The 1,153,433-nt window shown below is 42.5% G+C and overlaps 1 protein-coding gene and 1 non-coding gene across 2 annotated transcripts; both read right to left on the minus strand.

The window, feature by feature from the left end:
* Positions 1–7,606: 7,606 nt before the first annotated feature.
* LOC124789737 (serine/threonine-protein kinase 32A) lies at positions 7,607–611,123 on the minus strand. The gene is made up of 10 exons (XM_047257189.1): positions 611,042–611,123; positions 442,178–442,233; positions 250,186–250,351; positions 218,749–218,908; positions 166,433–166,470; positions 95,625–95,714; positions 62,722–62,939; positions 38,276–38,401; positions 23,473–23,610; positions 7,607–8,299 (listed from the first exon to the last, which is right to left on the minus strand). The coding sequence occupies exons 1-10, from the start codon at positions 611,094–611,096 to the stop codon at positions 7,817–7,819; spliced, it is 1,530 nt and encodes a 509-aa protein (XP_047113145.1). The 5' UTR covers positions 611,097–611,123; the 3' UTR covers positions 7,607–7,816.
* Trnas-cga lies at positions 15,979–16,053 on the minus strand. The gene has a single exon. It is a non-coding gene; the product is annotated as a tRNA-Ser (tRNA).
* Positions 611,124–1,153,433: the final 542,310 nt, after the last annotated feature.

Here is a 1,153,433-nt window from a genome sequence, read left to right on the forward strand (position 1 = left end):
CCATAGCCCGCCTCCCTCCTCAGTCCAAATTCCCATTCAAGCCTCATCCCACTCGGCATTCCCACTCAACTTGAACAGCATTCCAGTCGCTCTCCAGCTGTATTTCAATAGCTCCTCAACATCGAACGAAAGTAGTGATCTTGCCTGAAACCCAGACATAGGTGCTTTAATCAAATTAAGCTATACGGTTGCAGAGAACGTTTCAAGTCTCTAACACCTTTCATGTGTACCAAATGGGTTGAGGTGTGAATGCGTATTTGGACTGAGGACAGAGGGGTGCTACGGCAGTCCGCGCAGTTGCGGAAAGACACTGTGCCAGCGTGACTTAGCGGTTAGGGCATCTGCGTAGTGAGCTGGAGACCTGGTTTCAAATCCTTGCATTCGTGCAAATTTTCATTCGTTGCTTCAGTCTGCAAATAAACATAATTTAATACTCTATGCTTACAAGTGAAACGCGTGACTCTGAGTGCTTACAACGGCACGAAAATATGCATAGGATATAAATATCGCATCCTAAAATCCGTCGTATGAGCCATTTGCATGTGAAACTGCGCTCCTTATGACGAGAGACATTTGATTGTTGAGGAAATTTGGTAATGCGGAAAAACAAAATGTCAAAATACACAGAAGACAAAAAGTATTCTCAACCTTCTGATGTGTACTTCTTTAGCAATTTAAGCTCTACGTGAGAAGGACCGCTGTGCCGTCGTCAGTCATCATCAGACATCACTCTTGCTGTAACAAACAATTTTATACACCGAAAAAGAAGTCTAATATAATTAGTGCGACGTTTGTGATTGGACTTCTTGAGTGCAGGAATGATGTTCGGTGTGAAGAAGTGAATGAAGTGCATGTTGTTCTCTTTCACTTTTCTTTGACTAATTCATGGAAATAACACACCTATATTTCGGATACTGCTGTACAGCTCTATCAAATCAGTATAATGAGCTTGTTTTTCAGATGGCGTACATATTTTAAGCATGGGAAATAAATCAATAAGTCATCACACTGAAATATAGGTGTTCTTGGTTTTGTTACAGCGATATTTTATTTCTTTGCTTAACCAACGTTACCGTTTTAAGTTGTGAAATGTCACTTGCGATGAGACACGCAGTTTTCCATGCTAATGGGTCATACGACTGTTTTTTGGACCCACGATTATATTCTAAACATATTTTCGTGTGATTGTGAGCGTTCAAAACCACGTATTTCCCATGTTAGTGACGTCGCTGCCGATGCTACGTTAAAGTCTACATCTACATCTACATCTACATCTACATCCATACTCAGCAAGCCACCTCAAGGTGTGTGGCAGAGGGTACCTTGAGTACCTCTATCGGTTCTCCCTTCTATTCCAGTCTCGTATTGTTCGTGGAAAGAAGGATTGTCGGTATGCCTCTGTGTGGGCTCTAATCTGATTTTATCCTCACGGTCACTTCGCGCGATATACGTAGGAGGGATCAATATACTGCTTGACTTCTCGGTGAAGGTATGTTCTCGAAACTTCAACGAAAGCCCGTACCGAGCTACTGAGCGTCTCTCCTGCAGAGTCTTCCACTGGAGTTTATCTATCATCTCCGTAACGCTTTCGCGATTACTAAATGATCCTGTAACGAAGCGCGCTGCTCTCCGTTGGATCTTCTCCATCTCTTCTATCAACCCTACCTGGTACGGATCCCACACTGCTGAGCAGTATTCAAGCAATGGGCGAACAAGCGTACTGTAACCTACTTCCTTTGTTTTCGGATTGCATTTCCATAGGATTCTTCCAATGAATCTCAGTCTGGCATCTGCTTTACCGACGATCAACTTTATATGATCATTTTATTTTAAATCACTCCTAATGCGTACTCCCAGATAATTTATGGAATTAACTGCTTCCAGTTGCTGACCTGCTATACTGTACATAATTATATGGGATCTTTCTTTCTATGTATTCGCAGCACATTACACTCGTCTACATTGAGATTCAATTACAATTCCCTGCACCATGCGTCAATTCGTTGCAGATCCTCCTGCATTTCAGAACAATTTCCCATTGTTACACCCTCTCGATATACCACAGCATCATCCACAAAAAGCCTCAGTGAACTTCCGATGTCATCCACAAGATCATTTACGTATATTGTGAATAGCAACGGTCCTACGACACTCCCCTGCGATACACCTGAAATCACTCTTATTTCGGAAGACTTCTCTCCATTGAGAATGACACGCTGCGTTCTGTTATCTAGGAACTCTTCAATCCAATCACACAATTGGTCTGATAGTCCATATGCTCTTACTTTGTTCATTAAACGACTGTGGGGAACCGTATCCAACGCCTTGCGGAAGTCAAGATACACGGCATCTACCTGGGAACCCGTGTCTATTGCCCTCTGAGTCTCGTGGACGAATATCGCGAGCTGCGTTTCACACGATCGTCTTTGCGAAACTCATGCTGATTCCTGCAGAGTAGATTTCTAGTTTCCAGAAAAGTCATTATACTCGAACATAATACGTGTTCCAAAATTCTACAACTGATCGGCGTTAGAGATATAGGTCTATAGTTCTGCACATCTGTTCGACGTCCCTTCTTGGAAACGGGGATGACCTGTACCCTTTTCCAATCCTTTGGACCGTTACGCTCTTCTAGAGACCTGCGGTACACCGCTGCAAGGAGGAGGGCAAGTTCCTTCGCGTACTCTGTGTAAAATCGAACTGGTATCCCATCAGGTCCTCTTTTGAGCGATTTTAATTGTTTCTCTATCCCTCTGTCGTCTATTTAGATATCTACCATTTTGTCATCTGTGCGACAATCTAGAGAAGGAAGTACAGTGCAGTTTGCCTCTGTGAAACAGCTTTGGAAAAAGACATTTAGTATTTCGGCCTTTAGTCTTTCATCCTCTGTTTCAGTACCATTTTGGTCACAGAGTGTCTGGACATTTTGTTTTGATCCACCTACCGCTTTGACATAAGACCAAAATTTCTTAGGATTTTCTGCCAAGTCAGTAAACAGAACCTTACTTCCGAACTCACTGAACGCCTCTCGCATGGCCCTCCTCACGTTACATTTCGCTTCGCGTAGTTTTTGTTTGTCTGCAAGGCTTTGGACATGTTTATGTTTGCTGTGAAGTTCCCTTTGCTTCCGCAACAGTTTTCTAACTCGGTTGTTGTACCACGGTGGCTCCTTTCCATCTATTACGATCTTGCTTGGCACATACTCATCTAACACATATTGTACGATGGTTTTGAACTTTGTCAGTGGCTCTGAGCACTATGGGACTTAACATCTATAGTCATTAGTCCCCTAGAACTTAGAACTACTTAAACCTAACTAACCTAAGGACATCACACAACACCCAGCCATCACGAGGCAGAGAAAATCCCTGACCCCGCCGGGAATCGAACTCGGGAACCCGGGCGTGGGAAGCGAGAACTCTACCGCACGACCACGAGATGCGGGATGAACTTTGTCCACTGATCCTCAACACTATCTGTAATTGAGTCAAAGCTTTTGTGTTGAGCCGTCAGGTACTCTGTAATCTGCTTTTTGTCACTTTTGCTAAACAGAAAAATCTTCCTACCTTTTTTAATATTTCTATTTACGGCTGAAACATCGATGCAGTAACCACTTTATGATCGCTGATTCCCTGTTCTGCGTTAACTGTTTCAAATAGTTCGGGTCTGTTTGTCACCAGAAGATCTAATATGTTATCAGCACGAGTCGGTTCTCTGTTTAACTGCTCAAGGTAGTTTTCAGATAAAGCACTTAAAAAAATTTGACTGGATTCTTTGTCCCTGCCACCCGTTATGAACCTTTGAGTCTATATCCGACAAATTAAAATCTCCACCCAGAACTATAACATGGTGGGGAAATCTACCCGAAATATTTTCCAAATTATACTTCAGGTGCTCAGCCACAACAGCTGCTGAGCCAGGGGGCCTATAGAGACATCCAATTATCATGTCTGAGCCTGCTTTAACCGTGACCTTCATCCAAATTATTTCACATTTCGGATCTCCGCCAATTTCCATCGATACTATTGCAGTTCTTATCGCTATAAACAGCCCCCCCCCCCCCCTCTTTCACTCTCCAGCCTGTCTCTGCGGTATACATTCCAATCTGAGTTTAGAATTTCATTACTGTTTACATCTGGTTTCAGCCAACCTTCTGTCCCTAGTACCATGTGGGCATTGTGACCGTTTATTAATTAGAGCAGTTCTGGGACCTTTCTATAGACGCTCCTGCTGTTTACTATTAGCACATTAATATTGTTATTCCCTGTTGCATTTTGCCTACTCCTACCTTGCCGTGTCTCAGGAGGCGTCTTGTCGGGCCTAGGGAGGAAATTCTCTAACCTAAAAAACCCACATGTGTGCTCCACACGTACTCCGCTACCCCGGTAGCCGCTTCTTGCGTGTAGTGCACGCCTGACCTATTCAGGGGGGCCCTACATTTCTCCACGCGATAGCAGAGGTCGAGAAATTTGCACCCCAGATCTCCGCAGAATCGTCTGAGCCTCTGCTTTAAGCCTTCTACTCGGCTCCAAAGCAGAGGACCGCGATCGGTTCTGGGAACGATACTACAAATAGTTAGCTCAGATTCCACCCCGCGAGCGAGGCTTTCCGCCTTCACCAACTCCGCCAACCGCCTGTACGAATTGAGGATGATCTCTGAACCCAGACAGCAGGAGTCATTGGTGCCGACATGAGCAACAATTTGCAGTCGGGTGCACCCAGTGTTCTCTATCGCCGCCGGCAGGGCCTCCTCCACATCTCGGATGAGACCCCCCCGGCAAGCAGGCAGAGTGAGCACTGGCCTTCTTCCACGACCTATCCGCTATTTCCCTAAGGGGCTCCATCACCCGCCTAACGTTGGAGGTCCCAATAACTAATAAACCCCTCCCCTCGTGTGCCTGCTCGGACGTTGCTAAAGGAGCAGCCACATGTCCACTCACAAGCAGAGCGGGCGATACCACACGGCCAGCCTCCACATTGATCCTCCGCCTCGCGTGCCGCGAACGCCGCTGAACCCACCACTCCCCTTGGGGAGAGGATGGCCGAACCGCACCCGGTACCCGCGAAGATGTCTCGACAACAGGGACAGTGGGTGAAGCATGTAACACCTGAGGTGAACCATGCGACGCACCAGACCCCCACTGCCGCTACACTCCGAGGCAGCAGCCTGAAGACGGCTGACCGCGGCCATCAACACGTTCAGCTGTTCGCGAACAGTGGCCAGCTCCTCCTGCGTCCGTACACAGCAGTCACACATCCTATCCATCCTAAGGAATCAATTTACTGTAGAGGGTTAATCAACTTTTAACTAGACTGCTAATTCATTAAAGGCAGCCGATAGTTGACTAAACTGTGATTACTAGACACTTCTCGTAGAAAACAATGAAAATAGCACTACCTGTCTCTGGACTTTATTGAAAACAAACACTATTAGTACTGGCACTATGGCTGACTAAAGGGACTCTGGCTGTATTCAAAACAAACACGAAATCTATGGAACACTATTACTAGCACTCGACAATTAAAGCTTCCTAAAAGCAAAAACACATGGAAGCAGAAGTGACAAGTAAGAAAAATACAAGAAAAATTAACGTAGCTCGCTGCACAGCAGACGTGAAGCAGACGGTAGTTACCAAAATGATAACGGAAGTTCTGGAATGTCTGTGGAGTGCCTGTTACAGTATTAATTATGAAGTTTCAAAAGAACAACAATGCGATGGCGTTATCAGAGCATTTTTTCTTATCATCACTCTTCTGACTGCGAATTCTTCTCCTGTGCCAATCGTTTCATCTCAGAACCGAACTTCCAACTTACATCTTCATCTACATCTACATCTACATGGATACTCTGCAAATCACATTCAAGTGCCTGGCAGAGGGTTCATCCAAACACTTTCACAAGTCTCTATTATTCCAAACTCGTATAGCGCGCGCAAAGAATGAACACCTATATCTTTCCGTACGAGCTCTGATTTCCTTTATTTTATCGTGGTGATCGTTCCTCGCTATGTAGGTCGGTGTCAAAAGATATTGTTTGCATTCGGAGGTGAAAGTTGGTGATTGGACTTTTGTGAGAAGATTCCGTGGCAACGTAAAACGCATTTCTTTTAATGATGTCCAGCCCAAATCCTGTATCATTTCTGTGACACTCTCTCCCATATTTCGGGATTATACAAAACGTGCTCCCTTTCTTTGAACTTTTTCGATGTACTCCGTCAGTCATATCTGGTAAGGATCCCACACCGCGCAGCAGTATTCTAAAAGAGGACGGAAAAGCATAGTGAAGGTAGTCTGCTTAGTAGATCTGTTACATTTTCCCATTGTCCTGCCAATAAAACGCAGTCTTTGGTTAGCCTTCCCCACAACATTTTCTATGTGTTCCCTCCAATTTAAGCTGTTCGTAACTGTAATACCTAGGTATTTAGTTGAATTTGCGGTCTTTAGATTAGACTGATTTATCGTGTAACCGAAGTTTAACGAGTTCCTTTTAGCACTGATGTGGATGACCTCACACTTTTCGTTATTTAGAGTCAACTGCCACTTTTCGCACCACTCAATTATTTTTTCTAAATATTTTTGGAGTTTGTTTTGATCTTCTGATGACTTTATTTTGTCGATAAACGTCAGTGTCATCTGCAAACACCGAAGACGGCTGGTCAGATTGTCTCCGATATCGCTTATGTAGATAAATAACAGCAAAGGGACTATAAAACTACCTTGGGGAACGCCAGAAATCACTTCTTTTTACATTCTCAATTATTTGCTGGATGTGCTTAAATCTTTTTCTTCCTCTTCAGTTCCTACCCTCTATAGCTCCCTTTAGTACCGTGGAACTCATTCCGTTGTGTCTTGACTGACGTCCTTTCATCCTGTTCCCTCTTCTTGTCAGTGCGTTCCATATATTCCTTTCCTTGCCAAATCTGTGCAGAACCTCGTCATTTCTTACCTTATCGCTAAATCCATACATGTATCTTCTCATCATTACTAACATTCTACAGGAGCGTGTATACAATGTAAATGGCATATTACTATATACATAAGTAAGTCTACTTTGGGTCCTCGGATCAATACCACAATGCCAGGTCTTGTAGGCCATTACATCTCGATCGGCGAATTATTCAAGGATGCAACAGTGAAAAAATTCGGAAAAACAGTGCCGCACTGCACGCTGAGCGCCTAGCGAGTCGGTGACGCAACCCGCCCGACTTGGCTCGGCGTCAGGCCCGGACTCACCAGAGTAACGCGCTGCCAGTAGGGCTACAGCGCGCGTCCGGGATAACCCACTCCTGCTGGTGCGTGCAGAGTCTAAGTCCCTTATCAGCTCGTTACTGACTGAAATCCTTTCATCCTGTTCCCTCTTCTTGCCAGTGTGTCCCATATATTCGTTTCCTCGCCAAATCTGTACAGAACCTCGTCATTCCTTACCTTATCAGTGCACCTAATCTTCGACATTCTTCTGTAGCACCACACTCAGGTGCTTCGATTCTCTTCTGTTGCGGTTTCCCCTCAATCCACGTTTCTGAGTTTTATCACGAATAAAATGCTGTTCTAAAAATAAAGATGAAACATTTATTTTCATTCACATGTACATACATGTTGTTCGAGTGTCAAAAGTGAATTCGCTTTCAGTCTTCCATTTTAGATCGCCTCTCCTTACTGAGATTTCGAATGAGTGTCCTCGGTCCTGCAGCACGCACCGCACAATACGTCAGCTTACTCCGGCACTACTGCGAGAACCGCGGCGACGCTCACCCACGCGGGGAGACGTGGAGACTCAGACGGAAGATTCGTAGCTGAGGCCGAGCGCGAGGCGCGGTCACTGGCAGAGGGGTGTGGTGGTCGCGGGCCGCAGCACGTCGCTGCCGCGGTCTCCCTTGCCGCCCTGCTGCGCCGGGTGCGGCGCCTTGGCGTCGTGCAGGTGGTTCATGGCGGCGTCGAAGCTGACCCCCTGGTGGCGGTGCAGCAACCCGGAGCGCGCTCGCTGCCGGTCTCCGTGATGCGCTGCACTGCTGTTGCTGCTGCTGCTGTTGTTGTTTCCGTTGCCGTTGCCGTTGCTGCTGCTGTTGTTGCCGGAGCTGGGGGCGCCAGTGCTGTCGAGCCGCGGGCAGGAGGCGCTGTGGGGTGACAGGGCGGCGGCTGGCACCACGGCGGAGACCGCCTCCGACGCCGCCATGGCCGCCGCCAGCTCCTCCTCCCACGCCTTCTCCTTCTGCTCCATCGCCAGCACCCTCTCGCGGTTGTACACTCTGAACTCCGGGACGTGACTCAGCTGATTCTCCGCTGGCAGGTCGCAGTCAACCTGAAACGGACCGCGGAATGGGGCATAACGACAGGCGACGTTACCGACCAATGGTGATGTGTTCACATTAGAACAGTGGTTCCCAATCTGGGAGTTATTATCTGATGAGAGTGAAAGGTATGTGCTAAGGTCTGATCAGGGTAGCTCCAGAAAATAAAATCGGTAGTTGCCAACCGCAAGGTCGAATGAGTATAATATCTTTGAGTAGGAGGATCTTTGATGGATAAGAGGGCCGGGTGCGAGCGGGCAAAAAGAAAAAAAAGTGTGCCCGTCCGAGACTCGATGGTTCAAATGGCTCTGAGCACTATGGGACTTAACATCTATGGTCATCTGTCCCCTAGAACTTAGAACTACTTAAACCTAACTAACCTAAGGACATCACACAACACCCAGTCATCACGAGGCAGAGAAAATCGCTGACCCCGCCGGGAATCGAACCCGGGAACCCGGGCGAGGGAAGCGAGAACGCTGCCGCACGACCACGAGATGCGGACCCGAGACTCGAGCTCGGGACCTTTGCCTTTCGCGGGCAAGTGCTCTACCACCTGAGCTACCCAAGCACGACTCACGCCCCGTCCTCACGGCTTTACTTCTGCCAGTACCTCGTCTCCTACCTTCCAAACTTTACAGAAGCTCTCCTGCGAACCTTGCAGAACTACTGAAAGAAAGGATATTGCGGAGACATGGCTTAGCCACAGCCTGAGGGATGTTTCCAGAAGTTTGGAAGGTGGGAGACGAGGTACTGGCAGAAGTAAAGCTGTGAGGACGGGGCTTGAGTCGTGCTTGGGTAGCTCAGGTGGTAGAGCACTTGCCCGCGAAAGGCAAAGGTCCCGAGTTTGAGAGAAGATATACAGGTTGGTCAGAAAATGTGTGGAATGCTTATAGGGATGTTACAGGGCAGGTTGTACTTAGACATAAATGTTAAGAAAAAGTTCGATACATTGCTCCGTTTCCGAGTTATTTAGCGTAGAATTTAGCCAATCGGGGCGTCGGGCGCTCACACTCAAGCGGCCTGCCAGGAGCGGTGTTGCCCAACGAGTGCTTTGTCTCGTTAGCTGAAACTTGAATTTACGCGCCGACGATCTGATTGGCTAATTTGAATGCTAAATAACCCGGAAACGGCGCAACGAATCGAATTTTTTTCTTAACATTTATATCTCAGTACAACCTGCCCTGTAACATCCATACAAGCATTCCACACATTTTCTGACCACCATGTACAATCATTTCAAATTGGTTTTTGTTAGATAATGTTCAGAGTTAGGATTTGTATGTCCAAAGTATGACGCAGTATGCGTTTTAGAAAATTTTTTGTAAGAGTGATTCGTGCTACAAAAATCTTTGAAATGGTCTGATCAGGGTCATACACAAAACCTATATATATATTGTTAAAATTTTAAGTCATACACAAAACCTACCATTTCAAACACTTTTGTAGCACGAATCACTCTTATAAAAAATTTTCCAAAATATATATTGAGATCAACATTGTGTTTAAATCTAATAGCCTGAATCATAATCCACGTCCTTAGCTAGTATTGAATACGAAAATGAGTAGTAAAGTAAAGTTTCCCACCAATGAAAGAATGTACATCTACATCTACATGAATACTCTGCAATTCACATTTAAGTGCTTGGCAGAGGGTTCGTCGAACCACAGTCATACTAACTCTCTACCATTCCACTCCCGAACAGCGCGCGGGAAAAACTAACACCTAAACCTTTCTGTTCGAGCTCTGATTTCTCTTATTTTATTTTGATGATCATTCCTACCTATGTAGGCTGGGCTCAACGAAATATTTTCGCATTCGGAAGAGAAAGTTGGTGACTGAAATTTCGTAAGTAGATCTCGCCGCGACGAAAAACGTCTTTGCTTTAATGACTTCCATCCCAATTCGCGTATCATATCTGCCACACTCTCTCCCCTACTACGTGATAATACAAAACGAGCTGCCCTTTTTTGCACCCTTTCGATTTCCTCCGTCAATCCCACTTGGTAAGGATCCCACACCGCGCAGCAATATTCTAACAGAGGACGAACGAGTGTAGTGTAAGCTGTCTCTTTAGTGGACTTGTTGCATCTTCTAAGTGTCCTGCCTATGAAACGCAACCTTTGGCTCGCCCTCCCTACAATATTATCTATGTGGTCTTTCCAATTGAAGTTGTTCGTAATTTTAACACCCAGGTACTTAGTTGAATTGACAGCCTTGAGAATCGTACTATTTATGGAGTAATCGAATTCCAACGGATTTCTTTGGGAACTCATGTGGATCACCTCACACTTTTCGTTATTTAGCGTCAACTGCCACCTGCCACACCATACAGCAATCTTTTCTAAATCGCTTTGCAACTGATACTGGTCTTCGGATGACTTTATTAGACGGTAAATTACAGCATCATCTGCGAACAACCTAAGAGAACTGCTCAGATTGTCACCCAGGTCATTTATATAGATCAGGAACAGCAGAGGTCCCAGGACGCTTCCCTGGGGAACACCTGATATCACTTCAGTTTTACTCAATGATTTGCCGTCTATTACTACGAACTGCGACCTTCCTGACAGGAAATCACGAATCCAGTCGCACAACTGAGACGATACCCCATAGGCCCGCTGCTTGATTCGAAGTCGCTTGTGAGGAACGGTGTCAAAAGCTTTCCGGAAATCTAAAAATACGGAATCAACTTGAGGTCCCCTGTCGATAGCGGCCATTACTTCGTGCGAATAAAGAGCTAGCTGCTTTGCACAAGAACGATGTTTCCTGAAACCATGCTGATTACGTATCAATAGATCGTTCCCTTAGAGGTGATTCATAATGTTTGAATACAGTATATGCTCCAAAACCCTACTGCAAACCGACGTCAATGATACAGGACTGTAGTTAGATGGATTACTCCTACTACCCTTCTTAAACACTGGTGCGACCTGCGCAATTTTCCAATCTGTAGGTACAGATCTATCGGTGAGCGAGCGGTTGTTTATGAGTGCTAAGTAGGGAGCTATTGTATCAGCGTAATCTGAAAGGAACCTAATCGGTATACAATCTGGACCTGAAGACTTGCCCGTATTAAGCGATTTGAGTTGCTTTGCAACCTCTAAGGTATCTACTTCTAAGAAACTCACGCTAGCAGCTGTTCGTGTTTCAAATTCTGGAATATTCCATTCATCTTCCCTGGTGAAGGAAATTCGGAAAACTGCGTTCAATTACTCCGCTTTAGCGGCACAGTCGTTGGTAACAGTACCATTGGCACTGCGCAGCGAAGGTATTGACTGCGTCTTGCCGCTTGTGTACTTTACGTAAGAGGCCTCTATGCAATATGTATGTGCAATTCATGGCTTGAAATCGATTTTGGTCGAACTAACGAGCAAAGTTAATTCAAATAACTAATTTTATGCCATTGCGCAACTAGCATTATTCAAGTCAAGATATATTTTTATTAAGTAAACATCTGGGCCAAAAGTTAATTTCCCAGTACCATATTACTGCCATTGCACAAACGGCATTATTCTCTTAAACTTGATTGCTGAGTCAAATACATGTTGCATTTCTGGCAAAATGGAGGAGGGCAAGAAACAAGTTCACAGACGCAGTCAGACGCAGTTTAGTTGAATAATTAATTTAGAACAATCTATCAATGATACAATCAAAATAAAAAAGGAAACAATTTTGGTTACCTACTTTGAAGTGGTAAAATGAAATTTTCCGAGGGATAAACATTAAAGGTTTCGGTACTGTTTTGGTCAACAAACTGAATTGTTTTTGGAAGTCATTATTATTACCACTACTTTGCAAGATTGCAGTGCTAGGTGGATAATTTACCAACAATTACATTTTTTTCGAATACTAGCCTTAACGTGTGGCACAATATCAAATAAACATATAGACAACTTGTTCCTTACGAAGTCCACCCATTACACACAGTCTCTGTATCAGGCACTTTTGACAGTAACACTATAAAAAATTGTTCAAATGGCTCTGAGCACTATGCGACTTAACTTCTGAGGTCATCAGTCGCCTATAACTTAGAACTAATTAAACCTAACTAACCTAAGGACATCACACACATCCATGCCCGAGGCAGGATTCGAACCAGCGACCGTAGCGGTCGCTCGGTTCCAGACTGCAGCGCCTAGAACCGCACGGCCACTCCGGCCGGCGACAGTAACACTGAGGCATATAAATAACATGCAGGGTTTTTCCGTAAGTGCGTGAGAAATTTTAACAGGATGTAGAGGGTGCGCCACTGAACAATATGAGGTACGTTACCTGGGGTCGGAGAAGCTTTCTTGGGGAGATAATAGGAATAAAATCACACTACTGTGTACTTTTCTCTTTACATCAGTTAATTGCAAATACCATAATCGACACAATGAATGTACCATTTCTACAGTCGGCCGCGGTGGTCTAGCGGTTGTAGGCGCTCAGTCCGGAACCGCGCGACTGCTACGGTCACAGGTTCGAATTCTGCCTCGGGCATGGATGTGTGTGATGTCCTTAGGTTAGTTAGGTTTAAGTAGTTCTAAGTTACAGGGGACTGATGACCACAGATGTTAAGTCCCATAGTGCTCAGAGCCATTTGAACCATTTGAACCATTTCTACTGTATCTTAAAAAATGTGCCGAAACTGATGGCCATCAACCTCCGTGCTCGCTTGACATCGACGAATATCCCTGGTTTTCGAAGTACATGATAGGCAGCTACAACTATGGCAACTAATTCCATCTCTGTATCCATTGCGATCTCATACACAAGTGACTTTAGAAATCCCCGTATGAAATAATAAAAGGGATTCAGATCACATGACCTCGCATACGTTGGATTAGGACCTTCCCTTCCAATCCAGCGACGAGGAAATCCTGTACCGGTACTGCTCCACCGTGTTGTACTGTACTTCTCTGAATAGCACTGAGTAATGTGCTAAGTTAAAAAATGGTTGAAATGGCTCTAAACACTATGGGACTTAACATCTGAGGTCAACAATCCCCTCGACAGGACTACTTAAGCTTATGTAATCTAAAGACATCACACACATCCATGCCAGCGGCAGGATTCGAACCTGCGACAAGGGCAGAGCGCAGTTCCGGACTGAAGCACCTAGAACAGCTCGGCCACAGCGGCCGGCAATGAATGACTCTGTCGTTGATTCGTAGCACGTTGTGTCACAGACAATGTAAATACGGTACAACAGAGCCACTTTATAGACAAGTAATGTAAGCAAAACTTGAAACATGGCTTCCTGGTAATCAGGCTCTTCCTCCTTGTCTCCTTGCAGGAAATAAATAATCAACATGTAAATAAATAGCACAGTACGTGTATACTTGTACACGTTCTAGTTGCAAATAAGCTGGAAAACAGTAATACTGCTAGACAAACCGGTAGACAGGTTTAATTCCATATCTCCTTAAGCTGACTTCTCCGAGCCCAGCTTCCTTGCTTCAATTTGGTCAGTGGAGAATTCTCTATGCCTTGTTACATTTTTGGACGCTCTTACGGAAATCCCTGTATACACACAAACGAACAACCTGACGGCATAACACAACAGTAGCTACGAGGGTCAGTCCGTAATTCACGGCAACTATGGTATATCGAGCGAATGTTTCGCATTACTGTAAATACTGTACATTTGAAAGCCCGCGGCAGACATTACCGAAATCAAGCGATCGCATTCGAGAATGGCTCGGTACCAGCGCCCGAAACATTCAGTATGAGCTGAACGTGCTACGGGATGGATCTGCCGACCTCCCCCGCCCCACCCCCCCCCACCCACCCCCAACCCCCACCCTCATCCAATCTACTCACCAGACCTTAGTCTACGCTACTTGGACCTCATTCCACAACTAAAGAGACCACTGCGTGGGAGGCGTTTTGCAGATATGGTGAATATCCTTGCAGCATTTCGACGACAGGTGACACACATTGATGGCAATGCCAAAGGTATTCATAGCCTACTCCATCATTGTAAACGCTGTGCGTATGGACTGGGAAACCGATTTGAAGCACAGCACTTGATTCTGATTCATTTTTGTTCGATTTGTACTAGTGCACAATGAATTTACCCAAAGTTCCAACGAGGGTGATTCATTTCAACTTTACCCTGACCTCCTGTACTGGAGGCATTCAGATATACACTGTCGCGAGATCCTCAAGTTGTCGCATTATCACAAAATATACCATAGTTGCTATGACTTATACAATGACCCTTGTATGTAATGGCTACTACACTGCTGTAGGATCTACATTGTATTACTATTATAATTATTAGTTCCAGTGATAGGATAAAACGCATTGGCTGCCTGAAGTCTTCCGATTATTGTGAGCTCAGAACCAAGGAGTCTGGCAGACACAAGATTCACAAACAGTAGTCCTCAGTATAGTGCAAGCCTTTTAAAATAATTGTCTTTAAACGGGGATGCAGGGTGTGGGTGCAGCGAGTGACTCTAGGGGGACGAATGGACGAATGGAAACATATCACTAGCCTCGATGAAGAGAATTAGTTTTCTTTCCTGACAAGGAGTTGTAGATACCGCTCACGATGCACTGAAATTTGCTATATCATACCACAAAAGATGCTGATAAAAATAAGGTGTACCAATTTTCTCATTGTCTAATTCGTATATGGTTTAGTAAAACACTTGCAAAAACTAAATTTATTTATCTTTGGTCGTTGTGAAAATAAAAGTGTTCAGGGAAAATTCTTTTTCCTTCTAAAGTTTAGCTAGGCCCTAATGCTGATGATAGTCGGCGGAGGAGGAGGTGCTACCTAATATCCTATTGCACTCTGGGCTAATGGTCTCACAAACACTGGGAATAGAAGAAACGTCAAGACGTCAGTTCGATTACACCAGTACTTACAAGGGGAACACTGATTTTGGTAGCTTATTACATTTATGGTACATGAAGCTCAGAACACAAATACACCTCCCCCAAAGCAGTTCGACGGAACTCACAAAGATACTAGAGAGAAGCAGCTTTGTAGGTTTGCCGCCGTTTTTAGTAGCTTAAACTGTCGGAGTGGTCTTTCTACATGCGAGGTGGCTTTGCGGTAGAGTGCTCGCCTGAAGCATTTGGGGGAGGGGGGCTGGGTTCGAATCCTCGTAGAATGAAGTTTTTAAAGCAAGGTACATGTGATCTGAGCATTTACATGAGGTATGAAATACAAAAAGGCGGAAAAAATTTAATTTGTAATTTTTTTAATTGTACAATATTGATTAAAAATTCTTTATAAAACATGGGAATACAATGAAACGTTTTTTTGCAACGAAACCTGGACTTTTATGTGCAATAAACAATTATGAAAAATAAGGCATGTTTTTTTCATGAAAATGGCAATTGAATGTATTAGTTACCATATATTCGATTAATTTTATATTCAATTGACGAAGGTATTCGAACTCGACGGAAAAAATACGAAAAAATTATGACCGAAACGAGACTCGCTCTAGCGATTACCATTTTCGTGCGCTTTATGTATTCTGCTCATCAGGAAAACGCTCATAGAACATTTACCTTTGTCTAAAAGTTTTTATTGTATCTGGAATCGAAACCGTACCTCCCCCCAGACAATGGGCGACCACTGAACCATATGACAACTCTGCTAGTTGAAAGGACCCTCTTAGAATGAAAATTTCACTCTACAGCGGAGTGTGCGCTGATATGAAACTTCCTGGGAGATTAAAACTGTGTCTCGGACCGAGACTCGAACTCGGGACCTTTGCCTTTCGCGGGCAAGTGCTCTACCAACTGAGCTACCCAAACACGACTCACGCCGCGTCCCCACAGCTTTACTTCTGCCAGTACCTCGTCTCTTACCTTCCAAACTTAACAGAAGCTCTCCTGCGAACCTTACAGGACTAGCACTCCTGAAAGAAAGGATATTGCGGAGACATTGCTTAGCCACAGCCTGGGGGATGTTTCTAGAATGAAATTTTCACTCTACTGCGTAGTGTGCGCTGATATGAAACTTCCTGGCAGATCAAAACTGTGTGCCGGACCGAGACTCGAACTCGGGACCCTCTTAGTTTACCATAATCAAAATGGCCGGAAAACTTCAAATCCATGTTGTCAGGTACTTTTTAAAGTTACATCGGACTGTTTTGGGGGAGATGTACACTCCAAGACAAAAACAAACAACGCACCACGAAGAAATTATCCGAATGAGACGAAAATCGGAACATGTGTACAGACTAACAAATGGACACAGTTTCAGAAAAAACTGGATATTTATTCCAGAGAAGGAGTTACAAAAACTTGCGTGAGTCCACCTCTGGCACTTATGAAAGCATCTACTGATAGACTTGTTGGATGTCCTCACAAGAGATATCGCCCCACATTCTGTCCAATTGGTGCGTTAGGTTGTGAAAAATTCAAAGGTACTTGGAGGGTCCTTCGCTGGTCATCGGGGCCAGATGGAAGTGGGACTCATCGCTGAAGACAATTCTACTTCAGTCATGAGATTCCAGGCCGAAGACGTGTCTGGAAACGCCTCGGACGGGTCGGTTACCACAATCAAGGTCGCCCGCCACACAGCCCCACGTCTGTGACAGCTGGGGTGTCATCTGGATATCTTTGGTTGTCATCCGTGGCATCCTTGTAGGGCAGCGACACGTCGAAGATATTCTACGCCCCTTTTTGTTGCCCTTACGTTTCAGTAAGACAATGCCCGCCCGCTCATAGGGGGAGATGGGCCGCTTGTCTTTGTACTTGCCAAACCCTACCTTGGTCATTGAACATAATTTGGCACGATATCCCTCAAGAGGACACGCAACAACTCTATTATAAATTTCAAGTTGAATAACTGCCATCCCATTACGATAATTCCTTCGTGGTGCGTCAATGTTCTATTTTTTTTTTTTTAACTTAGGGTCTATTTGAGTTCAGAGCTTCACGCACCATACATATAAAAAATTTCAAAAACCCTATTGCCGGGCGGTCCGTTTCTAGCGGTGAAGGTGATGTTTGAGGGATGCTAAAACGAAATAACCACATGAAAAATGTGGAGAAATCGAAAAAGAAATGATTGTTGCGAGGACTGAATCAGTATACAGACACCTCAAGACAGCATTCTATGAAATTATGAGCAAGGGCGGTAACATTAAAAGTAAAACGGATATTCCACCGTTCAATGCAGAGGAGAGAGCGGATGGACGGAAAGAGTATATTGAGGGCCTCTACGAGGCGGAGGACTTATACGTTGACGTGACAGAACAGAAAAGAGGAGTCGATAGGGAAGATATCCAGTATTAGGATCAGAATTTAGAAGAGCTATGGAAGACTCAAAATCAAATAAGGCAGGAAGGATGGATTCCATGGAATTTCTAAAACCACAAGTGGCAACAAAACGACTATTCACGTTGGTGTGTAGAATGTATGAGAACTGGTGATATACCATGTGACTTTCGGAAAAATTTTATCCACACAATTACCAAGATTGTAAAAGCCGACAAATGCGAGAACTATCATGCAATCAGCTTCATAAATGTGCATCCTGACAAGAATAATATGCAAAAGAATGGAAAAGAAAACAGAATCTATCAGATGAACATCGGTTCCGTTTTAGGAAAAGGGACCAGTGAGGCATTTCTGATATTTTGGTTGATAATGGAAGCAAGACTGAAGAAAAATTAAGACACATTCATAGGATATGGAAAAAGCGTTTGACGCTGTAAAATGGGGCTATATGTTCAAAATCCAGATACAATAAGGACGGGTAATATAAAGTATGTAAAAGAGCCAAGAGCGAAGATTAGAAGACTTTAAACGAAGTGCTCGAATTAAAAACGGTATAAGACAACGACATAGTCTTTTGTCCTTAATGTTAAGTCTCTACGTCGCAAAAGCAGTGCCGGACATAAAAGAACGATTCGAGAGTGGGATGAAAATTCAGAGCGAAACGATATCAATGTTAAGAGTGGCTGATAACATTGCTATCTTCAGTCAAAGTGAAGAAGATTCACATGACATATTGAATGGAATGAAGTCTAATGCGTATAGAATATGCATTGAGAGTAAAACTCGAGAGTAATGAAAAGTAGCAGAAATGAGAACTGAGGGCAACTTAACATCATAACTGGTGATCATGAAGTAGACCAAGTTAAGGAATTCTCCTACATCAGCATCAAAATAATCAATGGCGGCACTGCAGTCATGGCCTGTGAGGCTGGTCCCGGCGGAGGTTCGAGTCCTCCATCGGGAATGGGTGTGTGTGTCTGTCCTTAGGATAATTTATGTTAAGTAGTATGTAAGCTTAGGGACTGATAACCTTAGCAGTTTAGTCCCATAAGATTTGACACACTTTTGAACAATCAATGGCGGACTGAGCAAGGAAGGGATCAAAAGCAGTACAGCACTGGCAAAATGGCATTCCTGGCCGAGAGAAGTATCAAACATAGACTTTAATCTGAGAATGTACTTTTTGAGCTCAACATTTTATGGTAGCGAAACGTGGAATGTGGGAAAACCAGGACAGAAGAGAATCTAAGCATTTGCGATGTGGTGCGGCTGGCGAATGCTGAAAATTAGGTGGACTGATAAGGTAAGGAATGGGGAGGTTCTCCGCAGAATCGGAGAGAAAAAGAATACGTGGAAAACACTGACAAGAAGAAGGGACAGGATGATAGGACATTTGTTAAGACGTCGGGGAACGACTTCCATGGTACTGGAGGGGGCTTTAGAGGGTGAAAACTATACAGTAAGACCGAGATTGGAATACATTCAGCAAATACAGGGTGATAATTTTCACAACTATATGAAATAAAACCATCATAATTTCTGAACGGATTGCATCAGGACGTTCAAACTGCACGGGTGGGCAATGAGCATGATGGGAATTAGTGTGCGCATGGGCACGCACCTTGTTGTCGGGCATTTGCAAGTGAAAATGTCACGGTACAGCGTGCCTGAGGGTATAGTGCTTGTGAAAGAATACTAGACGTGCAATAACAACCCGACTGCGACTCGAAGGAAGTTTGAAACCCAGTTCAAGCTGGAGATAAGCGATCCAGTTGTCCTAACAATCAAGAATGTGATTCCCAAATTTGAGAGAATAGGTAGAGTTCGTGATGACAGTGTTCGCAATGTCGGTCGTCCAAAAAGGGTGAAAACGCTTGGAAACATTTAGAAAATTGGCGCTGTGCTTCAAACCAGCTCCAGGAAAACTATCGAACAAGCTGCTCAGCAGATGGGAATCAACAGGGAGACACTGCGACAAATTGTTGGTGAAGACCTGCATCTCACCCCTATTTTTTTTTTTTTTTCTTTTCTGAGTCATCAGTCTTCTGTGTGGTTTGATGCAGCCGCCACGAATTTCTCTCCTGTGCCAACTTCTCCATATCAGAGTAGCACTTGCGACTTACATCCTCAATTATCTGCTGCATGTATTCCAATCTTTGTCTCTCTACAGTTTTTGTCCTCTGCAGCTCCCTCTAGTACCATGGAAGAGAGTCCCTGACGTCTTCAAAATGGTTCAAATGGCTCTGAGCACTATGGGACTTAACATCTATGGTCATCAGTCCCCTAGAACTTAGAACTACTTAAACCTAACTAACCTAAAGACATCATACACATCCATGCCCGAGGAAGGATTCGAACCTGCGACCGTAGCAGTCGCGCGGCTCCGGACTGAGCGCCTGGAACCGCTAGACCACCGCGGCCGGCCCTGACGTCTTAACACATGTCCTATCATCCTTTCCCTTCTCCTTGTCAGTGTTTTCAGTGTTTTCCACATATTCCTTTCCTCTCCGATTCTGCGCAGAACCTCCTCATTCCTTGCCTTATCAGTCCGCCTAATTTTCAACATTCGTGTGTAGCACCACATCTCAAATGCTTCGATACTTTTCTGTTCCAGTTTCCCCACGCACCATGTCTCACTACCATACAATGCCGTGCTCCAAATGTATATTCTCAGAAAATAAGACGCGCGGAGTAGCCTTGCGGTGTGAGGCGCCTTGCCAAGGTTCGCGCGGCTGCCCCCTTCTCCCCCCATCCCTTCCGTCGGAAGTTTGAGTCCTCTCTCGGGCATAGGTGTGTGTGTGTGTGTGTTAAGCCTAGGGACCGATACCGGTGACCTCAGCAGTTTGATCCCATAGGAACTTACCAAAAATTTCCACATTTCTCGGAATATTATTCCTCAAATGAAGGCCTATGTTTGATACTTGTAGATTTCCCTTGGCAAGGAATGCCCTTTTTACCAGTTCTAGTCTACCTTTGACGTCCTCCTTGCTCCGTCCGTCATTTGGGTCATTGCGTATTTTGCTGCCCAGGTAGCAGAATTCGTTAACTTCATCTACTACGTGATCATCAATCCTGATGTTAAGTTTCTCACTGTTCTCATTTCTACTACTTCTCATTACTTTCGTCTTTCTTCGATTGACTCTCAGTCCATATTCTATACTCATTAGACCGTCCATTCCATTGAGCAGATAATGTAATTCTTCTTCACTTTCACTCAGGATAGCAATGTCATCAGCGAATGGAATCACTGATACCCTTTCACCTTGAATTTTATTTCCACTCCTTAAACTTTGTTTTATTTCCATCATTCCGTCTTCGATGTACGGACTGAACAGTAGGAGCGAAAGACTATATCCCTGTCATACACCCATTTTAATCCGAGAATATCTCCGTCCTGGTCGCCCACTTTTATTATTCGCTCTTAATTCTTGTACATATTCTATATTACCCCTCTCTCCCTATAGCTTATCCCTATTTTTCACATAATTTCGAACATCTTGCACCACTTTATATTGTCAAACGCTTTTTCTAGATCGACAAATCCTATGAAAGGGTCTAGATTTTTCTTTAGTCTTGCTGCAATTATTAACCACAACGTCTGAATTGCCTCTCTTGTGCATTTACGTTTCCTAAAGCCAAACTGATCATAATCTAACACCGTCTCAATTTTCTTTTCCATTCTTCTGTATATTATTCCTGTCACCAACTTGGATGCATGAGCTGTTAAGCTGACTGTGTGATAATTCTCGCACTTGGCAGCTCTTGCAGTCTTGGAATTGTGTGGATGACATATTTCCGAAAGTCAGACTGTATATTGACAGACTCGTACATTCTACACACCAACGGGAATAGTCGCTTTGTTGCCACTTTCCCTAATAATTTTAGAAATTCCTGTGGAATGTTATCTATCCCTTCTGCCTGATTTGACTTTGATTTTCATTCTAATACTGGATCCCCTAGCTATTCTAAATCGACTCCTGTTTCTTCTTCTACCGCATCAGATAAATCTTCTCCCTCATAGAGGACTTCAATGTACTCTTTCCAGCCATCCGCTCTCTCCTCTACAGTTAACGATGCAATTCCTGTTGCACTCTTAATGTTACCACCCATGCTTTTAATTTCACCGAAGGTTGTTCTGACTTTCCTATATGCTTAGTCAGTCCTTCCGAATAAGTTTCTTTTTCGATTTCTTCACATCTTTCATGCAACCATTTCGTCTTAGCTTCCCTGCATCTCCTATTTATTTCGTTCCTCAGCATCTTATATTTCTGTATTTAAGAATTTCTCTAAATATTCTTGTACGTCCTTCTTTCACCGACCAGCTGAAGTATTTCTTATGTTATCCATGGTTTCTTTACAGTTATGTTCTTTGTGCATATGTTTTTCTTGCCAGTTTCTCTGATTGCCCTTATTAGAGATGTGCATTCCTCTTCAACTGTACTGCACATTTGACTGTTCTTTATTACTGTATCTACAGCCTTAGAGAACTTCAAGCGTGTCTCGTCATTTCGTAGTTTTTCCGTATCCCACTTCTTTGCTTATGCATTCTTCCTTACTAATCCGCTAAACTTCAGCCTACTCTTCGTAGCTACTACATTGTGATCTGAGTCTATATATGCTCCTGGGTACGCCTTACAATACAGAAACTGATTTCGGAATCTGTGTCTGACCATGATGTAATCTAACTGAAGTCTTCCATTATCACTTGGCCTTCTCCAAGTATTTATACCACCTCCTCCTCCTCTTGTGATTCTTGAACAGAGTATTCGCTATTACTATCTAAAACTTGTAACGAAACTCAGTCTTTCACCTCTCTCATTCCTTGTCCCAAGCCCAGGAATATTAGATTTTCGTCCCCATTTACGTACTGTATTAGCCTTTCAATATCCCTATATAATTTCTCTATCTCTTCATCTTCAGCTTGCGACGTCGACATACCTGAACTATCGTTGTCGGTGTTGGTTTGCTGTCGATTCCGATAAAAACAACCCTATCACCGATCTGTTCACAATAAGACACTCTCTGCTCAACCTTCCTATTCATAACGAGTCCTACTCCCGTTATACAATTTTCTGCTGCTTTTGATATTACCGTAGACCCACCTGACCAGAAATCCTTGTCTTTTTTACATTTCACTTCACTGACCCCTACTATATCTAGATTGAGCCTTTGTTTTCCCTCTTCAGATTTTCTAGCTTCCTACCACGTTCAAGCTTCTTATTTGCCACTCAGTGACTCGTAGACCGTTATCCTTTCGTTGATTATTGAATCTTTTTCTTATGGTCACTTCCCTCTTGGTAGAAAAACATACGACTTCTTTATGTAGGGCTATATTAAAGGAAGGTGTAGAGCAATAACGCCAAAACCATTTCCGAGCTGAAAACAACTATTCAAGAAGTCATCGACAGCATCGATGTTCCGACACTTTCTACTTCACATCATCGCCAATGATGGTAGGCATATCTGACGTGTCATAACCTAAATCCGAATACATGTAGTGACGTTTACATGTTGAATATAGTGGGTGCATCACGCAGTTTGTAAATAATTTGCGTATTTTTTCATGTAGTTCGATAATTGTTGGCACAGTAGAGGAATTCGTGGTGAGCCGCACCAGTGAGAAGACTAACGCCAAGAGAAAAGTGAGGTACATCCGTGAAGAAGTCAAAAGCACCTGCACACCATGATGTACTGCGAATCTGGCCGCGATGAAACACACAGACGAGTGAGAACTCCTACGGAAGCTTAAGGCAGGCGCTCCTTCCACGCATCTTTAGTGAGCGTAAGAGAAAAGGGGGAAGTAATAATTGGTACCAGAGCTGCCCTCCTCCACAAACCGTAAGGTGTATACAAAACTACTAGGTAGGATAATTGTTTCCAGATTAGAATTTAGTCTGACTGAAAAATCCATATTTGAGTTATACATATGTGCATTCCAAAACTCACCATATCAACACTCACTGACCCCTGTATCTCTCGCAAAGAGCGCTGCTTGGCAAGGCGTTTTTTCTTCTTGTGAAGTGGTCGGGTTTCAATTATCATCTCTTCCAGCTCAAAAGTAGGATCGCAGTTGAGATGGTCCTTCTGCAATAAAATAATTGTTTCATTATAATGTAATTTACGTGTCACGATTTAGTTCTTTAAAGACAAATGACCTTAACGGTATTGATATATTTACGCAAATGTGCAGACAAAAACACCTTTAACTCATCACCGAAAATTTTGTAGCTGAGGGCTAGTAAACAGAACTTTATGCTGAAGCAAATGAAGATTAGTGATTAACATGTAACTGATAGTGTCGTTATGGGAGATACAGTATCATTTCCATTAGAAAGTATGGCGAGGGAAGTCAGGCATGGAATTTTCTAACATTCGTGAGAATTGCTTAGAGAAACCACGAAAGACGAAAACGAATGAGAAATGGATTTTTACTCTTACTAATTGAATCTTGTGTCTTCCCACGCGCACCGCTTCACTAACTAAATCATAGTGTATCGCAATTTACGTAATTTTAAACTGATTCAGAAGTATGTATGTTGCAGTAGTTATTCGGCAATGAAGAGGCTGGCGCAGATGGAGCAGTATGGTGAGTAGCATCGAACTAGCCTTTGGGCTGAAGACCACAATAACAAATATATGGCAACTGATATAAATAGTGTTCGTTGCTTTGCCCCTTACGTCTAGGTACGTGTAGTTCAGGTCTGTATCAAAAAGCGGGTTTCCCTAACTAAATTCCTCGACTGTTTCTGACAGGGCGAACTTTGTTTTCCGCTTGCAGCTGAATATGCAAACAGAATTCAACTCGTTAACCTTGTCCTGCAGAACTTTAAGTAGCTCTACGTGAGTTGCCTGCCTGTGGAATGTGTAACCCGCTTGCCAACGGGAACATATAACAAGCTAAATGAGCACTGTACATGATATACCTTGTATAAATGCGTGTGCGTGCTTCTAAAATCTGTTTGTGTTTAAATGAGCAGTATCAACAACGAAGATAATTTTTTAAATTAACTAAGGAAAGGACAGCGCATGGGCACCACTCGCATAACCCAAAGACATGAATTATTCTGTCCTGAATCATAGTAAAATTGGCTACAAGTACTTCTAAAACACTAACCAAATGAAGAATAGTTACAGAGCTTAAAAAGTGTGTTCATCTCCATTTCCCCCATGTACGACTCTGTTATGGATAGCTGCGATTATTTACGATTTAGAACAAAGTGAATGTGTGAAATGTATGTCGACTTTTATTTTGTCCATGTATGACTTTTGGGGATATCTGCAAATATTTATGAGCTGAGACAAAATTAAATTAAATTTCTTAATAATTTCTTAAAATAAAATTAATTTCTTAGTATTTCACTTTCCATTTACCTTATGTAAGAAGTGTAAAGGATCAGTAGCTGCAATGTATCCCACCATTTCTCGCACTGTGGTGATCAGTGAAAACAGCGCAGTCTATCTCCAGCCACAAATAGTAATCGTTAAACTCATGACAATATCATTTTCTAGTAACGTCTAGAACGTTTAAATGCATATATTTGCTTGCAGTCATCGCACTGAGCCAACAGACACTATGATCTGAATAAAGGATTAAATTTCTTGATATTCCCCTTTCCATTTTCCTTATGTAACGAATGTAAACGATTTCTAGTTGCAATCTGTATCACCCCTTCTCTCCCTGCAGTCAACAATGAAAACAGCGCAGTCTATCTCCAGTCTCACTTAGAATCGTTGTACGCAAGACACAACACGCACAGTAAAGAATGGAAACGATTGCAGATACACTGTTTCGTCTACTCTTCAATCTCCCAGACAACGACAACACCGTACAACACTACATTTTAGCAACAACGGTAGTTCGACAAGAAATATGTTGAGATATTAAAATATTGTCCTCAAACGAGACTATCTTCCATATCTTCAGCTTTCACTGTCTCTGATTCGGCAAATGATCTAACTGAGATTCCTAATGGCTCTCTTCAGTGTCAGAAGATAAGATATGTAAATGCAGACTGTCTGTGTAGCGATTGCGATTGATTTAAGTGAGAAACTATACTCCAAATTACCAAATTCGAGTCGCAGCCTGGCACTGAATTTTGATGTAAAGAATTTCATGGTAACACCCAATAATCAAACCGAGGCTTCATATCTGATCATTCGTCATGGTAACAATACAAAGAGATTATGATTAAAGTTAGAGTTTCAACTGGTGATTCGCCATACGACGGCTATGATGTGAGTTGCACATCAAACCAGCGGTACTGTGCAATGTGCATGAGTGCTCAAGTCTGGCATTCAATAGTTGTGGCACTATTAGCTAGAAAAGCCCGTCCATCCCGGCAACGTCGTACCACATCGGATGGAAGAAATCTGTTTTTAACTGTCCTGAACCCTCAAACCACAGAAAAATGCCACAGTGATATCGGTTCTTAACTGTCATGACAGCGGCCAAGACATGTTCAATGTGTTGTCCGCCGTTTTTGGTGCAAGTTGAAATCGAGGAACAAAATGTTCCACAACAGATCGGAGCGTCTCAGGGGTTTTACTCAGAATGTGTTGCGGAATGCGTGCCTTCATTTCAGCTACATTCTTAGAGTACTGAACGCAGCATCTTTGCGATAACTCCACAGAAGTCACACGGATTAAGATCAGGTGAACTGGACAGCCAGGATGTAGGGAAACGACGACTGATAGTTCTACCACTTCCAAAATGCCGCTGCAGCAGCTTCCTCACTGGCTACGCAATGTGCCGAGGGGCACCAGGCTACATAAAAATAATCCTGCTCATACATTCACGTTGTTGGAGATTTGGAATGGCATAGTGTTTACCACTGACGGCACAGGTACCCGCAGGAACCATCTCCTCGAAAAAAAAATGGCTCTGTGATAAACGATGCCGTCGACACGCACCACGAAGTTACCTACGCAGAATAAAGTTGTACCGGTTGATGTGCGAGTGGATTTTCCACTTTCCATACTCTGAAATTCTGTGTACTGGCATAATCTTGGAAATGGGCATCGTTTCTCCATAAAATATTTCATGACCATTCATTGTCTACTTCCATGCGAGCAAGAAATTCTGGAGCATACGTTTTCCTTACTGGCTGACAGCATTAAACAACCCTAGAACGTGGGTAATTTTGAATGCAGAAAAATGCAGGGTGCTTCGTAGAAGTAACTGCTCCGAAGTTACTGACATGTCCAAAGATCGGGCAATTCTTCATGATGCACTGCATGTTTGCCCACCGCCGCTCGACTCCTCCTGCAATGTTGACACTACATCCTCTATTGACGTCAGATCGACTGTTCCGCTCCCTCCGCGAAACTGCACTTCAATAGAACCTATGTTTCTCTATATCTTAATCATTTTCTGAAACCCTTGGCAGACATCGGAACAGCGCGTTTTCTCAAACACTTAAGTAAACCAGAACTTTGGCGCAACTACTGGTGCACGGTCGCCATTCTTGTAAAAGTGCTATACCAGCAGCGCGTGATCCTGCATTGAGACAATCATGTCGAGCGTCTCAGACATAAACAGAGGAACGGCCTTTACTCTGACGAGTGGTTGTTTGTCTCTTACAGCGTTTTCAGCACGAACCTTAACTATAGTCATCCTGCACAATAATCGAGAAGTCCCTAGGAAATATATAGTTAAGACATCGAGCAACCAGCACCGGACATACATGCTTGCAGAAGCACTAGCACAGGGTAATTTACGAGGAGCGTTCGATAGGTAATGCAACCTCTTTCTCTTCACCAATTTCTATTGAAAAAAATGCGTAATTTGTGGTAGCAAATCGCGAAATATTCCAGCTTCAGCCCCTACACTTTCATGAAGTTCCACCAGATGGCGTCTGTAGCAGAGGTGCCTACCAAGCAGAGAGCTGTAACTGAGTTTCTGTTGGAGGAAAACCACAGCATCTAAGCTATTCATAGGCGCTTGAAGAATAGGTACAGAGACCTGGCAGTGAACAAAAGCACGGTGAGTCGTTGGGCGAGGCGTCTGTCATTATCGCAACAAGCTCATGCAAACCTGTCCGATCTCTCGTATGTTAGCCGGCCTCACACAGCTGTGATTCCGGCATCGTTGGAACTCCAGCATGTTCGTCGTCACAAAAAATGAAAACGAACTTCTGCTTCTCCATGACAACGCAAGGCGTTGCAGAAGTCTGCATACCTTAGAGGAGCTCACAAAACTGATTTTACTCTTCTTCTTCATCCACGCCACAACTTGGATCTTGCACCTTGCGATTTCCTTCTGTTTGAGCCAATGAAGGTCGCCACAGGAAGCGCTACATTTATGATGGGGAGGTTACTGATGTAGTAAGACGTTGGCTTTGACGTCGACCGGTAGAGTGGAAACATGTGGGCATACAGGCCCTCCCAGTAAGGTCATGTAATGCCGTCGCATCGAACGAAAATCATGCTGAAAAACTGGGTTTTGTAGCCAAAGAGTGGGGAACGATGTGGTGTATTGTAATCCTGAATAAAACAAACTTGCTCTCAGAGAAAAAATGTGTTGCATTATTTATGGAACGCCTCTAATATAAGTACTGGATCTAAAAGGCAGAAGTGCAGATACCTTTATATCTGACATAGTAATACGTACAGCCAGCAGTGTGTTGGTAATTTTTCCTACAAGCACGTCATGAACTTTACGACCTGATGTTTTATGCACAGTCGTAACTGCACCACAAAGATGAGTACGCCTGTCAGTTAGTCAATCACTGTGCATCCACGCATCCAAACTTCACCACCTGAACTGCTGCCAAATGAAAATATGCATTAGTGGCTTGCTCTGGCCACATGTACCATTGGAGATACTAGCCTTCCTAGAAACACACTTCTCCTAATAACTGTAATTACAAGTGTGAAGATGGTGTGAATACATTACTGGTCATTAAAATTGCTACACCACAGATGCGAAATTTAACCGACAGGAAGGAGATGCTGTGATATGCAAATGATTTGCTTTTCAGAGCATTCTCACAAGGTTGGCGCCGGTGGCGACACCTACAACGTGCTGACATGTGGAAAGTTTCCAACCGATTTCTCATACACAAACAGCAGTTGACCGGCGTTGCCCGGTGAAACGTTTTTGTGACGCCTCGTGTAAGGAGGAGAAACGCGTACCATCACGTGTCCGATTTCGATAAAGGACGGATTGTAGCCTATCGCGATTGCGATTTATCGTATCGCGACATTGCTGCTCGCGTTGGTCGAGATCCAATGACTGTTAGCGGTGTATGGAATCGGTGGGTTCAGGAGGGTAATACGGAACGCCGTGCTGGATCACAACGCCCTCTTATCACTAGCAGTCGAGATGACAGGCATCTTATCCGCATGGATGTAACGGATCGTGCAGCCACGTCTCGATCCCTGAGTCAACAGATGGGGACGTTTGCAAGACAACAACCATCTGCACGAATAGTTCGGCGACGTTTGCAGCAACATGGACTCTCAGCTCGGAAACCATGGCTGCGGTTACCCTTGACGCTCCAACACAGACAGGAGTACCTGCGATGGTGTACTCAACGACGAATGGCAAAACGTCATTTTTTCGGATGAATACAGGTTCTGTTTACAGCATCATGATGGTCGCATCCGTGTTTGGCCACATCGCGATGAACGCACATTGGAAGCGTGTATTCGTCATCGCCATACTGGCGTATCACCCGGCATAATGGTATGGGGTGCCACTGGTTACACGTCTCGGTCACCTCTTGTTCGCATTGACGGCACTCTAAACAGTGAACGTTACGTTTCAGATGTGTTACGACCCGTGGCCCTACTCTTCATTCGATCACTGCGAAACACTACATTTCTGCAGGATAATGCACGACCTCATGTTTCAGGTCCTGGACGGGCCTTTCTGGATACAGAAAATGTTCGACTGCTGCCCTGGCCAGCACATTCTCCAGATATCTCACGAATTGAAAACTTCTGGTCAATGGTGGCCGAGCATCACGCTAGTCACGACTCTTGACGAACTGTGGTATCGTGTTGAAGGTGCATGGGCATCCAAGCTCTGTTGACTCAATGCCCAGGCGCACCAAGGCCGTTATTACGGCCAGAGGAGGTTGTTCTGCGTACTGATTTCTCAGGATCTACGCACCCAAATTCCGCGAAAATGTAATCACATGTCCTAGTATAATATACTTGTCCAATGAATACCCGTTTAGCATCTGCATTTCTTCTTGGTGTAGCAGTTTTAATAGCCAGTAGTGTACTAATGTAATGTTGTTCAAAACGCTGTCCTCAGGACCAACAGAAATATCTGCAATTACACCTATTACAAAAAGCATAATTAATTCTGAAAATAAATGCATCGACATCGAGGCACTCTGGAAAAGAGGAAAGGATGAATAAATTAGCTGTCGATACAGAGAAAAATATCAAGATACTGTATAAGAACTATAAGATCGAAAATTTAGAGGACTCGATGCTTTCGATGAGAGACCAGAGCCTGCTAAACATTGCATTCTCTTACAAAGCGCTTGTTTGACGGAAGGTTTAGTACCAGTCGCCTGGTAGATATCCAAAAGTTGTGTAGACCTAGTCAAAATGATGCATGGATAAATTATCAGCACATCCTAGTTTACAATGTATGATCTTGCTCTGAAGAGACTAAAGAAACTTAGACCAGAACAGTTGTCCCACGTTACGTAATGACATTGGGTGGAAACTAAGTCAATCGTTATTACAATAATCGTAAAAGCACATGTGGTTTCTCACATGGAAGTAATAGTAACAAAAATATACAGTACTTCCTCTCCTAAATTTTACAGTAATTACATTGTATCACGTATTTATTTAAAACCTATTTAAGTTATACCCGGTAAACGAAAATAAAGAACAGGTTTCAACGCATGTCACTGGATAGAGGAGGGTTCAAAGTTTTGACAAGCTGTGCTGCAACGTGGCGACTAGAACACAAGAGGAATCATTTTGTGTTTTGGACTTTGCGCGAAGTCAAGCCATTGTTCATGTGCAATGTGCATTCTGCCGTCGATACTGTTACGGCGTAAATTGGGTGGTTGTGCTGTACTCATCGTATCATCATCATCACCATCATCATCATTCGTGACAGTGGATAGACTGGACTGTGAAAAAAATTGGACCGTGAAAAAATTGGGACTTTGTATGGGCGCTGATGACCGCGCAGTTAAGCGCCCCACAAACTAAACACATCATCATCATCATCATCAATACAGACTTGGGAATTGTTATACTGAAAATACTGCTTACTTTGTATTCCGCTCTTTGCTTGTGACACTTCTGTATGATTGTCAAAGCTAAGTATTGCCATTTACGTTTTTGTAATAAAACTCATTAATACGATTTGTTTGAATTGCTTGTCTAGCCAACCTAGTAAACAGGCTTCCTAGACCCCACATATTTAACAATGAGCATGGAGACATAATAGATTCAGCGAGAAGTCGCCTCTGTATACGCACATTCATGACTGTCATACCAAATTCTTGGATATTTGTCCAATATGCCAAGAGAAGAGCACTGTTCGGCCACGCACGTGTCATGAAAAAGTCCTCAGCATACGAGATCCGTTCACACGAAACCCGCGGAAGTTCACAAGACGGGCAAGCCAGGAACTTCAACTTCCTCAAACAACGGTGTGGAGCGTTCTGAAACGAAGCCTGCGTATGAAGCCCTACAAGCTGCAGTTACTGCAGGAATTTCGTTCCAACGACCGTAACAGAAGGTACAAATTTAGCATTTCGATTTCCCAGGACAAAGAAGAGGACACTTTTCGTGAACGACACATCTCTTCGGACAGATCGACATTTCGTCTACCGGGTAAAGTACACCGCCATAATGTAAGAATCTGGGCGTCACAAAATGATGCCATTGTTGTCCAACGTGAAAGACTCACCGAAACTGAATTTGTTTTGTGCTATTTCCTTTCACAAAGTTTATGGAGCCTCTTTTTTTGCCGAAGAAACTGAGACAGGAATATCAAACGTGGACATGATGCAAAATTGGTTGTTTCCTCAAATTCACGAAGATTCCGCTCATTTCATTTTTATGCATGACGGGGCCTAGCCTCAATTTCACCTTGAGGTGCGGCGCCATCTTAACAACACCGTCCCACAACACTGGAATGGAAGACGTGAACAATAAGAACTTGTTCATTGCTTTTGGCTTCCTGGACACCAGGCCTCACGTATTGCAATTTTTTCTTTTTTTTTTTTTTGAGTTTATAGGAAAGGCAGAGTCTGTCTCCCACCTATGGCAGCTACTTTTCAAGAGCTGAGAAATCGAACTGCTGTAGACTCAACAAACAGAGACATATTGATTCGTATGTGAAATGAAATAGACTAATGCTTCGATGTTCCTATCTTTTGCAGTTTGTTTGTAAGAAACATTTGAAATCTGTTCTTTCTTTCTGACTTACCCTATATTTTGACTGTGGCTACATTCCTAAACAGGTTGTATCTTCGTGGCAGCAATTGACACAGCTCGCGTTGACAGCTTTGATGCATGTGAAAATGTTACCTGAGGGAGTACATATTTTATGCTTCAATATTTCACCCAACACTTTCTTGATTAATCACCTGTGATCAAAATATTAATGTTCAGGTGCGTAGTGAAATAAAAATTGGTTACGATCGTCTTATAATTAAAAACTCGACATCGTTCAGCCATCATCCCATTTCTCTGATGCGAAGATTTCCGTTGGGAAGGGAAAACCCTTGAAAACCGTTGACGTTTTTCTTAAAATTTAGTCAGATTTTAGCTTAAGCTTCGAAACTTGGCGCCACCTGTATGTTGCGGGTTCATGTGTTTGTCGGAATGGGACTTCCAAGTCAGCTGCCAAATTCATTGGTTCGCTCGTTAATTGCGTACTGAGTGTCGAGTCAAGACGGTGACAAAAAAGCAACTCCAAGTGTAAAGCGTTCTTCCTTTCAAAGGGTGCAATTCAGTTACAACTGTGTGGTGTTATTTTCGTTGGGAGTACCCCATAGCACCTTCTACATTTCAAAGTTGTATCAAGGCACTGGTTGTTTATGTAGGAGGATATCTACACGTCGATCACGAGTGCGCGTTCAGGAACTACAGCACGTTTACCTCGAAGTCCACGGAAATCTACTCCTGGTGCCAGCAGACATATAGTCATTCCTAACGTGTCTGACCTTTTTGTTGCGACGTTTTTGCTTCCGGCCATACAGCATTCAGTGGCTACAAGGCTTTCATATTTGCGGTAAGCAACAATGTGTAGAGGTTCGTAAATTCATTCTGGGAGTGCAGACGGAGACAACTTACATTCACAGTTGGTGTTCACTGATGATGATACATCCTTTTTTGAAAGAAAAGTGACTCGCCATAACATGAAAATTAGGAGGACACTGTATGGCGTCGGCTAAAAGGAGATATCGGTATCAGTAATGAGCATGACTAAATCCAAGCACGATTCGACAGAAACCAATACATATACTGAAGAGTCTAAGAAACTGGTACAACTGCCTAATATCTTGCAGGGCCCCGCGAGCACGTAGAAGTGCCACAACACTATGTGGCATGGACTCGACTAATGTCTGCGGTAATGCTGGAGGGAACTGATACCATGAATCTTGCAGGGATGTCCATAAATCCGTAAGAGCACGAGGAGGTGGAGGTGTCTTCTGAACAGCACGGTGCAAGGCATCCCAGATATGCTCAACAATGTTCATGTTCGGGGAGTTGGGTGGCCAGAGGAAGTGGTTCAACTCAGAAGAGTGTTCCTGGAGCAACTCTGTAGCAATTCTGGACATGAGGGGTGCCGCATTGTCCAGCTGGAATTGCCCAAGTCCATCGAGATGCACAATTCACATGAATCGATGCAGGTGATTATATAGGATGCTTACGTATGTGTCACCTGTGAGACTCGTATCTAGATGTATCAGGGGTCCAATATCACTCCAAGTGCACACGCCCCACACCATCACAGAGCCGCCACCAGTTTGAACAGCCCCCTGCTGACATACAGCGTCCGTGGATTCATGAGGTTGTCTCCATACCCCTACACGTTCATCCTCTCGATACAATTTGAAACGAGAGTCGTCCGACTAGGTATCATGTTTTCTCTCATCAACAGTCCAATGTTGGTGTTGTCGGGCCCAGGCGAGTCATAAAGCTTTGTGTCGTGCAATCATAAGTTGTACACCAACAGGCCTTCGGTTCCAAATGTCCATATCGATAATGTTTCACTGAATGGTTTTCACGCAGACGGCCCAGCATTGAAATCTGCAGCAATTTGCAGAAGGGTTGTACTGCTGTCACGTTGAACGATTCTCCTCAGTCGTCGTTGGTCCCGTTCTTGCAGGATCTTTTTCTGGCCCCAGCGATGTGGGAGATTTGATGTTTTACCGGATTCCTGATATTCACGGTACACTCGTGAAATGGTCGTACAGGAAAACTCCCACTTCATTGCTATCTCGGAGATGCTGTGTCCCATGGTTCCTGCGCCGATTATAACACTACGTTCAGACACACTTAAATCTTGATAAGCTAGTATTGTAGCAGTAGTAACAGATCTAACAACTGCGCTATATACTTGTTGTCTTATACAGGCGTTGCCGATCGCAGCGCCGTATTCTACCTGTTTACATATCTCTGTATTTGAATACGCATGCCTGTAAAAGTTTCTTTGGTGCTTCAGTGTATAATGCGCAACGGTACAATCTATTTGTATTATAGAGATTTTCTGGTGTCGTACGATTAATAAACGACCTCTGTAGGCTGTTAACGGACAGCTCCTATCCTTATAGACGAGAATACAAAGTCAAATCACAGATACAATTGCTCATACAAGGACTGATAATGCCACACTACCAGAAAGGATAAGATAGGAATTCGGCAAACGCAGCTTCGTCGTTCGGCAGCGGTACTTACAACATTACAATTGTGACTTCTCATGCACGCAGTATTGAGGCAGTAAAAGTTAATAATCGGTAATAATATTAATCACAGAATATTTATTGATTATTACTTTAGAAGAAGCATGAGTATGGAACATTATTGTAACGAAGGTAGAGAAATTGTAAAATTCAAGTAAACTTGTGGTTTATTAGAATAATTACTACAACAAATCCTCGTATAAATTAATAGAACACGTAACATCTGCTCCACTCAGTACATTTACATTTGTTTCGATTCCTGAATCGGGAATATTAAGAAACATAGAGAAACATTTTCTGTCTGTTTGGTGAATGAATACCATGATTTACTAACTCCCGATGGCGGCTTACATTTGGATGCGAAAGTAACCATTGCTGAATATTAGACCCAGCCTAATCGTCATTCTGTTCCACGGTTCATCGGCCATAATACCACCAGATACACACAAAGCCATAATAAAAGAAAATCAGTAACACTTTACTTCGGCGCTATGAGAGTCATTTCAGAAAATCAATTCAGAAAATATAGCTTGCTCTCTCAACACTAATATTGTAGCTATTCTCAATAGCAATACCAGCATCACGCACTCGTTCTCTACAACCGAGTGGCAACAGAATTACTAGACCACATCTTGTTTAATACAAACAACGTTGAATCAGCCTCTTCCGGCTCAGCACTGCCTGCTCGCACCAACTCATAATAATAAGCAGTTCACGCGCAAAACTCCTCAGCACTGATTAACTGATAATAAGATGCACTGCAATATATGGCAAGCCCACTTACGACGGCGCACGCCCCACAACAAGCTAACTGCCTCACTACAACTGCTTCCATACAACTGACTCTGTGCAAGTGTCCTTGGAACTGCCTCCTTCCCTTCCTTCAGACACAAAGCGCTCACATAGTACCACAGAGCCCTAGACTTTGTTAGCTGAAATGATGAGATTCTTTCTCCGAAGATCGCCAGTGAAAGCTAAATACTTCCCAGGTAGCATGGAGATATCCAAATCGACCAGCGAGCGGAAGTAGTAGATATGCAAAAATATTCCATCGAAATGAAGGATGAGTGAATCAGCGAACACCTTTAAACACACAAGCCACATACCACAGTCGACCGATAGAAAGTACCTACAAAGCTTCACGTGTTTTGTGCCGCTTCCTGAGAAAATATTGACAGCCCGTCCGTTTTTGCAGAAATAACGTACATGGATGCGTTTGAGAACAGGCTTTTCCACAATTTATGTTATAACATGACTAATATTTTAGGTTCCAACAGGATGGAACACCGCAGCACTCGCCACTGCATGTAGGAGCATTTGTTAACAATAAGTCGCCTTAGTGATGGATCTGCCATAAGAGCTATACGGATCGTTCAAGGAACTATTGGCCTGATCTCACGATAAGAAACTTTTATATAAGAATTCGTGGAAATCTTCGCCAGTGCACCTCCCCTTCCAAAACTCTGGGAGAACAGCTACCCCGCATAACAGTAGCAGTGATAGTGGTTGCCGCAGACACGATAAAATCCATCTCTGGTATACTGTGTGCCACGAAGATAGTTATACACTACGTTTGCTTAATATCCTGGCTCCCGAAACTGTGCTGGCGTACGATGTTTTATTTAATGTCTGTTGGGACATGTTCGAATATCGTCTAGATGTTTCTCAGATATCCGGTAGCGGGAACATTGGGAGTTTGTGGAAGTTAAATGAAACTACTGTTTCTAAACGGAATCGTAAAAACTATTCAAGATGATGTATACATGCATGTGAAACACAATCCTTATAAAATCGGATTGTTCTGTCGAGAACTAAAACTTTGTAAAACTATGCACAGGTTGAGAACAATCCCTTGTTACTATCGTCATTAATGTGGAAGCTATAGAACTTTAAAATTGGTTAACCGTTTTGAACAGCTCCATTCAGGATGTGGTTTAAGACGAGATATTTCCATTAAAATACATGTAACGTATCTCCGCTCTCTGATGTAGTACGTTCATCTCGATTGATTAACGCAACTAAAATTTAAATTTCAACGGAACTTGGAAGTAGTCAAGAATATTCCACTGCGAAGAATGCGTGCTTTGATTTTGAAGTAAAATAAGATCCGGTACCAGCCTATGCTTGTAATACCTGTTTTTGACCTATTTTTTATCTGTGTAGATATTTCGGCGTCAGTTTGTAGTATTGCTTACGTATGATGTTGTATCTGTCATGGAAATTCTTTGCCTATGTATACATGTTTCAATTATGTGAATTTTTGAACGATGTTGTTTAGTTTATACTTTTGAATTTAAATAATTTCTGAAATGACTGTTATGTAATGTACTATAAATGACTCGGTCCATAATTAGGGAAGAGGCCAGAAGAGCTTAAGGGCAGTATTTATGGTCCTCGGATGCTGAATTTGGTGATACTATTTTCATGGCATGGTTCTTGGCCCTATAAAAACGTTGTTTCGACGCCAAGAAGATCCGTTATGGGGTGAGACAGACAGTAATACCATGATTGCATCGCCGCCAGATTAATAGCCACTGCAAATGGCGTCACCATCCGTCCACTAAATTGTTTTGTATTTGACATTCTGTAAATGTACCAGGTATTTGTGAAATTTGCTTGAATTTAATAATGGTCATGGTGTTACTAAAAACTCTGTCTTACACCCGCGATTATCCCAAATCACAAACCTGGAAAGGATACCTATCCCAGTCAATTTAATTCCGAGTGTCCTAATTTATTATGAGAAAGTGGCTGAACTTGAAATTAATGTTGTGTAATCATTTGTACAGCCAGTTATAATTTTGAGTAGGTCAAAAGACTGCATATGAAAGTGCATTTGTTATTTAAAGAGTTATAGTTTGTTGTGCTTCACTTAACTATTAATTAAAGATAAGAATACTTCGCTTTTCTCATACATACTGGTGCAGTTTTGTTAATGAGCATGGTTCTTAAAACCATGAAAGCTTAGCGATCCTCATGTACCAGCGTAATTATTTAATGAAGCAATGCAAAGGCTCGTTCTGAGCCAGTGTAGTTAGATTTGCATTTTGTTCAGTTGCTTCAAAGCGAATTTAAGAAAGAACTGTTTGCTGTGTTATCTATTCTAATGCAAGTCGATTAATGCACAGGCTTAGAGACCCTGTATTAGGCAATGAAGTTATAGATTATGATCATTAGTAGACTCCTGATTTAAATTCTGAATCATTTCAAGCTTTTCCCTGTCTATTATTGCCACTAGTTTCATGTGTGTGGTTATTTGGTTTTATAAACTGTTGCACCTAGTTCATTTAAGGTACGTGTTTTTGAGAGGCATATGTTGCTGTTTACCATCTCATTGGCTTATCTGACTTACTAGTTAGTTGCACATCTATGTTTCACGTTAGGTTACTGTGTTGTAGTGCGAACAGATATATAGGAAGAGTTTTGTCTGTGTGTGTGTGTGTGTGTGTGTGTGTGTGTTTGTGTGTGTGTGTGTGTCAAGAAAGGCTACGTTTAGTCTTGACACTGCCTTCTGCTATGTCGTCATGCTTGATACAAGAAAGCCTAATTAGGCTGGCGACCTGTTTTAATGTTTAATGTTACAACTTGCTTTTGTGATGGGAGAACGCCTGTTCCTGACCCGCAGTTTACTATTGCTTACACTCTGTTGGAGTATTTCGGAAACGAATCCAAGATTGATTGTTCTGCTTCCATTAGGTTATCCCACGGTCACATCTCAAAAATTCCTCGCAGAGGTATAACGTTAGCATCGATTGCCATTTAAAGGTGGTCGGTGGTAGTGTTACATGCCGTCTTGCTATAAGCCGAGAAGCCAGTTAATCAGCTCGGTGTAATAATAGGTGGGCGTCACTTACCGGAGGCACAAAGTCGGGCTTAACTTCCTTCCGCAGCACAGCGGCGAAGTCCGTGCGCGCGTAGCATGGCAGCTTGCGCAGCTCCTCCATGGAGCTGACCCGGGCACCTGGCCGCACGCTCAGCAGCTGTGAAGAGAACAGCCAGTTACTTACAGCGGCAAGCACAGCGAACCACCACCGGCACCACGAGACGTTCCTTGAAAGGCTACATGAAGATTGTCGTAAAATCAGTCCCTAACTACTAAAGATACTTGAAGATCTGTCTCTGCAACTGCTAAACAGGAGTATTTATTCTGTCATACGATTTTCTTTACATTCACTTAACAACTAGCGGACGGATCCCGAGTTTACTAGCGTTTCGCGCACAAATTGTTGCCGACGAATCACGAGATAAATCATGTTTACAACACACTGCCTATAGACTTCGTACAGTCTTTACCTCCATTAGCAACGTATCAAAAGTGATAGTCTTCATGTACTGCTTGCTTATTTACCATTGGGAAGGTATTTTGATAGTTGAAGTTTAGCTCAAAGGTGGCTACAACACTCCTATGTAATGGTACAAAAACTTGGTACCCTACTATGTCAGCGTCACGCTCCGCGACGCTTCAAACAGCAAGACGTCGACACCTGTGAAAGGAGGGCCACAGCTTAGACGTTCATGTCACCTGTACTGTGGGTGAATCATGTAACATTGGCATCAAATTTCACCGAAATTCTGCCCTATGGCCCCAGGAACGTGTCACACAACGAGAAGTCGTCACGTCCCCTCTTACTCACATTTCACACCTTATTTTCACTCTTCTGCGATGGATGCTAGAACCTCGGCTCCCAGCGTTGAAATCACGCGGGTTTCGTACGTTTGGCCGAGGAAAACGTTTCATACAAACCACTGCTCGGAATCGACATTAAAAGGGATCAGAGCGTGGCATAAAGGGTGTCAATAAACCACCCCTTTCACTTGGTGTTAATTACCACACTTTTCTGTGGTTGAAAACGACAGTTCGCGGTGCGGTGTTCTTGATAACATTTGACACTGCTGACACGCTAGTATGTTTCAACCCTTCTCTCGGGGCGTTGAGGGACTGCATCAGCATTGAACGAGATCGAACTTCCCGCCCATCCCCACCCACCGCCCTAGTTCGGCAACACGCTCGGTACCACCCACGCACCGTTGTTGATCACATTAGAAATGCACCTGTCAGAAATTTCGACACCAAGTAAGCCTCGCCGCTGCTCTAGCGCCTAGGGGCTAGGCAGCACCTTCGACACCCGCGATGTGCGGGTTGTCTACCTTCAGGCACTAGTGCAGCCGCCAGGCTGAATTTGGTGTCGAAGTTTCTGACAGGTACATGTGTAAAGTGCTCAGTATACGTCCGTGGATGGCACAGACGGTGTTGGAGAACTGGTGAAAGGGGAGGGGGGGGGTTCTTAGATTGACCCATTGCCGTCTTATTTACTAACATGCATACAATGCACTCGCGCGTGATGACGCCACAGGAGGGCGAAAAACAGGAGGGCTGGAAAAGAAGAAGTACCCTTAAGTACCCTTTCCTGCTTCGGATCGCGTTCAAATTTCGTCGAATAGTTATGAACGCTCCCTAACGATTCCAACCTGTACACATGAGCAAAACTTGCGATGGCACTGCGTTTAAAAGGGGTGCTATCACTTTCAAAGTGGATGCAGGCAAAAAAAAAAAAAAAAAAAAATATTCAAATGTGTGTGAAATCTTATGGCACTTAAATGCTAGGGTCATCAGTCCCTAAGCTTACACACTACTTAACCTAAATTATCCTAAGGACAAACACACACCCATGCCCGAGGGAGGACTCGAACCTCCGCCGGAATCAGCCGCACAGTCCATGACTGCAGCGCCCTAGACCGCTCGGCGAATCCCGCGCGGCGGGATGCAGTCCCACAATGCCATTACAGAAGAGCTGAAACGTCCTATGGTGCTGGCAGTGTCAAAGGTTATCGAGAAAATTTTCCCGTTGCTCATCGCACTGCGAACTTATGCTTTTGAATGAGAATTTTGTGGGATTCAACGCCCCATGAAAGGAATGATTTCATTTATGCCTTTTATACCACCCACTGAGGCCTTTTCGCATCGATTCTGTGTGGCGTTATGTCTGAAACCTTTTCTTCGACCAGCGATAAGAAAACGGCATGATTTCAGCGCTGAGTGTTGTGGTTCTGAACTTCATCGCAGAGACGTCAAAAGATGGAGTTAAATGTAGGTAAGAGATGCTGTGACAACCTTCTCATAGGGTGACACGTCCACAGGGGCGTTGGTTAAAATTGTGGAGAAATTATGTGCCAGTGTGACACCGTTAACGCAACGTATAGCTGTGGCCTTTCTTCTGCGTGTGTCGACACCTTGCTGTTTGAAGTGTCGCCGAGCTCGGGCGTGACGTCGCAGGGCGCGACACTTTTGCACCGTTAGGGAGAAAGGCTGTAGACACCTTTGAGCCAAGCGTCAAACTCATGCACTGCAACGGGAGACAATTACGGCATTTCGAAAAAGTTATCCCTTAATTTTGTTGTATATAGGGTTCTGAGGGCGATGCCAGCGACAGTGTCTTTTTCAGACATGTGAAAAAGCGTAAGGTGGCAGTGTTGTCCAGTGGTTAAGACAATAACTATGAAGGTGACGCCATTATTGTGAATGGTTCGTTATGTCATAAAGACAACATTGACCGGTGTGAAACTGACAATCACAGTTGAAACTGCTTGAAGATCATTCTCGGGTCATGAATTTCCAGCGCAGTGTGACTCTATAGCCTGTGTGACTAGTCTGGTCGTTAGTAATGATTATTTGAACTGTTTTTCAAAGACTTGTGCACCTATGACGATCAGATCTCAATGAAACATAAAACATGGCCTGAAGCACTCAAGAAATCTGCTGCGACAGAAAGAGCCATGAAGAATCTCCTTTACCTAATTTTTCTAAAGGGACAAACAATAAAACGTAGGTGTAGACATTAATGATCAACAGACCCTCTAATAGGCACAACAGTATTTTCGCAAATTATGAGTCGCAACAGATCTGAACAGACCTGTACTGGGTTATTGCTTCAAAAAATTCAGGACACTTTAGAAACCAAATCAACAGTTATCTTGGGACGACTGGGTGATTCAATGGTGAGGGCGCCTGAGGTTACCAACGTACGATCCTGCAAAAATTGCGAAGTGTGGGTTACTTCTTAGGATTGTATGCAGGTGTGACAGAGGCTGTCTGAAATAAGGTGGTTTACAGTGGAGAAGGAACGAAACTGGAAGACGTTGTTCTCTCAGTTCATGGCCCTTATCTTGTTATCTTGGTATGTGTCACTGTATCTACCACGATAATTGTTATGCGGTACAGTACCTCTAGTGCAGAGTTACTGCTGAAAAACAAAACCAGAGTCTATGGTACTATCAGAGTGAATAGAAGTTTAACGCAAATTCTGAAAGCCGAAGCATAAAGAATAATAAAAAAAGGTGGCATAGTTTTCTCTATGTGACATACTTCTGCTTGTATGGAAAGAAAATCGACATGTCAGCATGATATCAAAAATTATGATGCCTCTGGCGCAAACACAAAGAGAAAAATAGAGAAAACGTAGAGGATGTACTGAAGCCTATGTTTGTAAATCAATACAATGCTCACATGAAAGGAGGTGATGGTGTGAATTGGTACCTATCTTGGTACCCTATTCCAAAGAAATCGACATAATGAATAAAAAAGGTCAATTTATCTAATAAACTGTGAGCTCTCCAATTCCTTTAGCAGCTACAGAGAACAGAAAACTCTCTTCTCTATTCGATGGCGAAATACAGCCTTACCGACGATGTTAATGAAGGCTCTCCAGCCTTAGAGAGAGATATGTCCAGCCCATTAGTTAGTTGAACAGGGAGGCCACCACGTAAAAATCCATCTGGAAGGCTTTCGGGTGACGTGAAGCAACCTGTGTCCCTTTCAAACAATAGAAAAATGAAATTTACTACCAGTGAATTTAGATATATTTGCGGTTCCGCTCCGCATCGAGAAATGTTTTACGGAGTACCATCCATTGAAAAAGAACTAGGAAACTTCGTTTGTGTACCAAATTAGAACACCCTTTTAGAAGTTTCGAAGTCATACAAGATTTGTTTTTGCAACAGTATACGAAACGGTTACATTTACAGATCAGTAGCCGCGCCCAGTGGCCGACTGGTTTGAGGCGTCACGCAGCGATTGCGCGGCACTTGCCGCCGGAGGTTCGAGTGCTCCCTCGGGCATCGTTGTGTCTATTGTTCTTAGCGTAGGCTAGTTTAATTAGTGTGTAAGTCTAGAGACCAATAACCTCTGAACATAGCTGCTAAGATTCAGTGACCGTGTCAAAATTATATTGTAACAAATAAGCCCTCGGTCACAAATATTAAGTCAAAAATGGACCTGGTTTCGACACTACTATGAGCGTCGTCTTCAGAATTAGACTAACTGTACTAAAACATTAGGTATATAGTACATTAATACAATTAAAGTTTGTATTATTTGTGACCGAGGGCTTGTTTGTTACAATATAACCAATAACGCAGCAGTTTGGTCCCTTAGGAATTCACACACATTTGAACAGATCACTACCACAAGCGGTTCTGAGGTACCCGGTATCGATCCATGCCGCAACACCACAGTGTAGATAACGAATACTGCGAGTCACTTCTGGTTTCATCATATCCCACACGTGCTCGGCTGGAGGCAAGTTCGGAGATCGTACTGGCCAGAGAAGATGCTGCACATCTTGCAGAGCATTTTGAGTTTCACACGAAGTGTGTTTGTGCGAGCACGCTCCTGTTGGAAGAAAACATCAACTTCCTGTTACGAGAACAGCAAAATAACGTGTCTGACAATATTCTGCGCATCCCGAACGCTGGTTAGTGTCTCCTCCAGAGACACTACCTGTGAACGAGAGTTGTAGCTTATCGCGCCCCAGACCTTAAGGCCTGGGTTAGGGCCAGTGTATCTTGGATGAATGTACTCTACGAAGTGGCGGTCACCAGTCCTACGTCAGAGGCGCAAGCAACCGTCACTTGCGTGCATGCAGAATCTGCTTTCATCGCTGAAGACAACGGCGCGCCATTCTATCTTTCAAGTGATCCTCTGACGGCACTAGTTGAACCACATACATCGATGCTGTAGTATTAGTGGGAGGCGGGCTAGATGTGTGCGTGACCGTAGTACCATTGCTAATAACCATTTCGCAACAGTTCGTGTTGACACGTCTGGGCTCACAAGCCCTCTAACCTGTGCTGTGGTAGCTGTAAGATCTGCCTCTGCTGCCCTTACAGTACGACAATCCTGGCTGGGGCGTGCGCTGCGTGGACGTCCAGAACCTCGTCTACTGGTGTGAGAAACTTTACGTGACCACTGGTACCAGCGTCGTTGCACAGCTGATTCAGCACGTGGAACATGAACGGCATTTTCCGAAATGACCATCCCGCCACTCGGAAGGTCACAAAAAATGGCTCTGAGTACTAAGGGACTTAACATCTGAGGTCATCAGTCCCCTAGAACCTAGAACTACTTAAACCTAACTAACCTAAGGACATCACACACATCCGTGCCCGAGGCCGGATTCGAACCTGCGACCGTAGCAGTCGCGCGGTTGCGGACTTAAGCGACTAGAACCGCTCGGCCACCGCGGCCGGCGGGAGGTCACAATCTGATTCGCTGAGTTGTCTGTACGGAGCACGAGTGCCTACCCGTGGCATGATAACTGCTTGCTTCGCATGTCTGCACCACAACGAGCTTTCTGGCTATGAGAATTCGTTACTGAAGGGTAGACACAGATGGCCCTCTGTTAGCTACGCCACTGCGATTTCTGTTGGCGGACGACCCTGAAATGACTACCAGCACATATATTATCCTCCACGTGGCATATGCCATCATAGGATCAAAATCGACGTCGTTTTTCCAGGCGTACTATTTTTTTTCCGGCAGTGTATATGTAGGCTCTATGTTAAATAGAACATATGAAATACTAGTAACTGTAAAGGTTAAGGTCTCCTTGATACGTCAAACCAAAGGGCAGAGTCATATTTCTAAACTGTCTATGTGTCTCAATCCAGTGCTTTGTGTAAGTCATGGCAGTAAATTTCATAAAGGTATTACATCACGATTACGTTCAGACACTATGTAAGTAAGCTGTTTAGGTTTTTATATTGGTAACGCCACGTAGCGCTCTGTATGAAAATCACTGACTGTGCTGTGTGCAGTCTGTGGCTGGTTAGCATCGTTCTAATATTCGCTATTGTAGTGTTTGGCAGTTGGATGTGAACAGCACGTAGCGTTGCGCAGTTGGAGGTGAGCCGCCAGCAGTGGTGGATGTGGGGAGAGAAATGGCGGAGTTTTGAGAGCGGATGATCTGGACGTGTGTCCATCAGAGACAGTAACTTTGTAAGACTGGATGTCATGAACTGCTATATATTATAACTTTTGAACACTATTAAGGTAAATACATTGTTTGTTCTCTATCAAAATCTTTCATTTGCTAACGATGCCTGTCAGTAGTTAGTGCCTCCAGTAGTTTGAATCTTTTATTTAGCTGGCAGTAGTGCGCTCGCTGTATTGCAGTAGTTCGAGTAACGAAGATTTTTGTGAGGTAAGTGATTTGTGAAAGGTATAGGTTAATGTTAGTCAGGACCATTCTTTTATAGGGATTGTTGAAAGTCAGATTGCGTTGCGCTAAAAATATTGGGTGTCAGTTTAAGCACAGTCATGTATAATTTTTCTAAGGGGACGTTACAACTAAAACGATACAAAGTCGTTGAGATGTAAATTTGTTTATGATTACATGCAAGAACAAAACAGCTAGCCAAGAAGATACCGTTTCCTATAGCCACACGACTGAGCTGAAAGGTGATTAGAGGACCTGAAAGACAGCTGTGTTGTGTGGGTTCCATGCACATCAGGTTGGACATAATACCCTACCACTGCGTTATGTTGGAACCAAAAGTATTTCGTCCCTAAAGTGTTACAGAGTCATCTACATGTTCATTGTCATGTGGTGACTGCTTACATACGGAAGTGTCGCCAGAGTGTCGCCATAATGTAGATTTTATAAGTACTCCTGCCTCTGGCATAAGTTTTCTCGGCGTAATTTCCTTTCGTCGCGCATCACACTGCACATTTCAGGACGTATAACGTTTATCATTAGACTTCTGATGATGCGGCCAGTCACGAATTCCACATCTGCGCTAACCTCACCACCTCAGTGTAGCATTTGCACTCTACATCCTCAATTATTTGTTGAATGTGTTCCGATCTCTGTCTTTCCCTACAGTTTTTACCCTTCACATATCCTCCTGTTACCATGGAGGTTATTCCTTGTAGTCTTAATACCTGCTCTATCACCCTGTCTCGTCTTACTGTTAACGTTTTCCTTTCTTCTTCGGTTTTTGCAGAGAACCTCATCATTCCTTATATTCTCAGTCCACCAAGTTTTCAACTTTCTTCTATAGTACCACCTCTAAAAGGCTCTGATTCTCTTCTGTTCCGATTTTCCTACGGTCCATGATTCTGTACAACCTACAACTGTGCTCGAAAATTCCCTATATTCTTGGAAATTCGTCACTGAAATTAAGGCCAATTTGATACCAGTAGACTTCTTTTGGTCAAGAGTGCCTTCTTTGCCTGTTCTGGAATCTGCTTGTTATGTCCTCCTTGATTCGTCCATCATGTGTTATTTAGATCCCAAGGTATCATGGTCTGCTTCATGATCCCCAACAATTTCTCCCTATTCTTAATTCTGCTACTTCTCATTACCTTCGTCTTTCTTCGATTTGTCCATAATCATCACTCATTACATTGTTCATTCCATTCAACACATCCTGCTGTTGTTCTTCACTTTCAATCAGGATGGCAACGTCATCAGCGAATATTATCATTGATATCCATTTGCTTTGAATTTGAGTCCCACTCTTCAACCTTTCTTTTGTTTCTGTCATTGCTTCATCGGTGTTTAGAATCAACAGTAGGGGCGAAATACTTCATCACAGGCTTACAACTTTTCTAATACAGACACAACGTTCTTTCTCTTCCAGTCTTATTCCTTCCTCTTTGTTCTTGTATACATTGTATAGATCTCTCTTTCCCTATAGCTTACTCCTACTTATCTGAGAATTTCAAAAATCTTGCACCATTTCACACTGTAGGACGCTCTTTCTAGATCGGCAGTCCTATTAGATTATCTCGATTTTTCTTTAATTTTGCTTGTATTATCAAGCTCAAAGTCAGATCTGTCTCCCTTATGCCTTCACCTTTTCTAAAGCCAGACGGGTCGTTATCTAACAGATCCTCAATTTTCTTTTCGATTTTTTTTTTTTTTTTTTTTTTTTTTGGTCATCAGTCTACTGACTGGTTTGATGCGGCCCGCCACGAATTCCTTTCCTGTGCTAACCTCTTCATCTCAGAGTAGCACTTGCAACCTATGTCCTCAATTATTTGCTTGACGTATTCTAGTCTCTGTCTTCCTCTACAGTTTTTGCCCTCTACAGCCCCCTCTAGTACAATGGAAGTCATTCCCTCATGTCTTAGCAGATGTCCTATCATACTGTCCCTTCTCCTTCTCAGTGTTTTCCACATATTCCTTTCCTCTCCAATTCTGCGTAGAACCTCCTCATTCCTTACCTTATCAGTCCACCTAATTTTCAATATTCAGCCGGCCGAAGTGGCCGTGCGGTTAAGGGCGCTGCAGTCTGGAACCGCAAGACCGCTACGGTCGCAGGTTCGAATCCTGCCTCGGGCATGGATGTTTGTGATGTCCTTAGGTTAGTTAGGTTTAACTAGTTCTAAGTTCTAGGGGACTAATGACCTCAGCAGTTGAGTCCCATAGTGCTCAGAGCCACTTGAACCATTTTTTCAATATTCGTCTATAGCACCACATCTCAAATGCTTCGATTCTCTTCTGTTCCGGTTTTCCCGCAGTCCATGTTTCACTACCATACAATGCTGTACTCCAGACGTACATCCTCAGAAGTTTCTTCCCCAAATTAAGGCCGGTATTTGATATTAGTAGACTTCTCTTGGCCAGAAATGCCTTTTTTGCCATAGCGAGTTTGCTTTTGATGTCCTCCTTGCTCCGTCCGTCATTGGTTATTTTACTGCCTAGTTATCAGAATTCCTTAACTTCATTGACTTCGTGACCATCAATCCTGATGTTAAGTTTCTCGCTGTTCTCATTTCTACTACTTCTCATTACCTTCGTCTTTCTCCGATTTATTCTCAAACCATACTGTGTACTCATTAGACTGTTCATTCCGTTCAGCAGATCATTTAATTCTTCTTCACTTTCACTCAGGATAGCAATGTCATCAGCGAATCGTTTCATTGATATCCTTTCACCTTGTGTTTTAATTCCACTCCTGAACCTTTCTTTTATTTCAATCATTGCTTCCTCGATGTACAGATTGAAGAGTAGGGGCGAAAGGCTACAGCTTTGTCTTACACCCTTCTTAAAACGAGCACTTCGTTCTTGATCGTCCACTCTTATTATTCCCTCTTGGTTGTTGTACATATTGTATATGACCCGTCTCTCCCTATAGCTTACCCCTACTTTTTTCAGAATCTCGAACAGCTTGCACCATTTATATTGTCGAAAGCTTTTTCCAGGTCCACAAATCCTATGAAAGTGTCTTGATTTTTCTTTAGCCTTGCTTACATTATTAGCCGTAACGTCAGAATTGCCTCTCTCGTCCCTTTACTTTTCCTAAAGCCAAACTGATCGTCACCTAGCGCATTCTCAATTTTCTTTTCCATTCTTCTGTATATTATTCTTGTAAGCAGCTTCGATGCATGAGCTGTTAAGCTGATTGTGCGATAATTCTCGCACTTGTCAGCTCTTACCGTCTTCGGAATTGTGTGGATGATGCTTTTCCGAAAGTCAGATGGTATATCGCCAGACTCATATATTCTACACACCAACGTGAATAGTCGTTTTGTTGCCACTTCCCCCAATGATTTTAGAAATTCTGATGGAATATTATCCATCCCTTCTGCCTTATTTGACCGTAAGTCCTCCAAAGCTCTTTTAAATTCCGATTCTAATACTGGATCCCCTATCTCTTCTAAATCGACTCCTGTTTCCTCTTCTATCACATCAGACAAACCCTCATAGAGGCTGTCAATGTATTCTTTCCATCTATCTGCTCTCTCCTCTGCATTTAACAGTGGAATTCCCGTTGCACTCTTAATTTTACCACCGTTGCTTTTAATGTCACCAAAGGTTGTTTTGACTTTCCTGTATGCTGAGTCTGTCCTTCCGACAATCATATCTTTTTCGATGTCTTCACATTTTTCCTGCACCATTTCGTCTTAGCTTCCCTGCACTTCCTATTTATTTCATTCCTCAGCGACTTGTATTTCTGTATTCCTGATTTTCCCGGAACATGTTTGTACTTCCTCCTTTCATCAATCAACTGAAGTATTTCTTCTGTTACCCATGGTTTCTTCGCCGCTACCTTCTTTGTACCTATGTTTTCCTTCCCAACTACTGTGATGGCCCTTTTTAGGGATGTCCATTCCTCTTCAACTGTACTGCCTACTGCGCTATTCCTTATTGCTGTATCTATAGCGTTAGAGAACTTCAAACGTATCTCGTCATTCCTTAGTACTTCCGTATCCCACTTCTTTGCGTATTGATTCTTCCTGACTAATGTCTTGAACTTCAGCCTACTCTTCATCACTACTATATTGTGATCTGAGTCTATATCTGCTCCTGGGTACGCCTTACAATCCAGTATCTGATTTCGGAATCTCTGTCTGACCATGATGTAATCTAATTGAAATCTTCCCGTATCTCCCGGCCTTTTCCAAGTATACCTCCTCCTCTTGTGATTCTTGAACAGGGTATTCGCTATTACTTGCTGAAACTTGTTACAGAACTCAATTAGTCTTTCTCCTCTTTCATTCCTTGTCCGAAGCCCATATTCTCCTGTAACCTTTTCTTCTACTCCTTCCCCTACAACTGCATTCCAGTCGCCCATGACTATTAGATTTTCGTCCCCCTTTACATACTGCATCACCCTTTCAATATCCTCATACACTTTCTCTATCTGTTCATCTTGAGCTTGCGACGTCGGCATGTATACCTGAACTATCGTTGTCGGTGTTGGTCTGCTGTCGATTCTGATTAGAATAACCCGGTCACTGAACTGTTCACAGTAACACACCCTGTGCCCTACCTCCCTATTCATAACGAATCCTACACCTGTTATACCATAATCTGCTGCTGTTGATACTACCCGATACTCATCTGACCAGAAATCCTTGTCTTCCTTCCACTTCACTTCACTGACCCCTACTATATCTAGATTGAGCCTTTTCATTTCCCTTTTCAGATTTCCTAGTTTCCCTACCACGTTCAAGCTTCTGACATTCCACGCCCCGACTCGTAGAACGTTATCCTTTCGTTGATTATTCAATTTTTTCTCATGGTAACCTCCACCTTGGCAGTCCCCTCCCGGAAATCCGAATGGGGGACTATTCCGGAATAGTTTGCCAATGGAGAGATCATCATGACACTTCTTCAATTACAGGCCACATGTCCTGTGGATACACGTTACGTGTCTTTAATGCAGTGGTTTCCATTGCCTTCTGCACCCTCATGTCGTTGATCATTGCTGATTCTTCCGCCTTTAGGGGCAATTTCCCACCCCTAGGACAAGTGAGTGCCCTGAACCTCTATCCGCTCCTCCGCCCTCTTTGACAAGGCCGTTGGCAGAATGAGGCTGACTTCTTATGCCGGAAGTCTTCGGCCGCCAATGCTGATTATTTATCAAAATTTAGGCAGTGGCGGGGACCGAACACGTTTTGACTATGAATCAAAGGCGCTACTCCTAGACCACGGGTAATTATTCTATGTATTATTCGTATCAGCTTCTTGGATGCATGGTATGTTAAGCTGATTGTGCGATAGTTTTCGCACGTATTTGTCCTTGCTGTCTTCGTAATTGTGTGGATGATATTTTTCCAGAAGTATGATGATACGTCGCCTGGGCCTTAGATTCTAAACAAAAACTTGAACAGTCGTTTGGTTGTGTTCCGTCTGCTTTATTGTTCTCATGTCTTTCAGAGGTCTTCTAAATTCCGACTGTAATAACACATCCCATAGGGCTTCCATATCGACTACAATTTGTTCTTCTGTCAAGTCAAAAGACAAGCTCTCTCTCTCTCTCTCGTAGAGGTCTTCCATTTACTCTTTCCTCTGCGTTTACAGTGAAATTCCCTTCGCAGTCTTAATGTTCCTACCCTCGCTTTTAATTTCACCGAAAGTTCTTTTAAACTTTCAACATACTTAGTCTGTCGTCCCGAAGATAGTTACTTTTTCGATTTCTTCACCTTTTCTTGTATCCATTTCATTCCTAAGTAACTCATAATGATGTGTTTCTATCTTTCACTGAATGCTTTAGTACTTCATTCTTCCATAGAACATTTGAAGTATTTCTTTTGTTACCCAAGGTTCCATCAGCGTTATCGTCCTTGTACCTATGGCAGTCCATCATCTGTGTTCACCTTTTTAGAGAAGACCACTGATCTTCAATGAACTGCCCACTGTTGCATTCGTTATCGCAGCTTACTCATCCTTAGTGAACTTCAAACGTATCTCACCATTCCTCAGTACTTCAGTATCCCACTTTCTTCCACACTGCTTTCTCCAGACGATTCTCTTAAACTTGAGCCTTCTCTTCATCCTTAGTAAATTGTGATCTGAACAATATCTAATTTCGCTATCTGTGTCTAGCCATGATTTAATATATCTGAAGTCTTCCCGTGTCTCCGGCTCTTTTCCGAATATAACTCATCCTCTTACGATTCTTGAACAGAACATACGCGATTACCATCTGAAATTTATTGCACAACTCAGTTTTTCTCTTGTCTCATTCCTTCTTCCAAGTGAATATTCCATAGTAACTGTTTCTTCAATTCCTTCCCGTACAACTGTGTTATTAGATTTTCATCTAGCTTTATATATTGAATTATTCGTTCGACATCATCGTCTAGTTGCGACGTTGGTTCGACCAAATATAGCACCACTGATATTTATTTAAGTTTGTCTGACTAGACGTAACCATACAAACATTTAATCAGAGAATAGTAATGAAACACTAGTGGTGCAACATTCAATCGTGTTTTACATCAAAAATATCGAGAGCCGCAAGCGAAAGGGACACAAAACACTCGTCATAATACCTAGAATACCTGACAAATTTGCATGCAGACGATCCTTCTGGATGTAAGAAGTTAATAAGCGGAGGAAGTAAACACAGATGATATTTTATACCGATGAAATGATATGCTTATGACGGAATGAATATTTCTAGCAGCCGCTAAGACTAATTTTCAAATATTTTAAGTAAAACAGCATCAGGCACCATAGCCAAACAAATGAAGTATATTTGTGTTAAGAGATGATTGAATTACAACTTATGACTGACCTCAGAGGACGCAACTAACGGTTTTACAAATAACTAAACCGAAAGACAGACAGTGTTCAAAGACATTCTGTAATTGCAACTCATAAGTTTCGAATTATGAACTCAAGGAAAGCTCGCACGACAACCAAAGAAAAGTTTAAGCTTGATGTTTAATTAGTACATATTGCACACAAAAGAGAAACATTAATAATGAGCGACAAGTTTTGATGTGACAAATTAATCTGCTCTATATCGTTGTGTTTTAACAAGTTTATGTCAGTGGACACTGTAGTGGGACGAAATTGAAGCGTCACCAGTGTCAGCCCAGTTTGCAGGTGAATATAAGTTTAATTCAATTTTGTTTATGTATTTTTGTAAGATTTGTAATGGTTGTGAATAGTCTAAAGTTTTTGTATTTTTTTATGTTTCATGTACGGAGAGGGCGGCGCAACGAACGGAGACAGCATCTTCGCTGCCGGGACCAGAGAGAAAATTGCTGGCCACTATACGTCGCGGGTCGACAGCCAAAGAGCAACAGAAGATCCTGAAACCGAGTTGTTGCGTCGTGCTTCTAAAAATCAAATAAATGAGAATTTGTAATGTTTTGTACAACAATGATATAGGAAGTTTAATCTTATTGAAAATGTTAGTTTTGTCTCGTCAAGGCTCAGGTTTACGTCTGTATGTAGGAAGATAATAAACTAGTGGATGCTTCTAAAGTTGAAATACGTGTTCCGAGGGTTTACTTATGAAGAATTATGTGAATGAATTAATAATATATTTGACAAGATTATTGAATTTTGACAGCGTTCATCGCGACTTTGAATCTCAAAAAGTTTATTCAATGTGGTTCTAATATCGATTAAATCAAATAACGTGTATCAATATAATTTCTGAGGAGAAACAAACGACATCTAAATTGAAAAAGTTTACGCAAACCAATTGGACTGAGTGACGTAATTCTGTGCATACGACTCAAATGATGTTTTACAGTTTCGTTCAAGAACCATTCTGAGACAATATAAAAAGAATATAAATAAATTTGAAGTGGGTTGTAACTGACGTAGGTGACGAAGTCTACACATGGTCATATGTCGAAAGAAAATCATTTATAAGAAACTTACGTCGTTACACTACAACACCTACACATCATCCTAACAGTCAGTTCACTGTCTTGTCGGATTTCTGACGTCTGTAATAAGAGCGCCTTTTCCGACGACTAACTTTCAGTTTCGTCCATCGTGATTTGAGAACTCTTAGATGATTTCCATGTCGTTAGACATGAATCTAAAGGCAGAGTAAAATAGTATCAAAGATCTGTATTCTCACATAAGGAATATGTAACATTTGTGAAACGTGTTTAGTGAAAAGTAGAGTTGTTTTGCGTTTTTGAATCAATCTTGAAAATTAGATGACGTGTAATTAAATTACGCAGTCGTTATACAGACGTGTCCTAATTTTAAGGGAGCATTTGTTCAATTCTGTTTCTTCACCAAAAGCGCTCTGCTAACTTCGTTGTACCTTTTTGCCATTTCAAGATCGTCAGAAAAAACTGATGTACAGATGTTTCGGAGCTTCAAAAGGATTATGTACCATTTTTATTCTTAATCTTCCTTTCTAATAGAAATCTAATTTCATGAGTAAAGACATTTTTGTAGATAATCAATCTGAAAGATATTTATACATTGTATCAGTGATAGTGCTGTATTACAGCTAAATGTTGCGCAATAATCTAGTATATCCGAGTTCTTCCTTTTGCTTTTTATTGCTGCTGCTGCCGCATTGCCGATAAATCGGTGCACAAAGAGCATTTTTAATTAATCGTTTTGATAATAAAGATAAAAAATCCTGCGCCAATATAACGGGAAAAGGTTCATTTGTGTTTTTCCGCTCTTTTCTGAAATTATTAAGCGAACATTCATTATAATAAAGCACTTGTTAATACGAAATTGTCCACGGCATCTCTTTCTTGCCTGCCGATATGATTAACAACTTTTACCAATAACTGAAATGTGACCTGTAGTATTGTAAATAACACGGTCGTCTCTTCCAAACGACCGTTGCAACGAGTAATTTCTTACATTGAAATGAACACCCTTAGCTGCTTACAGACGTTGCGACAGGGACTAGAACCCGGGATCTCCTGCTTACATGGCAGACGCTCTATCCATCTGAGCCACCGAGGACACAGAGGATAGCGCGATTGCAGGGATTTATCTCTGGCACGCCTCCCGCGAAACCCACATTCTCAATGTATTGTCCCGCACTCGAAAACCACATTCTCAATGCATTGTCCCGCACTACATTCGTAGTGTCCCCGCCCATTATACTCATTACTCGCGCCGCGTTGCCGATTCCCGTAAGAGTTCGGGCACTGTTTGTGCATTCACACAGAAGAAGAAGACGGTCAAGTGGCCGGTGAGCCTTAACTATATATATATTAAGATGGTATCTGTTTTTTCGGACATGTCCGAAAGAACAGATACCATCGGTGACCATGCAGCTCGTTAGAATGAAATTACAATGAAATGAACACCCTTACTTGCTTATCTTAGTATATATTGAGTAATTTCTTTTTGACTGTGAAGACATCTTCGAATCTGAGGTCTCATATGAGTAAGTGTATAATATTATTGCCAGGAACTTTTTCTCAGTTATGCAATAGAACTTTTCCCCTGGTTAGAATCAAAGGTTCTGTTATCGTGGAATTGTAATGCATGATGACTGTCTATGCTAGCTGAATCGATTTTCTAGAACGTTCTTACACTTTTCGATGACACGAGGGTACTGCTTCCGGCTAACCATGATCAGCTACACACATCAAATGAAGTTTTGCATCACCCCGGTTTCCAGAACTCCTGAAGATACCACAAGGAAGGAGGTACACGGTTCGTGTTGTCTGTAGTTCAACCATGCCTAGACGGTCAATACCACGGCTCGATCCCGTCCGCATTGTTACTTTGTGCCAGGAAGGGCTCTCAACAAGAGAATTGTCCATGCGTCTCGGAGTGAACCAAATCGATGTTGTTCGAACATGGAGGAGATACAGAGAGGCAGGAACTGTGGATGACATGCCTCGCTCAGTCCGCCCAAGGGCTAGTATGGCAGTGGATAATATACACCTACGGATTATGGCTTGGAGGAACACTGACAGCAACGTCATCATGTTGAATAATGCTTTTCGTGCAACCACGGGACGTCATGTTATGACTCAAACTGTGCGCAATAAGCTGCATGATGCTCAACATCGCACAACGTCCTTTCGAGGTTTATCTTTGCAGCCACGACAGCATACAGCGCGGTACAGATGGGTCCAACAACGCGCCGAATGGACCGCTCAGGATTGGCATCACATTCTCTTCACCGATGAGAGTCGCATATGCCTTAAACCAGACAATCGTCGGAGACGTGATTGGAGGCAACCCGGTCAGGCTGAACACCTTAGACACACTGTCCAGCGAGTGCAGCAAAGTGGATGTTCCCTGCTGTTTTGGGTGACATTATGCGGGGCCGACGTACGCCACTGGTGGTCATGGAAGGCGCCCTAACGGCTGTACGATCGTGAATGCCACCCTCCGACCGATAGTGCAACCATATCAGCAGCATATGAGCAAGGCGTTCGTCTTCATGGACGACAATTTGGGACCCCATCATGCACATCTTGTGAATGACTTTCTTCGGGATAACGACATTGCTCGACTAGAATGGCCAGCATGTTTTCCAGACATGAACTCTATCGAAGATGCCTGGGGTAGATTGATAAGGCTAGTTTACGGACGACGTGACCCACCAAGAACTCTGAGAGATCTAAGCCGAATCGCCATTGAGGAATGGGACAAAACAATCGTTCAAATGGCTCTGAGCACTATGGGACTTAACATCTGAGGTCATCAGTCCCCTAGAACTTGGAACTACCTAAGGACATCACACACATCCATGCCCGAGGCAAGATTCGAACCTGCGACCGTAGCTGTCGCGCGGTTTCAGACTGAAGCGCCTAGAACCGCTCGGCCACCAAGGCGGGCAGGAATGGTACAATCTAGACCAACAGTGCCTTGATGAACTTGCGGGTAGTATGCCGCGACGAATACAGGCATGCATCAATGCAAGAGGACGTGCTGCTGGGTATCAGAGATACCGATGTGTACAGCAATCTGAACCACCGCCTCTGAAGGTCTCGCTGTATGCTGGTACAATATACAATGTGTGGTTTCCATGAGCAATAAAAAGGACAGAAATGATGTTTATGTTGTTTTCTGTTCCAATTTTCTGTTAGGTTCCGGAACTCCCGGAATCAAGGTGATGGAAACCTTTTTTTGATGTATGTATTTTTTCTAAAAATAAGATGCACGTATGTGCTGGAGTAACAACTTTTAACTGGTCGATGACTTCTGGATTGTGCATAATTTCTGTTTAAAACAACAAGAAATTTGGCTCAAAGTTTCAGAAAAGAAGCAGAATGTTTCATCCACTGACAGAATAGATCGTACTGGATGTAACCTGATGTATGAAAACACTGCAATGGCTCCAAGAGGAGTCCCTGTCGTTTGGTTCATGTCTTGGGGAAAACGGGGAACTATCACTGGAGAACAAACTGATCAGTAGCCGACATGTAGGTGATGATAGTATTGAGACTCCTTCTCTGATGACAGCCCGTGAACCATAGATTTGCCACTGAAAGGAATCACTTGCACAGCTTTGGATTATACAGTTGTGATCACTGTCTCCTTCATATTGAAAACAGGATAGAATAGTACTTTTTTTAGTTCTGTTTTCAGGATTGAGAAAAAACTGATGTTTTGTTCCATAAACAATAAGATCATAGCTCTTGAAAGACTGTGAAAAGGTGTGTTTGATAGTCTTATTGTCCTCTTGGGGAAAAATTGGAGAAAGCCAACCACTTTCCACCAGCTAGGTGTAACGCCATTGACATCATATGATTCCCAGTAAGGTCTAGAAAGTTATTTTCCATATCAGTGCAGTAATCAAGAAGCTCCGATTCTTCTGTCTCCACTGGTTTTCTCCCGAGCTTCTTTTATTCTACTATAGCTTCTTCATTTTCATCTTTCTTATATCTCTAGTGTCACTAACAGTTGATATTAGTACCCCAAGCACTTACTCCTTTTTCAGCGTTTCCGTTTCTTTATTTTAAACAGCACAACAACCAGCTTGAAGAATTCATGTGGACCACGTCTCCCTTTTCTTCATATTCGAAACTTTTTCAGTTAAACAGAAACGTTAATGACAGTATATTAGATTAACAAAATAGAGAGAAAAACAAGAGAAAACAGAAGGGTAAGTCGGTGAATGGTATTCAGTATGAATGTTCTCAATATCACCCATAGCCGATTACTACTCACCTACTGGTGAATGCTATAATGCACACAGCCCTACTGGAATACTCTATCAAGAGAAGCAATTGCGAAAATAGTATTTTTTCCAAAATTTTATACTATTGGATTTTTCTATCACCTTGCTTTGTTACGGTATAAGCAAAAAGAAGATTTGATCACATAAAATTGGTCGTACCCAGCTGGAATGTAAGTCAAAACGAAGATTAATAGGCTTACAAAACTTTCAGATACCAGAGATGGCGCTTATATTGGCTTCAGAACTAGTGCAAGACATTTTATACAAGGGGCGGAGGGCGATACCTGCGACACTGAACATACTACTGTGTCTTTTACCGATAGTGCTAAAATCTACACAAATGATCAGAAGTATGCAATAAGACAATGATAGTAACAGAATAATGAATTACAGACGGTTATAATTTTTATGTTAGTTCACCTCTTATTACTTTTCGGTGTTCTCTTTTCTTAGCTGCATCATTTTCATCCCACCGTCTATACCAAAACAAATTTATATTAAAACAAATTTAATGTGGTCACACTAGTACATTCTATGGCAAACTCTCACACGTTTATTGCTTTTAGATTTCTCACAAAATTGAACAGAAAAATATGGAGACAGTTCATCGAAACACGCTGAATATTATATCCCCTAATACAAACGTGACTCCTGGTTTCTACACTGAGGAAGGCTGTGAGTCTGTTACCAATGTGGTCACTCTCTCGAGTGATGGATAGTTCGACGGTTTTTCTTTGTCTCCCTAATTAACGTACGAAAATACGTGCTTCTGGTACTTAATCTAAGGTTAGGTGCCACTCTTCGTTCCATCAGGACCACAGGAGAACACAGCTCCCATTTGTGAATTAACGAACTTCTAAATATAAGATACTTCATTAGTTTTACCACTGCCTTTTGTAGTTTCATTCTCCACTTTCTTGAGTGTTTTGTATTCCTAGGCACAGTCCTGCGTTTTAACAACTGTTTAGAGCAGAGTTCGGTCGTCTTGTGTATGGATAGTTACTCATATGGCTGTTTTCGGATGCAGACTGAGTTTGTGAGAGTTCACCATAGCTCCAATCGGTGCTGGCTTTGTTTACGTTACTTGAGGCCTCTCCAATGGGCTTCACAGTTTTGTGTGTGTGGGGGGAGGGAGGGGGAAGAAGGGCGAGCAGGACGTGTGAAATCCAAGGAAAATCGGAGGTTCGAGTCTTCCCTCGGGCATGGGTGTGTGTGTTGTCCTTAGTTGTACTTAGTGTAAATTAGTTTAAGTTAGATTGAGTAGTGCGTAAGCTTAGGGACCGATGACCTCAGCAGTTTGGTTCCATAAGACCTTACTAGAAATTTCCAAATTTTCTAGAACAGCGAGTATTAGGTCTGTCGCCACGCCAATACGAACAACTGCATTTCAGATGGCTGAGAAAAATAATTTGAAGCATACCTGGAACTTATAATGTAAGGTTGCTTGACTCATTGGTTTACAGGGTTTATTAAGAGGCACGTTAACCTTAGCCTGCGAAAATCCGAGGGTCTTTCATGAGCCAGAACTGAAGGCTTAAATAAAGTAAGTAAATATTTCCAGAATTTGGAAGACATGTTAAAGGGAATGTTTTGTCTGATAAACAGGGTGTATTTATAGTATGGATGAGTCCGACTTTCCTCTTAACAACAGACCCCCAAAAATAGTTAGTTGTAAGGGTAACCAAGAAAATGTTTCATTGACAAATGTGAAAAGAGTATAAAATGTGACTGTTGCTACAAGCATGGATGCATGTTGCACGTATTTACCACTACTGGTAATTTTCAAAGGGGTGAGGAAACATCCTGAATTTGAAGACGGTTTACCTCCTAGTTAAATTACGGAGATGAGTGAGTCTTATTACATCAATGAAGAACTGTTTATGATGTGGCTTGTACCCTTCGAGAAATACGAAACAGTGGGTGGTATTACAGTTTTTATTATTGACGACTATGGCAGTCATACCAGCTTACATGCTGTAGAGTCCTCTCGGGAAAATGGGACAAAACTTTTGGGATTGCCTCCACACATTACTCATGTACTACAGCCATTAGACAGAACTTTTTTCAAGGCTCTAAGGGTTCAATGTCACAGAAATAGAACTAAGTGGATTCATTGAAACCCCAATGGAGGCATTACAGAACTAAGAATGTGTACTATTTTCTGTAATGCCAGGAGTAAAACTGCATCTGCTGGGTGTGTAGTCAAGGGGTTCCAGTGCACAGGAATAATGCCCTTCTGCAAAGACGTTGTTCCCGAGGAGAACGTTGTTCGAGGCACGTGGTCCTCAGACCCCCACCAATCAAGCTACTACCAGCATTATCGGAGAAGAGCACATATCTTTAAAAAATGTAACTGAAGACCGTAACACCAGCATCAAGTACGATTTCTCAGCACGATATTGTCAAGGACATTTAGCCAACTCCAGAGAAAAAAGAATCTTCCCGAAAAAGAAAATACAGACATCAGTTCGACTCATTTGAGACGAAAACCTGGAAAACCTCCGCAGCGTGGCTGTATACGCTTTAAAAATGTAATGTTTGATGTCACGAAGCTTGCATTGGTGCCAGAGGGAAAAAGTGATTTTGATGTGGAAGATGTCAATGGTAAGAATTGTATCAAGAAGTGATCACAATTGTACCTAATGTGATACATATTCAAATAACTCTACTCTATTCTTCCACCTTTTCTTGTGTCCAAACCAACACTTGCAATGGTGTAATATTTTTGTTACATATTCATTAAACATCAAGGAACAAGTGCCATAATTTAAGTTACTTCTTTCTTCAATAGGTTCCGAGCTACAATAGCATTTGTCGGAAATGATCGGAATTGCACCACCTTGCCCTAAGCATAAAAAATGTAGTTACGTCAAATGCCATTAGAAAGAACATGACTATGTTCTTTATCATAACGGTGCAGTACATAGAATACTCTTAAACAATACTAATATTTAATAGGACTGTGAGCGGTGGTATAAATTCTTAAATACAAGTGCGTAGGCTTCCTCGGCAAGTGTTAGTTGGTTCACATAAAAGGTTTCCAAGTAAAGTATGGTTTAGCCGCCCTGTTGTCCGTGCGGTCTAACGCACTGCTCTCCGAGCGGGAAGGCGTGCCGGTCCCCGGCACGAATTCGCCCGGCGGATTAGTATCGAGGTCCGGTGTGCCGGACAGTCTGTGGATAGTTTTTAAGCCGGTTTTCCATCTGCCTCGGCGAATGCGGGCTGGTTCCCCTTATTCCGCTTCAGTTACACTATGTCGGCTATTGCTGCGCAAACACTATCTCCACGTAAGCGTACACCGTAATTCCTCTACCGCGCAAACATTTGGGGCTACACTCGTCTCGTGTGAGACGTTCCCCAATGGAGGGGGGAGGGGGGGAGGGGTTCACTGGGGCCGAACCGCACAATAACGCTGGGTTCGGTGTGGGGCGGTGGTGGGGTGAGTGGACTGCTGTAGCCTGTTGTGCGGTTGTGTACCACTGAGGGCTACGGCGGGGACGAAGCTTCTCCGTCGTTTCTAGGTCCCTAGTTCAATACAATACAAGGTACGGTATCATAAAAAATTGTACTGCAGTAACCAGCGTTGAGGCTACAGTTACAGTAGCCGTCGAATATGTCTGCTAGTTTACTTTGGCGTGCAGTCAATTATATTTTGTTATTACTGCTCACTGAGCGTGACAGTAGGTCACAATTTTAAAAGGTCGCTGTTATGACTGGTCTTTTGAAGAGGAAGGAGCGGAAACTTAATTGCAATAGTTTGTTACGTTGGAGGGAGGAGGATCTGCTGTTACGTATTGCTTCTTGCGCTGGGGATCATGACTGCTGGATACCAGCGAATAAGGCATGAGCGATGCATCACGGATCTTATTTACCCCTGACTCAGTACGAAGCCGCATAAAAGGTCGATGAATCTGAAGTAATTGTTGGAAGTGTCATAGGTTATGCTGAGAGCAAAGTTAATTGTGATCAGTGAAACCAAATGTTTTCACTGAGCCTTTAGTGATATACAGTGACAAGCGGCAGAATCACATGCATTTGTTGTACATGGTAGTGTTTCTCTCTACGTGCAGTAATTGAAAATGTTCCATTTCAAGTGCCAAGAAAATCTTAACGTATATAGCACATTTTAATGGATTAAACTTACCTCTAATGCCCATCACTTGATTTATGAGTTTTTTGAATCTTTTTGTGTCTTTCCTGTAAAATTTACTTAATGTGACTTACTATTATGCAGATCCGAGCACCTCACTTATTCTTGCTGTTACCTGAAAATGTGTGTCTGGAGCGTCATTTGCTTAAATTCCTTCGTACACTATACCTTAAAACAGTGGTTCCCAACCTTTCATAGACCATTACCACCGAGTGCAAACAGACATTAGCTAGTACCCCTGCCGCCCCCATGCCCCTCCGCTCCGATATCCCCCCCCCCCTCCAATCAGTCACATTATCACCAACTTAAGCACCTACCTAAATTATAGAATGAAAGACTATTCTCGAAACACATGAATGATATTTAGTTTGTGTCTTTCTGTGTGTGTGTTGGGAGGGGGGGGGGGGGGGGGAATGTTTGAATGAATGGTGAAGGAATTCGTGCTGCATCGCAAGTACTTTTCACTTCTTCTCAGATAAGAAGGCTAACTGTCCACAGTGACGGTAGATACTTGTCACAAAACATAGTTTCCTGCATTACACCTCTCGGCCCGTCATTGACCTGCACACTGTAATCCCATTTAAACTCAGACAAGCTCAGATATGTGGACTATGGTTACTGTTTGTGAACTAGTTGACTGCTGGACTCCTTGGCAGAAATTGGACTACTTCAGGTTGTTACTGTTTTCTGTCTAACCACTCTAATAATAATAACAATAAAACTGTGTACGGTGTTACGTAGTCACTGTTGTGTCGTGCTGTCAGTTAATTCATTTATCTGTTACGAAGGGAGTAGTAAACCAATTTCCGGATGACTGCAAATTGTAGAAGACATTTTCCTTAGATTTTAGCATTTGTTACGTATACGTCTCACTTTTATCGTCAGCATACTGACATTTGTGGTAAGATATTATGGGACCAAATTGCTGAGGTCGTCGGTCCCTAGACTTAAGCACTACTTAATTTAACTTAAACCAACTTACGCTAAGGAGAACACACACACCCATGCCCGAGGGAGGACTCGAACCTTAGACGGGGGGAGCCGCGCGAACCATGGCAGTGCGCCCTAGACCGCGCGGCTACCCCGCACTGCACATGCGGAACAAAGTGCAACTTTTTTGTTTAGTGGGTGGACTATGTGAGGAACCCGTAACCTTCACTGGAGTAATGTAGTTATTGATAACTTATATAATCAATATTAAAGTCTTAGAAAAGTTTTCTAATAGTAATGCACTTTTGAAATTCATTTAGTTTCGTGACTGAAGCAGAGTCGAACTGTTAGTTTTTCAACCCTCAGAAAATTCATTTAACTCCTCATGGGGTGATTACTCCCGGGTTGGGAACCACGGCCTTAAAAGTTAGAACTCAGTTGTGTTACGTACAGCTGCACAGAAATCAGGGTTTCTTAACGTATGTCGAGGGTGGTGCAACGGCAAATGGTAACACTGTCGTTCAAGCAGACAGGCAGGTATAGAGTAGTAGTGGTACTGACCGCGGCGACCAGCTCGCGGGTGCTGGGCGACCAGGCGGCGGGCAGTGCGGCGCCGCGCTGCAGCAGCGCGCGCACCTCGGCCACGGAGGTGCCCGAGTGGATGTCGAAGGGCCGCGCGCCGCACAGCGCCTCGAACGCCACCACGCCCAGCGACCACCAGTCCACCGGCGGGCCGTAGCCCAGGCACGCGTCCGCCGCGCACTCGAAGATCTCGGGCGCTGCCGGTAAGGCGAGACACGTCAGCTTAAACGTGGCAAAATGCCTCCAAAAAACACCTTTTAACACTGGACGGATTCTGTGTTATCCTAAGAAGGGAAACTCCCCCATTGCACCCCCGCTCAGATTTAGTGGGAGAGCGCCAAGTGGACAGCCCGACAAAAACTGAATACAGATCAAGCATGAAAACAGGAAGAAGGTGTACTGAATTGCTAAAAAAATCAAAGTAGAACAATGAACGATGCAAGGACAAGAAATGCAATATAGAGCAGGCCAAAAGAACGACGGAGTCGTGGTTAAGCGGGGTTGAAAGTCCAAGCAGCCGTGCTGTGTTCAAACTTCCCTTGTGCCTCCCCCCTCTCATCCCCCCCCCCCCCCCTCGCGCGTTGTTCGCTGTGTTCAAATTCGTATCTGTGGCGTGGTGTATCGTCCGTTTGCAACAGCGAGGTGTAATCAAGCGGCCAATGAGAGTTGATTTTGCACAACTACGCTATTAGCAACCGAAAGGAAGTGGTGGGTTGGTTGTTTTGGGGATGGAGACCAAACTGCGAGGTCATCGGTCTCATCGGATTTGGGAAGGATGGGTAAGGAAATTGACAGTGCCGTTTTCCAAGGAACCTTCCCGGCATTTGCCTGAAGAGATTTAGGGGAATCACGGAAAACCTAAATCAGGAAGTGGCTTTCGATTGGGAACCGCAAACGCTTGAGGCCGAGGCGACAAGTCAACCGACTCGTCCAGCGGAAAACACGTCTAATCTGTCACACGCAGTGTTAGTGACAGTAAGTGTGTCAGATGATAGGAATCTCTCACCGACGCACCTAATTTGAACGCCTGGTAACTAAGTGAGACATGCCTCCTTGCCCGATTTAGCTGTCCATATGAATGTGTATGTGATCACTCCCAAGGAAATTATGAAAACATAAGTTTGTTATGTAACCTGTAACAAATGAGCGCAACAGTTTCACAGTCATGCAATTTATCTATGCTCTGCCAAAACGTATGTTTCTAATGTTCTTGAAGTTGCGTTTGTTTATTGAATTTTTGACCCTTGATTTTCTTTGTTGTAACATAGTTCACCCGGGAGGGGACTGCCAAGGGGGAGGTTACCATGAGAAAAAATTGAATAATCAACGAAAGGATAACGTTCTACGAGTCGGGCCTGGAATGTCAGAAGCTTGAACGTGGTAGGGAAACTAGAAAATCTGAAAAGGGAAACGCAAAGGCTCAATCTAGATATAGTAGGAGTCAGTGAAGCGAAGTGGAAGGAAGACAAGGATTTCTGGTCAAATGAGTATGGGGTAATATCAACAGCAGCAGATTATGGTATAACAGGTGTAGGATTTGTTATGAATAGGGAGGTAGGGCACAGGGTGTGTTACTGTGAACAGTTCAGTGACCGGGTTGTTCTAATCAGAATCGACAGTACACCAACACCGACAACGATAGTTCAGGTATACATGCCGACGTCGCAAGCTGAAGATGAACAGATAGAGGAAGTGTATGAGGATATTGAAAGGGTAATGCAGTACGTAAAGGGGGACGAAAATCTAATAGTCATGGGCGACTGGAATGCAGTTGTAGGGGAAGGAGTAGAAGAAAAGGTTACAGGAGAATATGGGCTTCGGACAAGGAATGAAAGAGGAGAAAGACTAATTCAGTTCTGTAACAAGTTTCAGCTAGTAATAGCGAATACCCTGTTCAAGAATCATAAGAGGAGGAGGTATACTTGGAAAAGGCCGGGAGATACGGGAAGATTTCAATTAGATTGCAGCATGGTCAGACAGAGATTCTGAAATCAGAAACTGGATTGTAAGGTGTACCCAGGAGCAGATATAGACTCAGATCACAAAATAGTAGTGATGAAGAGTAGGCTGAAGTTCAAGACTTTAGTCAGGAGGAATCAATACGCCAAGAAGTGGGATACGGAAGTACTAAGGAATGACGTGATACGTTTGAAGTTCTCTAACGCTATAGATATAGCAATAAGGAATAGCGCAGTAGGCAGTACAGTTGAAGAGGAATGGACATCTCTAAAAAGGGCCATCACAGAAGTTGGGAACGAAACCTTGATACAAAGAAGGTAGCGGCGAAGAAACCATGGGTAACAGAAGAAATACTTCAGTTGATTGATGAAAGGAGGAAGTACAAACATGTTCTTGGAAAATCAGGAATACAGAAAATACAAGTCGCTGAGAAATGAAATAAATAGGAGGTGCAGGGAAGCTATGACGAAATGGCTGCAGGAAAAATGTGAAGACATCAAAAAAGATATGATTGTTGGAAGGACAGACTCAGCATACAGGAAAGTCAAAACAACCTTTGGTGACATTAAAAGCAACGGTGGTAACATTAATAGTGCAACGGGAATTCCACTGTTAAATGCAGAGGAGAGAGCAGATAGATGGAAAGAATACATTGAAAGCCTCTATGAGGGTTTGTCTGATGTGATAGAAGAGGAAACAGGAGTCGATTTAGAAGAGATAGGGGATCCAGTATTAGAATCGGAATTTAAAAGAGCTTTGGAGGACTTACGGTCAAATAAGGCAGAAGGGATAGATAATATTCCATCAGAATTTCTAAAATCATTGGGGGAAGTGGCACCAAGACGACTATTCACGTTTGTGTGTAGAATATATGAGTCTGGCGATATACCATCTGACTTTCGGAAAAGCATCATCCACACAATTCCGAAGACGGTAAGAGCTGACAAGTGCGAGAATTATCGCACAATCAGTTTAACAGCTCATGCATAGAAGCTGCTTACAAGAATAATATACAGAAGAATGGAAAAGAAAATTGAGAATGCGCTAGGTGACGATCAGTTTGGCTTTAGGAAAAGTAAAGGGACGAGAGAGGCAATTCTGACGTTACGGCTAATAATGGAAGCAAGGCTAAAGAAAAATCAAGACACTTTCATAGGATTTGTGGACCTGGAAAAAGCGTTCGACAATATAAAATGGTGCAAGCTGTTCGAGATTCTGAAAAAAGTAGGGGTAAGCTATAGGGAGAGACGGGTCATATACAATATGTACAACAACCAAGAGGGAATAATAAGAGTGGACGTTCAAGAACGAAGTGCTCGTATTAAGAAGGGTGTAAGACAAGGCTGTAGCCTTTCGCCCCTTCTCTTCAATCTGTACATCGTGGAAGCCATGATGGAAATAAAAGAAAGGTTCAGAAGTGGAATTAAAATACAAGGTGAAAGGATATCAATGATACGATTCTCTGATGACATTGCTATCCTGAGTGAAAGTGAAGAAGAATTAAATGATCTGCTGAACGGAATGAACAGTCTAATGAGTACACAGTATGGTTTGAGAGTAAGTCGGAGAAAGACGAAGGTAATGAGAAGTAGTAGAAATGAGAACAGCGAGAAACTTAACATCAGGATTGATGGTCACGAAGTCAATGAAGTTAAGGAATTCTGATACCTAGGCAGTAAAATAACCAATGACGGTCGGAGCAAGGAGGACATCAAAAGCAGACTCGCTATGGCCAAAAATGCATTTCTGGCTCAGAGAAGTCTACTAATATCAAATACCGGCCTTAATTTGAGGAAGAAATTTCTGAGGATGTACGTCTGGAGTACAGCATTGTATGGTAGTGAAACATGGACTGCGGGAAAACCGGAACAGAAGAGAATCGAAGCATTTGAGATGTGGTGCTATAGACGAATATTGAAAATTAGGTGGACTGATAAGGTAAGGAATGAGGAGGTTCTACGCAGAATCGAAGAGGAAAGGAATATGTGGAAAAAGCGATAAGGAGAAGGGGCAGGATGATAGGACATCTGCTAAGACATGAAGGAATGACTTCCATGGTACTAGAGGGAGCTGTAGAGGGCAAAATCTGTAGAGGAAGACAGAGATTGGAATACGTCAAGCAAATAATTGAGGACATAGGTTGCAAGTGCTACCCTGAATGAAGAGGTCAGCACAGGATAGGAATTCGTGGCGGGCCGCATCAAAGCAGTCAGTAGACTGATGACAAAAAAAAAAGTTCACATTTCTCTGCCTCGTGATGACTGGGTGTTGTGTGATGTCCTTAGTTTAGTTAGGTTTAAGTCGTTCTAAGTTCTAGGAGACTGATGACCATAGATGTTAAGTCCCATAGTGCTCAGAGCTATTTTGAACCATAGTTCACACTCGCTTATTTGTTGTTTTCATTTCTGTGAGCCGTCTTTGGTGTATCTCGCCTGCTCTCACTATTGCTTCAAATGGCTCTAAGCACTATGGTACTTAATATCTGAGGTCATCAGTCCCCTAGACTTAGAACTACTGAAACCTAACTAACCTAAGGACATCATACACATCCATGACCGACGCAGGACCCGAACCTGCGACCGTAGCACCAGCGCGGTTCCAGACTGAAGCACCTAGAACCGCTCGCTTGCAACGGCCGGCTGCTCTCATTATTCATCACGTTCACTTGCGACGGTAACATATTCTTGCCACATGACTTACACTCTATAACAAATGTGTAATATGAAAACTGCCAAGACTACAGAAAAAGAACAAAAATTTCAATGACAGGACGGACATTTCCTAATGTTGCGTAAAAGAATAAAATGGCACGAGGGAGTTTTGTAGACGGCTCGTCCGCTTTCCCGTCCATTTAACCACCACGCCGCACCTGCTCATCTTCGCTCGATATTGCACTTGCTGAACTTGGGCCGTTCACGGTTTCTATTTTGTTTCTTTTCTCACGGTTCACTGCACCTTTCTCGTGTTTTCGTGCTTGCTCTGAGTTCAGCTTCTTAAGGGCTATCCACTGGGCCATATTACGACTGAATCTGAGGAGGGTGCGCTGGGGAGTTCCTTTGTAGGTACAATTTACTTAGACTTGATTAAGGGGCAATCCGTAGCTCAGTGCACACGGTACAACGACATACTGAAATCTTAAAACTTTTTAAATCAAACAAACGTTATTAACATACTACGTCTTTATCCTTCATGGCTACAGCTTTGCAGACCTTTGACGCCCTAGGATTCCGAATTGTTGCGTGTAACGAGCCGCTGTGTAACGTAACTATGTCGGTACATGAGAAACAGCGTGCAAATTGGAAGACTTTGTTACACTCATGGAGCACTCTCTCCTTCAGAACGACAATTCCAGACCACACGCGAGCCCTGCGACATCTGCGAAAGTGCGACACTTTGTGTTCACTGCCATCCTCCATACAGTCCCTATTTGGCCCCAATCGACTTTCATCCGTTTCCAAAACTCAACATTTTCGACAACTTCATTTTGACAGGATGAAGCGGTTCAAGAACAGGTGAGGTTGTGGTTACATCAGCAAAGTCAGACATTCTACAGTGACGTTATCATCAAACCGGTCTCACTTTGGGAGAAATGGGTTCATCGTCAGTGTGACTAAGATAAGACGTAAGTATGTAGAAGAAGATTAAAGATGTAGATTGTTAATAACATTCGTTTTATTCAAAAGGCTTTAAGAGTTTTCACAGAAGGAATTACGAGGCATTACTTCTGAGTACGCTTTCGTAGAAGAATTCTGAGCGGTCCTAACAAGGAAATATCACTGAAACGAAATGATCGTAGTCGGGGCCGTAGTTTTCGATACGCACTCATAAAAGAATTCTGAGCAATGCTAACTAGGAATCATCACCGAAATGAAGTGATTGTGTGGCATTGATTGACAGGAGTCTCTACCTAGGAAGTTTTTTAAGTTAACGCCATATTGGGCGACTTGCTTGTCAATTATGATGACAACACAATACCAAATCCCCGAACTAAGAAAATCTTCGATCTGGTCTGGAATCAAACCTTGGCTTGCTGCATGGCGTTCAGATGCGTTGATCACTGATCTAAGAAGGCGGACAGGAAATATCAACAACCTGACCTCATATTTTAATGAAAAAAGATATATTTATAAAATATCGGTCTCAGCTATCGATCACAAGCGAAAATTTGTGCCACAATTCTAAGAATGCGTAGTTATGACCATACGAAAATACAGCTTTTAACAATTCACGCGCATCGGTTGCCTGTCCTTGGCTCCACCCCACAGCAACCGCCTAATGCCCGAACCCCGAGTACTGACAACCAGAGCCGTCTATTTCACGTGATGTTTAAGATGAGACAAGAAGGGGAGGCAGATGGACACATCTGACCAAAGTCAAATTTTGTTCGAGAAGACGTTATCCTACGCGATAAATGGGAAGCAATATGAATAGTGTTCTGTGCGTCAACCTCACGCAAATATGCATACGACATTATTTTAACAATATTCTCGTACTAATATTCTGGCCCGCCTGTTTAGCCGAGAGTGCTAATGCGCTGTTTCCTGGACTCGGTTAGGCACACCGTCCCGGGATCGAATCCGCTAGGCGGCTTAATGACGCGGCCTGGTGTGCCGGCCAGCCTGGATGTGGTTTTTAGGCTGTTTTCCTCATCCCCCTAGTTGAATACTGGGCTGGTCTCACGTCCCTCCTCAGTTACACGACTCGCAGACATCTTAACACGGCCGACCGGGATGGCCGAGCGGTTCTAGGTGCTACTGTCTCGAACCGCGCGACCGCCACGGTCGCAGGTTCGAATCCTGCCTCGGGCATGGATGTGTGTGATGTCCTTAGGTTAGTTAGGTTTAAGTAGTTCTAAGTTCTAGGGGACTGATGATCTTAGAGGTTAAGTCCCATAGTGTTCAGGGCCATTTGAACCATTTGAACCGTCTTAACACGTTCGCACTATTCCATGGATTACACTAGATGCAGACAACTGGGGTACACTCATCCCATTCTGGGGGATACGGGGTGGCGGCAGGAAGGGCACCCAGCCACCCCTTACATTAACAATGTCAATTCCGTAGCTAACCACGCCGACGCTGCTCGACCGTGAGATACAGGCGCAATCGATAGATAGATTCTCGCACTAACAGTTTCCAGCTATACATACACCTCAGAATCAGAATGGATAAACTTAAGCAACTGAAGACTTATTATGAGAGAAGTCAATAATTTTCGATTTACTATTTAACCATGCAAACCACGTTGAAGAATACAACACCTCCTCCAAATGTACTTCACTTTCACAGAGCCAGCTTTAAAATCCAACGGCAATAGCGCAAATCCCCGATGTTAATAAGTAAATAGCGCTACGCTACATTTTTATTGGCACACTGATTCGTTCCATTCGTTTGTATTGCATTTGTGAATTCCAACACAGAAATGTTTGGAGCTCACTTTGACAAAGTGAACAAAGGATGTCATCATTATCAAAAGAGTACTTTACAAACTTCTTATGCACTCCACTGAGTGGTAGTTCGAGTTCGGACATTAGGTTGCTGCAGTGGAACGGCGCGAATGACAAACAACCGGTGAGGGAGAAAGTTTGTACACTGTGATTTCAGAAGGTCATAACTGCGTACTACCAGAAATATGGCCCAAATTTTGGCGCAGGATCGATTGAGGGGGCTGATATTTTGCGCGTATGTCTTTTACTCGTTAAACGTGAGGTCAAGTTGGTGACATTTTGTTGTAAGTTCAAAACACTTACCGTCCATTAAGGAGCAACGGGTAGGTTCAAATGGTTCAAATGGCTCTGAGCATTATGCGACTTAACTTCTCAGGTCATCAGTCGCCTAGAACTTAGAAATAATTAAACCTTACTAACCTAAGGACATCACACACATCCATGCCCGACACAGGATTCGAAACTGTGACGGTAGCAGCAGCGCGGTTCCGGCTGAAGCGCCTAGAGCTGCTCGGTCACAGCGGCCGGCTGCTCTCACTATTCATCACGTTTACTTGCGACGGTAACGTATTCTCACCACATGACTTGTACTATATAAGAGTCAGCGGCGCCACGGAGTAGAGTTATATCAAGGACGCCAAAAATTACAAACAACAATAGTGGTTTTTCAGTTGGCTCAAATGGCTCTGAGCACTATGCGACTTAACTTCTGAGGTCATCAGTCGCCTAGAACTTAGAAATAATTAAACCTAACTAACCTAAGGACAACACACACATCCATGCCCGAGGCAGGATTCGGACCTGCGACCGGAGCGGTCGCTCCGTTCCAGACTGCAGCGCCTAGAACCGCACGGCCACTCCGGCCGGCAGCAACTGGTAGCTCAGTGCATATCGTTTATCTGTTCACTGCGAAATCAATGGTCGATTCTTGGTAGAAACAACTTTTGTTTACTTCTATTTCAGTTTCTATTTATTATTAGATGGAAATTTTAACTGACAAACAATGAATTATACTTTCTTAGTAAAGATAGCATCTTTACGTTGTCAATTACCAATCGCATGAAATTACGAATATTCACAATGACATAAAATTCAGCTCAAAAATGCGAAACATCAATCAAACAGGAAATTAATTAATTTTTGGTTTCTAGAAATTGAATATTACTATCACTGTATGTAATTTTTTCAGCTAACAATTTCGCATGTCTATGTTAAATATTAATTTATTATCTACATCTACATCTACATCCACATCCATACTCCGCAAGCCACCTGACGGTGTGTGGCGGAGGGTACATTGGGTACCTCTATCGGCTCTCCCTTTTATTCCAGTCTCGTATTGTTCGTGGAAAGAAGGATTGCGGTATGCTTCTGTGTGGGTTCTAATCTCTCTGATTTTATCCTCATGATCTCTTCGCGAGATATACGTAGGAGGGAGCAATATAATTCTTGACTCTTCGGTGAAGGTATGTTCTCGAAACTTTATCAAAAGCCCGTACCGAGCTACTGAGCATCTCTCCTGCAGAGTCTTCCACTGGAGTTTATCTATCATCTCCGTAACGCTTTCGCGATTACTAAATGATCCTGTAACGATGCGCGCTGCTATCCGTTGGATCTTCTATCAACACTATCCGGTACGAATCCCACACTGCTGAACAGTATTCAAGCAGTGGGCGAACAAGCGTATTGTAACCTACTTCCTTTGTCTTCGGATTGCATTTCCTTAGGATTCTTCCAATGAATCTCAGTCTGGCATCTGCTTTACCGACAATCAACTTTATATGATCATTCCATTTTAAATCACTCCTAATGCGTACTCCCAGATAATTTATGGAATTAACTGCTTCCAGTTGCTGACCTGCTATATTGTAGCTAAATGGTATGGGATCTTTCTTTCTATGTATTGGCAGAACGTTGCACTTGTCTACATTGAGATTCAATTGCCATTCCCTGCACCATGTGTCTATTCGCTGCAGATCCTTCTGCATTTCAGTACAATTTTCCATTGTTACAACCTCTCGATACACCACAGCATCATCTGCAAAAAGCCTCAGTGAACTTCCAATGTCATCCTCAAGGTCATATATGTATATTTTGAATTATCATGGAATTAGTGATTAAGAACATATTGTTGTGGTCTCCAGTTGAGAGACTGGTTTGATGTAGCTCTCCATGCTACTCAATCCTGCGCGAGCTTCTGCATCTCTGAGTACCTAATGCAACCTAGATCCTTCTGAATGTGCTTAGTGTATTCATCTCTTGGTCTTCCCCTACGGTTTTTTACCTTCCATGATGCCCTCCAACACTGAATTAATCATCCCTTCGTGCCCCACAAGATGTCCTACCGACTGATCCCTTCTTCTGGTCAAGTTGTGCCACAAATTACTCTTCTCCCCAGTTCTGTTCAGTACCGCCTCATTAGTTACCTGAGCTACCCATTTAATCTTCAGCATTCTTCTCTAGCACCACATTTTGAAAGCTTCTATTCCCTTCTTGTCTAAACTGTTTATCGTCAATGTTTCATTTCCATAGAAATATTCCCAGAAAAGACTTCCTGATAATTAAATCTATATTCTACGTTAACAAACTTCTCTTCTTCAGAAACGGTTTCCTTGCCAATGCCAGTGCACATTTTATATCCTCTTTACTTCGACCATCTTCAGTTAATTTTCTCTCCAAAAAGCAAAACTCATCTACTACTTTAAGTGTCTCATTTCCTAACCTAATTCCCTCAGCGTCATCTGATGTAATTCGACTACATCACACTATACTCGTTTTGCTTTTGTTGATGTTCATCTTGTATTCCCCTTTCAAGACACTGCCCATTCCGTTCAACAGCTTTTCCAGGTCCTTTTTTGCCTCTGGCAGAATTACAATGTCATCGGCAAACCAAAAAGTTTTTATTTCTTCTCCATCGATTTTAATTCCTACTCCAAATTTTCCTTATTTTTCCTTTGCTGCTTGCTCAATATATAGACTGAATAACATCGGGGGTAGACTACAATCCTGTTTCACCACCTTCCAAACCACTGCTTCCCTTTTACGCCCCTCAACTCTTATGACAGCCATCTGGTTTCTCTATCTAAATTGTAAATTGCCTTTCGCTCCCTGTATTTGACCCCTGCCACCTTCAGAATTTGAAACAGAGTATTCTAGTCAACATTGTCAAAAGCTTTCTCTAAGTCTGCAAATGATATAAATGTAGGTTTGCCTTTCCTTAATCTATCATGCAAGATAAGTAATAGGGTCAGTATTGCCTCACGTGTTCCAACATTTCCACGGAATCCAAACTGACCTTCCCTGAGGTCGGCTTCTACTAGTTTTTCCATTCCTCTGTAAAGAATTCGCGTTAATATTTTGCATCCGTGACTTATTAAACTGATTGTTCGGTAATTTCCTTATCTGTCAGCACCTGCTTTCTTTGGGATTTGAATTATTATATTCTTCTTGAAGTCTGAGGGTATTTCGCCTGTCTCATACATCTTGCTTACCAGATGGTATAGTTTTGTCAGGCCGTCGGTAGTTCGAATGGAATGTTGTCTACTCCCGGGGCCTTGTTTCGACTCAGGTCTTTCAGTGCTATGTCAAACTCTTCACGCAATATCGTATTTCCCATTTAATCTTCATCTACATCCTCTTCCATTTCCATAATATTGTCCTCAAGTACATTGCCCTTGTATAGACCCTCTATATACTCCTCCCACCTTTCTGCTTTCCCTTCTTTGCTTAGAACTGGGTTTCCATCTGAGCTCTTGATATTCATACTAGTGGTTCTCTTTTCTCTAAGGTCTCTTTAATTTTCCTGTAGGCAGTATCTATCTTTCCCCTAGTGATATACGCCTCTACATCCTTTCATTTGTTCTCTAACCATTCCTGCTTAGCCATTTTGCACTTCCTATCGACATTATTAAGAACATACATCGTTATAATTAAGCGATTGATTCAATGCTTCCTAATTAACATTTTATTTTGACAACTGATTATGTGGCTAGACACAACAAAGTCGACCAGTGAGTGCATCGTGTTTAAAGATTTGGAGGTCAGTACGCCCACGCAACATTACACATCTCCGTAGCATAACATCTGGATTACGAAAACGACAACGCTCGACAATGTGGCAGCGTGCTTTATGTGGTACCACTTCTCGCCACATGATGATGCTGCTGTAGCTGACCGTTCTCGACCATCTCCTCTCTTTCGGGCAGCAGTGCCTTTGTTTCAGAAAGTTACCATCCACGTGAAACAGTGCTACGTACAATACGAAAATCATGGGCAATACTCGTTACACACACCCTTGTTTCAGTTTCCCGACGATTCTTCAGCGTGTGAAGTCATCCATGTGTTGTCTGCAGACGACGTTGTAAACGAAGAACACAGGGCACCGAAATTACTCGCTGACTGACACACAGTCTTTCCCGTTCCTTCAATTGCCTTGTGTTGTGGATCCAGCCAAGTTTGTTTCTGCAGTCACCCTGATTCGTGCCTAATGACGTTCAACTTTCTGTTATGGCTGGGAGACGTCTTGAAACATGCTACAGCACTTTGTCGTTTCCACTGACAATATATTACGTTACTTTTATGTTGCTTGTCCTTAGACTTTGCAGTAGTGCGCCAAAGCTTATCCATTGTTAATAGTTAATTTCCTTGTTAAAGCTTTCATAATAGTTAAAAATCTTACTGTGGAGCTCCACATTACTGATGTCCTATGCTGCTGCGTTAGAAACAGTATACGGTAATTGACTTCTTTGCTAAAGCTTTCATAATAGTTAAAAATCTTATTGTGAGGCTCCACATTACTTATGTGTAGTGTGGTCTAATTAAATTGAAACTTAACATAAACAATAATAATAAGCTTTCTTCTTTACCATAACTTCATAATGCCTAATTTAATCTATTTCATATCATCGGACACCATAAGGAATAGTTATTACAATAACTTTAAATATAGCCTTTACAAAACATGTATAATTAGTTAAAACTTTTCTCTTTTCCATTTATTGTTGAGGATTTCTTGCTTAGCGTTCATCATGCATTGTGTAAAGTCGTTTCTAGACTCACCTTCCTCGTTGAAGACTTAATTTATAAAATAATGCACGAAACATGCGAGTATTCTACTCTCTGACGCTGCTAATGCTGTGACGCTCCTGTGCATTAGTTTCTCATTATTTCGTTGACCCTCGTTGAGAGTAAACTCTAAAAATCGTTCAAATGGCTCTAAGCACTATGGGACTTAACATCTGAAGTCATCAGTCCCTTAGACTTAGAACTGTTGAAACCTAACTAACCTAAGGACATCACACACATCCATGCCCGAGGCAGGATTCAAACCTGGGACCGTAGCAGCAGCGCGGTTCCAGACTGAAGCGCCTAGAACCGCTCGCTCAAAGCGGCCGGCTGTAAACTCACTGATTTAAATTTTAGCCATTACCACAAACCTATAATTTTCCAGCAAGCTACTGTTCGGTGTGTGACAACCTTGAACTTTGCCTGCAAAATTACACCAGACCTTCTCCCAGTTCAGGTCTTTGCGTTTCACCTGATTTGTTGGGGGACATGGAGTCTTTTCCAAATAGTTTCGATTATTTTGTTTCTCACGTTGAATATTACAAGGGAAGTTCAAAATGGTTCAAATGGCTCTGAGCACTACGGGACTTAACATCTACGGTCATCAGTCCCCTAGAACTTAGAACTACTTAAACCTAACTAACCTAAGGACATCACACAACACCCAGTCATCACGAGGCAGAGAAAATCCCTGACCCCGCCGGGAATCGAACCCGGGAACCCGGGCGCGAGAAGCGTGAACGCTACCGCACGACCACGAGCTGCGGACAACAAGGGAAGCCTTCAATAAAACATTATGCTGATGTCTGAAAGGCACGGATTACATTTACTGGCATCCTCCTGTCCCTATGTGTATTTTCCGTCGCGGCATCTGACACAGCATTTACTAACTCCTACGACTGGCTGGTAATTTGAGTGTGTTTATGACCATTTCTCTACTTGGTAATATTTTGTTCTTAACGATGCTCAAAAATATCCTAAGAAGAGCAGTCAGCAAGGACCCCTAGTACGAGCTAGTATCACTAATTATAACATAAAGAACTTTATAGGAGGGTGGTTGATGGGTCTTGGTCGCCAGCGTCATTTGACTTGCGTGTGCGGTTATGGCCGGGCTGAGGTGGGCGTGTAGGCCGCCGAGTGAGTGCTCCCTTTGCCGCGCTGCTGACCAATGGCGCCGGGCCAGGAAACACCGGAACACCGGATTCAAGCGAGCGTACATGACGTCAGTTCCACCGCTAGCACCCTCAGAAGTATTTTATATACTGAAGAGCGAAAGAAACTGCTACACCTGCCTAATATCGAGTAGGGCCCCGCGAGCACGCAACAGTGCAGCAGCACGATGAGGCATCGAGTCGAATAATGTCTCAAGTAACGCTGGAGGCATTGACACGATGAAACCGTAAGAGTACGAGAGTGTGGAGATCTCTTCTGAACAGCACGGTTGCAAAGCATCCCAGGTATGCTCAATAATATCCATGTCTGAAGAATTTGGTGGCCAGCGGAAGTGGTTAAACCCAGAAGTGTGTTCGTAGGGCACTCTGTAGCATTTCTGAACGTTTGTGGTGTCGCACTGTCCTGCTGGGATTTCCAAAGTCCGTCGGAATGCACGAACGACCTGAATAGATGAAGGTGATCAGACAGGATGCTTACGCACGTGTCACCTGTCAAAGTTGTATCTACACCTATCGGGGGCCCCATATCACTCCCACTGCACACGCCCACTCCATTACGGAGCCTCCGCCAGTCTGAATAGCCCCATGCTGACATGCAGAGTCCATGGATTCATGGACCAGTACACGTCCATCCCCTCGATATAATTAGAAACGAGACCCATCCGACAAGTCATCAACAGTCCAATGTCGGTGCTGGCGGACGCAGGCGAGGCTCAAAGCTTTGTGTCGTGCAGTCATCAAGGCTTCACGAGTGGACTTTCGGCTTCGAAAGCTCATATCGACGCTGTTTCCTTGAATGGTTCGCACCCTGATATTTGTTGATGGCCCAGCACTGAAATTTGCCGCAATTTGCCGAAGGTTTGCACTTCTGTCACGTTGAACGATTCTCTTCAGTCGTCGTTCGACCCGTTCTTGCACGATTTTTTCCCGGCCGCAACGGTCGTATAACTGATGTTTTTACCGGATTCCTGATATTCACGATACACTCGTGAAATAGTCGTACGGAAAAATCCCCACTTGATCGCTACCTCGATGATGCTGTGTCCCATCGCTCGTGCGCCGACTATAACACCACTTTCAAACTAACTTAAATCTTGATAACCCGTCATTGTAGCAGCAGTAACCGATCTAATAACTGTGCGAGACACTTGTTGTCTTGTATTGGCGTTACCGACCGCAGTGCCGTATCCTACCTGTTTACATATCTCTGTAATTGAGTATGCATGCGCTTCAGAGTATTTATCGTGTTTGCACACCTGCAATGCAAACCGTAATAGATACATCGAATTAACGAAGCAAAACGATTCACACTATGAAGAAATAAATTGTAATTCGCCGAGTTTTATCCCTAAATTCAGCAAATACATAATAATTTTTATATTATTTAAGGTACAAAAGACATGAAGCACTCGATCTGTAGCAATCAGCGATGCTCTTTGATTGAGATACATGTTTTGCAGCACAATTAATTAAACAGCGAAATGCTTTCTAATTGGACTTTAATTAAAAATCGACAAAAAGTCTGATACAGAACACATTCACAATCTGCAATGTAGACTGTATATGTGGATGTTATTACACAGCACGCCCAAAATGTAGTTTGTAAGATTTTGTAAAACCAGTGGCATAAGAAGTCACTGTCGTTCTGCCAATGGCTTTGTCTTTGGATGGTAAACTGACCCTAGAAGGCCGAAGAATCAGCAGTGATAAATGACACGAAAATACAGAAGAAATGGAAACGACACAACGTGTATCCATAAGACATGCAGCCTGTACCTGAAAAAGTGTCATGATGATCTCTCCATTGACAAAATAATTCGGACTGATACCTTTTTCGAATCTCAGGGAGGGAACTGCCAAGGAGGAGATGAGCGTGGAAAAAGACCGAATAACCAATGAAAGGATAACGCTCTATGAGTGGGGCCATGAAATGTCAGAAATGTGAACGTGGTAGGGAAGCTAGAAAATCTTAAAACGGAAATACTAAAGCTCAACTAGATATAGTGGATGTCAGTGAACTGAAATGGAGAGATTACGAGGATTTCCGGTCAGAAGAGTGTAGGGTAATACCAACAGTAGCACAATGTAGTTTAACGGGAGTAGAATTCGTTATGACTAGGAAGATAGGGCAGAGTGAGTTTCTGTGAACAGTTCAGTGATAGGATTGTTCTCATCCGATTTTACATCAAATGGTTCATATCGCTCTAAGCACTATGGGACTTAACATCTGAGGTCATCAGTCCCCTAGACTTAGAACTAATTAAACCTAACTAACCTAAGGACATCACACACATCCATGCCCGAGGCAGGGTTCGAACTTGCAACCGTAGCAGCAGCGCGGTTCCGGACTGAAGCGCCTAGAACCACTCTTCCACAGCGGCCGGCCAGATTTGACAACGAACCAACATTGCCTGCAATAATTCAGGTATACATACCGATGTTGCAAGCAGAAGATGAAAAGTAGAGAAAGTATTTGAGGAAATAGGTAATTCAGTTCATACAGGGGGATTAAAATCTAATGTTCATGGGGAACTGGAATGCAGTTATGAGGGAAGGAGCAGAAGAAAGGGCTGCGGCACAGTATGGGCTTGGTACTAGTAATTAGGCAGGAGAATGACTAACTGAGTACTGCAGTAAATTTCAGTTAGTAATAGTGAACACTCTCTTCAAGAAGCACAAGAGGAGGAAGTATACTTGGAATACAACACAAGATATAGGAATATTACTTTAGATTACTGCATGATCAGGCAGAGATAGCAGAATCAGATGTTGGACTGTAAGGCGAACCCAGCAGTAGGTTGAAATTTAAGGGAGTTGTCAGAAAGAATCAATATGCAAAGAAGATGGATACGGAAGTCCAGAGGTATGAGGAGATACGCTTGAGGTTCTCTGAGACTATAGATAATGCGATAATGAATAGCTAAGTAGGCAGCTCAGTGGAAGAGGAATGGACGTCTCTAGAAAAGACAGTCACAAAAATTGTAAGGGAAAGCGTAGGCACAGGGAAGGTAACCATGAATAATACGAGAAATAGTTCATGTGATCGACGAAAGGAAGTACAAAAATGTACAGGAAAATTAAGGACTCCAGAAATACAAATCACTTAAGAATGAAGTAAATAGGAAGTGCAGGGGAACTAAGGCGAAATTCCTACACGAAATTCATGAAGAAATTGAAAAGAAATTTTGTCGGAAGGACTGACGCAGCATGTAGAAAAGTCAGTACAAACATCGGTGAAATTAAAATCAAGGGCCGTAACATTCGGAGTGTGATTGGAATTCCACTGTCAAATTCAGAGGAGAGAGCGAATAGGTGGAAAGAGTGCACCGAAGGGCTACATCTACATCTACATTTATATTCAGCAAGCCACCCAACCTGTGTGGCGGAGGGTACTTTACGTGCCACTGTCATTACCTCCCTTTCCTGTTCCAGTCGCGTATGGTTCGCGGGAAGAACGACTACCGGAAAGCCTTCGTGCGCGCTCGAATCTCTCTAATTTTACATTCGTAGGGGGAAGCAATATATTCGATACCTCATCCACAAACGCACCCTCTCGAAACTTGGACAGCAAGCTACACCGCGATGCAGAGCGTCTCTCTTGCAGAGTCTGCCACTTGAGTTTGCTAAACATGTCCGTAACGCTATCATGCATACAAAATAACCCTGTGACGAAACGTGCCGCTCTTCTTTGGATCTTCTCTATCTCCTCTGTCAACCCGACCTGGTACGGGTCCCACACTGATGAGCAATACTGAAGTATAGGTCGAACGAGTGTTTTGTAAGCAACCTCTTTTGTTGATGGACTACATTTTCTAAGGACTCTCCCAATGAATCTCAATCTGGCACCCGCATTACCAACAATTAATTTTATATGAGCATTCCTCTTCAAATCGTTCCGTACGCATACTCCCGGATATTTTACAGAACTAACTGCTACCAGTGTTTGTTCCGCTATTATCATACAATAAATGATCCTTCTTTCTATGTACTCGCAATATATTACATTTGTCTATGTTAAGGATCAGTTGCCACTCCCTGCACCAAATGAACAAATAAAGCGAGTTGGATCTCACACGATCGCTGTTTCCGGAATCAAAGTTGATTCCTACAGAGTAGATTCTAGGTTTCCAGAAATGACATGATACGCGAGCAAAAAACATGTTCTAAAATTCTACAACAGATCGATGTCATAGATATAGGCCTATAGTTTTGCGCGTCTGCCCGACGACCCTTCTTGAAGACTGGGACTACTTGTGCTCTTCTCCAATCATTTGGAACCTTCCGTTCCTCTAGAGACTTGCGGTATACGGCTCTTAGAAGGGGGGCAAGTTCTTTTGCGTACTCTGTGTAGAATCGAATCGGTATCCCGTCAGGTCCAGTGGTCTTTCCTCTGTTGAGAGATTTCTGATGCTTTTCTATTCCTTGGACTCTTATTTCGGTGTCAGCCATTTTTTCGTTCGTGCGAGGATTTAGAAAAGGAACTGCAGTGCGGTCTTCCTCTGTGAAACAGCTTTGCAAAAACGTGTTTGTTATTTTAGCTTTACGCGTGTCGTCCTCTGTTTCAATGCCATTATCATCCCAGAGTGATGGATATGCTCTATGAGAGGGTGGACTTGTTTGATGACGTGAAAGAAGATGAAACAGAAGGCCAAAAGGATATATAAAATTGCATCGGAATTCATAAAATTTATGTATAGAATACATGACAAATGCAGTATACCAAAAGTAGGTAACGTTATGCCAATGCAATGACAGAGTAAAAATAATTTTTTCTTACAATTTAAATTTTATTGAAACCGTGTTACTTTACAAATCCTCCCTCGGACATGTGTGTGTGTGTGTGTGTGTGTGTGTGTGTGTGTGTGTGTGTGTGTGTGTGTGCGCGCGCGTGCGTTTGAAGGAAGGGGGTGAAGATGGTTGCAACTTAAAGCACAATAAACACCAAGGGCTATCAATTCCATTAACAACTGGACAAATGGGCCTATTACTTTTTTCTAAACTTGCGATCGCAAGCTAATTAGTGTGGGCTTTGGGAGAGGAAGCGGATTTACAAGAATCAAAAGCTTATTTAAGCTCGTTCATCTATTACTTCATTAGTAATAATTCCACTCGTAACACATTTTGCAGACAGTATACACGTATACCACTGAATGTACCTGCCAAATTATATCATTGTACGACACATAGCTCAGAAGAAATGACATCATAAGCAATAGGTTGTGTAAAAAGTAGCTTCTGGGAAAAATGGAGCCGAAATTACCCAGACTATACTCACCCAGTGTTTCATGATGAGAGCAGCTAGCGACTGACAACAACTTTTAAATATGATTTCAAATCCTTTCTAAACTCCTCCTCGCCTAAATGGTTAACACATAAACTCACTTTTAATTAATCAGACGTTTCAAGCAGTTTTACACTTGGGATTTCGACTCTTTAAAGGCTCAGGCATTTGCTGATATTCCTCTATCGGCAACATTACTTCTCTTCTGACCATTTTATCGCTAATGCAACTCACATCAACAAAAATCAAACTAGACCGGACGGGAGACGAAAGCTACCTGTACTGCTAGCGCCGGAGCCGAGAGGACCCGTATTTCCTTTGATGGCTCGCTAAAGCAACCACAACCAGTGGAACACTATTGAACATAAGCTAATGCGAACTAAACACGACCGCATACTACTGGCCCGGACTCACCTGTCGTTTACATCTGAGAGAATTCTCGTTCACTGTTGCAGGGCCGTTTGCGACCACTTCCATACAAAGGGGACGTGGGGCTTAAAATACTCCTGCGCCGACCCCCGCCCCCTCCGCACCACAAACAGGTAGGGGTTATGCTGCTGCTATGGCATTATCTTATCGTAACAGTCGTGCACCAGAACACCAGTATTTGATCGGTAAAAATCATGTAAAGCAGCCAAACACTGTCATATCCATTAAGCAATGAAATAATTTGTGAAGAAGCAGGGCCAATTTCCAGTTGAGTCGCAACGTCTGGTGGACGTGCACTTAAGTGACTACCCGCCTCTGAACGTGCTGAGCAGGTGCTGGTTTACATTAGAGTTGAATTTACGATGAACGACGAATAACAGCAACACAGAAAGACAACGAATTCATAACAGACTAAATTCTCGAGTCGTAATAGCTGTGGTTCTGATAAACCTGTCAAATCTGTTATCTACCTCGGTAGCCGCCTAATGATCTTTTCTTTTTATGTACAGAATGGATTGTGCAACTCGAAACATCAAAATATCTTTGAAAATATGCATCCCTCCCGTTAAAAGACAGTAAGGATTGAATTCGTGTAACTGACGGGAGCCTAAAAGATGGCGCGCTATAGTCGTGCTCTAGAAGAAGATAAGTAACTTTGTGCAGCAACTTCTTTTGCTATACATCAGTAGTTAAACCAAGTGTGAACGCATACTGACACGATCTGTTAACATTTATCTTTTTTGGAAACACCATAACAGGATCCTGCTTTCTTGGTCCTGGTAAAACTTGTTGTGCACCCTGTTGTTCAAATGGTTCAAAAGGCTCTGAGCACTATGGGACTTAACATCTGAGGTCATCAGTCCCCTAGAACTTAGAACTACTTTAACCTAACTAACCTAAGGACATCACACACATCCATGCCCGAGGCAGGATGCGAACCTGCGACCTTAGCGGTCGCGCGGAACCAGACTGAAGCGCCTAGAACCGCTCGGCCACACTGGCCCACGCACCCTGTTGTCCCACTTCGTTTTGTTGCCGTTTGGATGATCGGCATGAGCTCAGAAAAAGTCACGTAATATGAGCTTTACCTGGATTTTGCATTTCAGTACAAGATAATCATTAAATGCTGTATTCTTTGTTTATGCCATATGGTATAAACATTTGTAATTGAAACAGTCTTCAAAGGTAAATGATCACGAAAATACGAGTCATACAGCGTTTTGATATACTGATAACACATGTTGATGAAATTCAAGAACCATGGGCACCATTTCGAGAACTTAGGTGAGGTTTACAGTGAAAGCAATTGAAATTGTGATCACACTGTTTCACTATTTTCTCTTTATACGTTCTTTCAGTCCATTCTAACCATCCACGTAAAAAAAAAATTATTGCGCTATACTGTTGTTCTAATTTGTCTGAAATGGAATGCAGACGCCTACAATGGGTTGAGTAACAGTTTTTCTGTCGTATTGTACTTCTCAAACCGTGGGGCGGCATTATTTACATTCTACACTTTTGTATTTTTCTGGTCAACAGAACGTCCTCCAGAATTATCGTGTCTGAATTGTTTGAGCAGAAAAAGTTTCATGTTCTGTAAATCCACGTCATTAAAAAAGGGAGCCCAACTTCCAATAAGAATATAGTAAGCATGATTTCAGCAGTGTTAGATTGAAATCGTTAGTTGCCACTGGGTAGAGCTATGTTCTCTCTTGTTTCCGTCAGTTAATCGTGAATTGTGTATTGTTGTGATTTCTCATCTTGTTTTATCGTAAACGTGTCAGGCGTGCACGTTAGTTGTAAGTCAGGGTGCTAAGTAATGCTCCTCCAGCAACGTGTAATTTTATGGAGAACATTATTCTGCTTACCGCAAATTGATGTTGATCTGTAACAATTGTCGCTTGGCACGTTGTGTTGTAACAGACACGTGTACAAGGGCTATTTAGTGAACCATGTACAACCTTTGGGAAGCCATGTCACTGCAAAATCTTTCAAACGGCGTACAAAGAATAAACTATAAATTACTTGGAATAAACGATGCAAATGACTGACAGCGTGAGCAACATCGAAAACAGCGAATGCATAATACTAATTTAGGTGCAGGAATCGGTATTTATATCTTGCTGCTTTACGCTATACACTGGGCTAAATTCCTCTCTGAGGAATGTCATGTGACATATAATAAATGGGAAGGATAAGCCAAGTAGCTTCTCTGGTGATATTCGAAATATGTGTACGGTTAGTGGATAGCAGATTTCACCCTCTCGCCGCTCTCGTCATAATCATCATCATCATCATCATCATCATCATCGCCACCAACGACTGTGACGATCACAACAACAACGACAACAATAACCATAGCAACAACGTTACATTCCACCACTCCACGAGTATTCGTCACTCGTCACATTCTCGAAGAGTAAAGCAGCTGCCAGTATGGCGTTATATACCCGTTCTAGTCGCATTCCCTCTCCCACTAGATCTATATAACATCAGCAAACTGGAGCTGCAAAAACTAAATTTGTAGGGCAAAGAACTTTTTTCACAATCACGGCTATTTGGTGTACCGTAAGGTACACTCAAGACAAATTAAAATCCGCCAAAATGACACCGACAAGTGGTCATACGACAGAGTGCGAGTGACTTACAAAACGTGTACGAACTGATTATTCAAGAATGCTTCAGCGGTCAAACGCAACGCTATCTACATCTACGTCAATACTCTGCGAGGCGCTGTGGAGTGCTTGGAAAACGATACGTCCCATTGTACACGTGATTAAGGCTATTTTCCTGTTGCATTCACGCATGGAGTGCGAGAAGAATGACTGTGTAACTGCCTCGGTGTATGCTGTAATTAATCTAATCTTATCCTCAAGATACCTATGGGACTTATTTGTAGGGTTGTAGCGGGGTGAGGGATTTTCTCTGCCTCGTGATGACTGGGTGTTGTGTGATGTCCTTAGATTATTTAGGTTTAAGTAGTTCTAAGTCCTAGGGGACTGATGACCATAGATGTTAAGTCCCATAGTGCTGAGAGCCGTTTGAACCATTTTTTGTAGGGTTGTAGTATATTACTAGGGTCACAATTGAAAGGCGGTTCTTGAAAATTACTCAGTATACTTCCGCAGGATAGTATCCGCCTACATTCAAGAGTCTACCAGTTCAGTTCTTTAAACGACTGCGACCATTCTCCCGCGCGTCAAACCAACCTGTGACCATTGTCCTGCCCTTCTCTTTACACGTTAAGTATCTCGTGTTAGTCCTATTTGGCACGGGTCTCACACTCTTCAGCAGTATTCTAGGATGAGTCGCACAAGTGATTTATAAGAAATCTCCTTTGTGGAACGATTGCATTTCCCTAGTATTCTGCCAGTAAACAAAAATCTGAGCCTGCTTTGCCCAAGACTGATCCTGTATGATCGTCGTATTTCATGACCCTACTAAGTGTTACATCCACGTATTTTTATGACTTTAACGATTACAGCTTTGGCTCACAGATAATATATTCATATTGTACTATGTTTTTAGGTTTGTGAAGAGCACAGTTTTAAATTTCTGATCATTTAAAGCAAATTGTGAATCTTTCTACCACTTTTAAATCTTATCGATGTCTGACTTAACATTTGTGTAGCTTCCATCAGACTGTACTTTGTTACAGACAAATGTATCATGTGTAAAAAGTTTGAGAGTACGGTGCTATTAATTTTGTCCTCAAAGCCATTAATGTAGAACTTGGACAGCAATGGTCACAATACAGTTCTCTGGGGTACACCCAAAGCTACTTCTACATCTGTCGATGATTCTCCAAACAAGGTAACACGCTGCGTCCTCCCTACCAAGATATCTTCAGTACATTCACAAATTTAGCCCGATACCACTCACGATCACTCTTTGGATAGTGAGTGTAGATGTAGCATTGAGTCAACTGCTTTTTGGAAATCGAGAAATACTGCACCTACTTGACTGCCTTGAACCAAGGCTTTCAAGATGTCGTGTGAGAATAGTGCAAGTTGGGTTTTATATGATCTATGTTTTCGAAATCCATGCTTGTGTCCAGGAGGAAGTCGTTCTGTTCGAGATTCCTCATTTATGTTTGTGCTCAGACTATATTCTGCAATCAAAGGATGTCAAGGATACTGGACGATTGTTTTGTGGATCACTTCTGCTACCCTTCTTGTTTCTGTTCGGGGGATCTACGACGGATTATAGCTAAGAGGGGATGAATCAGCCGCAAATTGGTTACAGAGCGGGATAGGCTTTCCACTGTGCGTTGTAGCTTTGTTCCGTTTTAGCGATTCCAGCTGTGTCTGAACGCCACTGACATTAATATCTATTTCACTCATCTTTTCAGTTCTAGTGGCTTCAATTGAGGCAACACTCTTGATTTTTTTTTTTTTTTTTGTGTAAAGGCACATCTGGAAACAGACTTAAGCTTTTCTGTTTTTGCTTTGCTACCCTCAGTTTCATATCTAGTCTCGTCTATAACTGTCCAGACACTAATTATGGTGCCACTGACAGCCTTTACATACGATCGTAGTTTTTTTGGGTTTTGTGAAAGATTTTTCAATTTCTGCTAGAGCAGTCAAAGCCTTTACGCAATGCTCTTTCTACCACCAAACACGTTTCATTCAGCATCTATGTATCTATAGCCGTATGCTTAGTTTTATACCCATTATGTGGAGCTCTATGTCTTTAGAAGTTTCTTTACAGCGGTTGCATACCATGGAGGATCTCCTCCATCATGAAGTGTTCTACTGACCACGTATCTATCCAGTACATGGTCAACTATTGTTTCAAAATTGACCCATAGTTCCTCTACACTTCTGCCCAGAGCTAAGAGTTTCATGTTCGTCAGTGAGATATCACACTCCTGATTCTTTATCTTGTTTACCGAACACGTTTATGAACACTGGATAGATTTTTACCTACCAAGATCGCTAAATTATTTATTCATATAGATGACCGGTTTCGGCAGTCCTCTGTTCTCTTCATCGGATCTACTGTACCGAAGGAGGAGACTGTGTAATGACGTGAAGATAGATTGAAATTTATTCAGTGCTCATAAAACTACTAATCGCCTCCATTCTGACGATGTCAGAAGGATATGTGAAAATATATATCTTTCTACATGTTTTAATTGACCTTCGTACTTTCGTATTCATTATTGCTACAACTGCCTCACTGGCGCTGATACCAGTTTCGAATTAGACATCCTTAAACAGGTCAGGACCGATGTTTTCATTAGATGTAATGTATTTGATGTCTCCTGGGGGACTTATATGCAGTTTCAGTATCCATCTCGATGGATTATAGTTTTTTGCCTGTTTGCAACAAATACACCACCTCACTTCCCATTTCCCTATGCTTTTGGTATATACTTAAATTTTCCGCTAAGATCTCACTTGCCGGCCACGGTGGTCTCGTGGTTCTAGGCGCGTAGTCCGGAACCGCGTGACTGCTACGGTCGCAGGTTCGAATCCTGCCTCGGGCATGGATGTGTGTGATGTCCTTAGGTTAGTTAGGTTTAAGTAGTTCTAAGTTCTAGGGGACTGATGACCACAGCTATTAAGTCCCATAGTGCTCAGAGCTATTTGAACGAACCAAGATCTCACTTCTGTCAACTTAAGGTTTTAAAGAGACCTTTGTGCTTTCTAGTATTACGTGAGCTGCATTGATTTTTTGGAACGCTTCAAACTCTAACACTTTGCTGCGGATACTTCGGCAGTTAATCTCTAGGATTTTAACATTCGTACCTACGGATAGGGGGAAGGAGTATTGATTTGGATCTTTCACCGTGTCTTCCGTGTTTCCTACAGCTATCGTTATTTCATCGGATGGAGGGACGCCTAATCTCTATGCCTCTAACGTGTAGTTCACAACTGACCCATTTAGGCCGTCAGCTTTCGCTGGTGAAACTGCAGGAGACCAGTAAGTCACATACGTAGTTTCTCTGTTTGTTTTCATAGTATAATTAAATACTTTGCAATTATTGGTTAATGGCTTTGTTTAATTCTTAAATTCACTGGGTACTTTTTGTATTTGAGAGGTGTATTCATCCATTTTAGTAACACTAACGTGTACATTCACGCATTCTGCAGGGCAGTGGTCATCTGTTTGTTTCGGTTGGCTAGTAATCACTTATTACAGCTCGATCAGTCATTAGCCTTCATTGGTAAAACACCAGGAACCTTTTTAAATTACATTCTTAGCTTTTTCTGTTTTTTTCCATAGTTCAGTTCTTAAGCTAGTGGTAGTAGGATGGATAGAGCGTGTGCGTGTTGTGTTTAGAAGCACGAGAAGCTGGCTGCAGTTCAACAACAGCTGAAAACGCTTATCGCCACGGTCAGCCGTCTGCAAGCTGTTGCCTCGGGGTGTGGCGGCAGAGGAGAAACTGGTGTGCCGCATGGAACACCACAGGTGTCGTTTGTTTCGCCCACGGGCTCTGCTGTCGGGACACCGAGCGTATCCGACAAGGGGGGCATCCGCGCTCCCTGCAGGGTGAATGGCGGTTTAGGCGGCCGTGTCGCTCATGGCGGAGAGTCACTGTCGAGGCTGATCGCTTATCCTCGCCCATTCGCTCTGTAGGTGCACAGTTGGCCGTCCCTTCAGGAGCGTACTATCAGGCACACGGCTGGAGGCTTTTGATAGTTACTGGGAGTTCCAATGTTAAGCACATTGTGGAGCCTCTTAGAGAAATAGCGTCTATGACTGGAAAGAATTCCAGTGTGCACTCGGTATGTCTACTGGGTGGCCTCTGTTGAGATGTGTATGTGGTTGAGACCCTCGATTTGCCTGCAAGTCAAAGGACTTCGCATGTACAGGGCGAAGCAAATTTTTGTTCGTGTAGACACCACTGGCCTCTGGCACTTTGCTGATGCCACCCTCAGTTTCTACGGGTGGCTTGTGAAAGTGGCCATGATTGTTGGCTTCACTCGTGGGGTGGAAGAAAAGCTTGCAATTTGTAGCATCGTACCAAGAGTTGATCGAGGTTATTTGGTTCGGAGCCGAGTTGAGGGTGCCAGCCACAGGCTCCGTCGACTCTGTGATGATTGCGGCTGCAGATTTCTGGACTTTAAATATGGGGTCGAGTGTTGTAGGATTTCTGTAGATAGGTCAGCTGTCACCACACAAAGAAACCGGCAACTGGGGCTGCAGATGGGTTTTTTTAGGAGAGGCATAGTTTGAATTTCTCTTATGATCGCTCGCCAGTCGATTTGCAGAGGGAAAAATCTGACTACGTACAAAATAGAGATACTTCGGCCGTCAGAATTTTAACGTAAATTGTCGAAGTATTCGTAACAAAATTCCTGAACTTATTGCCCTCCAGGCAACCGCAGCTGGCCGATAACGGAATTAGAAAGTTTCGAAATATTTCTAGAGGTTTGGGAAATCTATCGGAAAGACTGGTTAGACGCCATAGGAGGGAGGACTGTTTATTGCTGACTACACGATATTGTGTCAATCGAAGTCGAAATTGAGTTATTTGTTACCGAGTATGAGGTCTAGGTCAGCTCAAGTTAATTATTGGATGTTTTTACCAGCCACTTGATTCCCCAAAAACCGTTGTAAAATCATTCAAGAAAACTCTACGGCCAGTAGCGCGGAAGTACTCCGATCGTGCAGCATAAGCTGGAGGCGAGTTGAATCTACCGTGTATAGACTGGGGTAACTATGGATTCACTACACGTGGTACGGATACACAGTCTTGTGAAGTACTTTTGAACACTTTTCGAAAGCTTCCTTGTACAGCTAGTAAGACAACCCACACGCAGTGGAAATATATTAGACCTTCTAGCTACAAACAAGCCCACCTTACTGACGGTGTCAATATAGAGACAGGGATTAGTGATCCGCCACGGAGCGGGCGGCCACTCCCGCCGGAGTTTCGAGTCCTCCATCGGGCATGGGTTTGTTTGTTATCGCTATCGTAAGTTAGCTTAAGTAGTGTGTAAGCCTATGGACCAATGACCTCATCAGTTTGGTCCCACTGTAATTCACACACATTTGAACATTTGGTTAGTGATCATGGTTTCATCATAGTGACGATAGTTGCTACAGTTAATACGTCGATCAAGAAATCCAGGATCGTATTCATGCTAGTAATAGCAGATAAGCAATTGTTAGCATCCCACTTACGCAATGAATGGACATCGTCTGGCTCCAGTATCATGCAAAGTTTAAGCAAAGTGTGAATTGCCCCCTGGTGACGAATATGCCAGATAAGTGGCTTAAGGGTGGAAAAAGAGTCTCTGTGGTTCAATATTGAAATTCAGAAAATGCTGAGGAAAGAGAGTGTTGTACTCTCTGTTCAAAAATGAACGCGCAAATGTCTACAGGCAGAAGTTAGTGGAGATCCGTGTGTCAGTAAGAGGATCAATGCCCGAAGCTTACAACTTCCACCGCCATCTTGATCTTGCGAGAGCCCAAGAAAATTAGGGCCATACGTAAAATCACTAAGCTGGTCGTTGTCTTCTGCCCCGTTACTCGTCGACCAGTACAGGGTAGCAATAGAAGAGGAAATATTAAGTTTTAAATTTCAAATTTAAGGAACCATTCATAATGGAGAATTGTAGAAACATAAACAGACCGTCGTTTGAACAACACTCAGACTCCTCCACAGAGGAAGTATAAATAGGCATCGGTGGCGCAGAAAAAGCAACTGATGGAGTTGAAAACGGATGAGTTACAAAGTCAGATAAAATCCCTATTCGGTTTTAGACAAAGTGCTCTGCAGGACCGGCCGCTTACATAGCTTGCCTCTGTTTCGCTCATCGCTCAGAGCGAGGTCCCAAGCAAATGGAGAAAGGGCAGGTGACTCTTGTACGTATGAAAGGTAAAAGAACTGAGCCGGAAAATTACAGATCAGTATCATTAACATCGGTCTGCTGCAGAATTCTTGAACACATTCTGAGTTCGAATACAATAAATTTCCTTGCGATAGATAAGCTTCTGCCCATGAATTAACACAGATTTAGCTAACATCGATCGTGTGACACTCAGTTTGCCCGTTTCTCACAGGATACCCTACAAACCGTGAATGGAGGGCAACAGGCAAATTCCATATTCCTAGATTTCCGAAAAGCATATGGCACGGTGCCCCACTGCTAGCTGTTGACGAAGATCCGAGCATCTGGATTAGGTTCCCAAATATATGAGTTGTTCGAATACTTTTTAAGTAATAGAATCAGTAGATGTCGTCTACAGCAAGTGTTCATGAGACAAGATGGTATCGTCAGGAGTGTCCCAGAGAAGTGTTATAGGCCGCTATTGTTCTCCATACACATCAGTGACTTGGCGGACTGTGTGAGACGCAGTTTATGGCTATTTGTTCATCACGTTGTGGTATACGGGAAGGTTTATCAAAACTATACATGATTGTCTAACTGGGATTGCCGCTATCATTCTTTGAATAAAACTATGGCATTTCAGTTTTTGATCGCTATTTTTTATTTTCAATAACCGGTTTCATGCTAGCTGCCCATCTTCAGATCATATATTGCAGTTACAGAGTAACCTGTCAGTACAGAACTATTGGTTCGCTGTCATAACTCATTATGTACCCTCCGCCATACACCGTATGGCGGCTTGAGGAGTATATATGTGGATGGAGATGTAGATCCTGCAACTGTCAGCCCTATGGTGCAAATCAAGTAAGTCAAAGTCTAGCTTGTCGCAGAACCTTCATAGTCTCTGTTTAGCCTTCCTCTCGACTCAAAAAAATGGTTCAAATGGCTCTGAGCACTATGGGACTTAACATCTGAGGTCACAAGTCCCCTAGAACTACTTAAACCTAACTAACCTAAGGACATCACACACATCCATGCCCGAGGCAGGATTCGAACCTGCGACCGTAGCAGTCGCGCGGTTCCGGACTGCGCGCCTAGAACCACTAGACCACCGCGGCCGGCCTCTCGACTCAGAATGAGTGTTCAAGATCTGTTTTGGGGAGAATATATCCAAACTGTGAGCTTTCCTAACCTCCATGAGCAACGCTGGTATTCTTAACCTCCTTTGCTAGTTGCTAGTATGATCCAAGTATGACCTCAGAGCCCAGATTCTTGGTACCGTTTGTTCCAACCTGCGCAACAATTTGCAACTGGTGGCCCCTGTTCCCCCAATGGCTGCCGTAATAGTTTTCGACATCCTGAATGATACCCTCAAGCATATACAGTGAGTAAATCTGATGTCCCTCCCCATCCCTTGCTGCCATTTCTCTAAGGGGTACCATTATTCGCCGTGTGTTTGGATTACACCGATTAAAAGACCTGCATCAAGGGACGGCGAACACAAAGGGATAGGCCCTTTGTGTTCGTTTCCGCTTGACACAGGACACAGGACACAGCAGATTTCCCAAGGGGTGGAGCGAGTATACTGGCCTATTTCGGTTTCAGTGAAATGCAGCACCTTGACACACAGTCAACAAGGATTTAGAGCCAGCCGGTGTGGCCGTGCGGTTCTAGGCGCTTCAATCTGGAACCGCGTGACCGCAACGGTCGCAGGTTCGAATCCTGCCTCGGGCATGGATGTGTGTGATGTCCTTAGGTTAGTTAGGTTTAAGTAGTTCTAAGTTCTAGGGGACTGATGTCCACAGATGTTAAGTCCCTTAGTGCTCAGAGCCATTTCAACCAAGGATTTAGAAAACATTGCCCTTGTGAAACCCAACTAGCTCTTTACTCACACCAAGTGTTGACTGCTAATGATAAGGGATTTCAAATTGATTCTGTGTTTGTAGATTTCCAGAACGCTTTTGACACTCTACCACACAAACGGCTTGTAGTGGAATTATGTGCTTATGGAATATGGCCTCAGTTATGTGAATGGATTCGTGTTTTCCTGTCAGAGAGATCACAGTTCGCAGTAACTGGCGGAAAGTCATCGAGTGAAACAGAAGTGATTCCTGGCGTTTCCAAAGGCCTCAGCTGTTTTTTTATCTATATAAAGGATTTAGGAGAATATTTCAGCAGCCGTCTCAGGTTTCTTGCAGATGATACTATCGTTTGTCGTCTAGTAAAGTCAGTAGAATATCAAAACAAATCACAAAACGATTTGGAAACGATATCTGTATGGGACATAATTGGCAGTTGAGGTTAAATAATGAAAAGTGTGAGGTGATCCACATGAGTGCTAAATGGAATCCATTAAACTTCTGTTACTCGATAAATCAGTGAAATCTAAAGGCCGTAAATTCCACTAAATACCTAAGAATTACAACTACGAACAACTTAAACTAGAAAGAACACGTAGAAGATGCTGTGGGGAAAGGAAAAAAAACTGCGTTTTATCAACACAACACACAGAAAATGTAACACTACTAAATAGACTGTCCACTTTATGCTTGTCAGTCCTGTTTTGGAGTGCTGTTACGCGGTCTGGAATTCTTATCAGATAGGATTAAAGGAGTACGTCGAAAAATTCAAAGAAAAGCAGCACGTTTTGTATTGCCGCGAAATAGGGGAGAAAGTGTCAGTAACATATACGGGATTTGGGGTGCACATCATTAAAACAACGGGGTTTTTGGTTGAAGCGGAATGTTCTCATGAAATCTCAGTCACCAGCTTTCTCCTCAGAGTGTAAAAATATTTTGTTGACGTCGACCTGCGTAGGGAGAAACGATCATCATAAGAAAATAAGGGAACTCAGAGCTCGCATTGAAAGATATAGGTGGTCGTTTTCTCCGGGCGTTGCTCGAGGTTGGAATAATACAGAATAATTGTGAAGGTGTTTCGATGAACCCTCTGCGAAGCACTTAAGTGTGATTTGCAGAGTATCCATGTAGTTGTAGATGTAAAACCTGTTAGCTGGATGGGTGCAGCATCCTGCGTTCTCCCTGATCTCTGTCTCCTCTGTACAGGACGCTTAGACCTACAATTTACACGCCACTCACAGTAAAGTACACGTGTAAATATGGGTTCTGTATTTCCTACAGGCGAGACAGTATCCACAGATGATGGTGGTATTTGAGGTACATTTGGTATTTCTGGTACACAGCTGTTGGTAGCCCTCTCAACTCACCCACTCGCAGCAGCTTCTAATCACTTTGGAATACTCAGGGAGATATAATAGCTGTTTGCGCACAGAACTAAGTCATCCCTTGCCAGAGAAAAGCAAACAGAGTGGGGCTATCTTATGTCCGGTGCAATATTTTGCGGAGAAGTAAAAAAATAACTTACGCCTGCTGCAGTGTTTTTCAGAACAGGGAACAAATAACTTTATACTAAGCTTGTTGACTTTCTTTTAATTTATGCGTCTGATATACTGCAATTACGCTATTCCCAGTAGCCTTTTGCAACTAACGAGACATTTACTACGACAACAGAAAAATTGGTCCAAGTTTTAGTGCTTCTCTGAAAAGTTTCTCGGGTTATGGTCACGACGAAAATTCGACAGTAGCGTTAACTTACGATACGCGTAGGCAATATACACACCAATTAAAGAAGAGAAATAATGTGGCACTATATCTTACTTATTTACAGTAAGTGTTAACCACAAACACCGATTCATTACGAAATAGGTCATGCAAAACACCTATAAAGTATGGAAATCTTTGGAAACGTTCGAAATTTCTCACAAATATGCCTTTTCCACGTAATTATGTAATGGAGTTTGGGAACGTTTACTGTTGACGATATAATACCGTACAGTATATCAGATTCCTCAGAAGCACCTATTTACTATGTTAACAGCTGAGGTGTTGTTGTCACAGTTACGAGACCTATTCCTTCAAAGCCGACCGGAGTGGCCGTGTGGTTCTAGGCGCTACAGTCTGGAGCCGAGCGACCGCTACGGTCGCAGGTTCGAATCCTGCCTCGGGCATGGATGTGTGTGATGTCCTTAGGTTAGTTAGGTTTAATTAGTTCTAAGTTCTAGGCGACAGATGAACTCAGCAGTTAAGTCGCACAGTGCTCAGAGCCATTTCAACCATTTTTATTCCTTCAGATAATAATTACATTTCATCAGTTCATACGACTTTAAAAAAAACTGTAATTCCACGTAAAACCTCGTGGATACGACATAGCAATTAAAATATTTGTTGTTAGTTACCTTGAATATGTCAGTTTCTTCTGGAACTATCTCATTTTGCTTTCTACAATAAAAGACTGGGAATCTAACGATTTATATTACACTGACAACTTAGTCGGTGATCTTGTCGGCCAAGGAATGGTTGTGAATTATTCTCTAGACTGTTGTTCAGGTCTCATGCTTGTAACCAAAGAGCAGTTACCTGTCGCATGACATGACCTTTTCATCAGGGTACTCTAATGTCAAAATAGATACAGACGCTATGGGAGAATGTCCGCATAACCTTCACCTGTCATTGGTCCTAGCAATCGGATTATGGGGCTTGATTACGACCCAGACTTTAACTGAGCAACTTCGGCCTCGATATGACCTTGTTGACATGTAGGATGCCCAGGTTCATGCAGTATATGCCACACAGTCACACGCCCACCAGTCTCTTCCTTTACTCATATCTTTGCACATGCACACCCACACGCACGCATCCGCAAACGCACATCAACGGCCTACTAACCCATGTACGGCTTGGTGCCCGACATGGATGTCGCCAGCTGGCCAGGCTCGAGGACGGTGGCGATGTTGAAGTCCGTCAGATGGGCGTGACCTGCAACACAAACACAAAGAAAGTCCACCTGAGTCATGCGACGAAGTAATAAGATTATGACAGTGTTACAGGAATTCAGATCCAATTCACTCATGTTATTCCCTTACAGTATGTTCTTGTGATCTTTTGATATGATTTGGGAAGCTCGCCCACATTCGGCAATAGCTAGTGTGAAATATGCGACCCACCATTCACTTACGTTTCACGTAGTGTTCCTAATTTACTTAAGGCAAGTACTGTTGTCGCTTACAAAATATCGAGGTCAATTTACTGTCGCAATCGTGACAATTCCAAAACAAGGAATACCTCTAGCGTCATAAACAACTTTAGATTAAGTTTTTATTATTATAAATATACTGTATCTTCATTTTATAGGGTATTTACATTTGGAATGCATAAAAATAGTGGGATCCCCTCCCCTCTTCCCCCCCCCCCCCCCGGTTGCGTATTTGCGTATCTCTTCCTCCTTCTCCCCACTCCCTGCACATCACTCATGCCACACTCTCTCTATCCATATCTTTCTCCCTCATCTCTCTCTCCGTCTCCTGCTCCCCCCCTCTCTCTGATCATATTTATTGTTATTGAAAATTGAACTTTGATTGGGAATAGATGTTCCAAATGAATAGGTAAACTGGTGGGATTCATTAGTAGGAGAGACCTATCCAGCTGCTAGGTACGTGACGATAGTAGCTTTAATGACAGCTTACAAAATCTATGAACAAGTAGGATTATAAAATAATCCAAAAACACAATTTTACTGTTTTCAGCTTAGCATGTTCTTTCTCGCAGCCGGTTTAACACACTGTGTTTATCGTCCAGTATGTCTGTATCTCCAGTAGCTTTGGCTGGACGTTATCTGTCTGTCAGTCAATCAATTTATCTAGGACGGGTTCCTCCAACTGAATATTTCCTTGAATTTGTCTGATCTGAAACAAAACAGTTAACCATCAAAGTATTGAAATGTTAACAAACATCGTTCATTGTTCCAAAGTCGACCAATACATTCTTGGCGTAATAGACTGTGGGGTCGATTCTGAATGCCGAACGTTCAGTTCGAATTGTCATATTTGGCTGTCAACATGTGGCAGCAGAACTGTGAACATCAGTTCATCTTTCGGTATGGAAACATGTGACTGCAGAACCGTCAAATGGACTGTCATACGTCGGAGACGTGTTTGGAGGCAACCCGGTCAGACTGAAAGCCTTAGACACGCTGTCCAGCGAGTGGAGCAAAGTAGAGGTTCCCTGATGTTTTGGGGTGGCATTATGTGGGGCCGACTTACGCCGCTGGTGGTCATGGAAGGCGCCGTAACAGCTGTACAATACGTGAAAGCCATCCTCCGACCGATGGCGCAACCATATCGGCAGCATAGTAGCGAGGCATTCGTCTTCATGGATTACAATTCGCGCACCTATGGTGCACATCTTGTGAATGATTTCCTTCAGGATAACGACATCGCTCGACTAGAGTGGCCAAAATGTTTTCCAGACATGACCCTGTCGAAGACGCCTGGGATAGACTGAAAAGGATTATTTATGGACGACGTGACCCACCAACTACTCTGAGGGATCTACGGCGAAACGCCGTTGAGGAAATTGGAGAATCTGGACCAACAGTGCCTTGTTGAACTTGTGGATAGTATGCCACGACCAATACAGGCATGCATCAATGCAAGATGACTTGCTACTGGATATTAGAGCTACCGGTGTGTACAGCAGTCTGGACCACCACCTCTGAAGTTGTCACTGTGTGGTGGTACAACATGCAATGTTGGAATAAAATAGATTGCCTTACATTTCGATCTATGGAAACCATGATGGAAACGACTACTAGAAGGCATAAGAAGAAGTTCGAAAAGTTACAAACTTATGCAGAATCTACAAATAATATAGTGATGTCCGAAACTGTTATTAATAAGTCAAACAGAGTTTTATCTCAAGACGAAATTTCAGTTCTTGCAAAAGGAGGAAACTACTCTATAACACCTCCGAAAGTTCCTGTTGAGGATATTATTGCAAATGTAGAAGCAGGTATACGTACTCTCCCCAAAGAAACTGCAAATGCAATCCGGATCGAAACTACCAGAGTATTATGCCGCAGTAAACCTCTGGAAAGTAATTTAACCAATGGCGAAAGAAAGGCTCTGAGAGATTTAAATGCAGATGAAGACATAGTGATTGTTCCTGCTGATAAAGGGAATGCTACGGTCGTTTTAAATACAGAAGATTATCAAAGCAAAATTTTGAATCTTTTAACGGCAGGGCAATACAAAAAACTTAAGAAAGATCCTACAGCCAGCGTACTACGAAAAACAAATAGTTTGATAAAATCGGCCACTTCTATTCAAAAAGAAGAGAAAAGAGCTTTATTGAAGACTGAAGCTATGTGTCCTAGACTCTGTGGGCTACCCAAGGTACATAAGAAGGACTTTCCTCTGAGACCGATTGTTAGTGCTATCAATTCTCCTACGTACGAAATAGCAAGATATCTAACAACTCGCTTACAACCATATTTAGGAAAAACGGACTCATATATAAAGGACTCACGTCATTTTATAGAGAAAATTGAAGGTTTAATTCTGACTCCTGAAGATATTTTAGTAAGTTTCGATGTAGTATCTTTATTTACCATGATTCCAGTTAATGAAGTTATGGATTTTATAATGGATATTTTTCCAGAAGATCTGACTGCTCTTTTCTGACACTGTCTTACTTCCAGTCATTTCCAGTGGAATAATGAGTTTTACGAACAACTTAATGGCGTAGCAATGGGTAACCCATTGGGTCCTGCAGTAGCTAATTTCTACATGGAGAAATTCGAACAGTCAGCCTTGGAAAAAGCAGATAAGAAACCATCTCGCTGGTATCGGTATGTAGACGATACATTTGTGGTCTGGCCTCATGGTAGAGAAGCCTTAGGCGAATTTTTTGATTACCTTAATAATATAAATCCAAGAATCCAGTTTACCATGGAGAGAGAAAATGATAACAAAATACCGTTTTTGGATGTTTTAGTTATGAGACAGACGGATGGAAGCTTGAAACAACAGATTTTTAGAAAAATAACGCACACAGACAGATACTTACATAAAAACTCTAACCACCATCCAAAACAAAAAAGAGGTGTGATTACAAGTCTCGTTGACAGAGCCAGACGGATTTGCACGCCGGAGTATCTAGACGACGAATTAAAACATCTGAAGCACGCTTTTGAGAGAAATGGCTACTCAAAGAAAGAAGTAAGCAGAATTCTGCACCCAAACAACAAAAAGCTTAAGGACAAGTCCGAAAAACGATGGAAGAATACAGTCTCTCTCCCTTTTATAAAGAAAGTAACGGATCAGATTGGAAAGATTTTAAGTAAACATGATATTAGACCTGTTTTTAGACCAACGAAGAAAATTTGTCATGTTCTTCGGTCTGTAAAAGATAAACGCGCTCCTCTATCAGCCAGTGGCGTATATAAAATTCCGTGTACATGTGGTAAAGTTTATGTTGGAACAACAAAAGGAAGCGTAAATACACGGTTAAAAGAACACAGAAGTCTTTGCCGATTAGGAAAAACAGACAAATCGGCTGTAGCAGAACACGCTTTTCAGCCAGGAAATCATCAAGTGAAGTTTTCCGAAACAAAAATTTTATCTACGACGACGAACTATTACCCACGGCTTTGTAGAGAAGCAATTGAAATATATAAACATAGGGATAATTTTAATCGGAAAGAAGAGACCATGAAACTTAGTGATATTTGGACAGTAGCACTACAGAATTGCTAGACAGTTTTATCCGTGACAAGATTACGATCGATAGTTAAGTTTTATCTCTGACAAAGGTTATCTCTGCATATCACGTGTAACTCTGGTCACGCCCACTTTCTACGATACATAAGCCGCTCTCAGACGTCCGACCCGTCAGTCGGCAAGACTCACCGGAGGAGAAATACCCCTCTGAAGATGTCCAGCGAAGCACTGGACGAAACGTTAGGAGCTGAAGAGTTTCATGGACCACGACCTTACATCCCGCAAGGTTTACCAGAAGATATGCAATGTGTAGTTTTCATGAGCAATAAAAATGGCGGAAATGACGTTTATGTTGACCTCTATTCGAATTTCTGTACAGGTTCCGGAGCTCTCGGAACCGAGGTGATGCAAAACTTTTTTTGGTGTGTTTATTTGCTATCAAGTTACATAATATGTGGCGTGCCTTGTAATTTATGGACAATTAACTAGTGTAAGGACGTTTATGAAGAACGTAATAATAGTGTTCATGCCTTTTTGAAAGTAGATAGCATCCTGAGTATTTATTATCAATGAATTATCGTATTATAATGAGAATTCATCAACCATATACAGAAACGTCTAACCAACGAAATCTCAAGAAGTGAAAGTTTAATATCTTTGAATTTCAAAAATTACGACGGAAGTAAGTCACCGCCAATTAAAGGATATGTTTCCGAATGAAGGAAAACAATAAGTGCCTTAATCTGAAAACAATCAAATCCTATTAATATTCATTAAATAGATAAATAGGTCATTAAATTAGAATGTACCAATATTTGAAGTCTGCTTATCTGCATACAGAGAGTAGCGCTAATTGTTGTGAGGCGGTATAGTACCATCTTTGATTGCTATGCTAATGATTATCACCTGCGGTACTACCACACATAATTGATAGTTCTTGACCAAATTTACGTGAAAAGATATTGTGCCCATATTTCAGACGAAGTAGCGATCTAAAAGAATTTGCTTTGTCGTTCCCAGTGTTGGACTTAGTTAAAGGTATGAATGATACACACTCACTAATTATAACAACAATTTTTCACTTGTCTGGTTTTGATGCGCTGCGTTTTTGATAGTGTCTCCCTTGAAACAGTACAAAAGGGATATACCAGAATAGGAGAAACCCGGGCCCGGTGTGGTCTCTCTTCCCCGATATGTGGCGCGCCGACAGAGCCAATGGTCCCAATCGATCTCCCTCTGTCACGCCCAAGGGCTTTGTCGCGCCACTATTGTCCCCCTTCCATTGCTCTGCACTGATTCGCCTCCTTTTACTGCCCTTTGGACACAGTACTCCACCAAATACAAGTTGACGGTTTCTGTAGTCAGTACCTTGAAACGTTTATTTAATTAAGGCGACGAGTATACTATTATAGCAGCACGTTTCACACCAGTTTATCCATTCATATTCACCTCGATGTGATACTGAAATGAGAAAGCGGACTCAACGCAAGCACTGAACAATTTAATACCTACACAAAAAGTGTTTATGACGAGTGTCGGAACTACGAGCGTTTCTTTCCCACTATTTCCAAAAAGTGGCGTGAAACCTAGCTTCCAGCGAAGTGACACGTTGGAAAACATTTGAGTGTGACGGAAAAAGCGACTCCGTAAAACTCTGGTAAATGATTATTAATTTATTTTGAGACGACAAACAACCTTAATATAATGAGGAATAAACGACAATAATAGCAGTACACATATTTTTGGAATCAGTTTCAATTATTGCAGATATTCCAATGAAAACATTCTTGTTTAGTTTCGTATTGCTTATAGTAGAAAACTATGAGGTCATTATTGGTGAAGAACGAAAACAGCCATAAATACTTCCAAAAAACTTTATGTTAACTCTGTTACCTGTTTCTAGATTTTGCAATTAACGTAACAAATTCAGCAGCAACATAGATAAAAAGCTAAATGTTTGTGCTGTGAAATATTTATGGTATCAAACTTTGAAATCAGTAAAACTACAGAGTATCCTATTTGGTTTCCAAAGATGATGAATGCTAATATTTGACTGGGGAATAAAATGATAAGGCTTTTTTCGGTAAAACTTAACTGAAAAATGTTTAGATTGATAGCAGTATGACTAATTGCAACAACTGTTCGGGTAAAGTTGAACAACATATATAGAAACAACATATAGAAAAATTTGGTGACTTGGCTTAAGGGAAGTGACTAAATAAAACAATCTTACCCTTAAAAGGTTTAATATTATAAACGACTAGAATATATAGTGTAACAGACGAAAACTGGTTTGTAAAATGATAAATACTGTAGATTATTACAACAGTGAAACTTATTTCCATTGTCAATGAGTAAAATATTCTAAGAAGAACAAACGGAACAGTCAATTAATGCAAAAACATTACTTCTAGAACACATGTCTGAGGCTGCAAATAACATGATGTCTGTAGTTAAGAATGCTTTGTTTAATATGAGTCTGCATAGTCGTGAAAACGCATAACGTTCAAGACAAGAGAAAAGGCCGTACACTAGAACAAATGAAAGTGTATGTAACTTCTTATCCCATTCATGCTCTTTTCCTATCTACACAATATACGCAGTGGCGCTGGTTACATAAAATGGTGAGAACTTATGCCTCAGCATATATTGAAACCCGACATTCACCGACCGATAGCTCCACAAACTTTCCAGTCACCACCCGAGCCAAAAAGACAAAACATAACAAGCTCGCGACGCCCACAAGACGAATTTGTGGGCCGCAACAGCTCGGAGTCGACGGGCAACATGTGCTTTATGAGAAACAATGGCTTCCCCATAATTTCCAAGAAGTAGCATGATACCTAGCTTCCAGCGAGGTGACATGTTGGAAAAAAATATCATGTACCGCCAGCGAGCCACACATTCGCAGAGTTGGTCGTATGTTGCGCAAACACGGCGTAAAGACTGTTTAGAAACAGACGTACAAGATCAGCAAAACACAAAAGGGGGCCAATCACAATTTGGGGAGCACATCGCATATCCTCTAGGGTAAAATATTCAGGAGATAAAATAGTCCCCCATTCGGATCTCCGGCTGGGAACTACTCAGGAGAACGTTGTTATCAGGAGAAAGACAACTGGCGTTCTACGGGCCGGAGGGTGGAATGTCAGATCCCTTAATCGGGCTGGTACGTTAGAAAAAGTAAAAAGGGAAATGTACAGGTTAAAGTTAGATATAGTGGGAATTAGTGAAATTCGGTGGCAGGAGGAACAAGACTTCTGGTCAAGTGAATACAGGATCATAAATACAAAATCACATAGGGGTAATGCTGGAGTAGGTTTAATAATGAATAAAAAATAGGAATGCGGGTAAGCTACTATAAACAGCATAATGAACGCATTATTGTGGCAAGGATAGATACGAAGCCCACGCCTACCACATTAGTACATGTTTACATGCCGACTAGCTCCGCAGATGATGAAGAGATTGATGGAAAGTATGATGAGGTAAAAGAAGTTATTCAGATAGTGAAGGGAGACGAAAATTTAATAGTCATGGGTGACTGGAATTCGATAGTAGGAAAAGGAAGAGAAGGAAACGTAGTAGGTGAATATGGAATGGGGGTGAGGAAGGAAAGAGGAAGCGGCCTGGTAGAATTTTGTACAGAGCTTAACTTAATCATATGTAACACTTGGTTCAAGAATCACAAACGAAGGTTTTATACATGGAAGAAGCCTGGAGATACTGACAGGTTTCAAATAGATTATATAATGGTCAGGCAGAGATTTAGGAACCAGGCTTTAAATTGTAAGACATTTCCAGGGGCAGATGTGGACTCTGACCACAATCTATTGGTTATGAACTGTAGATTAAAACTAAAGAAACTGCAACAGGTGGAAATTTGAGAAGATGGGACTTCGATAAACTGAAAGAACCAGAGGTTGTAGAAAGCTTCAGGGAGAGCATTAGGGAACGATTGACAAGAATGGCGGAAAGAAATACAGTAGAAGAAGAATGGGTAGCTTTGACAGATGAAATGGTGAAGGCAGCAGAGGATCAAGTAGGTAAAAAGACGAGGGCTAATAGAAATCCTTGGGTAACAGAATTGATACTCAATTTAAGTGATGAAAGGAGAAAATACAAGAGAGCAGTAAATGAAGCAGGCAAAAAAGAATACAAACGTCTCAAGAATGAGATCGACAGGAAGTGCAAAATAGCTGAACAGGAATGGCTAGAGGATAAATGTAAGGATGTAGATAGATATATCACTAGAGCTAAGATAGAAACTGCCTACAAGAAAATTAAAGAGACCTTTGGAGAAATGAGAATCACATGCATGAATATCAAGAGCTCAGATGGAAACCCAGTTCCAAGCAAAGAAGCGAAAGCAGAAAGGTGGAAAGAGTGTATAGAGGATCTATACAAGGGCGATGTTCTTGAGGACAATATTATGGAAATGGAAGAGGATGTAGATGAAGATGAAATGGGACATATTATACTGTGTGAAGAGTTTGACAAAGCACTGAAAGACCTAAATCGAAACAAGGCCCCGTGAGTAGACAGCATTCAATTTGATCTACTACCATCCGGTGAGCAAGATGTATGAGACAGGCGAAATGCCCTCAGACTTCAAAAAGAATATAATAACTCCAATCCCGAAGAAAGCAGGTGTTGACAGATGAGAAAATTACCGAACTATAAGTTTAATAACATACGGCTGCAAAATACTAACACGAATTCTTTGCAGACGAATGGAAAAACTGGTAGAAGCCGACCTCGGGGAAGATCAGTTTGGATTCCGTAGAAATGTTGGAACACGTGAGGCAATACTGACTCTACGACTTTTCTTAGAAAAATAGATTAAGGAAAGGCAAACCTACGTTTCTAGCATTTGTAGCCTCAGAGAAAGCTTTTGACAATGTTGACTGGAATACTCTCTTTCAAATTCTGAAGGTGTCAGGGGTAAAATACAGGGAGCGAAAGGCTATTTACAATTTGTACAGAAACCAGATGGCAGATATAAGAGTGGAGGGGCATGAAAGGAAAGCAGAGGTTGGGAAGGGAGTGAGACAGGTTTGTAGCCTCTCCCGGATGTTATTCAATCTGTATATTGAGCAAGCAGTAAAGGAAACAAAAGAAAAATTTGGAGTAGGAATTAAAATCCATGGAGGAGAAATTAAAACTTTGAGTCTCGCCGATGACATTGTAATTCTGACAGAGACTGCAAAGGACCTGGAAGAGCAGCTGAGCGGAATGGACAGTGTCTTGAAAGAAGGATAGAACATGAACATCAACAAAAGCAAAGCGAGGATAATGGAATGTAATCGAATTAGGTCGGGTGATGCTGAGGGAATTAGATTAGGAAATGAGACACTTAAAGTAGTAAAGGAGTTTTACTATTTGGAGAGTAAAATAACTGATGATGGTCGAAGTAGAGTGGATATTAAATGTAGACTGTCAACGGCAAGGAAAGCGTTTCTGAAGCAGAGATATTTGTTAACATCGAGTATAGATTTAAGTGTCAGGAAGTCGTTTCTGAAAGTATTTGTATGGAGTGTAGCCAAGTATGGTAGTGAAACGTGGACGATAAATAGTTTAGACAAAAATAGAATAGAAGCTTTCGAAATGTAGTGCTACAGAAGAATGCAGAAGGTTAGATTGGTAGATCACATAACTAATGAGGGGGTATTGAATAGAATTGGAGAGAAGAGATATTTGTGGCACAACTTGACTAGAAGAAGGGATCGGTTGGTAGGACATATTCTGATTCATCGAGGGATCACCAATTTAGTATTGGAGGGCAACGCGGAGGGTAAAAATCGTAGAGGGAGACGAAGAGATGAATACACTAAACAGATTCAGAAGGATGTATGTTGCAGTAGGTACTGGGAGATGAAGAAGCTTGCACAGAATAGAGTAGCATGGAGAGCTGCATCAAAGCAGTCTCTGGACTGAAGACCACAACAACAACAACAAATGCGGAAGTTTTTTATGACTAATAGAAACATGTTTTTATAAGTTCGACGAAGTGTTGATGCGCTGTTTGTTATATTTTTGTCCCGTGTTTCTTTTTTTTAATTTCACCCTTTTTTGAGAAAATATCCTTCTTTAGCACTATGGGATGAATATTTTTTTTATTTCTTCTACAATATTCCTCTGTTTTACGTTACGGATCTCTATTTCTGAATAAATCATGAATTAAACATTGAGAATTTCAAGTTTGCTATAAAGACTGTTTATTTGTAAGTAATAGACAGGAGGTTAACCATGCAGAACGAAAATGTTCCTTAGGTTATGTGGTCCTATACATATCCTCAATAAGTTGCTAGATGGTTTACCACCTCAAGTTTCCAGGGGAATCTTGCGAGACACTTATCGCATACCTAAACAAAACGTTCCATTTGAAGTAACGCCAAGTCGGTGTGCAACATGCTTAACATGCAGGTAATGCTGTACGTCATGAATTGACCAAGACTATTAGGGTAACGACCGTAGTCTATACTTATGATAGCCTTTGGTGTCCGCCCCGAAAGCTGAACGGTCAGCGTGACAGCTGCCGTCCTAAGGGGCCCGGATTCGATTCCCGGCTGGGTCGGGAATTTCTACGCTCAGGGAGTGGGGATTGTGTCGTCTTCATCATCATTTCCTCCCCATCCAGAGTGAAGGTCGCCCAATGGGGCGTCGAATGTAATAAGGCCTGCACCACGCGGCCCGACCTGCGCCGTAAGGGGCCTCCTGGCCAATGACGCGAAACGCTCATTTCCATTTCCATAGCCTTTGGTAGTTTTACGACTTTAATACAGTGCTGCTGCAGTCCGTGAGAGAGTGAGGGCACTGGCGAGCTATCATAAACTTTGACTGCTTAGCTACCAACCACAATACTTGCAGACTGGTCAAGTGTGGGCAAATGGCGGGCAGGTATCGGTCGACGGCGTCTGGCAGTTGGTCAATGGCTCTCAATTCAAGTGACACGTACAACTGCGGTAAGAGTGGAAAGCCATGACAGAAGTGTGTAATGGTATCGTTGTCCAAATCCCTAATAACGATCGACCTAGCAGCTCATTTCCAGCGACTTTGACGCCTTTGGTCTTCCAGAGTTTTTAGGGTGTTAAGACTTCACGCTCCTGTGACAGCGCGCGGTTCTAAGGAGTGGCGGAGAGGGCAGTCGGTGACGTGTGTCTGGCGGTGAATGTTAGACTGCAGCTCTGTGTGAGGAAAAAGCTAAACGTGTGTAATAAACATTCTACACACAATTTAGAAGTAGTATACAAGTCGAAGATGTATTTAAGTAATCCCGAAAAGAATTTTAGCAGAATTATCTCTAAAGACGAGTTTATAGCTGCGAAGTGAAACAGTCAAGTATCCTTAACAGGCATTGCGGTAAACAGAAAATTATTTCTTTAAAGGCGACCGTGATTCAACTATGAGTATCAGAAGAGGTAATCAACATTTTCCTGAGAAGTAACGCAATAACTAAATTTAATAACATGAACATTCATGACACTGGAGAGAGCGCCCAGTTGAAATAAGCCATGTCAACCAACTTCAGCAGCTGCCTGAGTTGGCGGACGTACGTGCATGAGGTGTGCTTACTTGTGTGAATTAATGGTGTGTGTGTGTGTGTGTGTTCTCTTTTTCTGACGAAGGCTGTGGCCGGAAAGCTTATATGAAAGTCTCTGTTAATTGTGTCTATGTACAACAGAACATGTCATCTTTACGTTAAATAGGAATCTATATTTACCTACATTGTTGATTCATCTATATTCTGCAAGCTATCTTATCATAGGCGGCGGAGGGTACTTGTGCGCCACTGTCATTTCCCCCTTTCCTGTGACAGCAGTATATTCGTTTACTCTTCTAGGAATGTCCGTTCTCTGAATTTTAACAGTAAACAATAAGTGACGCACAACCCCTCTCTTGAAGCTGAGTTGGAAACACACATCTGTGACGCTTTCAAGCTTAATAAACGAAACTGTGCCGTAACGTGCTAATATTCTTTGGGTATTGTCTATTCCCTCCATCAATACAATCTGCTACGGGTCTGCCCCCATGCCGTAAATTTTACGTGGTCATTTAAATCGCTCTTTACGCATTCTATCAGATATTTATGGCTGTGATTGCTCCGTTTGATTGATATGCGGTCGTGTTATCATAAAATACTGGATATTTCTGTCTATTTATACACAGTAAGTTACATTTGTTTATGTTGAAATTAAATGCCAATCCCAGCAGTCAAGGGATTCCTGCATTTGCCTCAAATTTTCTACGTTGCGACTTCTCTGCATCCACAGGAATCAGCTGCAAAGAGACTCAAGAAACTTCCAACATTATCCCCTATGGCATTTGCACTAAGGTGACAAAAGTCATGGGATACCTCCTAATACCGTGCTGTCCACCTTATTTCTGGCGTACTGCAGCATCTCGATGTAGAACGGACCCAATACGTCGTTGTAAGTCCCATCAGTAAATACTGAACCATGCTATCTTTATAGCCATCCATAATTTCGAAACTGTTACGGGTGCAGGATTTTGTGCTTCAACTGATCTGTCGATAATGTCCTATAAATGTACGATGGGGTTCATATAGAATGACCAGGGTGGCCGACGTATTCACTCGAATTGTTCATAATGTTATTCAAACCAATCGTGAACAATTCTGGTCCGGTGGTATGGCGCACTGTCATACATAAAAATTCCATCGTTGTTTGGGAACATCAAGTCTATAAATGGCTGCAAATGGTCTCCAAGTAGGCGAACATAGCCATTTCCCCCAGTCCATTCCATATAAACGCAGTCCACACCACTATCGAGCCACAGAAAGCTCGCACAGTGTCTTGTTGACAGCTTTGGTCCATAGCTTCGTGGGGTCTGCATCCTACCGTCAGCTCTTACCAACTGATATCGGAAGTCAACTGACCAGCCTACGGTCTTCCAGTCGTGTAGGGTCCAACAAATATTGTCACGAGCCCAGGAGAGGCGCTGCAGGCGACATCGTGCAGTTTGCTGCAAAGGTATTCGTGTTGGTCGTCTGCTGCTATAGCCCATTAATGCCATATTTCGCCGTACTGTCCTAACGGATACGTTCATTGTCTGGCCCACATTAATTTCTACGGTTATTTCACACAGCGTTGATGGTCTGTTAGCACTGACAATTCTTCGCGAACGACCGAGCGAGGTGGCGCAGTGGCTAGCACACTGGACTCGCATTCGGGAGGACGACGGTTCAATCCCGCGTCCGGCATCCTGATTTAGGTTTTCCGTGATTTCCCTAAATCACTCCCGGCAAATGCCGGGATGGTTCCTTTGAAAGGGCACTGCCGACTTCCTTCTCCGTCCTTCCCTAACCCGATGAGACCGATGACCTCGCTGTTTGGTCTCTTCCCCCAAACCAACCAACCACCCAATCTTCGCGAACGGCGCTGCCCTCGGTCATTAAGTGAATGCCGTCATCTATCGCATTATCCATCGTGAGAGGTGAGCCTGAAATTTCATATTCTTGGCACACTATTGACACTGTGGAACTCGGAATATTGCAGTCCCTAATGATTTCCGTAACGGAAAGACCCATGGGTCTAGCTCCACTACCCTTCCGGGTTCAAAGCCTGTTAATTCCCGTCGTGCGGGAAACACATGAGTACAAATGACAGCTCCGCCAATGCACTGCCCTTTCTACCTCGTGTATGTGATACTACTGCGATGTGTATATGGGCCTATCGCTGTCCCAAGTGTTTTGTCACCTCGGTGTACAGGATTAGTCATAAATACAGGGGATTTTCGGAAGACGGTTGCGCAAAAACTAGAACACGTACAGAAAACATAGACAAATCGGTGGATAGAGCTGCTCTCAAAGCGCTAAACGTACTTTACAGTTACTCGATATGGATACCGTTTGTGATGTGGCAAACTTCAGTACGGGCAGAAGAGAACGTGTGTGTAGTGTACTGAAGATTGCTGCTGCTACGGCGGCGGTCCTCTTTGGAAATCTATTCATTGAGTTGCCTATCTGCGGGCACGAACTAATTCGATGCTACAGTATGGAGTGGTCATAGAGCTGTATTCTACCAAAACTAAAGTTCAGTAGTTTCAGTACACTGCATAAATGAGGTAGCAAATGGTAGAATTACCGCTATCATTGGTACGGAAAGAAACATAAATGATTGTGTAAGACAGGAATTGGAAGTCGACAACTTCTCTTTGTTTATTCGCTTTGCGCATAGTTACAACCGCTCATCATTGAGTGTTAGTCCACTGTGTATTTCATATCCTTACAGAATATAAATTACATTTTATAGGTAATAAAAATTACTTGATTGTGCTTTACTGTAATCAAAGCGGTTACATTTGATGCTAGCACAGTTTACATGCACAACCATAAAAAGCTTTATAATCACTGATTTATTTTGTACTCAACAGAACGCGTACATCACCATCAATGCTGATAAATGCGAAAGTTCCTTGTGAATATCAGAAACACGTTTCACGTAATCTTGACGAAGAAGTGAAGCGCTGCTTGACAGATTTTTGTTTTGGTTTGTTTGTTAATCTTACTTTTTTTTAAATAAATTGCGTTTTGCAGCGCTATATGATAAATCTTCTTTTCCTCCTACAACATTCCCGTTTCACGTTACAAATCAAAAGTTTTCGAGTACAACCTGTACAAATATTGACAGTTCTTATTTTTCTGTAAATACTGCAGAACAAAAATATTCCATAGGTTCCACGGGCCTTTATATATCCTCATTCAGTTTCTAGATTTTTTTTTTTCTTCATTGAATTTCGATTCCCCCTCCCAGAGTGAGGCGGGCTGGCAGCAGCGAACGATGCTGCTCTGCAGCCTACAGAAGAGTTAAAAGCATAATGAGGAGATAATAAAACAATATAAACAGGCGATATTTCTGGATGGTTCACCGCTTCCATTATCGAGGGGAATCTAGTAAGACACTGATCGCGTACGTAAACAATGCGATCGATGTGAGGTACAGGTAATGCGGGTGCGACCGTGACTGCCTAAAGATTCTAGAAAAACTACCGTAGTCTACGTTTACTTATGGTAGCATACTGTAGTTTTAAAACTCTAGGAGAGGATCATTTCTCATCAGGTTCCAACACGTCTACCCCCTAGTGGTGCACTCAGCAGCTAACCCACGGTAAGTATTACGAGTCGAAACTTGGAGAGACGCTTTGCCCATTCACAAATGTCATTTTTCTATGCGTCTTGTAGTGTAGGCAAATTCATCTTATTAATCGCCTCGTACACATACTGCGAACAGTAACTGTCGGCTACACACGAAGCTATTTTTACGTCTGAAGTTTTCTCTCCGTTACGAATGATATGCAGTGCTCTATTGGCTAGGTACCATTCAGTCTAATCGATAAAATGATGTGATATTCCACACACGCACACTTTTTACATTAGGCGACAGTAGAGAACACTATCGAATGCCTCCTGGGGATAAAATAACGTGGCATAAACCTGGTGGAGACATTGTAATAAATTAATTCATTTCGATGTTTCAAAGATAAAAATTCCACGTAGTACCTGTATTACGTCACAGCCAACGTTGATATAAATTCGTTCTCCAACTTTAAATTAACTGAAGCACGAATAGCCTCTTGTCGATCGACTTTTTTCTTCCGTCCACCTCATGTAAAGACGCACTTCCTTGTTGCGCATAATTTCGCTAGTAATAACGATCGTGTATTAATACATTTATATTTTTATTTAATAACCATTCAGTAGGAATCCTGTTACTAAAGATGTATTAAGATGTGATGTCTGTTTTGTCTTTAAATGACATTGAGAAGCGATTCGTTTGGTGACGTGACAATTACGGGCCATCCGGGCCCCATTACAAAGAGATTTGCATTTTCCACAAGTCGAACCTTGCAATCTAAATTTCTTGTTACAAAGTCCTATTACTATTATTCCTTGCGAAATGCACAAAATACCATTGCATTATACCTCATATCATCACGGTCCGCTGCCAGCAAGCTCTTCGCTCCCCAACGTCGAGTCTGCACCCGTATACAAAGAAAACCTACAGGTAACAGGGCCATCTATTTTCCCTGGAGAATAGTGACGTTGAGAGGTTTCATTCATTTTCGCTTACAATAAGCATACGTAGGGCCAACTACGTAACAGAACAGGAAACGCATGAATATACAGAACATTAAATTCGCACCATCATTCTAATCAATTTTTGGACGATACTGTCAGTTCATACGTTTCAAAGCTATCTACATTGTAGGCCTATATAAAATGTAATATCATATACGTAAGTTAATGCACTGTGCAGGAAAGTAAACTGATACGGTCATTCCGTATACAGTTTGGTTGCGTACAAACATTTGCTTCAACAACCCGCCGAGAATAATTTCCCTACACTGTATTTCCCACGTGGGCAATAAAATCTGAATATCACTTACCGTCGGTGCGTATTTTGTGGTCGCGTTGCCGTTTTGTTGGATATTGGTATCTCGTGTAGCAAACGTGGAAGCGCGATGGGTAAACAATTTCCTGTGACGTGTCACAGTGATCAGACGATAACAGTCAGCAAACGGCAACCTGCAATTTTAAATCACTCTCACTGCGTTTCGTTTACACTAGCGGGTGGTTATGTGATTGCTGTCCATCTCTTTAGCGACTGTTTGTTTAACAACGGGGAAAGATGAATTCAGCTCCTACATAATGTCATACATAGCATCAAATTTCGCTTCACTTTCGTCCGTAATTCATTACAGTGGTAACCCCCTTTAACACCCACATAGCACCGAGCGAGGTGGCGCAGTGGTTAGCACACTGCACTCGCATTCGCGAGGACGGCGATTCAAACCCGCGTCCGAAAATCCTGATTTACGTTTTCCGTTATTTCCCAAAATCACTTCAGGAAAATGCCTAAACCATCCTTCCCTAATTCGGTGGGACCGATGACCTCGCCGTCTGGTCCCTTCCCCAAAACAACCAAGCAACCCATATAGCTCCCTACGCCTGAGCCGATACACCAAATGGTTCAAATGGCTCTGAGCACTATGCGACTTAACTTCTCAGGTCATCAGTCGCCTAGAACTTAGAACTAATTAAACCTAGCTAACCTAAGGACATCACACACATCCATGGCCGAGGCAGGATTCGAGCCTGCGACCGGAGCGGTCGCTCTGTTCCAGACTGTAGCGCCTAGAACCGCACGGCCACTCCGGCCGGCGCCGATACATCCAATGGAATTCATTGCTATTGAAATGTGATTCGGAGAGATGTAATGAGCTAAACAAAATTAATGTTTCAGTTTTGCTTGTCTTACATAGCGACCGGAATTAGTGTCAGCAGTTTCAGTGACAATATACTTCGGGCATAGCCCAATATCTTTTAGACAGGCATGACTTGTAAACTTACTCTATTTTACGAGTGCTGTGTTGAAAATGGGCTAAGCCCAGAACATATTCACAGACACAAAAATATATGTAACAGTGCCCTTGGAGTTGTTTAGAATGTGGCAGTACGTATAACCAGTAGTTCAGGGATTCATGAGACACCTCTTTGAATCAAAGTGCTACAGTAATAAAATAGATAATGAAGCGCAAGATTGCTTACAACATGTTGACCTTTTACCGGTAACGCGATTATTGTAAAAATGGTTCAAATGCCTCTGAGCACTATCAAACTTAACATCTGAGGTCATCAGTCCCCTAGAACTTAGAACTACTTAAACCTAACTGACCTAAGGACATCACACAAATCCATGCCCGGGGCAGGATTCGAACCGGCGACCGTAGCGGTCGCTCGGTTCCAGACTGTAGCGCCTAGAACCGCACGGCCACTCCGGCCGGCCGTCGTCTTAGAGGACGGAAGTCAGTTACTAGCAGATGGTGAAAGTGTATGACTAAAACCGGTAATCAAGATAAATGCTGTCGGCTATTGGTCATAGCGATCAGCGACCATGTGAATCTGGGGCAGTGTAGTGCCATAGAACATTAGGTAACTTCTTCCTTTGTCATGTACGGCCCTCTATTTAAGACACATTTCTTTATTAGCAGTGCAGTGAGCAATTAATTTACGGCATGTTAAAAACAGCCATATCGTAGGATTTTCAGGCGACAGTTGCTTTTAGCGTGAATAGTATCATCATGAGGGATGCTGAAGAAGACAATCTGATATTGAAGAAATACTACTAATAAATCAGTTTCATATATTATGCATACAAAATACCGCTGATCTTCAAGATGACTAATAATTCAAGTTCCAAGAAAGAAATCTGCTGACTAGTGTAAATATTAGTAAATAATGTCTGCAAAATACAAACACGAACTATTGAGGCCTATATGGCAAGACTGACTGAAGCCTGTCGGAGGGAGGATCAGTCTGGATTCGGGATAAATGTAGGAACAGGTGAGGCAATATTGACCGTAAGATTTATCTGAGAACTTGCCTTGAATAAAGGCAAAGCTACGTAAATAGCAATTGAATGTCTAAATAAAACTTTTGAAAACGTAGCCAGGACTACACTCTTAAAATAATACAGGTTGCGAGGTGTGTGTTTGAGGGGGGGGGGGGGGGCGGGGGGGAGAGGATTATCTACAGCTTGTACAGAAATGAGGTGTCGAAGGACATGAAAGGAAATCCGTAGCAGAGAGGAGCGAGACACGTGGCTGTAGCCAATCCACGAAGTTGCTGAATCTGTACTTCAGGCAATTAGTGAAGGAAACCACAACATAAGATGAGATAAACTCTTCATATGTTTAGAATTCTGTTCGGAGGTGGTATAAGAGTTGGAAGTTCATTTGAAGCGAAAGGTCATTCGCTCAGAGGTAGACACAAGACGAACATCAGCAAACGTAAAGCAAGGATAAAGGACAACAGTCGAATTAAATAAGACGACCCATATGTAATTATATTAGGAAATGAGACACTACAACCAGTAGATAAGTTATGTTATTAGGGCAACAAAAAACTTACACTGACCGAGATAGAGTAGATATAAAATGCAGACTGGAAATAGCAAGAAAATTTTTTCTGAATAAGAGAAGTATCTTATACTATAAAATTAAATGTTAGAAAATGTTATCTAAAGACATTTGTCTGGCGTGTAGCGTTGTTCGGAAGTGAAACACGGATGATGGACAGGATAGACAGGAGGTGGATAGAAGTTTTTTAAGTGGGGTGCTGCAGAAGAATGCTGAGGATTAAAAGGATGAATCGTATAGATAATGAACAGATACTGAATCTAACTGAGAAGAAACGAAATTTATGGCATAACTTGGTTACAGGAATAGCAACGAATAACCAATTTGGTGGATGAATTGGGTGTGAGGAGTAAAATTTTAGAGGAAGACCTAAGCTTGACTATGGCAAGCAGGTTCCAGTGAATCTAGGCTGCAGTAGTCATGTAGGCAGGAAGAGACTTGTACGTGATAGACAAGTATCAAACTTGTTTACGCAACAATATATTCAAAAGCAAGAATCAGAAAACACTGGCAGATATGTAAGTTTTAAGAAGAAAAGTGTTGCCAGCATTCCCCAGACATTAAATTATACGCGATCAACAATTTGAGTGATGCATTACTGGCAGAACGCTTGTGATTAATTTTGTATCGCTGAGCATGACACATACGAGAATTACTTCTCGTGGAAAAAGTGTTAATCTCGGTGCATTTAGTTTACCATCCCCTGTGGCAGTTGCTGACAAGCAGACATTTGGCAGCAATAAAGCCGGCTCGACACCCTGGGTTGCAGTGGATGATCACTGTGCAGCTCGCGCCGCTTGTATCTGTTGTCAAAACAGTGTCATTTCCTGCCTGTCTCGCAGACACTCTGGGAGAGATCAGCGTGTCACGACATGGACTTTAGACTTCAGGAGACTCCACAGACTGGCGAAACTCATGCAATTTCGTTCGAGAATGAGTAATACCCCAATAGTAACAGATTTCCAGTCGCTAGTTTTCCCAATCGACCCATGTCGTCTGCAGTGACGCTATCCAGTCTTTTAGCAGAAATAATAAGTCGCCGTAAAGTATTATTAGAAGCTCATATCTGTGCTCCATGTATTATTAACGTACTTTGTGGAAATCAACATCGCCTTCCCCCCCCCCCCCCCCACCTATAAGGCTCGTTACGGTGGACTGGTTGGTTGGCTGGTCGGTTGATTTAGGGGGAGGAGACCAAATAGCGAGATCATCGGTCCCATCGGACTAGGGAAGGATGGAGAACGAAATCGGCCGTGCCCTTTCAAAGGAATGATCCCGGCACTTGCCTGAAGCGATTTAGGGAAACCATGGGAAACCTAAATCACGGCGGCCCGACACGAGTTTGAACCGTCGTCCTCCCGAACGAGAGTCCAGTGTGCTAATCACTGTGCCACCTCACCCAGTGGTGGAGTTGTATAACTTTGTAAAACACACTTTAGTTTCTTCCTGTAACATGCTGAGATAGCTGCAGTGGGGAGTCACATTCTATTTCTTCCGTTTGAAGACCTATGAAGCAGGAACGTGGATGGACACAGTCTGGCGACCAAGATCAAAAATGGCTCTAAACACTATGGGACTTAACATCTGAGATCATCAGTCCCGTAGACTTAGAACTACTTAAACCTAACTAACCTTAGGACATCACACACATCCATGCCCGAGGCCGAATTCGAGCCTGCGACCGTAGCAGCAGCACGATTCCGGACTGAAGCGCCTAGAACCGCTCGGCCACAGCGGCCAGCGGCGACCAAGTCCCTCGTGCTTCAACCCCCCATCATCCCTCCACTCTGTGCATCCCCAGAACATAGTTTCTCCCTTAATACGGCTCTATTGCACTTATTTGCAATACATACATTTAAAATTTTATTTTGTGGTGGTCCACAGCCTCAGCAGGTTCTGAGAACCTGTCAAGTAGACTGTATTGGTTTTAGTGTATGTATACTGATCAATCGGAACATTATGATCACCTAACTAATACCCGGTATGTCCACCTTTCACGTAGATAACATTGGCGATGCGTTGGCATGGAAACACTGAGTCCTTGTTAGGTCGCTGGAGGGAGTTGGCACTACATATTCACACACAAGTCACCTAATGCCCGTAAATCCCGGGGAGCGTGGCCCTGAGCTCTGACGCAACTGTCAATACCTCAGATGTGTTCGACTGGGTTGAGGTCTGGCGCGCTCGCGGGCTACTGTGTTCCTTGACCACTCTGTCACACTCCTGGCCTTGTGACATTACGCACTATCATGCTGAGAAATGCCACTGCCGTCGGAAACATGATGGACATGAAGGGTTGTCTGCAGCCAGGGTACGATACTTTTTGGTGTTCATGGCGCCTTGTGCAAGGTCCACTGGACGCATGGATGCCAAGGTCAATATTCCCCAAAGCATAATGGAGCAACCGCCAGATTTTCTCCGTCTCGCCGTAGAGGTTTCAAGGAGCTGTTCTCCTCTAAGACGACGGATTCGTGCACTGTCATCGCTGTGATGAAGACGGTATCGGAATTCATCAGACCATGCAACGCTCTGCCACTGCGCCAACATCTAGTGCCGACGGTGACGTGCCCATTTCTGTCGTAGTTGCCGATGTGGTGGTGTTAACAATGGCACATGCATGGGTCGTCGGCTGCGAGGGCCCATCGTCAGGAGTCTTCGGTGCACTGTGTGTTCAGATACACTAGTACTCTGTCCAGCAATAAAGTCTGATGTGTGTTCCGTCACAGTTCGCCACCTGTTCTGTTTTACCAGTCTATCCAGCCTACGCCATCTGACATCTGTAATGAGGGGTGCCCCCCCCCCCCCCCTCCCCCAACCGCTCGACGTCAGGATTCGGTTTCACCACGTGTTGAAGACACTCACCAAAGCACTCCTCGATCACCAGAAAAGTCGGCCGAGACTCCTGGCCATCACAATCTGCCCCCGATCAGACTCAGGTAGATCGCGCGCCACACGGACAACACTATCAGTGATACTACATGCACTGTGCTTGTGTCTGACAAGCAGTTATTCCTCGCCAGGTGACTACTATCACCTGGACAGGTTTATATCGATAGTAGATCAGTGGTCACAACGTTGTGGCTGATCAGTGTACCCTTCTCTGATAGAGGCCAATAAGAGATACAATACTGCATTTACTCATGCTGGAACGACGAATGAAAATCATTGACAGAAAACATAAAAGAATTTATTCTGTAGCTACTCCAGAACTTTTCGTTGGCTTTAAATTTACCATCAATTTCTCATTCCTTGACGGACAATGGTTCCTTAGGCCACGTAATTTGACGTTCTCTGGAAACTAGTGCCCATTTACTGGATATAATTCATATTTTTAAAACTCGTAGATTCTTTCTGCGCTTATGTTTCTCGTCAATATTTCGAAAAAGAGAATGTTTACCACAAAGTTATCGTTTGATTGTGAAGTAGGTTTCACCCATCTTACCTAGTATTGGGCCACGTATACTTTTCGTTTGTGCGTAGATTTACACCAGGCAGAAGTGCTTATTACAGTGTGATGAAACACACGCCCAAGCTTCTCTTTCACATTCCTCCTCTAGAAGATTTGCCTATCATAAATAATTTCCTGCTACAGAGAATCTACAACAAGAACCCCTGCAACGTCTTCGTCTGCAAAATGAAAACTTGATCTGTTTTGAATATCTTCTCCAGAACTCAGAAAATATTTCTAAGCACAAATAACGCTATCAATATTCTTATCACCTCCGTTGAACTGAGATCAACGGCGAGTAATTGAAGATTTAACCGTGCATCCCTCTTCCTTCCATAGCGCTGTTACAGAGTTAAAAGTTAAGTCACCTATTTCGAAACGCTGCCCATCATTTCCATAGTGCAAAGGCCGCTACCTGACGAAAAGAAATTCGCGTAACAGCAATTCTCACAAATACGGCAGCCTCTTCCAGCTTAACAGAAAAATTCCGTTCGCCATCTACAAACTGCCATTATCGGGAAACGTTTCAGTTAACGTTTTGGTGAAGACTAAAGTATCTTAACAGCACCTGTTGTGTTTTCTAATTAGTTCACAGATTTCTGAACAACTGCTTTGTTTTCTTTATGTGAAATAATGGCCTGTTCAACGGTATTCTAACGACTGCAAATTTTGCTGCTAGTTTATCTAAATTTACTATCCATATTACATTCTTTTCCTAACGTGCAGTGTGAGTATCACAATAAGAGTTATTTAGCGTGGAATAAATCACAAGAAACGTACGAAGTGAAGCGAAAAATTTTCTCGTCCTGGTGGAAATTGTTTTATATATCGATGTGGTTCGACGTTTAGGTTCGAGTTATGAAATCGACTTCACGACCATTGATTTCCACCCTCTGCCTAGATTGTTGTATCTTTCCTGTTGTCAGTGATGAACCCATGTCCCATTCGAAGTAAGATATCGATGTACAAAATTAGTTAGATTCTTTTCAAACGGCTTCAAACATTGCTGAGAATATCTTTTTCGAATTTTCAGTTATTTCATCGTGTAAAATCTATTATATCGTTCAGTATGATATGTTTTTCGCCTCAGTAATTCCATACAGCACTAATTGTTGATTGTCCAAAGCCATGTTATGCTTTTTCTAGATGCTGTGATTTGTGGTTGCAAGTTCGAGACTTCCTTCACACGAGGCATCCTCACGAAAAGTCTACACGTTTTGATGAACCCAACCATTTATTAACTATTGAAAGTGGAGAACAGATTCTTAGTAACCATTCAGCAAAGCTGGACTCCATTGGCGATAAAGCGCCCAACAAGGAAAGTGAATCACGACTCCGTACTTTAATTCATCTACTCCAGCTATACACATATCTCAGGACTACTTCAAGCAAGATAACGCTTGACTAACATTACTTCGTAATATTTCAAACCATAAAAAACGACATTTATATGAGCTACGTCTATTCCAATTAGCATAATAATTCCTAGATTGTTGACACGGAATTTTAAGAATCAATAACAAGAACTTTCCAACAGTTCATCTCTATCAATAATACAGCGAAGGCTGTTAGGTACTGGCTGTATGTACTTTACACTGTCAAAGAAGTAGCAAGAGAAATTTATTTACACCTAGGCGGATACGTTATTTACACTACAGTGCTACCGGGACTGGGTCTTTCATTAAATTATGGTGGTAAAGGTAAGTGGGATGTGTAAGAGAAAAAGGCAGACTTAACTTTTAATCTAACCATGACGGAAGTGAAAACAAGAGAAATAATTTTTATCCTACAGAAGATTCTAAAACAATCTTAGGCTTCATAAAAGAATCTCAGAACAAGCTTGACGAAAACAACAACTTTAATTGTCACGACATTTTAGCAACTTTCCAGAACAGTTCTCACAACAGAAAATTTCGCAACAAACTACCTGTACGTATAAACCCATTGTATCAGCGTGTCAGGGATATAATACATCTCAAATCGACAGAAAAACACAAAACCTTTATTATATCATTCATCTTTCATATTTTTTAGATACAGTTGTGCTCAAAAGTATCCGAATGACCTCAACTGCATTTCGCCGGATTCGCATGCAACCCACATAACGCAGCTGTCTAGCAGGTCCTCTAATCGCTCCTTGGTACAGTCGTTTGACTATTGAAAATGGTTCCAACAAGTCACCACTAGGAAACACTGCTCTGTATCACAATAACTCAAGATGTAAAGTAATACTACGATACTACAAATATCAGGGAACACCTTATCACAGATAAGACTGTCCTTAAGGATTGTAAGCTCACATTTATTACAATAAATGACATACCTGAAATGTTACCACTCTAATTATTGCGTCAGATAGGTAATGCACGTTGTAAGTCCGTCGTATTCATGATTTCCTCTTCAAAGTAACATACCGTACTTATTATTAAACACAAAATGTCATTAAAAATTTAAGTTATTCACGAGCAGCTAGTTGAGAATATGTATGAACTTCAAATGACACGACGAACCGTCTCGTTCTGCATATGGATTCAAACCCAGGTCATGCAGACTAAGAAAAGATTTCGTGACTAACGGAAACTAACAGTCATTCCTGTTTAGGCATACAGAGAGTGATATACCTCGATTTTAGACAGTATCAATTAGCAAATATCAATTTTAAATTACATAACGCAAACATTTTTAACGGACGCGAATTCCTACCCAGCACCTATTGTCCCTGTTAACGAACTACGAGAGATGTTAAATGTTGTTTCTTAACAAGTAACTTACTTGAAATGCCGTCAGGTAAACCTTCGTGTTGGACAGGGATTCGAACCCAGAACCTAATAAGATAGATATCGAAGCACAATCAACTGTCACATATCGCATTTTCTTGGCAGTAGCTAGATGTTTTAAATGAAATGACGAGACAAAACATTAATTTTCTCCTTTCCAGGACTCAACCCGGCACCTATCGCTGTTAGATTCTAGAGAAAACGAACGTTAAATATGGGTTTGTTGCACCAGCAGCGACATGTGAGCATGTTTGAACTAGAAATAATATGACGAAGAGTTCAGTGCTGACTGGGAATAGAGCCCCACACATATCGTTGTTGACTACACACAAAGCGACGCCGGCTACCAAATTTTTCTCCACCAGCAGCTCGGAATAACATCTTGAACTTACAGTGATCTCGCAAATAGTTCTGGAGTCAAAAACGTCAAATATCGTTAGTGTGGACAACGAATGAAAATACATTAAACATCGACATTATTATCCATCAGCAGATAGGTGTTCTCATGGTAGATCTTGATAATACATAATGAATTCTTTAGTGCCGGGCCACGATTCGAAGCCATTCACGCGCAATATGTGGAGATGTTGAGGAATCTGCAGTTTTGAACAAACAACAAATTGTAGCCGAGCTGTATTGTCACGAAGGGAACAAATTCCGCGTTAAGGGCGGTCTGAGTTGCAGTCCCAGTTCAGAACCAATTTTATCGGCATACAGAAATTCAGATAAAAGATGGAATAAGTGTCCTGTGATCCTACATAGCATTTGTTCCGTTACTAGAAATAAATAACTAGTATAAGAAAGGTTACTGGTGATAGAGTTTCTGCATGTCGCCACTCCAGACTTTATTGTGGCTCAACCTAACGTCTACTTGGTAGAGAAGGAATATCATTTTTAAAGTGAATTACAGACCACAGTACCATTATACCTTCTTCGCTTGGTGTAGCCAGAAGAGAATGGAATCTCTCTCTCCCTATATAAAATCACTGACCGAAGTTGGAATCGAACCCAGACCACAGATATACGAACCTATCATCAGCCCAACAGACCACCAAATACTCTCCTCACTGACTCGTTTTTCTATCATAATTCCGTTGTGCCACTCTGGCTGAGAATTCTGACACACAGGCTGCCTGTATCAATTTGCATCATGTTCAGTAAATTAATTTACTTGGTTGACCGAGTCACCATGAACTAGATGCCTCGGCTACCCAGTGCATACATTCAACTTTATTTTGTAATCACCGAAATAAAATCAGGTACCTGCCACCTACACAGAACTGCCAACAGTGTAGGATGCAGAAATTTGAATAGGAAGTGTTCCTTTCCACTTGAGCTACTGAGCGCTATCTGTTTGTTGAAAACGTCGTGTAGTGCAAAAAAAAAGGTGCAACTGTTTGCCTCTCATAAGTATTGACGTGGCCATATGCATTATCCCACAGCGCTGTGGAATGCAGAGGTTCTGGAGGAATTGTTCTTCACTTCTAGAGCTGTTATAGGTCAGCTAGTCGCGTAATGCTACGTAGCGCGCGCGGTAGATAAGATATCTCGAATTCGAGTACATTCACTGCTATATTTTTTTGAAACGCAATTCTGCTGTTTGCTAAAGTTATCAATCTAATGGATCTTGTAACATATTTCTCTTCACTTCTCAACCCAAAATAGTCGCATGTGGGAAAAGGGCTAACTTATGCGACATTTTTTTCTTTTCAGGTTTAATAGACAACCAGGCAGCAGACGCATCTTGAAACTTTTGTATTATGTATGGGGAGAGCGCATCATGACAAAATACGTCGGAAAAGTATTTTCTAGATTAGCTGTCGTGTGGTAGTGGCATGTTATTCTTCTTCAAAAATTGTTTGATAGCTTTAAGTCAGAACAAGTTTTCTACATGCATGTAATCAATAAACCGCATGTGCATTTTCGGACTGTTATAGATAACATCAGAGAATTCGCATATCTCGCTATTATTAATTTCTCTCTCATGTTTACTATTGTTTTAACAACACTAAAGGAAACCTTAGGAAAATTGTGAGCTGTATTATAAGAAATGTAATAAAACTACCCACAATAACCGTGCGACGAAAGTCTGTTTTTATAAAACTGAGTATCTGTACACGAGCGTGCCTCTATCGACACGAGTTGTTAAAATACCACTCACTTAGATTTTGATTGGGTCTGTGTTTAATTGGTATGTTGTATCATACTCAAGAGGTATGCAAATGTGGCATTTCATAAATAAAGTTCCGTATTCGTAGAAACCTAAAATTTGCTTTTCAGCAGCGGAAAGACGCGTTACCTGTTGTGCAGCATTGTAAGATTTTCATCATTGCACTATGAGCCGAAAGTATTTCCTTGCTATTTCCTTATCGAAGCTTGATCTTTCACAGAAGGGATGAAAACGCTACACTTAGTGAGACTGGAACTGCGAACCATAACAGACGCTTTTTCACAGGTCAGGACGTTACCACAGAGCTGGCGGAGAAGTGTGTGGCTTAGCTTCCTCTTACGAGACCAATAGGGGCTAGGACTCGTAAACCGCTATTTGAAGGACGAGATTAGTTTCCATTTCCACGTGCAACGACTTTCCTGGTCTGAAAACCGTAAATTTACAATCTTTTGTTGCACCTCAAGCGGTAATAACTCAGATTATTCAATGGAAATAACAGGTAAAATCAAGTGAACCTTGAGGCTTTATTCCGTGCACACCAGGAAGTAACTCGTCGATCTCAGCGTTGCCAAACATACATTGCCTTGTTGCCAAATCTCAGTTACAATACCAGCAGGAAGAAGACGAACTGATGTGATCATATAGCGGGCTGGGAAGTGACCATACCTGGTGTCTCCAAGTCGCGGCTGCTACGGCCTGGAATCCGTAATGCGTCTGATTCGCATTTCTGTAATTAGATTTAGGGGCTGGAGCGTAGTTACTAATAATACTCAGAACTGACTGCAAACTAAGCATCATAAATCAGTAACTCTCATAGTTGTTTTTATATTTCTCTCGTAAGTGTACTCAAAACTAAGAAACTCATTCACAGTCGTTTTCGGGTCTCGCCGATGGTCGAGCACAACAAACTATTAAAAAAAAGAACGTGTGTGTGTGTGTGTGTGTGTGTGTGTGTGTGTGTGTGTGTGTGTGTGTGTGTGTGTGACAGAGAGAGAGAGAGAGAGATAAAAATTAAAAAGAATGAGAGAGAGAGAGAGAGTAAAAAATTGTAAAGAAATTGAATCACGGTATGTAGAGAAATCATTCATTAAAATGACACGTTCCACATCATTACGAAATATCGTACTCATAATGTATGAAACAAGAATTAATCTAATGTAATCTAATCTAATCATATCATATTGATGACTAGCCATTAAGAGTCATGAATTAGCGAAATTTTTGCTAATACCAGTAACCAAACCTAAACTTGAAAATAAAAGACGACGGTTTTTGTATTAACCGGGACTTCTATCAAGACCCTTTCGTCCCTGTTAACTAACCACAAAAGATGTCTGATATACCTCTATTCTGAAGTAACAAAGTGTGCATGCACTTAAAGATGAACTGCATGATGTGAAGTTCTGTGACAGAGATACGAACCCAACACGGTTCTTTCCCTGTCTACGGAATCCTTTTCATGTTAATATCAAACATCAGCAATTACTCGTAGATTACATTAAAACTAAAGTAATTGATGAAGACGTTACTTGATAACAAAAACGCGCTGCCTTTCTTCATCTACTTGCGCCTAGAAATGGCTATCGAGTACTGCCAAACCAAAAGGCAACAGATCTTACTGCCTTCCGATATACGTCGCTGTCAGTTCTTCCACATGATTTAGTCGACACAACCTATTGCAAGTTGTGTATGACAGACAATGTTTTAGAAAATCCATTGTTTTCCTTTGCAATAAAGAGAAAGATTTGCATTCTAAGCTATGCAAGTACAAAGTTTTCGCAATATTAGTTCAAATTTAATATTCGCTTCTATAATGTAGGAGAGTATTTCACAGTTGCAAAACTCGCATCCTACTCATTGACCTTACACTTAGTCGCTGACCATAAATTCTAGCTCAGAGTGACACCAGATTAAGTAACCTAATGTAGCGAGGACTGTTTTCCAGTGCTCTTTCTCGCCGAAAAATACGCAATTCACTCATTGGGCTCCACAAGTACACTGTAACAGTAATTTCTGTGTGTATGCAATGCATACGGATTAGAATTTAGTGGTGCTCTCTCTTCCACTTTGTATACAATATGCCTGACCTAAACGGGTCCTTCAAGCGAATTTCAATTGCCTCCTTTACTATCGAGTTCCAAAAGGATGAAGTAGTTGCCAAAATTTCGACGTTGTCATACAACATACTGTGACCATTACCAATACAGTGCTCTGCCACTGCAGACTTGTTAGGTTGTAAAAGTCGTCGCTTGACGACGAACTTAATTAATAGAGATAGTGGTTTTAATCCTGATAAATCATGGAATCCGGCACTTACTGTAATAAACTCGCAAAGACGTCGTCACAGTGCAGCTCACAATGATATATCGATATGCCAACAAAGATCAACTGCGGAGTCATAGATACAACTCGCGCATTATGCACATCTCTGCCGCCGACCAACGTCTCTGGCGCATTTGCATCTGTGGCCGCATGCGCAGTCGCGCGGTACAACAGTATAAAGGGACGAAGCGAGCACTGGAGCGGCTCACTCTGAAGATGGCTGAACGTTATACAGCCGAAATATTAGAAGAAGATGGAGATTTCTTGCGGCTACACACTCGAAACTTAATGGAACAGTCTTTGCGCCGCCAAAACCTAAGATTCACATCAAGTACCTCTGCGGGGAGGAGATGGTTTTATGTGTTCGACGATTGGATAAGCTTCGACACTTGAGAGCGAGATTACTGAGCTCTTTAAGTTTTTTACTAAGGCGCCGTGACCAGGGCATAATTCCGAAGTTTGCCAGATTAGTACATTTTATAAAAATGACATCTATGAATAAGATTCTAACAAAAGCTGGCTCTGCTATTGTTAAGGAGAGGATCCACTTTACTCGCCCAAAATTAGACCTGGTTTCTGAAGAACTGTATCGCCTGCACCTGAAGATGTCTGTGGAGATTGAAACCAAGTGGTCCGGTGCCTCCTAGACTTTATGGACTACCAAAGGTCCACAAGAAAGATGCCCCATAGTGAGTAACATAGGCTCTCCGACCTATGACGTTGCCAAACATCTGGCATCATTGTTGAGGCCTCTTGTGGGAAAATGTACTCACCACATAAGAAACTTGGCTGACTTCATTAGTAAACTGAAATCACTGAAAATGAACCCGTCTGATATATTAGTTAGTTTTGATGTGGTGGCATTATTTACAAAGGTTCCCCTTCCAGAATCTCTACAACTTATTAAAAGAAGTTTTGACAAGAGATTTCAGCTTTATTTAAACATGTTCTGGCCTCCACATATTTCTTATTTAACAACTAATTTTTTGAACAGACTGACGGAATCGCCATGGGTAGCCCCTTATCCCCTGTGGTGGCCAATTTATTTATGGAGGACTTCGCGGAGAAGGCGCTTGAATCTGCTGACTCTAAACCCACGGTATTCTGGAGGTATGTTGATGACACCTTTGTAGTTTGGCCCCATGGTGAAGACAGCTTGCAAGACTTCTTAAGACATCTGAACTCCCTCCACGATCAAATCGAGTTCACAATGGAAATTGAAAAGGAGGGATGCCTTCCATTCTTGGATGTTTTGTTTCGGCGCAGAGAGGATGGCACTTTGGGACATGAAGTGTATAGGAAGCCGACGCACACCGATCTGTATTTACGTGCAAATAGCCGCGACCATCCTGCCCAGACAACGAGTGTTCTCCGAACTTTGACTCACAGAGCGCATATTATTTCTGACGAAAGCAGTCTGCAAGATGAACTTTCCCACTTACAAAGAGTGTTTGAAGACAATGGGTACTCTCCACAACTATTACAGAGGGCACTGAAAATGAAACCGAAAGAGGCCACAAAGAAAGCAGAAGAAGATGAAGAAACCTTTAAATCGATGGCCTTCCTGCCGTATGTGGGTAGCCTCTAATCAAAAAAAGGACGCATTCTCGGCAGATACAAAGTAAAAGTGATTTTTCGTCCTCCACCTAAGACAGCTGCACTCGTGGGCTCCGTCAAAGATGATTTGCTGCTCCGAAAATCTGGAGTTTACAAAATACCATGTGAATGTGGCCTTTCTTACATCGGACAAACAACTCGTACTGTCCAAGAAAGATGTACAGAACACCAGAGGTACACACGACTTTTACAACCTAACAAGTCTGCAGTAGCAGAGAGCACTGTATTGATAATGGTCACAGTATGTTGTATGACAACGTCGAAATTTTGGCAACTACATGATCCTTTTGGGACTCGATAGTAAAGGAGGCAATTGAAATTCACTTGACGACGAACTTAATTAATAGAGATAGTGGTTTTAATTTTGATAAATCATGGAATCCGGCACTTGCTGTAATAAACTCGCAAAGACGTCGTCACAGTGCAGCTCACAATGATATATCGATATGCCAACAAAGATCAACTGCGGAGTCATAGATACAACTCGCGCATTATGCACGTTTAACATCTCTTGTAGTTCGTTAACAGGGACAATAGGTGCTGGGTAGGAATTCGCGTCCGTTAAAAATGTTTGCGTTATGTAATTTAAAATTGATATTTGCTAATTGATACTGTCTAAAATCGAGGTATATCACTCTCTGTATGCCTAAACAGGAATGACTGTTAGTTTCCGTCGGTCACGAAATCTTTTCTTAGTCTGCATGACCTGGGTTTGAATCCATATGCAGAACGAGACGGTTCGTCGTGTCATTTGAAGTTCATACATATTCTCAACTAGCTGCTCGTGAATAACTTAAATTTTTAATGACATTTTGTGTTTAATAATAAGTACGGTATGTTACTTTGAAGAGGAAATCATGAATACGACGGACTTACAACGTGCATTACCTATCTGACGCAATAATTAGAGTGGTAACATTTCAGGTATGTCATTTATTGTAATAAATATGAGCTTACAATCCTTAAGGACAGTCTTATCTGTGATAAGGTGTTCCCTGATATTTGTAGTATCGCAGTATTACTTTACATCTTGAGTTATTCCGATACAGAGCAGTGTTTCCTAGTGGTGACTTGTTGGAACCATTTTCAATAGTCAAACGACTGTACCATGGAGCGATTAGAGGACCTGCTAGACAGCTGCGTTATGTGGGTTGCATGCGAATCCGGCAAAATGGAATTCAGGTCGTTCGGATACTTTTGAGTATGACTGTACATATGAGTATATGTTGCATTCTAAGTGTAAAGCAAATAAAAAGCATTAAATGGAGCTATGTATGCTTAACAATTTAAGATGACATAACAAATGTATTAATTCGGATATATTCAGTAACTGAATCATATATAAGAAATTTTTAGCTAAAACCATATGTACGACTCAAACATGCATCGTACGTTGCTACTCACATCAGCGGCACGAAACGCTATTACGGATTTTGAGTGCGCAAAGTAACATTTCTGATGACTGTGATCCTACACGGCGTAAACCAGTATCAGTGCCTAGCACTGTTAGTATTACAACTAGACAACGATGTATCAATTCCTCTCTAGAATGTCGATACCTTCTTCGCTGTGTGACAGGTGTGGATTTCTTCCCTTACTTGATAGTTGAGCTAGCGTGTATTAGTATGATGACATGTGGAGTAACAGTGATTGATCAGAAATATACAACTATTCAGTACCAAACAGCCGTTGATTCTGATGGCTACGAATGGCAGGCAGTACCTCAGAACAACCGGAAAACAGTTCTCTGAATTGCGATACTGAGACAAGAGGCATTATCTCGAAATAGCTCACCCATTCCTTCGGCAGTTATACTATTTACCTCAGTATGAAACTTCAAGTCTGTTTGTATAATCATCACCTATATGTCATAAATTATCTATGTTATGTTTTGGTAGTCTATTTTCTTCACCGTTCTTGTAATAACAGGATTTAATTATTTCTCGTTCGTGATTTTCAGATTTATGCACTTTAATGTAATGAAACGTAGTACACAGTTAATGCAAGCATTGCCATTGTTTACTGTCCATCTCCACGCTTCACAAAGCACCTAAATGTGTTTAACGACGCACGTACTCGTAGCTATATGCATCCAATCCACTTTGTGATGAGCCACGGGCTTTACAACATCTACATGTACATGACTGTTCTAGAATTCACACTTAAGTGCCTGGCAGAGGTCATCGAACCATTTCAGGCTACTTACCTACAGTTCCGTACTCGAATAACGCGCGGAAAAAAGGATATTTAGATCTTTCGGTGGGAAGCCTGATTTCCTGTATTTTATTGCGATGGTAATTTCTCCCTATGTAGGGTGGCACCAATAAAATATTTTCTTATTCAGAGCAGAAAGTTGGTGATTGAAATTTTTTGGAAAGATTACGCCGCAACGAAAACCGCTTTTTATGTTGTCCTTTGAACTTTTATGATGTTATCCATCAATCCTATCTGGTACGGATGACGTACCAGGCAGCAGTTTTCCAGAATCGGACGGACAAGTCAAGTGTACGCAATCTATTTGGTGAATTTGTTGCACATTATAAGAGATCTGACGATAAAACGTAATCTCTGGTTTGCCTTCACCACAACATTTTTTGTGTGTTCGAGCCAATGTAAGTTGTTCGTAATTGTATTACACTGGCGGAAAAAATCGGAACACCAAAAATAAAAATTAATGTAGAATAATGAAATCACCGGTATACGTTTCTCTAGGTAACATATCTAAGTGATTAATATTGCAGGAATACAGGTTGATGTAAGTACTAGATAAGCCACTGCAGAAGTGAAATGCTAATGTATCAATAACTGGTATAACCACTAGAATGTTGATTGCAAGCATGCAGATGTGCATACGTTGTGTTGTACAGATGCCGGATGTCAGTTTATGGGATGGAGTCCCATGTCTGCTGCACTTGGTGGTAAATACTGGGACAGTTAATGTTGTTTTTGGATGAAGCTGGTGTTGTCATTCGATGATGTCTCACATGTGCTCGATTACAGACAGATCTCGTGATCGAGCAGGCCAAGGCAACAATTATCCTTTTGGAAAACACCACCTGGAACGCTGTTCATGTCATACGAAATCAGGCCCCAGATCATAACTCCACGTGTGGGTCCAGTGTGTTTATCACGCAGAAAGGTTGGTTGCAGGTCCCCAACTGGCTGCTGCGGATGTCGTACTATGCGCCAGAGCCATACGCCGAACACGATGGTCTTGGCCCCCGGTAGTGCGGTCTTTATGCGACCGTACATTCCCGTGAATACAGCTGCCAGCAGTCATGTACAATGGCTACAGTCCTGGTAAGTCTTTCTGCAGTATCGCAGAAGGATCATCCAGCTTCTCGTACCTCTATTACACGACATCGTTCAGACTCAGTGAGGTGTCGATAAATGGCGTCATTGTCCCCTTAAAGCCATCCTTGACTAACGTCAACTCACCGCGTCCAATCTCAAAGGTAACCAACACTCATGAGGCTTGCGGCGTGAATTTAAAGCAAACCTGATTTGTATCCTCATAGTGACGCTACTAGCTCCACTCTAGTGCAACTAGATAGAAATATAAATAGATATAATCTCTCAGATGTAGAAATACGCCAACCAACTTCTGTTTATGTCGCACAACTTCTTCGTGGTGTTGCGACATTGTTTTCGTCAGTGTACGTTGGTACATAGTTCAATTCACAGGCTTTATATGTGTGTGATTAATCGTATAACCAAAATTTAACATATAACTTTTGGTACTCATGTGGATGACTTTTCATTAAAAAATGGCTCTGAGCACTATGGGACTTAACATCTCAGGTCATCAGTCCCCTAGAACTGAGAACTACTTAAACCTAACTAACCTAAGGACATCACACACATCCATGCCCGAAGCAGGATTCGAACCTGTGACCGTAGCGGTCACGCGGTTCCAGACTGAAGCGCCTAGAACCGCACGGCCACACCGGCCGGCGACTTTTCATTATTTACAATGAATTGCCACTATTCACATTAGTGGAAGTTTCGATTCCCTCCCCCAGTCTATACCGAATCTGTCCATCAATCTGTATCTGTCACATCAATTGTAAGACAATGGTTGACAAAGCGCAAAGCACGTAGAAAACCGTAGCAAGGAAGTAACTTAAGATGTGCCACAGGGAAGTTTGTTGAGACCCTTGCTGTTCATTACATATATTCACGACCTGACTGACAATACAAATAGTATCAGAGTTTTGCAAGTGATGCAGCTCTCTGTAGTAAAGTAATGTCTAAAAAACGCTGACATATATTCAGCCAGATCTTGAAAAGATTTAAAAGTGTTACACATATTGGCAACTTACTTTAATTGTTCATGTAGTAAAATCTGCGTTACAGCCTATGACTTCAGCATCAATGACTCAAAACTGGTATCTGTCAACTCACAATAATACCTGTATATAACAAATGTGGGAATATAAAATGGAAAGATCACTCAGACTAGGTCCTGTGTAAAGCAAATGGCAGCCATCGGTTCTCTGGTACGATACTGGGAAAATAAAAATAGCCTACAAAGGAGATTGTTAACAGAAAACTGATGTGTCCCATCTTAGAACATTCATCAAGTTAGTAGGACTAATGTGGGATACTGAACGTAGACAAGTGAGAGGATCATGGAGATACTGAGAAACTTCAACTAGTCAAAGCTTCTCCAGGAAAGCCTGCTTATAAGGTTTCATAAAGTAGTGTTAAATATGTAATCCATGAATATTTTACAACCCCAAGTATCACTCAGGTAGATCCTGGAAAACAAGTTCAGACTAATTACAGCGTGCACAGACGCATTTAACTGGCCATCCTTCCTGCATTCCACATGGAAATGCAACGAGAAAGTGCCTTAAGACGTGGTACAATCGGAAGTACCATCTGGTAAGCCCTTCACAATGGTTTATAGAGTGTAGATGTACGCGTACACATATACGTTTATTAGATGTGTATTTGACAAAAATTTGAAGCGTAGCAACTCAAGTTCGCTTTCGTACTCTTCACCGTTATTAACTTAGAACGTTCACCACAGCTAATGTCGTTGTGTGCTGTCCTTTATAGATTTTATAGATCCTAACTGACTGGGTTTCCTGTTTGAAACACGTACTATTAAATCCACAGAATTACACTGAATCACCATTGTGGGTCATTATTTTTTAATAACTATGCTACTACCTTTCAATAAAACTCTTCAACTAAGTTACGACACGTATTATTCAAATGTTTCACTTTCTTTATATCAGATTTCTCTTATGTACTCGTCACTTACGTTATGTTTGCATATCATACCGATTACTGCTTCACGTAACTGCACTCATTAAACTCCGACACACTCAAACACTGAGTTATTTCATCCAACTCAAACGGTTCACTGACTTCGTAGACTGCACATCCTCTCGAATGGAAAAGCTACCTTATGAATATTGCAACGCTCAACACATATCCCTGCGCTTACCAAAGTAACTGAACCGGTAAACGCTACATTTTCAAGTTCTGTGTACATAAATTTCAGTTTGTGCGAGAGTATGTGCAGTTCTACTTCGATAATTTCCTATTTATTATTCTGAAGTCAGAGTTTAATTACAAGTATTGGTGAAAGCAAGTTTACATATGGAAATTAAAACGCCTTGGAACTGTAGGTCAGTACAGACAAATGCAAATAGCTTATAAAGATGTGGCTTGTACTGTGACCTGTACGAGCCCTCTAGATGCCATTCAGCCTGCAGATTCGCGGCTCCCCTTTGTATATGCTGTCCTTTTGACGAACCAACACCAGCCGTCTGATAATTAACTCTGTGGAAGCCAGTCCTTTGAGAGACACCAGCGCAGGAGCGAAGGCTTTTGTAACTACAAACCTGGAGAGACACACTTTATGTCCCTATACGCACGTGATTTATGCCTGAAAAGCCGTTCGTGTACACCACTTAGATGAGTTAATGACATGTACTGTTTTACAGCTACAGTATCGTATTGAAGCTTAATCAAGGAAGTTTCTCTGCATCTAGTTCTTTCCACGTTGATGAACATCATCTACTTTACAGGACGTTGCTCCGTGACAGGTCTGCAGTCATCTAGAACGGTCACTGATCGAAAGAATGAGTGGAAGTATGCATAGTTTGGTCGTAACCCTCTAACAGGCATGTTCTGTAAACTACGCAATTCTACTCTGAACGCAAAATAAACCTCATGCGACGCTCGATTACTTTCAATTTGTTCTGTAATCACGTATTCAGAACGGTACATATTTAGCGCACGATTAAGTACGTTTGTTGAAGTTCAAACCTCACATTACGAATGATTCCCACTTTAAAAATTAAATTGCGCCGCTTTGACGGTGAACCGGGCTTTCCGGTATAGTTAGGAAACAGTTCATTCCTCAGGAGCTAGCGCTGATTAATTAAGCTGCACGGCGAAATTTAATACAGTTCACCGTGTCTGTGGTATTACGTACCATCCTCTCAAAGTTGCAATGGAATTGCAAGTTCCCGTCAGACGCCGATAGTTGTGTGGGATACCACCCCATGAGCATCTCAAAGTTGGCAATGGAACTGTTAAGTTTCTGTCTGATGCCAGTAACGGTCACGTGGGATGCACCAGACGTAATGGTACACGCCTGCTGAGCCAATTACTCCAGCAGCTCTGGACTCTGAGCGCCCTCTGCCGCCACGATATAGGCCTGCCGGCGGCAGTCGCACAGCCCTCTCACACTAGGAGCCACTTCTCTACGTGACGCTATGCAGACGCACCCTAGTCACAGGTTCAACACCATCATTTGTGCTTTAGTTCAGAGACCCTCTTCCGTGTTGACATTAAGAGCTGAACTCTATTCCTTGCTGGATTATTTGTAACGAGGCTTCGTACGCTTGGAGAAATACAAATTAAGTAAATCTTCTGTTTACTTAATTTGCTTCTTCGATCACTTCTGCTCCTGTCGAGCTTTCCTATGATGACGGTTGCTGCATCACACCGTAGCCCATCCATACTATAGCACGTGAAGTCGTACACAACGGTATCTTCAGTGGGTCTCAATAAAAAAAAAAGGCTCTGAGCACTATGCGACTTAACGTCTGAGGTCATCAGTCCCCTAGAACTTAGAACTACTTAAACCTAACTAACCTAAGGACATCACACACGTCCATGCCCGAGGCAGGATTCGAACCTGCGACCGTAGCGGTCGCGCGGTTCCAGACTGTAGCGCCTAGAAGCGCTCGGCCACTCCGGCCGGCCCTCAATTAACTTTCTTCTCGTATTAGTACTAATGGCTACGAAAGGAAAATGCATGATTGAAATGCATTTATTTTATTTAATTTATAATTAAGCCACAACTGACGTAACAGATACTGAAAGGATTAAATAACTATTATAAGCTTTTTAGCAAACTGGTGAAGTAGATGCAGTATCATCGTTATTACATTGCAAAAATAGGTAAGTATACAGAGTCGGCAAAGTGAAGATATCAGCAAGTGAAGGCAAGCATATTACAGGCGTAGTGCGAGCGACAGAGGGTTCACAACTTCCTTAGAATATAACAATTTATCGCAACTATCCATCCATAGCATGCTGTTGCTGCAATATTTTCTTACCGTAAGCAGAGGAGGTCGGCATCAAACGGTAGTAGCATAAACTGAGGGGCCCTCCATCTCCGTCGATCGAGTGAGCACTCCTTGGGATCTTTCCCGTCTTCCCTTGACCGCTTGACACCAAATGTCCTCTTTCAAATCCCCATCGCTGAGTTCTGGATGTGAATATTTCCGCCTAAATATCCAAAGGCACTCTTGTCGGCCTGCCGGCTGCCTTTCGTTCTCCTGAAGTTTCCAGTCAATCAGCAGATTTACCGCCAGCACTAGCCATTGTTATAATTTAATATGTTGCACCGTTCTTCCTGTGTCTCCTTAAAAGTATTCTCCCAATCAACTTCTTCACTGCCACTGTCAATCCAACAAGTGGAACTCATTACCTATGTCATTGTCCACCTACCAGTGCCATCGGTTCTTTTCCCGATGGCGCGTTCTCACCATTGAAGGAGAACAAAAAGGAAAAAATAATTCCCTACTCTCTCGACGTTGGCTTTGTTGGCAGCCACGCAATAAAGTCACAGTCGGTGGTGTTCTTGGTACGGTTTTTAAAGACACTAGCAGCAGTAGGAGTTTATGCTTTTGCACACCCACACAAGCTCACAGTATTTCTCTGCATTCTCTCATACCACTGGGAATGTTTATCTCGTTAACCAGAGTGCACGTTTCATAGCCTACAGCTTAGACTGGGGGAAGGGGCAGATCAGTGGTGTTGCTGAACTGCATCCCTGAGTACAGTTCTCGGCCCTGGCGGTCTGCGCTCCAGCGCTGGCCTCGTGATTCCTCAGCCGTCCCCAAAAGACCCCGCTCTGCTGCCTTCCCTCGACCATCGGTTCATTGTCCAGCATGAAACAGCACTGGCTCCTTCACCCCAAATGACTAGCCTTATTGTGGCCCTCACTGTCCCTAGCACTCGCTCTTACCTGACGTGACCATGTCCACCTCTAAAGATCACTATACAGCGTCCTTGAAATCCTCTTATGGTGTAAAAGCACAGAGAGTTAGCAATGCTACTGCAAACACTGTCACGTCCCTCCCAAAAATTCCAACAGCAAGTGGCATGTTTTATTCTTATTAACATATTAATTTGTTTCATCACCTCTTACATGAATGAGATGTGGCTAGACAGAATGGTTAGTCGCATTTCAGTCCCAGTGGAGACCATGAAGCCAAATCCATGTATGTTACAATAATAAATTCCTTAATCAGTATGTGTATTGAAACAAGAAACAACTCATAACTCTAAAGAGGTTACATACCATTATGGCCATAGAAATTTTTCATGATGTCTTCTCCTTTCCCATAAAAAAATTACAGATAGTTTTCTGAAGCCTGTAAGCACAGGTGTAAGAAAAATCACGTTCACACTTACAACACACACTGACTCTCTGAAACACCAATATACAATGAAAAGCCAAAACAACTGGTACACCTGCCTAGCACACAGAAGTGCCGCAACAGGACGTGGCATGAGCTCAACTAATGTATGAAGTAGTGCTGGAGGGAACTGACACCATGTATCCTGCAGGGCTGTCAACAAATCCTTAACAGTACGAGGGGGTGGAGATCTCTTCTGAACAGCACGTTGCAAGGCATCCCAGATATGCTCAATAATGCTCATATTTGGAAAGTGTGGTGGCCAGTGGAAGTGTTTAAACTCAGAACAGTATTGTTCTGCTGGAAATGCCCAAGTCCGTCGTAATACACAAGGGGCATGAGAGGATGCAGGTGATCAGAGTCGTACCTGGACGTATCTGTGGTCCCATATCACTCCCACTGCACTCTCCCCGCACCACAAAGCCTCCACAGGACTGAACAGTCCCCTGCTCACATAAAGGGTCCATGGATTCATGAGGCTGTCTCTATACCTTACACTTTCATCCGCTCGATACAATTTGAGACGAGACTCGTCCGGCCAGGCAACATGTTTCCAGTCATCAACAGTCCAATATCGGTGCTGTCGGGCCCAGGCGAGACGTATATCTTTGTGTCGCGCAGTCACCAAGGGTGAACGAGTAGGCCTTTGGCTGCGAAAGCACGTATCGATGATTTTTCGTTGAAGGTTCGCACGCTGACACTTGTTGATGGCCCAGCATTGAAATCTGCAGCAATTTGCTCAAGGGTTGCACTTCTGTCACGTTGAACGATTTTCTTCAGTCGCCCTTGGTCGCGTTGCTGCAGGATTTTTTCCGGCTGCAGCGATGTCGGAAATTTGATGTTTTACCGTATTCCTGATATTCACGCTACACTCGTGAAATGGTCATACACAAAAATCTCCACTTCATCACTGTCTCGGAGATGCTGTGTCCCGTCTCTCGTGCTCCGACTATAACACCACGTTCAAACTCACTTAAATCTTGATAACCTGTCATTGCAGCAGCAGTAACCAGTCTAAAAACTGCGCCATACACTTGTTGCCTTATACAGGCGTTGCCGACCACAGTGCCGTATTCTGCCTGTTTACGTATCTCTGCATTTGAATATGCTTACCTATACCAGTTTCTTTGGCGCTTCAGTGTACAAATAACTGTTCCTTTTCGTACTGACCACTTAATATGACCTGAAGTCATCAGACTCCATAAACAGAGTTCTCAGTCAGTTGTGTGTACCCATTTTTATTGTTAACTCTGATTTTCACTCGCAACTTAATTTACTACTGACACTGACCATGAAAGAGATTTCAGCAGAGTGGGATCATCTAACTGGAATCCATTTTTGCTGACAGAATTAAGTAATCTGTGTACTACCCACATTAGGGACGGTACAAAGCTGTGAGAGAGACCCAGGTAGCTTTGCCCCGATATCAGAATGATAGACCTTTCTGTATCTCTCTCCTTACCTCTCTCTCCCTTTCTCTCAATCTCTATCCACCCTCCTCACTCCACATCATCTGACTTTTGTAGATTCCATCTGATGGCCCCGACATCCGACCTTTAGGGATCGTTCTGGCTTTCTTGTCTGACATTGAACTTCTTGTCAGAAGCTGAAGAATGAAACGAAAAAGTTATCTGGGTTAAAAATACTTATTCTTCCATTGCTCTGGCAACAAGCTGTCTGCTCGACATACAATATGTGATCAAAAGTATCCGGACACCTGGCTGAAAATGACTTACAAGTTTGCGGCGGCCTCCATCGGCAATACTGGATTTCAGCATGGTGTTGGCCCACTCTTAGCCTTGATGAGAGCTTCCACTCTCGCAGGCATACGTTCAATCATGTGCTGGAAGGTTTCTTGGGGAATGGCAGCCCATTCTTCACGGAGTGCTGCACTGAGAATAGGTATCGATGTCGCTAGGTGAGGCCTGGCGCAAAGTCGGCGTTCCAAAGGTAATCTATAGGATTCAGGTCAGGACTCTGTGCAGGCCAGTCCATTACAGGGATGTTATTGTCGTGTAACCAATCCGCCACAGGCTGATCATTGTGAACAGGTGCTCGATCGTGTTGAAATATGCAGTCGTCATCCCCGAATTGCTCTTCAACAGTGGGAAGCAAGAAGGTGCTTAAAACATAAATGTAGGCCTGTGCGTGATAGTGGTACGCAAAACAACCAATGTTGCAAACCCCCTCCATGCAAAACACGACCACATCATAACACCACCGCCTCCGAATTTTACTGTAGGCGCTACACACGCTGGCAGACGACGTTCAACGGGCATTCGCCATACCCACACCCTGTTACCGGATCGCCACATTGTGTACCGTGATTTGTCACTCCACACAACGTTTCTCCACTGTTCAATCATCGAATGTTTGCGCTCCTTACACCAAGCGAGGCATCGTTTGGCGTTTACCGGCGTGATGTGTGGCTTATGAGCAGCTGCTGGACAATGAAATCCAAGTTTTCTCACCTCCCACCTAACTGTCATAGTACTTGCAATGGATCCTGATGCAATTTGGAATTCCTGTGCGACGGACTGGATAGACGTCTGCTTATTACACATTACGACCCTCTTCAACTGTCGGCGGTTTCTGTCAGTCAACAGACGAGGTAGGCCTGTACGCTTTTGTGCTTTACGTATCCCTTTACGTCTCCACTTCACTATGACACAGGAAACAGTAGACCTAGGGATGTTTAGGAGTGTCGAAATCTCGCGTACAGACGTATTACACAAGTGACACCTAATCTCCTGACCACGTTCGAAGTCCGTGAGTTCCGAGGAGCTCCCCATTCTGCTCTCTCATGATGTATAATGACTACTGAGCTTGTTGACGTGGAGTACCTGGCAGCAGGTGGCAACACAACGCACCTAATATGAAATACATATATTTTTCAGGGTGTCGAGATACTTTTGATCACGTAATGTACAACCGGTCAATCATTGATAAAGTTGGGAGATTTCCATTGTCAGTACCTCATGATCGATGTAAGGTATCACATATAAATTGTTGTACAGAGGTAATATATTTTCCGACGAACGGAAGTACATTTTGCGTAAGGATCACAAAGATAAGATAAGGGAAATTAGGGCTCTTGCGGAGGCGTATAAACAATCGTTTTGTCTCGCTGTATTTGCGAGTGGAACAGGAAAGAAAACGACTACTTGTGATAAAAAGTATTCTCCGCCGCGCACCGTATGGTGGCTTGCGGTGTATGAACGAGGTGTGTGAAGAAAGTATTGAGACTGGTTTTTTGCCTACCAAAGTTTTTATTTTTTTTTTCAAATTACAATATTGTCTTCTTCAAAGCAGTTCCCTTCGGGAGCTGTACACTGGTGGAGTCGTTGTTCCCAGTTTCGGTCGGGTCTTTATCATGTCGGCCACATTCTTCCGAATATTTTCCAGAATCCCAAAATGAGATCCTTTTAAGACAGTTTTGGATTTTTGGAAAAGAAAAACATCAGAAAGACTCAGATCAGGTGAACAGAAATGACTTCTGAGATCAAGAAATCCTTGATGGACGTGGCCGTGTGACATGGGGTGTTGCCACAATTTTTGCAGAGACCTCTCGGATCTGCGAATCTTAGATCAAAATTTGAAGAACAGTGCATTTGCTTAAATTTAACAGGTTACCCCTCATCTTGATTGTTAAACATTGGTCTGATCTCTCAATAGCACGCACATATTCGCCGTTTCCGTCAGTTTTTGAAGTTGGGGGTCTCCCTGAGCAAGGTTCATCTTCAACGTGTTCTTGACCTTCCAAAATGATTTGAACCAGCGAGAAACTTGTGCTCTTGATAAGAAATGATCCCCGTGGGACTGTTTCAACTTTTCAAAGGTGACACTCGTGGATTCCTCTAGTTTAACACAAAACTTGATGGCATAACGTTGTTCCAAATTCGGCTGTTCCATTTTCGCGACACACAACAAAAACTACATTAATGGCCCTCTCAAAAAACACGTGATGGCTCTATGGAGCAAAAACTCGGACGAAGAATCTGGATGGTATGAACACAGTGGTCTACACAGTACAAAAACACAGCGTTGCGAGATCGCTCGCATTGTTCTCAGTCTCATTACTTTTCTCTTAGCCCCGTAGGTAGATGTAGACGTGTAAAGCGGCAAGCTGCCCGCGAACATGTGTGATTCTGACCAACAACACAGTAGTAACCGGAGTCGCCGCTGAAATCGCAAATTGTTATCGTGGATTTTCTGTCCTATCTGCGTAGGAAGAACATAATTTATGATAACTTGCACAGGTGGTAAGGTACGCACCTACGGAACAAAATAAGCGGTTCCCGAACTAAATGACAGCAGTGATCACGAAGTGAAGTACTAACCAAAAGGATTCCAAAGGATAGATAGGTCGTCTTAAGCGTATACAACAATCAAGGTAGAAATACAAATCAAAAACTTAAATCAGACAATGTCAAAACTGTACTATTCTAAGACGCGTAACTAAAGGCTTCAGTGACCGGCGAGAGCCTGGCCGGCAATAGTCGGGCTGCGGTATTTAGCGGTGAACACAGATCAGGGGCCGGCGTCACCTTATGTGCTTGCCAAACCAGCTGCTCCGCGCACGGGTCCACTCGTTTCTTAACAAGATAATTTGAAACCTTCTTCCTGAGTTAACAAGCCTTGTACTCTGCTCAAAAACAGTCAATAAATGAGCAGAAAGGTAATCGCATATTGCACAGTAAGATGAGACTGTCATGTCACAGGTGCTATAGAATGATATTGAAAACTATATTGATCAGTAATGCAAGAAATGAAGATGTTCTCCAGAAAACTGGTAAAGAGAGGACTCAGAACGATGTAAACCACTGATAAGAAGACGGGACAGTATGATGGTACATGTGTTAAGAACTACACTACTGCCCATTAAAATTGCTACACCACGAACATGACGTGCTACAGACGCAAAATTTAACAGACAGGAAGAAGATTCTGTGATATGCAAATGATTAGCTTTCCAGAGCATTCACTCAAGGTTGGCGCCGGTGGTGACACCTACAACGTGTTAACATGAGGAAAGTTACCAACCGATTTCTCATACACCAACAGCAGTTGACAGGCGTTGCCTGGTGAAACGTTGTTCTGATGCCTCGTGTAAGGGGGAGAAATGCGTACAATCACGTTTCCGACTTTGAAAAAGGTCGGATTGTTGCCTATCGCGATTGCGGTTTATCGTATCGCGACATTGCTGCTCACGTTTGTCGAGATGCAATGGCTGTTAGCAGAATATGGAATCGCTGGTTTCAGGAGGATAATACGGAACGCTGTGCTCAATCCCAACGGCCTCGTATCATTAGCAGTCGAGATGACAGGCATCTTATTCGTATGGCTGTAACGGATCGTGCAGCCAGGTCTCGAGCCCTGAATCAACAGATGGGGACGTTTACAAGACAACAACCATCTGCGCGAACAGTTCGACAACGTTTGCAGCAGCATGGACTATCAGCTCGGAGACCATGGCTGCAGTTACCCTTGACGCTGCAAGACAGACAAGAGCGCCTGCGATGGTGTACTCAACGACGAATCTGGGTGCACGAATGGCAAAACGTCATTTTTTCGGATGAATCCAGGTTCTGTTTACAGCATCATGATGATCGCATCCGTGTTCTGCGACATCGCGGTGAACGCACATTGGAAGCGTGTAGTCGTCATCGCCATACTGATGTATCACCTGGCGTGATGGTATGCGGGTGCCATTGGTTACACACCCCGGTCACCTCTTGTTCGCATTGACGGCACTTTTAACAGTGGACGTTACATTTCAGATGTGTTACGACCCGTAGCCCTACCCTTCATTCGATCCCTGCGAAACTCTACATTTCAGCAGGATAATGCACGACCGCATGTTGCAGGTCCTGTACGGGCCTTTCTGGATACAGAAAATGTTCGACTGCTGCCCTGGCCAGGCAATTCTCCAGATCTCTCTCCAATTGAAAACGTCTGGTCAATTGTGGCCGAGCAATTGGCTCGTCACAAAATGCCTATCACTACTTGCGATGATCTGTGGTATCGTGTTGACGCTGCATGGGCAGCTGTACTTGTCCACGCCGTCCAAGCTCTGTTTGACTCAATGCCCAGGCGTATCAAGGCCGTTATTACGGCCAGAGGTTGTTGTTCTGGGTACTGAGTTCTCAGGATCTATGCACCCAAATTGCATGTCAGTTCTAGTATAATATATTTGTCCAATGAATACCCGTTTATCATCTGCATATCTTCTTGGTGCAACAGTTTTAATGGCCAGTAGTGTACTAGTTGCACTTAGACACCCACGAGTATTTACTTCCACTGAACCAAGCAATTTTCTTGCAACCATTGTCAGTAACGGACGACGTTCCCTGTCCATCAGTACATGAGGTCTGCCTGGTCTGAGGTTAGCTGTGGCTGTAACTTCACGTTTCCACTTCACAATCAAATCACCAACAGTCGATTTCGTCAGCTTTAGAGGGGCGAAATGTCCCTGAGTGGATTTGTTATTCAGGTGACGCCCGTGACTTGTCCACTTTTGGAATTACTAAGCTCTCCTGACTGTCCCATTCTGCTGTTACCGCATCTCTGCGGACAACACAGTACTCCCTACCTCCTTCTGCACTGGGGATCTGCTTGTCTTGATATCTAGTGGTCAATTCCTCATTACAAATTGTGTTCAGATACTTTCGATCAAATTATGTGTAATTCCCTTATGTCTGTGTTATGGAGTAAACGACTCATGGCAACTCGAGACCTCAACCGAGCTCTCATTAAATTGTTCCCAACTGCTCCTGGTGACACACTGCCTGCAACCTCCGACCTCTGACCTGAATTCATCTCTTGTCAGAGATTGTCTCGTGGCGTGCTCTTCCTATTCTTTTGCCGCACTGTTATCTTCAGTCCATCTCATAACGAATCGTTCTAGAGTCACAGCACAACAGCCATTGGTCTGTGACCTGTCGGTATGATACATCCATATCACTCATTCAAATGCTTCAACCTTTCTAGAAGTCAAAGATGGTGATGAAGCAGGATCTGTTCTGGGCATGCTGTGTTACAATCTCCAGCTGAAAATTTCCACTAACGACAAACGGAACCAATAGCCTTCATATAGCCGTTGCTTTCTTAAACTGTGGGAGTGAGTTCTCTTTCTATACCGAACATAAACTCACACTAGGATGAAAATTAAATCGATTTACCCAGCAGGCACGAAAGTACGAGCACTGGAGTACATGCGTGGTAACGTTCGATCAAGGTGTACGAGGTCTAACCCTTTCCAGTTACGCCAGTGTAGGACTGAATCATTCTGTTTAACTAGTACGAAGATTTACTCGCTTTTTTTCAGGGATTTCCAAAGTCGAATTTACTTAGCGCGATTAGATTGGCTTCCCTGGCTCATCGGTTTCATGTGATGCGGCCCGAGCGCGGCACGAGAGGAGTCATAAAGCGGCGGCCCGCTGCCGGATCTGGCTGGGCCGCAATAAACGCGGCCGCTGATCCCCGAGGTGATCGGTCAGCAGAGTTTTATGGAAGTCCTGCGTCCTGCCGTCGCGATCAGTAACTGCCCGACCGCTAAGAGAGACCGACCTCGCTTTATGGCCCCCACCTTACCCCGAGGAACTCTCTCTTCTCGCAAGTTCGAACGTACTTCTGGAGAGCAGTTACTTTCACGTCATCGTTTATGGGCAAATAATACTTCTGGTGCTGAGAATACCACTTACTCTATAGTTCTGCAATGATGCGCAAACGACGACGCCGATAATCTCAGACTAATCTAAATAACTATTCAAAAATATTTTTAAATATCAGTGATAATGCTGATGAGACTTTTTTTTAAGGAGGTCCTCCTATAAGAATTGCAACTGACCTCTTCTTCAGTAAGAATTTAGTCTGTGTGCAATATATTTTTACGAGTGAAGGACATGGTGAAATAGTTTTGATGTGATCTACACTACCATAATAGCTATACATGTCCATTCCATCAATAGGAGACTGTGAAACAACTCTTAGCTAAAAAGAAGACATTACGCACCCTTTGCAAGTCGACGTATAAAGAGTTTTTATTATATTCGTTGTGGTAGACATATTCCGAAATTAATCTTCACAAAAATACGGCTGTGTAGTTTATTGTCACCACACACATTTCCAGAGGCTTCTTCTGTTTTTTTCTTTTCTTTTTTCCTTATTTTCCGTGCTTGATCTGTAGTGTTTCTCTGAGAAAGTTATAAAGATACAATAATTACAGCTGCTGTTAACAGGCCAAACAGGTATTATTAGAAATAAGGCTCGAATGGTATCAGCGACAATAGTCGCTAATGACGTTGACATCCTTTGTGAAAGTAAGGAAGAATAACAGCTCCTATCGAATGCGATGATGTGCTGAGCACAGAATGTAGACTGAAAGCAGACTGTTGAGTGGTACTTAAAATAGGTAAATAAATTAGTGAAATCAATGTGAAGTGAAGTAGAAATTAGAAAATAAATGAAAAACTTAGTTCAGTTTAGAAGAATTACATACTGGCAAACAGCGGGCAAAGCAGCAGTGGCAACGGCCGGCGCTTGAAGTCAGCACGTTCAGGAGAGAAGCGGAAACTGTCGATTCAGCCGTCAGGGCATCGCCCGACCGGCTCACGTGAAGAAGATTCTTCGAGAAGCTTTTCAACGTGACAGAAGAGGCAATGACCGTGAAGTCGTTCACCTCCAGCGAACTGAAGTGAATAAATACGCGAGACGCAGTGGGCCCGACAGGAAGAGAGAGTAGCAGTAGTTTTCAGTCAGTTTCGGTGTTGAAGGCCGTCATGCAAGAAGAGACTACATCATGCACAGACGCACCAAGTCCGCCGCAGTAATGGAATAGCAAGCAGCAGCCTCGGCGCCAGAAGACAGAAGTTAAGAGGTATTTTAAGACTGATTTTTACGTACCCGGGTGACTCGTGAGGACGGGAAGGAGACGGCCTCACATCAGCAGTCACTTGTGAGCTGGGATGAAGATCTGACAGCCGAAGACTGGCAAGCGGGAGTCCGTTGTTCGAGTTCAGGAAACTGGCCTTCCCCCGCCGCTCCGCTGGCCGACACACAACATTGACACAAGCGGCCGCTTAGAGAAGATAAACACTGGGACGCCACATCCAAGGTATCGCCATCCGATTCACGACTTCGTTCTCAATAATTAAACGGGCCACACAGCACGATGCGCGTCTCCAGTCAACTGGGCGAGACGGCGACACGAGATACACACGGCCACACGTAATCAGACGCCGCCGCTGCCGCAGCAGAAGGCTTCGCAAACGACACAGCTGCCGCTCTCGCAGTCAGAACATCCAGTAAGGAAACAGTTGTACAAAACTTTCAATAAAAGTTATCTTATGTAAAAATGCTGTTTCATTCTACCTCATACCAGAGCCAAGGAAGAGCCCACTCTGCCCACATGTTGTATTTTGAACCTGACATAATGCTTTAGAATCAAATGCCCTTTGCAGTAATGCTCATCCTGACAATTGACTAGCATCAAAAGAGAAAACCCAGTTACATTTAGTGACAGAAGTGTTACAAGACCAAAGAAAAAGTGGAAGCATTGCACAGGAGCAGATTTGAGACTACTGATGGTTATCAAAATTTGGAATCACATTTGCCTCCAAAGCGCAAAATAACGGATGATGGACGAGGCAAGGAGAACATAACAAGCAGACCAATATAGGAAAACGAGCTTTCCTTACCAAAGAATTCTCCTTTTATCAAACATAGGCCTTAATTTGAGAGAAAAACTGCTGAAGATATGTATCTAGAGCGATACAGATTTTTGTGACTGAGGATCATGGTCTGAATTACGATATTACAGAACTATGTTGACAATTAAATGCATTGATAATACAAGCAATTAAAGAGTACTTCCGAGGGTGAGGAATGATTACTAGGAGCACGAACAGGATAACTGCCTATGTGTTAAACCGTCATGGATAACTTCATTCCACTAGAAAGAGTCGTAGAGGATAACAGTTGCAGGGGACGTTGTAAGTGCTCCTGTAAGACAAACAACTTTGTACAGAAAGGATGCAATCTGTTTTATCTTAATCCTTACTATTTTTATGACATGTATTTGCCGAATGTACGTGTATGTGCACGACTGCCCCAAGTGTTGCCTACAAAAGGACTCTCCCGTGTCTTCCGTTTAGTCTAATTCCAACATTAGTTCTGTAAAGTTGTTTGTTTCTTGTGTTTTTGTGTCTGCTTCTGTGGAAGAAGTGGTCATTAGATGCAAATGACACAGTATCAAGAAACAGCAAGTTGGCAACGTTTCAGACCACATTATACATAACTAATGTGCAGTAATCGCCGTTACATGATTAACTGCGGGGATGACGACACATTCACCAGTGGGAAAACAAGGACAGACATGAATGAAAGTATAAAAGAGCACCAGCAAAACGGGAGTCGCGTGCGTAAAAATTAAATGTCGAATTTAGATTTTCACTGCCGGAAATGTCTCACCTAATAAAATAAACCTACCTCCATGGTCCAAATGTTGAAATGTGTGTGAATTCCTAAGGGCCCAAACTACTTAAAGTAATTTAAACCAACTTATGCTAAGAAAACACACACACACCCATGCCGAGGGAGGACTCGAACATCTGGCGGGTGGGGCCGCGCAGTCCGTGACATGGCGCTTCAAAGCGCGCGGCAAAATCTCCCCTCCTCCTCCCCCCCCCCCCCCACTCCATGGTCGAAAGGTTTTCATGGAGAAATAAAACTTTTCCTCTCCTTGTGAGTAGATCTTCATGAGGCACTGTAGGTTCTATTGATAAAGTAAAATTTTGTTTCTGCTTGCTCCTGAACGGAGGCGTGACTTCAGACATTTTCAAAACTCGAGCTGAGTTGGCAGTTGTCGTTTGCTGCCATCCGCTGTTCCTAAAACAGATGAAGACTGGTACACGCCTTCCAGACATCATTCACTTTCACGTCCACCTCCTCCCGATTAATATTAATGTCCTGTTTAATAATCTATACCCTCTCTATATTGCATATCTTAACAGACACTTGCTCATACCAGCTGGACTTGTGTCTTTTCAAATCCGATCCGATGCTTTCCCATATGCAGAGTGTTCGCAAATAGCTGATTCGATTGTTTCTCTCCTTCTAAAGTTGCCCTTATGTTCTTATAATCCATTTTGCAACTTCAATTTTGTAGTATCCGCGTACACAACTACATAGTGCGTAATTCAGCGATTGGAAAGCATCCATGGCAGACCACAAGAGTTCCTGTATTTTTCGCTTGAGTTTTTAAATACTTCAGTACTCGTCCCAATGCTTTCTCTGTGCCGTCAGTAATGTTAACAATGTACGTCAAGATAATCTTTCGTTTTGCAGACGTCACTATATCACTATGATATTTAATTTTCGGTGCCAACGAGTAACAGAGCGAAATGGAGCTGCCCGACGCAGACATGAATTATGTTACCAGTACGTTCCTGAAATGAACACACGTAACGGAGTCAGTGTAACATCAAAAACTGACTAACATTATTCTCGTTTATTCTGTTTATAAAGTCTAAAGACTTTACTTCCATGATACGAATTCTTGAGAAATTAGCCTAAACGTTGTTGGAACAAGAAAAGAGGGAGCGATTACAGGAATTATTGCATTAATGCACATATACGTTTGATGACAGTTTGATGAGTTCAGACCATAGGTTCAAAACTAATAGTAGTTCTTTAAATGTAATGTCGATGATAACGCGTGTCTCAGCAGTTTAATACAATGTCAATTAAATGTGTAGGAATTCTGATTTCTTATACAGACACCTAAGACATACGGTAAGGGTTGCAGTTCATCATAGTAGTATGTAGGAGAACACTAAAGTGGGAACGGGCTACAAAACTAACGCATTACACTTCGCATTGTTTGTTGCTGTGTGAAGGGTGTTACATGACACACGAGGAAGCGATTCCGAACTCAATGAACCCTATCCTTAGGCACACATGCAGAGCTGGTAATTTTTTTCTCCCAATTCCTTATGGTTGGTGGCGTTATACTAGTCCCGTGAAATCTTGCTCAAATTGCGCTTGCCTCACAAGTGACTTATAGGGTTCACGCTCTTCATGCCTGTACGGCACTATCTCCGACATCGGCTATTTCGACTTGATGATAACGTTTTTCTTTCTCTTATTTATACGATATATTCATCCCGTTTATAAATATAGCATTAGTAGAAACTAGACGTATTTTGCAATCGCGCCAAAGTCAATTACCCCACTCACCCCTTCACGGATCGCGCGGCGGGGAAAACAACCGTCTGAACGCCCCAGTATGAGCTCTAATTTTCCTTACCTCTGAATGGTGATTATTGCACGATTGGAAAGTTGGTGGTAAAAATATATGCTCCACATCCTCAGCGAAGATCGGATTTTGGAATTTAGTGAGCAGCCCCTTCCGTTTAGCTCGTCGTCTATCTGCAAGCATGTCCCACTTTAAACTTTCTACGAGATTTTTAACGCTCTCGCGATGGCTATATGTACCAGTCACAAATACTGCCCCTCTTTTTTGGACTTTCACAATCTCTTGAATCAAATCCAACTGGTAAGGGCCCCGTACGGACGAACAATACTCTAAGACTGGACGAACTATCGTATTGTAAGCAATTTTCTTTGTTGAAGGAGTGCATCGCTCCAGGATTCTACCAATAAACCGCCATCTAGAGTTCACCTTACCCGTTACTTGTGTAATCTGTTCATTCCATTTGAGATCATTTCGAATAGCCACACCCAGATACGTGACAGATGTTACCGCTTCGAAAGACTGGGCATTTATTTTTTACTCGTACATTAATGGGGATTTTCGCTTTGTTATCCGCAGTAGGTTACACTTACTAATATTCAGAGATAATTGCCAGTAATTACACCACGCATTTATTTTCTGCAAATCCTCATTGATTTGTTCACAACAATCGTGCGATACTACTTTCCTGTAGACTACAGCATCATCGGCAAACAGTCTAATGCCGCCGTCAATACCATCAACCAGATCGTTATATACTCGTATATCGTAAAAAACTGCGGACCTATTATACGCTGCCCTGGGGCCCACCTGATGTTACGCTTGTTTCTGTTGAAGTCTCTCCATTCAGGACGACATACTCCTCTCTGTCTGTTAGAAAAGTTTCTTTTCAACCGCTTATGTCATCGGATAGACAGTAAGCGCGCACTTTTTGGAGCAAGCGACAGTGTGGAACTGAGTCGAAAGCCTTTCGAAAGTAGAGAAATATGGCATAAACGTGGAAGCCGGCACCTACAGCCTGTTGCACATCGTGCACAAAGAGGGCCAGCTGTGTCTCGCATGACCGCTGTTTCCTAAAACCATGCTGGCTTCTGCCAACGAGTTTCTCTGAGTGTAGAAAGGTCATTTTGTTTGAACACAAAATATGTTCCATGATTCTACAACATATCGATGTCAGTGAAATTGGCCGGTAATTAAGTTCATCCGATTTTCTACCCTTTTTATAGATTGCTGTAACCTAGGCCTTCTTCCACTCCGGTGTAACTTTCCATTGTTCCAATGATCTCTGATAGATGATGGATAGTCAACATAAAATCTTACAGGGGTATAGTCTGGGCCAGATGCCTTCCTGGCGTCTAAGGATCTTAACTGTTTTAAATCCCAGATATACTAAACATTATGCCAGCCATCCTTGCGTTTGTTCGGTGATTGAAAGGGGGAATGGTGCTGCAGTCCTCTACCGTAAACGAGTTTTCGAAAGCTAGGTTTAGAATTTCGGCTTTCTGTTTATCATCATCCGTTACATTAACTGTAGTGTCAGCAAGAGAAGGTAATTATTTGTAGCGTTCATAGATTTTAGGTACGACCCAAATTTTTTGGGTTATTTGTAGAATCTGCAGATAAAATATTGCTTAAACTAGGTGGATCCTTCCCCCCCCCCCCCCCCCCTACATTGCTAGGTACATATTTCTCTAGCACGTGGTTGACAATACTTTTAAATTCCGACCAAAGATACTCAATATCCTTGTGTCCCGCGGTGAATGCTTGGAGCTGACTATGAGGATATTAATTAACGACACTTTTATTTGCTCTCCAAAACAAGAAAACTCCACGTTGTTTTTTTTTTTTTTTTTTTTTTTTTTTTTTTTTTTTTTTTTTTTTTTGCAACTGCCACTGACATAAAAGCCACAACGACATTATGGTTGCTAATATCTTCTTCTAGACTATTTTCCTCAAAAAGATCAGGTTTGTTTGTCGCCAAAATATCTAATATGTTCCCATCTCGAGTTGGTTTTCTGATCAATTGCTCAAGGTTGTATGTTGAGATCGCACCCATTGCCAGGGTGTTGACATTCTTTTCTTTCGAATGAAAAGTAAATGTTTTGCAGTTTTGCGTTACAATATTTATAGCGTACAGTCTCATTGATGCATTCACCGTCTAAGTTTGACGTCAACATGCAATAACCACTCACAGACGGCAGGTGGCAGCACTAGCAGTGGAGGGTATATAAAGCGTGTCGGGGCGAAGCGAAAAGCAGTCGTTGTGAAAACGGAGCTATTTGTTCTGACGTCCAAAAGGCATGATCACTGACTTGCGAGCGGAGGTTGAAAGCCTCTCTGAGAAGGCTATTCTGTAAACTGTTCGCGTGTCGCCGTGACTAAAATGTACCGTGCATGGCAAAATGGAGCTATCTACAACCGGCAACGGCACAACTGTGGTGCGTCACGGCCAATAGATGGCAGGGGTGAACGTCGGCTGCAGAGATGTGCACGGGTGAATAGACGTGAAACTGTTGAGCAACTGAAGGCCCAGATGAACGAAGGGGCTAGTAACAGTGCTTCTCAATGACTGTTCAGCCGCGCTGACTGCAGTTCATTGGCTGGATTTTGCTCGCCAGGTAGCCATTCAGATGATTCACGTTCAATGCTCCATCGACGTTAAAAGACTGAAAGCAAACACCCTGTAACAATCGTCGGAAAGGCCCAGGCCGGAGGAGGGAGAATATGGTCTGGGGAATGTTTACGCGGCATTCCCTGGGTGATCTTGCCATTCTGATAGGCACAAGAGATCAACATAAGTATACATCTATCGTTCGGAACCACCTCTGCCTTCATATGTAGTTTGTTTTTCCTCACACGATGACATCTCCCAGCAGGACAACGCAACGTTTCACACAGCTGGAAGTTTACCTGCATGGTTCAAAGAGCACCAGGCTGAGTTCACCATATTCCCCTGGCCACCAGACTCATAGGATTTAAACCGAACCGAGAATCTGTGGGACAATATCGATCAGACTGAACGCGCCATAGATCCTCAACCGAGAAATCTAGCTCAGCTGGCCACGGCATTGAAGTCGGCATGGCTCCACATGCCTGCCTGTGCCTTCCAGATCCTCATCGACATTCTCCCTGTACGTCTTGCAGCTGTGCGCGCTGCGAGAGGTGGTTTTCCAGGTTTTGACAGGTGGTCAAAACTGTGAGCGGGCAGTGTACATTCTACATCTATATGGATACTCTAAAAATCACACTTAAGTGCCTGGCGAGGGGTTCATCGAAGTACCTTCAAAATAATTCTCTATTATTCCAGTCTCTAACAGCGCTCCGAAAAAAGAACACCTATATCTTTCCGTGCAAGCTCTGATTTCCCTTATTTTATTATGATGATCGTTTCTCCCTATGGAGGTCGGCATCAACAAAATATTTTCGCAGTCGGAGGAGAAAGTTGGTGACTGAAATTTCGTGAGAAAATTCCGCCGCAGGGAAGAATACTATTGCTTTAATGATGTCCACCCCATATCAGTGACACTCTCTCCCCTATTTCGAGATGAAACAAAACGTACTGCTCTTCTTTGAAATTTTTAGATGTACACGTTAATACTATCTGGTAAGGACACAGAAACGCGCAGCAGAACTCCAAAAAAGGAAGGACAAACGTAGTGTAGGCAGTCTCTTAGTATACATGTTAATTTTCGAAGTGTTCTGCCAATAAAACACAGTCTCTGGTTTGGCTTCCCCACAACATTTTCTGTGTTCTTTTCAGTTTAAGTTGTTCGTCATTGTGATCCCTAGGTATTTAGTTGAATTTCCGGCCTTTAGATTTGACTGATTTATGGCGTAACTGAAGTTTAACGGATTCATTTAGCACTCATGTGGATAACCTTACAACTGGAATTATTTACGGTCAATTGCAAATTTTCGCGCCATTCAGATATCTTTTCTAAATCGTTTTGCAATTTGTTTTGATCTTCTGATGACTCTACTCGACGATAACAGACAACATCATCTGCAAACTACCTTAGACGGCAGCTCAGATTGTCTCCTAAATCGATCATGTTAATAAGAAACAACGGAGGTTGGTTGGTTGATTGGTTGGTTTAAGAGATGGCGGGAGGGACCAAACTGCTAGGTCATCGGTCCCTCGTTCCGATTAAAATAATTCGACAAGGAAGACTTCCGTTTTACTCGATGACTTTCTAACCAACTGAGACTCCTCTGACAGGAATCCACTCACATAACTGAGACGATATTCCGTAAGTACGCAATTTCACTACAAGCCGCTTGTGTGGTACAGTGTAAAAAACCCTTTTGGAAATATAGAAATACGGAATCAATCATTTTTATCATATCATTATTAACAATATATACACCTTAATATGACACATTGATGTTCGTTTCTGCCTGTCTGTCTGTAGTCTGCAGTATAGCTGAAATTTTACTACAGTTTGCTATCTGTAACTAATCAGGATTTCTCAATAATATTACACGTAAAGAACTTTTTTCTTGCGGTCTGTTGGTGTTAGACTATATTACTGGAGTTATCTATGTTACAGTCTACTGCCAACACTGAACTGTTAATTAGCATTCAACTATTCTTTGCTGGCGAGTTTAATAGCTTTCGAAAGCGCGATGACGTGTTAAAAAAAAGTGTGTGAAATCTAATGGAACTTAACTGCTAAGGTCATCAGTCCCTAAGCTTACACACTACTTAAACTAAATTATCCTTAGGACAAACACACACACCCATGCACGAGGGAGGACTCGAACCACTGCCGGGATCATCCGCACAGTCCATGACTGCAGCGCCTTAGACCGCTCGGCTAATCATGACGTGTTACTTGTGATGTTTGTGAAGCGGAAGGGTAGCGTGGATGTAATTTGATTTTACTTATTTTTTGTTGTCTGCATGCACGGAGACATAAATACATGGAAACAAGAGAGCAAAGAAGAAGCAAAGTTTCTGAAATCAGAGCTTGCGTGGTCAGTAGCATAGAAGTACTTACTTAACCTATGTCACAGCAAGTATAAGCTCTGAAGGCAAGACGGCAGTTCTGACAATGAATTGTAAGATGGTTTGTTGAAAATTTCCAAGTTTTCAGATAGTCTTTTACTTGAGGATTACGTGGGATTCACACGGAGTAGTACAATTAACTGTTGCAACAGCCACTTGTAGGAAGATACAAATCGTCCAGCGATAATGGAGCAAGAAGTGAGAGGTTCGCATTAGCACCAGTGTGTGGGCAGGTGTTGTGCGTGACAGACTCATGGGCTTATATACTTAACAACACAGATTAACAGCTGCTGTTTATCAAAAATTCCTGTGCGAAAAATTACCCACGCTGGATAAAGTTACCTCTGCAGAAAGACAGTGGATGTCCTTTATGCGAGACGTGCCTAAAGCCAATTTCTTACCCCTCGTGTAATAGTACATAACACAAACATTTATTGAGTGGTGGATTGGTCGACAATGTCCAATAGCATGACTCCCCGCACAGCTGACCTTAGTGCTTAGATTTCAGGTTACGGAGACGTTTAAATCCGCCGGTGTATTCCACACCCTCACACACACTCAACATGACGCATGGGTATGATCAGATGCAATAGCAGCCAGGGATATTCGCACGAGCTCATGGCTCTTTGAGAAGGAGGGCAGTCTACGTTGTGACCACATGGAAAACCTTCAGCAGAGTCAGTGACACGTGGTTAACATAGAGCAACATTACCCAAATGCCAACGAGTATTTGTTACTTGACACTTGTTTTTAGGTCAGATTTCTAGTTTTGCCTAGTACTACTGTGATATAATTCTATTCAACTCAGCGCTCTTTTCATAAATCGGAAATCGACTGTGCCTAATCCATCCATTATAAGCCGAAGGCTTCAGATGAAAACAGGTTTCTTCATCATAACGTAAATTCTGCGTAATAAACATTCGATCTGATGTAATATAAAAGACACTCTTGGTGACTAACCCAAAATTGCTTCAAATTATCCATCCCTTATTTGGTTTCTAATTTATCGCTAGCTTTGCTAACATACAATGGAATTCAGAACAACCTGTTATCTCCAGGGATGATAGCTTCAATGAACTGATCGTGCAAAACACTGCTAATCTTGTTTTAGAAAAGCATTTGTTACATTTAAGTCGAAGCAGAGGATAAAAATATCTTCATTTTCAAAATTTATTTTACTTCAAAGGCGATGTCGCAATTACTGTTAATTAATTAAAACATCCGTATAGATATATCGGTAACTTTCGCAATGCTGTGCCTAGACGAAATCCAGTTTCAGTTCCGTAATTCTCTCATCAACCGGAAACGATTCATACACGTCATCATGATAGCATTCTGGTTGTATTTTGTTTTGCTATTTTCCAGTAATTTCAGCTTTTGTATATTGTAGCCCTTCCACCAGCTTTCAACCCCGTTCAATTAAAATATTGTCCTAAGCAACAATTTGTGAGGGGCTTCCAATGTCATGTGGGTTAACTGAACTATCTGCATAAGTACACATCAATATAACATAAAAATTTGATGCGTAAGACATTTCGTAATTCTGAAGTATGGCTTGTCTGATGCCATGTAAATGATATCACCAGCCACTGGAAGAAAGCCTCATCTGAGGGGGACGTTTAGGGGCACTTGACAGCTACAGGTGTGCGTATGTTTCGTCGTGGTTGAAGACGGCAGCAATGAGCTGTGAAATATTTTAGTGCATATATCTCGTGTTATCTTTGATGTACAAAGAATTAATAACGAAACATTATTCGAAGTTTTTGTTCGTTGTTTGTGAAGGTAGAAAACACGTCAGTTAACATATCAGACCGTGAGTAATGGAGCTTCTGGTGATAATGTATCACTGTAACTAATAAATAGTAGAGGGGTAGCGTATATTCAAGAACAGATAACGATGTTATCTCAAGAACACTGATAAGACTTCTGGAGTATCAACTTACGTCCTAGCCTTGAGTGTAACACACTAGTGCCCCACAGACTTTGACTGAACCGCATATACGACTACCTTAGAAGCATGGGAATGGATGGGAGTCCACAATGTGTGTGTGTGTGGGGGGGTGGGGGGGGGGGAAGTGGGGTGTGGCCTTGAATGTATCTCGCACAACTGTCTTAGTTGTAACATGATACTGTAGTACCCTTTCACTGACCTTAAAATCGTTATCTGCTCTTGAACCCACACTGCCACTCTACCACTTATCAGTTACAGCATAATCGTATCGTCAGAAATTCCTCATCGTTGGATGTTTAGCTGTTGTCATAGGTCTCCCGCCCCACTACTATCGTGGACCTATAACACCATAAAACTGACGACTACAATGTAAATATATTTGTAAGGTTAAAAACCATTCAAAAGCCAAGGTCACATAAAACTGTTTTTATTCAAGACAACCAGTTTCAACAGTCTTAGCTGTCATCTTCAGGTCTTAAACCTTTATTTATTTACTTATTTATTAATTTTTGTAATGCAGGCTATAAGATAGCGTTGTAACTAATAGGTGGTACAGGGGCAGCACGTGTTCAAGAACAGATAACGATATATTAAGTACACTGATAAGACTTCTGGAGTATCAGCTTACGTCCTAGCCTAGAATGTAACAAAAACTAGTGCCCCAAAGACCTTTACTGTGTCACATATGCTGAGCTTTTATCCACTTAACATCTCGTGCATCAGGTTCAGCGTAAAATGAAGATGTTTTACTACAAAAAAGGGTTTAAAACCCGAAGATAACAGCTAAGACTGTTGACTTGAATAAAAAAAAATATTTTATGCCTTTCTTGCTTATGAGTAGGTTTTAACAGATAAAACAAATTGCCCTCCAATACTCTCATAAGGAAAAAATTTAATCAATATTTACGGGATTCGTCACTTTAGGAGGCTACGTGGTAAGTGGTGGGTCCAGTTAAGGGGAGGCCCGACAAAAGCACGCTCTTTAAGAATCATTTTCTCGGGATGTGTTACAGATATCAGTGTCAAATGTGGCCTAAATGTTTATTGATATTTCCTCTACAAACTGGAATTTTTTCGACCGGAAATGTCGAAGAGCAAAGGCGGAAGTGCCGTCGGAACGAAACAAAATTTCGATGTAGACCTCCACGCGCGGTATGTCACAGGTCATCTGGCTCGTCTAAAATCAAAATTAAGTTGACGTTAGTGAAGAATATAAGATTCTTTAGCAGTTGTGCCTCGCTTAAGTTATTTGGACCGTAGGAAACAAAATGGCGGCCATTTGAAAAAAAAATAGGGTTGTCTTCATCGACTTTACGACTTCATCGCCAAGTAAAAATATTTATAGTTGATAAATGGGAATAAAAGTGGTACAACTCCTGGACAATTTAGTTAGCTTCGTCGGAAACAAAGAATCATGCCAACCGTTTCAGTATATTTGAATTTATCAAACCACGCGATAAAGAAAACGTCATTTCGATAAAAACGCGTTTGAAGTTTTTACTACATGTAAATGCAATATTATGCAACGTACTTTCAATCTCCTATTCCGGGTCCATAAACTAGTCCTTCCTCTTCCCCACAGAGGGCATTCTGTTCGATCTGGGCCATCCTGCACTGCTCCAGAGCCGTTCGTACGGCCTGTGACAAGTGGTTTTCGGTCCCTTGAATCCGGTGGTCGTCTGAATGCTTGGCGGATTGCGTCGAATAGAGTCCCGGGGTGACGTCCATCGTTGTCATGGTCTTCAAAATTGCTGAATACCCTTCGTTGACGCTGCTCACTGCCAGGAAAGTCGCAATCTCTACAGTCTGCGCACCAGAATGCAAGTGCTTAACTTCCAAACACACGCGTTCAAACTTTCATTTGAATTTTGTGTGTTTCCACCCAAGCACCGGTACAATAACTCGTCCTCCGAAAGAAAAAAAAAAACTGGTGCGTGAAAAAGGCCGATTTCAGGCAGGTGCATTTTATTGTTCAACCGCGAATAACAAACAATTCCGTTCCGTATTCGGAAAAACCGTTTCAGGTGTGGATTCTAACATCCTGTAAGGGTTCGAAAAATGCAACTTTAAAAAAAAAATCCATTTTTTGAACGAGAATGTAGTAAACATCCCCTTAATGTCATATAAAACAAACTATCCTACGATGATAGTTGTAAGATAATTTTTGGATAACCTTTCTACAATGACAATGATGAACGAAATTAACGAATAGCTATTACTCTCTAACTGGCCGACAATAGGGAGAACATATGGTACAGAATTTAGATGTCACTTTCAGAGCCGTAATCCAATCGTGCGCTAGTCTAAGCGATTGATACGACAAAGGTCGTACCTGTGGCAGTTATTAGCTCAGGGAGGCTGCCGTTATCGGGCTGGGAACTTAAGCTCGCCGTCAGACTGAGCAGACGTTACGGGCTTGGGCGCGGCTGCGGATTAAAGCGGATGGTCCAGTCAGGCTAGCAGTACGGGCTACACAGCCCAGGTCGGCAACAGGCGGCCGCCTCCTCCCCTCCCCCCGCCCCCCACATCCCGCTCCTGCCGGGCTGCGCCGGCGCCGGGGGACGGCCGGCCGGCGTCGCGACGCCGTGGCGCCGGGGGCAGGCCGCGTCTCGCCGCGGACCCGCCTGCCTCTTATTTCCAGGTGGTGAGCGAGTCGATGCACCCGCCATTTCTCACAGTAGGAGTTCTGCAGCTCAGGTTGGGGTTGAGGGTTACCTGCTCCTAGCGCTTTTGCGATTTCTCTAAACGCCACCACAAAACCAATGAAACCGTCTTCAGCATGTACCAGAATCTAAGTAAATCTCGAACGGAAATTTCAGGATAAATCTGCTACCAGCCACCTTGCTATAGAGGGGTGGACCACAAGCAGTTCGCAAATATGCTTCTGGCGTAATAACAAATGGTTCAAATGGCTATGCTACGGGACTTAACTTCTGAGGTCATCAGTACCCTAGAACTTAGAACTACTTAAACCGAACTAACCTAAGGACATCACACACATCCATGCTCGAGGCGGAATTCGAACCTGCGACCGTAGCGGTAGCGCAGTTCCAGACTGTAGCGCCTAGAACCGCTCGTCCACCCCGGCCGGAGCGTAATAACACTAAACAAATGAAAATAGAAATTTACTAGCGAACCTGGTAATGCTTCGCAACTGCTATAGTAACTAGGTAACGTGCTGATCTCCTCCTATTCCCTCGTTCAATCCATCTTCTCCTCCACTCTCTTTTTCTTTCTCCTCCTTGCCCCACTCTCTGTTGATCTCCTGTTGCCCCCACTCTATGTCCATTTCTTCCCCCTTCCGGTCTGTCCATCTCCCATTCATCTCTCTGTCTGACCCTGAGCCTTGTTTACTGTTGTTGCAAATTCAAATTCCGCGAAAATATTCCAATCATAACGCGATGTTTCATAAATGAATCTTTCCTGTTTTCTGTGGAAAACGAGTGCTAGGAAAGGAAGAAAACCAACATCGATCTACATACAATTTTCTTTACAAATATACATAATGAGAAACATTGTTATGTGGAAGAAACAATTTGTCTAATGATTTAAATTCCCTGCTATCGTAGCTTGCTATCGTAGCTGTAATTGACTGCGAGAAAGAGAAAACAGCAGATTTTCGCAGCAGCGCACAACAGAGTACTTTCTTCCCCTCAGTTGGTCTTAACAGAAAAGATGTACATTGTCCTTTAATTTTTCCTAGCAACGTTTCCTCTTTCTACATTCACTATGTTACATTTAAAAAAAAGTTCCGTTTCATACAGTAACGTGTAAAAATCAAGTAAGTCGGTAGAGAACTACTATGGATTTTTGCTAACTACGTTTCGCCTCCATATATTCTACCCACCCACCCACACACACACACACACACACACACACACACACACACACACCAAAAATCTCGAAATGTTACTAGCTGTAAACTTTTACACAATACTCTAATGAACATTCGGATCGAGATGGGCTACCTAATATTTTAATATTAGAAGCTGTTCATTAGAGTATTGCGTAAAAATTTAAAGTAAAAGAACTTTCTTAGATTTTTGGTAAGAACATTAAACAACGACTTGTCTTTATACAATATCATGGAGTGTAGACTATAAACACAGATATACGTGCAGAGAACAATGAACCTACAAAAAAGATGCTCAAAGTAGTTTCCACGCTGTTATGACAAAACATTTCATGTTTTCAACACTGTTTTACAAATTTCTTTGTAAATCTTCCGGGACGGTAGGTTTTCAAATTCTAGGTGGATTCCTTCCTTCAAACGCCCAACTTCAGCATTCTTGGCAGGGTAAACTTCATCTTTTAGCATGCCCCAGATTAAACGAATACATGTCTGTCGTATCTGAGGCTCGTGAGGGCCATTCAGTACCTCCCCGCCTGCCAATCCATTCATCGAAGTTTTCGTTTATAAACACTCTCATAATAACCGAATAATGGAGGGGCGCTCCTGCTTGCTGCCATATCAACTTCTCAACCGGCTGCAGTTGTTCAAAAATAGCACTACTTTCCAGTTCTAACAACGCTTCTTGAAGCAGTCTATGTAATTTATAGAATTATCGTTATAGAATAAGGCGCAATCAGCGTAGCGCTGAAAATACAAAGGCCATACACTCAGGCCAGGAGAGTTTAACTCTGTCTCCATCGCCACATGGGGATTTGTAGAATCCCAGTAGACGCTCATCTTCAAAGTCGCTTCGTCGTTCCATGAGAAACAGTAAGTTGCGTACAACTCGCATAGTTTTGTATCCGTGCCCGGATGAACTTCATTTATGCCTTGATATACAGTAGGACCATATGGTCTCCATTAAAGCTTTTTCTGGGTCTTTCGTAGGGCTTGTAGTTGCTGTCCCGTACTCTCTGGAGGGTTTTGTTTGACGTTTAGCAGGGGACTGCACGAAACATTGCAAGAGGAGTTTAAGATTCTTTTCTGTAGTTACAGAGTTTGACCTACATGAACAAGGAACGTCCGCAACCGACCCAGTCCCTTTAAATTTTAAATTTGCGAATACGTTGTTGAGATTGAGGCAGGATGTTTGGGAAACGTTCTACCAAAAAATCACAAACGTACTGTCAAGTTCCCACCAAGCTTCCCACACAAATACCTGCTGTTCTGTAGTTCACTTTCTCCTCATTGTTTCTCAGATAACAACACATAACACAACCTGTAACTGCTTCTGTCAGCTGATTTATGAGTACTGCACATTAGTCGAGTTCATAAATGACTACCTTTACATTTTTACCCTTTTTGTGCAACCTATAATCTGTTCTTAAATTATTTTTTAATTCCACATCGTGAGCTGACACTGCAACAAAGTGTGCACAGGTTTAGCAACTACCAGCACGAGGATTTCCAAGCCCATGTTGAAATGTTTGTAGAACACATATTTACACTTTGAAAGAGATCAACCCAGCAACACTTGTTCAGCTCGAAAGCACTGCACCTACCATGAATTTTCTAAGGATTTAACTCTGGTGGAAAATACGACTGCTTAATTTTACTTCTAGAGTAATGTGTATGTCCTTAATGAATTGTGTCTGCGTTCATCCCTCTCCCGCAGCTTGCGAGTTTGTCCTCTTCAATTCTACTTGAGTAGTACACCCTGTAGCTTACCTCTTTCGACAAAACGCCTTTATCTGACTCCGGACAGGCCTGAGCAAGTACATATCGATGGTAGGCAATGAAAACCTCGTAACTCCTTTTCATTGATTTTGCAGGGGAAACAAAAACTGCTTCTTAAAAAATAATGTTAAGTGATACAGATAGTTGCTACATGTGGAACTGTATAGTAGTAGCCTAGTTATTGACAGATTAAATAAATCCATGCGCTTTCAAATGTCCCTTTGATTACGGAGTTACTGGTTACTGTAATTACGAGTTTTCACAGACAGGTGGAGTTACGAGGTTTACATTGCTGACCATTGATATGAAATAAATATATCCTGTTCAGACAAGTATTTACAGAGTATAAGCCTTTTTTATCGGCTAAAAGTAAAATCAGACCTACTTTTCACTTTTCTGAACGTTGAGGCACACACAGAAATCCCTCAGACTCCTTCTTCTCTCATATAATATGAGAACATGCCAGGTTTTTGCTTTTATCGTCTTCTTTAACTCTGTATCTTTTAGGCAAGTTCACTCACATGTATAGTAGTGTAACATTATCCTGTAAAACTTTTGTCGTACTTATATTCATGCCGTCTCTGAAAGAATAAGTAAGAACATTTAAACACAAAAATCCTGCTTTGCAAGTCGTTTCCCTTGTTGCTTCAGTATGGCTACAGTCTATATTTACATATTCATTTGAGAGTGCAATCGTGCACTTCTTACTTTTTTGACGTTGACTACTCTTCTTTTGTCTTCCACTTTTCATTACCTGGACTGTTTCAGAATATTCCCACTCTTCTAAGACGTTAATAACGATGTGTCCACAAAGAATGTTCTGCAACAGCTACTAATCTTATGGAGAAACGGTGACTGAACTTGAAAGAGAATTACACGGAACAATACGATTGATGTCCAACAACTGCTTGGAAATGAATTGGTTTATCTTACGTCATGTGTTTGCCCGAATATAAACACATACCTGAATGTAAAGGCTATGCAATTTAACTTGTAAATTGTATGTTCTCAGTTTCTACCGTGCCGTATAAAACAACGATTAATTAAGTTCTGAGGAATCTTTGAACACCCAGATGTCGGGTTTCGTAAAAATTTGCTGTATTCAGGCGCCTTTTGTAACGGTAAATATTCAGTTTTGTCGTATTTTCTTTTAGGCCAAAGCTCATATGTTCATGTGAGGTGTAAAGTGGTTCAGTGATGTCCCATTGGCAGCAGATTTCACCACACTTCTGTCCCACGCCCATGTGGACGTCTGGCACGATGGGAAGGTCACCACGCTCCCTCTTACCCACATTTAAATCCCGTCTGCAAATGGTTAAAATGGCTCTGAGCACTACGGGACTCAACATCTGAGGTCATCAGTCCCATAGAACTTAGAACTACTTAAACCTAACTAACCTAAGGACAGCACAGACATCCATGCCCGAGGCAGGATTCGAACCTGCGACTGTAGCAGGCGCGTTGTTCCGGACTGAAGCGCCTAGAACCGCTCGGCCACAGTTATCGATTGGAATTCATTTTTATAAGAAGTGTGACATTATTGTAGTTTAGTGTTGTGTCTATCGGGCCGTATTCGTATTCTCTAAGTGTCTAGAACTCGGCTCTTTCCATTGATGTAATTGGTTTCACAATGTAATACTCGAGTTATGTATTCTCATTTCATCTGAGTACGTCAAAAAGATAATGGATTCTGGTTTCTTGAGTACAGAAGTCTCAAGCTACAAATCTATAAATCTTTCAGCCGAATTCAGTTCCCTGTTCTTCCTGCGCGAAAATACCTTTTTGTAACACGCTACTCAACAAGCACCGCAAATTTATATAGGTTTCATGCTAGTGTCCAACAGCAAACATAGTAAGAAAGAGAATTCCGATTAATTGTTCCTTACCTACAAGTTCTAGACCGTCAGCCCACATAACTGCATCCAACATCAATAAGAAATGAACTCGATAGAACATTCAGTAGCAAACGGAAATATTATCGGCAGAATCATAGTGAGGAATATAGTGAAAACATTGGTCAGTAAACTAAACGGCCGCTGTGGCCGAGTGGTTCTAGGCGCTTCAGTACAGATTGGCAAAATCAACGTGAAACAATAAAAAAGGAAAATATACGTTAAACAGTAGCTGGCATACCTGGATGCAAAACGTGACGGTGCTCAAATAGAGTATTTGTTTGGTGACATTTCTCAAACGATTTCAGAGTTCGATAGTCACAAATACCCAGAATGTGTCTGTCAGCTGGCTATAAGGAGGAGTGTAGCGAAAACATTGGTCAGAAAATGACTTTTTCCGTCAAATCTGGAAGCACTACAATGTTGTAAATCAGACAGGATAAATATCATGTGATGCTTTCTTTCTGTATAAATGTAGAGCAGTTAACTAAATTTCTATTAACGCCACCAATCAGTTTGCAGATTCTACTGGTCCATCAGCTCCTTTACCCTCTGTCCTTCTCCTCCAGCCCCCTCTCTGTCAATCTCCTTCTCCTTCTCCCTCTCTGCCCACCTCCTCTATCCTTCACACTCTCTCCATCTGCTTTTCCCTTCTATCTCTGTCCATCTTCTCCTCCCCACTCTATCTATCTACTCCTGCCCCGTTTTTCCAGTCCTCCAGCTCCCTCTAGGTCCAACTCCTCTTGTCCCTTCTGTCTCCTTCCACTACCTCCGCCCATCTCCACCACTTTGCTTTCTCTTTGCACTTCCTCCTCCTCTCCCACATCGTTGTCCATCACACCCCTTCCCCTCTCTGTCCCTCCATTTCTTCTTCCACCCGTTCTTTTTCCACATTATTACTCCCACCCCAAAATGTGGCTGCTGGCTCTTACCCACAGAATACTTCTTTCCAGATAGTAAGTAATGTGGGTACCAAATTGAGTTGATATCATCCAGGGGCTTATGAGGGTTTTTTTATCTGCAGTTCTGCCCACTTACGCATATGTCACATCGGTTTCACACATATTTAACATATTTCGCACGTATCCGTGTACATATTTCACCTGCATGTCTAGCGACTTTGGCCCTCCACATTCGATTTCACGTACTTCAATGTTCTCGTCGTAATAATTTTGTAGGTATATTCAGTGACATATGTGGATACTGTATGCGAAATGTGTTGCGTTTAGAGTTAGTAGCATACAAGTAATAAATTTAAATGTCATTCACGATGCGGCAGTTTTCCAGGCATCTCACTGTTTACGACGCAATGTCTCCTAAACTATGTGTCATACCATGATTTTAATTTTGCTGTTACAGTCAGCGGTATATGCAAAATTCTTCGCGAATAGAGTCTAGCATAGAAGTTACATATGAAATCATTGTGCCTGTCGTGGTAGTGCGGTAGCGTTCTTGCTTCCCACGCCCGGGTTCCCTGGTTCGATCCCCGGCGGGGTCAGGGATTTTCTCTGCCTCGTGAAGACTGGGTGTTGTGTGATGTCGTTAGGTTTAAGTAGTTCTAAGTTCTAGGGGACTGATGACCATAGATGTTAAGTCCCATAGTGCTCAGAGACATCATGCCTGATGCGGCAGTTTTTACTGCATGAATAGCGAAAATGTAGTAAGCAATAAAATTTTTTGCTTTCATCATTTTGTGGACGTTGCTAACAAGAAAAGTTTTTTAAAAGTTTGAAATTGTGTGGAATATTTGTTGCACGTAACTGGTGCTCTCATTCTGAAATATTGATGAATGGAGTCTGGGAATTTGCGTGTAGTAGGATACTAACCCTTTGACAGGTAGGTGGTTTTAGCGATTCTTTCTAGACAGTAAGTAATATGTGTACGAGCTTTAGTTGTAAGCTGTCCAGTGGTTTGGGAGTAGTTTTGGAACGTACATACATAGATACATTTTTATAATATGTGTGGCTTAAAAGACAAACACAACCTGCAGTAGAGGTTGCAAAAGATGACCAGTACCAACATAAAATCATTATAACTTTGTTTTTCTTTTTCATCAGGGACAGACAATGAAAGCGTAAGTCTAGAGGCATGTTTTTGAAGGAACATGTGATTACGTTTGTTCTTAGGAAAATTATAGAAGTTTGTTCCTCTATTCATGAAACCGAGTAAATCACCCTTCTCGGTGGATATACCAAGTAATCTGTATCAACAGGAACTCATACAAGAGGGGGGAGCACCGTACGTAATAACGCGAAATTTTAAAAAAAATTGTTCAAATGGCTCTGAGCACTATGGGACTTAACAGCGGAGGTCATCAGTGCCCCAGAACTTCGAACTAATTAAACCTAACTAACCTAAGGACATCACACACATCCATGCCCGAGACAGGATTCGAACCTGCGACCGTAGCGGTCGCGCGGTTCCAGACTGAAGCGCCTAGAACCGCTCGGTCACCACAGCTGACGCGAAATTTAAAGTCTGTTTGCTTACTCATATGAAGATTTTTCCATTCTCTACTGGAATTTAAAGTAAAGTCGAATTTTGGGGATAAACGTTTGATGTGGGAGAAGATACTAGTTGAGGCTATGAATTTACGAGAATATCTTTTTTCTTTCAAAAAAATGGCTCTGAGCACTATGGGACTCAACTGCTGAGGTCATTAGTCCCCTAGAACTTAGAACTAGTTAAACCTAACTAACCTAAGGACATCACAAACATCCATGCCCAAGGCAGGATTCGAACCTGCGACCGTAGCGGTCTTGCGGTTCCAGACTGCAGCGCCTTTTTTCTTTCATTTCCATTTTGTTTTTCATTCATACAGGAACGTTATTCTTTCATTTATCTTACTATTTAGCACATACCTCCGCAGTTTACGGCTTTGTGGAAGAGAAAAGGTTGTTGTCCGTGTACTAAAGCATGGCATGCTTTTTCAACGACAGCGCTTACAGGTAAAATGACTAGTCTGGTAAGTGAACTTCGCCACCGGAGGTGTGAAGCTAACGCTGACAAAAACGTCACACAGCAAAATTGGCGCTACGATATTATGTCGTAGCTATATTTCTGGGATGATCATATCACTTGGGCGTGGCTGCATCATGAGAAAAAGTTTCCACTCGGGTCACGCAACGCCTGTCACTACCGCAATATATCATCCACGAAGCAAAGCGCCTCAAACAGCAGCACATTTCATAGAAACCACAGTGAGTGGACGAAAGAGAGAATGCCGTGTTTCGGAAGTATTTACAACGTATTTTCTTTTCACTTGCTTTATTATAGCTTAAATTTACTACAGTTTAACTTACTTGTTTATCTTTCCGGTGGTTCAGTTCATACATCAACTGTAATTACGGCCTCTGTAAGTGATGAATTTTAATAACTGTGGGATGCTTCTTACCTCGTAAACATGTGGTCTCCTTCTGCTCCGTTTCTAATCCCCATTTGCTGTGATTTAGTCCCATACGGTCACTTTCGCCTCTACTTCCTTAAGATACTTTTTACATATCGGTAATCACGAGTCCTTTATAAAAGAATTTTAATTTTATTTTCGCTATATTGCGCTAACGTCCCTACATAGTTTAACTACAAAATTGCAGCAAAAATGTCGTTAGTGACAATTAAAATGATTAAAAAGAAACGTGTACTGGTAGTGGGTGAAGGCAGACGCAGCAACGAAATTAAAGATAGCTTTTCCATGAAACAAATGTTCATTTTTTACGCGTTTTTTGCCATAAATACGCAGTGACTGATATAAGACTGGATAAATTCTTCCCTACTGGGTCACTGAAAACTACGCATCGTAAATTTAGTCCTGGTGGTAGAGCCAAAATGATGAATTATTGCTCTTTACTGTGCTATGCATTCTGACTTTATAATCTAACACTACAACATTTATTTAGCATGCAGCAGAAGATAATGGAACCAACTGAGTACATTACCGATACTTAACACTAACGTAATATGAGAACTACTTATGCGAAACAAATCTATTGTTGAAAATCTTTTTATTATGTCGCTTACCCTCCTCGTTGAGAAGTATGTTGTCTGGTTTCACGTCCCTGGAAAGAGAGAAAGGAATGTAAGCTACATGTTTTGTTTTGGCTCAAACTGTCATTATAATTTCCTTATTTCTTACGATTTCAGTGAATAAGGAATAAATGGAAGAAACACAAATGTTACGTAGCCACTAAGGCAATGTAGAATCTTATAACACACACTAAACTAGGAAAGAAAACGAATCGTGTGAACAGGGCCTGCTACCTATTTTCGCTCACGACATGAAAATAGCAGGCAAGACTGCATAATGCAGAATGAAGGACCACCTTTTACTGGTTTCTTACACCGCATATCACTGTATATAGGAAGCTGTAACATATTAAGTTATGCTATGTCAGAATTTCCAGAATTTCCAAACTGATAACTATCTGAAATCTTTGCCAATTTTATACAGGAGTACAGAATGTCTTACGTACCTTTAATAAAATGGTTCATTCGTCTACTCGTTTTTAAATAACGAGAACAGTTTCCACACGCGATGTGTTGTGTGCTTCAGGACTTCAGTTGTTCGTAATTTGGTCCTAAGATTCATATACAGTGAGTCAGGAGTGAGGGTATATGCTTTTAGGGCTGATAGTATTGGTGAATCGGAACAAAAGACTTGAAATGAACATATGCCCTTTTCTAGACCGTATCCAACATACAGCTGTCAGAAAATCACAGTCGAATGTTGTTCTTCACCAACACTCACGAATACAACCAAAGTGACACTAGGCTACGTAGTGATCTCTTTACTAACCATTTCAATGCGCACTTCACAAAGGAGGAACTTTTCACTCGTGTTTTACATGCGTGTTCTCAAATAAAGAACTGTACGATGAGCTCAGATCAGCGACACAGCAGCTGTTCGCAAAATGCAGTGCAATTGATGGTCGACTTTTACAACATCATTTGTGAGGAAACCTCTAAATGTAACCTTCAAGTAACATTCATTATGTAGTTGTGTACACGGAAGTAATAAAAGCAAGATACCTACTCCGTATAGGACCTGCAACATGCGGTCGTGCTTTATCGTGCTGAAATGTAGAGTTTCGCAGGGATCGAATGAAGGGTAGAGCCACTGGTCGTAACACATCTCAGATGTAACGTCCACTGTTCAAAGTGCCGTCAGTGCGAACAAGAGGTGACCGAGACGTGTAACCAATAGCACCCCATACCATCACGCCGGGTGATATGCCAGTATGGCGATGACGAATACACGCTTCCAATGTGCGTTCACCACGATGTCGCCAAACACGGATGCGACCATCATGATGCTGTAAACAGAACCTGAATTCATACGAAAAAATGACGTTTTGCCATTGGTGCACCCATATTCGTCGTTGAGTACACCACCGCAGGCGCTCCTGTCTGTGATGCAGCGTCAAGGGTAACCGCAACAATGATCTCCGAGCTGATAGTCCATGCTGCTGCAAACGTCTTCGAACTGTTCGTGCAGATGGTTGTTGTCTTGCAAACGTCCCCATCTGTTGACTCATGGATCGAGACGTGGCTGTACGATCCGTTACAGCCATGCTGATAAGATGCCTGTCATCTCGACTGCTACTGATACGAGGCCGTTGGGATCCAGCACGGCGTTCCGTATTAACCTCCTGAACCCACAGATTCCATATTCTGCTAACAGTCATTGGATCTCGACCAACGCTAACAGCAATGTCGCGATACGATAAACCGCAATCGCGATAGGCAACAATCCGACCTTTGTCAAAGCCGGAAACGTGATGGTACGCATCTCTCCTCCTTACACGAGGCACCACAACAACGTTTCACCAGGCAACACTGGTCACCTGCTGTTTGTGTATGAGAAATCGGTGGGAACTTTCCTCATGTCAGCACGTTTGTGTGAATGCTCTGAAAAGCTATTCATTTGCACATCACAGCATCTTCTTCCTGTCGGTTAAATTTCGTGCCTGTAGCACGTCATCTTCGTGGTGTAGCAATTTTAATGGCCAGTAGTGTAGTTGCAAGTTCTGATAATGACGATGGAATCTGATAGGGATCACGCACACTACTGTCCAGAGCAGACCACAAAGGCTCAATAATGTTGACATCTGGTGAGTTTAGTGGCCAGGGGAGATGCAACAATTCATCCTCGTGCTCACAAGAATAACCTTGGACGATGCGAGCTGTGTGAACAGGGTCCCTGGCGTCTTGGAACACAGCACCAATACTGGGAAACAAACACTGTACTGTGGTCTCGATCTGATCAGCCAGGAGGGTCGTATAATCCTTGGCAGTGAAGCGATCTTGCAGAGTAACCACGGGGCGCACGGAATACCACGAAACGGCTGCCAAATCATCACCGAAGCCCCGCCATGATTCAATCTTGTGACGTAAGTACGACCAGAAATTGAGAACAGTGTGAAACAAGACACATCCGGCGAAGTGACTTTCTCCCACTGATCAACAACCCAGGTTTTATGTATCCGGCTCCTTGTTTCCCTGTTACGGGCATTTGCACCGTTGATGGGTGGTTGTGCAATTCCAGCTCGCCTGCAATTCCCGGCTCCCTTCGTTTTGTTTTGGTTTTCAAGAGTTCTACATGTAGTTCTGCAGTGACTTTTACAGCTGCCGTCCCCTTATTTTTTGGTTACAGTCCTCTATGACCGTTTGTCACGATCACTCAACACACACTGTTGTCGCGTTGTGACATAGCGGCTGATGTTCTGCCGTGTTCCCTGTATGCGATACGGTGCCTCTTAAAATACCAACCACCTCGGCTCCCTTGGTTACGGAATCACGCACCACACTAGCACCAAAACATAGGCAAGCAAAACTTTTTTTGAAAAACTTTTTTACTTTGATATCTGATCTTTATAGATTTTTATGAGCTGAATCCAAATCTAACCTTAGTTTGATTGTATCAACCACAGTTTTCGAGCAATATGCTTTTTATTGTACAGTATAAAAGTCCTATGCTATACGGTAAACGGGGAAATTAATGAAACGCTTTGCTACAACATAAGCATGGTCTGTATTTGCAGTAAGGTATCTAAAACAATGACATGTGTTGAAACTTCCTCGGAGATTAAAACAGTGTGCCGGACCGAGACTCGAACTCGGGACCTTTGCCTTTCGCGGGCAAGTTCTCTACCATCTTTTTTTGTTCCAATCTAATTTTGTTCGTTTTTGTTCGTGGCATCTATTCGGGGCGAACGTCACAAGACATCCGTTTAAGTTCGTCGTCGATCCATTAACTCAGTTTTTTTTTTTTTTTTTTTTTTTTATTACAGAGGGCAGCTAACCCTCTGACCGAACACGCTGAGCTACCGTGCCGGCTACCATCTGAGCTACCCGAGCACGACTCACGCCCCGTCCTCACAGCTTTACTTCTGCCAGTACATCGTCTCCTACCTTCCAAACTTTACAGAAGCTCTCCTGCGAACCTTGCAGAACTAGCAAGGTTGTGGCTAAGCTATGTCTCCGCAATATCCTTTCTTTCAGCACTTTCTGCAAGGTTCGCAGGAGAGCTTCTGTAAAGCTTGGAAGGTAGGAGACGAGGTACTGCCAGAAGTAAAGCTGTGAGGACGGGGCGTGAGTAGTGCTTGGGTAGCTCAGATGGTAGAGCACTTGCCCGTGAAAGGCAAAGGTCCCGAGTTTAAATTTCGGTACGGCACACAGTTTTAATCTGTCAGGAAGTTTCATATCAGCGCACACTGCGCTGCAGAGTGAAAAACTCATTCTGGAATGATATGTGTTAATAGAAGTTTCACTTGTCAGCTGGAATTGGTTTGTATTTTCTTTCTCTTTTTTCGTTGAAGCTTCTTGTGTACCTTTTTCTACGATGAGTCGCTTGCTGAACTTTTCGGTGAAGTGACCAACAGGAGTCCCCCATCATGTTGGTGTTCCAGCGGCCTTGGTAGCGTTCTTCCATCACTTTAATGTCCTGGTGAAAACGCTTTCCTTGCTCCTCACTAACATCTTCCATATTGTCCGGGAAGTAATCAAGGTGACTGTTCAAAAAGTGAACTTTAAGGCTCATTAAAGATCCTAAAGTTTTAAACTTCTTTAATATTGTCGCTATGTTAGTTACATATTCTGGGTCTTTTTCATGTCCTAAGAACTTTGTAACGACTTGCTTGAGCGATAGCCGTGCTTCTTTCTCATTTAAGGTCATTGTGAATTCAAAGTTAACATCAAACATCAATTTTCTAATGTCAGGTCCGACAAAGACACCTTCTTCTAGTTTAAGTTCTAAAAGGTACGGAAACTTTTGGCAGAGATACTTAAAATATGGTCCACACCTTCTTCTAGTTTAAGTTCTAAAAGGTATGGAAACTTTTGGCAGAGATACTTAAAATATGGTCCATCTTTAGGCAAAGCCACTACAAACTGTTTCATTAGGCCTAACTTTATATGTAGGGGTGGTAGGAGTACGTTTTTTGGATCTACAAAGTTTTTGCGTAGAATGTTCTTGTCACCAGGTTTTAAAGACTTCCTCACAGGCCAGTTCTTTCTGCACCAGTGTTGATTGCTAGCCCTACTGCCCTATTCACACAAGAAACATGGCAATTTGGTAAAGCCACCTTGCTGACAAAGGAGCATGCCTGTTACTTTTACTCGTAGATCGCCAATTATCATCCAACCATGAGCAGAATAGCCTATTTTATTTAGCACAATTTCTAGGTTTTCATAGCTTTTTTCATATGTACAGAATGTCCAACAGGTATAGGCGCATACATGTTATCATTGTGTAATAAAACAGCCTTTAAAGTAGTTTTGGATGAATCACTAAAATAGCTTCCAGTCTTCCTTTTTGTATTCAATACCAAACTCATTCATCAGACTGGGAATGTCTGAGCAGTACACTAAATAACCTTCTCGTTGAAAAACTTGGAAAATTGGTGCTCTCTCTTTGTATACATGTGTATGCTGGTTCCAACTGCCAACAAGTTCTTTTCTTTTAATCTGGAGCCAAGCAATTCAGTTTCTTCTTTCGTTAAGCCCAGATCCCTAGGCAAATCGTTAAGCTCGGTCTGAGTAAACAATTTGGGCTCTAGACTTTCTGTATCGTATTACAATGGAATTCATCATCATCTGGCTCATCTAAATCATATCGTACATCAGAAAATACTTCTGCTGGAATAGAATTGAAATCTTTTGGTGGTTCAGGAAACGGCAAATCCACACCATGCCCTACTGGTCAGATGGCGGACGGAAGGTTAGGGTAGCTTATTACCTTTTTGTTTTTCGAATTATGACCAGTAATATCATCAGAATGATTTCTTGGCTCCCTCCACATCATAGGAATAGCAAATCGAAAGCCTGTTTTCTCCTTTTGGGACCATTTTCTCAGATCTTCAACACACACGTAACATACCTTATGTGGCACCCAAAATTTATCTTGTTCACCAAGTTCAGATCCAAAGTGTGATAGATACACTTTTTTCACCAAGTCTGTAATGTTTGTTTGGTGTTTTTTAATCACCAATTCACCACAAATATAACAAAAACAATTAGCAGAATTTTTACAACTGCGATTAGACATTGCACTGGGTACATGTACAGGAAATGGTAAAGTGAGGTTAGGTTGACAGTAAACAAAACACCATCTGTTAACACTAGAATAGAATCGACCTTTCTTTTTGCCAGCAAATGTTTTTGAGCAGTGCTACCTGATGTGTTGGTAAATGTGCCAACACCTTGTAGATACAGGCGGCCTAAATGCACGCTATCTAACGCAGACGGGCGTGAATTCTGGAACAGGATAAGTAGTGAATTCTAATAAGAAAAGTATGCAGCTCCTCGAATACTTAACTTTATTCTATCCTTGTGGTACATCGCTCTTGATAATACAAATAAGACTATCTTCAGGTACGGTTAATGGCGCCTTGCTGGGTCGTAGCCATGGACTTAGCTGAAGGCTATTCTAACTGTCTCTCGGCAAATGAGAGAAAGGCTTCGTCAGTGTAGTCGCTAGCAAAGTCGTCGTACAACTGGGGCCAGTGCTATTCCGTATCTCGAGACCTGCCTTGTGGTGGCGCTCGGTCTGCGATCACACAGTGGCGACACGCGGGTCCGACATGTACTAAATGGACCGCGGCCGATTTAAGCTACCACCTAGCAAGTGTGGTGTCTGGCGGTGACACCACACTACCAACGTCATCTACATTCATTACATCTCCTTTTCAAATTATTTTAACTATATAAAAGCTGTTAAATTCTTTAAAAAACCGCTTAATTTAATACATTTAACTGTAAAATGTGAAGATATGGTGGGTAACATTTTTTTAAGTATCTTATTTGGATTTCCCACCCTAAAAACATGTTGTTGTTGTTGTTGTTGTGGTCTTCAGTCCTGAGACTGGTTTGATGCAGCTCTCCATGCTACTCTATCCTGTGCAAGCTGCTTCATCTCCCAGTACCTACTGCAACCTACTTCCTTCTGAATCTGCTAAGTGTATTCATCTCTCGGTCTCCCTCTACGATTTTTACCCTCCACGCTGCCCTACAATACTAAATTGGTGATCCCTTGATGCCTCAGAACATGTCCTACCAACCGATCCCTTCTTCTGGTCAAGTTGTGCCACAAACTTCTCTTCTCCACAATCCTATTCAATACTTCCTCATTAATTATGTGATCTACTCATCTAATCTTCAGCATTCTTCTGTAGCACTACCTTTCGAAAGCTTCTATTTTCTTCTTGTCCCCACTATTTATCGTCCATGTTTCACTTCCATACATGGCTACACTCCATACAAATACTTTCAGAAACGACTTCCTGACACTTAAATCTATACTCGATGTTAACAAATTTCTCTTCTTCAGAAACGCTTTCCTTCCCATTGCCAGTCTACATTTTATATCCTCTCTACTTCGACCATCATCAGTTATTTTGCTCCCCAAATAGCAAAACTCCTTTACTACTTTAAGCGTCTCACTTCCTAATCTAATTCCCTCAGCGTCACCCGACTTAATTCGACTACATTCCATTATCCTCGTTTTGCTTTTGTTGATGTTCATACATAAGAATAAGGTATTTTCAGCAAAAAAGGTTTCCATCGCTGGCCTGTGTAATTTACCCACGCTCTAATTTACTTAGCTCCGACATATTGCGCTCACAGCTTCACAAAACACTGTTCTCACCACGCCTGACACCTGCAACTCTTTGAGGACAAGTTCCGTTCGCGGTAAAATACAGCAACGCAAGCTGCGGGCTTGGCTAGCATCTGCATTTGTGTTCGAGTATGCACTTGTCGTCGTGTTTTCAAATTTTTGCCCAACACCTGCAGTTTATACATCGAAGTAAACTTGTGAGGAAGGTGGCAAGCCCTATGAATAGATCGAAATTTTTACATTCATACTCTGCAAACCACTGTGAAGCGCAGAGAAGAAGACTTTCGCTCTGTACCACATATTTATGTTTCTTCTCATTCTGCTCGAGAATTGGAAGAAGCGAGAATGATTGCTTAAATACATTTGTGCGTGCTGACCTATCGTAGCTTAGAGATCTGTAAAGTGCGATATATAGAGTGCTGAATTATTTTCCTAGTTCCCTCCCTAACACTATTTCTTGAAAGCTGGTAAATAGGTATTCGGCGCGAACTTAGGGTCGATCTTCAAGCGTCTGCCAGTTCATGTTTTTCGGTATTTTCGTAATTATCTCCCGTGACACAAACATTTGTGCTGCCCTACTTTATACGCGTTCAGTACTCCCTGTAAGCATCTTTTGACATACTTCCCTCATACTTAAAAATCTTCCAGGACGAACCATACAAGGGTCTTATAAATAATCTCCTTTGCAAACTGAATGAATTTTCTCAATATCCCAGCAAAGAACCGATGTCTTTCGCCTGCTTTATCTGCAATGGAGTCTATGAGAGCGTTCCGTTTCATATCCCCACGAATTAATTGTATTTTCTCATTTTGAAAGAATTGAAGGGCGATCTGTTTAATTTTTAAAAATCATTCAACAGCGAAGATTGCATAAATAATTTTTATTTAAGAAAACTGGTTTCAGCAGTCTATGCTGTCATCTTCAGATCTTTCTTCCTCCACAAATTCCTAAACCCAGATATGTGTATGAGTTGAGTAATGCCAATTGTGGAACGGCGGTATTGCATGATTAGTCACTGTTGTCAAAAGCTTCTTAAAACATATAACCTGTAAGACACTTCGCTGGAACACTCCTTCAGATACAGAACGATCTATCGGTGACCCTCCATGCATGATAACAATCTTTTGTTCTCCCAAGCAATGAATTCTCAATCCAGCTGCAAATTTAGTTTGATACCCCACATGAAAATACTTTCATTAATAAGTGTTGATATGGTTTTAAGTCAAATGCTTTTCTGAAGTCAGACAAACACGTGACCATTCAATCAGCCCTACTTTTTATGCGTCCAGTATAATGCATCAGGCTGCCTTGAGCGATGGCTTTCACAACGTACGTGAGAAAAGCGGGGTTTGGATTTCGCGTGGCCGAAATCTTCGTTGTTCACTATGTCTGCAAAATCCTGACAAACTACTTTCTATTAAACCTAGTTTGATTGCATTGGAGTTGTTGAATCAGAATCGGGTAATGTGCGTCCTAAAGTCGTATAATAACATGTGTGGTCAAAAGCTTGACAGATCTGTGTGACACGATTTCAAGGCACTCAATATAGCTGTTTAATAGTTGAAATGTGGTCCAACGATAAATCTACGGATTGGACTTGCCACTGATTGATGAATTCCTTTCCTCTATGAAGTCCCACCATGGAGGATAGCAATATGTTTATTTCTTCCAGTATCCGTCACAACTGCGATAATAGTTATTTCTTTGTGGCGACTAGTTTTGTATCATTACGACCTTTCCAAACCCTAGTCTTAAACTAAAGTGTTATCATCCAATCGTTCGACTGGAAGGAAGCCATTTTATAAACTCGCATGATGTTTAACATTTTGTATTCATGTTATGATGACTAACGACGAATATGAACATTTATTACTCATGTGTTCACTGATGCACTATATGATTCCATTTACGTTTAAGGCTATGGTTTGGATGATCCGAAACTAATCGCCACAAACTAATGGCTGTTATCGCCGCTGTGACAGATATTGGAAAAAATAAAAATACTTGTTATCCTTACTTGAAATGTGCGATTATCACGGAATGTAATGAGTCACTGCGGGCTTTCGGTGAACGCACCCCAGTATTCTAGGGTAACGCGTGCTGGTCGTTGTGTACGGAGTATCAGCTAGCAGGATGCAAACTCCGCAGGCTGTGATTAACGAGCAAAGCCGCGGTTGGCCACCAGGCGGCTCACTGAACACCGACCTCAGGGTTATCAAGACAAACGAGCTCTGGCCCTGAGGCATATTTTTCCAGGGGCAGTGTTATACGACGGGAATCGCTACACATGGTGCGCCATGCTCCAGCTCTGAAGAAGCTCACTCCCCGTCCCCTTTTGTGTACGATGAGACGAGCTCCACAACTGTCACACAGAAAAATGGAAGGTGGTGTAGGATTCAGATACTAATCCATCACTCTATCGCTTCCGGTTGTATCATCACAAATTTTGGGTGATTTTATCCACAGCCGTTAAACAAGAGGAAACTTTACCAAGAGTTTAGGGCTGGGGCTAAAGCTAGGAGACAGTACCCATGCAGGCACAAGAGCCGCAGCAAACACTACCATCAGCCTTCCCAGGCAACAGGGGAGAGTCACCAGGTACCACAGACGATGCAAGCCCGTAGTTTGGGTGTTCCTTTATTGTACTGGTGCTGTGAAATAGAATAATGATCTACTATGAGAACCCAACGTTAAGCTGATAACGTTGTGGCAGTCTGAAACTGCCGCAAAAATGCTATTTCAGAGAGCAATTGCCATCTATAATGTCACTCCAGATGGGACGATGACCTCTGTGTGTGCGACTTTTAATAGAATCTTTGAGAGAAATTACCACCTTTTGACTGCATATTTGTATTCATCTATTTTAAACAATCATTATTCAGCTTTACAACTATTGTCATGTTAAGTCTGAAATCTCGAAAAATGTCCTACCTACCCAAAAGACATGTCATCGTCAAAGTAACAATTATCTGCTCTTATAAACTAGTCTTCGTATTGAAGGATGTGAGTACATATCAAAGGCAAATAATATGGGTGGTACTGACCATAGTAAATAAATATTAACCGACTGTAAAGCGTATCTCACCGCCAATACATTGCTGTGACCTGCAACCAACACCTCCAAATGCCGTCCATACCTTAACTTTTAATAGACGTCTAATGGCTCTGGACCCAAGCATAATGAATCCAGTCGGAAGATGTGTGAAAAAATAAAAAACAAAGAAGTGATAGAGATTTGAGATAACTTAGAAGAAGAAATGGTTCAAATGGCTCTGAGCACTATGGCATTTAACGTCTGAGGTCATCAGTCCTCTAGAACTCAGAACTACTTAAATCTAACTAACCTAAGGACATCACACACATCCATGGCCGAGGCAGGATTCGAACCTGTGACCATAGCAGTCTCGCGGTTCCGGACGGAAGCGCCTAGAACCGCTCGGTCACCGCGGCCGGCTAGAATAAGACCCAGAAGCTCCGTCTTCTTGTGTGAACAGTAATATAAGTAGCGCGAAGTTCAGTTACTGATGAACTGTCACACGATATGAATGGAAGAGAAATCAGTTCAACATCTTACGGAGTACTGCAATATCAGCATATGAGTCAGTTTAGACTCTACAAAAATGATCCGTCTGCGTGAAATGAATTTGTCACTCCGCGACAACGTGTAAGAAAATTCTGTTACCACAGCAATGCGTGTGCGAAATTCTGAGATGTAAAAAGAAGGTACAGAGTACAGAACAATTAGCAGACAGCAAAATGCAGCAGCCGTATTATTCTTATGGCCAGAACAGCTTCATCGACAGTGCTGGCTCCACGCTGGAACGCTCGGGTGGATATTCCCCTCTCCGTTTGAAATTCTTGCACACTTGCTGTCTGATCCGTCCAGAATTTTTTCTGAATTTACAAATGCTACAGACTCCAAGAACATGCGAATATCATTGGTTGCATCCTTAGTGGCAAATTTTATAATTTTTGAGGATTTCCTTTTCCGCCTGTTCTACAATGACGACGATCAGAAGTATATGGAACTGACCACTAGATGTCACAAGACGTAGAGCCACCAGTATAAAAGGAGGTGGGAAGGATTGTGTTTTCAGTACAAAAGTTGTAACAGCAGAAAATGCGTCGGTAAGGGAGCTCAGCGGCTTCGAACATGGACCAGTTATTTGAATGTCACGATTGTAATATATGAGTCAGGCACATTTAAACCCTTCTACAGCTGTCCGTCTCGACTTTTGGTGATGTATCTGTGAAGTTTAAAGGCGAAGGAACAGCTACAGCTAAACCAGTATCAGGTATACCACTTGCGACGGTCAGGGACCGCCTAGTATTGTGGAGGGTGGCTCGGAAAAAATATCATGAAATCACCGGAAGGAATCACTCTTGAGTTCTTAAGTGCTACCAGTAGTCCAGTCATCAGAAGTGTGACCACACTCCTTTTTCATTTCCACTAATAGATGTCCGGATTCTTTTGATCAAATGGTTTATACTGACGCCACCGAAGCATCGGTGACTTGGGTCGGAATTAGGCTGAATGTACACTAGTGTCCAAAAGCTAAGGATAGTCACTGAAACACAGAAATGAAAGAAAAGGTGAGGAACCACCCAACATCGCCGTAAATATTTACCAGCGAATCCTACTTCTTCGCTCTGAGTAGGAAAAGAGTACTCCGTGCTGTGAATAGTGGCGAAACCGAAAGATAACCATAACTGTGCATAAGACCATGCGTGTCTCAGTCTTGCGTGTCCTTTCACAGTGAACAGAGTATACTCTCTTGGTCACGTTGACAACGTAATGCCATAAAGAGCCATTTGGACTATGCTTTGCAGGGTAGAATAATCGGTCGCCTGGAAACAGGCGAAACGTATACCGCAGTCTCTGTAACCTTCTATGTTGCACAGTGTGTCATATCGGAGCCTTGGCACCCGTTTCGAGGAACAGAAAATGTTAGTCGTAGCCCAGTAACAGGTCGACGAAGCAAAGCTACCCCAAAGAAGGAATTTGATCATAACTGCACGACGAAATTGGCGAACACGTGCAAGACAATTGGCTGCAAAGCTTGCAGCTGCCTCCGCAGTTGCTGTTTCCCGACTGACTGTGTATCGGAGGCTCGAACAGCAGTGTTATTTACCACACGTCCGGCCATGTGCATCCCTAAAATCTGCAATGCTTTTTCAATGGAAATGAGGATTCTGTCAACCGTCATTTGATCCTCTCATTGAAATTGGTGTACAGAATCATGCCGTTTAATGATTTGCTCTTTCTCACGCATTTCTGTAGTCATTGATTGTCAGCTTTTGAGTCTGTGAATCCAGCAAGTTGTTGAACGTCATCACCTTCCACCTCTAAATTTAATTGTCTGGCAACATCCACCACTCCTTCAATCACATTATGAATTGGATCAGAATCTGGTGCTGATTCCCCCTCAGTTTCGGCGGTGAAAAGACTGGACACAGTTATTTTCAGGGCGCTATTTGAAGTTTATTGTGAAATTTCATTCCAAGATTGTCCAGTTATTCTCCTGGCATCCAAAACATTGACACGCTTCCAGAAATCTTTAACTGAATGTCCATCGTTTGGTTTCACAGCTCGTTTTATAGTTTTATGTAGATGTGCCCATCTCGTGTAGTAAACTCTAAAGTTCTAGTTTATTTATTTAATCGTATGGCTAGGACCCTCCGTCGGGCAGGCTGTTCGCCGGGTGCCGGTCTTTCAATTTGGCGCCACTTCGGCGACCTGCAGTTGATGAGGGTGATAGGATGATGATGAGGATAGCACAACACCCAGTCCCTGGGGGGAGAAATTTCGTCGACCCAGCCCGGAATCGAACCCGGGCCCAGAGGATTGACAATCCGTCACGCTGACCATGTTCTTCTTCTGTCTTTCCATTTTGTTTGGTATTGTTCGTTGTGTTTGGTCTAGGCGGATGTCACAAGACATCCGTTCAAAGTTATCGTTGATTCCTCTACTCAGTTTTTTTTTTTTTTTTTTTTTTTTTTTTTTTTTTTTTTTTTTTTTACAGAGGGTGACCAGCCTTCTGACCGAACACGCTGAGCTACCGTGCCGGTGCCATTCAGCTACCGGGGGCGGACAATGTTCTAGTGACTCCCTGGTACATAGGTTGAAGCAAACTGGTTCTATTCGGTACACAACTTTCATATGTGAGTCGTGTGGAGGATGATCTGGTGCGTCGTCGATTAATAGCATAATTTAAAATGGTATTTGTCTTAATTGGCAATAACCTCCGATTCAGTGATGAAGTGATGATCAAACCAGACCTCAAAATGGAAAGCTGCCACTCAAGCTTTTGCATTCGACTTCTAAATCACGGGCAGCCCAGCTTTAGATGCATTTTTTAAAGCTCTTGGATCATCTGAGCGACAAACTAAGAGATGTTTTAATTTACAATCACCATCACTGTCAATCTGTCTTAGGAGGACAGTTTTTCACTTTTACCTGATTGTCATATTATAATGTTAACATTGTTTCTATCTACACGATAATATCATTACGTTTACGAATGGTACTTGAATTCAAAGGCTGAGCATTTTACACAGCTTCGAGAATTTTTTCTTTGCCTTTTATAATTGTTCTGGATGCTGATTTCAGCTGATCAAACTTCTTGCTCAATTCACTAATTTTAAGGTTTGCATCAAAGTTTTTAATAGTGCTAAGTTTACATTCCACAGATTACAGTATTCTTTTCTAGCTTGATGGTAATGAACCAGTTCTGCTTCGTTTGAATGATGTAATTAGAATCTATCAATTGGGCGGGCTCTGCGGATAAAATAATTCCGCACGAAAGAGTTCCGAACTTGTTGTAAGCTGATCACTGTGTGGTCGGCGAGGGGAAATAAAAGGGTACGGTCCTGAAACAGACGAATTGCGTAACACCGGATTTGCATGAAACGGTGTAGCGTATACTACTCCACCTCCTGGCAACTGAAAATATATTTCGGCGCGGAACTGCTCCCGTGGAAGTGAACGTGGAGTAGAAAGTTTCGCACTCCTAATCATTTTCGGATTGTCATTAACCTAATCTGTGATCTACGGGAGAAATAATCAAATGTAAATATTATTTACATTAGCGAGTAATCCAAAGAGTGCTATAGGGCAGTTACTGTTTACAGCGCTTGTGGTGGATTATTTCGTGAATTCCATGTGACTGTTTTGCGGACGATGGTGTACACACAGGAAGTTTGCAACGCCAAAAGACTGCAGCGAAATGAGGGGAGATCTGCAAAGTATCGCTGATTTTTGCAGTGACTGGCAGTTGTCCTCACCGTGAAATGTAGTGTGTTGTTCGTAAGTAGTCTAAGAGGTCCATTACGCAATTGGCAATAAATCACTAGAAACGGTATCCACCGCAAAGTACGTAGTGGTAACTGTCCGGCGCGGCCTAAAGTGAAACAGTTCTAGCTATAAGAAAAACAGATAGCATATACAGATTCACTCCAAGAATCTGACGGAAATAAAATTCATTCGTGAAAGAAGTGGCTGACTAAATACACGTTCAATGTATTCTTCAGTATTTCTCATCAATCTGGGATCATTATGAGGCTGATTTAGAGTAGAAATAGAGAAAACCCAAGGAAGAGCACCTTCTTTCGTTACGGTATTGCTTAATACACCGAGAACGTAATGGAGGTTCTCAACAGATTCCAGTGGCAGTTGTTGTAAGACAGGCGTTATGCATCATGGAGAGAGTTTGCCATTGAAATTCCTGGAGCGTAGCCGCCACTAGACTCTGGATTCAAATTACTGCCACCCACATGTGTCTCGCAAAATGATGGCGAGAAAGTGAAGGAAAAATGACATCACACGGAGAATTACAACTGTCGTATCGTAAAGTGACATGCGTGTGTAGCTGTAGATTTAAGCGTATATGTTTTATGCTTAAATGTCGGGAAACAACAGAGGTATCAAACGAGAAGATACGTATCGGAACATTATCCTGCAACCTTATACTCACAGGAGCGTATAATTTTCACTTTATAAACTTCAACATTTTTTAAAGAAAGTAAGTTACAAACAAGGTCGCGACTCCGCTGTTTATCCGTAGTTAAACTTTGATAAAGATAGATAATGGCCATATCTTGGTAAATAATTAAGAAACCAATCGAATTCGTAGGGAATACGAAAACACGAGGGCGTGCTGAAAAGAAATGCCTCCGACTCATTTATGTGAATGTCTTGAAGCTTTTTAAACGAGACAAAATATTTTAACACTCTAAATCTTAATTCTTCATGTCTACATATTTATTTCTCGACGTAGTCACCTGCCGCCTAATAATTTTCTCCCAAAGACAGATCAGTTTGTTGATATCATCACTGTAGAATGGCTGACTTTGTTGACGGAGCCAAAACTTCACCTATGCTTGTATCGCCTCATTACTATCAAAGTGAAGTCATCGAAGGGGTTTCTTAAGTTTTGGAAACAATCAAGATCTTATGGGTCGAAGTCTGGACTGTATGGTGGATGATCGATGACAAAGAAAGCAAGACGTCGGATTTCAGCAGTTATCACAACCTTCTTGTTCGGTCTGTGATGCTGATGGAGAGGCAGCTCGATGTGTGGCATATTTTCTGCCATTTAGCTACTTGATTCCCGCATTCTGTTTTTCCCACACCGACGAAGTTACGTAACACTCCGCCATGTTAAACGGTACAATTCTGAGTCCTCTAACAGCAGAGCCGGTCGCTGTGGCCGAGCGGTTCTATGCGCTTCACTCCGGAACCGCGCAGCTGCTACGGTCGCTGGTTCGAATCCTGCCTCGGGCATGGATGTGTGTGATATCCTTAAGTCAGTTAGGTTTAAGTAGTTGTAAGTTCTAGGCGATGGTGACCTCAGATGCTACGTCCTATAGTGCTCAGAGCCATTTGTTTCTAGCGGCAGGGGGCTGCAATTAGCGTGAATGAAGAAGAAAAGCCATCCCAGTAATACGTAATACCTCTACCGATATTTACAACAGAATAACCGACCCGGAGGCATTACTTTTAGCACGACCTTGTACGTATCATTTTGTGAAATACTTTGCTTTAAGTATTATGTATTTTGAAAAAAAAAAAAAAATTTAGCTCTTGATAACTTGTATTACTCAGAAAACTTCGGAGTGCAAAGTATACAAAATGCTTCATACATTCTGCTAAAACTATTGAGCGTGAGTAAAATACAAGCCTAAAATAATGAAACTGGGTATTACGCCGAATTTAAAAACACTTTTAATTCGACTACACGTTTGAATTTTTGTAACACTAAAACCATACTAAAATTAAAACCTCAATTTAAGAAGAAAAACAACATTAAATTATAACATCGACATTAATGACTCCTGGAACTCAACGACCAAATTGAATATCCTGTACCCAAATTAATGTGGTCAAGATAAAGAAATAGGAAAAATAATGTTAAAGTAACAATGCATCGATCGGCATTATGGACTCGCATTCGCTCGGACGACGATTGAAATCGCCAACCGGCCTTCGACATTTAGGTTTTTCATTCTTTCCTTAAAACTCTTCTGCATCCTTTCATCCTTTCGTAATCCAAGTTTGTGCTTCATCTCTAATCAGTTCGCTGTTGACGGGATGCTAAATCCTAGTCTTTATTTTATTAACAAAGTATATGTCTGTTTTCCTACAACGTTTAGATGACTCTCAGATATGTTCTCATAAGCAAGTCCATTTACGAAATGTGCATTGACCCTGTTAAAATGAGACATCCTTTACACCAAATAATATTAAGTCGGTGGTTAAGTAGGGACTTCTATAGTGCAGATGAAACAGAAATTCAGGTATTATGTTAGTCATCAAAGCTATAGTGAATAGTTTGCTCGCCATTATGTGAGGGCTGATGTACGTTGTATATTTTCTGAAAGTCATTCGAAAAATGTCTAAATCAGTGGATCAAGAATTCAAAAATGATAAAAGGGATGACTGTTCAATTGTAGCTCACGGTGTTTAGAAAGCTGTTTTCTTTCCTGTCCCATTTCCATAACAACTCTTGTGTTCATAGTCTGATACAATTCAAACAGGAAGCAAGTCAGCAATCAGTTGATTTTCAGTCTAAGAGTTATTGCAGATCCATATTTCAGCCACAGTACAGCTATCATCAATGCGACAAAATATAAGAAATAAAAAGTAAACATACAGTTAATGGCATAAAACGAGATCCACATCACAATTTTACACAATTGGCGGCACCACGGTAAGTACCATACCGTATGAAGCGAGTCATGGAGACTCAACAGGTTCGTAAATGATGTTGTTGTTGTGGTCTTCACTCGAGAGACTGGTTTGATGCAGCTCTCCATGCTACTCTATCTTGTGCAAACTTCTTCATGTACCAGTACCTACTGCAACCTACATCCTTCTGAATCTGCTTAGTGTATTCATCTCTTGGTCTCCCTCTACAATTTTTACCCTCCATGCTGCCCTCCAGTACCAAATTGGTAACCCCTTAATGCCTCAGAATAGCCCTACCAACCGATTCCTTCTTCTAGTCAAGGTGTGCCACAAATTACTCTTCTCTACTATTCTATTCAATACCTCCACATTAGTTATGTGATCTACCCATCTAATCTTCAACATTCTTCTGTAGCACCACATTCCGAAAGATTCTATTCTCTTCTTATCTAAACTATTTATCGTCCACGTTTCACCTATATACATGGCTACACTACATACAAATACTTTCAGAAACGACTTCCTGACACTTAAATCTATACTCGATGTTAACAAATTTCTCTTCTTCAGAAACGCTTTCCTTGGCATTGCCAGTCTACATTCCATTATCCTCGTTTTGCTTTTGTTGATGTTCATCGCCTATCCTCCTTTAAGACACTAACCATTCCGTTCAACTGCTTTTCTAGGTCCTTTTCTGTCTCTGACAGAATTACAATGTCATCGGCGAACCTCAAAGTTTTTATTTCTTCTCCATGGATTATAATTCCTACTCCGAATTTTTCTTTTGTTTCCTTTACTGCTTGATCAGTATACAGACTGAATAGCATCGGGTAGATGCTACAACCCTGTCTCACTCCCTTCCCAACCACTGCTTCCCTTTCATACCCCTCGACTCTTATAAGTGCTATCTGGTTTCTGTACAACATGTAAATGGCCTTTCGCTCCCTGCCACCTTCAGAATTTGAGAGAGAGTATTCCAGTCAACATTGTCAAAAGCTTTCTCTAAGTCTACAAATGCTAGAAACGTAGGTTTGCCTTTCCGTAATCTATTTTCTAAGATAAGTCGTAGGGTCAGTATTGCCTCACGTGTTCTAACATTTCTACGGAATCCAAACTGATCTACCCCGAGGTCGGCATCTACCAGTTTTTCCATTCTTCTGTGAATAATTCGTGTTAGTATTTTGCAGCCACGGCTTATTAAACTTATAGTTCGGTAATTTTCTTATCTGTCAACACCTGCTTACTTTGGGTTTGGAATTAATATATTCTTCTTAAAGTCCGAGGGTATCTCGCCTCATACACCTTGCTCTCTAGATGGTAGAGTTTTGTTAGGCCTGGCTCTCCCAAGGCTGTCAGTAGTTCTAATGGAATGTTGTCTACTCCCGGGGCCTTGTTTCGACTTAGGTCTTTCAGTGCTCTGTCAAACTCTTCACGCAGTATCATATCTCCGATTTCATCTTCATCTACATTCTCTTCCATTTCCATAATATTGTCGTCAAGAACATCGCCCTTGTATAGACCCTCTACATACTCCTTCCACCTTTCTGCTTTCCCTTCTTTCCTGAGAACTGGGTTTCCATCTGAGCTCTTGATATGCATGCAAGTGGTTCTCTTTTTTCCATAGGTGTCTTTAATTATCCTGTACTCAGTATCTATCTTACCCAGAGTGATACGCACCTCTACATCCTTACATTTGTTCTCTAGCCATCCCTGCTTAGCCATTTTGCACTTCCTGTCGATCTCATTTTTGAGACGTATGTATTCCTTTTTGCCTGCTTCATTTACTGTATTTTTGTATTTTCTCCTTTCATCAACTAAATTCAATATCTCTTCTGTTACCCAAGGATTTCTATTAGCCCTCGTCTTTTTACCTATGTGATCCTTTTCTGCCTTCACTATTTCATCTCTCAAAGCTATCCATTCTTTTTCTACCGTATTTCTTTCCCGCATTCTTGTCAGTCGTTCCCTAATGCTCTCACTGAAACTCTCTACAACCTCTCGTTCTTTCAGTTTATCCAGGTCCCATCTCCTCAAATTCCCAACTTTTTGCAGTTTCTTCAGTTTTAATCTACAGTTCATAACCAATAGATTGTGATCAGAGTCCACATCTGCCCCTGGAAATGTTTTATAATTTAAAACCTGGTTCCTGAATCTCTGTCTTACCATTATATAATCTATCTGAAACCTTCGAGTATCTCCAGGGTTCTTCCATGTATACAACCTTCTTTCATGATTCTTGAACCAAATGTTAGCTATGATTAAGTTATGCTCTGTGCAAAATTCTACCAGGTGGCTTCCTCTTTCATTCCTTAGTCCAATTCCATATTCACCTACTACGTTTCCTTCTCTTCCTTTTCCTATTATCTAGTTCAAGTCACCCATGACTATTAAATATTTGTCTCCCTTCATTATCTGAGTAATTTCATTTATCTCATCATACATTTCATCGATCTCTTCGTCATCTGCAGAGCTAGTTGGCATATAAACTTGTATTACTGTGGTAGGCGTCAGCTTGTATGTATCTTGGCCACAATAATGCGTTCACTATGCTGTTTGTAGTAGCTTGCCCGCATTCCTGTTTTCCTATTCATTATTAAACCTACTCCTGCATTACCCCTATCTGATATTATATTTATAACACTGTATTCACCTGATCAGAAATCTTGATCCTCCTGCCACCGAACTTCACTAATTTCCACCATATCTAAGGTCAACCTATCCATTTCCCTTTTTAAATTTTCTAACCTACCTGCCCGATTAAGGGATCTGACATTCCACTCACCGATCTGTAGAACGCCACTTTTCTTTCTGCTGATAACAACGTCCTCCTGAGTAGTCCCCGTCCGGAGATCCGAACGGGGGACTATTTTACCTCCGGAATATTTTACCATAGAGGACACCATCATCATTTACCCATACAGTAAAGCTGCATGCCCTCGGGAAAAATTACGGCTGTAGTTTCCCCTTGCTTTTAGCCGTTCTCAGTACCAGCACAGCAAGGCCGTTTTGATTATTGTTACAAGGCCAAATCTGTCAATGATCCAGACTGTTGGCCCTGCGACCACTGAAAATGCTGCTGCCCGTCTTCAGGAACCACACGCTTGTCTGGCCTCTCAACAGATACCCCTCCATTATGGTGGCACCTACGGTACGGCTATCTGTATCGCTGAGGCACGCAAACCTGCCCACCAACGACAAGGTCCATGGTTCATGGGGGGGAGGGGGTGTCAAAAAATGTTCAAATGTGTGTGAAATCTTATGGGACTTAACTGCAAAGGCCATCAGGCCCTAAGCTTACACACTACTTAGCCTGAATTATCCTAAGGACAAACACACACACTCATGCCCGAGGGAGGACTCGAACTTCCGCCGGAACCAGCCGCACAGTCCATGACTGCAGCTCCTTAGAGCGCTCGGCTAATCCCGCGCGGCGTGGGAGGGGGTGGAGGAGGGTTCTTAAATTCATATGTTATTTCATGACCTTGGTATGGACATGGTTTCATCCAGTTCGAGTTGCTGTCTACAGACCTATACCACTAGCCACAGTACACGTCATAGAGGATGAACAACGTCCTCTATCTCAATGACATCCATGTATAACCAGCAATTAATACAGATATTGTATTAAAATCAAAGTGGACAAAGAACAGTTACACCAGAATAACTGTTATGCATTAAACAGATGACAAGTTAAAGTGAGAATGATATAATGGATTAGTGGAACAATTCGCTAATAAAGATGTAAAACAAGAACTTCAAATTTCTTTAATTTTTTTTTAATTTGTAGCCGTGATTAACATCTTGGAATTGTTACGTTCCCATGATGATCGGTATTTGACTCTAGTGATGATTTTACTATCACATGAACTAATAAGCACTGGAGACCACCACAAGCAGTATCCGGCGTTTTCTATTGTTTTTATTGTTGTGAGGCATAAGGTTGTTCAAAATGGTTCAAATGGCTCTGAGCACTATGAGTCTTAACTGCTGAGGTCATCAGTCCCCTATAACTTAGAACTACTTAAACATAACTAACATAAGGACATCACACACATCCATGCCCGAGGCAGGATTCGAACCTGCAACCGTAGCGGTAGCGTGGTTCCAGACTGTAGCGCCTAGAACCGCTCGGCGACTCCGGCCGGCACATAAGGTTGTGTTTTTCGCAGCGTTTGTAATTATTACGAGTACTATATATTTAAGTGCTATATATTAAAGCTAGTTGGAGAATATCGTTAACTCTTCAGTTACAGGGTTTTATAGTGGGTAAAATTCTGTGTACTTTTAAAACTAGTTACGTAATACGTGCACTATTACGCCATACTTCATTGGTCGTACAATATCTGTATATTGAAACAAAAGATGATTTTCTATCGTAAAACACAGTATATTTGCAAATTAACTGATTTTATTTAATGTCTTAAAGATTTTTCCTCTCTTTAAAATAGAAATTTGTGTTAGCTGCCAATAGCTTCTATTACAAAACTTTTTTTAAAATGTTAACTGTTCTTTTATGATACTACTCCTTAATTCGACTTCTGTTAGTGATAACTGGTGTGTAGCAGCTAAGCCGTGCCGGTTGTTATCGATATTGCACGTTGTTACGCTTTTTGGCCGTTACCCAGCAACGACTCAGTGCGTTGCTCCCGAGACGATGTGCGCAGCGACATCCGGGCTGTTTACAGCCATACAGAGCCCGCGGAGATGGGTGTCTATGTGCGTCTGGTGGTCAAGAACGAGGGTTCCAACCGGCGACAGGAGCGCGGAGTCCATTCCGAGAGGGAAAGCTCAGTGGGGTCTAGCAGAGCGGCGCGTGGCCGACTGCACGGCGCCGGAGCGGTGGCTATGCGGGCGTGTGGACAGCAGGTGAAGACGGAGCCCCAACTTCGGGAGCGGGAATCGTCGGCTCACACAGCGCGATCAGAGGAGGATCGGTGTACAAGTCACCACATGGAACAGCCCCTTTTCAAACAAGAAGGACGGATCTTGGTGAGCACCTTTTAAAATATTTGCTATTGCTGTGCGCTTGCGCACGGAGCTGACTTTAGTGTATAGTCCAATATGGTTTAGTGCTGTTTGCCGGAACTTCACTCCCTATTGGTCTTGCAGTATGTTTCGCACTTGGTGTTTGCTACTGGTGCTGACAGATCTGAAAAGATTTTATTTTTAATTGTTTGGGATTAAATTGCTTGTTCCTTACCCTGTGTTTAAACCGGGTATTTATTCGTTTCAGTGCCGGGGGGTGTACGGGGAGGATAGATTTAAACAGTATAGCGAGTCAGAAATTGCGTGCGCCCGATTTTAAAATTTTTATTACGTTCGTCACTTGTTCGAGTCGACGCTGTATATTTTGCTTGATGCCATTCGATTACGCTTCGGTCATCAACGGCGTCTTCCGCAAATTCCAATCTAGCTGTATTACGCTTGTATCAGGTTTTCCAGGACTTCTTGTTCTTGGCTTCATATTTATGGGGTTTAAATTGCGTAATACTGTAATGAAACGTTAATTATATACGTTTCTGGACGTTCCAATGCAATGTGCAATCCAATGAAACTTTGACGGCTAACTGGTAATTGGGCACTTGTTAAATGTATTCTATCTACATGTTCTGCGAGTACCAGTGACTGCGCTATTTGGCCGGCATACTGTAGAACGGTGCTTTCAGTGCTGTGAATTGGTGCTGGCTTTGAGTTCTGCCCAAACTCGACTGACTATAAAAGAAAGCAGCAAATAGGGCTCCTGCTGCCATTTATAGTTGCATTGTAAACTTTCGGACAAGAATTTGTTTCTTGTTAATCAATTAACGCCCTGCTTCCTTATTTTACTTTTACTGAGCAGACAGCCTTGCCCTATCACTCCCACAACGTCTGGTTCACTGCCCATTTCAGTTGAGTAATAATGTAATACAAAGATTATTATATACAGTATTGATTAGACTTCATCGATTGAAACACTCTTAAATGTAAATAGGCTATTCGTTCCAAGGTACATGACCCTGCTGTACCTACAAGGGGCGTTCGATAAGTAATGGAACACTTTTTTCTGAAAGCTGGTTGGCTTTATTCAGGATTCCAATACACCACATTATTTCCCACTCTTTTGGCTACATAACCCTATTTTTTAACGTAAGCTCCACTGAGTGCGACAGTCTTACGAAACCTTACTGGCAGGGAGTATCGAAAACCGCCGCATCATTCACGTAACGCTTTCCGCGGAGCGCGTTCTTCGTTGAGCCAAACAGATACAAGGCCGAAGGTGCGAGATTCGGGCTGTAGCATGGATGAGGAGGGATAGTCCAATGAAGTTTTGTGAGCACCTGTCGGGTACGCCGAATTCTGCGGTGCCTTGCGTTATCACGGAGAAGTTCATTTACATTTTTGTGGCGGGGAACACGTTAAATTTGTTTCTTCCATTTACTGAGTTAGTCGTAACTCGATGAGGGAGGACATCAAACAGAATAATCACTTCAGAGTCCCAGTCTACCGTACCCAAGACTTTATCGGCTGAGGGAGCGGCTTTGAATTTTGTTCTTCAAAGGACAGGTGATGAATCGCCAATCCATCGATTGCCGTTTTGTTAAAGGTTCGAAGTGATGAACCCATGTTTCATCGCCTGTGACGATGTTGGACAAAAAACTGTCACGATCGCCGGCCGCGGTGGCCGAGCGGTTCTAGGCGCTGCAGTCCGGATCCGCGCGACTGCTACGGTCGCACGTTCGAATCCTGCCTCGGGCATGGATGTGCGTAATGTCCTTAGGTTAGTTAGGTTTAAGTAGTTCTAAGTTCTAGGGGACTGATGGCCTCAGATGTTAAGCCCCCTAGTGCTCAGAGCCATTTGAACCATTTTTTTGAATTGTCATGATCATCCTCGTAACGCGCAAGCAATTCCGCATAGATTGTCCCTCGTTACTCGTTATGACCTGTTAGTCGTCGAGAAACCCAGTGAGTACACACCTTTGAGTAGACCAGATGGTGCACGAGTGTGTCAGCACTTCCAAAACAGACGTCCAGTTGCGCGGGATTAGCCGAGCTATCCGAGGCGCTGCAGTCATGGACTGTGCGGCTGGTCCCGGCGGAGGTTCGAGTCCTCCCTCGAGCATGGGTGTGTGTGTTTGTCCTTAGCATAATTTAGGTTAAGTAGTGCGTAAGCTTAGTGACTGCTGACCATAGTCCGCAGCTCGTGGTCTTGTGGTAGCGTTCTCGCTTCCCGCGCCCCGCTTCCCGGGTTCGATTCCCGGCGGGGTCAGGGATTTTCTCTGCCTCGTGATGACTGGGTGTTATGTGATGTCCTTAGGTTAGTTATGTTTAAGTAGTTCTAAGTTGTAGGGGACTAATGACCATAGATGTTAAGTCCCATAGTGCTCAGAGACTTTTGAACCATTTTTGATGACCATAGCAGTTAAGTCCCATAAGATTTGACATACATTTGAACAGACGTCCAGTTGAGCAGCGACGTGTTTGATTGTGATCCGTCGATCACCTCGAATGACAGTGTCTGCACATTCCAAGACAGCAGGAGTCACACCTGTGTACTGCCGGTCGCTACGCGGGAGATCAGACACGTCTGAGATTCCTTGTTGGTATGGTGACAGATGCCTCGCCCATTGCCTCACCGTACTTTAGTCCGCCGTGACGTCTCCGTAGACACTGTGCAATCACCTATGAATATCTGAAATGCTCTGGTTATCCGCCAAAAGAAATTTGATGGCTGCACTCTGCTTGGATCTCACCTCCGTTACAGACCCAAATTTGAAGGCTACGCGTAGGGTGGCCACCTAACGGAACTTGATGAAACTATAGGAGCTGAAGCGGGAATATTCCACAATGTTACACAACAATTTCGCATTTTTTCAACCGAAACTGGCCGCCAAAAAAAAATTGTGTTCTGTTACTTATTGAACTCCCCTTGCATAATTTCAGACTGGAAAAATATAGTACATTAAAATCATTTTGCAAAGTGCAACACCTCTCCTACTAAAAAATATTGGATGTCGTTAAAAATTTCCTTGAGAAATCATCTCCGTAATGATGGCAATATACAGAAGACGTTTCGTATTAAGAAGTAAGCTATTTATGGAATGTGATGTACAAAAAAACTAAGTGAGTAAAAGATTTCAGATCTCGTCACTCTAACATCGTATAATGTTTATAAAACCGGCCGAGCGAGGTGGTGCAGTGGTTAGCACAAGGGACTCGCATTAGGGAGGACAACGGTTCAAACCCTTGTCCGACCATCCTGATTTAGGTTTTCCGTGATTTCCCTCAATCGCCTCAGACATATGCCGGGATGTTCCTTTGAAAGGGCACGGCCAATTTCCTTTCTCATCCTCCCCTAACCCGAGCGTGTGCTCCGTTTCTAATGACCTCGTTGTTCACGGGACGTTAAACACTAATCTCCTACTCCTCCTCCTATTCATAAAAACCGTTCCAAAACTTAGATGTGCAGTTGCCTAGTAACAAATTAATAAAAGAATAGCACCTACCGCCTGTTATCAATTCTGCGTTGTATGTACTTGCATTGTATAAGATGTACCACTTCATGCTGGCTGCATGACATGTACACTAAATACTATAAACAAGAAAGAAAATTAGTCCCTGAAAATATTGGTCGTCATGCATTTTTGCCGAATTATAGCGGAAAGCTTTCTGAGAGGAGACAATTAGTAACCTATAAGTCGTGTTATGGCCTTGTCAGTGAATCGATTTTGCGATATGAGTTCTCTCTGACAATATATATCACATGTTTGTTTTAACAAGGAGGAGGATTCGTTTTTATACAAGTATACCTGCAATTTTCTTCCGTTGCATCCGATGGTTATAAGTGTCATGAAGCTAAAGTGTAAAATGAAAATATGAAAGTAACAGTCGATGTCAATTGTCGTCAAAATTTCAGTATGTATTTTAGTTATCCTATCTGCAAGGAAAAGGAATATAACTTATAATAAAAACGCAATTCAAAGTTAATGAAACTCAATGTTAGAATTGTGGTGTCTCAGCCGTGTTTCCACTTTATTTGCTTGATGTTACATCGCTGTCTTACATAATCAACCGTTCTCAGTAGCTGACGTTATTGTCGTCATTTACCATAATGGACTAATAAATATCTGAAACCCATAAACTGGCTCTTATGAATGACAACGAAGGCAAAAAAATTAAACTGTAACCGTTTATTTCTCTTATTTACGCAAGCATTAAACATATTCCTTACTTTCCGCAAAAGTGACTGATTGCCGTTGTGGTCGAAGGTGCACTGAGTTACTAGCATAGGTAATTCAAGGATCTGTTACCCTCGAAAAGACTCATATAACCTCGACTACAATAGCTACCCTACATTCTGTTAAAGTGCTTTGTTTCCTGAGATTAAGACATCTGACATTAAAATTTTGTTGTTTTTTTAATGATGGGATACTAGACAGTGGTTTGCTTTTTGACTGACATGTGCATGAAAGTGAATGACAACTCTCCAGTTTGGCTAACCTTTCAAAATCTTTCTTGCGTTCAGTGCCGTTGTTCCTTTGCTGATGCTCATGCTTCAATCCCGTGTCGTATTGTTACATGAGTGGTGTAGTTGTTCACTTGTCATTATTTACATTCTTTAGCAATGAACTACAGACTGAGTGTCTGGGTTTAGACCTATCTTTTTTTCGTAGCTACCATAGACCCACGTCATCTGCAGTAGTAGACCTTGGTGGCGTTGATTTACTCGACCTGCGGTCCTGAGAGTAAGCGTTTGAACCAACAGTTTGTGAAGAGCTCCACCAATGAGATTTACATCTAGTAATGCGCGTGCAGTTGCAAAGTCCAGATTAGTTTCTTTTCTCCGACAAAGTATTAAGCAAATTTGTTTTAATTTATTTATTTTGAGTTCATTGCTAGTCTTAAGAGCACCACTGCTGACTCGCCGTGCATTTGAATGATTCGTGAAGATGAGCAATTGCAGTCGAAGCTAGAAACATCTGTCTGCCACCGTAGCTGAATGGTCAGCGTGGCTCACTAGCAGGCGTATGACCGAGTCTCGATTCCCGCTACTGCCACGGATTTTTTCGTTGGTCGAAGGACAGTGACGGGGTCCAATCAGTCTCGTGATGCCAAGTGTGGAGCTGCTTGAGCGAGAAGTAACGGTTCCAAGGCCTGCAAAGCCGACAGCGGTAGAGAGAGTAATGTGAAGACCCGACGCCCCCTCCATACGTCACCGAAATGACGCCTTTGGCTGCAGATGACAAGGCGGTCGGCGTTCCCAATTGGCCCGTCTCAGGGCACAAAGGTGGACTTTTGCTTTGGTAACGTTTATGAAAGCTAATGCAAAAACTGATTACACCTGTACTTAAATTAACAAAGAGACCGCATAGAAAATCGATGTTTGTAATTTTTTATATTTATGGTACGTCAAGTTCGGGACTCAAATGTCAGAGTCCCAAAGCAGATGGCTGCAATTCTAAACAATTCTGGAGGAAATTTATTGTGAAGTTTTCTGAGCATTTTTAATAAGTTTAACTTAAGTACATCTATCGGGAAGCAGTGTCATTCTGTGTTATAGTGATGGCTTGCCATGTGGAGGACCTGGGTTCGATACCTGGCAGAAACAGATTTTTAAAGAAAGGTGCTTTTTCCACGAACATTTCCGTAGACGTTGAATACGTATAGACGAAGAAACAAGAACGGCAGCGCTGGAGACTGACAAACGCTGCATCGAGCGTCGTTTTGGTCATTATTACTTCTTTCTTTTTATCGTTCAGTTCCAATACTTATTTAAATATAAAATTCATCAAATGTATGCCAGTTAAGAGACATAATTGTTTCTAACAAGGGAACCTCCCCATCGCACCCCCTCTCAGATTCAGTTATAAGTTGGCACAGTGCATAGGCCTTGAAAAACTGAACACAGATCAATCGAGAAAACAGGAAGGAGTTGTGTGGAACTATGAAAAAAATAAGCAAAATATACAAACTGAGTAGTCCATGCGGAAGATAGGCAACATCAAGGAGTGACTGAACTCAGGAACGCCGTGGTCCCGTGGTTAGCGTGAGCAGCTGCGGAACAAGAGGTCCTTGGTTCAAGTCTTCCTTCGAGCGAAAAGTTTAATTTCTTTATTTTCAGACAATTATCAAAGTTCAGGCACTCACACATAATCAACTTCGCTCTCCAAAATTTCAGGACATCTTCAGATTTGCTTTGACATATGCAGGATTTGATGGTCTACACACGGAAAAATTTGAAAACGTTAAAACATATGTTTTGACAGAGCACAAGAGAAAGTGTGCGACTGTGAAACTGTTGGATTCATTTGTTGCAGTTTATGTGACAAACTCTTATGTTTTCATCACTTTTTTGGAAGTAATTTTCACATCCACAAGAAAACCTAAATCGGGCAAGGTAGAAGAATCTTTTTACCCATTCGCCAAGTGTACAAGTTAGGTGGGTCGACAACATATTCCTGTCATGTGACGCACATGCCGTCACCAGTGTCGTAAAGAACATATCAGACGTGTTTTACTGTGGAGGAATCGGCTGACCTATGACCTTGCGATCAAATGTTTTCGGTTCCCATTGGAGAGGCACGCCCTTTCGTCTACTAATCGCACGGTTTTGCGGTACGGTCTCAAAACACAGACAATAAACTTATTACAGTGAACAGAGACGTCAATGAACGAATAGACAGATCATAACTTTGCGAAAATAAAGAAAAAACCTTCCCTCGACGGGAGACTTGAACCGAGGACCTCTCACTCCGCAGCTGCTCACGCTGCCCACGGGACCACGGCGCACCCGAGTTCAGATTATCCTTGATTTTGCCTATCTTCGCATGGACTACTCAGTTTGTATATTTTGCTTATTTTTTCATAGTTCCCCACAACTTCTTCCTGTTTTCTCGATTGATCTGTGTTCAGTTTTTCAAGGCCTATGCACTGTGCCAACTTATAACTAAATCTGAAGGGGGTGCGATGGGGAGGTTCCCTTGTAAGTACATATCTCACACAAGCATACACCGAGCGAGGGAGCACAGTGGTTAGCACACTGGACTCGCATGCTGGAGGACGACGGTTCAATCCCACGTCCGACCATCCTGATTTAGGTTTTCCGTGATTTCCCTAAATCGCATCAGGCAAATGCCGAGATGGCTCATTTTAAAGGAGACGACGAACTTCCTTCTCCACCCATCGATAATCCGATGGGACTGATGTGACATTCACCTTTGCTAAAAAAAATTATTCCTGTGAGGTCGGAACCCAGGCCGCCAGGCCGCCCCTCGTCAGTCTAGCACGCTACAACGTAGCCATAGCCACACTACCTGCTAAACACAAAGGACTCTACGTTACCATATTAAACATGGTTGGAAAACGCCAAAGAGAATTTTCTCGACAATTTTTGAGAGTTGCATCTAACTGCACTCGACGACTGATATTTGAGTAATAGTGTTCACGTTCCATCAAAATGACTGCCGTGTGGTCTCCCAGTAAGTACCTAATGTCATACTCATCATGCAAGGAATTCAGTAGATGTTTCATGTGTATCATTACGAATACAAAAGAGATACAGTATTTAAGTCGATTTTTGCATGGTTGTTCGACGTTCGTTTCATAACACACGCTGAGCGTTTCTAGATTGCCAACATTCATACCGCCGAGTGACATGCAATATATCAGGTACATTTAGCGCGTAAAATATTTCGCATTTTTATGGTTTTAGAGATGTGCGTTATGCAGTAAACTGAAGGTCATATGTAAGCTAGGATAACTGAAATCTATTACATATGGTTAAAATATACTCACAATAGGATTTGCGTAGATCATAGATCGAAAAAATAATTACAAACCTTAAGAAGTGTTTACAGTTCAGAACATGTAAGAGTTGTCCCACCAGAATCTCAGTAAGTGTAAATAAGTGTAGGTGCAGCAGATTCAACTTCGTGGTATTAGCAGTTGACAGCAAACTCATCTGGGATTAAGCAAACATCAGAACTGTAAAACCCCTGAGTAGACATTTGATAGCGATGAGATTTTTGTCAGACATATATGATTACAAGTTTTGGTGCCTCAGTACACCATCTTCAGGCCTTAACTGACGCTGAGTGTGTTAACTCCAACTGTATACACGATTCCATCAGTGGCCAACATCTACGAACTGAATTTTTTAGACTGCCTCTGACAACGATGTTGTGTCTCCAACCATTAACTACGACGATACATTGAGTATTAAATTAGGAAATAAGACAATGAAAGTAGTAGATGAGTTCTGCTGTTTGGGATAGTAGAGAAGATGTAAAATACCTACTGGCATTGGCGAGAAAAGCATTTCTGAAAAGAGAATTTTGTTAAAATCGAATAGAAATAGGAAATCTTTTCTGAAGGTATTTGCGTGGAATACGGCCTTGTACGAAAGGCATAAGAGAACGGTAAACAGTGTATAAAAGTAGACAACAGGAACTCCGAGAATGTGATGGTACAGAGGAACTCTTATCGCACAGCTTCATTAAACGAAGAGCTAGGCTAATAAGATACATCTTGAAGCATCAAGCATACGTTAGTTTGGTAGTGGGCGGAAAAGAGGGGCAGTGGGGTTATTGAGGAGCTGCAAAAGTTTGATTCTTCTAGCCGGCTTCAAATTAATGTGGTTTGCAGTATTTGCGCATAGATGAGAAGACTTGCGCAAGAAACACTGGGGTGGAGAACTGCATTAAACCAGTCTTCGGACTAAAGTCCACAACAACAGCACCACTTATTATGCTAAAAACAGTACATTTCGGTTACAAATTGTAACCTAAACATTTTTCAAACACATAGAAATCTAAATATCGTATATGTGATATTTTCCCCTACTCTAGGTGGCAATTTCTAGTTTTCCAGTTTTCATAAGGTGTGTCAGTTTCAGTATAAATATAACGTAATTGTGGACCGAACATTAGTTCACGTTAAGGAAGGAAATCTACAGTCATTGTTTGGGAAAAACCACCACAGGATTTGGTTGAAGAAATGCACGAACGAACAATCTTAATCTCAGTGACCAGACTAGTGTTTGACTTCCGAATAAACAGAAAATGAGACCTTTCTACAAAGTCTTTCCAGACTATTCGAAATTTCTTATGTCTGATAGCGGTGAGTGAGTTGAAACACGCAGAATTTTCTTTCCTTTTTCATGTTTAGCGGATATTACACTGTCCAGCAACGTAAATCTGACCACCTGTCACAAGCCCGAATAGCCGCGTTTTGCAATGCGGACCGTTGCGAGACGTACAGGAAGAGTGTCAGTGGGGTTCTGGAAGGAACCAAAAGTGATGTGAAGTCACGCCGACTCCACTGCCAGCTGCACTAGGTTCGTCGATAAGAAATGGCGCATGCAGCCCGATGAGGGTGGTCCAATAGATTCTCGATTGGGTTTAAATCTGGGGAGTACGGTGGCCGGGGGAGTGAGGTAAACCCAACCTGGGTCTCTCTAAATCACGCGCCTACATTGCAAAATATGGCACGTTCCAATGTCCTGCTGGTGGATTCCATCGCGCCAACGAAAAGCGATCTGCATGTAGACATGGACATGGTCTCCAGGAACAGGTGCTTGCTCCTGTTATCCACTGTGCCTTGCAGAATGACGATATCACCGAGGGGGTGCCACAAAAACATTCCCCAGACCATAACGCTTTCTTCTACGGCCTGGACCCTTCTGACGATTGTTGCAGGGTGTTTGCTTTCAGACGTTTCACGCCGTACACGCCAACGGCCACGGAAACAACAGAGCATAAAACGCGATTCATGTTCTGAAAAGGCCACCCGTCGCCACTCAGTGGACGTCCAGCCTAAGTCGCCAACGAACATCAGTCAGCGTGGAACGAGATGCCTGCTGCGGAGGCACATACGCAGCAACGTTCGTTGAACGGTTGTTGGGGACACACTGTCGGCAGCCCCTTGGTTCATTTGGCCAGTCAGTCGCTCGGCAGTTGCACGTCTATTCGTCCGGACACATACCCGCAGCCGTCATTCACGCCTGTCACCTTTGGACTGTGCTGTGCCACAGCTGGATAGAGTCATGTTGTCGTGCGTGGTATACTTTAACCTCAACAGCACACGAACAGTTCACAAATTCAGCCGTTTCCGAAATGCTTCCACCCTCAGCCTGAAAGCTGATGACTATGCCCTTTTACAAGTCAGATAAATTGTTCCGTTTCAGTCTTACGGTAACGGCTGTCCTGCTTCCCGGGTCCCACTGATACGCTTTATACTCTCTCCTCTGCTAGTGCTGCCACCTGTCGCCCGTGAGTCGTTGTTACACGGTTGGTTGGTCTGGGGGAGGGGACCAAAGAGCGAGGTCATCGGTCCCATCGGATCAGGGAAGGATGGGGAAGGAAGTCGGCCGTGCTCTTTCGAAGGAACCATCCCAGCATTTGCTTGAAGAGATTTAAGGAAATCAGGGAAAATGTAAATCAGGATGGCCGGGCGCGCGTTTCAACCGTCGTCCCCCCGAATGCGTGTCTATTGTGATAACCACAGCGCCACCTCGCTCGGTTTTATTGCATGTTCAGGTTGGACATAGGCAGTGGTCACATCAATGTGACGGCGCTGTATATGTCGTAGATGTATCGTAATTTCTAGATTCTCTGTAGTAAAGCACCTTAACAAATTGTAACCCTCTGCCTGCCTTCAATTTCCGTCGCCGCAGTCGCATAAAGGTGCCCTGGATACGTTAATAAGATGAACACATACGATCAAATGGTTCAAACGGCTCTGAGCACTATGGGATTGAACATCTGAGGTCATCAGTCCCTTAGAACTTAGAACTACTTAAACCTAACCAACCTAAGGATATCACACACATCCATGCCCGAGGCAGGATTCGAAACTGCGACCGTAGCGGTCGCGCGGTTCCAGACTGAAGCGCTTAAACCGCTCGGTCACAAAGGCCGGCCGAACACAGACGATCACAGAAGACGACAAAATAAGCGGAGACACGTATTCATGATGAAAATACGTTGCTTGAAAACTGTTACACACCAAGGCCACTTAACTACTCACTATAAGAGCGTGGGTACTTCAATTCTATTTCTGTGCAACGTTTGGTTGTATAAATTTCAGTACACAGAGTTAATAGTTAAGCGCTGTGTTCTGATTCCGCACCTAAAATACTTGAAATTTTACGATTGCTAATGTCTAGGTAGGTTTCAGAGTTCCTAGTGCGTATAACATCGAGTATGACGTGGTGAAAGTAACTGTTTTGGAGGATTCTGTTTGTAGGCGGTTTGTGTGTAGAACAAGGAAATATATATATATATATATATATATATATATATATATATATATATATATATATACAAACGGAAATGAAACTGACTTATCGTTGTGAAGTATGCTCTAATAGTATACACGAATTACATTTGAGAAACTAGAATATTTTAATGCATCATATTTACTAAGACTCAGCTGTGAAAGAGGTTACTGAAGATGAATAACGTTTTTATAGATTTCGTGAAAATGCCAGTACCTACTGAATAAAACTTACAGTGTGACACTGAATAAAGTGGAAGCAAGGAACCATGCTCAAATTTTTTGCGGTAACACTATACGGTGGAAGAAGGTGAGTGTTTTGTTCCTTGCCCTATTACATCGTTGTCGTCATAGCAGAGGAAACACTGCCATATATCCTCTCGACTCCAAACGAATGTCTGCTCATGTTGTATCCCTGGTAAGGTCTAGAGATGACTGCACTTTGACTGTAAAATGGGAAATCCGAGCGAAAATCACATTATCTAAACACTCAGTCCCATATCAATTCCTGAATCGTGTACATCGAGTGTAACATTTACAATATAGCTTCCACCGTTTACCTAGTGATAAGCAGATGTGGCGCCTGTTTACGGACAGCCTGAATTTGCACGACATTTCCATCATTACCAACAAGCGACACTGCCACTCTTCACCCAGTTATTGTTTTTCCAACTATCTCGAGATAAATCACTGTAGAAGAACTGGATGCAATTGGCTGCATTTTCTTATCTGTCCTTCTCTGGATTTCAGTGAACAGCAAACGTACCTCCACCCAGCTACCGTCCTGAACAATTCAAAGACTAAAATCCGTACCCCAGCCTAAACTCAGCGTAATCGAAAGCGCTAATTCCATTCTTCAAATTCCTGCTGAAATGCAGCATGTTACTGATTTACACCAACAAAATATCACGAACGACACTATAAATCACTTCCATATTCCACCTATCTTTCCACTACATCATCTTACTCTAGTACATGAATCCCGTTTTCTCTACAGAGAATTCATCTCAACTGCAACCAACACACACACCCCTGTTGCTGACAGCATCAGCGACATGTTGTAGTTAATTACATGGTAAACTCAAAAATGGCTCTGAGCACTATGGGACTTAGCATCTATGGTCATCAGTGCCATATAACTTTGAACTACTTAAACCTAACTAACCTAAGGACATCACACAACACCCAGCCATCACGAGGCAGAGAAAATCCCTGACCCCGCCGGGAATCGAACCCGGGAACCCAGGCGTGGGAAGCGAGAACGCTACCGCACGACCACGAGATGCGGGCTACACATGGTAAACTGCATCATAAATGGTGCACACTGAGCCTTACAAGAAACACCACAAGAAACTTCACAAAGTAATGAAAAATATTTTGCAGTTTAATATGGGAAGAAAACCACCCCGACATATTAATATGCAAAACAATAGGTGCCGCCGAGACAACTCCACCAAAGCCAATAAATTTACATCCTGTCCGCCCCCGGTAGCTGAGTGGTCAGCGCGACAGTATGTCAATCATAAGGGGCCGGGTTCGATTCCCGGCTGGGTCGGAGATTTTCTCCGCTCAGGGACTGGTTGTTGAGTTGTCCTACTCATCATCATTTCATCCCCATCGACGCCCAAGCCACCGAAGTTGCGTCAGAGCGAAAGACTTCCACCCGGCGAACAGTCTACCTGTCGGGAGGCCATAGTCACACGACATTTACGACTGGAATCCTGCCTAGAAGACACTATTTTTCACTACAACTTGGTCACTCCTTGGAAGGAGTGATTATCTCTAACTCCAGTGGCAGATACTGTAAGAGATGTGTTGTACTACACGAGGTGGTTCACATTTAAAATTCCGAGAGCGTTGGTTTCTTGAAGAGTCAGGGAATACGAGTAGCGTATTGATTTCTCCTACGCATACTTCGCGAAAAATACCATGAAGGTAAAAGTGGAGGGTTACCAGGAATTCCTGATCTTAAAACTATTGGATCGAGGACTGAGTGAAGCTGACATTGTAGATAAGCTAGCGCTGGCCTTCAACTTCTCAGTCTTTTCATTTGCTTTATACGCTTCGCAACGATTTTCTTTCCTTTCTCTTCACCTCAGAGTAGCAGCCAATGTCTGAAAGAGATTCTATGAAACCTCTGCAAACCCGTAAGTCTAAATTGCTGAGTCATCACGTCGATGTAGATGGGAAGAAACCAGCCCATAATGATTTTCCAAGTATTATTTACAAGCATCGGTTGCAGCTGACCTGAATCCCCTCGGTCAGGTCAACGTGGTAGAGTGTACGGCGTCGCTGTCCGATGCTGCCACACGAGAGGCGGCGCAATAGCGCTCCATCTGACAGCTCCCAGAGCGGCCGAGAGCAAATCCTTTCTCCGATTAACGAGCTTCCAAGACGAGCTATTTCGCCGGCGAAGCTGTTACGCTGCACCTGATGCAGTATCGACAGAGCTGCCGTCCACGTAATTGGAGCAGAGCGGTCTGTCTCGCCGTTTGTGTTGTGGCAGCCACCTGCCACCAGGCGACACAAGCATAGCGAACTGATTGCAGCGTCTTGCGCCAACAGAGAGGAAAGAGGAGTTTTTCCCGACATACTGCGAGCTCAGTACGGGAAGAAGCAATTATAAATCCAATATACTTTCAAAGCAGTAAGTCGCCACGAAAATTGTACATCAGCTGTATAGAGAGGAACGAAGATGAGAGTTTAATGTTCCGTCGACGACTTGGTCGTTAGAGGTGGAGCACTAGCTCAGATTAGAAAAATATGGGGGATGGAAATCACACTCGCCATTTGAAAAATCATATTCCGGCATTCATCTCAAGCGATTTCGGGAAATAACGGGAAATCTCAGTACGGATGGCGGGACGAGGACTTGAACCGCCGACGTTCATAACACGAGTGCCGTGCCTTACCATTACGACATCTGGCTCCCAATAATCTGCACATTTCACCAACTGTTCATGATGTCTCCTTCAGAAGTGAGGCTTTATTAACACTTATTTTACCTTTAAACGGCCATTTTAAAACATCACAAGCGACGGTAAAAACAAAATGTAACAACTGCAATGAAAGCTTGTTTTTAAAACAACAACTCGCGAAAATTGCTATGTTTGCTATGTTTTAAAATTAGTAATATGATATAAGATTGTTACGATAACTTAATGATGAAAGGGAAGGGAGTTCCGAAAAAATACGTTGAGCTACGATTAGAACGTAACGTTGTAGGCTTTAACAGATAAAGAAGTTATATGTTGTGATTAATTTCGTATTTACAATATTGGCGTTCTAATGGGTGAGTAAGAATAACGCATGAAGCGACTGGTGCGTCGTCTTACCTGGATTGTTGATGCGTGGGTAGACTTTTGAGTGTTGGATCTCGGATTTTTGGATGATTTAATGGTCTCGGACCGCTTTAGCATGGAGAGCAGACAAGAATACTGTGGCTAGTTAAAGGCTTTTGAGTAGTCAAGGGAAACGAAAATGTTTATTTTCATTTTTCAGCTGATGAGAGATATGTTGAAGGATTTGGTAAGTTTGAAGATTCTGAACAGAATGGGTGGGCTGCGTGGTGCTGATGAGATCGTTGGGTGAGGACGGCTTCAACGATTTTCTGACGGCTATATAGAATATACACTGAAATCTGCATCCGTACAGTGAATATAGCCCAACGATAGCGCGATCTGGTCTTTTGAGTAATGACAGGACAATGAAGTTAGGTAACAGGAATTTGGGCTTGTACGGAGGCATGGAGATAGTCATTTTCCCTTCGTTCTATTTCCGATTGGAACAGGAAAGGAAGTGACTAGTAGTTGTACAATGAACCCTCCGGCACGCACAATACGGTAGCCTGCAGAGTATGTATGCAGACGTAAAATTAAAAAATGAGAAATTTTTCCACACTATAGGCGAGGAAACAGATATGCGGAAAAATGCTAACTTCCAAACGGTACAAGAAAATGGGGCACTTGTTAAAACAACAGGAAATATTTTTCATGGTACTAGAGAGAATCACTGAAAGCCAAACTTATATAGAAAAACAGAGGTTAAAACACACACTGTTTGCAAAAAAATGTGGTTTTATTTCTCTTTAGGCACCAAAAGACTCATTTTCATGAAAAATGTTTTTCTGTATCGCAGTGTTGGGTGTTCGTATTAAGTATTTTCCAGTTTAAAAGCAAATGTCGGAATATTTCGTCGTATTTAACGAGAAGAAAGAGGATTCAATTAATATTTAATAGATTTCGGTTTGTCCTTCTGTTATCACAATATAAAACGGCCTTCATCAAAAAATTGGTAAGATTTATACACTCAGAACTACAGCAAATTACCTATTACTCAGGTTAAAGCAGACCCAAAACTGCACTAATAATCGAGAAACAAGGATTATTCAAAAGATACAAGTTATTACCGGCAAGCTCTACTGATACTTTTACAATACGTGCTACGTGACACCCTTGAAACGCCATTCCATTGTAGTACTTACCGGAAAGTGGGACTACTACGTAAGGTCTTCAGTCATACTCCTGTTATCGGAGGAGACATTAATCTTCCAATAATGAGTCGGTGCAATAGCAAATTTGTTAATGGTGGGCATGACAAGACAGTCCGAGAAATCTTGCTAAATGTCTTCTCTGAAAACTACTTAGAACAGATACTGCTACACCACACCCATCACGGGAATATATTGGATCTAATGACAACAAATATGAGGCCGTGCTGAAAGGTAACGCCTCATAAATGTTTTACTCTGCTCCCAATTGGGGTATCACATATCATGTTCACTCAGTCGACTTTTCAGCTTTGCTGACGCAAGTTGCAAACCTTTTCCGCTTGAGGGCTCCGAAGTGTTCCGTTCATTACGACAATGTGTAACGTAACTGTGACGGTCGTGAGAGACACCGAGCTATACAGAGGTTTCTGAGGAGAATTCAACATCTCTCAACAATTTCTCTTGCGTTTTGAGCGTGAGATTGATGGGTCCATTAGCAATATTTTGACTGGAGATGAAAGCTGGGTACATCTTTTTGATCCAGAAAACAAGAGAATATATTGGAATTCCGCTACAAAGTAATACCGTCGCCAAAATGGTTCAAGTTGTGTTCACAGTGCTGTGAGATGTTCAAGTAGCGATGTATTTGGAATTCATGCCTAAAGGCAACACCATAAACTTCTTAAGGTACTGTGAGACCCTCACAAAACTGAAAGCACGAATTCGATGAGGTAGTCCACACATGAGTCACCGTCTCTTTCAGCATGACAATGCCAGACCACACACGAATGCTGCGACATCTGTAACAATCCGACGCCTTGCATCCACTGCCATCGATCATCCAACATACAATGTGAGGCCAGTGTTTCTCCTGGCGTATACAATTTTCGAACAACTTACGGGAACACATCCAGACAGTATTAACAGCGACGGCCGATATTTCGACGGGAGCATACCCCGACATTTCCAAGGCAAACTCCAACGGACAGGCGATATACAGCTAAATTTGAAACCTCAGTTCTCGGACTAATGCAGGAAAGATAACACACACTGAATTCTAGTGCCACCAAAGATGACCAAAGTCAGAGATATCGATAGTGAGACTACGAACTAGCAGATGAGGTAACACTGACTCTGTCCATCTGTTTTTTGACAAGGGAAAGAGCAGGATTCCAAACAAAGTTTAAGCAGAAACCTCCATCCCTGTTTACAAGGTTGCTCGCTAATGTAATCTCAACTGCCCCCTTAATAACACTGTTCCAATAGTTGGACATGCATACCAATATCTCGGTGTTGTTGTATAACATAAGGCGACCAGTATCCAAGCAATGTTCGGCAATAACAGATCTACTTGGCTGCTGTAATCGTGTGTGCCGTTTATGCTCAGTACATCGGTCCTATCTGTTACTAACTGTTCGTCTAAAATTGTGAGCCGTATGTTTGTGACTATTACAGCACCATCTATCACAAAGCGAAAAAAGTGGTCCAACTAAAACATTCATATTTCTTTACGTAGTACACGAATATGTAATAAAAATGGGGATTCCTTTTTCAAAAAAACGCAGTTGGTATCCGTTTGACCTATGGCAGCGCCATCTAGCGGGCCAACCGTAGCGCCATCTGGTTTCGTGAGATATTTGGCCCGGTCACGATCAATGGACCACCCTGTATAAATATGGCAGAGATGCAGTTGGGGGAGAGACTTTGCACACAGGTATCAATCTGTCTGCGTCAGTCAAACGCCGGCTTACGCGCTGCCGCGGAGGACGTCACCTGCCAAACGTGTTCGGTAAAGGTAGGAAGTGAATTCGCGATAACTGTACACCATTCTGAAACGCTTAGATTTCACGGAAGTAACTGTCTGTGTATCTCCGCAATGTTGACAAGACCACGTCGCAAGTTGAGAGATTATTTTCCACTTTTAAGGCCACCAATTAACTTTGATGATTAGAAGTCGGGTTGATTGACCATTTTATTTGGAACTTAGCATAGAGGTCGCCTCTGAGCAGCTAATAGTGATGTTTCCGATAAGGAGATTATTATTATTTTCTGGAATATTATTATGTTTGTGCGTGTGAACATGTACTGAATGTATGAATAAGTTACACCTCAAAATTTTTTTTACAGTCATAGCTCCTGATGCTACTGAGTAAATAGCAAGTAGGAACAGTTCCTTTAATGTGGACTTGCAGACTGGAAACTATGGTCAGTATGTTCTCCAAATCTTTCTGACTGACTGCAAAAGTAATTTCCATGCTATTTAAACGGCGAAGTAAATTTATACTTTTTAGTTTACCTGCCGCTCCACAACAAGGCAGATAGTTCTACAGTAAACTTCAGCTGGTAATATCGATTTTATTGTTCAAAAAACACAAAAGGAGGAAGTATACTTGTAAAAAGCCTAAAGACACAGGATAATTCCAGCGGTATTACCTTATGGTCAGGCAGAGATGCCGAAACAGTTATTGGGTTTTCAGACATACCCATGAGCAGCTGTAGATTCATATCACAGTTTTATAATGATATGCAGTAGACTGAAGTTTAAGAAATTCAGCAGAAAGAAGGAGTAAGGATAGAAGTAGGAATCTGAAGCACTCAAGGGAGACGATGTATGTTTGAAAATATCTAAATTAGTAGCTACAGTGATAGTGAATACCACAGTAGGCAATCCGGTTCAGGACGAACGGACATCTCTTACACGGGTAATAACGGAACTTGGACAGAGAAATATAGGTAGAAGAACGCTAACTGCGAAGAAACATTGGGTAACGGAACAAATACTCGATGGTTATAACTAAACGGACGGTGCTCCGAGTGCTTCGGTGTGGGTTGTATGTACCACAGGATACTGAAACATCGTAGGTATGTTAATTAATCGATGCGATCTGGGAGTATGCTGCAAAAGTAACAGTTCTGCTTGTGCCATCAGGTGGAAATATGGTGCTGTAAGCAGTCAGAATGTGGTGCGGATGCAGGAAAAGGGGAGCAACGATCAAACACATTATAACGGTGGTTCTACCACGATTCTTAAGATACCGTCGCAAGTTCAATATGTATCCAATGTGTTCTCCCGATTCAGCAACATGCAGAATCCGTAACACGGCTAGGACGGCAGTGGCGATCAGCATATCTGGTATAACTGAAGTGAATCGTCACATGTTATCCTTCAGCTCTGGATGAGTCCGGATACAGCCCTGATCGTCATGATCTTTCAGATATCCTCATAACCAGAAAAACACATTTTTAGGTCCGCAGACCTGGAAGGCCACATTTCTTGACATTACCTAGAGATGGTGTGGTCGTTACCGAAGGTTTCTTGAAGAAAATCTTTCACCTGACAACGACAGGCGCTGTCGGTCCATCTTGGATGAAAATAGTATTGTGCACATAGTGGTGTTTTTGTAAAGCTGGACACGCGTGTTGCACAAGGAGATCCTTATATTGTGCAGATATCACTGAACACCTAGCAGGCTCGCGAGGTGTCATCTCATCGAAGAAATACATGTGACAGTCCTGTATATTCATGGTACCGTGCAAAATAAAATGCGCCTTGTCTGTCCAAGTAATATTCCCCAGTCAAATGTCGTCAAAAAGTGTGCCAAAAAAACGAAAGGCTATGTCATGGTGTTGTAGCCCATCTTGCCATTTTGAATCTTGTAGGGATACCAATGTAAAATGCACCTTAAAATCTTTTGAGCTCTTGACCAGGGAAGAGACAATTCCCGTAACACAATTCGAGCACTTGTTGAAGAATTTGAGCCATGTACTTGATTGGCTGGTTGGTTGGTTGGTTGATTTTGGGGAGGGGATCAAACAGCGAGGTCACCGGTCCCAACGGATTAGGGATGGATGGGGAAGGAAGTCGGTCGTGCCCTTTCAAAGGCGACAGAACAAGAAATGGAAATCGACCTGAAAGACGTATGGGATCAAGTAATAGAGTCAGAGTTTGATAGAGCTAAGGAAGACTTGCAATCTAGGAAGGCAGAAAACATAGAGAACATTCCTTTGGACTTTCTAAAACCAGCTTGGGTACTGGCAATTAAACGGCTATTCGGCCGGCCGGAGTGGCCGAGGGGTTCTAGGCACTTCAGTCTGGAACAGTGCGACCGCTAAGGTCGCAGGTTCGAATTCTGCCTCGGGCATGGATGTGTGTGATGTCCTTAGGTTAGTTAGGTTTAAGTAGTTCTAAGTTCTAGGGGACTGATGACCTCAGATGTTGAGTCCCATAATGCTCAGAGCCATTTGAACCATTTGACCAAAACGGCTATTCAGGTTGCTACGTAAAATTTATGAGATTGGAAACATAACATCAGACTTTCGGAAAAAAGTCCATCTTCACAATTCCCGAAGTTAGCAGAGACAGACTGAGAATTATTGCACAGTCAGCTTAACAGCTCATGTGTACAAATCGCGGAAAAAAATGAGATAGGAAAGCACCTAAATGAATACCGAATCAAGACTTAAGAAAAATCGGGAGACGTTCATAGGACCCTACGATGTAGAAAAAGCGTTCGATGAAGTAAAATGATGTGAAACGTTTTAAAATCTCCGAAAATCAGAATATTTTTTTTTGGGAAAAGGCGGCTAATATGCAGTATGTACAAGAATCAAGAAAGAACGATAAGAGTGGAAGACCAGGGTCGAAGAGCTCGGGGTAAAAATTGATGTAAGACAGGGATGTAGGTTTCTCCCGTACTGTTTAATCGGTGCATCAGAGAATCAATGACAGAAATAAGAGATACATTCAGAAGAGGGTTTAAATTCATGGTGACAGAATATCAATGAAAAAGTTTACACATGACATTACTAACCTAAACAGAAAAAAAATGGTTCAAATGGCTCTGAGCACTATGGGACTTAACTTCGGCCGGCCCCTAAGCAGAAGCGAGGAGAAATTACAGGATATGCTCACTGGATTACACAGTTAAATTAGCACGGAATTTGGGTTGAGAGCCGCTGCAGAATATATATTGGGGTATCAAGGATTGCCCAGTCTGAAAATAGAAGTTCAAGCCATGCGGCTACGCCTTCAATAATAAAAATTTTCATTAATACTATAGCTTTTTGGTTGTCATGTTTTTTCCTGCTTTTAAATGATTTAAAAATACACTGGCTGTATGATAGATTTTATTTTATTTTTTTATATTTTTTATTTTCTTTCTTTTTTTCATTTTTTTTCTTCTTTTTTATTTTTTTCCTCCCATTCGCTCACACATTCACACAATATGTACATTGTACACACTCATACATATTACAGTTAACACATTCTCACACTCATTCATTCACCTTTTTTTATATATAAAATAATAATAATAAATAAATAAATAATAATACAATAAAATAAGATTTAAAATATAATTAAAATAAAATAAAATTAAGATTAAAATTCAAATAAAATTACAATTAGAAAATTAAAATTATTATAATTATTAAAATTATATAAAAATATATACACAAGATGTGTAGTCTTGTTATTCGCGTAGATCATCGGGTGGAGGCCAGGTAGTGCACCCTGTGTCCAAGTTCTCCTACAAGTTCGTTATCTAATTATTGTGTGTTTTCGTAAAAGGTTTTGGCAGTGGTTCTGAATCGGTCTTTCAAATAGGGTACCCTGCGAGTTGGTGAAGTTCATTCGTTGGGAACCGGTATGGCAGATGTAGCCGTTGTATGTGGGTTGGAGCAGCATTGCCCCACACAACAGCGGCGTAGTCTAAGATTGGTACACCAGCGTAAGGTACAGTATCACCCCCAGTCTTGATGGTAGTGTTGACGCTGGATTTAATAATGGGTAGAGTTGTACCATTCTTCTCCTGGCTTTCGCCCAAATCGGGGGCGGACGTCCGAGGGAGCACCGGGGATGAGACAACACATTACAAGCAGCGCCAGGCGGGCGCGGACGGCAGAGAGAGCACCCAGCGCCCTCTGGGCATAAGTACTGGACAAGATCCTCCAATATGGCAGTCTCAGGTAGCACCTGAAGAAGGCAACAAGTTACCTGGCCGAAATATTGTGCCAGAGCGACAGAAACATCCGTCAGTAGACCCGATTATTCCACATGTCAAAGACGAAAATGACGAGGAATAGTAGAAAAGGTATTAATGGTAAACTTAACACGAAAATTGGGGACTACGAAGTAGACGAAGTGATGGGATTCTGCTATATTGGAAGCAAAATAACATGTGATGGATGAAGGTGGGAAGACACAAAATGCCAACTAGCACGTGCAAAGACTTCATTTTCGCCGAAAATAATCTACTAGTATTAAATGTAGTCCCTTATTTGAAAAAACAATTTGGGAGAATGTACATCAAGAGCACAACAATCTACGTTAGACTATGGAAACAGCATACGAAGAGAATGAAAGTGTTTTGACGTAGAATGAAGAATGTTAGATGGAGAGGTAAGATAAGAAACGAGATGTCTCTCGGCATAATAGAAAAGAATAGAAATACGAGGAGAACACTGATAAGAAGAACGGAGAGGATGATAAAACATCACTGAGTAAATTGCATATTGCTATAGAGAGCTATAGGGGATCACACACATTGTAACATGTCCAATAAATGACTAAGGACTTTGAGTGGAAATGCTCGCGAGAAACGAAGAGCCTGCCGCTGGAGTAGAAGTTGTCTTAGGCCGCATTTAACCAGTCATATGACTAGCGAACCAAAGAAATCTGGTAAAATGGGAAATGTCCTCTGTTACACAGCTGACATTTGTTTGAAGACTGTGGATGTAGATGTGAATCACAACAAGGGCCAAGTAACTTTCATTCATCAAATGAAATGATTCCTTTACCAAGAAGATAAACTTAAAGAAGTCAGGAGTAGCGTGTGGGCTCTTTCAAACGATAACTAGAATTACAATTATTAAGATAACGAGTCGAGGCGTGGAATGTCAGTAGTTTGAACGTGGTAGCGAAACTAAAAAATATGAAAAGCCTCGATCTAAATAAAGTGGGGGGGGGGGGATGGAGGAAGAGAGTAAGCGAAGTTAATCGGGAAGAAAACAAGGGTCTTTGGTCAGATGAGTAGAGGGAAATATCAACAGCAGCAGAAAATGGTTTAAAGAGGGTAGGATTCGCTATGAATAGTAAGGTAAGGCAGAGAATGACTTACCGTGAACAGATCAGTGATAGGGTTGTTATCATCAAAATTGGCAGCAAACCAAAACCGACAACAGTTTAGTTATACATGCCGACGTCACAAGCCGAATATGATGAAATAGAGTATATGGGAATACAAAACGGCTAATTCAGCAAGTCAAGGGAGATGAAAATCAAATAGTCATGGGGACTGGAATGCTGTTGAAGGGGAAGGAGTACAAGAGTGTGTTATGAGATAATATGGATACTAAAGTGAAAGAGGAAAAAGACTTATTGAGTTCTGCAATATATTTGATCTAGTAATAACGAATATTCTGTTCAAGAAATCACAAGAGGAGGAGGTATATTTGGAGAAAGCCGGGAGATATTCGAAGATTTCAGTTAGGTTCCATCATGATTAGGCAGAGATTCCGAAATCAGATACTGGTTTGTACGGCGTACCCAGGAGCAGATTCAGACTCAGATCACAATTTAGTAGTGATGAAGAGTATGCTGAAGTTTATGGGATTAGTCAGGAGAAATTAATACACAAGAAAATGGGATACAGAAATACTAAGGAATAAGGAGATGCTCTTGAAGTTCTGTCTGGCTATAGATACTGCTATAAGGAATAGCTCAGTAGGCAGTTCAGTTGGAGAGGAAAGGACACATCTAAAAAGGGCTATCACATAAGTTGGAGAGAGAAACACAGGTATAAAGAAGGGAACTGTGAAGTGATCGTGCATAACATAAGAAGTACTTAACTTTAACGATGAAAGAAGGAAGTATAAAAACGTTCAGAGAAATTTAGGAATATAGAAATACAAGTCACTTAGAAATTAAATAAGAAAATAAGCAGAAAGCGCAGGGAAGCTAAGACGAAATGGCTGCAAGAAAAATGTGAAAAAATCGAAAGTGAAAAGATTGTCGGAAGGACTGACACAGCATACAGTAAAGCCAGAAGAACTTTCGGTGAAATTAAAAGCAAGAATGCAATGGGAATTCCACTGTTAAATGCAGAAAAGGGAGCAGATAGCTGGAAAGAGTACATTAACTGTCTTTATGAGGGTGAAGATTTGTCTCATGACGTGATGTGAAAAGAAACAGGAGTCGATATGCAAGAGACAGGGTATCCAATATTAGAATCGGAATTTAAAAGAGCCTTGGAAGAGTTGCTATCGAATAAGACGGAAAGCCGGCCGGTGTGGCCAAGCGGTTCTAGGCGCTTCAGTCTGGAACCGTGCGACCGCTACGGTCGCAGGTTCGAATCCTGCCTCGGGCATGGATGTGTGTGATGTTCTTAGGTTAGTTAGGTTTAAGTAGTTCTAAGTTCTAGGGGACTGATGACCTCAGATGTTAAGTCCCATAGTGCTCAGAGTCATTTGAACCATTTGAATAAGACGGAAAAGGTAGACAACATTTCATCAGAGTTTCTAAAATCATTGGGGGAAATGGCCACAAAAATGACTATTCATGTTGGTGTGCAGAACGTATGAGTCTTGCGATGTACCATTTGACTTTCGGAAAAACATCATGCACAAAATTCCGAAGATTTCAAGAGCTGACAAGTGCGAGAATTATCACACATCATCTTAACAGCTCATGCATATAATTTGCTGACTATAATAACATATAGAAGAAAGTAAAAGAAAACTAAGAATGTGTTATATGACGATCAGTTTGGCTTTAGAGAGGTAATTCTGACTTCGTGATTGATAATGGAGGCAACACTGAAGAAAAATCAAGACACATATAAGAATCTGTTGATCTAGAGAAAGCGTTCGACAATGTGAAATGGTGGAAGATGTCCGAAATTCTCAGAAAAATAGGAGTAAGCTATACGGAAATACGGGCGATATACAATATGTACAAGAACCAAGAGGAAATGTTAGTAGTCGGAGACGAAGTGTTCAGATTAGAAACGGTGTAATAAAGGGATATAGTATTTCACCCCTTCTGTTCAACTATACATCGAAGAAGCAATCACGGAAATAAAAGAAAGGTTCAAGAGTTGAATTAAAATTAAAAGTGGAAGAATATCAACGATGAGATTCGCTGATGACATTGCTATTCTCAATGGAAGATAAGAAGAATTACAGGACCAGCTGAATGAAATAAACACTCTCATGAGCACACTACGTCGGCTGAGAGTAAATCGAAGAAAGACCAAGGCTCTTAGCGAGACACGTTAGAAGTGGCGATCACGAAGTAGATGAAGTTAAGGAATTCTGTTACCTGGGCAGCAAAAACCCACGACATCAAAATCAGAATAGTGCTGCCGAAAAGGGCATTCCTCGCCAAGAGAAGTCTACTAGTATAAAACACAGGCCTTAATTTGAGGAAGAAATCCCAGAGAATGTACGTTAGGAGCATAGCATTGTACGGCAGTGAAACATGGATTCTGGGCAACCAGAGAAGAAGAGAATCGAATTATTTAAGATTTGTTGTTAAAGAAGAATGTTGAAAATTAGATGGAATGAGAAGGTAAGGAATGAGGTGGTCCTACGAAGAATCGCCAAGAAAAGGAATGTGTAGAAAACACTAATAAGAAGAAGGGACAGAATGGTAGGACATCTGTTGAGACATTAGGGAATAACTTCCATAGTACTGGATAAACAAAGAAGCCAAGTAGGAAACTTTTCCATTCTAATTAATCAGAAAGAAAGGAAATTCAAAACTTTTCACTGTGAAGTTGTAATAAACAGTGCAACAGTCCAGTAACAGAACACAGTTTAGTGTCCAAATTGTGAGAAGTTGCGGCAAAGCTCCTGTTCTTGTTGTTAAATATTATTTATTCTGATGGAAATATCTCTCTTCTTCACAAGCCTTTGAATTGTTCGTTAAACAAATTGTTGTGTTAATAAGAATTATTATATTCTGAGAATCGAAGTCCAGTACAAGAACGTATATTCAAATTTAAACAAAGAATAAGCATTGAATGACACGTACGTTTTTCTCACTTTGATAATAAATGGCAAACTTATCAGACTAGAAACACATTCTTACCCATCTGTCGCGTAAGACTACGCATTTCCATCACATTTTTAACTTATTACTTATTACAGCTTAAATTTTACATATCCCTTTCGGACTCTGCTATACACTAAAGAGCAAAGAAACTGGTACACCTGTCTAATATCGTGTAGGGTCCCCGCGAGCGCGCAGAAGTGCCACTACACGACGCGGCCTCGACTTCACTAATATCTGACGTAGTACTGGAGGGAACTGAAACCATGAATCCAGCAGGTCTGTCATTAAATCCGTAAGGGTACGAGGGGATTGTGATCTCTTCTGATCAGCACATTGCAAGACATCTCAGATATGCTCAATAATATTCATTTCTGGGGAGTTTGGTAGCTAGCGGAAGTGTTTAAACTGAGAAGAGTGTTCAAAAATGGCTCTAAGCCCTATGGGACTTAACATCTGAGGTCATCAGTCCCCTAGACTTAAAACTACTTAAACCTAACTAACTTAAGGACATCACACACATCCACGTCCGAGTCAGGATTCGAACCTGCAGCCGTAGCAGCAGCGCGGTTCCGGACAGAAGCGCCTAGAAGCACTCGGCCACAGCTGCTGGCGAGAAGAGTGTTCCTGGACCCACTCTGTAGCAATTCTGAACGTATGGGGTGCAACATTGTCCTGCTGGAATTGTCCGAGTCTGTCGGAATGCTTAATGGACTTGAATGGATGCAGGTGATCAGACAGGATTCTTACGTAGCAATGTCGGAGATTTGATGTTTTATGGGATTCCTGATATTCACGATACACTCGTGAAATGGTCGTACGGGAAAATCCCCAATCCATCGCTACCTCGGATACGCTGTGTCCCATCGGTCGTGCGCCGACTGTAACACCACGTTCAAAATCACTTAAATCTTGATAACCTGCCGCTGTAGCAGAAGTAGCCGATATAACAACTGAGCCAGATACTTGTTGTCTTATGTAGGCGTTGCTGACAGCAGCGCCGTATTCCTCCTGTTTACATATATCGATGGTGAGTGTTCATCGGAGGTGAGGGTATCATCTGGAGTGTGGTGTGTCCGCTGTTGTTTTCTGTCTACATAAATGATCTTTTGGATAGGCTGGATAGCAATGTGCGGCTGTTTGCTGATGATGCTGTGGTGTACGTGAAGGTGTCGTTGAGTGACTGTAGGAGGATACAAGTTGACTTGGACAGGATTTGTGATTGGGGTAAAGAATGGCAGCTAACTCTAAATAAAGATAAATGTAAATTAATGCACATGAATAGGAAAAAGAGTCCTGTAATGTTTGAATACTCCATTTGTAGTGTAGCGCTTGACACAGTCACGTCGATTAAATATTTGGGCGTAACATTGCAGAGCGATATGAAGTGGGACATGTAATGGCAGTTGTGGGGAAGGCGGATAGTCGGCTTCGGTTCATTGGTAGAATTTTGGGAAGGTGTGGTTCATCTGTAAAGGAGACCGCTTATAAAACACTAATACGACCTATTCTTGAGTACTGTTTGAGCGTTTTGGATCCCTATCAGGTCGGATTAAGGGAGGACATAGAAGCAATTCAGAGGCGGGCTGCTAAATTTCTTACTGGTAGGTTTGATCACCACGCGAGTGTTACGGAAATGCTTCAGGAACTCGGGTGGGAGTCTCTAGAGGAAACGAGGCGTTCTATTCGTGAATCGCTACTGAGAAAATTTAGAGAACCAGCATTTGAGGCTGATTGTAGTATAATTTTACTGCCGCCAACCTACATTTCGCGGAAAGACCCCACAGATAAGATAAGAGAGATTAGGGCTCGTACACAGGCATGTAGGCAGTCATTTTTGCCTCATTCTGTTTGGGAGTGGAACAGGGAGAGAAGATGCTAGTTGTGGTACGAGGTACCCTCCGCCACGCACCGTATGGTGGATTGCGGAGTATGTGCGTAGATGTAGATGTAGATATCTGAATACGCGTGGTTATAGCAGTTCCTTTCGCGTTTCAGAGTACAACAACGAAAAATAAGACGAAATATTAGTTAACATATCCATGTTATTTGCTGCATTTCATGCAGTACATCGTAATTTAAATCTTAAACACGCAATCTTGCCCCACTTTATTCCATCCATTCTCACGTTTCTGAATGCAATCAGACAATACTCACGGCCTCATCATTACAACCAAATATTGTCGACTGAGAACACTATGATAATAATAAAAATAATATGTATCGTCTAGTGAATAAGCCGCCTGTAGCAGGTGTCCACCTGGGAGCTGAACAAGATAATGGCCCACGGGTACGACAGGCCGCTAGGCGTATGTCACGAGGGTAAGCATGCGCTCGGTCCATCACTCGCTCAACTCAGCAGACGAACAGTGTTTTTAAACCTGTTAGCCCGTAATAGGGTATTTACGTACAAACGAGAATTGCATTTTATACTGAAATCCGCTATTATGTAGTCTTACTGATTACTAGGACAGCAACGAAACACGCAACATTTCAATATGCTGTAATTTACGATTTACGTTGTATTCTCGACAGAAATGGGCTTGTTTATAGCATTCAGTCTCTTCTCCTTAACAGTCGTCATTTGATAGAAGATATAGCGCCTCATTTAAAGTATAACCATTTTGGCATGATTTCAGTTTTATTGTGCCTACCACAGCCGTAACAAACTTGTAGTAGGCCTATGGACTTCTGGTCGTTGAGGCCATACCAATCAGTAGCTCGCCATAATAACAGAGTGCAACAGATGATGCAAGTCTCGTTTGTACGTTACCACCCAATTAAGAGAGAACAGGTTTAGAAACGCAGGTAGTCTGCTGTTCTAAACGAAAGAGCTAGCTGTATCCTGCCCTCGTGACGTACGCGCCACAGCCTGTCTTTCGAGGTATACATGTAATGACGTTATACACTTTCTCGTCTCTATTAGGAGAAGGTTGTCTGTAGAGAAAACTGTTAACTGACAGTGCATGCACATTACTCGTGAGTGCAACTTCATTATATACAGGGTGATTCAGCTGCCCCTGACGCTGGGTTTTATGCCACCCGCGATATGTTCAAATAACGTGCAAGATTTTCTTGTTCTCTCGCTCGATACGCATAATCTATTAGTCTTATAGAAAAAATTAACGGAACATTTTTGTAGGAAACTGAATACAGTTAAATTTTGTACTGGGATACGTTTTCGCTGGGGGCAACAGTTTTCGAGTTATTAAAAAAATAAATAAATATTCGAAAACTACAACCTCTGGCGAAAGTGCACTCCAGTACAGAATTAATCTATACTGTTTTTGATACAAAAAGGACCTGTTCATTTTTTCCGTAGTGCTAATAGTTAATTCTTAGCGATCGAGAGAATATCAAAAATCGCATGTGATATTTGAAGGCTTTGCGAGTTGCATAAAACCCAACGGTAGGGACAGCTGGATCACTGTGTATATGGGGTGATCAGAAACAGTCTGAAAAGCTTGTTACTGCGTTGCAGGGTAGGCTATGCTGAAACATAACTGTTAAGAAACAAACTTAATATGTTGCATCGTTTCATCGTTAATTGGCGTTGAAATAAGGCAATCAGGCCATGGCGCTCGTAAATTCAAGCATCCCGCCATATAAAAATAGTGTCAGTTGCTCCCTTTAGCGTAGATGATAGCGCACGAGACTGCTCAGCTTTTGGCTCGGGTGCAGCCATTATTACCGTCCAATCTACAATTTTTGTATCACTCTCTGGCTGGAATTTGGGAAACCAAACGAAGAACACGTTTGGTGACACCGTTTCTGGCAGGGTGCCTGAAGTTGCGAACGCAGCGGACTGATTGACCGGACTTAACAGCTAATTACCTCGGAAACGGTGCAATGTATAGAATTCCTTTGCTTCACAGTTATTTCTAAAACACAACCCACCCAGAAACACCCTTATAAGTTTTTCAGACTAATCGTGACCAACCTGAATAATTTGTACGGCGAGAGCAGGTCCCTAACTGACTTTTTTGCATGCTTCGCATTAGCAGACATGTAAAGCGATTTTGTTTACTTTTCTATGGCAACACCTGCGTGTTGTCACAGTTGTAGACAATTAAGGCTTTCGGTCAGTACTGACGCTTGGCTTTTGCTCTTCGTGATAAAAGCTTGCCAACAGCGCCACCAGAAGACAGAAAGCTTCGTTCGCCGTAGGTGAGTACAGCAGGGTGGCATGCGGGGGGGACGCCGCACAGTGCTGGAGCGAGGCCGTGCACCTGTTGCGCGCCCCACCTGTGCACGATGCGGCGGCTGTGCAGGTAGTCGAGCGCCATGGCCAGCTCGCAGACGTAGAGCTGCACGCACGCCTCCGAGAAGCGCACGCGCTGCGAGATGTGGTAGCGCAGGTCGCCGCCCAGCAGCAGGTCCGACACCATGAACAGGTCCTCCTCATCTGCAACACCCAACACCGCCAGTTGTAGGTTAACGAGCCTTTCACTCTCATTTAAGTATACGGCCGAAAGAGTAAGCCTTCAGGAGTTATGAAACGAACCCTGTCATCCAGGACCGTGTGCCACGAAGAGCACAGATTCGCCAGGAGATGGGGAAATTCACAGGCGTCTATTGTGCTGAATGAGGCCTAAGCGCTGTAGTGTGCGAGTCAGACAGACGAGAACCTACGTTATAGGGAACCCCCGTCGAAGCTGTTTGTGGCCAGGGATACCTAGCAGTGTTAAATATAGCGTACCTAAGATTAGCCATAAAGGCAAACATTTATGAAAACTGTTTGATTCTGTAGTAATTCAGGGAATGAGCACTATGGGACTTAACATCTATGGTCATCAGTCCCCTACAACTTAGAAATACTTAAACCTAACTAACCTAAGGACAACACACAACACCTAGTCACCACGAGGCAGAGAAAATCCCTGACCCCGCCGGGAATCGAACCCGGGAACTCGGGCGTGGGAAGCGAGAAAGCTACCGCACGACCACGAGCTACGGACTCAGGGAATGAAGCCACAGTAATTTTAACCTACCATGCTTCATAAATTTTCATAGTGATCCCAATAAAACTTGAACATTGATCATATCTATAACAATTTAGGATTTACTGTGCAAGTGAAATTAAAAAGTTTTCTAACAAAGACTTGAATGCTAAAATCTGAACGCTTTGAAGCGCATCATTAAAATGAGAAGTGTTGTAAATATCAACTCTGTAACTTTACTGCTTAAAAGATACAGTAAATTTAAACAATCAGTCTTTTCAGTTAAGCATCAGATCATTATTTCCTCCACACAAAACACATTGAACACTTTATTGAATCATTATGTAATAGAATAATTGTTGTAAAGTTTAGTGCGTAGTAGATACTTTTGTTGTTTATTTATTTATCAGAAAGCACGTTGGTGCAAGGCTACTGGCCGGAACATTCAAAGTTAAGAAGGAAATTGTATTTGTTTTATGTAAAAGAATTCAACGTTTATTATGTAATCGATATTATTGCTACTTTATACAGATTAGAGATTAGATTAGATTAGATTAGTACTTGTTCCATAGATCATGAATACGACACATCGTAATGATGTGGAACGTGTCAGGTTAATAAAAGGTATCTATACAACATATTACATTAGACAAAATATTGCATGACACTCAACTTTTTTTGTGGGGGTTGGGATATTAGCCACTTACTATATCCAAAAATTCATCTAATGAGTAGAAGGAGTTGCTATTAAGAAATTATTTAAATTTCATTTTAAATGCTATATGGCTATCTGGCAGACTTTTGATGTTATTAGGTAATTGACCAAAGAATTTTGTGGCAGCATAATTTACCCCCTTCTGAGCCAAAGTTATATTTAACCTTGAGTAGTGAAGATAATTCTTTCTCCTAGTGTTGTAGCCATGTCCACTGCAATTACTTTTGAATTCAATCGGATTGTTAATAACAAATTTCATAAGTGAATAAATACATTGTGAGGCTACACTGGAGATTTCTAGCTCTTTACATAAGTGTCTGCAGGATGATCTTGGATGAGCTCCAGCAATTATTCTGATTACATGCTTTTGTGCAATGAACACTCTTTTACTCAATGATGAGTCACCCCAGAGTACGATGCCTTACGGTGGGCGCCATAGGGTGGTGGGGTTTCGGGTTCCGCTGGATAGGTCAGGAGTCCACTACACGCAACAAACGGCTACACGGGTAGCAGGGGTTGTGTGGCGTGGGCTGGGCGGTTTTTTTAGCTTAGATGGCTTTGGGCAAGTACAGAAAGGGCAACAGCCTCAACGGGTGCGGGGCAAAGTCAGGACATGCGGGGACCAAGCAGCAATCTGTATTGTAATTGTCAACTGTCGAAGCTGCGTTGGTAATGTACCAGAACTTCAAGCGCTGATAGAAAGCACCGAAGCTGAAATCGTTATAGGTACAGAAAGCTGGCTTAAGCCAGAGATAAATTCTGCCGAAATTTTTACAAAGGTACAGACGGTGTTTAGAAAGGATAGATTGCATGCAACCGGTGGTGGAGTGTTCGTCGTTGTTAGTAGTAGTTTATCCTGTAGTGAAGTAGAAGTGGATAGTTCCTGTGAATTATTGTGGGTGGAGGTTACACTCAACAACCGAGCTAGGTTAATAATTGGCTCCTTTTACCGACCTCCCGACTCAGCAGCATTAGTGGCAGAACAACTGAGAGAAAATTTGGAAAACATTTCACATAAATTTTCTCAGCATGTTATAGTCTTAGGTGGAGATTTCAATTTACCAGATATAGACTGGGACACTCAGATGTTTAGGACGGGTGGTAGGGACACAGCATCGAGTGACATTATACTGAGTGACATTATACCTCAAGCAATTAAACAGAGAACCGACTCGTGGAGATAACATCTTGGACCTACTGATAACAAACAGACCCGAACTTTTCGACTCTTTAAGTGCAGAACAGGGAATCAGTGATCATAAGGCCGTTGCAGCATCCCTGAATATGGAAGTAAATAGGAATATAAAAAAAGGGAGGAAGGTTTATCTGTTTAGCAAGAGTAACAGAACGCAGATTTCAGACTACCTAACAGATCAAAACGAAAATTTCTGTTCCGACACTGACAATGTTGAGTGTTTATGGAAAAAGTTCAAGGCAATCGTAAAATGCGTTTTAGACAGGTACGTGCCGAGTAAAACTGTGAGGGACGGGAAAAACCCACCGTGGTACAACAACAAAGTTAGGAAACTACTGCGAAAGCAAATAGAGCTCCACTCCAAGTTTAAACGCAGCCAAAACCTCTCAGACAAACAGAAGCTAAACGATGTCAAAGTTAGCGTAAGGAGGGCTATGCGTGAAGCGTTCAGTGAATTCGAAAGTAAAATTTTATGTACCGACTTGACAGAAAATCCTAGGAAGTTCTGGTCTTACGTTAAATCAGTAAGTGGCTCGAAACAGCATATCCAGACACTCCGGGATGATGATGGGATTGAAACAGAGGATGACACGCGTAAAGCTGAAATACTAAACACCTTTTTCCAAAGCTCTTTCACAGAGGAAGACCGCACTGCAGTTCCTTCTCTAAATCCTCGCACAAACGAAAAAATGGCTGACATCGAAATAAGTGTCCAAGGAATAGAAAAGCAACTGGAATCACTCAATAGAGGAAAGTCCACTGGACCTGACGGGATACCAATTCGATTCTACACAGAGTACGCGAAAGAACTTGCCCCCCTTCTAACAGCCGTGTACCGCAAGTCTCTAGAGGAACGGAGGGTTCCAAATGATTGGAAAAGAGCACAGGTAGTCCCAGTCTTCAAGAAGGGTCGTCGAGCAGATGCGCAAAACTATAGACCTATATCTCTGACATCGATCTGTTGTAGAATTTGAGAACATGTTTTTTGCTCAAGTATCATGTCGTTTTTGGAAACCCAGAATCTACTATGTAGGAATGAACATGGATTCCGGAAACAGCGATCGTGTGAGACCCAACTCGCTTTATTTGTTCATGAGACCCAGAAAATATTAGATACAGGCTCCCAGGTAGATGCTTTTTTTCTTGACTTCCGGAAGGCGTTCGATACAGTTCCGCACTGTCGTCTGATAAACAAAGTAAGAGCCTACGGAATATCAGACCAGCTGTGTGGCTGGATTGAAGAGTTTTTAGCAAACAGAACACAGCATGTTGTTATCAATGGAGAGACGTCTACAGACGTTAAAGTAACCTCTGGCGTGCCACAGGGGAGTGTTATGGAACCATTGCTTTTCACAATATATATAAATGACCTATTAGATAGTGTCGGAAGTTCCATGCTGCTTTTCGCGGATGATGCTGTAGTATACAGAGAAGTTGCAGCATTAGAAAATTGTAGCGAAATGCAGGAAGATCTGCAGCGGATAGGCACTTGGTGCAGGGAGTGGCAACTGTCCCTTAACATAGACAAATGTCATGTATTGCGAATACATAGAAAGAAGGATCCTTTATTGTATGATTATATGATAGCGGAACAAACACTGGTAGCAGTTACTTCTGTAAAATATCTGGGAGTATGCGTGCGGAGCGATTTGAAGTGGAATGATCATATAAAATTAATTGTTGGTAAGGCGGGTACCAGGTTGAGGTTCATTGGGAGAGTGCTTGGAAAATGTGGTCCATCAACAAAGGAGGTGGCTTACAAAACACTCGTTCGACCTATACTTGAGTATTGCTCATCAGTGTGGGATCCGTACCAGATCGGTTTGACGGAGGAGATAGAGAAGATCCAAAGAAGAGTGGCGCGTTTCGTCACAGGGTTATTTGGTAACCGTGATAGCGTTACGGAGATGGTTAATAAACTCAAGTGGCAGACTCTGCAAGAGAGGCGCTCTGCATCGCGGTGTAGATTGCTCGCCAGGTTTCGAGAGGGTGCGTTTCTGGATGAGGTATCGAATATATTGCTTCCCCCTACTTATACCTCCCGAGGAGATCACGAATGTAAAATTAGAGAGATTAGAGCGCTCACGGAGGCTTTCAGACAGTCTTTCTTCCCGCGAACCATACGCGACTGGAACAGGAAAGGGAGGTAATGACAGTGGCACGTAAAGTGCCCTCCGCCACACACCGTTGGGTGGCTTGCGGAGTATAAATGTAGATGTAGATGTAGAAAGCAGAGAATGAAAATATACGTGGTGAGCTAATTTACTCAGATGTACATCGCCAACAGAATGTGAAAGTGGTTAAGCTTTGATTATTTAAGTATGTTAAAATGTAAAATAACGTAGAATAAGCTGTAGTCAATCAGATGGACGGCTTCAGGAAAGGGAACTGCACTAGTCAGTTGCAACCGCTACGGTCGCAGGTTCGAATCCCGCCTCGAGCATGGATGTGTGTGATGTCCTTAGATTAGTTAGGTTTAAGTAGTTCTAAGTTCTAGGGGACTGATGACCTCAGATGTTAGGTCCCATAGTGCTCAGAACTATTTGAACCATTTTGAAGCATCAGTTGAGCGAGGATGTTCGGCGCACGGGGAAACGCGGCCGGTGACGGGCTCGTGGAACCGCGAAAGCGGACGGTCGATCTTTAGGTAGGTAGGAAGTAAAACGACTTAGAAAATTTCGCGTTGTGTGGTATCGCAGGACATGGTCTCTGAGAGATGAGCAGCCGTGCGCCTAGTGTGAACTCTAACTTTCCGCATAGTTAACGAGGTGGAATACTGGACTTGTAATTCGCGATGAGATTGTGAATGACCGAACCGTGTCAAATGGATATGCGCACGAGTTTAACAGTAAATACGACCACTTTCGCTAATAGTTTGCTTTCTGAATAAACATTATTCCAACCAAATCGCAATTTTGCTTAACAAGAGTGATAGGGCACAAATCGCAGAATATCTGAGTGACCACCATCAAACGTTCATTTCTGAGGAAGAGGATGTGGAACAAAAATGGAAAAAATTCAGAAACATCGTCCAGTACGCCTTAGATAAGTTCGTACCGACTAAGGTCCAAAGCGAGGGGAAAGATCCACCGTGGTATAACAATCATGTACGAAAGGTACTACGGAAACAAAGAAAGCTTCATCATAGGTTTAAGAGTAGTCGAATCATAGCTGATAAGGAAAAGCTGAACGAAGCGAAAAAGAGCGTAAAGAGAGCAATGAGAGAAGCATTCAACGAATTCGAACATAAAACATTGGCAAACAATCTAAACAAGAACCCTAAAAAGTTTTGGTCATATGTAAAATCGGTAAGTGGATCTAAATCCCCTATTCAGTCACTCGTTGACCACGATGGCACCGAAACAGAGGACGACCGAAGAAAGGCAGAAATACTGAATTCAGTGTTCCGAAACTGTTTCACTGCGGAAAATCGTAACACGGTCCCTGACTTCAGCCGTCGCACGGACGCCAAAATGGAAAATATTGAAATAAACGATATCGGAATTGAAAAACAACTGCTATCACTTAGTAGCGGAAAAGCATCCGGACCAGACGAGATACCCTTAAGATTCTACAGTGATTATGCTAAAGAACTTGCCCCCTTTCTATCAGCAATTTATCGTAGATCGCTGGAAGAACGTAAAGTACCTAGCGACTGGAAGAAAGCGCAGGTCGTTCCCATTTTCAAGAAGGGTCATAAATCAGATGCGAATAATTATAGGCCTATTTCGCTTACGTCAATCTGTTGTAGAATAATGGAACATGTTTTGTGTTCTCGTATTATGACGTTCTTAGATAATACAAATCTCCTTCATCATAACCAACATGGATTCCGCAAACAGAGATCATGTGAAACTCAGCTCGCCCTATTTGCCCAAGAAATTCACAGTGCCGTAGACACTGGCGAGCAGATTGATGCCGTATTCCTGGACTTCAGGAAGGCATTTGATACGGTTCCGCACTTACGTTTAGTGAAAAAAATACGGGCTTACGGAATATCGGACCAGGTTTGTGATTGGATTCAGGATTTCCTAGAAGAAAGAACACAACATGTCATTCTTAACGGTTCAAAATCTGCAGACGTAGAGGTAATTTCGGGAGTACCGCAGGGAAGCGTGATAGGACCTTTATCGTTTACAATATACATAAATGACTTAGTTGACAACATCGGTAGCTCCGTGAGGCTATTTGCAGATGACACGGTTGTCTACAAGAAAGTAGCAACATCAGAAGACTCGTACGTACTCCAGGAGGACCTGCAGAGGATTAATGCATGGTGCGACAGCTGGCAGCTTTCCCTAAACGTAGATAAATGTAATATAATGCGCATACATAGGGGCAGAAATCCATTCCAGTACGATTATGCCATAGGTGGTAAATCATTGGAAGCGGTAACGACCGTAAAATACTTAGGAGTTACTATCCGGAGCGATCTGAAGTGGAATGATCACATAAAACAAATAGTGGGAAAAGCAGGCGCCAGGTTGAGATTCATAGGAAGAATTCTAAGAAAATGTGACTCATCGACGAAAGAAGTAGCTTACAAAACGCTTGTTCGTCCGATTCTTGAGTATTGCTCATCAGTATGGGACCCTTACCAGGTTGTATTAATAGAAGAGATAGACATGATCCAGCGAAAAGCAGCGCGATTCGTCATGGGGACATTTAGTCAGCGCGAGAGCGTTACGGAGATGCTGAACAAGCTCCAGTGGCGGACACTTCAAGAAAGGCGTTACGCAATACGGAGAGGTTTATTATCGAAATTACGAGAGAGCACATTCCGGGAAGAGATGGGCAACATATTACTACCGCCCACATATATCTCGCGTAATGATCACAACGAAAAGATCCGAGAAATTAGAGCAAATACGGAGACTTACAAGCAGTCGTTCTTCCCACGCACAATTCGTGAATGGAACAGGGAAGGGGGGATCAGATAGTGGTACAATAAGTACCGTCCGCCACACACCGTAAGGTGGCTCGCGGAGTATAGATGTAGATGTAGATGTAGGTGTGGGCTACATCATTTATGGGTCATTTGTTTAGTTCCTCACATTATTATTACTGTAATAATATGTTACATTAACGTTGTATGTTTCATACAATTTCACGAACTTGGCATCAGCCAGACAATTTAACCAAAGGGTCACAAGTGCCTAATTTAGGGCATGTTATGCAACAAGTGCGTTTGAACCCCTAGACGAGTTGGAGCCAAGACATTTCGACGAAGAGGAACCGCATGTGAGCCCGAACATCTTTGGGATGTTAGCTCGCACAGTGATATCTGTTCCGAAAAACTTCCAACAAGGTGTTATTAAATGTCTGGCACCCATCAAATATACGTTTGGAAGTAAGCTGAAATATTTCGTTCTGAGCAACTCCTATTCCAGTGAAGAATCTTTGATTTAGAATTTGTGCTTTACTTAGTGCACAGGTGCTACAGGAGGAGGAGGAGATTAGTGTTAAACTTCCCGTCGACAACGTGATCGTTAGAAACGGAGCACAAGCTCGGAGTAGGAAAGGATGGGGAAGGAAATCAGCCGTGCCATTTCAAAGGATCGATCCCGGCATTTGCCTGAAGCGATTTAGGGAAATCACAGAAAACCTAAACCAGGATGGCCGGAGACGGGTTTGAGCCGTCGTCCTCCAGAATGCGAGTCCAGTGTGGTAACCACTGCGCCACCTCGCTCACTCAAGTGCTAGATGGCGGTGGTTATAATTAAAGTGCACCTACTCACGAACTTTCAGCGAGGGCCCGAAATTTCGTATGGCAGTGAAACTTGGTAGATATGCTAATGCGTTAATGTGGAATAGATTTACGCTGGAAAAAATTTCGGTCCAACTGTTGCCCTCAGGTAAAAATGTGGCCCTGCACACGGCCTGTATGACGGTATGACATCGACACTGTCATTTGACAAGCCACAGCGTGAGCGAGCGGTGACGTTATCTAGCGGAGAGACTATGAGCTGTTAGTGAAACTCTTTTATGGGAAAGGCAGCAATTACACTGCTGCTTTGAGAGAGCATCACCGACTGAAACGTCCGAGGAGAGGTCCATTATCATTAAATGGTTTAAAGAAGATGATCGTGAGCATAGTGTGAAGCCCCAAATAGGAAGGCGTCCTATTCCGGTAGAAGATCCTGACGAGGTTTCTGTTGCTGTAACTGACTATGCAGCGCTTGCCCTGGGTAGTGCTAGCGCTCGGCAGTGTCACGAGATTTCTCCATCCCTTGGCCAACAATACCGCAAGTTTAGTGTCTATATTACGCTGGTACCCGTACAACATGCAGACGGTGTAGTGAGTGGTACCTCATGGTCCCCACCAACGTTCTGAATTTAGTCTTCGGTTTCTAGCACTGATCGAACTTGTTGACATGTGGCCGGGAAATTCTACGGAGTAACGAGGCTCATTGCACACTGCATGGTGCAGTGGGTACACAGAACTGTAGAATTTGTGGTGCTGCGCACGAAGAGCGATGGCACTCGCAGTGTTTTATTGTGATTCAGAAGCACTTTTACTCTCCGTTCGTTCTTCTTTGACGAGAATTCACTCAGAGGGCTAGTAAAGTGTGCCGTGACGTCTACACATTATCGTGATCTCCTTGTTCAGCACGTGATTATTCCTCTGGAAGAGTGCAACTGTGCAGAAACCACTGTTTTCGTGCAAGATGGGGTGACACCTTATGTCGACACTGGACTTGCATTCGGGAGGACGACGGTTCAGTCCGGCGTCCGGCTATCCTGATTTAGGTTTTCCGTGATTTCCCTAAATCGCTCCAGGCAAATGCCGGGATGGTTCCTTTGAAAGGGCACGGCCGACTTCCTTCCCCGTCCTTCCCTAATCCGATCAGACCGATGACCTCGCTGTCTGGTCTCCTTCCCCAAACAACCCAACCCTCATGTCGCTCGTCCGTTACAGATCTGCTTTATGCAAGCTTCCACGAACGTATTATACCCAAAGGTTTTCCAAATGCAAGGCTTGGAAGATCGTCTGATACGAATCCATATAACTTTTGGCTCCGGGGATATTTAAAAGAACGCGATAATTGGGACAGGTTCGATCTCTACCTGATCTGATAACCAGCATACAGGAACACGTTGCGCAGATTCCATCGGAATAGTTGCGAGTCGTTTTACAGATGCGGCATCTCGTTGACGACTCCGGTGCTCAGATTGAACAAATTGTGTAAGCGACGGTTGATAATAAAATCTGCATTATGCCGTTTTGACTTGTCTGAATATTTCTGCCCACGTTCAGTTCCTAAACGATTAGATAAGGAAACATTTCTATACGTGTTTCTTGCATTCACAATCCCAGACATGCACCTGGCGGCCAAAATTGGAATTAACTTTATCCAGCGTAAATCGGTTCCACATTAAGGTATTAGCATATCTACGAAGTTTCACTGTTATACAATTATTAAAGCCCTCGCTGGACCTCTATGAGTAGCTGCACTTTAATTATAACCACCCGGTACACCGCTGGCCATTAAAACTTAAACTCCAAAAAAAGTAGCAAATAACGAAATTTTACTTATTGAGCGCATAGGGTGTAGGGAGAGGACGATGTGATTAAATTTGTAGGTGATCTGGGGGAACGCAGGGTGCGACATTTAGAGCACAGAACTGCCAGCCTTGACGGCAACAATGCTTGTAACACGGTCGGACATCGAGACGGATGGCAGATACATATGTGGTACTACATGTTATTTAAACTCTATTCCAGAACTCTTCATGCGTAGTTGTTGGCGAGAAGTTGCATGGCACACCCTCGGCAATAATTAACCAAAAATTTTAGTGGGTGTTACGTCTGGTGGACGTGCGGACCAGCGCAACATTCGGAAACTACATCGAGGTATGTAAGCATGAGCAACATCTGGTCCTACGTTATAACGTGGAAGGAAAAAGTTGTGTATCCAAGAATGCAGTGCATCCCCTGCCAATCTGACGTAGCTTTATGCTATAGTGATGCTGCAGTTTCAATGGACAGCAGTGTTCCTATTAGTGTTATTAAACTAAATACTACAAGTTTCCTGATGTGGCTATGTTTCTTCACCGAGTATTACAAATATTAGTTCTATAAAGTGAAACTTTTTTTTTCTTAGTGAAATACGACATCATTCGCCGATTCATTAACCCAGTATACTGTTAAGATCTCAGTAATGAGCATAGTACCAAGAAATCCCTCTCCTCAGAAAATTCATTCCTTGTAAAAATGGGAGAATTTGTTTTACACATTCGTAAGCAAACTCACTCACCTTCTTTCTGTCGCTGTCTGCCTGTCTCTCTCTCTCTCTCTCTCTCTCTCTCTCTCTCTCTCTCTCACACACACACACACACACACACAAACACACACACTCAAACACACACCCACACAGGGAGAGGGCAGCGAGAGGGAGAGGGAAAGAGAGGGGGAGAGAAGCAGAGATAATTTGGTAATATCAGCACGAACGTGACCAGAGACACCAAATAAGCAAGCAATCCGTGCAGCTAAAATATTCTCAGTTTTCGCACCGTAAATATGAAGTTATTGCCAGAGAAGTAGTGCAATGTATCACGTAATTTACTTAATGAGAATGAAGTGTGAAAAGAAAAATAAAACCAAAGGATTTCGACCAGAATATATGCCCAGTTTTCTTAAGTTATGTAGAAGTGTTTCTCTTAACCCACGCCCAAGTGGATTGCAACGCAGAGCTGGGCAAGAGACAAGTAACTGTAACTAACATTTTGTTTATACAAACATTACTGTGTGAACGTGTTGAAAACTACACTGTGCAACACAGTGGCGGGGTAACTTCTTCGAGACGCCGTAATAGTCTCTCATTACCATGCAGGAGTTTGAATTTGAGTCAAAGAGGGAGCCGCGCGATGTCACCCTCGGGCCTGCCGACACTTCAAACAGCAAGGTGTCGACACACGCCAAAAAATGACCGGAGGTCAGAGGTGTATGAAAGATGGGAGGTGGGTTATTGCTGTCACGTTGGCACCAATTTCACCACAATCCTGCTCAACGCCGCCGTCGACGTGTCACACGATGGGAAGATCGTCACGTTCCCCTCTTACCAGTGTTCCAACATTTCAGCCTTCTTTGAAGCCTCTGTGATGGAGCTCAGAACCGCAACGCCCAATGCTGAAATTTATTGCTGAGAAAAACATTTCAGACAGACCGCCGCTTAGAACCGACACGAAAATCAATTGGGATGTGGCATAAAAGTGTGTCAATGGAACCACCCCTTCCGTTGAGCCGTTGACTCCCATACATTTCGAGGTAGAAAATTATAGCTCACAGTGCGATGAGCCACAGGACTACGTACTTCACAGTCTCTGATACTGGTGACACCCCACAGACGATTCATTGCTTTTCTAGGGACATCGTGGGCCCAAAGGCCCCATGAACATGATCGCACCCCTTTTCTGTGTAGTGCGACTGCAATTTTTGCTCTGTTGTGCATGGCGGCATTACTAGTGATCATTGAACGAAATTTGGAAGGTATTCAGAGCAGCAAATGGCGTTTATGTTCTTGTAGCCCTCCCGATCCCCTCCCTCCTGTGGTTTGATCAGGTGGGGAGTTGGGAGGGGGGCAAAGAGTCCTATTAACTCCCCCAGTTTGGCAACACCTTCGGTGCCAGCTGCAGACATTTGTTAATCAGTTTCAAAATGTACCTGTACGAAGGCAGCACGTGGCGAATTCCTAGGAGCTTACAGACAGGCAACCCACTGGCACCCTTGAGCTGAGTGGCGCTACGGCAGTGTTTCTGGCACCTACTTGCAGGCAAGAAGAAACTGAGCGGTATCGAGGGGGTTTGCTGCCTGCAGGAATATGGTACACGTAGCTTCTATACAGGTACATTCTTAAAGCGCGCAACATATCTACGTAGGTGACACCAAAGGTGTTGCCAACTGGGTGGCTTTTGAGGGATCCTTTCCTGTTTTATTCAAGGATTTGTCAATGTCAACTTCCCCACGACAACACCACAGGCGGGTGCGAGACAAAAGAGCTGGAAAAGCATAAACACACTTTGCTTCCTTGAATCACGTTTCAATTTCTTCGAATGGTTTTGTACGGTCCCTGGTGGTTTCACCCTGTACAAAAGAGCAAACGTTGCAGTCGTGCTGCCGGCCGCTGTGACCGAGTGGTACTAGGCGCTTCAGTCCGGAAAAACGCTGCTGCTACGAACGCAGGTTCGAATCCTGCCTCGGGCACGGATGTGTGTGATGTACTCAGGTTAGTTAGGTTTAAGTAGTTCTAAATCTAGGGGACTGATGACCTCATGTTAAGTCCCATAGTGCTCAGAGCCATTTGAACCATTTTGCAGTCGTGCTTCACTCCAAAGGGGTGCAATCACGTTCAGTGGGATTCCAAGCCCACGGAATCCTGACAGAAATGTTGAATCGCATAGCGTGTATCGACAGTGTCAAAGGTTGTCAAGAACTTCATCCTATTGCTCATCGCATTGTGAATTGGCGTTTGCGACCGCAAAAGTGTATGGCAATCAGGTCTCCAAGGGAATGGTTAGTTTCAATGACGCTGTTTTAGTTAGCCCTCCTTCCCCCCCCCCCCCCCCCACACACACACACACACTTGGTGTCGACTCTGAGCGACAGTGTGCCTGAAATGTTTTCTCGGCTGCCAAGAAAGAATCCTCGTGTTTTCAACCCTGGATTTCGTGGTTGTGACTTCCATTGTGGAGTCGTCAAGAGAAGGAATCAAATGTGGGTAAAAGGGGGTGTGAAGACCTTCCCACCGTGTGACACATCCACAGAGGTGTCAGACAGAATTTTCGTGAAATTTAGTGACAAAATAAACCCATCTTACACTTCAAAAATGGTTCAAATGGCTCTGAGCACTATGCGACTTAACTTCTGAGGTCATCAGTCGCCTATAACTTAGAACTAATTAACCTAAGGACATCACACACATCCATGCCCGAGGCAGGATTCGATCCTGCGACCGTAGCAGTCACTCGGTTCCAGACTGTAGCGCCTAGAACCGCACGGCCACTACGGCCGGCCCTTACACTTCACATAAGCTTCTAAACTCTGGTCTCTCCTTTACGTGTGTCCACACCTTGCTATTTGAAGTGTCGCTGAGACCGAGTGGGATGTCCTGGGCGGCACTCGATGCACCATCGGAGACGAAAATTGTAGGAACCTTTGAGCCAAATTTCAAATTTCTGATGCCCAATGGGAGACAATGTCGAAAAAGAGGACCTATAAATGAGTTCAGCAGTATGTAAGTATCTCATGTAAGACCAAAGCTGTGTGTTATTTCAGACAAAGATGAGCCTTTAAATATAAAAAAAGACGTGAGTATTGGAATTAAGTACTATGTGTAACCAGTCAAAAGAGTTTTAAGTTATAAAATTATTTAAAACTCGTCTCTGTTACGTGAAATCATCAGTAAGCGTTCAGAAGCAGCCATAATAAAATATCAGTCAGTAAATGTTCTGAAGGGACTTGCAGCTAACTAAAGCGTTTTCTATTGTCGATACCTGCGGAAAAACTATTCTTATTTTAAGGAGGGAAGGACAGCAGTGGTTAAAACACTGAACTCTTTACTCGGGGGTGGGGGAAAACGTTTCATACCCACTTCCAGCTATCAAGATTTCGGTTTTATGCGTTTTTCCTAAATGAGTTAAGTACAGGGAAGCTTCCTTTAAAAGAGAATGGCCGACTTCCTTCCTCAATCTTGTTTTCTTAATAACAAAAACTATGTAATGGTGCATTTTATGAGGCGCCCATCTATCGTAACGTTCCTGCAGCTGCGTTTAATGCACGCGATGTATACAAATGGGACTCATACTAATGGGCCTGAAGATTTAAAATTCCCAGCGATCCTGACTAGCCACCAGTTATCCACTTATGTGTGCTGTAAGCAGAACTTAGGTGTGATCGAGGAACACCAGTGGTCCCTCGAAAAATAAAAACCATAACCTGTGAGAGGGATACCACCCGAGGGAGTTTAAGGAACGTAGCTAGCTAATTCAAGGAAAGAGTTATACGTGAAAGAGTGAAGAGCTAAGTACATAGGTGCACGTTCGTGATGTAGTTGATTGTTACTTCGCGTATCACAAAGAATGATTTACAAGAGAGAAGTTATGGAAAGTAAAGAGACAGCTAGCCTACTTCCATAGTATGAAAGAAATTCCAACAGAAAAGTAAAAATTTGGCGCTTCATAAAACGCTCTTGCCAATAAATGATAAAAAGGCAAATCCTGCTGTCATTTCCAAAAGGACACCTTCTGTTCAGAAATGATGCTAGTTATCAAATACAACTGCCCACAAATGTCATGTCAAGTGGAATTCTGTTAAAACTCAAGGTTCGGTGAGCGATAACTGAAACTACTGGTCACCATCGCCACCTAGCTAATTGATGAAAACAGTCCGTACTCCGCTGAAAATATCGTTTATTCCCTCGTTTTGAGATAAGTTTAAGGTGCCTCACCCTTCTTCATGGATTGACAGACCTCTTAGTTTCTGATGCACTACAATCGTAGAAACAAAAACCTAAGTAGTATAGAATTGTTGGTTTAAGATCTAGAAGGCCAACTTGGTCCCCAAATACGAAAGTTTTTCTCTGCATGAACTGCAATCTTTCTACCTGAAGTGTGGGTGTGTGGTGTGAAGTACATAGGTTTGGTATATAAGTGGACGTGTTTGTCTAGCTTTTGAGGGACTGGCTTTGTATTATCGAGAATTGATGTTCGAATTTCCATCCGACCTTTCACATGTGGGTTTACCGTGATTTTGCTAAACCGAGTAACGCGAAACCTTTGAACAGCCCTTTGTTAAAAAAAAATAGCCGATTTTATTCATTTTCGTCTCCCTATCCGAGGTCCTGCTCCGTCTCTAATGACATGACGTCGAAGGGGCGTTCCTTTAAAACTCAATGTATACGACTGTCTTAGAAACGACACCGCGTAAATGTGCAGGGTTACATGAATACAGAGATGCATCTACAGCAGAAAATGGTATGAACGGGAGAAGGAATAGCTATGAATAAGAGGACATGACAAAGAGTAAGTTACCGTGAACGATTCAGAGATAGGGTTATTCTCATCAGAGCCGAATCCACACTAAGTACGACTGCTATAGTTAGGCACACATGCTGACGTCATAAACAGCAGATGATGAAAGATAGACTGTGTATGAAGGACCTGAATGTACAGTTCAGATATGAATGCATGAATAATTCAGTTACCATTAAGGATCGAAAAGTTATAGTATAGGAAAGCATAGAAGAAGGATTACGCGAGAATACTGGTTCGGCAACGGAAGAGAGTGAGGGGAAAATCCCCTTAGTTTCTGCAGCAATTCTCACCTATTTGCACCAAATACATTGTTAAAAAGCACAAGAGGAGGAAGTTTAGCTGGAAACGGCCAGGACACACAAAAAGATGTATATTTTATTACATCATCATGACGCAGAGATTGTCAGTTAAGGGATTGTAAGGCGTACTCAGCAGCAGATACAGACTCATATCACAATTTCATCATAATGAAGAGTTTATTCAAGTGGTTAAGAAAATCGTAAGAATGAACCAACGTACAAGGAAGTGAAATACGGGAATACTGGGGAATGGGTATGTGCTTTCGACATTCTGTAAGGCTGTAGGTACTGGAATAACAATCTGTATAGAATGTAGTTCAGTTTACTAGTAATGGATACCTCTAAAAGGGTAATGACATACGACAAACGTAGGTATAAGAAACCATACTGAGAAGAACTTGTGTGCAACAGAAACATGCAAGTCTCATAGAGATTAAATCAGTAGGAAGTTGATGGAAGCTAAAGCGAAACGGCTATAGCAAAATCGCGAACAAATTGAAAAGAAAATAGTTTGCAGAAAGACTGATTTACCTATAGAAAATTAGGCAAATTTAAAAGCGTTAGACATTAAGAGTTAAATACAAAGGATTTAGAATGTCGACAGAAATAGTGAACTGTAGGCCTCTACTCAACGGAAACCTGTCTGGTCAGTGTGGTAGAAGATGAAAGGGCTGCAGATTTGGATGACAGGGGCTTTAGTGTCACTGTCACAGTTTGGAAATCCTCTCAAAATCTTATGATCGAACACGTCAGATGAGGTAAGCAAAATACTTACATGATTTCTAAAATCATTGGGTGAAGTGGTAACCGAACAATTATTCGAGTTAGAACGTAAAATTTAGGAGATTGGAAGCATGCTGCTTTTCGCAAGAGTAAGATAGACTCACTCCCGAAATAAAGGGGAGAAATGTGCGTAAAAGCACACTATCAGCGTGACGGCTCACGCATCAAAGTTGCTGCCCACAGTAATATGGAAACGAATGGAAAACTGAATAGAAAATCAGATGGTGGCTAATTAGTCTTTAGGTAACTAAGGGCAACACAGACGCAGTTCTGACGGTACACTTGATTAAGCGTAAATATGCAAAATATTTTCATAGTTCTCGTTGACCTGGGAATGCGTTCTACGATGAAATGTAGTGCAAAAAGCTAAGAGGAGCAATGACAATAGAATACCAAGAACTAAGTGCACGGGCTAAAAAGCTCAAAGGACCAAGGAGGATTTAAGAGTAAGTCTAGCAGAGACAAAGAGAGAATTCTTCACCAAATGAAGTCTGCTAGTACCTAAAAAGGCCTTCTTGCGAGAAGAATACTCAGAGAATGTAAGTCTGGAACGTAGTTCATCTAGAGGTGAATCAAGGACGATTTAAAAACCGTAAATGAAGTTATCTAAAGGGTTTGAGAAATGATGTTAAAGAAGCGCGTTTGCAGATTTGTTATTGTCAGATTCGACGAACAAGCAAGTATTACGGATGTGTTTCGTGACCTCAGTGAGAATCCGTGGTGGAAAAAGGACGTTCTTTTTGCGGAACACTATTGAGGAAATTTAGAGAACCGGTATTGGAAGCTGACTGCAAGACAATTCTACTGACCTAACACGCATTTCGTGAAGGATCACGAATAGAAGAGACACAGGGGCTTGTACGGGGGAATATAGACGGTAGCGTTTCCCTCACTGCATTTGCGAATGGAACAGGAAAGGGAATAACTAGCAGTAAAACAAGATACCCTCCACATAGCACCATACTGTGGCTTGCGGCGTACGTATGTAGATGTAGAATTAAAAATAAAGTTCTACACAGAATCGGCGAGGAAATAAAGATGTCGTAAACGTTAACTATCGAAAGGAATAATATAATGGAACGCGTGTTAAGATATGAGGTAATATTTTTCATGGTACTAGAGAGTATCGTTGGAGGCCATAATTATAGATGAAGACAGAGATTAGAAATTACACAAGAAACATCTGTAGACATTGGTTGATCCTCAGGTGCAAAGACTGGCACTGGAAAGAAATCAAGGCTGACGGTATGAAACCAATGAAAAGACTGACGATCCCAAGCAAAAAATGTAAAGGGTACTCTTTGTATTACTGAGAAGTTGAACTCTAGGACTAACACACCTACGCTGTAAGCTTCACTCAATCCTCGGTAGAATATTTTAAGATCAGAAGCTCCTGGAATCTCTCCAGTTTTACGGCCACGGTAATTTCCATAAACTATGCGTGGCATGAATCAATATACTATTACTTGCTGACTCTTCTAGAAACGTACGCTCTCGGAATTTTAAAAGTAAGCTGCATCGTGTAATGCAACACCCCTACTACAGCGTCTGCCACTGGAGTTAGATAAACATCTCAGTGGTGCTTTCGCGTTCACTAATCGTACCTTTGACGAAACGTGTTGCTTTTCTATGAATCTGCTCTATTTGATCCATCAGTTGTACCTGGCAAGAATCCCAGCGTGACGAGCAATGCTCAAGTGCCGGTAGAACATGGGTTTTCTACACAGCCTCTTTCGTTGACTGACTGCTCTTCAAAATGGTTCAAATGGCTCTGAGCACCATGGGACTTAACATCTGAGGTCATCAGTCTCCTAGACATAGGACGACTTAAACATAACTAACGTAAGGACAGCACACACATCGATGACCGAGGCAGGATTCGAATCTGCAACCGAAGCAGCAGCGCGGTTCCGGACTGAAGCGCCTAGAACCGCTCGGCCACAACGGCCGGTGACTGTTCTTATTGAGAAGTCTGGCAATGAATCTCTCTGGTAACTGTCTTCCGTACGAGTAGTTTTATGTGATCGTTCCACTTTAATTCGCGCCGTATCCAAACTGCGTGTTTTATGGGTGTGATGCATCCATTGATTGTTCGACAATCGCGTGATCATAGTTCCCACATTTGTGATTTCTCTATATACAACACCATCATCCGTGAACAGCCTTGTCAAAGTGCTGATGTTATCCAGTACGTCATTTATATTCATGGAAATCAGTAATGGTCCTAAAACACTCTCTTGTGGTACACACGAAGTTAGGTTTACGTCTGATGATTTCTTTCCGTTAACAATGACAAGCTATGTTCTACTTTCTAGGAACTCTTTAATCCGATGCAAATGCTGGCGTGATTTTCCGTACGCTCGCCTTTTGTTCATTAGGCAAAGTTATTGAACTGTACCGTACGCCTTCTGGAAGTCAAGGAACACGGAATCAACCTGGGCACATGTAAGGATAATTTTCCTGCAAGCATTATGAAATAACCGTAACAAGTCTATGTGGAAAGCGTCATGTCTTTCTGAGAGCGCAGACTGAACATTCCCAATAACTTAAGCAGCTATTATAATGTATATAAACATTTTGACGCGAAAGTCACTGGTTACGTCTGTGTCGGAAGTAGGACTCCTGAAGAAAGAATGTTGTCGATGTGCCAGTAAAGCGAATGGCGCATGAAGGGGATGGGAGAGAGCGTTCAAAACTGTAGGAATAGTTATTCGATATGACTCAATTAAATGGAACTTGAAGAGTTTCAGTGTTACTGTCAATTGATTTGATATTACTCTCGATAATGTCTGTTCAGGATATAAATCAATCCCTGTGATATTCCTTTGGTTTTCATGGAAGTCTAGTTGGTCTCTGCGACTCGATAAAACTGTCACTGGCAGTTAGATTCATGACTAGGATACCTTTGCAATATGCAGATACATAACCGAAGAGTCAAAGACGATTCAGTCAGCATTTCATAAAATTATTTTGACATTTTTCTGGCCTCTCTCATTTCTCATCTGACTTGTGTTTCACCACAGCCTTACTTCTTCGAAGATTTTTGTCTTTACATTTCGACTACAATGAATATACACCACAGCCTGTTTTCCATGCTCTAGTGTACTCCTACAAGATATCCGCTTTCCAGCGCCGAATTTACTGTTCCTGGCTGCCTGTCACAGCTTACACAACCTCATCACTTCTGATGGAAAGATGTTTCAAAGACATCTTTCTCTGTATATTTATTTTTGTACATCGTCAATTCCTACCTTAGATGTCCACTCAACTTCTAACGCTGCTCCTTGGTACCACATTTCTGCTGGGTACAGTTTCCTAGCCTCCTGCCTCCCAGTAGTGCACTTCCTCTTTCATACGCCAGCTGTATTCTAGACATACGCTTTCAGGAACTCCATCCGCAACTCCATGTCAATATTTGATACGGCTAGGATTTATTTGCTAAAGTAAGTTTCCTCCTGCTGCATCGTTCTAATGCTGACAACTCTTTTCCCTCTTTAATGAAATTTATTCGCAATTGCGGAATCTTTCTGACGTGGTCTGCGATATGTATGAAGATGTTACCTATTGGTGACACATGATAATTTGTGCCGGACTGGGACTCTAACGCAGATTTCCCGCTTTAAGTGAGCTGTCACCTTGACCGCTTCGGCTATCCAAGCACGCCTACAGGACCGAACTAGGCTTCAAGATGTCATGTTGTATACGACTCCATCGCTCGCAGTCTTCCGAATCGAGAAATCTTTCGCTTCTACTTCTGCTGTGTGAGCCCCATGTTGATGAATGCTAGTCACTCTTCTCCTTTTTAATAGGTTCATCATTCCTTTGTGCATCTTTAAGTTATATTTTGTGCTGTGTTTGTTCCGTTAGCGTTTTTATGTCTTAACAATGGTACATCCACATAGCCTCAGAAATTTCTCAACCCAAATTTGTGTGTGTGTGTGTGTGTGTGTGTGTGTGTGTGTGTGTGTGAGAGAGAGAGAGAGAGAGAGAGAGAGGGAGAGAGAGAGAGAGAGAGAGAGAGAGAGAGAGAGAGAAAGAGAGAGAGAGAGGGAAAGAGACAGAGAGAAAGAGAGGGATTTATGCAGAAATTTCGTATGAATGCAGATACTGTTTCTGGTCCACACATAAGCCTGCTGTGTTTTTTAATTTTATTTTGATTTTCAATATGGTGCTCACTTATTGGCGTAACCACATACAAGAAAGTGTAGAAACAGTCATGTGCAGTTACTACGATGGAACTCCACTGTGGCAAGCAATGCTCGATCGGTTGTAATAATACACACAGTGTTCCGAAACTATTCGTCTTTAGTTATTTTACACGTAGTCCCCGGATATCTATTGCTTGGAACGATTTACACAGAAGGTAGTTTAGCATGCTAATCGCAGCAGCGGCATTCACAGGAACTATTCGAAAGCGCGACCATTGACTCGCATGCACGCAGTACATCGTCGGACCACTGAGTTTACTGTCCGTTTGAAGATTCCCGGCATGTACGCAAGCGCACCAGAAGCGACGGCGCTTCTGGCGACGAGGCCTTCTTCTGTTCCCATAACGGTTTCATGTACCAACTACTTCATATGCCCTGCAGAGGAAAAAATGCAGACACGTGAGGTCAGACTATCTGAGAGGCCAGGCTACAATGTCCTCCATCGATTTAACAAGGTGGCTCTCAGATGATTCCTCATAGCGATGCTGAAATGGACTGGCGCACTGTCGTGCTGGAGGTACGTCCTCTGTCTAACATCCATAGGTAAATCCTAAAGCAGTTCCGGCAACATTAAGTTCCACGAATATTGAAAATATCCATTCGTTGAGGAGGAACGGAACATTGTATGCTCCAGTCTTCCTGTCACCGAGAATGCTGGCCCACACATCAACACCAAATCGTTGTTGATGAGGACTATGTCGAGTAAATCGTGGATTCACATATGCCCAAACATGCGAACTGTGGATTTTGAAAGAGCTTTCACGAGTAAACGAACTCTGATCGGTGTATAGAACCTCGTCTGGAAATCAAGGGCGCAGGGCAATTCGTTATAAAAACCATTGTACTAAGTGCTCTCTGTTGTAAAACTCGTTGCGCTAACTGCACGCGTTGGGGAAAATCTATAAGTGCTAGTACTGCTATGCGCTGGTGGTGGAAAGGACGAATCTGCTGGTCACGTAAAACATTCCACACAAGGCTATGTTCGACGCCAAGGATGTGTGTCGTGTACTTGTAGATGGAGTGCCTTCAACATGTCGCAGAATCTCGTCTTCCATTCCGGGAGTACACACTGTTCGAGCCGGCCGCTGTGGCCGAGAGGTTGTAGACCCTTCGGTCCGGAACCGAGCTGCTGCTACGGTCGCAGGTTCGAATCCTGCCTCGGGCATAGATGTGTGTGATGGCCTTACGTTAGTTAGGTTTAAGTAGTCCTAAGTTCTAGGGGACTGATGACCTCAGGTGTTAAGTCCCATAGTGCTTAGAGCCATTTGAACCACACTGTTTGACTCTGACCTGTATCATGCATACTTGAACGGAAAGAGCCTGTTTATGTAGTAGGCGATGCAGACGACCGAATGTTAGGTGTTGCGAAAATCGAAAATCGTCGATTGGGAAAGCGCTGTCGTCTCTCTTGCACTGGATCTCGTCCCTTTTTTTTTGTTGAATGTATCGCGCGCAGACACTTGTTGGTGGCCCAGTATTGAAATCTGCAGTAATTTGGAGGAAGGTTGAACTTGTGTCACGTTGAACGATTCTCTTCACTCGTCGTTGGTTCCGTTCTGACATCACCTTTTTCCGGCCGCAGAGATATCGAAGATGTCGGAGATTTGATGTTTTACTGGATTCCTAATATTCACGGTATACTCGTCAAATGGTCGTACGGGAAAATCCCCACTTCATCGCTACCTCGGAGATGCCGTGACCCATCGCTCGTGCGCCGACTGTAACACCACGTTCAAACTCACTTAAATCTTGATAACCTGCCATTGTAGCAGCAGTAACAATTGCGCCAGACACTTTTTGTATTACATAGGCGTTGCCGACCACAGCGCCGTATTCTACCTGTGTTTGAGTTTCTATGCATGTACTAGTTGTTGTTGTTTTTTTTTTTTTTTTTTTTTTTTTTTTTTTTTTGCGCTTCAGTGTAGATCTGCGGCGGCAAGCATGATGTCCTTCTTGCGAAGCAATCAACTGAAGAAGAGAGTCTATCTCCCGAGGCTACAGAAGCATGTCGGACATTTGAATAAGTTTGAATGATATCCCAACATTCATCAAAATCCTTAGAACTGCTGTAACCCTAACAGTACCAAGGCATTTTCCATAACGTGTAACACCAACGAAGGATCGAGTTCTTTATGCCCAACACATAAAGATTAAAAAAGAAGCAAATTTCGCTAGTTGTTGTTAACTTTAATTGGAAATGAGCGTGTGGCATTGCTGACCAGGAGGGGAAGTTCGGATTATTGCAGTCGACGCCACATTGGGCGACTCGCATGCCGGTGATGACGATGAAATGATGATGATGAGGACAACAGAACATCCAGTCCACGAGCGGAGAAAATCTCCAACCCGGCCGGTAATCGAACCCGTTCCCGCTTGCATGAGAGGTAAGCACGGTACCACCCAGCTAAACAGGCGGACTAACTTTCATTAACAATATACTTCTCAAATAGGTGCTGATGTACCAGATGTAGAAGTATGAAACCGGAATTTGGTTGCAATAATGACACGTCTCTTGTTGGAAACTGATAAACAATATTTTACTCAAAATAATCTCTATTGCTATTTATACATTTCTCCCGCCTCTCCGCCGGGCTATAAATGCTACGTAAAAAGACAGTTCTTCTTTTAAAACGAACCAGTCAGCGAGCCATTTTCGTACGTTTCCATACGAATTGAAGCGTTGTTCAGCGAGAGGAGGTCCCAGTGACGCAAATAGATGATAATCTGACGGAGGCAAGTCTGGAGAATAAGCCACATGCCCTAGTATTTCCCAACTGAAAGCCTACATCGTTTCCCTGACCCGTATTGTAAGTGTGACGGGGCATTATCCTGGAGCAATACGACTTTGCGTTGCCTTTTTCTATATTCCTGTCGTTTTTCGCGTAATGCTCGATTTAAATCAATCATTTTCTGTTGTTACCGATCAGTGTTAACGGTTTCACCAGGTTTCAGCAGCTCGTAATAGATCACATCCTTCTGATCCCACCAAACAGAAAGCATTGTCTTGTTTCCAAAGTGATTTCGTCTTGCAGTGGATGTCGATGGTTTGCCTGGATTCAACCATGATTTACGACGCATAGGATTCTCAAAATATATCCCTTTTATATCACCTGTCACTATTCGATGGAAAAACGAATTTCTTTTGTATCTGGCGAGCAGCATTTCACAAGTGGTCTTTCCATATGCTTGCTGCCTATGCTTCAGTTCATGGGGAACTCATTTTCCCACTTTCTGCACCTTTCTCATAGTTTTCAGCCGAAGTGAAACGGCTTTCCGCGTCGCATTCAATTGTTCCGCAAGTTCCTTTTGCGTTTGAGTATCATCTTCATCTTATAAAGCCTGCAATTCGTTGTCTTCGAACTTTTTTCGGTGTTGTCCGGCGATTGCCGTTTCTCACGTCAAAATCACCACTTTTGAATTCTTTGAACCACCGGAAACATTGTGTTTTCCCAAGAGCATGATCGCAAAAAGCTTCGACAAGCGTTCGATGCGATTCTATAGCAGGTTTCTGCAAGTGATAACAGAAAACTAATGCTGTCCGGAAATCGTAGTTCATAGGGACAAAACTTGACTTGTTTATTGGTTTTAAACAGATACAGATGTATGGAACTTGGTCTATTGTGTGCTGACATTGGTGGTCAGCCGTTACAGGAAGTAGATGCCGCAGCAGACCCGGTCTCACGGGCCCTATACTGACGGCTAGCACCATCTGCAGGGAAATTTTGGTTTCATACTTCTACATCTGGTATAAGTAGGTCCATAACGTGGCAATTTCTTCCAGCACAATCTTAGCAATGCCAACACATTGTCCGTAATGTGCACACCGAGCGGAGGGATACTTCATGACTGCCACAAAAATTTAAAAAAATATATAAATTTCATTGACTATCGCTGACTTTTATTCACAACATACTTTTTAAAGATGTGTATATTCATATGAAGGGTCCTGAACCTGATACTATAAATATGACAATTGTTGTGAACCTGATAATATGAATAAGAGAATTGTTGTGAAAAGTCACGATCACTACTAAGCATTAGATTTTACTGAAAAATTTAAAACAACTGCCGAATCTGGTGTAAGATCACATTAAAAATAATAAACAATTTTTCAATATTTTCAACTATATTACGAGGGTTAATGAGTAAATGCAGTTTGAGTTGCCGATAAAAAAGACATTTTAATCACGCTTTACTTTGTCCCACCTTTAGTTCTCTTACGCCAATTTATTAGTTCATTTTGTGTCTCTTACGAAGGCTATACTACGGAGTCGCTCTCGCGTATGCACATATGTGAGGTGCTGTTTTGGGGCCCAGTTCAACTCTCAGCAATTCTCATGGCTGTGCCAAACAGTGTTCTTTTCACTTGCTCAATATTAGCTACACAAGTCCTGCTGCTGTGTTAATTTCTTGTACTTCGTTCATTAAGTTGTGTCTGCACATAACAGATTTTCCTCTTAAAATATGTAATTTTCTTCGGCGCTGATTTAAAAAGTATTTCCGACCCTGAAACGCTCCATTAACCAACAATTTGTGTTGTTACTCAAAACAAAAATGAACGCTTTCTACAAGTAGTGTTCGATCATTTCTTGTACTAAATGAAAATACTGGGGTTTGAAGCGCAAATGCTTGTGGAACTCTCATTACACTCATGTTTCTGGAACCGCCATATAGCTTCTTGTAGTCACGTGTGGCTTTTGTGAGCAACAGACAAGTGCATGTTCCCGGTCTCTCCACATTGTTTCGAGTTGTCTAAATGTCACTTGATTTTCGCATTTCCGTTCGCTCAGCCACCAAGTTTATCCAAACTGTTTATACGACGCGCGAACTGAATTGTCACAATGCAGCCTCTTATCGAGTTTGGCACAATATGCGCATCGCACAACTACTGTGTTGACTCGCCCGAATGAAATTCCGATGCAGCTTTCAGCGAAGCCATGTCGTGTAGAGGTACGATACAAACTGCAGCCAAACAGTGAAGCAACAGAGTTCTATCATTCTTTCCTTCTTTTTTCCTTATAATTATGAACTGAATTCTCAACAAAGTTACGTGACTTATTATTGTAGCTGATATTAAACAAGTCGCGGTATTAAGTTACTTTTTCGATTTAAATTTTTCTGTGACGTGCCCATCACATAACAGTTCTTAACTAAACTTAAACTGCAGCGAACATGATCAAGAATTTAGATGATACTTAAAGTGTTTCTCCATTAATGCGAACAAAAAATCTGTGATTTTGGATTCACCCATTATCGTGTCCTTGCAATACTTATCCAGAACCGTCTTAGAAACGAATAGAAATTATTATTGAATTTATGACATAACTGTTATTCTACGGCATTCTCATTGGGTCAGACAGCAGACTCTCCGTAACGAGAACTTAATGCGCTTCAGTATTGATTTTAACTAACACTAACAAATTCACATGATTGCAGATGTGATTTTCAGGTTTTCCATGAGCCTTCGCTTCCGCTCATATATCCACTTTCTGTATAACGATTTCTTTGGCCTAGTGTAATTTCATACCGCCACACATCTACATGATATTTATTTTTTCGGTTATGATTTATCGTACAGCTCATAAAAATTTCTGTATTTTGCAACTGAATGTTTTATTTATGTTAATCACACATGTCTCACTTATTAATACTAGACTTCTTCAGTGGTCTGAACTGCAAAACAGAAATATTTATTTCTGCATATGTTGTATAGAGAGCGCTCTCTTTCTTGTGTTGTTATGGCATAAGATTGCCATGTCTGTATCCCAGTGTGTTGCTGACTTTCTTTTATTAGATGTTGCCTTATAAGTTCTTTGTAACTGATATTAAAATTTCTTGCCGACATCCCACTATATAGGGGGTTATAGCTATTGCATGTTAATGCCCCATACTCTCCCATACGAATCAGTTAGCTCTGCAACGTGTGTAATGATTCATTAAACCTGTCTTCTGAGCGTGTGGCTTGGTCCAAACTGACAACTTAAGTCTACACTGAGTGATGGGTCAAGGAACAGTAACCCACACCTTATGCTAATTGGGTTACTTTCGAAGAAAACTGGGATACCTGATACTATTTTTGATACGAAAACGCTATCACTTCAAACGACCCATCAGTACTATCGTTACTACCACTATATGCTTCAAGACAGGCACTGGCTAAACTTCAAAGACATATTCCACATAGTTAGAAGAAGTCTGCCAACCCATTAATTACGCGTTAGGATTCGTTTTCTACAGTTATTCACTGTAAGTCAATCGTGGAAAGCAGGAGGGAATAGAAAATGAAAATAGTTCTTACAGAAAATTTTTAAAATGCCTTCCGCTTGCATTGACACATGTGTCAATCCGCCGCATTGGGTTCCAGACGCACTGATCTATCCCTGGAATATTCCGTGTGGATTTTCAGCCCTTCACAATACGAACACGAAGATTTCCTGCACCTTGTACCGGGATCCGATACGCAGAGGGGGTGGGTGGGGGGGTGGGGGTGGGGGTTAGGTCGTTTGGGGCATGAGACCAAACAGCGAGGCCATCGCTCGCTCTCATTGGATTAGGGAAGGACGAGGAAGGATGTCGGCCGTGCCCTTACAAAGGAACCATCCCAGCATTTACCTGGAGCGATTTAGGGAAATCACGGAAAACCTAAAACAGGGTAGCCGGACGCGGGATTGAACCGTCGTCCTCCCGAATGCGAGTCCAGTGGGCTAAGAAGCTTAGAACACTTATGCTGCTCACATTACTGGACTGAAAATAAAATAATCCCGTCGGCTCCTCTTAAACAGACTTGTTTCAGCAGCTAAACTTTCCATGGCTTCTATCTATGTACGTAAAACGCGTGTTCCTGAGTAATGAACATATTCTGCACAACGTAACTGACTTTAAATCTTTCTGTAGTTATCTTTATTACTGGCTAGCTCCATCACGCATTTTACCCTAGGTTAAATTATCATTTGTTAAAAAACTACCCTCATGTATTTGTTTCAGTTTTCTAGTAGTTCATCTTCTCCTTTCACCTCTCTCTGCCCATTCCCTCCACCCCGCACTCTCTCTCGATCTCTTCCTTCCCCCTCCCTCTGTCCGTGGTTTCTTACCCCCTCCCCCCTCCCCACTGTACATCTCGCTGTTCATCTCTTTCTCCCTCCTGCTCCTGTCCGTCTCCTCTCTTTCCTTTTTCAGTCCATTTCTTCTTCCTTTCCTTCTCTGTCCATTTCTGCCTCCCCTTCTCTGTCCATTTCTTCCTCCCTTCTCCCAGTCCGTCTGCTCCTTCTCCCTCTCTATCTGTCCATCTTCTCCTCCGTCCTTCCCCCCCACGTTATCACCTCCACCCCAAAATGAGGCTGGATGTTCTTGCTCCAACAGTTTTTTTTTCCTGATAGTAATTAATATGTATACCAAATTTGACTGAAATCGTTCCAGATTTGTAGGTTGAGATTTTTACCTGTGACTTTATTTGCATATGCACATGTCAAATATATTTTATATGCATTTTCCATATTTCACACATATTTGTTGTGCACATGCTCGTATTTCGCGTACGCCTCTAGCGAATTTCGCCCTGCAATTTCATTTCCATGCAGCTCAATGTTAATGATGTGTCCCCTGAACTTTGTGTCGTACAATTATATAATTTTGGTGGTACTTTCTGTGGTGTAGGTAGTTACTGTCTGCGAAATATGTAACGAGTACAGTTTGTAGTAAGGAAATAATAAATTAATACGTCATGTTTCATGCGGCAGTTCTCAGCATGAACGGCAAAAATATAGTAAGCGATAACCTTTTTCACTTTCATAATTATGTGGAGAGTTGTCAGCAAGAGAAAGTTGCATAAAGGTTCAATGCCATGTGTAAAGTTTATTGAATGTTACAATGTGCTCTCATTCATAAATATTGGATTAATAAAGTGTGGGTATTCACGAGTTGTGAGCTACTCTCCTTTTTTTATCACCCCTTTGACAGATAGGTACACACATTTTGGCATGCATAATTACATGTAAACGCAAACTGCAGAAAGGCAGCTATTCTGAAATTTATAAATTTCCATTTTTTGATGGTTATGATTCTGAGTGGGTCAATGCATTGTTTACCACAAAAAGGAATCCTGTTTCCACGATAAGACGTCAGTTTTCTGTTAACAGCAGTTGGCGAACTAATTCGGGGCATGTTGGTAAGAGAAGGAAAGTGGATGACGATGTTGAATTCATAAAAAAATTCTCAGAAAACAGTAACAAGTTTTCCATTGTTCAAATGAGGATAGATTCTTTATCAACTAAACCCAGGGAGCCTAAATTATGCTCTGCTGAAGCGATGTTTCTTATGGTAAAGTCGTTTATAGACACCCGAAAGAGTTTATCGCTATATGAAGATGCCACGAGATGACCTTTGGAGCTGAAAATCCACATAGTGCGACATTAATACTGCTGGTTCGATGAAGGACATTTTTATGCTGAGACAAGCTCTACAACCTTTGAAACTGTCATTAAAGAAAGGCCATATATCTGTTCTGCTTATAAATAACAACAAAAGCCATCTAGAAATTCTTCCTCTACATCTCTCGAGACACGATACAATTTAGAAATTCTGTCACCTCACCACTGACAACAACGGCATCTAGTGAGGTAGTTGGAGATAACTGAGTAATGTAAACAAGAAAAATGTCAAATATTATTCAGAAACACGTAACAAACAATTTTTATTATAATGAAAGGTATTTATACGTAGAATTTTATTTCAAAACACGTAACGTAACCCTAGCATGAATTTGAAAATCCCTTTTACTGCAGAAAGGGAACATGTCCAACGCCAACAAAGTGTCTCCCTCTTTCCCTTTACATCATACTTGACTTTTAGCTGTATATAATGAGAGAACATCTACACCAAAAAACCTGAAATACATGGCAGGAGATAAATTGCATTAAACATGTTTATTCAGTTTTTTTGTCTCTACTATTAAAGTAGAAAATGTGGGCTTGTTGCCTTTCCGCAGGAAACGTTTCGTCTAAGATTTGTTTGAGAAAAGAGATTCATGACAAATTCCGTTATGGAACAAATATACTGGGAAGAAGTTTCAACATCAATAGTTGCATGAACGGGGCTTTGAAGGACGTGCATGAGTTCACACCACTAATAATTCGTTTTAAGAGCTTTTGTACTCTTAAAATTTTAATTTGTATTCGTGAGTTAGCCCGAAAAATGATCCTCTATGGCATTATGGAATGAAAGTAAGGGAAATGTGTTATCAATTTCTGTTTTTGTATCACCTATCTGTCACAACATCTACATTGAAAATCAAGATTCCCTTTGGCGCTTCAGTAGTTTCGGCAGTATGTTCCTTTGGGCTGAATTTTTATCAACTTTACGGGTTTAACGACGAAAACAAACCACAAAGGCGGTGTGAACGTTGTGGAACGAAATAGGCCGTATTCCTTTCAGAGGAACGATCCCTGTTTCTGGATTATCTGTTTAGGATGTCTTGATGGGTTTTTGAGCCACTGTCCTCCGTGATGCAAATGCAGTTTTTGACCATTGCAAAACATGATCTTTTGGATAGGGTGGGTAGCAATGTGCGGCTGTTTGCTGATGATGCTGTGCTGTACGGGAAAGTGTCGTCGTTGAGTGACTGTTGGAGAATACAAGATGACTTGTACAGGATTCGTGATTGGTGTAAAGAATGGCAGCTAACTCTAAATATAGATAAATGTAAATTAATGCAGATGAATAGGAGAAAGAATTCCGTAATGTTTGAATACTCCATTAGTAGTGTAGCGCTTGACACAGTCACGTCGATTAAATATTTGGGCGTAACATTGCAGAACGATATGAAGTGGGACAAGCATGTAATGGCAGTTGTGGGGAAGACGGATAGTCGTCATCGGTTCATTGGTAGAATTTTGGGAAGATGTGGTTCATCTGTAAAGGAGATCGCTTATAAAACACTGATACGACCTATTCTTGAGTACTGCTCGAGCGTTTGGGATACCTATCAGGTCGGCTTGAGGGAGGACATAGAAGCAATTCAAAGGCGGGCTGCTAGATTTGTTACTGGTAGGTTTGATCATCACGCGAGTGTTACGGAAATGCTTCAGGAACGCGGATGGGAGTCTCTAGGGAAAAGGAGGCGTTCTTTTCGTGAATCGCTACTGAGGAAATTTAGAGAACCAGCATTTGAGGCTGACTGCAGTACAATTTTACTGCCACCAACTTACATTTCGCGGAAAGACCACAAAGATAAGATAAGAGAAATTAGGGCTCGTACAGAGGCATATTGACAGTCATTTTTCCCTCGCTCTGTTTGGGAGTGGAACAGGGAAAGAAGATGCTAGTTGTGGTACGAGGTACCCTCCGCCACGCACCGTATGGTGGATTGTGGAGTATGTATGTAGATGTATATGTAGATGGTAGGAGTGAACTATCGACGTTTCACAAGTTAGTAACATTAAAGGAAAATATTTGGTTTTTGATCACTGGCATGTATTGGTACATTTTAACGTTGGTGGTGAGCTGGCTCGCATACCTTGGAAGGAGAACCAGAGGTTGACAAGGAAGGGATGCTCCAGCGAGGCGAGGATGTCCACCTCTCGCAGCACGTTGCGCAGCGCGTCCCTCTCCACGCAGGCGCTCTTGTTCATGTACTTCATGGCGAACATGCGTTTGCAGTCCTTCTTCTGCACGATGCACACCTGTAGACACAACACCAGTAACACACGTAAGCAAAGCAGAGTTACAGTTGAAGACCAGGTCCTCGCCACCCCCTTCCCACTAGACGCACAAGTCCACGACGCAATGTAGTTACCGAACACCATGACAGCATTTAATCATAAAGCTTATTATTGACTCACTGCTTCTCATAATAACAACACGTATCTTCACCCACTGCCTGACCATTAATGCTTTGCTTGTGGCCTGGAACAGGAAATTATCAAGATTCCATCCAAGAAGAATACCACAGTACCCTCTACCTTCCCATCTGTATTCTTCCGTCACTGTCGAAAGCATTAGAACATACACTATCTGATCAAAAGTATCCAGACGTCACGAGAGACCAACGCGCCAGTCTAAAAGGATGAGGAAGTATTGTGTTGTCAGTAGAGCAGCAGTATCAGCAGAATGGATCGGTCAGGAGAGTTCATTAACTTCGAACGTAGAATAATCACTGAATGTCACCTGAGTAACAGATCCACAGAACATTTCAAAGCCTCTAAAGCAGCCCAAGTGGACTGTTTGTGATGTGATTCTCAAGTGAAAACGCGGAGGAAACAACAAGAGCTAAGCCAACGCTAGGCAGAGTTCATGTAGTGACAGATCGATCACTGCGGAGGGTGCCTATAAGAAATCGCGTGAAATTGGCGGATGGAGTCACGCGTGACATTCAAAGTGCTACCAGCAGTCCAGCTAGCACAGTGACTGGGCGTTCGGAGTTAAAAATAATGGAAAAGAGTGATCGAGCGGCTCCTCATTAGTCATTCGTTTCTGTAGTCAGTGAAAAACGAGCCTTGGTGTGATGTAAAGAGCTACACCACTGGACTGGGAACGAATAATTAGGAATGATGAATCACGCTACCCCTTGGGTAATCTAATAAAAGTATTTTGGTTTGGAGACTGCCTGGATAAGCGGGAAATGTGCGTATATTTTAATCAGTTACGGAGACTCTTTTAGAAAAGAAAAAATGCGTGGTTTAAAGGACCACAAAGATTGCAAGTGTATAAACACTGTATGTCGTTCAGCAGTTTAATCGATATATCCCCTAACAAAACATACTTTATTCCATCCATCCTTGCCGGACACGGTGGTCTCGCGGTTCCAGGCGCGCAGTCCGGAACCGTGCGACTGCTACGGTCGCAGGTTCGAATCCTGCCTCGGGCATGGATGTGTGTGATGTCCTTAGGTTAGTTAGGTTTAAGTAGTTCTAAGTTCTAGGGGACTGATGACCACAGCTGTTAAGTCCCATAGTACTCAGAGCCATTTGAACCATTTTTTTGAACCATCCATCCTTCCTAAAAATCGTTTATTAGATGTTGGTGTAGCTGACTAAGGGTTATTAACGAGTATTAGTTTTGAATACAGCAGTATTTTAAGTAATACTTGTCATTGTATGTACTGCCAACAGTAAGGTACGGAGGTGTCGATGTTACGGTATGAGAGCGATTCTCGTGACTAGATTGTGCTCTCCTTACTGTGTTCAACAGAATGCTAAATGAGGAACGATATGAACACATTTTGAAGCATTGTGTACTAGGTACAGTAGAAGAACATCCACATGACGGCGCACACTGTCACATAATGGTTTATGGGCAGTAACATCCTTCGTATGGTGTTGTCTGCCCCTAGTTCTACTTGAACCAGATGGAACAACTTTGGGATGAGTTACAATGTCGACTTCGCGCCGGACGCCATTGCTCTAAAACGCTACATTCTTTGGTTTCAGATCTTGATGCAGAATAGTGCTACTCCTCCAAAGATACCTCACTAAATGTGTCCGACCAGCCTACCTACTACTTAATTACAAACAACGTACTATGAGAAACAGTTATAAGGTTTTAAATATTAACTGGAAATTACAATGCACTTACAACTATTACGCAGTTAATGAAGCAATTAATAAATAAATACCATTAACAAATAATTATAAATAATTTATGAATTAAATTTAATTTGAAATATGTATCTATTGTCGCAGTAGATAGTTAAATCATTATGACACACTACCACGTACGCCACTAGAGGAGCGAAAACAAAGTGCTACATTCCACTGATAACGTAAAATAGCTTCCTGTATTTCGTTTCCTTCATCGAAAGGAGGACAATGGTGGAAGTGTATGGCCACAATGCACTGTCATGTAACACAGTGATTGGTTGGCGTATACTAAGCCAGTGTAGTCAGACAAGTCTTAACGAAGGAGAGCGCAGTGACAGAACATCTTCCTGAGCAGAACTGGGTGTGGCAAGAGAAGTAGAGGCACCAGTGCCGTATGCAGAGTAGAAATGCTATGGCGGCTTCCTTGAAAAGACCTTCAAGGTGATCACGTGATAGTACGTGATCCTGGACGTAATGCATGGCGTTATCAGTGACCTTGAGCTCGTGAAGTCACCACACTTATCAGTGACATCATCAAACAATAATATCAATCAATTAGCAATTGCAAATGGAAATTCCTTACTCCCGCTCCTCTCCTCCCCTTCTCTTCTCGCCCCCTTATCCCCAGACAACAATAGTGCAGTATTAACAATGAAACCAGGCTCAAATTAAATATTTTACCCCATCTACGATGTTTCTCAATTCCAAAATGCAGTAGTGATGCAAGAAAAGGTGATCTTTGCGTTGCAGCAGTTACTAAATATGTAAAGTGCATGCAATCTGATAATGTGTACTGTCATCGCATTACGTTTCTTTTGCAATCAGCTTAGGAGCGGAGCAAAGAGTCTACACCACAAGGGCCGGCCGGTGTGGTCGAGCGGTTCTAGGCTCTTCAGTCTGGAACCGCGCGACCGCAGCGGTCGCAGGTTCTAATCCTGCCTCGGGCATCGAAGTGTGTAATGTCGTTATGTTTAAGTAGTTCTAAGTCTATGGGACTGATGACCTCAGATGTTAAGTCCCATAGTGCTTAAAGCCATTTGACCCATTCTACACCATAAGAAATAATACAATCGGTGACAAATACTACTTAAAATACTGCAGTATTCAGAACAAAGACTCGCTAAAATCCCGTGATCAACTACATCAACGTCTAAAAAAGTACAACTATACTTAAAACACGATTTTTAGGAAAGGATGGATGGAGGTGTTTCATTAGGATATATCGATTAAACTGCAGAACGACAAACAGTGTTTATACACAAACTCACGAGACGACCAAAGACTGTATCAGAGTGATGTAACATATCCAGAGACAATGTCAGGGTCGGTATCTTGAAAATAAATATGTAATTACTTACCATTTATTGTAAGTTATCACGCTGTTGGCAAGCAAATTAAAAATTTTCGCATCTAATTCGTTTTTATCACTTACTGAAATTTATTTAGCTTGCATTTAGCGCTACTGATACTTCCATTAGGTTAAGGAGTACTCGCTTACGAAGAAAGCTCTATTCGCGCACTAGATCTGCATGCTCTCTTGGCCTTTAAACGAAGTATTTTTCCGCTTCTAAAAGTGTCTACATGACTTACTAAAACACACGGACGTTGCATGCTCTACGTTTTTTTCAAGATCTCTATTAAAATACGATCTTTCCATGATACACGACACCTGTTCTCTGCCTACTCAGTGGCAACTTTCACTGTCGAACAAGATATGAGACTTCACTCCTTCTTCTGTGTTAAATTCCCCGTCAAAAGCTAGCTAATGAAGGGCCCCAACGCTGGAGCAAATAACAGGTCTCCCTCACCTCAATAAGAGGAAACGAGAAGAAGAAGTAATTAGAATCGCAATGATTGGCAGTAGTGAATATTATCTACAGTTTTTAGGCAGAGTTAAAAAATAGACTATCCTGACTACTGGGATGTGCACGTTATATTATAAAAAAGTTTCATGGCTGTTTCTACGTAAAGTGCTACGAAATAGCTAGCGGACAAATGTAGGTTTATAGAGGCATGTATAACTGGGTGAAAATTAGATAACACCTACAAAAAAATTAAAGAGAAAATATAATACCAAGACCTCAGACGGAAAACCAGTCCTGAACAAAGATTGTAAAGGTGGAAAGAGTATATAGAGGGTCTGTACAAGGGAAATGTCCTTGAAGGCAATATTACTGAAATGGTTCAAAATGGCTCTGAGCACTATGGGACTTAACATCTGAGGTCATCAGTCCCCTACAACTTAGAACTACTTAAACCTAAGTAACCTAAGGACATCACACACATCCATGCCCGAGGCATGATTCGAACCTGCGACCGTAGCGGTCACGCGGTTCCAGACTGAAGCGCCTAGATCCGCTCGGCCACACCGGCCGGCTTACTGAAATGGTAGGGGACGTGGATGAAGATGAGATGGGACATATGATACTGCTAGAAGAATTTGACAGCTCAATGAAACATTTAATTCGAAAAAGGCCGCAGGAGTAGAGGATATTTCCAGAGAAGTACTGATAGTCTTGGGAGAGACAGCCGTGACAAAACTCTCCCATTTGGTGAGCAAGATGTATGAGACAGGCGAAATAGTCTCAGACTTCAAGAACAATATAATAATACCAGTTACAAAGGAAGAAAGTTGTGACGGGTGTGGATATTACCGAAAGATCAGTTTAATAACTCAAGGTTGCAAAATACTAACAAGAATTCCTTACAGAAGAAAGGAAAAAATGGTAGAAGCCAACCTCGCGAAGAACAGTCTAAATTTCAGAGAAATGTACGAGCGTATGAGGCAATACTGACCCTACGACTTCTCTTAATAGGCAGGTCCAGGAATGGCAAACATGTTTATTGAATTTACAGACTTAAGTAAATGTTCTGATAATGATGACTGGAAATTATGAAGGTCGCGTTGTTAGACTACAGAACCGGAAGGCTATTTACAACTTGTACAGAAACGAGACGGCAGTTATAACAGTCGAGGTGCAGGACAGGGAAGCTGTTGTTGAAAGGGAGTGAGAGAGAATTGTAACCTAGCGCAGATGTTATTGAATTTGTGGCACTGAGCGAGCAGCAAAGGAAACTGCAGAAAAATTGGAGTAGGAATTAATGTCCACGAAAAATAAAAATAAAAAAGCTTGATTGATTGGCGACTCCATGTTGTCTTGTGCACTACGACCAGATAACAGGTATACTTGAAAAAAGAGACAGCATTGGTCGTATGTGATTCCCGTAAGCTTAGTAACAACAGTGCATCCCAATTTAAGCTCAGTCTATGTGATTGCCGTAAGCTTAGTAACAACAGTGCATCCCAATTTAAGTTATACAATATAGCACTGAAGATGGTCACTCAGTGACAGAAAATCGATTTTGCAATAGTAAAAAAATATACGACCAATGCTGTCTCTTTTTTCAAAAAAACTTGAGCTTTACTGATGCCGTTGTAATCATCTCATAGACAGCAAAGGACTTGGAAGACCGTTGAAAGGAATGGACAGTGTCTTGAAAGGATGATATAAGATGAACATCAAAAAATTAAAACAAAGGTAATGGAATGTCTTCGAATTAAATCCGGTGACGCTGAGGAAATTAGATTAGAAAACGAGACACCTGAGTTAGTAGATAAGTTTTCATATTTCACCAGCAAAGTAACTGATGATAGCCGAAGTAAAGATATAAAATGTAGATTGGCAACGGCAAGAATAGCCTTTCTGAAGAAGAGAAATTTTTTAACATCCAATTATGTATTTTCTCTTCTGAAGGTATGTGTCTCAAGTATAGCGAAGTGTGGAAGTGAAACAGGACGAATAACATTTCAGACAAGAAAGGTATTGAGGCTTTTGAAACGTAGTGCTACAGCAGAAAGCTGAAAATTAGATTAGCAGAGCGCATAACTAATGAGGAAGTACTGAACAGAATTTGGGAGATAAGAAATTTGTGGCAAAACCTTATTACAAGAAGGGATCGGTTGATAGGACACATTCTGAGGCATCAAGTGATTGCCAGTTTAGTACTGGAGGGAAGTGTGTGTGTGTGTGTGTGCGTGGGGGAGGGGGAGGGGGGAGAGGGAGACGAGAGATGAACGCAGAAAGCAGATTCAGAAGAACGTAGGCTTTAATAGTTATTCGGAGATGAAAGCCCCTGCACAAGACAGAGCAGCACGGAGAGCTGCATCAAACTAGTCTACAGACAACAAGAACAACACCGTCAACAACAACAACATGGGGAAAGAAAGAGAAAGCAGGAGTGCAGAATATTCAGAACCCGGACGATATGCTCTCAATATGGATGCGGAGTACAACCGTCTGATCAAGGGAACGATGAACGCCCCCCCCCCCCCCCCCTACCCTCCCCGGTATTTGAGTGGTCATCGTGACAGAATGTCAATCCTAAGGGCCCGGGCACGATTCCCGTCTGGGTTGGAGATTTCCTCCGCTCAGGGACTGGGTGTTGTGTTGCCCTAAGCCCTAGTCATCATCATTTCATCACCAAAGACGCGCATGTCGCCGACGTGGCGTCAAATCGAAAGACTTGCAGCCGGCGAACGGTCTACCCGACGGGAGGCCATAGTCACAGTATATTTATTTAAGGGAACGATCAACTGCAAAATGTGGTGACAACAAGGACTAGTCCACAGGCAAGAAAACTGACAGTTCTACTGAAGTCACGAGGCCCAGTACAGCCTGACGACCAGCTAATAAATAACCCAAGCTCACATAATGATTCTGGTACATATATTTCGTTTTCAAAACCTATTCTTTTCTTGTGACAAAGTACGTAGTCTTCAACGGAAGACTGGAGCTTGTTTAATCACAAGAGATGAGGGTTGTGGGCCAACAACGTACAGAATGTTAGAACGTAACCAATGTGGAAAACAATCTCCGGCCTGGGTGACCGAGCGGTTCTAGGCGCTACAGTCTGGAACAGCGCGACCGCTACGGTCGCAGGTTCGAATTCTGCCTCGGGCATGTATGTGTGTGATGTCCTTAGGTTAGTTAGGTTTAAGTAGTTCAAAATTCTACCGGAGTGATGACCTCGGAAGGTAAGTCCCATAGTGCTCAGACGCATTTGAACCACTTTTGGAAACAGTCGTTGGTATTCTATGTCACATAAATTACGCTAAAACTGTCTCATAATTCGGTTTTGATTTGCCTTGGTGAATTTTCCTAAAGATGAGGAAGATTAAATTAGACAATTACTCGGAATCTAAGTATCTTGCACATAAAGCGACAATTCTTAGCAAAACGTTCCCCAGCTAAAAGGAGATTCCTGCAGAAAGTGACCCATCCTTCTATTCGGAGGAGATCTGATAGTTAGCCGCCCCTCGGAAACTGCTACGAAGCGCGCCGCGAAGAGAGTGAGCAGCCGCTATCAGTAAATGCGTCTCGCCAAACCACAGTCCGGCTATCGACCCCCGCCTCCCGCCCCTCGTAGCCCCCCTCCCGCGCCGCTGCCTAATGCGGCGTGCAGCCTATCTCGATGAAAGAGACAAACACGCTGTCTGGAATTGGGGTCCCGGCCCGCGGCCCCAGACGCCTTTCATCCGACGCCACAGCCTGCTTTCCAGCTCCAGGCCACCGCCTCCGTCCGTAGCGGCTTTCCGCCGTTTTTGCTCAGCGATGCAGACAGCCCCATCCGCTGTTTTGAAACTTTTTAAGCCTGAGGATATTTTCAACACTCTCGTCGCAAGTACTCCTATCTCTTACAACATCTGGTCGTGCAATTTTATTACCATTTTTTCGAAGAAACAACAAATCAAAATGGTCGGATCCGAAAAATCGAGGTCTCCATGAATGTTTCCTAGTATGTCACCTTAACGTCCTTCAGATGAAATGAACTTTCTGTATATTCAGAAGTAACATCCACGCTACATATCGGTTTAAACTTCTATTTTTTTTCAAATAATGTATGACGTTACCTTCTAAGCTCTGGAAAACGACTTCAAATAATTCTTGACTTTTTCCATAAACGTGTATCAAATGGTTCAAACGTCTCTGAGCGCTATGGGACTTACCTTCTGAGGTCATCAGTCCCCTAGAACTTAGAACTACTTAAACCTAACTAACCTAAGGACATCACACACATTTATGCCCGAGGCAGAATTCGAACCTGCGACCATAGCTGTCGCGCGGTTCCAGACTGAACCGCTCGGCCACACCGGCCGGCAACCGTGTATCCTACGTACATTACTGTTTATATTTCGGTTACATGGGCAAATATGCTAAAACAATGCTACAAGCAATGAATGCCTCCTATGTACAGATTTCCTATAAATGTTTCCCGACGTTAAGAAAGAAACCAAACAGATCTGAATCTAAATTCACATGATTACAGTGCAATTCAAAATTACGTGCCTGGCAGAAGGTTTGCAAGTAGGCTGTTTAGGTTTTTATATTGGTAACGCCACGTAGCGCTCTGTATGAAAATCACTGGCTGTGCTGTGTGCAGTCTGTGGATGGTTGGCATTGTTGAAATGTTCGCCATTGTAGTGTTGGGCAATTGGATGTGAACAGCACGCAGCGTTGCGCAGTTGGAGGTGAGCCGCCAGCTGTGGTAGATGTGGGGAGAGAGGGAGTGGAGTTTTGAGAGCGGATGATGTGGACGTGTGTCCATCAAAGAGAGTAAATTTGGAAGACTGGATGTCATGAACTGACTTTTGAACACTATTAAGGTAAATACATTGTTTGTTCTCTATCAAAATCTTTCATTTGCTAACTATGCCTATCAGCAGTTAGTGCCTTCAGTAGGTAGAATCTTTTATTTAGCTGGCAGTAGTGGCGCTCGCTGTATTGCAGTAGTTCGTTCGAGTAACGAAGATTTTTGTGAGGTAAGTGATTCATGAAAGGTATAGGTTATTGTCAGTCAGGGCCATTCTTTTGTTGGGGTTTTTGAAAGCCAGATTGGGTTGCGCTAAAAATATTGTGTGTCAGTTTAGTATTGATCAGAATAAGTAAAGAGAGTAATGTCTGAGTACGTTCAGTTTTGCTCAGTTGCTTGAAAATCAAATAACGTAGAGGTTTATCAGCACAGTAATTCATTAATTCTTCTAAGGGGACGTTTCAGGTTTATCGAATGACCGTCAAGCTATTTCTCTACCATCCCACTCTTGAACAGCTCGCGGGAAAACGAATACGTAAATATCTCCGTGCAAGCTCTGACTTCTTGTATTTTCTTATTATGATCATCTTTACCTACACAAGTGGGCGCCAACAAAATATTTTCACACTCCGACAATAAAGTCTATGATTGAAATTCCATGATAAGATCTTGCCGCAAGGAAAAACGTCTTCGTTTTGATGATTGCTACCTCAATTCCCATATCACATTCGAGCCAATTGCCACGTTTAGCTAACATAAATATCTTGTCTAAATCGTTTTCTAATTCGTTTTTAATCATCTGATGACTTTATCTGATGACTTTAAGAGACTATAAATGACGACATCATCTGCAGACAATCTAAGTGGACTACTCATATTGCCTCCTAAATTGTTCATGTAGGTCGGGGACAGCAGTGTTTATACCGTCCCTTTACCTTATTATACACCGTCCAGTCACGTTAATGTGAACACCGCATATGTTCGACGTCAACGTACAACCACCACTCAGAGACGGCGGGTGACATGGTAAATAGAGCGTGTCGGCGGTACGCGGATAGTAGTGCAGTTATTGAGTTATCTGGCGTCCAAAAAGGCACGAACATTGATTCCCGGACCAAAGCCAAAATTCGGAACTTTTTTTGTGAGAAGCCTATAGCCGGAAATGTGAAAGAAAAGTTTCTAGAGCACTATGTACTTTATCTGAAGTAGGTGCGATAAATGAATGACCAGAATGCTGTAGTTTGGAAACCTTTTCTGACAAAACAGTGGAGTACAATCAAATATTGTAAACACAACCAGTGCCGCAATTCTTTCGAGTAAATGTTCAGTATGACGGCCACCAACTTCGTTACGTAATGTGCGACGACGAACACTGCTTTGTCTGTTTCTCTGTAAGAGTCCACGCTTTTTTCTGACAGTATAAAATGCAGTATAGGTCCGCTCTAGAAACTCAGGTATTGTTTCCACTTGTGTTGAATACACCAAGATCTTTATACACAAAGAACTCTACATAACCCTAGAGAAAAAAAGGCAAAAGGAGTGAGGTAAGGAGAGCGCACAGGCCAAGGAACTGGACGTCCCCCTCCAATCACCCTGCCTGACGTGGTCTGTCGGAACCATCGTTCTCGAACCATAAAATAGTGCGCAGTTGCAACGAAACGTTCTCCAGACGTCCAGGCAAGGCACTGTCCGTAAATTACAAGTACCCTGCCCCGTTCAAACAGTTTGATACGATGTGTGTTCCAATAATGTCACCTCCAAGAAATCCATCACAAATGTTTACTGCATCTCTCACCTGATAATTTCACGTACGGGTAGTGTGTGTGTTCCCAACAGCCCATTGGTGGTTGTAGGAACTTTATTTCACAATTCCGGCTACAGGTCCCTCGTATCAAAACGTTCCGAATTTCTTCCTATACAATCTCCAAAATTTTTGAAACGTCGTTCTTGTACATCTCTGTCAATGTAACTGTCTACGGCTCATCTTTCTCCTTCGCTCCGTCTATAATACATTTGCTGTTTAGTGGTCAGTGAACTCTAGGTAACAGGGTTTATGTTTCCTAGACTGGAACTAGAGCGTAAAAGTTAGTTTTGTGTTCTTAAGATCGAATCCTCTCACCGATGGTGACCTCATTAGCGGCGCGGAACATTTGCCCGGAGTTTACAGCAGCTAATGGCTTTTGTTCCGGCGATGGAGAGCGGCCAACTTTCAGACCGGAAAACTAAGGCAGATCCACTGTTTCGAAATTCCCATTACGAGCAGAAAAAACTTGATGCGAATATCGGGTCTGGTCTTTGCGTCTGTTGTGTGAGTATTTTGTGCCGTTTATTGAGATAAATAATAAACCAGGATCCTTAACATCCATGCACTGAGCTGCCCCTGTTGCGTAACACACAGCGCACTTTTTTCTGAAACGGGGAACATGAGCCAGACCCAGACGAGATCTATGCTGCTGGTTAATGAGCACAGGTCTGTTACAGCGCGTAATGGTAATTAGCATTTCCCTTATAACCAGTTATATTTTAAAGTGGCCCCGCATTGCTGTGACTCAATCTGATTAAGTGGAAAAGAAAGAAAAGAGGAAGCACACGTTTCTAACGTGTATGAGAATTGGATATACGTCCTACTCTTCGATGATCTCCCTCCCCTCCCCCATCTCTGGTCATCTCCTCCTCCCCCATTTTTTGCCCAACTCCTCCTTCTCCTCCTCGTACCTCCCCTCCCTTTTCCATAACTCTTTCTCTCCACCGATTTTCTCTTGCACCCTCTTCTCCATGTCCTCCTGCCCCCTCCCCTCACTGTCCCTCTCCGTTTTCCCGCTCTCTATGCCTATTTCCTCCCACCCTTCTGTACGAGTCGTCGTCTCCCCCTCTTCCCTCTGAGCTTGAGCGTCATCTATTGTAATTGGAAATTCACATTCTGTAATTAGTATTGCAATTATAAGCCAGAAAAACGAGTTTCCTGTTTTCTGTGAAAACCGTCAAAGAGGAAGAAAACAAAACAGCACATTGTTGTGTATAAAATTTTTCTTTGAAAATATATACAGTGAGAGAGAATATATATGGGAGAAACGATTTGTCTAATGATATACATCTTCTGCTAACGAAGTTAAGACTGGCTGCGACAAAGGAAACAATAAACGCACATCTTTACGCCAATGAATTTTCTTTCACGCAGTTGATTTTAATAGAAAATGTGTACATTGTTGTTTCAAAAATTATGTAAGCTATGTCTGTCTGAATATTTAACAGATTATTGTTTAAAATTTGAAGTACGTAAGGTGGTCAAGAACTTTAGAGATTTTTGCTAACAGTGTTTCACTAACACATATATTCGTCCAAACTTCTATTAGAGTAATTTGTAAAGTTTTGAAGTAAAAGACTAAAACCTTTTTTGAGGTTTTTGATATCGATGGTCCCGTTTTATACATTATACACATATTTAGATGTCATGCATATTAAGAAATATGTAGCCTACTGCCTGTCTGACTGCTCATCAGACTATTGTGCACAATTTTAGGTAAATCTGTCAATACCGCTTCGAGATTTCTGGTAACAATGTTTCCCCTTTATACATGACACATATAAGTGTTATTTTAAATGATGGACCTATTTCCAAATTCTTATATATTCAAGTACAAATCCAAAATGAACAAGCTTTATACCAATGAAAAGCGGAAGTTTCAAAGTTTTTACATAAAGTCCGATATCAGTTTAATAAATTTAATAATTTGTAATTAATTAGTTTTTAATAACTATTTAATAATTAGAAATGTGATAAATGTTATAGATGTTCAGTGTGGCCACCACTGGCTGCACGGCAATCATCGATGCAGTAGCCAAACTCGTCCCAAACATGCAAAAGCGTACCTGCTGTTACTGAGTGCACGGCAGCAGTGATATGGTTCCGCAGATCGTTCAGATTAATTACAGATTATTAAATTTATTAAACTGGTATCAAACATTATAAAGGAAAAGTATGAAACTTCCTCTTTTCATTGATATAAAGCTTGTTCATGTTGGATTTGTATTTGAATAAATACGAAGTTTTGGAAATGGGTCCATCATTTAGAATAACTCTATTTATGTACTACATATATTAAACGTATATAGGTTACGTCTGTCTGAATATTCATTAGCGTACCGTGTAAAAATTTTTAGTATGTCGGTCAAGAATATTTCGATATTTTTGGTAAGAACGTTTGCCAGTTGTATATTACTTATTTATTTGTGTATTGTATACATTAATGTAGTAGCTATATGAAAAGACGGACTTTTACACGTGCTACATTGTGTCAAAATTTCAAAGGAATCGACTGACTACTTTTAGAGTTTTGCGAGCACAAAGCACATGTAGGATGTATTTTTATGTACAGTGTAATGGGTATAAGTGCAAATAATTTTTCATTTAGTACCTTTATATGTAAACACATCAGCGTGTTGGTTGCCTCTGCATCGAACAGTATTCCTACAAACAAGTTCCAGCTTTACGGCTTAATGTTCTCTCCACTGTCATACTGCACCATTATGTGGACAACACTTATCAACATAGACACACCGTTTGGCGTCCACGCGTCCGCATTTGAACACTCACGGGAAAAAGCATTAATTGATTGGTCTTTCCATATGTACTTGGAGGTACCAACCAACCTAAAATCATACGACTTGTAATGGCTGTAATTATTAGTCTCCAAATGACGTAAGTACTGATGTAATTTTATTCAGTTCACAGTCCTCTGTTACCAATAGAAATATCTGCGCTTATAGCTGTTACACCCTGTACCTAAAATTAGACAATGGTGCCGACATTGTGATAAAACCATGTAATTTCATAATTAAACAAAATGCAGTCATTTTTCAAGTGTATTGAGCTTGACACATTACTGCAGCTGTGACTAAGGAAACCCTCCACTCTTAACGTAACTTGAGAAATATACATAAATGTTTAAAAAAATTAATAATTTAGCTATTTGTTTAACGGACTGACACTCCAATCGAAACGCCACCTGGATTAATGAGAAATTGTACGAGTTCACATATCACTGTGAACTCAATGTCACATGAAAATTTCTAAAACTAAACACACTTAGCCAGACAAGCTGTCAAACCGAAATATATCACACTCTTCATATCTTCCACCAATGACAGACAACATATTCTGCCCTCTTATAAGCTGGAAGCGATGCCCGTGCATATGGCACAAAACACGCAAATGTAGACAAACAACAACCTTCAGACACTGGAAATAGACATGACGACAGAAAAAAGTGGAAAAAAATGCATGCAGGGAAATTGTGTCAATTCTCATTGCCTGCGAGAGACTACACAAGTATCAACAAGAAAGAATTTTGCACACAGCTCGATACAGGTGCTTACAAAAACGGTATGAGCATGAACTTCGTTAGAAGTTAATGCATTGGCTATAATAATTAACATACAGAAAAGGCAATGACAGGTTTTTCATCATTACTGACACTGAATACTTATTTAATAACTTTTGATCACAGAAAGTTCATGTCTGTCAAAAAATTGATAGCTTATGCAGCGAATTGGAGAGATTTCTATTAAACAGGATGGTCAGAAACAGTCTCCAAACTGTAGGTTGTGCTGAGAAATAGTTGTTACGATAAAAGTTCGATACGTTGGGCAATTTCCGAGTTAATTAGCTTTTAATTTAGCCAATCACGGTGTTGCGCGCAAATTGAAGCGGCTTGCCTCAGACGATGACACCAAACGTGCTCTCTGTTTGCTTTCCTAAAACCGAACTAGAGAACGATACATAATTGGACACGGGGCGGTTGCAAAGATCCAACCCGAGACAAAAGATGGGCAGTCTTGTGCGCTATCATGTACGCTATGAAAACGGTTGCCACTAACTGTGTCTCGCACCTCGCTTGAATTTGCGCGCAACGGCCTGATTAGGTAACTTCAATACCAGCTAACTCTGGAACAGCGCAGCTTATAGAATTTTTTTTCTTAGCAAGTACTGCTCAGCACAGCTTTCCTGCAATACCCTTAAAACATATGCAAATTGTTTCTAACCATCCTGAGCACAGTTCATGTTTTTAATTACTTACCGGTTGCAGTTAAGATTTCATGTCAGGTATCGCGCTTCCTGCAACTTTACTGCAGCATACCGTACCAAAACGACACGTTTTGGAAATATTTTAACAACGCGTTTCGCTAGAAGTACATATCTCCGTAATATGCAAGCATAAACACGAAGTCCACCAAAAAAGGCACTTTAGCCGCGAAAGCACAGGAATCATGATTTCGCTGTGCCATTTGCTTTTGTCAGCCAAGCAGAGCATTGGCCACGTGATCTGGTCAACCACCAGCCACATCACAGAGTAAGCGCACAGGACAGATCTAGTCAGTCATTCGAAACATCATTTTTGTCACACGAACGTATAAATGAGAATGGTTAATGTTTTTAATGAATACACGCACAATATAGTAGCAGGTGAAACTAGGCCTTCACACAGAGTCTTGTTTGTCACAAAAATTTGGCTCCTTTTATCCACGGATGTGGTTCAGCAGGCACCTAAAGTTCAAATGGCTCTGAGCACTATGGGACTTAACACCTATGGTCATCAGTCCCCTAGAACTTAGAACTACTGAAACATAACTAACCTAAAGACATCACACAACACCCAGTCATCACTGGCACCTAAGGGCATAGCTTAAATTACTGCGAATCAAATGACTCAGTATTAAACGAAATATATATTAATATATAATTGAGTATTATATACAAACACTACGTGATGAAACAATGAATGGAACAAATAAACAAAGGAAAAATACTTGTGCAGCAACTACATTGTTTAAGGTATACTATGGAAAATGGAGTGCAACGGATGTCTTCTTGGTAAATAGGCATTATGCAAACCCAATAAAAGCGGCTTATAGTCGTGGATCGTGGACAATAATCTAGTCCCACGGTCAGTGGAGTGCCCCATATGCCTTGCTCCACGTAACTTCATGCCAAATGAAGATCCATTCCGTCGTGGGCGCCTACAGCAAGTGCGGAAGGATAGTTGCAGGGAAAATGTGCAATCACATTCAAGCAGAATAACCGCATCGGTACTTGGTTCGGCATTTCGCTAATGACTGTAAGAAAAATCTCCGACTTTTGCGCCATTTTGGCCTCCATGTGTTATCCAGAGATGAAGAGTCTTATTAGAGATTTCGGCTTCTCTAAGCATACGGTAATAGACTAGTCTTCATTTTGTCCAATAGAACAGTTACTGCTGACGATTAACAGCCGTATTAATTTATTTTATTGTGTGCGAGCACTATGGGACGCAGAAACTAAGACACATGTATTTTTGGCTCGATCCTGGTGGCATTCTTGGGTGCCTGAGATGGTTAAGCGAGCGCTCGCTTAAAGCGGGAAATCCGGGCTCGAGTACCGATCTGGCATAAATTATCATAATTTACTAGTAAATCGTAAAGCTATTGTGCAATCGTATATGAATACATTTCATAAGAAAAGATCTTCCTTGCGGGGATGATCACTAGCGGTTGCTTTAAGCCAGGGATTAACAACTGGCCGGTTTCGAGCGCGAGTACTCGCGTCTGCTCAGGCACGTGCTCGCGAGCAGGTGCAAGGTCGCGGAGTAGGGAGGGAGGGGAAATGCGCGCGCACGTTTGAATGTGATCTCGCGTTCTTAGCAGATTTAACTAGCCATCTGAATGCTTTGAACATTTTACTACAAGGTAAAGATCTGCTAATTACTCATTTCATAGATCGAATACGAGCTTTTAAAATGAAATTAACACCTTGGGTAGTCAGCTGGAAACAGGAAACCTAGCTCATTTTCCTCAATTATCATCCATGCAAGATGTTCACAAAGACTGTGAACGTTATTCACATAGTTTAGTTGATCAGCGCTTTCAAGATCTGACAACACTAGACAGTGATTTTGATCTGTTCTCTCCATATTCAGCGAATATTTAAGAGATTCATCCTGAGCTGCAGCAAGAAATTATTGACCTGCAGTGTGACAGCGAATACAGAGACAAATTTCAGAACAAGAAAAACATTTTGGAATTCTACAGACACTTCCCTCAGGATAGATTTCCTCGTTTGTACAAACTGGCGGCTACAATAATATCAATGTTCGGTTCCACGTATGTTTGTGAACAACTGTTCTCTGCAATGAAATGTAACAAGACGTGCCTGAGAAACGCATTGTCTGATCGAAATTTAAACTGCGCGCTGCGCCAAAAATGCACAAGAACAATTACTCCGAACATAGATCCAATTCTAAAGGGCAAGAAGTACAAGATAACCGAGAATCCCACACTTCAAAATGGTTCAAATGGCTCTGAGCACTATGGGACTCAACTTCTGAGGTCATTAGTCCCCTAGAACTGAGAACTAGTTAAACCTAACTAACCTAAGGACATCACTAACATCCATGCCCGAAGCAGGATTCGAACCTGCGACCGTAGCGGTCTTGCGGTTCCAGACTGCAGCGCCTTTAACCGCACGGCCACTTCAGCCGGCTCCCACACTTCAGTGACACCTTTTATTGTGTAACAGTTCACAAATTAATGCGAATGTAGAGGCATACACTAAGCTAATAAAATTATGTGGCATGTGTACATTCTCCTTTATTTGTTTCATTTGTCACAGTAATAATTCGTGAGTGATATCCCTGCAGGTGGCCGCGGATTTACATCCACTGGCGGCAGCTGTTGTGTGCCCCACGTGACTTTCCCCACTCTCCGCTCTGGTCCGGTAGTGGGGGTAGCGTGCTCGCGCTGCTCTGTGCTCGCGCCTTGCTGCTCACAGCTTGCTCCGTGAGCACGTATGTTGTGAAGCCCTGCTTTAAGCCGACCGACACTCTAGGTACTGAATGTATTCAGCGCCTTAGTGTGTAACGTCGTGTGAACTTCGTATATCCGACAGGTCGTTCTGTTAACACAAGAACGTGGAGAGATTGCAGAGGGACGTGAAATGTACCATCCCATGATATGGCAGGAAGGCCGCACGTTTTGTGGTCTCCTACATGAGTACATGTTCCATAAAACATATCGATCGAAAGGACTTTTCCGTTGAGGCGGGTAAGAATGCTGCAAGCACGATTAACGACTACTATTCTGTGCCTTTTAAAGAAACAGGTGTCTTCAGTGTCCTGACCATTAAGGGTATGTGAAAGCATAGCCTTGCTTATAATTATGCACTTCCTATACAGGGAAGTGCCCCTCCTCCCAAAGCCATTCAAGCGGACGTCCAGGTTCTTGTAGATGCATTCTCCTAAAACCAATGTGTGTACAGTACTTTATTTATTTACTCAACCTGATCTGACAGGGCCATCAGGCCCTGTCCTACATCGGAGCAGGGCTTCACACGTACAGTTCCTTCTTTACACAATAGTTACCCAAGTAATAATAATTTTAAGATCGGCTTCTACCGCTCCGTAGCGGAGTACGCAAGTCACCTGCTGCGCGTGTTACCTTTCACCAAATTGCAGTGGCCCTGTTATGAAAACGTACGATGCAATGTTCCTTAAACAGGCGCTACAGAGACTACAACTGCTGTGGATGGTTGGATGATTTGGGGGAGGGACAAAACGGCGAGATCATCGGTCCCATCGCATTAGGAAAGGAAGTCGGCCATGCCCTCCAAAGGAACTATCTCAGCATTTGCCTGAAGCGATTTAGAAAAATCATGGAAAACTGAAATCAGGATGGCCGGAAGCGGGTTTGAAGCACCGTCCTTCCGAATGCGAGTCCAGTGTGCTAACCAATGCGCCGCCTAGCACGGTCAGCTACTGTAAAAGAAATAAAATGTATTCGCGCTTGCAGAAATGAACACCTCCAACTGTTTCATGGAATGACAACTACGAAAATTTGTGCTGGACAGGGGCTCGAACTCGGCCTTTCCACTTTACGCGAGCGGTCACCTTAATAGGATTTTTAAGCACTTTTTTTATCACAAATACAAAAATTTCACAATAATGACAAGGTGGAAAATATACTGCACACTCTGAACAAGAAATTTTTCACTACAATTCTTTATCGCGCTTGTGGCCTGAATGATAGTGAACATAATAAAATTACAGTACAAAAGGATACCTGCGTGACAGAGTTCTATTTTATTTTAACAGTATTAAAAAGAATGCAACAACCTGGGATACCTTTCTGGTAGTAGATCACAAGAGCTACAACCACTCGAAACGTCAGAGAGAAAATTTGTGTGAATTCCTAAGGGACCAAACTGTCATCGGCCCCTAGACTTACACACTACTTAAACTAACTTATACTAACTTATCCTAAGAACAACACACACACCCACTCATGCCAGAGGGAGGACTCGAACCTCCGAGAGGAGGGGCCGCGCAGTCCGTGACATGGCGCCCTAAACCGCGCGGCCATTCCGCGGGGTGAAACGTCAGAAAATAAAAGCTATCCAGTCTCCACAGCAGAGACCAATCCGGGTGTGACTTCTTGGAGTTCATTCCTGTTTAGTGTTCCATTGTTAGATAAACTGCTTAGTTGTCGACCACAATCAACTTGTCTTAACCGAGGGGATCCACGAATACACTGCTTAAGTATTTACCAAAAATCTGATAATATCTGGAATAGTTCTGTAATTCATCTTGTCTTTCCTATAGAAAAGTCCGAGCGACAAGCATATCTCTGAGACCATCTGGCAAAGGTACTACACAGAAAGTTTTTTGACAGTTCATCGCATTTGTCTTTGATGGAGGGAACTAGCTCTCAGTCGGGTGAAGGAGCGTTTCGGGATAGACAATTAGGGACGGCACTCGCAGATAGAAGGCAAGCCTCTTTCGAGTTAGAAATTCCTTTTTCCCAAGTGATCTTCATCTGTGTCAGTAGCACGACAGTGCCATGCACATTGGGAAGTGGCCAGAGCAATGCTGTGCAGTCTACGTCTTTTCGTTAAGCACCAGGTACCACGTGGCGCGTACATCCATCGCAAAATATGTTCTCTGAACCGCTCATCGCACAGCAGGCCACGCCACTCCTGGGTGACGCCCTCTTCAGGACGGGCAACAAAAGGCTACATCATCTGTATAAGCGCAGCACTGGAAGCTTCTCTCTCAAAGAGATCCCCAAAAAATGTTGTTGCAACGCATGTAGCAGTGGCTCTGCCGTAATTGCATAGAGTATCATTGGGAGGAGACAACCCTGTGGCCATTAATCATAATACTAGACAAGACACCATGGAGAACGGGCATGATTACGCTGGTAAAGCAGACAGGGATGGCCATGGGATTCAGCGCGGTGGCCAAGAAGGAATAACTCACTTTAACTAATGCACGTTCAAAGTCCACGAGACCAGAGTACCATCCAACCAACAGGCTGATGTAGTGGCGATCACATCTCGATGGGCTCCAGCCTCCAAAGACTTTTTGCTCATATGAAATACACCCCAAGACAAAAAATAACGAAAACATGAATAAATTATCCGAATACGAGGGAAAGTGATAGGTGTGATGTACATGTACAGTCAAACACTGATTTCACTTTCAGAAAAGCTGGATAATTTATTCAAGAGAAAGAACTTCACAGAATGACCAAGTCGATAATGTGTTGGTCCAACTCTGGCCCTTACGCAAGCAGTTATTGGGTATGGCACTGACTGATAGAGTACTTGGATGTCCTCCTAAGGGATATCGTACTAAATTCTGTCCATCTGACACATTAGATAGTCAAAATCCGGAGATAATTGGAGGGTCCTGTCCTTAATGCCGCAAACGTTCGCAATTGCGGAGACAGCCAGCGAATTTTCCCGCCAATGCAGAGTTTGTCAAACACGAAGACAATGAACAGGAACTCATGTCATGCGCCGTCGGGTATTATCTTGCTGAAATGTGTACCTAGGATGGCTTGCAATGCGGGGTCACAAAACAGGGCGTAGAATATCATGTATGTACGGCTGTGCTGTAAGCGGGCCATGGATGACAACCAAAGTGATCCCGCTATGATAAGAAATGTCACCCCAGACCATTATTTCTGGCTGGTGACAGTTATAATGGCTGGCGACAATTAGGATGGCATACCGCCACTGTCCAGGGCGTCTCCAGACACGTCTTCGGCCTGGAATCTCGTTGACTGGAGTAGAATTGTCTACAATGCTGAGTTCTACCTCGAACTGAGTAGCAATGACCAGCTAAGACATATCTGGAGATGCCCTAGACGACGGTGGAGTGATGGCCTAGGGTGCCATATCTTTTCATAGCGGGACTACTTTGGTTGTCACCCACGGCACCCATAAAGCACAGCGGTACGTCGACGATATTCTAGGTCCTGTTTCTTTTGCCTTTGATGGCAAGCAATTCTGGGCTTATATTTCAGCAAGATAATATATGCCGGCTCATGGAGAGGGTTTCTATTGCTTGTTTCCGTGCTTGCCAAACCCAACTTTAGTCAGCAGAGACGGCAGATCTTACCCAAATTGAGAACGTTAAGAATTTTACAGTCAGAGCCCTCAAACCAGTTCGGGATTCTCACAATCCAACGCTCCAACTGAACAGAATTTCGCACGAAATCCTTCAGGGGGCTTCCGACAACTCTATCAATCAATGCCAAGCTGAGTAATTTCTTTGTTAATTGTCAGATGTGGACTAATGTGTTACTAACTTCCTCAATTAAAGAAACTCTTTCTCTTTAATAAATAATTCAAATTTCTCGATTTTCTAATCAGTTTTTTTATCTCTACATGTACATCATGTTTACCTATTTCCCTGTCATTTGGATTATTTCTTCATGGTGCGTCTCTCTCTCTCTCTCTCTCTCTCTCTCTCTCTCTCTCTCTCTCTCTCTCACTCCCCCCCCCCCTCTCTCTCTCTCTCAATTTCCTTTTCTCTTTCTCTCTCTCTCTCTTGTCTTAGGCTGTAAATTGGCGCAATACTAGCTTAAGGCGCATAGCCAATATTCTCGTGAGGACTTTGAAATGATAGTTGAGGAGGGTGATAAGTCGGTAACATTCAGTAAGTGTGTGTGTCCAGTTGGTTTGGGCTCCAAAATAATGAGACCCTCCACGAAAGCAAGTTGTTTGGGAACTGCTAATGACAGCATCTCTTGGTGCATCTCCTTTCACCATGGGGCCATGATATTCTTCAAGGTTCAGCACAATTCCAATGGGAAACCATCTGAACCAGGTGATTTATTAATACTCCTCTTGGCCATGTCGTCCACAGTTTCATCACTCGTCATCTCCTCCAAAAGAAATGCTGACACCCCATCATCATGTATGGTAGTGAGGGTCTGGAGAACTGCTACCAAGACCACATAATTATGACACACCTCAATTTAACGTCGGTGATGGTGATCATTGAACACGCATTTGGTGTCTGCCTTGGTCATCACCCTGCAACCATCCACGAGATCCAAAACGTGCACCTGTGTTCGTCGTCTTTGTCGTAGTTTGGAGATAATGTGGGGCATAGAGGGAGGTTCTTTGCTGAACCTGTCCTGGAACCTCGTTCGCACCACGACTCCTTCTAGCCCGTGGTTGGAAAGGGTGAGAATCTTCGCGTTGGCATGATGGATATCCACCTCATGATCCAGGGATGGTGCGAGCGCTGGAAGTTCTCAAAGAAGTGGGTAAAACAAGTTCATCATTTGTTGGTGCCAGAGCGATCTTTCCCTATTCTAACAAAACAGTGGAAATTGTAAAGCTAATCTGACACATTTGAGCCACCATCGAAACGTCGACAGATACTTCAGCAACTGACATTCGCATAAGGCCCATGTACTCGCTATTAGTTGCCTATATTCCTGACCCAATATGAGTGCCACATTCATTTACCATGATCCCCAACTTCTCCACACCGTCTGTCTCTGGAGGGTAACTCTTCAGATATATGCACTATCGACCGAGAAATCCATTGGCCAGCCCTACACTTCCCGGATCAGTGTCACATGGTCAGAAGAGACATACAGTAGATGCGATCAAGTTTGTTGGTGGAATGACTAGTTACATAAGTGAAGTAATGAGAAAACTATATGACAGATTCCAAGTATCAGCAAGACTCAGGTGTTCAACCAAGATACGCAGTCCGGGGCACATAGTGTCGCTTGGTTGTTGGTCTTTCTGAGATAGTTCATTATTAAAGTCTCCGCCAATAATGATGTGGTCATAGCAACCCAAGAAGAGAGGCGTAATTTCTTCTCGTAAAACCATGACTGGTCCAGCCTTTTATTTGTCCCAGAGGGAACATAGACATTAATAACTCGAGTCCCCTGCATATCGAACGTCAGTCCCGATGATGACGGCAAGTACATCACATTGGTTACCTCTTTTCCACCTCACACAAGGGGCTCCGTTCCACTGCCTCCCATAGTCGTCTTGTAGGGTGGCTATTCGAACTCCCTGCATTAGCGCAACATCTACATCCACCGCTCTGAGCATATCGCATAGCGATTGAGTTTGATATGGGTGCCAAGCGTGTTGAGATAGATTGAGGCAACCTGGAACGCTTGCAGATGGTTCGCAGGCAGTGGTACGTTCATAACAGCATGGGAAGGAGAAGTAATCATAGCAGCAGATCAGCCACATTGTATCCATCCACCCCTTCACCACTCAAAATATTCTAGTGTTCCTATGCCTCCAAGGCAACAGCCGCCTGTGCATCTTTGGTCAAAGATTCAGGGACAATACTATCTGCCCATGTCATTTGGTGCGTGGAAGGTCGTCAAACACCTCCTCGTTGGGACCTGTGGGTATGCTTCACAGAACATAGGGCATCGTTGTTCACGATCAGTTTGCCTTTAGAAAAGGTAAAGGCACCTTAGAGGCAAGTCTGACGTTGCAGTTGATAATACACGTTCATAGAATTTGTGAACCTTAAAAAAGTATTCGACAGTGTCATATGGTGTAAGATGTTCGATATTCTGAGGAAAATTGGAGTAAACTATAGGGAAAGACGGATAACACAGAGCATGCACAAAAGCCAAGAATGAATACTAACAGTGGATGACCAAGAACGAATTGCACAGATTAAACAGGGTGTAGGACTGGGATGTAGTATTTTGCCCCATGTCTTCAATCTATACATTGAAGAAGCAATGATGGAAATAAAAGAAAGGTTCAAGGGTGGAATTAAAATTCAAGGTGAAACCGTATTAGTAATAAAGTTCGCTGATGTCACAGGATTTACTGGATGGCATGAACAGTCTACTGAGTACAGGATATGGGTTGAGAGTGAGTCGAAGAAAGACCAAGGTTATAAGAAGTAGCAGAAATGAGACCTGCGAGAAGCTTAACATCAGGATTGATGGTCACATAGTAGATGAAGTTAAGGAATTCTGCTACCTAGGAAGCAAAATAAACAATGAAAGACGGAGTAAGGAGGACATCAGAAGCAGGTAAGCACTGGTAGAAAAGGCATTCCTGGCCAAGAGAACTCTACTAGTATCAAACATGGACCTTAATCTGAGGAAGAAATTTCTGAGAACGTACGTTTGGAGCGCAGCATTGTATGTTAGTGAAATGTGGAGCCGGCCCTTGTGACCTATCGGTTCTAGGCGCTTCAGTCCGGAACCGCGCTGCTGCTACGGTCGCAGGTTCGAATCCTGCCTCGGGCGTGGATGTGTGTGATTAGATTAGATTAGATTAGATTAGATTAATACTAGTTCCATGGATCATGAATACGATATTTCGTAATGATGTGGAACGAGTCGAATTTTCCAATACATGACATAATTAGGTTAATTTAACAACATACTTAAGTTAATATAACAACTTTATTTTTTTGTGTTTTTTTGTTTTTCTTTTATTTTTATTTTTTTTATTTTTTTAATATTTTTGTTTTTTTTCTTTTTTTTCTTAATTTATATCTAAAAATTCCTCTATGGAGTAGAAGGAGTTGTCATTCAGAAATTCTTTTAATTTCTTCTTAAATACTTGTTGGTTATCTGTCAGACTTTTGATACTATTTGGTAAGTGACCAAAGACTTTAGTGCCAGTATAATTCACCCCTTTCTGTGCCAAAATTAGATTTAATCTTGAATAGTGAAGATCGTCCTTTCTCCTAGTATTGGAGTTGTGCGCACTACTATTACTTTTGAATTGGGTTTGGTTGTTAATAACAAATTTCATAAGAGAGTATATATACTGAGAAGCTACTGTGAATATCCCTAGATCCTTAAATAAATGTCTGCAGGATGATCTTGGGTGGACTCCAGCTATTATTCTGATTACACGCTTTTGTGCAATAAATACTTTATTCCTCAGTAATGAATTACCCCAAAATATGATGCCATATGAAAGCAATGAGTGAAAATAGGCGTAGTAAGCTAATTTACTATGATGTTTATCACCAAAATTTGCAATGACCCTTATTGCATAAGTAGCTGAACTCAAACGTTTCAGCAGATCATCAATGTGTTTCTTCCAATTTAATCTCTCATCAATGGACATACCTAAATATTTGGACTATTCTACGTTAGCTATATGCTTCTGATTAAGGTCTATATTTATTAATGGCGTCATACCATTCACTGTACGGAACTGTATGTACTGTGTCTTATCAAAATTCAGTGAGAGTCCGTTTACAAGGAACCACTTAGTAATTTTCTGAAAGACAGTATTGACAATTTCATCAGTTAATTCTTGTTTCTCAGGTGTGATTGCTATACTTGTATCATCAGCAAAGAGAACTAACTTTGCCTCTTCATGAATATAGAATGGCAAGTCATTAATATATAATAAGAACAACAAAGGACCCAAGACTGACCCTTGTGGAACCCCATTCTTGATAGTTCCCCAGTTTGAGGAATGTGCTGATTTTTGCATGTTACGAGAACTACTTATTTCAACTTTCTGCACTCTTCCAGTTAGGTACGAATTAAACCATTTGTGCACTGTCCCACTCATGCCACAATACTTGAGCTTGTCTAGCAGAATTTCATGATTTACACAATTAAAAGCCTTTGAGAGATCACAAAAAATCCCAATGGGTGGTGTTCGGTTATTCAGATCATTCAAAATTTGACTGGTGAAAGCATATATGGCATTTTCTGTTGAAAAACCTTTCTGGAAACCAAACTGACATTTTGTTAGTACATCATTTTTACAGATATGTGAAGTTACTCTTGAATACATTACTTTCTCAAAAATTTTGGATAAAGCTGTTAGAAGGGAGATTGGACGGTAATTGTTGACATCAGATCCATCCCCCTTTTTATGCAAAGGTATCACAATAGCATATTTCAGTCTATCAGGGAAAATGCCCTGTTCCAGAGAGCTATTACACAGGTGGCTGAGAATCTTACTTATCTGTTGAGAACAAGCTTTTAGTATTTTGCTGGAAATGCCATCAATTTCATGTGAGTTTTTGCTTTTAAGCAAGTTTATTATTTTCCTAATTTCAGAGGGAGAAGTGGGTGAGATTTCAATTGTATCAAATTGCATAGGTATGGCCTCTTCCATTAACAGCCTAGCATCTTCTAATGAACACCTGGATCCTACTATATCCACAGCATTTAGAAAATGATTATTAAAAATATTTTCAACTTCTGACTTTTTGTTCGTAAAGCTTTCATTCAATTTGATGGTCATACTGTCTTCCTCAGCTCTTGGTTGACCTGTTTCTCTTTTAATAATATTCCAAATTGTTTTAATTTTATTATCAGAGTTGCTGATTTCAGACATGATACACATACTCCTAGATTTTTTAATAACTTTTCTTAATATAACACAGTACTTTTTATAATTTTTGATAGTTTCTGGGTCACTACTCTTTCTTGCTGTCAGATACATTTCCCTTTTCCGGTTAAAACATATTTTTATACCCTTAGTAAGCCATGGTTTGTTACAAGGTTTCTTATGAGTATATTTAACTATTTTCTTGGGGAAGCAGTTTTCAAATGCATTTACAAAAATGTCATGAAATAAATTATATTTTAAATTGGCATCAGGTTCACGGTACACCTCATCCCAGTCTAACTGCTGTAGGCTTTCCCTGAAATTTGCAATTGTTAAATCGTTGACCAAACGTACTACTTTGGTGGACTGTTTAGTATTGCTGAATGGAGCTATGTCATATATTGTAACTAGCTGTGCACCATGATCAGAAAGACCATTCTCAACAGGCTGAGCATTTATCTGGTTAAACTTATCTTGGTCTATAAAGAAGTTATCTATCAGTGAGCTGCTATCCTTTACCACCCGAGTAGGAAAATCAATAACGGGTGTCAAATTGAAAGAACCGAGTAATACTTCAAGGTCATTTTTCCTATTACCCTCTTTCAGAGAATCTACATTGAAGTCCCCACAAATAATAATTTGCTTCCCCCTGTCTGACAGATAGCACAACAAGGAGTCCAAATTTTTCAGAAATAGATGATAATTTCCTGATGGGGACCTATATACAGTTACAATTATAAATGTGCCTTTATTTAATTTAAGCTCACAGGCACATGCTTCTATATGTTTCTCTACACAAAACTTTTTTGTTTCTATACTTTTTGCACAATGATAACTTTTGACATATATGGCAACTCCTGCTTTCTCCATATTTTCTCTCATTACATGTGCAGAGAGCTTATAACCACTTACATTTACCTTATCCATATCAGTAACAATGTGATGCTCAGACAAGCATAGTATATCTATTTCATTCTCAGCTTCTAAATCTTCTAAACAAACCAGAAGCTCATCTACTTTATTCTTTAAACTCCCAATATTTTGATGAAATATACTTACATTATTTTTAATTATACTTTTATGAGAACCTTTCCTTATTCTAACATTTGCAGTACTCTCCTGTCTGAGTTTCTCATTGTGCTTAGGCCTAGTTCCTATACCAGTGGTCACTTGGTGTTCAGAGAGGCAGATTATGTCAACTGGGTTGGGTGACTTTAATTCATCAATGCAATTACCTAGGACTGAGATACAACTTGGTGGAGATAAAATTTCTGGTGATTGGTGAAAATTTATAATTGGTAGCTGTGATTGGTGATCCAATGTGCTAGAATTGTGCTGTTTAATTTCTTTCCTAAACTGAAGATTTGTTTCAATCCTGACCTCTCGTAGAACTTGACATCTTTCTGTCTTACCTATCCTAAAAAAGGTGCTGCTCCAACACCTGTAACCACTGGTATTTTACCATTCATGGCAGTGCCTCCCCCCCTTAAATTTCCTGCTATTACCCCAGCCAGTTTCCCCTACCCTTTCCTGTTGAGATGTAGGCCGTGCCTGGTATAGTCCCACCTACTGAGATAATCAACAGGAACCACACCAATATGAGCCCCCGCACCCGACCCAAGCAGCCGTTCCAACTCCAAATTAACTCTCCCAACAGATGAGTTCAAATGAGGCCGGTCATGGCGTCTCAGGACAGATACAAATTCAACATTGGTGTGTCTCGATGCCGACGCAATCTTTACCAGGTCACACTCTATACTGTACCCAGGATCTCTGTCGATGCTGTTCCCTGGCCCTCCCACAATAACCACGGTGTCTTCCCTGGTAAATCCTTTACAGAGTGAACCTAAATCCTCTGTCACCTGATCCAGACTAGCACTTGGTTTGAAAAAAATTGTGACCTGGTATTCTGGTCCTAATTCCTCCTGAAGAAGTTGGCCTACACCTCTGGCATGAGAACTGCCTAACAACAAAACTTTCTTCCTTTTCGATGACTTTCCTACATTCTTTTTCAATTTCCTATTGAAAGTTTGTTGTGTCCTTTCTACACCTACCTCTGCTTGAGGCTCATCAGTTTCTAACTGAAGCAACAGGTCAAACTTATTTATGACATTCACCACAAAACTGTCAGACTTAGTTCTAGGCCTGTTCCTTCTGCTACCTGTTGCCACTTCCCACCTCTCTTTGCCCTTCTCCCTCCTTAACCTGTCCAGATCTTCCCTAGCCTGATCTAGCTCAGCCTGAAGGGCAGCAATTTTCCCCTCCTGTTCTACTATCTTCCTATCTCTGCTGCAAGTCCTACATAACCACTGATGAGCCTGGTCCACTTTCCCAACACCCACGCCACTGCAGTCCCCCCAGTGAAAAAAACTACTGCATCCATCACACCAAACCCCGGAACTAACAATTCTACGGCAAGTCAGGCACTTCTCACTCATGGCAAAAATAATACTTTAGCTAGAATAAATCAATTAAATTACCGAAAATCAAAAAAGACGTTACAAGAATTAAGCCTATTCACAAATGTATATAAGCAAGTTTCTGATTTAAAATTCCGCTGTTTTTCTGAGATCTGTATTAAAACAACGAAGGTATACGCTATTTATTATATATTTCACTCGATGGAATGAAAAAAAAGGACAATTAAACGAGATACTTTAACTTTGATTCTTCAAAAACGTTACGAGAATTAGGCCTATAAACAAATGTATGTAGGCAAGTTTCTGATATAAAGTTACCCTGTTTTTCTGAAATCTGTATTAAAACAATGAAGTTATACGCTATTTGCGATAGTTTACGTATTTGTTACCGAGAAACTAGTTAAATTACCGTGAAACAAGAAACAAACACGTTTACAAAATTTAAGCCTAAGCGCGACTTCGCGAAGTTACGATCTTTTCGTGTTTTCTGAAAATATACGCAAAGAAAAGTCAAACCTTTAACTGCAAGACTAAACGATACACTAATGCACGTATTTAATTTGTTGTCGGCGCTAAACTAAATTATATTCCTGTCTAAATCACTTAACTTTCTGGAAATGGTTTCTGGCGTCACTTACTCGGCGGCCATCTTGGAACCATTTTGATGTCCTTAGGTTAGTTAGGTTTAAGTAGTTCTAAGTCTAGGGAACTGATGGCCTCAGATGTTATGTCCCATAGTGTTTAGAGACATCTGAAACATTTTGAAATGTGGACTGTGGCAAAACCGGAACAGAAGAAAATCGAAGCATTTGAGATTTGGTATTACAGACGAATGTTAAAAATTAGGTGGACTGATAAAGTAAAATGAGGAGGTTCTGCGCAGAATCGGAGAGGAAAGGAATCTATAGAAGACAGTGACAAGAATAAGGGACAGCACAGGACGATAGGACATCTGTTAAGACATCATGGAATAACTTTCCTGATACTAGTAGGAATTGTAAATGGTGAAAACTGTAGAGGAAGACAGAGATTGGAATTCAACGAGCAAATAATTGAGGATGCAGATTGCAAATACTAGTTTGAGATGAAGAGTTTGACACAGAAGAAGGATTCGTGGAGGGCCACATCATTCCAGTCTGAAGACTGAGGGTCGAAAAAAAGAGAAAAAAATGTGTGTGACTTTGTCGAGCATTTATACAGCATCTGTGATAGGTACTAGGATCCTTACAACGTAACAGAAACCACTTCACCAGTCAACATTAGGCTATAGTTGCTGATTAGATCAACAACAATGCATGTTGGACACCTGTGACCGTCCAGAGACGCTTCAGGAATAGAAGAAGTGGAAATACAGAAAAATGGGAAAAGCAAAAGGTGGCAGTGTGGTATACAGGAAAGTGTCCATGACCCTGTGCAAGAAGTGCCACATGATCTGAGGTCAAGGAAGTAGCAGATGTGTTTTTATTGTGTTTACTGATGATCATTTAGGATATTATGTACATGGTGCAGGTAGTAGTATATTAAAGGCGAATGTATGAATATTTTATTACAATACCTTTTCTTTGGTCTCACTTTTGTGAAAGATGCTGACCAGTGACAGCACGCATCATAGGGGGTAGGGAAGATGATGCTGGTTTCCGCCTCGGCTTACTGATGTCAATAATTGGGATGGGAAGGATGCTAGTCTTGGAAGTGCTTCCCCTCGTCACCATCGTTGGAGTGTGTGTGTTGCGGAACTAGCGTCTGGAGGGAGGAGTTCTTTTTGCCAGACAAGTGGAATAGACTGTGAGTTTAATGTTTAACACATGAGAATACCAGAATGAAATAAGGTGCTGAGAATGAAATAAGGTGCTGGAGGAGATGTATTCTGGTTTGCGACAGCCGACATCAGGTGAGTACCTGTGGAAGTTTTCTGGGAAGTGTGAAAAACTGTCTAAATCATATGAGCAGTTGCCAGGAAAGATGCAGCTTTTAGTGGTGGTGGTGACGCTCACACTACCATGGCAGAAGAGAGGTTGCATAAGCGCTGGGAGAGGATTTGGGAGACTGTATGGACTATGTGAAGATATCATTTAACTTTACGAACAGGGACCAGTCACTCACGAAAAACGTGTAGAAGTACTGGGTGTAAGAGTCACAACAAGACTACCGCAATCGCTAATGGGTAGCATCTGGGATATGTGAGTGGAGACGACAGGTTTGCAAGAGGTGTCAGAGGAGTCACTGTCCATGAATATAGTTGATGTGCCTGTTGCCGCTCACCTTGGCCATGTTTCATTCATCGAAAGGGGATTGTCCCTGCAAGGTTCCACTCCGCATTTATGATGTCAGTGCTGTGGCCCAGCCAGTCTCGCCGCAGGCCCAGCATTGAGTACACCTGTCAGCAAAGCAGGCCACCACTATGAGATGCAGCCAGCTGGATGGCCGCTAGCTACCGGCTGACTACCAGGTTACCACTATTGGACAGGAGTACGGTTGCGTCCCCACCACGCCACAGAACCGGTGTATAAGTTGGAAATAAAGTGTTATCCACTCTCCACAATGGACCACGAAGCCTTCTGACAATGTAACTGCCCCACGCCATTCCTAGAGTCTGCTATATTATGAAATAAATGCTACGTGCTTTTAAAACAAACATTTACTATTACCTATTTTTAAAAATTAAAAACGAATTGGGATGGGTCTGCTTTTTGGCGGTTTCCTCTATCACTCTAGGACATTAAACATTCCTATTTTATTCGTACTGCATGCTCAGTATTTTTCGAGTCGTTTGTGTGTTCACTCAAAGAAAATGTGTTGTCGAAATTAGTTGACTAGATCTCGTATCCTGTGCTCTGCTTGCCTGATATAAGTGCATCGATTTCAGTGTTTCTGAAGATACTGTGCTGTATTTGGTGGATTTCGTATATATACTTGCGTGATACGAAAATATACAGTTTAAATGAAACACCGAATTAAAGATTTCTCTCCAAAACACACCGCTTTTGGTATGGTTTCTTTGTCTGAATTGGCGATGAGTCTGATACCAGTGTATGGTAACGTTAATAGTACAACAATGCAGGTTCAACCCAAGATAACGACCTTATTTCAAGGTCACTGGATCCCCTCCCATCTGCCCTTTCTCCCCCCCCCCCCCCCCCCCAACACATGGCGTGGCCACCAAAACACAGTGATGGAATAAAATGTCCATGACCCGATGGCGTGGCGACTCTCTGGGACATTATGAATTAAGTTCCCCTTCCCATCCCAATTACTCATTATAAATTCAGTTGTCATTTGCACTCTGTGGACTGTTGTGCAACGAACGTCTTTGTTTGGGGCAGGAGTAGGTAATTCTTACAAGTAATAATAAGAACTTAATGTCAGGTTTAATATTAAGAATAATTTTTTCAGGGCCTTAGTTACAAGCGCCTTCTCACCACAGTGAAAGACACGAGCACAGCTATCCTATTTAGAAAATGGCTGTAAATATTACTATAAATGCTGTAATCAAGCTCTCCCACCTCACATTGCTAAATGCTAGAATTTCCCCACATACCCTTGCCTTTATTCTAAGGTGTATCTAATAATTTTAATCAGTACTGTAGAGCGTTATCCTCCCAGCCAAGTGAGTCAGTAGCCCTCACCTACAGCAGCTCTGTGCGGTTACAGGCAATGTGCTACCCGAGATTTCGTACAATGTTTAGGGGTCTTGTGAAATCATACATTCCTATAGTTTACAACAAATAATTAAAACTATAGGAAGACATTGTGTAATTTATAACCTTTCTCTCTGTTCTGTCTCCCTAGCAATTGTATCGATGGTCTATGTCTCTGTTCATGAATAAAAGAGGTCGCTTACACGTTAACACTATTAACTGCTTTTGCGATGCTATTTACAGGCGAAGATATGAAGGAAGTTTAATATTAGCTATATCCTCTGCAATAGCTGTCACATCTCTGACTGACAATTATTATCTCCAAAATCATTACACATTACAACATCCTTGCGCTTTTTTTTCTTCCCTTCACTGTAACTGGAGAACTCAGGCAGATATCCTCCATCCCATTCCCGCTGCAGAGCCATCAAGTCATATCGTCAGGTGATATTCACACCCGAGTTTTGATTTTTTTAAAGTCAAGTGGGCATATATATATGTTCCTGTGACATTAACGTTACCACATGTCAAAGGTATGAACAACCACGTTTTGCAACATGGACAGCTGCGAGACGTGCAGGAAGAGAGTCAGTGGGGCTATAGAAGGTACCAATAGAGATATGGAGTCATGCTGACTCCTGTGACGTAGACAGATGCGCCGTATTTCTCGGTTGAGGATCAACGGCGCGAACACCCCGATCGAGGCGGTCCCACAGATTCTCAACTGGGATTGGCCGGCCGGTGCGACCGAGCGGTTCTAGGCCCTGGAATCGCGCGCAGGTTCGAATCCTGCCTCGGGCATGGATGTGTGTGATGTCCTTAGGTTAGTTAGGTTTAAGTAGTCGTAAGTTCTGGCGGACTGATGACCTCAGATGTTAAGTCCAATAGTGCTCAGAACCATTTGAATCATTTGAACTGGGATTGAAATAGAGGGATTTGATGGCGAGGGGGATATAGTAAACTCTCGCCCTGGCGCCCTTCAAACCATGCACGTACACCGCAAGCTGTGTGAGGTGTTACATTGCAATGCTGATAGATACCATCTTGACGAGAAAATCAAAGTGCATGTAGGGGTGGATGGGCTCTCCAGGCGTACATGTGCACTTGTATAGATCCATTGTACCTTCCAGAATGACGAGATCACCCAGGGAAAGCCACGAAAACATTCCCCAAATCATAACATTCCCTCTTTCGACCTGAACCCGTCCAACGTTCGAACGGTCATTTGTCCAATGGAGCATGAAACGTGCTTTGTCTGAAGAGGACACCTATCACCACTCAGTGGACGTCCAGTTGCGGTAATGGCGTGCAAACCCCAGCCTTCGTAGGCGACGAACAGCAGTTAGCATGGGTGCACGAACCAGGTGCCTGCTTTGGAGGCCAATACGGAGCAACTTTCGATGAACGGTCGTTGAGCTGATACCGTTGGTAGGCCCTTGGTTCATCTTGATGGTCAATTACTCAACACTTGCAGTTCTTTGCAAATACAGACATAATGTCTCATGGGATACCGTAATCACTGTATATACAATGTTACTTATAATTCATCTTGATTGCACCGAGCGAGGTGGCGCAGTGGTTGGCACACTGGACTCGCATTCGGGAGGACGACGGTTCAATCCCGTCTCCGGCCATCCTGATTTAGGTTTTCCATGATTTCCCTCAATCGTTTCAGGCAAATGCCGGGATGGTTCCTTTGAAAGGGCACGGCCGATTTCCTTCCCAATCCTTCCCTAACCCGAGCTTGCGCTCCGTCTCTAATGACCTCGTTGTCGACGGGACGTTAAACACTAACCACCACCACCACCACCACCATCATCTTGATTGCAAAAATGTTTATTCACATGACCGGTTTCGGTTTCTCTAGAACCATCTTCAAATCTGCAGTTTCGGTTACAGGAGTAACCCGTCTACACACACCAACCTTCACATGCTGCGTCACTTGCAGTTCTGTTGGTCTGTATGCATCTCTGCAGCCCGTACACATCTCCACAGTTGCCTCGGTTTTGGATAGCACCACTTTGTCTTGCATGGTATCCTTTAATCATGGCGGCATGTGAACAGTTTATAAACTTAGCCGCTTCGGAAATGCGTCCAACCTTGACCTGAAAGCCAATGGTCATGCCCTTCTGGACGTTAAATAAATCACTCCGTTTTGGCATTATGACAACGACTGCACTGTTTTCCTCGTCTCCCCGATTCGCTTTATATATCCTCCGCTACTAGTGTTGGCACCTACCGTCTGTGAGTGTTTATTGTACGCTGACGACAAACATAGGCGGCATTCACTTTAGTGTGACCAGGCGATATATAAAGAACATAGATAGCGATACTATTACGTACTTCATGCGGTTGAGCTGAAATGATAAGCATTTGTACGTTTAAATGGCTCTGAGCACTATGGGACTTAACTTCTGAGGTCATCAGTCCCCCAGAACTTCCAGCTACTTAAACCTAACTAACCTAAGGACATAACATACATCCATGCCCGTGGCAGGATTCGAAACTGCGGTCGTAGCGGTCGCGCGGTTCCAGACTGTAGCGCCTAGAACCGCTCGGCTACACCGGCCTGCGCATTTGTACGTATAAGGATGTAGCGCAATCATGGCCGTTTGATATTTGCAGCATTCCACCTTCACGGTGTTTTAATTTCAATGGACAGCAGTTTACTTATCAGATAGCCTGGCTGGATACCTCCCAGAAAGGTACTGAATCTGACATTACGCATTTAGTACATTACCTACAAGGTAAATTCTTTGAATCATTTAAAGAATTGCCTTTTCCCATAAGCTATCCGAAGAAGCAGGTCTCTATTCTTCAACAGACTGCACTCAAATCTTCAATAATGTCAAGCAATACAGGAATGAACCACTTGTTTCATAAGTCACCGACAGATAGAGTAAGTATTAGAGGCGTATTTTCCACTAATTAGAGGAAAGAGTCAGCGTAATCTTTGGAAAAGCCTGCAAGCCGTCTCAGTGTCACATAGTGTTGTTACTGAGCCCATAACTTCTTAGAGAATTAGACTTAAAAAGGAAACTCGGTTCACGTCTTCCTTCTGTATAATGTTCCTTCTGTATAATCGCCACGTTGGAAGCCCAAAGAGAGAAAAATTCCTACCTCTAAAATGAAGATATGTAATCCACGGTAACACCAATTTGTTTGGGCCCGAGTGCCCACAGCGCCGCTCCGAGAAACCCGCAGAACTTTCCGCAGTAATTTCTCCAACGCCGCCTGCGCCTTTGTGGAGCTGCGCAGCGCTATTTGTGAAGAACAAAGCCCTCCTCTGGCAGCGAGCGTGCGTTGTAAGGGCGCCACTATCGCCTGCCAGCTACTCTTAACACGGGTTTACGCAGAAACCTCGTTACGGCGGAGATATACGGCGAGAAAACGACGCCAGTACGACAAAAGGTGCTCTCCGCAGTTTTTGGCCCTGCGCGCACAGAAGCGGAAATGATTACAGTAAGCTACTTTCGAAGAAGTAGAGGTGCTCGGGAGGAATTTGTTGGTTCGTGCAACATCTGCTAAGCGGTATATAATTACTCTTCCTGTTTACACACAACGTGAGTGGGCCAAATGAGAGAGAGCATTTTTTTTCTCTCTCTCTCTCTCTATCTTCCCGTAGTCCACTCGGTTCGAAGGTCATTTCTGTACCATACAGACAGAAACCCGCAGCAACTTCCATAGCTTGCGTTTTCACAATTCGTATTGGAAATGCTTCTTGACAGAGTGTAGGGGAACTATGCGGGAGACCCGCACCGCCGTACTAGGCAAGGCCCTAATGGAGGTAGTTTGCCGTTGTCTTCCTCCGACCGTAATGGGGATGAATGATGATGATGATGGTGAAGACGACACAGCAACACCCAATCATCTCGGGGCAGGTGAAAATCCCTGACACCGCCGGGAGTCGAACCCGGGACCCCGTGCTCGGAAAGCGAGAACGCTACTGCGAGACCACGAGCTGCGGACACAATTCGTACTAAAGTGTCAAAATATAAATTGATCCTGAATGCCTACACGGCTTTACTTAAGACAAGGAAATTGAACTTGCCTCTATGCTGAGTTCGCAGTGCTGGCAAAGTCATCATATTCTTGAATTATCCACTGAGTACAAAGGCTACAGGCGGCCATAGACTTGAAGCAAAACAAATTTACTAATTTCACCGCTGCTAAACGACGCTTGGCAATACTGGGGCTACCTGAAGCATAAAACACATTGTATGAGAATCCGACAGCACATTAAGATGCTCACCAAGGAAGTCCATATGTCTCAGCCATTTCACTTTGCCTAGAATTTCCGTAGATGGCAAACAGCAGACGTAGTACTAAGGCGTCTTACACCAGTTTCGAGCGTCGTCTTCCTCAGGTATGTAAACTGACAGATTGGCTCAAAGTGCTATTCAGTACCAGCAGTGGATTGCAACGTTAATGTCTGACATAACTGCCGGCCGTTGCCGATATCGGTCGGCAACAACTGTGACGAACTGATCCGCGTAGGTGCCCTCTGGACTGACGGTAAGTAAGCCGTCGCTTAACTACAGGCAAAGGGCCCAGCATTGGCCCCTGTATTTCCCTGAATAATATTTATGAGAGGCATTTTGGTGCTTGACACAGGCCGACAAGAACGTATTTTAGTCGGAATGAGTACAGTTCGTGATTTAACTCAGGTCAGTCTCGTTTTCGGCTTTTGATCAACGTCTCCATCTATTTTTCATTTGAGTTACTGTATCACTGTTTTTCAATTAAGGATCAGTTCTGATTCCCAACTACATTGTTTCGTTTTAGACATGACTTTCATCATAGACGATGAGGAGTGCTGTAATCATCACCCAGCCACGCCAAATGTTACACTGCGGCATTCTGTAACCTATGACATAGCATTAGTAAGTACTTTACTTTAGTATAAAATTACAAGTTGCATTTATTAATCATACGGGATGTTTCCGTAAGAGCTCCACTAAACAATTTGAGGCGTGGAACCTGAGGTCAGAGAAACCAGGTTAAGGAGGTAACAGGAATAAAATTACATTAGTTACAGTTAACTGTAAATGCCATCATTGACACGATGAACATACCATTTGTACTATACCTTATAAAATGTGCTGAAACTGACGGCCATCAACCTCAATGCAAGCACGAATGTAAAATTAGAGAGATTCGAGCGCGCACGGAGGCTTTCAGACAGTCGTTCTTCCCGCGAACCATACGCGACTGGAACAGAAAAGGGAGGTAATGACAGTGGCACGTAAAGTGCCCTCCGCTACACACCGTTGGGTGGCTTACGGAGTATAAATGTAGACGTAGATGTGGATGACACCGGCGAATAAGATTCTGGCGCACCCTGACAAATATCCCTGGTTTCTTTCAAATCACTCACAGGCAGCTACAGTTTTGGCAATTAATGTAACCTCCGTAACCACTGAGGTCTCATACACAAGTGACTTTAGATACCCCCATAGGAAATAATCATGGGGATTCAGGTCAGGTGACCTCGCAGGCCATGCAATAGGACCTCCCCTTCCAATCCAGCTACCAGGAAATACTTCCCAATAATCAGTCAACCAACCCAGAATCTCATTTCCCCTATTATCACCGTATCTACCTCTTCAGCTTAACATGCCAGTCATTCTGAACAGTCTCCAACCACAAAGACCTGAAAAATGTAAGCCTGACCTCGCGACCAAGCAGCTGGTCACGTACCAAGAAATGGGTAACCTGACAATCCCACGTCACCTATCATCTGATAGCGACGTTCTGAAGTAAGTATGCCGCAACCCACGCCAGTTTACGGTACCATGTTATCAGCAGTTGTACTTTCATGACATCAGCACAAATGGTGAAATTTCGACCACGGGCAACACAAGTAATAATAATTTCGTGCACTTCAGTGGCACTGTGCAAGTCTTTCTATTGGACCCCAGTCACTCATCGGGGAAATGAGCTCTGCAGTTTGTTATTTTCATGAACTCCATAAAAAAAGAACCGTGTGTTTCTAGGTACACTATTTTTTACATACGTCACCCTCCCTTACTCTTCTAAAATCTTTAGAAAATAAAAACTTTATATTACTACATATAATTTACCATAATGGCTGTCTTCATTCATACAAAGAAGGAAGGTCTCATCGACACTGAAGTCGAGAAATACTAAATGCTTTTGGCTTCATCCCTTATTTTCTTTAATTGGTTTCTTGGGGGATGACGATAGGAAGGTCATTGGGTATTTAGCGCTTTACTTACTCTTCACTCGAATTAAGTCAGTTGATGGCTCTTACTCCAATTGCTATACTTTTCAAGATCTCTTGGTGGACGTATTGCGTGGGCGAGGCACACGGTGCAGGGAAATTGTGTGTGGCCATGTCTACGATGTTGCACAAGACCGATCCTAGGTAACAATGGCGGTGGTCAGGGCGCTCTCTTTCAAAGGTACTCCTGGCTTTCTCTTGACCAGAGATAAGGCAACGAGGATTCCGTGAAATCAGCCAGAGCGACGCCATGGTGCGTGGAACAGGGCAATCAGACATTGTATTGTTGTGTTCTTAGAATTGGGGTTCAATGACAGTGCGGCATCTGCCAAGCCAGCATCTGACGTAGGCACAGCACTTTACTATGTGGTTACTCCACCTTGACTGCGGTCTTCCTATAGCATTCTGATTGGTGGACTGTTGGTGATGCTTTCTCACTTAACAAGGTGCCTTAGTTTTGGCGGAAGGGCACTCCGCTGGAGTAGGCTTTTTGTGGTGTTTTGGAGGGATTGTGCATAGCCATGTGTACACTGGTGATTGGCGCTATGCACTGTGACCAGCCGCTATTGGCAGCTAAGTGGCTTGGTGGGCGCATCTTAATTTTTTCAGAGTCCGTGCAAAGAAAGGAACCCTATTCCAGAGAGAGAGGAAAGAGAGAAAACGAGAAGTAGCGAGCGAAGATCGGTGGAGTTAAGAGTATTGAGTACCTTGGTAGCTGGGACAGAGTCTTTGTAAGCACTGATCTCGACAGCCAGTCTGGATAACTTCGGTCCAGTTCGCGACTTGTCGGAATGTCGGCCATAGCCGCACCTCGTGACGGTGATCAGCAGTCCTGATTGCAGTCTTTGTACTCTGTGGATAATTCAAGAATATGATGACTTGTGCCAGTGCTGTGAATTCACCTTAGAGGCAAGTTCGATTTCCTTGTCTTATGTAACGCCGCGTAGGCATTCAGGAGCAATTTATATTTTGACACTTTCACAAGAATTGTAAAAATGCAAGCTGTGGACGGTGCTGTGGGTTTCTGACTGTATGTTACACACATGGCATTCGAACCCAGTGAACTACGGGAAGAGAGAGAGAGAAAAAAAAATCTCTCTCTCATTTGGTCCACCAAAGTTGTATGTAAAAATGAAGAGTAATTATATACCGCTTAGCAGATGTTGCACGAACCAACAAATTTCTCCCGAGCACCTCTACTTCTACGAAAGTGACTTACTATAATCATTTCCGCTTCTGTGCGCGCAGCGCCAAAACTGCGGAGGGCACCTTTTGTCGTACTGGCTTCGTTTTCTCGCCGTATACCTCATCGATGATACCTGACTCCAAATAATGACTGACTTAGGTATTTGGACTCTCCAAACACAGGGCATGCCCGAACAGTGTCCACAGTAGATCCAATTTACATGTGGGTTTCTATATACGGGTACTATTACTCGATCACTGTACCACATGTTAGCGAAGTGGCAATCTATTAGGATAATCAGGACACTCACGGTAGAGGAAAGGGAACTACTATCATTTGTTACATTCCCCACTACAACTTTGCCAACTTGTCACGTATTTGAATAGGCACATATTGCCATAATATATAAAGACTGAATAAATTTTTGCTTTAAACCAATAAATCTCATTGTGATACTAAATTCTACTATCATTTCAGTAATTAGAGAGCCACATTAGAATATACCACACTTATTCACATTTTTTGGGGGAGATTAATCAACATATTGCAAATTATGTAAAGAAGTCAAACCACGAAGTTTCATAAACAACAGGGCCAAATAGATTCTTTTACATTTAGACATCCCTGGACATAAAAGGGGGACTGGCAATTCTTGAGCTTTTTTTGTTTTGTTTTCTTCTTTTTTCTTGTTTTGTGGCGCAAAAACAACCGAGGTCATAAGCGCCCATGTCCTAATCTCAGCATAACAAGAAATAAAAAAAGTTAAAATGACTATACGTTAAGCCCAATTGACTGAAGGACTCCCCCCTTCGGGAATGAACGACAAAATACGCCACAAAGACAGCGAAGTTCCCGAATCAAAGATTAAAAATGTCGTTCGCCGTTTTACTGTGACGGATAAAAAGTAAAATACGGTCGTCAGTCCGCGCAATGTTCACTAAAACGGCCGATAACTCAGACGGAAAACATACACTACGACGTAACCGTTAAAAAAAGTGTTTTGGGTCAGGAAACGGCGAACCGTAAAACGTTGATGACAATGAGTACAAGCGGATGGGGGTCACTACGTAGCAAATGACGATGGCTAAAATGACAGTGCCCAGTACACAACGGAGATAAAATGACCTACTCGCGACGGGAGGACTGTTGGGAGAGGTTCGATTCACCGGAAATTGTTCCCATGAAGACAATACGAGTGATGGTGCCTAAGTGACATCATCTGCCGACTGACAGCAACACGGAGATAATCCGAAGGAATGGAAGAGCTAGCTCTCCGTGGAAGGAGGTCTGCGGCCTTGGCAGCAGCGTCAGCAGCCTCATTTCTCGCCATGCTGACGTGACCAGGAACCCAGATGAACATCATGGTGGCTCCCCTCAACAGCGAGCAAGTGGACGCTTTCTTGGACGTGTTGCACTAAGGGATAGACTGTGTACAGCACACAGCGGCTCTGAAGGGCTCTAAGAGAATCGGAGTAGATGACACGACTGAAAAGCCTGTGTCGTCGTATGAACTGCACGGCCTGGTGATCAATGTTCCGCAAGCTGAACCCGAAAATCGTCGGTGCCAATTACGAAGGCACACCCGACATTACAGTCGGTCCGAGAGCCATCAGTCTACACAAAGGCACTATTGCTAAGTTCCGTGGGAAGGTCGAGAAACTTACAGCAATAGATCGAATCTGACGTGGTTTCCTTAGGAAGCGACTGAAGCCTAAAATGAACACGGGCTGTCGTACGACACCAAGGTGGTGAATGTTTCACACCCATCGGTAACGTGGTAGGTAGCGTCAAGTTAGCTGACAGAGCAATAGCTGAAAGCAAGATCTGGGAGTTAACAGAGAAGAAGGACGCGCCCCATACTGGAGGTCAAGAGAGTCAGCGAAACAGAGGGCACTGAATGAGTGGCCGGGCATGGTAGACGGACGGCACGCATATCCACTGAGGAGGACATCACGCCGATATGACAGTGGTAGTTCAGCAGCTTCTGCATAGACTCTTTCAAATGGTTCAAATGGCTCTGAGCACTATGGGACTTAACATATGTGGTCATCAGTCCCCTAGAACTTAGAACTACTTAAACCTAACTAACCTAAGGACATCACACACATCTATTCCCGAGGCAGGATTCGAACCTGCGACCGTAGTGGTCGCGCGGTACCAAACTGAAGCGCCTAGAACCGCATGGCCACAACGGCCGGCATAGAGACTCTCAATTGGGCAAGTGTAAACGGCGCCAGTGGCCAAAAGTTTTCCACGATGGTGGATTTTGTTAAGACTGCGTAATGAGGACGGACGTGCAGAGGAATATATGAAACACTCATAGTCTAGTTAGGAAAGGACAAGGGATCGGTACAAACGGAGGAGGGTGGTCCGATACGCTCCTCAGGATATACGGCTTAGACCACGTAGCACAACAACCAGGTACAGCATGTGGCCAGGTAAGACACGTGGGAAGAAAGTTTCCTATCAAGCACAAGCCTCAGGAATGCCGTAGTTTCAGCGGACGGAAGAGCGACGGGCCCAAGATGTAAAGACTGGTTAGAAACCCAATGCGCAAACAGAAATTCATACAAACGGTTTTGCCAATGGAAAAGCGTAAACTATTGTCGAAGCTCTAAGAGTAAAGACGATCGAGACATCTCTGAAGACGTCGCTCAAGAAAACAAGTCTGTGGAGAACTGCAATAGATCACAAATTCATCCACGAAAAGGGATCCGGAGATATCTGGTTGGAGACAGTCCACAATCGGGTTAATAGCCATAGCAAAGACGACGACGCTGAGGATGGAACCCTGAGTCAACCCGTTTGGCTGGAAAAAGGCTTCCGAGAATGCCGAACCCACACGTACCTCTAAAACTCTTCCTAAAGGAAATGGGGCAACCGACCTCGGAAGCCCCACGTGTATAGAGTACGGAGGATACCAATCCTCCACCGGCCGGACTGGCCGTGCGGTTCTAGGCGCTACAGTCTGGAACCGAGCGACCGCTACGGTCGCAAGTTCGAATCCTGCCTCGGGCATGGATGTGTGTGATGTTCTTAGGTTAGTTAGGTTTAATTAGTTCTAAGTTCTAGGCGACTGATGACCCAAGAAGTTAAGTCACATAGTACTCAGAGCCATTTTAACCATTTGAACCAATCCTCCAGTAGGTGTCGTACGCTTTCTCGAAATCAAAATACACGGCCACAGTCTGGTATTTCAGCAGGAAACCGTCCGTGACGTGGATTTCCAAAGTGACGAAACAGTCAACTGCAGAACGGCGCTCACGAAATGCACACTGTGCAGTAGTAAGTAGATTGCGAGACTCGAGCCACCATACCTGTCGGTGGTGAATCACACGTTCCGTCTCCTTGGAAACACAGCTGGTGGGAGAAATGGGGCGGTACCTAACAGGGAGTGTTCCTGGAGGTGGTGTGTATCTTCAAAACATTGAGATACCGGTTTTACTCAAACCAGGGGACTGGTTTCACCTTACCATCAAGCACTCTTCGTTATCATCAGAGGTGGAGCACAAGATGGAATCAGGAAATGATAAATGTGCAGGCACTAGGCTCAAGTAACTTAAGGAAATATCGGATAGACTTAATATGTACATCTGGGCAGGGATTTGAACCGTCGCGCTCCCAAATGCGAGTCAAGTGTGCTAATCAGTGCGCCACCTCTCTTGGCCGAACTCATGTTAAGTGTATAATATAAATATTTTGTAGGGACAACGTGACATATAACGATAACTCCTATTTGTAAAGTTAGTGGCTGAGGGAATTATACGATGTGTTCATCATTTACTAACTGCCATGACAGATGTACCTGAGTATTAAGTCCATCAGAAACATCAAGAGCTAGCACAAATTGTTAGTAGCTACTTCGTCAGAAGTGTTCAGTCACCATTATACTTGATCAACGGATGTGCAGCAGGAAAAGTCCTATTAATTATGTAAAGAATATTTGTACATACCCACATTCATGCGTATATGTAGAAATTGGCCTATATTAAAATTTTATCACTTCTTTTTTAAGCTTTTCATTTTCATATCTAATGTAATACGATAAGCGCATTTACTTTCCAAGCCGACCATACCATTTGTCAATTTAGCGCTATCCATCTTCGCATTGGACTAATTGTTTTCTTTGTTTGTTTGAATCTGAAACTAATTTCACTATTATATTATGGTATTACGGTTAGTATACTTCTTTTTCTGGGTACGCTATTCATGTGATTCAGTCAAGGAATGGCGTCTCATTCAGACGATTGTAAGTTTCATAAAGAGTACATTACTATTTCTTCTAAAAATGCTGAGAGCCAGAAATAGGAGAGTTCTGAATAAATGCTGTACTTTTATCAAGCTGAGGACCGTATACAATTGTGTCAGAGCCTACGCAGGAACTACAGACGAGAGTTTTAGAACGTGCTCCAGCGATCTCAATGTAGTTTGTCGTTTAGACAGATCAACGAATCAGAGGTTGTATTAAACGATTCAGAATGGAAGAATAGAACATGAAGTTTCTCCACATTTAAATTTTAACTAGTGACAGAATCATAGGAATCTCACGTGCGAGCCATGAGAACACCGCAAATTAGTCACGCTGCTACATATGACTTGACTGGAAATTTTACTCATATATGTACCTCATTCATATACGCAAAGTTGTTTCCTGTTTAATATGGATGTAGCAGAATAAGCTGTTTATTCATATCCTACACTCACCCTTCCATCCTGTCGCGGCCCCATCCAAACCTACACCTGCACACGTCAGTCAAAGAGGAAAAATTTCTTCCAGCTCTCCCTATTGAAATACATAATCGTAGTAGATACATAGCCACTACCGACAGTGGAAAATTTATTGTTCTTTTAAAAAAGAAGAGCCAACGGCCTTGCCGCAGTGGTAACACTGGATCTCGTCAGATAGCTGAAGGTAACCGCTACCTGGTTGGCTAGTACTGGAATGGGTGTCCGTCCGGGACTCCAGTGGGCTGTTGGCAAGCGGAGTGCACTCAACCCTTATGAGGCCAATTGAGGAGCTATTTGACTGAGAAGTGGCGGCTCCGGTCACGATAGCTGATAACGGCCGGGAGAGCGATATGCTGACAATATGTCCCTCCATTTCCACATTCCAGTGACGCCTACCGTCTGAGGACGACACGGCGCAGTTTAGTTGAGGAAGGGGAAATTTGTATAACATTAATATGGTTATCAGTACAGAGCCCGTTATTAGGCTACTAATAAATTTCGGCGATAAAGAAAATTTATAAACAACATCGTCAGTTCCATACGTTGGTGTTACGTTTCTATTCAGCCGTGGATAAAAGTGAATCATCTATCACACCTCTCGATCGGTTGGATTCCCTCACAGTAACATTCAACCACATGGGGCACCATCAATCGACAAAAACTTCGTAAGGTATGTCTCTGGAGTCAAAGGATTAAAAATCAATGTTTCGTAACTACGACGAGCAGGGAATCACTTCGAGCCGAGAACGATCTACACCAGGGCTTCACAACATACATGCTCGCGGAGCAAGCTGTGAGCAGCAAGGCGCGAGCACGGAGCAGCGCGAGCATGCTACCCCCACTACCGGACCAGAGCGGAGAGTGGGGAGAGTCACATGGGGTACACAACAGCTGCCGCCAGTCGATGTAAATCCGCGGCCATCTGCAGGGATATCACTCACGAATTATTACTGCGACAAATGAAACAAATAAAGGAGAATGTACACGTGCCACATAATTTTATTAGCTGAGTGTATGCCTCTACCATCTGTAGACACTGAAACTAAAGAATTCCACGACAATCCTATATTTTCAACACTTTCTTCAACACTACTTAAAATATCACCTTTGGTTGTAGTGTTCTTCATGGCTACTACATCGAGGAGCTCCTCCCTCACCTGAAGATCTCTATTAACACCTCTAATAAATATGACAAGCTGCGCTGTTCCAGTGATATCAACACTTTCGTCCAGAGCTAGACACTACGCTACCATTCATTCTTTTATTAAATCGCCATCAGTTAAGGGGCGCAGGGATTTTGCTAAAAGCAAAGCAATTTTGTAACCCACTCTGAGAGCTGCCTCAGTTGATTTTTCTTCGTCATCCAGATCTTCTTCGGATAGCTTCCTCTTAAGTTTAATAACTTCCTGTGCACGATCTGGTCAATCACATTTTCCACGTCCGTAGTCTTTCGCGTGGTACGACATATAATGTCGCTGCAAATTAAATTTCGTAAAAGAATTCAGCGTTTTGTGACATACTAAACATTTTGCAACACCATCTTTTTCAGTAAACAGATACAATTCCTCCCAATGGGGGTTGAACTGCGAAAGTATTGTTGGGGTTACACAACGGCTACTTCACATGATTCTTAACCAGCGAAGTGAGTGTTAAGAGCTGATCATAGTACTTTAAACGTTACACAGTCAGCGCGAATTTAATAGGCACGCTGCGGCCCTATTCAAACGTGCGCGCGCATTTCCCCTCCCTCCCCTCCTTCCCTACTCCGCGACCTGAGTGCATAAAGTTTCAATTGGATCAAGGGTGTCCTTGACCAGATCCAGTAAATTCTGTATTCTCTTAGCCTCAAAACATGCAGACTCACTGATGAGACAATACCATGACCACCTGCTTAATTGCGTGTTGCTCGACCACTGAGCTGCAATGCAAAAGCGATTCTCCTTCGTGTGGATTCTGCAAGTCCTTTGCAGGTTTCTGGGAGTTTGGGCACCATACCTCTAACCATATGTCATGCCATTCCCGTAAATTACCTGTCGGGGATTTGTGGGCACAAAGCTAGCGCCTGATAGCTTACCAGATGTGCTCCACATGTTTCAGATCAGACGATTTTGGTGGCCAAGTCATCAATATTAGTTCACTATAACGCTCCTCAAACTATTATATCCGGAAGCGATCATCGACCTGATTCATCTGATTAGGCGAGACGTTTCCATTGATCTACGATCTAACCTCAATGTTCCCATGCCATCGTTAATCGTAATGAACGATGTAGTTTGAATCAAAATGGAACACATAGAGATCGTCTGTTGCCGAGCCTCATGTTCAACTATGTGCGCCAAACAGTGTTCTCAGAAACACGCGTGTCCCCCCCAGGATTGTACTCTGACGTCAGATTACCGCAGATCACCGCCTGCCCTGCTTTTCACTGCGGATAACCGTACGACTCCAAGTTCTTTGACGAGGAGTGGACGTCCCACACCTTGTCGGCTACTTGTGGTTTCGTTATTCTTCAATCAGTTTCAACAGATACTCACTACAGAAGCACGCTAACAGCCGACCAGCATCTCTGTTTCCTAGACGCTCGTTCCGATACGTCAGACTATAACAAGCTCCCATTTGTCAAAGCTGCTTACGTCGGAGGATTTCTCCGTTTGCAGCCCATACAGCCGTTGCTGTTCCCAACGCATATACACGATTTACGAGACAATCTCGACAGCTCTCTCAGATTATTTACCGATGAATCTGTCGTTTAACGTCTAGTGAAGTCATCAGAAGATCAAATCAATTGCAAAAAGATTTAGAACGTTATCAGTATGTTTCGAAAACTGGGGATTGATTCTAAATTATAAAATGTCTGAGGTAACCCACATGAGTACTAAAGCGAATCCGTTAAATTTTGGTTACACGATAAATCGCACAAATCTGAAGCTTCTTAATTCATTTAATTAACTACAGTGTTACAGTTACGAGCAGTATAAATTGGAACTATCACGCTGATAATGTTGTGAAGAAAGAGAACCAAAGCCAGTGATTTATTGGCAGAGCGCATAGCAGATGTCACAGACCTACACGTAGTTATAACTAAACGTTCGCTGCTTGAGAGGACCACCGTAACAAACGAGTGATCATTGGATAACGAAACTCTGTGGAAGGGCTTGCGAAAGAGAATTAACTAATAAATTATTGAAGAAGTATGTTTTAAGTTCCATATCATGGGGTAACGTTTGTTAACTGCGTGCCATGTTTATGTTCCAGGTTACAAACGTTGCTCAAAGTGACAGCAGCCTACGTCGCTGTACCAGTACCGTGCATAACGGCAAGTCAAGACACTGCCACTACTAACAATGCAAATCCTGCAGCGCACGGTCGGATCATCATTCCTATGAAGATCGGAACTCAAACGGTAATTATGTTTCTGTCTACACTGCGAAAGTTTAGATATAAACACCCTGACTAATTACACTGGCTACTCCACGCTTATCCGTGCTCTTGTGGAGTATTGCTGCACGGTATGGGATCCTTACCGAACAGGAATCACGGCGAGCATCGAAAAAGTTCAAAGAATGGCAGCTTGTTTTGTATTATTGCAATTTAGGGAGGAGAGTGTCACAGATATGACACACGAGTTGGGATGGCAATCATCTGGAAGAAAAAAGGAACAAAAAGTGTTTCTCAATGCGACGAGAGCTTTCCATGAAATTTCAATCAGAAATTTTCTCCTCCGAATGCGGAAGTATTCTTATTAACATCCACCTACTTAGAAAGAAATGATATCGTAATACAATAAGAAAAGTTATAGCTCCCACGGAAAAAATCTAACTGCTCGTTTTTTTCCGCGCGCTGCTCGAGAATAGAACGGTAGCGATGCAGCTTCAAGGTGGTTCGATAAACCCTATGCTTAAGAATGAGTTGTAGAGTAGATGCAGATATGGAAGGCTTCCCCACTGTCATTATTTCGCTTATAAAGGGTGCTAGAAGAAACGGTATTCCATGGGTGGCAGCAAGCACCAAACCAATTAAAAACGAAATATATCGAGTAAAATGCATACATTAAGAACTATGAGCACGTGTTCATCATCGCTACCGTGAAACCCATCTCCTCTGCCAAAAAACTGTCCATTGATCTTAAAGTATACATTTAGAGCCCATTACTTCTAAACACTTTTATCTTGTATTGGTCCACTTCACTTCCTCTCAAAATATGGAGAGGACATGTGTTTCAAAGTAGTGAAGATGAATAAGTGATGATAGCTCTTAAGGTATGCTTTTTATAGACCATGATTGCTGGACATTTTCTTCTTGTTTTATTCCGTACGACCACCTCTCTAAATATGTATGATTGCCCTGTAAGACCCTGCTTCCTTTGCGTCACGTGCGCACAACGCCGTCAGCAGACATTGAGTCCCTCTCTCTGGTCGTAATGCCTTGTCTCATCACTGTGTTGTCACTACACACACCACACTCACAGCTTGTTATTTAGTCACAATCCTGACATGGTATTCGCAAGAATCATACATGGATAAAATCCGGACATTGTTGCTTGACGAAACATTTCCAGTGCTTCAGTAAATCCTTAGAATTCTCTCATATACGAAGAACATCATGGTATTAACGGTTCTCTCTCTCTCAAGTAATTAAAGATTCTGACTACAATACGCTGATAGTATCTTAACGTCATGAAAACTATAAATCCTTGATTATGCACTATTTTGTCTTTTTTTCATAAAGAATGCAAAATTAATTCATAAGAATGCAAAATTAACTGCGGCACGTGCAGTCAATGTCAACGCTAAAGCTTGAAAAATTTAGAATCTGATGTTTACTGTCATCATCATCATCATCATCGATTAGTTTTACAAGTTTGCTTCACTAAAATGCTTTCAACAACAGTGGGAAGAAAACATTTTTTAAATTATTGTGGCAGAATATGTGTCGAGAACCATCACGATATCATATTTATTTCACTTTTAGTCGGCGTATCAACTATTTGTATTGCTCTCGGGTGTCCATAGACTCGTTTAAGTAGCGCGATATTTCGCTTTTTTTTTTTTCAGCCAAGGAAAGCTTCCAGAATCCGCTCGAGAATCCGGCTATAGCCGCTGGTGTTACCATCTGTTTTGTCGCCTTAGTGCGGTGCTTCCCGTACTTTCATAGACCATTACCCCTGAGTGTAATCAGACATTAGCTACTACCCCGCCCTCCCCCCCCCCCCCCGCTTCCACCACATTATCACTAACTTCAGCACATAACTAATCTGTAGAATGAAAGACTTATTTTGGAACACATTTATTTTTAAATTGATGGAAGATGTGAAAGATGAATGATATTTAGTGTGCGTTGTGTGTGTGTGTGTGTGTGTGTGTGTGTGTGTGTGTGCGCGCGCGCGTGTGTGTTAGAATGAATGATGAAGCAATTTACGGTGCATCGCAAGTGCTACCCACACCTTCTTCTCAGATTAGAAAGTTAAGTATCTTCCCCTGCATTACTCTTCTCCATTGTAGAATTCGCTTGACCTGTACACTGTAAACCCATTTAAAATCAAACAAGTTCAGATGTGTGCACTTACTGATTGCGGGAGACATGACTTCTGAACTGGCAGAAATTGGACGATTTCAGGCTGTTAATGCTTTGTATCTACCTAGTATAATAATAATACTGCGTACAGCCTTACGTATTTACTACTGTGCGTGATGTCAACTAATTTATTTATCTGTTTCGAAGCGAATAATGAAGCAATTTCTGGAAGACTGCAGGTACTATCTACAACCTGGAGAAGAGATTTTCTTGAGATATTTAGCTTTTATAACGTATATGTTTCAGTTTTATCTTCGACAACGCACGGAACATACGAGTGAAGTGGGTGGATAAAGTGCGGAACCTGTAACCCCCATCGGATTAATGCTACTAATTGAGAAAAAGTACACTATGTGATCAAAATTATTCGGACATCCCAAAAAAACACAAGTTTTTCATATCAGGTGCATTGCGCTGCCACCTACTGCCAGGTACTCCATATCAGCGACCTCAGTAGTCATTAGACATCGTGAGAAAGCAGAATGAGGCGCTCCGCGCAAATCACGGACTTCGAACGTGGTCAGGTGACTGGGTATTACTTGTGCCATATGTCTGTGTGCGAGATTTCCACACTCCTAAACGTCACTAGGTCCACTGTCTCCGATGGGATAGTGAAGTGGAAACGTGAAGGGATACGTGCAACACAAAATCTTGCAGGTAGACCTCGTCTGTTGACTGACAGAGACCGCCGATAGTTGAAGAGGGTCGTAGTGTGTAATAGGCAGACATCTGTCCAAACCATCACACAGGAATTCCAGAATGCCTCTTGCTTCCCACTGTTGAAGAGCAATTCGGGGATGGTGATTGCATCTTTCAACACGATCGAGAACCTGTTCATAGTGCCTGTGGCGGAGTGATTACATGACAGTAACATCCCTGTAATGGACTGGCCTGCACAGAGTCCTGACCTGAATGCTGTAGAACACCTTTGGGATGTTGTGGAACGCCGACTTCGTGGCAGGCCTCACCGAGCGACATCGTTACCTCTCCTCAGTGCAGCACTCCGTGAAGAATGGGCTGCCATTCCCCAAGAAACCTTCCAGCACCTGAATGAACATACGCCTGCGAGAGTGGAAGCTGTCATAAAGGCTAAGGGTGGGCCAAAACCGTATTGAATTCCAGTATTACCGACTGAGGGCGCCACGAACTTGTAATTCATTTTGAGCCTGGTGTCCGGATACTTTTAATCACATAGTGTAGTTGTGGATAACTTATATAACCAGTATTAGAGCTTTACAAAATTGTGATACTAGTAATGATGTTTTGAAAATAATTTAGTTTCGTGACTGAAACAGAATCAAATCGTTTAGTTTTTCTCCCCGTCAGAATATTTCATTTTACCGCTCACCTTGGGAACCACTACTCTAGGGCGAGTGACATCTACTCTGGGAGTCTACCTTCAGTTGTAGGTGTAGCTCCCGTCCCTGCGTTAAGTTCGTCTTGATGTGTGTAATTTTCAGCTTGTTATTTGCGGATGCATAGCCAGCTCTGTAAGCACCCATCCTTCCACCGCCCTCTCTTGGATTTCGATGTGTACGAGGTGTCATATGTAGTTGCAGAATTCGGACTTTGGGCTTCCTGGTTGGTCACCGCTAGCCCCTCTTCTCTGGCGACACTCGTCACCTGTATTGCCCGGTTAATGAGCATTGTCCTTTTCTATATTCGCGACTTCTGCTCATCTGTTTGCGTCGCGCCCACTCGTATTGATGATATGCTAGTTCATCTGCTTGTGTTTGTTGCGTCGTCGCCTTCACTTGCGTGTTTTCGGTATGTTTGACTGCTCTATCTAACTCCTGCAGTAGCCTCTCGTACGCTTCTCACAGTAAGAGGCAAGCAGCTTCCATTTCTGCGTGTAGTGCCATCCGGAAACGGTTCTCGGCCTCCTGGATGGCGGCGTCGCTGCTGGCTCACCGTTCTTCTGCCCCGTTGCCTGATCCTCTGCCACCTGTGGCGGCTTGGGCTGTATGGCGGGTTGGTGCTGACTGACTCCTCTCCCGTTTCTCCTCTCCCGTTTCTCCTCCACCACTGTCACTGGGGGTGGGGTGAACCAAAGGCTCAGATGGAGAGACCGCTTTGTGATTATGCCTTGCCTTCGTTTTCTCCGGCGTCCCTTTGCGCCTCTCTCAGCAGCAGCTGAGCTCGTCTACTTGGTCATCTTCTCGTTGGCGTTGCAGTGACTGCACAGGTCGGGTAGCACCGCCAGTTCGAGACGTATGGCCCAGTTCAGCGAGCCCGCATCGGCGTTTCATCTCTCCCTCAGCCACAGGTGCATCTGTCATGCTCGCCTCAGCATTTTGTGCACCTGAGGGCTTTGTGGCAATGATTCGTTACATGGCCTTCGTCCGGACATCGGAAGCACTGTGGACTGCGGACTAGGTTGTGAGGGAGGACTTCCACTGTAATGGGTATGCCTTGGAGGTTATGCACTCTTAAGATGCTGCCGACGTCGCTTGCCGCTTGTACGGCGACTGTGAACAGCGGCCACCTCTTTCTATTTGTTCGCTTATGCAGCTTTACGCCGCAACCCTGAAGCCAGGCCTACCTAGACTTCCTCCTCATAGAAGATCCAAGGCAGCCCTCAGAGGAGCGCCTTAAGTTATCTATTATTACTGGTGCGGCGGCTTCTTCTTCGTTGGCGGTTCTACTATAGGGACAGACACAACGTCCTTAAGAGCTCTGAAGCCTGCCATACTTACCGCCTGTAGGTCTGTCATGGCATCAGAGTCTACAGACTGGACGTGAAGTTTCAGCTCGCAGAAGTCGATCATCGCATCGTACAGCTTTGTCATTTCTGTGCCTCTGCAGTGGATGTACAGCGGTGGAACAGTTGTGCCGTCATCATCTCCGTCGTCCGTCGTTGAGGTGCACGTCCGATGTTCTTTCCGCTGATACGCCTTTCTTCTTCTTCTTATCGCCCTCCTTGCCCATGATGTAGCGTGAAAACACAATTTGCTCGTGTCGTGAGAACGACACAAGAAATGACAATTTTCTTCCGCTAACACTAGAGCACAGCAGAGGCGCTCCTTCTCACAAGGGAGATTCCCAATCAAACCCCCCGCCCCCCCTCCCTCAGATATAGTGGTAAGATAGCCAGTGGATAGCCTGTCAAAAACTGAACACCGAAGAACCATGAAAACAGGAAGAAAGTGTACTGAACTATGAAAAAAGAAGCAAAATAGAAACACTGAACAGTCGAAGCCCAAGATGTGCAACAGCGAGCGAATGGGAAGAACTGCGGAGTCGCGCTTGTGTTGTCACATTGTTGGACCGGGAAGGGAGAGATCTGTGCTCAGATCACCTTCATACCGATATTATTCCGCACAAAATGATGAACTGTCCGTCCGGTCATTGACATGTCTGTCTTCCTTTTATAGTCTTGGAAATTTTCAAATTATACATTGGTTATAAAATATGAGTCTGGGGATAAGAATATATTACCATCGCAAGTAAATGTCATGAATAGTGAGAGCTTGGGAGATGCTGCATATAATTCACACGAAATGAAAACAACCAATAAACGGTTGCGGTCTATGTTACAACAAAGGAATTTAAGAGTCAAAGCTTCCAAAACGGAACGCTAGAGTTGTAACACGTGATACTTGTCTAGAATAAATAGGAGATAACGTACGTTTGGTGGTCCCTTCCTTTACACCTCGCTGTTGCAAACTGACATTACACCACGCCATAGACACAAATCTGAATACAGCGAACAGGCACGTCAATGACCCGACGGAGGGTTCATAATTTTGTGAGGAAAGGAAAGGAGCACGACGGAGATTCGAACACGGATCTCACCCCTCGCAGTTCAACACGGTAACCACAGAACCACGACGCCGTCTCCCTTCAAATTAGCTCGATGTTGCACATCTTGCGCTTGTACTGTTCACTGTTTCTATTTTGCTCCTTTTAAATCTGAGGGGGGGGGGGGGGGAGGGGGCTGGGGAGTTTCTCTTCACAACTCCGCTTCAGTCTCGGTAACACAGCGCGCAGCAGCAAGAGCAGGGGTACGTTGGACGTGGCTGTTGAAAGGTGGCTACACTGAATCACAGCGCCAGAGATTGCGCCAAAGATTATTATTCAGCCGCCTGCATTGGTGCAGTAGTAGTTGAGAGGATGTCGAGGGCAGTTGTTGTTCTGCTGGGCGAGAGAGTAGATGCTGTTCGGTTGGTGTAATGTATAGTTGGAACACGTTGTAATTGTCAGAGTGGGCTTTTGATTTATTATGCTGGTGTAATGGAAAATTTTCATCAATATATAATGAGGTAAAAAGGTATTATAGTATTCTTTAATGACAATGCCTCTTGCTTACAAGTACTGTCAACAAGGCATCTGGGTCGTGTTCATTTATTAGACTTGTAATTCTGGTTTCTATGTGCAATTATAGTATTTCTGGTTTTTCAATTAGTTCATTGTAAATGGTGTTTAAAATATTTTGTCGTATTGAGAAAGAACCGAACCAGATACATGTACATTGAGTCACACTACCACACACAGAACAGTTACGCTTGTACTTTGTTGTTTCGTAGCTTTTATAGTTGCAGAGGACGTAATTAAACAATTATGTTAATGGAAATTCCTTGTCATTCTTTATTTTTATTTTATGCAGTCAGATTGCGTGCTAATACTAAGCCCCCATGCACTGTTCAACCTGAACTGAACTCGTTCCGTGGACGGAAATCGCATTTAATGTCACGTCGACCCAAGAGTCTGCCGATCTTGTTCGATACTTTAGTTTCCTACGGCAGGTGATGATAATGATGATGATGATGATGATGATGTTTGGTTTGTGGGGTGCTCAACTGCGCGGTCATCAGCGCCCGTACAAAGTCCCAATTTTCACACAGCCTAATTTCTGTACAGAGTCCAATATAGCCACTGTCACGAATAATGATGATGAAATGATGAGGACAACACAAACACCTTGTCGCCGGGCAGAGAAAATCCCCAACCCGACCGGGAATCGAACCCGGGACCCCGTGATGCTTACAGCAGAGGCTACATTTTCTAATCCTCTTTATCAACAGAGACAGTAGCGGCGCTCTCAGTAAAGTGTGAGACTTAGCGCTCAGCAACTATAGTCACAAACCCGGTCGAGAGCGACTTCCACGTCCGACAGGGACGGTAGAGCAATCGGAGATCGCGGCCCAGCACCACTCCACCTGACGCAGCTTGTGGTCGGGTAGTGAGGGAAGGGCTGGAGAGTGATGAGGCCCGTATTGATCAAAGATCTTTGTTAAGGGTTTTGTCCCACTGCTTTGATCAAAGTACTTCACTACAGCTGTTAAACTATCGTCAAATTACTCATCATAGATGTTGGAGTGTGGATGCTGGACAGTTAATCGGCTGTACAGCAGCACTCGATGTAATATTGGCGGCGAGGAAAAGGAAAAGAAAACGAAACGGAAACGAAAGACAGCGAGAAGAGAAGCTCACAGTGTCCACCAGAATTTGCTTCGTGACCTACTGTTCGAGGACATAAGAGCTACGAAACTTCTGTAAAGTTTGTAAGATAGCGGAAGTAAAACTGTGACTACGAGTCGTGAGTCACGTTTGGGAAGCTCAGTCGGTGGAGCACTGGCCCACAAAAAGCCAAGGTCCTGAGTTCGAGTGCCGGGCTGTTACAAAATTTTAAGCTGTCAAGAACTTTCAGCTACGATAATTATTTGAGAATGGATGAACAAATATTCCAATTTGTCCTCATAAGAGCAGCCCCTTATATCTGCAAACAAGATACTCGTTTAAAAAATGTGATTTCTGCTAAGGATCAGCTCATTGTTATGTTAAGATTTCTAGTAAGAGGCGAAACCTATTCGAGCTTACAAGATAATACTCGCATCCCATGGTGTACCACTTCATATCTTGTTCCAGAAACATGTGAAGCAACATATGAGTATAAATCATTTAAGGAAGAATTTATGAAGTTTAGGTTGCGTTATGTAGATTACCTAATAAATACATTTCACTTATGGTTCAAATGGCTCTGAGCACTATGGGACTTAACTTCTGAGGTCATCAGTCCCCTAGAACTTAGAACTACTTAAACCTAACTAACCTAATGACATCACACACTTCTGTGCCCGTGGCAGGATTCGAACCTGCGACCGTAGCGGTCACGCAGTTCCAGACTGAAGCGCCTAGAACCGCACGGCCACACCGGCCGGCACATTTCACTTATGCACACTTTATTAACAATACATTTACTGTCACATTACCACACATAACTGAGTCCATTAGATTTCTTCCCTACATCATTCACAGTGCAATCCCTTCGAATACATCTGACAGCCTAACCGTTCACTGAGGTTTTAATAATTCAAGTGTTTGGTGTTGTAAAGTATATCTGAACAAAGATCTTTCAGCAAGGAAATCTTTGATAAAGCTTCCCTAGTACACTGTCGAAGATTTAGCAAGGGACTGTGATCAAAGATCTCTCTCAAAGAAATTTGACAGTTTAAAACGGACCTAAGAGTATGAAGGAGGCGCGACGTAGCGAAAACTCTCAGCCTACAGGTATCGTCTTAAGATGACGGTGAGGTACGCTGTCGAAATATCGTGCAACGGTAACGACTACACGTGGCTGCACACGCAAGAGAAAACAAAAATACGGTTAATCAGATGTATACATGTAATGTTAAACCTCTGGGGTCAAAATTATACAAACGGTACAGGATCCCAATATTTGTATTTCGGAAGCACAAACAATGGCCGGAAACAAATGTTTCAGGCGAAACGAGGACTTGAATGAGTGATACCGGTGTAGCATTACTCACACCGCTGCTTCAGGAAGGAGGTGCTACCTGAGTACACAATACGCAATTGTCTGTGATGTTCTATTTGGAATTTTTTTCCCTGCAGTATTACATGACTTCCTCAGTGTCTGAAATCTCCAACAGAAGCTGTAGAGGGACTGGCTGATTCTGTCTGAGATGCCTGTCTGTCTTGTTTTGGAACCAGCAACAGGAATGCCTAGCAAACCGTGGCAAAATTCTGTGGCTGCGCTATAATACGTGCGGTGAACTGGCGGTTGTCACTGTACGTAGTAGAACTTTAAATTTAAATTATGTATATGTCAATAAAGAACTAAACAACAATTTTTGACAATTACTTCCTTAACGCATTGTACTTTGTTAAAGATCGCCTAACATCAGTATGATTTTTCTTACACTGAGGTTAGCGATTTGCAGGAGAGTTACTTTTGGTGCTATGTTACCTGTTGGATCAAAGAAAGATTAGGAATTAACGTCCCTTCGACATCGAGGTCTTTAGGGACCTAGCACAAATTTCAACTGTTTCAAGGAAGAGGAAAGTTTTCGTCCGCGCCCTTTCAAAGGAATCATCCCAGCTTTCCCCTGGAGCGATTTAGGGAAATTTCGGGAAACCTAAATCTCGATGGTCGAAATTGGATGTGAACCATCATGCTCCCGAATGCGAGTCCATTGTGCTATACAGTGCACCACCTCGCTTGCTTGGAATAAGAATACATTTTTCATCCTATGTATTCCCTAGTTAGCGCCCTCTGTGTAAGACGCAGCACACCTTTTGAATTCAGGAACAGTGCAAGCAATCGAAACGGCTTTTCGGCAAATGCTACCACGTGGAAAGGCTTGTAATCGTTTCCATGCTTAATCGTATCACCTCTTGCATCAAAAGAAATATTGAGACAAGTATTGCTTCTTTAAATCACGACATATTTCTGTCAACGCCATTCGAAAGCTCCTGGAAATATAAGTACAGCGCGTTACTGTTCGGTTATGACGATGTTTGTACGTAATTGTAGTACTCGTGAAAATCATTATGATGGCAGAATGAGCTGAACAGGATTGCTAAGCCGCAGACAAGTAGGTGATGTGTAATGTGTCAACGTATTGCAAAACTGGTGTCGAAAAAATACTGCTGCGACGTTCAGTATCCATATGTGTTGGTGGAAACGTACAGTATTATCCGTCCCGGGCTGCGTGCCTATCGACAGCAGGAAGACGATACTCCGAGAGCCATGATGCTAGCCAGCCGCTGTTGCAGAGCGGTTCTAGGCGCTTCAGTCCGGAACCGCGCTGCTGCTATGGTCGCATGTTCGAGAACTCCCACGGTCATGGATGTGTGTGATGCCCTTAAGTTAGTTAGACTTAAGTAGTTCTAAGTCTATGGGACTAATGACCTCCCATAGTGCTTAGAGCCATTTAAACCATTTTTGCCAAGTACTTCATAAATTTTCCTCGATATTGTAATCATTGAATTAACGTTTTATACTCTCTCATCCCGTGAAGTTCCTTTCTGTTTCGTTCTCCCCTTTTGGGTGTTCCCATTTTTGTCAAACTGTGTAAATCCATTTTTAACATTCGCAGCTTAACCAGTTTCGGTGTCATATAAAATACGAGGTAAATGAAATAAGTTATATGGTAATAGCGTAGCAAGTTTCTTGCTTGCTTAAGGCTTACGTGAGGGCCCGCTTAGTGGTGTTTAATAAGAAGATTCCATCCACCTTGCCTTTCAATTTAACAGATTTTTCGGATCATTTCGCGAAAAGTTTCAGTGCCAACATTAACAAGCGTTATATCACAGCACTCACATTTTCAAGAAGTTCTGAGTGGAGCTGAAAAGGGTTTGGCGTTCTGTTAAATAAAATAATATTTACTTCAGTGACACAAGAGCTGAGATTATTAATCACCGAGTGAAATCAAGTGTATCTCTGCTTTCTGTCATTTACTAAAAACCTTCTTTCGATATCCCAAACTATTCAGTTCACGAAATAAAAGGACTGTTGCGTCGTACACGACTGAGCCTGTACATCAGAGTGAACAAGAAAATCTGTAATATTACATAGCTAAGGGAGTTGTAATGTGTTTTTAATGACTGCATAGACGTCTGCTTGGTCGAAATATTATTTGCTGTTTTTCTCGCTATTTGAAGCAGAATGAGCTTTCACTAAAGACAGCGCATTAATCACTGGCGGAGGTTTCCCCGCCCCTTTGTTACATTCTACTGTGACCATCTGTACTGATCAGGTACGTCGCGTCGCTGTGAAACGCATTAATCAGTGCGTAGCGGGCGGAAGAATTTATTTGTTATTTTAATGAGTGTTGAGCTAATTAAAAATAATGAAAGACAAAATGAGCGGCGGCCCCGTAATGAAATCATGTGGCGAGCCCAGCCGGAGTAGGTATCATCACGGCTTTTCTGTAACACGCTAACGAACTAGTTAACGGGATCGATATGTTAATGCGGGCGGCCAAAGAGCAGAGCATATATTATACAGCCGAACCTAAAAAGGAAGAGCCACTCTCAAACTAATTCCGCAAATCCCAGATCCAAACCACATTCATTAAACAGTGCCATAGTGGGTCGTGTTTCTTTACGCATGCTTTAATTTGCTTGCGAGTGACTACGAAATGCACATCTGTCGTAGCGGGAGAAGTTTCTAATCCTTCAAATACTGACAGACGGTTTGCAAGTCTGGTGCCAACACAAATCTGTGTAATTTGGGGTACAATGATGTATAAGTTTCTTTTTATTTATCGCGTCTGCGACGCTCGCATTAAATGTTATCAGAATACTTGATATGCTTTCCTTAAACACATTTCTACGATACATAAGTCTTTGGGGAAACCAAATTAAGAAAAATTTTAAACAGTTTAAAACACAGTTTATCCCTCCTTTTACGCAGCATTATGTTCCCCCAAGGATGGAGCGGAGTGATTTTATTCCGACATAATGTAAAGCTCTGCTATTCTCAATCTTCTCAGCAATTTTGTACTCGGGTATAGAAGTTAAAAACTGTCGATATTTAGGAGGGAATAGCCATTTCAGAATCGCCTTACAACCAAGCGAACCTGTTGAAAAACGTGGTCGGAGCAGGGAGATAGGGGCATTTGTTCTCCAGGTACTAGAACTGCGTGAAACCGCAGTGAATGAACATTTATTTATGTAAGTGTAAGTAAAGGCAAAGATTTTCTCGCCTTGTCTCGATTCAAATGAATGACCGAAGTTCAAGAAAAATTGATATCCTGTTCACCAGCAACTACACTATCTGATCCAAAGTACCAAAGTATCTGGAAACCACTACATAATGCGTAATTGTCTATTATATGTCACGAGAGGCAAAACTGACAGTACGAAAGGAGGAGGGGTGGTGAGGGAGTACTGTGTAGTCAGTAGAGAAGCACTAACATTAGATCCGGTCAGTTAGGAGAGCTCAGTGACGTCGCAAGTGGGCTAGTCATTGGATATAAGCCGAGTAATTAAATCCATCAGGGACATTTCACAGTTCTAAAGCTGCCGAATTCCATGCTGGTGATTTGATTGTGCAGTGAAAACACGAAGTTACAACCACAGTTTAACTAAGACCAGACTTGCCTCAAGTACTGACGGACGGGGACTGCGGAGGGTGGCAGCAAAACGCATGAAATCAGCGGAAGGAATCTAGCACAATGACTTTGTGTAGGGAGTTAAAAAGAAAGGGGTATCTGCTAGAGTATGGTAGGTGGACAATAACATTCTTGGCCTACTCAGAGTCGAGACCGCAGCTCATTGGTACATCTTTGGGATGAGTTACAACGCCAACTTCACTCCCTACCCCAGCGTCCAGAATCTCTGTGTTAGACTCTTGAGAAATAATGCGCTACCACTCCTCCAGAGACATTCGGACCTCTTTGCAAGTGCACCCACAAGCGTTAAGGCAGTCACAAACGCGAAGTATGGACGCAGTCCGTATTAATGTCGACAAATAGGTAATCGAGTACTTTTAATCAGGTTGTGTACATTTAATCCGTTATCGAGCTAACCTGGGAATGCTATCTCATGGTTTTCGAACAGTGACATTAAAGGTAACTACCGATACTTAGTTAGAAGATAAGAAGGAGATGAACGACCTACGGGCGGAAAAGATTTTCGCACTGAAAGATGTTGGAACAGCTAAGTGGCAAGAAATTGACGATACTGAAATCAACGATAGTGTAGGAAATGCGGTAGACTTCTCACCTGACTGGCGGCTAAAGCCTTTGAAGCATGCCCTGTTCTCTAAGAGCGCTGGCTTATTGTAGTTGCTTCATACGTAACAGGCTGCCAATTGCCTTGGGAAAAGAAGGGTAAGGTGAGAGGATATTAATCATACGCAGCCACACGGACTAAACACCGTTTTGGTAAATTAAAATTATGTGTTAGGCCTGAACTCGAAACCAGGAACTTGCCTTTCGTGACCAGTACCGGTATTGGCGGAAGTAAAGCTGTAGGGGCAGGTCGTGGGTGTTTCTTGGATAGCTCAGTCAGTATCAGCATTGATAGCTAACGGAAAGGTCCAGCACACAGCTTTGATCTGCCAGCAAGTTGTATAACAGGTGAATTTTAAGTACTCAGTAGCATGTATGTCTAAACATGAACTGAAATTTTGGAAATCTGTGGTAAGTTCCTGCAGGACCAAACTGCTGAGGTCATCGGTCCCTGGGCTTACATACTACTTAATCTAACTTAAAGTAATTGACGCTAAGGACAACACCCACACCCACACCCAAAGGAGGACTCTAACCTCCAACGTGGGTAACCGCGCGAACCGTGGCAAGGCGCTTCAGACCGCGTGGCTGCTCCGCGCGCCATTGAACTGAGAAACAGAATTTGTACATCTAGTTCTGGCCAAGTACGGCAGTGTGTGGTTGAAAGGAGGAGCTTCTAAAAGAAATTAGTATCTTTGTGTGCGAAAGATATGAACGGCACGAACGATACATACGCCAAATTCTGCACTTAACCCATTACACACAGTAACAGTTGTTTGACTGTGCATCCGAGGAGCGTTGGACCGGCCACAATGCATTTACATCACAGATGTTCTTCATGTCAATGGAGATGACTGAACGAGTTGTAATGATGTGTGGTAGCAGCAACTCACAACTATTGGCACTTTATTATAGATACTTCTCAGCAAATTCCTGTCTCCATATCCATCTTGCAATCTAATTGTCAAGTGGAGTAAGTGTGAAACTCAGTTTTTGTTCTGGATGAGGGAAGAGATTAATTGGCTTGGACCGAACAGTGAAGCTTACTATACGCAACGATCCTTTGACTACTGCAAATCACTTTCACTACATCAGTTGTTGTGATGATGCTCAGTAACCACACACTAGGAGAACGAGTTTGCATCGTCCATCACTACGGTACCAACGACATCATTACCGGTATGAGGAACCGTGGAAGACGGCTTCATGAAATAGTGAATCTCAGTAAATCATACAGAACTCAGTGTGTGGACCAGGAGCTCTTCTCGATTCCTGTATTTATCTCAGTGTGTTGTGGCAACGGCAAAATTTAGTCTAAGCTTCTCTGTGGTCGAGAACTGTTGCTCTTTTACAGGCCACGCACCGCCGCTTTTCACTCACGGAAACGTGAAAGCTTGTGTTTATGGAATCGTTTTAGACAATGTAACGTAATTCAGTGATTCCAAAACGGAATCCTCGAGTCCAAGCCAATCCCCCCCCCCCCCACCCCTCCACCCCCCACCACGGACTGGATGCATGTACGTAATCGATTAATCGGTTGGAAAGAATGACATAAGGCTGTCGTATCCTATTCTGAGGCAAGTTGACCCACCGTTGTAACTGGTTCTTGATATCCTGCAATGGAGTTGCCGCCCACTTGGTCTCACACGTCCTATTGCGGACCAATATGGGGATCTCTTGGCCACGCTGACACTTCATAGAGACCGGTACGATGTGTAGACAGCACTGTCCAGTTGAAAAATGGGACCACGATACTGTCGCGTGAGAGGTAACCCGAGAGGACGCAAGATGACTGTGACATACAGTCATGCCAGGACACTTCCCTCAATCACTACCAACGGTGATCTGAAGTCATACCTGATGGATCCCCACAACCCGACGCCAGAAATAACACCGTTATGTCTCTCCAAAAGACTGAAAGAATGGACAGCTCCTCAGGTCGCTGCGGTCTTGAAAAACCACGATTAGCCGCTGAACACAAAGCGACGCGTTTCGTCACCAGTCCATGCTAACCGGGCACGGTATCGCTGCGGTTTGTTGCGGGGACAAATCCAGCCTACACATGGTATGGTAATTCCATAGTCCAGCTGCTGCAGGTCTCCGACAAATGGTGAGGGATGACGCAAAATGTTGCAGGCGGTCCTTTACTTGTTGTCTGATGGCAGGTCCAGATATGAATGAGATACGATGCGCTTGATGCACGGTACTGCGATGCTTTCTCGTGGTGGTCAGACTTCGTTGACCGGGACTTTGAAGACGAGTATGCCAGCCCTCACGTTCGCAGTCACTTCAGTAAAGGACCACCGTCACATTCAAATGCTCCGCAGACACGGACGGACAAAGGACGATTCGATCAGCCGGCCGATGGTGACTCACAATGAGACAATTTTCAAATTCTGTCAGGTGTTGATAACGCTGTCCCACACGAGTACTTGACATCTCTGTGTCCCTCGAAGTGAACACTCACCTTCGGACGCTGTTCACGCCACTTATTTACCTTTCTAGTCCTGGAAACAATATTAAACACGAACAATATTAAAGCACCCTGGAAGCCGCTCCAAATCTCACAGAGAACTGCAACTATAATCATTTACACACTGGTCGGTCTACATCTACATCTACGTCTACATGGTTACTCTGCAATTCACACTTGAGAGCCTGGTAGAGAGTTTATCGAACCATTTTCATACTACTTCTCTACCATTCCACTCTCGAATGGCGCGTGGGAAAAAGGAACACATAAATCTTTCCGTTCGAGCTCTGATTTCTCTTATTTTATAATTATGATCATCTCTCCCTACGCCGCGCGACCGCTACGGTCGCAGGTTCGAATCCTGCCTCGGGCATGGATGTGTGTGATGTCCTTAGGTTAGTTAGGTTGAAGTAGTTCTAAGTTCTAGGGGACTTATGACCTCAGCAGTTGAGTCCCATAGCGGTCACAGCCATTTGAACAATTTTTTTTTTTGTCCCTACGTAGCTGGGTGTCAACAAAACATTTTCGCATTCGGAAGAGAAAGTTGGTGATTGAAATTTCGTAAATAGACCTCGCCGCAAAGAAAACCGCCTTTGTTTCAGTGACTGCCATCCCAACTCGCTTATCATATCAGTGACACTCTCACCCCTATTGCGTGATAGCACAAAACGAGTTGCCGTTCTTTACTCTCTTTCAATGTCTTCCGTCAACCCCACCTGGTATGGATTCCACATCGTGCAGCAGTATTCCAGCAGAGGACGGACAAGTGTAATGCAGGTTGTCTCTTTATTGGGTTTGTCGCATCTTCTAAGTGTTCTGCCAACGAAGCGCAGTCTTTGTTTCGCGTTCCCCACAATATTATCTATGTGGTCTTTCCAATTTAAGTTTCTCGTAATTGTAATTCCTAGGTATTTAGTCAAATTGACAGCTCTTGGATTTGTTCGATTTATCGTGTACCCAAAATTGGACGGATTTCTTTTAGTACCCATGTGGATGACCTCGCACTTTTCTTTGTTTAGGGCAATTGCCACTTTTCGCACCATACAGAAATTCTCTCTAGATCATTTTGTAATTGGAATTGATCGTCTGATGATTTTACTAGACGGTAAATTACAGCGTCATCTGCAAACAGTCTAAGGGGGCTGCCCATATTAACACCTAGATCATTTATGTAAATCAGGAACAGCAGAGGGCCTATGACACCACCTTGCGGAACGCGATATCACTTCTGTTCTACCCGATGATTTACCGTCTATCACTACGAACTCTGACCTCTCTGAGTGGAAATCACGAATCCAGTCACACAACTGAGACGATACTCGATATGCACGCAATTTGATTAACAGTCGCTTGGGAGGAACGGTATCAAAGCCTTCTGGAAATCTAGGAATATGGAATCGATCTGAGATCCCTTGTCGACAGTACTCACTACTTGGGAATAAAGAGCTAGCTGTGTTACACAAGAACGATATTTTCTGAATCCGTTTTGGTTATGTATTAATGTCATATTCTTCAAGGTGATTCATAATGTTCGAGTACAGTATATGCTCCAAAATCCTACTGAAAATTGAGGTCAGTGATATGGGTCTATTTGTACGATGAAGCATTGGGATCCTACTACATCTTTTGGGTACTCCTCTTTTATTGTCAGGCGGAGTATATCATTTTAGTATCAGCGTGACGACCCGTCTGGCCAGAAAGTGGAACGAAGAAAATAAGCTTCGGGTGCCAGTATGCTTCCTAGTAGCCCCCTCCTACAATCCAAATCTCATTACCCAACTACGTAGAAATGGAGTACCACCATGCTCCACATCGTTGAGGAAAGATCCCTGAAAACCAGTACTGTAACACTAACTCTTAGACCCTATGGGTGTCTTCGAAACGAATAGTCACGTGTGTCCCGAGATTTTCAGCAATGTAGTATAACATAATATCGGAAAGGACTAGACCTCCATTAGCGAAGGCAAAAGCTTCTGGGTGTTGGCTCCCCAAATCAGAGAACTACAGACTCGCAAGTAGTAAAACCCATAGTCTTGTATATTTATCACCTTGTAGTATTACAGAATTAAATCACCGAGGTTACGCGCTGTCGGGTTTGGCTAGCACTAGGGTGGATGACCGTCTGGGTCTGCTGAGCTCTGTTGGCAAATGGGGTGCACTCAACCCTTGTGAGGTCAATTGAGGAGCTATTTGATCAAGAAGTAGTGGCTTCGGTCACGAAAACGGACAATGGCCGGGAGAGCGGTATGTTGACCACATGGCCCTCCATATTCGCATCCTGTGACGCCTAACAGCTGAGGATGACACGGCTGTCGGTCAGTGCCATTGAGTCTTCCAATGCGAGTTCGTAAGAAGTCTATTTTTGTTTTTAGTATTACAGACACTATCAACGAACTATTGCAGGTTTTCGACAAAACTGAAACTCCTAAGAATGGCACAACTTTGTGTAGAGACGCTACTGTAAACACGAGTGCTTCAGATGAAATGAATACCACCATCTTGCCATCATATGGCAAGTTTTCATTTGTCAAGTATGGAAAAGCAGTAATAAAAACAAGAGCATTACTAGGACTTCATTGGGAATAACGTCTGTAAAACATCTTGGCACGTCAGATCATTTCAGGCTGATAGCGCACTTCCACATAAGCCTTATAACAAGTAATTTTCTCGATATCAGAAATCGATGATCGTGGCAATGCCGGAAATAAAAATTGAGGAAAAATCTTTCTCAAAAAGTTTCTTATTTCACAAAATCATAAGGAATAAATTTTGAGAAAGCATTTGACAAAATTCCATCCATGGTAAAATTCCATCCATGGCGTCATAAATTCCTATCCCCGTAAGCTCTACTTTTGATTAAGTACAAATTGGAAGATTTCATATTACAAAGTTGTTCGCCTGAAACAAGATCACATGAAGGCAGCAACTGAGTCACGAACGGCCAATAAACAGAACACCGTATCATATCTAGTTATCAACGAGCCCTAGATACATAATTCCAGGTAGTACGAGTAAGTATACGTCTGGCATCAGTAATGCCATGTTCCTACTACTAATTAAATGCTCATGTGTAGTATAAGAGTCGATCAAAATGTTTCAGTTCGAAGCACGTGTAGTCCAGAATCGGTATGCCGATCAAGCGAAATGGCCGTGAGTACTGAGACAATCATCCCAACGATGCACCAGGTTGAAGGTACTTGTTTCGTAGAGCACCGTGTCCTGCTGCTCGAAGGAGTCCGTAACAGTCTGCTGCACATCCTCCTCCGACAGGAATCGTCGACCCTTCAGGACATTTTTTTTTTTTTTTTTTTTTAAGGAACCGAAGGCGAGTTGGAGTAATATATGAATTACGATATTTGTGATATGTGGACATGCGTTATTATGAAGCAGAAGCACCCCTTGTCGCGTACCGTTCCATAACGATGGTTTTCAACAGACATGCTGCCGCATACACATTCTTTTTTACCGATGGATATCTACCGGAGTTTGTTCTTCGGTAGCCAGGAAAAGAATGACAGTATGTTGGTCCTGTCTGGGCGCATTGGGTAACAACATGGCCTTGGTTCACGTTTCCGCATTTAAGCATTTACCCAGACGCACATCGGAAAGAGACGAATGCCACAGTATTGCCTTGCCTATTTGTCGGTGCTTATATACCAGCATCGGAGTCACGCTACGGTGCTATACACTGCAGCAACGCCCTCAGACGGGAAGATTTTGTTACTTATAGTGATATCTTTGAAAAAAGTTCAGACAAGCTAAGAAATGATGGTGAATCAGCAGTGCCTAAATCTGATTCGGTTCGAAACCTGATTCTGGATTACTTCGCTAGAAGTGAGTCAGTGGCAAAAGGTTCCTAATTGCAAACAATTCCGTACTACCCTTGGAAGCGAGCACACTGAATTCACTTACACGTTAAAATGAAGGTGACGTTAAGCAAGGCGAAGCTGTGACTGCTTTTCCAAGGAAGCTTTGCCGATGGCAGCATTGGATCTCCCAGATGCAAAACCTATGTTCTTCCTTCGTCATAAACAGTTAAAACGTGACGTTACTCTCAATCATCGTAGTCGCTTTACGGAACAAAAGCAGTTTCGGCACATCTCTCGAACCGTTGACTACAAACTTTTCCAATTCGTTCTCAGCAAAGTCGGTTCGGTGAACTGCTAACAGCAACAGATTAATACTTCCATTTTGATTAGTCATATAGTATGCGAAATTATTCTATAAAGTTAGTTGTAAAAAACATGGAACTTTCTCGAGGAAACAGGTTCACGTTGACGCCTACTGGAACTATCAATAAAGCAAGCACAACATTTCAGATAGACCCTTTGAGGGCAGGAATGCGTTCTACATTCTTTACAATTGGAGTACCTGAGGTGTACCCTTAGGATCTTCAGAATCCATTCCTCTGGTACTTCGAAAGATTCGTTGAAACTGATTTTTGAAAGTGAATTAGTTGCATTAGATTACGGTAAGAAACTGTTTATTATTTTGCGATGGTCTCAAGAGCTGACTGATGTGGAAACTGCCTACTGTCATATGCATTAAAATATTTGTAAAAGTTCTTTATCGAAGAACGGAAGCAAGAAATTAAAGTAGGAAAAACATAAGGAATCTTGAAGTCAAAAGATGAAGATCCTTTCGTGGAAAGAAAAAGCCATTAAAATACAAAAGTTGAAAGGTGATATTACGGAAGAGTTTTGTGGTTCAGCTGGACTTATTGAGTATTGAACTAAGACTCCTTCAGAGAGTCAACGAGAAAGAAGTCCTGTTAAAGAACGTAACAAATCGAAGAGACAGAATGATTGACCATTCTTTATGCAGTGAGTCGTTGGTGAAAATTTTAATAGAAAGAATAGAAGAAATGCTTCTGACCGACCTAGATATGAGTATATAAGACAGATGTTTGATCATGTAAGATGTGTCACTTACACTGAAATAAAGGAAGCAGTGAAAAATGGCAAGCCATTCGGGATGTCTCTCTTCACTCATGTTTGATAAAGTAATAAACTCCATAGAAGATAATTGTCACAAAACCAATTCCAGTAACTCCTACAAAGTCTTTGTCGGTGTGGAACCTTTCCAAAAAACGATATCTCGTCAGCGACTCTCACTGCAACACACGCCACTGACATTCTAGTTTACCCTGCTTTTAGATTGTCAGTGTCAATAGGCATTTTTCCATTTAAAAAGTGTATGTTTGCAAAAACATACAATTTCTAAGAACTATTACGATCTGTTTATTGGCTAACAGTACGAACCCCTGACTACCAATTGATTCTGTGAAAACCGCACGTCAATAGCACTTTCCACTTCCGTAATTTTTACGGTGCAAGTTTTAGGTGATTCAAACTGCATATCGAACACAGGCGTTCATAACCAATTCCAAGCGTCGTGAACTTTCCTGAGAAGGACATTGCAGGATACCATAACTGTAATCAGTAATTTAGAGTACAAGTGTTTGTATAAGTTTCTTCCTCAGGTGAACAGAGAAGAGAATTTTATATTTGTTGTAGGGATTCGAGAGATGCTGATGCCTTCTTCCACACTGCAAATAAGTACTCAGACCTTTTCAGATTTTAATGTGCTATTGGTCCTGGACTCTTTGCTGAGAGAGAAGTTGATATTTGACCCATTTAGTATTAAAGGTGGTTGGGATTCCCGATATTTCAGACTAATGAGCTTCGAATGACCAAACGTACTACTTGGCTTTTGGAAGGGTTGAGATTTAACGTTAGATTGTTTGCCCATTTTGATTGTGCACACAGATCGGTGTTTAGATTGTTGTCAGCTATCATTAAGTTTGTTGGTTTTGCACCTAGATTCAACTTGAGGCCTGGGATTAAAAAATTCAGTTATGACTGTTACTGTTTTGACAGTGTTGTATTGTTGAGTTTTAATTTGTACTTCATGCCTTTGGTCGGTACAGTCAAAGTAGTGCGTGTGTCTTTTCTATGGTCACATCAGTATGAGTAGGTTTACTGACGTATGGGTTCACTTAATGTACTGGGGGATCAGCACAATGGCGCTTGACAATACTTCCACATCTGTTTAAAGTGCCTACGGGAAAGCGGCCCTATCATGTTACATTGATTGCGTATTATTCCCTTTTTCAATTTTGTTAACATATTTGTGACAGTAACCTTCACAAATGGGGTAACAAGCGGAATACAATTACATTATTCACAAATGTAAACTGATGTGACTGCTGTTACTGAGGGAACAGCTTAGAATTGGTCCGTTACACAAAACAGATTAGAACACTGCTACAGAAGCAAAGAAAAAAGGCATGCCAAATTTCAAAGAAAGCAAAACCCACAAGATCGACCAAGTTTTACAGAAGCTCGAAAATTAGTGCGAAAGTCAGAGCGGGGTGCTTCCAGTAGCTCCGTAATGGAAACTTGTGTCGAGATATGACAGAAATTGGAAGAGATTCTGGTCGAATGTATAGCACACCAGCGGAAAGACACATTCAATACCTTCACTGCGCAATTACAACGGAAATGTCACGGATGACAGCGGCACTAATACAGAGTTACTAAATACAATTTTCCGAAACTCCATCACCGAAGAAGGCGAAGAACGTACTCCAGAATTAGAATCACGAACAACTGCCAACATGAGTAACTTAGAAGTAAGTATTCTTGGTGTAACGAAGCAGCTTAAATCACTTAATGAAGGCAAGGTTTCAGGTCCATATTGTAGACCAGTTAGGTTCCTCTTAGTGTACACTGACACAGTAGCTCCATATTTAGCAATCGTATACAATCGCTCGCTCCTCGAAAGATACGTACCTAAAGGCTACAAAGTTGCACAAGTTATACCAATACTCAAGAAATGAAACAGGATAATCTGCCGAATTACAGATCCATAGCGCTAACGTCGATTTGCACTAGGATTTTGTAACATATACTGCACACGAACATTACGAATTACCTCTAAGAAAACGATTTACTGACCAACAGCCAACACGGACTCAGAACATACCGTTCTTGTGGAACGCAACTAGCTTTTTTATTCTCACAAAGTAATCAGTGTTATCGAAAGGGGATGTTAAACTGATTCCATATTTTTAGATTTCCAGGACGCTTCGGACATCGTTCCTCAGAAGCGACTTCTTACCATATTGCTTGCCTATGGAGTATCGTCTCAGTCACCCGACTAGATTTGTTATTTCTTGTCAGAAATGTTACAGTACGCAGTAATCGATGGAAAATCATCGAGTTGAACAGAAGTCGTATCTGGCGTTCCACAAGGAGGTGTTATTGACCCTCTACTGTTCACGATATTGATAAACGATCTACGAGACAATCTGAGGACCACCCTTAGACTGTTAGCAGATGATGCTGTCTTTTACCGTCTATTAGTCACCAGATGGTCAAAATAAATTGTAAAATGATTTACAAAAGATATCTGTATGGTACTAAAAATTGGAAATGACTGTAAATAATAAGAGTATCAAGTCCTCCACATGAATACTTCAAGGAATCCGCCAAATTTCGGTTACAGGATAAAACACAGAAACCGAAAGGCCGTAAATTCAACTAATGACTTAAGGATTATAATTACGAATAACTTACATTAGAACGATCACATAGATAACGTTGTGGGGAAAGCAAACCAAAAATTGCTGCATATTGGCAGAATACTTAGAAAAATGCAACATGTCTACTAAAGACACTCCTCACACTATGCTTGTCTACCTTCTTCTGGAGTGTTGCTGTGCAGTGTTGAATCAGCATCAGATGGAGTTGATAGACAACATCGAAAAAGTTCAAAGAATGGAAGCTCGTTTTATATCATCGCAAAATATGGGGATAGTGCCACGAATGTAATGTGTGAATTGAAGTGGCAATCATTAAAACAAGGGCATTTTTCATTGCGGCAGGATCTCCTGACGAAATTTCAATCACAAACTTTTTCCTCCGAGTGTTAAAATATTTTGTTACCCCCATCTACATACGCAGGTATGATCATTGTTATGGCGTAAAGTCAAGTGCCAGCACGCCAGTCGGGAACGACAGAGCAGACAGGGTTGTGAGAGGGTTGGGTTGTTTAAGGAAGGAGACCAGACAGCAAGGTCATCGGTCTCATCGGATTAGGGAAAGACGGCGAAGGAAATCGGCCGTACCCTTTCAAAGGAACCATCCCGGCATTTGTCTGGAGCGATTTAGGGAAAGCACGGGAAACCTAAATCAGGCTGGCCGGACGTGGGATTGAATCGTCGTCCTCCCGAATGCGAGTCCAGTGTGCTAGCCACTGCGCCACCTCGCTCGGTTCAGGACTGTGAGAAGAGATCAGCCATTCGCACGCTGACCGGACCGCCTTCCAGGATGACAACGCGACAGCAGCGGTATCTATGTGAAGAGGGCATAAGCGTCGCGACCAACTGACGACGCCCCAGTTCAATAGCAGCTTCAAGATTAACGCCTTGGATAGAAGCGTCAACGCTAGATCACTTCGCTTGTACACACTATGTAACTCAAACTTGGAACTGTCTATACTCAAGAAGATTTCTTATTCTGTATGTCGCCCTTTGTTTGCGACATATCTGTGTAATTGCAAAAGTTAAATATCGCATCTTTTCATTTTGTAATAACACTCGTTAATACGGTATGCTTGAAAGTTTTGTTATCGAACCTAGTAAGGAGGCTTCCTTGACGCCACAATCATAATAATATAAGAGGAATCAGAGCTCGTACTGAAACATTTAACTGTTCTTTTTTCCCTTGCCTTGTTCGAGAGTAAAACGATAAAGAAACAGTTTGATGGTGGTTCGCCCTCTCTGCAAAGCACTTAATTGTGATACCCAGAGTAATGAGGTAGATGTAGATATTCTGATCGCTGTATGTCACTGTTTAGTACAATTAACACTACCAGGAAAACTCGACCGACACAGAACAGAGCAGTAGAATACTGAATGTACCTACCTCGTGGTGACTGGGTGTTGTGTGTTCATCATCATCATCATCATTGACTCGAGGTTTGAGGGTGAGAGTAAGTGGTTTCCGGTCAAACCACGCATACGACATCGACATTTACACAGTTCTTTACATGTTTTCTGCGCAATAAAGATATAGAGGAGAGAAATGGGGGTAACAATCCAACGAAATGCATCACCTTGTAAGGAGCCATCGGAGTCGAAGGGTCTCTGATACCAAAATACGATATAAATGTCCGCAGCTCGTGGTCTTGCGGTAGCGTTCTCGCTTCCTGCGCTCGGGGTCCCGGGTTCGATTCCCGGCGAGGTCAGGGATTTTCTCTACCTCGTGGTGACTGGGTGTTGTTTGTTCTTCATCATCATCATCATCATCATCATTGACTCGCAAGTCGCCGAAGTGGCGTCAACTAAAAAAAAAGGACCTGCAATACGGCGGCCGAACTTCCCTGCATGGGGCCTCCCGGCCAACAGTGCCATACGACCATGAAAAATTCATTTCACCACATAAATAATATCTCTGAACATATCCAGAAATTATGTTGGTGCAGTTCGGATTCATTGAGAATGTAAAGGAAACTATAGAAAGATCACTGCTATGAACAAATTCCAACAGATTAACGACGCTAGTCGTGAGTCGTTAAGACAACTTGTGGATACCAAAGCAACGTCGTTCCGACTAACGACCCGGTAATTAGTTTGAAACTAAATCTATAACTCTTCGTATATGTGTTGCTTTCTGATAGTAGCTTTACTCAACGCTTACTACGTTACCATAGGATTCCGCCGTAAACGGAATTTCTTATACGGACCACTTGAAGGAAAATTCCATAAAGCGCAGGTGCCGTAAGTGGAGATAATGAGAGTAAGAAGTAATTTGGTAAGCAATTTGTGACAGAGAGTTAGCGCAAAATTTTAAGCACTGTACCGTAATTAGAGAAGATTAACTTTCAATTTCCAGTTCACCTTCCTGGTACAGCTATTACGTTCTTCCTAAATCACATCATCTAAACAACAGGGAAGCAACGCCACTTTACAACGCTTGCAGGGCAGTTTCTAATTTGCACCTCGTTTATAGCGAAGACAAAAGAGAAACTTAGGGAGAGAGGAGAAAAACGACTCATAAGAGAAACAGGGGATACGACCTGAATTCTTTGTCGCGATATCGGATATCAGTGTATCGGAAGAACGAAGGGAAAGATTTTAATAGGTTTTTTGCTCCGCCACAACGCGCACGTGAATGGCCTTTGTCTCCGGGACTATGGCTGCCCTGACGAAGTGCCTGCCGAGCAACGTGGCCGCCACGCAGCAACTCGCCTGCAAATTAAAGCGCTGGCCTAGAAACCGCACAGAGTTGAAAGAAGTTCGCTGCCGGTGCAAATTAATCACGCTGTTGTGCTGCAGTCGGGTATTCTTGTTTGCTTGTTTCTTTAATTAAATTTTGGCTTTTGAAAAGCCACTGTAATAGCTGTGCGTTCTTTCTTCTAACGAAGAAGGCGGAAAAAATTTGTTATTTAATCGCCGAGTACAATAGACGTGAAATATGAAAGAAAATTTACGTTGATCGTAACGATTTTTCAGTCCCGGTTACAGAGGGATTAGAAAGATTGAAGCATATTAAACCGCGGAGACAACATAAAATCTTTCAAAGGTAAAACAAATAATTTTGCTGAAGACTTTACTAATATCTGACTTCCGGTCAGATGAATACGGGCTTATAAATACAAAATAAAATAAGGGTAATGCAGGAGTAGATTTAATAATGAATAAAAAATAGGAGTGCGGGGAAGCTACTACAAACAGCACAGTGAACGCATTACTATGGCCAAGATAGACACGACGCCCACACCTACTACAGTAGTACAAATTTATATGCCAACTAGCTCCTCAGAAGACGAAGAAATTGATGAAATGTATAATGAGATAAAATAAATTATTAAATTATTCAGATAGTGAAGGGAGACTAACATTTAATAGTCATGGGTGACTGGAATTCGATAGTAGAGAAAAGGAGAGAAGGAAATGTAGTAGGTCATTATGGATTGGGGGGAGGAAATAAAAGAGGAAGCCGCCTGGTAGAATTTTGCACAGAGCTTAACTTAATCATAGCTAACACTTCGTTCAAGGATCATGAAAGAAGATTATATACCTGGAAGAAGCCTGGAGATACTAGAAGGTATCACATAGATTATATAATGGTAAGACAGAGATTTAGGAACCAGGTTTTAAATTGAAGAGTTTGACAGGACACTGAAAGACCTAAGTCGAAACAAGGCCGCGGGAGTAGACAACATTCCATTAGAACTACTGACAGCCTTGGGAGAGCCAGTCCTGACAAAACTCTACCATCTGCTGAGCAAGATGTATGAAACAGGCGAAATAACCTCAGACTTCAAGAAGAACATAATAATTCCAATCCCAAAGAAAGCAGGTGTTGACAGATGTGAAAATTACCGAAGAACTATCAGTTTAATAAGTCACGGCTACAAAATACTAACGCGAATTCTTTACAGACGAATGGAAAAATTGGTAGAAGCCGGCTTCGGGGAAGATCGGTTTGGATTCCGCAGAAATATTGACCCTACGACTTATCTTAGAAGATAGATTAAGGAAAGGCAAACCTACGTTTCTAGCATTTGTAGACTTAAAGAAAGCTTTTAACAATGTTATTGGAATACCCTCCTTCAAATTTAGAAGGTGGTAGAGGTAAAATACAGGGAGCGGAAGGCTATTTACAATTTGTACAGAAACCATATGGCTGTTATGAATCGAGGGACATGAAAGGGAAGCAGTGGTTGAAAGGTAGTGAGACAGGGTTGTAGCCTCTCCCCGATGTTATTCAATCTGTATATTGAGCAAGCAGTAAAGGAAACAAAAGAAAAATTCGGAGTAGGTATTAAAATCCATGGAGAAAAAATAAAAACTTTGAGTTTTGCCGATGACATTGTAATTCTGTCAGAGACAGCAAAGGACTTGGAAGAGCAGTTGAAGGGAATAGACAGTGTCTTGAAAGGAGGATATAAGATGAACATCAACAAACGCGAAACGACGGTAATGAAATGTAGTCGAATTAAGTCGAGTGAAGCTGAGTGAATTAGATTAGGAAATGAGACACTTAAAGTAGTAAAGGAGTTTTTCTGTTTGGGGAGCAAAATAACTGATGATGGTTGAAGTAAAGAGGATATAAAATTTTTACTGGCAATGGCAAGGAAACCGTTTCTGAAGAAGAGAAGTTTGTTAACATCGAGTATAGATTTAAGGATCAGGAAGTCTTTTCTGAAAGTATTTGTGTGGAATGTAGCCATGTGTAGAAGTGAGACATGGACGATAAATTGTTTGGACAAGAAGAAAATAGAAGCTTTCGAAATGTGGTGCTACAGAACAATGCTGAAGGTTAGATGGGTAGATCACATCACTAATGAGGAGGTATTGAATACAATTGGCGAGAAGAGGAGTTTGTGACACAACTTTAGTAGAAGAAGGGATCGGTTGGCAGGACACGTTCTGAGGCATCAAGGGATCACCAATTTAGTACTGGAGGGCAGCGTAGAGGGTAAAAATCGTAGAGGGAGTCCAAGAGATGAATACACGAAGCAGATTGAGAAGGATGTAGTTAGCAGTAGGTACTGGGAGATGAAGAGTCTTGCACAGGATAGAGTAAGATCACAACAACAACAACAGCTAAAAAGAATTGCATTTCATGTGGGGTCCTGAACACTCGTGTCTTATAGGGTGCCTACGAAGCTGAGCTCTCTGGTAGCTAGACGACATACAAGCAAATCACATTAATGGAGTTTATATAGTAACTGAACTGACAATAGTTAACTTCGATTTACAAGTCATGTGGCAAGCAGTTAGCGACATGCAAATAACCAATGTCTTTCGCTATACAGGATGTTACAAAAAGTTACGGCCAAACTTTCAGGAAACATTCCTCACACAAAAATAAAGAAAAGATGTTATGTGGACATGTGTCCGGAAACGCTTAATTTCCATGTTAGAGCTCATTTTAGTTTCATTCTTCCACCTACGCTCAATGGAGCACGTTATCATGATTTCATACGGGATACTCTACCTGTGCTGCTAGAACATGTGCCTTTACAAGTACGACACAACATGTGGTTCATGCACGATGGAGCTACTGCACATTTCAGTCGAAGTGTTCGTACGCTTCTCAACAACAAGTTCTGTGACCGATGGGTTGGTAGAGGCGGACCAATTCCATGGCCTCCACACTCTCCTGACCTCAACCCTCTTGACTTTCATTTATGGGGGCATTTGAAAGCCCTTTTCTACGCAACCCCAGTACCAAATGTAGAGACTCTTCGTGCTCGTATTGTGCGCGGCGCTAATACCATACGCCATTCTCCAGGGCTGCATCAGCGCATCAGGGATTCCATGCGACGGAGGGTGGATGCATGTATCCTCGCTAACGGAGGACATTTTGAACATTTCCTGTAACAAAGTGTTTGAAATCACGCTGGTACGTTCTGTTGCTGTGTGTTTCCATTCCATGATTAATGTGATTTGAAGAAAAGTAATAAAATGAGCTCTAACATGGAAAGTAAGCGTTTCCGGACACATGTCCACATAACATATTTTCTTGCTTTGTGTGTGTGGAATGTTTCCTGAAAGTTTGGCCGTACGTTTTTGTAACACCCTGTATACAGTGTCCATGCAAGTAATGGATATGGATCATAAGTCACGGCTCTGCTACTGCTCTCTTCTAGTCTGGTCTGCTATTGTCCTCTACTAGCACGCGTCTTCTATTGTCGGGCCGTGGCTGGCAGGAGTGGCACTTATATCCTCTTCGGATAGAGGCCGCTCGTGTCGTGGTGCGGCCCTAGTCAGCGTACTATTGGCTGACGACGTCTGATAGCCCTCTCTGCGGTTACGTTCTTTCTCTTCCTGCCTGCGCTTGTCGTTACGCCGTAACATCTTATACTCGTAGTAGTAACGCAACAGATACTTTTCACTCACTGCTGCAAGGTGTAGAGTGCTCTGTTTCCGATCCAGGCCACTGTAGATACACTATTCTTTCCTGTCAAAAAACAGACGATTGGTAGTAGGGCAGAAGGCTTACCCGTTGGAAATTAGAAACGAGTCACGATTAAAATGTTACCGTATTTGTCTTAGAATCAGGAGAATATTCGCGAAACCTTGGCCGAAACAATTTATTGCCTGTACTTTTCATTTTGGTGCTAGAGCGGGCTGTTCTAATGGAAGGAACTGATAAATGACAGACCAGTTGAGGTGATGAGACTTCCATTTCAGGCATTTGATTACAACCAAGAGAAATTTAATGTTTACTTGTTTCGGATTAAACTTGAAATTCACCTATACAGGGTGAAAAGTATTTAAACCGACAAACTCTGGGAGGTTGTAGGGGATATCAAAATAAATATTTTTCCTTAATGTCATTTTTTCCTATGAGGATTATTTAAACCGGTGGAGGCCGTATTACGCTCTTCAGTTGTTAGAGGCCGTATTACGCTCTTCAGTTGCAGGCAACTGCTGTCTACCAGTGTAGTAGTGCTTTGTCTCTGTTTATTAATGGAGCGATACACCTGGAGTGAGTACACTGATATGGTTGGCGCGTACTACGTAGTGCATCACAACAGACGAACTGCACAGCGGGTTTATCAACAACAATATCCTAATCGCCGTATCCCGCATCATACGACCTTTGCTGCTGTGTACCAACGTCTGTGTGAGACCGGGTCATTTAGCAGATTACCTGGACAGGGACGCCGTCGCACGGTAAGAACGCTGCGATTTGAGGAAGCTGTCTTGCAGCATGTGGAGCGGGATCCTTCGATCAGCACTCGTGCAATTACACGTAACATGGGGACGAATCAGACGAATGTAAGAACAGTCCTTCGAGGGCAATTGTTACGTCCTATTCACTTACAGCGTGTCCACAACTTGGAACCAATTGATTATCCACCCAGAGCATAGTTTTCACTGTGGTACCTGGAACAGTGAGAAATGCATCCTACATTTCCATCCTCTGTGTTGTTTACCGATGAAGCAAAGTTCGGGCGTGATGGAGTCTTCAACATGCACAATTCGCATGTTTGGAGTGAGGATAACCCACATGCCAAAGTTACTAGCGCTCATCAAGTGCAGTTCTTCGTTAATGTGTGGGTCGGTGTTGTTGGGGACTGTTTAATTGGGCCGTATCTGCTACCTAGGTCATTAAATGGCAGGCACTATTACAATTTTCTAGCCAGAGCATTGCCAGAATTGCTGGAACATGTCCCTCTTCCTACAAGACAACGCATGTGGTTCCAACATGACGGGGCGCCGGCATATTTCAGTCGTCATGTGCGTCGATTCCTGGACCGACAGTTCCCAGAAACGTGGATTGGCAGAGGTGGTCCTGAACCATGGCCTACTGGATCCCCAGATATGTCCCCTCTGGACTTTTTTGTGTGGGGAGACATGCGCAACCTTGTTTACGCAACTCCTGTTGCATCAGAAGAGGATCTGGTTACCTGGATAGTAGCAGCAGAAAGAAGAATTCAGGATACTCCTGGACTTTGTACCCGTGTCAGGCAGAACATGATCCGACGGTGTAACCTTTGTTTACCTGTCAATGGAGGCATTTTTTAAAATCTACTGTATTTGAAATTGGGTTTTTGTTATTGTGTTGTCTCTTGGTCATAAAAAATGGAAAAGTGTTTGTTGGTTTAATTAATTTGCTGCCAGAGAAATCTCCCTCCACCGACTGAAATAATTGTCGTAGGAAAAAACGACGTTAGGGAAAAATATTTGTTTTGATGTCCCCAACCTCCCAGAGTTTGTCGGTTTAAATATTTTTCACCCTGTATAGTAGCTTCAGTGGCAATACGGAAACAGGAGATAGATAGTACAGTTGAGTTACCGCTTTCTTCTTCATACATGTGAAAATAAGGGAAACGGAGCTAGGGATGGAGACATATTACGTCACAACAGATCCCCGTGCGACGTTCCACCATTTCCATCTCATGTTCATTGAGCACATAATAGAGTAATTTATTCTTGGGCATGTTCAGATACAAGTTGAGAAGTGTCTAATTCTCAAGATGTAATATTACGCACTCACAAGGAAACATCACGAACTTAATCTCACATTTAAAGATGAAAAATGCACACATGCACAATTCCAGCCTCAGAAAGGGATCCATGCGAAAAATTTCAGCCGTAATAATTACTATAATAGTACATAGCTATGGCCTACTGAACGTACAGTTTTTAAACTAGCTCGGCTCCAATTCCGCCACCTTGCGCCCGAGCGTGAGGCGCTGTGTAGCGGTGTGACAACCAGAACCCTTCCATCGGCGAGATGTTGAAGGCTAGGAAAGAGGAAGGGTAGTGTAGACACTTGCCCTAAGTGTTTTGAGATCTTGTCCGAAAACGTATGTTATTCTACGCGAAAAGAATTTAAGTAACATCAGTACGTAATATATATACAAAATATCAATACCAGAGTAATGTTAATATAATACTGAACTTGCATGTGTGTGTGTGTGTGTGTGTGTGTGTGTGAGGTTGCCATATTAAGTACTGATGTTACTTATATATATATACTTCAAAATCAAAACGAATGAACGTAAGTAACTGAAGACTTGTTATGGAATGAAGCTAATGATTTTCGTTTTACATAGCACACCTCCTGCAAATGTATTTCAATTTAACAGTGCTAGCTTTAAAATCAAAGAGCGTAACTTACAAGACCGATGTTAATAACTGAATAGCGCTAGGTTACTTCATTAATAACACACTCATTCCTTTCAATCATTTACACTGCACTTGTGAATCTCAATACAGTAATGTTTAAAGCAAAGAAATCTCTGGTACCAGCTGCAGGTTAGAAACTTCGCACTTTGACACAATGAACAAAGCATGTTACCTACGTAGAAACAGTATTTCGCAAACCCTTAAGCCGAATTTTCCTAGGAGTAGGAATTTAGCACCGCATAGTACGTAACGCGCCCGGCGGTCTACGTCGTCCACGTAACAGTGACGAAATAGTGAATGTATTTTCCGACAGAGTGCATTGCGTAGCGCGCCAACGCTTTACATCAACCGTGAGAGCCCAACTGGTTCTGAACGAGTCTAACGAGTTGTACTCTGAGTTCTAGTGAATTAGCGCCAAAGACTGTGGAAGATTATACGGAATACTGAGAAAAGCAGAAATAGGTTTAACAGTGCCCGCTGTAAGAAAGAATAGAGACAGCTGCTGGGACAAGCTGAGATTTCTAGACTGTGAGGTAACCGATAGTAGCACTTCTTCAGTTGTTATATCGCTCACTGAAAATGTGGAAAAATATACTAATATTATTCGTCACCGCAGCACTTATCAGCAACGTTTTCCCAGGTCCAGCACTGACACACCTGTAACACCTCTTATTGAAGTTACTCAAACAACTGACATTGTACTCAAGCAAACTATTTTTCACTAAGTAACCTTACTGATGATCAGACTAATATGATATGACAAACAATACACAACAAGACAATGTCTTGTGTAATGTTCAGAACTTTACCTGTTACATATTTAAAGCAGGGTGTATATGTGTGTGTCTGGTAACTCCTCTAAAACCCCACAATCGATTTTAACCAAACTTGGCCAGTTACAGAGGGCTTAATAGGTATCAGTACTGTGGGGCTTATACCTTCCTAGCTCCAATAGTAGCGTAGATACAGGTAATGGCATATAGGTAATGGCATACAGCAGATGGCATATAGGTTACCCTGCAAGGAAGCCTTTATTTGGGACAGTGTCAGCCTACCATATCAACATGCTTTGCTGCGCAGCCTACACGTCAAGGGCACGAAATATTTTCTGTGTCCTGACATGTAGACTGCCATGCATGACAGGTATGTTGTATTCGGGTCGTATCAGCCTGCTTTGTCAACTTCTTTGCATGGCGGCCTGTATGTCAGGGGTAAATAAATGATTCTCGAGCTCATCATATGTAGCCTGCCCTACATGGACGACATGTTATGGAAGCAATATCGGCCTACTTTCTTTGAACATGCTGATGAGCATGGCTGGGGACAGGTTAAGGTGGATGCGGAGGGTTCAGACAGAGTAAGGTAGATGAGTGAATAGACAGAGAGAGGGAAGGAGGGGAAGATGCATGAAGTAAATGGAAGGTGTAGGGAAGTAGTCGGCAGATGGAAAAAGAGGAGTAGGAGGTGGAGATGGAAAAACAGAGTCGGAAATGCATATGGTCACAGGGAGCTGGGAGAAAGATATGATTCGCAAAACGTTCTGCCCTCTTCGCGCGACGCAAAATTCCTTCCCCGTAGGAGAACCCGGTTTTTACTCACTCCACTGTATAGTACTTCACCCTCGGGCATTAAGAGGGTGTATTGCGGCAGAGCGACTGGCAAAGAAACGTTGCGCACAAAAGGTTAAAAGCTGTACTTTCAAAAGGTCATAACAGCGTACAGTCGAAATTATGGCCCAAGCTTTTGCACGGGATTGATTGCTGGGGCTGGTCTCTTGCTAGTGGCAATTTTTTTTCTCATAAAATATCAGGTAAAGATGGTGAAGTTTCGCTGTCACAATGTTATTCATTTAATTCCATTAACTGAATTGGCATCTGAGAAGGTTTCTTACAGCTAGCGTTATTAATCTTATAGCTCATAATGCAATGCACTCAAATGACCACTCTTCATCATGTCTCCCGCTCCACACATTATACACTGAGGAGCCAAAAAATTGTAACCATATGCGTAACAGCTGTTCGTCCACATTTGGAACGCAGAATAGCAACGATTATGTGCGGAACGGATTCTAAAAGTCCTGGTAGGTTTTCAGAGGTATGTGACATTAGATTTCTAAGCGGTGGTCACGCAGCTCCCCTAAATTACGGTTTTTGGGCGTTGAGTTGGAGCCCAACAGTGTCAAATGGTTCAAATGGCTCTGAGCACTATGAGACTTAACTTCTAAGGTCATCAGTACCCTAGAACTTAGAACTACTTAAACCTAACTAACCTAAGGACATCACACACATCCATGCCCGAGGCAGGATTCGAACCTGCCACCGTAGCCCCAACAGTGTCCCAGGTGTGTTACATCGGATTCAGTTCAGGTGAATTTGGTGGCCAAGATACCAATGTCAGTTCACGATCATGCTCCACTAACACTGCAGCACACTTCTAGTCTTGTGACATGGGCATTTATCCCGATAGCAGATGCCATCACAGATAGGGGAAGACATCAAGTATGAGGGGATACGGTTAATCCGCAGTAGTGTTCAGGTAGTTCACAGTTGTCAAGATGCCTTCTTTTACTACCACAGGTGTCACGTCAGCCCAGAGGGATGAGCCATAGTAGAATAATACATGTCCATTGCCCTGCGTCCGTAGCATGGTGCACGTTTCGCCCTGTTGGCAGCGTACCCAGACACGGAAACTGATCAGGCGCTGCAAGGAACATGACTCATCCGACCAGCCGACACATTTCCATCTATCCACGATCTAGTCCCGTTAAATACTGACCCACTGCAATCGTAATTCATGATGTCATTAGATCAGTGGGTCCCATATTATATGATTGCAGTCGACATTAGCTAGTACCTGCCCCCCCCCCTTTCCCCCAGCCATTATCAACATTAGAGCCAAACTAAACTAATGAGTGAAAAAGAACTTGCTTTGAACATTTTTATTTGTACAATGACGAAAGATAAATGATGCTTGGTTTTTGTAGGTGTTTTACTAAACACCGAAATAATGAGTCAGTGGCACTATTAGTACTGCTTATTTCTAACACCCTTTTCTTCAGATTGACTAACAGCTGTCCCCAGTGTTGTCCTGGGTGTTTAATATCTGCCACACTAAGTGGTTGGTCCTGTGCCTAGCTGATGTTCATAGAAGGCGATTAGTTGCGCCATCTGTTGTTACATTTTGCGATAAGTATCTCCTTGGGGTTTTGGAGAATTTGTCTTTATCGTTTCTGCTCAGTCGTCATTGTTTCGAGTAGGTCTGTGTTTGAGCACGGCACGAACTGTTCGAACAGTTTACGTCACACCTCGGAGATATCAGGTTCTATTCGATCTTCTGATTGGCAAGAAATCTGATAACTTTTGTTGGTACTATATTCACGATGTGCCTTAGCGTTTGTATAGCACTGTGGATTTTAATAATAAAAATAACTGTGAAACACAGACTAAAGGCATCTTCTGTAACAACGGCAACTAATAAATACGTCTGCAGTTTGCAATCATCTTTCTGTCAAATACTCCAGCTCTCTGTCGTCCCGCGATCTCGCTATGTCTGATTGTAGTATCTACAGTAAGGATATTGCCGCTGTATTTTATTCTCGCCTTAGGAACTACAGTCGGTTTACCACACTATATTTCGTATTTAGGCATTTAATTTTTAATTAATTTTCTTCGTTTTTACATCTGAATGTAGAAATTAGAAGTAAATCAGCCGAGAACTTCGAAGTACATAGATTAAATACACATCGAAGTGTTTGGTAACAACGTTTTTTATTTGCGTTTGTTACAAAAAAAAACATGTAGGCTATATCCGTCCAAACGCTCATTAGGGGATTCTGTAGAAATTTGTAGGTTCTTCCTTTCTCCTTTATATATCCCATACACATATGTTTCAAGTCAGATTACGAAATCTTATGTAGACAGTGATTTCATCTTGTCTGGAAGGTAAATTGTGCAAAATTTCATCAAGATCGGAGAAAAACTGTAGATCTGTATGAATTACAAACAAACAAACGGACCTTCTTCCATCCATCTACACACATGCACAAACACACACACACACACACACACACACACACACACACACACACACACACACACACACACACATATATATATATATATATATATATGTTTTTCTCCGATCTTGATGAAATTTTGCACAATTTACCTTCCAGACAAGATGAAATCACTGTCCACATAAGATTTCGTAATCTGATATATATATATGTGTGTGTGTGTGTGTGTTTGTTTGTGTGTGTTTGTGTGTGTGTGTGTGTGTGTGTGTGTGTGTGTGTGTGTGTGTGTTGTACGCAGCATTTACGATGCACCAAGAATTGTATATATATATATATATAGATGGAAGCAATTCTTGGTGCATCGTGAAAACAAAGATGTTTAACCACACTCAAGACAGAAAATTGTTACAATACATGCTTCCTCTGCACCATTCGTCTTCGTAATGACAGTTGCTTCAGCAACTCTCTACATTGCGGTGACAAAAACCATGGGCTACCTCCTAAGCTGTTGGATCTCCATTAGCCTAGCGTAGTACATCAGCTCGACGTGGCATGGCCTCAACAAGTCTATGGAAGCCCCTTGCAGAAATATTGAGTCATACTGCCTCTATAGCCGTTCATAATTGCGAAAGTGTTGCCGGTGCAGAATTTTGTGCATGAACTGACCTCTCGATTATGCCCCATAAATTTTCGGCAGGATTTATGTCGGTCTATCTGAATGGCCAAATCATTCGCCCGAACTGTTCAGAACGTTCTTTAAGCCACTCGCGAACAACTGTGGCACAGTGACATGGCGCATTAGCATTCATAACAATTGTAAGTAGGCTGTTTATGTTTTCTCTATGTAAGTAGGCTGTTTCGGTTTTTTTATGGTAACGCCACTTCTGTATGAAAATCACTGGCTGTGCTGTGTGCAGTCTGTGGCTGCTTTGCATTGTTGTAATACTCGCCATTGTAGTGTTAGGCAGCTGGCTGTGAACAGCGCGTAGCGTTGCGCAGTTGGAGGTGAGCCGCCAGCAGTGGTGGATGTGGGGAGAGAGATGGCGGAGTTTTGAAATTTGTCATGAACTGCTATATTTATATATGATGATATTAAGGTAAATACATTGTTTGTTCTCTATTAATATCTTTCATTTGCTAACTATCCCTATCAGTAGTTAGTGCCTTCCATAGTTTGAATCTTTTATTTAGCTGGCAGTAGTGGCACTCGCTGTATTGCAGTAGCTTGAGCAGCGAAGATTTTTGTGAGGTAAGTGATTTGTGAAAGGTATAGTTTAATGTTAGTCAGGGTCATTCTTTTGTAGGGAATTTTGAAAGTCAGATTGCGTTGCGCTAAAAAATATTGTGTGTCAGGTTAAGCACAGTCATGTATAATTGTTCAAAGGGGACGTTTCATATGTCGACCCTTAGCCGAGGATACCTCACTGGAATCTTCTGATTTTTTTCTTGTAGTTTGTGTAATTGGTGTAGCTATTGTTTATTGATAGCGCGTAATCATAGAGAGAATTTCCTTTGTAGTTGTAGTTTTTCATTGTTGTACAGTAAAACAGTTGTGGCATGCATGTAGATTTGCACCAAGTATTTCGCAGCTGCGCTGGCAATTAAGTAGACATTATTTCCATTGCTATGTTATTTTATTTTGCTCTTCAAATTGTGCTTTTCTGTGTTATCGTGTGAAATATTGTGACAATTATGGCGTGTGATAAACGTAATACTAGGCTCCAAAGTAAACTGAGAAATGACAGTGAAGACGAAGGCAGTGTGTTAGCGCCGCAGAGTAATGAATTAACTAATGTTCAAAGTAGTAATTTGGTAATTGCGCATAGAGAAATGGAGCGGGCGGCAAACAATGGTGTAGACAGTGAAACAGGTAGTGAACAGGGAAGCGTTATCGATCGATTGGTCGGCAACAGCTCGCCTCAGGAATCGGGAATGACAGAACACAATATTGCAAATACTGCAGACTCAGGTTTTGGGTTCTCACCGTTTTCTCAAATGAGTCAAGACACATTTTCCGCTTGTCAAAATGTGAATGTTGCCGGTGCAACTTCACTTCCGAAAAGCACTGAGGAACATGTTTCAGACACCAGTGCATTGTTATTACAATTAATGCAACAAATGGGACAAAAGCTTGAAAAGTTAGACACATTGGAACAACACCAGAGACAAACACAGCAACAGTTAGACACAGTGGAACAAAATCTAAAAAAGTTAGACACAATGGAACAACACCAGAGACAAACACAGCAACAGTTAGACACAGTGGAACAAAATCTCAAAAAGTTAGACACAATGGAACAAAATCAGAGACAAACACAGCAACAGCTTCAAAAGTTAGACTCATTGGAACAAACTCTTGAACAAACGCGTGAAGATTTAACTATTGAGTTACATAACATTGAATCGAAATTTCAAAAAGTCTGTAATGTAAAAACTCAAATTTGTGAACATTTTCAACCTATTTTTTCGCGGCATGAAAATGCATTACAGAATCACGAAGCAGCCATAAAAGAACTGCAAATTATTGTTCATGAAAATCATGAGACCTTGCAAGCTAAATTTGACTCAGTTGCATCTACCGATTCGGTTACGCAACTTGCAGAAACTCAGGAAAACTTTAAGGACACAGTAGATACTCTGAAACTTGGTTCAGAAAAACACACTGAGGAAATAAGTACACTATCGGAGAAAGTAGCCGAACTTTTGGATCAGTTCACTAATTTACCTACGAAGGTAGATGATAATCTGATTGACGCAAGACCGGTAGTCTTTAATGACACGGAAGAGTACGAACAAATTAGGAAATTCAAACAAAATCAGAATCAAATTAATACACAACACCAAAGAGAAATCCGGGAAGTACAAGATCAGCTGACACAGGTAATACAAGAATTACGTATTTCAGAGAACACTGGCGCTCCAACACGGGAAGAGGGACTTAGAAATACGGAAAAGCCACAAAATAATAACACAGGGCATTTCGGAAGTTATGAAAGAAATTGGCAATGTGCACCGAATTTTGAGATGGAACGGCCGACACGATCTAACAATGACCGATATGCGACTCGCCGACATGATGATTTTGACTATAAGCTGTTCATTACTACATGTAAATTCAAAACATTTAAGAATTCTGGCAACGACATTCATCCACAAGCATGGCTCCATCAATTCTCTCATTGTTTTCCTCCCAACTGGTCATTGGAGCACAGATTAGAATTTATGTGTGGCTACTTAGAGAATGAACCAGCTGTAAGAATGCGATCGGTCATTCACGATTGCCACAGTGAAGGAGAATTTTACCATGCCTTCCTCTCAGCATATTGGTCTCAAGCCACACAAGACCGAGTAAAACATGGTATCATAATGATGAAACATTTCGAACAATCTGAATTTTCCAGTCTTGTGAAATATTTTGAAGACATGTTGCACAAGAATCAGTACCTGTCAAACCCATACAGCCCCTCAGAACTCATCCGCATTTGCTTAATCAAATTACCTGAACATTTACGACATATTATTTTGGCAGGACGTTGCGAAGACGACATTGAAGCTTTTCAGGGACTGTTACAAGAACTGGAAAGTGACACTGACAATCGCGGAATGCAGGAGCACAACAATTACAGATCACATCAGTCGCAATTCCGCGATGAAAGAAATAATAACTGGACGCGACAAGGCTATTCTCACAACACAAATCGTGACCGAAACAGACACCACCCGTATTACAACCGTTGGCAGAGTAGTAATAATTACAGGGAAAGATCACCTCTCCGCGGTAGTGACTATCACAGAGACAATCAGAGAAACAGACAATTTGGGAACCAAAATAATTATTATCAAGGGAGACAGAATAACTTTAGAGCAACGGTCCAGCGCACAGTTACGATTCAGGGAGAAATTCTCCACCACTTAACCGACAAGAAAGAAACTACAGGAACTACCGACATGACGACAGACGATGTGATCGTAACGACAGACCTGAATTGCATCAGAACTGGCGGGATTTAAACAGGGCAGGGCCCTCTCGTCACAGTGAATTTGTAGAAGTTAGGTCTCCAAATCCCAATAACGACGCTCGCCAACAAAGAGACAATAGGCAATGACTCACACCGCTGGCAGCCACAAAACGTTCTTATGACACTAACGACGCAGCTGCCGTAGCTAGTAATTACGTAAAAATGGAAGACATTAGGGACATCTTACTCCAGGAACACGACATAAAACATAACAATATTGCATATCCTGTGATTCACATTACAGTAAATGACGTAAAATTTACGGCAGTACTTGACTCTGGCAGTCCCATCTCAGTAATTAGTGAAACAGCCTTTAGCAAATGCAACAAATCGAACGATTGTCCCACACTTCCGTTACGTAAGATTAAATTACAAGGTGCAATCTTTGGAAAAAGTGTAGATGTACACCAACAAACCAACTTAGAATTCTATTGTCAAAGCCACAGCTTCTCTATGAGCTTTCTCATTGTTCCATTATTGTCGACGGAAATTATATTGGGAGTAGACTTTTTGAATGAATACAAAGCAATCTTAAACTTTCACGATGCTGAAATAGGTTTAGAGAAAGAAGGTAAGTCAATAGCTTTGAAATTTGAAGATTGGCTCTCAAACCATGACGAGGAAATTAATCGGCTTTACCTTCTGTTAGACAACAGTTCGGACTTTTCTACGGAACTAGACACTAGCAATCACTCTGCAAGTACTGACAGGGATGATATCGACGGCGCATTTGACACTAATAAGTTAATTCAGAATAAAATTCAAACAATTGAGAATTGTAATGACACTGATAGGCAGGACCTTTCTGAGATTTTACAAGCACATTCCACAGTTTTTACTCATAAAACAGGAACAATCAAGGGATTTCAATACCAATTTCGTGTTCGTGAGCATACTAAATTTTGTGTTTGACCATATGTAATTCCAGCACATTATAGGGACCGTTTTAGAACAGAAATACAATCTATGCTCGACGAGGGCATTATTGAGCCTGCAGTAAGCTCATACAACAATCCATTACATGTTGTTGAGAAGAAAAATGGATCGATCAGGCTTGTCTTAGATTCGAGACAAATCAATACGATCATTATTCCTGAAACAGACAGGCCGCAAACGTTGGAAGAACTTCTTCAAAATTTTAATGGTGTAAAAGTGTTGTCTTCCATTGATCTCCGATCCAGCTTTTATCAGATCGAACTTCATCCAGAATGTAGAAAATACACAGCTTTCCTTTGTTTCGGCGTTTGTTATCAGTTTCGGAAACTTCCCTTTGGTTTGAACATTTCTTCAGCAGCATTCATTCGCGGGCTAAATTCCATATTACCTGAGTTCTTAAAACGTCACATCACCTTATATGTGGACGATATTCTAATAGCAGAAGCTTCATGGGAACTACATAATCGCATCCTCAACAGTTTGTTACGTATTTTTGCAGAATCTGGAATTACAGTTAACTTGGAAAAGTCTGAATTCGGTAGGTCAAAGGTGAGGTTTTTGGGACATATTATTTCTTCTGAAGGCATTCAGCCGGATCCTGAAAAGTTAGAAGCAATCAGAGCCATTCCAGTTCCATCCACAAAAAGACAAGTCCGCAGTTTTCTAGGTCTCGTAAATTTTTACCGTCGTTTTCTGAATATGCAAATTCTTGTTACACCAAAACTTTGTTCTCTCACTGAAAAAAATACAATTTGGAACTGGGACGAACAAGCACAGTTGGAATTCAATTCTTTGAAAGAAGCGTTACTTCACGCGCCAATCTTAGCTCATCCAGATCTGTCACAAGATTTCTGCCTTAGCACGGATTCTTCTAAAGTCGGTCTTGGTGCCCATTTATTTCAAGAAGCCATAGAAAATGACACTACCATTCAGAAAACCATTGCTTTTGCTAGCCGAGTGCTAACAAAATCTGAAAAAAAATTATTCCGTTACTGAATTAGAAGCTTTAGCTATCGTTTGGGCATTTAACAAATTCCGTTTCTTTCTTTCTGGTAAGCACGTAAAAGTGTACAGTGATCATCGTGCATTACAATTTCTTATGTCTTTAAAATTAAATCATGACAGGTTAAAACGTTGGGCATTGTTTCTGCAAGAATTCCACTTCACAATAGTCTACATTCCCGGCAAGGAGAACATCGTTGCGGACGCACTGTCACGCGCACAGGCTGGGCTTGAGAAAAGTAACACAGAAGGCAACCTCGAGAAAAATTTCAGTATTCTTTACATTCAGAAAGTCGCCTTTGAAAACTTCATCACCACATCTTTAAAGGACATTGCTCATGAACAAGATAAAGATCCGATTTGGAAAGACATCAAGAGCAAATGGGATGAAAAGACACACACACAGATTCGGCATTATTACCTGGTTAGAAACAACATACTCTTCAAACGCTGCACTGTTGATGACAAGCTATGGGTACTTTGCATTCCAGACGATTTTGTTAATAAGCTCATTTGGTACATTCATTTCAGTTACGCACATTTTGGCCCACGAAAATGTTATCATATTCTTCGAACGACTTGTTATTTTAACAATATGAAAAAAAGAATTCGAAGAGTCTTGCCTATTTGTAAACTTTGTCAAAAGGCGAAACCATCTACTGTCTCACATCGTGCTCCGTTGTTTCCTATTATTCCTTCTAAATTAAAAGAATTTGCGGCTGTTGATCTCTTGGGACCGCTTGTCAGAACATCCAATGGATTTTCGTACGTTCTAGTCGCTGTTGAACTTACTTCAAAATTTGTTTCTTTCACTCCGTTACGTAAAGCCACTGGACGGTCTGTATCCAACGCCTTTGTTAAAAATTTCTTACATGAAGTTGGACACGTTAGTAAAGTCATCTCAGATAACGGACCGCAATTCAGATCTGCTGTTTGGTCACGCATGCTTCGCAACCATAAAATCAAACCTGTTTTTATTTCATTGTACTCACCACATTGTAACCCCTCCGAACGGATTATGAAAGAAATCAATAAGCTTTGCAGACTTTATTGTCACAGAAAGCATCAGCATTGGGACAGATATTTACACTTATTTCAAAACGTGCTGAATGAAATGCCTCACGACTCCACTGCTTTACCACCTACTCTTGTACTGAAGAATGAAGAACCACCGAACAGAATCAGAGAGCTTGTACCTTTCCCGAATATACGTAAACTTCGACACAAAGACATAATTGATTTGGCTCTTAAAAATATAAAATCTGCAGCAGACAAAAGGAGAAAACTACACGGTAAAGCAAATGCAAAGAAGTTGTATATTGGTCAGAAAGTTCTCATTAAAGCTCATTCATTGTCACATAAGAAGAAACACTTGAGTCACAAATTCTTTCTAGTTTACAATGGACCTTACAGAATCCGACGTATACCACATGATAATTGCGTTGAAGTTGAAACTCTGCGTACTAGGAAGAGTAAAGGTTTACACCACATTTCACATGTAAAACCGTTTATTGAAAGATAATCTGCTTTTTAACTTAGTCTTTGTCATAAAATTTTTCGCTTCACATTACTAATATGCTTTGTCAGACTTAGAATCTGTTAACATACAACAATGTTTGAAGTTAAATATCCAATCAAGAACCAAGAGAACTTATTTAAACAGAAATGACGAATGCATTGTTATAGTGAACAGACGTCACAGTGTTATTGTGTGTGTACATTCTTCCTTGTTTGTTGCACGATTACGTAACGACCATAAGGCTCACATACTTAGAACATTTACCAGTAATGCTAATGAGATTTTAATGCAACATTTTGGTTTATTTGAAAATGCATTCTGAATTTAAAGTGCTTTCTGAGAGATACCAGATGACACAGAGGTTAGTTTATGTGACAGCTGCACGATTTTTATCACGACGCTACTAATGAGTGACAATTTACAAAGTTGCTTTTGCGGTGTATCTGTTTTATATCTGCACAGTTTTCTGAATTCTTCTGGAAAGAAAAACATGTTTTAGTAGTAACTTTTGTGGTATAGCAACAATGAGACAGCCTTTTTCGTGGCACAACAATACGTTACTGTACAGTACTTTCTTCATCACGCCAATAAGCATAATAACTACGATATCTATACGCAAAGCATTTCACTTTTGTTTATCATGAGGTAAGTACATTGACTTCTGCAGAACTTAGCTTTCGGAGGACGATAACTACGACACTTCCACAGAGATTATGTTACAAGACGCACAGTTTAGCGCTACAGTACACGTATTTGAGTGATCAATTTTATACTTAAAACATTTATTTTTAAAGATTTTTGAATTACAAAGAAAGTTTTCCGTGATATATTTCATTCCATTGGTGTAATCTGTAACACCTGAGGGTATAATTACATTAATCCTCAGGGGGGTACACGCTCACTTTGTGTACCATGTGTTTGGCAAGCACAAGGAGCCCTAGCTAATATGGTATTTGCTTATACAACTTTACGCTTCGGTACCATATTTCTCTAACACACAATTACACAGCTATCTGATTATTTGACAGAGAAACAAACATTTTTTTTTTTTTTACTACGTTAGTGACAGATGTTTACGCAATTACAGAGTTGGATTACTTCACACTTATGAAATTGTATTTTGTCTGTACTGTGTGAACTGTTCATATTTTTTTCGACCCATTGTGATACTATTACAGCTTTGAATGATGTATTTGGTATGACATCATGATTTTAAAGTACGTTTGAGGAAGATGACACTATTGAAATGAGCAGAGATTTTTTTTTAGGTTTTGAAATTATTGCAGAAAGCTACGACGTTTTTGAGATTTGACTGAGGTGTTATGATGTTATTATTATGACGACGATGTGTACTATGCTGTTGAGATATGTTTATGATCAATAAGATGATGCTACCGTATATGAGGAATAAGAAGTATGTTGGAAACCAAGAATCGTACTTTAAGAGTTATGAAATGTGCGTAAATTCGTGACTGTATCACAATGCTGACGAATATTTTATTTGGACACTTATATTTATAGGATTTTCTTTCTACAGATTTGCAACGCTAATTCTTGACCTGTGAAATATTTTTATGTGAGACTGTCACTGTAGCGGAAACTGCTGTCGTAAATATTTCCGTAACAAAGTTAAGCGACCACCTGCACGTAATGCGTCGCAGGCACCCACCTGGGCGACAGCCGCCCGAAAAAAAGCCATTAGCCTTTCAGCGGCACAGGTAGAAAATAAAAAAAGGGGAGGCCATTATAATGACAAGTGTCTTTCTACGAGAGTTGAGAGCTACTGACTTATGAAATGTCACATGACTATTGAATGATATTTTTATGCTTTGCTTTTCGTAGTTGCTTATTTCACTTGATATCTGGTTTCCAGCTGTGTTGCAGCATTGCTTTTATAAAATAAAATGCATTTGCTAATGTGAACACTTTCTGTTAACAGATCTATTAAATGATAATTTTGTAATCCACATTCTTTAAAACAAGGAGCACTTGGAAAGGAAAGAACAATAAGAAGGGACTAGTAACAGTAACTGGACACATAATTTTCTTTTCAAGTACATGGTAATATTTTTTTTACAATAAGTTGTTGTGGTGCACCACTTTAATTACATAGACATTAAGATGTGATTATACATTTCCCTTATCTGCATTGTTGTTTTTACTGTAATATTTTTTCTGCTTGAGCTATGTCATGTTTAGATATAAGCTGCTGTTTGCCAGGCATAGTGCTACTGAACTTTAATTTGTGTTACTCTGCTAAGCCAGATTTATTTTTTTGTTGCTGCACATTGGCTCATATTAGTTGTAATGTTGCATTGCTTGGTAGTTTAGATTTACTGTAGCTTGCTTTGCAATTTTCCAATTTTTTGGTCATTGCTGTTTGTGTTACTTATTTTGTGCTGCTGCATTGCCTCATCCCTTAGTTTAGCATCTGAGCTCAGTAGATTTAAGTTAGCTTAAGAGGGGGTAGCCTCTAAGAGAATGAGTTGCGATGAACTGGAAGAAATGCATTGAGAAAACAGGTTTAGGTAGGATTTTCTTGGAAATAAATGTTGAGGTAAGAAATGTGTGAACATATAAATACAGAAAGCATGCTTAGATAGAATTTTTTTGGTTGAAACAAAGGATGAAATAAGAGGAAAGATATATGAAGTTTTGGGTTGGACTGCAGTACCAAATGTTACACTGAAAACGAACCCTGTCCTTTCCTATTGGTGTTATCCCACTATGTGTTTGTGTACCCTTGTGTATTTGTTTTCTTCCTATCTCTGTGTAGTTTCATAGAATTTTTTCTTCTTTTAATATTAAGCTACATTCACTATGATGAGGAATACTGTTATCCTCGAATATAATTGGCATTAATAATACGTTATTTACTTTGTAAAGATGTTAGACATTATTAATTCTGTTCTGTTCAATGCTCATGTGTGAAGTTGATGTTTCAAAAGTTATTGTGATCCTTTATGTATGTACTCATGTCATAATTCCACTGATGTATATGTTTATTTCTATTCTTTTGTAAAGCCTGTGTTACTACAAATGTTATCTGTATTGTTATGTTCTTTAATGATGTATTTTGTACCTTTGTAATTGTATTTTCAAGTTGTAAATTTATAATTGTACAGACACCAGTTCTTCAAATTAAGTTACATTTCACTGCACACGTTTCTGTTGGTCATAGTATATGGACAATATGTGAGAAGTAGGGACTGTTAGTGTTTGCACGTGTGTTAATAATTCAGCAAGGGACTGGATAACAGCATTGCTGGTTCTAAGGACAATTCCAAACACTTTGTGAGTGCACAAGTGGTGGTTTATGGACTTGCTATATTCTCTGCAAGACTCTTCGATGGTGATTGTGCACCTGCACAGTCGCAACAGATGGCTGCTGGCCATTTCTACAAGGACTACAGTGGGTCTACACCTTTGCTGACTCACCAGTACCATTATTTCTACAAGGCCTGCAGTGGGTCTGCACCTCTGGTGGCCCACCAATACCGTAATCTCTACCAGGACTACAGTGGGTCTGTTCTGTGATGACCTACCTACCAATATTCTTCAAAACGTCGAATGACTCTGCTGTGGGTTTGCTATGTTGTGGCCCATTACCTGTCTGCATGTCAAGAGTCAGCACTGTCTTTCCGTTGGAAGGACAACACTACTTCTTCAAGACTGCATGGAAATCCACTACTTCCGTGTGCATTTTCTTTTACTGCTCAGACTTTGAGAAAAACTGCATTTTTACTGTGATGAACAATGTGGACTGTCTTTATGGACTGTGAGAAATTTTTAGCTTTTGACCAACATTGTATCAATAAGTGTGTGCATTTGATTTCTTTGTTATTGTAATTATGAAAAATTTTTTTCAAATCTGTATTGGCCACTGCCCAATACAATTTGTAAAATTTTTGTGGGGAGCATGGGGGCTATGTAAGTAGGCTGTTTATGTTTTCTCTATGTAAGTAGGCTGTTTATGTTTTCTCTATGTAAGTAGGCTGTTTAGGTTTTTTTATGGTAACGCCACTTCTGTATGAAAATCACTGGCTGTGCTGTGTGCAGTCTGTGGCTGCTTTGCATTGTTGTAATACTCGTCATTGTAGTGTTAGGCAGCTGGCTATGAACAGCGCGTAGCGTTGCGCAGTTGGAGGTGAGCCGCCAGCAGTGGTGGATGTGGGGAGAGAGATGGCGGAGTTTTGAAATTTGTCATGAACTGCTATATTTATATATGATGATATTAAGGTAAATACATTGTTTGTTCTCTATTAATATCTTTCATTTGCTAACTGTCCCTATCAGTAGTTAGTGCCTTCCATAGTTTGAATCTTTTATTTAGCTGGCAGTAGTGGCACTCGCTGTATTGCAGTAGCTTGAGCAGCGAAGATTTTTGTGAGGTAAGTGATTTGTGAAAGGTATAGTTTAATGTTAGTCAGGGCCATTCTTTTGTAGGGAATTTTGAAAGTCAGATTGCGTTGCGCTAAAAAATATTGTGTGTCAGGTTAAGCACAGTCATGTATAAATTGTTCAAAGGGGACGTTTCACAATTCCATCGTTGTTTGGGAATACAAAGTCCATGAATGGCTGCAAGTGGTCTCTAGGTAGCCGAACATAGCCATTTTTAGTCCATTATCGATACAGTTGCGCCAGAGGACTCAGTCCGTACCACGTAAAGCCAGCCTCACCATTATGTAGCCACTTCCAGCTTACACAATACGTTGTTGACAGCTTGGGTCCATGGCTTCGTGGGGTCTGCGCCACATTCGAACCCTACGATCAGCTCTTACCAACTGAAATCTGGACTCATCTGACAAGGCCACGGTTCACTAGTTGTCTGGGCTCCAACTGATATGGTCACGAGCCAAGGAGGGACTCTACAGGCGACGTACCGTTAGCAAGGCACTCGTGTGGTTCATCTGCTGCCGTATCCCCATTAACATCACATTTCACCGCCCTATCCTAGTGAATACGTTAGTCGTACGTGCCATAATGATTTCTGCAGTTATTTTACGCAGTGTTCCTTGTCTCTTAGCACTGACCACTCTATTCAAACGCCGCTGCTCTCGGTCGTTAAGTGAAAGCTATGGGTCGCTGCGTTGTCCGTGGTGTGAATTAATACCTGAAGTTTGGTATTCTCGGCACAGCCTTGACACTGCGGATTTCGGAATACTGAAGTCGCGGACCATTTATGAAATTGCAGTGTCCCTTGACTCTAGCTCTAACTAGCATTCCGCGTTAAAAATCTGTTAATTCCCGTCGTGCGCCCATAGTCACATCGTAAATATGTTTACATGATGATGTGAGTACAAATCACAGGTCTGCCAATGCGGTGGCCTTCTATACATCGTGTTTGCGATACTACCACCATCTATATACGTGCATATCTCGAAGTCATGATTTTTGTCACCCTAGTGTACATCCTCATCTAAAATCAAGCAAGTTAAAATGTGCGCACTATACTTACTGTTTGTAAGTTACTTTGATACGGACACCCAACTTCTGAATTGACACAAGTTGAATTCAGGCTGCCAGTTCTTAGTGCCTGAATACTGGCAATAACAACAACAACAATAATAATAATGACACAATGTAAGCCCTGCAGCGGTGTGGTAGACATTACATCGTTACTGTTGATTTGTGAAACGAATAAAGATACAGTTTCTGGTATATTGCTGGTACTACGCACAACTCGGTAAAGCATTTTTACGGGACATGTGACGTTTATGTCTCACTTTTACTGTCGTAGGTCCATGGTACAAAATAAAAGAACTATGTGTAGTGCCTGGACTGTGTGAGGAATACTTCCATTCACTCATTTCGCAAGTTGTAACATCCACCACACTGCGTCGCACGTTAATGAAACAACACACTGAAAAAAATGTTATTATTGGGAACTATCATCATCTGTGTTACAGTCTTAATAAATGGTAATAACAGTAATTATCTCACGTCTAAAGAAATCATAAGAGAAGACGCAGTACATGGTAAGAAAGCACAACAATAATACCATGTACACCACACACAGAATGGATAACAGAGTGGAAAAATTCAAGTATCATAGGTATTATATAAAAACAGGAGGATCAAACAAGGCATCCATCAAGCAAATAACAGAAACATTTCAGGAGGCATACAAACTGACATACGTGCACTACAATGAAACAAATATTTCAAGACAGGCTAAACTCAGGCACTACAGTACAGTTACACTACCAGGAGGACTCTAAGCATCAGAAACGATCACAATTGGAGCATTAGGCATCACAGAGAGAGAAAAACAGAACCTAAAATCCATAGAAAATTTTTTGGTGCAATACAGAGAGGAGCTATATGGATGAAGATACCAACCAAACGATTATACGAACACACAGACAGGCTCACAGACATGACCAGAAAACGCCGACCAACATTCTATGGACACATACATACAATGAACAACAACAACACTTAAAGAGGATTTTTGATGTAGTAAATAGATCATTCAAACAAACTAGTTGGTTTCAAGAAACAGAAGAAGACCTAAAGCAAGCAGGGATCAGTACTGAAACGATAAATGAAAGAGACAAATTCAGAAACAAAATAATAAACACGATATTTGAAGTAAAAGAATGGAATAGAACACGCTAAATGTGGACAGAACAAAGGAAACGGGAACACAGCCAGAGAATGAAGAGGTTTTGGGAAGAGGAAAAAACGACGGACACGAGGAAAAAACGAATAATAATGTAACATTCAAATTAATCACTGTCTTGGAGGCCAAAATGGATAATAATAATAATTATCTTTTAAAATAAGTTAGTTACATGACCGAAACATAAGTGTACCGTTTTTTTTTTTACTCCTCAGAAAAACAATTTACCCTTCAGAGTTAATTTTCCTAAGGGTTGCAACCACCGCAAGAGATGAACGTGGTAACAGGTTAGGGTCGTCTGCTGCGGAATCCCATATGCGCTGAACGGTACGCTCCGAAACGCTTGTGCCTACACCAGCCACTGTGCTCAACTTTCAGATCTGATACAGATCTCCAGCCTCCGTCCTCTACAGAGCGAACAAGCCGTCCGACCTCCTTGTCCTGTGATGAGGCGAGTCTGCCCCCTGCCACGGTGGCTTATATCAGTGGATTTCCCCACTGGCAACCAGTATCGTTGGTATTATGCCTCCACTGCTTCGATTGTAAACTTTCCGTACCGCGACACTTATCTACAGCACCAACAAGTGGCGTTCATTCCCGCAGTAGGCAGCGACCATCAGTACGTATGCGACAGCATGCGCTACCTACTAAATTCCAAACTGCCGCGCATAGAAACGGGATTTTTCCGGGGCTCGTACCTCGGGTGCTGTTGGTGATACGAAGAAGGGACAAATTTTTCTTTTGAATAGACCTTAGGCTAGGAACCACTTACGTACCCAACAGAAGGATCTTTGTACTGTAACTATCCTACAGAGCGGGGCCAAAGTTTCAACACTACACACTTCCTCCAGTTTATGCAAATGGAGTAAGTCTGTCAATTCTTTTTGTGTTAGATGTGGTCTACGGAGCGTCTTTGGAGGTCTACGTAGGCATCATTCAGTTCATGGCGGTTCCTGAGAAAAACTGAAAAACGTGGGTTTTGAGCACCAACACCGAGCCACGGATTCCAAGACAGCTATGCACAACGAACAACCTTGAGAATTTTCCTGATATGTTTTCCCGTGTCCGAGATACAAAGGTTCAAATTTACCCTACTTGTACACGTAAAATACGCATGTAAAATACAGAGTGAGGCGAAAACATAGTTTATAAGGTGACGTAGTATGGAGAAATATGCTGTAAAGTATCTCCGGTAACATCACAGCGAGTCTAGTAACCCCATGTTGTAGTACTGAAACACACGAAAATTTTTCGTGCTTATGAAATCCTGTCTAAGGTGTAAAGTTACATAGTCCTGCGTTATTTCAGTTTCACATAAGTATCAATATTTCACTGACCCATAAATTTCTTTTCGTATCAGTGACAAGATGGGAACCAGCGGAAAAATGCTTCTATCAGAGCCAAAAAAAGTCGAATATGCTGCAGTTTATTAAAAGACTGACTAAAAACTGAGATAAAAGCTACCTCGTTCTGCGTTCCTCTGCATCTTTAAAAATGTTCCCAAAAATTTTGGCATGCGAACGCATTCATTCTTTTTATACTGAGAGATAGTGAAAGTGGGAAATAGACGGAAAAATTAATAAACACTGGAAGATAGAAGACATTGTTTATGGCACAGAAAGAACGAAGGAAACAAAGGCAATGTGACAGAAAGGGGGCGTGGTTGTGTGTGATGTCCTTAGGTTAGTTAGGTTTAAGTAGTTCTACGTTCTAGGAGACTGATGACCTCAGAAGTTATGTCGCATAGTGCTCAGAGGCATTTGAACAATTTGACAGAAAAGGGGGAGCACAGTGGCAATGTCATATAGTTGACAGTGACAGAACAGTGCTGGCAAAGAGTGAAAGAGATAGTGCGAGTGGGAGAGGAATAAAGAGTAGGAACTAGGTGAGAGACAGTGATAATGAGACACAGAGTCTACGATAATGACAGCGTGGAAGACAGGGGCAGTGACAGTGAGACGAGGCAGCAGCAGTGGGAATGAATGAAAGTGATAGTAGTAGTAAGAGAGAGCAAGAGGGAGACGGAGACAGTGAAAGAAGATAGCGGTAGTAGTAGTAGTAGAAGGAGGAGGAGGAGGAGAAGGAGGAGGAGGATAGAAAGAAGGAGACTATGGCTATGAGATGGAAAGAACAGAAAGAGATTATGATAATGTCAATGAGTTGGGCAGAATGAGAGAGTGGACAAATGGGAGTGGATGCGTATGAGTGACTTACAGCTATGGACTATAGGGTGTAAGCCAGTCACAGTTTAAGGGGCTTGTAGGAGTGAGAGGTGAGTTGCATGTTAAAAGAGCAGGAATATGCTCGAAGGAAAATGTATTTAGGAAAATTTTTGAAGAAGCTGAGAAATCTGGAATGAAAAAGCTGCTTCTCCTTTTTAGGAGCCTTTTTCACAAACAGGTGCGTATTCGCCGTTTTTGTACTTCAATAGGAGCATTTTTCCGCTGACTCGTCATTGTAGACTCATAGTATTTCGCGAAAAGATTCTACGCTACATTATAACAGACAGCAGTCATACAATCTACACTGAAGCGCCAAAGGCACTGGTTTAGGCATGCGTTTTCAAATCCAGAGAGATGTAAACAGGCAGAATACGGCGCTGCGGTCTCCAACGCCTATGTAAGGAAACAAGTGTCTGGCGCAGTTGTTAGATTGGTTACTGATGCCACAATGGCAGGTTATCAAGACTTTAGTGAGTTTGAACGTGGTGTTATAGTCGGCGCACGAGCGATGGGACATGACATCTCCGAGGTAGCGATGAACTGAGTTCCATCCGTACGACCATTTCACGAGTGTACCGCGAATATCAAGAATCTGGTAAAAAATCAATCTCCGACATCGCTGCGACCGGAAAAAGATCCTGCAAAGAACGGGATCAATGACTGAAGAGAATAGTTCGTGAAGTGCAAAGTCTTCCGCAGATAGCTGCAGATTCCAACGCTGGGCCATCAACAAGTGTCAGCGTGCGAACTATAGCGTCCCCAGTGCTATATTACGAAAAGACTTAAAAAACAGTATTTATAAAGAAGAGACATTAAAAAATTGAATAATATATTTTTATCATGTAGCCGTAAAATAATAATTTCTCTGTCGAGAAATGCAAGGAAATGCAATGCAAAGAAATAATTTATGACAAAATTATCTAAAGAGACGACAAGATACGCTCTTTTGTTAATTTTTTTTAGTCGACTTCACTTCCTCACTTGTCTTGATGATGTACAGACAGACATCTTGCGAGTGCTGACAAATGTAAGCATATTTGTATGAGTTAAGCATATAATATACTGTGTTAATATTATTGTGCACTTTTAATTTGTAAGAGGTGATCCCGATTTCATGTCCGCCTTCCTTGAATTAACCTACATTCAAGTAATTTACAGTTCAACAATCGCAGTGCCCGATGCAGCCAACGACGCCATTACGTGGCGATATTAACTTATGAAAATTAGCGGAAGCGCAATACTCGCCCGCTATTAACATAATATTAATTTTTCTTCACAGCCGCCCGACATTGCAGAAAATACTTAGCTTTAAGATTCTTATTTTCAGTACCATAGCCGAGAGCCAGAGCCAGGACTCCGACTACAATACAATGGTTAACGGAGGTAAGAAAAATACTCTCGCGCGTGTGTGGGCCGCAATTTTGATTAATAACTAAAGATTTCTTGCTTTAAAGTGAACTGGCTAGCCGAGGAAATTAATATGAAAAGTTTATTACATTGTTCAACTTATATGCTCATGTTTTAAGATTCAGCGAGTCTAACATTCGTTAACGCAACAAATAATTTGAAATTAATATTGTTAAAAAGGAGATCTCCAGGAAAGCATTTAATCGTAAAATCAAAATTAAATGAAATATCATTTTTATTAAGGCCCACCACATAAGTCGGCAACAATCAAAAAATAATAATAACAATAATAATATATTAAATTACGACGGCCGACGGACGCGAGATTGGCGCCGCAACTTTGGGGCCCGATCAAAGAAAATACGAAATTTATTAAATCTGACTCTATTGTAATGAATGTCATTATGTATATGTCTAATTGTTGTAAAATATTAATGCTTAAATGAATTCTTTTACATGTACAACAACAAAACCACACCTTGAGGAGATCTGGAGAAGAAAAAGTGTAGAATAGAAAAAGGATTGCGAGAAAGAAAAATAAGTTAGGTAAGGCCTATTGTGCAAGCATCCTGTGTAGCTCTGTGCGGAATATCGAACCCATGTGCACATGAGATTCCTTCGGTGTTTGGTGTATTTATGTGTTTTTTTTGGGGGGGGATAATTATTCGTTTTGTTTATTTATATGTTTATTTTTGGAGGGGATAATTATTCGTGTGTGTATCAGTGGTAAAGATTCGTCAATGGCTTAAAGTGAATTTATTATGGGTAAGATAGGACAAGCTAAAGCATCCGTACCAGACGAACAAAATTTTGTTAATATGGAAAGTGAGGGTCATTTGCAATACGTAAACGAATCCCAAGCCACCGCCTCGGATAACATAATTTCCGGAGGGGGGGGGGGGGGGGCGAGGATCTGTGGTCGGTGAATGACGCTCCACAGCAGAATGGGAATAGAGTAACAACTCCACTGCCTGGGCAGGGGGGCCAATCGAGTGCTAGATTAAGCAGCGCGGCACCAGTATGCTCACCGATTGCAGACCCATTTGCAGAATTTCTGCGCAGGTTAGAAGAAAGAGATAGGGAGAGAGATCAGAAACTGGCTCAGATGCTCCATGAGCAAGAGCAACAAAGAGAACAGAAAGAAAGGGAAAAAGAAAGAATGTCAGAACAGAGGGAAAAACAAAGAGACGAAAAACTGGCTCAGATGCTACATGAGCAGGAGAAAAAATTAACGCAAATGCTACAAGACCAAGGGAAAGAATTTACGCAAAAGCTCAGTGAGCAAGAGCAGCGCAGTGAAGCGAAACTAGACCGTATACAAAGCGAACTTGACGAGATGCGGGACGCGTGCAAAGAAATACCCGATCTTGTGCAAAGCTTAGCCGGCGAGATGCAAAAACTACAGATATCGCAAGCTAGGCTTGAAGACAATGTCCAAACTTTAACCACCCGCGTGGATAATGTGGAGATAGATGCACGGAAAAGTATTGACGCATATTTGGAAGTGCAAGCTCAAAAAGTAGAAAAAGAATTAAATGAATGGCTAGAAGTAAAGGATCGCGAGATATCTGCAAAGATTGAAAGCGACGTAAAAACAGCTGTAGAACAAGCAACTGCGGCCGCGAGTGTAAATATTGACGCTAGCGCTGCCGCACTACGTGCCGAATTAATACAGATCATATCCCGTGTGACAGCGGAGTTGCCAAATTGGCAACAGGAGGTCGCGCGGAGACTGTCTGCGTTGGAAAGCAATGTAAACAGTGGCGGACAGATCATGAATCCGACTCCGCGTACTGATTACTATAATAACGCTGACGGTAGGCAGGGTACGAGCGCGCAACCGCAACCTACTGCGAATTATGAGCACGAACAACATGCGATACCGTGCAGCGCATATCACCAAGTAATGAATGTCACAGAATGTAGCAATCAGATGTGCAAAAAAGAGGACATGTAATAAAACACTGGACATTCCAACCCTTCAATAGCGAAAAACGAAATGTCCACCCTGTTGTATTTATTAAGAGCTTCAGGAATGTGTTTCCCAGGGCATGGACGGAAAGACAAAGAATACAGTTCATGATCTCCTTTATTCAAGGTGACGCGGCACTGTGGGCCACCGACGTGTCCGAAAAATGTCTAACGGTGCAACAGTTTGAAGGTGCTTTCTTGCAAAATTTCTGGTCCGATAGCGTCCAAGAAAGACTACGAAAGGAGTTGTACAGTTCAGAAATGTACAATCCTAAGATGGGAACGTTACGCAAATATTTCGAAAAGTATATAAACAAAACCAGGTACTGGGACGAGCCCATGTCCGATCGTGACATAATCAGATTGATAAAAATGAAGTTGCCCAGTGAAATTAAAAGATATTTCATCAATGTGCCGGAATACGATATAGAACAATTCATGGAAACAGTGGATTCTGTTGACTTATTGATCGAAGCTATGAAAACCGAAAACAAGTGGAACCATGCAGGCTGTAATCAACAAATAGCCGATTACAATAGCAGCCACAGTAACGGTAGTAACTTAGTACCAAATGGTAACGGAAATAGGCAAGAGCACCGGCAACAGAATCGAGGCACAAACAATGGCAATGGTTATAACGGCAACGGTTATAATCGTCAAAATCGAAAGAGACGTCATGATGGACGCATGAGTAATGGATATAATGATAACGGCAATCCGCAATGGCAGAATAACCGAAACCAGTGGCGTGGTCGTAACGAACCGACACCACAGTGGCAACAAAACACAGCGCCACAATGGAACGCCAACCCAGGTCCATCACAGAGCATGTCAGGAAGTTACAACCGACCACCGCAAAACCAAAGCCATACACAATATCAAAATACGCAATCGGCGAGGCAGGGCGGCCAACCCAACAGTAGCAACAACAACCAGAACCACAATGTGAGGTTAGTGGAAGTGACAGACAACTGTCAACCCACTAATGCTCATCCGTTAAACTAAAGACAGCCACAATACGCTCTCCGTTGTTGGCTGCAGGATGGTGTAGTGAGGGCGCATTCACGGCTGAGATACAATGAAGGAACAAAAATAGAAAAGGAACTTGTAGACATACCGCAGATGTGTAACCGAACCGACAAAAGTGTTGTGCAGGCTATATTGCAAGCAGATATGTACGGAGCACCAATACAGATAATAGTTGATACCGGTGCGTCAACCAATGTCATGAGTGCAAATTTTTACAAGTACTTGAGTCAAAATAATAGAATACCAGTATTGCCAGTGAAGAATTGTCGTGTAACAGGTGCAATAGGTGCACAATCTCATATCATAAAGCACCAGGTGCAAGTCGAGTTTACGGTAGGAAACGAAGCAATGAAAAACTCGTTCCTAGTAGTTAAAGGATTAGGTGTTGCTTGCATCCTGGGGATGGAATTTTTACGCCAGAGGGACGCAAAAATCGACCTCTTGTGCTGGGAAGTAAGCCTTATGAATGAGGGTAGACGTGTAGTTTTGCCATTGTCGAGGACACGGGAAGTGCACGGTAAATATTGCCGGAGCTTTCAGTCGAGATTCGAAGGAATACAGGTAATGAATTTATATTCTGACTTAAGTACAAGACAAGCATGTTATAAAGAGTTTATTACTGAAGACAGAGAGGAAAAAAGGAAACTGATATCCATGAAAGTCAGGGAGTCAGAACATTTGACTGAAGCACAACAAAACGAATTGACTCAGCTACTTGCAGATTATGAGAATGTGTTTTCGGAAAAACCAGGTGTTATCGAGAGCTATACCTATAACATCGAAGTGGTACCTCACGATACTTTCTGTCACGCAAACTACACCATCCCGTGGTCAAAGAAGGAGGCAGTTACGAAGGAAATAAGAAAAATGCTCGATTGGGGGATAATTGAACCATCTCTATCCCCGTACAGCAGTCCGCTCGTGGCCGTAGCGAAAGCGGACGGCAGTATACGTCTCGTGCTTGATGCGCGCGGTATTAACAAAATAATTGTACCTGTCAGAACGCGACCAGAAAACCTGGATGAACATATACAGAAGTTTTATGGAGTTAAATATCTCACCTCTGTCGATATGCGTTCGTCATATTGGCAAATCCCACTAACTGAATCATCAAGAAAGTACACTGCCTTTGTGTTTGCCGGCAGAAGTTACCAATTTAAAGTTTTACCATTTGGATTAAATGTTAGTGCAGGTGTCTTCATTGCAGCGCTCGATACAGTATTAGGACCAGATTTGTTGGACCGAGTAACGTTGTATGTCGATGACTTATTAATAGCTACTACCGATTGGGAAAGCCACATGGACACGCTGAGATGCGTACTAAAAAGATTTTCTGAGGTAGGCGTAACAGCAAACTTCGCAAAATCCAAATTTGGCAGGGAGAGAATAAAATTTCTTGGTCATGTAATATCACCTACAGGTATTGTGCCCGATCCGAAGAAAATGGCAGCAATTGAGAACTTCCCTCCTCCTAGAACCAAGAAACAGTTAAAGGCATTTCTGGGTCTAGTGTCATTTTTCAGACGATTCATACCTGACCAGCTTTTAAATGATAATACCCTGTTAAACTTGTTGAGACAGAATACACCCTGGATATCGAATGAACTGTGTCAGCAGTCATTTGAGCAAATACGACGAGCCCTTCTAAATGCTAATCTACTGTCACATCCTGACATGTCAAAAGAATTTTGCCTTGCTACAGGCGCTTCCACTGTCGGACTAGGCGCTTGTTTATTCCAAATCGATGAGGAAGGTGGAGACAAGAACGTAAGAATAATCGGTTTCGCAAGCCGAGTGTTGTCAAGTTGTGAACGATCATATACAGTCACCGAACTCGAAACACTAGCAGTAGTATGGGCCATGAAGAAGTTCAGATACTATGTGTACGGAAAAAATGTAAAAATTTTCTGTGATCATCAGGCCTTAAGTTTTTTGCTGACATGCAAGTTAATGCACGACAGGTTGACTAGGTGGGTGCTTGCTCTGCAGGAATATCAATTTCAAATAATGTATATAAAAGGTTGTGACAACGTAGTACTTGATGCTTTGTCACGGTTGCCGCAAGGTCTGCCTGAGTTAACAACAATACTAGAACAGGCAACAGAGTACAAAATTTTAGTTATGAAAGACCCTACTTGTCGAAAAAAGTTCCTGCAGACGTACAAGCAACTGCCTGGTTTACAGGACGAAGATCCCACCTTGGGAAAACTCAAACAAGAACTCCAATCTTCGGGTGGAAATCAGATAGGTAGCCATTATTATGTGCAAAATAGGGTATTATATTACCGGAAGGATGTTAACAAGGACTTGTGGTGTATCTGTGTACCGGATGTATGTATCAGTTATTTAATCTGGCACGTGCACCTTTCGTGGGGACACGTTGGTATTGAAAAATGTAGAGCACTTCTTGCAAGACAATGTCATTTTAAGATTATGAAAAGAATAATTCAGAATGTTGCAAGGAAATGTGTAGTTTGTCAAAGGACGAAACCTACAAATCTGCCCACTGTAAGTGAATTGCACCCTGTTGTTCCTAACAAACCATTACGACTAGTTTCTGTTGACATTCTAGGGCCACCAGCCACTGGCAGAGGTGGTGTGAAATATGTATTTGCTGTATATGATGCCTTTTCCAAATTTCTAAAATTGTATCCTGTAAAAGCTTCAACGGCCACACCCCTCATTCAGAAATTACGAACAGATTATTTTGTTAATGTTGGCAAACCACAGATCATATTATCCGATAATGCCACCTATTTTACTGGTCTTAAATGGAAAACGATTCTACAAGAGCAAGGTATTAAACACATTTTTGTAGCTCGATTTCACCTGGAGAGCAGTCTTGTAGAGCGTACCTTTAAAGAGTTGAACAGGTTCATGAGAACTTACATTCCGAATCGCCACACCAAGTGGGCAGAATACGTTTCGACTTTTGAGGAACTCCACAATAGATTGCCTCATTCAGCCACCGGTTATACTCCACTAGAAGTCATGTTTGGAAAGAAGGAAACCGACAGCTGGCTGTCACCATTACCAACTGTACCACGACAAGTTGTACCTCACGAACAAATTATAGCTGAGACTTTAAATACCTTAACGAGGTGCGCGGAGCGCCGAAAGGAGAAGCATGACAAGAAAATAAAGAAGGCAACAGTGTATGAACCAGGTGACTTGGTGCTAATAAGGACTCATCCCAAGTCATCTCTGTTAGCGAAAAAGAATAAAAAATGGCAACCGGTGTATGCCGGGCCCTACAAAATCATAGACATACCACATGAATGTAGCTATTTGTTGGGTGACGTAGAATCGGAAGAGATTAAAGGACTCTATCCATACAAAGACTTAAAGAAGTTCGCTCAGCAGAGCAACGTTTACATTTGTGTGTAGTAGGTTAAGTTTATAGTGAATTTTTTTGTGAGTAAATGTTCAGATTTTAGTGTAATATTTAAAGACAATGAGGCGCACAAGATTAGTGCGATTCAGTTTTGTAGATGTTAAGGATTAATAGTATTTTTAAGCAATTGCATTTTGAAGAAAAAAAATGAACGTAGGTTTAAGAATATTTTACAAATGTCATGTTGAAAAATGCTTAAAAAAAATTCAACAGCATGTAACGATGAAAGAATTTTTCATTAGTGTGGCATGAATATTTTTGAACTGTAGTAGTAATGCAACTTATGAAATTCAATATTATAGTGTATATGTTGTTCCATATATTTATGTCTATACCGATCTTGAAATATGCTCAATCATAATTTACTTAACAATATCAGTGCAGGGTGTACATCACCCAAGGTATCTCATGTGTTGTGGACACGGTACAAAGCAAATCAGTAAACGCGACTACCGCTAAGCACTGTTAAAATATATTGCCATCTGCTAAGGCAGAGATTTGCACGAATTTGTAGTGCAAACAGAAGTCACAAATCTAACATTAATCCAGGAACTTGCACGCTAGGCCTAGATTACAAAATGTGTACAGTAATGCGAGAGGCAAAGTTTTGTAAAGTCGAGCCTGGCTCTGGAGGGCAAGTACGCAATGAGTGGGCAGACATGACATGGGGACTTACCTCAGATGAGACGGAAATACGATTGTATAGTCAAAAAATCTGAAGGCAAGTTCGACTCTAAGTGGAAAATGAAAAGAGATAATTAGTGCGACAGACTGGTAAAATCCAGCACGAGCCAAAATCCAGTTCAGACTGAATGAAATACATTAGTGTTTGTGAACTAAGCGAAACAGTTACTTCAAGCAGTGTGAAAAACTGTGAAGGTGAAACTGTGATACGGACAGTGAAGTGCTAGTACTGAACGTTCAACAGCGGTAAGGACGCCAAACGCCAATATTACGCACGAAAATCTGTGAATTTGCTTATAAATGTGAACTGTTAACGTGAACCCACAGTAAATATTTTTGAGACAGACTGTAGTTTCAGTGAGCACAATAATGCGAGATTGGAATGCGATGCGTGGACTGTTGCAAAACAGCGACCGCAGAAACGGCGAATGTTTGTGCTAAGCTCGTACTGGGACACTCACCAGTGCCTGCGAGTGCGGCGAAAACATAAATAATTTTATCAAGACAAAAACTGACGTGTAATGGAAACAGTGGCGCATCAAAACTTCATTCACGGGAGAAGATCCATGTCATGTATTCTGCAAGACAGTGCTACCTAGCTTGACACTCGGAAACTGGCGAAAACTTAACAACAACTGCCGCACTAATAAATGATTCTTTCCCACTAGCGTAACCATTTGCAGCGGGAAACAAATATTACGTTGGTTGTGTGTATGTTTCATGTACTACGTCGGAGATGCGTAGCAGAGCTGACTCCAGCCAACAAGCGCGGGGGGCGAATATCATCCCACTCCGCCACGCCCGGGCGAGACAGAAGCGCATCGCCAACCGTGCAGCCGATCAGCTGATTCTGACGTTCCGCGACGGCGAGAGACACGCTGGCGTCGAGCGGGCGTTGACCTCTCCGCAGCCGCCGCGAACGCCGACCACCAAACACACCAACCGACGCCGTCGCGAGCTAAACTCCGCGGCGTAGTTCATCAACGACACCGCAATCAATTGTTATAATGACCTCATTTCTTTGCATAGTGCAACAAAACATTATTTGTAATGTATGCACATCCTGTACTCCAACGACATCCCAGAAACATTTAAGTGAAAGTGACCCAAGCAGTTAGTCTGTCGCTCCGCCGAGGTTTTCCCCAAGTTTCCCTACGGCCGCGCCAGATGGGGAGCGAACAGTTGACACCCCTGAGACTTCAAATATTCCAGACTAACTCGTGATTGTATACCTTTGAACACTGCAAAAGTTGCAACTCTAAAAAGAAGCAGCCAAAATGAAACTAATTGTATTCTATGTCCTTTTCTTTTGTACATGACTGTATACGTAACCAACTGAATATTATATTGTTATGTAGATAACTTCATCTGTATTACACTTTGTGTGCAACACACCTCAGTAATTACAGCATACGATGTGACATATGTAGACTGTAAAAGAAAAATCTGCGTGTGGACACTGTGGACATGAAAGAGGAAATATTTATGTCAAAAAACACGAACATTTTTTATGACATAAACATTTCGGGGGGCAATATAGCGTCCCCAGTGCTATATTACGAAAAGACTTAAAAAACAGTTTTTATAAAGAAGAGACATTAAAAAACTGAATAATATATTTTTATCATGTAGCCGTAAAACAATAATTTCTCTGTCGAGAAATGCAAGGAAATGCAATGCAAACAAATAATTTATGACAAAATGATTTAAAGAGACGACAAGATACGCTCTTTTGTTAATTTTTTTTAGTCGACCTCACTTCTTCACTTGTCTTGATGATGTACAGACGGACATCTTGCGAGTGCTGACAAATGTAAGCATATTTGTATGAGTTAAGCATATAATATACTGTGTTAATATTATTGTGCACTTTTAATTTGTAAGAGGTGATCCCGATTTCATGTCCGCCTTCCTTGAATTAACCTACATTCAAGTAATTTACAGTTCAACAATCGCAGCGGCCGATGCAACCAACGACGCCATTACGTGGCGATATTAACTTATGAAAATTAGCGGAAGCGAAATACTCGCCCGCTATTAACATAATATTAATTTTTCTTCACAGCCGCCCGACGTTGCAGAAAATAGTTAGCTTTAAGATTCTTATTTTCAGTACCATAGCCGAGAGCCAGAGCCAGGACTTCGACTACAATACAATGGTTAACGGAGGTAAGAAAAATGCTCTCGCGCGTGTGTGGGCCGCAATTTTAATTAATAAATAAAGATTTCTTGCTTTAAAGCGAACTGACTAGCCGAGGAAATTAACATGAGAAGTTTATTACATTGTTCAACTTATATGCTCATGTTTTAAGATTCAGCGAGTCTAACATTCATTAACATAACAAATAATTTGAAATTAATATTGTTAAAAAGGAGAACTCCAGGAAAGCATTTAATCGTAAAATCAAAATTAAACGAAATATTTTTATTAAGGCCCACCATGTAAGTCGGCAACAATCAAAAAATAATAATAACAATAATAATATATTAAATTACGACGGCCGACGGACGCGAGAGAACCATTCAACGAAACATCATCGATAAGGGCTTTCGGAGCCGAGGGCCCACCCGTCTACCCTTGATAACTGCACAACACAAAATCTTTACGCCTCACCTGAGCCCGTTAACACCAACATTGGACTGTTGATGACTAGAAACATGTTGCCTATCGGACGAGTACCGTTTCGAACTGTATCCAGCGGATGGATGTGTACGGGTATGGAAACGACCTTATGAATTCATGCACCCTGCATGTCAGCAGGGGACTTTTCACGCCGGTGGAGGCTCTGTAATGGTGTGTGACGCGTGCGATTGGAGTGATATGGTACTCCTGATACGTCTAGATATGATCTGACAGGTGACACGTACGTAAGCATCCTGTCCGATCACCTGCATCCATTCATGTCTATTGTGTATTCCGAAGGACTTACGCAATTCAAGCAGGACAATGCGACACCCCACACGTCATAATCGCTATAGAGTGGCTCCAGGAACACTCTTCGGATTTTAAACACTTCCGCTGGTCGCATGACTCCCCGGACTCGAACTTTATTGAGCATATCTGTGATGCCTTGCAACGTGCAGTTCAGAAGTGATCTGCGCCCCCTCGTACTCTTTGGGATTTGTGGACAGCCCTGCAGGATTCATGGTGTCAATTCCCTCCTGCACTACTTCAGACGTTAGTTGAGTGCATGCCACGTCGTGTTGCGGCACTTCTGCGTGCTCTAGGGGACCCTACACGATATTAGGCAGGTGTACCAGGTTCTTTGGCTCTTCAGTGTACATGCTTGCTGTTTTACATGGAATTTTTTCCTGTTTTTCGTATCAGCCAGAATGCGGCGTGCAATCGGTCACCTGGAGTACAGTTGGCTCAGTTCTGCGACCGGGTGTTGCTCACTGTCAGTAACCACAATGTCCCTATAGAAATGTACGAGTGTAAAGCCTCCAAAATGCCAACCTGCGTTCGCCGTGATCCTTGTCAATAGTCACTCATCAGACATGCTTTTGCGATATTGATCTGATTTACTTCCTCGGCCAGCAAGCCACTGCATTTTGCGTTGCATTATGTAGAGAGACGAGGTCGACGTCTGCAATTCTTTTACTGTCCTATCTTTGTTTCAGCTCAGAAATTTTATTGATTACGTCCGCAACCTAGGCTATAGTAAAACGATAATGATTTTCGCTCTAAAATAAGCGACAATCATAATTTACGATACGAGTTCCATTACGTAATGAGATGACGGAGCGATAAAGACCACAGTATTCGTTAAAAGCGGTGCACTCAAATTTCATCTCCTTGCTCTTACCGATCAAATAACATTGGTGAGTTGGCGCGGGGGAAATTTAAGTGGCAGCACGTTCTCCGTTTTACTGCCATTTCCCGGAGTAAACAGCAGCGGAATTACCGCTGTGGACAACCTACGGCGGGCGCTGGCGTACGAGCACCAGCGCTAGTGGGATAAGGGCCAAACAGCAGATAGAAAAATGATATAGAGGCGGCACATTAGCATTGGGGAAGTGGCACTGCGCAGCAAAAGCACGTATAAAATAACAATTTCCTGGAAGGGATGCATGTAAAACCGCAGTGCCCATAACGACTCGACCTACTTACTGAAACAGCGTTTTTTACATCGGCCATCGTAATGCGATGGCACAAATATAAAACTGTTTTTCGCTATGAATGCGATTCGTAAAGTTAGCTGAATTTCAGCTAGAGCGTTTTACGCTCACATGTTCAGCTAAATGGTTTTCCCAAAAAACTGCCCAACAGATATGATGCAATGTGTCAGCTGCAATGAATGTTGAACCCGCTGATTCTAAAGTATGTTCTCATGCTCGCGGTTCAGATTACTTTTTTTGTGGCAGTTTACTAACACACAGCGTCACTGGTTCAGATCCGGTCCAACTGGCTCGCTGGACAAGTGAGAGGAGACTCAAAGCAACGGCTGAATAACAGCCGAGCATAGAACATAAAAGGTGTGGTGGTGAAACTTTAAGTTCCATGCCACCCTCCGACGGTGGAAGTACAGAGGAAGGGTGCAGTAATGCGCCAACTCTATGGTCAAAGAAAACCGTGGCTGGACGAGAACAGGCCACTGCTAGTGACTGTACGAAAATTGAGAGAAAAACGCGGTCGTGTTGGGCTTATCGTCAGTCATAGCCCGAATCCGAGCCCTCCAGGATAGTGAGCGGAACGGGGTGTCGGTGTCAGCGCCGTGGAACTGTGGTGCCGATGGTCTGGAGTCCAGCGACCGTGTCACGGAGGGCGTTCACTTTACTGTATAGCTGGCGAGCCTTACGGCAAATGGTCGTCATCAGAAGGGCCGTATTTGTCTTCTCAAGCAGAGTGACAATCCTGGTGAGTGGAGGGGCGTGAAGACTCCACCTGAGAATTTTATTGAATAAGCAGTTCACATAATATGCAAAAAACTGGCGGTTTCTCAAACTGGGGAACAATCAAGAATGGGGTGCCGCAAGGTTCGGTCTTGGGTCCTTTGCTATTCTTTATACATATTAATGACTTGCCATTCTATATTCACGAAGATGAAAAGCTGGTACTTTTTGCCGATGATACAAGTATAGCTATCACAACCGACAGACAAGAATTAACTGGTGAAATTGTAAACGATATTGCATGGGGGCTTAATTATTATATTTGAAAATAATTTTTATTTTTCGTAGCTGTATGTCCGATTACGCTGTGTCTCGTAAACGGTTGGCCCTGACTAGTATTTGTACGCAATCTGACTGCATAGAATAACAACAAAGAATGAAAGAAAATTTTCGTTAACACAATTAATTAATTAAGTCCCCAGCAACTATAAAACCAAGGCAACAACAAGCACAAGAGTAACTGTTCTGTGTGTGGAAGTGTGATTCAACGTACACATCTGGCACGGTTCTTCTTCAATAAGACAAGAAATTTTAAATATCATTTATACTGAAGTAATTAAAAAACTGAAATACTATAATTGCGTAAGGAAAGCAGAATTACACTCTAATACAAGAACACAAGCCAGATGCTTTGTTGGCTGAACCTGTAATGACGCATTATTTAAGACATTGAGATAATAAAAAGAAAAGGAAAATTTTTTTTTTCTTTTACCTTCATATATTGACGAAAAGCACTCTAATCATTACAATATATCTCCACACCGACTCGCTACTACCACATCTCAACAAGAACTTTTCAGTATCACATCTCAGCAAGCACTGCCACATCACGACATCTCAGCAAACACTTTTCACTAGCACATCTTAACAAGCACTGACTACTACGAGTTCTCCCCAAGCACTGCCAGTGGAGGCGGCTGAATAATACTCTTTGGCGCAGTCTCTGGCGCAGTGGCTCAGTGTAGCCACCTTTCAATATTTTTTAAGAAAATCATTAAGTGGTCCTCTGCAAATAAGCTCTGATTAAACTTTGACAAAACGCAGTACATATAGTTCCACACAGTAAATGGAATGACACCAATAATAAACATACATCAGAAATCGGTAGCTAAGGTAGAATATTCAAAATTTCTAAGTGTATGCATTGATGAGGGGTTGAACTGGAAAGAAACACTGAAGATCTGCTGAAACGTTTGAGTTCAGCTACTTACGCTATTAGGATCATTGCAAATTTTGGCGATATACATCTCAGTAAATTAGCTTACCACGCCTATTTTCATTCTCTGTTTTCGTATGGCATCATATTCTGGGTAACTCATCATTGAGTAAAAGAGTGTTCATGGCACAAAAGCGTGTAATCAGAATAATTGCTGGAGCTCATCCAAGATCATCCTGCAGACACTTATTTAAAGAGCTAGAGAGCTTCACTGTAGCCTCACAATATATATATTCACTTATGAAATTTGTTATTAACAATCCTAACGAATTCAAAAGTAATAGCAGTGTACATGGCTACAACACTAGGAGAAAGGATTATCTTCACTACTCAAGGTTAAATCTAACTTTGGCCCAGAAGGGGGTAAATTATGCTGCCACAAAAGTCGTTGGTCCCTTACCTAATAGCATCAAAAGTCTGACAGATATCCATATAGCATTTAAAAGGAAATTAAAAGCATTTCGTAATGGCAACTCCTTCTACTCATTAGATGAACTTTTGGATATAGTAAGTGGGCAATTTCCCCACCCCCCCCCCAAAAAAATATTAAGTGTTATGTAATATTGTATGTAATGTAATATCTTGCATAGACACCTTTTATTAACCTGACACGTTCCACATCATTACGAAGTGTCTTATTGATGATCTATGGAACAAGTACTAATCTAATCTAATCTATTCTGTGGGCGCTGGAGCATCAGCATCCGGGACTTACTGATCGTAACCCCCGCGCAGAGGATCCATATGTTAGGGAGGGTAGGACAACGGAGTTATATAGCCGGAGCTTGGTATCTAAATTCAGTTCTCGGCTGGAGAAGAGCGGTTACAAGGCCTTTGTCAACTTTAACCGTTTATGGTTGGTGTATTCTGCGTGGCGGTGGAAGAAAAGTTTCTTATCCAACGGGACCCCGTGATATTTAGTAGCTTGGGTGCACGGGACCCGGACGCCCCCGACTGTGAGGTTGTGGCGGAGTATAGGGCGCCGTTTTGTGAAATACACTGTCGTAGCTTTGGCGGCATTGAAGACCTTCTTATGGGAGCGACACCAGGTGACTGTTGCGTCCACTTGCTTTTGGAGGCGAACAATGAGTTGATCGGGATTGCAGCCGGTCGTATTAAGCGCCATGTCATCGGCGTATTGCGCCAAATGGCAGTGACGTATGACAGGCATGTCACTGACATTAAAAAGAAGAGGAAATAGCACAGAGCCGTGAGTGTTACTCATCGGCATATGGCGTGCACTGGAGCGCTTTCCACGCCGAGGAACGAGGAAGGTCATCTGGTGAAGGAAATCATCCACAATCTTAATGTAGATGTCAGGGATGGACGTTTGCATCTTATACACCAGGTTGTTCTGCCAAATCTTATCATGAGCATTCAGATTACAAAGAGCAACGGCGTGTATATTAACGACTGAACCGCCGAAACGCACCAGCAGACGCTGCCTATTGTACAATTAATGCAATACGAATTAAAAACAATGTTAAATCCGCAACAACTGTTCCGGCTTAACGACAAGGTCCGGCACGAAGATGAAGAACGCAAGAGCAGTGAAGGCGGTGAGACGACGTCAGCCAATCGTCCGCTGACTAGGACTTCACCACGACAGGAGCCCCCTCTACAAGAAGAGAATATAAGCACCGCTCCTGCCTGCCTCGGCCGGACACTGGCAGGTCCGGCATTAGAAGAGCCGCCATCCTAACTGTTGTACTGAAAACTGTGCCTTATATCAGTTGCTTACATGGACACTGTATATAGCAAAGAACACTAATTGTTCGTATGTAGCCTATTTCTTGCAACACGTTCTTGTAAACCAAAGTTAAGTAATAAAAACCAATAATTGATTTGCTTGAATTGTTGTATAACTATCCGAGAAAGCAGCATCTTTTAGGCACCCTATAAGAGACGACTGGGCGGGACTACGCACCAACTACGACCATCTCAAAGCATTTGCTTGAATCTGAGTTATAATAAAAAGCTGCCACCACGCAGATTTGCTCTGTCCTCTCAGGATCGTGCTATTAGCCTCTTATGAGTTACTGGAAAAAAAAATTGAACTCAAGAACAGGGCAACGTTGTGTTTAACGATGACGAATTTTGCTACAGTGGCCAGCAAGCTTTACGAACCACAAAGATAAAGCAGGATAACATATTAAAAACTAAGTGGAAATGAGTGAAAGTGCGAAATTATTTTCCCAGGGCTCTCCCAGTCGTGTCCAGAAAGCTGCAGGTCATATGGCGTGACATCAGCGTGACTATTGTGCTAAATGGAGGTGGGCTCATAGCACGAGTCAGTTGAAGGAACAGGAAGAGATAGTGTGTTTCAGTCAATAAGCGGTTATGCTGCAAGATGGAGATGTACCGCATTGCCACATAGTTCGGAGACACCATTTGTATGACTTCATGAGTGGAAGGGTACGCCCCCGGTAGCTGAGTGGTCAGCGCGACAGAATGTCAGCCCTAAGGGCCCTGGTTCGATTCACGGCTGTGTCGGTGATTTTCTCCGCTCAAAGACTGGGTGCTGTGTTGTCCTAATCATCATCATTTCATCCTCATCGACGCCCAAGTCACCGACGTGGCGTCAAATCGAAAGACTTGCACCCGGCGAACGGTCTACCCGACGGGAGGCCGTAGTCACACGACATTTACATTTTACCCAAGGCACAGCTGTCCGAAGGAGAGAAGGTGGTCGATCACAGTCAACTACAGCAGCATATGACAGCTACGCTGTACCATTGTACAACAGCCAGGAACAGACTCACGTCAAACAGTGGGTGTAATTGCAAACACATTTAACAGCACTGCAAGGCGCGCGATCTCACCCTCCATAGCATAGCAACTGAATGGCAGTGGTCTCGTTGTCTGAAGATCAGTACGTTGTGTTCCATTGACATCGTTGACACATCAGCGGCGCCGTCTGCGACGGACCCGAGAGCATAGGGACTCGACCAACGAGGAGGGAGGTCGTGTGCTCTTCTGGGATGAGAGCAGGTTCAGTCTATGTAGCGATTCTAGACGAACCCTCACAAGGTGAGAGGTGCGAACAAAACCTTGCCCTCGAAACACTGTCGAACATGATTGTTTCAGTCGTTCAGGTTTTCATGGCATGGGGAGGCATAATATTGCAACGCATGGGCGTACCTATGTCCAAATCCTTGGAGAAGGTTCACTGAGTGATGAACGTTATTGTAGCACTGCCCATGCGCGTCTCTTCAGGTGCGCATTTAGTTCTTACTTCGCATCGAATCGCGTGGGTAGCTCTTGGAACGTGAGAACCTTCGCTGAATGAACTGGCCTGCCCGTTCCCCCGACATAAATCCCATCGAGCACGCGCTGGATGCGTCGTCGAGACGTATTTAAGACGTTACAGGAACCAAAGATCGTCCAACAGTTATCAGCTCCGCAGATGGAGGAATGAAACACTGCAATAACTCCTTATCAACATTATGACCAGCATGGGAGCACTTTGCACAGGATAAATTCCCGTCCGTGGTCATTATACACCCTATTAGGAACCGTTTCGCACCTTTTGTAACGACCAGGGCACCATCAGAAATAGCGGTGGTCAGTGTAAATATTATCTTTGAATAAAAGTATCACTTTTCTTCATCTCACTGTACATTTATTTCAGTTATCTTCAGTGCTGTACTGTAGCAGTTCTTTCTATGTGTTGTCAAGTTTCGTCGAGCTATGTTACATTGCAGTGACACATCATGTGTAAATTCGTTTCGTCTTTAAGTTCTGCACACTTGTCTGCTCTGTCAGCGATGGTCGATGGTGTTGACAAGAGGAATGGCACTTACTGGAATGTTCTAGACGGCTGAACTTTGTACGTGCTGTAATCTTTGGTTTGTGCCGCCAAGAAGTACTGCCTGTCGCCGCAGTGTAGTATGTGACGGTGCTGCTACTTATACATACATTTACCATCATATTCGAGTGTGTAAAATTTCTCATACTCCATATCTCCTATAATGGAAAGCTGTTATATACTACTAGTTGGAAAGGACTCGCTTCGTGCAGTCTTTTACTTTCAATTATTTCTCAGCTACGAAAAAGTTCAATTAATCTTCTCATTAAAGTGGCATCTAATTCACTCAAAGTATATTGCTGTGAACTGTATTTGGTGGTTTGCCTTCAGTGTTTGGCCCGTCGGTAATGACAGAATTGAGCCGCACGCTCTGCATTCTTTCTCAAACTATTTTACAGAAACTATTCAGTAAAAAATTATATGTTTGCGTTAGTTATAGTTTTATATGCCAGGTTCATGATGATGTGCCCACCATTTCGTTAATGGTCATAGATACATGGAAGTAAGACACTGCACGAAATTCGGAAAAGTTTGTATGAAAAACATATAATACATAACATATCGCTGCACATGAAATTTAGCTAAGATACTGAATTTATTTCAGAGACCAATCTCGAGAAAATTGATCTAGTGTAGCACGCTCATTTGGGATCGCACCGCGCCAACGATAAAGCCAAAGTGAAATTTCCGCAACATTTCTCATATTTCTTAAATTGTTCGAGGTATCGAAATGACATTTTTAAAATGATAGCGTGCAAAGAGAAGAGTATTTTGCCATATGGCTACTACGCAAAACTTGATAATCTCCTGTTTTATTCCACTAACTACAGACGTTGTCGATGAAATAATGCGATTTTTAAGTGACATCGATAGCTGGTGAAACGAGAAACGCTGTGAGGTTTGGAACAATGTAAGTGAAGAAATTACACGTTTATTTTTGTACCGAGGATGTGATTTTTCATATGGTACCGACCTTACTTTATCTCAGTTCCTAAATTAATAAGCCTAGTTAATTGTGATGAACCGAAAGAAAGATTCCCTGTCTGTGCCCCGATCCACAAACTACCCAATTCATCTCTACCTGGTAAAGAGGAGATCAAAGCGATGATCAACAGCCTTAAGAATAATAGGCAGCTGGAGAGGATTCAATAGTGGCGGAACTACTGAAGCTGGCAAATAATGAAACTTTAGATGTACTAGTCCAACGTTTTGAGGAGATCTGGAGAACTGGGATGATACCAACTGAATGGCAGTCAACTTCAATCCATCCTCTACACAAAAAGGGCGATAAAAGATTGTCAATTTTGGATCCATGACTTATTAAACTGATAATTCGGTAATTTTCACATCTGTCAACACCTCCTTCCTTTGGCATTGGAATAATTATTTTCTTCTTTAAGTCTGAGGGTATTTCGCCTGTCTCATACATCTTGCTCACAAGATGGTTGAGTTTTGTGATGGCTGTCTCTCCCAAGACTCTTAGTAGTTCTAATGGAATTTTGTCTATTCCCGAGGCCTTGTTTCAGTTTAGGTCTTCCCGTGCTCTGTCACTTTCTTCATGCGGTATCGTATCTCCCATTTCAGCCTCATTTATGTCCTCTTCCATTTCCATACATCACTCTTGTATAGACCCTCTACATATTTCTTACACCTTTCTGTTTCCCTTCTTTGCTTAGAACTGGTTTCTCATATGGACTCTTGATATTAATATAGGTGGTTCTCTTTCCTCCAAAAGTCCCTTTGATTTTCCTGTTGATGGCATCTCTCACCCTAGTGATATATGCCTCTACACCCTTACATTTGTCCTCTAGCTATTCCTGCTTAGCCAGTTTGCGCTTCCTGTAGATCTCAATTCTTAAACGTTTGTATTCCCTTTCGCCTGCTTCATTTATTGCATTTTTATATTTCTTTCATCAGTTAAATTGAATATCTGTTCTCTTACTCAGGGTTTTCTACTAGCACTCGTCTTGTTACCTACTTGATCCTCTGCTGCCTTCACTATTTCGTCTCTCAAAGCTACCCACTCTTCTTCTACTGTATTTCTTTCCCCCGTTCTTGTCAATCGTTCCCTAACGCTCTCCCTGAAGCTTTCTACAACCTCTGGTTCTTTCAGTTTATCCAGGTCCCATCTCCTCAATTTACCACCTTTTTGCAGTTTCTTCAGTTTTAATCTACAGTTCGTAACCAATAAATTGTGGTCAGAGTCCACATCTGCCAATGGAAATGTCTTACAATTTAAAACCTGGTTCCTAAATATCTATCTTACCATTATATAATCTATCTGAAGCCTCCAGTGTCTTCAGGCCTCTTCCACGCACATAATCTTCTTTCACGATTCTCAAACCAAGTTTCAGCTATGATTAAATTATGCTCTGTGCAAAATTCTACCAGGCGGCTTCCTGTTTCATTCCTTAACCCCAGTCCATATTCACCTTCTACTTTTGCTTCTCTTCCTTTTCCTGCTACCGAATTCCAGTCCCCATGACCATTAAATTTTCGTCTCCCTTAAATATCTGAATAATTTCTTCTATCACTTCATACCTTTCTTCAATCTCTTTACTACATCGATAAAATTAAGAACTTTTTAGTATAAAGAGTAGACATAGCAATGCTATGATATCGGACCATGGAATGTCTCAATCGATTTAAAATAAAGAATTTTAGAGAGCGTCAGATTAGAGCTTTGTTAATTTTACAAGCACGGCAATCGCCTGAAACTGAATACGCAATATATGCTTTAGTAATAGAGGTATATGAGAAGCAGCAGTCGTCAGAGAGTCGATTCAATACAACACTATCCATTGTCGTAAGACGTATTTGATACTTCTAGATTGTATCAGGGATAGGCGTCGTAATAGACGGCCCCAACAAACAAGTGCAATGCCGTCTAGCTGTACAGAAGGGTCGGGAAAAATCTACGATGTAGCACACTACGGTAACATATGCATCTTATCCCGCAGCGCTGGTATTTGTACTAAAATGGCTAAGATCATTTCAGTTTTACGTGACTGTGCCACCATTTCAAGATTCGCATTTGATGTCATTGATTTACACCGCGCATCTCTTGCATGCAACGTCCCTCTATCACAGTCCTATTCCTGTTTCTCGTTAAAGTGCATTAGATCATTGTTTAGTGTTAACTGTGAGTGGGTTGTAGTAACAGTAATAATTCCGGCATTCCCATGATTCGCAATGTTTCCGTTAACCCTGTTTCGTTAATTAATAGAATATCGAAATTATGTATTTACGTAACTATCTCATTAAATAATAACGTCCTATTGCATTAAAGTGCCGCAGTAAAATTAAAAGAAATATTTTCAGGAAGACTATGATTACTGTGCACTGCGTGAATGCATGGGTGTACGAATGCACAAAACAGCAAGAGAGACTGAATTCCATGTTATAGTTGAATCACAGTTTCTGGTCAATCAACGTTTTTTATTGTCATTTGGTCGTGTCGAATTTTTAGCTGCTGTCAGTCTGCCAGAGTCATCACCTATTCTCCGTGTTTTGGATGTTACGGAATTAAGTTAAGTAGATAAACGTATTTAGACAAATACTGTTGTTGCTCTTGATAATGCACTTGTCATAGTAATGTAGTAGCATAATGAATTAAGAAGTATACAAACAGACAAATTACGAAACTAGTACGCAAATTTCTTCGATGCGACTGGGTACGTAAAAAATTAATAGGAGACTTCCTTAATTTCTTTATTTATTCGGTTGTATTCATGTCGGGTCTCCAGCCGAAACATATCGTCATCTGGACACAATACTTAGGCGGTCCACCTGGCCACCATATTCAGGGGAGTATTTGAACTTGTAAAGAAGTTTGATAAACTTCGTTAGAAGAAGGGCAAGTTGCTGAGCGCCCTCGCTTTTCTACTGAGATGCCGGAATGAATGTATAATACCTAAATTTGCCAGAATTGTTTATTACATTGAAATAAGAACGAACAACAATGTTAAGAAGCGTGCTGGTTTTGCCTTAGTAAGGAAGCGCATTCCTTTTGCACGTAGACAACTGGATTTCAGATCCAAGGATTTATTTTATTTGCATTTAGAAGTTTCGGCGTTCTTGTCTGCTGCATCCTGAGATTGGATTGACGGTTTGTCCTGTGCAGTATCAGATTCGATCCATGCAAACGCCGTCAGTAGGTAATTTTCAAAGTTTCAACAGCTTTCTTTTCAGTCTACAATAACAGATGATGACACCCATCGACATATTGTTATCAAACTCACATCCAGACAACTGGACGATGCTCCTCTGACAGTATTGGAAAGGAGATTGAATTTTGCCCCTACACCCAGGAATGTTCCCATTACGGAATTCATTTCCACCGTTGAACAAGCGGCGTCCAGGTTTCCCGACGATCTAGCTGATGAGGTTAGGCGGAAAGGCTCTCGTACGTTGCGTCGGGTGTCACCCCAGCGACTTTCACAAACTGACGAAGGGGCTGTATTTATGGAAGATTTTGAGGACATGGCACTGAAGACAGTGTTCTTAAAACCAACTTGATTCTGGAGATACGACGACGGTACGTTTATGGATGGCCACATGGGTGAATCTTTTCCTAGATTATTTAAATTGTCTACATCCCAATATTAGGTTTACGATTCAAGTTGAAAAGGATGGAAAACTTCCGTTTTTAGATGTCTTGGTCTACAGAAGGGATGATGGGACATTAGGACATTGTCGTACGCCCACGCATACGGACCGATATATTCACGCATCAAGTTGTCATCCATCGTTCCAACACAAAAGGGTCCTACGTACATTGGTAAAAACAGCTTAAGCCATCTCAGATGCAGATAGTTTGACTTGATCCTCCAAAAGCTGTGTTCAAGAATAATGATTATACTGACAATCGGATCCGTCTTGATCCACAGATTGGACCTTCGCGGGCTACCAACAGAAGATACAAGCAAATCGGTGGAATTCCTACCTTTTGCGGGAAGCATATCTTCAAAAATAGGAAGATTTTTAAAGAAATTTGATATTAAAATTTTATTGCGTCAGCCAGCTAATACCAGAGCTCTACTGGACTGAGTGAAGGATGATTTGGGTTTGAGAAAGCCTGGGGTCTGCAAGGTTCCTTGCCATTGCGGGAAAGCTATACCGGACAAACGATCCGTACGATCCAGGATCGTTGCTTGGAGCATCATCGCTACACGCGTTTGTTACAGCCAGAAAAATCTGTAGTAGCCAAACATTGTCTTACTGAAGGACATCAAATGTTGTACGATGAAACACAAGTGGTTTCCCCTGTGTAGCGGTATCGGGACTGTTTAGTGAAAGAAGCCATTGAAATCGGCTATATGACAATATTATAAACAGGATAAGGGTATCCTTCAAGTAAGAGTTGTAATCCTGTTCTGTTTGACATTAAGAAACAACGGTCCCTGTTTCGCTCATCAAAAGTTGTCTATAGAGTTCCGCGAGCTTTCAGTGCCGGTGCGCTGTTGTGCCTTGCGCTAGAGGGCAGTTATGTTCGCGCACGTGCGGTTAATCCACGGTCGGTCTATAAACGAGCCGCCGAGGCTGGTGTGATTGACCCCCCCACCACTTCGTTTTTCCTCTCCTCCCCCTTTTTTCCCCCTCATCTGTCCAGCCCCCACCCCCCCTCCACCTGCCCCTGGCTGTGGTGTGTCATCTTCGTGCCCACTTTTTAGTGCAGAGTTTCAAGTGAGTGTTTAGTGTTGTGCCTCTCTTCCGAAGTGTTGCGAACACGGAAATCATACTGTCGCTGGATGTGAGTTTTATATCTCTTGCGAACAGAAACCAGACTGACGCTGTGATTTTTTCAATTGTCTGTCTACTATTTTACCTGTCTGCTTCCCGTGTGTTTTATTAACAACGCCAACACTCTGTATTATATTTTAACTTCCAAAATTTTCCGCCATTATACAATTTAAGTCACCGTTTTTATCGCCTGCTTTTATTGTTTATTATCTTCTTATGTTTTAAAAATTCTGTAGGCTGAAGAGCGGCGTACTAAGCTGCTGCCAGCGCGCCCCCTTATGGAGGATACGAAACTCAATAAAGGAAAAAAAATTATGTGCTTTCAGTTCCGGCTCCGGCGAGTGAGGGCCTACTCACCAGAAGCTGTGGGCTAGGTGGACCGCAGAAATATTTTGTCGAGATGACGACATATTCCGGCTGGAGACCCGACATGTTGTTGTTGTTGTTGTGGTCTTCAGTCCTGAGACTGGTTTGATGCAGCTCTCCATGCTACTCTATCCTGTGCAAGCTTCTTCATCTCCCAGTACCTACTGCAACCTACATCCTTCTGAATCTGCTTAGTGTATTCATCTCTTGGTCTCCCCCTACGATTTTTACCCTCCACGCTGCCCTCCAATACTAAATTTGTGATCCCTTGATGCCTCAGAACATGTCCTACCAACCGATCCCTTCTTCTGGTCAAGTTGTGCCACAAACTTCTCTTCTCCCCAATCCTATTCAGTACTTCCTCATTAGTTATGTGATCTACCCATCTAATCTTCAGCATTCTTCTGTAGCACCACATTTCGAAAGCTTCTATTCTCTTCTTTTCCAAACCATTTATCGTCCATGTTTCACTTCCATACATGGCTATACTCCATACGAATACTTTCAGAAATGACTTCCTGACACTTAAATCAATACTGGATGTTAACAAATTTCTCTTCTTCAGAAACGCTTTCCTTGCCATTGCCAGCCTACATTTTATATCCTCTCTACTTCGACCATCATCAGTTATTTTGCTCCCCAAATAGCAAAACTCCTTTACTACTTTAAGTGCCTCATTTCCTAATCTAATTCCCTCTGCATCACCCGACTTAATTAGACTACATTCCATTATCCTCGTTTTGCTTTTGTTGATGTTCATCTTATATCCTCCATTCAAGACACTGTCCATTCCATTCAACAGCTCTTCCAAGTCCTTTGCTGTCTCTGACAGAATTACAATGTCATCGGCGAACCTCAAAGTTTTTATTTCTTCTCCATGATTTTTAATACCTACTCCGAATTTTTCTTTTGTTTCCTTTACTGCTTGCTCAATATACAGATTGAACAACATCGGGGAGAGGCTACAACCCTGTCTTACTCCCTTCCCAACCACTGCTTCCCTTTCATGTCCCTCGACTCTTATAACTGCCATCTGGTTTCTGTACAAATTGTAAATAGCCTTTCGCTCCCCGTATTTTACCCCTGCCACCTTTAGAATTTGAAAGAGAGTATTCCAGTCAACATTGTCAAAAGCTTTCTCTAAGTCTATAAATGCTAGAAACGTAGGTTTGCCTTTCCTTAATCTTTCTTCTAAGATAAGTCGTAAGGTCAGTATTGCCTCACGTGTTCCAGTGTTTCTACGGAATCCAAACTGATCTTCCCCGAGGTTGGCTTCTACTAGTTTTTCCATTCGTCTGTAAAGAATTCGTGTTAGTATTTTGCAGCTGTGACTTCTTAAGCTGATAGTTCGGTAATTTTCACATCTGTCAACACCTGCTTTCTTTGGGATTGGAATTATTATATTCTTCTTGAAGTCTGAGGGTATTTCGCCTGTTTCATACATCTTGCTCACCAGATGGTATAGTTTTGTCAGGACTGGCTCTCCCACGGCCGTCAGTAGTTCCAATGGAATATTGTCTACTCCGGGGGCCTTGTTTCGACTCAGGTCTTTCAGTGCTCTGTCAAACTCTTCACGCAGTATCGTATCTCCCATTTCATCTTCATCTACATCCTCTTCCATTTCCATAATATTGTCCTCAAGTACATCACCCTTGTATAGACCCTCTATATACTCCTTCCACCTTTCTGCTTTCCCTTCTTTGCTTAGAACTGCGTTTCCATCTGAGCTCTTGATATTCATACAAGTCGTTCTCTTATCTCCAAAGATCTCTTTAATTTTCCTGTAGGCGGTATCTATCTTACCCCTAGTGAGATAGGCCTCTACATCCTTACAGTTGTCCTCTAGCCATCCCTGCTTAGCCATTTTGCACTTCCTGTCGATCTCATTTTTGAGACGTTTGTATTCCTTTTTGCCTGTTTCACTTACTGCATTTTTATATTTTCTCCTTTCATCAATTAAATTCAATATTTCTTCTGTTACCCAAGGATTTCTACTAGCTGTCGTCTTTTTACCTACTTGATCCTCTGCTGCCTTCACTACTTCATCCCTCAAAGCTACCCATTCTTCCTCTACTGTATTTATTTCCCCCATTCCTGTCAATTGCTCCCTTATGCTCTCCCTGAATCTCTGTACAACCTCTGGTTCTTTTAGTTTATCCAGGTCCCATCTCCTTAAATTCCCACCTTTTTGCAGTTTCTTCAGTTTTAATCTACAGGTCATAACCAATAGATTGTGGTCAGAGTCCACATCTGCCCCTGGAAATGTCTTACAATTTAAAACCTGGTTCCTAAATCTCTGTCTTACCATTATATAATCTATCTGATACCTTTTAGTATCTCCAGGGTTCTTCCATGTATACAACCTTCTTTCATGATTCTTAAACCAAGTGTTAGTTATGATTATGTTGTGCTCTGTGCAAAATTCTACCAGGCGGCTTCCTCTTTCATTTCTGTCCCCCAATCCATATTCACCGACTATGTTTCCTTCTCTCCCTTTTCCTACACTCGAATTCCAGTCACCCATGACTATTAAATTTTCGTCTCCCTTCACAATCTGAATAATTTCTTTTATTTCATCATACATTTCTTCAATTTCTTCGTCATCTGCAGAGCTAGTTGGCATATAAACTTGTACTACTGTAGTAGGTGTGGGCTTCGTATCTATCTTCGCCACAATAATGCGTTCACTATGCTGTTTGTAGTAGCTTACCTGCATTCCTATTTTCCTATTCATTATTAAACCTACACCTGCATTACCCCTATTTGATTTTGTGTTTATAACCCTGTAGTCACCTGACCAGAAGTCTTGTTCCTTCTGCCACCGAACTTCACTAATTCCCACTATATCTAACTTCAACCTATCCATTTCCCTTTTTAAATTTTCTAACCTACCTGCCCGATTAAGGGATCTGACATTCCACGCTCCGATCCGTAGAACGCCAGTTTTCTTTCTCCTGATAACAACATCCTCTTGAGTAGTCCCCGCCCGGAGATCCGAATGGGGGACTATTTTACCTCCGGAATATTTTACCCAAGAGGACGCCATCATCATGTAATCATACAGTAAAGCTGCATGCCCTCGGGAAAAATTACGGCTGTAGTTTCCCCTTGCTTTCAGCCGTTCGCAGTACCAGCACAGCAAGGCCGTTTTGGTTATTGTTACAAGGCCAGATCAGTCAATCATCCAGACTGTTGCCCTTGCAACTACTGAAAAGGCTACTGTCCCTCTTCAGGAACCACACTTTTGTCTGGCCTCTCAACAGATACCCCTCCGTTGTGGTTGCACCTACGGTACGGCTATCTGTATCGCTGAGGCACGCAAGCCTCCCCACCAACGGCAAGGTCCATGGTTCATGAATACAACCAATTATAACGGCGGGAAAGTTTACGGAGCCATATATTTATTAGGCTGTTTATTCATCATGTTGCCACATTTTTACCACAACTGCCTTGTCAACTGCAGCAATAATAAAACGTTTATTGCTGTTTAACATAGTGAAAACATACACAACACAGCGCGATTCATCTATATACGTTTCTCTAGACACTTTTACTCATTAACAACCAAAATACGTAGAATAGCCAGAACTGCGTGAAATGGACGCCTACATTCCGACGCATGTAAGTAGGCTGTTTATGTTGTGTTATTGGCAACGTTACGTAGCGCTCTGTATGAAATTCACTGGCTGTGCTGTGTGCAGTCCGTGGCTAGTTTGCATTGTTGTCTGCCATTGTAGTGTTAGGCAGCTGGATGTGAAGAGCACGTAGCGTTGCGCAGTTGGAGGTGAGCCGCCAGCAGTGGTGGATGTGGGGAGAGAAATGACGGAGTTTTGAAATTTGTAAGACTGGATGTCATGAACTGCTATATATATTATGACTTTTGATGACTATTAAGGTAAATACATTGTTTGTTCTCTATTAAAATCTTTCAGTTGCTAACTATGCCTATCAGTAGTTAGTGCCTTCCATAGTTTAAATCTTTTATTTAGCTGGCAGTAGTGGCGCTCGCTGTATTGCAGTAGTTCGAGTAACCAAGATTTTTGTGAGGTAAGTGATTTGTGGAACGTATAGGTTAATGTTAGTCAGGGCCATTCTTTTGTAGGGATTTTTGAAAGTCAGATTGCGTTGCGCTAAAACTATTGTGTGTCAGTTTAAGCACAGCCATATATAAATTTTCTAAGGGGACATTTCATATGGCGACCCTGCCAGGATACCTCACTGGAATCTTCTGATTTTGTTCTTGTAGTTTGTGTAATTAGTGTAGCTATTGTTTATTGCTAGTGTGTAATCATAGAGAGAATTTCCTTTGTAGTTGTAGTTTTCATTGTTGTACAGTAAAACAGTTGTGGCATGCATGTAGATTTGCACCAAGTATTTCGCAGCTGCACTTTCAATTAACGAGATATTATTTTCAATGCTATGTTAATGTGTTTTCTTATTTCGCTCTTCAAATTGTGCTTTTCTGTGTTGTCCTGTGAAATATTGTGACAATAATGGCGTGTGAAAAACGTAATACCAGGCTCCAAAGTAAACTGAGAAATGACAGTGAAGTCGAAAGCAGTGTATTAGCGCCACCATGTTATGAATTAACTAATGTTCAAAGTAGTAATTTGGTAATTGTGCATATGGAAATGGAGCGGGCTGCAAATAATGGTGTAGGCAGTGAAACAATTAGTGAAGAGGGAAGCATTATCGATCGTTTGGTTGGCAACAGCTTGCCTCAGGAATCTGAAATGACAGGACACAATCTTCCAATTACTGTAGATTCAGGTTTTGCGTCCTCAAATAAGTCAAGACACATTTTCTGCTTTTCAAAATGTGAATATTGGCGGTTCAAATGCATTGCCGAATAGCACTGAGGAACATGTTTCAGACACCAGTGCATTGTTATTACAATTAATGCAACAAATGGGACAAAAGCTTCAAAAGTTAGACACCAGACTTGAACAAACACGTGAAGATTTAACTACTGAGTTACATAACATTGAATCGAAATGTCAAAAAGTCTATAATGACGTAAAAACACAAATTTGTAAGCATTTTCAATCTATTTTTTCGCGGCGTGAAAATGAATTACAGAATCACGAAGCAGCCATAAAAGAACTGCAAACCATTGTTCATGAAAATCATGAGACCTTGTGGGCTAAAATCGACTCAGTTGCATCTACCGATTCGGTTACGCTACTTGCAAAACCTCAGGAAAACTTAAAGAACACAGTAGATACGATTTCAACACAAGTGGACACTCTGAAACTTGGTTCAGAAAAACACACTGAGGAAATAAGTACTCTATCGGAGAAAGTAGCCGAACTTTCGGATCAGTTCACTAACTTATCTGCAAGGGTAGATGATGATCTGAATGACACAAGACCTGTAGCCATCACTGACACAGAAGTGTATGAACAAATTAAGAAATTCAAACAAAATCAGAATCAAATTAATACGCAATACAAAAGAGAAATCCGGGAAGTACAAGATCAGTTGGCACAAGTACTACAAAAATTACATATTTCAGAGGACACTCGCGCTCCAACATGGGAAGAGGAACTTAGAAATACGGAAAAGCCACAAAATAATAACACAGGGCATTTCGGAAACTATGAAAGAAATTGGCAAGGTGCACCGAATTTCGAGATGGAACCGCCGACACGACGTAACAATGACCGATATGCTACTCGCCGACCCGATGATTTTGACTATAAGCTGTTCATTACTACACATAAATTCAAAACATTTAAGAATTCTGGCAACGACATTCATCCACAAGCGTGGCTCCATCAATTCTCTAGTTGTTTTCCTCAAAACTGGTCATTAGAGCACAGATTAGAATTTATGTGTGGCTACTTGGAGATTGAACCAGCTAAAAGAATGCGATCGGTCATTTACGATTGTCACAGTGAAGGAGAATTTTATCATGCCTTCCTCTCAGCATATTGGTCTCAAGATACACAAGACCGAGTAAAACATAGCATCATAATGATGAAACATTTCGAACAATCTGAATTTTCCAGTCTTGTGAAATATTTTGAAGACATGTTGCACAAGAACCAGTACCTGTCAGACCCATACAGCCCCTCAGAACTCATCCGCATTTGCTTAATCAAATTACCTGAACATTTATGACATATTATTTTGGCAGGACGTTGCAAAGACGACAATGAAGCTTTTGAGGGACCCTTACAAGAATTATAAATTGACACAGACAGCCACGGGATGCGATAACAGGAAAACTATCACTACAGGTCACATCCGTCACAATTCCGTGACGACAGAAACAATAACTGGACACGACAAGTCTATTCTTACAACGCAAATCGTGACCAAAACAGACACCACCCATACGACAACCACTGGAAGAGTAATAGTTACAGAGAAAGATCGCACTTCCGTAATTATGAATATGACAGAGATAACCATAGAAACAGACAATATGGAAACCAAAACAATTATTATCAAGGGAGACAGAATAACTTCAGACCCAACAGCTCAGCGCGCAGTTACGATTCCGGGAGAAATTCTCCACCACATGACCGACAAACAAGAAACTATGTAAACTACCGACAAAACGACAGACCTGAATTCCATCAGAACTGGCGGGATTCAAACAGAGCAGGGCACTCTAGACAAGATGAATTTGCAAAAGTTAGGTCTCCTAATCCCAATAACGACGCACGCCAACAAAGAGATAGCAGACAATGACTCGCACTGCAGGCAACCACGCGCGCCGGCTGGCTCAGAGAAAAATAACATAGACACTATCATTGAGAAAAATTCCGGTATTCTTTACCGACATATACTGTATGATAATTGCGTTCAAGTTGAAACTCTGTGTACTAGGAAGAGTAAAGGTGTACACCATATTTCACATGTAAAACCGTTTATTGAAAGATAATCTGCTTTTTAACTTTGTCTTTGCCATAAAACTTTTCACTTCACATTTCTAGTATGCATTGTCAGAATTAGAAACTGTTACCATGCAACAATGTTTGAAGTTAAATATTCAGTCAAGAACCAAGAGAACTTATTTAAACAGAAATTACGAATGCATTGTTATAGTGAACAGACATCACAGTGTTATTGTGTGTGTACATTCTTGCTTGTTAGTTGCACAATTACGTAATGACTATAAAGCTTACATACTTAGAACATATACTGCTAATGAGATTTTAATGCAGCATTTTGGTTTACTTGAAAAGACATTCTTTATTTGATGTACTTTCTGTGACATTAAAGATGACTTAGCATTTGGTTTGTTTGACAGCTACACAATTATATCACGACGCTACTAATGTGTGACACAATTTACATTGTTGCTTTTGCAGTGTATCTGATTTTCTGAATTCTCCTGAAAAGTAAAACATGTTTTAGTAGTAACATTTGTGGTATAGTTACAATGTGACAGTCTTTTTCGTAGCACAACAATACGTCACAGTATAGTACTTTCTTCATCACGGCAATAAGCGTAATAACTAAGATATCTATTTGCAAAGCATTTCACTTTTGTTTATCATGAGGTAAGTACATTAGCTTCTGCAGAACTTAGCTTTCGGAGGATGATAACTACAACACTTCCACAGAGATTATCTTACAACAAGACGCACAGTTTAGCGCTACAGTACGCGTATTTGAGTGATTAATTTTGTACTAAAATCATTTATTTTTAAAGATATTTGAAGTACAATGATACAAAGGTTTTCCATGAAATATTTCATTCCATTGCTGTAATCTGTAACACCTGAGGATATAATTATATTAATCCTCAGGGGGTACACGCTTACTTTGTGTACCATGTGTTTGGCAAGCACAAGGAGCCCTAGCTAATATGGTATTTGCTTATACAACTTTACACATCGGTACCATATTTCTCTAACACACAAATTACACAGCTATCTGATCATTTAACTGAGAGATAAACACTTTTTTTTACTACATCAGTGACACATGTTTACGCAATTACACAGTTGGGTAACTTCACACTTATGAAATTGTATTTTGTCTGTACTTTGTGAACTGTTCATATTTTTTCAGAACCACTGGGATACTGTGAGAGCTTTGAATGATGTATTTGGTGTGGCATCATGATTTTTAAAGTATGTTTGAGTTAGATGACACTATTGAAATGAGCAGAGAACATTTTTTAGGGTTTGAAATTGTTGGAGTTAGCTACGACGTTTTTGAGATTTGACTGAGGTGTTATGATGTTATTTTTACGACGAGAACGTGTATTATGCTGTTGAGGTATGTTTATGATCAATAAGATGATGCTACCATATATGAGGAATTTGATTATGCTACGTATTTGTTATGATGAAATGTTGAAGAAGTGTCAACGAATATGTATATGAATAATGAGTAGTGGTTAGGGACTCTGATTTGTGGAAAAGGATGTTGGAAACCAAGAATCATACTTTAAGAGCTATGAAATGTGTATAAATGCGCAAATGTATCACAATGATGACGAAAACTTTTTGAACACTGTTATATTCATAGGATTTTGTTTCTACACATTTGCAACACAAATTCTCGACCTGTGAAATTTTTTATATGAGACTGTCACTGTAATGCAAACTGGTGTCGTAAATATTTCAGTAAGAAAGTTAAGTGACCACCTTCACGTAATGAGTCGTGGGCACCCAGCTGCGCAACATTCACCTGGAAAAAAGCCATTAGTGTGTGCCTTTCAGAGGCACAGGTGGAGGAAAAAAAAGGGGCCATTATCCTCACTATAGACATTCCTTTGTAGAAAGCATCGCAAATACGACACGCTCAAACTTGAAAACATATGTTAACACTGTGGAGCTCTTAATTTATGATATTTACTGAAATGCCTAATGAATGACGAGAAATATTTTTATGTATATACACCTGATTATGACTACTGTCTTTCTAGTTGAGAGATTTTTTTACTACCTTATGAAACGCCATATGGCTAATGAATGATGTTTCATGTCTTCCTTTGTAAATATTTGCTCATTTTCTTTAATATCTAGTTTCTAGCTGCACTGCAGCATTGGTTATTATAAAATTTAATAGATGTACTAATATCACTATTTTCTGTCTACAGTCCCAGTAAAGAATACGTTTATGATATACTTTCTTAGAAAAGAGAGCACAAATCGACAGTTCCCTTCACAGAAATTGCATAAATAATTTTTTTAATGACTTGGTAACTTTCTTGCAGTGTAAGTTTTTGTGATGCATCACTCTAGTGTTAATATGTGACATAGGTATTAAACATGGCCATTTTTACTGTAATATTTTTTCTGCTTGAGCTATGTCATGTTTAGATATAAGTTATTGCATTTGCTGCGGCTGTTTGCCAGGCATAGTGATACTAAATTTCACTTTACATTACTCTGTTAAGCCAATTTTACTACTGATTTATTTTTCTTGTTTGCTGCTCATTGCCTTATATTAGTTGTAATATTGCTGCTTGCTTTGCCAATTTGATTTTTTTGTCATTGCTGTTTGTGTGAATTTTTTTGTGCCACTGCATTGCCTCGTCCCTTAGTTTAGCATCTGAGCTCAGTAGATTTAAGTTAGCTTAAGAGGGGGTAGACTATATAAGAAACTAACTATGATGAATTGGAAGAAATGCATTGAGAAGCTATAAGAAAATGGTTTGGCCAAAAAAGTAGTGTACAGTGGAGGAAAACTATTTTTGAAAGAGGATGTAAACAGGATACAGAAAGCAGGCTTAGATAGGAGTTTTTGAGAATAATGATGATCGAAGGAAGATCTCCATGCAAAATACTGCAGTAAAACAAACCCTGTCCTTTCCTTCTGTCTTATCCATCTATGTGCTTGTGTACCCTTGTGTATTTGTGTTTTTCCTGTCTTTATGTGTTTAGCTGATGTTGTTATGTTGTAGAATTTTTCTGATAATATGTTATTTTCTTTGTAAAGATGTTTGTACATTATTTATTCTGTTCTGTTTTAATGCTCATGTGTGAAGTTGATGTTTCGAAAGTTATTCAGATCTTTTATGTATGTACCCATGTCATAATTCCTGTAACACTGATGTATATGTTATTTCGATTCTTTTGTAAAGCCTGTACTACAAATGTTATCTGTATTGTTATGTTTTTAATGATGTATTTTGTACCTTTGTAATTGTATTCTTATGTTATAAAATTGTAATTGACACCAGTTCATCATATTATTAACTTGTAAGTTCCATTTCACTGCACACGTTTCTGTTGGTCATAGTATATGGACAATATGTGAGAAGTAGGGACTCTTAGTGTTTGCACGTGTGTTAATAATTCAGCAAGGGACTGGATAACAGCATTGCTGGTTCTAAGGTCAATACTAAAAACTATGCGAGTGCACAACTGGTGGTTATGGACTTGCTATATTATCCGCAACACTCTTCAATGGTGATTGTGCACCTGCACAGTCACAACAGATGGCTGCTGGCCATCTCTACAAGGACTACAGTGGGTCTGCATCTTTGATGACCCACCAATACCATTATTTCTACAAGGACTACAGTGGGTCTACACCTTTGCTGACTCACCAGTACCATTATTTCTACAAGGACTGCAGTGGGTCTGCACCTCTGGTGGCCCAACAATACCACAATCTCTACCAGGACTACAGTGGGTCTGCACCTCTGGTGGCCCACCAATACCATAATCTCTACCAGGACTACAGTGGGTCTGCTCTGTGATGACCTACCTACCAATATTCTTCAAAACTTCGAATGACTCTGCTGTGGGTTTGCTCTGTTGTGGCCCATTACCTGTCTGCATGTCGAGAGTCAGCACTGTCTTTCCGTTGGAAGGACTACACTACTTCTTCAAGACTGCATGGAAATCCACTACTTCCGTGTGCATTTTGTTTTACTGCTCAGCCTTTGAGAAAAACACTGCAATTTTACTGTGATGAATGATCAGGACTGTCTTTATGGACTGTGAGAAAATTTTAGCTTTTGACCAACATTGTATCAATAAGTGTGTGCATTTTATATCTTTGTTATTGTAATTATGAAAAATTTTATCAAATCATTATTGGCCACTGCCCAAACTAATTTGTAATTTTTGTGGGGAGCATGGGGGCTATGTAAGTAGGCTGTTTATTTTTCCTTATTGGCAACGTTACGTAGCGCTCTGTATGAAAATCACTGGCTGTGCTGTGTGCAGTCCGTGGCTAGTTTGCATTGTTGTCTGCCATTGTAGTGTTAGGCAGCTGGATGTGAACAGCGCGTAGCGTTGCGCAGTTGGAGGTGAGCCGCCAGCAGTGGTGGATGTGGGGAGAGAAATGGAGTTTTGAAATTTATAAGACTGGATGTCATGAACTGCTATATATATTATGACTTTTGATGACCATTAAGGTAAATACATTGTTTGTTCTCTATTAAAATCTTTCATTTGCTAACTATGCCTATCAGTAGTTAGTGCCTTCCGTAGTTTGAATCTTTTATTTAGCTGGCAGTAGTGGCGCTCGCTGTATTGCAGTAGTTCGAGTAACCAAGATTTTTGTGAGGTAAGTGATTTGTGAAACGTATAGGTTAATGTTAGTCAGGGCCATTCTTTTGTAGGGATTTTTGAAAGTCAGATTGCGTTGCGCTAAAAATATTGTGTGTCAGTTTAAGCACAGTCATATATAATTTTTCTAAGGGGACGTTTCACGCATTTAAGTTTATAATTTTAATGAAGTGACAGCAGAGATCCCTTTAGTGTTATAAACTTCACCATTAAATAGTCTAAAGCTTCTGGTGTTGACTGAGGCGAGACTGACGAGTGCAGGATACACTAACAGCACCATCTAGACTAGTCTGACACTGCTCCTACGACTTTGGATATAGGCGTTGTTCGTGTCGGACGCTGATGCGCACACTTATTTTGCCTTACCCAACAATGTCTGCAAGATGTTCGTCGATTCCCCTGGCAAGCACTATCGTCAGACATGTCCCTTATCGAATATTTATGGACAATGGGACTAGCTTCTAGTTCAATCTGCTTCCCCAGCAACAGATTAAAAAAATACGAAAACAGGTGGTAACGGAAAGGATCATCGTAGCAGAGTACAAATATTGAACTACTTTGTGTCACAAGGAGTCTGGCTACTACTGTTTGCTCCCGTGATGTCATTTAAAACTGTACGTAAACAGTATCAGTTTGTGTAAAACATCATTCTTGTAACACCATGTCGTCAAAGTGTTTTCCTATTTATTTTTTTTATTTAAAATAGTAATGTGGCTCTTCCAGCTGTTTTGCTCAATCTCGATTCCTTTACCCGAAATTACTGCACGATCCATAAACGCACGGGCAGAAGTTCACATCGGGGAAGGGCACAAACGGTCTAATTGCTGTATGCGTCTTAAGAGAATTACGGAAACGACGGAAAATCCAAATCTTGATGGCCGGACAAGGGAAGTAGATTCAATTCCTCACGAATTTATGTCCAGTGACTTAATTACTCCCTGCCGCATACTTGGAGGCACCTACAGAGGAACAGGAATACGGCTCTTCTGCAGTGGGACGGTGCTGCCCTCTTTCCGCCGCAGTTAACCCCACATCGCCCTTTGCTGCGTGCCAGCACGTCTTTCATTTACCCCCTCGCAGACGCAGGAACTGTATTACAGTAATATTATTGACGTGGGTCTAACAGCCACAATCTGCAGTTTTCCTTCTTTCTACCCTTGGAAGGACGAAGCAGCTCGCAGGCAAATAAAAGTTCACGAGGCTATTTTAATCGAGAAATAAGTAGATTTAAAGCTATTCAAATATGGTTCAAATGGCTCTGAGCAGCTGTGCGACTTAACTGCTGAGGTCATTAGTCGCCTGGAACTTAGAACTAATTAAACCCAACTAACCTAAGGACATCACACACACCCATGCCGGAGGCAGGATTCGAACCTGCGACCGTAGCGGTCGCTCGGTTCCAGACTGTAGCTCCTAGAACCGCACGGACACTCCGGCCGGCATGACGTTGTTATTTCGACCTGTGCACCTAATATCTCTATACTCCTCCAATAGCTTTAAGCCGGCCGGAGAGGCCGTGCGGCTCTAGGCGCTACAGTCTGGAGCCGAGCGATCGCTCCGGTCGCAGGTTCGAATCCTGCCTCGGGCATGGATGTGATGTCCTTAGGTTAGTTAGGTTTAATTAGTTCTAAGTTCTAGGCGACTGATGACCTCAGAAGTTAAGTCGCATAGTGCTCAGACTCATTTGAACCATTTTGAACAACGTCATGAAGCATTGATAACATAATTTTTGCGAAATAACTGGATGACTGACAGAATGAAATGAACAGTCAGATTTCGCCAGTCATAATTATTTGAGTAGTTTTAAAGATTTATTTTAAATTATTTGCTTACATCAATTCATATAAAATTCTTCTATGACATTACATGTTAAACATCTTTGGTAATGTACGAGGAAGTGCGCACCTTCAGTGACGTGATGCGCAATAATAATATGGATGAAGCAATATTTGTTGACTGTAAATGTTAAAAAAAATTTCGGTAACTTTGTCACTGTTTCTCATCATAATATTTCGTTGTTTCATCCATGGGTTTCGAAACTTGACATCTAATCTCTTTACAACAGGAACGTGCATTTCGCGAAAACTCACTGAAGAGCAGGTGTAAAAAATAAAAACACGAAAAAAGAGTGGCAGAGGGCACTGTCAGTTATATTTCTGAGAATCATTTTACCATTGAAACTTACGTATTTCAATAATTACAATTTCCAACTGATTGGTTGTTTTGGTGGAAGAGACCAAACTACGAGGTCATCGGTCTCATCGGATTAGGGAAGGACGGGGAAGGAATTCGGCTGTACCCTTTCAAAGGAACGTCCCGGCATTTTCCTGGAGCGATTTAGGGAAATCACGGAAAACCTAAATCAGGATGGCCGGACGCGGGATTTAACTGTCGTCCTCCAACTGGTCCTTGAGACAAGTCAAATGAGCAAATGTATCACTGAATGATGAATTCACTACTTCATTCTAAAATATCCACACTTTAGCAGCTAATTAGAACCATTTACTAGACATACATTTTAAAATTTTTGAGCTCTCACTCTTCCATTAAGTAAGGCTGCTAGGAAGTAATGATCTGATCGTGATACAGACATCTCATTTATTTAAAGTGCTGAGAGTAGCATTTTGATACGGGTGACTATATCGCTGATCCACCAACGAAAGAATGATTTCACTGATCAATCCAGATCAGCAAACTTAAGTGTGTGGAAATCAGGTTTAAATAAGCTTCTGTTTATCAACTAAGGGATTCTACGCCCTCTAAACATTCTTCGTACCTGCAGTATTCTCGCTAGTCCTACGTGTCTTAACTAATTAGTTGCTAGTGAAGTAAAATCGACAACTAACGGCTCTTTTTTGGGGGGAAAAGGGGTACTGAGAAACAGAGACGTCTTCATAACAGAATTTCACATGGTGCTAAATCGGGTGAGTAAGGCGGATGTGGTGAGATAGGAACAGTTTTCCGGCGAAAAGATCGCCAATCAAAAGCGAGGTGTGGCACCGCCGCATTCTCGTGATGAAGAAGGAAGCCACTGTTCCATTTTTCTGGTATCTTTCTTCGTACATCGTTTCGCAAACATTGCACTAAGCCCTTGGAATATTCGGCGTATACAGTTGCTGTCCTTGGAACGAACTCTGATTGCACTAAGCCTTCAATATCGAAAAATCAATGAATTTGACACTGATATTAGATTTTAATTGACGTGCATCTTTAGAGTGAGGAGATTAGCTGGTTTTCCACTGGGAACTCTGCATTTTCGTCTCAGGATCACATTCATATACCCAGTTTTCAACTCCAGGTCAGTTTTTGACGTGAATTCCGGATCTAAATGAAGGTTATCCTTCAACTCCGTAAAAACTGACACTCGTTTTCCTTCTGTTAACCACTTAAATGTTTGGGAACAAATTTTGCACTCCGTCGCCTCAAGCAGAAATTATCAGTTAAAATACTTTGCACTGACACGTAAGTTCTTCGGTAAGCTCTCGAATAGTTATTCCCCTGTTTGAACGAATATTTTTTTTTCCATTACTGCACGTTTTCTTCTGTTTTTGGAGTTAATGGACGTCCCAAGAGTTTCTTGTACTCTACCGACTCATTTCCGACTTTAAATCGGTCATATCACTTGTAAACAGTCTCCAGAGTTACGGCAGTATGGTCATAGACCAATTTCAACATTTAATGAGTTTCTTTGGCGGGTTTTTGCAACTCGAAGCAGAAGTTAACATTCGCGCTTTGCTCGAAATCAATGATGCGCGACAGACGTTGTAAACATAACGTCACTCCGGTGTCTCTGGACGCCGATTGACATGTCTCAACATGTTCCAGCTTGACGTTGCCTGTCTCAATGGATCATGCTATCGGACAAATTACATCAAACGCTTGTAGCGTCAGCAGTTGCAGCTAAAAAAATCATTCAACGTATTTTTTGACCATACCTCGTATATAAATAATCTGCACTTGATACGAAGGTTTTACTTTCGAGACCCTTTCACCTGTAACACATGGGCTCCCCGCTACAAAGTGACTAGAGCCAGCAGGAGTCCTGTTCTTGTCAGAATTAAATGCATTATGTGGAGTGCCCAGCTCAAAGGTAGGAACAACTGCTGCCACTTGTTGTGCCATCTACTGAATTAACGGCCACTTGGTCTACTTACTAATCAATGGCCCTTGGCCTAGTTCACAGAGCGGCTCTAGGCGCTTCAGTCCAGAAACACGCGGCTGCTACGGTCGCAGGTTCGAATCCTGCCTCAGGCATCGATGTGTGTGATGTCCTTAGGTTAGTTAGGTTGACGTAGTTCTAAGTCCAGGGGACTGGTTTGTTGTGAGGGAGGAGACCAGACAGCGAGGTCATCGGTCTCATCGGATTAGGAAAGGACGGGGAAGGAAGTCGGCCGTGCCCTTTCAAAGGAACCATCCCGGCATCTGCCTGGAGCGATTTAGGGAAATCACGGAAAACCTAAATCAGGATGGCCGGACGCGGGATTGAACCGTCGTCCTCCCGAATGCGAGTACAGAGTGCTAATCGCTCCGCCACCTCGCTAGGTGGGACCGATGACCTCATATGTTAAGCTCCACAGTGCTTAAAGCCATTTGAACCTAATTCACAAGTGTCAAGTTTCTAAGAGCAAATGAAATACACTACACCTCAATTTGAGAAAAAAAGCAGACTGTCTCTGTCCAACGCTATTGAATGAAACATCTGCAAGATTGGCACTCATCTATCACCTGCACCACCTGAGTAACATGATATTCTCGTGGATGGAGTCCTACCGCCCCAGACGCTACGGCTCCTGTCAACCAGTGTCACTGGCATCTCCTTAATACTTCTTCGATGCTCCGCGACTCCCCTGCTCTACTGCTCTCCTCTACTGCTCAGCAATCTATTACTCCATTACTCCAGTAGTGATTTGGCACTGCCGATGCTGTCTCTACACTCTTACCTTATCTCTTTCCACTCTGAAATGGTTGCATACGACCTGGTCCAATACCTTTCAGGAACATTCCATCTCTATGTGATCGCCTTAATTTCCGTCTAATAGCTAAGAACCATAGCTGACTGCTTCGTATCACAAAACGTGGCCTTGATCCTCACCTCAATTCGCGGTTTTGACTAGTGGTAGCCACGTGCAGGGCCTCGGCCAATCTTCAAGTGACTACTCGCTTCCAGCTGTGTCCAGACCGCTATATGGAGCAAATATCCTGGCCACCTGGTTAGCTCTTCACCTACACACATGTTTGTCTGCCAAGAAGTTTCCTTGGAAGCTGTTTCACGTATACTCTGACAATTAACTAACTGTGGTGACTGACAACATGGTGATTATTAAACGCTGAATGCCTGTGGTACAACACCTGGTATTATTGGAAGTAGTGTGGATCTTTTATCAAAACGATTAAAATAACGATTCGTCTGGCAGAAAAAACGCCATTTTTATGTAGGTATTACTTATTTTATCCAGAAACTGTGAAATCAGCTGATCATACCAATCAGCAATGGCAGTAAATTACTATTCTCCTTTCTTTTCTCCTGTTCCATCCAGCTGTTTGCCATAACATTTTATGTAAAAATGCTGGAACATGTATAAATGACTGGTAAGATAGCCCACGGTGTTCTAGAAACAGTGTGAACACATGTCTTTCTCAAGCGTATGACATTTTTGGGGGAATAATAACCGACGGTGCCAGTGCAATTCACAAGGGATAGGGATCAACCTGCGCACAAGGTAGAAACTTTTGGAATATTGCCGATTTGAGTTTTTTCCTAATATATGTTATTATCTCTATCTCTTAACTAAACCCAAAAAAATATTCTTCCTTTAACACTAAGAATTGTAGAGGTATGTGGAAACGGAGTGGTATCCAAGGTTTTCCAACTTTTACTGCTAATACGAAGCTCTAGTAAACACGTACTGTTTCACCGACATATACCTTACAATATAGTCGCAAAAACAAAGAAAATGGAAATAAATGAGTAACTTAATACTGTAGAGGCCGATTTATAGATATTGTATTTATAATTCTGATTTAAGAAAATTGACTTTAATATTATTGATTGACAACAAACATTTATTGTTGAGTTCACACGTATTATACGTAATTAGGCTCATCTTGTCATTGTTATGTCTTACCTATTATCCTGAATTTCAGTATATTAACACAAAACCTTAGATTTGACCAATGTGATTAGTCAATCAATATTGATTAACAAACAATGTAAATAGATTTCGCATCATCATTTCCCATTTCCCATTTTCATTTAAAATAAACGTTATTTCACATTTACATTAAGGATATGTTAACCTCATTAAGATACGTTTGAAATACTATGCACGATCTTGTCTTTTATGTACGTTTCTGTTCCAGTGATATAAATCTCTTGCTCTTACCATACTGTGTCAGTACATCGACACCCAGTCTCTTTTACAATACCCTGCGCCTTCACAATTGTAGCATGCTAACCGATCGACTCAATTGTATTACAACGTACTCTGTGACGATGATCGAATGCACAGTAGCTGATTTCACACTTGTCTGCGAGACCGACAGTTGCACTCAGGCTGTCTCCTTCTTGGCATGCCACCTCCGCATGTTGCATTAACTGTTGCGCAGTCGTTAACGTGTCTATTTATTGAATACAGTCCTACATGAACGAGTAACGTGCACTTCAGTGCGGGGGCTAGTTAAACAAATATGCGGTTTACTCGAGTACGTTCATTCCAGCAGTGCTCCTTATAAGGCGAGGAATGTCAATGTAGTTTCTATTTTGGGATTTTCACTCTACAAGTAACTAGCGCCCTTTCCAAACTTCGTTTCTTTGTGGACACACATGTATTTGCGGAGGTCTGTCTTTGTATAACACAATTATTGCTGTTTTGTTTATGTCCCAGATATGTGATGTGAGCTTATAATGAAAGTTAAGCTACTTGCAACAACTGTAGTTGCAGTTACAGATAACACACTAATATGAGGACTTTAACAACAGAGAATACTTAAAAATGTTGTTCATTTTCAAGTAAGATGAGAAATTCTTTAAAAAAATGTATTGATTTAACCTGATAAGTCCGCACAGGTAAGGTTTCTTTTACATTTAACTAGGTATTATTCACATTTTATCAGTGTATTCAATACGCTACACGCGTTATTTTAAGTCACATTTAGTATGCAATGTGACCTGTAGGTAAAGCAACAACAGGTGTGAGAACAGTAGTAGCTACTTCAGAAATAACAGCAGCTTATGTTAGCTTGTGAAATGGAGAGTAATAGCTCTATTTGTAAAGAAAATTAAGTTTATATTTAGGTTGAGGCAGAAATGGGTGAGAGTAGAGGCAGGACGCGGAGATACAGGGAGGGACATGGGAAACCGATGGATTACAAATAATAAAAAGAGGAAAAAGGATAGATGAGGTCAGGGCGTGTAACAGCAAAATGAAGACAAAGGAAGAAATTCTGGAAGACGAATGAGCGTTTGCTTCCTTGCTAAGTAGAAGAAAAGGTTAGATGTTAGTTTTTGTGAGAAGAATTATGACGCTACATTCTTCAAACCATTATCGCCACATTTATATAGGGTCTATTAGAGATTAACAAGCCTTAGAGGCCAGAAGTACTGGCAATTAATTTTTACTATAATGTGATTCGTGATATTAGATGTTTTGCGAGGTCGAACGAGATATACTATGTAGACAGTACTGATGCGCCGGTACGGAGATAATGTCTAGAATTTATTTTTGTTGTAAGTGCAATTAACGCATAATATAGTAATTTTCGCCAAGATAGTGTGTACTGTTGTGAGGGAGCCCTTTGCACTGAATTTGAACGGTTCTTCGAGCGTGAATGCACCAGAGAGGCACCAGAGAAGCGATTCTGGCCATTATAAGAAGTTAGTGTCTGGTGAGCTAAGGCCACAAACCTACCAGTCCAAATCTGTGCAAATGAACACCTACTTCAGTACCTTTTTAACTTGATCAATCAGTCAGTTTCGTTGTTATGTTTGTGGGTCTTCATGAAAATACAGGGCGTTAGTTTTCACTCGGAGCAAATAAATATAACGAAAAATACGCATCTTATGAAAACAAAAATGTTTCAGATGAAAAGTTAATATTTCAAAGTGGACGTATGTCTATGCAAAAACTGATCATCCTCTAACCGCACATCCCCCTTTGGGGTCAACTTTTCATTTTCAGATGTGAACCTCCCTTTATTTCAGATTCGTATTTTACGTCAAAAAATACTAGGGTCTATCCGAAACACGTTTTTTTTTTAAAAAAAAAAAAGTGGCACATGGTGCTGTGATCGGTTCGAGAGTTACGATGGTTGGACGGAAGATCACGTCGAAATCAGCCCCCCGATGATGAGATTCGAGGGGGCTCTCCGAAATCAAGTATTCTGATGGTGCGGGGACACCGAATTCTACCGAAAGCGAACGGAAAAATGTGTTACGTTAAATGTAGATTTTATACTTAAATGTCTATAAAAATTTTACTCTGAAATATAATTAGCTAAACTAAAATCAGTTTTAACAATAATATCAACTGCTTAGAACAAAAAGTTTACGTTTTTGTTGAAAATGTAATGTAGAGTCAAAAGAGTCGGTTCTTCGTTGCTAAAATAGGAAAAACTGAATTTTGTAGATTACAGCGCTATATACAACGAATTTAAAAAAAATGTTTTGGATAATCCTTGTGCATTTTTGACCGCAGAATAAAAAGCTGAAACAAATGGAGGGCTTCAAATTTGAAAATAAAAATTTTATTATCCCCTCCCCCCAAATGGGGACAGGGCTAGACAGATGTCCCCCTTGAAAATATTAACTTTTCATTTGGAACGTTTTCTTCGTACGATGCCTGTTTTTCGAGAAGTTGGAAGTTAAATGTGTGTGTGTGAATTCCTAACTTACCAAACTGCTGAGATGATCGGTCCATAGACTTACACACTACGTAAACTAATTTAAACTAATTTATGCTAAGAACAACACACATACCCATGCCCGAGGGAGGACTCCAACCGTGACATACCGCCTCAAACCGGGAGACGACTCCGCGCAGGCGGAAGTTAAAACAAGGACCATGTATGTACATGAACAATGAATGTGTTACACTGTTAGAGAGTTATTAGCACCGAAGTTAGCCAGTCAGGCCGCTGCGCGCGCAGATTCGTGCGGCCATACAAACACGTTTAGTGTCAAATGTTCTCTTAGCGTAGATGACAGCGCATGAGACTGCTCACCCTTAGGCTCGCGATCGATTCTTACTAGCGCCCTATGTCCAATTTTTGTATCGATCCCTTGTTCGATTTTAGGAAACCAAAGGAAGAACACTTTTGGTGACACCATCTATGGCGGGCCACTTTAATCTGTGCACGGAGCAACCTTCAGGATTAATCTCAATACTAATTCACTCTGAAACAGCGCAACGTATCGAATTTTTTCTTAACAATTATTTGTCAGTACAATATACCCTGAAACCTCTTTACAAGCTTTTCAAATCTTTTCTGACCATCCTGTACATTTAATTGAACCTGTAATCGACTCTTATTTAAACAGAGTTGTGTTAGCCCTTTCCTATTAAGTATCCACTGTGGTTGTGTGGGCACGTTCGACTCACACCTGCGGTAGGAAATGAATTCGATGCGTTAGGCGCGGACAGGGCAAAAAGTGATCCTTTCCCACAAGCAGAGCTGTGCACGTCGCTTCACAATATTACTATTCCTTCAGGACATAATGTCGAGCCATTTCATAGATAAGCATGCCTATCAAAAGAAACTAGATTACAGTTATGATGCATTTTTACCGAAATACTTTTCGTCCATAAACAAAGCAGTAGTTATCAACATTTGTAAAGGCAAATGTTTGCAAATAGAGAGTTAGGTAAAGGTTTTATTTTCAGCAGTTATTAAGAAAACGATGTACAATGAGATTCGTTTCTGTGGTGTCATCCAGCGATCGCAGTGTCACACCAGAGTAGGCACCGCGAATCGACACGACAGACATTAGCGAGGTCTCGTTCTAATCCGCGTGGGCCAATGTGAGGCGCTCCTGAATTCACGCACAGCAGCGCCCTCGCAGGCTAATAATGTCGCGAGCATGTTAGAGCCCTGCCCAGTTCGTGAACTCGTCTGAAGGCGTCAGAATCATCCAGTAGGACTACCGAGTGGTTCAAAATTTCAGATAGTTTTGTACTTTCATAAATGTGGAACACTGCACTTCAAGAGCACAGTTTATCAATTAGAGCATCAAGTGCTGTTTAAATAGTCACTGACAGTTGTAAGTTATGAGGAACTTCTGTGGCAAATAACTGCGTCAAAATCAATTAAATCTATTATTCGTGAGTTATATGTAGAGCGTATGTGCCATCTCATAGAGCAATCAATGAGCCCACACTTATGGCCGGACGAAAGTACACTACTGGCCATTAAAACTGCTACACCACGAAGATGAGGTGCTACAGATGCGAAATTTAACCGACAGGAATAAGATGCAGTGATATGCAAATGATGAGCTTTTCAGAGAATTCACACAAGGTTGGAGCCGGTGGTGACACCTACAACGTGCTGACATGAGGAAAGTTTCTAACGGATTTCTCATACACAAACACCAGTTGACCGGCGTTGCCTGGTGAAACGTTGTTGTGATGCCTCGTGTAAGGGGGAGGAATGCGTACCATCACGTTACCGACTTTGATGAAGGACGGATTGTAGCCTATCGCGGTTGCGGTTTATCGTATCGCGACATTGCTGCTCGCGTTGGTCTAGATCCAAAGACTGTTAGCAGAATACTGAATCGGTGGGTTCCGGAGGGTAATACGGAACGCCGTGCTGGATTCCAACGGCTTCGTATCACTAGCAGTCGAGATGACAGGCATCTTATCGATATGACTGTAACGGATCGTGCAGCCACGTCTCGATCCCTGAGTCAACAGATGGGGACGTTTTCAAGACAAAAAACATGTGCACTAACAGTTCGACAACGTTTGCAGCAGCATGGACTATCAACTCGGAGAACATGGCTGCGGTTACGCTTGACACTGCATCACAGACAGGAGCGCCTGCGATGGTGTACTCAACGACGAACCTGGGTACACGAATTGCAAAACGTCATTTTTTCCGATGAATCCAGGTTCTGTTTACAGCATCACGATGGTCGCATCCGTGTTTGGCGACATCGCGATGAACGCACATTGGAAGCGTGTATTCGTCATCGCCATACTGGCGTATCACATGGCGTGATGGTCCGGGGTGCCATTGGTTACACGCCTCGGTCATCTCTTGTTCGCATTGACGGCACTTTGAACAGTGGACGTTACATTTCAGATGTGTTACGACCCGTGGGTTTACCCTTCATTCGATCCCAGCGAAACCCTACATTTCAGCAGGTTAATGCATGACCGCATGTTGCAGGTCCTGTACGGGCCTTTCTGGATACAGAAAATGTTGGACTGCTGCCCTGGCCAACACATTCTCCAGATCTATCACCAATTGAAAACGTCTGGTCAATGGTGGCCGACTAACTGGCTCGTCACAATACGCCAGTCAGTACTCTTGATGAACTGTGGTATCGTGTTGAAGCTGCATGGGCAGCTGTACCTGTACACGCCATCCAAGCTGTGTTTGACTCAATGCCCAGCCGTATCAAGGCCGTTATTACGGTCAGAGGTGGTTGTTCTGGGTACTGATTTCTCAGTATCTATGCAACCAAATTGCGTGAACATGTAATCACCTGGCAGTTCTAGTGTAATACACTCCTGGAAACTGAAATAAGAACACCGTGAATTCATTGTCCCAGGAAGGGGAAACTTTATTGACACATTCCTGGGGTCAGATACATCACATGATCACACTGACAGAACCACAGGCACATAGACACAGGCAACAGAGCATGCACAATGTCGGCACTAGTACAGTGTATATCCACCTTTCGCAGCAATGCAGGCTGCTATTCTCCCATGGAGACGATCGTAGAGATGCTGGATGTAGTCCTGTGGAACGGCTTGCCATGCCATTTCCACCTGGCGCCTCAGTTGGACCAGCGTTCGTGCTGGACGTGCAGACTGCGTGAGACGACGCTTCATCCAGTCCCAAACATGCTCAATGGGGGACAGATCCGGAGAGCTTGCTGGCCAGGGTAGTTGACTTACACCTTCTAGAGCACGTTGGGTGGCACGGGATACATGCGGACGTGCATTGTCCTGTTGGAACAGCAAGTTCCCTTCCCGGTCTAGGAATGGTAGAACGATGGGTTCGATGACGTTTTGGATGTACCGTGCACTATTCAGTGTCCCCTCGACGATCACCAGTGGTGTACGGCCAGTGTAGGAGATCGCTCCCCACACCATGATGCCGGGTGTTGGCCCTGTGTGCCTCGGTCGTATGCAGTCCTGATTGTGGCGCTCACCTGCACGGCGCCAAACATGCATACGACCATCATTGGCACCAAGGCAGAAGCGACTCTCATCGCTGAAGACGACACGTCTCCATTCGTCCCTCCATTCACGCCTGTCGCGACACCACTGGAGGCGGGCTGCACGATGTTGGGGCGTGAGCGGAAGACGGCCTAACGGTGTGCGGGACCGTAGCCCAGCTTCATGGAGACGGTTGCGAATGGTCCTCGCCGATACCCCAGGAGCAACAGTGTCCCTAATTTGCTTGGAAGTGGCGGTGCGGTCCCCTACGGCACTGCGTAGGATCCTACGGTCTTGGCGTGCATCCGTGCGTCGCTGCGGTCCGGTCCCAGGTCGACGGGCACGTGCACCTTCCGCCGACCACTGGCGACAACATCGATGTACTGTGGAGACCTCACGCCCCACGTGTTGAGCAATTCGGCGGTACGTCCACCCGGCCTCCCGCATGCCCACTATACGCCCTCGCTCAAAGTCCGTCAACTGCACATACGGTTCACGTCCACGCTGTCGCGGCATGCTACCAGTGTTAAAGACTGCGATGGAGCTCCGTATGCCACGGCAAACTGGCTGACACTGACGGCGGCGGTGCACAAATGCTGCGCAGCTAGCGCCATTCGACGGCCAACACCGCGGTACCTGGTGTGTCCGCTGTGCCGTGCGTGTGATCATTGCTTGTACAGCCCTCTCGCAGTGTCCGGAGCAAGTATGGTGGGTCTGACACACCGGTGTCAATGTGTTCTTTTTTCCATTTCCAGGAGTGTATATTTGTCCAATGAATACCCGTTTATCATCTGCATTTATTCTTGGTGTAGCAATTTTGATGGCCAGTGGTGTAGTTTCGTCCGCTCGGAACAGTTTCCGACATGGAGACGTTTTTCGTCCGACACAATTTTGTTTTTTTTCATGCGTCAAGGAGACAAAAGGGGCAGATTCTAAGAAATGGTGGACCACTCCTACCAGGATTTCACTCGCGCTGAATTACCCTCATCACCGGCGTGGTACTTAAAAAGGCACATTATTTTGATGAATACGGCAGTTTAAATCTTTAAGCCCATCTCGACGACTGAGTGAAGCACGGCCGTTGTAGCGGGCAGGGACGGCTTATTCATTTCTAGCAGAAGGGGAGAGAGCTCCCTCGGGGAGCGCGAGGAGTCGGCCATTACTGGGCTCGGAAAGGAGGCCGGCCGCGCGGCGCAGGCAGTGCAGCGCAGCGCACGCAGCGGCGTGTATTTTTCATCAGAGACACATGGAGGCCGCTCTCGGCGGGACGCACAAAGGCCGCGCCCCGAGGCCGGCGCCTGCTTACGAGGGGCGAGCTCTGTAGCTGCAAGGCGGCGCCGCTGCCTCCTACTGCTGCTGCTTCTGTAGCCGGGGGAAGTTGGCCGGCATTGCCTGCGCGACGTCAGCATTCTGCTCCGCACTGCCTCGGGCGGCAGGTCTGCCCGCTGCCTCACTCCCGTGGCAGAAAACCGTCTCGCTCCCAACATGTCGGAACATAGTTACGTCTGCCCGAAGCGGCTGCCTGCATCCTGTGCTGCGCACTCAAAGTAAGCGGCTCACCCACGAACTAGATGTCAGCGAGAGCACCGCGGAAGACTGTCCACGTCTTATTGTTCAATGCATCGACGCACAGTGGCAGTTGCCGAGAGCAGTGGACAGCCGCCGGCGGTTGTGATGCACCGAAGTACAGTGTTCCTGTTGCCAGGGGTAATGATGGCCACTAATACACTCCTGGAAATGGAAAAAAGAACACATTGACACCGGTGTGTCAGACCCACCATACTTGCTCCGGACACTGCGAGAGGGCTGTACAAGCAATGATCACACGCACGGCACAGCGGACACACCAGGAACCGCGGTGTTGGCCGTCGAATGGCGCTAGCTGCGCAGCATTTATGCACCGCCGCCGTCAGTGTCAGCCAGTTTGCCGTGGCATACGGAGCTCCATCGCAGTCTTTAACACTGGTAGCATGCCGCGACAGCGTGGACGTGAACCGTATGTGCAGTTGACGGACTTTGAGCGAGGGCGTATAGTGGGCATGCGGGAGGCCGGGTGGACGTACCGCCGAATTGCTCAACACGTGAGGCGTGAGGTCTCCACAGTACATCGATGTTGTCGCCAGTGGTCGGCGGAAGGTGCACGTGCCCGTCGACCTGGGACCGGACCGCAGCGACGCACGGATGCACGCCAAGACCGTAGGATCCTACGCAGTGCCGTAGGGGACCGCACCGCCACTTCCCAGCAAATTAGGGACACTGTTGCTCCTGGGGTATCGGCGAGGACCATTCGCAACCGTCTCCATGAAGCTGGGCTACGGTCCCGCACACCGTTAGGCCGTCTTCCGCTCACGCCCCAACATCGTGCAGCCCGCCTCCAGTGGTGTCGCGACAGGCGTGAATGGAGGGACGAATGGAGACGTGTCGTCTTCAGCGATGAGAGTCGCTTCTGCCTTGGTGCCAATGATGGTCGTATGCATGTTTGGCGCCGTGCAGGTGAGCGCCACAATCAGGACTGCATACGACCGAGGCACACAGGGCCAACACCCGGCATCATGGTGTGGGGAGCGATCTCCTACACTGGCCGTACACCACTGGTGATCGTCGAGGGGACACTGAATAGTGCACGGTACATCCAAACCGTCATCGAACCCATCGTTCTACCATTCCTAGACCGGCAAGGGAACTTGCTGTTCCAACAGGACAATGCACGTCCGCATGTATCCCGTGCCACCCAACGTGCTCTAGAAGGTGTAAGTCAACTACCCTGGCCAGCAAGATCTCCGGATCTGTCCCCCATTGAGCATGTTTGGGACTGGATGAAGCGTCGTCTCACGCGGTCTGCACGTCCAGCACGAACGCTGGTCCAACTGAGGCGCCAGGTGGAAATGGCATGGCAAGCCGTTCCACAGGACTACATCCAGCATCTCTACGATCGTCTCCATGGGAGAATAGCAGCCTGCATTGCTGCGAAAGGTGGATATACACTGTACTAGTGCCGACATTGTGCATGCTCTGTTGCCTGTGTCTATGTGCCTGTGGTTCTGTCAGTGTGATCATGTGATGTATCTGACCCCAGGAATGTGTCAATAAAGTTTCCCCTTCCTGGGACAATGAATTCACGGTGTTCTTATTTCAATTTCCAGGAGTGTATATTGTTCCCACCAACAGAACAGGACTGAAAGAATGATTTTTCACTCTGCAGCAGAGTGTGCGCTGATACGAAATTTCCTGCCAAATCAAAACTGTGTGCTGGACCGAGGTCCGAACTCGTGGCCTTAGCCTTTCTTGGGAAAGTGGTCTACTGAAACTAGCTCCAGGGTGTGGCTAAGACATGTCTTCCCAATATCCATTTTTACAGGAGGGCTAGTCCTGCAAGATTCGCCAGAGAAATTCTGTGGTGTTTGGAAGGTGTGAGATGTGTGTCAAATCTTATGGGACTTAACTGCTAAGGTCATCAGTCCCTAAGCTTACACACAACTTAACCTAAATTATCCGAAGGAGAAACACATACACCCATGCCCGAGGGAGGACTCGAACCTCCGCCGGGACCAGCCGCAAAGTCTATGACTGCAGCGCCTTAGACCGCTCGGCTAATCAAAATGGTTCAAATGGCTCTGAGCACTATGGGACTTAACATCTGAGGTCATTAGTCCCATAGAACGTAGAACTACTTAAACCTGACTAACCTAAGGTCATCGCACACATCCATGCCCGAGGCAGGATTCGAACCTGCGACCGTAGCGGTTGCGCAGTTCCAGACTGAAGCGCCTAGAACCGCTCGGCCACACCGACCGCCTGCTCGGATAATCCCGCGCGGTGGTATGAGATGAGGTACTGGAGGAAGTAAAGTTCTCTGGAGGGGACAGGAGGAGTGCTCGGGTAGCTCAGTTCAATAAAATTTGTGCCCGTCACTCCAGCGCTATCTCACATTTCCACCTATTTTTTCAAACTTAGTTACATGCACAATGCTCTTCCAACCCCGCACCCATAGCAGGTGAAAGACTTTTTCAAGCTGATGTTGATGCACACCGCCCGCAACGCACTGATGGCACAATTCCCAGACGTCCAATAGTCGACTGTATGGAAGGCTGTTCATGCACCTTTCCTTCCTTCTGACAACAGGGAATTTTGGTACCATATTGTCAACGGTAAGTTTTCCAACAACCAACGACTACACTGTATTGGTCTCGCTGCGTCGCCGCTTTGTACCAATTGCCTATGCAATGCCACCAATGAGCGTCACTTGAAATTCGAGATCTGATTCCTAATACAGTTTGTATTGAGCTGCTGCCTCTGCGCCCCACCAGCTACGGTCCCCACCTCTCTCCTACTCCTTCCACACTCTTCTAGTTTCCACTGCCTCCCCCCTTACCCAGCTAAGCAACATGCTATCATGTGAATTAAAGGTAAGACCATACCCCACATTGAGCTACTAATTTTTGGTGTCATATACTGGAAGCACACAGTTTACTCGAATGTTCTCCCACATGTCGCAAGACCTTTGCCAATTACCTGCACAGCATGACAACCCACCTCCTAATAGTTCCAGTGTACCCAACCTCCTACATCCTTGACATGCGTATAATCATTTCCAGAATTGTGCAGCATACCAACATGCCCAGGCCCACGACCTGAATGTGTGCAGGGAGAATTGAATGATCGACTGCACATTTTTTTCCTCTGAGTTAAAATTTTAATATGTGTCTGCGCGCTATTTTTACGGCTCCCCCCTATCCCTCCCCCCCCCCCCCCCGTCCCCACATTGACCCCTCTTGTCTTGCGTGCACACATATAATAAAAAAAAGCCTTTGTTGTCAGTCACCTTGATCAAATTCCTTTCCCATCAAATCCGCAGTGGCAGGGTGGGGTGGTGGTGGGGGGGGGGGGGGGCGAGGGCGAGTATGTTGCGACCAGACCTCAGGTTGGGACCCCTGCCCAATTCGACTCCCTGCCCATTCTGTCACGATTCATGAGGTGGTTAAAAGAAGAGGCAGTTGAAACAAAAGCAAAAGTCGGTAACGCACTTGCGCACGAAAGGCAAGGGGCCCGAATTCGAATCTCGCTCTGGCATACAGTTTTAATCTGCCACTAAGTTTCAGGAAAGGATTAATTTATATTTTCTTAGTGATAGGCTTTGATGTATTTATATGTGTTGTGTCATAGGTAAGGAAGAGAAAAGAGAACTGGAGCACATTCATATGTGAAAGAGATGCAGCAAGACAGAAAACCCATCGACAGCTGTTATCAATGAATCCAAGAAGATGGCTACAAGGGAGACCTGCGATAGCCGTCCACAAAAGCCAAAGGTATTGTGACCAAGGGGCTAAAATCGCGTATTTCCTTGTCTTGTTTAACGTGAATAACGTTTTTTCTTACACTTTCTCAGCATTATAAAAGTGGTCACAAACGTGAATTGTTGACATAGAAGAGGGAAGTATGAAAGATGGTGGTGCCTTCCGAGCAGGCCACTGCTGTGGCAATACCATCAGGCACTTCCCCATTCATTTTGTTTCAGTGATTATCATACAATTTCATTCGCTTTCGGTGCATCCAAACTTTCCCTGATTGATATTAGTCTGATGGACTATTACTGTTAGGGTAAACCACGGACTGATCTCACAATACATGCTTGACTTGAGTAGCAGAAGTAGAATTAAACTCGGCTATAGAGACAGATTTTTGGACGCTGGAGGTGGTCATTGCATTAGGAGCAGTCTTAGAACTTTCCCCGAGTAGCAGGCGAGTTCTCGGAACCTTCTCTTTGCTACTCTTCCTTTGTAGTGACTGAAACTGTCCGTGGGCCCTGCAGGCCACCATTCTGGCAGTCGGTCTTGTTCCGCTAGCGACCGAAGCAAGAGGGTGTGAACGCCGTGGCTGAATGCAAAATGACACTTCTTTAGAAACTGGCAGTGCCGGGCATCCTGGCGCCAGCCTAATCACTTTATTAGCGGCTGGACGTGGTTTGGCAGTCTGATCCCCTTATCCTGTGTGCGGATCCAGGTAAAGAGGCGTCAGGCTGAGGTCCAGCTAATGTGTTTATTATAAGAACAGCATACCTTGTGAGTTGGTACGACAAGTCTCTCCCGACATCGCGTTTCTTAGATGCCACCATGCCTCGCTAAGACGGCGCCCACTAAATCTTTTTATGGATGAGACGGATCTTATTTTCACTAGGAGGCTTCCCTCGTCTTGTGAAATGTGCCGGGGGTTTGGCTGCAGGACCTCCAGGCATTGTTTGCTGCTTTCTCAGAGAGCAGAATGTGTACTGCACTGCAGTAATTGGTTGAGGTAGATCGGGTCTCCTTGCTAGAAAACATGATCAGCTCGGTAACCGTTACTGGGCATATTCAAGAACATTGGGGGGGGGGGGGGGGATGGCTATTTTTTGGACGGTTTTGAGCAACAGCTAGGACTTGCTTCCCGATCATCGAGGAGTACAGACACTACAGCCCTTCCACTTCTACGGAGAAAGCAGTTAGTTGTAAACTCGTCCGGACACCTGGGCGAAACTTTAAAATTTTTGCAGATGTGAGACAATCATTGGTGGATGTGGGGTCATCTCTCACAGTACGACGCACCACCAAACCTTGCAGCTTTGGCAGCGCCTGCACGCAGACGGCAGCAAATGGTTCATATGGCTCTAAGCACTATGGGACTTAACATCTGAGGTCATCAGTACCCTAGGCTTAGAACCCTAACTAACCTAAGGACATCACACACATCCATGCCCGAGGAAGGGTTCGAACCTGCGACCGTAGCAGCAGCGCGGTTCCGGGCTGAAGCGCCTAGGTGCTTCAGTCTGGAACCGCGCGACCGCTATTTAATGATATCTTGATTAGCTTAGTACTAGATACACTTACGTTTCCAAGGCTCGGTATTCAGCGTGTAACGGGTATAGGTGTAGGTATTTCTATTGGTGATTAAGAATACGGATTAACACTACAGCCGACCGCTGTGGCCGAGCGGTTCTAGGCGCTTCAGTCGGGAACCGCGCTGCTGCTACGGTCGCAGGTTCGAATCCTGCCTCGGGCATGGATGTGTGTGGTGTCCTTAGATTAGTCCACTTCATAGTGCAATTATGCCCATGCAGGACACATCAGGTCGTAAGGTCTGTGACATTGTGCGGGAAAACTGCTCGACGCAGAGAAAATACTATCAACACATTGATGCTTGTACATATTAAGGTACCACATATAAAAATATCTCTATACCCGTCACATCCTGTATAGCTGCAGGCATCCGACTGTAACACGTGTTTATACTACGATACCCATGCAGTCTGTAATTTACTCCCCTTCAGCATGAGGATGCCAGACCATACACGAGCGCAGCGACATCTGCAAAATCCGACGCCTTCGGTTCATTGTTACTGATTATCTTAGTACAGTCCCGACTGGGCCCTATCCGATTTTCATCTGTTTCCAAAACATAAAGAAAACCTTCGTGGACTTCACATTGACAGTGACTAAGTGGTGCAAGCAGAGGTGAGGTTGTGGCTCCGTCAACCAAGTCTAAAAATCTACATTTATGACGCCAAAAAACTGATCCTTCATTGGGAGAAATTTATTCATCGCCAGAGTAAATACGTTAGGGGATAAATATGTAGACATAAAGAACAGAGATGTAGAATGTGAATAACGCCTGCTTTATTTTAAAAGCTTCATGAGCTGTCACATAAAAATTTTGGAGGTATTACTTTCCAGCACGCCCTCTTACTACAAGAATAAAATACGTAGGATAGATGGACACATTGAGAAATTAATCAGAATTAACTTAATAAACCTAGTTATACAGAATAAATTGGTGTCCCAAATTAGTTATTATGGATAGACGGCTTAGAACCTGAAATATTATAACTGGTTGCCTCGTCCTCAACTAGTGTAGATATTCGTACAGACTGAATACTGTCGATGTGATGTGTTTTTATATTACAACAATACTTCTACCACTTCTACTTTTTGTCTTTTTCAGTTACCTTCAAATACTATGCAGACTGCTGAACCAAGCTTTACAATAAATGAAGTACAATGAGTAAAATGGAGTGAAAATAAAGTGTGAGTGAAGTGGCACTGAGGGAGGTTGTGCTCTTAATGGTAAATTGGGGCGATCCTGCGATATAACATTCGTGTAACTAACATTTCAATATGACTGCCTGTTTCTCCAAGTTGATGTCCCAGATATCGTTCTGCAAAACACAGTGCAAAGACAGATTAATGCTGCTTCTGCTACTATGTATAATGAAGCCCCTTAGTAACATCGGCATTGCCAGTCAACAATATGGTTGCTCCCTTGCTCGGTTTAGTCTACATTCGCGAACAGAAGAATACACTATAGAAAAAATTCACGCGTTTAGTCAGTAAAGTTAAGGGAAGTGTGCTTCACTCACTGTGTCAAAACTGATACAATTCTTCTCGGCGACAGAAGGGATCACCGCACGAAGCGGCTTTGAGATGTTCTTCGGCAATACAGTGGTAACCCAGTATAACACGAAGATCGGAAAACGAGAGTGTGGAGGGGAGGAACTCTAGAGCAGAAAATGAAACTTGAATGAAGTTTGGACAGCAATTCTGCTGAGACAGGCGCCGGATTAATGAAATGGTTTCAGTCCAATAACCTTTGCCAGAGAGGAGGACATTAACGGAGAATGACAGCGGACGAGTTACACGGGGACCGCAAGGAAATCAGGTCGTTCTTGTCTGAGGGGCAGACGCAAGATGGAGGGGAAGGTAGGAGGCACTTCTCTGAGCAAATGTTGGTCGTAAAAGTGCCGTCTACGACGCTACGTCCGACAGGCCGCCCTGGAGAACGAACCCCTTATCTAGGTATCCCCCGTAACCCAAGTACTCAAAACGGCTCTCTGATAAACGAGGTGATAGAAACAACACACCGTCAATGGAAAATCTCCACTGCTTTCCTTCTAAATTAACACGCGCTGTAAAATCCATCAGTGACAAGTTTAAAAATTAATGTACTTCGGCACAAATTTCATCGTAACTAACACAGAACATTTAGTAAACAAAACTAACAATGAGACATTTTATTCATGTGCATTTATTTTCGTTCCTTTTTTCTGTGCTGAAGTGCAACCAAGCAACTTGGGCAAAATAGTTAAACATCTCACGTGGTTACATCTACGTGTACATCTACATACATACATAGCGACCCACCGTATGGTGCGTGGAGGAGGGTACCCTGTACAACTACTAATAGTTATTTCCTTTCCTACTTCACTGTCTGAATGACTCTGTAGGAGCCCTAGTATCACTGATCTTATCTTCGAGGTCCTTACGCTAAATTTACGTTGGTGGCAGTAGAATCGTTCTGCAGTCAGCCTCAAATGCTGATTTTCAAAATTTTCTCGATAGTGCTTCTCAAAACGCACGTCGCCATCCCTCCAGTGAATCCCATTTGAGTTACCGAAATATCTATGTACTACTTGCGTGTTCTTCGAACCTACCGGTAACAAATGTAGCAGCCGCCTCTAAATTGGTCCAATCTCTTCCTTCAATCCGACCTGGTGCGGATCCCAAACACTTGAGCGATACTCGAAAATGGGTCGGACTAATATCCTACATGCGATCTGCTTTAGAGATGAACAACACATTCCTAAAATTCTCCCAGTAAATCAAAGTCGATTATTTGCCTTCTCTACTACAATCCTTACATGCTCATCTCATTGCATACTGATTTGCAACGTTACGCCTAGATATTTAATCAATGTGAGTATGTCAAGTAGCACACTTCTGGTGCTGTATTCGAACATTATGGGTTTGTTTTTTTCTACTTATCTGCATCAACTTACATTTTTCTACATTAAGTCATTCACCGCACCAGCTAGAAATTTTATCTATGTCATCTTGTATTCTCCAACAGTCACTCAACGACGATACGTTGCCGTACAACATAGCATCATCAGCAAACAACAGCAGATTGCTGCTCATATTTAACTTATGTTAAACATTTTTCCATTTAGGCCAGTCGGAATACTGAAATGCAAATGAAATGTCTAAAATATTATAACTAGACACTTTAAAAACTATATTTCCTTTACTTTCTTTTTTAAAAGTTGTTAAATGCATATATAATTTAGACGTCTTAAGAAACTGAAGTAGTAATTTGCTCAAACCTTGACATAACGCAGTACTATCTACAACACCAACATCTATTCACGAATGCGGAAGGACATCGTTGTTTAATATTAGATGTTAAAACGCTATTCTGTAGTAACTGAGTAAAAGGTATGGTATGCATATGCCTGGATTGGTCAATAAAGTTTACGTGCCTCATTCTTCTTCCAGAACTGCTGTGTGATGGGAAGGCAGGATATGGGGCAAATCCTTAATAATCTTGTGGCCAATACGTGAAGTGTCTCAAGGTACGACGGTGTAGATCTGCACACAGTAAAGCCGCAGTGAAGCCAGTACCGTACAAAGACCATAAAGCCATAGTTGACATGTTCCGTTTGCTCTCCATATCCTGTACGTCGAGGTACCGTGCCTTCACGTCTCCTGTCAAAATGAAGGCCTTAGATCCTGACCAACTCTTAATGACCAATGATAGTGTTCCTAATTGTCAGACTGCGTTGCGAAATGAAGTGAAATCATGACAGCCGCAGTCTTCCTACCCATTCGACTAGTCTAAGTTATGATTTAAATAATAAAAATTTACGTAAGTTACCGATTTGTTTACGTTTGTTTACATAACTATTATTATGATATTTGCATGTGTGATTTTCTACTTCTCTTGTACTGTAGCCTTTTTTTTAGGTTATACTGCAATCACAGCGCAAGAGGGGCAGAAAATCACACATGCAAATATCATAAAAATATTTATGTAAACAAAGGCACTTGAAAATCAGAATAAATTCTCAAAACGCGTTGTGCTGAACATGAAACATGAATGAAACAGTTGCAGGCTTTCCAGAAAAATCGGTTATGATGAACGAAATTAAATTCAGTCTAAGTTAGTTTCTGACGCTACTACAGTTACAGCTGCTATTTTGTGTTTACGTGATGAAAGCAAGGGGGCAACAATGACAAGCGTATCGTACAAAGGTGTCTAGTTCTCCTTTAGATCTCTCCACTCTAGGATCACCCTTCCCGTGTTGAACTTTACTCAACTACTTTTAGCCTCCCCAGTTGTTTTATTAAAATCAATTTCTTCTCACGGATAAAATATGATTTTAAGTGGGTCTTGTAATCTCCCCCCTCCTTCCTAATTCGAGCTAGTATCCACAATAAGCAAAGTCTTTTATGTTAAATTTGAGAGGAGCGAAGATTACAATAAACTACCTAGTTTACTTAGCTTTTCGTGTAGAGTTGGCTCCATTTTTCTTGTCTAGGGGTCTGATTCTTGAAGCTGAAATTCTCACATTTTAGTTCCTCATGGTTGAATTGATCTAAACTGAAGACTGTTGTTGCATAATTTTTGTTGTTTCGTTAATATATTGCGTCACATTTTAGTATATCATACAGTCTTTTGAATTTTCACATTAACAAAGCCGAAATTACATTGTTCGTCCAAAATACAAAAATACGTCCGACCTCATCAGAGACATGCTTACAACTATGTCATTTAGCGGAAATAACAATATTGCAAAGAGCTTACAAGTTTTCGTGACAAGTTAAGTTCTATTAGTTTCGACTACTATTTCATAAATGAATCCAGAAATAAACATAGTAAACAGTTCTAGAGCGCGTAACCAATAATATAAATTTTAAGTGTGCCAAATAATTCGTAATTTTTAATGTTTCTAAAAAGAATTGATTTTTACTGTACATTCATAGCTACTATTTAACGATTATAACATCCAAAATAAAGTAATTCCTTTTCATAAATTTTAGCTTGAAGTGTAACATACTGTGTCTAAAATTACATGAATGTTTAGCAGCTGAGAGAATACTGATCTGTCCAAGATCCGAAAAGTAATACTGGTATCGACAACTACTGTCAATGAAAAGTAATGCTGGAGGAGGACGTCCCGTTACAATCTGAAATGAGTTTGCACAACATCATGCACTTAGATTTCCATAGTTATCCGCGTTTAATAAATTTATTAATCCCCATGAGGATCAGCAGTACATTATAAGTTTCGCTCAACGGGTCAGAAAGTCCACTAACAATTGACAGTTATCAATGCTGATTAACTTTGACGTATGTATAATTTGTCTACTCGTTGATATCTAATTACAGTTTAAACTGAACAGTTGACACAGAACTTCACATGATGAGTACTAAATGCCGACAGAATAAATTAAAAAAAGAACTGGGTAACATAATATTGGCACTGGTTGAGTGGCCACCACCGACTGACTGCTGCGGTAGATTATATTATTACCAGACGCCGAAGGACCGAAGAACCCAATGTTTGCACAGGATAATAGCCTTCACCCACTGACTTGGAATGCTGACAATTGGCTACAGACTGACTGGATTAGTACCCAATGACCGTTTAAGGAGGAGCGTAAGCTGAGTTTGCAAAATGTTTGAAATGTAAAGCTATTGGAATTTGGATATTCACTCAAAATTTAGAAGTTAGGGTACACAAACACATTACACTAAGAAGTTATTTTGACTAATAATTAGCTGAATGCCCTTATATTGGTGCAAATTATGTCTCTACTTTATGTTGCGGAAGTTTTAGGGCGCATAGGAATTTCCAAAGCCTACCAAAAATTTTCTGGAAACTTTCATATTCTTGTTGAAAAATTTCAAACTAACATCTTATCTTAGGAAAAAGATGCATTTTTGGGATCGGAAAAGTTAAGGCTATTAGATAATAACACTGAAATTTTCAAAGGATTATATTTTAAGATTAAAAATGTAGTGGTTCATGGTGTGGGTTCCTGTAGTCATGTCCTAGTTCATGAACCACGGGCAACGTATGAGTGGCCAAGTAAGTGGTCCCGACAGTCGGGATACCAGTTACTTTGGAATAAGGCTGGGCATCTCGGACATATTCTGAGTCGTGGTCACCTTTGTGCTCATACGGCAAAGACTACCAAATCCACCGGTTAGTCCCTCAGCCGTTAGGGGTAAAACCCAATGGGACTCGGGGCAAGTAAGGCTAGCAACCTGCTTCTCTGGTACTATAAATATGATGCTGGCAACAATCAGAGTAAAATGCCTCGGACCTTTGGAGGTGACGGAGTCCCACCTCTAACTGACAAACCAGGGACTCCTAAGATACGACTTGGCTAACAAATGGTAATGAGATGGGGAGCTATTAATATCAATAGGGGCTACTCTTGGAAGAAGGTAGAGCTGGCAGAGGCTGCAAGTAAGATGGGGCTGGACGTTTTAGCTGTTAGTGACATTCGGGTAAGGGGTGAGAAAGAAGAAGAAGTGGGAGAATACGTCTACTTGTCAGGTGTCAAAGCAGGAATAGCACAATGGGGTGTAGGGCTTTACATCAGGAAAGAAATGGAACCAAACGTAGTTGCAATAAGGTATGTAAACGAACGACTGATGTGGATAGATTTGACAGTGTCTAGCAAGAAAATTGGGATTGTGTCAGTATATTCGCATTGTGAAGGGACTGATCAAGATAAGATGGATAGTTTTTATGAGGCACTCAGTGATGTAGTTGTTAGAGTAAAGGACAAGGACAGTGTTCTGCTCATGGGTGATTTTAACGCCAGGATTGGAAATCGAACAGAAGGGTATGAAAAGGTTATGGGTAAATTTGGAGAGGATATGGAGGCCAACAGGAACGGGCAGCAACTCTTGGATTTCTGTGCCAGTATGGGCTTAGTTTCTAGCATTTGTAGACTTAGAGAAAGCTTTTGACAACGTTAACTGGAATACTCTCTTTCAAATTCTGAAGGTGGCAGGGGTAAAATACAGGGAGCGAAAGGCTATTTACAATTTGTACAGAAACCAGATGGCAGTTATAAGAATCGAGGGGCATGAAAGGGAAGCAGTGGTCGGGAAAGGAGTGAGACAGGGTTGTAGCCTCTCCCCGATGTTATTCAATCTCTATATTGAGCAAGCAGTAAAGGAGACAAAAGAAAAATTCGGAGTAGGTATTAAAATTCATGGAGAAGAAGTAAAAACTTTGAGGTTCGCCGATGACATTGTAATTCTGTCAGAGACAGCAAAGGACTTGGAAGAGCAGTTGAACGGAATGGACAGTGTCTTGAAAGGAGGATATAAGATGAACATCAACAAAAGCAAAACGAGGATAATGGAATGTAGTCAAATTAAATCGGGTGATGCTGAGGGGATTAAATTAGGAAATGAGACACTTAAAGTAGTAAAGGAGTTTTGCTATTTAGGAAGTAAAATAACTGATGATGGTCGAAGTAGAGAGGATATAAAATGCAGACTGGCAATGGCAAGGAAATCGTTTCTGAAGAAGAGAAATTTGTTAACATCGAGTATAGATTTAAGTGTCAGGAAGTCGTTTCTGAAAGTATTTGTATGGAGTGTAGCCATGTATGGAAGTGAAACATGGACGATAACCAGTTTGGACAAGAAGAGAATAGAAGCTTTCGAAATGTGTTGCTACAGAAGAATGCTGAAGATAAGGTGGGTAGATCACGTAACTAATGAGGAGGTATTGAATAGGATTGGGGACAAGAGAAGTTTGTGGCACAACTTGACTAGAAGAAGGGATCGGTTGGTAGGACATGTTTTGAGGCATCAAGGGATCACAAATTTAGCATTGGAGGGCAGCGTGGAGGGTAAAAATCGTAGAGGGAGACCAAGAGATCAATACACTAAGCAGATTCAGAAGGATGTAGGTTGCAGTAGGTACTGGGAGATGAAGAAGCTTGCACAGGATAGAGTAGCATGGAGAGCTGCATCAAACCAGTCTCAGGACTGAAGACCACAACAACAACATGGGCTTAGTAATCACAAACTCCTTTTTTAAACATAAGAACATTCACCGGTATACTTGGGAAAGCAGGGGAACCAGATCTGTCATTGACTATATAATAACAGATCAGGAATTCAGGAAGGCTGTGAGGGACACACGTGTATTCAGGGGATTCTTTGATGACACTGATCATTATTTAATCTGTAGTGAAATTGGGATTGCGAGGCCGAAAGTGCAGGAGGTCAGGTCCATATGTAGGAGGATAAGCGTGGAGAAACTTCAGGATAAGGAAATCAGGCACAAGTACATAACAGCGATCTCAGAAAGGTACCAGTTAGTTGAATGTAGTCAATTACAGTCATTGGAAAAGGAATGGACAAGGTACATGGACACAGTACTAGAAGTGGCTAAAGAATGTCTTGGAACAGTAGTGTGTAAAAGTAGGAGGAAGCAAACAGCTTGGTGGAATGACACAGTCAAGGCAGCCTGTAAAAGGAAAAAGAAGGCGTATAAAAAATGGCTACGTACTAGAACTCAGGTAGACAGAGAAAGTTATGTTGAAGAAAGAAACAAAGCCAAACAGATAATTGCAGCATCCAATAAGAAATCTTGGGAAGACTTTGGAAACAAGTTGGAGACATTGGGTCAAGCTGCTGGAAAACCATTCTGGAGTGTAATTAGCAGTCTTCGAAAGGGAGGTAAGAAGGAAATGACAAGTATTTTGGACAGGTCAGGAAAACTGCTGGTGAATCCTGTGGATGCCTTGGGCAGATGGAGGGAATATTTTGAAGAGTTACTCAATGTAGGTGAAAATACGATCAGTAATGTGTCAGATTTCGAGGTAGAATGGGATAGGAATGATGATGGAAATAGGATCACGTTTGAGGAAGTGGAGAAAATGGTCAATAGATTGCAGTGCAATAAAGCAGCTGGGGTGGATGAAATTAAGTCGGAACTCATCAAGTACAGTGGAATGTCAGGTCTTAAATGGCTACACAGGATAATTGAAATGGCCTGGGAGTCGGGACAGGTTCCATCAGACTGGACGAAAGCAGTAATCACACCAATCTTTAAACATGGAAACAGAAAAGATTGTAACAACTACAGAGGTATCTCTTTAATCAGCGTTGTGGGTAAAATCTTCTCAGGTATTGTTGAAAGGAAAGTGCGAGTATTAGTTGAGGAGCAATTGGATGAAAATCAGTGTGGGTTTAGGCCTCTTAGAGGTTGTCAGGACCAGATCTTTAGCTTACGACAAATAATGGAGAAGTGTTATGAGTGGAACAGGGAATTGTATCTATGCTTTATAGATCTAGAAAAGGCATATGACCGGGTTCCTAGGAGGAAGTTATTGTCTGTTCTACGAGATTATGGAATAGGAGGAAAACTTTTGCAAGTAACTAAAGGTCTTTACGTAGATAGTCAGGCAGCAGATAGAGTTGACGGTAAATTGAGTTCATGGTTCAGAGTAGTTTCGGGGGTAAGACAAGGTTGCAACCTGTCTCCACTGTTGTTCATATTATTTGTGGATCATATGTTGAAAACAATGGACTGGCTGGGTGAGATTAAGATATGTGAAAGCAAAGCAAGCAGTCTCGCATATGCGGATGACTTAGTTGTGATGGCAGATTCGATTGAAGGTTTGCAGAGTAATATTCCAGAGCTAGATCAGAAATGTAAGGACTATGGTATGAAGATTAGCATCTCCAAAACGAAAGTAATGTCAGTAGGAAAGAAATATAAACAGATTGAGTGCCAAATAGGAGGAACAAAGTTAGAACAGGTGGACGGTTTCAAGTACTTAGGATGCATATTCTCACAGGATGGCAACATAGTGAAAGAACTGGAAGCGAGGTGTAGTAAGGCTAATGCAGTGAGCGCTCAGCTACGATCTACTCTCTTCTGCATGAAGGAAGTCAGTACCAAGACTAAGTTATCTGTGCACCGTTCAATCTTTCGACCAACTTTGTTGTATGGGAGCGAAAGCTGGGTGGATTCAGGTTACCTTATCAACAAGGTTGAGGTTACGGATATGAAAGTAGCTAGGATGATTGCAGGTACTAGCAGATGTGAACAATGGCAGGAGGGTGTCCACAATGAGGAAATCAAAGAAAAACTGGGAATGAACTCTATAGATGTAGCAGTCAGGGCGAACAGGCTTAGATGGTGGGGTCATGTTACACGCATGGGAGAAGCAAGGTTACCCAAGAGACTCATGGGTTCAGCAGTAGAGGGTAGGAGGAGTCGGGGCAGACGAAGGAGAAGGTACCTGGATTCGGTTAAGAATGATCTTGAAGTAATAGGTTTAACATCAGAAGAGGCACCAATGTTAGCACTGAATAGGGGATCATGGAGGAATTTTATAAGGGGGGCTATGCTCCAGACTGAACGCTGAAAGGCATAATCAGTCTTAAATGATGATGATGATGATGATGATGATGATGATGATGATGATTAAAAATGTACTAGAAATGAGTCTCATCGAATGAAGATAAAGTTTTGAATCACGTAGTTTTCAGAAAAGACAATTTACTCTTTGAAACGACGGAAATGAATGCTTTCAAATATGGCACCTATACTACAAAACGGATAACCCATGGCAGGGTCACCCGGTTCCTCTTGTTGGTTGCCTACGTAACGGTTCCAAGAACAAAAAACATTTGCTTTTCGATATTTCGTACATTTATTGGCCGCAGTTGAAAATTTAAGCTACTCTCATAATCTACAGCTTAAGTCAAGTGAAATAGATAGAACTTGTGTACAAGTCAGGAGGCAGTGTAACTCACGGCTCGCAAATTACCCAGACTATATTCATCCAGTATTGGAGAATGAGAACACTCAGCATCTTTCGAGAAACTTTATACATAATTTCAAACATTAAATTTCCTGGCAGATTAAAACTGTGTGCCGTACCTAGACTAGAAATCAGGAGATTTTCCTTTCGCTGGTGATTGTTTACCAACCGATCTACCTAAGCACAGCTACCGACCCGTTCTCACAACTTTACTTCCGCCACTACCTCACATCATACCTTCCAAATTTCACGGACGTCCCCCTGGATTAACACTTGTGGAAGAAAGAATATTGCGGATATACGGCTTAGCCAAAGAGCGATGTTTCCATAATGAAATTTTCACTCTGCAGTGGAGTGCGAGACATGAAGATATCTGGTTGATTAAAACTGTGTGCCCGACCAAGACTCGAACTCTGGACTTTTCCCTTATGCGGCCATGTCAAGTCTGTAAGGTGGGAGACGAGATACTGTTGAAAGTAAGGCTGTGAGTCGTGCTTTGGTAGCTCCTTCAGCAGAATTCTTGCCCGCGAAAGGCAAACGTCCCGATTTCGAATATCGGTCCGGCACACAGTTTTGATTTGCCAGGAATTTACAAACCAGCGCACACTCCGGTGCAGAAGGAGAAACTCATTCTGCAAATTTCAAACCGTTTCGCAACTTTTTTCTCGCTGTCCCTCCTCCCCCCCCCCCCCCCCCCCGACTAACCACACACACACGAAATGAAGAAAAGAAGATAAAATTATGGCTTACTATATTTTTGCTGTTCATAGCATAAATCTTCAGCATGAGACATGGCGTTTTAGTGTATTACTTTATCACTACTAACTGTATTAGCCAGACATTTTGTTGATAGGATTTTCATACACCACTGAATGTAAACGGAAACGTATACCATCGTGCGCCACGTAGTACAGGAAATATGGCGTCATAGAGATTGAGATGCGTGAAAAACTAGCTTTCTCTTAAAAGACAGCGAAAATCACCCACAGTATATTCATACAGTATTTGGTAATGAGAGTGCCTAGCACCATCAATCAAACCTTAAACATAATTTCAGACCTTTTCTAAACGTTTTCGTGCTTACATACTTAACCTCAAATATTTAATCCATTATCACATTTGTGAAGTAACCAGACGTTTGGAGCTGTTTTACACATGGGAGTTCGGTTCTGTAAAGAATCGTGGGTTTATTGCTATCCGTCCTAAAACAAGCAGTTAATAGCAGGGTCGAATTCTGAAGTGCACGTGATTTCTACGAATTGCAAATTGTAAATATTTTTCTAAATACAGGAACTACATTATCGTTATCAGCTGACTCTAAACTACGTACTGAAAAACAGAGTTTTCAAAATTGTAGCTCATGTAAAAATTTTGAGATGTCGTATACTCGAAGTACATGCATACCTTACGAAATAGAGAGTACAAAAACAAGTATTATTTATGTTAAAAGTAATATTATAGCGAATTGAGTTTTACACATTGTTACATTTTACGTAGAGGCTGAAATACGTTAGCAGATCGGGGATCACAAAGTAAAACGGCGAACAACTGCAGAGGTTTACTCTTTGCTGGAAGAGTCCATTTACGTCCCATTTATTTTGTCTTTCCACTAATATTACCACCTAAGTGAGTAAACTTCCACACAGCATTAGTGAAGTGTGGCATCAAGGCTTTGAGCTCTTAGTTTTAGCAGTTTTCTTATTTATCGCCCATTATTGCTCCAATGAAGATGTTGGGAATATATTCAATGGGGAAACATGTTACACATTCTCGATCTGTCGGAAGACATGAACTTGTATTTTGAGCAATTTATTCGTCAGAAAATTTTTTAGGCCCGGAGGAGAATACTAATTTAGCAGTGAGTGTATCAGTTTATGTTAATTTGTTGCTAGAAGTGTTCGTTTTGGCTCCAGACGCTATTATCTACGTAGATGATTTCTTCTTTGGTAAACGCATTCAGCCTTTGACGCAGACGATGAGATGTATGTGTGTGATGTACGACACGTTTGCATTTTTTTCCTTCCTTTCATTGTGTATTATTCGTCCTTTAACCACTGTCTCTTAGATTTCCTTTTGTTCTACGAATGCACCAAAGTCTCGGGTATAAGTGCCATTAATTTGCGTAGAATAGTGGCACTGCCCGATGTTTCCTGATTTGCGTGCTTTGTTGACACATTTGGTAGTAGATTCATTCCTATTGTAGGTTAGGTAGCGCGCCTGCTGCTGTACAAAACAGCGAACTGAATTAAGAAGATACGTCTTCACTTTAAGGGAAAGAAACTCTTCTATTTCTGTATTATCTACTCAAGAAACGTCTAAACTGCCTTAACAAATTTAATAACTAGCAATTTTTTGTCGAAAAATCATTTCTCTTTTTTTTTTTCAAAGATAGGAAATCGCTAATTACAGGCCCATGTTTAATGGAGGTGAAAGTAAACGTGCGTCCCCAGCGTAAGCGTATAGAGCCGCCAGTCACCAGTCCTAAATTGACAATGCGACTGACGTAGGGAATTCCACCTGTCAAGACGCCTCGAAGGATCGTTTCATCTTCGGTAGCTGTCCGCATACTGCTACTTTACGGCAAGGATTATCGGCACAGGAAGCTGACCGCCGAATTGGCATATTCCCAGCGTCGTCATTGAACTTCCAACCGCTATCGTGGGGGATTGTGATCAATACCACCAACCGATGACCACGATCTTCAAATTATGGCTCCCAGATGTACTTCAAGGAGAATGCAACAGAACGGTACGGTGCCTTTTTGAAGGCAACCCAGAGGGCCGTTTTTTTTTTCACAGAACGTGGGCAAGGGAACACATGGTATAAAATTTGGGTCATTGTCATTGCCATTGCAGGATTATGCTGACGCCCGAAGATGCAGAAGAATGTGTGACGGTGGCTGACGCTATTCATTGCCAACGAGGTCAGTCTGAGGGTCGTACAGTACGGGACACGTTCCTTCCACCAATAGTACAGTTCTGCAGTTGGCATTTTGGCGACTGGATCGGCTTTAAAAAATGTGATGACGATCGCAGCGCACTCATCATACATTCATCTAGCAGACACAAATCAACCAAATGGAAGGGATAACAGCACCTGCTGGCCTGAACCTGAATGCGTATGATTAGGATTAGTTGTAAGTTGTTGTGCCCCCTCGTGCGAACCTTCTTCACCTGCTGAATGACCACCAGGAATATCTAAACATTCTACAATTAACGGTGTGAAGCAAGACTCTGTTGAATATTTTCCTGGAGTTGCTTAAGACCAGAGGAAAAATGTTACTATCGGTGCACAAAAATGACGAAAATGCTCGTGACTGAAAAGGGGGTACTGGACGCCCCATTATACCTTCCTCGGCACTTTTAGGAATTTAGCCAAAAATTTTGGCATGCGAATATATTCGTGTTCTTTTTAACATAGAACTTGCGTTTCACACCCACAAGCTGCTCTAACTGCAATTTACTCAAACACTCTAGTCCATCTCTGTAAGTTGCTCATACACATCCACTCCCACTTGCCATTATCACTCAACACTTGAGCCCAAATCGTTGACATTATCTCTTTGTGTTTCCCTACCTGACACTATCCCTTGTCTCACAGCCATAGTCCCCTTGATTTTGTCCTATTACAACTCTCTTCCTCGTTGTCAATGTCATATACTCTGTCTCTCACTATCATTGGCTCTCACCCACTTCCACTTTCTTCTCTTTATTCAACTCCCAGTGACACTGCCTCTTTCACTCTTTTCCTAACAGTTTTCTGTCATTGTCAACTATGTTACACTGCCAATGTGTCCCTCTCTTTCTTTCCCACTGCCGTTGTCTCCTTCGGCCTTGCTATAAACACAACTACTATCTACTATCTTTAAGTATTTATTGCCATTCCGTCTCTTTCCCACTGCCACTGTCTCCTTCTCTCTCAGCAAAAAGGGTCGGATATGTTCGCATGTCACAATTTTTGGGAAAATTATTAAGGTGCTGAAGATAGTGCAATGAGGCAGCTGACACCCCTCTTCTCAGTCTATGTTCTAAACAGTAGCATATTCGCCATTTTTTTGCTCCGATGGGAGTATTCTTCCGCTGATTCCATTTTTGTCCCTGCCACTGCAGGGTATGTCGCTCATATTAAAATAACTTTATGGATCAGTATAATTTTGATAGTTTACTTATGTGAAATTGAAATAACGCGTATCTAATTTTGTGCATCAGACCGTATTTAAAGTGCACAGAAATTTTCTGTGTACTTCAGTATTACAACATGTGGTTTCCAGAACGCTTTTGATGATAACGGAGATACTCTACAGCGCATTGTTCTGTGGTACGTCACTTTAAACTACGCTTCTTCCTCACACCGGATTTCACGTGCATATTTTACGAGTGCAAGTAGGGTAACTTCGAACCTCTGTAAGTTTATTCGACATCGGGATTTTAGGGATATATTGTAACAGTTACATCCATTCGCTGTGCGTAGCTGTTTTGGACCCTGCGCAACCGTTTTGTTATCCTGAGACCACATTCTTGGGGTGTTTTGCGATAGCGGATAAAGATTTTTGAAAATGGGAAAATGTGACTTCTAGATCAATGCCTGATGATATAACTTCCAAATATGAGCCATTTTATGTGGTGCTTTATTATTCGTATATCGCGTCACACTGAATTTTACGTGCGTACGCGTCACTCTGAATTTTATGTGCGTATTTTATGTGTCCTTATAAGGCAACTTTGAACCTCTGATGCTGATGGAGAACGGTATGAAAGCTGCCGTCTTCCCCATCCAGCCATTCATTCGCCTGATAAAGGGTTATAATAACGACACCCAATCATTTTTTAATTCTTGAAAGTCAGCGGTAATCGCATGATATAAAGCCCTTGCTAGGATTGCGACCATTTGTGATGTTCGGTTGTTATGAAAAATCCTCTCAATAGTGAAGCGATACATACTGAAATAATAAAGTACTGCACTAGCTGCGTTGTTTCACGAGTAATGCCACGCTTTTCGGGCATTTTAAAGCGCTGTGGGAGTTTTGTACGTAATGTCCGCGTGTGTTGTTCTGTTTCTCTTGTAACATTAACGTGACAGGGAGGGTGTCACCCGCTTCTAATCCTCCCTCCACTTTTCATGTGGAAGAAGAGAGACTCAGATTGATGGCACAGTTTTTTACTTCCATAAGGTATTTTTTACAGGTCCGTACTGTTGTTTAGTGAATAAAATACAAGATTATTGAATATCAGACTATATTTTTGACTGGATTAAGGACTTCCTTGAAGCTATAATTCAAAGCGTCGTTCTGAGCGGAACAAAACTGACAGATATAAAAGTGATAATGCTGGAGGCTCGTGATATTCGTGGCCGCTTCTGTTGTTTATAGGAAGGTTGCAACGCCAGAAGAGTAGGGAAATGCAGGAAGACCTGTAGGGGGGACGATTGGTGCAGGGGCTGGCAGTTGACCCTGAACACAGAATAAAATTAAACACATTGCGTGTAATTAGGCAGAAAGACCTGCTGCTGTAGGATTAAATAATAATGCCTAAGAATAACCATCCATGTGGACCTAAGTGCAATGACCACATAAAACAGGCCGGCCGAAGTGGCCGTGCGGTTAAAGGCGCTACAGTCTGGAACCGCAAGACCGCTACGGTCGCAGGTTCGAATCCTGCCTCGGGCATGGATGTTTGTGATGTCCTTAGGTTAGTTAGGTTTAACTAGTTCTAAGTTCTAGGGGACTAATGACCTCAGCAGTTGCGTCCCATAGTGCTCAGAGCCATTTTTGAACCACATAAAACAGTAACAAAAGCAAACATCAGAGTGAGATTCATTGGGGGATTCTTAAGCAAATTTATTTCTCCCTCGGAAGATGTGGCTTACAAAACACTTACTCTATCTATTCTTAGGTATTATTTGTTAGTCTGGGACCCTTATTAAGCACGATTAGTAGCAGAGACAAAGGAGATCAAATACGGAGTGGCTCGTTCGTAACAAGATCAGTAATTTCGAGAGAGAATGTCACGGTTAACTCACTTAACTACACTGGCAGACGACACAACAGAGGCGTTGTGCTGTCAAGCGAGGTGAAATTTCGAGAGAGAACGTTACAGACATTGGATAGCAAATTACTTCTCTTCACGTACGTCTCACGAAATGGTAGTAAGAGATCCCATTTCCGTGACTGTCTCGTTGGGAGAGTTACCGACAAATAGTTCTTCCCGCGGGTCAGTCGCGAATGGAAGAGGGAAGGAAGTCGAAAATATAAAGGCACGAGAACCACTTATCGCTGTATGCTGCGTGATTAGCCGAGCGGTCTAGGGCGCTACAGTCCTGGACTGCTCGGCTGGTCCCGGAGGAGGATCGAATCCTCTCTCGGGCATGGGTGTGTGTGTTTGTCCGTAGGATAATTTAGGTTAAGTAGTGTGTAAGCATAGGGACTGATGACCTTAGCAGTTAAGTCCCCTAATATTTCACACACATTTGGACATTTATTGCTGTATGCTGTATGGTGGCTTGCGTAGTATAGATATAGATGTAATATCTCAATGCGGTGTATGACTTCCCAATGATTGATTTCATGCGGTCATACTACATTAACTCGTTCTATAAATGCAGGGTGATTTCGTGACGATGTTACAAACTTTCGTGGACGATGGAGGAGGATAAGTGTACCAATTTGAGGTAAGAGATCCTAGTCGTGAAACGATCCAGTGGGAAGTTATAAGCGAAAAATGTTCTGATACTGGTGACAGTGGAATACATATACCGGTACTGTAGTTTCCAATATTGTAGGATAAGCAATTTTAAGAGGTGGTAGTATGGACCAAAACAAGATAAAAATGTCTAGCAAACGTGTGCTCCAAAATGCACATCTTAGGAACTGTGGGACCTTGTTCCTCATCGATAATGTGAAACACAACTCTTCTACAGCAAGGTCTTTCGCTTCCATATTTTTGGAAGAGGTTGCTTGATCCCAAAACAAGAAAAAATGTTAAATAAATATGAACACTTATTCAGTAAAAGATATGTGTTTCAAACCACAAAATCTTAGCATCAGTCGTCCCGGTACATGCACAGTTCAATGACATTAACGTGAGCATCTTTCAAAAGCCTGAATAATCACCTTCTGCAGCGCAAGCCACTGAGAGATGTTCAGGAAGAGAACCAATGAGGTTGTGGAAAACACCGACAGGGATGTGGAGCCATATCGACTCCAGTGCCGTGTCCAGCTGCGCTACGTTTCTCGGTTGAGGATCCATGGTGCGAACAGCCCGACCGAGGTGATCCCACAAATTCTAGATTGCGTGTAAATCGTGGGAATCTGGTGGCCAGGGTAGTACGGCAAAATCATTCAGGTGCTCTTCGAACCTCTAGCTATGTGACAGATTGCACTGTCCTGCCGATAGATGCCATAGTACCGAGGAAAAACAAACTGCATATATCTACGTCTACATCTACATCCATACTCCTCAAGCCACCTGACGGTGTGTGGCGGAGGGTACCTTGAGTACCTCTATCGGTTCTCCCTTCTATTCCAGTCTCGTATTGTTCGTGGAAAGAAGGATTGTCGGTATGCTTCTGTGTGGGCTCTAATTTCTCTGATTTTATCCTCATGGTCTCTTCGCGAGATATACGTAGGAGGGAGCAATATAGTGCTTGTCTCTTCGGTGAAGGTATGTTCTCGAAACTTCAACAAAAGCCCGTACCGAGCTACTGAGCGTCTCTCCTGCAGAGTCTTCCACTGGAGTTTATCTATCATCTCCGTAACGCTTTCGCGATTACTAAATGATCCTGTAACGAAGCGCGCTGCTCTCCGTTGGATCTTCTCTATCTCTTCATCAACCCTATCTGGTACGGGTCCCACACTGCTGAGCAGTATTCAAACAGTGGGCGAACAAGCGTACTGTAACCTACTTCCTTTGTTTTCAGATTGCATTTCCTTAGGATTCTTCCAATGAATCTCAGTCTGGCATCTGCTTTACCAACGATCAACTTTATATGATTATCCCATTTTAAATCACTCCTAATGCGTACTCCCAGATAATTTATGGAATTAACTGCTTCCAGCTGCTGACCTGCTATATTGTAGCTAAATGTTAAGGGATCTATCTTTCTATGTATTATAGGAGTGGATATGGTCCCCAAGGATAGATGGATCCATGTATTGATCTGTTGTGCCTTCCGGAATGACGAAATCACCCAAGGATATACCCGCCGGCCTGTACCCTGCCAACGATAGTTGCCGCACCCGCCAACGGCCGTCTGTCCGATGGAGCATACAACGTGATTCATCTGTACAGGCCATTTTTCGCCACTCAGTGACGTCCACTTGCCGTATTGGAGGAAAAATTCCAGCTTTAGACTTCGATGAGAAGCGGTCGGTATGGCTGCATGAACCAGGTGCCTGTGACGGAGGCCCTTATGCAGCAATGTTTGCTGAACTGTAGTTGTGGAGAAGCTGTTGGTACCTCCTTGGTTTATCTGGACGGTCAGATGCTCAACAGATGGACTGCTTGAGCCGCGTTCACCACAGTCATCTACGGGCCGTGTTGCACCACAGTTGCCTCGGCACCCGATTTGGAAAGAGACATTTGGCCGTGAACGGTATACTTCCATCGCGACGTGATGAGAACAGTTTACAAACTTGACCGTTTCAGAAGCGCTTGCATACTTGGCCCGACAGCCAGTAAGCATCTGGTTTAGGAGGTCAGATAAATTGCTCCGTTTCCGCATAACGATAAAGACTATACTCTTTTCCGTATGTCACGCTTTATATACCCCCCATTCACTGTGGTGTCACCTGCCATCTGTGGTCGGTTACTGCGCGCTGACATAGGCGGTGGTCACATTTACGTGAATGGACGGTGTGTATTCCACTGTCAGAGGTTTCACTCTCAGCTTCTGATTCTGTTGTTTCCGGACAAGGGTGCCTTACATCAAACTCATACGCTTAGCCTTCTCCATCATTCCTGAAAGTTTGTTAACATCACGGAATCTAATGACCTCATATACTAACAGACGTTTAATATATTTTATTGCCAGTGATTGTTTAGCAATTGTATGGGCAACAAATGACGGATCTTTCAATCTATTCGTAAGGAACGGATTTATACTAGGGATCAACTTAACTTTAATTATCTGATTAAAACGTCGCTGCTTTGCAGGCCATCCAGCATTTTGACACAATCTCCTAGCATTGTGACTTCACTTCATGCAACAGCATCAACCGCAAACATGCAGGTTTCGATTTCATTTATACGTACTGCTTACAAGAATGACCCTGTAACAGAAAGTTGGGGTAGGCTCGAAGCTACTACACTGAAGAGCCAAAGAATCACACTTGCCTAATATCGTGTAGGGCTCCCGCGAGTACCCAAAAGTGCCGCAACACGACGTGGCATGTACTCGACTAATGTCTCAAGTATGACTTGAGTGAATTGACACCAAGAATCCTGCAGGACTGTCCATAAACTTGTAAGGGTACGGCCGGGTGGAGAACCCTTCTGAACAGCACGTTGCATCTCAGATATGCTCATGTCTGCGGAGTTTGGCGGCCAGCGGAAGTATTTAAACTCAGAAGAGTGTTCCTCGAGCCACTCTGTAGCAAATTCCGTACGTGTGGGGTGTCGCATAGACCTTCTGGAATTGACCAAGTCAGTCAGAATGCACAACGGACATGAATGGATGCAGGTAATCAGACGGGAGGTTTATGTACGTGTCAGCTGCCGAGAGTCGTATCTGGACGTATCAGGGGTCCCGTACCATTCCAACTGCACACGCCACACACCTTTACAGAGCCGCCACCAGCTTGAACAGTTCCCTGCTGACATGCAGGGTCCATGGATTCATGAGGTTGTCTCTGTACCCGTACACGTCCATCCACTCGATACAACATGAAACGAGACTCGTCCGACGAGGCAACATGTTTCAGTCATCAAGAGTCCAATGTCGGTTTTGACGGGCCCAGGCGAAGCGTAAATATTTTTGTCGTGCAGTCGTCAAGAGTACACGTGCGAGCCTTCGGCTGTGAATGCCCATATCGATAATGTTTCGTTGAATGGTTCGCATGCTGACACTTGTTGATGGCCCAGCCTTGAAATATGCAGCAATTTGCGAAAGGGTTGCACTTCTGTCACGGTAAACGATTTTCGTCAGTCACCTCTGGTCCCGTTCTTGCAGGACCATTTTCCGACCGAATCGATGTCGGAGATTTGATGTTTTACCAGATTCCTGATATTCACGGTACACTCGTGAAATAGTCGTACGGGATACTCCCCATTTCATCGCTATCTTGGAGATGCCATATCGCATCGCTCGTGCGCCGACTGGAACACCACGGTCAAACTCACTTAAATCTTCATAACCTGCCATTGTAGCAGCAGCAACCGATCTAGCAACTGCGCTAGATACTTGTCGTGTAATGTTGGGCTTGCGGACCGCAGCACCTTTTTCTGCCTGTTTACATATCTGTGTATTTGAATATATATGCCTATACCAATTTCTTTGGCGCTGTAGTATATTTGTCTAAACGTTTGTTTCCATTAACAGAGCCACGATACGTTCTGTTTGCTAATAACCCTTCAATCTAATCTCAGAACCAGCCTGCTATATCGTACGCTCGTATTTTGTTGATTAAGGGACAGTGCGGAAGTGCGTAGAACCCTTTCTGGAAAGATCACAGTATTAACATGAGTGACGGTGTCTACTGTCTCTGGGGTTTTGTGGACAAAGAAAGCGAGCTGGCTTTCGTAAGACTTTTTTTTTTTACATATGTTCTCAATGAGGCTTCTTGAAAATGGGAATGACTTGTGCATTTTTCCAGTCATTTGGAACTCACCGTTCCTCCAGTGACCTACGATAGTCTGTTGCTAGGGGAGTTGCAGCTTTTGTGCCATACTCTGTACTGAATAATTGCATCTGTGTCCCACAACGTTCTGTTGCCTCACCTCTGTTCAGCGATTTAAGTTGGTTTTCTATCCTGCGGACACACATTTCGGCATCTCCCATTTTGGGATTAGACTGGAGAGTGGAAGACGGAATCGCAATCAGATATTCGTCAGTTAAAAGATTTTGGAGAACACTCTCCTTCGCGTTAGTCGCCAATCCTCTGAAGAGCCCTTTTACACTTGACTTTCTGCAGAGAAGGGGATTGTCAGTTTTTACTTTTGAGTGTCTCGTGTAAAATTTCACAACGTATTTATAGTAGGAGGGGGAACTGTCGCTTGTGTGGAGGAGAATCTGGGGCGAAGTGCGGGTAAGACGGCGTGACATGCTGTTGCGCACCCCCTCTAGAAACGGCGGAGTGCTTAGGCGTAGCGGAACGACGCGTAAAAGGCCGGCACCTCGAGTTATCGGCAACTTGCGCACAGCGCTAAGAGCTTTTATGGCAAGTTCTGAGAACATTTTTGAATAAATCTCCATTGCAAAATTTGTTGCTAAACAGTACCTTTCTCTCAAGCCTTTCACCGGCGGAATATCCTCGAAGGAAAAACGTGTACGATGCTTCCGCTCAGAAAACTACGTTGAGTCTTCAGGTAAACAAGCTGAAGTGTTTTACGTAACGGAATAGAATTCCCTGTCAGGGTTTTAAGATAGGGGAAAATCTCGTTCCTACGTTTTTTTTTTTTTTCGGAGCCGGGACTGGACGGTAAACCGTAAAACTCAGTTAATCCAGATATGTACGCACACACACCTACACAACTACCGTGTTCAAAAAACAGATAATACAGATATGTACGCACACACACCTACACAACTACCGTGTTCAAAAAACAGGTAATCCAGATATGTACGCACACCTACACCATTACCGTGTTCAAAAAACATTCTTCATGCCACATTCGAAAACACACTGCATTACTTACACGTTAATCGTTAGATATTAACAATTTATTTACTAAATTATACTTAAAAAGCCCGCATCTCGTGGTCGTGCGGTAGCGTTCTCGCTTCCTACGCCCGGGTTCCCGGGTTCGATTCCCGGCGGGGTCAGGGATTTTCTCTGCCTCGTGATGGCTGGGTGTTGTGTGCTGTCCTTAGGTTAGTTAGGTTTAAGTAGTTCTAAGTTCTAGGAGACTGATGACCATCGATGTTAAGTCCCATAGTGCTCAGAGCCATTTGAACCATTTTGAACTTAAAACATACAGTATTTCGTCTCACTTATTTTCAGTTCACTTTCAGAAAACGAGCATTCATTTTTTTCTCGTTTTCATTAACATTCTTTCTGATACGGCGCTCAATTTTCGGAGAGTCAAGACATCGATCTGTTCAAACAAATTCTGTCCTGCATTCTCTAATACAGATTGACGGATTTCAGTGTATCAGTATAGACGATAACGGGTCTCTCGATCTCCACCTCTTCGCGCTCTTTCTGTACCGAATGTATTTTATTCATTATACCCATGTCACACAGTTACTCACATTTCGTTTCAGAGGAATCGGTATTTCCCCACTCGTGAGTATTATTTTTGCATACGCCGTCGCAACCGCAGATTGGTATTTGTTCTGATTATAAGATAATACGTCGTGCTTCGTATTTTACTTTAACAAGACTATCGAATTATGTATGGATAATACGCAAGCCGAAAATAATAATCGGGAGCTTGCTGTAGCTGTGGCTGTACGTTAGACGTGTTTTCTTTGTTCCCTGTCAGACGGATGAGAATATTTATAGTCGCTATCCAAATGGTTTGAATCTCGTGACTGCGTTTCTGAATGTCTGCTTAGCAATTTTCTAGCTGCGGATGGAAATATTACGTGCATTACATTCATTTCACCTTTTGTGTTAACGTAAGTAGTTAATAAAATAAATTTTCTTTATAAATTTTTGTCGCGACGTGGCCCTGAATTATCATTTCATACGCAATTGTATTTACCCAAGTTTCTCAAGGACAAAACATCTACGTATCCCATTCGCAAATAGGAACGAGTGAAAATGGCTGACTGTATACCTCCGTACGACCCTAACTTCATTATTATTGTCAAAAAAATTGTTCAAATAGCTATGAGCACTATGGGACTTAACTTCTGAGGACATCAGTGACCTAGAACTTAGAACTACTTAAACCTAACTAACCTAAGGACATCACACACATCCATGCCCGTTATTATTGTCTTCGTGGTTCTTACGCTAAATGTACGTTGGCGACAGCAGCAGTTTTTTTTGCAGTCAGCATTAAATGCACATACTGAGAATTTTCGCAGTAGTGTTTCGTGAAAAGAACGTCGTCTACCTAATTGCGCTCACGAATGATCTTCTTAATACTCTCGCCTTGGTCGAACCTGTGGTAACAGACATAGGAACATGTCTGTGATTTGATGTCTTCTTTCAATCCGACCTGCTAGGTATCCGAAACACTCGATCAGTACGCGAGAATAAGTCGCACAAATTCTCTGTACTGGGTTTCCTTTATAGATGAGCTATGCCTTCCTAAAATTCTTGCAAGTAACCGCTGTCAAGCATTTGTCTTCCATATTACCGTCCTTAAGTGTTCACCGGATTTCATTTCATTTTGCAACGTTATGCCCATAGACAGGGCGTCAGGCGCGCAAGTGCAGACACCGTGATCATTGGTACCTAAATACGTACTCACACGAGCGTGTTAGTTCTTTTTCTTTGCATCTAATAGCCTTCCAGCGAACACATCATATGATTTACTATCTGTTGTTTTCTGTATGTTCGTGACTGCACCACTAAGTTGACTACGCCTGTTAGTATGGATTAACCGTTTAACGTCCACGTGCCCACGCTTCAACACCTGACTTCTGACTTGTTTTCCAGGGGTAAAATAAACGCTGATGGCCTGCTCTTGCCACATATACTTGGAGGTACTAATCAACCAAAAACATGCTAATCGTAATACCTATAATTAGTAGCCTGCAAACGAAGTAAATATAGGCGTAATGTTGTTCAGTGTACTGTCTTTAGTCACCAATAAAAATATCTGCGCCTATACCACTAACACTCTGTACACAAGTGGCACGACTATGTCAGGCAGGACACTAATAGTGCAGTATTCGAGTATTACATGACTCTTTTTCCTACTCTGCTGCTTTAACTCACATTTTTCTACATCTAGAGCAAGCTGCCGTCCGTCACACCAAGCACAAATTCTCTCCAAGTCATCGTGTAGCCTTCGGCAGTCATTCAGCGACAATACACTCTGGTACCACATCACCATCATCGAACAGTTGCAGACTGCAGCTCATCCTACCCGCCAGGTCATTTACCTATGTAGAGAACAAGAACGGTTATATAGCTCTCACTTGTGGCACTCCTAACGATACTCTTGTCTCTGATGAACACTCGCGCTGGAATACTGGGTTCTATTACTTAAATACTCTTCGAGCCATTCACATATCTGGAAACCTATCCATACACTCGGATCATCATTAACGGTCTGCAGTGGGGCAACGTCAAAAGCTTCCCGTAAATGTAATAATACGGTCTTTGCTTGCTGCTCTTTATCCACAGCCAGCCGGATATCACGTCAGAAAAGGGCAAGCTGGGTTTTGCATGAGCGATGCTTTCTGGATTACCTGATTTGTGCTCACTTGTGAATAGAAGCTTCTTTCTCTGAGGGAAATTTATAATATTCGAACTTCGAATACGGTCAACAATCTGCAGATGTACGAAAATTAGTCTCTAATCTGACGGGTCCCTTCGTTTACCGTTCTTATACACAGGAGTCACCTGCGCTTTTCTTCATCCGCTTGCTGCCTTGCGCTGGGAAAGATGTATTCGTGATACATGTAGGTTTAGTAAGGGGCCAATGCGTAGAGCACACTATCTGAAACATAATTAGGATTCCATTCTCACCTAGCGACTTTCAGTTGCTTCTCAACGCCAGGAATGCCTGTTTTATGCCCTCTATAAGGACCTCTCTATGACGGTCAGACGATGGTGTTTTAGTATGATCTTCCCGCGTGAAAGATTTTTTAAATGCAAAGGTTAAAACTTCAGGTTTCCTTTTACTGTCTTCTGTTGCCTCACCCCACTGGTTGACGAGGAACTGGACAGAAGTATTCGACCTTCATAATGATTTTACGTAGGATCCGAATTTACACTGATTCTCCGCAAGACCTTTCGCTTCCCGCATCGATCTTTTTATAGATGCACCAATTTGGTACTGACATTTTGGCGTTCTTTCTTGAACGAGAATGCAACAGCCTCTGGTTCATTAACGATTTTTTTTTTTACCACGATGAGTCTTTTCTCTCTTGAAGTCACTTACTCTGTACACACTTTCCCAGAGCACAATTTTCCATCAGTTTAAACTTTGCCTGTTATTCTTCTTCATGCAGTTAAATACCTGTATGCGAAAACTAGTGCTCGAGAAAATATTATTGATACTCTACGGAGCTACCACGAAGTTTTTCATTTATGGAAGCAGGGAATACTCCTTCTGGGCAGAATGAGTGTTTAGTCGAGATGGAGACACAGAGCAACTGAATGTTTTGAAAATTATTTTTTGTTCGGCACAACTACAATAATTTCAAACGGAACGACCGCTTTCGGACTGCTTCGGCTATCATCAGGTTTAAAAAATCAAAAACTGGTTGTACATATCACGTCAAATTTGAGATACAGTAAAATAAGTTCTGTAACCATGAAACACATGCCAAGGTTGAGTTGCACTTTTACGGAAAGCATATTGTCAATGAACACACGTGAGGAGTGTCTTGCATATAAAAGCTAATAACTGTGAGCCACTGACTATTCGTTTCCTAACGACAAATTTTTATTAAACGAGTTTCAATTATAATTTTAAAAGACATTGTAGATGGAACACACGTGCATATATTATAATTATTCTAAAAATAAGGGAGGATTAAATGTTGGGTAAATTGTCCCTTAGCTGTTTTCTCCTGTCCTTCAGTCTTTTTCAACAAAAATTACGTCTGTAAGTGATCATCAGAATACTAGAATCGAAATTTTCGCTGACGACCACTGATGTGGCGTAAACCTGACATATTTTTATTTCCATGGCGAATTGGATACAGTTCTTTATGCTGTACATACACACATCAAGAAAGTTTTGCATCTACCCAGTTTCCAAAACTCCTGAAGATAGACGTTGCTGTGGATACTGTATCACAGACACAGTCCCATTGACTGTTCAGAGACGTCACTAAACTCGCCCAAAGCAGTAAACAGCCATACATGAGCACCGCCTATTAGACGGAGGGGGTCCGACAGCCGATCAGTTCCAGTCATTCCACAAGGAACGAGATACATGTGCTCGTGTCGTCTGTAGTTCAACCGTGCCTAGACGGTCAATACCGCGGTTCGACCGAGTCCGCATTGTTACTTTGTGCCAGAAAGGGCTCTCAACAAGGGAAGTGTCCAGGCGTCTCCGAGTGAATGAAAGCGATGTTGTTCTGACATGGAGGAGATACAGAGGACAGAAACTGTCGATGACACTCCTCGTTCAGGCACAAGGGCTACTACTACAGTGGATAACCGCTACCTACGGATTATGGCTTGGAGGAACCGTGACAGCAACGCCACCACGTTGAATAGTGCTTTTTGTGCAGCCACAGGACGTCGTGTTACGACTTAAACTGTGCCCAATAAGCTGCATTATGCGCAACTTCACTCCCGACGTCCATGGCGAAGTCCATCTTTGCAACCACGACACCATGCAGCGCGGTACAGATATGCCAAACAGCATGCCGAATGGACTGCTCGGGATTGGCATCACATTCACTTCACCGATGAGTGTTGCATATGCCTTCAACCACACAATCGTCGGAGACGTGTTTAAAGACAACCCGGTCAGGCTGGACGCCTTAGACACACTATCCAGTGAATGCAGTAGGGTGGAAGTTCCCTGCTGTTTTGTGGTGGCATTATATGGGGACGACGTAGGCCGCTGGTGGTCATGGAAGGCGCCGTAACGGCTGTGCGATACGTGAATGCCATCCTCCGACCGACAGTGCAACCATAGCGGCAGCATATTGGCGAGGCATTCATCTTCATGGACGACAATTCGCGGCCCCATCGTGCACGTCTTGTGAATGGCTTCCTTCAGGATAACGATATCGCTCGACTGAAGTGGTCAGCATGTTCTCCAGACGTGAACCCCATCGAACATGCCTGGGATAGTTTGGAAAGGGCTGTTTATGGACTACGTGATCCACCAGCCACTTTGAGGGATCTACGCCAAATCGCCGTTGACGAGTGGGACAATCTGGACCAACAATGCCTTGATGAGCGACCAGCACGAAAGAAACTTTCCAGTTTCCAGTTAAAATGGACGAAAAATAGAATCTGAAGCTGAAAGAACGAAGAAAAATAAAACTTTAGCAGAAATATCGAGATTCTCACACATAATTTAACTAACCTGAACCCATTGTTCATATATGCAGTCTTATCAAATGATGATTTACACAAAGAGATTATTTCGTAAATGGGAGCACATCATCACAGATATTCGATTCCATAGTCCTGAAATATTTTGAAAACTAGTTTAATACACACGATTTTAACAACGAAACATTCCCGACAGCAAACAAAAGATATTGGTGAAACTAGACAGGTGTGTGGAGGGGTCAGAATAATTGAATACTTTTTTTGTTTTTCTTTTTCCCAGTTTCAGTTTCACGGGAAAATTACACCACAGAAAGTAACTTGGAATGTCTTCAAAACCGTGATATATAAAAACGTGCTTGATAAGAAAATTGAAGTGTAATTAACGTTATTGAAGACTATATAATTTACATCTGTAATAATTTGAAATTTTGCAAAATTCATTATTAATTAATTTCGAATAATGAAAACTCTTGTTACAACATAAATTATAGAAGCTTTCAAACCACGTACGTCCATGTGTAATAAAGCTGCCCAAAGTAATAAAGCTGGTTTCTGAAATGCCATTTTAGAAAAACAAACGGCACACAATGTGCTGTTCGAGTAGTTTCAACGTACCCAATTACAATATCTAAATGTTCATTGTCATCTTAATATTTTACTTTACTTATTTTTGTATGATGTTTTAAATTTTTATTTTATCTTTTACATTTTTCTTTAGTTTACCATTCCACATACTTATTATTTTTAGTTAACAAAATAGACATAACTCACTATAATGATAAAAATCTATCTACTTCTGCATGTACATGGATACTCTGCAAATCACATTTAAGTGCCTGGCAAAGGGTTCATCGGACCACCTTCACAATTCTCTATTATTCCAATCTCGTATAGCGCGCGGAAAGAACGAACACCTATATCTTTGCGTACGATCTCTGATTTCCCTTCTTTCACGACGGTGATCGTTTCTCCCTATGCAGGTCGGCGTCAACAAAACATTTTCGCATTCGGAGAAGAAAGTTGGTTATTGGAATTTCGTGATAAGATTCCCTCTGTAATGAAAAACGGCTTTGTTTTAATGATATTCATCCCAAATACTATATCATTTCAGTGACACTCTTTCCCCTATTTCGCCAAAATATAAAACGTGCTTCCCTCCTCTGAACTGCCACGCGGGGTAGCCTTGCGATCTGAGGCGTCTTGTCATGGACCGCGCGGCTCCCCCCGTCGGAGGTTCGCGTCCTCCCTCGGGCATGGGACTGTGTGTTGTCCTCCTTAGAGTAAGTTAGTTTAAATTAGATTAAGTAGTTCGTAAGGCTAGGGACCGATGACCTCAGGAGTTTGGTCCAACAGCCTTTACCACAAATTTCCAAATTTTTATCTTTGAACTTTTTAGATGTGCTTCGTCAATCCTATCTGGTAAGGATCCCACACCGTTCAGTAGTATTCTAAAAGAGGACGGACAAGATCTGCTACATTTCCAAAGTGTCCCGCCAATAAAACTCGATCTTTCGTTAGCCTCCCCCACAGCATTTTCCATGTATTCGTTCCAATTTAAGTTGTTCGTAATTGTAATTCCTAGGTACTTACTTGAATTAAAGACCTTTACATTTGACTGATTTATCGTATAACCGAAGTTTAAAGGTTTGCTTTTAGCACTCGTGTGGATGACCTCACACTTTGCATTATTTAGGATCAATTGCCAATTTTCACACCATTAGAGGCCCATGTCATTAACGTTCGATATGCAGCAGGTTCTGGAACATATATCGTGTTCGAATACACTTACAGGAAGTATCTACTTCAATTCCGCGACAAGGTAAACTACTTCAAACAGCAACAAACACGCCACTGCCAACTGTGTTTTGCCTATACTTTCGGCACACCGTCGGGTTCTTCGCAAAAATTTCGGCTGAACTTATTCTGGCTTTAGCTAGCTTTCAGTGTCTATAACGATTTGAGCAGAGTGATTTCAATTAGCGCTTGGAGCACTGGTACTTTCCCAACACAGCTACGACAATTTACAACTGTTATATCAATGGTTCCTGTATGTACGTTCTTCCTGTGTTTGGCCTGCACCCTTAGTGACTGAAGCCATTTCTCTGTTTTCCCGAAACCCTCTAACCTAAAAATCGCCCAGTCCACGCCACACAGAACCTGCTACCCGTGTAATGGCCTCCTGGGTGTAGTGGACTCCTGACCTATTTAACGGAATCCGAAACCCAACCATCCTATGGCGCAAGTCAAGGAATCTGCAGCCTACACTGTCGCAGAACAGTCTGAGCCTCTGTTTCAGTCTCTCCACTCGGTTCTGTACCAGAGATCCGCAATCGGTCCTGTCGACAATGCTGCAAATGGTCTGCTCTACTTTCATTTCGCAAGCAAGACTGGCAGACTTTACCACTTCTGTTAGCCACTGGAAACCAGAGCAAATCTCTTCCGATCCAAAGTGACATACATCATTGATACCGACGTGAGCAACCACCTGCAGTTGGCTGCACCTTGTGCTATTCATGGCATCCGGAAGGACCCATTCCACATCTGGAATGACTCCACCTGGTATGCACACGTGGTGCACGTTGGATTTCTTCCCCTTCTTGGCAGGCATGTCCCGAAGGGGCCTCATAACGCGCCCGACGTTGGAGCTCGCAACTATCAATAATTCCACCCACTGTGATTGCCTGGATCTTGCAAGCTGAGAGGTTTCCTCTGAAACAGGACAGGCGACTGTATCTGGCTGAGCGACAGTGTCAGCCACAGACAGCACCTGGAACCTGTTTGCCAGACTAACTGGGGAGGCCTTACGTGCGGCCCACTGGGAACTCTTTCGCCACCTGCTACGCGCAGGAGCGATCTCCCTTTCGACACACGTGACGGGTCAGCCTCAGTGCAAGCAGTAACTGGGCTGGCCACCGGTGAGGACCGATCAGAGGACTCTGACGTGCTGGACGTCCGTTGGATCCCCACGGCCTTCCCACAACAGTAGTGCCCATCCACTGCAGCTTCAAGCTGTGTAACTGAAGCCATCACAGCCTGGAGCTGAGTTCGAAGTGTCACGAACTCGGCTCGCATCCGCACACAACAATCACAGTCCCTATCCATACTAAAGACCGTGGAAAACTGAACTCTGTTGTCGACGCTGACGAAAACGCAGGAACCGTGTCTTATAAATGAGATTAATATGCAGAGATTCACAAATCTAACTACCGAATCACTCAGGTGAAACTAAATAACTCGCCCCTGATTAGGAACTTGTAATATGTCACAAAATCAGTTTACTTTTCGACACAAACGTAAACGCGAGAACTGTGGCTATGCGATATTAAATTAACATGGAGAAACTCAAGAAACTAAACTATCGAAGTACACAGATGAAATTATACATTTCGATCCTGGTTAGGAAGAGGTAAAAGTCAGAAAATCGGTTACTTCCATGTTTCTGCGTCTGTCTCGGCCAGTAATAATAAACTTTAAATAAGAGCACGATGTAAAAATATTATGTTTTATTATCATTACTGTAATGATTCTGTATCACAATAATAACTTTCTGGTTACTGTAAATAAACAAATTCCGCGCATTTTAAACGGTAAACTAAAACACCAAAAGGAAACATGAAAGCAAACTGTAAGATAACAATTTGAAACATAACACAAAACTAAGTTAAATAAATAATCAGATTAATAGTTAACGGTTAGATATTTTAATTGGGCACGTTTAAAGTACTCCAACTGCACATTGTGTACAATACATATTTCAAAATTAATTAAAAAAATGGCTCTGAGCACTATGGGACTTAACATCTATGGTCATCAGTCCCCTAGAACTTAGAACTACTTAAACCTAACTAACCTAAGGACATCACACAACACCCAGCCATCACGAGGCAGAGAAAATCCCTGACCCCGCCATGAATCGAGCCCGGGAACCCGGGCGTGGGAAGCGAGAACGCTACCGCACGACCACGAGATGCGAGCTCAAAATTAATTAATGATGGTGGGGTACTTCGCAAAATTTCAGATTATTACAAAAGTTGATTATACCGTTTTCAAGAAAGTTAATTACATTTTAACTTTTACGTGAAACACATGTTTTACATATGATGTTTTGTAAGATGTCTCCTCTGATCCTAATACGCCAAATTACCTTTTGCGGTGTGGTGTACCCCTTAAACGTGAAGATGGGCACAAACGAAAAACGTACTCAATTATTTGGACCCTCTAAATGTGCGTCAAGTTTCTTGAAGATCGTTTGTTTACACTGGGGAACTTTCCCTTGCAAGTGGAATGGCGTCCAGTCGCACTGATTCTTTTCTTCTGAGCAGCTCACACAGCGTTTCAACCAATGTACAACGTCACGCTTGCGTCAGCGCATCCACTCTTACACACTCTCCACATCTTGTCCCAATGAAAATTTAACGTCATTCTCCTACCTGAACATGAAGTCAGACAACTTTTATGGAATGTCTTGTTTTGCATGCACGCTATGGCTCCTCTTCCAGTCGTACCATTTTCTTCCTTTACAAGACACTCTTCCACCTAAAACACGTATCGTCTGCACATTTGAGCTCACCGCGAGGATGCCGTTTTGTGGCGCCTTGGGCACGTGACGCAGCAAAGAAAGTTATAAAACGGAACAGAGACGAATCAGGAATCACTCTAGCAACGACACACACCGCTAATCCGAAAACCTCATAAGATAAGCGATTCTAACAAAGAGCAGGTTGTCATGGGCCGGCGCGTGGACACGAGCAACTCGGAAACGGCGATGCTATCCGCTGTTCGAGCACTATTCTAGTGAGCATTACAGAGAAGTGGTTCAAGGACAGTGAAATGACTAGGCCTCTGTTTTCTACGTCCACACTCCATTACAGAAAGTTGCAAATGTGTTCCATCGGGTTCGGATCAAATGAATTTGGTAGTAAAGACATCAAGGCGAGTTCGCTACCATGCGCCTCAAGTCCCTGGAGCAGTTAGAAAATGCCAGCACAGTCGGAGAAAACATCAAGCGTGACGGATGCAGATGATCCGCAGTGTTCACGTAGTTCAGAGCTGTCACTGTGTCGTCAGTGATTACCACAGGCTGCATGGAAACCCACTTGAGTGTCTGCCACAGCATAAGACAGTCCCCACCAGTCTGCGTCCGGACCGTGGCCAATGTAGTCGCAACTGACGATGTCATTAGGTCGACACTGGTAGGGCTCAACTGTCACGGAGCCTCACATTCTGACAAGAAAATATGCCGAACGTTTTGTTTCGGTCCCAGTGCTAAACTCTTCACCAGATCTGTCCGAGACCACTACCAGTGGACAATATTCCGACCTCTACGTTACGTGATGAGGCGTGGACATTCAACAACTTGTCGACAACTCATGTCTTCACCGTCGTTCTACGACAGTCGCATGCAAACAACTAATCAGCTGTATCGTTTAAAGATGATGGTCCCAGGCGCCCGTTTATAACAATCCGGCCTTTGGAAAAGTCACTTAAGTCAGTGGACGCTACTCGTGTCGTCATTAGAACTATTCCCTTTCGTCTATGCTCCATTCACACACTTCCATTACCAAGATACGTGGCCGTAACGCCACCAGACGGAAATTCAATATCGCAGTGACCAATGATCATACTGTTGATAGTACTGACACCAAATAATAACCTATGTACTCGGTGTCCGACGCCCTTTATCAGTCGAATTAAGTTCTCATAGTGAATACATTTAAGTTAAGGAAAAAAAACTTGATTCACGACGGGCTGAAATATGGCGTAATACATAAGATCCTCAGATACATGCTGTAAGAGTTCATTTTTTTCTGCCAGCCCTTTCCCAGAAAAGCCCATTTCATAGATTTTGAAGCAAGATATTTCTGAGTTACAGATAAAAACTTGTGACATGTGTCACAGCTCTATTAGGAAATTTGCTTATAATGACTTACGTAATGGCATCTCAACTGCGCAACACAATTAAAGTCTCGCATTTTGGAAACCCAGAAATTATCTCTCATTGCATCGCCGAAGTTTTAAATATGGCTAAAAATTGCCTACACCCTTCCTCTGCAGTGGTGTAAAAGCTTGGCACCTTGTGATATCAGTCTCTGGCTTGGCGACGCTTCAAACAGGAAGGTGTCAACACATGCGAAAAAAGGCCAAAGCACAGAAGTTCATGTAAAGTGGAAGGTGAGCTGATGATGTCATACTGGCACCAAATTTCACCAAAATTCTTCCCAGCGCTACCGTGGGCTTCCCACTCGATGTGATGCAGGTCAGAACCGCGAAATCGAGCGTTGAGATCATTCGGTTTCCTCATGAATGGCAGAAGGTAATATTTTACACATATCGCCTATCAGAATGGAGACAAGAAGGCCTCAATGGCTTGCATAAAGGACATCATTGAAACCATCTCTTTCCTTGGGCGCCGCGCGGGATTAGCCGAGCGGTCTGGGGCGCTGCAGTCACGGACTGTGCGGCTGGTCCCGGCTGAGGTTCGAGTCCTCCCTCAGGCATGGGTGTGTGTGTTTGTCCTTAGGATAATTTAGGTTAAGTAGTCTGTAAGCTTAGGGACTGATGACCTTAGCAGTTAATTCCCATAATATTTCACACACATTTGAACATTTTTTTTTCTTCGGCGTTGATTTCTACAAATTTCGTGTTCGGAAACACCAGTTCGCATTATAACGAGCAAAAGGACGACGTTTTTGACAACCATTGATACTCCTGACACCCCCGGATGATTCAGCCCTTTCCCGAGGACATCACGGACCAGCAACCACGTTGAACGTGAACGGACCCATTTGGAGTGTTTTACGTCTACAGCTTTTTCAATATGGTACCGCTAACGACAAACGTAAGTATTAGACGAAATATGAATGTGAAGCGAGGCAGCGGAGGGTGATTATTCTCTATCGGGCCTCCTACCTCGTGCCCTCCTGTGACGTGATCACAGAGGAGTGCAATAAGGACACATGTGTGAGTAAAACAACAAAGGATTTCTCTAAGATCCCCAGTTTAGCAACATGCTTGGTGCCAGCCACTCGGCTTTGTAAGCACTTCAAATACGTATCTGTACAGAGACAAACACCCCTCTGATTCCTCATGCCTACTAGTAAGCGTAAGAGTGGCAGAGTAGCCCGCCTTTAGACACCTAGGATTCTTGTCACAGTTTGTCTCTGTACAGGTACAACTTTAAAGCGCTCAGGAGAAGCGGACAGATGACGACGAGCGTGTTGCCGAATTGGGAGGTCTCAGAGGGACTCTTTGCCGTTACAGTCATGCAAATGTCGATATCATACCCCTCCTTGATCACATCACAGGACGGGATGAAATAGGTGGGCTGATGGAGACTGAGCACGCTCTCCTGCATCAGATCACGTTTATTTCATCGAATGCTTTTGATAGTCTCTAGTGTTCCCACCCCGTACACCTCAGCAAAAGTTGTAGTCACACTGCACTCCAAAGGGGTGCGATCACGTTCAACTAGCTGCTGTCCCACTTTGTCATTAGGAAATCGTTGAATCGTCAGGGGGTGTCAGCAATGTCAAAGGATAACAAGAACGTCGCCTTGTTGCTCACCACAATGCGAACTGTCGTTTTCGACCGCGAGATGTGTGAGAATCGACGACCAAAGGAAAGGCGTTGTTTCATTGACTCTCTTTATAGCTCCTTCTGAGGCCTCTACGTAACGATTCTGAGCGTCGATGTGTCTGAAATCTTTTCGTCAGCCATTCATGAGCAAACCATTTGATTTTAACGCGGAACGCCGGTGTTCTGTCCCCCGTCGCACAAGCGTCGAAAGAAAGGATAAAACATGAGTAAGAAGGAGAGAGAGGACCTCCTCATCACGTGACACGTCCGTGGTGCCGTTGGGAAGAATTGTGGTGAAGTTGGGTGCCAAAGTGACGTTATTAACCCACCTAACATCTCATATGAACTTCTGAACTCTGGCCTTTTTTCCCACCTTGCTGTTACAAGCTCGGATGAGCCCGAGGCTGACGTAGCACGGCGCCACGCTTTTGCACTGCTGTAGAGGAAGATTGAAGTTACCTTTGAGCCGGACTTCACATTTCTACGACGCTACGGGAGACAATTACGGCGTTTCCAAGAAGTGGAGCTTTAATTATTTTGCACAATATACATACATTTGAGAGAAATATCTGTACGTGATGTCTTACCTTGCCAAAACTGCCCTTCCCTATCGCTCTCAGTATCTGGAAGTGGTCGAAATTAACTGAAAAAGCACAGAAAGAAGGCAACTATTAGTTGAAAATCCAGTCATAAGCCAGAAGGCAAGTAAGTAGGAAAAGGTAAGTAGTCACACGAATATGGAATCAGGTCTTTGTTAACTATACGATCATAATTTTAATTATAAAGTCACAAGCTGAATAATACTCTCTAAAATAAATGAAGTTCGAAATCCTGTCACTCTTGAGAGGCAACACTCTTAGAGCGTGTGCACAAGCTCAAATTGTTGAAGGATTCGGAAACAAATTAATCATCTACATTTCAAATGAGCAATCCCAACCTTTGCTTTAAGCGATTCAGGCAAATGATGGGAGACCTTAATCTGGACGGGGATTTGTACCTCCATTCTCCTGCATGCGAGTCTGTTTTATCACCGTGCCAAATCGTTCGATTTGATGTGCTCTCTACTGCTGTTCATGAATACACAAGGTGAAGTAAGTAACTTGTGACATAAGCTGAAACTCAACTAGGATAACGTTCCTGGCTGTAGTGGAAATGAAACAGTGGTTGGGAAGGACGAGAGTGGGAGACAAATCAGCGTCGCCTTGATGCTGGAGTATCCTCGGACCGACATGAATCAGTATGTTCCGACTGGAATGCGAACCCCATCCTCACGAAAACGAGACGAGTGCCGTAATCATTGCGGATGGCTGACACATACAAGCTAGTGTCAACGTTTTCCATTACGATGCAGACATTGCCACAATATTACCAAAGAAATGTACAAAACACTTATTTATACACCGAAGCGCCAAAGAAACTACTATAGGTATGCGTACTGAAATACAGGGATATGTAAACAGGCAGAATACGGCGCTGCGGTCGGCACCGCCTATATAAGACAACACCTGTCTGGCGCAATCGTTAGATCGATTACTGCTCCTTCAAGGGCAGGTTATCAAGATATAAATGAGTTTGAACGTGGTGTTATTTTCGGCGCACGAACAATGTCACACAGTCTCTCCGAGGTACCCATGAAGTGGGAATTTTCCCGCACCACTATTTCACGAGTGTACCGTGAATAAAACGAATTCGGTAAAGCATCGAATCACCGATATCCTTCAGGACGGAAAAAGAACCTGCAAGAACCAGACAAACGACGACTGAAGAGAACCGTTCAACGTGACACAAGTGCATCCCTTCCGCAAATTGCTGCATATTTCAATGCTGGGCATCAACAAGCGTTAGCGTCCGAACCATTCGACGAAACATCATCTATATGGGCTTTCGTAACCGAGGGTCCACTCGTGTACCCTTAATGACTGAACGACACAAAACTTTACACCTCGCCTGCGTCCGTCAACACCGACATTGGACTGTTGATGTCTGAAACATGTTGCCTCGTCTGACGAGTCTCGTTTCAAGGTGTATCGATTGGATGAACGTCTACGGGTACGGAAACAACCTCATGAATCCATGGACCCTGCATGTCATCAGGGAATTATTCAAGCTGGTAGAGGCCCTGTAATGGTGTGTGGCGTGTGCAGCTGGAGTGGTATGGGACCCCTGATACGTCTAGATACGGCTCTAACAGGTGACACGTACATAAACATCCCGTCAGATTACCTGCGTCCATTCATGTCCGTTGTGCATTCTGACGGACTTAGGCAATTTCAGTAGGACTATGCAACATCCCACACGTACGGAATTGCTACAGAGTGGCTCCAGGAACACTCTTCTGAGTTTAAATACTTTCGCTGGCCACCAAACTCCGCAGACATGAACATTATTGAGCATAACTGGGATGCCTTGTAACGTGCTGTTCAGAAGTCATCTCGACCCCCTCGTACTCTTACGGATTTATGGAGAACCCTGCAGGATTCGTGGTGTCAGTTCCCTACAGCACTATTTCAGACATTAGTAGAGTCCATGTCACGTCATGTTGCCGCACTTATGAGTGCTTGCGGAGGCCCTACTCAACATTAGGAAGGTATACGAGTTTCTTTGGCTCTTCATTGTAAGCCTTATGAAAGTGATTTTAGATATTCAGAATATCTGTTCGTTCTCTTAGTTTGATTTATTGTGTCCTGTTTTTTGAATCCAATAACTGAGCTGCAGGAGAGTATTCTTACTTTTGAACTCCAAACAAACCCTTTCAAAATGACCTAATTCTTTAAGTGTTAGGTGTCAAATAGCTGAAAGTAATCCTGTGTATTACTTTCATAACAGTAATGTCTATAAATCTTTGTTGGCATCAAAAGAGCAATCTTTTGCACTACAGTAAGTAAGCTATTCTAATTTGTAGGCCCTTCATTGTTGTAGATTGCGTCGAGACTTTCCCGTGCTCTCATGTCTTAGAAAGTGCCTCGAGGGGTAGGCAAGTAAATTACAATTTGTTAATTCAACGTGTCCAACCCTGTCTGGCTCGGCAGTTCGGGAGTAAGACCCACTGGTAACTGCGTGTCAGTGGACAGCGCTAATGCTCCTTTTTAGTTTTATCTATATTTTGCAGCTGTGAACGTGACTGTATTCAGTATACAGTAAGAATGAATAAAAACGCCTTCAGTCACAACTTTTCGGTGTTTTATTAAATTTATTAAATGCAAATTACACGATGCATTTCGAACCCGCGTAAATCGACTAATACATAATTTACATTTGCAGCTGAGTGAGGTGAAATGCATGTTTCTGTTATGAAAAGGATAGACGTTAGGCTTTTTAGAATGTGAATCAAGTGCAGAAAACGTGAGAAACAGTGGAGAAACAGGGGCAAACGTACCGAACAAACAGGGGAGAACATTTTTAACCTTTTGAGGACAGCATAAGTTCGTTTATTCATTCTGTCGTCGAACTTCACGTCACACAAGGTGCACATTTGTTTACACATTTTAAAAACGTTCTACAGATATAGTTTAACGTGATATGAACAAAGATTTAGTTTACTATGTAGTGTCAGAAATGTAGTTAGAGGACAGAGCATTAAAAAGTTAATATAAGCAACAAATAAATTTAAAATAGTTGTTTAATATTACTAAAGAAACTATGGCTAGTGGTACCTTTGTGTACATTTAAAACATATTCAGGCTTTTTGATTTTGCATTAGTATATTTTTAGTTGTAACAGATCAAAAGTCTTACCATTGGCTTTATTGTGAAAAGCGCCTAATTACTTTTCTATCCTGTTGTCAATGTACATCGATTCTACTATATGCTATGAAATAACTAATTTTTAAAAATGGTTGAGTCTGAAAGAATTTGTGTGTCCTTGGAAACGGGTTTTGCAATATCTGACTTTCTTACCCACATATGGGCAGGGCCACTGGGGAATGATACTTTATACATTCCATTGCTGCTGAATTTTTATTTATCTGTGTTTATCTAAGCGTCTTAACTTATTACTAACAGAAAATAAACCTCTACATTGTTTTGTTTGAATAGGCTAGTAATTTTTTGTGACATGTGGCCTAGGTATCAGATGCTGGCAAACATGTTCCAATCTTTCTCAGCATGGCAATATTCTGTCTTATTTTTAGATTTCAGTATGTTTAAATTATGAGGTGGTATGGCTGTGTAGCCGTTGTTTATGGCAATAGCCTGCATTTTATGATGTCAAACTTTGGCATAAAGCCATTTTCTTCTAAGGCAAGTGAGTTTGCTCCATGTGCCATGGACTTAAAAGGCAGAAGGTTTGTGTGCAGCGGGACAGAATGATGAGTTGTCAACTGTTATGTCTGTGTACGTTGAAGTTACGCTTTTATTGGAGGCAGGTATTTTTAAAATACATGAAATTTACGTTTTTGTTGTCCTGATATTCTAGTGTGAATTTGATATTTTCGTGGAATAAAATGAATAACGCAAGTAGATCCTCGATCTCCAATTTTCTACCATCGTACAGCAGCAGCTCATCATCAACATACCCCCAGTAATATACTGTTTTACTTTTAGGCCTACTGTTTTCTTCAAAGAAGATTTTTTAAGATGATTGAGAAATAAAATAAAATGGTTCAAATGGCTCTGAGCAGTATGGGACTTAACATCTGAGGTCATCAGTCCCCTAGAGCTTAAAACTACTTAAACCTAACTAACCTAAGGACATCACACACATCCATGCCCGAAGCAGGATTCGAACCTGCGACCGTAGTCGTCACGCGGTTGCAAACGAAAGCCCATAGAACCGCTCGGGCACACCGGCCGGCTGAGAAATAAATGTGGCAGGAAACTCCTTATACCGCTGCCCATGGAAAGAACCTCTTTCTGGTTGTAAATTTTCCATTAAAGGTTAAGTTATTATGTGACATGTTAGTTGCAACATGTCAGTGACCTATAATATTTTTGAAATTGACAGCTTTTTTTGTTTTAGTAAGTTTTTTAAAAATTAACTCTATTATTTCTTGTGTCAATTCATTTGTAAATAGTTTAGCTACATCAAAAGAAGCAAACGTGTACATAAAGAAAATTCTATATATTTCATTTGAGTTCCTAAACCAACAATGCACATACACAGACATAACAATTGGCAGCTCATCATGCCATACCATTGAATACAAATATGCTGCTTTTAGATCTATGCTACGTAGATCACACTCACTAGACTCAAAAGAAATCACCCTTACGGCAGAAATGGACGCAACTGAAAATATTACCAAAAACAATGGGTACACAGCCAAAACAACTGATAACTAGACACACTAATACACAAAAATAAGACAAACGATTGCTGTACTAAGAAAGAAGGGGAAATATTTGCCAGTATCCCATACCTAGGCCCTGTATTACAAAATATGCTAACCTATTCAAGGGAACCAATGTAACAATTGCATTCCCCACTAATAATAATTAAGGACACTTGCCAGTTCACACCATAAAAACAGTTAACCAAAAATTCAACAGCAGTGGAGTATATGTCCCAGTTCTCTTGCCTACTATATAGGGAAATCAGGTAGAAATTTCAAAATCGGTTTCCAAGAACTCATAAACTCTTTCAGATTCAACAACTTTGAAAAATTGATTTCTAGCATATGCTATGAAGTAAGCTAAGATATTACTAAAAGAATAGAAAACAATTTGGTAGTACTACACAATGAAGGTAACTGTAGGATGCTAAATCTGTCAGAACAATTGGAAATATACCTCCACAAAATCAAAAATCGTGAATCTGTATTAAATGAACGAACAAGTTTCGCTGGCCACAGTTATTTCAGTGATTTTAAAGACTTATTTTAAATTTGTTCTTTGCATATTCTTAACACTCTAACCATGTCTCCGACACTACGTGAAAAACTTTATCTTTGATCATATCACGTTAAAATACACCTGTGAAGTGTTTTTAAAATGTGTAAACAAAGCTTCACCTTGAGCGGCGTGATTTTCAATGACAGAATGAATTAAGCAATGTATTCTGACCTCAGAAAGTTAAAAATGTTCTCCCTTGTTTGTTCGGTAAGTTTTTCCCTTTTTTTCCACATTTTCTCACATATTTTCCGCACTTGATTTACGAAATACGAACCCTTACATACAACTTTCTCAAATCGGAAACATAACTTTCACCTCACTCAAGAGCAACTGTAAACTATATTTCAGACTTTTTGCACCTGACGATGCACCTACAGGTTCCGTAATGTATCGTGTGATTTAATAAAACACGAAAAAATTGTAACTGAAGGCGTTTATATCATTGCAATTTTGTCAAATAAAGACATGATTGGCGACCATAGCTGTTAGTTGCTACAGATTGTTGATGGTACGTAGCAGTAACAAGCCACAGTGGCTTTATGTATTTTATTCAAAACGTATCTTTACCAGTCTCGAATTATTACGATTCATCAGAGGTGTTTAATGCATTCGTCAAAACACACGTTATGTTGGTTTACTGGTGAGTGGTGAGTTATTGAGTGGCGAGTTACCGTGAAACGGCGGTCTGGACTTTTTTTAACAGTTTTTCCCCTACTAAACACATTCATATAGATAATTTCTCTATTTGTATTCTCTCTCTCTCTCTCTCTCTCTCTCTCTCTCTCTCTCTCTCTCTCTCTCTCTCTCACACACACACACACACACACACACACACACACACACACACACACACAGTAAATGACAACCGTACAAACTTATTTTACAAAGTGGTAGAGAAATGAATGCGAATTTAGTGAAAACTCATATGTTGTGTGAACAGTGCTGATAATACTCGGTTAAAATTTCTTAACATTTAGTGTCATGGAAATAGCTGACGTAGTTGACGTATACAGTAGTATCAGAGTTGTTACTTTACCTGCAGACAGGTGGAAAAATTTTGTTTATATAGGAATGTGGAAGGTACTTCTGGAAGTGTTTTCAGGAAAGTAGTATGAGCCAATTAAATTTGCTCGTTGGTCAAGGTAGCTGTTTTTGTGTATGTGTACTTCTATTTCTTCTAGAAAACATTCACAGAGTCTACTTTTTCTACTATGTGTAATACTTTCATATCGTTCTTAGCGTTTCTCACTGAATAGTTTTCTTTAGAACTGTGGGCTGAAAATGTAGGCTTGTTTAAGTTGTCAAATCTTGGCATGAAAGTGTTCTATGTATGTTAATTTCGAAACCTCTGCCTGTCTTACCAACATAAAACAGCAGGCGGCTTACCGGTAAACCAACTTAACATCTGTCTTTAAGAGAGAATGAAACCCCTCTGATGATGAACTGTATTAATTCGAAACCCGTTACGGAACTTTTGGAATAAAGTAACCTGAAAGAAAATTGTGGGTGGTTACCGCTGTACACCATCAACAGTCTGTAAGGATTTACTTCTGGATCACAACTACCTCAAAAGGTGGCTACCCAGTTCTGCCACTCATTTTTGCACCTGGCGGTATCCGAACAGTGAAGAGTTTCACAAGGACTGGGTAACTTAATCTGAAGTGTCAAATGCGCCAACAAATAAAACATTGAATGCCAGTCCAACTCTTCTAAAGAAGCTGAAGACGTTGGATACGGGTCAAATATCCTTGGTTTTAGTGCTGACATTTCCATATTACTTCTAGATTCTAATCCAGAACCTTAAGGACGCACCTGCAGGTTTTACGACGGTTGACAAACATCCACCCCCATGAATTTTTTCGGGTGAATGGCTGAGGAAAAGAGTAGCTGAGAAAAATTTATTTGTTTTATTGTTCCATATTACTCTGGGCTTTCAACCTATGACCTCAGGTCACAATTATAGAAAACAGTATCGCTCACACTCACACCCACACACACACAAACGAACGCCCGCCCGCGTGCTCTTTCATTGAGGTACTAAGATCTGGAGGGCGTAGATTCGTGCTGTTTTCCCCTCAGGCCAGCTACAGCACTTTACTTAAGTTTCATCATGATTAACATTCCACTACAACCTAATAAACAACTGAGCATCAGCAGCCACAAGAGCATACACTGAGAGGTGTTATCTCTTTCACAAACAAAGCACAACTTTTTTCTATCACGACGGGGTAAGGAAAGGTGTAAGTAGGCTGTTTAAGTTTTTTTATTGGTAACGCCACCTCTGTATGAAAATCACTGGCTGTGCTGTGTGCAGTCTGTGGCTGCTTTGCATTGTTGTAATACTCGCCATCGTAGTGTTAGGCAGCTGGCTGTGAACAGCGCGTAGCGTTGCGCAGTTGGAGGTGAGCCGCCAGCAGTGGTGGATGTGGGGAGAGAGATGGCGGAGTTTTGTAATTTGTCATGAACTGCTATATATATTATGACTATTAAGGTAAATACAGTGTTTGTTCTCCATTAAAATCTTTCATTTGCTAACTATGCCTATCAGTAGTTAGTGCCTTCCGTAGTTTGAATCTTTCATTTAGCTGGCAGTAGTGGCGCTCGCTGTATTGCAGTAGTTCGAGTAACCAAGATTTTTTTGAGGTAAGCGATTTGTGAAAAGCATAGGTTAATATTGGTCAGGGCCATTCTTTTGTAGGGATTTCTGAAAGTCAGATTGCGTTGCGCTAAAAATATTGTGTGTCAGGTTAAGCACAGTCCTGTATAATTGTTCAAAGGGGACGTTTCATATCAGGATAAGCACAGTCTTGTACAATTTTTCTAAGGGGACGTTACATATGGCGACCCTGCCAGGATACGAACCTGGAATCTTCTGAAAATGAGTATTGTGCACTGAGAAATAATTATTTTGAAAGAAATATGAATAGAAAACAGAAAGCAGGTATAGATAGGACTTTTTGGGAATAATGATGAATGAAGGGAGATCTCCAAGAAGAAAAGAAAGTTTTGTTTGCAAAATACTGCAGTAAAACAAACCCTGTCCTTTCCTTTTGTATTATTATGCTATGTGTTTGTGTACCCTTGTGTATTTGTGTACTTCTTGTCTTTATGTGTTTAGCTGATGAGAGCTATGTTGTAGAATTTTTCTAATAATATGTTATTTTCTTTGTAAAGATGTTTAGACATTATTTATTCTGTTTTGTTTTAATGCTCATGTGTGAAGTTGATGTTTCGAAAGTTATTCGGACCTTTTATGTATGTACTTATGTCATAATTCCTGTAACACTGATGATGTATATGTTATTTCGATTCTTTTGTAAAGCCCATATTACTACAAATGTTATCTGTATTGTTCTGTTCTTTAATGATGTATTTTGTACCTTTGTTATTGTATTCTTATGTTATAAAATTGTAATTGACACCAGGTCATCTAATTAGGTAACTTGTAAGTTCCATTTCACTGAACACATTTCTGTTGGTCATAGTATATGGGCAATATGTGAGAAGTAGGGACTGTTAGTGTTTACACGTGTGTTAATAATTCAGCAAGGGACTGGATAACAGCATTGCTGGTTCTAAGGACAATTCCAAAAACTTTGTGAGTGCACAAGTGGTGGTTACGGACTTGCTATATTATAGGTCATCAAATTAGGTAACTTGTAAGTTCCATTTCACTGCACACATTTCTGTTGGTCATAGTATATGGGCAATATGTGAGAAGTAGGGACTGTTAGTGTTTACACGTGTGTTAATAATTCAGCAAGGGACTGGATAACAGCATTGCTGGTTCTAAGGACAATTCCAAAAACTTTGTGAGTGCACAAGTGGTGGTTATGGACTTGCTATATTATCCGCAAGACTCTTCAATGGTGATTGTGCACCTGCACAGTCACAACAGATGGCTGCTGGCCATTTCTACAAGGACTACAGTGGGTCTACACCTTTGCTGACTCACCAGTACCATTATTTCTACAAGGACTGCAGTGGGTCTGCACCTCTGGTGGCCCACCAGTTCCGTAAGCTCTACCAGGACTACAGTGGGTGTGCTCTGTGATGACCTACCTACCAATACTCTTCAAAATTTCGACTGACTCTGCTGTGGATTTGCTCTGTTGTGGACCAATACCTGTCTGCATGTCACGAGTCAGCACTGTCTTTCCGTTGGAAGGACAACACTACTTCTTCAAGATTGCATGGAAATCCACTACTTCTGTGTGCATTTTCTTCTACTGCTCAGACTTTGAGAAAAACACTGCTATTTTACTGTGATGAACGATCAGGACTGTCTTTATGGACTGTGAGAAAATTTTAGCTTTTGACCAACATTGTATCAATAAGTGTGTGCATTTGATATCTTTGTTATTGTAATTATGAAAAAATTTTTCAAATCATTATTGGCCACTGCCCAAAACAATTTGTAAAACTTTTTGTGGGGAACATGGGGGCTATGTAAGTAGGCTGTTTAAGTTTTTTTATTGGTAACGCCACCTCTGTATGAAAATCACTGGCTGTGCTGTGTGCAGTCTGTGGCTGCTTTGCATTGTTGTAATACTCGCCATTGTAGTGTTAGGCAGCTGGCTGTGAACAGCGCGTAGCGTTGCGCAGTTGGAGGTGAGCCGCCAGCAGTGGTGGATGTGGGGAGAGAGATGGCGGAGTTTTGTAATTTGTCATGAACTGCTATATATATTATGACTATTAAGGTAAATACATTGTTTGTTCTCTATTAAAATCTTTCATTTGCTAACTATGCCTATCGGTAGTTAGTGCCTTCCGTAGTTTGAATCTTTTATTTAGCTGGCAGTAGTGGCGCTCGCTGTATTGCAGTAGTTCGAGTAACCAAGATTTTTATGAGGTAAGCGATTTGTGAAATGCATAGGTTAATGTTAGTCAGGGCCATTCTTTTGTAGGGATTTCTGAAAGTCAGATTGCGTTGCGCTAAAAATATTGTGTGTCAGGTTAAGCACAGTCCTGTATAATTGTTCAAAGGGGACGTTTCATATCAGGATAAGCACAGTCTTGTACAATTTTTCTAAGGGGACGTTACAAAGGTAAGGAGGATGGTATGACAGGGGATAGGATCCTTGAGCTATCCTCCCTAGCATCTCGACAAAGAGGAAATATCCGGTTAAAAACAATGTAAATTCGTAGAAGGTGGACTCTTCTGCATTTGACTGCAAAATCTTCAGAGCACAATTGCAAACGTGGGGACAGTTGGGCGAAGTTTGCCATCTTGAATTTTTTCAGAGGAGTGGATGAGGCCAGCGGAAGGGACGTCAAGCTAATTTTGTTTACAGAAGAAGTTCGAATAATATATCATCGTTTTTTATTATGGCACAGGATGCATTTCGGACGTTGTGGGTCCATCATCATGTACAAATTGCTGAATACATTATTTGCATCTATTCCTGAGTGATGCTATGCGAAATTATATTCCTGTTGTTAGAAGGTTAGAGATTAAATTCCGAAATTCACGAATGAAGAATCTGAAAATACACAAAAATCGTGAAAAACTGGCCAAAAGGTACAGGAAAAACAGTTTTAACGCTGATCTCTGCATTCTGTAGCTGCACATCACATCTCTTGACGCGCACTTGTTTTCACTCATCAAAACGCTCAGCAGAGACGATATGATATGACACGACCGAAGGAGTGGCTGAAGGCATCACTACCAGATCAATTTGTTTTAGAACTCTCATTTTAAAGCTGCAGTGGACGCGTTTGGAAGTGTTTTTTGCAGCGTGATGCTGTTTGTTTCATAACATCCTGCTTTGCCCCAAAATTTTAGTACGTAAATCGTCCCACTGCGTTTCTTCTTTGAGTTTCTGAAAAATCGGAGCAAGGCCATTCCTGTAGGTACACGAAATGTATTTGCAGTCGCGAATATGGACAACCATCAGTTGTATAATGGAATGACGAGAATGCAAATTTGTGCCGGGCGGGGACTCGAACCCGGAATTCTCGCTTGTCGCGCGGGGTCGCCTGACCACTAGGATATCTGAACACATTTCTCGGCTAGACTCAAACATCCATATGTCGTCAACCACGACCTGCACTCATACATTCATTATGTTTATTCCCGTACAGGGGAGTCATTTTAATTGAAAGTTGCTTGCCCGGTATCAGCGAATAAAATACGATATTGCAGTGCCTGTGTTGTTTAGAAGTACAATGCAGTGTTCCTTTGGATATGCATGCATGTCAGAAAGAACAAACACTGCAGTTTCATGTACATCATAACAGCTGAAGTCGCTGGAGTGCGAAGCAACATCGCATCGTACTTGTGAACAACACAGGCACTGCAGTATCATATTTCTACGGATGGTCTACATGGCAGAATTAACATTATCTCGTTAGTACGTATTCGCAAATTGACCATTAAATGTCTCAGTATTAATTAAGTGTGTATTTATTGCTGCGAGCACAGTTACATGTTAACAGGGTTCAAATGGTTCAAATGGCTTTGAGCACTATGGGACTTAACTTCTGAGGTCATCAGTCTGCTAGAACTTAGAACTACTTAAACCTAACTAACCTAAGGACATCACACACATCCATGCCCGAGGCAGGATTCGAACCTGCGACCGTAGCGGTCGCGCGGCTTCAGACTGTAGCGCCTAGAACCGCTCGGCCGTTAACAGGGAAGAAACATCTTAAGACAGGTATCGCACACGAGCGAGGTCCGTGCCCGCATATGGGCGGAGCAAACGATAAACAATGTCTGGCGGCGGCAGCCACTGATCCAGTAAGCGAGTACGGTCGTTTTACTTTATCTTCAGAAAGTCCTGTGAGTGAGGTGGAACAAAATTTCTGTTACAGCGTCTCGAGTCGGAGTGCCGGCGGTGTTTGAGCGCGTGTAACTGGCGCGCTCCCGGCGCCTGCCTTATCCCCTTGAGGTCATCTTGCGAGTAGGGAGCCGGCCCAAGTCCCCAATTAGCCCCGCGGGCCGCTTAATGAGAGAGCTGAGCCGGCTGCCGGCGCCGCTGATTGGCCCCCACGATCTAATGCGCCGCGCCGCGCCCTGCCAACGGTCTACTCGCTGCCAACTTCGGCCGCTCCGGAAGTCGGCAGGATGATCCGGCCCACAGCAGGTGGCCTGCAGTAACGCTGACGCGCCTAGCTGTTTCTCTGCTCTGACTGTCTCCCAAACTGCTGAACCCCATATCCGACGCTAATTGTTGGGTCGCTCTGAGACAACTTATCGTCACTGGTCGGTTTACTCACTGCTATGTGCTGTGACCTCACTTCTTTACCCGTTTCTTAAGTAACTGAATTTTCGATTGTGACGCGTCCAACCATGAAGATGCTCAGCTCTTCTTAACCCTTTGCCTGCCAGTGACTTATACCTGAAACCAATATATACAGGCTGTTAAATTTATCTGAAGACATTGAAATATCTCGAAAACAACACATTGGACGCAAAATATTTGTATTTTTGTTCCTCTCGTAGGGGGACATCCACTGATACCAAATTCAACCCCCCACCCCACCGCGTGTGTGCGGGCGGGAGGAAACTTTGAAATCTTAAATAGGAACCCTCATTTATCATTGCACATTCATAATCTACAGAAAGAAATACATCAGTTTTGTCTGAAATATTTTTCTTCGTTACGCAACGAATGGCGCTGTAATCAGAAAAATTAGATGGAATAGAAAATAGTATGTTTCGAAATGCTATCCAATGATACTTGAAGTAGCCCCCACCTCCACGGTGCAAGGGTAGGACAGGCAGTTATTTCATTACGTTTAATGGTACTGCACAGCTTGTTATGATAAGTCGTAGTTCGGTCCATGGCCACAGTGGGGCGGAGAGCAGTCAGCTTTCGTTTTGTCGGAGGAATAAAACGTTCAGAACGGGGTTTCCCATCGAAATTTACGAAATAATTGCCTGTCTTACCCTGACAACGTGAAAGTGGAGCGTTAATCCAAGGGTCGTTGCATACCATTTTGATACGTATGATTTTCTATCCGTTTTGATTTTTCCGATTACTGCGGCATCCTGTCACGAAACTAAAAAAATATTTAACAAAAACTTAAGAATTTTTTCTGCAGAATCCGACTCTGCAATGAAAAATAGAGGATCTTATTTAGGATTTCAAATTTGAGCTCTCTGACCTCACACATGGTGTGTGGTGGGCATTCGAGTTTGATAACATTGGATATCCCTCTCCAAGACGAACAAACATTAGCTATAAATATATGAATATGGTACCTCTTCTTTCGGATGTGGAGAGAGAGAGAGAGAGAGAGAGAGAGAGAGAGAGAGAGAGAGAAAGAGAGAGAGGAGAGAGAGATCAGGCGGCTCTCGCATGCCGTCCTCTGTAGCTTTATGTTTCCCGCATACGTTAGTGCAAAAAGGGTTACCTCGTCAGTGCTGTCCTTAGGGGAAGTGCACGTACAAGCGAAATTCCACCAAGCTGTGCCGCCATCCGTGCGTTTTCCTCCTGGTGCCACTCTCATAAGGTCACGTGGCTGTATGTCTGTAGTTCGGGGCATGTCCTACAGACAAACAGGCAACAAATGCAATGTACCCCAGCGAAGAATAGCCCGATATGACACTCATCTATGGGATCTCGACGCACCGCAATGGAGCTAAGGTCAGGAGACTGTAGTCACAGTGTTTTACAGCGTGACGTCTTCCTTCTGCTCATGTTTTTAGACGTACAGAGATGCGTTTAATAACCGAGGGAGATTTCAACTCGAGGAAGACCAATCCGCGACGCAGCCGATGTTGCCCGGAACGTTATTGGAGCACATTCCACGCATGATAAAAGTAGCTCAAATGACAATAACGGTTACGTACAGTGTAAAACAGAAGAAAGTGTTATCGTGCTATTGCATTTTGGTTGCAGTATTATTTGTACCTATAATGTCCACCTGATTAAGTGGGTGTTAACGTGCTTGCCCCCCTTGCAGCGCGCCCGGGTTCGATTCCTGGCCGGGTTGGAGATTTTCTCCGCTCGTGGACTGGGTGTTGTGTGTCCTCATCATCATTTCATCCTCAACACCGGCACGCAAGTCGCCCAATGTGGCGTCGACTGCAATAAGTCTTGCACTTGGCGGCCGAACTTCCCCAAATGGGGCCTTCCAGCCAACAATGCCATACGCTCATTTCATTTCATGTGCCTACAATAACAATAACATTATTACTGTCAGTATCATTAATATTACGAAAGTCATTAGATGTCGACCAGTAATAAGTGCCCTGGTGTCTAAAATTAAAGCAAAAAACGGAAATTTGGAAAGGTTGCGATTGTTTACCAGCAAAACAGTGTAAGCAGGCGATAGTAAAGTAGAAACAACGTAAACAATACAGAACGTAAACAACTGCAATAAGCATAAAGGTAGACAAAAATGTTCTTCGTTTTTTCTTTCTTAATTGATCTGCAAACACATTCCTACAACTGCGACAACTGATTAAGCTGCTCAGTATGGGATGTGACCACCTCTGGCAGCGATACAGGCCTGACAACGACGGGACATGCTGTGAATGGTGTCATCAGTCTCGTGTTGAGGCAATAACGCCCATTCTTCCTGCAGAGTTGCTCGCAGTCTTGAAGAGGGATTGTTGGATGCTGATGTGATGCAAGCCCTCTTCCTAGCACACCACAGACTTGATCTATGGGATTCAAATCGCGAGAGCGAACAGGCCATGCCATGCGTGCAATAGCTTCAGTTTCCAAGAAAATATCAACCACTGGTGTTCCATGAGGTCGAGCATTATCGTCCATCAGTACGAAGTCTGGGCCCACAGCACCTCGCGACAACCGCAAAGAGGTCCCAACATCTCTCTGATACCTGACAGCAGCTAAGCATTGCCGATTCCCCCATACAATTTCATTAAGAGGGGTTAGAGTGGTTAATATAATGCCTGTCCACACCGTCATGGATCCATCTTGATAACGGTCTCTTCCTACAATATCTGGGTTCCAAAATCATGTCCCACGTTTCCTCCAAATGCGAATTCATCGAGAATCAACCTCCAGACTAAATCGGTACTCACCTGTGAAAACAACATTGGCCCACGTCCGCAGCTCGTAGTCTAGTGGCTACCGTTGCTGCCTCTGGATCATGGGGTCCTCGGATCGATTCCAATCCGGGTTGGAGTTTTCTCTGCCCAGGGACTGGGTGTCTGTGTTGTCTTCATCATTTCATCATCATTCATGAAAGTGGCTAGATTACATTGTGTAAAGACGACTGTGTAAAGATGACCGCGCAGCTGAGGTCCCCACAAACCAAACATCATCAACATTGGTCCACAGTTAGACCGTTCTGGTGGCATGTTGGTGACTTCACTCTAGACTTTACCTTCTGTGAAGCGTCAGAGGTAAACATACAGCAGGTCTCTGACAGTAAAGATCACTCTGCCAAAGTCTTCTGCACACGTTTATCTGGTGCACCCCAATAGCTGAGTGGTCAGTTTGACGGATTGCCGTCCTACGGGCCCAGGTTCGATTCCCGGCTGGGTCGGGAATTTTCTCCACTCACGGACTGGGTGTTGTGCTGTCATCCCCATACCACGCGCAGGTCGTCCAATGTGGCGTCGAATGTAATAAGACCTGCACCAAGGCGGCCGGACCTGCCCCGCAAGGGGCCTCCCGGCCAATGACGCCAAACGCTCATTTCCATTTTTACCGTTTATCTCGATACAACACGTCCAGTGGATGCTGCAAGCTCACATGCCGGTTGCCGTACAGCACTAAGGAGGTACTGTCGCGCCCTTACAGCCAAATAACGGTCTTCTTTTCTGAAGTCACACGTGGTCGGCCCTGCCTTGGTCTTCGGGATACAGTTTCGGTCTCTATAAACTGTCGCCACTTCCGAGAAACAACAGAACGATTCACATTAAGCCATCGGGACACATCAGTTTGCGACTGTCCTGTTTCCTTTCTTTCTATGGCCCTCCACCCAGATAGTTTGGTATATATCTTCTCTGTGTCATACTGCACCATCTGTGACTGTGTACACAGTGATTGAGGATGTGGGGCTGCACGGAAAACGCTACCTCGTTTCATAGGTGCCATGACTTAATCGTTGGCATGGTTTCCGTTGAGCAGAATGGCGTCTTCTGTGCGGAACACTATCGTACGGGCAAATTATATCGTGAATTAGACACAGGACGGGGAAATAGCGGTTTGTTGCTTTAATTTTGGACACCAATGTATTTCTTATCGTAATCAGGACAAAGAAGAGCTGAAGAGCACCTGATGATATCGAGATCCTCGGTACAAAGGATCGTGGAGAAATGAAAGTGGCATCCCTTTAAGCTGCATCCACACCAACAGCTATATGGAGACGATTTCCGAAATCGGGCATCGTTCTGCAGACGTCTCGATCATAAAGTAGCCGTAAATCCAGATTTCATCTGGCAGATTTTATGGGGAAACGAATGCTGTTTCGCCAATGACGCCACTGCCAATAGACACAATCTACATCACTGGGCTCCTGCAAATAATGACTGGTTACATGAAAAGCAAGCACACTGTGGTGTTGACGTATGACGCGGCATTATAGAAGACCACATCACTGGACGAGTTTATTTGGCTCCCAGACTAACTGGTCGGCTGTATTTGCAATTCCTGCAGAGTGAGTTGAATCATGAGCATCTGCTGGAAGACATCCCACTTCAGTTAGCTGTGACGTACTGGTTTCTGCGCGGTGGTGCAACACCTCATTTTTGCAGAGGGGTTAGGGAATATCTCAAGAATGGGTACCCCAACGGTGGATAGGTCGTGGTGGTTCAATTCCTGAGCAGCGACATCGCCTGATTTAACGCACTTGGGTTTTTGTTTATAGGGTTATACCAAAGCCATGGACTGCAAAACGGAACCGGAAAATTCGGATGTGTTAAAACAACGAACACGTTACGCCTGTGTTTCAATATCTGCATAAATGCTAAGAGGTGTCCATGCTAATACCGATAAGCGTCTACATAGATGCTTCCAACAAGGCAGACATCCATTTCAACATTTTTGTTATGAATAATGCAGTTATAAAGATCTGTCAGCCAAAAACAAGTTAAAAGGAACATCGTTCACGATATTCATCATGTTCATGGTTCATTACTGCAATCAAAGATGTACCATTTAATTAATATTGCCAATTGTGAAGTTCAAATTGTTAAATTATCTGTTGTTAGTAGACTAACGCTTTGAAACAGATAACTAATATGTTTTATCTCTTGTTTTACTCACGGACAATGATTCTTCTACACAGACACCTTTCCGGAGTCCAGGAATCAAACCCAGCAGCCCTCCTACAGCAAGAGAGTTTTCTAGCGACGAGCTATAGGACCAGTTATGGGTGTAAAGTGTTTGTTCTGAATTGCTGGTCTTACATTTAGCAGGGTCTTCTCTCTGTTGGTATGGAGTCCCCTTTACTGTTCTGCGAAGGCAAACCTTTCCGCCGAAAGGATAAACTAACGTCAACGGAGGACGGCGTGCGTGGTCCACCTGGTATATACGAAAATGAGAAGACTGTCAGAGTGGGTCATAATAAGCACATATCACATACAGGTAGCAACCCATGACCACATCCCTTAGCATACAACGATTTCAATGTATTTCTGACATCAAGGTAAAAGAGACTTCAGGTTGAAGTTGTATGCCCTTTATTTCTGCTAAGAGTCTCAAATGACTTTCTTCCATTGTTCCATAGTCCAGGTTTTATGGCTTCAGCATCATATTTTGCTGTTACAGACATTTGCATCAGTAATAAGTGTGTTTGAAACCCCAGCTTGTCCAGGAATTCCCTGTCCAAGGGGCCCCTTTCGTGTTTTGTTGATGCTGACAGTGTTCACGAGTGAGACATTCATTTCTGCAATGACGTCTGCAGGCCGTGTTTTCTTATTTTTCGTCACAGTCCTCTTCAGTCAAGGTCCGTCACGATCATTCAGTTCACACTTCCATCCGGCTTGTGACTTAGAGCATAACGTTTCTCTACTTTCCCTGTATGCAGTATAAATGTTAGATACAGTGGCTCTTGAAACACCATACACTTCGACTACATTGGATATGGAAGCCACCCACCATACGAGTACCAACAATTAGACCATGTTAGAATTAGCTCCGATGCTGTTAATGCACTCACAACTACACTCATGCTCATAAATTAAGGATAATGCTGATACATGATGAAACAACGCTCCGGCGGGGGGAGAGGGGGGCCGGTTTTCATGTTTAAATCACCTTGGGGCATGACCATGTGGTGCATATGACCTGCGGTCGCCGCACGGTGGTGCTGGCAGCAGTTCACATACGCAGAGGAGTGTTGGTACATGTCAGAGTACGGTGCAGCGAGTAAGTGTGCAGACGTTTTCAGACGTGCTAATGGTGATTGTGTGTTGAAAATGGCTCAAAGAACACGTATTGATGACTTATGAGGGGTAGAATAATAGGGTGACTGAAGGCCGGTGAAACCCAGCGGGTCGTAGCACGGGCCCTCCGTGTGCCACAAAGTGTGATCTCACGATTATGGCAACGATTCCAGCAGACAGGAAACGTGTCCAGGCGCTACAGTACGGGACGTCCACATCTACATCTACATCTACCTGTACATGATTACTCTGCAATTCACATTTAAGTGCTTGGCAGAGGGTTCATCGAACCACAATCATACTATCTCTCTACCATTCCACTCCCGAACAGCGCTCGGTAAAAACGAACACCTAAACCTTTCTGTTCGAGCTCTGATTTCTCTTATTTTATTTTGATGATCATTCCTACCTATGTAGGTTGGGCTCAACGAAATATTTTCGCTTTCGGAAGAGAAAGTTGGTGACTGAAATTTCGTAAATAGATCTCACTGTGACCAAAAAGTCTTTGCTTTAATGACTTCCATCCCAACTCGGGTATCATATCTACCACACTCTCTCCCCTATTACGTGATAATACAAAACATTGCCCTTTTTTGCACCCTTTCGATGTCCTCCGTCGATCCCACCTGGTAAGGATCCCACACCGCGCAGCAATATTCTAACAGAGCACGAACGAGTGTAGTGTAAGCTGTCTCTTTAGTGGACTTGTTGCATCTTCTAAGTGTCCTGCCAATGAAACACAACCTTTGGCTCGCCTTCCCCACAATAATATATATGTGGTCTTTCCAACTGAAGTTGTTTGTAATTTTAACACCTAGGTACTTAGTTGAATTGACAACCTTGAGAATTGTACTATTTATCGAGTAATGGAATTCCAACGGATTTCTTTTGGAACTCATGTGGGTCACCTCACACTTTTCGTTATTTAGCGTCAACTGCCACCTGCCACACCATACAGCAATCTTTTCAAAATCGCTTTGCAACTGATACTAGTCTTCGGATGACCTTACTAGACGGTAAATTACAGCATCATCTGTGGTGTACAAGACCACAAGAAGACCGATATCTCACCATCAGAGCCCGTAGACGGCCACGGAGTACAGTAGGTAGCCTTGTTCGGAACTTTACCGCAGTCGATGGAACAGTTGTCTCCAGACACACAGTCTAGAGATAACTGAACAGGCATGGTTTATTCGCCCGGAGACCTGCAAGGTGCATTCCACTGATCCCTGGTCACAAGAGAGCTCGTAAAGCCTGATGTCACTAACACAGTACATGGTCAATGGAACAGTGGTCCCAGGTTACGTTAATGGACAAGTCCAGATACAGTCTGAACAGTGATTCTCGACGGGTCTTCATCTGGCGTGAACCAGGAACCAGATGCCAACCCCTCAATGTCCTTGAAAGGCACCTGTATGGAGGTCGTGGTTTGATGGTGTGGTGTGTGATTATGATTGGTGCACGTACACCCCTGCATGTCTTTGACAGGGGAACTGTAACACCCGACAGGTGTATCGGGACGTCATTTTGCACCAGTATGTCCGCAGTTTCAGGGATGCAGTGGGTCCCACCTTCGTCCTGATGGATGATAGCGCACGGCCCCATCAAGCTTCCATCGTGAAGGAGTACCTTGAAACAAAAGATATCAGGCGAATGGAGTGGTCTGCCTGTTCTCGCGACCTAAACAACATTGAGCACGTCTGGGATGCTCTCGGTCGATGTATCGCTGCACGTCTTCAAACCCCTAGGACACTTCAGGAGCTCCGACAGGCACTGGTGCAAGAATGGGAGGCTGTACCCCAGCAGCTGCTCAACCACCGTATCCAGAGTATGCCAACCCGTTGTGCGGCTGTGTACGTGTGCATGGTGATCATATCCCATATTGATGTAGGGGTACATCCTCAGGAAACAGTGGCGTTTTGTAGCACATGTGTTTTCTCAACTTATCACCAATATCGTGGACTTACAGATGTGTGTCGTGTGTGTTCCCTGTGTGCCTGTGCTCTTAGTGTCAATTTCGTGTAGTGCCACGTTGTGTGGCACCACATTCTGTAATTATCCTTAATTTATGAGCATGAGTGTACATAGAAGACTGTTCTGACCCCGACTGACACTTGCGACGTATTGAGGACATTGGACAGGCGTCGTTCGTGGTGAAATACATCAGCGCTACCTGCAGGCTTTGCTAGCATTTGCATTTGTGTTAAAGCATGCATTTATCGCGTTGTTTCCCTATTTCTGTCCAACTCCTAAACATTGTTATTCGATTGTCCTCACAATTGTAAGATTTGGCATTTTGAACGTCCCCTTTTCCATCCTTCAATTTCTTTCATCAGAGCATTTTCTGACTTTTCTTTTGCTATTGACTTAACACTGACACAAACATTATTTTTATAGCTTCTGAAATCCCTCTCGATCGCTAGTTTTCGGTTTCCCACCACAAAATACACCGTGTACGTTTCAAACGCTACGCTTTAAAGACAACATGAGGCTTCCTGGTATGGAAACCGATCGCGTGAGCAAAAAACTTCCCCTGGAATAGATAGCCGTGGCAGGCGGCGGGAGTGGTTTATATGCATGGAATAAGGTGTCAGCCGTGACGGGCGTCACAGAGCACGCGACGCTGCGTCGTGACGTGTGGGGGCGGCCTCTCGCGTCACGTGCCGCGGGCCACGGGAGGAGCAGCTGGCCTCTGGGGGCGGCGCCGTCTGTCACTCTGTTCTGCACTCTCCGTCATCTAACGCCGCTGTTTTGCTCACTTTTACTGTACAAATGTACTTTTCGGGTCAATATTAGTCACTATTCAAATACCGCAAAAACTAACACACATTTTTGTGCGTTTGTTGACATTGTAGTGTACCAATACTAGCTGATAAATCCTGCCATGTCAGGGGATTTATTTTGGTGAGTTTCTAGTAGAAATGAAAACAAAAAACGAACAACGTAGTGAAGTATCGAAAAAATTTCATTTCCATGTATTCGTCAAAATAACGGCGTAATAAATTTAAAAGTTATGCGTGATGGGGCAGTTTTTCACACATCTCAGAGTTTGAAACTTCCTGGCAGATCAAAACTGTGTGCCACACCGAGACTCGAACTCGGGACCTTGCATAGGTCCCGAGTTCGAGTCTCGGTCCGGCACACAGTTTTAATCTGCCAGGAAGTTTCATATCAGCGCACACTCCGCTGCAGAGTGAAAATCTCATTCTAGAAACATCTCAGAGTTTGTTTATAAAGTCATAGCTCCTCATCTATGTGTCACACAATGATATAATTTTATAGGTACATTCGGCAGCGTATGTAGGTAGTGTAGGGAAAATGAGTTGCGAATAGAGGTAGCAGAAAAGAAGTAATAAATTTAAACAGACAGCCCAGCAGTTATTCATACATTTCAGTGTTCATGACGCCATATCTCCTGAACTATATGCGGTATTATAATATATATTTGTAGGTGCATTTAACGGCACATGGAGACAGTGCCTATTAAATTTATTGTGAATACAGCAATTTGCACAGAACGAATACATTTAACACAGCTTTTCCCGTATCGAATTGTTTATGACGTCATATCTCTTCAATTATGATAGGCAGGTAATTGTTACCGCCGGCCGGAGTGGCCAAGCGGTTCTAGGAGCTACAGTCTAGAACCGCGCGACCGCTACGGTCGCAGGTTCGAATCTTGCCTCGGGCATGTATGTGTGTGATGTCCTTAGGCTAGTTATATTTAAGTAGTTCTAAGTTCTAGGGGACTGATGACCTCAGCAGTTAAGTCCCATAGTGCTCAGAGCCATTTGAACCATTTTTAATTGTTACCCCCACTTAGATTGCTGCCTGACACAAATAGACATATATAAATATCTTATAATAATAAGAACAACAACCAGAATGTACAACACATTAAGAAAATTTCTTATTCTAACACTAACATAGGATAAATTTGGAACAATACAGTTTTCAATTAGGCATCCTTATTACGAAGTGTTACGTTATTTCCCTTTTGATAGTTTTTCTTTTTTACTTTACAGCTTGCAGTTTGGATACAAGTAGTCATTAATATATCGACAAACTCATAAATAGGAAACAACAGTTTTCAATACAGGCATTTTTAAGGCATTAACATGTGTGTTCTTACTTTTATTATTACTAGTTTCAGTTTCGGTACAAATAGGTGGTATACGTTTTGGAAACATGTATGTTATATTTTATACACAGTACGTTTGTTTTATTGTCATTGCTTTTTGGACTCAGCTTGCAGTGTGCACGTTTAGTAGGCTGTCTTTCTGCCATTGATTCTACCACACCTGTCAGACCTTCAGGGTTTTGGATGCATCTGACAGTTCTCAGAGAATCTTCTGTTCTTCCGAAATGCGGCCATGTTACACCGGCGGGTGTAACTACAATTCCGTATTCCCATTTTTAGACAGAAAATTGTGTAAACTGTTTTGTAAAGGTTGTTGACTGTCGTCACAGTCATAATAAAATATTTGCTATCGGATCCATTACTTCCAAGATTATCAAATGTAGAAAATATTCCTTCATCTTTTAAGGTATTTACTAATTCTTCCAACTCGAACTCGTCAGTGATGTAACTGCCATGGTATCACAATTCAGACCGATGAGAAACAATAAAGATTCAAATAACTGAGAGTGCTAAACAGTCTCTAGGAAGGATCGGGGAACAAGCACCTTATTGTAAATGCAGAGGCCTTGTTTTTTGTTCAGAGCGAGTACGAACGATAAAATTCACTATTAGTATCAAGTGTTACAGAAAACTAAAAAGTATTTGACATTAGATTAATATCATTTGTGTCGGGTCATGATGGCCCGAACGTTACACATACAACTGTTATGGTTTGTGACAAAAATATTATGACTTGGTTCCCATCTCAACGAGCTCAGATACCACAAACGTAATCAGTGTGTTGCGATTTGGTAATCGCTTTACGCTGTATGACTGATCTGAAAAACTCGGTCTTCTTCTCGCAATGACTACAGGCTCCGCACACACAGTAAGTGAAAATTAAAATTGCAAATTAGTTTTTCAAATGGTGGATCGGTACCACATTGAAGTGCTGCTAGAAATGCTGAAGAATAGAACTTGTAATGCAATAAATGATGAAATGATTCATTAACAAGAAAGAAATGCATAAATTACTCAAAATAATCTATGAAACCACTTACAGCTACAGACCTCGATGCTCACATTGCTGTAGTTGAAACCAGAAAGATGAGTGCGAATACCCAGGCTTCTCCTAGCTGCTCTCTAAAAGATTAGAAAACTTCACCTTTTCTTATTATTCAAGCATTTACATAGAAATTCGTTGAAATTTATATCGATACAAATATTGATACACACATACGGATAACAGTCTTTTTAGAATGGAGTATTATAGCATTTAAAATATTTTAAAGTATCGTTATACAACTATTGGTTATGCATTTCCAGACAAAATCACCAAGTTTCTAAAGTTATCATGCTTTTTAAATAATAATAAACAATATTTATAACCGTTTCGTGTTATACAGATCCAAACAGAACAGCTAGGATAAAGATAAACAATCTGACTACACATTTGATAAAAGAGACACTGGTCGGTGTAAGCAGGGCGTGCACGTGAGAATCTGCAGCAGCCGTGGTACATGATGGAGAGGCAAAGGGGGCTCGAAATAAAATGTGGACTCGAGCAGGTTGATGCGATATATTCTCTTTTTATTTTGTTTATGCATTTATTTCACCTGAAAAGGCTGAGGCATTCAACGCTCTTGCGAATGAGGCAGACTGCGGTAGAACAGAAGTGTATTTTGAGAGACTTCTGTCAGGACGTACGATCTCCTGACATGGTGCAAACCGTTTTACAAGCAGACACAACTTAATCTTTCTTTCTTACCTGCAGTGCATTTAGCCACTAACGGGAAAAAGTTCCAAATGGGTATACTGGAAGATTAAAAATAAGACAGTAGCGTGAAAACGAAATAACTTTAGTTTAAATAGGTGTAATGTATAGGATAAGAAGGTGACTGAAATTTTATTTCTCCATTGTTTTGGTGCGGAATGCCCAGAGAAGCTTTTTTCAGTCGATGGAAGTGCGCCGGCAGCGGTGGTCTCGCGGTTCTAGGCGCTCAGTCCGGAACCGCGCGACTGCTACGGCCGCAGGTTCGAATCCTGCCTCGGGCATAGATGTGTGTGATGTCCTTAGGTTAGTTAGGTTTAAGTAGTTCTAAGTTCTAGGGGACTGATCACCACAGATGTTAAGTCCCATAGTGCTCAGAGCCATTTGAACCATTTGATGGAAGTGCGCTCTATGAGTAATATCATTAAAGAAATGATGGTACAGATAGAGCCAGCAGGGAGCTGAGCAGGAGACAGTGTCAGTTATGGACTGTGAGTGGAAACTGCTAAGTCTTAATGGAGTAACCAGTTACGCACGGAAATTATGTTTAAGTAATTATCTGTGATAATTGTCTGTATTGTAATATATGTTGTTTTATTAATATTCTACTTTTCACGGACATCTACACAAAAAAACATAAATTGATGGAAAAATTAATTGTTAATGTCAAAATGTTCAGTAAGTCTATGTGTGAAAATGAAGAAAGTCTAATCTGTAAAAACCTTTTGTGGCTTAGGGTATATCTCTAAAAAATATATTGTTTTGCCTTTCTACGTATTAATCACGGCGTAAACACGCATAAATCTCAATTTTAATATAATGGTGCAACTAAACTGAAAATATATGCAATTTTCTTACATCTCGAAGTGCTTGTGTGTCCTCTATTAACAAGGCAGGTGAAATAAGATAAGGTCTTCCATGTATCCAAAATAATTACAAACAATTTAAGGCATGTGTTCAGGTCTTTTCGACGCAGAACAGGTTTGATTAGGGGGAATATTTCAAGAGTTTGATAACGCCCCTCTTTCGTGGTCGAACGTACAAAGGAAATGTGCCGGGTCTATAACGACTTTATTGTAAGGACTAAAATATTATGATGATCCTTTCATTATTATTGATGGTTTTGAGGTGCTGTAACTTCAATACTCAGGTTGCTTACTATAATGATGACAGCTGAGGAACAGCCAAATCACTTTTTGGAATGTCTCACAGGAAAATTTTGTTTCCATGCATCCGCCTTTTTATAAATCACATACGCAAATGGAGACTGTGTTCATTTGGCTTATATAACTGCCAAGAAGTATCGCAAAGTCCTATTAATGCTGTATACCACGGTACTGAGTGTCATATGCACAAGGAGCAAGCTCTGTTACGACTTCATCATGTTTCAGTTGAGACGCGATACTACGCGAAAAACAGCCAATAACCGACTCGGAATGAAATCAACAACAGAAAGCTTCTCAAAGTGCATCAAACCAAGAGTCAATACCGATACCTGTGCAACAGAGCCACACCGACAACTCGCGCACTATGGCAGAGCATGGGAAGTTTTTGGAGACGTTAGAAGGAAAAATGAATAAGTAAAAGATCTGGCCTTGGCCAACCAAGGGATTCCTAACAAAGAAAGCTCAACGACTGATTTTTACTGAAAAGGAACAAGAGATCAGAGTTAACACCATCAAAGCCAGAGTCGAGAAATCAGCAGAAGTTAGGAAGTAGAGAGTCCATAAGAAGCCGAGGAAACAACGAGTCATACCTTGAGCTGTCACAGAAAGACCTTTCAGACTGATTACACACAGAGGCATTATGCTGTGACACAGATGATCCACGGGAACCCATTCCAAAATTACCACCTCGTGGTGGCAAAAATCTGTGGGATTACAAGCAAGATAAAGTTGCAGAAAAGAAATTCCCAAATTACAGATCGACTGCTGGAACACGGTACACCATATATCACAATTGTGAAGAAAAAGAAAGCGTAGATCATTAGCGTTTCCACCCCGGAGGATAGAAGAATCGACTAGAAACAACTAGAAGAATTACAATATACGAACACGCAAACAGAACTGAATGAAGTCTGAATGAGTCAGTCGTAAACCAGTATAAGTAGTCGCAGAGATTTTCTGCGCAGTGGGAGAAATGCCAAAACATCCAAATGGGCACCTGGAAACCAATCGCAATGATAAAATACCCATCTGCCAACAGCAAAAATTTGCTTTACTGGGATCTGATCGAATTTTGCGCCGAGATACACACAGTCTTAGACACTTGGGAAGCGTCCGACTAGAGATAAAATACTAAATAGAGCATAGTGACCTCATTTTCAGTGTTTTCTTTTGTATAATAAAAACGATGATAGGTTTATGGAATTTAAGAAATATTCTAATTAACATTGTAGTATGAAACTTCTTCATTACGTTTTCACAGAATGTGAATAATAACACTTAACAGAAAAGTATGACGGTAACATTGAAGGAATCAAATGTAGAGGACAAATAGACCGCTCGGAAGATGAAGGAATACTAGTGAAAAGTTAGCAGATGAGATGGCAGGACAACAGAAATGTCCCGTGTTTTCATGAACATTCGAAACTGGATTAATAAAACATAGGGAGAGCTAAGATTGTGGTTTTAATGCTTGAGGTATTTGTGATGCTACCCTACTAATCAGGAATCCCCTTTATCTGACAGTCAACTATGAAACTGTAACGATCACGTGCAGTACCTGCTTTATGATTATTATTATCCTATGCACTTCGCAACCACGTAGTGCAAGCGAGCTACTACACATGAAACAGTTAATTAGACATTTAATGCTAATAGAGGCGAAGTTACTAATTCCGCTGATATTTGTTTCCTAACCTTGGGGTGACTGATGGTGGAACATACCAACACGAAATTGAGGACATTAACTGAAATATTTGAACTTACCTGTATTTATACTCACAAACAATGCTAACATCAAAAACACATCAGAATGATAAACATTTAAGTAAGTAACATCAAGTAATTAATTATATGGTTATCCTGCATTGCACTGACGGCGCAATAAATTACGGATGTGGATTGTCTTTCAGTTGTAAGTGTAAAGAACATTTATTTCTTATAAATGAAAGTCGGCAGAAGTTCACTTATAGCAAAGATGTGAAAGACAAGATTGAACTGAACATGATGAAAAAACTGTAATTGTACGGAATAACACTTTAATTTCGTCACACACAGTTAAAGTAAAGATTTCACTGCAATTTATTGACCACAGTACCTATACCGCTTAATAAGGAAATTGGCACTTACAAATTGTAAGTCTGATTCGTTGCATGTTTCACAGCCAGTTGATATATTTTCTACAGTACACTGGTTTATTATTTAGATGTGTTCGCTGAATTAGCTGATCTTAGAACATATTAAACTAGCTTGTACCAGCTTTCTTTCGTAACTGTTGAATATGGTAAAACGTTAGGCACATGGGACATACGAGGGCATACGGAAAAACAATGACTTCGAATTTTTTATGTGAAAACTCTGAAAGCCTTTAAATAAAACGAATTTTATTAATATTCTTTATCTTTAGTCATAATTTCTACATATTTGTTTCTCAACACAGCCTCCCTGGCGAAAAATGCATTTCCCCATCGAGAGGAGTTTGTTGATGCAGATGTTGCAGCGCTCTTGTGCGATCTGGCATTGCCATACTCAAGGAGAGGGTGCTCCATTGTGAGGACGAATTCTTCGAATTCGAAACTTGATTACAGTACGCTGTTTTTCAAGTACCGACATAGTTACTTTACACATCGCCATGTCATACGCTTCAATTCGGACACCTCTAGCGGCAGAAGACGGTAAATATCTAGATATGAAGAATATAGGTGTACAAAATCAATAATATTTGTTTTATTTACAAGTGTTTTAAGAGATTTCACATACAAAATTCCGATGCGTTACTGTTAAGTACGTCCTCGTAGGACTGGGATGCACTCACTACTTACGTAACAAAACACGTAAGACCAGTTTCAAGGATCAAACAAGTAATTATTCAAACAAAGACATCACACTAGACAGACGCTGGTTTCACAAAACAAAAAATTTACTTTGCATAATAGCATCCTGAGAACGTGGACACTGATTGCGCAGCACATATAATAATAAAAAAAATACTAAAGTCCGTTGATACTTAAGTGAGTAGTTAATTTGCCTTTGTCGAAACTGCTGTCCAATTTTGCGCACTTATTTCAATATTTGGCTACATACAACAGCTTGTAGTACATATAAGCTGCTGTAGCCAGCCGCCATCCGCAAGATTCATTACAATGTTCATCTCTTGCTGCAAACGCTAACTGTAAGTACTTGCAGAAGTAGAATCAACACACTCCATTACGATGATATACAACCGATATGTAAATGTCAATTCCAAAAGTATCATTTTCACACATTTTCAAAAATGGTTCAAATGGCTCTGAGCACTATGGGACTTAGCTACTGAGGTCATCAGTCCCCTAGAACCTAGAACTACTTAAACCTAACTAACCTAAGGACATCACACACATCCATGCCCGAGGCAGGATTCGAAGCTGCGACCGTAGCGGTCACGCGGTTCCAAACTGACACGCTTAGAACCGCACGGCCACACCGGCCGGCTTCACACATTTTATCTGAAATTTAATCCAGGTCTGCTCGCAAGATCTCACACTAACTACTCTTCACAGAGACTCACGTAGAACATACTAATGATAGGCGGGATTCTATTCCGTTCTTTTTCCCATGTTAAATCCCCTAACTCACGTAATAGTTATTTCTCCCAGCCGTTCCTGTGCCGTTAATTGCAATCGGGTCTTGGCAATACTGTTTATTTATTTGTTTTATATATAACGTAATTTAAGTATTAAACATCTTCATCATTCTCAGACACCATGGAAAAAACACCATGTAGAAAACAGTAGTAAATTACGTAAAATCTTCGGCGCTAAGTGTTCACATGTAGCATTACAGTACTGGCGCGTCCTGCCGCATCTCAGTAATTCTTACTACTGCCGTTAGGCGTACGAGGGCTTTAACAAAGTAGGTTTCGCCATTGTTTTTCGAAGAGAATATGGTACACCAGGCGAAACATACAAACGCCATATGAAACCATACCCGTTGTTGGTTCAATGAAGGGAAGGGCCTCAGCGGAAGAAGAATGACGCATGCACAGAACGCCGGAGAAGATAGAGTAGCAACGGACCGGCGTGCCCGATGTTATTTAGGTACACGTCGCGATCATCGATGGATGTGTACTGACAACGAGGAAGTGCATACTGTGTGAACGGGCACGTGTGAATAGTACGGCCATCATCCATGAAAGCACACAGACCGTGTATAGTGAAGAGGTCTTACCGGTATCTCGTTAAGTGGTTGGTCGCTGGTATTGCATGTTCATAGAAGGAAGATAGATCGCGGAGGATGAGGGTGTAAAGTGGGCTTTCCGCCACACCCACGAATGAAAACACATGGCTAGGGTTAAAGACATGGTGTTAGAGGACAGGTTCAAATGGTGTCAGACGTGGCGACTACACTGCGTATCGGCAGTGCTCAGACACATCACCTGCTCCATGAGGTGTTGGGCTAACGAAAAATATCTGAAAGACTGGTGCCCAGAGACCTGGATCGAAAGAGTGCAAGAATTGGAATCAGCTTCGATGACTTGATGCGACACATAAGACAGGGAAATGAGTTTCAGTTCAGAATCATCACAGACACGGGAGCACCACTTTACCCCAGATTTCAAGGTCGCCTTAATCAGGTGGAAGCACCCAAGTTCACCAGTGAGGAAAATAATCAAAGTTTCACCCTCCACAGGAAAGTTTATGGTCACATTGTTTAGGGACGTGGAAGTTGTGATTTTCCTTAATTTCTTCCAGCAAGGAACCATCAGTGTTGCACGTTCTTGCAACACTCTCACGAAACTCAGGCCCGCCATTAGGCGAAAGAGACCAGGGCTCTTGAGTGAAGGTGTTGGGCTCCTGGACAACAGCGCAAAACCACACACAGCAAGTTTCACACAGGATCAGATTCGTAGCTTCGGAGATATGGATCACCTGGACTACAGGTGAAACTTGCACAGTCGGGATGTCATTTCCAATCCAAAGCTGAGACACAGCAGGCTGTGCCACAATTCCTTTCATTGCAGGGCACCGAGTTTTGCCAGAGTGGTTTTTTCAAACTGACTGCTCGCTACCACAAATGTCTTGTTGCCGGTGGTGACTATATCGAACAATAATGGAATGTGTATATTTCATGATGCCATGGTATATTTGCTTCTGCTAATAAAGTTTCAGTGTGAAAAACAATTACGGAACCTACTTTCGGAAAGTCACTCGTACTAAGCCTGCACACAACAAATAGCCATACAGGCTTCCTCATTGTGAAAGATTACCTGCGCTATAGACGCACATTGTCAACGCACAAAATGGAAACTGATCCTGGAAAAATTATTTCGTTGGTCACAAATGTATAGCTACATGTTCTACATAGTGTCCCCTTCACTTGAATACAACGCACAAAATCTCCATACAACCGTGTGTAACTCTCAAAAAAGTCCTTCTTTGGGATGTTGTTAACTCGCGCGTTACATTCGCACCTTTTTCGGCCTTGGTGAACCATCAGAGAGCCATTCTGCATTTTGTCTTCTTGTGTTAGCTTCGTATTGGTAACAAGTCTCGTCACTTCACTTGAGATGATTTCCTCCACTAAAGAACTGTCAGCGTTTTAATTTCTCTAAAGTCTCGGCTGGCGCCAGCGCCCCATTGTTTTTTTGTTGAGGAGTCAAGGTGTCTGGGACAAACTTCACGGACGGTTTATACAGGGATGATAAAATATTGTTGACAGTGTCGTAGAGATATTGGCTTACTGTTGCACAAATGGAAAACAACTATAATCTTTCAAGAGAGAAAGTAGGCCAATGATTCAGGTTAAAGCTAATCCTCTCTTCAGTGCGCTGTGGTTTTGGATAAGAATTAGCTCAGAGGATAGTTTGTGTGAGAGCCATGTGGCTGAAATGAAGAAGAAGATGGAGAAAGATTTAATGTTTTGCACTGGTACAGCCAACATGCTAGACATATCCGATCTAGTATTGCAGTTGCGGAATGATGATAGGTATTTAATATATAAGGAAACGCACTAAGGACATTAGTTGGCTTACACCATCTAGTGCTCGAATCGATAAGATAGATACGCAAATGATATCGTATTGGGCCAAATATAAATGGACGTCCAAAATAGTGGTCCTACGCAATGCCATTACGGTGATATTCCAAGGTCAAAAAGGCTGAAAGTATGGTGCAAGACACGGTTCAGTAGTTTTTGGAATCCTGCCTCGGGCATGGGTGTGTGTGATGTCCTTAGGTTAGTTAGGTTTAAGTAGTTCTAAGTTATAGGGGACTGATGACCACAGCAGTTGAGTCCCACTGTGCTCAGAGCCATTTGAACCATTTGAAGTAGTTTTTGGAAGTGAGACTAAAAATAAATGAAAGTGAAACGAAATAGTGTAGTGTCGCAGAATAGGAGAGATTTGGAAACATGGACTATTGTCAAAGTTTCGTTGCCTATGCCGAGAACCAGAGGCAGTAGGTTAGCCAAGAGGTAAGAGGATTGCACATGTATCGGAATGTGTCGTCACGCAGGGGCAGTGGCCTGGTTGCACACAACAGGTGAGAGAGAATTGCTTAGCATGCGGGTTTGTGTTAGACGGAGACTTTCGTAGAGTGTAAGACAGAGGTATAGCGTCAGCTGTCCTGCATTTCATAACTTCACGTAAGTCTGCCATAAAAACACGTAACTCTGTCACATGAACACCTATGGGGCGAGTATGACAGATAAATCAGCAGTTTAAGTGGAACGAATGCGTTCATTACAAACGAGCATGACGTCAGGACGTCGCGTTTGCTTCTTTTAAACGCGCCAGCTCTGATAGCAACAAGGCACTTGCAGTTACACTTGCAGTCAGATGTGTACTGAGACGCTGCGTAGCGCTCAGCTCGGTGATAGACATGTTAATCTTCATTAAGGAGATGTTGCAGTAAGGGCGGCCCATCCAGCAGCAGACGTGAGGGGACAGTACCAACTCTGGTCCTCTCTGCTGCTGCTGTCACTCATCAACCCAGGATTAGCAGACATCGTGGCAGACTCGCTAACCGCCAATGCTGACCACATCAGTGAGCCGTCGTCGAGATCGTGCGGGGCCTAGGCCCGGTGCGTCCGCCGTCACAACCGGGTGAGCCGATGACGCTGGGGGACTACAGCCCGTTTCGCCCGTCCACCGCGGACGAGCCACCAGGAGGAGCAGGGAAGAAGACGGGGTGGGATAGAGTACACTCCGCACTACGAGAACGCCTCTCGTGCCGACAGCGCCGGGATTCCAACCCGGAGCCTCCTACGCACAGCGGCCTGCTGTCCGCCGCCGAGCCGGCCAGCCAGCCAGCCGGGTGCCGCCAGCCACGCGTGCCGAAGTAAGGGCATTCCACCGATACGTAACAGCACGCGGCGCTCCGCCAGCAAGGCTGGTGCGGCCCGGAGCTGGTGTCATCGTTCCTAGTCAGCGAGGACTCGGGGAAGGTCGTTGATATCACCAAGCTCAGCCAGCCTGTGTTACGCAGACCACATTGTACTCTGCAGGAATAAAGGTGTCATGAATTAATAATGTTTCTTTGGCGTTTCTGACACGTCCACAGTCATTTCCTAGCATCCTGTGAACTGGAGAGGTCACCGCTCGGCTTCCAGTCCACCATAGGCGACCGGGCACACTAGGGCGCCTACAATAGATATTAGTTGAACCGTCCCCTTGGATAATTCGACTGTTCTATAGAAATTTTCCTGCCAGAGGGTTTCCTATGCAGCACGTGCAAGGCCATTTGGACTCGTACACGTTGCCGTGGGTTCTCTTCGAGAGTAGTGTCGTTGGATGTGTGGTTGTTTGGTGGCCCTCAGCGAGGTGCCGTGGACTGTGACGACACGCGCCGTGGGAGACGGCAGTAATGTGTCCAAGGCGGCTGTTATTTGTGCAGTAGCGTGGTCCAACTTGCTTTTGCTAAAGACACGTGTGTCTCGAATAGCTCTATTAGCATCCTGAAGACCATATCAGAAGACTGCGTGCCATTTTTGAATTCTGTGGAGTGAACACTTGTGGAGCTCGGAATGAATTGGTGACACTGTGGCAGACTATTGTGGGAGTTTTCTCAGTTATTCTTACCCAGGCATCCTGTCACCTTCGTGTTAATTCTAGCTGCTCTAGAGACCTAGGGTGTGTACTGGTGTATTTCTTCTACCGGGTCCTACAGAAAGCAGGCGGAATTCCGGTATTACTTACACTGTTCCTGCGCCATGGTTACATCTGAAAACCGAGTTACGTTTATTCTCATTTCAACATTTGAACAGTGCTGTGGCCTCAAGCTAATAGTGTTTTGTTAACATTCTAATAAATAGCTAGTGCACGTAACAAGTGTATAAGTGCCATCCTTTATGCGTGATGTCTAACAAATCTATGTTTCAGGTTTTTCTACACAAATGTTCTTTGTTAACGCATTGTAAAGGCCACCCTGATGACTGATATTTTGTTAAAAACCCAGGAAGCAGCCATTTGACAGTGAAATTCGTGCCTTCGTGTTATTAAATGGAACAACGCTCTTAAGTTAAGTAACCTGGATTTTAACTTGTCATGTTGTAGGCTACTCAAAATTTTGTCATGCTGTTAGTTAGTAACAGAAAACTGCAATTGCATTGTAATCTGTCACTACCGTTTTCTTGGAATTGCCACCGTTTCTAATAAGATGTATCTGCTGCTATAGGTACATACTATTTGAGAAGGCTGTTTGCCTAAGATCTATGTTGTTTGGTTTTTCTGTATTTAATCTTCATTTTTTGAAGTGTTCGCTAGGTGAAGTTATATAATTATTCTTGCTCCTTTTAAAATTTGCTCATTGTAGCGAATTTAGCTATAACGCCTTTTAAAAGTTTTAGTAATTCATGTGGTAATTGCAAATTCATTCTTCTGGAATTGAACTGGGCGAAAGCAGACTTAAGGTTCGTAACTCAGGCTTTAACTTGTATTAGTTGTTACGTATGCTCTATGAAGTCGATTTCAGTTTTGAAACCCTCTTTTCTTAAGCTATAGTTAGTGCGTAAAATTTGTGATTTCAGCTTGCTTTCTTGTGGACCACTATCATACTGTTACACTGTTATTTGTTGTAGCACGATGTCGTCATAAATTGTGATATGGAGTGCATAGCATATGTTACCCTGTGAAAGATAAAACAATTTTTTTTGGCTTTTAATACTGAAGTTCGAATTTCTGTTTAGTAAATTATTTTAAGCAAAAGATTTAATGTAATTTTCGCCCAGCTTCCTCTACGCTCCTACCACTGCATTAGCATTAAGGGATGAAGAAGACTAGATGCTGATAGAACAGTAGAGAGAGTGGGTCACGTGACCCAACTGCATTACATGACCACCGAAGTGAGAAATCGCAACGTGGAAACCCATTATTTTGTTCGGTCTTTGAAATAGAGTGACTCCATACCATCGTCATATCTAGTGAAGACGGAAAACTACAGCACCATCAAGTGCTTAGTAATGTTTAGCAGATGCAAAATATGTTATGCCTGGATGTGAAATTCATATAAAATTTACATTCCTACAGGAAAGATGAAAAGGAGAACGTTTGGAGCCATTAAAGATCGATAAAATAGATAGAGATATGCGATATGGTGGGTGAACATCGGATAACAAACATCGACAGAAGCAAGGAGATCCAGTGGGATGTTCATATAGTAAAGCTGCCTGAAACGCCAGTGTCAGGAGTGGTGGTAGGAGAAAAAACGAAGGAAGCGCGTCCTCTTGACAAAGAAAGAATGCGAAGACACGGCGAGCTGGAAAACGACCTGTCACAGCTGCGTATAGTAGGAGACTGGAAGAATATGACGTTACTGTGACGGAGGTGGAGGCAGCTTCTTAAAGTTGCAACAGCACTATCAACAGTTAGTCTCAGTCGCATGTGGCTATGAATTAAAGAAAGAAAACTACGTCACTACACCCGGGATTCATCAAGACAAAAAAAAAAAAAAAAAAAAAAAAAAAAAAAAAAAAAAAAAAAAACCTCCCACGTTAGAAATCAGTATGGAGACGTAAATGGTAAAACCGACGACGCAGCAACTCGTTAAATGGAAATCATAAGCTGTCATCATCCAGTGGAGTAACGCCGAACGGAGCGATGTGATAGTGAATGAAAACGTGAAACCCTTAAATTAAACCATAGGTTTTCTTCCGTGGTAGCGTGTGGTTTCTGGGATGTAGACTGTGGTCTTAGGCAAAATTTCCAGCCTAACGCGTTTTCTTTTGGTACAGGAAATATTTGCAAAACTTATAGAATTAGTTTTTAATACCTCCCATATTTAACTGTTTGGGAAATTGATTACGTGAGGAACCTTACTGTTAGAAATGCTTCGGCTGCATGTAACAGCCAAATTTTGAAAGTAATCATTTTTCGATAACTGAGACAAACCGTAACACAGCAACAGGAGTTCTGTACTGCTACAGTATTCAGATTTTGTGTGCGTTCGGTTGATGGAACTCAGATCCGTCCTGCTAGAGTTTTAAATGGTGGCATTGTCAATACGAGACTGACACAGGAATGTCCAGGGCGCTTGAACATGTACCTCATGGGGAAGAGACAGTACTGTGATTATACACAGTTAACATATCATTGGAATATTCCTACCTTGTTCGCAGAGAACAATGTAGTGTTCACTCTGACGAAGACCACTGCACTTGCTCGATAAAACAAATACGCCGCACAAAGTTTCCCCACCAGATGCAATTATTTTATTAATCTGTTGTTTAGGGGAAAACTTAGACAAAAATGTATGAACAAAGCGGAAAGAGTATTGATCCGAATTAAGTCACTCACTAAAACTATTCTGCTGTGTACATGAAGAGAACCTGTGTTTCTAATATACAATGAACCCACACATACCAGATTTTATGCAATATACGGTTATTCGTAAAGGCACCTCTGGGGTTCCAGAAGACGAAACGACAAGACAGAAAAGCGACAACTATCAGTGGCTGAAGCATATCTTCAAGTTTCGATTCGTAATACTCTATTTGACAAAGGACGTACCGCTACGGGGCACGCGTGTCACAATATGTAGGTAAATCATCCGCTCCGTATGGTCGCACCGAATCAGCTCACGCCTGCAGATACGCAACCCGATTAATAAATTTCAAAAGCTGGTTGCTGTCGCTATGCGTTCCCTAATTTCAATTACCTTCTTGTAAAGAAGTGTTTTTAGAAGAGGGATCTTGTGCTAGAACTGCTACAACAACGTCACTTATAGACCCGTCACCCTGATGCTCTTCGTAATAAAAGTTACTCCATACAGCCTTGACAATCGCCTTCATCTACTATCTTGATGCTGTGGCCCTGCAAAGGGGCACCACTAATTTTGACCCCAGAAGTTCACTGCAACACGTGCTATTCGGTCTGTACTGACGTTTTCTTCGTCATAAACGGTCCAGTAATGTGACTTAAAACTTGTGTGTATCTCGTAGTTTTCTCACAGCCGTATTCTGAAACTGTGTAGCGAACTTATGAATAACTTTACACTATAATCAACAGGTCAGGGCCACAAAAAAAGTCGCGCAAGCGGTCGAATGTTTCTTTCTTCTACGTATTAATTTAATAAGAAACATGGGGGATCATGATAACTCAAACCACCATTCCATATGTGCTATAAAGTTCCACAAGTTGTATGTAAATATGCAGTCAGTTCCTTTTCACAGAATGTATAATGATGTTATTGCAGCATTGTTACAGGTGTCTGTATGAGACTATACCATTGGATCTAACTTCATCGGTTCGAAATGACTTTCCTGTTCGTTTCTCTACCAGTTGACTCAGCGTCACACATGGAAATAACCCACTGGGTAATAGTTACTGAGTATATCGCCAATGCCGTTGTTAACTGCAAAGATCACGCTATGTTTGACAATGAACACTTCTCATACGCCGTAATCGCAGTTCACACGCGTTTATTGTCCCAAGCTGACCAGTTTCAACAGTCTTATGCTGCCATCACCTGCTCTGAGGGAGAAAGAAGGTAATGGGGGGGGGATGGGAGATCACAATTCATATTACGGGTATATAGAATATACAATATTTCACGTACTTTCTGGAACTTGCTATAGAAGATCAGCCCCCCCACCCCCCCAATATTACCTTTGTTTTCCCCTTAGAGCCCGCACCTCGTGGTCGTGGTCGTGCGGTAGTGTTCTCGCTTCCAATGCCCGGGTTCCCGGGTTCGATTCCCGGCGGGGTCAGGGATTTTCTCTGCCTCGTGATGACTGGGTGTTGTGTGATGTCCTTAGGTTAGTTAGGTTTAAGTAGTTCTAAGTTCTAGGGGACTGATGACCATAGACGTTAAGTCCCATAGTGCTCAGAGCCATTTGAACCATTTTTTTCCCCTTAGATCAGATGATGGCAGCATAAGATTATTGAAACCGGTCATCTTGGAGCAATAAATGTGTCTGTACTTTGATCGCGGCGATTGAAGTGTGTTATTGTCAACAGCGCAACATGTGTACCTTACGCTGTCTTTGTCTGGAAAGCTTTCTCTTGTTTGTTGAAATTGTTATTATGCTTGTGAATTTCGATAATTTCCCCTCAACAAATGGACCTGGTAGTTCTTGTCTACAACGAGAACTTGCGTTTCGGCGAATTTTATTACGTGCTCGGCCTACTACAGCCCGTGCTCCAAAAATGTTCAAATGTGTGTGAAATCTTATGGGACTTAACTGCTAAGGTCATCAGTCCCTAAGCTTACACACTAGTTAACCTAAATTATCCTAAGGACAAACACACACACAGACCCATGCCCGAGGGAGGAGTCGAACTTCCGCCAGGACCAGCCGCGGGGTACAAGACTTCAGCACTTCAGACCGCTCGGCTAATCCCCCGCAGCGCGCGTGCTCCATCAAGGCTGATACCTTCATCTGTATCAACATGCAAATCCAATAATTTCAGATAATCTTGGTATCGACGTACTGTCCGCCCATTCAGAGATAGGTTTTTCCGTATTTAAATAACCGACACTACGACTGGGTCCCGTTTGTCCTTAGCTGATACGACACAATCTCTGGTCGCTTTTGACGGTTCGTATATAGCCTTTATCCTGTGTTTGCTTAATACTCCTTTAAGGCAGATTGTGTCTTCACTGTGGAGAACAACCACCACATCAACTGTTCAGGGGCTGAATTGAGGTCAGGTAATCTGAACGGTCATAGTAGCCCCAATGTACATGAGGTGTTCCTCCAGTCGTTCCTGAGCAATAGTGGAAAGCACTGTCTGCCTGCACGTGAAAAAACGAAAGAACAGTGCTTTGTAGCGTTGATATCTCGATATTATTTGGCTAAGTCTCGCGAATTCATCGTGCAACAAAATTAAAGGGACACTTTTCTGAAGTCCCTTTATTCTCTCTCACTGCCATATACAGTTTCCACATTTCGCTCGAATGTGTCTAAAACATTGCCTATCAGACTGCGGATCGGTGGATGGGTTTTCTTCCTGCAGATACTTTTTTAAAGACCCCAAGAAATGTGCGCATGTGGCATCGAGAGTGTCACCGACCTAGGCGGCCTAAGAAGACCCCTCCCTGTTTTATTCACACATGTGTAGAAGTCACGCCCTCCCGTGCACCCGCGACAGCAGGATGTGATATAGGAGGGATGAAAAAGCATAGACACTGTTTTCTGCTTCGGATCACGTTCACGTGTGGTCGAATGGTTTTCCACGGGTCCTACTGGTTCCTCCCTGTATACCGGAACAAAAATCAGTAACATGCTGCACGCCGAAGGGGTGTGGTCTCGTGGAATGTGGTTGCAGCCTACGATCACTTTAGAGAAGGATGGTTTGTTTAAAGAGGGGATGAGGGGGGGAAGTGACCGAACTGCTAGGTCATCGGTCCCTTGTTCCGATTAACACAATGATACAAGGGTGGGAACGAAACAAATGAGACTTCCAACTCAAAACTGGGAGAAAGGAAAGAACCACAAGAATGACAGTAGGGCAACAAACACCAAGACAAGAAAACCACAGAGAGATGCAAGGAACAGGTAGAAGGAATTAAAACAAGAGAGCAGATGACCATGGCTCGTTGATCACGAGAATAAAAAGTATAAGCGAGCAACTCTGCGACACATTAAAACCTCCAGCCTAAAAGCACTAGGGTGGAGGACACAGAGAAACAAAGAACATGGGCTACAAATTAGATCGAATGATAAAAGCCACCCTTACATATAAAACGTAAAACCAAATCATCCGATGAAGCGTTGTCTGCTAAAATCAACGGTAACGAGTCCGGTAATCGAAGATCATGATGCAGGACAGCCAAAGTAGGACAGCTCAACAATATATTGGCCACTGTCAACCGGGCGCCGCACCAACACTGAGGTGGGTCTTCATGGCGCAGGAGACAGCCGAGGGTGACCCAAGTGTGGCCACTGCGGAGCCGGCAGAGAATCAAAGAGCCCCTCCGAGATGCCCGCATGGATGCCTTCCACACATCCTTAGTCTCCTTAACGGCACGCAGTTTGATGTGCGTACTGACGTTATGCCATTCCGTCTCCCAAAGCCAAAAAACCTTGCGGTTTAATACTGACCGCAGGAAAGTTTCAGAGACGCCCATCTCAAAAAGCAGTTTCAAGGAATGAATCGTCCAGATGGTGTCAGCAGTGTGTAACACTGACATGGACATCGTCCTGTAGCTCAATGCAGCGCAAACTAACGTTTCCCACCTTGAAATGTTTGAAAATTACCGCCCCAAAGGAAGGATGGTTTCGCTGACACTTGATGCCACCTCCTGAGGCCTTTTCATATCGATTCTGAGCGGCAGTGAGTCTGAATTTGTTTTTCTCGGTCACCCATAAGAAAACTACGTGGTTTCAATCCTGGACGCTTTGGTTCCGACTTCCGACGCAGAGGCGTCAAGAGAACGAGTAAGATGTGAGTAGAAGAGGCGTGAGCTTCTCATGATGTGAAACCTCCACGGTGGCGTCGGGCAGAATTGTAGTGTTTATGTTTTATTATTACTTCTTTAGTGCGTCACCACTTTACATTTTGAAGCATCGTCGAGTCAGCCGGTGACGTTGCAGGGCGCTACGCTTTGTCAAGGATTACAGAGGAAGGTTGGAAGCTCGTGTGAGAGAAATGTCGCAATTGGAGAAAATGACGAAAAATAAATAAATAAATAAAAGTTGGCCCTTAACTTTCTTGCGCTGCGCATTACGTGCCAGAGAAAAAGCTCCGGTGTCGTGATACGGCAAATGGAGTCGTTAAAAACTATTTCCATGTGTCATAAAAGTTGTCACACTGTTCACTTCATCTCACTGAAAACCGCATCTGCTACTGCTAATTGTTCCGAATACATCTGGAGTGGTCTGACGTAGCTGCCTTATCCTGCATAGGCCAATATTTCCTATGTAATAAAGAGATATTTTTAAGTTTACATTTAACAAAAGAATTTCGTTACTTGTAAAAATAAATTCTTTCTCATTGCAATTACATGTGTTTTTCTAATTTTCTAGTTTGTGACGAATTTACGTCGTGGCAACACACACACACACACACACAGTTGATCGGAAAAATTATTGCCACTGCCCACCGTGAGACTGAATGCCACCCTGTGGCGCTGTGGGCACGTCACGCAATAACAGAAGTATGTAAACGGAGCAGAGACGAGTGGAGGAGAAGCATTCTAGTGACGCTAGGTGGCAGGTTTTTGTATTTCCATCCTTGTGCCTGGAGGTCAGAGAGGATACGGCCGTTAACTACTGTAAGAAATTGAAACATCTACAGCTGTCCTTATGATGTCCTTTATTGTGTGGTTAGCAGTTTCGGCGCTTCAGTGCACCATCTTCAGGCCTCCATGCATAAACAGTAATAAAAGTATTATCAGCCATGCAATTCAAACAAAGTTTAAAAACAGAATGAGAATAAAGGACAAGACTCTACAAGTGAATTTACAGCGATCATTTGATAGAACGAACAAATACATCCATTGTCACGTATCTTCATGCTTGACGTCTTTCCCGCCCGCTGTGGCCTCCTCCAGCAGAATAATTGTCCGCTTTATAAGGCCCACACTGTACTACAGTAGTCTGATATGCATGATGGTGAACTCACGATGGCTTGGCCATCGAATTCGCCTCATCTGAACCCAATGGATCACATCTGGGACGTTCCCGGATGGCAGCTCCGTGCCCACAAATATCCGGCCCGTAATTTAGGAGAATATTATGACCTTTTTGTTAATACTCTGTGCCACGTACCGCGGGAAACCTACGAATGACTTTTTCGAATGCATGTCATTGCATAACAACAGCCGTATTGCGTTCCAAAGATTGGAGCAATACTCTATTAAGCAGGTGGTCGTAATTTGTGACTCATCAGCAAACTGCCTTCTTCTTCTTACTCTTCTTCTTCTCTTTTGGTTTTTCCTTGTCTTTATGCGGTCGGCGTTATTATATGGCTTCAGGCGATGTTAATGACAGTTGATGTCCGCATGCCACTCCTCACGCCTCCATACACTCCGGGACGGAAACTGTGTACACCGTCTGGCTCTAGAGTAAATCTTAGGTTTAGGTTCGAGAACGATTCCTAAATATTTGCGTAGCGTCTGTCTGAGGTGTTGCACGGTCACCAGCCTGTTGTTCGTCCAGCTGGAAGCGGAAAATTGCTTGAAAACCACATCCAGACTGGGTGTCTCGTCAGTCTTCGTCGTTAATTCTCGAAGCGGATTAATTCCGGGGCAACTTGCTTCCCCGAATCCCGGAAGCGGTGAGTTAACGTACTCGTCTGTCATGGCGGGTCTCATCGAGTCAGGTGTATATAGTAAAAAATAAAAACTGAGGTCAGACATATGGTCAGAGCCCAGGTGCCATGGGAGTAAGCAAGCCTCACCTAGCAATGTGCGGCTAAAATATATTTTTTCGTAGAGCTGTATTACCTATCGGCCGGCCGCAGTGGCCGAGCGGTTCTAGGCACTTCAGTCGGGAACCGCGCGACCGCTTCGGTCGCAGGTTCGAATCCTGCCTCGGGCATGGGTGTGTGTGATGTCAGGTTAGTTAGGTTTAATTGGTTCTAAGTTCTAGGGGACTGATGAGCTCAGATGTTAAGTCCCATAGTACTCAGAGCCATTTTTTTGTATTACCTATCGCTAAATCTGGTTGTCGACTTTACGTCTAACTACTACTGCGAATAAGTTAACGGCACTTCTTTGCTGTTATGGTATTCACTTCCAGTCCCATTATTACCTTCATCTGCAGAAACGGTGGTTTCGACCACTGCGGGAAACTCAATAGCCGGGCGTTGCCCCGCAGCGGTGGCGCAAACTTCTCTGCGAGTTGTGCAGGCGACAGCTCTACACACCCTACCCAGCCGACGCAGCCGCCGTACCTAGCAACGAGATTAAATTCTGGGAATTTGCGATCTCTCCAACCGTGACAGCGATTCGCGCCGCCTGTCTATGCGAACAGCGAATCGGCCGCCTCCTCAGTACTGCTCCGACGCTTACTGGGAGCCTACATCCTTTCACACGCACCCTCAGCAGAAGCGGATTTTTCTCCGGCGTACATCACTACTCATAGAGGTTAGCTGTCGCTCAATATGAATGTAGTGGGGAATATAGAGAGCTGACTCAGGACATGTCACAAGCAACCAGTGTCGTAAAATTTAAAGGCGTCCAGTTCGTCTCAGAACAGCAGTTATGTCTGACATTTATCAGCGCTGGGATTCTATATATACTTCCATACACCACAAGCTAGCTGATTATGTGTTGCTCAATGAGCTTCTGGTACCATTTTCATTCCTAATTTCTGTTCCGTTCGTGAATGGTTTCGTGGCAAGAATTTGAATGATTCCTTAATCGAAATGATGTGGAACGAGTCAGTTTACGGGCTACGTATACATTATTAGTTTAGACATTAACGAACAAAGTATTATGTTTAGTCCTATTCCTGCAATTACAATTAAAATAGGTTTTTATTACTTACTGGCTACCAGTTTTTAAGTAAAAATTCTTCGGTGGAATACAAAGAGTTGTCCAGGAGAAATGTTTTTAAATTACATTTTACTTCGCTCTCTGGCAGACACGTTATGTTACAGGGCAAATGATCAAAAATTATTGTTGGTGCATATTGAACTTCTTTATGAACAACTGACAGCTTTAACAACCGATAATAGAGGCCATTTTTCGATCTAGTGTTGTAGGTATGGACACCACTATCCTTCTGAAATTTGGTTGGATTATTTATGACGAATTTCATTAGCGAATACAAACATTTATATCTACGTGAATATTCTGCAAATCACACTACAGTGCCTGGCACAGGGTTCATCGAACTACCTTCACAATAACTCACTATGATTCCAATGTCGAACAGCGCGCGGAAAAAACGAAGACCTATATCTTTCCGTGCGAGTTCTGATTTCACTTATTTTATTACAATGAGCCTTTTTCCCTATGTAACTCGACGTCAACAAAGTGTTTTCGCATTCAGGGCGGAAAGTTGGTGACTGAAATTTCGTGATAAGATTCCGCCGCAATGAGAAACGCCATTGTTTCAATGACGTCCACCCCAAATGCTGTCTCATGTTAGTGGCACTCTCTTCTCTATTTCGCGATAAGACAAAATGTACTGTTTTTCTTTGAACTATCTGCAAAAGAGGATGAACAAGCATGGCGTACGCAGTCTCTTTAGCTGTTACATTTTCGAAGTGTTCTGCCAATAAGCGCAGTCTTTGGTTTGACTTCCCCACTACATTTCCTATGGGTTATTTCCAATTTAAGTTGCTCGGAATTGTAATTCCTAGGTATTTGTTTGAATTTACGGTCTTAGATTTGACTGATTTGTCGTGTAACCGAAGTTTAACGGATTCTTTTTAGCACTCATGTGGATGGCTCACACATTTTATTGTTTAGGGTCAATTACCAATTTTCGAACCCTTCAGATATATATTCTAAATAATTTTGAAATTTGTTTTCACCTTTTGATGACTTTACTAGACGATAAACGACATCATCTGCAGACAACCTAAGATGGCTGCTCAGATTGTCTCCTAAACCTTTTGTATAGACAAGGAACAGCAGAGGGCTTAAAAACTAACTTGGGGAACGCCAGAAATCATTTCTGTTTTACTCGATTACTCTCCGTAAATTATTACTACCTGTGACCTCTCTAACAAGAAATCAATAATTCAGCAACATAATTGACACGATATTTCATAATCATGCACTTTCACTACAAGCTGTTTGTGTGACACAGCGTCAAAAGCTTTCCGGAAATCTAGAAATACAGAATCAATTTGAAATCCCTTGTCAATAGCACTCAACACTTCGTATGAATAAAGAGCTTGTTGTGTTTGACAAGAACGATCATTTCTAAATCTGTGTTTACTGTGTGTCAATAGACCGTTCTCTTTGAGGTAATTTATAATATTCGAACACGATACATGTTCCAAAATCCTGCAGCATATCAACGTAAGGGTGTGGGCCTGTAATTTAGAGGATTGATTACTCCTACTACCCTTCTTGAATACTGGTATGACCTCTGCAGCTTTCTAATCTTTGGGTACTCATCTCTCTTTGAACGAGCGATTGTATATGATTGTTAAGTGCAGAGTTATGATCAGTATATTGCGAAAGGAACCTAATTGGCGTACAGTCTGGACCGGAAGACTTGCTTTTATTAAGTTTCTGAGTTACTTCACTATTTCGAAGATATCTACTTCTACGTTACTCATGTCGACAGCTGTTTTTCATTCGAATTCTGGACTATTTTTTCGTCTTCTTCACTGAAGGAATTTCGAAAGGCCGTGTTTAGTAACTCTGCTTTGGTAGCACTGCCGTCGTTAGTATTTCCATTGCTATCTGGCGCAGAGAATGCATTGATCGTGTCTTGCCGCTATCATACTTTACATGCGACCAGAATCTTTTTGGATTTTCTGCCAGGTTTCGAAACAAAGTTTCGTTTTGGAAACTTTTATAAGAATCTCGCACTGAAGACCGCGCAAAATTTCGAGCTTCAGTAAAAAATCGCCGATCTTGGAGATTCTGGGTTCGTTTAAATTTTTTTCCTTGTTCTGAAACAGTGTTCTGGCCTGTTTTATCAAACGAGGCAGATCAGCTCCGTCGTTTGTTAATTTATTTGCTACAAATCTCTTAATTTCTGTCGATAGTATTTCTTTGAGTTCAAGCCACATCTGATCTATACCTACATTTTTAACCTGTAAGGAATGGAGATTGTCTCTCATGAAGGCGTCAAGTGAATTTATACATGCGGTATATTTTTCGTATATTTTTGGGAGATTTGGTAGTTACAATATTCAATCTCTCTACGACACACCCTGTGTGTACTAACCGCTGTACCCGCTTTGTTCCTCCTTATTAGCTCAGAATTATTTGTTGATAAGAGGTCAAGTGTGTTTTCACAACCGTTTGCTACTCGAAATAATTTTCAGAGAATGCATCAAGAACAATTTCGCGAACATACTGAGGGTAGATTAAAGTCGCTTCCAGCTACAATTGTATGAGTCGAGCACATGTTTGAAATTAAACTCAAGTTTTCTTTGAAACTTTCAGCAATTGTAACATCTACGTTGGGAAGTCAGTAATTTTATTATTTTATTCCAGCTACCAAGAATGACCTCTGCCCATTCTAATTCACAGGAATTATCTGCTTCAGTTTCGATACAAGACAAATTACTTCTAATAGCAACAAACATACCACCACCAAGTACATTAATTCTTTCCCTTCTGAGCACCGTTACTTTCTTCGCAAAAATTTCGGCTGACTTATCTGTGGCTCCAGCCAGCTTTCAGTATCGTCTGCAAAAAGTACCAATTTTGCTTCTCGAATGTTAAGTGAAAGGTAATACATATATGTAAGGATTAGGAGAGGACCAAAAATTGAGCCCTTTGGGACTACCTTTGTGATTTTTTTTTCCCCCAGTTACTAAAATTTCCTACCTTTCCATCATTATCTGAATTATTCAGCACAACCTTTTCCATTCCGTTTGTTAAGTATGATTCAAACGAGGTGAGTGTAAAGCCATCTATTCCATTAAAATTAAGTTTTTCTAAGACATTAATATGATGTACACAATCAAATGCCTTGCATAGATCACAAAAAATACCAACTGGTGATATGTAATTCTTTAAGACTTATTCTATTTGATGAGTGAATTCATAAATAGCATTCTCAGTCGAGCAACCCTTTCTGGGATCTAAACTGTGAGATGCTACGTAAATTGTTTCCACTTAAGTGTGAGATTGCTCTTGAGTATATTGCGTTTCGAATGTTTTGCAAAAGGATGTCAGCAAGGAAACTGGACTATAATGGTTTAAATCTGTCGTGCCACATCTCTTGTGAAGTAGTCTAACAAGTGAATATTTATAACTGTCTGGAAGACTTCTCTGTTCCAGAGATGCACTGAATATATCACTAAGGTCATTACTTATTAAGGTGGGACAAAGTTCCAGAATTCTGTCTGAAATTCCGTCAACCACCCATGAGGTTACGTTTCTTATAATTATATACATGTGTTAATTTCAGTGAAGGATAAACCTCCAAATGAGCCCTAGTTTCTCGTCATACTCATTTTGTGATTCATACGTGGGCAGAAGTAATATGTTGCTCGACTCTTCTTCAAGCGTATGCTCTCGGAATTTATACAGTAAACCTATCTGTGGCACACAAAGCCCCGCTTGTAGCATCTGCCACTGAAATGCATCGAGCATGTCCGTAACACTCCCACGCCGACTGAGCTATCCCGTGAAGAAACTTGCCGCTCTTCGTTTGATCTTCTCTATCTCTTTTTTCAAACTAGCCTGGTGAGCATCCCACACTGGTGCACAATTCTGAAGAAGTGATCCTAAAACTGTTTTGTAAGCCAATTCTCTAGTGGATGAATTGCGTTTCTCCAAAACATTGCCCCAATGAATCTGAGCTTGGCATATGATCTTTCTGCCATGAAGTTTATGTCGTCATTCCAATAAGGTCGCTCCGGACAATTACTCATACATAGATTTACTACTGTTCTCACTGCTTCCTGTGATTTTTTGCCAATAACTATGGAACAGCAACGAGTGTCTTCGCCTCGTCTTAAGCAATACGTTACATTTATTTATATTCAGGGTTACATGATAGTCCCTGCATCAGTCGTAGATCCTCCGCATTTTGCTTCTGTCTTCTGGTGTTGCAACCATTGACTTCCAGCCGTTATCCACTAGATAATTTATATATTTTGCAACCGTACCACACCTGCAACTCCTTCTTTGGGTACGTTTGAACTGAAATGTTATAAGCATCTCATGAAAATCAAATGGATTTCTGAAGTCAAGAATAAAGAAATTCTTAAAAGTGTGCGACATAATTCCATGGCATATATAGTGGAAAAGGATGAGTTCATTGGCCATTTAATGAGACATGAGAGGCTCCTAAAAACAATAATATAGAGATATATCAATGGAACAGCATCTAGAGGAAGAGTGAAATACGTACATTAAAGTATAGATCTCCAACTATAGCACCTGTTCAGCAATAAAGAAGAAGGCAGAAAAACGTGAACACCGAAAATCTGCTACGAACCAGTCACCAGTCGACAAACCCTCCGGCTGAGTGCTACAGGAAAGATGGATAATTACATGTCCAGTGTATTCTATTACACTTGTTATGAAGGAATAAAGACATTCTTTTAAACAGAGTGGCATTAATGTTTTCACTATGTAAGTAAATTTGTCCAGTTTGTGCGGCTTATTCAGCTATTGTTGTTTTGATATTTCGTATATTTCATATTGCTTAAATTAAAAAATATCCCAATGTTACATACTGTATGATATCCAAATTAGCTTAAATTACTAGATCTACCTCTGTTGTCAAATGGGAACCTTCGCTGCCATTGATATGAAAGGATTCGGGTTCGATTCCTGGTCCATTCTCAGATTTTTTTCTCACAAGGTAAAATTCCCATCACCCCCCCCCCCCCTCTCCTTATATTTAGTGTTAAAATGGCCCAGAGGGCAGCCTGTCAAGAACTGAACATCGATTAAGCATGAAAACAGGAAGTAGGTACAATGAACAGTGAAAAAAGAAACAAAATAGTGGACGCTGCAAGCTCAAGATACGCAACATCGAGCGAATATTATGAACCGCACGTCGTGGATGTGTGGCCATGGTGTTGGCCTGCAAAGCGGAAGACTCCTATTCAAACTCCCTCGTGCCCATTTCTTTTCTCCACAATTACGAACTTTCGGTCCGGTCACTGACTTCTCTGTTCTAGTACTGTAGTCTTGGAAACTGTCACAGTACATATTGGTCGTAGGATACGAGTCACGTGGAAAGAATATAACACCGTCGCAAGTATATATGATGAACAGCAAGATCCTTTATGGACCTCTCACAATAAAAAAATAAATAAAAAAAACGGGTGAGAACTATGTTACAGAAAAGTTCTACAGTCAATACTTCCAAAACTGAACGCAAGAGTCATAACATGTGGTACTTGTGTGGAACAAACCCTACACCGTGACCACACAAACACGACGCCGCAGCTATCCGAATACACTGGATGTCACATATCTTGAGCTTTGACCGTTCACTGTTTCTATTTCGCTCTTTTTTTCGCAGTTCAGCTCCTCTTTTTCCTATTTTCATGCTTAATTTGTTTTAAGTGTTTGACCGGCTATGCACTGCGTGGTCTTACCACTAAATCTGACTAGGGTGCGACGGGGAATTAGGTATGGTTTCGTGCAAAAGAAATAACTCAGCCTCATAAGGCCAAATGAGGAACGACATCACCAGGACTCATCCTCTGGCAATACGGCTGGAGGGACTGGCTACATGCGACCATAGACCTCTCCTCGTATCACCTTGTAGACAGCAGTCGGCCAGTCAGAAAAGGCCTACGCCCTAATCTGTCAGTGGTGTTTACGTTAAATGGATCCTGTAGCTTCAGCATCTCTTACACGTTTATTTTCTGCGGAAATTTGATATCTACCAGCGTTCAAAGACGGAACAGTATTGCAGCTACTGCAAAACGTACATTAGCACTATTTTAGATGTAAGTTAGACGGCAGTTACCTGTACCAGTGATATGAAAAAAATATTTCAGTGCGAGATGCATAAACCATGTATGGAAATTGAAAAAGTAGTGGAACACTTACATATACAGCTAATATACTCAAGATAACGTAAGCTTTCTCGGAAATAAAATAACAACTACGAGGGTAGCACTTATGTCTTCAGCCGAAATGAGAAAAGCTCAGTGCAATACATTTTGTGAAAAAGCCTCCCACTGAGAGTATGTCGCGTTCCGTTTCGAAAATATATTTGTCATATCACAAGAAATATTATGCAAATGATACATCTTAGAATTTATGGACTTTCGACATTTGCACAGAAACTTTGCATAATATAAACTCGTTTAAAATTATATCTGTACAACATTACAATAGTATCTTAAAAATATAATATGTCATCTTAAGATCCGTAACTGGTTACAAGAAAAATGAAATATAATTTATTATAAGTCAGTAAATGATTATGGCTCCATTAGAGTTCCTAGCGTAAGTATGTCACAAGAATTATTCCACTACTGCTCATAACCTTCCACCTCTGGGACCATAGGTGTAATTAATAATGATATGATGATAAGAGTCAATTTTTATGTTTCATATATGGCACTTTCTTACTGACCGACAGCAAATAATTGTTTTCGTTTTCATGCTTCATGTAGAGCAGACGGGCAATGTCGCAGAGCGGAAATTTTTTTTATCCTCTAGTATTTACGATAAGCCTCCATGATTTGATTGCCTGAATCCGAGTCATGATCCTTGATGTTCTGTTACCCCATACTGTATCCCCCATAACCATGAATACTTTTCTGGGATAATTATTATACACAATTCAATTGTATGTAATGAATTTTTTTGCTGAGTTCCTCTAGTGTTACATGTTATAAGATATAAGTTTGATGTCTCTTTGTCAAACAATAAATGAGTTAGTCATTTAGATTTGCAAAGCCCAGTAGGTTTAGAAAATAGGTTGGAAGGAGTTTGCAAATTGTTTTGGCAGCTTTTCCAGTATCATCTGTAAGTTTCAAGCTTGGGACTAGATGATTTTTCTAATTCTTTGAAGTCCTTGTATTATTTCCCAAAGACATTTTGTTTGTAAGATCTTGGTACATTTCTGTTCGTCTGTTGAACTGTTATTTACATTTTTCTCCAATCTGAAGACTTTGGATGATTTTCTCAGTTTATATATTACTAACTTTGCGTCCACTGATTCGCTCATGATTGTGCAGTAATTAGATCAGAAATAATTTTATAAATGTATATCAGGCATTCTCAAAAATCTGTGTGTTAATGAGCTGTTTCCGCTTCTATTCCATTCTGACAAAGTGAATTTGTCGTGGTGACTGTTAAATAGCTTTCTTTGATTTAGCTCACAAACTGTAATAACTTTTCAAGTTTTCACATTAATTAAAGCTTATAAAGCGTGTTCTTTTCCGAATGGAACTCTGACCAAAAAGAGATTCTGGCAGCTGGAGTCCAAGGTTTTTGTTAATCATGCCTTTTGCGTTCTTGTGGTGATATTTCCATGGAAACTTTCACCCCCTAATACACATTTCTTGTATCTGATCGAGAAATGAAATATCAGTTTCAATGGATTTACCTTTTATTAGTACAACGAACTATTTTTAACAATTTTTCGTCCCTATTTCACCCCCTTGGCGGTTGAATTTCCAATAACAGTGAAACACGTATTTTTTTTATTTCTAATAGAGATGTCAAATACAAATCTTCATAGACGTAGCTTTGAAAAGGCTTTCGCGGTGAATAATGTCATAGAACTTTTCATTCCCTATTTCACTTTCTTAGTGGGCTGAATTTCCTAAAACAATGGAACATACATTTTTTTTTAAATTTCGAACTGAGAAGTCAGTGCCAGTTTTCAAAGATGTACCATTAAAATTCTTTAATAGTCCTTTAATAATGATTTGCTTTCAAAAAAATTTTCACGCAATATTTTAGTCCCTTAGTCGCTAAATTTCCAAAAATCTCTTCCTAAATGACGCCTACAGTATAAAATCAACATCCTCTGCAAATTTCAAGCTTCTGTCCTTAGTAGTTTGGGCTTGGCGATGACGAGTCAGTGAGTTAGTTAGTGGGGACATTGGCTTTTATATATAGAGATCTGAGGAAGTCCCATAGTTTTCATGTTTTAAGTCTTTCGTCCATCACTATATATGCACCGTTGCACTATTCTTCATACCGTGCTAATGTTTTGCGATGCGTGGCATACTGAGTTTTTAATGTCATATCAATAGTAAATCAAGACTAAAATTTGAGAGATAAAAATTACAAAATATTGCGAAACATTCCGATAAGGCGAGAGAGATTGTAATATCTGATTAGTGCATTCAACCATTCATTTTCTTTCAAATAGCATTTCCGACCATTAAGGAGTCCTACTAGCAATTCAATCGAATACAGTGCTCCCTACAAGAACTTTCAAGGGAATCGAGAAACGCAGGAAGCAATAACAGACGTTTCCGGCTGGATCGAGTGGTGAATTTCCAATTCATTTTCGACGTATCTTGCGCATTTATGATGGATGTTTGCAAATTAAATGAAGTCAAAAGAAAGTTTTGAAATATCGTTTGCATACTGAATGAAATTGGTAGTCCTATGGGATTGTAACACCACTGGAAGAGATGTAGGGTACTTAAAATGACTATGTACATTCAAGTACAACATTAACCAACTGTTATTATTGCTGACGCGATGTTGGAAGGGACGGTTGTTATTATCTGGCACTGTACTACGTCGCTTATAAAATAAATTAGGGTCTCATGTGTTCCCTAGATTTCAACAGTGTTCATCCGTGAGTTGCGATAGTTTTAGCAAAGCTTCGTTCACGAAGTGCAGTCAATAAGACAAGCAACCTACACACTTATAAAAATATTTGCATTTATGTTCGTTACACATCTCCTCTTAAACCTATGGATCAATTTCACCCAACTTGGTACCCATGTCACACATATCACGTACTATCTGGTATTGTAAGGGGAAGAAATACCCATGTTTTGTGGGGGTCGTTGTGAAAAGGAGGACACGTGGAAGTATAACTCAGGAATTTCTGCATAAATTTCAACCAAATTTTGATAATAGATGATTCAAATGGTCCAAATGGCTCTGAGCACTATGGGACTCAACTGCTGAGGTCATTAGTCCCCTAGAACCTAGAACTAGTTAAATCTAACTAACCTAAGGACATCACAAACATCCATGCCCGAGGCAGGATTCGAACCTGCGACCGTAGCGGTCTTGCGATTCCAGACTGTAGCGCCTTTAACCGCACGGCCACTTCGGCCGGCAATTCATTATTTATTTAATTTATATAGCAATGTTGTACGGATAATATGCCTTTACCACCCCTACGGTTAGGGGTGCGGGTTATGTGCAGTGGCAATTGAAATAATTCAATAACGACCGACGTTAGTGTCAGATCCGTGATTTTAGGAGTATCTAGGGTCATTTGGTGACAGCCCCGATGAAGTTTCATCTCTATGGGTGGGGCTGAGTGTGCTAAGACAGTGAGACTTCGGCGTATTTCCGTGACGCCTGAAGCAATTGCCAAAAAACGGAGCGTGCACATAGCTCGTTTAAAAAAAGTAAAAAGTCTACCAGACAAAAAGAAACTTTTAGCACCCCTGTGGGTGAGGGTAGTGGTGAAGCAGGGTGCCATAAAAAGACTAATTTAGGACATCTGGGACAATTTCAATCAAATTAAGTTTATACATGACTCAGTATTTGCAAAAAAGTAGCGTGAGAGTAAGATGCTCTTCAACCCCGACAGGTTTGGGATGGGAATGAGGTGGGATGATATTTAAATATCTTCGGAAATGACTTGCGGATATCTGTTTCCTGCATTTGGTTGATTCAGAATACTTTAAAAGTGTTATGTAAAGAAAGAATGTTAGTAAATACGAAGAAATGAAATGAAATACTTACCATATTACAAATATAAAACATGTCTCTCCTATTTTCGCACCCAGGAAGATAAGTCATCGTCCACTACATTTTTCATAATTATTACCCAAACAGATTGACAAATTTTCGAACGGTGCAGGTGAAACTGCACGGCCCAATTCACTACAGATACAGACGAAAAATGTATACAAATATGTGTGTAATATGTTAAATATATGTGAAATACAGTGCCTGACAAAACAAGGACCAAGAAGACGTGGACGGATGTTAATGTAATTTCCTACACGTGTACGCTACCGGCGGGTCTGTAAGTAATTACAGCTGGAATTCTCTGTGACAGGTAGAACGGTGACCAGAGTGCATCAGCGTTGCGAAGGGCGTGGAGATGTAGCACACTCGCGTGTGACAACGAAATGATCGCACGACACAGCTTGGAAGGAGCCTTATTGTGGGTCTCCATTCCGTCGGCTGATCGAAACGTGCAATATCCAGATTGGTGGGGCATTCACATGAGGTACTATGGTATCGATAGCTACTATGCCACGGCGCAGGTACAAGTCCTTAGATTGGCACTACGAGAGCGGACGATCCACACCGACGACAGCGCCCTCTAGCCGGTGCTGTGAAGCTCTACGAGCGCCGCTCCAAATGCAGCCCACTTGATCACGAGCAGACGACCGACCAACATTGTTTCATTTTCATAGTGGGCAAGCCACTACAGATTTCGCCTGTGTAACTTCTGTTAGCTTTGATACATCCTGCTTCACACCTACGTGCTCATCATAGCCAAAGTTATGTAACCATATTTTACTACTTGTCTTACCTAGAGTAAACATCTTTTTCTTTACTTTCAGTACCGACGCATTTCTACCTCACCTGCTCCTCCTAACTTCCTACATTCGACCTGCTCTCAAAATTACAGGAACAGACCCATGCTCCGCTTTCCAGGCGGGATACAAAAGGTACTCGCTCAATGTTGGAACATATGGGAAAGCGAGGGCAAGCGTACTCTGTGTTGAGCAGCAAACATATCATTACACCTTCACGTCTACGCCTGCCACCCCAAACCAAGTGATGGGGGACCTGTAACATTCTGTGGTGTCATCCCATACCACTGATCAGAGACCAGCAGCAGCTGAACTAGGGAACTGTCGGCCCATGCGTCCGCTGCGGTTATTACAACTGAGACAGCTGTGACTGAAATGCTGCCGTGATCAGGAAGCATGGACAGCTGATGAATGCCATCGCATTGTGTTCAGTGAAGAATCACAGCACTACCCTGGACCCCCTGAACAACCATCGTCCACGTGTATGGCGGTGACCAGGTGAGAGGTCCCATTCTTCCAAAGTTTTGGAGACGCACAGCCGTCTTACTCATCACATCATGGTATGGGGAGGGATCGGGTATAACTTCAGGTCGTGTCTGGTAGTGACTGAGAGAATTCGGACGTCACAAAGGTACGTCACAGGTATCCTCCAGTCCAAATGTTAACTAGCATACGATAGTATCGTAGTGGCATTTTCCAACAGGACACTGCTCGCCTACAAACAGCGACCACAAATTGATACGTCTAGGATGGGACCAACTTGGATGTCAACTCCGTGCCAGTGCCAGTATCCTCAGGAGAGGATGCAACGGTTTTATGGTGCTCTTCCCAAACTCATCAGAGCATACATCTAGGCTAGAGAGAATGCAACGTGATACTGACGGGTGGTCTCATACAGCCAAGTTGTTAGTAAATTTGACTCGGTACGCAGTCACTCAATAACATACGACACCCTTTCAACTCGTGAAATTGCTTTTGTTTGTTCTTCCTCTACTGGTGCTTCACTTTTGTTGTCAGACAGTGTTTATGTATGTGTGAAATACAAGTGATATACGCATAAGCGTGTGAAGCCACAGGAAGAAAGCTATTAGGACAATAAATGTGAACGCACAGAAAAACTTGATATTATAAACAGTCTTGCAGTCGTTTAAAGATATCAGATGGGCCTTGGAACCTAAGATATGCTACGCTTCGCCGTGCACTGATTTTGTTTACCACTATAATGTGACCACACGGTCCCAAAGGATCTTCACGGACATCGGCGGACTCTCCGAACGAATGATTCCAGGTATCTGGAAAGGAGCTCGGGATTGCTCTGTAGGTTGTATTCCTCAAGCAGTCTTGTAGCAAGAATGTCTGAAGAAACCGCATCTCCAATATATGAAAATCCCACACTACAGCCAGAGCTACACGTAAAGTGCCTTAATATTACTGGTTGCACGAATCGTCCACGTCAATACTCAAGCCCCAGCCCGTAAGTATGGAAAGAAAATGTTGCAAGTTGTAGACTGTAGTTCTTCGAACTCAGGTGTCATTCGAAATATGTTTATAATTAGTTTGGAATCATATTTTTTTTAGTTTTTCTACATTTCACAATTAAAGGGCCACGTTTTTACACCCCGTAAATATCTCCCACTGCAACGCAGAAGTTTGAAATTTGGCTTAAAAGAGCCCAGAACCTTCTTCTGCAGTGGTTCAGAAGCGGTCATGCACGTGTGTAAAATATGCCACAGCTCAGAAGTTCGCGTATAGTCGGTTAATAATATCATAGTGGCACCAAATTTCACCACAATTCTGCTCAGTACCACTGTAGACGTGTCACACGATGGGGAAGTCGACACACTCCCTTTTACCCACATTTCAACCCTTCTTTGGACGCCTATGTAACGGAGATCAGAACAGCGACGCCAAGCTTTCAAATCACGCTGTTTCTTTATGGGTGGACGAGAAAAACATTTCAGACATACCGCCACTCGGAATCGACACGAAAAGATCTCAGGAGGTAACGTAAAAGGTTAATGAACTCACTCCTTCCTTTGTGGCGGTAATTCCCTCGCATTTCACGGTCGAAAACAGCCACCGTGCGATGAGCAACAGGGCTCCATTCTCGACAGCGTTCGACACGCTATTAAACTCTTCTCTAAGGACATCGTACCATTGAAAACCTATTGAACAATGTCTGAGCACTTTGGAGTGTAGCGCGACCGCAATTTTTGCTCTGTTATACACTTTGTAACCACTAGGGACCACTCGCAACCGTTCCACGTAATGTGAAAGTGATCCAAAGCCGCAAAAGGTATTTATGCTCTTTCAGCGCACTTGCTTCAGGCCATCCTGCGTGCAGGGATGGCGGGGGGCTTGCTACATTGACACGTGCGTGAATAAAATAGCAAAAGATTAAAAACATTGTTTCTCATCGAATGTGAATTTCTTTTATGTACTGACGTCTGTGGTAAACATTATAACAGCAAGACTTACGTATACTTATCTCCAGGAAAGGAAACAGTACGGAACAGAGCGAAGTACAGCTCAGTAGCACAACAGAAATAGCTGCATCATGCAGTACTGTCTGCTGGGTGACGTTGGCTGCAGCTAAAAACAAATGGTTCAAATGGCTCTGAGCACTATGCGACTTAACTTCTCATGTCATGAGTCGCCTAGAACTTAGAACTAATTAAACCTAACTAACCTAAGGACACCACACACATCCATGTCCGAGGCAGGATTCGAACCTGCGACCGTAGCGGTCGCTCGGCTCCAGACTATAGCGCCTAGAACCGCACGGCCACGCGGGCCGGCTAAAAAACAAATGATTACCAGCCAAACTCTTCCGACGTCTACTGACTTCAAATGTGTCAGGGCTAGGGAGCTGATCAGCCAGCTTTCATTGAACACATAGTATACTGATCAGCCAGAACATTACGACCACAGACTTACTATCCATATGGACCAGTGCAGGAGATAGTAGTGTCACCTGGCGAGGAATGACTGCTAGTCAGACACGCGCATGTTGCATGTAGTATCAGTGAGCGTGCTGTCCGTGTGTAGAGTGTGGAAAGCTCGCGATCTGTCTTTTTTTTATGTCTAATTCCACTGCGAACCATGTGAACCATGACAGTATTATCGTCAATATGTTTTGGATACACAGCAGCATCGGTTGTAAATACTAAAATCCTTTATTTTACTTATAGATTTCGGTCACTGTGTGACCATCTGCGGTGCAAATTATTGGAACCTTGTAGGCGCATATCATAATAGCACAACATTTTCTATGCGGTGATGGCCCAGAGCCTCGGCACGAGAATTTCAGAAACTGCAAGAATTATCGGTTGTTCGAGGACTGCTGTGTTGAGTGTCTTCAACGTGTGGCGAAGCGAAACAAAGGTGAAACTACGTCCAGACGTCATTGGTTGGGCGGCCACACCTCATTACAGATGTCGGAAATTGTAGGATGGGCAGACTGGTAAAATAGCACAGGCTGCACACTGTGGTGGAACTAACATCAGATTTTAATACTCGGGAGAGTACAAGTGTGTCTGAACACGCAGTGCAGCAAATACTTCTAATGATGAGCCCTCGCAGCCGACGACCCATACATGTGCCAATGTTAATACTTCGACATTGGCAACTACGACTGAAATTGGCACATGAGCATCGGCACTGGACGTTGGCGCATCGTGCCGATGGCAAGACGAGAATCCGTCGTCTTCCAGAGGAACAGTTCCTTGACACCTGTACTGCGGGACGGAGACAAGCTGGCGACTGCTCCAGTATGCTTTGGGAATATTCACGTGGGCTTTCTTGGGACCAGTGGAGCTCGTGCAAGCCATCATGAAGGCCAAGGAGTATCGTGCACTAACCAGGTACACCCCTTCACGGCGATCATATTTCCCGACGACAATGGCATTTTTCAGCAAGATAATGCGCCATATCACAAGGCCAGGAGTGTGATCCAGTGATTCGACGAAGTTCCGGTTGATGTGCTGGGCCCCCAACTCACCAGATTTGAACCCGATCGAACGCATCTGAGACGTGATTGAAGGTGGCGTCAGAGCTCATCGCCCCCTCCTTGGAATTTATGGAATTAGGTAATGTGCAGATCTGGTGCCCACTCCCTCCAACGACTTACCAAGGCCTGATTACTGCCACGCCACAGCTCGTCGCCACTGTTACACGTGCCAGAGTTGGACATACCGGCTACTAAGCATGTGATCATCATGTTCTGGCTGATCAGTGTATGTGCATATAACACAGTAAACAACACGTGGAAGTTAATTTATTGTGATATAGTATGCAGCAGAAATCAACAAAATTCACAGGTCAGCTACATAATTTTTTACAAAGATCTACAAATTTTTTTTCTGTAATTCTCAATACATTCCACCACTACTGTAAATTTCAGTTAAGAACGCTTTATTGATCTATCAGATACCTTACCTGGCCTGTTGACTTCACAGTGAAGGTCCTTCCATCTGGAAGTAATGCCCTTATAATGAAGCTTTGCTTCGGTATGTGCACCGATGAGTGAACATGCTATTGAAAATACAGCAGCGGAATTCAGTATTTGGTATTTCCAAACTATGATACAGACATGCAAGAATAACTGTCGCTGAAATATGTCGAATTTAAGTCGGCGAAACTGTGTCTACCAACCTGAGCAAATCAGCCGTGCTGGTGTTGTGACGTTGATGTAGTTCGGGCGGAAACTCGAAAAAATGCGCCGGTTATGTCTAGGCGCCTTCTTGGAACACCCAAGTCGAAACAAGCGTCGAAAAATAAACGCCTATTCCCTTGTAACAAACAAAGACCTAATATATAGCGTGACTGGCCTCGGGACGCCGTCTATTTGAGGAGTGCTTATTTCACGTGCTAAGTACTTCCTTCGCAACAGAGCGCAGGCTACCGGTCGCCAACACCTGTGAGGCCTTCAGGAAGAGCTTTTAGGATGAGTGTACAAGGACAGTTAAACAGCTCGACCGTGGATTTTATTCATCATTTAGCAACATAAATCATATAGCAACTGCTAAATTATTGCTACTCTTTTACGACGTACTTCCGTATTCAGTGTAAGTTAACACCCTGTACAATAAAGTAGCCACAGAGTAGATATCACTTTGCAAATAGTCACGAAGTCACATAACAAACTGTGCAAGCGCAGCTAAAGTTTACAGATGATTAAGTGTACCGCTGTTACCGTGCCTGTTTCTAGACTAATATGGCCACCACAATCGTCACAATTTCCTCCCAATTATTGATGCATTCCGTCAGAAATAATTCATTAACTCTGGAGAGTTACCACAGTTCAGAGGGAAGATCAGTAATAAAGAGTGCTTCTTACAAATCAGTGCGTTGCTTTTAGCAACTAGGATAGAAAGAAGTAAGCTATAACTCTTGATTTCGGCTTGTCATTTTAGTATCCTACCGTTTGATTTGTCCACTCTTACTATACTTTTCCGGGAGAGTGATTGAAGGCACTAACATTTGAATCCTTATAGAATTCCCAGCATACAGCTTGACTGAGGTCCGATCCATCTACTGTCGGATAATACTGCTACCTGGACCAAGTACTCACAGCTTGATGCGAGGCAGCATTCTTTTCATCTTCCTTTACCTGACATTCTACAAGAGGTAGACATGGACTTAACGCTGCTAACTGGACCACGCCTAGTAAAGCACTGTGCCGTTCAACCAGCTTTTGTCTCGATGACAGTTTCACCTTGTTTAAGCACGTCTGTGGTCAGTGTCTGGGATATGTTTTAGACTTTAGAATGCTTTATGAACACACATTTTACTTGGAATCCAAAGACTAATGAATCCACATAAAGCGCCCTGATTGGTAGTCCAGAAGGTTTTTCTATGGAACCCATTAATGGAACCCAGTCGGGTACCGTATGTAGTTCAGTCAAAATGGATCGGAACATATTGCAACGTGTGGTTACATCTACATCGACATCATACTCCACAAGCCACCTAATGAAGTGGCGGAGGGTAGTTTTTTTTCCGCTAACTGAGCCCTCCAAACTCGTTCAGCTCGCGAATAGCGTGTGGGTAGAATGATTGACGGTAAGGCCCTGTATTGGCTCGAATTTCTCGAATTTTCTACTCATCACGCGAGACGTATGTAAGGGAAGTGGTATGTTGTCCTACTCTTACTCTTCACCAGAAATTCATGCTATTTGTTTTCTTTATGTTCAAACTAACTTTATTCCTTAATGACCAACTATAAACTTCCTTGAGGTTCTCATTTGCTTTCTCTGCAAGGAGTTCTCTTTTTTTCACAGTGATTATAATATCAGCAAAGATGAACACTTTTCTTCATGACTAACAGTAGAAGGACAGTCATCAATGTACATCAGGAACAGTATTGGTCCTAAAGCGCTACCCTGAGGATCTCTTATATTATATTATGTATATTATACTGGTTAGTGTTTACTAAAACTTTGGACTTACTTTAGGTGTGTGTTATATCTACTCTTTCTACTGTATCTGCCAGGCATGGTCAGAAACAGTCATCAGCTACACCTGTTATTCATAACTAGCTGCCACCCGCAGCTATGTCTACATATCAGTAGTTTTTTATGATGAGTTATGGTGAGTAAGTAAACTACGGTATGTGCAATAACATGAGTTTCCCTGACGTGTGTGCGTCTTGGGAAGCGTAGCTCGCAATGTGTTGCTCCCCACTATACCCCTGTGTACAGAGGGGTGTGTACAGAGGGGTGATTCTGTACATTGTGCTACTGAAGTATTGTGGAAGCATGGATTAAACATATTGTATAAGGATTGTATTCATTACTTTGAATCTTATCAAACAGTACATACGAACCAATAAAAGCGGTTTAACAAATATGATTCGGACAACATTCATTTCACAACACGTCTTGAAAACTTGACGTTATTTTGACGTCACGTACAATATTTACGAACACATGATCCTTTTGGAAAGGAAGGATATGAATGTCATATCTCCTCGATTTCTCGCAGCAATTTAAGCTGTACTCGTAGATACCTCTTAGCCGCACACTCGGAAATCGCCACATATTCGGAAATAAACAGCCAATTTCTGAGAAGAAAGAATACCTATTGCACCTAGTATTAGGCGCAGCATTTAAAGCTGTACTATTAGACTCTCCCCTAACCCCCCCACCTTTCTCCTCAGAAATCGCCACATATTGGTAAATAAACAGAGAAGTGTTTATGGCAAGAAGGAAAATATCATAGCTCCTCGTTTCGCCTGCAGAATTTTAAGCTGTCCTCTTAGGTTCCTGCCTAAGCACACAGTCGGAAATCGATAAATATTATTTCATCCTTCGTTCTCTAATCAGACAGAAGTGTAAGTAACATCGAATATTGGAGAACATTCTTGTATTAGATTTATAAGAAAGTCCCAGAATGTGTCCACAACGCAAACATTAAAAAGAAAAAGGGATCTGCATGTGGTGGGAAGCGAACCGGCATCTTCCAGTTGCAGCAACCATGATATTATCCATTGCGCTAGCACTTAGTAATGCAATGTTTGTCTCCTGCCTTGGTTATCATGTTATCTCTTGAAGGCTTATTCGTTGTGGCGTAATTAACTGACATTCAATCATAATGGTGAGTTACTGATAAATTTTCAAAGCTCCGTTGCTGAAAAAGTATACTGCAAATTATAATACAAGCTTGTTTCATGTTTAATTTGTAAATTATTGACGATCATAGCTCAGTCCTGAGAGAGCACTTTTATATCACCAATATTAGTGCATGAAGTCTTGTGAAAGGGCAATATCGAACGCTAACGCAAGTGCGCAGTTGGTAGGTCCTACGACCGTCGATATCGACGTCACGTTTGCTTTAAATGTTGTTCCAAAGCGAAAGAGTAAATAGCTTTCTTAGAGTAAATATTTTCCACTAATTCGTGTAATATTCTTTTTATCAATAATTACCTTGTACCACACACTTTCTAAAGTGGCCTTTATCCTTTGTCAGTTGTTCAGGCAATCTCCTTAGCAAATTTCATCCAAATCCATTAAGCGGATCAGTGATAATAAATTTGAACGTCGTGTATGGTGCGGAAATTTTCCACTCATCTCAGTGTCATATATCCTGAACTAAGTATCGCACAATATCTGACTTTGCATTTACAGTCAGTGGTAGCTATATGTGAACACTGTCCGCAAAATGTTTTGCTAATATAGTTAGTAGAAAAGTAACAATAAATTAAAACGCCACGTCTGACGCGGAACGATTGGCGAAAATATAATAAAAGCTAAACATTCTCCCTTTCATTATTTTGTGATGGCTGTTTCCGACAAGTAGTTTGACGTTAGGAATATCATGTGTAAACTTCGTCGCGAGTCACCAACTGCTCTGGTTCCCAAACACTTGATGAATACAAACCGGATATTCACGTGTCGTGCCCTACAATTGCTTTTCACCCCTCCCCCAATTCCATAGGTAAGTGGTTGTCACCCCCACAATGATTTTTTCTACATACATTTTTACAATATATATGGATATCTTCCGTGATCCGATTTTGATTAACTGAAGCGTATACGCTGCCTCAAACTATGCTCAATTTACCTTCGAAAATCCCATGAAAATTGTTTTGGAGATTATCGTGTTCAAAGGCAGAAAGACAGACAGATGCCACGGTTTTCCAGATTTATTATCGGCATGTAGAACCAGATGTATCTAGCTTATTTAATAGAAGTTTATAGCCAACAGTATAAAAAACCATAGAGAGATCTAAACAGATGCCTGTGACACACTCATCTTCATTAACAGCCTCAAGCACTACTTTTGTTAATTCTACTATAGCTGATTCCGTACCTCTACCATTTCGCAAACCAAACTGTGAGTCACTTAAAAGATTCTACTTACTCAAGTAATTCATTAACCTGTGTTTCATAATTGATTCTATTATTCTTGTGAATGGTGACAGCAGAGAAATGGGCCGCTAATATTCTATGTCGTCTGCATTACCTTAGCAGAAGTTCTACGCTTGCCTGTTTTAAATATTCTGGGTATTAGCCTGATGCAAAAGGTTCGTTGGTTATGTTTGTTATGGGTGCTTGCATAATCTTTATGCATTGTTCCAGTATGCATATTGGTACTTCATTTATGCCTTCTGACATTTAATTTTTTAGTTTTTGTGCGTTTTTGCAGACTACATGCTCTGTGCTTGGTAGCAACATCATTTTATTTACGTTAGTGCCTAATTATTTACAGGCGTTATGTTTGTTTTGGGGAATTTTTGCTGTAACGTCCCGGCAATACGTGAAAAATTCTCATTTACGTAGTTTTGTAATTGGTGTCGGTCATTTATTACTTCATCCACCCCCAATATCAGCATGTTATTCTTCCTTTTTTGTCCCTAGCTATTTCCTTTTTAATGACATTCCTGACTTTTGGTTTTATTCTCTCTGCCTTTTTCGTCGCTAGCTATTTCTTTTTTAATGACATTCCTGACTTTTGGTTTTATTCTCTGCATTGTATATTATTTTGTCATTAAATTACTTTTTTGCAGCATCAGTACCTTCCTATGATTCTTTTTAATCTGTGATGAGAACTCAAGAACTCTGGCTCATTATCACTCTTTTTCTAGAAATTAAGGTGGATGGACTCCTTTATATCTGCTGTTATCCATTTGTTTTTGTGGGGCATTGATGTGGATGTGGGTACTGTTGAAAATATCTTTTCGAAGTTCAACTTACGTAACGTTGAGAATTTGATTTTTACATTGGTTTCTCTATACAGTTCATCTCAGCTTTTTTTTACTAGATATTTTGTAAAATCTTGAATTTTGATTTCTGATAAATATGTTTTGCAAGTTTGCAGTTCAGGGATTTTTTCCATACCTGATTTTACCATTGTTATACGGCAGAAGATATTTTACAGGTAAATCACACTTTTGCCTGTCCAACTATGTGGCCGCATGGTTATTATTGATGAAGCCATTGCAATATCTCTAGTTGCACTATTGACCAAGTGGCTTCTCGTATTGATTTAAAAAATGTTGTAATATTTGTAGGGACACTTGTTTGTAACGGTTTGGTTACAATTACGATCTAGGATATCGTATTCAATCGTACGTGACTATTAATATCGCGGAGGTGAAGAGAGTCTTTCACCAAGATAATTTTTCTCACTACAGGATTTGGAATGTTCGCAGAGGACTGGAAAAGTTCTATTTGCGTTCAAATAATATGTATTTGGCATTGCGTCAACTGTTGGAGGCGAACCTGGTTTTTCGAATAATATGTTGAAATTACTTCTCTCCTTTTCCGATTTCGCAATTGTTCTGTGAGGCCAACCTCTATCGTTGTAAACACGGTTTGGAACATTTAAGTCGCATCTAAGGTTTTTGGTGGGTACCCCTCAGTTGACAGGCGACCACCAATGTAAAATACAACAATTTAATGAAAAATAGTAACGAACATACGACAATAGCGCCTCTCGTGGAACATTAAACGGAGTGTGAACGACAATTCTGTTTTTATTATTCTAAGACTTAAATGTGGAATACGCCAACTGATACAGCAACCGTCAGTTACCTCGAAACAACTGAGTAGCCCAAAGTCACTGGGGGCCTTTGGGTCTAGAGTCCCTTAACGGTGATTTAAGAGTTAGCGGTACATTTGTCTCAGCTCATTCCTGGTCGATAATGATTGCTGACATCCCATGTATCTTCCTGTCTCTGTACGTCCATCTGTGTACAAGATGACTGTGGGACTTGGTCTGTTCAATGCAAAATGTAAAGTTAAGAATAAAACTGAAAACACATTCACCCGTCTATATTTCGAATGTAATTTATTTCCCGACATTCAATAGCCTATCTTCAAGCCCCCTAACCAAGTGTAGGAGGAATCCAGCCTCATGTGCAGTCGAAATAGCAGCCAGCAGTAAGTAAGTGGTACCAACAGACTTGTAGTTTCAACAACTAGATCACTTCGTTCATCAGTTCGTGATGCTGTACCACCTTCCATCTTCTGGTACATTTTCCTCCTCTTCAACCTTGATTTCATTCGGTACATGATCTATCTTACATACATTCTGTATATTCTTGCCATTTGTTCATGACCTCCTAAGGTTCTTCAGCTACTATACTGTCCGATCTTGCTATTTCCATGTTAGTTCTCCTATTTTAGTTTCAAGAAAAATCTCCCTGTTCGATCTACATATCTTTTATGCCTGAACTGTCTTCCCACTCCTCTTATTTCCTCGCATTTCTCTTTCATCCATCTTTCTGTTGCTTCTTCAGTTTATTCAGTTCCCTGGCTGCGAAAGGCAATGTTCCCGAGTTCGAGCCTCAGCCCTGCACACAATGTTATCTGCCAGGATGTTTCATTATTACCCCATTTTACACGTCACATGGCCATCTGAGCTCTGGCCTTTTGTAACAAGTGTCGACAGCTTGCTGAAGGGTCCCCGAGTCCGAAGGTGACGTCGCAGTGAATCATGATTTTGCATGATGACTGAAGAAGGATGTAGGCACCTTTGACCCAAATTTCAATCTTCTGTAGCCGGCCGGTGTGGCCGAGCGGTTCTAGGCGCTTAAGTCTGGAACCGCACGATCGCTACGGTCGCAGGTTCGAATCCTGCCTCGGGCATGGATGTGTGTGATGTCCTTAGGTTAGTTAGGTTTAAGCAGTTCTAAGTTCTAGGGGACTGATGTCCTCAAATGTTAAGTCCCATAGTTGTCAGAGCCATTTAAACTATTGAATCTGTGTAGCAACGGGAGACCATTATGCAGTTACGAAGCCCTTAACTGTGCTGGAAAGTGTATATTTCTCCTAGCTTCCAGTCTTCCCTTCTTTTCTTAATACTGGCTTCCCATCAGAGTTCTAAATACTGACATATGGGCTCCCCTCCTCTTGCAAGGTCTCTTTAATTTTTTTATAAGCGGCAACTGTTTTTCCCTGGGTTATATGCTAACTATATCGACTAAAATGTTATTTAGCACCTATTAAAACGTCCCAGGTACGGTATTACAGACCGCTAGCTTTTATTGTTACTCCATTGCTAATGCAGAGGGGTGGGGTAGAAGATTACAGCGTTATGTACTTGTTGCTTCCCACAGCTGCAGTGATTTCCTTTGTCAGCAGCCACTTTAATGTGACGTGAACCTATACTATTACTGCTTCTTTCGTGTTAGTAGTCTCTGAGACAACACTTGGGACTTTGCGTTATGGATTCAATATTCAAGTCTTCACCTGCTGTTCATGTTACGGTCCCTGACTTTGAGGATACTGTTTTGAAATGGTTTGAGGACAGTTGAGGGAGTGATGTTGGATTACATAATGGCAACGAAATTGAAAGTGAATATAATACAGAATACGAACAGTGCGAAAGTGAAGACAAATTTGTTTTGTCACCTGTGAAATACTTGAATGAAAAAAATGATCAGAGTGATGAAGACAGTACTGTCAGGCTGAATCCTTAACTAAAGATTCTGTTAGAAATATATTTAGTTGAAACAAATAGCGCTGGTCGACGAAGCCTCTTCCAAAGATGTTGTCGTTGTGGTACTCAGTCCTGAGAGTGGTTTGATGCAGCTCTCCATGCTACTCTATCCTGTGCAAGCTTCTTCATCTCCCAGCACCTACTACAACCTACCTCCTTCTGAATCTGTTTAGTGTATTCATCTCTTAGTCTCCTTCTACGATTTTTACCCTCCACGCTGCCCTCCAATACTGAATTGGTGATCCACTGATCTTCCAAAGATATCCAAAGGCATTATTTTTCCGCGTTCTGGACGTTAGTTGCGTGAATGCACTTGTCCTTAGCAATTCCCGCAAGTACAACACTCAGGTGAAACCCGGACGTAAGTTGCGTGAATGTACTTGTCCTTCGGTGTTCCTACTAGGACAACACTCAGGTGAACGGCTTTAAATTTTTGAAGAAGCTTGCAAACAAGTTGTTTACATCACAAGTAAAAAGCGACTCAACAACTAACACATAGCCCGTGACCTTCGTGTATACATTAACTGAGTAGAATTCGTTGAAGAACGATTGTAAAAACGCAAAACATCCTCCACCAGTGAGCCAAACACGAATAGAATGACGTTTTATATTTGTCATCAATGTAATAAGCAAAACTAGCTTGATTTCACTGTAAAAACGTCCAGGACAGCAAAGAAACGCTCTGTAAAGAAAATTAAAAACCTGAACATTATTAAAGTAATTTTCAATATTTTAATGTTTTATGGGAGTTTTTATTATTGTATTTATAATAAACATATAAAACTATTGCAAAAAGTAAAATTTGGAGTGCAAGGTATTTGAGTTTTCGTAGCATTAACATTCTCATGTAATATTACGTTCATTTTGTGCACTTTTTGGGTTATATGCGTTTTTTCGTAAAAATAAATTTTAAAATTTATTTGAATAAATTTTTGTGTGATATTTATATAACCTTTGCATAAAAAGCTCAAAGCTCAAGTATTTCACTGACAGCCGGCCAGTGTGGCCGTGCGGTTCTAAGCGCTTCAGTTTGGAACCGCGTGACCGCTACGGTCGCAGGTTCGAATCCTGCCTCGGGCATGGATGTGTGTGATGTCCTTAGGTTAGTTAGGTTTAAGTAGTTCTAAGTTCTAGGGGACTGGTGACCACAGCAGTTGAGTCCCATAGTGCTCAGAGCCATTTGAACCATTTTATTTCACTGACACAAGGGTATTTAAACATAGGTCTGTAAGATCGCACCTGTGACAGTGTGTGACAAAAAAAATACCTGTGAAGCTAAGGATTAAACCCCGTACCAACATCGAGGCTGTCGGAAGACGATTGTGGATAACCCGTTGTAAGGGATGGCTTATGCCGTTCCGCCTCGGCACTTGCAGACAGGCGTGGCGACAAAACACAGGGAGCGCGCGCCGGCCGCTGTCACAGGCAGCCTCCGGGCAGGCGCTTTGACTTGCAGATGCGGCGGCGTACAGGCGCTGCCGGCGAGTCGTCGCGACAAGCGGCCGGCCTGCCTGCTCTCGTGTAGAGCTGGCTGCAGGCGCACAGGGGCCGCCCCACCACTGACAGCAATCAGCTGCGCATCCATCATCACGTCGTCGCAGGCACAGTTGCCCAATACTGTGTCGCCCCATTACACACACACTCAACGCAAGGCAGCAATACGTCAGCACCCAGAATATATTACCGCTGAAGTATGAAATTAGGAAAACTTTACCGAAGGATACTGAACGGAAAAAGATGCACGACCGGTCTTGCGATTGTGCCACGTTGCGTGTGAAGTACTCCTCCTATTGAAGCAACATTTAATTTCCTTATTTTCTACCTGTACAATTTTGCATCGCGTCTTCAGACAGAGTCCGTGCAGAATACTGTGGCCGGTAGATACGTAGTCAGCAGGGCACAAGTGAGGAGAGCGGTAGTGGTCGGGGTTACGGGCAGGCGCTGTAGGAGAAATGCCGAGCACTAGAGGGGAAGTGCCATTCTAAACTGAAGGCAACGCTCACATTTTTTAAATATTAAGTGGAGCCCCTCCACGCCCACAATTGCATTGTGACAATTCAAAAACACCTCTGCTTTGGTTAGTAAGTAAAAAGGATTCCATTTAAAATCCAGCAATTTATTTTCGCATGGCTTGTTAATCAATCGGCACTTTCAGAGCAGCATCATGAGTGGTGATTTCTGACGTGTTAAAATTAGCTTCTTTTGCCAAAACACAGCAGGGTTTATGCAGTGCCACCTCATCAACTTGCTGTGCAGACGGAATTCAGAGACAATTCTGAAACAGGGGTTTATTAAGTGAGGAAATAAGGGAAAGTAAGGTCAGCAGCTTATGAAAACTCACTACAAAATAAACGTGTAAGTCTTCACTTATTTTGCTCCAAAACCTGTAGCATTTCTCGTTTCACCAGCTATTAATGGCCCCTAAAAATTACATTGTTTCATCTAAAAATTACGTTCTTTCATCGAAAAAGTCTGTAGTTAGTGGAATAAAACGGTAAATAATAAGGTTTTACATAATAACCAAATGGAAAAATGCTCTTCTCTTTGTGTACTATCGTTTGCCAAAATCTCGTTTCGATATCTCTAGCAATTTATGAAATATGAAGAATGAAATATGAAAAATGGTTCAAATGGCTCTGAACACTATGGGACTTAACTTCTGATGTCATCACTCCCCTAGAACGTAGAACTACTTAAACCTACCTAACCTAAGGACATCACACACATCCATGCCCGAGGCAGGATTCGAACCTGCGATCGTAGCGGTCGCGCGGTTCCAGACTGTAGCGCCTAGAACCGCTCGGCCACTCCGGCCGGCTGAATATTTCACTTTGGCTTTATAGTGAAGAGTGGTGCGATTCAAAATGAGAATACTAAATCATATCAGTTTTCTCGAGATGATAACAGATAGAGACCTTTAGCCAGTTATAAAGAAAAATTCGATACGTTAGCTGAACTTCATACGCAGTAACGTATTACGTCATATGTACCAAACGCAAAATCATAGCGACCCCTGATTTTCATTGCAAAATTTTTCGAATTTCGCGCAGTGTCTTACTTTCATATAAATATCACAGTAACTGTGACCATTAACGAAAATATGGCCAGATAATAATGAACCTCACATATAAAGCTATGAGTAATGCAAAAATGAGATTTTTTATCGAATTGTTTCTGTAAAATCGTTAGAGAAATATTGCATGGCGTGCGCCTCGATTCTCGCATCACCGACCGCCCAAAGAGTGGTAAACATTTTCGGCCTCCCGTTCCAAACAAACAAATGAACTTTCCCAGCGCTTTGGACGAAAATTGGTCACTGCCATCGGCCACCGTCTCCTGCGCGGACTCTTTATCATGTAGCACTGCAAAATGAACACATTAGGGAGTAAGATATTAGTCCAACGCTGGCTGAAGGAGCCAGTGGACCATATGGCGTTTCCAGTGGACCTTGGTGAGAAGTGCTGTTGCTAGGACGTGAGAACGCCCGTTACGTCAGCAGCGAGATACATGGGGAAAACAAAGTTACTCGGGCACGAAGCAAATAATTTTGCACAATAAATATTTGCTAATAAAAGTCGCTTTTCTAATACTAGTATTAGGAGAAGCCTACAGGTCATAAGTACTTTCTTAAACAATATTCCAATGCTATAAATTGATCAGCTTAATAAGTAAATGAATAACGTTCAAGCTAACGGAAATCTACGAACGGCTACGAAATACCACGAGTGTAAGTTTGAGGTACGGGCTGTGCACCATGGTCTTCAGTCGCCGATAGGATGCCTTCCAATTTAGCTCTGTCGTATGACTATGCTCTCAGGAAATCGTCAGTTTTCAGTTAATCGTCATTAACTGTGTGAATACTGTAAGTTTATAATATTTAGTAAATAAACGCATCATAATGGTATCCCTTTTGAACGTTATTCCGAAAAATATGTATTAACTGGGGACCTAGAAACGACAAAGAGGCTTCGTCCCGCCGTAGCCCTCAGTGGTACACAACACTACAACAGGTGACAGCAGTCCACCCACCCCACCGCGGCCACACACCGAATCCAGGGTTATTATGTGGTTCGGCCCCCAGTAGACCCCCCTCCCCTCCTCCACCCGGGAACGTCTCATATCAAACGAGTGTAACCCCAAATGTTTGCGTGTACGCGTACATGGAAACAGTGTTTCCGCAGATATCGCCGACACAGTGTAACTGAGGCGGAATAAGGGGAACCAGCCCGCATTCGCCAAGGTACATGGAAAACCGCCTTAAAACAATCATCCACAGGCTGGCCGGCACACCGGACCTCGACACTAATTCGCTGGGCGGATTATTGGATTTCTGCTTGGGACCGGCACGCCTTCCTGTTCGGGAAGCAGCGCGTTAGACCACGAAGCTAGTAGGAGGGTTTCCGAATAATAGCTCGTTCCATTATTTAGTATAACAGGAAGTAGAATTTTACTTTACAGAAAATCCGACGGCACCGATACTGCTTCTGCGATGGACGTAAACTTGGAGAGCTTCTTGGTGAAACAGGTAGAAATAATCCAACACGATGACTCACTAAGGTAGTCCAAGGACGGGTGGTGTTAATTTTCACAAAATTCTGATGGAAAAGCACGGCCATTCATGATGTATGCCTCATATACCATCTCCTTCAGGCTCATTGGCTAAATTGATACATTTATGGATGTTTAATACAAGTGGGGCATTCATGCATCGACTGTCCATTAGAAGGTTAGTCATACTATTATCACCTCGAAAAAATGAAGTTATGCATATTTTTTTGCATTATTGACTGTTCTGTTCGTTGTTAATAGAATATTTTATCCATTACGAAAGGAAAAGCACATGACACTTCTGTAATATCTGTGCTAACCACAAAACTGTAAAACCGTCGTGTCTCTCTGTCCGTTTGAACACGCTAATCTCCAAACCTACTTAACTAGAAGAATTTTTAAGGATTTTTGGACGAAACTTCAGAGTACCTCGAAGCAACATACAGGTTCTATTTTGTCAGAACAGACTCACGAAAAAAATATAGTAAATTAAACTTTTGTCTAAGAAACCGTCATGCCTGTCTGCTTGTCTCTTTGAATACTCTAATCTCCAAAAGTAACAGACGAATTTTCATGGGGTTTCCACAAGTACCTTGAGCGTGGTTTTTGGCAACATATTCGCTTTATTTCATCAAAATGGGATAACGGAAAAACGGATATTGTAATTTAAAGTTTTGTCTCCTCTGAAAAATATAACGTGGCACAGGGAAACATTAAGTCACTGAAAAAGGTGCTTACTCTTCGACGTTTGAACTGCACCATATTTGTGAAAATACTTTTATTGATTCCTATGTTCCATGCAATAAGATTCAAAGTAATAAACACAATGCTTATACAATGCTCAACGGATTTATCCCATACTTTCATTTCAATATTATTGTATACGAATGTAAATCTGTTACGTATTCACAACTAAACTGCGGAACCTATTTCGATGAAATTTGCGTATGAGATAGTCTGAAATCTGACTAAAAACAAAGGTTACTTTAGAAATTAAGGAAAAAAAGTCGACCCCTAAGAGTCTGAAGCAGGAGATGAAACATCCTTTTTTCAGAAGTGAACACTTACGAACACTCGTATTTATCACAGGCACATTGAGACAAAATAGATATTAGTCTGCTGTTATTAATTTTTAACAGCTTATACTCCCGACAGTTCGTTATGACGTGAACTGCGTCAATTCCTTACAGAATCAGTTCCGCTTTCAATTGCTTCGAAGACTTTAAATCTATTTTAGGTACGAGGGCACTTCAAAAAATAAGTTACTCGTTAGTATGGCTGGCGAAGTAGCTTTGCTGCGTGATGCACTTCACTTCAAAGTGACACGTATACATGACGATATTTATCAACATAGTCACTAAGTCTCTGCAGACAACGACCGGAACGCTCTACCAGTCGTTGAATTCTTCGACGATAGGAATCCACTCCTTTGTCAGAGAGCCATTCGAGAACTACTGTGAGAAAGTTCTCACCGCGATTGCTGCGAGTCAGTTCCTCGCTTGCCTGGACACTGCCGCCTGTGGTCGACGTCGATGGTTTTCCTTCCAGAACATCATCACCCACACCCGTGAGGCTATCGTCAAATTGTTGGCACCACTTCGATACCGCTGGAGGCGACCTCGCATTTGTTCTGAATACCACCGCATTTTGACGGTGAACCTGTGAGCAATTTACACGTTTGCCCACGAGAATCGCACCCTTGCGCGTACTTCAGCTATGGTGTACGTTTCAGTTGCTTCGCCATTTCACTCCCAGTCTGTAATAAACCTGTTAACCGTACTGCAGTATAGCTGTGTCAGCAAGAAACCAAGAAAATACTGTACTCTCTTACAACAATGTATCACTTTTGTTGGGCAAAGGTCTCAGTGTGGGACGACACGTGTAACTTACGTTTTGAAGGCTCCACGTAGTAGTGGCTAACGATATTTATTTTTAAGGAATGACATCGTTTCCATCGGTCAATTAGTTTAAATGGGTACTTTATTCCGTGCACCTAGCTATTTCAGAACGTGTGATCATTGTCTATTTCATACAACTGAATGGATGTAAGAATATGAAAAACTAGCTCCACTGGCTGTATCGTTTCTCAAATTTATACAGCTAGTATGGTTGATAGAGATATATCACCTAGTAATCAGTAAAAAAGAGAAATCACATGCTATACACAGTTACGCATGGTATGACCGTCAACTGTGCATGGTAACCCATCAACTGTAGATAGCTTGTTAGTTCTTTTTTATGTTTTTTCTTTTTTTTCCCGTTTACAAGAGCAACAGTCCGTATCAATTTTGAGTAACAGCGCTATGTTTCTGGGATAACATTACATACATCACAGTCGTAATCAACATTAACACAGTCCAAGTCCTCACTCCCTGAGACAGTGCAGAGAGAGATTTTGAATTTAAGGGCACAAAGTCTGGTGATAACTTCACGCTATAACCCATCTTGCCCTTCCCAGTCAAAGGCTTGCTCCACCAGATTTCGAAAACGCCATCTCCGAGATGAGTCTCATCGCGCACGCATGTGTTACTGACTTCGCCTACGGAGGCGAGTTTTTAACATATCACTGAAAAAGGCTTTGGCCGAAAGCTCAGTGTGTAACAGTCTTTTCGCTGTGCCTGTCTGTAACTCAACGTGTCAAATTCACAGTGAGGCCATAAGAAAATCTTCCGTAAATTAGAAGTAGTATTGTAGCGGAAAACATCCTATTTCCATGATGATTTGCATTACATACTTCCTACATTCCTCAAGTCACTCGATACGTGGTCAATTGTCTTTATGCTCACATACTTCCCGACGCGCCATGAGAAGTTTGCGCAAAAGATAATGTATATCTAATTTCCTCTTGCTTTTGAACTACGACCGTCTTTTCCTAACAATCTTCAAACATAAATAAACATACGGTAAGTGTTGCCAATATGCTAAGCTATGTGAGGAGCTGTGAATAGGTTTCTTTATCAGTAAAATCCTAAGGAGCTGCTATGGCGGAATTTGTACGTCATGACGTACATTCAGAAGACACCGACGTCACGATTCGTATATCCGTGCTCACTCCAATTGCTAGTGACAACATCAAGATCTTGATATCTAATCGTATACGTTATCAATCGATGATATTTATGGAAAAAACGTGAAACAGGTCTGCACATAAAGTGTAGCGTAGAAGGTTACATCAGACACAGTCTTAATAATTGGTGAGTTGCAGCTATGCCGAATAATGAACACAGCGATGTTCTGGAACAGCATTCTGAGCGCTAAAACGTTTCTTTTAGCAAAAAATAAATTGTGTGCTGGGATTACCAAATGTAATCTAACCTTCACAGAGTCCAGTTGTCAAGACGCACTGTCGGGCAACCAAGACGACTGATGTTCGTCGCTTCCAAGGAAAGAAGATTCTTCTAGTGCTGCTAATAGGAGTGTGTTTGTTAATTATGAATATGCATTACGTGGGGCGGGAATAACAGCATCCAAACAGACGACTCCAATCAAGAGAAAATGTAGCAAGAGATGAAATCCAAACCTGAGGACCAAGGTTGCCGATTATTGGGGATGGATATGACAACGATCTGTAGAAATAATACGACGTAAGCAGCGTCGGAACTCAAGCAGCACTCCGAGAAAGCTGCATAAAATGAACACCAGCAATCGAATGCCAGATTTATTGTGTCTGATCTGCCCCGAAACGTGTGGCGTCGAAGTGTCTGTCACCGAAACTGGCAACATGGGCCAACAGAGTTTATAAGAGGACTTTATCGTTCAGAGATTCATATTTTCACCTAATTCGAAAGGTAACTTGGAAAGTAATTAAAATAGGACGATAGAGATGTATCTACTGACAATACAGAGGATTTACTTTCGGGTACAACGGACACAACGAACCTAATTACCAAACTACTACTTCCCGCTGTTAAACGTGAAGGTAAGTCTGATAACACGGAGTACTTTTACATGGCCTTCTGTTCATCTTTTTATGCTGCAGATGATCACTGCCGTTGTAGCAACCTCATTGTTTAAAGTTATTTCATATGTCTTCTAGGACAACTGACCCAGTTACCACACCAACATCTCTTCGCAGTTTTTTAAGAAACCTTGCGAACATCCCTTGGCCGGTCAGTTACTCGACTCGAAAAATTAAGCGTTTATTTTAATCCTTAAATCACAATGTACGGTACAGATACACTCCCCCCTCCCCCACCCCCTACAAATTTCTAAACAAAACAAAAAAAAAAATGATACACCACGAAGAAGTAATTCCAGTGGGATGGAAATCGGTAGATCTGATGTACATGTACAGACAAACAAACGATTACTATTTTAGAAAAATGTGATGAGTTATTTAAGAGAAAGAGCTTCAAAACTGAACAAGTCAACAACGCGTTAGCTCACCTCTGCTCTTATGCAAATAGTTACACGGCTTGGCATAGTTTTAAGCAGTTTTTGTATGTCCTCTTGAGGAACATCGTGTCAAATTCTGTCCAATTGGAGCTTTAGATTGTCAAAATGCAGAGCTTGTTGGAAGGGCCTGTCGATAATGCCCTAAACGTTCTCAACTGTGAAGAAGTCCGGTGATCTTGCTGCCAAGTAATCCATGGATGGCCTGCCATGAAGGGCAACATACCTGGGCTTAGGATATCGTCGACGCACTTCTTTGCTGCTAGGGGCCACGGATGACAACCAGAGGGATACTGCTATGAAAAGAAATGGTACCCCAGACTATCACTGCTGGTTATCGAGCCGTATGACGGGCGACAGTTAGACTGGTATACCAGAGATCACACGTGTCGAGGACGCCTCCAGGCACGTCTTCGGCCTGGAATCTCACGACTGGAATTGAAGTGTTTTCAGTGAGGAGTCCTGCTTCAATAACCGGTGAAAACGTGCCTGGAGTCTCCTCGGTCAGCTGTGGGATACTAACCTGACTGTTGCCCTTCGTACGCCCCGACTACCGGGAATGATGGTCTAATATTGTCATCCACGGCACCCTTCAAAACGGAAATACGTCGACGATATTCTAAGGCCACGTTTTGATGGAAAGCCAACCTGGGCTTGGATTTCAGCAAGATAGTAACCCACCTGCGGACTGCGACAGTTACTACTGCTTGTCTTGGTGCTTGCCAAACCCTCCCCTGGTCATAAAGGTCACCGGATCTCTTCTCAGTTGAGAACGTTCGGAGCATTGTGGGCAGGGCCCTCCAAACATCTCTGGATTTTGACGATCTAACGTGTCAGTTGGATAGAATTTGGCACGATATCTCTCAGGGCTACATCCAACAACTCTGCCAATCAATGCCAAGCGTAAGGGCCAGAGGTGGATCGACGTGCTATTGATCCACTCATTTGAGGAGCTCTTTCCCTTGGAAAAATCAGCCAGTTTTTCCGATTTTGCAATCGTTTGTTTGTGTGTTTATGAGATTCACCTCTACCCATTTCTGTCCCATTCAGGTAATTCATTCGTAGTGCGCCAGCTTTGTTTGTCTTAGGTTTACATACCATGGATTTAACCGCAACACAGCATACCACGCGTTACAAAATTATTGCACAAGCGATTCAAAAGGTTTAAGTACCTAGTCCGACGAAACGCATCTTTACGACCGCCTAAAGGTGATCCCATGTGATACTGAAGAAATTAACCAAGATGTTTCCATTTTTTCGGTTTTTTATGTACAGAATTCGTTCCGAGCTATATAGAATATTCATCCTGAGTGTTACGTAATATTAAAGTTTGTTTCATGAATCAAAGCGAGCGAAGTGGGACAGCGGTTAACGTGCTGGACTCGCATTTGGGAGGATGATGGTTCAAATCCGCGTCCAACCATCCTGATTCAAGTTTTCCGTGATTTCCCTAAATCGCTCTAAGTGGATACCTTTGATTGGGTTCCGACGACTTTCTTCGCCATCCTTGAAAAAATCCGAGCCTGTGCTCAGTCGCTAATGACTTTGTTGTCGACGGGACGTTGGACTTTAGTCTTCATTTTCACGTATCAAAAGTAGGATAGGCTGTATCACCGAACAGATGTGCTTATAAAATTGTTATCAGCGCTGTTACTGTTATCGGGAGTGATGTGCTATCGGCTGTGTCACTCGGGATAAAATAAGATTACACAGCTCCCTCTTTGTACGAGGCTCTTAAAACATAAACCTAACATCAGTTAAACTCTTGTTATTATGTGTTCTTGTTCATATAATGTATACGGTGTTGCAGTATGATAACATATGCTGTACGTCGTATAGTTTTCGGTAATTCGTTGGAAACGCGCAATAATTTGGTCAGAGAAATTAAGGCTGGGAAGATAGTGAGCGTCCCTTCACCGGTAAATGTGGCAGGAATGAGTTCATGAACCACCAGCGCGTTTGAATAGCATCTAAACGGTTCCCGCCACTCTAGAAGAAAGAGACCTATTTTGATTCCTTCAAGCTCCAAATAAGTGGTGATAGTAGAGCATGTAACGATTCCAAGTACATACGACGAGAGTGTTATTCTCCTAACGACTGCATCTAATGTAGTATGTTTCCACAATGTTGTCTTGCGGTACCGGACGAAAGTGAAGCCATAGTTACAACATTTGATTCACATCTTGGAGGAGAGTGGTTCTGAGACGGTGCGTAGTCGATATCGGAGAGTGTTGCATTCCGCTCGCGATGTATTGCTTGCGGCGAGGTGTCGGGCGTGGAGGGTCGAGGCCTTGAGGAGAGAAATACAGGCCGGAGGTGGGGTGGGGGGGGGGGGGGAAGGGGGGGGGCAGATGAATGTCGCGGTTTACGCTCCGAGTGGCCTGCTGTGCCTCGCACTAGGTGGAGTGGTGCCGAAGTGTGTTTTAATAGCTGTGGTCCACAGCGGTGGAGTCCTTGCAATGTAGCGAAGTCTTACTAGGCCGCCGTGTGTGGGTTTGCATGCAGATACGGCGCTAGGCATGAAGCTTCAAGTTTCAGCGGATTAAGTCGACCGTTGTAACCGCACGGGGCGGGCACGTTGTGTGGCTCGTTAACATGGAAATACGGTGGATACTAAGCGCCTTTAGTTGGTGTCGCATTGGAAAGGCGTTGTGGCTCATGGAACGTTATTCTGTGTGGGGGAACAAAGATGAACTACCCTTCTGCATGACATGGGAGAGCATCTAAAGTCTTTAAAATTCATTGCTCGTCCTTTACTTGTTTTAGTAGGTTTCGCCCTGTTCAAACAACAGTGGCTTCTATTAATTTTATGTGAATTTTGTACGTTATTTTTATCAGCCGATGTGCTGGCTGCACTTGAAGTCATGGGTTTCATTATTATACATTCTCGTAAAGTTCTTTTAAAGCTGTTGTTTGGTTTTGATTTTATTGACCTATCTTCAGTGGTGCCGAGGTTATTGAAGCACACTCTTATTTAATTACTTCAATGTGCAATGATTGCTCCTTCAGCTTAACGCAGTAACCATTCGCAAATTGTTTTCTTATTGGCCGGCTTCTCCTAGAGTCCCTTTTCTTACTAGTAACTTAACTGCTGAGTTATTTCAGTGACGTCATTAGCTGACGGCCTGCATCTTTTATGTAAAGTTGGATTTTTAACGTGGCCTGGTAGCGTGTTGCGTCCATTATGTAATTTGTTTTGGTTGCTGCTATTTAATTAATGTTAAGTATTTTAATACTATATATATATATATATATATATATATATATATATATATATATATATATATTTCAACTTTGATTATAAAAAGTAGGGACTGTTCAGTTTAAATCTCTGTCAGGCGATCTGGATTTAGATCTTCCACGACCTACCCAACAGCTTTAAGACAACTGCCTGCACAGCTTCTTTGAGATGGATACAGTCCATGTCCTCCGCCACGTTTTCCCCAGTTCGAGATTGAGTTCAGTCTCTAACAATCTCGCTGTCAGGGGCTCGCTGTCAGGGGAACGTTAAACTATTACCCTTCACACACTCAAACGTTGTCGTTGTGGTCTCCAGTCCGAAGACAGGTTTTATGCAGCTCTCCACTCTAGTCTACAAGACTCTTCATCTCTGCATAATTATTGCACCCACATTAATTTTGGTTCTGTGATATTCATACCCGCCATCAGCATCATCTGCTTTCTTCGTAATTTGAATTATTTAATTTTTTGAAGTCTGGTCCTATTTCGCTCGCCTTCTGGTATACTTGGTGTAATAGTTTTCACATGGTATACTTTCCCAAGTATCCCAATAGTTCTGAGGGAATATCCTCTACCCCAGGTGCCTTGTTTTGACTCAGGTCATTCAACGTTCTGTAAAATTTATGTTGCTGTGTCATATCTCCCATCGCCCCTTCATCTACATACATCTTCTACTCTTTCCGTAATATTATCTTCCGTCCATCTTTCATACTTTCCTGCTTTGCTTAGGTCGGTCTTGCCATTTTAGCTCCGAATTTTAATACACCTGCTTGTCTCCTTTACTTAACTGTTCCACTTCTGCGTTCATTACACCAATTCTCGAAGCTATTCAGTCTCATTCTACACTCCTGGAAATGGAAAAAAGAACACATTGACACCGGTGTGTCAGACCCACCATACTTGCTCCGGACACTGCGAGAGGGCTGTACAAGCAATGATCACACGCACGGCACAGCGGACACACCAGGAACCGCGGTGTTGGCCGTCGAATAGCGCTAGCTGCGCAGCATTTGTGCACCGCCGCCGTCAGTGTCAGCCAGTTTGCCGTGGCATACGGAGCTCCATCGCAGTCTTTAACACTGGTAGCATGCCGCGACAGCGTGGACGTGAACCGTATGTGCAGTTGACGGACTTTGAGCGAGGGCGTATAGTGGGCATGCGGGAGGCCGGGTGGACGTACCGCCGAATTGCTCAACACGTGGGGCGTGAGGTCTCCACAGTACATCGATGTTGTCGCCAGTGGTCGGCGGAAGGTGCACGTGCCCGTCGACCTGGGACCGGACCGCAGCGACCCACGGATGCACGCCAAGACCGTAGGATCCTATGCAGTGCCGTAGGGGACCGCACCGCCACTTCCCAGCAAATTAGGGACACTGTTGCTTCTGGGGTATCGGCGAGGACCATTCGCAACCGTCTCCATGAAGCTGGGCTACGGTCCCGCACACCGTTAGGCCGTCTTCCGCTCACGCCCCAACATCGTGCAGCCCGCCTCCAGTGGTGTCGCGACAGGCGTGAATGGAGGGACGAATGGAGACGTGTCGTCTTCAGCGATGAGAGTCGCTTCTGCCTTGGTGCCAATGATGGTCGTATGCGTGTTTGGCGCCGTGCAGGTGAGCGCCACAATCAGGACTGCATACGACCGAGGCACACAGGGCCAACACCCGGCATCATGGTGTGGGGAGCGATCTCCTACACTGGCCGTACACCACTGGTGATCGTCGAGGGGACACTGAATAGTGCACGGTACATCCAAACCGTCATCGAATCCATCGTTCTACCATTCCTAGACCGGCAAGGGAACTTGCTGTTCCAACAGGACAATGCACGTCCGCATGTATCCCGTACCACCCAACGTGCTCTAGAAGGTGTAAGTCAACTACCCTGGCCAGCAAGATCTCCGGATCTGTCCCCCATTGAGCATGTTTGGGACTGGATGAAGCGTCGTCTCACACGGTCTGCACGTCCAGCACGAACACTGCTCCAACTGAGGCGCCAGGTGGAAATGGCATGGCAAGCCGTTCCACAGGACTACATCCAGCATCTCTACGATCGTCTCCATGGGAGAATAGCAGCCTGCATTGCTGCGAAAGGTGGATATACACTGTACTAGTGCCGACATTGTGCATGCTCTGTTGCCTGTGTCTATGTGCCTGTGGTTCTGTCAGTGTGATCATGTGATGTATCTGACCCCAGGAATGTGTCAATAAAGTTTCCCCTTCCTGGGACAATGAATTCACGGTGTTCTTATTTCAATTTCCAGGAGTGTATATTGTTAGCTTATCCTGTTTCAGTCAGTAATTGCCTAAAGCTCACTTGGAAAGAGCAATCTCTAGTTCTTTGAACTCACGCAAGTCCTAGCTCTTTAGTTTCTTACCTCTCTGCAATTTTAGTCCTTAGTTCATAACAAGACCACGTCCGACCCTGGAAATGTTTTGCAGTTACACTTCCACGTATACACCCTTCTTTCATGGTTCTTAAATGAAGTTAGCAGTGATAAAATTAATGCTGTGCAAAATGCTATCATGCGTCTTCCCGTTGCATTTTTTCCCTACATCCGTGTTCTCCTGCTATTTCATCTCCTCCCTTTCCCTCTTATCGTATTCTATTGCCCCATCACAATCAAACTTCCTTGTCCCATAATCATCTTAATTTCTTTTATATTGTCATTTCTTTTATCTTGTCTTGCTTCACTCGGTTCATCGTCTTTGGAGAAAGCAGGCATACAAACTTTGTAAGGGTCCACCTACTGCCGAGATGGTATTATATTTCACGTAACATTGTACTGAAGGGATCGGTAGAACGGACAGCCGAGTGTACAGACATGGACCAAGAGGGCAAATTTCTCTATGTTAACGTCATGAAACATGCTGCTGAGTGATGGGTTATTTGTGGGAAACGCTGTCAGCCACGCTGGCGGAAGGTAACCGACGGCCGGTCAAAGATGCTACTGTTGTCAAAGACAAAAATTATCGACGGCCATTGCTGAAATTGAATATAAAACACCAAAAAAGAAATGAGAGGAAGTTCGGCTACTCCATTTTCATGTAATGATCAAAGAGCGCCGAGTTTATTTTTTATCTGAACTTCGGTGTTAATGGATTTTAGAGTAGTCGGAGATCACCTTCATTATTATGAATTGCCATTGAATGTATTATCAGTTTAGACCACACTGATGTGACTGTGTGAGTTGCTTGATATGTTACGTCAGGGTTTTCCAGTGCGTTTCTAATCAATTGACCCATGCTAATTGAATTAGTTATCAGTTTACGAACTGTGTTGGTTTTATTCCGAGAAGCTGTTATTTCATGGGTTTTGTGAAGTTTTCCTCACATGTGGTGAAACACGTATGTAACATAGCAGCGATGGCGAGGCATTGTAGCATCTGTGACCAGAGAGTATGCGCTTGACCGCGCGAGTGTTGCGAGCGGTTCTCAGTCTGTCAGTCGAGTCAGTCGTTGCGAGTCTATCAGTCTGTCGTTGCGAGTCTGTCAGTTCAGTCGTTGCGAGTCTGTAGCTCTGTCTAGTTGAGAGCAGAACTCAGTCTGTAGTCGTCATGCAGAGCGGTCGGTCAGTAGTAGCAGCCCAGTGCGGTTGTGTGATGTAGGCGGTCGGCAACACTGGTCAAGATGAGGAATAAGGTATACTGTTAATTAATATAATCATTAGATAATGAAAAATTTTATTTATTGTAATTATTCTCCAACAAGTCTCCCAATAATAATTTTTTTATTTCAAAAGCATTTTCTCAAAAATTTAATTTTTTATTGAACTCAAGATTTCGTTGCACTTCCCATTTCATTCCACTTCTTTTGAAGAAAAATTCCACTAAAATCACAAAAAAAAGAGAATATTATTATTTGCAATGCAGTTCCTCCAAGCGGTGCGCAACAACAAGAGCAGATATGTGACATCCATTTATTCTGAGGTAAGACTTTAATTCTGATTGTTTTACACAGGGCCAAAGACCGATATTTCGGTTTAATTGAATTTTCTTATCACTGAATGGACTTTAATTTTTTTGAAGGATTTACATTCGAGTCAGACTGCGAATTTCACATTTTTGTTGGCATTGTCAGTACATTTCATTATGGGCAGGTTACGCATAGAGCCATGTCCATCAGCATTTCTAATTAATATCGTCCTATTCTTTTAAAATTTTTGTGGGGAGGTTACACTCGGCTCCCATTTCTATTAAGTATTGTCCATTTTCTTTCTTTTAAAATTACGGTGGGGAGGTTACACTTGGCGACACCCAGTCCAGGATCGTGTTTCGTTGAGAGTCTTTTGAAAAACAGGCACATATCTGCTCTTATTTGCTTAAATATAATTAGGATTTGGCGCAACGCTTTTATTAATCTTGTGACTTTTTTTCTACAGGTCAACGGCAATTTGTTGCTTTGTTGTATTTGTGTGTTGCTTTTGCATTGTGTTGATTTGTTTTGTGAATATTTTTTTGACTATTGTAAAAATGCCGCGAAAGACTGTGAATAGTGTATCGCGAGGTATTATGAATGAAATTACCGACTCAAACAACTTTACCGATAGGACATATGATACGCAGTGTAATGATGACAATCTTGCGTTCACTAACAATCAGTGCATTCCAACCACTAGTGATGACTTTTACCTTAATGATGAACAAACGAACTCAATTGTCTCGTCTGTTAATTTGACGACAATTGATGACGCGGAACGCTCTATTGTAATGAGCGCTGCCGAGCTTAACACACCCGATTTGGAAAATTTAAGTGACGAACAGACGAATTTGTCTAATGAAAATGAACAGGATACACAAAGTAAGACGGATTTATTTAATTCCGAAATAGTGAGTGACAGTGTACATCGGACTGATAATCCTTTTTGTAAGTTGCAAAATGACCAAATGGTTACAGAAAGTGAAACAATTCCAGATCCACTATTGAACAGCACAGAGAATAGAAATGCTGACCTTGAGTCGAATCCAATTATGGCTTTGTTGCGACAAATGAGCAAACAACTTAGTGAACGGGACGAAAAACTTAATAAAATTAATGAAAAACTTGATAAGCAGAACAAACGACTGGAAAAAGAGAATAAACAATTTAGAGAACGGAACAAACAATTTTCTGAATGTATTAAACAGCCGAGGGAAAAACACGATAACCTTAATGAACAGAACAAACAAGCTAGCGAACAGATTACAGCTGTTACCATACAATGTCAGGACACTAAAGTACAATTACGTGTGAATACTATGACTTGTGCTAATAACAGTAATGAAAAAGTTGGCACTGTTGCACAAGAATTAAGTAGCACACGTGTAGGCACAACAGAATCACATAAAGACGAAGTTAATGTAGTCACTGAACAATGTTCAGCAAACGCAACACTGATACACGAAATTAATGCAGTCACTGAAGAATGCCCTAAAAACGAAGTACAGATTCGCGACGAAACTAATTTAGAGTCAGTAGAAGTTTCACACACTCCAAATACGGAAGCTGACGAGAAATTTGAACGTCAGAACAACCAAATTGACGAAAGTAGTAAAGTAACAGAATTAACAATTATTTCAGTCACCAATACGTCACAGAACCCGCCACGTTGCGAGCATTTGTCAGAGTCACGCAGCGTGTATAATGTGAACAATTTACAGAGACTACGCGACTTAAAATCCGAAAAGCCACGCGACTTAAAATCTGAAAAGCTACGCGACTTGAAGTACGAAATGACACAGACGAACAGATTCACACACAAACCTGAACGTATTCTCAAATTTAGTGACGAGAACGTTGATTACGAGCAGTTTTTATCCGCCAGAAAATGTAAAGAGTTTAATAATGACAGCGTACAGGTACACGCTTTACACTGTATACGACAATTTATCTTTGTACATTCACCGCTATTGCCTGTAATGCAGAAGCTAGCTTTGAACCTGAGGCGACAATTTGCTATTATATTTTCATCAGCGTTACGTATTATGCAGAAACCAGAATTAACATGGATACAACTATTTGCTTTTGGATTTATACCGCAATTGCCTGTAACGCAAAAGCTAAAATTTATTTGCAGTGCGTAAAGACCTCAGGGGATTCATTACACTTTAATGAATATGTGCCGTAGCGAGCATAGGGCCCCGAGCTGTAGTAGTGCTGTTTCATCTTTAGTTTTCTGCACTGCTGCCTTCTCTTCTACTATCCTTTATATCTATCAAAACTGCTCTTTAACTATTGCTCTTTGTAGAATTAAGAAACGTATGTAATGAAAATCGGATATGACAAACTTTTACCGAATGTGACAACATTCTTTAGGCACTCCAGAATCACGAGAACTTTAATAACGGATAAAATCGTAATCATCAGTAAGTGTAAAATTAACAGCAAACGCATTTTTTGGTAACAATAGACCTTTTCACCGCAACAACATGAAAGTCAACCGCTTAGCATACCTAACCAACAATGCAGTCTACAAGGTCAACCAAACTTTAATGTTTCGCCGCGTCCACGTATAGTCCCAGATCCAACAAATAGTAACGCACGGGAGCAAGGAAACAACTATGTACAGACAACACACTATTTCAACTCGCATCGCAATGCGCCGTATAGAAATTACTATCATGACAGACGTAAAAATAACGAGCACAATTTTCAGCGTACATTTAATAACAGTCGATCTTATGAGCAGCAATAACATCAGCAACAACGGATAATCATGAATGAAACAGACAATAGGTGTCATCCATAGCGTAACACGTCAGTAAGAAATAACAGAACAGTTCATATAGTGGATATGCCACAGCATCCTCCCGTAAAATAAATAACGACACATACGATAGATTTTAACCAGATACAGCACAGATTGCATATTACAGTAACGCAAACATTACTTTTGACACGCAGAATTTTGTTCACGAGAATGTTATTTGAAACATGCTTTGTTGAATGCTCCACTTTTATCGCACCCAGATCTTACTAGAAATTTTTCCATTGCCACCGACAGTTCTAACACCGCTTTAGGCGTACACATTTTTCAGGAAATTGAAGAAGATGGCTCTACAGTAATTAAAAACATCACATTTGCAAGTCGCATTTTGTCACCCGCTGAACGAAATTATTCTGTTACAGAATTGGAAACATTATGTGTTGTATGGGCTTTCACGAGATTTAGACATTTTCTTTATGGCAGACATACCACCGTGTACACAGACCACAGAGCGATACAATTTTTACTTTCGGCCAAATTTACTCACGATAGATTAAGTAGATGGAAACTATATTTACAAGAATTTAATTTTACAATAGTTCACATTCCTGGTACGCAAAATGTTATAGCAGACGCACTATCGCGTTCTCTCGGCAACAATCAGCAAGACGTAGCAACCAACTTCTGCAAAACAAATTTCAGTGTCATGTACATTCAGCAAGTTGCATTTGAAAATTTTATTTCATCGTCATTACAGGACATAGCACAAGAACAAAATAAAGACAATGTGTGGAAAGAAATTAAACACCTTTGGCAAGATAAGAATAATGTTACGATTAGAAACCACTACACTGTACGCAATGACATTCTGTTTCGCCGCTCTCATCCTGACAGCAACAATTGGTTATTATGCATTCCTGACGAACTGGTTAACAAACTAATTTGGTACACTCATTTAAGTTACGCACATTACGGAGCACGAAAATGTTTTCTTGTATTGAGACAGAACTGTTATTTTACTAACATGGAAAAACGTATACGACGAGTTTTAGCGTCTTGTAAAATTTGCCAGAAAGCTAAATCAGACACCACTTCACATATTCCTCCGTTATATCCCATTATACCTGTTAAATTAAGACACATGGCCGCTGTAGATATTTTTGGTCCGATTCCCAGAACTAACAGAGGTTTTTGCTACATATTTGTCGCTGTTGAGCTCACTTCAAAATTTGTTACTTTCACTCCATTACGCAAAGCTACTGCTAAAACTGTTTCAAATGCATTTATAAAACATTTTCTATCTCATGTAGGGCATGTAATGAAAGTAATTTCCGACAATGGATCACAATTTCGTAGTAGTGTATGGACACGCATGTTACGAGCTAGAAACATTTCTCCGATTTATATATCCAAATACCACGCTTCTTCGAACCCCTGTGAAAGATTAATGAAAGAAATTGGTAAACTGTGCCGAATATACTGCCACAAAAGACATATTGATTGGGATACACACATACTCTCATTCCAAGATGTAATTAATTCCATTCCAAATGAATCCACTATGCTATCTCCGACTGTTATACTGAAAAACGTTGAACCACCGAACAAAATTAAAGAATTAATAGAATTTCCCAAAAGTCGTCGCCTACGACACCACGAAATAATTGACATTGCGCTGAACAACCTCAAACGTGCCGCAGAGCGCCGGAGAAGACAGCAAAAACAGGTTTGTAAACGCCGAGACTTTCACGTTGGACAGAAAATATTAGTGCGTACACACTATTTATCCAGCAAATTAAAAGGTAAGTGCAGTAAATTTGAACTTCTATACGCAGGTCCATATCGGATTCGCAGCATCCCTCACCCCAATGTTGTACACGTCGAAACTTTGAGAACCAGAAAATCGAAAGGCAATCACCATATATCAAACATTAAACCGTTTATTGAGTGAAACCACTGTATGATTCAACACACTATGATGCCATTTACTAATGCAATTATTTCACGTGACTAATTATTGATGATTATCGTATTTTTTCTTGGCAAGTGCCCGGCAAGGTAAGGTTAGCAGGTCGCTTTTCTTGTCGTTACACATCAGACCGTGCACATTTTCCATTTTTTTGTGTATATGATTGTACTCCAGTTTTGTTTGTATGGACTATGAAATAGTTAAGATATAACACACACCAGTCGACTTTGACATTTTTTTTGCCTTATGACATCTCAACATCGTGACTGTTTCACATTTTTTTTTTTGCTGCTGCATTGTATTATTCTGTGTATATCTTTGTTTTTGAACACTGTCAATGTTTTTGACATATTACGTTTTCTGTCATGTTATGCTGTAGGGTTAATTATGTTACCATAAACCAGTCATTATCTAGTGGGTATATGATTTAAATGCAGGACATTAATCTTTGTTCATCAATTTCAGAAAGGAATGATGATTCTAAGAAATAAATTTAACATAAATGGAATTTCACCTACGGAATAAACGAAAGGAGATGCAATAACTTTATGAGGAAGAGTAAATGGATCAGGATTAACAAACATTAACAAGAATATACTATACTCATCGAAGAATAGCAGTCTTAACTAATTTTTTCTTTCAGAATACAAGGTGATTGATGCAGGCTGTCAGACTGAACTACACATCTTAGTTTTAGTGATGAAATATGCTAGAGATAAGGAATAGTTATGTAATGAGTAATGAAGTGATTTTTTGCAGATGATAATGAATACTGATGAATAATGATGAAGGATATGGTATTATGAATAATGAAGTTTTTCTTTACAGGTGATGATAATGGTGAAGTTATGATGATATGGATAATGAAGTTTTTTTCTTTACAGATGAGGATAATATTGAAGTAATGTATTTATGCTACGTAGTTATTTAAGTATTTGTTGCAGTTTGCTTTGACAGCAGGTGTTACATTGCATAGTAGGATGACGGAAAGTTTTGGAAAGGACAGCTATGGAACACATTTTATACACATTTCACTACTTGTTAATTCGAAGTTCACTACTTTTCAGCATAGTGTGCGTTTCTTCTTTCAGGTCAATAATCCGTTTTTGTATTTTTTTTCCAGGAGAAGTTTTTCATGACACTTACTAAACCTGTTACTTATTATACCTGTTCTAGTACTTGCATTTTTATATTTTACCCATTTGTGTTTATCACTTCTAAATGTGATCACATGTACTGCCTTGTTACATAATCTTGCTACAGCTGACTCATGACGAATGACGTTACCTATCCTCATTTGCTGCAATAGGTCAAAAGCAAATAGTGTTATGTTTCAGCAATTAATTATCGATCCCAACGCAATGCATTGCTAACAAAAAAAAAAAAAAAAAAAAAAAAATATAAAATGTATTAACAGTCCCAAATAGTGATACCAGTTTGAGAAAATTCTGAATAATACTGATCAACTCTGAATAGCATGTCACTTGAGTAATGACCTCTTAATGAGACTATATTCAAAATAATGCTTTGTCACTAGCTAATAACTGCCACTGTCTATTATAATGATACTACGTATAATGCCTGTGATTATTAATGATTTGCCTGTAATTAACTGATTTTAATAATGACTTTGTAATGGTCTGAATACTACTGAAGGAGGAACACTGTTTATTGTAATGTAACCACTTATAATGCTTGTGATTACTAATGATTTGACTGTAATTAACTGATTTTAATAATGCCTTTGTAATGATCTGAATACTACTGAATGAGGAACACTGTTTATTGTAATGAGTACTTGTAATGCCCATGATTATTAATGCTATGACTGTAATTAACTGATTTTTAATAATGACTTCGTAATAATCTGAATAATACTGAATGATGATTTTATTCAATACTTGCTGGCCACTGAGTGCCAATAATTAATGTCACTCCACGAATTGTTATTAATTATGCCATTGATTAGCTCTTGTTTCCAATGTTGATACTTTGTTGTTGGAAATGAATGTGACTGTTTCATAATGCTTTGTAATTAGGAAAAGACTAATGATTCTTAATAGATTGGAATGACACATAATTAATTAACTATGGTACTGTTTAATAATGCTTTGTAATTAATTAAGGCTAATAATTCTTAGTATATTGAAATGACAAATGATTAATTAATTAACTGTAATTAGACAAATGATTAATTAACGACAAATGATTAATTAACTGTAATTAGGAAAAGGTTAATGATTATTATTGGAATGACAAATGATTAATTAACTGTAATTAGGAGAAGGTTAATTATTCTTAATTACACTCTGTAACTGAAAAGAATGCGATTATTTAATAACGCTTTGTAACTAGGAAAAGAAGGCTACTGATTCTATGTAAAACAATTAATGAACATTTTTCTGTAATACTACATACTTGGTACAGAAATGTTCAATAACTGGGCTATGAATGCCACAAACTACTAATTAAGTCTGTAATTGTCAATATTATGTGACATAATGTGCTTATCCTCATAAGCTAACTACCCTGAATTACTGCAATGTCCATTTGTCCTGTTTATCCCAGTGATCATGGAGCACTATGTTTGGTTTTGCACTAATTCTACGTTGGTGTGCCTTGTAAGAGTGTGGTGTTGACACGACATGCTGTCCACCACCGTGAGCAATGAAGACATTATTATGGTCCCACTGTTTGGTGTACGTAATGTACTGCCAAAATGAAAACATGGAACATTACTACGACAGTTCAGTGTCTTGGCTACACTGATAAATTCTGATGGGAAAAGAAATTCAAGTTGTGTCACTTGGTGTTGTACTTCTGTGGAAAGATATGGACTTTCAGAGCAGCTGTGTGCAATCTAAAGTGCTACAACCATGATGCAATCCTTCCCTTTCCTATCCTGATTCTTGTCACATAAAGAAAAAATTTTTTTGGTAACATCATTTATGTTCATAGGTTATACATTTTTCGATTCGCTGAACTCCAATGCGAATACACTTATGTCACTTGTCAACATAATATTTTTTGCCAGTCTGTTTATTTGTTCTGAATATGCTAAAGAATTTTTTCAGTGCCTGTGCACTTTATCTGTCAAATAATTTGTATATACTTTTCTGATTTGCTACTATGTTTTGTACTCACATTTTGTCTTTGTCTGATATATTTTGTACTTAGTACGTGTGCACAACATATACTTTATGTACTACATGTAATTATTCTTGCCAGTCTGTTTATTTGTTCTGAATATGCTAAAGAATTTTTTCAGTGCCTGTGCACTTTATCTGTCAAATGATTTGTATATACTTTTCTGATTTGCTACTATGTTTTGTACTCACATTTTGTCTTTGTCTGATATATTTTGTACTTAGTGCGTGTGCACAACATTTAAATACTCTGTAAGTTATAGAATTTTGTTAATTAAAGAAAAATTTTGCCGCGCTTGGCAAGTCCAAATGACTCACCATCGCTGCCAAATTTTTGCCCCCCCAGTGGAGGGTTATGAAACACGTATGTAACATAGCAGCGATGGCGAGGCATTGTAGCATCTGTGACCAGAGAGTATGCGCTTGACCGCGCGAGTGTTGCGAGCGGTTCTCAGTCTGTCAGTCGAGTCAGTCGTTGCGAGTCTATCAGTCTGTCGTTGCGAGTCTGTCAGTTCAGTCGTTGCGAGTCTGTAGCTCTGTCTAGTTGAGAGCAGAACTCAGTCTGTAGTCGTCATGCAGAGCGGTCGGTCAGTAGTAGCAGCCCAGTGCGGTTGTGTGATGTAGGCGGTCGGCAACACTGGTCAAGATGAGGAATAAGGTATACTGTTAATTAATATAATCATTAGATAATGAAAAATTTTATTTATTGTAATTATTCTCCAACAAGTCTCCCAATAATAATTTTTTTATTTCAAAAGCATTTTCTCAAAAATTTAATTTTTTATTGAACTCAAGATTTCGTTGCACTTCCCATTTCATTCCACTTCTTTTGAAGAAAAATTCCACTAAAATCACAAAAAAAGAGAATATTATTATTTGCAATGCAGTTCCTCCAAGCGGTGCGCAACAACAAGAGCAGATATGTGACATCCATTTATTCTGAGGTAAGACTTTAATTCTGATTGTTTTACACAGGGCCAAAGACCGATATTTCGGTTTAATTGAATTTTCTTATCACTGAATGGACTTTAATTTTTTTGAAGGATTTACATTCGAGTCAGATTGCGAATTTCACATTTTTGTTGGCATTGTCAGTACATTTCATTATGGGCAGGTTACGCATAGAGCCATGTCCATCAGCATTTCTAATTAATATCGTCCTATTCTTTTAAAATTTTTGTGGGGGGGTTACACTCGGCTCCCATTTCTATTAAGTATTGCTATATTTTCTTTAAAAATTACGGTGGGGAGGTTACAGTGGCTAAAATACTAAGGAATTACACTCGACGTCATCTGATTAGCTACTCAGAGCCTGTTCACGATCGCTTGCGTGTAGAGGATTACACTCTAGTAGTTTAGCTCCCGGTTGTGCGGGTGCCTCCTGAGACGATAATTACAACTAGAGGTCCTGAGGTGTCAAGTAAGTCCGACAGTGGACAGTACAACTACTCCCAAAGCAAATACAGGACCAACTGATAAAGAAACTGCCGCACTGGCGTCTCTACTTCAATGAAACGTTTCATATGTGTAAGCGCTCTCACGTGCTTTCCACTTAGAAACAAATCAAAATGTTACTGGAAACAAAAATAGACTCGAACTTAACAACTGATGAGTATTGTAACAAAGGGAACGCGTTACTCTAAGTTCCTTAAAGGTACGAGGTGTGTTTTTAAGTAAGTACCGTTTTGAAATTAACAAAGACGTGCTAAGATATATCAATAATTTTATTTTTACATGAAAGCCTGTACTTTAATCTACTTTTCTACATAATTTCCGTCTATATTGAGACACTTGTCATAACGTTGTACCGATTTTTGAATACGCCCCTCATAGAAGTCTGCCGCCTGACTTGTTTTCCCATCGAAAAGATGTGATGAGATCTTTGGTCTGACTCGCCACATGCGGACGGGCATTGTCTTGCAGCAAAACGATGCCCTTGCTCAACTTCCATGGACTGCTTCTTTGATTCTGGTGTGACGTAGGCCACCTATGTTTCATCGCACGTAACAATATGGCTTAAGAAATCATCACTGTCGATGTGGTACCGCTCAAGGAAAGTCAATGCACTGTCTAAACGTTTGGTTTTGTGCACATCCGTCAACATTGTCGGTACCCAACGTGCGCACAATTTTCGGTAGTTCAAGTGCTCGGTCACAATGTCATACAAAACACTACGAGAAACATTAGGAAAGTCACCCCGCAAGGAGGAATTCGTAAAGCGTGTTTTCTCTCACCTTATTGTCCACTTCCTGCACCAAACTTTTATTAACGACCGAACGACGCCCACTCTGTTGTTCATCATTCACATTTTTTCGGCCATCTTTAAATGCTCTCACCCACTTTCTTACCATTCCATCACTCATAGTGTTTTCTCCGTAAACTGCACAGATCTCGCGATGACTATCGATCTCTTTTAGGCCTTTAGCACTAAGAAATCTTATAACAGCCCGTACTTCACAGTCGGCGGGACTCACGATTATCGGAGGCATCTTAAACGCTCAGTACACAACTTAAACAAAGAAGAATCAAACAAAATGGTTCAAATGTCTCTGAGCACTGTGGGACTTAACATCTGAGGTCATCAGTCCCCTAGACCTACAACTGCTTAAACCTAACTTAACCTAAGGACATCACACACAGCCATGCCCGAGGCAGGATTCGAACCTGCGACCGTAGCAGCAGCGCGGTTCTGGACAAAAGCGCCTAGAACCGCTCGACCACAGTGCGTAGATTAAGGTACAGACTTTCACGTAAAAATAAAATTGTTGAGATATCTTAGCATGTCTTTTTTTAAAATTTCAAAAAGGTACTTACTTTAAAAAAACGCCTCGTACAAAAGACTGTGGGATAATTGGTGTGAATCGGAATGTGAAATAACACTCAAGGATGACAGAATTAAATAATAGTAGGCCTACTTCATTAACCTCAACCCTCGACGCCGAAATACACAGGTTCGCATAAGCCAGCTATGAACAACAAACAGAGACAATAGCTCAAACAAAAATAAAAATATACACACGAAAGGCTCTTTTTCTGCTATTCGTAGATACACAATCGATTTCTTGGAGAGTGTTGTTCACACAAGACATTTTCATCAAAAATATAAACAAACTGTATGGTAGAATTCTCTGACTACGCACTTACTGTATGATAGATACTGTACTGTGCTTAACTGACAGTTGACAATCGCTGCTTACTAGCCAGTGTTGTTGGAACTGAAACGTTACTTGTAAAACTTGTGCTGTGAAATGCTGTAAATGCTCTATTAAGACGCATATTGATATCACTTATAAATATCTGGATGGTGTTTCACAGACAGGCTGAAAAAAAATACAAGTACTACTGATCGCTTGTACCAGATCCCACCCAATTCCAGTTGTAGTTAGCTTAAGAGAAGATGAAGGGGTCTTTCTTCCTGCTTCTAACAGTAGTAAGTTTTAGCATTGGTTTTGGTGAGGTGCTTTCCTGTCTTTCGCTTAGGATGATCCCTAGCTATCTATAAGGAAGCTCCATCGACGACACCATATGCAGACAGCGCCTCGATGTCACACCAGCACTAAACAATATCTTGTGAAATGGTATAAACACGATGTTCAAACGTTTATTGAGATTATACTGTGAAAATCAAGTCATCCACAAATTCAATTTATGGAAAAAGAACTTGATTACTGTATACGTCTAAACAAAAAAGCTATTTAAATACTGAAAACTTTATCCAAGAAAATCTGAAACAATTGTCAAAATGTAATTTACCCTTGAATTGTGTAGAATCCATTGATCAGTGTTTAAAGGGTGTTCCTGCGGCTTTGCCCACGTTTTCTTCAGGATAGGATTAAATCGTGATTCTAAACGAATAACTAACGCAGGGACAACAAAATCTAATTTGACTAAAAATAAGTGATAGTAGAAACGAAACTGTAAGCAAAGGATCAGTGTAACGGAGAACTACCTCAAGAATTTTTAAAAGTTACATATCAATTGCATGCTAACCAGCTGTCACAAACATAAAGTGCAACGAAACACTGAACTGATATCTTTGTAAAACATGGCATTGTCAAGACTAAAATATTTCGACGATAGTTTGCATGATGCACAGAACTATTTTGTATACACGTATTGAACATTTTGAACTACTTATTTACTCGAATGATGTAACGACTAAATCTTCATCCCTCATCCCCTTTCCCAGACTGGAAGAAAAGTTTTTGCATATGAGATGATAAGGGAAAAAATGGAAGCAAAGACGTTGTCAACAGCAGCAGTATTTAATTATTAGGGAGGACTGCTCCAAGAGTGGAGGTCAGGGGGGGGGGGGGGGGGGGTTATAATATCCCAGAAAGACTTATAAGTTCATTTAAACACTTCTTGGTCGATTTGCGCGTCATCAGGGTAGTAGTTTATTATAAGTAACAGTCAAAGACGCTCTTGGCGCGTAATCTGAAACTGCAGTAGTTCGACTGTCCACTGCTTTTCATAAAACAGTGCCTTCTCTGTTATCGAAAGTAGAGGAAGAAACATTTTGTTTTCGGTTTCACGACATTGTATTATACAAAAGTTACTGGTTCTCCAATTAAAAGTACGACTACCTTTGTCATTTACTCTACTCATTATGTAGTTAGACGTGGTTATCCCTAAATGTTGATGAGCAAATTGTGTGGAAATTTCATATTTAGTGCATGTCAAAAAGTTTAGAGGACTGATTGTTGTGCGCATAGAGTCTACAACCTTCGGACAATTTGCTTTCCACTGCCTAATTAAAAATAAGTAACTGCGCTAACAGCCAGTCAGACAAACAGTGTGTCAATCTGCCCATAGAGGGAATACATAGCCAACCATAATAAGGAGGCTGAAAAAGAAACCTTCAAAAGAAATATCAAACACCACTGCCAAATAGTAACTTAACACTAAAATATGACAGAACTTTGACATGTTTTAACTAATGTTTTAACGTAATCCTTGCCACCTGTAGCTGCTTCCTGCATCACAAGATTAAAAAGGCCTGGGAGTTACTGACTTTCACTTCTTGTCTCACATGATGATGAAGGGGCTTAGTATTATAATATATAGGTTTAATCAGCATGTTCATTATTTTGTTACTCAGCAGTCTAAAGTAATCCGTCTGAAGTTCGCAACAGAGCACGCAGTAACAAAGCAGCTCGAGCTAACGAATTACCTACTCCCACCAGTGGAGCCTGTCGAAGGTCAATCAACGTTTCACACTCTGCATAACGCATGTCGGAATGAAACTTTCTCCAAGATATTTAATGTTTTGCAAGATACTATAGGGAACTTTGAGAATTTAGGCGAGCGGCAGCAACGCCATAATTTGAAGCATTGAGCCGAGCTGCGAGGCTTTCTTGGATGCTAACGTTTGTAAGACATGATCCGCTAAGAACAAAAGTACGGTTTGGAATCGTTATTTCTTTGTCGTGGTTCAGAATCGTGTTCGCGACATTTATTACATAATATAAATGATATTCGATCTTCTCTTCTTTTTCTTGTGCCTTTCGCAAGGTCGGCATGGTTAGGGTCGTATTTGGCAGGGTTAGTTTAAGGGGTGGCTAGGTGCGCCTCCTGTCGCCAGCCCGTAACGCAAATGATGACTATGACGATGGAATGATGAGGACAACACAAACACCCAGTCCCCAGAGAAAATTCCCAACCCGGTCGGGAATCGAAACCAGGACCTCGTGATCCAGAGGCAGCAACGGTAGCCACTAGACCACGAGCTGCGGACCTAAACGATATTCATTAACTACTATAAAAGCATCTAACATTTGGAAATTTTCAGCCCGTTCGAACATCGTATTCACTAAATTTAGAAAAATGTATTGCATTTTGTTTTATTAAAGTGTTAATAAATTATTTTGCTATAAATTTTTAATTAAGAAATATAAAAAATTTTAAAGCAAGATGTTTAATAAATAAAGAAATTAAAATGTAGAGGCCGGAAAATGCCCGTAATGAGTGTAATTTACTTTCTCTTCTGCGACGAAAATATTGTTTACCTTATTGACTTATTATGGAAATTTCATTTATTCAGAGCTAGAACTATACTTTCTTAACATATACTATATTTTATTCTTTTGTTTCACATGGATTGTTTAGTAAAGGATTATGTATTTCTATCTTTATGTTTTTATAAATATCATTGCAGCCTGCAAAAATTAAAATCACGTGAGATTTCTGTAGTTTTGCGAGAGCAAGTAATAGTAATCACGTATAAGCAACAATAATTCTGGTAGAGTGTCATGATGGCTGTGGCTGCACGAGCTTCTAACCGAGACTTCTGACAGAAGTTATGCTACGCTAAAATGGACCGAAATGAATGTATTTGTTTGAAATATTTATAGATAATCAGTCGTAACTAGTTGCACCATTCTACGTGACATATATTCAGTACGTTAGTATAAGATTTCGAACGACGAGTGTGATCGTGAATCCGATTTTCACAATTTTGTTTTGTTTAAAGTGTTTGTAAATTAACTGCAAACTTTGATACACGTCTGAAAAGTTAATTAATCAATGATCATTCATCTACCACGACATACGATGCTTATAATTTGAAATGCAACAAAAGACGCCACAGTTAGGTCACATGACGCAATATAGTTTCCGTCCAGTATAAAATTTTAATATCGAATGAAATTTTCCCTCTGGAGCGGAATGTGCGCTGATATAAAACTTCCTAGCAGATTAATTTTTTTTTTTTTTAATTTGTGGTAAGGTCTTATGGGACCAAACTGCTGAGGTCATAGGTCCCTAAGCTTCCACACTACTTAATCTAACTTAAACTAACTTATGCTGAGGACAACACACAAACCCATGCCTGAGGGAGGACTTGAACCTCCTAAGAGGGGAACCGCGCGAACAGTGACAAAACGCCCTAGACCGCGTGGCTACCCAGCCCGGCTGACATTAAAATTGTATGCCGGACCGAGACTCGAACTCGAGACCTTTGCCTTTCGTGGGCAAGTGCTCTACCGACAGAGTTACCCAAGCACCAATCAGACCCGTCCTTACAACTTTACTTCCGCGGAAACTCGTCCCATACCTGCAAGGTTTGCGGGAGAGCTTCTGTGAAGTTTAGAAATTAGGAGACTGGGTACTGCCCGAAGTAAGGCTAAGAGGACGGGTCGTGCGTGGGTAGCTCAGTCCGTAGAGCACTTGCCCGAGAAAGGCAAAGGTCTCGATTTCGAGTCTCGGTTCGGCTCACAATTTTAATCTTCGAGGAATTTTCTAGTTTTAATATGCTGGGAAATTTCGGGATTAGTAGCGTTACCATAGAGCTGGAAGCGGAAAATCAATATATGCAGAAGTACTTACCTGCCCGTTAATGACGCGATTTCCAGTTGCATGAATTAACTAATTGTACCATTTAGTTTTCCTAATAGTCTGATACACCTAACAAACTGAATTCCCCGTTCTCTTTTTACTTCGTGTGTCCGTTGTTCAGCTTACGACGTAAACCGATTAGCGCAACTGTGGCCTCCAGCAGATAAAGGTAATGTAAGAGCACCAGGATTAACGCGCGTGAAGCGGAAGAGCACGAATTAAAATTTTACATTGCACAGCACACAAACATTTTCATTCAAATGATGATTCCACTAGGAATCGATAATTGTTTGGTATTTCTGATATAGGAAACCAGTTTCCTTGGATCCTGAAATGGATTTCTTTACGACTGATCATCCATGCGATACACGATTCGTTATTAAAGTTCTACAGACAAGTTAAAAGACGAATACAAAGAGTATTTGATTTGGGAATCTTCGAGTTTCTTTATTGTCTCCCATCCAGGACTTTTCGTGTAATTGCCATTAAGCATAAATCTTTTCTTCGTTTATTACTTCTTGATTTATTTCTTTTCCCAACAGACATTAATTATACATTTAGTAATGTAGTATCACGCAAATTATGATATCTTGAACATGCTTCGTAGGAATCGTGATACTGATACTCTCCAAAGCCCAACGTACGGCAGTCTTAAAATTGCTGTCCACGATCGGCTTCAGTGTAAATTATAATGGAACTATCTCCTATTATTCATTGTCATTATTGTCGTTTACTTGCAAGGATATTGATGCTGATTAATGTAGTCGTAACTGAAACAAAATTTCAATATATGGTGCCTTGAGATAGTTTAATAAATAATGATGTGAAGGCAGTTTACATTTGAGTGAAGAAACCTTATTGAGATTAACCCTGTTAATAATATATGCATTAAGGTTGTTACAGAAGTTACTATCACATTTTGATGTAGTGTGAATTACTTGATCTCGGTTGTTTAATGGCAGTACGGAAAGAACTCACCAACAGCGGAATATTATTTATATTATTTAGTGTACAAAATTCTCATTCATGTGGCTTTAAAAACGTGCAGGATATAGACTGAGGTCCGATTAAGAGAGTAAAATTAATAATTAATTAGAAACTCAGTCTTAATTGGCGCGGTCAGTGTTCTTTTGCATTGAATTACTTACTTACTGTAAGTACCTCTCATATTACTACATAACCCGTATTCTATCACGTTTAAGTTATGTAAACAATATCATTACTACAAAATGTAGTAATGCATTCAGTTTAGCATTTACTATCCACTTCTTAAATATTCATAGAATCAAATTCGTTAACACAGTACAGTTGTATAATTTCTAATCCACACAAAATAGGTAATATTTTTGCACTGCATCTAACCTAGGACATTCTGAGGATCTTACATGTTCATATGTCATATTAATTCTTATTTTGTGGCCTTTTTAAACCTATAATTTAGTAAGGCTGCATGCTGAGTATAGATAATGAAGCAGGAGTGACTGGTTGAGTCATATTCATCAGCTAAATCAGACGTTGCCTGCCGACAATGATTTGAGAATTATCGCGGTTTGTGTTGCGCGCATGTTGCCCATAGCATTTGAATCAGTTCTAGTAGATGGGCAGCCTCCTTGAGACTGAGACACGTTGAGGCGTCTGTATGTCAATGCAACCGGAATAAAGCTGCACCCATCTCGAAATTATATTCACTTCACATATTTGCGTTGTGTTATAGTATACTCAAGGTTGCAATGTGAAGATATTCATTGCGTGTTGTGGCATATAAGACTTTTATACATACAAGGCATGTTTCAGCTGGTTTTTGGGGATAGAGGAATTTCAACAATAAATAATACACTGTGTGATCTGTCATCAATATTTGTCTATTAATTACTTTATTGTACGTTTCGTAATATGCCACTGAAAGTATTGGCGTAACTGGCCCATCGTAGAAATGGATTTGGGAAAGCTTAGTGTAGCACTAACCCTAGTAGCCTCGTAACAGTCTGACAGCTTCGTTTATCCCCTCGTCCGCCTGTTTATGCTTCTGCTTTCGTCTAACATAAGTGTGTTGCCTGAAGTTTGTTTTGTTGTGAATTGAGCAAGAATTGTAATAATACTGGAGTACGTGACTAGGTTCTAATTTTCATCCCAGTATTCACTTCAACTGCGTAAGGAAAACGATGGGAAACCTCACAATGTGGCTGCAACTACTCGTCATCATCGATTTCGTCAACATTTATGGTAAAAGCAGGGTCTGGCCTGATTTGAGAGCGGCAGAAGTAGGCGATCCAGACATCCAATGGTTTTAAATGAATAATATTTATGACACGGGTTGGGCGAGGCGTTTTCCATTTGTGTGATAGCTTAGTTACCAAGCATCGACTGGTGCAGCAGAATGAGTACAGAACGGTAACCTGAGGATTGTGGGATCGAGCCTCTATGTGCGAACATTTTTATCTGCAATTTTTAAATTACTTATGCTGTAAATCAATCGAAATTTTACTCAATACATTACATTTATTAATATCTTCATAAAAGGCATGAAAAGGAAAGGCGAAGGAAAATTTGGGATTGCAAATAAATTCCCAGGAAAGGATTGTAAGACGTACACGACAACTTGGTGTATAAAATAAGATACTTTCATGATTTTACAGTTATTTATTTACAAGTGCTGAGGTGATATTCATCGAAAAAACAGGGGACCCAGCAATTGTCTTGCTATCTTGTACACGTCTTAAACGCTGCAGTCTTACAATTATATAGTCGTTTCATAGTATAAAGGGAAACAAACTTGGTTTATATTCACGATGTGCAGTGCCATGTATTTTTATGCCGTCCACTTGGGATACGATTTCTTTTTCTCTCTCGATGAGTCGATTTTACCTGCGTCGGGAACATTTTGTTCACGTGCAGCTGCTATTGGCTGCTTGATTATCAAAACTTAGACTAATGGAATACTTAGCCCTGCAAGTTTAGATAATCCCTTCTTGCAATGTTATTTTTCGAGTCATTTTGGACGCTGTAACTACAATCCTTTCTTGGAAATTTATTTTCAATGCAGAATTTTCCTTGAGCTTCCCTTACCAAGCCTTTTATGAAGATATTAATAAAAGCAATATACTAACCGTCAATTCGGTATGTTTGCAGTGTAAGCAACGTAAAAATTCGAAATAAAAAAGTTTTCTGATAGGGAGCTAACCCCCCGACCCTCTGACTACCGTTCTGAATTCTTTCCACTGCATCAACCACTGCCTGTAACTACACTATCATGCATGGCTCATGCCTCGGCCGACATGCGCAAAAAATGCTATTTTTTTTCTAAACGCTTTACCATATGGAGCTCCACTTCTGTCACTTTCATTTCTAGCCACACCTTACATATTCCACAAATATGGACGAAATCTGTGATGATGATCGGGTGCGATCCCCTTGTCATTCCAGACGACCGGATATAGCATTTGAACCCCAGCTGTTCTCCAGAATTCACGTCCATTGTGAAACCCTGCTGTATCTGACTGGAAGAATCTCTTGTGGGGCAAGCAATCGTCGTACATACCAGCACCACATTACTCTGCACACCTCTTGCAGCAAGGCAGAGGAAAGGAATCTGCAGCTTCTGTAGTAAGAGAGTAATAGACATCAGTAACTCCAGTGCAGTAAGGCTTCCGGCTAAGGCAAGGTGTATTGCATTCAGAAACGTAAGGTTACTCGTCTGATGCAGAGAAATAAAAAAGATATATGTTGTCTATTTTATACTCTTGACAACACATGTCGTATTGAAAGTGACTTGCACAGCGTTTGTGATAGTACACGGTTCCCAACTCTTAGCTTTTTTCTATGGGCATTATTGTTTAAAAGTTGTTCCTGCAGATGTTCTCATTTTTTCTGAAACACCTTGTGTTTAGATTATTGACACTCCTGAAGACTCACTGGATATTAAATAGCAAGATTAATGCAATGTAATTAAAAACAATAATTAATTTTAGGACATTAGTAACATGGAAGTACTTGTAATCTTTCGTTGGGCAATGGCTTTTATGCATTTAACAAAGTCACGCACGTTACTGATTACATTCTTTTGCCTTATACTTCAGTAATACGTCTAACTACCAAGCAGATCAGTGTCTCATAAGTTCATACAACAAAAAATTAGTCACCCCAGTGCGCACGCACAGATGAATCATTGAGTCTTTACAGATGGTGCAGCGATTGAGTGCTTAACAATGGTCGCATAGATTCTACGCGAGAATAAGGTTGTAGTGAAGAGTGAGACATTTATGTTTGAAACAGATATTGTACGCAAAGGTGGATAAATGTAAGTTCATGTCACAGTGGCAGAAAAGCTCAATCGTTTTTCGTCCTGCCCAAGGCCATAATGTGTCAAGCTGCTTGATTTGTTGGTGTATCGCGGCGGACTCTTCCCTGTGTCTGAAAGCAGTAGCGAACACACGGGGCCACGAAACAAGACGTTAGAATTGAGAGCTAAAGAGATCGTGACTCAGAAGGTGCGGAGATGCGTTTCACGGCTTGTGAATCAAAATCGCTTCCAAACCCGACAGGAATTTCTGCACGCTGTGAATGAAGGTCTATCTTAACCTGCTAGCGAAAGAACATTGTGACAGCAACCGTATACAATAAACATCTGGAGATGGTCATTTCGCAAGAGGCCATTACTCACTCAGGCACGTAAAGCTGCGCGTCTTCAACGGGCTAGAAATCATCTAAAGTGGACAGTAACTGACTGCCAGAACTTACTACGGTCTCGCGAATCACATTTTTGTCTGTATTCGAATGACACACGTCGTTATCTGCACCGAAGGTCAAATGAAGCATTTCCTCTAGAATGTGTGCAAGATCATGTGCAAGCCAAAGGTTCGTGTGTTATGTTTCGGGAGTGCTTTACTTATCATGAACCAGCATGTTTATGTAAGCATTCCAAATTATCAGGTGTAGCCTTCCAGTCAAAACCTGCATGATGAGAGTGCTGTTGGAAGCCCTATTATTCAAGGCGACTACAGTAAATTTCATCGGGCTGGAAGAATATATGACTGGTTTCATAATATTCTTCGAACCTATTAAATCCCAAGTACCCTACAAAATCTCTTGACTTGAACTCTGTAGAAAATCTATGGGACATCTAGGTGCAGGGGGTAAAACATCGACATCAGTATCCCCTAAATTCGGTGAAACTACGCAGTCACATCAAATGGTTAACATCATAGGTCATCAGTCCCCTAGAACTTAGAACTACTTAAACCTAACTAACCTAAGGACACCACACACATCCATGCCCGAGGCAGGATTTGAACCTGCGACCGTAGCATTCGCGCGGTTCCGGACTGTAACGCCTAGAAGCGCTCGGCCACCGCGGCCGGCGCAATCACATCCTCAGAAAGGATCTTAACGTGGGTGTGACGTAACTGCATAACATTGTGGATTCACTTTATAATCCAGTCCAAGTGGATATCAACGCCAGAGCGCAATTACACGGTATTAAATGATGCTTGTAATGATTTTCCTAGGGGTGACTGATTTTTCTGTCCAGTTAGCTTATATTGTTCTCTAAAACAATTTTAACAATCAAAGCTGCTCGCAAACAGGTTCAAAACAGGAGGAAAGAGTCTCTAGTCCAAAACAGTGTTACGTTAATGGGGTGCAAATATCTTTTGAACGCTTGTGCTCCACCTCAGTAAATGGCAAGAACTCAGTGAACACCTTCACGCTGACACTTTTTCTGCCTTTCCCGCTCCTCAGTAGGAACTTAGCCCGTCAGCTGTTCCTCATTGGTAGTTTGATAAGTTTCTTGTGGAATGAACATCAAATGCATTTCTCTTCATTATTTGGCGAAAGAGGTTGTAAAATGTATGCACGTTGCTTCCCAATTTACGAAACGTTAATGTCCTAAGTTTTCAAAATTAGTGCGATTTTCACCTGGTATTGAACAATACGTAGTCAATGACTTATACATCGTGTTTATAAATTAATATCGGGGTTTTAACGCTTTATAATATTTATTATATTAAGCTTACAGTTATAAATGGTATGTCAAATGAAAGAGCAACTCAAACAGTTTTTCCAAGAACCTTACAAATGTCCACTGGCATCGCGAAGCACGCGACTGGTTGAACTTCACTGTACCCAAGCGCTGCATAGGCTGCAAGGGGCCCAATGACAGGGCTTGCTTTGCATGGCCTCCACGTTCATCCGACCTAACGCCAAACTTCATGCGATTTTTTCCTTTAAGGCTTCATCAAGGATCGTGTGTACGTGCCTCCGCTACCAGCAGATCTTCCTGAATTAAGAAACCGGATTGAAGCAGCTGTTGCTACAATCACTGAAGACACACTTATCAACGTTTGGGAAGACCTCAGATATACACTTGATGTGTGCCGTGTGACAAATGGTGCTCACATTGAACGTTTATAAGGTTCTTGGTCAAACTATTTGAGTTGCTCTTTCATTTGACATATCATTTATAACTCTAAGTTTAATATAATAAATATTATAAAGCGTTAAAACCTCGATATTCATTTATAAACACCGTGCATTGCAAATGATAAAACGTGAGAGAAATTACTAACTGATTAGTAGATTACTGATACAACACAGTTTTCTCTGTCTATACTTACACCACTATACGTTACTCTTTACGGAATCCTAAAGTTACCGAAACGTATCCTGTGTTGACAGGGCTGCCAGTTGTCGGCTAAAAGATACTTAAACATGTAGCATGTGCCATTAATGCGATATTTACGAAGAGTAACTAGTTGAATTTTGTTGTGTGTTTCGAAAGACGTTTACAATTTCGTTTTTAGTATGTGCAAATGGAGTTGCTGCTAAACAGGTATTTCACGTGATACCTTGCGTCAGCGGAAGTCAGTGTGTTTCTCGTTGCAACTAATTTATGTAGGTGAAATTTTATGGAGTATGAACATTCAGTAGAACATTATCTAAGAACTCTAAACCATCACACAATTTATTAATGTGTCATACGATATCTGATAGACTAGACCTGGAAAACACTGGAAGAATCTTCATTTCAAGGAGGAACAGTGAGTCTATGTAACACAGATAACCATCAAAGGATACAGCGGGTGATATTCGGATTTACTTAGCAGCACAATGGCAACAATAATGGAGAATAGTTTAGATGCCAGGCAATAAGTACGATTAAGAACACAGCTCGCATCACCTGGAGAATATTACACGGTCGGTCGACGAGATGCTATCCAAAAAAAATGGAAACAATAGCTCAGATAAATATTTGAAGCCACATTATCAGTTTTTTTATGTTTACCGTAGTGGCTTTGTGTGTGTATGTGTGTTTTTCTTCAAGTGAACTACGTAGTTTCTTCCGTTTTTTGATGTTTGCAGTGAAAGACCGTCAGGCCCTGACATGATCAGGATAATTTTAGTATACAAGCGAGCTGCTGCTCCAAAAATTCAGTGACATTTTGAATGAAACAAAAGCTTTTTCCAATGTAGTATACTTTGTCAAAGTCTGAACAGCTTCACGAACACCTTCTACGAACGCTGCAACACCAGAGCACAGAGTGATGAGCTTCAAGTGTGTAGGTAAAATCACAAACCATAGCTTTTCCGACATATTTATTTTCGTAGTTCAAAAAATGGTTCAAATGCCTCTGAGCACTATGGGACTCAACTGCTGAGGTCATTAGTCCCCTAGAACTTAGAACTAGTTAAACCTAACTAACCTAAGGACATCACAAACATCCATGCCCGAGGCAGGATTCGAACCTGCGACCGTAGCGGTCTTGCGGTTCCAGACTGCAGCGCCTTTAACCGCACGGCCACTTCGGCCGGCTATTTTCGTAGTCTCCATAGTTATGCTGTCCGAGAAACTCTGGCGTTTGCACCACGGTACTGGTATCGTCGTATTTCATTTCACGACTATATTCGAGTCTGTGCTCGGTGACAGCTGTTTTGCTTTGGTAGTCGTGTGTGTCACAAATCATTTCTTTAACTGTTCCAAGAGACTGTCCGACGTAAGCTTTGCTACAGTCGCACTGATTGCGATGTAGACCCAACTTTAGGAGGCCCATATCGCCCTCAGAACTGCAATGAAGACATTTTATCTTTGCTGATGGAAGAGAAATGCAGTGGATGCCATGTTTTCGCAGGAGTCAGCGTCTCTTTTCCTACATTCATCACTTTTCTTTTCCTTTCTCAGTCTGAACTGCTTCATCGGGCACTTTTTAAATTTATTTTGACTTCAACCACTTTAATTTGTCGATGTGAGTAACCAATTCTTCAGAGTACTATTCCTAGACATAATTCTTCTGCGAGTTTCTCCTTGTCTAGAACTGACCGGGAATTATACGCATTACCTATATTAATCGTGAGGGTTTTTTCTACAATGAAACTTGAACCACTGCCCTTTAATCCGGGCCCGGTCGGCATCCTGCAGCCTTCGCTTCCCGCTGCGCCCTGTTCCGGGAATAGACCGAATCCTCGTAATGCCGACTGGAACCTGCACTCGCTCACCGTCAACACAGGGCTCGGTGTTTTCACTGCTGCTGCTTCTTCAAATAGACACTGCCGAGGACACGCAACCTCGAGGTCAGAGTCAGCAAACGAGGCATATAAACACTACCTGTTTAGTTTTCATTCTGTCAGTGACGGATAACATAATTTTTCTTCTCATCGCCAAAATTACTAAGTTCGACGAAATAACGTGTACATCTGCTAGGAAAGAGCTACAGCTGTTAGTTCACAGGCTTCCGCAACATACAGGAAGATACTTAATACTTGGAACTTGCGTCATCAGCGGACACTAAAACAAATAAAGGGGTCTATTTGATCCTTCGTGTTCAAACATGGGTTGATCAGGCTAAGACGCACTTTCTCTGTGACACCTGCATCCAACGATTATGACGACACAATGAACCTTGCACGAAGAAACAGAAGGTAACGAAATTAAAAACAGCAGAAATGGAAAAATATCTTTTCAAAAGAAAAGAAAAGCAAATAGAATTTAAGTAATAAATAGAAGTGTAAAAGAAGAACTATGAAAAGTTTTGAAATTGATAAAAGAAGCATACCTGAAACTAATAAAAAGCAAAAAAGGGAAATCTCGCTCTTTAGACCAGCAAAAACTTAAAAAAATGGAAATAAAAAAAATTGGCTATTCCATACATCATTGAAATTGAAACGAAACAAAACACAGGAGCATCATTTTGCTTCCTGTCCATGCTATATTTCATTTCAGCTCGAATGACAATTAATTAATATTAAGCAATACGAAAATTGATTACACTATATCCACCATAAACTATTCCAGGGGATTCACTTCCTTCTTAGCACCTACACTGAACCACAAATCCTGGAATTCCCTGAAAATTATCAGGTGCTGTCAGAAATCAAAAGTGCCATCACACATCGAAAGGTATTCGGTAAGCCTTGGCTAATGTATGATTAGGACGAAGTAGCTAAATTTTATATTTTCCATGATTTTCCTATGCCATTTGACATGAATGTCTGAATACATTCTTGAAGAAAGCCACGGCCGATTTACTTCCCCATCCAATCTAGCCTGAGATGCTGATCGGTTGTAACGCGATACGATGCAAAACTTTAGCATCCCATCTTTCTATGATCTTTCAGAATCTATCAGTACCTACAAATACCTTGACCGAAGGATTTAAAATAGGTTGACACTTCTCATCTATACCGGTGGGACCTCTGTAATGAAACTTCCTGATGGAATAAAAGTGTATGTGTCAGAATTGTGATGCCAAGAACAAGGGAAACACATTTTTAGCTTTTTCTGGCAGTAATGAGCTCTGTGTAAGGAAATTAGAGAGGAGAGCTCAACGCGGTAAGCTGAACCCAGGTCTTTCAAAATATTCAAAATATCCATTCACCTAGGAAAGAGTTTTCTAACTTTTCTGAGACTTCATCTACATCTATATCTACATGGATACTCTGCAAGCCACCGTACGGTGAGTGGTGGAGGGTATCTTGTACCACTACTTGTCATTTCCTTTCCTGTTCCACAGACAGACTTCAAAAATTCACATTTCTTTTCCAATTTCACTACAATACTCTTAGAATAAAAGATACATAACATGACAGTCGTTTGACTCTAGCCCCAGAAACAGCTTAGAAATATATAAAATAAATGGTTTATATCATGATGTGCACAATAATATTGTAACAGGTGCTCAATTTGTAATGTCAACCTACATATGTAATACGGTAACAAGACGTGCAGAAGACATGTAAACATCCGACACCACATAGATCGACAAATCGATAATCAAATCGAAACCAGCTGTATTTCGACCACCATCTTGTCCGTAGGACTACAGGTTTGTTCTTGTGATCGTGTTTCCAAGTTAGTATTATGTTATTGAAAATTTGTGAACAGTGACCAAGAAAGTCGAGAGAGCCACGGAAATGGGAATATCTCAGCGCATCACAACGAGACTGCCACGCCAGAAGAATAAACTGAGTGACCATTACAAAACATTTTCATGCAAACATCAGTCCAGATTCCAATGTGACATCGCCTCTTACTAAGTTTTCTCTTCTTCCACAGGATATGCACAGCATTTATGTGTGTGTGTGTGAAATGTTATGGGACTTAACTGCTAAGGTCATCAGTCCCTAAGCTTACACACTACTTAACCTAACTTATCCTAAGGACAAACACACACACGCATACACGAGGGAGGACTCGAACCTCCGGCGAGACCAGCCGCACAGCATTTATGAAAAGACCATGTAACTTCATTGTGACCTTATTGTAGAATTGTTTTTGTAATGCCATTTAGCTTGAAGATGAGGTATTCCCTCGAAACATGTCGCTACATAAATAAGTAATACAACAGTCAACGAAGTTTGTGACTGGTAGCGGTAATTTAAAAAATCTTTTCATAGAGCTACAATTACTGCCTTATAGTACATCATATGCAAGTGACAAGGGTTTATAATGTTTCATTACTTAATTTGCCAAATTTTATGCCTAATATGAATTATGTATGCTTAACATTATGAAGTTAGGGAGCGATCTTGATTAATGTAGAAACAGAAATACAACTTCAGACAGCTACCAACGCTATTACACAGCATTTACTGTGACGATCAGCTTCAGAAAACTACGTGGGCATCATCAGATTTTCCGCAGTACATTTAACTGAATCTTGATCAAACGCATATTATAAACGCATATTATACCGCGTCATATCATACAACGATACTTTATGAATATGAGAACAGTAGTATACCAGCAAGTCAAGCATGACGTAACTTATCTAAAACTGCGTCCATATTGCTCTGATCACAAGAGCTCATGTACGCACATTAGCAGAATAGAGCCTCCAGCAGCAGGTGAGATCTCTCGTACCCTTTATACCAATGACGCCAACCGATTTACCCATTTATTTTAATCGATGACAATAAACGAGAGTCAAGCTCAGCGAGAGGGGGGAAGGTGAGATAGAGAGAGAGAAGGGAGACAGACGGAGAGAAATGAAAGAAGGAGATGGACAGAGACAGGGGAAGGGGAAGATGGACAGAAATAGGAAGGAGTAGGAATGGAGGGAGATAGGGGTAGGAGGTGAAGGTAAGAGAGACGGGGGAGTTGATTGCGTGCAGAGAGAGGAGGGGAGGACGAGATCAGGATTTATATCCAGATTCCACACACATTCAGCAACTGTGAATCATTGCTAGTCATTACTTAAATACAGCTCGCACTATTACGAGGTCGCGAGCACCTCGTCGCGTCGTTGCGCTGCGTGGGTGCGGAAATGAAACAGCCCGCTACCCGCTACCCGCTGTCCGCTGGACAGTGGATTAACGGCGCGCTCACTGGGCGCTTCGATTTATCCGCTGGTGGTTTCCTTATCGCCCGCCCCGCCCTCTGGCTGGCCTGCTGCTAGTGGCCACCGAACCGTTATTGCGGACGTAAAATTCCCAACGGTCGACCTCTGCTCCGGCCGCCTTTCCGATATTGAAATTCCTTTCGCTAGAGCGACACTCGATCGAGATCGAGGAGCCAGGTGCGCGCTATTTCACGTATTATTTGCTTGTCACGACGTGAAAGGACGTTTAGGCGTGCGGCGGAGGCAGTCTGTGAACTTTATGGGTCGGATGCGAACGTGTCGTTCGTCTGAAGATACTAGCAGGTGAAACTGGAAAAAATCTATTACCAGTTCACGTCATAAATTAATCGCCTCTCGCTTTAATTTACTCACGGAAAAGTTGAATTAGGATACTTACGTTAACTTTCTACTTTTTACCTGACCCGTAGGACGCGCGTTGTCCAGTAGTCAACAAGTTAGGGTGTAAACTTCAGAAAGATTTTCCCTCGTCAAACAACAATTGATGCATGGCGTTCATTGTCTACTGAAAATTAATATCTTCGTAAAGTAACTTACAATTATTCAAAGCAATATCAAACCAGTAATTTTATTATGAACGTTCTGAGAAACAACCACACAGCTTAAACCTAGCCCTGTGCGAAAGAAACCAGCTCATGTAAAAGAGGGAAGATAAGGCACTACGGCTGAAGTAGGAGACATGTTCAAATGGTTCAAATGGCTCTGAGCACTATGCGACTTAACTTCTGAGGTCATCAGTCGCCTATACCGTAGAACTAATTAAACCTAACTAACCTAATGACATCACACACATCCAAACCCGAGGCAGGATTCGAACCAGCGACCGTAGCGGTCGTTCGGCTCCAGACTGTAGCCCCTAGAACCGCACGGCCACTCCGGGCGGCAGGAGACATATAAATGAAGTTTTTACTACCACTTCCAATAAATAAAGTGATTTAAGAAATTTTTTGTTTATGCAGTTTCAACATTGCACTCACACGAATCATCCCCAACACAGTTCGTTTATAATGGGGTGTAAGTTAATTGAAGTCGTACTTCCTAAGGGAGAATTACTGTAGTTGATAGAATATTTCGAGTAGCAAAATTAGTTTTGCGTACACTCAATCTTTATTTATAAGCTACACCTTGCTTCCACACAAATATAAAAATCTTTTTGCAAATGGAATGGGTTTGCACCCTTTTCAAGTCTTTACCTTCGGAATGATTTAAGGCCCCTAGCTTCGTAGTCCGTAACCCCTACAACCTAAGTCATCCCGACCGCTGTGGTCGAGCTGTTCTAGGCGCTTCAGTCTGGAACCGCGTTGCTCCTACGGTCGCAGGTTCGAATCCTGCCTAGGACATGGATGTGTGTGATGTCCTTAGGTTAGTTAGGTTTAAGTAGTTCTAAGTTCTAGGGGGCTGATGACCTAAGATGTTAAGTCCCATAGTGCTCAGAGCCATTTGAACCATTTTTGAAACTAGGTCAGGCTTAGGATACGTTGTCAGCGCCGACGTAATAAATCCATATTGCTTATAGATTTTTCCCGAAAAAAAAAATAATCACGGGCGGCGAGACTTGGTACATTAGTGGAAATCGATATAAGGGCATGGTTCTTACGAAAGTATTGTAAAATATTTGAAGCATACATGTATCGAATTTATTACGAAAGTAATACGAGGTACACGTAAGACAATCATCACGGAAATATGTAGTTCCTTTCATAACACGAATCTCAAAATAAGGGGTTTGCACACCTTGCAATTATTCCCCAAACATTTCTCTAGGGGGTTCAGATGTGAGGCACGTACAGGCTAGCGCAAGACATAGCTATCTTTATCTTAAAACCATTTTTTGGCTGGAGCAGGTACAGACACAGATGGAATACCTTGTTGAAACATCAGACATTCGTCCCCTAAGTTCTCATACATTCTAATCAATTCTCTCTCTGTAGCATCTCAGTGCACATACTAAAGTTCAGTCTAGTTATCAGTCAAGTAATGCCTATTTAGCGCAGAAGACTGTGCAAATCACAGCACTTCTACCACAAAAGTTTCTGCTCTTTCCTACCCGCTGATCTGTCCTCGGAACAAGCCTATAATATTTAAATTCATCCGGCCCATCTAAATCAAAGTTCTTCTCATCACTGAAAATCACTTTATCCCATTATGAAGTCCCTGACACATGGTTTTTTAGCAAAATGCAATCTAGTCTATTGATGTTTGAGTGTTAAAGCAGGTTTTATATTCTTATTTTTATTGTAATTTTACGGTTTTATAGAAATGATTAGTATGTATTCTTGGTTTTCAAATGGAGTCTTGAAATTTCCATTGAAACTAAACCCGCCTTTTGTGTGTGTGTGTGTGTGTGTGTGTGTGTGTGTGTGTGTGTGTGTGTGTGTGTGTGTGTGTTGGCGTGTGGTAATATTTCTCTAAAGAGCTGTGGCAGTTCTTATTCTGCGTGCTCTTGAGTCCGTTGAAAGTCGCTGTGTTTATTTGCTGGTTCCTTCTGCTGGTTCCTTCGCATATCTCCCCAGCGTCTCCCCATCTCCACGTCGACGTAGTGTAGCTGAAACTTTCTACAGTAATTAGTAGGACTAGGAAGAGTAATATTTACCTTCGAGTCTCACCTAATTATTCATCAGAGTTTACTATCGAGTTGTAATACGTAATATTCACGATGGTAAGTTCCCTTGGTTTTTATAACAGCAGGAACAAAACCGGACTCATTAACATTACATTCAACAACATAGGTAATAAAAATCAGAGATAATGCAATGATAATGTTTGTTCTTCTTACGCAAGGAGTCACTTCTTTGGCTCCTACACACAGCACAGTAACTGCCCCAGTTATTTCCGTAATAAAATATGATAATACTGTTTCTACAATCGTTTCTTGAATGAAAGATGTTTGTAATGTAGCAAAATTTGTCGTAAACGTCTTTCAGTCACTATCAACTGTAAATCGGCAACAAATTGAAGGTAGCTACGATTTGTGACCCTCGCTTTGCGCAAAAGAAACACCTTCGATGCCACAAATAATTTTGTACTTTGCCCATGTTTTCCGGTATGACCATATCGTGCGCCCAGTCTAACGAAATTATCAATCCCTGTACTTGAACGGTTGAACGTATTTGCGATTTGACGGTTGGAGACTCTCATTTCGTGGTATGCGGCGACTTTTGCTTTTCTACCACATGATAACTATTTTCTGCGTAGCATAGTCACAGTCGTAGTCTGTATACAACATGAAGTGTCGGTAATGTTCTCTGTCTGTCATCTGCTGTAAAGACATATATGCACCCTCCAACACCGCACAGAGCGGACTGCCACAACAGCCATAACAGAGTTCCACCCCCTACCCCATGAATCACTGATATCTTGTTATATACGACAGCGAACAGCTTTTTAGAACGATAATATTGGAAAGTTGGTCGAACGCTACAATAAATGTCTATGTTGGAGCAACAACGATATAGAGAAGTAGCTGGAAGGTGTGTAACACAACAACCCAGTGCCTCCCGTATTATTCAGCAACTTGATTTCTCGATTTTATTAATACTTTCTTTAAATATACACGTTAATGAATTTTGTCAGTAATTAGTGTATATTAAATTTTAATATACGTTGATAGGATAAGTAAAAATTATTTACAGGGTGACATTTATTGAACTATATGAAAAACCAACACCCCCATGAACCATGGACCTTACCGCTGGTGGGGAGGCTTGCGTGCCTCAGTAATACAGATAGGAGTACCGTAGGTGCAACCACAACGGAGAGGTATCTGTTGAGAGGCCAGACAAACGTGTGGTTCCTGAAGAGGGGCAGCAGCCTTCTCACTAGTTGCAGGGGCAACAGTCCGGATGATTGACTGATCTGGCCTTGTAACACTAACCAAAAAGGCCTTGCTGTGCTGGTACTGCGAACGGCTGAAAGCAAGGGGAAACTACAGCCGTAATTTTTCCCGAGGGCATGCAGCTTTACTGTAAGGTTAAATGATGATGGCGTCCTCTTGGGTAAAATATTCCGGAGGTAAAATAGTCCCCCATTCGGCTCTCCGGGCGGAGACTACTCGAGAGGAAGTCGTTATCAGGAGAAAGAAAACTGGCGTTCTACGGATCGGAGCGTGGAAAGTCAGATCCATTAGTCGGGCAGGTAGGTTAGAAAATTTAAAAAGGGAAATGGATAGGTTAAAGTTAGATATAGTGGGAATTAGTGAAGTTCAGTGGCAGGAGGAACAAGACTTCTGGTCAGGTGAATACAGGGTTATAAATACAAAATCAAATAACGGTAATGCAGGAGTAGATTTAATAACGAATAGGAAAATAGGAATGCCGCTACGCTACTGCAAACAGCATAGTGAACGCAATATTGTAGCCAAGATAGACACGAAGCCCAGTCCTACCACAGTAGTACAAATTTATATGCCAACTAGCTCCGCAATTGACGAAAAGATTGATGAAATGTACGATGAGATAAAAGAAATTATTCAGATAGTGAAGGGAGACAAAAATTTAATAGTCATGGGTGACTGGAACCCGATAGTAGGAAGGAAACGTAGTAGGTGAATATGGAATGGGGGTAAGGAATGAAAGAGGAAACCGCCTGGTAGAATTTTGCACAGAGCATAACTTAATCATAGCTAACACTTGGTTCAAGAATCATGAAAGAAGATTGTATACATGGAAGAAACCTGGAGATACTCGAAGGTCTCAGATAGATTATATAATGGTAAGACAGATTCAGGAACGAGGTTTTAAATTGTAAGACATTTCCAGGTGAATATGTGGACTCTGACAACAATCTATTGCTTCTGAACTGTAGATTAAAACTGAAGAAACTGCAAAAAGGTGGGAATTGGAGGAGATGGGCTTGGATAAACTGATTAAACCAGAGTTCGTAGAGAGTTTCAGGGAGAGCATTAGGGAACGATTGACAAGAATGGGGGAGAGAAACGCAGTAGGAGAAGAATGGGTAGCTTTCAGAGATGAAATAGTGAAGGCAGCGGAGGATCAAGTAGGTAAAAAGACGAGGCATAATAGAAATCCTTGGGTAACAGAAGAGACATTGAATTCAATCGACGAAAGAAGCAAATATTAAAATGCAATAAATGAAACAGGCGAAAGGAAATACAAAAGTCCCAAAAATGAGATCGACAGGAAGTGCAAAATGGCCAAGCAGGGATGGCTGGAGTACAAATATAAGAATGTAGAGGTGCATATCACTAGAGGAAAGATAGATACTGCCTACAGGAAAATAAAAATATACCTTTGAAGAAAAGAGAACCACATGCATGAATATTAAGAGCTCAGATTGAAACCCAGTTCAAAGCAAAGAAGAGAAAGCAGAAAGCTGGCAGGAGCATATAGTGGGTCTATACAAGGGCGATGTTGTTGAAGACAATAATATAGAAATGGAAGAGAATGTAGATGAAAATGAAATAGGAGATATGATACTGCGTGAAGAGTTTGACAGAGCACTGAAAGACCGAAGTCGAAACAGGGTCCCGGGAGTAGATAACATTCCATTAGAACTACTGACAGCTTTGGGAGAGCCAGGACTAACAAAACTCTACTATCTAGTGACCAAGATGTATGAGATAGGCGAAATACCCTCAGACTTCAAGAAGAATATAATAATTTCAATCCCAAAGAAAGCAGGTGTTGACAGATGTTAAAATTACCGAACTATCAGTTTAATAAGCCACGGTTACAAAGTACTAGCACGAATTCTTTACAGACGAATAGAATAACTGGTAGAAGCCGACCTCGTGGAAGATCAGTTTGGATTCCGTAGAAATGTTGGAACACGTGAGGCAATACTGACTCTACGACTTATTTTAGAAGACAGATTAAGGAAAGGCAAACCGAAGTTTCTAGTATTTGTAGACTTTGAGAAAGCTTTTGACAATGTTGCCTGGAATACCCTCTTTCAAATACTGAAGGTGACAGGGGTAAAATACAGGGAGCGAAAGGTTATTTACAATTTGTACAGAAAGCAGACGGCAGTTATAAGAGTCGACGGGCATGAAAGGGAAGCAGTGGTTGGGAAGGGAGTGAGACAAGGTTGTAGCCTATCCCCGATGTTATTCAATCTGTATATTGAGCAAGCAGTAAAAGAAACAAATGAAACTCGGAGTAGGAATTAAAATCCATGGAGAAAAAATTAAAACTCTGAGGTTCACCGATGACATTGTAATTCTATCAGAGACAGCAAAGGACCTGGAAGAGCAGCTGAACGGAATGGACAGTATATGAGGATATAAGATGAACATCAACAGAAGCAAAACGAGGATAATGGAAGGCCGTCGAATGAAGTCGGGTGATGCTGCTGGAATTAGATTAGGAAGTGAGACGCTTAAAGTAGTAAATGAGTTTTGCTATTTGGGGAGCAAAATAACTGATGATGGTAGAAGAAGAGAGGATATAAAATGTAGATTGGTAATGGCAAGGAAAGCGTTTTTTGAAGAAGAGAAATTTGTTAACATCGAGCATAGATTTAAGTGTCAGGAAGTAGTTTCTGAAATTATTTGTAGTGAGTGTAGCCATGTATGGAAGTGAAGGTGGACGATAAATATTTTACACAAGAAGAGAACAGAAGCTTTCGGAATGTGGTGATATGGAAGAATTCTGAAGATTAGATGGGTAGATCACATAACTAATGAGGAGGTATTGAATACAATTAGAGAGAAGAAAAAATTTGTGGCACAACTTGACTAGAAGAAGGGATCGGTTGGTAGGGCATATTCTGAGGCATCAAGGGATAACCAATTTAGTATTGGAGGGCGGCGTGGAGGGTAAAAATCGTAGAGGGAGACCAAGTGATGAATACACCAAACAGATTCAGAAGCGTGTAGGTTGCAGTAGGTACTGGGAGATGAAGAAGCTTGCACAGGATAGAATATCATGCACAGCTGCATCAAACCAGTCTCTGGACTGAAGACCACAACACACAACAACATGAAATAAAATCCTTGTAACTTCTGAATGGTTTGCGTTAGGACGTTGAAACTGCACGGTTGGTTGTGGAGCATAATAAGAATTAGTATGGGCACGCATGGTTTGGCTTAGCGATGAAGCCCACTTTCATTTGGATGGGTTCGTCATTAAGCAAAATTGGAGCATTTGAGTAACTGAGAATCCGCATTTCGCGACTGAGAAGTCTCTTCACCCTCATCATGTGACAGTGTGGTGTGCAACGTCCAGTCAAGGAATAATCCGTGCGATATTCCTTGACGGCATAGTGACTACCGAACGGCATGTAAAAATTTGAAAGATGATTTCTTCCCCTTTAACCAAAGTGATCCTGATTTCGACAAGATGTGGTTCATGAAAGACAGAGTCCGACCCCATCGTAGCAGGAGAGTGTTTGATGTCCTGGAAGGGCACTTTGGGGACCGCATTCTGGCTCTGGGGTACACAAAGGCTACTGGCATGGGCCTCGATGTCCGCCATTTTCTTCGGATCTGAACACATGGCTCCTTTTTATGGGGCTATATTAAAGACAAGATGTACAGCAATAACACAAAACTGCTAAACTGAAAACAGCCATTCAGGAGGTCATCGACAGCATCGATGTTCCGATACTTCAACGGGTTATGCAGAATTTCCCAATTCGTCTGCGCCACATCATAGCCAATGATGGCAGGCATGTCGAACATGTCATAACCTAACTCTAAACATCTACAGTGACGTTACGTGTTGAATAAAATGTATGCACGTCGTAGTTTATAATTAATTTACGTTTTTTCATATACTTGAATAATTATCATTCTGCATGACAAATAATAGCAGAAAACACCGTGCAACAATAACATCGTTGGCGTGAGCGCGCGCAGTCGTAGATGTGAAGGAAGAGAAGTAATTCCGAAGCACCTGACGTGTGGATCAGACACATGTGTCGGCGGTCGAAATATTGTTGTAATATGCGGTTAGGCAAATTATAAGAGGAAGATCAAGTATGTGAGCACAGTATATGGTCGCAAGAAGGTTTAGGAAGTAATGAAGAGCCGTTCGCTAATCAAGAAGAGCCTCTTGACAATAATGTATCTAATAATCAGCACTACTTCGCACCACAAGCAACGCGCCGCAAAGTAAGATCCAGCCAGTATTTTATATCTGGATAATAGACGTGCCAATTTTTAGTAACTTTTTGAAACAGTAGAGTGTGTTTAGTCACAGGACAAGCCTGGAGAGAGATACTGAATCGACCCGAGTCGTTAGCCATAAGCAACGTTCTGTCCTTTCACTATAGATTCCGAGAAAGTCACGATTGATTGAAATAGTCAAAAGAAGCCAAATATAGTCAAATTTACAGTTGATTTTCGATTAAGTACTTGTTCCATTCAAAAGCAGTAATAACATACCGTTGAAATAGTATAGCACTATTACTGCAGACAACCACCTCAAATTAAAAGTGATTTAATTAAAATTCATTTTCTATGAAAAAACTACGCTGGTTTTCCTGTAGTCAAAGTAGTTTCGTAATTTTATGTTGTATTTTGTAAATCATATTACATGTATACGTTAACGTAACATTAGTACCGAAAATACTTGCTGTCACAGATGAAGATTATTACGGCGTTAATCTGAGACGCAATCAGTTGCAGAGAAATGTGTAAAGAATGAAACAGTTTTTGTCACTGTTAAACATATTTTGAAACGGACAGCATTATAATGAGTTACGTAACACAGTACAGTTTCCAATAAAGTGTTGCTAGACAGTGATTATTATTGGTGATTTTTATGGTAGCTAACGTCATTGAATTCTATATTAACATCTTTTGTATTCATGTCAGATGTGTCTTTTACATGTAAGTTAGCGCATGTGAGTTTTGTCCAGCTGCTGCTTTGTCTTTCCCACAAGATATTTACGTGACTTCAAAGTCATTACAATTACTTACCAAAATTAACTTTTGGTCGTTATTGGAGCTGATGACGGTGTTATTCTGAAATCTACGAGTAAATTCATTCGAACCGTGTCCAGTGAAACTTAGTTTATTAGCGTTTTTTACATTCCGGTCGTTGTTTTACGCAGTAACAAACGCTCGTGCGATATCGATCGTATTGTGACTATCTATATTCTGTTGGTAAGCATAAATTTTCCAATTCCACTAACACCCATAACTCCAGATGTCAAACACTCAGATAGGTATCAAACATTGTGTGTCGATACACTATCAATCAAAACACCGATTTAGTTCGTGCTGTGTGCTTTCGTACAGTAGAAGATGAGTAAACAGTAATTAAAAGTAACACCAGAACTACAGAGTGCAGGCAAACCGTATCTCTGAATGTCACGATCTCTGGTTGGTGAATTACGATTATGATTATTCATAGAGACAAAATGAATAATACATGAATGACTGAATATTAATACTGTAATTAGTTATATTTTGGCCACGATGCAATTTATATGTATGTTTTGCACTACTGAAAGTTTTGTAATACGTGGTATTATATTGTAATCTGTGGTGACAAATAAACCAACTTGAAAGAAAAAAAAGTAGAGCGCCAGATTGTTACACTAAAGGTCACGAACTAGAAACCCATTGGTTGCGATTTTTTTAACAAATTACGCTTGAAGTTGTTATAGGGGAGAACATTTTTCTACCATGTAAAAGGACATTTCAGAGTTTGTAACAATGTTCTTTTGGCAATCTGCTTTCACTTCGTTAGTTGAAAATAGCAAACCTATAGAGATAGGTCTGGTGTTATCTATACATATATACACTATAGGTTTTCTACTTTCAGCTAACGAAGCTAAAGAACATTGCCAATACTACAAGCTCTGAAACGTCCTTTTACGTGGCAAAAACTCGATATCTCATACAACAATTTTAAACATAATCTGTCTTTTTTCATCTTTAGTAGGTTTCGAACTCAGGACCTAGAACATAATATTCTGACGCTCTACTATCTCACCTGACAAAGATCTTCACAGACTATTGCCACAGATATAGTTTAGCGGTACTCTGTAGTTCTGGTGTTACTTTTAATTTCCGTTTACGCATCTTGGACGACAGCACACACCACAAACTGAATCGGTGTTATGGTTGATACTCTATCTACACGCAACGTTTGGTACTGATCTCAGTGTCTGACTTCTGGAGGTTTGTGTGTAAGAGTGGAACATTAAGTACACGTGTCACAATAAAACTTTACATAGGCCGTGGAGTATAGGTACTTTGTAGGCGTAGCTAACTGTTGTAAATAAAACAACACGACCGATCGCACCTACATGCATCTGCATGATTGCTCCGCAATTCACATATATATGCGTGGCGGAGTTTTCATCGAACGACCTTTAAGCTGCTCTGATTCCTCTTATTTTATTATGATTTCTTGCTTTGTAGGTGGACGCCATCAGAAGATTTTCGCGCTTTGACAAGACAGTTGGTGATTTAAATTATATGAGAAGAACCTGCCGCAGAGACAAATGCCTTTGTTAAATTAACTGCCATCCCAATTCGTGTATCATATCCGTGGGACTCTTTCCCCTATTTGGCGACAATACAAAACGAGCTGCCCTTCTTTGAACTTTTCCAATGTCCTTCGTCAATCCTACCTTATGCGGAGCGCACACTGCACAGCAGTACACCGGAAGAGAGCGGAAAACCCTAGTCTGAGCAGTCTCTTTAGCAGACCTGTTAAATTTTCTAAGTGTTTTCCCAATAAAATGCAGTCTATGGTTTGCTTTCTCCATAATATTATCTATGTCATTGTTACAGATTAAGTTATTCGTTATTGTAATTTCTAAGTATTTAGTTGAGTTTACAGCGTTTGGTTTTGTGTAATTTATCGTGTAACTCAAATTTTGTGGATCCTTTTTAGTACTCATGTGTATGATCTGACACTTTTCATGATTTAGAGTCAACTGCCACTTTCTGTGCCTTACAGATATCTTTCCTAAATCGTTTTGCAATTTATTTTGATCATCTGATGACAGCGGCATTTGCAAAACATCTAAGAGGACTGCTCAGATTGTCTACCAGATTGTTTACGCAGCTCAGGAACAAGATCTTAACAAACGTATAGCCCTTGTATTAAAACCACTTATGGGATATTTCGGGTTTTTTGCGATTCTATAGAGTTATAATTTAATATCTTCTTGCTACACCAAGAAGAAATGCAGGAGATAAACGTGTATTCATTGGACAAATATATTACACTAGAAGTAACATGTGATTACATTTCCATGCAATTTGGGTGCATAGATCCTGAGAAATCAGTACCCAGAACAACCACCACTGGCCGTAATAGCGGCCTTGATACGCCTGGTCATTGAGTCAAACAGAGCTTGGATGGCGTGTACAGGTACAGCTGCCCATGCATCTTCAACACGATACCACAGTTCATCAAGAGTAGTGACTGGCGTATTGTGACGAGCCAATTGCTCGGCCACCATAGACCAGACGTATTCAATTGGTGAGAGATCTGGAGAATGTGCTGGCCAGGGCAGCAGTCGAACATTTTCTGTATCCAGAAAGTCCCGTACAGGGCCTGCAACATGCGGTCGTGCGTTATCCTGCTGAAATGTAGGTTTCGCAGGGATCGAATGAAGGGTAGAGCCGGTAGAGCCACGGGTCGTAATACATCTGAAATGTAACGTCCACTGTTCAAAGTGTCGTCAATGCGAAGAAGAGGTGACCGAGACATGTAACCAATGGCACCCCATACCATCACGCCGGGTGATACGCCAGTATGGCGATGACGAATACACGGTTCCAATGTGCATTCACCGCGATGTCACCAAACACGGATGCAACCATCATGACGCTGTAAACAGAACCTGGATTCATCCGAAACAATGCTTTGCCATTCGTGCACCCAGGTTCGTCGTTGAGTACACCATCGCAGGCGCTCGTGTTTGTGATGCAGCGTCAAGGGTAACCACAGCCATGGCTTCCGAGCTGATAGTCGATGCTGCTGCTAACGTCGTTGAACTGTTCGTGCAGATGGTTGTTGTCTTGCAAACGTCCGCATTTGTTGATTCAGGATCGAGACGTGGCTGCAGGATCCGTTACAGTCATGCGGATAAGATGCCTGTCATGTCGACTGATAGCGATACGAGGCCGTTGGGATCCAGCACGACGTTCCGTATTAGCGTCCTGAACACACCGATTCCATATTCTGCTAACAGTCATTGGATCTCGAGCAACGCGAGCAGCTATGTTGCGATACGATAAAACGCATTCGCGATAGGCTACAATCCGACCTTTAGCATAGTCGGAAACTTGATGGTGCGCATTTCTCCACCTTACACGAGGCATCACTACAAAGTTTCATCAGGCAACGCCGGTCAACTGCTGTTTGTGTATGAGAAATCGGTTGGATACTTTCCGCATGTCAGCACGTCGTAGGTGTCGCCACCGTCGCCAACCTTGTGTGAATGATCTGAAAAGCTAATCATTTGCATATCACAGCATCTTCTTCCTTTCGGTTAAATTTCGCGTCTGCAGCACGTCATCTTCGTGGTGTAGCAATTTTAATGGCCAGTAGTGTATGATGAAATCGAAATCAGCATCGATTGTTTGCAAGATGCCACGTTCTTAATATGAGCTCTACCAATTTGCTGTCACAGCTGTGCAGTAAGTCCGCTTTGGAAGAAGTAGCAGGTGAAGCTGCGACCAAGAAGAGAATGGAGTAGCAGAGCGGCCCGTAACGGCAGCTGGGCAGCTCGGCTGGCTGCCTGGCTGGCTGGCTGTAGGCGCCGCGATTCATGGCGGCCCGAGCGCCAGCAGGGCCGGCCGGTCACATTTCCGGTCCAGCAGCGGAGGGAAGGCTGGCGCCCTGGCCCGCCCCGAAAGCGGATTACTTCCGCCGGAGGTCCGCGCGGGATTCCGTCCCGCGCCGCACGACTCATATTTCCGCACAGACGAAATACACCAACATCTCACTGTCTCTTCTGTCAACACTTCAAATAGCTGGGATAAAAATATTTCTGGCAGCAGTGATTTTGAGACGTGCGTTTTTAGCCTATGGACCGAAGCTTTCCACATGTTCACTAACCATATGAACTGCACCTTCACTAATACCAACTTCACTCCTGAGACAGAGACAGAAGGAAAGTTGCTGATTGTTGACGCTTCACTCCGTCTATTGCAAGTCTAGATGCAGGGTATTCAGAGTGTAAGTGGAGATATTTTGATCATTAGTACCTCAGTAACTACCATGCGTTACTTGTTTCTTCTCTGCGTCTAACAGTCTTTCCACAAACACGTCGCATAATTTATTAACTGACGTTTTCTGCATGGTCGTAAATGCAGCACTGCACCACGAAGTGGACTACGCCTTTGAGTATGGACTTACTGTTTTGTGTCGACGCATCCAGACTTTAACCCCGACCTGCTGCCCAGGGAAAAGAAGCATGGTGACAGGGTGACAGCTGAAAAAAGTCGAAATGTTTTTTATTGCGCAATTCTAATATACATATTGAAGAATTATTCCCCACAATATTATGAGCAAACTCCAAAAAGTAATTATTCCGTGAGCGTTTGAAGCAGAGCGCCCACGGCACGCCTCGGCGTTGGAGGATCGGTTCCGCGCTCACGCTCCCTATTTACACTGATCTGATTAAACCTGCTTTGCTAGATCGTTGTTTGGGCGGTTTTACTCAAAACGTCAATGAAAGTTTCAATAGTCTCATTAGGAGATACGCTCCAAGAATAACATCCAGCCGAAGCGAAATTGTGAACATTGCTTCAAGTTTGGACGTATGTCTATTCAATGTAGGCCATACTGCATTAATGCACATGGCAAATTCCCTCCAAATCAGAAACGGCGTTGAAGTGCTCCGATTCTGTGAAGACAGAGACGCCAGCGACCATGGACTCAAGCGGCAAAAACGGCCTTGAGGATTAGAAGATGGCTTCTCAGGACAAAGTAACAGAGAGCAGTCATCCACTAGCCGGGGCGACAGTTACTATGGAGCAGGCATCGATGATATCCAGTAAGTTTCAAGCTTTGTCCCTTTCTTTTTTATACTGTAAATACTTGTCAAACTTCAAATACGTTTTTCTCAAAATTACGTTTTTCGGCAAAGTTGTCGTCGCCCACGATACAATTCTCAACCGATCTTAACGATTTTTAGTCTCCCTTGAAGCAAACTGAATTCTCTGCAGTTCATCTTAGCCGTTTTTTTATGCAGATTTTTTGACCAAAAAAGAGGGCTCCGAAAAATTGCAACTTCTTTAAAATACCTAAAATTTCGCCAATTTTTTATTTTCTTTTTTTTTCAACTCCCTACGATGGACTAAAATTTCATCTATAAGAATCAGAATAATACGTTAACTTCATGTTTCAGATAACCACAGCCGGCCGCGGTGGTCTAGCAGTTCTAGGCGCGCAGTCCGGAACCGCGCGACTGCTACGGTCGTAGGTTCGAATCCTGCCTCGGGCATGGATGTGTGTGATGTCCTTAGGTTAGTTAGGTTTAACGAGTTCTAAGTTCTAGGGGACTGATGACCACAGTAATTAAATCCCATAGTGCTCAGAGCCATTTGAACCATTTTCAGATAACCACAACCGGAGTTACAGCGACAACCGCTGATCTATCTCCTTTCATAGCTACTTCGGGAAAATCCCAGTTGCACATTGAAGATTTGAATATCTTTCAATAAAAGAGATATTGTCACAGTTCCTTGAGGATCTCCTGACGATACCTTTGTCTGCGATCAACACACGTCAACCAAGAAACATACTGGTTTCTATTACTTAATAAGTTAACACACATGTGAATAAGACTTCTTATGTTCGGACGTGCGTTTACAGTCCCCAGTGCGCACTGTGTCAAAAGCTACCAGTAAATCTCGTTATATGGATTGAACCTACTGTCCTCAATCCATGGTTGCATCGTATAAGTGGTTTGGAACACCGGCTTCTCTCTAGGGGGCAGACACGTGCGAGTCGGGTGTGTACAGGCACGCGCATGCGCTCCGTATGAACGTCCGTCCCACCCGAGTCCTAAAAGTCCCCCCCCCCCCCTTTCCGACCTCGAACGCCATGTCTTCCGCCTCGCTTTCCACGTCCGCTTACCTTATCCCTTAAGAATGGTTTACCAACTCATCAAATTTCCATCTATCCTCACTCACACTGAACACCTCTGAATCACCTACACCATCCGCAAACTCGACCCCAACAATCCGACTGTGCCCCCTCTCCTTTCCTAACCCAGAGTCCTGCTGCGCCTCTACCCACACATCCCACCAACCCTCCAACTGCACACCCTCCACGTGTCCTCTGTCAAAGAAATTTCAACTTTTTCTCTCTCCCAGACCACGTACTCCGCCACGACAGATACCCATACTATCAACTCTGAATCCATGCCACCCTATTGCCCCCTCCCCGTCCCACCAGTCAGGTCCCCTCCTTGACCTCACCCTGTACCACATCCATTCCCTTTCTCTGCCGCTTCCCATCCTCCTTTCCTTTCAAATTTATAGATCCCAGCTACCCCTCACTGCTGGTCACTCACACCCACCGCTATCTCATCACCATCTCTTACCAGTCTTCACCCCTCATCACCACAACTCTCCAATTTCCCACCATATCCATCTTTCTTTTGATCTACAATCTGTCATCCCGCGACAGCTCCTTTCCGAGTTTCAGATAATGGCTCCGTTTTTAATGGTCAGTGTCTCTTCTGTCGTATTCAGTGTTTTCGAAGTGTTTAGTTAGCTCCATACGGCGGCTGGCTTATCCTGGTTGGCATAAGTGGCTTGCGATTTAACGAGGAAGTGCAGCTTTGTTGGGCCGCAGGGAGCAATGTGCTTCCGCGTTACGGCCAAGAGATTGGCCCACCGAGAGGGTTCGCTTATTGGTGTGTAGCAGACGTGTTTACCACATATGTGGTTGCCGCCAGTTGGTAGGAGCCGTCGCTTGTGTCACGTACTGGAAGGAGCCTGCAGTCCTGAAGCGGAGACTCCAATTACTCCGTCAGCTGTGAGGAGTGAATTGTGACCGCTTGGCCCTGCGCGTTCTCTTAACGGATCTATACGCTTTATTTGACGAGTATCTGACATATTTGAGCCGTGGTAAAATTTGCTGTTTTGAGGAGGGCGCCGCAGCGCTTAGTGTGAAGCAGTCGCCCTCCGTTTCTGGCGGTGGCGCCGCTGTGGCAATCGCAGCTTTGGTATCTCCCTCTGGTGTAAAAGGGGAAAGTTTGACTGTTCACGTGCATTTAAGGGGCGCTATAAGCTCGCCAGAAGCAGCTGGTCAGTCGGAGTGAGTCTGGGTCAGTCTCGCGTCACCAGGTGCTGGTCTGTCCTCGTCCGCATTTGTGCGGCAGTTAGTGTCTGTCTGTCGGCGGAGTGCTAGTATGTCTGTTGTTTGGATCAAACTTTAAAACCAGAAAATGAGAGTTTTGCCACTCCTCCAGTAACAGAAGTTAGCTAGTGGTCGCCCGGTCGGGGCTAACTTCCTGCATCTGAGTTTGCGCGTTAGGCCGCCAGTCTGCTCGAGTTGCTGGGGCAACGGTCATTGGGGTTGGATCGATCGCTTGATCGGTCGCGCACTGAGACACAAGATGACTTGTCAGCCTTGAGCGTCGGTGCATGTGAGGTCGCCACGTGAGTCCAGTGGGCCGCACCGTATAGAAAGGGGTAGTGGCTTCGCGGTCGACACGAGAGCAACAGGAGTCAAACCACGACGTCGGGCTGACCGGTGCGAGCTGCGACGCCGTGAGACGGGAGATCGGCGCGCCTTCCTGCGTCCGTTGAAGCGGCTGGCAGCGGACGGCTCGGGAGAGCGTTGGGGCTGCTGCGCCAGGTCTTCACCAGAAATCGCAGTCTATTAGAAGTTAAGCGATTGGAGAAATGTTGTTTCATTTACTTGTTAAATTCTACTCGTTTTCTTGGTGAGGTCACCAGCCGTTTTGCTATGGGGTCGCCGCACCATTCTTCTCCGTGGGAGGGAGGGAGGTGGTTATTTATGAATTGGGTGATCCGTTTTTCCCTTGTGGAGTAGGAGCGGGTTAGAGCAATCTGCGGTTCGGGTTGTTAAGTAATCCCAATGTCAATCTGCCATACGTTAATAGCTGCCTCTGTCATATTTGTCGGATTCTGTATTAACGAATTTATTGCTTAAGGTGAAGGCCGAGTCCATGAAATATGTTTTTATCTTGCCTATCATCTTGAGAGGCGGTATATGTGTAATGTAGACCATGTTTGTACATTTTATGTAAGACTGCATTTCATGGGTTTTTATTTAAATGGTAATTTTATTATATAAAATTGCCACCCTTCCACCGTAAGAGTTTTCTTTTAGAAACAAGCTGCACTTTCGGTGGAAAGTAAAATATTTAATGTGAGTGTTTTGTACCATTTACATCCCTCCTACAGGGGGCATGGTTTGTGTGTTTGTGTGAGTTGTTAAAATTTTTAGTTTAAAGTAATCTGGTGTGTTGCAGATTTGCACCAGTGTAGTCTTTTAGAGGTTGTTGTGAGCGGTCGTGACTACGACCGTGTTAAAAGTGAGCGGCAAGGTTCTCACCCCGAAGGCTCATACTGTCAAAAAAAATTATTTCTGCCTCTGAATAAATTGTAACTTGATATTTAGAGGGTGCTTTCTGATTATCATTTTTAAATCCGTTTCTTTTTTTAAAAAAAGGAAAGGGTTTTAGGAATAAAATTTCCATTTGTTGAAAGAAATTTGTTTTCATCAGCTACCCACTGGCAACTACTTTCACGCTCACATAGTGTGATTAAATGTGTTAATGTTTTTGATGAATCGCTAGTAAAGTAAATTCTTTAAGAAAAGATTTTGAAAGTAAACCCACGGTTCAATATTATTCTGTACTAGTGAGCCTTTTGACCCCTGCAGTCTGTCAGGTTCCGCCATTCTGGTTCTCAGTAAATAGCACTGTGATTGGAACCCTTCGCACTTGGCGTGTCCATTTAGACCACGCCGCGTTCAAGTAATACGAATAAGTAACTTTTTACTTGCAAGTCATGCGCGGTATTGTCAGGCAAGCGGGTTTATTGGTCGACTGATTAACTTCTACCAAATCGTTACTTATGGGCTAATGCCTGAGGAAGTTAACAACTTTATAAGGTACGTTCTGGTGCAATCAGTGCAAATGTATTCAAAATTGCCAGAAGAACCATCTATGTTTATTTAGAGTGGCTCTTCATTTGTTCAAGCCGCTGAGGTGTTGCTCAGTTATCTTTGTATGATTGTGTTGGCCACTTCAAATACTGGCTGAACTGATAGCTGTTTTCAAAACTTTGAATGATAAAATTAGTTATCTCAGTGATGTTGGCCGGCCGTTGTGGCAGAGCGGTTCTAGGCACTTCAGACTGGAACCGCACTGCTGCTACGAATCCTGCCTCGGGCACGGATGTGTGTGCTGTCCTTAGGTTAGTTAGGTTTTTTAGGAGTTTCAGTCTAGGGGACAGATGACGTCATATGTCAAGTCCCATAGTGCCTAGAGCCATTTGCACCATTTGAAGTGATGTTGGAGTTCGTTCTAAATGTATTAAGTGTTACTCTTGTCTTTTAAGATTTTGGTGTGTTGTAGGAAGGTTTGCTGAATTGTACATTAGAACAGTTGATATTAAAGGTGATTAGGTGACGGCCGTAAGCAATTGGTTGTTGCCGCATTCAAAACTAGCCTTCACGTTATGAACCCTAATTAGCTTAAGAGGCTGGAGCTTTAATTTGGTTCACTTGTAACTGTTGCAATTTATCTGGCATTTCTAAAACGATTACTGTTTCAATTCAGTAATGATCGTTTTCTGTGTTATAAAATTTTGGTACACTTGAACTCAAATTTTAGGAACATTTTAGTAGTTTCTTTTTAATTGAACATTCAAGTTTCATTGGGCTGTAACTAAAATTTTAAGTGTTCTTAGTTGGTTTTTTTGAAGATACTGTCAAAAGATACTAAATAAGCTTCTATGTTATTGTTTATTTATGATAAATAAATTGACATTAAAAGCAATTCGTATTTACATTGTGTCCAGCACCTCACCATCCCACTACCTAGCTCCACACCATAACAATGGTAGCAGAACATGGTTTTACCAGAGAGGCAAGGTTCTGATAATGATCTTAGGCAGGGAAAACTTGTCTTGTCTCTGTGTACTGTTGTGTGTTCTTTACTGTTTTCTCTCTAGGCATTGTGATGGAATCGGTCTTAGGTAGGAGAGGTGTGCTAGGGATCTCATACTTTCGCAAGATGCTGCTGCAGTACGAACTTGTGATACAGTACGCTCCGGTGGAAGGCAGCATTACAGAACTGAGCCGGTACTCGTGCGGTTCACTTGACAGCCACCTGGCTATCACAGCAACCACACCCGGCGAGGTGGGTGATGCCTGCACTGCGTGCGGTAGCTCGCTGTTTGGTGTCCACGTGAATATTGGTCCTTTGCAAGGAAGTGCTCCTATCCACATGCAGATTGCAGAACATAAGCTCACTTGTTTCATGTAAGTGACTTTTATCAAGATTAGTGTAAGATTAATATCGATCCAAAAAAGATCTCCCTTATTGAAAAGATACGGTGGAAACTTATCCAATTACAGTTTCAGGCTAGTTTGTTACGCTGGAAACATAGTGTGGAAATGGAAGTGGTTTTGTTTCCCGGTTCAGGTATTTCTGAGGAAAGGGGTGAGGATTCTTGGAATAATTATGAAGGATGGTGGAAGTTCTTTTGGAAAAAACGACATTTTGTCAATGGAGTGAGTGACTGATTATCTTGTAAAATTTTTTTTGTTTATTTATAGACGCAATCACATTCATATGACACAGTCATAACCGGTTCCGGCCATAGAATGACCATCTTCAGATTCTATAACAATACAAAACAAAATTTACATTAAAACCTAAAAATAACTGCAATATTTAACCAGGCTTATTAGTAATCTAACCGAATGTATGCGAAATACATATAGTTTATAGCTAAAGGCGGCATACACTGAACACAGGTTCATGCATTGTCAAACTATAAAATGTAAAATACGAGCGCCTCTGCGCCAGGGAAAGGTAGATCTTACGGAATATTGCTCAACACAGTATAGTCCGAATCTCCATTTGTAGTCTTTTATGCAGCTGCGTCTCCTTCCTTTTTCAGTGGCCTTCAACCTATTCCCGTCTTCTTCCTTTGCTTCTTCTTTCTGTTCCTTCCCCCTCCCCCTGTCATTTTCGCCGGTCACGAAGCTGCGCTCTCACCGAAGCTGCTGCCAGAGCACGCGGGCCGGCTACCGTTCCCCGATTATGCCATTACTCCTGAGCACTTATGGTTGCTCGGTCGAGTGTATTTATATCAATTAGCTGCGCTCCTGGTACTGGCTAGTCGAGCACCAGCGAATCCCGTAGGAGACCCTATTCGTCCTCATTAAGTGCGGCCTCGTGTGCTGGAGCGTGGGCTCTGATTTTAATTGAAATACAGCCCGCGGACGAAAGCCGCTCTGCCAGGTTTGTCCACCGAGCGTAAAGGCGGCCATTGCAGACGTTGCAGCAGGGCGTTAAGCCTGTTATGACGTCGCGGGGACACGGCTAATGGAAACAGCCAGCGCTTGCCGTAATATACTCCGCTCCGCTACTGGGGCTGGTTTGTGCCGGTCCTGTTGCCTAATTGATTCGCTTGAATTATGACTACGCAGCCGTGCTAGTAATCCGCTTCTGTCTAGATTAATGTGTCATTTGGTCGCGGCAAGCGTGATAGACACTGAAATATAACAAGTTCATTTTTCCATCGACTTCAGTATTCATTCTCGCGAGGGCTACATTTATGTCGTTGTTAAACTCTTAAGACACGTTCGAAACTAGAGAACCTTCCCCATGCTTGTCATCACATACAGTCGTTTCAGAGGCTTAACCCTCAGTTACTCTCGTGATAATTCCTGACACGGTCGCTGGCGCAGGTGACATGTGACATCCACATAAACGGTGTAGTGGGGCATTTTGAACGATGTATATGAACGATTTCTGGATTGTTTTGTTAAATCTAAATGTACTACATTTAATATACTACGCAGTATAATATGTTCTAATTTTTGAAACAGTATGTGCAGGAATTTTATAAGCTTACATTTCAAAATAATAAAGTTACATCTACTTTTCATGTTAACATCGAGGTATGCCTAACAATGCAAATATTTGTCAAAAGGACGTGAAAATTGCTGAAGGCTATTATGAACGCCATTGAATTTAGAAATTGTTGATTTCATTATTGCGATTTCATCCTTTTGCCATTATCAAGCGGTAGTGCAAAAGATTTTGTTTCAGCACATGTCAGAATTTAAAATCCTTCGACATGCATCCTTGTCCTCGTTAGAACGAAGTCTTTTCCTGCAGCAACACATCAACATCGAACGAGCGCGAAGCTCCGTACATCCTGAAATGATGTAAATTACTCGAATTTTGAACAGTGTTAACATCCTTAACACAAGTCTCTATAAATCAATGTTCAAAGACACTGTAAAGATGAATACATTATTTACGTGTAAATACTGTGTTACAAATAATGATTTACAGAGATTTGTGTTAAGGATGTTAAGCTGTTACCAACGTTAGTTAAGACCTATTTACTGAGCCGTGGTGCATTCTCCTCACCTCTGGCGCCAACCGTGTCTCAGCCCTTCGCCTTAGCTTGCTTTGCCATGGCACGATTGTCCCCTTGAAGTTGAAAAGGAGCGCACTAAGACGCGCTCACAGTTTTCCCCTACCATCTGGGCCCGTCCTGTCCGCCCCACCCCCACCCTCACCTTCCTTGGACTCACCATTGACTGTCACCTCACTGGATCCCTCATCTCCACTCTATCCCATCCAAAGCCCACAACCACCTTCGTCTCCTTAAATTCCTCTCTGGCCCGACATGGAGGTTGAACCCTTCTACCATCCTCCACACCTAAACAACCTTAATCCGTCCCATCCTCTGTTATGCCAGTCTTGCCGGGATATCCGCCACCCCGCCCCCCAAATTCTGTAAGTCCCTCCAGATCCTTGAGCACCATGCACTCCGCCTCGCATTCCATATACGCAACCCGTCCCACATGTAAGTCTTCTATGACCTGATTCCTTTTCCTGGAACATTTCTGAGTCCTGTACACCTCCCGCCGCCTTGATTCCCCCCCCCCCCCCACCCCCTGGTGGCTCCTCTCCTCTCTAACCCCCGCCATCTGCCGCACCTTCACCGTTGTGCCGTTGTGGCCCCCCTCCCTACCCTCCACCACTACACCCTTCATCTCCTTTTTGAAGGTGGCTTCCATCCTCACATCAACGCTGATCCTCACCTTCCCCTCCCTCCCTCTGTCCTTTCCGCAGGATCCCTCTCCCCCCCTTCCATCCTGTTTTCTTTTTTCCCCACCTACCCTCTCTTTGACTCCTTTCTCTCCTCTGAGTCCTTTTGCTTTCACCTTCACTGCATTTCCCTACTCCTTCTCTCATCTACCCTGCCCCCCCTTTTTCTGTGTCCTCACCCTCCATCAGCTCCCCCTCTTTTGCTTTTCGTCTCCTCCCCCCTTTTCTCCCCTCTCCTCTCTGGGTCCTCCTCCCTCCCCCCCCCCCCACCACCAGCCTTCGCGTCTCCTTTATAGTGCAATGTTTAAGTGATGTGACACTGTTGTGTGTCCCGTTTTCTTTACGTGTTGTGAACAGAGACCATCCTGTCACTAGGTGTGTTTTTTAACTCTTGTGAACAGAAACCAGCCATGATTTTTTTAGTTTTGCCTGTCTAATTACTATTTGTTTTAATCGTCATCACCAACCCTATGTTTTAAACTTTAACTTCAGGAGCTTTTCGCCCTGTTACAGTTTTAACCTTTTTTTAAAATCTACTGTAGATTGCAGAGCTGCTGCCAGGCCGCCCCCTCCACCCCCTCACCCCTCTGGGGGGGGGGGGGGAATCGAAATTCAATAGAGAAAACAAAAAACAAAAACGCACTGACAGGTCGGTTTCCGGCGAGATTGGAGGGAGCTACGGGCACGTTCGGGCCAGGGCAGTACTCTCGTGTACCGAGCGTGCTACGGCTGTGACGGTCACGGCGAGCAGCCAGCCCTGGGGCAGTGCAGGGCCGCTGTTGGTTTGGTGTGACGCGGAGGAGCGACACTGCTCAGGTCACGACAGTGTAGCCGAACTGGGGTTGTCAGCGTACGCAGTGGAAGCTGTGCTGTCTGTCCGTGGGCCATTTAGGCCTCGGTGTGGCTGTGTCCTGCCCCGTGGCATTACGCAGTGCCTCCAGCCCTCATGTTGGTGTTGCAGATGGCATACTTTCTAGCGGGTGAGCCGTTTGAAGTTCTGTACTCCGAAATACCAAGTTGTTGGCAGTTATTTTTCTGTTGCAAACCGTGCCGTGTTGTGGTGCGCTATTTTACTTTCTGCCCCAACAGTGCTCGATTCTCCCCCTCCTATACTGCTATGGAGAACGAAACCTTGTCTCGAAACCTGGCGGAAAATTCAAAGAGATTCCGCTCGTATGTGAAGTATGCTAGCGGCAAGACACAATTAATGCCTTCTCTGCGCGATAGCAACAGAGCTACTATCGAACACAGTGCCGCCAAAGTAGAGTTACTAACCACAGCATTCTGAAATTTCTTCACCAAAGAAGACGAAGTAAATATTACGGAATTTGAACCAAGAACAGCTGCCAACACGAATAACATAGAAGTAGATATCCTCAGAGTAGTGAAGCAGCTTAAATGACTTAACAAAAGCTAGTCTTCCTGTTCAGGCTGTATATCAGTTAGGTTCCTTTCGGAGTATGCTGATGCTATACCTCCATACTTAACAATCATATACAATCGTCCGCTCGACGAAAGATCCGTACTCAAAGACTGGAAAGGTGCTCAGGTCACACCAATATTCAAGAAAGATAGTAAGAGTATTCCACTAAATTACAGGCCCATATCTTTAACGTCGATAGGCAGCAGGATTTTGGAACATATATTGTGTTCGAACATTATGAATTACCTCAAAGAAAAGTCTATTGACACACAGTCAATACGGATTTAGTAAACATCGATCCTGTGCAACATAACTAGCCCTTTACTCGCACGAAGTGCTGAGTGCTACTGACAAGGGATTTCAAATTGATTCCTTACTTATGGATTTCCGTAAGGTTTCTGACACTATACCATACAACCGGCTTGTAGAGAAATTCCGTGCTTATGGAATATCGTATCAGTTATGTGACTGGATTCGTGATTTCTCATCAGAGATGGCACAGTTCGTAGTAATTGACGGGAAGTCATCTAGTAACACAGAAGTGATTTCTGGAATTCCGACTGTGCGGCTGGTCCCGGCGGAGGTTCGAGTCCTCCCTCTGGCATGGGTGTGTGTGTTTGTCCTTAGAATAATTTAGGTTAAGTAGTGTGTAAGGTTAGGGACTGGTGACCTAAGCAGTTGAGTCCCATTAGATTTCACACACATTTCTGGCGTTTCTCAAGGTAGTGTTGTAGGCCCTTTGCTGTTCCTTATCTATAGTCCCCCTTAAACATCCCAACAACCACCACCACCTTATCTATATAAACGCTTGGGGAGACAATTTGAGCAGCCGTATTAGGTTGTTTACAGATGCCGCTGTGACTGAGTACATCGGAAAAGTTCAAATAAGGGCAGCAGGTTTTGTATTATCGCGAAATAGGGGAGAGAGTGTCACTGAAATGATACAGGATTTAGGGCAGACATCATTAAAACAATGGCGGTTTTCGTTGCGGCGGAATCTTCTTCTCCGAATGCGAAAAGATTTTTTTCATGCCGACCTACATAGGGAGAAACGGTCACCATAATGAAGTATGGGAAATCAGAACTCGCACGTAAGGATATAGATGTCCGTTTTTTTTCAGAACGCTATACGAAAATGGAATAATAGAGAATTGTGAAGGTGGTTCGATGAACCCTGTGCCAGGCACTTAAATGTGATTTGCAGACTATCCATGTAGAGGTAGATGTAGATATTTACATCAAATTGTTGCACCTGTAAAATGAGTTTTGCATGTTGGTGCCAAGCACTTACCACTTAAAATGTTTTAACGTGAAGTCAGTGAGAAACGCTAAGCGCCTGTTAGTTTGTTACTGATTCTTAAACTGCATTCGGTCTGGGAGGTGTCATTACAAACCCCGTAAATTTCAAATCTATTATTTGCACGTTACAGGGATTCGGTGGTACTTATGTTAGATAACCCTCTTAATCGCCCAATGTTTCTATAACTTGAGTTGTCTAATTTGGTGAGCATTTTCACTGCGGCTATGTAAAGTGGCGCTCAGTCCGGAACCGCGCGACTGCTACGGTCGCAGGTTCGAATCCTGCCTCGGCCATGGATGTGTGTGATGTCTTTAGGTTAGTTAGCTTTAAGTAGTTTTAAGTTCTAGGGGACTAATGACCACAGATGTTAAGTCCCATAGTGCTCAGAGCCATTTGACCCATTTTTTTATGTAAAGTGAAAAGATATAAGCAGACTAGTCATGATTATTTTTATCTCCTTGTCTGAAAGTTTGTCTACAACAATACGAGCTGTGTTGTATTTGCCGAAACCATTGGTTACTCCGATCGGTTAATTCAGTGTTTACTGTCTTACATTAGTGCTGAGTAAGTGGTTGACGGCTCCACAAGAGTCGAAACGCTTGGATATAAATTTATTGCTTTTTCTATATGTTGTTGAGTGCAACTTGTTTGTCTGTGTTGTGTGGGAGGCTGCCTTAGGTGCTGCCGCCGTCAGGAGCAGTTAGTGGGGTCTACGCTCTCTCAAGGGGTCATAGTGCAACGACACAATGTTGATGAAAAAGCGCCTCCTTTTTAAGGTGTAAATCATGCTATTTTAAATAAAGGAAGTAGAGGTACTGATTCTACTGGGCCCATACGGCTGGAGAAGAAACAAACTAAATTTATGTTCGAAGGATTTTTGTTATTTCTATTTTTCTCTGAGATAAGTCGGTTCAAATGCTGTGAAATTGTATCGTGCTTAAAGTCCTCTTAATAAAGGATTGGCTGTAACCTTCTGATGATGAACTTTTTTACCGAATTGCAAATCTTTTTCGAAACTGAAGTTAAAATTTAATTGAGGCATAATTTCACTAGCCAGGTCTATTAGCTCACGTCACAAGTGTGATTTTGTTTTTGTCAGGCATTCATATATAATTTTTTTTATGAATTTGCGCTTTTAGTTATTGTGTGTTGTATTTCATGGGCTAATCGCCAGTGGCTCCGAACTGTAAATTCAATATGTTGTCAAATTTAGTTTTTCATTTTATTGCTACATTTTATTTACATAATGTTTATGGGATAAGAACCGGTTATTGTAGTCTGAATGTCTATGCTGATACCAGTGTGCCATGCTGTTATGCTATTAAGTTGTGATAAATAAATGATTTAAGAAGGGGATTTTTCTGTTGTATCCTTCAGTGGGCCTGGTCCTACTTCCACAGCCATGTGCTGTGCAATTACCTATCTTCTGACTGAAGTAAGTTAGTTTCTTCTTGGACTTCAATTCATCCGTAAACTATCACTCACTTCAAGAGGAAAAACATAATAATAAAATCCGTCTACTGTGTTTTCAATAATATTTTCATTATGCCAAAGTATACTGCCTGAGAAAAATGTGAACCACTTAGAGGACATGGACGACTGTTAATATAACTTCGTTCATCTGCACACCATCTATCGGTATGTAAATTATTAGAAGCAATTCTCTGCGTGCATTATTTCTGTTCGTGTTTAGTCTTGTTACCGGAGCCAGTAGCGTTTGTAAGTGGCGTCAGGTGTTGAGTGGTCTGTGTGACGGAAACGGAGATACCGCGTACTCGTCTGAGACACCGTTCCCACTATCCGACATAGCTTTAAAGCGGCCTCACTGTGTGTCTCCAGTTGACCCACCAACATTACTGTCACATGGCGGTAGCAGTCAGCGTGGGCAGTGCGGTGCTGCCGATGCTGGAGTATCCTTCGTGTTGGACTGTCTTTGTAAATACATATCGATAAAACTAATACCGCTCTAGACCAATATGGCAACGGTCTATCGAATGGGCTCGTAAACCTCCACTTAAGCGCTGGGGTCCACGTGCTCACTCCAGTGGACATGTGCACCAACGCGTTAAAAACCATTTTGTTTGTAGCGAGAAACAAAGCGACGCTTTCCGTCGAACCTGGTACTCGAATGAAAAACCTGATCAGCAGTATTTGTTTGGGCTAACTCCAGGTACACACTGCAAATCGAAATTACTCTTGACAACCTATGTGTGGTATGTATTAACGGCTCCGTAGCACTTGCTTGGGATACCACTGTTATCAGCCTTGCATTTGTCAATATTGCTTCGTTAAGAGCAGGGTACCATCTACAAAGAAATCCTCAGTCTAATCACAAATCTTGTCCGGTTTTCTGTATGACCGTATTTGCGCTAATTAAACGACAGTGAGGACTCGTGTAAAACGCCTACCTGTAGTCAATGAACGCGGAAGCAACCAAGGTGCCGCTGTGTACTGCGCCTCGAATCTCGTGGGTCCAAAGAACGAACTCCTTTCACATGATGTCTGTTTTCAGAATCCTTATTGATATTTATAGATCCATTCTCCAAAAGCGTCATAATATGTGAGCTTAAAACATGTTCCATACTATTCCAAATGGTTCAAATGGCTCTGAGCACTATAGGACTTAACATCTGTGGTCATCAGTCCCCTAGAACTTAGAACTACTTAAACCGAACTAACCTAAGGACATCACACACATCCATGCCCGAGGCAGGATTCGAACCTGCGATCGTAGCAGTCGCGCAGTTCCGGACTGAGCGCCTTAACCGCGAGACCACCGCGGCCGGCCATACTATTCCATCTTGGTGGAAGTCAGGAACGGTTTGTGTAATAGATCGTTTTATTCAGCTTATTCCTGTTGCTTAGTTTCATGTTTACCTACTTGGCCATGTACAGTTAATTTCATTATGAAGTAGCTGTTGCTGAAACACTGAAATCAAACAAGAAGGAAAGCTTTGTAATCATGGTTAAGTTTATTACTTAGCCTACAATGTTTGTTATGTATACTTAAGTAGAAACACCTGTTTCTGCTAATAGAAGGAATTTTTTAGTGTTTATGTGTTGTTCAGTCATGTGTGAAACTGAGCTCCTACCCATGGAATATATTGTGAGAATACTTTCTTTCCAAACCAAATGCTTCTTGCCCCACTGCTAATTTGCCAGTTATGAAGTACATTAGTACTTGCACACTATGCCCTCAATTCCATTTCTGTCTTCCGAACGGTTTTTTTACCGTCTACAGTACTGCCTAGTACCATCGAAGTTATTCTCCAGTGTCTTAACAAATATCATATCATCCTGACCCTCCTATTTGTCAGTGTTTTCTGTATATTCCTTTCTTTGCCAATTCTACGGAGAGCCCCTCATTCCTTATCAGTCTAATACTTCTGTAACACAGCTCAGATACTTCAATTCTCTTTTGTTCCCGGTTTTCCCACAGCTATACTTCACTACCACATCATTCTGTGCTCCAACCGTATATTCTGAGAATTTCCTTCTTCAAATTAAGATCTATGTTTGGTACTAGGAATTCCCTTGTTGCCTGTGCTAGTCTGCTTTTGACGTCCTGGTTGCTTCGTCCGTCATGGGTTATTTTGCTAGCTAGGCACCAGAACTCCTTAACTTCATCTACTTCGTGAGCACCGATTTTGATAAGATTCTCGCTATTCTCATTTCTGCTATTTCTCATTAGCTTTGTGTTTTTCCATCTTACGCTTATTCCGTATTCTGCACTCAGTAGACTGTTTATCCTATTCAACAGAGCCTGTAATTCTTCTGAAGTTTCACTGTGTATAGCAATGTCGTCAGTGAATCTTATCATTCATATCCTTCAGCAATATATTTGAACTCCATACTGTAAACATTCATTTCCGCATTGCTTCTCGGATGTATAGGTTGAACAGTAGGTGCAAAAGACTGCATTCTTACCCTCAGGTCTTTTTAACCCGAGCACTTCGCTCTTGGTCTGCCAATCTCGTTATTCCGTCTAGGTACTTGTTCATATTGTAAATCACCCGTCTTTTCCTAGCTCGTAGTCCTATTGCACAGTTTCATATTGTCGAACGCTTTTGCTAGATCGACAAATGATATTAGCTTATATTGATTCTTCTTCAGTCTTACTTCCACTGTAAATCGCAAAGTCAGAGCTGCGTTTCTCGTGCCTTTCCTAAAGCCAAATTGATCGTTATCTAACAGATCCTCAGTCTTCTTTTCCCTTTTTCTGTACGTTATTCTCATGAGCAGTTTGGATGCATTGGCTGTTATTCTGGCGTGCGATAGTTTTCGCGCATGTCTGCTCTTGCCATCTCCATAGATATATGGATGATATTTTTCCGGAAGTTTGATGGTACGCCACCAGTCTCAAAGATTCTACACATCAACTTGAATAGTCATTTGGTTGCCAGTTACCCAATAAATTTCGAAAATTCCGATGGAATGTTAGCTATCCCTTCTGCCTTATTTCTGTCTTTTAGGGCTCTCTTAAATTCTGACTGATACTGGATCCCCTACGTCTTCCTTATCGACTCCAGTTTCCTCTATTACATCAAACAAATCCGCCCCCTCTTGGATGCCGTCAGTGTACTCCTCCAACCTATCCGCGGTTTTCTCTCCATTTCACGGTGGAATTCCGATTGCAGTCTTAAAGTTACCACCACTGCTTTCAATTTCACTGAAGGTTGTTTAGACTTACCTATATGCTGTGTAAGACCTTCCGATGAGAAATTCTTTTTCGATTTCTTCACATTTTTCCTACAGGCATTTGGCCTTGCCTTACCTACACTTCCTGTGTATTTCATCCCTAAGTGATTTACATTATCTGTATTCCTGTTTTTCCTTCAACATTTTAGTACTTCCTACCTTCATCGATCAACTGAAATATTCATTCTCTAACCCAAGATTTCTACGGAGTTACCTTAGAGCTATTTATGTCTGATTTTCCGACATCTGTGACTGCCCTTGTTATAGATGTCCACTCCTCGTACACGTAACTGTCTTGTGTGATATTCCTTATCGCAGTATCTACATACTTAGTGAAATTTAAACGCGTCTCAATACTCCTCAGTACTTCAGTGTATAATTTTCGTCCACAATGATCCTTCCATACGATTCTCTGAGTCTGTAAGTTCCTGGGTACGCCTTACAATATCTGATTTCGGAATCTCTGTCAAGTCATGATGTAATGCAGCTGAAATCTTCCCGTGTCTCCGGTCTTTTCCAAGTATACCATTTCCTCTTGTGATTCTTGAACAGAATATTTGCTGTTACCATCTGAACTTTGTTGCAGAACCCACTCTGACTCCCTCTTCTCTCGTTCCTACTGCCCAGACGATATTCCACCGTAAGCTTTTCTTCCATCCTCCACGATTAGTATTAGATCTTCACCTTCCTTTACATACAGAATTAACTTCTTTAATTTCTGTCAATGATCACAAAACTTTTGGTCCTCAGATTACTGGTTTCAGTCAGAAATGACCATCTTCCAGTCTGTTTTATAACTTGACCTAAAATAATAAAGCATGAGTGGAGTCGTCACAAAACATACACAAAATTAGCATAACATCGTCGCCCATTTTTAAAACGTGATGTAAACTGGGCCACAGTTCTGGTAGAGTCATACTGTTTCTACCGCTGCTGATCATAAACTGCAATACAGTAGTCACAACATATGTTCTTGGATGACAACACTGTACGGTAGTGAAACGTGTAGTGTGGTAAAACCGGAACGGAAGAGAGTCGGAGCATTTGATGTGTGGTGCCACAGAAGAATGCTGAACATCAGGTAGACCGATAAAGTAAGCAATGAGGAGATTCCCCGCAGCATCGACGAGGAAAGGAATGTATGGAACACACTGACAAGAGTAAGGGCCAGGGTGACAGGATATGTGTGAAGACATCAGGAAATAACTTCCATGGTAATAGAGGGAGCTGCAGAAAATCAGAACCGTAGAGGAAGACAGTGAATGGAATACATCCAGAAAATGATTGAAGACGTTGGTTGCAAATGCTACTCTGAGGTGAAAAGATTGGCACATGAGTGAGTGTAGTTCGTGACGGGCCGTATCAAACCAGTCGAAACACTGATAACTCAAAAACTCCATTAAGACGATCAGACGTCAGGTTTTATAAGCAAACAGAATCTAGAGAGCACGAAACTTGAGTAAAAGTTTTCCAAAGTTTATTCTCTGTTTTTCCACTTTAAGAAAGCAGGGTTTTTTGGTGGTTATTTTTTATTGTGTCCAATACGGCTTTCTACACTGTCTACCTTTTTTTCTGCTTTAAATTTTTGAAATTTAGAGGCAATCTAACGTTAATGGCATAAGAATAAATATATCTATACTCCGTATTCCTTAAATTTATTTCCCAATTCGTTGCGTGTACAGGGTTTCATTACATGAATATGTAATTTCAGATGGATGAATTCAAAAATCAGTATCCATATTTATATTGAGATTATAAAAGATTTGATTTACATATTGAATGAAATACATTTCACTTTTCCGTGGTACAGTGATCAATCTTCCAAAGAAATCTATTGAGTACAGATCAGCCGTGGCACGGTAGTCTATCTTCCAAAAAAAATAGTATTGAGTACAGATCAGTTCTCTGAGGTGTAGTAAGATTCGTGTGTATCTGGGCAATTTTTTTTTTACTTGGGGCACGACACGTTCTCACTTTCGAAGACTGAATTACATAAAAATGCCAATTCTGGAAACTTTCCTCGTCTTGGACCCGGACGTCGAAGGTCCTGCCATTTGGATATATGTAACACTCGGAGGGGGGGGGGGGGACAAGTGGAAAAGGAGACTACTAGGGATAAGCACTAATCCGAGTAAGTAACACGGATTACTGTGAGCGTTGTAAGCAATAGGAATGCGGCAGTGTTTATATTGACACAGGATATAAAGTACAGTGTGGTACGAAAAAAAGTCGGAAAGATTAATGGCTGCAGAAAATTTAACGTTAGTCAGTGAATTCAAGCGTTCTGTTTCCAGCGCCTTCCAAACACTCACGGCATAGTTAGGCAACAGCAGAACAACTCGAGCGGGAACTATGTTACTAACGCGCATCGCTGCATCAGTGGAATTTGGCGGCAGCTCCCCTCGCGGCCCGAGGGTAACCAACGGTTGACCTAGGAGGCCCTGCTAGGCAAACTCGAGCGGCCACATGTTTAATTAAGGAGCACATATTACCTGCGGCAGGGTGCGTTCCGAGGCTACCGCAGTAATCAGCCGAGTAAATGACCTGCTGTTTGTCTCTCGAGCGCCCAGGGGCGTTCGCGAACTGCTGGACTTTCTGTCGGGCTAAACACTCCAAACAATCTGTACAACGCGAAATCTGATCTCTCAGACTTGTCTTTTGTTACTTTATTTTCCGTCATCACGCGGTTTTTTTCTAGCTCTGTAAACTCTCAATTTGATCTCAGTTCTTTCGGATTGCAAAATTTAATCGTGTGCTTCATTTCAGCTGCTGCCTTTCCTACTTTGCAGTAAACTTGGTGCCTTTCTTACTGTTGAGGAACATGTACCTACAATAATATCATGCGTCTGTTACTAGATACTAGAGTATCTTCGCAGATAGGTCTTTCGAACGAGAAATACTCGAGCCTGTATGTTGTACAGATCTGAGAGTGCCTCACAGGGTCAGAAGTAACATGCCCCAAAGAATCATAATAGACTTCTCATGTTTTCACTATACTCTCAGGTGATCTTCAAGGCGTGCGGCGCAGTTTTTATGCCCCATGTCACCACAGATGGTGATGATATCGCCTTCACAAGATATAAAAGGGCGATGCATTGGTAGAAATGTCATTTGTTCCCAGGAGGTGCAGGTGAAAAGGTTTCAGACGTGATTATGGCCGTACGACGGGAATCAAGACTTTGAACACGGAATGATGGTTCAAATGGCTCTGAGCACTATGGGACTCAACTGCTGAGGTCATTAGTCCCCTAGAACTTAGAACTAGTTAAACCCAACTAACCTAAGGACATCACAAACATCCATGCCCGAGGCAGGATTCGAACCTGCGACCGTAGTGGTCTTGCGGTTCCAGACTGCAGCGCCTTTAGCCGCACGGCCACTTCGGCCGGCAACGCGGAATGATAGTTGGAGCTAGGCGCACAGGACATTCCATTGCGGAAATCATTAGGGAAATCTGTATTCAGAGATCCACAGTGTTAAGAGTGTGCTGAGAATAACAAATTTCAAGTGTTACTATGGATAACGCAGGGAGCGACGATATTCACTTAACGACCGAGAGCAGCGGCATTTGCTTAGAGTTATCAGTGCTGACAGACAAGCAGTACTGCGTGAAATAACCACAAAAATCAATGTGGCACGTTCGAGGAACATATCCTCTAGGGCATAATTGGCGTTAATGAGCTGTGGCAGCAGACTGTCGACGAGTATCTTCCCTAACAGCACAAAATAGCCTGTAGCGCCTCGCCTGGGCTCATGACAATATCCGTTGGGCCCTAGACGACTGCAAGACTGTGACCTGGTCAGATGGGTATCGATTTCAGTTGGCAGGAGATAATGGTGGGGATCGATCGTAGCGCAAACCTCACAAAGTCATGGATCCAAGCTGTCAACAAAGTACGGTGAAAGCTGGTGGTGGCTCGATAATGGCATGGGCTGTGTTTACGTGCAATGGACTAGGTCCTCTGATCAAAATGAACCGACCATTGGAGACCATTTGCAGCCATTCATGTCCCCAAACATGTCACTGGGCCATAACTGTTCGCGTCTGGTTTGAAGAACATTCTGGAAAATTCGAGCGGAAGATTTGGCCACCTATACCGCCCGACATAAATCCCATCGAACATTTATGGAACATAATTGAGAGGCCAGTTCGTGCACAAAATCCTGTACCGGTAACATTTTCGCAATTTTGGACGGCCATGTAGGGAGCATGGCTTAATATTTCTGCTAGGAACTTTCAACGACTTGTTGAGTCCATGCCACATACAGTTGCTCCACTACACCGGGGAAAAGGGAGCTCCTACACGATATTAAGAGGTATTCCATGATTTCTGTCACCTCAGTGTACATTATGTTATCAGGAGTACCCTAACACCTGTTAATGGGCATTAATGTGGAATGTGTCTACAGATCGCCTTTGTCACGGCTTAACTCTGATGGCATCACTTTTAATTATGTCTGAACGACTAAGGAGGTATGGCGGACCATTCTTGATCAAGAGCAGAGACCAGAAAAGGTAGTGAAAAGACTCGTCTGTGAGCGAAGTCGACATTGTAACTCATCCCGATGATCTTTCACTTAGTTCAGGTCGGTACTTTGAACAGGCCAGACAATTTCGGTAGTGTTATTGTCCACAAACCATTGCTTTCCAGATGATGCTTTATCACACTGTGCATATATTTGCAACGAAATCCCCAAACAGAGTAATTTCTAGCTCTCAGATAATTTTCATGATGAACTCGCTAGTATGTCCCAGCAAGAAACTACGACTGACTACATACTGAGACTTCAAACACATTAATTTATCTGATTTTGCAACTGAGGTGCAAGAAGTAGTTTGGGGTGCGTCTTCTGTTCCTTTCCCGGACATAAAGGAAAAACTTCATGGTTTTAAAAACAAACTTTCAGAACTGTGTGACAATTTTGCTCTCCTGAAGACCGGAAGAGTAAGAAGGAAGCCTGCACCTTGGCTAACTGAAGAACTAAATCAGCTCATGACTCTCATACACTTGACATCGGGCATAAAAACTGTGCCGCACGGCCGGCCGCGGTGGTCTCGCGGTTAAGGCGCTCAGTCCGGAACCGCGCGACTGCTACGGTCGCAGGTTCGAATCCTGCCTCGGGCATGGATGTGTGTGATGTCTTTAGGTTAGTTAGGTTTAAGTAGTTCTAAGTTCTAGGGGACTGATGACCACACAAGTTAAGTCCCATAGTGCTCAGAGCCATTTGAACCATTTTTGCGCCGCACGTCTTGAAGGTCTCCTCACTACAGACCTATAGAAAAAGTACATATCTAATCTAATACAAAAGATGACCGTTAAGCTCACTGTGTGGTATGCATATTAGCAGCTTTTTCGAGTGCTCTTTCTGTTTGCTGAAGACGAGAGAAATATGTCAGGAAATTTCATAAACGACTTGGTCTTCAAGGATGCTTTGTGTCCTGATTAATATACTACTTTTGGTAATGAAATTCTACTATTCTCGTCGTTACCCGACAGCGTCCGAGCTGCAATTGATGCTGTTTGTATCTAACTCTGAAACTAACGTGTATACTTAAACGCGAGATGTTCTACGCTCTTGCCCGTGTAGATGCGTGCATTGTATTACACTCCTGGAAATGGAAAAAAGAACACATTGACACCGGTGTGTCAGACCCACCATACTTGCTCCGGACACTGCAAGAGGGCTGTACAAGCAATGATCACAAGCACGGCACAGCGGACACACCAGGAACCGCGGTGTTGGCCGTCGAATGGCGCTAGCTGCGCAGCATTTGTGCACCGCCGCCGTCAGTGTCAGCCAATTTGCCGTGGCATACGGAGCTCCATCGCAGTCTTTAACACTGGTAGCATGCCGCGACAGCGTGGACATGAACCGTATGTGCAGTTGACGGACTTTGAGCGAGGGCGTATAGTGGGCATGCGGGAGGCCGGGTGGACGTACCGCCGAATTGCTCAACACGTGGGGCGTGAGGTCTCCACAGTGCATCGATGTTGTCGCCAGTGGTCGGCGGAAGGTGCACGTGCCCGTCGACCTGGGACCGGACCGCAGCGACGCACGGATGCACGCCAAGACCGTAGAATCCTACGCAGTGCCGTAGGGGACCGCACCGCCACTTCCCAGCAAATTAGGGACACTGTTGCTCCTGGGGTATCGGCGAGGACCATTCGCAACCGTCTCCATGAAGCTGGGCTACGGTCCCGCACACCGTTAGGCCGTCTTCCGCTCACGCCCCAACATCGTGCAGCCCGCCTCCAGTGGTGTCGCGACAGGCGTGAATGGAGGGACGAATGGAGACGTGTCGTCTTCAGCGATGAGAGTCGCTTCTGCCTTGGTGCCAATGATGGTCGTATGCGTGTTTGGCGCCGTGCAGGTGAGCGCCACAATCAGGGCTGCATACGACCGAGGCACACAGGGCCAACATCCGGCATCATGGTGCGGGGAGCGATCTCCTACACTGGCCGTACACCACTGGTGATCGTCGAGGGGACACTAAATAGTGCACGGTACATCCAAACCGTCATCGAACCCATCGTTCTACCATTCCTAGACCGGCAAGGGAACTTGCTGTTCCAACAGGACAATGCACGTCTGCATGTATCCCGTGCCACCCAACGTGCTCTAGAAGGTGTAAGTCAACTACCCTGGCCAGCAAGATCTCCGGATCTGTCCCCCATTGAGAATGTTTGGGACTGGATGAAGCGTCGTCTCACGCGGTCTGCACGTCCAGCACGAACGCTGGTCCAACTGAGGCGCCAGGTGGAAATGGTATGGCAAGCCGTTCCACAGGACTACATCCAGCATCTCTACGATCGTCTCCATGGGAGAATAGCAGCCTGCATTGCTGCGAAAGGTGGATATACACTGTACTAGTGCCGACATTGTGCATGCTCTGTTGCATGTGTCTATGTGCCTGTGGTTCTGTCAATGTGATCATGTGATGTATCTGACCCCAGGAATGTGTCAATAAAGTTTCCCCTTCCTGGGACAATGAATTCACGGTGTTCTTATTTCAATTTCCGGGAGTGTATTTTACAAAGCAGAGTCGTGACTATTATAGGAAGTATCTCGTGTGAAAGCATATTCCTGGAATAAGCTAATTACACCAAAAGTCGATACGGCAGTAAGTTTGACAGTGACACAGCACAATTACAAACCTCTGTCCAACTGGTAGTACAAGTTCTACCCACATTGTAACTCGACATGCATTTGGAAGAATCGGAGTTCGGAGCCCCATCTAGCCACCCTCAATTTTTTTTAATTTTTTTATTTCCATCTCAGATGAGTCTTAGCTCATGTGCTGCAAGTAAATGACCTGAACTTGGGAGGAACACTAACTTTAATATCCAATTTCTTCTCCCACACTTCAGTGTTAATACGCGAATCGTGATGAATTCCATTCGTTATCAGATTCCAAACTCTTTACGTATCAACCTTCTTAAAGACACCAGAGACTTCCTCAAACGACAGCTGAGTTCTCAGGCAGTGGTTATAATCAAACTTTTGCTACTTGAGAGGCTCTCAGTGATTAAAAAAATTCATTCTAATTGTCACATGAGAGGGCAACATTTGTTAACTGCTTACCATGTTTACGTTTGTTTTCTAACGTTGCTCAATGTGACGACGTTCTCGCTTCCCAAGAACGGGCTCTCGGGTTCTATTCCCGGCGGGGTCATGGATTTTCACCTGCCTCGATATGACTGGGTGTTTGTGCTGTCCTCATCATTTCATCTTCATTCATGAAAGTGGCGAGACTGGACTGAGTAAAGGTTGGGAATTTGTCCGGGCGCTAATAACCGCGCAGTTGGGCTCCTCAAAAACCAGTCACCACCATCATTTCACAATTGTCCGCAGGACTTTTCCAAGGGTGGACCATGAAATGTTCAGCTGTCGTGGCAGCTCGTGCATTGCTTGAATATCGGGTATCGCGTCCATCATTCCCTGTCATGGCAACAGTGACATCTTTAAGAATTTGTGACACTACTATCCATCGGCCACTCCCAGGAGCAATTCACAAACGGCCAGTTAAAATGTTCAACCTCTTCCAGCGGCTTGGACGACCTCCTCTCGGCCCTCACGCAGGGAGGAGGTCACTTTAACTAGGCTGCATATTGGGCACTGCCTTTTTAGCCATCGTCATTTAATAAATGGCACTACCCCACCACTTTGTAGACACTGCGGCCAAGTTTTAACCGTCCTCCACTTCCTGATGGAATGCCCATTTTTTAACCGTTTACGTTCCCGCTTGAGTTTGTCATCTGCCGTTTAAGCAAATGACATGGGGGCTGTCGACCGCGTTTTACTTTTTATCCGCCAAAGTAACATGGCGAAGGCCATTTAATTTTTAGTTCTGGACCTCCGCTTCTGTATGGTGTCTTTTTTAGCCATTCCTCACGTGCCTGTCTTAGCTGTCTTCTCTTATGTCAATTGGGACTGACGTATAGTCATTTTTCAACTCCTCTCTGTCTCCTAGTGCTCTATAGTTTTGACTTGGTCGCGAATGACCCCAGCTGTTTTTTGCGCCCTAAAGCAAAACAAACAAAACGAAACCGGTGCGGATCTCTCCGTATTTCTTTCATACCTGGATACACGCAAAGAGCAGCGGCACTATTGCTGTTGTTTTGATAAAATATCTTTAAAAGTAAAGCCTTGCTCACTTTTTCCATAACTATGCTGACTGTCTGCGACTGTAATGCACACTGATGCTCGTGTTTCAGCCCTTTGTCGAGGTACCTGTACCGACGCAAGCAGAAATTCGTGCTGCTAACACTACTAACAACGCATTTCCTGCAGCGCACAGTCTCAGTGTAATTCATTCAAAGTTGGGGGTGCTCATACTGTAAACAGTTTTCTGTCTCAGGTAGTGAAACTTTAATTATAACGACACTGTATACTTTCACTGGTGTCAGTTTCCCCTAACAATTACTATATTTCTTTCTTTCTTTTGCTTGCACCATTTCCCGCACTGACGCACGGTCGGCATGGGTAATCGGATGTGGCAAGGTTAACTGAAGGGGTGACCTTCCTGCCGCACCCCGTACTCCCCCCGGTCGCGCGGTTCCAGACCGAAGCGCCTAGAGCAGCTCGGCCACAGCGGCCGGCTCGGTCCCTTGTTCCCAGTAAAATAATTATACAATGGAAAGAAGAAAACAAAGGAGACATACAGCAAAATAACAGGAGAAATGAAGTACCAGAAGAACGGCAGAACAACCAACACTATTATGGACAAAACTGGAAAAGAAAACGGCAGAGAGAAGCAAGAAACAGGTAGAAGGGGTAAAAACAGGAGATCAGATGACCGTGGCTGGCCGACCACTAGAAAAAAAAGGAAAAGCGAGCCACTCTGCGACAAATTAAAACGCCCACCCTAAAAGCATTAGAGTGAAGAACACAAAGGGACAAAGGACATGCGCTAAAACTTATATAGAATTATAAAACCCACCGTCACGTATAAAACGTAAAACTAAATTAGCAGATGAAGCGTTGCAAGCTAAAATTAATGGCAACGAGTCCGGTAACTGAAGAGACCGTCGCAGCTCACCGAGATATGGGCCACTGTCAGCCGGACGCCGCACTGACACTGAGGTGGGTCTTAACGGAGCAGGAGGTAGCCGTGTGTCACCCAAGCGTGGCCAATGCGGAGCCGGCAGAGAACCACAGAGTTCCTGCGAGAGGCCCGCATGGAGAAATGCCACACATTCGTAGTCCTTAATGGCATGCAATCTGTTGTGTGTGCAGAGGTTATGCCATTTCGTCTCCCAAAGCTACAAAACCTTGCTGCATAGTACTGCACGCGGGTCAGTTGCAGAGAAGCCTATCTACATAAGCGGTTTCCGTGTAGCCTGTTTCGTCAGCCTGTCGGCCAGTTCGTTGCCTGGGATTCCGACGTGACCTGGGGTCCAGACAAACACCATTGAACGACCGGACAGTTCTAGGGCGTAGATGGACTCCTGGATGGTCGCTACCTAAGGATGACGAGGGTAGCATTGGTCGATAGCTTGTAGGCTCCTCAAGGAGACAGTACACAGAGGTAACGACTCCCCAGGGCATGAACGGATGTACTCAAGAGCACGAGATATATCCACCAGCTCAGCAGTGAAAACACTGCAGCCATCGGGCAAGGAATGCTGTTCATTATGTCCTCCATGGACATACGAGAAGCATCAGCCATCGAGCCGACAGTGTAAACCACTTTGTGGCCTCGGTATATGTCAGGCATCGGGAGGAAGTCGCAGCGGAGAGCCGCGGGGGTAACTGAGTCCTTAGGGCCATGTGAAAGGTCCATGGAGGTGTACGCGAATGGACCTCAAGAGTAGGTGGTAAAGTCAAGGACTCCAGTTCGGAAAGAAGGGATCGGACTCGAACTGCAATTGGAAGCCCTGACCTGTGCCGCCTATGGGGGAGATGAACTGCCGTGAGTGGGAAAAGGAGACGGTGATTCAGATGCGCAGGAGAACTATGAACGTGTGTAACGTAACTGGCGAGCAGTTGTGAACGGCTAACCTGCAATGGAGGGACTCCGGCCTCCACAAGAACGCTGGTCACTGGACTCGTCCTAAAAGCTCCTGTCGCTTCGCGAACGCTACAGTAGTGCACTGGGTCGAGTAAACGCAACACTGATGGCGCCGCTGTACCATAAACCAGACTCCCATAGTCAAGGCGGGATTGAACAAGGGCTCTGTAGTGCTGCAACAGCGTAGAGCGATCTGCACCCCAGTTGTTGCTGCTCAGGCCGCGGAGGGCATTGAGATGCCGCCAGCACTTTCGCTTAAGCTGACGAAGGTGAGGAAGCCAAGTCAATCGGGAGTCGGAAACCAGTTCTAAGAATCGATATGTCTTCACTACAGTGCGTGGATCGTCATTAAGGCAAAGCTCTGGTTCTAGATGAACGGTACGACGCCGACAGAAGGGCATAACACACGACTTTGGGGCAGAAAACTGGAAACTGTGGGCTAGAGCCCATGACTGCGCCTTGTGGACGGCTCCCTGTAGGCATCGCTCAGCAACACTGATGGAACAGTACGAAATGCAGAAGTCATCTGGATACAGAGAAGTTGAGACGGACGGCCCTACAGCTGCTGCTGGACCATTAATAACCACTATAAATAGAGACACACTCAATACAGAGCTCTGCGGGACCCCATTCTCCTGGATATGGGAGGAACTATGGGAGGCACCAACTTGGACACGGAAAGTACGAAGCGACAGGAAATTTTCGATAAAAATCGGGAGCAGGCCTCGGAGACCCCACTTGTATAATGTGGCAAGGATATGATATCCCCAGGTCGTGACATACGCTTTTCGTAAATTAAAAAAGGCGGCAACCAGGTGTTAGCGTCTGGAAAAGGCTGTTCGGATGGAAACCTCGAGGGTCACAAGATTATCAGTGGTAGAACGACCCTGGCGGAAACCGCCCTGACATGGAGCCAGTAGGCCGCGTGACTCCAAGACCCGACCCAACCCAACCGCCGACACACCATACGTTCCAGCAGCTTACAAAGAACGTTGGTGAGGCTGATGGGCCTTCAGCTATCCACATCAAGCGGGTTTTTTCAGGGTTTGAGCACCAGAATGATGGTGTTCTCCCGCCATTGTGATGGAAAGACGCCATCGGACCAGATCCGGTTGAAGATGACGAGAAGATCTCGCTTTTAGTCAGATGAGAGATGTTTAATCATCTGATTGTGGATCCAATCTGGCCCAGGACCTGTGTGGGAGTTATAGGCTCCACTATGGTGTGTAGTGAACGAGAGGACTTTCCCTTCCAGCCGCCGTTTGAGAGTGCGAAAGGCTGGGGGGGGGGGGGGTAATTCACCGACGCAGAGGCTCGATCATAGTGCTCAGCACAGTGTTCGGCAATCGCGATTGCATCGGTAGATAACACGCCATTTATGTTAACACTGGGAACACCTGTTGGGGTCTGGTACCCGAAAACACGATTGAACTTTTCCCATACTTGGGAAGGTGACGTATGGCACACAATGGTCGAGACGTATCTCTCCCAACAGTCCTGCTTCCGTCGTTTGATAAGTTGGCGAACGCGGGCACGGAGCTGTTTAAAGGCTACGAGTTGCTACAGGGAATGGTGCCGCTTACGCCGATGTAGAGCCCGCCGACGCTCCTTAATTGCTTCACCGAATTCCGGCGACCACCAAGGGATGCCTTTCGCCAGGGGCACCCTAAATAGCGAGGGATCGCGTTTGCTGCCGCAGAAAGGATTGTTGTAGTCACCTGCTCAACGCTCACATCGATGTTACCGTGTGGGGGAGGTTCAACGGTGACAGCAGAGGTCAGAGGTGAAAGTTTCCCAGTCAGCCTTGTTTAAGGCCCATCAGGGAATCGGTCCGTGGACCTGACGCCAGGGCAGTGACAGGAAAATGGGGAAGTTGTCACTACCACACAGGTCGTAACGTGCTCTCCAGTGGATTGGTGGGAGAAGTCCTGGGCTGCAAATTGATAAATCAATGCCCGAGTAACTACCATGGTCCACAGTGAAATGTGTGGCGATCTCAGTAATTAAGAGGCAGAGGTCGAACTGAGACAGTAAAGTTTCGAAATCTCTGCCTCGGCCACCAAGCACGGCGGCACCCCAGAAGGCGTTATGGGCATTAAAATCTCCCAAAAGAAGAAAGGTTTAGGGAGTTCATTAACCAGTGCAGTTAATACATTCAGGAGTACTGCACCATATGGAGTAAGATATACATTGCGGACAGTTATTTCCTGTGTTTTCCTTATTCTGACAGCAACAACTTCAAAAAGGTTCAAATGGCTCTGAGCACTATGGGACTTAACATCTCAGGTCATCAGTCCCCTAGAACTTAGAACTACTTAAACCTAGCTCACCTAAGGACATCACACACATCCATGCCCGAGGCAGCATTCGAACCTGCGACTGTAGCGGTCGCGCGGTTCCAGACTGAAGAGCCTAGAACCGCTCAGCCACCAGCGGCCGGCAACGATTTGAGGTCGTACTTCTGTGCATTGAATTGAGCCCGTGAATGCTTAGAGACTGCTGGTGTTTGACCACCAGCAAGAGATCATGTACTACACTTCACCCGTTCACCCTGATACCACGCACACCGACCAGGGGCCCTCCCCACAGGCGCCACCCAGTCGCAGCAAAGGCCACCTGGCGGGATAGCCATTGGCAGAAGTCCCGAAGCCCCAGGGTGATGGGCATCTATTTCTCGGCATATGTGAGGAGTTAACGGCGCAGGCATCAGCAGAGCGATCCCTGTGTGGTCAGGGGGGTACAACCAACAGGGTACATGGAGGCCCCATCACAATGGACTGGCTACCATGCTGGATATCAGGTGCCACGAAGCAAACAAGTCCATTATGATCGTCAGCGTAGAAGACGATATTGCACGTCAATGGAAAAATACGCACGCTGGAGGGTGATCTCGCCCAACAGTTGGAGAATGAGGAGAAGTGCAGATCCACGTCGACAAACGATGCGATAGGTCTCAACACATGATGGACACGATGCACCATGAAAGGCGCCCTCTCCAATTTTCTCGCTCTTGGGGAAAATTTTGAAAAATGGAGGTGAAACCGTACAGGGAACCATCACATAAAGGCCGAAATGTCAGAGACTCCTTTTAGGCGCCTCTTACAACAGGCAGGAATACCTCGCGCCTATTCTAACCCCCCCAGACCCGCAGGGGGGCCAAACTAAGTAGCCAATTTTGTGCTACAAAAAGTAAAACCTGATGAAAATCATAATAAGAGAGCTCGAATTTGTAGGAAGTCCTTCAGCGTACACGGAAGCAAGATTTTTACGACCAGGTTTGGAAATAAAAAAAAATTAAAAATTTGATTGCATGGGAAATCAGCCAGTGGAATGCAGTCATCTATCTGTCCACATGCTCGTATATTATAATGACGTTAAAGATGAAGGCGGTAAAATGAATGGTAAAAATACTATAATCTGTCTTCCAAAACTGTTCCACTATATCACAGTTCCAACCTTAGAACATCGCACGGACTAAGTAAGTCGGGAACTGCACAGAGCACAGAATTGGAACACAACTGAAGAGAGACAGCAGAAAAAAAACTTCGGTCTCGATGTAGCACCTGTTAGGTTCTGTATCGAATACACAGTACAATGGACTATTCTTTTGAAATAGTCTAACAAGAAGCTAATATACATCACACGAAACTGGATGAAGGCACAGACTGTTCCAGTCTTTACAATTACGATCACGGGGAGAGTATCTTACAGCAATGAATACCCACAAAAGTATCACCTCCAATACTGTTGAAGTGTATCGGAATATGTGGCAATATTGACGTATTGCCCGGCAATATCGTTGCTTAAGTAAGCTGTTTCAGGTATTTGCAGAGATGTGGCCGAGATGTAGCCGACGTTTTCGGTCTGGACTGGAGACTGTTACAACCAGGCCATACTTGTCTTCGTAATTATAAATACTTATCTGTCACTGACTTGTAATCTGTTTCTTACACTGACACAGCTTTTGTGCAGACTAAGGTGATCTGAACGGTGAAGCAATATGATTTCCCCCCAGTCCGAGGGTTTCTGCACGTGCGTAGGTGCAGTTTATTTATCTGTGGTCTAAAAGAATGGAGAAAGTCATAAATGAGGAAACCATGCGTTTTATGAAAGTGCAACCTCTACGTCCAGGGATATGGGATGTAGAAAATAATGAATATGAAAACCACAATCTGAAAAATGGCTTTTCTGTCGCTGCCATCTTATTAAAAGGAGCTTCTGTCCACGAATCGGCACGAATCTAGAAAGCATTGTTCGTGCAACTCTGCTTGCCCTCTTCTCTCTCAATATCCTGCGAACCGTGAATGATTAGCAACAGGCAGCGTCCATATTCCCGTGTTCCGGAAAGCATTTGACACGATGCCCTACCGCAGACTTAACGAAGATACGAACATATAATTGATTCCCAGAAATGTGAGAGACTTTAAGACTTCTTAAATAAGAGAAGCCCGTACATTGTCCTCGATGGCAACTACGACTATTCCTCAGAGACAAGGGTGTTGTTAGAAGCGCCCCATGGAAGTGTGACAGAACTGCTCTTGTTCTCCGTATACATAAATGATGCGACAGATAAGATGTGCAACATATGGAAAAGTATCGTTGTTGAGAGATTTTAGAAGGATGCGGGATGACATAGACAGAATTTTATTTTGTGTGATGCAACTTTACAGAAGCTGTCCTGCGAAAGTAGGAGACGAGGTACTGGCAGAAGTAAAGCTGTGAGGACGGGGCGTGAGTCGTGCTTGGGTAGCTCAGTTGGTACAGCAATTGCCCGCGAAAGGCAAAGGTCCCGAGTTCGAGTCTCGGTCCGGCACACAGTTTTAATCTGCCAGGAAGTTTCATTGTTTTACCTACTAGTCTGCACTGACTTATTTTTCTACATTTAGAGCAAACTGCCCTGCATCACACCAAATAAAATTCTGTCTATGTCATCCCGTATCCTTCTACACAGCGATACTTTCCCATATGTTACAGCGTCTTCAGCAAACAGTGCAGATCGCTACTCATCTTATCTGTCGGATCAAGTGCACTTGCCCGCGAAAGGCAAAGGTTCCGAGTTCGAGTCTCGGTCCGTCACACAAATTTAATCTGCCAGGAAGTTTCATACCAGCGCACACTCCGCTGCAGAGTGAAATTCTCATTCAGGTAAAACAATGTTGTGATATACGAATACAATATTAATGGTGTGCTGTTTGACAGTCATTCTAGGACAGATATCTAAATCGGAGTGGCGGCTACTACTAGCTGGAGGGTGTAGCTAAATGTTGCAAACGAAACATTTCGTGACCGACTGAAGGTTAAAAAAATAGCATTCATACGTAGGCGTAACATTTCAAAGCGAAATGAAACGTAACGAGCGCATAAGGACGGTAGTAAGGAAGGCGAATAGTCCACTTCAGTTTACTGGGAGAGTTGCAGTAAAGTGTAGGTTATTTATAAAGGAGATAGTGTATAGAACACCTGTGCGACCCATTCGTGAGTACTGCTTGAGTGCTTGGGGTGCCCACTTAGTCGGATTAAAGGAAGACACTGGAGCAATTCAGAGGCGAGTCTCTACATTTGTTACCGGTAGGGTAAATCCATACGTGTCACAGAGATTCTCTGTGACTTAGAACTTCAAAACGATTGTACTGACCCCAATGTACATTTCGCGAATGGGCCGCGAAGACAAGATAATATTGATTTTGCGAGTGGTATACGAAATGAAGTGACCAATTGAAGACATGGTATCCTCCACCATACACCACACAGTGGCGTGCGGAATGTGTAAGTAGGTGTCGATAGAGCAGTGATATGTAAATGTATTCTGCATAGTTCCTAAGAGTTCTAAAATTTTTGTGAGTTTCATCACGTATGTTTCTGTGCTCAAAGGCAGCAACTCGCCGGCTGTCATTTTTATGACTCTCCCTGTATACATTTCTTTCCACGCCCCACACCTCTGGTCATAGATGTATTCATGCGTTCATGAAATTCATAGTGCTCTCACTGCACTGGGGAACCACAATAAATCATTAGTACAAACATTTGATTGAGATTTCAGACTTACCTTAATGAATTCCTTAAGTTTGTCCACCAAAGCGTTGCATGCTTCTGATACCAAGTGTCATACCGGTGAGAAGTGCAATTTAAAGACGTACATCAAACATTCGTACTATCAGAAACAGAAGGCTGATCTTCAGTCTGGTTGTAACCAGTATACAGTCTGCCATATTGATACTTACCTTTTCAGTTCTCGGAGTAATTGCTTTTAGAATATATAAATCAAAATGGGCCGACACGTTGATGAAATTCACAAGTTTCAATTTTGGTATATGTACGGCAACTAAGGAAAAAAAATGGTTTTCCCATCTGAACAGCCGCTCTCCGTCCAACTATCTGCTTTCGACCATTTAGCTGCTTGTATACATTTATGAAGGGAAATGTAAATGTATTTCCGCAACCGCTGCGGAGCAGCAATCGCCGGCAATTTGACGGACGGCACTAAGAGGCTATATTGCTGGCAATATGCAATTTCTATGACTTATGTAAAGGACGCATGTGAGGATGACAGCAGTAGAAACATGCAGAACGTCTCTCATGTGCTGAAGTCATTTCATTGCAAAATTGTATAAAATATTTAGTGGTCGCGTATGGCGACGCTTTAGTCGTACAAACAACTTCTACGTAGGAATCATCACGGACTTCACAGTACCATGGATGTGTGTGATGTCCTTAGGTTAGTTAGGATGTCCTTAGGTTAGTTAGGTTTAAGTAGTTCTAAGTTCTAGGGGACTGATGACCTTAGAAGGTAAGTCCCATAGTGCTCAGAGCCATTTGAAGCCATTTCACAGCACCTACGGTGCGAAATTTATAAATTTGAATGCTCTATATAAAAAGACAGCTTCTAAGACCTCCCTTCGGTCAGAGATGATGAATCTTTGTACTTCTAAGTGTCATTTTTCTCCAAAGAAATATTTCATTAGGTCGTGGTGACCCATCAAACTAATTGTAGAGCTAAATTTTGTTACCGCATACTACTATTCTTTTTTTGCTTATTTGGTGCATGTTTAAACATACGACAGTGCAGGAATGAATGCATATTTTCAGATCTGATAGTGCTTAGAACTTATGGCTCTAACGATTAATAAAAAACAAACTAAATACTTCAATATTAATACTCCATTTGCAATACGAAATAGATCTTTCATAGTCCGATCATAAAATAAACATTTCTAGTCCACCTAAATAAAAAGAAATTGTGACTTCTGCTGTTGCAATTTCGATTTACATTACATCAGGTGCATAGTTTGTAACTTTTGGCCGAATTCCAGCTGAGTTCAAATCATCTGACTATTGGTTTCTTAGCGAATATTTAATTTTAATGATTTCAGGAAATAATGACTCGCAGGCGTCGGTAGATGAAAATACTATCAAGATAACAAGCGCCATGTTTTACAGACAGCTATACCGATCTGGAACTGAATTCTGAATTTCCGCAGTTTTACTGTCGGCATTTTTGCTCCTATTGCCTGGTAATCCTCATAATTCGTTTACTTCCAATGCTTTCCTTCCTTCGATGGATGTTTCAGTCCAAATTGAATTAGCCTGCAAATCAAACAGGTGAGTTTCAGTTTCTTCAGTTTTCAACCAATCAAGTATAGACAAGTTCGGTGCATCCATTCAAGTCACATCTCGATACAAAATAAATTTTGGTGCTTCCGACAGCTATTCGAATTGAGAAAATCTTAATGAAAATTCTTCGATTGAAGAATGTACTATCGACGAAAGTTTCGCAGTAACTTTTTCTTCATGTGCCTATCCGGATAAATCCAAATCTCTGGCATTTTTTCAGGTTTGGGAGATACTTGTAGTCTTTGGAAGCAATATCCTTATTAAAAACTTGCAGTTAAGCCTCAAAAGCGCGAATAAGGTGTATCATAACAATACCTGTTTTGTTTGAGCCTCGAAGCATTATGGTCGAATAATTGAAATGATGGGAAGTGCCCGTAAAAAATATCAATTTTGAAAACCACTTAATATCCATAAAATGTAAGTATTGCACAATTTTTCCCTCATTTTGTAAAAACAGCCTGGTTTCTTCCAAACAACCCACAATTCATTGAAACACGTTGTCGCAGCTCAACCAGCGAACATTCTTGTACATCAGTAAGCCTTTATACACCGAGATGACTTTATCTAACAACGCTTCGAACTTTCTTTTATTAGATGCTTACGACGATATAAGGTTTACTATTTTTTATCAAGGGAACCAAAACCACCCTTTCCACACAAGGGTGGTTGTAGTAGGATGCAGTGGGATCAAGAGTAGAATGCCCAGTGCGTGCTTGAAATAAATTAGTAAATCCTTTGCCTTCGTCAACCATATTTGGAGCACCATTAGTCGTTACCGAATCAATTTTGCTTAAAATTATTTCCTTTAAGTAAGGGAACTTTTAACGGCCGTACAAACATCTCTGCTCTTAGTAGTAGCTGGTAACAATGGTATTGCAATCAATTCTTCTTTGATCCCATTTCAAATATTGAGAGAACTCAGCTAATTGGGAAGATTTAGCTACAACTGTACTTTCTCAAGACACAACTAAATATAAGGAGAGGACATTTTCCGCCATTCTTACAATTCTGTCGTTGATTCTGTTTCTAGATAAAGGACGACCATCTCTGTTGCCCTCAATTATCTTACCTTTATTTTCAGAAACTGATGGGGCACATGCCAACCAGGCTTCCTTAAAAAATTCCCCGTCGCCAAAGTGTTGACCATGCCGGGCAACAGAATTTGCACCGAGAAACGTCTGGCACTGATCCGCCAATCCTTGATAAAATACTTAATCATAGATATCGATGCTCATTCCTATGTTTAATAGCACATGCAACGAATTGCTTTTTCTCTGATTCGCTTTTTTTTACAAAGAGGTTCGTAATTTGTTTCAAAGTGCCGTCTTACAGCCGATGTTCTACATATTACTGTCCCACAACAAAACAAACCACTTTACTGGCTTTATTAACCATCCCACATTTCTCAGTCCACCAAGTTCGAAATTCTCTGTTACATGTACCTAGAATTTTTCGTTCCTATGCCAAACTACCCAAGTTCCATAACCTCACAGGTTTAAAATGGTACTAACTATGTGTAATTGCACCACAGGAAGTAAGTGTGCAACAAACAAAATCTAACTGGTGAACCCTGTTTCGCCACGACAATTTGTCAGTACGGTGTCTGTCGGCAGACGTTCGAAATCATCGTTGGTAGAGCAGGTACCGACTTACGCCATCAAACAGCGTATAACGGTGCGTTATTACTAACGCATTTGAGGACGCCATGACTCGCAACGTGGGATTGTGCGAAGATATTTCGTCTACCACTTCTAAGACGCATCGGTATAGACAGCACTTTCACGATGTACTTGATTCTATCACTTAAAATACAAATAAATTATTGGTATCAGGTGTAACTAACTAAATTCCTCATTTAACATATTGGTGACAAAACACGAGCCTGGCTCGGGCCAAAACTTCCAGTTAAAAAGCCGCTCTTGGGCACATTTCGGGCCGAGTTTTTCGACGCGCGAGCCATCTACCGTTGGAAAACTCGACACATTTCGTATGAGAATAATGCACTGACGTCTCGTTATCTGCCACTTGACTGATGCTGCCCTCTACTGTCCATATCTAGACTTATTTCAAAAGAAACATTAGCGAACGAAACAGCTGCTGTCGCGAATGGCTGAGCTAATAACATTTGACATAATTTTGTGCACGTACGCATTAGGTTTCACAGTTCGCGGTAATTTTGTTTCAGATACGTCATATTTGTTAAGTGTTCAGGAAATTTTGGAAGCCCATGCGGATGAAATTGTTCAATAACTGACGTCTCATTTTTTTTTTTTTTTTTTTTTTTTTTGGCAGGGTAATGATACTTTCTGTCAAAATTATTTTAAAATTTGTAATCGATCAAAGAACTAAAGCAAATATGAGAAATAAATCTTGAAGCTTGGCCCTGGTGTAGTGTGTATTACTCTTGACAATACATAATTACTTGCGTGCCACTAACGCTTGAAATAACTGCATAAATGGCCCAATATTCTTCGAAGTAGCTGGTCTTGAAAGTGTGAATGCCGTGCCCATATAATACACATCAAAAAAAGTTTTTTTTGCATCACCCCGGTTCCCAGAACTCCTGAAGACAGACGTTGACTGTGGATAACATATCACAGACACAGTCCCTTTGACTGTTCAGAGACGTGACTAAACCCGCCCAAAGATGTAAACAACCATGCATGAGCAGCGCCCGAGGTCCATGGCGAGGTCCATCTTTGCAACCACGACACCATGCAGCGTGGTACAGATGCGCGCAGCAACATGCCGATGAGTGTCGCATATTTTATCAGCCAGACAATCGTCGGAGACGTGTTTGGAGTCAACCCAGTCAGGCTGAACACCTTAGACTCACTGTCCAGCAAGTGCAGCAAGGTGGAGGTTCCCTGCTGTTTTGGGGTGGCATTATGTGGGGCCGACGTACGCCGCTGGTGGTCATGGAAGGCGTCGTAACGGCTTTACGATAAGTGAATGCCGTCTTCCGCCCGATAGTGCAACCATATCGGCGGTATTGGCGATGTATTCGTCTCCATGGACGACAAGTCGCACTCCCATCGTGCACATCTTGTGAATGACCTGCTACAGGATAACGACGTCGCTCGACCAGAGTGGCCCTCATGTTCTCCAGACATGAATCCTATCGAACGTGCCTGGGATAGGTTAAAAAGGACTGTTTATGGACGACGTGACCCACCAACCACTCTGAGGGATCTACGCCGAATCGCCGCTGACGTGTGGGAAAATCTGGACCGACAGTGGCTTGATGAACTTGTGGACAGTATGCCACGACGAATAAAGGCATGCATCAATGCAAGAGAACGTGCTAAACACTCGGAACCGAGGTGATGCAAAACATTGTTTGATGTGTGTAATTGGTCACGTACCACTAATGGTAGCCGTGCTAACCGTACGCCTTCCCTGCCTTAGGTAGATATGCGGAATGTCGTCGACAGTTGTAAGGCCAGGTATTTACTGTGAGAGAGGAATGGGTTTTCAGACATCTGTACGCAGGGAATGAAAATGCTGTGTCCAGTAGTCGCTGAGGGAAGTGCTTGTGGCAGTTCAGCGGCGAACTGGCCGCGTATGTTCACAAAACTTTTCACCATGTTCTGCGGAAAGTGTTACTCTAACTGCTGTAGGAGGACTTCAGTGCTTATTTTCATATAACGGTTGCACGAGTTCTGAGCACTAAAGGCCGGTCTAGTACTCGCCGAAGGATTAGGACTTATTTTAAACGCCATAATGGAGTAACTTGTGAAATTTGGCATTAGGCATAGCTGTGCCCGCCTTTAACTATTCACCAGTACAATGTTATAGCCTGAGCATAATCGTCGAATAGACTGCGAACTTTATGCGAAGATTCTCGCCAGTCCCTAAAAGCACTCCGTCTTCAGGCCACAAGTGGCCCATCGGGACCATCCGTCCGCCGTGTCATCTTCAGTTGAGGATGCGGATAGGAGGGGCGTGTGGTCAGCACACCGCTCTCCCGGTCGTTATGATGGCTTTCTTTGACCGGAGCCGCTACTATTCGGTCGAGTAGCTCCTCAACTGGCATCACGAGGCTGAGTGCACCCCGAAAAGTGGCAACAGCACATGGCGGCTGGATGGTCACCCATTCAAGTGCCGGTCATGCCCGACAGCGCTTAACTTCGGTGATCTCACGGGAACCGGTGTACCCACGGCGGCAAGGCTGTTGTCCCAGTCCTTAACTGTATTGCAATATTTTATTGCCGGATTTATCTAATTTTCGCCAACCTCTTTTCTTCCATTTGCTCTGTTTCATTAGGTGGTTCTCGTCGATTTCGCACAGTACTGTGAGTCGTGTGAACACTTTTAGCTGGGAATATACTACCGTAAACACTGCCGGACAACAGTGGCCCAGAATGTTGCCGAACATTTGGCTGGTATTTATGTGGCAGGCAATGCTGACAGGCAACAATGCTGCCCTATATGGTCGGTAATATACACGGTCGTGGCACTTTAATGTGACCATCGACCTCTGTTCGACGTCAATGTGCAATTATCACTCATAGATGGCAGGTGGCAGCACTAGTACTGGAGGGGGACGCGGGAAACGATGCACTCGTTGTTGTAATGCGGAAAAGGAGAGATTTGTCTGATATCCAAAAGGGTATGATCATTGACATTCGGCCAAGGGTGGTAGGATATGTAAAAACGGCTTAAGTTTGTTAACAGTTCGCTTGCCATCCTCGTTAAAATATATCGTGCATGGCAAACTGCCGATGTCCTAACCCGGTATCGAGGAATCTGTGGTGCACCACGGGACATAGATAAGAGTGATGTTTATGGGCGAACAGACGCGAAACTGTTCAGCAACTGACGATCCAGGTGAACCCAGGGGCTACCATCACTGTCTCCTCAACGACCGCTCAGAGAACATTTGCTGCCTACGGGCACCTGCAGCTGGCGCCTTGTTAATGCACCCATGCTCACTGTTGTTCATCAGTGACGAAAGCAACTAGCAAGTAGTGATAGGTGGTCTTTCCAGATGAATCACGTTTTATGCTCCATTGTAGAGACGCCTATTGAAGCGTACGGCGTGAAACTTCTGAAAGCAAACTCTACGGAAAAATCGTCGGAATGGTGCAGGCCGGAGGAGGGAATGTTTCCGAGGCATTTCCTGAGTGATCTCTGAAAGGCGCAATGGATCAACACAAGTATGCATTTATCCTTGTGGATCATGTCCACCCCTAAATGCAGTTTGTTATTCCCCCGTACGACGGCATCTACCAGCAGGACAATGCGACGTGTTGTGCAGCTGGCAGTTTTCAAGCGTGATTCGACAAACACCAGGCTAAGTTTACGTCACTCCTCTAGCCACCAGACTCCGCGAATTTACGTCCAATTGAGAATTCGTGGAAACATCTTTATCGGGCTATTCGCACGGTGGATCTTCAACCGAGAAGCCTATCGCAGCTGGCCACAGCAATGGAGTCGGCACGGCTCCACATCCCTGTTTTTTTTTTTTTTTTTTTTCCTACATCTCATTTTGTTCGATTTCGTTCGTTGTATCTGCTCGGGGCGGACGTCGCAAGACACCCGTTTCGTTTCGCCGCTGATCTATTAACTCAGTTTTTTTTTTTTTTTATTACAGAGGGCAGCTAACCCTCTGACCTGACACGCTGAGTTACCGTGCCGGCACCCCTGTCGGTACCTCAGAACCTCACTGACTCTTCTTGTGCGTATAGCACCGGTCTGCGCTTCAGATGGTGGTTATTAAAGCTTCTGCAAGATGGTCATATTAAAGTAACTGGACAGTGTAGAATCAACGGACATGCCATCAAATGGGTCGCCATTATATACTGAAATAAAAGAAGTTGACGACAATGAATCCCACACTATTTTAAAAACCTTAAGTCGGCTGTGGAAAAAAGAACGAGCGATCTGAACGTAATTTAAGGATTATTTAAATCATCCCCTTTGCAGACGACTTTTGATGCGAGGAATGTATTTTTTGGCGTTTTGCTGATCTGTCTTTCCTGAAAGATAACTTGGCTTATGAACCACTTATTTCTCAAGTGTTTTACAGTTTATCCGATAGAACTAACAGATGATCATAGCACGACACAGGAAATGTCGCTGAATAAGAATTTTTGCAAGAGCGGTTCACGTATTTCTACGCGGCTTGTTATGAGTGAAATACGACAAAAGCACTCTCTGCCCTCTCCTTCTTGGCCGGCGGAAATCAAAGATCATTATATATATGTTCTTTCGGACATGTCCGAATATATATATATATATATATATATATATATATATATATATATATATATATATATATATATATATATATATATATATATAGTTAAGGCTCACCGGCCATTTGACCATCTTCTTCTGGGCGCATGCTCAAACAGTGCGCGAGGTCTTTTGGGAACTGGCAGTAAAGCCGCGAGTAATGAGTATAATGGGCAGGGGCACTATGAATATAGTGCGGGAAATAAGATGCGAATGTGGGTCTCACGGGAGGCGTGCCAGGGATGAAGCCCTGCTGTCGCACTATCCTCTGTGTCCTCGGTGGCTCAGATGGATAGAGCGTCTGCCATGTAAACAGGAGATCCCGGGTTCGAGTCCCGGTCAGGGCACACGTTTTCAACCGTCCCCATTGACTTATATCAACGCCTGTATGCAGCTAAGGGTATTCACTTCATTGAAAGATCATTCTGACTCGCGATAGCAGTCTGTGACGATTTATGTTAGCTTTGACGGTGCCGTGAAGAGGGTCCTCATGTAACGTGTAATCTTGGTTTCGCACGCACTCCTTGCCAAAGGCACGAAGTTCAGTGCGGCCACAGAACCACATACGTTCCCCACAGAATTTACGTTCATAGTACAAAATGCAACACCGCTTCCTTTTCTAGAAACACTGGGCATAGCCATAACATCTGTTTCCCTCAAAGTTAGCAGTAAGTTATTTATGTAGACTAAATACAAATCTAACTTTCATTAAATTCAGAATTAGCGCTTTGCATTTCAAATTGCCAATATTATGAATCATCACCAACAATAACCATTTGCAACTTGTCTGTTCTTTTCCATTCTGTCCAGCTGGTGATAATGTTCTTAAATGAACGAGATATTCGAAAACAAGCAAAGATCCACTGGATCCATTTACAAACTGGAGACCGCATGTGGTAGAGTTACCATTCCAAGTAACAGATTTTACAGTGGTATATTGTAATTTTGGCTCCGCAATTACTCAACGATAGAGTGAAAGAAACATGGACTTCAAATATTCAGTTGTGTTGTTTAATTATGCAAAACTCGAATTAAGAAACGAGATAAAAGTTCTGCAGCAAAACTTCCAGGCAGGTTTCTTGAAGTCACTGGAGGTGCTCATCGGAAAGATTAATGGTTTTCCTTGAGGAGAGCTCAAATACTCACTTTTATCCTACCTACTGAATTTCTGGGAATAGCGAATGTAGGTAAAAGGAAGAAAATTCTATTGCCCATTCCAGACAGTGGCTCACAGCTGCTGATAATCTACGAGTATTTGAAAGCTGTGCCTTTGGGAACAATTTGCAGGCCACACCGATTAGCATGCCAATTGTACTTGACATACGAGCCAATATTTGGAAACACAGGACATCCACTAATTACTCTCTCCCGCAATCATAATAGACATGGACTGTTTGTTAACAGGCCGCATTTGTTTTTGTGTTTTCACATCCTTTTATCACGACTGAAAATGGTTCATAAATTATTTACCTACAAATTTTCAAGGTAGCAAAATTGCTACTCTGTAGTGACACAAGCAACGAATTGCGTTAATACGTTTCTTTCTACCAACACTTAACCAATATTAATTGTGGATGTATTACTAAATAAAACGGTACAAGAACTCAAAACTCAAAGGAACTCTTTGAGAGTGGCGGTTTATATTCCTCGAATATACTATTTTCCTACTGATGGAATTCAAATGGTTCAAATGGCTCTGAGCACTATGGGACTCAACTGCTGAGGTCATAAGTCCCCTAGAACTTAGAACTACTTAAACCTAACTAACCTAAGGACAACACACACATCCATGCCCGAGGCAGGATTCGAACCTGCGACCGTAGCGGTCGCGCGGTTCCAGACTGTAGCACCAGAACCGCTCGGCCACCAGAGGCAGGCTACTGATGGAATTCCATGTATTTTGATGTAGATTGTTCTTTGCATATCAGTTTAGTTTCAGACCGTGGTAGAAGAACATTTCAGTAAGTATTTTGGTGGTACTGTGTTTTAACTAAGAAAACAGTGGACTGATGGCTGCATTCAGCTGATTCTCCGTATGTACGTGAACCTGATTTAGGTCTACAACGAGAGATCAACACCGTAATTTACGATTTCTCAGTATGTTTAGGGCGGGATTCGCTAGTCCAAAATAATATCTTTCGGGTGAGCATAAAACATGGTGTTCACCTGACTACTTAAATAAAAATATTTCGTCGCGCAACGCCAACGTAAACCACCTCCCTATTTAATTCCGTTAGTGATGGATTTCGTTAACAGCATCTGACTCCAAATATTACGGTATGGCTTCATCGCGATTATGATGCAACTTGAATTGGCATTACTTTATTGTTAATAAGAAATCCAACAAGGATTGAAACTGCACGTATAAAACCAACGACCAGGAACAGCTCGGAAATTGTGATGTAGAGGCACAAACCGAGGTTAATCTTATTCAGTAAGGACTGGTTTCAGGCGCTCTAAGAATTGTAGTTATCGTGTCGTAACATAGTGGTCTAGAGGTCCGTTAATCAACGACAAATTGTAATGTCTTCCTGCTCAAGCGTGGTGAAACACACGTCTACAATATCTCGTGAGACTAACACATTCTCTTTAGGAAGGTTCCGCACGTCTTCGTCCTTTTAGATAAATGTCCATATTAGCACTAAAAACGTTTCAAAAATTTCTGCATAAACGCAAAAAATAAAAAAGTAATCAACTGGAATTTATTATCAAATACAATTAATCCTTTCAGACCCTCTGGCTACAACTGTGTACATTAACTCTTACAGTGTCTCACCTCAAACAGAAGTATTTCTTCTCAATGGAGACCTGAGGTATACATTTGTGAATGTTGATACTCTTCATCATGCGCAAATGTTGCCAACTGTTCTCCATCACTATGAAAATCTCAGTAAGTCAATGTAACATTGTGCAGCAGCTTGTCGTTGGTTCGCTATATTTCATTGTATAGTTGAATATTGTAATTATTATTTTGCATGATAATTATTGATGATCAATTTACTATTTATTACAATACAGAATTTCATAATTAATTATTGTAGCCCATAAAATGTAGCCAAGTATACTAAGTATATTTTGAAAACAGGTACATATTTTTCTATAAATTTTGTAGCTAAAATCATTAAAAATCACTTAAGAGCATTACCATACAAAGAAAACTTTTCATTCCTCCACCAAAAATTAAAGGATGAAAGGGTTAATAGTTACATTAAGTGCCCATGGTATTTAGATCTGTGAATGATGTGTAATAGACAAATGGAAATTTCACACTAGGTGTACGTCGGCGATTGCCTAATAGTTTTCCTTCGAGGTACTGCTACATAAAATCTAGAAGACAGAAAACTAAGGTATTTACGCAAAAATACAGTTTCTCAATTGAAGTCTTAGTTTCGTAGCTACGCTTACGAGCACAGATCGAATTTCCTACGTTCAATATATCTTAACCCATCTTCATACTCGAATAGTCTTCAACACTCCTAATGATGGTTTGTAATGCCTACATGCGTTTCACACGTTCAAGTTAGTAAGACACATTGTTATACAGCGTTAATAACAATTATAATCGAATGTAGGATTTACATTGTTCCTTCACTTAACCTTTTTTTCATAAAAGTAGAGCTCTAATCACACACAGATCTGTTAGCAAAAATTTAATTCACGCAGACGAACATAATTGTAACCTTGGAACTTTTAAGAGAGGTTATCTACATAATATACTAAGAAGTCAAAATATTGAAAAACTCATTTTATTTGCCTTCTTCCCTGTTTTATAACGAGGAAGAAGTTAAGTGTTCAACTAACATCATGTGAGATCTGCAACAGCTGACCACACGTATTTCATTATAATTTACAAAAGAGAAGTGGACGCATAGAATACATAGCTTTATCACTGGTTTCGTCCTCTTACGGACATCATCAGACGTCGTCTTTGGTACTGCACATTGTATTCTTATCAGCTACATCACGTTAGCAGTTCAAAAATGATTCAAATGGCTCTAAGCACTATGGGACATAACATCTGAGGTCATCAGACCCCTAGATTTAGAACTACTTAAACCTAACTAATCTAAGGACATCACAAACATCCATGCACGACGCAGGATTCGAACCTGCGACCGTATCAACCACGCGGTTCCAGACTGAAGCGCCTAGAACCGCTCGGCCACAGAAGTAATTAGGTACTTAGTCATTTACATGTTTTATTAATAACATCTCGATATAACGTGGAACATGTCAATCCATGTAACAGTGTAATACATATCATTAGCGGGAACGTGGCTACATTCTGACGGTTTATATGACTGGTTTTTACATTGATTGTAATTTACCAAGTGAAACATTCGCTCGCAAATTCTATCCAATCACGCATTCACTTCTGGTGTAAAAGGAATTGTCAAGTAAAGATGGTTTAAAATTTGTTTCAAAACTGTTTTCTTTGGCTAATAATGCATTTAGCTTTCGAAGGCGGTGGTAAAATATTGTTGTGGCTACATGGTCCCCCCCCCCCCCCCCCCCCTGCTATGGAACAGGGAATTTACGTGGTGAATACTGAAGGTCATTTCTGTTTCTATTTTTTAATACTAGTATTCTAAAATGTAATTCAAGTTATGAAGGGTTCATTACAAAAAGATATGCAGTTTACTGTGAACATTGTGTACATTAAGTGTTAAGAAAATTAACGACATCCGACGACGGTCACTAAAATTATCGATAGTTGGTGACTTCCCTGTAAAATACGTTGCATCGACTTTGACATGGTTGTGTTACACAGATATTGCCACAAATGGCAGGGAATTACGGTGAAAGATAAAGCACGAGGAAACGCGGAGAACGCGTAACAATGACCTTGACGCGTTTGTGGACATGGGTACGGCCGCGCTGCAGCCTCTGGGCTACATTAAGCAGAGAGAGCACCCACCTTCCTGGTCAGCGGGGCCCCGCGAGCAGGCGCGCGCCGACTGGTGAGCGCCCATGGTGTGTGGCCACAGCTGGCCGCATCCCCGGCCGCCGACACTGTGCCGTCGCCGCCGACGTGCCGCGCTCCCAAAACAAACACCGGTCGCGCAGTGCGCACGCGCACAGCCGCCGCCGCCGCCTATGACGTCACGAACGCCTGACGGCGCGGCGCACGCGACACCGGTGGGGACGGCTGGCGGGGATGCGGCCCTCGCAGCCGCTACTGTTTCCGCTACATCTGCATTAGCACGCGGCCGGCCGCTTAGATGAACTCGCGGCAGTAGGCTGCACAGAATTACTGGGAAAGCTACTTCTGGGGGAAAAATGCTGTCAAAGAAGTAAAGGAATTCATTAATGAATGTGATTAATAAGTATTGTATTTTTCGTTTCTGCCATGACTACACCACTTCATCTCTTTAATGAGTTTAGTAAAATAATCAATTTTTATCGTACTGACACCTCTTGAACTCAGATTTAGCCGATTTCGTACACTGATAAGTATTATCTTTGACCAGAAGGAACAGCATGTCACGGTCGAGAGGTCATTGACTTATTTTTTAATATAATTTCTCATTACATCTCTCTATGAAGATACTATCGATGGTTGTTTTTCAGCAACTAGCTACGGCACTTCTGAATCTTACGTAATAATTAAGCTGAATGATAATCTTACTGACATCACTGAATGGCAGACACGATCTGCTCTTACGGTCTGCCAGAATCAAATGGTTCAAATGGCTCTGAGCACTATGGGACTTATCTTCTGAGGTCATCAGTCCCCTAGACTTAGAACTACTTAAACCTAACTAACCTAAGGACATCACACACATCCATCCCCGAGGCAGGATTCGAACCTTGGACCGTAGCGGTTCCAGACTGAAGCGCCTAGAACCGCTCGGCCACACTGGCCGGCTTTCGTGTTTCACAAAGTCGTTCAAACATACCGTCGTTTGACCATTGGATGGTATGGATGACATAGTAATACGCATTCCTGACGTAAAGCTACATCTGAAAGATTTGAAAAAAAAATAAATCACCCGGTCCGGATGGAATTTCAATTTCATTTTACAAAGAGTACTGTACGTCGTTGTCTCCTTACTTATTTTGCATTTGCCGTGAAACTCTCGCCCAGCACAAAGTGCCAAGCGAGTGGAGAAAAGCGCAGGGGTCTCCAGTATGTAAGAAGTGCAAAAGAACTGACCCGCAAAATAACAGAGCAATATCCCTAACTTCTGTTTGCTGCAGAAACCTTGAACATATTCTCAGTTCGAATACAATAAACTTACAAAAGACTGAGAAGCTTATGTCCACGAATCAGCATGGTTTTAGAAAGCATCGGTCGAGCGAAACTTCAGCTTGCCATTTTTTCTCAAGATATACTAAAAGCTATGGATGAAGTGCAACAGTTGCCGCACTGGATTAGCCGAGCGGTCTTAGGCGCTGCAGTCATGGACTCTGCGGCTGGTCCCGGCGGAGGATCGAGTCCTCCCTCGGGCATGGGTGTGTGTGTTTGTCCTTAGAATAATTGTAATTTAGTAGTGTGTAAGCTTAGGGACTGATGACCATAGCAGTTAAGTCCCATAAGATTTCACACACACATTTTTTGAAGGGCAACAGCCAGATTCCATATTTCTATATTTCCGGAAAGCATTTGACACACTGCCCAACTGCAGGCTGTTAACGAAGGTACGAGCATATGGAGTAAGTTCACAGATATGTAATGACCCGCAGGCTTTTTAAATAACAGAACCCAGTATCATGTTCTCGGCGGCGTGTGTTCGTCAGAGACAAAGGTATCGTCAGGAGGGCCCCAGTGAAGTATGATAGGACCTCTGTTGTTCTCTATAGACATAAATGATTTGGCGGACAGGGTGGGCAGCAATTTGCGGTTGTTTGACGATGATGCTTTGTTGTACGGTAACTTGTCGCAGTTGAGTGACTGTAGGAAGATGAATGGCAACTAGCTCTAAATGTGGAAAAATGCAAGTTAATGCGGATGAGTAGGAAGAACAAACCAGTAATGTTCGCTTACAGTATTACCAGCGTCCTGTTCGACACAGTCAAGTCGTATAAATATCCAGGAGTAACACTGCAAAGCGATATGAGGTGGAACGAGCGTGTGAGAACTGTGGTAGGGAAGGCGAATGGTCGACTTCGATTTATTGATAGAATTTTAGTCAAGAGTGGTTCACCTGTAAAGGAGACAGCATATAGGACGCTGGTGCCACCTGTTCTTGAGTATTGCTCGAGTGTTTGGGTTTCGTACCAGGTCGGACTGAAGGAAGACATCGAAGCAATTCAGAGATGGGCTACTAGATTTGTTACTGGCAGGTTCGAACAACACGTAAGTGTTACGGAGATGCTTCGGTAACTCAAATAGGAATCCCTAAGGGAAGGGGACGTTCTTTTGGAGGAACACTATCGAGAAAATTTAGAGAACCGGCATTTGAAGCTTATTGCTGAACGATTCTACTGCCGTCAACATACAATGCTCCTTAAGCACCACGAAGATAAGATACGAGAAATTAGGGCTCATACGGAGCCATATAGACTGTCGTTTTTCCCTCTCTCTGTTTGCGAGTGGAACGGGAATGGAAATGACTGGTGCAAGATACCCTTCGCAAAGTGCATGTCCCAAGGACATGTCTTGATTTTCCTACCCTGCTGCTTCTATTATAAACCGCAAAGTCACACTTTTTTCTCTGGTGCTTTTACCTTTCCTAAAGACAAACTGATCGTCATCTAACAAATACTCAGTTTTCTTTTCCATTCTTTTGTTTATTATTTTCGTCATCAGCTTGGATACTTCAGCTGTTAAGCTATTGCGCGATAATTCTCGAGCTAACCTACCCTTGTTTTCTTCGTAATTGTTGGATGATGTTTTTCCGAAGGTCTGATGGCGTATCGCTAACTTCATACTTTCTACATACAAACATGAACAGTCGTTTTGTGGTTCCCCTGATGATTTTAGAAATTTCGATGTAATTTTATCTGTCCCTTCTGACTTATTTGATCATAACTCTTCTAAAGCGCTTTTAAATTTTGATTCCATTACTGGATCCCTTGTCTCTTCCCTGTCACCTCTTGTTTCCTCTCCTTTCATGTCAACAGAAAAGCCCTCGCTCCCATAGAGGTCTTCCAGTGTACTCTTTCCTCCTATCGGCTCTCTCCTCTGCATTTAACAGTTGGATTCCAATTATACTCTTACTGTTACTGCCCTTGCTTTTAATTTCACCAAAGGCTGTTTTGAATTTTCTATCTGCTAAGTCATTCTTTCTAACGATCACTTCTTTATCGATTTCCTCACATGTTTCCTGCAGCCATTTCGCCTTGGCTGCCATGCACTTCCTATTTGTTTCATTCGTAAGTGACTTGTATTTCTCTATTCCTGAACATCAGTGAACACTTTCCTACTTCCTTTTTTTGTCGATCAGTTAAAGTATTTCTCCTGTTACCGAAAGTTTCTTCGGAGTTACTGCCCTAATACTTTTGTTTGCCCGTTCACCATCTGCTTTGCCCTTTTTGGAGTGGTCCATTCCATTTCAGCTGAACTGCCTACTTTACTACTCCTTATCGCAGTATGCACATGCTTAGCGAAATTCAAACTGGCCTCATCATTTCTCAGTATCCCAGTACCCCATTTTCTTCCACACTGATTCTTAAGTTCAGTCTACTTTTCATCATTACTAAATTGTGATCTGAGTCACACCTGCTCCAGGGTATGCTTTAAAATCCAATATCTGATTTCGGAACCTCTGTCTAACTATGATTTAATCCAGCGAGAATCGTTTCAAGTCTGAGTCTCTTCCAAGTATACCGCCCCCTCTTGTGATTGCTGAACACAGTATTCGCTATTACCATCTGAAGAATTATTGCAGAGCTCAGTCTTTCTTCTGTCTCATTTCTACTACCAACCCTATATTCTCCCGCAAACCTTTCTACTATTTTTCCCCTATAACGACGGTCAAATTCACTACCGTTATTAGAATTTCATCTCCCCTTACATACCGAACTACCCGCTCAATATCCTCATATACTCCCTCTATCTCTCCGTGTTTTTGCTTGTGACGTCGATATGTATACCTGAACTATCGTTTTCGGCGTTGATCTGATGTCGAAACTCATGAGAACAACCGCAACGATGAACTGTTAACAGTACCTTACCCTCTGCTCTACTTACCTACTCACAGTGAATCCTAATCTTGTTATACCATTTTCTGCTGCTGTTGATATTATCCTGTATTCGCCTTACCAGAAATGCTTACCTTCTTTCGGCTTCATACTTGGGTTCAGTTAAAATTTGGTGTCTGCCTTCGCAGATATCCACATGACACACTAGTTGATCTCTTAACATCAGCCGTTGAGGAGTTGGGTAGACTTGAGCAGTAACACATACACCAGCAATTTCACTTTGTGCCATGAAGCATCCAAGCATTTCCCAATGTATGGTGCAGAGCAAAAGAGGATTGAGTGTTACTCAACAGTAGCTTCCTTTTCACAGCTGTACAAACACGGCACTTCCGAACAGACTGTTTATTGTTTTGTTTTCATTTCACAGTTGAGTGTAGTGAAAAACCTTGGCGAGCAGTTTATGTCGTCCCCATATTACTATCTGATTCTGAATAAGCCAAGAGAATCAAGATTCGAACTTTGATATAGAAATCATACTAAATACAACGTTGAGTCAGAGGAACACGACAATGCTGGAGATGTTACGTAATTTCGACGCTCCTGGTTGAGTGGCAGAAGTCTACGTAGTACGAGGTGCATTCAAGTTCTAAGGCCTCCGATTTTTTTTCTAATTAACTACTCACCTGAAATCGATGAAACTGGCGTTACTTCTCGACGTAATCGCCCTGCAGACGTACACATTTTTCACAACGCTGACGCCATGATTCCATGGCAGCGGCGAAGGCTTCTTTAAGAGTCTGTTTTGACCACTGGAAAATCGCTGAGGCAATAGCAGCACGGCTGGTGAATGGGCGGCCACGGAGAGTGTCTTCCATTGTTGGAAAAAGCCAAAAGTCACTAGGAGCCAGGTCAGGTGAGTAGGGAGCATGAGGAATCACTTCGAAGTTGTTATCACGAAGAAACTGTTGCGTAACGTTAGCTCGATGTGCGGGTGCGTTGTCTTGGTGAAACAGCACACGTGCAGCCCTTCTCGGACGTTTTTGTTACAGTGCAGGAAGGAATTTGTTCTTCAAAACATTTTCGTAGGATGCACCTGTTACCGTAGTGCCCTTTGGAACGCAATGGGTAAGGATTACGCCCTCGCTGTCCCAGAACATGGACACCATCATTTTTTCAGCACTGGTGGTTACCCGAAATTTTTTTAGTGGCGGTGAATCTGTGTGCTTCCATTGAGCTGACTGGCGCTTTGTTTCTGCATTCAAAAATGGCATCCATGTCTCATCCATTGTCACAACCGACGAAAAGAAAGTCCCATTCATGCTGTCGTTGCGCGTCAACATTGCTTGGCAACATACCACACGGGCAGCCATGTGGTCGTCCGTCAGCATTCGTGGTACCCACCTGGATGACACTTTTCGCATTTTCAGGTCGTCATGCAGGATTGTGTCACAGAACCCACAGAAATGCCAACTCTGGAGGCGATCTGTTCAACAGTCATTCGGCGATCCCCCAAAACAATTCTCTCCACTTTCTCGATCATGTCGACAGACCGGCTTGTGCGAGCCCGAGGTTGTTTCGGTTTGTTGTCACACGATGTTCTGGCTTCATTAAACTGTCGCACCCACGAACGCACTTTCGACACATCCATAACTCCATCACCACACGTCTCCTTCAACTGTCGATGCATTTCAATTGGTTTCACACCACGCAAATTCAGAAAACGAATGATTGCACGCTGTTCAAGTAAGGAAAACGTCGCCATTTTAAGTATTTAAAACAATTCTCATTCTCGCCGCTGGCGGTAAAATTGCATCTGCCGTACAGTGCTGCCATCCCTGGGACGTATTGACAGTGAACGCGGCCTCATTTTAAAACAACGCGCATGTTTCTATCTGTTTCCAGTCCGGAGAAAAAAAATCGGAGGCCTTAGAACTTGAATGCACCTCGTACTGCGACCCCATTTCTGGTGCTGAATAACAGAAGGCTCGTCATTCTGAATATGCATCGAGAACATGTCGCCCCCATTGTTTCTCTGTAAAGTCGGTGAAGGAAGACGGGCTACAGCCCATGGGAACGTTGAAAACAAGTGTTGCACCATTTATAGCTTTAATTACGGCGACGCGGAAATACCCCATTTCTCTCTGCTGTGCGCAGAGATCCACCTTAATTAAATGCAGCGCAGCAGTATGCTCGCAGGGAGCTTTCTCTCAGCTCCTGCCTGAACATCCTCGCAGCAAGCTGTTGTCTAAGATTGCGGACAGACTAAGAGAGCTGTATTCTGTCTGGCTAGTATTTTCTGCTGCTTCCTTGTTTCCTTCGCAAGAAATTAACCTTGTTAAGAAAGCAGATATTCTAGTGTTAACACTTGTAACGTTCTACGTCACAGTGAAAAGTCTTTACCGCGGTTACATGTTGTCTGAACGTAGAAGAGTGCTTTTTCAACGTTGAATTCTTTCCTCATTGAGGACAGTCCCAGTAGAAGCACAGGGTGTATCAACAAGAATCATCTGATTTTTAAAAAATCATAACTATGTGAGGTAACGGGCGAGTTGTGGCGCCCTGGAAATATTATATGTTCGGAGCTTGGGCGGCCGCACAGGACGCTCGCCAAAGCCGCGGCCCGGCAGCAGACAAGTGGTCCCGAACGTCAGCTTAGCAACCGCGTGATGCCGCACAACGGCCGGTCCAGCCGCGTGCCTGGGAATTCCGTCGTGACACTGTGTTGGTGAAGGAGACACGCCAGGAGTGCCAAAGATGGCGGACTTTTTAAAACCTTAATGGCAGACATTTCACAGTTCGTATAAAAATTAACAGTAGCCAGATGAGTCATGATACCTCAAAAGGAAACATGTACATCACTATAATTTGCACGACGATTCTGATAGTGTAATTAGATTTTCAATATCTTTATTAGTTTAAAGTTTAGTATCTGACAGTAAGTTACACAAGTAACACCAGCAACGGATTTCCAAAATATAAACGGTTCATCCGATTTTGTCGATCGCCGTGTCGTTAGAAAGCTACTGGTGTAACCCTAAATTGGTGTGAATTACAGGGATGTAACTTGAATAGTACACGAGTTATTGGAGGTCGAAGTGGCCGACTACTATCGATCGCGTCCGGCCATACGTACGCCACAGTTACACGAAACAAAAACGGTAGCAGCACGATTGTAAATATATTTATTCGTCTATGTCTTTGTTTATATCCGACATATACTACTCATGAAGAAATTGGTTAAATATTTACTGTGTGTTAGAAAGCACAGAGACATTAGGCTCCTGGCCTAACTTTTGCTTCTTTTCTTTTGATATAGGCAATATTTATTTCATTCTTTATCTATATAATAATATGTGTTAGAGCGTGTTTATGGTCCAGCCATAGGAATATTTATTTAATTTCAAGTTATTTAAATGTACACTACTGGCCATTGAAATTGCTACACCACGAAGATGACGTGCTGCAGACGCGAAATTTAACTGACAGGAAGAAGATGCTGTGATATGAAAATGGTTAGCTTTTCAGAGCATTCACACAAGGTTGGCGCCGGTGGCGACACCTACAACTTGCTGACATGAGGAGAGTTTCCAACCGATTTGTCATACTCAAACAGCAGCTGAACGGCGTTGCCTGGTGAAACGTTGTTGTGATGCCTCGTGTAAGGAGGAGAGATGCGTACCATCACGTTTCCGACTTTAATAAAAGTCGGATTGTAGCCTGTCGCGATTGAAGTTTATCGTATGGCGACATTGCTGCTCGCGTTGGTCAAGATCCAGTGACTATTAGCAGAATATGGAATCGGTGGGTTCAGGAGGGTAATACGGAACGCCATGCTGGATCCCAACGGCCTCGTATCGCTAGCAGTCGAGATGACAGGCATCTTACCCGCATGGCTGTAACGGATCGTGCAGCCACGTCTCGTTCCCTGAGTCAACAGATGGGGACGTTTGCAAGATAACATCCATCTGCACGAACAGTTCGACGACGTTTGCAGCAGCATGGACTATCAGCTCGGAGATCATGGCTGCAGTTACCCTTGACGCTGCATTACAGACAGGAGCGCCTGTGATGGTGTACTCAGCGACGAATCTGAGTGCACGAATGGCAAAACGTCATTTTTTCGGATGAATCCAGTTCTGTTTACAGCATTACGATGGTCGCATCCGTGTTTGTGTGACATCGCGGTGAATGCACATTGGATGCGTGTATTCGTCATCGCCATACTGGCGTATCACCCGGCATGATGGTGTGGGGTGCCATTGGTTACACGTCTCGGTCACCTCTTGTTCGCATTGACGTCACTTTGGACAGTGGACGTTACATTTCAGATGTGTTACGACCCGTGGCTCTACCCTTCATTCGATCCCTGCGAAACCCTTCATTTCAGCAGGATAATGCACGATCGTATGTTGCAGGTCGTGTACGGGCCTTTCAGAATACAGAAAATGTTTGACTGCTGCCCTGGCCAGCACATTCTCCAGATCTCTCACCAATTGAAAATGTCTGGTCAGTGGTGGCCTAGCAACTGGCTCGTCACAATACACCAGTCACTACTCTTGATGAACTGTGGTATCGTGTTGAAGGGTATATTGAACACGTATGAAAAAATATGAAAAAAACTTTTTGATTTTCCCGTTCATCAAAAAAACAAAATTCATTGCACACGCTTATTAGTTACAGAAATATAGACGTGTCAAATCGGATGATTCTTTTTCGTGCACCCTGTAGATATCTCCTTCAGTACTTTGCTTACGTGTGACGGAATGACACACAAGTATCATTTTTCCCAATGCTGTTCCATCAACGAAATGTTTCACTGAGAGAATGATTTTATACTCTGCATGTAAATGTGCGTTTCATTTTGTAGTTGTGTTCATTACGTAATGGAAGGAAATTCTTAGTTTCCTGTCTCATACGGACACCTGTGACGAACAGATCATCCTCGACATCTTTCCTCCTGCGTTGTCTTTTGATTCTGACCCTATTATAGAGGTACAAAGTCAGTAATAAGGCAACGAAGAACATCCGTTACGTTAGTCTTTGATGTTTTGTGAGTTGTAATGCCATATCCCTTGTAGACGTCCATCTGTATCTGCGAACATTAATTTTCAGCTGCATGTTCATTCTTGTTGTCATAAGAAATAGTTGCTTGTAATAGTAGGATCAAGCACATGTGTACTAGGACTGACAACGCCCCATTTTTCAACTCATTGTGAGTACTGATAGAGCGATTCGCACGGCTTTTGCTCTGATTAATTAGAATTTTTCGGACAAAAGACCAGAGGACGGGAAGAATCACTCAATTTTGGCGTTATCTTCAGGGGTTGGCGGAGCACTCCATGAACAAATCTAATGGGTCTTTCAGGATGAACAATGAAAAGCATAGCGGTCTTGACTCACTTTTTCTTATGGCTACCGAATGTAGTGCAGTGAGCTTGCGGCTGCACAGGAGAATGTCACGAAGGACTGAAAGCCGAGAGATGTGAAGTAACTATCTCATGTCTCAAAAAGAGGGAGAAATATCCAGTTTCACAACGAAAAATTTTACATGGCTTAGGCGTGTACATAATTGGCAATATTAACAAATTCGAAAATAGGCATCCTTCGAAAATTGCTCGGTATCTGCAGAAAAAGGAAGAACTACCCACCAAAAAATAAATTCCGAATAAAACTCACAATTCATTACTTGGTGGAGAAAATACAACCATGGTAGAGGCAGATGACTATTCGGATTTGGCACAACTTTGAAGTAGAGAAAGGTTTTGATCGCAAAATTCTTAATTAAGCGTTACACGTTTCAAAATTTCATCATCAGAGAGAAGCTGTGGAAGGCGTACGATAACATTCACGATAGTAAATGTGTACATAAATATACATCTAAATAATCAAATATACAGGAATTTCTGTTAGTATGGTACTTACATAAATATCAAACGTTATCACAAAGCTCACGAGTGTGAGCATATAGAGAGAATGCAATACAAATTTCGACTAGGTGTATTTGACAGTGCCGTTGTCTATTCGAATAGAACCAGTGCCAAACTGAACGTGTCGATTAAGTTATCAAAGAGGTAAACGATTGCCACCAGGCAACGCTAGCGTTAACCGTAGGAAGCAAGTCGAAGAATAACTTCACAAACTTCCATCTATTGTGATTAAGTACTTGTCAGAACCTCGTGAACAACATGAAGAAATATATTTACGCTACTTTTTGAAAAAGAAATTGAAGACGTGTGCGTCGTTAAGTAAGATCGTGAACAGCGTTATAGAGGTAGTCTTTACTCAAAAATCAGAAGACAACTGCAACCAATAATTCGCGTGGTACAATATAAGGATAAAAGCGATGTAGGCAATAAGTAAAATATGAGTTGTGAAGGAATAACTTTACACCTATCACTAAATAAAATGTTACATATTTTTCACCAAATGTAGTCAAACTACAATAGAGGAACATGTAATAAATGACATAAGTGAACCATTAGGTGAGCCCATATTAATGACAACAACTTGAACTAAAAACAACTATTATACATTAACAGGATGGATATTTTTAATATTTTTTTACCTTAGTGTTAGATAGTATAGCTCTCAAGTTAGCATCAGTTTACAACTATCAGAAAAAGAAATGTTACATGAGTATGACCAACTTCAATCATTTCACTTGTCGAACAAACAAAGGATGGCATACAATATGACGATTCCATAAGCCTAGATGAGTGGCAACAAATTGAAATAAAATATTACAATTTTTTCTTTTATTCTATATTAAAAAAAAAAAACATAAAGCTGCAATATCTTAAATTTATGTCAACTCAGCTTGAAGTAGATGCGTGAGGACATCGAAAAACGTCTTAGGATGTTGTGGTTGAGGATATAAAGTTAGGATCAGTGGTTGACAAGAAACTGAAGCCTATGGAATCGTAATGTTGAAATAGTAGTCATACTATTTAGGAATTAATGGATTCCGTTTGGACGTATACGGAATGCACTGCAAACATGTATAACAGTATCGAATTGTAGGCCGGCCGGTGTGGCCGAGCGGCTCTAGGCGCTACAGTCTGGATCTGCGCGACCGCTACGTTCGCAGGTTCGAATCCTGCCTCGGGCATGGATGTGTGTGATGTCCTTAGGTTGGTTAGGTTTAAGTAGTTCTAAGTTCTGGGGGACTGATGACCTCAGCAGTTAAGTCCCATAGTGCTCAGAGCCATTTGAACCATTTCGAACTGTAGAGCTATATACTATATATCAAAATAAGCTCGTTGAAGTGCTAGCGAAGCCCAAACGTTCATCTTTCGCAAGTTTAACCACAGTATAATACACATTTAACGTAATCACACTCGATACGAGAAGTTAATTTTTTTTACTGTGCCCATAATGTGGAACGCTTGGTGAGGAAGCATGCTCGCGTTGTGATAAAATTTTATTCATTTGACTTACTTTACAGTTTTCTCACCATTTTATTTAGTGATGGTTGTACACTTGTTCCTTCACAACTTGTATTTTACTTATTGCCTTTATCACTTTCATGTTTATATTGTACCATACCAGTTACTGGTTGTAATTGCCTTCTGTTTTGATTTTTCACTGAAGACTATCTCTGTAACGTTGTTCACGATGTTACCAACGATCCACATTTCATGTTAGTATATGAGTTCTTTTTCCATAAAAATAGCATAAATGTATTTTGGCAAGTTGTTCACTAGGTACCGACATGTACTTAATAGCAATCTATAGAAGTTTGAGCAGTTGCTCTTTGACTTGCTTCCTACGGTTAATGCTAGCATCACCTACTGCCCAATTCTGCAGTTGATTCTATGAAGCTCTCCTTTCAATGAATGGCAAACTATTATGGCCACATTACAATTAGATTAACTAGAGGTTTGCACTAAGGTGACAAAAATCCTGGGATAGCAGTATGCAGGTATAGAGACGACGGTAACATCGCGTACACAAGGTGTAAAAGTGCAGTGCATTGGTGGAACTATCATTTGTACTCATGTAATTCATGTGAAAAGGTTTCCCACGTGATTACGGTAGCACGACGAAAATGGTAGTTGGAGCTGGACGCAGGGGACATTCCATTTCGAAAATCGTTAGACAATTCAATATTCTAAGATCGACAGTGTCAAGAGTGTGCCGAGAATACCAAATTACAGGAATTACGTCTTACCATGGATATCGCAGTGGCTGACAGCCTTCACTTAAGGACCGAGAGCAGCAGCCTTTGCTAACAAAAAAGCAACACTACGTGAAATAACCGCAGAAATCAATGTGAGACATACGACGAACATATCTTTTAAGATATTACTGTGGAATTTGGCGTTAATGTGCTATGGCAGCAGACGAATGACACAATCGCCTTTGTTATCAGCACGACGTCCCCTGCACCGCCTCTCCTGGGCTCGTGACCATGTCAGTTGGACACTACACGACTGGAAAACCGTGACCTGGTCAGATAATACTCGATTTCAGTTTGTCACAACTGATGGTAGGGTTCAACTGTGGTGCAGACCGCACGGAGCCATGGACCCATGTTGTAAACGAGGCACTGTGCAAACTGGTGGTGGCTCCAGAATGGTGTGGACCGTGGAGACATGGAATGGACTGGATCCTCTGGTCGAAGTGAACCTATCATTGGCTGTAAATTTTCATGTCCGGTTACTTGGAGACCATTTACAGCCATTGATGGACATTATGTTCCCAAACAGTGACGGAATTAGGCGGTATCCCTTTTGTCACCTCAGCATTAGCCTCCGAGGCTAGGAATAGTATTCCTACATTAAGTAATTTTGATTAACATTTGATTGATTGTGTATGAATGTTACGAGGGTGAACAAGCAATTAAAAATACACAGGATTGACTGTTGGTGTCGAAGTATCGTCCATACTGTTTGTTCGTTGAAATAGAAGTTACTTCAGAAGTTAGTTTAGTTGAAATAGAAGTTAATTCAGGAGTTAGTTAATCTCGCGAAGATAGCATTTTCCTTTGTCCGCACGAATACACCAGGCATTTCTGGTCATTAGAGGGACCCAGTGCCTCGCAAACTAACATAAATGAGAAGCTTACCCAAAATAGTGTAACTGAGCGCCTTTAGGTTGGTAAAAAAAAAATTCGCCATCAAGGCGGGTTTCTATAGCTGATGTAGCAGTTCTCTAGGTCACATGGTCCTGGAAGTTAGGCGCAATGTTGACACAAGTAAATGAGTACTAAGTGCACCTGTTAATCGACAAAACATTGACGGCTATTCGAAGGAACAGTTACTGATGTTGCGTGCCAGTTGCGACTGCCAGATCAACCAGAATTACGACGGCAACACGTAATTACGATCGAATCCGGGCTACCGACGCCTCCACGCCGCTGCTAAGGCAGTTTACCACGTTCCGCTGCCGTAAGGCATCGTTCTCGCTCCTCCATTACAACTCTTTTAATATGTCGTCATTTTGTACACGTCATCTGATTACTCTTTCTCTTCCCTGAGCGTTGTCTCCTGGTCCTGTTGAGGCACATCCAAGCACTTTTGCCACTCAAACAGATTAGTTATTAATATATTTGTCAGCCGTATATCAAATTATACATTATTAATCGATTGTGTAGTCGACTCTTAGGAGTAGAGTGAGAGGGGTCTGTGAGAGAGATCTGCCACATCCTTCACATCTTTTCACTTTTCTAAACTACCTATAAGTTGTTGCCACTTTTAAATGTTTCGAAATAGAACCAACTTCTCAGGAAGAAGTATAAAAGAGATTTCCTTTAAGTTTACGTGTTTGTTAAATGATGATCTGGGTCTTCACTCATCACTTCCTTCATAGTCCAACCTAACAGACGACAAAGACGTAGAAAAATAAAAGGAACATGGGAAGATGATGGAATATATCTCACTTCATCCCCATTCACCGAGACCTCTGCCTACTTTTGTTAAAATCAATTAAGATTGGTTGTACACCAGTTATTTCAGAGTGAACACAGCAGAAACAGTGGCAGCCACCCCGGAGTTAGCTTCTCTTAGTAAAATTTACATAGATTATTTGATGTTTCTCTTAACAGGTCAAGGGACAAGCAAGTCAACGCGAAGTAAGTTTTTCGTTCGTATGAAGTAATGTTCGGATGGTCGATTTTAATCGATCGCACCTGCAAGTAAGGCGGCCCCGTTATCCCTTGTGGACAGTGGAGACACAAAGTGTTCGCCAGAGCCGCTTCCCAGAGCGGTCGCTTTTCAAGCCTAACAGGAGTTAGTCAACGTTCGCTTCCGCCGGTATGCGCTGCGGACGACATATTGCTGATTAATGGTGGAGACATGTCTGTTTCAGAGTAGCTTGCTCCACCCCCAAAAACAGCTCAGAAACTAATGACGGTTTTACGCCCACAGGCGATGTACTGACACCAGTCAAAGATTGAGAGCCGACCGACTACGTATGAAGTTACGTGCCCGACGGAAATATCGACGCCAAAGCTGTTTACCAGAACAGTTCGGAGAGGTAATGTGCTTTTGAAAAATATTCTGTGTGTTTGGGGCATTTGTCTCATGTCTCTTACGCTAACGCCAAGATTAGAGCTCCCATTGGCCTTGGTTATCGGAAGCAAGTTTTTGGCTGAATTTTGGAAAACCCGGAGTTAGAGAAATGAAAAGGACGGAGAAATTTCGGTTTTGGAGAGCGTACAGAGAACAATGGGTTTCAGAGAGCGGCGCGGTGTGTTCTGTTCTGCAAGGCGGTAGAGGAAAGCTTGTTAGTCAGCCGCAGAGACTAGAGGCTTCCTGCTTCTGAGATCGATGGGGAGTAGTTTGTCTTCGATAGGGATCTGAGGTGGCAGCCAGACAGTGACTATTCACGCTAATTGAGATCGGCGTCATGTGAAGTTTAGCAACCTCACGTTCAATTTTGAGTCGGTTCGCCGCTGTAGTCATGATTTTTAATTTTTCATTGCAATTCTTTCGCGATTCAGGACTCCTCGTTTGTTACAGCGGATCTTACTCGTTAACTAGCCTGGTACACGTATTAATTCTTGTGTCTGACCAACATCTCCTTCATACCATAGGTAATGCAATAGTTTCTATTTACATACATGTCTAGATGAACAGACATTGATGATGATAGACAGCTGTCTGAAATTAATTCTAAATAAATTCGCTGAGTGCGAATAATTTGTACCAGCTGGGTTAGCTATAGATGTCCTATGTATGGGTGACGTATGAAAGTTTGTGCCAGACCGGGAGTCGAACCAGCTTTCTCATTTCTTGCGAGCAGTTTCTTTAACTACACAGGCTGTCTGTGCATGCCTCCCGGTCTGTTTAAACATCCATACGTCACACTGCCTAAGTCTATATGCCATCCTACATTTATTGCTAAACTCCCACACCAGTGAGAATGAGACTACAAGGAATCGAGACCTATGATGTTATCGTCTTTCGCTTGCCTTGGCATGTAATATTTACTTACATACCTGTATGAACAGATATTAATGACGAGAGAGAGCTGTCCGAAATTAATTTGAAGTAAAGTCGCTGAAAACAAATAACTTGTTCTCATCTGTGTTAGGCACAGATGTACTACATTCTGATGACATGTTTATGCCGGATCGGGAGGCGTGCATGGATAGCCTAAGTTGTTACGAAGAGTGCAATTGATAAGTGGAACATCCATTAGGTAGTACTTCCATCGACAACACAACTGAGGCCAAGTTATTCTCATTCAGTGAATTCATTTCGAAGCAGTTATTTCTGCCGTCTCCTTTAAAGTCGAATCAGTCAAACTCTCTGGAGGTAAACCTCTTTTACACTGCTTTTCCAAGTACCTTGCAGATGTATGTTACTTGTAACTGAGACACTCCGATACTTTATGTACTTCTTGTTATTTCTGAGTAAAGACATTCGCCACGTTTAGTTCTTTTTTTCCATGTCTGAAAATCAAGGAATAGTAAATGAAAAGTAATGAATTGATCTCGGTATCATTTCGGTAATGTGTTAATCTCATGTCACTTGAATACAGATTAACCAAGGCCATCAGCCTTTCTTATATGTGAGGGACATTGTTTCTCATGACAATTCCGTGGTACAATTATTCTTTTGAATAAGATAGCTTCCGATCAGCCAACAGGCCATATGGTATAATCCTTTACTTCTGTAATAATCATTCATGCTCAAACATCTGGCAAGCCTTGTATTAAACCATCAGTAGAAACAAAAGCAAACACTTTCATTCAGTTTCTCTCCTACAGTAAAGGCTTGTTTCAATTCATTCAGCCTGCCAGAATACTTAGATTCCCCCTACCCCTCCGCATATTCTAATAGTAGCCTTGTTTCAAAATTTGTGTTACCCCTTTCGCCATTAATACGTCACCATGCTTGATCTAATCCACTGTGATAATGAAGATAAGATTGAATCGCTTTTGTAGTAGCAGACGAATGCTATTATTTAGGCGTGGTTAGCGCAGGCGGCAGGGTAGTGGGTGTTCGTTTACGAGCGACGCAACTGGTGCCCAGTTTAATGTTTCCACAGTACACTGAAAGGTGGAAATGTTTCCGACTGAGTCGGACTTGATGCAGTGTACGTTTTCGCAATGATTCGAGCTGCTAACGATGATGCTCTCCCTGGTACTCCATTCTTTTCTGTAGCAGTGCTGTCTGCTTCTTGTGTCCGTCTCCTTGCTGCGGGAGGAAGAAAAATCGAGCGGAATTGTTAGTTCGGCCACCGGGGTGCAAGTCTTACTTCGGGTGACGCCACATTGGGCGACTTGTGTGCCGGTTATGATGGTGAAGAATGATAAGGACAACACAACACCCAGTCGACGAGCGGAGAAGATCTCCAACCCTGCCGGGAATCGAACCGTTGTCTGCTGGATGGTAGACGAACACATTACCACTCATCTAAGCAAGTGGACGGTGCGGGAGGAATATTAACTGTTCAGCGTCCAAGATTGGCCAGTCCTTCCTACGTTGCCATTACCATGTCTGATTCAAAAATTATTTATTACAACACAATTCACGTCCAAATGCTACTGGCACAAACATCAAAGAAGTTGGTAACAGGGAACAGCCGGGCAAAGAATAATGAAGTCCCATACTGTGTCGACATTTACGTTCAGGGGCAGTACGCGATTATCATTAATACCAGCTAAAGTAATCAAAGAAAGTAACTTTGTATACATCTCTACGGCAACGACTCAGTGTTGACGCAGTTTTAATTGTTTTTATACATGCAGCTTCGATCCCGACGACAACTTAGCATTTGAAAGGTGGTTACATCGCTGCTAACTGTTGTGTCTCTTATTTCGCCCTATGGAGACCTATCCAGCGAGTATATGAAAAAAAAGCAAGTCGCGTTGTTCCACATACATTTTCTTTGAATTTATTAATCTTGATTCATGGTCCACCACGTAGTCAACCAAACAGACGTTTCTTTTATATACTATATTTGGAAATAAGGTATACATAAAAAACCACACACACATTGTCGTTGCCATTTTTTAGACTCCGTAATACACTCAAATGCCAAAGAAACTGTTATAGGCATGAGTCCTCAAACACAGAAATATGTAAACAGCCAGAATACGGCGCTGCGGTCGGCAACGCCTATATAAGACAAGTTTCTGGCGCAGTTGTTAGATCGGTTATTGTTGCTACAATGTCAGGTTATCAACATTTAAGTGAGTTTCAGCGTGGTGTTATAGTCGGCACACGAGCGATGGGAAACAGCATCTCCGAGGTAGCGCTGAAGTGGGGATTTTCCAGTACAACCATTTCACGTGTGTGCCGTGAATATCAGGAATGCTGTAAAACATCAAATCTCCGACATTGCTGTGACGACTGCACGATACAAAGCTTTACGTCTCGTCTGGGCCCGTCAAAACTGACATTGGACTGTTGATGACTGGAAACATGTTATCTGGTAGGACGAGTCTCGTTTCAAATTGTATCAAGCGGAAGTACGTGTACGGGTATGGAGACGACCTCATGAATCCATGGACTCAGCGTGTCAGCAGGGGACTGTTCAAGCCGGTGAAGGCTTTGTAATGTTGTGGGGTGATGTTCAGTTGGAGTGATATTGGACCCCTGATACGTCTAGATACGACTCTGACATGTGACACGTACGTAAGCATCTTGTCTGACCACCTGCATCCATTCCTGTCCATCGTCCATTCCGACGCACTTGGGCCATTCCAGCAGGACAATGCAACACCCCAAGCGTCCATAACTGCTATAGAGTGGATCCAGGAATACTCTTATGAGTTTAAACTTCCACTGGCCACTAAACTCCCTAGATATGAACATTACTAAGCATATCTGGGATGCCTTGCAACGTGCTGTTCATAAGAAGCCTCCACTTCCTCGTAGTGTTACGGATATACGGACAGCACTGCCGGATTCATGGTGTCAGTTCCCTCCAGCACTGCTTCTGACGTTGGTCGGGTCCATACCACGTCGTGTTGAGGCACATCTGAGTGCTCGCGGGTGCCCTACACAATACATAGGCAGGTGTACCAATTTCCTTGGCTCTTCAGTGTATATACTAGTGACCTCGTTAGCTGCCAGCGGAGAACCGTTTCGCGACTGCGCATTCCTCTGAACTTGTATCTTCTGTAAGCTAACTGTAATCCTTTGGAGGTAGCCATTAGAACTACCCTCCACCTAGTATTACAGAATAATAATGATAATAATAATGGTAATAATAATAAGATTGAAAAGAGAGAGAAAAGAAATAGAAAGCAAAATAGAGCTGAGAAGGAAAGATACAAAATTCACATCTTATGGTTAATCGGATGTTGTGATGGTGATAGTGTAATCGAAACCAGTAACCATGTGCATAAGTTCTCAACTAAACCGTTAAAATAATTACATTTGTGTAAAGATAGGTATCATTACTAAGCAAATTTGTTGGGGAGATGAGAAGTGCTACATGCTTATTTTAGTAACCTGGAATAATTTCAGGGGGCAAGGTACTCAACGTCCAGATTCCTTTTCACACTAGATATAGGAACCCAGTTGATCCGAAAGCTGGTGTACAGTTCTCTGGGCCATTTCCATTTCCGCACTTGTCTGGAAGGTAAGGCACTGTACATACAGTCTCTCTTTCATACTCGAAATCGGTTCGAAAACGGAGACAAGCTGACGGTCTACTAAACCCCCTTCCCCCGCTCCTAAATTCTTGACCTGATATCGAAAAATTCCCGTCTTCTACGGCATGTTGCATCTTTCTACCCAAGGCACGAAGTAGTTGGTCTGCATGCTTTCATTTGGATGCATGTGAGAAGACTGAAGCCATTTCACTCAAATTTCTGTTCATCGCAGACAGGATACGGTCTGCCATCTGGGACTCGTAAATTGGACATTCCAGGAGGACATGGTCTGGTGTACCCAGGGCTCCGCCATCACAGCTGGGTTACTCCTTCTTTCGAATTCTTCGTACATAATCTGGGTGTGGACCATGTCTACCAGAAAGTGTACAACATCAGTAGTCGGTTGAATGTGTTCCACCTCGAGTCTCTCCCTGACATTTGGAAATGAACAATATGTTTGCCTCCCATTGGCAGGACCGTTCCTTTTCTCCTGGAACAAATCCGCCCGTGATACATTCTCTGATGGAGATAGGGTTACGTTCACGGGACTTAAGTATTTTGTTTACCTTTTATGGCAATTTTTCTTCATCCGGAAGATGCCAGCTCTTTCTCTGATACGCAGACTAAGAGGTAGGACCCTAACGCTACTTGCAACGCGTCATTTGCTATGATTGATGCACCCGAGCAGCAAAGGAATCGAAACGGCACTGTAAGAAGCCACTCACCGAGAGACATACTCAGTCATTTGCGGCTGTGTCGATGTGTTCCACCATTGAGCTGACCATGGCCTGTCCTCTTCTCATGCGCCGCCGTCGGCGTGCCATACATTAAGCTTTGCCTGCAGGACCGCTGGAAACATTTATCTGGGCTTTCCAGCAGGGTCGCTATCGAGCCAGGACACAAAAGAGATGAAACCTCGTTTTCAGTACCACTGTAAACAAAAACAAATTCTACGATGAAGCACATAACAGACCTTGAAAATTTGGAGTCGCTCTCGGACACATTATAGCAGAAGAACCAACATGCAGCAGACAATAAACATATTTGAATCAAGTTAGTGAGGTAAGTAACATTCGTATCTCATTGTTAAATGTTTTAGCGACGCAATAAGTATATATGAACTTAAACACGGAGTCGAATGATGACACTTAAGATACATAACAGAGGGCAAAGATAAAATTTTCTGCACAGAGACGTCCTTGAAATGGATTATAATTTGGTTTTCTCTGTGTGACGGCATATACTACGTGATCAAAAGTATCCGGACACCTGGCTGAAAATGACTTAGAAGTTCGTGGCACCCTCCATCGGTAATGCTGGAATTCAATATGGTTTTGGTCCACCCTCAGCCTTGATGACAGCTTCCACTCTCGCAGGCATAACGATCAGTCAGGTGCTGGAAGGTTTCTTGGGGAATGGCAGCCCATTCTTCACGGAGTGCTGCGCTGAGGAGAGGTATCGATGTCGGTCGGTGAGGCCTGGCACAAAGTCGGCGTTCCAAAAAATCCCAAAGGTGTTCTATAGGATTCAGGTTAGGGCTTTGCGCAGGCCAGCCCATTACGGGGATGTTATTCTCGTGTAACCGCTCTGCCACAGGGCGTGTGTTATGAACAGGTGCTCGATCGGGTTGAAAGATGGAATCGCCATCCCCGAATTGCTCTTCAACAGTGGGAAGCAAGAAGGTGCTTAAGAAGTCATTGCAGGCCTGTGCTGTGATAGTGTCACGCAAAACAACAATCGATGCAAGCCCCCTCCATGAACAACACGACTACACCGCAACACCACCGCCTCCGAATCTTACTGCTGGCACTACACACGCTGGCAGATGACATTCACCGGGCATTCGCCATACCCACACCCTGTCATCGGATTGCCACGTTGTGTACCGTGATTCGTCATTCCACACAACGTTTTTCCCTTGTTCAATCGTCCAATGTTTACGCTCCTTACATCAAGCGAGGCTTCGTTTGGTATTTACCGGCGTGATGTCTGGCTTATGAGCAGCCGCTCAACCATGAAATCCAAGTTTCCTCACTTCCCGCCAAACTGTCATAGTAGCTGCAGTGGGTCTATAACATCTATGTACGTGCGTTGTGCTAAGTATATCTGTAACATACAATAAGCGTTAGCCTCTGGGAGGAATTTTAAAATTTGACCGTGTGTTTACCTAATGGACAGGTAACGCACATGAATTTCGTGAATATGACAGTTAATAGAAAGCTGAAAGACTTAAATTTTGTAGGTAATGAAAGTAGCAAGGCTCACGTAAGTGAAATACTAAACAGTCGCCAGCCTAATTAGGCATAATACTTTGAAACATTAAGTTTAAATAAAAATGAACATGGATCGCTGATGACACTCCCATTAATGCTCCTTTTAAACAGTGCGATGGATACACGCAACTACAGAACGAACTAAATAGTGGTTAGCAATAGGTAGCTCTTTACACAAGCCAGCAAACATAGAGAACTAAATAATACTTCACTCATAGTAATAAAAGTTGCTATTGCAATCATTAATTAATTCAGTACTAATTTAACATCAAGATGTTACTAAAGACACACTGGACTGAAATTGGGCATGGTTAGAGTTCTGATTTCAGTTAACATATACATACCACAAATGAAATCAAATAATTCTACACCTATACTTATTATGCCTTCATTATTAGCAATGTCACAGATTTCTTTTAATAGCAACCAAAAAACAATCTTTAGTTTGACTTTCTCATTGTGGAAAAGAATATAGTGGGGGCCTATAAACTGTCATTTACTCCAAAGGTCTATTTCAGAGACAAATTGCATTATTCTAATGTGAATATATAACACCACTTGAATTTGTTTACATTTCAACACTATATAGCAATTTACTAAATTAATATTTTCAAATAAAACATCAGATATTAGTTCCTAGTAATAGTCACAATAAAGTTAAGTGTCATGAAAGTTTAAATTATGTGGCTCTTTCATTACCTGTGAAGCAGGTGGTTTAACTAGCATCATTTATACACGTTAACACTGAAACTCTGGCACATTCAAAGTAGAAACAATTCAGTGGTTACTCAGAAACAGGATATTAGGTCTTTAGCACGTTTAGGATAGGATCCTGCATAGGTTTCATGATCAGGACAATTTCAAAGTTCAAACACATATTTTTATCACTGAAATTATTATTGAAAAAAAAACAAATGTACTGGTCCATACTAAAATGCATATCTGATTTCCTGAAGTTGGCGGAGAAGTGGCGCAACAGTGGTGGCAAGCACGTGGCGGCTATCTGGACTCACCTCTTGCAGTTTAAGGCTCTTTTCAAATTTCTTCTTGGCAACGTATTAATCATTCAGAGCAATTCTATAATACATGGGCACCATATTACAGCCGAAACCACATCCGAGGCAATTTCAACATAAATCGGCTTCCGAATGCCTCACGTGGCACCTACTGTGTTGACTGTATAACTGCTGGCCACTGACTGCGTAATGTGCTCTCTCTCTTGCCGCCCATATCGACTGCCAAATCCACCTTTTCCCGTTCGCCAAGCCCCTTCCGCAGTGGAGAGAGTTCCCTACACCTTTTCGTTTATATAATACAACTGCCCTAAGTATGAACCAGTATTCAAAGTACAATTTCTCTTTTATGAGCACACATATTTTATAAAGTTTTATTATTTTTAAACATTATTAAGTTTTTATACTATATACTTCACAACCTTCCACTTCCCTTTCACAATTCAAAGATCTTAACTAGTACAAAGCAATCACTTCATAGTTAAATACACATAATAACACTGTATAAACTACTTACAATCGATAATGGTGTTACAGATCCTGATGCAGTTTGGAATTCCTGTATGATGGTCTGGATAGATGTCTGCCTATTACACATTACGACCTTCTTCAACTGTCGGCAGTTTCTGTCAGTCAACAGTCGAGCTCGGCTTGTATGCTTTTATGCTGTACGTGTCCCTACACGTTTCCACTTCACTGTCGCATTTGAAACAGTGGACCTAGGGATGTTTAGGAGTATGGAAATCTCGCATACAAACGTGTGACACAAGGAACACCCAATCACCTGACCACGTTCGAAGTCCGTGAGTTCCACGGAGCGCCACATTCAGCTCTCTCACGATGTCTAATGACGACTGAGGTAGCTGATATGGAAGTACTTGGCAGCAAGTAGCAAAACAGTGCACCTAATATGAAAAACGTATCTTTTTGCGGGTGTCCGGATACTTTTCATCACATAGTATATGTCACATAATAATGTAACTAAACCGACAATTAACACACAAGCTGCTTAACTTTATAAGACCGCTTTAAATAGTTCTGAGTGACATGTTCAACTGGATAATCTGAAAATTCATGTCATGATAGAATTATGTGTTTTGGACTTTTAATCGCAGACAGGGTTACGAAGAGGCTGTTCAGCTACGATATCGGTTTCCGAATTCAGCACATCCATTTCCTGTTGCAACTGATCAAAGTGAAGGACGTCGCGAAACTGTAGCCACAGACGAAAATGATAGACAAAACTAGTATAAAAAAGGGCCCTATTTCAATGAATGATAAGTTTATAGCAGTGTATCAAATATGTAATGCCGTAAACGTATCATCAGGAAGAGTACTGTTTAATTTAGAGGAGATTCTGTGCAACTGTAGAAGTGCATTTTTTGAATTGTAGCCAAAAGCAAATGCGAAAAGAACCTTATTAACAATATTTTAACTCAGAACGAATTTTCAGACTGCAGCGGAGGGCGCGTTGATTTAAAACCTCCTGGCAGATTAAAACTGTGTGCTGGTCCGGCACACAGTTTTAATATGGCATGAAGTTTCAGTAATTTAAAAGTTTGAAAGGAATTCACTCTTCACACTCAGAAGCGAAACATCCCTCAATGAAATGGTAGAAATCTGTGTCCCTACATTAAAAAAGTTGTGAAGTCTATATCATCTGCAGGAAATGTTAAGCTCTATATTTCCTGTCACGCAAAAGTTATTCTTTGTGTTGATTAACTTTGAATAAGGTAGATCACTAACTGCGGAAGGGAGCAAGGATGCTCAAGACCGACTGCATAAGACACAAATACGTATCATGCGTTGTGCATTGTAAAAGAAAAGCCATGGTGTATCTTGACAAAGCAGCTGACCATAAATTGCTTTGCCAATAGAAACCCCTGAGGCTTTTCAAGTTGTTAGAGTTTAATCACAAGGGATCCTCTTCTGGCTCCCATCTACTCGAACTTACAAAAGAATTTGAGCGTCGAGAAGGATTTGTGTCCTATGAAGTGGTTAGGAGTTTTTACTCGAATGGTAGCTGTATTCTGCCAGCCTCTGTAATACGCATTTCAGTCATGGAATATTGTCACTAGGAAAACACTGAACCCACTGTATTTACTGAAAAGAGAGTTGCAGTGAAAGTAGTTAATTTTACATGTTTTTAAAACCAGGTGCATAAATTTTCACCAAACACTTGTATTCCGATGAATGCGCTGATGCCCTCGCGGTGCACCACGACCTTCACCCCACGATGGACATTCCGTCAACATTCAGCGTCACTACGTGTTGTACATTGTACATTGTAGATGTTATTGGAAAGCCGTTGTGATAGGAAGAGAAAGGTGTGATTAAAAGTCTACCATTTCTTGTGTGTAAGAGAAATGAGGTAAAGGGTGACATGTTCGATTCTACTGCCAGAACCAGCTTATTGTGACTAGTGGTTTGAACACCAGAGTCGTGGAATTATGTGATGTGAAAAAAAGTCTCTTATATTAGTGATATATAATATCAGGAATTAAAGTATGTTTACTTCGGTTCGCGCTGTATGTAATTTTGATAGCGCCCACAGTCTCGTTTCCTTCAAGCACAATTTGTAATTAGAATCCCTGAAGCAATACGCACAAAACATTTAAACTACTGTAGCCACACTGACGTCATACAAAAAGAAAATCTAGGCAATCATGTACTTAGCGCTCGATATTGTAAACAAAAATTGGATTATCATAACAAAGTACGTGGGGAAGCCTTAGATGAACCAAAACAGAGCAGTGAGGAAAAGTAATTTCCTATTCTTAGTTTCCAATTTTTAATATATTTCTTATTAAATTAAATGTGAGAAACGTTTATGTTAATTTTGTGATGTTTTCTCTTTCGAATTTTGTCCTTTTTCTCTTTGCTCTTCTTTCTGTGGTTGTCATCGTGTTCGCGGGAACTGAACTATGTGATAAAATTTATCGAGCTAAGGTTGGCACTGTTATTTAATGTTTCTCGTAAGTTGTTAACAAATATAATTCGAGACATCGGAAATCCATACATATTAAAAAAATGGATGTACGCACATATGTGTGTGTATGTATATACCTATGTATGTTCCTCATATCCACTTACACTACTTAATCGATTTTAACGAAACTTGGTACAAATATCATTTGAGCTCTGTAAATCATTTCTACGGTGTTAGGAACCACCTACTTATCAAAGTAGTGGGAGTGAAAAATCAGTGTAGCACACGATTCGCGAATACCCTAACTTTAGTCAAACAGTGAGAATGCACATAATTTTAAACCTTCACGAAACTTTTTTCGCTGACGACCTCACCAAATGACGCAAGGAAAAACGCTTATCGCTGATGGAACTATTTCAACGAAATTTGACATGTATAACAGCTACAATCTGTAAAGAAATACTGCGGGTGTAGGAAGCGCGATAATGTGGAAAGAGAAGGGAAGAGGAGTTGGGCAGAGAGTGAGGAGCATGGAGGAGACGGAAGGGAGAGATAGAGGGGAGAGAAAGAAATGGACGGAGAGAGGGGAGAGGAACAGATGGACAGGGACAGAGGGATAAAGAGGTAGGCAGAGAGAGGGGGAAGAAAGAGATGAACAGACGGAGGGGGAAGAGGAAATGGACAGTGAAAGGTAAGAGGAAGATGTGGACAAGGAGAGGAGAGAGGAGGGTACCGACTGCGAAAGAAAAGAGGCAGAGATGAACAGCGATTGGGGTGAGTAGGAGATGGACAGAGAGAGAGAGAGGGGGGGGGGGGGGAGGGAGGAGATCCATAGAGAGAGGTGGGAGGAAGGAATGGACAGAGAGGGGAGAGGAAGATGTGGACTAATATACGATTGGAATAAATACTGAGCTAGTTAACCAAAAGTCTTACTGCTATCCAGGACGATTCAGCTAAGCTGTTCTCATCAGACATTTCTTGAACCGTTTAAGAAACTGTAATTTGTTTTCACTCAAATGAATTACAAAGTAGCCCTCAGTGACGGACAAATAGTCTTTTTTCAAAGATACATTAATTACAGAGATATGTGTCGACTTAGTTTTTTCAGATGGAGTTACATCAATTTCTGGGCTCTATCGTAGTTCTAAGAGAGACAAGTTGAACGGTGTTTCATTCTTCAAAATCTGATTAGTAATTTCGAAGATATTACACAATTTGGAACTCAGGATTTATGTTTTCAACATTACTGTCTTAGGCAGAAGCTGAGCTAAAATTAAAATTTAAAACAGTCTTGATCGCATTTTTTTTAAATTGGGATGAGTGACCGGTTTAGACTGTTTTATGGAGTCATCTTCAGACTCCAGAGCGGTGGATGGACACTGCCAGACGAGTTCCGTCGGCCCTCGACGCCCGTGTACAGTAAAAGATTCTACATCTACATGTCTATCCTGCAATTCACAATTTCTGTTAGGTGCCTTTCAGCTACCTCTCTACCGTTTCACTCTCTAACAGTACTCGTGAAAACAAATACTTAAATCTTTCCTCGCGAGCTCTGTTTTCTCTTATTTTATTACATTGATCATTTCTCTCTATGTAGGTGGGGCAGCAACAAAATATTTTCACACACTGAGGAGAAAGTTGGCGACTGAAGTTTCATGAGAAGATCTTGTCACATCGAAAAACGTCTTCCTTTTAATGATTGCGACCCAAATTCGATATTCTATCTGTGGCCCTCTCATCCCCTTTTTCGCGATTAACACACTGGCGGACACAGCTTCCAAATAAATACATAGGCTGCCAACGACATATTAAATAATTCAGTGAATATTCGAATATCTTTGAAATGATACAATTTTTAGCTACAGAATAATAAAAGATAATCTGTTTCATAAACAGCTCTCACCAGATCGTGAATTTATTTTTTTGCAGTACTTTTTCACAAAATGGCTCTGAGCACTATGGGACTTATCTTCTGAGGTCATCAGTCCCCTAGACTTAGAACTACTTAAACCTAACTAACCTAAGGACATCACACACATCGATGCACGAGGCAGGATTCGAACCTGCGACATTGGCGGTCACGCAGTTCCAGACTGTAGCACCTACAACCGGACGGCCACGGCGGCCGGCTTTTTCAGAAAATGGCCTCTTTACAGCGATAGTTCCTATCTCTTTTTCTTAATATCACATCAGAGTCTAACACAGAGTTATAATGGTTTAGACATTTCGTCGCAAGAAGCAGCAGTACAACTGACTTTCTGCAACATTGTATACGTACGCCCTGCGCCTATGACTACTGACTACACATTGTTACAGATAGTCGGACAGTTAGCATGTAGCAACAAATATAACACTGAGATGCAACAGAGTCTTCAGTGGAATCAGACATCGTTAGTTGTCAGATGTAGATGCTTCCATTCAGCTTCCGAAACTCCTGTGAGTGAAGGCTGTTGTCATTATTTATTTTCATTTTTCTTTGAAATTTTTACCTTCTTAGCTGGAAAGGGCAAGAATTAGCAGGTTTTTCTTGTAACATTTTCAGACAGTTATAGTAAAAATTCGTCAGCACATACAAATGAAGCAATCGAGTATTCAGTTAACATATAAGGTAGTTTTCTCTTAGGTTTACATTTTTCATTTGGACACAGACAAGAATTACACTGAAGCGCCAAAGAAACTGGTATAGGTATGCGTATTCAAACACAGAAATGTGTAAACAGACAGATTACGGCGCTGTAGTCGGCAACGCCTATATAAGACAAGTGTCTGGCGCAGTTCTTGGTTACTGCTGCTGCAATGGCATGTTATCAAGATTTAAGTTATGTTATAGTCTGTGCACGATCGATGGGACACAGCATCTCCGAAGTGGCAATGAAGTGGGGATTTTCCCGTAGGACCCGTGAATATCACGAATCCGGTAAAACATCATATCTCCGTCACTGTTGCCGCTGGGAAAATATTCTGCAAGAACGGGACCAACGACGACTAAACAGAATCGTTCAACATGATAGAAGTGCAACCCTTCCGCAAACTGCTGCAGATTCCAATGGTGGGCCATCAACAAGTGTCAGCGTGCAAAACATTCAACGAAATATCATAGATATGGGCTTTCGGAGCCGAAGGCCTACTCGTGTTCCCTTTATGTATTGTGTGGAACTAGGGACCTAGAAACGATGGAGAGGTTTCGTCCCTACCGTAGCTCTCAGTGGTTCACAACCCCATAACAGGCTACATCAGTCCACTCACCCCACCGTCGCCCCACACCGAACCCAGGGTTATTGTGCGGTTCTGCCCCCATTGGACCCCCCCACCCGCTCGGTAACGTCTCACACCAGACAAGTGTAACCCCAATGTTTGCGTGGTAGCCCGTCGACACCGACATTGGACTCATGATGATTGGAAACATGTTGCCTGGTCGGACGACTCTCGTTTCAAATTGCATAGAGCGGATGGACGTGTACGGGTGTGGAGACAACCTCATGAATCTATGGGCCCTGCATTTCAGCAGGAGACTCTTCAAGTTGTTCAAGCTGGCTCTGTAATTGTGTGGGACGTGTGCAGCTGGAATGATATTGACCCCTGATACGTCTAGATACGACTCTGACGGGTGACACATAGGTAAGCGTCCTGTCTGATCACCTGCATCTATTCATGCCCATTGGGCATTCCGGGAGAACTGAGCAATTCCAGTAGGACAATGCGACACCACACAAGTTCAGAATTGCTACAGAGTAGCTCCAGGAACACTCTTCTGAGTTTAAATACATTCGCTGGCTACCAAATTCCCTAGACAGGAACATTATTGAGCGTATCTGGGATGCCTTGCAACGTGCTGTTCAGTAGATATCTCCACCTGCTTGTACTCTTACGGATTTATGGAAAGCCCTGCAGGATTCATGGTGTCTGTTCCCTCCAGCACTACTTCAGACATTAGTCGATTCCATGCCACGTCGTGTTGTGGCACTTCTGGATGCTCGTGGGAGCCCTACACGATGTTAGGCAGGTGTACCAGTTTCTTTGGCTCTTCAGTGTAGATTCTCTTCTCTCTTTGTTTTTAACAAGTTTACGTCACACAGTTATTTTGCTGTTACACTGTTGTTTCCTTTTGACAATGTTGACTGGAACACTCTCTTTCAAATTCTGAAGGTGGCAGGGTTAAAATACAGGGAGCGAAAGGCTATTGACAATTTGTACAGAAACCAGATGGCAGTTATAAGAGTTGAGGGGCATGAAAGGGAAGCAGTAGTTGGGAAGGGAGTGAGACAGATGTTATTGAATCTGTATATTGAGCAAGCAGTAAAGGAAACAAAAGAAAAATTTGGAGTAGGAATTAAAATCCATGGAGAAGAAATGAAAACTTTGGGGTTCGCCAATGACATTGTAATTTTGTCAAAGGCAGCAAAGGACCTGGAAGAGCAGTTTAACGGAATGGATAGTGTCTTGAAAGGAGGATATAACATGAACATCAACAAAAGCAAAACGAGGTTAATGGAATGTAATCGAATTAAAACGGGTGATGCTGAGGGAATTAGATTAGCAAATGAGACACTTAAAGTAGTCGATGAGTTTTGCTATTTGGGGAGCAAAATAATTGATGATAGTCAATGTAGAGAGAATATAAAATGTAAACTGACATTGGCAAGGAAAGCGTTTCTGAAGAAGAGAAATTTGTCTACCTCGAGTATAGATTTAAATGTCAGGAAGTCATTTTTGAAAGTGTTTGTGTGGAGTGAAGCTATGTATGGAAGTGAAACATGGGCGATAAATAGTTTAGACAAGAAGAGATTAGAAGCTGGCGAAATGTGGTGCTACAGAAGAATGCTGAAGATTATATGGGTAGTGTGGTGTCACCGCCAGACACCACACTTGCTGGGTGGTAGCCTTTAAATCGGCCGCGGTCCGCTAGTATACGTCGGACCCGCGTGTTGCCACTATCAGTGATTCCAGACCGAGCGCCGCCACACGGCAGGTCTTGTCTAGAGAGACTCCCTAGCACTCGCCCCAGTTGTACAGCCGACTTTGCTAGCAATGGTTCACTGCCTACATACGCTCTCATTTGCAGAGACGATAGTTTAGCATAGCCTTCAGCTACGTCATTTGCTACGACCTAGCAAGGCGCCATATTCAGTAATTAGAATGAATTCTGAAAAGATGGTATTGTGAATCATGTACTGTCAAGAGCAACATTCATCATTAATGGATTAAAGTTAAGTATCAAACTAATTAAGTCCGCTTTCTGAATTATAATTCCTTGTCATGTTCCAGACCTCCCTTCAGTATACTTCTTCCCTCCTCACGCCAGCCTGCGTGAGTTAAAACACGTGCATTTCGGCCTCCACTAGTAAGACGGTGTTGGCTCTTCTGCCAACACAACAGCTAGACCACATAACTAATCGCGAGGTATTGGCCAGAATTCGGGAGAAGAGAAATTTGTGGAATTACCTGACTAGAAGAAGGGAGCGGTTGGCAGGACATGTTCTGAGGCATCAAGGGATCACCAATTTAGTATCGGAGGGCAGCCTGGAGGGTAAAAATCGTAGAGGGAGAACAAGAGATGAATAGACTAAGCAGATTCAGAAGGATGTAGGTTGCAGTAGGTACTGGGAGATGAAGCAGCTTGCACAGGATAGAGTAGCGTGGACAGCTGCATCAAACCAGTCTCTGGACTGAAGACCACAACATCTACTGTTGTTTCAGTGAAGCGTCTGATACAGTTTTGTTTTAAAAATCAGTAATTTTCCTACAATGCCTACTCCGTGTGCAAGGTTGGATCTTTTATTGCAAGCACTAGAGTATTTTTTTATGCCATAGTATTTGGTCTTTTTTGAGAAAAACGAGAGCAAAACACCAAGAGAAGCCTTCAACCTTGAGTTATTGATATTGCACGATGCAGATTTATAACCCAATTGAAAAATAATCATTCTGAGTTGGGCGTTTTAATAGTTCTAGTGTATTCGTGATAGATTTTTCTACATTATTTTACGTAATGTTTAGTATTTTCGTATACATTATTTTAATTTCGTTATGAATTCTGAGTAACATGTCCCGATGCAGCTGACATCACTAAGCTCTTCCCTTTGCTTTCTCCCGATCTCCACCTTCAATTTACATAGAACAGAATTTGGTTTTAATTGGAAAGAGTGGAAGAGTAGAACTTTCTATTTACAGGGACAATAGTTTTTTCATTCATAAGTCTCCCTTTTATATATATATTTTAATTTGTTATTTTTAATCTTCGACTGTACGGCATCATAGTGAGATGTGCATGCAAGTCGGAGTGTTGTTATTGGTGTTGGTGGACCTTTATCGGCAAACAGTCAAGGCTGGGGTCATGGAACCAATTGGGACCCTACAGTGGTTACGGGAAAACGTGAATTAAGCGCCATCCAGCTTAGCCGATGGCAGGATTATATGCATCACTCGTAAAAAAATGAATAAATCAAACAAAAAGTTTCTGAAAGTAAAACACATTTATTTCCCGTAATCAGATGTGAGTATCCCAGTATGTTTTACCCTTACTCCAATGACAGTCAGTAATACAAACATTGTGATATTGTCTCTGACATTTATCAATCACTGCTGATAACAGATCACAGCCCGTCGAAAGCCGAATCTCAACTTAACATGTCGCTGAAAAACTGTCCATACACCTACAAGTAAAGTAATGTACCGTCTTTGCAATGCACTGCACACAGCGTTTCGCTGCATCTATTTTAAATAGCGTAATGCAGTCACATAGCTGCACATAGCATCCGTGTTAACATTGATCACATCAGGTAAGATAAATGTTATGTAATTAAAGTTCTCTCTGTTTAATGCTGTTCAATAACAATAATGCATTAATTATACGATGTTACTTTTATGTTATAGCATTTAGCTAAATTGCGAAAAGGTTATTATTAAATAAGACATCAACACACTGGCGGACACCGCTTGTAGATAAATGTATCGGCTGCCATATGCAGACCTAGTAAATTAATTTTTGCTGTTTATTTATGTACTGTGCAGTGATACATGTATATATACTTGACCTCAACGTATTAGAGTCGACAGATGAAATTTATTCTTCTTTTATATGAAAGAAATGAAGTTCCTTAGAGCCCTACTTACGTCCCGTTGATTCTTCTGTGTAGATGCATTTAAGAAGTCATGTAGTCGTCTTTTAGTTCATTATGAATAATAATCTAACTGTTGGGTTAAAATGACTAGCTGTTTATTGAATATGTACCTTAAATAACACTAATTGTCTGTACAAGTTTATTATAATTATGCTTCAGCAGCTTAATTACGCTCGGAAGGAAAGTTCGGTGATGTCATAATTGAAAGCCATCAGCGTGCAATCATATACATATTTGCTTCATTTCTCACAGAACCTGCAGTCTAAATTGTTCGATATTCGAAGTCAGATTATTTCTGCTGTCCACTGCAACATATTTCATCAGCTCCTACAGCTATCTCTCTGCCTGGTTTCATCACGGTGGGAAAAATAACACTAAATCGCTCAGAATCAGCTGCAATGGGAGTCTGTTCAAATCACATCTTAATCGAAATTTAAACAAATCCATTTTCTCTCCCGCTGCAAAGTTTGTGATTTTCACACATCAGGTCAGTTAGTATTCTGAGCTACAGTGCAATCTACCGATCTAATCAATTTATAGAGATCCGCTTCAGTTCTAATATTTACTCAGACCACGACGGTTTCGAGATTGCTGCCATGCGGCCGCCTGGCGGCGGGCACGCACTGACCGGTCCGCACGCGTGTGATGTATTGCCAAATACTATAATTTCGTACACCTGAAGATGGGATTTTAAAATCTCGAAACAGGTCGTGGTTGAATAAATATTAGTACAAGTGAAGCAGACCTCTCAATTGCTCATGTCCCACGAGTCCAATCTTGTGCAGTCTGGCATTCCATCTTCATTCTGACTACACACGTTTTTATGGGAAATACCATACAAACAAACGCTCGTATGTTTACAAGGTAACTTGTGGCAAGCTTCATGGATAACCAAGGCGCCAGCGACGACAGTAGTTGCGCTCATGTTTTTGCTGGTGGCGCTACAGTTGCGAAACTAATTGTTTACGCTTATTACGTGTCCGCTGCTGCGCAGAGTAAGTGTCCATACTGCGAGCACGGATTTAAGTGACCACACGGCACCGAGCAGGCAGTTCCAGTTGAGCTTCCCATCCCAGATGACAAAAACGGTACTACAACAGTGATTAGCTTAGCAGTCGCCAGGGGGAAGCAATTGATAGCGGCCACCACGGACTTGCTGACCGCAGCGCCGTATTCTGCCTGTTTACCTATCTCTGTATTTGAATACGCATACCTATGCCAGTTTCTTTGGCGCTGCAGTGTACATGAGCAGCTCAGTAAATGCTAGGAATATCTTGTTTATTGAACGTGATGATGATTCGATGGCCTTTATTCAGAAATGAGTTTCTTACAAAATTAAAAATACCTTAAACCCTTACGATTATTAACATGTAATTACAAGTGTTAATTAATCTGTAGTTGCTTTTATGAATAAAAATAAAAACACAACTTACTGGAGCTGCCAGGTTCCATTGCAACACCTTCTCACATCTTCTTGGAACTTCTACGTTTTTGTGGAGATCATCCGCTGGATTCCACAAACTTTTCCTTCCGAAAATGCTGCTATTAATGTTTTGTTATGCACGGTAGAGAAGAAATAAACGAAATGACGTAATCAGCAACCTCTGTCATGTAGTATAATCTTCAAAACCACTAGGCTACATACCGAGAAGAACCTAATCGACCGTTGCTCTAGCGACACGCCAAGCAACTATCTTGCTCGCCTAGCGCTAATTGCGGCCGGTCTCTTAAGATTACAGCAGTTTTTTTTAGCAAGATGGGTCACGTGATGAATCGTGAGACACTTAGGTGCCAACTGAAGTGCGGCTGGCATGTCCGTAGCTTTAGAAGCGTATCTCTGTGATGCTTTTATGCTTACTAAACGAATCTGTGACGAAATGTGTCACTCTTCTTTATATCTTTATTTCCTTTGTCAATCTTATCAGGCAATGTTTCTAGGCCGATGAGCAATATTCATGTATCGGTTGACAGAGCGTTTTGTAAGTTACATCCTTCTGGTCTGTTTTACACTTCCTGAGTATTCTTCCAATGCATCTCAGTTTGGCATCTGCCTTTCCTACAGTTTGTTTTAAGTGTTACTCCACTTTCAATCTTTCTATGCGTGTACTCTGAGATATTTAATGATTGTGACTGCTTCCAGTAATTGTGATGTGGTGGTTAATGATAAATACTGTATCTTCCAACTATTTGTGATCAACACGGTACGTGCACCAGGATTCGATCCTCTGTAAGTCTTCCTGCATTTCCCTAGAGTTTTCAAGGGACTATCTATGTACATCAACATCATTCACTATTAGTTGCACTGAGATTCCGACATTATCTGCTGGTTCATTTACAGGAGTTTGTAGCTGTCACTGCCAAATGTAGACTTTGGCATGTGGTGGAGGAATGTAGGACGTGGATGGAAACTGTCGGGATGCGACATATTAAAACTCGGCCGTGATCTTCAAGTGTTTTATTATTCCCAGCTACAGTGCTGCATTCCTCTCTGTCTACGTCACAGTGTACCGCGATGCTGAGGACGCCACTTCGCTGTCTGCAAAACGGCTTGGCACGGAAGGGCTACCTCAGCGACCCGTGCAACGTACTGCGTCGTGCCAGCTGTGTACAGCCACGGAGTTTTGACGATGTCAGGATTCGCTGGCAGCCGACTCAGCAGCCTTCGTCCCCGTTGCATCAGCGCCACTCGCTGGGAGCCGCAGAGTGGCCCGCTGTGTGCTTATTCACTGTTGTGGTTAAGATCGTGGGGGACAACAAGCGCGTGCTATCTGACAGCCAAATCTGTGGCCCTTGCCTCGAGATGCCTCTGGCATGTGTTAGGAGCCAACAAGAGTGCCTGCAGTAGCGAGCCATGGAGTGGCCCGCTACTGGCTGGGTACAGACCCTGCGTTGGCCTCAGAGGGTCGAACTAGTGACCTGCCGTGGACCGGGACGCTGGCGCCCCATCTGCTGCTGCATGTAGCCGGCGGTGTGGCATGTCCCGCCATCCAGGACAGCTGCCTAACTTGAATCCCCCTCGTTAGAAAACCGGCACCTATTTATATGCCGCTGTGTGCCTCTGTTCTGCTAATGCGCTGCTCCGAGTCACGTACTCAATACCTACAATAGGATGCGGCAGTGGGCCCCTTTTGCCTGTAACTTGCGCCATGCAAACTGCTGCATTTACTCTTTCCAGCGGTTTGACGGCCCTGTGGCCTCCATTCTACTTCGCAACTGTTGGTCAGCGTAACTTACTGTCAACAGGCCCAAGCCTGCTGTAACTTGTGCACTCATAAATTGTGGTATACACCACTTCTAACAAACACCGAACAACGCGCTCCAGTACGCGGCCGCCAAATACATCGCTGGCCGCACTTCTCTGGGCGGCCCGCTGCTTCCATCGCTGGCCGTCTTCACACGCACGCTCCCTTACGTGGCCGAGAAATACATCGCTGGCCGCACTTCTCCGGGCCGCTCGCGGCTACCATCGCTGGCCGCCTTCGCGCGCGCGCTTTTGTCAGCACACAGCAATTGGCTACCGCAGGAAACATTACGATTGATTTTCCCTGGAAAACAGCGACCCCAGCCGACGGCTCCATTAACTAGCAAGCCTTATATAAACCCGCAAACGACAGTTCTCATCGGGAAGTGCAGTACGCCGTGTTCCAGCTGCTTGTGGATGACTCGCCGCACCACTCGAGGTTACCTGGCTGCTCGACGGAAATCTAGCGACTTCACTTGGAGAGACTGAACTTCACTGGACTTGGGAATAATTATGGGACGTGCACCCCACCATGCACGTTTGGATATTGGTATAACCAAACTTTAATTGTGCATTACTTCTGAGTGTGAGCCTGGGTAGACGCTTGGCTAACATAATTGTTAAAACGTGATTTGTGATTTAATAAACCAGACTGACGAGGTTATTGTGTTATTCCTGGTTATAACAGAAATATTGCACCGAATCTAACTTTCCTATCTTAAACGGTGGTGCCACTACATGCTGAACAAAAGTACGGAAACACCAGAAACACAATAACTGCCACGTCTGATACAAAATACGGTGCAGGAAACCTGGTGCCATTCGTAACAGCTTCCAGTATTCTCGGAATGGATAAATACAGGCCCTGTGTGGTTTCCAGGGATATCTTATACAATTCTTCCTGAAAACTGGTGGCAAGTTCAGGTAATGATGGTGGATAGCAACCGCGCACCCACCTCTTCAAAACAGAACGCAGATGCTTAATAGCATTAAGATCTGATGGCTGTGGTGGCGTAGGAATATGTGACACTTCATTCTCATGCTCTCAACACCAGTCCTGGACGATGCGAGTTCTGTGAACAAGAGTCCTGTCTTCTTGGAACTCAGCGTCGCCATTAGGTCATGTAGTCCTTGGCAGTAATGTGACATTGCGGAGTAACCGTGGGGTCCATGGAATACCACGATATGGTTGCCTAAATCATCACCGAACCTCTGTCATTTATCACTCTTGGGACGTAAGCATGACCCGAAGATAGAAACAGTGCGAAACGCGACGCATGCGACCAAATGATTGTCTTCCACTGCTCTGTAGTCCAGGTTTCATTGCTTAGGCACTCCGTATTCCTGTTATGGGATCTTGCAACACTGATGATTAGTTTTGGAATTTTGTCTGTATTGTTACTTAGCAGATAATGTCTCCCCGACTTCCGTTTATGCGGTATAAATTTTCAATGTGGTGCTTGTTAGAAACACGAATGTTTCTGCTATCTTGGCTGCGGAAGCATCGACCGTACAAACACCAAAAACCAGCCCACACTCGAATTCCCTTACCTCCGACACGATTCACTCTGTTATACAGAACACTTTTCTGACCACGACTGACATTTTTATTGAGGACATTGCACAGCTGTCGTTTCTTGTCAAACGCGACACACATTCGTGAAACTGACAAAATGTAGAGTAGAGGACGTGATAAATTAAATAATCTACTTTCTCAACACTTGTAAAAGCTATAACTGTCTTCAGTGACGGCCGTCAACTTAAATTAAGATATAACTTCCTTGTAGCTACTATAAATTGCAAATAACTATAGAATGAGATTTACTAAACTTCCGGTTACGTAATGCAGTTGATTATGCAGGGCTACTATAAATGATTCAGTCATTTTCAAAGCTCTATAAATTCCTAATGATTGATGCATGAATAGAACATTAAACTCAAAAAATTAGAATCTTTCACTCTATAGACGTTCTATGAATGCCCCCTGGGCACGGGACACATATCCACGCGGTAATAAAGTTCGTTCCATACTTTATGTTGCAACATTCTGGCAAGGTGCCCACACGTATGTTCTCCGAGTTGGTTCCAATGTGCACGATAGTCGGGGAAAGTAAACACTGTCCTTAATGTAGCCCGAAAGAAAAAAGTCACAGGGCGATCGATCAAACGACCTGAGGAACAATGTGCAAAGCCACATCATCCTCACCACCAAGCCCAAACCAGCAATGCGGAAGTGCGTCCAACATATGAAGGTAAGAGGTAACCAATGCGGTGTTCTCACAGACGAAAATGGGTCCGTACCGCTTCCTTAGTGACACTGCACAGGAGACATTAGCCTTCGGCGAATCTCGTTCACGCGCCACTGTTTCAAGGAGATTTTCGATTATCCACACTCTCATACAAGTATTGTGGTGATTAGCTTTTCCAAAGAAGTGGAACGCCACTTCGTTCCTGAATGTCAGCTTGGAGGTTAAATGTTTATCATCAACCGATTCCTGCATTGTGATGGAAAATTGACGGCACCGACCGTAATCGTCTCGTTTTAATTGTTGCACGAGTCACAGACGGTACGATTTGAAATATAGCCGCCTTCTCAAAATCTCCCACTTCTTTTGCTGCGCTATTCCAGTTCGTGGCTTTGACGGACCGTTGATTTTTTTGGTCTGGGTACGAAACTTACCATCACCCTTTCCACGATTGTATCTCCACGCTTAGTCGACAAGTACCTTTCTGTTTACTGAGACAACTATCTGTAAGTTATCGATACTAATGCATAAAGCCATGGGTTCTTTCCATAGTTCCTTCTGAACGCATCCTGCACTATTATAACACATAAACATCTCGCATATTCCAACACAAAACTTTTCCTGCTTTCTCACCATTTTGTCAAGACACTGCACACCTAACGCCAGCTGGTGGGTGTAAAGTGAACTTTAAGAGTTTACAGTTCTCTTCAAGAATCAATCGTATTTGCACATGTAATAATCTAGAAAATATAGAACATTGGAAACGAATGAATCATTTACAGTAATTCCTTACATCCATCATAAAGTGGATTTACTTAATTAGTCATAGATGATTTATACACATACCTTATGGGCAAATAAAAAAGAATGCAAGTAAACACTTCTTGCTTTTGTACTACCAGCCTGTCATAAGTCATAGGGGAGAGCGTAGTGTTTCTAAATAGTGGCGCAGAGAGACTATGGCGCCACTGTTGATAAGGAATTGACATGCCCATTAATTAAATTGATAATGTAATTTCCTGATCCACTGTTATGCTGATAAATGATCCCCTGATCGCACCTACTCTTCTGCTACGTTGTTTATGACCCCCTGTGGATAATCCACCACTCAGAGAAACCCCTACTCTCCCTTGTACAGGTTGTCCTCCACCAACCCTCAGGGAAAAGGAACACACTTTTTTGTGAACTTCTCCCCAGTTTTGTTCTGAGTCTTTTTTCCCCTCCTGGGAAATCTCCCAGCCCTCCCCTCAACTCAACTCCCCTCCTCTCCCAAATTTCTCCACTTCTCCCCTACTTCCCTTGCCACCCCCACTTGTGAATTGGCAGGAAAAGACTGAGTCTTTGCTGAGCTGCTGGAGAGGAACAATCTCACGGCACGAAATTCAACTTAATGTCAATTACACTGCAGGGGAGATAATAATATATAGTTTATTTACAAAATTCAGTTTGCATATTCTTTATTTAATCCGTTTGTGAGAGACAGGGCACCTCCTCTCCCCTCCCCCACATATAAATTGGCGGAAAAAGGCTAGAGAGAAGGTGCTGTCTATTTTTTGCTGAGAAATGTGTTTAATTGACGAGATGTTGGCGTTGGACAGAGAAGAATTTAATACGTGAATTACCTGTAAGCATACAGCCGAGGACAGTGCCCATAGCCTCCTACATGCGAAATGGAGTAAAGTGATAATGGATGAGTGTAGGCATAATACTTTTCAGCAAATAATGGTGATGCAATGGGATACATTGAGGATGCGTTTTGCAACTCGTAAGTGTATTTCCAGTTCTGGAGCTGTTCATGTTTTTTGAAATAGCCAGTCCATCCAAAGTGCAGGAGACAACATTGTCCTATTCCACTACCCCAGACTTAATGAACCAGAGGTGCTCGCCTTGGTACATGGGTCACTGGTGCCAGCCAGAAGAAGTTCGAATTGTTGGGAAACTGTTCTACAACCGCTGCCGGAAGAATTTTCTTTATTTCGCCAGGGAAACCGAACTGACAATTACCTGACAGCCTTACTGTCAGAAATTCAAATCAACACAACTGCTTAAATTTGGCAGGATGATGTAAAAAAGCAATCGTCTTGGAACAATCGTCCAAACAGAGAAAACACTGAAAGTAAATAACTAGAACAAAACCATAATCTCGCACACACATCGAAAAACGTTTCGTAACTCGCCACATATCGTTGAAAACTTCGAGTTACACAAACACAAACATCTGAAAAAATCAAGGAAAAACAACCCGTCCTAAAAATACGCTGCTTGCTGCAGGTATAAAATCTTCATCTGTACAGGTATAAAAACACACACATTGAAAATCGATGAATGAGTCACACAACAAGACAGCATGTAATGAAAAAAATAAGCGCCCACCACTTAATTGTCGTATATGAAAAAACGGCAGTTAAATAACGTTGGTAAGACCCTATCATGCAATACACACAACGTACACTTCTGCTTCTGCCTCACTCAACCAGCATATTGCTTAGTTCACTCTTCAGCCATCCACATGGCGCTGCCAGCACCGCCAATGTGACCTGCCCCTGCAACAATGGGCGCAAGCCCAATTCGCAGCCAAGGCACAGTGGCTCCCTTTGATTTCACAGCTGAGCGACTGTGGTATTCTTTGGTATTCGATACCTGATAAACTACTTCTGCTCTCTCTCAAGTGAGCCAGTCGCTGTGGCCGAGCGGTTCTAAGCATTTCAGCCCTGTACCGCGTGGCTGCTATGGTCGCAGGTTCGAATCCTGCCTCGAGCATGGATGTGTGTGATGTCCTTAGGTTAGTTAGATTTAAGTAGTTCTAGGTCTAGGGGACTGATGACCTCAGATGTTAAGCCCCATAGTGCTTAAAGCCATTTGAACTATTTTGAACCATCTCTCAAGTGGTTACTTCCTCTTGTAACACCTGCTTCTCAAACCCACGGACCAAGGTGTTCTCCTTCCTCCTCACACCTACTTCCCTCCTGTCCCCCACATGTGTATTGGTGCGAAATCTTGTGCTGAGCTGCTGGAGAGAGAGGATGTAAGATTTTTATCTATTTTATTTATTCTTGAAGCTGTTATCTTGGATTCTCCTATAGATGCCTCCACACTCCAACTCCCCGTCCCAGTTTCCACTGTCCCAGCTCCCAATTTTTCTGATTACGTGTGTGTAGTATACGCTCCCCTTCATGTGTGCCCTAGTCCACAATACCACTCTAAGTTGGCCCCCAATTTATCTGTTGACCAAGCATACAGCTGTGGTTGTTCTTGGACACATATGTGCTTGCAGGACAGGACACAATGTGGGTGGTTTAGTCCTGAATTGTTATTGATGATAACAGTCTATGGGAGTGTCAAACAACCGGCGACCATTCCCCTGCTTGCTCCAGAAAGCTCTCCTTGGTGTATGGCATGTTCGATATTGGCAGGAATGCAGCATTCTACCATCATCTACCTTTACTGGTCTATGCGTAGGTTGGTTGGCGCCTTTATTATCAAGGGTATTATCCTACAGTGGCCTCCTCCAGCGTCTGACTTTAACCGTGCAAGTTTCTCTCTGACACACTACGGCAACAAAATTGAAGGTGATAACACAACTACCTTGTACACCAAAGACAACATCGATTCCCTGTAACATAGCCAGGAACATGACATTATCATATACCCTACACAACAATACTATATGACAAACACACTACTTTCGAGGTTGTTATGCTACAGCTCTCTCCACACACTACCGTTTCCAGACGCCACTGCCACCATCCCACCCTCCATACATATATCAACCAATAATACGTTTCTTGTATTTTTCTGTCATGTGTAGAATCGATAATACATCGAACACTTCCACTATTTTGATGTGAAAGCTATGGAATATCCTTCTTATTTACGAACACCACTGTGAGTAAAAGCGAGAACTATTTCGGGTCGAACTTTAAGTTCTGAAACATCAGTGTTACATGCCCTTGTGTGACGGAATCTTTCAGTGTAACAGTCGTATCTAAAGCCATCCTACCTGTTTTAAGTGACCAGCTATTAAAAAGCACAATCATGATGATAATAAAGCAGCCATGATGCCATGAGAAAACATGTTACCAAATCATTTCAATTTGATGGACAAAATGTTACAGTTTGAGAGCTTTTCTCATGTTGAAGTCTTGCAAATGAATTGTCACGCACGTAGCTATTATATGCATTTCAGATTCATGAAATATCAATTGCAAAACAGTGTCTTCCACAAATGTCAAAGTAACTTTCCTAGTTATTTTGTAATATCCAATGAAATAAAACTATGAGTACATTAGTAGCATTCAGCCCTCTCTTTCGAAAAGAGCTTCCTCTTTGTCGAACCTATTGGCTAAGGATCCTGAGCAAAACTCCAGATGGTCGGTCTCTCTCTCTCTCTCTCTCTCTCTCTCTCTCTCTCTCTGTCTATGCATTGTATAACTGTTCCTCTGCCTTTGGGTAACCCTCCCTGCAACATTGTCTCTGATTTAATTTGGGACTGACCAGCAGCACAAGGGCATCATACAAGACATATTTGACATCTCATGATAGAACAAGTAATCAATACACTTCAACACCTAAAAGAGCATAACATGTATTCCAAATTGCGCAATAGATTGACGTTAGTGATATAAACCTGTATGCTCATTCCAATACTGTAAATACCTTTCTGCGAAGGCTGTTACATACGAATCTTACTCACGGCACCTTCCAAGTACATGCGGTCTCTCTAGATGCGTGCATGCTGATGATGTTAGCACACGTTATTGCTGAATACTAGATACAAAATTGAATCATTTGAGAATGTTGTAACAGTATAATAGACAATTAAGAAGAAGAAATGTGTGGTTTGTGCGTGATAGTCCTCCAGGTGAAGGACTTTGAAACAATTCACATAAATCACTTGTGCTATCAGCTCTCGAGCATTTTTCTAGTGTTTGGAATCCATATGAAAAAGGTTTTGAAAAGAAAGATATGATCGCAGAACATAAACACTCAGTCCTAGACACTAAGTACTAAGGTGCACAGTTCGGCGCTGAAACACGCTATAATATTAAAACTGTGTCGTTCTCTGATACGTTAGCCATGTGGAATGCAATACTGTTAATAATCCAATGCAGAAAAAATATTTCCAACACCTGACATACATTCACCCTCAAAGTTATGTATACCACTACTTCTACACCAAAACATATATACTTTTCAATACATGCAATATATAGCTTTTTGGAAGTGTATAGCTCCTATTGTTACATCTGATTACAGTTCGGAAGTTATGCTATTCCCACATCAGTTCTATAAAGTGATTTTCAGCCATGGAAAATGCATGAAATAGAGACATCTTATGAGGAAACAGACACATGCATTGACTAGCGGAATTACACACCATGACACAATAACTCCATAACAGAACACAGTCTCTCCCACACACATAACTGCCAACCAAATGTGTACACAGGTGTGCAGTACCTCAAAAACCCCTGTCGCTGACGTGGAATCACTGCAGTTATGAAACTGAAAGCTTGATTTATGGGTAAAGTACTTTGTAAATCGATCCTTCTGTAGTTGTCACGGTCAAATGTCACACAACGCAAAGATCGCAGGAACGCATTCGTAGGTCCACAGGACCCTCACACTCTGCCTGTCGAGTCTGGTCCGGCTCAACAGTGGCCTGCACTTTTATCTTTTATCCAGAATTGCCCATTCATTGCCCTGGCATCCAATACTGCTGGCTGCACTAGACAATGCTATATCACAAGTCATGACCAACGAACTGGTCAATTTACCTCACTATATTCACTCATCTTTCTCTTCATCGTCAAATTTAATGCAGTATTGATAACAAAACATCTCTCTATGTAGACTGTCATTCAACCCCTCAGATATCACACTTTAAACAATTGTTCAGACCTCATATTATTACTACAATTCCAAAATCACATATGATGTTCGACGCTGTCAGTATGTTTCATGATCTCGTAAGTAAATCAAAAACCTGATAAACCTTATTAAGTTTGTTATTGGCAGCTGGTTGTAAGATGCACCATACAGTTCCCCTGTCATAGGTTTGAGTCCTCCCTTGGGCATGGGTGTGTGTTGTTCTTACTGTAAGTTAGTTTAAGTTAGATTAAGTAGTGTGTAAGCATAGGGATTAATGACAACTTTTTGGTCCCGTATGAACTTACCACCATCACCACTCAACATTGCTGCCTCTGACACCATGAATGGTTCCTGTGTTGTAGTTTTGTAAGCAGTTCGATACTTTTTTTTTTTTTGCTGCTACACATCCAAGCAGCGTAGGACTATAGCTTTGTACACTGTCTTAAGTTCTCATTCCATACGACGACTTTGAGGAGTAACAGGTGCAAAACCAACATTAACACTTTTCAATTCATTGGATATCAGGGTGTGCTGGATGGACATCACACAGGGTAGGGTGTGCTTCTCCTACAATACACACAGGGTGGTGGAAATAAAAACATAGAAGCGATGTTTCTTATTGATGAAAGTATGGAAGACATCACAACATAAGGAAACAGGAAGAGTCTGAAGCATTGTGGAGCATTTCCAAACAGCTTTCTGAATGTGATGACTTCTACATTTAATCTCTTGTACCACATTGATGGGGTAGCATATGTCATGGTGTTCCATTTTTGAAGAGTCTAAGACCATTGGTTCCATACATTGCACACAAGTACCTGATTACTGTTTGTGTCCTAGGTGTTGGTCACTGCAACCTCCAAATCTTTGGACACTGTACATTTTATTTTTATGGCTTACAGCGACTAACCATGTGTAGAGCATGGTGTATTCTGCAGGACTTACACCAACAGAGTGAGGATAGTATGCACCATCAGTTGTCATTCGCACTGGTGGAGGAATGGAACGATTTTCATCCGCCCAGCCTGGCATGTAAGTACCCTAATTTTTGTCATATTTTCTCAGTTTTGAGTATTTTCCATCAATTTTTGCTATTTTATTATCTGTTTCATAATTTCAAAGGATTTTACCCAATTATCTGAGCTCTAAACAATTGCTCTCATCGTCTTATCATGTCAATGAAACACCTCATCGTGTCGGTCCAGTGATGATCTCGGCTAATGACATTACATCATGGTTCTGATTTTCTGTATCGTTGCTAAACCATTACTCCATTACTAAGATGTTGTGACGTTGGTTGAAATACCACAACGAGCAATAACCATTATGCATATTGTTAAATGTCAGAATGTTCTGTCTGTATATGTCCTAAAGATGCATGTATACCAGAAAGTCAGACATCGCAAACTTGCTTGTGCTTGCAAACCCGTGGCTTTCTTGGAAGGATACGCCACTTAAACCCTCCCCCAGAACAATGAGTCTTACTGATTTCCCCCAGTATTCCAACATGTGCCCAGTTGCCATTCCTGTGTAGTAGAACTGCTAATAGCCCCCCCCCCCCTCCCGCCACCATAATCAGATTCCCCATACACAGAGTTTAAACCCATACAGAAAACTTGCTCACACATCTGCAACTGTATTCTTTTCCCAGATATGTTTGTTTTCGCCACACACCCCAATACTTTAAACCCATACAGAAAACTTGCTCACACATCTGCAACTGTATTCTTTTCCCAGATATGTTTGTTTTCGCCACACACCCCAATACTCATTTCATAACTTCAGTGTCAAATGGGACTTAACATCTGAGGTTATCAGTCCCCTAGACTTAGAACTACTTCAACGTAACTAACCTAAGGACATCACACACACCCATTCCCGAGGCAGGATTCGAACGTGTTACCGTAGCAGCGGCGTGGTTTCGGACTGAAGCGTGTAGAACCGCTCGGCCACAGGGTCTGGCGATGTTTTAGCGGATTCCTCGTATTCACGGTATACTCGTGAAATGGTCGTGCAGGAAAATCCCCACTTCATCGCTACATCGGAGATGCTGTGTCCCTTCGCTCGTACGCCGACTATAACACCACGTTCAAACCCACTTAAATCTTTATAATCTGCCATTGTATCATTGTAGCTCCAGTTTTCTTTTCCATAAACATAGTGCAGTAACTGTAATTAGAGGAGGAATTTCCTTAATAATAAGTGGTTTAAGTTTGTTCAATACATTGGTTCCCCTCCTTAACACTCGCAGGAAAAACTTTGTTTACAAGAATGAGCTCTAATAAGGTAATGTCTGTATGGCAGAGAACTCTGTCCTGTATTGGGGGATATACGTTTCGATTGCTTTAATAAAGAGATTCTGTGTAATACTTATATCGTCTTTGTTGGAGTTAGTGTTATGAATACCCACATACTTTACAGATGGATAATAAAAACTGAATGCAGATAGAGCATAATTTAAAAGCTTACCTCGGTCTGGATTGTCTTTGAGTTTGACATGGTAACAATACGCTCCCAAATCGCATGAAAATGTCTAGAAAAATACATCAAAACTGCAGTAAACTGTTTACAAAATTACAGCATCCCTCATTGGAACTTTCAGCTCTTCTGTCACTACAGGAACCTCCAAAACTGACTTGTCTTTTCTCCAGTACAGGTGACAAAACTTTACACTGGTCACTGATATGTCTATGGAAACAACTTCGATCAGAGACCCATACATGCAGCATGATAGGTAAAATCCCAAGCAACTATTATACGAACTGACATTTCCACTACACTTTATGTATAAACATAGATGTCAGACAAGAACATTTCATAAAAGAATTTTACTGATTTTGTGACTTTTTTCCATACTCTCGATTTTTATCGATATGTATATACACTTATTGCTTACAAATGTGAGTTGCTATTTCTGTTTACACCATTCAACTTCCATGTATAGACCCCAAAACAGTCATGGTATCTATAGACTATCGCAAAAATACACACGCATGTAAATGGATTACTGAGGCAAGGTAGGGTACTGACGTTATTCTGTCGTCAACACACACACATTGCTGACTTGTCTTTTCTCCAGTACAGGTGACAAAACTTTACACTGCTCACTGATATGTCTATGGAAACAACTTCGCTCAGAGACCCATACATGCAGCATGATAGGTGCTCTACAGCTCCCTCTAGTACCAAGGAACTCATTCCTTCTTAACTGATGTCCCTTCTCCTTATCACTGTTTTCTACTTATTCCTTTCCTCTCCAATTCTGTGCAGAGCTTCCTCATTCCTTACCTTATCAGTCCTCCTAGTTTTCAACCTAAGAAACTATTTTGTGAGTTGGATCCATAAGCTGGGACCTCCCACACCCTCTCTCCTTCACTCCACTGGCACCTTAGCTGTCGTCGTCAGCGGCAGTAGTGGAACACCATAACATGTGCTACCCCATCGGTGTGGAACATGACATTAGATGTAGAGGTCATCACCTCTGGAAAGCTGTTTGGAGCACTTCACATGCTAAAAGCCCTTCCAGTTTCCCTTTGCTGTGGGTCTTCCACATTTTCGCCTATAAGAAACACTGCCCCTCTCTTTTATCTCCATCACCCTGTGTGTGTTGTGGCAGCAGTACACCCTACACCATGCCATGTCCGCCAAGCAGGCTGTGAGAGTCAATGGATCAAATTGTGTTAATGTTGGTTTAGAAACTGACATAGACCTCATAATCGTGGTAGGAAAATAAATTACTTTTTTTCTTTTGGATCATCAGTCTTCTGACTGGTTTGATGCGCCCCACCACGAATTTCCCTCCTGTGCCAACCTCTTCATCTCAGAATAGCACTTGCAACCTATGTCCTCAATTATTTGCTGGATGTATTCCAAGCTCTGTCTTCCTCTACAGCTCCCTCTAGTACCAAGGAACTCATTCCTTCTTAACTGATGTCCCTTCTCCTTATCACTGTTTTCTACTTATTCCTTTCCTCTCCAATTCTGTGCAGAGCTTCCTCATTCCTTACCTTATCAGTCCCCCTAGTTTTCAACATAAGAAAATGTGTGGCAGTAAAAAGCTGGTGTCGCACGGTGCTTTGGTGTATTATACTAAAAAAACAGTGTCTCAAACTGCTTACAAAACTACAACACAAGAACCCTTCGCAAACTTAGAGATGCCACTGTTGTGTTACTGAGTTTTTGAGACACTTCCTACAACATTGTGGGGACATAATTATTAAGAGAACTGATGCATCTTACATCTGTCTCGAATATAAGAAATGGAATACTGTTTATCATGCGTTTGTTTGACTGACAGCAAAAATCGGCCACTGATAACATGAGAGATACTGATAGCATAGAGAATTGTATGTGAATCTGTAATCATAATGACCATATGAGGTCTCAAAAGTCGTTTAAGGTATGATATCTGAGGGGCTGAATCATGGTCAAAGTGGGGCGATGTTTGTTTATCAACACTTGCATTGAATATAATGCGACAAATCGATATAGTTAGGTAAACCGACTGGCCCATCAGTCAGAATGTGGAGCATGGGCCTTGCATAGTGCAGCTGGTGGCCTTAGTTGTGAGCCGAATGAATGGAAATTTTTGGGTTAAGCCAAGGGCCACTGTTGAGCCAGCAAGGCTGCATGGGTCCTGCTGACCTACGAAAGTGTATCCTTGATCTCTGCATTATAGAGTTACTCCAATTCAGTGTCAGAGTAGTTTGTGAGATACTGCACACCTGGTGTACACTTTTGGTTGACAGTTGTTGTGTGTGGAAGAGACTGTATTCTGTTCACGGAGTTAGTCTGCCACGGTGTGTAATTCGCTATGCTTTTGTCTATTTCCTCACAAGATGTCGTTGTTTCATGCATTTTCCATCGCTGATGATCATTTCATAGAACTGATGTGTGCACAGCATAAATTGGATGTGAAGAGTTTGTGCTATATGCGCCCAGAAAGCTATATACTGCATTTATCACAAGGTATCTATGTTTTTGGTGTAAAAGGTAGTAGTTTTTTAATATTAAAGTTTCACACTATAGTGAGTAGGATACAAAATTTGCAAGGTTAATGTATTTCAGTTGCTGAAAATATATTTCCTGCACTGGACTATTAACAAAATTGCATTCCACATGACTAATATCTCAGAAAACCCCACAGTGTTAACAAGACAGTGTGTTTAAGTGCCGAACCATGTAACCTTAGCACTGTGTTTATGTTATACGATAATATCTATCAGTCCAAAACCTTGTTGGCATGCACACCAAACATGATGACAATATTCCAGAATTGATAGTACAAATGATCTACGTAAAATGTTTCAAACTCCTTCTGTCTGAAGCTCCAGAATGCATAAACCACATGTTCCTACTTCTTTTTAACTGTCTGCTATATCACCACAACACTCTCAAACGCTTTAGGCCTATATCTGCTACACAGCGAAAAGCAATGCTAACCTACTGAGCATGCACACATTTAGAATGATTGCTTGTACTTGGAGTGTGTCTTGAGTAAGATTGGTGCGGAAGAGACTTCACAAAATGGCAGTTACATTATTGTAATGAGACCAGGCAATCCTGCTAGTCATGGTCGGTTGTGCAATTTTAGGACACATGTAACACCGTTACTGAAAGTAAAATATCGAAGTGTATTGATTATGTGGCACTCAGTTGGCTCTGTCCCATCACGAGAAGTCAAATGTAGCAGGTGTAGTGCCTTCCTATTTCTGTTTAGTTTCTGATTAAATCAGGAGGGTTGGCCAAAGACAGAGAAACAATTATATGATGCGTAGAAAGGGAGACATTCTAGGATTCTTTTTCAGGATCCTTAGCCAATAGGTTCAATGAAGAGGCAGCTCGTTTCGAAATACAGGGTGTTTTAATGTAATTCACAGTTCTACTCGAATGGATGTTACAAAACAAGGAAGAGAGGGATAGAGATGTGCTTTGCAGCTTGCTGTCGAACGTAAAACTGACTTTTGTGACGTACATGAAAGACACTATTCAACATTCGTATTTCAAGCTTTTGCAATTCATGTATGCTACAGAAAATACACATATTAAACTCCTCTCTGTCCAACACCAACATCTCGTCAGTCGAACAGATTTATTGTTAAAAATAATGACACCAATATACTCTCCATCCTTTTTGCCACCAGTTCACAATTGGGAGAGGCAAAGGAGGCGCGCTGTCTATCACAAACTGAATAAATAAAGAAATGAAAACTGAATTTTATAAATAAACAACATATTATTATGAATATCGGCCATCTACACTGCTCTTTAAATAGTTTTATTTTCTAAATGGCTTACACAAATCACTTACGTTGAGCCCATTTCGGTGTATTGCCATCATAACATGCTCTGCAAATACATAAGTAGGTGGTGAAGTGGTATTCTGAACATAATGGTCTGTAACTATGATCAGAAAAGTTATAATAATAATTTTGTTATTGTCTATGATTTGTGAAGTTGTTCATAGTTACAGCGATAACAACGGGAAGAGTATAAAACAAGGTCATAACACAAAGAAGAATATGTGTTATCTACTGCTTCTGATTTATTACTTTAACCTGTTTTGTTCCTTTCTAATGTGAATAAATTGTTCTATCTATTTTTTGTGCTTTGGTTGTACATTTAATAAATTTGTGGGGTAGCAATATACATATGAATATACCTCCCTTTTGCTCCCTTTTGCGTAATTTAGAGGATTTGTAGTGCTTTGTTTAAGGATTTTGCCTCGAGTTCTTCTTTTTGTTTAAATAGCAATGCAGCTGGCTGATATTCGTAATAATCATGTCGTTAGAGGACATATTTTGCGCCGTGGGCATCAAAGAACAAAAAAAATTTATTTTATACTCTAGAATGTAAATGACAATGATTTGAATTTTGGTCATGAAATCCTTCCTCTCCTGCAGCTCAGCACAGGCTGAGTCTTTTTCCCTCCAATTCACAAGTGGGGGAGAGGAGACATGAAGCAGGGGAGAGGAGGGCTGGGGCATTTTTGATATCAAAAGCAGCACCATACACCGTCGGACTGCTTTCCTGTTATCAAGAACGGTCATGGAACATAAGCACAAAACTATAGGCCTGTATCACTGACCTTAGTTGGTTGTAGAATTATTACTGTGTCATTTCTGGACACTGAAAATGACCTCTGTACCAATCAACAAAGTTGCAGCAAACAATGGGCTTCTGAAATCCAGCTTGTACTGTTCATCTGTGAGACCTAAAAGGCAGTAGATACCGGCATCCATGTAGGCTGATCACATTATGGGCATATGGAATTACAGACCAGCTGAAACGAAGATTTTGTAGCAAATATAATACATGTCGTTCTTAACGGAGAGAAATATTAGCATTTAAAAGTAGCGTTGGCATACCACAACTGGCATATTTAATGGTTGACATCGGAAGTTACATGATTCTGTTCGTAGATGATGGTGAGATATAGCAATGCCAGAAAATCAACAGTTGCTCTAAGCATTTGCAATTTATTGCGTAGAAATAGGTGTAAACACATGTTATTTAATGCGAAAGGAGATACGAAGAGCTTGTGACATATCAGTGCAAGAGGGCGCCCCGTACAAATCTATCACTTGCACGTTACTTCTAACGTTAAGGATTATTTCAGTCAATAGCTCATGTAAATTTTTAGAGGCTATTCACGTTTTGGCCGTCTAGTCGTCATCAACAGCCCAAGAATACGTCTTTGCTAATACATGCATCACAATAGGCTAAGAGTCAACATTGCCAATACACCACTACTTCTCATCAAGAAGAGCATTCTATATGTACGCTATATTCCTAGGGAACCACATGACTATTTTTAAGTCAATGACGATATCTGAATTTTTTCCTCACAATATTAACTAAACTTCGATTTTGTATTTAATTTGTAGTCTATGATGCACAGAATACGCTGAAAGAAATTAATAGTTATGGTGCATCTCCACGAAACTTCTAATATTTCTCGAAACGAACCATAATAAGATAACTGTTAGGATGGATTCACCGTAACATCACGCTTCATCGAGATAAGAAAGCTACTTTCTCGTAACCGGAACATTCGCCAATATTATCTAAAATTCTGGATTACTTAGAAACCTTATAGTACTTGTACAAACACTAAGTCATGTCTGCACTCGAAATACCAGTATATTTACTGTCAATAAGAAAACACATTTTTAAACGCAGAGAAAGTCAGATTCTTTTTTGTCGCTCATAGTAGCACGAATTCAGAGGGCATTCGTCATTCCGGCGGTGGGAGAGTTTGTTTCCAGACAAAGAGTAATCAGAAGCCATTTAACTCCCACTCAGGTACTCAGAAAGAAATCTGCGTAATCGTCTCTGTAAGTGGGCAAGTTGCAGAGTTTAGGGGTGTAATTAGCAGAGGCGGCTGCTGGCTCGGCTGCGGATGGTAGGGGCTAGGAGGGTCAGGAAAGGGGGCGGGGAGCTGCAGACAAATGAAGGCGCGGCTCCCAAACCTCGGTCACGCGTACTTCTCGGCTTTGTGATGTCTACTCCTGAGCCTTTGCCCTCTGAAAATTAGTAATATACTCTAGTGAAGAGGTATGAATTAGCATTAACGATGGCGCTTATCGCTGAAACAACCGGATTTTTGTTATATCGGTTTTCTCAACGCCATTTCAACCGCAATGTTAGAACCACTTCAAATAACTAGTTTCTGAAATCACCGATTTTCAGTTTTTATTTCTTTAATTTCCTATAATAAATATAGAAACCGAACAAAAATTGATAAAATTTACGTACCTCAGTTTCAAGAGACATAGACTTGCAATATTAAATTAAATAGTAAAATAAACAAAAACTTAATCCGTCCACCGCTTGCTGCTTTTCTCTATAAGTGAAAAGTGGTTGAACACTATAAAAAATCACCAGCATTCTCATATTGATTCCTGGTTTTTGAAACTCTTCTCAAAAATCATATGGTTACCGAGAATCATACCACTAGTTGGGCATTACGAATAATCAGTGCTGAAGGCTGAACGCTGAAGTTGAGGAACTGTATTTTGAGTGTTAATTTGTTCATTAACAAGGCGATAAGCATATAAAGGCATATTGATTAGCCACAGGCAGGAGATCAGCGACTTGAATGTTTTTTCCTTCAAGGTTTTTTTTAAGTATTATACAATGTCGCAAGATTGTTGTGCTCCTCCAGTTTAAAGCAAATAAAGCATTGTACTTTGATACCGTACTTGGTAAAATATTATTAGGCTAAGGAACTGAGGATGGTGCCATTTTGAAATAGAACTGATGTTCAATGAGGGCAGCAAGAAACCACCATATATTATAGACGAGATGGGGCAAGTCTTGCAGACTGCATGTAAACATGTGCCATCTAATAAGCCACACCACATTGTAACAGGTGCATTATTGTCTGCAATGTTGCACCAATTCTTCTGTCATATTTTTGTTGCTCGTTTCTCTCGGCATTTGGTATTACAATCGCCATGATAGCTTTTCCCATGTTCTGTATAATGCAAAATTATTTAAAGCAATGGGAATTTTCGAAACAAAAATTATTCATTTAACAAAGTTTATTTATAAAAGAAAAATTGTAGCATTGCTGCCATGTCTAATTGATATTTCGGATTTTTACCCGGCTGTTGGCAAGCACAAAAAATACGTGTTACAATCGAGAACAATCAAATACCGATGAATACCAGTTTCTCAGACCGAAAATATTGGTATGGGTTTTAAATAGTCGGTTTTCCCATCCCTAATTAGATTAATTGCACTCCATTCCTACAGGGTACTCTGAATTTGTAGTTTAAAACTAGGCAGACAGTAGACGACTCAAAGCTGAATGATATCTGGTACTGATAGTTAAAAATAAATACTTAGTTCTTGATTGACATAAACAGCTTTCCCCTAATAATGGTTTTGGTTCTTATAAAATTGCGTATGATGCTAACAGTTACGGTTTTCCTTTATTTCATTTCCGCACGACGTGCTTTGGGAAATAATTTCCAATATCAAATGCGTTTGTTATAATGCTTCTCTTAATGATTTCTTTTTATCCTCTTACGTGCATGGCCACTCTTTATTCATTACTTTCAGAGTTCTCAGTTCACAGTAAAAATTAAAAACGTAATTATAAATGTGTGTAATCCACAACAAGAAACTTTAAATCACCAGAATAACGCAGCTGCTGATATATCGCAAGCACTACACCTAAAAATATAATAGTACACGAATAAAGGCGCTTTATGATGGAATTAGTTTCCAGAGTGTGTCGCCTGGAGAATATATCAAGAGAAAAGGGGCTGGTAGCAGTGTATATTTCCTGACAAATGCCATTGTTTTTATCGCAGTCTTCCAATGACTATTTCGTTATGGGTAAAACAAAATTATACCCTGCAGCAACAACTCATGCTGACGGTAAATATTCAAAGTGATATTCGCTAGTCGGTGCAAGCGTTACGGGACTGAGCTTTGGAACGAAAATCATTTGTCCCCAGCACTCAGGACGCAAGGAACTTCACCTCCATCAGTACACTCCACACCGTATTATTCAATATGTGCCTTTCACGGCAAAGTGGATTGGTGCATATTGATGAATCTAACCCCTACACGATCCAATATCACCTCCTCAAATTCTGCTTTCGGAAAATAATTTATTTTGAATATTTGCTGGTTCTTTGTGGGTTGTGGTGATACCGCGAAGTTCCAGCCCATGACGATACATTATTCCAATTTTCCAAGCTTTTATAAACACGTTCCTTTGACTACTTCATTGCTCTCTATAACATGATACATAAAATGCATGACTAAAAGTTATCGTAACGAGTAATGCTACGTTTCCGACGGCCAGTTACAAATAGCGATAAGCTCCAAGAAGGACACATAACAAACAGTTGTGTATTTTCTAAGGTAGCATCCCAACGCGTCCTCAATGTGTAACAGGCCATTCTTTCAGCCAGAAGACTTACGATCCTAAGGTGGCTAGCTCATGTTGGAACACAGGAGAACTTCTAAAGGATTAGAGAGGTGTGAGAGAAGTTCCTAAGAGTTACGAAGGTAGGACAGAAGTTCCCGAGGTACTTGGATAGTTTAGTCGGTAATCGATCTGCCACCAATAGGAATCGGAGAGAGGTAATGGAGTGCATGGATACTTGAAAGACAGGTGGTTAATTCTCATCCTGTTCCGAAGGACAGTTTTAATCTGTCTAAAACTTTCAGGATAAGGAATTACTTAATTAATAATGAATTTATTTCGTTATTGTTGCTGAAAGTTAATTCTTATTCTACACTGAATGCTCCCTGTGTACACGGGGTGGTATATTAACACATAAAGTCATCATTGTATCAAATACGATATCTCGAAGTAAAATTCCTATCTCAGTGCTTCATATGCAAAACGAAATGTAACCATATTTATATTGCAATCTAGCGGTGTTTTTAATAATGCTACAGATTTGAAATCTGGCTTTTGTCACAAGCGGAGACAAAACTGTGGTCCGATTTGAGTTACCGAGATTTATTTCCATTAGTACAACGCATATATACGTTGGGCTGTCAGTCACTAACTTTTGAAGGAAGTGTCACAGAACCATTTTTTTAAGACTAACAATTTAAATCTGTTGTAACTGTTGCTTATTATTTGCCTAATTTCTTTGAGTCAAATTAAACTGACTGACTTTGTGTACGCTGTCAAGATTTCCTCAACGATAGACAGCAAGTCTAGAAAAACCTGACTAGTACGTAATAAAAAGCAGTTTTAATCAGTCAGTTATTGACAGTAATCAATAACAAGATTTTTCCATTTTTATAAGAAAAAGATTTTCTACATACTTCTACGATACAAACACCAATACTTTTCAAGCTCTGAGTATCCGTTACCCCTCTTTATCCATTTCAGGCGTCTGATTCAGTAGTCTCATATCCCTATCTACGTTCAACAATCATTCCTCTGTACTTCTTCTTTTACTACGCTGTAACTTTCTCTAAATTGTGTGTTAATATACTGTAGTCTGTCACTTTTTCCTCAATTTTATGTCGTATATCGTACCAGGAGAGCTATTAATCTTTCGTCTATGCCAATTTAACCCAAATATATTTCTTCCTTTATTCGATCCTAAATGGGAGATTTTTGTGTCATCTTTCAATGGACTTCCCATTCCGCCCCTTGTTGTCAAGCGTTTGTTTTTCTGCCAATTAACCACAAACTTATCACGAGCCGGCCGCTGTGGCCGAGCGGCTATAGGCGCTCCAGTCCGGAACCTCGCTGCTGCTACGGTCGCAGGCTCGAATCCTGCCTCGGGCATGGGTGTGTGTGATGTCCTTAGGTTAGTTAGGTTTAAGTAGTTCTAAGTCTAGGGGACTGATGACCTCAGATGTTAAGTCCCATAGTGCTTAGAGCCATTTGAACCATTTGAACTTATCACGAGCCCATAAATAAAATAATGAGAAAACAACAAAAGTCTAAAGGGTAAACTAGACAACGTGCTGTCGTACACGTACACAGTTACCAAAAAAGTAAATTAGTTGCAATGTACGGCGAGCACACACTTTATTCAACATGTAGTCACTACAGATATTCAGATTTACGTTGCGACAGTTCGATATGCCTACCATCATTGGCGATGATTTGGAGCAGACGAATAGCAAAGTTCTGTATGATCCGCTGAAGTGTCGGAACATCGATGCTGTCGATGACCTCCTGAATGGCTGTTTTCAGCTCATCAGTGGTTTTGGGGTTATTTCTGCACACCTTGTCTTTAATATAGCTGCACAAAAATGGTCGCATATTCATATCGGAAGAATATGGCGACCAATGGAGGCCCATGCCAGTGGCCTCTAGGTACTCTAGAGCCGAAATACGGTACCCGAGGTGCCCCTCCAGTACATCAAACACTCTTCTGCTTCAGCGGGGTTGCTTTGGATAATGGGAACGAAATCATCTTTAAAAAACTTAACGTATCGTTCGGTAGTCACCATACCGTTACGAATATTGTCCGGTTATTTCGTGACTGGTCATTGCACACCAAACAATCACCCGTTGAGGGTAAGGACACTTCTCGATCGCGAAATGCGGATTCTCAGACCCGCAAATGCGCCAATTTTGCTTATTGACGAGCCCATCCAAATGAAAGTGGGCTTCGTCGCTAAATCATGAACATACTAATTCTCATCATGCCACGCGACCAACCCGGCACCATGAACGGCCTAACGCAAACCGTTCAGAAATTATGAAGATTTTATTTAATACAGTTCAACAGTTGTCACCCTGTACAAATGGTGCCTTGTCACAGCACAGAGATAAACAATAAGCGATGTCATCTTGGTGTATATTATGTCCCACTTTACAATCTGTTGACAAATCAGACGTACATACAGCACGCAGGGTGTAACTGAATGAAGTTTCAAAAAGTTGTGAGACTGTAGAGATGAAATTTTGAAGGTGTTGAGATAAGGAACTTATAGTCGGAATTGTGAAATAAGGCTTTTACTAAACTATGCATTTTCTGTGCATTCGGAAGGCAAAATGAAACACCTGAATACTTCCGTCTGGTTCAAATGGCTCTGAGCACTATGGGACTTAACATCCGTGGTCATCAGTCCCCTAGAACTTAGAACTACTTAAACCTAACCAACCTAAGGACATCACACACATCCATGTCCGAGGCAGGATTCGAACCTGCGACCGTAGCGGTCACGCGGCTCCGTCTGGATAATATTTATTCACAGTAGAGTACAATCAGTTGCTGTGGCTTCACTACCGTTGAGTAAACGATAAATGTAACGACCATCAACTTCATTACATAATGTGCAAAGACGAACCCGCGTTCTTCCTTGATGGCAACAAACGCAGTGAAGATGTGCTCAATAAGCTCAGATACTGTTCCTACTGGGGTTGAATACATAAGGACTTTACATAACTGTGGAGGAAAAGTCTAGGGGGTGAGCTCAGGAGAGCGCACAGACCAAGAGACGGGCCATTTCTTTCAAATTATCCTCTGCCTGAAGTTGTCTGTGAGATATGCCCTAGCGCTACGACGAAAGTGCACTCGATCGCCCTTGTTTTGAAAACACAAACTAGAACGCAGTTGTAAGGACTCGTCCTCCAGAAGTATACGTAGGGCATTGTGCAGAATTTTCAAATATCATGCATGATTCATACGATCTGGCAATATGTGTGGCCATATATGGTGATCACCAAGAATCGCTGCCCAAATGTTTACTGATAATATCACCTCGTAATTTCTCGTACAAGTAGTGCATGAATTTTCAACAACCCTATCATCCTTGGTTATGGAGAAATATAGAAACAGACGAGGCAGCACAGACCCTACAACACATCTTCGAAGAGTGGGTGAAGAAAGTCAAACCTAATGTATATCAACCGTAGACGTAGAGTAAGCATTTTACAGTGTTGACTGGATAGCATTCTTTCAGATTCTAAGGGTAGCAAGGTTAAAACACTGCGAGCTAGAGATTACTCATAACCCATACAGAAATCAGTCTTCTGGTGCAAGAGTTGGAGGTCATGAAAAGGAAGCTGTAGTTTAAAAGGGAGACAGTTGTAGCCTATCCCAGATTTTATTCAGTCAGTGTACTGAAAAAGCAGTGTAAGCAACCAAGAAGAAATTTGGAAGAAGAATTAATGTTGAGGGCTGTGAACTGAGAGACTTGCACTGGTTTGACAAGCGGCTCGGCACAGCCTGAGTCCTCATACAAGTGAAAAAGGATAACAAAGAGGTAGCAAGTGGAGCTATTGGTTTAATCTCAACTTCTAGTGGAGCTCTTGGTTTAATCTCAACTTCTGCTGTTGGGGAGGTATATTCACGTCGAAGTGGGCTGGCTGTCACATGAGCAGCAAGCATTCTAAAGGTTTACTGTGAGTGGTTTTTCCCAATTGAGTGGCCGTTACAGTAACGCACACATCGCACTGGCAAAACCTCATAGGCCACAAATATTTCACAGTCACCCCGTAACCACAATCCGTATTAGTGAAGATGCAGAACAGGTAGTGACAGCATATGAACGAGGGAATCGAAGTAATGAAGCAGTCATGAACTACCATTCGGTAAATGTAATGGTACTTTACATATTGATAATGGAAGTTACGAATGTACTTATTACCTTGAAAATTACTAACATCTAAATGGCTTAAGCAGTATTAATGGACAACCAAAGCAGCAAGTCCAATCATGGTATGAGCTAAGCTAGATGTGACTTGTTTCGGCAAGTCGTGACTTGTTCCAAGTAAAAGTGAATAATCAACTAGTTGAGACTTGTCAAGCATAGATATTACAATTTTGCTACCTTATTAAATCAAGCATTAAAGAGAGATACATAGAAATGAAATTTACTGTTGTACATAAATCTGAGATATGAAATTTAATGTTTATGATGATGATGAGGCTAGTGCACAATTATTGTACACAATTTTTGACGTCGTGACACATGTAAACATATTAGCTTGTCCTGAAAATTTATCAACTTGCCCTAAAAATGTTTCAGTTTTGCTGAAAAATATTGAGTCAGAATTGTATCAGCTTGAGCTAAAAATATATAAACTTCCTCTGAAAATGTACCATCTTGTCCAATATCACATCACAGAACATATATTTTTCACGCAGTAAATAGATTTCGCCATCTACTTTGAATGGTGAATAGTCGTGGAGCACAAAATGTTACTTCAGAAGTGAAAGCTCAACTGATTCAGAAAATTCTATATAACTCTCTCTCAGCCACTTTCCTCTCGAAATATTGGGAAGAAAATGAAGGCATTTAGATTTGGCGACATGATCCATGAATTCATTCCCTTTAATTCTAGTTTACAATTTCTTATCGTAAATTCAAGAAGTTTCTTTTTTTATTATCATTATTATTATTATTAATGCCTGCAAAGTGAATACAATAAATCTTTTTCCAAAACATTCTCAGTAAAAACATTCCCATAATGTCTACGCTTAGCATCGCGCATAAAAATTTAATGCGTTAATACAGGCCTGAAAATTCAATTTAGCAAGAATTTTGCTCTTTTCCATAGTAAGTTTAGCTTCCGAAATATGTGTAATATTACAGTTAGTGAATGAGCAGTGACGACGAGATTTTGACATGAGAATAACGTTGCTTACTCACACTGACGGGCGCCCTTGAAGCTACAAGACTGATGTACAGTAGTGCTGACATGTATTTCCAGTGTAGCACGCATTTCTTATTATGCCAAGTTGAACGAGTCAGATACAGTGTATGTCAGCAAGACAAGAACCATCACTCTCACTGCCAGTCAGCGACGGCCGACGTCTGCCCGCTGCTCTCTGGCACTTGACGAGCATCACAACAATTTAGATGAGTGAAATAATTAATCTGAGTCCTCGTTGTGGTTCAAAATGGTTCAAATGGCTCTGAGCACTATGGGACTTAACTTCTGACGTCATCAGTCCCCTAGTACTTAGAACTACTTAAACCTAACTAACCTAAGGACATCACACACATCCATGCCCGAGGCAGGATTCGATCTTGCGACCGTAGCGGTCGCGTGGTTCGAGAATGTAGCGCCTACAACCGCTCGGCCACCCCGGCCGGCAGTCCTCGTTGTGCCTTACACTATTTGTGCTAAGGAAATCGAACTTTGTACATACGCAGTTGCTGTTTTACATAATTTTGTAATGAATGGTTTCGAATAAGGTGCAAAAATTCCGAGCATTCCGCTACTTTTGAGCACAACAAAAAATACGGCAAGGTACACCCTTCATGTAATTTATTGAACAAATAATTTCGAATAAAGCGCCGTTTGTTGAAGAATCTGGCATGTGTGGGTGTGTGTGTGAGTGTGTGTGTGCGTGTGTGTGAGTGGATACTTTTGAGTAAAGACTCTTGCAGAAAAATGTATACTGCAATGTGACTGGTTGTCAATAAGTCCATTTTTATACTATGTATTGATTTGTCTGGCGTGCACAGAAGAAAAATCTGGACGATAAACGTTTCAGACAAGAAGAGGAGAATAGAAATTTCCTACAGAAGAATGCTGAAACTTAGCTGGGTAGATGGAGCAACTAATGAACAGGCTTTAATCGATTTGGGGAGTAAATAATTTAATGGAACAGCTTCGCTGAAAGAGGTGATCGATTTGATAGAACATGTCGTGAGGCATCAAGCGATCATCAATTTAGTATTGGAGAGACATAGGGGGAGGGGAGTGACAATCGTAGAGGGAAAGCAGGACGTGTATCAGTATATACAGTGTATACAGTAAATACAGATATATGTAGGTTGCGGTAGATATGTGGAGGCGAAATAGCTTGCAGATGATAGACTCGCATGGAGAGTTGCATCAAACCAGACTTCTGACCGAACCTCAATAACAGCAAAATTGTTAAATCATTCGATATAGTCGTTTCTTTCTTTTCATATCAGATATTGTTTAGCGTAAAGTTTCCACAAGCTGCGACATAGTCGCGTATATGAGCAGTGGTCCAATACTCTCAAATGTTTTTTATTCCAGTCTTTGATTTGTCAGTATTGGATCAATGTTCATATGCGGCCTATGTCGCAGCTGGTGAAACTAGTGCCATGTCTGGCTTACGACAGAGTCAAAAGGTTCTGTAAACTGAAGCAGAAAATCAGTACTGAGGTACATTTGCAATGAAGTACTCAGTTTTAGTTTTTTTTTTTTTTTTTGGCAAAGCATTCGATTTACTGAAAACGGCCATCGTCGAAGGAATTTATATTGTGATCAAAGACTGGAATAAAAAACATTTTCATGTTGTATTTGCTGATGGCTTCATAATGAAACATGTAATGTAACAGGATTTAAACAAGTAAAATTTTCTATCTATTTTGAGACACTGTCATAGAAACGTTTCAAAATTCATTCTTGCATACTAAAGAACATGCAACACTTTAGTGGGGACAAAAATTTCGGTACTGAAATGTAACACCTACAGCCCTCCTTACGACGTTATTTATTATACAGCTACCAGTTTTGGTGCTTCAGCACAGTTTCTTCACGCTTTAGGTGACGCTGAGGTTGTTACCTCCAGTTGTATACATGATTCATCAGTGGCCAATATCTATTAACTGCTTTACATACTCTACGTGTAACAACGGCGTTGTGTCTCCAACGATGGCTGGTCCTATGCAGTTGCAGACTGGCTTCTGCCTTAGCTTTCAGCCAAGATGACAGTCAAATGTTTAACCTTATGCTGTGTCAGCGAAATTTGACAAGCATTTGGTTCATATTTCTGAAAATGGAGAGTACTCAGCATTTTTTTTCACCCAAGCAGGAGAGTTTAACTTTAAGTAAGAGTTCGACATGAGCATCACTCAGTATCACTCTATTCATACCGATAGAATATTTATTAATCGATAATTTGGTTGTCGGAAGTTTAAATGCAGGTTTGCATTGGAATGGACACAAACCGTCATCCTCATTAACGTTAATATGAACGGGTATCTTTTGGTACTTACTTCAAAATAGGGCAGGGTTAGTCGTATTTTCCACACCTGGAGTGTCTTTACAAATAGACCCATCATGCAGCATATAAGTGAAGCAGATGCAACAACTGCCCAGTTCACGATAGGGCCATCATAGTTCAGGCTGTTTTCAGCCTTACACACCAATACCGTGTAACACCCAACTCCTCACGTCACTGGACCAATCCTCAGACGTTGAAGGCAGACATCTGATGGATGCTCCCCAATGCAACCACGACGACGCAGCACAAATGGCCGATATTCGTAAAATGTAGCTCAGTTCCAGCAGTGTAGGGAATGCCAATGTCAACTGCTTACTCAGCTCTGAGAATCATCCTGTTGATCATTAAGACTTGCATGCCAATTTTAACACTATAATACACACTCAGTGTTGATTAGGAAGGGCATATCCTTTCGCGAATGAGCAGTGGGAAAACAGTCAGACCGCTCCACTTCTTTTTCCTCGCTTTAAAAAACATTCATTTACCAATTATGTTCACTTTGTTTTTGTCGATAACTCATGCTTATATTCACCACCTTAACAGCAGCGCTGGTGTAACATGTTCAGTCTTGGAGAACAAGGAAATGTTTGTGATTTTTCATCACGCAATAACTGCTGTTAAGCATCTGTGAGATAATTCTTGTCGAAGTACTGTCTCGCAGCCCATTTCGCAAGGTGTTTCACAGATTTGAGAACTGGATAAGTGTCAGTTCCTCCGTAGTTAATTGATGGTAACTTTACAGTCGCCGCAAAGACAGTGTTCTGGAGAAGTCTTTTTCAGAATGACATTTAGTGTTGCTGAATCTTTAACTGAGACAGGCTCGATAGCTTCCAGAATGTATTTTAGTATATTGAAGGCAAAAATATCGCAACACACAGAAGGAGTTGTGTGACATAAACGAAATATGGTAGGCGTGTTTTTACACCTAAAAGGTGATGTCTACTCCAATGTCAAAATGGTTCAAATGGCTCTGAGCACTATGGGACTTAACAGCTGTGGTCATCAGTCCCATAGAACTTAGAACTACTTAAACCTAACTAACCTAAGGACATCACACACGTCCATGCCCGAGGCAGGATTCGAACCTGCGACCGTAGCAGTCGCGCGGTTCCGGACTGCGCACCTAGAACCGCGAGACCACCGCGGCCGGCTCAAATGTCACATCAGTTGCTTAAGCGCTACTATGAGAATGCCAATCAGGTTTACTTTAAATACACACTGTAACGGTCGTGAGCGTTAGTTGCCTCAGAGATTGGACATAGTGAGTTGATGTTAGTCAAGAATGCCTTTAAGGTGACAAAGACGCCATTATCAACACTGGAGTTTCAATGGGTCATGAAGTAGAACTACTAGACGCTGGGTGTTGCTTCTGCGATATTGCAGGAAGACTTGGCCAGAATGTAGCCACTGTACTCGATTGCTGGCAGCAGTGGTCACGAGAATGTACTTTCCAAAGAGACTGGGCACGGGATGGTCACATGGCACTACCACGATTGAACACCATTCTGTCCAGTGCACGGCTGTGGTCCATCGTACTGAATGTGCAGCACCAATTCGAGCATCTGTTGGGACGATAGTGACCCAACGAGCTGTTACAAATCGGTTACTTCAGGGACAGTCCCGAGCTAGATGCCCAGTAGTGTGCATTCCACTGACCACAAACCACCGCCAAAGGCGACTTCTGTGTTTAAAGCTAGAGCTTATTGGAGAGCTGAGTGGATGTTTGTTGAGTATTCTGATGAAAGCTATTTCTGCCTCTGTGCCAGTGACGGCCGTGCGTTGGCTACAAGGAATCCAGTTCAGGGCCTGCAAATTACCTGTCTGTGTCCTTGAACCATTGGGCCTATATCTGGAGACAGGGTTTGGGTTGTAATTTCGAATGACAGCAGAAGCAATCACAGTTTTCTGACATACACTAAGTGCAATTTTGTACATCAGTCTGGTGACTCGAACCATCGTGCTATCTTTCATGAACAGCGCTCAAGGGGATGTTTCCAACTGGATAATGCTCGTCCGCATATCGATGTTGTAACTCAATATACTCTACAGTGTGTCTACATGTTATATCGGCCTGCTCAGTCACCAGATCTATCTCCAATCGAGCACACATGAGGCATCATCAGATGACAACTCTAGCCTCATTCACAAACAGCATTAACCATCCCCCATCCCTGTACTGACTGACCAAGTGCAACAGGCATAGAACTCCATACCACAAACTGACATTTGACACCTGTACAACACTGTGCATGCATGTTTGCGTGCTTGAATTCAACACTCTGGCTGTTACACTGGTTATTAATGTACCACAATTTCACATTTGTCATGATCTATATACCTCTTGCATTAATCTGCGATGTTAATCACTTAAATATTTTACCTGGACAGTTATAGGCCTGATAGTTCATTACTCTACATTAGTCCTTTTTTCTGGTGTTGCTATTTTTTCCATCTGTGAATGTCTAGTTCAGCTTTCACAAGATCCTGTAGGGGGTATGCTCTGGAAAAATGTGAACTGGCATTTCATAGGGATACATCGTTTGTTATAGGTGACTAGCCTGCGTTACATATAAGTTAATGTGTTGCACCCGGTTGAAAATAAGGGTGTAGTTCAGGAGGGAGGCTGCTGCTCCAGTCTATCTACCAGTAAATGAATTTACTTTTCCGAATGCAAAGAGCTATGAAAAGTTTTCTGGGTGCTGAAACCACATGTGTAACATTTGAAACCTCAGCATTAACTTACATTGGTTGCTCATGTCAAAGAGTATTGAGGGAGGTAGATGCCCTTCATGCACAAGTGTGGTGTCCGTGTCGTTACATTTATAACATTGTGACTATGTGTATGGACAGTCATCACAAGAATGTTTATTAGAATAGTTTGGGGAAGGTCGGAATACACACATATTCCTAAGCTGCGATCAGCCCATGTCATCTGCTGTTATTCAGAGTAGTAGGGTAATCTTGGCATGAGCATATTTTGTTACAGTGAACTACATACATACATCAGGCGCAAGCATACATTCATGGACAAACCTATTGTTTTGCTAATTGATTTATGACCCCCCTGGGAACAATCCATCCTTTACATATTGTTCTGCGAAGTGGTTTCCAATGTCATTCATTCCCCCTCCCCCTCACCTTTAACCATTTTTCTGCTCCATGTCACCCCCTGATCCCACCCTCCATAAGCTATTGTTTCCCGTAACCCATTCTTCATTTCTGAGCCTCTCTTTTTGACCCTCTCCCCCTTTGCCTCCCTTTAACCAATTTCGTTACCATTTGCCCCCTCTCCTCCCCATCTGGTAAATCCTCCAGGCACCCTCTACAACTCCCTCCCAGAAAAAAAATCGGTAGGAAAGTTGCTCTGTCTGAGCTGAGCTGTTGGTGTGAAAGGACATATTCTTTTTTTTTTTTTTGGGAATTATTGTTGTAATGCTATTGGAAACCTTTCTTGAAACTGATGGTAAAAAGCATTGTGTGTGCTCACCTTGACATGCAACGATCAACTGAATTAGGGCACAATTCCAAGATGAGAGGATGTCTATCCCCAATCCCCTGTCAACTTACCCCCTCGCTGCCCCCTCCAAGAAAAAACTGGCGGGAAACGTCGCTGAGCTAGTGGAGTGGAAGGATCCAACAACAGAAAATTCAGTTACATTGAAAGGGACATAATAATAATAATAATATATTGGTTATCCGTAAAATTCAATTTACATACCAATTCACAGGGGTTGGATCTCTCTTTTATTTGGACATAAAAGCTCTTCATTCACTGCTGCTTATTTAATTTTGGAAGATGCAGGTCCTGTAAGATACATCGAGAAAAGGTAGTTAAAAACACAAATCGTTAGTGATTTCTCCGATCGCACAAGGAATACCAACGTGAAATCGGCAAAACATACTCACCACACGTAATCAAAATGGAAGTTTCTTCCATGAAAAAACGCTTGAACTGCAGCTGTGGTATAAGAGCAGAAGCACCCTGCTTCTTTTGTAGCAGCCGCACCTCCACTGGTACTGTGCAGCACCACGCGCATCGAACCCGTGGTCAGTGGCCGCACTGTGCGTCGAAACTGCTGTCGGGGCTTTGCCGCCAGAGTCGAACTCTGTGCTCATGCCACCGGCCAGGGCTTCACAACAGTAGCAGCCGCCGAACTGCACTGATTTCCTGAACAAAAGGATCAGGTGCTGGCGTCCCTTTGATACCAGAATCACATCCCGTCTCCCACCCTCCCTCGCTCCCTCCCTCCCTCCCTCCCCCCTCCCACCGTCCCTCTCTCCCTTCATCCCTCTCTCCCTTTTTCCCTCTTCTCTCTCAATGGTTCCATCCTGTGTATTTGTGTGAACAAACATGTGCCAACACAGACAAAGATGTTCCACACACCCTACCAACACCTCCTCCCTTTCATTTGGTATATGCTTCTGGTGCTATGGAAACTTGTAGCAGATGGATCAAAGGTAGCCCAGAAGAACCAGGTAGCGTCTGCTGTGTGACACTAGAAACCACACTAACCCCTCCAACATGCTGAACAAAGAAACAGATACCTTGGAAACACCCAGCCCTTCCCAAAATGCTGGGCTATGGATGCCTTGGAAATAGGTCCCTCACTCTATCAATTGTTTTACTAATTAATTAAATCGAAATCCTGTGTGTGGGACAATTCTCCCTTTCATCCTATTGGCGAATAATAGGACTGGTATATGTGGCAGGGAATTCCTGAGATTCGATCCCGCAACTGCTCGTTTTCCAAACCCAATTCTTCCCCCTTTTGGATTTTCCTTTCCTCCTATTGGTGGATATTGCGACAGTCAGGTCACACCTTTCCACTACAAGACAGAAATCACTAGGATGTATCGAGAAGCGCTCAACGCCACACACAGCACTTGTCAGCACATGGGCAGGGCACTTTGTAAACACATACACTTAATCCATGATCCACTCTGCTGTGGTTGCCATGATTAGATGTTGGAGATAGCGAAAACTTCCATAGGCCACCGCCGCTGGTCATCTTCACGCACACACATCTCCTAGCATTCACGCACCAGTTGTATCAAATGCCCAAAGGCTAGAGAGACTGCCGCCATGACTGCCAAGTTGTCAGCCGGTCAATTTACATAAAGAGGAATAATCATCCAGCGCAAACAATCGCCATATTGAATCTTCTCAAATTGCTACATAAAAATCGGAGAACAGTCGCAACACACACGACTGCGAAGGCTGCCCAACACATACCATTTATTAGTTCACTAGTCACCCGCCCAGAGGACGCCATGGCTACGTCAGCTGCAGACTCGTACCCCAGCTGTCTGGTTTGGAAGGCTCAGTGGTGGCTAATGCCTTAAGCCAGAAATCTCCATTCGTTCCATCCGTTAGTTAACTCTGCCATGCACCTAGAAGCCAAGCAGAGCTGTACTAGGAAACCAGCCACATAGTCATCAATGTAATTACAGTTAAATATTACGATCACATCAGCAATCTGGTGACATTTGAGAATGATCAAAGTATAAGAAATACCTCCTCCTGATGACTGTGGTTCTGGAAATATCAGTTTACCACGTAAATCTGTATCCTCCTCCTGAATAGACATAATTCTTCATGTAAAATCTGTTATACGCCTTACTGTTATCAATGCACTGAAATCGCAGTTTTCCACGTCAAATCTATAGCTCCCTTATCAATTTACATGGTCCCAACCTACATAATTTTTTTTACCCATTACACTCCAACATATAACATTTCAGATAAGCAGCACAATTGTCTGTTATACGCGTATAACTTCTGAAAAAATTATGGTGCGTCCGCACTCACACCGGCTAGGTGAGTCTAGTCTCCTCAACTCTAAGAAATTATTTCACATTTAAGTCATTCAGCCAGTCAGATTCGAGAATAGACTGCTGGTATTTTCAGTCACCATTTCCGGAAGGTGGTGCAACCCACCAAGAACCTTGCAAACAAGCGTTGTAAAGCATAGGCAACTGGTACTATGTGATAATCATCAGCGCTCCCACGGATGAAAGGATTGGAAAGACATCACCGATATGGGTTGGTGTACTGTAATAAAGTCAATGGTACGACAAAGAACATGTGTTTGGTGGCGCCGATAACAGGATGTTCTGCGTATACATGATGTTACAGATGTATTGTCTGCCCTGTTCGTACACTATAGCAGATCCAGTTGAACCCTAGCGCTGTTATAGTGTGCAGCAGTTTACGAAGCGGATCTATCACCGCTCACGATCCGATTTACTCGCCTCTGCGTTGAAATCACAATTCCCCAGGTGAAATCCATCCTCCCCTTATGGTCAGACATACGTAATTTTTTTATTATAACATTAGTGTCATAAATACTCACACACATTTATTGATATATTGGAACATTAACCACAGCAGTGCAGCATTTCTCATAAATAACATGATTAGCATTTAGACAACGTGATGATTTCCACCGTGTACAAACTATAGGGATTTATTGATGAGATGATATGGACCAAAAAAGATCTAATGGACTTACATCAGGAAATGCATGCTTTCAATGCTAGAGACTATTTATTAAAACATACATTGTTATAGAGACTGTGGTCTAATAAGCACTGTACCACGCAGCCACAGTTACAGTTCCCATGGTTTCCTCCTAGAGAATTGTACTCTTCCTCGTAATTCTTGCCCTAACACCCTCTCCTGCCGTAGTAATTGGTAATGTTGTGTCCATTTCACTTCTCTTGCTGACTCAACTTGTAGAGGATGCGATACTGCGCTGTACATAGTGATTCCATATTCGGATCGAGAGGTTGCCAACATGGTGTTTACTTACAGAAAGGCAAATGCCAATGGGCGGCGGGCAGCAAGGTTCTATCACGAGACCTATCTCCGCCGATAACAACCACAACATTCAATGTTCGCAGCAGCGTTTTGCCCATTGCCTGAGACAGGGTCGTTCCAGGAAGGAATAAATCATGAAAGATGTACCCGAAATGTTCGGACACCAGACTTGGAGGAAAATGTGATTAGCACTGGTGGAAGGCGTCCACCGTGTCAGTACCAGGCAGTTGGCCCACCAGTACAGGGTAAGCCAGACGACCGGGTGGAAGATTCTCCATGAGAATTGTTATTACACTTGTCTTACAGAGTGTGCAGAGCTTGCTAGCGACAGACTTTCCACATCGGAAACAGTTTTGTCACTGGTTTCTTCGCCAGGCAACCACAATTCCGAGATTTGTGTCATCCATCCTATTCACAGATGAGGTTTTGTTAACGGTCATCTTTGAGGTACTATGCAGAACCACCACGGTATGGTGACAGTGAATCATCAGCATCAGTGCAGGTAGAATATGTGGGTGGGGATAATTGACACCCTTATTTTGCCGCCAGTTTCCTTCCACATCGCCTAACACGCTGAAATATCGGCGTTTATCGGAGACTTTGCCTTCTCTGCTGGAAGAAGTCCCATTGATAATTCGAAGGATTATAAGGCTGCTACATGATGGTGCTCCAGCCCAGTTCACTGTTAATGTCCGGATGCATCTCAGTCGTGTCTTCCCTGGTCGATAGATTGGAAGAGGAGGTACAGTTGCATGGCCTGCTCACTCGTCAGATCTCAACCAGCACGATTTCTTGTTATGCGGCCATCTCAAAAGTATCGTGTCTGCAGAACCTATGCCAGATGTGGAGACACTAGAGAATCGTATTCATGCTCCCTTTGACGCTGTTCGGATGCAGCCTGGCTGATGTGCATGTGAGACAGAACTTGCTATGGCACATACACACGTGCATTGTGGCACAAGGAAACCATTTTCATCACATCGTGGAACTGAGGCTGCATCGTAGAGCGCACATTAGATCGCAGTCTCTGTAACAATGTATAACTGAATAAACGGGCTCTAGCATAGAAACTATGCATTTCCAGACATAAGTTCATTAGAATTTTTTTGTTCAATATCCTCCATCGATCAGTCCCTAGAGTTTGTAAACGGTGGAAAAAATCACCCAGTACGTGTAAAGTGTGCGAAAAATTATGATATGTCCACCCTGAGACCAGCTGGGAGTCGTTTCACATTGCTTACCATATCTTGAGAGTAGCAAAGGAATTTTAGAATATGTGGCGAGAAGTGATATCATGATCACATTAGCTGAAATGACAAAAAAAGATAAAATTAGGAGAACTGATGGAAAACGTTTATAAATTTAGGGAAAATACGCCAAAATGTGGGGAGACTGAGGAAATACTGGCTGTCCATGTTAAGCTGACGATTGGCGCGATGGCTGTCGGGAACGGCCGTGCCCCCGCATTAAGGCTGCCGAGCGGGGATAGAAGTGGTGAGGGGAAGGCAGCATCGGCAAAATCGGAGGCGGCACTCGCAGAAATATTGCCCGTTTACGTGACACTTCCGTTGGGTCGCATATGACCTAATTTGTTGACATATTTATGCTCGAGAGCTCCTCCATATCCAACTTTAGTTCGGTGTTTCCTGAAGTAATATCTCAATAATGAGTCACGTAATGATAGTCATTATAACTGTTATTATTATCAGTGGTGTACAATATTGATTTCTGTGATTACTGATATGTGCGGTAATGGTAGCAACTGCTACCCACAACTTAGATTGCCCTGTATTCGTGAGTATCGAGAGTGCTATTCAAAGGGAGACTTAATGAAAGTCACTACAACAACTAATATTCAATTCTCTTGATCATAATATTTCAAATTAATGTGCCTAATTGGGCTGACGACCCTTCGATTTTTCTTTCGTAGGTGAACTTGACTACTTTCATCTACATCTACATCCATACTCAGCATGCCACCTGATGGTGTGTGGCGGAGGGTACCTTAAGTACCTCTATCGGTTCTCCCTTCTGTTACAGTCTCGTATTGTTCGTGGAAAGAAGGATTGTCGGTATGCTCCTGTGTGGGCTCTAATCTCTCTGATTTTATCCTCATGATCTCTTCGCGAGATATACGTAGGAGGGAGCAATATACTGCTTGACTCTTCGGTGAAGGTATGTTCTCGAAACTTCAACAAAAGCCCGTACCGAGCTACTGAGCGTCTCTCCTGCAGAGTCTTCCACTGGAGTTTATCTATCATCTCCGTAACGCTTTCGCGAGTACTAAATGATCCTATAACGAAGCGCGCTCCTCTGCGTTGGATCTTCTCTATCTCTTCTATCAACCCTATCTGGTAAGGATCCCACACTGCTGAGCAGTATTCAAGCAGTGTGCGAACAAGCGTACTGTAACCTACTTCCTTTGTTTTCGGATTGCATCTCCTTGGGATTCTTCCAATGAATCCCAGTCTGGCATCTGCTTTACCAACGATCAACTTTATATGATCATTCCATTTTAAATCACTCCTAATGCGTACTCCCAGATTATTTATGGAACTAACTGCTTCCAGTTGCTGACCTGCTATTTTGTAGCTAAATGATAAGGGATCTATCTTTCTATGTATTCGCAGCACATTACACTTGTCTACATTGAGATTCATTATCTCCAAAGTAGAAGTATGTTTAGTTTTTCTATTAATTACAATATACTCGAAATTACTGTCCGATATCCTCATCCATTACACACACGCACGGTCAAAACTCAATTTTTTTACCTATAACTTATCTATTATTTATCTATCGCAAATAATGAAAAATGAAAGTAGAAGAATGCACATCATACGACACTATCAACCACAAGTTAAAAACAGATTTTTGGAATCCGTTTGCTCATTGCATTTATTAAACACGGCACAGCAGTAACATATACAAAGTGTAATTCACTGTGCCTGAAGAACCGTCCAAATTATGTTCGCCAAAGATCACTGTCATTTCTATTTGACTGAAGATCATTATCATCATTACTTAAGGGCGTGGTATTCATGGTAATCCATGACAATTTCCATTATTCCACGTCGTGTCCAATACTCCCACTCCAGCTGCTGCACTTTCATGTAGTAACTTAGCCAGTCCTGTGCAGTAACTGAAAAGGAAAGTAGCGATAACATGGTTCTGCAATCTTTCCTTCGATATGTCGGTAGTGACATTGTCCCCTAGAATTGTGTTTTATTTTGGGCCATGCCAGATCTATCGGATTTAGATGGCAGTTGCGGGGCAGTAAACGGATTATCCACGACGTAGACTTTCACGGTTACTTTGTTTTCCTTTCTACACAACTGTTCAGTTTCCCTCATTGAGTAGTTACGGTTTATTTGCCTGTCTCGCAACTACTCTAACATCGTAATCCTGAAATCATATTTATTAGACATTCTGTCGAACTTCCTGTTATGGTATGGCGCATTATCCATACAATCACAGAATTAGGTGAAATATAGGAATCAACGTATCTCCAAACACCCCTCCTCACTCTCCCTCTTCGTCTACTCCAAGAAATTCGCAAGTTAGTTAATACAGATTCTTGTATGAAACTCCTGACAAACTAAACCTGTGTCCCACACCGGGTTCCCAGGTTCGATTTCCTCTCGGGCACATAATTTTAATTTATCCGGAAGTTTCAAATCAGCGCACATTCCACTGAGAGGTGAAAGTTCGTTCTAATTTCTTGCATCTTGCTGCAAATACTTGCCGAATTTGTCACTTGTGGAAGTTTTTCTCAAACTTACGGAGGTTGTGTGTGTTCAGTACCGATGCGAAAATGCCAGTGCCGAAAATAAAAATGGCACAAAGACAGATGGGCTGCAACAAATGTGCTATTGGAACCCCTAAACACATACAATTGGCACCACCAGTTAAGGAGGTGCGAAATTACTTTACCAATCACTCTGTTTCAGCAGAAGGGAAAGCAAAATGGCAGTACAGATGTCTTTTAACTTTAGCTGATTTTGTAATGTTGTTGTAAACATAAATGCATAATATTTATGATAAAAGTAGTAACTACCGTTAGCAAAAATCGAAGAGTAATTAAAAGGCAGTCTGTTGGTGAAGCACCGTACATCATTTATGTTTCCTGTTATCGAGTATTTGATTATACTTAGGTTGGAACCTAAATGGTGGCAACACTGCTGTGGAGATTATGCAATGGAATCTACTATTGTCGCTGAAAGCACACGTTGTTGACATGCCTACCTTCCCTCCGAGCAAATGGGCTCGGCCGTCCCACGTCACCGGCGTGCGCACAATCGAGAGAAACACAGTCACTTGTGAGAGAGCAGTGTAACATAACGGTGTCAATATGTTTTCGAAACAGGAACAACGGAGTTGGATCGAGACTGAAGGTGCCAGAGGTCCTACTGCACGACAGTGTCATCAAGGTCTTCAAGAGGCGTGCGGGGAATCGGCATTGGCGTACAGAACAGCGGCACGTTGGGTAAAAGCCTCCAACGAAGGTCGGTAAACTGTAGCAGACCTGCATCGGGCAGGTCATCCTAGCGTCTCTCAAGAAGTGCATGCTGTTGTCACGTTAGTGGACAGTGATCGACGGTATACGATTCATGAGCTCGCCCACGAAACCGGATTAGGACATACGATTGTGCTTCGCATCCTGAAGGAACGACCAGACATACGAAAAATTGCATCACGATGGGTTGGGCATGACTTGACGGAAACGCAGAAATGGATGCGTTACGACGCTGCTCTGACGCACTTGGAGCGCTATGAGCGCGAAGGAGAGGCTTTCTCATGCCGTATCTTAATACTGGAAGAGACATCGGCCACATCGTACGAGCTTAAACTGAAACGTCAATCCAGTGAATGGCTACATTATGGGTCGCCGCGAAATTAGAAAGTGCGTCAGAGCCCCAGTATGGTGAAAGTTATGGTGATTCTCGTGTACGACTGTGAAGGTGTTACCTAAGGCATTACGTTCCTCCACGGCAGACCGTCGGTCCACAGTATTACTGTCCGTTTTTGGAGCATCAAGTGCGACCAGCTTTGCGAAAGAAGCGGTGACATTTTCTGGGCAACCCATCCATGATAATGCGCGGGCACATACAGCGCAAGTTGTGGTTGCTCTGTTCGGTCGACGGGACTGGGAAACACTGTACCATCCACCATACTCCCCGTGCTTAAGTCCTTGTGACTCTGATTTGATTCCGAAGATGAAGAACCACTTCGTGTCATTCGCTTCAGAACTGTTCCAGAGATTCGACAGGCAGTAGACCGCTCCATTCGCACCATCAACAGAACAGGCTCTGCTAACGGTATACTACGTCTTCCACATCTCTGGAAAAGGGGTTCTACACAACGCTGGTGACTACTTTGAAGGACAGTAACAGGTACAAACATGTAACTCTTTTGTATCGGTTGTGAATAAATAGTTGCCACTATTTAAGTTCCAAACCTCGTACAATAGACAAGAGATGGTCCACATTTGCATATGTCGACCTCAAAGTTTTTAATCAAAGTGAAATGCTCTGATTTTAGTTAGGTGAATAGTGTTTCTTGGTAACATTTTTTCTATTTTTTATTTTTGTGTTTCGTCATGATTTTTATTGATTAATAATAAAACAAGAACAGTGAAGACTGCTTTGGTTTTTAAGAGTAACTGCACTTCTGCAAAAAGTGCTTGCAGAAAGCTCCCGAAATAAACTTGCACAGTGACTTGAACAAGTAAACTTGAGTAAAATTTTGTTCTAATGTAAACACAGGAGGTGCTTACAGAAGTTACTTGCTGGTAAACTCCAGCCTTTCGTAGTGCTTTGCAAGTAGGGGCAGCATGAAGTTGGCAGCGCTTACAGACAAATAAATATTTTTCAAGTGGCGCCGATTTCCCGCGCTTCTGTCAGCACTAACGCAATAGTCAAGTTATCGTGGCCAAACACTACGTACATGTCTGCTTGGTGTGGAAAAATTCTTGTACATGGGAGTGAGTTTGTGACAGCAAAAGGAATACGAGAACTGGGAATCAAGAAAAAGAGTCATTTTTCATGGGCAGCTCTAAGATGGCTGGAACAGACTGTTTAACGTGGATGACAACCAATGTAAAGTAATACGTCGGATCACAAGCCCAGGTATGACCCCAAAGTTTTTATAGAATGTCCTTAGCTAAAGGGCTCTGTATTACCAACTTGGGAGCTGCAACATGCATCCACAGAATGGATCGCGTATTATGCCCTGCGTAATACTTTTCAGGTGTTTTAAACCCGAACAACAGTATTTACTATGTGCCTCTCTGTACTCTCTACCAATCACAACCATACGGTGTCAGCTAAAAAGCACCTGCATGTGTGATCCTTTACAACATTCTGCTGTTTGTCTATTGAGGTAAAAGGGATACAAATAAGTTGACTGCTGCCTTTGACGCTTTCCTTGAAAAGAGAATCATCTGACTCTAAACTGACATCGACCTGCGTTTAAGGATGATGGAAAGTAGATAGAGTAAACGGTGAGAATGGTTTTAATGAGGTGTGATCCAATGATAGACTGATGATGCATTCGAGAGAGAGGGAGATGTTGCGGCAGGTCATTTATCACGCATTTGACCACTTTTTCCGTTGTTTTCTCGGATGTATCAGTTGTGTGATATAGCCTGCATTAGACTGGTTAAAAACTGCGTATTCTGTGTGTGACTTAGAGCGCTATCTTCCTGCGATCGCTAACAGCAAACCTCTCCATACCGCAGTCACCGTAGGACTTCCAACTCATGTTTGATGAATCATATCCACCGAAATGATGAGAAACCTATTTCGCCACTCTTCTCTAGATGAACATAGAAGTACGCGAAGTACTCCATTTCCCTGCCACATCTTGGACATAAACCGAGTCTTCAGTTTCATAGGTGCAGTGATTCTAAGTTAGTGATAGGGGTTTAAGCGTTACTGCAATCACAGTGTACACATTTGCTTGACGGATGTTGTGTGTGAAAGAGGTTGTATTCTGTTCACAGATTTAGTGCAGCATGGCGTGTAGTTTCGCAGGTCAAAAACCTTTGCTATGCCTTTGCCTGTTTCCTCATAAGATGTCGTTCTTTCTTGCATTTTGTATTGCCGATGACCATTATGTAGGACTGACGAGAGCATAACATAGATTCCGAACTGTGCTACACTTCAGGAAAGCTTCATAGTGCATGTTTCACACAGAATCCAAGTTGTTGTTTTTCTCCTTTGGTAAAAAGTTAGTAGTTTCATCATCTTAATGTTTCTCGCCATAGTGAGAGGGACAGAAAACTTGCAGGTTGAATGTTTGTCTGGTGTTGGGGAAATATATTTCCTGCTTTGGACTATGAACAGTGTTTCAGTCGACGCGGCTAATATATCGTTAATTACACTACTTCACAATTATAGCATGCTTAAGTGCAAAACCATGTAGTCTTAGTTGTGTGTGTTTATTTTCTGTGATCATGTCTCTCTTCCCAGTACCTTTCTGGTTGGGAAACCAAGCACGACAACAATACTACTGAATTTATAGTACGAGTGCTTTAGCAAAATATTTCAAACTCATTCCTACTGGAGTTCCGTCATGTATAAACCATACGTTTCTTCACAGCACTCTCGCACGTATCAGGCTCTTATCTACTGTACACCAGTAAGGGGTGTTAACCTCCTCTGCATCCATGCATCTAGAGAGATCGTGTATGACACAGCACTGATGATGAAGTATGGAGATCGAAGGGGCATTTCGCTTCGAAATAGAGGGCAGTGTGCTGATATGGATATGATTCGTCTGTTGGGGGTGTAATTATCAAAGGTGTTGGTGATCTCTGACTATACATTAGGAATGCAAGAATACTTTATCACTCCCATCCAAGTAGGGAGAGATCGCAAATCATAATAAAATCTTACCGAATTTATAAAGTGTTTCGTATAACTAACTTAGATCTTGCACCTCCTCTCTGCCGATGGCTATCTCCTAAACTAGGAAACAATATTTGTATCATGTGATGTAGTCAGTGTAACGTGGTTCACGTTATGTACACATGTGTATGACCCTCGCAAATTAATGGCGGAGTGGTTTGGCAACGAAACAGAAATTGAGAACCATGCTGCAATGTCATTGGCTGATAGCATCACCAGATCTACATGATAAGACGTTGTGTTGAGACAATTCGTTCTGAGTGGTGGCTTGGACCTTGATAAAATACGACGAAAATGTAGAGGGCTGATAGTACTTACATGCTCACCTGGTTGTTTGAAAATCATTCCATTCCTCCACCGGTGGGATTTACAACTGATAGTGCACTATATATGTGCTCCATGGGTTTACGTGAGGCAGGATAATCCCTTGTTTCACATACAGTTATGCATTGTAAGTCATAAAAATGAAAGACGCCGTATCCAAAGATTTGGAGCTCAGAATGACTACCACGTAAGACACCGAAACACCGATCACATAGTTAGGTGCAATATGCACCACCAATATTAGGAATCAATGCTCTGAGTCTCTCCGAAAACGGAACACTGAGACATGTGCTACCTCGTCACTTTGGAAGATGAGATTAAATATAATGGTCATCACCTTCGGATAGCTGTTTGGAAACACTCCAAAAATCCGCAAATTCTTTCTGTTTGCATATGTTGAGATATTTTCCCCATTTTTGTAAGAAATAAACACCCCTTCGGTCATGTATTCCAACAATTCTGTGTGTTGTGCGAGCAGCTTAGTTTACACCACACGATTTGAGGTTTCTGTGAGAGTCATGGATCGAAATGTGTTAATGATTGAAGCCAGGGTAGGACAACAAAACGTAAGGCTACGTACACAGCTGCAGTCATACATTACTTCATGAGTTACAGCAAAGAACATTGTATCAGACTGCTTGTGAAACAAGAATACAACCACCCTGTATTGTGACTGATAGTCTGTCTGGTATAGTCTTCCTCCAGTACAGGCGACAAAACTTCAGACAGGTTCGTGGAAGCGACTTTGATTACTGGTCGCCTGCTACAAAGGACCAATACAAGTATAAAACGAAACTTCCTGGCAGGTTAAAACTGTGTGCCCGACCGAGACTCGAACTCGGGACCTTCGCCTTTCGCGGGCAAGTGCTCTACCATCTGAGCTACCGAAGCACGACTCACGCCCGGTACTCACAGCTTTACTTCTGCCAGTATCTCGTCTCCTACCTTCCAAACTTTACAGAAGCTCTCCTGCGAACCATGCAGAACTAGCACTCCTGAAAGAAAGGATGTTGCGGAGACATGGCTTAGCCACAGCCTGGAGGATGTTTCCAGAATGAGATTTTCACTCTGCAGCGGAGTGTGCGCTGATATGAAACTTCCTGGCAGGTTAAAACTGTGTGCCCGACCGAGACTCGAACTCGGGACCTTCGCCTTTCGCGGGCAAGTGCTCTACCATCTGAGCTACCGAAGCACAACTCACGCCCGGTACTCACAGCTTTACTTCTGCCAGTATCTCGTCCCCTTCCTTCCAAACTTTACAGAAGCTCTCCTGCGAACCATGCAGAACTAGCACTCCTGAAAGAAAGGATATTGCGGAGACATGGCTTAGCCACAGCCTGGAGGATGTTTCCAGAATGAGATTTTCACTCTGCAGCGGAGTGTGCGCTGATATGAAACTTCCTGGCAGGTTAAAACTGTGTGCCCGACCGAGACTCGAACTCGGGACCTTCGCCTTTCGCGGGCAAGTGCTCTACCATCTGAGCTACCGAAGCACGACTCACGCCCGTTACTCACAGCTTTACTTCTGCCAGTCCCGAGTTCGAGTCTCGGTCGGACACACAGTTTTAACCTGCCAGGAAGTTTCATATCAGCGCACACTCCGCTGCAGAGTGAAAATCTCATTCTGGAAACATCCTCCAGGCTGTGGCTAAGCCATGTCTCCGCAATATCCTTTCTTTCAGGAGTGCTAGTTCTGCATGGTTCGCAGGAGAGCTTCTGTAAAGTTTGGAAGGTAGGAGACGAGATACTGGCAGAAGTAAAGCTGTGAGTACCGGGCGTGAGTCGTGCTTCGGTAGCTCAGATGGTAGAGCACTTGCCCGCGAAAGGCGAAGGTCCCGAGTTCGAGTCTCGGTCGGGCACACAGTTTTAACCTGCCAGGAAGTTTCATATCAGCGCACACTCCGCTGCAGAGTGAAAATCTCATTCTGGAAACATCCTCCAGGCTGTGGCTAAGCCATGTCTCCGCAATATCCTTTCTTTCAGGAGTGCTAGTTCTGCATGGTTCGCAGGAGAGCTTCTGTAAAGTTTGGAAGGTAGGAGACGAGATACTGGCAGAAGTAAAGCTGTGAGTACCGGGCGTGAGTCGTGCTTCGGTAGCTCAGATGGTAGAGCACTTGCCCGCGAAAGGCGAAGGTCCCGAGTTCGAGTCTCGGTCGGGCACACAGTTTTAACCTGCCAGGAAGTTTCATATCAGCGCACACTCCGCTGCAGAGTGAAAATCTCATTCTGGAAACATCCTCCAGGCTGTGGCTAAGCCATGTCTCCGCAATATCCTTTCTTTCAGGAGTGCTAGTTCTGCATGGTTCGCAGGAGAGCTTCTGTAAAGTTTGGAAGGTAGGAGACGAGATACTGGCAGAAGTAAAGCTGTGAGTACCGGGCGTGAGTCGTGCTTCGGTAGCTCAGATGGTAGAGCACTTGCCCGCGAAAGGCGAAGGTCCCGAGTTCGAGTCTCGGTCGGGCGCACAGTATTAACCTGCCAGGAAGTTTCATATCAGCGCACACTCCGCTGCAGAGTGAAAATCTCATTCTGGAAACATCCTCCAGGCTGTGGCTAAGCCATGTCTCCGCAATATCCTTTCTTTCAGGAGTGCTAGTTCCGCATGGTTCGCAGGAGAGCTTCTGTAAAGTTTGGAAGGTAGGAGTCGAGATACTGGCAGAAGTAAAGCTGTAAGTACCGGGCGTGAGTCGTGCTTCGGTAGCTCAGATGGTAGAGCACTTGCCCGCGAAAGGCGAAGGTCCCTAGTTCGAGTCTCGGTCGGGCACACAGTTTTAACCTGCCAGGAAGTTTCATATCAGCGCACACTCCGCTGCAGAGTGAAAATCTCATTCTGAATACAAGTATATTTAATGGGGTCACCACGTATGGTCGATGTCACTACATAGACGGTATTGGTTACCCATATATTGGAAGAGAGAGTCGTGGTAAAATCCAGTAGTTCTTTACCATGTGACGTTACCAAGTTTTTATAGTTCGTAGTTTTACTCCATTGGATGTTACACAGAGAGAGAGAGAGAGAGAGAGAGAGAGACAGCGAGAGCAAGAGAGAGAGAGAGAGAGAGAGAGAGAGAGAGAGAGAGAGAGAGACTGTGCTCTCAACGAACACTCTAACACCATTTATAGCGTGGTAATCATGGGAATACGATAAAGGAGATTAGGGCATGTACAGGGGAATATTTATAGACTGTCATTCACTATCGATGAATTGTAGGTGTTATACCTCTGAATTTTTTTGTGGAGTTCTTGTATACTTTGCATTGGTGTGAATTTCACTCTGTGAGTTAGTGTGCTATTTTTCTCTTTGTGATAACCCTTTACCTTCTTAGTGACGAATGGAGGACTAGATAGTCTCCTGACTATGGAACAGTGCTGTCAGAACTTGTTGGGGTTTCAAGAAACATAGCAGGAGTTTGTGACTTGGCTGGGGTACCAGTTCCTCCTACTCTGGCAAACGCCAAATATTGTGCAAGAACATGTGTAACATTGATAAAAGATGGCAGGGCTTTTAATTGTCATCTCGCCCTTTAATCCTCGACGAATATGTAATACCGACGATGTGAAGGTAGGGTTTTGCTACTGGAAGCTATGGTGGGCCATGCAAAACGACACCCAGCTGGTATCAGTGTGAACATACCATAATTGTTCGGCTGCTATACACCTATAATGATAAACACCCTACTTGTCGGGAATGGCATGCTGTTGGAACGAAAAGTTACTGTGGTTAGTGTTTCGACATATCATCAGACGCGTGTGGGAAAGTGATCAAACTACTATTCCTGTAAAACATTATTGGTATCTAGCTGTAATTGGAGGATAGATAAAATGTGGGGAATTGTGACTTCATCGCATTGACGAGTATATCAGACTTTAAGCGATGATAGATTCACTTCATAAACAGCTGCTTAATGCAGCAATGCAAGAGCTGAACTGAATATGCTATAGTGTATAAGCAGAGCAACCAATGCAGCTGTAACATCATGGATACATATAACGTCGCCTCAACAGGTCCAGTAAGATGATCCTCACATGTTCTTTACGCACTGATGACTGAGATGTTTATTACAGTACACAAATGCACATCGGTGGTGTCTTTCCAACATTTCGTCTATGGGAGCGCTGTTGATTATCACACTGTGCCTGACGCTTATGCTTTACAACAATAGTTTGAGAGGTTCCTGGCAGGACGCAGCATCTTCCGGAAGTGCTGATTGAAAATACCTGCAATCTATTTTGAATCTGATTGGCAGGAAGACTTAAATGTGAGATAATTTCCTAGATATCAAAAGAATCGAGACACCTCGCTGGTGTGGGTGTGGCCACACCATAATTTTCTTCACATATAAACGTTAATTGCACTGCTTATCTGATATGTGTATGTGATGGAGCGTAAAGTTAGTGGTCAGTGTTCCACCGCATGTAAAGAAAACGATGATGTCAGTTGGGAATACATCCATTCGTAAGGGAGATATGGATTAGACGTGGAAAATTGCGATTCCAACGCATCAATAACTGTAAGGAGTATGAAACGCTTTACATGGAAAATTATGTCCAATCATCAAAAGGATATAATCTCTGTCAGAAACTGATAGTGTCAGAGCCACGTCATCAGGAGAAGGTGTTTCTGTTACTTCAGTCACTGTTGAATGTCATCACATTGGTGGTGCAATCATAATATGTAATTGTAATTACACTGATAAATACTTGCATGTGACTAATTTCCTAGGATGACTGTACTTGGCTCTAGGCACCAGGCAGTGGTAGCTGAATGGCGCGAGCAGTCACTGAGCCTCTCAAACCAGACAGGCAGGGTAGAAATGTGCAGTTGACGTAACTGTCGCCCTCTGGACGGATCGATAGCAAACCAATATTCAGGCAGCCTTCGCCGTCGTGTATGTTGCGAGCGCTCTCCGATTTTTATGTGGAAATTTGCGAAGATTCATTATGGCAAGTGTCTGCGCTGGACAATTATTTCCCCCTTATGTAAATTGACCGGTTGATGGCTTAGCAGTCATGGAGGCAGTCTCTCCAGCCTCTGAGCATCTGATACAACTGGTGTGTGGATGCCAAGAGATGTATGTATGAAGACGACCAGTGGTAGTGTCCTACAGAAGTTTCTACAAAGGAAAGGGTCCTGGTTTAAGTGTACGTGTTTATAATGTGCCCTGTCCATGTGCTGACGGCTACTGTGTGTCGCGCTGAGAGCCTCTCAATATATCCCAATGGATTCTGTCTTGTAGCGAAAAGATAGAGTAGTATTTGTTTAAATAAATGTGGATTTGTTGATGTTACCATCCTATTAGATGGCATGCCCTTTCCCCTCCTTCTTCTTCCTGGTGTGGCAGAGAGAACGAACTTAGGAATTCTGTAGTGCTCTAAAAAATACACATAGCAGACTTGTAGGTGGTCGGGAATTACACAACCATGGTGGCATAAATTCCCGCCAAAATTTGAAATCACAACTACAGTTTTATAGAGAACCTTATCCAACCGCAATGACAAATTCCTGATTGATCAATTCCTTATTTCTCATAGTGGTGTTACAAGCACACTCCAGTAAAATTCCTGTCCTGTCTCCTGCAAACTGCTTAGTGACATAGCGCAACTGAGATGAAATTTGGAATTCTCGCCACCATTTTCAGCTATCTCCGTCGTAATGGATCCCCCCCAAACGACGTAACTATGCCAATAACAACCAATGACAGGAAAGGAAAATCCAGAAGGAGTAGGGTTTGGAAACCGTGTGGTTGAGGCATCAATCCTGGAATGCTTGCCACATGTGCTAGTCCCATCATCCACCAATAGGATGCAAGGAAAAACTGTCCCACACAGAGGGTATCGATTTTATTAATTAGTCAATCAGTTTCGTAGAGTCGGGGCCTATTTCCAACATTTCCACAGTAACATAAGCGCTGGGGGTTTCCCAGGTATATGCTGCTTTCTTCAGCATAAAGAAGGGGTTGGTGTGGTTTCTGGTGGCACATGACAGACGCTACCTAGTTCTTCCAGACTGCTGCTACAGGTTTCCATAGCACGCAAAGCATGAGAACAAAAAGATACACCGACTAGCAGTCCAGGTCTGCATGTCAGGGAAGGAGTGCAGAGGAGGGGATCGAATGGCGGAGGATTATGGAGAGTGGGGCGCATACGGTCTGGCATGGCCCCGCTCGGGGTGCAGCTACTACAAAGGAAGACGGGCACTTCTGGTTTTATGCTGCAGCTGCAGCCCAAGTATATTTTCCTGGAAGAAAGTGACTGCTGTCATTACATTTTCCGCCAATTTCATTATGGTATTCCTTGAGCGATTGGAAAAAATAGAGATTTATTTGTGTATTTAATTACTTTTTTTGATTTAGTTTACAGGACTTGCTTCCTCCAGAATTAAATAAACACCAGAGAATGATGAGCTCTTCCCACCAAATAAATGAGAGAACCAACCCCTGTGGATTGGTATGAAAATTGAATTTTATTAATAAGGAATACATTATTATTATTATTTTAGCTATTATCATGTCCTCTTCAATGCAACTTAATTTTCTGTTGTGGGATCCTTCCACTTCACCAGCTCAGCGACTTTTCCCACCAATTTTTTCTGGGAGTGGTGGGGAAGGAGAGTGTAAGGCTTGAGGGATTGGGGAGGCACATCATCTCGTGGTGACATTGTAGAGCTGCTCAGTTGATCCCTGTACATCAAGGTAACAACACACAGAACTTTTTCCTGACAATATAGAGAAATTTTCTAAGAGGATAAAACCCATAATTTCCGAAAATAAAGAATATGTCCTTGCACACATACACTTCTGCACAGACTGAGCGATGTTCCTGCTAATTTGTTTTCTTGGGGGGGGGATGGGGAGGATTTCCCAGAGAGGGAGAGGAGGGGGTAAAAAGTGACACAATAGGCTAGTGAGAGGGGTGAAGGGAGGAGTGACAAAAAGTGGCTCAGAAATGAACAATAAGTTACAGTGAACAATAGGTTAAGGCATGGGGAGGAATAGAGCAGAACAGTAGCTTAATGAGAGGGGATGGGGAGGGTTATGGAGTGACATGGAAAACCATTTAAGAGAACAATATGTTAAAGAAGGATTATCCCAAGGGGGTTATAAATCAATTAGCATAACAATAGGTTTGCCCGTGAAAGTATGCTTGCCCCTGATGGATGCAACCAGCACTAAAAAAAGGCGCTCATGCCACTGTTACCCTACTACTGCTGAAATGGTGTGCGCCATTGTTGATGTTGACTTCTCACAAACAGCAAAGACTACTCAGTACTGCATTTACTGCTTCACCTTAGTCCAAATTTCTAAATTCAGGCCTGCAGCTTGGGTTAAGAATTTCTTCCAGAGCAGGATCAGCAAACTGCAAAGCATTTTGAGTGACTTCCTTAATTGGTGCTGCCTGAATAATTACATCATTGATCATAGCGTTAGAGTATGATTCTTTAGTTTTAGAGGCTATGACACAACCTTCCCTATTCAACACTTGGAGTTCCACCGCCTAGGCGCAGTAGGTTTCACTTTGTTGTTATAGCACTGGTAGAATTCGACTCGAGAGGAAATCACATGACACTGACGATGCAGGTATGCATTCAGTAGATTACACATTTCTTCGAAATGTGACCGGTTCCGTTAAGAGGACGACTTAGCGCAATAAGTGATGTGTGACTTTATCCAAGTCAGGAAAAGAGGTTTAACAGTGCCAGCGTCGATTATCTGAAATGCAGCCAAATGTTGAGAAAACCGTTTTTTGTAGCAGTTCCAACCTTAGTGGGCTTCTCAGAAGGATGAAACGCTGACGGATGACACAGTTGCTAGTCAGCAAAGCCTCTTGGCGCATCTGGCTCTCGAATGGCTGATGCAGGATCCACAGCACTAATGCTTCCATAAGGCTCGCTGAATTGATGTCTGCTGTGGCAGTGGAAAATGTTACTGACGGTCCATTGCAATTAGTAGCATACACTGGTCCGACTGGCGCCGTCGCCAATTGTGCTGTTACTCTCAACACAACACAGCACAACTGTAGACAGCTGTATTTGGGTCAGAAAAGTACTGTACAAAACATTCAAAAGCGTAATAATCTGACAACTCAGAGCAGCTCAACAGCGTAACCAAGTTAATAGCACTCCAAGTATCGAAGCACAGTACAGTAGAATGACGGTAAACAGTGCAAGCAATGAAGTGCATCTGAGATTTTGGTTCGGTATTTAATAGCAGTCGTAGTTTGAAGATTGAAAAGTGAAGCTAGGAGGATCCCGGCGTGCTCAAATTTGGATCTGGACTCTCTCCAGAATCTGCGGTGCTTCTCCTGGTGTATGTCTCTATAAAGTGTCTGTGGCTGTACCGGAGAGCCTCAAGATAACGCGTCATGGTCGGTGGCTCATGAAAGAGAGCGGTGGCGCGCTGGGTGTTCTCCAGCGACCGTATAGGCGGAGAGCAGCTGTGGACCTGCTGCGGCTGGAGTCGGCGGCACGGTAATTCCGTGCAAACTCCAGCCAAAGGGTGTGGTAACCCATAGCGTTACCACGCAATGTAACCACAACCATCCTCACACTGTCACGTATACAGGGTGTTACAAAAAGGTACAGCCAAACTTTCAGGAAACATTCCTCACACACAAATAAAGAAAAGATGTTATGTGGACATGTTTCCGGAAACGCTTAATTTCCATGTTAGAGCTCATTTTAGTTTCGTCAGTATGTACCGTACTTAATCGATTCACCGCCAGTTGTCCCAATTGAAGGAAGGTAATGTTGACTTCGGTGCTTCTGTTGACATGCGACTCATTCCTCTACAGTACTAGCATCAAGCACATCAGTACGTAGCATCAACAGGTTAGTGTTCATCACGAACGTGGTTTTGCAGTCAGTGCAATGTTTACAAATGCGGAGTTGGCAGATGCCCATTTGATGTATGGATTAGTACGGGGCAATAGTCGTGGCGCGGTACGTTTGTATCGAGACAGATTTCCAGAACGAAGGTGTCCCGACAGGAAGACGTTCGAAGCTATTTATCGGCGTCTTAGGGAGCACGGAGCATTCCAGCCTATGACTCGCGACTGGGGAAGGCCTAGAACGACGAGGACACCTGCAATGGACGAGGCAATTCTTCGTGCAGTTGACGATAACCCTAATGTCAGCGCCAGAGAAGTTGCTGCTGTACAAGGTAACGTTGACCACGTCACTGTATGGAGAGTGCTACGGGAGAACCAGTTGTTTCCGTACCATGTACAGCGTGTGCAGGCACTATCAGCAGCTGATTGGCCTCCACGGGTACACTTCTGCGAATGGTTCATCCAACAATGTGTCAATCCTCATTTCAGTGCAAATGTTCTCTTTACAGATGAGGCTTCATTCCAACGAGATCAAATTGTAAATTTTCACAATCAACATGTGTGGGCTGAAGAGAATCCGCACGCAATTGTGCAATCACGTCATCAACTCAGATTTTCTGTGAACGTTTGGGCAGGCATTGTTGGTGATGTCTTGATTGGGCCCCATGTTCTTCCACCTACGCTCAATGGAGCACGTTATCATGATTTCATACGGGATACTCCACCTGTGCTGCTAGAACATGTGCCTTTACAAGTACGACACAACATGTGGTTCATGCACGATGGAGCTCCTGCACATTTCAGTCGAAGGGTTCGTACGCTTCTCAGCAACAGATCCGGTGACCGATGGATTGGTAGAGGCAGACCAATTCCATGGCCTCCACGCTCTCCTGACCTCAACCCTCTTGACTTTCATTTATGGGGGTATTTGAAAGCTCTTGTCTACGCAACCCCGGTACCAAATGTAGAGACTCTTCGTGCTCGTATTGTGGACGGCTTGTGATACAATACACCATTCTCCAGGGCTGCATCAGCGCATCAGGGATTCCATGCGACGGAGGGTGGATGCATATATCCTCGCTAACGGAGGACATTTTGAACATTTCCTGTAACAAAGTGTTTGAAGTCACGCTGGTACGTTCTGTTGCTGTGTGTTTCCATTCCATGATTAATGTGATTTGAAGAAAACTAATAAAATGAACTCTAACATGGAAAGTAAGCGTTTCCGGACACATGTCCACATAACATATTTTCTTTCTTTATGTGTGAGGAATGTTTCCTGAAAGTTTGGCCGTACCTTTTTGTAACACCCTGTATAGCGTCTCATTTACGAATTTCAAAAAGAAAAAACATTGAATAAATTTAAGTCTCCTATGACCTTGGCATAAAAAATAAACAAAGTAAATCATCATTTGAGTGATATTTCCAAATAAATTCCCCTCATCAACACTACATGTTGGACAGTGTGAACTCTACAACCCCCAGGAATGGAAATGAACGATCAAGCCCATTACCTGACATATTAAGATGAACCAAGGACCTTGCCGTTGGTGGGGAGGCTTGTGTGCCTCAGCGATACAGATAGCCGTACCGTAGGTGCAACCACAACGGAGGGGTATCTGTTGAGAGGCCAGACAAACGTGTGGTTCCTGAAGACGGGCAGCAGCCTTTTCAGTAGTTGCAAGGGCAATAGTCTGGATGATTGACTGATCTGGCCTTGTAACAATAACCAAAACGGCCTTGCTGTGCTGGTACTGCGAACGGCTGAAAGCAAGGGGAAACTACAGCCGTAATTTTTCCCGAGGGCATGTAGCTTTACTGTATGATTACATGATGATGGCGTCCTCTTGGGTAAAATATTCCGGAGGTAAAATAGTCCCCCATTCGGATCTCCGGGCGGGGACTACTCAAGAGGACGTCGTTATCAGGAGAAAGAAAACTGGCGTTCTACGGATCGGAGCGTGGAATGTCAGATCCCTTAATCGGGCAGGTAGGTTAGAAAATTTAAAAAGGGAAATGGATAGGTTGAAGTTAGATATAGTGGGAATTAGTGAAGTTCGGTGGCAGGAGGAACAAGACTTCTGGTCAGGTGACTACAGGGTTATAAACACAAAGTCAAATAGGGGTAATGCAGGAGTAGGTTTAATAATGAATAGGAAAATAGGAATGCGGGTAAGCTACTACAAACAGCATAGTGAACGCATTATTGTGGCCAAGATAGATACGAAGCCCACACCTACTACAGTAGTACAAGTTTATATGCCAACTAGCTCTGCAGATGACGAAGAAATTGAAGAAATGTATGATGAAATAAAAGAAATTATTCAGATTGTGAAGGGAGACGAAAATTTAATAGTCATGGGTGACTGGAATTCGAGTGTAGGAAAAGGGAGAGAAGGAAACATAGTAGGTGAATATGGATTGGGGGACAGAAATGAAAGAGGAAGCCGCCTGGTAGAATTTTGCACAGAGCACAACATAATCATAACTAACACTTGGTTTAAGAATCATGAAAGAAGTTGTATACATGGAAGAACCCTGGAGATACTAAAAGGTATCAGATAGATTATATAAATTGTAAGACATTTCCAGGGGCAGATGTGGACTCTGAACACAATCTATTGGTTATGACCTGTAGATTAAAACTGAAGAAACTGCAAAAAGGTGGGAATTTAAGGAGATGGGACCTGGATAAACTAAAAGAACCAGAGGTTGTACAGAGATTCAGGGAGAGCATAAGGGAGCAATTGACAGGAATGGGGGAAATAAATACAGTAGAAGAATAATGGGTAGCTTTGAGGGATGAAGTAGTGAAAGCAGCAGAGGATCAAGTAGGTAAAAAGACGAGGGCTAGTAGAAATCCTTGGGTAACAGAAGAAATATTGAATTTAATTGATGAAAGGAGAAAATATAAAAATGCAGTAAGTGAAACAGGCAAAAAGGAATACAAACGTCTCAAAATTGAGATCGACAGGAAGTGCAAAATGGCTAAGCAGGGATGGCTAGAGGACAAATGTAAGGATGTAGAGGCCTATCTCACTAGGGGTAAGATAGATACCGCCTACAGGAAAATTAAAGAGACCTTTGGAGATAAGAGAACGACTTGTATGAATATCAAGAGCTCAGATGGAAACCCAGTTCTAAGCAAAGAAGGGAAAGCAGAAAGGTGGAAGGAGTATATAGAGGGTCTATACAAGGGCGATGTACTTGAGGACAATATTATGGAAATGGAAGAGGATGTAGATGAAGATGAAATGGCAGATACGATACTGCGTGAAGAGTTTGACAGAGCACTGAAAGACCTGAGTCGAAACAAGACCCCCGGAGTAGACAATATTCCATTGGAACTACTGACGGCCGCGGGAGAGCCAGTCCTGACAAAACTCTACCATCTGGTGAGCAAGATGTATGAAACAGGCGAAATACCCTCAGACTTCAAGAAGAATATAATAATTCCAATCCCAAAGAAAGCAGGTGTTGACAGATGTGAAAATTACCGAACTATCAGCTTAATAAGTCACAGCTGCAAAATACTAACACGAATTCTTTACAGACGAATGGAAAAACTAGTAGAAGCCAACCTCGGGGAAGATCAGTTTGGATTCCGTAGAAACACTGGAACACGTGAGGCAATACTGACCTTACGACTTATCTTAGAAGAAAGATTAAGGAAGAGCAAACCTACGTTTCTAGCATTTGTAGACTTAGAGAAAGCTTTTGACAATGTTGACTGGAATACTCTCTTTCAAATTCTAAAGGTGGCAGGGGTAAAATACAGGGAGCGAAAGGCTATTTACAATTTGTACAGAAACCAGATGGCAGTTATAAGAGGCGAGGGACATGAAAGGGAAGCAGTGGTTGGGAAGGGAGTAAGACAGGGTTGTAGCCTCTCCCCGATGTTGTTCAATCTGTATATTGAGCAAGCAGTAAAGGAAACAAAAGAAAAATTCGGAGTAGGTGTTAAAATTCATGGAGAAGAAATAAAAACTTTGAGGTTCGCCGATGACATTGTAATTCTGTCAGAGACACCAAAGGACTTGGAAGAGCAGTTGAATGGAATGGACAGTGTCTTGAAAGGAGGATATAAGATGAACATCAACAAAAGCAAAACAAGGATAATGGAATGTAGTCTAATTAAGTTGGGTGATGCTGAGGGGATTAGATTAGGAAATCAGGCACTTAAAGTAGTAAAGGAGTTTTGCTATTTGGGGAGCAAAATAACTGATGATGGTCGAAGTAGAGAGGATATAAAATGTAGGCTGGCAATGGCAAGGAAAGCGTTTCTGAAGAAGAGAAATTTGTTAACATCCAGTATTGATTTAAGTGTCAGGAAGTCATTTCTGAAAGTATTCGTATGGAGTGTAGCCATGTATGGAAGTGAAACATGGACGATAAATAGTTTGGACAAGAAGAGGATAGAAGCTTTCGAAATGTGGTGCTACAGAAGAATGCTGAAGATTAGATGGGTAGATCACATAACTAATGAGGAAGTATTGAATAGGATTGGGGAGAAGAGAAGTTTGTGGCACAACTTGACGAGAAGAAGGGATCGGTTGGTAGGACATGTTCTGAGGCATCAAGGGATCACCAATTTAGTATTGGAGGGCAGCGTGGAGGGTAAAAATCGTAGAGGGAGACCAAGAGATGAATACACTAAGCAGATTCAGAAGGATGTAGGTTGCAGTAGGTACTGGGAGATGAAGGTGCTTGCACAGGATAGAGTAGCATGGAGAGCTGCATCAAACCAGTCTCAGGACTGAAGACCACAACAACAACATTAAGAGGTGGCCAGAAGACAAACGTCAAGGAGAATACAAGGGCATCTATTTACAATCAGAGTGATCAACGACATACTTTCCTCATAGATTAATGAGGATGGAAGCCATTAAGCATCGATAACTTCAAAGGGTATAGATGTGCGATATTATGAAAGCAGTGCAAAACATACCTTTCTTATACATGACGTAACAGGTTTAAGTGCAGATATTGTTACTGGTGACCGAGAACAGTATATGGATAACATTATATCAGTAATTACTTTATTTGCAGACTAATAATTACAGCTACTGGGAGTAGCATGTTCTTAGATTGGATAGTGCCTCCAAGTACACGTGGCAACAGCAAGCTGTTCATACTTATTTTCTGCTGGTCAGCACTGACAGATACAGTTCGCTTCTTGGTGCAATTAATACCATGCAGAAAACATCAGGTTTTAAATTACGTAACGTATTTGTGGAAAGACTATTAGACACAGAGAAGAAACAACACATTCAGTGATATGTGTGTACATATTAAGATACCACATATAAAAATTTCTGTACTTATACCCATTCCACACTGTAAATTATTATTTTATCTCCTCAAACATTGGATCCCACCGATATTCAGTGACATGCATGTCTCAGTAGTGCAGATAGACAACCATAGGTGCAGCCACAACAGAGGGGGATATGTGGAGACGCCAGCCTGGATAATTATATCTGTTAATTGGCTAGGTAGGTTTGATAATATAAAAAGGTACATGGGAAGTAAGTAGTGAGGTATATTGTGAATTAGTGAAACATGGTGGCAGGAACAAAAAGATGTCTGGTAGATGAGTACAGGTTTATCAACACAAAATCTAATAGTGGTCCCGCAGGAGTAGATCTACTGATGAACAAGAAACAGGCAGGTGGCTCACCTGTCATGAACAGCATTGTGAACGAATTGTTACAGTCAAGATAGACATGAAGCCAATAAAATGAAACGTGCCTGTGGTATTTTTGGCTCTATTTAGAGCTTCGTTGGCCGGTACAAGTCTTTTTATGCAACTCCACTTCTGTGACTTGCGTATCGACGATGATGAAATGATGATGAGGAGAACACAACAGTCCAGAGTGAAGAAAATCCTGACCCAGCCAGGAATCGAACCTGGAACCACGTGATCAAGAGTCAGTCAGTCACAAGACCTTAAGCTATTGACACTAATCCAGTAAGCATCACAATAATAACTATATATGCCAAATGGATCCACTGATGATGAAGGTACTGAAAGAATATAAGATGAGATACACGAAATTATTCAGATAATTAAGAGGGACGAAAATTTTATTGTGTAGCGGAACTGGAATCCGACAGTAGAAAAGGAAGAGAAGGAAAATTACAAGGAGAACGTGGACTAGGGGAAAGGAAGAGGAAGCCACCCAGTAGAGTTCTGCTTAGTGCATAATTTAACCCTCCTAATACCGTGGGGTCTCTAACGACCCCAGGCCATAATTTTCTGTAAAACATATCTTATTTCCTATTCCTAAAAATTATGAAAAATTCGGACTTTTCCTGAATTAAGTAATGGCTTAGTAATATATTAATATAACTTTTTGAAAATATTTAGTTTTGCAGAAAATCAAGAGAGTACCACTGAACACCATTGGGGTTAAATGCGACCCCATTTCTCTCTTGCGGTATTATAATTATGCTGCATTGAATCCGTAACTGTTGCTCTATTTCCTTTGTTTTATTCTTGTAAATATTGTTGTAACGTGTGATTATTGCCAATACTATATAAGCCGACAGTTATTTGTTCCATACAAGTGGAGACTACTATTGTGTGTGTTGCATTTAGTGGAAAATGTCTCGTCACCTTTCTGAAAACGAAGTGCTTGAAATGTTACTGCAGGATAATCGTGTAGCTGGAGAGTCAAATAGTGATATCAGCGATATAGTTTCTGATGTCTCATGCAGCGATGGAGAAAATGACGTTTTAGAAGAGAATATTCCTCAGTCAGACGGAAGTTCAGAAGACGATTTGGACAGCGCAGATGTCCAGCCTGAACAAGAAGTAACACATATTTCTGACTGTTATTTCTAAGTACACATTGTATTTTTATAAATGCGCGTTAGGGTCTAGCGCCAAGATATACCCTTTGTATTTTTTGTTTGTTTTTGTTTTGTGTAGATCTAAAAACAAAGCAGAATTGTGGCACAAACACGAGTTGAGAAGAGCTTGTGGAGGAGAAGAGAGATGGAACATAATGCGAGTAAAGCCAGGTCCAACAAAATTCGCAGTGAAAAATGTAGACTCCATAGAATCAGCTTGTCAGTTGTTTCTTAGGAGAAACATCGTTGATGTAATTCTAAAGTGGACTAACAAAGAGTTTACGGTAGTAAATGGAAACCAGTAGATGCCACTGAATTGAAGTGCTTTATCGGTTTCTTGATCCTAGCAGAGGCTTGCAAGGTCCATAATGAAGCAGTTACACATCCGTGGAACAAAGAGGATGGTAGACCCATTTTTAGTGAAGCAATGGCTAGAAATCGCTTTACGCAAATTTCAAGGTACATCCAATTTGATGACGCAGATGTGAGACGTCACAACCGTGCTCCTGACAAGCTGGCTCCCATTACAGAAATATTTCAAATGTGGGTACACACATATGTTCCTCACAGCAACGTAACAATTGTTGAACAACTTGTGGCGTTTCGTGGTAGATGTCCATTTCGGCAATATATTACTTCAAAACCAGGAAAATATGGGTTGAAATTATGGGCTGTATGTGATAGTGCAATGTCTTACGTTCTCAATCTTCAAGTTTACACTAGTCGACAAGAAAATTAATCTTGTGAAGTTGGTCAAGGCAAGAGAGTTGCTTTAGATATGTTGAAAGGCTTAGAAAACTGTGGCAGAAATGTAACAACTGACAATTTTTTCACTAGCCTTAGATTGGTGAGAGAACTTCTGAAAACCAATCTCACACTCTTAGGAACAATTAGAAAAAATAGAGGTGAACTACCACAAGCTTTCACTCAGAGCAAAGGTCGAGTCAAATATTCATCAAAGAAGGGGAAGCTATATGGTGGAAGGAACGTGTAAAGAGGCCCTACAAGGGAAATTAACCTAAGGACAATTTTATAGAAACGTGAGATGAAGTAGATGAAAATGAGATGGCAGGTATTATAATTCGGGGAATCTGAGTTGAAATAAATCCCCTGGAGAAAACGACATGGCTCCAGCACTACTGAGAACCTTGAGAGAGCCAGCCATGATATGTTCAAAATACCCTCAGACTTCAGGAAGTATGTAATGATTCCAAATTCAAACAATGGTTCAAATGTCTCTGAGCACTATGGGACTTAACTTCTGAGGTCATCAGACCCCTAGAACTTAGAACTACTTAAACCTAACTAACCTATGGATATCACACACATCCATGCCCGAGGCAGGATTCGAACCTGCGACCGTAGCGGTCGCGCGGTTCCAGACTGTAGCTCCTAGAACCGCTTTGCCACCCCGGCCGGCAATTCCAATTTCAAAGAAAGAAGTTGCTCGCAAATATAAATATTACCGGAATATCAATGTAATAAGTCGTGGTTGTATAATTATAACACGAACTACACTCCTGGAAATGGAAAAAAGAACACATTGACACCGGTGTGTCAGACCCACCATACTTGCTCTGGACACTGCGATAGGGCTGTACAAGCAATGATCACACGCACGGCACAGCGGACACACCAGGAACCGCTGTGTTGGCCGTCGAATGGCGCTAGCTGCGCAGCATTTGTACACCGCCGCCGTCAGTGTCAGCCAGTTTGCCGTGGCATACGGAGCTCCATCGCAGTCTTTAACACTGGTAGCATGCCGCGACAGCGTGGACGTGAACCGTATGTGCAGTTGACGGACTTTGAGCGAGGGCGTATAGTGGGCATGCGGGAGGCCGGGTGGACGTACCGCCGAATTGCTCAACACGTGGGGCGTGAGGTCTCCACAATACATCGATGTTGTCGCCAGTGGTCGGCGGAAGGTGCACGTGCCCGTCGACCTGGGACCGGACCGCAGCGACGCACGGATGCACGCCAAGACCGTAGGATCCTACGCAGTGCCGTAGGGGACCGCACCGCCACTTCCCAGCAAATTAGGGACACTGTTGCTCCTGGGGTATCGGCGAGGACCATTCGCAACCGTCTCCATGAAGCTGGGCTACGGTCCCGCACACCGTTAGGCCGTCTTCCGCTCACGCCCCAACATCGTGCAGCCCGCCTCCAGTGGTGTCGCGACAGGCGTGAATGGAGGGACGAATGGAGACGTGTCGTCTTCAGCGATGAGAGTCGCTTCTGCCTTGGTGCCAATGATGGTCGTATGCGTGTTTGGCGCCGTGCAGGTGAGCGCCACAATCAGGACTGCATACGACCGAGGCACACAGGGCCAACACCCGGCATCATGGTGTGGGGAGCGATCTCCTACACTGGCCGTACACCACTGGTGATCGTCGAGGGGACACTGAATAGTGCACGGTACATCCAAACCGTCATCGAACCCATCGTTCCACCATTCCTAGACCGGCAAGGGAACTTGCTGTTCCAACAGGACAATGCACGTCCGCATGTATCCCGTGCCACCCAACGTGCTCTAGAAGGTGTAAGTCAACTACCCTGGCCAGCAAGATCTCCGGATCTGTCCCCCATTGAGCATGTTTGGGACTGGATGAAGCGTCGTCTCACGCGGTCTGCACGTCCAGCACGAACGCTGGTCCAACTGAGGCGCCAGGTGGAAATGGCATGGCAAGCCGTTCCACAGGACTACATCCAGCATCTCTACGATCGTCTCCATGGGAGAATAGCAGCCTGCATTGCTGCGAAAGGTGGATATACACTGTACTAGTGCCGACATTGTCCATGCTCTGTTCCTTTGTCTATGTTCCTGTGGTTCTGTCAGTGTGATCATGTGATGTATCTGACCCCAGGAATGTGTCAATAAAGTTTCCCCTTCCTGGGACAATGAATTCACGGTGTTCTTATTTCAATTTCCAGGAGTGTATTTACACAATAATGGAAAAACTGGTAGAAGCTGATCTCGTGGGAGATCAGTTTCTGTACATTGATATAAAGAAACACTCCAGCCAATACTAGATCTACGACTTATATTAGAAAATAGGTTACAGGAAGGCGAAGTTACGTTTCTAGCATTTGTAGATTTAGAAAAACCTTGAGGCCATGTCGACTAGATACACTCATTCCTACTTTGAAGGTACTAGGAATAGACGCAGGAAGCGAAAGGTTATTTATAGCTTGTACAGAAACCTGACTGCAATTATCCAAGGACATAACAGGGAAGAAGTGGTTGAGAAGGGATGTAGACAGAATTGTAGTCTGGTCCTCAGGTATTCAGTCTGTGCATTGAGCAAGCAGTAATGGAAAGTAAGGAGAATTTTGGGAAGGGGAACGAGCGTCAGGGGAAATAATTTGTGGTTTGCTGACGATATTGTAATTCTGTCGGATACGGCAAAGGACTTGGAAGATCAGCTACAAGGAACGGATAGTGTTTTGAAAAGAGTTTATGAGATGAGCATCAAAGTAAGTGAAACAAGGGCAATGGAACGTAGTCCAAATAAATCAGGTCATGCTGCAAGATTTCGGTTAGGGAAAGAGATAATAAAGCCAATGGATGAGTTTTGCTGTTTGGCCAGCCAAATAGCTGATGATGACCAAAGTAGAGAGGATATAAAATGAAGACTGGTAAGGAAAGAGTTTTTGAAGCAGAGGAATGCCTTAACGTATAGTATCCTCTTTTATGACCAAACTCTACTACGGACATATTATTATAAAACGAACATTCATAGTAATTGAGTAGTAGTGTAAAGCTACTTGCTGAGCAGAGATATAATGAGGACTGGGACACTACCGTTATGGACACTCCAAACGATGTTTGTTCTTTGATTTTAGTATGTGCTTGACTCTCGGTGTACGGGTATCAGATTGGTCTCGTTTTGTACGAAGATACGTTTGAGATGAGTCCTGTCTGGAGAGATAATTATTTCTGTAATAAGTTGTACTTTGAGATGTTGAAAGTAGTTGTAAGAAGGCGAATGAAGAATTATACCATTGTTATCTAGGAATTATGTGGATGCAGTATGTGAAAGGCCAATAAATGTCTCCATCGCTGCACTGCTGGTGAGATTAAATTTCGGTTCTACCCATACTCATTTCACTAGTTGGTGTTAAGGGTTCGCGATCGACGGCACGGGAGTGACAAGGAGACGCCAGTTCAGCGGGCGAGTCCGCAGTAAACGGTCAGTTGTATTTCTCTAAGCCGCTACGCTTCCATACTGGGACACATCATGCACCGAGAGTCGTCTACTGGCCGTAACTAATATCTCTTTTTTAATTTTTTTTTAATTTCAGGAACTTCGAAGAAAGGAACACTGACGTATTTAGAGGTTTGAAATTCGCTTAATTACTGTAAGAGTAGGAGCAGGTGGGAGATTTGAAACTTCTAGTGTAAATTTAAGTCTTGAAAAGTCTTTTCTGAAACTATTTGTCTGCAGTGTAGCCTCGTACGGAAGCGAAACATGGTTGATTCAGATCAGAAGAAAACGTTCTGAAATATGGTGCTCTAGAAGAATGCTGAAGATTAGGTAAGTACATCGAGTAGCTAATGAAGACAACTGGGAAAAAATTATGGCTCTACTTTTTAAAAGAAAGGGATCGGATGCTGGGACACTTCCTGCCTCGCGGGACGTAGAAGTCCCGTCCACTGTCTGAGGTCATAAAACAGCGCAGATTTTAATTCACACATTGGCACCCTGTCGCGAAGTCTGTGAACTTCTCCTGTAGCACAGGAAACTCTGGCTGTGATAGTTCAATAGCTCTGCCGACAGGCGATAATAAACAACGGACTGTTGTATCACTCTGTTGTTAAAAAATGGTTCAAATGGCTCTAAACACTATGGGACTTAACATCTTAGGTCCTCAGTCTCCTAGACTTACAACGACTTAAACATAACTAATCTAAGCACATTACACACATTCATGCCCGAGGCAGGATTCGGACCTGCGACCGTAGCAGCAGCACGGTTCCGGACTGAAGCGCCTAGAAGCGCTCGCTACAGCGGCCGGCTTCTGTTGTTTGTATCATCATAAGAGTACGGGCCTTGCTGACATGAAAGGACATTATCGTAAGTGTGTTCATGTTTATAACGTGGTTTTATACCGTTTTCGCTAACATAGAATGACCTTTCAAATACAATAAGTAAATAACGAATCAGGTACGATGGACGCGACTCAGAAGTCCCACTTGTGTTTTGTACACTGCACTACTCTGTTTTTAGTTTCCTTGGTAACGGTCTCCCAAAATATTAAATCATTTGGTGCAGTTTTAGTAGTCTGGGCAGGAAAGAGTTAAGTCACCATGGAATAGCCGATTTGATAATGGAAGGAAGTGTATGTATGTGTGTTTGGGGGTGGGGGAGGGGGGAGGAGGGAGAGGGGGGGGAAGGATTATAGTGGGAGACCAAGGCATTAATGCAGTAAGCAGTTTAGAAGGGAAGTAGCTTACAGCAGTTATTTAGAGATTAAGATGCTCGCACAGGACAGCCTACCATGTAGGGCATCAAACCAGTCTTTCCGCTGAAGACCGCAGCAACAACACTAGAAAAGACAACTTTGTTATCCAGAAAGTAGCCTCCGTTTCTGCCTAGGGGTAAAAGCAGAGCGGAATTATACATCAATCACGAGCCAAAATGCGTTGTATGTCAGAATCAACTGACTCACACACTACACACTGTGTTCTACTAAAATTCGCCCAGTGTTGAAATGATAGAGTTGTAAAGAGTGTGGGTAGTGTTTTGCCTGAGTGTTTTCCGATTCCACAGCAGACTGCAGCTGGTACTCCAGCAGCTGAGTGCGGCCACCTGTGTGGTCTGCACCACACAGTTTCCTCGCCGTTTCCTCGGCAGCTGTACGCTACATTCCCCTCACGTACAAGGATACAGCCAGCCGCGCCCGTTTTCCCGCTGTGACGGTCTGCGAAGGAAGTGGCCAGCAGTCCCCACCTAACCTCTCCACTTCCTCGTACCATTTCCTTGCTCCTTTCTATGTGATACGGACACGATGCAGTTCCCAACACGCTCAGATCGTAGTTGTTCTCTGCGTCGGAATAGTACTGTCAGCTGTTACATATTCTCATCTGTTCCTTAGACTTCTTGCAAGATATTTATAAGGTAATGAACGTACTGCTGCATTTCCACTGCTTTCCACGCCATCTTTAAAAGAGATTCAGTTCATTCACTGTATGGAACGCGTGAACTGTATATCAAACAGATTTTGAGAATTTTACGACGACGTTTCTTCGTTCAACCAGCCCTACATGAGACTGAGAATAATTAGCAGTAACATTTTCAAGGGCACAGCACACTGACTTTCTTAAGCAGCTATTTAATAAACGATCGTTGAGATTGTTGTGCGATTGTTCGTAAGTGAAAACAGTGTGCAAGTGAAAATTTTATATCAGCCCGGTATGAACATTTCAACCCGCTCTTCTTGAAAGTATTTGTTGACTCCAAAACTGTGAACCTTCCAGTGCCTCAGCTCACAAATTCTATTGTCATAATTGTAACTGCAGATCCGTATGAATCAGACACGAGGATTGGCCATATAGCGGCGCGGAATCGCCAAAAGCCGAGTCATAGATCTCAGTACCCCTCGCCACCTAGGTACAACAGGCAGAAGCAAACATTGAATTCATACCTTTGTTGCCGCAGAAGGGATATTAACAACCTGCACGATGTAATGACTATTGCCTCTTCAGAACTTTTGTACTTCAATTGAAATTTTCGATTCCGTATAAATTTCGGACTGTACCTAAGTTATATATTACACATTTAAAAATAATTTTACATATCATCTGACCAGCAAAACACTGTTTATCTTATAGCAAAATTTTATTTTTCATATCAATCCGTTTAGCAACATCAATCTTAAACCATGAAAATTAGTAATCACAATTGTTAAACATGTCAAAAACCACTTTTCAATGAAACATTATGCTTTAGTTTTCATGTAAATACAATTATTGTTTGCATTTTAATTTTTCTAATTTTACTATCGGTAATTCAATCGACAATTATACAAAGACAAGAAGCCTTTTATATTGTCACAATTTGCAACTTTCATTATTAACTATTAGGCGCTCTAATCTTTGTATACATAACTATTTCCCAAAAACATTATGTAAATTATACATGAAAAGTAATCTGAATTATTGCAGCCATAAGAGAATTTATTTTAACTACACCTTGTTCTAGAAGATTTTGGAAGCTATGTACGTACTTGTAGAAATTTTAGGCGCCAGATGCGCAATACTAGTTTCAGTTGCTGTCGAGATTGGTCAATGTAACTCCCAAGTTCTTTGTGTTCTGTTGAAATGTTTCACAATACATTTTATTAACAAGTAGTGTTGTAGAAAGTGTCAAGAATTCATGAATACGTACTGATAGTGTCAAAGAGCAACAGCGACTTTTACTGAAACAAAAAATATTCGACCAATTACCTGGAAAGCATACACACAAACCCACACTCTAGACAACGAGACAGCCACAGCAAGATAAGTAATATTTATCTGCTCTTACAATGTTTCTGCTCTTATGAAATTATATAAACTTTGGAATTAACCGAATAGTTAGTTCAGTGTAGAATATTTAAGTATTTTCTGTACATCTACGAGCATTTTGACAGGAAGGGATATGTAACACCATAAGAGTGACACAGATAAACGATAGTCTGTAACAGTTCAATTTAAATTAGAGAGGCTGGTTCCTTTAATTTGATAAAACAATTTAACTCTCTCACAGACAAAACTAAACTACACAATATACTCCAAGCATAGACAACAAATCTAGAGCTTTTATTTGGGGTTGAACGTCGACTTTTAGCAAACACTGAATGGACATACAAATATACTGGCTAAAAGAGTGTCATCAGCATGTTATGCATTTTAGGTGTTAGTATGAGTTTGTAACAACCAATTCTTGCTGGGAACCGAATGCACAAAATATGAAACAAGAGTCTGTTTGGAGTTACGCGTACCCAGGAAAAAGGAACAATATATTCGAAAAAGCATTTTATATCAAGGGATAAAACTGTATAAAAAAGCCACCAAAGGAAGTGAAAAAGATACATCTTTATAAAAGGCAGCTAAAATGTCCTTTAGAAGTGCGTTACACAGTTAATGTTTACTTAGAGTACGCAGAATAGTGGACAGTAATGCAAGGGGTAACTGCATCCCTTCTCACGTTTCAATACATGACTGATTGTGGTTTACTGCTTGCATAAGAAAAAAAAACATATAGCATGATGTAAAAATACATGACAGCAATGTTCATTGGCTTACTTTTTCAGATGGACAGTGACACATAGTTGAATATAGAATCTGGAGTTGGCGCAAGAGGCACCGCAGCACCCTGAAAGTCCAGGAGTCATCGATAGGTGCCTTAGTCTGTGTGGTAGTGAAGAGCGGAACTCCGTTTTACATTGCAAGTAACTAGAAACAGTCTAGAAGTCATCAGCGGGTATCCTCAGTGTGTGCTGCAATGAAGAACGAAACAACGTTATATTTGTAAGTCACCCGAAGCAGATTATGTGTAAATCAAGGAACATTAAACAATAGGGACTTAGCAAATGAGGCAGTGGAGCTGTTAAGACACGACCTTATATTTACGAGGCCATTTTGGATTGGGTTTACCGTGGTTCTCCTGGATAGCTATGACAAATGCTGAGACGGTTCTTCGATCAAGGCCATGGCTAACCACCTGTCCTGACAGCACAGTCTACCTGCCCTATCTTCATAAAGCCTGCTTATTATATATTTTGATCTATTGATTTGAACTGTACTAACTTCACAAATCGTGTATCATTGTGAGATGATCCTTCGGTGAATACAGAAAATAAATAATAAAGAAACACTAAAAGCCCACTGAATACAGGATTCGGAGGAATGGGTATTCCCTGTCTATCGCATCGCCTGCGATCTGTCGTGATGTAGGCACACTGCACATGTCAAGCAATTATCTAGGTTTCTCTGTATACACATAATAAAGATACTTACACAGTCGAAAGGTTTTCAAAACAATTTGTCTGACTTATTGCCTCAGAATTAAAGTAAATGTTGTTACCATCCCCTGTTCTGAGCAAAGTTCGAGAGGTTTCCCTTGATTGTAAGGCAAATGCCAGGACTGCAAGAACGCTCCCATATGTTTTCAATTGCCACTCAATCAGCTCCCACTACCTTCTCCCTGATATTGGAAGAAGCATTCCTGGCTCTGCATTGATAATTGCTTGTTCTAGCTACGGAACGAAAAGTATAAATAATAGAAATTTTTGTGTATCCAATACTATTTTAACATGTCTATCAATACACGCCATGGATTAATAAGTAAAGTAAAAATACTTACAGGAACTGCGCAGACAACACTAAATTATAAATGATTTATGTATTCACACAACTCAGAAACAATAGACAAGTAAGATTGCGTGTTTGTTAAACTACGAACAAGTCGTAATGTGAATCAGTAAATTTGTTTATCTGGAGTTTTCCATTTTCTTTAATATCTAGTCCAGCAATGAAAATTTGCAATATGCATTATGAATTTGAGGGAGTGTTTGTGCGTAATAAATCCTAATGGTAAAGAATGTATGGTAATTTCCAAGATCCCTTTCAAGTCATACTTATCGAGTGCGCAACTGTCATGGCGTGAGATACCGTAGCGATTTTGTTTGGAGTGTTGACAACAACAACAACGAGTGAACGCGTGACTGTGATGGCTCCACTACCCGTTTTGTTTATAGCGTTGACAAAAACGACAAAAGATGTACCAAAAAAAGCTGAGAGTAATGTAACTTACCACTCTTATGATCCAGATCTTCATCATCGACAGTTCCATAGTTCGTGTATCCAACTGGGAGCAGTACTCTTTAGTTATATCTTTCACCAAGCTTCTCCCCATGACAATCAACATCATTTCTAAAGTAAACGAAGTCAAAACCACTTTCCACAGCACACAATCTCGGAATTAATTACCGCTAGGTAAGAGTAGTGCCAAGTCCACACTACAGCAGCTTCTCTCATCTCCAGAACACAACTGACATTAGATGAGTTGTCAGCAGCGCTGTAAACAAAATCGATATCTCGTGCCATGAAAGTCGCGGGCTCAATATACACACATCAAAAAAATCACCCCGGTTCCCACAACGCCTGAAGATACACGTTGACTGTGGATATTGTCTCACAGACATGGTCCCTTTGACTGTTCAGAGATGTCACTAAACCCACACAAATATGTAAACAGCCATGCATGGACAGCGCCTATTAGACGGAGGGGGTCAGACAGCAGATCAGTTTCAGGCATTCCATCAGGAAGGAGGTACACGGCTCGTGTTGTCTGTGTTTCAACCATGCTAGACGGTCAATACCGCGGTTCGATGGCGCACTGTTACTTTGTGCCAGGAAGAGTTCTCAACAAGTTAAATGCCCAGTGAACCAAAGGGATGCTTTTTGGTCGTGGAGGAGATACAAAGACACGGGAACTGTCGATGACATGCCTCACTCAGGACGCCCAAGGGCTACTACTGCCGTGGCTACCTACGCATTATGGCTCGAGGAACCCTAACAGCAACGCCACCATGTTGAATAATGCTCTTCGTGCACCCACAGGACATTGCGTTACGACTCAAACTGTGCACAATAGGCTTAAGATGCGCAACTTCACTCCCGATGTCGATGGCGAAGTCCATCTTTGCAAACGCGACACCATGCAGCGCGGCACAGATGGGTCCAACATGCCGAATGGACCGCTCAGGATTGGCATCACGTTGTCTTCACCGATGAGTGTCGCATATGCCTTCAACCAGACAATCGTCGGAGACGTTTCTGGAGGCAACCCGGGGAGGCTGAACACCTTAGGCTAACTGTCCAGCGAGTGCAGCAAGGTGGAGGTTCCCTGCTGTTTTGGAGTGGGACCGGCGTACGCCGCTGGTGTTCATGGAAGGCGCCGTGACGGCTGTACCATAAGTGAATGCCGACCTCCGACCAATAGTGCAACCATATCGGCGGCATATTGGCGAGGCATTCGTCTTGATGGACGGCAGTTCGCACCCCCAATGTGCACATATTGTGAATGACTTCCTTCAGGATAACGACCCATTCGACTAGAGTGGCCAGCATGTTCTCCTGACATGAACCTTATTTAACATGCCTGGGATAGATTGAAAAGGGCTGCTTACGGACGACGTGACCCACCAACCACTCTGAGTGATCTACGGCGAATCGCCACTGAGGAGTGGGACAGTCTGGACCAACAGTGCCTTGATGAACTTGTCGATAGTATGCCACGACGAATACAGGCATGCATCAATGCAAGAGGACGTGCTACTGGGTATTAGAGGTACCGGTGTGTACAGCAATCTGGGCCACAGCCTCTGAAGGTCTCGCTGTATGGTGGTACAGCATGCAATGTGTGGTATTCATGAGCAATGAAAAGGTCGGAAATGATATTTATGTTGATCTCCATTCCAATTTTCTGTACAGGTTCCGGAACTCTCGGAACCGAGGTGATGCAACACATTTTTTGATGTGTGTATATAGTTTACTACGGTTATGGATATTACCGAAATCATGTAAAGGTAATGCACTACTAACAAAAAGCGTTCAACTTTATCTGAACTTTATCTGTCGATTGGGCTGTGGAAGTACGTTTTTATACGTATTAAATTAGCCAGGGAAGATAAATTTCATCTGAAGACAGAACTGACAGGGTGTCTTCTCTTTTTTTTTTGGGGGGGGGAGGGGGGGTAGCAGCGGAATACCATGTATTACTTGTTCGAAACCAGAAGGCAGCGGGCTCCTCAGTTCTGGATCGGCAGAAATCGGTAGATGTCGTTTCTGCTTTGGGCCGCGGGGTTTTCTTTCCAGCTGCTCTCAGCCTCAGCGATCCAATACAGAACGTTCCGTACAGTATGTAGGCATTGCGCAGTGACTGTTGTCCGTGTTGTGTTGCGTCACGAAGAAATAACATTCATGAGTTACAAAATGTTTCCCGGCCCATCCACTCCTCGCAGGGCAAGTGGCAGGACATTACGAGTGGGGGAAAAATTATTGTAATGTCGCTGAATAGTCTTGCCGCGTAAGATTTAAAAAAAATATCTCGAACTTCCTTTAACCTCCTCTGCCTCCACATTCGAAAGCTGACTAACAACTAATGACATTACAGTGTTTTGACGGATGTTATGCTGGTATTTTCTGTGCAATAGTCCGCCCACTTAGGTCGTCATGATGCCATGCTAGGGCCAAGGAATTTAAGACTGAGATTATGTCATAGTCTTTGGTGGAAGAATAATAGTAGAGCCATCGACGTCAGTGAACTTTGTAAAGTAAACTATTCCGTAGATTAGCCTTACATCTTAAAATGTTCTCGCAACGGCCATAGACTATTTAATTAAATTCACTGTCGATAACAAACAGTCTTTATGACATTGCGCTTACGTGAAGCGCCCGTAACATAAAGTTCTTTTTAGAACACCTTTAATGCACTTTCAGTACTTGAATCCGGCCGTTACCTCTCCCTTTACTTTCTGCTCTATATTTTGCAACAACACATCCACGGTAGTAGTGAGTGTCTTAACCTTCGCCTCTAGCTTTAACTAGGCATTGTCGAGACTGTTTACTTTCGTGTCCAGTTCTTCGACCTTTTCGGCAGATCTTTTGTTTGAATAATGAAGTTCGACATTTCTTCTTTGAGATCATCCATTTCCCTCTTGAAACGCAAAGAACTATCATCTAAAACTTTATTGAATCTTTCGACAAGTTTTTCATTTCTATCCTTTTCTTTCTGTTCGCGGCCAAGTTCCTTTTGTCTATCTCTCTCCTCCCTCTCACGTTCCTTCTGTCTCTCTTTCACCTCCCTCTCACGTTCCTTTGCTTTTTCCCTCGCATCAAGCCGCGCTAGCAGTAACGTCAAGAAGTCATTGGTCTGCCGCGGCAGTGACATTACATCAGCTGATGTAGTAGCCGTTTCGCGTTTCGACTTTGTTTAAAGCTCCAGCTGATTCAGTGCTTGTCTGTTGTACCAGCGCTTCCACGCTAGATCCGGGCAGAACATTTTGTCTTGACATGACATCAGTTTGCAAATTTTGGATCCCCGAATCAGTTTTCTCAGTTAATTCGATTAAATTCCCTTCTTGCATATCCTCCGTCATCTCGACTTCGGATAATGCTTCACCTTAAGCTTTGTCTTTCTTATGTGGTCTACCCATGTTCTATACTCTACAAATTTCCACCAAAAATACGCAGTGACACACAACATATATACACAAACATACATATACATACACCACAAATATAAAATACTACTGCCTAATCACTGATTGTATTAATCTTAACTCTTTCACTTGAAGCAAATGAAACACAGCCGTATGAATCTGTTCGTGCTTTAGCAATAAGGCACTGTAAGTAAAATTCTGCTCTAAGTCGCTTAAAAGATTGATTTAAACTTTCTGCAAACTTTATCTGCACTTTAAAATTAAGGCACTGTAAGTACACTTTATACGACTTCACTTAGAAGATTGTTTTAGCTATCTAAAAGCTATATCTTTACTAACACTGAGATACCTAAGTACATTTCCATATTATATCACATAAAAAATTGATTTTAACTACCAGAAACTTTATTACGGCATACAAAATCTCAGAATTTACACAGAATCATCAAAGAAGATATCCTTCATTTACATAAGTTGTGCTTCATACATGGCCCCCAGATACTAATTGCCTGACTTTCTGAAATTTGGAAGACCATACAGTCGTATCCTTACCTTGATTAATATTTTGTTGCTTCACGCGTCTCTCCAGTTCTAGGTACTGACGGAAGATTAAATTCCAGTAAATGGTTTACTTCCATATCTCCTTTTGTCCCGTATATACAGACTCAGTCGTGTAAATTGTAGATGAAAAAGAACACATTGTATGTTACATCATGTACAAACAGGTAAATATATACAATAATTCAAGCCCCACAGTTAGGGAGCCATTTTATTAATTGGTTTTATTTTAGATACTCGTTACTATCAATATATCTTCACTGAACTGTAGTCCTGGTTGAATTTCTTATTATTTTTAAAACAGTTGTTATTGCTATATTTGAAGTTTATTTGCAGAGTACGTATATGACGTACTCGAAGCCGTATCTCGTGCAGAAAGATGTAAAGGAATTTGTATTAGCTGTGGCGTTTAATGATTGCCAACAATGCTGCCGATCTCGCAGCGCATAACTCTACTCAGTTTCCTGAAAACTTATAAAATTATTTTGCTTTGAGAGGAGGGGTAGTCTAAATGCTTAAGTAAAAACAATTTTATACTATATAACGTAATTAGCACAAAGTTATACTATAGTTTACACTTACGTAGGCAATGGCCGACCCTGGGTGCTATTCAGACCAAAGTGGAAGACAGAGAGTCATCATTATTATCAGTGTATTACATGGTGCTGTGAAGCGTTAAATAGTGTCCTTTGCTTCAAAGAATATATATTTTTACATACAGATTCGCTGCCGCATTTTCTCGACAACGTAATTGCAGAATGTCTTTTTACAGTTTTATTATTCTTCTTACTTATTAATTTTCATGTAAACCAAGAGTCTTTTATTAACCGACGTTTCCAGGAGCACATGGTACAACCTCTTAAAGCTTAATGTCTTCTCCGACTGTGATGAAATCTTCCACCAAAATAACTGTTCGAATTACAAGGCAAAATCGCACTATTGTAGCTAGGGGGGCATGATAGTGAATTTACGTTGATGACTTGGCCGTCAAATTCACCTTATGTGAACCTTATAGAATGCATTTCGGACGCTATCGGGGACCATCTCCGCGTCCACAAGCCACCGTGACATAATTTCTGGTAGTTGCATCACGTATCTGAAGATATTTGGTGCCACATACCTCAGAATACCTACAAAAGACTTCTAGAATCTCTGTCAAGCGGAAGTGCTGTGGTACAGCGTTCAAAAATTGGACCGACACGATATTAGGCAGGTGGTGACAAGTTTTGGCTGATCAGTGGATTAGCCCTACAACGTGTCACAGGGCTGTCGCCACGAAATCACATTCGTTGGCTAAATCATAGCACTAGCCTTCGAAAATCAGCCACCGCATTGAGTTGTTTACTCTTCCACTACTAGCACAATTCGTTACTATTCTTTTCACTCGAAAAATTAGAAAACTTTGGACTGGCATCATGATATAGCCTGTAAATTTACCCCAACCCAGAAACTTTTGCAAGATATTTGTGCAAGCAATGAAAACCTTCCCTGTGAGACAAACAGAACAAGATTTTTAGAAATATTACCCTCTTAATAGCAGGTGGACAAAGAAGACATCTTTTTCTTGCAAGTGGATCGAATACATCTTGCATGGACATACTGCTGAAAAGCTGTCTTTTTAATCACACGAAATAAAACCATTTTCGTGATAACGTGATAGTGATTTCATCAACATAAAAGAACATTTCGAAATAAAACACGAATTGAATAAGTAACTACCAAACTTGTATGCTACACGCCTGAAACTTTTCCACAGATACCAACTGTCGCCCTGTGTAATTCAGCAGCCGAGGTCGATAACGTGCTGCAGTGCAGTAGTATTCAATCTGCAAGTCGTGTCCCATCTAAGATGGTTGATGGTGTTCCGTTCAGCAGATGGAGCAGATGGACATACACTCCTGGAAATGGAAAAAAGAACACATTGACACCGGTGTGTCAGACCCACCATACTTGCTGCGGACACTGCGAGAGGGCTGTACAAGCAATGATCACACGCACGGCACAGCGGACACACCAGGAACCGCGGTGTTGGCCGTCGAATGGCGCTAGCTGCGCAGCATTTGTGCACCGCCGCCGTCAGTGTCAGCCAGTTTGCCGTGGCATACGGAGCTCCATCGCAGTCTTTAACACTGGTAGCATGCCGCGACAGCGTGGACGTGAACCGTATGTGCAGTTGACGGACTTTGAGCGAGGGCGTATAGTGGGCATGCGGGAGACCGGGTGGACGTACCGCCGAATTGCTCAACACGTGGGGCGTGAGGTCTCCACAGTACATCGATGTTGTCGCCAGTGGTCGGCGGAAGGTGCACGTGCCCGTCGACCTGGGACCGGACCGCAGCGACGCACGGATGCACGCCAAGACCGTAGGATCCTACGCAGTGCCGTAGGGGACCGCACCGCCACTTCCCAGCAAATTAGGGACACTGTTGCTCCTGGGGTATCGGCGAGGACCATTCGCAACCGTCTCCATGAAGCTGGGCTACGGTCCCGCACACCGTTAGGCCGTCTTCCGCTCACGCCCCAACATCGTGCAGCCCGCCTCCAGTGGTGTCGCGACAGGCGTGAATGGAGGGACGAATGGAGACGTGTCGTCTTCAGTGATGAGAGTCGCTTCTGCCTTGGTGCCAATGATGGTCGTATGCGTGTTTGGCGCCGTGCAGGTGAGCGCCACAATCAGGACTGCATACGACCGAGGCACACAGGGCCAACACCCGGCATCATGGTGTGGGGAGCGATCTCCTACACTGGCCGTACACCACTGGTGATCGTCGAGGGGACACTGAATAGTGCACGGTACATCCAAACCGTCATCGAACCTTTTGTGGCGGTGTTCGTAGCGACAAACACTTGGCTGTAGAAATGGCTTACGAAGTCACCGCCACACTTTTAATAGCGGCCGACCGGTCCGCTGGAACAGTAAACAGAAAGATGAAAGCCCAAACACTCATATTAAATAAAAGTCGGTACTTAACTTTTATTAATGAAGATACAGTAACACAGTAGTGAACTCGGTGTCTACAGAAATCTGTCTAGTTCGAGTCGGAGCGGCTAGGTCAGCGTCGGCTGACGACAAACAACAACTCTGCTGCGATGAACACACAACTGACTAGCAAGTAAACAATTCGGTGGCGAGTATACAATTGAGCGGCGGATACAGAACTGTCCTAGCGCTCGCGACTCCAGCGCTTAAGAAGCCAGAAGCCAGCGGTGGCGCGCGCAGACTTGCGGCGATTTCCTGTCTCGCTGGCGCTGCTTATGCGGACGGCGTCCGTACTTTGATGCTGCCAACCTTTTGGCAGCGGGCTCGGTTGGCATTACTGGCTAGGATACAACAGAACCCATCGTTCTACCATTCCTAGACCGGCAAGGGAACTTGCTGTTCCAACAGGACAATGCACGTCCGCATGTATCCCGTGCCACCCAACGTGCTCTAGAAGGTGTAAGTCAACTACCCTGGCCAGCAAGATCTCCGGATCTGTCCCCCATTGAGCATGTTTGGGACTGGATGAAGCGTCGTCTCACGCGGTCTGCACGTCCAGCACGAACGCTGGTCCAACTGAGGCACCAGGTGGAAATGGCATGGCAAGCCGTTCCACAGGACTACATCCAGCATCTCTACGATCGTCTCCATGGGAGAATAGCAGCCTGCATTGCTGCGAAAGGTGGATATACACTGTACTAGTGCCGACATTGTGCATGCTCTGTTGCCTGTGTCTATGTGCCTGTGGTTCTGTCAGTGTGATCATGTGATGTATCTGACCCCAGGAATGTGTCAATAAAGTTTCCCCTTCCTGGGACAATGAATTCACGGTGTTCTTATTTCAATTTCCAGGAGTGTAGAAAGTTTGGCAGAGGGCTTAGCACGAGCCCCTTTCCTTTTTCATTGCCATCAACAGTTCGAAAATGGTATTACGCTCTATATGCAGTCATGACAGTCATATACAAGAAACAGGACACAGTATAACATTATACAGAGGGAGAGTGCCCAGTCAGGTGCGTTTAGATTATATTAGGTTTTGTTCCACAGATCCACAGTCAGATCCTCAATGATGTAGACCACGCCATGAAACAAAAATACCGGTACATAAAAACAAAATTTGTATTTAAAGAAAGATATATGTTAATATTCCTGTAGATACTAAGTGTAACGGTCCTCATCAGTATCGACTAAACGTCAAACAATCTGAAACATTTTTGTAGAGGTAACGTCGAATCTTGTAACAAATGTTTAAATCAGTATGCACCGAGGAGTATAATATAATTTTTAGAGTACTGCAACGACACATCATCAACGAGAAAACAGTTTACAACATTTATTTACATTGGCCACATTACTGCAATGAAGATGTACTGTAGGCAGATTTTAGTAAATCTCGCGTTATTTTGCATTATTAATAAAATCTACATAAAACAGCAAGTGAATCTAAAGCAGCCAATCAGTTGCAACAAAACGTGAATGTATTCAACCTTTTATCATGGTTTCGACACATGTAAACCCATCTTCTTCAGAAATGCACGCAACTAAAATTTCACATAGATAAAAATAGTCTACTAAGAAATTCTTTTATGGATCAGAATGAGAATAACTAAATTTCATTAATAGCTGAACTTTTTATGTCTGTTGGCCAGTTATTGAAAAGGTGTGTTACTAGCAATGGACACCGTTCTGGACAAACTAAGTGACACTGGAGCCCGCCCAGCTAGCCGCGCGGTCTAACGCGCTGGTTCCCGAGCGGGAAGGCGTGCCGGTCCCCGGCACGAATCCACCGGGCAGGTTTGTGTCGAGGTCCGGTGTGCCGGCCAGCCTTTGGATGATTTTCAACGTGGTCCTCCATCTGCCTCGGCGAATGCAGGCTGGTTCCCCTTATTCAGCTGCAGTTACACTATGTCGACGATTGCTGCATAAACACTGTCTCCACATACGCGAACACTATAATTACTCTACCACGCAAACATTTGGGGTTACAATCGTCTGGTGTGCGACGTTCCTGCGGGGCGATGGTCCACTATGGGCCGAACCGCACAATAACCCTGGGTTCGGTGTGGGCCGGCGGTGGGATGGGTGGACTGCTGTGGGGTTTGAACCACTGAGGACTACAGCGGGACGAAGCCTCTCTGTCATTTTTAGGTCCCCGGTTTAATACACAATACAATATACAAGTGAGACTAGCCGGCCGGCCAGGGTGGCAGAGCGGTTCTAGGCGCTACAGTCAGGAACTGCGCGACCGCTACGGTCGTAGGTTCGAGTCCTGCCTCGGGCATGGATGTGTGTGATGTCCTTAGGTTAGTTAGGTTTAAGTAGTTCTAAGTTCTAGGGTACTGATGACCACAGAAGTTAAGTCCCATAGTGCTCAGAGCCATTTGAACCATTTGACACTAACCTTCCTGTAGCTTATTCTTGTTTCTCGTATTGAATCTATGACTGAGCTGTTGGATTAAAAATATTTATGACAGGTTTAATTAAGGAATAAATGTGTTAGGAAGCAGTAAGTAGGAACTCCAGTTCCCTGAACAGACCTATACGGCATGATCTTGAGTTCACACTACAAACAGTTCGTATTAGTTGTTTTTGAATATCGGAAACGTTACCTTGGCTTGACGATTTGTTCCCCCCTCCGCCATAAGAAGTGTAAATTTATGACATTAAGAAATGAAAGTAAGCGATATAAGGTAGCATATTTATTTTTACGCGACCTGTATCTGAGAATATCCGCATTGTAAGTAAGTTTTCCTTACAACAGTTCCGTGATTTGCTTGTCCCAGTTTACTGTGAATCTAGAATCTCAAGAATTTAATCCTATCAACTTCTTCTATGTGTTTGTCGTCATATTTCAGTCATATACTGGAAGGAAACCTCAGAGAAGTTGTGAACTGTGTACAGGGTGTCGTTTCAAACTTTAGAGATAAACAGTTGGGTAGTGTAATGTTATTGGGATTTCCGTAGTATGAAAGCTGTGAGTACCCTTGGAAAGGAATTCACCTATCTGTATATTAAATGATCAACTTATGAGATGAGGCCTATTCTTTGAAAGACATTTGTTTTATATAATTTACGTAACTGTAATGATGCGCATCTAGCACGGACGCTAATACATCGATTGCGCAGTCAAAGAAACATTTTAACAGAAGCTGAACTGAACGTTCCGCTTCGATCTAAAAAATAGATGACAGTAAAAACTTTTGTAGATCTTCTGATTTTATCGTACTTCCGCTTGTGATGTGAAAGCGTAAAGAAGGTCGTCTTTAAGCCATAAAAGTGAGCAGTCTTGCTAGCGTGCAGACAACATTATTACAGTAATAAAATTCGAGTAATTTATGTTCGATATTGTAAACCGGCAAGTTATTGTTATGAAGGTGTTGAACGGTGCAAGAATTGTCTTGAAGGAAGGAGAAAAGTAATGACTGTATATTTGTGACAAAAACGTGAACCAAGAAGCTAGTACAGGACACGCTGAAATCTGATCGCACCATACAGTTAGAAAATTGCTTATGTAAGTTATACTGTTTATAAAGAAGCTCTAATTGCTTGTGAGAATTATTAGAATATATTTAGTGTTTACCAGATTTCTTATTCTATTCTTTTCCTTTATATTTTTTTTACCTCCATGTCATATTATTTTTGTAAATATCAAACAGCCTTACTATAGCAGAGAATACTGCGGCATCCTGGTTGTAGACAGAGGGCCGCTCCTTGTCTTCTATAAACTCATAGCTGCCCCATTTATTAATGATTTCATTTGCAAATGCAAAATTTTTTTATTGTTCATTGTTGAAGGTCCCTTAGGTAATTATAAAATTCATACTGGTTACGTAAAGAAATCCGGGTTGTTCTTTTCCAAATAATAGATGTCTTCCGCTTTCGTGTTTACTGTGGCAAAGCTGTGCCAAACTGGAAATACGACATTTCACTATGAAAGACAATACATATATATATATATAAATTGGAAAACAAATTCAAATATGTTTAATTTACTTGTTTTTTCATACTAGATGAGACGCCCGAACAGGGACCTGAAAAAAAAAATTATCTGTTCTGTTATTGTTTCATGACATCATCCGGTGGACATTGTGAAGCCGTAAAGGAAGTACTGAACAAAAACGTGGAGGTATTGAAAAAAAATTCGAAAAATAACAGCAGTGCGCAAAACGACTGATGTAAGTACGGTTTTCATTACGCATAAGATTTCGCGACTTGTATAAAAAAACTGATTTTCGGAATTTATTTCCTTATTGCTTCATTTTATCCTTTCGCTGTTATTTCCTTGCAGAGTTGCTTATTTACGTAGTTAGAATTCGTTTCTGATCATCTCTTCGTGCAAAGTTTATTTGTTAGCATTATTAGCATCTTCATTGTTGCTACGGTTAAGAACACAAGATGGATGCCATAATAGCAGGATTAAGTGTCTAGTAGGTGTTTGTCACTTATTTTCAAAGTTAAGTGCCATCTTGTCTTCTACCCGGTATAGCTCTGCAAATGTCAGCTACCGCGGTGTGACGTTTGACTATCAGGAAGCGTCGCAGCGTGCGCATCTGAGAGTTGACAATCGGCGTGCTGCGAAAGAATTCTTTGGGCAGTTACGTCACGAACTTGAAAATAAACATGCAGATGACAGAGGCAAGGCGACAAACAGTGTAGATGATGGAGATGACACAGTTGTCAAGTCATACCCACTACGTTCTCAAACGGGAACATGCAGACCCGATTCGCGACTGGAGAGCACTGCAGACCAAGATAGTGTGCGTGACGTATTGTCACAGCAATCATCGTCACAGCAAGCGGAAGAAAATTCTATGGTTGAAATGATGAGAATTTTTTTTCAAGAAAGAGAACAGGAGAAACTGGAAAGAGAAGCTTATAAATTACAAAAACAACGAGATAGACAAGAAAGGGAACAAGAAGAAAGGGAAAAGGAACAGAAGACAGAGCGAAAATGGTTTGATCTAAATACCATCATTGGTAGAATGAAAAATAGGTTAGATAATATTGATGCCAATTTAGAGGCAAGAATAAGGACAGTCACGGTGGAATATATCACGGAATTAAGTACGAAAGTTAATGAAAGGATAGAAGGTATTCTGCAGAAGGTAGATGCATGTGAGAGCACAGTAGGTAACGTGCACAATGACATCAAACTACAAATCGAATGTTGCCAGGCAGTTACAACGGAAGTTTCAAAAAAGTCCGCTGAGGTCGGAACTAAAGTAAACAAGCTTGCAGACAATGTCATCACTCTGCAAGGCCACGTCAATGACCTGACACAGGCGCTATCCGACATTAACATTGAAAAGAGGATGAACGATGCTGCAGCAAACGTACGTTCCACGATAGGAAAAGAGTTTGTAGACTGGGTCGAGACTAAAGAACAGTACATAGAAAACAAGGTTCAACACGACTTAAAAGAAGCCGTTAAGTCAGCCACAGTTGAAGTTTTAGCTGCTCCAGGTACATCAGGAGATACGCTTCTCAGTGAATTAGGAGAGATTCGTAGAGTCTTTCACCGAGATCTTCCTGAGTGAAAACGGCACCTCACTGAGGAAATCGATCAGTTGAAACAACAAGCCAATGATTTTCCTAATGACAATAGAAGTGAGTATTCACACTTGCTTTCTTCAGAACATGAATACAATAATAATCCCGTGTCTTGTGTAAAATTCTCTCCACTTGTACGTGGTCACAGCAGTAAGAACCCGTTAGCACGCAACCAGAATGATCAAGTAAATCTTGTCGAGCTCATGAAAGAAGAAAGCGTTCTCAAACATCGCGTGTTCCAGCCTTTTCTGCCAGTGAAACAACATCCACCCAATGGTTTTTCTGAAGTCATTTAATGGTGTTTTTCCTGAGAGCTGGGATGACAAGCAACGTATGCGCTTTATAGTAGTTTACATTCAAGGAGAGGGTTCTGTCTGGAGAACAGAAGTAATTGACAGATGTAATAATTACGCTGACTTCGAAAAGCAATTTCTGAACAAATTCTGGAGTTCAGGCATACAACAACGCCTTAGAAAGGAAGTATATAATGATGAACCGTTTAATACGAGAAGTGCTGGTCTCCGTAGGTACTTTGAGAAATACCTGCGAAAAATACAGTATTGGGACACGCCCATTTACACGAAGGACGTAATTATGACCCTTAACTCAAAGCTACCGGTATCAATCAGGGAGAAGTTAGTAAATGTCAGTGACGACGACACGGACGCTTTTCTGTCAGTACGTGACAACCTTGACATGATTCAAGAAGACGTGCGTGCAAGTGCGCGGAGTAATTGTAATCTTGACCCGCACACTACACAGCCGCAGGGCGTAGGCGCAGACTCAGGTATGTAATACCAACCAAACAACAGTAAAGGACACGACGTGCCGTGTGATAATAACAACTACTATCACCGCAACGGGAAGCAGAAACATAAATTCCAGGATCAAAACAGGTACCACCCAATATACCAGACAACACAACAGCAATACGGTAATTCACCAGATAATTACAATGATCGATATCACTATAATAACGATCCCCAAGGCAATAATAATAATAATTTAAATGGAAAGGGACGTTGGATTATACCAACAGTCAACAGCAGTATTGTAACCAGCCTAGATTCCAGCACTGTTCTCAAGGGAGAAATGCTCCAGATCCTTCCAAGCAATACAAACAACGGTATGCTCCAAACTTTAGGATTAGTCCACCACCTTTTACTAACAATCAAGTTCAAAATCATGAACCTAAAAATTCTCGCATCTATTATTCCCGAGCAAACCAGCCAACACACACCATCTCGGCTGAAATTCCGGCAAATAGCCCGCAACTTAGGTGGAATACGGAAGCAAACTTCGTACCGAGCGTACATATATATATACTAGTAATGACTTTTCCTTAGCTATGAAAATTGCTACAGCAATAATGCTAAATACATTGCTTAAGAAAGACCCGTACAAGACGAAACGTGTTTTGCTATTGTTTGCTAACGAAAGAATATAAAACCTAGACACAAACCATGAATAATATATAATGTATATGTACATAGTCTATGTAGTAATTTTTATTGTCTTAAATTCTTACTCTATATTCCATTAGATTAAGATGTTATTTAATGAGCAAGTCCTAATACAGATTTTTTTTCTGTATTTTCATGTGCTGAAACATGAATTGGAATGAGATTAAGACAGCCACCAAACTGACTCATTCGTCATTGAGCCAGTCATCAACTTTCCTGTTTCCCGACTTGACCCGATGGATCGTCGAGTCAAGAAATATCACTTCCCCCTTCACATAGTGACATGCCCAGTGTTTTCCACCAGAATGTGAAAAGGTGATCCCCAGTTACAGTGCAGTGAAAAGTGAAAGGTGATGAAAGAATTCCCCCGTGAAAATCACCCGAGCTCATAAGAAATACTCCGAACCACCAAGTGAAGAGTGACGTCGCTACGAGAAAGACTGATACAACTTTTATATTCTGTTCAAAATTGGCGGAAATGTACCAGTACTTCAAACTAATTCCTGTAATCGAATTTCTTTTCTTCTTGTCAATATTTATGTATATATTTATGTGTATTTGATTTGTACTTGTATCTATGTTAGTATTTCAATGTTTCTATTGATTGAATGAGAGTAATTCTTGTTTGTTTTGCTCCCTACAAGACGAGATCCTTAAATACATCATTCACTAAGTACGTGAATCAAATAATATTACGACTGCGCGTGAGTCGTAACGATCTTACAGAATCATTACTCCTCACGCGGGAAGAGATGTAATATTATTGCGATTTCCATAGTATGAAAGCTGTGAGTAGCCTTGGAAAGGCATTCACCTATCTGTATATTAAATAATCAACTTATGAGATGAGACCTATTCTTTGAAAGACATTTGTTTTATATAATTTACGTAACTGTGAATATGCCCTTCTAGCACGGACGCTAATACATCGATTGCGCAGTCAAAGAAACATTTTAACAGAAGCTGAACTGAACGTTCCGCTTCGATCTAAAAAATAGATGACAGTAAAAACTTTTGTAGATCTTCAGATTTTATCGTACTTCCGCTTGTAATGTGAAAGCGTAAAGAAGGTCATCTTTAAGCAATAAAAGTGAGCGGTCTTGCCAGCGTGCGGACAACATTATTACAGTAATAAAATTCGAGTAATTTATGTTCGATATTGTAAACCGGCAAGTTATTGTTATGAAGGTGTTGAACGGTGCAAAAATTGTCTTGAAGGAAGGAGAAAAGTAATGACTGTAATATTTGTGACAAAAACGTGAACCAAGAAGCTAGTACAGGACACGCTGAAATCTGATCGCACCATACAGTTAGAAAATTGCTTATGTAAGTTATACTGTTTATAAAGAAGCTCTAATTGCTTGTGAGAATTATTAGAATATATTTAGTGTTTACCAGATTTCTTATTCTAGTCTTTTCCTTTATATTTTTTACCTCCATGTAATATTATTTTTGTAAATATCAAACAGCCTTACTATAGCGGAGAATACTGCGACATCCTGGTCGTAGACAGAGGGCCGCTCCTTGCCTTCTGTACAACTCATAGCTGCCCCATTTATTAATGATTTCATTTGCAAATGCAAAATTTTTTATTGTTCATTGTTAAAGGTCCCTTAGGTACTTATAAAATTCATATTGATTACGTAAAGAAATCCGGGTTGTTCTTTTCCAAATAATAGAAGTCTTTGTGTAATCAAAAACTAGCCCCCTTCTAACAACGATCAGAAGCCGACCAGAAGACGGATGTTTTCGACCGCTTTCGTGTTTCCTGTGGCAAAGCTGTGCCAAACTGGGAATACGACATTCCACTATGAAACACAATATATATATATATATATATATATATATATATATATTAATCTTATATATATATATATATATATATATATATATATATATATATATATAAGATTAAAATTGAAAAAAATTCAAATATATTTAACTTATTTGTTTTTTCATACTAGAGTAGGAATCGTGTATTAATGTCAAGGAAATTGCATTAGAAGCTCTTTCTAAAACCATACTTCATTTGCTGTTTATTGCAATGTTTGAAACTTATGCAAAACAAAAACTTGACATTCCGCAATGTTACTGGTGAAATTTCTTTAATTACTGAAGGAAAATTCAGCGCCTCAAAATGGAACCTTAAGGGGCAGAATAACGAATTATTTACCAGTTAGATGATGACTGATAGCTTAATACAGGTCTCTTTCCTGTTGAAACAGATTTTATTTGTTTAACCAACTGAACCCAAGCGAAGAACGAATACGACTTTAAGTATCCCATTGATTACTTTTTCGAATGGTGATGAAGCAGTGTGTCAATGTTTCCGTAAATGTAACATGCTGGTAGTGGACAGTTGTTTTTAAAGGTGTACATGATTTGCAATTTATTCCAGTGTTAGTATCGCCTGCAAATAAAACAAACTTGGCACCTATTAATGCTGCTGATGAAAGGTCATTAATACACACCAGAAAAATTAATAGCCGCAAACTGGCAACTTGTAGGACATCACGTGTAATAAGTTCGCAGTTTGGCTTGAATGCAGGAATTTGTCTTACTCAAAGGAGATCTTTTAGATGATGCCGACTGAAACCAAGCGAAGAACGCCATATAACTTTAGTTTATCGCCCATTTGCTTTGAAGTATGGTGCTGAAAACAATGCCCTGCTACGAAAATTTCACTAATCACATTTGCTGAAACTATATTCGATTTTCTATTTATTATAATGTTTGTATCGTCTGCAAACAAAACAAACTTAGCTTCCGGTAACATTTCTGATGAAAATTCAGTATGCACAAAAAAATGTAAGGGCCCTAAAATGGAACCTTGCGGAACACTACATGCAACTAGTTCCCAGTTGCGTGGTGACTCATAGCTTAATAAAGGATTCTTTTCTAATGAAAGTAGATCTTCCTGATTCAGAAGGCTGAATTGAGGCAAAAAATTCCATACGACTGTAATTTATCACATTGGTTGCTTCCGAGTATGATGCCGAAAACAATGTGTCTGCAGTCCACAGATGCATCTCTCAGGTATTGGGCGAACCACTGAGGAAGCAGAGGAAATAGGGGAGACGAAGCGACCGCTCAAGTGTCGCTCGGGCGTGGGCGGGCTAAACCAGGCGTCGAGACGCATTTGCAAGTCAAAGCGGCGTCGGTCGTTACGATGGCGGCAGCGTCGCTGGTCCAAGCGCCCTGCCGTACAGTACGTGTGTACTGAGTAGTTCCTAACCGCTGGCAACCAGTTATCAAATTTCTCCTTTTCTTATTGGTGTATGCAAGGAAAATTCGAGAATTACTCTGAGACGTGATACAGGGGGCAGCTGTTTCCTAAATTCCATAATGCTGTGGCTTTGGATTACGCTGTAGCAGCTTGGAAATAAATCGGCGGGAGACATTTGTTCCTCCGAATTTCGTCTATAGACGGGCGTAGTAGAGAGGCAGTCATAATGTTTTGATAGTGAGTTCGTAATAATAAAGTTATTTTTTGTTTATTTACTGAAACATGACTGCAGCGCAGAAACCCCCAAGCGGTAGCACCATAACATATCGCTAGAAGAGCTAAAGCAAAATGGCGTAGCCCATTGATAAAGTGGAGTATCGTGCGATAATTCGATTTCTACATCAGCGGAAATGTTGCAGCTATGGCAGACCATCGTAGAAGTAATCTTTATTAGAGTCGTAATGTTTTAATTACATTGTATAGGCACACAGAATACAGTTGAAAAACTTAACTAATCTTGAACGATTTTTAAAGTTAAATTATATCGTTGGGCAGTTTAGTAGGCTTTAATGAGTGATTCAACATACCGTTTCTTTCTTAGCTAGCAGCTGGACTCGCATTTCTTTTACTGAAAAATATTGTAAATAATTTCGGACATCGCACACGGAAGTGTATCCGTTAACAAGATGGGACCGAAACTACAGTGTTCTATCTTGTGACGTTATCACTTTATATATTGCGTTTTTCAGCACTCGTAGATTCGTCAGTTGCATTTGTATCTGATTGACGTTAGTAATACGGAGAAGTTTGCAGTAATTGAAAATCTTGTAAGTGGGAGGTAAAACGTATTTATGGCGTTTTGTTTCAGTTCCGATTTTGTGAATACCGATATCTAATATTCACAAAGTTAAGCGATTGGCTGAGATGGCGTCTGTATGATTGCATACCAAAATATATTGTTGAAGGACGTCGTGCAACAGTAAATATAAAGAACCAACCAGTGGTTAATATTGTTCATAGCGATGTAGTGTTATTCGGTTTTAATGAGTTCAATATTGGAAACAACACTATAATTAGTGTTGCCAGTTCGAGAACATTAATTTTCGTGATAGTACGCTACAAAAATTGGGACTTTGCATCTCAGGCCGGGACAGTTAAAATAAGTACAGTCTCTGAAAACCAGAATTTATTTTTTTCATTAACCACTAACAACCCATGGTAATAAAACTGTTATTACCTATCAAGTAATGAACGTCGACATACATTTTACAACACAATAAATCCTAACTATTAAATTGGTACAACTAATTAAATTTTTTTTACAAATATACTTTGCTTTTAAGCAAAGAATGCGTTATCAAACACCCTTAGTAGGTCTGTCAAGATATCAAATCAAATCACAACGTATGTAACTGTGCTCATGAATTAGGCGATCTGGATGATTGTCATATCTGTCAATATAGGCTATATTACTACATTTGTCGTATTGAAATCTACAATACCTGGCCATGAAATAATTATTTTTTATTAAAATTATATTTTGAATTTCATTTTACAGCTTTAAGCAGCACTTTTTTATTATAGCATAATTATAAAAGTCTGTGCATGACATTTTTATTTGTATCCCTACTTTTACTTGTTCAAGAGATAGTTGATTACGTTTCCCAGACCAAACTATATTTGACTAAGGAAAAATCTCTCTGTTGCATCATTTTAAACAGGTATGGATGCTATTAAATAAAATAAATCCTGCATATTGAGAAGATTATGGTTTTCAAGTTAAGCGTGCCATCTTCTGAATGTCGTCAACTTTTTGTTGTGTACTATTGCGTTTAGTACGTCTTCGACATCAGGAACTTCCTCATAAAGAGCGTCCTTCAAAAACGTGTAATAGTACGTTTTTCAGTAAATTAACAATTGATACGTAAGTTAAAAGGTCATCAGAAGAGCAAATGGCTTAAACAGTTTTAATTTGTTCGTATTAAACTCTTACCTTGTTTTTATATAGTTTAGAACTATTTTATACCATCAACAGCAAACAGCTTTTATTCCTGAGGCAGTTTCAATAGGTACATTTTTATTCCATTGCTGCAAGTGAAACCCAAAATTATTCGTCAATCCTTTGCCTTAATTTGTTAGTGACTCCGACCATTATATCATAGCTGTCGTGAAATAGCAGTCTTTCGTTTTCAAGGCTCAGTGCAGCGTCTTGTAGCTCTTTCAGTGCATTTTGGAAGAAAGCGTGGTGAGAATGTTTGACCTCTATTAAAGAAATTCCAGAGTACAAAAGAACACTCCTCTTCGCCCAGTGAGATGAATATTTCTTCGGTATTCAGTTGAATGTCAATGCACGCTCTACAACAGAAAATAATGATAGCCATCGCATTTTTACATGTCGCAGGACCGGAGCAAATTCAGATACATGCATTTCATAAAGATCTTTTAAAGTTTTTTCCCTTTTTGCTTACTATGAAGAATGTGTATGGAGCTTAAGAATAAAATTCTTCAAATCAAATTTACTTTAACTCAAAGCAAATTTTACACTTGTGAAAAATACGCTCTTCACATCCCCCAGGGAAAAGGTTATTGTTTTCATTATACAGCATCTGAAAAGCTGAATTACGTCATCCCAAACCTACATTTTCGTTGTGTGAACAAAAATTGGTAAGAAATTTGACGTCAGTATCGCGTTCCTTTAGACGTGCTACTAAGTGTGTAAATGGCTAATGCAGTTTCATCTGCGTCTTCGTAAAAGTCAAGCACTTATATTTTTAAATTTATCTTTGGGCTATAAAATCTTAAAAACAATAGAAACGGTTTTGCTATACTTTGATTAGAAAGTATCTGTAGTAACACTAGAAAGTGCTACTTCGGAGGACCTCTATCGTTTCTTGAATAGACGATGGACCTAAAACATTATGCGCAATTGCGCTGGCCTTTGTTCTTCCACGTTTAAGTTTTTCTGCAATTACTGAATCACTACACAAGACACTATAAGGCTTAGCTTCACAGTCCAGAGAATTATATGACAGAGTGTGCTTAACGCAATGACAGGTTTTAGTTACTTCGGCAGCTACAAGTTTTTCTTCTTGAGTGCTTATTTGATCGGTGTTCAGAAACCCTTTTAAGTTTTCGTGACATTTGTACTTCTTTATTTCTTCGTATGATCAACGCTACTTTTGTGCTTTTCTATGTCATTTTTGCCTCCATGAGATGTACTGAAATCCTTTGAGCACAATGTGCAGCGTGCTCTGTATATTATCAGGGAGTAACGAAACTCGTTGAAGCAATGTTACTTGTCTCAAAAATCTGTTTCGTAATTAATCCAATGCTGAAAAGGAAAAGGTGGTAATTATACATCGTAATCATTCAACAAATGGACAGAAATATGCACTAAGCGTCTCATTTACGATTGCCTATTTAGCTGGGGGCGCTGCGAATTGTTTACGTGCTCCGCTGTTGGTTGTTTCGAATGATGCAGCAGCATTACAATCGCTCTCAGTTCAAATTACGCACAATTTTTAATCAGTGAAAGTCTGGGGTACATCCTTCTACAGAAAAAGAATAGGAATAAAAGACTGTTGTCTGGCGATCAAATAAATGAGCAGAATATGTACGAGATAAAACACACTATGAATATTAATGCTACTGTACAGTCCAGAGTTCCCCGAATGGATTTGTTTTTCTTTCGTGGCTAGTGCTTACTTGGAAAGTAGTCCTTGCCCTCAGTCTTCCTCGAGCTGGATCAGCATAATTTAGGACATTTCGTGTTGACTGCCTTCTGTTTTACATCTGTGCCAACTTAACGATCTCATGGTGGCATAACAACAGCATAAAAATGATATCACGTTCATTGCTAGAAGCACAGCATTTGAAGACAACCGTCTTTATAACATTGTTATTTCCAAGTGTAACATATTCAGGGTGTCCCACTCAAACGTCCCTTATTTCAAATACAAGATACGGCAATGACAAATGGGCCACATTGTAGAGCATCTCAAAGAAATTTATTTATTTATCATCAATACACTTCTACGTGTGAACCATTTGTAGCACGAAGAATATCAAGTTTTTATTCAATTTCTTGCCAAGTTCTTTGTAACATTTCCTCTGTTATTGTTGCAATCGAATTAGTGATACGATGTCGCAAAGTAGGAATGTCGTCCACTTTGGTCGCATACACGTGGTCCTTCACGAATCCCCCATGAAGAAATCAAGCAGCGTAACGTCGGATGAACGTGGTGGCCATGCAATGGGTCCTCCGCGTCAGAGCCAACGATTGGGAAATATCCAACCAAGGAACCTACGAACAGCCGTTGACAAATGTGGCGGAGTTCCATCTTGTTGAAAAATGATGTTGGGTTCGAAGTCTTGTATCTGAGGTACACAAACTGCTCCAACATGTCCAGGTACACTGACCCATTCACTGGTCGCTCCGCAAAGAATAACGGTCCAACCATCCTGTCGTGCATTAGCCCGCACCAGACGTTTAGTTTAGGGCTATCACAAACATGTTCAATGACAACGTGCGGATTTTGCAAACCCCAATTCCGAACATTATGCCTACTAACCCTTCCTGATAGATGAAACGTTGCCACATCTGAGAATCAACATTTTTTCCAGGAAGCTGGCATCCATATCAATACGCTGCAGCATATCTGCAGCAAATTGTTGTTGGCGTGGTTTGTCGTTCGGCTTCAGATATCGCAGAATTTGCACTTTGTAAGCAAACATACAAAGACATTGGTGAACTACACGATGCAATGTTGATCGAGGTATAGAAACGTTTGTCTGATATCCTCCGGTGTCTCTCCTGAAAGCCCGTAACGTGCACCACCAGAATGTTTCAGAACACTTCCTGTTGCCAGAAACTTCTTATACCATTCCTTCATTGTTTTCACATCAGGTGCATCACATTCATACTCACAACGATAATTTCTTTGCAAAGTAATCGGCGATTTTGTTTCTGCAAACCACACTACTACTTCTGCGCACTGCTGTGGAGTAGCCATTTTCACTTCAAGCGACCATGCTGCACTCTGGCAACGATACTGGCACTTCTGACGCCAGAATATATATTCTTTGAGATGCTCTACAATGTGGTGCATTTTTCACTGTCGTATCTACTGTGGTTTTTCTCTCCTGGGTCCTTGAAATCGGGGAGGTTTGAGTGGGACATCCTGCACTATAGCTCCTAATCGATATGCAGCAGTACATGCACTGCTGGTATTGTGGTAAACATTCTTCTCTCACCTTCCCCCTCACCTCTCTCCATCCCTGAGAACTTCTTTCCGCGTGAGCGCGCTATGTGGTTGGCTGCTTTCGTTTCGTTCCAGTGTAAAAAAACTTTCATTCGGAAGTTGCAAAAGAGATGGGTAATACTTGTTAATTGTTACATTTATAACAGAGTGAAATCTATGCTCGATTAAACATTTTGAGGTTGAAGCTCTTCTTTCCGCATTTGCTTACACATAGATTTGTTTTTGGAGAGGATCCGCCTTGAGCAGAACACAATTTTTACTTTTATTTTTATTCCCCAGACGTGTTTCGCTGAAGATTCAGAGAGCATCAATGGGTTTTTTGTTACCTTCTTGTTACCACATGTGAATTTCCTGGATTTTATAAAATTTAATGCATTTTTTATTTCATAGTTTGTCATTTTTGTTAGTTTCCCCATTATCGTCACTGCAAAACCTACACTAAGTAACTTTATATGTCACTGTTTGTAAAATCCACAGTATGTAGTAAGAAGAAGATAACAACAAACCCACAGATAATGCTGAAATTTCAGCGGAACATGTCTGGGACATAAAAATAAAAGTAAAAATTGTGTTTGCTCGAGGTGGATCCTCTCCAAAAGCAAATCTCTTAGCTCGATTGTTACGAAATAATTTAGTAAGTATATATTTTAGTCTAGAAAAATAGTATATATATATATATATATATATATATATATATATATATATATATATATATATATATATATATATATATATTTATTTATTTATTGCAGCTGCGAGTCGCTTAGAAGCCTGTAGAATCATTAAAATCTATTCAAATTCGAAGAACACACATACCCGAATTAAGAAGCGAGTATACTGCTCTACTGAATTAACATAATGCATTGCTGGAACATAATTTAATCTATATTTATTTGTAAAACAGCTTGTTTCATGAATTTCTCAAGCTTATGGTAAAATTCAAATGTATGCTTCGGCGTGTATCATTTTAGCTTTTATTTAATCAACCATAACCTCAGAACTAGTGATGGGGTAAAAAGTTATCGGCTAAAACCGAAAACTAGTTTTTAGGTTTGACCATCCGGTATATCGATTATTTTTTTGTCTTACTTTTAGCCGGTTATTTTATTTTTTATTAACAACCGATTGGGAAAAACCGCCAAAATCGTCTTGCCTCGGCTTTGCACTAAAGTTTTCAGTTTTCAAATAAAGTGGCCTTTTTTGTTTTTGAAACGCAATTATGTTTATTCTGTTGCCCTGAAATATTGTTACTTTAGACACTGGGCAAAGCAAACAATAATAGTTTAATAAGAACCCTACGACAGAAAGGAGCCACATTCAAGTGAAACAAGAGCTGCTACCGCATTGGTGTGCCAAAGACGGTACGCTTGGCACACTTGTGTATATCACGAGTATGATACCACCGTTAATATGGAAACATATTAGCAAGTACAGTGCGAGTAAGAAGATCTAAATATTTTTAAAGAAATTAATATCGGGAGGAAGCAATCAAAACATTTCATGGAAAAGCGAATTTTTTCTTTAGAAACTCGTTGTATATAGTACACAATTTTATAAGGTCGGTAGTTTTGTAGAACCCAGCTGCGTTCAAAAAACGTTTCATTAGCGGGAGATGCTTCGTTCAGGTAAGCGGACCTCTTGAGATTGTTTCCTTATCATCACGTTTGACCTCTGGCGGTAAAGTTCTTGTTTTGGAGCAATTTACCAGTTAATCTATTTTTTCTTCGTTTACAGGTCCTTTGTTATCAATATTTCTCCATTTCAAAACTCCTTGCAGCACTGTTTTCTGAAGTGATGGCTGGAGATGAAGAGACATGCAGACACACGATGATAAGAGGTATACGGGAAACTGAATGAACGGCAAATAACAGGCAAAAGCTACCTGCCCATCATACAGTACCTTCTCTGTCAGTGACGAACGCGTCTACCGACACAGTATTTTAGTTGATAATTTCCATGTAGGTGGAAAAATCGACACTAAAAGTTGAAATGGAACGTGCAGTGGTTATTGTAAAATGTGGTATGGGCAGTTCTGTAAACTTTTTTGAAATTCTAAACCAAAGCAAAGGAACAAAAGAATGCTACTCATTTGAGAAGTATGTTTGCAGAAATAAATTAATACTTCAGTTACTTATGTTTTTTCCTAGTTTCAGACACCCCTATTTAGTTATCCTCACTCACCATACATAACCACACGAATGACCCGTGCTGATATTTCCTTCCTTTCTTTTTTTCGTTGAATTGGTCACTTTACCTATAACGGATAACCTTAAACGGACAGGTAAAAGTAGAACAGAACGTTAAGAACATATATTTATTGCAACAATACAACTTCTAAAGGATGTATTAAAGTATTGGACGGGTACAACTTTCGTTAGTTTTTTCATAAGAAAACTGGAAGGCGTACAAAACGCACACAACTTAACGTGTCTGCCAGAGTATGGAATGTATAGCGGCGCAGAGGGCGTGAACGGCAATGGCCGTAGCCGCGCGTCAGCGAAAAGAACTAAACAATACGATGTCTGTATCGCACCACTTTTTAGCTGTGGAACTTTTATAATATACGACAGATGTAAAATCGGGATATTCACCGTCCCGATCGAGAGTGAATCGGGATGTGTTAACAGATCCCTGAAGATCGGGACGTCCTGCGAAAATAAGGACACCTGGCAACCCTAGCTGTAATATCATGCTACGTATAGTGCATACCGATTGTCACATTGAGTATTTTCCGTTTATGTGAATCGTAACAGAATACTTACTCAAAATTCTATGACTTATAGCTTTGCTGTCCTTGAATGAACAACTGATTTCGCTTAATATGTATTATCTGCTCACAGCGGGCAGAACGGGTCCCGAGCGGGGTGCGAGGAGCGGACGAAGGAGGCTCCGCCCACCGAATCTCAATACTATGGCTGCTGATGGGCGAGGGACGTGCGAGGAGAACAAGCCGATACTACGTAACATAGTGCTGAAAACGTACTTGCCGTCACAAATAAATGTATGTCCCAAGCAGCGTTGAAAAAAGTGCCTTATGTTGGTCACCGTAACAACAGCTAGGTATTGCCACTGCCGTAGCATCCGCGAATGTAAAAACGGAGACAAGGGCATAACAATTGCTTGCAGGAACATTAATGTCATAATCGAGAGTATCATATGAAATGAAGAAGCTTGCTGCTGCTAATTTCGTCTCAGTTCTCACAGGCAATTCGAAATTAAAAGAGCTGGAAATGTATTACATTGTAGCAATGAGAAAGAGTGATAAAAATTTCGAACTTTTATTAACATATGCAACACATAATTATAAAATATAGAATAATTATAAACACTTAATAATTACAAGAATCACTCTGAATCTTACTGCATACCTCATCTGTGCAAGACTTTTTGATATCGTCGCTATCGTCCGATTCGGCAGGATCAGTAATGAATTGGTCTATCGCAAGTTCCACGTAGCGCCTCCAATAATCTTCTTCCAGCTACTGGATTCCTGCAATATGCTTACTAGTGTTCAGCAGTTTCTGCCAGAAGGGACTCACTGTCACTGTTCATCAAATTTTCGTTTGAAACATCGCCAGAAGTACTTCGCTCGCTCAACAATCTTTCAGCTTTTGCCCATGCTAATTCCACAGCATTTAAATTGCAGTTATATGGGGGCAAGGAGACAACTGTATGGTCTTTCTCTCTTACCATTTCGCCGACCGCTTACGACTTCTTCGCAGGTTTGTTTTGTTGATGTACAGATAACAGGATCTGGATTCTCATGCTGTCATTATACTCAACATTCCTCTTCTGCAGCCATTCCAACATTCTTGCTTTTGTGTCATACCGCTTGAGTGGTTTCTCCACCTATGATGTGCTATGGAGCGTTGCCTATCAAAATTACTGAGTTCCGGGGAATATTCTAGACAACCTTATTCATGCAGCACCTCCCAAAGTTTTGTGAGTTCGTCTGAGCATGGTAGTCACCTGTGAGTGACTTTGCACAGAATTTTAGTTTGGCTTCTCTGACGAACTCCGACTTACTGTTAATGGCAGCCACATGAAGTCAGGATAGGTTGCTGATTTCTACAAATGTGCTGTAAAAGTCGTGAAATGAATTTGCATATTCTGAGTACACACCCGTCAGCTATGTGTGCCAATGAAAATTTATGCCAGAACCGGACTCGAACTCGGATTTCCCACGTGTCATGTGTAGCTGCATTAACCACTTTTTTTTATCTAGACTGAAATGGCGATAGAAAATTTGTACCAAGGCCGGGAATTGACCTCAGGTCTCCAGCTTACTAGGCAGATGCGTTAGCTACTAAACCACCTTTTTCTGTAAAAGGAACCTTCCCGGCGCTCATAGGGAGGGGTGGGGACAAACCCTGGCCACCATGTCCCAGTTCCACGCTCTACGAGCCAAAGAGAGAGTACGGAATGTGGAGTAGAGGTACAATGAACATCGTTTATTTATTTATTTTCCTTTTAGTTCTGTTTTTGTCATTAATAGCACCGAGAATATCAGGAAACCGGCGTCCCACAAGAGGAGGGCGCAGCAAGACGTCAGGTTAACTGAGACTATCAACGTGTACTTTTTCTGCGAAGAACATTCCAATGACAGTGAATATATCGGTTCTATCCGTGGAAGAGTCGGAGATCAACTCTTCATGACAGGAATACCCCAGCCCTGGGGTGGGTTAAGAAAGACACTGCAAAGGGAACTGGAGAAAAATTGTCCATATTTTGTATTGCAGACAACTGCACAATGGCGTTCATTAAGGAACAGCCAAAAGTCAAGGATACTTTTCTTGCCATCAGCAAACAAGTAGTGTCCTGCGTGTCCACAAATCCACGTCACAGATTTCGTCTTCGCTTGCGGGAAGTAACCAGCGTCCGGAAAGAGCAGTAGTTGAGTAGGTATCTGATGTGGAGTCGCACAACATCTGTCGAACCAAGAACCAGACACCACTCTCCGATCTGCACGCCAGGCGGTGCTCGTCTGTGTCCATAACATCACAGACGACACACAATGGGATGTCTGCGGGATGAATCCTGTGAAGGCGTGACCGGCATACTTGCTTCCCATTGACAGTAAGGTACCATGGACGTCAGTGTCAAGATAAGGAGCGCATACCGACCGCCAAACGGCACGCCAGTCGAAGTGGGGGAAGCTTCCCCTCAATCACATTCGGTGACCTGTGCTGCTGAAGGAAACCATAGATCGCTTTCGTGGATGTCAACTGCGCCGGCAGTATCACAGTACTGTGTAGCTCAGTTCAAGGAAAAAGTGACGGAAGTAAAGGAAAGGCGGTGGGACTTCCGAAAGCTGGATAGGTGCTGAGGGAGAATATGATGCCCGGGCCTCCAGCAATAGGCTGGTAAGGCGCATAGAACTACATCTACATCTACATCTACATCATACTCCGCAAGCCACGTAATAGTGTGTGGCGTAGGGTACTTTCGCTACCACTATCTGATCCCTCCAACCCTGTTCCACTCGCGAATAGTGCGTGGTAAGAATGATTGTCGGTAACCCTCTGCATTGACTCTAATTTCTCGAATTTTCTCTTCATGGTCAATTCGCGAGATGTATGTGGGAAGAAGTAAATGTTGTCCGACTCCACCACAACGTCATGTAAGAGCCAATGAAAAGGCTACCGCTCTGTCAGGCACATGATACATACCTAAACCACCCCTGCACCGCGGGAGGGGGAGGGTGAAGGTCTCGTATCTTATCTTGAACAGCAAGCCGTGGCAAACAAACGAACCCAACGCCGTTAGCACGCAGTGGACCATGGATGGCGGAATAGTAAGTGTCTGTGCCATGTGGGGGATACGTGACGCCGAATATACATTCCTGGAAATTGAAATAAGAACACCGTGAATTCATTGTCCCAGGAAGGGGAAACTTTATTGACACATTCCTGGGGTCAGATACATCACATGATCACACTGACAGAACCACAGGCACATAGACACAGGCAACAGAGCATGCACAATGTCGGCACTAGTACAGTGTATATCCACCTTTCGCAGCAATGCAGGCTGCTATTCTCCCATGGAGACGATCGTAGAGATGCTGGATGTAGTCCTGTGGAACGGCTTGCCATGCCATTTCCACCTGGCGCCTCAGTTGGACCAGCGTTCGTGCTGGACGAGCAGACCGCGTGAGACGACGCTTCATCCAGTCCCAAACATGCTCAATGGGGGACAGATCTGGAGATCTTGCTGGCCAGGGTAGTTGACTTACACTTTCTAGCGCACGTTGGGTGGCACGGGATACATGCGGACGTGCACTGTCCTGTTGGAACAGCAAGTTCCCTTGCCGGTCTAGGAATGGTAGAACGATGGGTTCGATGACGGTTTGGATGTACCGTGCACTATTCAGTGTCCCCTCGACGATCACCAGTGGTGTACGGCCAGTGTAGGAGATCGCTCCCTACACCATGATGCCGGGTGTTGGCCCTGTGTGCCTCGGTCGTATGCAGTCCTGATTGTGGCGCTCACCTGCACGGCGCCAAACACGCATACGACCATCATTGGCACCAAGGCAGAAGCGACTCTCATCGCTGAAGACGACACGTCTCCATTCGTCCCTCCTTTCACGCCTGTCGCGACACCACTGGAGGCGGGCTGCACGATGTTGGGGCGTGAGCGGAAGACGGCCTAACGGTGTGCGGGACCGTAGCCCAGCTTCATGGAGACGGTTGCGAATGGTCCTCGCCGATACCCCAGGAGCAACAGTGTCCCTAATTTGCTGGGAAGTGGCGGTGCGGTCCCCTACGGCACTGCGTAGGATCCTACGGTCTTGGCGTGCATCCGTGCGTCGCTGCGGTCCGGTCCCAGGTCGACGGGCACGTGCACCTTCCGCCGACCACTGGCGACAACATCGATGTACTGTGGAGACCTCACGCCCCACGTGTTGAGCAATTCGGCGGTACGTCCACCCGGCCTCCCGCATGCCCACTATACGCCCTCGCTCAAAGTCCGTCAACTGCACATACGGTTCACGTCCACGCTGTCGCGGCATGCTACCAGTGTTAAAGACTGCGATGGAGCTCCGTATGCCACGGCAAACTGGCTGACACTGACGGCGGCGGTGCACAAATGCTGCGCAGCTAGCGCCATTCGACGGCCAACACCGCGGTTTCTGGTGTGTCCGCTGTGCCGTGCGTGTGATCATTGCTTGTACAGCCCTCTCGCAGTGTCCGGAGCAAGTATGGTGGGTCTGACACACCGGTGTCAATGTGTTCTTTTTTCCATTTCCAGGAGTGTACATTTACGTATTGCGTGCGCTGCAGAAGATTAAGTGCTCGTAAACGGTGATCTAAGAGTCCAGCTCGTAGTTGGGAAAGTATATGTCGGCAGATGAAGGCAATTGTTCATCGTAGATCGCTTGCGAAATAGAGTCCTAATAATCTGGGGGTATCAGCGACATACAAAGGAGCACCACTGTCCGCAGGAGGCCTACACCTATAGCCTTGGGGCTCGATTTGCGGCAGTTAAGGCAGATACCAGAAGCTTCGCCGTAGGCGGTAACCCATGCCAGTGAGTCCCTGACCTCAAAGCCGCTACGAAGGCCGATGACGACATCGTCTGCATACGCAGTGCAGCTGAATACATGGTCATCGAGAGACATTCCCGAGAGGCGTTGACGGAGGCAGCATAGTACCGTGGCGAGCTGCACACATCGGTCCAGAGAGCCGGCAGCCCTGACGCACTGATCAACGGATCGAGATGGGAGGAGTAAGACGGCCATTTTAGAATACACGAGACGTAGCTCCACGAATTGGACGCATTACGACGTCGACGGCAGTATCAGGGTAGTCCGTATTGCGGAGCACCCTTCCAGGAAGTTGTGATCGAACCGATCGAGTGCCTGGCTGAAGTCAAGAGCTGCCAAAAGTCCAGACAACAACGAGCGTAAGCAAAAGCGATTATGTCCCGATAGCGGCAGAGGACAGTGCTCATGTTATTGACACCTCCCAAAGAAGTTTGATAGGGGCAAAACACGTACCGAGCCGTCCGTTTAAGCCGAGCAGCCAACAGCTGGGTAAAAAATGGTTCAAATGGCTCTGAGCACTATGAGACTCAACTTCTGAGGTCATTAGTCCCCTAGAACTTGGAACTACTTAAACCTAACTAACCTAAGGGCATCACACACATCCATGCCCGAGGCAGGATTCGAACCTGCGACCGTAGCGGTCTCGCGGTTCCAGACTGCATACGTTTGTACATTTTTGATTGTTTTAAGTACAAACGAAGGTTGATGAACAAACGTATTTATCCAATTTAAAGAATAACCACAGACGATGCTTTAAAAACAAAGCAAAACGCGTCTGGTATAATTCCTTTTGATTAGAATGCAGTCCGCTCAAGATGAATAACCTGTAGTAACACATGTCAACAGCTGCTACGGAAGATGACCACGCAAGCAAACGTACTAACTTCTAGTTTATTTCATGTAATCTTAATTTGATCTGTATTAAACACACTTATTACTTGGAAGACGTAATAGCCATATATGGTTTGGTTCAAATGGCTTTGAGCACTATGCGACCTAACATCTGAGGTCATCAGTCGCCTAGAATGTAGAACTAATGAAACCTAACTAACCTAAGGACATCACACACATCCATGCCCAAGGGAGGATGCGAACCTGCGACCGGAGCGGTCGCTCGGCTCCAGACTGCAGCGCCTAGAACCGCACGGCCACTCCGGCCGGCCATATATGGTTTGATACCATCACTGAATAGAGTACATATCAGTTGGTCAAACTTTGTTCACACATTTTAACAACTTTTTCTTTGTAATTTGTAATAGGGATGCATGTTTTAATTGATTATGCTTAAAATTTTAGATATACACTCCTGGAAATGGAAAAAAGAACACATTGACACCGATGTGTCAGACCCACCATACTTGCTCCGGACACTGCGAGAGGGCTGTACAAGCAATGATCACACGCACGGCACAGCGGACACACCAGGAACCGCGGTGTTGGCCGTCGAATGGCGCTAGCTGCGCAGCATTTGTGCACCGCCGCCGTCAGTGTCAGCCAGTTTGCCGTGGCATACGGAGCTCCATCGCAGTCTTTAACACTGGTAGCATGCCGCGACAGCCTGGACGTGAACCGTATGTGCAGTTGACGGACTTTGAGCGAGGGCGTATAGTGGGCATGCGGGAGGCCGGGTGGACGTACCGCCGAATTGCTCAACACGTGGGGCGTGAGGTCTCCACAGTACATCGATGTTGTCGCCAGTGGTCGGCGGAAGGTGCACGTGCCCGTCGACCTGGGACCGGACCGCAGCGACGCACGGATGCACGCCAAGACCGTAGGATCCTACGCAGTGCAGTAGGGGACCGCACTTCCCAGCAAATTAGGGACACTGTTGCTCCTGGGGTAACGGCGAGGACCATTCGCAACCGTCTCCATGAAGCTGGGCTACGGTCCTGCACACCGTTAGGCCGTCTTCCGCTCACGCCCCAACATCGTGCAGCCCGCCTCCAGTGGTGTCGCGACAGGCGTGAATGGAGGGACGAATGGAGACGTGTCGTCTTCAGCGATGAGAGTCGCTTCTGCCTTGGTGCCAATGATGGTCGTATGCGTGTTTGGCGCCGTGCAGGTGAGCGCCACAATCAGGACTGCATACTACCGAGGCACACAGGGCCAACACCCGGCATCATGTTGTGGGGAACGATCTCCTACACTGGCCGTACACCACTGGTGATCGTCGAGGGGACACTGAATAGTGCACGGTACATCCAAACCGTCATCGAACCCATCGTTCTACCATTCCTAGACCGGCAAGGGAACTTGCTGTTCCAACAGGACAATGCACGTCCGCATGTATCCCGTGCCACCCAACGTGCGCTAGAAGGTGTAAGTCAACTACCCTGGCCAGCAAGATCTCCGGATCTGTCCCCCATTGAGCATGTTTGGGACTGGATGAAGCGTCGTCTCACGCGGTCTGCACGTCCAGCACGAACGCTGGTCCAATTGAGGCGCCAGGTGGAAATGGCATGGCAAGCCGTTCCACAGGACTCGATCCAGCATCTCTACGATCGTCTCCATGGGAGAATAGCAGCCTGCATTGCTGCGAAAGGTGGATATACACTGTACTAGTGCCGACATTGTGCATGCTCTGTTGCCTGTGTCTATGTGCCTGTGGTTCTGTCAGTGTGATCATGTGATGTATCTGACCCCAGGAATGTGTCAATAAAGTTTCCCCTTCCTGGGACAATGAATTCACGGTGTTCTTATTTCAATTTCCAGGAGTGTATAATAATGTGTCTGGTGTGAAGGGTACCAGGTAACAAAGAACTTTAACATATATGAAATTTTTGTAATTTATGCATATTTTGAATGGTGCTTCATTTTCAGTATTAAAAGTACAGGATGTAAATAAATTCCGGGAACACTTTCAATCATTTATTGCACAAGAACTAAACATTGTACAGATGTCATACATATTGCATTTGGAAGAGAAACTCTGAAAAACTCTGAAAGCTTTTTTCTTGAGAAACATTCTATATGCGAACCACGGGTGACCCGGCAGACGTCGATACGGCAATCAAATTCTTGCCATACCCGTCCCAGCATGGCATCGTCGACTGTGGCAGTCGCTTCCCGTATTCTCTCCCTGAGCGCTGATACACACGTGCTAGAGGCGGTGCATACACCAGATCTTTAATGTGTCCCCACAGAAAAAAGTCACACAGAGTGAGATCTGGTGACTGGGCCATTTCATGAAACAGCTGTCCCCTTCCGTAGCGCGGACGATCCATCGACGCGTCAGCTCCGTGTTCAGGTACCCACGAATTTCACGATGAAAAAGGGGGTGGAGCCTCATCCTGCTGAAAGATGAATGGAGAGTCCGATTGCATTTGAGGCATCATCAATCGCTGCAACATGTTCAAGTAGGAATATCCGGTGACAGTGCTGCAGGCGAAGTGCTCTTGCACCTGAACTCGCCATGTTTGCGACTAGAGCTCACTATCGGCGAATTACCAAACTGCGCTGTTGCGGTATACATGAAAAAAAGACTTTCAAGGTTTCTCCTCAAAATGACATATGTATGATATATGTACAATGTTTGGTTCTTGTGCAATAAATAATTGAAAGTGTTTTCGGAATTTATGTACACCCAGTACATTGTGAATTTTGGAGGGGGAAATGAAGGCTTAAAAGTGCGAGTGAGAAGTTGCTCTAGGTCAATCTGAGTTGAGTGGTTCATTTATACAGAGTGGTCTGGAGGTAATTTGTTGGTATACTGATAGTGCAGTTTCAGTCTTGTTAAAATGATAGGTTTTGGACGGCAAGCGTTCACACAAATGCTTTCACATTCATTTGTACTTGCAGACGAATGTTTCTATAAGACATGTCGAAACCTACCCTAATTTTTTTTTTTTACGCAGGAAGAAGACAACGAAAGAATAGCACTGTCAAAATAATAGCGGCTAAGAGGCACTGCAAGTATTAAAAATTATAGCTGAAAATTGCCAAATTTGTAACGCGCCTGGTGGCGATAGAAATGTACACCCCTACTGGCGTTGTAGCAACTGTAAAGGACGTTTCAGGTTACCGTTCGTTGATAGTTTCTCTAACACTATAGTACACAGTTACTATTCTCTCGAATTAACAACTCAAGTAACATCTATTACAAATAATCAGTTGCTTTTTGCGGTATTGGTAAGTTTTGACAATACATATAAAGCTGAATTAATATTTATTGTGCTTTCGTAAGACATGCCTGCTAATAGCATCTTTTTTTCCCTTCCAGTTTCACAGTAATGTGGATTCCAATTAACTCCTCAATTTTGCAGTAGCGAAATATGAAGAACGTGGTTTCCAGACGAAATCACCTACTTCTCCTGAAGACGTACATATGTGTCATTTGTTAGTTGATTTCCTTTACATTCATTCGAATGATATCGACATTTCGTTTAAAATTGTGGATATGTTAGAAGAAACAGGAAATAACTGTGAGGATTCCCTGAATTATGGTTCGGACATCAGTTGTGCCACTAACAGTTGCGAAGGACAATACCTTCCGAGCCTAAAAAACCACGTACTGCAACAGTTTTCAGAGACAAAGGAAAGGCAATGATATATTGGTTCAACGAAGAAGGGCAAAACGCTTGAAGTTACGCAGTGTGCAAAGGCGTTTTCGTTCGTAAAATCGGAGCTTTAACTGTACAAATGGAAGAACGAATTACATGAAGTAATAAATATGCGCCAAACAGAAACCCGAAACTACCTGAATGAAAACTGCTCGAAAGACTTAGAACCGCTTGCGATAAGCTATTACCGTTAGCGATGGACATCTACGAAGCTGGGTCCTCTGAATTGCACCTGACATGAACATTGCTAATTTCCAGGCTTTGTCGACCTGGCTACGCAGGTTCAAGAAATCGTACGGAACATGAAGTCGCAAAATTACCAAGTTTACGTCACGTAAACGTGTAGATCAGCTGCCAGTAATAGAAAATGCCGTAGAGAAATTCATAGCTGACGTAAAGTTTAAACTTGCTGTTATGCCCACAACTGCTGTTTATAACGCTATTAGTCAGGATTCGTAAAAGAACTGCGTGTACACTGCACTTTATCTTTTCGGGGAGGAAAAAGGGCGGAGTCGGTTGCCCAATCAATGAATGCAATGACACATTCATATACGATAATGACAGTGATAAGTATGAATGGTTTACTGTTTCCGCTGCTGTATATCTGTCTTCAAGAACCGCAAGGCAAATTAGTACCAAAAATAAAAAGTGGACTGTTTAATTGCAAAAAGTATCGAAATCTGGAAAAATGGGAAAGAGTAATTTTCAACATTTCATGCGAAACGTATTCCTACCAGCTGAGAAACTGATTCATTTATTTCGTTGGAGTCATGGTCTGGACATAATGACACCTTCGTTTCTGTGGAGGACGTCGAAAAATCTGTAGATGTAATGTGGATTCTGCCCGGACTTACTAGTGAAGTTCAACCTCTCGATAAAATTTTTTTGGCAGTGGAAAGCATTTATCAGGAAATTATCAGACAACATAATTTCTGATACCTCTCATTGATTTCAGATTTATCATCGGAACCGTATTCTTAAGCTCCAGTCATTTGCGCATTGCCAGTTTTCTTCGCCACCCTTTACGCATTTGATCAAGTATGCCTGGTATGCGGGGCAATATGCAGAACAACGGCCGGGACCATTTATGACTGCCGGTCAGGGTGGCCGAGCGGTTCTAGGCGCCACAGTCTGGAACCACGCGACCGCTACTGTCGCAGGGTCGAATCCTGCCTCGGGCATGGGTGTGTGTGATGTCCTTAGGTTAGTTAGGTTTAATTAGTTCTAAGTTCTAGGGGACTGATGACGTCAGAAGTTCAGTCCCATAGTGCTCAGAGCCAGCCATTTCTGACTTCATCCCACTTCTGTCTAAATAAAACTAGCGGTTACTGCGGAGTGCCTGACTGCGTCAATTTTTCCTTTTTCCGATGTGCCTGGTGCAAGAAAACGTTTGTTTTTGTCATTCAATAGACTCTTCCCATTTTTGTGACGACTGCAGGGAATAAACAAAGAACTGTTCCACTGATAGACAGACGTACAACATTCAAACATTATTGTAAGGAATGGCCTACAGGAATTGTTATAAAATGTAGTATTGCAAGACACATTTTATTTCAACAAATTATAAGTCCTCACTGATGGAAGTCGTTCAAAATGGTTCAAATGGCTCTGAGCACTACGGGACTTAACATCTTAGGTCATCAGTCCCCTAGAACTTAGAACTACTTAAACCTAACTAACCTAAGGACATCATACACATCGATGCGCGAGGCAGGATTCGAACCTGCGACCGTAGGGGTCGCACGGTTCCAGACTGAAGCGCCTAGAACCGCTCGGCCACACGGGCCGGCCGTGGAAGTCGTCTGTGGCATCAAACACTACCATAATTTTATTTTCTCTGCTATTCACTTGTCCAAAAATTGAAATGTCAATATGAAGTTATTCAAAAAAATTCTGTGTAATTTAACCCTGGTTTTCACCGGAGCAAACAAGAACGAGCAAAAGAGACTTCTGTCTGGTGTACCCGGTAGACGTCTTTCAAGTCTTTCAACTGGCCGCCACTACAGCTATTAACGTGTCCCTAATCCTCCCAGTTACCTAATCGGAAAATGGAGACCTGCAGTTCTACGTTGAATCCGAACCACATGTCTATCGTGGCAACTCCAACATCTATGAGAAGTGGATGCTTGGTTAAAAATTATAGTGAGGAAGACGTGGTCTGAACAGGTTTGATCGCGCGCTCTCTGGATCACAAGGCGTGCACTTTGCCACTAGACCATTTTTGTTTTAGAAGAAAAAAAACAAAAATGAATATGACCATTAAACCATACAAGCATAGTGGACACGCTAGATGTGTCACATCTTGAGATGATGCTCGACCTCGGTAATTAGTGTTCTGTTTACAAATTTCCCCTCAGTGGTAATGAGAAGCCAGAGAAGAATAGCAGCTTACATACAGGGAAAATTTTGGACCAGTAATAAGGAGAAATGGAGATGCAATTCCGTGTAAAGTGCACGATCACCTCGCATGTCACGTTTCCATACACATTGAGACACTTAAATTGTTCCTTCCCTGCACTATTTTGCATTGTCCGTCAAGCACAGTGTGCTCGCCATGCAAATAATCCTTACTGAAGAGCAAAGTTTCACATCGTGGCTCTAACAAGATAGAGTTGTATCTTGTATGCTGAATATTAGCTCCAAAAACTAAAAATTAACAACTCAGCATTCATAGGCAATGTTCTCTTCCGTTCCCTCTAGTATGAACGATTCTACTCATGTACGAGCAAATTTTAGGGAATTTTATGCTCATTGGCAAGTGTGCGCTTCCATTCGCTCCATTGTAAACCACGCTTTAGGAGCGTAAAATTCGTGCCTGTGAACTCCGGATAATTCCGCTACTCAGGGCTGCGTGAGTGATTCGCTGAGTCGCGCTCTAGGCGGGCATGGCTGTACAAACCACTGTTATTAACTGTTCACGCGCAAAAATGAGTAACTTCAATATGTTTTACAAAATACTTGCAGTGCCTCTTAGCAGCTGAAAGCTTGGCAGTGCATCTATTTCGTAGTCTTTTTCCTGTATAAAAAATTTCAAGGCAGGTTTCGACAGGTCTTATTGGACCATTCCCTTGTTACCTTCTGAGAACTGACTGGGAACATTTATGGTTGCTAGATGATGTGCAACCACTGACTTTAAATTATTTTTCTTATGGATTGGTAACCACGCAGATTGCATCAGTGAGCTGCACCAGTATCCCCAGGTCCACCATCGGGAACTGTGTTCATGGATTTTGACGTCTTAAAGCTACACCATAACCCTAAGTAGCCATCTTGGATTCTGACGCCATACATCTAAACCACTGTTCCCCAGTCATTCTTCTTGGATCTCCTTCTGGCATTCTAAAGTTATAGAGTTGTACCAATATCCCTTCATTAGCCGTCTTGAATTTTCAACCAGTAGAATAATTATGCATGTTGGTTTTCCACCTGTTTACACTTTGGAGAATCGGTATAGGTGTGCAGTCTCAGACTGTATTACTTTGTACATAGGTCAACTGCGCTATTTTTGAGTTTCCAACATTTTTTAAATTTTCTCTTGATTTTTGATTTTTTGCCACTTTTTTAATTTCTCAACATTGTGTTCATATGTGAATCGGCCTATTTCAGAGGGTGGAGAGACAATGGTGCAAACTGGCAACAGTGTGTGACATCACAAGGGGTAAGGTAGGGGGGGATGGGGACAGGGGAAATGGGCAACTATGCAGCCTGCGCCAGAACTCTCAGAGTCTGTCCATAGTACACACAACCAGCCATCTAAATCCCAGTTTCTGTATTCTTGGGGCTACTGAAGACGTTTCAGGTCAGTGTGCGTCTGTGAAAACGACCCTTTGAGAGGTGCAATACTCCATATGTCCATCGGATGCCCTGCTATTCGCAAACAGGTTGAATAGGACTTGTACTCACTGACAGCGCGGTTCCTGTTTTTAAAGTGGATACCATTGTCAAGGTGGCTCACTCATCTCCTGTCACCGCAGATTAGAATGTTTCCACCGCTACTGTGTTATGCCTTGTTAAACGGTTGTGAGCAGTATACCATTCCTTGTTGAGAGGTTAGATAACACACTTTGGTAGATTAAAATTGAGGCAATTTCCTGCAGGTTGGAGACGACCAAACTTTGCAGCTCCTTTCTGTTATCACCCGCTATTTCCAAGCAACTTTCCAGCACATGTAAGCCACTTCACCGTCACAGTTTATGTCAGCAGTCTAGGGTCACATGACCGCATACACCATCTTCAACGCTGCAAAGTGTCGACAGTGTTCTTTCAGCTGGGTGATTCATATTTTGAGTTGTGAGATTATTTCTCTGCGGATTTTAAATATCCTCCAATACTTTACATTTTAGAAAGCATTTTTTAGATCATCATATGCCGCGGAAATATCTGTATTTTTCTTAGGTCAAGGTTTCGCTAGTAGACATAATTGTAGCAGTTTTCCTTCTAAATCTGTAAAAAATTATGAGAAATGTTCCTGCCCTGACACTTAACTGCCTCACATTTGTATTTTTGGTGACTATTTTCAGGTATAAGTTTCACCTCTTGTAGAACTTTCCTGTTTGAATGTTTACATTGTGTTAGCAGTATTTAACTATTAATTGTAATATGTATGAAAAATTCACGTCTGACCTTCCACATTTGAATATTACGTTACTGTATTGATTTTATACCTGACATCAATACATGAATATCTAACACAAAACATTTAACAAACACTGAAATAAATAATATCAAAATATATATCAAATCAGTTATTGCTTCACTGAATGTTGTCTGGGTGGACAATCACTGCTCCCTAAGTCCACAAAACATGTTTAATTCTGGTGCTAATAATCACACGGCTTACCTGTGGAGCAATGGATAAACAAGCTATAGCAAATCAATCGCATTTCTCAGGAATCAGCCAAAAGAAAGATGTTGATTTTATCATTACTAAAGTACAACTTGCTGAGGGCCAGCAGATCACAAGTTAATAATCACATCTTCCGACTTACGAGTCCGTATTGCTACGTTTTATAATTTTTAAAATAACAAGGGAGATGCAGAGACTCATTAATGAATGACTTCCAGACTGTTTTGGCTTAGTTGTCTATTAATTAGCGAAATTAAAAAGATAAGAACAAGGCTGAATTACTGATCGTTATTAATGTATGTGAAAACCAAACACAAAAGCCTTGAAATCAATTCTTTAACGAAAACTTTACTTTCACTAAATTAATTCTTTAAACAAAATTTACATTCAGTTCTCAAAAAAAAGGAAAAGAATGATGTGTTTCCTTGTTGAGGTCATTTATATTGGTGTATTTGAAACAACAGTATCGTAATAGGCAAACAATGTGAGTAACGAAATTTTCAAATCAAAACTGAAAATGATCCCTAGATGTAACATCCCACTTTCTACAACATTGGTTGCTGCTGTATATTACATTTTCACATGTACTAACTGTGCAAGATCTACTTTGTGCGAAGTTGTACGTGTAGGGCTGCACTGAGCAATCCCTGAAGAAGAATTCTAGCAGTTTTCTCCTATTTCTTTCCTAGATCATCAGGAGAGGGATTGGGCAACTCTTTTCTTCTGAAGCTGTCTCCATGACCCCATTGGATTTCTTATCTTTCAGGTGCTGCTCACTCCATGTGTCGATAGGCAATTCATTTTGGAGTGATTTATGGGGATATTATTGTCACACTGCAATCCAGTTTCAAAATATGGGCTTCCAAGTCATTTATTATTTGAAACCAAAATGAATTAACTTCGGTTGTGATATTGGAGTCTGACTACAGCCTGTAGAGTACCATGATATTGACAACCAAGAACATAAGATTTGTTCCCACACGATATTCATGGCAATAAGAGACTGCATGAAATATTTCCCAAGGCAAAGTTAGACATAAATTCATTTCTAATTAAATGAAATAACCATTCGCAGAACACATGTGTTGTCTGCCTGGAAACTAACCATAGACCGAGCACTTACATGTCCAGAGGCAGAGGTAAACTTTATCTCACTTTTAAAGGAACGAAAGAAGCGTTTGTAGATCACCAAAATTTTCCGGTGTGAAATAGTCTTGTAGACTGACTGAAATGCTTCTGGATCCGAAGTTAAACTTCAGTTCACTTTTAGTTAAAATACACAAGAAATTGTAGAGAACACACGCTGCCTGCAAGTAAGCTAGTCACAGACTGCTACATGGCTATGCTAACTTTTTTTAGTCTGCCCTTGCAGGCCGGCCGATATGGCTGACCGGTTCTAGGCGCTTCAGTCCGGAACCGCGCCGTGCTACGGCCACAGGTTCAAATCCTGCCGCGGACATGGGTGTGTGTGATGTCCTTAGGTTAGTTAGGTTTAAGTAGTTCTAGGGGACTGATGACCTCAGATGTTAAGTCCCATAGTGCCTAGAGCCATTTGAACTATTTCTTTGCCCTTGCAGGGTGCTTTTGTGATTGGTCAGTTAAATGTGTTAATCATCTGTGACATTAATTGCTTCATTAATTAACCCTGGCAAAGAAATTTTGAATGACTAAAATTGTAATTAGATATATACCAGCGTGGATAAGGTTTGGAGTACTGTTAGAATAACATATAAACATTTAAATATTAATACTAAAAGCTACTCATCTTTGTACCAAATGCTAAAATGGGTTCACTGTTCGCTGTCGACACTTCAGCACAATGTAGCATATTTTCATATTTCATGAAGGTCCCTGTCCACTTAGCATAAGCATCTCTTACCTGCGGAGTGGGTAATCTCCCGTTCGTGCTTGTTCGCTAAATAACAGCAGCGTAAGTATTTAGGTATGATATAATGAAATATGGCTGGAAAGGTGGCATGAACGCCACATAATACCAGAACTTCGAAGGTAAGGCGGTCTCACTATTATAGACACCTCAAGGTCATCTCAATCCTGCAACATTGCTAGTTAGTGAAGATTTCAGACGTTAGTGAAAATTCGGAAAAAATTAGACATCTCTAATTTTAGTCTAGAATGTGAAGCCGTACTTTCCAAAAGAAGATCTTGCCATCTCTATGATAAAATTAAGAATTAGCGTCACAAAAATTTCGAAAAATTTTTTTTACTTCAGCTTGTGAAAAAAACAGGAGCACAGACATGTTTGGACTAATAAATATATCAATACTTCTAAGGTTTATAGAAGGAAGTGAGATACATTCTATTGTGAAAACATGAAAGTAATCTGAAATATAAAAAAATTAACCACCGTAAGAAGTGTGTAACTGTTCCGCTTGTGTAACGAAAAAATTCGTCGTTGATGAATTTCACGTTCTGAAAGGCCTTGTACAAACATCCAGTGAGAAAATGGAGAAGAAAAGTATAAAATTAATTTTGCTAACACTAGAGAACATTATTGTGTTGTGTCGCCTATGAATACATTTTATTTAGGAGAGAGTCTGTGCTTGGCAGCGCGCGACTACTTGTATGCCTCCGCCAGGAATTTAGCTCCGATGGCTTTGCACAATACGATCGAGGATATTACCTGTCTCCCGAAAATTGTTTATTTGCAGGTCTTACTGACTCTTCGTCAATGCACTTAGCTGTCAGATCACAGATATACGCTATATGAAAGTAACTGTACGTACTTTCAGACCAATATTTCCGTTGAAGTGAGCAAAATATATTTTTGTCTGTAGTTTCATGAAAGCCAGGTTTTATCGAGGTATACTACAAGACTGTTGCCCTCCACGCAGTAAGTGCGTTGCACACAAAACTTCGCTCTTGCTGCTGCAACATCTCTCAATTCCATTCAAAATTTCTGTCCATCATTATACGTTTTGAATCAAAAGCCAAGTGAGAGGTGGAGACAAAGAAAAGAGGTCTCAGAGACAGAAAATTATTTGTTCACGAAGACCATCCTGTATTTTGCAAGCCGTCAGATACCTTCCTTTGACTTAGTATAGAAGTACAATAATACGCACTAACTTTTGTCACATTCGTCCAATTCTGTAGAATGCCGTTTTCACTCACAGCCATTTCTCCGAGAATCAAAACATGTGCTCACATCTAGTGAGACTGCCGATGTTACTGCACTGTTAATATGTAATGCAGTCGATTCAGGAATACAATAAAGATTTGTTGCCATGTTATCAACTTTCACAAAATTTATTATTCGTAGTTTCTTCGCTGTTGTCTAGATCGGTAAAAAACTTCAGTGTATTCAGTGCTACAACTTCGGATTGTTTTAGAATGTCTCTTCACCCTTTATGCACACCGTTAAGAATAACACTGTACGTTGGCCCCTGCTTCTGCATTTTGCTGACTACCAAACACACGCCAACGCACCATTTCATGGTAGACTGAAACCACACGTGAACACGGCTAACAGTGAACATGGATGACCAGGTTTTGCCAGGACAGTCATGGTTTCCACGTAAATGTCTGGCATTCCAATAAAATCATTCGGGACACATGTTTGTCCCGGTTTTTAATTGAGGAACAAAATGCGAGCAATAATGTTTCTCATTTAATTAAGTATTTGTGAAAACAAGTTTTCTGGAAGTAGAATGTTACAGAAATACATTTTCGCATTATGTGGCTGTACCGCATTTCGTTTAATTAGTCTTATGCGTAAAAGTAGAGTGAGAGATATGTTGAAAAGAAACTAGTTACTACCTACCCCCGTCTCTAACTTGCCGATCTTCCACTTTATGGTCCTCAAGACAATTAACACCAAACTCAGAGGTGGTGTGACGGATCATCACTTAAACCATTTATCTTAACGGGGCTGCAGTCGTATGGAAGTTAATTATGTTAAGAATGCGAGCGATGCGTCGCGTGTTAGCAGTGCTTATCGAATATGATGCATGCTTGTCCTAAACGTCCGCAGTCAAGAGAAATCTTTAATTTTAGAATGAAGTGTATACCTGGTATCTGATTACTAATTAGTATTATTATATATTTTTCAGGATTAACAAACTGTACCTACGTCCCTAGTAAGTGACTAATTATTGCAAAAAATATGTCCAAGTTATTACAATGAAAAAGAATACATCAATCGTTTTATTTTTTTATTTTGTGAAGACAAGAATTCATTTATGTGTAATGTACTTACATTTTCTTTTCTAAGTCACGAAACGAAGATACATTCTCGCTATGGGTTTTTCAACTGCTGTCATCATCGGCCTATTATCGATCTCAAAATCTGAGATAAGTGACAAGAAAGATAAGTGTGACGTGTAGTAACGAGTTTAGATATAAACAAAAGTGTTCCGGATTTTTCTCTTTGAAATTTGGTCAGCCTAGGTATGAGGCACACGAAACACTGCAGTTAGCATCTGAGGACTGCAAGCAATGGGTGTGATCTTGAAATGACTACAGGGTGCCTGATAAGTTCTTTCCTTTATGTAAGCAGTTATAATTTCTTTATTTATGAACAAATTTTTTTAGAACTACTTTTGTTAGAAGGAGTTCTCCTCGAACTTGTGTTTAATATCTTTCTATACCTCCACATAAGCTCCAACATTCTTTACCTAATACATCGGATATTACTGCTTCCAATTTATCCAAGTTCTGTGGTTTTCTCTTGAAAACCTGCTACTCAGTGCAACCCACAGAAAAAAATCGCAAACTGTTAAATTAGGGCTGCAGGCAGGCCATTCATATGCATCACAGCTGTCAACCCAACGATCTGGGAAATGGTTATGCAACCATTCGCGGACATCATTTGCAAAACGAGCAGGTGCTCCGTCCTGCATGAAGTGAAACTGTGGGATTTTCCATTGCGAAATTGCTGGACATACACGATCTTGCAGCATTTCCAGGAATATTTCGCCATTCATTGTGTTCCACAGAAAGAAAGGACCAACAAAAAAATGGTTCAAATGGCTCTGAGCACTATGGGAATTAACTTCTGAGGTCATCAGTCCCCTAGAACTTAGAACTACTTAAACCTAACTAACCTAAGGACATCACACACATCCATGCCCGAGGCAGGACTCGAACGTGCGACCTTAGTGGTCGCGCGGTTCCAGACTGTAGCGCCTAGAACCGCTCGGCCACCCTGGCCGGTCAAAGGCTGACGTGATACACATCGTACTGTCACCTATGGAAACCCCTGTGCTTTTCAGCACATTCGGGTAGCCAGAATGAGATTTTCACTCTGCACCGGAGTGTCCGCTGATATGAAACTTCCTGGTAGATTAAAACTGTGTGCCGGATCTAGACTCGAACTCAGGACGTTTGCCTTTCGCGGGCAAGTGCTCTACCGGTAGAGCACTTGCCCGTGAAGGGAAAGGTCCCGAGTACGAGTCTTGGCCCAGCTCATAGTTTTAATCTGCCAGGAAGTTTCACATTAGTGTAGGTTTTCAGCTGCCTAATAATGACAGTTATGCTTGTTTACAAATACTTCGATGTGGAAAACTGCCTCATCAGTCCACAGAACGATCTCAAAAAGTTCAGGTCAGTCATCATACCAACCCAAGATAATTTCTCCAGAGTCCATTCTTCTGGCACAGTCATCATGAAACAATTGCTGGCACTAAAACTGGCTTCCACAACATAAAAGTGAGATCTTTCTTAGGAACCATTGCAACTGCTTAACGTGAAAGACTACTTTCAAGAGATCCTTGACGCAGTGACTTCTTAGGGTTCCTCATGAACATTTCACGAACTCTGTCAACATTCTCTGGTGTCCTGGGAATTTTTAACAGTTTTTGCACCCTCTGTTGCATGAAACCCTCCTTCAGCCCTCCACCACCTTTCTACTCACCACATATTCCCAGACCTCATAACTAGCTCCTGTTTTCATCCGTTGTTTCATAACACGTGCATCATTTTCCAACTGAAATAAAAGAAAAAAAATACATTCGGCCCAACGTCAAGAAGTGCTGTTTCTAACGAAAGTAGTTGTAAGAAAACTGGTTCATAAATAAAGAAATTATAACTGTTTAAAAAGACACCCTAAACGAGGTCAGTTAGAAAAGTAGCAGACTTTTTTTAAAAAATAATATCTGATGGATCTGAATCTGGTGCACTTGCATGAGACGACCTTGAACCTTCATGTGCATGCGTTAATTTTTTCCTGCCTATTGATATCGTCAGTTGCTGCCATGTAGCAGTTGAGTGAGGAAGTGTGTAGTGCTCACGTCGGTTTTGCATTGCAAGCGTAATGAGACTTCAGTCGGCCATCAACATGGCCAAATGAGTGTGTCACTACCAAAGTTAACATTTTGGTCTAGCATCAGCACTTTTTCGGCATATTTCATTATGACCAAAGAATTGGCCATGAAGAGAGTGTAGGTAAAACCAATGCCAAAGCTGCTGATGGGGGGGGGGGGGGGGGCAAAAGTAACTAGATGTTGGAGTCTCACAGGGCATGCTGGACTCTACAAAAGCGATCCCCAACTTCGTGCACGTCAGAAGCACTTTTGACGAGTCCTGGGTGCGTCTGGGTACGAGCCAGAAACCTGATACCCCTGTCGTCACAGTGGAAAAATTCCTCGTCATCACCAAGTGTGCAGTAATGTCAAAGTGAAGGTGCCAGCTTTCTTTGACACCAGCGGGGTGGTATATCATAGGTACACACCACAGGGTCAAACAATCAGCAAAGGGTACAACAGAGACGTCCTCCGTCGCCTACGTGATGCTGTGTGGCCCAAGAGACCCGACTTGCGGTCAACAGGAAATTGATGCCTCGATCACGATAATGCTCCTGCATATTCCTCACACTTGATTGACTTTTTGACGAACAACCAGATTCCAGTGTTTCAGCAGGCTCCTTACTCTCCTGATATGGTTCCCTTAGGCTTTTGGATGTTCCCCAAACTCAAGAGGCCATTTACAGGAACGCGATTTCAGATAAGAGAGGACATTGTGGCAACAACGACAGCCGAGCTAAACTCCATTACGAAAGAGGCTTTTTCGGCATGCTTCTAACAATTGAGGCACTGCTGGAAGAAGTGTATGAAGTGCCCAGGGAACTACTTTGAAGGAGATTAGGTGTCCAACGCTCCAGATTGCCCAGTTTTTCTTCCTGGCCAAAAGTCGGATACTTTTGTAGCGGACCTCGTACTTTCTTGATGGCCATTTCTGGTATGAAGACGGTGCATTCCTGTATCGCATGAAGTAGATTCCCATTGGAGGCCGCCTCTGTCTGGAGGCGGTGTGGAGTAATGAAGCCGACCGAGCGTCCGGCGGTGAGGGTTCGCCATGACAAGTGGCTGGCGGCTTAGGCCGGGGCGCCGGCGGCCGCAGCTGAGAGCGGATCCGTGTTCTCGGCTGGGTGCTGCCGGCTCCTCGCCGCAGGGGACGCTCGCCGGCGGGTCCACACAGCCGCCGGCGGCAGCCCGGATTAACGCTGCGCGCTTTCCTGCCCACAAACACAGGCGCTCTCTTTTTATGTCATAATATGCGCACCTTCAGCGCCAGGCTTTTAAGGAACACCTCTTCCGCTTCGTACTTAGTTTTGTGTTTCACGAAACAGCAGCGTTCCTGTCCATACTGTACGGATTTTCGCACCGGTATCCTCGTACCCAGAGGACAAGACAGAAACGCTCATATTGAAAAGTTGTCTCTCTCAAATATTTACGTGAGTAGGTAGACACGAGAGGTGCTGAAAAGGGATGCTTCAGAATATTTTTACATGTAAACTCTTAAAACATTTTAAATAAAGCAAACGTTATCATTATTCTCCACCCTTATTCTTCATGTATGAATGTATGTATGTATGTATTGAACTGGGGACCAGGTAACCATGGAGAGGCTTCGTTCCGCCGTAGCCCTCAGTGGTTCACGACCGCCTAACAGGCCACAGCAGTCCACCCACCCACCGCCACCCTACACCAAACACAGAGTTATTGTGCAGTTCGGCCCCCGGTGGATACCCACAGGAGCGTCTCATATCAGATGGGTGTAACCCCAAATGTTTGCGTGGTATAGTGGCTCTGAGCACTATGGGACTCAACTGCTGAGGTCATTAATCCCCTAGAACTTAGAACTAGTTAAACCTAACTAACCTAAGGACATCACAAACATCCATGCCCGAGGCAGGATTCGAACCTGCGACCGTAGCGGTCTTGCGGTTCCAGACTGCAGCGCCTTTAACCGCACGGCCACTTCGGCCGGCTGCGTGGTATAGTCGTTATGGTGTAGGTGTACGTTGAAACAGTGTTTGCGCAGCAATCGCCGACACAGTGTAATTGACGTGGAATAAGGGGAACCAGCCCGCATTCTCCGAGGTAGATGGAAAACCGCCTTAAAAACCATCGACAGGCTGGCCGGCACACCCGACCTCGACACTAATCCGCTACACGAGAGACCAGTTTCTTAATACCGTCAGCATAGTAGTCCTAGTAAGACTTCCTTGAAAGAGGCATAACCTAGCCTCTCTCTCCACTGCCTCGGCACTATCACAGTGAAGTCCTGGAAGTTATTCTTTTCGAAACGGATGAAAATCAGACGGTACCAACTCGGGAGTGTATGGAGGGTGATCGATGACTGGAAAAACAAGGCGTCGGATTGTTGCAGATGTAAGGCTAACGTGTCAAGGACAGGGTGTTCCATGTGTGGGCGAGCTTTTCGGATTCTTAACTTCATTACAGCATGTTGTTTATCATGCACCGATATATTTACGTTACGTACCGCCATGCCAGACGCTACAGTTTTGAGCTCTATAGTGGGGCCGGCCGCTGTAGGTGCTTCAGTCCGGAACCACGTTGCTGCTACGGTCACAAGTTCGAATCCTGCCTCGGGCATGGACGTGTGTTATGTCCTTAGGTTAGTTAGGTTTAAGTAGTTCAAAGTCTAGGGGACTGAGGACCTCAGATGTTAAGTCCCATAGTGCTTAGAGCCATTTTAACCATTTTCTATAGTGGGTGTAGACTGTTAATAACGTTTGTTTTATTAAAAAAGCTTTAGGGGCCTTCACTCATAAAGTTGGAGGCATTAGTTTTCAGCATGCTCTCACATAAACAGCAATGAGAAAGTCAGAATACAGAAAAGTGCAAATAAGATGTACTTTTGTGGTTTTAGGCCTGTCTCACAACTGAACTCATTTTTAGATCTCACACGGACTTTATTATAAACTCCAAATATTTACCAACAAGTATTTGTATTTACCTTACTAAAATTTAAGAAAACTTACGGCCTATTAATAAAGTTTAAATAAAGTTCGTATTTAGAGGTTAACACGAAGTTATCGGGAATTATGTAATAGGGTGGTAAAATATATAGATAATCATGTAAATTTCGGATAAAACATATTAATAAAAGTACACAAAATGCTATTTTGAGAGTGCTCTTCATTTACACTCTTAAAATAATTCGGTAACACAATAAATAATTTGATTGGATAACATATCTGTAAGTTTATAAACTTCAAAACAATGTTCCAAAACAGTAGAGGTGATTCGTTTGACAGTCATCTGTTTGCGGAAGTCACGTTTCTAATCGTCGTTCTCATCACTTACACAGTCAAGGCGGTCGCCGACTTCGCGACATAAAAACAGAACCAGCTATGTACATAGCCCAAAGTCGAGCTATACATAACGACCTACTACTCTTTTACTTTAAAAATACATAGTTTTCGTCGGTGTGAACACCTTCAATAATTATTGCATGTTTTGAAAACTGAACTGCAAAATTTTGATCAAGCTACGAAAACAATTTATCTGTACCTTAACTCGCACCCTGATTGGAGAGTAATTGGACCAGCTACAGAGCTGCAGAGCATCACAGGAGCATTTTGTAGTTCATCCATCTCCCGCTACGGAGCACCACTCGATGAATAAGAAATCACAGTATTCCATACTGCGTAGCTAGTCCATAATATTTGAAGTTCGTTTCCAAGGAAAAGGCTTTATCGTTGGGCACCAAAAGCAAACATTGTGATACAGCACTAATACCTGAGGCTCTCTGTGGCGCGGAAACGCTATAACCAGTAAGGTTAGGTGGCGTAAACAAATTTGTGAAAGTAAAACGATGACTGGTTAAAAAAATGGTTCAAAATGGCTCTGAGCACTATGGAACTTAACTTCTGAGGTCATCAGTCCCCTAGAACTTAGAACTACTTAAACCTAACTAACCTAAGGACATCACACACATCCATGCCCGAGGCAGGATTCGAACCTGCGATCGTAGCGGTCGCGGGGTTCCAGACTGTAACGCCTAGAACTGCTCGGCCTCTCCAGCCGGCGATGACTGGTTAACAGCATACTTGACCCCAGGACAACAGAAACAAAATACTACAGTCGGTAGTCTACAGGCTATGTATATGAAGGAGAACATAATGCGCACAATGTGCAGAATAAGAATGTCGTTCTTTGGACATTTTGCCAGAATGGATGATGAGAGACTGACAAAGCAAATCTTTTGTAAAATTATGGAGCGGAAAGGACAACCAGCATTGTTTATATCGACACTTAACGACCTCAAAGAACCAAACATAAACATAATGCAACCACATAACAGAATTTTTTATGAACAAAATGCAAGAAGTGATCTTCAAGGACGAACAAGAAAGAAAAATTAAACAGCCTCACAACGCGGAATAGCTCAAGAAGCTTAGAGCAGAATATGTGAAGGGAATGGATGGAAAGAATGAGGAATGCATGCTGCACGAATTGAAATATTGATTTACTTTGCTCTGTTAATGTGTTATTCATATAAATAAAAAGTGCATAAAGCACGTACGCAGTCTATCTCCATTGCTATTCGAACTATACGTTGAGGAAGCAATGAAGGAAACAGAAGAAAATTTTAGGAGTGGGATTAAAATTAACGGTGAAAGGTGCAACTTACTAGTAGTAATGCCCTTACACTAAATTTAAATTCTTGAGACGAGATTAACCATTAGACTTAGTTGGGCGATGCTCGGTTCTGGTTAGAATTATGACTTGACATAGTCGTAGCATCAAGCAGCACTAGTCTGTTTTCATGCCCAATAGTTAAAATCGCTGCAATAAACTTGATGCTTTCGCTCTAGTCCTTTATCCATAATTCAGGAACTACATATGTATTTCTTGAAAAAGTCAGCAACTACACAGGTTTGGGCACATAGAGCCCTTTTCTGAGGATTGTACAGAAAAATATGCTACAACTAGGTACATGCCAGATAAGACTATTGGAATTTAAGAAAGGAAAGCTTAAAAATTTGAAGATAAAAATATAATTATTGCATTATAAGCGACCGTCAAACATAAGTACGTGTACGCAGAATCCTACCGTAGTGCATTACGACAGTAAAGGCGATAATGCAAAAAGACCTCGTAAGTACTTAAATGTGGACCATAATGCCTGTATAAGTGTGGTATAAGGAAACCAAATTACAAATGCAGATATCATGCCAGAACTGGAGGGCTGGGGTAAAACGACGATAAAATAATATCACAAAAACTTAAGCAACTGTTGTTGCCGTTAGGCATAGACGAAAATGTAAGTGTGCATAGCCAGCGTTTTAAGTATTTAGTATATAAAAACCTAATGATAAATAAGAAAGTAGTATAAAGGACTTGTGGTGCTATGGATGGGAAGTTGAGTAGCTAATCTCTGAAACATGTGTAGGGAGGTTGGTAGTATGCTAGCAGGGAACCTGTCGGTGGAAACATATTGCGAACCGTATCATGGCATTGGAAGCTATAACTGGAGTAAGCGGAGAAACAATTCTCAGTCAGTAGCTAACATAGAGGTTCAGAACAAGATTAGAGAGGAGAGGAAGCGTGGGCATACCTGTATACTTCTATTGTGTGAAACAACTAGTATTGGAGTATATTCAGGTCGAAAATACCATTCGTGAATGAATTGTAACTAACGACATTCACACCATTTGTATGGTAAGTTTCGAACATATCGCTGAACTGTTGTAGGGAGATCATTACCGTGTTCGCAGGAAATATGGCCGTGCAAATAACAATTCCTAATCAGTAGTCAAAATGACGGCTCAAAAATAAGTATAGGAGGAACGAAATGTGAACATCGCTGTATACTGCTCTCACTGTGAAACAGCTAGTTCAGAAATGTATACAAAGTCTTAAATGAGCTTCGTGAAGTAAATATAACTAGCGACAGTCATATTAATCGTATGAAATAAGTACAGCAGGTTTGTGTACCTGACGCTGAATGACTAAAAGTGCTTGTAAGCCCTAAACCCTACCTGTAAATATAAATTAAAGCATGTAGAGCTATAAGAGTAGAGTGTCTACCGGTCATCATTTATATGCAGCTATCTACTAGGAACAGAAATGAGTCACCACCTGTAAGTCGCAGATAGTTTATTATCTGTGACAATGAGTGGTTAATTACCTAATAATGTAAATGACTAACCATTTAGAGTTAGAAGAACACCACTACTTACAACTGTGCATGACTGAAAACCTGTAAATAATCACCTTAGTAAAAGTAGCTATGAAACAAGGATAAAAACTAACTGTAAATAACATATGTACCAAACAGTAAAACTTGTCTAACTGCAGCTGTGAACAACTTTTTAAATGTAACTGTATGTAGCCTACTAAGAGCAACTAAACGCAATAGTTTGTGGCCAAGCTATAGTGTGTAAAATACTACTAGTTATTTAAGGGATGTCAATTGCAAATTATTGATTTTATGAGTATAACTAGATTTACTTACGGCAAATTATTGAAACTAGCTTATGAAAATTAATAGTTCCCTTTAACTAACCTTCTGCACCAAGGGAAGAAAATCCAGTTACAGACTGATCGTAAAGTACTGGGATCACAAAAGACCAATAACGACCAATAATGGCGGAGGGGAGGGCAGGTGGAGAAGTGGTGCAGGGATAAGAGGGGGAGGAAGAGCTTTAGATACATACAAAGGGGAGAAGAAATGGAGTAGCTAAGCTACATACGCAAAACTGCGTGAGTGAAATGTAACATGTGAGATATAGAACTGTCCTGAATGATTTAAAAGACCAGGAGGAATGAAACTGTTCTTCTAGTTTTAATAAATACAAGAAGATATAACTGTCGCAATCGTGGAACGCTGATGTCATTGTTTAAAGAGAAACAGCATAATAGTGAATCAGCAAACAATACGCAGTTAGGATAGACGTTAATGGGTGAGGTAAATGTGCAGAAGGAAGAGCACAAGGTACTTAAATTATCAACAGACTCTGCCATATTCGCGGTGGTCCCATGCCATCACCTGGAAATGTACAAATACAATCAGTTGTACCGGTAGGAATAAGTTAAAGGACGCTGAAATGCATGAAATTAGTAAACATTTTGTTTCCATTCAGGAGTATGCACTCATTCTCTGCTTCATTGAAAGTTTGCGTCCCAAAACTTGCACTATTCCAGGACGGATTCCCGAGGTTCTATCCGCCGTTTGTAAAATCATTTTCATTTACAAGTATCTGCGAGAAGCAGCCTCAACAATACACGTGATCATGGAAAAATGCAGGACTTTCGAGGAATTTAAAACAGGCTGTTCTGCAGGAATTTTGGGGGCAAGAGAAGCAGGAGCATGTCAGACTAGGCATTTTGATGATCAGAAACAGCTAATAAGGATCTGCCAAACAAAATTATCTGACGTTAGTCGGTCCTGGTACGAACGATGCAGAAGCAGTTTTTCATTTACTTGTGAGTGTGGCTGTGGGTGAGAAGTAAATGTGGGAGAACCCGCGACTTTGTCCAAACGCACTTCATTCTACCACAACATGAAGCTCCTGATTGCGAACCTGTGAGTTAGTCATCCACCTCGTCAAAATGGTAACAATTGGAATAGAAAAATACGTCTTGGTTCGTGGGAACCCGTGTACCGGTCTGACGGGAGACTAAATTTCGGCAAACGTGATGTTTTGACATGAGATGATGCGCAAACTACAGAAGGACGCGGTCCAGACGGACGAAGCAATCTTAGAGGAAATGACGAAGAGAGAAATATGAGGCGCGATTAGCCAACGACTGAGGTTCCAGTTTCACCGTTAGGCGGGTTTCAGCCCCAAGAGCCTTCATCGTACATTGAAATTTGTAGGAGAGCTGTAGTTAGTGCAGTTCTAGGAATAAGTAGCTGTGAGGAACTTGAGGTACTGGAACTACAATAGGAGGCTTACGAGTAGTCCATAATGTGAATTTGGACATGTGTGCATGTCTATAAGATAAACGTTAGCATTGCCTTGAGTAATAAGACGCCATGAAAATTGTAGAGGACAATGACAAGAAGCGAGTTTGCTGAAGACAGTGAAATTATATTGAAGAAGATAAATAGATCACCGAAGATCAAATTTATGAACCAGAAATTTTTTATGTACATCATAGACCATACAGAAAGAGGAAAATTGTGCATAAGAACGTTGTTTAAGTTGAGACCCTCAGAAGTTGCAAGTCGAAAGATCAGCGAAACAGCTCACAATCCAAAAGGTTCATTGAAGAACAGTTGTTAGAAAACAAACAAACAGTCTCACAGTCGTGGGTAAGTATACAACGAAGAATAAAGACGAATGATATGAAGGAGCTGTTATAAATTGTGTATGGACAACTTTCTGGTAAGATTTAAACCATCGAGAAAGCGTTGAAAGATGACAACGATGAAAGGATTGGACAAGGCGTTGGATACGTTTACCTCTTAAGAATGAATTGCATGTTATATTTTTGATATTAGATTGTGATAGCGAGAAGCAAGCAAAGGTGTAAGCTTTGTTTGCGTATTTCGTATGCACTGTACCCCAGCCAAATGTCTTTAATGAACTAAAGCTACAGATTAATCTCAGCACAATTTCATCAGCATCCATTTTAAACTTGACAAGGAGGTGATGTTACATGGCAGTTTATCCCCACACTGTCCTGCAACATATTTCAGTTGTTCATTCTGTTCCCTTTATATCTGTTCATGTGTGTGTGTGTAGTTAGTCAGGGTGAGTTGTAGAAAGTTGAATGTGAAGGTAATATCTTCCAGAGAGTAGTTGAGAGTTTTCGTATTCAGCTGATTCGAGGTATGGTTTAAATATTTTGTGGAGGGGTTCATGTAAGAGTGACGACAGTGGGGTTGGGTCTAGTAATCTGATGATAATCGTCCTGTGAAATGATATGCTACTATTTTATCTATTAGTGTAAGCAGGGAGTTTACTCTTACATGAACTCCTAAACAAAACATTTAAACCAAAACTGAAATCAGCTGAACACCAAACCTTTCAACCACTCTCTGACCACTATTGCATTCACTTTCAACTTTCTATAATTCTTGTTGACTAGCCCCACACACATACAGATATAATGAGAACAGAAATAGACAAACGTTAAATTTCAGCATATAATTCGTTACGTTGGCAACGTGTACACAAACAAACCAAACACGAAGAGATGTGAAGTGAACACACTGCAGTTACGACTTAAAACAACAGTTTTCGGTAAAATGTCTACAGGCTAGTGACAGAAGAAAAACTATCGAACGTACTATGTGGTGACCAGGTGAGAGGAAACGCAGATCTCCGCGAAAACCTCGATTAACTGCAAGTAAACACTTATTCACGTAAAAAAAAATTTGATCTATTTTATTATCTACAAGTATCACATATCAAAACAAAATTGAGTCATCCTAGATTCCACCAAAGATACCTTAAGTAAAAGGCGAAACGCCTCTTGAACAAATAAAGTACACTGTAGCTAGAAAAAAGCGTTTGTTATGTATAAAAGGAAATAATAATAGCTGTAGATACTTAGCAAATTACATCTAATGACATACCATCAAATTAGTTTCGGTTTAACTTCTGTAGAATATCGTAATTATTAATGTGTTCCATGTCACTATAATTCTCATTTCAGATGCTCATATTAAATGACAATAAAAAAATTTCTTCGGTCCATTCTGAAAAACTGTAGTTACTTTCTCATTTCGGTAGATAAATAGATTTTGGATATTTATCATGCGACGAAATACATGACTCATTTGCAAAAAGACACGTTTCGATTTCTTGAACCGTTTACGAAATTTGCGGCTAATACGACATGGTTTACGATGAGAAGGGCGAAGTGTCGGTCGCATAGCGAGCGACCCGCGCCCGGCCACCGCACAACCCGTTCGCCGACATATCATTTAATATCTCGATAATGGTGATAGCTATTTTTCTGCTCTCAACTTTAAAAGCAATTTCGATATGTTGACTAAATTTCATACGCTATAATGTAATATCTAAAATGAACTACACGAAAAGTTCACGCAATGCGTTTTTACCTCTGCACGCTCATTAAAATTTCGTGTAATGGTTTACGTAAATGTGATACAGCAAGTAACCACGACGAATAACTAAAAGAAATTCAGTACGTTATCGAGAGAAGATATCAAGCTGTAAAATGCAGAAGAATCAAATTTTTTCAGGTAATAGTTTCCTTTAAATCGGGTGATACGTATTTCATAACTGCCGCCGCGTCTGCGCCAGACCTCGGTGAAGGTTCATATGGCGGGGGTGTATGCCTGACGCCACACTCAACGCGTTCTGTGATTGTGGCGCGGCCCTGCCGTTCTGTCTAGGGCCCAGAAATGGTCACGATTAGGGCTGTTGATAGAATATCAATATATCGATGTTTTTTCCTGAGAATATCGATATATATGGGCGATATTATTCCCACAATATATCGACATCAAAATGGCAATATCAAGTTCCAACATTTCTGTTTTATATCATACTTTTTTCACAATTTTCGGTAAATATTTGCCGTTGTTCTTTTGAAATTGTACTAGAACATAATTTTACTTCCACTGTGTGAAAGAGTCTTACTTGCTTTTGAGCTTTCATCACATCAAATCTTTCATGTTGACTGTGTGAAGCAAGTATATGTGCCACAAAAGCTTGCCCGGGGGGGTGGGGGGGGCGTAGTGGTGGGAGGGCAGGAATAACAAGATTTCCGATGTGAAGAAATAGCACAGCAGTGGCGATAAAAACTAGTTTTAATGCAACTAGTGTGCAATGTCCTCACATCACCATTCTGCAAAAACAGTTGCTGTCAATTTTGAACAAAAATCTAAACAATGAAACTGGTTTTTGCTTTGTGACGTGTGAGGGGAAATGTTGACGTAATCAGCGCTCGGCGCTACCAACAGAAAGTGCAATGTTTAGCTTCATCATTCAATTTTGAAACTACAGTTGCTAAGTCATCGGTCTTGGTAGAAATGAAAAAATAGGGAAGTCGACATCAAGTGTTAGACAAACCCGATATGTGACGAAACCGAACGGGTTACGGACACCTCTTATTGTGCCACTTACATACAGTTACCATTGATAGCAAAGTGGTTATCTCCAAGCATGAACGTGCATCGTTTTTCTTTCAGTTCTTGCTCTAAGGGGGATAGGAAGCCAACTAGATTGTTGGTGTACAGAATATGTAGTAATAAATCAATACTTACATATACAACTCTAAAACTGGCTGTATATTTACAATGTGCACCCAATATTTTTATAGGCTCGTACGTCGATATTCTTTCCATCGATAATATTTTCAACATATACAGCATCAATAATGATATAGAAACGTCCCCTTAGAACAATTGTACATGACTGTGCTTAAACTGGCACACAATATTTTTTTTAGCGCAACGCAATCTGACTCAGAAATCCCTACAAAGGAATGGCCCTGACTGACATTAACCTGTACCTTTCACAAATCACTTCCCTCACAAAAATCTTCGTTACTCAAGCTACTGCAATACAGCGAGCGCCACTACTGCCAGCTAAATAAAAGATTCAAACAACTGAAGGCACTAACTACTGATAGGCATAGTTAGCAAATGAAAGATTTTAACAGAGAACAAACAATGTGTTTACCTTAATATCATCAAAAGTCATAATATATATAGCAGTTCATGACAAATTACAAAACTCCGCCATCTCTCTCCCCACATCCACCACTGCTGGCGGCTCACCTCCAACTGTCGGCACTGTCATCTTCGTTGAGTCCATAGCACGGTGGAAGCGCCGCGGACGTCCCTGAGCTCACGAAACGCCCGAGCATATAGTTGTACTACAATATCTCTTTAAAATATAGATACATCGGATTCCCAGCATTTTCAAAAAAAGTCAACAGTTCTAGTCACAATGGCGCTCAGGACTTATTACGAGACCTGTCGACACGGGGGTTCTCTGAAGTTATTCCTGAGTGCGCATTATTGTGGTGATCTTGGCCCTTTGTGTTCCTTGAGCACCAAAATTTATTTCATTTGTACGTTCAGGTCATTTTCCTGGTATTTGGGGATTCAGTTTGTATGAAGTAATGTACAGATTGTCTGGTGTTTTGGAGAGTCTGATTCATTAGGTGCTTTGGCCTTTAGATTATGAGATCACTGTGCTGTCCGTTGGGTCATTGGGCTTGGATCTCGTCAAATATGTTAGACGTCTTAGTCAGGATGAGGCGATATTCGTGGTGTCTGGGTTTGTTTCGTGTCCCGGTATCTTACCTCCTGGTGTTCAGTAAAATCAAGGCGGTGCAGTGCCTGAGATATGGGTCATGTAAACGTATGCTCAACAGTATATCTGACAGGATAAAAGTGATTAAAATTATATAAATGGTTGGTGATTCCGAGTGTGGGGAATTGTTGACTTTGGTTGAGGTCGCACATGCTAATGGAACCCTTTCCTGACTGTCCACCCAATTACGGGATATTGTGAAAGGGGCTAGTGATGCCGCAACTTAGACACTCGCTTAGTTTCTTCCAGTCTTAGGGCTGTTGCAACACACTCAGAAGACACCAACATGTTGAACCCATAGTTCTCATGTGGACTTGCTGTTAGGGTGAAACAGCTGCAGACGTCGTCTTCGCCGAGCCTGCCGCCTCCTACATCTCTTCGTGTCGCAAGGAATTATGTTATGTAACTTTGTTACGAGCATATTTTGTTTTATTCTCCTTTTTTAAAAAAGAGACATCATCCCATCTTGTGTTTTCATTCATGTGAGTTAAGACTGTCACGCTGTTGCGTTGATGTTTTGCAGGGCCACGAACGGCCCTTGCCCATGTGTTTAATTATCCTTAAAACTCATCATCTAGCGCTGGTCACGTTTAAATTCTTGAAGAGCCGTCAGGTCTGTCTCTTCATTTATTAAATTTTCCTAATGTTTCATTAGCTGACACTGGCTAAGTCATTAATTAAAAGGGATTTTAGATGTAGAGGTAGTGTGTCAATCGGAACGCATTTATGGGTAATTGTTTTTGGCACCCATCATGTTCTTGGTTTCATATTAGTCGGGATACCGTTTGCAGATGTGAATTATGGTTTTTATGAGAGTAATCACACTGCGTGTTAGTACCCATAGCTTTTTTTTTTCTTTTTCTAAATGTGCAAAATTCAACATCAGAGTAAATTCTGTTATTTCTTTTTCATCTACATCTACATCTACACGAATGCTCTGCAAATCACATTTAAGTGCCTGGCAGAGGGTTCATCGAACCACCTTCACAATTCTCTGTTATTCCAATCTCGTACAGAGCGCGGAAAGAGCAAACACCTGTAACTTTCCGTACGAGCTCTGATTTCCCTTACTTTATTGTGGTGATCGTTTCTCCCTATATAGGTTGGTGTCAACAAAATATTTTCGCATTTGAAGGAGAAAGTTGTTGATCGGAATTTCGTGAGAAGATTCCGTCGCAACGAAAAACGTTTTTCTTTTAATGATGTCGAGGCCAAATCCTGTATCATTTCTGTGACACTCTCTCCCATATTTCGTGATAATACGAAACGTGCTGCCTTCTTTGAACTTTTTCAATGTACTCCGTCAGTCCATCTGGTAACGATCGCACGCCGCGCAGCAGTATTCTAAAAGAGGACGGACAAGCGTAGTGTAGGCAGTCTCCTTAGCACATCTGTTACATTTTCTAAGTATCCTGCCAATAAAACGCAGTCTTTGGTTAGCCTCCCCCATAACGTTTTCTGTTCATTCCTTCCAATTTAAGTTGTTCGTAATTGTAATCACTAGGTATTTAGCTGAATTTACGGCTTTTAGATTAGACTGATTTATTGTGTAACCAAAATTCAACGAAATCCTTTTAGCCCTCATGTGAATGACCTCACACTTTTCGTTATTTAGAATCAATTGCCAATTTTTGCACCATTCAGATATCTTTTCTAGATCGTTTTGCAATTTGTTTTGATCTTCTGATGACTTTATTAGTCGATAAACGACAGCGTCATCTGGAAACAACCTAAGACGGCTGCTCAGATTGTCTCCCAAATCATTTATTTAGATAAGTAACAGAAAAGGGCCTATAACACTACCTTGGGGAACGCCAGAAATCACTTCTGTTTTACTCTATGACTTTCCGTCAATTGCTATGAACTGTGACTTCTCTGACGGGAAATCATGAATCCAGTCACAAATCCAGTTTTTCTAGCATTAAGGGCCTTGTGGGCTTCTTTTCAAATTCTTAGGGAATCTTTTGGATTCGCTCTATTTTAAATTTACTAAGCGGCAACAGCCGTTGGGTATATGCTGAAAACTCTGCTTAATTTGAAACTGGAAATTTGCACCTTATAATCAGTTTGCTTAGAGTGAAACTGGAAAGATGCATTTAATAATCTTTTGTAATAAATGTTTCACAAATTGTATATGATGTTTGCTTGAAACCCGGTCCAGTTCTTCCACGTAGTTTACTCTGAGCGCTTGGTCGCCACTTGACCTGCACTTCCCACGCACTCGATACAGTCACAAATAAGTCACTACACTCACATTCCGCAAACGATATATGGCCACTCATTGCCAATAAATAATGCCTTTACGACTCTGACGCTTAAACTAAAGAGACAACCTCAGATGACAATATCATTCGATCATTCGACATTTTGTTAGTAAAAATAATATGTCTATTTCTTTTTTTTTTTTTTTTGCTCTTATTTAGATGTTTGTAAGAATCAGTAGAAAAACAGACAAGCAACGCTTTAATGAGAACAGGCAGTCGCCCAGTCGTTTCATCCGATGTATAGTGAAACGAGTAAAATTTCAATATTCCTTCAAGGCTTTAAGATATAATTCTGGAGGGACTGACGTCAAAAGGAGTGATTTCTGGTTGCTTCCTTTAATCAGAGGTCCAGGGAATTGACGACTAAGAAGCGTAAATTTCGACTCACAATGGAGCTCATCAAGCAACATTCTACTCCGCCTGGCCTTGCGTTTCTGCCTCTCTCTCTCTCTTTCTCTCTCCCTCCTTCGGCATCCTCTTCAAAATTTCAGGTGAGCGGTACCGCCTATCCAGCAAGTGAAAGCCACATTAGAGACTTTACGTTAAAATTGATGTTGTAGTTACAGATTTCAGGTCCTGTTTTGAATCTTTTATTGAGTCTCATTAATTAAAAAAATTATAGTTTACTCAAAACACAGATTCAAATCACTCCAAAGTACAGAAAAAAGTAAATTTCGCGCTATGCCTTAGAACGCATGCGCTACGTGTTATGTTCTCTAATACTTAACGTCCAATAATTTAGTACTGAAGACGGCAAATTACACAGAACAACTTAACATTAATTCTAAACAATCACTTCTAACTAATTAGCAATAAATTTAAATCAAAGTGAGTAATCAGTAAAACAAAAAATGAAATTCACAAGACTTTTCTGCATCTTCACCCGCTTGGAATTCTGTTGTAACTATTCAGTTTGCCGCTGCCTCGGTATGTCTCGGAGTTGGGGCTATAGTGCGTGGCAATACCTAAGTATACAGTGAAGTAAATTCAAGAAACTGATTTACTAATTCTCCCACACGTGATGCCAAAGCTGTTCTGAATCACAGAAACTGACATATAAATCATGAAAATTAATCAGCCTTAATAAGCCATGTCGAGCGCCAAAAGTAATGCAACAGTAAATTTGATATGAAAATAAGGCCAAAGAGAAAACGAATCATTAAAGGGATGAAAACATGGAAACATTTATGCTTATTATTATATCATCAATAGAAATAGGAGTATCTGGTCCGATTTGACAGGTCATAAACATGACGTAGAAATTGAGAAAGTAAGAGGGGAGGAAATGAATTGTCTAATCTCATCACTCACGGATATCAGTTTGGCATGAAGACAATGTGGAGTGGCCACAGCAGAAGCGTCCACGTCGCGGCCCTGGGAGGACTACTTGTAGTCCTGCAGATTCTGCTACCACCAAGCCATTACAAGGAAGAACAAAATGCATGGCGACTCTCATCATCGGTCCTTCTTAAGACCACGTTTGACTATCATCTCCATAAATGTGGAGGGATTATCACCTGCTAAACAGGATATACTGGCTGATTTGTGCAGATCGAACGAATGTCACGTCCTATGCCTACAGGAAACGCACCGAGGCCCAAACAGCAATAGACCTAAAATTACGGGCGTGAAACTGGCAATCGAACGGCCTGACGATCAATACGGAAGTGCAATTTTCATACGAGAGGGAGTAGCCTACGACGGGTTTCAACTTTCAGCCAAAAACAACATTGAACTTCTCAGAGCTGAGACTAATCATATGACAATAACATCAATATATAAGCCTCCAAATACGCCATTCGAATATGATCTGCCGCGCAATATTCCCCTTCCCACGGGCAGTATTGTAATGGGTGACTTCAATAGACACCATACACGCTGGGGATACAATAATGAAGACGGACTCGAGTGGAGACATGGGCAGATGCTGAATCACTCTGTCTCATACACGACGCCAAACTCCCCCCATCTTTTAACAGCGGCAGGTGGCAAAGGGGATACAACCCTGACCTCGTCTTCGTCAGCCAGAACTTGGTAACTGAGTGCGTGAAAGATGTCCTGAGTCCTATTCCATACTCCCAACATAGACCCATCAAACTCACAGTTACTTCAGCAGTGGTGCCAGTGCGGATTCCATTTCGACGAAGATTTCAAGAGGGCAAACTGGGAAGGTTTCGCAATTGGAATCGACGAAAAGCTGCAAACTCTAGAACCAACACCCAGCAACTACGATAAGTTCATAGAAATCGTCCAGAATGTATCAAGAAAGTCTATCCCTAGGGGCTGCAGAACGGAGTTTGTACCGGGCCTAACGAAAGACAGCCGGCAACTATACGATGCATATAAGAAAAAGTATGAGGAGAACCCATTCTCTGAAGAAACTCTTGAACTTGCAAATGCACTTACCGACCAGCTAATCGAGAAGCTCCGAGAAGAATGGCAACATCTAATTGAAAGTTTAGACATGAAACATTCTAGCCGGATTGCCTGGAAGACAATTAAGAAGCTAAATAATGACCCTAAGCAGCAAACGGAAGCACCAAGAGTAACAGCCAACCAAATAGTGCACCAACTCGTTCTTAATGGGAAAACGAAGACTCCAGCAAAAACCATCCCAATAAGAAGTGGCGAAAGTGACACGAACTACTACAGCCGTCCATTTACCATCGAAGAGCTAGAGTCCGCACTTAAATCTCTGAAACCTGGCAAAGCAGCAGGGCTAGACGACCTTAGGAATGAACAGATCCTTAAATTTGGCGAGTACACGAAAAACTGGCTGCTCCTACTTTTCAATACCTGTATCCGGCTAAACAACATCCCAAAAATCTGGAGAAAGGGCAAGGTCATAGCGATTCCAAAACCCGGCAAACCATTGGACGAGCCAAAACATTTCAGACCGGTAACATTACTTTGCTGCTTGTACAAGGTGTTCGAGCGCATGCTACTGAATCGACTTGTGCCTAATATTGAGCATCAGATAAATCCGGAACAGACGGGGTTTCGCCCTGGCAAAACTTGCACTGGACAGGTCTTGAATCTTACCCAGTTTATAGAGCATGGGTACGAGAACCGTCTAATTACTGGAGCCGTACTTGTCGACCTCTCATCCGCATTCGACACTGTAAATCGCAAACTGCTGCTCACTAAAATATACGCTATGACTAATGATTTCGGGCTGATACAAATTATATCAACTCTTCTCAGCAACAGACGGTTCATCGTAAACCTGGGAGAGAAGCGAAGCCGATGGCGTATCCAGAAAAATGGACTACCCCAAGGCAGTGTCCTCGCACCCACTCTTTTCAACATATATGTGAATGATCAACCAGTTGCACCAGGGACTAGGAGCTTTGCTTACGCGGATGATCTTGCAATAGCCGTGCAGGGTCGGAACTTTAACGACATAGAAATTAGCCTTACGAATGCCCTCAACGGTCTAACGCCATACTACGAAGCCAACTGCCTACGCCCGAACGCAGCAAAAACATTATCCAGTCTATTCCATCTTCGAAACCGAGACGCCAAACGTACCCTAAACATCACCTGGAACAACCAACGGATTGCGTTCAGCAGCACTCCTTGTTATTTAGGCGTCACCCTTGATCGCACACTTACTTACAGACATCATGTAGACAAGGTCAGGGGCAAACTATCAACAAGAAACAACCTTCTGAGTAAGCTCATCTCCACAAAATGGGGTGCCGACCCACATACTTTACGTACGTCGGCACTTGCACTCTGCTACTCGGTTGCTGAATACGCTGCCCCAGTTTGGGAAAGATCAGCGCATGCGAAACGAGTGGATCCTCTGCTGAACGATGCCTGTCGCGTAATCACGGGATGCCTAAGACCCACCCCGGTTAGCCAACTTTATTTGCTTAGTGGCATAGCTCCACACAACATCAGACGAGCTATAGCAAGCGAAGCAGAGCGCCTCAAGCAGCTGCGCGACCAGCGCCATCCTTTCTTCGGACAAAACCCTCCACACACACGTCTAAAATCAAGACGGAGTTTCGTCACCTCAGTTCAACCGATCGAAACCTCAAAACAAAAGCCAGATTGTCAAAATGGAAAGCAACACTGCCTACGGGAGACCAGGCACCTCTAATCTCACCCAACGAACAATTGGCCTCTGGAAATGAACTGAAATGGCCATTATGGAGAACCCTCAACCGCCTACGAACTGGGGTGGGCAGATGCAACGTAAACATGTGTAAATGGGGATACCGAGACGGGACGGACACGTGCCAGTGCGGACAGACCCAAACAATGGACCACCTCCTGGAATGCAGGAGCATGGGGGAAGTGTGCAGGAAAGAAGATCTGGCAAACGCTACGGCAGTGGCGGTTAAATGCGCAGAATTTTGGCGCGACGTGATATGATATATATACTATGTTTATCTTTATATTGTAATGTGACTCCCCATTTTGGGTTTGTTTTACTTATACATATGTGTATTGTATTTGTATTTCTGTGTATATGTAATATGTGGGTTGTCTATGGCTTGGACACGATTAAATAAAATAAAAATAAAAATGTGGAGTGGGTTCGAGGTCAGCGCGACACCATGATCACACCTCATTGTTTGAGTTACTGCCTGTTGGCAGTAGGCAGCTTTCACGTTACGTGATCTCTGGCTTTACTGCGACGCCCTGGGCAGCTTAACTCATTCCTTCTTCCATGCTGGACAACGTAATTCGTTCGTGTCCAGTACAATCGGCGTACGATGCAGTGCTCCTGTGTTTACGCTTCCGTCTACTGACGTCAGCAGTAACCGTCTTGCAGAAGTGGTGCTAGCATAATGTTCGGAGACTGTCAGACAAGAAAATCCAGTTATATGCTGAAAGATTCAAGCATTGAACTGCAAGGATTTGCCCATTCGAATGGAATGGAAACGAGTTTGTCACAAAGTGAAACCGGAATGAGTAAGTCATAACGACTCAAAGTCCGAAAACTTAGTTAACAATAGACTGACATACCTCCAGAAGACAAAAATCACTGTCTCTGCTGATACCTCGGACTGTCTCTTCGCTGTCCCTTGACTGCCTTCTCTTCTACTAACTGTCTACTGTCTAATCTCTGTCTACCCACGTCCATTGACTGTCTGCTCTCCATCTGACTGAAAAGTCCTGTTTCTTCACTATCTACCCGACTGACTGATCTCTTGGCTGTCCCTGCCTGGTAGTTTTGTTCATGGCCTCCCAGACTGTCCTCCAGAATGTTTAATTTTCCATCAAGGCGCTTTTGTCGCTGGTGGAGCCAATTTTCGATCCAAGACAGTGGACGATGAACGCTGTGGAATCATGTATCACTGTCTTCATATAGAATGAAAATGTCTCATCTTACGGTGACTGGTGTATAATCTGGGAAATCCCGTCTCCTTTTCACGTTCCTCCACTTTGTGTCGTTCCCAGTGATGGTTACCGTCTCCCGAGCAAATTGTATTTCATTAGTCCGCAGCTCGTGGTCGTGTGGTAGCGTTCTCGCTTGCCACGCTCGGGTTCACGGGTTCGATTCCCAGCGGGGTCAGGGATTTTCTCTGCCCCGTGATGACTGGGTGTTGTGTGCTGTCCTTAGGTTAGTTAGGTTTAAGTAGTTCTAAGTTCTAGGGGACTGATGACCATAGATGTTAAGTCCCATAGTGCTCAGAGTCATTTGAACCATTTTTTTGTATTTCACTAGACATTGCTTCAAGTGTCTCTCTGCATTCATAAGTCGTCAAGAATGCAGGCACTCAACAACAAACCACGACGTTTGTAATGGGAAACCTGTGCTATGCTTAAATGACATCAGGCGCTCGTGGTATGACACCATCGGTCTTGCTGTTCATCAGACATTACTGGGGACAACTGTTCCTGAGTGAGACGAACACTTCTGTTAAGGTATCCCTGTCTGACTTTTGAGGATGTGTCACATACTGGTGGTAAAACAAGCGTTATTCTGCAAGCTTCCAACGTTCAATTGCAATCAAGAATTTAATGAAAATGGCAAAGGTAATGGTAATCAGAACACTAGGAGGAAATGTGGCCTAAATAACAATAGGTTTATTCATTCTTAACATAACGAGAGAAAAAATGGCTAAAGGTACGGCACACAAACATTCTTTATTGGGCAAACGCTTTCACTGATATGCGGTCTATGGTGAGCAAAGTGATCAGCTTCGGATAAACACACGGCCCTAAGCAGAACTAATTGCTTTACCTCACTTCATACATGTGAATCCGTGGTATGGCCCAAAAACTACGCTACTATCAAGCATCTATACTCTACCATTCTATAAAGAAAAATATGTTTCCAAAGAACAGGGTGCTGCGACGCATATATTGAAGCCCTACGCCATAGCAACGAATACTTTACCCTCCTGCTGGTGAGGGCGGCACACCACGATGCGCTCGGCGACTGGAGTCATGGACGGCAGCAATCTGTTATTAATGGAGCGCGCCTAAAAGTGCAAGTACGCAGTCTCACGTCCGGCTAATTCGGAACGCAGGTACTTCCTATGAGCCTCTGCAACCCCAGTGGATTCCAGTGTGCAGGTGCACCCGTTTGCTGGTCTGCCAAAGCAATCTGACTCCGTGCCACGTCACAGAATATGTCTATTGTAAGGGCGACCGGAACAGTCGTGTGGTTGAAGTGACGGAAACGCGGCGGGACCCGCGGAGCGGCCAGCGAACAACAACACAACGGGAGAGGACAGATCTTACGACAGCAAGAGAGTTAAGAAAACCAAACAAGACAACCACATCCACTCGTAAAGAAAACACGAAAGTAAATACGCTGTCTAATGCGAGGTGATATGTCCTGAGACGTACGCAAGGTTAGACTGGCAGGCTGAGCGACAGGCAGGCGCTTAAGTACTCGATCGGGGACGCCGCTATTGGCCACTGCAACCACGTGTTCCACTGTGGCGCCCTCACTCCAAATGCGGGCCAGGAGGCGCGCGCCGCCACAGCTTACGGCGCGATGGTGCAGAGACCTCTATGGGTCCTCGACGTCCATGACGTCTGGTGGGGATTCTAATTCCGCGGCGCGCGGTACCAGATACCTCCCCCCTGAAACTTGCGCGTAGGGCCGGAAACACCACGGACGGTGCCGAGGCGGGCGGCAGTGGGATGAGGAGCTGGGCTCGTCAACTGCTATCGGCGGGGAGGAAGGGACGCCCGAGGTATCCATAACAGCCGATCTGGAGTCCAGGGCGGGGGAGGGAGCCGCCGATCCACCCGGAGGTGGAGAGGGCTGGCGGCAGGCCCACGGGGAGACGGCAACCAGGGGCAGGGACGGAAACTCGAGGACCACGTCCGTACCTGAAGGAGGTAGGGACAGAGGCGGCAGCGCGAGTCCCGTAGCGGCGCGCGTGGAGCTGATTGTGATGGCGGCGCTCCAAGCCGGTCGATGTCTGCACCGACGTCACACGCCGCCCATGGGCCGCGACGACTGTGGCGGGTGTCCAACCCACCCTGCGCCCGTACTCGCGGCCCTACACGGCCGTGCCAGGGGCGTACCACTGCGAGGACCTGGAGTGGGGGAGGGAGGAGGATGGCATCAGCAAATGGAGCAGGGTCTGCGGCTGTCGCCCATGAAGGAGCTCTGCCGGACTGCGTCCGTCAATGGGCGTAGGGCTATAGGTGCTCAAAAACCGGGTGAGAGCCGACATGGTTGGAGATGTGTCAACCGCCTTAGTCCACTGTTGTTTAAAAGTGGGGACAAGCCTCTCCATCCCGCCATTGGACAAAGGGTGGAAAGGGGGGCTACAGATATGTTTGTTTGATAGTGTTGCTCTGACAGAAGTCGTGGAAGGAGGACGCCGTGAACTGGGGACCATTATTGGAGAGCAATGTGTGTGGGAGACCCCTCGATGGCGAAAACCTGGCCCAGGGCCGTGAGTGTAGCCGCCGTGATGGTGGATGCCATTCGGACAACATATGGGTATTTGGAGTAGGCATCAACGATGAGTAATCCACATGGACCCCAAAAACGGGCCCGCAAAATCGATATGGATGCGATTGCAGGGCCAGCGAGGCACAGGCCAGGGTGCAAATGACTGAGGGGGACTCGCCTGATGGCGCGCACACACAGTGCACCCATGGACCAGGCGCTCAATATCGCCATCAATGCTGGGCCAATACACATACCGGCGAGCCAAAACTTTCATACGGGACATACCCCAATGCCCGCAGTGTAACAAAATGAGCACCCGAAGCCGCAATGCTGGAGAGATGACCACCCGATGGGCATCTGACTCCATGGCCAACAGAAGGACATCATTGACCACGGGGGCCAGGTGGCGCCAGTGGCTGAAATCGGACTGCATCCAACAAGTGATGTAGGGCGGCCACCTGTGGACCATGTAGTTGAGAACCTGCCGCAAGACAGGGTTGTGGTGGGTAGCCGCAGCAACGTGAGTAGCCATAAGAGGCAGACCGTCGAGCGCATCCCGGCGGGTGCAATCAATGTGAAAGCAGAGCACCTCCTGTTGGTCAAAGGCAGGATCGGGGCCCACTGGGAGATGTGACGAAGTGTCCGCATTAGCGTGGTGGGCTTTGGGCTCGTACTGGATGGTGTAACTGTAATTATGTAAAAAAAATGCCCAGCGCTGGAGACATTGATCCGTCCGCTCTGGAAGGTGAGCGTGGGGTCCAAAAAGTGTAACCAAGGGTTTATGGTCCATCAGGAGGGTGAACTTTGCCCCAAAGAAATAGGTGTGAAATTGTTGGACAGTGAACACGATCGCCAGAGCCTCCTTTTCAATCTGGGAGTAGTTCCGTTGTGCTGGGTTCAAAAACAAAAAATGGCTCTGAGCACTATAGGACTGAACTTCTGAGGTCATCAGTCCCCTAGAACCTAGAACTACTTAAACCTTAAGGGCGTCACACACATCCATGCGCGAGGCAGGATTCGAACCTGGGACTGTAGTGGTCTCGCAGTTCGATACTGTAGTGCCTAGAACCGCACGGCCACTCCGGCCGGCCGTTGTGCTGGGGTCAACGTCTTAGAAGCATAAGCAATGGGCCGTTCGGAGCCATCGGCATCCCGGTGTGCAAGGACGGCCCCAAGGCCGTATGCCGACGTATCAGCCACCACAACCAAGGGGCTGTCTGGAGAAAAGGGAGTAAGACAAGGGGCAGACTTCAGCATCGCCTTTAAACAGAGAAAAGGCTGGTCACAGGCAGGGGTCCAATCAAAAGGTACCCCTTTGCGACACAAGTGATTGAGGGGTTGAGCAATGGAGGTAGCCTGGGGCAAAAACTTTAAGTAGTAAGTGACCTTGCCCAAAAACACCGGGAGTTCAGAGAAGTCTTTGGGACGAGGAAGGGACTCAATGGTCATGACATTACGACCCGAAGGGAAAATGCCATCTTTCCTAAGCCAGTGGCCTAAGTATTCCATTTCCAGTTGAAAAAAATCAACACTTTTCCAGTCGATAGCGTAAACCAGCTGACTGCAGAGCGTGAAATAAGGCGCTGAGGGTTTGCAAATGTTCCTGGTGGGAACGCCTGGTGACCAAGATGTCATCCAGATAATTCACATAGGCAGGGATAGGTTGTGTAAGCTGCTCCAGGAAACCCTGGAAAATGGCCAGCGCCGAAGAGACAGCAAAGGGAAGGCGCTTGAACTTATACAATCCGAAAGGCGTGTTGATAACCACATGTTCTGAGATTCGGCATCCAAGGGCAACTGGTGGTATGCCTCAGCCAGGTCGATCTTGGAAAAATACTCTCCCCCGGTGAGCTTGGCAAAAACGTCTTCCTGTCGGGGAATGGGGTAAGTGTCAATGAGGGACTGAGCATTGACTGTAGCGCTGAAGTCCCCACTCAGCTGAAGGGACCCATTGGGATTCCGTGTGACCACCATTGTTGTCGCCCATGCACTGTACGTGACCGGCTCCAGCACGCCAGCGGCCTGGAGCCGATCAAGTTCCTGTTTGACCGCTGACCATAAGGCCACCAGAAGGGGCCAGGTCCGGAAAAAACGAGGCTGTATATCCGGCCATAGGATGGTGTGCAACTGAAAGCTGGAAGCACATCAGAGATCTCGTAAAAACAATACGTAAAAGCGGAGCACAGATCCTCCAAGTCGTGAAAGGGAACAGCCATGGAAACAACCTTAGCTTCGTCGGAAATTGAAAAGCCAAACAGTTGAAACGCGTCCAGGCCAAAAATATTCGTAGCCGACTGATGGTCGACGACAAAGAGGGTAAGAAGCCGGGGAACACGCTTGTATGTCGCCTGGACGACGAACTGCCCACGAAGGGGAATGGAACTGTCTCTGTAGGCGACCAAACGGCGAGAGGGAGGCGACAATGCAGGAGAGCCCAGCCAGGTATATGTCGCCATATTAATCAGGGACACAGTGGCCCCAGTGTTGACCTGAAAACTGACATCCTCAGCGAAAATACGGAGCATGAGGAAAAGCTTCTGCGCTGACGGGTCGTCCTGTGGGACGACCAATTGCAGACCATCGACTGTATCTTGAGGCCCAGAAGGGGCAGGACTGGAGCGAGTCGAGCGACTACAACAAACCGATCAGATGTGGCCCTCCTTGTAACACAGCATGCACGTTTTCCAGCGGTGGGAACAGCCCGCGAATGTGCAGTAAAGCACTATGGGCAAGATGGAAGTGGGCCGCGCGACCGGCGACGAGGGGCGACCATAGACGCCGATGCCATAGAGACGTCGGACAACGGGGAGTCCCGACGGCGCTGGCCTCTGTCGGCTGGACCACATCGACGTCGCGAGGGCAGATCCCGCCGTGACGCCGCGATCGGCGCCACTTGTGGTCGCGCCATAAGACGTTCGTTAGCCGCTTGAGCAATTTCACAGGTGTGGGCAATGTGGAGAATCTCTTCCAAGGAGGGGTTGTCGAGTTTCAACGCCGCAGTACGGACCTCAGGATCAAGAGCCAGCTGAACCACGACGTCCTGGATCAGGGAGTCTGTATACGAAGCCTTACACCGCTGATTGGTGCACGTAAAATCGCATCGACGGCTGAGACCCTGCAAGTCCGTGACCCAGGAACGATACGATTGACCAGGCTGTTTATGGTACTGGTGGAACTCCAGCCAAGAGGCGACTACATGGTAGCATTGGGAATAATATTTTGTTTGCAAAAGGCAGATCTCCTGGAAAGAGAGAGCCACAGGATCGGACAAGGATACCAACTTGAGGAGAAGAAAGAACGTGTCTGGGGAGGCCTAAGACAAAAAGAACGACCGCTGCAAGGAGTCGTCCGTGATTTGAAAAGAAGTGAAATATTGTTTCAGCCAATGTGTTTCCCAGTCCTCGTCAGCGTCATTAATGGATGGAAATGACGGCGGACATGGGAAAGCATTGGACACCCTAGGTCTCTGAAGCTGTTGTGGTAATGTGTGCCCGGGCATCGACTTTGTGTCTTAGCAACTGCAGCAACTTTTGTAACTGGAGCTGCTGCTGCTACATGAGCTGCTGCTGTTGCTCCAGCAGACAGACCAACTTCACCTCCATACCAACAACGACCACCATTAACCTCGTCGCCAAAATGTTGTAACAGCGCCCGGAACAGTCGTGGGGTTGAAGTGACGGAAAGGCGGCGGGACTCGAGGAGCGGCCCGCGAAAAACATCACAACGGGAGAGGGCGGACACGACCAACGAAGGATGTTACGACAACAACAAGAACGGATAACAGCGTCAAGAAAACCAAACAAGACAACCACGTCCACTCATAAATACAACACGAAAGTAAATAAGCTGTTTAATGTGAGGCGATATGTCCTGAGACGTACGCCAGGTTATACTGGCAGGCTGAGTGACATGCAGGCGCTTAAGTACTCGATCGGGGGCGCCGCTATTGGCCGCTGCAACCACGTGTTCCACTGTGGCGCCCTCACTCTAAATGCGGCCCAGGAGGCGCTGTTCTTTACTAGCGAAGCGCCAGTAGAAGAGAGTCCTCTCTTCTCTGTCCGGATTTCTAACCATCGCTCCTGCTTCGATATATTGTGGTACGCTCACAGCTCTCATCCTGAGAGTGCAGCAGTGAATTATAATGACAGCTACAACTTCTACAGATACTACCACAAATCGTGCGAATAGCCATTCGGCTAGTGTGTGTCTCGGTATCTCTTGAGCCATGACAATGCTGTGCTTGTTGATACAGGGCAATATTCCCACTGTTGTTGTAGGCTACACTCTGAAGACTGATTTGATGCTGCTCGTCACATTAGTCTGTGTAACTACTTCGTCCCTACGTAAGTATGGGAATCCACATCCTTTTGAGGCTGCTTACAGCAGACAAGCTTTGACAACTGTCTACAAATTTTACTCCCACACTCCCTTCCATTACCAAGTTAACCATTCGTTGAGTCCTCAGAATTAGTTCCAACACTCATTCTTCAATTGGCCAACTTTTGGCATAAATTTCGTTTTTCCCTGATTCGATTAAGTACCTTCTTCATTAGGCTATTCGATCTACTCACCTTATCTTCTGCATACATCCGTAGCGCTACATTTCAAAAGTTTGTGTTTTTTCCTTGTCTTTACTGTTTATCGTCCACGTTGCACTATCTCGTAAGGCTACACTCCAGACAAACACTTTCGGAAGAGACTTCTCAATGCTTCAATTTGTATTAGAATATTTACTTAAGACTTTAGTATATTAAGTATTTCATTACATTGTAATTAACCCTCAGGCCACTGCGCTACTCGGCGAAAAGCCAGATCATCTCAGCTCTGTGCAATTTAGTCATGTATTTATGTTAAATAAAGCTACCATTTCGTGTGCCACTGTTATCAAGTTAAGTTGTAAAACATGAGTTAACACTTTATGGATCACACAATATTTCCGCGTTATTTGTTATACCTAAATTCATAGTCGGCCGCTGTAGCCGAGCAGTTCTAGGCACTTCAGTCCGGAACAGCGCTGCTGCTACTGTCGCAGGTTCGAATCCTGCCTCTGGCATTGATGTGTGTGATGTCCTTAGGTTAGTTAGGTTTAAGTAGTTCTAAGTCCAGTGGACTGATGACCTCAGATGTTAAGTCCCGTAATGCTCAGAGCCACTAAAATTTATGCACGTGTTCATGGCTTCTGTCACCTGCATGTCACAATACACAACTTCATGCTTCATCTTTTTCACAACTGAGATATTTGCTGCTATTTTACATTTGTACTCCTCTTGTTACATACAGCGCTTGGCGTTCCTGTGTAGAAATTCATTCAAAGATATTATTGCTCATTTAGATGAGATGGCTAGGAATTTTGCGAATATTAATGTGATGTGAGATTATCACATTAACATTAATGTAATCGACCACTTACGCAGAGGGAATTTCAATCCTGCGTCTTCTTCTGCGTGTCAAATCTACACAATTTGTCCGACCACGTTGATATTCATTTACCTTGTGATAAAGGGTCTTGAATGTTGGTTCCAGTGTCAACAGTCCAACTTCTCAAATGAAGGTGTTTTATCGCAGCAGAGGAATCTTCTGTTTCTGTTTCTCTGCGATACATGACTACAAGAAAGAAAGCTTCTGATGAACAACTGTGTATTGCATCCGCTGGAAATTGTTAAAAAGTATAATAACCGCACATTTCATCGTAACTACATTTTCCCCTATCTCATATTGATTCATCAGACTTATCAATCCATCCGCGTATGGTTAACTGAAGGAGACTGGATGCACCACAGTTTACCTTGTATCTGCAGCTTTATTTGTGTGGTGTGGCGAACAGGGTTAAACTGAAAGAGGATTTCACTTACTGGACAGGCTTCCACAGACAATCTCCGGGGCTAGTCCAGCCACATTATTCCGCTCCAGAAACGTACTGTCGTGCTGTGTTTTGCAACCACGAGCGGTGTTTTGATGCGTCCATGTGCACCGCTATTCGCATTGTCGCTACAGCGAATATGTCCCGAGCAAGATCCGCATCCACTGTACTCATTTCACCGCAGATAATTTGGTAAAACTTCAGGCTGTTCTTCCAGCTAGCTAACACATTTTGAAAGTTGCATATATACACGTCACGGCTTTTCTTCTCGAACCATTAACAAAAAATGCAAACCTCAGGCAATTCTTTCTGCTTGCTGAAGGACGGCTGAATTTCATTGCGTATAATCGTATTTTTTATATGTACACAATACAGCCTGGAATCGCTAACAGCATTCCCGTACTGATGTAACTATAGAAAGGTGATCTGACAACATTATGTGACTAAGGAAACTTTGAGATAACATTAAATTTGCATAACGTATTTCTGAAAAGTTTGAAAATTGTTAAGTAATATAACCAGCACATCAGATATACGAAAGAGTGTTAATAAATTCTACGACTGTTGGAAAAATGGTTTAGTGACAAAAATCTTAGCAGTGGGAAACTTATATCGGTTTCATCTGCAGTTATATAGTCCACATTGCTTATTTGTAATTATAAATCACGGTTGCAGGTTACGTATGTTACAAGTTATAAGCTTCCTGATTTACTCCGATATCACATTCACATCTTACCACCAACATTAATTTGCGTGATATGCTGCATGATTTAGTCTATATTAAATCAGAATGGTTGCAGTATAACATCACTCCTTACTTTACAAAGAATTAAAACAGTGATGGCTTTATATCTGAATGTAATTTCGACCAATATTCCCATGTCTCGTAAGTAACGGTTTGGTAAATTGTTCAGTTGTGGCAAATGCTTCAATAGTCCTGACAGGCAATCCATAGTCAGTACCATCAGCACCAGTGTCCCAAAATTCTCAGAAACACTTTTCGCAATTCATCAAATGTACATGACGCAAATAAATCAGCAATGGTTGACCTGTGTAAGCATTCACTTGAACACGAACAACTGCTTCAATTCCGCACTGCATTGATGATGACCTGACACAGGTCGAAATCAGATCTGCGTTGTGACTATAAATGTCATATTAAAGCAACTTAATTCTACGACTGATTGCTACTCTATCTAAACCAAATGTATGTAGGTTGTATTTCTTCTGAGTTTCCAGTATATTCCCTTTCACAGGGTGATTAAGAGTAAATGGTTAAGGTGCACGATGTGTGAATGGTGCAGCAACTAGATGTTACCTAACTATCATCTCTGGAAACAACTACACTGATCCTTCCTAAATTCAAAACAGAGCCATTGTAACCATCCCTTATACAAAAATTTCCTGTACAAAATAGACTGGGAATTGAAGCTGAAAATTTTGGACGTAAGCAGCGCTACATCATGGCCCTGTGATATCAACCTAAATAAACTGAAAACTCTTACCTCATAATGGTGTCGCCGGATAACGCTGTATAAATATGTGCTCCTAAATGGCACAGCTAAGTGCAATGCTGGCCTATCTACTACTACTGAACAACATTTGTCTGAGATTTGCATTATTTAAAAAAGCTGACATTGCTTGTTGACGCAGCGGCATTGCTGGTCCTCCGATTATTAAACAACACGTGACTATGATCTGGGAAAATTTGTAAAATATTTAAATTCTAGTAAATGACTGGTAAAAAATTATGTTCTGAAAATCCTTATTATTGAAAACATTTCTGCAAACCGTTACATAAAAAATTGAACATTATAAGTCTGACTTAATTAGTGGTGACAAATCACAAAAAGATTGAAACAAATTCATATTAACATCTCAGACAACACAATTTAAGTATGCACATGGCGATTAATAATAAAGTTTACTTTACACTACATGGCAATGAACTGCGCTGCACCAGCGGCGACTGCTATTGCTCTTACGTGGCTGGCAACTGTACTGTAGCGGTGAGCTACTACGTCTTCTCCGTAACAGCGAGCTATTGCGACTGCTCCATAACAACGAACTATTACGACTGCTCTGTAGGAGCAAGCGATTATTACTTCTGCCGGCACTGCTCTGACCTGTGATTCTATTGCAGCAGAGATGTTTTATATCGCAGGCAGCGCGTGAGCAATACTTCGAAATTACATTTAGTCCAGTAGGGTAGTTAACAGTAAACCTCTTACATAATGAACCCCTTACATAACCCTCCACTAGGAGGTAAAAATTTAGCAGCGATGGTAAGTCAATTGGACTTGCCATGAGCAACAAATTTTTCTGTTGCAAATAGATATGACATATTTAGGTTACTAAGTTTACAAAATGAGTTCTAGTAATTAATATACGTATGTTTTACACAATTACAGACTATATATGAAATCGTTGACAAATTATACAGGGTGGTCCATTGATCATGACCAGGCCAAATATCTCACGAAATAAGTGTCAAACGAAAAAACTAGAAAGAACGAAACTTGTCTAGCTTGAAGGGGAAAACCAGATGGCGCCATGGTTGGCCCGCTAGATGGCGTTGCCATAGGTCAAACGGATGTCATCTGCGTTTCTTTTTAAATAGGAACCCCCATTTTTTATTACATATTCGTGTAGCACGTAAAGAAATGTGAATGTTTTAGTTGGACCACTTTCTTCGCTTTGTGATAGATGGCGCTGTAATAGTCACAAACATATGGCTCACAATTTTAGACGAACAGTTGGTAACAGGTAGGTTTTTTTAAAATTAAAATACAGGTCGTAGGTACGTTTGAACATTTTATTTCGGTTGTTCCAATGTGATACATGTACCTTTGTTAACTTATCATTTCAGAGAACGCATACTGTTACAGCGTGATTACCTGTAAATACCACATTAACGCAATAAATGCTTATCATGATGTCCATCACCTTCAATGCCTTTGGCAATACGTGTAACGACATTCCTCTCAACAGCGAGTAGTTCGCCTTCCGTAATGTTCGCAGATGCATTGACAACGCGCTGACGCATGTTGTCAGGCGTTGTCGGTGGATCACGATAGCAAATATCCTTCAACTTTCCCCACAGAAAGAAATCCGAGGAGTCAGATCCGGTGAACGTGTCGGCCATAGTATGGTGCTTCGACGACCAATTCACCTGTCATGAAATATGCTATTCAATACCGCTTCAACCGCACGCGAGATATGTGCCGGACATCCATCATGTTGGAAGTACATCGCCACTCTGTCATGCAGTGGAACATCTTGTAGTAACATCGGTAGCAAATTACGTAGGAAATCAGCATACATTGCACCATTTAGATTGCCATCGATAAAATGGGGGCCAATTATCCATCCTCCCATAATGACGAACACAAGACATTAACCCGCCAAGGTCGCTGATGTTCCATTTGCCGCAGCCATCGTGGATTTTCCGTTGCCCAATAGTGCATATTATGCCGGTTTACGTTACAGCTGTTGGTGAATGACGCTTCATCGCTAAATGGAACGCGTTCAAAAAATCTGTCATTGTCCCGTAATTTCTCTTGTGTCCAGTGGCTGAACTGTACACGACGTTCATAGTCGTCGCCATGCAATTCCTGGTGCATGGAAATATGGTAGAGGTGCAATCGATGTTGATGTTCATTCTCAACACCGACGTTTTTGAGATTCCCGATTCTCGAACAATTTGTCTGTTACTGATGTGCGGATTAGCCGCGACAGCAGCTAAAACACCTACTTGCGCATCATCATTTGTTGCAGGTCGTGGTCGACGTTTCACATGTGGCTGAACACTTCCTGTTTCCTTAAATAACGTAACTATCCGGCGAACATCCGGACACTTGGATGATGTAGTCCAGGATTCCGAGCAGCACACACAGCACACGCCCGTTGGGCATTTTGATCACAATAGCCATACATCAACACGATATCGACCTTTTCCGCAATTGGTAAACGGTCCATTTTAACACGGGCAATTTATACCCGCACTGGCGGAATGTTACGTGATTCCACGTATTTATACGTTTGTGACTATTAGAGCGCCATCTACCACAAAGCAGAAAAGTGGTCCAACTAAAACATTCATATTTCTTTACGTACTACACGAATATGTAATAAAAATGGGGGTGCCTATTTAAAAAAACGCAGTTGATATGTGTTTGACAGATGGCAGCGCCATCTAGCAGGCCAACCATAGAGCCATCTGGTTTCCCCCTTCAAGCTAGATGATTTTCGTTCTTTGTAGTTTTTTCGTTTGATGCTTATTTCGTGAGATACTTGGCCCGGTCACTATCAATGGACCACCCTCTATAAGTACTGAACACACAAAGGCAGTTATGAATATTAAGAATGAGATGAAGTGCAAATGCACTGTATAAGTCTTTAGCATCTTTATAAGAAGAAAGTGAGGAAGGAATGGGTAGAATCATGATTGTGGCACAGTGGGTTGCACATAGCTGCACTGAAAAGTCCATATCTTTTCACAGAAGCACAACACCAAGTGTGACAATCTGAAGTTCTCTTTCCCAAAGCATTTATCAGTGTAGCCAAGACACTGAAATGTATTAATATTGTTTGTTGTTCTTTTGGTAGTACATTAGGCACACCAAACTGTAGGTATTAGTGAAAAAACCAAATAGAGTGCTCCATGACCATGAGGATGGACAGGATATAGGAATGTTTCATTAACTGGTGATAACTGGGTCAGAGTTTGAAGGATACATTTAGTCTTACAACATATTGTAAAAAAATTACGTTATTGACACCAATCCAAAGTTACAAAGTATACTCCAAGTTCCCATGACATAAAATATGTAAGTTAAACTCACATGAGCGTTTCATTGGCGGTTTTACATAGATATATACTTGATGTTACATAATTAGTCGATCAAGAAAAAAATTTATGTTACTCATTTGTATGGCTTCAAGGAAGCTTTACATGACAGTTTTACAAAATGTTGTGTCGTTCAAAGGCTAAATCATAAAATTAAAACATTAAATAAGTGTAACATATAAACTATCATTAGTAATCTTACATTCTTAGCTGGAGAAGTGTTGGCACTCAGTGGCCTGTCAATACTTCATTAAGTGATACAGATGATATACAAATCATTATTCATAAATAGGAGTTATTACATCATTAATGGGGGTCATTACTGGTAATTTTACATTCTTAGCTGAAGAAGTGTTGGCACTCAGTGACCTGTCAATACTTCATTAAGTGATACAGATGATACACAAATTCAGAAATAGGTTTTATTACATATAGCATTAAGCTGTTAGTAAGTACATATAATTTTGTGCAAGTGACATAACAGATACCTAAAATGTATGACATTTAACCTAGTGATCAAGGTACTTAGCCTAATGATACATACAAGTAATGGAATCAATACATAAGACAAGATTGGAATTTTTGGGTATATATCGGACTAGCAATGCATTGCTTTGGGATTAATGTTTAACTGCTTTTGATGTACTGCTGGAAATAAAATGATTAACGTTGTTTGTGATTCATCATGAGTCAGCCACAGCTAGGTTAACAATTAAGTAAATATATGTGATCACATTTGTGAATGATAGAAAGAAGCAGGTAAAATACAAGTAGTGGAGCAGGTTTAATAACTAAGTGTCTGTAGCATATAACCAAAAATATTTCAGAAATGATTGTGATGACATGAAATGTTATTCATGGATTATTAAGCTGAAAGAAGAAATGAATGCATATTAGGCTGAAAAGTAATAAACTCCAAATTAACAGGTAATGAAAAAATTGTGTTTAATATGAATGTATTCTAGCTGTCTCTACTAAAATATTCAGTCATTACATTATGTGATATATGACATACTGTAAAAAAGAATTACAACAAATACTTAAACAACTACATAGCATCTCATAACTAAAAGGAAAACTTCATCATTATTATCATATGCAAAAATAAAGACTTCAATATTCATCATCATCATTTGTCTGTGTCGGGTCAAGGCTTGACTTCTCTAGTATCATTTTCTTCTTATAACATTATTAATATCATTATTCTCTTTCATATTAATTCATTCTCATCATCATATCATATATTATAGAGTCTGTTACATCTAACATACTGCATCACTAAAATTAACATCATAGATTTACTTGATAGTCTGCCATAATTGTGTCAAACTCTGAAAGAAAAATTATTAGTTAAGACTGATGTCATATGGTGTGTATAGTATATTCTTGTTATGCTTGTTAATTCTGGTCCATCTACTTTTCATGACAGTGTGTTTCATTTTCTTTCCTTCGTTCTGATGGTAAAATATCCACATCAATTTACAGTAAACACTGTAGTTTTTTTTAATTTATTTGTTTTACAAGGTATTTAATTCTGGAAATGATGAATATAGATTAATATCTAGCATTTACATTATATACACAACAAGGGAAAACTTATTTCTAAAGATATGGTCAAATACAACATAGCAAAAACATTTTTTTTGTTTTATTTTATAACATATGTCAAGGTATGTGCATGTAGCATAGCATAATAGGAATATGTGATAGGTACAAATGCATAGACAAGAATATTTTCAAGTGCAGAAATGCAGACACAATATCACAATGTAGTGGCATAAAGAAATATGCAATAAACAAGATAGTGGGACATCATAATGCAAAAATATCAAAGTGAACTTGTGTTTGTTATATCTTAAAAACTACGTAGTATATACAGAGAATATTCTATTTTCTAAAGGAAAACCATCATATGTACATTACAAAGTGGAAAATATACTAGGCCGGTGATTACAGTAAGTGAACTGACTTACTGGGTTCAAGTTACTGGGAATTTGCTAAGAGAAATTATCTTGTTTATAAAAATGGCACAGTCTGATATTACGACAAGAAAAGCGACCTGCTAACCTCATCTTGCCGGGCATTTTCCAGGAAAAATACCATCTTAACCAGAAAGTTAAAATTATTGTGAATTTGCCAAGAAAAGTTATGTTATTTATAAAATGTGCATGGTCTGATATTACGACAAGAAAAGCGACCTGCTAACCTTATCTTGCCCACCATTTGCCAAGAAAATACAATCATAATCAGTATCTGGTGACATAAAAGTAGCCATCCCATATGGCCGAGCGGTACTAGGTGCTTCAGTCCGGAACGACGCCGCTGCTGCGGTCGCAGGTTCGAATCCTGCCTTGGGCATGAATGTCTGTGATGTCCTTAGGTTAGTTAGGTTTAAGTAATTCTAAGTCTAGGGGACTGATGACCTCAGATGCTAACTCCCATAGTGCTCAGAGCCATTTGAACCATTTGAACATAAATGTAAATGTAACTGGAAATGGCATTACAGTGTGACAATCATTAAACATGTTCATTCTATAAAGGGTTTGACTTTTTAAATGTGGTGGTTACCTTTTGACTTTCTGGTTCGTAAAGTTTCGATATATACTATATTGGGGTGAGGAATGCTGCGGATTCTATACGGACCAGTGTATAGAAGTTCAAATTTACTACATCTGCTTTTTCCTGTATTCTGCGGTGCTCTGCGGCATGCTTGATATGTTTAGCGCAATGTCAATTATTTCGTGGTGGCGTAGTCGACGTGGTGCAAGAAAAGATACCAGTTCTTTAATTTATTGGGTGGTTCAACGTTCTTCAAAATAACAGTAGGAGATAACATAGTGGATTCATCTGGTATAGAATTAGTTACATCTTTGGATCAAAATCTGTGTGTGTCCCAATTAATATGTTTCTTATGGCAGTATATTCTACGCAGTTAACCAATTTCTTTCATCCATCGTTCAGAAGGGTTCGAAGAAGCATAATACTTAGATATATAAATCGGAGAAATGTTTCTAGCTTGTAACATACGTGTCCATCTTGTAGATCTAAATTGTGGTCCATTGTCGGTAATTAATTTCAGAGCATGACCTACATGAGGTAGAAAATGTTTTACGAATGCATTTGAAATAGATTTAGCAGTAGCTTTGCGTGGCGGAGTAAAGGTAATAAATTTCGAAGTGATTTCAACAGCAACAAAGATATAACAAAAACCTCTATTAGCTCTAGGAATCGGTCCAAAGATGTCTACAGCGGTCATATGCCTTAATTTAATGGGTACAATAAGATATAACGGTGGATATGTGAAGTAGTGGCTGATTTAGCTTTCTGGAGATTTTACATGACGCTAAAACTCGTCCAATACGTTTCTCCATGTTGGCAAAATAACAATTCTGTCTTAGGATAAGAAAACATTTTCTGGCTTCATAATGGACGTAGCTTAAATCAGTGTACCAAATTAATTTGACAACAAGCTCTTCAGGTATGCAGAGTAACCACTTGTTGCTGTCAGGGCGAGAGCGGTGGAACAAAATGTTGTTGCATACAATGTAATTGTTTCTAATGGTATCATTATTCCTATCTTGCTAAAGGTATTTAATTTCTTTCCTTACATTGTCTTTGCTCTGTTCTTTCGCAGTGTCTCGTAATGAGGACGAAATGATATTTTCAAATGTGACTTGTTGATATACACGAGGCTGAAATTTGTTTGGCAGAAGTTAGCTGCGACGTCTTGCTGATTGTTGCTGAGAGAACGGGCTAGTGCGCCTGCTATAATATTTTTCTCAGCGAAAATATCAACAATTGTAAAATTAAACTCCTGTAAATAAAGTTTTCATCTACTTAATCTGTCATGTGTGAATTTGGCAGACAGTAAAGCTGTATAGCTCTATGGTCTGTGTAAACGATAGTATGTCTTCCATAAAGAAAATGCCTAAATCTGGTAAATGCCCATACAACAAATAATGTTTCAAGCTCTGTAACAGAATAATTTCGTTCAGCAGATGACAGAATGCGACTTGCAAATGCGATGTTTTTGATTACTGTAGTACCTTCTTCTTCGATTTCCTGAAAAATACGTACGCCTAGAGCTGTGTTACAACTGGCTGCAGCAATGGAAAAATTTTTGGTGGGATCTGGGTGTGATAAAAGGGGTGCGTTCAACAAGGCATGTTTCAGATTAATAAATTCAGATTGTGCTTGGTTATCCCACGACCAAATAGCGATTTTTCCTGTCAACAGGCATAATCTTGGGGTGTCCAAAGTGGAGTAATAAATAAATTTAACAAAAAAGTTGATTAATCATAGAAAACTATGGAGCTGTTTCTTACTCGTTCGAACAGTAATGCCACATAAAACTTAAAGTTTTTCAGGGTCAGGCCCAGTGCCTTCTGGTGAAATTACATCTCCAAGAAATGTTATAGATGGTTTGCCAAAGTGCGATTTGCTAAGGATAACTGTGAGTCCTTGTGCACGAAAAGTTGGCAACAGATGCTCAAGAATGAAATTATGTTGAGACCAGTTAGCTTCTGCTCTAAGGATGTCGTGTACGTACGTTGTGATTCTATCTTTAAGTTCTTTCAGAAGTATTGTGTTCATACCACGAATCAATTCTACTGAAGAAATTGTTAACCCAAACGGTAATTTGCAAAATTGATAACAATCACCAAAACACCGGAAAGCTGTGTACTTTCTGCAGTTCGGATGGAGTTGAATATGACAAAACCGGGATTTTAAATCTAAGGTGGAATAGATAGGAGTACCATGAAATTTCTGAAGAAGTTCTTCTAGTGTGTGTGGGCAATCTATTTCATTGATGATGATGTCTTTAACGTGACGAGAATCAAGTACAAGGTGAAGTGAGCCCTCCTTTTTCTTCACAATATGAAGCGGGGTTACGTACGGACTAACTGCCGGTTCGATAATGCCTTAGTCTAGCATAGCTCGTAGTTATTTCGTGACTTGTTCTCTGTGGATATAAGGAATAGGATAATGTTTGACTTTAAGTGTGTCCTGCTGTTTAACTTGAAATTCATACATGAAACCAGACATAGTGTAACGTGCGCGTGGGGCACACAATATTCATTAAAGCCTGTACTATGGTAAGTGAGCGGGGTTCACCTTACGAGACAGGATTTTCGTATAGATATTGACCGCGTGTACCTGAATGGTGGCAAATCAGACTTACACCCACTCTGTAATAACAATGATCCGTCAAGTAAGTTCAAAATGCAATTACACGTCAGCAAGTACCAAAAGCAACACTGAAGATGCTACCAATTTAATAATAATACGGTCGCCAGCCTAATTAGGCATTAACTGAGTTTCTTCCCTGTACAAGTTGGTGTATATTCATGCAAAACAACAAGCAGTAACACTGCATCATATAGTAAAATTTTAGAAACAGAAAATCTATTGAACTGATAGTTTCACGTTCTGTACTGATATGGAAAAACCATGAATACATAACACTACACTATAATGTATACTACAAAGCTTCGGACTGTCTATTGATCCGATTAAAATCGGGCATGGGTTACCCTAGAAATAGCACTTTCGAGCCACACACAAAATGTCAATTTTGATGAAGATAAAACACTGATAAATTTTGACTTATATATTGACTTTAACTTTTGCTGGTCAAACCAATGTGGAACACTTCAGAATTCAAATGAATAAAGGGGGGGGGGGGGGGACCGTGAAACTGTTATGATCACTATATTAAAAAAATTGATTACTGAAATTATCATGCGTTCAAGATTTCCAGTATATGAGTTACTACTCTTTTTATCTTATTTACTTCTCATTTAAATACCTTTATATCTGTCTCGAAATAATTAAACTTCATTACTATTTCAATATTAAAGTTATCTTTCAACTTCGTTAGACCTTCGTTATTCATTTACTGGTTCATTAACAAAACAGTTCTTTAAATACCATTCTAACTTAGTTCCGTCTGCAAGTAATTATCATTAACACAAAATTTAATTTTTCATTTCGGGACACTCGGATTGCACAACATTTGGAAAGGACCATGCCTAGGTTAGTTGTGAGGATAATTAAATGAAGGGAAAGTTCTGGTAAAATTTAGGTTATTATTGAACAGTCCACTCCATGGTCCATACGAATACAGTACTAAAAGTTTCAACCTGCTTGTATCGATGCGGCGGTTGGCAGGCGGCGAGATGGCGAGGCACAGAGCACACATACAACCACAGCTATGGCTCTTGCGTATCGGCACTTTAATTCTTCTTAGCGTCGCAATACTTTTCCATTTAGTGCCTACGGAATTTTGCCATGCTGTGTGGGCGTTGTAACAGCATACCCGAGGCTCAGTGAAACTACGTCTTCCAGGAGAGCCTCCTCGCTCCAGAAGGTGTTGCTCAGACCAATGCCAAACTCCAACTACTACTGCTGAGCCCGTTGTGCCGTACAACGCCCGCGTGCATTTTCCCGCGCTCGCCTGCCATCCACCTTTTACCGCTCCCTTACAAGCAGGGTATTCACCCGAGGTTTTGCATTCTACATATCCTAACACATTGCCTACGTATGGACCAGACGCACAGTTACAATTTTCAACATCTTACAATAGTTTCAACATTTGTTACATTTCAATTCCATTACAATATTGCTTGACATTTGACATAAACATTAATATTCACATTGAAACTTGTTTACAGTTTTCTTAACACAATGCCATGAAACAAAAAACAGGTGAAATCAGAACATCAATTACACTAGTTTATCGAAAAATCAGAAAAAAAATTTACTTATCTGTACAATAGTACAGTGTTGTTGTTGTTACAATAGTACCAGGAATCAAGTACAAGGTGAAGTGAGCCCTCCTTATTCTTAACAATTTGAAGCGGGTTTATGTACGGACTAACTGCCGGTTCGATAATGCCTTGGTCTAGCATAGCTCGTAGTTATTTCGTGACTTGTTCTCTGTGGATGTAGGGAATAGGATAATGTTTGGCTTTAAGTGTGTCATGCTGTTTAACTTGAAATTCATACATGAAACGAGACGTAGTACCAGGGATGTTGTCGAAACCTGGGGCTTGTTGTATGACGTTTTCACGTAGTTGAGTACGTTCGTCATCTGTATTTGCGTTGCTCTGTTTTACTTTCTCAGAAATGGTTTGCATCACGTCGTAATCAGATTCGTCTGCTGTCCCGTCGTTGTGTACATACGTATTTGTGAACAATGGGGAATGCCAGTCGACGTTACGGGATGTAGACATGACTTCTGTTCGATTAATTGCCTGTTCTTCTGCTGATAGTGTGTGCTGAAATTTGCGTGCCAACTGTGCTTTTCCATCCTTTAACATCAAATAGGAACTTTTGAAATCCATAATTGCGTCGTGTTGTACCAAAACATTCGTGCCTAAGATAACGTCTGTTGTCAAGAAATGAACAATCCAAAAGTTTCTGCGAAATGTATGACCTGCAATAAAAAATAATAAGTGTGTCTGTAGTTTTACATCTACTGGTTTACCAGATACTGCACCTCTTACTTTAGTTTTGCCTAGTGGTAACGTAGGATAATTATTTCCTCTGTTACATTTGTTGAAAGTCTCTTCATTTATTACTGAAATAGGTGATCCAGAATAGATTACTGCTGAAAATGTGAATGATCCAACTTTTACTTCAATAACGGGGTGGGAGATGGCTTTTTGTATAACTGGTTTCTCATGTAAAAGCGTATCTTGGATATCGTCAAAAGAAATAACATTTTCTTGATCAAAATCTTGTGTATTAAACGTGTTGCTTACGTTGCTGGAAGATGCAACCTGTACTGTATCTAGACAAATTCCTTCTGACGTGCTGTTATTTGCGGGAGGATGCTGTGGCATTTCAGCTATCTGTACTGTTCTGTTACTTCGTTCTGCCGTATTAGGTTGAGGATGATATTGACTGTCTGGTTCATTCATGCTAATCTGTGGTTGTGGATGATTCTGCTACTGACAAAACCTACTGTTGTGAAAACTGTGCTCATTGCATTTACGTTTGTCATGATAATTACTATTATACGGCGCGTTGCGATAAGAGTTGAAATAATGGGTTTTGTGTACGTACTGGTTTCCTTGTTGCGTTACTACTCGGCGGAGCCGATGCTATATGTGTAGACGGCGTAACATTAAAGTTTGGCTGACCTTGGAAATTTCATTGTTGGTTAGGTATGCTAACTGGCTGGTTTTGCTGCTGTTGTGGAGAAAAGCCTCGATTGTTTCCAAAATGTGTCTGCGGTTGCTGATAATTTTGTTCATACTGATGATTAAAATTCTGTCTGTCATTAAAGTTGTGGTGGTAGTTCTTGTCATTTCGGGAACGTGTAGCTCCTTTGCTATTAAAATAGCGTGGCTGGCCGTAGTTACCATATACCTGTTGGCCTTGGTTATGATGTGGAAGATTTTTATTTATGAATGAGTAATCTGACTGCTGGACTTCCAAAAGCTGTAATACGTCTTTAAATGCCGAAATATTCTCTTTATATTGTCCAGTTAAGAGCGATACTCTTAACAATCGTGGTAATTTCGAAATACATAGCTGAATTAGTGCTGACTCGCTTATGGTTCGCATAAATATTGGTTTTGCTGTACCATATGTTCAAAAAATTGTGTCTTAGTGGTAAAATTTGAGTTTTCATAGTTCGGTAGGCTAATTAACTCATCCTTGATACCGAGCTGTGTCGTTTTCGACCAATACGCTGACAGAAAAGCAATTTGAAATTCTTCTACTGAGTAACGTTGTCTCGCGATCGGTCTCATTCGAGTTGCTGGTTCGCCTTCCAAAAAGCTGCAAATATATTGTAGCTTGTGTGTTACAGGGCAAGTTGGTGGAAATGCAAAAGTAAATTGTTTTATCTAGCCCAAGGGGTGAATTTGTGTTCTATCATTCTTAAATATCTTAAATTTCCTAACGTATAAAAAGTGCTTGTAGTCAAAATTATCGTCTCTAAATGTTTGAGCAAGATCAGGGTTGGTGGAAATGCAAAAGTAAATTGTTGTATCCAGTCCAAGGGTTGAATTTGTGTTCTGTCATTCTTCAATATCTTAAATTTCCTAACGTATAAAAAGTGCTTGTAGTCAAAATTATCGTCTCTAAATGTTTGAGCAAGATCAGGGTTGGTGGAAATGCAAAAGTAAATTGTTGTATCCAGTCCAAGGGTTGAATTTGTGTTCTGTCATTCTTCAATATCTTAAATTTCCTAACGGATAAAAAGTGATTGTAGTCGAAATTATCGTCTCTAAATGTTTGAGCAGGATCAGGGTTGTGTAAGAATCTGTTTGTCTGCATCTGTTCGGAATCTAAGTCACATACTCTATGTAATCTACCTAAGTTGTGTTGGCTGTGGGTGTGTGACAAATGTTCAGAATGTGGCGAATGCTGTGAGATGTTAGAGGCTGAAATATTTTTCATTTCTGTCAATTCATGCTGTAAAGATGACATTTTTTGACGTAGCATTTTATTGGATGTACCTAACTCACTGATTGTTTGCTGCATATTTTGAAATTTGGGTGTCTGATTGAAGGAAACTGGTGACGTATCGTCTGATTTAATGTCATTATTGCTCTCGATAATGTCAACTCTAGTGTCTAATTCATCAAATTTTTCAGTTATTGCTTCTACCTGATTGTCTTTTCTGGCGTCCTAAGCATCATTTTGTTTTTGCATTTTATGCGTAGTTTTATTTAATTTCTTAACGTCTGCTTTAATGACATCGGTATCCTGTACTAATTCCAATTGTTCAATTCTACTAGTAACTGTCTGAAAGTCTTCTGTGTATTTATTTATTTATTTTATAAGGTCTGAAGATTAGTGTCTGTTTTTGTTATCAGATCGGTAAGTTCATCCTGTAATTCTGTGTTCCATTGTTTGACTGTGTTAATTTCGTACGATACTGTAGCAATGTTGATGTCTACATATGTTTTTGCTTTCACGAGTAACTTACACTTATCTTCCTGTCTCTGTGTAATAATTGTTTGCATGATTTGTTTCTTTACTTTGTTCAGTTCTTGTATGAATTTGCAGTAACGCGTTTCGCTGCTTTGTATGTGGTAATTAAAATGTTCGTCAATTTGGGTGTTCTGTTGTTCAAATTTCTCTTCAACTTTCGCATCCAAAGCACGTGAAAGTTCTGCTGATATTGCTTCAAGCTCATCGTTTAACCGTGTTGTGTTTTCTGAACATTGTTTAGCGACTGCGTTGATTTCATCTCTAAGTAATTTTGTTGTGGCTTTGTGTGTGTTGTGTATTTATCGTGCAACGGGTCTGATTTCTTCACTGCCATTCCTGGTACAGGCCTTAATTTCCTCACGTAATTATTTTCTAGTTTCATTACGTTGCACGGCAATAGCTGTAATCTGTTGAGTAAGCTGTTTAATAGAGGTGTCAAGTTTTTCATTAATCTGTTTGAAATATCCATTGGATTGTTTCATTGATCTGTCGTGTTTTTCATTCGACTGTTTGAAATTTTCTTTGGTTTGTTTGACCGACCTGTCGTGTTTTTCATCAGACTGATCAAGGCACTTGTTAAGTAGTTTACAATTGTTGTTTTGTTTTTCATTCGACCGTTTGATATTTTCATTTAGTTGTAGCAATACTGCCATAACTTGATTAAGATCAAAGTTAGCGACTCTGTTTATTGTGCTATGTAATAGTGTATCTGCATTTAGTACTTGTTCTGTAACCATTTGCTCATTGTCTGGTTCATGAAAAGGTTTGCTGATTGGTTGTGCACTGTTGGTCACTACATCGGAACTAAATAAATCTGACGTATTTTGAGTAAATTGCTCGTTTTCACTAGTAGCATTTAGCTGCTCACTGTGTAAATTATTCACTTCTGATATGTGGAACTGTGCAGCGTTGAATGTAGTCTAACGCACCGAGTCATCAGTTGTTGTTATATTTACTGTGGACATCATTAAATCTATTGACTCATCGTTTAAATTTGAAATTTTACTGGTGGTTGACACGCACTGATTGTCTAAGGTTGAATTAGAACTGTGAGACTGAATATCTCTAGTATTATCAGTTAAACTACTCAAATCAGAGTTTTCACTCGTTACATTTCGCGATGTACTGTTTGCAGTTCTTCGCAGCATTTTCATGAGTCAAAGGTGGACACAAAATTAAACAAAGCCAAAGCGGACACAAACTGGAGCATCTACACTGACAACAAAGAGCAATAAATTGCCAATGATCTGTGAAAAGTAACAAATTAGCAAATGCTTTGCGCCAGATATAAACTACACTTAACACTAGATAAGTAAGAGCAGATATATAGCTGACTACTTCTCAGAAAATTCTCAAAAGTACGATCCTGGCCGGATGTCGCCAAGTGTAACCTTCCCGTAATAAAAATTTCCTGTAAAAAATAGACTGAGAATTGAAGCTGAAAATTTTGGACGTAAGCAGCGCTACGTCATGGCCCTCTGAAATCAACCCGAATAAACTGAAAACTCTTACCTCATAATGGTGTCGCAAGCGAGGTGGCGCAGTGGTTAGACACTGGACTCGCAATATGGAGGACGACGGTTCAATCCCGCGTCCGGCCATCCTGATTTAGGTTTTCCGTGATTTCCCTAAATCGCTCCAGGCAAATGACAGGATGGTTCCTTTGAAAGGGCACGGCCGACTTCCCTCCCCATCCTTCCCTAATCCGACGAGACCGATGACCTCGCTGTCTGGTCTCCTTCCCCAAACAACCCAATCCAACCCAATGGTGTCGCCGGATAACACTATCTATATATCTGCTCCTAAAGGGCACAGCTAAGTGCAATGCTGGCCTATCTACTACTACTGAACAACGTTTGTCTGATATTTGCATTATTAGAAAAAAACTGACTTTGCTTGTTGACACAGCTGCATAGCTTGTCCTCTGATTATTAAGCAACACATGACTATGTTCTGGGAAAATTTGTAAAATATTTAAATTCAAGTAAACGACTGGAAAAAATTATGTTCTAAAAAACCTTATTACTGAAAACATTTCTGCAAACCGTTACATAAAAAATTGAACATTACAAGTCTGACTTAATTAGTGCTGACAAATCACAAAAAGATTGAAACAAATTCATATTAATATCTCAGACAAATTTAAGTACGTGCATGGAGATGAAGAATAATAAAGTTTACCTTATACTACATGGCAATGAACTGCACTGCACCAGCGGCGACTGCTTTTGCTCTTACGTGGCTAGCAACTGTACTGTAGCGATGAGCTACTACGACTTCTCTGTAACAATGAACTATTGCGACTGCTCTGTAGGACAGAGCGATTATTACTTCTGCTGACACTGCTCTGACCTGTGATTCTATTACAGCAGGGATGTTTTATATCGCAGGCAGTGCGTGAGCAATACATCGAAATTACGTTTGCTCTTGTAGGGTAGTGAACAGTAAACCTCTTATATAATGACCCCTTACACCACAACATACAATATACATATATTCTGTGACTTGTTTTTGTGCTTTGTTACCAGTGACTCTGGGTTGCAGTGTTCTCTGCCAGCGATTAAATAATTTTCGGGACCGAGAGCTGGTTAAACCCACAGTCTAACATAGGGCCTAGTTCACACGATGGCACCGTCTTGCGGCACTCATTGCGTGAAACGAGTTGCACGCAAATGGTTTCATATATGTCTGTAGACACGCCGCCATCAGTGTACGTTTGAGTTTCTGAGTGCCATATATTCTTGTCTAAAATGAAACTTTTGACATGTGTATGAGTTGTGGTGGAGTTATTGCTTCTTTGCGTGAAATCGCTGCATAAGGAAAAAATATTAAGGAACGTGTTTGGGTTTCCAAGTGGATCAAGAAAAGAAGTCAGCTTGGTTTCTTGGCGATCTTGCTAAAAGAAATGGTATTGTATTGTGTTGTATGTTAACCAGGGGCCTAGAAACGACGGAAAGGCTCCAACCCCATCACAGCCGCAGTGGTCCACAACCCCACGACGACTACCGCAGTCCACTTCACCTCTCCGCCACCCCACACCGAATGACTCTTTCAGGGTTATTGTGCGGTTCGACCCCAGGTGAACCCCCCAGGGAACGTCTCACACCAGACGAGTGTAAACTCCTATGTTTGCGTGGTACTGGTGGTGTACGCGTACGTGGATAACTTGTTTGTGCAGCAATCGCCGACATAGCGTAGCGGAGGCAAAATAAGGGGAACCAGCCTGCATTCGCCGAGGCAGATGGAAAACCGCCTAAAAACCATCCACAGACTAGCGGGCTCACCGGACCTCGACACAAGTCCACCAGGTGCTCCTACCCAATCCGGAAACCTGTGCGTTAGACCGCACGCCTAACCGAGCGGGCTAAAAGAAATGGTAGTGAAAGCTCGAAAAAACTATTTGAATCGCCTCCGAATGTCACCAGACCAGTTCACGTATCTTTCAATACAGTGAACAATGCAATAAGGAAAAATGATACTGTAATGCGTGTGCAGCCAGAGCTAAAGTTACAAATTACATTGCGTTTCCTGTCAAGTGGCGATTCATATTCTTCACTACAATACCTGTATCGTGTTCCTAAATCCACAATTGTCAAATTTCTCCCAACTGTTTGTGATGCCATCTACATGGGACTTGCAGAATATATGGAGGTAAAGCATAACACTGTTTAATTATTTTTATAATATTATTATTAAAGGTCAAAATTGAATTTCCCATTACAATTTAACTTAATTCATTGTGTCATTATATGGGGACTATAAGGTGATGGCTTCTGACTGTGACAGTCCTTCTTCCCCACATAATATTTGCTCGGCAGCAAATAACTGTCCTGAGTGGACTTGTTCTTTCTTTAGCTGTTCGGCCAGAAACGCTTTCACTTAGAGTTAATTAGGGACTTAATTTCCTCCATCAGTTCTATGTTATATTCTTCTGGCAATTTCCGCATTTGCTTCATAACGCTCTTGCAAAATCTGGTAATTTCACCCTCTTCCTCAGGATGATCTGTAATTTGACCTTAGTGCTTCGACAGCATTTTCTAGATACTGGATAGAGTGTTCGACACGCCTTTCCTTTGAACTGTATTTTGATGCTGATTGCAAGCAGTCAAACTACAATTGATTTTGTTCATGTGGGTGGAGACTGTAGTTCACTTATTAGTGTGTCCTCCAATACATGCTGATTTTTCATATTCTTCATTTTCTTTATCATCATCCTGGAAGGGAGAGAATGATTTGTGATAACCAGATTTGTAATATACCTGATCATAATTTAGTATCATTCTAATGACCTGGAATGATTGGATCAGTAATCCTGATTACTTTTTTCAGGTACCCCTGACTGAAAATGAAAGTAGGGACATAATGAAAGACTTGTGGAATTTCCCACGTTTTTGTGCAGTAGATGGGAAACATGTAGTGATTAAATGTCCACCAAATACTTTTTCTGAATTCCACAATTACACTACTGACCATTAAAACTGCTACACCAAGAAGAAATGCAGATGATAAACGGGTATCATTGGACAAATATATTATACTAGAACTGACATTTGATTACATTTTCACGCAATTTGGATGCATATATCCTGAAAAATTAGTACCCAGAATAACCACATCTGGCCGTAGTAACGGCCTTGATACACCTGGGCATTGAGTCAAACAGAGCTTTAATTGCGTGTACAGGTACAGCTGCCCACGCAGCTTCAACACGATACGACAGTTCATCAGGAGTAGTGACTGGCGTATTGTGACGAGCCAGTCGCTCGGCCACCATTGACCAGACGTCTTCAATTGGTGAGAGATCTGGAGAATGTGCTGGCCAGAGCAGCAGTTCAACATTTTCTGTATCCAGAAAGGCCCGTACAGGACCTGCAACATGCGGTCGTGCATTATCGTGCTGAAATGTAGTGTTCCGCAGGGATCGAATGAAGGGTAGAGCCACGGGTCGTAACAGATCTGAAATGTAACGTTCACTGTTCAAAGTGCCGTCAATGCGAACAAGAGGTGACCGAGACGTTTAACCCAAGGCACCCACGCCGGGTGATACGCCCGTATGGCGATGATGAATACACGCTTCCAATGTGCGTTCACCGCGATTTCGCCAAACACGAATGCCGCCATCATGATGCTGTAAACAGAACCTGGATTCATCCGAAAAAATATCGTTTTGCCATTCGTACACCCAGGTGCGTCGTTGAGTACACCATCGCAGGCGCTCCTGTCTGTGATGCAGCGTCAAGGGTAACCGCAGATGGTCTCCGAGTTGATAGTCCATGCTGCTGCAAACGTCGTCGAAATGATCGTGCAGATGGTTGTTGTCACGCAAACATCCCTACCTGTTGACTCAGGGATCGAGACGTGGCTGCACGATCCGTTACAGCCATGCGGATAAGATGCCTGTAATCTCGACTGCTAGTGATACGAGGCCGTTGGGATCCAGCACGCCGTTCCGTATTACCCTCCTGAACCCACCGACTCCATATTCTGCTAACAGTCATTGAATCTCGACCAACGCGAGCAGCAATGTCGCGATAAGATAAACCGCAATCGCGATAGGCTACAATCCGACCTTTATCAAAGTTGGAAACGTGATGGTACGCATTCCTCCTCCGTACACGAGGCATCACAACAACGTTTCACCAGGAAACGCCGGTCAACTGCTGTTTGCGTATGAGAAATCGGATGGAAACTTTCCTCGTGTCAGTACGTTGTAGGTGTCGCCACCGGCGCCAACTTTGTGTGAATGCTCTGAAAAGTTAATCATTTGCACATCACAGCATCTTCTTCCTGTCGGTTAAATTTCGCGTCTGTAGCACGTCATCTTCGTCGTGTAGTAATTTTAATGGACAGTACTGTACAAGGGAACCTTCAGCGTTGTTCTCTTTGCTGTTGTACACAGTAATTACTGATTTACCTGTGTTGAATTTGGTGAAGCAGAGAGGGCGTCTGTTGGTGGCATTTTTGCAAGCTGTACACTAAAAACGGCAATAAAATCCAGAATTCTCTGCCTGGCAGAAGATGCAGTTTTAGTTGGTAATGATGCTTTCCCGTTGACACCGTATTTGATGAATCCTTTTTCAAAACGTTGTCCACTGAGCATAAAAGACAAAATATTCAATTACAGACTTTCGAGAGCTCGACGTGTTGTAGCAAATGCGTTCGGAATTCTCGTGTCGAAATTTTGTGTATCTGAAAAGCCGATACCACTCAACCCACAAATAGTGGACGGAATTGTAAGGTATACATGTGCTGTCGCCAACTGGCAGAGAAAAACAGCTCCCCAACAATGTTTACAGCCCAAATTGATAGACCAGGCGAATGTGGAAAGTGAAATCTACCAACCAGGGACATGGAGTATAAATGCAGAGGGGCTGATAGATGCGAGCCTACAAGCCGGCAGCAGTAATTATTCAAAACAGGCTGTATTAAGAATAACATGTTTGTTACAGATGGAGCTGTATCGGGTCAAAATTTAAGAATCTGAAAATATTTACCAGTACTACAAAATGTGAATGTTAAGCTCTGACGACTTTTTAAATAAATGAATATTGAGTAAAGAATTCAACTTACCAGATTTGTGTATCCTTTTCACCTATACACAATTTTCCTTAAAAACGAATCAGCCATCTCGAACCATGGGATTTTCGTCTTGTAGACAAGGGCTGCTCCACAGCTAGATGTTTTACTTGCCTGCATTTTCTTAGTTCGTTGGTATATGTACTCCTAATTGATTGTATTTTGCCCTGCAGCTCAGACATCGTTAGTCCTTCAATGTTTAGATCGCGTAGGACGGCCTCAAGTGCAACAACACATCGCTGCTTGTTTTTCTAGTCGGCATCATTGAAATCCCACAAACACTTATCTATAGTGTAGATGTCCAAAATGCGAAGAATTTCTTTCATTCCTCACATCATATTTCTGTTTGTTTAAATTATACTGACACACGTAACCCCAAAGCTCGCGCAAGTATAGTAGTGTCGCCAAAGTTGGATCGCACCGAAACTCTTAGGTACATAATCGGATTGCGCAAACGCGCACCGCGCATGAGCGGTAGACACGTAGCACCGTTGCATGTAATCTAGTGTCGTCGTCTAAACTAGGCATAATAGTAGCGACTGCAGCCCACCAAGCCGCCAGGAGGTTACACTATTAAGTTCGGTGAGATCTTGTGAAAGCGAAAGCAAATCGTAATTGTTTATATTGGGCTGTAAAATGATTTTTACAAACGAGAGCATCTGTAGCGCAATGAATTGCAGCAACAAGAAGATGAAGACACCACACTTGTCTTTTTTCTTTTTGTTTCCTAACGATCTTAGGAGGTATGAATCGCTACATTACAGAACAGTTTACACGCGATTCCTTGTAATCTACACATATTTACTGGAGAATGTTGTGTCCTTCAAGAATAAAAAATTACTACTAAACAGCAGAAGACTTGACCTTTTGCAGAAAAGCGTCGTATATCTTGCATGGGGGCTTAATTAAAAAGAATAGTGAGTAAATGCCATAACTTTAGTAGCTGTGTGTCCGGTTACGAAGTCTCGTAACCGGTTGGCCCTGAGTAGTATTAGCACGCAATTTGACTGCATAAAATAAAAATAAAGAATGACAAGGAATTTCCATTAACACAAATAATTAATTAAGTCCCCTGCAACTATAAAAGCTACGAAACAACAAAGCACAAGTGTAACTGATCTGTGTGTGGTAGGGTGACTCAACGTATATATACTCAATATATACTGACGAAAAATACACTGTGAGCATTGCAACATCTTCCATCTATACATTACACCAACCGAACGGCATCTGCTCTCTCGCCCAACAGAACAACAATTGCACTCGACATCCTCTGAACTAGTACTGCCCTCGACATCCTCTCAAGAAGTACTGCCTTCGGCAACCTCTGAACTACTACTGCGCCAGTGGAGGCGGCGTAGTAATAATCTTTGGCGCAATCTCTGGCACTGTGACTCAGTGTAGCCACCTTTCATATGCCTCTCCTCCACGGGCTAGAATTTGGTGGTATTTGTGCCAGCATTGGTGGTGAAAATATCACCAAATTCGTCTAAAAACACAGACAAAAATAAAAGATGATATTAATAAGTAAATATTATATAACTAAATAAATTTTGGCTTTGCACTGACCCTTCAATAACCTAATATATAAAATACAGTAAAGAATACAAATGCTTGCATACATGTGATTTTACATAATAGTTTACACAAGTATCATTTCTGAGAGTAGTTAAACAGTTCAAGCAATGGCACCAGCAATGACAAATAGGTGCAGGTAAGAGTCTCATAACATTTCGTGAACAGTCTATACACAATAAACCAGTTTATACAAATATTCACATAAAATCTTATCAATAGTTCAATAAACAACTAGCACTCCTCAGAGTAGTTGACAGTTCCAACAGTGGCAAACAGCAATGGTCAACAGGTGCAAATAGCAGTCCCATAACATTTCATCAGCAGTATTTGAACAGCTCCAACAGTGGCACCCAGCAATTGTTAACAGGTGCAGACAGCAACAAGTGACATCATCTCAGTAGCAGCAGTTCCATCAGTGGCACCCAGTAATGTTGAACAGGTGCAGACAGCACAAGTGACATCATCTCAGTAGCAGCAGTTCCATCAGTGGCACCCAGTAATGTTGAACAGGTGCAGACAGCAACAAGTGACATCATTTCAGTAGATCCAGTTCCAACAGTGGTACCCAGTAATGCTGAACAGGTGCAGACAGCACAAGTGACATCATCTCAGTAGCAGCAGTTCCATCAGTGGCACCCAGTAATGTTGAACAGGTGCAGACAGCAACAAGTGACATCATTTCAGTAGAACCAGTTCCATCAGTGGTAACCAGTAATGCTGAACAGGTGCAGACAGAAACAAGTGACATTATCTCAGTAGCAGCAGTTCCATCAGTAGCACCCAGTAATGTTGAACAGGTGCAGACAGCAATAAGTGACATCTCTTCAGTGGTTGAGCAGTTCCAACAGTAACACCCAGCAATGTTGAACAAGTGCAGGTAACTGTCCATAATATTGACCAGCAATAATTACACAGTTCATCAGAGTTCATCAGCAGAAATTAAACATTTCCAAGTGGCACCCATCAATGTTGAACAAGTGCAGGTAACAGTCCATAATATTCACTAGCAATAATTACACAGTTCATCAGAGTTCCTCAGCAGAAATTAAACATTTCCAAGTGGCACCCACCAATGTTGGACAAGTGCAGGTAACAGTCCATAATATTCACCAGCAATAATTACACAGTTCATCAGAGTTCCTCAGCAGAAATTAAACATTTCCAAGTGGCACCCATCAATGATAATAGGTGCAAGCACGAACAACAGTTTAATGCACACACAATTGCTTTTACAAAATTATTATCAATGCTCTTACACTAAACATACAAATTATAATAAACACACAAATGGTATCAGATAATTGTCATATTAACTATTACAAATACACAAATATCAGTAAACCTACAATATTTATGGGTGTCAGCGCAAGCCACAACAAACAAGTAAAATAATATTTAGGAGTTAGGTCGCTACCAGTTATTTGGGATTAGGAAAGAAAAACACACAAAACACACTCACTCATCTTTCATCCACATATTAAGTACTATTTGTAATTGAATAGTGTTAACTGTGTAAATGCAATTCTGTCAAAATTTGATGTTCAACATGTGTATCAAATAGTAGTGGCTGCAGTGAATAACAGTCAATAATAGTTAGTCAACGTCATATTCACCATGTCAAGACCAATGTTTGCCAAGGCAAATCAAAATGTACGGTTGCTGAACAACTGTCAGTGTGCCAAGATATGCAAATACTTCCTCTCTCCAAAAAAATGTCTGTACTGCTTATTTATTTAACAAAGTGTGTGTGCAGACAATCTTCCTTCCGCTGGAGTGTTCTAGTCTGCCATCTTCATCCGTCTTGTTCCATATAAACCAACAAAAAAAATATGCTCCTCACTTACTTTACCTCTTATCCACCAAAACTCCAATAATCATCAGCACCACATAATCTCAATACTTCAATAACTCCTCTTCAATACGTCGATACATATAAACCTTATCGCCAATATCATTTCACTTCCATAAAAACTCTTTCCTCTAATCAGTCTCCTCGAACAAGTACAGATAAAATCCTAGTACAAACTTCAGTTCATCATCCCATACAACCCGAAGACACAGTGTCCACACATAACCTCTGTGTAATCCACCTCAGCCAAATCTTCTACTCTTTATGAATTATAAAGTACTTTTTGGTTACCTTGTCCATCATAAAATAAAAGAAATGCATACAGGACCACTAACAGCCTTCAGTTTGAATAACTTTCAGTAAGTAGGTGCGAGTACGCAGTATGAACGATCACATAAGACTTTGAATGAATAAATCGTAATATTTCACAGTGTTTACACCACTTCAAGAATCATGGCAAACAGAAGCAAACATGTGGAGTATTTCTTTGTGTCAAGTGTCACTTGCTATTTCAACGGCTCACGAAGAATGCAGTGTAATAACTGTCAATGGTCTAAAACTAGTGTTGGTATTTCATGTCGTTAGCTTCCTTTCCATTATCATAAATTTATACAGCTTCCATAAAACCTCCAGCTCATGTGACTTCAATGAAGTTTCTTGTACCAATGTAGTTCGTAGAATTATAGCAGTTCATTTTCTTATCGTAAAATATAAAGCACTGAGTGTAAGCAAGACATGCAATAGTGAGTAAATATACCAGTAGAGAACAGAATGTCAACAAGTGGATGTAGCACAATCCCTACAACGAGGCTCTGCCAAGCAAACAATCTATAATTAATACCATAGTGTAACCTAAACTCCATGTTCGTACACAGTATATATAAGCATTTCTATATACCAAATTATAGAGTAGTTACAACAACAAAACACAAATGTGTAAATATGCAATCCATACGCAAAGCAGCAAGTATATATATTACATAACAAATAGGTCATTAGCATCATATCAGCATGAGCAAATAAATGTTCATATGTAATCTCAATAAGTAAACATGAAGGCGCAAGCCGATAAATCACAAAGTATAACTTACATACATAACCACATCAGCACAACTAATCAGGTGACAATTATAATTTAAATAAATAGGCACAGCAGGCACATAATAAAAAATATGACATCAGTGAAAAGGCAGAGCAGCCAAGCGATGCATAATATACACAAGTAACAACCCTGTTCATTAATAAAACATTGTCAAAATCAGTTAACACAAAGTATAAATCACGTAATCGCGAGCAGCAAATTACGTATAAAGTACATACCTAAGTAGAAATATGTTACCTGAAAAATAAACTCAATTAATAGTTACCTTTTTAGTTTATTACTTTCTTCTTCGAAATAACATTCTTCCTGAAATTTTCTCGATAGCAGGTCCTCTTAACGTCGGACACGCAGCGAATTTACCTGAAACTCTTAAATATTTTATACAACTGTATCCTGGAAAAAACTGAACGTTAATAACATAAGTTGTTAAGTCACTATAGCTTTACACTGAATTTAATCGGAGAAATTAGACCGTGTATTTGTCTACGGCTGTCAGTGCATTCGCACTGAGCGCTCGATCAGCTGTACGTAAGCGTGACGTAGGAAGTAATTGTTTGCGGTCAGCGACTACCTTGTGCGGCGCGCAGACTTTCTGTCGCTTTGTGTATGTGCCGCCTCCAAAACACGGCGCGGTATCCTTGTATTCTTTGCGTGTTTACGTGTAACTGTTAATTTCTCAAAAGTATGTCATTCCATACAAATTTTAACGTTCGATATATGATGTATTCCCTTAGAGCGCCGTGATTTAAGAGTTTCTTATTCAACAGTGTTATCATGAATAATTTTGCGAACTCTACAAGGACCGTTATAAACCAGAAAAAATTTGCGACAAGCCTTTTCCTTTATGAGACAAACGATGAGACTTAATCAACACCTTTTGACCAAGTGACAAATTTTTTAAACGACCAGGACGTTTCGCTGATTTCTCTCTTCTAGCAGCTGCAGATGCAATATTCTGTAGAGCCAGGTTCACAACTTCAGAATGCCGCAGTTTCCGTGTAGGCGGAAAAGGAACGATTTCAGAAATGCGATATGTCGGTGCTTTATTTTTTAATATCAATATAGGTGCTAATGAAATTGAATCATTAGGGAGTTCATTCAGAATGTTTTGAAAAATATGAAGATACTGATCCCACGTTTTGTGATTATGATGACAATAAAAACGACACAATTTATTGATTTCCTTCATCCATCTTTCTGAAGCGTTAGATTGAGGGTGAAAAAGCGAAATGAAAATTGGTTTAATCTTACGACGCCGTAGAATACGAAGCCAAATTTTAGAGCGAAATTGTGATCCATTATCTGATATAACTTTATCAATATGACCCACTTCTTTAAGAAAATGTTTGATGAAAGCATTAGATACTGAACGAGGTGTTTCTTTACGTAAAGGTATAAAACACACATATTTTGATGTCAATTCCACTGCTACCAAAATGAAAGCAAAACCATTAGTAGAACGAAACACTGGACCGAACAAATCGACTGCAACCATCTCATTTAATTTCGCTGGAATGATAGGAAACAACGGTGCTCTGTGAGAAATAGTTCGCGGCTTAGCCTTTTGACATAATTTCCATTTGGCAAAAACAAATAGAGTACGTTTTTCCATATTACTGAAGTAGCAATTTTCTCGTAATTTATGAAAGCATTATCTGGGACCAATGCGTGCACAACTAAAATGTGTATACCAAATCAAGTTTATTAACCCACTCCCCAGGAATGCAAACTAACCAAACAGAGTTGTCAACCGATTTTCGTTTAAAAATAATATCATTGCCAACTAAATAATACTGTCTAATCGCTACGCTTTCCTTTCTCATAAGGATGGTATCTATTGACCTGCATGTTTCGTCTGTCATTTCCAAAATTACCGTTATAACGTCCGTTCCGATCATTATCCCTTTTCTCTGAAAATCTATTGTGATTACCGTTACTGAAAAAATTACAAGAAGTTCCGTCGTCATTGTCATACTCAAGTTCTTGTAGCAAAGTCTTAAAAAGGGACCAATGACCGTCGCAGTCGGGTCCCTTTAATCCCACAAACCAACCAACCAACCCATCTTAAAAATTTCAATGTCGTCTTTACATCTTCCGGCTAAAGCTATGTGTCTTATCGATTGTGGCAGCTTAGTTAAACAAATACGAATTAATTCAGTCGTGCTATAAGGGTTGGAAAGGAATTGATTCTTTCGAATCATGTCTTCAAAGTATTCTGCCGGCGTGCGGAACTCTGACTGTTTAAAATTACGCTGCATAATAAGACTGTGTTTGACTCTGTCTTGCGTGTTTTCAGACCAATATGCCGATAGAAATGCACGATAAAAAATCATTTAAATTATTACAATCTGTAATAAGTGTGCGCATGCGCGTCGCCGGTACGTTTTTCATCAATATCCTGAAAACTGTCACTTTTGGGTAAAACAGTCATATCCGGTTATTCTTTACTGACTCCTTTTCCAGATAGATTGATAGTTGAAGAGTTGTTTTGATAGATACAAAGAATAGTAAAAGAGTAGCCAGCAGTGCAGAAAACTAAAAGGAAAATAGCACCACTACAGCTCGGGGCCCTGTACACGCTACGGCACATATTCACTTAGTGTAGTGAATCTCCTGAGGACCTAAACAGCCACACATAAATTCCAGTTTGTGACTTAGTTGCCAATCTGGTGGAAGTGCGTACAAAAATTGATCTAACCGTGAACATGGATGTATGTCATTCTTAGAATTGCGAAAGATCTTAAATTTCCGAACAGTTAAAAAGTGTTTATAGTCAAAGTTTTCGCCTCGTGGCGACAAAGATCTACCGCGTCAGTCCCAGTCCGAATGTTGATTATTGTCAAGTTCGCGCGCCTGGCGCTCTCTTGTTGCATCTCGTAAATGAAATAAATTCTTTTCTTTAAAACCCGCTACTATCGGTGATTCTAAATTTCTGCTACTGTCTTTTCCTACGATTTCGCTTTCGATTTGTTTAACTTGCTTTCGTAACGCCTCAAATTCCCTTTTAACGCGTTCATTAAATTTTCCCTGATTTTCAACATGTTTATTTATATTCTGGTACTCTTCTGTTTCTGCAAATGGCAATGGAGCTGTATCATCTGAATCTCTGTCCCCATTTGAACTAAGACTTGTCAATTCATCTGAAATCTCAACTCCTTCCGATAAGTCACCTATTTGTTCTTTTTGTTTATTTACGTCTTCCATAAGTGTCGCGACTCGGTTGTCAGTATTGCCACATTTACTAGTTAACTGTTCATATTGTTGTGTTAGGTTATTTATTCTGTCATTTGGTACGGATTCCTCGACTCTTTCAAATATTTCTTCCTTGTCGTGTGCACGTTGTAAATTTAACTCTGGAAATTTTTGTACTATCACGCGATCTCTTTCTTCCTGTTCTCTGTCCTGTTCCTTTTGTCTAATTTCTATTGAAATTAATCTATTATTATGATCATTCAAAATCGGTTGTACTTCTTCTCTAATTTCTTTCTTTAATTCATCTGTCATGTTTTTAAACATGTCCCTATTCGTGAGTTTAACCGTGTTTCCATTGTTCCCATATCAGTTTTAATTGTTCCTATTTGTGAGTATAACCGTGTTTCCAATGTTCCCATATCAGTTTCTAACCGTATTGCCACTGTTTTTAATTCAGATCCTAACTGTTCCCAAATTTAATATTCCACTCATCAACTGCTCCACATTAACTGGTCCGAAATTCTTTTCGCCCCTAACATTTCCCGTAAAACTAACTTCCTTCGTCATAGCTGTAAAGCTATCTGTGTTCGATACTATTCCAGAACATTCTGTCGTTAATCTCGTATTCTGAAAATTTTTTGATTGTGAAAAATTTTGAACTGATTCCGGACTATTTGCCCGGCTTATTAAATTGTTTTCTACTTCATTATTCATCATACTGTTCCCCTGTGTTGGCGAGTTCGCCATTTTAACAATTTCGTCATTCTGACTATCCATCATTTTTGCCTTTTTCATCGATTGCGTAATCATTTACAATACTTACAAAACTCGTCACTATACGAAAATTACACACAATATAACGCTTTATCACCAAACAATACCATTCACACGAAATGCTTCCCGACAAACACGATTAACGAACAATTAAAAGCTTCACAATTGCACAAAATTGTCAAACCCGTATACGAGACATCAAAAATTAAATTCTACAAAAATACCATCAGAAGAATGACAACTACAAATGTTCAGTTACAAAATCTATACGTGCATTATAGACTACAGCTATTAAACTACAAATTACTACAAAAATACTACTATCTGCTATTTTTAGTATCAGAAGATTTCCAAGGGACCATCCGAAGCAGCGGTCGCCACGTGCATGGCGGCTTAATTAAAAAGAATAATGAATAAATGCAATAACTTTAGTAGCTGTGTGTCCGGTTACGAAGTCTCGTAACCGGTTGGCCCTGAGTAGTATTAGCACGCAATTTGACTGCATAAAATAAAAATAAAGAATGATAAGGAATTTCCATTAACACAATTAATCAATTAAGTCCCCTGCAACTATAAAAGGTACGAAACAACAAAGCACAAGTGTAACTGTTCTGTGTGAGGTAGTGTGACTCAACGTACATGTATCTGGCACGGTTCTTCCTCAATACGACAAGATATTTTAAACACCATTTACAATGAACTAATTGAAAAACCAAAAATACTATAATTGCACATAGAAACCAGAATTACAACTCTAATACATGAACACGAGCCAGATGCTTTGTTGACTGAACCTGTGACCAAGAGGCATTGTCATTAAAGAAATGTGAATTTTTTTTATTTACCTCAATATATATTGACGAAAAATACACTGTGAGCATTGCAACATCTTCCATCTATACACTACACCAACCGAACAGCAACTACTCTCTCGCCCGACAGAAAAACAACTGCACTCGACATCCTCTCAAGAAGTACTGCCCTCGACAACCTCTGAACTACTACTGCACCAGTGGAGGCGGCGGAATAATAATCTTTGGCGCAATCTCTGGCGCTGTGACTCAGTGAAGCCACCTTTCAATCTTCTCAAAAACCTGAAGTTTCTTCACAGCACTTTCAGTCAAATCAGTGAATGTGGAACATCGGTATCGTGTACAGAATGCAATACCTACATTATTTAACGTAGCAGATAAGTTACCACAACTGTAGCTGAAGTAAAAACCACACAGACGTGATAAGAAAATAACAAAAGGAATAAAAATTGTTTCCGAACGCAGAGGAAACCAGTTTCACAATTGTTGCTGCATCTGACCCACAAACTTCAGTAATGTTCAAGACATTCGCTTTTAAAGCAAAAATAATTACATTTACAAAAATCATTTGTGTACTAGAAAGTCAAGCGAAGTGTAAGACTGTGCGAAGCATTAGACACCCTTCAAAGTTGTTATACAAGGGAAATGTCTGTCATAATAGGAATTGACACCGAGCGGTTCTAGGCGCTTCAGTCTGGAACCGTGCGACCGCTACGGTCGCAGGTTCGAATCCTGCTTCGGGCATGGGTGTGTGTGATGTCCTTAGGTTAGTTAGGTTTAAGTAGTTCTACGTTCTAGGGGACAGATGACCTCAGAAGCTAAGTCCCATAGTGCTCAGAGCCATTTGAACCATTTTGAAGAGGAATTGACAACAAAACACTTTTTGTCATGCGTGAAATATGTGTTTGTATTCTCTTGTTTCCAGCGGAGTCAGCTGCAATTACGTATGTATTTGGAACTATTTATCCATTATTAATTTCTAGTTTATGTCACTGAATTAGAGAGATTTGACTGTTTTTGCACGTATTTCATGATCATTGAAGTCTCTTGATAATTTACTAACGCTTGGGACGCAAAAGCCCTATAACTATTTCGCTAATTAACTAAAAATAATTAAAAACAAACTTTAATTTTACGGCTGTTATCTCGCCGGTTGGGGCGCTAGTGTCGCAGTAAATGGCAGACGGGAACGTTTTTCATAGCAGTGAGTTTCCCTACTGTATGTGTCAGATTGTGCTAAACCCAAAATAGGAAGCTCTGAGACGTTTAGCTATTCATGGAACGTATATGAAAAAGACAGCTTAGACGCCGTGGGAAGGAATCTGTTCAGTGCAGCTGAGAAAAATGTCTCTACTGAGATCGAATGTCAGTGTGACAGTGACCTTATCTGGTCGCGTGTAACAGGTCTAGGTGAAATCAAGATAACTGTTGACATTTTTACCGGCCACCCGATTCTTCTGTGACCGTTTTGGAGACACTGACAGAAAGTCTACGTCAGTAGAGCGGAAATAACCACATCATACAATATTAGTTGGAGACGACTTTAACCTACCAAGTATGGACTGGTATGTCTACGGATACAAAGCAGGAGGTACAGACAGATACACTTGTGAAGTTCTTTGAATACGTTGCCCGAAAACTGTCTTCAGCAGTTAGTTCGACAGCCCCCATGGAATGGAAATACTTTAGACCTCGTAGCCGCAAGTAGGCCTGACTTAATCGACGGCGTCAGTATAGAGACGGTCATTGATGACCATGATGTCATCGTAGCGACTTTAGTTGATAGAGTTAATAAATCAGTCAAGAGGCTATAGGTGAGCATTTCTGCTAGAAATAGCGGGTAGACGGTTTTTAGCATCCCACTTAAACAATGAATTGACATATTGATGGACGTAGAGGAATTATACTCAAAGTTTAAACGGATTGTAATTCGTACTCTGGAGAACTATGTGCAGACTAAGTGGATTAACAACGAAATTCTGAAAATGCTAAGGAAACAAAGCTGCTGCACACTCGGTTCAAAAGAGAATGGGCACGTGATAACAGAAAAAAGTTACGAGAAATTCGTGCGTCTGCAAAAATATCAATGGGCGAAGCTTACAACTGCAGTCGTCATATCTTGCCATAGACCTGAGAAAATTCTGGTCCTAAGTAAAATCGGTAAGTGGGTCGATGTCTTGTATTCAGTCACACGTTGACCAGTCTGGTATGGCAGTAGAATTATAAAAAGTAATGCCTTAGTTTTAAATTTCGAATTTAAGAAACAATTCACACAGGACAATAGTACTAAATACCAGATCGTGATGGAATCCCAAATCGGTTTTACAAAGAGCACTCGATAGCACTGACCCATTGCTTAGCTTGCATTTATCGCGAATCTCTCGCCCAGAGCAAAGCCATAAGCGACAGGTAAAAAGCGCTGCTGACTTCTGTATATAGAAAGGTAAAAGAACGGACCCGCAAAATTACAGACCAATATCCTTAACATCGTTTTGCTGCAGAATCCTTGAATATACACTCCTGGAAATTGAAATAAGAACACCGTGAATTCATTGTCCCAGGAAGGGGAAACTTTATTGACACATTCCTGGGGTCAGATACATCACATGATCACACTGACAGAACCACAGGCACATAGACACAGGCAACAGAGCATGCACAATGTCGGCACTAGTACAGTGGATATCCACCTTTCGCAGCAATGCAGGATGCTATTCTCCCATGGAGACGATCGTAGAGATGCTGGATGTAGTCCTGTGGAACGGCTTGCCATGCCATTTCCACCTGGCGCATCAGTTGGACCAGCGTTCGTGCTGGACGTGCAGACCGCGTGAGACGACGCTTCATCCAGTCCCAAACATGCTCAATGGGGGACAGATCCGGAGATCTTGCTGGCCAGGGTAGTTGACTTACACCTTCTAGAGCACGTTGGGTGGCACGGGATACATGCGGACGTGCATTGTCCTGTTGGAACAGCAAGTTCCCTTGCCGGTCTAGGAATGGTAGAACGATGGGTTCGATGACGGTTTGGATGTACCGCGCACTATTCAGTGTCCCCTCGACGATCACCAGTGGTGTACGGCCAGTGTAGGAGATCGCTCCCCACACCATGATGCCGGGTGTTGGCCCTGTGTGCCTCGGTCGTATGCAGTCCTGATTGTGGCGCTCACCTGCACGGCGCCAAACACGCATACGACCATCATTGGCACCAAGGCAGAAGCGACTCTCATCGCTGAAGACGACACGTCTCCATTCGTCCCTCCATTCACACCTGTCGCGACACCACTGGAGGCGGGCTGCACGATGTTAAGGCGTGAGCGGAAGACGGCCTAACGGTGTGCGGGACCGTAGCCCAGCTTCATGGACACGGTTGCGAATGGTCCTCGCCGATACCCCAGGAGCAACAGTGTCCCTAATTTGCTGGGAAGTGGCGGTGCGGTCCCCTACGGCACTGCGTAGGATCCTACGGTCTTGGCGTGCATCCGTGCGTCCGGTCCCAGGTCGACGGGCACGTGCACCTTCCGCCGACCACTGGCGACATCATCGATGTACTGTGGAGACCTCACGCCCCACGTGTTGAGCAATTCGGCGGTACGTCCACCCGGCCTCCCGCATGCCCACTATACGCCCTCGCTCAAAGTCCGTCAACTGCACATACGGTTCACGTCCACGCTGTCGCGGCATGCTACCAGTGTTAAAGACTGCGATGGAGCTCCGTATGCCACGGCAAACTGGCTGACACTGACGGCGGCGGTGCACAAATGCTGCGCAGCTAACGCCATTCGACGGCCAACACCGCGGTTCCTGGTGTGTTCGCTGTGCCGTGCATGTGATCATTGCTTGTACAGCCCTCTCGCAGTGTCCGGAGCAAGTATGGTGGGTCTGACACACCGGTGTCAATGTGTTCTTTTTTCCATTTCCAGGAGTGTATTTCCAGTTCGAATTTAATAAGTTACCTTGAGAGGGAAAAGCTTCTTCTGTCCACAAACCACCACGGTTCTAGGAAACATCACTGATGAGAAACTCAACGTGCCCTTTTCTCACGTGAGATCCTGCGAATCATGAATGAAGGGCAACAGGCGGATTTCATATTTCTAGGTTTCAGTAATGCCTTTGGCACGGTGCCACACTGCCGACTGTTAACGAAGGTACGAACATACGGAATAGGTTCCTAGGTAGGTATCTCAAAGACTTCTTAAGTAAGAGAACCCAGTATGTTGTCCTCGACGGCGAGTGTTCACGGGAGATAAGAGTATGATCAGAAGTGTCTCAGGAAAGTGTGATAAGACCGCTGTTATTTTATATGCACATAAACGATCTGCTGACAGTGTCAGCAGCAGACAGCGGCTATTTGCTGATGATGCTGTGATGTATGCGAATGTATCGTCGTTGAGTGGCTGTAGGAGGATACAAGATGACTAAGAAAAAAATCTAGCTCATGTATGAACGACAGATAGCTCTAAATATAGGAAAAGTCTAAGTTAATGCAGATGAGTAGGGAAAACAAACACATAACGTTCGAATACAGTAGTATGTTCATTGACATAGTTACGTCGATGAAATAAGCTATTGCTAAGCAATATGAAATGGAATGAGCATGTAAGTGGTGGGAAGGCGACTTTTAGGGAAGTGTCGATCATTTGTAAACGAGAGCCTACATAGTGCGACCCATTGTAGACTACTCCTTGAGTGTTTGGGATACGCACCAGGTCGGATTAGGACAAGACATCGAAACAGTTTAGAAGTGGACAGCTACAATTATTACCGGTATCTTACAATAGCACGCGATTATTACGAAGATGCTTCGAGAACTCAAATGGTAATGAATGGAGGGAAGTCTACATTCCTTTGGAGGAGCACTTTGAGAAAATTTAGACAACCGGCATTCGAAACTGTCTCCAGAGAGATTCTACTGCCGCCAATTTACATTTCGTTTAAGGACCATGAAGGTAAGAGTGGAGAGATCGGGCCTGGTATAGAGGCATATTGACAGTCGTTCTTCCCTCGCTCTGTCTGCGAGTGGAGCAGAAAAGGAAATGACACCAACGGTAGCTTGGGGTGTATCTGTGTTGTGTCAGCTACTGACGGAGTCAGCACCAGTAGGAAAGAAAAGCGGGTTCTCGCGCACCTTTCACATCAAATTGATATCAAATTAGTTAAGTAAATTAATTAACTGATCAATTAATTACCCTCACCTCCCAATGACGTCATGAGTTTTCCACAGCTGACACGTGGGACCCTTCCCCTATCACCATCCCCTCCCCTTCCCCCCTCCCTCTAAATTGTGGAAAATTGAAATTTTGGTGAGAAATTCAAAAATGGAGCCCTTGGGCCTCCACATTACCCTCTCCCCTACCCTTCTCCCCTCCCCCATTTCGAAACTGATGGGAAAAGGGCTCAGAATGTGTTGGTCTGCCGAATACGGTGGACCTAAGTCTTTATTTTGTACACAGTGCGTAACATTGCTTGTTGTTGTTGTGGTCTTCAGTCCTGAGACTGGTTTGATGCAGCTCTCCACGCTACTCTATCCTGTGCAAGCCTCTTCATCTCCCAGTACCTACTGCAGCCTACATCCTTCTGAATCTGCTAAGTGTATTGATCTCTTGGTCTTCCTCTACGATTTTTACCCTCCACGCTGCCCTCCAGTACTAAATTGGTGATCCCTTGATGCCTCAGAACATGTCCTACCAACCGATCCCTTCTTCTAGTCAAGTTGTGCCACAAACTCCTCTTCTCCCTAATTCTATTCAATACCTCCTCATTAGTTATGTGATATACCCATCTAATCTTCAGCATTCTTCTGTAGCACTACATTTCGAAAGCTTCTATTCTCTTCTGGTCCAAACTATTTATCGTCCATGTTTCACTTCCATACATGGCTACATTCCATACAAATACTCTCAGAAACCACTTCCTGACACTTAAATCAATACTCGATGTTAACAAATTTCTCTTCTTCAGAAACGCTTTCCTTGCCATTGCAGTCTACATTTTATATCCTATCTACTTCGACCATCATCAGTTATTTTGCTCCCCAAATAGCAAAACTCCTTTACTACTTTAAGTGTCTCATTTCCTAATCTAATTCCCGCAGCATCACCCGACTTAATTCGACTACATACCATTATCCTTTGTTTTGCTTTTGTTGATCTTCATCTTATACCCTCCTTTCAAGACACTGTCCATTCCGTTCAACTGCTCTTCTAAGTCCTTTGCTATCTCTGACAGAATTACAGTGTCATCGGCGAACCTCAACGTTTTTATTTCTACTCCATGGATTTTAATACCTACTCCGAACTTTTCTTTCGTTTCCTTTACTGCTTGCTCAATATACAGATTTAATAGCATCAGGGAGAGGCTACAACCCTGTCTCACTCCCTTCCCATCCACTTCTTCCCTTTCATGTCCTTCGACTCTTATAACTGCCATCTGCTTTCTGTACAAATTGTAAATAGCCTTTCGCTCCCTGTATTTTACCACTGCCACCTTCAGAACATTGCTTATTTAAACAATTTGAGTTGCCATTGATTGAGCACTAAATAGCAGCTCCACCCAGTATAGTCAGCAGCTTCTGTATGTGGAGTGGATATTTTCGCTATTGGTCTAACACTGAAGAACTGCTCCAGCCAGTCTAGTCAATAGCCCTATTTGGAAAGCACAGATCTACAAGCGAATAGCTGTTGCTGGTAGGAGCATAAGGATGGGTTATAACAATATTAGAACAGCGATCCACTGACCCAGGACACCTATTTTCTTTTCTTTCATTGTTATTTCATCCCCCAAACCCCCATATGGGTGGGGCATGGGCTGTCAGCAGTACAGTATTCCGCTCTTCAGCGAAGAGTGCTCACAAAAATAGAACAAAAGTGATAGAAAAACAAATATGTGAGGACTGATTACATTGTAAGTTAAAAAGATTAATGATGGGCAGGTAAAAGGACTAAGAATATATACAACTCAAAAACACAGATGTGATTAGGTGAAATTCTTCAGTGAAAAAACACAGGAACACTGCAGTTGCATTGAACATCTGAAAGACCGGCAGAAGGTAAAAAATACCCTGGGTGGGGAGAATATGCTCCATAGAGGTTTAGGGGATAGTGGGTAAGGAGATAGGGGTCAATTAGGTGGATAAACCATGGAGAGGAAAGGTAGGAGACGAAGCAGATAGTGTGATTACAGACATTGGGAAGGACAGAGGGTGAGGAGAGTAATGCTGTGTGGGGAGGGTAGTGGTATAAGAAGAAATGGATATGAGTGGGTGTAGAACGAAAAAGAGAGAGGAGCCCTGATGTGGAGTGCGACAGGTGAGGAAGGGTTAAAGTTGGTAGAAGGGATAAATATCAGGGTGGATATGATTGTCTGGGAGAGGGAGCTGGTTGTAGTGTCATTGGGATAGGATATGATGTGTATGAAGGTGTAGGGTTGGAAGGAGTGGCTGCATATCAGGGTTGGTTATTAGAGTGGAGACAATGGGGTTATTGGAGACTAGATTGTGGACACCCACTCGATGTTTGTGAGGAGGGGTGGGAATTCGGTGAAATGGTATAGAATCCAGGTGGAGGAAGGTAAACAAATGCAAAAAGCGAGATGGAGTGCATAGTGTTCGAGGATTTGGAAGGATTTATAGAAATTTGGTGCAGTGGAGAACCAAGCAATATTTGAGTAACAAAGGATAGGTCAGATGAGGGTTTTCTAGGTGTGGAGGACAGTGAAGGGGTGTAATCACCAAGTTCAGCCTTTTAGTAGTTTTAGTCATTTTAGTCTATGGAGGGCTTTCTGCTAGTGCTAGCTGAGGGTTAGTCCAAGATGTTTTAGTGTATTAGTTATCTGGATAGGAAGGTTATAACTGGTAAGGCTATGTCATAGAGGTGGGAGATGCAGGTGGTTTGTCCTGTAAGTATTGCCTGGGTTTTGGAGGGGTTGATCTTGAGGAGCCATTGGTTACACCAGGATGTAAACTGATTGAGGTGAATTTGAAGGGACTGTTGGGATTTCTAGAGTGTTGGTTTGAGGGTGAGGAAAAGTAGTGTCATAAGCATTCTGAAGGAGATGGACTGGTGGTGGTGGTTTGCACATATCAGTAGTGTAAAGAAGATAAAGGAGAGGAGAGAGGACAGAACCTTTGGGTACTTCTGCAGTGGGATGGAAAGTATGGGAATTGGTATTGTTAATAGTGACAAAGGATGGGCGATTAGGCAGGAAGGATGCAATAAGGCAGACATAGTTAATGGAAGTGCTTATGTCTGGAGTTTGAAGACGAGACTGGACTGCTATACATGAGCCTAGACTTTTTCTATGTCAAGGGAGACAAAAATAACGAATTTACAGGAGTTGGTGAGGTAGGAGATGGGAGAGATGCAGGAGCTGGACATTAGAGGAGAAATTAAGATGGAAGCCACACTGGGTAATGGGAAAAAGGTGGTGTTGGTTCAAGTGTTGAGAAAAAGGATGGATTTGAAGACCACACCATTACTCTCCTCACCCTCTGTCCTTCCCAATATCTGTATTCACACTATCAGCTTCGTCTCCTACCTTTCACCACACTGTGGTGCGGCAGATGGGGCGGTAGAAGGTGATATCAGTAGGAGATTGTTGGGGTTTGACAAAAAGTAGGACTTTTTTATGTTTTCCATTGTTGAGGACAGTTACCTGTGAAGAGAATAGTGGTATAAAGGGTTGCGAGAGTGATGAGGAAAGAGAGGAGGTATTCTTTGAGGAGTCGATATGTAATGCAGTCATGACTGGGGAAAGTGTTGCGTTTTTTGTTGAATTACTTGCTGTAATTGGTGTATTTAATTCTCTGTGTGGTATGTTATCCAAGTACTGAAAGCTGGAAGCCAGGGGCGGAAAAGAGAGTAACTAAAATGTGCGCGATCAAGAATGGAGAAGATGTCAGACACATAGAATGCAAAGTGGTTAGCTTCGCTCAGGTTGTCAGGTAAGGGATGGATATCAGGGAGAAGTGGGTAGTAAGATATTGGATTATAGCCAGTGAGTCAATGGAATGCTTTCCAGTACTTAGAAGAGTTAATGGGGAGTGTAGCGTTGAGTTTGGTGCATGTCTAGTGCCAGTCACGGCGTTTTCTTGCATTCCTGATATGTCTCTGTATTTACAGGTGTTGTAGTTTTTGACTGCATCACAGAAATGAGTCTGCAAAAAGGAGTTGTACATATGACAGGATTCTCGAAGAAATAGCAGGGCTTTGGAGGGGGAGGGGCAGTGGGGATATATGGTCTTGGTAGGAATGTGAGTGGATATAAAGTCTGACAAGGTCCACTGCAGGAAGGACGTGGCAAGAGGCTTATCATCAGGTTCCTGGAGGGATAGGGGGTGGCTCTTGGATAAAGATTCAGATGGGTTGCACAGGGATCACGTTATGTGGAGGATATTGTGGGGAGTACAGTTAGATGGTCACTTCCAACTGGATCAAGGACTTCTGCAGTGAGATGTCCAAGGAGATTGGGAGATGTTAGGACGATATCAGGGGTGATGTGGCTTTCCCTTGCAGGGAATCAGTAAACTGATGCCACCACTGTTGTTCTGCAGCGATCTGCTATGAATGTTCAGGGCTGCAGCAATAATGTAGGTAGAAATGTACAATCTATATGGATGACGAAGCCATATAGGATGGGTTGATGTTGTCGAATGTAAATGGTCACACAGCCAATGTTTAGGGTGTGGAAAAAGAGAGTAAGGATCAGGTGTTCAGTAGGTGTATTGGAAAGGGCTGTGGCCAAACCAGAATGTTCTTGTTGTGGCCAAATGCAACTCCAACTCTGGCCAGGGGAAGAGAATTATCTGTGTTGTGGAGGGCATAGAAGAGGTGCAATTAGTGTAATAGCGTTGGAGAAATGTTTCGTTAAAGATAAATGTATTAACGTTGTGATGGGATAGGGTATGCATTAGAAGGTGTTTATTGGAGGGGAGAAAGAGAATGTTGCGTTACAGGATGTTGTGGTGCTGTCATGGTTTGTGTGAATGAGGTCCGAGCACGTTTAGAAAAGGATGTCGAGGTGGGTGAAAACGAAGTGCATCTGGTTACGGAAGTAGATGGGTTGTGTGTTGATATGGAAGATGGAATGGGCTGCAAGGGAGATTTGTTGGAGGGTGTGTGGGCATTGGAATGGATGGATGTTTTCGATTGTAAGGATATCGATAATATTTTCAGTAGTGGGAGTTGGGAGAGGGAATTGTTGGGATGAGTGGATATATAGTGGTACAGATTGGGACAGTGAGTTCATGTTTGGTAGGTTGTGGATTAGCTTTGCTTTTCGCTGAGAAAGTGGGGTGAGAGTCATTGCAGGTGTTACAGGTAGGTGGGGTACTCGGTTAGAGCACTGTTTAAGAAACTGGGAGGTTTTTCTGTGTGGACAAGTAGGTGGGTTTCGACGATCTGCGGTAAGGAAGTCATTGTAATAGAGGCATTTTGGCAGAATTAGGACTAAAGATGGAATTTTGAAGGTTCGATATTATGTTGATAGTGGTAGATCAGGGTTCCCTCTTTAAGGAGGAGGTCTATGATGGCGGGAGATTCAGAAAAGATATGGACAAGGGAATGGGACCCAGGTCGTTATTGATGAATATGGCTCTTCAGACTAAATCCAGGGGATTTTTCAGCTCTGGCACCACTTCCTCATCCATGATCTCAAGGTCGACTTTTGCTATCACAGCAGTGATGGTGGGTGGATGGTGGGGATATATATTGAGCCTAATTAGGCCTGGGTGTGGTGGTGAGAGGTGTTAAGCAGGCTTTGGGACCAAAGGTTATGCAAGTAATTTTGGAGGGGACTGAAATATGGAAGTTGAGATTTAGGGACTTTATACTAAGCTGGAATACTTTCTTGGGATGATTTGTTGGATGTGGAGGCTGGGCAGGTATTTTTTGATTTTGTAGGTGAGGGATTTCGGTTTAAGGAACTTTGGGTCAGGGTTGGAGAGGATGAAGATGTCGAGGGTAAGGGAAGAAGTTGGAGAAGGAAAAGTTGTATCCACACGCAGGGTGTCTTCAGGTTCAGTGTGTGGTTTTGTAGGGGTGGGAATGGGAGAGATGTCAGTGGTTTCTCGTTTCGCAGGTTTCTTAACGGCTTTGGGAGGGAAGAATGGTTGTGGGATGAGTGGGTGGTGGGATATGAAGTTGTTGATGGTTACCTGGTGTAGGTCCTTCAACATGGCTTGCATTGGTCGGTGGAGTTAGGCTCAATGAGGTGATGCTTGAGATATCACCTGTTGCAACTGTTACTTGGCAGGCAGTGACATATGCAGCAGTGGTGGAGCTGGCTGGTGAGTCCTGGATGAAAGAGAAAAGGTGGAGTGAGCTGGGGACAGAGACAGATACATATGTGACTGTGGCAGTAGAACATGATGTGGTAGGTAAGGGGGGATGGATGTAGGAGTACAGGTTAGAGGACATGCTCCAAATGGTGACAGTGGGAGCAGGAGATCGAGAGGTGTAGATGATTGAAATAGTAGGGTCTATAATGGCAGAGAGTGATGAAAGGCGTTGATTGCGATGAACAGCTGCCAAAGCAGCGCTGGGATGATAGTGACTAGCTGTGGTGAAGCTGTAAACAATGAGAATGGCTCTGATGTGACAGGAATGGGAGCAGCTACTTCAGTGATGCAGCGGTGGTGATTGGCAGATGAAAGTTGTGGTGATTCCGTTGATCATTGCTGATTCTTCCGCCTTTACAGGCAGTTTCCCATCTTTAGGACAAGAGAGTGTCCTGAACTTCTGCTCCTCCACCCTCTTTGAGAAGGCTGTAGTCAGAATGTTGGTGACTTCTCATGCCAGAAGTCTTCAGCTGCCACTGCTGATTATTAATCAAAAATTAAGCAATGGTGGATTTCCAACCTACGAACGAGGACTTTTTAGATTACTAAGCAAAGACGCTACCATAGACTATGGGTGCATTGCTGTCTTACAGAACAGGCATCAAAACTTTACAGAACTCCTTGGAAGCGACTTCAATCACTGGTCGCGTGCTCCACTGGGTCAATACATGTATATTTAGTGGGATCACTGCATATGGTTGATGTCAACATGCAGGCATTATTTGTTTCCCATTGTACTGGAAGAGAGAAACGCTGTAAACTCTTATTGATTTCTCTACCAGGCAATGTTAGCGAAGATTTTATTGTTTGTAATTTTACTCCTTTGGGTCTTACAAAAATAATGAGAGAGAGAGAGACTAGAGAAAGGAGATTAGGACATATATATATATATATATATATATATATATATATATATATATATATAGAGAGAGAGAGAGAGAGAGAGAGAGAGAGAGAGAGAGAGAGAGAGAGAGAGAGACATTTGTAGACCATCATTCAATATCAATCAATGTTACACTTCTGAATTTCTTTGTGTGGACTGAGCATACTGTGCCTGATTATGAATATCCTTCTGTACATTACTGTGGTATTTCCCTCGTTGTGATAGCTCTCTACCTGTCAGCCTTTTAACTAATGGAACAGTGCAGTCAGAATGTGATGTGATTTCGCAAGAATTGTGGGGCCTGTAACTTGACGGGGGACATCTTTTACTCACAGAATCTGGTGGACTCAAATGCTATATACCGAAGATTCGAAGATGCATGAGGATACGGCAGGTAAGCGATACTCTGACGAAACAGGAGTTGAGAGGTGAGCTCTATATTGTTTCTTGTAAGTATTGTGGGCAAACATATTGCAACCTCCCATAAACGTCTCGCGAAGTGACTACAATTAGGAAATTTGGGGCTAATATGAATGTTTCTACAGAGAGGTAAGCAGCACCAGCAGAAGTTCTGTCTTTTGTGTTGTCGATAAATAAGAGACAACATTCTTCCTTGAATTTTTTGTGCCAATAAATCGATGGGTTGACACCTTAATAAGAAGATTAAATTTACATTTACATCTACATGGTTTCTTTGCAAGCCATTTTGCCCTGTGTGGCGAAGGTACCATGTACCACTACTCATCTTTGCCTTCTCTATTCCACTCGCAAATTGAGCGAGGGAAAAAGACTACCAGTTTGCTTCTGTATGAGCTCTAATTTCTCGTATCTTATTTTCGTCGTCCTTATGCGAAATGTACATTGGCAGTAGTAGAATCCTTGTGTGGTCAGCTTCAAATGTCGGTTCTCAGCAGTGTTCCTAAAAAGAACATTGTCTTCCCTCTAGGGATTCCCAATTGAGTTCTCGAATAATCCGCCCACGATTTGGCGAGAGCCAATACGAACGCTTCTATAGGACTGTACTCTGAGGGAAACCTATGCCTGTAGACTCGTACAATTTTAGGACGTGGCTGTAAGTAGACAGGTATTTTGTTATTTCTCACTGTGTCAGCCTTTTCGGAATACCTTGAAACCACATCCCAGAGCGTTTCAGTTTGCAGGAGTGATGAGGGGAAGCAGATTGTTCAACTTACTGTTATTTACCCCAGCGACATGTAAGCGCCCAGTCCTGAGAAGGATGGGACTGGGATCATTAACATTGTCCGGCACGGCGAGTGGTGGCTTACCAGCTGGCAGCGGTAGAGGCCTGATGCAACCCTGTGGCAGCTGTTCACTTGCAATCCAGTGACAGAGGCGTCATGGGGGTGGAGATCGTCAAGTCTCAGCAAAATTAATTTGGGAGCAATATACCAAAATTATAAGTTCCTTATTTCCAATATCATGGTAAGACAACCGAGAGATGGAATGCAATTAGTGTTTGATATCTTCAGCTATTTGACTATGATTACTACCAATTTTGATATCGGTGGCAGTCACTTTGAGCCTGTGGGAAGACGTCACGGAAGTGTCTGTAATAGTTACCTGAAGAGTGCAATCTGACTGTAGGAAAAAAAATTACTCACCATGCAAAGGGACTCTCATGATCAATTTAATTGATTAGCTAATCGATTTGATATCAATGACATGCTGCCAGGTGGGTGGAAGCGAGGGTGAGAGTACCAAGGAGATGATTCGAAAGCTGGAGCAGAAACCAGACATTTTTTCGTTGTGGCGGCACCTTTTAACGAAACTTCGATCTCCCACATAGGCAGGCAGGGATGACCATCGTAATAAAATGAGATGTATTACCGAATTTATGAAGTGATATGTGGTATAAACCTGGTATTTACAACTTCTCTGTGCTTTTACCTTAGGAGACTTCATATGTGGCGAAGCAATTGGTTACTTTAAGAGAGTTCGAAACAGAGGAGGTATCCTGTGACAGAGGTAAGCCTTACAACTGCATCATCAGCCAAAAATCAGTGCAATATTCTAGTCCTGAGTTGCATGACAGATATTAAGCTGATTAGCACAAAATTTTTACCTGATGAGAGAATACATAGAGGAAATATAGCCCATGCCAAATTGTTACAGGATTGCACTACAAGTAACGATACTTGAGCTTTGTGAAAATGCATGTGTGCAGCTATTTCTTTTGACTTCAGAAGTAACTCATATAAAAGGGAGAAATCTACATTTTGCATGAGAAATTTGAGGTGTATGCTCAACATCAGCCCTCTCTCGAATTTTTTAAACTGAGTAATCTATGTCAGTATGGAATTTGTCAAGCCGCTGGTGCTTGACTCGCTGTGTGCCACAGCCAGCGGCACGAGGGGTAATGAGGATGTCGGGCAACAGAATGTTGAGGCTCATGGCTGTTGCTGCTCACTGATGTCCTGATGTGCCAACTCTTCCTGTTCATAATACACTTGGTAGATAGCGCTAGCCTAGACTGGAGATGACTGGTCAGTTTTCTTTTTTATCTTCAGACACTGTGTTCAGGTAAGATAATTAACACTTTTCCCACCAATTTCCAGTTCGGGGAAAGGAGAGCAGGTGGCGGAGAGGGGTATGTGGAGGGCCAACAGCGCCCTCTGGTGGTGGTGGTGGTGTTGTGAACTAGTAGCTAGATCAATTTGTCTCTGAACCTCAAGGTGAACACAAATTTTGATATTCCTGCCAACAAATTTGAATTTCCCACCAAAATTTCAATTTCCCATCAATTTGTGGGAAGAGATCAGGATGGGAGAGATATGTGTGGAGGGGAGAGGAGGGAATAGGTTAGGAGGAGTCAGGGGAGTGGAGGGGAGGAGAGATGAGGGATGGGGTGGGGTGAGGTGGGGTGGTGGGGTTGGAGAAAGGACCCATGTGCCAGCTGGGAAAAACCCATGATGTCATCAGGAATGAGGATAATTAATTGCTCCATCAATTATTTTCCATAATTAACTTCATATCAATTTGACATCAAAAGTGTGCCAGAACCTGCTTTGCCCTGCTACTAGCACTTACTCAAGCAAGGAAGGAGAGCAGTTGTGATTGGCTGTGGCAGGAATTCAAAATGATCTGTAGACAACACTTGCAGAACACTTTATTTCCAGACAATAGGGAAACATAGCTCAACTTCTCATAATGAGGTGGCTAGATGTCCTTCCTGTGCCTCCTATATGCAATTACTTTTATACAGTATTACTACTCAGTACTGATGCTCTCGAAGTCTGTGACCAAACTAGCTCAGATCAGCGATGGGAGGCTCGTTAAGTCAGCATTGGCAGGTGGCGCTGTACTCTTCCTGGAGGTGTGGCACTGCCCACTCTTTCCATTGGCGCTCATGTCAGTGCTTTCTTGATGCCATTTCACGGAACTGCAATGGTCAGTATGCAGTTGATGCAGAACTGCACAGTATGTAGATTTAGACATTGAAACAGTAGATGGCTCAGCGTGTTGGACAAAGATTCTCGTACTTAGTTTCCTGCCTTATTACAGCGTAGAGGTTTCTGAATCACTAGGACAGAAAAAAAATACTATGTGGAGCTGCACCTATTGCTTTGGGTGTACTCAATGCCTGGAGAAGAACAAATGGATTGTTTCGAAACTACTACCAAAACGGTGGCAATTCTGCTATATGACTTCAGTAGAATAGCGTTATCCAGTTGTTCATAAGCTGATCAGAAAACTGATTCAGCTCTGTTCCACTTATCCTGTATTCACACAATCCATAGTTGTAGAACAACACCACAGGTGCAGATGACCTCCTAAAACATATACCGCACTAGTCCAACATTTAAGCACATGTAATTCGCCAAATAGAATGTAAGCACTGAAGACGCATCTTGAACAAAGTTCACGCCGCCTGCTGAGACATGTCACTATAGGTGTAAAAAATTACGAATAAACTAAGCGATTATTCACTAACAATAACATGATACTAAAAGGAGCCCAAGTATCTGCTTCTCAATGTAAAAGGAAATATGTATTTCAATACATGGTACCTAAAGTGACACTAGCATTTGTTACTATTTAATGTCCCAGAGATACGAACTTCAAGTCCCAACAATGCATTTCTTACAATAGGATTTTAAATATACAGTTCTCAAAAAGATTATTAGTATTTCTATGTAACTCATAATGGATTTAGCAGAGAGTACCCAGTGTTTGTCAATATCCTGTACGAAATGCACATTTAAGATACAGATCACATGATATATTCCTGGGAAACTTAATTTTTGCACGATTTTCAGGAAGAGAGAATATTTATTTGAAATAAAAAGTGATTCTGAGTATTTGGTCGTCTTCTAGTGAAGTACTACAATGTTGTGCTCCTCTGATAGTTCCTTACCACAATTAGTGACAAAATAGTTATAGCTGCACATGCCAAATGTAACATTTTGGCTAATTAAACAGGGAAAAATACATGCTATGGAAATAATAACAAATTTAATATGTTTTAATTACATCCTGCACTCTAGTGCTGTTTGTTGTAATTAAGAAATACGTTCAGTGTGCATTGGTTTCCCAAGCTGGCTAACACAATACAATCCATCACCATATAAATTGATCTTTACATAAAAATGACTTTCCACTGTTGGACTTAACAATATGCATTACCACATAAAAATGGCACCCGACATAGATTATATTCTACAGAATGGTACTAATGAATGTGATGCTGAAAATGAAAAAAATTAGTCGTAGATAAGCCCATCAAAATATTAAATGCTCAAACAAAAGTTTCATTATTACTAACATATTTGCACAAACACAGGAATTTTGTTTTTGTTCGTTTCAGTGCACTCAGTATTGTATTTTGGTAACTGTCTGTTAAATAGCTGAAATTTGGTAATATATTTTGAACGACTGAACAATTCTTCGATTCAAATAAGATTTTATTTGAATATAAACATACTCACTATTGTACAATGTAATTACAAACAATTATTCGTTAATCATTTATAGTTTACCAATTTTGAGCACCTTGTATGCCTAAAATAGTTTTAATAGTACTTTCCATTCTGTTATGTTCCGGTAATGCAGCATACAGGTTTATGGCACTATCAGGTATTAAATACGGATCAAACTACAACTCTCTGATCATCAATGCAAATATAGCTTTCCATTTCTCAAGGGAGGTGTCCCTTTTCTGTAGAAAATAAACACATGACCAACTAGTTTTTTATTTATTGATATGAAATTCTGAAATCTCCCTCCAAAGGATTTGTTAATTAGAATTGATCGGTGACTCCACGGAGTGCTGTGTGCACAACGACCATGTATGTTAAATTAAAAGGATGGTCAGTGTTGGCCGTAATATTGAGGGTTTATTGATAGCAAAATCGATTTTCAGTGCTGGAAGTTAAAAATTTCACATAGTGATCAGTGAATAAAAAACAAAAACCACAAATACACCTGAGTATAAACCAACTTTTGGAAAGAACATGCTTGTGGTGTACAAATTAAACTCATAGGCACTGGTATCAAGTTACCAGTAACCAAAACTGAGAGACGATCACAATAACTGAAGCCGCTGTTTACATTCACTTATACAGCAGACTTCGGTTTGACAGGGTTTCGTAACGCCCTCTATGTGGCGTGTGTCACGTGAATAACTTAACAATACTTTATTTGGCAAGAGATTACCACAAAATAGCAAAGTACACTTTCAAATCATTAACTGAATATTTCAATTTTTAAAATTGTACATTAAAAAGCGCATGGCAAAAAAGAAAGAGGGAAATGCACATGCTGGCAACATATGCTGGCGTGTTATTTTCAAACAACTTAAAAAACATGTGAGAATAAAAATCAGCAGGTAAAATTGTACGGTGTCAGATTACAGGACTAGTAAAAAAGAGAAATATACAAATAACATGACATCAAATATAACAGAATTTGTTATAAAGCAGTAACGGCTATCTGGCGTAGGGAGTCAGAGATATAAAGTTCTTAATTTACGTAAAATATTACATTGAAACCACGAATTCAAATACATAAATAGTGGCAATTAGACAATGTATGTCACAATATAGCAGGTCAAAATGCCATGAAACATTGCGTTTCTTCTAGTCGGCGCCAAGGTCATCCACACAGAACGGACTGAAAACCCGTAGTGGATCTCCACCTCTCTTACTAGCTTAGTCAAAAGTTTAAGACATTTCCAAATAACCTATCAATATTTGTGCTGCTGTAATTACTATAAACATTAATTATTATGCTATTAGTTTATGTAAGAAATAATAATTCAATCATTTCCTATTAATAGTTAGTCAAAGACTTTTAACGTTGTTCATAAAATCGGTGTCTCAAGCATCGATTTTTCTGGTTTCAGTTAAAGGGTTAAATTTCATTAATTTTTAGTCAAATTTCAGCTGTTGCATTACATGTTCAATCGATAAAATGTAAATCTACTCTTATCTGCATTAACTCACTTGCGTGAATTCGTCAATGCCCACAGTGTAGCTTCCAGGTCATGTCAAACACCTGTTGTAGACAGCAAACAGCGTGTGATGGATCGCCTATATCGACCGTCATGACCTTCTTTGCAATATTTGAGTTTTTAAGAAGGTGATTGCTGAGATGCCGACGAACTAATGGCGTGGAGGATTTTCTGTGTGTTAAATGGATGAAAACTGTTTCATAACTGAGCTACGCTATCAATGATACGACGGTTGGAACACCTGTAACTCGCCGTTGGCAGCGATCTGTCCGACAGCTGGCGATAAAACCGCGGTTGTCAAAGAACACCAGGCCGTGTCCGCTAGTGACTGAAAGTATTTAATGATATTGTTAAAAACCAGTTTTGTACTTTTTAATTATGTACGAAGTCTTGTGTTACATGCATGCATCAGGCCAGATTTGCTTCACTGGAATTTGAATTGAAATATTACTGATTACTGATAGCCAGAGTATATCGGCGCGATATTTGTAAGGGAATGAGAATACTTCGGCACTTATTTAGAGCATTTCTCACCTTTTGATTCGCAGTTTACATCACTGAATGAATTTATTAGTGAGTTTGCGTGGTTGAAGTTTCACATCGACAAGGTACATTGTTTATTGCGTGTATAGTTCTGATCTCTTACCACTATGAGCACGAAGTCAGATAATTGGAGAAAATTTCCAGGGCTAGTTAACTGAGATAGTTAATGAATTATTAGGGATACGTATTTTTAAGCCCCGTTGTGTAGCATATACCTGGATCGATGACTAACTAGGTGCATCCAAGTTCGTATGGGCTATTGAACACAGGATAAATTAAAGCCCATCAATAGAACGAACGCTAAAGTCTAACGATTCTAGGGAAAAATTCTTTCACAAGCAGCACCACCATATATGTTTCAAGAAAAAGACAGAGCACCACGGAAGCAGACCACCGTCCTTCTCTCTCACACAATGCCACCCCTCACACCCGATCATAGTGCTCCGTCCTTTCCCATGATGCCAATTTTTATTCTCATTTACTTATCTACATCTACGTCTATTTTCTTCAAAGCACTATAGAGTGCTTGTCAGACGGCACTTCCGTCTTACAGATTTTCTGCTTCCATTGATGTAATGAGAGCGAAATCGATGACTGCTTAAATAAAACTGGGCATTCTGTAATTAATCTAATTTCTTCTTTGTTGGCGACTATTCCTTGAGGGGTTTAAAATAAGCTTTGGCGGTATAGTTAGCATTTATCTCAAAGTGTCTAGTCGTGTAGGATGTCAGCCTTTCCATGACGCTCTCCCGAGGGTCAAATAACTCTGGCAGTCACGTTTCATAAGGAGCACACCCAAGTAAGCAGTTTTCTAGCATGGGAAACACTAGTGTCTTATAAGCAGCCTTCTTTGAGTATTAACTGAATTTTTTAAGTAACCTTCCAATGAAACTATATCTGCCACCTGCTACACTTATCATAGAACCTATATGCCCACAGACTGCTGCACTAAGCTGCGGCGATACTGGGGCAACAGTGATGAAAGCTGCGACACATCTGGTGTTGCTGGACTGCCCACGCTACCCCGATGTCTCTACTTCTTAGACTGCGCGTGATGTGGTCAATTTGTCCTCACCAAAGTATGACTGTGGCGAATTCTCGTATCTCTGACAGAACACGTACTAGCTGCTGTCCATTGTTGCTAACATATTTGAGCCAGCACGGGATTGCTCGTCTGTTGGGCCAGCAGCCAATTTTTTTTAGGGCTGGTTTGGTCTTTGGGATCTCCAGCGTTATGTGGGTAATTGACCCTTAGAGGGAAATAGCAGGCAGGTAAAATGTCAGAGTGCACACGGTGTAATTTCCGGTAGGTGGCGTCTGAGATGTGCGGGAGGCGCTGCCGGCAGTCATTGAACTCACCGGTGCCTATCCGCTGTTGACAGTGACTCGTGTCGGCACGAACGACGCTTGTCGCCTGGGTTCTTAGGCTATCCTAGGTCCCTTTGGGCTGTTAGCTGGAGAGATAAAGGCAGAGTGCAAACACAGCTCACCGTTGGCAGCATCGTGAACACAACTGATCGCGGTCCTTTTGTTTGAAGTTGCGTTGACTATCTAAACCAGCGGCTAAAGCTGCTCTGCGACGATCTCGGATGCCAATTTCATCTATCTCCGCAATAGGATGATGTAGCTGAGTGTAATGGACGCGTGTACAGTGTAATATTATGTTTGTGTTGTATGAAAATGAGAGACGGGAGAAGATGAAACCCGTTGCCACCACATAGCCAACAACTCTCGAATAGCACCAAGAGGGTCATAGAGCTTAACGTTCCTATATGACTTTATCAGGCAACGAGGAGAAGTTTGAAATTTAATCCAGGAGATTGACGTAAGGACTGGCGATAAGCAAATTTAAGCCATCATCTCTCCATCTCTTGCTGGCCAAATACTGTTTGTGACAATTGCATCCGAAACTAGGACTCGTAATCGCCTACCACAGAGTCGAACGCCGCCGCACAGGCGTGCATTAGTCACTTCATATACGGAGCCGGGTTGGGAATCAGTGATCATAAGGGTATGATAGCATGAGCGACTACGGGTATTACAAGAGATGTCAAAAATGGTAGGAAAAAAAGGGTAGGAAAACATTTATGGGAAGCAAGAGTGACAGGATATGAATTGCAGTGTTCAGTATATAAATAGGCAATATCATATATTGTCCTTTGAGGTTGAAGATGTTGAGCCCAAATCAGTAAAACTCGAAAGTATTGTACAGGATGCCTTAGACAAGTTGTCGTGTGCACTGAGAAAGTTTGTGAGGGGCTTAGAAAGACCCACCGTGGTTCAGTATCCGTGTTAGAAACGAGCTGCGAAAGCAAAGAGAACTACATCTCAGATTTCGGCGAAGGCAAAGCTTGGTCGATAAACATAATTTTAATGAAGCCAAAATGATTGTGAGGTGACCGATTTGAGAAGCATTCAGTGAATTTCAAGGAAATATTATGCCAAAGGATCTCACTAAAACTCCTAAGATATTTTCGTCTCATGTAAGATTAGTAAGCATACCGAAATTTAGAAAAACTGCTCAATGCTTGAAGGGAAACTGCACCAGGCGAGGTACCTGGGTGGTTCTATGACAATTATGCGAAAGAATTTGCTCCCCTTCTGGGAGTATTTTATCAAAGGACAGGGAAGCGAGGAAGGGTACTTATTGGTTGAGAAAAAGAACAGGTGATTCTCGCTAATAAGAAAGACGTCGGGCACACGCTCGTAATTATCGGCGTACATCGTTGGCGTCAGCCTGTTGTAGAACTATGGAATAAGTTTTATGCTCACATACATTAGTGTCCAGAAGTTAAGCACAATAATGAAAACACGAAAATGAAAAGAGAAAAGGTCAACGATCATCCAGCAGCACCTTAAATATTTATCTACGAACCCTACTTGTTCGCTTTGTTTAGGAAAGGAGTACTTCATGTAGTGAAAAGAAGCGTAACCGAAATGCAAAAATACAACCGGCCATGAGACCACTCATATCTGACTTGTTAGTACGTTCATTGTGAGGAGAGTGTAGTCTCTTGGTCAAGTGGATTACGTAATGCGATAAACGGGACATTTGGACCCTGTTTTGCAGGATAGAACACTCGACCACCCGGAAGCAGGTCAGACTCAGACCGAAGTCACAGTATCCTTGGATGTGCCACAAAAAAGGCTTTGACGACGGTGTACATACAGAAGATGTTCATCGTAGGCCAGTACCAGGTCGACCAAGAATAACCACACAACAGAGCCGATATCTGACCGTTACTGCCCGACGAAATCGGAGTGCATCTGCAAGACAATTGGCTGCAGAGCTTGCAGCAGCCACAGGAGTTGCTGTTCCCTGACAGACTGTATTGCAGGTTCCGGATATCCGAGCTGTTTGTCAGGCGAGAGGGCGTGTGCAGCCCGCTCACTCCAGCGCAGAGACAGGCCTGTGCGTTGTGAAATCGGCATCATCAAAATTGGACCACGAGTGAAAGGAGTGTTTCACAGAAGAATCCCGCTTCCGTTTACAAAATGATTCTCGTTGCACGTTACTCTGGAGAGAACATTGTAGCCGACACAACAGTGGAACAGTGGAAAGTGGCTTGTTTGCTGGTGACGGCGTCGTAGTGTAGCTAGACATCGTGTCGAATGGCTGTACGGAGCTGCAAATGTTCATTGCTGGTCGCAGGAGTATTTTAAACGTTCAGATTTCTTCAAAAATACCGAAACTACAAATATTAATAACTCAATTTATTATCAAGAAATAAAATCTTTCAAAAATTATATAATAGACCAAAATTTATTATTACAATAATAATAATAATAATAATGTATTTATTTTTAGCATTATTAGCAGTAGTTAACATTACCAATATTAACCAAGGACCGATTCTTAAAGTAAGAAAATTTTACTAATGAATAAACCCTTATGATTAAGACACCCTTTAATTAAAATTATTAATAATTCCCTAATTGATCTATCCACATCAACAAACTTTTCATTTTGATGAAATTTTGGGTCTCTATTATGGCTATTTTAGTAATTCAAATTGTGGCCGGATTATTTTTAGCTATACATTATAAATGAAACATTGAAATAGCATTCAGTAGTGTAGTTCACATCTGTCAGGACGTAAATAGTGGTTGAATTATCCGAACATTACATGCAAATGGAGCCCTTATATTTTTTATCTGCATTTATTTGAATGTAGGACGAGGGATCTACAACGAATCTTATATGTATATACACACCTGAATAATTGGTACAGTAATTCTATTCTTAGTTATAGCAAGTACTTTCATAGGATATATTCTACCTTGAGGTCAAATATCATTCTGAGGTGCAACAGTAATTAATAATTACTGTAATTGTAATTACAAACAAATGCTTTTGGGTTCAGAATATTTCTAAAATTCTACACAAATGGATGTCCGTCATGTAGACGAGTATGTCATATGATTTCTTGTTCAAAATATTCACAGTGTATTATGGTTCGAAGACAGGCTAACTCAGTTGCAAATTCTGTGCAGAATCTGGTGTAGATTCCATCGGGCACTGCCATGTCGTGTGGGCAACTCTGCATGTCCCACAACGAGCACACTATGACCTGGGAACGGCTGTTCCTGGACACGGTCATACAAAAATGAATGTAATTGTCCTTCTCAATGTATCTTGCATTAAAATGAAGTGCAGAATAAGTTTCATTGTTTCCTTACACAACACAAAAATCGTGATGAGCTCTTATAGCGGCGTAACTCTGAATGCTTCCTGGCGCCTCATGTGTGTCCCTCGCTACCTTCTGCCCAAGACTCCAATGTGCTGTACCTGTTGAAGCTTATGCATCCAAGTGCTGGCCTCTAAGGTACAGGCACAGCCCACCATGAGAAAGTTTGAAATTCAGCGGCAATCGAATTCATAGCTTTAGTTATCTTTCAATGAACATACTAGGGTGGGTTTTGCATAAGTCTTCCCTATACCAGGTTGCTCTTTCTACATTTTAAATATATACTGGATATTATGTTTTATAATATAATTAGTAAAAATTCCATTCTTTGCAACCAAATGCTTTGTGTCCACCAAACATGTTTCGGCTAGTAATGTAAAGAAAACATGGTAATTATACATATTTTGATAGGAGATATTTAGAGATTATTGGTAGCTCATTTAAATTATGTGACTATTTATAAATATATGGCTGTATTTTTAATATACAGGGTGTTACAAAAAGGTACAGCCAAACTTTCAGGAAACATTCCTCACACACAAATAAAGAAGAGATGTTATGTGGACATGTGTCCGGAAACGCTTAATTTCCATGTTAGAGCTCATTTTAGTTTCGTCAGTAGGCTATGTACTGTACAACGTGATCAAATTGTAAATTTTCACAATCAGCATGTGTGGCGTGACGAGAATCCGCACGCAATTGTGCAATCACATCATCAACACAGATTTTCTGTGAACATTTGGGCAGGCATTGTTGGTGATGTCTTGATTGGGCCACATGTTCTTCCACCTACGCTCAATGGAGCACGTTATCATGATATCGTACGGGATACTCTACCTGTTCTGCTAGAACATGTGCCTTTACAAGTACGACACAACATGTGGTTCATGCACCATGGAGCTCCTGCACATTTCAGTCGAAGAGTTCGTAAGCTTCTCAGCAACAGATCCGGTGACCGATGGATTGGTAGAGGCGGACCAATTCCATGGCCTCCACGCTCTCCTGACCTCAACCCTCTTGACTTTCATTTATGGGAGCAATTGAAAGCTCTTGTCTACACAACCCCGGTACCAAATGTCGAGACTCTTCGTGCTCGTATTGTGGACGGCTGTGATACAATACGCCATTCTCCAGGGCTGCATCAGCGCATCAGGGATTCCATGCGACGGAGGGTGGATGCATGTATCCTCGCTAACGGAGGACATTTTGAACATTTCCTGTAACAAAGTGTTTGAAGCCACGCTGGTACGTTCTGTTGTTGTGTGTTTCCGTTCCATGATTAATGTGATTTGAAGACAAGTAATAAAATGAGGTCTAACATGGAAAGTAAGCGTTTCCGGACACATGTCCACATAACATATTTTCTTTCTTTGTGTGTGAAGAATGTTTCCTGAAAGTTTGGCCGTACCTTTTTGTAACACCCTGTATGTACATTCATTTTTATATTCTTTTCATGTATCCATGTGTACATATTATGTACTAGCTGTTATACATATCTGTATATCAGTAGCTCTTTTTATGAGTGATGATGAGTAAGTAAGCTACTGTATGTGCTATAACATCAGCTGCCGTCACGTGTCTGCTCGGTCGGGTGGGCGCAGCTCGTAATGTGTGTACCACTCTCCCCCCTCTCGAGCTGCCCCTCACATTGTGTGTCAGTGCTGATCAGTGCATCAGAGGCGTATGAACAGGAATGCACATCTATGCATCGTGTTACTGAAGTAGCTATACATATTAATACGTGTACATTATGCAACAAATAGAGTGGAAATATCAATTAAACATAATGAAAATTTTATAAGCATTGTATTCATTACCATTGAATCGTATCATGAAGTGCATATCAACCAATAAAAGCATTTCCACAAATATGATACAGATCAAAAGTCAAAGAGTAAATAGCTTTATCAGAGAATAAAGAATTTGTCCTGAGTCGCGTAATTCTCTTCAAATCAATAAATATCCTGTACTACACACTTCCTAAAGCAGCCTGCGTTCTTACTCAGGGTTCATGCTACTTCCATGCCAAATTTTATCGACATTGGTTAAGCGGGTTAGTTGTGAAATGTAACAGACGGAATTTTTTTCGTATTTATAATATTAGTACCGATACATTTTTTTTCGTGATCCGAATTTGATGACTAAAGCCTGCGTGGTGTCCCAAGCTATGTTCAAGCTATCTGTGGAAAACTCATGAAAATTCGTGTAGTAGTTTTGGAGATCAGTGTGTTCAGACGGAGAAACAGAACGATACAGCGGTTTTAGATATTTTGCACATTCGATAAAATAAAGCCTGTATAGTGCCCCAGACCTCACTCAAGCTGCATGTGAGAAACTCAAGAAAATTCGTTTAGTAGTTTTGGAGAAGCGTGCTCCGACAGACAGACGCGACAGTTTTATAGATTCATTATTAGTGTAGGAGATGGTATACATACTACATTGTTCTGTATCTATTATATATGGTATGTGTATTGTTTGTGGTTTTAAGCCGCTAAAGAAATCACTGGATTGGCCTGATAGACACAATGCTATTATAATTTTATTACAAAATTTTAAAAAAGTAAAGTACATTAATACCGTAACTGAAAGAAGTATGACGAAAATGTTTGTATAGGAAATGAGTATATAAATGAGTTTTAATTGCAAGAACTTTTATTCATAAAATATTTTTAAACTAATGATAACTTATAAGCTTTAGGCTGCAACTCCTTTTATTAAGTGTAAATTGTCCAGCTAACTATTTTGACAACGTGCAGCTTTGTTCTGGACGAATTCTTATCTTTCTCTGTTTTTCTACTCCGATTTACGTAGAGAACTAGAGCCTAAAATAAAGTCTGGACGTAGCCTTCTCATGTTACTCACAATAATGTGTTAGAGTAGCCGACTGAAACAACGAGATAAAACAGTCGCACGCATTTATGTTCACCAAAGTACACTGGACTCGTCTCCCCAAAACCGTGTTTAGTCGTTCTTGTACATAAAGGGCACTTTGCGGAATACAAGAAATTGCGAAGCTCGTTTTCTCTCCTGCAGACCTGTACCAGCAAGAAAAAAAAAATGAATTATGTAATTTTATTTTTTCGAGGTGATTATTATAACGTTATGACTATTCCTCATACTCAAACTTACTACACTAACTTATTAAGACGCACTGTCAAACATGATATTTACAGTGAAGATAAAATCTAATATGTTAGACCGTGTCGTGTTCAAATTTTTGTACACGATCGACATTTCGACCCGACTGCTGGTCTTTTCTTCAGGATTTTCTGGTGTTCGCGGATAGCTGTGACTGAAGAAGATCCCAAAAGAAGTGTCGAAACGTCGAGCGTGCAAAAAATATTGAAAAGTCACATGACGCGGCCTACCGTCCTAGAAGATTTTACGAGGGGCGCTTAGTAAGTAATTCAACACATTTTTCTCAGAAACAGGTTAGCCGCATTCAGGACTTGACTATAAAGCATTACTCCCCACACTTTTGGTTATATAACGTCTGTGCCATGCGACAGCCTTATCCAGCATTACTGGGAGGGCCTATATCCCTTCATGACTGTAGAGTCAACGTCTTGCTGTATCAATAATCTCCTCGTCACTACGTACTGCTTTCCCTGGAGTGCATCCCTCATTGAGCCAAACGGATGGAATTCGGAAACTGCGAGACGCAGGCTGTAGGGTGGATGAGGTGGAATAGCCCAGTGAAGTTTTGTGGGCTCGTCTAGGGTGGGCAGCACTACTAACACAGACGTCCGATTCAGCAGCGATGTGTCTGATCGAGATCCGTCGATCACTTCGAATGGCAGTGTCCTCACGTTCCAACATTGCAGGTGTCACGGTTGGTGCGGTCGGCTGACACGCAGGAGGTCGGACAGTTTTGCGCGACCTTGTTGCGATGATGACCGACGCCTCGCCCAACGACTCGCCGTGCTTTCGTTCATTGACAGGTACCCGAAGACATTCTGCAAGATAATATGTCAATGAAACTATAAGGACTGAAGCGGGAATATTCCAAGCTGTCCCAAAACAAATTCCGTATTCTTTTCAGCCGAAATTGCGCACGAAAAGAAAAGTGTTGCGTTGCTTATTAAACGTCTCTCTCAGATTCGATGACAAACGTCTATACAAATTCCTGCAGATTTGCGTGGTAAGCACATAGTCAAAACTGTGTGCGTACTAGTTATGAAAAAACATTTTCATCTGCCGTACCGAAGGATTCATGTTGATGGTGCCTACAATCAGAACAAACAATACTTATTTACCTCGTCGTATGTAACTGGGCCAGGGAGTTTAATTGGACTTTACCGTTAGAGAGACATTCCTCGAAGCTTTCCCGGTGCTTAACGGCGATAAATTTGGAATGCCCCTGCCCAGCCCTCTCTTGACCACGCGGGTGCGGCAGGAAGCGGTCCCTGGCGTGCGTTCCCCGCCCTCCGCCCCCCGCCTGCCACCCGGCAGCGATAAACATTTTACGGGCGGATAGCGGGGCCGTCCGCGCGCTGAATGGATAATTTACGGCGCGGGTCGGCCGCTGGCCCGGCCCTCTGGGATCCGTCTGGTCTGGTCTGGTCTGGAGAGCGCCACGGACGACGAATTATTCATAACGCGCGCCCGCTGGAGCCCCGCCAGAGACCGCAGGATCTCACCCCGACACATAACCGGACCTCCCTGGACGCGCGTTGTCCAGCTCCTAAGTCTGGCGCACAGGACTGACTCTCAGTATACCGAACACGTGCCGTACTGTAGTGTCCTAATGTCATCAACGAGGTTTTTTCCGATAACTTTTGATTCCCTATCCCAAACGTATAGTGGGCTGTTCGAACAACAACCCATTGGAGAGTCAGGGACTTATTAGCCAGATAGCAGCCCACCTTCGTCTCAATTTGGGAGGGATTTCCAGTTCCAGCACTTGCCTTAAAACCAAGGGAGTCCTGCTCAGAACCTTGGTCAGAACCAGGGCAAAGGAACTCTTGTGTTGGTGCATAAGTTCACATCGTTTTCCAACAAGATGGACAGACACAAAAGATAAACATAATTCAGACTTTAGACCTCAATAATATACTCCCCTGCTCTATTTACAACAGTCTGCCGACGCTGGGGTAATTCTTCGATTCTGCGACTTGGCAATCACGTGGTTTTCAGAAAAAGAACTTGTCGAGCCATGTTCCTAGCATATTTTCATCCGGAAAGGAAGTTCCTTGAAGCTTTTCGATAGAAAGCGGAAAAGATGAAAATCTGAGGTTTCAGGATCAGCTGATTAAGGTGGTTGGGGAATGACTTCCCAACCCAGTTCCTGTGTAGAGTTTTTTGTCAGTCTAGCATAATGCGGGCGGTCGTTATCATGGAGCAGCATCGCTTCACGCATAGTTCCTCGTCGCTTTTCTTCGACTCCGTCTGCAAGACTTCTCGATTGTTGGCAATAAATGCCAGCAGTGACGGTTACTACTCGGGGAATCAATTCGTAGTACATCACACCACCGCTGTTCCACCAGATGCATAACATCATCTTTTGAGGATTCATGCAGGTCTTTGTACCGGTATTTGCTGCTTTGTTTGAGCTCAACCTTTCATTTCTTTTCCTTATCTTAGCACGAAGACATCATTTCTCGTCGCCAACAACAATACAGGATAGGAATGGTCGGCGTTGTTCACGTGAAAATTGATGACGAGCATGCACAAATGCACATATGGCCACCCATTGATTTTTACGAGCCTCGCTTAGAGCATCTGTATCCATACACATGATTTTTCCAACTTCCCCATTGCATGCAAATATCTCACGTTGGGCAATGATCAGAGTTCATCTCATGTGCCAGCTCTCTAGTACACTGACGTGTACCATTGTGGATTAATGCGTTTGAACGATCTTCATCAAACACAGAGGGTCTTCTGGACGAGGAGAGTCACTAATGTCAAAATGATCCTCCTTAAAATGAGAACCATTTTCTTGTCGTGCTCTGTCAGGTAGTATTATTCCCATACATGGCGCAAATGCTTCTGGCCGCCTCCGCTGCTGTCACTTCCCTATTGAACTCAAACAGAAGAATATATCGGAAATGTTCCCACTTATCCATTTGGCACTGCATTTACTAGTGTCCCCAGGTCCACTCACGATCGCCAAATGACAAAATGACAATACATAAACTCACATAGCAACAATGGACTACAAATTAACGACAGTAGATAGATAAACCCTTGCAACCGGAATACCAAAATGAAAACAAATACCGGTGCGAACTGCCGGCCGCGGTGGTCTAGCGGTTCTAGGAGCTCAGTCCGGAACCGCGCGACTGCTCCGGTCGCAGGTTCGAATCCTGCCTCGGGCATGGATGTGTGTGATGTCCTTAGGTTAGTTAGGTTTAAGTAGTTCTAAGTTCTAGGGGACTGATGACCACAAATGTTAAGTCCCGTAGTGCTCAGACCCATTTGAACCACTTGAACCATTTGAACTTATACACTAATCTAATAACTTTATTTCAACTACCAGTTTGTTCCAGACAAAAGACATGAAAATCTAGTGAATGTGTATCTGTATTTGTTTATGCGCATACACAGTAAAATCGACGACTCGTTTGACATGTGTAGTGTACCTCCGAGTGGTAGCCGTACAGTTTTAATTACTGCCTCGAAAAATCAAGCTCCAATCAAATACGAAGGTTGTCCAGAATGTAAGTTCCGGTCGGTCACTACATGGAAACCACAGTGAAACTCAGAAACATTTTATTTGCTAGAGTCAGATACACTTTCCAGATACGTCTCTAAGAAGTCGCCACACCGACTTAACATTTGTCAGAGCGTTATACCAAATTTTCAACACCATCGTCATAGAAGGCAGCCGCCTATGCTTTCCGATAATTCTCGACGCTGGTCTATAGCTCGTAGCCTGCGTCCAAATCTTGTCTTCGTATCCAGCGTTTCATGTGAATAGAGACGACACTCAGGAAGAGCCAATTACGGCTGTGTTGTGGGTGATCGAACACTTCCCATCGGAAAGATTGCAGGAGCGTCTTCACTGCCCCTGCAGAGTGTGGCTGAGAACTGCCATGAAGAAGGAAGTGTATGGCAGTTGTTAGGTGGGCTGCATTCATTAAGGCGAAGCCTCTCAGTGGGCCCTCCTACTTGGCGGGAGACATTGTTATTCTAGGCATCTTTACTCGTTCACAGTGCGCTCACAACTGAAAAGAGCGTCTTGATGCGATCGTCGGTCATACTAGAGACACTATCCAACACATCTGTGCAAAGCTTCATCAGGTTTTCACTGTGGTGTCCGTTTTGCGACCGATCAGAACTTACTTTCTGGAAAACCCTCGTACATACACACTACACGCTGTTTCAACTATATGACTTTTGCCCAAAACTTGGCCACTTCCAGTTCATTTCCTACTCCTTGATGCAGTTCATCATCTGTGCAAGAGACTGGACACACCTGGCGCTGAAGCATATGATGCTGATCATTTTGATCAGTGTAGCGCCATCTGGCCAAATTAACCTTTGATCTGCCAACTCTAGATCCCAGTCTATTCAGGCACTTACAAGTCGTCCATTTCTCGTCATTTCCACAAGGTACAACCTGCGATGATAAAAGTACGTAATGTATTGAGTCCTTCTCTACATATCCACCTGTCAATGTGATAGATAACTTGGCATAGCCCTTGGTTGTACAAATCTGCATTATTGGCTGTCCAGGAAACGCTCCATCTCGGAAATCACCTGGTCTTCACTCAAGGAATGCTTGCCATGTAATGTATTCCTCATCCATGCAAACAAGACGAAGCCATTTTATGGGGAATATGGGAAGGTGTGTAGGGTCGGGAGGGGGGGGGGGGGGCGAGCGCTGGTATAAAATTTGATAGGCTAAAGAAGCTGTAAGTGTAACTATGTACGTACAGACTAAGCTGCGGTGACGTCGGCAAGTAACAACACCACCTTAGACGGCTTCCTACGACACACAGCCCTCCGTAATCTCGTTACTTTGTGCGTTGCTGTCGCTTTCCCCTTACCTGTTTCAGTCGCGATTGGTGAGAGAGAGAACTATCGTCGATAAACCTCCATGTGAGTTCGAATCTCTCTAATTTTATATTCATGACATTTCGTGAGACATCCGTGGAAGGAAGCAGTAGATTTACTGGCTCTTCTAGGAAAGATTATTTCGTCTATAAATGACCGTTGATGAATATAGCTCAAACAGTTTATTGCCCTAACAACTTACCTTCCCACTACGCGTTTCGATGGCTCGCGACATCATCTTTAAGTGAATATTAGTGTTGTTGCAATCCTGGTATTAGCGTAGAGCACAGACACCTATACACAGCGCAGACATACTGCAAGGTGGGTTATGTTTCGTCTTTTGATGGCAAGTAGAATCGAAAAGGTGCTTCATACAGCTACCTGGTGCATTTACTGTTGACTTTACGTTGCGTTTATAATGTCATTTGACGATCGTTCTCACTTCTTACGGTCACACCTTTGTGTGATAGTGTAAACATAATGCACACTGAGGAGTGCATGTAACAAATAGCAGTAGGCAACATCTTTTCCATTCTATTTTCATTCAGAAGACGATGCAAAAGCTGTTTTTCACTTGATCTGCTGCTCTGAAAAACATCTGTGCTTTACACAATACCAGAAATGCGCTATGGAATGCTGAAAAGCACTGCCTCCGAATTTTTCTCTGAGAATTCTTAAAGCTTATCATTAGTTAATAATAGTTTAACGTTGGATTAATTAATATATGTATATGAAACAGTACCTCAAGTTCACATAAACTTCTGGGAAATAATCAAAGTTCCTTAGCACAAATCTGAAATTCAAGTTCAACAGTTGCGAACTACCTAAATTACGAATGCATTCCACGCACAAAAATAACAGCAGTAAAGATTTATAGTTAGGAATACGCCACCTGATGCGAAATATTCTAAGACCCATGTTGTGAATATCTCAGACTGTTGACTAGCGATACACATGACAATCATAAGTCCATGACTCAACACTTAGAACACATGAGAGGTGACCTACCGTCGATTATAAATACTCCCTGTTCCAGATCTCAAATCAGACGGCCACCGCATCCGGTCCACAAGTAAAGTGTAGTCTCCTGCACAGAGACGGATATATATATATATATATATATATATATATATATATATATTATAATCACAGGTTAGTACATGAATTGTATCTGATTTCTGTTGCTTATTGGTTCTGTACATTAAATAGTTTTGTCCAAAAATAATTGTTATGCCCAGATAAACCCAAGTTTACCTTGTTCTATTACTAATAAATATAAATAATTAAAACTAAATACATTCGAACAGCCACATCTACGTCTACTTTACTATGCTTTCGCTACTTGTAATGCATCATTTATTATTTACGTGAAAATTCAGGATTTTACGGACTGCACATTCCGGCCTGTAATTCAAAATAGGCACTATTTAAATACTATCTGCTGTAACGATCTTATAGTGCTAAATGAGACCTATCCATATATATTTTATTTGTGAAAATCACTGAAGGCGCTGTTGAGATATCGATTTATCAATTTTTAAGTGTGTTTCACACATAAAGCATTTAACATGAAATAACTTCATATCGAGAGAGTGTTTTCGCCCAAGCACTCATCTTAGTTTTGTATTCGTTAAAAAATGTCTCTGAGCACTATGGGACTTAACATCTGAGGTCATCAGCCCCTAGACTTAGAACTAATTAAACGTAAATAACCTAAGGACATCACATACATCCATTCCTGAGGCAGGATTCGAACCTGCGACCGTAGTAGCCGCTTCGTTCCAGACTGAAGCGCCTATAACCGTTTGTATTTGTACGTTTGTAGGTTTACGTTTCATTAGAAGAAGTCTCATTCGATATATGTTCTCGGCAGTCAAAAAATGGTTCAAATGGCTCTGAGCACTATGGGACTTAACTTCTAAGGTCATCAGTCCCCTAGAACTACGTAAACCTAACTAACCTAAGGACATCACACACATCCATGCCCGAGGCAGGATTCGAACCTGCGACCGTAGTGGCCACGCGGTTCCAGACTCGGCAGTCAATTCAGCCACGGCGGTTACCCCTCCAAGTTTCATCCCAACAACCATGTTGTCCCGACAATACGACCAGAGCCTGCTAGTTTCTGCTCTGCGGTCTTGGCAATTCAAGTACTCAGTGTCCGCCAGTCACTGAGTATCAAGGGGTGCCGCTATCTATTGATGACACCGCGGAACGCTGATGGCCACCGAACTCTGCCTGACTCGGCCTGCATACCTCCGCAGCTGTCAAAACACTCGCTTCACCTCGGCTGTGGCTGCCTTTCATCACGACTGAATGCGCGCCCGTGGATAAAATCTTTGTTTACCGGGGTGAGTATATCCGAAGCCATCAACATCCCACAGGATCAAACATGCCGACACTACTGAGACCAGGTGCAGTTGTGCTTATTATCAACATATTGTAGTTGCCAGGGCAAATTTTACGAGCATATAGACGTAATGGCAATGGGCCGCCCCTTTCGCCTTTAGCAGCTGACATATACACGAAAGCTTTCGAACAGACAGCGCTAAATTCTGTGCCGCTGCTCCAACACTGCTGGCTGAGGTAATCAGAGGACAAGTCATATGGCCGTATGGGGAGGCTGAACTACGCAGATTCCATCAGCATCTCAACAGCTTATTGAAGAACATACAGTTCGTGCAAGAACTGGGAAATAACAGCTCGATTTTTTTTCTGGACGTGATACAGAATATCTAGCAGCAGACTAAGACATACAGTCTACAGGAAACCAGTGCACACCAACAGGCACTTGTATGCTCATTCGCAGCAACATCCAGCACGAAAGAACGATTTGCTACATACAATGACAGCCCGAGCTCACCATATCAGTGACGCTAACCACATACAAGACGAACTGAGCGAGCTCATCCCGAAATTCCTTCGAATGGATATAGTAACAGAAATATGCAACGAGTTATGAAGTACAGCGAAGACAAAACAGACAGAAGTACAGAAGGGACTCTTCCTGTTGCTCTCTTACCTACCGTGAGAACCGTCAGTGACGTGTAGGCAAGGTTCTGCATCGCAGAGGAATTAGATCCATGGTTCCAGAGTGGCCATAAGGTTCGAAATGTGTTGAGGCCCGTGGAGGATCCGGTAGATGTTCTCAGCACTGCTGCTTTCTACTAACTTCGATGTGACTGCGACGAAGTCTATGTTGGTGAAACCAGGCGACCCAATAGCACTCGCGTGTAGTAGTACGAACATCCTGTATTGGCAGACGTAGATGTAACAGAGGAAAATTAGATACTATCGAAATATCACAGTTTCAAACATGGCTGGCACAAGTAACCATATATAAATTTTAAACTGATGATGTATACAGCCAGCCAGTTGCAAAAACTTGATTGTAAAAAGCCTTAACCGAGTTTTGATACCACTAATGGTATCTTCTTCAGAAGGAATAATATCACCTGTAATGTTACAATCGAAAATAACCAATACATTACAACAGTGAATTGAAGCACATGGAATAAAAATGGCTCATACATAACTTACATTACGTTAAAATTATGAGCATACATTTTGAGCGAAAACACTCAAGTAAAATAGCAAAAATCATGGATTCAGTCCTCCATGAAGAACAGCAAATCCACAGGTACAGCTTGTTAAAATAAGTGGCACTGAACTAAACGTGTGGCAACTAGTTACAGTGCCAAGGAAAAGAAGCGTAGATTGCAGCTTGTGCAATGCTACTTACAACACTAAAACTCATAATAGTGTCAGTATACCATACTCCAGATAGTGACAGTGAATTATTTACACAGGTCTTAGAAAAAGTGATCTTACATTTTGAAAAATTAAGCATATATAGAATATTAATATTTGGAGACATAAAATTGATAGAAGACTAAAGACATCAAAGCAGCTTTATCTACAGAATATGTTAAGATCACATGATCTATAATTTATTAATAACAATCCATCAAGCAGTTATCCTGTCTTGGTAACGTTATCACCAATGTTGAAAAAGATCTGTATGAGCTAGGATTGTTCAGTACTTATTTTCTTTCAGACCATGAGGGGATATGGTTAAAATTAAAAATCAATAAACCTCTATCTAACTGCCCCAAAGCAAAGCATATCAGGCTACTGTATGATCAAAGTATTGACAACTACAGGACACAGTTGTAGATGGCTTGATGGAATGACATCCTACTTGATAGTGGAAGTGTCGAGGATGCATTTACAGTTTTTATCAATATACTCGCAGACATTTTTAAGACCAGTTGTCCAAAAGTTCTGAAAAGAAATACGGCAGCAACCAGAAAACATGACTCTACACCCAAGTGGTTCGCACCCACTCTGCAGAGGCTTAGAGCACTGGTTATGATTTATTATGATAAATATAAAAATCATGATGCAGACTAAGCTAGGTATATTAAGTTAAAGAGTAAATACAGACCAGAAATCAGGTTAGCAAAGTGTGAGGCAAATGACAATTACATTAATAATTCTGACAACAAATACAGAGTTGCGTGAATGTTGTAAAGACTGAACTGGGGAGAAGTAAGAACTGTAAAAGCGATGACTGTAATGTGAATATCACAACAAATGAATTCAATGCCTATTTCGTTAATGCTTGTGACATAAGTTCCTCTGCTGCAGCTGAGTCAAATAATAAATGTCAACAGGACCTAAAGGAAGCTGTATCTTCCCTACAATATTTGGAACACATTTCTCCTACATGTGAATGGAAAGAGGCCCATTTAAGTGATATAATGAGATCAATTGCAAAATTAAGAAGTTCAAGAGCAGAAGACATTTAAGGTCTTTCTAATTTTGTAATTAAAAAAATAGGAGATATAATAGCATTTCCAGTCTGTGTACTTGTAAATTGGATGTTTAGTAGTGGTTGTTTCCCAACATGTTTAAAAATGACAGTGGTCACACCACTACACAAAAAAGGAGACAAGTCATGTCCAAGTAATTATCGACCAATTTCTCGTATACCCATTCTATCGAAAGTAATAGAGGATTGCATGCAACTCCAAATCCATAAGCATCTATCTGCCAACAACCTCCTTAGTGATTCTCAATTTTGATTCTGACCTATGTTTTCAACTGTGAAGGTAGTGGAAAATATTATTTCTTTCACTTTGTCTGCATTCGAAGCCAAACTCTCTGTAAATGCCAGACTTGTAGTTCCAATTAAAGCAGGGCTTAACAACTGGCCGGTTTCGAGCGCGAGTACTCGCGTCTGCTCAGGCACGCGCTCGCGAGCAGGTGCAAGGTCGCGGAGTAGGGAGGGAGGGGAGGGAGGGGAAATGCGCGCGCACGTTTGAATGTGATCTCGCGTTCTTAGCAGATTTAACTAGCCATCTGAATGCTTTGAACATTTTACTACAAGGTAAATATCTGCTAATTACTCATTTCATAGATCGAATACGAGCTTTTAACATGAAATTGACACTTTGGGTGATTCAGCTGGAAACAGGAAACCTAGCTCATTTTCCTAAATTATCTTCAATGCAAGATGTTCACAAAGACTGTGAACATTATTCACATAGTTTAGTTGATCAGCGCTTTCAAGATCTGACAGCACTAGACACGATTTTGATCTGTTCTCTCCATATTCAGTGAATATTTAAGAGATTCGTCCTGAGCTGCAGCAAGAAATTTTTGACCTGCAGTTTGACAGAGAATACAGAGACAAATTTCAGAACAAGAAAAACATTTTGGAATTCTACAGACACTTCCCTCAGGATAGATTTCCTCGTTTGCACAAACTGGCGGCTACAATAATATCAATGTTCGGTTCCACGTATGTTTGTGAACAACTGTTCTCTGCAATGAAATGTAACAAGATACGCCTGAGAAACGCACTGTCTGATCGAAATTTAAACTGCACGCTGCGCCTAAAATGCACAAGAACAATTACTCCGAACATAGACGCAATTGTAAAGGGCAAAAAGTACAAGATAACCGAGGATCCCACATTTCAGTGACCTTTTATTGTGTAACAGTTCACAAATTAATGCGAATGTAGAGGCATACACTAAGCTAATAAAATTATGTGGCATGTGTACATTCTCCTTTATTTGTTTCATTTGTCGCAGTAATAATTCGTGAGTGATATCCCTGCAGGTGGCCGCAGATTTACATTGACTGGCGGCAGCTGTTGTGTGCCCCACGTGACTCTCCCCACTCTCCGCTCGGGTCCGCTAGTGGGGGTAGCGTGCTCGCGCCTTCCTGCTCACAGCTTGCTCGGCGAGCACGTATGTTGTGAAGCCCTGAATTAAAGCTTTCGATTCTGTCAACTACAGAATTCTATTAAATAAGCTCTGCTAGTATGGTTTTGAAGGCAAAGTTCTATCTCTGATTACGTCTTATCTGAGTGAGAGAAAACAGATAGTACATTTTAACAAACAAATCAAACACACTGGGTGTAACACGAGGTGTGCCACAAGGGTCCGTGCCTGGACCCTTGCTTTTCATAATTTATGTAAATGATTTGTCCAATATGATGCCTTGTAAGTCCATACTATATGCATCAACACCACCGTTCTTACAGTAGATAGGTCCTTGGACATACTCAAGCACAAAAGTGCAGAACAACTCAGATTATCCAGTGTATGGTTAAGAGCAAATGAATTATAAATTAACCACTCTAAAACTGTAAACATTCTATTCAGCCTATGTAACAATGACAACTGTAGTTCCTCAGTTAACCTTCTTGGCATTCATCTGGACCCAGAATTAACCTGAGAAACTCTCACCAATTATATATACAAAAAGTTATCCTGAGTCACCTATCTGCTAACGAAGCTCTGGACTTGTGTGACGGATGAGCTACTGCTAAATGCCTATTTTGCCTTTCTTCATAGCCACCTCACGTATGCAGTGCTGTTATGGGGCAACGCCTCTGGGGCAAAAAGAATTTATCTTTGGCAGAAAAAGGCCATTAGGTGTATTGCTGGAGTGAGAAACCATGTATCATGTAGAGACTATTTAAAAGAGTTAAAAATACTGACACTTACATCACTGTTTATTCTCAGTTGCTTAGTGCACATAAAGGAAAACCAAGAAAGCTATAAACTGCGCGAGTCTGTACATAGCCATGACACACGCTAAAGGCAGATGATGGACATCCCAGTTACTAGGCTTAAACAAACCCGAAACAGTTACACATACACAGGGATACAATTACTTAACATGCTACCACCTACAGCACTCAGTGTATCACTGAATGTCTTCAAAAATATTACAAATAGGTGGCTTGGACAAAAAGCATTCTATATAATAGAAGAATTTAAAGTATGTAATAAAAATGATCTGATCTATTAAAACCGCTGTATGACAGGACCATCATATTACATGAGCACTTCTGAAAATGTTATTGTATCATGCGGTTGTGCTTTATTTACATAATGTATTTTTACGCAATAGTTAACTGCTTTATGACATGACCACCCTATTACATAAGTTCTTCTGAAAATGTTATTGTACCATGCTGTTGTGCCTTATTTACATACTGCATTTTCCCAATAGTTAACATGTATTAAGCCTGTCTCATTTATATTTATTAAAATGTTTTTCTTAGCATGTGTATTGTGTTACACATACAGTATCTCCTTTTGTCATTCTGCACGACACATTTACGTTTAATTACTACTGAACATGTGCAGTATAAAACATATTTACTCATTCACAACGTTTAAAATGTATGACTTATTTTGTAATTATATAATGTATATAAAATGACATCAATTGCATGAAAAATGCTTAAAGATGGATCAATAAATCAATCAATCAATCTCGTTGCACGCTGGTAGGCTGATAAACGCTCAGCCATATGAAATATATAATTGAAGCAGTAATACATGAATATAATTATACTTTTACGTATTTTAAATGAAACAAAAAAATGGTTCAAATGGCTCTGAGCACTAGGGGACTTAACATCGGTGGTCATCAGTCCCCTAGAACTTAGAACTACTTAAACCTAACTAAGGACATCACACACATCCATGCCCGAGGCAGGATTCGAACCTGCGACCGTAGCGGTCATGCAGTTCCAGACTGAAGCGCCTAGAACCGCACGGCCACACCGGCCGGCTAAATAAAACAAATTGTCCATGGTGCACGAGCAAATACAGTATAAAATAGTATACTAAAGGAGCAAAATAATACTATTTTTTAAATGGACTGCGACTCTCCATAGCATAAAATGAATGAAGTTGTTGAACATAAAATATATGCTGAAGAGTAATAAGGAATGTATAACATCAGGGCTTACACATAATATTACAAACTCCGATAAGGAAATTCATGAAAAACCTGCACGACTAGAATACAGTGCCGTATGGCATGCCATCAGTAAGGAAATATTGAGTCCGCTAAATAAACGGAAAACAACGTTTCGTAAACGGAAGTGAAAAGAAGCATGAGCGAAAACATCATTAAATTTCGATCAACGGATTAAAAGCGTTAAAGAAACTTATGTTTTTCAACCCTAGTTGTTCATTTAATACGAGGCTATCTTTACTGACCATATGCCTAAAGATCTAAAGTTCTTCCAAGTCATGAAGTTTCCACACTTTCTTCTGAAAATGTAGAGTCGTCATTTCTTTCGCTCCTTTTGGTTTGTTTCCCGAAATTAACAAATGTTCCTTGTATCTTATGGTAAAGCCTCTATTGGCCTATCCGATATGCAACACTGGGCACATACCGCAAGAAATTTCTTTAAGACCTGAGATACATAAAGATTCATTTGAAAATTTTAAATTATGTATTAAATATTGTTGTAAACTATTATTTGTGAAGACAGCAACTTTGTATCCATATTTCTTAACGGACAGACGCTGAATCCTATACGATACTTTGTCTGAATAAGGCACTGAAACAATTCTTTTTATCGTCATAACCATGTTGACAGTTACCTAGAGTAACGACTCTGATTAGTTTTCACTTCGAACATTTTTGCACTAATGAGCGTTATTAACTGTTATTACGAGCCACTGATTTAATTAAATTAATTTATTCCTTTAGTGAACACAGCAGGATGAATAGCTGAATGAAAGAAAGCTGTCTTGGGGGACTTAGGATGTATAGAATGAAAAGGAAAGATTTGGCCAGTGACAGAATAACTGTCGGTGCTTTTCGTAAAGCAACAAAGCTTCCGAAAAATTTCAAAAGTTATTCTGTCATTTTTATGATGGAAGGAAGACCAAAAATATTTATCATTCTAACAGACATTTTTATAAATTCACTAGAAGAATTTTTTTTAGAAGTTATATCCGTGTAGAATTAGGCATCCAGTTCTACTCGAGGTACTTGGAGGATGCTTTGATTATATAAACCGAAGCGCCAAAGAAACTGGTACAGGCATACGTATTCAAATACAGAGATATGTAAACCGGTAAAATACGGCGCTGCGGTCGGCAACGCCTATATAAGAAAACAAGTGTCTGATGCAGTTGTTAGATCGGTTACGGCTGCTACAGTGGCAGGTTATCAGGATTTAAGTGAGTTTGAACGTGGTGTTATAGTCGGGGCATAGCATCTCCGAGGCAGCGACGAAGTGGGGATTTTCCAGTAAGACCGTTTCGCAAGTTTACCATGAATATCAGGAATACGGTAAAACAACAAATCTCCGACATCATTGTCGCCGGAGTAGGATCTAGCAAGCACGGTATTTGCCGCAACGATTTAGGGAAGTGACGACAACCTAAATCTGGAAGGTCTGATGCGATTTTGAACCGTCATCCTCCCAATGCGATTCGAGTGTGGTATCCACTCCACCATCTCGCTCGGTGGCGTTGTTGAACTGTGGATTATTGGATACGAGTAATTGTAAGAAATGAATCATGCTGTACCCTGTGGCAGTCCGATGGAAGGGTTTGGGTTTGGCGAACGCCTGGAGGACTTTACCTGCCATGGTGCGTAGCGCCAACAGTGAAGTACAGAAGAGATGGTGTTACGGTACGGTATGTGTTTTTTCGTGGCTAGCGGGTGGTTCTGTGATTGGTCTTATGAAATCGTTAAATGTGGAGGGATATAAATACATTTTACAGCGTTATGTATTGTGTACAATGGAGGAAAAGTTCGTAGACGATGACTGTTTTCATAAGCACGACACAGCGGTCTGTCATAAAGCAGCATCTGTAAGGTACTGGTTTGTGGACAGTAACGTTCCTGAAATTGACTGGCCTGCCTAGAGTCCAGACCTGGACCAAATGCGATATCCCTGAGATAGTACATTCCCTTCTCTCCATACCTCAGCGTCCCACATCACTACCTTCTCTAGGCTGCCATTCCTCCAGAAACATTCAAATACCTCACTGACAGTGTCGCCATCAGAGTTCAAAGCGCAATAAAGGCGGCTGATGGACACACCCCGTATTAATGTTCGCTGATACGTGTCCGGATACTTTTGATCTGTCCGTGTGAATGTAGACGTACAGCGTTTTCCGCACACGACTCAAGTCCCGTGTCTGGCGTTTTGCGGGAACCATTGCTAGGGAGAGGCAGGTTCTGATCATCACGTATGCTCCGTTCCTTCTTTCTGACTTCGACAGGTGGATTCTTTGTTTCACTCTAACTAGACGAGCTAGGAGCGACCTTAGTAGGCCGTCCGAGAGAACCTTTGTTCCATTTAGCATTTCTGAATGATGTTTCCGTAGCACCCTGTCAAAGAGCTGAAATTTTCTGAAGCAATGAAAATACGTCAGTGATAGTACTACGAGGTGTTTTTGATTATCTGAATTACTCTCATAATACTGCCATACATACAGTGGCTATGTGTGCTCGTGCATTGCTCAGTATGAAATAAACGTAGGTGTTTTCGTTAATTGTTAGTTGCCTGAAAGATACAGTTTCTAGTACATCGTTAACAAACCTATCAGAAGTATCGGTTTTATAGGAAACAATTGCTGAAATAATTCCTGTCACACTTTCCTGCTCTCGACCCTCCTTCTAGAGTATCGTGGAGGTGCTATTGATGCAAGTGATGAGAATCATCACAACTCCACCCTCAATTGCTTTGTAAACTCACAAATACTGATAAATGTAGTCACGCTTCATAATTAAAAAAAAGCTTTGGAGCAACAACGTCTCTTTTATCCACAGGCTGCTATAGCCAGTTGCAGTACTGAGGCTGAGCTATAGCGTCTGAACTGCTCAGTCAATGCGCTGTTATTACTTTCAAGGTATAAGTTTTGTTTGGGCGGAGCTGTGTGACCAAAAACTGCATTCACGCCAATGTGAAATGCTAAAAGATAAAAATATTTTCACATACCTCTTTCAGAGGCCTGTGACAACTTGTCTAGTTCGGCTAAAACCAGTTACTCATTTTCTAGTTGATTGGATTTAATCAGGGGGACAAAAAACATGTTATTATCACCTGTTGTCCATTCCCAAACAGATTATTGTGTGTTTGCTCTCGTTGGCATTCTAATAAAGCCAGCCATTACCCTTGAAGGATAGTAGGTGACCCCTTTAATAAATCCTTGTTAGACATGTGTGTTTAGGAATTAGTGACTCAAATATTCTGTATCCTTTGGCCTCCAGTGACTGGAATATTAAATTTACGATTTTATCCCCTAAATCACACTCTCCAGTTAGGCGCTTCTTTCTCTATGCGCATCGTGTGCAAGTGGTTTCTGCTGCCAGTCTTTAGATCTACAATGAGTTTAATACACCTCACGTTCAGGCCCATGATTCTTTAGAGCTTCTCTGAAAACATCGTTCTGGAATCATTAGTTTGCCTTTTCTTTGTTTTTCGATTTACGCCAATATTCTACATACTGCCTCCTGACCCACCTATGTAGTTTAGATTTTACCATCGCTTCGCTGTTGATTAACACAGTCTGCAGCGGAAATGTCGTCCCTCCCATGGTCAACTTATATGTGTTTGTTTATTACTACTAATTCTTGAGTGGGTGGGTACCCACAGCAGGCTTACCGTGTTGCCTTCTCCTAGCGTCACCAGAGGTTCAAGGCATTCTGCGAAGATCTTCGATCTCGTTGCGGGGGCTCTGACAGAGGTTTCAGAGCTACTTAGCTTTCTAGATGACAGTAAAACCACGACTCTTGTGCACCTATGCAGATTCTCCTCTGTGCACACCTTGATAGCAAATATTTCCACGTGTAATACCGTGGCCAGCTTCCCCAGAGACGTTGCTATCTCTAGTGTAGGCTGCATGCTGTATATCCCGACCCCAGCGCCTTCGTCTATTTTCAAACCGTCAGTAAACCATACTACCTCTCGCAGCGGTATCATGTTTCATTTTCCATTGCCCCGTACTTCAACTGTTACAGTGAAAACTTCGTTGGAGTTGCTGTAATCTGGTGTATAGTCAGCCGACATTTACACGACCATTCCTATCTTGATCACATTCTTTAGTGTGCGATTCTCGATATGTCAAAGAAGGTTTCCAGTTTTTAACCAGTATGATAGCCCAAAGATCTTATGGAGGTATTTGCACCATGGTCTTCATCTCTGCAATAGGGTGTGTTCCTAATTCCATTTGTTATGGTTGGGCAGCCAAATCTCTGCACCCTCCCAAGTTGCTTAGCAACAACCTTCTGGTCTACTTCATTCCATCATTCTATAACCCCATTAATTATCATAGATGTTATTACAGAGACACCTCCAAAAGGCCGATGGATAGGCCTGAACATACGCTTGCGTCCCCCGTGTGTAACGCCGGACGCAGGGCTCATGATACAGGTCCACAGCCACGATTCGAGCTGCGAGACGAGGATAAAAAGTCATAACTATGAAACCACTGACTGCTGCCCTGTTTCAGTCCAATTGTACTAACTTTCCAGATTTTACCTTTTATTGCAATATCCATCGCTAACAGTCACTACGTAACCTGTAATCTGCCCATTGCAATGTCTTTCTCAATGTATGCTAATAAACAGTTACGAGAAGACAACTCTGTTAATTTATGAGTCATAAAGCCACTCAAAAATGATATAGTTAAGGTTTCACTCTATCGATCCAATTTTTTTGGCATGATAATGAACCCCACCAAGCCAATCTCTTCGACAAGCACCTTCCCTAACTATTGTCTCTGTGATCTCAAAGAAGGCTGCCTCCGAATGGTACTAACCATTTGAGGTAAATCGCCAGTACACTTAACGTTGAAAGCCACAATTATCGGTCGGCTAGCACCACAGCAAAATTTCCAAGGCAAAATCACACTCGCACCTGGTAAAATTAAATCTCTAAATGAAATAGATCTGCCGATGAAACTCCTGATCCTGTGAGACACGCCTTATTCGTTGCATGAAGGAGAATAACGACATTCCTTTTTCGTTATTTCAGGACAGCTCTCCGAACTTGCTGAGTAGTTTAGCCCTTTCAGACAACGAGAACTGTGGCCGCAGAATGATTGACTCGTTTCTCATTGCTGGACACCCTCACTGGTACAGACTATTTGTGGCTGCAATGCTTCTCGAGATGATGTGAGATGATGTGATTAATCCAAAGTATCATACCAATGATTTAAATTGTTCCAATAACGAACTGGCGATGTTAAACCGCACCTGCGGTTATGTTGTTGTTCATGCCACAGCCGGCATCAGGCTCCGTCACGTCTAGCTGGAGTTTCATTATTCAACTGATAAAAAAAAGAAACAACAGGGTGAACCGCAGACCAAGAAAGCAACACAGAACTAGTAAAATAAAGCATATATTGCCTCAGAAGAACATATTAGATGAGAGGTACGCTGTTACAAGTGAATAACAGTTAGTACACACAAATTAAGCTGCAGGTCAAGACACAAGAACAATTGAAGAGGAAACTATTACGGAAATTGTACTGCATTATCTAACACCTGATTAAGAGCGAGGGCGCCTAGAGATACTTGAATGCTAATAGTCATAAGAATTCAGGAGATCGACCCGGGCACTGACGGTATAGATTGGCACTCCAGAAACATGATACAGTCAGCGCCCGTAGTGTACGGTGCACGCGTTATTGCATCGCGGCGGAACTGTTACCGATTAGGAAGCGGAAACTGATTACTGACCGTACGGGTATGGGTACTGACCGTATTGTATCGAGTAGCGCGATCGATGTCCGCTATCGATGTGACAAGCACGCCCACCCGTGCATAACGGCGGAAACACACTCGCTTCCGATGGTCACGCACGTGCAACTTTCTAGCACTGACTTCCACGGCGTGGCGATTGTGTCTCGCGTCACTTTTGTGTACGCAGAGCCAAAGATATTGCATTCCTGCGCCGGCAAGAAGAGGAGTCCCGTAACAAACCTGACAGATGCGTCTCTTGGGAATTTGTTCTGGCGCGTTAAGGCAGTGCCTGGGCCCACAAGTTGGGAGATCTGGAACAGCGGGCTTCTGCGCAATCGCCGGGTGGAATGTGACCCTCCTCCCATTGCTGGTGAAGGAGGACTGAAATTCAAACTAACGGCTAACTTGGCCTTCCAGAAATACACCATATTGTATAAATTCTACCTTAATTAAACCAGACTTCATAAAATTATAATCTCTTCCCGATCCGGAAGCGCTATAGTTGGTCAAGCCTTATTGCCGGGGAAAATCGGCTATTAAACTACTGGACCGATTAGACAGTGACCTACATCAGTAGATTCGTAAGCTAAAGAAAAAGCCGAATTTATAATCTAAAGTCTTAATTAAATCTCTTCATTTGTCACAGGGCTGGGATAGCTGCTACAGTGCTTCCGCGTGCCTTATGTCTAGATAGTACAATATATCAGTGCTACACTTTCTCCAGGGAACTCCTCATCTGTAAAAAGCAGATACGGATCCATCTCAGTGGCTTGCCTTAAACTATGAATCTTACTTCTAGACACGCGCTCAACACTGAAAGATTTTCTATAAGTTAATAAAACAATGACGCCTCTATCCACTGCCTGAAAACAATCGACAGCGGACGGAATTTTGCATGCACCGTCCCTTGAGGAGAAGAGAACGCGCTATAATGCTAGAGTATTAGAGAACTGGAACAGTGTCAAATCATCGGCGACGCTTTACAGGATCAAAGATATTCAGAAGCCATCGAATAAGTTCAGGAATATAAGAAAAGACACAAAAAGAAATGGAAAAGAGCAGGAACAGATTGAAGGATAGATAACGGTTCTAGAAATAGATACCACACACGGACTACACTAGTGAAATTAGACCAAAAACTGGGGAAAAGCCCAGGAGAGGGAGAACGCAAGATTTTAAAAGAACTGCCGAACAACACAGATGATCCTTCTTGAACTATTAATCATCGCTTTGCGAAGGTTGGTTTAATCTTATTCGATGTACTCACTGAGATGATTTGTCTCCTGATGAATGCTGACAAACAGAACTGTTTGAATCATCTTCAGTAACCGAACAGAAATAGCTGCTAGCCAGTCCACAAACATCACCCATATGTTTGCCGAAGCTGCCAGTGCACAAACATAACCCATATGTACGCCGAAGCTGCCAGTGGAAGGTTATATTCATCCCGCAGAGCGGTGGGTGCGCCTATTTACATACCGTAAGCCTACCATTCAATTCAAGCGCAATAAGGGACTGCTGTCCTTCATCCCTGCTCCGGACCATTTCTGCAGCAGTTTCGTCACACAAAAGAGGTGACGCAAACACAGCACTCCGAATGTCACTGCACTACCCAAGATGCCGGCACGGTAGCTCAGCGTGTTCGGTCAGAGGGTTATCTGCACTCTATAATAAAAAAAAACTGAGTTAATTGATCAACGACGAACTTTAACGGATGACTTACGACGTCCGCCCCGAGCAGATGCAACGAACGAAAACGAACAAAATGAGATTAATAAATAAATAAATAATAAATAAAAAAAGCTACTGACTGCGGAGAAAATGGCGGAAAGTTACTAGTAATGAAAGTTTCTTCCCGTAGACTAGAACCAGCTGTCTGCATACGTAACAGCGTCAGTGAAGCAGATCAGAAACCTCGGTTGTCTAAGCATAATCTGAAAAACATAAAACAGTCCACCAAACATGTCACTGCACAGAGATTTTCCTTTCTCCTGGCTCTCCTTTTTTAAAAAAAAAAAAAATAGCAGCATCAGCTTCGTGAACAAAAAAATATAAACTACAGGAAAAAGGAAATATATAGAAAAAAATAATTTGTCACATGAAGGTAAAATTTAAGGAGACTACACAGCGCAAAATGTAGCCTTACTATCGATTGTCGCTGCCTAACGTTTGTATTCTCCCTCTCTCTCTCTCTCTCTCTCTCTCTCTCTCTCTGTCTCTGTCTCTGTCTCTGTCTCTCTCTCCTGTTATCAAAAGAGGAAAAGAAAGTTTCACAATCTAAACCACTAAAGCTGCTGGAAACTGGAAAAGAATAACAGAAAAATGCAACTATACTCAACGACAAAGAAAAAGGAAAAAAACTGGCTCTGAGCACTATAGGACTTAACATCTGAGGTCATCATTCTCCTAGAACTTAGAACGGCTTAAACCTAACTAACCTAAGGACATCACACACAGCCATGCCCGAGGCAGGATTCGAACCTGCGACCGTAGCGGTCGCGCGGTTCCAGGCTGAAGTGCCTAGAACCGCTCGGCCACACCGGCCGGCAGAAAAAGGAAAACGATGCACCAAGAAAGGAATTATCCGAATGGCACGGAAATCGTTAGATGTGATGTAGATGTACAGTCAAACAAATGATTACTGTTTGAGAAACATTGGGTAATTTATTCAGCAGAAAGATCGCCACAAATTGAAAAAGTCGGTAACATGTCGGTCCACCTCTGGCCCTTAAAAAACGGTCATTCGGCTTGGTGCTGATAGATATAGTTGTTGGATGTCGTCCTGAGGAATATCGAACCAAAATATGTCCAACTGGCGTGACAGATCGTCAAAATCGTAGTCTGGTTGGAGGACCCTGCCGATAATGCTCCAACTGTTGTCAGTTGAGGAGAGATCCGACGACCTTGCTGCCCAAGATAGGATTTGGCAAGCACGAAGACAAGTGGTAGAAACTCTCTCCGCTTACGGGTGGGCATTATCTTACTGAAAAGTAAGCCTAGGATGGCTCACCATGAAGGCCCCTAGAATATCGTCGACGTACCACTATTCAGTAAGGGTGCCGCGCATGACAACCAAGAGACTCCTACTGTGAAATGAAATGGCATCTGCTGGTTGTCGGGTCGTATGGCGGCCTGCAGTCAGGTTGGTACCCCGCCGCAGTCTGAGGCGTCACCAGACGTGTCTTCTTTGGTCATCGGGGAGAAGTTCGAAGCGGGATTCATTAATGAACTACAGTCACTAAGATTCAAGGCTTTTTTTCTACTGTTAAATTACACTACTATCTGTCTGTCCAACCACACGTGAGACTTATTTACAGACGTTGTCAATAGTCGCGTTCACATACATACCTGTATCAACATAGCCGCGATATACCTAGACTAGAGTTTGATATGTAAAAAGTAAATAAATAAATGTTTCTCCGATAATATTGGCTGAAAGTCTTTGTAATATGTAAACATTTATTTCCACTCCTCATTGACTGTAATTATATTTTTCTCTACCACAGCTTGCAAAGCATTTCCTCGCAATTACAATTTGATTAGGAAGATAAAGTCCCTATACAGTCTGAACCGAAGCACAGATTTAATTAATTCACCCTTTAAAGGGGAGGCGAGAGCAGCCATTAGCTGTTTTATTTTCTTCAGCTTGTTTCAAGAATTCCTACTTGGGCACTTCCTACAGCTCTACTGTTACTACGACTTGTGTCTCCCTCTGACAACCGCAACTAATTAAGAAAAGTTCGATGACTTTTGAGATCGTTATGCACCCATTAGCATACCACCGCCTTAACTGTAATTTGTTCCAACAAAAAAGAAGCTTAATAAATTGAATACATTTTTCATTACGTTTAGGACTTCACAACCACTGCATCACCTATACGTTATCTTATTACGACATGTTCTTTGTTTTGAAAGATTGCAAAAAGTGATGATTCAGAACATAAATAACGAAGTCTTTGTTTAATGTGATGGCGCACTCTTCTGCGTTTTCCCTGATGATCCAAGTTGTGCACATTTAAGAATAATGAAAATGACTTAAATCATATTACTGGCATTTATATACTTACAGGTCTAGTTTGATAATGGTGGGACAGATACTCGGTTTTCACGATAAGGTAGGAACAATCCCGGCCCTTTACTGACGCAATTTAGAGAAAGCACGGAAAAACCTTCGTCAGGTTGGCCGTATGGAGACTAGAGCCTCCGCCCTTACGAACAGAAGGCTCGTCTGTTCACGAGAGTGCTACGTCATTCAGTTTATCTCTGGTGTGCAATACTCTTTTCTAAATATGTTATTATGTAATGTAAAATGCTACGGCTACAGTGTTAATTCATCTCTCACTTTTAGTCATTGCTCACACTACACACGCTACACAGATTATTTCATTATGTATCACTGCATACACTGCCAGCTGATGTCAGAACCATAGTGACGACGTTTGGTTTCAGCTCTGTGTACCGCAGATTTCTATTTGTTAACGTGAAAAACCGAGTCATGTCCCTCTATAACGAGTGGAACGTTAGCTCAGAAAAAGAATAAGGTGTTTGTATTATACACATCAAAAGTTTGAGAATAAGTTTTAGCAGAAAAGACAAAATGATGAAAGAACATAATGGGAAACTGTTACGTGGAATGACAAATGTTTTATTACTGCTACTGTTATTATTGATTTGTTACGCATATTTTTACCGATCACTAACACTGTGTTAACTGAGTAATTCTTCAGTGAATAGACTGTACTGCTTAACACGTACTTTTTAACTGCCTTTTTTAAATAAGTTCGTTGTAGCAATATCTATCGTCTCTTTGAGCGATTTACTGTATAGTTTATTCCTTAGCAGAAAATGCTGTTTTGAGATTTCGGTTTATTCTTTCTTGGCAAATGTAATTTCAGCCTAAATCTTGTTCCGTGGTCAAGGATAGAGCTGTTTGTTCTGTAATTATCAATGTTATTTTCTATGTGTGCACCTAATTGGTAAATGTACCATTGTGGAGTGATTAAAATCCCCAACTTTTTCAACAGATTGTTGCAATGAGCTCGACTACTATTTTGGTTATTATTATTATTATGGCACTTGTCTGCAAACTAAAAAGTGCGTTCGTATTTTGTGCACTTGTTCCCGAGAAAATAATTCCATAGCTAAGAATTAAGTGTACAATAAGTACGTGACTAAAAGACACTGACTGTTACACACTGACGACAGGATTATGACATTCTGAAGACATTCTGTTTGCAAGTATCTTTGTCTCTTCATACTACTTCAGCTGAGAATCAAATGTCATTCCCAGAATTCTACGTTTATCCACAAATGGAATTTATGACATTTGTTTCCTTTATATTCTGTGTCACATTGTTGCATACTGACCGATTATTCCAAAGTTCCTGGCGGTCAGATACAACGTCGGGGCCAATTAGATGGCGTAGTAATGCGTCGGAGTTTTCATGCTGTACAGCGTGAATAAATTGAATTTCATAACGATAAGGCCCAATGTTGCAAACTCTGCGCTTTTTTGTCTAGATGGTGAGAACGTGGACCAAACAAGGAGACGAGGGTCTTATGATCCATGAGTAACTCATACTTCAATATATAGAATTGCAAACGCCTTCTTTTCAATTTGTGAATAATTCTGCTGCTCCCGAGAGAGTGTCTTAAATACAAAAGCTATTGGGTGCTCCGTGCTATCAGCATTATTATGGGACAAGACGGCTCTAACACCGTACTGTGACACATCAGAACCAAGGGTGCCAACGTCGCAAAACCTACTCGTGAGACCAAACGAACTGAACGCATTTTTTCCTGAAATGGTTCAATGTATTTATGAGGCGACCTGCCTGGGAACTGAACTGGGTGTTATAGTTCACTTTCCAATGTAAGGGTTCAATTCCATCAAACTTTTTGGAGTCGGTAGTTACTCGATAGCCTCAACGTGCCATGCCGTCGTTACGATTCCTTTGTTGTCAGCATACTCCCCATTTACTGAACGGACTGTGCAAAGAAATTCGATTTTTCCGTGTGACAACGAAGCCCGTTCTCAACTTAAAGCTGAGATATTGATAGCAAATTTTGTATGTGTTCGTTCTTGGTACCACCCGTCACCCGAACGTCATCCAAATAATATACGCACGTTGGAATATCTTGAGTTAATTGCTCTGCGTATCTTACTGAGGCGACCCCCAATGGTAATATTCGGTACTGGTACATTCCGAAAGGAGTGTTCATTACCAAGATTTTCTACGTATCTGAGTCTAGAGGTAGCTGCAAGAAACGAATAATTCAAGTCAGTCTTACAAAAATATTCCTGCATTGCAAATTTTTCTAAAAGCTACTCTGGCCGAGGAATTTGGCAAATGTCGTTCTCACTTTCTACCTTAATCGTGGTATCGAAAGCATCGCAGATCCTGACGGAACCGTTTGCTTTCTGTACGACGACGATGGGGTCGCCTAGAGACTAGCTGAGTACAATTACTCCCAAGTCCTACAACCAGTCTAATTCGGCCTTTACTGTTTTTCGCATTCCGGACGCGGGCCTTGTGTGACAAAATTCAGGCACAGCGGACTGCCAGAGTGAAATATCACCTTCAAACTCTTTGGTACTACCCAACGTTGATTGGAATAATTGCTGGTACTTCCATGCATGTCTGGAAGAGCAGAAATTGTTGATGATAGACAGCTGGGCGAAATGTTTCGAAGTTAATTTGCTGACCGCCTATTCCTGGACGTCAACTGTATTAGGTATGGGTCTACTACCCAATAGTGACATATGAAAAATGTGCCTCACCGGGGCTCGAAGCCATATTTCCCGCTTATTGCGAGCGGTCGCCTTAACCACTTAGGCTATACTATATGGGATGCAGTGAATACAGTGACAGGTGAAACCACAAAGGAAGAGGAATAGAAAGCATTAAAGGTAAATGACACATTGGTAACAAGTGAATGTACAAACCTCTTAAACCAGTACTTTGCTACTGTTACTGGCAGCTTGGGGTGGTCGCTTTCAGTAAAGAGTGCAGTGGAATATCTGAGACCAGTCTCTACAAATAACTTCAGTAAAATGACACTGACACTCACTTCTCCCAAAGAAGTAGCATCCATCATAAAATCCTTGAAATCAACGTATTCTAGTGGTTTTGATAACATATCAAAGAAGTTAATCAAAAAGTGTACATGTGAGTTGAGTATTGTCTTAAAGTATTTGTGTAATCAGTCTCTTAGTAGTGGAACATTCCCAGATTGGCTAAAATGTCACGAAGTGAAGCCCCTTTACAAAAAAGGATATGGACAGATACCATCAAACTATTGACCAGTTTCACTTTTGCCAGCTTCTCCAAAAATACTTAAGGTTGTGTTTAAGAGTATTCTTTAGCATCTGACTGCAAATAATACGTTGCCCAAGTCACAATTTGGGTTCCTTAAGGTTTCCGATATAGAGAATGCTATTTATACATGCAGCGAGAATGTCCGTAACTGATTAGATAAAAAATTGGAGGTACTGGCATTTTCTGTGACGTGTCAAAAGCCTATGACTGTGTCAATCATGGCATTCCCTTAAATAAACTACAATATTATGGTGTCACTGGCAGTGCTGCCAAATGGTTTGAGTCTTAACTAACCAACAGCAAGCTATGAATGCCGTTGCGAAATACCTGTGGAGTAAGTAGTCAATCTTCGCCTGATTGGAAACTATTTACATGTGGTCTTCCTCAAGGTTCCATCTTGGGTTTGTTACTTTTTCTTGTATATATTAATGACCTCCCGTCTGTTATGTTGCCAGATGCTAAGTTTTTATTTTGTTTGCAGATGATACAACATTGCAATAAATAGTAAATCAAGTAGAAAATTAGACATGGCTGCTAATCAAATATAAACTAACGTTAATAAATGGTTTAAAGCTAATTCTAACACTGTATGCAGTTCAGAACCTGTAGGAGATTTCCTCCCAACCCTGGTATAGCATATGAAGATATGCAGATAGAAGAGGTTGACAGTGTTAATTTTTTGGAATTGCAACTTGAAAATAAATTCAGTTTGGAAAAGCACACCACAGAACTGCTGAAGCATGAACTACTCTGTATTTGCAATGCGAATGATGTCAGATGTAGGAGGTATAAATTCTATTATGTCACATGGGATCATATTTTGGGATAATTTCTCAAACCGAGCAAAAGTTTTTAGAGTGCAAAAGCGTGTAAGAAAACTCATTTGCGGTGTAAATTCAGGAACATCATGCAGAAACCTGTTCAAGTAACTGGATATTATAACCACTGCTTCTACGAGTAAGTATTTTTTTTTCTTAGTAAAATATGTTGCAAATAATATGCTTCTATTTGCAACCAGTAGCTCAGTATATAATATCAATACTAGGAATAATAAGAATCTGCACAAAGACCTAAAATCGCTTATATGGCCCAAATGGGGTCCAATATTCAGGAACATACATTTTCAATAAATGGCCAACAACCATTAACAAGTTGGTTTTAGGTAATTCACAACCTAAACAGGATCTGAGACGCTTTTTCGTAGTCAAATCCTCCTCCTCTGTAGATAAATATCTTAACAATCTCTGTTAGATCAGCTTAAGTAAAAACGTCTGTTAGATTTCAGTTTTGACATCAATCACAACAGTCAAGATTAGGTATTCTGTGTATGATAAATTTATTAAAAGTGCGTAACTGTGTTTCATTCTGAAAGTGTGTTAGTCTGTATATATTAGTAGTCCCAGTTTACTGCAATGTATTAACATATTTTGACAATCTTTTGAAAATCTTCTCCACAATCTTGGATGTATCATATACAAATGTTCTATGGTGTTTATGTTATACTTTCTGACATGTTCCATGCACACACATGAGGATCATCTCATTTTTGGGTTTATTGAACGAAAACTAAATCTAACCTAATCGAACCCAATCTCGTGGACATGCAAATAAGTACAGCGAGAAATGCTCATGTCGGATCACAAAAAGACGATTACGATTCTATTTAAAAGACTCTCACAGAAAAGTCAATCCTCATTCCGTCTTCCTCATCAAAAATTGTGGCATGCGAACAAATTTGCCCTGGTTAAACACAGAGAATTCTAAATCATTTTACCAGGTCTCTCTTTGTTCTGTAGCCCTCATACTCAGTTTTTGCTTCTCACTACCACTATCTGTACATGTCTCTCCCACCGTCTTCTTTTTCTCCCACAGTCTTCTTCTCCTGCCAGTCTCTCCCACTGTCACTATCTTCTTTGTACGTTTCTCTAGCCCTTCCTTACCATTGCCCCCTCCTCTACCTTCCTCTCTTTCTCTCCATTGTACTGCCATTGTGTCTGGCCCATTCTTTTCTCTTCCATTGCAACTGTCTCTTTCTTTCTTGCTTACAGTGTCTGTCTTTCTCTTCAGTCGATATTGTCTCCTCTCCACACTTGTCCTTCAGGGTGGGTTGCTTGGGATTTTGACCTCTTGACTGGGGAACTTTAATACATGGTTATAGGGGTTTTGGGAATGCGGCCAACTTTATTCTTGTTAAAGTTCGCCGGCTTGGAGTGGTCGTGAGAAGTGGTGTCCACCCCCCAAAGTCTGTGTAGGGTCTCCTCTCTCATTTCCAGTACCTTTTCTCTCATTTGATCCTATTGCTACTGTCTCCATCTCTACTTGTCTTCCACTGCCACTTTCTCTCTCCCACCACACTGTCTCCTCTCTCTTTCTGTCCCTCTACCACTGTGTCCTGTCTCTTCCACAGTCATTTTTTCCTACTCTCTTTTAGCACAAAAACGCGAATATATTCGCACGCCAAAGTTTATGGTGAGGAAGGTGGAAAGAGGACCGAGGCAGCTGGTTCTCCATTATTCTGTCACAGTCTTTTAAAGAGGACGATATTCACCCATATTGTGCTGAGACAGCAGCATTTTTTAAGTGGTTCCCTTCTTTTTCCTGTTACAGCAGATTTTGCAGGTTATATGGGACGAATTCTGTATGTCAGTCAAGTTTTAACAGTTTATTTATTTCGACACATTCACATACTTTGACATGACACATATAAACAACAAATAAGTGCGCATGCAAGTTCACTTCATGCTACTTAACACAAAAAGGCACTACTACATTCTTAGGCAACACCTTCAGTGTACCAAAAAATGCGGTGCTTGATTTGCAAGTACAAAGAATTTCATATGATGTAATAATTTTTTGTAAGTTTCTTACGCCTCCAGAAGACATCACTGCTTAATTTCCAGCTCAAATCAGTGGTACCCATTATACAGAGACCAAACGTCATAAAGATTTAAGGTGAAAAAATGGCGACTGAAGACGTAGTTTAATGACCTCAGAACACCCTTGGATAACACTGTAACCTGTACGTCAGTTAAAAGTGCCTTTACTCCGCAGACTGAACATTATGCATATTTTACATGTGTATGTAAGGTAAGTTTGAACCTGTGGATTTCCCCAATGGAAAAAAGTTTCAGGGTTCCCCGAGAACATCATTGTAAGAACGTCTGGTGAAAATTCTACAGTTCCCATGAACAGAAATAACAGAACTGGCATCCTGGCAATTGGTACTTTTGGTACCGAAAAATCATGATTTTTCTGGCATAAGTTATAGACGATTAATATTTTCGAAAACTCGAAATTGGCATTTCTAGATAAAGAATGTGCACTTCAAATTTTAGCCATTCTCGATTGTTAGTTATTTAGATAACTGTGGTACAAAGTGAAAAACGGCTAAAAAGTTTTTCCGTTTTCTGCAAAATAACGATAAGGTTGAACCCCTGGGTCTCTGTAATGGACAATGATATCTCAAAAGTTTCCAAGTTCCCCGAGAACATCATCTTAAGAACATTGTGACTTAACGAGCATTTCTCTCTCATTTAAGTATATGGGCGAAAGAGTCAGCCGTCAGGAATTGTGAAACGAATCCTGTCGTCCAGGACCGTGTGCCACAAAGAACGCAGATTCGCCACGAGATGGGGATATTCATAGCTGTCTATTGTGCTGAATGAGGCCTAAGCGCTGTAGTGTGCGAGTAAGACAGACGAGAACCTACGTCACAGAGATACGCTGTAGAAGCTGTTTGTGGCCAGGAAGGCGTAGCAGTGTTAAATGTGGCGGACTTAAGATGTATTTCGTGATGAGATTGTTAATGATCGAACTGTGTCAAATCAATATGAGCTCGAGTGTAACATTAATTCCAAATACGACCACTTTCGCTATTAGTTTGCTTTCTGAATAAACGTTATTCTAACGAAATCGCAACTGTGTGGCCTACATCATTTATGAGTCGTTAATTTAGCTCCCGATATTATTATTACTGTTGTTATATGTTATATTAACGTTGTATGTTACATACAATGTCACAAACTTGCCATCAGCCAGACAATTTAACCAAATGGTTACAAGTGTCGAATTTAGGGCGTGTTATGCGACAAGTGCGGTTCAACTCCTAGACGAGTTTGAGCCAAGACATTTCGACAAAGAACCGCATGTGAGCCCGAACATCTTTGGGATGTTAGCTCGCATCATATGGACAAATTTTTGATGGTTTACCAAGAATATAAATTATAGAAGTGGGCATCCCCACAACTGGTACTTTTGGTACCCAAAAATCATGGTTTTTGGGTGTTTTCTCAGGAATCACCCACGAACAAATGGTGCTTATAAAAGGCATCTATGTCCAATCTAGGACCACATATAATGCAAAAGAACCGACAGATTTTCTCAAATCGCCTGGACTGGAGGAAGTATGTAATGTGTAATTTCTAACCCTGTACTGTAAGATAACTGCAAGATGGGCACTAGCCCAAGGGCAATCCGAAACACTTGACTTCTTTTCTATGTGAGCAATAGAAACTGAGATTTGACCCCCAAAAAATCGCATTCTCGCGCACAAACTTTTGGAATATGTTGGTTACGAGCACTGTCGTGCACATACAGATTACAAGGGTAGGAGAGCAAACGACGTTAACATTGGTCCCGATTCCTCACTGTCTCATTCTACCTGTTGCGGGCATCGAAGAAGTGTTGCCAACATTAGGTAAGGAACTGAGTGGACTACGTTATAAGGATTCAGAGAGTGTGACATGTGGAAGTTTGGTTGGGCTGGGGAACGTGCACGCAGAGCCGAAGTAGCTAAGGCGACTTCTCGCGATAGGCAGGAAATCCAGGTTCGAGTCCTGGTCCAGCACGGATTTTCATGTGTCATTATTAGGTTCTAGATTTATAGCTAATGCTGCTGATGTCAAGGAATTCAGAATCAGCTAATTAACTTCGAAATAATTGCTTACAATTGCCTAATGACGATTCCAAATGTTGGAATGGTACCTTTAAAGGTTTGCGTGTGTGTGTGTACAAAAAAATATCTACTACTCCCATAGGTAATGATAAATATGCTGTGATGTTTTTGGTGAAATGCAGAATGGAAATATAATGTCCCAGGAATAAATTTACAACGCTATCTGACTCGTAAAACTTCTGTGAAGTTATCCAGCTAACACTGTCATAAACCCATCGCAACGGAAAGAGGAAAAGGGCATGCATATCTCAAAGTCGTCGCGTGATTACAGCCTCCCGTCAGGTAGACCGTTCGCCGAGTGTAAGTCTTCCGAATTGACGCCACTTTGGCGACTTGCGCGTCGGTGGGGATGAAATGATGATGATTAGAACAACACAACACCCAGTCCCTGAGCAGAGAAAATCTCCGACCCAGCCGGGAATCGAACCCAGGCCCTTAGGATTGACATTCCGTCGCGCTGACCACTCAGCTACCGGGGAAAGCGATATCTACTACATAAATGAGTAGTTTAGTGAAACCAACACAATGTGGTGAATGTGCGTAAGCCTTCTGTCTGTACCATCCAACAGCCACATAGGGCACTCTCCCCGTTTATGTGCACCCAGTTCAGTATAGAACAAATAGTTAACTAGCTAGAAGAAAATTTAATACAGGCTTAAATTCGTATCATATTAATTATGATAACCGTTCGGTGACCCACTGCTTCCATGTTTCATGTCAGCATCTTATGATGCAGGATCACGTATAGCCTTATCTTATTATCTATGTTTATATGCAGACAAAAGAGATGAATGAAAATGTGTACCAAGGCCAGGTTTCCCCTACTCACTAGACAGATGCGCTAACCACTACGCCACTCTGGCACAGTGGCCGTGATAACCACATGCACTACCCTAGCACGCCCCCCCCCCCCTTTCAATCCAAATTCCTGCTCACGCCTCAGTCGACTTGGTATCCTCCCCTAAACTCGAAAAGCATTGCAGTGGCTCCCCAACTACGAGGGTTGTCCGGAAATTAAGTTCCGATCGGTCGCGAAATGGAAACCACTGGGAAAATCCAGTAAAGCCTCGCACAGATGTGTTGAGCAGTGTCTCTAGTTTGCCAGTTGATCCCGTCGCGTCGCTCTTTTCAGCTTTGAGTGAACAGTGAGCACGTAAAGACGCCTAGGGAATAGCGTCTCCCGCCAAGTAAGAGGGCCTGGTTAGAGATTTCGCCTGTGTCATGCAGCCCACATAACACAGCTGCCGAGCAGTTCCTTCTTCATGCCAATTCTCGGCCGAACACTGCAGGGGCAATGAAGACGCTCCTGCAGCGTTTCCGATGCTAAGTGTTTGATCACCAACAACACGGTCCGTAATTGGCTCTCCCCGAGTCTCATCTCATCTCACAAGAACTACTGTCTATGACGACAAAATTTTTCTACAGACCACGAGCTGCGGACCAGTGCAGATAACTGGCCAAAAGCACAGGCGGCTGGTTTCTGTGACAGGGATATTGGAAAGTTGATACAACACTACGACAACACTCGAAGTTGGAGCGGTGACTATGTAGAGATGTAAGTGGAAGGTGTACCTAACTGTTGCAAATAAAACATTTATGGTTTCCATTGTGATTTCCATTTCGCGACCGATCGGAACTTACTTTCTGGACAACCCTCGTATATTGTAATAGCACTCGAGAATCGAACGAAACGGGGGATCCGGCCTGAAACCTAGGCATTGGGCCTATCATCAAATGAAACTACATGGTTCCACAGACCTTCTCAAGTCTCAAACATCTGTTTCATGTCTATACAGACTGAAGTGATGAATGAAAATTTGTACCAAGGCCAGGATTCGAACCCGATACTGATGTGCTATTGTGATACAGTTGGAGAGCCTCTGCAATACTGTTGGAGTTTATGGGGAATACCAAGCGGCAGGTTTACGAACTGCTCCTCTGCTCTATTTCTGCCTGCTCATCTACCTCCATTGCAATGTCCGCTGGTGGGTGAAGTAAATTACTGCTGTTGTATCCATCCTGTTCCTTTTTTATGACGTTTTTGATCAGTATCTCTACTGTTTTGCATCGCAGAGAAATATTCAGTCATAAGTAACACAGATTTCCTCTATGACTCTATAACTTCATCAACAGATGTATGTCAATCGTTAACATGTGACAGAGGCTGAATGAAAGACTACATGAAGCTTTTCAGGCGAAGGCTTGATTCCTGCATGACCGTTGTCTCTGTTACTATGCCAACTAGTCCAGCATCTGAAATAACGCGAGATTTGAAGTATGTTGAATAATATTCAGTGATGACAGCAAGGCACCAGGTTGGGACGAAGTAACAGTGGAAATGATACGAGCAGCAGGAACCCAGTGGCTATACAGAGTGCTGAGGGTGGTGTGGAAGGAGAACAGAATTCCTGAGGATGGAAGAAAGGAATTATAGTCCCGATATTCAAGAAAGGGGATAAAAGGAGATGTGAGAACTACAGAGGAATCACCCTGCTATGCCACTGTGGAAAAATCTATGAAAAGATCCTGGAGATGAGAATAAGAAGCAGTATTGAAAGTAGACTGCAAGAGGAGCAGTATGGTTTCAGACCGGGAAGATCAACAACGGACCTCATATTTGCGGTAAGGCAACTGCAGGAAAGGCACTACGAGTACGGGAAGGACTTAATCATGGCCTTTTTAGATATTGAGAAGGCGTATGACAGTATCTGTAGGGACAAGCTCTGGGATGTGCTGAACGCAAAAGGGATAGATGAAGAGATAACACGAAAAGTCAGAAAAATGTATGAGGAAAGTGAGAGTTGTGTGAAAGTGGGGAGGGAACGTACTGCATGGTTCAAGCTGGAAAATGGGCTGCGACAGGGAAGTGCACTTTCGCCTTTATTGTTTATTATTGTTATGGATGAAATCCTACAGCAAGGAGCAGATGCAATTGGAGATCATAAAATGAAAGTTGTGCTTTTTGCCGATGACCTGATGTTATGGGGAAATTGCGAGAAGGAGGTGCAAGAGCAGTTAGATGTATGGGAGGCAACGGCAGCACAATATGGAATGCATTTCTCTGCAAAGAAAAGTGAAATAATTGTCACAACAAGGAAGAAGAATAGGCCAAATGTGGATATAACTTGTGGAGGGGAAAAACTACAAGAGGTAGAGAACTTCAAGTACCTTGGAAGCATGATTGAAAGTAAGGGGGGGAAACGCAATGGAAATAAATGAAAGGTGCAGAAAAGCAGGGCAGTTCTACAAATGCATTAGGGGGCTTATTTGGAGCAAGGAGGTGCCACAGAAATCCAAGGGAGTTATATACCGAACCTACTTTGTCCCCATATTGGCATACGGAAGTGAGACATGGGTAATGCACAAAAGCGACAAAAGTAGAATACAGGCTAGTGAAATGAAGTTCCAGAGGAGCAGGTTGAGTGTAACAAGACGAGACAGATTGCGAAATGTGTATGTGAGGGAAAGACTAAAGGAGGAACCAGTACAGGACAGGATAGAAAAATCAAGACTGCAGTGGTCTGGACACATGAAGAGAATGGATGAGGGAAGAATTCCGAAGAGGATGTTTGATCTGCAACTGGAGGGGAAGAGGCCCAGAGGAAGACCAAGAGATGGGTGAAGGGAGTGAAGGAATGTGTGACGAGAACAGGAGAGAACTGGACGAAGGTAGAAGAGGGGGAATGGTGGAAAGACAGAACACGATGGAGAGGCTTGTGTTCCCGACAGACCCAGCCAGTGGCTGGAAACTGTCCAAGATGATGATGATGATGACAGCACAGGCCATACACTGAGGCCATACACTTCGGCGAGAATCATATTAAACGGGCATGACTCAAAAGCAGTTCTGAAAGGCATTAGGTCAGTTGTGGTTAAGAATTCGACTCGCGAACCACGCCCTGGCACGAATATCATAGCGCTCAGCTTGGTTGCCCCATTTGCCCCCAACGCCGCGGTACGCCGACTGAGCACGATGAGGGGCAAGAAGGGAAACTGCGAAAGCCCCTATTTAAATAACAGTACATTCGCACTGCATACGACTTGTCTTACATTTGACTTTTCTCAACCAAATAGATAAACACAAGAAGTTTTTGCTATTATTTAATTATTTTTGGCTCGCTGAAGACATAATATAATGTTTATCTGATATAAACTGACGGTACACGAACAGACGCAGATAGTTTCACAGATTTTCGCGCTGAAGTTGCGACGTAATCGAAAAAAACATCCTTCACACACATATATTGGTCGAAATATCGTAATACTTTTACAACGTCATTATGGAGACTTGGAATCTTTACGCGAGGAAATCAATGTTGATGTCCTGGAGAGTTTAAGGTAAAAGAATTTGTCATTACAACGAGAATTACCTTGCATATCAAAACTATTACGTCTGCACATGCACAGGAGCGCTATCAACTGAAAAGGGCAAATCGTCTCGAAAACAATTGTAAGATTGGCAGTGTCCTCCAAATGTTTAGGAAACTATTCTTATAATTCTTCCAAGGCCACAATTAATTCTTCAAATCTCACCTCCTCTTTGACGCCAGCGAGCTTAGAATATTGGGCTGTTTTTGTCAGAATGTGCCTGTTCTAAGAAGCGATTTCTTTTCAAATGCAAGTAAGAATGAAGCTGTTTCTCACCTTGTCGAGTCAAATACACTTACGATGCGGCCTGCAATCCAGTTCGGATCTTATAATTTTCGGTCCTTCACTCCTTTTCCGTCATAAATACAACAGCTAGTTTTAAAATGAAAAATCGTACCAGGCATGCCCCTTATCTTAACCAAGGTACTTTGCAGTAATATATAAAGCCTCCATATTCTTCATTCAGTTCCATTATAAACTGTTGCAATAGACTGTGGAATAACGCGTGTGACTTCAGAAATTTTACTATTCGTACCACAGATTTCTTCACGTACTCCACCCCTGAAAATTTAGCACGAAGTGCTTCTTGATGACTAGAACACTGAGTGCCATCTTTGGATCGTTGTCAGGGTAGCCGCGCGGTCTAGGGCGCCTTGCCATGGTCCGTGCGGCTCCCCTTGTCGGAGATTCGAGTCCTCCCTCGGGCATGGGTGTGTGTGTTGTCCTTAGCGTTAAGTTAGTTTAAGTAGTGTGTAAGCCTAGGGACCGATGACATCAGCAGTTTGGTCCCATGGGAACTTACCACAAACTTCCAATTTTGATCGTTATTAGTTTTTGCTCTTTCATTGCAAACCAAGTATTTAAATTCTTTCTGCATTGTATGTTAATGTAGTTTCGTTGCAAATTTGCAGTACCCATCGCTTATGCGACTGCGTAATGTATATAGAGAATTCTCATCCCTCTTTTCTCTCATTCCCATTAATTTTTAAAGGCTTGTGACCAAACATCCGCTGATCCTGGTCCTCTGAACGTCCTTCATAAGACAAACCAACAGTGAAGGATAAACAACGGTGACACTGCGATTATGGCGAAATGGAGAGAGTTGTGCCGACCGAGATGTCTCGCCGTTCCGGATACTTCCGGGGAGGACCGTGTGGAGCTGAGGCGGGCCGAGCCTTGGCCCGCTCGCGGAGCGCACACGCTACACGCGTGAAAATTGTCACGCCGTGTTAGATCATTAAGATCCAGTTCCTGAAAAAGTTCAGGTCAAACGTCACGACGCAGGATCCGTTTCGGGCCAGCTGCAATTGTAAGAACACGCTTGAGGCCAAGGAGGATTTATACTCAGGGTGATCGCGAACAAGACCGACAAATTTTGGAGGTTATTCAAGAATATGTTCTGAGTATGTTGGTGCGAGTGACCTGAGTTTTACCGCAGTTATCTTTGTTTTTTATGAAAATTCCTTCAAAACACTGAAAAAGTTTGTAACGAGCAACAACCAAAAATTACGGTGCAAAACACAGATTAATGTAACAACCGTCAGATACGAAAGTATTGTTATGTGGTTGGTGTCGGATCGGGAGGTTCTCAGTATTTCAGTCCAGTTTAATTGTGTCGCACTTGCATTGCATTATGTGGACCCACACGCAAGATCCATACCGGCCAACTCTTCATCAGAAGACCTGCCCATACTGCCCAGTGTCTATGTTATCGTACAACTAACGCTGCTGGGAAAAATACCAAGACAGTCATACAGCAGTATTAAACATAAACTCGAGGGAAACAGTAAATTGGACACTACTGACGTCAGCAAGTGATCTGAGTGAACAGAAAAACTTTGTTGCCAAAAGAGACACAAGGCGCTTGCAATTCTCATTTGCACTGTTGTACAGATATCTGAAGTGTTGGACTGATACGGGCATAAATGGGATTAAGAAATAAAACGAAATGCTATTACTATGTAAATATCCACCGGTGACTACGAGTCCTCTTTTCCAAAATACACAAGAAATAGCCCTCAAAAGCTCCGAAATATTGTCAGTGGGTTTCGGTTTCACCCTGTACATCAGCCCCACAGCCGATTAAAACAATAACTGTTGCAGTTTCTGAAGACCTATTAGGTAGCGGCCAACTTTGGCCACAATGGGTCTTGCGTTTTTCATAACGGCCCTGACAAGTATGTCGAAGCTCGTTGTAAGGGCACAGGTATCGATCCTGTACATAATACATCAAATCTGCCTTACTTATCTTTGTTCGGTTGTAGCAACACAGATGACGTGGGAATTCCATTTTGTGAGCAGCGCGAGGTTGTAACCTCTGCCGATTTCGGCCCCGGGAATGAGCCACTGCATTCTGAACAGGCCTGCAGGTCAGCTCGCTGATGTATGCGATGTACGCACCTAATCGGGCATAGTAGCGAATTAAGTGAAGACTGGCAGTCATTTAGTGTTTTATGAAAGAATATTTGGTAGTACGGCGACCGTATCTCTTTCTAAAAGCCATGACTGTCTCAGAAGCTGCGAAATGCGTGTTATTGTGGCTTTAGTGTGAATGGTGGTTGAGAAAAGTAGGAATATTTTTCTTGACCCTAAAAGAATTAATTCAGAGTTCATTTCAACTTTGTGCAATTTGAAGAAATTCACCGTGAAAGCACCGTGGTAGCATTCTCTGATGACATTGCTACCCTCAGTGAAAGTGAATAAGTAGTACGGGATCTGCTGAATGGAAAAAACAGTCTAATGAGAACAGAATATACACTCCTGGAAATTGAAATAAGAACACCGTGAATTCATTGTCCCAGGAAGGGGAAACTTTATTGACACATTCCTGGGGTCAGATACATCACATGATCACACTGACGGAACCACAGGCACATAGACACAGGCAACAGAGCATGCACAATGTCGGCACTAGTACAGTGTATATCCACCTTTCGCAGCAATGCAGGCTGCTATTCTCCCATGGAGACGATCGTAGAGATGCTGGATGTAGTCCTGTGGAACGGCTTGCCATGCCATTTCCACCTGGCGCCTCAGTTGGACCAGCGTTCGTGCTGGACGTGCAGACCGCGTGAGACGACGCTTCATCCAGTCCCAAACATGCTCAATGGGGGACAGATCCGGATATCTTGCTGGCCAGGGTAGTTGACTTACACCTTATAGAGCACGTTGGGTGGCACGGGATACATGCGGACGTGCATTGTCCTGTTGGAACAGCAAGTTCCCTTGCCGGTCTAGGAATGGTAGAACGATGGGTTCGATGACGGTTTGGATGTACCGTGCACTATTCAGTGTCCCCTCGACGATCACCAGTGGTGTACGGCCAGTGTAGGAGATCGCTCCCCACACCATGATGCTGGGTGTTGGCCCTGTGTGCCTCGGTCGTATGCAGTCCTGATTGTGGCGCTCACCTGCACGGCGCCAAACACGCATACGACCATCATTGGCACCAAGGCAGAAGCGACTCTCATCGCTGAAGACGACACGTCTCCATTCGTCCCTCCATTCACGCCTGTCGCGACACCACTGGAGGCGGGCTGCACGATGTTGGGGCGTGAGCGGAAGACGGCCTAACGGTGTGCGGGACCGTAGCCCAGCTTCATGGAGACGGTTGCGAATGGTCCTCGCCGATACCCCAGGAGCAACAGTGTCCCTAATTTGCTGGGAAGTGGCGGTGCGGTCCCCTACGGCACTGCGTAGGATCCTACGGTCTTGGCGTGCATCCGTGCGTCGCTGCGGTCCGGTCCCAGGTCGACGGGCACGTGCACCTTCCGCCCACCACTGGCGACAACATCGATGTACTGTGGAGACCTCACGCCCCACGTGTTGAGCAATTCGGCGGTACGTCCACCCGGCCTCCCGCATGCCCACTATACGCCCTCGCTCAAAGTCCGTCAACTGCACATACGGTTCACGTCCACGCTGTCGCGGCATGCTACCAGTGTTAAAGACTGCGATGGAGCTCCGTATGCCACGGCAAACTGGCTGACACTGACGGCGGCGGTGCACAAATGCTGCGCAGCTAGCGCCATTCGACGGTCAACACCGCGGTTCCTGGTGTGTCCGCTGTGCCGTGCGTGTGATCATTGCTTGTACAGCCCTCTCGCAGTGTCCGGAGCAAGTATGGTGGGTCTGACACACCGGTGTCAATGTGTTCTTTTTTCCATTTCCAGGAGTGTAGATTGAGAGTAAGTCGAAGAAAGACGAACGTAATGAGAAGTAGCAGAAATGAGAACAGTGAGAAACTTAATATCAGAAATGGTGATCACGAAGTGGATGGCGTTAAGGAGTTCTGTTACCTAGGCAGCAAAATAAACCATGACAGACGGAGCAAGGAGGACAAAAGGCAGACTCGCTAGCACGAAGAGCATTCCGGGCCAGGAGAAGTCTGCTTCTATCAAATATAGGTCTTAATTTGAGGAAGAAATTTTTGAGAATGTACATTTGGAGCACGCCATTACTGTGGAAAAACCGAAAAAGAGAGAGTCAATGTATTTGAGATGTGGTGATACAGAAGAGTATTGAAAAGTAAATGGGCTGATAAGGTAATGAATGTCTAGGTTCTCCAGGGAATTGACGAGATAAGGAATATATGGAAAATCCTAAGACAAAGAAGGAACAGCATGGTAGGACACCTGTTAAGAATCAATGAGTAACTTCCATGGTACTCGAGGGAGTTGTAGAGGACAAAAACTGTAGGGTCTAACAAGCCTACCACATCAAAGGTCAGCATTTAATAACGATTGTGGTGTTGCTCACGCTGCTAAATACTGCATTTTCGGGCAACAACAGTCATATTATGTGGCAGGTGTCATTAGAGCACAGTTAATAAAGTCATTTCATGTAATAATCAAAAAACTAGACACTCATCTTTTTGTGTTTCCCACGCTGGTCTCGTCGTAAAATCATGGCTCATTCGTTGAAAATTAGGTGGTCATGATTCCAAGCTCGGATGCAAAGAGGCCTAGGTTTTATTCTGCTATATTCAAAAGTTTTGTAGATGCGGTTCACAAACCATCCTTGAAGATTACACTTTTTCTGGACAATGGTAATGTAAAAAAATAATCAGCACTCCGAAATTAAGTTACACTTCCTTTTAATTGCTTTTATTGCAATATCACATAAACACAAAACATCACTTCACAATACAAAACATACTTGAAAACATCTTCCTCACAGCCACTGTTAAAGTTCACATTTTATAAGCGGACTACGTTATGCGCCTTTCCAACATGACGTCCTGGACTTGACTTTTTCAAGGTCCGACTCTCTAACAACTTAACAACTAATTATTAACTATTAATCGCTTACGCGCCCAAAAATCAGAGTTACAGGTACATCAAAGATCACAGTGACAAAAGAAAGAATACACATAAGAATAATATCATTGAAATATAAACATATAGATGTATCAAAAGTGAAATCAAATCTGAATGTTGTCTCAGAAATAAGTTAAGTAGTTAACAGAAATACAGTAGAATATTACTGGTATCGAGAGGTTCGGGTGAGGTGCCATAATGGTTACGTAATTCAAGTACCATTACAAGGGGAAGATAGAGACTGAAAAACCTCCAGCAAATAATTGAGGACACAGATTGGAACTGCTGCTATGAGATTGGCACTGTAGAGGAATTCGTGGAGGGGACGCATCAAACCACTCAGAAGACGGATACTTTTAAAAAAAAGAGAGAGAGAGGGAGATCCTTTCCCTCATTTTGGTGGCGAGTGACTTGCAAAAATAGTAGGAGTTTGAACAGGGCATGTATCGTGGGCATGATCCTGCCCTCTATCACTGTCATAAACATTAAGTCCAGTGCCTATGAATTTAGACAACATACTAATCAGGAACAAACTCTTTTTACAACCAAAACCGGGTGAGAGTAACGTTGTCCAAACTGATGCCAATCAGGGTCTGGCCTTTCCGTCTGAACCGCGAAAACCATATTGAAATACTGTAACGAAAACAAGTAACAGTAATATCCATGTAACTTCTAACATCAATATAAAATGTTATGGCCTTCATCTATATGCATTCGTGGGGCCTCTAAATCTTCCCAAATGTCATAAACACACCTCTCAAGATAGGACTAAGGTCAAAATTTATTAGTAATGGAAACTACATAAAGTTTAAGAGTATCATCATGAGAAAATAACGTACAATATAGTATTAAGGAAGGTTTATGAACGTTTGTAGTTCTCTGAGGCAGCAGATACCACAATAATACTCGTAAATAAGACAGTGAGTACTTCCATTATGGAGGAATTGCAGGGTGAATGAACTGTGTCAGTCTTCTGAAATACAGAAGATAGGTAATATTTAATTAAAAGCACTTATGGAGCCGGTATTTGGTTTTTAAATACTGTGACAAGGCTTCGTTCCTTCTACGTGTCTCAATTCCACAGACAATAAGATATTTAAATTGCACTACATTCCAAGATCGTTGACAGATTAGAAACAATATCCATTCGATACTTCTGGGATAAAACACTTTCATCTGGACGAATATGTACACTTATGAAGTAGTTCTGGATATTTACTACTACTTACAGCCAAAACAGAGCTCTGAGATTCCGCACGAGATAGAGATTAAAGCTATAATATATATGAAGAATCTGAACAGTGTAAAGAAGTTCTGTATTTCTGAACGACGAGCTGTACGAAACTTGGTATAGTGGCGACTTGAAGTCGGTCTATAGCTCACTTAAGCATTTCTCATACAAAATATGCGTCTGCTTGGAGAACTGTTTTTTGCGGAATAGGCGTCCGATGTAAACGTGAAAATCGTTTTAGGGTAACTAATCCAGATCGTTTGAAGGCGCTGAAGATGTTCCGTTCCAATAACAAAACTGGAGTCTGATTTTACTCCCCGCAACACTCAATTAACTTTTTATTTTGTTGCATAGCATAGCGATTGAAGTTTGCTTCAGTCGATCTGACAACGTTCAGACAGTCTCAACAAAGAAGTGTGGAACAAAGAGAGAAGTCAGCTAAGCTCAAAGAGTAATTCAAGCTACAACGTTCCTGTGTTCATTTTATGACGCTCATTCTCTAATACTTTTCGGCCAATATTCGTTTTACGGCAGCTGAGAAGCACAGTAGATAAAGTTCGCGACTCCCTAACAGTGACCACTCGAAACTTCGCACATTCTGAAAATCGTAAGCTTCCCTGACTTGGGCTGCAGTTGCTCTCGACGGCACTATCTCCATCGAGAGGAAGGAGCCAATAAAACCCGCCACAGTGGCAGGTTATGGTCAGAGACTTACAAATTTATATACTGATCCTCAAACCTCCGCTTGGAACTACACTTCTGAAGTGTAATGGCAATGCAGACAAAATCTATGTTGCAAACGTCGAAATAATATGCAACGACAGTTTTTCAAAAGCACTCTTCGTGTTTGCATAGTGTTTTCGAAACCAGTATGAGATCCCCTGCTATACCCGCAGGACAGGACAGATAGTTTAATTTGTGGAAAGGGTCGAAAATGACTGGCTGTCAGATGCACTCGAACATACTGCTTTATTCCTTTGGCAAACATTACAAGAGTAAAGAAAGCATTAAAAACAGAGCAAGCCAAACATTAATTTTAGAACTTAATTCCCAGCTAAATTCGCTATTCAATCTCACGCCTCAAGGGCAAAACAACTTTAATTTAAAACCGGCTGAAGGCCAAAAACTTAAGACTCAAAAACTGGAATTTGAATTTTAAAAGGCAGAAGGCCTTATCCTAAAATTTCTTTATATCAGACTGAAGGCCAAAACAATCTCACGCCTTAAGGGCAAACCAACTTTAATTTAAAATCGACTGGAAGCCATACATAAACAAACAACAAGAACAAATAAGAAAAGGCAGTTCATCAAATGGCGCTCGCAAGTTTCTAAGTGTCGGCCTGGAATTAAAACGCTAACGCTCGCTTGGGTGAGACAGGCAGTCGGCCCAACAATTCTCAATCCGACGGCAGACCAACCGACAGACAGTCAACGGACCAAGCGACAGGATAACTTCCAGTTTACATGACCAGCACACAACAGGGAGTTCAATGGAACAACGCAGAAGGTATCGGCGTCCATAACTAATTACACATTCAGCTGTCAAACTAGGCGCCGTGCTGGACAGCCACAACACGACGAGGAAAATACACTGTTACGTCAACGCCCAGGGCAGATAAATAAAATGTTAATGGCCGCAAGGCAGAAGATTGCGCCGGTGCACTTCAGTTCAAAAATAATCAAGTTAAACTCCACAGGAGGGCAGCTATAATTTCGCCAACCTGAAAACCACACATTGTCGCTCACGGGAATGCCACAACAGCCCACAACGAAATTCAAACGACACAATGTGAACAGTTGGGGCTGGCTGGTGGATTAAGTAAAGAGTCAATTTCCTTGTCTGGGATCGGTGAACCACGGATCTCGTAGCAATGGGAACAGCACCACACAGTCCGACCGCGCGTGGACGCCGCCAGTGGCTCCGGCCAGACATGCGCCACGGAGACTTCCTCTCTGCTCCATGCCAACCGACCAACTGCCCGCACGCGGCACAACCAGAGACTATAAGCTCGAGACCAGAGATACTGCAAGGGTGCGAATATCGATACACGCTGCTATTGCGACTCGTGAAGAGAGAGGACAACAGCATAATCGCGATAACCTTGGAAGACTAATCACAGAATAGTAACCAAGGTTTAATGCAAAGCATAACACGAGCCAGCAACGGCTCACAGTAATATTCTCTGTAGATATACACTGCTTTTGCTATGAAAAATAACCAAAAGCCTCATTCAAATACTGCAATCACATTCACTGCGAAAAACCTCTGTCTAGCTTACGAAACTTTCAGATTCCATATTTTTCTTAGGCTGGAGATAAAATTATGAATTTATTCCAACAGAAATACACTAGAATTATGATAAGTATTGTTGCTCTTATGCTATTTTTTTTTTTAATTCGCAGTCTTCCGTCTTAGTTAAAGCTGTTAGAAGATGTCTCTTGCGGTGTACCTACTGCGCCCTACAGACTCTTTCTTTTGTGTATTCTGCTGTCTGTCTACACCCAGAGTCATTCCCCTGTGTTTTTCTTTTTAGTGTCAAAACAATAGCTCTAGATTGCTGTTTACTGGCATTTCCCTCTTTTGGTGACGCTGTTGCATAATAAAGTTGTTGTCTACTTTTCCCTTGTATTTTATGCTTAAGGCTCATCATTTGTTTTATCAGCACACGAAATCACGCGTTTTCAGTCCCCCTATTTCCAGTTTTGTCCTTGTCTACATTTTATTCATATATAATTCTGAGCTTCAGCCATTCATTATCATAATTTTCTTTTCGGTTCTAAGCCCATATTTTGCACTTAGCATGTACCTGTCTGTTACTAATATCTGTTCTACTGTGGTATGTATCAAATACATAAAAAGCTAGTGCCACTGTCTTATAAGGCTTTGGGTGCTAGTTGGAGTCTTGAACTGGGCATGGATGAGAGTTTCAAAAATATTACATACATCGTTATTATCTGCATGATGGTCATCATCATCATCAGAAGCAGAAATTTCGCAAACACTACTGGCTACAGGACTCTTGTACAAATTCACATGTCTTGCACCTGTAATATCTTAAGCCACCACGAGTGCAAGTTCCGTATCCGGAATGCCAGCAGCCATGGTCAATGCGCTGCTGTTGTTTGCTCATTTCTGTGTCTTCACACATGCACGTGCTGTTAACCTGAGATGTTTACCAGTATCCACGAAGCTTCGGCAGTTTAAAACACTGTCGTCTGACAATAGCTGGATACTGGTCATCGCCATATTCTATTCTTTTCCACAACGACACGCAAATGCCACGCTCCAGGAGACAGCGCCACGTAGATTTAAACGATTGCAACAGCTGCGCAACGCATGGCATCCGTCGTGTGTCAGCCGTCGCTGTAAGTCTTCTGTCGCAGCCCTGCAATCTTGACCGTGATTTTGCCATCACCGGTCCATGATCCACAGGCCTCCGCCTGTATGTCCAGACCAGGCAGCCACTGTGTCACCAGCTGCTCTGAATTTTCTGGAGGATGATAGCAAAGAAGAATGACCATAAAAGGAAAAGTTAGAGGTACGAAAAGTGACTAAAGATTTTATTAGTGAATGGAGGGCTGAAATGAGCATGTAATTGAAAAGTTGCTCGATTTTGTGATCACAGGCCAGAGCCGCTGTCTCGTAAAGCTCAGGATTCTGGTTGGATTCTTTACTTGGGCATGGATGTGAGATTCAAAAATTTTACGTATGTCATCACTATCTGTGTCTTGTTCAGCAGCGTCATCATGAGCAGCAGTAATTTCACAAACATTACTGGAAAAAGGTCTCCTTCAGAAATTCATATATCTTACAGCAGTAATGTCTTAAGCCACAGCCAGTGCATTTGCTGTGTCTCAAACGCCAGCAGCCGCAGTCAGTGCCCTGCTGACAGAAGAGCCCCCCCTCTGGGTGCCCGTTTTTGTGCCGTCACACTTCTACATGCTGATGACCTGGGACGCTGATCAGCCTCCAGGAACCTTCAGCAGTTTGACGCAGATCTCTGCATGTCCATCCTTCTGATTGGAAGTTTGAGGAACACCTACAGATATCATTACGATGTTATTTCTTATATGGCTACCAGTTTCAGTGTTTCAGTACATCATCTTCAGGTCCTCACTGTTGCTGAGAGGGTTAACTCCAATTGTGAAAAGCCTTCCATCAATGGCCAAAACCAGTTGATAGATGTTGGCCACTGATGGAATCGTGTATACGATTGGAGTTAACCCCAGTTAAGGCCTGAAGGTTGTGTACCGAAGCACCGAAACTGGTAGCCATGTAATAATAAATAACATCTTTGGGACCCCTGTAGATGTTCCATTTTATTACATCATTAGACACACTGTCGCCTGACAACAGATGGACGCCAGTGATTGGCCCTTTCTAAGCCATTACCAAGGTGACACACAGACGCCACGCTTCTGGAAGTGAGCACCGAGAAGCTGCATTTAAACCACGGCTCATCAGAGTATTTCATGATCGACATGACAATGCACATGCTGTGTGTAAATCGTCGCTAAAATCTACTGACGCAGCCCTGAAGTCTTCATCGCGACTCGGCCGCCACCAGGCAACGATCCATAGACCCTCGCCTATCTGTCCAGGCTTGTGCCGTGAGCTGCTCGCACCTGCTTTTCAGCACTAGTCCAGACTTCGATCTAGGCAGCACCATCGCCGTGTATCTGTGACTTGCCGCAAAGTACAAGATGTTGTTGGCCTGCTCCTCACCATGCAGCAGCTAAGCCATATGTGGTGTCCACGCCACCACGGTGGAGTCAGCGTGCCGAGTTGCCATAGCACTACGTAAGCAGTCCGCATCCCCGAGCCTCTCTTTGTTGCTACGCCTGCTGCTACAAACCCAGAATATTACGTGAAGACTGAATCGCTCTTAAACGATTGTACAGCTTGGGTGACGTAATTTAGAACCAGTTTGTGCTCATCCTCATGCCTGTACGCAGTCACTTCTGACCAGTTACATGGTGGAGTTTAGTTTGATAAGGTAATAAAGCAGTAATAAAGAATCAATTGTATCCTTAACACAACCTGCTTCTGTTGTGCACCTGTATCAAGTCTTCAGCACAGAAGGACGCCAACACCAAGCTAACTTCTCTCTCCATTACAATTTTTGAAAGGAGGACTACTGAAGATGAAGGTGGACAGTCAGAAGACAGCATCCGGTGCCATGGTTCTGTAGCAGTATTGCCGGCCGTTGTGGCAGAGCGGTTCTAGGCGCTTCAGTCTGGAACCATGCGACCGCTACTGTCGCAGGTTCGAATCCTGCCTCGGGTATGGATGTGTATGATGTCCTTAGGTTAGTTCTAGGGGACTATGACCTCAGAGGTTAAGTCCCAATGTGCTCAGAGCCATTTGAACCATTTTGTAGCAGTACTTTCATCAAGGGGGAAGAGAAGATTGTAGCGCAGTCGTTAGGCTTTTGTTTTGGTACGTCCGTGGCATTTGTCTTTCTAGTAGGCTCTCAGAGACCAGTGTAGCCTGAGGTCCCAGTTGGTGCACATCGACAGCGCAGAAAGATACCTATATAGCTTCTTTTCTGTGTTTACTTCGTAGATTCTTACTTACATTGCGTGTGAGTTTCGTATAGGAGGTGTAATTTCGAGTTTTAGTTACTGTAATCGTAAATTCAGACAGATTGTAGCGCAGTCGTTAGGCATTTGTACAGGTCAGTTCATACATTCTTTGCGTGTTTCCTTTGTGTTATCTAGGCACGGACTCGTGTTTCAGTAACTGTTGTTCAACATCGATTAGAATGGAAAGGGACTGCGATTGCTGTGTTCGGATGAGGGCTGAATTGGCATCGCTTCGCTCACAGGTGCAGGCGGCGCTGACTTTGGTCGCACAGCTTGAGGCTGTTGCCAATGGGCACCACTGTGGGGAGCCGGACTTGGGTATCACGGGGATGTCAACCTCGTCCCGTCTGTCCCCAGATCGGTCTGCCGCTGTGGTTGCCCCGGTTGCTGCCCGCAGTGGGGCTGAGCCCTCGCCTGTGGTTGATTGGGAGGTCGTTCCAAGGCGTGGCAGGCAGCGAAAGACGTCCCCGGAGGCTGATCAGAAAGCCTCCCCGGTGCGTCTGACAAACAGGTTTCAGGTACTGTCTCTGGCTGAGCCGGATGCAGCTGCCTGCCCTGTTTCAGAGGATGATTCTCAGCCTTCAAAGTCCGGGCAATCACAGAGGGTTCACTTATTAGTAGCTGGGAGCTCCAATGTTAGGCGCGTAATGGGGCCCCTTAGGGATATGGCGGCTAAGGAGGGGAAGAAATCCAGTGTGCACTCCGTGTGCATTCCGTGTGGAGTCATTCCTGATGTGGAAAGGGTCCTTCCGGATGCCATGAAGAGCACAGGGTGCAGCCAGCTTCAGGTGGTGGCACATGTCGGCACTAATGACGTGTGTCGCTTTGGATCTGAGGAAATTCTCTCTGGATTCCAGCGGCTATCTGATTTGGTGAAGGCTGCCGGTCTTGCTTACGAGATGAAGGCAGAGCTCACCATCTGCAGCATCGTTGACATAACCGACTGCAGACCTTTGGTGCAGAGCCGGGTGGAGGGTCGAATCAGAGGCTCAGACGGTTTTGCCACCGTGTTGGCTGCAGATTCCTTGACTTGCGCCATAGGGTGGTGGGGTTTCAGGTTCCGCTGAATAGGTCGGGAGTTCACTACACTCAGCTGGCGGCTACACGGGTAGCGGAGGCTGTGTGGCGTGGACTGGGCGGTTTTATAGGTTAGAAGGCCTCGTGAAAGTACGGGGTGGGTTGCAATCTCAAAGGGTGCATGGCAAATACAGGGCGTGCTTGGGTCAAGGAACAGTCGGAATTGTAGTTGTAAATTGTTGTAGTTGTGCTGGGTAAGTCCCTGAGCTTCAAGCGCTAATAGAAAGCACAGAAGCTGAAATCGTTATAGGTATAGAAAGCTGGCTAAAGCCTGAAATAAGTTCTGCAGAAATTTTTACGAAATCTCAGACGGTGTTCAGGAAAGATAGATTAGGCAGAATTGGTGGTGAAGTGTTTGTGTCTGTCAGTAGTCGTTTATCTTGTAGTGAAGTCGAAGTAGATACTCCGTGCAAATTGGTATGGGTGCAGGTTATACTCAACAGCAGAACTAAGTTAATAATTGGCTCCTTCTACCAACCCCCAGACTCCGATGATATAATTGCTGAACAGTTCAGAGAAAATTTGAGTCTCGTAGCAAATAAATTCCTCACTCATACTGTTATAGTAGGTGGGGACTTCAACCTTCCCTCGATATGTTGGAAAAAATACTTGTTCAAAACCGGTGGTAGGCAGAAAACATCTTCCGAGATTGACCTAAATGCTTTCTGCGAAAATTATTTCGAGCAGTTAGTCCACGAACCCACGCGAATTGGAATTGTATATGGTTGGGAAAACACACTTGACCTCTTAGCCACAAACAATCAAGAGCTAATAGAGAGCATCATGACTGATACAGGGATTAGTGATCACAAGGTCGTTGTAGCTAGCCTCAATACCGTTTCTTCCAAATCCACCAGAAACAAACGCAAAATAATTTTATTTAAAAATGCGGATAAAGTGTCACTAGAAGCCTTCCCAATAGGCAATCTCCATTCCTTCCGAACTGACTATGCAAATGTAGACGAGATGTGGCTCAAATTAAAAGATATAGTAGCAACAGCAATTGAGAGATTCATACCTCATAAATAGGTAAGAGATGGAACTGATCTCCCATGGTATACAAAACAGGTCCGAACGCTGTTGCAGAGGCAACGGAAAAAGCATGCGAAGTTCAGAAGGACGCGAAATTCCGAAGATTGACTAAAATTTGCATACGCGCCAAATTTGGCACGGACTTCAATGCGAGATGCCTTTAATAGGTTCCACAACGAAACATTGTCTCGAAATTTGGTAGAAAATCCGAAGAAATTCTGGTCGTATGTAAAGTACACAAGCGGCAAGATGTAGTCAATACCTTCGCTGCGCAGTGCCGATGGTACTGTTACCGACGACTGTGCCGCTAAAGCGGAGTTGTTGAACGCAGTTTTCCGATATTCCCTCACCAGGGAAGACGAATGGAATATTCCAGAATTTTAAACACGAACAGCTGCTAGCATGAGTTTCATACAAGTAGATACCTTAGGGGTTGCGAAGCAGCTCAAATAGCTTGATACGGGCAAGTCTTCAGGTCCACATTGTATACCGATTAGGTTCCTTTCAGATTACGCTGATACAATAGTTCACTTCTTAGCAATCATATACAACCGCTCGCTTACCGATAGATCTGTACCTACAGATTGGAAAATTGCGCTGGTCGCACCAGTGTTTAAGAAGGGTAATAGGAGTAATCCATCGAACTACAGACCTATATCATTGACGTCGGTTTGCAGTAGGGGTTTGGTGCATATACTGTATTCAAACATTATGAATCACCTCGAAGGGAACGATCTATTGGTACGTAATCAGCATGGTTTCAGAAAACATCGTTCTTGTGCAACGCAGCTATCGAAAGGGGATCTCAAGTTGATTCCGTATTTCTAGATTTCCGGAAAGCTTTTGACACGTTCCTCACAAGCGACTTCTAATCAAGCTGCGGGCCTATGGGGTATCGTCTCAGTTGTGCGACTGGATTCGTGATTTCCCGTCAGGAAGGTCGTAGTTCGTAGTAATAGACGGCAAATCATCGAGTAAAACTGAAGTGATATCAGGTGTTCCCCAGGGAAGCGTCCTGGGACCTCTGCTGTTCCTGATCAATATAAATGACCTGGTTGACAATCTGAGCAGTTCTCTTAGGTTGTTCGCAGATGATGCTGTAATTTACCCTCTAGTAAGGTCATCCGAAGACCAGTATCGGTTGCAAAGCGATTTAGAAAAGATTACTGTATGGTGTGGCAGGTGGCAGTTGACGCTAAATAACGAGAAGTGTGAGGTGATACACGTGAGTTCCAAAAGAAACACTTTGGAATTCGATTACTCAATAAATAGTACAATTCTCAAGGCTGTCAATTCAACTAAGTACCTGGGTGTTAAAATTACGAACAACTTAAGTTGGAAAGACCACATAGATAATATTGTGGAGAAGGCGAGCCAAAGGTTGCGTTTCATTGGCAGGACACTTAGAAGATGCAACAAGTCCACTAAAAGGACAGCTTACACTACACTCATTCGTCCTCTGTTAGAATATTGCTGCGCGGTGTGGGATCCTTACCAGGTGGGATTGACGAAGGACATCGAAAGGGTGCAAAAAAGGGCAGCTCGTTTTGTATTATCACGTAATAGGGGAGAGAGTGTGGCAGATATGATACGCGAGTTGGGATGGAAGTCATTAAAGCAAAGACGTTTTTCGTCGCGGCGAGATCTATTTACGAAATTTCAGTCACCAATTTTCTCTTCCGATGCGAAAATATTTTGTTGAGCCCAACCTACATAGGTAGGAATGATCATCAAAATAAAATAAGAGAAATCAGAGCTCGAACAGAAAGGTTTAGGTGTTCGTTTTTCCCGCGCGCTGTTCGGGAGTGGAATGGTAGAGAGAAAGTATAATTGTGGTTCTATGAACCCTCTGCCAAGCACTTAAGTGTGAATTGCAGAGCAATCATGTAGATGTAGATGTAGACGTAGATGTAGATGTAGATGTAGATGTATAAGTGGATGAAAGTGCTGAAGAATCGTCTCGGACAGCATGATATGTAAGTACAAGATTCCCTACATCCTTTGGCTTGACCTTTCCCTACATTGATCTGTGGTGTTGGGGTTATATATTGTTGTAGAGTACGTGGAAGGACTGATGACCGAAAAGTTAACTCCTGTAATATGCACCCAATACAATTTACCTAGATACTACACTCCATGCATCGAGTAACACCCCATAGTTAGATGGCTCTGCCATTAAAAAGAGCATTATGCCAGCCAGCGCAGAAAGTGTGCTTGGCTCAGGCATAAGGATTTGCCAGGCTAGCCATAAACGTTTTATTGGAAATTGTAATTGTATAGATTAAATGTTTTAATGTGGGCAAAGACGATAGGAATACAATGCCTATCAGTAATTAAACATAGGAATCATGTAAGGTTTTAAGTTGTGGAATATTGGGAGATGTTATCTGGAAAATGTGACACCCATGGAAAATAGTTAACAGGTACAACTCAGTTCATTGGATATGTTTAAGTCATGATACAATGCCAATAATTAGAGCAAGAAAGAGTCGCAAAGGTATTGTTTGGTTGGGTTTTACTGTCTTCACGTAATGTGACATTTTCTCAAAACACCAAAAGCAGTGAGATACCCACATGACTGTGGCCACGCGTGGCGTCATCAGTTAAACTACTCCAGGTCGCAAGACGAACATCACTTTCAAGAAGTGATTTGTTTTCGCAAAGGCTTCCAGTAATGTAGAAGATTATCTTTAGGCCTATGTCACTATAATAAGCAATTTCATAATGTTGTTGTAACTATTTCTGAATAAAAAAAAGAGTCAATGTTGATCATAGTGTCAGCTGACTAAACGCAAGAAGTGACATAGTGGGAAAGTCTGTCACATGTGAAAGTCAAGAAATTAAGGGGATTCTTTTCTGTTCTACGACACAGCTGATGTAGTGCTTGCAGTCACGGAAGATTATGGGGTTACTGTGCAGCAAAGGTGGGGCTGATATAGCGCCGGAAGCTGAGAAATGTCAGGATTATCGTACAGCATACGTGGGGCTGGTATAGCGCGTGTAACTGAGTCAGTGATAACGGAGAGCTCTTAAAGCAGGCCGAGTCAATAAGCGACAGGAAATATTAAATAAATGATTAATAAAGAGTGAAAAGGCTATTAAGTTATGGATGTTCAGGTAGGTGCCCCATTCAGCGTGTCTTGAAAGGCGACAAAAGCAAGGTTATAAATAAACTTTTCCAAATTGCTAACGTATAAGAACATAGAGCAAAAGGACAGTGCACAAACTGCAGTGTTCACCTGGATCAGTATCGTCAACAATACAGCAGTGCACGAACCATTCTGCTCACAATGGTCAGATTTGTTCCCCATAGTTTGAGATAAGATTTTGGCCACAGTATATGTATTTTCCTTCTAGTTTTTAGTAGTAAATAGTAAGTTACCAGCATAAACATGAAGAAGATGATATGGAGAGGGAGAAATAAGAGGAAATGAGATCGCAGTATTAGGAAGTCATCCGACAACTGTCCCCTCCCACATAGTGGAGCCAAAAGATATTCACAATGATAAATAATTTCACGAAGGACAAGGTGAACCATGAAAAAAATACCTCTGTGTAGATCGAGGGGATAATGAAGTTGGCCAGGAAGTGCACATAGTGTAAAGGACAAAATAACACTCTGAGTGAAGGTGTAAATGTGAGGTGTAGATTGTTGAAAATAAACCAGTATCTGAGTTTCAGCACAAAACGAAGGTTGGGTTTTGCCACAGAGGGAAGGAGTTGCGACAGCTTATCACTCAGGCAGTTCAAGTGCCATATCTGGAACGCCAGCAGCTGTGATCAACGTCCTTCTGGCACAAGCATCCCCTCATCACGTGTCCACTTATGTGTTGTCACACTTCTATGTCTCAGTCACATGGGACATTGACCAGCTTGCAGGAAATTTCGGCAGTTGGGCAATCTGTCACCTGATAACAGACTGACGCTGGTCACCGGCTCTGTTCTGAACTTTTACATGGTGACACACAAGCGTAATCCTTCCACAAAATGGATGAAAGTAGCTGCATTTTAACACAATACATCATGATCAGCAGGGCCACGCACAATATCTGCTTTGTGTCAATAGTCGCTACGAGTCTACTACACTGTCCTGGAGTCTGTGTGGTAACTCTGCCACTGCCAGGTCACAATCGACAGACGTCTGCTTACCTGCCCAGCCCAGGCAGCCACCGCGCCGGTAGCTGCTCGCCCCTGCTCCGCAGCCTTGGTCCAGACTTCGACTGTTGACAACGTTGTCGCCATGTCGCTGGGACGCTTCGACCTGCCGGAAAGTGGAACGCTCTGTTGTCCTCCTCTATATTGCACCACAGCTAATCCACGTGCTATGTCAGCGCCTCTCTCTTCGCTGAGCCAACTACCACTGCGCACGCAGCTCGTGTCCGTGAGCCTCTGGCAGTTGTTACATCTACAGCTACAACGCCCAGACGTTGTGTGGATACTGCAATGCACTCGTACGACTGCACAGTAGACGTAGGTAGGTACAGTAATTAAAGACTTGTCTGTTTTCATCCGCTGCTGCCACTTTTGACCAGTTACATGGTGGGCTCAAGTTTAATAAATTAATACAGAAGTAATTGTATCTTTGCCAGGACCATACATCTAAGGCGGGGAAGCAAACTTTCTCTTCCAATTATGTGGCTGCTACCTGTGCACATCTAGAACGCCGTTGTCTGTGCACATTTAGAACGCTGTACACATTTACATTGTTCCAGCACGTTTTATAAAGACGTCAGCTCACCTACCAGATACATTGCGGTACAGTTTAAAAATGATGAATGGATTATCGAAGGTTAAGGAATCGTCAGGAAGAACCAAATTACAATGTTGTTCAAAAAAATGGCTCTGAGCACTATGGGACTCAACTGCTGAGGTCATTAGTCCCCTAGAACTTAGAACTAGTTAAACCTAACTAACCTAAGGACATCACAAACACCCATGCCCGAGGCAGGATTCGAACCTGCGACCGTAGCGGTCTTGCGGTTCCAGACTGCAGCGCCTTTAACCGCACGGCCACTTCGGCCGGCTTACAATGTTGTATTGAGGAATATATATATATATATATATATATATATATATATATATATATATATATATATATATATGATGTTTTCTGAATCTGTAAATACCACGTTAATAAATAACACAGTGAGTAGTTCCGTTAAGAAGGAATAGCAAGATGTATAAACTGTGTCATTCTAACAAAATACTGAAAATGGATATATTTGATAAAATGAATATAAGCGTCGGTTACTCGGTTTTCGGGTTATGTTACGAGGACTGCTTTTCCCTTGAATGAATTGTAAAAAAAATAACATTTCAAACTTACACTACATTCCAAGCTCGCTACAAAGGTCTACATTTTTAATTTAATGCGATTTAGAACTGTAGCTGAACTGTCGCTTATCAACCAATTAATCCAAAATAAACTATATTTTATTGTCACTTTGTAGGAACATTGGATAAACCTGGTTAAATTATAAACCTTGCCATTTTCTTATGCCTGCATTTGTGAGCAACCAACAGAGTGTTGTTTGGTATCAATGTATTCGCTGTTTATCACATCTGTCAGGTACAATGTTTCAGGACCCATTATGATGGGATGGATAAGATTTGCCTACCCAAATAATTAGTTGCACTAGTGTTTCAGCACTTCCACCTGTCCCTGTGTGGGGAGCATTTGGGGTGTATAAGACGATCATAGACATTAAAGAATATCTGACTTCGCCTTTCCTGAGCAGTGATATTAGAAGTTTGGTGGGGAAGTGTGAGGACTGTTTGTACCCAAGGACTGTTTGTACCCACGCTGGTGAGCTTCATTCTGATCAGACTGAATCTTTGATGGAGAAGGTCTTTATCGACTATTTGTGTCCCCTACCCTGCACCAAGTGGGTAGTAGTTACGTTCTGGTCATTGTAGATACTATTACCCGTTTCGTTTCGCCCCTTCCAAGTCAGGGTTGTAACAGAGGCAACATGGTGTGATTACTCACTCAAGTATTTTCTGTGTTTAGGGCCCTAAAATTTTAGTGAGCGATTATGCACCATCGTTTAGGTTCGTGAATTTAGAAAATTTTGTTTTGGTAAAGGGATTAAGCATGTCGCAATCACTCCTCATCACCCGCTGCCCTCATTTGTGGAATGTGTCAACTGCATGCTCAAAGCCGCCCTAATTTTTTACCGCCGAAAGCTCAGACTAAGTGGGATTAGAGTCTGGGATGGTTAAGCTTCGTCATTAATAGCGCCCTGCACGAATCCCACCGGATTATATCGTCTAAATCGATATTCCCTTTTGCCATACATTCACCATCGTCCAACTTGTGGTACATTAATTATCAGCTTCCACCGGATAATAACCTGGAGACAATTCGCAATAAGTGAGAGGTTGCTCGTAACATCTGGTTGGCGCGCCAGAGAGAAGTGGCACGAATAATAAAGGCAGGCAGCCTGCGTCGTTGCGGTTTGAGAGTTTCGTTTACCTAATGACCTTTTCGGCGCACAGCCGAGGAACTGGCTAGTTCACGTCAAAGCTGTTGCTGAGAACTTCAGCCCCATAAGGGGTGGTTAAGATAGTAAACTGTATCAGACAGTATCTTTCCTCTCGAAAGTTACTTCGGGCTTAGATAGGTCACCTGAAGTGCTCTGGGCAAGACCAAGATGCTGGGAGCCAGGCAAGACTAGGTAGGCTGACCCCTTCCTGTGCTGTCTCACCTTAATGGGGGAGTTTGTACTGAGCGTTTGGTTCATCGTGTGTCATTTCTTTATTTTGGTCTGACGAATTGCTGGGTCGAGAAGCTGCCGATAACGCGGACATAGAAGCTCACATAGCATGAGCGGAGTTGAGTTGTGTTTACATCTGGAGACTGGAACCCCGTAGTAGAGTGTTGGGTGGTGTACGGCGCTGCTGATATCGGCCGAGTAAGGTCGGAAGGAGGCGGCAAATACTGGAATAGGTGGTTGTCGAACCATGGCCGTCACGTCGGACAGCCGTTTGAAATGGCGCAGACGGCGGCTGAGTGTTAATTTGCCGATCATGTTACGGACTGGACCTTCTGGTGAGCATCCCAGCGTCTCCCCATTAAGCAGATTTTGATATTTTTGTCACCAAGACACTTGTGTTAGAATTAAGTGGCTTGCCACGATTTTGGGTACTGAATTGTAACTTGAAACTGTCTCATGGACCGAGCACTGTAAACCTCAAGTGTTTTTAGATTCTTTGAATAATTGTCTTGGCTAAGTTACCTGAAAAATCTAACTAGTATAAGTTCTTGTTGTGAGCTGTTAGGCATGAAGCAGCTGTTGCTGCCAAAACTTTCTTGTATGGAGCATCACTATATTGTTCATCAAGATAGTCTGATTTTGTTGTTTATTCAACTAGAAAATCTTTTACTATTGGTTACTATGTTTTAAATTTCTTTGACTACAAGCCTGATACAAATTTTGGGGCAGCCACCAAATGTGTATTTCTGAATACTTTTAAATTTTCAAACGGTCTCATAAACTGAAATATGGCTGGAAGAGCAGTGTGCTGACCACATGCCCCGCATCCAGTGACGCCTGTGGGGTGACGATGACACGGCGGCCGGTCGGTACCTTTGGGCCTTCATAGCCTGTTTGGGCGGGGTCTAGTTTAGTTTTTTAAATTTTCTAAGATTCATTTAATTTTACTTAATGATTCCTTCATTTATTTGAAAAATTATTTCAACCTATCGCAATTTAATTGAATCCCTGTCCTACTGTAAAGTTTGAATCAGCCGTTACTGTTGATCTCTGAAGTTTGAATAATCCTTGGGAGCCGTGGTAAAATTTGCTGTTTTAAAGAGCGCGCCGCAGCGCGTTGTGTGAAGCAGTCGCCCTCCGTTTCTGGCAGTGGCGCCGCTGTGGCAATCGCAGCTTCGGTGTCTCCCTCTGGTGGGAAGGCGGAAAGGTTACCTGTTCACGTGCATTTAAGGGTCGCTATCAGCTCGGTAGGGGGTTCTCAAGGCTGAAGAGCGGCGTACTCAGCTGCTGACAGCCCGCCTTGTGTAAGGTGATAAAAATCACAATAAAGAAAAAAAAAACTAGGTAGTGGGGCAGTCGGGGTGAGGCTAAGTCAGTCTGTCAGTCTGGGCGAATCTGGTCAGTTGGTCAGCCGGGTCACTGTGGGGCAAGCAGTATCTGTCTGTCGTCCGGAGTGCTAATATGTATTGGGCCGCCAGTCTGCTCGAGTTTGTTCAGTCAGTGGACATTGGCGGTTGGATTGATCGGTAGGTCGGTCTCTTCCCGGGTCTGGGATGTCGGGTAACCTGAGGGCATGTTTCCTCTGCAGGGGTGGGTCCGACCGAGTGTATCGCTTAGTCAATGTCGGTCTGTCGTCTGGAGTGCCAGGATGTCTGTCGTTCGGATCGACCTTTAAGGCCGGTTGGATCGATCGGTCGGTCGTGCACTGAGACACAAGATGCCTTGTCCATCTTGAGCGTCGGCGCATGCGAGGTCGCCACGTGGCAGCCAGTGGGCCGCGCCGTATAGCGAGGAGTAGTGGCTTCGCGGCCGACATCAGTCTGGCCGGCGCGAGCTGCGACGCCGTGAGACGGGAGATCGGCACGCCTTCCCGCGTCCGTTGAAGCAGCTGGCAGTGGACGGTTCGGGAGAGCGTTTTGGGGGTGCTGCGCCAGGTCTTTGCCAGACATCGCTGTTTATTAGAAGTTAAGTGATTGCTGATATGTTGTTTCACTAACTAGTTAAATTCTACTTGTTTCCTTGGTCAGTTTCTCGTCCCCAGCTTGCTCTCCTATATTTCGTCCGCATTTGTTAGGCAGTTAGTGTCTGTCTGTCGGTCTGCCGTACGTTAATAGTTGCTTCTGTCATGTTTGTCGGATTCGGTGTTAACGAATTCATAGAATTAAGGTGTAAAGGCCGAATTCCTGAAATATGTATTTATCTTGCCTATCATCTTGCGAGGCGGTATATGTGTAATGTAGAGCATGTTGTACATTTTACGTAAGTCTGAATTTCATGGGTTTTGCTTAAATAGCCATTTTTATAAATTTGCCGCCCTTCCACCGTAAGAGTCCTTTTAAAAACAAATTGCAATTTCGGTGGCAAATAATTTCTTAGTGTGAGTGTTTGTACCATTTCCATCCCTCTTACGGGGTGCATAGTTAATGTGTTTGTGTGAGTTGTTAAAATTTTTAGTTTAAAGTAATCTGGTGTGTTGCAGATTTGCACCAGTGTAGTCTTTCAGAGGTTGTTGTGAGCGGTCGTGATTACGGCCGAGTTGAAAGGGAACGGCAAGCTTCTCAACCCGAAGGCTCATACTGTCAATATTGTTCTTTCTGCCTCTAAATAAAATTATAACTTCATATTTCGAGGGTGCTTTTCTGCTTATAAATTTTAAATCTGTTTTTGAAAAGGCTTTAATGAAAAAAAAATCCCATTTGTTAAAGGTTATTTCATTTTCATCAGTTACTCCCTGGCAACTACTTCCACGCTCACCTAGTGTGATTAAATGTGTTAAGAAAAGATTTTGAAAGTAAATTCACGGTTTACTTTGTTTGATGACATTAGAGTAACAAACACAATTAAATTTTGTTAAGCACTGATGACTGCGAGTCGTGTGTCATGCAAACTTGTTTGTTCGTCGATGTCTGTAATTTGTCAGGATAATAGAGTTAGTTTCATAAATTCATATTGCGTACTAGATTGTTTCATTTGGGCACTAGCACTGTATCGCTCCAACCTAGCTGCCTACCACCAGCGAAATATTTAAATTTCTATGTAAATATGTTATGAAAGATAATGAATTCTTGCAAAAACTCAATTACTTCGATTTGTTTAATCCTCAATCATGTTTCACCACTGTTGTGGCATGTTCAGTGGGCTTCTGAAATATGTGCATACAGATGTTATTTAGGTTAGACGTACTTTTATATCATATTTCGTTGTTGTTTATATTAGATATATACTTACCCCTTTTTTACTGTTTTTGTTGCTTATGGCTGCCGACGGAAATGAATCGCAAATTTGTATTAACATGCTGTCGTCTGCAATACAGTGATGTTAGGCCAACGTCTGAAGAGAATTCTTGTCCACAAAATGACCTCTAAGCTATGTATTCTTTTAAAATAATAGTTTATGCCCCTTTTTGAAGCTTAACTTTGCTGTAGCTTACCTGAGCTGTATGTTGTTGTTATTTGACAGCTAAATGAGTAGTTATTACTCTTTTTATGTCTTAACTGACCTGTGGAGAATTTCTGTAAGTATCCGAACAGAGCTCAAAACTCTGTAATGATACACTGGGTGAGTTCCGTAAGAAATAACACACCTTTCCTTTTCTTTCTTGAACTGTTACACATATCGAAACGCGAATTTAGATAAACGTTAAAACGTTCAGGGGCACCTTTCTTTTTGTTGGTTAATGTTTTTAGCTCTGGTATCAACGGAAATACTGAAGCAAGTAGGTTTTTTAAATTGAATCGTATACTTTTTACAACTGCATTCGATATTTCCTGAGAAGACAATTACTCGGACACATCGTTTCTTAATGTTGACGGCGAAACCTGTCGAAAAAAAAATCGAGAAATGTTCCAGAATTTGAGAGCACAGTGACCGGAATCAGCGTTAGCGGTGCAAACACCGCCAAGCAGAGCTCTCGTGCTGCTCGGTGTCAGAATGTCAAAACATCAGCTGTTTACTTGTCTGCACTGCAGGCCACTCACTTCTGCTTCAACATTCTTTGTGTGCTGACAGGTGCACCAATGACGAGAATGTATATACTACATTTATAAGGTGAATGAAAAGAAATGAGATAAAAAAAAGGACAGTGGCGTAGGGCTATCTATCTGAATCACAAATGTCTGTCGCACCAGGCAGCAGCACGAATTCCTAAGACGCTAACGCGGATAGACTGCTTGCAGGTAAAAAAGAGGACAAGAAACAAGACGGCAACTGACAGAGAACAAGGAGAAGCAGTTCTGGCTACGACCCTAATGAATCCGAACGGTGGTACGAGAAATATTTCCAAGGAATCTGAAACCAGCCAGCGAGTGTCATTCGCCTCCTGCATTGAAAGAATTTCTATTCCTATCATCTGTCACTACACCAGACACTTGAGGGCCGTGCTCTTTTCCGATGCAGCAACGTTTAAGTACCACTCTAATGTAAATTTACATAACATACACTACTGGGCAGCGGAAAATACACACTGGCTTCGTCAGGTGTAACATCGGCGGCCGCGGAACGTGTATGCATTGTGTGACATAATAGGGAATTATATTATGGGATCGTACTTCATCACAGGCGTCGTCCTAAATACGTAAGCACACTTTCTGATGAACATTCTGCCAGTTCTTCTAGAAAAGGCACCAATGGATATTCGACAGTGTATGTGGCTGCAACATGACGGTTGTCTAGCACACTCGTCCTGTGTTGCAAACGCAAATAGTGAATGAGGACTTTGCTGGACGTTGGACAGGATAAATTCTGTTGTGAAATTGCCTGCGAGATCCCCAGATTTTACTCCTCTTGATTTATTTCTTTGGGGAGCACTCGAAGCTGCTGTCTATGACGAAGCTCCAACTACGCCAGAAGATATGTGTCGTCGAATCACCAGTGCACGCTCTACCATATCATCCAATGTAATTACGTATGTTCATCATTCTTCCGAACGGCGATTGCATCTGTGCCTTTCAGCCCATGGGCAACAGCTTGAACACGTGCTTAAATAAAGTACACAGTTATTTTTTTGGAAGAAAAACATTATGTTACGTGATTTGGTGGTTACAAAATCATTGTTAGTATATTGTTTATTTCATGTACGTGTGTATTAAATTGCGTTGCAGTGTCAAACAAGTCTACAGCGTGTACCGCACGTAGCTGGCAACACTGCCATTACGCGCTCGCGATCAGCACGAAATGAACTTTCAGTAAGAAGACTATTCATTTGGTGGTGTACAGGTGGTCACCAAAGTGTTTTTAACAAAATGATTAGTTCAGCGACTGTATGTTATGATATAATTTAGAGGAGTTTAGGTAGAATCAGTTGTCAACAGCATGCATTTTACCTTTAAGAAACATGCAGTCACATACAGGAAAGGAGAGGTCAAATCTTCTTCTAACATTTAGATATTTAATACAGTAGTTGCTTTTTACAGCGTATAAGACCTCTATCTTTTTGAAGAACGAACAGATGATTTCCGTTTCAGCTCACGTCAATCTGGGAAGATGCACATATGTGAAACAGTTAGCCTAAATCGTTTGTGATACGCTATGACGTATTTCCATATACCATATTCGTAGGTGAACCTGTATGTAGTTCGTAAGTTTGATCAAAAGCAAATAAACCTGTATTCTGATAGCACAGGCCAATCTTACGGTATGCAGCATCTTCTTGGCAGTGTTTCCACCGATAATGCCGTTTACACTCACCATGCTCTCACATTGTAGAACATTTCTCGATTATTTTACGACAGTTTTCAGCGTCAACATTAACAAACGGCTATATCACTGTAATTGCCTTCTCAAGAGCTATCGAATGCAGCTACAGAAAGTATACGGTTCCATTTAAAATAACGTACTTACTTCAATATCTCAGTTGATACTAGCGCTAAAAACATTAACTAAACAGAAACATACGTACCCCTCGACGCGCTAACATTTGCCGAAAATCGCGTTTCGGTATGTGTAACCGTCCAGGAAATAAAAGTAATGTTATGTCTTACGTGACTGGCCCTGTGTTTTAGTTTTTTATGCAAGATATAGTCTGTTTTAAAACCCAAGTAACCGACTAAAGCTAAACAGTAAATTAATACACAGTCACGTCGACTGCCTTTCGATGTGGAAGTTGCGTCTTGGCATTTTTTTCTGGTGTTCGGGAACTTACTTTCCGTTTAACCCTCTTCATCAGACCGATTATAACATAACCGTGATTAGCTACTAAATCTGCATTTACTTGTAATATCCCTCTTCATCAGACCGATTATAACATAACCGTGATTAGCTACTAAATCTGCATTTACTTGTAATATCCAGTAAAGCAAGAGGAAGAGCAACAAGTTAGCTGTCTACAATGTTCACCTTCAAAATTATCACGTGAGTACAGATAGCAAAAAACATAATTATTTTTCCAAAGTAAAATTTTCACTCTGAGATGTAGTAATCAATGGCATGAACTTTCCTGGAAAATTGAAACTGGGTGCCGGACCGAGACTCGAACTTGGATCCTTTGGCTTTAGGGGCAACTGCTCTACTGATTGAATTACCCATGCACAACTCAGCAGCGCTCCTCACACCTGTACTTCCGCCAGTACCTCGTCTCCTATCTTCCGAACGATATTTACTTTATTTACATACTGTAGTAGCAAAAATTCATTATTACATTTATAAATGATTTAGGGGTTTGCAGGCCGCAAAATTTAAGTACACAGACCTGCCAACTCTGGCAACAACGATGGATTTACGTCAGTTAGAGGCAGAGACAAACTGATCTTCAAGCTATATCATTCCATACTGCTTACACTATTGATAGAATTCATCAATCATGCTAGTGGCGATTTATCAGGAATCCATGACCAGATGCATTCAGTGTGGAAAATAGGCCGACCATGCCAACAGCAGAACGCCTTAGTAGTGGGACAAACTTCGTTCTGGCACGCTTTCGATATGAAATTGATATGCAAATTAATTAAATTGTGACAGCTGATGGATTTATGACCTTAAACTATTGTCCAGTTAAAGGTTTTGATGTAACCCCTCCCCATCACCTTAACCTATTGTTCTGCTAAATGGTTTACAACTCCTGAGAATAATTTGTCCTTCCAAGAAACTCTCCCACCCCTCCTCCTCCTCCTCCACCCCCCCCCCCTCTCTCCTCCCTCTTTCTAACACAGGCATAATTTCAGGCTTGAGTTATTCCAATAGCCCCCTTCCACTCTATCAGTTTTATTGTCTAAGTAATTAAACACATAAATTAACTATCCCTTCTCCCTCTGATAAATACCTTTCCCCACATTGAAATTAGTGGGCCTGTGCTGGAGAGAAAGGATCTCAAGACAGGAAATTCATTTATGTATTATTTATTTATTACATATTGTTAATTTATAAAATATTGTTTGTAAAGTTTGGATCTCTCTTGATCATCATTCTCTGCTGTAATTAAGGATGTAAAATATATCAAAAAGAAATGATTAAATCGATTGATTTTTTCTAACCATACAAGGAATACCATCACGAAATCGATAGGAACACTACTCACCACACGTAACTACGCAGTTAAAAACCTTCCAACAGTAAACCACGCACTGTCCACTTTCCGCTGGTCCACATCATGTGCTGGCTGGCCACCTTGCATATTTCTGCATGCGCAAGCCAGGAGACAGGCCCACACACAGCACCAGCTCGTGTTGTGTGCAGACTGGAAGTCACGATAATCCCATGAACAAAAGCTTCAAGTGGCGGCAACCCTTTGATATTTGATACCTGTGAAGCCACTTCTACTCTAAGTGGCCACTTCCTGTCGTGTGCCACTGCTGAGCCTACATGGAACATCGGTTGCAGTCAGACCAAACTGCAAACAAAGCAGTGTTAAGTGGGAAATCCCCAAGCCTTCCTTTGTGGGGTACCAGCGCACATGGTAACTCCTTCTAAGGCAAATGCTTGGCTGGAAATCGATCTACACATACTGCTGAAGGCAATAAATTGATTGACTAATTTCCAGTCATGTGAACGTGACATAAGGGATATAAGGTGTAAAGAGTAGCTCACGAATCTCAACTGCAGTCAGTCTCTGGAAGATGAAGAATCATGAAGAGTCAGCAGCAGCCAAGATCCTCATCTACCTATCCATAGCAGAAAAAGCACAAAATTAAGTACTCATTACATGTCATTGCTACTATTACCACATGTAGCGGTGCCTCCACATCCTCTTTGTCAAGTTCCCTTTCTTTGTTCAACTTCAAGTCATTGACTATGGATTATTTGTCCAGTGGCCTCTTGTATGTCTGGACTAGCAGCGATATTCAGCGTTTCTGGATCAGCAGTAGGTACCACTGGCTGGTCAGGACCTACAGCAAACTCTGGCTTGCTAGAAGCAGCAGTGGTAGCAGCATCGTCAGATCCTGTAATGCACCTGACCAGCATGTTGTAGCAGGACAACGAGCTGCTATTATCCATCACACTTATTGATTTGTGTAATCAAGTCCTGAATCTCGGAAAAACTGTGCTAGGAGCCCTAAACCATGTGTGCAAGACAGTACAGATCTCCAACATATGCACACTCCCAGAACATTTTGGCGTTACTGCAAAGACAGAGTATTGATGTGGTTGATGAGAAGGTGCCGATTCCTCTCGGTGCTGTACTGCTTTTCGCTTCAACTTATAATTTAACAGCTAGCATTTCAAAGCGCTTGAATATTGGTATTGAAGCGTCAGTGGTCAGTGACTGGCGTGTTGTGTTAGAGATTGAAAATGCATCGAAAAGTATTGCAGAACGATTTACAAAGATAGAATGGGATGAGTTGGGACTGTCAGAACACTATATCAACCAACGGATGACATCTGGGTATTCTCCATCTCCAGACATTCGCTCTGCTGGCCTAACGCTATCTATAACGTCATTGTACAATGGCATGACATCTGCAAGACTCCACCATCACAAACTTGTTCACCCTACAGATGGTGCTATCCCTTGTAATCGGCAGACTGAATGGTGTTAGTTCACACTCCATATGTATATTGTACATGAAGATGATTTAAAGCAGTGTGTCAATATGGTGCCGAAAGAACAAGATAAAGGAACACCCATCAGTTTGAGAGAAATACATGCAGAATTTAGCAAATACAAGAAACGGTTATTCAGGAAGTACTGTAAAAAATGGGTCTGTTTTTTATTGTTGATATAATGCAATATAATGCAATCTATGTGTCATTGCTGACATGTAAGTAAAATATATAAAGGGTGAGTCGTTACCTATTGTCACCTAGAATAACTCCAAAAGTATGATAGTAGCTGAGAAGTTTGCGGGACAAACGTTGCATGGGAAAATAGGGGCCATAACATGAGATTGGTTTTTTGTTGCTAGGTTGGGTCGTGTCTGAATACAAATTTTGTTTTTTTAAATGGGACGCTATAGTTTGGTAATTACTTTCTGATAGCAGCTATCGCGACGAATCCAATGATGTGTAACAGTAAGGTCTTTGAAGGTCAACAAAGGTCAAAAATGTAGCACAGACGTCCATTTACAGAAGGTTTTCAAAGTGATGACCATCGGTATCAATGCAGTGCTGCAATCTTCTTATCGTGGATTGATTGGTGTTACTTATCACTTCAGCCCTTATCAAAACACATGCTCAGACAATTCTCTCTCATATATCGTGCAAATAGTAAATATTCGCCGAATACGGCGTGCTAATGACATGTAAACACCATTCGACGGTTTCGCAATACAAGACTAATAGGAATGGTAAGACTAGTATAGTCGAATCAAGAGAATACGAATGATGTATTCCTTCAAAGAACAAGTCAATATGCTTCTCATTTACGGAGAATGCCAACTAAATTCAGTGAGAGCTAGGGACTTATACACTAAAAGATATCCTCAACGTACTCGCCCTACAAGCTGTACATTTAAATATGTGTATAAAGAATTGAGAACAACTGGATCTTTAACGCATCGGAAACACATGTGGCAAAGGAAAGTTACTAACAAGGAAACGTAAATTGGTACTCTTGCCACTGTGGTTCGAGATCCTTGTGTTAGTTCACATCAAGTATCAAGGGTATCTGGTATGAGCCATACTAGTGTTGTTCATGTTCTGCATTGCCATAAATATCATCCATACCATATCAGTCTTCACCCAAAATTAACTGGTACAGATTGTATGTGTCAATTGAATTCTGCCGATGGGCTCAACTGCAGATTCAGAGGGATGACACATTTATTAATTTGATTTGATTTACTGATGAAGCTACATTCACAAATCATCGAAATGTTAATTTGCGTAACATGCACTTTTGGGCAACTGAAAATGTATATTGGCTGCGGCAAGCTGCACACCAAAAACCGTTGTTGATAAATGTATTGTGTGTGATTCTGGAGGATAGAATAATAGGCCTCTATTTCATGGAAGGAAATTCTACTGGTAGGAAGTACACCACATTCCTTCAAGAAACATTAGGTCTGTTATTGGAAGAAATACCTTTAGGAACGAGAAACAGAATGTGGTATCGACACGATAATGTCCTGCACATTTTTCGCTGACGGCTAGGAATGAGTTGCAGAAACAATTCCCAAATCGTTGGATTAGACGGGGAGGAGATGTGTTGTGACCGGCTCTTTCACCAGATTTCACGCCTCTGGATTTTTCTTGTAGGGATTCGTAAAATACATTGTTTATAAAGACGTTCCAACTACACCTGATGATATGCGAGAGGGAATTGTCAGAGCATGTGCTTTAATAGGTGACAATGTGATAAGGAATACCACTATGTCCATGATAAGAAGATTGCAGCACTGCATTGATACCAATGGTCATCACTTCGAACACCTTCCATAAATGGACATTCATGTCACCTTTGTGACCTTCGCTGACCTTTGAAGACCTTACTGTTACATTTCATTGGATTCGTCTCGATAGTCACTATCAGAAAATAAGTATCACACTATAGTAGCCCATTTAAAAAACAAAGTTGACCTTCACGTCTCTGAAGCGACCCCACCTAGCAACGAAAAACCAACTTCATATTATGGCCCCAATTGTCCCATGCAACATTTGTCCCACAAGCTTTACAGTTCCTTCATATTTTCAGAGTTACTCTTGGTGGCAATATTCACCCTGAGTAATCGCAATTATTTTTTTCTTATTTAACTACCCCTTCATTCTATAATGTTAAGTGTAGCCATTTTAGTGTAATCGGTAAGGAGATTGCGCTATAGTGGGTGCATATTATTATTACAAGCATTCAGTTTTCTACAAAAACCCATTTCACACCAAAACCTGATGTAGTCGGTATCATGCTCACATGGGTGAAGCAGTAGGACTTTATTGTAAGTGACTGGTCCTGTGATGGTGTGGAAAATACTGGAAGAAGAAGAAGAAGAAGAAGAAGAAGAAGAAGAATGTGGTAGTCCTACCCAATAACATAAGAGCAATAACTGTAGGTCCACCCAACTGAGGCATGACAGATGTTCTCACACGTCACTACTAACACACCTGGATGGAATTTGCTTTGAGCATGTATATGTATTTTCAAAAAAGCTGTTTCAATCCAAGTACCAGCTACTGCAAAAGATACTGCAGGGTGTTGATGGTATAACTTACATGACATTTAATCAAAGTAGTCAAAGTCCCACACCAGAAAAAGTAAAGGCAAACACTGTGTTCATATTTGATGATGTTGCTGCGGGAAACCAAGATCCAATTCTACGATATTTCAGCTTTGGTCCTCATATGGGTATTAATATATTTTATATGTGTCAGACATATTCCAAAATCACAAAACATTTGTTGAGGGGTAATGCAAATCTGATTATAGGTTTCAGACAAGACAGTTTGAATCTAAAAGACTTTTAGCAGGTGCATGTAGGAACGTTATTCAATGATTCTGCGAAGTTGTTACTGATAAATTAAGAAAAGTGAATGACAGTAGGTATGGAACTTCCAGGAGTTACATCTGTACCTACTGTCATGTAGTATATGTATGTGTATTTTAAAAAAAGCTGTTTCAATCCAAGTACCTGCTACTGCAAAAGATATTCCAGGTTGTTGATGGTGTAACTTACATGACATTTAATCAAAGGAGTCAAATTCCCCCACAGAAAAAGTAAAGCCATCTATACCTATTGTCATTTAGTTTTCTTGATTTATCAATAACAACTTTACAAAATCATTGAATCACTGAATGACATGTCAGTTCCTACATGCACCTGGTAAATGTCTTTTACATTCAAGCTGTCTTGGCTGAAAGCTATAATCAGATTTGCATTACCCCACAACAAATGTTTTGGGATTTTGGAATATGTCTGACTCAAATAAAATATGTCCATACCCATACAACAACCAAAGCTGAAATATCGTACAATTTGATCTTGGTTTTCCACACCAACATCGTCAGTTATGAACACTGTGTTTGGCTTTACTTTTTCTGGTGTGGGAATTTGACTGCTTTGACTGAATGTCATGTAAGTTACACCATCAACACCCTGCAGTATCTTTCGTATTTTGCAGTAGCTGGTGCTTGGACTAAAACAGCTCTTTTGAAAATACACATACATGCTCAAAGCGATCTCCATCCAGGTATATATATATATATATATATATATATATATATATATATATATATATATATATATATATGTGTGTGTGTGTGTGTGTGTGTGTGTGTGTGTGTGTGTGTAGTTACGAGAAAAGTAATATGTTAATATACAACACACCAGGACAAGTTCGCCGGTATGTCAGGCACTCAACCCAAGAGGATAGGTGTGCATAGACAGAGAAGGCATCAGTACATAGATGAATAATTTCAGTCACTCAGATGGAAAGTTAAGGAGCTAGAGACGTATGCCCAAACCAAACTGAGAGTGATCAGTGAATTATAAGCGTGAACTAGAAATGTAGACCTGCACCATCCTGAGAAAGAAAGTAGACGAGTTAGGTGTAAAAGTTGATGAAACTGAAAAGAAAGTACATGATTTAGCTGTAACAGTTGAACGAAATGTATATAAGGTCCATCCTGTGAAGCAGCCCGCTTACTATATAGCAAGATCTCAACTAAGAATAAGGTTCTCACTGCATGGAAGGCCATTGGAGAGAAGTCACGGTTGCTAAGGTTGGGACATTTGGATTGAGAGCAGCCACTGTGTGAATCGTTAAAGCCAATTACTGAATCTCTCGACGAACTCTCAGGGATATTACGCAAAGACAATGATGACATTATTTCCAGTTTCATTAACTGCCACAGGGACGCTAGGATAGACAAAACATTTGGGGCAGTGGTGAAAAACCATTGATGTTGGGCAAACAGCCTGTAACTTTAAATGAAAAAACAGTACAGATAGGGGATGAGGAATTACAAAGAACAGCAGGGCTATTCAACCTCATTTTCCTAAAACCCTCAAAAACAGTAAAATTTTCACCCTAAGACTTGGAGATGTACGGTGAAATACTGCAAATTGACTGGTGTACATAGGAAAGCAAGAAACAAGTGCAGTGCGAAATACATAGACATTATATAGCCATTACTATTAGACGATCGGTATGGCAGAATGGGCGAAAGGTATAAAACCAAAGTGCACAACGTGCAGCGTGACACTTCACAACAGAACAGCAAGATGACAACACATGCAACGACGAGTTTTTAAGTCAGTGGGTGTGAAGCCACGCAATGACATCGTTCGTTATAACCATCCAGTGGAATAAGACGAGTTATTATATGCCAGGAATATTTCATGCATAAGCATTATGCATCAACCAAATTTAATAAGGATGATGAAATTGGAATTTTAATCTAACACCATGACACTTTAACCCTCCCATGCAAGAGCTTCATATATCTTGATGGATCATTTACGAAAAGGGGTGGTACTACTACCATGGCACCGAACCTTACAAATTATGCTTTAGTATTCCTGTATCGTGAGATATGATACGAACTTAACAGGGTCGAGATGGACCATACACGCAATGTAGGCATAAACATCATCTCTTAGAATATGTGTCTCCGATTCTGCCTCGGATTGGAGAGATTTAGAATATGCTGGATTGTGTCGTTGACGAGCCAGTGGTTAGAACAGTGAAAGAGTACAAGAGATTTACTGTGTGTATATCTTTAAAATTGTTTATGTGGTACTTTGAGGATATGCAGCGAACTATTCTGAATGCTAATCAGGAACTTTCTCTGGTTCGGAGTGCAACGGATAACAAATAATAACATTCAAGGAGCTCAAGAGGAGAACTAGATCACGACCATTAAAATAATATGTAAAGTGCCACACATCAAAGTATCGGATGAGCAGTGTATGAAGCTTTTAAAAGTTCTGAACGTTGGTGTGTTTCTACCGTTATCTTTCAGTTCATGTGAAGGTTTAGAGTACTCAATGCTACCAACGGCAGGCAGAAAAACGTGGTTTACTAAAATCTCCGCTCAGCTGGAGACACCCAGGTTCATCATACTCGCGTTTCAGACCAATAGAAGATGGAATGTAGCAAATGATTCCACTAAATTTGATAATTTCAAGTTAACTAATGCCAGAGTCTATCTGAAACCCTAATTCTACGTGTATGATAATTTACACCTGCAGTGGGATGAAAATATATACAGTCCAGCATCTGAAATGTCTGCAAGGTTTCGTGGTGCATACTATGAAGAGGAGTGATGGCTATTCAGTCCACGGAAATACAAGCAGCCGGCGTGATTCATCGTAATAGACTGCTCAAAACAGATCGAGATAGTTAAATCTGGACCTATAGATATACGAACTGAATTTGAATGTTCAGCAAATTTCCTGGAACACACAGCAGCGTATGCTCTAGTTCCACAAGACCATGTGACTAACTACTGCTCGCTCACTGGTGCTGTGCAGCGAATTGTATAAATTACCAGGTGGTGTACCATACCTAGAGCATTCCACAATGGCATCTCGAGGTGTGAACATCATTGCAGACCTTCAGGGTTTCTGTGATGATGAGAGTAGGCAGTTCATACTTAAAGGTGATGCATTTGTAGTGTACACAGAAGATCTGGGACAATAGGGACATTCTCAGCATAAATTCTAGGATGTGGAGCGTGCTAAAACACGTAGGAACGCAAACTGGTTAACACATTTCCACCATGTAATTCATTCTAATTATCCTGCCACACTCTCTAAATATACGGCGACGTCGCATCGATTACTAGAACACATGGTTACCATCAACTACGTGAAGGGGAAAGAGAAGGTCGCATGGATGTGTCGAATCTTCAAGTTTGCATCTGTTGAAGACCTGGAATTCTACAGATTCCTGCTCTCCATAAACTCAAGAAGATGTGTGAAAATAATGTCAGTGTCTTGTTATGAAAATGTAAAATTACTGTTAAACTGGATGAGAGATAAATGAGTTTTTACCTCACGGCCAGTGTATGACTTCTTTTCACCTGTTCCAATTTTGATAGTATACAGTATTGTCCAGATATTTTGTCTGTTGTTTTCTTCAAGTACAGGAGATGTAATTCTTTTCACCCGTTCCCACTTTGATAGTTTACACTATTGTCCAGATATTTTGTTTGTTGTTTTCTTCAAGTACAGGGGATGTATTTTTAGACAAGTTTGCTATTCTTTGGATGAGGGTGCGGTCACATGCCTCCTATTCGCATAAGATAATACATGCTGCATGATAGGTGTAATACCATACAATTATTATACATATTTTGTTATCTTGCACCTTACACTTCATCTCCTTAACAGCACCCATCTTCAGGAAAACGGATGCCATTTGTGTCATTCAAGTTCTTAATATACGTTTGTAGGGTAAGGCTTTGTGAAATAACAACAACAAAAACATACGATATTGCATTTTTTCATTTATTCACTTTACATAGATGCAATCTGGTTTCTGAGATAGAGCTCAGTTCTTGAGATACAATTCAGTTCTAGTGGTACAGATCAGTTCTTTGATATTTCAGTGCAGAAATACTCTCAACTTACAGGCTATTACTAATAACAAGGAAAAAAGAAGAATGTCATCAGTGATACTGGTTGAGAAAATTTTAACAATTTTTGCAGAAGTACTGGTAGAGAGTATTTTACAATTTTTATAAATCTCCGCTAAAAACTAATGCAGAGATACTTCTTTATTACAGCTAAATTCCACAGTCCCAATAGGTTGAAAAGTAATTCTGAGGGACTGTGAACCATATACACTTCAAAACTAATCGGTCTCGGACAGCCAGAAGGAGGCGAAGGATAGAAACCATTCTGTTCCCATAACACACGTGGTGCATAGATATACACTGAAGAGCCTAAGAAACTGGTACACCTGATTAATATCAAGTAGGGCCCCCGCCAACACATAGAAGTGCCGCAACACGTTATGGCATGGACTCGGCTAATGTCTGAAGTAGTACTGGAGGGAACTAACATAATAAATCCTGCAGGGCTGTACATAAATCCATAAGAGTACGATGGGGTGGAGATTTCTTGTTAAAAACACGTTACGGGAACATCCCAGTTATGCTCAATAACGTTCGTATCTGGAGAGAGTGATACCCAGCGGAAATGTTTAAACTCACAAGAGTGTTCCTAAAGCCACTCCATAGCAATTCATGACGTGTGGGGTGTTGCATTGTCCTGCTCGAATTGTCCAAGTTTATCGGAATATAAAATGGACATCAATGGATGTAGGTGATTACCCAGGGTGCTTACATACGTGTCACCTGTCAGAATCGTATCTAGACGTATGAGATCTCCCAAATCACGCCAACTGCACACGCTCAACACCATTACAGAGCCTCCACCAGCTTTAACAATCCCCTGGCGACTTGCAGGGTCCATGGATTCATGAGGTTGTCTCCATCCTCATGATATAATTTAAAAACGAGACTCATCCGACGAGGCAACATGTTTATAATCATTAACAGTCCAATGTCAGTGTTGAGGGTCCCAGCTGAGGCGTAAAGCTTTGCGTCAAGCAATCATCAAGGGTACACGAGTGGGCCTTCAGCTCCGAAAGCCCACATTGGTGATGTTTCGTTGAATGGTTCGCACACTGACACTTGTTGATGGAACAGCACTGAAACCTGAAGCAATTTTTGGAAGTTTTGCACTGCTGTCACGTTGAACGTTTCTCTTCAGTCGTCTATGGTCCCGTTTTTGCAGGATCTTTTCCAGCCGCAGCAATGTCGGAGATTAGATGTTTTACTGGGTTCCTCATATTCATGGTTCACTAGTGAAATGGTCGTACCGGAAAATCCACCACTTCATCGCTTCCTCGGAGATGCTGTATCCATCGCTCTTGCGCCGACTATCACACCACGTTTAAACTCACTTCCCCATGAAATATGGACCTTGCCTCAGCGATACAGACAACCAAACGTACTGTTGGTGCAACTGCAACGGGGGGAGGGGGGGGGGGGGTGTATGGCCAGACAAACGGGTGGTTCCTGAAGAGGGGCAGCAGACTTTCGGTAGTTGCAGGGGCCACAGTCTGGATAATTGACTGATCTGTCCCTGTAACATTAACCAAAATGGCCTTGCTGTAATGGTACTGTGAACGGCTGAAAGCTAAGGGAAACGACAGCCGTAATTTTCCCAATGGGTATTAAGCTTTACTACATGGTTAAACGACGATGGATTCCTGTTTAGTAAAATATTCTTAAGGTAAAATAGCCCCCCACTCGGATCTCCGGGTGGGGACTACACAGGAGGACGTCATTATCAGGAGAAACAAATCTGGCCTTCTACTGAGCAAATCGTGGAATGTCAGATCCCTTAATTGGGCAGGTAGGTTAGAAATTTTAAAAAGGGAAATGGACAGGTTAAAGTTAGGTATAGAGGGAATTAGTGAAGGTCGATGGCCGCGCGGGATTAGCCGAGCGGTCAAAGGCGCTGCAGTCATGGCCTGTGCGGCTGGTCCCAGCCGAGGTTCGAGTCCTCCCTCCGGCATGGGTGTGTGTTTTTGTCCTTAGGATAATTTAGGTTAAGTAGTGTGTAAACTTATGGGCTGATGAACTTAGCAGTTAAGTCCCATAAGATTTCATACACATTTTAACATTTGAAGTTCGGTGGCAGGAGGAATAAGACTTCCGGTCAGGTGAATACTGGGTTATAAACACAAAATCAAATATATGGATTGTGTAATGGTGAGACAGAAATTTGGGTACCAGGTTTTAGATTAACGTTGAAGAAACTGCAAAGAGGTGGGAATTTAAGATGATGGGACCTGGATTAAGAATGGGTAGCCTTGAGAAATGAAATAGTGATGACAGCAGAGGATCAGGTAGGTAAAAAGCCGAGGGCTGGTAGAAATAATTGGGTGACAGAAGAGATATTGAATTTAACTGATGAAAGGAGGTAAGACAGATACTGCCTACAGCAATATTAAAAAGACCCTTGGAGAAAAGGAAACCACTTCTATGAATATCAAGAGCTCAGATGGAAACCCAGTTCTACGCAAAGAAGGGAAAGCAGAAAAGTGGAAGGAGTATATAGAGGGTCTACACAAGAGTGATGTACTTAAGGACACTATTATGGAAATGGAAGAGGACGTAAGTGAAGATTAAATGGGAGATATGATACTGCATGAAGAATTTGACAGAGCACTGAAAGACCTAAGTCGAAACAAGGCCCCAGGAGTAGACAACATTCCATTAGAACAACTGACCGCCTTGGGAGAGCCAGCCATGACAAAACTCTACCATCTGGAGAGCAAGATATAGGAGACAGGGGACATACACTCAGATTTCAAGAAGAATATAATAATTCTAATCCCAAAGAAAGCAGGTGTTGACAGGTGTGAAAATTACTGACTATGAGCTTAATAAGTCGCTGCTGTAAAATACTAACACGAATTCTTTACAGACGAATGGAAAAACTGGTAGACACCGACCTTGGGGAAGATCAGTACGAGTTCTGTAGGAATGTTGGAACACGTGAGGCAATACTGACCCTACCGCTTACATTAGAAGATAGATTAAGGAAAGGCAAACATAAGTTTCTAGCATTTGTAGGCTTCGAGAAAGCTATGACAATGCTGACTGGAATACTCTCTTTCAAATTCTGAATATGGCAGGGGTCAGATAAAGGGAGCCAAATGCTATTTACAATTTGTACATAAACCAGATGGCAGTTATAAGAGTCGAAGAGTATAAAGGGGAAGCAGTGGTTGGGAATGGAGTGAGACTGGGTTGTAGCCTATCCCTGATGTTATTCAATCTGTATATTGGGAAAGCAGTAAAGCAGAAAAAAAGAAAAATTTGAAGTAGGAATTAAAATCCATGGAGAAAAAATAAAAACTTCGAGATTTGCCGATGACATTGTAATTCTGTCAGAGATCAGCAAAGGACCTGGAAGAACAGTTGAACGAACTGGACAGTGTCCTGAAAGGAGGATATAAGATGAACATCAAAAAAGCAAAACGAGGATAATGGAATGTACTCTAATTAATTCAGGTGATGCTGCGGGAATTAGATTAGGAAATGAGATACTTAAAGCAATATATGAGATCTGCTATTTTGGGAGCAACATAACTGATGGTTGTCGAAGTAGAAAGGGTATAAAATGTAGACAAGCAATGTCAAGAAAAGTGTTTTTGAAGAAGAGAAATTTGTTAACATCGAGTATAGAAGTCTTCTCTAAAAGTATTTGTATGGAGTCTACACTCTACATACATACATCCATGTATGGACGTGGAACATGGACGATAAATAGTTTAGACAAAAAGATAATAGAAGCTTTCGAAATCGGGTACTACAGAAGAATGCTGAAGATTAGATGGGTAGATCACATAACTAATGAGGAGGTATTGAATAGAATTGGGGAGAAGAGAAATTTGTGGCACAACTTGACTAGAAGAAGGGATCGCTTGGTAGGACACGTTCTGAGGCATCAAGGTATCTGCACAGTAGTGTTGGAGGGAAGTGCGGAATGTAAAAATCGTAGAGGGATGCCAAGAGGTGAATACAATAAGCAGATTCAGAATGATATAGTGTGCAGTAGTTACTTGGAGATGAAGAAACTTGTACAGGATAAAGTAGCATGGAGAGCTGCATCAAACCAGTCTCTGGACTGAAGACCACAACAACAACAACAACAACAACAACACATCATGAAAACCTGTCATCGTCGCAGCAGTAACTGATCTAACAACTATAGCATACACTTGTTGTTTTATACAGGCCTTGACCGCAGTGCCGTGCCTGTTTACATATTTCTGTCTTTGAATGCACATGCCTGTAGCAGTTTCTTTGGCGCTTCAGCGTATATTTACACAGTACACCTATGCTGTGTATGAATAAATAAATATACATATAGTTTTTTGTTTGTTTACTTTTTTACTTTTTTCACAGATTGTGTGCATATACAAACAAGAATAAAGAAACATATACATTCTTGTTTATGATGTGCACTTATATACAGTACACATAAATGAGCAAATATTTACGTAACACACAACACACCAATAGACACACATAAAATTACAGGGAGACGATTATTGAACTACATGAAATAAAATAGTCATAGCTTCTGAACGCTCTGAGTTAGGATATCAAATTGCACTGTTGGCCGCAGAGCATGATGATAATTAGTATAATTTGGTTTAGGAATAAAGTCCCTTTTTATGTGGATAGGTACGTCAATAAGCCAAACTGGCGTATTTTGGGGACTGAGTGTTCCGGCGTAACGATTAGCACCGGTACGAATATCATGAGAGGTACAGCGGAGAGCGCTATGAGACGACGTCAGCCAATAGCACGCTGACTAGGACGTCATCACTACAGTGCGGCATCCACACGAAGAGAATAAAAGCGACGGGCCCCCTAGCCTAGACCTGCACTAGAAGAGCCACGGTGATATTAACAATGGCAATGACTTATGAAGTTATGTGATTAGCTTCCATGGAATTTGTATCTCTCAATGGACATTGATTATTTGCATGTCGCCAACTGCTTGTGACCCATCATGTAGAAACGAAAGTTAAATATTGTCAGTTCATTTACTGTGTTAAACTTCATTAACATCATTTGCTTGTATGTTGTCTAGATACCTGAGAAAACAGCTTCCTAGGCACACTATAAGAGATGAATGGGCAGGATCCCACATCTGTGATGAGTTATCAGAAGAACTCAGTGCCTGGCGGCCACGGACGTTTCTGTTACGTTTGCTGGTGCCTTAATTCTCTCTTGTCTTTTCCTTGCAGGGGTGTGTACTTGCTTTCGATAATCAGTGTTTTCAGATTGGCGTTGCAGAAATTTGGAATTTGGTGACACGATACAATGTCTCTTTCTCAAGTTGTTAGAGTAACTATTCACAAATTGAGAAAGAGACAGTGTATCGTGTCACCAAATTTCACCACTATTTGTATGGCAGAAAATTCTACTTAGTAACGGATCACAAGCCCTTGTAGTCCTTGTTCCATCCGACGAAACCGGTTCCAGTACGAACTGTCGAGAAATTGCAAAGGTGGACTCTGTTAGTGTCTCAGTACCAGTACGAGATTGTTTGCCGGCCGAAGTGGCCCCGCGGTTCTGGCGCTGCAGTCTGGAACCGCGAGACCGCTACGGTCGCAGGTTCGAATCCTGCCTCGGGCATGGATGTGTGTGATGTCCTTAGGTTAGTTAGATTTAAGTAGTTCTAAGTTCTAGGAAACTGATGACCTCAGCAGTTAAGTCCCATAGCGCTCAGAGCCATTTGAACCATTTTTTTGAAACGTTGTCGTGATGCCTCGTGTAAGGAGGAGAAATGCGTACCATCACGTTTCCGACTTTGATAAAGATCAGATTGTAGCCTATCGCGATTGCGGATTATCGTATCGTGACACTGCTGCTCGCGTTGGTCGAGATCGAACGACTGTTAGCAGAATATGAAATCGGTGGGTTCAGGAGGGTAATACAGAACGCCGTGCTGGTTCTCAACAGCCTCGTATCACTAGCAGTCCAGATGACAGGCATCTTATCCGCATGGCTGTAATGCATCGTGCAGCCACGTCTCGATCCCTGAGTCAACAAATGGGGACGTTTGCAAGACAACAGCCATCTGCACGAACAATTCGACGACGTTTGCAGCACCATGGACTATCAGCTCGGAGACCATGGCTGCTGTTACCCTTGACGCTGCATCACAGACAGGAGCGCCTGCGATGGTGTACTCAACGACGCACCTGGGTGCACGAATGGCAAAACGACATTTTTTCGGATGAATCCAGGTTCTGTTTACAGCATCATGATGGTCGCATCCGTGTTTGACGACATCGCGATGAGCGCACATTGGAAGCTTGTATTCGTCATCACTATACTGGCGTATCACCCGGCGTGATGGTATGGGGTGCTATGGGTTACACGTCTCGGTCACCTCTTGTTGGCATTGATGGCACTTTGAACAGTTGGCGTTACATTTCAGATGTGTTACGACCCATGGCCCTACTCTTCATTCGATCCCTGCGAAACCCTACAGTTCAGCAGGATAATGCACGACCGCATGCTGCAGGTTCTGTACGGGCCTTTCTGGATACAGATAATTTTCGGCTGCTGCTGTGGCCAGCACATTCTCCAGATCTCTCACCAACTGAAAACGTCTGGCCAATGGTGGCCGAGCAACTGGCTCGTCAAAATACACCAGTCATTACTCGTGATGAACTGTGGTATCGTGTTGAAGCTGCCTGGGTAGCTGTCCTGTACACGCCATCCAAGCTCTGACTCAATGCCCAGGTGTATCAAGGCCGTTATTACGGCCAGAGGAGGTTAATCTGGATACTGATTTCTCAGGATCTATGCACCCAAACTGGGTGAAAACGTAATCACATGATAGTTCTAGTATAATATATTTGTCCAATGAATACCCGTTTATCATCTGCATTTCTTCTTGGTGTAGCAATTTTAATGGCCAATAGTGTACATTCTTATATCTTGGCCTCGTTCCTTGCTTAGCATAAAGAACTCTGTAGTGCGCCGATACTTTGCATGTCGGTGTAGCCTCGCTGTACAGAAAGGTGTGATTCTTGTTCAAAAAGACAGTGGACAGTCACGTGTGTTGATCCCTAAAGCTTTACAAAAAGATACGTCGCCGTTACTTCACCAAGGACACTGGGGGATTGTTCGTACCAAACTGTTACTGCGTCGACACTGTACTTGGCAGAATATGGACGTTCAGTTAATACACATGACGTCACAATGTCACGCTTGTGCGGAAAATCAGTCCGCTACGCCACAAAAATTCTCTGCTCGACCGACAAAAACACTCCTGGAAATGGAAAAAAGAACACATTGACACCGGTGTGTCAGACCCACCATACTTGCTCCGGACACTGCGAGAGAGCTGTACAAGCAATGATCACACGCACGGCACAGCGGACACACCAGGAACCGCGGTGTTGGCCGTCGAATGGCGCTGGCTGCGCAGCATTTGTGCACCGCCGCCGTCAGTGTCAGCCAGTTTGCCGTGGCATACGGAGCCCATCGCAGTCTTTAACACTGGTAGCATGCCGCGACAGCGTGGACGTGAACCGTATGTGCCGTTGACGGACTTTGAGCGAGGGCGTATAGTGGGCATGCGGGAGGCCGGGTGGACGTACCGCCGAATTGCTCAACACGTGGGGCGTGAGGTCTCCACAGTACATCGATGTTGTCGCCAGTGGTCGGCGGAAGGTGCACGTGCCCGTCGACCTGGGACCGGACCGCAGCGACGCACGGATGCACGCCAAGACCCTAGGATCCCACACAGTGCCGTAGGGGACCGCACCGCCACTTCCCAGCAAATTAGGGACACTGTTGCTCCTGGGGTATCGGCGAGGACCATTCGCAACCGTCTCCATGAAGCTGGGCTACGGTCCCGCACACCGTTAGGCCGTCTTCCGCTCACGCCCCAACATCGTGCAGCCCGCCTCCAGTGGTGTCGCGACAGGCGTGAATGGAGGGACGAATGGAGACGTGTCGTCTTCAGCGATGAGAGTCGCTTCTGCCTTGGTGCCAATGATGGTCGTATGCGTGTTTGGCGCCGTGCAGGTGAGCGCCACAATCAGGACTGCATACGACCGAGGCACACAGGGCCAACACCCAGCATCATGGTGTGGGGAGCGATCTCCTACACTGGCCGTACACCACTGGTGATCGTCGAGGGGACACTGAATAGTGCACGGTACATCCAAACCGTCATCGAACCCATCGTTCTACCATTCCTAGACCGGCAAGGGAACTTGCTGTTCCAACAGGACAATGCACGTCCGCATGTATCCCGTGCCACCCAACGTGCTCTAGAAGGTGTAAGTCAACTACCCTGGCCAGCAAGATCTCCGGATCTGTCCCCCATTGAGCATGTTTGGGACTGGATGAAGCGTCGTCTCACGCGGTCTGCACGTCCAGCACGAACGCTGGTCCAACTGAGGCGCCAGGTGGAAATGGCATGGCAAGCCGTTCCACAGGACTACATCCAGCATCTCTACGATCGTCTCCATGGGAGAATAGCAGCCTGCGTTGCTGCGAAAGGAGGATATCCACTGTACTAGTGCCGACATTGTGCATGCTCTGTTGCCTGTGTCTATGTGCCTGTGGTTCTGTCAGTGTGATCATGTGATGTATCTGACCCCAGGAATGTGTCAATAAAGTTTCCACTTCCTGGGACAATGAATTCACGGTGTTCTTATTTCAATTTCCAGGAGTGTAGCTGGCTGCTCACATTTATCACCCGACAGTGCACCTGACGCGTAGTGGTCTCCTATTTGCACTACTTGCTGAAATGATGGATGTAACTGCTTCAAAATCTGTTCTCTGAGTTTGACACCAGGTACATTGTACACGATCGTATCATGCAACATAACATCTGACTATAAAGCACCACAAGCACATTTGAATTTGCATTTTCTTGTCATACTTTGTAAATCTGTTACCTACTCGCAGTAGATTTGTTCTGACCATTTATTGCAGTTAAAGAATTGATAACTAGCTGCTATTACTTTCACTTGTTGTTCATAATAGTTTGTTAGAAAATCTACCACTTGTTCATAAGCAAGTTCACTCAGAGTGGCTTTAGGAAACAAATTCTGAGTTAACCTGAACACTGCACTTTCTACTGTGGATAATAGGTATGGAAGTTTCACAGTACCTGATACGCTATTAGCAAGTATGTGCTGTAACCATTGGAGTCATTCCTCTTCTTGTTCATGAAACTGTCCGAAAGAGGGGTATAGCAGTAGATGGTGCTGTAGGTGGTGCTTGTTCCGTCGGACGTGCAGCGTTGGCCAGTCGCCGCTGCACCGTGTAGAGCAACATAGATATTTGGTGCGCCTGCAACTGAATCATCTGCATTAATTGTGTCGCATCTAACACTTGCAGCTGTGGCGCCTGACCAGGGGGCGGGATAGGTGGGATGGGCATTTTGCAAGAGACAAGTGCAAGAAACAGACAAGGCAAGCAAGAAAAAGAAGTACAAAAGCAAAGAACATTTCTGCAACGCCCATCTGAAAACACTGATTAGCGAAACAAACCGGTAGAGCAAGTACACACCCCTGCAAGGAAAAGACAAGACAGAATTAAGGCACCAGCAAACGTAACAGAAACGTCCGTGGCCGCCAGGCACTGAGTTCTTCTGATAACTCATCACAGATGTGGGATCCTGCCCATTCATCTCTTATAGTGTGCCTAGGAAGCTGTTTTCTCAGGTATGTAGACAACATACAAGCAAATCATGTTAATGTAGTTTAAAATAGTAAATGAATTGACAATATTTAACTTTCGTTTCTACATGATGGGTCGCAAGCAATTGGCGACATGCAAATAATAATCAATGTCCTTTGAGAGATACAAATTCCATGGAAGCTAATCACATAACTTCATAAGTCATTGCCATTGTTAATATCACCGTGGCTCTTCTAGTGCAGGTCTACTAGAGCGACCGAGGCTAGAGGGCTTTTATTCTCTTCGTGTGGATGCCGCACTGTAGTGATGACGTCCTAGTCTGCGTGCTATTGGCTGACGTCGTCTCATAGCCCTCTCCGCTGTACCTTTCTTGATCTTCGTACCGGTGCTAATCGTTACGCCGGAACACTCAGTCCCCAAAATACGCCAGTTTTGCTCATTGACGCACCTATCCACATAAAAGTGGACTTTGTTGCTAAACCAAATTATATTAATTATCATCATGCTCTGCGGCCAATAGTGCAATTTGATATCCTAACTCAGAGCGTACAGAAGCTATGACTATTTTATTTCATGTAGTTCAATAATCGTCTCCCTGTAATTTTATGTGTGTCTATTGGTGTGTTGTGTGTTACGTAAATATTTGCTCATTTATCTGTACTGTATATAAGTGCACATCATAAACAAGAATATATATGTTTCTTTATGCTTGTTTGTATATGCACACAATCTGGGTAAAAAAGTAAACAAAGAGAAAACTATAGGCATATTTATTTATTCGTACACATCATAGGTGTACTGTGTAAACATACGCTAAAGCGCCAAAGAAACTGGTACAGGCATGTGCATTCAAATACAGAAACATGTAAACAGGCACGGCACTGCGGTCAACGTCTATATAAAACAACAAGTGTATGCCACAGTTGTTAGATCAGTTACTGCTGCGATGATGACAGGTTATCAAGATGTGTTGTTATGGTCTTCAGTCCAGAGACTGGTTTGATGCAGCTCTCCATGCTACTCTATCCTGCACAAGCTTCTTCATCTCCAAGTAACTACTGCACCCTATATCATTCTGAATCTGCTTATTGTATTCACCTCTTGGCATCCCTCTACGATTTTTACATTCCGCACTTCCCTCCAACACTAAAATGATGATACCTTGATGCCTCAGAACGTGTCCTACCAAGCGATCCCTTCTTCTAGTCAAGTTGTGCCACAAATTTCTCTTCTCCCCAATTCTATTCAGTACCTCCTCTTCTAATCTTCAGCATTCTTCTGTAGTACCCGATTTCGAAAGCTTCTATTATCTTTTTGTCTAAACTATTTATCGTCCATGTTCCACATCCATACATGGTTCAAATGGCTCTGAGCGCTATGGGACTCAACATCTTAGGTCATAAGTCCCCTAGAACTTAGAACTACTTAAACCTAACTAACCTAAGGACATCACACACACCCATGCCCGAGGCAGGATTCGAACCTGCGACCGTAGCAGTCCCGCGGTTCCGGACTGCAGCGCCAGAACCGCTAGACCACCGCGGCCGGCCATCCATACATGGATGTATGTATGTAGAGTGTAGACTCCATACAAATACTTTTAGAGAAGACTTCTATACTCGATGTTAACAAATTTCTCTTCTTCAAAAACACTTTTCTTGACATTGCTTGTCTACATTTTATATCCTCTCTACTTCGACAGCCATCAGTTATTTTGCTCCCCAAATAGCAGATCTCATATATTGCTTCAAGTGTCTCATTTCCTAATCTAATTCCCGCAGCATCACCTGAATTAATTAGACTACATTCCACTATCCTCGTTTTGCTTTTTTTGATGTTCATCTTATATCCTCCATTCAGGACACTGACCATTTCGTTCAACTGTTCTTCCAGGTCCTTTGCTGCTCTCTGACAGAATTACAATGTCATCGGCAAATCTCGAAGTTTTTATTTTTTCTCCATAGATTTTAATTCCTACTCCAAATTTATCTTTTGTTTTCTTTACTGCTTTCTCAATATACAGATTGTGTAACATCAGGGATAGGCTACAACCCAGTTTTTGTGGCGGTGTTCGTAGCGACAAACACTTGGCTGTAGAAATGGCTTACGAAGTCACCGCCACACTTTTAATAGCGGGCCGACCGGTCCGCTGGAACAGTGAACAGAAAGATGAAAGCCCAAACACTCATATTAAATAAAAGTCGGTACTTATCTTTATTCATGAAGATACAGAAACACAGTAGTGAACTCGGTGTCTACAGAAATCTGTCTAGTTCGAGTCGGAGCGGCTAGGTCAGCGTCGGCTGAAGACAAACAACAACTCTGCTGCGATGAACACACAACTGACTAGCAAGTACACAATTCGGTGGCGAGTATACAACTGAGCGGCGAATACAGAACTGTCCTAGCGCTCGCGACTCCAGCGCTTAAGAAGCCAGAAGCCAGCGGTGGCGCGCGCAGACTTGCGGCGATTTGCTGTCTCGCTGGCGCTGCTTATGCGGACGGCGTCCGGACTTTGATGCTGCCAACCTTTTGGCAGCGGGCTCGGGTGGCATTACTGGCTAGGACATAACAGCAGTCTCACGCCCTTCCCAACCAATGCTTCCCCTTCATACTCCTCGACTCTTATAACTGCAATCTGGTTTATGTGCAAATTGTAAATAGCTCCCTATATCTGACCCATGAGACATTCAGAATTTGGAAGAGAGTATTCCAGTCAACATTGTCAAAAGCTTTCTCGAAGCCTACAAATGCTAGAAACGTAGGTTTGCCTTTCCTTAATCTACCTTCTAATGTAAGCGGTGGGGTCAGTATTGCCTCACGTGTTCCAACATTCCTGCAGAACCCGTACTCATCTTCCCCAAGGTCGGATTCTACCAGTTTTTCCATTCGTCTGTAAAGAATTCGTGTTAGTATTTTACAGCCGTGACTTATTAAGCTGATAGTTCAGTAATTTTCACACCCGTCAACACCTGCTTTCTTTGGGATTAGAATTATTATATTCTTCTTGAAATCTGAGCGTATGTCGCCTGTCTCCTACATATTGCTCTCCAGATGGTAGAGTTTTGTCAGGGCTGGCTCTACAAAGGTTGTCAGTAGTTCTAATGGAATGTTGTCTACTCCTGGGGCCTTGTTTCGACAGATCTTTCAGTGCTCTGTCAAATTCTTCATGCAGTATCATATTTCCCATTTCATCTTCACTTACGTCCTCTTCCATTTCCATAACATTGCCCTTAAGTACATCACTCTTGTATACACCCTCTATATACTCCGTCCATCTTTCTGCTTTCCCTTCTTTGCTTAGAACTGAGCTCTTGATATTCATACAAGTGGTTCTTTTTTCCCCAAGGGTCTCTTTAATTTTCCAGTAGGCAGTATCTGTCTTACCCCTAGTGATATATGTCTCTACATTCTAACGTTTGTCATCTAGCCGTTCCTGTTTAGCCATTTTGCACTTCCCGTCGATCACATTTTTGAGACGTTCGTATTCTACATTTACTGCAGTTTTATATTTCCTCCTTTCATCAGTTAAATTCAATATCTCTTCTATCACCCAAGGATTTCTACCAGCCCTCGGCTTTTTACCTACCTGATCCTCTGCTGTCATCACTATTTGATTTCTCAAGGCTATTCATTCTTCTTCTACTTTATTTCTTTCATCTATTACTGTTAATCATTCCCTAATGCCTTCTCTGAAACGCTCTACAACCCCTGGTTCTTTCAGTGTATCCAGGTCCCATCTTCTTAATTTCTCACCTCTTTGCAGTTTGTTCACTTTTAATCTACAGTTCATAACTAATAGATTATCGTCAGAGTCCACATCTTCCCCTGTAAATGTCTTACAGTTTATAACCTGGTTCCTAAATCTCTGTCTTACCATGACACAATCTGTATGAAACCTTCCAATGTCTCCATGCCTCTTCGACGTATACAAACTTCTTTATGACTCTTGAACCAAGTGTTACCTATAATCAAACTATGCTCTGTGCAAAATTCTATCAGACGGATTCCTCTTTCATTCCTTATTCCCATTTCATATTCTCCTACCATTTGTCCTTCTCTTCCTTTTCCTACTATCGAATTCCAATCTCCCATGGCTATTAAGTTTTCTTCTCCCTTCACTATCTGAATAATTTCTTTTATCTCATCAAACATTTCTTCAATCACTTCATCATCTGCGGAGCTAGTTGGCATATAAACTTGTACTACTGTGGTAGGTGTGGGCTTTGTGTCTATATTGGCTACAATAATGCGTTCACCACGCTGTTCGTAGTAGCTGACTGTGCTCCTATTTTTTCATAAATAAACCTACTATTTCCTAAAACCTACTGTTTTATCTCTCAACGCTACCCATTCTTGTTCTACTTTATTTCTTTCATCTGTTCCTGTCAATCGTTCCCTAATGCCTTCTCTGAAACGGTATACAATCTCTGATTCATTCAGTTTATCTAGGTCCCATCTTAAATTCCCACCTCTTTGCAGTTTCTTCAACATTAATCTAAAACCTGATACCTAAATTTCTGTCTCACCATTACACAATCCATATATTTGATTTTGTGTTTATAACCCAGTATTCACCTGACCGGAAGTCTTATTCCTCCTGCCACCGAACTTCAAATGTTCAAATGTGTGTGAAATCTTATAGGACTTAACTGCTAAGTTCATCAGTCACTACGCTTACACACTACTTAACCTAAATTATCCTAAGAACAAACACACACACCCATGTCCGAGGGAGGACTCGAAACTCCGCCAGAACCAGCCGCACAGCCGATGACTGCAGCGCCTTTGACGGCTCGGCTAATCCCGCGCGGCCACCGAAATCCACCAATTCCCACTATATCTAACTTTAACCTATCCATTACCCTTTTTAAATTTTCTAACCTACCTGCCCAATTAAGGGATCTGTCATTCCACGATTTGCTCCGTAGAAGGCCAGATTTGTTTCTCCCGATAACGACGTCCTCCTGAGTAGTCCCCACCCAGAGATCGGAGTGGGGGATTATTTTACCTTAAGAATATTTCAATCAAGAGGAAGCCATCGTCATTTAACCATTTAGTAAAGCTCCATGCCCTTGGGAAAATTACGGCTGTAGTTTCCCTTTGCTTTCAGCCGTTCACAGTATCATCACAGCAAGGCCATTTTGGTTAATATTACAGGGACAGATCAGTCAATCACCCAGACTGTGGCCCCTGCAACTACTGAAAAGTCTGCTGCCTCTCTTCAGGAACCACCCGTTTGTCTGGCCATACACCCCCCCCCCCCCTCCCCCCGTTGCGGTTGCACCTACAGTATGGTTCGTTGTCAGTATCGCTGAGGCATGCAAGCCTCCCCGCCAACGACAAGGTACATGTTTCATGGGGAAGTGAGTTTAAACGTGGTGTTATAGTCGGCGCAAGAGCCATGGATACAGCATCTCCGAGGAAGCGATGAAGAGGAGGATTTTCCGGTACGACCATTACACGAGTGAACCATGAATATGAGGAACCCAGTAACACATATAATCTCCGACATTGCTGCGGCTGGAAAAAGATCCTGCAAAAACGGGACCATAGACGACTGAAGAGAAACGTTCAACGTGACAGCAGTGCAAACCTTCCAAAAATTGCTGTAGATTTCAATGCTGTTCCATCAACAAGTGTCAGTGTGCGAACCATTCAACGAAACATCATCAATGTGGGCTTTCGGAGCTGAAGGTTCACTCGTGTACCCTTGATGACTGCTTGACGCAAAGCCTTACGCCTCGGCTGGGACGCTCAACACTGACATTGGACTGTTAATGATTGTAAACATTAATGTCCATTTTATATTCCGATAAATTTGGACAATTCAAGTAGGACAATGCAACACCCCACACGTCAAAAATTGCTACGGAGTGTATTGAGGAACACACTTGTGAGTTTAAACATTTCCGCTGGGTATCACTCTCCCCAGATATGAACGTTATTGAGCATAACTGGGATGCCTCGTAACGTGTTTTTAACAAGAGATCTCCATCCCATCGTACTCTTATGGATTTATGGACAGCCCTGCAGGATTTATTGTGTTAGTTCCCTCCAGTACTACTTCAGACATTAGTCGAGTCCATGCTACACTTCTGCGTGCTGGTGGGGCCTTACATGATATTAATCAGGTGTACCAGTTTCTTTGGCTCTTCAGTGTATATCTATGCACCACGTGTGTTATGGAAACAGAATGGTTTCTAACATTCACTTGCTTCTCGCTGTCCGAGACTGATTAGTTTTGAAGTGAATATGGTTCACAGTCCGTCAGAATTACTTTTCAACCTATTGGGACTGTGGAATTTAGCTGTAGTGAAAAAGTATCTCTGCATTAGTTTTTAGCAGAGATTTATAAAGTTGTAAAATACACTCCTGGAAATTGAAATAAGAACACCGTGAATTCATTGTCCCAGGAGGGGGAAACTTTATTGACACATTCCTGGGGTCAGATACATCACATGATCACACTGACAGAACCACAGGCACATAGACATAGGCAACAGAGCATGCACAATGTCGGCACTAGTACAGTGTATATCCACCTTTCGCTGCAATGCAGGCTGCTATTCTCCCATGGAGACGATCGTAGAGATGCTGGATGTAGTCCTGTGGAACGGCTTGACATGCCATTTCCACCTGGCGCCTCAGTTGGACCAGCGTTCGTGCTGGACGTGCAGACCGCGTGAGACGACGCTTCATCCAGTCCCAAACATGCTCAATGGGGGACAGATTCGGAGATCTTGCTGGCCAGGGTAGTTGACTTACACCTTCTAGAGCACGTTGGGTGGCACGGGATACATGCGGACGTGCATTGTCCTGTTGGAACAGCAAGTTCCCTTGCCGGTCTAGGAATGGTAGAACGATGGGTTCGATGACGGTTTGGATGTACCGTGCACTATTCAGTGTCCCCTCGACGATCACCAGTGGTGTACGGCCAGTGTAGGAGATCGCTCCCCACGCCATGATGCCGGGTGTTGGCCCGGTGTGCCTCGGTCGTATGCAGTCCTGATTGTGGCGCTCACCTGCACGGCGCCAAACACGCATACGACCATCATTGGCACCAAGGCAGAAGCGACTCTCATCGCTGAAGACGACACGTCTCCATTCGTCCCTCCATTCACGCCTGTCGCGACACCACTGGAGGCGGGCTGCACGATGTTGGGGCGTGAGCGGAAGACGGCCTAACGATGTGCGGGACCGTAGCCCAGCTTCATGGAGACGGTTGCGAATGGTCCTCGCCGATACCCCAGGAGCAACAGTGTCCCTAATTTGCTGGGAAGTGGCGGTGCGGTCCCCTACGGCACTGCGTAGGATCCTAGGGTCTTGGCGTGCATCCGTGTGTCGCTGCGGTCCAGTCCCAGGTCGACGGGCACGTGCACCTTCCGCCGACCACTGGCGACAACATCGATGTACTGTGGAGACCTCACGCCCCACGTGTTGAGCAATTCGGCGGTACGTCCACCCGGCCTCCCGCATGCCCACTATACGCCCTCGCTCAAAGTCCGTCAACTGCACATACGGTTCACGTCCACGCTGTCGCGGCATGCTACCAGTGTTAAAGACTGCGATGGAGCTCCGTATGCCACGGCAAACTGGCTGACACTGACGGCGGCGTTGCACAAATGCTGCGCATCTAGCGCCATTCGACGGCCAACACCGCGGTTCCTGGTGTGTCCGCTGTGCCGTGCGTGTGATCATTGCTTGTACAGCCCTCTCGCAGTGTCCGGAGCAAGTATGGTGGGTCTGACACACCGGTGTCAATGTGTTCTTTTTTCCATTTCCAGGAGTGTATTCTCTACCAGTGCTTCCGGAAAAAAATTGTTAAAATTTTCTCAACCAGTGTCACTGTTGAGAGACATTCTTCTTTTTTCTTTGTTATTAGTAATAGGGTGTAAGTTGAGAGTATTTCTACACTGAAATATCAAAGAACTGATCTGTACCACAAGAATTGAATTGTATCTCAAGAACTGAGCTCTATCTCAAAAACCAGATTGCATCTATGTAAAGCGAATAAATGAAAAAAATGCATTATCCTATGGTTTTGTTGTTGTTATTTCACAAATCCCTACCCTACAAACGTATATAAAGAACTTGAATGACGCAGATGGCATTAGTTTTTCTGAAGATGGGTTTTGTCAAAGAGGTGAAGTGTAAGGTGCAAGATAGCAAAATATGTAGAATAATTCTATGGTATTACAACTATCATGCAGCATGTATTATCTTATGCGAATAGGAGGCATGTGACCGCACCCTCATCCAAAGAATAGCGAACGTGTCTAAAATTACATCTCCTGTACTTGAAGAAAACAACAAACAAAATATTTTGACAATGCTGTATACTGTCAAATTGGAAACGGGTGCAAAGAATTACATCTCCTGCACTTGAAGAAAACGACAGAAAAAATATCTGGACAATACTGTATGCCATCAAAGCGGGAACAGGTGAAAAGAAATCATACACTGTTCGGGAGGTAAAATCTCTTTTATTTCTCATCCAGCTTAAAAGTAATTTTACATTTTCATAACAAGACAGTAACACTATTTTCACACATCTTCTTCTTGAGTCGATGGAAAGTAGGAGACCTGTAGAATTCCAGATCTTCAATAGATGCAAACTTGAAGATTCGACACATCCATGCGACCTTCTCCTTCCCCTTCACGTAGATGATGGTATCCATGTGGTCTAGTAATCGATGCGACGTCTACATATCTTTAGAGGGTGTGCCAGGATCATTCCAATAAATTCCATGGTGGAAATATGTTAACTACTTTGCATTCCTCCATGTTTTAGCACACTCCACATCCTAGAATTTATGCTGAGAATGTCCGTATTATCCCAGCATCTTCTGACTACACTACAAATGCATCACCTTTAAATATTAACTGCCCACACTCATCATCACATTAACCATGAGCGTCAGCAATGATGTTCACACCTCGAGATACCACTGTGGAATGCTCTAGGTATGGTGCACCACCTGTTCATTTGTACAGCCCGCTGCACAACACTAGTGAGTGGGCAGTAGTTAGTCACACGGACTTGTGGAACTAGAACATACGCTGCTGTGTGTTCCAGGAAAGTTGCCGAAGATTCAAATTCAATTCGTATATCTTTAGATCCAGATTTAAATATCTCTTTCTGTTTTGAGCAGTCTGTTACGATGATCGGCGCCAGCTGCTTGAATTTTCGTGGACTGAATAGTCATCTCTCCTCTTCATAGTATGAAGCACGGAACCTCGCAGACATTTCAGATGCTGAACTGCATACATTTTCATTCCACTGCAGGTGTAAATTATCACACATGTAGAATTAGGCATTAATTAACTTTAAATTATCAACTTTGGTGGAATAATTTGCCACATTCCCTCTTCTATTGGTCTGAAATGCAAGTACAATGAACCTGGGCATCTCCAGCTGAGCGGAAATTTTGGTAGACCAAGTTTGTCTGCTTGCAGATGGTAGCACTGGGTACTCTGAACCCTCACATAAACAGAAAGATAACGCTAGAAATACACCGACATTCAGAACTTTTAAAAGCTGCATTCACTGCTCATCCAGCACTTTCATGTGTCGCACTTTACATATTATTTAAATGGTGGTGATCTAGTTCTCCTCTTGAGCTCCTTGAATCTTATGAGTTGTTATCCGTTGCACTCCGTACCAGAGAAAGTTCTTGATTAGCGTTCAGAACAATTCCCTGCATGTCCTCAAAGTACCACATAAACAATTTTAAAGATATACACACAGTAAATCTCTTGTACTCTTTCACTGTTCTAACCACTGGCTCGTCAACGACACAGTCCAGCATTTTCTAAATCTCTCAGATCCGAGACAGAATCGGAGACATACATTCTAAGAGTTGATGTTTATTCCTATACTGCGTGTATGGTCAGTCTCGATCCTGTTAAATTCATATAGTATCTCACGATACAGGAATACTAAAGCATAATTTGTAAGGTTCGGTGCCACTGTAGCAGTACCATCCCTTTTCGTAAATTATCCATCAAGATATATGAAGTTCTTGCCAGGGGGGGGGGGGGGGGGTTAAAGTGTCTTGGTGTTGGATTAAAATCCCAGTTTCATAGTCCTCATTGAATGTGGTTGATACATAATACTTGTGCGTGAAGTATTCCCGGCGTATAATAACCCGTCCCATTCCACCGGATGGTTATAACGAACGATGTCATTGCAAGGCTTCAGACCCACTGATTTAAGAAACTCGCCCTTGCATGTGTTATCACCTTGCTGTTCTCTTGGGGGTGCCACGCCGCACGTTGTGCACTTTGGTCTTACACCTTTCGCCCATTCTGCTATACCGATCGTCTAATAATAATAGTTTTGTAATGTCTATGTATTTCGCACTGCATTCGTTTCTTGCTTTCCCGTGTACACCAGTCAATTGCAGTATTTCACTATACATCTCCAAGTCTTTGGGTGAAAATTTTACTGTTTTTGAGGGTTTTAGGAAAATGAGGTTCAATAGCCCTGCTGTTCTTTCTAATTCCTCATCCCCTATCTGTACTGTTTTTCATTTAAAGTTATAGGCTGCGTGCCCAACATCAACGGTGTTTCGCCACTGCACCCAATGTTTTGTCTAGCCTATCGTCTCTGTGACAGTTAATGAAACTGGAAATAGTGTCATCATGTGCACGATGATCTTTCAGTGTCTCTTCCCCCAGATTCACGGATCCCGAGGACAGCGCGGCCACAGCAGCCGCAAGAGGGTGTCATCACGACACCGCGGGACGATCCGATGGAGACGGAGCCTTCACTCCTCCGCCTCCTCTCGTCCTACCGATGGAGCTGGACCCGCCCACACCGCAGCAGTCGCCGCCTTCCTCATATAGTTAATGGAATCAGGAGGTGGACGTTTTGGTCGTTTTCTGGGGAACGTTTCCGACAGAGAAAAGGCCGCATGGCGTGGTAAGACCGGAAGCTTGACGTCCCACGCTGCCACAGCTTCCGGTCCAGCACTCCGCCCACACTCCTGCCTTCCCCCGCCGTTGTTGCACTCTCTACACGACGACGGTCCGTCGCTGTGGGGGGAAGGGGGGGGGGGGGCGGGTGAGGAATGTTCGGGCGTAACAACAAGCTCTGGCACGACGATCAAGAACGATACAGCAGAGAGAGCTGTGACACGACGTCAGCCAATAGCACGCTGACTAGGACGCCACCACGTCAGGAGCGGCCTCTACACGAAAAGAATAAAAGCGACGCCCAGCCTAGCCTCTGCCGCACTAGTAGACCCACAATGATTTCTTGGAATTTTTATCTATCAAACTCCACTGATTATTTGCATGTCACCAACTGCTTGCGACCCATCATATAGAAACGAAACTTAAGTATTGTCAATTAAGTTACTGTAATAAACTCCATTAATGTTATTTGCTTATATGTTGTCTAGTTATTCCAGAAGACAGCTTCCTAGATACCATATAGGAGACGAGCGGGCAGGATCCCACACTGAGAATCCGCATTTCGCTATCGAGAAGCCTTTTCACCCTGAACTATTATAACAAATAGTAAATGCGGCATAGAATGGCGGAGAGATGTCCAGGGGGATCTGCAGCAGATCGACATAAAAATCTCGAAGACCGCACTAAGTGTAGTAATAAGATCGCAAATGTAAAATTTGAGGAAAAAATATCGCGCTCACCTGGTAAAATAAATGGACAGAAGAACAGAAGAAGAAACATTCTGAGAGGATGAAGAGTTTTTGTGAAGCAAAGAACAAAAACGCCCAGAGATGAAATTATGAATTCCAGTTCAATCGCTCTTCTAAAGGGGAATAATCGTTATAATAATAATAAAAACTATGACATCACTTATATTTTATGACAAAAATTGCTGTGATACTGTGTCACTACTCGTCAAAAGCCTTTAATTCTTTGTGAGGGTGAAGACCTTTGTCTCTCCCCGTTCTTTCATAGACCAACATATAAGTTCCAGGATAAGGTATTTTTGCAATAATATAGGGCCCTCACGGAATACAATTCCTTGATGTTGTGCTGAACGGTACATGAAGGTTTTGGAAGATGATTTGGTCCCCCTCATCCAAAGAGATTTCGAAAAGATGTGGTTCATGCAAGACGGAGATGGACCCGATCGAAGCAGGAGAATGTTTGATGTCCTGGAGGAGGACTTTGGTGACCGCATTCTGGCTCTGGGATAGCAAGAAGCCAGTGACATGGGCCTCGGTTGGCCGCCATATTATGCGGATCTGAATACATGCGACTCCTTTTTGTGGGGCTATATTAAAGATAAGGTGTACAGTAATTACCGCAGAACCTTTCCTGAGCTGAAAACAGCCGTTCAGGAGGTTATCGACAACATCGACTTTCCGACGCTTCAGTGGGTCAAGCAGTATTTCGCTATTCGTCTGTACCACATCATCACCAATGATGACAGGCATATCGAGCATGTCATAATCTAAATCTGAATATCTGTAGTCAGTTTACATGTTCAATAAAGAGTGTGCACGCCGCAGTTTGTAACTAATTTCTATTTTTTTCATATAGTTCAATAACTGTCACCCTACACTTACAGTATGATAAAAGGCTCATATTATTCTGCAGGTACACATTAACTATCTCCCACTAATTCTCTCCATGCCGCTCAATCAGACTCCCCCACCCCTTCTCTCGCTACAAGTGAGTGGTGTATGGGGGAGTTCAAGTCTCATCACCGAATATGAACCTTTTATCATCACGAAGTGACAGACCTATTTGAAAGTGCAGCACAGTGTACATCTTGTGTCCTCTAGATCTAATACTAGTTTGCTGTACCAAACGCAGCGGTTGCGGTGCAGTACCTCAAACACCGTTGTACAGGCACCTCAAATAGTCTTTGATAAAGAGGGCTCTCGATGCCATATAACGCACACCCTTAGCCTGCCTCTGGGTGGCACCTTCTAGTGTGTGATGCGCATACATTTTTGATCACAGGCCTACAAACTCCACAATCGGCCATCCATTCGCCTCGTCTTTCAAAAGGCTGATAAATTTCTTGTTCTGTGGAACAATATCATAAGGATTATCAGTTGTGTATAACGATGTGCTGAATTTATTACCATGGTATCTCGTTGTTTGCCCAACAGATGTAGTTACCTATAACCATATGAAGTAATTAAAGATCTGCGAAATGAGTTTTCTGAAACTCATTATGAAAGTGGGACATGTGTAATTTGGATAGGTGTACTGTGAATATCCTCACATAAATATGTTTTGTAAACTGTATTGTAGTCTTTTCCATCTCCACAGCCACAAAGTTCTTATTGAACATAGTGACCCACTTAAAATTTGACAATGCGAAGCATTTTCTTATGCCCCAACTGTCATCGCACTTGGTTCTAATCATAATTTCACGCCATTCCCTCAAATTCTCCATTGTGTTGCCGAAAATTTAATTATTCATTAATTTATAGAAATCTTTTTCAAAATCACACATACCGAAAGCCTCTGTCTTGTATTCAAATCAATATAACCAAGAGGTCTGCTTCAAGGAGGTAGCCCAGGTGATTCTAATCAGCTCCGTGCCCAAGTTGAGAACCTGCTGGAGATTAGGATAATGAATAACATATCTCCACTTATTCCCCAGCGTTGTCATCAATTTTTGGTTGGAGCCTCCTTGAGGAACTAGTTGCTCTGGACACAGCAGCACATCGGCGTGCGCATCATGAAAACTAATAGGGTACATGAATTTTGCCTCCTCGACATGCCCCATATCAGAATCAGCAACCATACCCCCGATTTTTCCACCTAATCTCTTGCATTCCTCTTCTGGTACCCATCAAAACTCACTAATCGGGAGCTATTGTTGCACGACATGCCTATGTAAGTTATTCTCATCCAGGTACACGAAGTATCTTGAATCAAGGTATGCACTGAACCTGACATTCAAAAGTGGGTTGTTTCCCTTGGCGCGTCTATGCACAAATTGACAAAGTCCCCCCATGGGTTTCTCATTCAAAAAGAAGTATGGCAGCATCGGTCAATAAGTCAATGCTGCACTTCGTTTTCTTGAGCATTGCGTCCCTAGACAATCCAGGTGTCACGTATTAAAAGTCGGGATCCAGCGAATATGTGATGCATAGACTCCGGAATTTCTAGAAAACATTAGCAAGCAAGTGCACATCTGTGTCCATGGAAAAGCCGTGCGTACTCTCCTAAACTGGTGATCTGAATTGCCGCCAGACATTCACGGCATGCTTATACTCTGCATCCGTTATGGCATCGCCTGTGAGGTTGCTGTAGAATGCAGTTGTGTCAGGTAGCCTGGTTTCGTTGAGTTTTACCATTTTATCCAGATACTCATATGGGAAAAAACCCTTCCTATTCACAAGTTGAAACTTTTCCTCGCTGGGATATTCAGCTCAAGTGATATGCATATCCTCCTGAGGTAGAGTTTCGACAAGATTCTGGAGTGGTGCCTGCATAAACGGAGCATGTCAAGGAAGCGGAGAATGAAATATATTTCTCTACGGCTCAGGCAGGACACTGACCTGATCTTTCTGCATGTCGAAATCAGTCAAGTGCTCAACAAGAATGTGAGCGTCCTACTCGCTTAAATTATGGAAGAAAACGGGTGTGTGCCTTGGTAACCAATACTTCAAATTGCACGTATTGTGGGCTGCACCACGGAACTTCCATGTAAGATGACAGCATTCCCTACGAGGAGTTTCCGCTTTTATATCCAATGGCAGCCCACAAATATGACAATCAATTGCGTTATTGTACAAATCTTTATTCTCCTTCGACCTGGTCATGGGAACGTTGTCGCTGTAAAGCTTATCAACCTCCCATGAAAGTTTTTAGAGCTCAGTCAACAGCCAAACTACTGGATTATCTCTGACATAACATTTGTAATGCTTAACTCTTGAATCATAGGATGGTTCAATTTAGTACACTGCCACTTACGGTATGTGTTTTTCTATAAATTGGTATGTGAGGCCATAGAGTCACTTTCACAGCCGGCTGGTGTGGTGGAGCGGTTCTAGGAGCTTCAGTAAGAAACCGCGCGACTGATACGGTCGCAGGTTCGACTCCTCCCTCGGGCATGGATGTGTGTTATGTCCTTAGGTTAGTTAGGTTTAAATAGTTCTAAGCTCTAGGGGACTGATGACCTCAGATGTTAACTCCCATAGTGCTCAGAGCCATTTTTTTTGTCACTTTCGCAACAGGTCACAGGAGCGAGGAGGCATTCAAAGTCAGCATACACTAAAAAAGGGCGTCTCTCCTGACAGTGCGCATTTTACAACTTTTGAATTTTTTTTCCTCGGTAGGCATAACAACTGGGTCCTTGGAAGCGCCATCTACTAGATGCGCTGCTAATAAATTGTCTAAGGAAAAATAATTCAGACATCTTATGCAGATATGCTTTACACTATGACCAGATCTCAGATGGGAGGAAAGGAGTCGGGACATGTCTTTGATCCAAACATAATAATAATTGCCTTTCTCCTTATTTTCCTCATTGGAGAATAAGAGCATGTTTTTATGCATCTTACTCTCACTGGCAAATTTTGAGAAATGGTGGGGGTCGACGAGTAATGCTTGCCCTGCTCATCTGATTTGCTTTTTCTCCAGGCCATAAACACGAGCCGATATTCCGGTATCCCGCTCCTCAAATTTAGGTATGTCCTGGATGTTAACGGGGAACTTGATATCGTTAGAACTGTTACACTTATGAACGAGTATATCTACCCCATATCGAGATGCAGGCTGCGGATTTTTCCCATAATTTCTTCATAAGCCATGACTCACTATGCAAAAAAGTCTGTTCGGTTATTTTCGACATTAAAATCCTTAGGGATATTAATATAGCTGGACCCTCCATTTACTCTATCATTTACTTGTATCGAAGTCAAGGCGTAGTATTCGGTGAGTACCTTAGCTCTAACTTCCATTTCGGAAAACCAGACAAGTATAGCTCTCAAGGTGGATTCACGAAACCACTCAGCGATTGATTTGCTCTGCGTTATCACGCCATTTTTCCCCAAATATAATGACTACTTGTCTCTTCGACAGCAGGGGTGATTTTTGAGGGGGGGGGGGGGGAGGGAAGGAGGAGGGTTGCGACAGTTTGATGCACAGCACTGCACCACATTTAATGGCAGAATACCACAGATCATCAATGACCTTGAAGAGCTCCATTACTATGATAGGAAGGTATACTCTTAGAAACCCAAACAGGGTAGCGGTACCCTTCTTCAGGATTCTCAATCCCTGTGAATGAGATTCGCTCCTGAAAGGCGTCTGCAATCACCAAGTATTTTAACTGAGGTATGGTGTCACTGACCTGATGTCCTTCACTAGTCACAAGATTACTACAGCTAATACTACTACAACTTGATGACGAAGCTGCTCGCAGTGAGGTGTTGAGGGCATGTACCATACCTTGCGAGATCTGCAAGGATGAGAAAGTGGAGGAGGAGGAGAAACTGTGGTATTGGGCCAGTGCAAGCAGCCTGTCTGCAGTAGCCCTGAACCACTTGCCGGAGGGTAGGTGGTCCGTGAATGCCAGAGAAGAGCTGGTGTGTGTGGTGTGTGTGTATGGGGGGGGGGGTGGAGGGGGGGGCAGTGGTTGAGGTAGAGGCGGGGCAGTAGCAGTGGCAGCTGTGGATTATCGTGTGGCGATTAGTGCCAACCTTGCCAGTGAGGCATGGCTCACCAGACACTGCTTTGGCAAAGCAGGCTTCACCACCTGTGGATTGCATGAACAGTGGTACTGTAGAGAAAAAGAATACCGAACACAACTAAGTATAGCATTCCAGACATTGCCAGCTGCTGCTGCTGCAAGCAAAGAAACAATACTGGTTCTTCATAAGTAGAATGAATACATGCATTACCTATTTCGTTATGGCTCCTTGGCATCTCTCTCAGGTTATCTGCCAACAAAGGTCTTCCTCCATCTCTGTCATCCACTGTGACATTTTGTCCTACCCTGAATTGGGGAAGGGCCATCTGATCATCTCACTGGTATCAGCTAAAACGATATATTAATTTTTTAATAATAAAAGCATATAAAGATGCAAAAACTACAAGAAAATTTTTTTAGGGTATGCACTTACAGGAGATCTGTTAACTTCCACTGGTAAATCGTCTTCTATAACAGTAAAATAGTACACATCATATTACATATACGACATAATTTTTGTCAAACAGAAATTTATTACTACAAGGAAGAAAAATGTATATACTACTTACAATAGTTATGTTGTTGCTGCTGTTACTGGCTTTCAATAGCCAGCTCACCAACTATATGTTGCCCATATATTGAAACAGTAAGACAACATGTATTCAATACTACATAATTCTTAGTGAAAAAGTTACAGTTAGCGATTTTGATCTTTGAAATCATTATAACAGCAAAGACTTATTAACTGATCTAAATAACACCAGCATATCATGCATACTAAGAAAAGTATATGTACTACTTAGGATGCTCTTGCTGCTGTTGCTGCCACTAATGTACGTCACCATTCATTTCATCCACAATTTAGTGGATGTGCGCTGAAGCAATAAGACGAAATGTATTTTACACCACTACTATGGAATCCTTAGTGAAAGGAAAATTTGAAGCTGCGGATTTTAATATTACCATGTTAGATAAATCCCATTGCCCTGGAAATTTGCCACCACTGGCATTACTGCTGCTTGATGCCACTGATCACTTCGGTTTTTCAAATAAAAACTGGTAGCATGTACACGAGCAAGAAGACGACCTGAGACGCCAGCAACCGATGGCAGAATGAGGATAGAGGTGGAGGGGGTAGGGTTCATATAGACTACACCTGTGCCTGCTAATTTGGTTGGAATCATTCAGATTGCAGTATTCTGAGGGGGATGAAAATCTCCATCTACATGTTTATGGTTAATGCACAAACAGGAACTTGAAAGAGGGAAGAGGTGACTTCCCAGGTATCAAATTTCCAAGGGTTGCTGCCACCTGGAGTTTTTGCTCGGGGATAGCACACTTCCAGTCTGCGTGCAACAAAAGCCAGTATTGTGTGCGGGGTGTCTTCTGGCATGCATGTGCGGGAATACACGGAGCGGCCGGCACTCGGTGCGGCTCAGTAGATGGTGGACAACAAATGCTTCCCGACTGGGAGCTTTTTATCAGTGTAATTACGTGCGGTGAGTAATGATGTCAATTTAGTGATGATATACCTTGCATGATTGGAACAAGGCCATCTACTTAATTACTTCTTTTCTATGTACTTTATGAAACTTGCATCTTCGAATAAAGCAGAGAATGACGAGCAAGAGAGATCCAACTCCTGCAGACTTATAAATAAACACATCGTTTCCTAGGTAATTGAATTTTCTGTTGCGAGATCCTTCTTCTTCAGCACAGACCGCCAATTTCCAGGTGGGGGAGGAGCGAGGTGCTGGGGGTTTTACCAGAGTGGGAGGGATAAATTAATTGATCGATTAATTAATCGATTAAATTAATTAGTCAATCATATTGACGGAATTGGAGAGGGCTGTCAGCGAGGGCGAGGAGACAGGGCTGGAGGAGGAGTTGGGGAAAGGGTGGGGGAGGGTTTCTTGGTAGGATGGATTATCCCCAGGCGGGCTATAAAACAATTAGCAGAACAATAGGTTAAGGAAAGGTGGAAGCGAAGGGGTTACACGAAAATCCACTTAGCAGAACAATAAGTTAAGGCTGTAAATCAATCATCTGTCAGAATTTAATTAATTTACATATCAATTTGATACTGAAATTTGTTGCACTACTCGCCTGCTGCGTTGAAGTAGGCCAGAACAACACGGGCAACATCACTGAAAACAGGGCACAGCCACCGCCCTAACAAATGCTTCAAATGGCTCTGAGCACTACGGGACTTAACTTCTGAGGTCATCAGTCCCCTAGAACTAGTTAAACCTAACTAACCTAAGGACATCACACACATCGATGCCCGAGGCAGGATGCGAACCTGCGAGCGTAGCGGTCGCGCGGATCCAGACTGTAGCGCCTAGAACCGCTCAGCCACCCTGGCTCCAGCCCTAACACATCCGACGCATACTAGTAATGCCTGCTGATCGAATCACGGGCTATGCAAACCTCACATGGTCATATTGTGTACCCATGGCACCTCATAGAATCACAAATGCTGGCGCAATATGACGATGACAAATGCAGTATGATACAGTTTGTTCTCCTCTGCTGTATGCAGAACTGTGACTTGTCTAAAGAGACGACCCAGTTCCACTTCTGTGCACAAGTATTGTCATTGGGCGCACCACTGCCGGCGTGTCTCTCTCCGCTGAAGCGTCGAGGAAACACACAACAATGGATGCCTCGACAATATGTGGCGCTCTAAAAACGTCCGTTCGTTGACACTTCTCGCTGTGAACAAGCCCATTTCCTATCTTAAAGAAAGTGAAAGGGCAGTTGGAACCTGCACTTCCGAGCACCCTGTTGCTCGCCTGTCGTTTGGAGTACTGAGATCCTGCACGGTGTGGAGTATGGCCTTGCTGAACCAATCGATCCATGTTTGCATGACAGTCATGGTGGAATCACTTGGGAGAACCAATATTGGGGAATGGTATATCGAAGACTCAATAGCCCACAACCCTCCTGCTGTTGAATTTCCACAAGAAATGGTATCTTTTCTCTACCTTCCATGGGGCGTTTAATTATTCTCCGACAAACGAACGGTACTCAGACGCGCTTTCCTCAAAGAGGAAACGCTGCAAAGTCGTTCCTTATACCCAGACTGTAGCTGGCGTTACTCCTACCTACATTGTGTGGTTGCACTGTAATGGTAATACATAGTCCAGTCACATTTATGTGACCACCCCCTATGTTCGACGTCAACAAGCAATAGACGTTCACAGACGGTAAGTGGCAGGTAGCAGCACTAGCAGTAGGGGAAATTTGAAAACCACAACATTTTGGCATTTGTGGCAGTTTCTTGTCTATAATTTTTTCCGCACTGTCCTACAATTAATAGCACTTAGATCCATCTTCTAGAGCGTTAATTCTCCTACAATTTGCACTGGTTAAAAATATTTTTGCAGATGTAGAGCTCGAAAGGAACGAAAAACTTTTAAACTATTTAAAAACTTCCAACGTACAACTTCAGAATTACAGTTTTTCGACATTTATAGAAGCATGGCGGTACGTTCCTCTATTCATCGATATTTGTCAGTCCTAAAAGGTTGCCCCCCCCCCTCCCCCTAACAGTGAGATGTTCTTTGCTGCTCAGGTTGCAGATCTGGTTGGCCAGTGGAGACGCAGTTCTCGGGGCTCCCAAAGGTGCTGGTAACCTCCACTCTCCCCTCATCTCCATCCACCTCTGCCCGGGCTGTTGTTGAAAACAGAATTTCTTCAAGGTCGTCCTCCTGTTGCATTACGGATTTAGTACTTCTGCATGTATACCCAAATCATAAACCTTATTAAAAGTAAATGGAAGTCGAATTCGAACCTGCACATTTACTTTGTCCAAGAGATGATTCCATACTTCAATGCAGCAGGTCATTTGAATAATCATACAATGAAGGCTTTCACGACCTGATGTTCAAGCTGCCGAGTATTCTTCCGGGTTGTATGTCCATGGTCCACGGAACTCTTCTACCCCTGACGTTTCGTCCAAAGCTACGTTGGACACTTTCGGAGGTGCTCCTGGTTGTGCTGAGTCTTGCCGACTGACGAGTCGGACGTCGAAGAACGGTCTAAATACCGTGGAAAGTGGGCGTGGTCTGGATTTCACGTGATAGCAGAGATAAACCTTGTCAAGGATAAAATATAATTATCGATCATAGTACGTCAAAGATAAAACCTTCTCATCGATTCTGTAGCGCCACAGTCCGTATATCACTGAGTTTCATAGCTTCTTCTTTTCTTTTAAAATTATCCCCATGTTTATATATTTCGATGGCTTCTCTGTATAGCCGTGGATAATAGTTCATCATAGTACATAAAACTTCAGTCTCCGAAAATTTCACTACGTGATCACCTGACCGAAGAGCATGTTCCACCAAGGCTTACTTGTCTGTTTTCTCTAGTCGGCAAAGACTTTTATGTTCCTTCAAAAGTGTATTCACACTTCTCTTTGTAGTTCCAATGTGGACCCTACCACATGTACACGGAATCTTGTATACACCACTAGCAGATAGATGGGGACGTTTATCCCTAACGGAACGAAGTGCTTGGCCTATTTCTTTAGTTGGTCTGAAAATCGGTCACGTTATGTTTCCTTAAAGTCTTGCCGATTTGATGCGTTACTTTTTTTTTGATGAAGGTTAAAGAAACCGTGTTCTTCGCCGGCCACGTTGGCCGTGCGGTTCTAGGCGCTGCAGTCCGGAACCGCGGGACTGCGACGGTCGCAGGTTCGAATCCTGCCTCAGGCATGGATGTGTGTGATATCCTTAGGTTAGTTAGGTTTAAGTAGTTCTAAGATCTAGGGGACTGATGACCTAAGATGTTAAGTCCCATAGTGCTCAGAGCCATTTGAACCAAACCGTGTTCTTCCATCGCTGTGTCCTATCGTTGTCCTTAGGCCTCCTGTTATTCGGTCGCAAAACACTATTTATTTTCTTAATAGAATACCAATTCTTCTCAGAAACCTGCTTTAGATGTTTTAACTCGGCGTCCAGGTATTCCGGCGCACAAATACTTTTAGCTCTGTCCACTAGACTTTTAATTACACCTCTTTTCTGTTGTGTATGTTGATTGGAATCCTTACGCAAGTATCTGTCGGTATGTGTAACCTTCCGAAAGATTGTATGTCCCACGCTACCATCAGTCTGTGTCATAACGAAGACATCCAAGAAGGATATTGCATTGTCTTTCTCCATTTCCATGATAAACTGGAAAGACAGACCACGCCCACTTTCAACGGTATTTAGGCCGTTCTTCGACGTCCGACTCGTCCGTCGGCAAGACTCAGCACAACCAGGAGCACCTCCGAAGATGTCCAACGTAGCTTTGGACGAAACGTCTGGGACAGAGGAGTTCCATGGACCATGGACATACAACCCGGAAGAATTCTCGGCATTTGAATAATGCTAGGACTGGACATCTGCATTACCAGGAACGATCAGCTTAAACGATGAAATACGAGCTAAGTTAGTTTACAAGTACAGGTTTGAAGCCTTGACTATTCGTCGTACTGAAAGAGTGTTGTGGGCCATCACGTCACACATGGCCATGGAGTAGGTTCCTAAAACGTCAATTAAGAATGAAGGAGAGCTGACTCATGGTCAAAGGAGAATGGATAATGTGTTGTCTCGGCCGACTTTCGGTACGAAATGCCTCCAAACGTTTGAACAAAGGGAGGTGTTCATTGAGTGACATTCAGGAACATCTGAAAATGTAACAAGAAATAAATTTGTTATTCAGTAAATAACTCGATGGTTCTCTGAAAATACGCCGCTCATTGAGACTAAGGATATAGTGTCGCTTAGAGTGTGTGACGCGGCGTCAATCCCCTTTTGGCAAAGGAAGAGGAAAGTAAGGACTATTTACGTGAAAACCTCTTCTACGTCTGACTTACTTTGTGTTTTCAAGCAGATATGGAGCGACATCAGCCCATTCTGAAGCGGGGTAAATGTTCCTTGTGACATTCTACGGTAGAGACCAAATTAGAGATGCTCTGAAGGACTTCCACTATAGATCATTCTCTGAATCTGTGACAGAGCTCAATTTCCAACTTGCGAGTCTCTTGCTTATCATAGACGATACCCAGTACCGTTCTTTTCATACACTACCTACAAGTGCAGATACGACTGGTTAATTGAAGGATTGGTTCCATCAGCTTCGAACTGGAAACTAACAAGAAGATGAGTGCTTCCGGCAGCAACAACGAAAATCGTATCTGCGGACTGCTTTCTGAAAAAAAAGGGGTTGTCGCCCTGCATGCTAGAATTCTCTCGAACCAGACCTCAACAGGGCGAATGCTGAGGGAGAATAAAATGTGAACTGATGACAACATTGCGGAGGAGGAAAAACCTAGTTCCCAATTTGACATGCCATTTGAACAATTGGATATAATGAAAATTTTTATAAACCAATAATTGTGTTTAACTATGTAGTTATGTACCCATACCGTACAAGAATGCCATTGAAGGCGGTGGAAAGGGGAGGGGGGGGGGAGCTCTTAGGGTTGTTACACATTGAAAATCAGAACCACCTAATATGTTGTTTTTTTGCCATTTTTACGCAGCCTTAGCAGAAATTAGCATTACAGTGAAGGCAGTGTGTGGGTGGGAGTTTTTGTTGTTAAATGTTGATCATTAGAGGCTCCTCCCACTAATTGCCCTTTCTGCGGTTTATTGATAATTTGAGAATTTTGTTGTATTTTTGACTTTCCTATCTTATATGGTGTGAAAATGCAGGAAATTTATTGCTCTACAAGAAGGGTCCAAGTGCTTTTTTGTCCTAGGACATAACGCAAAAATTTCATGTCAGCATGTAGATTATCTCAGTGACGAGTCAAAAACTGAGAAAATGGTTTTGAAGAAAATGTCCGCATCAATTCCACTCGTCTTTCTATTTAAAAACATGACCGGTTTCGGCGTGCAAAGCCGTTGTCTAGTAGTGTCACCACGGGTCAAAAGCCTGTATAATCACATTTTGCAGTGTAGGCCGCTGCGAGTCTCGCAGGAAGAGAGTCAGTGATATTTTGAATGGCACCAACAGGGATGTGGAGCTTAGTCACTCCACTGTCGTGACCAGCTGCGATGGGTTTCTTGGCTGAGTATCCATGGCGCGAACAGACTGATCGAGGTGGTCCCACACATTCTCAGTTGAGTTAAAATCCGGGGAGTTTGGTGGCCAGGGAAGTATGGTAAACTCATCCTGGTGCTCTTCAAACTACGCACTAAAGCTGCTACCTGTGTGACACGTTGCATTGTTCTGGTGGTAGATGCCATAGTGCTGAGGAGAAACAAACTGCATGTAGATGTGGACATGGTCCTCAAGGATAAATGCATATGATGACTCCTTGCGGCTTCCAGAATGACGAGATCACCCAGGGAATGTCACGAAAACATTCCCCAGGCCATAGCACTCCCTCTTCTGACCTTGACCATTCCGACAATTGTTGCAAAGCCGTATATAGAAAGTGATTCATCTGCAAAGGCTTCCTGTCGCCACGAAATGTACGTTCAGTTGCGATACTGGCGTGCAAATTCCAGTCTTTCTCGCCGATGAGCACTAGCTAGCATGTGTGCATGAACCAGGTGTCTGCTGCGGAGGCCCATACGCAGCAATGTTTGCTGTACGGTCGTTGAGGAGACACAGTTGCACGTCAGTTCATCTCCGTACATCTTCACAGCACTCTTTTTTTCCTTTATTGGATTTCGATTCCCCCCGAAGGGGGTGGGTTGCCAGCAGCTTAGTACACCACACTTCAGCCTACAGAATTTTTAAAAACATAAGAAGATTAGAAACAATAAGAACAGGCGATAAAACAGTGACGTATAATGTAAAAACGGCGGAAAAGCGGAAAATTGTGGAAAATCAAAACATTAATCTAATGGTGGGTGATGACAATAATATACACAGGAAGCAGACAGGGAAAAAGGAGACAGACAATTAAAAAAACACGGAGACAGTCTGGATTCGGTTCGCAAGAGGTATAAAAAAAATCACACCCTGCGACAGCTTGATGTCTGTTCGCAACACTTCAGAAAAGACGCACAACACTTAACAATCACTTGGAACACTGCACTAAAATTCGGCACGAAGATGACACTCCACACGCAAGGGCAGATGGGAGGGGCGACCAGGACAGAGGAGGGGGAAGGAAAAGGGGGGATAGGAGAGAAAAAAACGAAAGGCGTGGGGGGGGGGGGGGAGTGACAGAGGGTGAGGACTTAGAAGGGAGGAGCAGGGTAGATTCGAGCGGTAATGGGGAAAGGCAGAGGAAGGAAAACGGAAAGGGACTCGGGGGAGAGAGGCAGAGAGAAGGTAGGCAGGGAAAAAACAGGATGGAGGGGGGACGGGGGAGGGGAATGGGGAGCCCAGTAAAAGGACAAAGGAAAGGAGGGGGGTGAGGATCAGAGTTGATAGGAGGGATAAATGGTGGGAGAGAGGGCATCATCCAGGAGGGGGAGTTGATGTAAGCCACATTGGGAAAGGAGATGAAGAGTGTAGAGATCGAGGGTAGGGGGGAAACAACAGTGAAGGCGTGGCAGAGGGCGAGGGTTGGAGAGGAGAAGAGCAACCAGGGGATGAGGGGGATCAAGGCAGTGGGAGGTGTAGAGTATGTATATATGTTCGAGGAATAGGAGCAGATGGGGGAAAGGAATGAGGTCATAGAGGATCTGCTTGGGGGATAGAGGCACATACAGAAGGCGAGGTGGAGTGCATGGCGCTCGAGGATCTGGAGGGGCTTATAGAATTTGGGAGGGGGGCGGATATTCAGGTGGGACTGGCATAACAGAGGATGGGTCGGATTAAGGATTTGTAGGTGTGAAGGATGGTAGAGGGGTGCAACCCCAACGTCCGGCCAGAGAGGAGTTTGAGGAGTCAGAGGCGATTGTGGGCACTGGATTGGATGGAGTGGAGATGAGGGATTCAGTGAGGTGACGGTCAATGGTAATGCCAAGGTAGGTGAGGGTGGGGGTGAGGCAGACAGGGCGGGCGCAGATGGTAAGAGAGAAATCCAACAGCTGGAAGGAGCGAGTGACATGACCTACGATTATTGCCTGGGTCTTGGAAGTATTGATTTTCAGGAGCCACTGGTTACACCATGCGGCAAAAAGGTCAAGGTGATTCTGGAAAAGGCGTTGGGACCGTTGGAGGGTAGGAGTGAGGGCAAGGAATGCGGTGTCATCAGCATAAAGCAGGAAGTGTGCTGGAGGGGAGTTGGGGCATATCTGCCGTGTACAGGAGGTAGAGGAGAGGGGAGAGGACAGAGTCTGGGGGCACACCTGCAGAGGGGTAGAAGATGTGGGAATCGGCATTATGGATGGTGACGTAGGAGGGACGGCGGGAGAGGAAGGAGGCCACCAGACGGACGTAGTTGACAGGAAGGGCGTAGGTTTGGAGTTTAACAGCACTCGTTCATCCCTGTCACATTTAGCCTGTGGATCACCACAGTTGCCCTGGTGCCGGTTTTGGATCGCGCCATTTTGCGACGCACATCATACTGTAACCACAGTAGCACACGACCAGTTTGCCAACTTAGTCTTGTTGGAAGTTCTTTCACTCTTCGTCGAAGGCAAACGATAAACCGCTCAGTTTACGCATTACGAGAATGACTCCACTGTTTTCAGGTCCCTTCGGCATGCTTTTTATACCCTCCGCTACAAGTGCTGCCACCTGCCATCTGCGAGTGGTTATTGCACGTTGGCGTCGGATGTTTGCGTTGATCACTTTAATGTGATTGGACCATGTATATGTCAGTCGTCCTGAAAGGACACATTCTAGACACACCTCTGGTATGTTATAAGTGAATGCTATGTTTTCATTGTGTGCTCGATTCCGCTTAGCGTGCGTAACGCAGTTTAAACCCGACCTGTAGGGAAACATGCTATTATAAACCAAGGATTTAGACTACAGAAGAATGGCTGCCACCAATGTTCCTAAAATATTTCAGATGGTTCAAATGGCTCTGAGCACTATTGGACTTAACATCTGAGGTCATCAATCCCCTAGAACTTAGAACCACTTAAACCTAACCTAAGGACATCACACACATCCATGCCCGTGGCAGGATTCGAATCTGCGACCGTAGCGGTCTCACGGTTCCAGACTGAAGCGCCTACAACCGCTAGGCCACAGCTGCCGGCAATATTCCAATGAGGTAGGAAGGGGACCTCTGACAACAACTATTCCCTGTGATTGTATTTATTGGAATCACTTTTACACATGTTGGGTCATTACAATGCACAAGAGCGATCTCAGGTATCGTCTGTTCAGACAAGGGGATCCTGGTATTAAATTTCTCCAGTAACACCAATAACAGAAATATGTGAAAGATCAATAATATCACAAAATTCAGGATAGTTAATTATTTTAACTGAGGCAAAGACTCTCTGGTGGAAAACTCTCCTAATGTCGAGCTGAACAATGTCACCGGCTCTAACAAATTTTATCTTTTCACACAAATGTTAACCAAACGTGGCCATAGAGCGCACAAAGAAAATACGTTAATTTCGGGAAATACTACATGGAGGACTGGTCTTCCAATTTTGAGCTTCGTATCACTGGTGTAAAAACTGGCTTGTGACACGGCATTTACATTTAATGGCGTGCTGCGTTCTTTACCTTCTGTAGGACAGCATCGTTGACTTGGCTGCTGCCGTGTGTCGCCGGATCTGTAAATCTATCATAATCCTATACTGAGCCTGGCTGATTCTATATCGGCAAACTTGTCCTACGTTTTCGTGAAGCGAGAAACGTTAACTTCATCCTAGTCTACTTTTAACGGCTAAGCACACGCGAAAGACTGGCGCGCCGTGTGTTACTCTGCCCTCTCTATTCTCTCAAGAATTTAACTATATTGGCTGTCTTCGTTTTCCGCTCAGGAGATTTACAAAACGAATTCAGCCAGCTCTTGACTGAATTTTGGACTCGGGTGAACGAAGTGTTCAGACCAATATGTCTCCTTTCCCCGTCGTCACAGAAGAGAGGGATGCCCTCCGACCACAGTCGACAGCGTCTCAAGGGAAAGTTCCTGTCGCACTGGGCAGTTGCGCGTCTTCTTAGCCTGGCATCCCTTCCCTGTGCAGTGGGATTGGACAGTGACAGTCGCCCTTTCATTTGTAGTAGCCATAGCTGCCCAATCAGCAAATGGCTTAATAAGTATCATCGTCGTATAACTGGCTGACTTTCAAGTGAACAGACAGGTCTGTTGCCCCCCTTATCAACACTACATCATCCACAAGAGTGGTAATTTTCGTCCTCACGCACCGCTCACATGACATACTATTCTTTCCCCAGTTCTCTATTGTACCCGTCACCTGCGCTTGACCTTGACTAGGCTGCGACTCTGTAGACCATTGTGTCACAGCATGGCTAACTAAAACTAGCTTCCCCTCCAGTGATTATTCCACCCTGTTTATAGCTAACTTAAACATGGAGATTTACATAAGGGAGTCATTCTCTTCACTCTCGATGTCACGTGTATTAAATCTCAAGCGAGTGAAATATGCACAAAAAAAAACATCCTATGTTGCAAACAGTGTCTGGCAACACTATAAACAACACGTAAAACTGAGGCCCCCGTCATGTAAGGTGTCCAACGTTCCGACGCCTTACAACATTAACGGCACAACAGTATAGAGAAAAGCAGAAAAAGAAGGAAAAGGAAGAAAAAGAGGAAAACTGGCAAACTTTCGAGATTTTATTTTTCATGTCCTCCAAAGATAGCACAGGTTTCCCAAGATAGAAAATTTTGATTCTACACTACAATCCACCGATACAGGGTGTTACAAAAAGGTACGGGCAAACTTTCAGGAAACATTCCTCACACACAAAGAAAGAAAATATGTTATGTGGACATGTGTCCGGAAACTCTTACTTTCCATGTTAGAGCTCATTTTATTACTTCTCTTCAAATCACATTAATCATGGAATGGAAACACACAGCAACAGAACGTACCAGCGTGACTTCAAACACTTTGTTACAGGAAATGTTCAAAATGTCCTCCGTTAGCGAGGTTACATGCATCCACCCTCCGTCGCGTGGAATCCCTGATGCGCTGATGCAGCCCTGGAGAATGGCGTATTGTATCACAGCCGTCCACAATACGAGCACGAAGAGTCTCTACATTTGGTACCGGGGTTGTGTAGACAATAGCTTTCAATTGCCCCCATAAATGAAAGTCAAGAGGGTTGAGGTCAGGAGAGCGTGGAGGCCATGGAATTGGTCCGCCTCTACCAATCCATCGGTCACCGAATCTGTTGTTGAGAAGCGTATGGACACTTCGACTGAAATGTGCAGGAGCTCCATCGTGCATTAACCACATGTTGTGTCGTACTTGTAAAGGCACATGTTCTAGCAGCACAGGTAGAGTATCCCGAATGAAATCATGATAACGTGCTCCATTGAGCGTAGGTGGACGAAACTAAAATGAGCTCTAACATGGAAATTAAGCGTTTCCGGACACATGTCCACATAACATCTTTTCTTTATTTGTGTGTGAGGAATGTTTCCTGAAAGTTTGGCCGTAGCTTTTTGTAATACCCTGTATATCACATAATCAATATTCAGAAGATTTGGGCCTTTTGTAAATTCCAGTGTACCTACCGCCTGGACTCTAAGCTAGCTCCGTTCCATGGCGAAGCGTTTTCTTTCCGTGGAGGAACAGTGAGAGCCAAGGCCGCATAACCTACCGAGCCTGCAGGGGGAGCGCCACTTCTCGTCCTCGGCCTCAATCTGTGCCCGCCGGTGGTGAGAGTGGAGTGTTGTGCTTTACGGCCACATCAGCCGCAGCTTAAGCGCGGGCTCCGCTGCCGTCTCGGCGCTCGTTGTGAACGGCTGGCGAAGGCGAGGCGAGCAGCAGCAGAGCCTCTGCCGCCTTCTAATTGGGAACCCGAGCGCCGCCTCCGCCGGAAATGAGCCAGAAAGGCGGCGCAGCGCAGCCTCGATTGATTTAGCGGCCGGCCGCCTCTTAATTTCATCTCTCTACTTTGCGTAGAATCGACGAAGGAAGCGAAGTAATTTCTGGACCTGCGACGCACCGAAAGGGGAAAAATTGTGGCTTTGTACCAAACCTTCATTCATACCTGAAAAATGAAATGTCTCTTCGTGTTGTTACAGATCAGAATCGACTGTCAGTTTTCTACGTCTGCGTTAAATTAATTACCCTAGGATCAGAATTACTGTGGCGTATAGAACGTTGTTATGAGAAGTAATGAAGAAATACACTTCATCGGTTCACAGTTATTATTCATTTCACATTCCATTTATTTGAACCTGACTGTCCACTGCGAGATTTCTTCACTTTATCTTTTTTGTATTCATCAAATGTACTTGGTGTCTGTTATGTTGTAAGTAGGCTGTTTAGATTTTTATGTTGGTACCGTCCACATAGCGCTCTGTATGAAAATCACTGACTGTGCTTGTATGCAATATGTGGGTGGTTGGCATTGTTGGAATATTTGCTAGTGTAGTGTTGGGCAGTTGGATGTGAACAGCGCGTAGCGTTGAGCAGTTGGAGGTGTGCCGCCAGCAGTGGTGGATGTGGGAAGAGAGATGGCAGAGTTTTGAGAGCGGACGATCTGGACATCTGTCCGTAAGAAAAACGAAACTTGTAGGACTGGATGGCATGAACTGATATATATTATGACTTTCGAACACTATTAAGGTAAATACATCGTTTGTTGTCCATCAAAATCTTTCATTCGCTAACTATGCCTATCAGTAGTTAGTGCCTTTAGTAGTTAGAATCTTTTATTTAGCTGGCAGTATTGACGCTTGCTGTATTGCAGTAGTTCGAGTAATGAAGATTTTTGTGAGGTAAGTGATTCACGAAAGGTATCGGTTATTGTTAGTCAGGGCCATTCTTTTGTAGGGATTATCGAAAGCCAGTTTGCGTTGCGCTAAAAAAAAATGATTGTGTCTCACTTTACTGTTGATCAGAATAAGTAAAGATAGAAATGTCTGAGTACGTTCAGTTTTGCTCAGCTGTTTGAAAATCAAATAACGAAAGAGGTTTACCACCACAGTAATTCATAAATTTTTACATGGGCTTGTTTCAATGTACTACTTCATATGCTACGATATGAAGAGGTGGGATATAGAGTGTTGCAGCAGCTGTCATCTCAGGAAAGTTGGACATGAGCAGAAACAATTAGCAATGCATTTCAGCTGCTGCAAGAGCATAGTGCAGTGTGAGGCCTCCACTACAAAAGCAAGAGCGAACTGTCAAAGGCTGAGTCAGACGGAAGACTGGGCTATGTAGCTGCCGCAGGCCATCCTGTGTCAGGAGGGCAGAAGTCGCTTGTAGTCGGAGTAGCTGAAAGTGTGGCCCAACGCGTCGGAAAGGTGCGTTTTAGTTACCAAGTTTGAGATGCTGGTGGGAGTAGCGCCGATCTGTGATCCACAGTGTCAAGCATAATAAACTGCCAAGAAGAGAACCCCGTAACAAAGAAAATAGCTCCTGTTGTGATGTGGACTGCTTGCACATAGCATACGCGACCACTAAGTGTGCTATATTGCGACGATGCCCCCTCTTTCCTCTGAATGAAGTTAACGACATATTTACTTCATTTGCTGATAGATTGAGAAAGCAGATACGAGTAGTGATGTTTTTAATTAAGAACAGTGATTGTAACGTTTATTACCAAAATCATTATTTCAGGACCATTTAAATAGTATTATTTGAAAACAGTCTTGGTTGGAATTTTAGTTTTTTTATTTATCAACTACGCGTCTCACCTTATTTAGGCATCTTCAGGCTGATATTAATTTGGTATTTCTTAGGATGATCCATTAGACAATGCAGCTAAAGAGCATCATCGAGTGCATCAGGCCAACATCGCCTTCGTTAACCTCAGTAAACACTTTCTAGATGGACGTGAGTGACTCCAAGACCCGCATAATGCGTTCACGTTCACAGGAGCAAATAATAGTATAAGATGGAGCTTAAGTAGTTGGCATAATGCACCACAGCGTCGTGTGCTAGTACTGATGCCTAATATCTCTAATGAGGTGATTCAGTTGGCCTGCTGTGCTCGACGATGCCCTTTAGCTACATTGTCTAATGGATCGTCCTAAGAAATACCAAATTAAGATCAGCTTGAAGATGCCTAAATAAGGTGAAACGCGTAGATGATAAATAAAAGAACTAAAATTGCAACCAGGACTGTTTTCAACTAATACTATTAAACACTGGTTTGCTCAGTCATGCCACAGATGGATCGGATGAATTTCCATTTAAATACACTCATGTTTGATAGAATTCTGCATGTCACCATACAACTATAATGACATTAATCGTTTCACACTGAAACCTAAAAGCAAACAGAATTCGGCTGGAACTATTATACAGCAAGTAAATTCGCAAGTATGTCCGAATAATGCTGGTACGCACATCGTCTAAACTGCACTGCCCATCGAGCACTGCACTAACTCGAGCGCTTCACTAAGGGGTGTTCCAGGGATCCGTATCGTCTCTGTCACCTAATTGAAATTACACGCGACCTGGCTGCTGAGTAGTGAAATCGAAAGATATTTCGATTTTCAATCATACGACGAAGAAGACTTATGCACTATCGATAGTCAACAAGGTCGTCGATAGATTAAACTGTCGACATATCCATAGCACTATCAGCTATCGCCCGCCCCCTCTGTAGCTAAGATCAACTGCTGTACGTTATTGGCCTTACTTGAGCTCTGTTATTGTTATAATAATCAGTGTAATTATTACTTGCAGTTAAATTTAATGTAAGTAATCCGGTTTATTGTTTTTATGCTGTGTGCAATGGCGAATATTTTTAATTATGCATAAATTTGTAACAAGAAAGAAGAGGAAAACCGATATGGGTAGGTCCACTTGCGCTATAGTAAGCTAAAAATAAGTACGCACTACCACAATAGTATTACCACCCGTATATAGCAGTTTAATGGGTATTTGAATCGTTATAGGGAGACTGGCATAACACTGGAGCTTCAATATCTCAGTATTTTACTGGCAGAGAAGCGATAAATATCATTGCAAACAACATTAAATTGAAATCATTGTATAAAAGTACGTTTGTATTTGCCTGTGTCACCCAAAAATGGCACTGATGCACGAAAATTTTCTCCAGAGTCCATCATTAGTAGCCCAATTGGCAATTTATCGTCCAGTCTGGTCACACGGATCTTACTCAGTTACGAAAACCAGTTCCAATACGGAACTTTGGGGAGGGGTTTGTGGAGACTGGAAGGGGTATCGTGATGAAAGCATATTCAGTCGTTCGTTCTATAGTTCGCCATTTCTCGAATTCGTCCGAGCCGACTGTGCCCTTCTTATCGACGCCCTCCCCTTTCGTCCAAAAACTATTAACGCCCATGTAAAATCACAGTGACTGAAGAAAAAGTCGTAAATTTAAATAGAGGATTGTAGAGGGCAGATTACTATGGCGCAGAGGGGCAGCATCTGCAACCCGCACGACAACTACATTGCACAGGTAAGGTACGTACGGCTCCGCTCATGCACGCGGCCGCAAAGTCGCTGGACGCTTAAGCTACTGGCAAGTCACCAGGAGGCATGACGGGAGCTAGGAGCCTTATAAGCCGTAGCCAGAGGCGGCTGCAGTGCCGCCTAGCCACACCCCTGCTGTTCACGTGTGCGCAGGGAGCACCACATCTCTTCTGGAAGAACGTATATTTAAGCTCACGCAGGGACAGCGGGCACATCTCTGGCGGTACCTCGTTATGAGTACCGCCCTTCGATAGTGGCATTCGCCTCTTATCGAACCGTTAGGGCTTTTGCAGGATCAGCCAGCCAGCCAGCAGCGGTTCAGCCAGCAGCGGTCCAGCCAGCAGCAGCAGCAGCGGCGGTCCAGTCTGCGGCAACAGCAGCTGCAGTGTTCCTGCCAGTCAGCCAGCCAACCAGCGTTCCTGCCAGCGTTCCTGCCTATGATCACCTCCCACCAGCGCCAGCGGAGTGGGGCTTTGGCCCCAGTCGGAGTTCCACCGGTCTTCTTCCGTCTGCGTCTCTCTTAGTCTGTCGTCGTCCATCCCCAGTTTCTTCTGTACTTTTCGTCCTGTCCTGTCTCTTTTCCTCCCTGTCGTCATGTCAACCCCCACCACCACTACCACTACCACAGACACAGCAATAGTCTATACCTTTCCCTCCGCCGCCACCACTACCATTACATGGTGTGCCTAATCCCCCTCCCCCATTCCATCCCTCCCCTTCTCACTCTCCCTTCGCCCTCGCTCTTTCTCGCCCCATTCCCAGCTTCTTCCTCCTGCACCTCCACCTCTGATCCTTTCCCTCCCCTCCCTCACCCTGTCACTGCAGCCCCCGCTATGGTGGTGGCCCAGAAGGCCACGGCCCATGCCCCACTCTCGCCCTTGCCTTCACCATCGCCATCATCGCCATCGCCTTCACCATCGCCATCCCCATCTCTGGCGCCGGCTCCAGCGTCCGTGCTGGGACCTGCCAATTCTTACTACCTCCCTGTTGCTCCAGTCCCACACGCCTCCTCTCACCCTTCCATGGCCATCAAATGCTCTAGTGGTACCCCTGCCTCCTCTGCTTAGAAGAAGGCCCTGCCCTGTCCTCCATTCCCCCCCCCCCCCAGGATGCCATGGGTGTCTCCATGCCTGGCCCTGCTACCACCTCCTCCTCCTCCTCCCCCTCCACCTCTAAATACATCCTCTCTCGTCCTGATCCTTCCCTCCTCAAGGCCCAGAACCTCTCGCTCCTCCTCTGCCAACACTTTCCTGTAGCCCCCATCTCCTTCCTCACTCCTTGAAGGGACTCCATTCTCAACTCCTCCCACAGCCCCACCCTTCATACTGACATCCTTTCCAGAAACCCCATCACACAGTTTGGCCCTAATGCCTCCCTCACCCCTGCTCCTTCCCCATCCCCTTCCTGCCAACCACAACCCCCACGTCCCCCGCCGACCCTCACTGCCGTGATCACTTGGCTTAGTCCGACAATCACGGAGGAGGAGGTGTTGGCGGAGCTCAAGGCTTGGAAATCAGGGCAGGCCCCACTCGCCTTATGCTGGTGTTCTCGGAACACGCCCCCTCCATTGACCGCCTCCTGAAGGAGGGTGCCGTCCCCTTCCACCAACGTTACAAGGTCGACCCTCCCACTCCCCTCCTCAATCCCTCTGCTGCCAGAGGTGCCTGTGCTATAACTACATCTGAGTGCCGTGAGGTCCCTGTCTGCTCACACTGTAAACAGGCGCATTTCCTCTGGCAGTGCCCCAACCTCCAGTGCCCTCCCTCCTGCAACACCTGTAATCTCCCACATCCCACCTACTCCCAGAAATGTAAGGCCCAACCCCCTCACACCACTCCTGAACTCACGGTCTCTGTCTGCCCTCTGGACGCCCCCACCCCTCCTGGCAATCCCTGAATCCCCCATACCCACCGCTGAGGACATCATCAGGTTCCTCACCATCGTCCTTCAAAATGTCCACCCTTTCCAGCACCCCCACATCCTCCAGAAGATATCCCTCGCCGCCCGTTCCATATTCCACCGCAACATGTATGCCGTCTACTCCCATAACCAGGCTCATTTCACTTTCTCCCGTCTCGACACCCTCGTTTAATTCCCTATCATGGCGCGACAGCATCGTATCTTGTTCAATAACGTCCGTTCCCTTCCCGCCAACAAGAACCTCTTGCTGCACACCCTCGCAACCCACCTCGTGGATGCCTTCCTCCTCAATAAAACCTTTCTTCAGCCCCAACACACTGTACGCACCTCGCCCTACCTCCTTCACCGCTCTGATAATCCCCTCCCTATAGTGCGTGGAAGAGTAGCTATTGGCCACCACTTCTGGATACCTGTTCGGCTCCAACCTCTCCTTCCCGACCCCATGGAACACCTGATCCTTACTCTCTTCTTCCCTGGCCTTACCATCACCTGCGCCACCATCTATGTCCACCCCAACGCCCCTCTTCGTTTGACTTCCTCTCCCACATTGACCGTACCTTCTCCTCCTACGTGATCGCCGCCGACCTTAACATCCATAGTCGTTCAGCTGCCCAGTTATGGCGGTGGCATCGGTTCCTCTCCTCCCTCCAAGGCGACCTCGTCCCCATTCCCCAGACCACCTGCCCTGAATCCAACTCCACTCCCAATGTCATCCTCTCCTCCTCTAAACTCCTTGGCCGCATAGTGGTGGAGGTCCTGGACCCCATTGGTAGTGACCATCTCCTTGTCCTCCTCACCGTTTCAGACAGTCGTCGCCCCTGTCCCGACCTTCGTACTGACCCTCCCCCAAAATATGTCCATGATTATTCCCGTGCCGACTGGAATGCCTACTGGGATACCCTCTCTACCCAGGTCGATAGCCACCCCCTCACCTACCACCGCCCTGATGATGTTACCCATGCCGCCTCCTTTCTCCTGCAAACCTTGTCTCAGGCCATGGAGGCCCATGTCCCTTCCGTCGCCATCCACCCCCACCATCCTACCTTACCCCCACAGGCCGTCCTCCTTCTTTGTGAATCCCTCTGTCTCTACCGTGCCTTCCTCCACATGCATGACCTGGACACACTACAACACCATCGGCAACTACAACGACACGTCAGGAACATGTTCGCAGCTAAGAAACGCCGGGACTGGTGACAGACATGCACCTGTCTTAATGCTACACTTCCTACCAACTCGTCCAAGTACTGGTCAGCCTTCCGCCGCCTTACCAGATCTAAGCCCCCTCCCTACTTCCCTCTCCCTGCCGTCGTTGGATAAGCAGCTGCAGCAGCAAGTCGTATACTCCTAGCTCACTCATTTGTTACATAGTTTAATTCTTAATTTCTTTGCGTGTTTTTGGTACTTGCATTGTCTAATTCATAATTTTCTGGCGTATCATAGTATTTGAGAGTTGTAGCATCGCGTTTTAGTACCTGAATAGTGTAAATTCGCGTAGTCTTTTGTCTTCTGTTTTTGTTTTGAACGGCCAGTGTCGGTTGGTCACAGTCAGTGTGCTCCCTGCCGTCGTTGGATAAGCAGCTGCAGCAGCAAGTCGTATACTCCTAACTCACTCATTTGTTACACAGTTTGATTCTTAATTTCTTTGCGTGTTTTTGGTACTTGCATTGTTTAATTCATAAATTTCGGGCGTATTATACACTCCTGGAAATTGAAATAAGAACACCGTGAATTCATTGTCCCAGGAAGGGGAAACTTTATTGACACATTCCTGGGGTTAGATACATCACATGATCACACTGACAGAACCACAGGCACATAGACACAGGCAACAGAGCATGCACAATGGCGGCATTAGTACAGTGTATATCCACCTTTCGCAGCAATGCAGGCTGCTATTCTCCCATGGAGACGATCGTAGAGATGCTGGATGTAGTCCTGTGGAACGGCTTGACATGCCATTTCCACCTGGCGCCTCAGTTGGACCAGCGTTCGTGCTGGACGTGCAGACCGCGTGAGACGACGCTTCATCCAGTCCCAAACATGCTCAATGGGGGACAGATCCGGAGATCTTGCTGGCCAGGGTAGTTGACTTACACCTTCTAGATCACGTTGGGTGGCACGGGATACATGCGGACGTGCATTGTCCTGTTGGAACAGCAAGTTCCCTTGCCGGTCTAGGAATGGTAGAACGATGGGTTCGATGACGGTTTGGATGTACCGTGCACTATTCAGTGTCCCCTCGACGATCACCAGTGGTGTACGGCCAGTGTAGGAGATCGCTCCCCACACCATGATGCCGGGTGTTGGCCCTGTGTGCCTCGGTCGTATGCAGTCCTGATTGTGGCGCTCACCTGCACGGCGCCAAACACGCATACGACCATCATTGGCACCAAGGCAGAAGCGACTCTCATCGCTGAAGACGACACGTCTCCATTCGTCCCTCCATTCACGCCTGTCGCGACACCACTGGAGGCGGGCTGCACGATGTTGGGGCGTGAGCGGAAGACGGCCTAACGGTGTGCGGGACCGTAGCCCAGCTTCATGCAGACGGTTGCGAATGGTCCTCGCCGATACCCCAGTCGCAACAGTGTCCCTAATTTGCTGGGAAGTGGCGGTGCGGTCCCCTACGGCACTGCGTAGGATCCTAGGGTCTTGGCGTGCATCCGTGCGTCGCTGCGGTCCGGTCCCAGGTCGACGGGCACGTGCACCTTCCGCCGACCACTGGCGACAACATCGATGTACTGTGGAGACCTCACGCCCCACGTGTTGAGCAATTCGGCGGTACGTCCACCCGGCCTCCCGCATGCCCACTATACGCCCTCGCTCAAAATCCGTCAACTGCACATACGGTTCACGTCCACGCTGTCGCGGCATGCTACCAGTGTTAAAGACTGCGATGGAGCTCCGTATGCCACGGCAAACTGGCTGACACTGACGGCGGCGGTGCACAAATGCTGCGCAGCTAGCGCCATTCGACGGCCAACACCGCGGTTCCTGGTGTGTCCGCTGTGCCGTGTGTGTGATCATTGCTTGTACAGCCCTCTCGCAGTGTCCGGAGCAAGTATGGTGGGTCTGACACACCGGTGTCAATGTGTTCTTTTTTCCATTTCCAGGAGTGTAGTATTTGAGAGTTGTAGCATCGCTTTTTAGTACCTGAATAGTGTAAAATCGCGTAGTCTCCTTCCGCCGCCGAGCAGTTTGTCAGCAGTGCGCAAGTAGCAGCATTACTGCATTTACTAGGCAATCTTGTATTCTAATAACCGTTTAAATTTTGTGTCGATTTGTTTGCGCTCTCTGTAGATTAGTTCAGACGTTCCTTGCACAACAGTTTTTAAAATGGATAGGGACTACAACTGCTGTGTTCGGATGCAGGCTGAGTTGGCATCACTTCGCTCCCAGCTTCAGGCAGAGTTGGCTTCGGTCACACAGCTTGAGGCTGTTGCCAATGGGCATCACTATGGGGTTCCGGATGGGGGTTTGTCGGGGACGGCCAGCTCGTCTCAAGCATCCCCCGATCGGACTACGACTGTGGTTGCCCGGGATACTGCCCGCATTGAGGCTGATCCCTCACCTGTGGTAGGGTGGGAGGTCGTCCCAAGGTGTGGCAGGGGGCGAAAGACATTCCGGAGGGCTGAACGGAAGGCCTCTCCAGTTTGTCTGACGAACCGGTTTCAGGCTCTGTCTCAGGCTGATACTTATCTTCGGCCTGACATGGCTGCTTGTCCTCTTCCAGAGGTAGCCCCTCAGTCTGCAAGATCTGGGCGGTCGCAGAGGGTGGGCTTACTGGTGGTAGGGAGCTCCAACGTCAGGCGAGTAATGGAGCCCCTTAGGGATATGGCAGCAAGACAGGGGAAGAAAAACAATGTGCACTCCATATGCATACCGGGGGGAGTCATTCCAGATGTGGAAAGGGTCCTTCCGGATGCCATGAAGGGTACAGGGTGCACCCATCTGCAGGTGGTCGCTCATGTCGGCACCAATGATGTGTGTCGCTATGGATCGGAGGAAATCCTCCCTGGCTTCCGGCGGCTATCTGATTTGGTGAAGACTGCCAGTCTCGCTAGCGGGATGAAAGCAGAGCTCACCATCTGCAGCATCGTCGACAGGACTGACTGCAGACCTTTGGTACAGAGCCGAGTGGAGGGTCTGAATCAGAGGCTGAGACGGTTCTGCGACCGTGTGGGCTGCAGATTCCTCGACTTGCGCCATAGGGTGGTGGGGTTTAGGGTTCCGCTGGATAGGTCGGGAGTCCACTGCACGCAACAAGCGGCTTCACGGGTAGCAGGGGTTGTGTGGCGTGGGCTGGGCGGTTTTTTTTTAGGTTAGATGGCCTTGGGCAAGTACAGAAAGGGCAACAGCCTCAACGGATGCAGGGCAAAGTCAGGACATGCGGGGACCTAGCAGCAATCGGTATTGTAATTGTAAACTGTCGAAGCTGCGTTGGTAAAGTACCGGAACTTCAAGCGCTGATAGAAAGCACCGAAGCCGAAATCGTTATAGGTACAGAAAGCTGGTTGAAGCCAGAGATAAATTCTGCTGAAATTTTTACAAAGGTACAGACGGTGTTTAGAAAGAATAAATTGCATGCAACCGCTGTTAGTAGTAGTTTATCCTGTAGTGAAGTAGAAGTGGATAGTTCCTGTGAATTATTATGGGTGGAGGTTACACTCAACAACCGAGCTAGGTTAATAATTGGCTGATTTTACCGACCTCCCGACTCAGCAGCATTAGTGGCAGAACAACTGAGAGAAAGTTTGGAATACATTTCACATAAATTTTCTCAGCATTTTATAGTCTTAGGTGGAGATTTCAATTTACCAGATATAGACTGGGACACTTAGATGTTTAGGACGGGTGGTAGGGACAGAGCATCGAATGACATTATACTGAGTGCACTATACGAAAATTACCTCGAGCAATTAAACAGAGAACCGACTCGTGGAGATAACATCTTGGACCTACTGATAACAAACAGACCCGAACTTTTCGACTCTGTATGTACAGAACAGGGAATCAGTGATCATAAGGCCGTTGTAGCATCCCTGAATATGGAAGTTAGTAGGAATATAAAAAAAGGGAGGAAGGTCTGTCTGTTTAGCAAGAGTAATAGAAGGCAGATTTCAGACTACCTAACAGATCAAAACGAAAATTTTTGTTCCGGCACTGACAATGTTGAGTGTTTATGGAAAAAGTTCGAGGCAACCGTAAAATGCGTTTTACACAGGTACGTGCCGAGTAAAACTGTGAGGGACGGGAAAAACCCACCGTGGTACAACAACAAAGTTAGGAAACTACTGCGAAAGCAAAGAGAGCTTCACTCCAAGTTTAAACGCAGCCAAAACCTCTCAGACAAACAGAAGCTAAACGATGTCAAAGTTAGCGTAAGGAGGGCTATGCGTGAAGCGTTCAGTGAATTCGAAAGTAAAATTTTATGTACCGACTTGACAGAAAATCCTAGGAAGTTCTGGTCTTACGTTAAATCAGTAAGTGGCTCGAAACAGCATATCCAAACACTCCGGGATGATGATGGCATTGAAACAGAGGATGACACGCGTAAAGCTGAAATACTAAACACCTTTTTCCAAAGCTGTTTCACAGAGAAAGACCGCACTGCAGTTCCTTCTCTAAATCCTCGCACAAACGAAAAAATGGCTGACATCGAAATAAGTGTCCAAGGAATAGAAAAGCAACTGGAATCACTCAACAGAGGAAAGTCCACTGGACCTGACGGGATACGAATTCGATTCTACACAGAGTACGCGAAAGAACTTGCCCCCTTCTAACAGCCGTGTACCGCAAGTCTCTAGAGGAACGGATGGTTCCAAAGATTGGAAAAGAGGACAGGTAGTCCCAGTCTTCAAGAAGGGTGGTAATGCAGGCGCTGACTGCGGCGTCCAGTCGATCGTACAGATAGCGAATACTATCCTGGAAGACGTTATGCCATGCCAGATCTATCTGTTCACGTGATTCAGTAAGAGTTAGTGGATGAGGAGCCGTACGAGTCACTTCTCTTCCCATCATATCCCACACCTGTTCGATTAGAGACAAATCTGTTGATGATGCTGGCCAAGGGAGTTGTTTCATATCTTGCAGAGCATGTTGAGTTTCAAGCACAGTGTGTGGACGAGCATTATTCTGTTGGGAGAACACATCATCTTCATGTTACAAGAATGACAAAAGAACTGGTCTAACAACATTCTGCATGCACCGAGCGTCGATTAGCGTCTCCTCCAGAAACACCAAAGGTGTACGAGAGTTGTAGCTTATCGCAACCCAGACCGGTCTACGTAAACGATTGTCACTTGAGTGCTGGCGGAATCTGCTTTCATTGCTGAAGACCACGGCGAACTATTACATCTTCCTCGTGATCCTCTGACGGCACCAGTGGAACCGTGCATGTCGATGCTGTGGAGTGAGTGCAAGACGTGCTAGAAGTGTGCGTGCCCGTAATATCACTGCTAATAACCGGTTCGCAACAGTTCGTGTTGTCATGTGTGTGCTCGCAAGCCTTCTTACCAGCCTGTGGTAGATGTACGATCAGCCCCAGCTGCCCTTAAAACACGACGATCCTGGAGAGCGTCTGTGCTGCGTGGACATCCAGAACCTCTTCTATGAGTGTGAGAGTGTTCACGTGACCAATGATACCACTATCGTTGCACAACTGACGCAGCACGCCCAACTTGTGTTTCAGCTCTCCGAAAGGAGAATCCCACCATTCGGAAGGCCACAGTATGACTCCTTTCAAACACATTTACATGTTGTAGGAAGCACAAGTGCGTCTCCGTTGCATGGTTGCTTGTTCGCTTCACACATTTGCATCACACTGAGCTTTCTGAGTGTGAGCATTCCCTATTGAAGGTTAGACGCAGATGGTCCTCTGGATAAAAATGATTCAAATGGCTCTGAGCACTATGGGACTTAACATCTGAGGTCATCAGTCCCCTAGACTTAGAACTGCTTACACCTAACTAACCTAAGGACATCACACAACAAATCCATGCCTGAGGCAAGATTCGAACCTGCGACCGTAGCAGCGCGGTTCCGAAATGAAACGCCTAGAACCGCTCGGCCACAACGGCCGACGGTAGCTACGCCACTACGCTATCTGTTGGCGGACGACGTTGAAACCATTACCGTTACATCTACTATCCCCCAGGTGGCATATGCCGTCATCCCACCAAACCCGACGTCGTCTTTCTAGGTGTAATAATTTTTTCCGACAGTCTACGTCATGGTTGCAAAATGCTAGAACGGATTCTTTATAGAAGGATGGAAAAACTGACAGAAACCGATCTCGAAGATCATTTTGGATTTTGGAGAAATGCAGGAACATGTGAGGCAATACTGACGAGCTTAGAATAGAGGTTAAGGAAAGGAAAACCTACCTTTGTAACATTTGCAGCCTTAGGGAAATCTTTTGACGGTGTTGACTGGTGGTAGCAGGGTAAAATACAGGGAGCCAAAGGCTATTTACAACGTGTATAGAATCCAGACGGCAGTTATAGGAGTCGAAGGGCGTGAAAGGGAAGCAGTGGTTGAGAAGGGGGTGAGCCAGGGTTGTAGTCTGTCCCCGGATTTATTCGATCTGTACATTGAACAAGCAGTAAAGGAAACGGAAGAAGAATTTGGAGTAGGAATTAAAGTACAAGGAAAAGAAATAAAAACCTTGAGGCTTGCCGATGATATTGTAATTCTGTCAGAGACAGCAAGTGATTTGGAAGAGCAGTTGAACTGAACCAACAGTGTCTCGACAGTGTAATTCCTGTGATGGAGAGGGAACTAGGTTAGGAAACGAGACACTTAAAGTAGTAGATAGGTTTTGCTGTTTGGGCAGCGAAACAACTGATGATGGCCGAAATAAACACTATGTAGACTGTAGACTGGCAATGGCAAGAGAAGCATTTCTGAAGGAATGAAATTTATAGACATCGAATATAGACTTAAGTCTGTTTTGAATCTATTTGTCTGGAGTGTAGCCATGTATGGAAGTGAAACCTGGACGATTAACTGTGCTGGCACAAGCAGTCGCCAGCACACTGGTCGGCATAGGTGTAGCACAAAGATCGATAGTAGGCGCTGGATGAAGCGCGCCTATCACGAGAGAGGACGGAGAAACACCGACAAGCAACACGTCGCCAACGCCCTTTCGACAACAAGTATTTAGGCCACCGACGCTGACCCTAGAGCCTCACTGAGTCACTGATTCACTGACTCAATATTCCAGTTTGGCGTCTGTCATTCTCTCGCAGAGCGGACTCGATTCACATCACAGGCTACGACAGTGTATAGCGACCAGATTGGTGACAACAGCAAGACTAAAGTTTGTAATAGCCAGGTTACCGATATTGTCTCCAATATGACTTTTACTGATGAGCTTCTACCGCGACACATGGACTCTATTCACGTTAAGTATCCCGTTCTTGTAAATGAAGAACCGTATTAATTCATGTGTACATTTGTGTTGTAGAAATAGGATCCTATTCCTTGCATCCCTGTGGTACAACACTCTATGTAGACCAAATACACAAGAAGAGAATACAAGCTTTTCAAATGTGGTGCTGCAGAAAAATGCAGAAGATCAGATGGGCAGATCACGTAACTAATGAAGCGGTAGAGAACAGAATTGGGGAAACAAGAATTTGTGGCATAACTAGACTAAAAGAAGTGATCGGTTGACAGGGCGCATTCTGAGATATCAGTGGGGCCACCAGTTCAGTACTGGAGGGGAGTGGGAGGGGGGAGGGGGATTGTAGAGGGTGAGCAAATTGAGAAGGATGTAGGTTGCAGTAATTATTTGGAAATGAAGTAGCATAGAGAGCTGCATCAAACCAGTCTTGAACTAAATATGACAACATCCTAAATTAACTTACGTCAGCCTCCATAGGTCAGTGCCCAGCGTTATGACCTCTATGTGGAGGAATAGGATTCGATTCCAGGTACTACACGGGAATTTTTGTTGGTGCGACGAATGAAATGCCATGCACTCAGCCTCGTGAAGCCAGCTCAAGAGATAACTGATCTAAAAGTAGCAGCTCCAAGGTCCAGAAAGCCAGCAATGGCCTGGAGAGCTCAGCCCATTGCCGAGAGAGATGGGACAGTGGTTAGAACACTAGTCTCGCACTCGGAGAACAGAGGTTCAAATCCTGGTCCGGCCATCTTGATTTAGTTTTTCCATGATTTCTGTAAATAACTACCTGTTAATTCTGGGACGATTCCTGTGAAAGAGCACGATCGAATTCCATATCTACCCGTGATTTTTTTTTCGAGTTTGTGCCCCGTCTCCAATGACCTTGATGACGACGGGACGTTTTTCGTTAACTTAACCTATTTTAGTAGTCTGTTTGGTGGCGCTGATGTCTGTTTGTATTTATCAGCAGCAGGTAGGTTCAGCGGATGGTGCACATTCAATATACCGACACCGATGTCAAATTTTGCATCACTGTCTACAACTGTCGTCAGGGAAAGTGCACTCAATACAGATCATGATGAAACAGCGCCTTTCTTTCTATAGACGCATTGGTTCTCTCTTGTGGCATGACGTCAAAGTATAGTGCATATACAAACACACACCCACACATACACACACACGCACATACACACACACACACACACACACACACACACACACACACACACACACACACACACACACACACACACACAACAAACAAACACACACGCACACATACACACATTTTTTGAAATTATTTCCTCGGTTTATGTACGCTTAGATACTACAGCTCGCATTTACTAAACATGTTTTCGAAAATCAAAACTACAGAAGACATTGATTATGTCTGAGTTCAAAGATACACGCTTTTGTAAGCTATGGCTATCAATGATGTGACGTTCCACTCAATGGCTTTGAAAATTCTTCTTTTATGTACTCTTAAAACTAGCTCTAGTGAGAAACAGAAAAGCTCTATACAGAGAATTGCATTTAACAGTAAGTCAGGTCAGAATTTTGTACAGTACATTAAAACCTCGTTATGTTAATAAAAATTCACAACATTCATAATGTGAACTCTGAGGTTCTTGGCCTGCAGTGCTACTCAAAGAGTACAACATGTCACCAACGTTGTGGGAGGGTCGAGCATTACGCCCTCTTCCCAGAGATAGAGTTACTGTAAGAAAGTGCGTATACCCTAGCCGACTGAATTCATATGCACGGCAGTTGTGGTTTTTGCAGTTTTGTGTGTGTGTGTTTTTTTTAAAGAGTTTATGCTTGATACTATATTTATAAAAAAAATCCTAGCTATCAACAACAGTGCACTGGAATAGAAAGGTAAACTCGTCGACAGACTTTCGTCACGAGTATAACGCAGCTCGGTTATCATATTTTTGCCGGCCGAAGTGGCCGTGCGGTTAAAGGCGCTGCAGTCTGTAACCGCAAGACCGCTGCGGTCGCAGGTTCGAATCCTGCCTCGGGCATGGATGTTTGTGATGTCCTTAGGTTAGTTAGGTTTAACTAGTTCTAAGTTCTAGGGGACTAATGACCTCAGCAGTTGAGTCCCATAGTGCTCAGAGCCATTTGAACCATTTATCATATTTTTCTGTTCCGAGTCTATTAAGTTAACTGTGTCATAGTAATAACTACTGACCCATGGATGGGATACAGTGATGTGAATGTCTTTCATAGATCTTCCTTCAAGATGATGTGGCGTATTTACGTTGAATCCGTGAGTGGTCTCCTGATGTGGTCTGATATTTCAGGGTGGATGCTCACGATATTGAAATTCCACCATATTTCAAACTGGGCTGAATTTGTTTCTGTATGTCTTTGTAGGAAAGGTAAAAGGTCAGGATAACAGCAGGTCGGGCACTGTCTAGTGAGATTACTGACATACTTGTTAAAACAATTCACGGAACGATGGATAAAAAGGAAAAAAAATAAAGCATTAGCCACAAATTCTGTTATAGTGTCACTCACATTCACTTATCGATTTCTATTGTTTTGTACAGAACAAGCAGTTGTGAACATTATTGACTTTAAATTGTGCTGTTGGAACTGTGAAACACTGACACAATGAAGATGAAAATGAAGACTCAGAAAAGATGTATGACTCATTACCTATAACTGTAAGAAAACTTTAATCAAACCATCCCGATAAAATACAAACCGCATCCCTAAGGCTTAGGGAATTTGGAATGAAACTTAAAATTCGTAAGACATTTGCCTGCTTGTCTGACAGAGTTGAAGGAGATTACCTGCTAAATTAACATATTCCCTACTCTCTGAAAATAAAATATGGTGTATTGAAATTATTTTAAACGTGTTTTTTCTCATCTTAACGTTAGTTTTGTTTTATAGACTCCGTCGAAAGGTGGTGTCTGGAAGGTAAATAAAAATGTAGTACTTACATTTTATTTAAACGAAGTGAAGTGAAATGAAATAATATTATGAAGTGTTATTGTACTGTTATGTAGAAGGGGTCTTGATCTGCAGCCGAGCAGCTCCCCAGTGATCCACGGCACTGTACCTCGAAAGCTCTGTTACTTTATAGAGTGGGGCCATAATCTGAATAATCTGAACCACATTATTTCGTACAGAGGTGTCCTTGGCTGCCAGACATGTTCACTCGTGTATTTATTTCCCTAAATACCCAGTACCTAATGGAATTTTTAGACGCAGAAATGACTCATATATAGTCTAGATTTATTTATACGCGGAACACTCTATACTTATTACTGACTCCAAAAGAATTTATATTTTGATCAAATCCACATTGGGTGATTTCAGTGAAATTCCACACTGCCACTTTTTCTTTTAATTCCTAACACGATATGAGCTCCTAACACAAAGTTGGTGTACGTCGGAAAATTTCCATGATTTGCAGTAGCATACGATCGATGCTACGGATATAAACAGCAAAATGTTGAACCTAAACCGTTTTTCACGTAATCAGGAGGACCTGGATTCAGCTACCTGTCGTACTATTTTAACAAATTCATTACATACTTTCAATGGAACTCCTGTATCGGTCTTTACATATAATCATAACCAATTTCCACAATAAACCTTTACGAACTCCGATAACGCTTTGTCTAGTCTATTTCTAACAATTACACTGACGATGACAAGATGAACATTGACAATAAAGAAAAATTAGATTGAACCGTACACTTCCTCTGCATTAAAACCTGCCAAGACATCCACTAGAAAGCGAAAGAAACTGTTATCATAAATGTCACAACCATTTTAATGTTAAGGAAGTAATAAGTACTGTGGGTAAAATAATTACACACTTGTCAGTTAATTACAACTTTGACCACTCAAGACTGTTGTGAGATTAAACTTAATATGTTCTCTTAGGTTACACCCATCCGACAAAGATTTCCGTCTGTATCAGACCGGAAATATAAATCTGATATAATTTAAATTCAATTTACTTTAATCGATTCATTCATCAGCAACAGGCTTATTAAAAGAACAATGGACTAGTTCAAACTAATTTCTCATTTTCATTATCTATACTGAAATTATTTTAATTATAATTAAATTCCTCTTAACACTAAACCGGATATCGAAAATTTGATGGGTTTGCATCGCAATTAATTCTCTCTGTGATTTTAGGAATGTTGCCAATGAATGCGAAATTGAAAAGATTAGAAGATTTATTATCTGAGATTCAAATGATATCATTGTGCCAGTACTTTCCTAGTTCCCTCATCTACACTGACCGCATTTCGCATAATCTGCTCTGTGAGAAAGAATAAGAAATAGCATAGTTTATTTGCTACCATGAGTTCTTTGAATAACAAAACAATCGCTATGCATTGAGGTTGGACTGTGGTTGAAAAAGACGTATGGAATTGCTCTGAGAAGTTAATACGCTATATCATTGACAAAGAAAAATAAAGGTGTTAAATGAAATCCCAGTCCTCATGAAGTATTAACTTCACAAGGATATTCACGTTAGTACACGTGCTATTGCAGTCTACAAGTTTCGATTTCCCCCACTATTATTTAAAAGCCGCTACTCGAATGATGAAAATAAACAAGGTGGCTGAGCTTACACTTTTCCTTATTTAGAGTCAACTGCTCCTTTTTGCAAATCCGTTACCTTTCGATTACATTATCAGTCACACAAATCTGAAGGCTGTTTGTTCAACTACATACCTAGGAATTACAAGCAATAAATAACAAAATATCGCCCGTTCTAAAATTTTGTGATCTTAAAAAGTAGATCATTAACATTAAAAGTAGATCATTAACTCTCTTAGAAAAAAAATGTTGTGGTGCTGATAGCTTTACACGTAGCTAGTTTAAATCATACAAAGAGACTGCAAAAAACTGTACTGAATAACTAAAACAATTTTGGAAGGGTAGAAAATTTTAGTGACTGAGGAGAAATCACAAAGGGTGTCCCCTGGGTTCACTTTTGGATCTACTCCTAATCTTTTTATATGTGAATGACCTTCCAGTTAACTTTCAACCAGCAGAATTGGTAACTTTTGCAGGCCGTACTAGTGTTATTATTAATACCGTTAGAAGAAAATGGGCTCTCCCTACATTTTCAGAGAACACTCTATATTCAGTTCTGTTCCAACAATTGAAGTAGCATGTGAACAGGATTTGGTAAATAGTGTCGAATGCTACAAATTTTTGGACATACATATTGATGAAGATGGAAAGTGGAAGACATATTACTCAGGTTCTCAAAGTGTTAAGTTTAGCTACTTTTGCTCTTCATATACTGGATCGTCTTGAAAAATGCGAATCAGTCTCCCAGCATATTTTCCATATTTACACTGAGATTTGACTTTTGGAAAAATTTTCAGGGGTAACTCATTGGTTGGGAAAAATAACGTGTGGTGTTCATCACAGTCTCATGCAAGTACGTCTTCAAGGACTTAGCGTTTTATCTGCACCGTCACAATACATATATTCACTAATGAAATTCGTCATAAATTGTTGTTGTTGTTGTGGACTTCAATCCTGAGACTGGTTTGATGCAGCTCTCCATGCTACTCTATCCTGTGCAAGTTTCTTCATCTCCCAGTACCCACTGCAACCTACATCCTTCTGAATCGGCTTAGCGTATTCATCTTTTGGCCTCCCTCTACAATTTTTACCTACCAACCGATCCCTTCTTCTAGTCAAGTTGTGCCACAAACTTCTCTTCTCCCCAATCCTATTCAATACCTCCTCAGTAGTTATATGATCTACCCATCTAATCTTCAGCATTCTTCTGTAACACCACATTTCGAAAGCTTCTATTCTCTTCTTGTCCATACTAGTTATCGTCCATGTTTCACTTCCATACATGGCTACACTCCATACAAATACTTTCAGAAACGACTTCCTGACACTTAAATCTATACTCGATGTTAACAAATTTCTCTTCTTCAGAAACGCTTTCCTTGCCATTGTCAGTCTACATTTTATATCCTCTCTACTTCGACCATCATCAGTTATTTTGCTCCCCAAATAGCAAAACTCCCTTTACTACTTTGTCTCATTTCCTAATCTGATTTCCTCAGCATCACCCGACTTAATTCGACTACATTCCATTATCCTCTTTTTGCTTTTGTTGATGTTCATCTTAAATCCTCCTTTCAAGACACTATCCATTCCGTTCAATTGCTCTTCTAAGTCCTTGGCTGTCTCTGACAGAATTACAGTGTCATCGGCAAACCTCAAAGTTTTTATTTCTTCTCCATGGATTTTAATACCTACTCCGAATTTTTCTTTTGTTTCCTTCACTGCTTGCTCAATATACAGATTGAATAACATCGGGGAGAGGCTTCAACCCTGTCTCGCTACCTTCTCAACCACTGCTTCCCTTTCATGTCCCTCGACTCTTATAACTGCCATCTCGTTTCTGTACAAATTGTAAATAGCCCCTCGCTCCCTGTATTTTACCCCTGCCACCTTCAGAATTTGAAAGAGAGTATTCCAGTCAACGTTGTCAAAAGCTTTCTCTAAGTCTACAAATGCTAGAAACGTAGGTTTGCCTTTCCCCTATCTATCTTCTAAGATAAGTCGTAGGGTCAGTATTGCCTCATGTGTTCCAATATTTATACGGAAATCAAACTGATCTTCCCCGAGGTCGGCTTCTACCAGTTTTTCCATTCGTCTGTAAAGAATTCGCGTAAGTATTTTGCATCCGTGACTTATTACACTGATTTTTCGGTAATTTTCACATCTGTCAGCACCTGCTTTCTTTGGGATTGGAATTATTATATTCTTCTTGAAGTCTGAGGGTATTTCGCCTGCTTCATATATCTTGCTCACCAGATGGTAGAGTTTTGTCAGGACTGGCTCTCCCAAGGCCGTCAGTAGTTCTAATGGAATGTTATGTACTCCTGAGGCCTTGTTTCGATTCAGGTCTTTCAGTGCTCTGTCAAACTCTTCACGCAGTATAGTATCTCCTATTTCATCTTCATCTACATCCTCTTCCATTTCCATATCATCCTCAAGTACATCACCCTTGTATAGACCCTGTATATTCTCCTTCCACCTTTCTGCTTTCCCTTCTTTACTTAGAACTGGGTTTCCATCTGAGCTCTTGATATTCATACAAGTGGTTCTCTTCTCTCCAAAGGTCTCTTTAATGTTCCTGTAGGCAGTATCTATCTTACCCCTAGTGAGATAAGCCTCTGCATCCTTACATTTGTCCTCTTGCCATCCCTGCTTATCCAGTTTGCACTTCCTGTCGATTTCATTTTTGAGACGTTTGTATTCCTTTTTGCCTGCTTGATTTACTGCATTTTTATATTTTCTCCTTTCATCAATTAAATTCAGTATTTCTTATGTTACCCAAGGATTTCTACTAGCCCTCGTCTTTTTACCTACTTGATCCTCTGCTGCCTTCACTACTTCATCCCTCAGAGCTACCCGTTCTTCTTCTACTGTATTTCTTTCCCCCTTTCGTGACAATTGTTCCCTTATGCTCTCCCTTAAACTGTACAACCTCTGGTTTAGTCAGTTTATCCAGATCCCATCTCCTTAAATTCCCACCTTTTTGCAAAAAATGGCTTTGAGCACTATGGGACTCAACTGCTGTAGCCATCAGTCCCCTAGAACTTAGAACTACTTAAACCTAACTAACCTAAGGACATCACACACATCCATGCCCGAGACAGGATTCGAACCTGCGACCGTAGCAGTCGACCTTTTTGCGGTTTCATCAGTTTTAATCTACAGTTCATAACCAATAGATTGTGGTCAGAGTCGACATCTGCCCCTGGAAATGTCTTACAATTTAAAACCTGGTTCCTAAATCTCTGTCTTACCATTATATAATCTATCTGAAACCTGTCAGTATCTCCAGGCTTCTTCCATGTATTCAACCTTCTTTTATGATTCTTGAACCAAGTGTTAGCTATGATTGAGTTATGCTCTGTGCAAAATTCTACCAGGCGGCTTCCTCTTTCATTTCTTAGCCCTAATCCATATTCACCTACTACGTTTCCTTCTCTCCCTTTTCCTACTACCGAATTCCAGTCACCCATGACTATTAAATTTTCGTCTCCCTTCACTATCTGAATAATTTCTTTTATTTCATCATACATTTCTTCAATTTCTTCGTCATCTGCAGAGCTGGTTGGCACATAAACTTGTACTACTATAGTAGGCGTGGGCTTCGTGTCTATCTTGGCCACAATAATGCGTTCACCATGCTGTTTGTAGTAGCTTACCCACACTCCTATTTTTTTATTCATTATTACACCGACTCCTGCATTACCCCTATTTGATTTTGTATTTATAACCCTGTATTCGCCTGACCAAAAGTCTTGTTCCTCCTGCCAGCGAACTTCACTAATTCCTAATATATCTAACTTTAACCTATCCATTTCCCTTTTTAAATTTTCTAACCTACCTACTCGATTAAGGGATCTTACATTCCACGCTCCGATCCGTAGAACGCCAGTTTTCTTTCATAAATAATCTATCCATAAATAATCCATCTAAATATCAGAAGAAGAGAGAGAATACTAGAGGAGAAAATCATCTCCATCGCCATTAAGGCCTATTAAGGCTCTCAGCGGGTTAGAAAGGAGCTGAATATGTAGAAAAATCATTTTTGATTATTTAGTCAATGATCTAAAATGCCTGACAGCGAAGTAAATTTTAAATCTAACATACAGTGATTTTTCCGGGACAACTCGCTTTATTCCATGGGCGATCCGTAGCATGAAAAAAGAAAAATGTGGATAAGAGACCTTATTCTTAAGTGTAAGTGCATCAGTAGAATTAAAAATAATATCCTGAATGATCTGTGGAAAATGCAACTAACTACCTGATTCAACTTCTCCTAATGTTTATACGCTACTTAGAGCACAAGACTCAAATAACGACTAAAATCTAAAATCTGACTAGAGAATTATAGGACTCGAACGTGCTACCCTCTCGGAAACATACACTCCTGGAAATGGAAAAAAGAACACATTGACACCGGTGTGTCAGACCCACCATACTTGCTCCGGACACTGCGAGAGGGCTGTACAAGCAATGATCACACGCACGGCACAGCGGACACACCAGGAACCGCGGTGTTGGCCGTCGAATGGCGCTAGCTGCGCAGCATTTGTGCACCGCCGCCGTCAGTGTCAGCCAGTTTGCCGTGGCATACGGAGCTCCATCGATGTTGTCGCCAGTGGTCGGCGGAAGGTGCACGTGCCCGTCGACCTGGGACCGGACCGCAGCGACGCACGGATGCACGCCAAGACCGTAGGATCCTACGCAGTGCCGTAGGGGACCGCACCGCCACTTCCCAGCAAATTAGGGACACTGTTGCTCCTGGGGTATCGGCGAGGACCATTCGCAACCGTGTCCATGAAGCTGGGCTAAGGTCCCGCACACCGTTAGGCCGTCTTCCGCTCACGCCCCAACATCGTGCAGCCCGCCTCCAGTAGTGTCGCGACAGGCGTGAATGGAGGGACGAATGGAGACGTGTCGTCTTCAGCGATGAGAGTCGCTTCTGCCTTGGTGCCAATGATGGTCGTATGCGTGTTTGGCGCCGTGCAGGTGAGCGCCACAATCAGGACTGCATACGACCGAGGCACACAGGGCCAATACCCGGCATCATGGTGTGGGGAGCGATCTCCTACACTGGCCGTACACCACTGGTGATCGTCGAGGGGACACTGAATAGTGCACGGTACATCCAAACCGTCATCGAACCCATCGTTCTACCATTCCTAGACCGGCAAGGGAACTTGCTGTTCCAACAGGACAATGCACGTCCGCATGTATCCCGTGCCACCCAACGTGCTCTAGAAGGTGTAAGTCAACTACGCTGGCCAGCAAGATCTCCGGATCTGTCCCCCATTGAGCATGTTTGGGACTGGATGAAGCGTCGTCTCACGCGGTCTGCACGTCCAGCACGAACGCTGGTCCAACTGAGGCGCCAGGTGGAAATGGCATGGCAAGCCGTTCCACAGGACTACATCCAGCATCTCTACGATCGTCTCCATGGGAGAATAGCAGCCTGCATTGCTGCGAAAGGTGGATATACACTGTACTAGTGCCGACATTGTGCATGCTCTGTTGCCTGTGTCTATGTGCCTGTGGTTCTGTCAGTGTGATCATGTGATGTATCTGACCCCAGGAATGTGTCAATAAAGTTTCCCCTTCCTGGGACAATGAATTCACGGTGTTCTTATTTCAATTTCCAGGAGTGTAAATTGAAATAGCGCTCTAGTTCAAACCTTGTGTCTGCGAACACTTCATCTCACTACATGCAAAGGAGCAAGTAAAAGTCGAGTTAATCACATACAAAACCTTTGAAGGCATGACGCATCTTCCTTGTCCTGACATGGTATAACGAGTTTCAGAGCTAGAAGCAACGGATTTTTTTTTTTTTTTTTATTCTTTCCTCCAGTATATTTCGTCACGAATGGGAACGAGTTACGAATGGACGTCTTGGAGAATTATAAATTAAATAGTAAAATGAAAAAGAAATAAAGTTAACGTAAACCGGAGTAAATGAAGCGATGAAAAGCCAATTTAAATTTTCCTCTTCTGTTTATTCCTGTGTTTTGACATGGAGTGACTGTTAATGGAAGTGCACTCTGTGAGCAATACCGTGAAACAAATTAACACAAAATTATTATGAAGTACTTCAGAGAGAGAAAGCTGTAATCTACATCGATTTCTGCATGACTACTCTACAATTCACATTAAAAGCGTGGCAGACGGCTCATCGAACCACCTGTAGACTACTTTTCTACTATTCCACTGTCGAACAGCGTGATGGAAAAACGAACACTTAAATCTTTCGTTGCGAGCTCTGTTTTCTCGTGCTTTATTCCGAAGAACATTTATCCATGTAGCGATGGGCATTAGTAAAATATTTTCATATTCGTAAGAGAATGTTGATGATTGAAATTTAGTGAAAAGTTCTTACAGCAACGAGCGACGCCTTGTTTTGACAACTGCCTCCCCCCCACCCAGCTCGTTTACCACATCCGTGACACACTCTCCTCTAATTCACGACAATACAGAACGAGCTGCTCTTCTTTGGATTATTTTCTTTCTTGAGTTCGTAACACCGAAAAAGCAAATAAAATACCTTCTACGCCAACCAAAAATTTTCGTCGTTTAATATCCATTGTTAACTTATACTGTACGTTTGATTCTGAAGCTGTAAGCTGTATTACAGAAACGATATTTAACAAGTAATCGATGTAATAGTGTATTTATTTCTGACTGTACATAATTGATTCAAATTACAATGAAAATATTGTAAATTGCTGGTTAATAGCCACGGGAACATTTTTAATGTATCGTCAGCAACAACGAAGTGGCAGTAGCTGTGCCGTTGTTTATCTTTGCGTATGGAGAGTCTCTGTTGCGTTGCGTGCAGAGAGGAAGCAGAGCAGCTTGAGTGATGAAAGAGTGCGGAAGTGTTTGTTGGGCGCTCCTGCCGAAGCGGCGTGCAGCTATTCTTGCACCAACGTAGACGCGCCTGATTTGTTAACCCACGAGTATTGAGCCCACGGTAGGAGTGGACAGGCGGAGGGAGCTGCAGTTCGAACTACTGCCTGTCCCATAGTTATCCGTGGCTCTGGAGACGACTTGGGGTTCTCAGCGAAGAGCGGCAGCAGCAACAACGGCAGCTCAGCATTGTCGTCGGCTATATTCGTCATCGTCCGCTCAGCTACAACATCGTAAAACTCTTAAGTGAAAAATTATAAACTTACGTAGACATTACGCAGCAACATTTCTTTCACAAAGTGTGACTAACCTGAATAATAACCTTGTCCTCGGACATTATTACCAAGCAGGGTCCTTTTTCCCTTCCATGCAATTATTGGGAATACGAAAAGTGATTAACTGTTTACTGCCTATTTTTTGTGTTTGCTAATGACCAGTCCCAGTCTCCGTTTTCTACATTAACTGTTTACCGTTGTATTGCATGGCTTATGCTACTAAAAGTAAAGTAAAATTTCACTGGCAAACCTACACTCATGTTCATAAATTAGGGATAATTACAGAATGTGGTGCCACACAACGTGGCACTACACAAAACTGGCCATAATAGCATAGGCACATAGGGAACACACACGACACGGATCTGTACGCCCACGGTATTGGTAATAAGTTGAGAAAACCGTCCCGAAATGCATGTGCTACAAAACGCCACTGTTTCCTGCGCATGTACCCCGACATCAATAAGGGATATGATTACCATGCACACGTACACAGGCCGCACAACGGGTTGGCATTCTCTCGATCAGGTGGTCGAGCAGCTGCTGGCGTATAGTATCCCATTCTTGCACCAGTGCCTGTCAGAGCTCCTGAAGTGTCGTAGGGGTTTGAAGACGTGCAGCGATACGTCGACCGAGAGCGTCCCACACGTGCTCGATGGGGTTTACATCTGGAGAACAGGCAGGTCACTCCATTCTAATATCTTCTGTTTCAAGGTACTCCTCCACGATGGCAGCTCGGTGGGGCCGTGCGTTATCATCCATCAGGAGGAAGGTGGGACCCACTACACCCCTGAAAAGGCGGACATACTGGTGTAAAATGACGTCCCGATATACTTGACCTGTTACAGTTCCTCTGTCAAAGACATGCAGGGGTGTACTTTCGACAATCATAATCCCACCCCACACCATCCAGCCACAACCTCCAAACAGGTCCCTTTCATGGACATTAAGGGGTTGGTATCTGATTCCTGGTTCAACCGGCGAGAATCACTGTTCAGACTATACCTGGACTCGTCCGTGAACATAGCCTGGGATCACTGTTCCAATGACCAGGCTTTACGGGCTCTCCTGGGACCAGGGGACAGTGGAATGTACCATGCAGGTCTTCGGGCGATTAAACCATGTATGTTCAGTCGTGTGTGTCTGGAGACAACTGTTCCAGTGACTGCGGTAAGTTCTCGAACAAGGCTACCTGCAGTACTCCGTGGCCGTCTGCGGGCACTGATGGTCTTCTTGTGGTGTACACTGTGGACGTCCCGTACTGTAGCGTCTGGACCCGTTTCCTGTCTGCTGGAATGGTTGCCATAATCTTGAGATCACACTTTGTGGGACACGGAGAGCCCGTGCTACGACCTGCAGTGTTTGACCAGCCTCCAGTGGCCCTAGTATTCTACCCCTCATAACGTCATCGATATGTGTTCTTTGAGCCATTTTCAACACACAGTCACCATTAGCACGTTTGAAAACGTCTGCACACTTACTCGCTGCACCGTACTCTGACATGCACCAACACACCTCTGCGTATGTGAACTGCTGCCAGCGCCACCTAGCGACGACTGCAGGTCAAATGCACCGCCTGGTCATACACCGAGGTGATTGAAACCCGAAAACCTCCCACCAGAGCGTTGTTTCACCACGTATCAGGATTATCGTTAAAATGTATGAGCATGAGTGGAATAACTAAAGGTACAGCACAAATTAAGAGTGCACTTTTTCATTTATTCTGCACTTAGCGACTGATTTCTACTGGATTGGTATTTATTTCATTGTTATTTAAAAAGTAAATTCAATTGTTCATTTGCTTAAAGTAAATTAAGTTGAATCTTTCAATAGTCAAAAGTAAATTGCTTGCCTTTATTTAAATCTTGCTTCACGTTACACTGAAGTTACAGAAAGTCATTTTTTTACGTAACAAGGTTTAAGTTAAGCAGTCATTTATTTAACCATTTACTCCATTTAATTCGATTTTCAAAAATTAGTAATTCAGAATACATAACTGCACACTCAACCTTCTGTTGCCACACCAGTGATTAATTGCTTAAATTCTTCGCCATTGCCGGCCGCTGGTGGCCGAGCGCTTCTAGGCACTTCAGTCTGGAACCGCGAGACCGCTACTGACGTAGGTTCGAATCCTGCCTCGGGCATGGATGTGTGTTATGTCCTTAGTTTAGTTAGGTTTAAGTAGTTCTAAGTTCTAGGGGACTGATGACCTCAGATGTTAATCCGCATAGTGCTCAGAGTCATTTTTTCTTTGCCATTAACTTTCTGAAGATTCTGGAGATTCATTGTCCTAGCGGGCTGGCGACCGTTTAATTATCCTTTTTTTGGCTAATCAGTGTTTTCTTTGTATTACCAGTGATTTTTGCAGTAAATATTACGTGGTACCCTTTTTCCCTCTGTGCGGTACGTGAGCGATTGCACTATAATCCCCCCATTTCAAAATTATCATTAGTATTTAGCTTAAATTTATAATAGATTCTTGCTTCAGAAGAGTTTGTTGTACACTTTCCTCCAACTAACAAGCGTTACTTTCCTTCGCTAACGATGGCCTTACTCACCGTAAAATTTCATTAGGCATATGCGATCACGGTCAGTTGTATCGCAATCCAGTAGGCCGATTAGGAAGGGGGAGGTTACAAGTTCTATCTGGTAAGGATCCCGTAACGCACAGCGGTACCGCGGAATAGGACGGACAAGCGTAGTGTAGGCAGCTTCATTAGTAGACCTGTCACGTATTTTAAGTGTACTGACAATAAAACGCAGTCTTTAGTTTCCCTTGTCTGCAACATTATCTATACAATCGTTCCAATATAAGTTGTTCGCAATTGTAATTCCTAGATATTTAGTTGAACAGACAGCCTTTAGATTTGTGTGATTGATCATGTAATCGAAATGTAACGAATTTTTTTCAGTAGTTGCGTGGCTAACCTCACACTTTTCCATATTTAGGGTCAACTAATACTTTTCGCACCACCCAGGTATCGTGTCTAAGTCTTTTTGCAATTGGTAATAATCTTCCTCTAAACTTACTAGACGTTAAACACAGCATCATCTGAAAACAGTCTAAGAGGGCTGCTCATATTGTCTTCCAAATTCTTCATACAGATCAAGAGCAGCACAAGGCCTGTGTAACTTGCCAGGAGAACCTAAGCTATCACGTCGGTTTTATCAAACTTCCTGTCAGCTATTACGAAATGAGACCATCCTGATAGGAAATCACGAATCCAGTCTCACAACTGAGAAGATACTCCATTGGCATGCGGTTTGATTAGAAGCCACTTGTGAGAAACGATGTCAAAAGCCTTCTGTATATCTAGAAAATTAAAATGAAATCAATTTGAGATTCCGTGCCAACAGCACTCATTACTCCGTGTGAATAAAGAGGCAATTGTATTTCAAAAGAAAGTTATTTTGTAAATCAGTGCTGTAATGTAATAAATCGTGTTGTTCAAGGTATTTCAGAAAGTCTGCTGAGTATATCAGCAGCATCTACTGATACTTCATGTGAAATAGCATCATATGTGATTGTTCAATTGTCTACTTTTTCATTCCATTAAGTTTCTTTCTTTGTCCTGTAATGTCTGTAATTGATATGAGTCTTTTCTACAGCAATTATACTTATTTTGTTTCTATATTCCCGAAGCCCACACATTCCAAGTGGCAACGTGCAGCCTTCTCAGAAATCCAGTAATTTCTTTTTTTTTTTTGTTTTTTTTGTTTTTTTTTTTTTTTTTTTTTTGTCACGTTCTTTCCTGCTGCTGCCCCCTGAGAAGAATTTGCGCAAGGTGTATTCTTAGTAAGGAATAGCAAGCAACAGCTGATGTTGTTAGGTACGGGAGCTGCCACCTCGGAGTCTTTCGACCTGCTCGTTTCCTGCCAGCCACTCTCGCTTTAATGGTGTCCTTACCGCAGCTCATGAGTCCCTGGCTGCAGGGAGTAACATCATTAGGATTTGAATTGAGTTACAATCGAAGAGACAGTTCCGAGGCACAGTTAGTGTGGTCCCCCGCCGATGGATGCCTGCCGGGCTTGGCTAACTCTGCTGGTAGCCGCGAAGGCGCCCGCACGTAACCCTGCTGCAGTCCGTGAGAGCACAACCTCTCTATCTCTGGTAAAGTCGGGTCACACAGAGGGGAGAGGACGGGGGGAGGGGAGGGAGAGAATTTACAATCTAAGCTCCACCTCCGTTTCAGTTTTTTAGTCCGAACTGACTAGACTGCCAGAGAAATGTGAATAGTTGAAGGAAGAATTGGGCAGTTATGCAGCTTCTTCATTCTAAAAGAATAATAGCTCAATTTACATGAAATTTTCTCCTATTCATTAAAACTTCAAGAAACTGAGATCTGAAAGACATTTCCTGGCATTGTTATAAGGAGTCACTCACTGTTGAAGGAACCAGTATGGTGATATTCTGAAAGTAATGGTGTATGATTGGTGCAACATGTGCACACGATTGATGCAACATGTGCACGAATAAGTACTTTCGTCTTAAAAAGGGAACTGATTCACGTTGATCGGTGGAAAGTTGTAAAAGTTTCCCTAGCCATTTACGGCCATCAAAACGGCTGCGGTGAATCCCAGCAGAACACATGATCTTACAGAAAGATTCGTACATTTTCGCAACACTGTACATGAATGAGCCATAACGTTTTGACCACTGCCCACCGCAAGACTGGTGGTGTTGCGGGCACCTCACGGAGTAAGGAAAGAATTTAAGTGGTACAGAGATAAATAGACGGTCATTATAGCGAATATACGGGCCGAAAATGCGAAAATTCACTAATATAAGCGTTTTTGACAAAGGGCACTTTGTTGTGGCGCTGCGGTTAGAAAGGAGACTCTCTGAAGTGGCGAAGCTGGTAGCCTATTGGCGTACTGCTGTCCTGAACAACTATGGAAAGTGCTTGTAGAATGGTCAAATAACGAATAGGCCGTAGGTTATTGGACGACTACGTCTCATCAGAAAACGTAGCGATCGAAGGATCCCCCAGTGTGTAATTCAGGACAGGCAGCGGTCTGTGGCAGATCTGACGACAGACTGCAATGCTGGTGCAGGCACGAGTGTTTCAGAGTACACCCTTCAAAGGCCATTGTTGAATATGGAGCTCACATCACACGACCCTTACTTGCTGCTGTGTTGACCCAACGACATCGTCAGTTACGATTGCAGTGGGCACGGCATCACTACGTTTTCGCCTTGGATCAATAGAACAATAGAAACGTGTCGCCTGTCGAATGAATCGCATTTCTAGTTACACCAAGTCGACGGTTGAGTCCTTACACGCCGTCATCCATACAAATGGCTGCACGAAACATGCACCGCGTCACAGATGCAGGGTGGTGAGGACAGAATTATCCTATGAGGTAAGCTACACTGAGTCGGTTTTCCGTCAGATCTATGGTGGTAATCGAAGGCATCATGACAAGAGTGAACTACGTCAACATTATTGCGGACCACCTGCATCGTTTCATGCTTTAAGTCTCCCTCTACAGCGAAGGCATCTTCCAGCAGGATAACTGTCCATGCTGCAAAGTCAGAATCGTGCTACAGTGATTTGAATTGCACTATAGTGAACACACATTGATATCTTGGTCAGAAAATGTGCTTGATCTATACCCTTTGGAACAAATATCGGGCGCCAGCTGCGTGCCCGTAAACCACCATCCCCTAATTTGCGAGAATTGCTTGACCTGTGCGCAGACATCTTGTGCCACATACTTCTGGAACCCTGTCAATGACTTGTAGAATCCATGCCAAGCAGAAACTCTGTCGTGCTGTGTTTTCGAAGTGGAACAACACTCTATTAAACAGGTGGTCATAATCTTTTGGCTTATCGGTGTATCTTCTACTTGACTGAAGTAATACTTGCGGTGAACTTTTACTTACGCGTCAGACTAGAAAGCCCCTGTTTTAAAAAATGTGTTATCATAGAAGGATATATCTTTGGCATGTGTGCAAATGGAGCCTCGAGGTGCTTCTTATAATTACGTATAGTATCTAGGTTTTCATTTATCAGAGTAATAATAAAACTGTAATGAGTACAAAAAAGAAGAAATGCAAGCAGCAGAAACAACAGCGTGGCTATATATCGGAAACCTAAAGAGAACCACCACAACTGATACAGTAGTGAAATACCTCAACAAGAACGGAATACTGGGACAACTAGAATGTGAAGAACTGCGCACACTGGGCGACAAACAAGCTTTCAAAGTAGGTATTCCCTTTGAAGATTTACAAATCACACAAGAACCATAAATCTGGCCTGAAAACATAAAAGTACGTCGATTTCGTTTCCCAAGACGATCAATGGAAGATGGAGCAGGCTCAACTAAACTAAGAAGAAAACCAGAAGAACAAGAAATAAAAGCAGTCTTGTGGAATACAGAGGGAATAAAACGTGCTTTTAACCTAACACCAACAGACATTCTGCAAAACTCGGATCTTGCAATTCTAACAGAAACCTTCCTGATAGACAACTGGCAACATAAAGATTTCTACAATTTTCACCGAATGGCAAAGAAGGGAGAAAGAGCACGACCCATGGGAGGAATATCTATCCAACTCAAACCCTGGGTGACCCTCACCAAAAGAATCATAAAACAAGAAAATAGTATGCCAGTAGAAGCAGCAAACATAAATATAATTGCAGCCTATTTTAAACCGCACACAAATACTGTAGAAATAATTGACGAAATAGTCACACTCATCAAACAACGCGACAGTAAACCCACCATTATTGCATCCGATCTCAACTGCACAATAGACAAGAACAACTACAAAACAAGACTAGACATTGAAACCCTATAAGAAGATCGTTTCATCCTACTGAATACCGAGCGAGGTGGCGCAGTGGTTAGCACACTGGACTCGCAATCGGGAGGACGAGGGTTCAATCCTGTCTCCGGACATCCTGATTTAGGTTTTCCGTGATTTCCCTAAATCGTTTCAGGCAAATGCCGGGATGGTTCCTTTGAAAGGGCACGGCCGATTTCCTTCCCAATCCTTCCCTAACCCGAGCTTGCGCTCCGTCTCTAATGACCTCGTTGTCGACGGGACGTTAAACACTAACCACCACCACCATCCTACTGAACGATAGACAGACACCTACATATATATGCCAAAACGGGAAACGCACCATTGATATCGCATTAACAAGAGGAGAAATAAAAGGAAATACTCAACCAATATGGAGTGACTTCATCACTCCAATACGAAAGCACATTCCAACGAAGGTAAAAATAAATAACGTCACGTCACCACCAGCAAGAAAGACCCACCAAATCACACAAAGAAAAACAGATAAAGAAAAATTAACAAACTAGCAGGAACAAATAACACAAATAGAAACTTTAATAGAGGAAGGGGATCTTGAAAAAGCAACAGACAAAACAGAAGACCTCCCGAAAAATTCAGTGATACAAACAAACCCAAAACCAAGGACGGCAAAAAGATGGTTCGATGCTGAATGCTACAGCATGAGGAACACTGTTTTAAGAACACTCCACAGATTAAGAAACCAGCACAACGAGGGAACATGCAAACTATATGCAGAAGAGAGGAGAATCTACAAAGAAACCAATAAAAACCAAGAGAAAGAGAGGCAAAAAGAGAAGCGGATGAAGCAGAGAAAGACCCATACATAGCAGCAAGACCACGAAGACTGGCTTGTACACCAAATATAGACATGAAGGAATGGGAAGACCACTTCAGTAAGATACTGAACAAACGAGGAATCAAAACACCCCCAAAGAAAGAGAAACAACATCAAACAAAGGAAAAAGACAATGTATGAGAAGCTCTTAAACGAAGAAGATGTAAAATAAGTAATAAAAACACTGAAGAACAAGAAAGCAGCAGGATCCGATAATATATATATAAGGAACATATAAAAGATGCGAAAGAGGCTCTCCAACACATATGGATCAAACTATTCAACAAATGCCTGGAACTTGGAAGAATTCCGACCCAATAGAGACACTCGATATTAAAAGTTACCTACAAAGGTAGAGGAGACCCAACGGACACAAACAAGTACAGAGGCATAGCCCCGGAAAATACTCAGTTCAAGATGTTTTCAAAGATAACTACACAAAAAATCAAAGTCTCTGTGGACAGTCACCTCCCAGAACGACAAATGGGCTTCAGATCTGGAAGATTAACACTTACAGCAGTCAGGCTTCTCCTAAACAACATCGACGAAGCGTTACCAAAGCCTTTGACCTACTGGGAAGAGGTCTCGTAGTCCCAAAACTGGAAAACACAATGGGAGGAGATAGCGTATGGGCAAGACTAATCAAGTCAATCCTCGAATACAACTTAATCACAATATCAGACAACCTCTCTTTTTCAAACCTCATTCTGCAATCAAACAGAGTCTTACAGGGCGACCCAATGAGCCCTTTGCTGTACATTCTTGCCACTGAATAAGTAGTGCGAATTTGAGAAAATGAAGAAGATGTATACATATATGCATACGCTGACGACATAGCCGTAGGATCAACAGATATACAGAAGCTAAAGAAAGTCATTGAGAAAATAGATAAATGGTGCAGTGAACGGAAACTACACATAAACATAACAAAGACAGAAATGGTGATTTTCAGAGAAGGAGGCAAAACACCCAAAAATGCGGAAATCAACATCAGAGGACAAAAAATAAAAATCTCTTCATACTTTAAACACCTAGGGGTGACATGGCAACCAACAGGCAAATACTTCACAAAACATACAACAGAACATACAGCCCAAGCAATAATAGCAATACAGGACATCAAAAACACCCGCATACTCACAAGGAGTGGCCACGACGTTTGGAACGCGGATTTACTTCAAACTTCGTACACTCGTAGCACTCCATGAGGACAACAAAATATGTAAGCAGTAGATCGTACTTCTCAAGCGTTATTGAGAAAAACACACGATAATTTGGGTCGTCAAATAAATACCTGTGCGTGGCCATTTTTACCACGAAGCGGCGGCAGCCGAGTGGAGCCGGCACGGTCGCTCAGCGTGTTCGGTCAGAGGGCTGGTTAGCCTGTGTAATAAAAAACTGAGTGGAAGGATTAACAAACGAACTTGACCGGATGTCATGTGACGTCCACAACGATCAAAAGCGAACAAAATGGAAAAAAAGTGGTTAGCATTCAAGGCTCGTAATCGCCGGATCGAGTCCCGTTCGTTAACTTTTTTTAAGCAGAGTCGTTTTCTTTTCTATTTATATTACAATTGATATAATGGGAAAACTACGTGTAATCGGCTAAAATTTATTAAATTTGCAATGTTATTTGGCAGTCAACAAATTTTTATTATCACAAATAATATAATATTCATAACTATCGACTAGTAAACGACCAAACGCATAAAGCGATACTGAAAATGTATGCTTGTCCGTGTCTTCAAAATTGTTCGTATTTAATCGAAGAGAACGAGAAGTTGCTTCTCGTGGAGTCGCTATTAAAATACACTCGATACTGCATGACCAATTATCAGCGCCCATATTTAAGGAAATGCTGAGTTATGCATGATTTGCTTCCAAATTATCGGCTCAAAGAGAGGTTTCTTAAAATGTTAACGAGGTTTGTTTTTCCACGGAAAACCTCCAAACACCTTGCGTATGCGGAAACACAGCATTTATTCAATGCAGCTGGCGCCGCTTAACTATATGTTTTCCATGTTTAAAATAAAATACCATCCTACAACTTGTACTCGTAATGTCTAAAGCGACGATTAACTGTACATCTTTCGAAAGCCGTTTGTGCCGGTCAAGTGGTTTCGGGCTCCTTACAGGTATAAGGGGTTTCTCAAATCACGGACAAGCATACATTTTCAGTATCACTTTATGCGTTTGGTCGTTTACTAGTCGATAGTTATGAATATTATATTATTTGTGACAATAAAAATTTGTAGACTGCCAAATAACATTGGAAATTTAATAAAAGTTCAACCCATTACACGCATTTTTCCCATTTCATCAACTGTAATACAAATAGTAAAGAAAATAACTGTTAGAAATCAGGAAAAAAACTGACCAACGCAACTCGATCCAGCGATTACGAGGTTTGAACGCTAATCGCTTCCTTTTTTTTTTTTTTCGATATACAGCGTTACGTTTGGTCTGGGCGGACGTCACAAGACATTTGTTCAAGTTCAGCGTTAATTCCTTGACTCAGATTATTTTTTTTTTAATTTCAGAAAGCACGTAGCCCACTGACCGAACACGCTGAGCTACCGTGCCGGCATACCACTCGGCTGCCGCCGCTTCATGGTAAAAATGGCCCTGCACATGTGTATATTTGACCACTGAAATTATCTTGCGATTTTCTCAATAACGCTTGAGATGTACGCGCTACTGCTTACACATTTTGTTGTCCTCATGGGGTACTACGACTGTACGAAGTTTGAAGTAAATCTAGAAACGGCCATGAAATTATTCAACGCAAAAATCTTGCCAATCCTGGCCTATGGGATGGAGGTTATATGGGACCTCCTGACAGAAAAAAATCTAGAAACACCAGAAAAGGTAAAATCGACTTATCTGAAAAGAGCACTAGGTCTCTCAAAGACAAGTCTAGACTAGTTTACCTGCACGCGAGAGAGACATTCCTAATTGAAGACATCAAAACTTTCATATATGATGCCACACACCAGGGCTTCCAGAAATCCACTGAACATCATGGAGGATTAACGAGAAAAAGTATGGCCGAAGTGCTATGGTACCGAAGCAATGACGAACCGCTCATGGACAGCACCAAACTTCGAACTGCGACATGTCGTAACTATATTATCTATTCACTGGTTTCATCTTCTAATTTGCAAAAACAGAACTCATCACGACCCAACCACAACATGTGTGTGTGAACTGTGTAACGAAGCCTGTGAACGATATCCCACAAACTGTGTAGTGAAAGAGTGAAATCTAAAAATGAATATGCAAAAATATAAAATATGGCTGTTTGGCTGCAATTTTATTAAATAAAAACTATCTTTCACGAATGTCTAACGTAGTCTTCGCCCAACGCACGACAAACATCCAGGCGATACGGTAATCAAATTTGTCCCACACTGCGTGGTTGAAGGGGAATCACAAAGAACATGTCACTCATAAACCCTCGCAAATAAATAAACAGAAAAATAAAAAAAATTAAAAAACCTAATGAGAGATTAGACAACCTTGGAGGCTTGTATTATGGCCATCGTCTAAGAGAACGAGCGAGAGAGCACCAGGGAGACCTCTACTGTCATTCAGAAATGGTTGAAATGGCTCTGAGCACTATGGGGCTTAACATCTGTGGTCATCAGTCCCCTAGAACTGAGAAATACTTAAACCTAACTAACCTAAGGACATCACACACATCCATGTCCGAAGCAGGATTCGAACCTGCGCCCGTAGCGGTCACGCGGTTCCAGACTGTAGAGCCTAGAACCGCACGGCCACACCGGCCGGCTACCGTCATTCACCCGAAACATCTGAGGCGTAGCGCCGTATAACGATCCTGCCTTGGAGGCAGTTGAGTGAGAGATGTGTCTCAGAGCTGGATGGTGACAGACGGTGACGCGAGACTGGACACGCACGTAGTTTATGTATCAGCCGATAGAGGACAATACTGGATAGGGGGACTGTGATTTTAGTTTCGATTGTGCCCACTAGAGTGCACTAAAGTAATAGAATGTTTTTCATAAACTGTTTAGTATTTTCATTAAGTGTTATTATTTCTTTTGTGTATGTAAAATGTTATAAATGTGTTTTAGCAGTATGAATGTCGCGTGAGTGTGGTTTAAGGTTAATATGAAGATAATTGTTTAACGACTTATGTAGTGGGATTTAGTATGGAAACATTTCGAAGAAGTTTGGATGTGGACAAAGGGGATTTTTGTAGAATACATTTGTAAAGTAAGTTTATGGTAAAGGGAAAGTTATTTCAGGTATAAATAACAACAGTAATTAACTTTATGCATAAGCAAAACTTCAGCATATTATATAATTACGTCGCTAAAAAGTGCAATCGTTAGGTTTACTATTTTGCGATTGGTTATTGATGAAAAGCGCGGATTGACCCGGGAGAGTTCTGTTTTGCTATTGGCTGTTGAGTGAACTGACCAATGGTAAAGCAATATTCTTCGCGCGCCTTTCTCTGCTGGTAGAGGAGACTGGGAGTATTCTAGGGAGGAGTTGAAGCCTAGCCATGAAACAGATCGGACGTGTGTGCAGTAGTAGTTCCGATGGAAATGATAAGTTGCCGGATCTAGCAGTGTTTCATACATCAAAAGTGTTGGAAAGTGACGGCATAATTATTCCGATGTGTGTGTAGAAATTTCGGAATTTGTGAGTGAATTTTGTGACGAGATAAGACATATATTCCGCGTGACGTATTGAACAGGTCGGTGGCTATAAACCGTGACTGCATTTGGTACCGACAGACTTAATATTTGGCGAGCATTATCGATCTAAAACAATCAGTATTTTTGTAGCTATTACGTTTCCTGGAAATACAACACCATAAACTTGCTAACGTGAGTGAAAAGGATTGTGGGTGCCTGTGTTAAGACTAGCACGGGCTTGGCAGTGATACTTGTTCACCTGAAGTTTCAGAATATATTAATTGAGGACAAAATTTCCAACCTTTCATTTCATGTGAAAACTTTCTCCAGAGACGTAGATTAGTGACTTCAATTGCAGCCTGGTTCACGTCGAAGTACAGTAAGTGTCACTCGGCTTCCCTACTGATGATCTGCTGAGACAATGTTCACAGGTACGTGCAGGTCCGTCGTAAAAGGGACGGAAAGAACCGCGCCGCCGCACATCCTCCTACAGCTTGCAAACAGCGTGTCAGTATACAGCTGCAAGAGATAATTCTGCACACACAGTGTCCGGGATAAATATACAATAGTATAAAATGTAATAACGTAATTGATACATTTACTAGCGGTTTGCTGCTACAAGTATGTTAACTCAAAATAGTTTCTGCATTTACTTGGAAAAATTAGTACCGCGCACGAATGCGTGTAACTGCTTTGTTCACGTAACCGCGAGTCAGTAACAACGTGCTTTCTCTCGCGAAGCTGTACAACGTGTCTTTCGCCGTGCGTATGGACTGCAACCAACTGACGATGTTTCCAGTTACGTAACAATCAAGAAATGGGACAAGCGGCTTCGGGAAACTGGGAGTTTGCTTTCGGTGTCAGGTCACCACGCCAACCATACGCTCCCAGAGGCTACTGTTGAATTACTTCCTACGTCCTTCCAGCAGAGCCCTTTTAACTCAATCCGACAAGCAATCAGGCAACTTACAGTTACGGATTCGACAGTACACGATGGCGTCCCTAGAATGTTGCGTCTTTGGGCGTACAAACTGCAGCTTCGTCACAAAGTCAGGCCTAAGGACAGACCGCGACGGAAGGCATTCACAGAGACAATTCTGGTAAAAAAATGTATGAAAACGAAGCTTTTCTCGATTTCGCCTATTTCTCGGGTGAGGCTGCATTCCACACTTGAGGTACGGCAAGCTCGCACAAGTGCCGCAATGGGAAACTGAATGCCTCCATGTAGTGATGCAGAGCAAATCTTACTCTCTGAAAGTGAATATCTGGTGTGGGTTGTTGAAGAACAGAGTTATAGGCCAATACTTTTTCACGGTGCCTACAATAAATGCAAAAATATACTACACATTTTGTAACTGTACGCTCTGACACAGCATCCTTTTGACGTGATCTTTCAATAAGATGTGGGCACCACGCCATTTTGTGAACATTGTGATGGATTTCGTGGATCATGAGTCCTAGATCCCTAGAGTAGCCCCCTAGAACCCCAGAAGTTACGCCACTTGATATTTTCTTATGGCTTTTATCAAATATCAAGTGTATCAGACACCAGTTCGTGATCTGTCAGACCTGTACCATCGCATTCGAGTGGCTGTCACATATGTTACGCCTGCAGTTCTTCAAAACCCTTGGAGAGTAGTTGATTACAGATTAGATATCTGACGCGCCACTAATGGTTCAAAAATGGCTCTGAGCACTATGGGACTTAACATCTGTGGTCATCAGTCCCCTAGAACTTAGAACTACTTAAACCTAACTAACCGAAGGACATCACACACATCCATGCCCGAGGCACGATTCGAACCTGCGACCGTAGCAGTCGCGCGGTGCCACTAATGGTGCCCATACCGAGGTGTGTTACGTATATAAAAATATTTTGGGTTACCATACTTGTAGACCCACTCGGTCAATAAATATTTCCATTACTTCTCAAGCCATTACACATTATATTATTATATGCATAAGCTGGACACTGTGTATCTCACACTGGCCAATCTGAAGCATTTTGAGGTCATGCAGTGGTCATGTCGTTTTCACACGTCGGCATAGTTTAAGTCGATGTCCGCATTAGTAGTGACATTTCTTCCATTAGAAAGTCATTTACTCTGCTTGTTTCTCATTAGTCTTCAAATAGTTCAATGGCTCTAACCACTATGAGACTTAACATCTGAGGTCATCAGTCCCCTAGACTTACAAATACTTAAACCTGAATAACCTAAGGACATCACACAGAGCCATGCCAGAGGCAAGATTTGAACCTGCGACCGTAGCACCAGCGCGGTTCCGGACTGAAGCGCCTAGAACCGCTCGGCCACAGAGCATTAGTCTTCCAGGATTGTGTGTCCCCATAAGAGCATCACTGAGCTCGTTGCTCGGAAAAAAATGATAATAACAGTACTGCATCCTCTCGTGTGTGAGTGCTGAGTCGTTACGTAGATTTTTATTTTTCGATCACTTATCTCAGGTAAGCTGTATTTCCGTAGTATGCGTAGGAGAACAGTTCAGTGATGTACAGTCTTTTTTCGTTGATTTTGTAGGAAGGGAAGACTTAATTTCGTATTCTACGTGAATTTTTTGCTTTTGAGTTTATGCATGAAAACAATCGGAAGCTACGAAACACAATATTTGTAGCTTTTCTCTGCAAACGTATCTGATTTTAATTAAGCATCTTTCCCCTGCTGGTCCATCACAAAATTTCTAAACCTTCAATTACAACTTTTTTTAAATAAATCCGACTCGCGTTCAGGAATGAGACCCAGAGCTATCCTTTACTGAATTAGGAAGGAACTAACCCTGACTAGTGAAGACCGTTCTGTTCGGCCGCGTAAACTTCATGTAGTTTACTGCTACAAAAAATCACTTTTGAATAAAATCACTCGGTTTTCATGTTGTTAGATATCTCAAATATTATCTATTGAAATCCCTACAATTTATCAATGCCTGTAAATGTTTGATAAAATCTGAAATCAGTTTCAGTTAATCGTTTACTTTAAGGTATCTCTTGCGCTACTTTAAAGAAAATAACGTATCTTCAGATTACTATATTTTTCTTTCATAGCACATAAAATCAACGTTACATTGGACTAAATTCAATGCCGTTCCAGTAGAAAGAACAACAGTGACACTAATAGTAGTAGCAGTAGTAATAGTACATGAAACAATATCTTACATTAGTATACACACTGAATAAAAAACATTACACTGGTTAGAGATACAAATTCCTTAGAGCTATAAGATCCTAATAATTTTAACATTCTTTAATATCAATGTTAATTTCATGAATACTGCTAATAATTTTATTTACTATGTGCAATAACTATGTAGACTGATAAATTAAAATTCCTTATCGACCAGAGGAGTAGATAAATAACTTTTCCAGCTGATTTGATGTGGCTTGCGAGGATTTCCTCTCGTATGGAGAAGGAAGTCAGCTGTGATCTTCATGCGGGAACCGTCCCGCTATTGGTCATTTAGGGAAGCTACGAGGAAAGTAAATTTAATGATTCGTTCCAATAGCTCAGGCCCTCTGCCAGATCAACAGTTAGGTCTGGTGAATCATTACCACTGTGAGTGTAAAAACCTACTGTACCAATAGCGTCCAAGAGTGCCTGTATAAGGAGCAACACCTATGTCCTGCCGGGTTTGGTGAGGTCTCTCATAATTGTTACTGCTACTGCATAATTTCAGCCTGTGTACAGCTTTAGTGTTAGTAATCCTTTCCAATCGTGTTAATTCACTGGAATAACTTTCAGAAGGATCGTGGTTCAAATTTTCCATTCTATCATCTAAATTTGTGTTGTCTGATTTCTGCCTAAATCACTTGAGGCAAATTCTATGGTGATTCCTTTCAGAATAATGACAATTGTTTTTTTCTCCATACTTAGCAAGTCTGGGCTTGTGCTTCGTTTCTAACAACCTCGTCATCGATGGAACACTAAACCTTAATTTTCTGTCTCCGAGCGGCCGCACCATTTCATTGTCAATAATAACGCAGACTCGTCATCTACATTAACACACCGCGTCCGTAACGTTTTACACTTACTAAACGATCCCATGGCAAGCCGTGCCGCTTTTCGTTGCATCTCGGCATCTGCTTTTAATCCAACCTGATCTGGACCTCAGACTGATAAGCAAAATTCAGAAGTCGTTTGAAAACCACTTATTTCTTGGATGAATTGAATTTCGTCAACATTCTTTCTGTCTCGCATTTCCATTCACCACAATTGTTTTATGTGGTCGCTCCATTTTAGGTCGCACTAAACCGTTACTGATCTCGCCTCTTTCTCTTCCAGTAATTTTTCGACAATAGCGTAAGAGAACAGTAATGAATCTCTCAGGCAGTTTATGGACAGTGTGTTATATCTATTAGCTTTACGATCAATTACCAGATACTGCACCAATTATCGATGCACCGAGAGTCTTTCTTCGTTCTTCTTAAGTCCTCTGGAGTTGTAAACCTTGTATACAGAGCCACATTGTCCGTGAATAACTATAAGTAGCCTACAGCGCTATCCCATAGATAATTAATAACTTGCGTATTATTAAGATTAACAGCCCTATAACACCTCATCGGGGGTATTTCCAAAATTACCTTTACATTTGTCGGTTTCGTACCGTTAAGAAGAACGTCTTGTTTTCTATCCGTTATGATATTCACAATACATCAGCTGATCTGATCCAATATCCAGTAAGCTCGTAATCTCGCCAATAATCGACTATACAAAAATGCATCGAACTGTATCATCTTGCAGAGGACCTCAATTTTCATTGACCTTGTGCCATAAAATTTGTTAGTGTTTTCGCCAAGTTTAGGCATAAAAATTGTACGGTCATTAGATTCGAAAGCCAAATCTCCAGAAAGGGCAGCAAAAACTGTTTCTTTTTAAAACTACCTGGCAGACTAAAACTGCGTGCCGGGCCGAGACTCGAACTCGAGACCTTTGCCTTTCGCGGGCAAGTGCTCTACCAACTGAGCTACATCCCCTAGGCTGTGGCTAAGCCATGTCTCCGCAATATCCTTTCTTTCAGGAGTGCTAGCTCTGCAAGTTTCGCAGGAGAGCTTCTGCAAAGTTTGGAAGGTAGGAGACGAGGTACTGGCAGAAGTAAAGCTGTGAGAGCGGGGCGTGAGTCGTGCTTGGGTGGCTCAGTTGGTAGAGCACTTGCCCGCGAAAGGCAAAGGTCCCGAGTTCGAGTCTCGTCCCGGCACACAGTTTTAATCTGCCAGGAAGTTTCGTATCAGAGCACACTGCGCTGCAGAGCGAAAATCTCATTCTGGTATTATCTTTTTACATAGAGCTAAGAGAACAGAGGTACTGAAGTAGAGACTACCTGATACGGTATGACAGACACCCAGTAATACACTCATGCTCCGAAAAAAAACCATCACCTTCAACGACTAGACACAGGGCGTTCATATTCACAGGACATGTACATTAGTATCTTCTCCAGAAATGATTAGTATTCCAGTCACATCGGTTCAGCATATGCCCTGTTGCTTAGTAGGCACATGGTCCGCTAGAGGTGCTGATAACTCGTCCCATGCATGATGGCGTATAAGGCGTGAATGGCGTCCTGTGGTATAGACATGCATACTACATTGATCTGGTTCCAAAGTTCATCTGTGGTCACAGCGCTGCACCTGTCGTTTCATCATATCCCAAACATTTTCGATTGGCGACAAGTCTGATGATCTGGTGGGCCAGGGAGAAAGGCTGACATCTTGCGACACCAAGAACGCACGTGGTCTTGTAGCAACCTGTTTTCGTGCATTGTCCTGCTGAAAAATGGCGTTTGGGCTGTCGTGCGGAACGGATATAGCTACGGGTCGCAGGACACCATTTATGTAGGTGACGCTGGTCGCAGTGTCGTGTGTACACACCCACTGTGATTTCTGGTCGTACCCAATAGCACCCCACACCACAAGAGCTTGAGGTGGCGCTGTATATCCTGTGCGAATGCAGTCACTGTGATGCACATTCGTCATAGGTAGGCGGAGAAGTGGACGACGTGCGCATAACCCAACCCCTAATAAACGGCAACGGACTGTCACCCCTTAATAGTGTACGATGTGTTACACCGTTGCGCCAGAGCAGAGGGGGACGCAGATATGTCCTGCAATGCAATTTGGATGAAGTGTCGATCTTCTGTGGGTGGTCTGGGTGGTGCGACTTAACCTATTGCGTCCTGTTCTTCAGCCTTCCGTGAACCAATAGACACACACCCGTTGCACCGCTGAGACACTTCGTCCCACACGAGCTGCAGTTTCTTACATGGATGCACCACATTCTCTCATGCCAATAATGCGCCCTCATACAGACTCACTGATTTGGTGGTACAGTTCGCGCACACTACTGCGAGGCATTCTACACGTCTTCTCAAGTCACACTGATCCATTACCTTCGGTTTACAGCAACAACGAGAGCCGAAGGCATATTTTACCGTTAGGTGATGTCGCGCTGCGATATCGATGTTGACTTTGAACCCGAAAGCCGATATGGTTCAAACACTAATCATTGCTGCAGGACATACTAATGTACATGTCCTGTGAATATGAACGTCCTATCTCTAGTAGTTTAGGGTGTTCTGCTTTTTTTCTGAACGTGAGTGTATCTGACTTTAGAATAGAGAATTTCAAATCAGTCACAGGCTTGCAAGTGCTTCTGTAGAGCGTTAGGAAAAAAGTGAAAAGGTAAGCAGGAGGTTATTGAGAAACAGCAGTGTGTGTGTGTGTGTGTGTGTGTGTGTGTGTGTATGCGTGTGTGTGTGAGTGTGTGAAAGAGAGAGAGAGAGGGAGAGAGATTGAGCGAGCGAGAGTTTGTCCACAGGTCGTGGCCTTTGTGGGGCGGCAAGCGACCGCCGAACTGATTAAAGATACACGCGCACGGCCGGTCGGGCCTCCAGCCAGCCATGGCATGGCAGGGTACACACACCACTCACCACGCCAATAACGGCCCGGGTCGCGCGCCGGGGGACTTTCCGCAGGCTCGCAGCACTGCGGTCAAGTCATCCAAGGGCGGACTGGGGCGTGCGAACTGTTTTCAGTTCAAGCAGTGACACTCGTAGGTGACTGCTTCAAGAGAATAACTACGGACGAATCCATTTCTATTCGAGGTCTCTCGTTTTACGTTTCCACATTAAGCGTCTTGCGGCGCGTTAAACATATTGTCGGTTTAGTTCAGAGCACTCGATTACAGAAAGAGCGCACAGTGGGACGCTATCAGCCACTGTATACAAAATTTTCCCTACGTCGCAGTAACACATTGCAGCATTGAACTTTCGGTCAACCAAATAGAGTTGCTAACAAATGCCGGCCGGTATGGCCGAGCGGTTCTAGGTGCTTCAGTCTACGGTCGCAGGTTCGAATCCTGCCTCGGCCATGGATGTGTGTGATGTCCTTAGGTTAGTTAGGTTTAAATAGTTCTAAGTTCTAGGGGACTGATGACCTCAGATGTTAGGTCCCATAGTGCTCAGAGCCATTTGAACCATTTTTTTGCTAGTAAATCACATTTCAAATGACGTGTTTCACGACGCCAGTTTACGTTCTCATTTTAAATACGCAATAATCTTCACACATTAACATTTAACAAACGTTCCACGCTGAAATATCAGTCTTCTTTAACTTTTAATATGTGAAGGTTCTTGTACCTTTTATCTGATGATGGTAACATGCCACCCGAAACAAATCATTTCACATTTCACTTGATGATGACATTCTTGAAGTGATGACTTCTGCTCATTATGCAGGTCCGTCACTGCAATTTCAGTTTCTTCAGACCATCCGGTTTCCCGTCAGCCTTTTCATAGCTACGTCTCTTACAATTACGCTCTAAGACAAAACAAAGGACACACCACGAATGACTTAGCCGAATGGGAGGGAAAGCTGTAGATATAATCTACATGTACAGACAAACAAATGATTACAATTTCAGAATAATTGAATGAGTTATTCAAGAGGAAGAACTTCTCAAATTTAGCAAATCAGTAATGTGTTGGTCCATCTCTGGCCTTTATCGAAGCAGTTATTCGGTATGGCATTGATTGATAGAGTTGTTGGTTGTCTTCGTGAGGGATATCGTGACAAATTCTGTCCAACTGATGTTCTAGCTCGTAAAAAATTCAGAGCTGGTTAGAGGGTCCAGCCCATTATCTTCTAAACGTTCTCAATTGGGGAGAGGTCGTTCGATCTTGCTGTCCAATGTAGCCTTTGGCGAGTACGAAGACAAGCAGTAGGAACACTTACCGTGTGCGGACTGAAATTATCTTGCTGAAATGTAAGCTCAGGATGGCTTCCCATGAAGAGCAATAAATGGGGGATAAACTATCGTCGACATGCCGCTGTGCTGTATGGGTACCGTGGAAGACAACCAAAGGTCCTGCTACGAAATGAAATGGCACCGCACACCATCGCTCATAGTTGTCGGATTGTATGGAGGGAGACAAACAGGTTGGTCCCCAATACTATCCAGAGTGTCTCCCGACACATCTTTGCTTGGCATCGGGACCATTTTGGAGCGGGACTCATTGCTGAAGACAATTCTCCTTCAGCCAATAAGGTTGAAGACTTGTCTGGAGACGCCCCCATCGCGGTGGAATACCAACCTGACTGTCACCCAGCATAATGCCAGGAAACCAGAAACGATGGTCGGGCGTGCCATTTATTTTCATAGCTGGACCCCTTTGTCTGTCATCCGTGACAACCTTGCAGCATAGTGGTAGGTCAATCATATGCTATCTCCCGTTTTGTGGCCACTCACTGGAAGCCATCCTGGGCTTACGTATCAGCAAGACAATGCCCGCTTGCACACGGTGTTTTTAGTGCTCGCCTTCGTGTTTGCCGAACCATACCTCGGCCAGCAAAGTCGCCGAATCTCTTCCCAAATTAAGAATGTCTGAATCATTATGAGCACGGCCCTGCAACTACCTCGGGATTTTGACTATCTAAAGGGACATGTGGACAGAATTTGGCACAATAATGCTAAAGAGGACATCCAACCAGCCTGTCAAACAATTTAAAGCCGAACAACTGTTTTCATCAGGGCCAGAGATGGACCAACGCGTTATTGAATTGCTCAGTTTGTGAAGTTATTTCTCTTGAATAAATGATCCAATTTTTCTAAAATTGCAATCACTTGTTTATCTACCTCATCTCTTTGTCAGTTCCATTTGAATAACTCCTTCGTGGTGCGTTTTTTGGCCTTATATTGTATCTCTACGTCGTGGTCTTCCCAGTCACAAATATTTCTAGTGCATCCTTTATTATGAAGTCACTTCTGGCTGGCTAGTTTCTTTTGTCCTCATGTTTCCAGTGATTGTCTTTTGTCATTCATTCTCTGTAATATAACTTCATTTCGTATTTGGTCTGTCCATCTCACACCTTTCGCTCTCCTGTAAAATCACATCTCAAAAAGTCAATCGCGGTTCTAGGCGCGCAGTCCGGAACCGTGCGACTGCTACGGTCGCAGGTTCGAATCCTGCTTCGGGCATGGATGTGTGTGATGTCCTTAAGTTAGTTTGGTTTAAGTAGTTCTAAGTTCTAGGGGACTGATGACCACAGCAGTTGAGTCCCATAGGGCTCAGAGCCATTTGACCCATTTGAGCCAAAAAGTCAAAAAGCCTCTGAACATTTCTCCTTTTCCCGTTGCAGTGTCCATGTTGTGGCACCGTACAGGTGAACACACATCACTAATATTTTCCTTCATTTTTGGCAGTCATCATACGTTACGTCATGTTTTGTGGCGGTGTTCGTAGCGACAAACACTTGGCTGTGGAAATGGCTTACGAAGTCACCGCCACACTTTTAATAGCGGGCCGACCGGTCCGCTAGAACAGTAAACAGAAAGATGAAACCCCAAACACTCTGATTAAATAAAAGTCGGTACTTATCTTTATTTAATAAAGATACAGAAACACAGTAATGAGCTCGGTGTCTACAGAAGTCTGTCTAGTTCAAGTCGGAGCGGCTAGGTCAGCGTCGGCTGACGACAAACAACAACTCTGCTGCGATGAACACACAACTGACTAGCAAGTACACAATTCGGTGGCGAGTACACAACTGAGCGGCGAATGCAGAACTGTCCTAGAGCTCGCGACTCCAGCGCTTAAGAACCCAGAAGCCAGCGGTGGCGCGCGCAGACTTGCGGCGATTTGCTGTCTCGCTGGCGCTGCTTATGCGAACGGCGTCCGGACTTTGATGCTGCCAACCTTTTGGCAGCGGGCTCGGGTGGCATTACTGGCTAGGACATAACACTCCTCCCCCACAAATCGCCGCACCGTCGTTGAATAATGACGTGGCGAGCGTCGACGGCGGGGGAGGGGTCGGGCCGCAGGCGTAGCAGAAGAGACCGGGGCGGAGACTGTTGTCGGTGGCAGTCCCCGGTCCGCACCCCAGCATTGGCTGCGGGGGGCCTCGGGAAACACTGACTGAAAACCGAGGTCAGGGTGCACGCCTGTGACCACGGGCGCAGCTTCTGGTACTGGACGCGACGGGGTGTCGGAATCCACGAAGAGAGGCAGCGTCTCCTGACGCTGCGTCGACGGCTGCTGAGTGGGCGCCGGACAAGGCGCTGCGGTGTCAGACTCCTTGGGGGTGCCCAAGGAAAGCGGCTGCAGGACAGGCTGCACAGCCACCGCTTGGGAAGGCGGCCCGGCTGAGGGGTCGACGTCCATCAGCTCCGAAGGTGGTGGCGACTGAAGAGGGACCGCAGGCGCCGGAGCGACCACCTGGGGCGCTCCCGAATGAAGCTGCGCGGGAGGCATCAACGGGACGGGCTGTCGGCGTGGTAGCGGCGACGGCTGCTGCTGCTGCTGCTGCCCTGGGGGCGGCAGCGAAATCGGAAGGCGCGGCTGGAACCCGCCGCGTACCAAATCTGTGGACAAAGAACGAGCGGCAGAATCTGGGCGGCCAGCGCGGCGCAACTGGTTCTGATGCCTCCTGTGCACCCCAGTAGCACCTTGAACAGTATAAAAACCGCGACCCTGGACACTTATCACGGTACCACGTTCCCAACGACGGCGACCGTGATAAATTCTGAAAAAAACGGCGTCGTTGCGCTGAAAACGCGTGCGATGCTCAGAAGCGGCGGGTCGATCCGGGGGGTGCAACAACCGTAGTAGGGTGCGATGACGACGGCCGTGGAGAAGCTCCGCAGGCGAAGGGCCGTCGCGTGGCGTGGTCCGGTACGACGACAGGAACGTGATGAGGGCCTGCTGACGAGAGTGCGTAGCACGAAGGCGGTCCATATGATCCTTGAATGTGCGTACAAAACCTTCCGCTGCATCATTCGATTGAGGGTGGAACGGCGGAGTAAGAACATGGCGAATGCCATTGGCAGAACAAAAACGTTCAAATTCAGCAGAGGTAAATTGTGGACCATTGTCAGACACTAAAACTTCTGGAAGACCCTCAATACAAAAAATTGAAGTCAACGCCTGTATAGTTTGTGCAGACGTTGTAGACTGCATGGGCACAACAAACGGAAAATTACTAAATGAATCTATCACGATGAGCCAACGAGAATTCCAATATGGACCAGCGAAATCAATATGTACTCGCTGCCAGGGACCGGCAGGGCGTGCCCACTCAAAATAGCGTTGAGGCGGAGCAGCTTGGTGTTCGGCACACGTCGAACAATCTGTAGACATCTGTGTAATCTGCTTATCAATGCCGATCCATGTACAATGACGGCGGGCAAGCTGCTTGGTGCGGACCACTCCCCAATGACCTTGATGCAACAAGTCGAGGACCTTGGATTGGAGCACTTGGGGAACCACTACACGAAGCTGGTCATTCTCGGTGCGTAACAGCAAAACTTCGTGCGAAACAGACAACAGATGACGTTGCGGATAATAGCGACGAACCACAGGATCCGATATGTCCTTTGCCTTGGACGGCCAACCACGTTGAACAAAACGTAATAGTAAACTCAGATGAGGATCCGTAGCTGTCTCACGTGCCACCTGACGATAATCAATCGGAAAATCCCGGAGGGATTGATGCTCATCGGCGTCAATCTGATGGCAAGAGTCTTCAGAGGAATCGAAGACATCATCCGCAGCAATTGGCAATCTAGAAAGCGCGTCAGCGTTTGCATGCTGAGCTGTAGGGCGATACAGTATCTCATACTGGTATTGTGATAACAAAAGAGCCCAACGTTGTAGTCTCTGAGCTGTCCGCTGAGGAACTGGTTTAGACGGATGAAACAGTGACGTCAGGGGCTTGTGATCTGTTACTAAATAGAATGGTCTACCATAGAGGTAGTGATGGAATTTTGTGACACCGAACACAATAGCCAACGCTTCCTTGTCCAATTGGCTATAATTACACTGAGCTTTGTTTAGCAATTTAGATGCGAACGCAATAGGACGTTCGGTGTTACCGACTCGGTGAGACAACACAGCACCGAGGCCGTAAGAAGAGGCATCACAAGCTAACACCAGAGGCTTGTTAGGGTCGTAATGGACCAGACAACGATCATTCAATAAAGCCTCTTTAAGCTGCTGAAAGGCTGATTGGCAATCAGCTGACCACACAAACGGAACATTCTTACTGCGTAGACGATGCAACGGTGCAGCAATCTGTGATGCATTAGGTATAAACCTAATATAATACGTCAATTTGCCAAGAACTGCTTGCAATTCATGCAGATTGCGAGGGGCGGGCAAATCACGAATAGCTGCTAAATGTGACTGGGAGGGATGAATGCCTTCAGCATTAATAACATGTCCCAGATACTCCATCTCCGTAAGGAAAAATGAACATTTATCGATGTTGCAACGTAGGCCTGCCTGAGACAACACTTTAAACAAACACTCCAAATTACGGAAATGTTCAGCAGGCGTCCGACCGGACACAACAATATCGTCTAAATAGTTGCAACACGACGGCACATTAGCCAGAAGTTGTGACAAAAAACGCTGAAAAACAGCTGGAGCTGACGCACAACCAAAAGGCAAACGCAGAAAACGGAACAACCCCAACGACGTGTTTATGACAAAATACTGTTGTGATTGCTCGTCGAGGGGCAATTGCAAATATGCTTCACGGAGATCAAGTTTGGAAAAGAAACGAGCTTCCCCTAACTTATCCATCAGCTCGTCCGGTCGAGGCAAAGGAAAAGAATCAATGACAGTCTGAGGATTAACTGTCGACTTAAAATCAGCACACAAACGTAACTTGCCAGACGATTTCTTTATAATAACTAAGGGAGAAGCCCACTGGCTCGCTGAAACGGGTTGAATAACACCGTTGTTTTGCCAACGACGAAGTTCATCTTCTACAGGTGCCCGGAGGGCGTGAGGCACCGGACGAGCACGACAAAATCGAGGCTGAGCATTATCTTTTAACGTAATATGAGCGGCAAAGTTCGCAGCACAACCTAGTTCGTCTTTAAATATGTCACTGTATCGTTTACACAAATCGGTTATGCTGTCTTGAGGAACAACAACAGAATTAATTTGCAACACATTGTCTTGAATAGACAGGCCAAACAAGTCAAAACAGTCTAATCCGAAAATGTTTACACTGTCTGTAGCGCGGAGCACTGTGAATGAAACTGTTTTTGTATTGCCACGGAATGTGGCTGGCACGCGACATACACCCAACACAGGAATTTGTTCGCCACTGTAAGTCGCCAAAGAATGTTTTGCCGCTGAAAGTTTAGGGCGGCCGATAGCCGCATACGTAGCACTATTTATGAGAGTCACAGACGCACCAGTGTCTAATTGAAAATTGAAGGTCTTATCCTGGATGCGTAGCTTCACAAATAGTTTATTACACTGTCGCTGGATCGGTGCAGTGGAGGCGGAAGACACAAAATCAGCGCGTTTAGCGCGTGTTCGCTGCTTACGACATCTCGTGGGTTGGGCGGGTGGAACAACAACTCCCGCTTCACTTGCAGTCTGTACATTACTTTTTACAGCGTTTGAATTACGCTTGGGTCGCATAGCAGAGGGCTGGGTGGGTGGCTTATTGCGAACAAGTTTATTACCCACACGAACCGTGGAAGAGTCTTTAAACGCGACCTTCTGGGCGGGCTGGCTTTGAAGAACATGAATATCCATGGGGTGGGCAGCACTAGAATTGTTCTTGCGTTTACGCAAACAAACAGTCTGGATGTGTCCTTTCCTTTGACAAAAGTGACAAACCGCGTTTCTTAACGGGCAACGTTCACGAGGATGAGCCAGAACACACTTAGGGCAAGACTTAACTCTATCATTCTGCACACGTGGCTGACGAATGTGTTTAACATGACGCGGCCGGCTAGTGTTTACAGTCTGACTCTGCCGGTGGGGCCGCGGGCGTGACACAACTTGCTTAGCACAGGCAATTTGAGAAATACATGGCTGATCTAACTCACACTCAGCATAGTCAAAAGTATCTTGGGTTTCAGTGATGTTCATCACAGTCTCTAATGACGGGTCAGGCAACTTTAAGATAGCAGCACGAATACGAGAATCTGCAATGTTTTGCGTAATAGCGTCTCGTAACATGACATCACTGTAGGAAGCTCCACACACACAATTAAATCGGCACTGACGGGTGAGGCCCCGTAAATCTTAACCACTGTTTATTAGATTGATGTGGCAGTTTCTTTAATCTGAAGAACTTGAATCTGGCTGCTGCCACATGAACTCGCGACTCGAAATACTCAGCAAGCTTGTTAACAACAACGTCATAGTCTAAAGCTTCTGGCTGGGATTCCGGGAACAACTTACAAAGTAGTCGATAGATTTCCACGCCTGCAGTGGAAATTAAATAAAGCTGCCGCTCAGTACCTGTGATTTTGTAGACTGTCATGTGCGCCTGCAACTGCGCGAAATATTCTCGCCATTCTTCTCTGGATTCATCAAAAGCCCGGAACTGTGGTGCTGCCTGTGCTTGTTCCTTTTGTGTTGGAGGATTAGCCGCTTGTTTGGCGATTGCTTCCACCAGACTTTGTATTTGCCGACTCTGTAACAAGATCAACTGTTGTAATTCGGCAGACATAGTGAACACAAATTAAACCAGCCCCCAAAATTTTATCTCTATAATTAGTATAACAAGAACAAGTTGAACCAGCCCTGCACACGAGTTCGGAAGTCCTCGTCGCCAGTTTTGTGGCGGTGTTCGTAGCGACAAACACTTGGCTGTGGAAATGGCTTACGAAGTCACCGCCACACTTTTAATAGCGGGCCGACCGGTCCGCTAGAACAGTAAACAGAAAGATGAAACCCCAAACACTCTGATTAAATAAAAGTCGGTACTTATCTTTATTTAATGAAGATACAGAAACACAGTAATGAGCTCGGTGTCTACAGAAATCTGTCTAGTTCAAGTCGGAGCGGCTAGGTCAGCGTCGGCTGACGACAAACAACAACTCTGCTGCGATGAACACACAACTGACTAGCAAGTACACAATTCGGTGGCGAGTACACAACTGAGCGGCGAATGCAGAACTGTCCTAGAGCTCGCGACTCCAGCGCTTAAGAACCCAGAAGCCAGCGGTGGCGCGCACAGACTTGCGGCGATTTGCTGTCTCGCTGGCGCTGCTTATGCGGACGGTGTCAGGACTTTGATGCTGCCAACCTTTTGGCAGCGGGCTCGGGTGGCATTACTGGCTAGGACATAACATCATGCTGACAAAACTACTATTTGCTCCTTAATTTAGGTTTGTGTTGCCTACATTTTGATCAAGCGCCGTCGTATCACTTTATTTCCGCAATTCTTTTTAACATATCAGTTTTCTGGCCAATCTCCTCCTGTGATAACGTGGCATGGTATGAAAATAGGCTCCCTTGCAGCATTTGGGTTGGGAATTTTATGTCGTTCAATCTAGTGTTGACAGTGTGTGGTGCCAGATATGAACGTGATCTTATAACACGACTGCTAGGTGTGCCATAAGACGAGAGTGCTGTTCTCTCGCTCTCCACTTCAAGACGTCGTCAATATATTTATTTCATTTACTGCTACTTTCAGGAAGCGGAAATGATGGGTTTGATAGGAAATGGAAATGCCGTGTGGCTAGGGCCTCCCGTCGGGTAGGCAATTCGCCTGGTGCAAGTCTTTCAGGTTGACGCCACTTCGGCAACTTGCGTGTCGATGGGGATGAAATGATGATGATAAGGACAACACAACACCCAATACCTGAGGGAAGAAAATTTCCGACCCATTCGGGAATCGAACCCGGGCCGTCAGGTATGACATTCTGTCGCGCTGACCACTCAGCTGCCAGGGACGGACTTAGGTCTGATTAAAATAAGTGATTGTTAGTGGATCATAAGGAGTGCGGTTTCTTAACGAAATTATTACTCACGGAAAACACTTTCGAATACACTTGGTTTTAGCAATATTCTGCATAACACGACATTAATAGTTTAACACTGGAAGCTCAAAGGAAACAGAACGTAGCACACTGAAAATAATAGCAGGTACGCTTGAAAGCAAAGACAGTGGACCACTGATGAATTCAACCAACATGGCGTAGCTGTTTCATAGGTCCTCTAAACGCCGAAACCCTACAGAGCACACCGAGCGTGGTGGCGCAGTGGTTAGCTCAAAATGGCTCTGAGCACTATGGGACTTAACATCTATGGTCATCAGTCCCCTAGAACTTAGAACTACTTAAACCTAACTAACCTAAAGACATCACACAACACCCAGCCATCACGAGGCATAGAAAATCACTGACCCCACAGGGAATCGAACCCGGGAACCCGGGCGTGGGAAGCGAGAACGCTACCGCACGACCACGAGATGCGGGCGCAGTGGTTAGCCCACTGAACTTTTATCAGTGAGCGCAGTCGCTGGGAAGCCTCACTACGACGTGGTAGCTTTCTTTTCATGTTATTTATGTTTCATATCTTCGATGACGTCTTCATTCTGTTTTAGTTTTCCAGGCTTGATTAACTATGACTGTTCGCACATTGATATCTATATAAATAAAAAAAAGATTTAAAAAAAGTGGGCAGGAGTCCTGCGTTCGAATCCAAATAAATACACAAGAACAAAATAAGAACAAAATGAACAACAAATAAAATATAATAAAGTATTATACCCTTTCCTTTCTCCTTTTATCTTATTTTTTTATACAAAGTTCAGAGGCATATTTAATTTTTGTTCGTTAAAAAAAAAAGAAGAAGAAGAACTCGCATTCGGGAGGACGACGGTTCAATCCCGCGTCTGGCCATCCTGATTTAGGTTTTCCGTGATTTCCCTAAATCGCTCCAGGCATATGCCGGGATGGTTCCTTTGAAAGGGGACGGCCGACTTCCTTCCCCGTCCTTCCCTAACCCGATGAGACCGATGACCTCGCTGTCTGGTCTCCCCCCCAAAACCACCAACCAACCCTACAGAGTACAGTCGTATGACTTTGTATAGTGGTTACCACAAGAGACCATTAGAAAACATTGTCTATTATGGCAATCAGTCCAGATATCAACTAATAACGCGATGCAGCAGATATTACACTGAAGATCCAAAGAAACGTACACCTGCCTAATATCGTGTAGGGCCCCAGCGAGCACGCAGAAGTGCCGCAACACGACGTGGCAGTGGCATAGATTCGACTAATGTCTGAAGTAGTGCTGGAGGGAACTGACATGATGAATCCTGCAGTGCTGTCCATAAATTCGTAAGAGTACGAGGGGGTTGAGATCTTCAAATGGTTCAAATAGCTCTAAGCGCTATGGGACTTGACTACTGTGGTTATCAGTCCCCTAGACATAGAACTACGTAAACGTAACTAACCTAAGGACATCACACACATCCATGCCCGAGGCAGGATTGGAAGCTGCGACCGCGGTAGAAGCATTGCGGTTCCAGACTGAAGCGCCTAGAACCGCTCGGTGACAGCGGCCGGCTGTTGAGATATCTTCTGAACAGCACGTTGCAAGGCATACCAGATATGCTCAATAATGTTCATGTCTAGGGAGTTTGGTGGCCAACGGAAGTGTCTAAACTCAGAAGAGTGTTCCTGGAGCAATTCTGGACGTGTGAGATGTCGCATTGTTCCGCTGGAATCGCCCAAGTCCGTTTGAATGCACAATCACCCTGAATGGATGCATCTGATCACACGCGACGCTTACGTACGCGTCACCTGTCAGAGTCGTATCTAGACGTATCAGGGGTCCCATATTACTCCAACTGCACGCGCTTCACACCATTACAGAGCCTTCACGAGCTTGAACAGCTCCCTGCTCACTGACATGCAAGGTCCGTAGATTCATGAAGTTGTCTTCTTATAGGATCCTTTTTCGGCCGCAGCGATGTCGGAAATTTGATGTTTTACCGGATTCCTGATATTCACGGTACACTCGTGAAATGGTCTTACCGAAAAATTCCCACTTCATCGCTATCTCGGAGATGCTGTGTCCCATAGTTCGTGCGCCGACTGTAACACTACGTTCAAACTCACTTAACTTGCCATTGTAGCGCCGGTCTAACAATTCCGCCAGGCACCTGTTGTCTTATATTGGGGCTTCCGACCCTAACGCCATATTCTGCCTGTTTACATGTCTCTCTATTTGAACACACATACCTATACCCATTTCCTTGGCTCATCAGGGTAGAAAACACGTTATTAGTGATGATACAGTCCCTAACGCTTATAAATTAATCACAAAAAGTGACACTGGAGAAGCCTTATCATATTAATTAAGTGACATGACGAATTGCTGTCTGTGATCCGAATTTGAATCCACTCATAACCAAACAAAGCTTGCATGTCTGATCGAGACTCGACTAGGCATAAAGAGTTGTAAAACATCAAAGTAATCACCAGTATCAATTAACAAGGCCGAGCGTCCGAACCTGAAAATAAATGACGGTACGTTTCGCACTGCAACGGGAACCCCATTAAGCTTATATTGTCTCTGAGAAAAGTATGTACTAAAGTGCAAGGCGCAAGTGTGAAACGCCATGAAGTGATGTTGTGGTGATGAATGGGGAGTAGAATACAGCCTATATCAATTGTTAGCTAAGCACAGTTAGATGTCAAGTATTAAATATGTTCAGCAATAGCGTGATACTGGAACCTAAAACGACAGTACAAATGATTTTTGCCTACCAGGGATTCGAACCCAGCACCTTTTGCTTATGCCTTAGAGCTACGAATAGACTTGAAATATTTATTGTTTCTTCACCAGTAGCGAGATATGTACGTGTTCGGTTAGAGGCAACGCAACGAATAGTTCTGTGCTGCCAGGGGACTCCTCCACTGCACGTATCACCTTTGTTAATCCCACACGAAGAGATGTCAACTATCAAATTCCCTTTCACTAGTAGTTAGGATCACGCCGTTCTTAGAGAACTAGAGCAGTTTACCATCGCGAGGAAACAACGAAATAATTGTATCCTCTCGAAGGGTAATCAAGTGAAAAATTAGAATAGAAGTTCGAATCCCAGTCCAGTGCCAATAGTTTCAAAACATCAAGGTCACTTAAAATGTGAAATGAAAGTCCTATGGCCTTAGATGAAGACTGGTTCGTGAACTAAAATAAATTTACTAGTGTAAGAAAGCTTGCTAGAGACAGAGTTTCTGCAAGCAGTGCCTTCCGCTTCTGACAGCCAAAAGTAATCCAACTTTTTGTTCCAGTCAGTAACGAATGGATACGTTTAACGTTGATTTGGAATCACGGTATAGTGCTGCGTTCTTTACTTAGAATTACTGGAGGTGAAGGGGGTATGTTTTGGGTTGTTAGAAACGTACCCCCAGAGGAATCGAACCCACCCCACACCTCAGCCATTACAAGCCAGCCCAGTCCAACCAGCCACCGAATTTCATATGAGCTAGCATTACGTTTTTGTTATAATGGGGTACGCATCGCACGGTACATCCACTGGAGCTGTTGTGATTAACCTATTCGTGGTCTAGTAGTCAATGTCATGCAGTGCAAACGTAATGGCGTGATATAAAATCTATTCTTTTCTTTACTTGTTAATGCTATATTTGGAATGTCTGCTAAGGGCGCCAGTCTGACAGAAGGTCAGAGACAGTTTTCATTTTCTAACCAGCCAGTAACAGAAAAATATAGCAGAAATATGTTTGTGAAAGGGCTTTTGGGTGTCTGTCGTGGTAAGACCAATTTTAATGTCATCAGCCATGATCGCGAAGCATCGGGCATAGAGCCTATGATCTACAGTGGTCTTTTCTGCATTCGAATTAGCAAGTATAACATCAGGTAACTTTGCACATGATATAATACTATGTTTCAGCATTCTCCGTGGTGATTTTGTAAGGCATGCTGCTATAAGAGTACTCAACTATGATCTTATTTCGTTCAATTTGTTCAGTTTGTAGTGCCATGACAACTTGAAAATTCATCAGTTTTGAAGTTATGAGGAGCGTCGTTTACGCATTAGAAAACGGAGTCTAATATAGTATAAAATCAAACATTTGGACGCTATGTTCTGTTTGTTTAATAACAGAGTGAAAGCAGTGGTGGCAGTTCGAAACACTAATGACCTGCATGGAGTACTACCGATAAAGACAAGTTCTGTCGTTTCTAGTGCGATTATTTTGAGATAAATTAATCACCACATGCAGGAAGATATACAGGCGTTAATGAAGCACCTTTCTGCGAATAACTACTGTGGCCAGTGACAGTGTATCCGATAACCTTCGGTTGACACTTGCCTTCAGTAGTCAATTGAGGTTAAAAGAAAGGAAGGACGATTACGGTACATAATCTCGTGAAAAACGAGATTAGACGCGAAGCAGAATGTCGAACTGGGAAGGATGGGGATGCAAGTCACCTGAGCTACTTCAAAGCATTGATCCAGGCAGTTGTGATAGATTTAAGAAGGTCACCGAAAACCTAAATCAGTGCGGCCTGATGGCGATCTGAAATATAGTACCGTACAACGAATGGCTGTCATAGTTAAAAGTGAAGTTTTATTTTTTTTATTTATTTATTTATTGTTCCGTGGGACCAAATTAAGGAGAAGTCTCCATGGTCATGGAACGAGTCAATACATTAAATTATAACACGATATTAGAAACAGATAAAATGAAATAAAAAAAACATATTCAGGTGACAAGTGGTCAGTTTAAATAAAGAAAATCAACAATGTAACACTGGAATTTGCTTAATTTCTTAGCTCTTCCAGGAGCTCCTCGACAGAATAGAAGGAGTGAGCCATGAGGAAACTCTTCAGTTTAGACTTAAAAGAGTTTGGGCTACTGCTAAAATTTTTGAGTTCTTGTGGTAGCTTATTGACAATGGATGCAGCAGAATACTGCACTCCTTTCTGCACAAGAGTCAAGGAAGTGCATTCTACATGCAGATTTGATTTCTGCCTAGAATTAACTGAGTGGAAGCTGCTAACTCTTGGGAATAGGCTAATATTGCTAACAACAAACGACATTAAAGAAAATATATACTGTGAGGGCAATGTCAGAATTCCCAGATTTTTGAATAGGGGTCGAGAAGACGTTCTCGAACTTACACCACATATAGCTCGAACAGCCCGTTTTTGAGCCAAAAATACCCTTTTTGAATCAGAAGAATTACCCCAAAAAATAATACCATATGACATAAGCGTATGAAAATATGCGAAGTAGACTACATTTCGTGTTGTAGTGTCACTTATTTCAGATACTGTTCTAATGGTAAGTAAAGCAGCATTTAGTTTCTGAACAAGATCCTGAACATGGGCTTTCACAACAGCTTACTATCTATCCGAACGCCTAGGCACTTGAACGGTTCCGTCTCGCTTATAATATGCCCATTCTGTCTGATCAAAATATCGGTTCTTGTTGAATTGTGAGTTAGAAACTGTAAAAACTGAGTCTTACTGTGATTTAGCATCAAATTATTTTCCACAAGCCACGTATTTCATGAACTACATTATTTGATACTGTTTCAATATTACACATAAGATCCTTCACTACCAAGCTGGTGTCATCAGCAAACAGAAATATTTTTGAATCACCTGCAACACTAGAAGGCATATCATTTATATAAATAAGAAACAGCAGTGGCCCCAGCACCGACCCTTGGGGAACGCCCAACTTAACAGTGCCCCATTGGGACTGAACATCACTACCACTCTCAATATTGCGGAGAATTACCTTCTGCTTTCTGTTCTTAAAGTAAGAGGCGAACCAACAGTAAGCTACTCCCCTTACTCCATAATGGTCCAACTTCTGCAGTAATATTTTGTGGTCAACACAGTCAAAAGCCTTCGTTAAATCAAAGAAAACACCTAGCGTTCGCAACCTTTTATTTAATCCGTCCAAAACCTCACAGAGAAAACAGAATATAGCATTTTCAGTTGTTAAACCATTTCTAAAACCAAACTGAACATCTGACAGCAAATTATGTGTATTTAAATACTCCAGTAACCTTGTATATACAACCTTCTCGATAACTTTAGCAAACACCGATGGCATAGAAATAGGTCTAAATTGTCAACATTATCAGTGTCTCCCTTTTTATAAAGTGGTTTCACTACCGAGTTCCTTAATCGGTCAGGAAACCGACCACTCCTAAAGGAAAAGTTACAGATATGTCTAAGTACTGGGCTAACATACATAGAACAATACTTCAGTATTCTGCTAGATACCCCGTCGTATCCATGAGAGTTCTTGGTCTTTAGTGATTTAATTATTAACTCAATCTCCCTCTTGTCAGTATCATACAGGAGCATTTCAGGTAACAGTCTCGGAACACTTTTTTCTAGGAGCGCTATATGATTCCCTGTTGGAACTAGGTTTCTATTTAGTTCACCTGCTATATTCAGAAAGTGATTATTAAATACTGTACATATATGCGACTTATCAGTAACACGGACATTCCCACTACGCACTGATTCGATATCCTCGACCTGTCTCTGCAGACTAGCCACTTCCTTTACGACTGGCCATATGGTTTTAATTTTATCCTGAGACTTAGCTATTCTATCTGCGTACCACATACTTTTTGCCTTCCTAATAACATTTTTAAGCACCTTAAAATACTATTTGTAACGGGCTGCTGCATTTAGATTTTGCCTGTTTCTAACGTTTTCATATAATTGCCACTTTGTTCTACAAGACATTCTTATCCCTCTAGTCAGCCACCCAGGCTGCCTGTTTGTGCTAGTACCCTGTAACGGAAAGCAACTTTCAAAGAGCACAAGAAAAGTCTTGAGAAAAGCATTATATTTTTCGTCTACTGTATCAGCGCTATAAACACCTTGCCACACTTGTTCCTTGATAAGGTTTACAAAGGTCTCTACAGCAACTGGATCAGCTTTCCTAAACAGCTGATGACTATTTTTAACACGTGTTGCAGCACAAAAATCTTTTAGAGTTAAAATTTGTGCGTTATGATCTAAAAAGCCATTCACCTTTTTGCTAACAGAATGCCCTTCTAGTAATGAGGAATGAACAAAAATGTTGTCTATGGTTGTTCTACTGTTCCCTTGCACTCTCGTTGGAAAGAATACGGTTTGCATAAGATTATATGAATTAAGGAGGTCTACCAGCATCCCCTTCTTTGCACAATCACTTATACAATTAATATTGAAGTCACCACATATAACTAACTTTTTGTATTTCCTATAAAGTGAACCAATAACCTCCTCTAGCTTTAGCAAAAATGTCGTGAAATCGGAGTCTGGGTATCTATAAATAACAACAGTTAGAAGTTTAGCTCCATTACATTTAACCACACCTGCACAACATTCAAACACCTTTTCAGTGCAGTACTTTGAAACATCAATGGACTTAAATGGGATGCCGTTTTTCACATACATGGCTACTCCCCCACAGCGCAAAGAGCTCCTTGAAAAGCTGCCAGCCAACCTGTATCCTGGTAAAGGAAGCTTCTGAATTATCTCCTTATTTAAGAAGTGTTCAGATATACCAATAATTTCAGAGTCAACATCTATAAGCAGTTCACTAACTTTATCTTTAATACCTTGTATATTTTGATGAAATATACAAATTCCCTCATTACTCGGATACCTAAGCTTTGTCAAAAGTGATTCCTTTGTTAAAGAGACTTCCCTTAAGCAGCTTTACAGGACAACGATGATGTGGCTGTGACAGTAGCTGCTGAGTTAAACCCAGTTAAAAGAGTATTTTTTGATACGATTTCATTAACAGATTTGTGTATTTTCAGTTGCAGGTCTGAGTAGCGAGATGTCTTATGATGTTTGTACCTCTGCCACAGAGGGGGTGAAACGTTACTCTCGCGCCAGTTTGGAACTGAGAGCTACTGCCTCTTACTCTTTAAAGTGCGTCTACATTTTCACGGAGCAAGCAACCAACTACAGCGTTCATCGCCTCCTCATTGCATTTTTGGTGGCTGATACAAGTATTTCGCAAATACAGACAACAAAATTAGTTGTAGTTTCTGTGTGAAATTAATCTCCCCTGTCTTAAACATATATTTGATAAGTCGATGACACACCAAAATGGAATTCATTCAGAATCCTTGATTGGTATACCACGAATGCATCAAGTGATTCTTGAAAGGTAACTCTCTGTCATTCCAAGAAGTAGTAAAACTATCGCAGAGTCAGCAGACATGCTCTATTATGTTCTCATGACCCTATCATAGTCGTAACAGGACGATTATGCGTCTACAAGCAATGTCTTTTTCATCCGAGGTAACAGCTTCGGAGTGCGTCATGTGCATCAATGATGCAGCGGGCTTAATTACTTTCCCTAAGACATCATATGGAATATTCGGAGAAGAATGGAAAGTTGCATAGACCACCGCAATACACATGAAAGAAAATAAACGTAATCCAATGAGTTACAGATCATTTTCATTTACATCGACATTTAGCGGGACGTGTGAACAAATACTTTGTTCCAGTGTCGAAATACTCCGAAATATATTACTTTTTGACATAAATCCAGCAAGGATTTGGAAAGTATCACCGTTGACATTTTACTCGCAAGACGTACTGCGTACAAGAGCTGTCAAATTGATTCCGTATTTACAGGATTCCAACATTCCTCGTAAGCTTCTAGCCACATTACTTTCCTATGCATTATCGTCTCAATTGTGCGACTGGATTCGTGATTTCCTGTCTGAAAGGTCACACTTCGTAGTAACTGACAGGACATCATTAGTGGCGAATGTGATTCCGCAAGTAAAGTGATGTAGACCTGCTATTTCCAATATAAATATATATATATATATATATATATATATATATATATATATATATATATATACTATTTAGCAATCAGAACATTTGATTCCGATTTGTGGCAGGTAATGCTGTCGTCTAGGAGAATTGTTAGAAGATCAAAGCGAATTGCCAAATGGTGTTGAAAATACATCATCATGATGTTAAACGTAACAATTAACCCTAAATAAGAGAATGTGTGAGAATCTCCACATAAATACCCAAACTTTTCCCTTAAATTTCCCTTACAGGATAAATCAGTAACTTTTATAGGTTGTCGATTCAACTAAGTATCTAGGAGCTACGATCACGAAAAACTCAAACTGGAACCGCCTTATGGAAAATTTTGTGGGGAAGGAAACCCAAAGACCGTATTTTATTTGTGGAATACGTAGATGATGGAAGAAATGAATTATGGTGAGTGCCTACAACACACCTGTCGACCACTTAGTGAGTATTCCTGCGTGGTATGGGATCCCTACGAGATAGGACTGACGGAAGACATCGAAAAAGTTCAAAGAAGGGCAGCTCGTTTAACAATGAAACGCCAAAGAAGCATGGATAAGCGTATTCTAATACAGAGAAATGTAAACAGGCAGAACACGCCACTGCGGTCGGAGTCTGGCGCAGTTGTTAGATCGCTTAGTGCTGCTAGCCCGCATCTCGTGGTCGTGCGGTAGCGTTCTCGCTTCCCACGCCCGGGTTCCCGGGTTCGATTGCCGGCGGGGTCTGGGATTTTCTCTGCCTCGTGATGGCTGGGTGTTGTGTGATGTCCTTAGGTTAGTTAGGTTTAAGTAGTTCTAAGTTCTAGGGGACTGATGACCATAGATGTTAAGTCCCATAGTGCTCAGAGCCATTTAATTTTTTTTTTTTTTAGTGCTGCTACAATGGCAGGTTATCAAGATTTAAGTGAATTTGAGCGTGGTGTTGTACTCTGCGCACAAGTAATGGTACACAGTATCTCCGAGGTAGCGATGAAGTGGGGATTTTCCCGTAAGAACATTTCACGAGTATACCGTGAATATCAGGAATCCGGTAAAACATCAAATCTCCGACATCGCTGCCGCCGGAAAAAGTTCTTGCAAGAACGGGACCAACGACGACTGAAGGGAATCGTTCAACGTGACAGAAGTGCAACCCTTCCGCAAATTGCTGCAGATTTCAGTGCTAGGCCATCAACAATTATCAGCGAGTGAACCATTCAACGAAAATTAATCGATATGCGATTTCGGAGCCGAAGGCCCACTCGTGTATCCTTGAAGACGGCACATTATAAAGCTTTACCCCTTGTCTGGGCCCGTCAACACCGATAGACTGTTGATGACTGGAAACATGTTGCATGGTCAGACGACTCTCGTTTCAAACTGTATCGAGCGGATGGACTTGTACGGGTGTGGAGACAACCTCATGAATTCATGGATCCTGCATGTCAGTAGGATACTGTTCAAGCTCGTGGAGTCTCTGTAATAGTGTGCGGCGTGTGCAACTAGAGTGATGTGGGACCCCTGATAAGTATAGATACGACTGACAGGTGACACGTACGTACGCATCCTGTCTGATCACCTGCATCCATTCATGTCCATTGCGCATTCCGACGGCTTTCGGCGATTCCAGCAGACAGTGCGACATCCCACACGTCCAGAATTACTACAGAGTGGCTCCAGGAACACTTTCTTAGTTTAAACACTTCCGCTGGGCATCAAACTCCCCAGACATGAACATTGTTGGGCACGCAAGGTGCTGTCCAGAAGAGATCTCCACCTGCGGTCGTATTCTTACGGATTTATGGACAGCCCTGCAGGATTCATGGTTTCAGTTCCCTCAAGCACTACACTCCGGCAAAGGGCGCCATGATATCCTCCACTTTAGTAACAATATATACGTCGATGATACCCTGGGATTTGATAGTTGACTCAAAATTCCCACAAATTCTCAATGGTCCATTCGATTTTTCAGGATCGCATAGGTATGGCCCACTGATTTGATTGGGCTGGGGGCGGTGCGGGGGAGGGGGGGGCACAATTCCTTCTTCCCGTAGGCGTTACTACTCTAGACGAAGGAACATTCTGTGCCTTGGACAACCTGGTTATCGCTGAAGGCAATAGGGAAACGTGTGCTTCAAAGTAGTTGACGCCAGTTGGCGAGTGTGATAAAACCGAGAAATATTTAGAACAAATATATGACAGGTAGGAACTTGGCACGAACAGTTGAATGCGATTCGTTGATCTGTGGGCTTGGGGACATTCAACAGATACAAAATGTTCTTGGCCCCATTGTGCAGACCACGACGATGTGGGCTGACAGGAAAGCTGTCTGGAACTGAATCCGAATGCTGAACTGATCCTTTACCTTGGTGTTGTTGTTGTTGTTTTTATAGCTTTTACTTGGAAAATGCATGTAGTGAAGGGAAACTCAGGCGGTGATATGTCTCCCAATCGACAATAGTGGTGGGAAATCCAATATGAATTTCAGAAACTATTGGGACGGTGTTCATGGTCACTTCCGATGTTAATAACCTATCGGAGATGTGGAGGTCATACTGGACATGGAGGGAATCAGGACCGTAGATACAGTCAGTGTTGTCTGAATCAGAACCATGGAGCGGAGTTATTCATAGTCAATGTTCATCGTCGTGGACCAACGCGCGCACTTCAATTTTGTGTCCATTTTGTTTCACGGGCTGTGCCTTTTCCCCCATGAAAGTAACACTGCTGACGCTAATGTGTCACAAAACAATTACTGCATGAAGGTAAACGCTGGGGGCGCTATCTATAAGTGGTGACTTCCCACAGGAGGGATTGGGGGATGGGCCTGGGGATGGGTCTGGTGAGTTCGGCAAGTGGCAAACAACTGCGGTGCCGAGGACCTTATGGACTGTACAGACCCCGGATGAAGGGAAGGCATGTAGCTAAAGATAGATCATTCAGCTATAAGCGGCCATTCCGGAGTCAATCACCTGGAACGTGGGCGAGGATAATATCTCTAATCAGTGATTTTGTGAAAGACAGGATTAGAACACTGGAAAGAGAAATCCCTAGAAAGGCCGTTTGCAAGGCCTATCCACTACCTGTATGAATGTTTCGGCATCTAAAAATCTTAAGGTGGCTGATTGGCACGTGCACTTCGGCATCAGAGCAGTAAAACAAACGGGATTTTAAACGTTCATAAGGCAAACTATGATGTTCGACTTCAGGTTTGAGTTGCTGCAAGAGTTTATAGATTTCTCCTTCTTGGTAGGTCAAAGAAATTGTGTACTGGTGGACATTACCCGATATCCGGTGCCCAGTGATGTGCTATTCAAGGCGGGCGGCTTCGATAGCCTCACGCTCCGCCCTTTTGTCAAAGGTCTCGAATAATGGGGTGCCATCTGGAATCCCTTTACCAACTATTCGATGAGAGGTAACAGTGTAAAGATTTCTGGTAGTGTAATGGTGACGGCACCCATCTTCTCTAACATCAGCTCCTGGGTTTGTTGCATACTTTGTAGAAGTGGTAAGACGTGTGTGGTCACGTCCATATATATAGAGGTACTATGTATCTTGAACGAAGGGCAAGTTAGTCCACTAGAAACTTTAAAATCTCACGAAGCACTGTCTACTGGGATGTAACACAATCAAGCAGAGTGAGTCCACAGAAAAGAAACCGTGTGCCATTCGTCGATGAAGATGAATATTGTTTGTGCCCAGTTGTACTCCACAGTTTCGGATTCAGAGAACATTGACTTTCTCTACGGTCCTGATGTCCTCCATGTCCTGTCTGCCCTCCCCATCTCCAGTAAGTTATTAAGACTGGTAGTTTCCATGAACAGCAAGTTTGAGAAATGAACGTAAAAGCTTCCAATTCTACTTCCTCGCATCATAATTGCAAAGCACCAGAAATAGTTCACAATTAAGTCTCTATATTTGACGTGCGGCGATAAGTAAACCCTGTGGACTGTCAACCGCTGAAAACAGAATCACATTTACCAGAGTCAAAGCTCTGGTTCAGAATGAACTGGATATCTCTAATTACACACTCACCGCAGCAGGCCCCGTTTCTGTGTGCTCGAAGACGACCGCTGGTGGCTCCATATAGCATCGGAATCAAAGATCAAAGGAGAGCACTCTGCCGAGAGATGACAGGTCGCGGAATTATTCCCGGAGAACTTCTGATTGGGGAACCGTGGCAGCAGTCAGCAAAAGCTCAGAGAGCTCTAGATGGGGAACTGACTACCGTAGCCGTGTGGTGGCCTAAATACTGTTGGAGGCGATGAAACCTATTATCAAGAACGCGATCCTACGGAAACGAGCAGCTGTGCATTACTGCTCCGTCTTCGAGCGATGCCGTTGCCGCCTGTCGTCGAGGCATGCACCGAGAACTGCAGAGGCGGGTGTTTGTGTTGTAGCCCCTGCGACTTAAGACATAGGCTACCAGTGGTGCAGCGCTGTTATGCTGTAGGCACAGCGTATAGAGGCTAGAAAGTGTGATCTTTAGGCGAGTACACCCGTTTCAACGCCTGGTGATGCTAGCTCCGATTTAAGCGCTACTCTCCCATGCAGTCGAATTACCCTTTCGCTTTCGTACCTCTATTTCACGTGTTATATGCGTTGTGGGAACATACTTCAACTAGACTATTTAAGCCCAGACTCAACACGGATAATCAACTTTTTCAACCGTTCATGCATGGAAACAGGAGAACATGGCAGTGGATAAACTGCAGGACTTCGTACACAGTGGTTAATTTTTGGATTGCCAGTGTGTTAAAGTAGCAAGAAAATGAAAAAAAAAAACAGATAACTGAATGTTGCATGGCAACACGAATATTTATTCTTACCACGTCGCTTCATATTTCAACAGCTGAGCAACTACATAACGATCGTAAAATATGCTGCAGAGTATATCACGTTAACAACTCACTTCTAGTAATGATGCGAATACACTAGATGGTTCAAATGGCTCTGAGCACTATGGAACTTAACATCTGAGGTCATCAGTCCCCTAGAACTTAGAACAACTTAAACCTAACTAACCTAAGGACATTACACACATCCATGCCCGTTGCAGGATTCGAACCTGCAACTGTAGCAGTCACGCGGTTGCGGACTTAAGCGCTTAGAACCGCTCAGCCACCGCGGCCGGCAAAATAAACTAGAATTATGATAGTAAATGTCATCTGTTGTGAAAAGTTTTCAATTCTGTAATGTGTATTGCAGAACACTGTCGACCTTTAATCCTCTCACAGTGTTATGTTTTCAAATATTTCTTTCCAGAAATTCAGTGAGGTTTTAGATTTTCTTGGCCAGTAGTCAACCAAGACTGCAACGGCACCTATATCTTACAAGGAACAGCAAGAGTACTCTTAAAATACATGCTGCTTGGCCAAAAGTGACCATAATGGAGTTTGACTACAGCCGAAAAAAAGAAAATTCTCATAGGTCTACCAGTCCATATAGCAAAACTAGACGATGAATAATAATCACTACACATTAAAATAAAAATTTAAAAACATTTTCCACGTATTTTCTCACCTGTTAGCTGCTGGACACTTTGGAAAGTTTCCTTGTTGATTTACTCGTTTATATCGACATACGTTCCTTCCTGAGGTCCTTCTTTTTGAAACAGGATCGACATTTCATGTAGTAAATAATTAATTTGGGTACAATCTCCATGGCACGTTCTGCACAACAAGCTAAGCCTGAAGTCTTCATTTTTATTTTTTCGATGCTTTCGAACCGTCATAGAACAAGTCACTCTAGAAAGCAGATGGAGAAGGAAGATTAGTACTTAAGGTTTCTTCTGCTTGTAGCAAGACATTTAACAGTGCTTCTGAATAGTAACATAAATAACTTTGTCCTTGCTGAGTACCATAGTCCTTCATGTTGGTGAAAATTGAAAAAGGACGATTTCCTACTGACGAATTCTTTAGTGTATATAAGCAAGTACGACATTTAGTGATTTGTGAGGCCTGATGTACAATATGACCTGCTACGTTGAATACAGTACATTTTCTTTCCTTATCAAGAACACTATTGTAGGGCTCATTGGCTTTCCACTCAAAATGATTTTCACTTGCGTTTATGGCAATCAGTTTTTCTTCTGTACATCCTAGTACATATTTTTTGGTATCAGTGTATTCCTTCTTAGTCTTCATTGCCAGAATTATTACCTGACTGACATAGGATATGAGAGTGCGTTCTTTCCCTGATTCACAATTCCCTCCCTCTGATAAAACATTCTTGACAGGCGCATATACTGACTGGAGCATATGTGGAAAGTCTCCAGAAGAAGAGTGGTCATCACAGGTCAATGATCGAATAATACCAAACTGTCGCTCTAGTGCATCCTGGCTGAACTTGGCAGTCAGTACATATTTGAACCCTTTATTCCACAAGTATTGAGCTATGTCTAACGAGCTCTGTACTGTAACTCTAAGCGATTCCATTGTTCTATTTGAAGCAAAAGTACTGTCTGAAGTGGTCAGAATATGAGAAATGTGCAGCACAATTTTATGGCGATCTGAATTTTTTCTCATACCAGATGATGGTGTTTTTGAATTCAGAGCATCGACAAGTACGTTCATCATGAAAGTGGTTATGTATGCATTTCAAACAAATGTACTTTATCTGAAAAAGCCCAAGCTTTTCTGTTCTCATCAACAGGATTTTGAAAACAGCGTTTTGTATTTCCTTTCTTTCTTTCCTGACATTTGCAAATGTTTCCAGGCTTGTTTGTTGGATTGTCTGCCATAAGAACGTAATTTTTCCCGAGGACATGCAGCTTTACTATATGATTAAATGATGATGGCGTCCTCTTGGGTAAAATCTTCCGGAGGTAAAATAGTCCCCCATTCGGATCTCCGGGCTGGGACTACTCAAGAAGACGTCGTTATCAGGAGAAAGAAAACTGGCGTTCTACGGATCGGAGCGTGGAATGTCAGATCCCTTAATCGGGCAGGTAGGTTAGAAAATTTAAAAAGGGAAATGGATAGGTTGAAGTTAGATATAGTGGGAATTAGTGAAGTTCGGTGGCAGGAGGAACAAGACTTTTGGTCAGGTGATTACAGGGTTATAAATACAAAATCAAATAAAGGTAATGCAGGAGTAGGTTTAATAATGAATGAAAAAATAGGAGTGCGGGTTAGCTACTACAAACAGCATAGTGAACGTATTATTGTGGCCAAGATAGACACAAAGCCCATGCCTACTACAGTAGTACAAGTTTATATGCCAACTAGCTCTGCAGATGATTAAGAAATTGATGAAATGTATGACGAGATAAAAGAAATTATTCAGGTAGTGAAGGGAGACGAAAATTTAATACTCACGGGTGACTGGAATTCGTCAGTAGGAAAAGGGAGAGAAGGAAACATAGTAGGTGAATATGGATTGGGGGGGAAGAAATGAAAGAGGAAGCCGCCTGGTAGAATTTTGCACAGAGCATAACTTAATCATAGCTAACACTTGGTTCAAGAATCAGAAAAGAAGGTTGTATACCTGGAAGAATCCTGGAGATACTAAAAGGTATCAGATAGATTATATAATGGTAAGACAGAGATTTAGGAACCAGGTTTTAAATTGTAAGACATTTCCAGGGGCAGATATGGATTCTGACCACAATCTCTTGGTTATGAACTGCAGATTGAAACTGAAGAAACTGCAAAAAGGTGGGAATTTAAGGAGACGGGACCTGGATAAACTGAAAGAACCAGAGGTTGTAGAGAGTTTCAGGGAGAGCATAAGGGAACAATTGACAGGAATGGGGAAAAGAAATACAGTAGAAGAAGAATGGGTAGCTCTGAGGGATGAAGTAGTGAAAGCAGCAGACGATCAAGTAGGTAAAACGACGAGTGCTAATAGAAATCCTTGGGTAACAGAAGAAATATTGAATTTAATTGATGAAAGGAGAAAATATAAAAATGCAGTAAATGAAGCAGGCAAAAAGGAATACAAACGTCTCAAAAATGAGATCGATAGGAAGTGCAAAATGGCTAAGCAGGGATGGATAGAGGACAAATGTAAGGATGTAGAGGCTTGTCTCACTAGGGGTAAGATAGATACTGCCTACAGGAAAATTAAAGAGACCTTTGGAGAGAAGAGAACCACTTGTATGAATATCAAGAGCTCAGATGGAAACCCAGTTCTAAGCAAAGAAGGGAAGGCAGAAAGGTGGAAGGAGTATATAGAGGGTTTATACAAGGGCGATGTACTTGAGGACAATATTATGGAAATGGAAGAGGATGTAGATGAAGATGAAATGGGAGATACGATACTGCGTGAAGAGTTTGACAGAGCACTGAAAGACCTGAGTCGAAACAAGGCCCCAGGAGTAGACAACATTCCATTAGAACTACTGACGGCCTTGGGAGAGCCAGTCCTGACAAAACTCTACCATCTGGTGAGCAAGATGTATGAGACAGGTGAAATAGCCTCAGACTTCAGGAAGAATATAATAATTCCAATCCCAAAGAAAGCAGGTGTTGACAGATGTGAAAATTACCGAACTATCAGTTTAATAAGCCACAGCTGCAAAATACTAACACAAATTCTTTACAGACGAATGGAAAAACTGGTAGAAGCGGACCTCGGGGAAGATCAGTTTGGATTCCGTAGAAATGTTGGAACACGTGAGGCAATACTGACCTTACGACTTATCTTAGAAGAAATATTAAGAAAAGGCAAACCTACGTTTCTAGCATTTGTAGACTTAAAGAAAGCTTTTGACAATGTTGACTGGAATACTCTCTTTCACATTCTAAAGGTGGCAGGGGTAAAATACAGGGAGCGAAAGGCTATTTACAATTTGTACAGAAACCAGGTGGCAGTTATAAGAGTCGAGGGGCATGAAAGGGAAGCAGTGGTTGGGAAAGGAGTGAGACAGGGTTGTAGCCTCTCCCCGATGTTATTCGATCTGTATATTGAGCAAGCAGTAAGGGAAACAAAAGAAAAATTCGGAGTAGGTATTAACATTCATGGAGAAGAAGTAAAAACCTTGAGGTTCGCCGATGACATTGTAATTCTGTCAGAGACAGCAAAGGACTTGGAAGACCAGCTGAATGGAATGGACAGTGTCTTGAAAGGAGGATATAAGATAAACATCAACAAAAGCAAAACGAGGATAATGGAATGTAGTCAAATTAAATCGGGTGATGCAGAGGGAATTAGATTAGGAAATGAGACGGTTATAGTAGTAAAGGAGTTTTGTTATTTAGGGAGTAAAATAACTGATGATGGTCGTAGTAGAGAGGATATAAAATGTAGACTGGCAATGGCAAGGAAAGCGTTGCTGAAGAAGAGAAATTTGTTAACATCGAGTATAGATTTAAGTGTCAGGAAGTCGTTTCTGAAAGTATTTGTATGGAGTGTAGCCATGTATGGAAGTGAAACATGGACGATAACTGGTATGGACAAGAAGAGAATAGAAGCTTTCGAAATGTGGTGCTACAGAAGAATGCTGAAGATAAGGTGGGTAGATCACGTAACTAATGAGGAGGTATTGAATAGGATTGAGGAAAAGAGAAGTTTGTGGCACAACTTGACTAGAAGAAGGGATCGCTTGGTAGGACATGTTTTGAGGCATCAAGGGATCACAAATTTAGCATTGGAGGGAGGCGTGGAGGGTAAAAATCGTAGAGGGAGACCAAGAGATGAATACACTAAGCAGATTCAGAAGGATGTAGGTTGCAGTAAGTACTGGGAGATGAAGAAGCTTGCACAGGATAGAGTAGCATGGAGAGCTGCATCAAACCAGTCTCAGGACTGAAGACCACAACAACAACAAGAACGTAATAAAAAATTATCTAGAAGAAATTCAATATTATATCTCATTCCTTTTGGATCCTTTTTCTGACACTTTTGTAACATAGTATCTACAATTTTTTGCTTACTATATAAGCTTTCATTACATTTACAAGCATGTTTCTTTAGTCTATCTACTTCTGCCTGCAGCACAGTTACTCTAGGCTTGTCTGACTTTAGTGTATTATTTGCCCTAGCCGGTCTACCTTCTAATTTCCTGATTTGTAGTCGCAGTACAGTTACTTCATCAAGTGGCTCAACTAATGCAGACCTACCAAACAACTGGATTCTGCTGAAATCCAAGTGGTATCACTGTCACAAATTCTTAAACATCTGGTGGGTATTTTATTCACAATTTTGCAAGTAGCTTTCCTTTCTGTGGAAGATTTCCTTTGCTTTAACGGGGTGAACAAATACTTGGGCAAATTCGGGTAAACGTGAGGAACTGAATTTGGTTTGAAGTGCCAATTAATTCTGGGCAATTCTACTTCCTTTCCATCAATAATGAATTTGCAGTTTTCGATATTAAATTTTCAGCAAAGTGATCATCACAAACTTGTGAGTTTCTTATCAGCTCCTTGTCTCCTGCTGGGGTAACTTTTTTCTCCATTTGTTAAAATTTTCTACATCTTTTGAGGGCCTGAGAAAGCGTTCTACCTCTTTGCAACTTCTATAGCCTGACTTGCAACCAGGCACAAAACAGGAAGGCATCCTGAAGTTGCCAAGGCTCAAGTTTAGGAGACTGCAGACCCAACTACTAATTTCAGTGGAAATATTCACTTGGAAACCACATATTTCGATTTAATTTATAATCAAGCACCATCAATAATCTGTACCGCTGCAGAATTGCACATATATAACTCAAAATATACACAAATCAGCAACGAAGCACAAAACATAGCGTTTATAAACAGCGCACAAACCGATCGCAGCGCTGCACAGTGGAGATTACCGCACTAACCCTATTCAGCCCATGTTACTGGAAACAAGTGATCACGCTTTCTCTTCCTATACACTATGCTGTAGTGTTATGAGCTCCAACTTACAAAAGAATCATGTGAACTTATCCTTACCGATTTGATTGAAACTGACAGGCTATGTACGCGACGACTAAGACTTCCATCCCGGCGGAGGTTCTAGTCCTCCCTCGGGCATGGGTGTGTGTGTTTGTTTTTAGGATAATTTAGTTTAAGTAGTGTGTAAGCTAGGGACTGATGACCTTAACAGTTAAGTCCCATAAGATTTCATACAGATTTGAACATTTTTTTTAGGACTTCCACACAGGGCGTAACTCTCAACCGTTTTCGAGAAAATCGAGTTTGAACATTTTACGCGTGCTTACGTACTACCTATGGCCTCTAATAACTAAGTATTCTGCAGCCGAACGAGTAAGAGCTTACTTTCAGGAGAACGAGGTCTCTGGATCGAAACTTCCTTCTGGTACTTTTTTATTTCACTCCCACGTAATTCTAACAAGATATACGCGTGGCATGTCACAAAATTGTGTGATCGCTTACGAATATAACTCACATTTTTCGCGATACTCACATTAAAAAACAATGCACTTTAAAAGATGCGGTGTTCATTACTAACGATATGTGTAGCAATACGTACTGTGTCCCTTGTTTATATGATCGGTATCATCCTGATTCCTACTGTGCTCTATATGTTACACATTATACTTGCCACACATGTAGGTAAAATAACATAAATAAAATTACTATACTGATTTCATTGAAAGTTCTTGTGTATCGTTTTTCCAGTATCTTCAAGAAAATATTTTCTCGTTATTTCAGGATAAGGACTATGAAAATAATAAATGAAAATTCAATAATGATAGTTCACACAGTCATAATAATTACTTTGGAAAAAAAAAGAATTGCAGGCAAGGATATTGGATCCAAGGACTCTCGCTAGTGAAACTAACAGCTTAACATACCATGCTGCGTACTTCTTGAGTACTGCCGACAATACAAAATATATAAATACATGTAAAATTTTCCAACTCGATTTTCTCGAAAACAGTTGAGAGTTGCGTCTTATTGTTTGTATATGTTTAAGTCGTAGACGTCCCCTTCACATACTGTCAAAATAAATCAAATAGATGAGGGGAAGTTCGTACAGTTCACGTGTTAGCAATATTCTTCCAGTGTTTCGTAATGAGACCACTTGCCACTTCGTACAAACTTTAAGGTTAGTTTTAAACTTTCTTTAAAATTTTTCTCACTGACGTGACAACAGTCATAAATTTAACCCATTAACTGATTTGTAATCAGACGCTTGTAGCTGCTTTATACTTGAGATTTCGACTCTTTAAAGATTGGAGGGGAGTTACTGATACGCTCGCCTAAGCTGATAACTGAACTGGAGCGTGCTATCTTCGGTTCTGCCTGATGTGCCACCCCGGATCGTTACATGGTTTGCTGGTACGACAGTTAGCGCATCCCTACTTCCTTCATACGCATGTCATGAGTAAATTGATAGGCAGTACATTAGAAGTGCCTTGCACATGGTCGTTACCTATATGTTTAATAACCACTGCGTTGGGGTCACGGCAGGACCTTCTTGAGTCCAATACTGTTCTGTTACCACCAAAGTCAATCGCATAATCAGACGTTTGTAGCTGCTTTATACTTGAGATTTCGACTCTTTAAAGATTGTAGGGGAGTTACTGATACGCTCGCCTAAGCTGATAACTGAACTGGAGCGTGCTATCTTTGGTTCTGCCTGATAGTTATGCTCATTTCTGTTGTACGCTGTGACAGTGGTGCGGCAAGCGTATGAACCTTGACACAGGAGTTTTTAGTTACTGTTCTGTTGTCATCTATTCCCATTTGGTGAAGATAAAAGTTTCCTTTTTCGAAATACGTAATTTCAGGATAAAATGATGCTTGGTTCCCTACACAACCAGCCAAACCAGTTTATGAATGCTGAAAACGGGCACACAGCGTAGTATCTCCGTTGCTTAACGTACCAAAGAAGTCACCACAGCTGTCCCTGAAGTTTCAGCCCTCTGTGACTCCCTATAGTAAAATGAATGTTCTTCCCTTATGTTTTAACACACATGATGTTATCCTACCCCATTTGCTAGTCAGTTGTTTTCCATGTCTTCCTATCCTCATCGATTCTCCGAAGGACCTGCTCATTTCTCATCAGTACACATTAGTTTCAGCATCCTTCTGTAAGACCATATCTCAAACGCTTTTTCTTCTTTTCCGGTCTCTAGGTCGAAAAATCCAATGGAAGTATTAGTCCAAGAAATTTTTTTTGCAAATAAATGATTTCCCTTGAAAATACATCACAAAAAGTTGCAACCGAACGGTAGTAAAATATTCAGGACTAGTTTTCGTAACTGGACTTGATGTTTCGGTGTAGGGATATAAGTATTTTAATCTGTTCCCTGAAACTTACTAGCGAATTAAATCTGTGTGCTACACTGAAACTCCAGCTTGGGACATTTCCCCCTCGTGGGCAATTGCCCTCCATACAGAGCTATCTAAGCACGACTCACGGGACTTCCTCACAGCCTTGCTTCCGCAACTACCTCATCTCCTACCTTCCTACGTTCAATCTCAAACTTCCGCGTTCTTTATTTCCCTCGAGAGCAGCAACATTCGAAGCTTCAAATCCCGCACTACATGTGCACGACAATACGCGATTTTGATTTATGTAACACAGTGTGACGAGTTGTTTAATGCCTCACGTAATAATAAAAAATTATCGCATGCTAAATGTAAATTGTTCGAGTTTCCTGACAAAGTGATTCGTCGCAGGACAATCTACTAAGAGAATATATCTCTGAATCTATTTTTAATGACACCGCGGATGGGACGCACTCATAATGAAAACGTACTCTGCATTTTGCTTAGGACCAAACGGCCACCAGTCTCGTGTAGCTTGTTGCCGAACGCCCAGGGACAAGGGATGCGCCTGCGCCGTCGGGATTTGCTCTATTTTCGTCTCCGGAAGGTGCAGAGCGATGGCAACAGGGACACACACACACACACACACACACGGCTTAGCTACCACGGTCCGTCTCAGAAAAGCGACGCCCCGGACAGATTGTCAATACCGCAGGAAGCTTCAGACGGATTCACTGTAACAATCGTAAAAACAGATAGCAAAGGAAACGAGTGTCATGTCGTAAAAACTTTCCCAATTGTGCAAGAGTAATTGCTTTTCGGAAACGATGTTCTGGAAAGTAAAGGCGAAACAATGTGGAAAAGAGGAGAAAGAAATGTAATTTTGTTGAAGTGCACATAAAAAATTAACGTATTCAAACCTGTGGGTAATTGAATAGAGGAAGCGCTAGTGCAAAAGAAAATAGAATGAAAACGTCGGAAATAAATCTTCTAAATAGCTATTTTCACGTTTAAAAGCTTAGAAGATATTTCTTAGCATGACAGATTCAATTTCTCGTCACATCCCGGAGAACAGTGGGTTTGTAGTAATCATTTTGCTGAGGCTGGAGTTGTTAGGACTGAATAGTAAACATTTCCTAGTTTCAGTGTTAGAGATCTTACATGGCATCGAAGTTTGTGAACCGCATGTCGTGAAACGGAATACATGCATTAACATAGCATCTACAAAAAAATTTTCTTATCTTTTGCTTACAGAAATTTGAAAGAACAACAACAATAAAACAGACAGCGAGAAAAATACTGTGTACTACAAAACGTTAAAATACGTGACTGCCACGTTCATCAGTTAGGTGAAATATTACACGAGGAGTGATAAATTCACTCCAAATTCGAAAATTTCCCTCAGAAAGCACATCGCTTACATAATGTCCTAATACACAATGAAATCTGACTCTAAAGCTTATGGATAAAGTTACTGCAGCTAGTCTAATGCTCTGATGCAAACGACTGGGCACGAGAAGCAACTGGCGCTGTGTACCATCTTCTGGAGCCAGTGGATTGTCTGATAAGGAGACGTGGATTGGGGAACGAGGAAGGAGAAACTCAGGGTTTTCTTCACAAGCGCATTTACCAAGGGAAGCGTCTCAGACACTCTTCGATTGTGTCTGTGACTTTGTGTTCAAAGCATCGTCAGATAGCTTCTTAATAACAAAATCAGTGTTTCCTAAACCAATATAACAAATTTCTGTCCAGTGTAGTGAACAACTGAAGAGTACCCTTGGTCTACTTAAAGGCGGTATAATATGCCAGTGGAAATCTCGTTATGAGAAAGGACGATACAAAGGAGGTCGAGAATAACCATATTGATAACCTTCTAAACAGATACCCGCCAACGATAGAAACAATTATTGCAGTGAATAAACTCCTATCATCTAGCCAGGGATCGAAGTACCTGTTAAGAATATTCCAAGTAAGAAATCACCAGCAATCAGTGGAGTCAATTCAGACGTCATTAAAACAGTTGGGTTCAAAGGTCTGCGGTGGCTCCATGGCGCGCTCAATACAGTGTGTAATGGCAATATGCCAGAAGATTGGAGTAAACTGTTTTCGTAATCCTTGAAAAAATTCCATTGAGGAATATACGTGAAAATTATCGTTAAGACCATACATCAGAGTTTATGAACAATACTGGGGCCACAGTTAGATGAGGAACAATACGGATTCAGTCGATCATGGAGAAGGTGGGGTTAGGTAGTGTCATTCAATTCAGAGGGGGAGGGACAGGTGTAGGCTTGTCAGGATGCCTGTTCTATCCCCATCACTCCAAAGATGCAGGTTCACCAGCCGAAAGCAGGAGCAAATTTAGCGATGCTCATTTTGCAACCATATGCATTTGTTAGACTTGAACAGGTACACCAAAGATCCTGGTGTGTGTCCAGTGGGTATGATCAGCATGGAACCCGTAATCACTGGCAGCGGTGCCCTGTCAGGATCCTGCCCACAGCTGTAAATAGTGCCGCATGGCGTAGCAGCCAGTTTTCAGTTCCACACGACAGGGGGGGGGGGGCGGGGGGGGGGGGGGGTTGCTAGTTAGCTGGGCAGCGGCTTGCAGCGACGGCGTTGTAATTCACGTAGTGAACTTTGGCCCCTGACATCTAGCTGATGTTGTCCAGGGACAGTAGACAGTAGCTGGTAAGCAGGCAGTGGCTAGTAGGATCTCCTGGGGTCCATCGTGCTGGATGCACGACTTAACGGGAACGGTCGCATCAAATGGTGCTGACTGGCGTTGTTGGAGTCACCAACGGACGGTGACTGAGTGACAATACTTCTCCAAACCCCATAATGGTAGCCTGATCAACAGTGTTCGCTGACTTGAAGCCCGTTGTTCGCTGGGTGAGCGTTATTTACGCGCGCCCAGACCCGATGTGTGCAGACGTTCCAAGTGTCACGTAGTAACTCCATCGTAACACTCTGTCTATTTGTGTGGTGGGGGAGGGGAGAGAGAGTGAACATCTCATGTTAGTGTTCCTTAATATCCAGGCATGAAAAAAGAAAAGTGGGAGTGGTTGAGAAATAGAAGCGTGCCTGAAGGCACACTGAGAAGATCCAAATGCCGTATGAGTTCTTAATAGCTGTGTACAATTTGGCTAAGGTCATTAATCCTGGTACTAAACCAAAAGTGGAATCGAGCGAGATAGTTATATGTTATCATTACTAACATGGATAACGTAACTAAGAACATCAAAATAACTCATACACAGATCAACGCCTTAACTTTTGTTGAAGGTGTTGTGATCTGCAGGGAATAGAGCTGGATGTACATTTGAGACTGGACCAATGGATGGACGAATTCCAGCAATATAATGTTCAAATAATAGAAGCTAATCAGTAGTAAAGAAAGTGAAGAGAGGTTGTCCAGCAGCAAACATCAAGCTACAGTAAATTAGCCCCTGTAAAATGTGGAACGCTTTGCTTAGTTAGGAAGTGTACGAGTAATTTCTCGAGACAATCTAGGCATGACAGAGGTTGCAAATAGGTTTCGGAAGAGCCAATGCTTCTGCAACATTGGATACCTTTTCTTTTGGATACCATCTCACCAAGGACAGCAAAATCATTAATGCATAAGAGCTACTTCAAACCAAAAAACACGCATCCTCGCCAAGGGTGACTCATGGCGACTACAGTCACAGGAGATAAAAGTCCTTGAGATACACAATAAAGATAACAAATGCATGACGAAATAAATCTCAGACATTTAGGCGCAGTGGGGCCTTGAGCGATCTCATTGGCGACAGATGAAAATTTGTGGAGGACGGGGAGCCGAACCGGGATTTCCTGCTTTACGCAAGCGGACGCCTTAACCACCTCTGCTATCCGAGCACGTCCTCCGTCTGACCTGAATCTCCGTATGAATCACGCAACACAGTACTCTTGCTTAGCAGCCTAACTGCATCTCCGCAAGTGTTCGGATACTGTTCCGCCTCCGCACTGAAACAGCGTAACGCTGTCTGGCGTATATATATTATGTATAAGAATGCTGTCTGTTCTTTCAGACATGCATGTCCGCAAGAATAGACCACATTCCTACATAACACAGAAAACAAAACTGGACAAATTAAGAAATGAAGAGGCGAGAAATATAGTGACGCTTAAATCGCTACTAGAACAAGCCAAAGTATCTAAGGAGATTTACGCACACGTTAAGGGCGGCACCAACGAAGATAGTTCGAGTCAAAGTGGAGAGAGAAGTTGAAGGGTCTCTCCTTGTGGGAACATTTATAATACGTTGAATGGACATTATAAAATTAGACATTGCAGAGCGAGGAAGAATACTGGACGTTATTCTGAACAATATGATTTGTCAGGTTTCATTCCGTTGGATTAATTGTGCCCTACGACTATGACGTAATCCAGGAAAGAAAGAATCTTAGCATCGACCGTAATATCATCCGTAATTTATTGGAGATCTGGATTACAGCTAACAGTGCACTGATGATAGCTGCGCTGTTAGCTGAAATTTAGATCTGCAGTAAAATATGGGATAATGTTATGACCGATGCTGACCTACTTTCTATCCTGAATATGATTTGCCTTGACAGGAAGATGGAGGAGGTTTGTCCACAGCAACAAGGAAATTGGCGCTGGTGAGTGACCATGGTGCTGATACTGATGATGATTTCTTTTAAGTGATGCGCGACGAGAAGACAACTTAAGTTGGACACCCTAAAGGTACTAAGAATACGCTGGTATTCGCTGAGACTGGCGATCGGCAGATGGACGGACTCTGGGACTCTCATTCCTCAGGGATAAGAAGAAGAAGTGAGGTGTGTGTGGGAGGTGGGCCACAGGGGATTCCCCGCGGTGTCACGCAGCCGTCATCCGCCGGAGACGACGGCGGAATGAGAAACGTGGCCTTCGCTTCCGGGAAAGCCCGGGACGCTCTCCGCTCAGCAGTAGCTCTCTCCACTCTCTGGGAAGAAAAGAAAATCCACCAGCGGTAGAGCAAGTTAATACTGTACGTGTCATCATCTAGTGTACCGAAACAGGGTCATAAGCACATACATAATTTTTTTGTAGTTGGTGCCTCATTATTGCAAATACTTACACAAAATCATATTGTACCATCATCCCCAGCTGCTATGAAAATCTTTATTATTCCTGTCGGTTTCGATTCTTTGAAATCGTCATCAGGCATAAGAGGATTCAAGAGCACAGTGTCTGTCTGCATACGTACGTGGCGTTTTATACCACTCTAGATAACGACTAAACATGAACTGAACATCAGAACTCAATACATAACTTTGAATCATTGGTCAGAAAGCTGTGAAAGAGCAAATGGATCAGTTTATTTCTATAGGTGACACTGTGTGTCTGTTCACGAACACATAAGATCAAATCCCCATCTTCTTCGTTCAAAGAATGTTTGAAATAAATGTATTTTCTTATCCATCGTAGACTTTTTTTGAAACGTTAGTACACTCCTCAGTAATTCTGCTGGATTGTACGTAATTTGTATTTAGTGGGACGTACATGCTCCAGAAAACTTCGTAGAATGTTTAAAAAACATGTTAAATCGATTTGCAAATTTTTTGTTGAAAATTCGTGTGCGATTCTTCTTGCTTTTAACTGACACGAGAATATGTTTTCGTGCTGATTCGTTATACTTGTTTCCATATTTCCCATAGTAATAAAATAACTGTACAAACAAAAATGTAAGTTTCAAAATCCTAGGTTTACGTGAATACGTGCCCTTAGTTAGGTTCCTGAATCACATTTTCTCACCTCAGCGATTTTAAAAATCGGTCAACTTAAAATCCTTGATCGTACTGAAAATGGCTTTTGACATTTCATTTTTCAAATGTATATAAAACAAATTTTAACCACACAAGGTTAATGTAGCGCATTATGAGTTTTTAAAAAGTGTCCTATGTACTTATGGAAATAGTAAAGATCACAGTAGCTGTGTAGATGCATATATGATCCCATTCCACTGGAAAAAACGCTACAAATAGGAACTGAACAGGAGAACTCAGTACATAAAATTTCAACATTGAGCAGAAGATTCAACGAGTAAATAATGCAATTGTATCCAACACTTTATAAGCATATATCAGTGAGAATGTTACAACCCTTCACAATAACAGTGTGGGTGCACGATTATATTGTTAACATAATGGTTCAAAATGGTTCAAATGGCTCTGAGCACTATGGGACTTAACATCTGAGGTCATCAGTCCCCTAGACATAGAACTACTTAAACCTAACTAACCTAAGGACATCACACACATCCAAGCCCGTGGCAGGATTCGAACCTGCGACCGTAGCGGTCGCGCGATTACAGACTGAAACGCCTAGAACCGCTCGGCCATACCGGCCGGCGATAACACAATGGATCCATCTCACGACCATAGTAGTTTACTGCGAGTACCGAAGCTTTTCACTAGATGGTAATATTAGACAGATGGAATATAAATTTCCAAGTCTCAAAAAAAAAGTATTAATTTACTGAGACACATACAGTGCCATTTCGAGAACATTTGTGATGCACATCGTACACTAATCTTGCACTTGGTCGCCCCTGGAGCCCCATTTAACTTGGCGCCACAAGCAGTCGATACCAATTGTGAGCCTGCCGCGGTGGTCTCGCGGTTCTAGGCGCTCAGTCCGGAACCGCGCGACTGCTACGGTCGCAGGTTAGAATCCTGCCTCGGGCATGGATGTGTGTGATGTCCTTAGGTTAGTTAGGTTTAAGTAGTTCTAAGTTCTAGGGGACTGATGACCACAGATGTTAAGTCCCATACTGCTCAGAGCCATTTGAACCATTTGAACCAATTGTGATTCGGTCCGTACATAAATCCCAAAGTTGTGGCGCCTCTAGCGGTCCTCTGAGCTTGGCTTCCCAAACGGCGGCCCTGGACATCTGTTCCATCAACTACTAAAGACTTAAATCTACACACTGCAAAATGAGCACGCCGACGTGTCGATCAAAACAGTACCAGTAACACAAATCTTTTCGTATCAAGTGTTTTAGTAAATGCTTAACCACGTCTCGTCATCCAATTCGATCTTAGTGCAGTGAAAGGAATTTGTTTGTACTTTACCGTGGATTGACATACAATATGATACTCTGGAAGGAATTTCGATTACCTTTCTCGTGGTGCACTGAGCAGAGAGAAACTACATAGCACCGTTTCATTTTGAGTTAGTTAATTTGCATTAGAACTTTTTTTTTTGGAATCAGTAATTTAATATGTAACCCGCCAGGGTAGCCGAGAGCGCTAACTTGCTGCTTCCTGGACTCGGGTAGGTGCGCCGGTCCCGGATCGAATCCGCCCAGCTGATTAACGACGAGGGCCGATGTGCCAGACCACCTGGATGTGGTTTTTAGGCGGTTTTTCACATCCTACTAGGTGAATACCGGGCTGGTCCCCACGTTCCGCCTCAGTTACACGGCACGCAGACATCTGACCACATTCGCTCTATTCCATAGATTACACTCGACGCAGACCGCTGGGGTACACTAATTCCTTCTCGGGGGGTATGTGGTGGCGACAAGAAGGGCATCTGGTCGCCCCTTAAAATTAACCTGCCACACCTGATTAACCAGCAGACCCCACAAGTCGGGATTAATGCTTGGAAAGAGAGTAATTTAAAATATACCTTTAAAAATGGAAAAGTAATCCCAAATCCTGTCGTGTGTTTTTGTATCTCTATTTTTAAAAACTTTTGCGATAATTACTCAAATCCATTAGTTCTCTACCGTTTCTGGCTGCTGATTAAGTTAATACGCTGTTAACGTATCTGCAACACTCAAAGGACATATTCCAGTGACATCTCGTTGGACTCTGAATCAATTTTTGTCAAAAAATTTAATTTTCTTGTAAAATATTTAATTGTTACCTCAAAACAATATCGCTTCCTAAAGTTTTCTTCAGATCAAATATCCCTTTAGAAGAGAAATGTCTGCTACAAATTTCCATTCCAACGATATAGTGGCTCTCATCGTTCCTCAAACGGTACTGATAATGGTCATATAAATTATGCCTACTGTTGATTTTTCAACATTCTCCGTGAGCACCATGAGATGTCATTACAGTGCTCAAACCCACTGTTGCGTGTCTAAAATCATTGGCATGAAATATGGTCGCTCACGCAAGCGGCTGAAAAGTATCCCATGTTAGGCGTACAGGGACTAGATAAACCTACATGCGTGGACCGTATGATCTCCTGGTCCTTCGAGGGTTTCTTTTCGCCCTGTCCCAACTACAATATTACTACTTGGAATTTTGGTAATAAAGTATCCTGTCACGAAGGTTGCGAACTTGTTGTGTGAAATTAGAACTGTGTTGACTGATTTCACTGAGGTTGTAGTAATTTTGAGTATGAGAGTGTTACGTAAATTTTGGAAATGTTATAAAGCTTAATTTTGCAGAGATTGGAACAGTTGGGTACCAACACGATAGCTTCAATTGTTATGATCAAATAAAAGCAAAATATGCTCGTTGAGCAGGGTCTGCCATTAAGCTATCAGGCAGCAGACAATCACGAATAGCTGATGTGTTCCCAATGTTGAAGTACTTTGGTAGGGGGGAATTTTTGATTTGGTAGATGTGTGATGACTTGTGTGTGTGTAAGTCCCAGTACTCGTCATGTTATGGTTCTCTGATTAGATGAGATTGGATTAGATTAATTATTCATTCCATACACCCACAAAAGAGGGAATCCTCCTGAGTGTGGAACATGAAAGACATACACATTACAAAAATGTAATTAGAAAAACTTGAGTTTCATTAATTTTAATGATCCTCAGTCAATAAACAGTAAAATTATGTACATGAATTAAATTTAAACTTCTAATATTTACAGGTTTAATACTTACATCTGCTTTCATTATATCCATCATTCACACATTTGCTAGTTTCTTGGCTATTACAACCAAGTGTTGTCAAAAATTAAAGTAAATTATTCATTTCAGTGATCCTCAGTTAAGAACAGTCAGATTATGTACAAGATTTAAAATTAAACTTTAACTATTTACAGACGGAAGACTTACATCTGCTTTCCATACATCCATAATTCACACAGTAGGTAGTTACTTGGCTGTTACAACCAAGTATTGTCAAGAATTAAAGTATAATAAATTTTCATTAAAATGGTCTACTGCACTTGTTGAGAAACTCATGGATGGAATAGAAGGAGTTGGCCACCAAAAATTCTTTTAAATTATGTGTAAATTGTGCCTTGTCTGAAACTAAACTCTTAATGGTTGCTGGTAACTTACTGAAAATATGCATTGCTGAATACTGGACTCCTTTCTGGGCAAGAGTAAGTGATTTTAAATCTTTGTTTAAATTGTTCTTATTCCTAGTATTGATACTGTGTACTAAGCAGTTAGTTGGAAAATGAGATGTATTATTTACTACAAACTTCATTAATGGATAAATATACTGAGAAGCTGTGGTTAATATGCCCAGTTCTTTGAATAGGTTTCCACATGATGTTCTTGGATGTACACTACTCATTACTCTTATACGCTTCTGTACCCTAAAAATTTTTTCTCTGTTTGTGGAGTTACCCCAAAATATGATACCATATGACATAATGGAGTGAAAATAAGCAAAATATGCCAGTTTTTTTTATATTTATATATCCTATGTCTGACATGATTCGCATTGCAAACACAGACTTGTTTAGGCGCTTTAGCAGTTCATTGGTATGTTGCTCCCAACTGAATTTATTATCAAGTTGTAATCGCAAGAATTTTACACTCTCAATTTCTCCTATTTCCATGTCATTATATTTTATACACACTAGAAGGAAATCTCTTGGAAGTTCTGAACTTCATATAGTGGGTCTTTTCAAAGTTTAATGACAGAGAATTGGCTATGAACCACTTATTAATATCAGTATAAATGTGATTAGCTGCCCTTTCCAAATTTATGTTTGATTTACTATTTATTGCAATGTTTGTATCATCTGCAAATAAGACAAACTTGGCATCTGGTAATGTAACAGATGACAGGTCATTAATATACACAAGAAACAGTAGTGGACCTAGTATGGAACCTTGGGGAATACCACATGTAATTTCTTCCCCGTCAGATGATGTCTGATTGCCTACTGCTGAAGTGTTACATAATGACACTCTTTGTTTTCTATTAGTAAGATATGACTGAACCACTTTGCAGCACTTCCAGTGATACCATATTATTTTAATTTACTTAAAAGAATGCTGTGATTCACGCAGTCAAACACCTTTGACAGGTCACTGAATATGCCAGGTGCCTCTAATTTGTTGTCCAATGAATTAAGGACATTTTCGCTCTAAGTGTAAATAGCTTTCTCAATATCAGAACCCTTAAGAAACCCAAACTGTGACTATGACAGTATGTTATTTTCACTAACGTACTTAAGTAGATGCTTGAACATAACCTTTTCAAAGATTTTTGAAAAAGCTGGCAAACGTGAGATCGGTCGGTAATTTGACGGCATTTCTTTGTCCCCTTTCTTGTGGAGAGGTATAACTTCAGCACATTTAAGCCAGTCCAAGAATGTTCCTGTAACAAGTGATTAATTACACAAATAACTTAAGATATGACTAAGCTCACATGAACACTCTTTTATTAACTTTGTTGATATGTTATCATAACCACTAGAATGATTTGATTTCAAGGACTTTATGATGGATTCTATTTCTTTGGGTGAAGTAAGTGAGGCTCGCTTGTGTGTGTGGTAAAGATCAATAGTTATTTCTACCTGAGTTGGCGCAATGTTCAAGTAATCCCGAGGTAGGTTGAATATTCTTGGTCTGAGTTACCTCCAAACTTACCCACATATCACGGAAGACTTTAAAGGGTCCCCCACTTTTGTTACTTGAACAGGGTCATTTCTACTTAGATCAATATTCGAACACGATCCCGTTTCGTCGCAGTCTGAATGTTACTTTGTACGTGCACATACCATCAGGGAATATGTGAATGATTAGAGTTGATATTCTCTGTGACAGGTAGAATGGCCATGAGAGCACACTTGTGTTTAGAGTTGTTACCAGGTCTTTTAGGGTATATACTGATCAGCCAGAATATTACGACTACCGGCTTACTATCGATATAAACCCACCCAGCACCCAGGCGATAGCAACGTCATCTGGCGAGAAATGACTGCTAGTCGTACAAACACACGGTGCGTGTAATTTTAGTGACCGTATAGTCTATGTGTAGAACGAGGAAGCCGCAGATCTATCTTAATTTGACCGTGGTCAGAGTGTGATGGCCCAGAAGCCTGGCACGAACATTTCGGAAACTACACGACTTGTCAGGCGCTCGACGAGTGCTGTGGTGAACTTCTTCAGCAAGTGGCAATGCTGGGCAGAGTAAAAGTGTTTCTGAACACACAGTGCATCAAATACTCCTAACGATGGGCCTCCGCAGCCGACGACCATGCATGTGCCAATGTTAACACCACGACATCGTCAATTACTACTGGAATGGGCGCGTGACCGTCGATTCTGGCCGTTGGTGCAGTGGCAGAACGTTCCATGGTCTGATGAATCCCGATACCTTTTTTATCATGTCGATGGTAAGGCGCGAATCCGTGGCCTTCCAGGGGAACAGCTTCTTGACATCTGTGCTACAGGAAGAAGACAAGCTGGTGGCGGCTCCATTATGCTCTGGGAAACATTCACGTGAACATCCATGGGTCCAGTGGATCCCTTGCAAGGCACCACGATGGACAAGGAGTATCGTACACTGGTTGCAGACCACGTATACGCCTCCATGCGATCATGTTTCTCAAAGGCAGTGCCACTTTTCAACAAGACAATTCTCCGTGTCAGAAGGCCAGGAGTGTGATCAAGTGATTCGAAGAATACAGTGGTGGGTCCCAGTTGATGTGCTGGCCGCCAATCTCAACAAATCTGAACCCTATGAAACACATTTGGGATGTGATTGAACGTGACATCAGAGCTCATCGAGACATTTCCCGGAATTTACGGGATTTAGATGACTTGTGTGTGCAGTTGTGGTGCCAACACCCTCCAGTGACCTACCAAGACCTTATTGCTTCTACGCTAAGACGTGTCACGGCTGTTATCCGTGTCGAAGGTGGACGTACCGGCTATTAGGTAGGTGGTCATCGTGTTCTGGCTGATCAGTGTATAAGGGGCTTGAATGAGCCGTGCGCCGTCTCCTATCGACACCTAATTAATTCTGGTCATATAGCGTGTTGCTGTACTGCGGCGCTGTGGAATTCGCCACAGCGCGATGGGAGGAGTGCGAATAAGAAAAGTGAGGAGATCTTGCTTGCCGAGTCTTACGCTTGAACTCTTGTTGGAAGAGGGCAGAGGCGCAACCAAGTCGACGGGTTGTACTGGCTGCTTGCTGCCGTGTGGTGCACCGTGAGAAACGGTCCTATCGAGCTGTATCATCCGGCACCGTGTTACTTTGCTTGCATTGAACATATCTGCCAGGCGAGGTTTAAACTTGGCCGCAGGCTGCTAAGGCGTATCCGCTGCTCATTTCCGGCATTCTCATCTGCGCAACAAGATTGGGTTAAATTTATTGAGCCTTCATGTGTCTTTCTGAGCCAGTGCGTCTTGTTCTGACCCCGTCCGCGCTTTGGCGATATTATAAGGATCTCTGTAGATCACTGTTTTAAGTACCCTTTCTTCTGATGAAACTACTTTCTGTTCTGATTAGTTTGCAGAAGTCTATCAGCGTAAAATATGATCCAAATACACACTAATGTTTCGTAAATTTGTCTCTTTTAGATCAGCAAAGAAAGACTACACCGTCATAAATACATTTCCACTTACCAAGAACGACAACAGAAAAAGAAACGAAAAAGTAGAACAGTTTTGGGGAACACTGGAAAATGAGACATCAGAAATGCGAAAGGACTACATAAAACAACTCGTAGGAGACTTCAGTGCACAGATCGGCGAAGAAGAGAAATACAAGGCATTTATAGGACATTTTCCTGCACAAAAAAGCTGCAATGAGAACGGGGAAATGATCAACTTTTGCAGACAATTCTACTTAAAATTAATATCAACCATTTTCAGAAGATTATCAACGAGAAAGAAAGCCTCGTCTTCTCCTAATACACGTTTAGGATAAAATCAGCTGGATCATGTGACAATAACCAAACGAAACCTTAGGGAAATCGTGAGGACTAGGGATAGATTCGGACAACTTTGTTACAGAAACCAAAGCCAAATCTAAAAGTAAAAAACCACACAAAATTCCTGTCATTCAACAGAATCGAATTCCGTAAGAACCTTGACACAAAGGAGGTCGAGAATAGGGATGAGATCAGATAAGCAATAACAAAAACAGTGAAAGAACTAGAAAACCACCAAGAAGAAAAAACATACATGGTCCCATAAGACATATGACGAAGCCATAGACAGTAGACTAACAGCTTGCAAAAAATGGAACTTCTGCAAAGTGGACCACATCCACTTATATCAGAAATCAGACGTCAAAAATTATTTGAACAGAGAAACGTAAATATGACAAAAACGATTGGAGGAAGTAGATACAAATTTCAGACAACACTGGTTTCAAGAAAGAAATAACATGGTACAAGCCGGTGTCTTCAGTTGAAAGATTCAACAGGAAAACTTATTGTTGTTGTTGTTGTTGTTGTTGTTGTTGTGGTCTTCAGTCCTGAGACTGGTTTGATGCAGCTCTCCATGCTACTCTATCCTGTGCAAGCTTCTTCATCTCCCAGTACCTACTGCAACCTACATCCTTCTGAATCTGCTTAGTGTTTGATCTCTTGGTCTCCCTCTACGATTTTTACCCTCCACGCTGCCCTCCAATGCTAAATTTGTGATCCCTTGATGCCTCAAAACATGTCCTACCAACCGATCCCTTCTTCTAGTCAAGTTGCGCCACAAACTTCTCTTCTCCCCAATCCTATTCCATACCTCCTCATTAGTTACGTGATCTACCCACCTTATCTTCAGCATTTCGAAAGCTTCAATTCTCTTCTTGTCCAAACTCGTTATCGTCCATATTTCACTTCCATACATGGCTACACTCCATACAAATACTGTCAGAAACGACTTCCTGACACTTAAATCAATACTGGATGTTAACAAATTTCTCTTCTTCAGAAACGATTTCCTTGCCATTGCCAGTCTACATTTTATATCCTCTCTACTTCGACCATCATCAGTTATTTTACTCCCTAAATAGCAAAACTCCTTTACTACTTTAAGTGTCTCATTTCCTAATCTAATCCCCTCAGCATCACCCGATTTAATTTGACTATATTCCATTATCCTCGTTTTGCTTTTGTTGATGTTCATCTTATATCCTCCTTTCAAGACACTGTCCATTCCGTTCAACTGCTCTTCCAAGTCCTTTGCTGTCTCTGACAGAATTACAATGTCATCGGCGAACCTCAAAGTTTTTACTTCTTCTCCATGAATTTTAATACCTACTCTGAATTTTTCTTTTGTTTCCTTTACTGCTTGCTCAATATACAGATTGAATAACATCGGGGAGAGGCTACAACCCCGTCTCACTCCTTTCCCAACCACTGCTTCCCTTTCATGCTCCTCGACTCTTATAACTGCCATCTGGTTTCTGTACAAATTGTAAATAGCCTTTTGCTCCCTGTATTTTACCCCTGCCACCTTCAGAATTTGAAAGAGAGTATTCCAGTTAACGTTGTCAAAAGCTTTCTCTAAACTTATTACCAACAACAAACACAACTGTGACTTACTTGCGAAATATTCAAAACTCTTCTATACTGCGAGGAACCAACACAACGACTAATTTTGAGACCGTCTCAAAAGGAAAACACACCTTCAGAACCACCGTCACGACGTCAAAGTGAACAGTACATTTGACAGCTGAAAAGCAACAGAGCCACAGGTTAAGACGGGATATTACTGGGTTATGGAAACTGGAAGGGAAGCGGGCAGATGAAACAATTAATGAGGTTATGAAAGGTTGCTAGCAGGAGGGAAGATTACCGGACAATTGTAAACAAACCATAGTCCATCCACTACACAAGAGAGACAGGATAGTCACCAGCAATTATGGAGGCATATTTCTGCTTCCGGTCACCTACAAAATTATACCAAAACTCTACGGAATAAAACAGAAGACCAAGCACAACATGTAGCTGGCGAGTGCCAAAAACGTAGATCGTATCAAGACTAAATATTGAACTTGGAAACAATCCTCAGGAGCCGGCCCATGTGACCGAGCGGTTCTAGGCGCTACAGTCCGGAACCGCGCGACTGCTACGTTCGCAGGTTCGAATCCTGCCTCGGGCATGGATGTGTGTAGTGTCCTTAGGTTAGTTAGGTTTAAGTAGTTCTAAGTTCTAGGGGACTGATGACCTCAGATGTTAAGTCCCATAGTGCCAGAGCCATTTGAACCATTTTTGAATCATCAGGATCAGAACAATGCAGAACCTTAACACAATCGAAAAAGTCTGCGGTTCTGTAGACAGACGGTATACCTAGCCGTTGAAGAAGCAGGTTTCGACAAAACCACAAGAAAGTTAGTGGAATAAACACTCACAGACACAACCGCAAAAGCTAAATCCCTAGGAGAAGTTCCTGAACTCTTCAGGATACCCACAGAAGTTCGGCAGGGCGATGGGCTCTCACCGATTCTGTTCTATTTGGTCTTAGACAAGATGATGAGAGACTGGGATAAATAACTACAAGGGAAAAACATCGAAGGACTCCATCTAGAACAAGGAATGTCTCGCTCTCACTTGTGTATTGCATTAAGTGTTAAGAGCAAAACAGATTGAAAGATGATTGAAACACTTCGCAAGAGTGCAAATGAAACAGAATTACAAATAAATATGAAAAAACGGAATATATTGAATAAGAACAAAAGGGAGAAAAATATAACGTGGAAACATAAAAAGTTGATAATTTTAAGTATTTGAGAGAATAGATACAGGAACGGATTAGATAACACCACAAGTAAACAGAGATCGAAGAAACTGGAATTAGCACGCAGGCTCATCAAAAACCGATATCATGAAAGATCAGTATCGCTCGAATCAAAAATTAAACATCTTGCAACAGTAATTATACCGGAATAATATACGGGTCTGATAACCGAACACTGAATAAAAGAGATGAACTAAAAGAACTTGAAAAGAAAGAGGTTACTCTGGAAAATTTTAGGACAGTAAAATAATAAAGATAACAAATGGTCGAGGAGGAGAAATGAACATCTACACAGAAACATAGAAACAATCACAAACGCAATAAGGAAGACGATGTTCAATTTTGACGGTCAGAACAACAACAGGCTAACGCGGAAAGTTTTTAATTTCATTTCCAAATTTAAAAACACCATTGGACGACCGGAAGAGACAAGTATGGATTTGAGAAAGCTTTAACGTCTGAGAAGACCCAAAACGTGACAGGGAAAATTTCAGGCCGCTGATCAATACTGTAAAATTTCCTAACCAACAAGAAAAAACCACGACTTAGAAGTGTGATAACAGATGAACAGGGGCAGCCCATCAGCCGACGCATAAAAATGTTGTGGTAAGATAAGAAGAAAATATTGTGCCGTAGTCTTCGGATCCAAATGTTTTAGAACCGTCCAAATTCTGTAATAAAAAATAAACTCATGATATTTGTGCTTCGGATTATTAATTCCAGTGTTCTGACATACATAGTTGAACCAGTAGTTATTCTTGGCACTCCTTCCATGTTTTAATGTCAATTGAGTGATTACATCTCTTACGCATTCAAGTGTATGGCATGTGTTTAAATTTCCTTTCCATCTGTTGTAGTGAAAGTGACCCATCTGCGCTAGACGAGGTTATCCGGTGTTTTGATTGGGTGCTCTTGCTAAAGACGAGACAATAATGAATTGTTATTGAGCCATGGCGGCTCGGTTTGATGGCCTAACTACCTCTGGCACCGGTATTGATAGTCACCTCCTTTGTGACTTATGAACATCTTTGGTTTTCTTGGTTGAGGAGTGGAGGCTCGGCGCGGAGGCAGTGAGTTGTGAACGGCACGTGACAGAAGGAGGAGGGCTGGAGCAGCAGTGCCTGGCGCCGGGGTTTCGCTCGGCCTATATGAGTTTCACAGCTCATGTACCCAGCCGGATCGCCGATCGACTTGTCGAATGTTGGGTAGCCGCTAAAGGTGACGAAGGTCGTACTCTGGGGCTCTGGTAGCGGGCGCTTCCTTCTGTTACTTGAAAAGGAGTTAAAAGGATAATTGACGGTGGGGAGAGTGGACCGTAACATACTGCCTGTTGATATTCTGGCCCTGTGGTTTTATTGTTTAAAAGGAAAATTGGCGCGTTATTATTGTGTCTTGCTCAGTGAACAATATGTATTAGTTTGTTCTGCAGTGTGCCTTCGCTTCAGAGTGGCCAATGGTTGTTAGTGTGTCTTCTTTGAAGCCACGTGATCCTGTTAATTGGTTAACCGCTTGTGTGCAGCCGCTTGGGTTGCGATCTTATGAACTGAAGTGGTAACACTGGTGAGTGGCACTGTACCCGGTGGCAATGTCGTGGTACTGTATCAGGTACTGGGTATGAATTTGAAATCTATTTGTGATTTAGTAAAGCGTATTTTTTCTAACCTACATTGACGTGTTTTAGTCATAATTGATTACGTAAGGCTACTACTGAGTGAAATTTTCTGCTTTGCTTACGCTCACCCTAACGTAAGGCGTTTTAGCAATACTTATCCATGCCTTACGGGGTTTAACTGCAACTACTCTGCACCTGCACCTCGTCAGTTACATGTACTCGCGTATCATCTTACCTAGACAGAGACGTATGCATGTACTTATTGTGTACGACAAAATCCATTCTAATTATCTCTGTCAATCTTAGCGATTTTCTCCTGATCTGATTAAAAGCCTTGTGAAGGAGTATGCACATATATTAGTTTATTCATTTAAGTTTTACTTTAACTATTTGTTTTATCTGAGGTTACGAGTTGTATTTATCTTAGCAAACCGAGCCTCGTCATTTATTAGTGTATATTCTGGTACTGTTTGCGGGTACTGCCTCACGTGTGACGTATGTCACAGTTGATTGCCAAACTCGCGAGTCTACCTTGGTATTTGCTGCCGTTACTTCTGGGCCGCTACCTTGGCGACATGCTGCCCAACGCCCGAGGTGTAAGTTATTGCCGCGGGAGCGCATTGCCGCGTCGTCTGTCATACCTAGCAAAAGTTGAGTAGTTTTCTTGTTTCTTGGAGCTATACCTGGGTTGGTCGACTGCCGCCAGAGTTGTAGGCTGTGAAGTTTAGCGGGATTAACTCGTGAACTTTTGTAAATTACGGTCAAGCTGTAGATCCTCTTACTGTTCATAAAAGAGGAGTGTTCAAATTCTCTACTAACTGTCTTCATAAAATCGGATGTACTCTGTATTTCGTAAATGTAGTTACCCTTCCTGAACGATTCGAATTTCAGTCTTACTGTTCATAAACTCAGATGCTTTGTGTTTATTGAATACGGTTTCCTTTTGCTTATATTGGTAAATTTCTGTAGTTTGTCACTTTATATGTCACTTTATTCTAATGGTTTTCATGTTGTTATTAATCTGGAATTTAATTGATCAGTATTTTTTTCTAAAATAACACATGTTGATGTTTGATCCTTTCCTGTCCCGAATTTCTTACCTGGGTCTCAATTCTTGCTTTGGAATTCTGTCTGTTTATCAGCTTTGCTGGTAACCAAGTATTTAAAGCTGTGATTGAAGTATATTCCTTTATTTGTTTTAAAAGTGCTTTTATGACTAATTGCTTAGCTCAAGCTAACACCTTAATTGACAAGATCTTTATTTTTTTATTTTATTTCTGTTGATGGTTGATTCAGAGAACTTTGTTTAAACTGTATAAATTACATGGAATGTGTCTTTTAGTAGACTATGCTAAATTCCCATTTCGGAGATCTCTGGAAAATAAAAAGCAATTAATGTATTAAAATCTTACTCTGTTGGAGCCCAGTACCTACCGCTCACCTGCTCCATGCAATTGCTACCATAATGAACACCCTTCACTAAATAAGATATTGAGTGGTCTCTGTGAAGGCAACGGAGGTGCCGCGTACTACTGTGAGACAGTGTTGTCAGCGCCTGAAAGAGTTTCAAAGAGGCCTCATCGTTCGTCCCGATTTGCCTGACTGATCAAATAATGCAGCATCCAGATTCGAGAAATTCGGATGTTACAGTAAGCCGATGTTGGAGTATATGCGCAAGGATACTTATCGTCAAGGTACCACGTCTGAACAACACAAGGGATATCGCCATGTTATGCATGAACTGTCTTATACACTTCTCACATCTATGTCTTCCATCCGAGAGCAAGTAATGGTATCCCTGCAGCAATCTACACTCCTGGAAATGGAAAAAAGAACACATTGACACCGGTGTGTCAGGCCCACCATACTTGCTCCGGACACTGCAAGAGGGCTGTACAAGCAATGATCACACGCACGGCACAGCGGACACACCAGGAACCGCGGTGTTGGCCGTCGAATGGCGCTAGCTGCGCAGCATTTGTGCACCGCCGCCGTCAGTGTCAGCCAGTTTGCCGTGGCATACGGAGCTCCATCGCAGTCTTTAACACTGGTAGCATGCCGCGACAGCGTGGACGTGAACCGTATGTGCAGTTGACGGACTTTGAGCGAGGGCGTGTAGTGGGCATGCGGGAGGCCGGGTGGACGTACCGCCGAATTGCTCAACACGTGGGGCGTGAGGTCTCCACAGTACATCGATGTTGTCGCCAGTGGTCGGCGGAAGGTGCACGTGCCCGTCGACCTGGGACCGGACCGCAGCGACGCACGGATACACGCCAAGACCGTAGGATCCTACGCAGTGCCGTAGGGGACCGCACCGCCACTTTCCAGCAAATTAGGGACACTGTTGCTCCTGGGGTATCGGCGAGGACCATTCGCAACCGTCTCCATGAAGCTGGGCTACGGTCCCACACACCGTTAGGCCGTCTTCCGCTCACGCGACAGGCGTGAATGGAGGGACGAATGGAGACGTGTCGTCTTCAGCGATGAGAGTCGCTTCTGCCTTGGTGCCAATGATGGTCGTATGCGTGTTTGGCGCCGTGCAGGTGAGCGCCACAATCAGGACTGCATACGACCGAGGCACACAGGGCCAACACCCGGCATCATGGTGTGGGGAGCGATCTCCTACACTGGCCGTACACCACTGGTGATCGTCGAGGGGACACTGAATAGTGCACGGTACATCCAAACCATCATCGAACCCATCGTTCTACCATTCCTAGACCGGCAAGGGAACCCAACGTGCTCTAGAAGGTGTAAGTCAACTACCCTGGCCAGCAAGATCTCCGGATCTGTCCCCCATTGAGCATGTTTGGGACTGGATGAAGCGTCGTCTCACGCGGTCTGCACGTCCAGCACGAAAGCTGGTCCAACTGAGGCGCCAGGTGGAAATGGCATGGCAAGCCGTTCCACAGGACTACATCCAGCATCTCTACGATCGTCTCCATGGGAGAATAGCAGCCTGCATTGTTGCGAAAGGTGGATATACACTGTACTAGTGCCGACATTGTGCATGCTCTGTTGCCTGTGTCTATGTGCCTGTGGTTCTGTCAGTGTGATCATGTGATGTATCTGACCCCAGGAATGTGTCAATAAAGTTTCCCCTTCCTGGGACAATGAATTCACGGTGTTCTTATTTCAATTTCCAGGAGTGTATGTCATCCCGTACAATTGTTCGGAAATTAGCAGGTGCTCGACTAGGGAATGCGTACTCTGCCTTTAACACCACAACACGAACGGATGCGTTTGAATGGTGCTGTGACTGGCTGGTGAATGACACCGCACTGTGTTCAGGGATGAGTCACAATTCTGCACTACACAGAATGATCATAGCAAGAATGATGGCGACCTAGGGAGAGATCCCATTCTTATAATGTTTTCCAGAGGCGTAGAGGTGTTACTCCAGGCATCATGAGGAGCCATCGGGTATGACTATAGGTCGCGGATGGTGGTGACTGGACCAGCTCTGATGGGACAACGGTGTGATACGTATTTCCTATGCCCTAATGTATTACCTCACCTCGCACGTACAGTATCGCAGTGCCATTTTTCAACACGTCAACGCTCTGCCATACATGGCACGTGTCTGTATGAACTGTCTGTGTACTTTTGAGGTAGTGCCATGCTCAGCTATATCCGCAGATCTGTTCTCAACAGAACATTTGTGGGACCAGGTCGGAGGCCAACAATGCCGCAATATCAATGTGCAGATACAAAAGTTGTGGACCAGTTCGCCTCAGAATATGACACAACACCCTTTCCGAGTGATCCAATACATGCATTCAGGCCAGAGGGGCGCAACGTCACTGTCACCAGAGGACTCATACTGTCAAGCAGTTCATAAATTTGACTCGATTTTGTAATCATTGAAATAACAGCAATACCCTCACAACTCCTGCAGCTTCATTCCGTGTCCTGCTGACCTTTCGCGTACTCCACTTCTGTAGTCAGACAGTGTAGTAGTAATAATAATAATAATAATAATTATAGTTTGATTAGATCCGTACTTAGCTCATTGCTTAGGCATAACTTCCTAGAAATTGCAGTTCAGGGATATACAACATTTGTAAAGCGTTCTTCTGAAAATTTGAGAAATAAATGTGTCATACAGTTCACTGAAACGCTACAGTTGCAACTAACTTTCACAACTATGCTAAAGTAATTTTTGAAACAATATAAACTCGTAGTGTGCACTCACCACTGGTTTCATAAAGCACTAAGTCTCAATACAGATGTGCACATTATGATCGTGAGAGTGGGCAAATTAGAGAAGCTGCGTTTTTTGCGCTCGTTACCAATGTTCGTGATGTCAGACTGTTAGCTTCCTCGTGGTGGACTGTTAGCTCCCTCGTGGTGGAGTTGAGACCAAACGAGCGCAGTATCATTGTAAGTCATACAGAGGCAAACGAGTATGCTGGGGCTTTCCCCATTTCACTGCTACCAATGCCACGTCGTTATAACGCACCTGTACTTAACATAGAGTGTATTGTATCATAATATAAGAGTTAAATTAAAAATTAAAATAACTTTTCCAAACTTTATCAGTGTATGCTTCAGTACGTTAATGTTAACATTGAATCTCACTGTGATCAAGTGAATATGTTACGCAAAATATACGATCTTAAGAAAAAAATAAGTGACACCAAATAATAAAACTAGAATGATAAAAATTTGTCAGAAAACGCAAAAGTATGACACAATTAAAAATTAGAAGTCTCAGCTTGATGAGAGCAGTATTTTGGCCAAAATCGGAGTTTTGCCAAAAATTGAAGGCACTAAATATTGGACTCAGAAAGATCATCATTTTTATGTAACCTCAGTTACATGTAAAAACATCATATATGTGACACCAATAAGCTACCTCTATTAGTTTTCAAGCTATCTACTAAAAACCAAGTTTGGAACGAAAACGTCCTTATTCAGGAAAGATTAAGTAAAAACTTCTATTTGTAGTAGAAAGTTCTAATTACAGCACTCCATTACACTCATGCTATAATATGGATGTACCATGTTTCAAGATTCTATTGTAAACAATAAAAATTGTAAGGAATCTTAAAGAGGCAGTTCAGAGGTCATGTTCTGCTGCCCTTTACCTTCTAAAAATTCTAGCCAACAAATTTAAGTGAACTCAAGTTAAAACTCTTCAGTAGCTGATGCAAACTGAACTCTATCTACATGTAAATAAATAAGATTGTAATCTGTTAAACGAAAGAGATATTAATTAATACATCTCCGAGAAAAAGATCATTTAGATACAGCTACCTGTACCTAGGGCGGTTGAAAGCAGATGCTCCGTTTCGCGGACCGCTGTGCCCACATATTAATACGGCCAGAGATACAGTGGGCAAAGACACATCGCACCGACATATCAATCGATCTGCGTCACTCAAAAGCCTGCGTGCGCTGAACCTCAGATGACATCAGAGCTGGGCCGCTACCAAAAGCATTTCTGCTGGAAATAAGAAGTGAACTGGTGAAGACTGTATACCGTCCTGGATCGCTTAGATTTCGAGGATGTAACAGTTTGTGTGCCACCCGTAATGTTGATCAAATCGCATGGCAAGTGGCGAAAATATTTTCCACTTTTAAGGCGAGCGATTAAATTTGGTGATTAGAAGTCAGGGCGATAGAACATTTTAATTGGAACTTCCCGTAAAGATCGCCCCTGAACTGTTAATAGTGCTGTTTCAGATAGGTATATTAGATAGAATACTAAGACATACTTTTTGTGTGAGGGAACTTTTAAAGAATGTATCAATCAGTTAGAGATCAAAACGATTATTTATAGTCATAGTTCCTGATCCTACTGAGTAAATAGCAAGTAGAAATTTTCTTTTAGTGAGTGGGAAGAGTACTATCGACTTGCGGACTGAGAACTTTGTCAGTATGTTCTCCATCACTTCCTGGTTGACCGTAAAAATAATTTTCGGGCTCTTGTAAACAACAAAGGTAGGTATAAAGCGCGCACACACAGTTTAAGTGTCTTTTCATTACGACGTAAAGAAGTATCCACTATATTTGATTTCGTAAACGCCACCCCATAAAGCGTTTTTCCATTCGGTGTTTTTCCATTCTTAAATTCCTGTGGTTTTTTGTTTATACCGGTGGACTCACTGTGTTGAATTGATTGTTGACAGTGGGTACTGGCTGCACAGTTGCCTGCAAGCAACCACTCAAGCGATTAGCCGATCAGTACCCCGTGTTCAACATCCAAGAGTTGCGTTAAAATACGTGAACGCCGCAAGAAATCCATACTTGAACATAAATGGAGCTGTTAGCCAAGCCTTAAGGTTGCGCTGTTGTATTTGACCACGAAAGACAGCTGTTTAATACCCTAAATACGTTGCAGGTTTCAAGTGGTCAGAACAGTGTTCTGTGTGGTTGTGAGTGCATTATGTCGGAGTTAGTGACTTCGAGCGTGAAGTAATTGTGCGTACTGGTATGGAGAGTGCTTCCGTAATCAACGTAGTCGAAGTATTTTGTGTTTCAAGAGACAATGTACTGAAGATTTACATCGAATGCAGGACAGAGGAAAAACATCATCCACTAAGTTACAATGCGGACGAAAGTCTCTGTTCAGTGTTCGTGACATACGGTCAGTGAAGAGGACTGCGACGAGGAATAAGAGGATGACAACTGCAAAAGTCGCCGCAGAACTGAATGTCGCACTGTAGAACGTTTTGAGCACCGAACAACACGAAAGAGGAAGCTGCAGAAGCATGGAACCGCAGGGCGAGCTAGAATCCCAAAATCACGTATCAGTGATGCAAACGCCTGTAGCAAGACACTGTGGGACCAAAGCGATCAAACCTGATCTATGGACCAACCGAAGAATGTCATTGGTTGAGATGAGTTTTTTTCACACCAATTTCTGCCAGCGTTTACGTCCGAAGAGTGAAACATGGCTGGGGTTCGGTGATGATTTGGGCAGCCATTCCGTGTTATTCCATGGGCCGTTAGGTAACTCTGCAAGATCCCATCACTGCCAAGGATTATGCTATCATTTCAGCGGATCAGTTTCATACCACTGTACAACGCTAGTTCCCTAATGGTGAGGCTGTTTTCGAAACATCAGGGACGCAGTTTACACACCTTACATCGACCAGAACTGGATTCCTGAGAACGAGGATAAATTTTCGCGCCTCCTCCACTGTCACCAGATGTCTCTATTAGTGAGCCTTTGTGGTCTACCTTGGAGCGAAAGATACGTGAACGCTATCCACCTCCAACATCATCAACCATTTGCCACAATTTTGCAGTAATATTGGTATAAGATTCCTTTGAAAATCATATAGGTTATGTATTAATCAATTCCAAGACGATTGACACCTGTGTTGAATGACATCTGCTTTCGTACACCGCATTAGACATGGTAATGTGTATATGGTATTGCAATGCCTTTGTTATTCTGATTACGAGGCAAAGTTCCTTTGCACAAGCATGCATTTCCAAAGCAAAAGGCACTTCGGCGACCACAGCCGTTACGAAACACATCAAATCAATTCGCATTGCGAATAAGAACTACCATCAACTGTAGAATGGAATGACAACAATGAAAATTTATGCCGAATTAGAACTAAAACCCAGATTTCCCGCTTTTCGCGAGGTTCGTCTCACTATTTGGCTATCCGTGCACGACTCACAGCCAGACTCAAACTTCCATATGTCGTCAACCATGCGTCTACGACCTGTACTCGTATATCCATTACGCACACACATCAAAAAAAGTTTTTCATCGCCTCTGTTCCAAGAAAATTGGAATAGAGATCGACATTAACATCATTTTCATCCTTTTTATTGCTCATGAGAACCACATATTGCATGCTGTACCACCATACAGCGAGACCTTCAGGGGTGGCGGTCCAGACTGCTACACACATCAGTACCTCTAATACTCAGTAGCACGTCCTCTGGCATTGATGCATGCCTCTATTCGTCTTGGCATACTATTCACAAGTTCATCAAGGCACTGTTGGTCCAGATTGTCCCACTCCTCAACGGCGATTCGGCGTAGAACCCTCAGAGTGGTTGCTGGGTCATGTCGTCCATCAACAGCCCTTTTTAATATATCCCATGCATGTTCGATAGGGTTCATGTCTGGAGAACATGCTGGTCACTCTAGTCGACATATGTCGTTATCCTGAAGGAAGTCATTCACAAGATGTGCACGATTGGGGCTCGATCCTGACGATCCTGCGCAGTCCATTCGGCATGTTGTTGGGCCCATCTGTACCGCGCTCCATGGTGTCGCGGTTGCAAAGATGGACCTCGCCATGGACGTCGGGAGTGAAGTTGCGCATCACACAGCCTATTGCTCAGAGTTTGAGTCGTAACACGACGTCCTGTGGCTGCAAGAAAGACATTATTCAACATGGTGGCGTTGGTGTCAGTGTTCTCCGAGGCGTAATCCATAGGTAGCGGTCATCCACTGCAGTAGTAGCCCTTGGGCGGCATGAGCGAGGCATGTCATCGACAGTTGCTGTCTCTCTGTATCTCCTCCATGTCCGAGCAACATCGCTTTGGTTTGCTCCGAGATGCCTGGACAATTTCCTTGTTGAGAGTCCTTCAAGGCACAAAGGAACAATGCGGACGCTATCGAACTGTGGTATTGAGCGTCTGGGCATGGTTGAAGTAGAGACAACACGAGCCATGTACCTACTTCCTGGTGGAATAACTGGAAATGATCAGCTGTCGGATCCCCTCCGTCTAATAGGCGCTGCTCATGCGTGGCTGATTACATCTTTGGGCGGGTTTAGTGACATCTCTAAACAGTCAAAGGGACTGTGTCAGATACAATATCCACAGTCAACGTCTGTCTTCAGGAGTTCTGGGAATGGGAGTGATGCAAAACTTTTTTGATATGTGTATATTCCCCTACAAGTCAGACGTGATACTTGAAAGTCGCTTGCCCGGTATCGGCGGATAAATACAATATTACAGTGCTTGTTTTATTCTGATTACGACGCGAAGTTCCTTTGGACACGCATGCAGGTCACAATTGCGAATTCATTCGATGGTAATGTATTGTGAATTTGTTGTTTGCATATTTTTGTCCACTCCTGGCAGCTTTTAGAATTTCTTACCATTTACGATATTATTACTTTCCAGCTTACTTTATACGCTGAAAGCTAGCTTACAAATTTATAATCTGGCATAAGTAAAGGTATAAAAGCTTTTATCAAACTCTTCTTTCTGGTGTGTGGCTGACCGTCATGACTCCACACACTCTTGGATCTGTGCATCCACCAAGCGTCGGTGAACGATCACAGAAGAAAACAACCAAATCTCTAGCAGCATCTGCGGTAACCTCACGAACCGGAGTCGCGAGTGGCAGCGAGCGCGCATTCTTTCGACGGCCTCACGTTTCCTGCTCTACAGCGACGCCAGATCCTCAATTAGCGGCGCGCATTTGTCTTGGCCGAGTCAATATTTGCAGCCAGGCCCTAGTGCGGTAGTCCGGGGTGGGGGCGATTCTCCTCGTCTTCACAGACGAGCGCTCCCTCTCGCGAGCTGGCGCTAGTTGACAGAACAAGCGCGTCTCGTGTCGCAGATATTGCAAGTGATCCACGCACATATTTTTTTACCTCTTTCCCATTTCAATGTCACTGACATCACAGGTTGAAGAACGAATATACAGCGGATTTGTTGTAATTCCTTTAGATATGTGGATGGGAGTCTGATGAGTGATGACATTCAGTGACCTTCCGTTTGGGCACTATATCTCGTATACAGTTTCCCTCCGTGGACATTTGGATTCACGACTGATACGCTCGGGATTTTCAGCCAACTCTGGGCGCTCTCACTTTATAAGAGATACATTGTACGTGGCTGATTTATCGTTGTCAGGTAGGTGAACCCAACTAAGGACTGCTCTCAGGGATCAATGTAAGGGACACTGTCCAGTCACATTAATATGACCACTCATATACGTCAGGTGGCAGCACTAACGGTGGAGGGTATACAAACCGTGTCGGGAAATGCGAAACCGGCGACGAGGCAACTGTGGTGCAGCACGTGCTATAGATGAAAGGGCTCAACGATGCCTGCGGAGATGTGTACGGGCGAGTAGACGAGCAAGTGTTGAGCAACTATTAAGGAGAACGAGACCATCCTACCAACAGTACACAAGTAGCTAATGTATTTAACAACCATTTCTTAATTGTAGGAGAAAAAATTGGTGAGAGCAGTTCAAAAGAAAAAGCCAGGCAGTACATGGAAGAGTCTGTTTTGAAAAAATTTAGTCAGATTAAGATTCACCTAACAACATCTAGTTAAATAAGTAAAATTATTAAATTTTTGAGAAATAAATGTTCTGTTGGAGTAGATGACATCTCTAATAAGGTATTAAAACAATGTGGAGCAATTAAGCTGATGTTTTGAGTCACATATGTAATGCATCATTAACTCAAGGTATTTTCCCAGACAGGTTAAAATATGCCATTGTCAGGCCGCTCTGCAAAAAGGGGAACAGATTCCAATAATTATCGGCCAGTATCCTTGCTTACAGCATTTTCAAAAATCTTCGAGAATAATGGAATACTTAGTAAATCACAGTTCTGATTTCAAAACTCCTGTTCCACTGAGACAGCAATATGCAATTTCACTGCCCACATAATAGAGTCTTTAAATAGTAAAATGTCACCAATAGGAATTTTCTGTGACTAGTCCAAAGCACTTGATTGTGTGAACCATGACTTTATGTTACAGAAATTACAGTTCTATGGTATTAATGGAATAGAACATGAGTGGTTTAAGTCGTACCTACAGAACAGGAAGCAAAAAGTTTCCTTATATGGGTCAAGTGATTTAAATAAGTTTGCCACTTCATCTAACTGGGGTGAAATTACATTAGGTGTTCCACAGGGTTCAGTCATGGGTCCCCTTCTGTTCTTGATATATGTGAACGACCTCCCTTCCTATCTGAAACAGGAAGCTGAACTGACACTGTTTGCTGATGATAGAAGCACCATTATTAACCTGGTGAAAGAAACTCCAATTGAAAATGATAGAAATAAGGTCTTTGGAAAAGTCATTAATTGATTTTCTGCAAACGGCCTTGCTCTAAACTTTGAAAAAGGAGATCCAATTTTCTGTTGCAAAAAATACAGTTCCTTCAATAAATATAACACATCAACAGAAGTCAGTAGACAGGGTAGAGCATACTAAGTTTTTGGGTGTACACATAGATGAGAATCTTAATTGGAAAATTCATATTTTGGACCTTCTAAAGCGACTAGGTTCAGCAACTTTTGCAATCAGAATAACTGCCAATTTTGAGGATATAGAAATTAGTAAGCTAACATACTTTGCATACTTTCACTCTGATGTCATACGGAATAATATTCTGGGGTAACTCAACATTTAGACAAAAACTATTCACTGCTCAAAAGAAAGTGGTTAGAATAATATGTGGGGTTCACAGTCGCACATTTTGTAGGCATCTTTTTAAACGATTGGGAATTCTTGCAACAGCCTCACAGTACATTTACTCACTAATGAAATTTGTTCTCAACAACATGGACCAGTTTAAAAACAACAGTGACATTCATGATTATAATACCAGAAAAAAGAAAGACTTTCACTATACTTTACTCAACCTATCTTTGGCACAAAATAGGGTAAAATATGCTGCTATAAAAATTTTCGACCAATTACCAGGTGAAATAAAATGTCTGACAGATAGCAGTAATAGCTTCAACAATAAACTGAAATCATATCTCCTTGACAACTCCTTCTATACCATAGATCAACTCTTGAAAAGGAATAAATAAATCTATTATTATAGTATCTGCATTTTGTGCCATTTAAGAGAATGGGGTAAATAATAGAAATATTAATCCTTAACTCTCTATTGTATATATATTAAAAAATCTTGTTTCATATGTGCATTTCTTGTCCACTTGATACGTTCCACATCATAACGGCTACCGTACCGTGCGATTGATCAATGGAACACGCAACCAACTAACTAACTAACTGGATTTGCAGTTGATAATGGAAGTAAGATTGAAGAAAAATCAAGACATGTTCATTGAATTTGTCGACCAGGAAAATGCGTTCGACAATGTAAAATGGTGTAACGTGTTTCAAATTCTCGGAAAAAATCGGTAAGCTACAGGGAAAGACGGGTAGTAAGCAATACGTACAGGAACCAAGAGGGAATAGTAAGACTGGAAACCAAGAACAAAGTGCTCGTATTATATAGTGCGTAAGACAGGTATATACTCTTTTGCCCCTATTGTTATACATGGAAGAAGCATTTACGGAGACAGGACAAAGATTCTAGTGGGGATTAATATTCAGCAGGGTGAAAGGATATCAGTGACAATATTCGCCGATGACATGGCTGTCTTCAGTTAAAATGAGGAAGTATTACATGATGTGTTCAATGGAATGAAAAGCCTAATGGTTACGGAATATGGATTGAGAGTAAATAAAAAAAATGACGAAAGTGATGAAAAGTAGCAGAAATGATCACAACGAGAAACTTATCATTTCTGTAGTGGACTGGCAAGACAGCCAATCCACAGTCACGGGTAACCGAAAGGCACGCGTTTAACTCACGCAGGCTGGCGTGAGGTCTGGAACAGGATACGTAATGAATGCTATGAAGAAAAGTACGTAGCTGCTGGAATACTTAACTTTAATCCACAATTGGTGAACATTGGTCTTGTTACTGTACATGCTTCATTAGGTACATAGCAAAGGATAAATGGCCTCTTGCTAGGTCGTAGCAATTGACTTAGCTGAAGGCTATGCTAACTATCGTCTCGGCAAATGACAGCGTAATTCTCAGTGAACCTTTCCTAGCAAAGTCGGCTGTACAACTGGGGCGAGTGCTAGTAAGTCTCTCTAGACCTGCCGTGTGGCGGCGCTCGGTCTGCAATTACTGACAGTGGCGACACGCGGGTCCGTCGTATACTAGCAGACAGCGGCCGATTTAAAAGCTACCACCTAGCAAGTGTGGTGTCTGGCGGTGACACCACATTCCTTCCCCGCAAATCGGCGAACGGTGGTGTTATAAGGCTTCCGCCCGCCATGGGGAGGACCCCACGTTGGCGTATGCGACGAGGTGGGGAGCCTAACAACAGGCGAGGCTGTGCCACCCGCACCCGGCCATTCGGTCCGAGGGGAGCTAGGAAACGCCTGAAAACCTAGACCAGGGTGCACGCCAACATGCGGGTTATGCGCCCTAAGAGAGTCAGGAGGGGCCGAAGGGTCGACCTCCATCGAGTCGGAGCACCGGACGGGCGAAGACAACTGGTCCGGAGCGGGCAAGAGTTCCATGTCGGCGGACAGCTGGTCAGGGGAAGCGACCGGCGGTGCGTGACCCAGGGAGGCGCATGGCGGCTGCAGCGAAGCGTCCACTGCGGGCGACGCCGGCGGCGGCTGCGACGGCGGCGCGACGCCATGGGGCAAAATGGAAGGCAGCGTCGGTAACACCTGGGGATGAGGCGAGCCAGTAGATGGGTCCCCAGGGCGCCATCGCTGAAAGCAGACGGGGAGCGGCAGAACCCGTGTGACGACAGAGGCGCAGCTGATTGAGATGCCGACGCACCTCACCAGAGGCCCCCATAACCAGATACATAGCGCGGCCAAGGCAGCGAAGAATGCGCCCTGCAAGCCAACGCTGTGAACCGCGATAGTTGCGATAGTATACAACGTCGCCTGGAGCAAAAGCAGGTGGCTGCCGCTGCACAGGAACCTGATGCGGCGGATGCAGCAAAGACATCAAGGTTCGATGAGGACGACCTTGGAGCAACTCAGCCGGCGAGCGACCATCTCGGGGCTGAGAGCGATACGAAGACAAAAAGAGCAATAACGCGTCCTCCCGAGAATGCGACTCTTTGAACTTCAACATCTGTGACTTGAAAGTGCGGACCAATCGTTCAGCGGCACCGTTTGACTGAGGCGAAAACGGCGCGGATGTCAGATGTTGAATACCATTGGCCTTGCAGAATGACTGAAATTCTGCGGACATGAATTGTGGGCCATTGTCGGAAACTATAGTCTGTGGAAGACCTTCAATGCAAAAGATAGCGGATAACGCATGGATGGTGGCAGATGACGTCGTGGAAGACATCCGGACAACAAAAGGAAAATTACTGAAAGAATCGACCACAACCAACCATCGAGCATTCCAAAATGGACCAGCAAAATCGATGTGCAAGCGTTGCCAAGGGGAAGTGGCTTTCGGCCATGCAAAGAATTTCCCCGACGGTGTGGATTGTTGTTTGGCACACGCCATGCAAGAAGAGCACATATTCGTAATTGCAGCATCGATTCCGAACCAAGTACAGTGCTGACGAGCAAGTTGTTTCGTTCGCACTATACCCCAATGTCCTTGGTGGAGAAGCCGTAAGACAGAGGACTGTAACGAACGTGGGACCACGACTCTGGACTGATCATTATCAGAACGCAACAGTAATACACCACGTCGTACAAAAAGTCTCTCCCTGTGAGCAAAAAATCGGCGAACCAACGGCTCCTCGATCCGTGACTTTGACAAGGGCCATTTCGTAGCAACAAAACGCAAAACGGTAGCAAGGACAGGGTCAGCAGCTGTGGCTGTAGCTACACGACGAAAATCGATCGGAAACGATTCGACCACGTCATCGGTTTCCGAATCAATTAACATGCAAGCAAGTTCGGAAGAATCGAATGCTCTATCCTCAGCAACAGGCAAACGGGACAACGCATCGGCGTTTCCGTGCTTAGCAGTGGACCGATACAAGATATCGTAGCGGTAATGCGAGAGGAAAATAGACCAGCGAATGAATTTCTGCGCTGTACGTGGAGGTACAGGCTTGTTCGGATGAAAAAGCGATGCCAAAGGTTTGTGGTCTGTGATGATGGTAAAGTCACGACCATACAAGAAATCGTGAAACTGTGTAACACCAAAGACGAGAGCCAAAGCTTCTTTCTCGATCTGTGAATAATTTCTTTGCGCAGACGAGAGCAATTTGGACGCAAAGGCAATAGGGCGATCAAGCGAACCATCTTTGTGCGCAAGCACAGCACCGATCCCGAAATCCGATGCATCTACCATCAACAAAAGGGGTTTCTGGGGATCGAATGGCGTAAGGCAAGTATGAGAAAGCAACGCCGATTTCAACTGGCGAAAGGCGCGTTCGCATTCCGTCGTCCAGATGAACGGAACACCTTTACGGCGTAAGCGATGAAGCGGAGCTGAAATGGAAGAGGCATGGGGAATATATCGGTTGTAATAATTAATTTTACCCAGCACACTCTGTAGCTGCTTCAAATTCTGCGGCGAAGGCAAGTCTTGTATGGCACGGAGGTGTTCTGGACTCGGATGTATGCCTTGGGCATTGATTACATGTCCCAAATATGTTAAGTCACGAGCAAAAAACACACATTTGTCCTTCCGCAAGCGAAGACCATTTTGTCGCAAGACCTGAAATAATGTTCGGAGGTTGGCTAAATGTTCTTCTTCCGTCTGTCCAGAGATCACAATATCGTCCAGATAGTTTGCTGCAGTAGGGACCGACGCACAAACAGTTTGTAAATATTCCTGGAACAATGCAGGGGCGGAGGCACACCCGAATGGCAGTCTTTTGAAGCGATACAAACCAAGATGCGTGTTAACCACCAAGACGCGCTGGGAGTCTTCGTCCACCGGTATTTGCAAGTACGCATCTGCTAGGTCCAACTTCGAAAAACATTTACCCGGGCACGGTTTGTCAAAAAGATCTTCTGGGCGGGGTAAAGGATAAGTTGCAATCACTAGTTGGGGATTCACTGCTGCCTTGAAGTCCACATAAAGTCTCAATTTTCCGGAAGGTTTTTGCAAAATTACTAAGGGTGATGCCCAGAGAGAAGCCTGCACACGTTCAGTTACACCTTGTGATTCTAAATCGTGTAATGTTCTTGCGACCTCATCACGCAATGCGTGGGGAACATTGCGCGCTCTGAAAAATTTCGGTTGCGCGTTTACTTTCAGTTCCAAATGTGCTTCATAGTTCTTAGCGCAACCAAGGCCCGGTGCAAAAATGTCTGCAAATTCTTCACATAGACGAGCAACACTGGCGGAAGGCACAGTCTGGTTCACTGATAGGACCTGATTGACTATAGACAAGTTAAACAACTGAAATAAATCTAAACCAAACAAGTTCACTGCAGAAGAAGAACGAAGAACGTAAAATGACACAAGTTTTGTTTGTCCCTTGTATGTTGCAAGAAGGCTGCACTGTCCTAACACAGGGATATGCGGTCCGGAATAACTATGTAACTTAACATTTGCGGCACGCAACGGAGGTGTGCCCAGTTGTTTGTACGTGTCTTTATTGATCAATGAAACTGCAGCTCCGGTATCGAGCTGGAATGGTATCACATTGCCATTAATGTCCAAGTCTACAAAAAGTTTATTGTCCTGCTGACGACAAGAGCGACTGTCTCGTGCAACGTGAACTGACACTGATACAGAATCACTGGCGAGTTGACGTGATTTCCGTCGATGTCGACGCACACTGTTTGTGGGACGAACACAGTCACTGGTAGAGAGAGTGGCACTGGGCGGAGTGGAATTAACTACATGAATTTCCATGGGCGAAGGTTCACGAGCCTGAGTATTCTTGGTTCGATTCCGGCGGGAAGCCAAGGGCCTGGAATGGTTTTGAGTGTCCGATCTGAGCTTTTTCTGGCAAACACTTTGAACATGTCCTTTTTTATTACAGAAAAAGCAAATAGATTGGCGTGACGGGCAATTCTCACGCGAATGTCTAGTAGCACACTGCGGGCATGATTTTACTGCATTTGCATGCTGGCGCGGGACACGTGTCTGCGCGGACGTGCGCGAGGGCTGTTTACAGTTCCGTGCAGCTCGCCCGGCGGGCCGGTTAATGTGACACACAGCTGGCGAAGTTGCAAATGATTCCTGAGCAAAGTCAAGTGTGTCTTGCCTATCCAATATGTCTATCACATGTTGAAGGGAGGGATTGACTAGTTTCAAAATTTGCTCCCATATACGAACATCAGAAACGTTCTGTGCAATTGCATCACGTACCATAGTATCTGAATAAGGGAGTCCACATTCACACTCAAAAGCACAATCCCTTGTAAGGCCTTACAAAGTTGCAACCCACTCCCGATTAGTCTGACCGGCCGTACGTTTTGTACGAAAGAACGTATACCGTTTTGCAACTACATTGACTGATTCTTTGAAATAGGCATCTAATGCAGACAAAATTTCGTCGTAGGACAGAGTTGCTACGTCGCGTCGGGGAAATAATTTCACTACCACACGGTACGTTTGCACCCCTACACACGCCAATAAATGAGGCTGCCGCTCGTTACCTTGAATTCTGTAGGCGGCGAGATGAAATCCAAATTGGAGGGACCACTCCGTCCAGCTTTCCATCGCCACATTGAATTGTCGAAAAGGTGGTGCAACGGCATGTTGTGGCTGCGGTAGAGGTGGAGCGGCGGCTGCTGCATCGTTTTGCATTGCACGTTGACTCTGGACGAGCTGTCCAAGGGCATCCAGTAAGACCTGCGTCTGCTGATTCTGCAAGCGATAAAATTCGGACAGTACATCTGGAGATTGAGGCGAAGCCATGACACAAGTAAATTAGAGCAATACGACCGTTAAATCGTCTTCGCCAAAAATGTTGTGGACTGGCAAGACAGCCAATCCACAGTGACGGGTAACCGAAAGGCACGCGTTTAACTCACGCAGGCTGGCGTGAGGTCTGGAACAGGATACCCAATGAATGCTATGAAGAAAAGTACGTAGCTGCTGGAATACTTAACTTTAATCCACAATTGGTGAACATTGGTCTTGTTACTGTACATGCTTCATTAGATACATAGCAAAGGATAAATGGCGCCTTGCTAGGTCGTAGCAATTGACTTAGCTGAAGGCTATGCTAACTATCGTCTCGGCAAATGAGACCGTAATTCTCAGTGAACCTTTCCTAGCAAAGTCGGCTGTACAACTGGGGCGAGTGCTAGTAAGTCTCTCTAGACCTGCCGTGTGGCGGCGCTCGGTCTGCAATTACTGACAGTGGCGACACGCGGGTCCGTCGTATACTAGCGGACCGCGGCCGATTTAAAAGCTACCACCTAGCAAGTGTGGTGTCTGGCGGTGACACCACAATCACAACTGGGAATTCTGCTACCTAGGTACCAAAATAAGTCATAATGGACAGGACTAGGGTTACATAAAAAGCAGACTAGCGGTGACGAGAAGTGCATTCCTAGCCAAGAGGACTCCAATAGTGTCAAACATGGGTCATAATTTGAAGAAGAAGTTTCTGAAAACGTACGTTTGGAGCGCAGCGTTATATGGTAGTGAAACATGGCCCATGAGAAAACCGGTACAGAATAGAAGCATTTGAGATTTGGAGCTAAAGAAAAATGTTGGACTGGTAAGGTAAGGAATGGGTAGGTTCTCCGCAGAATCGGCGAGGAAAGGAATACATGAAAACATTGGCAAGAAGCAGGGACAGGGTGATAGGGCATGTCTTAAGACATCGCGGAATATCTTCTACAGTACTAGAGTGAGCCGTAGAGGGCAAAAAGACAAAGACAGAGATTGCAATATATCCATGAAATAACCGAGGTAATAGCGGGCCTTGTCAAACCACTCATAATGCTGACGACTCAAAAAAAAAAAATCATTATAAATCACGTGTTATGAAAGTACGCAATTTTAAGGTTCATCAAAACCGCCTCGTTCTTGGTAGGATTTAATATAATTACTCGTAAATATCTGTTAACAACATATCGGCGACTAAATCATTCAAAAGATTGTAACCTAAAATACAAGGTCGTTTGTTGTAGAAGTTTAGTGTTGTGTAGTTGCTAAAAGCGCCGAGTCATGAAATAAAGTGTAGCGGGTTTGCGTCTGACCAAATCCAATTTTTTTTCCACTTTTGCGTTTTCTGAAAGGCTGCTGGACCTTACCAGTAAATCAATAGAAATATTTTCTGTGATACTCAGTATTATGCGAATATAAGTGCGCTCTCTCTTAGGCGTAATCTGTCCGATTTTTGTGAATTTTTAAAGGATGCTGTCTGTTCTGACTAGACACAGAACTTCCCTTATCGTCTCATAACGTATTAATGAATATAGAAGTTTTTGCTTATGTATACTATAGACAGAACGACGTGACTAGCGTATGGACGAGGGAGGAAACGTGTGTATTAATACGTAGCGCAACGTAGAAATGTTTCGTAAACAAACTCTGAGGGCTGGTAACGAGAAGCAGCCAACAGCTACCCATGGAGAGTGCTACAATTGCAAACAGCGTTAACTAGCTCGTGCCGTACAATGCAATCGCTGTGTCCCATGAGCCTGAATTTCCCGTCTGCTTCCGAATCAATGTTAGCTGTCTCGTCCCATGTGAGGACGGCTATAACTCGTCGCAAACGTTACGAAATTCACCAATCTCTTCTCTTCTTTTATACATAACATTTACATATTGCTTCCTTCTTTCCCACTGTCTCAGCCCTCGACTCAGCAAAAGAGAACTGTCACAGGTATCCATTACCTCAAGTGCTAAACGTACGACACACTTACGAATGCGCGTGCAGTGGAGAGTTCAAGTCGCACGATTCAGTTCGTACGAAGTCGTTCGATGGTACAGTTCACACTGCAGTGGCCTCACGCCTGACACCAATATGCTCTCTCTCTCTCTCTCTCTCTCTCTCGCTCTCTCTCTCTCTCTCTCGCTCTCTCTTTTTCTCTCCCTCTCTCTCACTCCCACTTGTCGATCCATACTACCACGCAGACGTGGACGCAAGCACATAACGCTAAACGGAAAGGGATGCATACTGAGAGGGAAGAGCGACGAATATAGCGGGAATATGAGTGGGGAGCACTCGGCGCGGGAGACTGAGCCGCGAGGCGGGAGGCCGGTTTTACGGGTTCCTCGTGCCGATGCTGGCACAGGCGCGGGGGACGAATAACGACGAGTGCCGACGTCGGCATAAGGGCGATGGCGGGCAGCGCCGATGCCGGCAGGCGGGCACGCGCTCGTAAACGCCGCCCGGTAAAGGCAACGCCCACCTGCAGCCGCTACCTGCTGCCTGCCGCCCTCTGCCCACGTGGGAGAGCCAGTCAGCGACTCACATTTGCTATCGTTTTGCCACAGCACTACTACAAAGACATTCCACTATTCAAGTACTTAAGAGTATCCTAGCCATACGTCGCCGCTTGCAAGTAGCGATGAACTCCTGCATACGATATGCAAGGGGGGACAAAAATATGGAAACACCAAAAAACACAGCACATTACCATGCCTTACATGGTGTATATAACACTCTGGCATTCAAAACACATTTCAGGCGTCTCGGAATGGATATACATTCATGCTCATAAATTAAGGATAATGCTGATACACGGTGAAACAACGCTCTGGCGAGCGGTTTGCGGGTTTAAATCACCCCTGGGTATGACCATGCGGTGCATTTGACCTGCGGTCGTTGCACGGTGGCGCTGGCAGCAGTCCACATATGCAGAGGTGTGTTGGTGCATGTCAGATTACGGTGCAGTGAGTAAGTGTGCAGACGTTTTCAGACGTGCTAATGGGGACTGTGTGTTGAAAATGGTTCAAAGAACACATATTGATGACGTTATGGGGGGTAGAATACTAGGGAGACTCGAGGCTGGTGAAACACAGCAGGTCGTAGCACGGGCTCTCCGTGTGCCATAAAGTGTGATCTTAAGATTACGGCAACCATTCCAGCAGACAGGAAACGTGTCCAGACGCTACAGTACGGGACGTCCACAGTGTACAACACCACAAGAAGACCTATATCTCACAATCAGTGCCCGCAGACGGCCACGGAGTACTGCAGGTAACCTTGCTCGGGACCTTACTGCAGCCACTGAAAGAGTTGTCTCCAGACACACAGTCTGCAGACGACTGAACAGACATGGTTTATCTGTCTGGAGACTTAAAAGGTGCATTCCACTGTCCCCTGGTCACAGGAGAGCCCTTAAAGCCTGGTGTCAAGAACACAGTACATGGTAATTGGAACAGTGGTCACAGGCTATGCTCACGGACGATGTCAGGTATAGTCTGAATAGTCTTTCTCACCGGATTTTCATCTGGCGTGAACCAGCAACCAGATACCAACCCCTTAATGTCCTTGAAAGGGAGTTGTATTGAGGTCGTGGTTTGATGGTGTGGGGTGGGATTATGATTGGTGCACGTACACCCCTGCATGTCTCTGACAGAGAAACTGTAACAGTTGAAGTGCATCGGGATGTCATTTTGCACCAGTATGTCCGCCTTTTCAGGGGTGCAGTGGGACCCACCTTCCTCCTGATGGATGATCACACACGGCCCCACCGAGCTGCCATCGTGGAGGTGTACCTTGAAACAGAAGATATCAAGCGAATGGAGTGGCCTGCCTGTTCTCCAGACTTAAACCCCATCGAGTACGTCTGGGATGTTCTCAGTGGACATACCGCTGCACGTCTTCAAACCCCTAGGACACTTCAGGAGCTCTGACAGGCACTGGTGCCAGAATAGGAGGCTATACCGCAGCTGCTGCCCGACCACCTGATCCAGATTATTCCAACCCGTTGTGTAGCCTGTGTACGTGTTCATGGTGATGATATCCCATGTTGATGTCGGGGTTCATGCGCAGGAAACAGTGGCATTTTGTAGCACATGTGTTTCGGGACGGTTTCCTCAACTTATCACCAATACCGTGGACTTACAAATCCGCGCCGTGTGTGTTCCCTATGTTCCTATGCTATTAGCGCCAGTTTTGTGTAGTGCCACGTTGTGTGGCACCACATTCTTCAATTATCCTTAATTTATGAGCATGAGTGTGTGTACTGCTCTAGGGTTTCCATGAAAATATTATACCACTCTTTCTGCAAACTGTTGGCTAGTTCAGGTAACGATAATGGAAGTGGATAGCGTTCGTGCACCATTTTCTCGAAAGTAGACCACAGATGCTCAACAATATTGAAATTCGGTCACTGTGTTGGCCAGAGGATATGTGACAGTTAATTCTCGTGTTCATAAAACCACTTCTCGACAGTCCGTGCAGCGTAAATAGCGGCCCTGGCGTCTTGGAACGCAGCATCACCGTTGGGGAACAAACGTTGTACCATAGGAAGGACGTGATCATCCAAAATGGGCATTTAATCTTTTGGCAGCAAGGCTATTTTGCACAGTAACCATAGGTCCATGGAACATCACGATATTACCGCCCAAATAATTACCGAACCCCTCCCCCCCTGAATTTTTCACACTAGGGACGTAAACTCGACCAGAAGTTGGAAACTGTGTAACGATGTGAAGCAAGACTCACCAGACCAAATGACGTTCTTCCATTGCCCCAGAGTCCAGGTCTTATGGTTTTCACATTAAATTTTCCTAACACTGGCAATTGTATAAGTGATAAGTGATTTTGAAATTCCAGCTCGCCCTGCAATTCCGTGCTTATGCGGCTCCCTTCGTGTTGTTTGGGTGGTGACACGGTTCGTCAGTGCAAGGTTCAGCTCTGCAGTGACTTTTGCAGCTGTCGTCCTCTTGTTTTTCGTCACAGTCCTCTTCGGTGAACGTCCATCACTATCGATCAACACAGTAGCTGTTTATCAGAAGATGTTTTTGCGTTCTCCCTGTATGCAGTAAGAATATTCGATACAGTGCTTCTTGGAACACCAAACACTTCAGTTACCTTGGTTACAGGCGCACCCTCTATATGAATACCAATTGCCTACTTCTAACTCACTGAACTAGAATACAATGCATTCACATCTATGCAGAACACTTTTCTGACCATGACTGGCACTTGCAACGTATGGAGGACATTGCACTAACGCCGTTCATGATCAAACACGACAGCGCAACGTGGAGGATTGGCTAAAATCTCCATTTACGTTGAAGCATGCAATTTTTGCGTTTTTTCCGTATATTTGTCGACCCGCTGCAGTTCTTTGTACGTGGTCCAGTTGAATAGTGGCCAGAACGAGTCGCCTGACATGCTGGCACCAAACACAATCGTTGACTCTTCTGGGGTGGTAGAAAATAGTCCACTCAGCTTAGAATGGATCTGTGTATGTCCTGCTTATTTTAAAATAGTGCTTCTTAAATTCAAGAAAAATAAGCTAAGAGAGTCGCTCTCTCACCAGATCCTTTATAAACATTAATTATTGTTTTTGTAGTGCCAGAAATTGTATTAAAAGCAAACGTAATATGGAATGAGGTACCATGTCTTGATTGGGTGACACAAGTGATCGTTGTTATTGCTGATCAGGTGGCGAGACCACTAAAAAAACACACCTGGTCTCTAATATGCATGGCTGGTAGAGGTAGTATTCGTCTTACTCAGACATTTAAAAACTTTGGTAAGATGTTGAATAGCCAATACACTGCTTCATTGACGTTAGTCTTCTCAATTAAACAAAAATTCTTGGTCTAGAGGTTTTAAATTAAGTAATAGTAAATTAAGATAAGAGCAGTGTTTCAGCAGAGTTAAATGGGGAAACGTAGATTGTTTGCAAAAACTTAAAAAAGAATGTTATCTTGACTTGAATGTGTTTATTCCGGGTTAGGAACCTAGTGACGACTTTGGCTTTACATTAGTCTGTGCTGATGGCTCACATTCTGTGTGCAGTGTGGTGGATGGGTCCGTTGTATGACAGGAAACAGAGGTGAAGATACTGTGTTTGTGTAGTACAAAGCTGTTCACAGTCTGTTGGTTTCCACAGGTAACGGGATCCATACACAGAAGCACAATACGATCAACGCTGACTTTATACCATCGCAACAGAGCACTACAAACACAAATGCACATCAAAGCAAATTCCTTTCTTTCTCTAAAAACTGTCTTTCAATGGCAGAAACCCGACTAAACTGATTTTTCTCACCATATCAGACAACTGTATAACATCTCTAGCTTCAATAGACAGTTAATGACATAACTACAGAACAACAATAATCGCTTTGTCCTGTGTTCACCCCTTACCCCATCACAACCAAGTACTCTTTACGACAAGACAATTCTCATTAGCTGATGCAATTTAGCAAATTTGTCTCTCACTCACAACTTGCTATGTCAAATAATGTCTCTTTTGTAAAGCTTTAAGTACGTTTATATGTGCTACTATCACTGCTATTATCATTATTATTATTATTATTATTGTCATTAACACTAGCAGCAGCAGTCATAGTAGTACCACTAGTATTACATTGCCAATACTTACATTCAAATATTGTTTCAAATCCTTTCTTAATTTTATTAATACCCTTTTTTTTACTACTTGTCATATTAAAATTATTGTGATCTTAAGTAAATAAAAATGTAAAAAGCGCAGTTAATGTACAACTTGGTATGACGTGAGTGAGGATCTGAAGGCTCCAAATAGATAAGATTAAAGAAAGCTAAAAAGAAATACTTAACTCTATTTTACTCGAGCGTCTTTCTGGTGAAAATCGATTACTCTTGGTGGGGATGTCCTATGGGCCTTCGTGAAAACCTTGACCGTACTGTGTCAGTAGTATGTCAGTAAAGCCAATGATCACCTCACAGGCACGAGGGTAGAATTCTAAAATCCCGTGTGTGCTTGATACTATGCCTGCTTTGAGACCGGAGGCTGTGGCGTTCTCTGTCAACAAGTCAATTAATTCTCACCATGCTCATTCATGTTATGGTAATGGTCTTCATATCTTCCTAATTTTCATTTTATTGTTCAGATCGTTTTCGTGGTACACTGCAAAGACTCCATGAGGAACTGATTTTCTTCCTACTAGTGCTTTCCGAAAGGACAGGTCAAAAATCTGAAGCAAAAAGATATTTAGAGTTTACAGTACATCGTCATAGAATAGGTCTACATTGTGCATAGGTAAGAACGTAAACACATGAAACATTTTTAACGAAGATTGAGAGCTGTTGTATGAGAAAGAAAGTGAGACACAAAAGATAAGGTAAAAAGGCAGTTATTACTGCTTCTCAAATATTTTATAATGTTTCCAGTATGAATTTCCACTCTGCAGTGGAGTACGGGTGGGTTTTAAACATTCTGGAAGACTAACACTGTGTGGCAAACAGAGACACGAATCCCAAATCTTTACATTTCGCAGGTAAATGTTCTAAAGAATGATGTAAACAGATAGCTCAATCGGTAGAGAATTTGTTCACGAAAGGCAAAGATCCAGGTCGTATCCCAGACTGGCACACACATTTTAGCATCCATTCTTTGATGTGTTTGTTCACACATCAAAAAAGTGTTCCATCACCTCGGTTCTGAGAGTTCCGGAACTTGTACAGAAAATTGGAATAGAGATCAACATAAACATCATATCCGTCTTTTTTATTGCCCATGACAACCACACATTGCATGTTATACCACCATACAGCGACACCGTCAGAGAAGGTGGTCCAGATTGCTGTACACGTCGGTACTTCTAATACCCAGTAGCACGTCCTCTTGCATTGATGCATGCCTGTATTCGTCGTGGTATACTACCCACAAATTCATCAAGGCACTGTTTCTCCAGATTGTCCCACTCCTCAACGGCGATTCGGCGTAGTCCCTCAAAGTGGTTGTTGGGTAACGTCGTCCATAAACAGCCCTTTTCAATCTATCCCAGGCATGTGTCGATAGGGTTCATGTCTGGAGAACATGCTGGCCACTGTAGTCGAACGATATCGTTATCCTGAAGGAAGTCATTCACAAGATGTGCACGATGGAGGCGGGAATTGTCTTCCATGAAGACGAATGTCTCGCCAATACGCTGCCGATGTGCTTGCACAATCGATCGGAGGATGGAATTCATTTATCATGTAGCCATTACGACATCTTCCATGACCACCAGCGGCGTAAGTCGGCCCCACATACTGCCACCCCAAAATGGCTAGCGGCCTCCACCTTGTTGCACTCGTTGGACAGTCTGTCTAAGGCGTTCACCCTGACCGGGTTACCACCAGCTACGTCTCCGACGATTGTCTGCTTGAAGACACATGTGACACTCATCGGTCAAGAGAATGTAATGTCAATCCTGAGCGGTCCATTCGGCATGTTGTTGGGCCCATCCGTACCACAGTGCATGGTGTCGTGGTTGCAAAGATGGACCTCGCCATGGACTTCGGGAGTGAATTTGTGCATCATGCAGCCTATTGCGCAAAGTTTCAGTCGTGACACGACGTCCTTTGGCTGCACGAAAAACATTATTCAACATGATGGCCTTGCTGTCAGGGTTCCTCCGAGCCATAATCCGTAGATAGCGGTCATCCACTGCAGTAGTATCCCTTGGGCTGCCTAAGCGAGAGATGTCATCGACAGTTCCTGTCTCTCTGTATCTCCTCCATGTCCGAACAACATCGATTTGCTTGTCCGCCTCCATAGCTGAGTGGTCAGCGCGACGGAATGCCATGGGAGGGGCCGGGTTCGATTCCCGGCTGGGTCGGAGATTTTCTCCGCTGGGGGCCTGGCGTTGTCTTCATCAGCATTTCATCCTCACCGATACGCAAGTCGCCGAAGTGGCGTCACCTAAAAAGACTTGCACCAGGCGACCGGCCTACCGAAAGTGAGGCCCTAGCCACACATTTCACTTCATCGCTTTGGTTCACTCCGAGAGACCTGGACACTTCCCTTGTTGAGAGCCTTTCCTGGCACAAAGAAACAATGCGGACGCGATCGAACCACGGTATTGACCATCTAGGCATGGCTGAACTACAGACAACACGAGCCGTGGGCCTCCTTCCTGGTGGAATGACTAGAACTGATCGGCTGTTGGACCCCTCCGTCTAATACCTGCTGCTCATGCGTGGCTGTTTACATATTTGGGCGGGTTTAGTGAATCTGTTAACAGTCAGAGAGACTGTGTCTGTGATACAATATCCACAGCCAATGTCTATATTCAGGAGTTCTGGGAACGGGGGTGATAGAAACTTTTATTGATGTGTGTATACATATATGCGTATATATATTTTCTCTAGCAAATACACTGAAGTGCCAAAGAAACTGGTATAGCCATGCTTATTCAAATTCTGATATACATAAACACGCAGAATACGGCGTTGCGGTCGGCAACGCCTATATAAGGCCTGGGCTCGTCAGCACCGACTTTGGACTGATGATGACTGAAAACATGTTCCCTGATCGGACGAGTCACGTTTTAAATTGATCGAGAGGATGGACGTGTACAGGTATGGAGACAACCTCATGAATCCATGGACCCCGCATCTCAGCAGGGAACTGTTCCAGCCGGTGGAAGCTCTGTAGTGGTGTGGGTTGTGTGCATTTGGAGTGATATGGGACCCCTGATACATATAGATACGACTCTGACGAGTGACACGGACGTAAGCATCCTGTCTGATCACCTGCATCCATTAATGTCCATTGCGCATTCCGATGGACCTGGGCAATTCCAGCAGGACAATGCGACACCCCACACGTCCAGAATTGCTACAGAGTAGCCCCAGGAACACTCTTCTGAGTTTAAATATTTCCGCTGGCCACCAAACTCCCAAGGCATGAACATTATTGAGCATATATGGGATGCCTTGCACGGTGCTGTTCAGAAGAGATCTCCACCCCCCTCGTAATCTTACGATTTTATGAACAGCCCTGCAAGATTCATGGTGTCAGTTCCCTCCAGCACTACTTCACACAATAATCGAGCCCATGCCACGTCGTACTGAAGAAGGCGGGGGCCCTACACGATATTAGGCAGGTGTACCAGTTTCTGTGCCTCTTCAGTGTAAATACTGATTTGGAATCTTTGGAACACGCGTTTCCTACTCGTACAGTTTTCAACAGTGTAGAGAACTTCCTGAAGACATTTTTTAAGAATATCTATTATGAATTTTGCTTTTCTCGGTAGTATACTCTGTTGTCACTGCTAGTGTCTTAATTCTGTTACTACGTTTCGACTTTTCCTAAGAAGGATGGCTGCTAATACAATTATCATTATTGTAGTGTCAAATGACGCACCAAAGCGCTCTGACAATAGAAGAAATTTTGACACCGACGCGTAAGCAGAAACTATCACTCATGACAAGCGTGTCTCAGTACAGAAATAATGTGCGGAAGCCGCTATAGTAAACTGGTTTGAGACAAGAATGTGGTTTCGTTTATAACGAGCTGTAGACACAAACCGACTCGAATCCAGTGCTGCATATTCCTGGGAGTAACAATTTTTTTAACTGTGAGTGAGTATAGGAATCGCAATCATGGTGAATCCAAATAACTGTACTTCTAGAGTATCTTCAAGACCATCGGGTATGTCGTAATAATTCTGTTAGACGTAGAAATTTGTCTGTAAATTTGATGGAAGGAATGATTTTGAACAGCGTAAAACCACCATCTCTATCTTTCGATACTCTTGTGCTCTGCGTCCTGGGTATGAACTCTTATTTTAGACGACCGTGTACACATCGTTCAGCTACTTTTTCACGTAGATACGCTGCAGTAACATTTTTTTGACTTGTAAACTTTACAGGTTTGTGAGTTAAGTGTATAACATGCCTGATGGCCTGTGGAAGAGAAAATATTTGTGAAAAATTACGAAATTTCGTTATTCAATAATATAAACCATTTTGGAAAATCGAACGCGAATATTTCGTCGAAATGAGAAAGGTTAATCTTGCCTCTGACATTCATAAGCACTAACAACGGAACAGTTTGCTTAAGTCGATAAATTCAAAAACTGCCAAGCCAGAGAAAGTACACACTGAAGAACTCGGTATGAAAAATGCTAGCAGCTGTAAAATCTAAAATCAAAACGATACTCCGACTGTGGCTTCATAATACACAGTAATTCCGTCGTCCTAAGGATAGATCGTTAACTGCAAGTTCTACAAAGACACACGCACAGACGTCTCCCCCTTCGAGCCGCTGAGGTGAGAGGAAGCAATGCTAATGCGCCTCCGGACAGTCCACTGTTCTGTGACGCATGGGTTCCTCTTGCTGTCCACCATTGTGCAGTGCTTGTGGTCCACAAATTTCTGTATATCGCTTATTATCTGAGAGTGCTGTCTATAATGACAAGAGGACATTATCCGATTCACCAGCTGAACTGAAATATAGTGTAAGTGACAATAAACGTATGTTATACTGTTTTAAGATTCAACGTGCCATCAGCTGGTATATCGATATTTTTAGACAGAAGATATTTGTGTGCTCTCAGGATAGTAGATTCACCATTTTTTATGGAACATATCTGTCATTTACAATATAATGCAGATGTTTTAGTTCCTTCAGTTTGTGAATTCGTATTTTGACGTTTTTTCGAGTCATCTGTCTCCTGACTGGTTTGATGCAGCCCGCCACAAAGTAGCCTCTCGTGCCAACGTCTTTATGTTAGTATAGCGCTTGTACCCCACGTCCTCAACTATTTGCTAGATGTATTCCAATCGTTGTCTTTTCAGCCTACTTAATTTTCAATATCCTTCTATATCATCACATTTCAAACGCTTCGATTCTCTAATAGATCCATCAGTGGCGAACACGCTCTATTCTTGCGTTGTTCTGCTTCTTGTATCCACCTAGTTCCATCTGTCATGTATTTTTCGCTTCCAAGGCAGCAGAACTCCTTCACATCGTCTAATTCGTTGTCCTCATATGTAATGTTAAGTTTATTGCTATTTTTGTCTTTTTTCGATTTATTCTCAACCCATACGCTGTACTCGTTAGACTGTTCAAGCAATTCAGCAGGTCCTGTAATTCTTCTCTCTTTCACTTAGCTGTGTCATTAGCTGATCTTATCGTTGGTTTAGACCGTATACTTAAAAAGGAGAGGACTAATTAGCAAGTCTTATGCATGCAAGATTGTGAGCGTATGCATGTGTGTGAGAAAAAATGGATGGGAGTGGAGGAAACTCTAATGAAAATTTTATGGAATCACTTTCTTAGTTTTTAACGACGTTCATCTCAGAAAATTATAATACGGATGCTGATAACCATTATGCTAAACCAACACTTACCAGCATCACAGAACCTTGTCCTAATTTCCTTCAGAGAAATTGCGAGAAAGTTTTTTTGTTGATCCTGGCAAGATTAAGGTCACAAGATCATCTTTTACAAGCTTTGGTTCGACTGAAGTTGCTGATAAGACTTTCACATGGGAATCCTTATACTCGTATATACTCGTATAAGTATCCTACTGAAATAAAATTGTTGGTTTTATACCGGCGATAAAATTTGAGTGTAATTTAACAGCACTACTTTTGAATTTTAAGTCTATAGTGTAAAAGGGCCTTTTCTAATTTTATAGCCATATAATTAAGATATAATTCATTGTTGCAGAGCATTTTCTTGTTTGTTACATTCTCAACGGATAATATTAGTAAAGGAATATGTGACAGGCAATATTAGTCATCTAGTGCCGGTTCTGGACGACCTTGACCTTGAGTATCTCGGTACATTACCAGTGTCAGGTTACACCTGAGACAATTTGACAAGTTATTCAAAAAGTCACCACCCACCCCTGTGCGCCTCCTCCCATCCCTCCAATTCACTTGTATGTAGTAGATTCTAGGAAATCTCCTCCTTTTCTCTCTAGATCAATAGGAATTAATCTCCCCCTTCCTCTTCACATCATTCATGACTAGAACAACTGCATGGGATGAGTCATTCAAGCTCTCTGCACTGTAATAAAAGCACCTTGTATATCTGGAGTAGGATGTGGGTACTTGTGTTCGTTAATAACAATAATAATAATAAATTAATTTTATTACTACCCCAGTTACATGACGTCTGTCATTATTATTCTGTGCATTGCAGTATGCAAATCAGATTTGTTTGGGATTATGGTGTGGATAGTTGTTATAAATAAAAATAATAACAAAGTAATTTTATTTTGATTCAAGTCAGATCAGCTGCTCCCAAGAATCTCCCCTTTACCCTTCTGTCTCTGGACCAATAAGAAAAGAGTTCATCCCTCTCCTCCACTAAGAGCAAATGCATGTGTGGTGTCTTTCTTGTTCTGTTCCATAGAGAAAGGATCATCATGAAGCACCAGCAACAGCAGGGACCAGAAGCACACCAACTCTTGCTATATTCCAAATCTACATCACTTCTACATTATTAATGTGTGTGTGTGTGTAATCTTCTGATGTGTGTTCAAAATGAGTGCATTGCCTTGAAGTGCTAAAATTTAATGATGCCCTTATGTTTTCTATAAGCTTACTAGTTAGGTTAGGTTAGTGTTGTTTAACGTCCCGTCGACAACGAGGTCATTAGAGACGGAGCGCAAGCTCGGGTTAGGGAAGGATGGGGAAGGAAATCGGCCGTGCCCTTTCAAAGGAACCATCCCGGCATTTGCCTGAAACGATTTAGGGAAATCACGGAAAACCTAAATCAGAATGGCTGGAGACGGGATTGAACCGTCGTCCTCCCGAATGCGAGTCCAGTGTGCTAACCACTGCGCCACCTCGCTCGGTCAAGCTTACTACTCACTGCATTATTTACCAACAAATACTCACTGGTGAAACTTATTTATTCATGTTTTTACTTACTTACACTAAAATGACTGAGAAGGTGAAACTTCTTAATTTAATTCTGAAATTGCTAGTGAAATTGAACGTACTATCACTTTGCTATATTTTTATCATTTCATCACTGACGTACAGAATTTTTCACTGACAAAAACTGCTCAAAGTTATTCTACTCATTTATGACCCACAATATACAACCATACGCAATGTGACTGCTCAAATAATTAACACAAAAGAATGGCCCTGAATTAGAAGAAATCCTAACAATATCCCATACATTTCATAAGTATACCCATACCTCTCACAGAAAATCTTTATTAAACGAACTACAGTGATATAGCAAGTACCAATACAGCCAGCTAAATAAAAGATTCTAACTACTGTAGGCTCTAACTACTAATAGGCATATGGTTAGCAAAGGACAGATTTTGTTGCAGAGCAAACAATACATTTAGCAAATTTTACCTTAATCGTGTGACATCCAGTTCAAAAAATTATATGATCGTCCGTGACATCCAGTTCCAAAAAAAATTATGTAATCATCAACAATCTTACACTTCCATGACGGACAGACGTCCAGACCGTCCACTCGCGCTAACACTTCAAACCTCTAACCTTCATCACTTCTAACTATTAACATCCAACCTCCATTACTGCGGGCTATTCACCTTCAACTGCCATCTCTGCAGGCTATTCACTTCAAACTGCTAGTCCGACAAGCCACAGAGGGCGCACAGCGCTGTCATTGTTATTAATGTAGTCTATCGCGCTGCCAACATATAAACAGGCTACTTACACTTGCTAAGTATTAACTCTACATTATACCTGCATTATTCATATGTCGTTATAGTGTTAAAAACAATGGCATAAACAATCCAACGCACCAACACCTATCACTATTTACATTATGACTATCTCTTCCTTTTTCCAGAGGTCTCATGCAGTTACTCACCTGAACAAGTAACACACTCCATTAAATAAATAAATGAAACTGATCTTGCTCACCGATTGTCTGCACTGCTGTGCCCCACATGCGCTGTCGCTGTCTCACGTACAGTACATACTCTCTGTTACAAGCACTCCTATCTGAGAAGCCCATCTCCTCTGTGTATTGCAGCGTATGGACAACACCTATACATTAGTTACTGTTAGGTGCCAGAGAAACGTCTGATGTAAAACTGATAAATGGAGAATCACAACTCTATGTCGCTCTCACTAAAAGTCAAGAATTTCTCTCGCCAGCACGAAAATCGCTCCTACATACCTATCTACCTGCCTCCTTTAGATAATACTCGCGCCATCTCTTAAAAGACACCCACATGGCAGCATCACTCTTGCACAGAGGTCAGTGAGGTGTACATGTTATCAGAAGTGGTGAGCGAATACAGTATCCTGGTTGTCTTAAAAACAATCTGGAAAATTATTTAGTAGACATCTTTCTAAATATTGCTGTCAACTAAACCTGTGATCGTGCTTTCTATGGGATGTCACCGGCCCAAGTTAGTCTTCGAATGTGCAGAGAACAATATCTGTAATACTGACTGACGGTAGGCGACACTTCTCATTACTGTATCCTGTTTTGTTATATTTTAAATAATCACACATTTTATACTCTCTTTTACAACACTCGACATAGCTTTCTTAATTGTATGGTAACTTTTCTGGTAATTTCCGCTACAGAGTACGATATGTCTATTTCTCCTGAATGACCGAAGCATAGTTACACATCCGTTCTTCTAGAACATCTGAAACCGAGTTCCATAACCGGAACATCAGAATTGCCGAAACAGAGTTACATGTCCGTCACTCCAGAACGCCCGAAACAGAGTGACTAGTGCAGCCGAAGTACTTCAACTTCCAGGCGCGCCAAAGCAACCCGAAGGTGTCCAAAGCACTTCGGTTGCAATATCGTTACTCTTATATTTCTCAAAACTACTGAAATGTAATAAACAAAAACGATAGACATGCAGGGTAACCATGAGAGATTGTGGTACTGAAAACTGCGTTAAATACAATGAAAAGTATATAAACGAATAATAAGAGTAGTTAGGCGTTTTGACGCCTAGCAACCGAATGTGCCGACCGACCAGAAGCAAGTGCAGTACAACTGGCGGACTCTTCCACGGGACTGGTACATACTGTACCATCTATCGCTTGTACCTCACTCCACATTTGTACCACATGCTATTTCAGGTGTATCACGCTGTATCAAGGCGAGCTTCTAGCAAAATAAAATACTGACGGTCACAGCCAGGAATATCAGAATATGCAATAAGAGCATGATACATTGTTCTACATTTGCACATGGAATATCCATAAAATTATGGAGAAAATGGGAAATACAAGGAAAAACCTTGGAAAAACGGAAAAATATAAAATATATGAAATTTCGAAAAATTGTAAAAATATGAAAAAATATGGATACAAAATGAAATACAAGGTATTCTGTATTTATACAGAGGGAGTGATGGAAATTTCTGCGATATAAGCACTAGAGAAATCTGAGATGAGTGACACCACACATACACATAGGAAAGAAACCATTATACAAAGACGTATATGGATGACACCACATACGTATTTTAATAGCAGAAAGACGATACATTCTAGAGAGAGATAGCAACAAGACGAAACTGCTATATTCTCGTATAAGTGGATCCTGCTGCAGCACCAATAGGTATATTGGAAGAATTTTAGCAGGAAAATACTGAAAACCATTAAAAAACAATTTAATTAAAAACTATGGCTATATTGTATTCCAATGTTAAATACATGCTCTTATGCAGCAAGTACTTGAAGACAATTGTCACCTTATGGGTGTGTATGTAACTCAAGACTTTGCTTGGATTTTGTTTTTTCAAATAAGGAATCTTTATGGACAATGGATATACAGTAAAGTTCTTACACTGCATCAGGCACTCTTTTGTGGTGTTAGTAAGTAACACCATAACAAAACTCTTACTGTAGCAACATTCTTAATATGTGTACACAGTGATCTTAATACTTCCCTTGAAAAACGTCTCAACATTAGAAAGTTACGATTTTAGCACTAAAATGTAGAATAGGGATACAATACCAGCATTTTTCCATGTGTGTGTTATTCTGCAGGACTAAAAAGATGTAATTTTACCATCATATTAATCACAGAGATATAAATTACCACTTTGTCATAGATGTCTAAAGCTTCAGGCTCCCATCGATATCACATCCCTCCGTAGTATATCCAGGATGTTTTTAGCGAGCAGCATTACACATCGGCTGTCAGCAATCGCCTGTCTGTCAACATCTTATGGTTTAATGTTTAACATATACCATTGTGCATTATTATTACTTTAAATAACCAAAATAAAACTCTTACTACAATGTGGAACTGCTCAATGTCAAAATGAGTGTGCTAATGAAATACTGTAACAACTTCAAATAGAAAATACATGTACTATCCATAAATGTCACATTAATTAAATAAAGCCCTAGAAACACATTTATAGCTGTGTCTAAAGCGCACCACAGTAAGATGGAGCTGACATATGTATTGAAAACTATTGAGAAAATCTATTTTATGCATGCATCTAATTCGACTGACCTGTAGGGTGACTATCTATTCTTCTTAAACAAAATCAGATGGATATATGTTATAAACTATATGTATGTTCAAGAACATGTGATAATGGTAAGACACAGTAACAAAACAGCTATACTGATGGTCGTATTGTACACTTTCTGTGAATTCAGTGTTACACTTGAGATTCCATTTCTCTGCTGCGACTAACTATTCATTGTGTGGAAATTACTTTTCGAAAGAGGAAGCAAATACAGTATCCCAGCAATAAAAATGACACAAGTCGAAAAACGGCATCTTTAGTTTATGTCAGTGATAAATATATTTTAAGTGCCCAAATGTACACAAAAAATTAATTGAAATTATTGTTAACAATTATTATTTGAAATTTAAGGAAGCATATACTGTTCCAGAATAACTTTTATAGAATTTTCGCAAGTATGTCACGGCTTTGCCGGAGTTCAATATATATTTTTATATATTTTGCGCTCCAGCAATAGTTGCGAAAATTCTACTTAAAGAATCAATTCTATTTCTGTATTTGTGTGTGTGTGTGTGTGTGTGTGTGTGTGTGTGTATGTGTGTGTGTGTGTGTGTGTGTGTCTGTGTGTATGTACTATAGAAGTCTGCAGTTTCAACAGAAAGTTTGGTAATGGCATGTGGTTAAATAGATGTTTCCAAGCTTCATTTGTCAAAGCAGACAATCCAGTGAAACTGTAGGCCAAATCGCTGAGGTGTAGTTCACATTGTAAAGTAATACTAGTGCCAGATAACTATGCAACAAAAGGTTTCATATGTAGAAGTGCAGGATATAAATGTTAATAGAGTGGATCCCGTTAGTGTGGATAATTTCGGTGCTTATGGGGTATGGGATTTGTTATTTGCCAATGTAGTTGTGCTAGGCAGCATTAGTGTGGATCATAGCCAGAAGAAATCGTCTGTATATGTCTCACAATGGGAGTATCCTCGATATAGAGGTAATGAAAAGGTTTAGTGTCAATCATTCTTTAGATTCATTACTGAGTTTTTCGTAAACCTGTGGGGATATAATATTTAATGTGTATTTGTTTTGGTAAAGTGGCAAAGTGCACACAAATAAATTGGTCAACAAATTTAGTGGGATTGTACCATGCTGCTGATGGAACCAAGAGTGGTTAAGATGATAATACTAGGAAACATTTATTATTTGTGTTTATGCATTCACATCTATCGCAGGCAAAAGCTTTACCTTCCCATAGACTTTTGCTTACTAGCACATACAATTGTAATCAAGAAAAAAAAGATTTACTGCGTATTGCACACACACACACACACACACACAGAAAAAGACGGCATGAATATAATTTAGAGAAGTGATAAATACAAATACTAACACTGACTGATATTTCACTGAAAACCAGCATTTTGCAGTCCATAACCTGGAAGAAAATAAACACGAAAAAAGTCAAGGATGTGCAACATATAACCATTTATCAACCAAAAATCTAAATGTTCTTAACAGGTTACAAGAAAACGTTCGTGATTCTCATCTTATGGTAGAAAAATTCATAGGAAGGACAAAGCTCAAGACATTTAAGCACATGATTTAGACAGAATTATGTATGTATGATAAACACACATGCTGTCAATGTAGTTGTGCTAGGCAGCATGAGTATGGATCACAGCTAGAAGAAATCGTCTGTATATGTCTCACAATGAGTGCATCCAGGATACAGAGGTGAAGTATGGGTTTACTGTCAATCACGCTTTAGATTCATCACAGAGTTTTTGTAAACCTATGGGGCCATTGTTACTTGCCAATGTAGTTGTGCTAGGCGGTATGAGTATGGATCATATCCAGAAGAAATCATATGTGTATGTCTCACAATGGGAGTGTCCTGGATATAGAGGTAATGTGTAGAGAAAATTTTTATGATAAAAGCAATATAAAAATTTTTGGTAATCTAGTGAAATGATTCCCTCTTCTGTAGTTCCCTAGTGCATTGGAGTAGCGCAGTATAAAAATAGGTTATAGACCGATGCCTGCAACTATATCTTGAACCTTACAACCTAAAATGTAAGTTTTAATTATTGATCACTTAAGGTTATGATCCCTAAAATTAGTGCACTTATTTACAATATTGGTAACATCGCGTTACATGGCTGGTTGGCTCATGTGTGTATTGAGTGCTCCTGCCCTACTGCTGTAACACTACAAACAGGCCTTCGTAAATATTACAGTATTTTCACACTATAATTACCCATCGTCAACAATCTGATCTACACTTACTTATCACATGCATAACAATTTCAGGAAATGATTCGTATTTTCAAGTGCCTCTTTCTTCGTGAGTTGTGTAAAAATACGTGATGTTATGGTAATTGCTTGTCAGTCTGAGATCCTTATCAGATTGGAGTAATGTATATGGGATATACAGTATAATGTATGTTACCTAAAAATTACTCAACACAGTTTCATAATAATTTTAAATCAGAGTATTCAAGGAACAGCTATACATCTCAGATAACAAAAGAGAGGCCTGACTGTTTTAGGGGCGAGGGAACCACTGATGCTTTGCACTCAAAATAAGCCGAGCATAGTTATGAATCAAGACAGATCACTCGTCGTTACAAATTGCCTCCCTGATACAAACACATAACTATGTTTGCTGCTTTACTATGACGTAACATTACTGGTAATAAGCCTGCTTAAAATACATAGGAGTATACTACATTTGTATAGTGTCAGAGATCTCCAAGGTATCCTTATATTGACGTCACACACTAATAATGTGGGGGCAAGACTTGGTAAGTAGGTGTAAAAGTGGCCTGATTATTTAGTCCCATATTTACCTGTACATCATCGGACTGTTGAGGCAGAACGTAAGATACAGGTATTCGCTGATATGTGCTTCACCTTCAGTGACAGTGTCGTAGATGGGATGTCGGAGCTCTTACTGCACTAACGATATCATAAAAAGGGATACACGAGAAACATGCAAGGAGAATTCAAAGTAACTCTTGGTGTCCCACACTTTATACCTGACGATAATGCATTTCAAAAAGTGTTTAATCGGAGCCTTTGATTAAAATAACTAGCTGATTTTATTGCTTACTACCATATTTAAATTTACATTACAATGAAGATAGACAATGACAAATACAATAATCGGAAGCGAACTCTATGGAAGACGGTATGAGTATTAGTATTCAAGGAAGGATGAAAAATCTATATTACTTCTTTTCATGCATGTGAAAATCACAAGTAAATACCACCAGTTGAAATCTGGTTACATAGGACAGAGCGGATCAGGTTGTGGAAAGGGGCCTAAACCAGTTGCACAACATACAAACTCTATTTGCTAAAAACACTTAATCACACGTGCCTTTAAAAGAATTCAGAAACAATACAGCTGAAGGCCAGAACACAAGTTATTAAAATTGCGTTAAGGAATACACATGGCTGAAGGCCTTAGTTACAAGATAGAAGAACTGAGCTCTTAAAGCCTGGATAACAAGAACTCCAGCAAGAAAATTTTAAAAGGGTTTTAAAATAAAGACCTTTCAAATTTTAATTTAAGTAGGCTGAAGGCCATATCTTAATATATTTCACATAAATTCGACTTAAGGCCACATACTGAACACCAAAACAAACTAAATTAATAACAGCTGAAGGCCTCACACAGTATGTGAAACTAAAGAAAATCACAATCCCAAACAACAGAACAATGGTGCTCAGATGTGTTCCAAGGGTCGGCCTGGGGAGGAAACTAACTGCAGTTTAGGTGAGACAGGCAGCAAAGCGTAACACTAAATAATCGGATGGCAGCACGACCGAGGGACGGCTGACGAACCTACCAACAGCCTAATCAGTTCCCTTCCACCCGACCAACGGCACAACAACCGAAAATATCAGCGAGGACGAAGATCCCAGCAGCACTATGACTTGACTATTGGCGTCTAAACACAGTCGAGGTACAATAACCACACAAAGACAAAAAATGAAAAACACCAAAGCCGTCGAACTACACGCTGAGCTGGACAGCATCAACAGGGCGAGGAAAACACACTGCCGGAAAACTACGCTAACGACCAGGGCAGGTAACCGGAATGTTAACGGCCACAAGGCAGAAGATGCCGCTGGTGCACTTCACTAATAAGTTAGAATCATTTCTATAGTTAAACACCATACAGAAAGACGGCTGCAGAATTTGCCGACTCCAACACACCATACGTTGCTGCTTGCGGGAATGGCCCAGGAAGCAACAACCGGCAATGAACGAAGAAGACATGTCACGGCAGTTGAGGTTTCATAACAGGTTAACTGATTACTCAACTCCAGGTTTGGTGGGCGAACAACTTTGCAGCTCTGGCAGCTAGTGCCTCACAAGTCCGACCATGTGTGCATGCCGCCAGCAGCGCTGGCCTGACCACATGCCGCGGAGACTTCCTCGCTGCTCTTTCACAACCGACTGCCTGGCTACTCCAGTACGAAGACAACATTCATCTGGTCAGCGAAAATCACAGAAGCTACGCACAGTTACACGTAAACACTTGCACCAAGAACTCCGACAATCCTAAAACCAATCACCATGGAACAGCAAGGAGAAATGACAAGTCACACACACATAGAGTCTCCATAAGCGGTCGGCGACCAAATACACGTCGTCCGATGAGGCGACCGACCAAACGACCAACCAAGGTCGTCCCCACTCAAGCTACGAAAGTTGGCAACGGTTGGGCGAGTCTTGGCATTTCGGAGCTCACTAGAGCTCCAACCCGACTCAACTCGATGTCCATTCGGAATTCGGAGACGCGGCGACCCGGGCTCACTGGCTCTGACCCACCTATGCAGAGGTAGCTCTTGCCCATTGGCCACGACATCTCTGCAGAAGGAAGGGACCGATCTAAGTCCGGCAAGATGACCAACTGACAAGGCCCAGAAACAGTCAAAAGACCAAATACACGTCGCTCAATGAGACGACCAACCAAACGACCAACCAGCGGTCGTTCCCGCTCGAATCTCCAATCTCCTTCCGTCGGACAATTCATGTGTGTGGCCAGCGGTCGGCAAGTACTGGCTGTCTGCGCCTCACTGGCGCTCCATCCCCGACTCGCTTCGGACGCACAACGACCTGGAGAGATTGGCTCGATGGATAACTGGATAACTGATAGCTTGTGTTGTAATCATTTTAATAACAACTAATTACAGGAAATATTCTCGGTTCTTAGATCGTTTCTGAGAATGCCTGCGCACTTTCTCCTCTCACTGCATATGATAAAATGGACACTTCTCTAATGTCTGTGCCTGGGTGGTGTTTCCGCATCTTTTAAAAGATGGTGTAAGTGCTATTTGCAGGAGGTAAGTAGACAGACAGATGCGATTTCCGCGCCGGCGAGGGGGAATTCTTGATCGTTAACGATTCCCTATCTATATGTTTTTCATAGTGCGTTTTTCTGGCAGTCACTGCTAACCAATGGATATGTGTTGCCCGCATGTCGAGGCCGTGGGGTTCTTCCCAAGGCAAGACGTCCCATTTATGTAAGTTACAGAAGGGTTGGGCCCCTCACACATAAATCATTGTGGTGGAGAGTGTATGTGTCGTACACGAGATAGGGATGGAGGCTGCGGGACATGGCGGCAGTACACTAGCACAAACACTTGGTGAGCAGTATTAATTTTATTTATTTATTACAGTATGTTGCTTTTTCAGTTAGATGTTTATGTGTGTCTTTTTGAAATAATTAGAGATAGCCAAAATAATGTAAACAGCGATTGGTGTTTGTACATTGTTTACACGATTGTTTTTAACGCTGTAATGTCGCCTTTTAATAATGCACAGATAATGTAGACTTGGTAATTAGCAAACGGATATTTGTTGTTAAATAATGCACTGCATAATTTATAAAACATTTTAGCATCTTGTATGTGTTTTTGGACTGCTTGACGTCATGCTTTGCAGTGCTTATATCATTAAACCATTAAATTATAGGAATTCTACTGATAGGACAACACACCCATTCTTAACACGTGTCACAAACAATGTGGGAGCGATGTAGATTTGGCATGCAGCAAGAGTTTATTAGTTTAAATATCGTGCTGTGACAGGTTAATTCTATTTACATGCCAATGTACCCTTTTTCTGCCTGGGGATGTTGGCTGAACCCTGCTATCGCTGGTACTTCATGATAATTTCAAGTTATCGGAATCTGAAACAGGATAAGCCCTCTTTCGGATCCCGATAACTTGAAACAGGAGTTGGATCACCTCAAGGTTGTCTTCAGGCAGAATGGGTATTCTGATCACCAAATTACTCGTGCTTTTCAATTTGGACCCCCACGAGAACCAACAGTGGACACTTCCAAATCTGTTGCTTTTTTACCCTTCGTGGGAAGCATTTCTTCGAAAATTTCAAGAATCCTCAGGAAATATGATATTAAAAGCGTCCTTATGCCTTTGGCCAAAACTAGATCTCTTCTTAGATCGGTGAAAGATGATTTGGGACTGAGGAAGCCTGGGGTATACAAGATTCCCTGTGACTGCGGCAAGGCCTACATTGGACAGACTATTGGTACAGTCAATATCGATGTGTGGAACATCAACGGCATACACGTCTGCTCCAGCCGGAAAACTCAGCCGTTGCCGAACACTGTCTTAATGAAGGGCACAATATGTCCTTCAAAGAGACGCAAATTATTGCCTCGGCTTCCCGTTACTGGGATTGTGTATTGAAAGAATCAACTGAAATACGTCTGTCTGATGATATTATTAATAGAGACAAAGGTTTTCCTTTAAGCAAGACATGTAATCCTATTTTATCATAGATAAAACAACAACAGTCTTGTTTCCGACCGGCTGCATTTTAATTTTGCGATTCCTCGCTTTTGACAGTTTTCACCGCTGGCGCCGCTGCAATTCCTCGCCTCACAGAGGGCAGCTCTTCCGTTGCTCGCGCACGCGCAACGGCCAGTACCCGCGGTATAAAGGAGCCGCCGAATCTGAAGTCTCCTTAGTTCCAGCGTGATTGTGCTCTCAATCTCACCTGAAGATGGTGGCCAGATGGTCCGCCGAAATATCGTGTTGTCGTCAGGACGATGGAACTCGGCTGCAAACCCGTGAAAATCATCAGTATTTGATACGCCGGGAAAATCTACGCTATCATAAAAGGAGATGCTGCTCACGCATTTTCTCTAGTAATAAAAGTGTGTGTGTGTGTGTGGGGGGGGGGGGGGGAGGCGGAAAAAGGAGCTTGATTCTTATTGCTACAGAGAGTGAGGGGTAAATCCAGGATTCTTAGGGGTGGTATGGACCTGCCAGAGTGTTTCAGATCGTGGCAGTGTCTCATCGACCATCCATAAAACCAGTAAGGGAGTTTTATGATAATTTGACAGAGTGCTTACAGACGCTATCTGCAACAATGTATTTGCCAGTAAATATATAAAATGCAATTCTCTATCATTCCTATCATATGACTGGGAGACAGACGGGTGGCTGGCGTAGTGTTGGGCACCAGCACTACGTGCCATTCACTATTGCCTCATTGCCTCTGTCTCTTCCATTCCTCTTTGAGCGTTTCCCCCCTTTGAGTACTATGCTGATGTCCCTTTAGTACTGTGTCTCTACCTGTTGTTTTGTGTATGGGTGCAGCTACAATACAAGCTAAGTTATGACCGTTTCATAATTATAATAAGATGACAGGTGTCTGGTGTGTGATGCGAGGTACTAAACAGCAGACACACTGAGGAACCAAATAAGTAGACATACATAAGCACAAATGCGAAATATATAGGCAGACTAATTGTATGAGGTTTCTTTAATTACAACACTTCAGATGCTTTATGAGAGTGCCAATGGCGCAATACTAGATTTTTAATACTTAGAAGCAATTGCCTTAATTTCCTCTACAACGCGTCAGTCTGACAGGCTTAGAAGTACTACGCGTCTTCCGCAAAAAGTAATCTCTCACGAATGTACAAGTCAGAAACGTGATGTTTAAGCACATATTACAATTAAGACTGATAACGCTTAGTATCCCCTAAATTAATAATTATATGCATAAAATCAACTTGCAAGACTTACAAATTTGATGTAGTGATCAGTGCATGCTAGAGTTACTGAAGCAATTACATAATGTCCATAAGGCAGTGAGTCTAGCTTTGATCAATTCACAGTGTGAGAATCCAGAAAATGAACCATCATAAAAGCTGTATAAGAGATGGAAGTCGACTAAGGGTCTGCTGAGTCATTTCAGACACACTGCATGTCAAAGGTTCCAAAGAGTGGTCTATGTTTTTCAGAGCCTACAATGAACGTAGAAAGCAACACAAATCTCATTACACTCTTAATTGAAGCTCATAACTGGTTAGGGAGACGATCCCATAACGTTTCATCAACCATGCGTCATTCTAGACGTTGTGTCCACTTCCAACTTGCGTATTATGAAACTTACATTACTCCGTAGCCCGAATTGTTTCATGATAATGAATGCTTTGTTATGCGACCGGGTGAAATTATTTTTTTTCGTGACAGCTTATTTAAAAAAATTGTTATCAGAATGCGATTCTTACTGCTTATTATACATGTCTACAGAATTGGCAGGCTACGGCTGCAAGGAAGTCGTTTATTAAGGAACTCATTATCTAATCAAGAACGAAAGAAAATACACTACTGTATGGTACACAAGTAATCTAATATGTCTATCAAACGCTTTTATGCCCCATTGTTTGATATTATTACTGTCCTGTTCCTCGTTCAGCGAAATTCGATGACGAATGGCGTTTTATATAAAAACAGAAGTACGTCTTTAAACAGCCAAGATCGCTATTGTCAGCATTCATTTTGATGCAAACTAAGTTGCCATAATGAGATCTGTAAAGGACAAATCAACATATTCAAGCACACTGTTATCAGATGTAAAGGCGTGTAATACAATTTTACAGAAACATGGACTGTACCATGTAATATAACTTACCTTCTGCAGTACATTTCACTAAATTTTGATCAGATGCGTATGATACCGTATGATATCATAGAACGAGATTTCATGAACATGAGAACAATAGTGAATCAGCAAGTCGGGGATAAAATAGCTATTACATAAAACAAAGTACATATTGCATCGATTATACAAGCTCATGTTCGTACATTATCACAGTAAAGACAGAGATTCAGAAGTAAACGTCATAGACCTTACAACGAGACACCAGGTGCCACTGTGGTAGTAGCTATTGTGTTTTAACATTAATCCAGATCGCCCCCTAACTTGACAATGTCATGCACATACACCGATCTGCCACAACATTATGAGCACCGACATTCCATTGATATAAACCCGTCCAGGCGACAGCAGCATCATCTGCAAAAGGAATGACTGCTTGTCAGACACACGCCCGCTTCATGTAATATCAGTGAGAGTGCTGTCCATATTTAGAACGGGGAACGCGCGCCATCTATCTGAGCTTATGATTGCCAGTAGACTGGGCACGAGCATTTGTGGAGAGTGCTTCAACACGTCTGGATGTCGCGTCGTGCAGTTGAACGGTCACCCATCATTACAAATGTCGGACGTCGTAGGCTGGGCAGACTGGTAAGATAAGACAGGAGGCCAACTGTGGTGGAACTAACATCAGATGTTAATGCTGGGCAGAGTACAAGTGTCTCTGAACACACTGTCCACCGAACACTCCTATTAACGATAACCTTCGGCGCCCGACGGCCCATGTATGTGACAATGTTAACACGAAGTCATTCGCAGCTAAGACTAAAGAGGAGGCGTGACCATCGGCACTGGACGTTGACGCTGTGTCAGTGCATTGCGTGGTCTGATGGATCACGATACCTTCTTCATCATGCCGATGGGAGGGCACGAACAGTCGCCTTCCAGGGAACAGCTCCTTGACACCCGTACTGCGGGATGAAGACAATTTGGCGGCGGTTCCATTATGCTCTGGGGAACATCCACCTGGGCATCCAGGGGATCAATGGAGCTCGTGTGCGTCACCATGATGGCCAATGAGTGTCGTACACTGGCAGCAGACAACGTACACCCCTTCGTGACTATCATGTTTGCCGACGACAATGGTGCTTTCAGCAATATGTCATGTCGCAAGGGCAGTAGAGTCATGGAGTGGTTCGAGGAACACAGAGGTGAGTTCCAATTAATATTCTGGGCCCCGATCACCAGATCTGAACTCGATCGAACACATCAGGGACCTGATTGAACGGGGCGTCCGAGCTCATGGTCCCCCTCCACGGAATTTGTGGGAATTAGGTGACTTTTGTGAATATATGGTGCCAACTTCCTCCAGCGATCTACGAAGACCTTATTGCTTCCATTATCCATGCTAAAGGACTGCATACCGACTGTTAGGCACATGATCACAATGTTCTGGCTGATCCGTGTATGAATGGCATTTTACTTGTAAACGAATGGTGTCGTAGGCTAGAGAAGCAACGATGGCAGAAAGGCAAAGGTCGGAACTAATGAGCAGGTCAAAAGGCGGATCCGTTCCCTAAACGGTTCAGTACGTCACGAAACAACTCGTTATGAGAACTTACGATGTAGAATTATTTCACAAAGATACTTGAGTAACTTACAGAATTCACGGTAGACCAACTTATAAACAGCGATGGGAAAACATGGTATCCTATATCACAGTCTTCTTTTCTGTTTAAGAGATCTTCCAGTTCTTTCGCATTCTGTGCCAGAAAGGAAAATTCGTGTGTAAACCTCATCATTTGTCCTTGAACCCCGATGGTGTTTTAATCCTCCTCTAGACTGTCAGGCAGCTCCTTCATTCTTACTCCAGAATACAACCTTCAGAAATAACACAATTTCATTATTGTCTTATGTTTCTCGCCTAAGTCACTTTTTGTTTCTATTCTTACTCCTACAACTTTATTGTAAAAGGATGATAATGATTTTGATTAATGAGGAATCTATTGTTACTTTCACATTTTAGCGCATCATTTACACTGCCCATTACGACATTGATCATCCCTAGCTGAGATTATCGGCACGTGACGCAGAAAGGAAAGTGTGAGTATGTAAGCAGGGTGGGCAGTTGCAGAGGGTGGGCTTACTGGTAGTTGGGAGCTCCAACGTCAGGCGCGTAATGGGGCCCCTTAGGGAAATGGCAGCAAGAGAGGGGAAGAAAACCAATGTGCACTCTGTGTGCATACCGGGGGGAGTCATTCCAGATGTGGAAAGGGTCCTTCCGGATGCCATGAAGGGTACATGGTGCACCCATCTGCAGGTGGTCGCTCATGTCGGCACCAATGATGTGTGTCGCTATGGATCGGAGGAAATCCTCTCTGGCTTCCGGCGGCTATCTGATTTGGTGAAGACTGCCAGTCTCGATAGCGGGATGAAAGCAGAGCTCACCATCTGCAGCATCGTCGACAGGACTGACTGCGGACCTTTGGTACAGAGCCGAGTGGAGGGTCTGAATCAGAGGCTGAGACGGTTCTGCGACCGTGTGGGCTGCAGATTCCTCGACTTGCGCCATAGGGTGGTGGGGTTTCGGGTTCCGCTGGATAGGTCAGGAGTCCACTACACGCAACATGCGGCTACACGGGTAGTAGGGGTTGTGTGGCGTGGGCTGGGCGGTTTTTTAGGTTAGATGGCCTTGGGCAAGTACAGAAAGGGCAACAGCCTCAACGGGTGCGGGGCAAAGTCAGGACATGCGGGGACCAAGCAGCAATCGGTATTGTAATTGTCAACTGTCGAAGCTGCGTTGGTAAAGTACCGGAACTTCAAGCGCTGATAGAAAGCACCGAAGCTGAAATCGTTATAGGTACAGAAAGCTGGCTTAAGCCAGAGATAAATTCTGCCGAAATTTTTACAAAGGTACAGACGGTGTTTAGAAAGGATAGATTGCATGCAACCGGTGGTGGAGTGTTCGTCGCTGTTAGTAGTAGTTTATCCTGTAGTGAAGTAGAAGTGGATAGTTCCTGTGAATTATTATGGGTGGAGGCTACACTAAACAACCGAAGTAGGTTAATAATTGGCTCCTTTTACCGACCTCCCGACTCAGCAGCATTAGTGGCAGAACAACTGAGAGAAAATTTGGAATACATTTCACATAAATTTTCTTAGCATGTTATAGTCTTAGGTGGAGATTTCAATTTACCAGATATAGACTGGGACACTCAGATGTTTAGGACGGGTGGTAGGGACAGAGCATCGAGTGACATTATACTGAGTGCACTATCCGAAAATTACCTCGAGCAATTAAACAGAGAACCGACTCGTGGAGATAACATCTTGGACCTACTGATAACAAACAGACCCGAACTTTTCGACTCTGTATGTACAGAACAGGGAATCAGTGATCATAAGGCCGTTGCAGCATCCCTGAATATGGAAGTTAATAGGAATATAAAAAAAGGGAGGAAGGTTTATCTGTTTAGCAAGAGTAATAGAAGGCAGATTTCAGACTACCTAACAGATCAAAACGAAAATTTCTGTTCCGACACTGACAATGTTGAGTGTTTATGGAAAAAGTTCAAGGCAATCGTAAAATGCGTTTTAGACAGGTACGTGCCGAGTAAAACTGTGAGGGACGGGAAAAACCCACCGTGGTACAACAACAAAGTTAGGAAACTACTGCGAAAGCAAAGAGAGCTCCACTGCAAGTTTAAACGCAGCAAAAACCTCTCAGACAAACAGAAGCTAAACGATGTCAAAGTTAGCGTAAGGAGGGCTATGCGTGAAGCGTTCATTGAATTCGAAAGTGAAATTCTATGTACCGACTTGACAGAAAATCCTAGGAAGTTCTGGTCTTACGTTAAATCAGTAAGTGGCTCGAAACAGCATATCCAGACACTACGGGATGATGATGGCATTGAAACAGAGGATGACACGCGTAAAGCTGAAATACTAAACACCTTTTTCCAAAGCTGTTTCACAGAGGAAGACCGCACTGCAGTTCCTTCTCTAAATCATCGCACAAACGAAAAAATGGCTGACATCGAAATAAGTATCCAAGGAATAGAAAAGCAACTGGAATCACTCAATAGAGGAAAGTCCACTGGACCTGACGGGATACCAATTCGATTCTACACAGAGTACGCGAAAGAACTTGCCCCCCTTCTAACAGCCGTGTACCGCAAGTCTCTAGAGGAACGGAGGGTTCCAAAAGATTGGAAAAGAGCACAGATAGTCCCAGTCTTCAAGAAGGGTCGTCGAGCAGATGCGCAAAACTATAGACCTATATCTCTTACGTCGATCTCTTGTAGAATTTTAGAACATGTTTTTTGCTCGCGTATCATGTCATTTCTGGAAACCCAGAATCTACTATGTAGGAATCAACATGGATTCCGGAAACAGCGATCGTGTGAGACCCAACTCGCTTTATTTGTTCATGAGACCCAGAAAATATTAGATACAGGCTCCCAGGTAGATGCTATTTTTCTTGACTTCCGGAAGGCGTTCGATACAGTTCCGCACTGTCGCCTGATAAACAAAGTAAGAGCCTACGGAATATCAGACCAGCTGTGTGGCTGGATTGAAGAGTTTTTAGCAAACAGAACACAGCATGTTGTTATCAATGGAGAGACGTCTACAGACGTTAAAGTAACCTCTGGCGTGCCACAGGGGAGTGTTATGGGACCATTGCTTTTCACAATATATATAAATGACTTAGTAGATAGTGTCGGAAGTTCCATGCGGCTTTTCGCGGATGATGCTGTAGTATACAGAGAAGTTGCAGCATTAGAAAATTGTAGCGAAATGCAGGAAGATCTGCAGCGGATAGGCACTTGGTGCAGGGAATGGCAACTGACCCCTAACATAGACAAATGTAATGTATTGCGAATACATAGAAAGAAGGATCCTTTATTGTATGATTATATGATAGCGGAACAAACACTGGTAGCAGTTACTTCTGTAAAATATCTGGGAGTATGCGTGCGGAACGATTTGAAGAGGAACGATCATATAAAATTAATTGTTGGTAAGGCGGGTACCAGGTTGAGATTCATTGGGAGAGTCCTTAGAAAATGTAGTCCATCAACAAAGGAGGTGGCTTACAAAACACTCGTTCGACCTATACTTGAGCATTGCTCATCAGTGTGGGATCCGTAACAGTTCGGGTTGACGGAGGAGACAGAGAAGATCCAAAGAAGAGCGGCGCGTTTCGTCACAGGGTTATTTGGTAACCGTGATAGCGTTACGGAGATGTTTAATAAACTCAAGTGGCAGACTCTGCAAGAGAGGCGCTCTGCATCGCGGTGTAGCTTGCTGGCCAGGTTTCGAGAGGGTGCGTTTCTGGATGAGGTATCGAATATATTGCTTCCCCCTACTTATACCTCCCGAGGAGATCACGAATGTAAAATTAGAGAGATTAGAGCGCGCACGGAGGCTTTCAGACAGTCGTTCTTCCCGCGAACCATACGCGACTGGAACAGGAAAGGGAGGTAATGACAGTGACACGTAAAGTGCCCTCCGCCACACACCGTTGGGTGGCTTGCGGAGTATCAATGTAGATGTAGATGTAGATGTAGAGATGGATACGGAGCTATTGAAGTAACGATGAGGGCCGGGAATGGGTAACTCCACTGCAATAACCGTCTTTCACAAAGAGAAAATTTTAATGGCCCGGCACATGGGAATGAGGACATCGGTAACGGCGGAACTGGTCCGTTGTTAGCGTGCATTCAGTTCGGTCATGCGAAACTGTTTCACCACCGATGATCTAACATAGTTCCCCCTTCGAATCATCGTACGAACGTAGAAATGGCAGATATTGACATGACCGACCATGAAACAGAAAAGCTATTACAATCGCTTAGTAGTGGAATTGTATCAGGACCAGATAAGATACCTAGAATATTACCCAAAGATCATGCGAAAGAACTTGCTCTCTTTCTACCAACAGTTTATCGTAGGTCCCTGGAGAAAGTAAATGCCCACAGCAAGGGGAAAAAAGCGTAGGTCGTTCCTGTTTTTATAAAGGACTAGAGGTTAGATGCACTTTATTATATCCCTGTGTAGTTGACGTTAATACGTTGTAGAATTATGGAACATGTTCAAGAATTATGACTTTTTGGATAACTAAAACAGATATCTTGCGAAAGTCAGCACTATGTTCCTTCATGAGATCCATAGCGCCATAGACCACGGCCCTCAGCTTGATGCGGTGTTCTTCGACTTCAAGGAGGCATGTAACACCGGTCCCACACTGCCGTTTAGTGAAAAAAATACGAGCTTATCGAGCATCGGACCGTAGTTGCAACTGGATTCAAGACTTCCTTGGAGACAGAACACAACTCATAGCTATTACGGCAACAAAATCGACAGATGTAAAGGTAATTTCCAGAGTACCCCAAGAAAGCGTCATGGGGCCGTTATTCCTTGTAGTGTGTATAAATGACGTTGCAGAAAGCGCCGGATGCACTTTAAGACTGTTAGCAAATGATGTGGTTGTCTATAACAACGCAGCAACGCCAGAAGACCGTATGGATTTTCAGAATGACCTGCAGAGGATTGATGAATGGTGCAGGATCTGGCAGCTGACCCAGGATGTAAAAAAATATATAGGGAAAAAAGGCACGAATGTACAACTGCACCGCTGATGAGAAACTGATGGAAACAATGTATATCGTAAAATATCTATGAGAACTATTCAGAGCGACCTTAAGTGGAATGACCATATAAAGCGAATAGTAGGAAAATCAGAAGCCAGGTAGAGATCCATAGGAAGAATCTGAAGGAAATTTAACTCATCCACGAAGGAAGTGGCTTGTAAGTGGCTTGTTCGACAGATTCTAGAGTATTGTTCATCAACATGGAATCCTTACCGTGCAGAACTCACTGAAGAGACAGAAAAGATCCAACGAAGAACGGTGCGTTTCGTCACGGGATCGCTTAGTCGGCGCCAGAGCGTTGACGAGATGCTCAACAAACCTCCAATTGTAGACATCAGTCGAGAGGCGTTGTGATTCACGGAGAAGTTTACCATTGAAATATGGAAAGACCACTTTCCGGAAAGATTCGGACAACATATTACTTCCTTCCACACACATCACGTGTAGTGATCAAGACGAGAAAATTAGAGAAATTAGCTCCACTGCAGGGGCTTATCGGCCGTCATTCTTTCCTCGCGCCATTTGCGAGTGGAATAGGGTGGGGCAGGAGATCAGTAAGTTGTAGCAGATGTACTCTCCACCACACATCAGTAGGTGGCTCGCTGATTACGATGTAGAGGTAGCTGCAGATGTTTGTTTAGGCACGGGTGTTTCGGAGCAAACAGTCCAGTGAAAATTGTAGTAGATTGGGTTCTACAGCAGACGACCTCAGTATGTTCCCATGTTACTCAATAACATCGTCAGTTGTGATTGCATTGGGCGCAGGATCGTCGAGACTGGGCGTGGATCAATGGAAACATGTCATCTGGTAAGATGAATCACGTTTCTTTGTTACAACAGGTAGATGGTCGTGACCAGATATGTAGTTCGCAGTTCGCCTACATGACTATATATCCCGCTTATCTGGACTTATGTATCTACTGTTCTTGAAGTTTTATGAATGGTAACTGGAATCAATTTCAAGTTCTGCTTAATTATTTTCATCCTGAAATCATTTTACATATCTTGTGACTTTTATGTTCAGTTTACATGTGATCGCTTATCATTTATTCACGTCGGTGGTCAATGCGACCGCTGCTTAATGGAAACTAGCTGTCTTCAGCAGAATTAATAGTATAATAAAATGCTTTCTCCAGATAGCATATTTTCTTCTACACATTCGATTTTCAGTCAGAATAAGATATTACAATGGTATGGTGTATGTTCTTTTGGACAAGCACATCCAAAAGAAATATATCACACATATATAACGTACGCACTTGACAGTATATCGATCTTTCAGTACAGATGCACAAATAAGCCATCTATGGCGGGAACACAGTAGGGCTCCGAACGAAGAGCGGCAGTTGACATGGGACGCTACTCTGTAGCGTGTGGCGTATGGAAATTTGGGGCAGCCAGGGGACGCACTCAGATCAGAGAAGCTGCCGTCTGCCTTGGGCAGTGTAGCGGCCCGGACGTCCGGTTTACGTCCTCACCTCGCACTCAGAGTCGTTTGTGTGATTCAGCCTTCTTGGCGCACTATCTTTTTATACACTGAAAGTGGCTCATTCCCACCGAAAATCGACGCTGAAAATCAGCTTGTCGACTGAACATCACACTTTATGACGGCCAGCAGAAGACATGGCCAAGAAGCACACATCCGTTCCAGCTGTATGCAGTACTGGATCCCATAGTTACCACCTGCAGATGAGTTGGTCACAACCGCACTGACAACACTCCAGCTGACATTTGCAGAGGTTCTGCGAAACGACCTCTGGCTATGGTCTTCACTGAGTCCTAATACTGAACCATTGCTGTCTCCAGTAGTACCTGAGTTTCGTCAACAGAACGACTCCTGCACCTTTGCCCTCTCCTATATTGCCTGTCTTGTGTAGTGGTAAGGAATCTTCAGGAGAGGAGATAGACCTTGATTCTACAGTCATGCCTACTGACGCTTTTGTGCCTCACTGTCAGGACCCCCTAGGCGTCTGCAGACTCTGAAGACCATGTGTATAAGCAACAGTAGCTGAGAATGCTTCGCCTAGGGATGAAGAACAGCTGATTGGACAGCGTCACTTTTCCACCACAGATATAATACCAGCCGCAGACTCGACAGCGGCTTCTTTGCACACTCTTAGTCCATCAAAGTCTGCTTGGTCTGGTGATGTAGAAGGAGACAAACCTGTCGTTGAGAGAGCAGAAAATGCTGCTGCTCCAACCCATGACTGCGAATCACAAGAGATAATGGATCGGGATGTGTCATTTGCTGGGACGACGAGTTTACACATTGCTGCTCTTGCTGCCTCAATGAACGCCCCAGAAGCCACAATTCGCAAGCTTTCAGGATTGGCTCAATAAATGTTGACACCGTTGGCACACCTGTCAAACTACAACTGTTCACAAAACGTTACAAGTGTCAGACCTCAGAGTTTCCCTCTTGTAAGAAGTTTGCGAAGAAACGTTTCCACCTAACCATGGCTATGCTGTGACCTTCCATGCTGTCTGAATCATCATTGTTTATGCTTCCTCAGTCATGGCCAAGCAATGAGAACAGATGCGAATCTATGTGTAAGAGGTCTGCCATTGTTTGTGGTCTATTATCACCATATTATTCTTAATGGCGACTGCAGTTGTGTTATCCCAGAAGGACCACATGCCAGAACGAAAGATACTAGTACATTAATTGAACCATGTCAGTACTTGGAATCATGTGCATGGTGATTGGCCTGGATATTTGTATGTCATTAGCTGTTCAATGAGTCGTCTTCACTGTATCCATGTTTCCCAAGGACTCGCAGCAGCCACATTTGAAGCTGACTTATGGTCTACATCCTTCTCTGACCATATTGCCTGCAACTCCACTGTTTCCCTCCAACAGCACAGGGTGTTACGCGTTTAAGGGACTTGTAGTTGAATGTCGTCCCTCTGCAGGATTCGTAATGCAAACAGATCATAGATATGACTTGAAAAACCTACGAAAGGCGTCGTCTAGCATATCCCTCGACGTTCCAGTGGTGGCCCCACTGTGCCATGCCTGCAACTACATCGATCAATGATAAATTATGGTCGCGACAAAATGCAGTGGCATCAAATACCATGGAATATTTGACAGTGCTCCATGTGCTCTGAAACCATCATCCCTCTACTCAACGACAAGTTGAAATTCAACAGATTGAAGGGAAAATAATTTCGCTTACACTTCAACACCTAGAAAGAAGACTGACACGTGCGAGATTGCAAGACCAGGTAGGTTGGTTCACAAGGGATGTCCAATATCGATGCTTTTTTATGCCATCGCCCTTGAGCCACTGTTACATGGTTTGCAGAGCTGACTGACTGTGATCACGAGAAATGGGGATGCTTCATCTGTTGTGCGTATATTTATGACTTGGTCATCTTGATTCGATTGGTGGATAAAGTGTGAGTGGCGCTGGAATGGATTCCAAATATCGGACTCCACCATATTACCCGAGAGAAGCAGCGATGTCACAGCACTAGACCATTCCCTCGGCATGCCAGATGGCCGCCAATTGTCGTCCCAGAATGATATCGAAGGTACCTTTGTGTATCACTCCAAACAGTTCTACGCAGTATTGGACCAGGACACCACAATGATGGATGATGTCCAGTCGTTGATGGGAACCTTTGACTTTTGGAGGTTCTCAAAACTGTGAGTATGGCTGATGACTTTACTGATGCTTTCCATGAGGAAGTGGCAAACAGATCCCTGGGCCAGATGGTTTTCTGTTGGAGTTTTACTGCTCATTTGACAACATTATGGCTTCACACAGGACTGACACATACCAAGAACTGATCATCCCAGACCTTCCCCTCCTACCAAATTATTAGAAGATCTGCCTATCCCAGTCCCAAAGCTGCCTGCCAGTCAGGAAGAGGGACCGTTAACCATATTAAATTCTGACTTCAAGATTTTTACCCATGTTCTTGCTGCCCGCCTTTGATGTATCCTCACTCAGGTCATCTCTATGGATTAAACTTTGATTAGTTGTGAAAGTAACATTCAGACATCACTCAGGGATTATTGTAATATCATAGCTCTGGCAGCAACCTATCACATTCAGGGTTCCTTAGTGATGGTGGATTTTGAGTACGCTTTTGATAAAATGCGTCTGACTTCTTTGAGACAGCGCTGTGACAGAAGGTTTTCTCCCACAGATTTATACACACAGTCTTGCTACTTGCATAAAAAGTTCTCCGTTTACTTGCCGTGTCAAATTTGGATAAAATCCCGAGCTTTCGATGACTACCTCCGTCATCTTCGTCAGGGGTAAAAGTGACTTGCTACTTGTCTGAGGTTCCATGTCAAGGTGCTGGTCAGTAGCCACGTGGCTGGCCCTGTTACTATCATACGGTTGGTCCACCAGGGATGATTGCTGTCGATTCTTCTTCATGCCGTTGCATTTGAGCCACTGTTGCATGGTATGCAGAGCTGGCTGACAGGAATCACAATGAGGCGACATACTTTCATTCGTTGTGCATACAGAAACGATGTGATGGTTTGATGGTTTACTCGATGGATGAAGTGTGAGTGATGCTGGAACTGATCATCTGATATGGGACTGCTGTGGGCAGCCGTATGAATCTGACGATCTACGGTGCTATGATGGTCGGTAGAGGTCTTCTGGCAGCGAGTGTGGTCCTTTTGAAATTACTGGACGATCTCCAATGTGTAGGGATCCTCGTCACGTGCGACATGCCACGAGCAGCTTCAGTCAGCTATAAACACCTCCTTCAAGTGATGCACACGAAGGTTCATGGAAACCTCCTGCGAGAATTACACATAATACAAGGGGTTGATTTCGTTAAAACTCATCTGGCATCGTGACTACCCCATTCGGCACGGACTTTTCCGATGCCAAAGGCGATGGCACACAGACTGCTGGTGATGTTTGGCTATTTTGTGAACATTGATGTTATCATCAAAGTCCTCTAAGACACGCTAACACTTACTCCTCGAGACAGTGGCTTTGGTATTGTCGCCTTCCATGGAAGACCGACTGCCCTTTATGTAAGTACGATGGTTAAACTGTAGACCCGCCACCCGACCAGACCAGTGGAAACCCTGACTGATGAATCGGTCCCTCCCTTCTTTGTGCCGCCTGTTGCAATAGCACATATTTCTACCTCCCCTTAACGCATCAGGATCTTCCTCATGGAATACAGTTATGTCCATCCAGATTTTTCTCCTACAAGGAAGCCTATAGCTTGTGATGTTTATCACATAATGTGAGAGATCATGCACGGAATTTGGTGGAAAGCTGGTATCTTACAGTCGCAGGCCTGTGGTCTGTGCACCACATCCTCCTCGCCACGAATTCTTGTGTGACCTGGTATGTGGTTTTTGGTAGAAAATACATGACACAATTTCGCCTATATACCGTTAAAATGACAGATTCGCCACTTAGCTCCCAGTGTCAGACATTTGACACTGATGAACATCGATTGGAGAGTGTATCTTCTGCAAAAGTGTGTCAGCTGATTCAGAAAATGCTTCTCTTTCTTTTATGTACGGATCCCCATTTCATCGACTGAAGTAACTTCTGTTCCCAGACAGGGCCTGTTTTCCATGTATGGAGGCCAATGCCGTGAATAGCGTAAAAGCCGTATCGATATATTACTTTTGTCATGAATGAGACAAGAGTGTTCTTGATTTTTGGACATTCCTGCAAGGTAGTATTACTTTTATCGTGCACAGTTCGAGATATCGTCAGTACCATACCAGTTTTTTCGGAAGTGTCTTCTTGGAACCACCTGCACCTGGGATGTCCTGGGTAGGAACTGATGACTTCAGTGTGAGTATCTGGTATCAGGCCTTAGACCAGTGTATGGGCAAAATGGAATAGTTTTCGAGAGGATGTGCCCGGGAACAAACCTGATGGAGTCGGGATTGGGTTGGGATGTTTGTGGGAAGAGACCAAACCGCGAGGTCATCGGTCTCGTCGGATCAGGGAAGGACGGGGAAGGAAGTCGGCCGTGCCCTTTCAAAAGAAGGAGTCGGGATTTTGAGTGTATCTACCCACATGTAGGCGGCGTTCGAATGGCATTTTCTTTGTTTCCCTGTGAGGACGTTCATAGTTCCACTTCTGTTTTGTTGTTGTTGCTACCATTTGCACACTGATGTGAATCTCTTTTACAGTTACTCTACCAACATTGAAAATCTATACAAATAGTGATTCAGCGACCGCTCGCATTCAAAAAAAAAGAAAAAGAAAGAAAAGAAATGTTAAGGCCACCGCTCGAGTAAAGCAGGAAATCCAGATTCGAATCCCAGTCCGGCACAAATATCCATCTGTCACGATTAAATTATCCCGGTGCACCAGTGCAACAAAAGTCGGAAATTTCTTTCGCCATCAAAGTATGGTAGGTCTGAGCAGCAGTGAACTTCGAGCCACTTATTTCAGTTGTGATTCATACATTTTTTTTCCTTAGGTCATAGGCAGTACACTGTGGAGTCTATCTGCATCGGCATTGCACTCATTTTCTCTATAAGAGCAGACGCAGCTAGACGTTTAGGTATAAAAATATAAAGGCTTGAGCCACGGCCCTCAATGCAAGGGGAAGCTTTCATTCGGTAAGAAGATCTTTGCGAGAATTTAGAGAGGTCAATTAGAGAAAGTATCCGCGAGGAGTCATGGTTGCGGCGCGAAGTTAAGTTATAGAGGCAGCACGGCTCATTATTTCTGCAGTAGATGAGCAACGACTTGCTGAGTCCATGCCGTGGTGAGCTGTCCTACACTGAGCAAAATGGGGTCCAACACGATAAGAGATGGCACGCCTTTCTCTCATTTTAACAACGTTGTCAGTCAGATCAATGTTCATATTTTAGATCATGATCTCGGTGCTCCCCCGTAGTACATTTGGTATGCAGTTTATGACATTTTGTACGTGAGGAAATTGTTGGCAGAATGTTCTTATATCTGCAAGTGTAGCCAGTAGAGCCTGAGGGTTGGTTCAAGTGGCTCTGAGTGCTATGGGACTTAACATCTGAGGTCATCAGTCTCCTAGAACTTAGAACTACTTAAACCTAACTAACCTAAGGATATCACACACATCCACGCCCGACGTAGAATTGGAACCTGCGACCGTAGCAGTCGCGCGGTGCCGGACTGAAGCGCGTAGAACCGCTCGGCCACCGCGGCCGGCGTACCTGAGGGGCTGTAATGGAAGCGACAGAGAACAGGGAGAGAGATAGTTTGGGGCCATAAATTATGAATGCAGCGACTAGGCTGTGTGAGTGATTCTGGGTAGCAGCACTGAGCGAATCGTACCTGCAGAGGGACTTCTGGCTGTATCACACTCCTCCTTCTACTTAGGGTTGGACAGGAGGGTGCTGATTGGCAAAACTATTACCTGGGCCAGGTTCTTGTTCATCACAGAGATGGCCAGTTGGTGGAAAGTGGGTGGAGAAAGCCATTTAAGAGAGACTGGTGTAAACTGAGCCTTTGTGCAAATGATGGGAAGATCATAAAACTCTGTGAATTCTTATGTTAGAAGCTGGGACGATAAGGGCAGAGTGGCTGGTGTATGTGTTTAGTGGGGTAGGACTGTACTATCTTGATACCAGGAAGGCGCCAAGTTCTTTTAGCGAGTCGTAAAAACATATATTTCACAGGCCCGACTGTCTGGGAAGCTTAACAGCCTTCTTTCAGAAATTGTAAATGGTCAGCCTGGAAAGATTTGATCTCTCCATAAATGAGGGACTGGGATGCCAGCTAGGTAGATATTTTTTTGCCAAAAACATGCCCATGTTTACTGCGACAACAATGCCTCCCTACTCTACAGTCTCCTTTTTCAGATAAGAGAGAATGGGTATCGTTGATTGGCTCCTCTCAGGAGTGTGGAAACCCCAGTTCTGTGTCTACAGGCCAACAGAATAGTCAAGAGGTGTGATTCAACGAGTAGAGGATAGTTCGATTGCTGTGTACAATGTGGGAGCAGTTTCGTTTTTCCTAATTCGGCTCCCGAACCGAGGCTCGGTGGAAAGTGGTTGTGACTATGTTCTTCTGGTCTCCCCTGGTGGAGAACTTCATCTTTCCCTAGTGGATGAGACTTGAGGTCTGTATCTGGTGGAAGAGCAAGAGCCAGTGCACCGACAGTGGTTATACATATAATTTCGGACATATCGTATGTCACGAGGTCAATTCACCAACAGTGGTTCTACATATCATTTCTGACATATTGTATGTCACGGTGGTGAGCTTATTCTTCCTGATTCGGTCATCTGACAATTCCAGCATGCTCCGCTAGACCTGTGAGTCAAATTGTTCTGGCCAGACCAGCGAGTGGGAGCGGCCTCACTTTGAAATCTGCAGGGATTTCAGGGCTCTTATAGGGAAATTTCTCGCGTTTTGATAATCAGAATGCCAGGCCGCACAGTTTGCAAATTTTCTTGGAGGCGTTAGAAAATTACAGCTGCCACAGCGAGACGTATTCTGCTGCCGCCTCAATGGGTAAAATACTGCTGCTCAGGCGTAAGGTTCTTAAATGTAATTCACAGCTCCCTATTCTCTGGTGAACCACAGTTTGCGGTATACTTGATCGTAGCTGATTCCATTTAAATAGTTAAGCCTCACAGTGGAGTCATGCCAACAAAGTCAGATTGCGTTGTAAAAAGTATTCATTCAGGAAAGGATCTGTATAGATCCCTCCCTACTGAATGCTTTTCTGATTTGTGTTTGCAATTTTTTGTGTAACATGTATCAGCTTATTGTAATTATAAAATTATTAATAAAACTTGTCATTACTTTGTAAAGTTAAACCCGCCACTGGTCGCATTCGCACTCCATCAACTATTCACTATTTTTGTTTTATTGAGGTGGTATATGCGTACACCAGCAATTCAAGGTTCAGTCTTACCAATTTAATTAATTTTACTACTAATTTGAGTTCTGAAAGTGATCGCAGGCATGGGCAACAAAAGTGCCACGAGTAAATTCGCTAATTTCATGCACAAAAATTAAAAGTGTAGCTCACGGTTTTTAGGTTACTGAGAAGATAATACTTTTCTTTATGAAAAGATAATAACATTTAGCATCACTCAGACATGTATTTATGATTAAGGAAAGTGACGGCTTTGCAACGACAGTAGGATTTATCCCACGACTTTTGTTACCTAACTGTATTTTTAGTGAGAGTTTTCCAAAATGTGAATCACTCGTCATTTAAAAGTAAACATTGGCACTTCTACTACATATTGTGGATTTTAACTACTGACGTGCATCAAAGCAATGCCACAAATGTAAAAAGGCTCAAGTGCCACAAGGTGCATTTTACTGTATGTATTTTTACTTGTAACAAACGAGTTTGTAATTTTAGTTTTTGACAAATCTGTGTGTGGAACATGACGTACAATGAAAAAGTTGTTAAAGGTATATAAATGTATAATTGCCATTTCCTCACCTGTAATGTCAAACGAAAATATTGATGGTAGATGAAGTATACGTAAATGCATAATGTTATAGATGTCAAGATGACCATCTTACCTATGGAAATCGGTCAATAAAAAACTGTTTTTAACGCGATCTTCGCTAGAAAAAATTTCTTTAAATTATATACAATTTTTTTATTTCATCTAATTTTGCACATCCTTTCACACCTCTTAGGTAGCTAATTAAAGACGCTTGAATTTTATTTATCTATCATTTGGTGAGAGTACATGTCTCACTGTCGTAGAGAAATACACGTGCTGCTATAGCTTTCTAATTTTTAATTGTACATTTTTCCCATTTTACTTTTTGAAGTTCCGTTTACCGCACCAAATTAATTCTTTGAAATTGTTACCAGTTTTATTTCTTTCACCTAACAGAACAAAGTACAACTACCTAGGAAATCAAATCAATTACCTAGCAAATCAAAATGTAGATGGAAAACTTAGAAACGAAGCCAGTAGGGCATCACTATTTGTTATGTACGAAATTCTAGCTCTAGCCTCAAGCACCTCCAGAAGGAAACCACTCGGCAACTAACGAGTCTCCAGCTGCAGGACTGTAAGCAGGCTACGGAAGACGGGTCTAAGCCTCTCAGAGGCGATTCTGTCTGTCGTCATTACGGAAGGCTTCACAAGCGCCGACATCCGTAAATCGATTCGCTGTGCTTTTGATTTCCATGCACTGCTTCCTTAATGGTTTCGCAGGGGCTGTGAAATGTTAGCTCTTACTTCGGAACAGGGAGCATTTATCTACCGGTGAGTTAAGTAACATGGTGATTAAATTGTGTGATTAAATTTACATAAAACTCTCGTCTTCTCTCTTCATTTCTTACAACGCCCTGGGAGACTGTAACGCGAAACTTGAGGCCACAATCCAAATATTTTAGTTACAGTCGTAAACAGGAAGGAAACATCGTAGTTTTAGTTTCGTATTCCGCGTAGCTTTACCGTAACAGAGCTATTCCGGAATGAAATTCACAGTTTTTAGGAAGTCTTTTAATATTCCAAAGAAACATTTTCTTGGTAATTGTAATTTTATGCCATACTAACGAGACACAGCTTTGTGAGTTTAGTATCTGGGAAGCCGTACTGGCCCCTTTGGATCCCACGAGAGCCATATGAAAATTCTGACTAAGGCCTGGAGAACGTCATTTCTGAGTAGAGAAAGTGAAAAAAATTAATTACAGAGCAAAATTCTCAATATCTTTCAGTTACAGATCCCTAGAACAAATGATTATTTCGAACACGGAAGCACTGTTCTAGAAAAACATGCGTCTTTCAGACAGTTGATTCGTTTTACACATGATATCTTGCAATTAGAACGCTAAGAATCAGCTAAATTCCATTTTATAACATCTTCTAAATGCGTTAGTGTGCGCTCGTATTCTATCATTTTATTACTATTCCCGGTAACCTCCCGACTCATTGCATACACATTCTCTTTTTACTGCACCAATGTGCCTAATCCATTCCTTTTCGACCGAACTTAAACCACTCTCACCTCCTAATCATGAAATCCATTCCACCATATGCCTATATCACCAAATATAGCCTCCAACGGTCCGTCTAAATGATATCCCAGCGTATCGAATTGCTCTTCCCGTGCTCTATTTACTCACCGATCCAGTACTACATCCCTCCTACAGTTCTTCACGGTCACATTTTTTCAACTCTGTAGGGAACATTATCGTTTTTATATGTAATTGATAGGATAATCTCTATGTATTTGTAACCGTCATAACTAGTGTCTGTCTATTTAAAATTCGTCAAACTGGCGCCTGTGTAGAGTTTTTAAAATCAAAATTATCGCTTTATTTGTTTTATATTAACTCCTTTGTAAAACATGTGGCAGTACTGTTCGCTGCGAGCGCGCCTCATTGCAGGGAAATGAAATAACAATAAATGAAATAAAAAACACCAACAGTCTCGCTGTGCAACGAATGAGCACAATGACTCGCAACTACTATTGAAGACACCCAGGCCTCCACGGGTCCCATTACTGGGAGCAGTGTTCCTGCCATGACTGTCTCCAGTCTCTTTGCTTTTGGACCGAACCAAATACCTGCCTTTATTCTATGTTATTTCCCTGCGTATATATCCATTTATTCCATTTCAATGACTAAATTCGATGTCGTCATTCAAGTTAGAGAACGCCTTTGTTGCCATGGGCTTTTGGTAAATTGGACAACATATTTTAGTATGTTAGTTTCGTGAGGTTGCGACAATATGAAACTGGATTAAATACTAATAAACTATGTTTCAAAAATAAACCACACAGGCCATCCCAGTGGGGATGTCTTAGCTGAGGAGGTCTCACCAAACTCCTTGACAGTGAAAATAATGAAGACATCTTGAAATGTTGTTATTTATCAGTTGTAAGATTCGCTGAATTGTGGGTGATAACAAAGCTCAAATGCTCTTTTAGTGCATGCTATAAATATGTCTTTCTGCTTATCTTGCAACATCCACACCGGATTAGGGTTTCTTTTCGGGAGTCCCGCTCAGATTGCTCTTCAACTCTGTTCTAACCCCGTTATTTCATATTTATCCGTTACTAACATTTCATTAAGGACTGATTATGATGTGGTCATTCAAGGTTTACATTGAAAAAATCTATACTGAATGTAAAGAACTTGATTTACTTTACTTTTCGCAATGGCTAATTAGTCGAAAGTAACCTTCCACAAAGAAAGGAAGATACTGCATCTCAACGTATGGAATACACTTAAAGTTTCTGTGGGCCTCAGTTGTAAGATGCCGGCTCATGTGGTTGTTCGGTGGGAGTCTCCAGTACACTATTTAACTCGCTCATTTCTCGTATGTACGTCGAAGGGAAGTGGCGATAACATAGCAACAAAGGGCTTTCTGATTCTCCATTTCGGTTGGAGTTATTAATTTACAGCTGTGTGACACGATTTCGTTGAGAGTACGACACTGCATCGTCTACAGCTCATAGCATTCGACAATGACACCAGCTGTTCATAGACATTGGTTGTTTATGTTTCTCAGTTTTATGTATGTTCAAATGTATGTGAATTCCTGTGGGACCAAACTGCTGAGGTTATCGCTTCCTAGATTGACACACTACTTAAACTAACTTATGCTAAGAACTCACACACACCCATGCCCGAGGGAGGACTCGAACCTCCGGCGGGAGGGGCCGCGCAATCCGTGACATGGCGCCTTAAACCGCGGGGCCACTCCGCGTGGCTTTATGCACGTAATCCGTAGAAGGCTACTCGTTGTCAGCCGAGAGTAGACCATTTGAATTTAGTCTGTCCGGTATGTGTTGTGGGGACGTTTGTGTTTCTGACTATACAGCATAAAGTAACTACATGTCCTTCAAGGTGGCGATAAACGAAACTGTGCAGAGCTCTGTCAATTCACTCTCGGTCTCCCGTACAGAAAGGATTTATTTGCACGCAAGTACAAGATGTACCGTTGAAAAATCGGGCTGTTCTTTTGAAAAGGAAATCTTTATAGTCCAATGCGTAAGTCACAATTTACTCCAGGTTTCTATCTCCACTCATGTTGAATGAGATAGTCTCGTAAAATCTGATGAATCTTTTTGAAACATTACAACTACATACATACTCCGCAAGCCACCTTACCATCCATGGCGGAGGAAACCTCGTACCTAATCATTCACTCTCCTGTTCCACACGCCGATGAAACGAGGGAAACGACTATCTACATCTTCCGTAGGAGCTCTAATTTCTCGTATCTTGTCTTTACGTCCCTTACGCGAAATGTTCGTTAGCGACGGTAGTATGGTTTTGCAGCCAGTCCCAAATGCCGGATCTCTAAATTTTCACAATTATATTTCGCGAAGAGAACATCGTCCTCGCTCCAGGAATTACCATTTGAGTTCACGAATCATTTCCCTGATACTCGCGTGTTGATCGTACTTACCCGCAACAAATATACCAGTATGCCTCTGAATTGCTTTGATGTTTTACTTTGATCCGACCTAGTGGGGATCCCAAACACTCAAACAATGCTGAAGAATGGGTCGTAATAGTGTTATACACACGTTGTCCCTTATCGATGAACAACACTTTTCAAAAATTCTTCGAATAAGCGGAATCTGACCATTCGACTACGTTTTACAACGTTACGCCTAGATTTTTAATCGAAGGACATTGTCTAGCAGTTCACCACTAATATTGCACCTCAAAATTTCAGTATTGTTTTTCCTACTCAACCACATTTACAGCAAGCTGCCATTCATAGGATCAAATAGATATTCTGTGTAAATAATTCTGCATCCTCCTATAGTCACTCAACAACGACGTCCCCCCGTATACTACAGCTTCATGAGCGAACAGTCGCAGACTGCTGCTCATCCTATACGCCAGATCGTTTATGCACATAGAGAACGAGGATGGTTCTGCCACACTACCCCCGGGGGCACCCCTGATGACTCCCTTGTCTCTGATGAAACATCCTGTATTCCACAATCAAATTGTACTATTATTTTCAGCCCATACGCAAATGTTTGTACGAATAATGTCGGTCCCACTCTTACCGATTTCAGGCTAAAGCTTTCAAATTTACGTGAAAAGACAGTTTCCAAATAGTTCCAGCAGACGGCAGTAAACAACATTTACGTAACAACTGCCCACAGCGAACAATCCAACGATCTAGTACCACTAGTCTACTGCGCTGGCAGCTCGACATTACTGTCATTTCGCTGCGCACGTCAGCGCGGAAAGGTTATATTTACTTGCTCTTTCGCTGCTTGTTTGACCTATAATAGAATAGTGAATCAATATCAAAGCAACCTCAGTGAATGAATATAAAATGCACAAAGTAAGAGAATATGGGAAACTCACAATCTCCCAAAGAAACAAAAGCGGTTCTTTGCTCTCTTAGGTTTTCTCGTCATGAGTGCTTAATGGGATGTTTTCAGGTTTCCAGCTGAGTCGTCGACTCCAGTTCCTCTTCAACGACCGACGCCATTATCTTCTCAAAGGTGTTGCGGACTGTGTCATTACGCGTACTCTCTGCCTGGACCCGAAGCAGAGAGTGAAACATTGCTGGTGTCACGCCGCTATTTATACCAGGATTCCACTCCCAGCGTCCGCTACGTCTTTTTGATGTTCATTTGTTTTTCGGAGCTCGCACTGTTATTTCGTGAAATGCACAAACTCTACACTGTTTCACGTCTAATGGGCGAAATCGGCGGTGAGATGATAACAGCTCCAGACAGCTTTGTTTAAATTAAAACATTGCCACGATTTATTGGGTTCCCTAACATCTTTATTTAGATCTACATGTACATTTAAGTGTCTGGTAGAGGATTCATCGAAACACCTTTAAGCTACTTCTCTAACGTTCCACTCTCGAAAACTGCGCGAGAAAAACTAACACTAAAATCTTCCCCTGCGAGCTCTCATATGATTATCATTTCTCCCTATGTAGGTAGACGCCAAAAAAATATTTTCACACTCTGAGGAGTAAGTTGGTGATTAAATTTTTGTGAGAAGGTCCTGCTGCAGCGCGAAACACCTTTGTTTTAATGACTGCCACCCCAATGTGTGTATCATATCCGCACTCTCTAGCGATAATACATAACAAGCTGCCACTCTTCGAACTTTTTCGATGTCTTCCATCTCTGATGCGGATCCCACGCCACAAAGAAGTACTGCAGAAGACGGCGGACAAGAGTAGTGTAAGTAGTCTCTCAGTAAACCTGTTAAATTTTCAAAATATTCTGCGAATAAATCGCAGTCTTTGGTTTGCTTCACCTCCCCCCTCCCCCCCCCCCCCACCCCCTGCAATATTATCTGTGTGATCGTCTGTAATTTATCGAGTAAGTGAAATGTAACGGATTTTTTTTAGTGAGCATGTGGATGACTTCACAATTTTCGTGATTCAGAGTCAGTTGCCAACAACTTTTTACACCAAACAGAAATCCGTATAAATCATTTGGTAATTCTTTTTGATCATCTGATGACATTACATGATGGTAAATGACAGCATCATCTGCAAACAATCTATGAGGACTGCCCAGAATGTCTCCTACATCGTTTATATTGACCTGGGACAATAGAGGGCCTACAGTATTTTCCCAGTGGACGTCAGGTATTATTTCCCTGGGGAACGCCAGATATTACTTCTGTTTTAGTTATGACTTTCAGTCACCTTCCAGGCAGGAAGTAACGAATCAGTCATACAACTGAGACGATACTCCACAGGCACGCAATTTAATTAGAACTCGCTTGAGAGGAACGGTGTTAAAAGCCTTCTGGAAATCGATACGTTCCTTACTTATACTTTCATAGTCAACTGCCGTTTGCACCACGATACTAGTATCGGTGAATTTTATTTTGTCCTTACATTTGCTCTAATGTGTTTCATTTTATGGTTCTACGCCAGCAGTCATTATAGGGAATGAGATGAGACCGACTGAAACTATGAAGACAGCCAGACCTACATCTGCGTCTATACTCCGCAAGCCACCTACGGAGTGTCGCGGAGGGCACTCCACAAGCCACCTACGGAGTGTCGCGGAGGGCACTTCTCCATCACTGCCTAATAGGCCCTTCCCCGTTTCATTTGAATGGCACAAGGGAAGAATGATTGTTGGTAGACCTCCTTATTAGCTCTAATGTATCGAATTTTCTCGTTTCGTCATTTCGAGAGATATATGTGGGAGGAAGTAATATGTTGCCGGACTCTTCGCGGAAAGTACTCTCGCGAAATTTCAGTAGTAAACCTGTTCAATGTCACAGAACGCACCGACTAAACGATCGCATGACGAAACACGCCGCTCTTCGCCGGATATTGTCTCCCTGTTCTATTAATCCAACCTGGTAAGGGTCCCTGACTGATAAGCAAGCCTCGAGATTCGGTCGAACAAGATTTTGTAAGACATTTCTTTCGTAGATGCATTTCCTTACAATTCTTCACATGTGCATCAGTCTGGCATTTGCTTTCCCTACTACACGGTCCAGTCACACTAATGTGACATCCGGCTGTGTTCGACGTCAACGTGCAGTACCACTGAAAGACGACAGATGCCATCTCTAGCAGTCCATTGCATATAATGCGTGTCGGTGAGGATGCAGAAGACACAATGCAGTTGTTGTCGTAATGCAGATACGGAGAAATTTATCTGACGTCCGGCATGATCAATAGCTTTATCACCTAAGGTGGAAGCATTTCAGAAATGGCTACGATACCAGACTGTTCGTCTGCCATTGTGGCTAAAAGTATACAGCGCAGTAGCGGCACCATCGTTAAGATAGGGAAAAGTTAGATTCGGTGCAATATTTCTGAGCGCACAAGTTACAGCCAGGTGCGGACTTGTTGACAGTAAGTTACGATTACCAGCAGTTGCGAAGTAGAATTGCCACAGGGCCGCAAAACCGCTGACAAGAGTAAATGCAGCAGTTTTCACGGGGCAAGTTACAGAGAGAAGGGGCACACTGGCCTACCTAAGTTTTATGAGTACATGACTCAGAGCAGCGCATTAGCAAACCAGAGGCACACAGCCGTGTATAAATAGGTACCGGTTTTCTAACGGGCATTCAAGTGTGACTGCTCTCCTGGATAGTGTGTCACACCACTGGCTACAAGCAGCAGCAGATGGGGCGCCAGCGTTCCGACAGGTCGCTGGTTCGACCCACGGACCACACATGTCAAACTTAACCTAGAGAAAGCACAAATCAATCCAACAGACAATGAAGACAGAAACTTGTACAGAGACAACATACACAAGTAGAATCTTCCAGTAATTTTCGGGTTTGCAACCGGGTCCCATCAACATTTTGCCATGATATTTCGGCCCAAAGACGTCCGGCCAACCTCAGGTGAGTAGACGTGTCACACAGTTCTCTGTGTACGTGCTTGGTTCGAAGAGCACCAGGATTGGTTTACCGTACTCCCCTGGCCACCAAAAACCTCGTATTTAAATCCAGTCGGGACACTGTGGGACAACCTCGATCTGACTGTTCGCGATGTAGATCCTCAATGGACACGTAGCGCAGCTGACCACGGTGGTCATATTAATGTGACTGGGCTGTTTATTTGTTTTATTTGGTTATTGCACTTAAGGCCCCACCAGATGGTTACTGCTAAATATTTTGCGGTTATTATTGTTCCCAGTAATTTACCGCCAATAGTGTAATTGTACAGAAGTGGATTCTTGTCTAGTATGTTACATTTATTTACTTTCAGCATCAATTGCTATTTACTGCACTCTACATCAAGCAACTGCAGGGCTTCCTTCGCCGCAATCTTCTGATACTGCTGCCTTCTTATGGTCAAGCGCTTCATCCGTAAACCGCCTTATAGAGCTTTCGACGTTATTCATTACATCATTTACGTAGTAAACAGTGACGGTTCTATCACACATCCTTTGGATACTCCTGAAATTACCTTCACATCTGTCGTTTCTTCCTCATTAAATGTGATGTGTTCAGTATTCTTGAAACCAGTCGCATATCTGTGCGATACTCGATAAGCTCGTGTTTTTTTCTTTTTTTCTTTTTTCAGTAAACGACAGTGCGAGACTTTATTAAAAGCCTTCCTGCAGTCAATAAACTCAGCATTCGTCTCAGGGCTGACGTCAGCAGCGCTGTGGATCCCATGGAGGAACAGGACGTGCTGAGTTTCGCAAGATCTGTGTTTGCGAAACCCATGCTGATTTTTACAGAAGAGATTTTCGTCGTCCAAAAATATCATAATACGTGAACATAGAACATGCTTCATAATTATACAGCAGATTCGTGTCAACACACACGATTTTGCTCAAGAAATGAACATCAAAGGGCGTTGTGGGAACTGGGTGTCCAGCTCATAAAGGAGCGGCTCGGGGCAACAAAATGGTAAGCGCCAAAACTGAAGTTTGAAGACACAGCAGATTAAAGTCTGCAACTGGTCCAAAAATCTGAATAATGTTATTCTAACATCCATTTTGTTCTGGATGCCTTTTAGCATTTAAATTCTTCCATACTGACTCAAAAAGAACAAGAAACAGACTGTAACACGTGAAATACCCAAGAATAAACACTTTACTACAATGGATATACCATTATATTACCAAAAATTACCTACACTGACAACAAAGCGATATGATAAATAATCATATGAGAATATTTACAGGGTTAAAAGACGACTTGACAGTATAGTTTCTTGCTTGAAAGCAGTTAACCACTCATCACTCACATTACACTGTCCAAACATGTCGATTTTAGTCACAAGAGAAATCCATAGCTACCAGGAAGGATGTAATCTAAAAGAGGCAGAACATCACAAACTTTGTTCTTTTCATTGAATCTGTGTTTGTTGTATTTTAAAGGAATAGTAAGAAGTGGGTTTTGTCTCCTTCGTTTCCTAACTCTTACGCTGCGCCAGATGTCATTATAATATATCTCGATGATGAATAAAGATGATGGGCACTCAGAAGTCAGCTTCCATCTGCATGCATTCCTTAGGTTGACAGGCAGGTATATCTTGAACATCAAAGTCACAAATTTCCCAGAATGTTTTGAACGCTTGCTTCACATTGCTTTCCTCTACTTTCTCGAAACATTTAAGAGATCAGTGGCAGTTATATCCCACATTATTTTGTTCTACAATTTTTCTAGAACGAGATACGTATTCTTCACCTTATCACATGTCTTCTGCTTAAACCTCCATTGTGAGGTGTATCTGAGCCTTTTCCGAGAAGACCTCTTCGTCTATTCTTTTACCCCTTCAGGACAGTTATCTGAGACAGTGAGACAATGAGAGCGCTCGTTTTTTATTTTATTTTTCTCTCGTAGTGTTTTGACTGATTCGATGCCACCTGCCATGAATTCCTCCTCCTGCCAACCTTATCATGTCAGAGTAGCAATTTCTACTTAATTATTTGCTGGACGTATTACAGTCTCCGTCTTCCTCTACAGCTGTTACCCTCTACAGCTCCTTCTAATACCATGGTTGACGTCTTAACAAACGTTGTGCAGCCTGTCCTTCTTGTCAGTGTTTCCCGCATGTCCCTTTCCTCACCGATTCTGCGGAGAACCTTCTCATTCTTTACCAACAGAGATTATTTCTATGTAAATTGAAGATGGAAGCGGAGAAAGAAAAGGAAAGAGAAGGTACTGTTTATGTCAGAGGCATCAGGACTTTATGCGGAATCAGCCTTGACAAGTGAGCCGGCCGCTGTGGCGGGGCAGCTCTAGGAGCTTCAGTCCGGAACCGCGCTGCTGCTACGGTCGCAGGTTCGAATCCTGCTTCGGGCATGGATATGTGTGATGTCGTTAGGTTAGTTAGGTTTAAGTAGTTCTAAGTCCAGGAGACTCATGACCTCAGATGTTAAGTCCCATAATGCTTAGAGCTATTTGAACCTTGACAAGTGAAAATGCGCGCCGGATTGAAATTCGAACCCGGACGCTCCTGCTCTCTAGGTAGTTCGTAAAAAAGATTGTTACTATTATTGTTACTGTTGTTGTTGTTGTTATTCCTTGTACGAGTACAAATGAAGAAATATGTATACACAACCATCAAGACAATAGCGGCCATTCAATATTAACCTCATATTTTACGCATTTCAGGACCATAATGACACGTACAGTCATGCTCAAAAGTATCCGAACGACCTGAATTGCATTTCGCCTGATTAGCATACAACCCGCATAACGCAGCTGTCTAGCAGGTCCTCTAATCGCTCCTTGGTACAGTCGTTTGACTATTGAAAATGGTTCCAACAAGTCACCACTAGAAAACACTACTCTGTATCGCAATAACTCTAGATGTAAAGTAATACCACGATACTACAAATATCAGGGAACACCTTATCACAGGTAAGACTGTCCTTAAGATTTGTAAGCTCACATTTATTACAATAAATGACATACCTGAAATGTTACCACACTCATTACCACGACAGATAGGTAATGCACGTAGTACGTTCGTCGTATTATTTAACACAAAATGACATTAAAAATTTAAGTTATTCACGAGCAGCTAGTTCAGAATATGTATGAACTTCAAATGACACGACGAACCGTCTCGTTCTGCATATGGATTCAAACCCAGGTCATGCAGACTAAGCAAAGATTTCGTGACTGACGGAAACTAACAGTCGTTCCTGATTAGGCATACAGAGAGTGATATACCTCTATTTTAGACAGTATCAATTAGCAAATACCAACTTTAAATTACATAACGCAAACATTTTTAACGGACCCGAATCCCTACTCAGCTCCTATTGTCCCTGTTAACGAACTACGAGATATGTTATATACTGCCTCTTAACAAGTAACTTATTTGAAATGCCGTGAGGTAAAGCTTTGTGTTGGACAGGGATTCGAACCCAGAACCTAATCGGATAGATATCGAAGCACAATCAACTGTGACATATCGCATTTTCTCGGCAGTAGCTAGATGTTTTAACTGAAATGACGAGACGAAACATTAATTTTTTCCTTCCCAGGACTCCAACCCGGCACCTATCGCTGTTATATTCTAGAGAAAACGAACGTTAAATATGGGTTTGTTGCACCAGCAGCGACATGTGAGCATGTTTGAACTAGAAATAATATGACGAAGAGTTCAGTGCTGACTGGAAATACAGCCCCACACATATCGTTGTTGACTACCCGCAAAGAGACGTCAGCTACCGAATTTTTCTCCACCAGCAGCTCGGAATAACATCTTGTTGAACTTACAGTGACCTCGCAAATAGTTCTGTGTCTCACTGGGAGTCAAAAACGTCAAATATCGTTGGTGTTGGCAACGAATGAAAATACATTAAAAATCGAAATTATTATCCACAAGCAGATAGGTGTTCTCACGCTAGATCTTGATAATACATAATGAAATCTTTAGTGCCGGGCCACGATTCGAACCCGTTCACGCGCAATATGTGGAGATGTTGAGGAATCTGCAGTTTTGAACAAACAACAAATTGTAGCCGAGCTGTATTGTCACGAAGGGAACAAATCCGCGTTAAGGGCGGTCTGAGTTGCATTCTCAGTTCAGAACCAATTTCATCGACATACATAAGCTCAGATAAAAGATGGAATAAGTGTCCTGTGAGCCTACATAGCGTTTGTTTCGTCACTAGAAATAAATAACTAGTATAAGAAAGGTTACTGGTGATAGAGTTTCTACATGTCGCCACTCCAGACTTCATTGTGGCTCAACGTAACGTCTACTTGATAAAGAAGGAATATTATTTTTAATGTGAATTTCAGACCACAATGCCATTATATCTTCTTCACTTGGTGTAGCCAGAAGAGAATGGAATCTGTCTCTCCCTATATAAAATCCCTGACCGAAGTTGGAATCGAACCCAGACTATAGATATATGAACCTCTCATCAGCCCTACTGACCAACAAACCCTCTTCTGAGTGGCTCATTTTTCTGTCATAACGCCGTTGTGCCACACTGGCTGAGAATTCTGACACACAGGCTCCCTGTATCAATTTGCAGCATGTTCAGTAAATTCATTTACTTGGTTGATCGAATCACCATGAACTAGCTGCCTCGGCTACCCAGTGCATACATTCAACTTTATTTTGTAATCATCATATTAAAATCACGTAACTGCCACCAACACAGAACTGCCAACAGTCTAGAATGCAGAAATTTAAATAGGAAGTGTTCCTTTCCACTTGAGCTACTCTATTGCGCTATCTGTTTGTTGAAAACGTCGTGCAGTGCAAAAGAAAAGGTATAACTGTTTCTCTCTCATAAGTATTGCCTGGCCATATGCATTATCCCACAGCGCTGTGGAATGCAGACATTTTGTTCATTTCAGGTTCAACAGACAGCCAGACAGTAGATGCATCTCGAAACTTTTGTATTATGTATGGGTAGAGCGAGGTTATCGTGGGTAGTTTTATTTCATTTTTTATAATACAGTTCACAATTTTCGTAAGGTTTCCTTTAATGTTGTTAAAACAATAGTAAACATGAGAGAGAAATTAATCATCAACGATATATGCGAATTCTCTGATGTTATCTATAACAGTCTGAAAATGCACATGCAGTTTATTGATTACATGCATGTAGAAAACTTGTTCTCAGTTAAAGCTCTCAAACAAGGTTTGAAGAAGAATAAAATCCCACTACCAGATGACAGCTAATATAGAAAATACTTTTCCGACGTATTTTGGCACGATGCGCTCTACCCATACATAATACAAAAGTTTCGAGATGCATCTACTGTCTGGCTGTCTGTTGAACCTGAAATGAACAAAATGTCGCAGAAGTTAGCCCTTTTTCCACATACGACTATTTTGGGTTGAGAAGTGAAGGGAATTATGTTACTAATTCCATTAGATTCATAACTTCAGCAGATAGCAGAATTGCGTTTTAAAAAATACAGCAGTGAATGTACACGAACTCGCGACATCTTACCTACCGTGCGCGATACTTAACATTACGCTACTGGCTGACACGTAGCTGTAACAGCTCCAGAAGTCAAAAACAATTCCCCCAGAACTTCTGCATTCCACAGCGCTGTGGGATAATGCATATGGCCAGGTCAATACTTCTGAGAGACAAACAGTTATACCTTTTCTTTTGCACTGCACGACGTTTTCAACAAACAGATAGCGCAATAGAGTAGCTCAAGTGGAAAGGAACACTTCCTATTTAAATTTCTGCATCCTAGACTGTTGGCAGTTCTGTGTTGGTGGCAGTTACGTGATTTTAATATGATGATTACAAAATAAAGTTGAATGTATGCACTGGGTAGCCGAGGCAGCTAGTTCATGGTGATTCGGTCAACCAAGTAAATTAATTTACTGAACATGCTGCAAATTGATACAGGGAGCCTGTGTGACAGAATTCTCAGCCAGTGTGGCACAATGGCGTTATGATGGAAAAATGAGCCACTCAGAAGAGGGTATGGTGTTCTGTTGGCATGATGAGAGGTTCATATATCTATGGTCTGGGTTCGATTCCAATTATGGCCAGTGATTTTATATAGGGAGAGACAGATTCCATTCTCTTCTGGCTACACCAGGTGAAGAAGATATAATGGTACTGTGGTCTGAAATTCACATTAAAAATGATATTCCTTCTCTACCAAGTAGACGTTAGGTTGAGCCACTATAAAGTCCGGAGTGGCGACATGTAGAAACTATCACCAGTAACCTTTCTTATACTAGTTATTTGTTTCTAGTGACGAAACAAACACTATGTAGGCCCACAGGAAACTTATTCCATCTTTTATCTGAGCTTCTGTATGTCGATAAAATTGGTTCTGAACTGGGAAAGCAACTCAGGCCGCCCTTAACGCGGAATTTGTTCCGTTCGTGACAATACAGCTCGGCTACAATTTGATGTTTGTTCAAAACTGCAGATTCCTCAACATCTCCACATATTGCGCGTGAATGGGTTCGAATCCTGGCCCGGCACTAAAGATTTCATTATGTATTATCAAGATCTAGCATGAGGACACCTATCTGCTGGTGGATAATAATTTCGATTTTTAATATATTTTCATTCGTTGCCAACACCAACGATATTTGACGTTTTTGACTCCCAGTGAGACACAGAACTATTTGCGAGGTCACTGTAAGTTCAACAAGATGTTGTTCCGAGCTGCTGGTGGAGAAAAATTCGGTAGCTGACGTCTCTTTGCGTGTAGTCAACAACGATATGTGTGGGGCTGTATTCCCAGTCAGCACTGAACTCTTCGTCATATTATTTCTAGTTCAAACATGCTCAAATGTCGCTGCTGGTGCAACAAACCCATATTTAACGTTCGTTTTCTCTGGAATATAACAGCGATAGGTGCCGGGTTGGAGTCCTGGGAAGGAAAAAATTAATGTTTCGTCTCGTCATTTCAGTTAAAACTTCTAGCTACTGCCGAGAAAATGCGATATGTCACAGTTGATTGTGCTTCGATATCTATCCGATTAGGTTCTGGGTTCGAATCCCTGTCCAACACAAACTTTACCTCACGGCATTTCAAATAAGTTACTTGTTAAGAGGCAGTATTTAACATATCTCGTAGTTCGATAACAGGGACAATAGGAGCTGGGTAGGAATTCGGGTCCGTTAAAAATGTTTGCGTTATGTTATTTAAAGTTGGTATTTGCTAATTGATACTGTCTAAAATAGAGGTATATCACTCTCTGTATGCCTAATCAGGAATGACTGTTAGTTTCCGTCAGTCACGAAATCTTTGCTTAGTCTGCATGACCTGGGTTTGAATCCATATGCAGAACGAGACGGTTCGTCGTGTCATTTGAAGTTCATACATATTCTGAACTAGCTGCTCGTGAATAACTTAAATTTTTAGTGTCATTTTCTGTTAAATAATAAGTACGGTATATTACTTCGAAGAAGAAATCATGAATACGACGAACTTACTACGTGCATTACCTATCTGACGTAATAATGAGAGTGGTAACATTTCAGGTATGTCATTTATTGTAAAAATGTGTGCTTACAAGCCTTAAGGACAGTCTTACCTGTGATAAGGTGTTCCCTGATATTTGTAGTATCGTGGTATTACTTTACATCTAGAGTTATTGCGAGACAGAGCAGTGTTTTCTAGTGGTGACTTGTTGGAACCATTTTCAATATTCAAACAACTGTACCGAGGAGCGATTAGAGGACCTGCTAGACAGCTGCGTTATGTGGGTTGTATGCGAATCAGGCGAAAAGCATTTCAGGTCGATCGGATACTTTTGAGCATGACTGTACATATCCTTGCCACTATGTTACTGAAACATAATAAGTACAGCAGATTTGCAAATTACATATCTCTGAGTCACTGGAAATGTATTCAGAATCCTGACAGGAGATATCCGGACCACTAAGAACATCTTCGTTGTTTGTAACTGGTCAAACATGGCTATAATGTACGTGACGTAAAAAGCGGGCAGCCACTGGCGTTTACCTTGAAGCATCGCCCTGACTTCTCTTGAGTGGAATTAGAGCTTTCCGTGGTATACTATGTTCTGCTGCTCATGGGTAACGCCGATCGCCTTATAACTCAAGATACACGGCACTTGCGGTTACCATAATGTTTCCCCGAGTAGCTCAAATAGCAGCAGGACACCAACAATATTTCACAGTCCAGGCAGCGAGTACGCTTAACAACACAGCTCGCAGCAGCCGAAGAAGACGAATTTGTAGGTCGCCTAATTTTCTTACAGGAAAATGGAACCAAACAGCTCGACTGTAAACCAGAAGCATTTCTCGCGCTGTCGGAGCTTCGAAGATCAACAGGTATTAGGAATGTTGGGCGCTAAGAATTTACCTGTGGGAGTTGGGAGACACAGCGGCCTGTGTAGGGGTGTGGCTACAGTGGCCACCGCGCAGGCCAGACGCAGGGAGTGGTGGTGTGTTGTGTGGCGTGGCGTGGCGTGTTGCGGCGCGTAGCGTAGCGGAGACGTGCGTGCGGCGCGACCTTTGCCGGCCACCGAGTCGATAGGCGGCGGCGTGACGTGGACAGCCGTGGCGACGGCGACGTAAAAATAACGCAGTCCTAGGCGGGGCGCGACGGCTGCCCCAACTTCCCATACGCGAGCAAAGAAATTTCAGCCAGAGACCAGCGACGCATGCGCGTATGCTCTGTTAAACCTCTTACAAACAGAGGTCTTAATTAATGTGTGGTGATTTGCTCCTTCACTTTGTAATTGCTGTGTGTAAATGTGTGGGGCGACGGTTAAAAAGTAAAATGTTTGTTCTTTGGTTCCAGAACGCCCATATCGTAAAAATATATAATCTATCAGCAAGTCCGCATACTGAGATGGAAAACATAGCTACGATTCTGCTGCATCTAGTTTTCTTCTCCAGAACGTAATTCCTTTAAGCAGGCGATAGTACTGTCCTACCATGGTATAACTGGGGTTCCCTGAATGACAATACCCCCAGTCTCACCTGATAACCATTTCTGTTATCGTTGGATTGTTTATGGGAAGAGACCAAACAGCGAGGTCATCGGTCTTATCGGATTAGGTAAGGAAGTCGGCCGTGCCCTTTCAAAGGAACCATCAGAGCATTTGCCTGGAGCGATTTAGGGAAATCACGGAAAACCTAAATCAGGATGACCGGACCCGGGATTGAACCGTCGTCCTCCCGAATGCGAGTCCAGTGTGCTACCACTGCGCCACCTCGCTCGGTTTTCTGTTCTCTTCTTGAGTTCTTAAAGATTTTATACGATGTGGGGTGTCTGTTTCTTCGGACATGTGCAGAAGCACAGACATCACACATTCGTATAACTGTTTCGCCTCGATGGGCAAGGAATCCACCACATTCAGTGCGGATGCACAGTTACGTTCCACCACCCGTGGGAATCGAAATTAGCGGGAGTGGATGGGGGATGCAGATAGGTGGCACTAGGTGGAAATATGGGTAGGCAGGTGGCTTACCGAGAATGTCCGCGCTGTCTGCGTGGCGCAATGATAAACGTAACTGCCTAGGAAGCAGGAGATCGCAGGTTTGAATGCTGTTTCGGCACACATTTTCACTTGTCGTCGCTTATTCTGCTTGATTCAGCTGACATCAACAATTCCTTCCCTTTCCTTTCTTTTCTCCAGCCTCCACCTTAGATTTACATAATACTTAAAGATTTTCCTTTAGGTAGTTTCCTTATTGACTTGATGCATAGTAAACATACGTACTTCACCCTTTTCTGTCAACGGAATTCATGATACTCTGGACATTTCAGCACTTTTCGATAGCTCATCAGCTACGGCACTGTTCTTACGTTGTATACGTCTAATTTCAAGGTTGAATTCGTGAAGGTAAAAGGTCCTTCTTGTTAGTCCTGTATGCCTCAACGTGCAAGTTTTTAAGAACGTAACAGCCTTGTCCTCACAATATATTATCAGTATGTGACCTAACAAGCAAAGTTCAAACTTCTGTAAGCCAAACAGTATAGCTCACTCAATCCGTCTTCAGGCCACAAGTGGCGTACCGGGACCATCCGACCGCCGTGTCATCTTCAGTGGAGGATGCGGATAGGAGGGGCGTGGGGTCAGCACACCGCTCGCCCGGTCGTAGGATGGTATTCTTGACCGAAACCGCTACTATTCGGTCGAGTAGCCCCTCAATTGGCATCACGAGGCCGAGTGCACCTCGAAAAATGGCAACAGCGCATGGCGGCCTGGATGGTCACCCATCCGAGTGCCGACCACGCCCGACAACGCTCAACGTCGGTAATCTCACGGGAACCGGTGTATCCATTGCGGCAAGGCCGTTGCCATAAACAGTATAGCCAGGGCCCGTAATTCAAAAACACCATAATTACGCTCCTCTGGTTGCAGTAAACGCAACCGTTTTATCTACTTCCTTATCCCTTTCTTTTCCCATATGGAACACTGATGCTGCTATTCCGTACGCAGTCGTGTCAGCTGACATACAAAGTGGCCTTTCAAAATTTGGATGATGCATCATCGGACTATTTATTAAACGATATTTTAACGTTTCAGAACCGTACTGACATTCTTTACTTCAAACCTAAAGAGTATCTTTCTTTAATAATTGGTGTAGGCAAGGTGCGTTAAATGACTGATTACCCACAGAACGTCTGTTGAACTATAATAATCCAAATATATATAGATTTGACAAGGAACCCCTTGAGTGCGTGGTCGCAAGTTCAGTCTTTAGTAAGGCTCATTTGAGAGTGTTGTGTTAACAACTATGACTGAAAACATATTAACTGCTAATGACTCAGCGACAGAGAATGAGTGTCCGGAATGTGTAGATATCAGCCTCCTATCAGGTGGTGTATGTATTACACTTCAGAAAATGAATATCGTCGACATTCAGGAAATGTTCGAAACAAACCACTAATTTGTGAACTACACGGTCATACTGCTGCGGATGATTCTTTTTTTTTTTCCGTCTCCAGTGAAATTGGGTTATCAACTTTTCTACAGTGTCTACCAACTTCAAATCAAATCATTTAATGACCTCTTCTACCTTTGTTTGCTACACATCAGCTGATCTTTTTGAGCAACAGTGTTCCTTCACGATAATGTGAATAACTTATCGTCTGCTTCTACCAGTTTTGACAAGTTATCAGAGGTCATAGGTTCTTCAGCTTTATTATATTGCTACCACCTTCTTCTGTTGACTGTTCTCTGCAGAACTTTGCAGTACTGAATTTACTTTCTCCAGAGAAATCTTAACCTGCAGTTTCCATCACTATCGTAAATGTAAGTACTTACCATATCTTTGTTGACACCTGTTTCAAATGAAGTAGTTGGCTCTTCCCTATTGTTTGTAATATTTTCCTTTTCAACCTTACCCCACCTTTACAGTGTGCTTAAAACGCTTCCTACTAGATAATCAACGTGGTTGAACAAATCATCAATATTTTTAGTTACAACAGAATTATCATCCCTTTCACTGGTTGTGTGTGTTCGCTCACTACTTTTGCCTGTTTGTCAATTACTGGCTATGATGTTCTCTCCGCCTGGTAAGCACCAGTTTCCTCATAGGCGAGAACAAGTTTCTCTCTCGTGGCTTGCTACTCTCGTTAGTTACATTTTCAGATCGGAATATATTCTGCTCTCTGTTCCGTCTCTACGGTACATAATGCCTTCTGCTCCGAGCTGCGGGAGTTGGCGGTCATGTGTGCGTAAGGTGTGTTTGCTAGTCTGTATGAATGGTGTATTTTTCTTTTTCTTTAACTGATGAAGGCTGTGGCCGAAAGCGTATGTGCAAGTGTATTTTAATTGTGCCTGCCTACAACTTAACGTGTTATCTTTATGGTAAGTAGCAATCTATTTTTCCCTAGATTGTTATTAAATATAAATAAACTTACTTAACGAGATCATCTCATCTTGCTACTTTGATCACCATCCCTAAATCAACCAAGTAGACTCTACCTTCTCGTGATTTCATTATAAATGTTAATTATCGGAAAAACACAAGAATTAATACTGTTGCCAATTTTCTGCTTGCGCCATGCAGGCAACACTGAATTTATACTCGTAGGTTGTACCTGTGCCAGTACGCGACATAAAATTTTGGTGTCAGGTATGTGTGTTACAACAGTTGGGAGAACGTGAGAGAAAATGTATCGGTTGTGTCTCATGGTACTACGGCTAAAAGAGGAGAGCTATACGAATAGTGGCACCCACGAAACATAAGGCCAGAAGAGCCCAGCAAATTGAGCCCCATATTAGTAATGGCACCGAACAAGCAAATGACCAGAGGAGCCACGCAGAACGAATGAGCCACACCATTCCAAAACATCAGAACAGGCACGGCAGCTCGTCAAAATTAAGTACAAGGCCCCTTGAGATGGGAACAAAATGTAACTGCGCCATTTCATTGAGAAAGTGAACGCCGACTTTAAGATAGAGACAACTCAAAAATTACAGGAGATGTAATGGCTCAGTTGATTGAGATAATACGACCAGCTGGCTGGAAGTACAAAGTTTGTTTAGAAGAAAACTATTCTGATGAAAGTGCAATTGACTTTTACATGTGCAGAATACTTGGAGCCAGACAACAGTCAGGGGAATCAATACCCTTATGGGGAAACAGGGCAGATGAGAGATTCAAATCATTCAGGGTTGCCGTAACAAAGATGACTGAAAAAGCTTAATTAATGTCGCGATACAATTATTTTACACGCTAAGAAGAGCATATTTCGATTGGCAAATGATAGAATACAGGTCACCGTAATTAGCAGAGCGTGAACGTAGGTTGAAATGAAGCAGCCGAGGTACTGCTACAAGAGGAAAGAGCAATGATGTTGTAGCAGTCACCCTTCGGGTCAAGATTTTTAGTGTGCGGGAGTCTAAGAAGGTGAGGTGGTGGCAGTGCAGTGCAGCAGACCAAGCCCGGGGAGCCAGTGAGGGTGGCTGTCATACAGTGTGAGTCGTCAGTTAGACAGCGTTGTCTGGGAACATGTTTATTACTCGTGATTTTACAACGTAGGATGACATCTCCAGCATGGCGCAAGCTGTGCTGAGCAGCACATTCGTGTGCGACAAGGAATGTGGGCGCAGCACGGTGGGCACTGCTCAGATCAGGATCCAGCAGTGAGCTCGTGCAGGTAGCTAGATCAGGAGTCTACAGGCACAAGCCTACATATAAGAAACAGTGAAACCCACCACGTTATAGTTTGTATCGGGTAGAGGATAGTGGTATACGACCGCTGAGGTCGAGAGTGATAAGTTTTTCGTTAGAGGCAACCAAGTTTAGCCAATGCGTGGAATAGGTGTCTCATGTAAGTAAGGATGACATTACGATCCTATGATTAGATTTTCTGTGACAGCGTCATGTCGTAATAGACCTTCCACAATGTGTGATGGAACTTAGTGGGAAAACACTCTACCTAGGGGAAGCTGTTATCAATGACGTTCTGTCGTGAGAAGCGTCTGTTGTACAAGGTAAACCACGAACAATGTCATTAAGGCTTAATTTGCATGATTGTGTGTCGAGTGCCACAGGAACTCGCTATGGGTGAATCTGGAGCCTGAGTTACTGGTAGCTATGTTGTGTGAAGTGGAACTGCTCGGAGACGGTGAGGTATTAGATGCAGCATTTTTTTTTTTAGTGAAGCGAAGTATCGTACGTGCACAAGAAAGAGCAGAGGTAAGACAGTGAACGTCAGGGAGGTTAAGCTGTTGGAGAGAACGCTGGTGGCAATGGTATAAATACCGGACGAGGAGGAGGATTGCTTCACAGAACGTGTAGGCTATAACAAGGCACAGGAGGCGATTAAGACTGCTTTTCGTGAAAATGTGAAGCATTTGGAAGGAACAGAGAGGGCATAGATGGAAGAGCCGTTTTTAGAATTTCAGGACTTGTTCGTTCCGTGACGGCCGTTGCCTGCAACATCGATGATACAGCACAGGATTCCGACATGGAACGAAGTACTAATGTACCGAAGGCTGTAGACAAAATTACGTGCTCTGCAGACGATTTTAGAAGACTTTTTTAATCAACAGTTGGTCGATGATGTAACATAACAGAGCAAGAGCTCCAGGTGGGTGGGAATTGTTATTGAACCAAAGAAGTCTACAGACTACGTCAGGAAATACCGATTCTGTTGCAATTACTACTGTCAGAACGGTACACGACAGTGCCTATCCAATTTGATCACAGAGACGATTGATAATCTTGGACAGTGCTGGTACTTGACCAGTGTGTACCTGTAGAAGTGACTCTGGAAGATAGAATGAAGACTGTATTTTAAGCATCTTGAGGATATTATCAGTATAACAGAACGCCATTTGGCTTAAAGAATGCACCAGCAACATTCTAGCATTTATTGTACAGGGTGTAACAGTCCAGCATTTATTGGACAGGGTGATGAAAAGATTGAAGCCTTGTCAATGTCTAGTGTAGCAACATGACATAACTGTTTTTTCAGGGGATATGAGGGAAGTTTTCTAGAGGTTCCAAGTTGCACATTAATGTTGAGTATGGAAAAATGTCACTTGGCATTGCAAGAGGTAAATTTTAGCATCACGTAAGTAGTAAGGACTGTTCTGAGATTCACACAGACAGTGCTAGATTTTCCAGTACCAGGAACAAGCAAGGAGTTACAATCTCTTCCAGGCCTCACTAATTACTGTAGAATTACTGTACGTATGGCACAGCCACTTATACAGTTATTAATGAACGGCATGAAGTGTATACGGCCTGAAGATGTCAGACAGCATACAGCGAATTGAAGCAGGTTCTAAGGTCTAGTCCAGTGTTGATGTTCCCAATTTTTCATGAGGAGTTTATATTATCGTGCAATGTGTCAAACATTTTAGGTGTGCTTTGAGCCAGAAGGCCGATGGAGATGAACATCTCATTGCTTCTGTGTCAAGACAACTTCATGGACTGAAAAGAAATTATTCCATGATGGAGAGAGAGACGCTTAACCTGGAGTATGGAGTAACATACTTCTGGTGTTACTAGTACAGAAGGAAATTTAAAGTATTAATGAACCATGATGCTTTGAAATGGTTACTAGCTTTGGAGGACCCATCTAGTATACAGAAAATATGGTCATTAAAGCTCAGTGCATATGCGTACAGAGTAATCTACAAACCAGAGAAAAGCATGGAAATGCAGGAACGCTAAGATAGCAGTGGTACAACCACTAGGTCAGGACCTTGTTGAGTGGCAAGTAGTACCGAAACCCAATTAATTGTGTAGTTTAGTGTGTGTGATGGATTACTGTACAGGGAAACGAACTTAGGACCATAAGTGGTAGTACCGGCAAAACTGAGACAAGAAGTACTGAGGAAAATACATGATCACGTTTTATGTGGGCATGGAGTATGGACAATGACGAATTGGAAGATAGCGGAGAAGCACTGGAATGGAAGGACAGAAGAATCAGGTCGATCAGCATGTCAGAAATTGTGCACAGTGTGTACGGCATGCAGATTTAATTGGGAAATAGGTACTATTTCAGATATTGCCAGAAGCAGTGGAACCTTTTAGTTTCATTGCGGTGGATGTATTAGGACCATTCAGCTGAACATCAGCAGGAAACCATTTTCTGTTCGCCATCATAGATTACTTTTTTCATTATATCAAGACGATGCCAATGTCAGGCCAGCAGGCAGCGACAGTCAAGCAAATGATGGTGAATAGATAGCTACTTATGTTTGAAGCGCCAGAAAAATGTAATAACTGATGAAGGGACGACTTCATGTCAGACCGTTGAAGGAGCTGTGTCAGTTGTTGAAGGAGAGAAATTTTCCACTTCATGCTCAGTCAAACAGAAGGACAGATCGGGATCATCAGACAATATGATGGATGCTTAGTTATAATGTGATACCCAACCTTGTGCTATATATTTATCTTTTTTGTGGTGAGCACATATAATTCGATGGTGGACAATATCACCAGGTTGTCGCCATTCCAGGTGGTGTATCATAAGGAGAAGTGTTTCCATTCATTATGATTAAGCAGAAATGGAGCAGGAATGGAGAGTTAGTCTCGGAATTTGTGAGAACAGCGAGGGGGGTTGGGAAGAAAGTTCAGCGAGCAAACACCAAGGCACTGGAAATGCAGGAGGAGGCAGTAAAATTGAAGGGGGTTTTACTTCAGTACAAGATGGGAGAGTGAATAATGTTGTCAAGTCTGTATACACCGTAAGTAAAGACAGAGAAGTTTGTGACATGGTGAAAGACTACCCACCTTTTGTTTGTATTGTACTGAACTATATTCGAAAGCTGAAAGCATGCAGCTTACATGAAATGTATTCACAGCTGTTACTTTAGTACGATGTGAGACAGCGAATAATGTTATCAAATCTCTGTACACCGAAAGGAAAGACAGAGAAGTTTGTGGCACGGTGAAAGACTACCTGTCTTTTGTTTATATTGTATTGAACTGTATTCGATAGATGAAAGCCTGCAGTTTACATGAAATGTATTCACAGATGTGAATACATACAACCAACAGCCATACAGTGGAATGACGACAACGAAAATTTGTGCCAGACCAGTACTCGAATCCAGATTTTTCACTTTAACTGAGCAGTCGTTTTAAGTGCTTTGGCTACCATTGCACGGCTCATGGCCGGATCCAGATTCTCATATGTGGTCGTTCCTGCATCACAACCTGCACTCATACACACATCATGTGATTCTCGTACGGGGGAGAACATTTTAATTGAAAGCCACTAACTGGTATGAGTGGATAAATACGATATTGCAGTGCCTGTGTTGTTAAGAAGTACCACGCAATGTACTTTTGAGCGTGTATTTATTACATAAGGAATGTACAAGTACAGATCGTGATTCCGGAACAATGACAGATGGAAGTTTGGGTCCTGCCATGAGTCATGCACGTATAGCCAAATCGGTTATGGCGTCCAAGTGCGAGACTAGATCGGACACAAATTTTCATTATCGTCCTTCCATTATATGGCTGATAGTTGTCTATATTTACAATTGTGAATACATTTCACGCATTTCATGATGGCAGTAGCTGCTGCAGTGCCTGTTTCTTCTGAGATGCATGTATGTCCGAAGGAACATTACATCCGGCTGGTCCCGGCGGAGGTTCGAGTCCTCCCTCGGGCATGGGTGTGTGTGTTTGTCCTTAGGATAATTTAGGTTAAGTAGCGTGTAAGCTTAGGGACTGATGACCTTAGCAGTTAAGTCCCATACGGTTTCACACACATTTGAACATTACATCGTACTTCTTAACAACACAAGCACCGCAATGTCATATCGAGCCTACAGTTTGTCGACAATTCATATTGGTCGTTGCCCGACAGTGCGCATTGGAGCTTCTATGTTTGCTCACGACCTTCTATGATTCAGTGCTTGCTGATAACTGATAGGAGAGTGGCCAAAATATTTATTTATTCGTTATTTTAATTTTGAATTAAACAACATAGCACAATGGATAACGCAAAAGGGAGGAAACAAGCGACCAAACGAGATAAATGGATGAAACCGTTTGCAGCACAGTCTGACACGATAAATATCAACATTGAATTCGGGTTTAATTACTGTCCCAGTCACTGTTATTCCAGGGGACGAAATCTGTTCAGGACTGAGTTATCAGATGAGGTCAGATGAGTGGAATTACTAGCATGAACGATCTGAGGATAATTCTTGTCTTTGAAACGATTTATCAAGGGACTCTGCCCAAATCTCAAAGGTGAACAAAACATACACAACATACTTCATGTGATGACGGCGCTCAACATCTGCACGTAATCGATCTCATAATTTGCTACGCCTGCGACTGCGAGAAAAATATGTTGCCACCGCGATTGAGGTGCTTCTCATACGTAGCTCTCATACTAATACTACTCATACAATGGTTAATGGCTATTATTTCTCATAATTAGTCACACGAATGGCTTTGGGGTACTGAATAGATTTGGCGGGAACAGTGAATACGTAATCTCAGGGATGGAGCAGATAAAAATTACGACATAAAACACATATAAATCAATGGTATACTGTACCATATTCTTCACACTATCAGACGCTTAAACTAACATGAAATTCGACAAGAATGATCAGCGCTAATTGACTGTGTAGCTAATACCATATGGGTGATTGGAAGTCAATGGCAGAATTGTGTACTCACCAGGTTGGATCATTCTTGATTTATTAGCAAAATTCCACACTGAAACATTTGCAAAACTTATTATGAAATTCCTCAAGAATGATCATCGCACATCGAGTGTGTAGCCACAGCGTGCGAGTGGTGGCGCAATTGCGCACTCACCAGGTTGCATCGTTCTTGGATTAACAGAAAAATTGCACAAGCATCACACACAAATCCTGTCCTTAACTAACTTAGGAAGCAGATGGTCCATTGTCCATTCAGTTTTGCTCTCATTGGAGCATGAATATACAGGCCAAGCAAGCCAAAATAAATAAAATCGAATAATTCCACACGCCAGAATGCTTAAATATGCACACTATTCAGTCAATTATGAACCGCAGCTGAAACAAATATATGAAAGTGCCTACTCTTTGGTGTAACGCTGTAACGGTTACGACCACATGGTTGGCTAGTACACAGTGGGTTAAACCCATATAACAAAGAAAATGCGTTAAATACTCAGCTAAAATGTTACTGAAAATGAATGAACGTAAGTTAAGTTTAATATAAGGTCAACAAACGTTAAATGTGCTGAAGGTACCCCTGGATTAACTTCATACCGCTGGATTGAAAAGGGCACCATGTGTTCGTTAGAAATATAAGTCCTAACCACTGAAATTACTTAAAAATAATTACAAAGGACGGTCGCTACGTAACACTAACAATTACGGTGCTGAAAAGATCGTATTAGTTATTTTAATTACAAAATACATCATCCTCTGAATTTACCATTGAACCTCACGGAGACGTGCACACAGTACGTCCAACCTCTTGGCCCACCGTAAACCGAATGCTGAAAATGGTGGAGCGCTGCCAAAGCTCACTCCTACCAACCCTGAAGATTCTACTACTGTTCACACCAAGTGTTAGGTTGGCAGCATAACCCAAGTTAAATGTGCATCTCTCCTCTACGGTTGCTCTATCCACCTAAATACAACCAAAACACACACTTATAACGGATTGCAACATAATAGAGATGTGAAAAGGACGTGTATTATAGAATAAATGCATAAACGCAATCGTTTCCATCCCTTCGCCAGAGGCTCTCGGTACCCGAACGAAAATACGAAGATGACCATGATAATGAAGAACATAAGATACCTTGAGGCAGCCAGTTACATCTCAACGCTAACCGTCCCATACCAAGTGATTGAAACAGCATCACGTGAATGTGAAACTACAGATGTCAAGGAGATAAACTATTATACATGTCGGGCTTGTACGACCATTCAGAGGTGAGCCAGAAGCAGTTGCAGGGAGAATATTAGTGGAACCAAGGAAGAAAGCGAATAGAAAATAGTGGGAGAATGAAGGACAGTTGGATCAGGTCCATACATCTCGTACACCAGATGCGTTACAGTTGAGGAAGCAGCTAGTATGTGTTGTGTTTTGTTATGATTCCTGCGATTTTCGTTATTTGGTTGTGTGTGTTTTAAAGATAGTTGGGATGATAATGGATAAGTTCATCTATACATGTCATGATAGGAATCATACGTAGTAATTGTATGAAGGATGCTAGCGGGGGCAAGAAGCTTCTGAATGGAGGGCCCCTGTCCTCAGGTTGCCGCTTGATGGAAGCGGAGAAGCAAGGATGCTACTTTCGGCAGCGCTGTACACCTTTGCTTGGGGCAGAACAGTGATACTGCAGAACCATCGACTGGACGTAAGAGTTTTGTTTTCCAGCGAGCAGGACGAGATATTATCTAGCTACAAATGGAAATTAATTCTGAAACTCAATGTGTGGGAGCTAAAGAATGAAATAAGGGGGATGGAGGAAGTTTTTCTAGGGTTGCTACAATTAGCGAGTAGTAAGTGAGTGTTAGGGGGGTATCACAAGAACACAAGAAGTCGCTCTTTGCGTATGTGCGATTGCAGGAGCAGATGTGAGAAGTAGTGGAAATAGTGTCGCGTAAGGCGATTAGTGTGAAAAAGTGATTGATAGGGAGGATACTTAAGACAATAATTCGGACAGCAGATGAGAGCTGAACAGGACTGCAGAAGCCACTGGGGAATTGGCAGAAGAGACAAAGGCGACTGTTGAGTGCTATTTCAAGTATATCAAGAACTTGGCGAGCGGTGTGTTGCACAACACACAAATGCTTTGGCAGCTAACTCGAGAGGTAATGGAATATGCCAAAAGATTAACTAACACTCTAACCTGGGATTTAGAAGCAGTGCAATCCCGGATGCAAGTTGTAGGTGCAAGAGAAACATTAATGAGAATGTTGCAGTCACAGTGGGTAGTATTTGGGACGCAAGTGTCGAATTGACGAACTTGTAATCAGCCATCAGACGTTACATGGACAGAGTCTCGTCCTATTGACAGCCAAGCAATATCTGAAGGGACTGAGGAAATTGTCTGGAGATTTACCACCCGAAATGGAGTTGGTAGTAGAAACTAGAAGCCAGAATCTGCCTTTCTATTACCATGGCGCAACGGTGGAAATAAAAACAGATAATACATGGTTGTACGTATCGGTGAAAGTACCAGTGGCGGGAAAGCACGTATTTCTCAAATGTTACAGGGTGCACACTTGTCTGGTGAGGCAAGAAATAGGAAGTTTATGCAAATTGAAGAGGATGGGAGGGTTACTAATAACGGGAGATGGGGATGGGCATTAGGCAAAAACTGAAGGTGAATTGAAGTAATGCCAGAGTGAGAAGTTTACAATATACCACACTCGCGAGGTTCAGACAGGAGGAAGTACTTGTGCCATGAAATTTTTCAGGGGCAAAGTAGAGGGTCGTCCATGCCGAAAGGAGGTAGTGGAACCAAAACCATATTTCCAACGAGAAGGGCTACGTTGGATGTATCCAGCATATAACTACGTAACAGCGGTTGCGAGTTCCTATGAGCAAGAGAAGGTCATGGGAGCCAGACGCTTAGGATTAAGAGGGAGAGGATTGTTGATAAGCAGAACTATGCGTGATATTATGGGGCATACTTTTCATTTACCAGCTACAATGATGGGAGTTATTCTGTTAAATATAACACAATTGCAGCTGTATTGGCAAGACGAGCCCTTGGAAATGTTACCTGAGGAAAATATCTTCTTGAATAATACCAGTGAACCGAGGCTAGCCCATTCTCTAAGGCGGACGATAGCTGCGAATGAAGGGTGGATCACTGCAGAGCAGTCAATACATCTCATGGGACAGTATCGGGGTGGTAGGCAATGAGTATCTGTCGCCTTGTGTGTCGCAATTCCTAGCGCCATGGTGAGTGATTTTGCTCTGCGTAGGTTTTGTTTATCTATGACAGCAAGACATACAGAAATCTGATCTGTGGGTAATCCATGTTCCAGTCGTCTGCATCCCAAGAGTAAGGGATGGAGAGTGAAGAAGACAGGAGATAGCCATAAAATTTTAATGTACTAAATGTTCCTTATAGACAGCTTAGTATAAAGGTGGAAGTGGTCATGACGGCGAACTAGTCCTAAGCAAGATCCGATGGGCCAGGTCTTCCTTGTGGAGGAGGATGGTGTAGGTGACTACTTAGTTTTAGTAGAACTATTTGTAAGGAGCCTTGCTGTAGCACTGTGTCTAGAAACTGCTGGTCGGTAAGCACAGGAAGAACACTGAGATAAACGGAGGACTTATCTGCACCTATGAGGACTATATATTTTTGGGTGTGCCCCTTTCTAAAGAACAGTTTAATAAAAGAAGAAAGTTCAGCAAAAGATGTTACAGCCCAAACTAGCAAATAAACAAACAAAAGGTATTACAGGCCAAACTAGCAAATAAACAAAATGTTTCGTCTTTTATGATCAGAACAAACTGCAATGCAGGAAAAGAAAATATTTTTTAAATTGAAGTTTCGTAATGGTAAACAATAATTATTGTATCAGAATTTTTTGGAGAATTAGCATTTTAACAATATTTATAAGTACAAGAAACAAATAATTCATACACACATTTATTACTATCAACAAAAATGTGATCTTATGGCCCATTCTAGCTTTCTAGATAATAGGCTGTAATGCAAGGAACACATAAATAAAAAAATTAAATATCCAAAGTGCAAGCCTACTATAAATGATTCATTCATATTCAAAGATACACACTTTCTCGAAGTATTACATGTGCAAATATGATTAATGCAAAAACAGAAATGTAAAATCAGCAAGACAGCGTTTTCCACTCTAGAAATGTTCTATGATACGCCTCTGGCCGCGCGACACATGTCCAAGCGGAAGTCAACTCCTTTCCGTACCTTATGTAGCAATATTCTGTCAATGGTCATCACAGCAGCGCGGATGCATTCTCTAAGCATTCTTGGCAGTGGGGGTACACAAACACGCTCCTTTATGTAACCCCAAAGAAAGAATTGTCACATGGCGTTAGGCCAGGCAACCTGATGGGCCAAGAGAAAAGAACTACATTATCTTCACCACTACTCCCCGTCCAGCGATACGGAAGTTCATCGTTTAGATAGCGACGAACATCGATGGTCCAGTGAGGAGATGCCCCATCTTGTTGGGAGATCAAATTCTCGGAATCAGCTGTCAGTTGTGGAACCCTCTGCCACTGCAAAATAACAAGGTAGAAGGTACCCGTCAGAGTCTTCTCACAAAAGAAAAACGGTCCACACAGTTTCGTCTGAGACACTGTAAGTTAACCATTGGCGCACGTCGTTCATGCACAACAGTTCCCTCTTGAGGATGTTCGCTGCCCCAAACTCTCACATTGTGGATTAACCTTTGTAAGTAGGCTGTTTAAGTTTTTATATTGGTAACGCCACGTAGCGCTCTGTGTGAAAATCACTGGCTGTGCTGTGTGCAGTCTGTGGCTAGTTTGCATTGTTGTCTGCCATTGTAGTGTTGGGCAGTTGGCTGTGAACAGCGCATGGCGTTGCGCAGTTGGAGGTGAGCCGCCAGCAGTGGTGGATGTGGGGAGAGAGATGGCGGAGTTTTGAAATTTGTAAGACTGGTTGTAATGAACTGCTATATATATTATGACTATTAAGGTAAATACATTGTTTGTTCTCTATCAAAATCTTTCATTTGCTAACTATGCCTATCAGTAGTTAGTGCCTTCCGTAGTTTGAATCTTTTATTTAGCTGGCAGTAGTGGCGCTCGCTGTATTGCAGTAGTTCAAGTAACGAAGATTTTTGTGAGGTAAGTGATTTGTGAAAGGTATAGGTTAATGTTAGTCAGGGCCATTCTTTTGTAGGGATTATTGAAAGTCAGATTGCGTTGCGCTAAAAAAATATTGTGTGTCAGTTTAAGCACACTCATGTATAATTTTTTTAAAAGAGGACGTTTCATATGTCGACCCTTAGCCAAGGATACCTCACTGGAATCTTCTGATGTTTTCTTGTAGTTTGTGTAATTAGTGTAGATTTTGTTTGCTGCTAGCGCGTAATTGTAGAGAGAATCTCCTTTGTAGTTGCAGTCTTTCATTGTTCTACATTAAAACAGGTGTGGCACGCATGTAAATTTGCACCAAGTATTTCGCAGCTGCGCTTGCAAATAACTAGATATTATTTTCAGTGCTATGTTAATGTGTTCTCTTATTTTTGCTCTTAAAATTGTGTTTTTATGTGTTGTCGTATGAAATATTGTGACAATAATGGCGTGTGAAAAACGTAATACTAGGCTCCAAAGTAAACTGAGAAATGATAGTGAAGACGAAAGCAGTGTGTTAGCGCCACCATGTAATGAATTAACTAATGTTCAAAGCAGTAATTTGGTAATTGTGCATAGGGAAATGGAGCGAGCTGCAAATAATGGTGTAGGCAGTGAAACAATTAGTGAACAGGAAAGCATTATCGATCGATCGGTCGGCAACAGGTCGCCTCAGGATTCCGAAATGACAAAACACAATCTTGCAAATACTGTAGATTCAGGTTTTGCGTCCTCACCGTTTTCTCAAATAACTCAAGACACATTTTCTGCTTTTCAAAACGCGAATATTGCCGGTTCAAATGCACTGCCGAATAGCACTGAGGAACATGTTTCAGACACCAGTGCACTGTTATTACAGTTAATGCAACAAATGGAACAATCTAGGCGCTCAGTCCGGAACCGCGCGACTGCTACGGTCGCAGGTTCGAATCCTGCCTCCGGCATGGATGTGTGTGATGTCCTTAGGTTAGTTAGGTTTCAGTAGTTCTAAGTTCTAGGGGACTGATGACCACAGATGTTAAGTCCCATAGTGCTCAGAGCCATTTGAACCATTTTTGAATGGGACAAAGGCTACAAAAGTTAGACACAACGCTTGAACAAAATCAGAAACAAATGGGACAAAATCTTCAAACGTTAGACACAATGGAACAACACCAGAGACAAACACAGCAACAGTTAGACACAATGGAACAAAATCTTCAAAATTTAGACACAGTGGAACAAAATCTTCGGAAGTTAGACACCACACTTGAACAAACACGTGAAGATTTAACTACTGAGTTACATAACATTGAATCGAAATGTCAAAAAGTCTGTAATGACGTAAAAACACAAATTTGTGAGCACTTCCAGCCTATTTTTTCGCGCCATGAAAATGCATTACAGAATCACGAAGCAGCCATAAAAGAACTGCAAACTATTGTTCATGAAAATCACGACACCTTGCAAGCTAAAATTCACTCAGTTGCATCTACCGATATGGTTACGCAACTTGCAATAACTCAGGAAAACTTAAAGGACACAGTAGATACGATTTCAACACAAATGGACACTCTGAAACTTGGTTCAGGAAAACACACAGAGGAAATAATTTCACTATTGGATAAAGTAGCCGAACTTTCAGATCAGTTCACTAACTTATCTACAAAGGTAGATGATGATCTGAATGACACAAGAACTGTCGCCTTCACCGACACTGAAGAGTATGAACAAATTAAAAATTCAAACAAAATCAAAATCAAATCAATACACAGTACAAAAGAGAAATCCGGGAAGTACAAAATCAGTTGGCACAAGTAATACAAGAATTACATATTTCAGAGGACACTCGCGCTCCAGTACGGGAAGAGGGACATAGAAATACGGAACAACCACAAAATAATAACACAGGACACTTCGGAAATTATGAAAGAAATTGGCAAGGCGCATTGGATTTTGAGATGGAACCGCCGAAACGAAGTAACAATGAGCGATGTGCGACTCGCCAACACGATGATTTTGACTATAAGCTGTTCATTACTACACGTAAATTCAAAACATTTAAGAATTCTGACAACGACATTCATCCACAAGCATGGCTTCATCAATTCTCTCGTTGTTTTCCTCCCAACTGGTCATTGGAGCACAGGTTAGAATTTATGTGTGGCTACTTGGAGAATGAACCAACTGTAAGAATGCGATCGGTCATACACGATTGCCACAGTGAAGGAGAATTTTATCATGCCTTCCTCTCAGCATATTGGTCTCAAGCTACACAAGACCGAGTAAAACATAGCATCTTAATGATGAAACGTTTCGAACAATTTGAATTTTCCAGTCTTATGAAATATTTTGAAGACATGTTGCGTAAGAATCAAACCCATACAGCCCCTCAGAACTCATCCGCATTTGCTTAATCAAATTGCCTGTCCATTTACGACATATTATTTTAGCAGGACGTTGCAAAGACGACATTGAAGCTTTTCAGGGACTGTTGCAAGAATTGGAAATCGACACTGACAATCGCGGAACGCGGAAACAGGAACACAACAATTACAGGTCACATCCATCACAATTCCGCGATGAATGAAATAATAACTGGACACGACAAGGCTATTCTCACAACACAAATAGTGACCAAAACAGACATCATCCGTATGACAACTGTTGGCAGAATAATAGTTACAGAGAAAGATCGCTTTTCCATAGTAATGAATGTGACAGAGACAACCATAGAAACAGACAATATGGGAACCAAAATAATTATTATCAAGGGAGACAGAATAACTTCAGACGCAACGGTCCACCACGCAGTTACGATTCCGGGAGAAATTCTCCACCACTTGACCGACAGACAAGAAACTATGTAAACTACCGACAAAACGACAGACGTGAATTCCATCAGAACTGGCGAGCTCCAAACAGTGCAGGGCCTTCTCGTCAAGGTGAATTTGTAGAAGTTAGGTCTCCTAATCCCAATAACGGCGCGCGCCAACCAAGAGACAGACAATGACTTGCACCGCAGGCAGCCACGTGCGCCGGCTGGCTCAGAGAAAAATAGACGCTAACCTTGAGAAAAATTTTAGCATTCCTTACTGACGTATACCACATGATAATTGCGGTGAAGTTGAAACTATGCGTGCTAGGAAGAGTACAGGTTTACACCACATTTCACATGTAAAACCGTTTATTGAAAGATAATCTGTTTTTTAACTTAGTCTTTGTCATAAAACTTTCACTTCACGCTACTAGTACAATTTGTCACATTGAGAAACATGCAACAATGTTTTGAAGTTAACTATCCAGTCTAGAACCTAGGGAACATTTTTAAACAGAAATTACGAATGCATTGTTATAGTGAACAGACGACACAGTGTTGTTATTTGTACATTCTTGCTTGTTAGTTGCACAATTACGTAACGACTATCAGGCTTACATACTTAGAACATATACTGGTACTGCTAATGAGATTTTTATGCAATATTTTGGTTTATTTGAAAATACATTCTGGATTTAAAGTACTTTCTGATAGATATCAGATGACACAGTGGTTAGTTTATTTGACAGCTACACGATTATATCACGACGCTACTAATGAGTGACACAATTTATTTTATTGCTTTTGCGCTGTATCTGTTTTATATCTGCACAATTTTTCTGTATTATTCTGGTAAGTAAAACATGTTTTAGTAGCAACTTTTGTGGTATAGCTACAATGAGACAGCCTTTTTCGTAGCACAACAATACATTACATTATAGTACTTTCTTGATCACGGTAAGGTACGTAATAACTACGATATATATACGCAAAGCATTTCACTTTCGTTTATGATGAGGTAAGTACACTGACTTCAGCAGAACTTTGCTTACAGAGGACGATAACTATGACAGTTCCACAGAATTATCTTACAGCAAGACGTACATTTAGCGCTACAGGACACGCATTTGAGTGATTAATTTTGTACTTAAACCATTTATTTTTCAAGATTTTTGAATTACAAAGAAATTTTTCCGTGATACATTTCATTCCATTGCTGTAATCTGTAACACCTGAGGGTATAATTACATTTATCCTCAGGGGGGTACACGCCTACTTTGTGTACCATGTGTGTGGCAAGCACAAGGAGCCCTAGCTAATATGGAGACTATTGAAAGTCAGATTGCGTTGCGCTAAAAAAATATTGTGTGTCAGTTTAAGCACACTCATGTGTAATTTTTCAAAAAGGGGACGTTTCACCTTGACAGGTAAATCGGAGGTTGCTTCGTCGCTGAGTACTAGCGCGGAAGCCAAAGGTTCCCTCTCAAGTGCTTCCTGCATTATGATGTAAAACTGAAGGCTCCGACCATAATTTTCCAGTTTTAATTCTAGCATGAGCTGCAGACGGTAAGGTTTGAAATGTAAACGCCGTCGCGAATCTCCTACTCAGTTTACTGTGGTATTTCAAGTTCGTGGCTTTTGCGGATCGTTAATTTTGTTACAGGTATTTACAGGGGAACCAGTGTCCCTACATTGTCGATATCAACGCACAATGCTCTGTTTGTATCGCGGATCTTTTCCGCAAATCCTTCTCGTGCATACTACACTGTTCTAAAAGATAAATATCTCAAATTTTTCAACACAGATACCTCTTTTCTTGCTTTGTCACCATTCTGTCAAACACTCCACTCGTAACGCCAGCTGTCACGCACCATACAATCTCGGCGAGTTCTATTCATGCATCAATGATATTTGTGTAGCGTGGGTAAGAAGCCCCACTACCCCCTAGTAATGACTCGACTGTGTATTGAGAATTCTCTCTGGCCGACACGATAATATTAATGTCATGTGAGCTGCGATAAATCGATCATTCATCTGAAAACATAACCATGTCACGGTTCATTGCATTTGGAAATTGAGTTAACAAAGCACGGCATCCTACAAAGCACTCATTCCGGTCTGTATCCGATAACTGGTTTATGAATGTCGGTCGAAGAGGTCTGACCTTAAGATCTTTTTTCATGTGATCCCGCATGGTTGACCTCGATATACCAAGATCCGAAACACGTTCACGTGTTGGCTTCGTTCGAGATTGTTCAATCGAAGTAGGGACTCCACCACAAGTTTTTTCTGGCGGCTTTTTCCTTCCACTCCGTGATCTTTTAACACTACTAAAAGCCACAGCATGTCTTTCCCAAATCAAATGTTTGCTGCTGTGGAATCTTATTAACTCTTTCCTGAAAGCTCACATAATCTGTCTTATTGTCGGACTTGTCTGTTGTTCGTTCATTCACACACTTGTCACTGAATGCTCATCAGTAATGTAAGTATGACCGCTCACTACTGCCTTGGTTACAAATTAAAACTCGACTGCGGCTGCGAAAACATGTGCACATGAATTCCAACAGTTGATTCCAATAACTGATAAGAAGTGACATAGGTAATAGCTATCAACATGCATAATAACATCTTGTACTAAACAGGGGTTGCAGGGGTTCGAGAAGTTCTCACTCAATCTGTACATGGGAAAAACAGAATTTTGAAAACGAATCAATGATTTATAGTAGCCCTGTACGTAAACCAATGGAGAAGAAATATCGACAATAATGCGGAAAGATTGACGACTCTGATTTTATGAGGAGAAGTTGTCGAAAATCTTGACTACAGTGGAAACTTCAACAAGAAATAATAGTTATGGTAGAAAATAATACTTGAAGAAATATAGTTTACGCGAATTGGCCGCATGCTAGTTGGCCACTGAGGATGTGGCAATCGAATCACGAGAAAGAATGAGGAGTAGGAGGAGAACAAGAGAAAGAAGAAGCGAGAGACGAGGAGGGGATTGGACAAAACAGGTTATGTTACTTATGAAAGGAAGGTGAACGCATGGAGGTGTTTTGAAAGACGGGGATGTTTGGAAATAAGTGTTCAATAATGGCTTTACCAAACTATTTTAAAAAAGTAATCTTACCATGGCTCCACCAATGATTTTTATGGCCATTTTACTAACTAATTTGTTTCAAAATTATATTTTAATGTCTCGTTCACAGAATGTTGCTGTCTTAATCCGACAAAGAGATGACAAACAATCGACTGGCATTTACTCAGGAACTGATATATGTATAGGGAAACAGCAGGGTCTGAGACTACTTAGATCAATGAGATTTTCGAACATTTCATACACTATGTGATGAAAAGTATCCGGACACTTTGCAGAAAATGACTTACAAGTTCGAGGCACCCTCCATTGGTAATGCTGGAATTCAGTATGGTGTTGGCCCACCCTTAGCCTTGATGACAACTTCCACTTTCGCAGGCATACGTTCAATCAGGTGCAGGAAGTTTTCTCGGGGAATGGCAGCCCATTTTTCACGGAGTGCTGCACTGAGGAGAGGTATCGATGTCTGCCGGTGAGGCCTGGCACGAAGTCGGGGTTCCAAAATATCCCAATGGAGTTCTATAGGATCCAGGTCAGGACTCTTTGCAGGCCGGTCCATTACAGGGATGTTATTGTTGTGTAACCACTCCGCCACAGGCCGTGCATTATCAACAGGTGTTCAATCGTGTTGAAAGATGCAATCGCCATCCCCGAATTGTTCTTCGATAGTGGGAAGCAAGAAGGAGCTTAAAACATCAATGTAGGTCTGTAATAATGCCACGCAAAAAAGGGGTGCAAACCTCCTGCCAGACGCTGTGGCCGAGCGGTTCTAGGCGCTTCAGTCTGGAACCGCGCGACTGATACGGTCGCGGGTTCGAATCCTGCCTCGGGCATTGATGTGCGTGATGTCCTTAGGTTAGTTAGGTTTAAATAGTTCTAAGTTCTAGGGGATTGATGACCTCAGAAGTCCCATAGTGCTCAGAGCTATTTCAACTATTTACAAACCTCCTCCACGAAAAACACGACCACAGCATAACACCGCCGCCTCCGAATTTCACTTTTAGCACTACACACGCAGGCAGTTGACGTTCACCGGGCATTCGCCATACCCACACCCTGCCATCGGATCGCCACATTGTGTACCGTGATTCGTCACTCCACACAAGGTTTTTCCACTGTTCAGTCGTCCAATGTTTACTCTCCTTACACCAAACGAGGCGTCGTTTGGCATTTACCAGCGTGATGTGTGGCTTATGAGCAGTCACTCGACCATGAAATCCAAGTTTTCTCACCTACCGGTTGACTGTCTTAGCACTTGCAATGGATCCTGATGGAGTTTGGAATTCCTGTGTGATGATCTCGATAGATGTCTGCCTACTGCACATTTCGACCTTCTTCAACTGTCGGCGGTCTCTGTCAGTCAACAGACGAGATTGGCCTGTACGCTTTTGTGCTGTACGTGTATTTTAGGTTTCCACTTCACTATTGCATCGGAAACAGTGGACCTAGGGATGTTTAGGAGTATGGAAATCTCTCTTACAGACATATGACACAAGTGACACCCAATCACCAGACCACGTCGGAAGTCCGTGAGTTACGCGGAGCGCTCCATTCTTCTTTCTCGCGATGTTAAATGACTGGTGAGGTCGCTGATACGTAGTTCCCCACAGTAGGTGGCAGTACAATGCACGTAATATGATAAACATATGATTTTGGGGGTGTCCGGATACTTTTGATCTCATAGTGCATTTTAATGTGAACTGCAGTAGCAGTGGGTTCAGTTCTAGCTACTATTATTTATTTGAACGGAAAGTGCAGGTAACGCTCTTTCAAAAAAGGTTCAAATGGCTCTGAGTACTGTGGGACTTAACATCTGTTGTCATCAGTCCCCTAGAACTTAGAACTACTTAAACCTAACTAACCTAAGGACATCACACACATCCATGCCCGAGGCAGGATTCGAACCTGCGACCGTAGCGGTCACGCGGTTCCAGACTGAAGCGCCTAGAACCGCACGGCCACACCGGCCGGCAACGCTCTTTCGCAATATGTTATTTCATTAAGACAACTTCAGAAGCTCTCTAGTATTACCTCTGTTACTGGCGAACACTTACTCTTATCTGGCTCGTGGAAAATAGGTGTAGTCCTATCTGTAGTTTGTGAGTCAAACCTGTCGTAAGTTTTGTGTCGCCAACGTATGGGTAATATAAACAGCCATTCAGCACGGCTATTTTACAACGGCGTGACGTTAAACTGGGAGCACTTACTGTCACGGTCGTTAAAAGGGAAGCGTCTGTCACGAGTCAGGCTCGGTAGGTCGTCGTAATAGGCCATTAAAAGCTGCAGTCGAGTTCAGACGTAAAGCGAATTGCTGATATCCTGCCTTTCGTTACTACCCATTACTCAAACCAGCTGGAGTGAACAACAAAATCGTTTGCATCACATAATGACTTTAGTGAGACCATTCGTTCGCATTAAAATTATGTTCCGTGAAACTGCGTTGGACGTTCCTACAGTAAGTTTCAGGTCTGAAAGCGAGGAACGCAGGAGAATAACTGGTATTATTTCAGGTTTCTGTGCCTCATGTGACCCTAAGCCTCTTTACCACAAACAGCGACTTCCTCAGACTGAGAAATCATCACATAGAAGATTTCGTTTCGGTTATTGAAAAGTGAATATTGCATGTTAAACATTTTAATAGTACAGGAAATGTATTCGCAGTTTCGAATAACAGCCACTTTCGGCTGTACATTGGAATGACGATAGCGAAAATGTGTGCCTGACTGAGACTCGAACCCGTCCTTCCCGCTTTACCCGAGCGGTCGCCTTAACCACTTCGGACACCTGAGCACTAATTACAGCCAGATCCACCCTTCCATATGTCGTCGTCTATGTGTCACTACCTGCATTCGTAGATTACGTATATTCCCGTCCAGAAAGAACGTATTGGTTGAGACTCGATGGCCTGGTACTGGCGAATAAGTACGAAATAGTAGTGCCTGTGTTATTAAGAAGTACAGGATGGTCCAAAAGTCCGAAAACAGCCTTATAAAATTCAAATGGAATGACAAACAAGGAAACAGAGTCCCTGCACACGAGGAACTGGAAGGGGGAAACTTTATAGGCTATGCCATCAACATGGCGGCCATCTTGAGAGCCACCATCTTGGATTCAACTCCAAAATTTCAAATGGGAATGTGGTCATGTGACATATCAAAGAGATAGAGAATTTCACCAGAAAAACAATGCCGTTGTATTTTAAACATAGCTTTATTCATTCTCGGGTTATAGCCAGTTACATGTGGCAGCGGTGGGACGCTCGGCAGCATGTGTGTTATGTGCTGAAGAGACATTACGCCGATGTTACACAGTCCCAAGAGACCACCAACAGTCATAGGAATGGCTCGATATGTTGTCTATTATGTTGGATTGTTGATGCTATCCTCCGAACCCAGTCCTGATGAACTTTAACCAACACATCTGGCTGAATTTGACCACACGCATCAGCAATGCGCTGCTTTAGATGATGTAAATCCCGTATTTTCACAGAATAAACCAGTGCTTTGACTTGACCCCAAAGATAAAAATCCAAAGGAGTCAAATCTGGTGAACGTGGTGGCCACTCCACAGCACCCCTACGACCAATCCACTTTTGAGGGAACTGCACATCCAGGTATGCTCACACATTGTGCCCATAATGTGGTGAGGCTCCATTATACTGGAAGAATTCCGGAAATGTCCCGTCCTCCGTTAACAACGAGGGAAACACTTCTTCATCCAATAACCTCAGATAACCATTGGCTGTTAAGGTACCATCAATAAAAAAAGGTCCAACGACTTTGGTACCCCACACACCACACCAGACCATCACTTTTTGTGAGTTGACCGTTTTGGAAGCACCAATCCAGCGCGGATTTGTGTCGGACCAGTATCTGTAATTTTGCTTGCTCACTTCACCATTGATAAAGAAATTGGCTTCATCATTGAACAACACCTGATAGCGGAAACGTGGCTTTATCTGCAGCTGCTGTGTCACTCATTCTGTGAACTGTATCCGACGGTCTGTGTCATCCTCGTTCAGGTGCTGGAGCAGCTGAATTTTGTACGGGTACCATTTGTGCTGCGATGAGTACTCCGTTGCGGACTCTTGCTAAATGATGCCAACACGCTCACTGTTGTTGCTTTATCGGTGGCTGATTTTGGTCTTCCAGCCTTAGGTTTATCTGCGTCAGAACGTGTTGCTCGGAATTTGGCCAAAAGCTTGGCAACTGCGCTGTGAGTGATGGGCTGTCTGGTTGGATGACGACTGTTGAAATCCTCAGCAATGACCCGTGTGGTTCTTTCTCCTGATATCAAGATGATTTCAATGCGTTCTTCTTGTGTTAAGGACATTTTGTAACCTGTAAATAAGGAAACAATGATTAAAACGTTAGCATGAGTAAATGACACCTAACAGATAAACACATGTAACATATCAGGCATGGGATAGTCACTTTGCATCGTTTCAGACTCCATTTTATGACTTCTCAGTACGTAATACTCACGCTGCCCAGCGTCGCACTGCTGCCGCAAGTAATTGGCTATAGCCCGAGAATGAATAAAGCTATGTTTAAAATAACAACGGCATTGTTTTTCTGGTGAAATTCTCTATCTGTTTGATATGTCACATGACCACATTCCCACTAGAAATTTTGGAGTTGAATCCAAGATGGCCACCATGTTGGTGGCATAGCCTATAAAATTTCCCCCTTCCCGTTCCTCGTGTGTAGGGACTCTGTTTCCTTGTTAGCTATTCCATTTGGATTTTATCAGGGTGTTTCCGGACTTTTGGACCATCCTGTATAATCTGCTGTTCCTTCGGGCATGCATGCACTGCTTTTTTGAATCATATTAATAGTCATGATTGCTAAGAATCAGTACCTATGTATAATTTTGACTCTTAATGAAGTCGAAGTCCGACCATGGTTGCCAAATAATTATCAATCTAAATGCAATGTTGGTGGTAGCACCGTCATGCTTATTAAACAATTAGTAAGTCTTCTGATGGCTTCATATGTTAACAGCCATGCTTCGAGCAACATTTTACTGCTGACGAGCTACATTTAGCAACGATGATGTGGGCAACATTATATTTATATACGGATTCCTTAGTGAGAATGATCTGAATTACACTAAGGAACGATGGTTTTATGGCAGACATTGTATATAGGTATTGATTCTTCAGTAACCATGATCTGAGGGTGCTTGTTAACTTTATTTTTTCATGGTCAAAACTATTAAAATTTAAATAATAGTTTGTAACCTCCCCCTTACTAATTGGCCTATCCTGCTTGCAATATAAGATATGACCGTGGATCGCGTGTATACCTAATGGAATTTTTCTAATTGGCTAAGGCTATCCTTCCCGAAGAAGTAATACCGATAAGTAGGGGGAAAGTGTACAACCGATCTTCCTGATAGAAAAGTCTACTAAAAATAGAAAAGTAATTAAACCGAACAGGGCTACAATTTGGAAAAATGAAAGTTGTGCATTCACTCACGAACAACACTGGACAGAAATGGGGTACCA

The sequence above is a fragment of the Schistocerca piceifrons genome, chromosome 3 (assembly GCF_021461385.2).
Source record: "Schistocerca piceifrons isolate TAMUIC-IGC-003096 chromosome 3, iqSchPice1.1, whole genome shotgun sequence".
In the NCBI taxonomy this organism is placed as follows: Eukaryota; Metazoa; Arthropoda; class Insecta; order Orthoptera; family Acrididae; genus Schistocerca; species Schistocerca piceifrons.

Coding starts and splice junctions, on each gene's coding strand:
- LOC124789737 (XM_047257189.1), bottom strand. CDS start 611,096: ATGGGCGCTCACCAGTCGGCGCGCGCCTGCTCGCGGGGCCCCGCTGAC. Junction 62,940..95,624: donor GGGCACCAAGCCGTACATGG/GTTAGTAGGCCG, acceptor CCTTACCGGCAG/CGCCCGAGATCTTCGAGTGC. Junction 38,402..62,721: donor CCCGCGAGCTGGTCGCCGCG/GTCAGTACCACT, acceptor TTCTCTTCACAG/CTGCTGAGCGTGCGGCCAGG.